The 1,148,167-nt window shown below is 44.3% G+C and overlaps 8 protein-coding genes, 1 long non-coding RNA gene, 1 other non-coding gene and 1 pseudogene across 95 annotated transcripts; 3 read left to right on the forward strand and 8 right to left on the reverse strand.

The window, feature by feature from the left end:
* Positions 1–11,150: 11,150 nt before the first annotated feature.
* Positions 11,151–61,193, reverse strand: HTRA1 (HtrA serine peptidase 1). Of its 2 annotated transcripts, none has more exons than XM_019752953.2 (9): positions 60,611–61,193; positions 35,264–35,363; positions 34,646–34,850; positions 18,232–18,426; positions 17,229–17,261; positions 15,724–15,838; positions 14,411–14,468; positions 12,844–12,939; positions 11,151–11,964 (listed from the first exon to the last, which is right to left on the reverse strand). In XM_019752953.2, the coding sequence occupies exons 1-9, from the start codon at positions 61,080–61,082 to the stop codon at positions 11,958–11,960; spliced, it is 1,281 nt and encodes a 426-aa protein (XP_019608512.2). In that variant the 5' UTR covers positions 61,083–61,193; the 3' UTR covers positions 11,151–11,957. The 2 variants fall into 2 exon arrangements, with proteins under 2 accessions (XP_019608512.2, XP_019608510.2); XM_019752951.2 differs by having other exon boundaries at positions 11,151–11,862; positions 60,611–61,148.
* A 21,097-nt stretch (positions 61,194–82,290) lies between these two features.
* PLEKHA1 (pleckstrin homology domain containing A1) lies at positions 82,291–140,504 on the reverse strand. Of its 15 annotated transcripts, none has more exons than XM_074338916.1 (14): positions 140,364–140,504; positions 126,997–127,157; positions 125,497–125,517; positions 121,570–121,626; positions 118,055–118,100; positions 110,104–110,201; positions 104,138–104,263; positions 99,439–99,582; positions 97,814–97,882; positions 91,310–91,374; positions 90,640–90,703; positions 87,402–87,491; positions 86,074–86,114; positions 82,291–84,701 (listed from the first exon to the last, which is right to left on the reverse strand). In XM_074338916.1, exons 2-14 carry the CDS (start codon positions 127,135–127,137, stop codon positions 84,494–84,496), a joined length of 1,170 nt encoding a protein of 389 aa, XP_074195017.1. In that variant the 5' UTR covers positions 127,138–127,157; positions 140,364–140,504; the 3' UTR covers positions 82,291–84,493. The 15 variants fall into 15 exon arrangements, with proteins under 15 accessions (XP_074195017.1, XP_074195015.1, XP_074195019.1 ...); XM_074338914.1 differs by having other exon boundaries at positions 86,044–86,114; XM_074338918.1 differs by lacking the exon at positions 125,497–125,517.
* Positions 113,349–113,512, reverse strand: LOC141572994 (U1 spliceosomal RNA). The gene has a single exon (XR_012498581.1). It is a non-coding gene; the product is annotated as a U1 spliceosomal RNA (small nuclear RNA).
* A 25,550-nt stretch (positions 140,505–166,054) lies between the features above and the next one.
* On the reverse strand, positions 166,055–205,117 carry BTBD16 (BTB domain containing 16). Its single transcript, XM_019752891.2, has 15 exons — positions 205,106–205,117; positions 203,110–203,261; positions 199,103–199,176; positions 196,873–197,016; positions 193,596–193,685; positions 192,396–192,510; positions 191,532–191,601; positions 189,683–189,813; positions 182,871–182,990; positions 172,580–172,671; positions 171,679–171,761; positions 170,035–170,112; positions 168,828–168,926; positions 167,247–167,435; positions 166,055–166,211 (listed from the first exon to the last, which is right to left on the reverse strand). Exons 1-15 carry the CDS (start codon positions 205,115–205,117, stop codon positions 166,143–166,145), a joined length of 1,518 nt encoding a protein of 505 aa, XP_019608450.2. The 3' UTR covers positions 166,055–166,142.
* A 7,011-nt stretch (positions 205,118–212,128) lies between these two features.
* TACC2 (transforming acidic coiled-coil containing protein 2) lies at positions 212,129–398,493 on the reverse strand. Of its 41 annotated transcripts, none has more exons than XM_074338928.1 (25): positions 398,368–398,493; positions 382,184–382,262; positions 375,951–376,010; positions 366,428–366,537; positions 342,583–347,859; positions 341,916–342,029; positions 310,069–310,194; positions 299,024–299,158; positions 257,272–257,408; positions 249,998–251,309; positions 248,342–248,377; positions 246,155–246,215; positions 244,677–244,971; positions 238,489–238,550; positions 237,414–237,529; positions 236,132–236,303; positions 234,727–234,867; positions 233,765–233,854; positions 227,060–227,203; positions 226,536–226,612; positions 222,971–223,014; positions 217,122–217,282; positions 216,810–216,916; positions 216,319–216,439; positions 212,129–212,673 (listed from the first exon to the last, which is right to left on the reverse strand). In XM_074338928.1, exons 2-25 carry the CDS (start codon positions 382,214–382,216, stop codon positions 212,608–212,610), a joined length of 8,997 nt encoding a protein of 2,998 aa, XP_074195029.1. In that variant the 5' UTR covers positions 382,217–382,262; positions 398,368–398,493; the 3' UTR covers positions 212,129–212,607. The 41 variants fall into 41 exon arrangements, with proteins under 41 accessions (XP_074195029.1, XP_074195041.1, XP_074195040.1 ...); XM_074338940.1 differs by having other exon boundaries at positions 237,414–237,526; positions 244,770–244,971; positions 341,904–342,029; XM_074338939.1 differs by having other exon boundaries at positions 244,770–244,971; positions 341,904–342,029.
* A 2,427-nt stretch (positions 398,494–400,920) lies between these two features.
* LOC109458903 (uncharacterized) lies at positions 400,921–404,197 on the reverse strand. Its single transcript, XR_002139298.2, has 3 exons — positions 403,394–404,197; positions 402,753–402,880; positions 400,921–402,357 (listed from the first exon to the last, which is right to left on the reverse strand). It is a non-coding gene; the product is annotated as an uncharacterized LOC109458903 (long non-coding RNA).
* Positions 404,198–412,193: 7,996 nt separating this feature from the next.
* On the forward strand, positions 412,194–425,127 carry NSMCE4A (NSE4 homolog A, SMC5-SMC6 complex component). Its single transcript, XM_019752929.2, has 11 exons — positions 412,194–412,588; positions 413,294–413,371; positions 415,781–415,911; positions 418,102–418,253; positions 420,224–420,323; positions 421,007–421,097; positions 422,012–422,106; positions 423,102–423,150; positions 423,862–423,953; positions 424,048–424,133; positions 424,960–425,127. The coding sequence occupies exons 1-10, from the start codon at positions 412,297–412,299 to the stop codon at positions 424,120–424,122; spliced, it is 1,155 nt and encodes a 384-aa protein (XP_019608488.1). The 5' UTR covers positions 412,194–412,296; the 3' UTR covers positions 424,123–424,133; positions 424,960–425,127.
* A 3,283-nt stretch (positions 425,128–428,410) lies between these two features.
* Positions 428,411–612,727, reverse strand: LOC109458899 (uncharacterized). The gene is made up of 7 exons (XM_019752890.2): positions 612,682–612,727; positions 612,062–612,234; positions 611,801–611,953; positions 604,968–605,137; positions 438,486–439,019; positions 431,028–431,103; positions 428,411–429,209 (listed from the first exon to the last, which is right to left on the reverse strand). Exons 1-7 carry the CDS (start codon positions 612,725–612,727, stop codon positions 428,412–428,414), a joined length of 1,950 nt encoding a protein of 649 aa, XP_019608449.2. The 3' UTR covers position 428,411.
* ATE1 (arginyltransferase 1) lies at positions 438,204–656,235 on the forward strand. Of its 18 annotated transcripts, XR_012498375.1 has the most exons (17): positions 438,530–438,851; positions 441,290–441,353; positions 443,530–443,592; positions 449,356–449,459; positions 451,211–451,453; positions 453,924–454,147; positions 456,010–456,138; positions 457,048–457,176; positions 480,320–480,352; positions 493,987–494,168; positions 496,671–496,770; positions 530,860–530,980; positions 639,065–639,245; positions 641,483–646,141; positions 647,592–647,657; positions 654,427–654,705; positions 655,762–656,235. XR_012498375.1 is itself a non-coding variant. In XM_074338963.1 (14 exons), exons 1-14 carry the CDS (start codon positions 438,252–438,254, stop codon positions 564,408–564,410), a joined length of 1,692 nt encoding a protein of 563 aa, XP_074195064.1. In that variant the 5' UTR covers positions 438,204–438,251; the 3' UTR covers positions 564,411–564,792. The 18 variants fall into 18 exon arrangements, 10 of the variants coding, with proteins under 10 accessions (XP_074195064.1, XP_019608484.2, XP_074195065.1 ...); XR_012498369.1 differs by adding an exon at positions 655,394–655,482 and having other exon boundaries at positions 641,483–654,705; XR_012498370.1 differs by having other exon boundaries at positions 641,483–653,919.
* On the reverse strand, positions 446,953–448,660 carry LOC141572757 (PDZ and LIM domain protein 1 pseudogene; annotated as a pseudogene).
* A 20,411-nt stretch (positions 656,236–676,646) lies between the features above and the next one.
* Positions 676,647–777,066, forward strand: FGFR2 (fibroblast growth factor receptor 2). Of its 14 annotated transcripts, none has more exons than XM_019752939.2 (18): positions 676,647–677,114; positions 681,007–681,286; positions 702,668–702,934; positions 703,821–703,898; positions 714,071–714,240; positions 726,017–726,140; positions 741,087–741,277; positions 742,426–742,573; positions 746,002–746,204; positions 755,097–755,248; positions 758,108–758,229; positions 760,840–760,950; positions 763,136–763,326; positions 769,558–769,680; positions 770,232–770,302; positions 771,973–772,110; positions 773,577–773,682; positions 776,593–776,827. In XM_019752939.2, exons 2-18 carry the CDS (start codon positions 681,124–681,126, stop codon positions 776,653–776,655), a joined length of 2,421 nt encoding a protein of 806 aa, XP_019608498.1. In that variant the 5' UTR covers positions 676,647–677,114; positions 681,007–681,123; the 3' UTR covers positions 776,656–776,827. The 14 variants fall into 14 exon arrangements, with proteins under 14 accessions (XP_019608498.1, XP_019608493.1, XP_019608496.1 ...); XM_019752934.2 differs by having other exon boundaries at positions 676,648–677,114; positions 776,685–777,066; XM_019752937.2 differs by having other exon boundaries at positions 676,648–677,114; positions 746,002–746,198; positions 776,685–777,066.
* Positions 777,067–1,148,167: the final 371,101 nt, after the last annotated feature.

Consider the following 1,148,167-nt stretch of genomic DNA (forward strand, 5'->3'; position numbering starts at 1 on the left):
TGGGAACCCAGGAAACAGGACTGGGAAGGGGGAGCCCCTCAAGTGAGAGTGGGAGTAGTTGGCTTTCTAGAAGAAAAGGCTTTCCAGCTGAGATATGACAGACAGGTCAAGCTGGTGGATGAGAGCCTAAGTTTTAGAGTCAGGCAAACCTGAAACCTCAGTTTTCTTACATGTAGATTGATATAATATCTATTTCCTAGGCTTACAGGAGGATTAAATAAGATAATGCATGTAAAGTGCATGTGGTGAGCATGTCCTGTGACTAATATGTAGGACATAGAAAGACAGAGGACTCTGAAAACATCAGAGATGACGTCCACCTTAACTGCTCATTACAGACCATTCTCCTCGAGGCTGAAAGGACACAGCAAAAGAAAAACTGTCAGTGACAAATGTAACGTCCTAAGAGTGACCAAGAAAACATCTTATGGTGCCACTCTCCTTCCCACAAGTTGCAAGTTCCACATAGAGTGGTCAAGGTCTCCAGCCAAATTACTGGGTCATATCCGTCCAGAATAAAAAAGAAATTGGGGCTGTGGTCAAGCCAAAGGAAATGCCCTTGGCTCTAATCAGGAAACTGTTTCCATAGCAACCCAGCCCCACTCTGCAGCTGGGCAGTGGCCATGTTGGGCTGGGCCTGAGGTGCTAGCTATTGTCCTCACCCACTGCAGCGGAAGTGCTCCTTCCTCTGCTTTCCTCAGACAAAGTGTTCTTTGAAAACGTTGGTTTGGGTTCGTGAGAAAAGTAAGTCTGAAGGGGACTGTTGGTCACAATCCCGGGAGTGGGCAGCTGACTCTACTACTATGCTTGGCAATTGCCTCCTAAATGTGCAGAGTTGGTGAGTTTGGTGTTTAGCCCCAACTAGGAAGAGCAAGGGAAGCTCACATAGTCCCTTTCTGCACGCCAGAACTCTCACTCAGGGAGGGGATAAGGCCACAGGAACAGGAACGTCACAGAGAGACCCTCAATGTCTTCTGGGTGCGCTATGGAGGTGACACAAGAACACGGGAGGGAAATCGGAAGGCAAAGGTGACATGTCATGAAGGGCTGAGAAACCAGGTAGCAGGGGCCTGTGTATCCTCAATTCCTTCAGCTTTATCGTCACCAGGTCCCTGATATTTAAATACACAAGGCTCCACTCCAGCTTCCTACGCCCACTGACCTGCGCTGGTCTCACCGTGGTCTGGCCACCTCATTCGTTCTCTCCTGTCAGCCAGGCATTGACCTAAAGTTCGGCAGCAAATCTTTACCCGAGTTTGGGGGCAATGAAGGGAGTTTACATAAGAGGAAGAACTTCAATTATAAACACCCCCCTCACTCTTTCCACCTTAAAGAATTTTCCATTGGCTTCCTGTCATGCTCTGTTGCCTCTTCACCCCTCTGCGCTCGGTTTTTCTGGGCCTCTTAACCTCTCTCTCAGGGATGCCCGGGAAAAGTCCAAATTCCTCTCATCATCTGCGATACAGCAGTTCAGCCATCGCCTCCTTCTGCCTTTTCCTTCTAGACCAGGAGATTCACCTGAGTTGGAGCCTCCACCTTTTTCATCGCAAAGGCCTCCAAAAGCCATCCCCAATCAAAAAACTGCAAATAATAATATAAAATGGAGCCACTTTAAAATGGAGCTGAGGCTGCCATGCCAGAGGGACGGCCTTGCATGTCTTGTACCACAAACCTTAAGGGCTGAAGAGGTCCGGGAGAGTGAAGTGTTTGCTTAGCATCCCTGAAAGGCGTGTGTCTCACATCAGAGCCTGAGAAAGCATCTGGTGATGGGATAGTCCTGGGGGCTTGGAGGGGGCTTGGGAACAGAGGAAGGCAGGAATGGCTATAAATAAATGTTCTGACAACTTGCCGCCCCGGAGAAGACTGACTTATCACCTTGGTTCCCAGCATTTCTTCATGGGAGGAAGCGGGCCCAGCATGAGATGTACACAGACCAGCTCTCCCCAGGCAGGGCTCCCCACTGGAGTGCTGTTAGCATGCAGATTCCCAGGCTGTGCTCCAGGTGGGTCTGTGGGGTCAGGATTCCACAATGAAGGGGATCCACAAACCAGGTGTGTCCCCACTAACAAATACACAGTGATTCAAACCAGATCACGGCCCAGTGTCATGGGTGAGACTAAGCCTTGCTAATCTTCAGAAAATGGAAGAAACACTTAGCAAGTAAAGAGAACTATGACAAGAGAAGATAAATACAACAGGAGAGGAAGCAAGCCACCCAAATTAGAGCTCAAAGGGGTGTTCCCAGGCCTAGGTAGTGCTCCCCTGCCCCTTAGGTCGGCAAAGAGTCCCAAATTTCAAAGTGCAGGAAGCCAGAGCCAGGATGCTTCCCAAAGACCAGGCAGGACACTGAAAATAGCTGAGGGTGCTGCAGATACTTTTCTACAGCCACTCATTGTTCATCCATTTCTCAAGCCTGCATTGCCTAAGACTCAGCCTGCATTGTATGAGGCGCTGGAGAGTCTGTGCATAAGGTCCCTGCTCTCCCAGGGCTTACATTTCAGTGGGAGAAACAAGCAATAAACAAGTAAACGAGGTCAGTGTGCTGTGGCCGGAGCCCAGAACAGAACCGGGAGCAGCTGTGGACTCAGAGCCTCCCCTCAGGCCTGGCAGCGCTGCCCACAGCCAGGGCTGGAGGAAGCTTCCACTCCCATCTGCCCACAGACTCCCAGGTGTGCCCTCTCCTGGTTGCTTCTTCCAGGCATCCTTCCTTTCACATCCAGGTCCCCTGACACCTTCCTGGGAGTTTCACGAGGTCAGGTCACCCCCTAGTGGACACACCTATGCTGTCATCAGAGTCACAATGTTTCATGGGAACTTGGAGCCTTCTCTCCTAGCCCAATAATAATAGCGCAAGCATCCTGGAGCTCAGATACAATACACCGACTTCACAGATGAGGAGGAGGTTATACAATGAAGCAGTGGGAGGAGAGGGGCCGAAGCCCAACACCACCAGCCGGCTTGGTGGGGGGAAGAGAGTACATGAGCCAGGCAGGGGCCCCTGGGGTGGTAGGACAATGCGAAGGGGCAAAAGCTGCCATCCTAGAAGCCTAGGAGGGAGGTGACAGTGGCTTCGTGGAGTACAGGCAGCTCTGGTCATCAAAAGCCCCCTTGATCCTGCTTGGGCTCTGAGGGATTTTGTCATGAGGACAGGTCACTGCCACCGGCCCTGGCACACTGCAGAGTGTAGAAATGCAACAAAGGTGGCCCACATGGAGAGCCTCACAGCGCCCAAAGCTTCATCAGTCAAGAACATGTGTTTCCGTTATGGAGAAAGGATGGGTCTGGAAGTCCTGGCAGGGTAGGTTGCAAGAAATGAGGCTTGGAGTCGTGAGGGAACCAGCCACCACACTCCCGGCAATCACAACCGGCCTTGCATTTTCATGTCAGGGTTAAGTCTGCAGGCTTGACCCTGCTGGGAGAGGCTCTTCCTTTAGGAAGCTCTTCTCTAAAGAACACTCTCCTCCCACCTTTGCCCACAAGGCCCGTCTTGGATCTGCAATCCCGGCCAAAGAAGCCAAATGGGGCCGCTGCTGGAGGCCATTCTAGGTGAGCGGAACCAAGTCTTTTTCTGGGTCGGACACGTGCTTCCTTTGGCTCTTGGCTTGATTGTGAGTCTCATATTGTTCAGAAGTTTGTTTTTAAATTTTAATGAATAGCCTTTATTTTTGAGGGCAGTTTTAGGTTCATTACAAAATGGAGCATAGAGTTCTCACCTACCCTTTGTCCCCTCAACACACAGCCTCTCCCATTATCAACACCCACCACCAGAGTGGTACCTTTGTCACAATGGATGAACCTACAGTGACACATCGTTATCACCCAGAGTCCACAGTTTACGTTAGGGGTCACTCTTGATGCACATGCTGTGGATTTGGACAAATGTCCATCATTACATACAGGACAGTGTCACTGCCCTAAAAAGTCCCCGTGCCCCACCTATTCATCTCTGACTCCTGGCAGCCAATGATCGTCTTACTGACTCCATAGTTTTGCCTTTTCCAGAATGTCATATAGTTGGAATCATACAGCAGGTAGCCTTTCCACACATGGCTTGTTTCACCTAACAGCACACATTTTGAGTTCCTCCATGTCTCTGCATGGTTTGATAGCTCATTTCTTTTTATCACTGGATAAGATTTCATTGTCTGGGTGTATCAGTGTGTTTATCCATCACCTACTAAAGGACATCTCGATTGCTTTCCAAGTTTTGACAATTATGAATAAAACTGCTATAAACACCTACGTGCAGGGTTTTGCGTAGACATGAGTTTTCTTTCCAGATGCTTTTAAGTGTTTTTCCTCTTTGTGGATTCTCAGCATTAATTTTTAGAGATGAGAAAACTGTTGCTGACCAGTGTTTCCCCCTTTCCTCACCCAAATCCAGAAAAGGGATGGGCTTGGGTTCTGGACCACTAAGACAGCCAGGAGGAGATCTTGCTAACGCCGTCAGAAGGATGCTCTGGGCAGCTGCAGTGGGAACAGTGGTTCGGGAGGCAGCCAGCCTGGTTTGAACCCTCTGATCTGACTTGAGTCACTGAGAGTCATTGAACAAGGAAAGTCGGCTCTCTGAGTTTCAGTTTCCTGCCTTAAAAAGAGAGGTGGCAGCGTGACTAAGATGCCATCAGAATTCACCGAGATTTTGGGCTCAGACACAAAATCAGTCCTGGATAAAAGGTCATAGGTACAGGTGCATGACCAAGATTAAAAGTAGACACTACCTGACAAGCCCCTAGCTCAGTTGCTGTATCTTAAAAGAACATTCTCTTGAAACCTCCATTCACTTTTATCTACTTTCATTAAATATATAGGCGAGCAGCTCGTATGCTCTCACATAGACGTCACCTTTCTCAATTGCAGTCATTAAATATCAGTGCAATTAATTTATGAGGGAAAGGACAGGATAATAAACCAAAAAATAGCTTTAAAAGTTGAGCGTTCTTCATTGTAAGGATTTCTGATGACGTTTGAGTCCTATGTAAATGATTCATTGACCTTCTCTTCCTAGAACTTTCTGTGATGCATTTTTTATGCTCCGCATCAGGGCAGGGCCTTCGACAATGAAGCACATTTTTTATCCTGGGTGTCGTTTGAGACTTTGTGTTCCAGCTTAATGACTCATCAGAAGAGAGCGAAATGGAAAAGGCACAATGTGAGTGGAGCCTGGGCAATCTGGACGAAGGGGAGACGGGCGTCCCTCAGGCTTTCTCTTACTGCTCACAGAATTTATGACCCTTCACAGGAGCGGGTGAGGGAGGGAGGGGGTAGGTAAAACCCATGAAACAGAACATGAGCTTTCCTGTCTGGCAAAGTCATTCTCACAGACCAGCCACAGAGCCTATATTGGGCCAACTTTTCTTTACCGCTTCAAAGATGGGCCAATGGAAAATTATACCCAGGTGGAAACATGGGTCTTCAGTTACAAATGTCACTGGGCATCAGCTTAAGAGAAAGGGCTCTGAAGCCACACACCTGGGTTCCAATGCATCAGCTCTACCTTCCTCCTGACTGTGTGACTTCAGGCTGGGTACTTAACTGCTCTGTGCCTCAATAGGCTTGTCGTGCGGGGGACCCTGCTCGCTGCGCCATTTGTCGTGCGGGGAGGCCTGCGGGGTCTCTGCTCCCGCTCCCCATACAAGAACGCAGGACATGGTGAGGCCAAAAAGGAACACCCACGGAGCCATAGATGGGGGAGTCATACCACTATATTCTCTCTGGCGGCTCTATACTCTCACTGGAGGCTGGATCCACACTGTCCTCAAACCGCCATCCACACTTGCCAGCCCAGCCGCCATCTTCTTGCTAGCCCCCATTCTTCTCTCTCTCTCTCCTCTCTGCTAGCATAGCCACAGCAGTTATATTAGTGGCCAATGGCTCACTGGTTACAGCTGACGGCCAACTAGCCACAGCTGATGGCCATGCAATCACAGTTGATGGCCACTTACTACCTGAGCCAGCACCTCTCTATGTGAGGCCGAGAGCCTGGAAACTACTTTCTGGGGCTCTGCCCCCACAAGGCTCATCTGTAAAATGGGGGTTCTACAACGGTGGTGAAAGAGGGGGAAGAGGTGGGGTAAAAGACAAAAGCTTACCCGACCCACTGAAATACATTTCACAGGAAATTATTTCTGTTAAACAATCTAAACGACTTTTTTTTAAAAAAAAATGCATTTGTTAATGTTTATTTCATTTGATCTTTTGCTGATTCTTGGCAGGCACCACACTTAGGCCATTGCTTTTAAAAGTGCTAAATAAAACCACTGCCTGGTGGCAGGAAGGCCTGTTCTGTGCGTGCTCCACCCATATTTTGATGGAAGCAGCAGAGGGCCTTGGTCTTTGGGTGGGGAGCTGGCACAGACAGCAGTGAGTCAGCCCAGCTGGGCCCCAGATACAGGACACAGATGGGGTCGACGGCCCAGTTGGCTCCCACAGAACCAGGCCCAGCACCCTACAAAGGCTGGGGCCCTTCTGATGTGTGCTTTCAACACACAGGTGTTATTTGATTCCAAGAAGGGTCTTATGTTTGGCAGTTAGATTCCCTTCTGTGAGCTCTGGCTAAGTGCATCCTGGAGGCTGGGATGGGTGAGCAGGTGGGGGCTCAGAAATGTAACCAACAACACTTGTTTCAAAACAGGGCTGGCTCTCCACGCGAGCAACCTGATGGTCCTCTCCATCCAGGTGGCAAACAGTCACATCTCACAAGCCAATTCTAGTGACAGTTCTTTAGAACTGCATGGGGTTCGTGCAGGAGAGCCGGGGAGTGGCATGTGGCGTGAAGGTGGCCTGGGGAGACGGCTGCAGGAGGCAGGTGGAGTGGGGGAGAACCCCCATACAGGCCGGGCGGTCAGTGGGAAAAGGAGGAGGACCCAGAAGTGAGGGGCAGTACAGTCGAGAGGGAGGCGGGAAAAAGCAGGCGGCCCGCTGCAGCCTGCCTGTCAATTACATCGTCAGAACGGCTGAGTGAGGTCCAGACAGCAGTGCTCTTTTAATACGCCTTTTAATACGTCTTATAACCTGCTCGGCCCATTGCTCCAGGCAGTCTCTGCTAACTGACCAGCATTGGCAGAACACAGTGCAAACCTACGTGCCATCCTGGCACAAAGCTACTCAGATGCTGCCGTACCTCTGACCTCATCTGTCACCACCTTCAAAGGAGAAGGCAGCTTTCACAGTAACCTTGAACCTGGACTGGCCCATTCGCCTGGACATACGCCCCCTTCCGCACAACCTTAGCAAGGCTGGCCCTGACTTCAATGGCATTTGCTGAAATGGGCCTAACATCCTTGCTGGCCAATCAAAATACCACCCCTCAAGGCTCAGGGCTGTCAAAATGAATAGCCAGGCAGAGACAAGCACCATGCAAATCCTAATAAAAACACATGCTCTTCATCACACCCACCAGACATGGGCATTCTGCCAAATTTTCAGAAGCGGAGCCAGAAAAGAATAGGACCCTGTACAGAGATGCCCGGCATGGCATCCACTCAGCTGGGACCAGAAGGCATGGCAAAGAGACCCCTGCACATGGGGCCACTCTCTCGGCCAGTGCATCTAGAGAAGCATCTGGCAGGGCTTGAAGGGGACAGTCAAGTGATACAAACGAGCTGGTGAGTCCCAGCTCTTGTGATTGGCATCATTTGAAGTTTTGCAGAAGCTGGAAGCAGAGGCCTGGACCCAAAGGAGCGGAGATTGGAAGAGGCGTGGGTGACCAGGAGGGCACCCCCAGGAGACAGAGAAGAGGGGCACCACCAGGAAGTGGGGCTGTTAAGGACCTGAAAGGGTCATGAGGAACCACAAACCGAGCAGGGGGCTGAGTCCACAGGGCCCATGACTACCTTCTAGAAGTGGAGATGGACCCAGGCTGGTGTAGAGATGGAGGGACCAGGGGTCTTGGCCCTAAGAAGGTATCAATGGGTCACATGGCCCCATGCAGAGGCCATGGGCTCAGAGCTCCTGGCCTTACATCACAGATCCCCACTTATTGGCTCTGCATCTTAAGCAAAAGGCTTAATTTCTGAACCTCAGTTTCTTCACCTGTCCCAGAGGATAAACACAACATCCACCCACCTGAGAATTGAACTAGCTAATTTGTGCAAAACGCCCAGCATGGTATCTGTCACACAGCAATCACCCAAGAGATGTTAGCTACTGTGACTGTCATTGAAGGCCAGAACAAAGGCAGACTAATAAACACAGCAGCTGTATTTCTCTAGTGGTGCCATCATCGTTAGCCCGCACAAAGCCAGGGCAAGGGGGCCATTATTAGTGTTCCCCATTTTACGCAGGGGAAAACTGAGGCTCAAAGACATTGGCTAACACATATGTTGCTAGTTATTTGAGTGCTTACCATGTGCTATGTATTAGTTCATTGAACCTCCACGACAGCCATAGGAAGCAGGTACTGTGACTATCCCCATTTTACAGATGGGAAACAAGCACAGAGAGGTTAAGTAACTGGTTCCAAGGTCACACAACCTGTAATATGAAGAGAGTAGAGTTGAACTCAAGTCCATCTAGTTCCAAAAGCCATGCTCTTTCAACTCAGCTCTACCTCTCAGGTTTAAGGCTTATTTATGTTGCCAAAACCTCCCACACAGCCCATAGCAAGAAGAAACGCGTCCTGAGAGGTCCCGTGAAAGTTTCAAGGATGAGTATGGTGTGCTGGGCTGAGCAGCCCTCCCAGGACCCAGTGTCCCACTGGTCAGTATAGCCATGTAACCAAATATATAATGTGCTATTAAGTGTGCCAAACTGCCTTTTCTGCAGCCTTGTATGTCACTGCACATGCAGGCAAACTCTGACCTCACCCCAAATCCTTGGACCTTCGGGAGATGCTGCTGAGTGTTTACAGAGGATTCAGGCCAGCCGGTCGCCAGCCTTACTCCTTCCAGAGGAACCATCTGTGATCTTCTAAGTAATGACAAGCTGAAGAGAGATGGGCTCAGGCCGGCGCTGGCTCTGACCTCAACGCCACCCAGAGCATCCTCCCCACCTGTGGCAGCACCTCAGCCCTGGGGACCACCCAGAGGAGCAGGCCCACAGACAAATCAGCTGAGGACAAGTCCTGAAGCCACAGGCCAATCTCTGAGTCATCGCTTTCAATGAACGCAAGGGAATACAAACCTCACGCCAGGAGCGAAAGGACTTAGCAGCTCCTTCCTGACTCAGCGAGGTCATCTGAGCGGAGAGCAGAGGGATGCAGAGCATTGCAGAGGATACAAGCTGCTCAGCTGCCTCCTGTCGATATTGATGAGGGCTTTAATTGGATTGCTCCTCCATTTCACTTGGGCCTTGCGCCTTCCACAGCTTCTGTTGTTCTGAATGGTCTGAGATCCCACCGTGTAGCCAGACCATCAGCTCTGATGTGTCTTTTGGAGCAAAAATTAATGTAAGATATGGTCTTATTTTACTATAAGACTGGGTAATAATATAATATAATATAATATAATATAATATAATATAATATAATATAATATAATATAATATAATATAATATAATATAATATAATATAATATAATATAATATAATATAATATAATATAATATAATATAATATAATATAATACAATATAATAAAAATTGTGGGGACAGAGCCAGGAGAGCAGTTTCCAGGCTCTCAGCCTCACATGGAAAGGTGCTGGCTTGGGCAGTAGATGGCCATCAGCTGTTACCGGTTAACTATTAGCCACTGATATAACTGCCATGGCTAAGCTGGTAGGTGCAGATTGCAGCTAGCAAGTGGGGTTGGTTGGTTGGTTGACACAGAAGCAAACAGCAGACTGCAGGTCATGTAGCTCCTGCTTCCTGTGTCTCCAACCCAGCCGCCAGTGAGAGTGTAGTGGTGTGACTCCCCTATCTATGCCTCTGTGGGTGTTCCTTTTTGCCCTCCCCATATCCTGCATTCTTATGTGGGGCGTGGGAGCAGAGTGCCCGCATGACAATAATATAATATAATAATATAACACCGTGTCTAATATAATAAATATAAAATATAGTATAATACTGGGTATACTACCGGGTCTTATATTAATTTTTGCTCCAAAAGATGCATTAGAGCTAATGGTCCAGCTAGGTCTTATTTTCGGGGAAACACGGTATTAGTCGAGGAAGGATTAAGCTCTCAGTCTAGAGAACTGAAGCTCCATCCAGTACAAGGCCCCCCTTTTGACACTAACACTGTATTTCCCCAAAAATAAGACCGGGTCTTATATTAATTTTTGCTCCAAAAGACGCAGTAGGGTGTATTTTCAGGGGATGTCTTATTTTTTCATGTATAGCAACCTACATTTATTCAAATACAGTCATGTCATCTTCTGGAACATCGTTATAACGTACTAAATGCGTCCATGTGGCTGACAATCTTATCTGGGGCTTATTTTGGGGTAGGTCTTATTTTCCGGGAAATACAGCACTTAGAGAGCCTCTCACCCTCTGCTCTTGGAGTAAACAGCCTCCTGTCTGGTGTGTGCTCCCACGAGGACTCAGGCCGTGCAAACTTCTACCATAAGCTAAAGTTTTGCAACAGGCTTCTCGGGTTCAGCAAACTCCTGGAACTTTCATGGAGACAGAGGTGCCTACAGTCGCCTAAAGCTGTGCCTCTTCTAGAACATTTCAAGGGGAGCCCTACTCTATACCCCCCAAGGCTTAAAGTCTAGTTCTTATTTCAGAGCTCAGGACAGTTGGAAATCAGGTTCAGCTTGTGCTTTCTGGGGACTTAGAACAAGACAGTTTGGGAGTTGCATCCTTGGGAGTTGAACTGTCTCCCTTTCAGAAAGAGACCTGGTTTCTTGACTGAACTCAGCGAGGGAGTGGCAGCACGTCTGCATTCACCCCTCTACACTTAGCCCCACGCCTGATGCAGAGCAGGGGCCCAGAAAATCTTTGTGGATTGACTGCATGATGCATGAGGTCAACAGACCCTTATTTAGTTTGAAGCGCGTCAGATGCAAATGCAACTGTCCTCAAATCCAACTTGACGAAGCCAGGACAGCCAAGTACAGTTGTTCATAACACCGGTAAACCGCACAGGGTGATTTTGAAATCACTGGGAAGATCAACTCTTGTGGTTTAATGAGGAGCCCACTGACACTGTAATCATCTGAGAGACATTGCAACCAGCTGTTTGTGGAAAGGAAAAGAAGCACGCCAGAAAGCAAAGTACGAAGAAGTATTTTAATAGCTCAAACTCAAAGTCATTGGGCTCCCAGTTCTGAAGAGATGCCCCAAAGAGGCCACCCTGGCTGGACTGGAAGCCAGTGTTCAGCCTCCCGTGGTCTCGGCTCCCTCTGGGTGCTGACTCAGAGGAAAGCATACACACGCCCCGTGCCGTTCTGGCTCCCAGGGGACCGTCCTCTTATCTACGCTTTCTATCAACTGCCTTGGTTGGGCTAGGATGATGACTCAGTTAAAAGAGGAGACAAATGTTGACTGTCTAAGCAGGAACAGTCCAAGCTGGCAAGGAAAAGCACACTGCATACATACGGTACAGAAGGGCGAGTCTCTGCCTGAGCATCTACAACGTTACATTGGTTTTGCCTGCAAATAATCAAGGAGGAGTCTGTTGGCCGGGGTGTTTCTGCTGAACAAGGAACATGGCAGCCCAGAGTCCATGGTGTCCCCTGCCACCAGCCGAGTCATCGTGCATCATCCACCAGAGAGTCCTTGAGGCAAACATGAAGTCCAGCTCATGCCTCTGCCTAGGGGTCGATTTCTTCGGGAATCACCGTGATCATAATGTCTTCATTGCCCCTGCGGACAACCATGTTCAGGGTGCTCTCCTTTTTAATGACGTCACTGACGTCATTGGCGGAGACCACCGACTGTCCATTGATGCTGATTATGACATCATTTTCCTTGAGCCCACCACTGCAACACAAAGGGGAACACAATCGTGATGTTTCCATTCCTCCTGGTCTAACTGCCACGAAAGGTGATCGACTTTACCTTGACAGAGGCACAGTTTAGCACCTAAAAGCCCAGAGCAAACAGGGTGTGACGATGGTTAACTCTTGCGAGAGTGGCTTAAACCAACCAACGTCTGCATTACTTCCTTTCGAGATTTTTTTAGGTTAAATGCCAATCATGTCCATTGCAGAAATGCCTGCCAGCACTTGTATGATCTGTGCCAGATTGACCACGAAGGAGGCAAGGATGTACTGGATACTATCTACCATGTACCATGACCAAGGCCGACTTTCTTGTAATGGGTGTCATAACTCAGAACAGTTCCTACAGAGATGGGCAGAGTGGTTCTATCACGTGGCACTTTGGTGTTATTTTTGCTATAACTCTAGCTCTCATGTATGACAGCCTCAAATAGGCTGTCATGGTCTTTAATCGTCTAGCACAGAGGTTAGCTAGCGTTTTCTGTAAAGGGCCAGGTAGAAAATATCTTAGTGTTTGCCAGCCATACTATCTTCTGTCATTACTCGACTCTGCCATTATGGGCCAAAAGCCACCATAAACGATAGGTAATCCACTGGGTATGGCTGTCTTCCAGTAAATCTTCATTTATGGACACTGAAGTTTGAATTTCACATAATTTTCATATCTCACACTATTCTTATTTAAAAATTTTTTCAAACATTGAAAAATGCAAAATCTATTCTTAGCCCATGGGTGGTACAAAAGCAGGCAGCCTGCCAGACCTGGCCCCCAGAAAAGAGTTTGCTGGCCCTGGTCCTGAGCTGAACCAGGCCCGACCAGCAGGACTGACCAAGGACACCCAACCATTGGGTCCAGGACCCTCACAATCACCTGAGTGGACATGGAAAGAACATGGCCCCCTCCCCATGACCCCCAGGAACCACAGGGATATTAGGAAAAGGGAAAATAGTTCAAACTCACGCTTCCGCTGGGGTATCAGGAATCACTTCAATGATATACGCTCCGGAAAGCACGTCCGGGAAGTCTCGGTGGCGGTCCTTCAGCTCTTTGGCTTTGCTGCTTGGGAGAAAAAGCACCTGTGTGAACATCAAGTGCCAACGGGCCTTCCTCTGTGGAGACCCAGCTCCCACCTGGCTTCTCCTTCTGTCTCTGATTCTAATGTAAAACTCCTTCAGGAGTTCTGATTCTGCTTTAAATTGCCTCTCTAGTAGAGTCAAAGACCTACTGGATAACAGTGAGGGAAGTGTTTCATTATTATCATTAATTTTATTAGTTAATTGATAGTAGCTACCACTTAAAGAGTCAGTACAGTATAGCGGCTGTAACCAAATCGTTCCCCAAATCACAAGCCATAAAATAGAGCTGATTTGGAGCCTCAGCTTTGGCACTTTCTAGCTGTGTGACCCTGGGCAGTTGCTTAACCTCTCTGTGCCTTAGTTTTCTCACCTGAAAAATAGGGATGATGACAGTCCTGTACGACATAGGGTTTTTGTGAGGATTAGATGAGATCATCTAGCTAGAGCACCAGTGCCGGGTGCAGAACAAGCAGGTGACAAATAGTGGCTAGTGTCACTGCAGCTAGTGATTATTGCTACCACCCATTAGTCTGAGACTTAACATACATGAAATCACTCGGTCCTCAGCACCCACCAAAATGCCTGTACGGTTACCCTCATCCTGGAGAGGAGAATACTGAGGAGTTCAGAGACCAAATCGTTCCCCAAATCACAAGCCATAAAGTAGACCCGGGCCTGCACCCAGGAACTATACCCATAGTTCCAAGCAAGAACTGGTGCCCATTTTCACCTTGGCAAATCAGTCCATATTCTGGAGAGGTCATGGGTATCTAACCTACAGTCTTGTGTTCATAATTAATTAATAGTTTGTTAATTATAACAATACATATTAATATCTATGTTACTATGTTCTAGTCCTTGCCAGCTTCACCCACAACAGTTTCAACCATGCCCTTAGTCACCAGGACTCCAGCGATTACACCAGATTTTTTTCATCAAGGGTAAAACACCAGTATGTTATGGGCCTGGCAGCCACATGCCACAACTTCCACCGGCTCTGGGAAAACAAGCCCGTCAGTCACACTGGGCCTGACCCGCATTCCTGGAGCCACAGCCCACATACAGCACACGGCCAGGACGCTCTGGGGCTGAGGGAGGCGCTTGGGGCACTCCCGGAATGTGCGTTTCAACAGACCAAGTGGTGAGAGGAAGGCCTGAGGCAGAGGGATCAACAGTCCCTGCTGTTCAGGCCTGCCTTCAAAGAGGAGGGTAGAACCTTCTAGAAGGAAGGACCCACTCAAAACACAAAAATAAAATGAAAGACACAAAAAGAGGTCAAGGATAATGACCCCTTGTCTCTTTCCAAATGTTATTTCATTTTAACCAGAAACTTATGGCAGAGATATCTTAAGGCAGCAGAAGGCTTTTTCTTTCAGGGGTACTAGTGAGCACCTACTGAAATTCAGGTTTATTTGAATTGAAGACACAGACATAAACGTCCTGTTACCCACCTGGATGTGAGTGACATCATTCGGATGCCAATATACTTCTTCTTGGTGATGGTTTTGCCTGGTGTGACAACAAAAGGACAACAAAGAGGTCAGCCCACTTGGTGGCTGTGTCGGAGATACCGGGAGCCATGAGATTCAATCCCCAAGTTTGCAGTGAGAAGTCAGGGCCATGGGGGTGTACCCTGAGGCTGTGGCTCGGACCCTTATCTGCCGTAGGGGTCCTGCCTTGGAAAGTCCTGCCATTTCAGTTAATGGCCAAAAATCTAGGCGCGATCCTTCATCGACTCCCGCGTTGCCTCATTGTAACATCTGATAAGGGTTCTATCCCTCATACAAATCCAGAATGTGCCCCCTCACTCCCCCCCCCCCGTCTGGACGACTGGGAGAGCCTCTTCACTGATCCCCCAACTTTCACCCACCCCTACAGCACAGTTTCCCCCCAGTCCTGACAGTGACCTAAAGACATCAGCCAGATCATAAACTCCCATCTTCTTGATGCAGTTAAAATGCAACCCCAGCCCCTCATCACGGCCTGCTGTGACCCTGGCGACTTCTTTCCACTTCTACACGGGCACTGCGTCCAGCCACACAGCCCACTCACAGGTCCTATGCCCGCTATACTGTGCCCATGGCGGAGCCTGGAACCAGCTGTTCCTGTCAGAGTGCTGTCTCCCCACATCCCTGCTGGCTCCCTCTCCTTCACGTCTCAGCTTGGGAGGCATTTTCTGGCCTCACTGTCTCCACTGGCCGCCCCTTCCCTCACTCCCTAGCCTGCCACCCTGCTTCATTTTCTGGGAAGCAACTTGTTGTCATCGGAAATTACCTTATTTGTTTGTTTACTGTCAGCCTCCAAAGAGGAGAGGAGAACGTAAATGTTACACCTGCAAGGGAACCCCAGTCTGACCCAGAGCAGATGGGTCCAGAAACATTTGTGGAATAAATGATCTCCCTGAATCTCAGTTTTCTCATCAGTAAAATGGGACTAATAATACCCCCCTAATAGGGCAAAGGAATTAAATGACACAAATGAATAATGAAGTAAAATGATGTATAGAAATCACTTAGGACCACACCTGGCACATATTAAACTGTATGAGACATTCACAGTCATAGGTCAAAAATGGTCAAGCATCTATGACATAATACCGGGAGTTAATAACGTGCATTCCTTCCCCTTCTAAATATGCACCCTTCTGAATATGCAAGTTTCGGTGGCTCATCAGGTGTGTCACTTCCTGCCCCCAAGTCCCCAAGAAGCAGCCAAGCCTCAGGCCTGAATCTCCCACCAGCTGGCTGCCTGGGTCTCTCTTTACCTTTGGCCTGTCGGTCATGGGACTCTGTTAGAAATTTTTTAATCTTATCAGATGGGATTGCGAAGGAGATGCCAGCTGTCACTTTCAGGGTGTTAATTCCAATCACTTCACCGTCCTGAAAAGAAAGATGGAAATGGCTTATTGAATCCACGAAGGTTTACCTGAGGACGTGCACCAAGAGAATGGCGAATTTGCGTAAAAGAAGTCTTTGAGGGAGTTGGGGGAAGTGACAGGAGGGGGTTCCGGGGTTGAAGGGGGGAGGCAAGGCTTGGGCAACGTTAAGTCAAGCTCAGCGAGGGAAGAGCCAACACACACGCACACACATTCCGGGCTCGGTCTTCATGGTGCTGTAAAAACAGCTTCAAGCAGATAGTTTCAAGACGCACACGCACGTTTGTTCTTTTCACAGGGAGTGTGTATCTAAAACCTCTGAGTCCTTTAGGTGGCTCTCCACACCCTCCTGCTCCTCCCACTTTGGTGATCTTAAGATTCCTTTGCTGATATCAGGAGAAACAACCACAGCCCTTAGGGCTGACATGCTTCACTGGAGGAAATGCAGTCTGGACTCACACAGCAGCCTTAGGGGTGCTGCATGGGGCCAAGGGGTGCTCATTCTCGCCTCATTTCCTCTGCTTGTCTCGGACGAACTGTAAGTCACGGAGGAAGCCAGTTTACAGGGCGTGCTTCAATTCAAGATAAATTCACAGTTTACTAAACGCTACTCGATAGGAAATGATCCTGGAATAACAAGCTTGCCTCACGCCATTCGACCATTATTCTGAATCCTATTGTTAAACGGTTTGTTCAACTCAGGCTTAAAAGGGAAAACAGCCAAGAGAGTATAAATCATTCTTGGCACCTCCGTAGCACTGAGAATTCAGTCCCTGACTCCAAGGGGCCAACCAAGGGGCACTGCCATCCTGGGCCTTGCTCAAGATGGCCTCAGTTTCACCACCTGTAAATGAGAGTTGAGCTGGAGGTCCCCTGAGCTGCGCCCTCACTCTGACAGTCTGACTCTGAGGCTTCTCTTTCTATGCTTACGTATTTAAACACAGGCTTAAGTGACATCTTGGTGAGTGGGGTAACTCTTCATTCCAGCCAGGTCTTAAGCGAGGGCTTCTGGCCAAGACAAAGACCATGGACAAGCCAAACAGCTCTTCCAGCGGCCTTGAGACTTCATTTGAAGGACTGTGCCTTTGTGTGACAGGACAGAACTGCTGACATCTTCAAAACAAAGACCTGTCCCTTTAGCTACTCCTGCGTTGGCCCTGAATTCCACTGCATACACTTATAACTTTGAAACATGAGCATGTCCACTGGCATAACATTTCCAACCCTCAACTCCAGCATACCTGACTCCTTCCAGAAAAGATAAGGGTAATTTGCAAGGATACAGTACATTCACAGAGTTCATTTCAAAAGAATTAGATAATGTGTTTGGCAAATGCATGTCTGAAAAGAAAGCAATAAAAAAGCACGTACATAGATTTTTAGAAAGGTCTTACCAAGTTGACTAATGGGCCTCCAGAGTTTCCATACTGAAATGAAACAAAAATTAAAAAGGTTATGAGTTGATGTCCCTATATGCTCCAAGCTACTACCTTGCCTGGCAGTTTCCTGAGTGCAGATTCTTTCCTGAGATTTGTTCCTGTCAATCTAATATTTTGCTGGAAAAAAGGGACCTGAACCATTTTCAGAAAGTTTTAGATGTGCCATAAATGGGAATATTCTTTTTTTCCCCTCCAAAGCCCAGAGGCCAACTATAAATTCCCCAAAACATTCAACACAACTTCTCTTGGCAGCAGGCTGGCTGCCCACCTGCCCAGTATCACAAAACGTCAACCTACACAGCCCCCCAGCTGTGTGATCTCTACTTTGCTGCTGGGGCTAGAAATCCACATGGTTTGTTCTCTTTCTATTACTTCAGGCAGATCACAAGAAAGCTTGGGAATAACACCTACTACAGGCAGCAAGTGCACAAAACATGCTGTTTCTTATTTATTAGACAAATGGGGGGGAACATTGCTTTTTAGAAACGTCAACCCTATTGGGAGACAACTGAAGTGGAAAAAAGTGATTGAAAAAAGATTCCATTTATGAGATTGTGTAGTGCAACCCCTGGCCTCATCAGACATCGAATAGTGTTGCAGCAAGGCTCAGACTGCGCCCCAAGACAGAGCACACACCTCCGGGGGCTATGGAGCCAGTGCCAGGGCGAGTGGCCCTCCTGCCACAAAGTTGCCAAAGCAGCCCCGCTGAGGGTCCGCTGCCCCTGAGGGAGGCGGAAGCTCCTGCAGGCTACACACCTTGGCAAATCTGAAGTCCCCCTCACAGCAGGCCCTGGAGATGGCAAACGGGCGGAACACCAGCCTGCAGCCTCATCTGCTGTAGGGCTTCAAAGGGAACTCCCTGCACAGCACCTTGACGTTCTGATGCCACCCCAGCTTCCTAAGCCGGACTTTCTGAAAACCCTCCCCGACCCCAGCGGGTGGCAGCAGCCAGGCTCACGTTGATGATGGCGTCTGTCTGGATGTAGTCCATGTCCGAGTTCCGGAGCCCCAGCTCTTTGCCGCCACGCTGGGTGGTGCTGACAATCCCGGTGGTGACTGTGTTTTGCAGGGAAAACGGGCTTCCAATGGCGACCACGAACTCTCCTGGCCGCAGCTCTGAGGACCGGCCAAGCAGCAGCACGGGCAGCTTTCCCTGGAACCACAAGGTGGGCGTTGCTGTGTTCAGTGAAGTTAGTGGAAGGGATTCGCACACAGATGTCGTGGAATGCCAAGCAGTGGCGGGGCACTTGTAAACACCAGGCCTTTCGGAAACTGAGGTCAGGCCTACATCCCTTCTGGGCTGAGTGAGGCCCACACCCCTTCCCACCCACAATAATCAATACTTTTTTGTAAGCTGTTGTGAGCATTGAAGCCACACGCCATGGAAAATGTGGGAAGGTTACTAGAGGCCACCTCGAGGTCAGCACATCTTGAAGCTATCAGCACAGACTAACGCTGAAACCCTGAGATCCGGAGACAGAGGGAGACAAATTTCAGATTTGGGGCAAGACTGCCGGGGGCGTTCTTAGAGCACGAAACCCCAAACCCCAGGGAAGATCCTGAGCCCACACACCCCTGGAGAAGGGAAAGGATGCAGCAGCCCCACTTAGCACAGGCACATCCTCCCGAGTCCTGGGGGGTCTGGAGCACGGACTCAGTGCCATTCTGGTGAGAGGCAGGGGTGGGGTTGGGGCAGTGGGGCCTCCACGACCCCCACATACCAACACCTCCGAGGAGGGCTCTCTCCTCGCCTGAAAAAGTCCTCCACCAACCGCCTCTACCCCCGGCCCAGGCAGACTGATTAACCCAGCAAGTCTGACCCCAGATGCTCTGTGAAGGCCAGGCAGAGTCGAAGCCCCAAATGACTCTTCAAACCAAAATGGGACGAAATACAACCAGCTTGAGTCACCAGGCCAAGGAGAGCAGCACTTCCCACTGGGAAGGCCTCAGGCCCTCCCCTTCCCTTCCTTCCCAGAACCAAGGAGTTCCTTTTGCCTTTGTTCTCTGAATCAAATAAGCAGCTGCCCCAACAACACGGGCCAGGTCCAGAAAGCAAAGACCTAGCCCAGGCCTCGTGCTAAGTGCAATTCAGGGGTCCTCATGTCTGTCCAACTCAAAAAAGAAAGTGGTAAAGTCAGCACCTCCTCTAGCTGATGAGGTAGGGTGATCACAGGGCCCATTTAGCAGATGAAGAAACTGAGGCTCCGAGTCACTGGGTGGACCTGAGACACAACAGGGATTTCATCCTGGGGCTGTGATCCCAGGCCCAGACTCTCTCATCCAATACACAGCACCTCGCCACAAAGACCCCCTCCCCACCCCAATAACGAAGGTGCTGCTCAGGAAGACGCTGGGCCAGAAAGTTCACAGAGGAGGATCTAAGACCTCAAACTGACTTTGAGAGAGACACATGAGAAGGACTGCCCCTCAGACCACAGATACTGAGAGGCCCAGTAGAGCCCTGTGGTCAAGAGCACAGACCCTGGGCCAGGCGGCCTGATGAGGTCCTGGCCTGAGCTTACAACCAGTCGGGTCCTCAGTGTGCTCATCTGGAGAGTGGGAATCACGTTGTACACTTGTCTCATCAGTTAGTGGTGAGAACTAAGTGACATAAGATCTGAGCCGCTCTTTGAATACACCTGGCTCATGTTAAACATCGTGTGTCTGTTAGTGTTATTTCTATTATTATTAGTATTAGTATTTCCCAATGGGGGAAACCCCACCAACTAAACTCCTACAAGCTAGTTTGCGTCACCCAGTGCTCCACTCAGAAGAAGGCTGGTGGCCCAGGTCTACCCCCGACCGCAACTCATTGTCTTAAGGTTGCCTGAGGTCAGAGTGCATGGTGCTGCTCTGGAGGGGGCAGGCCCCAGGCTCATCAGCATCCAGGCACACCAGCGAGCTCAGCATAGCCTGTTTACCCTGGGCCGGCGCCAGCCAGCCCTGCCAGAAATGACTTCATCCAACAGTCGCAATGCGGCGGGTGGGCAGGCGGGAGTCAGGGCTGGTGACAGGGGAGGCCTGCTGGGGACACTCCCATTCCTTCAGGGCCTGGGAACAGCCTTCAGGGCTGGCTTGAGGGATGGGCAAGCAGACATAGCGGAGGCTCCGGGGGCTGGGTCCAGCTGGCTGCCTAAGACAGCAGTTGCTTTTTACCAACTTCAATGCAGGAGATAAAATTCAAATACAGAAAGGTGGGCCCAGCCCACATCAGTTCAGCCACAGGCTGGGAAGCACCTCAGGAAGTTACGTGGCAGGACTCGCCGTGGAGATCTTAATGAGAATTTGCTCATCCCCTCCCCTTGCCACTCCACCTCCGCTGCCTGGGTAGGGAGCCAGAGCCAGGCTCTCAGGTCTCAGGGGAGTTAGAAGGCAGAGGAGCCTAGACAGTGCTCCCTGGACGGCTTCTTTTCCAAGTCTGAGTTCAAGCCCAGAGGGTGAGATAAGGAGGCAACTGCTTGGTGGGAGGGGGTGCAGAGCTGTGAGGACACAGGTGACAGACCCCCACAAGGGCACACTATCAACGGCCTGCGTGCTGCTCCATCACATTGGCTGGGTAAGGCCAGGCCTCCAGGGGACGCCCAGAGAACCCCTTGGACAAGCATGGCTTCAGCGCAGTAAAGTCGTCCACACTCGGGTGACCACACGGGCTTGGAAAAGTGGACATCAGCAATACAGCCCCGAGTCTCCCGAAAACTGAACACAGAGGAGGAAAAGCAGTCACAAGTGCCATTTAGTCAAAGCTGCACCAGTGGGCAACACCAGCTCTCACTATGTATAAGCTTTTATTCACTCAAACATTTCAGATTATGAACAACTATTTTAAGACAGAAAAACACATACCAGGGTGGGGGGGTAGGTTATAATATGAAACCTGAATTGAAGAAATGAACAATTTTACTTCCCAGATGACAAAGCACTTCCATGACCAACTTGGGAGTTAGGGCATATTCCCTTTCCCCACCCCATCCCCATTTTACAGATGTGGAAACTGAGGCTCAGAGGATTGACTTCTCACAGCTAATGAGCAGCCTGACTGAACAAGAAAACAGGCTTCACAGTTCTCAGACTTGCACTCCTAGGATATATTAACCTAGAATTCTAATTGCAGGCAGAACTCTTGGCAAGGGAGTGACATGGGACAGAGGTGTGGGCCCAGCCACATTTATGCATCCCCATGAAGTCAAAATGCCTTTTGGGGGCGATTTTTTTGGAAGCCGGCTGGCCTGGTGAGCATCAGTTTCCCCAGTCGGTTTCCGATCCAAGAGGGGTTCATTTCCTGCCGCCATCCTTACCTCAGGCCTGTCTGCTAGGCGCGGCTCTATGTCTGCAGGCCAAATTCCTACTCAGTGAGTGAGGATTTTATTCTATAGCTGTCTAGACACAGGCTCCATGGGGGCACTTGGGGAGATGAAATGCAGATAGGGCTGGAAGCACAAAGCCATGCCCGGCCTTGACCTGCAGACGTGAAACGGGCTGCTCATTCCTGGTCTAACCCTGTGCTGCCGTCCGCAGGCTGGTTCCCGTGCTGCCCACATGAAAGTCATTTCAAGACTCCCGTCTGCAGACGCTGTCTGATCTCCTTTGAAGTGGGCCCCAGCCACAGGCCATCTTGGAGATGCCAGCCCTTCTCCTAACAGCCACTTCTCACATCTCGCCATCTCACTGGAGCCTGGTATCATGCCTACGAACTGAAAGGCAGACAGTCCTCCACTGAGCAGAAGAGCAGGGGGAGGGGGAAGAATGGGGCACAGTCCCGTTTAGCAGGTCTGGGTGCGTACCAAAGCAGGGGGGTGGGAGAGCTACCACGGGGCAAAGGTAAAACTCCGAGTCCACATCAGAGCTGAGCTGGAGCCCTTGGGCCCCACCCAGAGAGCCTGTCCATCCCAAAGTAAGCCCGTCATGCTGCCAGTGCTCAAGGTCACGCTCATGCTCACGAGAGGGGGCGCCTGGCAGGCCAATAGAAAAGAGGGATGTCCAGGCCGAAAAGCACAGCTGCCGGCAGTCTGCAAGTGCTCAGTAATGCTAATGACATCCTCACAGGAGAGCCAACCAGCATGACTAAGAAAACACAAATCCCCCTGACACCTGAGGTGTCTATCCACTGCCACCCAAGTGGATGGAGAAACAGCCCGGGGAAGGTGTCAGAAGTCCTGGGTGTGGACCCCACAGCTATGCTAAATGACCAGATACTGGCCATAGGCAGGATACTAATTGTGTGGTCGATGTAATGCTAAGACTTGGAAGAGGCTGGGGCACACTGATTAAAGAAGGCTCTTGCCGTTCATTTAGATCACGGCAAACAAACACCAGCCAGCCGGCCTGGCAGCACTGCTTCATGGAGCACTGCCACCGTGAAAGGGAACTTTCTCGACAGAAAGAGAAGCCTTCACTGAGCACGTGCCACATGCCTGGCACGGTGAACACAAAAGGTCAATGAAACCCACCCGTGCCCTCCAGGCTCACTGTCTGACGGGTAGAGAGTCATGCAAGCCACCAGGACACACGGCAGTAAAACGAGACGAAGTCCAAATCTCCATCACCAGAGCGAGCTCAGCCCAGAACCTTCCAAAAGGGCTAAATAAAGAGCAACACTAAAAACGATTTGGGCATATCGATTAGGCTGTTTTCAGAGCAAGTAACAGAAAACCCAACTCAAAATGGCATAAATATCCACCTGCTCAGGGCAGGGTGGTGCCAGCGCTGATCACCTCAAAGGCCCAAGGACAACATAAGAAGAGGCTCCTTCCTTCTTTCTGTCCCATCAAGTTCAGCCTGTTCTCACAGTCACAAGATGCTCATTGCCACGCCAGTCATTACAGAAAAACAATGCCCAGTGGGAGTAAGGATCTTATCTCCCTGGTGTGTCTCTTCATAAGAGCAGGGAATCCAAAAGGACCCAGCACATTCCTCGTGGGTCATCAGCCAGCATCCGGGTGGAAAGATGCCCTCAATCACCCACAGGCGAGGGACCCTGGGACTCCCTCAGGCCCCTCAGAATTTGCCTGCATCAGGAATGGGATGGGGCAGGGGTAGACCTAAAACAAACCCGGGGCTCTGCCAGCAGAGAGAGGGAGGCTGCGGGGTGGGCAACCATCAGAGTCCACTGAAGGTTTGGGAAAAACAGTTCATTTTAGAGTGGTGATCCTAGTACATAACAGTGTTTGGAAAGGGTTCTAATAAGTGTATGCTCTTTCATGTGGTTTTTCAAGGGGTGGGGACAAGAGGAGAAGTCTGCTTCAAAGGAAAGCAGTGGTCTCGCAATTTCTGTGGGGTCAGCAAGATACAAGCAGTCTGAGCAGAGCCATAGGCAAACTCAGCCCTCGTACGTGCCCTAAGCGCCTCGGGCTCTGTCATTCCCTCGGCCTTGACAACCAGCACCCTGTGGGACAGATGGGACAGGCGTCGTGCCCATTCTGCTCACCAGGGTACTGAGGGTCCCACACCTGGGTGGTGGCATTACCGGGACTAGACTCCTCCATTCCAGCCCACTCTGCCCACTGCCAGGTGCTCTGAGCACATGGCTTGATGGCCAGTGAGAAAGCTGCTCTGTGCCCAGACTGTTCCACAGGGGCAGGTGATGGGAGCAGAAATGACACACAAAGGGCAGTGGGGGAGTTGAAGAAAAATCAGAATAGAGGCAAAGCAACTTCATGCGTCCCCAGCGCCATGCTGGCTTTCTGATGGTGGGAGCCTGAATTATCCTCAGACAAGCCAGGCCGGGACGTGGAGGCGGCCTGCATGGTGCCACCTGCCTCATGGGCTCCACATGTGGCCTCTGGCTGAAGGTGAATCACAACCGCTGGAATCCCCCAGGGGAGAAAAGCTAGGCCTGAGCTGAGCAATGCCCCCCAGGCTGATGGCTTGCTTCCAGCTTATTCTCCAGCATCATCCAACGGGGGTGCAGAATGAGGACTTTAGACAAAATGCACACCACACACACACACACACACACACACACACACACACACACACACTGCTACCTCGCCCTCCATGTATCCTAAGAGCGCACTGTTCAAGGAAGCAGGACATCTGGATTGGGTCTTGTTCCTGTATTAACTCACTCCGTGACCTTGGGCCTCGATTTAACCACTTCTAAAATAAGGAGGTTAAGCCTGGTGATATCCAAGGTCATCCCAACTCTGACAATTATGGTTCTTTCCAGAAGACCTGGCTGATTCTAAAAAACACCTATTAGCAGACAACGGTTAAATTGGTAAAAATCAAAACAGGCACCAGAGGTCTTGGTAAATCTCTTCATGCAATTCCACCACGGGGTCAGACGGTCCCCTGCGAACTCCTCCGGCCGTGGGAAGAGAGGAGATTCCTGGAACTCTCCAGATGCTGGCTCAGCTGGTAATCATCTAGAAAGGACTCAAAACGATGACCCAGCCGCACTGGGTTTTGACTGACAGGCCTGCAGTGCTCATTTCATCGCAACCTTATTCCCTGAAGCTTGGAGTGAAGAGCAATGAAACAAACCAGTGAAATTAAAGGAAAAACTGGCAACTTCATTTTAACCTAATGAGGGAAGTCAACTGTTTCTTTCTCTTCCTTGAAAAGTATCAAGTGCTCCTGTTACAAAAATATTTTTGTTGCTGAATCTGCAGAAGCCACTGTGTCTGCCAGCTGCCGAGCCCCTCGTTTTCAAGGGGCTGGAGCTGCAGACTGGTCGTGTGTGTTGAGGTTTGCTTCAAAGGCTAATATTGCAGCAACTGGCGGTGACTCAACTCAGTGATTCAATGTGCCTTCTGAAAACAGTTATGCTAACCTTTCATTTTCTTTAAAAAATACGCAATGGGGAAAATAGCACGTCCCCCGTACCCAGCAAGAGGCAGTGTCATAGAGCTTGCATGTCTGCTGAGGAAAAGCAAACTAGGCCGCAGAGGATTTGAGGGGGGATGTGAGCATCTAAGACTTGCCTGAGACACAGGGATCCAGCCTGGTAAGGAGGGAAGTGAGCCCAGGAGGGCTGAAAAGGTGAGCAGATCAGCGGATTGTGGACCCAGATGAACCTCGGAGTTGCTGGAACTGAGCTACTGGGGGCAGGGCCATAATTTGTGGAGCTCAGGGCAAAATATGAATGTAGATCTCTTGTTCATAAAGCACATACAAAGCATCATTAAAGGTACTGAAATATAAAGCTTTTCCTTTTCTTCCACATTCTCTTTCTCTCAACCTGCCCTGATGGCTTTTTATTTGCTATTTAATGCGACACTCCCTGGGGCACGAAGATATTCACGGGGTGCGAGCAGACTCCGGGGACCCCAGGACTCAGTGCTCTGCCTACAAGCTACTGGACAGCCCCATGCATCGTGCGCGACCAGGAGGGGGAGGTCGAGCCAGGCATCTCCCCACCCCGAGGGCCTACTGCCCCAACCCACAGAGGGTGGACAACCCCTAGGGCATTGCAACTGCCTCCCTCACCAGGACACACTAGGTACCTGGGTGTGGGGGAGAGGCCTGGCCCTGCCTTGTCGCTGGCAGAACGCCAGTGGCACCTTCCACCCAAGCCCTGCTACCACCCGTTGTCCCCAGATGCCATGGAATGTGCACACCCAAACCCAACTCTCCCCTTGCCCGCACTCCCTGGGCGGAGGAGGGTGGCAGTGATTGTGTGGGGAGGCCTGGGGTCCCAGGGAACAGGGGAGCTGGGAGCCTGAGAACTCGTCCCGGGGAGATGGGAAGGCAGCAGGAGGAGGAACAGTGCGTGAGCTAAGGCTCCAAGCCCCCGGCACATATTCCCTCATCTCACTGGACTTACACAACACAAATTCAAAGACAAAATGAAGACAATGACCTCAGAGCATTAAACCAGCAAGCAGGGGGCCCTTCTGAGCCTCGGGCCTGTGAGGACACAGGTCACACGCCCATAAAGCAGCCTTGCTGGGGGAGAAGGTGATGGGCCAAGAGTGAGATGCTGGGATTCGGATTAGAGATGGTGGATGTCATCAGTAATGACGAGGTCAAGGTGATGACCAAGGAAGGGTGGCTTCATGGAGCAGGTGAGCAGCAGGCGAGACCACAGAGCCGAGGGGCCCAGGCAGGGAGGATGCGCTACATGGACGGAGGTCACCAACACAGACAGCACTCAGAAGAATGGTGCCATCAAGCTGCCAACACCCGTTTCCCCAAATGACATGTCACTGTTGCTGAATAGGGATGGGAGACGTGGAACAGATGGGACAAATGGGAAGGTGGGCAGGGGTGGCAGGGTTCAGGTGGGAGAGATCAGAGAAGTGGGGCAACTGGAGGGAGAAAGGTTTTTGTTCCGCAAAAATGCAGAGAAAGAGCAAATGAAAACTGAAACAACCTTCCCCCTCGCTCTTTATGGACACCACCATAATATTTAGTCTCCTTTAAGCTATAGCAAGACATGTTTGCTTTTCCAATGCTTCCTTACTCTTGTTGTTTAAACCACAAAATGTCAACAGTTGCAAACAGGGGCCCAAAGGCCACAGAGTGTATACATTCTGCGGCATTCAAAGCAGGAAGAACAATGTCTCTGTCAAGTGTAACTCGTCTTCTCCATAGGTCAGCCTCTTCGATTCCCCCACTTTTATCCACTGACCTCATCTCGGCCAATTCTACTGCAACAGTGGCCAAGACACATTTATAAAAATCAATGAATGTGAAATGAAGGAATGAAAGAACAAACAAATCAGGATCTTAAAAGTGGGGTTAGCCCAATAATTGGGGTTAAGCTTGGCATTTCAGTCTGGGTAAGAGACTCTGGACGCAGCCTGGTTTTCAGCCGTCTATAAGGTTACAGGCTCAGGATTCGGGGGAGCAAAGAGAACAGCTTACGATCCACCAGCCACTCAAGGGAAAGGGCTAATGGTGTCACTCTGGTAGGCTCAGCACTCAACACACAGCAGCCGCTCAGTGTCTGCCGAACGGAACTGAAGGCACAGTGTCTCCTCACTCCCCATGATCGCCTAGAGCTTATGCCATATTCAAAGAAGTTGCCCATTTTTTCCTGAAAATAAGACCTAGCTGGACCATCAGCTGTAATGCGGCTTTTGGAGCAAAAATTAATATAAGACCCGGTCTTATTTTACTGTAATGTAAGACCAGATATAATGTAATATAAATACCAGGTATGATATAATATATAATATAATATAATATAATATAATATAATATAATATAATATAATATAATATAATATACTGGGTCTTATATTGATTTTTGTTCCAAAATATGCATTAGAACTGATGGTCTGGCTAGGTCTTATTTCCGGGAAAACATGGTATCATTGTTTTCAAATTGATTTTTTAAAAGTTTAAAGATATATAATCTCCTCTAGATAAAAATAATTTGAGATGGTCAATGACACAGGGCATATTACAATAAGTTAATATATATTCATGACATAACATGGGAACATAGAGAATATTCTAACCACAGGGCCAATGGTTTCTCTGAGCTGCCTGGTACCCACAGCGAAGAGGAAAATACCACGAGTCGCATGCTCTCATTATCCGATTCTGGTGCCTTGATTAACGAAAGTGACTTGTTAGTTAGCACTTCCATTAGAATAGTCAGTCCTTAATTCACCGGCATGTCTTACTTCTCCCTTGCCACAGAAAGTGGTCTTGACGGTTTCAGGAAACAAGTTTGGGAAACGGAACCCACCCCGCCATGAATGAGAGGTGATAGGCTCATTGTGAGCCTTTGTACTTTTGGACTCTCAGGGGATTGACTACATAGGAAATTAGAGCTTTCCAGAGTATGACCAGGAATCCCAAAGACCCAAAGCCAGTAAGAAATATAAAAAAATACATGAAGGCAACAGCTAACCAGGAAGAGGTCTCTAATAAACTCCCTGGGAAATCAGGCTGCACTTGGTCCAAGGTCCACGTCGTCCGGGCTGGGCAGGAAAGGAGAACTAAGCAACTCGAGTCCCCCCACTCCTCCCTTCGCGTGGCTCTGTCTGTCCTTCCCATCTCAGCTTGATGTCACCTCAGATAAGCTTTCCTGCTACGTTATCTACAGAGGTCTCCCCAGGCCCCATTGCCTTCTACCTCTTCCTCCACGCGTTCCTGCTCTGTACTTATCACCACATGTACTCCCATTTACCTGTTTCCCACACTAGATGGTAATCTTACGGCATTTGCCCGTTGCTGATACATCTCCAACGCTTAACACAGTGTTCGGCCAAGATAGATGCTCAATTAACAGTGATAGAATCTGTGAATGAATAAGGGATATGTGAAAGAATGAATAAGCCAGGCCTTGAAAGATCATTGGGATTTAAAATTGGATAATAATTTGCAAAACATCTTGGAATTCACGTAAGCTCCTCTCCACTGATATCACAGAGAAATGGGCAAAATTAAGGGCTATTTAATCCAGCAAAACCAAAGCAGCAGCAGCAGCAAAGCAGTACAGTCTCCCCGACAGAAAGAGCACATGACATCAGTTTCTCTGTCCCTGCCCCTTTGGTCACCGAGGGCTTCACCTCACTTGGGTCTTAAAAGCATTTAGCTCCCAGCACACGTAGCTTCTCTAGGACAAGGTGTTGATCACTCACACTAAGGCTGGCACACTTTTTCTGTGAAAGACCAAAAAGTAATACTTTTGACTTCATGGGCCATCTGGTCTCCATCCTACCTACTCAACTCTGCTGTTTTAGGCAGAAAGCAGCCATAGACGCTACATAAAGGAATGGACACGGCTATGTTTCAATTAAACTTTATTTACAAAAACAGATGGAGGGCCAGATTGGGGCTGCAGACTGCAGTCGGCCAACCCTGTACTCTAACACACTATTACACATGTACTAAACTGTCCGATGGAACCAGTGCATAGCCCATCTCAGTGAAGAGGACAGAAGACATTCCCAATGGGCCACCGACAAATTCAGTCCCAACAACCCGGGACCTGCTTTGCCAGAACCATAAATAATAGTCCGAATCCAGTTCCCTGAAGAGAGTGCCAAAGTGAAAAAAAGCCATTACCATATTAAGAGAAAAACATAGCCAAAGAATTTCCTTCAATCAACTAAGTTCTTGAAACGGGGCCAGAGAACACAGAAGGGCTGGTTTGTACAGCGTGGGGAACTGAAACATTTCACATTCCAAACCGAGCTGCAATCAGGGCTGTAAAGAGCCCGTCCTCAGCAGCCCCAGGACAAAGGCTGGCACAGAGGAATAAAGCGGCCTCCACTTTGCGGTCCGGATTTACATTGCCTAATGAAATATTGATTTCCACTCCTCTAAAAATGGCAGCAATCAATACAGTAATGGAAACCTGGGAACATCAGCAGGGTCTGCAGCATGTTTAGCACGTTTAACGGCAGGCCTGTAAGTTCAGGGAGACAAAGAACGGAGACCACAAAAAGACCAATACAGAGAGAGTGAGGGGAAGGAATCCAAAATGGAAAAACACAGAAACAAAAGAAGAGGGTAACTCTGGCAGAGCAGTCCACACTCCAGGTTCCCAGTTGCTTTGCGAGGGTAAGTGACAGACTCTAGAAGAGGGGAAGCCATTCCGGTGCAGGCCCTGTGTTATCTGATTCACTTTTGGATGAGCTCATTCGGCTTAGTCAGCGCTTCTGACAATCAAGTTGCCTGAGAAGTGGCTGACAGGCTGGCATGAGTCATGCCGAACCCAGCCACTCCCCTCCTAGCCATCATCCCAGGGACACCTGGACCATCCTCACCTGGGAGAACGCAGGGCAGATTCACCACACACAGGGCCGAACTCCAAGAGACAGGCCTGGAGACCAGAGTCTGCTCATCTGCTCCTGGGACTTGCGTGTGAAAGGCCCCAGGCCCTCAACCCAGAGGGGCCCCAGTTCTGAACTTCAGGAAGATTGTGCTGTCAGCATTTCCTGCTCCAGCAGCCAGCTCAGCAGTAAAAGGACCCTCCAAAAACAAAGCCGCTCCCGCCTCCAGGTCTCACTCTTCAGCCACTTCAAACAGGTCTGTAGGTGGCATCTGGCCTGAAGGTGGCCAGGGATAGACGCAGGCCTCAGGAGTGAGGGAAGAAAACCACCTCACTAGCCTCAACAAGGCTGCTTCCAGATATTTCCCTGGCTGTTGGCGTCAGGAAAAGTGCCCACAGGAAACCTTACCACCTTCCCAGCACCTTGAGTTACCAAAGACCACAAGCTACTGTGGCCTGGCAAAGCCAGGAGTCATCAAGTCCCAGACAGTCCTTGGGATCAGATAAGCACTGACCGAGAAGTCGGGAGGAAAATGAGGTGGCAGGAGGTGGGGAAGAGGGGATTCTGCAACCAGCCTGCTACACCATCATCTCCTCATCTGAAAATGGGACAGCAACTCACCACGCAAGCCCCAGGTGCCTTTCCACTCTGCATCCTGGAGCATGGGCCCTGCGTCTTTCTGAGCAGAGGGCTCTGACACACTGGGGACACTGCATACTCAGGATACCTACCACCTGACAAGTGTTTCCCTCACACTCTAGCAACGGAGACAAACTTAAATCAGCAAATAATTAAGTCAAGTGTAAGCTATGATAAGGAGATGAGGAAATGAACAGTGAAATGGGATTGTCTCTGAGGTGACGTGTCCCCAGAGTGACATGGGCGTAAGGAGGCAATAGAGGAGGGGGTGGCTAAGCAGAGTGGGGGAGGGGTAGACAGAGGTGATGAGGTTGGGGAGTCAGAGGGGACACCCCATCAGGCGGGGCCTCCCAGGCCCTAGAGGAGTTAAGATCTCTCTGTGAGAACAGTGGGAAACGTGTCAAGGGTTGTATACAGCGTGGACAGGACATGGCCTGAACGCTGCAATCATCAAGGGGCGTCTGCTTTTCTCCTGTGTTTCCTCATCAACACAGCTGGACAAAACAGCTGAAACACAAGTAACTTTCCCCTCATTCCTTCTTCAAAACATCTCTGGTGTTTCTGTCCCATACTCTGGCCTAAGGCAACCAAATAGCTCTCCTTTTACCTCCCTCCCTCCCTGTGTCCCTTTCTCTTTCCTTTTCTGAACTACTCAGGAAGAAAAACTGCACAGACAAAAGGCTGCTATTGGATAAAAATTTACAGTGTTCTCCGAACACGCCCAGTGTCGTGTTAAACACATTTGGAAACAGTTTGTATCTGAAGCTGAACTAGTTTGCCCTCCAAGCTGCTTCCTATTAAAATGTTTGCATGCGCACTGTGCTTACTTCCCGCAGCTGGCATTCCCTCTCCAGGCGAATGCTGGCCCCAGCCGGCCCCATCCCAGGAAAGGGGAGTTACAAATCTGAGGACAGAAGGGGAAGGCCTGCAGGGGAACACCCTCCTCCTCCAGGTGGTGGGGGCCGCAGGCCAGACAAGAGCCGGCTGCTGGCTCCGTGAGCCTTCTTCCGAAAGTTCTCCCGGCTCAAAACTCAGCAGGGAAAGTGAGCGCACATGTGTGCGTTCAGCAGTGAGAAGCAAAAAAAGCATCCTTTGGTCGCAAGCCCAGAACGTCTCTGGCAGTCTCAAGCCAAGGGAGGTTTACTGGAGAAGTGAGGGGCGCATCAAGAATGGAAGGAAAATTAGGCAGATCAGGCTCAGAAGGGGCCGGAATTCAGGCAGTACCAGGGGGTCTCAGCAGCAGGGGCTATGTCAGCTTCACCCATGCAGTGTTTCTGTAAGTGGCATCCAGCTACGTCTCCAAGGGGAGGATGTGCTTGGCCTAATGGGTCATGGACACCATGACTGATGGTCCCACCAAGACTGTCCAGTGGAGAAGTAGACCCCAAAGCAAACACTGGCTGCTGCTGCCAAAAAGGTGGCTGGATGACAAGTGGGCAATGACAACAGATGTCCATGGTTATTTCCACTCATTAAAAGTGGCGCGAACACACGCTCAGGAAGGTCAATCACTGTGTAAGTAATGGGGAACACTTTGAGTGAAATCATGACACTGGAGGGAAGAAACGGGCCCCGATTCGGGGCCAACAACTTAGCCCCTGGGCCCCGTATGTGGTGGTGGTCACACCAGTGTCACTGGGTCATTAGAAAATGGCCCTGGGAGGCTGGGCCATGCCTCACACGGCAAGTACCGTTTGGAACAACTTTCAACCATCAAGCTCAATTTTTGCTGGTTCTGTTCTGCCTCCTCTGAGTTTTCTTGCTGTTTCTTCTTTTCTGCTGTTCCTGAGACTGACACAGCGCAAGGCTCACACCTCATCCTTGTCTGCACATTTATTAACTCATGTATTAGCCGAGGTGAGCAGCCTCATTCCAAGCCAGCCTCCGCACCCCCTCCTAAATAATCAATCATCAAACTATGGAACGAGAGGGAAAGAGCTGGAAGAGACGTTTGCACTCTCCCCACTTTCAATGACTATCAGAGAAAAAAAAAGCAGGTTAGTCGGTGGAAAGCGGTCTCCTGTGTGGGTGTCTGTAATTCAATATCCTCTCATTTCCGATTCTATTTCGAAAAGCCACATTAGTTCAACTTTAAATTTTCAAGCCCCTTTTTCTTGGGCTAGAAACACAGCTCAAACAGCATAATGCTGGTGGAAGGGGAAACCTTGGGGGGAGGAGGGGATAGCAGGAGCCAGGTCAGAAACATTCTACAAAGCTGGTCTCTTGAGATCTTTCATATCCTGCCTGGACATGCCAGGGATGACACAAGGATACACACCACCTTGGTTCAAAATCTGAAAAGACTACCCCCAGGCCAGAGCAGTTGACGGTTTGCACCCACACGTTCCAAACACGAAATTACTCAGTGGGGGCAGCTCACGCAGCATCCAGCCCAACCTGCAGAGAGCCCCCACTGCTGACTATTTTCCAAGGGCTCGGTGGAGCTGAAAAGTCCCGATGTGGGGCCACAGGATGTGCTATTCTGGCCGGCCTCCTTCCGGTGAGACTACCACATCCTGGACACCTTTCTAGCGGCATGTTCCTAAACAGGGATGCACCAGCCTTCCCGTGGGCTATTTAAAGTCCAGTCATCCCATCACACCAAGAGGCCAGGCTCCATGCCTCCACTGATGCCACAGGCTTGAGCAATAAGGGAGCAGCTCCCTGGCTGGCTTAGGAGGCTATAACTTTACTACAGCACAGCTGTGTGGCTCTGGGCAGGTTACGTACGCTCTCTGAGCCTCTGTTTCTTCCTCTATAAAATGGGGATAATACAGCTATTGTGTAGATTAGGTGAAAGTTACAAGTGAAGGCAGATCCTGTCCCAGCATTAGAGCTTATCGAATAGAAGTTATTGTGATTATACTGTGATCACTAAAAATATTTTGAACGATTCATCATTACTAGTAATTCCACAGAAACTCATAGAAATAATAGGCAACTGTGACCTTGCTAAAGTCCAGTTAACTACACGGGGCCCAGAGCCCTGAGGAACAGCATGGACAAAATCAGCGTGTGCGACCCCACCCTGGTCTGACTTCACAGCCCTCATCCAGGTAAAGTTATGCAGAGAGCTGGAAAAGAAGATTCCGCCTGGTTCTCAGTCGATGATCTTTTCCTGGGCCAGCAACAGGAGTCCAACCTACCCTGCATCTTCTTTCCATGTGAAGTCTGGAAAATGACATGGGCAGGAAGAACCCAAAAATGCAATCTCACTGAGCACATCCCACACAGCAAACCAAACCTCCAGAATCAACGTGCTAACCAGAGGAATTTTTGATGGTCTAATAAGAAGTGGATTTACTTTCAGATGTGAAGACTTTGCTGAACAAATCAACACAGCAAAAACGACTGCAAGGAGAGTATTTAAGTAGAAAGCACAACATTTTCAAACATAGCATTTCCCCAACTGAGCTCACTATCTCTCAGTTTTGAAAAACAAAAAGATTCTATACTTAGATAATTATAATTTGGAGTATACACTTTTTGCATGAGAGTCACGTGCATATTAGCATACTAAAAGTTCTGACAAGTTCTATAAGGAAGAAATCCATTTGCTTTGTTTTAATTCAAAGTTTCCAAAACTTTTTAAAGTATGTTTTTATTAAAAAAACAAAACAAAACAAAACAAACAAACAGAAACCATCTAGTAACCCTGCAAAAACCCAATTTGGGAGACCTGGCTTGTTTTCAAACCTAGAATGCATAAATGAACAAAAATTTGCAGTAACAGTTACCTCAGGGTCAGGAATGGAAGGGAGATTCAATTTTCATTGCTTGTCTACCACTTCCTTATAAACCTATTGCTTTGCTTTATAAAAATGTAAAACACTATTTTTTAAACTCTTTGATTTTACAGCCTGCTTATTACAGAAGCTTCCATGAGCCCATCCTTCCCCACCCCAGACCATACTCAACACCCGCTAAATATTCTCCTTTGGCCCAGATTTGACTGGTGCTCTCACCAGAGGAGCTTGGTGTCTTTTGAACTCTCCAGGTTTTGCCAAGTTTTCGCGAGGGCACCTGAGAACTCGGTTCTGCAGGTGGGGAACACACTTACCTCGTGGTCAATTTTGATCAGTGCGATGTCTGCCTTCTCATCCACATCCTTGATTTTGGCTTCGTAGGTGGCGCCATTCTTCAGCTCAACTTTGACCCGGTGCTTGTTGGTCACCACGTGCGCGTTTGTCACAATCAGTCCATCTTCAGACACGATAAACCCAGATCCACTGGCCACCGGCACCTCTCTCTTAGAAAAAGGAAGCCTAGAACCCAAAGGAGCCCCCAGTTACGCCTGAAACACCTGAAAATCAACTCAACACACTGATGAATTGTTCTACAGAAGCAACCCACATCTAACCATCGTTAGTGTACATGTTGGGCTTCTAACATCAGAAAAGGGAACATTGGGTGGACTTTTACATGCATCAAAAAATTCCACTTAGAAAATGTTCTTCAGAGCCAGAGGTTCTTAAAACATCTAGAGGGTCAAGAATGCAGATTTAAATAGGCAACTGGGAAAACATCCTAAGGGAGAAACGTTGTCTTCCCGTAGGAATATATTCAGTGGCTTTTTGACACTTTAAAGGGTCTCAGAAATAGCTCTGATGTTCTGTGCATGGCAGCATGTGTTGCTGGAGGCCTCCGAGGCCACAGGAGAAAGGAAGGCCCTCTTTACTTGCGAAACAATTCGATGTGAACCACAGCCGGGGCAATCTTCTCCACCACGTCGGCAATGAAGTTGTACTTGTGGCGCAAACTGTTGGGGTCTTCCTGCCCTGAGAACAAAAGCAAAGAGGAGACACTTAAAAATACTGTGCTCTGTGCAGTGGTCGCCTGGAGAAAGGTATGGGTGAGAGGTCCTTTGGAAGCCTGAAGGGGGCTGAGGACAAGGTCCTCTGGCTCTCGAGAAGGTCCCCACTCAGATAAGACAGCAGCCTCTTTGCTTGGCTTCCTTCTTTCAATAGTTTCACCACAAAAATGTTTTGCCAGAGGCGCCAGTAAATACCTGAACCTCCTACCAGCTATTCCCAACTGGTCACCCAAGGGTCCCCTTGCCATGACATCCTCCTCCTCCAGTGTCCCTTCCCCAATTCCTGCAGCACCACGAAAAAGCAGCCCTTTTCAGCACATTGCCACCATCCAGGGGCGGGCTGAGGCTGTTTCTGACGAGATGCCCATCAGCTCTCATAGATATTAAAAGGCCATTATGAAAACGCATTAAGGCAAAGACACAGGTCCTGTCTTCCCCATCGATACCACAAGGTGAACAGAGGCCACCGTCTGTCCCAAGAGCAGTTTCTGCCACACCTTAACCAGTCATTGCAAACCCCAGAACTTCCCAGGCAGAAAGGCACAAGAGGTGCCTTGATACCATTGGGGAAAAAGGAGAGAGAGAAATCAAATGACAGTAATTTTCTGGATAAAAATATACACTAGAATTAGTGAACCCCCTTCCCATATGGTGGGCATTTTCAAAGCTACTTTCAGACAAATCTATCACAGACCAATGTGGGGCTCCCAGCAAGACAAAGTTAGTTTCCATCAACAGATGTAGACACCGATTCAGAAATGAGCTCCTGGAGACTCAGGGTGCCAGGACACCCATTTTGCTGGCATGTGTGGTGACAGAGACATTACCCCAGAAGTACAACCAGGCCCCAAATCCCGGCCACCTGCTGATATCCCCCAACAAGTCTCTCTCTAGAGGGGTTCTCGGCTAGTCTGCAGCCAAGAACCCACAGTGCTTTCCTTTCTCTCTCCTCACCTCCTCCTGGCCCATCAGCCCAGCTCAGCGCTGCACAAAGCATGCTCCAGGGAACAGCGGCTCTGCCAGACCCTCGTGACCACTCGGCCCCATGGAGAAACTGGCAGGATGCTTTCAGAAACCTTTATGGCATTCTGGCAGAGAAATCTTACGCCTGTTGCATCCAAAAATTTTAAATTAGGACTTGTATTGTGTCTTTTTTATTGCATTTTGGTAGTCATTTATTTTTAGCTTATTGTACAAAAGTATTGCCCCATGATGGATAGGAGAGAAACGGAAAAGAAACCGGTTCCTTCACCACAGGTGGTCTAAGAGGCACTGGTCTATCCCCCCCCTTTCGCTCCCCATCACAGCTCACTCAGTAGGATTCACAACACGCCCCTCAAGTTTAAAAGCACACCACTGGCCTGCAAAAGTGCCCCTCTCACACACACACACACACACACACACACATACACACTCACACACACACACTCACACACACATACATACTCACACAAGCACAAACCAACACCGACACTTACACATTCATGCACACATGCTCACACACACACACTCACACACTCTCACACAAACGTACTCACACTCATGTGCATGCACACACATACACTCACACGTACACACATAAGCACACCCACACAATACATGCATACTCATACATACACTCACACACACTCACATACACATACATACACTCATATACACATATTCATAGATACACATATCCACATACATCCTCTAGGAATGTGTATATTCCTCCCTCCATGAGAGAGAGACAGTCATTTCCGGGCTGTAGGCGATCAGTGAGACCTGTGACACTTTCAAGTCCTCTGGGTTTCAAGTTCTCAGAGCTACATATCCACATGGGCAGCACAGCGTCTACAGAGATTGTGTCCTCAGTTCCTGCCATGGCTTTGTGTCCCCATCAGGGACCTCAGAAACCCAACTCAATACCACTGAACCACAGGGACATCTCGGGAACAGCCTGCTTCTGCTAAGCTTTCCTTCTTGGAAGTGAGAGACCATCGATGACAAAGGGGCCTTCTCTGAGCTGGCTACTGGACTCTGAGCTGCTTTATTTCAGGGCTGGAATCTGCTCTCTTTTGCATAACGTGATATTCTAAGGTACAGAAAAAGCCCTGCCACTTCTAGGCAAGATAAACTAATTCAACAAATTCATGCTAGCATTATGTTATTATTTTTGTTTTAAAACCGTTTCCTATGCTACCTTATTTTTGTTTTCCCCTTCTTCCTGTGGAAGAGGAAAATCAGGTATTGTTCCCATATGATACTTAGGGAAACTGAGGCTCACAGACTTCAAAGGACTTCTCCATAGATGCTAAATTCTCTTAATAGAGAGTGTAAATAACAAGAAAATCTGAGAAAATCCATAACTTTTTCACTTAATATTGGCTCCATCCATATCTGCTACCTTCCCAGGTTTCCAGGTATTTACACTTACTTGGTACGTTTCCCTGAGTTCTCCAATGAGAGGTAGAGATAAGGGGACAGAAGCGTTCTTTCTCAACCCAGAACTGGGTGAACACCACCCAGACACAGCTGTAAGCAAACCATCTGGGCTTCCTCAGCCCAGCTCCCTGGGAAAAGGCCAGAGCGGGTTTCACTCTAATAAGTGAACCCACTAGGGAAGCGTGGAGTTTCTGAGACCCTCACAAGAAGGACGATTATTAGAGAGCCTTGCCACTAAGGATCATTAACTCACTTCCTCTTTCTGTCTTCCAAATAAGCATGGGAGAATTTGCCCACAACAAGAGTGAAAACAAACGGGTATTTCCAGCTAAAATGAGAACTAGTCGCTTTCTCACACCAACTAGAGAAAAGTGCCTCCAGGGTCTGTCCAGCTGGGAAAGCCACATGGGAGAACTGAAAGGACACTGGCCTGGATACTAGAAGAGCTGGTTTCCATCCTCTGTCTGCTGGGTGGCCTCCATTTCCACGTCTGTAAAATGGGGCCAACTGCCTCTAGGATGAGCTGTGAAGTCTATTCCATCGCTAACATTCTATGATGTAATCCCTATCTCCCCCTCTTACCCGAACTTGCTACAGCAAGAGAAGAGCTTGTGGCATTTGAGATTGGGCCTAGGACTTTCCAAATTCTGCAGAGAATAAACAGAAAGGAGGAGCAGACCACACTGAAAAGCCCAACTGACCAGCCTTCATCGTGCAGCGTAGATGACAAAGCAACCAGTGACCTGTATTAACATCACTTGGTGGACCAGTGTCATTGGGAAAATGAAACAGAGCAGAACCAATTGAACATCAACTAATTGTTCACAGATGGGCAAACTGTCAAACCAAAAAGGAAGTGTTTGTCTTCTCCAAACGCAATTTAAGAATGAGGAATAAAAGTGTCTCTAAGAGCAGCTTGGCTCAGGACTTTAAAAGGTTGTCCATCAAACTAGAGGGAGCTGCTGCTGCTGCCTCATGGTGTTTAGAAACCCTGGCTGACCCTATTTGCTCTGATCGCTACTGCCGGTCAACCATCTTCCTTCCAGAGGGGTCAATCTATGTGGAGAATTCCCAGAGATGGTCCCAGGCTGGCCCTGCCACAACCCACTCTCTGAGTGATGCAGATAGATGGAGGGGTGGGGCCTCCAGGCCACTCGGGCTGGGGAGAATGGGTAAGAGCACAAGCTCTGTCTCAGAAGAATCAGAGTATGATACTCAGCACAGTACTTACCTGCTGTGTGACCTTACCATGGTTCCCCAGAAATAAGACCTAGCCAGACCATTAGCTCTAAGGCGTCTTTTGGAGCAAAAATTAATATAAGACCCAGTATATAATATGATATGATATATATGATATGATATGACATGACATATGATATGATATGATGTGATACGATACGATATATGATATACATGATATGCTACCGGGTCTTATATTAATTTTTGCCCCAAAAGACGCATTAGAGCTGATGGTCCGGCGAGCTCTTATTTTTGGGGAAACACGGTAGGTATGTCACCTAACTCCTCCATGTCTCATTGCCTTGCCCATAAAATGTGATGATGATAACACCTACCTCAACGTGTTTTGGATGCTGACTTTACGAGCTACTATATATGAAGTACGTGGTCACGTCACGCCATACACTTTTAAATTTTTTATAAAAAGAACAGGTAAAGGTGGTGCTCAGTAGGCGGCTCTGGACTAATATGACCACCACATACCTCACTGGTACAGCAGAGAAGTAAAGGGAGAGGGGAAGGTGTCTAGAGAACCACTCTCCCCACCCTGGCAAATTTCTGTAGGTCGTGGAGGCTCCTCCTAACAGAACCATCGTGGCCACCACTGCAGAGGCAGAGCCCAAGGGGAAGCTATGAGGTAGGCCTGTTTTTCTGGCTTTGACATGTGTCTATATTTCGCAGCTAACAAAAGTATCCCACAGCCACTGCAGAAGGAAGATGGCGCGCTAGGTCAGCAGAATAATCTAGCCTGAACTGAAGCCCAGCTGAACTTTCAAACTCCCATGGAGCCACCAACCTGCACCAGAAGGAGACAAATATAACTCCCTCTATGAAGTAAGGGTCTTGTTGAGTTAGAAGAACAGATGTGGCAGAAGTAATGAGGATGGGAAGTCACAGGAAGTGTCAAGGCCTGCAACTTCTAAATGTTCCATTATTGTGAAGAAAGCTGGAGCTGATTGGTAGGTATTCTGTAATGGCCTGCCATTTACAGAAAGCTGGCAAGTCAGAATTCAGAAAAGTGACAGTAAGGTATTTTCTACCTTCCTGATTAATTTAAAAAAGGGAAAAGACAAAAATGACCAACATTGGGGATCAAAGAGGGAACATCACTACAGATCCTACAGGCATTAAAAGTTTGAAAAGGAAATATTATGAACAAATTTATGCACATAAATTCTAGAGCTTAGATAAAATGGACAGATTTCTTTAAAAGACATAATTTACCAAAGCTCACTCAAGAAGATACAGATATCCTGAATAATCCTATATCTGTTAAATAAATGGTATTTGTAGTTTAAAAACTGCCCACAAAGAAAATTTCAGGCCCATATGTCTTCATTGGTGAATTCTACCAAACATTTAATAAAAAAAAAAAAATACTAACACTTTACAAACTTTTCCCAAAAACAGAAGATGGGAAACAATGCCCCAACTTATTTCAGGAACTCAGCATTACACTAATTTAAAAGCTAGACAAAAGACAGAAGAAAACTATAGATTAATATCCAGCATTAACATAGAACAAATATCCTTAAATTTTTTAGAAAACAGAATTAAGCAATATAATAAAAATAATAATATATCATGACCAGGTAAGGTTTACCCCAGGAAAGGATAAATAATGTTGGTTTAACATTTGAAAACCAAACAATGTAATTTACCATATTAACACAGTAAAGAATAAAGTCCAAGTGATCATCTCAATAAATGCAAAAAGACGATCCGACAAAACTGAACACCCATTTGTGACAAAAAAACACTCATCAAACTAGAAATAGAAGAAAATTTTCTCATCCTAATAATAAGTATCAATTAAAAAAACTAAAAAAACAAAAACAAAAACAAAAACAAAAAAAAACCTAAAACACCATACCTAATGGTGAAAGACTGAATGCTTTCCCTCTAACAGCAGGAATAAGGCAAGGACATTCACTCTTACCACTTCTAGGCAACGTTTTATTGAAGTCCTAGACAGAATAATTAGGCTAGAAAAAGAAATTAAAGGTGTAGAGATTAAAAAGGAGAACATAAAACTGTCTTTATTTGCATATGACATAGGGTCCATACAGAAAAAGCTTAGGAATCTACTATAAATATACTACCTAGGATAAGTGAGTTGATCAATGCCACAGGATAACAGGTCAATACACAGACTCAATTGTATTGCTGTGTATTAGGAATAAACAATTGTAAACTAAAATTTCAAAAATACCAATTATAACAAAAATATTAAATACTTAGGGAAATATTTACCAAAATATGTACAAGACCTGTACACTGAAAGCTACAATGCACTGCTGAAATAAATTAAAGAAGACCTAAATAAATAGAGAGTGATACAATACTCATGGTCAAAAGATTCCCTATTGTTAAGCTATCAATTCTCCCAAAATTGATCTAAAGATTCGAACATACTCCCAATGAAAATCCCAGCAGGAGTTTTTCTAGAAATTGATAGTCTATTTCTAAAATGTACGTGAAAAGCAAAGAACCTACAATATACAAAATAATTCTCAAAAAGAGAAAACTGAAAGACCTATGAGATTTTATTTTAAACAGAAAAAGTCTGAATCACTGGGGTTAGTAGAATGATGAGTCACAACATTTTAAAGATAGACCTTTCCACTTAGCTAATAAATATTTATCATTACTGGTTTGTAACACAACAAATGACCCATTAATATTTCCTATAATTTTATGAGTTTCTAAATTGGCAGGTGTCCATCCAAAGATAATAAATGATTCATCTCTCCTCTCTATAAACTACGAGTCAAGCTCACAACGCCACAAAATTGCTTCCTTGGAACCCATCATCCCTGGAGTATTACAGATAACACTTTTTAATGACTTTCAACAACTTCCTTGTAGGAGGAGAGACAGTGTTGACAGACTTGCATAATTAATATCAAAATTAGAATAACAGACACTTCCATTACTAAGTGTTTACTGAAAAGAGCCAGACACTAAGGAAAGTGCTTGACAGACACTATCACATTGAAGAAAATGTGTTGCAGTGAAAACGAAAATCACAAGGGGACTAAGAATCAAAGATTTAGTACAAAACTGGACATGTGCTTTCACTACATCAAAACGTGTGTGATTTTCATCTTTAAGGCAAAAATATCGGGTGAAAATTAGGTGTGCAGCAGGAAAGAGAGAGAAGCAAGTCTTTCTGGGCCTAATGCCATGGTTCTCAAACTCGGGCCACAAGGCACCCCAGAGTACCCACCCCAGCAAGTTTGCAGGATATTTCAAATTTCCTTGGGAAATACAGTGATACTTAGTATCTGTTGGACACCTTGAGAACTAGCTGTAGGTAGTTCACTCACAGTTTCAACATCAGATCTCACTGTAGTCCTTTTGATGATTGCATGTCCTTATGAATTTGGATTTCTAGGGGTAATTGTGATTAAAAGCAACTACTGTACAAAAATTAATGTTGAAGTGGAAATGAGGGTGGCAGTGTCCAATCTGATTCCAAGATTTGAGAGACTGTATGGCACCTAATAGGTACATACGTCCTATTCATAAGTAATTGTGATTATTAAATAATGAAACTAAAGTATCTTTTAAAAAGTTTTTTTTCAAACGACGACTTTGAACTATGCTGTAAGGACACAAATACTTACTAAGTTGTTGTGGCCTCATCACTTGATAAGCCGAACTGTTAGATATTTCTTCTGGCCTAGGGGGTACCATGAAAAAATTACTGAGACACTAAGGGTGCACCAACCATGAAATTTGGGAACCTCCGCCTGCTGTCTGTGGGGCTCTCTCCAGTGGATAATCCTGAAACCTTGTACGACTGCAATAGTTCAGAGCAGAAGTGCATTTACAGAAGGCGAACAAAGCTTCAGCCGAGAGCAGTCAGTTTGTCCTGCGAGGGGCCAAGGCGAAGCATTCAGTTGTCAGGTGCTTTTGAAAAAGTTGTAGAAGTAAAACATTTTAATGGCAGTTGATTGAGGCCACTGTCTCCTTCCCTCAGTCACATGTCTCGGGTCCTGTCGGAGTGGCTGTGGCTACTTGGGGATGTGGCTAAAGTGGAATGAATACTGGGGAATCGTGTTCTTTGGGTTTAATTACATAAATTTTTGTGCTTTGAAGTCACTTCTCTGTCTAATGAAGTAACTGATCTATCCTGGTACAGAAATAAATGGTTGCCAGGGACACTCCTACTGCCCTGCCCCCTCCCCTCATGCAGGCCAGATGTTGTGTGGATTATGGTGATGGAAGTATGTGGGTAGTGGAGAAATGTGCTCGGGGAAAGACTGCATTAATAACAACAATAACAACAATACATTATTAATTCTATTCTCTCCATAGGAAAAATTACAAAATCGTTGTTACGTGAAAAGGTGATCAAAGAGTCAGAGAAAAAAATACATGGGGGGTAAAGCATATTAGAGATGACAGTGTATCTGGCGGTTAGTAACAACATCATGACATTTTTCTGGGTTTTGTGGAGTTTGTAGTAACATGTTTCCCTGAAAATCAGACCTGGCCAGACAATCATCCCTAACACATCTTTTGGAGCAAAAATTAAAATAAGAACTGGTCTTATTTTACTATAAGACCCGGTATAATATAATACAATATAATATAATATAATATAATATAATATAATATAATATAATATAATATAATATAATATAATATAATATATAATACTGGGTCTTATATTAATTTTTGTTCCAAAAGGCGCGTTAGAGCTGATGGTCCGGCTACGTCTTATTTTCAGGGAAACAGGGTATTTGTCCACTTTTTAAAATTTGTAATTTGTGGTAGTTTCTTTTTTTCAAGCTAAATAAGAAATTATTTTCATGCCTATTGTTGTGGTCATCATTTTGAATTCTTTTTTCTTACAGAGAATCCCCCAAATTGTACAAGTGTCAGATCCCATAACACCTGGACAATTCCTGCCCAGGTAGTAGGCCCAGGCCCCACCCCACCCTGGCCCTCTGGAGCACACAGCTGACTCACAATGTGAGGGGCAAACCTGAGCCATGCCAGCAGGACCCCTGAACACCTACAGGACACGCTGCCTTGGCCGACCAGAACTCTCAATCATTGACCAGTCACCATGGCCAGTGTGGGAGGGCTCTGCTTTAGAAGGACCAGGGGAGTCCCAGGGGACCCTCAGGGCAGCCCCTTCCCTGTACCAGTCTGCAGCTGCCCCAGACCTGGCTCCAGTGGTCCTAGCATCAGATCTGGATGCTCTGCCCCTGTGCCTGGCTCTACCCCTTGTCCCTTCTCCACACAGAGCTGCCCACCCTCTCCCACTTGGGTTGGCCAAGCCACTTTGGTTCACAACCTCAGAGACATGGGGATAGAGGGGAAGGCCATGCTGACTGCAACCTCAGATATTCCTAGTGGGGCCAAGGAGGCTGAGAAAGGTCCCAAGAGTCCTTGTGACTGCCAGAATGACTTCAGAGCCAGACCTGGCCTCAAATCCCAATTCTGCCCTTTACAGCTGTGTTAGTTCAGGGAGTGGCCTTCTCTGTGTGAGCCTGTCTCCCGTTCTGCAATCTGGAGATAACACCACCTCCTTCTAGGTGGTTGGGGGTCCTAAGTGAGAGGATGCACAGAAAGCCCTAAAACTCACGCCCACCTAGAGGCCAGGACGGCGCTGTCATCTCCCAGCTCTCAGCTTGCACTCCACCTCCCAGATGCATTTCAACACCTGCACGCGGCTCCACCCACACTTCAGAAACTTCTACGAGTCCCACTTCTACATTCTAATTCAGGCAGGTCTGGCCTGATGTCATTGTCTCCCAGACCCACAACTGCCACTTGGGGTGCATGAACTTACTGCAGCCTCCCCGGTTTCTACCTGACCCACAACTCCATCACATGGCTCTGGGTCCCCACCTCTCTCCCAGGACTCCTTAATGCACACTCTCCACTCCTGCAAACCTCTCCAAACACACTCCACCCCACCCCACCAGCTTGCACTCACACACCTACTTCTCTTCCTGCCTAGAATATCACCGAGAAGAATAGCACTCATCTATTGAGCATCTGCTTTGCGTTAAGCACAATGCTAGGCAATGAATAAACACTATCTCTATTCCTGCAAGCCTGCACAGTGAATCTTATCCCCAGTCTACAAAACGACAGAAAAATGGAGGAGCAGAGAAGTAAGGCAGAGAGGTTAAAGCATGTTGCTCAGAGCCCAGAGCTGGCGAGCGGCAGAGGCAGGAGGCTCACCCCATCTGTCTGGCTCCAAGCTGGAGCTCTTTGCTCTGCATCTGTGGCCTCCCTTCCAGGTCCCAGCCCTTTCACCCAGCCTCCAGCCCCCTGCAGCCCATGGAGTTGTGGGAACAGCTTCCCACTTCCGGGCCTGAGAACTCAGGGCCAGGATTCAGCATTAAAAACCCGAACTTCGCTTCCAGCAAGAACAATCGTGCAATCCAATTTCTCACCAGAGTTGATAAGTAGGGCGAATTTGGAAAACAACTCAGTGTATTTGAGGGAAAAGAAATAAATCCTCCTTTATTCAGAGGGAACAGCATGTTCCCAAAATTCAAATCAGCTACAAAAGCAGATTGATCAAATCACTGGCATTTTAATGCACTGTCCTACATTCAGGACCTGCTAGATAATTTGCAGAGCCTGGTGCAAAATGAAAATGTGGGGGCCCCTTATTCCAAAATTATTAAGAATTCCAAGATGGTCACAGCACAGCATCAAACCAGGTGCAGGCCCTTCTCCCTTCTGAGCACAGCGCCCTGGGGGACTGCACACAGGTGGCACTCCCGTGACACCAGCCCTGCCTGCATTCCAGACTCATTTGATTCAAAACCCAAAGTGCAGGTGAAGTGTGAAAAGCAGCACACCTTGCTCAGGAGCTGATGGAGATGCTGCAGAAAGTTGGTCACGCCCAGGCGCCCACAGGCAGCCTATACGGGCTGACAGCACCCCGCGGGCAGGGAGGCAGCTGCCACCCGCTTTCTGCAGTCCGTGATCTAAGACGCAGGGCACAGCTCACACCACCTCCAGCCAGCCCCTTGTGCTGAAGATTCCTCAACGTGAAAATGAGGAGCCTCAACCAATTCAGTGGCTTCCTGGTCCCTCCTGGCACTCACGGAGACAGGGAAGAACTCACTCGTGCTTTTCCCCCTAATTTCTTCAACTTTCAATTCCAGCAAAGATATTGGTATTTTAAAGACTATAAATCATAGCACAGCCCAGTTCCAACAGCTGGCAGGATTCAGGGGAAAGGATGAAATGCGAAGAAAGAAACTCAGCCACAAAGAACACTGGATTCGGCCAGTGTCCGCTGGCCAAGGGACGGCGTGTGGCAGGTCAGTCAGGGACAGGTCACCCTCCCACACTTTCCTTCATTTCCCTAACACTTCCAGTCCAGCCCTTCGCTTCCTTCTGTTGTGTGGCCTGGGCACAAGAGACAAAAGCAATAAAGTTCTTTCAAAGGTAAGGGCACAAAACGCATTGTAGAGAGGTTGAAAATGAAGAAACGCTAATGGAAAGCATTTTCCCATTTTCATTTCAAGGGCCAGGAGACCCCCTCCTGACCATGCACAACCCAGGGAAATACCCCTAAGATGCCAGGTTGGAGCCACCACTTCTGTAGTCTCAAAGTCCCCCCAAAAGCCCTGGGAAACATACCCCGGCCGCCAGTAGACACAGCCAGCCAGACTCCTACTGGCTCAGAAGCTGTGTGTAAAGAAACAACCACAGCAGACCCCATTGGGTGTCATGAAAATTTTAAATCGTCTTTGGGAATGGTTCAGTTGCTTAAAGGGGTCTGGACATACTCCTCAATTGTCATCAGTTACCCACCTATAGCCTCCAAACCCCAAGCAGAAATCCCAACCCCATTCTTCAAGTACCAGCCTAGACTCAGGCCCAGAATCCAGTGACACCCCAGCAGTTATTGTCATGGGGGTGTAGTGGGAGGCTGTCTTCTTCTTCATGTTTTGATGGTCCAAGGGTCACATCTGAACATTTCTTTGTCCCTGACATGGCTAGATTAAAAGTAACTACAAAGAGGCTACTTGCTGGGTAAGTAAAGCCAGGTCCCAATGCAGAGGGGACCCCAGGAGGAAATCACCCTCCAGGCACATCAGTTGCATGCACCCGGGGGCCTGCCCTCACCTGCTCTGCTCCATTCACAGTCCAGCGCCTTTATAGAGGGGCAGGGGAGGGAGGGTGGGAGTGAATGCAGCCAGGACTCGGCCCAGAGCTCACTTACTTCCCAACACTGCACGCCCTGAGCCAAAGGTGCCCCACACTTCTGAAGGAGTGGGGGTGCAACAACAGGGGGAGACAAAGCAGAGAGCCTGAGATGGCTACAGGCCAAGGCCAACTGATACAGAGCACCTGCGATGGCCAGTCACTGTGATGGTGGAAGACAAGACCTGGAATGTGGAGCTTCAGGCTGAAACCATGGCTCCCCACCATGCTGCCGGCCACATCAGGCCTTTTTTTTTTTTTTTCTTTAAGATTTTATTGGGGAAGGGGAACAGAACTTTATTGGGGAACAGTGTGTACTTCCAGGACTTTTTCCAAGTCAAATTGTTGTCCTTTCAATCTTAGTTGTGGAGGGTGCTGTTCAGCTCCAGGTCCAGTTGCCATTGTTAGTTGCAGGGGGTGCTGCCCACCATCCCTTGCGGGAGTCAAACAAGCAACCTTGTGGTTGAGAGGACGCGCTTCAACCAACTGAGCCACCCGGGAGGCAGCTCAGCTCAAGGTGCCGTGTTCAATCTTAGTGCAGGGAGCACTGCCCACCATCCCTTGCGGGACTTGAGGGATTGAACTGGCAACCTGGTGGTTGAGAGCCCACTGGCCCATGTGGGAATCGAACCGGCAGCCTTCGGAGTCAGGAGCACGGAGCTCCAACCACCTGAGCCACCGGGCCGGCGCCACATCAGGCCTTTTGATGTCAGAACTGGAATTCGGGCTCCACAACTCTGGCTGAGCGGGATACCTGTCCCAGGTGTGTAGGCACATGGAGACCAAACCAGGAGGCAGGTGGTTAACTAACCTGACACCGTGGAGCTTGGTCCACATTCAGGGAGGGCAAGGGGGATGATTTTTCACTAAGAAAAGCTTTCTTTGTGAGGCTGCATGATGAATTTGAGAATTACTGTGAGAAGCACAGGAGGAGGCGAGACCAGCTGGGGGTGGGGGGCAGCAAGGAGGTAATCAAGCTGCATTTAAGGGAGCCAGGAAGGCAGAGAAGCATGGCTTCATCCTCATGCAGTGAACTTGGACTACTTTCTCCCTGAGCATCAGGAGAGAAATCAATTTAAACAGGTTCCTAATGGGTAATGAGACCTGAAGTGCAAAGGGGACAGGGCTTCCTATTTGCACGAGTGGTTGCCTGGGGAGGAAAAAAAAAGCATAACTCAGCGATTGCAGCAAAACTCAGCGATTGCAGCAAAGATGTCCCACAAGACTCATTTTCTCCATGTTTTCAGTTTGAGTGACTGCATTCTGTCTGTCCCACTCCATTAAATTCCAAGGAAACTTGTCAGCGATGGCTCCAACCCGGAGGCTGGTCCAGCACTGGTCCGGGGCGTGGAGGCAGCAGAAACAGAAGCTAGACTTTGCACATTCCAGGAAACCAGACCCCTATTCTAATCGGTGCTGTGGCGGCAAATTCCAGGCCACTGGGGGCCTGGGCACAGAGAGGCCCATGTGTTACTGTAGAGAAAACGCACAGGAAAGAGAGAGGCGTCCCTCGCCTGTGCCCAAGGCAGCAGACGGAGGTCTAAAATAAACCTGAAGATCCTCTGCAAATCTAAGGAAGAAGTACAAGACAGAAAAGACACAGCTTTGGTGTCAAGCTCCCCACGGCCAAAGGCTCTGCGACCTATTCTTGTTCAAATAAACTGAATTCACAAGCAGCAACTGGCATTATTTTTTTAAGGTTCAAAATTGAATGGAACTACTATACTCTGTGTCTTTCGCAAGGAAATAAAGAAATAAAATTCAGGAGAGTTACGTGTGACCTATTTCTTTCCTCATAAAGAATAAAAGAGGAAGAAGAGGTGGAGCTTGGGAGCCTGGCCTCGGTTTCCAGCCCACACTGGCTCTTCAAGCGCTGGCAGCCCTTCGCTTTCCGGTGCAGTCTCCCAGACGCTCAGAGTGGGAAAAGCCTGCCAGATGCCAGACCTCAGACTGCAGGTCTGTCCCCATCTCCATGTGTCCTGAGCAAGTAACTGTTTGTAGGGGCTGGGCCAAGGCTGCAGCAGATGGTGCTGAAAAAGACTGGGCAGGTGACGTGAAGAAGCAGAGAAACTGACCCAAACAAGTCTAAGACAGTCTCGCCCAATTAGCAACAAGCTTTCGGGGGCGCCTGGCCAGTTGGCTGCAAACCCCTAGATGTGCAGTCACAGGCACAGCCCAGTTCTGCAACTTCACCTCTACTGGTAAAAGGTGCCTTTTCAGAATCGTGTATTTAAAGGTGTCTGTCACTGATAATCCCTTTTCAGTCTCATTGGCCAAAACTAAAAAATAAAAGTCCCTGCTTGCACAGCCGTGGTGAATGCTTGGGTTTGGTCAGCACTGTCGATTTGACAGTCTTTGCTGACCTATTTCATGTATTAGAAAAAAAACGTTTCTAATCAATTCCACCATATGGTTTTTTTCAGAAGTCTCCCGAACGTCCGACATGTGTCTATTGCTATCTTTAGGGAAATGGCTCACTGCTCAGTTCACAAAAACATATTAACTTTCCTTTCGATAAGCATCTGGCTCCGGTCTTGACCTTCCCAGATTTCTCAGCTGGGTTCTCTTCCTGCTCCGACTGCTCCTGGTTGTTATGTCTGGAGTGGCCCAGGCAGTTCAAGCGCCCAAATCCTCCTGCCAAAGTGGGGAGGGGGCCAAAGGTTCAGTTTACTAAGGGGTCTGTCATCAGCCACCCTCCCACAGGCCCATGGTAGAGGAGGGATGGCCTGAGGTTTGGGGGAAAGGAGACTAGAGGGTAGAGAGAAGTACACAAGGTGACAGCGAAGCCAGGAAGGGGACAGTTCTTCCCGAGAGGTCCCCTGCATCCATCTGCTGGTGAGCACTACGTCTGAGATACAAGGAGGAGGATGAAGGACACGTGTACAACTGAGACTGAAGCCAGAAAGAATCTGGTTCAAGTAAGGAGTGAAAAGTGGGCGCTGAGACCAAGACAAGCCACTTCCCCTCTCTGGGCCTCAGTTACCTCATCAGTAAGATGAGGGTAGGCTAGACCATTTCCAACAGTCTTTCCAGCTCCCTGAAATGATGTATGAGCTAACAAATCTGAAAAGTGCATTTCTTGAGCTTTTCCTTTCAGTGCGTAATTCCTATCCGCATAGACTATTCCTATTTTCAAAGCTGGCTTCCTCTGTCATGTCCTCCAGTCTCTTCCGGTACAAGTCAATGCCACCTCAGCAGTTTAGACTTTCAAAGTGACTTTTGTGGTTGGGGTTAGGATTCCCCATCACGGAGAGGAGAAAAAAAATAAAGTCTGGTCTTCCTGTATCACACACAAGAATATTATTCGGTCACAAAATGGAATGAGGCACTGATACCTGCTACAACATAAAGAACCTTAGAAACATTATGCTGAGTGAAAGAAGCCATCACAAAGGACCACGTGTTATTTGATTCCACTTCTGTGAAGTGTCCAGAGTAGGGAAATCTATCAAGACAGAAAGCAGATTAGTGGTTGCCTAGGGCTGGGCAGAGGGGAGATATGGGGCGACTGCTAATGGGTACTGGGTTTCTTTTTGGGGTGATGAAAATGTTCTAGAATTAGATCGTGGTAGTCAGAGAATTAGATAGTTGCACAACTCTTTGAATATATAAAAACTCTGAATTGTACACTTTAAAAGGGTAAATTTTATGGTATATGTGAATTATATCTCAAAAAAAACTGCCATGAAAAAAATTAAGGTCACTTGTTTCTTTTCACTTTTTTAATGTGGCTAGTAGATAACTGGATTTCATGTATGTGGTTCAGGTTATATTTCTGTCTATATATACAAAAAATTTGAATAAATATACGCTTCACTTTTCAAAACAAACAAAAACCGCCTGGCCTCCTCCTGCATCCTGGACAGAGCTGGCATCCGGAGGCAGAAAGCTCTGTGCTGGGCGTCCAGGAACTCAGGTTCTCTGTCACTGCCTGGCTTGTGACCTCGGGACTTCACATCCCCTCACTGGTCCCTGCTCCTCGCCAGCCACACAATCCTTTCCAGGTCAGACAGTCCGTGATCACAACTCCATCCCCAGGTAAAACCAAAATTTAAAAGTGCTCCTTCTACCCTAAACAGTGCTTATCCCCTAAAAGCGATCAACCTGAGAATAAAAGTAACTTAAAGGTAGACCAGGTTATTTACCAACCGAGCAGAATGACTGGTTTGGTGCTATTCCCTTTATCCTGAAGGATTTCTTTCGGAGGAATTTCTCTTTGGTGCCCCAGCTTTCGGTGAGTTAAGAGGGTGATAATTCTATAGCTGATGGCAACGAATATGGGTACAACCCTGCTGGAAAATAATGTGGCAATATATACCAACGGCCATAAAAAAAATCCACGTCCAGCCCTTGCATTCCATCCAGCCACTGCACTTAGTATCCATCTCAAGGGTATAACCCTTGATGCAGAAATAACCGCAGACATGAAAATGTTCCTTTCAATACTGGTTACAATAGCGACCACAGTCCAGGTAGACACAGAGGGGAAGAGTTAAACACACGGCGGTACAATGCTCGAGACAGAAATGACGAAGCTGCTCGAATAATGGTGGAATCGTGGAACTTTTTCTTCTTTATTTTTGATATGATTAGACTATATTTGTAACTATAAAAAGCTGATACAGTACAATATGTCATCAAATGTATGAATGCATTGCCTATGATGTCTAAACAGAACGGTTACAGAAATGAAAAGGGGGCTTTATGCTAAGAGAGGAAAACTTGGTACACTCCTCCAAGAGAAAATCTAACCACAGCTTGAAAGACATTGAAGCATGTCAGCCCTGATTTATCTGGCATGTCCACCATGATATTTATACTGATTTCTTTCCCTTTCAGCAAGATCCCTGTAATTATGGCTCAAGGACATTAATATGTGCTTAGAACTTCTGAGAGGAGAAATCAGTCATTATATGGGTAGCTTTCAGGTCATCTTCCAACCCAAAGAGATCATTTGGGGGTGGGGGGTGTTTTTCTTAGCATCATTTTGTAATGGGAGACTAAGTGAAAGCACCCAGTGTTTCTCAGCTGCATGGGAAAACCATGTGAGTGGATCCTGGTCTCTCCCAAACACCCAGCCTGTTCCAGCAGGAAGGAGTGGCTGAGGTGGGAAGGGCTCTGCCTTGGGCCTTAGGACAGAGTCCACACTGCCCCCCCACCCCCCGCCACTGATGAGCTGGGCAGCTTGTGACAGTCGTGTTACCTTTGGGTGCCTCAATTTCCCCATCTGTAAAGTGAAGGGTTGGCCTGAAGGACCTGCAAGGACCTTCCACACTCCGGTTTCATGCTCTGAGATTCTCTACAAGCCATTTGGTGACGCTGGCCAGCCACTAGTGTCTCTGCAGGGAAGGAGGTAACCTTGTCCACAATTTCCCAGAAAACATGAAAATGGGGACGTTGATGTGGTCAGAGACGAGCTGCGGAACGTGAGAGTACAGACATAGTTTTCAGAGGATGGAGGATGAACACGGTTGGCCAGTGAAGGTATCCCAAGGGAACAGACTGTGGATGAGAACATTACTGAACCCCCACAGAGGAAGGTATCAGTGCACATGGCTCCTTTCTAGATGGTCGCAATTCTTGCCCTTCCTCCTGTACCTTCTGTTCTGCTATTAGACTTGTCCTACTTGGTTTTTCCCAGTGAGGGCTGAACCATACTGGGCTACATTTTTTCAGAGCCAAAAATGCCAAACTGGTGGAGAATGTCAAGCTAAGATCTAAGGAACCTCAACTCAGGCCATGTGACATTCAGAATGTACACCACAGAAGGAGCCTGGGCTCCCTATGATGTAGGCATAAGAGGCTGCCGTGTGCTCTGTATAATCATTGGAGTACTGCTGTTTTGAACCAAAACGTCTGCCCTGGGAGATGATGATAGTGAACTCTGCCTTTGGCCTCCCCGAAACAGAGGGTCAGTGCTTGAGGACAATTCCATCACCTTGGCCAAGAGCTACAATGTCTCAGTGGGACAAGGGAACATGGCCAGTGGAGACACACGTCCTGATACCCAGAAAGCATATTACTTTTCCATCCTTCTGGCTCCACTGTTTGGTGCTGGTTCAACCAGGAGTCCTGGAAGAGTCTGGAATTGCCAATTAGAGATCCCAATTCCTTGTAACTTCAATGCTCTAGCACTCCTTGTTGACAAAGCACCTTCCCACCCGTTATCTCCCCTGACCTTCACAGTGTCCTTCCAAGGTCATTACACCCATGCTGCAGATGAGGAAACTGAGGCTGGAGGGAGTTAGTAACTCATCTAAAAGGTCGAAGGGGTGCTAGGACCCAGGTTCCCGAACACTATGAGTTGTAAAGGAGACAGCAGTTCAGGGCTTCCTAATAGACTTGGGAGACCTAACCATCCCGTCAGGAACTGAAAGACTACCTAAGCAGAAAACCAGTGATGACATACCGGTAGTAGACCTAAGCAGTTCTGTCAATCCTCTAGGCCTAACTCATGTTTATAGCACACTCCATCCAACAACAGCAGAATATTCTGCTGGTCACATGGCACATTCACCGAGAAAGACCGCAGTCTTGACCAGAAAACACATGCTAACAAATTTAAAAGAACAGAAACCATACAAAATATGTTCTCAGACCACAATGGGACTGAGCTAGAAATCAGTCACAGAAGGACAGCTAGAGACCCCCGACATGCCTCTACATAACACCTGAGTCAAAGAAGACTCAAGAATAGTTTGGGAGTGAGACAGACTTGGGTTCAATCCTGGCTCTGCCTTTTCCTACGGGGTAGCCATGGACAATTAATTCCCTTCCTGGAGCGTCATCTATTTCCTCAGCTGGGAAATGACCTCCGTGAGTGGTGATGGGGAGGGAACACGGCAGGCCCGTAACACAGTCAGCACAGTGCCACCTCCCAGAGAGCACCCAGCGGTGGCAGCTCTTTGGGTCATTGTTCTGTCCAGTTCTGTCCTGGAGAAGATTGTCCCCTGCTCCCTTATCCCAGGCTAGCTCACTCTGTGCCAGAGAAAGGCAGATGTGACTGCCGAATGCTAAGCCCTCTCTCCTCTGTATCCAGTTGGCAGTATCTGCCTGGGCAGCCTCCACTGGCAGAACTCTCTGTGTCCGTCCATCCCCACCAAGCAGTGACTGCCACTTGCAATACTGGCACCAAAGAGAGGGCTCTCCTAATCACAGGGTGCCAGATGACTCAACTGCTGGATGACCCACTAAAATCTCTCCTGAGAATATGTGAAAAGGACCTGTAGTGCAAATCTCACAAAATTCTGAGAAAACAACAGCTCATCCCACAAGCAGGCCTGCCGTCTTCTTGAGATTTGATTGCACAACTAATGAAAAAGATGTTTCCCGAGGCTTGAAAATATTGCACAAGGCTCTGACTCATTAAGACAGGGCTTATTCAAATTTGAAAATCATCAGAAACTCCAGCCACAACAATATGTCCCCTGAGACCATCATGATTGTCTCCTGGTGAGGGACCAGCTGCTGTCACATGCTATGTGGAGAACTGTTTTTACGAAATATGCTTATTTGACACTTTGTCCTAGGAATCTAAAATAAGAGGGTATCCATGGATCCCACACTATTTTTCCCCCAAAGATGTGACAAACCTTTCCTTGTGAGGAATTCCCAAAGCATGGATACCAAACCAAGCATCAGTCAAGAAAGCATCAGGGCTTCCATACACTGCTCTCTCCTGAGGGTCACAAACTCCTGGGAGGGTTAATGACATTTGTAAATACCCGGCATGCCAGACCTGTACTTCTTCATTCAAGAGGAGTCACACACTTCTCAGGTGTTATAGGCAACCACTAGGGATTTCAGAGGGTGGCAGGCAAGGTCGTGTTCATGTCCCTCTGCCCAGAGAAACTTTCCTAACATATTTATTGGCAAATTCCAAGTCAGCCTCCAAGGACACACTTCCTGCATCATCCTCTTCCTCTCACCCGCCCACCCACCCACCTTATCCCCAGGAGACAAGATCACGACAGCACTTTCTCCACTGAGCTGACTCCTGGGTAGATGTCTTGATGATGAGGTTTATTATTATTATTAATTCTTATTATTATAACTATATTGATTGAGTTCCAGTAATGCATCCGGCACAGTTCTTAGCATGGCATATAATTAGCTGTTTCTTTCCTCCAACAACCCTACAAGGTATGTATGTACGTACTATTACTTCTATTATTATTTTATTTATGCGAAACTGGGACTTGGAGAGATTAAGCCACACGGTAAAAAAGCCAGGTGTTACGTGACCTGATATGAACTCCTTGAGATCATGGGCCACCAAGCCTTAGTCACCTCTGACTCCCTATTTCTGGACACTTCTGAGTATATAGTAGGTGTTCATAAATGTTCTAAATGAACTTAGAAATGGATCTCATGTCGCTGATTCCAAAAACTGAACTCTGCGCCTTCCGGCAGCAATAGATGTGCCTCTTTACTGCCACTCATTTCTGTCCTTCGGCATGTTGTACTAGCTGGTGTCTGTCGGTGGCTCTAGACACGTGTCACCGAGCAGCACTGGGTCACATCAACTTCTCTGCCACTTCAGGGAGCCTTTGGGAAAAGCAAATGGGATGGCTATATGTCTCAGTTTCTCTGTTTGATATTAACTTTCTTTCGTTCTTTTTTCAAAGGCAGAGAAGGTGGGAAAGGAAACATGAAACGGTTCAAGAGGGATCTCACTCCAAGGACACCTGCAGCCCAGGCCGGGGGCCCCTGGGAAGCTCCTGTCTTGGGGGTGGGCATGTCACCACTGTGGTTATCCAGGGACTCTGAGTAGTGGGTACAAAGCTGAAATACAGTTAACCAGGCCCAAGATGGGCCACATGCATTCAATGCCAACCTCGGCTTTGACCGTCAATCATTTAAGAAAAAGAAGTAACTCTTAAAGAAGCCAGCCTGGTCTTTAACATAGGGATGAGGTGACCACAACTCTTCAGAGACTGGTTTTCTGACAAGAATCACAGACCAGTCCAGCGAGAAGGGACCTCAGAGATCATCTGGTCCAATCCCCTCATTTCTGAGGCCCTGAGAAGTTGGGGGCCGGTCACCTGGTCAGGTAACAGCCTGGGAAGGGCCAGAGACAGTCACCAGCCCACCAGACCCTCCACCCCCGCTGGCCTCCCAAGGAGCCCTGAACCCCTGCCAAGCTTGATTTCTTCTTCAAATGAAGCCTGACCAGAGCTATTTATTCACTTAAAATATAAGCTCATGGAAAGTCTGACTTCTCAGTCCAAGGCACGGAACTGCGTCCAGGATCACACAAGTCCAAATGGACTCAGAATCCAGCCCCGCAGCCCCGAGGCTGCTGGGCGGCTGACCACAGTTAGCTCATGGTCCACACCATGATCGTTTACTGAGGGCAGTTATTTTAAGTTCTAATGCAACCTACTTACAGCGCTCTGAATGGAATGAAGTTACTCAAACACTTGGCTTTCACTGTTAACTTACTAATTCTATAAAACCTTCATATTTTAACTCTTTAGCAAAACCAACAGAGAATCAAAGAAGATAACCAATCAGAGTGAGCAAAGCCTTATAAACTGCTCAAAAGACATCCTAGCCAGGAGTTCCTCACCAGGAATGCATGGCTGGCCTCCCCCTTCAAAGACCTTCCCCTCTCAGGACTTGGGGAGACGAGGACCAGGCACCCCTGGGATTGGAGACCCCGGGGCTCGTCTGGGATGCTCTTTGGGGTCAGGTGGGCTTTCCTTAGTGTACTAGGAGGAGGAGCAGACTAGACTGCTGATGTTTAGCGAGTCTGTTTAAGGCCTCTTTCCTGGCTTCTTGTCCATTTTTTCAGCAGAAATCTTCAGTGCTGCACACCCGGGCTGGTCTTTTGCAATGTCTGGGAATTCGCTCCCCAAGAGCAGTCTGGGCCCTGGGGCTCTGCTTTGGAACCATTTTTATTCCAGTGCCCGTTCTTTTCTTTTCTTCAGCAAGAGCTGCACTGATGGTAACTAGGGACAACCCTGTCCTCTGACTCCCGTGCCTGCGCAGTGAGAGCTGTGAATATCCTAAGTTTTATCTCAAGGCCACAGTCTTCTGGAGCACTGATTCCAGCTATTAGCTGTGGCTTAGGGGGGGTTGGCTTAGAATCTCAGTTTCTCTGTCGACAGCACAGCATGGTGATTAGGGATGGGCTCTGGACCAGATGCACGGGTTCAAGTCCTGCACAAGGTGTTCTGGCTTCTGTCTCCCAGCTGTAACACGGGGAGGATGGCCACACCCCCTCAGGATGGCGAGGAGGGTCAACGGGGCACAGAACAGGCACTACACGTGGTATTATGACACTATTATTAATTGCAATTCCTTTCTCTTCGGTACTCTCTTGACCAGTAGAGCGCTTTGGCTTTAAACTAATCCAAACTGCTAACAGTGGAAGATGACAGACCTCTGTTCTCTAGTATAACCAGATACTTTCCCATCCAAACCCTGACAGCAGCATGGATTTCTAAAACAGATTTGCCTTCATTTCCAGAACCGTGATTAGCGATGCTCCCTAAAATCTCTGCTAAACAGCTTACAGATAAAAGTGCTCTTTTTAAAAGAACAACACATTCCACCATCCAAAGACCCACCATACTCCCAAAACGCTGCTCGCCAGCCCAGGGACTTCTTGTCTGATGCCACTTGCTACCCCCCTTGTCCTGACTCTCTGCTCCAGACAAACCCTCCTAAGAATCTTGGACATCGTGGGCCTGCTCCTGCCTTAGGGGCTCCTTCCCCACATCCTCGCGTGGCTTGCTCCATCTTCAGGCCTCTCGTCCCACGGCACCTCCTCCAAAAGGCCTCCCATGTTCCGCCAGCTAAGACAGCACTCGTGCCAAACCTCTGAGCCAGAGCAGGCAGCCAGGTCACCTCAGTTAACAATGGTGTCAAGTGATCCACTCCTGGGAAGAGCTGGGGCTGAATGAAGTCTTGGCTCCCAGGCTCCTGTCCTCAAGGGCACCTCCCAGAGGTCAAGGGCACAGTATTAGATGAGGGGAGAGGGGAGCAGCAAAAGTAAAGCCTTCCATTAATGGAAGAGTGGATGGCTGTGTCTCTCAAGCATCTCGTTTATTCATTCATTCATTCATTCATTCATTCATTACCCACCCACATATCTATCAGGTGCCTCTTATGGGCCAGGCGGACAGACAAACAGAGCTCATCAAATAATTGCAGGAAAAAAAAGAGGGAAAGATGAAACAGCGTTGTACCCTCTCTGTCTCTCCTTCCTTTCAGGGCCACCACACTCTTCTTCCTGTGGCTGTCCCCTCGCCTGCTCTCCTGGGAGGCTGCTGCAGGCCCGACCGCTAATGGGAGAGGATGTTTCTCTCCACACAATGACTGTTAATGACTGCCAATTCCAAAGTTTGCTAAGGAACTCCACCTCATTGGCAATAAAGTAGGTGCTTGAAAGTTGCCAGTTACTCAGGACCCTGAGCAGGGAGGCTACAAACAGTAACAGCTGGCTTGTGTTTGACAAAAATATGCAATGTGCTTTTTTTAAGGTCATCACGTCACACCCAGACCACAGCAGTAGCCCTGACTCCGTACGCTGGTACGTTCTGCACCCCACCGCTAGGCGAGTCCTATGCCAGGTTTCCTGTGAGCTGCTCTGGGTAGAGAACACCTGAGTACACAGCACAGCCCCGTCCTCTATGGCACTGGGACTGTGCCACCAGCCTGGGTCACTCCTGCTGCACTTTCCAAATGTCCCGAAAAGCACCCATCTATTCGCCACCTCCCAAACAACACTTAGCTCAGACTGTTCCCCGCTCCTCCTGGGGTGCACTTCCCAACCTTCCAGAAACTTCCTTTACCCTGCCTGACCTCTCCTCCACAGCCCAGGGATTGAGCGCAAGGGGATGGCTCTAGGCTGTCTGGGTTCAAAGTCCTGCCGAGTGGCCTTGGGCAAATAATTCAACCTCAGTTCCCCTATCTGTAAAACGGGAATGAGAGCAGAGTCTCTCTCCGTGTGAGGCTGCAAAGGCCACGTGAGGTTCCACGAGTAACACCCCCGGCACAAGGACTGGGGCACAGAGTGGGCACCAACAGCTGTGCGTTTTCATGCCCGTCCCCAGGCTCTGCAGGTCACCTCTCCAGGAAAACTCTCCTCCCCCCTCTAACGAGGCTGTTTCCTGAGGGTGGATACCAGGCTCCCTGCTCCTGTGTTGGAATGCACACTCTCCGAGTTCTACACGCTCTGCATCTTCCTCTCAGTGTGAACCAAACTGTGTCAGGCCCTAGCTGGTCATGCTATTCCTACAAAGAAAATCGAGACCAGCATCTCTGCCGGGGTACCCTCTCCCCCTCTCCATGCACTGCCAGCGGTGAGGAGGCAGAATGTGGCAGCAGCCAAGGACACTGCCAAGCCTGGCTGTCCCATCCCTGCAGAGCTGCCTGGCCACAGCTGAACTCTGCATTGTTTTTCCACACGGTCTCGCTGTCTGAAGACAAGGAGCATCCCTTTGGAAAGTTCCCCGAGAGAGAAGATTTCTCCACCCATGGCCCCATCACCACCACCGTCCCTGCCAGGACCCAGCTTGTTCATACAGAAAAGATGCCTAAGGTGGGAGAAGGGGTACACTTCTTCACCCCTAATCTGACCATCACCCCTGCCTCGTCAGATCGAGTGATCCAAAGCCCCGATCAGCTTACTCAAAAAAAAGCCACTTTCATTTTTGTGGAGTTAACTCAAAACACAGGAAGCCAGGCAGGCAGCGCCGCCACTGCAAGGTCTACGGTAGAAAGAGGTGCCACGCCAGGCACATCATCTGGAGAAAGTGGGGGGTGGGGTGAGCAACACTGCCCCTTTCAAATAAAAAGTTAAATAAAGTTGTCACGGGCAGGATCTGCAATAAAATGAATGCATAGTTCATTTTAAATGGGGAGAGGGATCGGGTGCAAAGAATAAGAAGGGAGGGAAAGGGACAGTAATGAGTCACAAGGACTCATTACTCAGGCTTACTCGGCACAAAGCACCTTTACCAGTCCAGGACTTCTCCCTTCCTTTATGCCCACATTTCTGTCTCCTTTGTCCCCGGGTCCCTGGTGCTGTGTGGGTCCCAGCAGTGAACCCAGCAGCAGGCCACCAGGCGGGACGCCCTGGCAGCGGGACAGAGCGCGCTGGGCACCCGCCAGGCGCGGAACTGACCCCGGGAAGGGCGCAAAGCTTGGTTCAGAGAGAGTCCGCGGAACACTGCCACCCCGGGAACCGGTGCCCTTCTCTACCAGCGAGTGGGTGTCCTGAACACCCCGCAACGCTGCCCTGCCTCCTGGATTTGCCCGTCCGTCCCGCGGGGGGCAGATCAGGGCTGGGATGGCGAGACCCGGGAGCTCCCCAGAGCGCGGGGCGAGGCGAGGCGGGGCAGGTACCTTGGCCGCAGGTGCCACGCTGCAGGACGATGACCGGCGGCTGGCGCAGCCTCTCCGAGCGGCGACTGGCGGCGCGCAGCTGGCACAAGTTGGCGTAAGTGTTGGCGTCGCTGCCGCACACCGGCTCGCTGCTGGCGCACACGCAGAGGCCGGCCTGCGCGCGCCGCCGCACCGTGGCCGAGGCAGGCACCCCGAACGGCACCACGCACTGCAGCCCCTCGCCGCACGGGCCCTCCAGCAGGCCGCACTCAGCGCCCTCGGGCGCGCCGCACACCTCGCAGCAGCCGCACGCATCGCGGACGCGGCCGCCCTCGCAGTGTCCCGGCGGAGGGGCACAGCGCGCCGGGTCGCAGCGCTCGGGACACACGACGGCAGCCGGCGAGCGGCCGGCCCGGGGCGGCTGCGCCGAGACGCGCGCCGCGAGCAGCAGCAGTAGCAGCTGCGGAAGGAACCAGGCGCGCGCGGGCTGCATGGCGGCTCCGACGGCGGCGGGCTGGGCGAGGGCTGGAGAGCAGAGTCGGGGAGAGAGCAGGAGGGACCGGGGAAGCGAGTGCAAGTGCGCGCGGCCGCGCGGCCCAGCCCATTGGCCTCGCGGCGGTGACGAGCCGCCTTGCGGACGGGCACAGCGCCCGGGAGGGGGGCCGGCCGGAGGACGGGGGGGAAGGAGGGAGGGCGGGCGGCGGGACCCGGGACCGCCTGCGGCGGGGGCAGGGCGGGCGCGTCTGGGCACGGCGGGGCTCGTGGGCGCGGGCGGGGCGGTGCGCGGGGCTGTCCTCTCGCCGAGCTCGGTTTCCCGGTCTCCAGGTCCCACTTATCCCCCATTCGTGGGGTCTCTCACCGCGACTCGCGACCTTAAAACTAAAAGGAGACTCTGCAAAGGCAACCTGCGGATGCCCCGCGCGCGCGAGCCCAGGAAAGTTCCCGCAAATTGCCTATCTGGGGACCCGCCCCGGCACCGGGGGGGGGGGGGGTGTCCCAGACCTCGGGCCGCAGTGGCACCGCTGGCGCCGGTCACGCGCTCCAGAGGAGGGCGAGCACCTCTCTGGAATTGACCCGCGTGCCCAGCACACGCGACCGTGACCGTGGGCCCTGTGCAGCTGTTCAAGGAAGCCTGTGTATAGACCCACGGTTAATACAAAAGAAAAGGCGAAGAGCAATAGTAATTAGAATATAATCACTTGCATCTGATTCCTTTAAAAAGTTGTTATGGGTGGGGTGCGACTTGTACCAGGTGCACAGAAGCGCTCCGGGAGGAGATGGGAGAAGCTAGTAAACGGCCTGGGAAGTGGGAGTCTTGAGTGGGAGAGAGGCTTTGTACTGTTTGAATTTTTCACCACGTGCATGATTATCTCAAAACGTTGTTTTTAAATAAAACAGCTCTCCCACTTGAGAGTCTTTGGTGTATCCTTTGGGACAGACGAAAGTCTAGGCGTCACTGGGAAGGGCAGGGGCGACCCTGGAGGTGGGTCCCCCTATTGTGCCAGGCCCTCAGGCGGCCGCCTCTGGCAGATATGGAGCAGATGGGACGAGCTTGGCCCCAAGGAGCCAGGAGGAGGCTGGTTCGCACACGACCTTCCCCTCCTAGAGGCTTCAAAGGGCAGGAGGGCAGGGATTCGGAGGAGGACGAGGAGCGGGAAGCTTAGGGATCTTGCACTATTCATCTGTTTTGGGGTCGTCGTTCCCTTGTGCGTCCAATACCTTCCCAACAAAAATACAGTAGTTTAAAAGTGAAATCCAAATATTTATAGTCGCCCTCAAAGCATCTCCCAAATGTGAGTCATGTTATCTTCCAGGGGCTGGAGGGGCCCCTCCGACCAAGAGCCTGGAAGCTGGAGGTATGAGAAGGACTTTGGGGTCCCCAGCCTGTTTACCTAGACCCCAGAGCAATATTTCCTAAAGCCAGACCCCCCCGGGAAGGAATGCCTTGACAGAGAAGGCACTCAGCCCTGGATGCTGAAGAGGGGGAGTGATGCCTCTGCTAATTAGAGGCTCCCAGGGCTGGCTAGCTGTGATTACCCAAAAAGTGGGTGGGGTGGGGTGAAGGGAATAATTAGCAAAGCCCATCAGCAAATGAAAACTCCCCACTGCAGCCTAGAGGGCAGATAAAGTAAGCGGGGGCAGCAGTGGTGAATAAATTGGTGAAAAGTTCTTATTGTCCATTAGTCTCCTTTTACAGATGAGAATACTGAGGGCCAGAAAGAAAATAAGTAACTCTCCCAGACTCACAGACAAGAATGATGGAGCCAGGACACCTTCTAAGTGGTCTCCACCTGCAAGCCCCCATCCTCCACCCCCTAGCCAACTGGCCAGACTGCAGAGTGAACTAGCTGGTTAAAAAGAACATGTGACCACAGCTTCCCCACTGTGTGCTGGGTGGGTCTCCAAGTTCCTGCCCTGTGAGAATAAGTCCCTGAGGGTCCCACTGAGTCCCCTTCCCCCCTCACCCCATCCTCTCACCTCACACACTTGACTCTGCCAGTGCTGAATAGCTTGCATTTTCTGAAACAAACCATCCTGTTCAAAGTTTCTGTGCCTTTGCTCATGCTCTTCCCTCTTCCTGAAATGCCCTTCCTCTACCCCCAATGTGGGTTAGGGTGACTTAACGAAGCAGGCAGGAACCATGCCATCTGATGGGCTTGGATTCAAAATCTCACTTGTGGCCCTTCTGTGACTTTGGCACATTGTTTAAGAACGTCAGGGACCTTCACCAGGAAAATGGCATTGACTGCATGTCTCCTTGCAGTGACTAACCTAAGGGTGTTTGGGGCAATGGAACCACTCCTGTGGTAGTTCACAACCTAGAAGAGGTGTGTATAAAGGTAAATGCGAGCCACAGAGGCCACATGGCTATTCTGCCAGGGAAGAACGATGGTACCTCCCTGCCATGGGAAGCCATGCTGCTGGTTTCCTCAGGAGTCAAGGGGAGGAATGAAAGACCCAGCAGTACCCAGGAAGCAGAATCCGCAGTGCCCAAGGTCTTAGAAAGACTATGATCGCATCATGATTACCTCCCAGGTGTGAGTGAGCTCACCCACCTGTTCTGACGATGACACGGACCACCAAGAAGACAGGCAACTCGACAGAGGGGCCCCAACAAGTCCCTTAACTCTCAGAGAAATTAAAGTCCCACTGGAAGAGTTACAGGGTCCCTGAACAGTCCATGCAGGAGGGTGCTGTGCACGTACCTGCATGTGTGCACAAGGTCACGTGAGGAAGGACACAGAACAAATCGGTCGGAACCTGGTGTCATGGGCCCGTCACTGATCTTAGTCCTAACATCTCCATATCGAGAAGTAATGCTTTTGATCTGAAAGGATGGTTATTTCTCTCTTTGATCTCATCCACCTCTGATACCATTTATGAAGACCATTTCTTAAAAGAGGCATGTTTTGATACATCATGCAAACTCATTTCTCACTTAACCAGGTTTTGGCACAGATTCCTAGAGAGGATTTTTCCAGAGAAAACGAGGCAGTTCTGAAGCCACACAGGCAAGTTCCCTCCATCCTCTCTGCGTCCCCAATTACAGCATTTAAAATTTAATTTTGAGCAAAGTCAAAATTTTTTGACTCAAAATTAATTTTGATCAAAATTAATTTTGAGCAAATGAACAATGAAACATCATGGCTGCCAAAGCCTCAATTAGGAAATGAGGCTTCTGATGTAGAACAGAGCAACCACATCTGTGCTATTCAGAAGGAGAAAGATCTCCCACAGTGGGGTGTGTGTGTGGGGGGGGGCTCTATCCTCCCAAATGTATGAAGGACCCAGAACAGCTGGGGACTCACATTGCTTTTCCTAATCCACAGGCCTAAACGCCTAAGGAACTAGCAATATTTCTGACTCTTCCTACAAATTTATCCCAATAATCCTCTACCCAATAATTCCAGAGCCTCTCAATCCCAGTAAAATTAAATGTAAACTCCTTAACCTCCAAAGTCCACCCAACTGGGGGAATTTCAAGCTGTCCAGTGGCTGCAGGCAGGAAAGGGGTCCCCGTGGCAGGAGAGGCAGCTAGAGGGGAGGGCCAAGTGTGAAGGGCTCTGGTTGCCCTAAGGATCTGGGGCTTTACACAGGTGCCAATGAGACATTCCAGCAGGCTTTTAAGGAGATGTGTTTTGCCAGAATCACCTCAGAATCACCTTACTGCAGTATGGATGATATATTGGGAAAAAATGAATTCAGTAACATACATTTTTAAATAGAGATGCATTATTAGATTTTAGCTTAAGGAGCACTTTGGAGTCAATTGAAGATGCAGTTAATGGAACCCAATAGGATAAGAAGTAAAAAGATTCCATCAGCTTTGTAACAATTAATTTCAGCACGACCTCTTCAGCACAAACCCCTGCTTCAAAAAGAGTGCAAATGGCAAGGGTGTTTAAAATGTTTTTCAGAACTTCTGAAGCACTTTAAAAATACTAGCATTTCTAAAATCAAATCACAAAACATGCATGTCAATTAATTAGAGAAGGACCCCTAAAAACCAACCCCAGGCCCTGGCTGCTGTTCTGTTTCCTTTCAATCTTTCAAGATCTATGCGTATAGCTCAGATCTTCCATTACTTTAGACGAACTTTTCCCCTAAATCAATTACAGAAAACCAACAGTCCATGTTTGCATTAATTGGCTCCTTCCAACATATTTGCTTTAGAAAATTAAAAGTGCATGAAGTATGACGAAATTTTTCCACTCTCAATGACCAAAGATCAGACAGAAGTTCGAACAGAACCACAGGCTGCCACCAAAGTGTAATGAATGACAGCTTGTCAATTTCTTTTTATTCAAGGGCAGCATGAAAAGCTGAACAAGGTCACATATGGAACATACTGCCTGTTGGGCGAAATTCTTTGACACTAAGTCAAGGAAATAATGAGCCAGGATTTTAAATATGCTTGTAAAAGAAATTTTTCTAAAAAGAGGAGGGTTTCGACCTCTCCGTTATTTCATTGTCTAATTACAAAGGCATTAAAGCATGCACAAAGGACCAAAGTTCTATAAGCATTAAACAGCATTTACTAAGTTTATTTGGCAACACAATCTCTGAGGTGCTTGGATGTCAAAGTTTGAAACCAACTTGATCTAGAAGGTCCAGATTCTTTTTCTACAAACTTGCACTGTTCTTGTCTTACATATATACTGCCAAGTGTTGTTGTTTTTTTAATCCCTAAACTAATGGGAACAGTGTGACATGTAAAGCTATGAGAACATACAAGAATGATACAATTTTCCTAGAGGTCTGGACTAGTAGTCACTGATTGCTGAGGTTTCTGCCTTCATCAGTGTGACCACAAACCCAGCCCACAGCCTGAGGGGCCACCCAGATGGCCTTTCACAGGCTTTGGGTTCCCCTCATCCGGTGCCATTCTCCTAGCCATTGCATCTTCCCATTTCCTTTGTCTGGCAAATAGTCTACACGTTGGAAATATTTGTTGATATTCTTGACTAGCCAGCTGTAGAGAATATCTACCTTGAATTTCTTGAACCAGAGAAATGCTGAATTCATCTTGGTCCTGCCTGGACCTGTCTGTGGCCAGAGCTCCGAGGCCAGTAGGTCTCAAACTTGAGTGTGTCAGAAGCGCCTGGAGGGCTCAAACTCAGATGGCTCAGCTCTGCCCCCTGAGTTTCTTCTTCTCTAGGTCTTAGGCAAGGCCTGAGACTTCGCATTTCTAACAAATTTCAGGTGAGGCTAATGCTGCTGGTCGGCAGACCCCACTTTGGGTAACAAGTCACCTGTGTCCTCCTCCTGTCCTGGCCCTTCTCTGCTCACATTCATATCTCCATGTACACAGTCTGGGTGGTGTGATGGAAGAGAAGCAAGGCTCGGGTAGCCAGCCTGAGAGGGGCTTCTGCAGAGAGCCCCCAGAGTAAGCTTTAGGGCGTGAGTGGAAGTGAGGGGCCAGTGGGTGGGAGGGGCCAGTAGGTGGGAGGGCAGAGCACAGACACTGCTGCTTGCTCCCATTTAGTGAATATGAAGGAACTCGGGCTTCACTAGGTTTTCATCTGGAAAGGGTTGGGGTCAGATTCGTGTTGGGAAGACCACCAGGGTGGGGTGGAAGCTGGTCTGAGGGATGTGCACAAGGAGGGGAGCCCAGAGGCAGGCGCTAAGCTAGCAGGAAAGGGCAAGGCACAGAGCGCTCAGCTGGGCTTTGCGCAGCTGCGACCATGGAGTGCAACACAGAACCAGTTTGCCCCTTTGCCTGGAACCAGCTGCCCCTCTCCCCACTCCAAGATCAAGCACAGGTTCTCCAAGGATCGAGATGAAGGGCACATGTCCCACGAAGCAGAACACTCACTGTCCAAGACACCAGGAGCCCTGCCTCTTCCCTCCTTCTCAGCCACAGTCACTCCTGGATGGAGGATGTGCCATGTGCTAGGATGCAGGAGGCATGTGCAACGACAAAGGCGCTGTCCCCTTGCCAAGCTGGTTGTCATCTGGTTCAGCCTCTGGAGAGGAGTCTTTTCCTCAGTCACACAAAGGTGCCCTAGGGTTGGGGCACCCTGACAACTCTGGTGACCTCAGGAAGGGCATTCTCTCTGCTCGGTCTTCCTCTCCAAGAAAAGGTAACAGATATCCCTGGTGTCCTTCAGCATCGCCTGCAGAGCTTTTTAAAAATGCTGATACCAGGAATTTGGGGGAAATTGACAAAATTCAGTAAATTATAGTTTTAGTTGGTGCTGATTTTTCTGATTTTGATCATTTTACTGTGGTTGCATAAGAGGAAGTTGGTTTGGGGGTTTTATTTTTTTTAAAAGAAAATACACACTGAAGTATTTAGAGGTAAAGGGCCTTCCTGTTTGCAACTTACTCTTAAATGTCCAGAGATTGAGAATGATTAAGTAAGTGTGGTTAACATTTGGGGAATCTGGGTTAAGCGTAAATGAGAGTTCTGTACCAGTTTTGCAACTTTTCTCTAAACCTAAAATGATTAAAAAAAAAAAAAAAAAAAAAACTTTTTTAAAAGGAGAAAAATAAATACCCTCATCAATTGAATCAAAACCTCAGAGGCGCCAATAAGCACATGAAAAGATGCTCACCATCATTAGCCATCAACAAATCAAAACCACCATGAGATACTACTTCACACCCACCAGGATATGGCTAGAATCAAAAAGGTGGTGACAAGACATGGCAAGAATCCTCACACATGGCTGGCGGGGATAGAAAACAGTGCAGCCATTTTGAAAAACAGTCTCTCAAATAATTGAAGTTACCATATGACCCAGCAGTTCCACTCCTAGATATTCACTCGAGAGAAATAAAAGCATATATCCATATGGAAAAGTATACAGCAATGTTCAAAGCAGCATTATTCTTTATAGCCAAAAGGTGGAAGAAACCCAAACGTCCAGTTGATGTGCCATAGTCATTCAGTGGAATATTATTCAGCCGTAAATAGGAGTGAAGCACTGACACCGGCTACAATGTGAGCGAACCTTGAAAACATTATGCTGAGTGAAAGCCAGTCACGAAAGACTACTTATAACATGATTCCATTCACATGAAATGTCCAGAACAGGGAAATCTCCAGAGACAGAAAATAGATTGGCGGCTGCCTAGGGCCATGAGGAGGAGGAGGAGACAGAGAGGCAATTACTAAAGGGTAGAAGGTTCTTTTTGAGGTGACGAAAAGGTCTTAAAATTGTTTGTGGTGATGGTTGCCTCTATCTAAAGACCCTGGACTTGCACACTTTTACATGGTGGATTGTGTGGGGTTTGAATTAATCTCAATCCAGCTGCTCTGAAAACAAACCTCTAGGGGGTGTGAGTGAGCACTCGTGGTGTCTGGTTTTCAGGGACCCCAGGGCCTTGGATGTGCAGCGGGGCTGAGCAGCGGACTGGCCACTGCTGTGGAGTGACGCTCTGTGAAACCTATTTAAACCATCCTGTTACTCCACAGCGAGGGTGATTCCTTAGAGATCCAGAATTCGGTGGCACTGGGAATCCCGTGAGTAACTCACAGCCCTGATGTCACCAGCCAGTCCGGTTCAGATGGGCCACCACACTGCCCTCCCTGGCAGGCTGGGAGTTGTCTGGAACTAGAAGCCTGACTCCCCCATTGCACCAGCAAGCCCCGACCACAAAGCAATCACTGGACTCATGTTGGTTGAGTTAGACAGAAGCCTGCGGCAGAAGCCAAGTACAGCACTGAAGTAGTACCTTTTTATCTTGATTTTCATTTAGTTTCTTGCCTTAAATTGTTCCGTTTTTGCTGTGACCTCCAGCCGTTGGCTCTCGGCACTCATGGGCGGTGATGGTGTGGGCCCAGCACAGCGTGATCCCCAATGAATCATGGCCGAGGTGCTTTTCCACTGGGCCCACGGCCACTGCCCTCCTCCATCCTCCATGAGAGCCCGTCACCCAGCACTGTTGAGATCGCATCTGTCTCCCACTGGGCTCTACTTCTCAGGTGCAGGCTCTGGGTGCTCAAGCCTAGCCCAGTGCCTGGCACCCGGTAATGAAATCTACTTGCTCACCCTTTGAAAAGGCATAAGCATCACTTTTAGAAACCAGGCCTGAAAGCCAAGCTCTTGCATTACCAGCCTTCCTGTCACAAAGACCTACAACTTGATAGGAGGGGAGGGAGGCATGGCCAAGCCCTCAACCTCAGGAAGCCCAAGCCCAGCCACTGTGGTCATTCAAAGGCAACGCAGGAAGTCTTCACTCAGGGCTCAACTTCCCTGCTTTGAGAGGCAAGAGGAAGCACAATAAGGACCCAGGGGGATATTTACACACTAACCAAGAAATGCAGGATGTAAAACTGTGTGCTGTTTGCTCCTGATTGTTTAAGAAAATGATATCAGCCTTGAGCCTGGACAGAACAAAGCCTGCGTGTTAATGTCACATGAGCTTATAAGAGGGTCCCGAGCTCCCCAAACCTCCCCACAACCACCTCACTTCCCATCTCCAAGTCACCTGTGCCTGATGGTGGAGCAGGAACTAGAGTGTCAGCTCCCTGCAGACAGGGCCTCTTTGCCTGCTCGATCCTCGCGCCTGGGACAGAGCCTAGCATATTGCCAGCACTCAGCACGTTTTAAATTAATTCATTGAGGTATGTATGTGTCTATCTCTAGTAAAACGCAGGACTTGCGAGTTAAATTTTTCTCTATATCCTCATCTGAATTTAAGAGAAAGTATTTTATACTATGGCTATTTTGTGAGCTTAAGTGACATGTGACACTTAAGTTTTACAGGCAGCTGCATGACTGACAAGCATATATTTTCCCTCTGCCATGGCCGCCACTTTCCAGATAGAGGCTGCTCAATTCGCTTGGGTGCCAGGGTGAAAAATGAAGAGCAGAGCTGTCGCCACTCATAGTAGACATACAGCATAACTGGTCAACAAGCCGTTCTGGTTATAAACCTCTGAGATTTTGTTATTGTACCATAAGCTGCCATATTCTAAGACAGTCTCTAGTCGGCCTTGGAATGGAGGTAACTTTCGTGTGTCTGCCTCACTTACTCCTTCTACTCCAGAGTCCAGCAAAATCTCTTGTCCACAGGAAGCCCTTGAAAACTATTGACTGAATTCAAGTAAGCCCAGTATTTCTTCTGCTGGGAAAAAAACTAGCTGAGCACGAGCAACGACATTCTCTGGCATTTTTTAATGCCTGTTCTCCCTTTAAGCCTAAGGATAGGAATGAATCATGAGCCAAGATCTGTTATGTCAGCACAAATCCCAGAACAACCGAGGCTCCGGTAAAGCTGGAATGGAGCTGGTTCCAGAATGAGAATGAAATCCAGTTTTCAGCATGTGCTGCGTCCTCTTCTTAGGGGCCGTCCTGTTACCCTAAGCAGGCTGCCTCCTCTGGCGTTGACACCAAACCCCAGACATGAGGACGCTGGAGTACGCGAGGATTAGCCCATTGAGGGCTCAGAGACCCTTGAGTACGGCTATTGTTCTACAAACGGGGAAAACTATCAAAGGTTTTAAATGTGAGAACACACTGTAGGCAGAGAGTAGAAACAGAGATGGAGTAGAACATTCCTCAGAAATCAGAAATCACCAATATTGACAAAAGAAAAAACCTTAAATAAACCAGTATCTATGGAGAAAAAGAAATATGGGTCAAAAAAACAAACAAAAATCACCTCTGGAAAAATTCTGGAGGCCAAATGGTTTCATGCTTGAATTTTTTTGAAACTGTAAATGAACAGATACTTTCATGTTCTTTAAACTGATAAAGAGCATGGAGAAAACATGAAAAACTTTCCCATTCATTTTGCAAAGCAAGCACATACCAATATTAAAACTGACGAAGGACAGCATCTCTTCTCCCCCTGCAAAAAAGGAAAAACAAAAATCTACAAATCAGTATCACTTATGGGTATAGGTATGGAACTACTCAATATAATACAAGCAAATCTAGCATATTAAAGAATAGAATAAGATTGAATAGAATAGAATAGAGCATTAATAAAATTTATCGTATCATCTCAATAAACTCCAAAATCCCCAAAAGTATCTAATATCCATTCCTGAGAAGAATTTGTTTTGGGGGGTAACTAAAAAAATAAGGAACTTCTTTAACATGATAAAGAATATCTCAAGTCAACGGCCAGCATCATACATAATAATAAAACACCAGAGACATTCCTATTAATATCCAGACTAAAGCAAGGATGGCTAGCACCAGAAGTTCAGGCCAATTCAATCAGAAAAGAAATACCAAGAATAGTAACTGCAAAGTAGGGGGTGAAACGGTCATTTATCACAGATCATATTATAGTATTACTGAAAACACAAGAGATTTAACTAAAAAAACGATTGATTTAGTACGGTGGCTAGTTTTAAAAAATTAATTTATACAAGCTACGTATTAGCTTACCTATAGACCAGCAAGAAGTGGGCAGAAAATAACAGAAAAAAGATACCATTCAATAAAACTAAAACTACAAACTACCTGGGAATTTACATAGAAGATGTATGAATAAAGTTCCTTAAGGATTTAAATAAATCCTTGACTAAAGGGAGAAACATACTATAATATTCCTGGATGGAAAAAATATTAACTAGGATTTCCCAGTTCTTTATTCTGTGGATACACCAATTTAACCAGCTCACAGGCCCCTCCTTTATGAATGTAGGACGTTCTCCCCACCTCAGTCTGCTGGGTTATTTCTGCTGCACCCAGGGAAGTTCACATCACCCAAGGGCAGAAATTCTCCGTTCTCCCTCTGCAGCAATCCACGTCTTGGCCCATCTTCCTAGGGACAGTGACTGGTGCCCCCCGTGCCAGTGGGTTTTAGTGGGAGGGAACTGTCTCTAGAAGGTGCTGCAGGGCCCCCTCTCCTGACCCCCTACAATTTGTAAAACTCTTGAAGCAGTGGTGTATGGGTAAATGTCTAACAACCAGTTCTCTAAAATTAAAACAAAAAAATCATAAATTTTACTGACAGGAGGGATATGTAGCACACGATTTACGAATCATAATAAAATAGTCTTTATAGCAAATTCCATAGGGCCAACTGCTTGTCACAGAATGCTCTCTTAATGACAGACCCGAGCTAGCACACTGTGGCTTGCAGGCCAAACCCAGTCCATCTCCTGTTTTTCACAACCTGCAAAGAATGGTGTTTACATTTTTGAATGGCTAAAAACAAGTCAAAAGAATTGTATGTCGTGACACATGAAAATTATACGAAATTCAAAATTCGGTATCCACAAACGAAGTTATTTTGGAACACAGCCCTGCTCGTTCATTATGGATTGTCTGTGGCCACGGCACAACAGTCGTTGTGACAGAGACCTAAGTCCTGCATTTACTACCTGGACCTTTACAGAAAAAGTCGCCAACCCTTCATCTAGACAATCAACAAAAGAATAAACCAAGCCCCAATTTGTAGCATTTGTCAACTTCCATGGTGTAAATACTCCCGCTGTGACCATGTCAAGCTCCCGATGTGACATCACTGAATGTGGAATCGGGAGGAGAGACACAGGACACACCAACCACTATGTAGTAAATAGTATGATTGTTAAGAATGGCTGTGTTTAATAACCAGCTTGCAAAATTCCTGAGAATTCTAGAATTGCCTCCCACGAGCCAGCCCCAGCACCCCACTCACTGGGTGTAACCAACAGTATGGCGGGGATGTTAGCTCCATGGCCCGCGTCCAATCGGGTTGCACAGAAATGGGGATGACGCCGTCTCTGTGCCCACTCTGCCACGGCGGTCCTGAACTACGGCACGTCCTCTCATTCCCATTTCCAAAGCGCAGGATGGATTCACAGCCTTCTCTGTGCTCAGAGTACCCAGCCAGTCTCCCTCATCCCCATGCACACAGCCTCCTCTTGGCAAAGCTCCCACACGCAGACAGCAACTCGGAAGATTCCCAGCTGGGAGTCACCTGCCCAGAGGCACCAAACAGCTGGACTCCAAGTTTCATCGCAGGTTTCATAGGAATAAACACCCTGGTGATATCAAACCTAACGTAATTCCGATTGATAAAAAGGAAGATTTGGGGGGAACTTCATAATAAGGACTCAGAGGTTCAAATGGAAAAGAAAAAACATTCCTACGCTATTAAAATGTGTTATAAACGATTACTAATGTATGATGCTGGTAGAGAAATATTCATGTTAATGTTATAGGAAGTTTAGAAATGGACTCCAGTGTAGCCAACTGCTACCTGAGTGCTATAGACTGAATGTCTGTGTTCCCCCAAAATTTATGTGTTGAAACCTACCCTCCAAGGTGGTGGTATTAGGAGGTGGGGCCTTTGGGGGTGATTAGGTCATAAGGGCTCCATTCTTACCTTTATGAAAGAGACCCAGAAAGCTCCTTCCCCGCCACCACCATGTGAGGACAGAGCAAGAAGACAGCTGTCTGTGAACCAGGAAATGGGCCCTCACCAGACACTCAATCTGCCAGCACCTTGATCTTGGATTTCCTAACCTCCAAAACTGTGAGAAATCAATTTCTGTTCTTTATAAGCCACTCCGTCTATAGTATTCTGTTACAGCAGCCCGAACTAAGACACTGATCTAAGTAATAGTTCAACAACGGGAGGAAATAGATTTTTAAAACCAACAGTATAGAGAAGAGTGGCTGGACTCCTGCATTAGGGGCTGGGAGGGTAGCATATTAGATTTTTATATTATTTGCCAAAATTAATTCCAGGTGTACTTAACTTCTAAAAATAAAAAATTAAAATAAATGTACTGAGAGATATTATAAGTATGTATATATTAGGTCGGTGCAAAAGTAATTGCAGTTTGGGCTGGCCCAGTGGCTCAGGCGGTTGGAGCTCCATGCTCCTAACTCCGAAGGCTGCCGGTTCAATTCCCACATGGGCCAGTGGGCTCTAAACCACAAGGTTGCCGGTTCAACTCCTCAAGTCCCGCAAGGGACGGTGGGCTCCATCCCCTGCAACTAAGATTGAACATGGCACCTTGAGCTGAGCTGCCGTTGAGCTCCTGGATGGCTCAGTTGGTTGGAATGCGTCCTCTCAACCACAACATTGTCGGTTTGACTCCCGCAAGGGATGGTGGGCTGCGCCCCCTGCAACTAACTACGGCAACTGGACCTGGAGCTGAGCTGCGCCCTCCACAACTAAGATTGAAAGGACAACAACTTGACTTGGAAAAAGTCCTGGAAGTACACACTGTTCCCCAACAAAGTCCTGTTCCCCTTCCCCTATAAAATCTTAAAAAAAAAAAAAAAAAGCAATTGCCATTTAACAGGTTAAAAATAATTGTAAAAACCGCAATTACTTTTGCGCCAACATAATATTTGTCTGGAAAATTCTAAGCATGACAGCAAAGGCTAGATCCATAAAGAAAAAGACACCCATCAATAAAAGCACCATACATAAATGACAAATGATAAACAAGGATAATATTTAAATATAGGCAAAAATACATATAGAACAAAGCTTAATATAAAGAATTAGAAATAAATGAAGAAAAATTCAAACAATGGAAAAATCGATACAGAAAGAAATAGGCAATCCACAAAATGGATAAACAGAGATGATTGATTAAAAAAAAAACTTAACTTCCAATAGTTTTCAGAGACATAAATACAAATCACAAGATATTGGTGTTTTTTTCTAACCAGATTGCACCAAAAATTAGAAGTACTATCCAGGATGTGAGGAAATGCGTGCTCTCACGCACTATTGGTGGGAGCCTTAGTACATCCTTCCTACAAGATTGTTTGGCAATATCAAGATGTGAAATACACATACCTTTGAGACCAGCAAACTCATGTGTAGGGAGGCGAGGACGTGGGCTGCAGGATTGTTAGAATAGTGAAAACACAAACAAATAGTCCAATAAAGGAACAAGTAAAGAATTTTTTGTAGCTATGCACAAGATGAAAGTTTTGAACCTTTACAAATAACAGTGTCAATACATATTTACTGATATATAAAAGTATCCATACTATTTTGCTGCATGAAAAAAGGCTATAAAACAGCTCGTGTAACATGGTCCTGAATGTAGAGGTTCCCTGTGCACACGTGCAGCTAAGCACAGAGACAGGCAGAGCAGTTAAGCGGTGGGAGGCCAGACGAGTTTTACTTTCATTGTTTTGTGTGAGGTGTGTGTATGCACGTGTGTGACATTTGGCTTGTTTACAAAGACTAAGGGAATTTTTGTCATACACAAAAATAAAGCTATTTACATACACACGTAGCGAAAGACTTGGAAGCACAAGCCCTGACATGTTAACATGGCTTGTTTCTTAGTGATGAGATTACAAGTGATTTTCATTTCTTTTTCCTCACATGTATGTTCTACAATAATGTGTTCACTTTAAAGTCGTGGCGGGGGGGGGAGCATTAAGCCTATTCTTTTTAAACAATAAAACAAATCCTTGTGTTAAGGAACTCTTAGTTTTGCAAAAGAAAAAGAAAAAAGGAAGCAAAATAAAATAGGATGACCCCCGAGGCTCATGAGGCTCTATGTCCCTGGAGCTAGAACCCAAGGCACCAGCTGGGGAAGTCAGGGAGGGCTTCCCAGAGGAAGTGACATGGTATATGCTGAGCCACAGAAGGTAATAAGTAGTTTCCAAAATGCACAGTTCTTGGTTCTAAGGGTGAATATAGAAAGCAGCCTAGAAGATTTTCCATTTTTTACAAAAACTGCTGTTGAAGGACATTGGGCCGGTGTTATTCAATGTCCCTTGTAGCACAATCTACAAAAGCTTCTGAACATTCAATGCCAAGAAGTTTCTCTTGCTCAAAAAAGGTGACATTCCATCCAACAACAAAGACTGTTCCAGAACTCAGTTTGCCTTTTCCATTACCAGGTGGCTCGGGGTTAAACAGCGTTCACGTGTAGTACACTTTCCTGGATTCCGGATAAATGTCTGTCCAGACTACTAAATAAAGAAAGCCACTTCCTCCAACGTGACTTTCATTTGTCAGAGCAGGTGGATGCACATGGGGTGGTACCTCATCGCAAGCACAGAATCCAGACCATGACTGGGGGCCGCTTTCCTCAGCTGTCCTCAGGATGGTATGTAACTGTGCCATCGGGATGCTGGGAGAGAAATTCATTCATTACAGGCACTAGATCCCTTAGGGCAGCGGGTCGCAAACTTAAATGGGCGTCAGAGTCACCCAAGGGGCTTTTTAAAACCGATTGCTGACCCTCTCCCCAGAAATTCTGATTCAGTGGCAGGGGAGGAACCAGACAAGTTGCATGTCTAGCAAGTTCTCAGGTGGTGTTGATGGAGCCACACTTTGCGTTCACAGTTTCATCTGTCTCACTGCAGGCAGAGCATGGCCATGAGGTGATGATGAGCCACTTGGAATTCACTGTAACATGGAATGTGCACGTGGAAGGGGCTCGTGACCCTCCAGCAGCTGGGAGCCAACGCGGAAGCCCTCCGTGTAGTTCTCTCACAGAGTGGCCAGAACTGCCAGGATGTTTGCGTTTTGCTTCCTGTCTTATTTACTTCTCTTTGGGGCCAATCTAATCAACAAAGAGCTAGTTTCTAACATCTTCCAAATTTTGAAGTTCTTGGCTTTTAAAGGGGACTGCAGTGGAGAAAAGCTATTTCATCAGCCCAGCGTTTAAGAGCAAAAGCTTACTTTGAATTCCAGTTCCAATGAACTGAACTGAATGTTGGCATGGGAGGGGAGAGAGTGTCGTGGGGTCATCAGGGCTTGTGTTGTGGGGAAGATGACAACACTATCCCAACCCTCAAGGAGGAAACTGCCTCTTAGTGGGAACGGAAGGGTGGGTGGAATTCAAAGGTAAAGGTGACCAGGAAAGTGGCATTCGGACAGAAGGAACAGCGAGAACAATGACAGAGAGGTGAGAAAAGCAGGAAACAGAGAATGGTTCATTTGAACTGGAGTGTAGGAGATACAAGCAGCACTGTGGGGGAGTGGAGATGGAAGGGCCTGGAACATAAGCTAAGATGTTTAAACATTGTTCATGAGAGTGCTTCTCAAATGGGGAACCGAAACTTGTTTTCCAGGGACCACAGTTTCTTTATGAGAAATTACACATTGCAATTACACATTACAAGTTGAATTTTCATTTGTTTAAAGACTCATAAAGATTTAGATGGCCTTCCTATACCACTTTATTCTGGTGTCCATGTTTTGTGTTTATAATCACGTTGGTGCCGGTGGAGACCAGACTGTTACCGAACTCGAGGGGTCCGTTTTTGCCGGCACACATCGCAGCCAAATGAGACACGAATAGGAGTTTGCAGCAGAGAAAGCAGAGGTTTACTTAAGGAAATGGCACCAAGCCCAAGACACAGGGGAGCCACTGCTTAGACACCTGGCACCGCGATGACAGGAGGTTACAGATTCTACAGGGCAAAATCACAGGCACCGTGGGTTAGGGAGCTGATTGGCTGAAGGGGAGGTAAGGGTAGTGAATCATTTCAGGTCTTGGGGACAGTTCTGAGGTCTTTTATGGAGTTCCTCTGCCGTCTCATGGGAGCATAGTCAGAGGGTTGTTCTACCCCAGGACGCAGGAACTGAAACCTAACTTAGGTCAAGATGTTATCTTTAGCCTGCAGAGGTCCCTACCGTGTGACCATTAGTCAGGTCCAGGCCACTGTCCTCTGCTGCCTCCGGGTTGCTGATCATCCAGGGGACAGGCTAGGTCTCTGAGCAGTACAGATAGAGAGAAGGATAGGATTTCCAGAGCCAGGGTTCAAAACTAAATTTAATCAAAGTCATAAGGACCCTCAGTGTCAAGATGGTATCACAATGTGTCATAAACAGTCTTCACATTCGCTCACATATTTTGAGTTGAAGACAAAGTGAGTTCTTGTACTATTTTGCCATTCCATGCAAATATATTTGAAAACACAGACTGTATCATTTTCTAGGAATACAATTTATCAAACCTGATTCCAGAAAAGAAAGAAAATCTAAGCACATTCACAGAGGAAATGAGCAACTTGTCAGATGTACCCCCTCAAAAGAGGTCCAAAGGGTTTCTTAGGGAAAGTCCACTAGCTCTTTAGAGTAATAATTCCAATTCTTTTTAAACTGTTCCAGAACAGCTTAAAAGAAAAAGAAAAATCTTCCAAGTTCTTTCTGTGAAGCTCATGTCATACCATAAAATCTATGAAGACTAGAATCCACACACAAGAAACATACAGGCCAATCTTACTTACATTTATACAAAAATCCCAAGTAAAATAATAGCAAACAGAATCAAGTAGCATATGTAAAAAATAATATCCTGACCAAATGGTCTTTATTCCAGAAATGGAATGATTGCTAAATATTAGGAAATGGATTAATAGGTATTCACATGAATTGATCTAAGCAGGGAAAGATTATTTCCGTAGATACTGAAGATATTTGACAAATTCAGCCACCATTTTTCATTAAAGAAAAACACCACTCAATAAAATATGAATTGTTGAATACTTATTTAACCTGATAAAAATATTTCTATCTCAGCCCCAAAGCCAGCAAGCATCATGTTTAATGGGAACCACTAGAGGCCTTTCCACTAAACATGGTAGGAACATGACAAAAACGACATGTCATTTAACACTGTAACTCATGACCACAGAGCTCAAGGTGACCATCAGTGCTGCTCAGGATAGCCCGTATTTCCTCCTCCGTGTCCTCACCACAATCCTAGACAACTATACACCTTCCATGCTCCTCAACAACCCTCTAATACCCACCCTGCCATCTCATTCACAGTTGAAGATTGTTTCCTGATTTGCTGAGGCTAAGGCAATCGGCCTTTCAGAGATTCCTCCCTAAACATGTCCCCACTTCACCACTTTGCTCTCCTAGGAACACCTATGCTCTTAGAGAAAGCCACACCCTCTACATTCCACCTCATCTCACCTTCTCAAGGGCCTGCTGCAACAATTCTCCCCACCCCCTCGTCATCGAATCCTTTGCTATCTGATCATTTCATTACCAAAATGCCACCACTTCTTCTATCTTAAAACAACAAAATCTCGACTCCACTATGCTACTGGCAACCATCCCATTTCTTTGCTCCCACTGCAGCAAAACTCCTTAAAAATAGTTCTATTTGCCCACATCACTCCACCCAAACAGCTCCTGTTACGATTACCAGTGACCTCCACGTGGCCAGACCCAACCGCCATTTCTGTCTGCCTCTTGCTTGACCTATCAGCAGCACGTGACACATCTGATCACCCCTCCGCCTGGGTGTTTTCTTCACTTGGCCTCCAAGACAACACATACTCTTGATGTCCTATTGTGTCCTCAGCAGTCACACCTTCTCATTCTCCATCAGTTCCTCTTGCAGAACTCTTAATTGGGAGTGGCCTCAGTTCATTCCTTGGTCCCCTTCTTTCATCTCCCTAATCCAGTCTCGTGGCTTTAAATAGTTATCTAGTATGGTGAAGACTCCCAAATGTTTAACCCTAATAAAGATTTCTCTCAATCCCCAATCTGTATATCTAATGACCTTCCTCCCATTTCTACTTGGATGTCGGCGTTATCGCAAACCATCACATTCAATACCACCATCACAATCTCTTCCCTCAACCCTGCCCTACCTGCAGCCTTGGCCACCTGTTCATGGCCTCTGTTCTTCTAGTCGTCCAGGACGAAAGACTTGTAGTTATCCTCACTTCCTTTCACTTGCCGTATCTAATTCGTTAGGAAATCTTCCACCTTCAAAATACAGACAGGCAGAAGGAGGGTGAGGATGCGTGACAACATGAACCAAAACAATAAGCATGATGTATGTGAAAGTCACAAAGGGACAGATGTCATGGGAACCAAAAGCCCGATCTGAAATAATAAATAAGGTTCCACAGGAAATAGGCTACCTTCATATTACGAAGGTACTAAAGCTAGGCAGAAACGGGCTTTGGCGTGGTAAGTTCCTAAATCATGGAAAGCTCCCCACATTTCCCACCCACTCATACTCCACCCTCCCAAACACATACACACACTGCTAAAGAAAACAAGTGTGACTGGTTTAAGTCCCATAGTTTGGAAGAATGAGGCAATGAACCTTCAAGAGGACAATTGAAATTTTTATGTACCAATCTGACCCTTCAAATTCCAAATCAACATTTATAAATTGTCACGTCACGTAGTTTTTTTTCAGTTTTTTACTTTTAGTTCTTTTTTTCTCTTCTGGGGCCTTTTAAAGTCCCCTCCAGCATGATGCTTCTTAACCCACTCCATCATTCATTGACCATCTCAGTCTCTGGACTTTTCCATGCTATTGTAGTTTTCCATGCTCGATTTTATCACATATCGCACTTTATATTTCTTTTGGCAAATTTCTTGTGGACGGTTTCATCATCTTCTTAGGTTTCCGGTGTGCTGCACATTCCAGTGCACATTGTACACTGAAGATATCCATTTGACCTAAGACTTCATCAGGGCAAAAGCTTCTTTACATGGAAAAACACCTCAGCCTTCAACTACACCAGTGACTATAATTATTCTCTGCAACTATTTCCAGTGTAAGAATTGGGCATCCTAAAGCTATTTCACAATCCTCATTCTGGTACCTTATTATAGCGTCAAATGTCAGATCTTAAAATTTCTTAGGGACGTTATGATCAGGATACTACTGAATCCCCCAAACTAAAATGTATGAAGAAAGCTAGCACTTGAAATATTATGGTCCTAGAAGATGTTGACAACAGATTGAATGAAAATTCAACTCACTGAATAATCTGGAGACAGTACAATATAAACAGTTTTCAAGCATTCTACTGAGGCAGGAATACCATAATGGTGAAGAACCCAAACCTTGACGTCGCAAAGACTGGATTTTAAACATAATGTGATTTTGGGCAAGTGACTAAGTTTATTTCCAAACCTGTACAATGCGACCTGTAGATGTGGAAGACTATAAATGGCAACAATGCGTGACCCCTGTGATGATGGAGTGGACTATGTCAGTGTCAATATCCTAGTTATATTTTACTATAATTTTTTCAATGTTATTGTGCAATGTTATCGTTAAGTAAAGGGCATACGAGAGCTCTGTATTTTTTCTTACAACTACATGTGAAATCTACAATTATCTCCAAAAGTTTAAAGAAGACATTTGCTAACTTTGGCTTAAATTTTATATTAATTTCAAAACAATCCTAGGCAATTACATGATATTCTCTAATTTTCTGAGTAAAATAAAGTGAAATAGACTCCCAATTGCTGTAAAATTAGCAATGACGTAACCAGAAGGTGGCGCTATTACCATACGACTCCTCCATAGCAAGGCACTATTCACTTTAAATGCCATTAATAATGGAATACTAGGATTTTATCAATTAATATTAAATGCTACCCCAATTCAGCAATACATGTCTTATGTGAGTTTTGGGGGAAAATTCAATTTTCAAAAATCATGTGAAAATGATACAAATAACATACAATAATTTTGGATCTATGTAACATGGAAAGTTGCAAACAGAAAATACAAACCCTTCTAAGTATATTTTTCAAGTCTTATGTGGACTGGTAAACCCTTTCAAAGACTAGGAAGATTCTTACCAAATCTGGTATTAAGCTGTGAAATCATGGCACTTTTTATACAAATATTTCCTGCCTCGCCGACTGTTGATAGAACTTGGATAAAGGTCTGAGCATTACTTAAGGAAAAATGTGCAACTAGAAAAGGAAAGCTGAGGAAGGGATCTCTTTTGGGAAAGGAACAAAGTTCAGAACTTTCTTATTTTGGCTTAAAAAAACCCAAACATTTAAAATACTTTTCAGGGAAAGAAAATTAAGTTGCATCAGTATTACCAAGACAGATGTCTTTCATTCAATTCCACTATTATTAGGCACTGGACATACAAGCAGACATGAACTATTTGTTACTAACAGCAGGTTTGCAAGGAGCCTCTAACCCTCGACAGGGAGTGTTCATAGAGTACAAGCCAACAGCGCAGCTGGGCACCACAACGCCCTCTGCACTCAGCCTTCCTCATGTCAGGTCCCGTCTAACCAATCACCAAACACTGCAAGCAGCCCGGACGACCCAAACTACACTCTGAAGCCAACATATTTAATTGCGTATGTTGAGAAAATGTTTTACTTAAGCAAAATAAGCCCTTTATCCCCCAAAAGATTCATCTTTTCATGTGCAATTTCATATCGAGCTATGTCTTTCAAAGGTTATCAAATAATTAATCTGTCCTTAAATAAACAAACACAAATCAGTTAATCAAACACATTTTGTACTAGTTCTATTTACTTGTTCACGCAAGAACTGAACCAAACCAAATGAGAAGTTGGAATTAATTGTGAGCAGTTTATTCTCAAGTCATTACAGTGTTCAACCAGTTTGACATATAAAGATAACAGACGTAAAAGTAAACATTGGGAAACACACATATATTCCCATTCTGAAAGACATGTTATATGTACAGAAAAAAAAATGCAGCAAATATTAAGGTATTCAAAGTAATTTTTTGACAATTCAGATGTGACATATTTACAAGAAAAGTATAAGTTTTAAAATAATTAAATAATTTTCATAGAATTATAAAAGTATTGAGATAAATATTAGGAGACCCCAACAATCACAAGAACATTATCCTATGCTATTGTATATAAGGGTAGTTCCATAAAAAGTCCCAAAATAGAGCTAGTATTTGGCCACTATGAAATATATCAAATTACCACTTACCAAAATATGCTAAAATAAACATGCGATGTGGAAATTGTACCAAAGAAAACAGCATTAGGCTCCTGAATATCTCAAAGTGTCTACACAAGATCTCTTAAGTGTGTTCATGAAAAAGGAATTTTCAAAAGAGCCATTATAATGGATGAAGAGTGATAACTACTCAAAGCCTTTTCATTCTATAATTTTCAAATGTAGCTGCAAAATAGAAAAAAAAAGAGCTAAGTTTTAAAAATATTAGCTTATGAATAAAAAAGTTGAGTGGTGCATTCTTTATGCATTTGGGTTTTTCAACAGATGCCATGGTTAATTCTAATGTAATAATAGATAGTAACCTCTGGACTCCACCACTGCAGTAGGAAATCTCTCTGGCAAAGAGTCATCTTAGAACGAAAAGGAGAAACATGACATGTGTGAATTCAAAACTAAACAGTACTGTAAAATGGTAAAATATCAAAAATATAGCAGCATGTGAAATTCAAGACTATTTTCTTAAAGCGAATGTTTAAGACTGAACCACAAAAATGGTACTTGCTCAAACTGGTCTATTATTCAACACTTCAAACTCAGGATTTTTTAGAGGTGCTTGTATTTTATAATATCCCTGTGACTAAATGTATACTCAAATTTGTTTTTTAAAACATATATATTGCACAGGTAGGAGAATACCAGCATTCTGGTAATCTCTAACATAAAGTGTTATCTTATTTGACACATTAAACTATGCTACTGAAAATTACTTTTATCCCAATGTTTAAAGCCAATCATATAGGACTTTTGAGCACATTAACAAGATGAAAAACACAGGCACTTGAATGAATATAGGTTGTTAGTGAAAAAAACTAGAGGCCACAATAGCATGACTAAGGGCAGTATGTCTCTATATATAAACTTGAGGTCTTCCACTGATCCAAATATAGAAATAAGAACTTGGTACAAAACTTTGATAAGAAAATCAGATCTCCCAGAAATTTCATACCAAATAATTTTCACTAAATAAAGCAATGACTGCTGCAAGTCTTACTGAAGCTTTATCAAACAAATGTCCAAGATACAGTTGTTTAAAATCAAATTTCCCCTTTTCTCCATCCCGGTACACCCACATCCCTCGCTAACAGTTCAATAATATCCTCCATGCGAAACTTACCAGTCACCTTGAGATCTAGCGCATCCAAAATGGCTGTCACGTCCAAATAGTCCACCCACATTGTAGTATCAATTCTACAGCACCACAGACATCATCAGTTTAGATATCCTAGTCTGGTAATATTTCATTCAATAATATTAACCAGTAAGAATAGGTAAATACCGACCATCTAATACGAAGTCATAGTAGCATTTTAAAAATGACCAAATTAATTAATAAGCATTTTTAATGTTTTAAGTTGTTAAACATTTAAATTGTCAAATTCACTAGGAAAAAATATCACACACACATTTTCATCACCCAAATGAGAACACACAAAACTTCAGACAGTTGCTACTGAGACACTTAGGTTTTTCCTTTCTTACTCTTAAAAAGAGATTACATTTAGTTTGGCCACTCCTTAGATTCTTGGTTTACCAGCTTGTAAAGAGTATACCTAAGAGGCAGTATAGTATATGCATTAAAAACCATTTCACCCTTTATCATCTTTGGCTAGAAGCCTCATGAAAGGAAACTGAGGGGCTGATGAGGCGGGTTGGGCTCCAGGTGCTTCCGTCTTACACATCACTGACTGGAAGGCTTGCGTCATCCAAGTCCACTGGGTCACAATCATTGTCCTGAGGGCCATTTTTACTTTGAGGTTTTAGCAGAGCGTGTTCAGTCACTTTGGAAGCTGGTTCTCTTGCAGAGACAGTCTGGACCTTGAAGTTCCCTGGCTTGACCTTGGTAAGAGATTCGTAAAATCCTCGCTTCTCCACGGGAAAGCTGGAGACCAGAGAGTGGCTGCGAGAGGCTGTGGGATGTGAGACGGCGGCAGCGGCACTGGCGGGGCGGAAGGCGCATTTGGGTTCTGGACAGTGGGGGTGCTCCTGGAAAGACGAGTGGTGGTTAGGCACAGTCAACCATAAACGACAAGGTTAGTAACTCAGTGTGAGACTTTATTCTCTGAAAAACAAACGAAACGAAACACACACACACACACAGAGCAGAAGCAGGAGCCATGCAACACACATGTGCAAGTTCTCTCCCAAAGCAACGCATTTTTAGGAGTGAGTTTAAAGCAGTGACGGCCAACAACCATTTCCACTAAGAAACCAGTTCTGTCACCAAAGCCGAATTTGGCAGCTCTGACACTCTGAAGACTCAGTCAGCCTAAATGGAATACAGTAGTCCAACTGCAAATGAGCTGTGTTTAAAAGAGGGCTACCAGCTTTATCATTTTATTTAAAAGTGTATTTTCTTTTTTTTTATTTAAATTTATCGGGGCGACAATAAAAGTGTATTTTCAATCAATGCTAGGAATTATCCTACATATTTTAGAAAGATAAAAAATGAAAATGTAGAATATAAAAATGAAAGGCCATGTTTCTTTAATAAGAACTCAACATTTTCAAACCTATTATTTTTATTTTATCTGGAAATCTGACAAACTTAGTTGTTGCTTCCCTGAATTTCACTGCAACCAATAGCATAGTCCTTTTTCACTTTTTATTTAATTGCATTTATTTAGTTTTGAATATGTCATACATTCATATGACTTAAAATTTTAAAGGCAACAGGTTATGTATTTAATCACTTATGACTGTGGTAGAATAATTCTCAGTGGTGAATATTAATTTCAATGATTCTAATTATATCAAATCTGAAGATATCCTTACATATGACCATTCCAAATGCATCACCATGTAGTTCCTAGTATACCGTGTTCATTTATGATACCAGTGGCTTTGAAAACAAAGTGGTAACAAATTACCAACTAGATAGATTACCATTAGATGGCTAAATGTCACCTGAGTTTTAAACTGCCATGCAAACCACAGTAATGTAGAGTTTATCCAATGCGTCTGCATGCATGAGTTTTGCACATATTAGAATAAAGGTGCACTTCAAGTGGTGTAGTATTAAAAAATTTCAAAATACGTAAGACAGAAATTGAAACTCTTGTGGCAATTCAGTAAATTAATTTTTAGAAGACAGCTTAATATGATTTCTTCAATTAGTAAAGTTGCATTTTTTTTTCATTTATCTTTTTTTCCTAAATACATCTCCAACCTGATGACTAGTGAAATAGTTTGCGTTAGTGTTGACAAAGTCAGTTACGATAACTGCAAAAGGCAGTTTGGTTAACTCAACTTTCTAGGATGAGTTGTAAGTAGTGAGTAAGTCCGGGCCCTCTAGTAAGAAGGCACGTTTGCGTAAGAGCCCACATACGTGCCGCATTCACCAGTTCTTGAGGTATACCTCTGTATACAAGGATTCGACAGCCTTCTGGCCTGCCGCATCTGGAACACAGTGCAAAGCTAGGATTAGAGCTCACCTATACTGGGGAGGGAGGAAAAGAGAACGTTCTGCTGACAGTTAGAGCTAGAGAGTCCAATATGCCCCCACCACAAAGCAAAACAAAACACCAAGGCCCTTCTCCGAACTTTCCTCTTCCAGACAGACATTGTTTTTGCAGAGAGTCTCATACTTGACTGCTGAAAAGGTCACATGAAACACAGGCAGTTACCAAATTAACACCCATGAAAGTAATTTCTGAGATATTCCAAAAAGGATATAAGGAGAATGACTTAATTAAGAAATGAGACAGACGGATTTCTATTTACTGATTTATAGTTATTAATAGCAGGAAACTATTAAAAGACAATATTACTACCAGGAAAATACTAAAAGTGTAGCTATCTAGCATTTACAATTAGTCTAGGTAATAAAGGTCATCATGCTACATTAGCAGACTACATTCTGTAGGCCATAGTGCTACATTTCAAGGCACTTAAAATTTTTCACTACTTAGTGGAATTTATGTATTGTCACATCAGAGATCAGTGACCAAAGTATTCTAAAAGCAAATCTTATTCTTATGATGTACTTGAACATGATAAATTAAATTTTAAAAATATTTTTTTTACTACTTCTGAGAATGTTTAACTGTATCAGTTTTATCATCATACTACCAAAAAGATAAACTAAGACTGTGGGGGGAAAAGCAACCCTTTAAATTAATGTACTAGAAAATGAGAATGAAACATGAAGTGGAAAATATTGACCAAGAACACTAAATCATATTTAAGGTTTCAGCTGCTCAATGGTCTTATGGAACTATTAAGCCAAAACTAACTAACTAAATAAATAAATAAATAAAAATAAAACACCCTTAACTGAAATTACAGAAAGAAAAGAGGAAACTGAAATGTTGACCAAAGGTGCCTTACACAACTAGGCCATGTACCATACTAAGAATGGTAAAGTTTTACCAAACCTAGACCTACTGACAAGTAAGAACTCCTAAAACAAAGCAAGGAAATGTTCATTCTTTAGTTGCCCTGCTTGTGCATTTAAGACAACACAATGCACAGAAAGTTATGTTATACGTAACACTACAAGGAAGCATTAAATTAGAAATGCATTTTTTTTAATTTTTTTTTTTGCAAGTCCAATTGGTATGAAAGTTACCATGCAAATAAATCTCAATACAGAAAGAAACCAGAAGGATTAGGGGAAGAGGAAGGAAGTAACTTGACGGGATGGGGGAACCCAGGGGAGAATCACCCAGAGAACAGGAAACATACAGAAGATGCTGATCGGCCAGGTCCCCGCTGGGCTACGATGGCACCAGACACTGCTTTAATCCAGCTGTGCATCTCTTCAGGGCTATCAGCCTAAGGGAAAGAAAGGACTCATTCGGTCAAATTTTCCACAAAATCAGCGCTTGCAGCTATCAATCTAATGTATGCATTTTAGTAATTAATAGTGTCAACAACATCATTCTAAGGCAATAGTTTCAAAAAAAAATTTAGAAATCACCTTTTAAAAAGTTTTTCATTAGAATGATTGGGATGACATTGGTTAGTAAAATTATCTAGGTTTCAAGTGTACATTTCTATAACACATCATCTATATATCACATTGCATGTTTACCATCTAGAGTTAGCTCTCCTTCTGTCACCATATATTTGATCCCTTTTTCCCTCTTCTACCACCGCCCCACCCTTACTCTCTGGTAACCACTAAACTGTTGTCTGCATCTCGAAAATCACTTTTTTAAACCAAATTTTGCTGGGTAAGTTATTACACATAGACATAAGTTGGGAAGTTAATATTTTAAGATCAGAAACATCAAAAAGTGTCAATATGAATCCTTCTGGAGAGAAAACAAGAAGAGGAATAAGTCCAAGAAAGATCTCATTTTGCTCTGTCTGTATTTGCTGCCGTATTTGCTACAAGAATATTTATGTAATTGTATAGTTACAAAAACATTTTGACATCATTTTATAGATTCTGAAAATAGTTTTTAGTGATGCCATAATCCTAAAAGGGGTGTAAAGATACTGTCCTTTACTCAAGGTCATTTTAAAGATACAAGATAATATGTTTGAAATGATATTAATAAACACAACACTTTAAAAGTAAAACCTCAAAGTAGGCAAAGGTAAAGAATATACTTTCATTCACTGCAAACAGGAGCACAAGTCTAGAAATTTATTTGGCAAAATCAAGAGGTTTAAAAAGGTTTATGCTTTAATAGAGCTATTATCGATCTAGAAAGTTTCCTATTGAAGAAATTCAGGCAAATTTACACACAAAAATGTCCACCACCACATTAGTTATAGTAAATGTATGAAAACTATGTAAATTAATGTTACAGAGTAGCAGAGAAACAGTTTCACTATGGAGCACTCATACAATAGAATATAGTGTAATTCTAAAAGGTTTTCAGAGACTTTTTAATAATAGGGAAAAATATGACCATAATACAGTAAAGTATGACATAGCACTATTTCATATGATCCCTTGTTATAAAAATATATGCCTTAAGAAGAGCAGTAAAAAAAGAATGGTTGCCTGAATGTGGGATTCTGTGTTTTATAAACCATTCTTTTCTTCGTATTTTTCTATATAGTCTAATTTTTCTGCAATAAGCATATGAGGCCTGACAATTACGTTCACAAACTCATCCTAGAAAAAGTGCTATATACCTCATTGCTGAATATCAATCACTATGGTAACCTTCGAAGTACTCCCCTTGGGAAGCTATGTACTGATGCCAGTGCCTAGTTCACCATTCAAAGCAATTTTGGAACTCTTTCTGGAATGGCCATCAGAGCTGTCATCCTATTACCCTTGATGTCCTGAATGTCATCAAAATGTCTTCCTTTCAATATTTCCTTTATCTTCGGGTAAAGAAAAAAGTCACTGGGGGCCATGTCAGGTGAGTAGGGAAGGGGTTCCAATACAGTTATTCGTTTACTGACTTAAAAACCCTCACAGACAGTGCCAAGTGAGCTGGTGCATTGTCGTGATGCAAGAGCCATGAATTGCTGGCAAAAAGTTCAAGTCGTTTTCGTCTAACTTTTTCACGCAGTGAAAGTTCTTTTCCTAACATATGGTGATGGAAAGAGAACTGACTGGGTAGTGAACACCCAATGTGGTATGTAGATAATGTATTATTACAGAATTGTACACCTGAAATCTATATAACTTTACCAACAATTGTCACCCCAATAAACTTTAAAGAAAAAGAAAAAAAGTTCTTTACAGCACTTCCAAATAGTAAACTTGGCTAACTGTTTGTCCAGTTGGTACAAAAGGTTAGCAACATCGTTTTGACTCTTGATTTGGACTGATGGAACTTTTTTGGTCGTGGAGAACTGACTGACTTCCATTGTGCACTTTGACACGCATGTTTCATCACCAGTGTTAACTCAGCCCAAAACACCGTCTTGCCTCTCCAAAAGGTCTTGGCAAACTTCGACTCCCCTTTGCTTTTGTTCACACCATTTTTGCACACACCTTTCTCAAGATTTTCAGTTAAGATTTTCCTGTTTCTCTATCGACATTTACTTGGTCTGCTATGCTAATCACAGTCACCCAACGATTTTGACACACAATTCAAAGAACTTCAGCAATGTTTTCGTCAGTTCTGCTCGTTACTGGCCACCCAGACTCTCTCTTCAAAAGTGATGCATTCTCTCCCCTCAGAAAAATGTTTAAAACATTTGTACACTGCCGTTTTCTTCAGGGCATTCTCCCCATAAACTAGGACTAACATGTCCCTGATTTCACTTCCACTCTTGCCAAGTTTAACAAAAAATTTAGTATCTGTTCATTGTCTAATTCAAGCTCAGACATCCTCACAATGGCACACTAAAACACACAACAATAATGAACACCACTCAGCAAGACACCGCCACACATCAACATGAACACAGCTGTGAGACACAGATATAGCAAGGTTATGAAACCTTACCGAGCTGTTTCTACAGTGCTGCCGATGTAAGCGCACGGTGGCAAGGTTGCAAACTTAATTGTCAGACCTCGGTATGTAAACTTTATAAAATAAAATGTTCTTTTAAAAACCTTCCACTAAATAATTAATGTGGTAAGTAAAAAGTGTATTGTATATTTAAATACAGAATGCTCATCTACCATTAGTGAAACTATAAGACTTACTATCTACTTGTATTATGCATATTTGAGCCCCCCTTTTATAAAATTACCAAAAACGGTATGATCAAAATTCCAAAACATGTGCAAAAATAATCCAAGTTGAAAATACACACTTGTCATATAAAGTAGCATTTCCTTTCCTTCAAATACTACTTAATTCTATTTGACTAACTCATAGCAAAGAATATCCTTATTTGCTGAACATATGACCTACCAATAATTTTACACACAACATTTTTAAATTAACTTTGTTCATTATAGTTGTCATTTTTTACTTATTCTCAAAAGCAACAAGTTTATTTCATCTCTAAACTAATTAATTTCTTGTTAAGAGGATCTATTATCTCCAAAGTATCTTACCTGCACATAGAAAGTTCGAGATGATGTTACAATTTCAAAGAGGTTGTCTCTCATCATTATGTCACTGTTAACAAAAAAAAATTCCCAACTGTACTTAAATAGTTGTTTGATGGTTTTTCTTTCACTTATTTACCCAATACCAAATATGTATCGATAAGAAAATAAATATCAAAGGTAAAATACTGATTTAACAAAACGAAATTGTCTTTTTCAATTGTTTTACATTAAATTTTACTTATTTTATATAGTTATATATATATTTAGAAAAGGTTCATAAAACTTCAAAATGCAAAGTTTCCAACTGTGAAGAAATCAGTTTCCTCAAAGAAACACTGCCACAGTTCACACATTTTCTTATAAAACTCTATTCTGCACCAACCTCGAAATACTAAAATTACTAATACATCAATTTGTCTAATATTATTGAAGTTGTTCATAAAAGTTTTTCATTTCTATTGTTTCCTAATTTTGAGTTTTCGAAACAAAAAAAATCTCAATACTTTAAGCTGAGGGTTTTAAAAGTTCTACCATATCCCAACTATAAGGAGTCAGAAATACAACTAGAAGTAATACAGAAAAATACCATCTGTAAGCACTTGAATCAAACTGAGCCCCTGTGTGCACTAATAACAGCTATTATAATAATACACAAGTCAGAGCTGGTGCTTACCTCTGCTTACATTCCTGGACCTTATGAACCTCTTTAAGTGGTATTACACGAAGAGGCTCCTTTTCCTGGCCAAAAAAAAAAGCCGACAAACAGATAAGTATTCTTAAAATCCCTTTAAGGGTTAGTTGTCATATTTGGAGATCTATGTGAAAATTGTGCTTCTTTCTTGAAGCACATCTAAGACATAAATCTACCTTCTTGAACTATTCAGCATCAGAATAGCTCCAATCCCATAACCTTATGTTTGAAACAAGGAAACCGGCAAATAACCTGATCACATTCTCTCTGGCCTTAAGGACAGTGTAGCTTATTAAAAGCCATTAACCATCAGACTTCCCCTGATGAACCCTATGTACCCAGTAAGTGGAGTACTCCCTCTTTTGGAATGTTATTTTGATAAAGAAGGCACCAGAGTACTAAATACCCAGATTTCTTTAAGTTAAATTCACTGTTTTAAGAATATCATGCTTATATGAATACATTATCTTAACAAGCACCATTCTCAAACATTTACTAAGTGCCAGGACCCCCCCCCCCTAGATTTTGAATGTGTTCTCATTTAAACTTTCCACAACCCTACAATGCACACACTATTGTTAATCCGAGGAAACAGGATTAGACATGTTAAGTACCACACCTAAAGTTACAAACTTGATGTAAGATGCAACTATAAGACAAAACTAGCTCCTAATAGCATAATATGTATACTATACATTCCATGAAATACTACAGATTGTATCTCACCAAGTATGATACCATGCGATTAAGACATACCATTACTTTATGTAGCACTGAGGAAAAAATTAAACCGTCACTGACTACTTTTTAAATCACAAATCTTTCTTTAAAGTTTTACAAAATAGTTCATTTTAAAATAATTTCAGACTGTAAAAGTCTTACAAAAATAGTACAAAAACTTTCTGTATACCTCGCACCATTTTTCAAGATGTTAATATTTTACATTTGATAAATTATGTTATTGTGTACATGTATGTGAATGTATGTGTATTTTTCCTGAAATGCTTAAAGACAAATTATAGATATGACATACCTTTACTACTAAATACTTGTGTCTACTTCCTAGAATAAGGATGTTCTTATATAACCACAGTACAATTATGAAAACCAAACACTCCACATTGATGCAATACTGCTATCTAATCTACACACCACATTCAGCTTCCATTCATTGTCCCCCCTTTATGGCGACAGAGAAACTATGTATGTTCTCATCCAGGGTTCAATGTGGGATCATACCTTCTATTTAGATGTCACGTCTCTTAGGCTCCGGTTAACTGGGATAGTTCTTCAGTCTTTCTTGACGTTTACAGTTTTAAAAGCCAGGCCAGTTAGTTCATAGAAATGTCCTTCATTTGGGTTTGTCTGATGCTAATCGTGCTTACATTCAGGTTATACAGTTTAGGCAGGAAACCACAGATGTGAGGTTGTGCTCTCGGCACATCATTCTCAGAGGCACATGATAGTGGTTTGTCCCATTACTAGTGTGTTAACTCTCATCTCTTGCTGAAGGTCATGCTTGCCAGTAACTGTAAACTTACTCTTTTGCCCTTTGTCATTATTGTGACAAAGGGAGATGCTTGTGGGGAGATGCTTGGAGTCTATAGAATACCCAGTTTCTTTCTCATTATAATTTTGCCCTTTAGTTTTATGAAAATTGAGAATTCTTGCCTAAAACCATCATTACTACGGTGGCTACCAAATAAATGGTCGTTTTTCTAACCTTATCAATTCATCTATATATTATATTAGCTGGAATTTTACTCTAAGAAAATGCTTTTCCTTCTCCGTTTATTTATTCATGACTCACTGAACTCTGAGTTATAATCCATTCTCATCATTTATTTTGTTGCTCAAATTGTCTGAGCTTTGGGCACTGGTACCCGTGCCCATCATTCTCTGAGCCACTTCCTGGTTTTCTGTCAGAACTGGATGTTCTATATGGGCTCAGCTCGTCCTTTCCCTGCCCCAGCTCTACAATCGGCCACTTCTCCAAGGGGCCCTTTTGTTACAGAATGGCATTTACCGTGCTTTTTGGGGAGAGGATGCACCCATCTCTTCACTCAGCCATGGCTTTCTCATGATAGATGAGGAGTAATATTTCTGCTGTTTTAATTTGTGCTTCTCTAATTACAAGTGATGTTAAGTATCTTTTTATATGTTTAAGGACCGTTTTAATTTCTTTGTAAATGAATTGTCTATTTATGTCTTACGTTTACTTTTCTACCAGATATTCTCTCCTCGACTTTCTCTTTTTAAACTTTGAACCAACCACAAACTTAAACAAAGGTCGAAAACACAGCACAAAGAATTGATCTTCCAGAACCATTTCAGAGTGACTTGCTGACCTCACACCCACCACCCCAAGCATTTTCATGTGTATTCCTACAAAGACATCCTCTTAATGTTATCACAGTACAAAATCAGGAAGTGTCACCCAGATGTCTTTTATTAAAGCAAAAGAATTCAGTTTAGAATGACATTCGTCTTACAAGCATTTGAGATCTTGCTTCCTGGCAACCGTCGTGAGTTTGGCTCAAATAAACTCTTATAAAAATTCAAAAAAAGAATCAAACTTGTCTTTCTTTTCTTTCCTTCAGTCATTCTTTCCTTGACATCCACAGTCTGGCCTCTATGGAAGATTACAGGGCAGCTATTCTGTAGAATGCCCCTCCTGTGGGAGTGCCTGATGCTTCTTCAAGATTAGATTCAAGCTATGCACCTTTGGCAGAAAAATCACAGAAGTGACGCTGCATTCTTCTCAAGCTATCCTGTTAAATGATTTCACTCCTCTCATCACTGATGAAGTACACTTTAGTCATTGATTATCTGATTACAGTGTTACCTGCCAGGCTGCTTCACTGCGATCGCTCCTTCCCCCATTGTCCTGACTGCATATTCTGCAGGTAGGTCCTCTGAAACGCTGTCATCTTCCATTCTTCATCATACATACATATGTGCAATCATTCACTCATTCATTCATTCATGTCTGTATGGGCTCATGATTCCTATTTTACTCAATGGGCAATAATCTGTCACCATCGTTACTTATTTTAATGCTCAAACTGCCCCACATTTGGTGAGTAGGAAAATTTTCCAGTTGGATTTTGGATCCTTCTAACATGTCCCTATCATGAGCACTTCCTTGCCTTCTGACACAAGACAGTCCAGGCTTATTTTATATTTGTTTCTTCTGTCCCAATTCTGAAATCTTGTCATTTTTCCAGGGAGCCTAGGTTTCTTCCAATGCAAAATGGTAGTTTTTTCAGTACCCAGAGCTAGGGAGTATATTATCTACATAGAGATACCTGTAAACACATGAATATATTTATACCTATATTTATTAATATTTCCACATTTATATATTCTGAAAGTTCACAGCAATATTTTCCATTCCAATCTGACATAAAATTATTGTTCGTATTTATTACTTCCTTATTCAACAGTGAGAAATCTGGCTTCTATTACTCGTGATAAATTTCCTTTTTTATCAGTGAGCATATATGTAACCGTTCTCCCATCTCTGCCACCACCCTCTCCCCAGAGCGGACGCCATCCTCTCTACTCCTCGCTGGGCTCACCCACCAAGAGCACGGCCTCATCCTTCTGCTTGGGCTCCGCCTGCCTACCTCGGGCCACCCCAGTTCCTCCTGCTCCTGCCCCACTGCCAGGCCCGCCTACATTGATTCGCCTCACGCAAAAAATTCAGCTCTACATTGTTCGGATTGATGGGAGGGAAAGAGGGAAAGAAGGATGAGGAAAAACCCTCTCCCCTCAATTTTTAAGATTCTTTATATGTTAAGGATATTGTTTTATCTGTGATATATACTACAAATATTTTCTGGTGTTTCAGTTGTGTACTTAAATCTTTTATACTTACTAAAAAAACTTTATCTTTTAGAGATACATTCTAAAATGTTTACAGATGGAATATGTCTAGGACTTGCTTCAAAATACGAAGGGGGGAAGTGGGTGGTGATACAGAAGAAACAACACTAGGGCCAGCCCGGTGGCTCAGGTGGTTGGAGCTCCGTGCTCCTAACTCTGAAGGCTGCCGGTTCAATTCCCACATGGGCCAGTGGGCTCTCAACCACAAGTTTGCCAGTTCAACTCCTCGAGTCCCGCAAGGGATGGTGGGCAGCGCCCCCAGCAACTAGCAATGGCAACTGGACCTGGAGCTGAGCTGCACCCTCCACAACTAAGACTGAAAGGACAACAACTTGACTTGGAAAAAAGTCCTGGAAGTGCACACTGCTCCCCAATAAAGTCCTGTTCCCCTTCCCCAATAAAACCTTAAAAAAACAAAACAAAACTAGCCATGTGTTGATAACTATGAAATCTGGGTGACACAGAAGATGAGATTACTATTCTACGGACTTACTTTATGTTTAAACTTGTCCATGACCAAAAGGTATTATAAAAGAGCCTTTTATACTTTAAACATCGATTCTATCAGAAATCATTTGTGAGCATAAATACAAGCATATAAGCCAAATAAATTGGTTAAGGTTTTTTAAAACTTCACAGATGCCAGCTCTGCTGAATCACTTGTTAATAAGGAGCCATCAACATCAGTATTTTTCACTCCAGACCGTTCTTTGTGCCAAAAAGAGCGTTAAAGATGCGTTTCTTAAGGAGGGTTCCGTGTCCCTGAGATTCTCTTCCCAGCAGCCGGCACCTTTTCTGTGGACCCTGCTGCTGGTGTGGTCCAGATCTCACCCAAAGGCACTGTGCACATGCACCAGTAACAACTACAGCACCGCTGCTACCTGACTGCCCTTCACCTGCAGTAACGTCGAGACACCCTAAGATTTCAGAAAAATTAAAACGTGGGGGACAATGTGTATCTTAGCAACTGACAGAGGTCAATAATTATATTTAAAGTTTTCAGTTTTATCTGTGTTTTCTAACTACTTAACATATCCTAAATACACGTAATATCTTTGTCTCAGCTTTTTACAGCATAACGTCCATATGCGGGTTTTCAAAATTTAGTAATATTTCTATAATAGCTCTTGTCTCATTATAATGACTGCAGGTGAGAGGGGTCCATGTCAATTTCTCTGGCAAAACGGAACCCCCAAAGGCCAGACCCTGCCGGTTTTGATCCCCAGGTCCCACAGCACTGCACCAGGGCCATGGGGAGCTCAAGGAGCACCCGCTGCAAAAGGCCTCTTCCCCAGAGGCATTAACTAAAAAGCAATGAATCACCTGCCAACAAGCAAGCGGGCAGCCTTCTGAGACACCAAGGCTGGTACTTTGTGAACCAAGTAACTAGCACTTAGAGTTGAGGATCTTGGAATTTGAAGTCTGAGACAGGCTCCCATGCTGACACGGCTACTGCTGCTGTGCTGCGCCACTTTCCATCCATTCAAAACCACTCATTATCTACCGAGTACCAGCAGCTGTGTTCATAGTCGAGTACAAAGCAAATCTGCTCTCAGGCAGCTCGTGTAGTGAAGGCAAAGACCAGCAAGCGTGCAATTACCAACAGAGTGGTAATGACACTCGGACAGAAACAAGCACCAGGTCCTACAGCGCGTACAACGAAGGCATCCAATCCAGGCCCAAAGCTTCCCAGAACAGACACCTGAATCATACAATATTCTCTTCCTATTCTCTAGTGCTCTGTTGTCCAATACAGTAGCAACTAACTATGTGTAATCATTTAAATTTAAATTAATGAACATTAAACACAATCCATGTTAATTTTATAATTAAATAAAGTCAGCTTCCTCAGTCACATGAGCCAGACTTCCAGTGCTCAAGAGCACGTGTGGCCAGTAGACCCGGCCAAGGCAGACACAGAACATGCCTATCAGTGTAGAAAGTTCTATTGGACAGTGCTTTTCTGGTACCTTTACTCAAATGAAGTCTATGGTGGCCCCCAAAGATCCCAAAACACAGAAAGAGGTAGGATAGATGTGTCAAGTATAGAATTGCATTCAATTTATCCAACCACCCATTGCAGAACTCAGGTCACATGGCAAGAATATTTTAAATAAGGACGTTACTCAAACAAATGAAAGGGGGAATTTCAATCTCTGATTCTACCTTCAGATAGGACAAAAACATCTTATATGAAGAAACTTAAAAGTCAATCTGATAGGAAACGAAAATGTGAAGAGCTGTAGGGAAGAGAAGGCAGAAATACAGATGGTTGAATATTGACTTTTGGAGACTTAATTCTTTCCACCTCCTCCAGTGCCCCTTTAAGAAAATCTCTAGACTGAAGGGTTCTGACATTTTTAATTCTTTCAAGATGGAATGCTTTTGAATATATGATCTTTTTATTTAACATATATTGAACAAAAATACCATTAACCAAAAGCATCACAACAGAAAAAGAATTATATGTACCTCTCCAAACAAGATTGTAAAAATAGAAAACAGGACAAGAAATCGTATATATATGTATATATAAAATCACCACAGTGTAACACTTCTCAAACACTTTAAAGCAACATTTATGACACAGCAACATACCAGTTCAGATTTGAAGTAGCCTATTGTGTTTTCATCCAATTGAAAATATCTTCTCTTCCAGTTTTTCATCTACCAGAGATGAACACAGACATAAGACCTCTGTTTCTAAGAATGTCAAATGTTAATAACCACTTAATTATTCTGATATGAACCCACAATCAGAAATGTCAAGCACTGGAAAGGCTCACTACCCTCCTTTAGTGAGGAGACAGATACAGGAACCTTCATTTCTTTTACCCCTCAGGCCTTGAACTCCTAATCCAACTTTGGTGACTGGCTTTTAGCTTTTATTACATGATTTTATAACATGGTTTCATATTTTTAATGCTCTAAAAGTTAAAAAGAAGAGAAAAAAGTACTTCCCCATCCTCCCCATCCCCCAAACCCCACAATATAAATGCTCTCAAGAGTTGAAGAGCAAGAACAGGAAATGTTATTAAACCACATCAAGTTTTTCCATCTCTCAAATGTACAAATCCTTTTACAGGTATTTTATACTTAAGTAGTAAAGCAATAAATACTTAATAAAGTGAACATACTTTGTACAAACATTTTTTGTCAATGAAATAGTTTTTGTGGAAGCACTTCAATATCACTAAAAGTTGGTATTTTGGTTTTAACTGTAAAACAAAAAGAAAGGAACATCTCCTTAAAAGCCCTATCACTCAAAGTGAGTTACAGCCTGATGAGAACTCTGACTTTACCTGTAGACATGGTAGAGGAGAAACCTGCAGCCCTTACCTTCATTTCCCTTAACCTAAAGAAGGTCAAACAATTAGGCTGAAAGAACTTTCCCTTGGCTGAGCGAAGCTAATCAGAAGTGATGTGAAGTCAAACAAAACCACCAGTAGTTTTAGTATTTTCTTCATTCAGAATTTTTTTTTCAGACTTTGTTCATTTTGTTATGAAATTCTAAAGATTTAGCTCACATAGAAAGAATGGCTTCTATTTTAGAAAGGAACTTTGGAACCTTAGAAATCCTGGTAGGTTTACCTACTTTTCCTACAGTTCTGCGTCAGGAATCTGGTTGTTTGAGAACATCTAGGCTAACCCATAAGCTCTTAACGAAGGACCAGGTGCTAAATGTTCTCTTATTTACACTTTTCAAAAAAACCCTCTGGATGGTGGGTTCTATATGATTCTCTTTCCATAGAAACTGAGCACCTGAGAAGTTAAGTAAGTAGCCCAAGGTCACAGAGCTTTCAGCTGAGGTCAACCCAACACCAAATGGAGTGTTGGGTTGACTTCCCACAGCAGTCCCAGGCCCCCTCTTCCCTGTCATCTCCCCTGGAGCTGGTGTTCTCTTTCCCCGACCTATTCCCAAGGCAGGGAGTGGGGGGCTGGGGGGGTACGTCAATAGAAAACGTTTCTGAAATAAACTGTTAGGAAAGCTCATTTAAAAGTGATGGTCAGTGGTAATGAGCATTAATTTACCCAGTTGCTCACAGACCAAGAAAATAACAGCATGGAGTGATGAACATAGAATAACCCTTATTCCATCTCCTAACTCAACACATGCTGGTCTCTCACTTTGGGTCTTTCACAAAACAAACAATTTGTATGTTGAGAATTTGCTGATACACACTCAGTTTTCATTGCTGCACATATTTTGTTCAGCTACTCACCACTGCTCCTTGTTTTACACAATATCCAGCTTTGATAACTGCACTATCTGAAGGTGGTTTCGGAGTAAAGTAAGGAAGATGGCTTTGTGACCGCTTCAAATTATTTCTGTCAATACTTTCGCCACATTCATTTACTTCTTCTTTCTAAAATGAAGCAAAATAAACAAATTCTGTTCTTGCTTATTTAGCTTCAAAGCACACTTGTACTTCATGTTGTTATCCTAGTATAAAATCTTAAACTCTATCTTAGATCAGTTAGGAACACAGATTTGGAAGTGCAAAGTTTTCTAATGAATCTGAGATACTTAATCGTAACTTTCACATTATTGATTAAACCACAGATTTCCATTTCTCTTGTTCGGCAAAGTCCTGCCACCTGTGCTTTTTGTTTGCATGTGTATGGGACAGGGAGGGAGCTTTTTATTTTGAAATAATTATATAGATTCACAAGAAGTTATTTTAAAAGTGCACGGAGGGTCTTATATACCCTTTGAACAGGTTCCCCAAACCTGTTGCAAACTGTGTAACCACAGCACACTATCAAAACTGACACCGAAACACCCCACAAACCGTATTCAGATTCCACATGTTACACGTACTCATTTGTCTCCGTGTGTTTGTGTCATTCTGTGCAACTCTGTCACATGCAGATCTGTGTAACCACCACCACCGTACAGAAGGCTACCCATTCCAAGCCCCTATTCCCAATCCCTTGGCAACCACTAATCTGTTGTCCATCTTTACTATTCTGACCTTTAGAGAATATAACTGGAACCATACAGTAGGTAACCTTTTGAAATTGGCTGTTTCCACGAGGCATAATTTACTGGAGATTCATCCAGGTTGTTCTTTGTATCATATGTTCGTTCCTTCCGACTGCTAGGTAGTTTGCATGTGCCAGTTTTTAACCATTCACCCATTATAAAGCATGTGAGTTGTTTCTATTTTGGGCTATTAGGAAAAACGCTGCTATGAACTCTCACATATGGATTTTGTGTAATCATAAGTCTTTATTTCTCTAAAATAAATGCCTAGGAGTGTAAATACTGGGTCATATATTAATTGCAAACTTAGTTTTATAAAAATCTGCCAAACCTTTTTTCAAAGTGGCTGTACTATTTTACATTCCACCAGCAATTTGGGCGTGGCTCAGTTTCTCCTCAGTCTGTGTCCGCATTTGTGTTACCACTGATTTTAAGATGCGTCCTTCTCATAGGTGTGCAGTGGTATCTCTCTGTGGTCTTCGTTTGCATTTCCCTACTGGCTAATGATGGTAAACATCCTTTCTAGGGCTTAATTGCCATTTGTGTATCTTTTACTTTCCGTGAAACTTCTGTTCATGACTTTTGCCTATTTTCTAATTGAATTATTTTACTGTGGAGTTCTTTATATACTCTAGATTTAAGTGCTTTGTTGGATGTGCAGTTTGCAAATACTGTCTCCCAGCACAGAGCTTTTCTCTTCATTCCCTTAACAGGGTCTTACACAGAGCAAACATTTTTAATTTTGATGAGGTCAAATTTATCAATTTTTTCCTTTTATGGATTGTGCTTTTGATATCAAATCTAAAGATGCTTTGCCTGGTACTAGATCTTGAAGGTTTTCTCCTTTGTTCTTTTCTAAAAGTGTTGTAATTTTATTTTTTTACATGTAAGTCCAGTGCTTTTTAAAAAACTGACTATACTCAAGTTTTCATGTCCCCCAAAGCATTAGCTTCCTGCTTATTTATTAATATACAACACGTGATAATCTACACTACACACATCAACCAAAGGTGTCTTTTCAAGAATGCCTACATTTCAAGAGAAAAACTAAGTACTCGAATAATAACTGGGGGAATTTTCAATCTGTCCTACATTTAAACACATCAACAGCACTAATTATGTACTTAACTTTGTAATCCCAGCACTTAATGTTAACCCAACAGGTACTGAATAAATTAATCATGCAAATGAGATTTATTTGACATTTTCTGAATAATATGTCATCTAAATGCTTTTATAATGAGTATATATTACTTCATAATTCAATAAACTATATTGCAAAATGATACAGCAATAATATTCTTTGGGATCGTTTTTAACATAGAAACTGCCGCAGAATCTTAGAATCTACTAAATAATCTATATCAAAAATTAAAACACAACAAAATCTTAATTCTACACAAAATTAAAACAACCAGCTACAAATAACTATAATATCTTAATACAACTATAAATTGTATGTCCTACACAAGACATAATATAGGAGAAAGCAGCTTAGTCTAGCTATATCTTAACAGGAAGTCATATAGGTTAAAATCATTACTTTTAAAAAAGTAAAAACATAAACATACACACAAAATCCTAGATTATTTTTTATTGAACTTTGATGAACAACGTAACCTCCCACTAAAGCATGGATTTTTTTTGCTCACTAATATATCCTTTGCCTAGCATAAAGAAAGCACTCAATAATAATAATAATAATAATAATAGTAATTTTTTTATTTTTTCCCCTCACCTAGAATTATGGTGAGGACTGAATGTGAGGAGCGGCCAGGGTTCCCAGCCTAAGGGGCATGGTAGTCAGGATTAGGATATAGGCCCCATCGATTATTTAATGTAGTAAGAATTCTCTTTCTGCTAATCACTCTCCCGACAAAAGACCTGAAAAGTATGGTGGATAATATGCTTGGATTTTAACGGTTTGTAAAGAGCCCAAGTCTTCTAAGTTCAAAAAGGCACACAGGTAATGAAAATGCCCAACAATGGGAATCACAATTACTTTAAAATTCTTGTTTTTTCCACTGCTAGTAATTTAATTAACGTTACAAACTCATTCACTCAATAGCAATACAAGAAATTTAAGCTCAGACAAAAGTTTTAATTTCATCACAACTTTGTTTATAAATGTGTTTTTCCTAACACCCACTTAAGATTCAACATACCATATCAGTATTTTAGGGACAGGACTGAGTCAAAATGCCAGTCCTTTGCTCGGCTCATGTAGGCCAGGTTGTTGAAAAATAGGTTTAAAAAATCACACTTTATTCACAAACACTTTTGACTTGGCAATTTTATTTCTAGGAATTTATCCTTTAAAAAATGTTATCTCTGTCTCTAAAATTCATGGTACAAAAATATTCATCGTAGCATTTATGATAATAGAAAATATATATGATGGTCTCTGCCCCAGGTTTCTAGCACAGGGCTCCTAAACCCCTTTAATTTCCTCAGTGATAAGAGCACTAGGAGCATCTTTTGTTCTAATATTTGGTGTTTGATCCCAGTTCCTGACAGAGTTCCTAAAGCCCCTGGAACTTCCTGGGGGACAGCAATGTCTTTTGTTTTCATCAGGTGACTGTTGGTGAGAAGGGGCTGATCACCAGAAAGACTAAGCCATAATTGGAAGTGTGGAATTTTCAGCCCATTCCCCATTCTCCAGAGAGGAGAGAGGGGCTGGAAATGGAGCAAACATGGGTTTGAAGAGCTTAGGGGTTGGTGAACTTGTGGAGGTGCTGGGAGAGCGAAGTGCCCAGAAAGGGCCTGGAAGCTCCATGCCCCTCCCCACGTATCTTGCCCTAAGCACCTTTTCCATCTGAACGTTCATCTGTATCCTTTATCATATCCTTTTATAAGAAACCGGTAAACAGTAAGGAAACTATTTTCCTGAGTTCTGTAAGCTGCTTTAGCTAATTAACTGAACCCAAGGAGGGGGTTGTGGGAACCTTCGATTTATAGCCCATGTGTCAGAAGCACAGGTGACAACAACCTGGACTTGTAACTGCCATCTGAAGGGGGGGGAGGGGGTGGTGGTGGGGGGAAGTCTTGTGGGACTGAGCCCTTGACCTCAGAGGTCCACGTAGACAGGTCAGAATTGAGTTAAACAGCAAAATACCCAGCTGGTACCACAGAATTGTTTACTGTGTGTGGGGGGGGGGGTGGGGGTGATCCACACATGTGGTATCAGAAGTGTTGTGAGGGTGGCAGTAGTGTGAGAGTAGAGAAGAAACACACAAGAGGAAGAGTGGGTTTTTCCTACTCACATTGTTTATTTTAAAAAAAGAAAACGAAAGGAAAAAGAACTCTGTCCAACAACAGTGGATTTGTAAATTGTGTCAATTTGTGGTAAAACTACTACAAAATTATTAAAAATGATGAAGAATAATTTTTGATGACTTAAAAAAAGTTTGAGATGTAAGTTTAAAAAAGCTGTTTACAAAGTACAGCTGACCCTTGCACAATGTGAGGGTTAGGACACCCCAAAACTTAGCTGTCCCTCAGTATCTGCAGGGGATTGGTTCCAGGACCCCCTGCAGACACCGAAATCCATGGACACTCAAGTTCTCTACATAAAATGGTGGCAATGACTGCAGACAGCCAGCCCTCTGCACCAGAGGGTTCCTACCCATGGGGGGCAAACAGTGAAGGTGCTTACTGAAAAATCTGCATATAAATAGACTTGTGCAGTTCAAACCGTGTTGTTCAAGGTTCAACTGTATCTCTTTTCTGGGGGCAAAAGTACACAGAAAAAAGGCTCATTTGTTTGTGACTTCCAAATTATTTTTACAATAAACACTTTTGAAATAAGAAACAAACATAGGTCTTTTTGTACTGACTGTTAATTCAGTGAAGATGTACTGTTTTAGTCTGGCTAACAATACAGAATCAATATACAGTAATTACATCATCACACAGTAGAAGAATTAATTCATTACCTGAGTTGGGGTGATGATGGGTACACCACCAACAATGTCAGTTCTGTAAGACACCTGCTTCTTCCCACATTCACCTTGGCGACTCAGGTTATCAGAATGAGGCTGCGAGTCTGACTGCTTTGGTACCTAAAATAATAAGTCAAACGCATGGCTTTGCAACTAGCATTACATATGATACCCTCTTTTATCCCAGAATTTCCAACTAATAGCCTATTTATAAGTAACTAACATTTTAAAAAATTATTGACAGTATATGTGGATGTACCCCTTTAAGTTCCCATACAAATTCTTCTGTAATACTGCATAATACAGCCATTATTTACCGAGTGCTATTTCATACATTTTCTCATTGAATCCTCCTGTCCAACCCTATGCATAGGGCGGTACTTCCATAGTAGTGTTAAGAAAACAGAGGCTCAGGCGTTAGGGAACGTAGGTTCACATCCTGACTGTACTATGTTCCAGCTAAGTTTGTGCAACTCTCTTCCACACTCAACCACTATATGTATGACACCCCTGTTTATCAGAGCACTTAACACTGTCCTGCAGCTCGGCACTGTTAGCTTTCCCTTCCATCCTTTCTTACCCAAGACTCTGCACTGTCCCTGAGGGTGGGGACTGTGGAAAGTCATCAGCACTGGCTTCAGGACAGTCTATTCCTGAGCACATAGTAAGCAGTCAACAAATGCTGAAAGACTGACTTGATGGATGAATCCAAAATCAGCAGGAAAACAGAATATTTAACATAAATTAAAAGTCATAATGTTCAAATTAACTTAAAACTTATTAGGAATTTTAAAAAGGAATTCCAATACTTGTATCAGTGATAAATCACTCACAAGTATAAACAAACAATGACTGTGACAGCAGTAGAATTTCATCTATTAACACCTCACTAAAGTGCAATCAAAATCATTGCAAATGTTTAACATACATTTTAGTTTTTCTTATGTGGCTTACTCAGGGAATAAGGTACTTGCTTAATCACTATTCCTGTCAATAGACTGTTTCATATAGTCTGTATTTGAATTATAAATTTTTAAGGCTTTGAATAAAACATAGTGAAATAGGCTCAGCACCAATTATGATGCTGAACGTGATATTTAATCTCTCTCCAAAGATTAAAGGGCATTTGAGGATCTTGCATTCTTTCAGAAACATTGTGACAAATATTACCGACAAGCACAGGAGTAGTGGTGTAAAAACATTTCATTGAAAATTAAGTAATAAGTAACTTGTCTGTCATACAGGGTCCTGGCAGCTTCAGAGAACACCATTCGCACCGCATTCAAAGACCCAAACCATTTATTAACGATTTCAAAGCAGCGAGGTTTCTTGAGCTTTATGTGTGTGAAGTCTCACCCAGGAACATTATTAAAAACTTCTGGTCCCCAGGCTCCATACCCAGAAATTCTGATTCAGTACATCTGCAGTGCAGTCCACAAAACTGTGCCTGAAGCAGGAATACCAGGTTTTTCGGAGGAAGGTGTTTTATAAACCACACTTTGAGAAACACTGCTCCAAAGACTGTGCTCTTTTATGAGGCTACTCCCACTGGGTTTGTTGGAAAAGCAGGTAGACGACAGTGTTGGCAGACAAGGCTTTACAAAGAAGCCTCTTGCCAACGACTGGGCCAACACGGTCTATGTATGTATGCGAGGACGCTGAGCTGTAGCAGAGCCCAATCCACATAAATGTAATTTACGGGCAGGGATAACTTGTCTTGGGTGACTTCTGGAACTCCCTCTTCTCTCCTTCCCAATCCCACGTCCCTTAAGATGCTTCCCGTCAAGGCTTTCTCCCCAGGCCTCAAACCCAACCCTCCCCCCTCTCATCCGTATTTACAGGACAATGCCAGTCACTGGCAGAAAAAAGAGAGCTGAGAAGTAGGAAAGAAAAGGAAGAGAAATGCATCCTGACGGGGAATGCCTCCTGAATTCTTCTAAGAGTTGTTTTCCTAAGAGTTTGCATGTTTTGGAGTGCTTGTTAAAGGTAGTGTGACAATGGACAAATTTTACTTGAAAAGATTCCCACAAACACATACGTGTGAACGGGCTGCAAAGGATACAACACCCACAAACAATTTACTAAGAAGCCCACGGTGTTTTCTAATGAACAGCATCATGTATTTAAATTATTTGGATACAGAAAACGTGGCCAAGGCATCCCATTAAAGACAGAAAATAGCATTAAGAAAATCTGACAACCGAGAAAATTAACCATTCACTGTATGAGCTGAAACGTGCTGTTAAAAGGTGAGCCATATGAAAAGTCGTTATTCCCTCTCTCAAGAAATTGAGTTTAGTCATGCATGAGAATTTCCTAAGAAAAACCTTGAATATCACCCTAAAATACATAATGAAATTTATATTGGTTTTTCCATTTTCCTTCCAGAAATGAGTTACTACTGAAAATCTTTGCCTGTGCTGTTAAGTCCAACGCAACTCATTTGTCCTTACAATAAAACTGAATGCTAAATACAGCATAATTCCAATGATAGAGTTTAAGAATTAACTCAGAATTGCATTTTATAACAAAAATAGCTAAATTATAATCACCTTATACAAGCAAAATACCCATGAATGTGGTAACTTTCTTTAAAATTCTGAATGAAAATTAGTCTAAATTCAGCCATTAAAAAAACACATTTTTAGTACCCGACCCACGCCCCCCCCCCCCCAAAAAAAAAAGGCCAGACACCATACATGAGAATCAGAAAAGTGACTCATCAGGCAAACAGCAAGTATCAAACACACTACACGGGCTTGGTGTCACTGCCAGTAGCCTTTCTCTCTCTCCCTTGCTTTCTATCCTTTTTATTGTGACTGCTTTTGAGAGATGTGAATGTATTTTTAGCAGGCATTTACATGTGATCCAAATAATAGGAAATTCTGATAGTAATTAAAGAAAAGGTAAAAAAAATGACTAGAGAATAGAGGGATAAACAAAATGAAGATTAATGACAGAGCTTGAGGATTGAAACCTAAGATGTTTACACACAAACTCCTGGGTATTATGATCTTTCTGAGGGTTCTACCCCTGACGTGCCAGTTGAAACACTCGAATATAAAGTGGAAGTAAGGCCTGGCACTCTGGGGCACATATACTAGTCTGTGAGGACCAAAGTCCTGTATTCAGCCTCCTCTACTTGCTCCCAGTTGCAAATTATAAAAAAGTGTGGAATGCTGCCACAATTTTTAAAACATTAATTTTTAGATTAAAATCTAATATTCATTTTAAATTAAAATCTTTGGTGGAAAAAGACACTATTTTAAAAAAGAGTGGGTTTCTTTCTAGGAATATACCATATACATCTTGGACATTTCTTAATAATAATGGGCCAGAGACCACAATATCTATATTGTTATTAATATAAATGAATAGCTGAAAGCACGCTTTAAAATTGGATTTTCCAAACTTTAGTCACTGATAAGTGCAGGATTGGTTCCTCTACTACTACTCTTTTTTTCTTTTCTTTTCTTTTTCAATACGGAGAAAAAAATGTTTTAAAGGCAGCCATTGTCACACATTCATACAGACTTCAGCAAAGCGAGACGCTGGCGTCAGAGGAGAGGCCATTACGATGGCAAGGTACTATAACCAGGAAGCACGGAAATCACCCCCATTCCCTCACAGTCACTAGCTCTAACCACCCACTCCTATTCTGAAACTACATACTTCCAAATCTCATTTGGGATTTCCAACAATCTTAAGTTTGTATGTCACAGTGTCCTCTTCATGACAATAAATTACACAGTTGACCAAATCATCATCTGGAATGATTCCACACAAAGGTAAACTGCACATATACTCAAATGTAAACTCTAATTTTTCAGAGAAATCTACATGTAAATCATCAGCAATTTCCATAGGGAAGTACGACAAACTAGAGCTACCACACCCTAATAACATGGACATGTGTAAAATGCATACGAAATTAAAACTGCTAAGATTTTTTTAAGGGCTAAAATTAAATAAAATGTATCTTATTAAAGCATGGGAAATTCTGCCATTGCTAGACTAAGAGTTAAATGTGTATCTCTATAAAGATGACTTTTAGTTGAGTGCTGTCCACTCTATATTTACTTTAATATACTTGTAGTTATACCACTTTTTTGATATGCTAAGGAATTTTATATCTTATGTATATTTATATTCTCTAAATTTGAATTATAAAAACATGAATACCAATTGATTTATCTTGAAAAAACATAAAAATTCAACATGTAAAACAAAGCTGCAAGACAATAAAAGCTATTTAAAAGTCTGCATACTTTTGGAGCATTACCCAATCCCTGATCAGCTTCTCTTGCATCAAATAAGCTTAACAGTGCCATATGTATAAGATCATTTTTATACCACTAACTCAAATGGTGAAAAGTCTGAGACCAGTCACTACCTTTTCTCTTAAAGCACTAAGAAATCAGTGCTGCTTTTTATTGCAAATTGTAAAAAATGAATTAATTCATAAAATTACTATATATTGTCTTTCTACAGAAATTTTCCAAATAGGGAATATTTATCAGAAGAGTTAAAAGCAACCAGCAAAAACTTTTCAAGACTATCCACTTCTGAATTTGTTCAAAAAATTGCTTTCCTGAAACTGCACAAACCTAAAATAACTTCCACTTCATGCACAGATCAGACGCGGTGCGTGGGTGTTTTCTGTCATGTGGTAACAAGCTGTTCTGGTGCAAGACCAAAAATTCGACTTAGCGCTGAGAACAGCTTCAGTTATGTTAACTCTTTACTGTGTTGTGATGTAAATATGGAATCCATTTTAGATGGAAACTAACAAGTGACTAACATATGCTGACTTTCAGGACATGTGTTTTGAGAATAAGCTATTTGGGGTCAGTAAAATAACTGCACTTTAGTGAAAACACACTTCAATTTACACGAAGCTCACAGAGGAATTCCTCCCTGAGCCTTTCCACATGGGCCTACTATGTCCTTTTCTACCAGTGCAGCAGGAGGACAAAGGTAAGAAGTATAACCAGGGGACAGAACCTGTATTTGCTTGTCATCATCAGTCATAAGCTCTTGCAGAAAAGTGTGCTTTTGCTTTAGGGACAGAGAATAAGGAAAGAGCTCTTTTCTCAGGAAGCAGTGAGGCATGTGCTCCAGAGTCAGGCTCCAGAGTCAGACTGGGTTAGAGTCTCAGCCCCACAACTTACCAGCTATGAAACCTGTGCAAGCGACTCCTCCTAAGCTCACTCTTACAGATAACTTAGGTAAAACCTCAGTGCAAGGCCTGGCACACTGTAAATAATCAATACAGATTAATGTTTATCAGAAAACCAGAAAGAGAGGGCCGGTGGGAAGCAGGAAATTGGAGCATAGAAAAAGAGTGGAAAGGTAGCAAGCTCTGGAACCAAGAGAAAAAAGTGGGCGCTGCTACAAGTTTAGAGTCTAAGACAAACTGCCCAAGGGCCACGTGGGCAGGACCCTCTGGCTGCCACAGCTCTTCAGATCAGTCCCTAACCCTGTTCCTCATTTCTAAGCCCTTCACCCGTCCTGCTCCTGTCTTCAACTCCTACTCTGTGGAACACCAATCCCAGTCATGACTTAGAAGACAGGAACGCCTACTTTTGTTGCTGGTGCAGGAAGCCTCTTATTCTACTGGGGGGGGGGGGGGACACACACGGGGGACATAACCTCAAGGCAGAACTCTACCATGCATTTTCCCCTACAATAATGCAAACATTATTGTAAGCAGTGGTTAAAATCTAAAGTAGTGTACACCCTTGTCAGGCATATAATGGGTTAAAAAGGCATTTATGGGCTGATTTTGAGGGCCTAGATACACCAAGCACAAGAAAATGTATCCACATTATATACACCTGTCTTTTAAATAAACTTTGAGTATGCAGCCTATTGGTAATTCAGTTATTATTCAGTAGGTGTATTTTCAAAATGTAAAGATTACTTCCAGACATTAAAAATTAAAAAAAAAAAATACTTACTGTAATTTTTATAGCTTTGTTCAACACATTTACCCATTCTACTAGGTCCTGCTGATCATTAGCTTGTAGGAAATATTTCCTCATCCCTGCATTCATAACTGTTGAGAGAAAAAATAAACTACAACACACGAAATTTTGCACTTGTTACCTCTAAGTTTATGTTTGCAGCAGCTGAAAAACTATGCCAGGTTCAATACTGTGACTCTCTCAGATTTGACAAAATGTTAGACCACATATAATACTGCTATTATCACTCAATAACATAGGTAAAACTTTATTTTTAATGGCCACGTTTTTCATTAAATGAAAATACCACAATGTATTTAGCCAATCCCCTAATGATAGACATTTAGGCTATTTCCAATTTCTGGAATTATCCCAATGAAATATCATATACCTACATTTCTCCATGCTTGGGCTAGCATTTCAATAGGATAAATTTCTTAACTTAGACTTGTTGAATCAAAGGGAATTCACATTAAAAATTTGTACAGATATTGGCAAATTATTTCCCAAAAGGTTGAATCCCTTTATATTCCTACCACTAGCGCATGCACAGACCTCTTTCATCTAATACTCCTCACCAGCACTGGCTATTCGCACCAGTGCTGCTTCTGTATATGTCTGCAGCTTCCCAAGGCTTTGTGACATTGGGGCTGGGAGTCTGCAAACAATTACTTCCTAGCCTTGGTTGCTAGCTGGGGTCATGTTCTGCTAATGGGGTACTGATGGGATACTGATGGTGGGAGAGGTAAGGAGAGGAAACTCTTTCACATCCCTGCTCTTGCTGACCTCCCTCCAGCTGCAGCAGCCCGGGCACACACAACCAGCTACTTCTGCTCCCTACACCAGCCTTGCAGTCCCATCACACCAGTCACTACTGTGTTTCCCCGAAAATAAGACCGGGTCTTATATTAATTTTTGTTCCAAAAGACGCATTAGGGCTTATGTTCAGGGGATGTTATCCTGAAAAATCATGCAAGGGCTTATTTTCTGGTAAAGTCTTATTTTTGGGAAAACACGGTAAATCCATGGTAGCCCTTCCTCCAAAGGTTCTGGTAATACTACCTCTTCCTTTAGTCTCTCCAGCCCTGGGGGGTGATAGCTGCCTCATTCAGTTTCTAATTTGTGGTTTAGGTTACTTCAGCATTCCCTTTGTGTGTTTTTCAGCCTTCCAATATATCAGTTATCAATTCCCTATAACAAATTTCCTGGTGTTTTTCTGACTGGCCCCTGATTAATACTAGCATTCTTCGACTATCTATTCAGTGAATTATTCTACCTTGTTTAAATTAGAATGTCTTTGATTATTAAGATGAACTAGTTTTATATGTTTTATTGGCCATATGTATTTGTTTTGTGAGTTTTGTGTATTTTCTTTATCCATATTTCTCCTGAGTTGTTCATTTATTTTTTTATTGATTTATAAGAGCTTTTATATTAATCCTTTCTGTTTTATTTCAAGTACTTTTTCTAGTTTGTCATTTGTTTTTTCACTTTGTTCACTGTATCTTTTATCAAACAGAAATATTCTATCAATCTTTTCCTTTCCCTTTAGTGACTCTTGCTTTCGTACTTAGAAAATCTCCCCAGGGACATCATAAAAATGGTGGCGTGAGGTGAGCCTCTTCAAATCTCCCCTGGAATTTACAACAAATGGAACAACTATAACTCCACAAAGGACTCCCTGCACAGCAGACAGGCAAGATGAAGAGGCCCACTACTGAATTCACCTAAAGGTGGGCGAATCGCATGAGCGGGGGGGAAGAGGGAAGGGAGAAGTACGGAGACGGAGCCACGCGGGCACAGGACACAGACCTAGATCAGTGCTCCGAGCTCGCTGCATCCCAGAACTACCGTAGCTGTGGGAGAGGGAAGAACTCGGACTGCTAGGGCTCCGCTTATGGCCCACAGGGCTGAGGGGGCAGCATATAACATGGCTGAACCCAACGTTCACAGCAGAGACCGTGGAGAAAAGACTGAGGGAAGAAGGCTGCAAACGGTGGTTTAAGCCCTCACTGCTGAGCAGAGAACGGAAGCCTTAGGCACTGAGACTAGCCGCCACCTCCCTAACCTCTCAGAGCTCGCCCCGCCCCCACCTGCCTACTGCTAGAAGCAGAACAGTAGCAGTCTCAGATCAAAAGAACAGAATATTTGCTGTTCTGAGACCTGTGGACCGCAGGCACAGATACGCAGCCCAACTAGTTCCGGCAAAGGGGAGGGAGCTGTGGAAGCAGGACTGGCTGTGGTGGTGGTCAGCGCCATTGCTCTGGGCCACCTCTCACAACTCACCCTGCCCCTGACCCCACCTATCTGGGCGGATCCCTGCAGGAGTAAACAGAACTGCTGAAACATACGGGCTCTGAATCTGGTGCAGGAAGAGCTTAGGAACTTCAGAAGCTCTCCACATCCCCCACGGAGGCGGTGCCCTATAACCCAGGCGACTGTTCACAGAGAAGCCCACCTTCCAGGGAATCCCCCATTGTGTGAGAAGCCAGAATACTGCAAAGAAAATATAACACTAGAGTGTGAGAGAATAAAAGGCTGCAGTAGGAGAGAAAATAAAACATTCTACAAACACGTAATGGAAAACAAAAGAAAGACCTCTTCCTATCAACCTGTTGCAGAAGCCACTCCTGCAGATGTCTAGGAAGAGAAATAATAAATCACTTATGGCCATGAACAACCAAGGCAACAAGACAGCTCATAAAGAAAATGAAAAGTATCCAGAAAATGAACTTAAAGACATGGAAATATGTGACAAATGACCGAGAATTCAAGATTACAGTTCTTAAAAAACTCAACGAGATGGAAGAAAATACAGACAAGCAGTTTAATGAACTCAGAAACACAATCAAAGAACAAAATGAACATTTTACCAAAGAGATTGAAATTTTTAAAAAGAATCAAATAGAATTTCTGGAGATTAAGAACTCAATAAAAGAAATGAAGAATGAAACAGCCCTCTGGGTGGTGAACACACAATGTGATTTACAGATGATGTAATACAGAATTGTACACCTGAAATCTATGTAACTTTACTAACAATTATTACCACAATAAACTTTAATTAAAAAAAAAACACAGAAAATCTCCCCAACTCAAAATTATAAAAATAAACCCCTTTATTTTTCCAGAGTTTATGTACTGTGCTTCCCTGAAAATAAGACCTAGGCAGGCAATCAGCTCTCATGTGTCTTTGAGAGCAAAAATTAATATAAGACCCAGTCTTTTTCTTTTTCTTTTAGGGGAGAGCGCGAACGCAGTTCCCCACTACCACAAATTATGCAGTCGAATTTCCCACATTTGGGGAAATTGCAGGGGTCAGCACATCCAGAGTGCAATGGATAAGCCTCGCCCTGGGAAAACCACCTTCGTGATCACGGTATCTCCCCTGCCAGGTAAGTATGACACCCAGTCTTATATTATATTATGCTATATTATATTATATTACATTATATAAGATCCGGTCTTATAGTAAAATAAGACCAGGTCTTATATTAATTTTTGTTCCAAAAGATGTATTAGAGCTGATTGTCCGGCTATGTCTTATTTTTGGGAAAACATGGTATTTTCTATTTAAAATCTTAGTACATTTGGAACTTTTATGCAATTAAATTTATATATGCCCCTTTAGTGACTATCTACTTGTATAAAGCAAAGCCCACCTCTAAATATACAGTTGTCTACAAACTACCCTAGTCAACTCTTGAATTATAGCTTATTAATTATACATCATATGCATTTATTTTTTAAAACATATACATTATTTATTCTAGGAGCCAAGGCATCTGAATAGCTACACTGTTGCAATTTTTGAAATAAAATAATAATTTCCAAAAATCTCCATCAAAATTTTAAAAACTAGCATTCAGTTGAATATGAATGAGGGAAACAGGAAATGGAAGTTCTCAAGGAAAAAGAAGTTATTTCTCAAATGCAGAAGATTTTGAAATTGGAACTGAGACCAAGACACTAAACAAGAGCTTCTTTGAATTGAGATGAAGGTTTTAGAAAGGAAATCAAATCATTTCTTGTGAAATGCTATAAAACAACTAGTCTGGAAACTAAAGAAATTTAAAACACTGTAAATCAGTTCTTTCATATCTTATTAGATACTGGAGAAATTATAAATGCCATAAATAAAAATTAAGATAAATTAGTAACTCACTAGGACAATGTCAATATTTAGCTAATGTTTTTAATTTCTAACAATTAGTAAAGCGTCCTTTCATAATCTCTCCCCAGCTTAGGCTGAAGCTGAGTTCTCCTCATAATGGCTTCTTCCTCTCAAAACTAACTGTTTTGGACATCTGCTTAGAGCACCTGAAGAGTGAAACTCTAAGCACTTAGTAATTAATACACGACACCTGCTACAAAGTAAGTGCCTAGTACAGTTTTCAATGAATAGCATTTATGTAAGGACCTCTTTTAAGGTAAGGAAGAGAATATACCACTAAAAGGACTTTTAGCACACCTCACAATCTGAATAAAATTCATGTACTTTAAGTCTTATTATTTCATGGCAGGAAGAGGCAGGGACGTGATGGGAGTTAAAAAATCAGAGGCTGGAGTCAGTCAGACCTGACTGGCTCATGCACTTATTAGCAGTATCATCTTATAAAAATTATTTAGTCTCTCTGAGCCCCGTTTTCTCTCATCTATGAAGCGGAATGCCACCCATTTGTTCCTTGAAGGATGGAGATGACGTATATAAAGAAACTAGCATAGTGCTTGGGACAAAATAGATCTTCTTTATCATCATCTGGAGATTTCCAAGTAAGAAAGCATCACGGAACATGTAAAGCAAATTACTGAAAAGGAGCATGTTAGCCATGTTGGGGGAGGGAACAAGGAAAGAAAGAAAGAAAGAAAACTTTGATTAAAAAAAAAAGAAACAACTGTACGAAAGCAGGAAGTTGCCATGCTTTTAAAGCAAGGGCTTCGTGTGTAATGAATACATCCAAAGGTCTGTGTCCTTACTACCTTTTCCTCGAGTACTTCTTTATTTCATTTCAAATCTTTACCATCGGAGTGGATAGATCGAATGGATAAAACTTGAAGCAAAGATATTAGCTTGACTGCAAACAATAATCATCTCACAAACTGGGGTCAACTGATCATGGGCCAAATGGTTATGAGGCATTTTATCATTTTATTTGTCAATTTTCTCTCTTCTTTCTCTATCCGCTCCTCAGTCAGACGTTGGACTTTATTAATGAAACCTCTAATTTTCTTATTTATTATCTATCTTTGTCTTTATTCTTTTAGATTTTTTTTGACGTTTTCTGAATTTTGCATTTGTCTCATGCTTCTTTTTCTATTTGATAGATCTCTCCCCTCAAATGTCATATAATCTTGGGCCATCCATTCATATTTAAAAACAAGGTGCTACGATACTGATTGGAAGCTCTCTTGAATGTATGTAGGGTTGTTGACTGGTGGACTCCACTGCACAACGAGCTCTTCCAGCAGAAATGCCCAGATGTCAGTACCCACGGCTCCCTTCTCTAGGGTATTCAGATGCTTATTCCACCTACACCTGGCTGCCCAATGCTCTGGGGATGGACACAGGAAAAGGTTGCATTCAGTGTGCAGATTTTCATTTAATCCTATTTTCAGTTTCATGCCTCATCTCTCCCCTCATCTGGGACTAGTGTCCCCAAGCACAGAGACTCACTGATTCTATTTCTGGAGCTACTACACATAACATTTCCTGATGGGATGGGTGAAGGGTAGCTGCCTAACTGAGCCAGATGGAGGTAGAGACTGAGGTTGTTTCTTATACAGATGTTCAAACAAAGTCCCTTTTTTCAGCCCCTCCTCACCGTTGCTTCCCTTGACAATACCCAGCCCTAGGTCTACCTAGAGCTGGAGTGTGGGAAGGACTGAAATGGCTAGCTTTTCATTGGTCTCTTCTTCTGCTCCACCGAGTTGTGTACCATTCCTCCATCTTCCACTTTCCATCTTTCTACACTGTGGATTACAGGTATCTGCTAGTTTCATCAAAGATAGTTTACTTCTTGTTCTCATAGTTTTGGGGCAATCTGGGAGGACACAGAGGTGGAAAAGTCTTAATGTTGCCATTGTGAATGGAAGTGGTGGTTCCATCTTAGATGCCAGCGTCTCCCGCCAAAGGCAGGCATTTATGAATCTTTTCTCCACCCTGTCTAGTAGCAGAGGACTAATAAACTATTGGCAGACCAATAAATAACTAATTGTAACCTTTGGTTCCAACTAAAATCACCCATATACAACCCCGATGACTGAGTATCTAATCTATTACTATATATTCCTGTTCCTTCAAACCGTAAGTTTGAGATTTTACATTAAAAAGACTTTGTCAAGAGTGTGTTTCTTAGTGGTGATAAAAGCAATACAGAGGGTTCTCTGAATACTCTATCACATCCTGATCATACCCCACTTTCATCACCGCCAACAGATGCTCTCCCTAATGTACTGCCTACAGAACAAACCTGCCCTTCTCACGCAAAAGAGAACAAAGAACTTTAACATCAACTCTACTCTAAGAAGTATCTTGACTTTAACGTAACATAGTCCCTTCTGATGTCCTAACTTCTGTCCCTTCCATCACTAATGTCCACTAATATACTCCAGGAGAGTGGATCAATTCTCCCGGCTTCAACTGTCACCCACGATTTTAAGATTCCAAATTTCTCCATTCTTCTTCATCTTCAAGTTCCATCCAGTCCTCAATTACTGTCATCAGAACATTCCACTTGGCTGTTTCCCACCATGTCAAACTCCTTACCAAACATTTCACCCTACCTAACCCATTCTCCTTCATTCCTCATTTCTTTACTTGAAGCAAACCTACCTGACACCTCTCTCTTCCCTCAACTCCCACACATCCAGTCACCAAGTCCCTGCACTTTTCCTTCTCATGTTTTTCATCCTTCCTTTCTCCACCCTAACTCAGGCCCTAACGTAAGGGTAGTAGTTTGAAAACCACTCAACTAATCTACCTGCATCAAAACTCTCTTAACCATACAAACAGAAGCCTACCTTCCCCTTATGTCTACTTTCTAGATGCTAATTTCTCACCTCTTGTTTTTTAAAAAAAGAAAAATCACCTGTCAACATATTACACCCCAACTTCTGCCTGCCTGTCTCCTTTCCAGTCTCTCTCCAGCCCTCCAGCTTCATTCCGCGCTCAGTGCCCCCCACACACCGCGCTCTCTGCTCTGCATGCCTGTCCATGAGGTCCCACCTTCCCTACCCAATGGTTAAGGACAACCAGGGTGAGCTGGCCCCCAACTCCAGGGCTTCTTCATTCAGTGTGACTCCGACCACCAAGATCCCCGATAAGGATGTGAAGTGCTTCCTTTGTGCTTTTCAAATAGATGGACCACTGCTTTATCTAGTGACTGTAATCGATGCACTTAGTACCTGGTATTGCATCTGTCAGTGAGACAACCAGCCTGTGAGGGTCTGAAGGGCCGCAACTGCGTCTTATTATTCTCGTAGCCCCAGCGCCAAGCGCAGTGAACGTGTATTAGATATTCATCAAATGTCTGATGAACAAGCTAACCAGATACCCTCAATTACCCCCAACTGTAAACTTTCCATTACCCACAACCCGAAAACCAAATCCTTCCCATTAGTTATGTATTTACTATAGAATAAAACAAGGTAGAAGGTACAAAATCACCTGAACTCTCGCTAGAGGTGCTGACTATAAAGACCTAGACAATGACACACGTGGGTCGAGGGAGGAGGCTGTGCCCGGGACGGGACACAGGACAGGCGTCAGGTGAGGGAGCACTTTGATTTCTTCCCTTAGGTGGTGGTTTCAAGGGACTTTACCTTAGCATAATTCACTAGCCATTAGGTTTTAGTTGTGTAGTTTTCAGTGACTATTTTCTTTCACACTATGGTATAATTATATTGGTCTAACTTAAAATATAACATACAAAATATGGCTACTTACCAAAACAGAACTCAGCTTTTGGCCTTAGCTTAGTTGCATCGCTAACCTAACAAGAAAGAGAGAGGTAAGTCACTCACTTCTTCATATGCTACTATAACCAGCCTTAAATACGGTGTAAACTTCTATGTGAATAATTTCCCAATAGTCATACACATTTGGCACACACATCTAAAATTAAATTTGAAAGGAAACTGAAAAAGAAATGCAAATTAAATCTAGAATATGGGTCCTAACTGTAAGATGTTTATAACAACTGGTACTTCCATGTTCTCTTTGAACAAACTTGTTTTTTCTTCAAAGGAAATGTGAAGAAATTGAAAGTAAACAATTAAAGTTTATGTCACACACATAAACACTTTTAGTTTAACATAATGTTCAAAATACCCTCAATGAATACTCTATAGAAACTATGAATTCTTCCCAAATTGTAGATGTATAAATTAGCTGTGAACTATAAGAAAAAATAATGGTGGGCAAGGGGAAGATCATATACTAAAAAGTCCAAAAATTCAGAAGGCATTGATCTGCAATGAGGAAATCAAAATGGCACTGGATCCCCTCTTGTATATTAGAATACCCAGGGATAAGGGGGTCACTTTGCTAAATGAAGCACAGGGTTCCTTTCACAAGGTGAAGAAACGAGTGGCACCGGGAGCTGCTATCCCTTTAAGTAAAGTAGTTCTCATGGAGCCTATTCACTGCCCACTGCCACGCTGCTGCCCAGGGTCAGGACCGACGCTTGTAGCATCTGTTTTGTGTCTTCAAAAGCAACCTTACGTCTGGGGTTTCTGACTGATCCCAACTTATGAATTCACAGCTCTGAGTCACACTGAAATCTGTTCCAGGAATAAATTCTGGGGAAAAAAAGTGGCATGTCTAAAGTAGAGAACAAACTGTACAATTCAAACTTCCGTAAGCTGTGGGACAGAGATGAAAGTTAACAGAACTACAGAGGTTATATTTTAAAGGGGAAAGCAACGGAGAAAGGAAAAGCAGCTGGCCAGTCAGCCTGCTTGCTTAGTTAATAATTTATTTTTCAAAAGAGCTCCTATTTTTAAAAAGACCAGGCAATAAGTAACTGAAAAGATACAAGCTGATGGGCAATTTCCCCCTCAAATGCCTATTCAATCAAATAGTCCTTTCCATATCACTCATTGAGAGCCAAAAACGCTAGCAGCATATTTACACTACAGTACACATATACTGCAGGCAACCAGGCAAACTGAGGATCTAGAACTTACTTTATAATGGAATTTTATGCTTGCTAATAATAGTCTCTATAGAAGTTAAGCTGCAAGATACCCTGAAGCATTTAGTAAATGTTTTAATTTACAGGAGCACTTGAGGTAAACTTAAACAATATCTGTCTTATAAATTTCCGTAATGTGGCCTTAATATAATGTTTCCCTTTAAATATGTAATCTTTATTGTCCAAGGGCTAATTTGTTTTTTGTTTTTGTTTTTATCAATGAGAATGCATCGGTCTTTTGTTATACTGATAAAATATTTATAAAAGTATCTTTTAAACAGAGGCAACACTTGCAAATTGGTCCCCGGTTGAAGACCTTTCCTAACAAATTCTAGTATATGCAACATAGTATGCATATGCGTATTATTTAATCATATTGTGTTGGTACTTTTCACATCTTATGTCTTAAGTCAACAAATGTGTAAAACACAAAAAACTCACAGAGCTATTAGCTCTCCTTAGCATCTCTATCTCAGTTCCCAAAACATGAATAAAAGAAAATAAGGATAAAAACTAAATCTAGGGCCAGCCCGGTGGCTCAGGTGGTTGGAGCTCTGTGCTCCTAACTCCAAAGGCTGGAGGTTCGATTCCCACATGGGCCAGTGGGCTCTCAACCACAAGGGTGCCGGTTCAACTCCTCGAATCCCCAAGGGATGGTGGGCTCGGCCCCCTGCAACTAAGATTGAACACGGCACCTTGAGCTGAGCTGCCTCCCAGATGGCTCAGTTGGTTGGAGTGCGGGCTCTCAACCACAAGGTTGCCAGTTCGATTCCTTGAGTCCCACAAGGGATGGTGGGCAGCACCCCTGCAACTAAGATTGAACATGGCACCTTGAGCTGAGCTGCCACTGAGCTCCCAGATGGCTCAGTTGGTTGGAGAGCGCGTCCTCTCAACCACAAGGTTGGCGGTTGGACTCCAGCAAGGGATGGTGGGCTGCGCCCCCTGCAACTAGCAACGGCAACTGGACCTGGAGCTGAGCTGTGCCCTCCACAACTAAGACTGAAAGGACAACAACTTGAAGCTGAACAGCACCCTCCACAACTAAGATTGAAAGGACAACTTGACTTGGAAAAAAAAAAAAGTCCTGGAAGTACACACTGTACCCCAATAAAGTCCTGTTCCCCTTCCCCAATAAAAAATCTTTAAAAAAAAAAAGAAAAAAAACTAAATCTAAATTTTACCAAATCTAATTTTTTTAAAAGAACAGGTATTGCAAAAATGCCAGAAAAATCAACAAAGAAAACAGAAATTAGTAGAGACAAAGTAAAATGAGGAGGAAAATCATTCTTTCATCATGAAGATGGTTCATATTTTCCTCAAAATAAAACATAAAGAAACAGAAAGTCAAAGGTAATGAAATTGAAAACAAGAAACAGTTTAAATAATACAGACTTAGAGAACTCTCCAGAGTTCCCCAAGATAGCACCTCATTGTTAACTGATTTCTCCCCTTCTGATGTTCAGATACCGAATCATAAAAGTTAATGTTAACTTTTGCAATGAGCCACATCCTGTAAGTTAACTCCAGATTCTTCCAAATTTTATCAAACAGCATCCTAAACACAGTCATCAAGTACTATGTGCAACATGATATGAACCTGAACATTGTCATTAAATGACACAGAAAGGAAATCACTCCTTTTATTCCCATTCCCATTCTAAGGGAGTTTTTTTTTTTAAACAGGTCTTTTATTTTTTCACACTTATCATGCCATGAATTCATAGGGAACGGGTTCCAGCAGCTCAGGCTCCTTTCCACAGCGTGTGCTTCTCTGGGTGGAGGAGGCTGGTGCTTCAGTTGCACTCAGGTACCTTTCTCTTTGGCTCCCTTCTTTTCCTGATCATTTTTCTTCACACATTTCTGGAAGCTATCTCAGCTCCTGGAGTGCTTGATACGCTCAATACGTACATTAATCCTCTTGGCAAGAATCTTGCTCTTAACTTGTTTGTTCACAACAATGCCAACCGCATGCTGAGTAACACTGCAGACTCTTCCAGCTTTGCCATGGGAACATTAGTAGGGGCTTTCCTTTTTGAACGGTGCCCATTCCCTTGATATCTACAATATCACCTTTCTTGTAGACTCGCATGTATGTGGCCAAAGGAACAACTCCATGTTTTCTAAAAGGCCTAGAGAACATACAGCAGATTCCTCTCCTGTTTCCCTTTGTGTTGGTCATTTTGATGAATTACTGGAAGACAGCGGTCCCACCCATTCTAAGGTATTTTAATTCAAGCGTAAATATAATTCAATACAGAAAGACTACCTTTGAAATGTAGGTAAGTTTAATGGCTCCAACACGTGATGATCCAGAAGGCAGGTTCTGGAAACAAATGATTAATACATAATTAACATCCACCACGATTAATTTATTTTATAATATAATGTAAACATATTAAAAAGTTAATAAGTTAGATTTTTTTAATACTACATTTTACAAATCAACTTTTTCAGTTCAAGTATTTACCAGGTCTGAAATCAAGTTGACAGTGTGGATAACAAAATTGAACTCCATTTTGTTCCACCTTAATACAGTCATAACTAAAAGGCCATTTTTATCATTATAGCTAAACTTATTTTCTGTCTCATGAGCTTAAATAGCTGTAAACAAGATCAGATTTTGGTACTGAAAGCAATGAGAAAAAACATTTAGGGACATAAAAGAAATACAATTATAAGAAATGTCAAGACTATACTTCTGTTCTATTAAAAAAATTAATCAAGTATTTGGATTTTCCCTATTTAAATATATTTAGATTTATTACACCATACTTTATCTATATTGATACCATTTTTCAAAAAAATCATTAAATGATACTCTTTAAACCATACTAGGGAATATGTATATTGACACTTGCATACAAAACATTTTTATTCTTTCCTTCACAGGTTTGGAATGTGGTTTGTGTCTTAAAAGAGCTAAGGAGAAAGAACTAAGAAGAGGGAGAATCATTTCTGGCTAAGGCTATCAGGAACGACTGGGTGGAAGAATGAACAGAACAGTCGTAAAGGAAAAATCTGAAACACAAAGAGCGGAAGAGAGACTACTCCAGGCAGAGAAAACAGACAAGCTACAACAGGCAGATGAGGAAGCCCACAAGCTCTGTACTGGAATGGAAAAGAGGCTGTGCTCGACTGTAACACAGGGTCATACAGGGTTATAGGAGAAAATGGTGGTGTGGGAACTTGAACTAAGAACCTAATTATAGAGGAACCTAATTAAAAAAAGCAAAGTAGCAATGAACTAATACTGTTAAGAATTTGAAACCATTAAAGAAGGCTTGTAAGCAGCTCTGTAATCAAAATTGTGCTTTAATTAATGTAACATGTAATATAATAAATTAGATGGATTATGGAGGGGGAAGATGGAAGTAGGGAAAGCAGATAAAAGAATCTGGAAAAAATAATAAAAATATAAAGGAAAAAATGATAGAATATTTCACAAGTAAAATTAAAACAATCTTGATTTTGCAAGTTTCCCCTGCTATAGATTAAGCAAGATTTTAACTGAGTTTACAATAACGTAAATATAAAAAAATATATTTGGGCTTGCTTTCATGAATGACTAGGAAGTATCTTTGTCAGACCTCTATTAGCTTACTGGAAACAGTTAATTATATGGAAGCCTAGGCATTTCAAAAACTTAAGATTCCCAGACATGAGTCTGTTTGTTGACGGGACAGGTCTTTTCAAAACTTTCACTCCTATATGAAGTAAAACTGCATTATGTTCTGCTCTGAACTGTATATGATGTATAAGCTTCCAAATATAAACCATACATAAACATGGATATTAAATTATAATTTTTTAATATGCAATTTTAAATGGTTGTGTTTTTATACAAAATATTTTCCATTTAAAGAGGGGTTTTTTTTGGTTTTTTAATTTTGGATAAGGAAATGAAATGTTATGATGTCTTCAAGACCTCCTAACTACTACGAAAGTGATTTTTTTTCGAACACATCCACCCTTCCATTCAAAATTGTTATTTTTCTTTTAAGTCCTCCATAAGCCCATCATTTTAACTAGATGAATACAGTTCTAAGCCTTTGTGTGAGGAAGAGAAATGAGAAGCTATGTCATGGCTGCATGACATAAAGGGTCATAGATTAAACAGTGGCACAGCACAGGGAACTATAAGTAGCTGGGAAATAAAGGATATTCAAAATATCTACTTCCTATGGACCAGTATGATTGCTGCCAAGTTCAACTAGAAAAAAGTAGGTTTTAAAATGTGTTACTTGACAATGAACAAGAAATAATAAACTAATATGACATTTAAGATAAAAAGGGAAATAAGCAATTTGTTCTTACGAGTTCCTGTACTCTTTTTGCCAAAAGACTCTCAATTTTTTTCAAATACACTTCCTAATACAGTTACTCAATTATTTAATTCTCCACCATTACCCACGCCCTCAACAAAACAAAAAAAGTCCCAAATTGATCCCTAGTAATACACTAGAATGGATTTTTAAACCAATGATTATTGGTAAAGAAAACAAAACAGAGAAAGAATGGCTCCATAAAAAAAGGTGAACCAAACTAATTTTCTTTCATAATCAGGATTATTATGATCAGTATAACATGTTACAGCACCGTAACATAAGCAACTAAACTGCATCATATAAAATTGCCATTTTTTAGTACATGAAAATGGTGGTACATTGGCAATTTCACATGGTTCAATTTAATATCTCCCTCTTAAGTTTTCATGAAAGAGATACAAGTCTTGATCAAAACATTTAAAAGTGACACAAAGCTGGTATTGATGGCTAATATAGTGGTTGGCGGAATCAAGATTGTAAAAGATTCTCACCAGTTGGAATGAAGAGATAAAATTATTAAGAACAACTGAATAAAAAGACAGATTTAAAATTCTGCACTACATACAGAAAAACCAATGCGCTAATCACACCATAGAAATCTGGCTTCAAAAGAGTCTGTGTGGGGGCCGGCACGGTGGCTCAGGCGGTTGGAGCTCCGTGTTCCTAAACACCGAAGGCTGCCGGTTCGATTCCCACATGGGCCAGGCCAGATGACTCAGTTGGTTGCAGGGTGAGCTCTCAACCACAAGGTTGCCGGTTCGACTCCCACAAGAGATGGTGGGCTGCTCCCCCTGCAATTAACGGAGGCAACTGGACCTGGAGCTGAGCTGCACCCTCCACAACTAAGACTGAGAGGAAAACAACTTGACTTGGAAAAGTCCCAAAGTACACACTGTTCCCCAATAAAGTCCTGCTCCCCTTCCCCAATAAAATCTTAAAAAAAAAAAAAAAAAAGTCTGTGTGAAAAAGATACAGCTGAGTGCTTAAGGTACACGCTTCCGGCTACAGCCAAAGTGAACTATTCTCGGGACGTGCCATAGGCATCTTGCTTTGACTTCTTTGCCCATGCTGTTCTTTGAGCACTGGAAGGAATGCCCACTTCTTCACCTCTTGGCCAGAACCATACCCACACTGCTAATAGGTCAGTTTCAAATGGTACCACCTCCATGAAGACGGTAACTCGCTCTGATACTATAATCACACCCTCCCTCTGAATTCCAGGTTTATGTTTCCTTCTGTGTAATAAACATTTTCTATTCTGCAGTTATCAACTTTTACCGTTTCCCCGAAAACGAGACCTAGCCGGACCATCAGCTCTAATGCGTCTTTTAAAGCAAAAATTAATCTGAGACCTGGTCTTATTTTAATATAAGACCGGGTATAATGTAATATAATATAATATTGGATCTTATATTAATTTTTGCTCCAAAAGACACATCTGAGCTGATGGTCCGGCTAGGTCTTATTTTCGGGGAAACATGGTAGCTCTGTTTAAGTGGGAAGTACTGATACAGGCAGGAATTCTGGGAAGGAGAATCCATTATATATGAAGACAGAAAAACAAGGAGTTTTAAATAAAATTCAGGATAAACCATCTGTAAGTCACCTAGATCTTGTGAAGAGACGAACAACGGAGAGAAGAGTAGCAGAACTGTGCAGTGGCCTGCACTGGAGAGAAGAACCAAAAACTGAAATTGAGTACATAGTAATGAGAGGCCATCAAGGGGAACGAGATTACTTTCCACCTTGGGAAACGGCGTTTGGGAGGGGACTGTGCCACAGATAAAGATGAGGTCATAAAAAAGAGGAACCTGATGTATGTTAAAAAAAAAAAAAAGAGTAGAAATAAACTTTTGATTTCTGCTGACCTGTTGCTTCTCCCACTGACTCTGGTCAAGTAAGTGAAGGTGATCGTGTAGGAGCACAGCAAGGTTACCAACACCCAAGAAAGTTGGTGATACCGAGAGATACAGGAATAAAACAAGAATGTCAGTAAACTCTTAAGGATAAGGATAGAGAAAAGACAGTTCCTGGCAAAAAAAGTCTCATACAAGTCAGCACTCAGATAATATACACTGAATTAAAACACAAATTATCCTCCAAAAGTTGAAAGACTGCATGTAGATAAAAGTCTAAACTTACTTTATAGAATCAGAGGGCAAAAGGAGGATTAATGGGTAGAAGATACAAGGAACGAGGCATGGCTCACAGGACAAATAATAATTAAAGGTGTCTCAAATATAATACATACTTTTTAGTAATGTGTTGTTCAAACAACACCTAAGGTGAAGATCAGGGATAAATGGGTTCTTGCATTTAAGGAGGTTGAATTAATACCAAGGTCCCTTAAAACTCGAATTCTATATAATCAAATATAAATGCACTTGCATGTATGTCCCTTTCTCTAACCAAAAATCAGTACAGGGTGGTGAAGAATACTAGCCCTTGGCGGGGGACCTAGTCCCTGCTGTGAAAGAGACTGGAACCTCCCACCAGTCACTCCCCTTGCTCTTGCTCTCACCTTTAGGCTCCTCGGGGCCTGAGGAGCCCCTGAGCTGCATCTCAGTCTCAATAGAGTTTCACAGGTAAAGAAAACCTAAAACTGCTCAACAGATGATCTCTACTGCAAGGTCTCTAAGTCCTTAAAATTAGGGTTCTAGGGGCTCCGGCGAGCTCAGTTGGTTAGAGCTCAGTGCTCTTAGCAACAAGGTCGCCAGTTCGATCCCCACATGGGCCACTGTGAGCTGCGCCCGCCACAACTAGATTGAAACAACTACTTCACTTGGAGCTGATGGGTCCTGGAAAAACACACTTAAATAAATAAAAGTTTAAAAAAAAAACACCTTTAAAGAAAAATTAGGATTCCAATTTTTAATTTGTGGCATTTACACCCAATGATTTACAAGGCAACAATAAAATCAAAGTGGATTTCATCTCACAAATAGCATTACAATGGCTGACACTCAAGTCTGACACTACACGATGGAAGGCCTACGTATATGCGTGAAGAGTGTCAACAGTTTCAGTAGTTTATTTACCAAAAGACAGTAGTCTATATCCTACAGACAGCACCTTAAATCTAAATGATTTTAAAACTTTCTACCAGAGATAGTGTTTCTCTCCCAAGGGAGGAAAAACATATGTGCTGCATAAATTTTTATCAAATAAACTTAGTTTCATCTTCTGAAATGCAAATAAGACAGTAGGAATTGGGGGTGCAGGGCAGGGAGAGTGCAGCCAGTAGAAATAAATCTAAATATATACTGTTTAGAAAGACCAATCTAACATCAGTATAGTATGTCAAATACTTTAATAATTAAAATTCTTGTATGCTTTTAAAGAAAGGTAACCCTTTGGACTTCACAAACCTGTGGATTATCCATGTACCATACAAAACTATCTTCTCTGGTATCCAGGATGAAGTACCTTCGAAGAAATTTCCCACTATTTTCATTTTCTTCAATGTCTAGAAAACCACAAATGCGATTCTGACGATCCACATAAGGCATTTCTGAGCTTGAACATTACACTGCAAAACAAAAACATTAACAGCAAGTATTTCTCAATGGACCTTCAAGCATAAAATGTGCTACGATATGATTTGTTCAACAAGGAGCCTATTTTCCAGCATTAGATGGGGGCCGGTTAATGTGTATACGAGTACACACAAAGCATGGGCAAAAATTGCTTTTGAAATTAAGCTTATTATGAGTGGTTACTAAGCGCAACTGTTCACATTGATGAGGACAAAGGAGAGCTATTCACCTCAGCTAAATAATTTACTTACCTTTTTCCCTAAACAAACCCAAGTGAGCCAAAAAAATAGCTACCCAGACTTTAATTTCCTCACTTGTAAATCGAGATAAATGAACTTTCAGACTGTTTTAGAATATTTTTAAATTCACAAAACAGTAGCTAACCCTTATTGACCACTTACTTACTACATGCTAGGCTCTGTGTGAGTCTTTTCCATGCACTTTCTCAATTAATACTCAAAATGACCCTATGAGTAGGCATCATCTCCCCCATTTCAGATTAAGAAGCTTAACACTGAGAAGGGGAAGTGATTTTCCAAGATTAGAGAAATAGTAGGTAATGAGTCAAAACATGAACCAGATTCTTAGACTCTCAAACTTGTATCTTAATCTCTACAGCATCCTGTCTCTCTAAAACCCTTTGAATTGTTAAAACTATAATGAATCAAAATAAAGTTAGCTAACATCATGAAGAGATAAGCAAGTATTATGTGCCTCCAGATGGAAGACACAAACATTACCAATGAAGTGAACAGACTGTAACAAAAAAAATTTTTATCTGAATCTGATCAAGTCTCTAGATCTATGTCCAACCATCAATTAATAGGAAATAAAGAAAACAGAGGAAGTCAATAAGCAAAACTCAGGGACTCAATAAGTAAAAGCCAAATTGTGGGAAACAACAGGACAAAGAGCCCAGTTCTGTCAGCAAATAAATTACTACAGGGAAAAATAAGAGAGAGAGGTTATAGATTAAAAAGACTTCAGAGGCATATCGTATGCTGATTCTGAAGTACTGAAATTTTTATTGTAGTGATTAAAGTTCAAAACCATGGTGGGTAAAAAGCAGTGTTTAGTCATTTTTCTCTAGAAACTATATATGTGATTCCTTCCTGATGTTATGCAAACGTGCAGACCTTTTCTATTCTGGTACTTCTTTAGGCAGCACCAACATCTTTTGGCAGGTTGAATTTATTTATGGAACTAGTTCTTCAGTTAAAGGCTCAAGAAAAGTTTAACTCACAATGAAAATTCAATTTAGTATGCAACCTGATATATTGCATATCTAAATCACCATTCTGTGTGCAGCCAGAGACATGGTGAAACATATCAAAAAGTTTTAAATAAAACTATCCATTAACTTTGCATGTATGTGTTATTATAAATCTGGCATTCAGAGATAATTTCTTTAAAGAACTTACCCAAAGTTTTTAAAAATTTCTAAAATGTAATCAAAACTTGAAAAATTAATATACTGTACTAACATATGCTACAGGTAAAAACTATCAACTTGCATGGTACTGCCTTGAGGGAGAGATAGATCAAAAAAACAGAATTGAGGAGCCGGCCCGGTGGCTCAGGCAGTTAGAGCTCCGTGCTCCTAACTCCGAAGGCTGGCGGTTCAATTCCCACATGGGCCAGTGGGCTCTCAACCACAAGGTTGCCAGTTCAACAACTCGAGTCCCGCAAGGGATGGTGGGCAGCGCCCCCTGCAACTAAGATTGAAGCACCTTGAGATGAGCTGCCTCCCAGATGGCTCAGTTGGTTGGAGCGCGGGCTCTCAACCACAAGGTTGCTAATTCGATTCCTCGACTCCTGCAAGGGAGGGTGGGCAGTGCCCCATGCTACTAGCAATGGCAACTGGACCTGGAGCTGAGCTGCGCCCTCCACAACTAAGACTGAAAGGACAACAACTTGACTTGGAAAAAAAGTCCTGGAAGTATACACTGTTCCCCAATAAAGTCCTGCTCTCCTTCCCCAGTAAAAATCTTAAAAAAAAAAAAAAAAAAAACAGAATTGAGAACCCAAAGATAAACCCATACACCTATGGCCAACTGATTTTCAATAAGGAGTCATGATGCAATGGGAAAACTGCCTCTTCAACAAATGGTGCTGGGACAACTGTATATCCACATGCTAAGGAACAAAACTGGACCGCTACCTCACACCATATACAAAAATTAACAATCTAAATGTAAGAGCTAAAACTATAAAACTTTATGAAAGTATAGGAGTTAATCTTCATGACCTTGGATTTGGTGATAAGTTCTTAGATATAACAGCAAAAGCACAAACAACAAAAGAAAAAAATATGATAAACTCAATTTCCTAAAAATTAAAAACATTTTTGCACCAAAGGACTTAAGAAAATGAAACAACCAAAAAAAAAAAAAATAAAAAAATAAAAAAAATAAAAAAAAAAAAGAAAATGAAACAACCTACAGAATGGGAGGGAATACTGCAAATTATGTATCTGATAAGGATCTAGTATCCAAATACATAACTAACTCTCACAACAAAATACATAGGACAATAACCTCAAAACCCAGTTTCAAAATGGGAAAAGGACTTGAAAAGACATTTCTCCCAAAGAAGATAATACAAATGATCAACCAGAATACAAAAAACTGCTCAATATTATTTGTCATTAAAGAAATATAATTCAAAACCTGAATGAGATACCACGTCACACCCACTAGGATGGATATAATTAAAAGAGAGGAAAATAACCAGTTTTGGGAACCACGTGGAGAAATTGGTACCCTCCTACATTGCTAGCGGGAATGTAAAATGGTACAAAAACTATGTAAAACAGTTTGGTAATTCTTCAAAAGCAAACAGAATTAGCATGCAACATTTCTACTCCTACGTATTTATCCAAAAGTACTGAAAACAGACACTCAAACACTTATACCTGAATGTTCATGGCAGCACTATTCACAATAGCCAAAAAATTAAAACAGCCCATATGTCCAACAGAATGAACAAAATGTGGTATATATCCATACAATGAAATATTATCCAGACATAGAAAGGAATAAAGTACTGCTACAAGCCAACCAATCAAAATTCCAACAGTATATTTTATAAAAATTGACAAGGCGATTCTAATGTGTATACACACACACATACACACACACACACACACACGTAAATGCAAATAACTTAAAAAGCCAAATCTAGTTCCCAAAGAACAGACTTACACTACTTGATTTCAAGATTTACAATAAAGCTACAGAAATAATGACAGTGGAGGATTGGTAAAAAGACAGATATAATAAATCAGTGGAACAGAACAGCATCCAGAAACAGACCCATACATATACTGTCAATTGATTTTCAACAAAGATGCCAAGACAATTCCATATGGGAAGGATGGTCTCTCAACAAATGGCACTGGAACAATTAGCAATCCATGTGGAAAAAAATTAACTCGAAATGGATCAGAGACCTAATGTAAAAGCTATACTAATAAAGCTTCTACAAAATACATAGGACAAAGTCTTCATGACCTTGGGGAGTAAACAAAGATTTCTTAGATAATACACAAAGAACCTGAACCATATAATGGTTAATATATTGGATTTAATCAAAATTAAGAACAGTTCTTTGAAAACAACCATTAAGAAATCAAAAGACAAGCCACAGAATGAGAAAACACTCAGTATACATACATCTATCAAATAACTGATATCCAAGAACAGGCAAAGAATTATTAAGGAAAGTTTAATAAGATGAACCAAATAGGAAAATAGGCAACAAATATGAACAGACAAGCCAACAAAGAAGACATATAAATACTAAATAAGCACATATAAAGATGGTCATCATTAGTCAGAAAGGTATCACAAATAAAAACCAGGAGGTACCACTATATACGCAGTAGAATGGAAAAAAAAAAAAAAAACAAAACATAAAAAACTGACAATACCAAAAGCTGACAAGAATGTGGAACAAATGAACCCTCTCCCATACACTGCTAGTGGGAATGCAAAACAGTACGGAAACATGGGAAGACAATTTGGCAGATTCTTACGAAGTTAAATATACCCTTACAGTATGAACCAGCAATCCCACTCCTAGGTATTTCTCCAAGTGAACCGAAAGCTTACGTTCACACAAAAACCTGTGGAAAAGTTTATAACAATATTATTCATAACTGGCAACAGCAGGAACAACCCAAATGTCCTTCCACTGGTAAATGAATAAACTGTAGTACATCCAATACGATGGAATACTACCCAGCAATATAAAGGAACAGCTATTGGTACATACCACATGGGTAAATTTCAAATTTATTTTGCTAAATGAAGTAGCCGGACCAAAAAAAGGCTATAGGGACAGAGAACAGGTCAGTGGGTAGAGGAGGGGCTGACTTTAAAGGGTAATTTTTGGAGTAATGTACCTGCTCTGTATCTTCAAGGTGGTGGGATACATGATTATGTATTTATCAAAACTCGTATGCCCGTACACCAAAGACGGCACACTGCATACAAATGGATAAAAAAAGAAAACTGATAAAACTACTGATAAAAACTACTCTGATACAACAGATCAGAGTTGCTGGGGCTTGGAATCGGGAGAAGGGCTGAGTGAAAAGGAACACGAGGGAAGTTTTTTTTGGTGATGTTAACTATTGTGTATCTTGATTGTGGTGGAGTTTACACAATTATATGCATATGTCAAAACGTGTAGAACTGTACACGAAAATGGGTAAAATTTACTATATGTAAATTACACCTCAAAAATCCTGAATTCTAAAAAAAGATGCCATACACATCACCAGAATAGCTAAAATTAAATGGAATGACAATACCAAATGTTATCAAAGATACGGTGCATCCAGAATGTATATATTGCTGATGGGAATGTAAAATGGTACAACGACTATGGAAAAAGTTCTGATAACAAAAGCAAACATACACCTACTCTATGACCTAGCCATTCCATTCCTAGGTATTTACTCAAGAGAAATGAAAACATACATGCATGCAAAGACTAATTCATAAATATTTACAGCAGCTTTATTCATAATAGCCCCAAACTAAAACAACCCAAATGTCAATCACCAGGTAAATAAAATGTGGTGTCTATACAATGTATTAGCACTCTACACTATAAAGGGACTACTGCTACATGCAACAATACAGTCAAAACTCATCAGATTGTAAACTTTAGGCAGATAGTGTATTGTATGTTAACCAATTCCAAAAAGTTAATTGAAAAATCCAGTAGCAATAAACAACTTAGGTATCTACTGATACAGAGATAAAATAAAATGCCATCTGAACAATTTGGAAGGAGGGAATGGATGAAGGCGGCATGGCCTGGGTTGACAGCTGTTGGGGTTAAATGATAAGTACTGTAGTTACATGATTCTGTCTACTCTTGTGGATGTTCACAATTCTTCATAATAGAAAAGTTCAAAAAAATGAATAAACCTATACCACACAGAGATACCATTTCTCACCTATCAAACTGGCAAAAATTCAAAAGCTTAACACACTACAATGGTGAGACTGTAAGAAATTAGGGACTCTTACATTGCTAGTGAGAAAGCAAAATGGTACAACCCTAGAGACATGGATTTGGCACTGTTTACCAAAATCACGTAATTCTTTTATCCCTATGAACTAGCAGTCCTACTTGGTATTCTAATTTTGAAACTATGTATATGAGTATTTTTTGTGCATTTAGGATAATGTAAACATTGATGCTATAATTGTATTTGAAATAAAAGTAATAAAGCAGTTGTTATTAGGAACCATTTCATCTCCCAGACCTGTGAATGTTGCAGTGTCCCAGGGAGTGGTCCACAGACCTCTTTTCTATATATATATGCGCAGTCTTAGTAAGCTCACTCATTCTCATAGGTCTAAACACCAGTGACTTCCAAAACTGCTATCTCTATCCCTGGACACAGAACTCCCGACTCATGTACAGAAGGTGCAAGGGAAAAAAAAAACTATACACATTTTGAGAAAGGAAAAACTGCATTAAAATTGTAACACTCAATATATATCAGTAACAAAAGATGAATACAAGTCACACTTGACATCTGCAATTACAAGAGGTGCTCAAAGTGGTTCCATGAGCGTCCCGACACTTCTAATTATGGCAAACGACTGCTTGAGCAACGTTGACCAAAGTGACACCTTTCTTAAAATGTGTTTACATTTTCCTGGCACCCTCTGTATACAACCGCCTGCTCTACAGACCCACTGCCTCCCTAACAGCCATCTCACACTTAACAAAGCTCCAGGTCGTGCTCCCCATCTCAGTGAATAGCCACTCCCTTCTCCAGCTGCTCCGGAGCCACACTTGACTAAGTCTTCTCTTTCTCTCATTCCACGTCCAATCCTTCAGCAAATCCTGTTGGCTCCATCTTCAAAACACATCCCGAATCCCAGCATTTCTCCCCACTTGCACTGCTGCCACTGTGGTGCAAGCCGCCATCGCCTCTCAGCGGGATCACTGCGATGGTTTCCTTGCTTCTGCCCTGGCCCCCTTCACGCTCATCTCAGCAGTCAGAGATTCCCATTAAAACATATATTCAACTGGTTATTCAATAAATACTTATACATGTTACTACCTGCCAAGCATTATTCTAAATATTTAAATGTCAGTTTATTTAACCCTTATAACAACAATTTTACAGATGAGAAAACAAAGGCACAGAAGATTTTAAAAATAACTTGTCCAAGGTTAGATGGTTGGGAAGTGGCAGAGCCAGGATTCAAGACCGGACGGCTCCAGAGCCCATGTTCTTCAATACGATGTAATAATACTCTTCTGAAAACTTCAACTTCGGCTCTTTATTAGAATAATCTGCAAGTTTTTGAAAATCCTGAGGCCTAGACTAGAACTCCCAGACTAACTAAATCACAAAGTCTGGAGATGGGATCTAGGCATCAGTACATTTTCAAGCCCCCCAGGTAACTCCAGTGTTCAGCCAGAGTTAAGAACCACTGCTCTGATGCAACGCATCTCACGCCAAGTAAAAACCAAAGCCCTCACACAGACATACAGGCCTCACCTACCCACCCCTTCACCCATCACTCACTCATCTGCCCACTGGACTCTTGCTACATCACACAAGCTCCCCACTCACCGCCTTTTAACTCGAATGTCCTTTTCTCAGTGAAGCCTTCCCTTGACACGCTATCCACAACTGCAAATGCTCCAAACTGTCCTGCTACTTCCCACCTCCTGCCCCTGCTTCTCCTTCTTAGCATTTATTGCTAACAAACAATGTCATTGACTTATTTACCTCTTTCTTGTCTGTTTCCCCACACTGGAATGTATGTTCCATGAGAGCAGGGACTTTTTTTCTGTTTTCTATTGTTTCTCCACTGCTGAAAACAGTGGCTGGTACATGGAAGACACTCAATAATTATTTGCTGAATGAAGCATTAAGAAACCCATAATTACTGCACCAATATGAATGTTTAATTTTTCCAAATAAAAAGTTGCTTTTTCCTCATCAGACAAGAAATCATTTAGCAGATTTAATTGACTGGTCTGTTTAGATGATGGAAGGAAAAAGGTTCAAACACTGTATTTCTGTTTGGATTTATATTTTTAGTAAAGCTAGTATGAGGCAAAAATAGATAAAATTATATTAGTAAAACCTCATCAAAATTTATCCTTCAGTATTACTTATGCTCTAAGATGTAATTAGATAACACAATCAGTAATAAGCTAACAAACTCACAGTTAATACTTCATCAGTCAGGAACCAGGAAGTAAGCCAAAAAACAAACACAAAACAAAAATCAGAAAGAAAAAGAAAGAAACATTAAATTCTGCAGTGAGACCTCCTTAGGCCCACAGGACTTCACCATTACTTGTGAACTAGATGTTGGGTGGGACTAACCCTGTTGTCCCAAAATTGCTGACAAACAGAAAGCTGAGGATATACAGACATCAAGGATCAAACATCTGTTGAGTCCAGTACTAACACCCCTTCCCTCCCCCCCACACACACACCCACCCACCCCTTAGGGCTCTGGCACCCTAACCAATGCTTTACCATCATTCCACACTATACAAGCAGTTGACAGAGGAGAGAGAAATAAATTAGAAAGAAGTCTTTCAAGTCTTCAGGGAGAGCACAGGGAAAGAAAGGGGGTTTCACCCAAAAACCGTGGCAGGGGACACCCAAGAGTCATTCACCAAGAGAAGAAGTACCTACAAGAAGGAGACACTGGGGGGCAGACGGGTGGCTCAGTTGGTTAGAGCGCGAGCTCTGGGCAATGGTGCTGTCAGTTCGATTCCCACATGGGCCAGAGAGCTGCGCCCTCAGCAACTAGAATGAAGTCAATGAGCTGCCGCTGCCGCTCAGCTCCCGGGTGGCCAGATGGCTCAGTTGGTTGGAGCGGAGGTTCTCAACCACAAGGTTGCCGGTTCGATTCCAGCAAGGGCTGCGCCCCCTGCAACTAACAACGGTGACTGGACCTGGAGCTGAGCTGCGCCCTCCACAACTAAGACTGAAAGGACAACTTGACTTGGATGGAGCTGATGAGTCCCGGGAAAAACACTACTGTTCCCCAACAAAAAGTACTGGAAGTACACACTGTTCTCCAATAAAGTCCTGTTCCCCTTCCCCAATAAAATCTTTATTAAAAAAAGGAGACATTGGGGAGATGGGGAGACATTGGCATCTCATTCTCCAGTTCAAAGTCTGCTTATTTAGTGGACCAAGTGACTGACCCTATGCCTACTGGAGAAAGGGGGAAAAAGAGAATTGATGAGAAATGGCAGGGCAGACAAAGGGGGAACACTTAAGCAGCCTGCATGCCACCACTTGGCATCAAAAGGAATGTGTTTCCAGTGGGTTAAGTGGACACTGCAGAAGGTGGCTGGACTTGAGCTATCTTGCTGGCATCGAAAACTGTGGCTGCAGAGAGAGAAGATCCCCAACCCACCTCATGCTTACACGCTCAGGACCCAGGGGACGGACTGACAGGAAAGGAACAAGGAGGTGGGAGTGTAGTTTGGAAAAGGTTGACCTACAGCAAATTTCATATTCAGAAACTCTGTGTAAGGGGAGCCGCCATGAGAAATACCACCAAAAATTCCAGTTTGGGTGCCTGTCAGTGGATATCGGTGCCTCACCGCTCTTAATCAAAAGAGGGCTTTAATATTAGGTTGGTGCAAAAGTAATTGTGGTTTTTGCATGTTTTTAACCTTTCAAACCGCAATTACTTTCGCACCAACCTAATAGTACCAGGTAAGAAATACTTGTCCTTTTTCTTCTGACTAGTCCCTGTCCAAGTAGATCCCAGAAGGGCAAAGAGAAAGCGGTATCCTGGGGGGTGTACCACAATCCCTCCTCACTCCAAGTGCTGCAAGCGCAAGAGGCCTGACAATGGGATAAGGGAAGAGAGGAGCTTTCAATTGAATAGGAGACTGAAGGTTTAAACTGAAGTAGATTAGACTGCAGCTTTTAATAGCTGTAAACGTACAAAAGCCATCATTTGCCCAAGATGTCACAGGAGAAAGGAGAAAGAGGAATATCCTACAAATCACAGTTGAAAGCAGTGAATATTGAAGAACCAACAGTTTTGTGTTCGTTCTCACCAAGCTCAGACTGCTCACTAACCTGATGACACACTGAACAGCAGCAGTGTCCTCAGCAATGAGAGGGGACACCTGACATGGAAATTCCCAGGGGGGACTTACTGTACTGGGTAAGATGCTACATTAGAAGTCCTCTGAGACTGCTTCCAATTCTAAGTGCCTGTGATTGTCCTTTCTTCAAGAAGAGGGTAAACTGAATACAGAATCCAGAGTTCAATGGTTAAACTCATAAAAAGCGAGGCTGCGTAAAGGGATAAAAATCACAACTTTTGGAGAATAAAACTACCAGATTGACAAATCTGATAAGCATTCTATGTAGGAAAAAAATACTTAAGACTTAAAAATGTTTAAATATTTAAAACTCTCAGACTTATTTAAATGTTTAAAAATATCCTACACGACTGATTTTCTTTTACAGTCAACAGAAATTTCAGTGCAAAAAGTTTATGATATAAAATCCCCAAAACACACCTTATGATTTTATTGATATGTGGTATATAAAACTGAAAACAACTAAAGAAGAAGACAAACAAATGAAGAAACAAAAACTCACAGACACAGACAATAGTTTAGTGGTTACCAGAGGGTAAGGGGGGAGGGGAATGGTAGATGAGGGTAAAGGGGATCAAATATATGGTGATAGAAGGAGAACTGACTCTGGATGAACACACAATGTGAGATATAGATGATGTAATACAGAATTGTACACCTGAAATCTATGTAATTTTACTAACAACTGTCACCCCAATAAACTTTAAATAAATAAAATAGGGGGGGGAAAATCCCCAAAATACTATCTTCCTGAATCAAAGCAATTCAACTAATCAAAAGGCTTACCAAAATAAACACAAACATGTTTGCTGAAATATCTTTTAGGAATTATAAGCTCACATTCTTTATGACACAGGAGCTACTAAGAAAAAATACCACTTAAGAGTTCAAATGGTTTGTTACTCATTAAGCATAACAGAGTCCTATTGCTATAAGAACTACCAGCAGGAATTTTGATTTTTAAAAAGAAATACCCCATTTTTTATGTTTCTAAAAATAATTACAAATTATAGAGAAGCATCCAAAACTACCAAAAGTTTCTGCCTTAAGAACTCGTTTCTGACACTACATCAGTAAATTTCCAAATGCTGTGTACTTACAAAATGGTCAAAAGAATTAAACCCAAATTTTAACATTTATCTCCTATTGATGCCATTTTATTGTATCATTGCAGATCTGAAGTGAGAGAGAGGTAATTCTCTTGAAATGTAATATCAAGTTTTCGTATTACCAAAAGCAAAATGCTCAAGCATGTGAAAAGGTAGTATTTGGATATTACCACTGCTATAGTACTTGAAATTTCTAACAAAACCAGAGTATAACTATTTTCACATCTGAATAATTACTACATTTTATTCATAAATTATTTATCTTCCCCATTCTTAAATGAGTTATTTACACAACTATTTGATATCAAGCAATATTTCAACAGCAAAGTGGGTTAATTATGCTAATAAATTACTTCATAGATTTCATTCTGGGTTAGGAAATCCATAGAGTCAAAATAACTGTGGGTTTTACAGTACGACTATAAGAACTTTCAGGCTTAAGTTAAAGTCTTTTTTTTTTTAAGTGCATTAAATGTTTTTAGAGAAAAAGTCTCTATGAAATTATAAAATGTTTCCATCTTTCCCAAGTATTTTTCTAGGAGTTTTCGATATATCCTATCCTACACGTTAACAACGCACGAGTATTGCCCAGTGACTTTTTAAACAAAATAATCCAATGCTATTCTTAATGTCTTTAAACATTTCTAAAAAGGTCCTTCCGGCTTATGAACTCATGGCAATTTCCTTAACAATTGTATACTTATCCTGTTTTACTGTCTCTCCTAGTCTATGACAAACTCCAATTTACACACCACCTCTCTTTCCTATTTTTGCTACATTGCTAAAATTGGAAAATGAAAAGATACAAACCTGCTACCTCCCCCCAAAGCAACAATAAAAATAACAAAGTAAAGTGCGATCTGAAGCAGCTTCAACCCATACGTTGTTAACCTCAAAAAGTGATCCACTGCTTTTTGAGCACAAAGGACAAATTCACAGTCAGCTTGCTTGATGCAGGTACACCCTTCAAGAGCAATCTGTGGATGGATACACTGCATGGTTTATAGCACTATAAAATAAATTAACTATTAACCCCAATGCTGCTAAGCTTAAATATACTGTTTAAATACATAAGTATTCTAAAATGCAATTTCTCTCAGGAGCACTAAACAACTCTATTTAGGGAAACAGATTTTGCCACAAGTGTGTTACTGTGAAAATCTGAGTTTGCAAAGTAATAGGCATTTTAGTCAGAATAAATCGTACTATTTCTGAAATAACAGTGCAAGTTCTTCAGATGGTGAAGAAAAACATAGTTTTATAAAACGATTGAAGGTTTCCTCTGAATCACACAAAGCTTAACCAAGTTTGGCTGAGAAGTGTTTCGATGGCGTTAAACTCACAGAAACGTCTGAGCTGAGTGCGCGGAGGGAAATAAAGCGGCCCGGTCAGCAGCGCTCAGATGCAAGACAATGGCTCGGACCTCATACCGCGCTATTGGTTCCAGTCATTAAACACACAGGAAATAAGATCTTCTAGTAAGAAAACTAATTCACGAAGGGCAATGACTTCATTACAGCAAATAAAATCTTATTAAAACAGACAACGATCAACTGTAAACCCAGAAAACAAGTGCGACAGGATCTGAAGGTGAAACGAAATCGCAGGTCGCCTGCGTGTTTCCTCCTTACACCTCCTCGTGGACCCACCCCGCACACAGCGACTGAGCTGCACTATTTACGTGCCCGGGAGCCGGCGGAGCGTGAGTGCCACCCAAGGCAGTCACACTGTAAGTAACGAGCCCGCTCTCACCGCGACAGCACTTTCCCCGCCGAGGGTCTGTCCAGGAGTCAATAAAGAGCGTACGAACCAAACCGCAAACCACTCAGGGCGGCCCCCCGGGGGGGCAGCTGGCCTCGCAGCCCACAGACCTGCGCTCCGGTCGCCTCCCTGGTCCTCCCCGTGTGACCTTGGACAAGTCACTTTCAAGTCCCGCACTAGTCCCTCGCACCACTGGGCGGCCAAGGTAAAACACTAACTTATATGATTCTGGGGCCCAGGGCGGCGCCGCCTTCTGACGCGGCGAGTCCCACAGGGAAAGGGCGTTAAAATACTAGCAAACGATGCCCGCGGCAGCTGAGCCCCCGTGGGCACAGCCCTGCAGTCGCCTCTCCGACAGGCGTCGCCCGCCGGGAATCCCCGAACAGCTGGCCGGCGCGGGGTGTCCGGGAGGAGGCTGCCATGGACTTCTGGGCAGAGCCACCGAGCAGCCCGTCGCCGGCCGCGACAGCCGCCGGCCTCCCCGCCCTCCTCGGCCGGACGCGGGGCTGAGGTCAGAAAAACAATAAAGCAGCCGCGGGAAGAGGACGCCGCTCCCTCCCGCCGCCCCAGGCTCGCGCGCGCAGGTGAGCCGACCCCGCGGCCTCGCCCAGGTGCAGCCGCGCGGGGCGCACACGTGGGGAGAGGAACCGCGGGGTCGCAAGCAGGGACCCGCGCCGCCCGCCGCCCCGCACTCACCAGCGCCCGCGGCCCCTCGGCGGACGCGCGGCCGCCTCCCAGCTCGCCTCAGCCGGCACCGCGCTCCCGAAGCCCGGCCCCGCCCACTCCGCCCGGCGCGGCCGCGCTCCTCACGCCGAACTTCACCACGGCCCTCAGCCCGGAACACCCGCACCGCCTCGGCCGCGAATCCCACAGGCGCCCAGCTGCCGGAGCGGTGCCCAGGACGGCCCGCCCGCGCACTGCGCACGCGTACCCGCGCCGCCTCTGCCCCCAGACGGCGGCCGACATTCCGGAGCGGGCACTCCCAGCGGACGAGACTACAAGTCCCGGCAGGCGCCGCGCGGATCCCGGCGGCGTGGCGGGCAGGGGATAGGGTGTCTTCCTGGTTCCAAGGGAGGCGGGCTGCAGCGCGTCGGGAAAGCTGTGCGAGGAGCTTGGGACCCCTGCGCTGCGGAGCATTCTGGGATTCGTAGTTTTCGAGGACCACAGGGCTGGCTCGGGGATGGAACTGTGATGTCATCGCTGCGAGCTCAGAGGCCTGGAGAGCTTTAAAAACAGGCTTCGTTCGTTTGCAACTAATTTGTTTGCAAGCTGTCCCATAATCGGTCCAGAAAGCATAAGTTGGCAGGCTGCTGTATGCACTGGAGAAAAACGATTTACAGCTCTGCGCGCCAATTCTTCGCTCCAAACCATATCTCCCTCCCTAAAGCTGTAGCTCCACCTCCTACTTAAAAGGACAGGAGGCTAAGAGAAACTTAAAGGATTGGTTGAAATTCTTGCAGGAAGGATGGAGCATAAATATGTAGTCTCATAAATATCTATTCATAAATACTTAACATTTATCTGTTGAGCACCTACTTTGTGCCAAGTCCCGTGATAGGCACTAGGCATACATCTGAGAACAAGACACCCGTCCTGCTTTCATGGAGTCTGCAATCTGTAAGGGGAGCTGGTCCGTAAGCAAGATAACTACAGATTTTAATGCAGTGGAGAAACTGAGCAAGTTAAAGAGATAGATAGTGAGGGAGGAGGGGTTCTTTATAGAGGGTGGTCAGGGAAGGCTCTCTGAGAAAGTGATATTTGAACTGAAACCTGAAAATGAGAATTATTCAGACATGCAAAGATCTGGGAAAGAATTGTATGCCACACCTTTCACAATGCATGGCACACACTCGGCTCTCAATAAACATTTGTTCCATTTCGGTCCTCCTTCCTTTCCTTCCCCTGCACAGCCTTAGATCACATCCTTCCCCCTTCGAAATCTGTATCAACACCTTTCAGAACATCCTTCCTATGTGAAGATGTACAGGAGACAAATCAATGTCCAGCGGTAAGGCAAGCTAGGACGATGTCCAGCTGCTAGGACAGAAAACAGGTAAATGCCAATGAGCCTGGTGACATGGTGGGAACCCTAACTACTTAACCTTTCTTTATCTGTGAACTGGGTTAAAAGTCTGGGCCCTCGACCTGGCCTCCTGACTCCATTCTGTTTATAAGGCAGAAAATCGATTTGGAGTTTGTCTCTGTTAGGATCCTAAAGGAAGCTTAGACATTATCTCATCTGAATCAGAGGTTAAGTGAAAGACAACCTTAGACTTATCTTTGGAGATTTACCTGTGTGACCTTAGGCATCGTGTGACCTCAACTGCTCACCTTACAGAATGTTCTCAGAGTCCCTTAAGTTGATGGAGGTGAAAACACCTTGCAAACTGCTTGGAATGCCCTCATCCTGGCTCTTTCAGACTTCTCATCTTCAACCATTTCCCAGATGATTGCTCTGTCAGCTTTTGAAAGCCCTTAGCTGTGTGGCCTTGCGGACACCTGTTTTCTAGAGGCCTCATGTCTCCACCTATACAATAGTTGAAAGTGCTTGGCTTCATTACAGTTTATGAACTGGCCAGAGCACTATTTCCTCTGATCCACAATGCTGTTTTGTTTGTTTTTTTAATTTCTCTTTTAACTGAATATGTGGTTAACATTTAATAGTAGGGAGCATTCACATAAAAATCCAGATGTCATCTGCCTGATCCCTCTAAACATTTGAGCTTGCCTTTCCTGGCTAGAAGGTCTGGAAGGGATCTCCAGCTCCGGAATCCTGGAAGATTCTAGATGGGATACTTGGGACAAACTTAAATTGAAAACCAAAAAAAAAATTCCCTTGTTTCTCCGACATTCAAATTCAAATTTAGTGTCTTGTATTTGATCTGAAAAGCCTACCCCAGAGATCAGACCACAGAGGCAGAGAGCCTCTGACTCCCTCAGGGCAGAACCCAGAGGGACTCATTCCCTTCATTGTTATTACCATTTGATGTTATTGACTTAGTGGTTTTAAATGATTCCTTTGCTTTTTTTTGCCTAACAAGCCCCAAAGGCTGTTTAATATGACAGCCACTTTACAATGAGGGAAGCCAGAGATGTGACTCCAGTTGCCCAAAGACACACAGCAAGGTAATCCCAAGGTTACTTTGAGGTTGCAGTATAACCAGAACCTGTTAACACATTCCTGTGAGGAAGACTCAGGAGCAGCCAGTAAATGCAGTGACAAAAAATATATATTCTTTCTGCTTTTCCTCCAGCCTTTTTTTTTTTTTTTTGGATGGAGAGGTTTGTTACATAACAGTGCTTTCAGTGTTTTGTTTTGTTTTTAAAGTATGTGGAATATTCCCTTGTTGAAATTACAGTCTGAGAGCAAACCAAGAACGTTCAGGACCCACAGACAGCTCTGAGGAATGCTGGAATATTCCATGGATACTTGTCATCTGAAGAAAAGGGAGAGGAGGAGTCTGAATTTCAGAATCTGCAATTTACCTTTAAAACGTCATTGTCATTCTCATCATCACGCCTTGCGTGTGTAAAGCACTTGGAGTTGCATTCAGAAATATCTTTCGATACCTTTCTATATGTTTACACACGGCCCTGGATGCTCCAGGTGGACAGTAACCGTTTTGACAACTCAAAGTAGAACCATGTAGAGAGGTCATGCGACTGATTCAAAGTCACACAGAAAGTTACTGAGCACTTCGTGCTCCTCTAATATTTGACCTTCCCTCTGCTCACAGACACTTCATATCTTCCTTCCCAGCTTTATTTTTCTTGCCTTAGCAGTGATTACTTTCCCACACATTATATATTTACCTCATCTTGTTTATTTTCTGCACGTCTCACTAAAGTGTCACCTCCACGCAAACAGGGCTTTTTATCTGTTTTGTTCATCACTGTATTCTCAGTGCACAGACATATTTAGTGATGAATGCCACCAGTCCCTTTTACTGACCGAATAGAATCAGAAGTCAACAGAAGGACCAACTCCAGAAGTAAGCCCTGTTCTTGTGACCAGACCGAACTGGGTCCAACTACGCAGCAGTTGCCAGTCAAAAGATAGCTCCAAGATGATTTTATGAAAAGGAACTTTATTGCCAGCCGGCAAGCAAGTAACACATTGGGGCTCACTCCCAGAGCAGTGCATCCCCGAACAAAGGATCGGATTCCTCCTCACTCAGGGAAATCCTGCATAAACATCAAGGTGAGCTCCGTCATCACATGTATAGGTGGAGACATTCCTGCACCTGCGCAGTTAGCAAACATGCCTATACGTACACCACATGCTCAAAAATGATGGAAACCTCCACCCCGGGAGGAGATTTTATTATAATGAGTATATAATGAGAAAAGTTCAGGAAGAGGGCAGCAGAGGGTCCTCCAGGCTGCTTTGGCTAGACCCCTGGTTGTGCAAATCATCTCAGTGGTCTCCCTGAAAAGAATAGGTCTGGCAACTGCCAAGGTGAGGGATGGCATTCATAGAGAAGAAAGTTTCACTAATTAAATCTCAGTCCTCTGTTACACTCTTAGCAAATCACAGGATGTGCTTAGCACACCTGATAACAACTAGGGTGATCTAAGTGGATTTACAGGTTAATCTGAGCCAAGTGATGAATTCTAAATAAAAGTCTATGCTAGGCTCCCTCTAAGGCTGTGTATATATACAACATATATATGTTAGGTCACATTCTCACTAGAAATCAGGACTGGGATAGAGCGGGGATTAAAAATGAACTAAACACTCTCCAAACCCAGCTTTGTTCCTGTTGTGTCCCCTCCGGAAACTGGGTAGCAGAGAGTTAAACACAGCTCTTTATTTTAAAGTGTAAAAATGAAATCTGGGAAGGGAATCGGTGGGGTTGCTTTTGTGGCTGAGTCGGAAGGCTGGCTGGCCCTCCTGGCCCTCCTGGCCCTCCTGGCCCTCCCACATACCTGTCCTCAGCCAAGGATAGAAAGGGTGATGCTCAGTAATTACTGCAGGTGGGGTGGGATTAAGTGACATGCCCAGAACACAGATCAGGTGACTGAATTGTCCTTCTGAAACAAATCCTTGTGTCCCAGGGAGGACAATCGTTCAGGGAGGAACTAGAAGGAACCGACTATCCACATATCATAGTTACTGAGGTACAAGAACACGATTTCCGAACAGGTCAGCAACCAACCCAAATTCCAGTCTCAGAGAAGAAAAAAAAAAGGGGGGGTCAGAGGAGATGATCGCCTCCAAGATTTTCAGAGCTCAAAACTCTGAAATACTCAAATACTCAAATACAAAAATACTCAAAATACTCAAAAAGGTATTTCCTGCTTAGGGTCATTAGGCAACAAGGAAGGGAACCTGACACTGAATATCACGTAATGCCACAGGAACCCTAAAGGTCCCCAGCAAGCCCTGTGATGTCTGGGGTCTGGTGAGGATCCAGACCCAGCAGACACCCCGGTTAGGTCCTACTCTAACTCTCCTGACCACATATGGCAGGTCTGGGATGCCGGTAAGCCCTAAAACTGTGGAGCACAGAATGCCTGCTGCCATCCAAACGGGGGTGGGGGGGTGGGGGGGGCCTCTTGCTCTAACGTGACATGAAAACATGAAAAGGAAGATTTTCTGAAGCCAAGGTGCTTGTCCAGGGTCACAGCTGGGTTGCTAACTGCCACACTAAAGTGGGGAACATTCTAGACGATGTGGGGCTCTTTCCAGACAAAGCTGGGAGAAGATTCCCAGATCCTCTGGGGCTTTACAAGGTCTTCAGACTATGGGAATTCCTTCTCAGACCCCTGCAACTCACCTGTTCAGCTCTAGCCAAGCTCCTCCTTAAGTCAAAGGCCCCTGGTTTCTCTCATCCGTCTTGCCTTTTGTCAGCAGAGTTTATTTAGGTTCAACAACAAGAACCAACGCCTCAAGTGTTTGGGGGAGCTGTGGCTCTCTGACCCCCAAGAAGAGGGGAAGAGAAGCCAAAGTTCCAGCTCCACCACCAGACCCTGTGGACATCTTGGGCCCTACCCCAGGAAAGGAAAGCAAGGAGCCTGGGCTCTGGAGTCCATATGCACTGGCTAGCCATGACCTTGGGCTCGTCATCTTATTTCTCTGAGCCTCCGCATCTCCTCATCTGTAAAATGCAGTTGATAATAATTCCTACTTCACAGCCTCATCATGAGTCTTAGAGGAAATAATGCATGTAAAGCTCTGGGCGAAGTGCCTGGCATATGTTAATAGCTCCATCAATGTCAGCAATGGTATTATTTCGTTTAGCCCAATCCCTGAGCTCACGAGACCAAAGTGGATGACACATTCAGAGTCTCTCACCTGGGCAGTGGGTAGGTTCTAGAATGACTTTGACTGCTGTGAACCCCACACGTAACCTGGGGTGACTGGGATGGAAGGACTCATTGTGGTCTCGGATCTTGGGGAATTTGGTATGGCTATCGAGCAGGGCCATGTGAGTGTGGTGCTGGGAAAGTAGGAAGAGCCTGACTTGGAAGGACCCAGGATACCAGTGTAAGGGGGACGTGATGGCTGATTTTATGTGTCAATTTGACAGGGCTAAGGGATGTCTAGATAGCTGGTAAAACATTATCTGTGTGTGTGTGTGTGTGTGTGTGTGTGTGTGTTCAGAAGCCTGAGTAAAAATCTCCCTCCCCAACGTAGGTGGACATCATCCAATCCTTTTAGGACCTGAATAGAACCAAAAGGCAGGGGGACGGCGAATTCACTCTCTCTCTGCTTGAGCTCAGGCATCCATCTTCTCCTCCCCTCAGACTTTGGGGCTCCTGCTTCTTGGGCCTTCAGAATCAGACTGAATTATACCACCAGCTCTCCTGGTTCTCCAGCTTACAGACAACAGACCGTGGGATTTCTCAGCCTCCATAACCACATGAAACAATTCCTATAATAAATCCTCCCGTGTATATCTATCTATATAAAGATATCCTATTAGTCTGCCTCTTTAGAGAACCCTGACTAATACAGGAGGATTTCAGTTCGCTTTCCCAAGTGCACCCCACCTCCACTGGACCACAAAAATAAATAAATACTGTATAAACAAATTGATTTAGGTAGACTACAGGATTGTAAAGGCTTCTACACCATTTTCAATCATCTCTGGCTCCTTTAGAAACATTTCACTTTTACCTAAAAGCTGGAAGGCCCCCCTCCCACCCACCCTCACAAGCCCCTCCCCCATCCAGCAGGCTAACAGCAGGGGCAGCTCTAAAAATAGTGTGCCTTCACCGACCCCCTGGCATGTAAATACATCTTTGTTCCTGGCTGGCATTTAATAACTGTTCTTTATGGTGAAACAAAAGCTGTAATCAGAGCCCAACAATGGAAGTGGCAGGCAGCACTGAACAATACTCAGAATTCCCATGGTGACCTCCACCCCCCCCCCCCAGCCCCACCACCCAGCCGCAGCTGTGAGAACCAGAAGTCTCAAGCATGAATTCCATTCACAATTATTCGCCTAGCCCCACTGTGATTTATTCGAATCACTGCTTTCCAGCCTCCTCAGCCGGGCTTTCAAGAGGCTGAAAGGGATGCCAAGCCTGGACCCCTGCCAAGAGCAGCTGTGCAGGTGTGTACCGGGGCTGGCCCGAGAAGCCTGCACAGTCACGTGGTCGCAGAGCCAGATCGCCCCGAGGCTGGAGACTTCAGCAGCCTTCTCTACACCAGCACTTCATGCAAGACTTCCTTTAGATAAAAGAGAGCTTTGCACTAATTTCCTTCTCTGGCCCTGCGGCCTGTGCATTCCAGGATAAGCCCATCTGCTGGCTTCTTCTGCAGGTTCAAGTCTCAGAACCTCGGAGAAGGACGCTTCTTAAGGACTATTGCAGTGGGTCTCAAGCCCAGTTGCATGTTAGAATCATAGGGAGTATTTTAAAAAAATTCTTAGGACAAGACCCCATGCCAGACCAACTGAACTAGAAACTCTGGGAATGAGGAATTGACATTGGTATTATTTTTCTTCTTTCTTTTTGTTTTGAAGTATAACATAAATACACGGTTCTGGACTGAATATTTGTGTCTCTCCCAAAATTCTCATCTATTGAATTTCCCACACCCCATGTAACTGTATTTGGAGACGGGGCCTTTATGGAGGTAATTAGGGTTAAATGAGGTCACAAGGGTGGGGCCTGAATCCAATAGGATTAGTGTGCTTATAAGAAGAGACACCAGAGCGCTCACTCTTCTCCTTCCCCTCAAAACAACGTGAAGACTCGGCCAGAAGGCAGCTGTCTGCAAGCCCAGAAACAATCCTCACCAGGAACTGAATTAGCCAACACTTCTATCTTGGACATCCCAGCTTCTGGAAGTGTGAGCAATAAATCTCTATTTAATCTCCCCAGTCTGTGGTATTTTGTTATAGCAGCCCAAGCTAAGACACACAGTAAAGTCTACAACTCTTAAGTATGAGGCCTGAGGAAGTGTGTAACCACCATCCAGCTCAAGACACATTTCTAACACCCCCCAAAGCCTTCCTATTCCAGCCACATTCTGATTTCTATCACCAGGGATTAGTTTTGCCTGTTCTTGAACTTTGTATAAATATCATTATACACTGTGTTATGTACCCTTTAGGGTCTAACTTCTTTTGCTCGACATTGTATCTGTGAGATTTATCTATGTCACTGGGTGCTGTAGTAGTCTGTTCCTTTTTACTGCTGTGTAACGTTTCATTTTATGAGTAACACACAATTTATCTAGTCTCCTGTTGATGGACAGTTTGATTCATGACCCTGTTTATTTATTCATGTTGCTTCCAGCCCAGAATGGTTTTTCCTTCCAGCCCTTTCCCACCCTCTAATCTCTCACAAATGAAACCCGCCTGTACTGAGAGGTAAGCCTGAAGACCCCAGTGAAAATTCATCCTCTCTGAGAATCTTTCTGACCTTTCAGAGAGAAGTGACCCTCTCTCCTGTGACCCCACTTCTCCCCACCTCAAAATTATAGGGGCATCTCTGCCAAGGTTACATTCTCTGCCAAGGGACCATGATTTCCACAAGGGCAGGAACCATATCTTAACTCTCTTTCTTGCCTCAGCCCCAAGCACAGACCCAGGTAATAGAAGGAGCCTAGGAATCGTAGCCTGTTTCTGGGAGGCAGGCCCCCTGCCAGGGAGATGGGTATGCATGGGGCAGATCTGGCTTTGGGAAGGGAGGCTGGCAGAAACTAGGCAGGTTCCAGGCCTAGAAAGGGCCTAGAGGCCGTGAAGGACAGCCTGACAGAAAGGCCAGTGGGACAAACTGGGCATGAGCATGGTGCGCAGCTGTCCGGGGCTCCTGGTGGCAGCCCCAGCTGACTTCATTACAAGTCCCAGGTTTAGCTGTGGATGTACAGTCCCACACACCTGAGACGGGCTCAGGAGCCTGGGAGAATGGAGCCCTGAGGCAGGGCATCAGTGGGTCCAGCTATGAGGGACTGGGGGCTACCAAGCCTTGGCCTGGCCCGGAACTCTGTCTGGAGCACTGCCGCCTGGCCTGACCCCTCCTGATTGCCATCCGCCTTCCAGTGGGGCATTTGGAGCTGCCCAGGAAGCTGGTCAGAGCAGCCAGGGAGACTGACTGCCTTTCCCGCTGCAGGTTCCTTTTCTGATTTCTCTCTTGTCCTTCAGGTAGGTCATTTAAATAACGCCATCAGTAGGGTTCTCAGTCCACTATGGCAATCCAGTAGCAGGACCCAGGAAGCCCAGTCTCTGGATCAACTGCTCTTAATCAATTCATGTGTTTTGTCATAGAGATGATGAGCATTGTTTAGAAAATCTGCTTTTGCAAAGAATTAAATGATCACAGCTCTGTGACCTACCATGTTTCCCTGAAAATAAGACTGGGTCTTATATTAATTTTTGCTCCAAAAGACGCATTAGGGCTTATGTTCAGGGGATGTCATCCTGAAAAACCATGCCAGGGCTTATTTTCCGGTTAGGTCTTATTTTGGGGGAAACACGGTAAGGTTTTTGACCCATGATGCTGTTGAAGGGGATGCTATTGGTGCCAGACAGACCTGAGCTTAAATCTATTGCTTGCTGGCTGTGTAGCTCTGAGCCACTCACTCCAGTGTGGAGATTCAGTTTCCTCGTTGGCCAGATGACCTCTCTGCTGCATAGAGGTTGTGAGGATGGGGCTTAGTGCATAGCAGGTGCTTAATAAGTGACTGTCATGACAGTATTCACCAGGCCATCAGAGGAGGCATGTGCTCCCTTCCCCCCACCCCTAGACCCCTTCCTGGGTTCATCATCTTTACTTCCTAACAACAAAACAGGCTTCTCTCTGGAAGCTCTCCTGGTTATCCTGAAATGCCCTCCCCCACTTCATTCTGGTGCCCACATGCCGCCCGCCAGACTGTTTGTTTTGGATGCAGGAGGCCAGCCAGGGAGTGGCGGGCCTGCCCATGCGGTTCCTTGAAACAAAAATTGCTCCCTGACTCATTGCTGGGAGAAGCCAACACATCCAAGCACCTACACAGACATGTCAGAGGTACAATACTCTGTGGGCAGGACTGCTGGGGGGTAGGGTGGGTGCACAGACAGAGTGATGAGGGGACAGAGGGCCTGTAAGCTAGGCACAAAGTGTCGGCTCTATCCTGGGGCAATAGAGAGGGAGCACTGAAGGGTTTAAATAAGAAAGGGACATGATCAGATCTGTGGGTTAGAAAAGTTCTTCTGGACTCTTCGATGAGTCTTTCTGGAAGGGAAGGCCCCACCTACATTGCAGCAGCATCTCCTTTCTGTGCTCCACACAGGTTTTCTGCTCTAGCCAAATGCCTCAACAGACTGTCTGCACCTCTGCCCCACTGGAGCACTGCCTTTCAAGGCCTGGCTTGTTTCTCCCTCCTCCAGAAACCCTTCCCTGGCCCCCAGCACAGATTCCTTGCTCCCTACCCAGAACCCAAGGTTCTTAGCCACCCACCCAATGGCCAGAGCCACTCAGAACTTACTGCCCTGTGTGACTAATTCTCGGAGCACACGTGCTGTGACAAGAACAAAAACTTTGCAGTCAGAAGACCCGAGTTCAAGGTCAGATTCTGTCCTTAGCATCTTGTGGTCTTCAGCATCTCAGCCCCCCTCTCTGAGTCACACTGTTCATTTGCATAATAGGGGCAATACAATGCATCTCCCAGGATTGTGGCAGGTATCAAGGGAAGGTAAAAGCTCTCTGTAGACAGTGATGTTAAACAAAAACTAGAGAAGTCAGGGCTGCAGAACCCAGAAAACCCGGGGTGGGACCCTGGCTCTGTCTCCTACTGGTTGACTATCTCTAGACAGGCTGGCCAGTCTCTTTGGACTTACTCTCCTTCCTCTTCTGTAGGTGGGGAGCTTACAACCTGCCTCTGAGATTAATGGTAAGAGATTGGCACCGAGCCTGGCACAAAGTGCCTGGTGATGGGTGTTTGTGCCCTGTCCTCCTCACGGCCAAACGACAGTGCTTTGGACATGGGAGTACGTATATGTCTTTTGATTGCCTGGCTAATTTAATTACTGACCCACCAAATGTAGGGATGAATACATGGGGTGGGGTTGGGGGGTAAACGATTGATGGATGGATGAATGACTGTCTCACTGAATGAATGAATGAATCAATGAGTGGACGACCAAACTGAATAAAATCAAGGAGCAAATGAATGCCTGAATGAATGAGCAACGAATGGAGTAAATGAATCACTAAATGAGTGACAAGAGGAATGCGACAGTGAAAGACTGTTTTCCTTTAGCCCAGAGGCCCACCATCTCCCCTGGCCTTTGTGGTGGGAGGAAAGCACTAGTTACCTTGAAGGCCCTCCCTTAGTGGCAGACAGACAGCCCTGCCAGGTAACCAGGGTAACCAGGTTCCTGAAGAGAAGCAGCACTCGGCTCCCTAGAAAGTGCTTCCGGGTCTATTTTGGCTACAAGGGCGAACATTCTGGAGCTACAAGGACTAGAGAGCGTGCCCGCTCTGAGCAATCAGTGGGTGCATTCAGGCAGGTGCTCTCCAAGTCTGGGGTGGGGGTACATCCTTGGCAGCCACCGACCTCCTATTGGGGGGGTGCACATCATTTGCTTCATTAGAGAAGATGCAACTGGCGGGAGCAAGCTACGGAAGTGGGTCCGACTTGATCCAAGGAAGAGGGCACCTGGAGAGAGGTGGGCCATGGCCCCGTCCTGCTGATCGGGAGCTTGTGGGCAGGATATGGCTCCATCATTCATGATACCACCCTTGGGGCAAGGAACAAGGACCCATTCACAGTGCTGGTCTCTTTCTTATCATCGTACTAGGAGGCAGCCAGGCAGCGCTCACCCCTCGGTCAGCCCTTACACAGATAAAGAGGCCCAGTTAGGGAAAAAGCCTTGCCCAGGGTTCAAGAGGGAAACAGCAGAGCGTGAAAAACATGCCCCCACCCCTCTCTCCAGGCTCTCAGTAAAAAGCTGAGACCCACTTTCAGTTGCAACAGTCAGTCATGTCTGCCAACTAGCTGTTTACCTGTTGCCTGCTTCTCCCCTCCAGACCTTTTTGCATCTAGCCTTTTACTATGTCCTTAAGGCAGAGAAGGAACTGTGGACCTGTCATCGTCTCTCGCTGACTAACACACAGACATGTGGGCCAGACCCTGCTTTATTTATACCTTGTCTTATGCGCGTTGTCTCATTTAGAGCTGACAACAGTCCTGTCAGGTATCTCTCCCATTTCACAGGCGAGGAGACTGGAGCTTATGCACCTGGGAGGTGAAAGAGCCTGCATTCAAGGCCTTACATTTCCTTCCACGCCAATCATGTGTCTAATGGACATAAATGAGCACTGAGCTTAATGGACACACACACACACACACACACACACACACACACACACACCAGTTCATTATACTGTCATAATCCTCCATGCACAAATCCCCAATGGGAAAATCAAAACAAATCCTTGCTCATCGAAACCAAGAATAATGCCACTGAATCTGTGTGTGTTTTCCTGATTTACTTGCATGAAACAGGGCCTTCTAGGATGTATTAAGAGTTGGTCATTTCATTACATATCACATTAACTGTAGATTCATACACTAAAGAATAAAGAACACTTTCAAGATCCTCACTTTAAACAAACAAACCAATCTGTACCGCTAATCAGTACCATGCTCTCTAAATATTCCCTGTGGACGGGTACCAGCACCCAAACATTTATTACCCACCCTTAATGGGACATATACAGAAACTGAGGGTCAGCATTTAGGAACGTCTGTAGCCTTTTGATGTTGTTACGACATACAAATGCATGGTCGGGGAGGTTGCATTTCATTAAGTCTGTTTTTCTAGTCACTCCCTTTTTCATTATATTTTATAGAAGTGTCAACCTGAGATGAATTCTGGGAAGAAAAGAAAACTGGTCCCCACCACAGACAAGCATTGCCTCTGCGGCCTTTGAGAGACTCAGATGAAGAACGTGTGGGACTTTGAAGACTTCCAGTATCAACTTCCGGGAGGAGATGAACTTACATAAACCAAGAGCTTCTCTGACTCTCGCTCTCCCCCGCTCCCTCGTGGTACCACAAATTTTGAAATTGTAGAATGACTCAGGACACTCTGTTTGGAGAAAGGTATTCAGAAGAACACTTACAGCAATGCTAAGACCCTTGTGCGAAATTTTCCTAAATACCGGTGACCAGGAGGAACTTTCCAAAGTATTCTTAATACCTGACCAGAGGAGCCAAGCTTGAGAAGGGAGGACAGGGGTGACGCTGGAAAGAAGCAACCTGTAATGATGCTCGGAACAAACAAGGCCAAGGACGAGGAGAGAGACAGAGAAAGACCCCAAACCCCAAAGGAGAAACACCTGCTGCTTCCTCCTCCCTCTCACCACCTCCCCCCCTCCCCCAGCACCCTCGGAGAAGAGTAAATGAAAATGTGGCAGGAGAGCCTGGTTTACTTTTCCAGAGCTTTCCACTGACCCTCGCTCAGGCCATCCTGATGGAAAATCACTCTGTGGCCTTCCTGTGCCTTTTCTACTTGGCTAGTTTCTGAGATTTTCCAGCCCCGTGAGCAGTGGATTTGCATGTACAGTGTTTGTGCAGCAGGAAGAAAACAGGAGCGTGATGAGGCAGAGAGCATCTGGACAGGTGCAGGGAAGCTGCCTCGAGGGGTGACCCTGAGCTGAGACCTGAGCTGAGCAGAGGTCAGCTGTGGGAGGTTCGGGAGGACTGTTCAGGCAGAGGAGCAGAAAGTACAAGCTAGCTGGGCGCAGGGTGGTGGGGAGGGAGGTTTGATGTGTTTAAACAACAGGAAGAAGCTTAATATGGTGGGACATGTGGAGCAAGGGAGAGCGTAATATGAGACCCACAAGGTGGCGAAGGTGGGACCCCAGGATCGTGTCGGCCCGGTGAGCAGTTGAGATTGCATTAATCGTGTCTACTAGGTTGAAACAAGATAAAAACAGGATACCCAGTGAAATTTGAATTTCCGATTAGTATGTCCCCAAACTAAAAACTGAAAAATACTTATTCATGGATTATCTGGAATTCAAATTTCACTGGGCATCCTGTATTGTTATTTGCTCAATGTATTTCCAAGCCCTATTTGGAATGCTTTAGAGGGTAAAGTGATGGAGTGACGATCTGATCTGATTTATACCCTATTGGTATTGTTTGGCCCACCATGGGGCTCATGGGAAGTGATGGGGCAGGAGAAGTGGGGATGGCAGCAGATTAGGAGAGAGGAGAGGCTGCTGGACCCGCCTGGTAGCGAGGAGGTGGCCACGCAGGTGGGCACACACTCACCACAGACGAAGCCCGAGGCACCTCCACTCCGGATCTGCTGCCTGAACACGTGGGCAGAGGAAATGCCACTGCTCCCGCCAGCCCCAGGCTGCAGGAGCCCTTCCTCAGCTGCAGCACCTCTGGTTAACAAAACTCTCTGAGACACCTGGAGCACGAGAAGCCTTGTGACGTGCAGCAGCTCGCCTGGCTACCATGTCTGCTGGCTCTCTGGGTAGACTCAGAATGAGTGTGGCAGGGGAGGAGGAATTCCCAGAGACTCACACATGAGCGCCAATGGATTAGCCACATTACAAAATGTGACGTGTGGACACACCTGTGCAGGGAGTGCAGGGCTGGCCATGACCCAGGTCTGTGGATAGTCTGGAGAAAAACTTTGGTGGAGGCCAGCAGGCCGGCCATGCAGTGACCTGGGTGTCCCAAGGCGTTATCAGGGGGTGGTTCCATCACACATTCGTCTGAATGCCAGTGGCTTCTGTTTACCCAACCACCCTCAATGGCACATGGCATTATTTCTTTGGGGGAGTTTCAGGGAAAACTTTGGGTCTTTGGCTTTAATCTCTTGGTGACACTTGCTGCCTACAAGGCCCCAAGAATGGTGTCTCTCCACTGCCACCTGGGCAGTGACTCAGGTCAAGGTTGAGGTAGGCCAGTGGCCTTGGGATGCAGCCTCCAGGTTCCAGAACATGCCAGGCAGTGTCTACTGAGGTGCAGCGACACCATGTCCCATGCACGTACAGGGCAAATGCTCCCTCGTCCTTCTGTCCTTCCGTGTCCTGCCTTGTCACTGGGCCCCAAAGTAGCACAGGCTGTCACCTGGAAAACAGTTCCTTCAGCTCTGTCTGGAGCCTCTCCCCACTGGACTGGGGCTCCAATCTGGGAGACCAGCCATACAGTTACTCACAGCCCTTCGGGGAGGCACCTTCCCTCCCTGCAAATAAGCTCATGCAAATAGACACCTTGCTGGCTTATCAGACATGCCCATTGTGTTTGGCCCCACCTGGCTCTGGCTACAGTACAGCAAATTCTTCCATTTGTTCAGGATTTTATATTTACATATCATCCTGTATTCGTTTCCTGTGACTGCTATAAGACATTTCCACAAACTGTGAGGCCTGCAATATGCACATTTGTCATCTTACAGTTCTGGAAGCCGGAAGTCTGAAATCTGTCCCACTGGGCTGAAGTCACGGTGTCGGCAGGGCTGGTTCCTTCTGAGGGATCCCGGGGAGAGTCTGTTCCTGCATCCTCTAGCTTCTAGAGAGTGCCGGCATTCTCTGGCTTGTGGTCACATCACCCCAGTCTCTGCTTCCATACTCTCATCACCTTCTGCCTCTCTGATCTGCTGCCTTCTTCTAAGGATCCCATGAATACATCAGGCCCACCTGGATAATCCAAGCTACTCTTCCCATCTCAAAACCCTTAATTGAATTACACCTGCAAAGTCCCTTTTGCCGTGAAGGTGACATTCACAGGTTCTGGGGATTAGGATGTGGACATCTTTGAGGCCATTATTCTGGCTACCACATCCCCATTCATCACCTCGTTTTGTCTTCACAATGACTCTGTGGATGAGAAACCAAAGCTCAGAAAGGTTAGGCCATCTGCCGAAAGTCACACAGCGAGGAAGTTGTAGAGAAGGGGAGGTGGAGCACAGGTCTGTGTGATTCTGACTGAACTGAGCAGATTGTATCACAGCATAAGAGGAGGACGAGTCATCTGCAGTGTGACAAACGTCTGCAGTTCTTCTCTCCGTGATTTCTGCTCATCCACATGCCCAGCAGGCCTTTGTTCCTCTCCTTTCTTTCAAGGGGTAAGAGTTGAGTGTCTGAGCACAAAAGGAACACCTGCAGACTGTCCTAGTTTAAGGAGTGACCCACATTAGAATAAAGAGCTAAGCAGGCCACAGCTGGGCCCCGGTCTTTATGGCAGTTCAAGGATTGCCCACACAGCGTGCACAAATGCAGCTTGGTAAATGATTTTCTCAATTAACCCATGAGTTCATGAACTTCCTGTTACTTAAGGAGTGGCTCCTTATCCCAGGAATCTTCCACCTTGATTCAACAGCCAGGAAAAGGGGAAAGAAATGGGCCTCATCTCTTTGGTTCTGAACCAGCACAGAAAGACTCCAGAACAGCATTATTTTGTTTTAAATAAGGCACTGTAGATTCAATATTTAGCTGGTGTTGAGGGGGACAGCAGGCGTCATTCCCTCCCTGGGTATCTCAAGGGCACATAAAGGAACAGTCGCACCTGCATGGAATGAAACGTGCTCAGGCCATAGTAAGACATTGAGTGACTCATGCAGAGCTTGTTGGGGAAGCCACGCCGTTGGCCGTGCTGTTCAGTGATGCAGAGATTAAAGCCAAGTTAATCACTGTGTTCCAGACTCACTGAGCCCTTTCTGGGGCGCCAGGCCAACACATGACAACTCCCCTGCTGCCAGCTGCAGTCCCATGTGTGACACCTGGCTTCCTACTGGTTTTTCTTGATGTTTCACCCAAATGTCCCCTCTCAGTAAGGGAGTCTAGGAGTAAAGAGTTGAGTGTCCCTTTTACTCAGGTCCCTATGTTTGGGTGAGAAATGGGTCAGGGAAAGACGTCTCTGGGTGGCCAAGAAACCAGGAAAGCCTGTTCAGTGAAATAAAGGTGGGAGCTACCTTTGCTGCAATTCACATCAGCTCTGAGAGTGGTTTAACCTGCCTCTCAAATGGGTCAGCCGCTGGCAGGTGGGAAGTGACCAGGACAGAGAGGAGCAGAAAGGCTCATGACCACTGGTCAGAAGATTAAGTGTTAACACCCACTTTTAGAGAACATGTAACAATATCGAATGGAAGTGGCACATGCCATTGGACCCATTAATTTACTATTAAAATATATTTAAAATATGCGTATTTCAATGGGATCTTCTGCACTTTTAGAACTTGTTTTGTTTCTCCAATTAATGGTATATTCTGGAAATATTGCCACTAGAATGCTTTAACAATAACTTCTCAGTGATTGCATGGTGTACAGTACACCGTATTCTATCGAATTCCTGCTGTGGGACATCTAGAATCACGCTGATGTTATATAGTGTTATAAACAATGTTGCAAGAACACCTTTGTAGCTAAATCGTTGGCTATTTTCTGGGTTTTGTTTTTATTGGTATAAATACCTAAGGTGTATTTGTTTAATTAAAAAGTGGCAGGGTATGTATAAAAGGGTATGTATTTCAGTATCTATTCCTGGGAGATACACCTCCCCAAAACTAAGTGGCGTAAAGCAACAATTAATTATGTCTTATGATTCTAAGGGCTGACGGAAGAAATCCTTTGCGGTGTGATCCCCTCCTGGGGTCACTCCCGTGGCTGTATTCCACTTGAGGGTCCCCTGGGCTGGAAGGCTTCAGGTGGCCTCACTCACGTTTTTGGCAGTTGGTGCTGGCATTCAGCTGACGCCCTCAGTTCTCCTCCACGTGATCTTTCAGTCTCCAGCAGGCTAGTCTGGGCTGCTGCTGGGTTCCCAGAGGGCAAGGGTGGAAGCTGCAAAGTCCCTGGAGTCAATACTTCAGAAGTCACATTCTACTTCTGCCACATTCTATTGGCCAAACCAAGGCCCCGGGCCAGCCCACATTCTGGAGGGTGGAGAAATGGACACCATCTCTTGATGGGTGGAGTGGTAAGGCCAAGGGGTGTGGACACAGGGAGGTGGGAGTCCCTGGGGCCATTATCATAATGACCTACCTCAGTAGTTTCCATCCTAAGCCCTTTGCGAATATGCTGCCAAATTGTCCTCGGAAAGGCAGCACCAATTTACACTGCCCCCGTCAGTGTCCTTTGGGAATACTTATTTTGAAATAAACTGGTGCAGCCATGTCTGGAAGAGTGCACGCAATACGCAATAGCAGAGGGGTTTTCTGTCCCCTGAGTGGCCACAGACATACCCCTGGGCGGTAACCTGGGACCTAGCATTCATGCAGGCAGTCAGGGTCACTCCCTTTGGACAGAGTGGGGGCCAAGCTCTCTGTCTCTCCCAGGCTGTTTGGCACCCTTTCTTCGGCTGTCACTTGCGCCCAAGCCCCCCATCTCTCCCAGGATCAGCACAAAAGCCTCTTAAGTATGCTCTTTCCCGCTGTGCCTGTCCCCCACTCCTTTGGCCATATATCATCCAGAGTGACTTTTTTCAAAGTGCAGATTTCATCAGGTTAGACCCACATTTAAAACTCTTCAATACTCTTGGCTGCGCTCCAGAAAGAGATGGAAATCCCTCAGGTGGCTTACAGGTCCCGGTGACGTCCCACCCACCCAGCGCCCCAGTGACTTCTCCTTGCTCTGCTCACTCTGCCTCTCGGCCTTCTTCCGCATCTTCTAAAGGCGCCAGCTCCCCTGTACCTGTTGTCTGGGCGGAATCTTTTCCCGAACCCCCAACTCCTCTTTTTATTTTTAACAGCTTTATTGAGATATACTTCACACAGCATACATTTCACCCTTTAAAGTGTACAGTTCAATGGTTTCTAGCATATTCAGAGAGTTTTGCATTCCTTTTTAAGGTTGAATAATATTCCGTTACATGACTAGACTGCATTTTGTTTATCCATTCATCAGTTGATGGACATTTGAGTTGTTTCCACCTTTCGGCTACTATGAATAATACTGCTATGAACATTGGTGTACAAGTTTCTGTGTGGACATATGTTTTCATTTCTCTTGGGTATATAGCTAGTGGAATTGCTGGATTAGAAGGTAACTCTATGTTTTATTATCTAAAGAACTGCCAGACTGTTTTCCAAAGCAGCTGCCCCATTTTATGTTCCCACCAGCAGCATATGAGGGTTCTGATTTCTCTCTGCAAACCTGTTGTAATTCCACCCCTCTTTCACCTCTCAGCCTAAGCGTCACTTCCCTGGGGAGCCCCTCACTGACCTCACACCCCATCCTGGGCTCTAGGTCTGCTTCTTTGCTTTATGCTCCCAGAACTGGGCTCCCTCTCCTCAGGATGCTCAGGCATTTGTTGTGCAATGATTCCATCAACACTGTCCCTCCCCACATGCTAGGCTCCGTGAGGCCAGGGCCTGGCTTGTCACCTTTGAAACCCTAACCCAAGCCCAACCCACAGCAGCTGCCCACTAGAAATCTGTGGAATGAATGAGTGAGTCAGGGAATGAAAGCACAAACAATACATGACTCATTCAAAATCACAAAGCACAAAGTCCCAAAGAGGCGATGGGAGCCTTTTGTCCTATATCTACCCTGTCCAATATGGTAGCCACCAGTCATGTGTGGCCACTGAGCCCTTGAAATGTGGCTAATGCGACTGAGAAATGAAGTTGCTAATTTTATTTCATTTTATTTGGATTTAAATAAGCATCAGTGCAGGTAGAAGGAGCAGGGAACAGTGGTACACCCACTACAGAACTGAGTTTGCTTCCCTGACTGTGGATCATTCCTTTCCCCCAACATGGCTTCTCCCTGCCTCCGGGGAGGTGGCCTTCACCCCCACAGTCCTGGTGGATGTATGGGGTGGCCGCAGGCTGGGCCTTAGGCATGGCTGGCCGCTGATGCCCCACTGCTCCAGGTCCTGGGGAGAGACCAAGGCCCGGTACTCTGGAGGGTCTCCAGAATCAGAAGGGACCAGGCTCTTGTTCCATGGTGGATACTGTTTTTATCCTGCTCCTTCTATTTGCACTTATGGCTATTTAAATTTAAATATGTTAAAATGCACTAAAATTAAAATCTCAATTCTTCAGCCGCACCAGCTGCATTTCAAGTGCTCAGTGACCACACAGGCCAGTGGCTACCACATGGGACAAGGTGAATACAGGACATGTCCATCATTGCAGAAAGTTCTATTGGATAGCACTGTCCCTGCGATTTCCCTCACAGAGGTTTCTCCCTTCTCCGTCTCCTCCAGGAGAATCTGCCCTCCCTGCCTCCAGCTCTCAAGGGCTCAGGGCCTGTGAACCAGCCTAAACCACATCCTATACCAGTCCCCAGTGTGCAAATGGGGAGTAGGACTTCCCACGGTCCCTGGGGAGCCCGCCCTTCTCCCCCGAATTTTCCCTTCTCATCCTAGGCTTACAAGGGCAAAACCTTCCCCTCTCCTCTCTGGGTCTATAGACACACCCGTCTCCAGAAGGCAAAACCCTCTAAAGAGGAGACATGATAACAGTACCTCTCACTCTTTCTAATTCGGTCTCATTCTGATGAGCCCACAGGAAAATAAGGTAGTTCATTTTTCCCCCAGGTCCTCCTCCTGGCTCATACATTCAACCTCTCACTTTTGCTCTTCTCCACTCAGAATCAGAGGACTCACTGACGGCAGCTGGAACGTCTACCAAGCGCATCTAGTTCAACCTTTTCATTTTGCAGCGGGGGAAGCAGGCCCAGACACGGAAAAGCACTTGCCCATGATCACACAGCATCTACCTTGACTTTCAACAAGTACTAAATGACTACAAGCAGAGAGGGAGGAACAGGAATACATTGTATTGAGCAGCTACTATGCATTAGAAGCTTTAAAATCACACATCAACTTATTTAACATGTGCCACAGGTTTTATTGCCAATTTCAGTTTAGACTCTGAGGCTCAAGAGGTTAGGTGATTTGCCAAAGACCACACCGCTGGTAAGGAACAGTGCTAGGACTCAAACCCTTGTCTGCCTCGCTTCAGGTCCCTAAAGAGTTGCTGTGCACAGAGAGAATCCTGGACCATTTCGGTTAGAGGGGCAGGTCTGGGAGGTGGGTCAGATGGTGGTTGATGGGAGAAGCACACAGAGGTCATGGAAGTGGCACATAAGATGTTATGCTGACCAGCACTCATGGTCACTGCTTTGGGCATTGTGACTATAGGTTTTTAAATTCTAGTCCAAGACATTTTCACTTGTAAGAAGAGCTTGTAAGATTATCTTAAGATTTCTTTTTTTAAAGATTTTATTGGGGAAGGGGAACAGGACTTTATTGGGGAACAGTGTGTATTTCCAGGCCTTTTTTCCAAGTCAAATTGTTGTCCTTTCAATCTTAGTTGTGGAGGGTGCAGCTCAGCTCCAGGTCCAGTTGCCGTTTTCTAGTTGCAGGGGGCACAGCCCACCATCCCTTGCGGGACTCGAGGAATTGAACTGGCAAACCTTGTGGTTGAGAGCCCACTGGCCCCAGCCTTCGGAGTTAGGAGGACGGAACTCCAACCGCCTGAGCCACCAGGCCGGCCCCTATCTTAAGAATTTTTGTCTCATAACTGACAAATTCGGAGATTTTGTGACATCAACACTGTGGCTGTTCGAGTGACCCAACCTACCTGGGATGTTCAAAAGTTCACTCTCAGCCACTAAGCCAGGAGGACTGGCGCTGCAAAATGAGCTTTCAGATTGCAAATTTCTGACGCTGAAATTGATTCCGGTTTTTGAGGTAGAGCTCGCCCCCTAGTGGAAAGGGCTGGACTCTCTGGATTATAGTGAATGGTTTACCCACAGGAGGGAGCCTCCTTCAGGTTCTGTTTATTTCATATTTTAGGAAATTTAGTTTTTAAAATTAAAATCAGCTAGTGCGGTGAAATAGAGTCACAAGTTTTTGGGTGTGTGGATGAGGTGGGGAACCCCGTTGTGGAATTAATGTTTTCAGATTGGAGTCCTTTCTGGGTATGAACGCAGACCTCCTGCCTCAGATTCTCCAGTGTCTCCCAGACTGCAAATCAGCCTCTGGCCTCTGGGGTCCCAGGATCTGCTTTTGCACCAGCTCCGACGTGATTCTGGTAAACATAGTAAAAGAGCCGGGGGCTACAGATTAGCCTGCTCTCAGCTGTTTGAACGTCACCTGTGTACCATTTTCCACCAATCCTCCACCTGTAAGGAGACTGCCCATCCTCCAAGGCCCGTGTGTGTCACCTCCTCAGTGAGACCACCTCACCCCATCACAATGCCCCCATTGGAATCAACTGAGACTTCACTCGTGACAACCCCCTGTGCAGTGGGGCCCAGTGCCTCCCAGGTGCTCGGTGCACAGTTCTGTGGCATGTATAGTAGGTGTTTAATATGTACTTGAATGAAGCACCCTAAAACATTTCCCCTCTTCTCAGTGGGCCATGGAGGGACATGGAAACACGTGGGCCCTGCGGCCAGGCCTCAGTGGTGCCCTCTGTCCCCCACCCCCACCCCAGCTCTGCCACTTTGAGGAACCTTGGACATGTATGGTCCTTACTCTCTGGGGCTCAGCTTGCATTCTTACCAGACGTGGAAAAGACAGCTACCTCATTGTGGGTTGGAAGAATGCAGTGAGAGGGTGTGTGTCAAGTGCCTAATGGCTCAGAGGTGCTTAGCAAGCATCTTCCAAGCAGAACTCTCACTCCAGCTCTCTGGGCCTCAGTTTCCCCACTGTACAAGGAGGAGGTAGAAATATCAAAAGGTCCCTCTCCCTGACACCCCAAGTCCTCTGCCTCTTGTGCCTTCCTGTTGCTGATTCTGGAGGCAGAGGGTGCAGCCCAATCCTTCAGACCCTTACCCCATCCTTTTGGGGCTGGCCTTCCTCCTACACTCCCAGCTCTTGAGCTTTTGGACCCTGCAAGTTTTACTGTTCCACTGCTGCTTTGTAAGTTCCTCTCACTCTTGCAAACTCCAGGCACATATTCCAAATAGCTAAGCGCAGCCAGTTGTTTCACTTGGGAAGTGGGCAATCATTCATATTTCAGTAGTGCCTGCAGACAGCCTCCTCATTTCTCCTGGACGTGTTCAGACCTGTTTTTCAGAAGGTTTGAATTCTTATCTTCCCTGTCATCCTCTCTGACTGTGGTAAAATGCCACGAGCCGGTGACGTCAAGCCCCCGCTTGTCTGCACAGGGGCTGGTCCATCCAGGGGCTGTCCCTCACAGTGGGGCCGGTGGTGCTGGGTGCTCACAGCCCCAAGAGGGAGGCTGCAGGACCGGTTTTCACCTTTTAAAAGAAGCAACATTCACACAGGGCAAGCGACAAGTGACTTTTGTGATTATGCGCAGTTTGTCAGTTTGGAGGCGAGGCAAATGCATCAACAGAATCCCATGCTCCTCTATTACAGAAAACATCCTGTTTAATTCTTTGAGCAAAGGGGGGAAAAGTTAGATTCTAAGGCAGCGTGCATTGCATAACCCCATTCTGAATGGGAAGCAAACCCTAAGTGACCTTAAAAATGATTCCAAACTTCTGAATAATGGGAATGCCAGTGGATTTTGTTTTCTATAATAATACAAGCCTGTATTATTTTATAGAAGTAACATTTCATTTTTTTAAAAAATGAAACTGTCATGCCTATTTGAAAATAAACTGCAGCTACCTATGCAAACATGGACATAGAACAAATGATGTAGAACATGGACGTTACCACGTCGTAGAACAGAAGAATAACAGGCATACAAGAGTATACGCCGTGTGCTTCTGCTTATTAAATATTCCAACCAAATGGCCAAACTAATTAAGCGTGATGGAAGTTGGGATAGTGTTTGCCTTTGACGGGGTACAAAGTGAGGTGTCTAAGGTGCAGACCCTGTGGTTTCTGGCTTTGATCTGAGTACTGGTTATATGGATATGTTCATCTTATAGGAATTCACTGAGCTCCATTATAGATTTTTTTGCCCTGATTTTGATTTTTAAAAATATTGCATTACGGTCCTATTTATCTGGATTACGGAGTATTTTGACCCGAGGTGAGTGCCTCACTTGCCTCGCCCTGGTCCAGGCCCTTTGGGGATGGAATTACTGAGGCCATGTTTTTGAACAGTCTACCCCACTAGACCACATCTTCCAACTTATCAAAAGCCTCTATATCAGGGACTTCTCTGGAAAGCAGAAACCACTCTAGAGATTTCAAACAGAATGAATAGAATACAGAGAACTAATTACACAGATGAAGGAAGTACCAAGAAGGCCAACAGGGGAGACTAAGGCAACCAGAGGAGTAACAGGAAGTCTTCACCCCCCACCCCAGGCGCGACAGGGACACAGGGATAAGGTGGTGTCTCCAGAATCAGCAGCAGACCCATTTGATGGGCACTGGAACTGTGGCAGGAGGCTGTGGGGCAGGAGTTGGGGTGGCAGAGTGAGCTAGATCCATAAAGGAGACACAGCTCAGCCCCTGCTGGAAATGCCCTCATGGCCAAGCGGGTGAGAACTCCCTGCTTCTCCTGGTCTCCTGCCCTCAAACTACCCATCACCACTTCCCATTGGCTGCACCTGGCCAGGAGCAAGCTGGTGAGGGAGATGGCACACGGCTTGCAGGAGGGGGCAGGGATGCATCTGAGGACAGACCCAGCATCCAGTTCCTTTGCTTTGATTCTCCTTTGCCTTCTCACCAGTCTTTCTCCCTCCCAGGTGACTCGGCGCAGGGCATTGTTCTCTGCTGGGAAGAGCGATGCTGCATCACTTTTCCAATGACATGAATAACACACTGTAGTGGGCACACCCTAAGGTGACCCCTTGTATACGTCCCTCCCCTGGAGTGTGGAGGGAACACGTGATTTATTTCTAGCCCAGAGAATACGGCCAAGGTGATGGGCTGTCCCTTCCACGATTACCTTACATTATACAAGACTCTGTCTTAGCAGATCAGAGTGAGAGAGACTCCTGCTGGCCTTAAGGGTAAACAGCCATGCTTTGAAATGTCTATAGAGAGAGCCATGTGGCAGGGAACTGAAGGGGGCCTCTAGGACCGGGGCAGCTTCTCCCAAAAGCCATTAAGCAGCTGGGCCCTCAGTCATACAGCTGCAACGAAAGGAATCTGTCACCAATCTCATGTGCCGAGATGTGGGTTTTCCCAGTCATGTTTTCAGATAAGAACAGAGTTTAGCTGCCACTGGATTGTAGGCGTGTGAGACCGTGAGCAGAACACCCTTGACCCACAACAATTACCTGTTATATGTGTCCCTTTAAGCCACTAAATGGTGGTCCTTTGTTACACTACAATGGAAAACTAATCCACAAGGTGGAAAGAAAGACTCTCTCACCTTACTTTTTCCAAACCACAGGGTTCCATTTAAAAAGACGGAATGGTAAATAAGGTAAGTCAGTCTGAAACTTAAAATTGCTTCCTTCCCTTCCTACCTCTTGTTCTGGCTGAGCCCAAACTGCCAGGGACAATATCCAGGTGTGCTGTTCTGAGCAGGCAGAGACATATGAAAAGGGAGCCCTGATGCTCCTAGTTAGAGGGTGTTGTTACTGCTGCTCCCATCAAAGAGCCCCCAAGAATGTGACAAGTTAGGGCTGGACCCAGGTGCTTTGGGGGACCGCAAATGGACTCAGAGCTCTGGTGCTTTCCATCTTCAAATTATACAAATGTGGGGGCTCTGGTCGGAACGTGGCCCCCCAGAATGCATTTGCTGTATCCTAACTCCCAAAGATGATGGTATTCAGAGCTGGGACTTTGGGAGGTAATTAGATCATGAGTGTGGAGCCCTCACAGATGGGATTAGTGCCCTTATAAAAGAGGCCTCAAAGAGCTGCCCCACCTGTCCTGCCATGTGAGGACACAGCAAGAAGACGGCTGTCTATAAACCCAGCAGTGGGCCTTCATCAGACACCACACGGGGTCTGCTGGCACCTTGGACTTCCAGCCTCCAGAATTATGTTAGAGATTTCTGTTGTTCATGTGCTACCCAGTAGCTCAGTCCCAAATGGACGAAGACAGTGGGCAAAAGCTGTAAGGAGACCACTGTTAAGTAGGAAAGTCCGCTGAATACTTGAGTAATCCCTTTAATGCTATTTTATTTTCTTTCATGCAGACTGGTGGAAGAAAAAATATTCCATAGATCCTTCTGGAAATTGTCAAGATCCTGGGAAGATGAATGAAAAACTTACATAGATTGGGATTCCCACAGTTTGGATTTTCAAAACCTAAAAGTTGAAATAAAATAAAGCAAAAGGGACTTTCAGGATAGACACAATTGCACTCTGGAATGGGGAAGAGGGAGACCTAACAATTGTATAGGGTGTTTGTTCTCGGTTCTAGCTGCATATTAGAATCAACCAGGGAAGGTCTTTAAAATAAAAACACTTCAATACAATAAAGTACATAAAACTTTAGGGTACAGTCTGATGAATTTTCATAAGTAAGCACTCCTGTGTCACCACCACCCTGGTCATGAAAAAGAGCATTTCCGGTGTCTCAGAATTCCCCTCCTGGTCAATATCCTAGCCTTCCTCACTCCTACCTCCACAAAGGAAATTGCTATTCTGATTTCTAACATCATAGAGAACAACTTGGGAAGTTTTAAAAAAATACTGACACCTCGGCCCACCACGAAATAATCTGGTTTCATCTGGGTGGCGGGCAGACCTGGGGACTTGCCAAAGTGTCAGGTGAATTCTGATGAGCAACGAGAATTACTCTCTCATTGAAGGCCAAGTCCCATTCCTCATAGGGCAGGATGGGAGGCCCTGGACCTCCTAGAATTCCCAACCCACAGTTCCTCCTAGGACTACAGACAGGTTCTCTGGCAACTTCTGGATGGCAGCCATCAGGAGCCAGGCCAGGTACCAAATCTGCCTGGATGCTGGCATGGCCCACAGAGGCAGCTGTGGATTGAGTTGGGCTGTGGATTTCGGTAAAAGTGACAGGTGATGCAGGCAAGGGTGGAGCTGATGGCAGCAAATACACTCCACCAAACCTTCCCTCCTCCAGAAAAACACCCTGGTCACATCTGGATCTGGTGTGACCTACATCAGGCAGTCTGAGTTGGGTTACATTTTTCAGTATCTCTAGCTTTCCATTCTAGGATGTTTCTCTTTAGCATTATTTGGAACTGTGATAATCCTTGAGCAACTGAGTAAGTTTCTCCCATAGGTCACCAGAGATATGAACCCAGTGCTCCCCAAACAAGGGTACAGGAGAGAAAGAGAGAAAACAAAATAAAAAAGAGAAACACTCACCTGGCTTTTGCAGGATGGCTTAATGAATCGAAACTTCTGTGTGACTTCGTTTGTCCGGAACTCCTGCCACTTGCCGTCCACTAGGGTCTGGGCTGAGATCTCGTACTTGACCAAGCGTTCTGGTCTCAGGCTAACGACGCCATGCTCGCACAGCGAGGAGGGACATTCCACGTCTGTGTGCCTTTTTCTCTGCAAGGCGGGTGATTCCCCTTAGGCGGCACTGACACTGTGGTGACCCAGAGTTACTAAAACCTGGTTCCTGACACACTGACCCTCCTATATAATGTGTATGGAGAGCACTTCCCCAGGGGCCCCATTTCCTGAGTGCTGCTGCTGCTGAGTCAGTTGGCAGTTGAGCCTTGACCATAAGCAAACCACTGGCCAATGGACTGGGGTTTGGCCAACCCAGAGAAGCACTATTAAGTCAAGCTTATTAAAGTGGAAGGTCTTCCCTATCACTGCCAGAATGTTAATACCAAACATAATATTCATATGAGTATGTCTACTGATATCGTTACATAATTCATCTCTTCCATCCAGTAAAATCCATGATGTAGGGAAATGCTTGAGTCACTGAAGACCAAGAACTGACCCAAGGAAGAGACGTGACTTGCTCAAGGGCACATAATGATGTAGTGCCAAAGCTAGGACTAAAGGTCTCTTCTCTCACGCATTTATTCATTTATCCATTTAGGATACAAACATACCTTCCCCGTGTTTTAGGTTCTGTGATTGGCGGTAATAGTAAGAAATTAATAAGATAGGATGTCTCAAGGAGCCTGAAGTCTTAAGACTTATAACGCACATCCTAAGTGGGACGTAGGGGTCCCTCACCGCTGTCGACGTCATCATCATCATAGAGTGTTTTACGTGTCAGGCCCTGTTCCAAGCCTTTTGCACAAATCAACACATTAATACTCCTAACAACCCAGGAGGTAGGTCCTATTTCCTTCTCTGTCATAAAGGTCAGAAAACTGAACATAAGGAAGTTCATGGGCTTGACAAGGTCAGATGGTTTGCCGGGAAGTTTGACTTCAGACTCTGCTCTTAAACGCAGCACTCTCCTGCCTCTCCTAAAAGTCCAGCAGGAGCACTGAGGCGGAGCCATTCATGCCCCCCGACCCCCCACTAACCTCTCTCGTGTCCTGTCCACTGCCCTGCTTTGCCACTCTAAATAAGATTGTTCCCTCTCTCCCCTGGAGCACTACCTGTTACCTCCATGGAAGAATGACCATCTGTAAAGCATCACCTATCATATGGGAACTGAAGCTGAATTGAGCCTCAAATATGGAGTCAGGGTCTAGAATTTAACCCTGGCTTTGCCAATCGAGGCTACGTGAACATGAAGAGTAACAGTCATTTTGAGCTCCTCATCTGTTAAATGGGCTAACAATAACCGCACAAGGTGGTTGCAGAAATCAAACGACATCACATCTATGAACATCGTTAGCACCAGGCTTACGACACATTCCATATTAGTTATTAACTAATGATGAATCAATTATTAATTTCATATGAATTGACTCTGAACCTAAAAGGCTGTTTCAGAGACACACCTTTCCTGTGCTCTGTCCTTCTTACCTGCATGTAGAAACTATAAGAGGTAGTATCATTTTTTATTCCTTTTATCTCAAAGAAGAATCCATATACAGCAATCACTTCTGAATGACTTGTATATTCCTAAATTGGGAAAGATAAACAACAAAGTGACCGGGGGGAAATCTTCAGCATTCAAAGGCAAGAGGACAGAGCAAAACAAATTCTAGCTATAACAACAAAAGTGACTAATTTGACAACTGATTTGAAAACAATTTTAGCCTAGGAAGCATAGGAAAAGCCAAACTGTAGTGACTTCACAAGTCCTACAGGTAAGCACTCAGTGACGATACTGCTTACTCTGCATGTGCTTTAGTGGGGAAAAGAATGAATTAGGCATGCGCTTTGATGACCTGTGGTCTACAGACCTTTGAAACAAAGCATTTTGTTCCAATCTGATGGGTCTAACAGACACTCCATACTGATGGTATTGCAAGGTGTCCTGGCCCCTCTCGTCTGCAGTCTGTCCACTGGGCAGGTCTCTGCAAGCAAGGGGCTGGACGCAGCCCACCCAGGCCTGACCCAGAGCAGCGTCTCTGATGATAGATTCAGGGCCCAAAGTCCCTAAGATATGAATTCTTTTTAAATCACTATTGGGGTGGCTTTAAAGAAGTTAAAGGAGGACAGCCATTTCTTGGAGAATTATGCCCATCACAGGGAATCTGAAGGCAGCCGCTTCCCAGACGCTCCCCTGCAAGGTAACCAGATGCCTTGCAGCTGTGCTCCCCACCCACTATGGCTTTGATTCTGGGGCCCATCAAACAGCCGCCCAGAATAGGTTCACCTTCCTAACATTAAATCCTAGCTTGGAGTGGTTCCTCTCACCGAGCAGTTGCATCTCTCGATGTTTGCAGGGACAAGGATGATCCACTCACCCCCGTATGCCCAGGCTTTCCTGGTTTTAGAACGGGAAGCAACCCAGGGAAACGCTTTCATCACTGGAAAACCGGGACAGACACTCATACTTCCGGGGAAACTTTGGACATGCACATCGGGTTTCTGAATGGACTGTCCCAGGGCCCTGTCTTGAGAATCTTATTTCCTAGATGGTGGGAGCACGCAGGAGAGACGGTTATGACTTCCTCTTCTGCCCTGGCCTTCCTCCCAGAGGTAAGTAGTGATCCTACAAAGGCCCTTAGCCAACCACAGGAGGGGGCAGTGCTTCCCCTTGCTGAGGCCCAGCAGTCAGTACCTGGGCAAAGAGCAGCCCGAATCTCATCGCCTGGGTGCTGAGATCTGTCACATGGACCATGTCACCCCCACTCTCCAGCTGAAAGAGAAACACACACACAGCTTACCATCAGCTTGCTCCTCCCCCAGCATCACCTTCACATCCCCACTGTGCTCGAAAGACAGTTCTATCTCTGAACCGTACATCCGGCCATTCAGCCAGTCTGCAGTGCGGATTCAAAACCCATTTGGTGCCTGGTGCTGTGCTCATGGCTTTCAGGGGATGCAGAAATGAGGACAAGAAAACTGCCCGAGGCCTCTCACTGAGGAAGTAGCCTGATCAGTGGGCAGAGAGGGATCACAGCCCTAAGGTCAAGAGTGAAAATGGCCCCACCCACCACGTGGGCTGGGGCAGGGAGGGAGCGGATTTCACCACGATGACCTTGGCAACTGGGGCAAAAGGAAGGAGGTGGGCAGGGTCAGAGGGACATGAAGAGGGCGTTGGGGGACTTCCTGAGGCGTCCAGCCCCGGAGACTGTCCTCTCTCTCCGTCACCCCTTCCCTCCTTTGCCCTGTTGGAGCGAGGTTCTGAGTTATGTTTTAGAGAAGCACGATTCATGGAGTCTTTATCTACTGTGGTTTGCACATAACAATAGGTATTTGTTGAGCTGAATTGAATTTTAACTAGTGACTCATAAATCTTTAGAACTCAAACACTGCCCTACTTCATCTCTAAAAATGCAAGACCGGGAACACATAAGAAGTACAACAGTTTGCACCGACAATTCACAAAGGGGGAAATGCCACATGGAAAAATATTCCTATTTACCAGTAATAAAGGAAATGCACATTAAAAAGTGAGATGCCATTGTTTGCTTCTCAATGAACAGAAGTAATCTGAACTAAAAATGCCCTGCATTGCTAAACATGTCTAAAGTGAGGTGCATTCATTATTACCGGGGGAAGTAATTTGGTCCCAAACTTGTTAATATAAATCAAGAACAAAAATACACATTCCTGTTTGGGCCAGTATTTTTTGCTCTTGAGAATCTCCTATAAGAAAGTAATACCATTACATGCAAATAAATTTACTATAGTCACTTATAATGGTTAATTGGAAACACTGTAAATTTTCTACAATACAGGAATGGCACAGTATATCATTTTGGATACCATTTTGGTGGAAGAGTTTGTAGTCATTAGAAATGGTATAAGGAATCTCATTTCATTAAGTGTATTTTTCCAAAAAAGAGTGAAAGGCAATAAAATGCAATCAGATGTGAGCAGTGGTTGTCTTTGGGTGATGGGTCTGAGGGTATGACTTTTCTTTCAATTTCTCAGCATTTTGAAAATTTTCAATAATGAGCACATGTGACATTGTATCTGTCGGGGACTCGGTTTGGAGGGCGGTGTGGCTGGAGCGCCCCCACCCCATCTAACTCGACAGGTCAACTGGAGAGATGCTCTAAGCACCTGGGTTCCTAGGCTGGGCCTCCTCCCTCCCCCCTTCCCAGGCTTGGCTCCCCCACTTCCCCTGGCCCAGGATCCAGGTATCTCGACCTCAAAGGCCCCAGAGGTTTCCAATGCAAAACACGTCTCCAGAAAAAGCAAAGGCAGAAAAGCAATACATTTTGATAATTGTTTCCTTGCTGAGCTGGCGACTCACTGCGTGGTAATGGTTAGCTGCCACCCGGACCAGCCAGGAGTCGGGGAGGAAGTTCATGTGCCTTAAGTCCTCCAGGTTCTTGCCTTGGAAGAAACACAAAGGGAACATTTTTACAGATTTATTCAGAAGAGAATCTCAAAAGTCTCATTTACAGAGAGAAAAAGGAGGAAGTCAGAAGCTGAGGATTATAGGGCCTTCCCAGAATCCTGGGAATCATGTGTGTGGAACCCAAATAGGAAATTATAGGGCACTTCCCCCAAAGCATCCACAGCCCACTCCACTTCCCCACAATCCTGCCCAAGGAAGGAGAGTTGAGAGCCAATCATCAGTATCTTTTGAGTGTCTAGGAGCAACTTGGACAAAACTGCCCGGGCGCCATCACTCATTCTTGGGTTTTAGAGTGACTCATTTTATCTGGATAACTGGAAATGGTTTTGAAAACGTTCTCAAACGTCCTTTTAGACACAAAGATCTCACTGGGTGGCCTGCTCCCCAGTATTTCCCTCCTCTTTACAAGTCACAGCTGCCTTCCCCTGGGCCCAAAGCATGAGGTTGGGGTAGCTCCAGTCTGGAGCACAGCTCCAGAGTTTTCTCCCAAATCAGTCTAAAGGAATGCTGCTCTGAGAGGCAGGGCACAGGGTAAGATGGCAACAGTGCAGCCTTTGGCAGCTATGTACTCCTTCACAATGAACAAGCCCCTCCCAACCATCCTCATATTTCATGGAAGATCTGCTTATACCCATTGTACAGACAAATAAACTGATACTAGGCAGTGACTTTCCCAATAGCACACAGCTCAGAAGTGACAACATCAGATCTCAGCTGATTCCTTTGGAAACATCCGGTGGGGTGGGTTGCCAACAGCCTTCCCATGGATGCGTTCCCACTGCCTGGGGCTTACCTTTGGTGATGGCGTGGAGACGCAGGCAAAGGAAAAGTGACATCAAGCTATGTCCTGCATTTCGGTCCAGAAAGGAACACTTCTTGGGGAAGCTTAGCAGAGGTACAAAGAGGAATAAAAGGCCTTCAGAAAACTCCTTTCTAGAATGAGCTAGGGCTAGTGAAAGACATCAAAGAGACTAGTGGTTTCACCAGCCAGACTAGTAGATGGTGCCTGATTCTCTCTGGATGGTTGAGGAGTACGGAAGCCGGAAGCGGCTGAGATAACCTTTGTGAAGGCAGACCCCGGAGATTGAGACAAATGGTTTTATTCCCCTTGCTGTCTACTACTGAGCAGTGCACATACAAATACAGATTAAGTATTAGGTGCCCAACAAATACACATTAAACGACTGATGGGAATGTATGTTACTTTATAGAGGATTTCAAGATACATTGTCTCATTTGAGTCTCACAAACTTCCCTGGGATAGACAGGGGGGCAAGTATCATGGGCTCCACTTTACTGACAAAAAAAACAAAGGCTCAGCCAGGACTTGAATGCGGGACTTCTGATGCCTCCTCTATATAAGTGCCAATAAATGGCCACTTATTCAAAGGGCAGCATATATAGAGGAGGCATCAGAAGTCCCGCATTCAAGTCCTGGCTGAGCCTTTGTTTTTTGTGACAATGTATCTTGAAATCCTCTGTAAAGTAACATACATTCCCAATTTGAATAAATGGCCACTTCAAAAATGCTGTCCGGTAGAATGCGGAAGGAAAAAAAGGTCAGATGCGTGGGTAACTGGTTTTAACAGATCGGTTCAGCAACGGTTAGTGTTAATACTGAGCCCCAGTTAATTTTCACACAAGGTTGAAGGTCAGGGCTGGGTTGAGAAGACCAGAGTCCCCTCGAGAAGACACGTACACGCAGACACACATCCACTGCTCTGGCTGTGAGACAGCTTGCTTCATAAAATGGACACTTTTCACATATGGGGAAAGCGGGGGATAATTTTTCCAAGTCCCTTTGGAAATACAAAGTCATCCACTCAAGGCCGATCATGTAGGAGACCAGCCAAGGGCACTTTCAGATTATTTTTCCATGAATCAAGAGTGATGACCAAATCACACCCTGTCCCAGCTGGACTAAACGCACCAGTGGCCCCACGTCCCGCCTCTGCTGGAGATGCCCTCCAACTGCCCCAGGGACCATTTGTTTTTATAAGATCTGGGAATTTCTGGACCTCTCCAACCCCTCTTCATGTCAGTGGTCCCCAGAGATAGGTTTAGGGGTGCTGAGGAGCTGTGCGGGGGGAGAGGGGCACAAAGATAAATGAGCTGATTCAATTCAGTGATTATTTGTTAGGTGCTTGTCTCCGGGAGTGGACAGATCAGGCATAAATAAAGGAAGGCTGATCTTTTCGGGAGTGCAGGGCTATTGATTCTGGAACTGGCCCTCCATTTTGCAGAGCAGGTGGAGCTGGGCTAGCGTCCTGAGAACACGGATTTCTTAGCTGGATAAATAACTCTTTTACCTCCTTTCCCTGACCTGGGGGCAAATCTTCCCCTGCCTGTCTGCCACCATTTAATGGAGCAACACGCTAGGCGGCAGCATGACTGGGCTGTGGAGTCAGGAAGGGGCCGAGCTGGCACAGTCCGGCAGCCCGGTGAGTGCTCTGTGGAATGAGCCCGTAGCCTTAGCAAGGGCGCCCACAGCCTGGCGCTGCCCCTGGGCAGTGAGTGCTTGTTGGAGCTGCCACTTAAACACGGTTTCAGTCCAGAAGGGAAAGGACAATCCAGAGCACAGCACGTCCCCTCTAACCCAGAAGTCGCCAGGGACCAATTCTGCAGGTTTGTGGGGAAGCTGCTGAGAGCAGGAGGGAACCACAGCCACCGAATCTCCTGTGAGAAGGACTCTGACCCAAAGACCATCAGCTAGGACCTCCTCTCCCAAAGGATTCAGGAGGCGCTTTGTTGAGACAGGTGTGGACTTTATGATCCCTTTGGGCCACAGGGAAGGGGCATTGATGGGCACAGACTTGGAGGGTCAGCTCATGCACACAGGTCAGCTCATCCATTGCCCAATCGTGCTTCAGATCCCTGAACTACACACCAGGGTCCAGCCCTCGGACAGCTGGCTGGCAGTCATGGGACCAAGCCTCCCTGAGCTTCAACCTTCCCCGTCAAGGGGGGACAATAGCCACGCGCGCCTCCCCGAGCAGGTGGGAGCAGTAAAGGTGACAGTGCATGCGCGGTACTTGGCACAGCGGCTGGTACCCAGTGCCTCCTCATACTGCCATCGTCCTCACAGCCCAGGAAAAGCAACCCAGACTCAAGCTGGTCACGTGCACGGGATTGCTCTTGGCCGCATTCATTATCAGTGCCACCTTCTGAATTGCCCAAGCCTGGGCCGCCTTAAAGGAAGAAAATGGCAGCCTCCACTGCTGATTCTCTAAAATCTCAGAGCATCTGAGGGGTGTGATCCAACCCCTTGAACCAAGCGGTATAACCCCGGCCGTAGCCCAGCGAGGAAAACCGTTATATAATAGAACCAGCTTCTACCCAGGCCTGCCGACCCCAGCCCAGCGCACTGGCCATCTAACCTGGCTCCTCTCAACGGTCTGGGTGCGCAGACACCTGCGGCATGAACGGTGAGTGCATTCACCCAATGTCACATGAAGTGGAAGCAGGCTGGCTGCTAAGTGGGGGGCCTGCTCTACATGGCTATGTCGATGTCATCCAAGGCTGGCACAGCTGTCCCGGTCCCTGAGCTCTGTCTGTGCAAAGACCTCTTTGGGCTTAGCACTGACTTTTTTTTTTTTTTTTTTTTTTTTTTACATATATATATATTTAATGAGAGAGCGAGAGCAAGAGAGAAACAGCGAGAGAGGGAAAGCGGGAGAGAGGGAGAAAGAGGGATTTATCTTAAAGAATTGGCTCACATGATTGTAGAGGGTAGCAAGTTCAAAATCCAAAATACATGCTGGTAAACTGGTAATTCAAGTAAGTTATTGCTGCAACTCTTGAGTCAACTGAGTCCAAAGGCTGGAAACTTGAAGTAGAGGCAACGACACACCAGAAACAGCACTGACGTTTCTGGGACAGACTTCATTCAGGCCACCGTCCTTGCCTCCTAAAGTTCATCAAGAAACCCCAGGGGCATGACCCCTCTAGGGAAGGCAGTTCACAGGTCCTTGATATTAAGAGACACACCCAGGTTGGCTCTGGGTCCTGTTCTCAAGGCCCTGGGGACAAATCCCTTCTAAAAGAACAGACCGCCTGAAAAGGCAGCGCCTGGGGCAAGTCTCCTCTGACTGGCACAGACTGTAATTTTAGAGCTGTTCTTAGCCACAACCTTTACACTTCCTCCATCCTGTCATCTGTTGGAGTCATTTACCCTTTCTGGCCAATCTCAGGCTCAGAGCCCCGCTGGTACCAGCAGTTCAAATTTTAACCTTAGAATTCAGATGCTCCTTGACTTACAATGCAGTTAAACCCATCGTAAGTTGAAAGCATCGGAAGTTGAAAATGTATTTAATATCCCTAACACATAGAACATCACAGCTTCACCCAGCCCACCTTAAACATCCTCAGAACACCCACATTAACATACAGTGGGGCATAACCATCTCACTGCCACTGCCAAGGGTCACAAGAGGTATCATTGGTCTGGGAAAAGATCCAAATTCAAAGTAAAGTTTCTACTGAATGCATAACACTGTCACCCTATCGTACTGAAAAATCGTAAGTCAAACCATCACAAGTCAGGGCTTGTCCATACACACTTTGGAATTCTGACACCTGCTACAACCTGGATGACCCTTGAGGACGTCATGCTAAGTGAAATAAACCAGTCACAAAAGGACTAGTACTGTGTGATTCCACTTATCTGAAGTACCCAACATAATCAAATTCATAGAGACAAAAAGTAAAACAGTGGCTGTCAGGGGATGGGGGGACGGGGGGCAGGGGAATGGGGAGTTATTGTTTAAGGGGTACAGCGTTTCAATTTAGGAAGACGAAAAGGTTCTGGAAACGGATGGTGGTGATGGCTGCACAACAGTGTGAATGCACCTAACGCCACTGAACTGTACACGTAAAAGTGGTTAGAGGGATACATTTCATGTCATAGATATTTTACCATCACAAAAAAGAATTAGAGTTAAAATCTAGTTAAGGTTAAAAAAATTACTTTATGTGAAAATATCTGAAATAATAAATTAAATTTTAAGGTGAAGTTAAAAAAAAAACAAAAAAAAAACACTTTGGGGCAATAACTCACAATGAGAAAGTAACATGGCTTTTCACAAAACGTAAAAAAAAGTGCAGAAGAACCAGGCACCGGCTGAAACCCCAGAACCAGGAAATGGTCACCACCATTTGGTATCTCCCGCCAAGAGCTGTGCTCAGTCTTCTCTTTGAGTCAGAGCAAACCTATACATCGGTCCTGACAAGCAGGTATTGTTAACCTCCGTGCAGGAAGGCTAGGTCTCACCCAAAGTCTTACAGCCAATAAACGGCAGAGCTGCACTCAGACCTGGGGCTGCCATCTTCTAATACATTTATTTAATGTATTGTTTATCTCTGCTGCCTAGATTGTAAACTCCACGAAGATGGGGGTTTGTGTCTGTTTTTGTTTTTTTCCCTCTTGTAGTCTCAGCACCTCTTACAGTGCCTGGCACTCATTCAGCTTGCAATATGTGGAGTGATTAATTGTATGAATGGGTGGGTCCCTGCCAATGCAACAGCCTCAGTCCTGCCATCCGATCCCTCCACTCGCCCAGTTTATCATCTAGGAATGCCAGCAGTTCCAGCCCTGGTGCATGCACACGTGTGTGCACACGCACATGTGTGCACACAGACCAGGCTATGCTATGCTGATTTTCCCACGCGCCTAGGGTCCTATCTGCTTTTGCCCTGCTTATTGGTTGGGCCAAGTCATCCTATAAGACATTCTTGAGGCCCAGTTCGATGTCATCCTGACGATGAAGATGAAGATGGTCCTAACCTTTGCCCAAAGGCAGAACTGGATCTAGAATCCGGATGACAACTGAGCTGCCCTTCAGAAGGGGCTCCTGCATCCAGACACATGTGCTCCCTCCATGTCCCCACTCATTGTTCTGGGTGGAAAGCCAAACTTTCCACTATGGGTGGAAAGCCAAAAAGCCGTGTGAGGAAAGTGCCATGTTAGTAAGGAATAGGAATCAATATTTAGGGACCTTGCAAAAGGGAGATTCAGTTTCCAGGAAGCCAAGCTAAAGGAAGGTGAGGGCAGTGCTGGTCAGAGCCAGAGAAGAAACGAGTAAGGTCAAGAAACACGAAAGGTAGGTATTGAGAAATCTTGCTATCCCTAAATATATCAACCTCCCTGCATGGGGCTGGTGGAGTGACTCAGAGAGAGAACAATTTAATGGTCCTCACGGCCATGACTCATAGGATATTTCAAAACGAAGGTTCTGGTAAAGAGATCAGGGCTGTCATGCCAGGGTGCCCAGTTTCATTGGCTCTGTGGCCACACCTGCAAGTACCATTCATCAATCACACGAGGCAATGACCTCTGCCCGCCTGGGCACACAGCACCATAGAGTTTCTCCTGAAACACCAGCAGGCTCTGGCGCCAGGGGTGGCTCCCCTTGCCTGGTATTGGGGGAAGGTGGTGGCGGGTTTGCTGGTGCGCGCCCACACAGCCAGCACATTTCTTGTTCTCTCTGCAAAGAGAAGATGAGAGGAGGAAATCATTCAGTGTGCAAGTCCTGGAAGGCTTCCTGGAGGAGTCCTTGGCCAGCTCCAGAAAGGCTGGATCAGATCTGGACAGAGGACAGGAAGGGGGAGACTCCACTGCAGAAGGTCAGGGAAATCTAGAAGCTGGGATTGTGTGGAAAATGGCTTCGCTGGCTGTTTTCCATGACCTCCTTCCAGGGAGGTTATGGGCCCATTGCTGTACCTCACCTTTGCAGTGTCTGAGAGGGACCCAGTTAATGACTAATAAAATCAACTAGGGCCAGAATGACAGGTCTGTTAAGGACTCGCCCTCACCCCTGAGATCTCAAAATTAAAGGACGTGTGGGAGAGGTAGTGATGGAGACAGGACGTCTAGTTAGGGGGCTGGTCGAGTTCTGTTTCTTGGTCTGTGTGCTCTTTAGCCAGGAGTGTGCGCTCTGTGGAAATTCACTTAAGGTTTGTGTACTTCTCTGCATGTGGTTCATAATTTGATTCAAAACGTACTTTTAAAAAAGTGACAATTTTGCCTGCCTGTGGCTCTTCCCCAGTTGATGAGTTTTTACAACTTCCCTGGACTCTGCAGACGGCTAAGTGGAATGAAGTGATGATTTCATCTTCGGACGAAGGCAAAAGCTTTGCTTACATTTTTTCGTTCGTTTGTTTTTCCTACAAGGAAATGTTAACTTTAATTCTGGAAAGCCTATTTGCTTTTCTAAAATAACCATTGCCAGGAAAACAGGCTGTGGGTGCCGAGGTGTGCATGTGTGTGTGTGTGTGTGTGTGTGTGTGTGTGTGCATGTGCATGCGTGTGTGCGTGTACACGTGCGCGCATGTGTGCATAAGTGTGTGTGTGCGCGTGCCTGTGTGTGTGTGCGCATGCACGTGTGCGCGTGTGCGTGTGCATGCACACACATGTATTTCCTTCCTATGTTAATGTACTTGGACAACAATGAAAACAGCTTGAAGATGTCCCTGAACACCTGGCCAGGTAAAGAAACTGCCCCTTCAACTTTCTATCAGTGTCCTTGGCACACAGCACATGTCCAAAACATATTTGTTGAATGAATGATTGAAAAAAAAATCAATGAATAAAAGAAAATGGGAGGGTAGAAAAGGCTTGGCTTTACTCACTGGTACAGTTGGAGGGGTCAAGGATTCAGTCATTCCCTCCTAGCCTGTCTTCCGGACATTGCTAAGACAGCTGAGAAAAGGGGTCGTCTGCTTTATTTGACTCAATGAAGGCTCTAAACCCTTTCTAGAGCTGGGCTAGCCGGGCTACACCCACAGCTGCAGCTCAGCCTCATTCCTTGTGTGTCACAAGGACCAGTTAATATTTCTGCAGCTTGTTCCTCTGCCTCCACATGAGGAAAATACAGTCCCATTTTGGAAGTTCCCATATTGTTACAGCCTCAAAATGTGCACTCGGGCTGCTGCTCCCTCGGAGACAGCTTATAAATTACCCTATCATTTAAATTATTTCATCATAGAGGCAACTTTACAAATTGGGCCAAAGAAGCAATCTCCTCGGTTCTCATTCCCCAGTTCTCCCATGGGGTCAGCTCCTCTGCCCCTCCTTGAAATGCTCCTGGGATGTCTCTGTCAGTGGCCACAGAGTAGCTGACCCCTTGGGCTTCACTGAACAGGGTACAAGCAGAGCACCTGCCCTGGTGACCCAGTTCTGCCCCAGGCTGACCGTGGCTTCCTGTGAGCTCCCTCCTCCACCACTGGAAGCTGAGGTGCCTTCTTGCTGCCCGAGCCTTCAGGCTTCCAGCCCCTCTGGGCCAGCAGATCCAAGGCCCTGCACCACTGCCCATCAGCCCCGGGACTCTCAGGAAGGGATGGCAAACATGGAGCATGGGTGCCACCACTGCCCGCTCCCATATCTGGGTAAATGTCAATAACCTACCAACACAGTGTTTCTCACTGAGCCCAGAGAAAGCTTTAGAACGCTTCTTAGTCGAATGCACCAAATAGGCACTACCAAGCAATAAAAGCCTGTCTGCAATCCGTCTTACTTCAAGTTGCTACAGACGTGGTATGTTCTGAATTTCACATCCGCACAGTAAGACCCATTTCTCTGAGGGCAACCAAGCTACCTGAAAATGTTTGATGGAATCTCATCATTTAATATGTTATTACACGTACCTGGGGGGGAAGGACATATACGTGCACCAACAGGCTTATAAGGAGCTGGTCGGAGAGGCTGAGGAGGGGAAGCAAACCGCGGTGTGGGGGAGGCAGAAGCAGCAGTGCTGGTCCTTAGGCTAAGGAGCCTGGGGACTCAGGGACGTCCTCTGGGAGGTGGCAGCCATTGACAAGGGTGCGCCTTATAGGTACCACGGTTCTCCAGCGAATGAGTGAGGTGGACAGGAGGAGGACCGCCCACGATCCTAAAAAGGAGCCACATGGTCCTCATAGTTGGGAGTGAGCCTGGGCTGCAGGGGCAAGAGTGTCTGAGGCCCAGAGGACCCCATCTTTTTCCTCCGGGGGACACAAAGCTTGCTGGAGGGAGGGAAGACAGAGGGAGCCAGGGCAGACTCGCAGGCCATTAGCATTCACTCCTGCACTGTGGTCATTGAACATGGGGACCTGGTAGAAGATGTTTTCAGAATTGCTTAAGTTGGGACAGTGAGATGATTTGCAAACATGCAAATGGTTTCCAACAAGGAAAACTGAGCAGGATCAGGGGCTTTGGGGAAACCCTGTGCAGAGGGGTGAGGTTTGGAGTCAAATTGGAATTAATGTAGGTTCAAGAAGAATGGAGAAACTATGATGGTGAGACATACCCATGGGTGGGGGGAGCCTTTGAGACCCCAGCCCAGGTCTACTTTCAGTGGAGGGGGCCGCACACTTGAGCTTTCTCATTGCCACTTGTTTCTCTCACATTAAAAACAGAGTTCGAATGAATCACCCACATCCTAGCTCATTTCCTATCACCCGGTTCTAAGACGTTTCCAGTATGTCAGCTAACCTGGAGCCAAATAGCAATTTTTCCTGGTGTGCATGACTCATAGGAAAAAGTGTCTCTTGGGTCATTAAAAGTGTAGGGGGGGAGGGATTAAAACATTTGGGTTCAAAGCAAATTATATAGAAACTAAGTAAAGTACCTATCACTCTGGCACTGAATACCGCTTTCCCCAAATAACAAGACAGAAACAGGGGCTCTTTAGCTAACGCAGTGCACAGATGTTTCAGCAAAATGCAAACAATTCTGAACAATGCAAATGAAACTTGGCTTCAACAGGCCAATATGCCGATGAAGATGTGGAGGATGTGTTTATCTGCTAAGCTCACATGCGCAAAAGAAATGGAGCCCCTTGACTTGCTTGAACACACCGAATCATACTTGGCAGCCCCCATTCTTGCTGATGTGGGGAACAGAAGCATAGACTGGACAATGAAAGAAATGTCACCAGTTACTTCCTGTCCAGGGCACATCTTCCGGGGAACTACCTGGGACTGTCCTTGGCGTCAGGGTCACCACCCTCCGCAACCAGCTTGGATGACATAAGCATATTTCACCCAGTTTTAGTAGAGGCGCAGAAGACACAAAATAAAGCCCCAAAACTATTGCTTTCACCCTCACCCCCACTCTGCTCCCCAGCCCCATGCTGCCACAGCTGACACCACGAATGGGGGTGCTCTTGCTTGAACAGGCAGAAAGCACTCACAGGCAAAGGGGGACACACAGAGGAGAAGAAATGCACTGCAAGGCAATATTAGAAGTAATTAGCTAAAAGCAACGCTGACTCTAGAGTCAGCCTCAGGATCTTTCTGAACACTGTGCCCAGGGAACTGCTACTGAAATAGCTGGAACGGCACCAGAGAGGAATCCATTCTGCTGTTCTAGGAATGGGCCGCAAAGCATCTTGGGATTTGGCGTGTCTGGGTTCAAGTCAGGATCCACCCTTTATCACGCGCATGACCTCTGACAAGATATTTCATCTCTACCTCTGCTCCTTCTGGAAAATGGGAATAATGAAACGAGCCCCTGAGTATTATGCAGATTAAATGAGATTACAAATAGAAAGTACTTGTCAGAATTACTGCATTTAGTCAGCATAATTAAATAGTACCCATTATTATACTGTTGTTATTTTTCACTTACATGTTGAAATATACAACTTTTAGAATTTGTAAGTTTCGAGAGGATAAAAACTAGAATAATTTGATGAAACCTTTGTACATTTAAATGCTTTTTCATTGGTCCAGGAAACTCAGAATTTCATATGCGATTTAGTGAACTATCAATGAGAATGACCTGGTCTGATTTAGATATGTTTTAAATACGAAGTGTGGTAATTTTCCTGAATAAAAGGATTACCTTTATCATCACATCTTTTCTTGGACACAGAACAAGTTCTCAGAAGCACATGAGTCTCTCATAACTCCTGCATAGCATGCACTTCTTCAAGGAATCTAGTGGGTCAAAGGTATCCCACAATCTTAGGCCCCATGAAGGAAATTGCATTCTACACACTCTGACGGATGCTATGAAAAATAATATCAACGATGCTTCTTCCACCCCAGCCCGATATTACAAGCAGAAAAACAGTGTACGTACATTTCATCCATCAACACTAAGTTACCTGTGAAAAAATGCCATCACGGTTTCATACGTCGGAATTGTCTGAATTCTGTGGTTTAGTTGCAAGTAGACCCACAAAAGTAGTGTTTTCACAAGGTGAAACTCGCTGAAAGTAAACAACCTGGTCAAAATAAAAGATTGAGAGAACATTTTAGGACTAGCAAAAGACTATACTGTTGTAAAAAAATAAAAGTAAAAAAGGTCAAAAGTGAGTTTAGGAATGACGCGACACCACTCCTGAGTCTGTAGGTAGCCTCAGGCAAAGAGACACAAAATGACTTGCTCAAGGTCACTTGGCTGGTAACTGGCAGAGCTGGGACTTGAACCCCCGCAGCCTCGTGTTGGAGCCTGTGCTTTCTACCACCCACCGCGCTGCCAGAAAACAACGGCCATCATTTAATGAGCTCTGACTAGGACACAGGCTTCCTGAGATGTTTGCAACCATTCCTTTACTTAATTGCACAAACCATCCTGCAAAGTTGGGAGAGTCCTTACTTTTACAGATGTGGAAACTGAGTCTGAGCCTATGTTTATTTAAAAGTATAATATTTTGTTCATCATGGTTTTTCACGTTTTTATTTTAAAATAATGCACTAAAACATACTTAATCTCTATGACTGACGCTTTTTGGTGCCTCCTTAAATTTTGCACCCGAGGTGAATGCCTCTCTTGTCAATTGTAGTCCTCGCTCAAAACATGAATGACTTAGCCAACGTCACACAATTCTGGGGTCAGACCTGCACATTAGCCAGTTCTGCCCCAAACTGTCTGTGGACCTTCCCACAGCTTGCTTAGCAGCCCTGCAGCTGCCACTCCCTCGTCTATGACATAGTGATGACAGCAGCTCCTCGGAGGACAGTGGTGAAGGTGACCTGAGGGGACTCTTTGCATGAGTCTCCTATTGCAGCTGTAACAAACTGCCATGAACCCAGCAGCTTAAACGTACACAGATTAATTATCTTATAGTTTGAAGGTCAGAAGTACAAAATGGAGCTTCCTGGGCTAAGAGCAAGGTGTGGACAGGGCTGCTTTCCTTGTGGAGGCTCATGCAGAGCGTCATTTCCTCGCCTTTCCCAGCTTCTAGAGGCCACCTGCAGTCTGTGGCCGGAAGCACAGCATCTTCAAATCTCTCTGTGGTTCTGACTCTTCCCCTCCCTCTTCCACATTGAAGGACCCTTGTGATTATGTCGGGCCCACCTGATAATCCAGGATCACCTCCCCGTCTCGAGGTTATCCAATTAGTAACCTCAGTTTCATCTGCAACCTCAATTCCCCTTTGCCATGCAACCAAGCATATTCACAGGTCCCGGGAGTTGGGATGGGGACATCTTTGGGGACCATTATCGAGCTGACCACACACATACAGATTGCTGAGCACAGTGCCTGGCACATGGGAACATGCTCAGCGAATGGCAGGGCTGGGTCCTGGCCCACATGTCACCTGCAGCAGCATGAGGCCTCTCATTAAGACACGAGGGGTGGGGGAGCAGCTGCGGCTCTCCATGTCAGCTCCATAAAGTAGGGACACTTCCCAAAGAGCTTCTCAAACAACCTCTGGAGACTTATTATCTAAGAGGTCACTTCCGTGTTTCTTAAACCCATTGATATTTTCCATCTCTGACCATGGAGATGGCACCCTGGCTTCAAAATATATCACAGCCGCTTCACCCATCACTTAAGTGGTTGTGGTGGGTGGAAACCCAAGCTAAAGCGTGACTCTAAAGGGCAATGAAGATGGCACCCACCCACCACTCATGCTATTTCTGGACACAGCAGAACTGTCTCTTTCCTCTTGTTTTTAGGCCACCTACAGATGCATGGGCTTTGACTCTGGCCAGACAGGACCAAAATTGTCACTGTCTGGGCAATAACAGTAAGGCAGGAGGGCAGACGTCATAGACTAAGTCACTTGCTATGATGTCCCCACAAAAAACTCTGCCAGGACTTCAACCACCGCTGGGCTGGAGAACAACGTGACTTCTGGGGCAGAATCCATGTTTGAAGTCCCCAAGTCTAGAAAGTTCTTTGAGACCTTACCAAAGGGGCTAAGAGCAACAAGGGGTGGGGGGCTGGTGGTAACGGGGAGCGTCATGAATCAGGGTCCTGGTTTTACTTTTATGATGAAGGGTAATTGTTATAATAAAGCCATTTGTCTTTAGGCCAAGTATCAATACTCTAATGTATTAGTTTGTGCATGAAATAAGCACCCTGAATACATTCAAACACATTAAGGCTCTGATGGCCTTAATCAAGATGGAACGCAGAGACCTGAAACTTCCCTCCAACAAGTGAACATCCGGGCTATTCCAAGAGCGTTTACGGTGCTCGCTGGGAGCCCTTGGGATGGAACTGGTGTTTGTCCTTTAAAAGAAAAAAATGCCTTTTAACAAGTCACTATCCTCTTTTTTCCTTTTTTTTTTTTTTTTGAGAAAACTACATAGATAATGAAGGCCCCCTTTTGAATACAGACCCCTGAGAAAGCCGTGAACAAGAAAACATGAATACGGACACTCATTGCAGCACTGACTGTCATAGCAAACAATGAACCTCAACATAATAAAACAAAAGGCCATTAGGAAAGGAACAAAGCAATTGCTGTCTATTCTTTCACTGGAACCCTGTACGACAATTAAATTAAAATGCTAATGAGATGTAAGTATCAACACAGAGAGAACACATCGCGTGATGTTAGTGCATAAAGTAAGTTGTAGAATATTACAATCACTGTGAGAACTTGTATTTGAAGTTTACACCTTTGCAAAACAATATGACACGTTATGTACGGACTCGTGTGTAGTAAGAATATAATCCCATAGATTGGGTTCACGTACGTCTGTAACAGTGGTTTCTCTTTAGGGAGGGAGGCCAGGAAGAAGGAAGGGGAATAGGGTTGGTGGGGACAGGGATGACTTTTGCTTTGTTGGTGATGTTTCATTGCTTAACTTATGACAAAATGTTATCATTTGTTCATTTGGGAGGTGGGTCCAACTGGGTTTTCTATTATCCGCCTACCTTTGTCATTTTTTTCCAATAAAAAATTTGAACATCGATATCTTTGTTGATCTTGACCATCAATCAGGAAAAAAAAGTCCTGGAGCAGAGCATACCAGCGGGCTGGTAATAAGCATGTGTTGTGGGGCCACTCAGACCTGGATGCAAATCCCAACTGTCATGCTGCGTGTGAGAAGCTTGGGCCAGTCCCTTATTTCCTGTCACCTCCATTGCACAGGTCAAAACGCAGGTAACAGACCCCCCCATCCTGGATTGCTGTAGGAATCAGACCCGATGACCCACTCAGAGTGTGCTGTACACCACAAGTGCCTAATAAGTGGTAGGTGTTGTTATTAGCTAGAGAGGCAATAGCTTCAAGTGTTATTACGCCTGAGGGATGGCCAATGGTGTTCCAGATGCTGGTGGACAAGCTGTGGGACAGGCACGTCATGGAAAACAGGGCTGGCTTTTCTTAGGGAATTCCCGAGCCCTCAGGTCTCCTTATGTCACAGACAGGAGAGGTGGACACACAGAGGGATGCACTTCCTTCTGGTTGCAAGGCAGACTTTCGGGCAGGATAGGAACTAGCCTGTCCTCTGTGTTCTCCACCCTCCTAGGTCTGCAAGGAGATCACTTCCAGAAAAACAGAACTTGGAATGAAGCTTTCATAATATTAGAGTTAGAACAGGGTAACCTAGTGGCGACCTCTAAGAAGAAAGTTAACTGAAAACCAAAGGACCCGGGCAAATAAATGAAAACCAGGGGCCAGGGGGAGAGGAAAACTGTGTGTATTTTACATCAGGTTGTTTACAAGTTGGAAAGCAAAACCCAAAAGAAGATGAGATCAAAGGGACTTTAGAAGGGGAAGGGGAATGGCCCAGAAGCCGAAGCATCTGCTGACAGATGGATGTTGTTCAACAAGGCTTAGAGACCCACCTACCACGGCCACAAAGTGGGGGGCCGCAGTCTACGCTAAGTGGGGCAGAAGGACACTCCATCCTTGACCTGGGAGGCGGTGGCATTTCCACACAGCCGCTCTGGGGCCACGTGACTTCCCAGGACACCCCCATTCTGGCTGAGTTTTGGTTGAGTTCTAGTTGCTGGGAAATCTCAGTCTCTGCAATAAGCGAAGAGATGGTCCATCGATGAGGGTGGGAGCCTGGGTTGGAGCCCTGCCCGGCCCTTTATTGTCCCTCTTATCTTATGGACAATAATTTTACCTACTGCATGGGGTTGTGGGGACTCAAAAGGACAGTGTACGTAGCACAACACATACCCAAAAGAGGTCGATAGAAGTTAACTTGTCCAAAGGTCCATTCTGACTTACGTGTGAGCCACGGAGCTCAAGCCTGGGTAAATTTGAAACACTCTTACCGGGCACTGAGTGTGGCCTGAGCCCACTTCTCCTGTGCCTTCTGCTTCCTACCTCCCTCCAGCTTTAAAGCAGGTGGCCCCTGGACATCAACTGGGTGAGGAGAGAACACGTTGGAAGCTGTGAGTCAGGGAGCTGTTGTTCTGGTCACTCCAGGGCACGTGGGCTGACGACGTGCCGGTCAAGCAGGGCCCTTCCCCCCTTGCACCAGGAGAGTCCTGGACGGTCTGTGCAGACAGCTCCTGGGGAGGGGCTGGAGGAGCTGGACCCAGTTTCCACATCAGTCATGTTTCCCCACACTGTGAGTCTAGACGTTTGACACAATGTTCTTGATTTCTTTTCCTGCCCAGCATATGTTTTCTAAAACCTCTGCCATCACCAGCGTTCTGGTTGCGGTCAGATATTTTTTCCCCTTTCTTGGTTAAATGCTACCAGGGTGGGGCAGCTCAGTCTTTCCAAGGGAGGGGCAGTGTGACGCAAAGTCTAAGGGATGCCATGTTTATCTTCTCTTCCCCAGTTGTGTAACCTTTGTTCCCCTGGAGGGTGGGAGAGGGGACTTGAGGGGGAAAGCAGCAGGAGCAGGCAGAATGGCCTGGCAGCCCACCCAGAGCCCTGGGGCTGCTCCTGGGACCTGGGTCCCTGATGTCTTCTTAAATACTACAGTCTCCCTCGACACCGAACGCTGTACCAACTTCATTTCTCCGTACTGTGAGGGCACTGCAAGCTACTTAGTCAATTCGATCCAACAGGGGAATACGTCTTTCCAGATCTAATTTCTGAAGTCAGAATGCTTTCCACCACATAAGCATGAGTAAACACTTATTTTCTAATATACCACTACCATGTTTGGTAAAATTAATTTAGTTTTCACTTTTGAAAGCCACCCAAAGGGAATCTGGGTAACTTGGCAGAGGGCATCAAAAATCTTTCAAAGACTTCCAACGAGACATGGCAGAGAAAGGCAATACGTGACCTTAAATTGGAGGGGGGAAAATACTATAAAGGACAATATTGGGTTCATGATGTTACGGGATTACACCAATGTTAAACTTCCTGAAGTTAATGAACTGCTTTGTGATTATATTTTAAAGTGTTCTTTTTATTAGGAAATAAACACTGAAGCCTTGAGGGGTAAGGGAACATGGTGCACGCTACCTGCCCTCAGAGGGTTCAGGGGGAAAATATATGTGTATGTAGATACACATACAGATGCAAATCATAAAGCAAACAGGGCAGAGATTGAACAAAGCAGGGTAAAGGTATATAGATATTCTTTGTCCTATTCCTGTCATTTTTATTTGTATGAAATTATTTTTGAGTAAAACGTTTCTTAAAACACTGATAGAAACAAATAAATTCCTTTGACTTAGTAACTTCACTTCTAGGAATTTAATTTATCATCAGTATTTATATTGTTAAACATTGGAACTAACCTAAAAAGCAAAGCATCAGAGAGGTTTCCATGAATTATTCAAAGGATGAGAAAGAGCCAGCCGGCCAGGGGCAGGCATTTCAGGTGGGAAGGGGCGAGCAGAGGCCCTGGGGGCGGCAAGGAACTGGCAGGGCAGGGGTCTCAGGAAGACCCCTGCGGCTGCCCCATGGCGTGTGAAATGGAGGAAGAGGTGCCAGACCAGCAGTGCCAAAGGCTGATTAACAGGTGGCCAAAAGCAAGCGCAAGACCCTGAGTTAGAGGTGCCTGCAGTGGTCTAGACAACAGACATGGAGGGTTGGCCTCCAGCTGGCGCCTGTAGAGAGAGGCCTATAGTGACCCGCTCGGTCTGGAAGTAGAACTCACTGCACTTGGGGAGTGAGGGCCAAGTGGTGTCCAGAGGACTCCCAAGCTGCTAACTTGAGCAGCTGGCCAAGGCATCCTGGGAGTGGGGGGCAGTAGTAGGGCCGGGGCACCGAGAGTTGGGTCTTGGCCTTCATTGTCAGAGAGGTCATACAGACAGATGAATGTCTGGGTCCAGAGCTGTTCAGGGGAGGAGTTAGGGCTGGAGATAGACACTGATTTAGGATGACAGCTTTTATTTTCCTGTTTTTTGCTTTTCCCTGTTTCCCAAATTTCCCACAATGAATACACATTAATGTTGGCAGGATGTTTTTTTTAAATTACTTAGGCAACTATTTAATTAATTACCAGGTGGGTAATGAGCTAGCGGCCACCCAGCGGGTCCTTACCCCGATGAATGGGGGTGCTCCCTCCCCATCCCATGCGCAGTACCCCACTTGTGGCCCCCACTCCAGGCCTAGCTGTCCAGGAGAGCAGGCAGTTTGGGGTGGAGGAAATGCTGTACACTGGGCGTGTCCAGCAGGGATGTGGGTGCTGCACCCACTGGAGCACCTCCCTTCCCCACACCAGCCCAGCTCCCCGAGACCCACCCAGGGCCTGCAACCTCGTCCTCTACTCAGCACAAAACAGGCACTCACACCCCAGAAGCAGCTCTGACCTGGGGGACTTCAGCACTTTGTGGAGTAGCTCCATAGGGATTTTCCGGAGGCTGATCTGCGTCCCCATCAGAGGAACCAAGTTCATGTCCAGCCACTTCTCACAGGCGGTGGTGAGCTGCTGGGCCTTGTACTAAGAAGGCAAGAAAAGCCAATTGATAAAGGAATCCCTGAACTCTCAGCGCCCTCTGCTGGACAGCTACAAGACTACAAGCGTGCTCTCAGGAGTTTCATGCTGTCGGGCTCAAAACTTTTCTCCAAAATACATAAACTGCAGCAGATAACATTTTTTGTTATGTTCAAGACATACATTCGGTTGATTTAAATCATTACTCTGTACAACCCTGTGAGATCAGTTCATTATGTCCCTAGTTTCCTCATGGTGAAACTGAGGCTCCAAGATTCCTGCCCTTTCCTGTGGTCACACAAGTAAGTGGCAGAGCCTGGTGCAAACCCGTGGTCTGTCCACAGGGCTTACATGCTAAAATCTATGGACTAAAATCAGTGACTCATCATGGGACGTCCCACGGGGTGCACCCCACGTGGAGTTCTGTGGCTAGTATGGGGCACATCCCCCAAAATGGAAGTTCAGAGAAAGTGGAAACAGTCTCCTGGGGGCCAGGGACCTTGGGAAGGTCTTAGGACACTTTGCAAGTCCTCGGGGCTACAATCCTTACCAAGCGAAATAGGAGCTGAGAAATGCTGACCGGAAAGCAAAGACGCCACTTGCGGAGTGACTTTCTAATGACCAGTGCAGCAACGGTGAGGACAACAAGTTATTGTTGTACAGGTGTCAAGCGGGGTCTCAGCTCCCGCTCCTCACATAAGAACGCAGGACATGGTGATGCCAAAAAGGAACACCCACGGAGCCATAGGTAGGGGAGTCACACCACTATAGTCTCGCTGGCGGCTGGGTTGGAGACACAGGAAGCAGGAGCCACACGATCTGCAACCTGCCGTCTGCTTTTCTACCAGCCAACCAACCTCACTTGCTAGCCGCACTCCGCCCTGCTAACAGCAAACTGCGCTTGCAGGCTCAGCCACCATCTTCTTGCTAGCCCCCATTTTCTGCTAGCGTAGCCACGGCAGTTATATTAGCAGCCAATAGCTCACTGGTAACAGCTGATGGCCAACTAGCCACAGCTGATGGCCACCCAATCACAGTTGATGGCCATTTACTACCCGAGCCAGCCCCTTTCCATGTGAGGCCGAGAGCCTGGAAACTGCACTCCTGGCTGTGTCCCCACAGTTATCTTTGACAAAACAGGAATTTAAAACATCCTTAGATGCTGTTATAATAGCTCCGTGATATGCTGATTGTGCATGAACCAAACACCACAGTCAAATGTGTCTTTTTCACTATGAGTGTCCACCCACGTCAATGGTGGCTTCACAGGAAAAGGCTAGAATCAGGAGGCCTGTGGTTCAGACCCAGCACAACCACAGATGCTGCGTCACCCTGGCCTGGTTGCTCCCCGACTTGGGTCTCAGTTTTCTGAGAGTTTGATTACATCCCATCCCTGGCAAGCTGACTGAGGCCAGGGGGACAAATTGTGCTCGACTCCAACAATACCTTGCAAGGTAGTCTGCTATTTTGGTGAGAAAGGCTGTGCTGTTTCCCTCTACCCCCAGATCAAAGGTTTTCCACTATTGGGGTTGTTAAAATATCCTTTAAAAAACAAAATGGCTTTCCAAAATTGCTCACTTGGCAAAATAAAATGTTGGCACCCTTTAGTTGGTGCCTTCAGGTAGGATTTTTGGAGCTGGGCCTGGGGAGTGAAACCCCAGAGCCTGGATACTCTTGCAGGTCCCCCAGGTGCCACATGCCCTGTCCAGGCAGGCTGTTCTCACCTTGCAGCCGGCCAGGTAGAAGTTACTGATGTTGTTTGGTGTGAGTCCAGCCATCATCACGGTCACACACCTGCAGAGACAGAACTGCTATTCCCGAGGCTGTTTTCAGAGAGGGGGCTGCCCCAGAGGTCCTCATTCAACAGCAGGATGGTGGCAGAGCCCTTTTCCTGGGGAAGGAGCCTCGTCTGAGGGATGTGGACATTTGGCCAGGGGACCCCGCCCTCGCCCCCCGCCCAGGTGGGCCAGTGGGATCTGAAGGCCCAGGAGAAAGGCTGTGTTCCAAAACAGGCAGTTGGATTGATGGGTAATTTTGACCCTGACCTTTGCATTTTTCTATGTCCCGTAAGATCTACAGTGACCATGTGTAACATTTGTAAAAATAAAACATTATTTACAAGAAAAAACAAGGCTCTGTCAGAAACGAGTGGGGACAATGAGCCCTGACAGTGACGGGAAAGCTCGCTTGTCTTCCCATGGCCAGTTCTTGTGCGTGTGCCCTAAATGGAGAGAGGTGTTTTTAGCCAAAGATGGACACAGGTGAAATTGATAAACATGGTTTGAGCGCTACTGGGAAGTCCCTTTGCACACCCAAAAGAAATGCATCCCTGTGCATTTCATTCCTGTGAGTCAAGAATTGTTGATTAAAATGAGCATATTGCTAGAGACGGCTCAGCGGTGAGCTGATAATGTGTTAGTGGGAAATAGTGTCCTGGTTCCTTTGCAGACTCAAAGTCGTGCTCTGTGCAAGGAAACCTCAGATGCCCTAGCCTCTGGAAGAGGAATATTCCATGAAATGGGTCAAGGGACCCCCTTCTGATTTCTCCTGGGACTGGCTCTGGCCGGCACCTCACCACGTCCCCTCACCTTTGAAACAGGCTGCTGAACTGGAGAGTGTGAGCAGAAGCCAGCACTCCTGGCACGTTGTCCAAGTTCACCTCCGCTTGGCTCGAGTAGAGGTTCTTCAGGGCCATTGCAAAGGCTGGGGAGGCAGCATCCAAGAGAGAGCACCTCAGCGTGGGCTCCGCAGCCCACGTCCCTCACTCGCAGCTGCCCTTCGTGCCAGATGCTCCAATGTCCACTAGCTGGGCAGTGAGACGCCATTAGAGAAAATGCACCTGCTCTGACCTGGGTGCAGACACTGCCTGGGCTCCCTGACTCCCAAAGGACTTGAGGATGAAGGTAAAGAAACTGAGCTCCTCCTGGGAGCCCGTCCTCAGGGTCCGTGCCTCGGGGGTTCTCTCCTAATCGGGGGGCCATGGCCTGTGCTGGTACGTGATGACCCGAATACATGCAGGAAGTTGTGTGTGTGTAGGTGCGGGTGTTTCTCTGGAGCTGACATAAAACTTACAGCAGATTTTCCTCCGAGTCTGGGGTCTGCAAGAAGGTTAAGGACTCAAGAACTTCCGGGAGGGGCCAGGATAATTTGGTCGCTTAGGCACTGCACTCCTGTAAGCAGGGAGCAGAGGGCGTCTGCTTCTGCTTCGTCCCAGCTCTGCCTGATCCACGTAGCGCTGAGGTATGGACCAATGCGCTCCGAGGATGGCTGACCCAACCAGGGCTCCAGGGGCTGATTTTCTGACCATGACAGCATGTGACAGCACACATGCTGCATTAACAGCAGTCTGTTTCTAGGTGGCCAGGATGGGATGGGGAGAGGGTGAGCCCAAGGGAAGTCCTGAGGGAGGCTTCTGCTGCTGGAAGCCAGCCTTGGCAGGAAGTGCTTATGGGGGGGAGGGGAAAGGGCGGATCTGAGAGCTTCCCAGGGCTGTGTACCCACTGAAGGCAGTTATGTTTTCCCTGGGTCTGTCTGAGAAACCTGCTACTTCTCTCCTCCTCTGTGTTCCTCGTGCCTCTTTCCCAAGGACCAGCACCTCTTGGTAGCAGCATTTCACCCTCTTCATTTTCCCAAGTTGCCCCACCCTTCTTTCCCCTCCTCTCTTTGCACGAAGCTATTTGTAAGGAGGAAGCCCTGAACATGTGTTATGTCTTCTTGTTTGTTTTTAAAATCTGGGAGGGCTGTTTGTTCAATGGCATTCTCAGGAAATGAAGACAAGTGTCCATTACCAACTTTGGTGACCATGGGGTCAGTGATCTTCAAGGAAACGACCATCTTCTTGATGGGGGTTTTCTCTTGGACCTTTCTCGGTGCTGGCACTAGAAAAGGAAAGGAGATAAGGACGTCCGGACGTGACAGCCACAGTGAATGGCGCCGGGTACAGTGTCAGGCAAACACCCTTTGCCCGTCCTTGGTCTTGGCATGAACCTCACTGTACTTGGTTTGTTTTCGTTTGCTTGTGTTTAGTAGATGCATTTTTGGAGTGATTATTTATTTTGAAATACTTGAAGACTTCCAAGCAGTTGCAAAAATAGTACAGAGAGTTCCCATCTGCCCCTCAGCCAGCTTCCCCGGTGACTTTACACAGCCACGCTGATGGTCAAAACTGGGAAATAGATGCTCGCACTGCATTTTAAGTATTTATTACTAGCCCCCTACCCCTTTGTTCCCCCTTTCTCCCATGAGGGCGAGGGCCTAGGCCTCGATCTCTCTGCACCCTGAGCGCCGGCTCAGACCTCCTCGAGGCAGGAGCACAGCGACCCCCTGCTGAAGAACAAATGTGGGGCTGAGGCACCCACCCCATGGTTCTGTAAATGTGGCCCTCGTGTCCACAGACAGAGGCCCCTTCCCACCAAAGTCTTCCAGGAGGAGGAGAAGGGACAGCCCAATTCACCGCCATTCTCCCCACCCACTCAGTCATTCTAAAACGTGAGTTACAACACACACCATGCTCAGCTCTCCAGGGGAGTCCCACACCCTTGAACCAAAGCTAAAGCCCCTCCAGTGGCCCCAAGACCGGCCCACTAGTCTCTGGCTCACTAGACCCCAAAACTGCCTCCTTGTGGTTTGCTCCCTCCCCCACCAGGGGTCCACCTGACCCCATGTGTAAGGTAGCAACTCCCCCCCCCAACAGGCTTTATTTTTCCTTCTGGACCAGCCACCTGCTATTACATCATCTGTTGGTTTATTGTCTGTTGGGCAGTCACACTGAACGGTTTACTTGCCACTCCATGCCCAGGACGCGACACAGTCTGGTGCTTGGTAAACACTAGCTGGATGAATGGAACAAACAGATTCCATCACTAGCGTCCCAAAGCCTAGTGAGCTCACAGTTCTAGGTCATGAAAAGTGACATGAATCGGGAGCCAAAAAGCATGTCACACGATGGAACTACAAAGATTGAAGAAACAGAGAGAGAGAGAGAGAGAGAGAGAGAGAGAGAGAACAAAGGTCCATTTTCCTCAGGAAGCAAGGCCACCGAGCCTTCCCTCACCACCTTCACGGCACCTGGCTCTGTTCAGGCTGTCAGTCGGCAAACACTTGTTGAGCACCTACTAAGTGCAGGGCCTTGCCCCTGGGTTTCTGCATAACCTCCCCTTCACAGGCTCCATTCTCTCCTTCATTCACCACCACCCCCCTCCACCAGGGGCAGTAAATGAGATGACACACAGTAGGCACTCAGGAGGTGGTGGTTGGTATCATTATGTATCGTGCTATTTATCATGCTTTATCATCATGGTGGGTGACTAAGTTCCTCGCACAATGCCTGGCATCAGTTAAGCACTCAACATTTCTGGAAGGAAGGAAGGACTATTACCAGCAAGGCCAGAGTAAGTGGAAGACAGAAGTTCCACATTCCCTCCATTTTAAGTACAATTTCAAAACCTGGTAGGAACGTGACAATTAGATCACGTGTTTCTGAGATGCCCTGAAAGCAGGGTGTTTCGTGCTTAGTAAACACATGCCGTTTCATTCTTGGATTTCCTCCTAGAGAGTAAACGAGTCCTGCTAAGCCACAGACGATCCGGACAGTTGGTGGAATGCAAATGAGCAGCTGGGGCAGCCTTGTGTGGCCAGCACCACTTGTTTGCCCGCTCGCTGGAGGGGCTGTGTCTCCCCAGAGCCCACCACTGCAAGGCACATGAAAGCTGTGACTGTACTAAAAATCACAGCGACACAAGCCCCAGGGCCTGGTGCAGTTGGTGGTGCTGGCAGGGGTGACTCTGGACAGATGGACAGCCCGGGCTCTAGGGTTTCATATCTGCACCTATCCAGACGTCTCCCGGTCAGGCCCATCCTCTAGCAGGGGCTTGGATCCGAGGGCTGTCTTCGCAGAACCAAATCCTGTCTGTTCAGGGAGGCCATTCGAGACTCATTAGAGACCAAGCTGTGAATGACAGCTCCATTTCCCCTTCCAAAGTCTCTCGCTTTTCAATGTACTCACGTCTGGGTCTCCAATCCTTCCACTGGTTGCCTAGTGAGACCTCTGACCTGGGCACAGAGGGCACGGAAGGAAGAGCTCAGTCCTGCTCTTGAAGACACTGGGACAAAGTCGTAGAAGAGCAAAGAACATGATGAGTAAGCAGGACGGCGGCTTTGGTTCTGTGGGAAAGCCACAGTTCACTCTCAGCTCCCAGCTCAGCTGGGGAGGGCTGAGCCCGAGGCCTTGTGGCCTGGAAGATGCCGGCAGACAGCTGAGCCCTCACTCCAGGCTCAGGGCAGAGCAGTGACTGGGGGCTCCGGCAGCCTGGCTGGCTCTGGAGTAACAGAGCTTTGCTGCCGCGTCCTGGAAACGTCATCCCATCCTGACTGGCACACTGGCTGGCTCAGGAGGCACTGACTTTTTCATGGCACCAGCTTGCAAGATGTCCTGAGGCGACACCAGTCTATATTATCCAGAGAAGAAACTGGCAAGGCTGCCAAAAAGGAATTTATGGAACAGACAAGGGGAGACTGGGGATGATGAGGATTAAAAAAGGAGAAAAAGAAAGACGGGACCTAAATACTTTTTGGAATGAGGTGGTGTTAAGAAAAGCAAAGAGAGAGGAAAACAAAACTAAAATTGATGTATGTGTGTAAACCTCTAATGAGCATGCTTAGGGCCAAACAAGCCACAGACGTCAGAACTATGCCTTCCCTCCGGAGAGCTTGTCAGAAGACTCAATACAACCTATTTTCTCAAAGAAGTAGGTAGAGCCTCCATCTTAGTGGCTGGACAAGATTGTGTTACTATGAGAATAAGAACTGACAGTTACTGAGTTCTCACTACATGCCAGGCATCGTTCTATTATAAAACCTCACACCCACTACACCTCCTCTAGGCTTCAACGCAACATAGAAACAACTATTATCCCTGTTTTACAGCTGAGGAGACTGAGGTGAAACCCTGGGCCTTGCTCTTAACTGCCAGTGTGGCTGTGGTCCCCAGACAACCAAAGGCCGAGCTGGAATCTCTCAAACCAGAGGGTATTTGGAGCTCCATGCTGGGTGCCAGTGAGAAAGTACCTTGCAGAAGCTTCTCCAGTTCCTTTGTGGGGCTTGTGGTGCCCCCTCCCAGCGCCACCAGGTAAAGCTTGGTCAAGGTCCCGGACTGAAGAAGTTGAGGTAGATGGAGCTCCCATTCAGAGCCCAGGCATTCGAGAATCACCACTGAGGAGAGAAAATACCATTGAACAAATGATTCGATAGCACTTCTGCCTGAAGGTGCATTCATTCCTTCTCCGCTCAAGTTCAACCGTAGCTTTTCAGGAACAAAGTGACAAAGATGACAGTGCCAGCCTCAGGGAGCTTACTGGCTCCCAGGGGGATAAGAAACCTCCAAGAGGGCAGCCAACAACGGCTTAGGACGTCAGGGGCTCAGGGCTGCCCTCCAACTTGGGGAACTGGAAAATGCTTCATGGGGCACGGATGCTGGCGGGGACGCTTCTGGGGGCCTCACTTGCCTTCCCCATTACATTGTTTCTCAGTCTGGGCACTGTTTACATTTTGGGACTGATAATTCTCTGTGGTGGGGCCTATCTGTGCACTTTAGGGTATTTAGCAGAATCCCTGGACTCTACCCACTGGGTGCCCATAGCACCCTGCCCCCTGGGTTGTGACAACCAAAACTGTCTCCAGACACTGCCTGGGGGAACAAAATCAGTACCCAGTTCTGTGCTGAAAACTATTGGGCTATTGGTGCCTAATTATTACCCACCTGAAAGGCAACAGCCAAGGGCAATATAGTAAGAGGCCCATCACCAGGGAGCAGGGTTCTCGTGAGCTCACTTTTCTCGAGGGAATGGGGACCATCAGAAAGCCAGCTCATAGGTATGAAATGAGATCACAGTGTGAAGAAGGCACTTTGCAAACTGTAAGGGCTCTATGCAGGGGTCTCACCCATGAACAGTATAGACCAGGGGTGTCCAAACTGCGGCCCACAGGCCAACTGTGGCCCATGATCCATTATTAATTAGCCCACAGCAAATTCCAAAAGTATATTTAGTTTACTTAAATAAACCAGGTGAGGCAATAGATATTTCACCTCAAGTGAGTGGCCCGGATGTTTGTGTATTTTACCACATATGGCCCTTGGTAAAAAACGTTGGAAAAACTTTGGACACCCCTGGTATAGACAATCAAAACGAGAAGAGACTTTGATAGGAGAGTAGATAAAAGATCTAAGGATGCCAGGCCAGGTGAGGCAGGAGAGGTGGTGGGCAAGAGGGTTGTGCAGCCTGGACTCCAGTTAGCACAGAGCTGGGGGAAGCGGGTGGTGCTCAGGGCAGCCCTCAGAACCCTGAATCTCAATGTCAGACAACCTTGAGGGCCACCAGCCCCATGACTTATCTCTCGGCCTTGCCATTGTTTAGACTACATGGCCTTGGGTACTTGTTTCCTCTCCTGTTATCGTTATTCACCAGCTCTATGATATTGTTTGGGGCTGGGGTTCAGAACCTGGGTTTGCATCTCGAATCTTGGATAGCCTCAGGGGATGGCTTTGTTTTGCCAGATTAGGAAGAATGCCCCTCCATTGGGGTGATTTTAAGCAGGCATGGAACTGTGGATAAAGCATGTCCCCTCACTGGATGTTCACTTCTACTTTCAGGGGGGCAGATATCACAACCAATCCAAGACCTCTTCTCCCGGACCAGGAGATGGCCTCAGACTACTTCTCAGATCTTCCAGTCAATCAGAGTTGACAGGTAAGAAGGACTCACTTAGCCCCTCCTAGGCGGCTGGCTCAGGCCTCAGGCAGCCACACTGTGCTGGGGGCTTATCCACAAAAGCTCCTTTAAGGAGCTGACCTGTCCAGGTTCCCCATGAGGCTCAATGATCCTTTCCACAGCTGGACAGATCTTTATTATAGTCTGGTTCTTTACTATAACTCGTAATAAAGTGCAGATGTGACACCCAAGTCATGACTGTTTAGAACTAAAAGGAACAGAGAACAGCTGCCCCAAGCCTGACAGGGCTTCTGTTTCGTCTTGAATCCAAAGCCTATTTATTAACTTGGCACATCTGCCCTTATTGTGACCATTAGCATATGAAAATGTGTTTGCCCAGCCTGGTTTCATTCATCGTGTATTCGACAAATATTTACAGGCACCTATTACATGTTAGACGCTGTGCAGTGGGCAGGAACTGAAACGTACAGATAGTGGCCTGGCTTATGGTCTGTTTCCTTCTGGAGAGACCACAAGCTGCCCTGAGATCAGCAACATTCTGACGGAATCCACTCGTGACAGGAACTCACCTGTGTCCCTGCTTTGGATGGCCACATTCTTCAAATTCTCGGAGACATTTTTCTGACTCTTTGAAAGGCATAACCTCAAAGAAAAATACAAACAAAAATTTCAGGAGTGAAGATTGATCTTTCTCTCCAATTGCAACCTGCATCAGTCCAGTGTAAGCCCCCCTAAGGTGCCCAATTCATCAGTCTTGTCATAAGCCGCCCTTTGGGACAGTTTCCTCAGGTTACCCGTTTGTCTGCCGATCTGATGAACTGTGACATCAATCTGATGGCTGGATCAAAACGTTAGTTCCCACTGCTAGTCTGTGGGTAGGGCTTCGCGAGGAGGTATCTGAGGCCGCACGTGGCTGCCCAAATGACAGCTCTTTTGGAGCGTGTCTACAACAATAATTACCTACTAGAGTAAGGAAGAGAGAGTCCTGGGCATTTCTGGGAAGTTAACTCATGCATACATGCACTCACCAGTCTCAATGGATCCAAAAACTGAACTCGGCACCTACCCCAAACCCAACCCTGCCCCTTCGCCAGGGTTTCATGTTTCAGGAAATGGCTCCACCCGCCTCCAGTGGCCCAGGCCAGCCTACTGAGTGTTGTCACATCTGATCCCTTGCCTAGATCTGGCAAAAGACCTTCTGAATTCCTCTCTCCTCCTTTGCCCTTACTGCTGTGGCCTTTGTCCAAGCCGCCCTGTCTCCCCCAGTCACTCGTGCTCCCTTCTGAAGCACACCCCACATTGCAGCCTGCAGAATCACCTGAAAGTCAAGTTCGGTCTGGCCTTTCTTTTGCGGAGGCCCTTCCATGTCCCCCCAGTCTCCTGGGGGAAACCCCAATGCCTGAGCATGGCTAACAAGCTCCTGCGGCCCCGTCCTCTCCACTCCCCACTCTAGCCCTTCTTAATCGTGTAACCCACTGTCACGTGCTTCCATTTGCCTGAAAGCACAGCTCCCTCTGCCCAGAGTGCTCTCCCCTTCACCGTCTCACTTCCAAATAAGGTGAGTTGTTGCTTTCTCTGGGAGGCTGGGCTAGCGGGCCTCCCCACTGCCTGCCCTGGCATTACCCCCATTAAAACTCCTCTGAGAGTGTCTTGGGGTCGCCTGTTTACTCGTTCATCCTCTGCAACAGGCTCTGCTTTCCACAAAGACAGATTCAGGGCTTAGTTACTGCTGTAACCCTTAACCCTCGCACAGCCATCATTCAAGTGCTCAAAACATGCCCGGGCCATGATGGAACGATCTGCAAAGATAAGATGCTTTTCTACAAACACTAGATTCATCCTGCTGAGCAAGGAAATGAAACAAAGTTTGAGTCACATGTTCACAGCTTGAAGACAGTCATCCCAAGAAAGCCAACCAGCCAGGGGATCCTTGATGACCACATCTGGTCAGTGTCATCTTGGCCGTGCTGTTTTCAATGACCCCAGGAGCCTCTTGGGCCAGGGTGCCTGGAGGAGGGCTCGGGTAGGGGAACCTATGTCCAGAGTAATATCGACCATGTGCTGCCCTTTCCAAGGGGCGAGGGTGGCTACCAGTGACTCAGCCTCAGGAAGGCAGTGAGAGCTGGAGCTGTTTATCCAACAGGAGCACCGGATCTGACCCAAGCTGTCCTTCATACCCCTGGTGACTCAGGCCACATGTCTGGGAAGAGCTGGCCAAGGTCAGGAGTTCAGACCGTGATCTCAAAATGGAGCAATGGATTTTGGAAATGACGGGGCGATGCCCATGAGCTCAACTGCCCTCACAAACATCACTGTCATCGGCTGAGCTGGGAGACACCAGACAACAGCAGTAACCCCATTGCCTTCCCCTGGTGTCAGGGCTGCTTGCCCAGATGCACCATTTATCATGCAGGCTCTGCAGGTGGCAAGGGCTGCATTCATTTTTAAGACCAATGGAAAAGTTAATGGGCTAAGTGGGACCTGTGAGTTGTTCTCTCCATTGTTTGGGACTAAATGGCCTGTGATATAGTGGCATGTAGGGTGCTGGGAATATGCTCTTAGGCTAGGGGCTCATGCCCCCCCCCAGGAATGACTCCTGATGGAGAAACAAGAGGGGAAAAGGGGAAATTCTACATGTTTCTTATGGACATATGAACTCCCCGCAGCAAACCATCCAAAGGAGTGGGGCTTGTTATTGCAAACCTCCACTTTGACTTCCTGCCCCTTGACTTTGAGTTTGAGTGACTTGGCTGGACTAATGGGATGCTAGTGGAAGTGATGTGGCTGAAGGTTTGAAAAGCATGTGTGCAATGAGCTTGCCCTCTTGCCCTCTGCCACCACCAGGACAAGAACATGCCCAGGCTAGCCCACTGTCTCAGGAGGAGGACGACAGGCTCGTGGAGCTTGACCTGAGCTGAGCTGAGCCTGGATCAGCTGCCTGCCCGACACACAAGTGATGAGCCTGCCCAGAACGCCTACTTGCCTCAGCCTGCCTTTGGACCCAGACCTTCCCAGCGTCACCAAGCAGGGAGCAGAATTTGTTGTGTTGCAGCAAGATGCTATCACTGGGGGGAGGTGCTAAGAGGCAGCGTGAAACACGGGGTTGTTGGCTGGCAGAGCACAGGGATGACACACTCCAAAATGAAATAACTAGGATCAATAACTAAAATTGCTGCTCCGGCTATAAAGATAACAGCTCTATTTATTGAACAGCTGCTATTTGCCAGAAACAGTGCTAAGCATTTTTGGTGTACTGTCTGATTGAATCCTCAAGATAACCTCTTCAAGGGAGATGCTATTATCACCTCTTCACAGATGAGGTAATCGAGGCTCAGGAGATTAAGCCGCTGACTAAAGGTCACAGAGCTAGTAAATGGAGGAGAAGGCACTCGAAGCCTGTCTGATAGGCTGCTTTTAATAGTCCTAAAGCCCAGCCCAACTGCCATCAGCCTCAGGGTTCTGTGCCCCACCCCTCAGGCCACCACTCCCCAGCTTAGCTCAGCCATCTCACAGACCAAGCCCTGGAGACCTTCGCTCCCGCTCCCCAGCCACCCTCGTCAGTTTTCTGGATCAGTTTGCCTATATTCCCCGGCCCAGAGCCAGCACCTGCTTTCCCAGCCTGGCCCTGGTGCTAGGGAACACCACAAGCTTTGGCAAAACCCTAAGAGTTCTGTAAGGCTCTAACCAAAAAAAATACAAAACAAATTCAAGGTCATTTAAGGCTATCCATAGCCATTGCCAGGAATAGCAATTCACAGCACTCAATTTTTCTAAAGCTGGGGTCATCAGAAAATTTAGACCCCAAACACGGATGGATTTCAGTTTGTTCAAATGTGTGACACAGTCACCTGTGGGGGTAGGAGGGGCTGGTCAGTGGGTCTAGAAAGGGAAGATTTGGCTACTTGCTGAGCCATCGTGGAGCAAGCAGCTCTTCTGCAGCAGCTGCTGTCCTGGGGCACAGGTCATGCTCAGGTAGATCTGACTGTACTCACAAGGCAGGTGCTGCCAGCCCAGGGCGGGCAGTGGCATCAAGTCAGGTCTAAAGCACCAGGGAAGTGAAGTGTCTCTTCTGCAGTAGGGTCCAGCTCTGTGTCCTCAGGAGAGGCAAGAAAGAACTTGTAACATGGAGAAGCGTTGCTCCAAGCCTCCTGTTCAGAATGTCTTGGGGAGCGGGGAAGGGAGCGGGCAGCTTCCCACCAATGGAAGCCAATCAACTGGGTGTTAATGTGCATTCATGAGAGTGGTTCAGTAGCTAAGTTTTGTTTGTCAACCAATCAGTTGACAAACTTAGAATACCATTAGGGTCCAAAGTTCCCAATGCAAAGTAAAATCTAGAAGAAGGAAAAAAGGTCCGTCTCTCTCTGGATTTTTATCACCACCCAAAGACATTCTCATAGGAAGTGGTCACAGTGGCCGTGTGCATCCCTGAAGGATGGTCCCAAAGGCAGCCTTCCTTACAAATGTGCCCGGTGACAGCCCATCTGCCCAATCAAAGTGGCCTGACCACAGGGCACTGGCCAGAAATGCGATTCACCCCAAAGGGGCGTTCTCTGCCATGAGCCTTTGATCTCCCTACCTGTCTGGTTCCTTCAGTGCATCATCAAAGTCTACGCTCATAGCCTTGCACACCTGGGAGAGGGCCAGCAGGTCCTGGGGGAAGGCATCTTTGGGGAAACGCCACCGATTGGATGAGCCGACTACCCGGCGTTCCAGCCGAGTGCTGTGTTGCTTTGGGAAGCAAAGGAAGAAAATCTTTTTTTGTTAACCTCATATAACTGTCAGGTTTTCCAAATTGTACAGTAGAAAGAAAATCAAGCCAAATTTTAAAATGCTGGTTAATTTTCAAACATGGCCAATATTTCTCATGAGCCATCTTCTCAAGGCAAATATTGTGGGTGCCAAAAAAACGGATACAAGGGGACACTTTGGTCAGTGTTGCTCAAGCAGGAGTTCGCCATCATCAGAAGTGTCTGGACGCTGATAGGAACCACTTTGAGCACCGCTTGTAATTGCAGAAGTCAAACGTGACTTGCATTCATCTTTTGTTATCGGTATACATTGAGTATCACAATTTTAATACAGTTTTCCTTTCTTAAAATGTCTATACATTTTTCTTGGCACCCTCTGTACGAGTCTATTCAGTGGACCAAGGATTTCCAGCTACACAGTAATTTGGAATTTAGGATCTAGGGTAGGAAGTGCCAGTGGCAAAGGTCAGGGAGAAGGTTGATTCTTTACAGGTAGCTCTGAAGAATCCACAAGCAGGGACAGGATTATGCTTCAAGAAACGGTTCCTTAAGTGTTAACTAGCATGTGACTGATTCAGAGAGATGCGAAATTGACCAGAGTCTGGGTAGCGACTGCTTTTTTTTAACTGTGGTAAATGCCCCAAACATAGAATTCACCACTTTATCCATTTTATGGTATAAATTTACTGGCACTTAGTACATTACGATGTTGTACAACCACTATAGTTCAGAACATTCTGAACATCCCATAAAGGAAACCTTGTCACCAGTAAGCCATCATTCCCAAATCCCCTGCCCCCAGCTCCGAGAAACCCTTAATCTGCTTTCTGCCTCTGCGGATTTGCTATTCTGGATATTTTATATACGTGGAATCAAACAGTGTGTGGGCTTTTTTGGTCTGGTGTTTTTGAGGTTCATCCAGGTTGTAGCAGGTGTCAGAATTTCATTCCTTTTTATGGCCAAATAATATTCCACTGTGTGGATAAACCACATTTTGTTTACCCGTTTGTCAGCGGGTAGACACTTGGGCTCTTGTCACCTTTTGGCTGTTGTGGATGGTGCTGCTGTGAGAACTCCTGTTCACGTTTCTGTGTGAACACCTGTTCTCAATTCTTTGGGGTACACACCCAGGAAGGAGACAGCTGGGTCTCTGGGCAGGGACTTTTACTTAGACATTTTTTTCAATGATTTCCTTAAGGGAGCAGAACACACAGCCTGGATGAAGACCTCAGACATGGGAGCCCAAAGAGACTCAGCCAGGAAAAGTGCACCACGAGGGACACACAGGAATGGCTGTAATAGATCCTCAGCCTCGCCAGGCACCAGGAGCACAACAGAGAGGCCAGAGGCTGTGAAATGGAGGCTCTGCATTCAAATCTTGTTGCCACTGCCTAGTTGCATGACCTTGGGTAAGCCATTTAACCTTTTGAGCCTCCTGGTCCTCAGGTGTGAAGTGGGAATGATGACAGTGATAATGAAGATGAGGATGATAATGTTGATAATGATGGTGGTGGTGGTGGTGGTGACGTTAAAACGATACAATAAAATAAAGTTTGGGAACTATGCCTGGGATAGTATAGTGCCTGAAATAGGGTGGGTGGCTGAAAACTGGAATCCGGCTCTAGATAGAGTCCTGCTGAAGTGTGGGAGGTAAACGATGGTGGGCTGACAGCTGGGCTCGGGCACCCTCTTCCCAGCAGTCAGCTGACAAAGCTCGACGTCGTCCGTGGAGCAGGACCCATCCCCTCGGGGAAACTTGGACACCCAGCTGCAGCCAGGTGCTCCTCACCATCGCCTGAGCGCGTGGGAAGCAGATCCACTTACCGGATTCAACATCGTCCTGAGTGACAGGGGTAGTTACCCGGGGTGGGCGGGAGGGGTAGGGAGAAGCACCTAGAAGATAAAACAGGTCAATTTCAAATTTTCAAAATACTATGGAGGAGATTGGCCTAACGAATCTATATTTGGCCACAAAATCACAATGAGTAAAGCCTGGAGGTGGGTTATTTATCAAATCAAAAGAATATCCAGCTTTTAAAAAGCACATTAGTAGACCGGCAATTGTCTCTTACTGTGCTGGGAAAGTGGCTCAGATAAAGCAAAACAGGAGCTAACCCATGGTTCTTCCCCCGGACCCAAGGGATGAGAACCAAAGGAGGCTGATCATGTAATTTGCTATTTGCGATGGTCCCTGGGCTCCCAGACACCTTCTGCCTCCCCACCTGGAACCCCCAAAGCCCTTCCCTGCTAAGTCCAAGTAGTACCGGTCTCTAGGGATAGAAAGTGTTTTCAAGGGGCTGAAAACCACCAGCCATACTTACTGCCCTGAGAGCTACGGGTGCGCTCACATGGGAAGCTTGTCGTATGGAGGTGCGCTCATTGCACAGGCCTCTGAACTACAGGATTGCTGGGGGCTGAAGCCCCAGAGCGCTCATCACATCTGGGGATCACACTTTTCCTTTTATGGGCCAAGGTACTTTGGCAGGGGAGCCTGCCTTTGCTTTCTTCGGGTTCTTGTGGGCACCGTGACAACGTCAGGAAAGATTCCGAGCATTTCCTGTTCCAGGCCTGGTTTCAGCACATAGATCTCACAGAGACCAACCACGGGGGTGCCACACACCTCCTCCTCGGCCTCCCTCCTTAGCGCAGTGGTGTCATTCCTGTTTCCCGTAGTGCCATGTTTCCTTACAGCTCCTAGGGTAACCTGGAGATGGCCTCAGGGAGAATCAACCCCCAACTCCTCAGGCCTCATCTGGAAAAGGAGAAGATTGGACCACAAGTTTCTCAGATACTTACCTCCCAGCTTTGGAATTCTGAGATGCTCTATTTCTAGCCCTAGTGTCCAGAAGTGTTCTGACAAAAATATTTATATAAAAATTGGAGAGTTTGACATGATTGGAAGCTATGCCTGATGGTTTATTTTGTTGGCAGTTGATTTTTAATCTGCCGTCTCCAGGAATTAAGAACCGTCTAAAGATCAGGGACAAGGCTAAGAGCCTTCATTCAGAGGCCAAGGTGGAATGTGGAGGTGTCCTCAGCGACTTGATCTGCAAAGCCCATGCCTTGAACCAGGGGCAGGGGAGGTGGGGCCACCTCTATTACACCTGGGAACCGTGGTCCATCAGAGTCCTGGACCCCCCACCCCAGGGATCACCGAAGTCGCTGGAGTCAGTACAGCTTGAAAGACCCGAGCGCCAGCTTCATCCAGGCCTTCTCATGTTAATTATAAAACAGAACAGGAATGCAGCTGCTCTGCCTACCTGTCATTGAGTTCTAGAAACTGTGAAACACTATATAAATGGAAGGCACCTCTGAATGGACCTCCCTCCTCACACCGTCAGATCTGGGATTCTCCCCTCCTGTCACCCACATTCTGCGCTGCAGAGCACTTGGTTACTGTGGGGTGTTCTCTGACAGCTTACCCACCCTGCCCCCACAGCGTCCAACGGCCCTTAGAGCTGCTCAACTCACGCCTCGTGACATGGATAATTGGACATATCAGTACCTACCCACTGCTCTGCCTTTGTATATGGTTGAGTAGTGCACACACGTGTGTGTGTGTACACACATGATCACACATGCATGTGTGTGTGTGTGTCTGCTTTTGTGTGGGTCAGTCACATCTCAGATGTCTTTGCACAAATGGACATATTCACTCCTTTTTTGCTCCCTCCCCTCCACCCCAACTTTTCCCATTAAAGGGTTTGCAATGCACTGTCCTGTTCATTATGGGCCAGCTGGGATCCCTCAGGTACCACTTCTGAGGCACAGCTGAGAGCAGGCCCTTGGGCGCTCTCTAGTGGCCACTCTGTGGAAGCGTCCCAGAGTGCCACACTCCTCACTGTTTCTAAGCAGGAACCCTGCCCGGCCTTGGCTAGCTCCATCACTCCCCACAGGGTCTGAGCTCAGGAATCCGGGGCCTTCAGCCACCCCCAAAGACCTCTGCACATACATCCCCCACGGAGCTCTTGGGTGCCAAGACAACAAATACAAATAAACAGAAATGGCCCTCGCACCTTTCCTTCAAGAGCCTGTCCTCCTGGTGCCGTGTACCGGGATGTGCAGTAACCCAGCCCCAAGGGCCAAGACAAGTTGGAAGCCCCAAGAGTAAAGGCTTCCAGTAACTCAGACACCAGACCTCCTGGAGCACAGGTCTCAGCTAGAACCACCTGTACCCAAATTGCTCGTGCCACAGTTACAGGGGGACTGGTGAGATTGCATCTTCTTGAAGGTCCAGGATGAGGAGCTCCCTACTTTCCCAGATTGCCCACCCCAACCAGTCACACATACGGGGAGGCTGTGGGGTACACTGTAGTAATTCTCCATCTCGACTCTGGTTCTGGCCCGGACGAGCTGTGTGACCCTGGACACTTCCGTAATCTCACTCGGTGGAACGTGTAGACCCAGAGCCCCTGGGGCCTGGCATGTTGGAGTGTCTAGACCTCAGAGCCTGCAGGCTGGTTCTAAAAGAATCAGGGCCCAGGACACTGTGTGTGTGTGCAGTGAGAGGCCCCCATAGGCACTCAAATCAGGGCCAGGTGGCTCCCCAGGTGTGGGTGCTTCCATGGAGCTGAGTCCTATACGGCTGGGGTGGTCTCAGCAATAGGAAAGGAGCACACACTGGCCACTGGGTCACACACTGGCCACTAACTTGCTGTGTGACCTTGAGAAAGTCCTCTCTCTGACTCTGGGCTTCAGTTTTCTGGTCTGCAAACCAGAACTCAGGCAAAACCACTCCTTAGCTCCGCCCACTGCTGACCCTTTAATTCCAAGACTTCCAGGATGGTGCAACCAGGACTGGGAGGGGTGGTGACAACTGCGCTGGCTCTGGGCTCGCTTCATTCACGCATTTCAACAAGGTTGAGTGTCAAGTGTGTGCTACAGGGTGGGGATGAATGAGACAAGATAAAGGAACACAACAAGCTTTGGCAAAACCTTAAGAGTGTGTCAAGGCTCTAACCAAACAAAACACAAAATAAATTCAAGAATGTTTAAGGCTAGCAATAGCCAATCCCAGGAATAGCAATTTGATATCCTTATATCACCTGGAACACCACTTACCTAACATTTGTCTTGCAGAATGAGCTTTCCTTTTTACTGACAATGTTTTGTGACTTACAATGTTTTTAAAGTAAACTGATTTTATCAGTGAAATAACATATTCAGTAGGCTGGTTTATTTCTAATATTCATTAACTACATAACGATTTTTAAAAGGTCATTTGTGAGCTGCCCTTAAAAATCATCTTTCTTTGCTTTTGGAGGTTCCCCTCTGCCCTTCCAGGACTTATCATGTACAGGGTAATGCATCCAGGAGCTGCAGGAACTCACAGGAGGGGCAACTGACTATATTAAGCCAGTCTTTGTATTCTGATGCTTCGACATCATAGGACCTTGCTGACTCTGGAGAGACGTCCCTCCCAGGGCCAGCCAATCCCTCGAGATAGTAAAGGACTCGCCTATAAGTGAGCCTTCCATATGCAAACCAATCTACAGTCCATATCGCAACCTCCTCAGGGCCACTGTCTGCCTACCCTACTCACCCCACAGCCGGGTACCAGACAACTACAGCGAGCTGCTATGCCCCGGAGCCTGCTCAAATGATCTCAGCCAGCCAATTCTAAGTCTGCTTCGCTGTCGCACCAGCTCCCTCCGCGGTCTGCCCAAGCCTGGTGCTTCCCCATATGGCCCTGCATGGGAACTGTAACAAACTCTCTTTTCAATGGCAATTGTCTCCTGATCTGTTAGCCTCACTGTACTTGAATAATAATAAAACCTACATTTTAAGACACTGACCCAGGCTTGGGGGTTTAGGGAGGGTTCCTTGGAGGGAGTAACATCAAGGATGAGCCCTAAAGGGAGTGGAAATGAGCTGAGAGATAGGAGGATGGGCGGGGTGAGTGTCCCAGGTAGAGGGCGCAGCATGTGCCAGGCTGGAGTGGAGAGGTCAGGGCCTGCTGAAGGAACGACCATGCAGTCTGACTGCACGCTGGGGTGGGAAGGGGGCAAGGGAGGTCAGAAGGGGTGCAGGAGCCAGATTTCCTAGGGTTTATAGGGGCCAAGGAGTCTGGTTGTTGCATAGTCCTACCGTAGCTTTTGATCTCCAAGTTGTGTTTCTCAGGTCCTAATAAACCCACAAGACAGACTTGTGAATTCTCCAGATTCTGCCATTGCTATGCCAGCCCAGGGAACTCAGGAACCTGGCAGGGTACCACCAGCCTGAGGAGGTGCCATGGGACCACTGACTGCAAGGGAAACCCTCCAAGACCAGGAAGAGCAAAGCCACTCATTCGCATCAGCCTCACAAAGCTCGGCCTGGGCGAGCTCCACTGCCCTTCCCATCCACTGAACAGAGAGCAGGTTTTTTCTACTCCATATAAACAACAGGGGAGCCAGCCAGACTCCAGGCGGGCCCACCAATCCAACTGATTAAAGAATGGAGGTCAGGACGGCAGCAGGTGCTAGGACGCATTTCCGCCCCTGTGCCTTCTCTCCCCACCACTTAACTGCTTGGACTTCCTTAAAGAAAACTGCCAACCTGGGGAATGCAAAGGACCTTGCTGTCACTGAAGACCTGGGATGCAATCCCAGCTGAGTGACTTAGTCAAGTCCCCAGGTTTTTAACTTCTTTGAGCCTCCATTTCCTTCTTGTAAAATAGAAATAAAAGCAGTTGCCATTCATCAGATTGTTTCAAGGCTAAAGTGAGCTAGAGAGCTAACCTCGAGGGAGCCCTGGGGGGTGCGCAAAGGTAAAATACCTTCACCTGCCAGCATGCCGTATGTGCACACACCTCAACCCTGCCCCATCAGAACACCCACCCCACCCTGGAAAGCAGAGGCTTTGCTAAGAAACCTCAGTATCCTACCAGGGCCAAAGATTAAACGAGAGGAACATGAGAGGGGCACGGGCGGAGAGAGGGCAGCCCTCACTCCGGCCCTGACACCTCCTTCGCCTGCCCCGTGCAGAGCACTGATGGCCTTTCTCCCAGAGTCAGGAGCCTGGAATAGAGGTGTCCTCGCAGGACGCTGCCGGACAAGGCTTCGGCCCTTCAGATCTTCCACCTAATGGGCTGAGCCCCAAACTTGAAAGGAAAAATCTCCCCAGAGGTGCCCTTCAGTCATCAGGGACCGTCACTCTCTTCCGTCTCCCTCCCTTGCCTACTCTTCCATGAGGTAATCCTAGTATCTCAAGAAAGCCACCTTTAACTTGAGAGCCCCAAGGAAATGCTGAGCCAAGGGGGGGAAAAAAGTTAGAAGCTCAAGATGTCAACTGACTTGTCAAACCCAAGGACCTAAGAGGCGCTGAGAATCTCCAAGGTCATATGTGGGCTGCCAGGGGGAGCTCTGGGTGAGGGGTCAGGTGCTGGCTTTCTGTGCTTTTCTCACTCACTTAGCAAAGCAAAATAACTTAAATAGCCCTAGCAGCCATCACACGGGGGGAAATTTACAAGTGTATGTGGCTTTATACACAGTGAGTGGAGGAGACAAAGCAGGATGAGGGTGGAGGGGTTGGGCCCAGAGAAGCACCAGCTGGGGCTGGATGGACCTGAGGGGTGAGGCAGGAGGACGATGGAGGTCCCTGGCACCGCTTAGAGGTGAGGGGGACAGTGGCACTGGTGGCTGGGCTTCTCTCCCGGAGGCCGAGAACGGGCTGCACAGCACAAGTGTCTCTCTCTCCTCGTCCTGCCTGCTCCAGCCACCTTGTCATTTACGGAAGCAACCCCACCGCCACCCCAACCCCAGCCCACCCCTACTGAGGCTGCTTAGGCCTGCCCTGTGAGGGGTGGAGGGGCCCCACATGAGGGCAGCAGCCCATAGCCACTGAGCAGGAAGAAGGGTATTTGAGCCAGGGGCCATCAGGGTCTTGGGTCTGCTCTCCAACATTATACGGATACCACACATCTCCCCCCAAATCTACATCCACATCCTACCCACCAATACCTACACATGTGACCTTATTTGGAAATAGCATCTTTGCAGATGTAACTGACGATCTTGAGATGGGATCACTCTGGATTTGGGGAGGGCCTCATGAGAGAAAGGAGAGGGGTTTGAGACAGGAAGAGCAGGTCACATGAAGACAGAGGCAGAGACCGGAGTGATGCAGCCACAAGACAAAGAACGCCAAGGACCGCCGCCTGGCACCAGGAGCTGGGGAGGCATGGAACACACGCTGCCTCACAGCCTCCAGAGGGAACAAACCCCACTGACACTTTCCCCTTGGACTTCTGGCCTCCAGAAGTGTGAGAAGATACATTTATGTTGTTTGAGCTGGTAAGTTTGTGGCAATGTGTTATGGCAGTTCTGGGAAACAAAGACACCTTTCCACTTCCTCCCTCCTACCACGTACCCATCCTTCAACCTGGGGTCCCTGAGAAATCAGGGGCAATTAAGGAATTTAATGGCAGGCACATATCCCTAGTTTAATCTCCAAAGTGTCCTAATTACCAGTCTCCCACCGGTAATTGCTCACGCTTTCCTATTCCCTTAGAGGGGAACGTGGCAGGGTGGATGTGGTACACTGAGAGAACAGAAGAGTGCCAGCCTACTAATTCCTTGAGCCAAGAAAGGTACATAGATTTTTGCCCCCTAAAAGTCAAAGAGGCTTTGTAAAAACAAAATGCAAGCTAATTCAATACATTCACTGAATTATTTAAGTGGCAAGTCAATATTTCTCATCAGTTTCTACTTACAAATGCAGCGAAGGCAACGAAGATGATATTTAAATCTATGGACAAAGAAATAAGCCCAGACGGGGGAGAGTCAAAGGCCGAATCTGATGGGATTTAACAAAGGGGAGAAAAAACTCGACGCTTCCCAGAAAATAAATCATAGCCACACTTATTGCCAAGATCCAAAGAAAAAAATTTATTTACAATAGAGAATTTTATTTGAAACATGCATTTTCTTTTTTTAAAACAAATCAGCAAATGCAGGTCAAGTTTACAGTCCTTAAGGCAAGAGTCCCTGTGCAAGCTGGACATGTTCATATAAAATCCAGAAGCCGCTCACCCTGGGAACTCATGTACAAAGGGCAAGGCCAAGGTCAGCGATTTGTCTTTTATTAGAGAATCAGACAATCTCCCTGATACAGGAACTCTGAGGTCAACTTGCTATGAATTATACTAGGAAAAATGCAAACCAATAGCAAGAAATTCTGATAGTCTCCTTAGTACTGCATACAATCAAATCAACGTTATGTAGAAAGGAAATACAGTAGTGCATACGAAAAAGTGAAAACAGAACCTGCCCATGGAATTGGAAGGACAGCAGTTTGCCGACGGTCATATTGCACGCAATGGTCAAGACCACACATTTGGTTCAGAGTTAGCTTTTCCCCATTTTGGCAATCAGTTCATCACAAATCTTGGTGAGTTCTTCTATCTCTTTGTTCTGCAAGTGAAGACAAAAAAAAAGAGGCTGCTGAAACCTCCTGGTTGTTTGAAATCAAGCCAATCAGAATGGCCATTGGATTTTTAGGGGCATGGAGTTCTCCAGGCCTCTTGGTCCCCGAGAAACGAATTGGAGCCAAACAATTTCTATCCATCCTAGCTCTAGCTGTGACATAACCTCTCTGAGCCTTCGTTTCCTTATCTCTAAAATGTGGATGACGACATCTGTCTCTGAGAATTAAATGAGGTCAGAAATGTCAAGTTCCTCAGCACACAATAAAGGCCTAATTAGTATTGGTTCTCTTCCCTTTATTTGCCTTTGAAGGATGTAGACACAAAAGGATGGGCCGGGGTGAGCTGTTGGTGGCGCTTTTGAGAAATGCCACCAGGAGGGGTTCAGCAATTCTACTTGAATGCGGGTCACTGGCATTATTCAGAGGATGCCAAATGGAGCTGTGAGCCAAGGGGTCGTGGGGAGAAGTGGGGGCAGATGCTGACGGCAGCAGGTATCCCACACGCCATGCCCTGCCTGTCCTCTGAGGCCCCATCAAGGGGAACCAGCTTCATGTTCATGTCGCACCGATGACCTGATGATAGATACTGTCCATTCCCTAAGAGCAGGGATGCAACAGGACGACGCCTCCATCTTGGCGTTGGCAGGTGGGGGCTTTGTTCTCGGATGGGCAGGATGTTCATCTGGCTTAACAGCCAACCTGGAATGACCCTCTCTAAGGGGCTAGATCTTTGCAGTGTTCTGGGAACATCCTGCAGCCAGCTTTTCCTCCAGGTCCCCATGGAAGGTGAACCTTAACTACAAGCCTGTACTGAGGCCCCTCCTCGGAAATAAGCAACTTCCTAAGACATGTTCCTGCCTGGTGCCAGGTGTCCTGTGCTTCCGGGTTGGGCTCCTGCTGCCACTAATCGTTGTGGCAGTGCCTGGGAAGAAGCGGGCCTTAGGGTAGGAGAATCTCAGTCTTCGCTGCAGTCCTGCCACCGGCCCCGGCCCCCACTGCCGGGAGAGAGCCTGCCAGGAACATCCTGTCAGCCTGCCTCCGTCTAGAGTTTACAGCTCTGAGGCTCAATTGAGAGGCGCTGAAATGCCCGTGGGAAGCTGGGGCTCTGCATGGAATCAGCACTAAACAGTGGTCCTGAAATCACTGGTATTGACACCACGGCCGCTGCTGGGGCTGCTAACAGTGATGCTTCATCTTCTTGGAGCACCACGTGCCGTGTGCCGGTCACCGTGCTAAACATAGCTCGGCACTGCGGTCTTCCTCAGTTCTTACTTTAGCCCCTTAATGGAAGCCACATCATCCCCACTGTCCAGTGAGGAGAGATAAAGCGTCGTGCTGGTCAGATGTGGCAAGTCTGGCTCCTACACAGCTCTGCTATTTTACTGATTAAACATCACGTCTAGTGACTGATGGCTGAGAGGCACTAGCAGACCCACCAGTTATTGATTCCTGGAGGTTCTTCTCATTTCATCTTGGCACCACCAGCCCACCATCTACCAAAGTGCCCCATCACGGAGCTCAGCTCCTGGGGCAAAAACCTTTACGAAGTCCTGACTGGGTGAAATGCCCAACGCCTTCACATACGAACTGCCCAGGGGGAAATGATGCTTCTGAATCTTTTAAAAACAGAGACTATCCCCTTTATATCACTTAGAGTTCTTTAGGGAAGAACTGGCATGATTAACCCATGCCTCCTGGGGTTTCTTTTATGACAAAGTTACGTTTCCAGATATGTTCGTACCTTTTCTGTCATCCGACACTGTGCAATCCAATTTCTTGTCTTTCAGTTCGCCAAAAAACTTAGCATCACATTCATTTTGCAATTGTAACAGTCTGCACAGTCTAGGTGCCTTGAACATATCTATCCTGGTTCACGTTTTACCTCTATTTACCTAAATTGCACCAATGTGATGCAATTTAAATCCCATTCAATCTTGATGGAAATAGGAGGAAATGATCTCAGTCCTATTGCTACGTTTCTCGGCTAGAAACATCTGACCCACAACTGCCTTCATACCCAAAATGACTAGGGAATGCGGTCTTCAGTTTAAAAAAACTATCCCGCTTTTCAAGAGTCACCGAATACGCTCTTGTGGATTGTCAACATTCGAAGGATAAAAATAAACACCCAGTCAGCACTAAGACTGCAGTGATGCTCAGTAAGCACAGAGTGAACGAGCAAGGGTTGGCATCTGACGGTTCTGACTGCGTCGCTTGTCTCTGCGGTCACTGCTGTGTTCAACCGTCAGAGCCTAGGAATTACAGGCGGTTGAACACATGCAGCACAGTCCAGGAGATTCATCTTCCCTTTTGCCTTGTTCATCCCAAGAGGAAAAGGTAAGGCATGAAAACGGCCTGGCAGCGTGAGTTTCTAGTTGTTTGAATTCTGGACAACCAGGCACGGACTGTGGGAGAGTCACCTGGAGGCGGAGTGGCAACTAGACTTGGACCGCAGGGAAATTCATTCCGGGACTAGAGCCATTTAATTCTCAGGGCTAGAAGGAATCTTCTAGATCTTCTGGTTTAATCCCCCCCACATTACAAACCTAGAAACTGAGGTGAAGGGCAAGGCTTGCCCAGGGCCATCTTAGATGGCGGGGAGGGGGGGCAAGGATCCAAGTCTCCTGAGTCCCAGGGCTCTTTCCTGACATCACAGAGATGAAGGGAGAGGCAGTACCTTCCACTGCAGAAATTCGTTTTCCTTGGCCCCGATACCCCTGGGACCCCCGTCAGCCCCACTGGGCCCTGGCTGGGTGTGAGCACAAGAGGGGTCCAACCTGAGGCCAGCTGGGTGCTTCTGGATCAGCAGAGGCCATTTGGGATACGTGATGGAGTCCTGATGCCACCTGCCTACAAAGGACCCCCCACCACTGCCCATCAAGGCCCCCGTGCATGCTAAGTGCTGCGAGCCCAGGCCACTGGGCTCTCTGATGACCATTCTGGGGAATCCTAAGCCTCAGAAAATCAGTGGGAATCGGGTTGCACGTCTGGGAACACACCCAGGGAGGAGGCCTGCCTGGCCCCCAGTCACCCAGACTCAGACTCATATGGCACTCCTGGGCAAAAGGGGCTTGCCATTCGGACACTGAGGGAGATGGTGTATACAGCAGACCGAGCGCTAGCCTGGAAATCAGGAAACCTGGGGACAAGCTGAGGGACTTCAGGAGGACCCTCCCGCATCCACAGAAAGAAGAAGACACAGCCCATGTTCTACACCAGGCAGCTGTCTCTGCATGTACCCACTGTCTACCCACTGTGGGTCCCTGGTGGGAACCATCCACTCATCGATAAGCATACTGGCTGCAGTCGTTAAAGAACTATACTTGGCACACTGTAGATGCTTAACAAATATTTGACAAATACATGAATGTTGACAAGGAATGAAAAAGGGCAACAAATACCCATGTAGCAGCTATTCCAGGAAAGGCACAAAGGAGGCCCGTCTCAGGGCTGGCGTTAAGCTGGCTCTTCCAGAGGGAGAGCGCAGCTACGTCACGAAGCATCGCCTTGTCCTGGGAGAGCTGCTGCTGAGCGGGCTTTGTCCAGGGAGCTGCGGTGGAAGCCCAGCCTCAGTCTCTCTGAGGGTGTAGCCAGCCCTGCCTGCCTGGAGGCCAGCACCCGGGACCTGTTACCTTCTGCTCCAGCGTTCTCTCCAGCGCATCCACTCGCAGCTGCTCCTTCCGCAGGCTGGCCTGGTAGGCGGCCTGCTCCTGCTGGGCCTTGCCGCGGACCTGGGCAATCTCAGCATTGGCCCTGCGGGAATGCGGTAAGGAGAGGATTCAGAAACTATCACCCTTCTCTGTAGATGCCTCCCACCTTCCTCCCCAACTCTGGGCAGAGGAAACCGTCTGGCTCCAGCTCCCAACAACGAAGGCCCAGCACAGGTGCCCATGAGAAACCCCCATCCCGAACCCCCATTCTCATGAGGCCGGGGTACTTTGAGTGGGCGCCTTGGAAATGACAACATGCATCCTTCACTTATAAAATGCATGCTAATTGAAGAATGCACTCATCACAAATGACACTGAATTGTACTGAAAAAATTATCCGCCCTCTCCAGGCCAATGTCAGGGGGGCCATCGGAGCTCCTGTCCTGCCTTGGAAGCAGCCCCGGCCGCGTTACCTGTCCAGCTTCTCCTCTGCATGCACCTTCAGGGCCTGGTACCTCTGCTCCTCCTTCTTCACTCGGGACAGGTACTCCTGTGCACATTTCTTCAGCACCTCTTCATTCTGACACGACAGAGGACAGGGGTCGAGCCCACAGAAGAAATGCCGCGGAGTGCTGGGAACCCCAAAAACTCTCTGATGAAGGTGTAACCTCAGATGGCTAAGTCTGACTCCCCAGCCTGCGAGGATGGTCTTCCAGAAGCCCCACAATCTTAGCCCGCCTGGTCCACCTTCTCCCACCCCACACGTCCCCAGAGCACAAACACACCTTGCGGAAGCCTTCCAGGACCTCCTTCATCTTCTCGTATCTCCTGAAGAGATCGGCCAGAGATTTCTCCACGGAGTTCAGGTCAGCTAGGGCTTGCTCCTTCTCCAGGACCAGCTGCTGGACCGTTTGGTGGGAGACCGACTTCTCCCTCTGTTCGTCCTCTGACAGGAGAGAGAGGAATAAAACCATGGAGCCCATGGCGCCTGAACCTGGTCTCTGGGGCCAGCAAGACCTCAGCCTAACCAGTAGGCATCCCAGACTCGGGAGACCCTCCCCCTGAGCCCACACGGACTGCCTGTCAAGGAACAAGCCCCACGGCCCTGCATCTCAGACCTGGGTCTGTACAGTATTAAATGGATGGACGTTAGCTACTGTTCTTTGACCTGAGCAATGCAGCCCCATAAAAATCGACAATGGAGAACCCAGTGATTCTATCTGGTTGTTGATGGCAAACAGATAGATCCATAGGTAAAAAAAAAAAGAAACCACCACTACTGAATTTTGTGTTGGGCAAGATTTAAAGGTCCTGTAGTACGAGATGGGAGGGGCTGGCCTTCCTAAGTGTCATCACGATAAAGAGATGTCGTTGGAAAAGAAAAAAGGTTTCTTCATCCTTAAAACATCCATGACCCTAAAGCCCACATAACCATCGCCCCTGAAATTCTGCTTTACACAGACAGAAATGGTAATTTCTTTGATAGAGCAGGTGTCTTAATGCTGAGAAAAACAGCTATTTCTGTTGGAGTTTGTTATGTACAAAAGAATTAACTTCTGGCCCATTTCAGAGTGGCTGATGCTGGCGAACGGGACGGCTCTGTCCCCAACTCCACCTCTCGGGACCATCCCCAGCTAATAGTCTGCCCAAGCATTTAAGGGAAAGGCTGCATTTTACGGGAAAGGCTTTCTCTGACCACACTGCATAACCCAGCTGCCCGCCCGCACGGCGCTGTGTTTTGTGTGCGGATGGAGCCACACTGGTCCAGGTGGGTGAGGAGCCATTTGTTGTGATCTGTCTGGGACTTTGGTGACAGCAGAGAGAAGCTCCTGCTCAGAGTTCCCAGGGGAAGGAGCTCTGGAGACCTTTGTCAGCCCCAGGTCCCCTGGGAGGGGCCTGCCTGAGGAAGGACCGAATCTAGAAATGACAACAGCTGTTTAACACAGCAGCCGTGCGTGCTGAGCTCTTCTGCGTGTCAGGTGCCATGCTGTTCATTTAATGCTCCCAAGCCAGCACGCAGTAGCCAGACTGACCTTTCAGAAGCCCAAACCGGTCACCTCACTCCTGCTCAGCTCCCCCCAGGGGCCTCCCCTGCCCTGGCTCTGCTCCCTTCCCCACTGCTCTGCCTTTGCCCCTGCCATCCTTGGTCCAGTCACAATGGCCTCCACGCCCCAGGGCTCAGTACTGCCATGGCTTCTGCCAAGAATTGGGGCCCCAGAGCTGCCATGCATCCCAGCTCATTCAGGTTTCTGACCCCGTCACCTCCTCAGAGGCGGCTTCCCTGAGCACCTGTGGGAAATGTCTCCTCTGTACTTTATTCCCAGTCCTTTATTCCCTTCCCAGCAGCGGCCACTCCTTAGCCTTGTATCAGACATGTGTATGGATGTACGCACGCACGTGTCTGCTGCTGGCCCGTCTCCCCCAGAACGCACGCTCCACAGGGCAGGGTCCTGAGTCAGTTCTGTCCACGGCTCTGTCCCAGGGCCTACGATAGTGCCTGACTCACAGGACGCTTCAACACACGTCATGCAAAGGATGAATGAGGGGCGCTTCCCAACCCAGGGGCAGGTTGTTTCTAATTTCCATTTCACAGAAGGCAAACGGGGTTTGAGAAGCTGTCACTTGTCCACTGAGGAAGTGGCAGAGCAGGACCCAAACCCAACACCATGCTCATAACCACGGGCTTCTGGGTAACAGACCTAGATGGAAGCAACTCCCTCAAAAGCGGCTCATATCTCTTTGGGTTCTTTCCCCTTAGCAGGATTGACTTCATGCTATATCCTGAAGTTAGGCATATTTGGTGTGTGGTGTGGAGGGAAGAGTGTAGAATTGGGGGCCACATCCTGGTTTTAGCTCCAGATAGCAACTTGCTCAAAAGTCCAAAAAAAAAAAAGGTCCCAAATAAAGGGTCCTTCCTTGTCAGCGTGCAACCAAATCAGCAGGGGTTTGTTCAAACGTGGACGGCTGCACCCCAGGGGGTCCCGATTCAGGTGTGGGGTGGGGCTGAGAATTTGCATCCGTGATGGGTTCCACAGCGATGCTGAAGCAGCTGGTCCAGGGAGCACACTTGGAAAACACAGGCCCGGAAGCTGCCTGCTGTCCCCTGGACCCTGCCTCTCAGAGCTCCCGCCACCAGGGCAGAGGTGAAGAACCCAGAACCAGAGTCAAGTACTCAACTTGAGCCCTGGCTCTGGTGTCTGCCAGCTGTGTGTGCTGCGGCAGGGTTGATAACCTCTGAGTCTCAGCCTCCTCACCTGAAATAGGGAATCACACTATTTCTCTCACAGCCTTTTGGGGAAGATTAAAATGTATATAAAGTCTTCAGCACCCAGTAAGAACCCAGGTCTGTGACCTGCCAACAGCATTACTGGCACCCCCAAACTGGCGTGATGTCACGTCGCAGTGACCCACGAAGGGACAGCTTAACATACAGCGAGCAAAGAACTGCCAGCAATCTGCTCACTACATGCAGACTCCTAAAAGAAAGGGCGTTTCAGCATTTCGCCAGGAACCAGATGCTTTTCATTCTTTGAATTCTAGCTGCTTCCTCAGTTCTCAGCACGCTGTACAATGCACATTCCAGGCTGGTTTGAGGCCATGTATACATTTCACTTGGCTTGTAAAGGAGCCATTTATCAAACAGAGTCCATCTGATTTCCTGGATCTGAGACACGGTCTGCCTCAGGTTTCCTTTCCTCCCCATATAACCCCTGTGAAAATGGAATTTCCCAGCTCCCAGGAGACCGAGGAGGCGAGGAACCTTCACAAATCTTTTTGTAAATTATAAATGCAGTTCGGTTCTTCAAACCAGGAAATCAGCCCCAAACCCAAGATGCTCCAGACTCAACAACAAAACGATCTTCCTGGAGATTTTCTGGCAAAACATTATTAAACCATGTGGGAATGCAGCCAATACACAAAAGCAAAAGTAACAAAAACAGAAAAGCAAACAAACAAAACAAACAAGGGTTGCAATGGGCAGGTGTCAAATTAGGTGAAAAGCATTTACTTACCAGGCTTGCCTGTTTGTTTTGCAAGCAAAGGGCAAGAAGCAACAGAAAATGGAAGCAAAACAGATAATCAGGGCAGTTGTTAGGAAAAGGCGAAAAAAAAATCAATTGCAACAACCTGCAATGCAGAAAGCATAGAAGTTTGTTTCTATTCTGAATTCTAAAATTCAATGTTTGAACTTAAGCCATTCTCTTTAGGAACATGTGACAAGAATGCACAATGATGGTGGGACAGATGTCACGTTGGAGCATTTGTGAAGGTTCAACTGAAGCCACAGAGCCAGGCTGGAGCCAGGAAGGGCTGGTGTAGGTAGATGAAAACTGGTTTTAGCTATTACATTCACTCTCGTCCTGAATTGCCAAGCTCTCTGGGCCTGAGTTTCCCCTTCCATGAGGAATGCTGGTTAGGTGAGCAAAAACAAGAAGAAAAATATGGAATCCAGATGAGACATGTGCGTGTGTTTCTTCCACATATGGAGAGACTCATGGCCTGCCCAAAGGCACATCCCACCCACAACCACAGCGAGTCCCGAGTCCCGGCCACGCCTGAGCCCTCAGCCCTCAGTCTTCATCAAGGACACGAGGACCCTGACATCTATGGTGGCCCTGAGCAATGACATGCAGTCTGATGGACAGAGGACAGCAAGAGATGTACCCCACGCTGATGCAAACAGGTCTGGAAAAGTGGATGATGAAGACGACTGGAAATGAATGAGTGAGGATGGGGAACGAGGAAGGGATACACGGTGGGACGACACCGAGTGACACTGGACGGGTCTCATGGAGCCAACCGTGAGCCCCCCAAATACCCCGAAACGAAAATGCTCAAAAGGGGCAAGGTTACCGTTCTTCAAGAGAGGGACCCTCAGCCAAATACCACCTCCCCTGGGTAGGGTCAAGGGGAGGAGGGGGTACTGGGGAACAGGGGTAGGCGTGCGCAGCCGTAACCCCTGGAGTCACGGTTTCACACACGGCTCAGATCGTCTAGAATTGACACGGCTGTTCTAACTACTCTCACCTGCTAATATGCTGCAAGGAAAGCCTCAGAGTTGAACAATCTTTTTGTCACCTCAGAACAGGCCACTTACACCACGAGAGAGATTCTTATTCCTGGTTTTCAAGAGGGAATGTCTTCTATCAAAATTGCCAGCCAAGCAATAAAAGATGGCTCTGGGCAGTCGTCTCACAGGGGCCAAGGCTCCCAGCCTTTAACCCCCAGTTTCAACACTGGCCTAGCCGTCGTCACCAAGAGCAAAAATAAAAATATATGACTCTGAGACACAGAGGGATGTTTGCAGATGAGCCACTGTAGGTGTGAGTGGCGTTGTCCCCTCCCAAGACTCCAGGAGGCCAGAAGGGTGTGCTCGGCTTGCCAAACATGATACATTGGAAGGCATAAATCCGTCAGCCCGGCCACTTCAGCAGCAGTTTCCAGGCCAAGCGCTCTGTTTTTAGCTCATCTCTATGCCTTCATATACTCTTACACCAATTTAATAACGAGGTCTCGTGTGACAGGAAGCGGACGCCGTGAGGCTGATCCTTAGCAACACCCGAACGGGTTTTCCCCTGAGCTCTGGGAGAATGGCCTTTATTACCCTCAGTCAGAATTACAGTTCCTTGGATGGCGAGCACTTGACTGTCACAGCCTCTTTGCCATTCCCAAGGCGGCTCCCAGATTCATCCCGGGAGAAGCTAGAGGGATGGTACGACACCCATCGAAACGTCTGAGAGAGAGGGGTCATCTGCGGGCAGTGTCGGACTGGGACACAGAAACTGGGGGGTGCAGAGAACTGGGGTCTTTACTACGTATGTCCTTCGGAATAAAAGAGTTTTTAAAAAACTGGCATCACGGACCTAAGCAAATAAATAAATAAATAAATAAACAGATAAACAAAAACAAAAAATCCATCCCCTAGAGTCATCGCAGCAGTTTTGAATAATCATTAGGATAAAAATTTGACCTTGGAACCTCCACAAGATCTTTTCTCATTATTAAAAAAAAAAAAAAAAAGACCCAAGTGTGTATAACTCGTGACTTGAGGCCTTGTTTTATCACAAGCCAAGGCAACCTGCAGTATTGGCTGCCAGGATACTGTTAAGAGGATTCTGAGGCTGTACCCAACTTGAGCGAGAAAGCCGTGTGAGGAGCTAACAGGGTCTGCCACATCACTGGAGGAAGCCGGCGCGGGCGGCTGGACTGTCACACGCTCTGTCCTTGCCCTAGAGACTGTGTAAAGGCAGAGTGGGACATTTTGCCACTTGAGTCTAAACTACTTTAGGGATTTGATCCCTAGTCTCTCCCATGAGCAAACATCCCAGGAACCAACCCAAATCTCTTTCCCCAGGAGGTGGGCAGTCCTTGCTGGGTCAAATGATATGGCCACTAGGGTGAACGCCATGGTTTTCCACAGGCACGAATAACACCGAGGGACATTCTAGCAGGTGTTCCCAGGAAGCCCCCAGGCTCTCTACCCTGGGCAAAGCCATGCTCTGGGATGTCTGGGTCCCTCCCTGAAGGACCTCATGCCCTAAGAGGAGTCTGAGAGGAGCATGCTGGGAGCCTCTATCTCCAGAGCTGTCCCCATAGTTTAGAGACCTCGGGGCAGGCCAGGCCGGACACCCACCTATCATCTGAGCGATGGTCTTCTCATACTCGGCCACTATTTTCCTGCAAAAGAAGTGAAAACATGTTGGAACTATGACAACAGAACAGGTTTTCATTTCACACATGGCCCACGTGCTGTGCCCTCCAACAGCCTGAGCAATGTACGAGAGGACAAGTCTTACTTGTCACAGCTGACTGTCACTTCTAGGGCTACCCCCAACCTCAGCCTTCTCCTTGCACACCCAAATAGGTTCAGTTTCCTAGTCACGACTGAACACACCACTCCCTGTGCAAAACCTTCAATGTCTCCCCAGTGCCCACGAAGAAAAAACAATTAAGTCCAACGCATCCTGACAATCGAAGACTTCTGCAACCTGGGCCTGGTCCCCTTCAGCAATCTTACCTCCTTCCATGCCACCTCATAAACACAATGGTTCAATGAGAACAAAGGATTTCTTGTTTGCTCTGAGCTTTCTCACCTCCATGCCCTTGCCCATGTTGTTCACTTCCCTTGTCTATTTCCACCTCTCATAGTCTATCTGTTTATCAATGTCCAAGTCAAATGTTATCTCCTCCAGGAAGCCTTCCCTGATTTCTCCTTGGGACTCCATAACATTTTATAATATTTGAATCGTCTTCCAAAACATCTCATTCATCTGGCACCACAGTGTATGTGTGGAAGTTCCTCTAGGCCCAGAGTCACTTCTTAGTCACCTGTGTTTGGTGGGGGTGGAGCTCAGGGAGAGGAGAGAGTAGCACTTCTTGGGTAGCCTCACTAAACAGCTGCACAAAAGCACTAAGATCCTCTGCTTGCAAGACTGCCTCACTGTTGCCCCCCCAGTGGAAGGACCCAGAGTGAAGAAGCCCTTCCTCCCAAGTCAACCTTCTGGAAGGAACCTCTTGAAAAAGACTTGGAGGGCGGTTCACCTATGTTATCCAAAAATTATTTTCCACAAGAGAACCAAGAGCAACTAACCACCTGAAGCTCCAGGGCCCTGATTACAGATGACCCCGCCTCTCCTAGCTGCATGACTCGGACAGTTAGTTGGTTATGGACGCGGGCAGATCAGCTTACTCCCCAGTACAGAGAGAACGACCCTAGACTGACTTTCAGGGCTTTGGGGGAAATTAAATAAGTTAAAAGGGATAATAGAATCAAAGCACATTCTGCAAAGTCTAAAGGCCCCGCAGATGCTGGGTGTCTGTCCCTGGCTTCCTGACTATGGCCCCCAGTTCAGCGCCTCACCCCAGGGCAGACTGACAAGAAAGGTGACCAGGACATAAGCCCACTCGGGTTCTTTCTGAATCCAACACAGACGCACTTCTGTGTTTCTGTGATTAAACAACACCTCCTTGTACCACAGAACCATAAAACGGCGATGGATCTTAGCCGTGGCCCCATCTGAAGCCATCATTACTGAGGACAGAGTCTGGACCACAGCAGGTAAGGGGCGTGTCCTCTCAGAAGTCCTGGGAGACCAGGAGCCTAAAGCTGATTCATCTGAGTGGTATTTTCATCTCATCCTCACAATGACACCAAGAAGCCGTGCCCTCCTGGACCCCAGATTTGCTGATGGGTATATTGGGGCACAGGGTCATTCAAGAACCTCTCTAGGGTTCTAGGGGTGCAAAGTGGCAGGGCTAGGATTCAAACCCAGACATTGGACTCTGCAGCCTTTGTTCATAGCCCTTCTGCTCACTGCCTCGAGGCCCTGGGACTTAGCCTCCTTGTACAGATGATGAAAGACAGACACAGAGTCATGTGACAGGATCAGAAGCAGGTACGGAGCAGAACCTAATTTACACCTGGTCTGGCTTCAGAGGGTGACAGGGCAGGCCCTGGGGACATCAAACACCAGCGCAGCTGTGCCAGCTAGTGACACTCGAAATCCTATCATACCCGTTAATACAGCACTCCCTGGTGCCCCCACAGATACAACTTCTCCCCAGGAGGCAGAAGGAATCGGAGAACTTCCAGCCTTCCCAATATGCCCTGCTTCATTCCAGTGCAGGCAAAAAATTAAAGCCACCTTGTTCCTTCCCCCACTCCTTCATCTAAACAAACAAACAAACAAACAAACAGGTAGATTTAAAAATAATGCAACTACCGGGCCTCGGTTTGAATGTGAAATAGCATACTAAGCTTAACCTCCAGAAGGGATCACAAAAAGCATCGGCAGAAAGAAGGAATCAACAGAATTTTCGGGACGCTACTACTTGACACAGGAAACAGGGGCTATGATTACCTCGTTTGCTTGCGATTCAACATGGTAGCCAGAAATGCAATTGATTTTGATAATATGGTAACACCTGCCATTGCAATTAATTGCACTGTACGTGTACTAAATTCTTCAACTATTTAAAAAGAATTCATCCATTCCTCTACGCCCAAACTTTGAGACTTAAAAAAATGAAGCCCATTACAGGCATCATAGCGCCAGCTCTTCTGCCTTGTTAAAATGACTGTGCTCTAATCCATACCGTCTCTAGCAGTTGGAAAACTTGAGCCAACGTAGCTTGTGCTACAGAAAAGCAGGGGTGTGAAAAATGGAACTGTGTTCCCCGCTGCCGCCCTGCTGCCTCAAGCAGTTCTCAGACCTGGGAGCATCCAGAGCCTGGACAAAGCTAACTAAGCCGGGATGGTCAGGGCACAGGTATGGGTAGAAGTTGATTTAAAAATGCCACTTGCATGATAGTTTTAAAAACCACATCCCAAGGGTACGTTCTAGCCCCCAAGATGGTTTCTTAGTTTCTAAGGTGATAAATGGAGAAAGGAAATAAAGGGGAAAGGGGGCATCAGACGTGAGGACAAGGGAGGCAGGCCGCTGGGTACAGCAGAAGGAGTTTGGGTTTTGGAGTCAGAAAGGTGAATTCAAGCTCATGGTCTTCTACCTAGAAGCTCAAGAACCTTGGGCAGGTCACCTAACCTCTCTGAGCCGTCTGCTGTCAAACAGAGCCGAAAATCCCTTCTTGAGGGCCAGGGGCAGAAACCTCTAGGCCAAAAGCACAGCCCTTGGCATGTGGCAGGCGGTAGCTATCATACGTCTATTACAAATGCAGCAAATGAAAATAAATCGTCCAAGCAAAATTCGGGAGACAACCTAAATGTTCATCCACGGAGACTGGTAAAATTAATTGTTATAACCACGTAAGGACTATTAAGCAACAGTTTAACAATAAGGTGGAGATACATACAAATCTGTCCACGCTAAGTTAAAAGAGTAGCAGGATAAGGAATATTTCCATTCTTTACTTTTGCATCTAAAAGGAGCCTATATCGCTATATTCACACATTTGCCATCAGAAATGGAAAATTCTCGAAAGGATTCAGCAGAAATGGTGCACAGCAGTTACTTGAGGGACACGGAACCAGAGGCTGAGTGGAAAGGAGATTTGGTTTTCACTGTACGTATTTGTTGCATTATTTAACTCACGCACATATTTTAATCATAGTGATATACTAAAAACACTTGTGAAAATAGGAACCTTGGTAATATAGAGCCTTCTATAGAAGACACGGTTCATGGGTCAGCTCCAGCTGTTATCCAACCACGGGTACCAGAAGCCCGGGCACCACAACTGACCTCATTTCCATCACTTCCCGCCGGCTTTCTTCGTATTTCTCTTTCCACTCTGAGACCTCTCTTTCCTTGGTTATGATCTAGTATCAGGGAGAAGAAGAGAAAGGTTAGCTCCAAATGAGTGAATTCAGATCTGAGCAATTCACAGACCGAAACAATTGAATAAATGTGGAATTAAAGCTTCCTACACCAAACAATAATCGTATTCAGAGAATTGCCCCAAGCATGAGACAGAAATAAGCCACAGATCAGACTTTCACAATGCCCACTGGGGAGCAATAAAAGGTGTGTGCTTTTTGTTATAAATCAAACAAGGCCAGAAAGGCTCGTTAAACAATCGTGTCTAGGAAGATCAAAACCTATGGTTTGCCACCCACCTCTGCCTACAGTAGTCAGAGGAGGAAGTCTGTGGCCAAAGGTGGACGTGGGAAAACATATTTATTTACACGTGGCAGAAAGCGCAGCTTTTCCCAGGGCAACCAGAGCTGGCCTTCCTCAACCCCCCCTTCCCCCCCCCCCCACAACACCTCTGCTCTGGCGATCTGCAGTGCGGAGTCCAAGTCAGGCTGCTGGAACAGAAGGCCGGCGGGTTTCTCTACCTCGGTAGGCCCGAGGCGGGAGTACAGGGCCGTTTTGGAGATGGAGACATCTGTTGGGTGAGCAGCTTCTCTCTGTAGAATGGTTTTTAATTAAAAAAAAAAAAGTTAACATCAGTCATACAACAAAGAGGATTGCAATTCATCCTCTCATGAATGGGTCAGTTGTATGGTTTTGAAACAGAGAACATCCAAAGTATGAGAAAATGCTACGAGTGATGAATGGGGGATGGCGGATACAATCTATGGAAATCTATCATTTTGCACCTGCCCAGGCAGACAAAGGGGCTGATGGCGTAGGCCTCCCCAACTCCCAGCTCTTGGAGTCGAGCACGTCTGGTGCCTGCTTATCGCTGCCATTTATCAGACGCCGAGGCATTTAGGCACAGCGTGTAAGCAGCAAGGTCATTCTCCAGCAGGCTCCACTTCCCAAATAAAAACCTGATGTAAATGAGGTTGAATCCTAGTCTACATTTGCCTAGCTTTGAGTAACGGCACATCTGATCATTTTTGTAAGACTGTCTGTATTTCAATTTAGGGGGCACTTATTTAGCTCCATTTGAAAGGATATGATTCACAAAGCTGAAGGCCTACTGTAGTTATCCACCAGTGTCACCTAGTTGCCACAACCTAGCTTCTGGATGCCTCAAGGGAAGAGCTATATTAGAGTTCTGTCTCCTTCTGTCTGTTGTGTCAATGGGAAACTGAAAATTGGATCCAAGGCAATCACCACATGTGCTGATAAGAACCTTGATAAGTGGTGTGATTCCCCATCCCCCACAACTGACACTCGTTTGCCTGTAGAGAAGTCACCAGGCTCCTGAGAGGGAAGAGAGGTCTGTGGTGCCCCTCCCTCCCTTTGCCCAAAATGCTCAGCAATTTCCAACACACTTGAAATGCGGTGTTAGGAATATCATCAACCCAGTGCAGCCATGGGTTGTCAGTCTAGTTCTACTGCAAGAGAAATGCCAAACCAATCACTCTCAGTCCTATTCATTAACCTCCTGGTGCTGTCATGGTTGCCAAGAGCAACCTCCACCTTGGTCACCCGCGTCCTATTTTATGAGATACAATGGTGGTCTAACAGGCACGGTGCGACTGCTTCTTCCTTGGGAAACTTATGAGAAGAAACTGAGAAGTGAACAGACCACCACGGTGTGGTAGAGAGAGAGAGAGATCTGGGAAAAGAGTCGTGAGGACTCATCTTGTAAATGGCAGCAGATAAGGCTAAAAAACCACCAGTAACTGGGAAGGGGGTACAACCTGAATGCAGGTGAGCAGACTTTCCCTCTTTAGTCAGAAGAAGAGGCATGCTCTCCCTCCCGCAGTGTCGGGGAACATGAACTTGAAACGGCTTAGAAAACTCAGGTGGAAGTTTAATGGATAGGACTGCAGATTCCCAAGTTAGGGCTCATTAGTTGTACGCATGCATGATGAACTACATGGTTTAGGCTGTCCTAGAAGTGAGCTTCTGTTGCTTGGGTTTCCGGCGCCTGCCCTGCTTGAGTATTTGGGCCAACGCTGACATAGGACCCAAATGACAACTGCTGGTCAGAGACGGGAGCTCACGGCCCTTGGTCACCAGATCCTAGAGTCGTGCTCCGTGTCAAATGGGATGCCGAGAAGGTTTTCAGCCTCAGGTCCTAAAGAAGCCTCTGTCCCCGGACGTTTGAACACAAGTTTACAGCCCTCAGGAGCAAGCAGGTGGACCTCTCAGAAGAGAGATGCCAGCAGCCCACAGAGGCGGGGCTTCTCCAATGTATGGGTTAATCTCCGCAGTCTGAAATGTTTTCACAGTTCTACCGTGTTTCCCCGAAAATAAGACCCAGCCGGACCATCAGCTCTAATGCGTCTTTTGGAGCAAAAATTAATATAAGACCCGGTCTTATTTTACTATAATATAAGACCCGGTCTTATTTTACTATAATATAAGACCCGGTCTTATTTTACTATAAGATTATAAGTAAAATAAGATTATAAGTAAAATAAGACCGGGTTGTACATTAATGTTTGCTCCAAAAGACGCATTAGAGCTGATGGTCCGGCTAGATCTTATTTTCGGGAAAACACGGTAACCTGTCATATGGGAAACATCTCAGAAAATGGAAAATTATACGTAGCCATTAAGACTCAGTATCTGTATTTATGGATGAAGTTCATAAACACAAAATTTGGAAGAGGATTAAAAAGAAAATGGTTCCTATCACTGTTTAAGTAAAATCATGTATTCTTTGGGGGGAAAAATTAGAATAATAGAATTTCAAAATGGAAAGGGCATTAAATACGATCTAACTCTTCCTGGTCCTTCTAAAGATGAAAAAAAAAAAAAAGAGGATCTGAGAGATTTGGCAAAGGTTTCCCAAGCTGAGATTCAATTCTGACCCAAAATAAGCCAGCTCTCTGAAGTGCAAGAGAAAATGAATTAAAACTAACTTTATCATACTGGGCAGAAACTAAATACGACCAGTGCAGGAATTAATGACCTTTAAGCCAATGAAAGTCCTTTGTAAAACAAGGAAGGGGATGAAAAATGAATAAAATAGTGAGCTTTCTAAGTAAACGCCAGAGGTTACTACCATATACAGTGATTCAATATCACTTTTCATCCTGGCCACCTGGTGTTTTCAATAAAAGAACAGATGACTTCAGAATCCCATTTGAATTACTACCGGAGTATCTGCATGTTAATGAACTTCAAGGTACACACCCTGGTTTTGTCTTACAACCAAGAGCTGTTTTTAACTGAAATTAATCCGTTTGTCTCTTGCTGATATTTTAAGATGAAGATTTAGATTAAGCTTTGTTTCTCTCACATAATCCTCCACTTGCAACTTTAGAGGACCCCAAAAGCCAGTAGAATCACAAATTAACATGTGAAATGGCCACCACTCAAGAGAGCCTGGGCCTTTGGAACTGACTTCCAATCCCTCAATCCACACTCTCAAATCTTGGTCTCTGTGACTTGGTCACCGCTGTCCCCTGGGGGTCAGATCTGCAGACCTCATGCCTGGGGTCTTCTGGCCGCGTAGCCAGGGGCTAGAGGTCCTGTCACTAACCAGGGCTCACAGTCCTCCTTGCGGCCAATTCCCTGCTGTCAAGCCTCAGGGAAGCTGCCACTTCTGGGACCAAGGCATCCCCTCTGTCCCCAGGAGCCGGGCTGGGAGCAGCAGTGTGACAGGAATGCACAAGAGTGGGGACCAGGAGTGGAGGTCAGGTGGGAAGACCACGGCAGGCTGAGCCAAGGTCATGGAGCGTGGACCCAGGCTGGGCAGGAGAGCGGCCTCACCCGGGTGCTGCCCCATCCAAATGTGACAACGGGCAGTTAATTCTCAAGCTCAGGATGGCAAACCAGGGGAATACACTCCTTCAGGAGGCATCCCCGGCCTCTCGTTCCCAACACAGGCTGCAGACGATGGCCATTCTTTCTCAAAACTGGCAAATAAACTGAAAGCCACGTGCCAGCCCTTTGCCACGGCTCTTCAGACTGTTCTTTTGGCTTTCAGGCATCGTGTAGATAACACTTCCAGATACAACGTGAGGCAAGGACCCTACGATGTCAGGCTGCTCACAAGACAGGCCGCCCCAGACCTAACTCCTCCCACTGAGGTAAAACCCAGGCCTCTGGAGGAAATCAGACACTGGGGACTAACACATTTTCTCTCGCAATGGGGCCTGTTTCTTGGACTTTCTCTGGTCCTGAAGCTTGACATTTGTTATGTCCCTTGTTCCTAAGTTACAGACACACCCTTCATTCTGTTTATTGGGTCCCCATCATCCAAAGGGGGCCAAAAGCTTTAGGGATCACAACCAGTATCTGTTATATACACAAATTAAATCAATCCCCCGTGCGTCCTGCCCTGCTTGCAAAGCCATACAAATGCGACATTTAGGTTCTATCTCTCCTGGTTTAGTGTCAAATTCAGGGCTGCCACACAGTCTGCGACCCGGGTCAGATTTATCCCCAGGAGGACACAACTGAATTCAGCTTGGCCAGAACTGTGTGGATGGAAAGCATTAAGGAGCTACAGCTAGACCCCTTCTCCCCACAAACCCGAAGGAACTCTCCTCATTTCTCCCGTTTTCTAAGTGAGACAGGAAACCCCACTGCAGCCCCTCAAAGGTTGGCTGGGCTAGCTCTCGGTCTGAAGGGAAATGTAAGTTGAAGCTGCTCAAAGGCGCAGCCAGAAATCACCCACCGTATTTCATGCTGCTTTTTATACACTCAATATGACTTTTTTTCATTCCCAGTGATTTCACTTCTGTGATAGCAACAGTTTAAGCTCATACTGCTAAAAAGCCTGGTCTAGGTGACCTGCAGCTGAAATATACGGGCAGAGAAAAGAGCAAATTGGATACACAGCTGCTGTTTTCTCTTCCTATATGTCAGCAGTTCCCAGTGGGGCCATCGAATGTCTACATGAACAAGAAACCCACAGGAACTTAAGTGGGCTGAGGTACAGGGATCACCTTGGCCGAGTCAGTGATAGGAAAGAGCATCTATCTTCCTTGGGCCAAGGTCACTAGATAATATCTATCTCATGAAAGTGGTACAAGTTATTATGGCAGAGCGAAATGTTCCTTACACTCCAAAACATTCCACACCTATGGAATGTTTCTTTTAGCATGCCCTTCTGAAATCCATGGGGAGGTAGCTGTGGTTCTCTCCGACCCACTCAGTACATTCACGTGACAATGTTTTCTAAATCATAATCAGGACACGTGGTCTGAGAACAGGCTGTAACTGACAGGAAGTCAGCTGTCGGCCAATATTTGCCAACCACCACCTCTGACACGCTCTTAGAGGAAAGAGGCAGGGGCACCAGGCAACCCAGGACACTAGACTTGGTCTGAACAACTTTACCAGAATATGCTCAATTCTGCCTCACATTCCTGGACAAGAATATACTATATTTTTAGTGGCCAAACCTCAAGCAATTCCTTCTGCCTTTAAGCCACTACCCAAGGATATCAAGAAATAAACCTAACGAGGAAAAAATCCTCACTGCTTAATGCTTTCTAAAGATCTCATTTCCATGGAAATTAAACCCAAGTTTATGGGTTGGCAACAAGAACAAGGACATCAGCAATCTCTATTTACATTCGTGTCCTTGCCCTGGGTCCCAAGGGGCCCAGTTGGGACACCCAATGTGACCATCTTTCACTGAGAGGTTCTCTGGGACACGCCCCTCCCCCCAGGGCCCCAGAGCAGGAGCAGCAGACGAACTCCTGATCACATACCAAGGCCAAGAGATGCGAGAAACCACTGGCCCCTCTGCCAAGAGAGCTGTTACTGGAGATGGACAAGCAAGGGGCTCCATTTGGAGATTCAAGCTCTAGTTCCCACCAGGCCAGGGGACGACTGTTAGGCCTCGGGCTGGTTCCCTGACTCTGTTTCCCCATCTGTAACGTGGGACCTGGACCCGCCTACTGAGGAGAGGTGCTGTGAGCATCTGATCAGGTAACAGAAGCAAAGATGAAGGCTAGCTAACCACAGCAGCATTCATTTAGGGCACACTTACTGTGTGCCAAGCATGGTGCTGCTTTCCACACGTCATCTGTAGTCCTCACAGAAACCTGCAAACTTGCCATTGTTAGTCTCATCTCACAGATGGATAAACTGAGGCTCAGAAAGGTGTACCAAGTCATTCCAGGCCGCAGAGCACACTGGGGTCCAGCGCTGGTCCGACACACCAATTTCCCAGGGCTGCCCAACTCGGGGTGGGGAGTGGGGGTGGGAATGAAGGGTCTCCTCAGAAACCCAGCTTACCCGTCAACCCCGAGGGGTGGGCTGAACCTCACAGGGCCACACATGTTTAACATGTCATCGGCAACTCATTCCAATTGTTAGGAAAAAATACCCCAAACTTGGAAGCCAGGCACAAAGATTTCCACATGCCCCGTTACTCCCACACTCTACTCCAGAGCAGGGGTTGGCAAACTGGTGTGTGAGCCAAACGGCATGCTGCCCTGTTCTCTGCAAAGGGTTTTACTGGAGCATTGCTATACCCATTCATCAGTGTGCTGTCTGGCTGCTTTCGAGCTAAGGTGGCAGAACTGACCCACAAAGCCTAAAATATTTATTGTCTGCCATTTACAGAGAAGGATTGCTTTCCTGTCACGCTTTTGACCCTGGCCTAAGGGTCATCTGTGACATCTGAGGCAGATATGGTTTCACTTACTATTTACTATGGATCAGGGTCCGGTCTCAACACAGATATTAAGTTGTAGAAAATAGAAAGGTTGCAAATTGTTTTTGTTCAGTAGAAAAGCAAATTTCAGAAAACGTCAAGAACCTCAAAATCGATGATCTTTTCGTCCTGCTTCACTGGTACTAACCAGTTTGCCGTCTAACTTTGCCATCATATTCCAGCCTTCATCTACGCCACCAGCTATCCATCGGTTTCTCCTAGTTTCTTCCATTCAACCAGCTTCCCCGTCCTGTTAGTTCCCTCGTTATGGAGTTAAATAGACTTTAGACATGTGCTCCATGTGTGTTTATGCAAAAGTACCGCTTTTAGCTTTTTGGAAAATTATACTTGGTTGAGCACCAACATTGCCTGCCTGGCCAATGGTTAGCGAAGCTTGCGGACCACACGACATTCTCGAGAGGCATTGCAGGGTAGCAGCAACCAGTACCTTGGTGTCCTGGCGGCTGCGGGAAGCCAGGGCAATCTGCCTGGCCAGCTTCAGGGCTTCTATCCGCATGATGGCAAATTCTAACTCCTCCTGCCAGATGGGTGGGTGTGAGCGGCCGCAGGGCAAATGCGTCAAGACAGGGCGTAAATGTTTCCACAGCCAAGAAATGAAAGGGCCACGTGAATGTGTCATGACAGGTATTCAGGGAAAACACACGCTCTGGCTTTCTTGCACAATTAACACCTCAGCAGATCATGAAATAAGTGTCTAATTTCTTTTGGTTCCCCACCCAAACCGCCCTTTGCAATGTCTGCCAGGAAGTATTATACATTCGAATATGAAATGATTTTAAAAATGAAATCAAAATGTTTACAGTCCTGTTCCCCTCAATTTCTTCCCTTTTGTTTGTTTAATGTAAAGTTGGCTAGCAATTTCCATGAATGGATTTGTATCTCCCAAACGACTGTTAACAAACCTCTCCAGGTTTGCTCTGAATATTCTAGTCTAGAGGATATCAAATTAAGCTGTCAGATTTAAAGCACAGAGTAAGTAATTGTTTTGGTTCCAGATGTAAGACCCAGTCCAGATGTTATCTCAATGGGCGTCTGAGAGAGCCTCATATACATAAATAGCTTGGCTCGATGGTGATCTAATACTCTTGGTTCCGTGAATAAATCACAGAAACTGCTTTTGGGGCTGTCAAAACTTCTAGAAAATGACTGGGCCCAATTTCCAAATGGAAATACAAATGGTTTGTTCCATTTGCAATCATACAACTTATATCATGTTGGTGTCTTGGGTAAAGAACACCATATCCATCACTCTCTGAGGGGAAGTTATCTCATTTGGAATACTCTCAGCAATTCTTCACTAAATCCTCCCTCGTTGCATTTGGGGTTCTGAGGTTCATGCTCTACTGAGGTTTGGACAAACTCCCCAAAGGTCACACGTGGGCTACAAACCTGAAGTTTCTGAGCAAATACTGGGGGGTTCTTTTCTGCTAAGTCGGGTTCCAGATAGTCAAGCGCACCACAGAGAGAGGCTGGATGAGCCAGCCTGCTGAGGAGGGCGTCAGCAGAAGCAAAGGAGCCCTCAGGAGCTGTCTGAAAGCCGGCAGAGGAGGACACAGAGGAAAAATAGAGGAGAGCAAAGTGACAACAAAGTTTCCAAGCAAGGACCACGCATCTATTTGCTGGACATTTCTGCCTTCAGGCTGAAGAGAGTACCCGTGAGGAGCCAATACTGCCCTTTTCCCGTGGGCTGGTTCCCACATGCCGGCAGTGGGCATCTTGAGAGTGGCAGGCCCAACCCCCTCCCCAAAAGCACAGCCTTAGGTGCCCTCCCCACCCCCCACACTACACCCTCGGGAGGGAAGTTACCATTTGCTGTTTATTTGAAAATCTCAGTGGGTGGGAGACAAGCTAGTGGGTTTTCCAGACAAAACTCACCGAGAAAATAACTCCAAGTGTACATATTAAGAAAGTAAGGCTTTCGTAAAGGTTATTTTCAAAATAATGGAAAGATGATTTCAAACGGAAAAGTGTCTCCTGATAGATCAGAAAGCTTCAAAATCAGAAGCCAACTTTGTAGAAAGCGAACCATGCATGAATTCTTCATAGTATCTATTTGAAAGATCAAGTCATGTCTAGACTCTCTTTTTGCTCACTATTATTTCACCAGTCTCCAGCTGCCAGACACATAGTAGGTGCTCAATAAATATTTGATGCATGAGATAAATGGTTGGTTAAAATGGAACAAAGAGACACTAAATCATCAGCCTCAAGCCCCCTTGGGGATTGCTAGGAGGGACGTAAAAGAAATAAAAATAAAATTCACCTAGAAGGATGGTCCATTTTAAATGTGCAAGGGGTTGGGGGTGGGTGGGTGAGGCCTTCGGCTCAGGTCTACTTGCTCTGAGAGGAGAGGTGTTACTAGGTCCTGGACTATAAACAGGAGCGATTTCCCATCACCAGGGCCCAGGAAAACCAACTATTCCCCAAAAGGAGTGTCCCCTGTTCTGTTATTCTCTGCCCTCACGAATGGAGAAGCAGGGTACTGACTGATGACAGCTCCAAAGCAACTGTCCAGCCCTAAGGGGCTAAAGTGGAAAATAAATAACCCTGAAGTCAAATCAAGCACTTAGGTGAGAATTCCCCAACCACATTGGTGAGCACAGAGAGCCTTTCTCTCATCATTACGGTGGGGGTGGGTCTCCTAGGCTGGCTTCTGTGGTCCGGAGGATGGAGTAGGGCCCCATGCAACATGCCAGGTGAATGTTGCTCTGAAGGCCTGGCACCCTTGGTGATGGGACCCAGCTGGCCAGAGGCATTGGCCCCACTGATCTTGGGCCCCTCCGACCCCACTTACAATTTCAATTGCATCTGAAGCGGTGCCCAAAGCCATGGCCTCCAGCTCTTTCTGGGAGGATTTCTCTGGCACCTGCAAGTGTGGCTCTTGGTTGGGGGCCAGCCCTCGTGTGACGGGATGCTGAATCTTTGACCCCGCATTCACAAGGGCTTCAGTCTCCTCAAAACTTGACCTGAGGAAGTAAAGGGTACCTTTAGTCTTCTCACTGGAATTGGCCAGGATGTCCCGACTCAATCAACATTCCAAGGGACCCTGGGCTTCCAGGACTATGTTCCCAGAGAAAAATGGGGTAGGTCTTGGGTGGCCATGGGGCCTATAGGCTGGGCAGCCTGAGGGAGGGGGTGGTCAGTCCCAGCCCAGGGCCTGCTGACAAGGGATGGTCAGAAGCACAGATGGCGCTGGCTAAGAGGAGTTGAGCAGACTGCCTGTCGCTTGGTTGCATACCCTAGGGGAAGTGATTGGCTACTGTGTCTCAGTCTCCGTCTCTGCAACACGGAGACAATATACCTCTCTGTGAAGATCAAGGAGATGCTGCCAGCCTGTAAAGCACTTCACACATGAGCTTTCACTCGTGCCCAGTGCAAGGGACAGGTAGGAGAGGTCGGGAAGGTCCTCGCCTTAGAGCGATGCCCCACCCTTCCCGATCCAGCAGCAGACAGCTCAGAACCTGACTGACGAAGCTAATACTCGCATCCGTATTAATAATAAACATTTACGGGCCATTCATGGATGCCAGGCCTTGTGACAAGTGCTTTTCTTATAACATCTCAGGATAATCCTCCCAATGACTTTGGAGGATGGGTACCCACCCCTGTCGCACAGCTGGAGGATGCCTGCAAGACTGCCAGCCTCATTTTACCTCATCGCATCCCTGCGGGGTCTGTTTTTTATTGCTCTCCATTTACACACAAGGAAACTGCAGCCCAAGGGGGTAAGTGACTTGTATCATGTCACATAACCAACCAGTAAGGCTGGGGTGGGATGCAGGCTCTGAGTGCCGTGGCACACTTCCTCCCGTGGGACAAATTACAAAACGAACTTGTGCATGCGCTGCGGTGATGGGAAGGGCTCACACAGTCAGCTGTTAAAGGATTTTGCCTTAGTCCTCAGGGCAGCCCGTAACCAGCCCACTGCATTTATGTCTATGTGGACATTTAGAGAAGGAAACGTGAGCTGCCGGCATATATGCAAATGAAATGATGTCAGGACAGCAGTGTCAAGGTGCTCAGGGGCTTGGGGACCTCTGGCCAGACCCGTAACCCTCTCATCGTGGAAGTCGTACCCTGAACATGGCGTCGGGGACTCCGACATCCGGACAGGGGGAGACTTGACCGGGCTCTCCTGAGAAGTGTCAAACATAAGGTACAAGGCCTGTTTCTTCGGGGCGTCATCGTCCTGCTGCAAGGATCAAAGTCACACGTCAACTCGGCTACAGCAGGTCTGAACATGCTACAGAGATGACAACCAGAGCACTTTCAATAGGTACAAATAACTCATCAGGGAAAGGCCTTCACTTTTCTTGAGCCACCCAGAAGACAGGAGAAAACCAGTGCTGGCTAGGAGAGAGGAAGGTAGGATGGAAGGGAAGGTGGGAGGCAGAGAGAAAGTGCGCCTGTGTGCAGTTGGGAATGAGGGGGGAAGGATCCTAAGGGAGTCGTTTGCCGCCTTCTCTGGTGGGCAACCATGCCAGCCACTGAGGATAAATAGCGGGGCAGGCAAGAGCCCAGTCTGGGCGTTGCCCAGTCAAATAGGAGGAGACAAGCACGATGAGCCAGCACAATAAGAGTGACATGTGTGGGCCCCTCAGTGTGGCAGCAAGCCCTCCTGGCACCTCCATGCCTCTGAGGGCATGAGCACAGTTCCCAGGCCATGCTTAGAACCAAAAGCCCTGTGGCAGCAGGTATGAAGCCAGGCAGACAGCTGCCCAGCAAAGGCAGGAGGAGGCTTATTGCATGAAGAGACAATCTTCACTGACATAAAGCAATTCATCTGAAGACAGAAAATAATTCACCTTGAAAACAACCAAACCACTCCCCCACCGTTTAAAAAGAAGTCTCTGACTAGTTCTTTCTCAGTCTAGGGAAGTGATTCTGCAGGAAAACTAACGGCATTCTATTGTTTTCTCCCTGAAAAACGCCATCTGCAGTGGATGGAGTCCAAACCTCAGACCCTCCCTGCCCCCAGGCCCAGTTCACCCCTCACTGAGCACCCAGGATGCTGTGGGCACAGAGGGCCCAGGATGTGAGGTCTGAGTTCCCGTTGCTTTGCTCCTAGGAGGAGGCCTATGCTGTGTTTTCATGACAAAGGGCAGGATGGGAAAGCAAGTCCCCTGACGAGCCGGAGGGAGGAGGACTCACAGGTAAGGAGGAGCCAATTTTCTCCATATATTCAATTTCATAGGAGTTTCTGTAATCCAACTCTGCAAAAGAAACAGAGGGAGAGGTGTTAGTACCACAGAAAAACATAGAAAGATTTGGGCCGGGCAGGGTGGGGCCAGGAACAAGACTAAGCTTTTTGAAAATGTCCACTCATTAGTGATTCCAATTCAGTCGAAAGGGGAAGCTCAACTCAGCTATCTTCAGACAACTGGTAAACCTCTTGCTTGAAAGGGGCTTCTGCCATTTGGGCGTCTGAGAGAGTCCCAAGGAATTAAATGTCATGACCAAGCACAGGTTTGATTGGGGGACAGATCTGAGCATTTTACAGCAAGTTTGCAGTTCAGAAGAGTGTCTACGCTTTGGGTGTTAGTTTTCTCTGTGCGCCTCACGCGCGACCGCCTCACGCGCGACAGGTGCAATCTCCCCACATCCCGGTGACATTTTGGAACTACACCCAGCTGTCCCTCTCTGAGGATTTAGCTCCAGCCACGCCCTGAAGCAAGGGAAGAATAGATATTATTCCTTCAGTGTTGCTTATAAGAGAAGCTTTGCAACCCAAATCCTGCCAGTGCCTACAGGGCTGGTTCAAATCAAATTTTCAGATGCAAAGACTAATCAAGTCCAACTGGGTATAATATAATATAATATAATATAATATAATATAATATAATATAATATAATACTGGGTATTTCAAACTGACTGGGACTTTGGGCTTCAAAGAAAACTCCAGATGCTCACACTGGAGACTATAAACCCACCGCCTGCCTCACGTACCTGGGCACTTCCAGCTCTGCCACTCAACTGAATTACCCGCCCAATTAACGGATTCTGAGCACCTACTATGTGCTTCAAACTGGGCTGGGCAGTGGATGTGGTGGTGAACAAGACCAAAAAAGGCTCTAATCACAGAAACCACGTTCTGCAGCTACCAGATGGCTCTTTTCTCCTTAAAAAGAAACCAAGAAGTGACATGTGACCTGCTCAAAAACCAGCTGGCAAGAGACAGGGGCCGTCCCTAAAGCCTTAAATTTTTTTACATAAAAATAAATATAAATAGCAGTTCTGGTTCGAAGTGCCTCTAGTTCTACACGTTGTCAAAGCTATCACTTTAAAAAATGACATGTTAATATGAGCTTTAAAATGGGACATTCCGTGGAAGATTTTCTCAAAACCGGCCAAGTCTGTGTGGTTGTGGCCAAATAAATTCCAGCAACTTCAACACATGGACAAGTTCTCAGGCATCTCTGAAACGCCCAGGTGCAGCAAACGCATCCACTTAGGACGCTTGGCCCGCTCGAGGGCGTGAAGACGGTTTTGTGGATTAATGGCCAGAAAGACCTCACGCGTCCTGACGGCCGACGCCCCAACTGGTGCATCACTTGGGAAGAACAGAGACCAGAGCCAAACCACATGCTGCTGGACTGCAGCACAGCATCTGTAACTGTAACGTGAACCTGTTCCGGGGTCGGCCCCAGCCCAAGACGCAGGAGCATTCCTTCAAACAGACCTCTGTTCCTCCTCACCTTCAGCTGAGAAGTAGGTGGGGGACAGTAAAGGACAAGGTGGTTCTGAGGGCCTCTTCCTGATTTATCACTTTCCGGATGTAGCAACCCAGCTCTATCATTTTGTTGTCCTATTAACGGCTGTTTAAGTTGAGAAGGTAATAATACATCAGCTGCCTCGTTCTCCAAGGGAGCATTATTATTGCCAAGGTATGGTTTAACCCTAAATTATTTAAGATACTCTCCGCCGCCCCAGCACACCCCACCAATGGCACAGAGCACTCAGGATGCAGCAAACAAGCTCAGGGCCACCACAGAGATTTCCTGGGTCCGTGTCCAGTTCTGGTTACCAGCTCGTCACAACGAAGCATCCCACCCAGAATCTTAGCTCTTTTCCTGGCAGCTGATCTGGGTGAGTTTCAGGTCCCCAAGCTCACTTCTCTGCCTTCTTTCCTACCTGCCAAGAGGGCTTCCCGTCTCACTGCCCAGTGTCCCCCATACTTCACTTCAGTGGCAGCATATGACAGAACAATAGTGTGTGTGTGTGGGGGGGGCGTTCTCTGACTCCCTAGGGCAATGTCTACGTCTGTAATACCGTCTTTCCCCAAAAGTAAGACCTAGCCAGACAATCAGCTTTAATGCATCTTTTGGAGCAAAAATTAATATAAGACCCGGTCTTATTTTACCATAAGACCAGGTCTAATATAATATAATATAACATAATATAATACCCAGTCTTATATTAATTTTTGCTCCAAAGATGCATTAGAGCTGATTGTCCGGCTAGGTCTTATTTTCGGGAAAACACGGCAAGAGAAGAGGCTGCTCACTAAAGCATGTGCTGCTTCAAGCCGAAGAAGCCCAGAGTTATTTTTAATGGGTCCTGTCATGTCCCAGGGCTGCTCTGGGTAATTATTTCATACTGGGGCAACGCACAGCGAGAGGGCTTGAGTGCTGTTTTCATCCAACTCTAACTGCTAGAGCTTTGCTGGGGGGCTAGAAAGAGCGCTGGGCAGAGCCCTTCCGGAAGGAAGTCATGAGTCCAGACCATCAATCTCAGGATCAGGGCGCCAGCTCCCTGACTTCTGACTCCTGTTGGCTTGTCTATACAGTGGAGCTCAGAGTGCCTACGTTTTGCAGGATAAAATGAAATGCTGTAAGATAAAAGCCCCGTGATAAGTTATATAAACGTAACACGTTGGGACCAGGCGTGTTATGGCTCATTGCTAATGTTTCTGGAAATTTCAACGTAAGTGATTAGGGGAGAAGAGGCCTTTGGAAGGGGACAAAGACAAGGCTTTCAACTCTTCTAAAAACACGCTGTCACTCTTCTAAATGTCTGCAGTGTGATGGCAACGGTGCCCACCTCTGTTGGAGGCGGGAAGGAGGGACTGACGTAGCTGTGTGTTAAGGGGGAGAGGGAACTGGGTGACCATCAAAGGACACCCCGATTTATGAACCTGAAACAACTGCTCTCAGGGTCTCTTGGACTAGAACAAGGAGAGGTCTCAGAAGCCGTGTCGCCCAGCGGTTCCTCAGCTTTTCATTCCTACAGACCACCTAGACTAGGTTTTCTCCCACAGCACGTTTCAAAAGATTGTGCCAGAAAAGGGCATTTACTAAGCATGCACTCAAAGAAAAACATTTATAATTGCCCATCTGAGTTTTTAATCAGCAGGAGATGATCAGTGTCACCACAGTAAGTTGATGTAATTACAACCCAAACATGCAATTTTAATTAGCTGGGCACCTTGCTAAACTAGTCCCACTCAGGTTTTTCAAAATATTAAGACAACCTGAAGCTCTTGTGGACCTAGGAAGGGATGCATCGATCAGTTCAACACCCTCCTCTCCCGATGATGAAAGGACACCCGCAGGTCACAGCAGGGCTCATAGAGTCAGGCAGACCTGGGTCTCCACGCATCAGCGTGGTGACACTCAGCAAGTCTTACCAGCTCAAAGTCTGCGCTTCCTCGCTCTTACTTGGGGAACTGCAGACATCCACTCTGCAGAACTGGCAGGGCGACATTAAATCATGTATGCAAAACACTCGGCGGGGCTCAGAAAGAGCTCCACTGATGACAGCTCCTGCCTTATCAGTGTGACTTAGAAAATTCCTCCTGTAGTGCTTGTGTGTTCCAATGGTAACCAGTATTTCCAACCCATCATTTTATGATCCTGTGATTTGCGACTTCCGTGTAAGAGTCTCAATCACAGCTGTGGCCCTGGCCAGATTCTTCCTGGTGATCACATCAGCAGCTCCAGGTGTGTGTCTGCTGACACTGGACTTGACCTCATTCAGTTAACAGGAGGGACGATCTGATAAGAGGGCCCTGCATCCAGTTTCTATATTCAGTTGCTGGAGGGAACCAGAGCAAATGAGAGAGGTGAATGCAAGGTCAGCACCTCCTGAAATGGCAACCGCTCTGTATTCACACAGAAGATGAATTTCCAATTTCCCGCCAGCTACTGTAATTATGGTCAGGACCTCCCAAATCTTCACAATTGTTTTCTAAGCAGGCAGGTTTAATAGGGTTTTGTTCCAAGCTTACAGGTTTACCTATCGAATTTTTGCAGAAAACAATTATCAAATATGTCACTGAGCTAGTTGACTTTCTGTTTCAATTTAATGTTAAAGATGAAGAAATAGATATTACCACTGAATGAGGCACCTAGTGACTTAAAAGGCACTATTAAAATCTCTATATTTTCTATGAAAAAAAAAAGCACATATTTGGTCCTGATGATACAATCAAATACACATATACCCCTAAATCATACACCTTTTGATTCTTATCTTAAATGCCAAGCCCAGGTTGGTTTCTAAAGGGTTCTCTGACATTTAGAAGTTTCTCGTCAAGCTTGAAGAGATGTGAACCAGCAGGAAACCACTGGTACTATCAAAATGGCCTTGTCCACCGCCAGTGCTCAAGCACTCCTGCTGCGGCGGTGTCACCCCGACCACACACAGTTTCCCTCACACAGGCGATGCTTATTGTAAAGATCAAATCGACTGTGTTGACACTAAGCTGTTTACCTTTCTCTCACAAACCTGTCTTTAGCCCCTATTATGTTCAGGAAGCTGTGGACACAAAGACAGACCAGACGGAGTTCTTGTTTTCAGGAAACATACAATCTAGGAGGGGAGCAAGAGACCCGCGTGCATCGCCATGACTGTGTTAAGTGACCTCAGAGCAGCCCAGACTAAGCATTAAGGGCAGGCAGAGCAAAGGAGATGTCCAGGGAAAGACTGGGAGGGGGCAGGATAAGCGTGGGAGACAGGGGAGGGGGACACTCTAGCCTGGGGCCAGCAGCAGAGGCAGTTGAGCGGGAGCGTCCCTGGAGAAAAGTGGTGGGGCTCAGGGCTCAGGTGTGTGTGCAGAGGAAAGCCAGGACTGAAGAGAGGCTGAGGCCAGGCCCTCGGTCTTTGGGGTCAGGTTGCAGTGAAGTGGTCTCCCAAACCCCAAGCCAGACAGTCAACCAGACAGCCAACCAAAAGGTTCCAGTCTGCTGAAAAATACAATGCCAGAAAGTCCCAGGACGACTAATTTAGATCGTCTTTTCATCTTCAAATTGTAGGAAGTAGATAAGCAACCCAAATCCCAGAATACATGAACTGGATCTCACTGGTACCATTCAGAGACCTCATGGGTACAGAGCATACCCACTGAGAGGCCTGATCACGGAAGAGCCCCCAGAGGACGCATCCGAGTTACAATTGAAAACTACCAGCACCTCAGCTACAGCTCCACCCGCCCAGATGGGGGCAGAAGGTCGGTTAACAGATCGTGGTTCCTAGTTAGCAGCAAAGAAGGAGAGATAAGGTTTTCATGTTTGATCGTCCTCATATTGAGTTCTACTCAGTTTTTTTCAGATGTTTAGAAATCAACATCTTGGAAAGGGAAACGGAACCATCAGGATGGTTCAGAGGGCTGGAACAATCGTCCAATACTGGGCTCAAAGGCCTCGCACAGTGGTGGGCGGAGGACCGGGAACACAGGGTACCATCAAATCGGGGAGATGATTAACCCCTCGGAGGAAAGGTTCTAGTTACTCCCCCATCTGCTCTCCTAACAAGAAAGGAAGTGTGGAAGCCAATATACAGAAAAATCAGTTCGTAGAATCATTTTTTCTTAAATCTCGATTTACCTAGTCATGCTCCGCTGACTTAAGATATAGAAATTTTTCAAGCCAAAGAATCTGGCAGAAAGTTAAAAATGAATACATGTAAGAGAAAGATATTAATGAGCTAAGCCATGTGCCTGGGGGCTATTCAGAAGGACGCCGTCCTCTTGTTAGCAAGCCTGGGTGAACCTCTGGCTTGGGGCTTGAGTAGAAGGTGTGGCCACCCGGTAGAGCGTCCTATGGAGCCGATGTACTGTGGTGGCACCAAGAGGCCCCCTGAGTAGCTGGACCTACACTGAGCGTTGGCCTTGAATGATGCTCCTTGGAGCTGTGTGTTTCAAAATTACCAAGGGACATAAGCCATACAGCCAAGAATGAGCAAAACTCGAGTGAGCTCAGGATCGGGAATTAGAGGCCGCCGTGCTGGCTCGTAGCAGGTGTGTTAGGGTCAGGGTGCAGCTGGCGGCAGCCTCAGGCTAGTTTCAAACGCAGCCTTAGCTTGGAGGACCCTGGGAGACTGCAGCCGATGGCCCGGTTACCTGGCTTAGGCGTGTCTTTCTTGGTCTTTTGCTCCCTAGGGGTAGAAGTCTCCGAGGCAGGGTGGGGGTCCGGCTGGCCACCAGGTTGCTTACCCTCCGTGGGTGAACTGAACTTGGTCTCGTTGACAAAGGTGGACAGGTCCGAGGGCTGCGGGTAGTCCTGCTTGTCGGGCTCCAGGTCGACGGTCACGCACGTCCACTTCTGGCCGGTGACCGCCAGCTTCTCCTCATCGGTCGCGTGGACCACGGCAGAGATCACTGGCGGCGTTTCTGGGGTTGCCGCTGGAGTGGGGTCCTGCGAGGAAAAGGGGATCCATCTCTCCTCCCATCTAGTCTCTGCATCCGAAACTGCGCCCACCCACCAGCCTGAGGCCCCACAAACCAGGACAGGTCCCTGTCCAAACCCCTTGCATATCCTCGCACTCTGCTCAAAATGGTCCCAAGGAAACAGATTCTTTCTGCTGTGAATTTCCTTTTCGGATGGCTTGTTTCAGGGGGGTAAGCATGGGTTTAAAAATTTGGGATTTTGTGTCTCGGTTATTCAAGACGCTCCTGTTCATTCTATTGGAGAAACAGGGAAACGTTGGTACCGGCACCTTTATTATGGCAAATACTGTGTTATGCCCAGTGTCTCGGGCCCTACACATCAATACTTTCCATATCATCTGACAATCCTCACGCCAGGTGGATATAGAGAAAGGGGGTTTCATCTCCATCTCCACAGAGGGCATGCAGCTGAAGGTGGGAACCCAGAAATGCCAGAGCAGAGCTGGCCCTGGGACCCAAGACCCCTATCCTGGGGCCAGTGTCTCTCTCTGCAGGGCCCGCCCTAGCCAGGGCTGCGGCTTCACTGGCTCAGGTGGGGAAGAGGGTGGTTGTTTGTTTTATGACCCTAAATGGCCTGGCATTCATGCCGGAGGACACTCTTCCTTGGTCTATAAACAGGGTAGAAGACATGCTTTATATTTGGTAGAGGAACTAGTAGGAGGGAGTCAGGGACTCATATGAAGAGTCCAAGCCCCACTTCTTCAGGGGACGGATCTCCTCCGTCCCCCCACTCTGATCTGCGTTACATAATCCAGTGCTCTTGACACATACTCATTTTTTTCTCCCCACCAAATATTCATTTATCTCAACAGATTTCCTCAACTTGATATTCATATACATTCTTAGCAAATTAACTGCTTAGAATGGACTGGCACAATTGCTAGATTCCTCTAGAAATGTCCCACTGACACTTTCCCTGAACATCGTCCTACTCTTGGGACACACGCTGATCTCCCCCCAAAGTGACAGAATCAAAACAGTGTCTTGCAAACATGGAGGGACCCTCCACGTAGGAGGCGAGAAGAGGGTGCTGGCACATGCCCACGATGAGCACGAAGGAAAGCTCTGTTGGCTAGTGGAGAGTAAAACCCCAACGTCACCCGCACTCCCAGGTGAGCAATGAAATCATAAATATCAAGGGAACAGTATACCTGAGAAGGTGGATCAGAGAGAGGAGACCGTTTTGGCGACTTTTTCACCCTAAATGTGTCACTGGAAACAAAATGGAAAATGTAAACACAACAAACAGAGGTACAGAACACTGCAGGGCGTACAGAGCAGACCGAAGCCATCGCCTCTGCTGAGTATCTGCCCAGACCACCCGCCCGTCTACACCCCTCCAACACCAACCAGAACACATCCACGCCGACAGTTCATTCTGACTCTTTCACAGATATTATTGTTGCCCCCAAGGGAAAGACTCATCAAGCTGGAAATCCTTAAAGAGATGGCATTTGGGAGAGCTGACCCAGAAAAACGAAGCTAAATTTAACCAGCTGTTCTTCTTTTACTTATGTTAAAAAGCAAATTTTGGATGAGCAGATTCATGTACTGATTCATCCAGGAATGCCTGACCAAGGTGGAGGGAGGGGTTCATGATTATCAATGAACAGGATTCAATTTACAGACAGGCAAGCTGACACACCGCGTAACACACGACTCTCGGAGCCATGCAAACACAGGAAGGAACGTTCTGGGTCTTCAGAGAGAATTGGAAGGGTCCTTCCTCTTCCCAGGTACTCTGAGCTTCATGGATTCCTATACCTCTGAGCTCAGGTGAGATGATTTTTTTTAATTTTAATTTTGGTAAAGAATACACACAACACAACATTTACCATCTTAAACATTTTTCAGTGTACAGTTCAGTCGTGTTAAGTACATTCACACTGTCACTCAATCTCCAGAACTCTTTTCAGGGATAAGACGATTTGTTTAAGTCTTTTCGTAACCATGGCTAACAGACGAGATTCATGTCTCTTTTCTCCCTTTCCTTCCCCTTCATGTAAGTAATCGGGGGCGGTGAGGACGTGAGGACCAAGGACACATCAGATCCGACTCCCGAAGGGGTCAGAAGGAAGGGACTTTCAGTACAGATGGTTCCCTTAGTCCACTGGGAGGTCAGGGGTCACTTCCACTGTCAGAATGGAGGCTGCTCCACCTACATATTGGCCCTGCCTCCTGGTCTCCGGCTCTTGTGTGGTACGGTCCTGCCCCCAGCAAAATAAGGGGGAATCCCTTACCTTAGATCTCACCCCCTTGCCTTGCTCTACACATTAACTGGACGGACAGGGCCATTAGGCACTCAAGTCCCTTCCTTGTGTTCTCTCAAATAAAATGCTGCAACAATGGCATTCAGTCATGAAAAAAATACTATAAGTGGTTATTTACAGCATTTATGGCATTTGCCATATGAACAGTACTATCACAGCTTGAAGCACATATTTATTCATGCATATAAATATATGAACAGTATATATTTTAAAGTTGCTAAATGAGTCTAAAATACTAAAGAAATCCCTTGGGCAGAAGAGAGCCTGAGAGACTCAACCCTCTCCTGGGGCTGCTGGATGCCTGGGACCAGCTTCCCTTGTAAGAACGGGGAGGCAGTGACAGTGCTGTCCTTGGGCCCCTGGGAGCTGCCCCAAAGAGCCCCCCTCGCCAGGGAAGCCAAGCAAGGGAGGTACAGAGGTGGTCTACTGTTTCCACCTACATCCAGCAGGGTGACCCACAGATGGCGTGCGGCTGCACAGCCTGGTCCTGGGTGACCAAGGACACAGGCCCCGAGCAGCCTGGTGATGGCTTCACTCTGAGCCAACCCCGCATTCCAGGGGGCTCCTGCAGGTCTCAGGGCAGAACGGCCCCAACACTTGTGCTTTACGTGTTAGAAAGAATAAGTGGCAGCAATCACTGCCTGTGGTCAGACTGGAGGCTTATTTTCACGTGAAGCCACAGTACTTGCAGTACTTTGAAAGCAATCGCCCACTCGTCCAATTTTAAATGAAAGAATGGAATGAGAGTTAAAAAAAAAAAATGTATGGGTTTCAGATGAAGACATCCAATATGCAAGGGGGAAAAAAATGTTCCATTCCTGACAAACAGGCAGATGTTAGATAATCACATTTTCACAGCCAAGCAGTTTCACTTACACTAATCACTATGAAACAGAAAAATAACCTCTGCTACTGGGGAGCCCCATGCCCCATCACTCCCAGGCCCGCCACAGAAATATGTAAGAAGCAGCCATGGAGAGGAAAGAAAAAGGGCTTGGAAGCAAAAACAAAAAGCAGGGGGAAAAAGCACATTTAGCATAAGAGGCAGATTCCATTAAATTTACTTACAACAGAGAACATACAGACATCACATCTTCAACCATCCTAAGACAAGAAGACAAAGAAAAAGAGAGACAGACAGAAGGAACTGACAAAAAAGATAAATCTGCAGACAACTGGTTATTAACGAGTTAGGATCCAACAGCCACTCACTGTAGGTTCTGCTTGGGAGTGTGGGAAATATCCCAGCTTTCTGGAGAGGGGATGGGGAAGAAAACCTTCCTCTCTTGGTTCCGATTATCCCGTAAAGCATTTGTGCCCAAAGAGCTTTGTCACCCAGTGTAGGATTCCAAGCCATCTTTACTAGAGGTGAGGTTTCAAGATGGACCTGTTAGCTCTGATGATAGAACAGAATACAGCCAAGCTATGTGGGGGAGGAGGTGGTGGCCACACGTTGGCTCATTCCAAAGATGAGAGAATACGGCTTTGCAGTCTGAGCATTTCAGACTTCTCTTGTTGGAGCCTTAAAATAAAGTTTCCAACACAGATTCTATAGACTCTCTAGGAAAAGCCTGGTTGGGTAACTGATCTAAGGAAAGTCCACATTTTTGCCCAGGACTGCCTCCTGGCCACCACCAGGCAGCAGCAGGGTGATCTAAGGCCAAAGCCGGCTTAGGGAATCTTTTCTCAGGAAGCCCCGGGTTCTTCGCAAATGTTAGACGCTCAAGAGAGAACCCGGAATGGGAGATAAACAGGCCACCCTGATTGATTCCACTAGTGCCAGACAGACTCAATTAGATCAGGGGTCATCGGCTGTGGTCTGTTCTGCTGAGTTGCCGCCGGAAGACTGGTCTCCACAGCCTTGTTAAATTATCGACGATACTTCACATGAGAACAAGGAGAAAGGCTCCAAGTACCAAGCCACACCACACTTGGACCTAAGTCCTGAGAATGGACCTGCAGCCATACAAGTCAGGCCTGGGTCTCAGAATGAATTCTGGAGGCATGGACACGTAGCATTCAAGGTCATCTACTGGGCAAGGGTTTGTGGACAATAGACCCGATTCCTAATGGCCTCTTGGGGACTGCGGGGCTTGTCACTTTTGGGTCCCAGTGAGCTCTTCTGGATCTATAGGGCCTTTGGAGGCTTGTGTGCCAAAGACAGCTATAGAGAGGGATGGAGACAAATAGGGGTGTTTCTTACAGGCCAGTTGGGGTACAGGGAAGGGAGCAGGCCTCCTGGAGCCTGTGTTTGCCTCCTGGACTAATCTCATTAACAAGCAGAAATGAACACTATAAATTTTAACAGTATCTTATAGCGCCTATCTCCTAGCTTCTAGGCCACCCCAAAAGGCGATTCACTTGCTAAATGGAAAACGGTAAGTCACCGACAGGGAGGCTGACCAGCTCTCTACCAGGCTGTTTCCTTTCTATAGGATCTCCCACACTCCCCTGGAGTTGAATGCCAGGTCTTCAACTAAAAGTAAAGCTTTAGGCCCCTGACTTATTAAGGCAAAAGATCAAGGACTCTGGACCCAAAGGGATATGTGGATGGGGAAATGCCACCACTGTGGGCACAGAAAGGCAGGAAAACGGCTGTCCTGCCACAAACATGGGGCCATTACAGCAAATGTGGGAGGGAAGAGGGCGGCCCAAGTTCATCCAGGCAGAGAGGGGACCACAGACCACGCCACTGCACAGCCCCGCCTACTCCCTTGAACTTACGTCTTCAGTGGCGTCTTCTTCTTCTTGGCGGGCTTGTTTAGCCCGTCCCCGTCCACTCCGTTGGCTTCCATGGCACTGGCTGGGATCTCAAAGGAGGCTGGGGATTTAGAAGGTGAGCTGGGGGTCTTAGAGGACGTCTTAAAGGGGTCAATGGACTCATCACAGGCATCTGGGTCAAAGCTGTAAGATTGTTGGGGCAGTTTGGGAGACTCCTGCATTTTTGAGGTGGAAGAAAAAGGGTTAAAATTGGGGTCATCCCACTTGTCAATATCAAAGGTGTAGGTACCTTTAGCAACAGGGATGTCATTGGGCTCAGCAGGGGATCTGGTAGGTGAGGCAGGGGTGTTGTCCAGTTTTTCAGGTGTTTTTTTCATCTTTGGCCTCCGTAGGGGCATTTTGGCAACCGGCTTTTTGCCTATCTTTTTGGTAGGAGGGGGGTTTTCCTGCTGACTGTCCCAACTACCCTTGTCCTCGGAATAGTCAAACTCCAGCCTCACTGAGAGCCCTTTGGCTGGGGAGTCCTCTTGCCCCCCGCTATCTGATGGGGTCACCTCCACTGACTCTGGGGCCGTGGCAAGAGGCAATGCTTCCCTTCCCACGGGGGGTGAGTTCTGTACTCTGCCACCTCCAGAAGCTGGGGGGACAGCCCCGTCTGCACCCTCTGAGTCCAGAGGGCAGGAAGCCCTGGGCACAGCAGCAGGTTCCAGGGGTGGCTCCTCCGACAAGGCTGTTCCAGAACCTTCCGGCTGGGCTGATTCCACGTTAGTCTCAGATGCTTGCTGCTCCTCACTGGGGACCGGACTCTCCTCCACTGGCTCTTGTTGCGTCTCTTGCACTGGGGGCGTTTCAGACGGCTTCTTAACAGTCTGTTTCTTTTTTAAGGAAGGTGGCCTCGGTTTTTTAGTTCTCTTAAGCGTATTGGAAGCACTGCTGCAACCCGTGCTACATGCGTCTGGGGCCGGGGCTGCGGCCTCAGTGTTGCCTGAGCAAGAAGCACCATCAAAGTCACCAGCCTGCAGGCTGAGAGAGCGGGACAGTGTGGACCTGGAGGCAGGGACAGAGTCCGTGGACTTCCTCCGCGCGTTCACTTTGCATTCCTGATTCTTGGAGTCCGAGGAGCGCGGCTCCGAGGTCTGGACGCTGTTGACCAGCTCGATGTTGTCGAAGTCCAGGTTGTAAGTCCCGCTGCTGGCTATCGGCTTGTCTTCGTCGAAGACGGCGGAGAAGGAGTGGGTGGGAGGACGGAAAGGGCTGCCTTCCACGGAGCTGCTCTGCGGGCCATCGGGGACGGAGGCCGCCTCAGCACCACATCCTGGAAATGGAGACAGATCGGTCAACGAAGGACCCTTGGGACCATTTCTCACCTCAGGCCAGACTCTCAGCCTCAAAGAGAGGCCACTGGTCAAGTCGGCCCACCGCATGAGCACAAATCCGGCTCTCACCCGTCCGTTACGCATTTCAGACCCTGGACCGGCTTCCCCTCAGTTCCCTCATCCACAGAGTGGGAGTGAGAAGGGCCGTTGAAGGAAAGCTCAGACCATTCAGGCAGCGAAAACATTTACCAAGTGCTCAGTTAGGAACAGGCACGGTGCTCAGTGCTGGAGGTTCAACAATGAGCAAAATCCTTGCTCTCCTAGAAGTTACACTCTTCAGGAAGAAGACAGTCAAGAAACAAGAAAAATGTACAGACTATCAGATATGTGCTATGGAGAAAAATAAGGGTAGAGGTGTTGCAATTTGTAAATAAAGTAGTTGGGCAAAGTCCTCCCAGGAGGAGACATTCAAACAAACATGAGAAACAAGGTAAAGGTGTGCACCAGGAGGACATCCTGGGGGAAGCATCCTATACAATGGGAACAGCAAGTGCAAAGGCCTGGGGTAGAAGCATGCCTGGCATGTTACAGAAATATCAGAAGCCAGTGAGGCTAAAGCAAGGGACAGGAGCAGGCGAGGAGGACAGGAATGATGCAAGTAAGGCCACTGTGAGGAACAATAGGGAGCCTTTCTGTGGAGACCCCCAGACAACTGCAACAGGACTGAGCTTGCCCCATCAGCCAGCTGTCCCTACTCCAAGCATCCCCTGTAATCTCTCCCTCCAACCCTGTCTGCCACGCTCCTCTGCTCAGCCTTTCCCCTTATCTATTCTCTCTCCTCTTCTGGCTGCTTCCTCTCGGTTCCTCCACCCCCTCAGCCACCACCGGCCAAAGAGGTTGCTCCTTATTTTCCAACAAGCTGTAGATGCTCCAAATGCTCCATCACCTCACGGCCCCTCTGCCCCATAGGGATCTGGGCAGCCTGGCCTTGGCTCTGCTCGTACCAGGTGGCACGTTTCATGCATTTCTGGCTTCACAGCTGTCCTGGGCAGTCAAGGAGGCCAGACAATGATTGGCCAGAAAATCAAAAACATGTCACTACACAAAAGAGGGCAAACATTGCAAAGTGGTCTGCGGAAGAAGGAATTACAGAGTTGGCACATACAACTTGGGATGTCATTTGCAAAGTGTGTTTCACCAGCAGGAGTTAGGCCCCCAGCACCCACCCCACCGCCCGCTGGTGGTACAGTGCCAGATAACATACAGGATGTTTGGTTAAACGTGAATCTCAGATAAATGGATACACTTTTTTTTTTTGGCATAAATGTGTCGCATGTCCCAAGTCTATGTTGTTTCTCTGAGATTCAAGTTAACTGGGCACCCTGTTTATTTATTTACTACATCTGGCAGCCCTACCCCTAATCCCAACAAACAAGCAAGGCTTGGGAAAGGCTCACTTCAACCCAAACTGACTTCTCACAGATTTTCTCAGAGCACTTCACGCTCACTACTGCAAACCTCCTGGTGGGAGTACTTCTCACTCTCCAGGTGGGAAGTGCTTACCACACTTTGCTCACAAGCAAACCTCTCTCAGAGTACTTGGCAGAGGACCCAGAAGATGAAGTGCTGCCTGAGAGATGACAGCACAAGGAAACTTCAAGCCACTTCAGTTCAGGAGCTGCTCTGATTTACCTTTGTTTTTGCCCCGGACTTGCTGCACTTTCTCTTGCCGTCTCAATAAATGCCTTTGTAATTGAGAGCACCTTCCAGAAGCACATCTATTAGCCAGTCGTAGTTTCAAGTCTTCTCCTCAATTCTGCACCAACGCCACCCCAGGCCACACTTGGAGCCGACATCCTGTAAGATGGAGCACTTGACTGATGCCTCTTAGGTAGCTCTGCTGTCCTTCCGCCAAATGACTTCTCCATTGTCTTGAGACACCGCTGTTTCCTGCGCTTCTCAAAAGCAGGCGTGTCCTCACCCTTCATTCTAAATTCAACTCCCTCCCTATTTCCTCTAGGACCCGGCACCCTTAAGGACCCCATCCTCCCATCAGCAGTTGCCTGGTCTTCCTGCCCTGGTCACACAGTACAGATGGCACAGAGGACAGGGGACCCAGAGGACCAGGTACTTTCAAGTGGGCCTTGAAGGAGAAAGAACAAGCCCGGGCCCATCCCCAGCAGCCTAAGGAAGAAATCCTTCCGAGGGCCTTCTGATGTCAGTGGTTCTGCCCTGAATCATGCAGCAGCCAGCTGAGAGTCAGCTTAACCATCTGCTCACTATTTTCCTGGGAAAAAAGCTCCCGGCCTGCTTAACAAAGCTTTCCTACTTAGAACTGACATTCCCTAATTAAATCACCATGGCCCAGGAAACCTAATCGTGCCGCAGGGTTCATTAACCTCGGCACTGTGGCCCTTTGCGATCAGTTAGTTCTTTGTCACAGGGGCTGCCGGGCTCATGAGCAGCGTCCTTGGCCCCTACCCGCTAGGTGCCAATAGCAACCCCCCTACACCCCAGATCTGACAACCAAAAATGTCTCCAGAAATTGCCAGATGTTCCCTTGGAGGGCAAAACTGTCCCTGGTGGAGAACGGCTGTCTTACTGTGTGGTGACCAGAGCCGATTGCCCCACAGAGCTCATTACAGGGCTGGGAGGGCCTTCGGAGGCTCTTCGAAGGATCCCTGAGTAAGGCAGTTCTTAGAGGGAAAAGGTCACTTACAGGTGCAGGCCCTGATTTTCCAAAGCAAGTGTGGGCCAACTGGGTTCCCAGTATACCCACTGGATTTCTGAATGTCCACACACCCTATGTGCATGCCCACAGATAACGTGGGTGCCTCCTACGTGTCAGCCACCGGGGGTATGTTGTGGACAGAGGTGAGGAAGGACCAGACCCCACGTGAATCCATCCACATGAACACCTCGTCCACCTCACGCACCCCAGCAGTGTCGACCTGGGTAATGCCTGCCCCAGCTCCAGGTTCCAACTTGGTCTGATGATGAAATCAACGCCCTTGGTTCATGATATGCAAAGGGGATCCCCGGTTAGATCATTCTGCTTGGGCCACAGACTGGGGCTTCAACAACAGACATTTACTGTTTCACAGCTCTGGGGCCTGGAAGTCCAAGATCAAGGTGTTGACAGGTCTGGCTTCTCCTGAGGCCTCGCTCTCCTTGGCTTGCAGATGCTGTCTTCTCTCTGTGTCCTCACATGGCCCTTTCTCGGTGCGAGCTCATCCCTGGTGTGTCCTCCTCTTCTTACTGAGACACTGGTCCTCTTACGTTAGGGCTGTACCCTCTGACCTCATTTAATCTTAATCACCTCCTTAAAGGTCCCACCTTCAAATACAGTCACTCTAGAGGTTAGGGCTTCAACAGCTGAATCGGGGGGAATACAGTGTAGCCCATGACACCAGTGCCAGGCCATTAAATCCCAAGCTAGGCAAAAAAGCAAATGTTTGGAAATAAGGGGGAATTCCAAGGAAAGAAAGCTAATAGGAGGCAACTAATGCCACTCAACTGACGTCACCCTACCATCTCCAAATGCCACATCTCTTAGCCTTGCCGGACTGTTTCTAACTGGAGTACTTACTATCAGCTGTGTTGGTACTTCTCTCTCCCCCTTCCCAACTCTCCCCTTTCATGAGCTCCCTCTGGGCAGGGATCCATAGGACCAAAGGTGTCAACACATGAGACCCCTGCACTCGCAGACCACAGACTCTTAACTTAAACCAAGAAATCAAGGGTAAATGGCCCACACAGGGAGCATAGCTTTACATCTTCTATGTATATGAATAATAGTCTATTGCAATTCATAATGTTCATTTGCTTATCTGACGCGGAGATGAAACATGCAAAGAACCTAGCACAGGCCTGGCACGTGGCAGATGCTAAAATGGGAGATATTACTTAATTATGTGGCATGTAATGATGTCTCTCGGTGGCCAGTTTGAGTTCTAATAACAGAGGCACTGTACAGCATCCAAGTGTCTGCTCACAGGATCATGGACGGTTAGAAGGGAAGGAGCTGAGGGCACTCAAGTTCACCCTCTTCATTCTCTGGATAAGGAAACTGGGTTCAGATAAACCGCATCCTGGCCCAGCCCAGACCAGGGCAGATGCAAGGTGAACCCCAGCATCTTGCCCATCCTTCATCTCGCCCATCCTCCCTGCCATGGAGTGCAAACATGCTGGTAGCACCCGAGACAAGGTGATTGATTGTTTTATAAAATGCAGATTTCCAGGAGGAAAAATCATGTCTTTAGTCACTGCCAAAGGTCACGTCTATTGTTTCGTGGGATTCTTTTGGCCCCTTTAGCACTGGCCTGCGTACTTTTGCAGAGGAAGACCAAACAATAGCTTTTCTTCTCTTGCCCTTTCTTTCCCATGGTTCTCAGAAGGAAGCTTTCTCCTCCTCTACCCAGCTCTGCAAGCAAGCACAGCCGCCTTCTCACACCTGGGTGATGTCCCGTGCTGTCTGCAGAATGGACCAGCAGGCTTCTCTAACAAGTGCCGCCAACCAAATGTATCTCTGTACAGCCCGAGCCGGGGGGCGTTAGGCAGACACAGACCCAACCATAAGTGTTCTTACTGTATCATTGGCACACATGTAGCCTCACTGTAGTTTTCCAAGGTGGAGAAGGAGAAAGTCCCTGTTCAAAGACTGCAGCCAGTGTAATCAGAAGTCCCGTGGGGCTGGGACTCAGGGTAATTAACGGCTCCAACCCCTTCTGGGGGGGGGGGCTTCTCACTCCCCCATAATACTCATTCTTTTGGAAACTGCCATCCAAGAAAGAGGTGAGTGCTGTGCGAGTGTTTGTTTTTAAGAAAGGAGATTCTTCTTTGCTTTGTCGAAAAGCCAGTCAGGCAGGAGGAACAAGGGCAGGCCAAAGAAAAGAAGAGACATGGCAAACCACCCCCAGAAGCAGTGAGGACGCACTCACAGCAACGGCCTTCCTCGGCACGGTCCATGACGCTTGGGGACGGACCGACCAGGGCAACACACTGTTGTTTTCCTTCTCAGGTCTTTTCTAAAGTGTCCCACCCATTTATAGGCAGGACTGATTACACCCACAAAAAGACAGTTGCTGCTTAATCACATCTTTGACTTAGGGGTTACCATCTGTTTGTCATTCATGTTCCATTAAACTTAAGGGTGATTTTTTTTTTTTTACACTATTATAGGAAATGAATTTTTATATGCTTGAGTATATGAAAGAAAGTGGGATGCAAAAGACTCCCTGAGAAATGTAAGTGGCCTTTCTGGCTACTTTTCCACCTTGAAATCAAATAAATCCCAATAATTACACCCTCAGAGCCCAGCACCTCGTTTGGCCGTGTGTAATCGGATATTACTAACTGATGAGCTGTCAAAAAGGGAAGATACCAAAACTGCATTTATCAGACACCAGCAAAGACGTCTTCTCTCCCTAAAAAGTCCTACCCCTCTTCCCCCAACACCAGGGAGCATTAGCTTTAGCAATGAAGCCCGGGAATGTCTATCTTTTCCAAAACAATAGCCTGCTTGAACCCAGGGCAGGTTAACAAGAACACCATTCATTTCTTTCTTTAAAAAAAAAAAAAAATCAAGGTCAAATGGGATTTTATTTTATAGACCACCTGGCTCCTGGTCAGGGCAGGAGTACAAATGGAGGCCCAGCCTTCCACCTGTTCCTTCTCCTCCCACCCAAGACCATTCCTCACCTGGGGCAGCTTTAAGCACAGGGGTGTACACACCCTACCTGTAGATCCCAGTCCCTTCTGCAAGGTAAGAACAGAACAATCTGCTGTGTCTGCTCACCCTCACTTTTCACCCACATAAAACACAGCTCAGAGCTGTGAGGTACCAGCAACTGGGGACAATCTAAAGAGCTTCAGCGACAGCCTCGAGGCGGGTGCCCTGCTCTAGCCGTACCCCAGGAAGAGGTGCTGTGTCTCCCCAGGGGGCGCCTGAGCCTTGGTTACCTGGTTCTTCGGGGGGAGGCGGTGCGCTGACCTCAGGCTCTGGAATAACTTCCGGGGGTGGCGGGGGTGGGGCTGGTGGAGCTTTGACAGGGGTCGTGGACTCCGGGGTCTCAAATGCTTCTTCAGAGTCAGAACTCCTGATGGAAAGAGAGGGAGAGAAACACAAGGTTAAGCAGAGGCCTGGGCTAGTGCTGCTGAGCAGTGTGTGGCCTCCTGACTGACTCCCCCCCATGGAATCAGGCTTGCTGCCCAATTAAACCGTTCGAGAACAGACGCGAGGAAAGTCATTTCGCAGCATGAGTCCCAAGAGTGAATCTCAGTATCAGCTTTGTGCCCCAATGATAAATTCTCTGAACTCAGCTCTACTCAAAACGCACGTTTCTGGCCTTAGTGACAAACACAAACAGCGGAATCTTTTGATCAACTTTGGCACGTGTTATTTAGCGTCAACTCAGACAAACTGATACGGAGATGTTCTAAGGAACACTGTTCGATGCCATGGTTCCAACACACCCATAGATCCTCACTCCAAGACTCCACCTCATGCAGCCTCTCCCCACCCCACCCACCCCATCATCCTTTCCCTCTGCCCTTCCTTCCCAGCGCTTCTCATCACTTGTTACTGGAGATTTATTCTCTCTCTAAGCGTGTTAATTATTCTTCTCCTTTACCTAGTTGAAAAGGCCATGAGGGCAGAGGGGAATCACAGCATCCCTGAGCCTAAACCAGGAGGCAGGGAATGAATGAATGAATGCAGGCAAGCCAGTCAGCTGGAGGATGGGCCAGACCAAGACACTGACCCCACTGACCCCAACAGTGTGAAAATGCCCCCCCCCAAAGTCTGCAGAAAAGGCGGCTCTCAAGGAAGATTCTTCACTCAGACAATGGACCAAAATTCCACGCAGAGGACACCCCACCCAATAACAAGGGGAGGCCACTCACTAAACTAAAGCCTTGTCCTGGGCTGAAGGAAAGCCAAAGGAGACAACCCCTCTCCATCACCCTGCTTCCACCAGGGGCTCAATGTTAAGCCAGAAAGAATGAGTTCTCCTCAAATCACGGAGCCACGCATGTGTCCTCCAGCCGGAGGGCAGCTCCTCGCTTGCTCAAGAGGCCCGGTCGTCTGCGGTCCTGGCCCAACCTTGCTCTGAAGATGCCAGAGTGCAAGAAGCATCACCTGGGCTGACTCCCATCTCTCAGAATATTTTAAATAGACCAAAATGCCATTTATTCAGTTGCTACAAGGGAGGTAATTATCAAGAGGGTGGATACTTAGGATTGCTGCTGGCACAAGTGATCCAGTGGGCAAATCTGGGTGAAAACATATAATCAGGGAGTGACACGTCAGGTGAGTATGGAGAACGAAATGCTCAGGCTGCCGAGCTCCCACAAAGGTCAAAGGATCAGTGACCTCTGCCAGGGTCAGCATCTTCTACAGACCATCTGTCAGCCAGCAGAGAGACCAGGAACCAACCAATCCCTCTACAGTCAGCCAGGACTGAAAAAAGGAGCCATGTGTGAGCTCGCCTTCAGAAAAATCTCCATCGATGTTTTTACAACGTGTTTGTCAGTGATTCACTTCATCCATGCCAAAGGTCCCCCACTCCCCCACCCCTCCAAGGACTCTGGCTCCTCCAACCAGTCACACGCCCTCCAGGGACCCAAAGAGATGAACAGAAACATCAGAGCTGCTTTTGATGGGATCCAATGAGCCGAAGCCTGCACACTATCAAATTTCACGAGCAAAGACTTAATTCATGCAAACACGATGGGGGCCGTGCTGACTTTTTACAAACACACATGAATAATACAGGGCTTAGCTTTTGTCTAGAGAGGAGAATATAAGATCCACACTTGGACAACAACACATCTAGGTCCCTGAAGTTTTGCGGAGTCTGTTTCCTAACCGTAGGAAACACACAAGGAAGTTACACAACTGAGCATCAAAGAGCAACAAGAACTGGGATCTGGCTGTGTCGCCCTGGCCCCCCAGCACTGCATGCGTCAGGGGCAACGCTGCCGAAACACACGGAGCCAACTTGCCTCTTTCCAGGGCTTCCTGGAAGGACCAGCAGACTGGGGTGCCCACAGCTGGTCACCGCCATCCACACCCACCGGGCCCATTCCACTGGGGACCACAGCCTCCAGGAGGTAAAAGCCATTTCTGCTAAGGAACAGCCTTAGTCCCCTGAATTCCCCTCCTAATTCTCTGGCATCTAAATCTCTTCAAGATGTCATGAAAAAGTTAGCTGCACCACCAGCCACACATGCTGTGACTGTCTCTGGCGTCCAGCAGATAGATAGATAGAGGGAGAGACTTCGAGCTCTTCCGTGGTTCTGCATCCCTGGGCCCTGGTGACGTATGGCGTTTGAGCACAAAGGGCCCCTGCTCTTTCCCAGCAGCACAAGCCGGCGACAGGGAGGGCTGTATGCTCTTGGGTTCACGCTGAGGAATTCCAAGCAGGTGTCTCCTGCTGCAGCTGCCCGGCCCACACACCTGCTCACAAGGGACCACTGTTCCCCCTGCCCTGCATGGGAGGTAGTGCGTGGAGAGGGAGAGGGCACAGCAAGTCCCTCTGTGGTTCCTTGCCTGTTTACTATGAACTATTCTGCGTCAAAACACCAGGGGCTACCACGGACCACTAGAATGGCATTCACTCCCAGCGTTGCCTGTGTTGTTGTCGTATTTCCACACCCTCTTCCCAGGAGCGGAGAGCAAGTTAATTAGAGGAGGATGGCAGCTTTTTTAATTAGCTCTTTTTTTCCTCTTCAGTTACCCAGGGGGCTCAAAAACATTTCCAAGAGCAGGGATTTCTGCAGTCCACCCACAAAGAGCCTGTACATACAAATAAAGCGGCATTTTACAGTCCCATGCGCGAAAGCAGTTCCCACCGGCTGTTTGATTTTTATTTCTACGACAGAACTGAAATACAAGAAATTATTCTGTTAAGGCTCCACACACTTTCGAAATGAAAGAAAATTAATTTAATTTGCCTCGACGATGCATCAGAAAGAGAAATGTGGCACTACAGTTTGCTAAAATGTCTCTAAATTATAGAAAAATATATTTACCAGGATATGCATATGCTATGTTCTCCGTATAAGTAAATATGCAAATGTATGCAAATACAATGAAATACATGTATTTCTATAGTGTAAAGAAATTGCCCTTAATGGCCAGTCATGAAATATATTGACTTTAATTCCCAGCATGAAAAGCATTCTACGTAACAGCTATCAGATGGTAAACTTTTTTGTTATGTGTCAGGCACTAGATTAAGTGCATTTGTACACTTCTCCATAATCTTCAAAAATATCCTCCTGCCTGCTGGAGGGCAAGTCCATTTTACAGATGACACAACTATGGCCTAGAGAGGCAAATTACCTTGCCCGAGGCCATCTAGTTAGTAAGCAACGGAAGCAGGGCTCAAATCCAGAACTGTCTGCCTCTAAACTCTGTCTCCTTTTACATCAGTGGCTTCCAAACATTTACAGCAACAGAACTGTTTTTCCAAATGACTCTTACGTGAAATTCCTACGCATAAAGTAATATTTCATTTATTTTCAGCTCAGTTTATAATACATCCTTATTATAAAGCCTACCATTGACAACAATTAGGCTAGTCTGATAAACCTGCAAATTTGGCACTAAGCGTTGGGGATGACGCCAGGGGTAGCATTATACCAGGGTGCACATCACCAGGAAAAGTCCTGCTACACACCGATGAGTTATACAAACAGCGCCTGTTTTTAACAACCTGTCCTCTGATCATGGGCGATTCTTCAACAAGGCAGACGGAGCAGGAGAGCTCCCTAACCAAGCAAATCCGAATGAATCCATCAGCACAAGGCAATATGTGGGTGGCATCTAAGACAACACAGGGTGCTGTACAGAAGAGGAGGACACACGGAAACGTGTAATTCCAAGTGCGGACAGACGGTGCTAGCCGCTGAAACCCAAACCCGCCAAGCTCCCCAGGTGTGTGTCAGTGACGTTTTGAATACTTTTTCAAATATTCTCTTGGATTCCTACCGAGGACAATCTGAAAACCACACAATGAGGAACTCAGTCCACTCCATAGGGGACACGCTGTGTCAAAACAGAGCACCTCCTGAACCTGTCCCTAAAGCAAGACAGCTAGCTGGCAAAATCTAGAACCCAAGGGCCTGGTCACCTATATTTTTGGTTTGCTTCAGATATTTTCATGTTTTACTTCTATGAACTACAACAACAAAATAGTGCAAGATTAGCACCCACACATAAACACGTTAATATAAGGTAAGGAGTATCATATCATATACTATCTGTAAAGTATAACGTAGGTAATACAGTTAGTATAATGTAGTTAAGCTAGTATAATATAGACACGCATATATACAAATGTATGTGTGAATGTGTATGCACAAATAAAGCATGGGTATCTTTTAATAGAAATACTGTATAGTTTTCCAGCATATCATTAAATGGTTACATTTGTTCAAATTTTACTGGAGATAATTCAAGGGCTTGGGGTAGGAAATTTCAGAAAACATAGACTCTTCCCACTTTGAAGGTGGAAGAAAATTTAGAGATCATTTCCTATTCCAACACACTTATACATATGTTGTCTTTTAAAACCCGCGAGGAAACTGAGGCCCAGAGAGCTAAACTGACTACCCAAGGTCATGGGTCCATTCGTGGCAGAGCATCCACAGAACCAGGCCTGCCTCCAAATAAGAGCCTCCAAAACAAGCCTGTGCCCTCCTTCCCCCCTGGAAATCTAAAGTTACATATACCTAAATGTTACATGAGTATCAAGAAGTAGCTGTCCTGAAGCATTGCTAAAGGGGAGAGATATTCCCATGTGCATATCTATTTCTAGATCCATTCCTCAGAATTGCAGTTTGCAGCTCCCACCGTGAAAGCGACCCAGGGGACAGAGGTTCTTGTGCACACCGGAACACCCACTGAGAGTGTAAGGACACAGCAGACCCTCTAGAAGTAGGGGGCTTCCCGTGACATGAGCCCCACTCTCGAGCTCCTCGTGGAGGGTGCCGCCTGAGCAAGAAGAACAAGTGGGAATGCAGGCCCTCCCGCCACCTCCCTCCATTTGAGGCTACAACCCAGGGAAAGGAAGGACTGCTGGCCCAACGCCCTGCGTCAGGCCAAGAGACCATCTGCCGTCCCTGAAGACAAAGGAAACTGGGCTCTCGGCAGGTCACACTGTCTCATTCATCTCTTCATCTCACGTGAGTAAGAGTTTGATAGATTTGTGAGTGAGCGGATATTTGTGAAACTGCAGTGCACGAATTTCTAGTCATCAAAATATTCCGCTTTAGACCGCCTTGTCAACAAAGCCTGTCCCTACTCCAAACACACACACACACTGCCTCCTGCCTAAAACATTGACCAATTAATTTTTTCGAGTTGACTGCAAAGGGTCTTTCACCTTAACCTGACCATCCTGCACATAGAAAAGGAATTTGCTCTGCAATATTGCTCCCCAAGGTTTAGGTAAAGGGAGAATGGGATTTCAACACAAAGACCCTTCCTGGGCTGTCAGGTAACTGAGGAGCCCACGATCATGTGCTGTCATCCATGAACACGAAGCTAGCTCTGGCAAGCCAGGCTGCTAGAATTTTCCAGGCTGACACCCAGGGACAATCCCAGCAGATGAGGTCACATTATCACAAGATTCCCAGCACCTCGCATCTGTTGCAATCCTGTTTTCAAATTCAAGGAGCTGTCGCTTGGTGGCTCCACAGAAATGTCAGCAGGGTTCAAAGGGGCAAAGGTCATTGGCATATGGGCCGCCCCTAGGTTAGGCGGCACCCCCAGTGAGAAGTGGCAATGGTGACGGGGAAAGCGCACACACACAGACCTGGTGACAGCCAGAAACAGGAACTGACTCGAGATAACTAAAGTAAAAATGGAATTTATTGAAAGGCTGTGGTGGCTGAGGAACCATATTTGAAGAGACAGGGAGGAACGTCTAATGGGGTCATCTTGGGTCACATGACTATCTCTTATGGGTACACGGGGGAGACAGAATTCCTACAAAAGCCAATCAGAAGGTGGGATGGATGGTCCACAAGCAACAAACATCGACCACAGAATTCCTCCCACTACACGACTCACTGTAACTGTGGCCTCAGACGAGTCACTTGGCCTCCCAGGTCCTCGGGCTGTTGGTCCAATAAGCAGGGATAATACCTGGAAGGATAATGCCTCCCCCACCCTTATAACTGCAGCTCCCATGGTGCCCTTGGCCTCCCAGCATTAGAAACTTGGGGAACTGCGTTGTTAGCAGGCTGGAAGTCTTCTATGTTGGGCATGAAAGACAATCTGGAGGCTACACACAATGCGGACGGCTGCCCTGCCAGGCTGTTTGTGGGTGGAGGTGCGTCCTGGAGGACGTGGGTCACGCTGAGCTCGAATTCCCCCTGCCCTCGAGGGGCACACAGCCCACGGAGTACAGGTAATGTCTCACTCAGTGCAAATAAGAGGGTGCCAAAAAAGTATATACACGTTTTAAGAAAGGAAAAAACTATTAAAATGGTAATACTCAATGTATACCAATAACAAAAGATGAATACAGGTCACGTTTGACTTCTGCAATTACAAGAGGTGCTAAAAGTGGTTACCATGAGCGTCCACACACTTCTGATGACAGTGAACTATGGCTGGAGCAATGCTGACCAAAGTGTCCACTTGCATCTATTGTTTTGGCACCCCCAGTGCATTACTGAAACACACTGAGAAGTCAGAGTTTTTATCGACACACCTCACATGTGGACTTCAACCAGCTTGTTAAGCACTGAGGAGCCTAGAAAGCCTGGTGAACATCTTCTGGGAGCCAAGCAGCTGGGCTCTTCCCCTCAGCATCACTCCCTCCTGCTGGGAACACTGACCTTGAGCGAGGCCTCTGGAGACCTTGAAGCGTTGCCCAACTCAGAAAGAACGTACTTCCTGAGTGGGTTTAGTTTTTGTTCTATTTCACTGATCTGAACATTGGCAAGCCTCGGGGCCCTGCCCAGACTCAACGCTCAACCACACTTGCCACAGTTGCTCTCCTAATCAAAGACAAATTCCCCAGAAAACTTCTTTCTCAGCTCTGCTGAATAAACGGCAATGTGTGGGCCATCGTGAGTCTCAATGAACCTCACGCACGATTTTGCACATGGCCATAGAATGCACAACCCTGGACTTGGGTGGGGGGCCAGAATACTTTAGTAAAAGTCTGACATTTAGAAAGTTTTCAAAGCTCATTTTCTCCCACCGCCTGCAAACAGTGCTTTTGTACAGTAAAGGAGGGCTTAAATCTTGCGTCCTTCCTTTCACTCTCTTGAAGTGATAAAAAGGAAAAGAATGGCTGGTAAACAGTATATGAACGACAGGGAACATGTCCTGTCCCACACGTTGAAAATGTGCTTTTTTCTTCAGGCATTGCCTGTCCCAGCATATTTTCACACCATTCTCTCATATGTAATGCAGTATCGTCAACCCAGGCTTTGACCCACTTATTAAAAATTCTGAACTGAGAAAGTCTGCATTAAAGCACCTTCTTTATGTATAATATATGAATTATACAATTCCGGTCATCTTGCAGAAGGAAACAGCACAGCATGCACCAAATATGAAAAAGAGAGTCAACAGATCTGGTTCCAAAATTCATGCTCTGGCACTGGGTAGGTGGGAAACCTCGGGCAGGTTTCGTAACATCCCGGGCCTCAGTTTTCCCACCTATGCAGTGGGTAGAAGCAGGTAGCATGTGGCAGTATCACTAACAACACGGGTTGCTTTGAGAACTGAGTTTGTCCATGTAAAGTAACTTGCAGAATGCCAGGCATTTAGAAGACAGGTACTCTCTCTAGCCCTTAGTGTTAACATTCTACAACGGGGATTGTTGTATCCTTCACCTTAACATAATCAGAGAGACAGAAAGCATACTCATACTTTCTTTAAAGCGCCCTGCAGTCAGGGGACAGCTGTGCCAATGATTCATGAGTTTACAGAACGAAGAATGTGATTTTCTTGTTCTTCCCACACACACCACCCCCCACCTCCAAACACACACACACACAGCGAAAATGGCTGTGGGCAAGGAATTGTAAAAATTAAGCAATAAACTTCACTCTACTATTTACTGAATTAATTCACAGCCACTCAGAGAGAAAACGGAATCTGCAAAATAGAACAAGTGCTGACACGGTTTGTTCTGGGCTCCAGATACATTTGGCGTTTGTCCCTCTTGCGTTCCCTAGAAGGAAGACTTCTCAGAGACAGACGAGACGTGAAGAAGGGAGAAGCCAGTTACCACAGAGCCGGGGACAGAAGGTTCCAGGCAGAGAGAAGCACACGGTGAAAAGCCTAGAGGTTGGAAGGGGTTTGCCAAGTACAAGGCGTGGATGCCAGGCCCAGGGAGAGTGAAGTGGACCAGGAGAAGGTCAGCAGGAAGCGTTGCGATGCCCATGGAGGGTTGTTCTGGGAAGGACTCACCCGGACGTATGTCGTTAAAAGGTAGTTCTGATCCGCTCCAGGAACCGCAGCAGGGGCAGGAGTGGAGCGAGGTGGGGGGATCATCAGATCAGTGAGGAGATATTAGAGTACAGAAGAAAGACGACAGAACCTCGGACTAGAAGAGTATCAACTGAGAAGGTGAGAAGTGGCCAGGTGTGACACACACGTGGGAGGTTAAGGAGACAGGTGTCTGGGAAAACAGCTGAGATTCCAAGTGTGCTTTCAAAAAGTTCTGGCTAAAAGAAGCCTTTATTTTTACTTGCACTATAACTGATACCAGGAGGAAAATCATTTTTCTTGACTCCAACAGACTCTGAGTCATCTTTTACACCAGATGATTTAATAATAACACAAATATCGGAGCCATAATCAGTGGTTTAAATGCGAGAAGGCTGATAAGTAACCTCAGATTTCAGTTACATATAACAAAGCTCCAATGAACAGATACAATTTCCCACATCAAAAAGGCAAACTCCGTCAAGATGAAGGGATGGATATGTGACAATCCCTTAACCGAACTGAGTTAAAATAGACTCATAGAGCTGATCTTCTTGCCAACAAACTACTCAATTTTATGATAAAAGGAACAGAATAAGGTATAAAATCTGACAAAAGTCACCTGGCTATTTTGATTTGTCATGCCTTCAAGCCCTCTAACTTAGAAACATACTCCAGCCTTCTCTGTTATTTTTGGGTCAAGATGTGAAAGGCCAGCTTTGTGCTTTGTTTCTCAAATTTCTCGTATGAAAGGCTCAAAGTTTTCCATTATCCCAAGGTTCCTGCTATTTAAAAGTCATGCTTCAGGTTTCAGCTGGAATCTTAATGTAAGTCAAATTAAATAATTAGGAGCTTATCTCTTCTTTAGTTGTCACAGGACATGTTGACAGATGATGGAGCATTAGAAATAAGAAAAAGACAGAATCAAGGCTTTTGCCTAAGTTTTAGCCTATGCAACTGAGTAAAGTGGTCCTGGTGAGCACATGTGCTCTAGCATGAATGCAGAATCCGATAAATTTTGCCCAGAATCAAGATGGAAAAACTCTGACACTTGACATTTCCACATCGCACTTCCTTCAAAAGCCAACACCAGAGAGGGTTTATTTGCTTGGCTCCGGTAACAATCTACAGGACCACTGAGAACTGGCCCACTCAACATCAGACTCGCTGATGAAAATCCATCAACCAAATCATCCTTCCTGAGCTTCTAAACCTAAGTCAATAGAAATCTTATAACAAAGGCACCAGGGATGGAAAAATAGCACTCCCATCAATGAATGAAAAAAATACTCTGACGCAGAAAAATAATCAGACACTTCTAAGCACTATTTCAAGACGGAGGCCCCCAACCCTCAATTCCCCCTCAGAGACTATTTTCACCCGAGGACTTGGAAGCAATGCCTCAGAAGGAAAGGGAAGGAGAGAGAAGAGGAAGGTATGTGTCCCACAGAGCAAGGGACGCACTCCGTGGGCACACACCTGACTCAGTCGTTAATGGATGCTTGTCTGCGGAACGTCCTGAGGTGAGCTCGCTCGTGCTATCACTGGGGAGCCATACTCTCCTCCTTAGCTCCTCCCGGGTCCCAGACAAGTGGAAATGCAGACCTGCTTCCTGACAGGGGGACCCACGGTAAACACAGGGCTTGGGGACCTCTTAAAGACTTGAAATGCTGCTCCCAGTTTCCTCAGAGAATTCAGTGCCCTATTCTCCCTAGTTCTGCTGAGCCTAGAAAGGCAAGTGGTACCTGCTGGGTAGGACGTCTGCAGCTCCCCCAGCAGAACCCTGGCGGAACTGGAAGGGCCACACCTGACTTTGGCACCTGGACACCCCCCAACTCCACAATGTCCCCCAGCTCCCTTCCTCTCGAAGCAGAACACACCGTTTGCGACACGCCTGGCCCTTATCTGCTCCCAGTGTCCCTGTCCCCACTGCTTAGAAAACCTTTCACCTCGGAGCCCGTCGCGACCATTTTGGCCACGCACACATACTTTGTGCTCCTGGACCTGCAGCTCCAGAATGAAGCGGCCTTTCTCACTGTTCCGGCTCCCTCCACTGCTCCTTCCAGTGAGAATGCTTTATCTGAAATTCTTCAATTCCGGCCGCCCTCCTGGTTTGCTAACTCGCCGTAACAAATTTCGCACAATCTGGTCAGGCCAGCCTTTGAGTAGCTCTAATCTGCATGCTATCTACAAGGCCATACATTTTTCAGGGGAAATAAAATCTACTTTTGTCTACACATACAATGGGATATTAAGTAAAATGACATTGTGTTTCCCCTTAATTAGGACAAGCTGCGAGCACTGGGCGTATGTCCCCTAGTTCTCTGTGGAACAGCCCGGTCTATCCCCCACAACTCCCCTGGTGAGCAGCCTCTTGTGCACTAAACCATTGTCCACATGGGGCAGAAGAGTTGAAATTCTTTATTAACCAGTGAGGTCCACAGGGATAATTTTCAGGAAAACCAATTTCCAAACAATCCTAAAACAAGAAGCCACGCTCTTAATTCCAATAAGGACCCATAGATTAAAAGAGCGAGGCCGGCCAATCTCTTAGGTTGCAAATCTGGAAACTCAGAAAGAAAGAAAGTCAACTTGTATGATGCAGAGCAAGACAAAAAGAAACAAACAAAGGTGGGCTTTTCTCCTTTTTTTTTTTTCTTGAACACAAACTCAAATCTGATCACAAGACTCCTCTTGCGACTCCATCAAAGGCTCCCCATTATTGCCCAAACTCCTTAGCAGGAGCCCTTCAACATTTGGCCCCTGCCATTTCCCTGTGGTCCCCCCTCACCCTGAGTGCCCACTACTCAAGCCAGACCCCAAGGCTCTGCCAGCCCCCATGAGCTTGCTTTTGCTGCTCCCTCCACCAGGTGTGCCTTCCTACCCAGCAGACACCGCTTGCCTTTCTCGGCTCAGCAGAAGCATCACTTCCTCCAGGCAGCCCTCTGGCCCTGCTATTGCCATTGCTTCACGCCCCCTGCACACAGGTTTTCGCCCCAGTTCCTACAATACCCGCACGTACAGTTTGGGTTCATGGTATCAGCCTCCCTTGTAGACTGCAAGCTCCCTGCATGACAGGGTGTACACACGGCATCACTTTAGCCCCCAAGGTGCACACGACCCAGCCCCTAATTCTTCACGTGCAGCCATCATTCTGCCACTCCGGCCTATTCTATCTTACAAGTTGACTGCTCCAATTTCATCTAATATTTTTTACCAATAAAAGATTACACCTGGGTATGGAGGCGGTATTTCCCAGGGCCCCTGAGATTTGGGCAATTCATACTGTGTCCAGGAAAGCCTGTACCCACAATCACCCCACACCTCTGCTTCCCTTCCACACACCGTGCCAGGCACTTAAGCCCTGAGTTTTAGGAGGGGTGGTCGCATTTGGAGAAGTGGGGAAAAAACAGCATCCAGGAAATTAGAAATATAATATAAAAAGTTTGAGTATAGACTGGCAATGTAATATGTAAGCCTAGGAAAACGAGCAAAGAACAGAAACGATTATTAAAGAAACGCTGTCTGCGCAGGCTGGTTTCTGAGGTTTAGCACCTTCTTTTCCACTTTACAGGCATTAAAGGGTTTTCTTGTTTGAAACTGTGGAGACCAGTGATACTACTGTATCCTTTTGCACAATGTATCAGCATTTCAGGTTCTTCACCATTCTCTAGGAATTATATTAAAAACAAAACAAAAAGACCGAAAAACAGGAACATAGTATTTCATGAACATTTTATGTATTATTTCTTCTCCAGAGCCCCAAACACCAGCATGCATTCTTTCCTGTGTGCAGGATTTCTTCTGTGTGTAGAGGGCAATAGGGTGTTAACCCATTTCACGGATGTCATAACTGAGGCTCCTAAAGCTGATGACTGGTCTTGAACACAGAGTGAGCTGGCAATGCCATATGCCCAGGAACCTAAGACAGGTTTGCACTGAACCAGTGCTGTGAAAACTAGTGTTTTCTAAGGTAGTATTTGCCAACTCTGCACTGTTATTAACCATGGAGATGGGCTTGTTAAAGCTGATCTGGGCACACTCTCCCCTCTTTACCAGGGGAGCGGCAGGGCCAGGTCATCAGGCACCCCCTCAGTCTCAATGCCATCAGCCCCTCTGGTCCATGTAAACATGTAGGTCACAGGCATGGACCTAGTTCACTAGTCAGAAAAACAATGAGGAAACGGAGGAACCCCAGTCAGGAGAAGGAACCCATGCCTGGTCCACTGAGCCCACAAGCATGGCCAGGGCACAGGGACAGACTCACACAGGGAGGGCAGACACGAGAGACAGAAATGCAGTGGGGAGAGGGCTCTGCTAGCTGCAGCCTCCGTTCAGCGCCCTGCCCAGTGCCGTCTCTAGAAGCTGGCAGCTGGCGACCACAGGGCTCTATCCTGCGGTGGCCTTGGAGTCTGGGAGCAGCCCCAGACTGAGCCGTCAGGCTGGGTGGTAAGACTGTGCCTGGGAGACATGTGGTCCACAGAGCTGGCTCAGACACTCTTCCCTCGTTTGTTATTAGAACCATTGGACGTGAGCCCAGCGTGCTGCACTCCGCCTGCCCCTTTCCTTCCCTGTGCCCCAGTCACCTGTCTCAGCTTTGCCCTGGTACCTGAAGATACCCCCTGTAGGTGCCAAACACCTGAAGGTTGTCCCAGGAGCAGGCTTGCCTCCCACGACACCCCAATTAGGGCAGGTGACACAGGCTAAGCTACTGAAAGGCAGTTCATAGACCAGGGTCCAGACACCGGTTCTCCTCTCAGTCCCCTCACCTGCTCAACTTGGCTGTCGGTCCACACAGACAGCACTAGACTGCCCACGAAACTCCCCCAGGAGCTGAAAGCCCACTGGACACAGGCCCAGGAAGCCCAGGTAAGTCACCTGTTGTCGATCAAAGGCAATTCTGAAAGCCATAGACTATGATGCTTTAGGTTTTGCAGGGTTTTTTCCCCCCAGTTTTCTTTTGATGGGGGGGGTCCCCTTTACATAAAGCCCACACTGAAAATTACCCCAGGGAAAAATCCTACCTGTCAGTCACAGGAGATACAGTCCCTCTTTTCTTTAAGTCAGTTTCATTGTTTTTTTCATGGGCAACAGAAGGGGCGTAGCTAGGGCCACAGAAAAGCCCTTCTGAGGAAGAAACACACTCAGGCTGGAAGGCCCTCGGGACCAGCCTGGCCCTGGTCTCCCCCCACCCCCACCCTGCGCACGAACTCACACCAGCTGGTCCCACACGTCCTCTGGGCGCTTCTGTCTTTTCCTGCTCCCCCCAGAGTAGAGTTCCTTGGAGACTGGTGCTGAGTGATCGCCGTCACTCCCCCGCACCCCTGCCCTCCAGGAAAGATTCTTTAGGCTCATTTTGTTCTCTCCTCCAGAAGTCACAAGGTCCTCTTCTGAACGAGGCTGGGCCGGGAAACTGCACGTATGACCTACACGTGTGTAGATGTTTGCCCTGAAGTAAAGCCAGCCTCTCCTGCCTCTTTCCAGGAGGGACAATAAATACTTCCAGACCACTCCAGGCTGTGCCTTTAATGCAGAACAATGAAAAATTAGCAACTCCTACCAGGATCCTGAAGAATAGCCACGAGGAGTCTCTCTCAGAAGCTGGAGCCCCCCTGGATCCAGATTGCTTCTGAAGTTCCACAGGGACCCAGATCTGATCCCCATTAAAGCCTGTGCTTGTACAGCGCCTCCCTGGGCGGGCTGCCCCAAACAAGCTGGCAATTCTCCCTGTGAGATTCTCCCCCAGCGCAGAAAAAGAACAACCCACGTGCTGAACAAATGTCAAGCTTCAACCCAGACAAATGGCATGTCTTCAGCCACTTCTACTCGAGAACAAACAGTGTAAACATCCACCTCCTTGGAAACTGACCCCTAGGACATTTGAGGAGATGGAAGGAGTCGGAAAAGACGAAGACACTTTAGGGCAAAGCTAAGACTCAAGGGAAGGCCTGGACCAAGGACCCATGATTGGTCATTTTTATCCTCAAATGAACATCCACTACATTTCCTCAGGGGAGAGAGAATTTGCACTCTAAACTATTTCACTGCCCTGGGTGGAGGGTGCCTCTGATTGCAGCTTACCAAATGATACAGTCCATCTAAAAATATACCTTTTAGCAAACTGAAAGTTAAAAAGATAAAATGACTACCTGACTGTCTTTGAATAATGACTAGCAGAAAGACTTGAGTGGTATTTGACAAATGATGTGCTTGTGGGGAAAAGCCGTCTGTGATTTTGAAGACCTGGTGTTTCCAGCTCTAAAATTCTCAAACTCGGAAACTCTACAAACTCCTTGGTGTAAGTAAAGCTGGGATTCTGATGGCAAACTGCCTCAGCAGTTGGCCTGAGATGTCAGCCCCACAAGGATATGGAGCTACTAAGATCTGCCTCTTAGCGGGGTAGGAGCAAACTGAACCATGAGCAAAGGACCGCCCTGCCTCTACCCACCCACCATGACCCCCAGCCCAGAGCCAGTAGCTGCTGCTTTTTCCACTTAAGGAGGAGGAAGCAGAGGAAATGAGAGAAGCAGCGGTCCCAGAAGAAACAAGTTCTTCTCAGTAAGGCGGGTTGGCAGGTACAAACCGGTGGGAAGTCCAGCATGCCAAAAGCTCGTTGACTACACAGCCCACGCAAGGCATTGTGCACAAACCCACCTTCCGTCCCAGGAGATGCTTTCCTTTGCAAGCGCTAAGAATGCAGGAACAGAGGTAATCCGTGACTCACAGGCCCACCCAGCCCCGCCTCATACCCAATGAGGAGCAGCTTCCACAGGTGGAAAGAGATGCAGGAGGGGAAGAGAGACCAGCCCAGAGATGGACAGAAGACGCTGCGGAGGGGAGCACAGGGGAGCTGAGCACAGAGGTATGGCAGAAAACAGACATCTAGGAAGAGCAAAACATCCAGAAGGGGAGCGAAAAGAGAGAGGGGAAAGGGAGAGGGCAGGGCCGAGGTGCGGGAGAAGGGGCGAGGGTCCCGCTGACACCTGCGAGACCTGCTAATCAGCTGCAGCCTGCCAGGAATTCTGTCTGGGTTGCTCCCAAGAGCATGTAGGCAGGGTCGCATGTCCTTTAAACAGTGGCACTGGCAGGATCTTGTGACGCCACACGGTGGCAACAGGCAGGCACAGTGCTGAACCGGTGGTTTCTGTGGCAGTGGGTCGGGTCCTCGCATCAAGCCCACAGAACCTAACGCTTGAGGTCCAGCCAAGCTTCTCCCTGCCCCTCCAAGCCCCCAAGTGCAGGCTCTCTCAGCACAGCTCAGTGTGCACGTGCTTGCGACTCTTGGCTGGTAAGACATTTCATTGATTCGTTCACGCATTCATTCATTCAACAAATTATTTACTGAGGACCTACTATGTGCCAGGCACTGTGCTACATGCTGGGACACAAGCATAAACAAGTAGAATGCCCTCATGTTGCCTACACTCTGAGGAGAACAGTTAAAGGAGACCAGACACATAACTCCAAATTGTGCTGAATATTACAAAGAACTCCAAGAGGATGACACAGAGCGGTGGTGTCCAATAAACAGCCACTTGCCATAACAGGGCTATTCTAACTAAATTCAATGAAATTTAAAATTGGGTTTCTTGGATGCACCACCCACATTTCAAGGGCTGAAGAGCCACATGTGGCTAGTGGTTACCATACTGGACGGTACAGATTAGAGAACCTCCCCATCCTCGCAGAAGGTTCTATTGGACAGCACTGGAGAAGGTGCCAGTGTGGGGCAGAGTTCCTCCCAGACTCCTGACAGCAAATGCAAAGGCTCTGAGGCAGGTGAGTGTTGCATGTTGACAGGTGACCAGTGTGGCCAGAGAACAGCAGGCAGGAGGAGAAGGGGGGCCGGACCTCCAGGCCTATAGGCCCCCACAAGGGGTGGATTTTAGACTAACAGCAATGAAAGGACTGTGAGCTGGTCTGTTAGCTAGTAAGGGAGGGGAAGGAAAAGGAGAAGGCAACATTTAACTCTCGGGTTTCTGGCTGGAGCAGCTGGGTGGATGAGGTGCCTGCCGTGTGCTGAGATGGGAACTGTGTGCGGACTGGCTTAGTTTGCACACATGTTATTTTGTGTTCGAAAGGAGGGAGGTCATCAGGGAGGGGACATGGGTCCAAGTCACGCACCAACCCCTGTACGACCAGGGCTCCACAAATTACAAGCCACTGCCTATTTTTGTCAAGTTTTACTAGAACGTTGGTTGACCAGTTGTCTGTGGCTGCTTTCGCCCTCTCAAAGCAGAGCTGACTTGCTGCATCAAAGATCACATGGCCTCCAAAATCCAAAATATTGACTCTCTGGCCCTTTACAGAAAAAGTTTGCTGACCCCTTGATTTAAGCCCTCCAGAGACCTTGGTCTGCTTATCCATAAAATGGGGGTAGAAGTGCCTGCTTTGTGGGATTAATGGATGCAATATTTCTATAACAGAAAACACCAGAGTCTACCCAGACAAGGCTAAGAGGAAGAGCTTTTCACTCTCGGCTTTGACACTCCAGCACTGAGCTGTCTCCACGTTTGGCGATGCAAATAGGCTCATGCCACACACCTGCTCTCCAGAAACCACTGCTAAGGTGAATTTGTAAATATAAACAGAACCAGTGTCATCCGAGCTACTGCTTTCAACGCAGCATCGATGTATATGAGCAGTTGCAACTGAGTCACTTCTTTGTGGCCAACCAGTCTCTCCCAGATTCTTGTCCAACAAAAGCATTAGCCCATGAACAATTGGTTTTCATGGAACAACTGTTTACAATGCCTACGTCTTCATCATTAATCTTAGGGGGAAAGGATGGAATTGTTCAACATCCTTTGCTTATCCCGGTTTGCTGCTCCAGCTCAGGCAATCCATCTGTCAAGAACAGCCAATCATATTTCAGGCTAAAGTGGTTCCTAGGCAACCAAAACTATAGACACAGAAACAGGCTCTCCACCATAGAAAGAAACATGAGGATGGGGGCAGAAGGGTCAATGGGGAAAGACTGGCCCAGAATCCACTGACCTTCACGTAACACTTACCCACAGTCTCTCCATCAGTGCCCCAGCCCTAGCTGCTTGTCCTACTGTTAGCAGGTCCCCACGCCTGTACCATAGCAGAAAGAGATGGCATGACCCCTTGGACAACTGGTAGCTAGCTGAGGGCCTCGGAATGTTCTGCCTTCAGGCCACCTTAGAGAAAACCTGCAGATAAGTCCCACAGAGAAGGAAGTGAAGGGCCAGGGTCCTCTTGTACACAAGCACCTGGCTACAAGGGCCACGCTGGCCATACGTGGGAATGACAGCGAGAAAAAAGCACCTGCTCGGGGCTCAGTGCCGTTGTCCCTCTCAAAAGTGGTGTGTTGAAACTCTAACCCCCAATGTAATTAGGTCATGAGGGTGGAGCCCTCATGATGGATTAGTGCCCTTCTGAAAAGAGTTTCTCTCTCTCTCTGTCTCTCTCTGTCTCTGTCTCTCTGTCTCTCTCTGCCATGTAAGGACATAAGAAAATGGCCATCTGAAAACCAGGAAATGGGCCCTCAACAGACAACCAGACACTGGATCTTCTGACACAGTGATTGTGGACTTCCCAGTCTCCAGAAATACTCGTATGAGAAATAAGTGTTGTTTAAGCCACATGGAAGCTCCAGTATTTTTGTTCAAGCAGCCTGAACAAGCCAGCCCCCAAGAGCTTCCTTTGAGACTCAGGCAATTTCCATTTTACAGATAACTTTGTAGCTTATTCTGTTTTTTGGGGGGTGTTGGGGGGTGGAAACTCTACTAATTTTGTCCAACAATAATATCCAAAGTGAAATCTGCTTCCAGGAACTAAGAAACTGTCTGCAGCCCACAGTAACACTGTCATTTAAGCTACATGACTTAGCCAAGGGTCGCCTCAAGAAACAAGGCTTTGAAAGAGATTCAATGAGGCCTAAAGCAAGATTCCTGCCAGGAACCCCAGCGGCCCTTTCTGGCCTTCTCAATGACTTAAATGTTGGCAATTGTCAGGCACAAAGTGTCCCCGCTTTTGCTGCTGTCTGGTGCTTTCGTCTTCTCAGTCTTTACAGATGTGGCTGCTCACCTATGAGGCAGTTGGGACAAAACTCATCACAGGAGCCTCTCAACAGCTCCCAGACTGAAAGACAGGGTCAGGAGCCACACAAAGATGAAAGGGACCAAACCCCCACTTTGTCGTGGGGGACCACAGATCAGGGGAGCCCCAACCCCCTATTGGAACCACACAACCTAGTGAGGTGGTGCCCAAGATTTCTCCCTGGTGCTGGCTGCTCTCACGGATACAATTCTGATTCCACCTGCTTCTCAGATCCCAGCTCAAACTTATCAGCTTTCCCCCAAACGTGCTCCCAATCCAGTTTTCCTGTCTTGGCAAATGCCACATCTCTCTCTTAGTCATGCAAGCTTAAACCACGGTCTTCAACCTTCCCACTCCTAGCTCATCAATCACGGGGGCCTGTTGCTTCATCCATCTCACTTCCCTCCATCCATCCTGGCCCTTCTATCTTGATTCTCACGGGTCTACAGCGGCATGGGTTTCCCTATTTGTGACTAGTTTTATAGCGCTGGGGACATGTGTGGTGCCACAGTCGAAGCAGCTGAACTTGCCAACAGGACAACCCGTTTTACTCCCAGATGGTAATGCCCCTCCACCCCCATCCCCCGGCTGCCTCTTGGTGACTAGGGTGTGGGAATTCGCAGGAAGCTGAGGGAACCCCTGGAACAAGGGTCTCCAACAACACAAAGGACAAAGTAGCCAACACTGCTTCACTTAGCAGAAGCTGAGCCACAAGGGACTGCCACAGAAGAAAGGCACAAACAGGGTCTAATCAAGCGATTTAGACCACATTGACTGGAGTACTTCCTGTCCCTTTCCTGTGTGTATTTCCCACACGTCTGCTGAGAAGTGTTTTCTGCAGCGGAATTCACCTCTCTGTTTCCCCTCTTCTATTTGCAAACAATGACTCTATCGCTACCAGAACTTCTTTCCCAGACAGGAAAGAAGCAGTTAGAGGAGTCCATGCTTTCTCATGGACCAGGATGGGGAGACTTAACTAACTCAAGGCTTCTCAAACCTTTTTGCCTAGAAATCACATGGGTATCTATATACGTGATGCTTAAAATGATGCTTCTGATTCAGCTGGTCTGGGGTGGGGCCTGAGAGTCTGCATTTCTAACCAGCCCCTAGGGGAAGCTGATGCTGTTTGTGGGCCACCTGGGAGTTGCAAGGGCCCGATCAATACTTGAACCGCCAGCCTCCCTTCCCCAACTCCCAATCCCATGTGCTTTCCTGCTGCTACTCCCCAAAGGGGAGACACAGGACTGGTGATCTCCCTCCTTCCTTATCCTATTGCATCCTGTACAGAACAGAGCTACTGTGTTTCCCCGAAAATAAGACTGGGTCTTACATTAATTTTTGCTCCATTACGGCTTATTTTCAGGGGATGTCTTATTTTTTTAATGTACAACAATCTATATGTATTCAAATACAGTCATGTCATCTTCTTCTGGAACATCGTCATAATGTACTAAATGCATCCGCCTGTCTGAGAACTTAACTGGGGCTTATTTTTGGGGTAGGTCTCATTTTCGGGGGAACACAGTATCATCCGGGGCTACCAAAGCTGCCTGAAGCACCCCAAGCCTGAAATCTGAAGATGTGAAATCCTGTAACAAAAAACAAAACAAAAAATTCCTGCAGTCACTTCCAAATCACCCCCGTCTTCCTCTGTCTTTTGGTTTCACTCTAAGGCCCAGGCCCTCCCTAAGCCGATCTTTCACAGGGACCCACCAGAGAAAAAGACATGCGTTCCCCCCAGATTCCAGTTGTCACGGAGTGTGCCTCGCCTCGCAGCAGGTGTGCACCCTAAGTTGTCCCTCCTGCAGCCCTGGCAGCTTCGTCTTACAGTGGAAGCGCCTTTCCAGCCACAGACCATGTGCTCTGCTGTCTTGTGTATGACGCTTGTGCATGGCAACATATACTATCATGAAAGCCTTGAGCGTGTGCAGAAAAGGGATGCTCTCTTAATACATTTTTTAAAACCTCTAGACGGGAAATGAGCAAATCTGTAGCTGAAAACCAAGCTCCAGTTATTCAGCGAGCAGAGATGGGATGGTAGAGAAGAATTGTTGCTAGGAATGGCACCCGCCCCAAACGGTGCCTCAGTCTCCATTTTTAAAAACAAAAATGTTAGGGGAAGGAGGACGGGGTTTTGTGAAAGAGTAAATACCCTGTCCTAAGGATCTGCATTGAGAGACATTTCAGAAGTAGCAGTTCCAGGGACAGAGGCCTCAGGCTGGCGCGTGAGGACCAACTCAACCGCGCAACATTTGATAAGCAGCTTCCACCACACTATGGCCCTTCAGCCTGAGGTTTTATGTAAACACTATTGTCCCCACAGAGCAGAACCTTAGGGGACTTTATCCAAAAAGGCAGTGTACCTAACAGAACCTCTCCAAACTCAGACCTCATCCTACAGGATACTGGTCATTTATTAACTCAACTGGGAAAGAGGGCAGGGATGTAAGAGGCTGGTGAGCCGAATTGCCAATGGCTGAGGAGCGCATTTTCCCAAACATATGATCCCATTATCTTTTCCAAGTCTCTTAAACTCTTTGAGACAGGTCTTGAGCCCTGCTATCTAGCTAGCTAGTGTCTGATTAACTGATTTCCAGTTTACAGAATTTTTAAAAATAGGTTGAAATTGTCCTTTTTTGCGGAGGCGTGAATTCTCCCTCCATGGTAATTTCTATTTCCATGCATCGCACAGTACAACACGTGGAAGAAAACCTGGGCAAGCATAGGCTCCCAGGGCAAGCAGGGCAAATAAAGCCTCCAACATGATCCGCCTCCATGCATTGTAAGACGATGCTTGCTCAAGCTGGAGGGATGAAGACAGATGATCAGTGCACACCTGCTCCTAAGTGAGGTTCGCTGCTGAAGAGCTGGAGCCTGGAAAACCATTGAGGCTCAGCCTAGGATTACATCACCGCGCTGAGCCAGCTCCTCACTGAAGCCCAGGCGTGGGGATGAGTGGGGACGCCCCACATGGCTCCGCATCCCTACTACAACACACGGCCCAATCCCTACAGTCTTTTAATCTACACAAGGGCTCTCATGAACCGGCCAGTTTACCAGCCCTGTCCCCAAATCCCCAGAAAATGCTCTTCTCTGAAACACATTCTTCTCTTTGAGAAAGGAGAGCTCGTCAGAGTGGATTGTGGAGGCTCATTCTGCATACAAGTCTGACCTGCTGAAATAGGGGCCCGGACGCCAGCTCTACGCAATGAACCCCCTCCTCCAGACATGCCTGGGGAGGTAACGGAGACAACCATACGGAAATGGCAATTCTCCTAAGCACCCATCTAGGAGAAACGGCCCCTTCTGAACACATTAGCTCTGTGGTTTAGAGAAAGGATAGGATTCCTGGATCGATGCACAAATCCTGCCTCAAGCAACAGACCGACGACAAGACTGTTTGGCTGGCTTTTCTAAGAATAGCCAGGGCCTTGCCCTCCACAGTGCTCACCAGACAGCGAGTGCCTGGATGCTTAGGCTAACCCCACTGCCTGTCCACCAGCGATGCTCCACGCCATCTGCTTAGCCACGCCAGTGGCTGCCCCAAAACTGGTCTGTCTCATGGGCACCAAGCTGCCACTCAAGGGTTCTTCCCAAGAGGCTCTTGTTGATGCCCGGCTGCTCCCTTGCAGGAAATACCACTGTGCCGGGGGTGCTGAGTTAAGATGTTGGTGGCGGAAGGAGCCCCCACCATGCACTGGGATGCTGAATAACAGAAACTGAATTCCAGGGGTCACTGTATCCCCCCGGGGAAATGTCCTGGGGCTACCAGATTTTCATTGCAGAGGGGGCACCAAAATGCTAGGAGCAGCCACCAGGTAAAGCCATGCAAGGCTGCCGAGAACCCCCGGCCAGCTCCAGCTCCAGGCTGCATAGGCGTCAGGAGAAGCGACACTAACAAAGCCCAGGCAGCCTGTCCTCCTCCAGGGAAGCTCCGGATGGCCGGGGAGCACTTACATTGCCTCAGAAGCCTCCTGGTTCAGGTCGCAGGCTGGGACTGGCTGCAGGGACTGCGACCCTCCCATCCTCGCTGCGCCCTGGCGAGCAGGCTAGCCGCGAGCAGGGCCAGCGTCCTGGCGTGCTTCCTCCAGCCGGGAGCCCGGGGCGGGCCGGCCAGCGGCCGGGGCTGCTGCACTGCAGAGGGGAGCAGCTGCTGGCATCCGTGGTGGCGGCGGCAGCAGGGAGCTGCGGTTCGGGACGCGATCTGGAGGCCGGAGAGCGAGCGCCGCGGAAGTGTGCGCGCGTGTGGCCGGCGCGCGCCTGTGTGTGTGCGTGATTGTGGCGCGCGCGGCTCTGCTCGGGGCGCGCAAGTCTGAGCGTGAGCGCCGCCGGTGTGGTCCGAAAGCTCTGCTCTTAACCGCCCCCCACTAGCCCAGCTTGTGTGTGTGACACGGTGATGTCATCATCACGGTGCAACCCTACGACAGCATCTTCACAAAGCTCCATCGCGGGCTCCGGAAATGGGGGGAGGACGAAGACCCTCCCTCTGCACCCGCACCCCCTCCCCCAGCCGCGCCCCGACCGCCGGCATTGTGTGGCTTTGAAATGGAAACGTACTGTGGGCTGGGGAGCCTGCGGCCCCAGGAGGGGGGGCGTGGTGGTCTCCCCGGCTGACCACAGAGTAGTGAGGGGTACGCTGGCTCATCCCTCCAGGAGGAAGGAAATGGACTCTCCCGCCCATGTCAGGCGGGTGGCTGGAGGTGCAGGTAAACAGGCTGCGATGGGAAACGTGCAAGATGTTTGCAGGCTCTATCTGCCACCGTCTGCCTCTTTCAGGCTGCTGGCCAGGCCTGGACAGCTGAGGCCTGGGCCAGGGAGGTGGGAGGGCCTGGCCACCCCCTACAGTGAGCCCAGGACAGGCCTCCACCGACAACTTTGCTCACATAATTGGGGGGGAGGGGGGCGGTAAGAGAGGTTGGGGCAAGCTGGGGAGAAAGAGGCACAGGGCCTGCTTTATGGTCTGCAACCCCATCTTAGGCCATGAGATGAGTTCTCCACAGCCAGGCCAAGGAAGGTGAGAAGTCCACCTCAGGTCCCTAATGCTATAACAAAGGTATGTGTGGGGGGTGGGGGGGGGAGGCAGGTCGCAATGACATGCAATCAAAGGGCCCACCTCTGATTCTAAACACAGGCTGAGCTTGCAGGAATGTCCGTGACTCCCCATCACAGGGCCCCCAGCACCCACCCCCATTCCAGGCTGGGGCAACCATGCCCCCAGCTAGCCAGGCCTGCCCACTTGGCTTGTGGCTGACTCAGAAGCCCTCAAGGCTTGGGCTCCTGGGTCTTCTCACAAAGGCTAGAGAAAGACTTCATCCCCTAATGGGTTCAGGAGGTTTGGGGGCACACCTGGGAACCCGACTGTCTTCTCTCCATTCTGTGCAACTGCTTTCTGAGATCCAAACACAGACTCTCATGACTGAATTAAAGTGGACCCTCTGATGGTTAAGTTGAAAACTTCTCCACTTTCCCAGCATGTCTTCACTCCACAGCCTAAATGCATCTAAATTGCGGCCAAAAGAAAATAAAATGAAAACGAAAATGCTCAAAGCATTTAAAAATTTCCTCCGATATAATGAGTGTTTTCTACGACTGTGGCCCAGGATGCGTGGGAGGGTACTTTTGAGGTTATGGCTCATGTCAGGATTGTTCTAGAGCTTCATGGCGCTCTGACTCTCCCCTGCTAGTATTTAAGATCAGTGTCAAACAAATGCCAGAAAATCAAAATTGTTTCCCAGGACGCAGCAACGTGAAATCTCCAGTAAACACGGAGAACGTTTACTTTCGCATTTATGTGAAAATAGCTAATGATCGCATCAGTCTCTTAGGGTAGGTAACTGTCAGAGGGCGGCCTGATGAGATTTACTCTGGAAAGCACCTCCCAGGAAGCTGTCACTCACTGTCAGCTCTGGGCATCACCTTGTTGCAAGGATCCTGCAACTTGTTCACCTTATCATTCCTGGTATCCCAAGGGTTCATTTCTCCATCAGAAAACAGACCTCTCAGGCTCCATATACAGCTGAGACCCCAAAGAGCCTTACCACATGGAGCTGAAAATTTCAGAAGCACTACCGAGACTTAATTTTTTAGGAAAGGGACTCCCTTCCCTGGGTACCAAGGTATGGCCTTCAGCCAAACTTGTCACTAGAAAAATACATGGGATAAAATGAGGAACCACAGTTGGAATTCACCTGCTAACCTTTTTTTTTATGCGAAAGCACAGAACCGCCCCCCCCCAAGAGTCCTTACCCTCAGTAGATAGGGGTTTGCAGCAATAACAAGAGGATCTTGAAATGAGACGGCAGTTCAATCCTGACTTGTCCCTCAAAGCCCCTTTGCTGTGTGGCTTTGAGGCAACCACTTAAGCATACCAAGCCTCTGCTTCCTGAGCTGGCCAAGAGAGAGAAGGCATCTACTTTGCAGGGTACTGGGAAAATAAAATAACATATATGAAAGGCCACGACCAGGACTCTAATTGGTGCTCCAGCAGTGCTAATTTTCTTTCCTTCTTTATAAGAAACGTTTTCCCCTTAGTACCATAGAGGAAATAAAGAGACATTGAAGTGAAGTGCTTTTATTTAGAATCCCTACAAGCAAGAAGTAATGACACAGTGGCACCTCATGGAGTAGGCTGACACCATCTCATTGATATCAAAAACACGAGCAAGCTCCTGGGGAGAAAAACAAATACAGCCTGGCTGCCACTGAAGTGGATGCCACTGAAATCCACGCATTACGGGTTTGTGTGGAGTCCTGATGGAAGACTGTCTCAGACCCTCTGGTGCTTACTTTGCCCATAATTCAAAACAAACTTGGTTACCTAGTATTTCAGCCTACAGCCTATCTGGTAATTTAGCCTACTATAAAACTACATATACAGAGCGTGCCAAAAAAATGCATACACATTTTAAGAAAGGAAAATGTATTAACATGGTAATACTCAATGCATGCTGATACTAAAAGATGAATGCAAGTCACATTCGACTTCTGCAATTACAAGAGGTGCTCAAAGTGGTTCCCATCAGCGTCCAGACAATTCTGATTACGGCGTTCAGCGTCCAGACAATTCTGATTACGGCGAACTACTGCTTGAGCAATGTTGACCAAAGTGTCCACTTGTATACATTTTTTTGCCACCCCTGGTATATATGTGTATACACACACACACACACACACACACACGGGGAGGGAGAGTGATTTGAGAGGAAAAGGGCTGTGCTACGGGCTGAATGTTGGTGTCCCCTCAAAATTGTTATGTTGAAGCCCTAATGTCCAATGAGATACTATTTTAGAAGTGGGGCCTTTGGGAGGTAATTAGGGTTAGATTAGGTCATGAGCAACCTCTCATGATGAGATTAATGCCCTTATAAAAAGAGAAGGAGGAGGTGGCCGGTTAGCTCCCTTGGTTAGAGCTCAGTGCTCTTAACAACAAGGTTGCCGGTTCGATTCCCACATGGGCCACAATGAGCTGCACCCTCCACAACTAGATTGAAACAACTACTACTTGACTTGGATCTGAAGGGTCCTGGAAAAACACACTTAAAATAAATAAAAGAGTTGAAAAAAAAAGAGGAGACACATAATCTATCGCCCTCTCCCTCCCCCTACGGTGTGAGGACACAGTGAGAAGGTGGCCATCTGCAAGCCAGGAAGAAGCCCCTCACCAAGAACCTGGCCACGCTGGCTCCCTGATCTCGGACATCCAGCCTCTAAAACTGCGAGAAACAAAAGTTGTTGTTTAAGCCATCCAGTCCGTGTTATTTTTGTTATAGCAGTGCAAGCTGACCAAGACAGGCTGCTTAAGATACAGTGATGGGAGAAACTAAACAAAACAAAAATAATTAAGATACATCGATGGGACCCAGAAGAACTGCTAACAAAAAGGGGAAAAAAACAGAAAAACTACTAAATAAATCAGACCAAGGAAACTCAAAAGAACAGCAGCCCAGGGCCATGTGACCCAGCATAAGCACCCAGGGGACCCCGAAGGGGCACAGCCTCCCCCCAGGTGATGGTTATCCACAAGAGCCGCTGATAACACAGACCACCCCTCCACCCCACACCTGCTTCTTTACTGCCTCCTCCTCCCTCCTTCCCCCCACCGCACAGCATTCCACAAAGGTTAAATCATGGGTTTGTACAATAAGAAAGCACAGACTCCATCTAAAAGTATTAACATGCAAGCAGTTAGCATTGCAATCACTCATTCCCTCACGTATTGAAACCTGTACTGAGCACCCATTCGGGCCAGGCCATTACCTGGAGTTGAGACTACTTACTCTGTTCCATCACTCCCCTCACGTACTGAGACCTTTCTAGCAGAAGGCACTGCCCTCACGTGGTCAGGCCACTCCTCCCTTCCTTGCCACTTCATTCCCAGTCCAATGTCCAGATCCACCCGGGCTGTCCAGAGAGGGGGCAGAGGCTACTACTGCACAGTATTTCTTTTCTAGGTCAACCGGTGATGCCCGACGCTTCTAACGATGGCCCTAATGAGCCCTGGAACTCCCACAGCTCCTCTGGGGCCTTCTGACCACAGCACACATATCCTAGGACCCTAAAGGCAGGCTAAGTCCACTGCCAACCCTCCTACTAACGTCCCCAAGACACCCATCACAGCTAAAACAACTAGCAATTCAACATATATTAATGCACTTACCATGAGCCTGGCCTATAAATACAGAATAAGCTGAGTCTATTCTCAAGTTACTTACTGAAACACACCAGAAAGATGAGTAAACCTGCCAAGTCCCTGTAACTGAGAGATAAACTATGTGCTACAGATTCTTCAATCCCACTGAGGTCCAAGGGACTGACCATAGTCAGGAAGGCTGAGTAATCTGAAGCACCTCTGACACCTGATGGGTCCTGGAAAAACAAATTCGAGTAGCTCTATCTTCGCTGCGGCCTCGGGAGTCTCCAGTTGCCATAGCAGCGATGCTCTCCAAACAAGACCCAGGGACCCCTGCACTGCTAATTAGCCCGAGCACACAAGCTAAAGGAAAGTAGGTCAGATCACAGAAAAACCCATCTGGAGAATGCTAAGAACGTAAATACAGATGGAGAGCGGACCTGGGCAGGGTCCTGCTTCTTTAACCCGAAGGCCTTTGCCGCCATCCTGTAACCATGGTGCGGAGTGTGGACAAAACCACGTGGACCTTCTCTTTAGGGACCAACCTTTAGGCAGGCTCTAGCCTCAGATGGTGCTGCAACTTGTTTCTCCATCGGAGGCCCCAAAAGTCCAGCCCCACGTCTGTCACACAGCTCTGTACTGAGCACTTCCTGAGTCTCCAAGCACTGCGAGAGCGTGGCCCACTGCCTTTCCAAAGAGTCTAAGAGCTGGGAGCTGTTTGATTTTAGGCCTCGCGTGTGGCCTGAGTTCAGCAACCACATGTTCAATATGAGCTTGAGACCAGCAAAACCAACCCGCAAACAGGGCAGGGCTGCAGGTCAAGAACGGCACATTGCTGGTGGCACTTTCTCTGCCCAGGTTTTGCAGATCTGGGGTCCTCTTTTCTGGGCTTCTGACGACCAAGCTCTCATGTCACTTAACCTTGCTCCAAAAGCTGTCACTGCCTTCAGGAAAAAGTCCCAATTCTATGTCCTGGCCTTGATCCTGTCACTTCATCCTAAGTTGGAGCAGGGCCAGGGGCCTTGTTGTGGGCTCACTGGTGGGAGGCACCTCCTCCCAAGTTCTCCAGCTCTCAAATCCTCTGCTGCGTCCAGCCCCAGCTCCTGGGAGGGGTCCGTCTCCCCCAGCCGCAGACTTCTCCCCACTCTCCCAATGGCCAGCAGCCTTAAGCCTTGGCGCTTTCTCGCCTCATTAGAGTCTCGCTTTGTGTGTCTGTGTCCGGTGTCTCCGCTCTTCAGCTATGACGTGTGCCCTACACACAGCCAGAAACACATGTGCATGAAACCTGAGAACATGAAACAAGGCTCTGGCAATTTTTCAATCTTATGATGAATAGAGAAAAGGCAGAAGACTGTTGGGTTTCTTCCTTTCCAAGGCCACAGGTATTCTGTTAATCTCCTACGCTCCAACACTAAATCTCATGTGCTCACCCCTGGGAGTCTTAGTGGTTTTCTTGGGCTGAAGCACAAGCTCAGGTAAAACCTCTTCTTTTCCAGAAGGTTCTCTTGCTGTCTCTTGGAAAAGAGCTGATGTGCTATGTATATCTGCCTTCACCATATTTACCCATAAGAGCTTTCAAAGTTCCTTTCAAGCAATGACAGCTCCAAAGGCTAGTCTTCGTGAGAAATCCTCTTTCTTTACCACATTAATTCACCTGTTTTGAGATGGAACTAGTAGGAGATACTCTTGAGAAAACTTTTTTAAAAAAATATACCCTACCTAATGTCAAAAAGGAATTAAGCTTGCAACTCAAAAGAGCAAAGAAGAAACTGGGGTAGAAACTGTGGGTAAAAGTCAGAAGGGATGAAGTCAGCCTGGAAGTATTTACCTAAACCCTCAATGGAGTAGGCTGCAAGTCTGGCTCTAAGGTTCCCAAAAGCCAAAGCAAAAAGGAAAATAATCGTGACCAGTTAACGCAATTCATAAAACCCAGATTTTAAAAAGGCCACTCCATGGGTGAGCAGGAATTTTGGTGACTGACGTTCTCCAGGTGTTCTCTCCTATGGTTCGCCACCAGGGGACTGTGTATATGGTGGACGAGGGCTTCAGCGCCTTCAAAAATATCCTTCTACTAACACAACATTCAATTTCACATGACGCCCATCAGCAGCTACTGGCTCCCTCAACAATCAATACAACCAGAAAACAACGAAGTTCCCAGAGGTTATAGTTCTAGTTGCCCCATCCCTCAGAGAGGGTCTCCACCATCCATGCTCCCACAGTCACAAGGTTACACAGGAAGACGGTCCTCAGCAAAGCAACGACTTACAGACTCAGTCCTCCCTCAAGTACAGTGGTACCTCGGTTTCCTCATAGAAAGTAATGCAAAATGGATGAATCCATTCCAGACCTTTAAAATCAACCCCGAAAACAGCAATTTGGCATGAATTTTAAATTTTACTATCTAATGATACCATAGATCCATAAAATTTACGGCGTTCGTAAACCAAAATGTTCGTCAACGGAGACGTTCAAAAACCGAGGTACCACTATATACCTCCGGCTTCGCATGTCCTTGCCAGTAGTCTCCTGTTGATTGTTGGGGCCAATAGACAACGCCCACAACTGCAAAGTGAAACTACAAAGCTACCGAAGATGCATACACCTCTAAGTCAATGAAATTGATCCTGGGGAATTGCTCAAAAGCCACCGGAAGTGTGTGAACGACTGAAGAAGAAAAAGTCAGGAGGATGAAGAAGACGGCTGTAAAGAGAGGACTGAGGATCAAAGAATGAGAGGGGCCCTTCAGGAAATGGTTTAAGCCCCTATGTGTTTATGGAGAAGTGACCATGCTTGGATTGCAATAATCAAATGTGAAGTGAACAATACGCAACCCTGAAAATTAGGCAGAGAAATACGGCCAGGATTCTTTGCTCATTCTGAGCATTAACATATGATTATCATTAATGTCTACATCTTGTTAACTGTAAAAGAAACCCTCTTCCTAAGTTTCATTTCTTTTTTCAAGGTCAAGTTCCAGTTAAACATTTTCCCCACTAGGACCATAATGTCTTGCTTCAGTAAGTGGATTCATTTTAAGTGGGCTTCCTCAGGTTAACAATTTTCTTTATATCATCCAGACCCCTTCCTGCAACAACTTTTATAAACTAGGTTTAAGATCACAGGCAAAAACAAACAGGGTGGCCAAAGGTAGACATTTGGCTAATCAAACTCTAACCTCCAAAGTTCAAGCTTGTAGTTAGAAATGAAGTCAAGTTTCATCCAAACCTGGGAAGAGAGAACCGACAGAGATCTCACCTGGGCCAGGTAATTCCTTCTGTTTGGACTCAAAGACATAAGCAGTTATTCATTATTCTTGGGGATTCATTTCCAAGAAGAACAGAAAATTCCATAAGCACTCTAAAAATGTTCCAGTCCTTGTTAAAAGAGCTTAAATATTGGATTTGGTTTGAACGTTGATGTGTTAATCCACTGAGTTCCTCTAGAGCTTAAGCTTGCTGGTTTTAGAGGTTACTTTGTAAGAGGAATAAGAGGCCTTTTAAGGAAAACATTCAGGTGTAAACAGAGATGGGACCTCCCAGCTGCCAAATCGGCTGCAAAGCTGGTTTCTGAAGCCCAACTGGAGAAACAGGTTGAGAACTGCAGGTTCCGCCCATCTGTAGTGGGAGAGGGTTTCCCTGGGTGGCCTCAAAAAGGCCATTTGGGTGGAAATGCTTTCAAAATGAAAATGCAAATACGCAAACTCAGAGGCTCCAAGCCTCGTGGTCCTTCCTTCATTGTAAGCAGAGAGAGGGGGTCCCCATCCTGCTCATGTAGGCAAGCCTGTTGTCAGCCTGTCTGCAGTGAATTCCTTTCCATGCCTAACTAGCAATGACATAGCCTGACATGGGCTGCCCTACTTGTGAGCGGAGCCATGAAAACCAGGCGCTGAGGCCCAGAACTGCTGACTCAAGGCTCCCAGACAGAACAGAAATCCAGAACAACGGTTGGGCCAGAACTAGCATCCATGAGCATCTACTGATAACATAATTAGCATAATGTCTGAGGGCAGAGTGAGTGAATAAGTGTGTGCGTGTGTGTAGGCATATGTGTGTGTGTGCACGTGTGTACTCCTGAGCCCTAAAAATATTTCCCTCTTTTCATAATCATCCCAGGGGCCCAGTCTGGGTAATTCCCTCTGCACACTGCCTACACATCACTGGATGCAGTGAGTGTATAACTGTGTCTAAGGAAAAGGGATTATTTTTCCTAAGTACTCGGATTTTCAGGAACTGATTTGTCCATGTGAAGACAATCTTTCTGTGACAACAGATTGACCCAATTCCTGCCTCATCCCACTGACCTTTAGGAGATATGTGAGGGACATTACCGGGTTTCCTAACAGCTTTCAAAGGCTGGTGACTTACAAAAATGTTGTGCAGAATAAGTGCATGGTATACCATGTTTCTCCAAAAATAAGATGTAGCTGGACCATCAGCTCTAATGTGTCTTTTGGAGTAAAAATTAATATAAGACCCGGTCTTATTAATATAATATAAGACTGGGTCTTATATAAGACTGAGTATGATATATGATATGATATGATATGATATGATATGATATGATATGATATAATATCAGACCGGATCTTATATTAAGTTTTGCTCCAAAAGACGCATTAGAGCTGATGGTCCAGCTATGTCTTCTCTTGGGGGAAACATAGTATGTACTTTTTTTTTTCATCTCTAATTTAAGCTATTAATCCAGAAAGAGATGGAGGTTTCTAACTTTACACTAGCATTTCCGCAAGCAGTGGTTGCCCAGCTCAGGAACATGCCTCTGACCCCACGTGGTGCAGCTCCTTTTTTCCAGGAAATCCACATCTCTCTCCAGAGGTGCCTGCTCTGACCCCTTCAAACTAGGGTAGGGCTCCCTACCCCACCTAGCATCCATTTTCTCCTTAGAAAGCAGAGGTTTGGGCCGGGTCAGCTCCTGGAGGGCTGAGGCCACGCCTCCCATATGCCCCACAGAATGACTGACACTTAGCCCAGTGCCAGCCACAGGGGAGGGTCTCAGCAGCTATGTGGACAAATGGATGGCAGATGGGTGGACAGACCTGTACTTAGAGACACAGAAGAGAGGGGCAGAAACCAAAATTCTTCCCAAATGAGGCCCGAGCTTAAGGAGAATCAGTGAAGTAGCCGCAGGACCAGTCTTCCCACTGGCATCACATGGAGAGCCCAGCGCCAAACTCTCCAGCCTCCCTGACCCCCACCCCCTCCCCAATCACAGGTCTTGGTTTGTGTGTATGTGACACTGTGGGGAGAGGGGCAGGTTAGGTGCCCAGAAATAAGGTTTGAATTAAACTCTCTTCCTCAGATACCTAAGTCAAAAAGATTACACAAGGGAAATTTTTCACTTGCCTGAATCCTTAAACTGACCCTAAGAAGTTACTTGGCCCCTGTGTTCCTTAGTTTTCTCATCTGTGCAGTGGAAATATTACGAGGACCTCCCTGCCAACATGCATATTGCAACGTTTAAATGGAAAAACATATTAAAAGTTCTTAGTACAGCAGCACCAGACATACAGCAAGCACTCAATACACATCAACGGCAGCTTATACTGTGGCTGTTTTGTGAAAAAGCAAGAAATCACTTTGTCCTGGGAGGATTCGGGGCCCCTGCTTCACTGTCTTACAGAACCTCCGGGGCACCAAGCCCATAGCTCCTGACTCAGGAGGAGCAGTTAGAAGCTGGCAAGCTCCCTGAGATGACCTGCCCCACATGGCTCCCACCACAGTTTTGCTCTAGAAGCTTGTGACCTTGGGCACGGTCTTGACCCCACGGAGCCTCAGCCTTCACATCTATAAAATGGAGCAATACAAGCTGGGGAGGGACAAGGAAAAGAGGGGAAGGGGAGAAGGGGAGGAGAAACCCGTTATCTGAAGCTGAGAAAGGCTGCAGGACCCTGTGGTCTTGCAAAGTCGCCAGGTAATGACGCTCAATAAGATGGGTTTTTAGACAGGCGGGAGCAGGAACACTGAGGTGAGGCACAGGCAGGCAAGTCGTCCCCAAAGAGCTGGCCGCCCTTTGCCTCTCGGGCTGGAGAAAATACCAGGGGCTCCGTGCTGGGTGGGACCACATGGGGCACTGCACACCTTCCCTCCCCCCTGAGTTCAGCCTTGGGCAGCAACGGGAGGAAACGCTGGTGCTGAGCCCAAGGTCCTAGGTGACTTGTCCTAGGAGCCCCTGCCCAGAATCACAGCCCAGCCTGGGAACAGCCATCCCTGCAGAGTCCCCTCAGAAGAGTGTGGCCCACGTCTGCGGGGGTTACCACTGTTTCAAGCCTGCCCAGAGCAGAAGCTCAATGAATGTTCATGAATGAATGAATGAGTGAATGAATGAATGCACGCCAGAAAGACAGACTCAGATCCTCTCCACCCCCACAGCCACTGCCCTAGTTCAGGCCACCGTCACTTCCCACCTGGATCATGGTGACAAACTCCAGTGGCCCCTGACCCTTGGCCTCCCCTCTCCATCTACCCTCCCCTTAGCCACCAGAGACATTCCCCTACTCTGAACGCAGTCCTAACTCACCCCTTCTTAAAAAGAGGAGATGAGCTTTTTTTCTCTTGCGGGTCCCAGTAAACCTCTCGGTCTGGCTGCAGGACCCTCCAGATCTGACAACCACTTGCCATTCTGGCCGCCAACCACTGCTCTGTGCACGACCCCCTGTCCTCCCTGCAGCCCCTCCAGGCCTCTCCCCACCGCTGTCTGAACCTGCTGGGGCCCTCATCTTACTCCCCTCATGCGGGAAAACCCGTGGAAACGCTGACTCCCCTGGGGAGGCACCCCCAATGTGTCCAGGCAGAGTTAGGCGCTCTCTCCTGGGTCTTCTGTTCTCAGCTCTGCTGGAAAGTCTATTGTGAGTTACGCTGTGTCTATTTACAGAACACCAGGTTCTGTCTGTTTCCTTTCCCCGAGCACCCCTGGCACAGCCCACGCTGATCAAATGCCTCCTACTTATCAAGCACTGAGCTACATTTTTTCTTTTTCCCCTTCTTCCCCCTGCGCCCCCCCACTCCAGTTCAAACCATTGTGTCTCAGTCTAGTTGTGTAGGACACAGCATCCTGGCCCGTGCTGGTATTATGAGCCTTGCGCTCCCCCCGGCTGAGGCAGTTGGTCACCAGCTCACAGCTGCTCACGGCAGCCCACGATGGCTGCCGGCCACTCACACGGGATGCTGGCCACTGAGCTACATTCTTTATATGCCTCATCCGCACCTCACAGTCACCTCCCGTTACCTATCAGCCTCATTTTCAAGGTGGGTCAATGAAGGCTCAAGGTAGTCAAAGAACTTATCCAAAGTCACACAGCTCATAAATGGGCCAGGGACATGTCTCTCTGACTTTATGCTCCTTCCCCTGCATCACACATGGGATGTGGTACAGAACGAACCCAGGACATGTCTGCTGAGCAGACGGAGGATGGATGGACTGATGGAAACAAAGCAGAAGACTGCACTACACGATCCTCTCAGAGGGCTCACCACTTCCTGCTGCTGACAGCATCGGGCCTGTCACTTTACCTCATGAGCTCAAATGTAAGAGAAACTGACTTACAACAAAGGAGCAGCGACCTGAGGCAGAGAAGGGACCTGAGCCAGGCGTGTTCCAACCCCACCCTGCCTCCCTGGGGCCCTGTCTCTGTCCCCCCCTCCTTCCTTGGTTTGGGGGTCTACTTCTCCACCTTCTCCGAGGCAATCTGTGACCAGGCCTGCTCCTGGCAACCCCTCTTTCTGCACCTCCAGCTGGGCCTGAGGGCTTGACGGCACACACTTGATTTGGAAGAAAAGCAGCTTCCTGAAATGCAAAATCTAAAATGATAAAGTGGCATCTGGGAATGGAGAACGGGCTCCTGGGTCTCAGTGGCCCTGGAACAAGCTACCCACCGGGCGCTGTGCTGGGCACTGGCAGCCACGCTCTCACTGGTTCCTCAAAGCTGCACTGCACCGTCTGCTCCTACCTGAACCCCACTTCAGGTCGGATTCCCTTCATGGCTGCTCTAGGGGTCCTGGGACTCCAGCCCAGGTGGGGTTACCCGCTGGAGCCCTGAAGCTTCTCCAGCCATGCCCCAGAGTCAGCAGGGCCAGAGCAGCCGGTATTACGCCCCTCTCTTTCTGCCCCTCCCAGGGGAGGGGAAGAACTGCAGGGCTGGATCCTGGGTCCCGCCCTCTCCACGCCTGCTCTGCCCAGAATGAGGAGGCCACCTCCTGGAGGGCTCCTTTGGAGAGTGAGACAACAGCCTGCCTGGCTCCTCAGGCTGAAGCTGACGAGGTGGAGCTTCCGGACACGCTCGCCCAGCAAAAACCGGGACACTTGGCAGTGGCCCAACACTGGTTCCCATTCATGAGACTGACCAAGAGCAGGAGGCCCAGGTCAATGGCCTCTGGTTGTCCAGCCAGGATGGTGACACCGTGCACCATATTCAGGCCCAGTGTGCCCTGTGGGAAGTGGGTCTTACAGGCAGGAGAAATACTGAACAATAACGCAACTGACATCAAGATCCCTCTCCTTCAGGTGGATTAGAGCTGTCTGCTCAGTGCACCAGCTGTCCCCACATCGTGTCAGCAGCAGCAACCCCAATGTCTCTAAAACAGAAAGGCTGTTTCTGTTTTAAACACGAAACTAACCGCTGAGCTGTGACTGGCATGTGAAAGGGCTCCACCATAGGTAGGGCCGGAGAGGTCTCTGCACTCCCTCTTCTGCCCAGGAACATCTCTCAAGTCAGACAGAAGTGCTGATAGAGACATGGGAGCCATTCAGGGCTGCCCACAGTGGCCAGGGGCTGGGGGACCCTCACCAGAAACCCTAGTGAGCCAAAGCCACCTGCCTCTCTCTCACCCCCATGCTGCAGTTCAGGGTGGAGTTTCTCAGGAATGTGTCCCCTGGGCCGCCTACACCAGTGCCATGGAACCAGCTTCCTCCCAGCAGAAGCTCAGCTGCGTCTCTTCCATCTCATTTTTTTCCAGGTCTATCCAGGCTGCCCTGGGCCAAGTTTCAAAGTTCCCAATTCCTAAAGGACAGCTGTCCCCCGTCGGTGGGGGGGGGGGGGTCCAGCTCTGAACAGGGATAATGTTTGCTCAGGTTCACGCCCCACCTGGCCCATGACCAACGCTCTAGCCTCCTGCCACAACCCCCACCCCCACCCCCCACCCCCAATCCGAAACCCCGTGCTCAGCTGTGGCTGTCTTGGCCTGAGTGAGGGCTTTCGACTTGCATTCCTGGAAATTCTTTATTATCAGATTCCCAGTTTGGTTTCAGCCACTTATAGCTCAATTAATCACTGCATGATGCTCTCCAAACAGCTCTGGTAGGTCAGGGAGGAGCGTGGAGGCCGCAGAGGGGCAGTGCTGAACGAAGGGAAGGCCTGTTGGAAGCCTGGCCACCACGGTGGACAGCGTCCCTCCCAGGAGAAGCTCTTTGCTTCGAGCAGGGTAAGGAAGCTCTTTCTGCACCCCATGGCCTCTCTCCAAATCACATCTGTTCTCCCCAAGGCTGTGGCCTAATGATTACCAATGGGACCGGGGAGGGGCTGGGGTGTGAAAACTCCTAGAGAAAAGCCATTTGCACTGGAAACGTGGGATTGTGTCATCATTTCCACTGCGCTCGCAGAAGCAGGAGGAGGCAGCAGGAAGCCAGCCAGCATGTTTGCAAGAACAGAACATCTGTCGATTCTGTAATAAGATGTTGCCCCCCGCTTTGTTTGTCAAGACACAAGGTCTTGCCCTGCTGCTCCCCTCCAAGGCCAGAAGGGAAGACAAAGCCACAGATGTGGGGCAGGGGGAGATACAGTGGCCCCTGCGTGTGGTAAAAACACACAGAAAGTGTGCCAGCTCCAAGAGAAGCCTGGCTGGAAATGGGAATGGATAGGACTTCAGACTCTGCCCAGGCGTGGTGGTAACTTCTGTTTCAGCAAAATGAAATTGTCATCTAGGCATTTTTGACACTTGCTTTGAAAGCCTCCAGGGAACCACCAGAGGGGAAAAGACAAGATTTATTTGGATCCCTGGACCCAGGCCACGGCCCACGGCTAAAAGCAGCCACAGAGGCTGGAGTTTGCAACACCCCAAAGGTGCAGTGGAGGGTGTCTGTAAGTGATGAGACCACAGGTTTCCCTCCTGAGGCTCTGTGTCCCGGCGTGGGGGCCCTGGTCAGTCCTGAAACCACTCCTGTCCTGCCGGGTCGCTAGAGAGCTCCTTTACAAACACAAATCTAATCACCTCTCTATCCTGCTTCCAGGCTTCTGGACCCTTAAAATAAAGCTGAAGCTGAACAATACTGAATGTCATCTATAACTTTATATATATATAAATATATACACACACACACAAGCAGAGTACAGCATTAGGAATAGAGACAGTGGAAATGTAATGGCTCTGTGCGATGTCAGAGGGGTAGTAGATGGGGGTGGGGGGTTATCACTGTGTGATAAAAATGATAAATGTCTAACTATTACATTGTTTTGTACACCTGAAACTAATAAAAAAGAAAGAAAAAGGAAGAATAATATAAAGTAATTACTTGGGTAAATAAAACAGCTTATTTCTTTTCCTCTTAAAAAAAAAGTCTGCATGTAGAATTGTTTCAAATTGGGTTAACATCCCTATGCTGTAATGAAAAATGCCAAGTTTATTTGAAATGCAAACTGCGGTAATAAATCTTGACCAGCAGGTTAAAAAAAAAAAGAAAAAAAAAAAGTGGAAAGAAGCAAAAAATAAATTAATTAATAAATTGAGTGCTCTAAAAAAAGAAAGAAAGCCTTAGGAGTCAACAGCCTGATGGCCAAAGCAGGAGCAATCCGAGCAACAACAAAAATAAAGTAGCGTTGGATTATATCCCAAGCATAAAGAGATACCCATGGGTCCATACTGATATAAATAAATGACTGAAGAAATGAATTAATGGGGGGAGGACACATATGTTGTGCAGAAGAATTCCAAATAATGTATGTAGATGCTTCCCCCTAAATAAGAGGCATACAACTCCCCACTGCTTAGGTGTGGACTGGGCGTAGAGACTCCCTTCCACAGAGGACAGTATGGAAAAGGGCGGGGGAGGGGGGACTCAACAGGGAGAAACCTGACAAATGCTACCTCAGCCAAGCAATCAAGGTTAACACCAGCAGACGTGAACCATGCTGACAGCACATGCCCTTGATGACAACGGCACTTTCCCTCTGTGATCTTCCTCCCCAAGCCCATAATTCCAGTCTAATCAGGAGAAAAACATCAGCCGAATCCCCGTGGAGGCACATTCTACACATACCTGGCCAGTCCTGCTCAAAACTGTCCAGGTCATCAAAACTAAGGACAGTCTGAAAAACTATCACAGCCAGGAGGGGCCTAAGGAGACACGATGACTCAATGTCATGTGGTGTCCTGGATGGGGTCCCGGGACAGAAAAAGGACATTAAAGGGGAAAATAAGGAAATCGGAATAAACTATGAACTTCATTTAATAATAACGTATTGATTCATTAATTGTACCAAAGGCATCACACTATTGTTAAGATGTTAAGAATAGGGAACCCGTATGCTGGGAAAATGGGAACTCTGTACTATCGTCTCAATTTTTTGGTAAATCTAAAACTGTTCTTAAGAGAAAGCTATTAATAATAATAATAATAATAATAATAATAAAATTCTACCGAGGGGAAAAAACGAGGCACCCAATCCTTAACAGGACCTGTGTGCCCCATCCTGGCCCCGCCCACCAAGCCATCCTGCCCTTCTCTCCCGGCTCCAGCCACAACCTGTGCCTCCAGTTTCGCTCCCTTCTCTTTCCTTAGGGTTTCTGCATATGCGGTTCCTTCCCCTGAGAATAGCTGTTCTTTACCCAGCCCACGTGTAGTCAGGTCCATGCAGCCCTCAGCTCTCAGCTTAGAAGTCACTTCCCCTGGGACGCTGTCCCCTTTCACCCAGCACAGTGAGGTTACAGGTTCCATCCACCCACACTCTGCACCCCTCTTCCGTCCCACTCGTGATTGTCACTTCGTGTCTGTCTTCTCCAGTGGGCTGTAAGATCCACAAGGACGGGGCCCTGAGGAACCTCAAGTTCATGCTGCTGACCACTCAGATGTGTAAATAAATGAGATTCAGAAGCAACCCCAACAGAGCTGGCTCCAGGGAACAAACACCAAGGGTGAGACGACCCCAATGCACCTATGTGAGAAGTTTAGAGCTTGCGGCCCAGTGACCGACCTCAGGAAAGGAGGACCTTGAGCAGATAAGGTATCACTCACATCTGCTGGTGCCAGGATACACCGGGGAAGCTCTGTGACCCCCCAGATTGCGTGCCTCAGGGAAAGGTCTGGAGAGAATTTGTTTGTGAGAGACACAGAGACAGAGACAGAGATTTCATCAAAAATCTACTCTAGCCCTTGGATAATCTTGGTTCTTCTTTTTAAAACTGAGATATAACTTACACAGCGAAATTCACCCTTTCTAGGTATATCGTTCCATGTCACCACCACCATCATCCAGACATATCGCCCCACAAAGATCCTTCTTAGCATTTCCTAGTCAATTCCCACTACCGGCAACCAGCCCCTAGCAACCACTGGTATGTTTTCCATTCCTTGTAGCCTTTGCCAGAATATCATATAAATGGAATCGATCATACAGAATGCAACTTGTTGAGTCTGGTCTTTTTCACTCAGCACAATGCATTTAAGATTCGTCTACTTTGTTGCATGAATCAGTAGTTTGTTTCTTTTTACTATTGAGCAGTGTTCTATAGAATGGATACACCACAATTTGTTTATTCATTCACCAGTTGATGGATACCTTGTTTCCTCGAAAATAAGACCTAACCAGAAAGGAAACCCTAGCATGATTTTTCAGGATGACATCCCCTGAAAATAAGCCCTAATGCATCTTTTGGAGCAAAACTTAATATAAGACCCAGTCTTATTTTTGGGGAAACACGGTAGGGCTTATTTTCAGGGGATGTCTCATTAAAAATCATGCTAAGGCTTCTTTTCTGGTTAGGTCTTATTTTTGGGAAACATCGTATTTGGGTGGTATCGATTTTGGGGTGATTATGAATTAAGCTGCTATAAACATACAGGTCTTCAGGTGGATATATATTTTCATTTTTCATGGGTAGATACCTAAAAGTGGGTTTTCTCAGTCTTACAGTAGATATATGTTTCATTTATAAGAAACTACAGGGGAGAGTATTTAAGAGTAATTTTATGTATTTCTTTGATGCATATGTATTAAGCACCTGCTATGTTCAAGGCAAACACCAATAAATACCAATCTGCTCACACTATGTCACCACCAGGAAGCAGGCCTCCCACACATTTCCAGCCTCGGCTCAAGGCCAGGGGTTGACGTAGACAAGGCACTGCCTTGGAACCAAAAGGGGTGGAACGCAAGTCCCCAATCTGCCACTGAGGAACTGAGGGGCTGCAGGTAAAGTACCCCACCTCTGAGACCCAGAACCAACACCTGCAGGTAGATCTCAGGATACAGCGGGTGGGGGGCGCTTATGCCCCACAGAGCACTGTGCAGGTGAAAGGGCTCCCGCCGGCTCCCTCCCCACCTTCTCATTACTGCCTATCCTAGACCCACACCTGACGGGATCACCCTCTCCCCTGATACCCGTATTACTTCTGGACACTCTGGTTTGGCAGTTGTTCATCTACCGCTTTGTCCCCCGACCCCTTAGAGTCTCAGCTTTCCCCTTGGCTTAGTTTCAGCACCTCTGTGCCTCCCCAGCTGGCAGGAGCTCTCTGAGGCCACAGGCTTTCCCTTCTAGACACACCCAAGTGTGTTTAGCTCTCCACAACAAAACACTGCCCAACAAGGCTCTTTAGGGGATTTTCATAGCTAAGCAGAATGGTTTACAATCAGAACAATTGTTTGCACAGAACCAGGAGTCCATCTACTTGCTCTGATGGTTAATTTTATGTGTCAGCTTGGCCATTAATCCCAACACCAGTGTAAGTGTGGCTGTGAGGGTATGTTTTTAGATGCGATTAACATTTCAGTCAGTAGACTCGAGTAAAGCAGATTACCCTGCATAAGGTGGGTGGGCCTCATCCAATCAGTGTCGGCCTTAAGAGCAAAAGACCGAGGTTGCTCGAGGAGAAGGGAATTCTGCCAGCAGAGGACGGCCTTCAGATTCGAGCTGCAACATCAGCTCTTCCCTGGGTCTGCAGCCTGTTAGCCTGCCCCACAAATTATGGACTAGCCGGTCTCCATAATGCATGAGCCAATTCCTTAAAATTCTCTCTCACTATCTATTATTGACCAATTGATGGATCAATATCCATATACACACATCCTATTGGTTCTGTTTCTCTGAAGAACCCTGATAACACACTTGCTCACACAGGGCATCCCACTGTGTCATGGAGCGCTGGCCAGCACGGGGAAACTTCAGACCAGCTACAGCCCAAATGATCACAGCCGTGGCATTGTGGGTCCAGATTTCAATGCCTTGTTGACACTATCCCAAATTCAACTCTCCCCAAGGTCTAGGGGGCAGAGACCTCCAGGCCCCACCTTTCCAGGGCCAGCAGCTGTGGAGAGAGAGCGCTGTGTACAATACCTGCTCAAGCCCTTGGCCAGACCCTGGCAGGAGGGAGTCGAAGCTTCTACTCCGTCACCAGCGGGGGCAGAAGGCAAAGATGCGTGTTCTGAGGCCGGGGGAGAGAGAGCCGCATGGACAGCAGCTGGGGAGGTGCTGGGGACACAAAGGAAGAATTATTCCCAGTGGAACTCGGCTCATTAATGGCACATTCATCGGGCCCCACCCACTCACATGGAATGGGCTATTTAAAGACCCAACACACTGCTTCCCTGGGCTCCCCACCCAGTTCCCCGGGACCTCCGCTTAGACACGGGAGGCGCACCCTGCAATGCAGCAGCCCTCCAGACAAGGCCGTGCACGCTTCCCTCATCAGGCTCCAGCAGAACCTGGGGTTTCTTTGAAGGAGGCAGCTGGGGTGTTCAGGGCATTTGGTTTGGGGGAGGGGCTTCTGTGTGATCATTTCTAGTAATTCTTTTCTAGGCAATGAAACTATGAATTGGGAACTAAAATACAACTTTGTAAACTCTCTGAGATTTGCCCCCAAAATCCAAGGGTGAGAAAAGTCAAGGTAAAAAGGCTGATGGGTCATGAAGAAACCTTTTCCCTGGTGGAGGAGGATTTCTATAGCAAAGTGATATCCGGCGTTCAATGGGTGAGTGCCCCCTGCTGGACATCCAGGGAAATGCCCGGAGGGCTGAGAGGCCGCCTGGAGGACAGCCACCTGCAAACACACCCTCAGAAGCCAAAATGGGACAAGACTTGAAGCTCACAACAGGATGCGATATTCCCCTTTGGCAAAAAGCAAGGTAGCACTAGCGCAAAGCCTGGGTATAGTTTCCAGGGTGGGCTGGCCTCCCAGCCTCTCTGCAGCTGTCCACACTGCTGTCCGCAGGGGAGCTGCAGAGCTGAAGGTGACTCAGCACTGAGAGCCGGAACCCAGGTGGAGGCCCAGGCCTGGGGCTGGGAGTCGCACAGCCCTCGTGGGGAAGGCTCTGGATGGGAACACCTGGAAGAAACCCCAGACTGCAGAAAGGCAGCACGCTTGGGGTTCTGTGTCAAAACATGCTGCTCATTTCCATCTCCTCCAATTCCACCGACAAGGCTGGCTCCCGGGCAGGGAGGGCAGCTGCCAAGGGCACCCGCACACCCAACACACTGCAAAAATGCTCAGTCTTGCCCCCACTCCATCACAGCTCAGCAGGTCTTGCAGGGCCCAGCCTCTGCCTCAACCCCCACTTCCGATGCCCTCACCTCCACTTGCTCTGCTCCAACCAAACAGCCGAGCCGCCCTCGGCACCCACAACACTGCCTCCCAGGCTTGCGACCCAGGCCAGCAATTCCTCAGCCTCCATGTCTCAGCGTGGGCATCATTAATCAACAGCTACAAAAACAGCAGTAGCTCATGCTGCCTGGGTGCCAGGTCCTATGCATTCTGCTCCGGGTGCCGTCCTGGGTGCCTTGTGTCGGGTGCCCAGTCCTGGGTACCCATCAGGGGGTGCCTGGTCCTATGCTAGGCACTCTGCATACTGGGGGTGCCAAAAAAATGTATACACATGACTCTTATTCATCTGTTGTTATCGGTATATATTATTACAATTTTAATACAGACTTTTCCTTTCTTAAAATGTGTATACATTTTTTTGGCACCCTCTGTATATGACCTCAGGTAAACCTTACAACAACCCTTTGAGGCAAATGTCATCATACCCACTTTACAGATAAGGAAACTGAGTCTTGGAGAGGTGAGATCACTACCAGGTCACATAGCTGGTAGGTGGTAGAGCCATGAACCCAGGCACCAAATCCTTTACCCCTTTCATGACCACTTTCTAACGACGTCCCCTGATATACACCTGGAAGCCCCCACACTCCTCCTTGGTGACAGGGGTCACAGAGGACTTGAAGACCACTGGGGCAACTGGACTGTGATTCCATGAAGGCTGCATCTGTCACATTCATCCAGCGTCCCAACCTCTGGCCAGGCACCCACAGTGGGCACTCCATTAACAGGGAAAGAGCCAGGGTGTCCCCACTGGCTGTGACCGAGTTGGGTGATGACAGGAGTCAAGACAGGGCTGGAACCCACGTTTCCTTCTCCCCTGGACCCCATGGAAACAGGGATAAAAGCAAATCAGGAATAACGACCCTGAGTCAGCCCTCAGCGAGGCCAATCCACAGCGAACAATAATTACAGTGAGTGCTTGGACGCAGCCCAGCAGAAGTGCAAAGTGGGTGATGACGCCTCGGTTGCTCAAACTTGTATCTGTAACAACTTGGACAGTGGATGAAACAATACATTTTGTAAAGAAATGACTCAAATGAATAATGCAAACTACTGGGGCTTTTCAGCTCCTTAAGAGAACTGTGTTCACACTTTGGAAGCCTACCTTGAATCCTATTCACAAGGAGTGAATAGGCCACTTCCGAACCCAAACTACTAGTCTAAAATTGAGCTTCCTAAAGAAACTCCACTGGCCACGCTCCTATCTCCACACAGGCCTTGAAGATTTTATTTAATTCAATGCAAACTGGGGGAAGGTGGTCTAGTCTGTGGTTCTGTTACTTTAAGGGTGCTCTATCAAAGCGCAAGGCCAGATTTCTGCCTTTGAAAACACTGAGGGGGTGGGGGGAGGAGGCTGACTGCCTTGGAGCTGGGGCCTCAGAACGAGGCCAGCTGTGTGGGGTGAAGCTCCGTGACACACAGTCACACTCCACTGACGAGAATGCTCCCATGCCACACACAGTCCCCCATCCCTGAGAAGGCCCTGGGGCTCCCCTCAGCTCTGCAGCCTCTTCCAGCCTGGAGACCACGGTGCCTGCTCCCTCCGCCCTCCCTCTGCTGGCCTGGACCACCAGGGCCACACCCTTCCTGCACTGGCCTGCTCCCATCAGCCAAAGGCACCAAACAAATGACTCAACAGCTCTTTTAAGAATGGTGCCTCCCCTCCCTCCTGGCCTCTAGCCGGCTGTTGGCCCATCCCCAGGGAGGTCAGGCCCCAACAGGGCAACGCGCAGTGAGTGACTCAGTGACTCTGGACTGAAGCTCTGACACACAGACCCCCACAGACGCCTCCTGGCCCTAACTGAACTCCCTCTCTTCCCTTCTAACCCTCTTCCTCCCCTGAATTTCCTCAGCTTCGTTAGTGGCACCACCAGCCAGCCAGGCCCTGGCACCAGAATTCAGGATTGTCCTTGACTCTTCCGGTTCTCTCTCACCCCTGTGCCCCATCATTGCGTCTTCCTGCTGAGTCACCTCCCTCCTCCTCCTGGGCCACCTCTGCTGGTCCAGGCCTACAACCTCTCTGAGCAGAAGGACTCCTGCACATCCTGTACTGCCAGGCTGCCTCCCCTTTTGTCCCCACACATCCATTGCCCACAGACACCAGAATAACCCACCTTGCATTCTAATCCGACCCCTTTCTTGCCAAATCCTCTCCCCCACCTTTGGAATGCAGGTGAAACTCCCTAGCCCCCAGGCTTCACAACCATCTCTGTCCCCTCCCAGGTTCGTCCTCTCTCTCCTCTCTTTGTTCTGATCCCACTAAGCCAGTCCCCCAGTGCTCCTGGCAGCTTCTTGCCTCTAAGTCTTTGCTCAAGCAGACCCTGCCCTGAATGCTCACCTACCTCTCTGACTCCCTCCCACCCCGTTCCATAATCATCCTGAGGTGCCACGCAAACAAGGAAGCCCCCAACCACCGGGGGTGACCATGCCCACCCTGCATGGGCTAGGCTGGGCCCCACCGCTGAGGATCCTGTTTTTCTGCTAACATGTCCTTTGCTCCCATTCGAGTCTCCCTCACCATGGTCTCGCCAGCCCCCAGCACAGAGCCTGGCACACGGAAAGGGCTCAGCACATGGCAGCCCCTTCCATTCTACCCCTAGCCTCCCAAACATGCCACCAACAGGACAGCAGGGCAGCTGTTCTATCTTCTTGGAATCTCAGAGCCAACCCTGGGAGGCACGACCAGCAATATGCTCCACAGACGAAATGGATGCAAATGGAAGCAAATGAATGTGAAGTGGAAACGCAGAGCCCTGTGTTCTGAAAGTGTCAAGAATTTCGAGATAGCGACAGCAGAGCACTGAACCCAGCACAAGGCCATTCTGAGCGCAGGGACCTGGGCAACGGCCCAGGTTGCACGCCCATGGAGCCAGCTCTGGTTCTAGACCCCGAAGAGGAGCTTACATAGGGTCCCTGGAAGGCCCCGGAGCTGCCAGAGGGCAATGCTGTCAGAGCAGAGAGGAGAAGCAGGTAAGGACAGTCCAGCTTATGGTTGCCAGCTCCCGTCTCCGCTCAAGTCTCCCATGACCAACAGCGACTGGCCTTACAGACATTATTTTCAGGGAGAGAGTTGGGCCCTTTCCAATCCCCAGCACCACGCCCAGCCCTCAGGGGAACTCCTGAAGCTGCGAAACCCGGCACAGATGTGGGCAGAGCACCGAGATGGGGGTCCGCACATCTGTTCTCCTTTTACGTCTGCAACGCATTTACATCCTCTTTTCCTTCATCTCCTCCCCTGGAAAGTGCGCCGGGGGGAGGGGAGGGTCATTTCCTACTTACAAAAGTCCAGATCCCTTTTCCCATTTAAGGAGCTAATCAGTATTTCCCAAGCCTTATTGGAACAACAAAAAAGATGAATACAAATTCACATAGAATATCCGTACTTTGGGAAAATGAAGGAAATGATTTAATTTAAGCCTGTTATTTATTTTTTTAGGAGAAGAGCTGACGAAGAAGGCACATAAACCACTATACTTTTCACAGACAAATCAGTCTTTCCTGCTGGGCCCAGCTGGACCAGACCTCAGAATCCTTCTTAACACAGATCCTTAGGGAACCACTATTAATGGGTCAGAGGTTACCATCCCTGATCCAGTGTCTTACCAAGGTCCTCGCAAACAACTGGCCCCACTAAGCAGCGTCCACCCACACAGGACCTGAGAAACAGAGAATGTTGCTTCAGGGCTTGTACTCAGCCCGAATGCCCAACAGTCCAGCTGCAGCAAGATACTGTCAGCAACTGTTGTCTTTTGATTCCCTGTTCAGGGCTTTTGAGTCCTTCTTGGCAGATCCCCCACTGAACTGACGGCAAATTTCATTTCAGAGATGGGCTGGAGTTGCCAAGTTAAGCCCTTGTCCAAGTCCAAGGACAAACACCAAAGTGACCCCAGCTGTCATGGAAGGGTGATAACAGCCCCCAAGATACAGGCCGAACATATCAGGTCCTGTAGGGCCAGATGGGCGACAGTGTCTTATCTCTCTTTTCATATCACCATCTGGAAGGTATTAGCACAATAGCCGCCCTCACAGGCCTCTTGCTTTTTTCTTCTTGAATCCCCAAGTGCACACGATCACGTAATAGAGCAAGAGCCAGGGCCAGAGACAGCTCTGATGGAAAGTGAGATACAAGCTACAGAAAGGAAAGTGCTGTGAAACAGTTGGTTTGGAGAGTTAAGCTTGGTTGATCGGAGCATTGGACAGTCAGCCCAACAGAGGCGTGGGCTTTGATAAAACGAGTCCAGCGATGGCAGATACAACCTGCACCTCCGAGATGCAGCCACTGAAACGCAGGGAAACCAAAATCAGGAGGTGTCCAGAGAGGCTTGCAAACTGGCTGGAAACTCCAAGGCAGACACATCGAGCTATTTCTAGTCACCAGCGAGATAAAGCAGCACGTGAACCCCAGCCCACGTGTAAGCCTGAACAGCCCCCAAACACTGCTGACCTTGAGATGTCCAGCTGTGGGCGGGCTCCACACAGTTAAACACGCACGGGCTTGTCAGTTCTTTCCCAGCGTGTCCTTCCCCTCACAGAGCCAGTCTGTGCTCAGAGGAAATGACGTTTAAGGTTGGTTTAAGCAAAACAATCAGGAAGGAAAATATTCACTAAAAGAAAAGTCATAACCACCATCTCAAACCATACAAGAGGCTTTGGCCTGGGTTGCATCATCCACGTCATTCATTCCCACCACTGTCACCAGCCACCAGCAGCTCCTTGTGTCCTCTTCCCAGGAGCACGAGGTTCCTACGCCCTGATGGGTCCTGGTTACTGAGAATACAGGGGTACAGACAACCAAAGGAGACCGATTTCAAATAGACAAGATTTACCTTTTTATTCAGAAAGTCAAAATCTACCTACATAGACAAAGCGGTTCACAAACCATGAAAAACCAAAACAAGAACAAAAGCCTGTGTTGGTGTGAACCACATGAAATCGGCACTATTTGATAACTGCTAATATGGTGATACCTGTATTTCAACCTAATAGCACCTGGGTGGACACTGGAAACTCAAACAAAGGCTCCGAACAACACATATAGGCGCACCCCTATCTACTCAGCCTGCTGGCTACTGGTTACATAAATTTGTTTCATGAACACGTACCTTGTAAATGGTACAAAGGGATTCTGTTGTTCAGAGAAGACTTGTGGGTGATCCCTTTTCTAAATTGAAAACATAATACTTTATCATTCAATTTTTACTCGGTGCTCGCTCAGTTAACCTTTGTGAGGTAGATGAACCCACTCGCTCATTCTCATAGCTGAAAAACAGAAAAATCTTATTATGCAGACAGGTGAAACCAGAATAAACCCTGTGAGTTGGAGCAAGAGGAAACACAGAAGCGGTTCAGGCAGCATACATTCCCTGTGCTTTCAACTGTGAAGAGTTCTGGAACTCCATTTCTGAATCTGGAAACTCTCTAGCGAGGCTACGACACTGAGTAGGAGGTAGCCCTGCTCCTGGTTCTTTGGTCAGGAGGCGGACATCAGAAACTCAGCCACCAGCTGCTGGCACAGGTGTCTGCGACCCTGAGCTCTTGCTAGCCAGACAGGTGAGGAGAAAAGCACCTGGACAAAACCGCCTTACCCAACGGTTCCCCAAGTGCGAATCCCAGCCCAAGAGCAGCAGCGTCACCCAGGAACTTGGCAGAGATGCTTAGTCTGGGGCGCCTTCCCACACCTCCTGAACCAGAAACTCTGGGGGCGGGGCAGCAAGCTGAATTGTAACCCGATTATTTCTGACGTTTCTAAGGTTTGACTCCCACAGACATGAGTCAGGTGAGTAGTTTTCCAGCTGTGTCCACAGGCATCCTCCAGGTCGACAGAGACCCTTCTGTTTGGATTCCCGACTGTGGGTCCCCAGCTGTAACCAGAATGCCCATTTCATTGTTTAATAAACGGTGGTACAGCTGGAAGGTTTCATTTGAAAAACAATTCTGCTGCTTTAAAAAAAAATTGAAAATACTGAACAGATGGGAGTACAAGTGGCCACAGGCAATCTAGTCATCTGTAGGATGTTCTCGAAGGTCTGGGATCAGCTTGTGTGCCATCCAGGGAAGCCAATAGCAAAATGGAAACTCAACCACTTAAAGTGGGTTCAGGGGCTCTGCCTGAGGAGGGAGCAAGCTTTGATGTCTTCCAGGGCTTCAATTAAAAAAGGGGTGTTCAAAATCCCTTTCTTTGTTTGAGAACTGCTTCAGAAATGGGAGTGCCTTCTCTCTTCTTTCCTACTCAGAAAGTTTTTAAAAGGGAAGGATATGTCCAGCACCAGAGACTTAGCAGACAACAGGGAGGGAGGGAGGGAGCGGCCTGCTGTTTTTCTCGCGGACGGTTTCAAGCAAACGCTCCAGCCCCAGTTGTTGTTGTTTTAAAATATTTTTTTAGAAACATATTTTTAAAATATTAATTTCAATTTAATTTTTTAATTTAAAGTACCACCCGTTTCTGTGACGAGGCAAACCTCTAGGGAGAACTGTTACAGCCGCCTGTCTGCCCCGTTTTTTTCCCCTCTCTGCCGCCATCTCACCCTCTGCCTCTCCTGTCCTGTCTCTAACCAGGAAGTGGAGGGGGAGCCTTGGGTGGTGCTGTGGTCCGAATGGTAGTGTCCCCAAAATTCTCAAGTTGGAATTATAACCCCCAAGGTGATGGTATTAGGAGGTGGGGCCTTTGGGAGGTGGGGCCTTTGGGAGGTGGGTGGGGCCTTTGGTTAGGTCATGAGGGTGGTGCCCTTGTGAATGGGATCAGTGCCCTTAGAAGAGCTTGCTGGGGCGCCCCTTCTGCCATCTGAGGACACCCTGGCACCTTGATCCCAAGACTTCAAAACTGTAGAACTGGGAGCAACAAACTTCTGCTGTTTATAAACCACTCAGTCTGTGAGCTAAGACAGGGCCACTCTGAGGTCTGAAAGGCCCCCACTGCACACCCACAGGGCCCTTCTTAGTTACTCCGATGGACTGGCAAGGTTAAGTACAGCTGGTTCCCGTCCTTTGCAGTAGTGCTATGAAGTTACCACAGACACTGAATTAGCAAATACCCGAGCCATTGCTCCCAGGAGAAATACAGGGTTAGATTCCTGCCAGCCTCTGGTCACCACATTTTTGTCAACCTATCAGTACATGACCTTGTTTCATGTGTGTTTCTGTTGAAAGACAGCTTTCTTAGTACAGTAGTCTGTCCTTACCCACAGAGGCCAAGATCCCCGTGGATGCCTGAAATCGCGAATAGTACTGAACCCTCTATGTACTTCGCTTTTTCCCATGCTTACGTATACTGCACCGCTTCTCTTTGGCACGTCCAAATTGTCAGCATCCCTACTCTTGTGCTTTGGGGCCATTGTTAAGTAAAATAAGGGTCACTTGAACACAAGCCTGCCATACCACAATGGTCCATCTGATAACAGAGACGGTTACTAAGTGACTAATGGGCAGGAAGCGTTAACATCATGGAGACGCAGGACAAAGGGATGATTCACATTCCAGGCAATTGAAAACTTATGAATTATTTCTGGAATTTTCCATTGAATATTTTCAGACCACAGTTGGCTGCAGGTAACTGAAACCGTGGAAAGCGAAACTGAGGATAAGGGAGGGCTGCTGTACATATCGTTGATTCATGAACATCAAAGGCACAGCCAACGTCACTTATGCCAAAGGAAACTTATCTAACACAGCATTTTCCTCACAAGGCACATGGCCGACTCCTTGCACTTAGAAACACTAGATAGCACTTCAGCATTATGATTGGGGACCATTTAAAACAGCAAAATCATCAACAAAATGCACAAAACTATGAAACATGGGGCACTAAATATACCTGGAAAGGGCTTGTATACAGCGAGCTGCAACGAGGAGACAGAGCGTCACCTTGCTCCATCTCAGCTGGGAGCGTGCACGTCAGGCGACTCAAATTTTCCGCTGCTCTGAATGATCACAAAGGAGCCATGAGTACTGATATCGGGCTTTCAAATAAATCTTAGCAACATCACAAGTATAAAGTGTGTGCGTGATGAGGGCGGACTGCGTTTGGTGGGGACAGCTGGCGACCAAAGCCAGACCCATCCCTGCTCCTCCTATCAGAATGGCCCCTTCCCACCAATTTCCAGGAAAGACAACTGTTTGTTAACACGGGCAAGGCACCAAAATCACTCGGTCGGCACAGAGATCTACCAGCAAGCTGGCCAACTTCTCAGCCCTGATAAAATCTGTGCTTAGCCACCGGTTCCTTCCGGCACCGTGTGATCACGCTTGGTCATGGTCCCAGGTGACACAACGTCTTTACTCAATGTCTTTCTCGGTCTTGAGAGAGGCCAGTGACGTAGGTGGGACCCCGTGGTGTGGTGGAATGAGGGAACCTGGCTCTGCCCCCAGCCAGTGGGGAGTTCAGAACACAGGCTTGACGGCCAACGGAACCTGCTTCAGGTCCCAGCTCTGCCACTTACTACAGTAGCTACGTAACCCTGCACATGTTCACATGTTCATGTCTCTGGGACTGGATCTGCTCACCCGTAAAATGGCCGTCATAACAGGATCCCCCACCTCCTAGGGTGTTGAGAGGATTTACAGAGAGACACTCAGCATGGTGCATGAAGCACAGGAAGTGTCCTCCGAAGGGACTCTAAGCAGGTAGCACCAGCTTACTGCCGGCTTGGGACTCGTCATTTAAAACGCAGTCTCAGGTCTGCGAGGGGACTTTAGAAGCACCAGTAACACCCCCATCTGGATGTTAGTTCTCCTGAGAGCCATCTAGCCGAGTCATCCTGTGTCCTCTGCTCGGAGAGCTTCCCCTTGCCCCTCTAGGTGTCCCTAGGAAACCCAAGGGGAGACGGATTAAGGACAATGTCTGGGTATCTGTGAAGGGCAGTGACACAGGGGGATGGGTGGTTGCAGGAGTTCAGAGACAGGCTCCCCTTTCAGCCTTGGGAGAAGGGCTCCTGGAGGAGGGGATGCTGTCCTGTGAGCTCCAGGAGGGAAGGGACACATCTGTCCTATTCACCATGTTTTCCTCAGTGCCATGCGGTATCTGGCACAAAGCAGCTGCTCACTGACATACATAAAAATTAAAGTGTGTGTGTGAATAGATAGATGGATGGATGGACAGGTGGATGGATGGATAGGCGTGCGTGTGTGTGCGCGTACACATCTGAGTCCTGAAGCTGACTCGGAACAAGCCTGATGTAAATAAAGGACTGAGTTTCCGAGTTTGCATGGAGAGACAGAGGTAAAACCTAAGTCGGGGCTACGCACCGGGAATAATGATCCGCGTGGGGTTGCTGGGGCGTGAGGTACCGGGTGAGTGAGGGCAGACTGGCGCAAGCGGAAGCAGAAGAAGCCACCCTCCCCTCTAAGGCCTGTTTGCAAGCAAAGGCACGAGGACCTGGTGGTCCCTTTCCCCACTGTGCTGCTGGCTCCTCTTCTCTGACCATGACCCAAGACAAAGAGACCAAGCAGCTAACCAGCTTGTGTCATGGGAGGCCAGAGGGCAGCCACCCAAGTCATTCCTGAAAAGGTATAAACAGTACACTGTCTCTCCTATTCTACTGTAAACAGGGGCTCCTGAAGACCACTAGGGAACAAATGTCTAAAATGGCCTTTGCAGGGGGGTTTCCTGGTATCTCCTCAGATCATTCCTAAGGCCCAAGAAGAGGCCCAGCCCTTAGCAGGAGAGGCATGCAGACCCTGTTAGGGGTGGGGGGGAACCGATGATGATTAGAGGGGAAGCGGGGGCAGGCTCAGGGATTGAGTCCTGGGATCCCGCCACCAGCCTCAGGCCCAGCCCCCACCCTACCTCTGCGCTGTCAGATCCGTGGAGACCTGGCTGATGACATCACCGTGGTGGGAAGAGGCAGCTAAGAGTGGGTTTTCCGGGTCTTCAAGGGCCGCTGGCTCGATGACATCATCTGCTACAGGTGAACTGGGGAGAGGAGAAGAAAAAACCAAAGCTCAGAAATGTTCTTTAAAGTTTTAAGTGTGTTTTAACAGCACGTTTTATCTAGACCTTACACTGGGCCTGTTTCCTTTTCTATAAATGAAGGGTCTGCTGCTGCTCCGAGTGTGGTCCACAGATAGTGCTGGCCCAGGAGGGTTTGTCACCACTCCATGATGAGACTGCACAGAAACCTGAGTAAGAGTTTAGAAAGCTTTAGAGCAATTTGATAGAGTGATTTTATGTCTGTTGAATCTAATTATAAAAGTCAGGGCTGGTGTTTTGTAGGTCTTGATCGGTGGTTCTCAGCCAAGGGCGGTTTTTGCCTCAGGGGACATTTGGCAATGTCTGGAGACAGTTTTGGTTGTTACAACTGAAGGGGAAGATGCAGCTAAACATCCTAGAAGCGCAGGATAGCCCCGCAATGAAGAATTGCCCAGCCCAAAATGTCAGCAGAGCCAAGGTCGAGAAACCCTGGCCTTGACTTTGTTTCATTTTCCAGTAATCCTCCAAATTTAACTGTATTTTCCAAAGTTTTGACCTACAGTAAGTTAGAAATAAAAAAACAACAGTGGTGCTTCACCGACTGAGAAGGTCAGCACTAGATAAACTCCAAGAACAGGCTGCCTTTGAAAGTCTAGAGAGACACAGGTCCCTGGACACTGACTGTCACTGTCACACACATCAGCTCACTCTGCAGGAAACCCCTCTCATAATCAGGTATGTCTTATTCGCTCATCCTGGAGGGCCATGAGTTTTGTTCTTTCTGATGAACTTGCTCTGTAGCAATAAGTAACGGGACAGTTTATAACCATTTCTTGAGCAGATATTCACTGAACACCAGCTCTGTGTTGTGACCAAAAAAGAGGTGGACCCTGGCCTCATGGAGCTTATAGTTGTAGGCAAGACTCAGACATTTTTTAAAATGCACGTTTACTTACCATGTTTCCCTGAAAATAAGACCTAGCTGGACAATCAGCTCTAATGTGTCTTTTGGAGCAAAAATTAATCTAAGAACCTGGTATTATATTATATTATATTATATTATATTATATTATATTATATTATATTATATTATATTATATTATATTATATTACATTATATTATAGACCGGGTCTTACATTAATTTTTGCTCCAAAAGACACATTAGAGCTGATTGTCCAGCCAGGTCTTATTTTCGGGGAAACATGTAGTAACACTGTAGTGACCGCTAAGAAGGAAAGGTACACATGGCTGCGAGAGCATAAAGTAGGAGGAGAGCCTGGCCCAGAGTAGGTCAGGGAAAACTTCCTTGTGGAGTGGTAAGCGGAGGCCAGCTGGCCAGCTCAGTGCAGCAAATGTTTCCTGAAACTTACAGTGTGCCAGGAACCATTAGCTGCATGCTCACAGCTATCACCATATTTGATCCTCACAACTCTGTGAGGTAGGTACTATCATTATCCCAATTCTACAGATGTGGCAAGGAAGACACAGAGAGGCTGAGGAGCTTGTTACAGCTGGTCAGAGGCGTAACCAGGACACAAACCTAAGCCTGTCTCCAGGAGCCATGTTCTTAACTATCACGTGAGGCTGTGTCTCAGAGGTTGAAGAATAAGAAAAAGGGAGAGTGCCCTCTGGTGCAGGGAGCCAAGTATCTGAAAGCCCTGGATCAGGAAAGAGTTTGGCATTCTGGAGAAATGCAAAAAGGTTACTGTGGCTAGACTGCACAAAAAGAAGACTATAAAGGGGAGAGGTGGACAGGAGCCAGATAGACGCCAGGTAGAGGTACTGCGACTTGACTGTTAATTGAAGAATCAGCCCAAGGCTTCTAGCAAATGCTCAGCCACAAAGAGCTGCCCCTGGCATCGAGATGAACGAGAGGCGGGGAAGCCCAGGGTGAATTTTCCAGAACTGTCCTACATACAATCGGACTAGTGAACGAGTGCACGTGTGTGCCCACGTTACTGCTTATTCCCAAGGATCCTCTGTTATTCCTTCCCTTCTTCCTCCATGGTCCCCACCCACCACTCCAAATCCTGCAGAACCTGATCCTATAGCCCAGTGACCACACCCAAGGAGTCAGAGAGGAGGTGAAAGGAACAAAGGGCGGACTGAGCCCGAAGGAGGCAGGATAGCAGGGGCTCTGGACGTCTTTGTTGGATCACGCTTCGGAGAATCCTAAACAGGCAAGATCGACTTTCCAAAGTCATAAAACCTGAGTGGAGAAACATGGCACAGAGCTTTGGCAACACACACTGAAAGCCATAAAAGCCAGCTCTCCCTTTGACACAGCCGTTCTACTTCCAAGAATTTATTCTAAGGAGGTGATTAAAGGTGCTGAGAAAAGATGCTGATCACAGCTGTGATCATAACAGAAAAAAAAAAAATACAAACCCCAAAACCAAAAACCGGAAACCAGCCAAATGTCCAACAGTAGGGGACAGTTAATCAAATTAAGGCCCAGCCACAGAACGGACTCATTTGCAGCTGTTTAAAAAAATAAGGTCGATCTCCATGTGTCTAGAGGTAAATATGCCTATCAGTAACTAAAAAGAGGTTTAAAAACTATTGGCAGCATGGTGCAGATTTTATGTGCCTGTGTGTATCGACATACATGTATGTGTGTTCACATATGTACATGCATGTATAAATACACACAGAAAGACAGCAGCAGGGCAAAGAGCACCAAGCAACATGGAAGCATATACACCAAGGTGTTCATGGTCATCATTTCAGGAGTGAAACTACACGTGTTTTTTCTTGTTCGTTGAATTTATTTCTATTTTCTAGTTCTATGCTGAACACATACTGGTTTTATAAAACACATAAGAAAACATATTTAAGGAAACCCTTAAGTGCCAGGGAACAACTTCAGTTCATAACTCAGTGAGTTTTAAGAGACGGGACAGTCAGAAATGCCATCATCTCCAACCCCTCCCCCCACTTCTATATTCAGGTTTTCCATTGTGGGGACCTAGGTTTGTCAGCCTCATCCCAAGACAGAAACACAGCCACGCTTCATTCATCAGGCACCATCGGAGACAAGGAAGGGCCCAGTCAGTGGAGAATTCTTCGGGTAACAGCTATCCGCCCACATACTCATGGGATGGCATTTGTAACTCTTTGCGATGGAATTCTTTTTCAAAGCCTACTGGGCATGTCCCTGATTTACTGGAACAGAGACTCTTCAAACATAATTAAAATATTCCCAATGACATGCACTCAGCATTTTGAGTGACTCTACCATGTTTCCCAAAAAATAAGACCTAGCCGGACAATCAGCTTTAATGCATCTTTTGGAGCAAAAATTAATATAAGACCCAGTCTTATTTTACTATAAGACCCGGTCATTAATTTTTGCTCCAAAAGACACATTAGAGCAGATGGTCCGGCTAGGTCTTGTTTTCGGGGAAACACGGGATGTAAGCAAGGAAGGATGACGCTAGGGCACTGAGAAAACAATTCATATGAAGTCAAGAGGCTTGGATGCTAGAGCAGCCCCACCTTGGGATCTCAGCCAGGTGATTTCTCTGAGCCTACGCTTTTCCATCTGTGAAGCCGAGGCCCTGGAAGGCATGATCCCCGAGAACTCTTCAACTCGGTCTTGCCCCGCCTTCGCAGGCTGCCAGCCAGCACTTCTGCTCACCAACTCTTCTGCCTCTTTTACTTTATGCCTTCCAGTTCTCTGCTCCTAATGGACTACAGACCAAGGAACGTGGCTGAGGGTTGGAATAGTGCACAAATCAAGAGTTAATGAGCTCTGATAAAGGTTTATAAAACCTCCACGAGACATAATTGTAATAATTTAAAAATAAACGTGTGTGTATATACAGGTACATTAGATTGAACCACATGAAATTGCTAAAAAAAAAATTGTCAAATTCATGTTGTACCATCAGCCCCCGGGGCCTTTCTGTCTTGCTTCCCAGCGTGTCTTACTTCCTAGCGATCTGGTTATGCTCCAGAGGGCCAAGGACAGGGAAAGCTGACGTCTGGGTATGTGGAGGGACTCACAAACAGCTCTTCTCAGACCAACTGTAAGAGGCTATAAATGGCTTCTAGATTCTACTAGTGGTGGTGCTGGGACTAGAGTGACTGAAATATTTTTCAGAGGAGGAAAAAAAAAATCTGTCAGAAATTTTAACCACCAGCTGCTGCCACCAGCTGCTGGAGCCAGCCCACCATAAATTTAGTCAGGCCAGCAAAGGGTTCATTTTCCGCTGGCACGTCAGGGAGGGAAGCTTGTATCAACAAGTGCTTCTCCAAAAGGCCATGAGTCACCCTCGTTCAGAGACTGAGGCAGAGAGGGTTCTGCTTCAAAGAGGAAGACATTCATATTTCCAGTCTAAAAAGCCAGCACCTTCAGTGCTACACACAGAAGCCATGCCACAGGAAGAGCTTCTGGTCGACACCAGAATGAATTACATGGGACCAAAAGTACCAGTAGTCAGTAGTAGCAGTTAGTGGTAGTGGTGGTGGTAATAACAGTGAAGGGCAGGAGGAAACCTTGGGAGGTGACAGGTATGTCTGTGGCCTTGATGGTGGTAGTAGTTTCACAGGTATATCCTTACCCCCAAACTCATCAAATGGTTTACATTAAATATGCACAGCTCTTTATATGTCATCATGTATCAATACAGTGCTTTCCAAAAAAAATGGGGCTCACACATTCCAGGGTTGACTAATCAAAAGCAAGGCAAGCTCAAAGTCTAAAGCCAGGAGAACTGTGAAGGGTGGTAATAGAAGAACAAACTGACATAGAAAAATGGGCTTCTTTCAAGCTGGGGTGATCTGGGAAGGCCCCTGGGGCGACCAGGGTAGGGTCGGGGTGAGCCAAGTGTTTCAATAGACAGATATGTACAAGGGCTTTCCAGAAAAAAAAGAGCTTCTCCCTCCCTCTCTCCCTGGTGGTTCGGTAGGAAAGCCACCAGGCTTCCTTGCCTTCCCTTGGACAGAGCAAGGAAGGAGAAGGGACAGGGGCTGCAAAGGCACGGAGGAGGCCAGTATTTTAGGAAAATCATTCCCTACGGGGAGATTAGCCCCCAAATAACCACATCAACAGTAATGGAGCCAGGTTCTCACATCAGAGGGTTTGCTTATACAAAAGCTGATTCAGCACCAAAGACCTCTCAGGGATGGGTTACAATCAGAGGCATCAGATAAATACAGAACTAGATATACAGAATGTGTGCGCGTCTATGTGTGTGCACATACATGCACACACATCTATTTCCCAGCTCTGTCTGCTGACAGGAGTCATGTCAAAAGTACATAAGAACCACATCAAAGGGACTACCACTGGCCAAATCTGGGACTTATTGGGCATAAAAAATATGGATAATAATGGATTATAACCTATCAAGAAAATTAATAATCCATGAACTCACATAAAGACATGAACAAATGCACAAACAAGGGAGGACAGCGAGCTGCTCCCTAGAGCACAAAGTCAGCTAGTACATGTAGCAGGAGTGATGAAAACAGAAAATCACCGCTAAGAGCCATCGGAGTGGTGGGGAATGCAGGCAGGAGCCACTGAAGGACACTAACTGGATGGATGAAACAGGTTTAAAGAAGTAAAGGACACTGGTGAGGAGCATCTTCCCAGCAAACACTGATGGACTACCCAGTGGAAAGGATGACGTAAGGGTGGAGAAACCTGGCAGGCACTGACCTGGCCAGGTGTTGACCAGGATGACCATCCCCGAGGCTGGGACCACCTCACCCTGTACATGCCTGAGGATCCCGGACATGACGTGCTGGGAAGAGCACAGCATCACTGCTGTGGGGTCCCTGACCGGAAGGGACAGCCAGTCTGGTTATGAGGAAACTCCAGATAGACACAGGCTGAGGGATTTTTCCAGAATGAAAGGTCATGAAGGGCAGAGGGGGACTGAGCCGTTCTTCCAGACGAGAGGAGAATCTGCAGGCATACCGAGCTAGACGCATGCTTTCGGACTGGATCCTGGATCAGATGGAAACAGGGACCAGTGCTGGTCATCGGAACGGGTTCTGAGGAGTGGATGGTGCAGTGACAGATCGTATGGCTTTCCCAAATGGATGGCCGTGTGGGCACGGTGCTGGAAAGTGTCCTTGTTTGGGGGAAATGAACACTGGGGTGTGTTTGTTCTGTTGTGTTTTGTTTAGAGGGGGGCAGCTTCATGTCTGCAGCTTGCTCTCAAATGACTCAGAGAAAGAGTGATGATAATGGATACACACACCCACAAATAAAGAGGGGATGACAAAGCACGTGCAGTAAAAAGTGAACAATTGAGGAATTAGGGCAAAGGGAATATGGGAATCCTTTGTACTGTTCTTGCAACTTTTCTGTAAGTTGGAAATTATGTTAGAAACAAGCAAAAATCTTCTTGAGTAAAGGCATGCAGGCACCTGCAGAGCTCAGTTGGGGTTCTAGAGGACAGAGGATCTGGGGTCACTCATGCAAGAGGTTTCATGATGTCCACTCAATACCAGGTGTGGGAGGCAAGGGACGTGGGGAACAATCAGAGATGCTCTGGGGTTTGAACCCCTAACTGGTTGGAAAGCCCCATTATTAACTGCATGCCTCACACAGAATCCCTTAATACTCCGGTGCCATTATTGACTTAATACTTATCTTTTGATGAAGCCAGTTGTTCAATTTCAACGAACTTACATCATTCTAAGTAATAACATCTGTGAGTCTGTGGTTTTGATGTGCTACTTCTACTTTTTTCTAATACAGAGCGAGTAATCCTTATAACTCTTGAAATGACCGGGCAGCCCCCAAGGTCAGGGCACAGCCCCCGGGGAGCTGCACACCACACTTTAAAAAACATGGGCACAGCTCTCACCAACACAACTGTAATAGAGCCCCACGCTGCTCATATCGGCTCACTCCTTTTTCTTTTTTTTTTAAAGAAAAGCAAAGCCTGCTATAAATCAGCAAAATAAAATCTTCTGAGATCTCACATCTTTGTGAGTTGGGGGCCACTTATGAGCTGGGCATGACCCAGCTGGCAAAGGTTAGAAGCCATGGCAAAGGCATTCACAGATGGAGCACACGTGCGTGTCCTTCTCGGATCTCCCCGGCGGCATTCTGAAATGAAACCTTGGTCGTCCCGCGTGAGGAGTAGAGGCGCCGAGCTCAGCTTCTGTTCCTGCTTGCCAAGGTGTGCTCACCAGGTGTCCAGCTCTGTGGCCCTGGCACCTCCTCAAAAATGCTTTGGTTTTTCAGTCACAATGGAGAACAACTCATCCTGCTTCATCTGGCAAATGATGAGTGGGACACGTGTGGCCTGGCATCCCTCTGGGCTGGGTGGATAATGAGATTCCTAAAGCAGAGAGTTCCACTGCTCCTGAGAGCAGAGAGGAATTCAAGACTCTGCAAGTGGAGGAGTGTGACCAAGATCTCAAGCAAGCTGTCTCTAATGCTGATGGTAGTATTCTAATATAGTCTCAATACTGGAACACGTTTAAACAATTACAACAAAAGTACTACTAATAATAAATGATAATCATGACAGCAGCTACCACTGTTGGGTACTGGTATCTGCCAGGCAGACACAAGCTCTGTGAGGAGCTCTGCACACTCTTGCTCACCCAGCCCTTAGGGAGGGGTGAAGGGCGGCAGAATTTAAATCCAGGTCCAAGAGCACAAGATCCAGGCAATCCCATGGCGGTGGGTGTGCCCTGGGCCTGACTCAAATTATGAACAGGAAGACGGTTCCCACAGGACCCCGGGGAAAGCAGCTTGTCGAAGAGATTTGTGTCAGAGAGAATAGACAGATTTTCCGCTGTCAGATAAGAAAGTCCAGCAATTTAAAGATTTAGCCTTCCAGTAATTAAAAAAACTACATAGCTACTTATATTTGTATAGTATCTTAGAGCTTTGCCAATGGCTGTCTAAATTCTCCACCACCCCTATGTAGATGGCAGACAACTTATTTTACAGAACAGGACACTGAGACTGAAAGAATTAAGAAACTTGGCAAAGAAACAGAGTGACAAGAGCCCAGACCTCTGACACACACCTTGTCCTAGTTATAGGAACCCACGCTGTCTCCCCAGGCCTTTTCTCCAGTAGGTACTGTCCCCAATTCAGCCCTCTGAGGGGCCCACAGGTCGTGGAGGCCCCCAGGGCCAGCAGGGGAATCGTGGCCCCAGCAAAAGGAGAAGAACCCTCTCTCTACCTTGTTCCCTGCTACACTCTCAGCTCAGAGTCAGCAGGCAAATGTTTACTGGGATGAATGAACGGGAAGAGGCAGAGCCACAGGGGCGCAGCCAGTGACACCAAAGTCGTAACTGAGTTCCAACAAGGAGGCCGACATGTGATGTTTTATAGACACTGAAAATTGAACATCTGTCCATTTCCATTAGGAGCTGTGCTTTTCATATTTTAAAGCCAAATTTTTAGACCTCCTGCAAGGAGCAAAGGCGTGTCTCCAAGGTTTCAGAGGGGACCCGATGCAGATAGCCACTGATCCCAGAAGGGATGCTGGGAATAGGTTCAGCCGAGCCAGCAGAAATGAGGCAGGTACTGACTGCCCTTGAGGACAACACCTGGCACATGGCTGACCACAAGATGACGTGGGAGCTGTTGAATGAAGGTTCCAGGGCCCGGTAACTCATAGGTGAGCCAGCTCAGTCAAGGTGTGCAAGGTAACATGGGACCTTTGCCTGTTTTGTGTGAAGCAGGCAGCCATGGGAAGCCCAAGGGTTGGAGAGAGGTGTGTCCTGGCAATAAAAGGAGGCGGGAAAGCGTGCTCCTGATGCTGGCTTGACCGAACTTTGTACCAGCCCTTGTCAGTTTGGAACTTTCCCATGACTGTCATGATGTGAAACCAAGCCTGTGCCTTCAGGAGCTCAAGCTGGAGAATGCTGGCCAGGAGCCGTATACTCTAAATGACACAGATTCAAGGGCAGCTGCTGGACCTCAGAGGACCCACAGGGACACAACCACACAATGAGTGGGAGTAGCACTATACGTAGCCAAACCTATACGTACAGGAGCCAGTGAAGCAACTGCTTTCTCTTACCATTTCCCCCCCAGATTTCTCTGTGAGCAGAACTGCCATTGAGTTTCCTATTCTTTTAGTTTGACTTATTTTCTAGGGAAAGTATAAATGACCAATTAAAAGGGAGGGTGAGAAAACAAGGAAGGATAGACATAAAGGGACATAAAGGATGGACATCCCCTAAAGAAATCCCTTTAATAGTAACGAGGTGAAAAATATTGACACGACTTTCCACTTGCACAGCACTTCACAGTTTGCCAAGTATTTCCCCCCACAGCTTGGTGAGCCAGGCGGGCAGGATTAAGTGTTCCCACCACTAATGAGAAGGAAGTCCTGACTCAGAGACAGTTAGTGACTTGCTCAAGGTCACACAGGTGGCAAGGGTGGGACAGGGATTCTCACACAGGATCGATCTTTGTCTCTGAATTCCCAGGCAGACTGCCTCTCCCCACCCCTGGGAAAATCAGTCTTGGGAATTTTGCTTTCTCTTAATTGGCAGCACTGAACATATTTGCTAAATGAGAGACTGAAACCAAGGACCAGAGGGGCCGGACAGGAAGGGAAGGAGGGGTGCAGTTGATGTTGCCCGTGTGGAATGAAAGCTCCACTGCAATGATGGCTCTGCAGTCCGTGCGCATTTCACTTGCCCTCTATATTTAGAGGCACTTCCCACAAAACGTGTTCCCCCCAGTCTTCTTTTTCATGCCTTTTGTTCTACAGAATTTCACAATCCTTTGGCTGTTCTGTCATCACAGGGAGTTGCTGTGGAAATGATTATTGGAGTTATAAACAAAGGACTGTGACCTCCGTGGAGGAGAGGCACACAAAAGCCAGCCACCAAGACAGACTTCACACGCCTCGGTCACAGGTCACCGCGGGAGAGAACCGGGCACCCAGCCCTTCGGCTTCCTCCTTAGATTTGCGCTCCTCTCCAGGATGAATCAGGGACTCCCTCACCAGCTTCCTAAACCTCGTCCTGATCGTCTGTGCGAAGGGTGCCAGGGTCTGCACAACCCAAACCACAGTTAACCCAAGAACCATTTGCTTTTGGCTGTGCAACTGGGTCCCAGCAGAGCACACACATACACATACGCCGTAAACCAGCCCTCAGTCTCCCCCAGCCTCACCCACACCTGCGGTCTGGGGCCTAGCAAGCCCATAGACACCCATCTCTCATCTTCCCAGTTAGAACTGGTCTCTCCCAGTTCCTCAAACCCCTGCAGAGTCCTCTACAGGGGGTGCTATCGGCATTTTGGATGAGGCAAATCCTTCGTTGTACAGGACTGTCCCATGCTCACAATCCCTGGTTCTGTCCAGCTAGATGCCAGCAGTGCCCTCTCCAGTCATTGGGAAAAGCAAAACACGCTCGTTCATTTCCAGATGTCCCCTCCTGGGACAGTCTCCTCACCATAAAGACTGCCTCATGTGTGTCTGCCCAGTTATCACACATACTCACACTCACACACATGCACACTCACACACATACACACCTCTTTGAAAGCAGAGATTGTGTCTTATTTCACTTCAACCACTGTTTGCCACCCCCCCCTCCACACCCCATGTCACTCCTGTGGAGTGACACTGCAAACCAGACAAGTCCTCCCTTGAGCAGTGTCTGTCTCCATAGAAACGACAAATGTAAATAACCACCATACAAAAAGTAGGATGGAACCACAGGGGACACTTAGTCTCAGGGACTTCGCTGAGAGAACACCAACCCAGGGATCTGGGGCCTGGGTATGAATCCCAGCTTCACATGTAACCCTGGCCAAACCCTGGAATTCTCCGAGTCTCCCTTTTCACATCTCTAAAATGAAACCCTGATCTTTAAGTTTCCTTCCAGCTAAAATACTCTAAGTGCCCAAACCTAGTGAGACAAAAGGGGTGGACATGAAGAGAGGGCCCAGAGGCTGGTTCTGAGCAGGTTTCCCAGAGGCAGCACGTTGCTCCGTGGATTTCCACGGGCAGGAAAGCCTGAATATGAGTTGTACTCCATGGTACCTGGCCTACCTGAGGCTCAGGAAGTAACTTTTGATGAGTGACCAGTGACAATGAAGGAGCCACAGAGGCTCTGGAGAGCTGAGAGGCGGCTGTCATGTCTGCACGAGGATGGTCCCTGGCCTATTTCCTGCTCTGACTCTCCTCCTGGAGTGTGCATGCCCAGGTAGAGCCTGTGAGAAGAAACCTGTTGGGACTCCATCCCCTTCCACGCCCCTGTCCAGCATAAGTAGCACCCTTCTCTGGAGGAGCTCCCAGCCTGACCTCAGAGTGGGAAAGCCAAATGCTCTGGGAGGCAACTCACTCCACAACTCCCAACAAAAACCCTTCTTCCTCGTGCCAGCAACTGTCAAAATGGACCCCTTTGAAACACAGAGAATCTGAAGGGATGGAAACCACTGATCAAACCCAGCCTCAGGACATGGCCCCAGACATTTCCAAAGTCATTTCCAAATACAACGAAGAGCTTTTGAAATGTGGCCTCCATAGGGAATCCCAGAGATTCTCTGCCTGATAAGAGCTCACCTTCCTCTCTAGCACAGAACAGATAGAAAACGGCACTGGGACCCTTGATGTTCCAGGCACTGTGACGGAAGGGGCGGTCCTGCGTACACATGCACACACGCATATGAAGAGGTGCCCACACGCTCGGCACTAACCAAGCCCGGTGGCTGCCCTGTCCTGAGCTCCTCTCTTATTTCCATCTTCCCAGTGCACCCACGACTAGGAGACACATTTTCTCACGACGTGTATCTCTGCTGTATTTTAACCTGCTATCACATTTTCCTGTCCTAGGATTTGACAGAGGTAGAAGTCAACAACAAGAACAATCACACGATGATGACGGTGATGCCATTTTAAGGAACTACGATCATTGAGGAGTACAGCAAATGCTGCAGGGACACCATGCAACAGCTTGCTGCAGAAAGCGCTCCGAGCTGAGCCTGGAATCACAGCACTTTTGAAGTTGCAATTCCAGGACATCCAGAGGCAGAGACCGACTCTGACTAGAGCGGCGGGAGCCAAAGACGCCCAGGGGAAGCTCGGGAGGGTCACGTGCTACGCCAGAGCCCTGAAGTGCGCCCAGCCCTGCTGACGTAACTGTTCGAGAATTTAAAAGTCCCAAACTCGGAGGAAATCCAGCACGGTTTTATGGCTAATCCACGCGCCGCTGTGGCCCACCCGGGGTGTCCCTGCACGACCGGTGGGACCGCACGAACTCAGCGGGGATGGCACGAAGCCGAGCCACGGGGAGACTGTGGGCGGGGACCGCGACCACCGCACGGACCCCATCCGCGGGCGTGGACCTCAACCATGGGTGGGGATCCCAGCCCGCGGGCGCAAACCCCAACCACGGGAGCGGAACCTGACCGGTCTCACCCCATGGAAGGAGCCTCGGGGGCAGACGCTCCGAGCCAGCCCTCGGTTGCACGGCAGACACAGTCCTCTGCCAGCAGGGGACACAAATGTGTGTTTAGCCACTTTCCTCCCCTAACTAGTCCCAGTTGGGGAAAGATGAAATGAGCTTCGTCTCCCATTTCTAGCACGCCTTTGTCTGGCAGCCAAGGTCCTGGGGAGCCGGTCCCCTCCCTGACCCCGGGCGCCCGCCCTCCCGCCTGCGCATGGCCGCAGCGCACTTACCGGCCCGGGGCGATAGGGCTTGGCCAGCACGGAGCCGCCTTCCTTCAAGGACACAACTGCCAAAGATCCCCTGAGTGGCTGAGTTTCCCCAGCCGGACGGCAGTGTGAGCCGTCTCCACCGGGGGCCGATCCTGAGACGCAAACTTTCCCGGGGCAACGGCTCGGAGCGGGAGCGGGAGCGGGGGCGGCGCGGCTCCCTGAAGGGCTCGGGCAAAGTTGCAGCACAAAAGGCCAATGACTGGAGCGCGGCGGCGGCCGGGCCAGGCTCCTCCCCCAGCTCCCGGCGCTCCGAGCCTGCCGCGCGCAGCCAGCTGTTCAAGCTGGGCGCCCGCAGCGCTCTCCTCCCGGCCCAGGAATGCGCTGGGCGGCCCACGGCGCGGCGCACCCAGGCGCACCCAGCGGCCCACGCTGCTCCGTGAGCGCAGGGGACCGACGGCCGCGCGGCCGGCCGCTGCTCCTCAATGCACTGCAGACTTCTTCCAGGAGTCTGAGTCAGGACGGCTTGTTACAGTTCTTAGTTTTTCCACGGCGCTTTCCACTACGCATGGAAAGACGGAGAAGACACTGGCGTGTGAAATAACTGAGAAGGCCAAGTATGGGCCGGGTGCCTCAACTCTGCGGTCCCCGGGGCCGTGGGGGAGGAGGGACGCGAAGAGGCTGGCCCCGTAAGGAAGGTGGGGATGAAATCACACCTTGGTTGTTTCTGCAACCAGATTTCACCTGCCGAGGCCTAATGCTGTTTAACCACAGATCCTAAGAGTGCACTGTGCTCTATATTATCCAGAACGTGTTGACGTGCCTTCTCCGGGCTGTTGGACTCTCCAAAGTAGACAGAGACTAAATGCAAACCACTTCCCGCTGCCGTATTTCCAGCGAGCACGTGTGTTTCTATTTGTGAGTTGTCTGTTTTGTTTTCTTCCTTACATGGCCCCAAATCGCCTCCTTTGCTAACATCGACCTCACATCCAGAAGTGGTGCTTACTTGCCCACACCACTGCAACATATCACCTTTTCTCTGGAAATTTCTGCAGCTAGGCCCCAATCAGAAGAGCCTGTGGCTATATGTGGACGCCAGGCTTCCTATTTTAAGTTGTGTCAAGAAAGCATTGCTATAGTTTATATACTTGGGGACCAAAGTGCAAGAGACTCACAACTGACTCACCGCTTCCCTTCCTCCTCTTAAAGAAACAGATGCCCAAGGCTTGTTGGCCCCAAATGAGAGTTCTCTGTAGAACAAAGAAGTAGACTTTTATTGTCTTCTCCTAAAATATTATTTTTTATAAAAAAAACCCACAAAAACAAAAAACTACCATGCTTATAAGAGTCATATTTCTGATGGCAATTTAAAGGAATTCCTTGTTCACACATTCTTAGTGTACCCATTTCACAAATGTGATAAGTGAGACTCAAATAAGCTAATTTGTTTAAATGTATACCAGCAGCTGGTATTAAAAACGAACAAAAAAACCCACCCCACTCACCACCTTGTAAACTCAAGCACTCATATTAGGCAAAGAGCTCAAATGAACTTGAGGTGCCTGCCATCCCTTTCATACAAAGCGTCACCAGCTCCCCCAGCTGCTGGATGCATAGCCTTCATGACACAGGAAGGCACCGCTAGTCTTTGAAACCCATTGGTGTGGTCAGCAGATTGATGCCCCCCCAGGATGTCCACATCTTAATCCCTGAGGTCTATGAATATGTTAATTTACATGGCAAAGGGGAATTAGGAGTGCAGATGGAATTAAGGTTGCGAAGCATCTGATCTTAAAACAGGGAGATTATCCTACATTATCCAGGTGGCCCACAGTAATCACAAGAGTCCTTGGAAGTAAACGGGAGGAAGAAGAGAGTCAGAGAAAGAAAAGTGACAATGGAAGCAGAACAGCGAGAGATTTGAAGATGCTGTGTTGCTGGCTTTGAAAATGGAGGAAGGGGCTGTGAGCCAACAAACGTGGGCAGCTTCTAACAGCTGGAAAAGCAAGGAAACGGGTTTTTTCTAGGGCTTCCAGAAAGGAATACAGCCCTACTGACACTTTGATTTTAGCCTGGAGAGACCCACATCAGACATTTTACCTGCAGAACTGTAAGAAAATAAATTTGTGTCATCTTAAACCACTAATTGTGTGGTCATTACAACAGCAATAGGAAACTACTGTAATACAGTAAGTATCTGGTTATTGCTGTGATTTAATGTCCTTTGAAGGATTTTACAAAAGTATCTTGGATTCCATGAATGCCTACAGAGTCTAAGACCATTCACGGCAGGAGAAACACTCTGCCTGAGGACGGCTTAGCTCCATCACCTCTCCAAGGTGTCCATCCCCAAGCTCAAACCGTGCAATGACGTTGGGCAGCCAGCATTCAGTCAGAGCCATGGTCCAGTGTTGGACATATGTGTTAGAAGATGAAATCAAGGGCTCCCAACATCACAGGGGATGAGACTGAAATCCCACAATATGATAGACATACACCTACACTGGCAACTCTCAGCCAACCCACACAGCCCTGGCCCTAGCCACAGCCAGAACTGTTGCCCACATAGTAAGTAAATTTGCATTGCCTATCTCCTCCTGCTGTAGGTCAGGGTAACAATACAATGCTGCTACAGAGGAAGGCAGATAGAGGCCCTCTGTCTTGAGATACCTGGAATCTACAGAAAAAGACTGAATCACAGGCAAAAAGGATGATCTTTAGTCATTGTCTCCATGATTGAATCTTTATGCCTTAAGGATTTCTTGGGTCTAAGTGCAAGGCGAAGGGCTCTTCAGAAATGTAGACCTTATGAGTATTTTCGGCAATGTGCTAGTACAATAGCTGTTAAACTATCTTTTCCAGGGCCGTAGGGTTTCTGAAATCATCTTAAAGGCTGCCTGGGAGGCACGTGTATAGCAGAGATATTCCACTCTTATCTGTCATATCTTTGGGTTCCACCTAAGACTTTATCTGGAGAAAAGGTTCATTTGGAAGGGAAGGGGTAAAAAAAGAAAATATGCAAACACTGCTTTATAGAGAAGAATTTGTGCTGTTGGAATCCTAGAATCCAACCTGAGACCTAAAGAAGGAGGGTGACACAGGTACTCAACGTCAAAGGCTGCATAGTGACAGAGCAGGTGTCGGGCAGGAGATTTTCCAGAACTTAAGTAGAGAGAAGAGTATAATGATCCCTATTCACGTTACTCAGTTTTTAATACTATCAAATCATGGCCTATTCTGTTTTATTCACACGCTCACTTCCCTCTGCTACCCAGACTATTTTGAAGCAAATCCCAGATATCATCATTGCATCAGTTAATATTTCTGTTTGAAGCTCCAAAACGCAAGGACTGGGACTGAAATCTCATGCTTTTCATTTTACCCCCCAAGTCAGATGTTTTTCCTACAGAGCTGTAAGAAAATAAATGGGCTAATTCCTCTTGCTGCGTCAGTCTCAAAAGGATTCCACAAATGGATCAGCTGTGTGGAAGGTCCACGTAGAAACTGTAAGTGTTAATAGCGACAACCACACACACCAGACCCAGGGGTGTAAAACTCAGCACACATAAGAGTCACTGGGTTATTGTTAAAATGCTCCTGGAGATTCTGGTTCAGGGGGTCAGGGAAGGGGCTCAGGAATACGCATTTTTGCAAGCATATTGAACAAGGATAACTCTGATGGAGATGTTTTCCAAACCACCGTTAAACAAACTCTGAACCTGAACTCTTGTGGCAGGAGTCATCAGTTGCCTACCAAACTGCTATTCCCACTCCTTATGTACTTATGTTCAAATAATTTGATTATGGTCTTGTGACGCACTCTTGGCCAATGAAACAGAAAGGAAAGTCAGCTGGGCTTCAAGAGACACTGTCCTCACTCTTTCGAGGACAAGATGGTATATCTCCTGTCCTTCAGATGTCTTCCTGCCTCTCAGTATTGTCATTTGAAGGCACAAGGCTCGGAGCTGTTGAGCCCACTTGAAATAATGAAGACATCAACCGACACACTCAGTGTGGGTGGAGGGGGAGATGAAAAGAGCTGATGAATTACTCAACCTTGGACATGCCCTGACTCTGGACTTCCTACCAGGTGAGATGATGGACTTACTCTTGTTAAATTTTCCGGTATTGGGTTGTCTGTTACTTGCAGCGAGAAGCAACCTGAAAAGACTATCAACTGCGACACTGAAAAGCACTGATTTGGTCAATACTAGACTTAAGGCTACAGAAAGGAATGAAAAACCACAAAGCAAATGAAAGATCATTTGCTAAGGGAGCCTCCTGGAATACAAAAGGAAAATCAGTACCTAGGAAATGCCTTCAGCCCTGTCCACCCAGCCGCTTTGCTGTGTGTTTGCAGTGTCTTTTTTCTCTTTTTCTTTTTAAAGAGGGCGCAGCTCACAGTGGCCCACGTGGGGATTCAACCGGCAACCTTGGTGTTATTAGCACCACGCTCTAACCAACTGAGCTAACCGGCCACCCCTGCAGTGTCCTTTAATACTCTGTTGTAGCGACAATATTTTGCTTTGACTGAAAAGTGACAAGCCACATGAAAATAGGAAGCCAGGCTAGAAACCAGTGCCCAAGTTTGCCTGACACATAAATAACCGTGAACTCACCAAAAATTCACTGAGCACCTGCAATCACTACCCAAAGTGCCCACGGGGGTATTAAAATGCATAAGACAGGACCCTGCCTGGAGAGACAGACTATGCCAGAAAGACAAGCAGCAGGAATATGGAAACAAGAACATCAGCAGAGAACGGCTGCAGTCGGTGTTAGGAGCAGAAAGAACCGGAGGGGACGCGTATCTATGAAGTCAAATTTATTTCAGGAGACTAAAAGGAACCTCGATTCTATCCAATTCTACTCATTCTATTTATTTGACCTGCTTCTGCCCAATTGAACCCAAGGCCCCTCCCTGCACTGCCAGTGCCACAGTTTGACACATGAAGAAATCTGGGAAATAAGGCCAGACACTGGAAACATGCAAGGCTGGCTGGTGAGCAGATGGGAGTGTGTAATGCTGAAGGACAGAGGCCAATCTCTCCCTAGACGAAAAATACACAAGCTCCATGCTGGCGGTGGGAGTCTAAACGGAAGATCATCTCTCTGACTTGAAAGAACAAGAAAAACTGACCAGGAGAAGAGAAGTAGAATGTTCCAGGTAGTAGGAGTTAAATCTCTTCTTGAATCTATCTGGTAACATTGTGATAAGAAAGTATCCGACATCTATTTCTTGAGTACTTACAATGCACTAGGTGCTTCTAGGTGTTGGAAGGCCAGAGCTAACCGAAGAGATAAAGCTCTTGCCTCATGGAGAATACCTTGGAGATAAGTGCCGGTGGCCACCAACATTAATAACAAATGAGAGGCAAAGACAATTAGGGCCATGAGCTCTTTGCATCTTTCAGTGCCTGTGTGCTGTCTCTTGAGGCAGAGTGTGGTCACCTTGAGGGCAGGAAGCCAAGCCTTGCCAAGCGCTCATCCCGGCAGCTGCGTGTCCTGGGTCCCCGCTGTGCTGGCTCTCAGCCCAGTGCTGGTGGCCCGCTGTCCTACCCCTCTCCTGCAGAAGAGTCCCCTCCCCTGGGCCAGCCTCCCCCAGCCCCACCTACCACCGGGGAGTTACAGCTCCTTGAGGCCCCTCTCCAGCAAGGCGGTATCTCAGGGCTTCAGCCAACCAACCGCCAGCAACCCAAACAGAAAGGGCATTTTCGCTTAGAAGATTATTCTGCCCACTGCCAGCTTTGAAGGGTTGCAAAATACCACCCACATGACAGCTTGCACTCTGCCGCTCCCCACTTAATAATCGGGTGAAAGAAACAAAAAAGGCGATTGGAAAACTTTTTAAACTGAGCACTCTATTAGCTAATATGCGTGAGCACTGACTACCCAGCTGGCACTCTGCTGAGTGGCTTACATCTCTTCTCTCACCTAATCATCGTCTGAACCTACCTGGTGGGCACTGCTATTGTCCTTACCTAAGAAGGAAACAGACTTGGAGTCGTGACGTCTTGGCCCCAGCATCACAGCAGGCACAGCCTGTGTATCACGTACACACACAGGCTGTGTGTCTGCGAACCAAACTCCTAACCAGTCCACAGTGACCAAGGGCTGGACTTTAAGTTCGTTTTATGTACTCGGACCATACCCGCCGAGGAATATGCCATGAGGAACCCAGGACTAAAGCCTGGCTCTAGCATGTGAGTTCAACCCTCACACTAACCATCTAAGATCCACTTCACTAGTGAAGTCTTGGGAAGTCTTTTTCTTCTGGAAGGAATTACTGCTTTGGGCTTCTGAGCTAAGTCCCCACATTCCAGGAAGGGCTGTCCAGGCTGCAAGATACATTCCTGAACTACAACCCAGCAAAACTTAGTTGTAAGGAAAGAGAGAAATATGTAGGTGGGATTCAGGCCTTCAAAACATTCAGCCATTACCTCCGCCCTTGCTAAGATGAAATGTCAGCCTGAACCCAAAATACATGCGGGAAATGTGTGGGGGCAGCTTTCCACATGACTGTTGGCCTCATCCAGAATTTCTGGACATGGCCTTGGAATTTTCTTTGGGTGCACACAAGCCCACTTCACACACTGGCCTGCATCACTCGGATGAGGGTTCAGCTGGGCCTACATTTGAACTTAGTCCTAATTTTAAGTCTTTGACTGCACAGAAAACAAAGCTCTGCCAGCAGTGCTGACAGAAATAGAATCTTCTCCAAGAGTCAGAGTCCGATGCCTGCATGACATCAGGGCAAATGCTGAAAAATAAAACATTTGCTGAAACAGCCATAGTAGTTTGAGGGTCTGGTAGGTGGTGGGGGTGGAGGGTGACTGCAGGGCTCAGTTTAGTCTATACAGTGATAATGAACAGCACAGATGTCTCATCTCCCCACCGGATGAATAAGCATCTAAAGGCTGAGTCTTTGTTTGATTTGTGTTTGCACCTTGGACCAGGGGTTCTCAAACTTTGCTACGCAATGGAATCACCTGGGGAATTTTTAAAGTTCCCCATGTCTAGGCCACACACATCCCGTATCAATTAAATCAGAAACTCTGGGAGTGGCATGCAGACATCAATATTTTTTAAAGCTCCGTAGATTTCAGTGTGCAGCCAAGGTTGAGAACTGTGCCCTAGAACCTTGCTCCTCAAAGGGCAGCCCGTGAACCTAGCAACTTTGAGAACTCTTGTGCCTGACATGGTCAGTGAACACCTTGTTTAAATGCCGATTCTGACTCGGCAGGTCTGGGGGAGGACTTGAGAGTCTGCCCACGAGGCTCCCAGGTGATACTAAGACGGCTGGCCTAAGGAACCACATTGGGGCTAGCATGGCCCCACAGGAGTGGCTCTCCAGGGGCAGTTTGCCCAGCAGAAGACACCTGGCAGTATCTAGGGACATTTTTGATTGTTGACTTGGGGGATGCTACTGATATTTAGTACTGCTAAACATCCTACTATGCACAGGACAGCCCTCAACAGTTACTTAGCCTGAAATGTCAGTAGTGCTAAGAATGAGAAGTCCTGCCTAGAGCACCTAGTACAGGACCTTTAGGTAGGAGGCCCTGAGTTTGAGTGAGTGAGTGAGTGAGTGAGTGAATGAATGAATGAATGAATGATTTTTAACTGGAATGATTTTGTTGTGTTGTTAAACTAACCTGGCCAACAGATTTTTATTTCTCTTTTAGGGAAGTACCAAATAGACTCACTTTCTATCCACTGGACAAGACAATCATTCTACAAACATCTGTTCAGGCTCTACTGTGTGCAGCCCACTGTACTAAGGAATAGGACCAGGTGCAGACGCTGCCCTCAGAGGGCTCACTCTCAAATAGCGACAGACATGCATTGAGCAGTTGCCCGTACAAGTCCTGAGCTAGCACTTCTCATGCACTATCAAACTGAGCAGATAGGTACAGATTTTATACCCATTTTACAGATGAGGAAACTGAAGCCTCAAGCAATTAAGTAACTTGACTGAGGTCCTAGAGTAAGTGACAGATCTGAACCCAGATCTGTCCAGCTCAAAACACCCAAACTCTTCTGCAAAGGATGATATCCTCTATGACAAAATAATACATTTGCCTCTGTCTTAAAATTGTGGTCAGTTTACAAAAAGGACTCTGGACACTTAGGCAGGGGGTTGGGGGTTTCCCGGGGAATTAGAGGGTTGAGAAGGCTTCACAGGCACATTTGCCTGAGCCCCTATGGCCTCTTGAACAAGAATGTGGCCCCTGAGAGGGCCAGCAAATGGGGGCAGGGTCAAAGCAGAGGGGTCAGCCAGGGACAAGAGCATGTGAGTCTGGCCAGCATCTCTCAACTCAGAGGCTGGAGTTCCAGCCCCTAATGCCTTTAAAGTCTGGGCCTGCCTCTGCACTTACACCTTTCTCCACCTTTTTATACCAAAGGAAAACAGAAGACATGAAATGCCCTTCGTTAGACTTGTAGAGCCAGTGGCTTTTCAGGACTGCTGCAAAGGGGTCCAGAAAGTGCTTCACAATGCTCCTATTTGGGTCAGTTATAGTCTCCAAATGCAAAATACAAGGGGAGTTTCTGAAAAAGAAAAATTTCCTCCCATGTGGGGCCATTTCTACAGAAAAATTACTCTCCACTTAAAATATGAACCAAATAAGAGCTATAAACATCAATTCAACAGGGGGCCTGGTGGTTTCTAACAGCTAAACTTCCCATCTTCATGCAGAAAACAAAACTAAACCTTGCACCAATCATTAAGACTGTTTTATCTCCCAAGGATTCATGGTTCAACTGTTTGTAAAGAAACTTGAAACGGATTGTTGTATCCTCTGAGAGTTTCCTCAGCAAATTGTTCACACAGACACACTCAGCTAGAAGAAGATGAAACTCAGGTTTCAGCAGAACTTTCTCCTGTGTGAACTCTCATCCGAATCTGCCCTCCCCATCAGCATCTTCACACTTCCCAAATCACGGTGAATTAGAGAATCTGCTTGTCCAACGAGCTTTTCATAGTGATTTTCCTGCAATCCTACTGCAAATGCCATGGGTCACAAGCAAAGGAAAACCAGGGTTGGCACGGCCCAGAAGCTGCAGCTTAACTCACTTTGCAAAAAATAAAAAATAAAAAGCTGGAGCAAGCCTGCATGTGCAGCTTTCTCAGACAGGACCCAAGGTCAAGGTTACTACCACCCCAGAAAACAATCTATACCATCAGTTCATACCAGGCTCACCTGGATGCTTGCGGTGCTCAGCAAAGGTGGGACATGCTCACACACCAGTGGGTTCGTTGGAAAGAGCCCTGGTCTTGAGGCCCGAAGCAATGCATTCGATATGACAGATCTGTGGCCCCCTGACAAGCCGTGTGGCCTTAAGGAAGTCACACAGCCTCTCTGGGTCTCAGGTTTCTCATCTAGAAAATGGGAGGCTGCAGGGCCTGAAGGTCCCTCTGGTTCTGATATTGGCATGACTGTGAATGCCTGAGCCAGGCAGGAGGTGGGACCCATCTGAGAGTGAGTACCCCCACTACCAGGCCCCAGGAGCCAGAGGAGCATCTGCCCAGACGTCCTTTGTAGGTGGCCCGGAAAGGCAGTCTGGCCTAAGCTGAGACTTTAAGCCCAGGCTTGGTGCACTTCTCTCCCCAAAATTCTCATTTTCTGCCAATTCTGGCCATGCATATTTAAATACCAGCTGCTTGGTCACTTGCCAGGAAGGGTCTCCGCCTCCAGCTATTATGCTATGGTGTCTGGCTGTCGGGCAGGGCAGACAACTTTCAGCCCTGCCCCTTCTTCTATGGGCTTGCAGTTCAAAATGTCCTGCCAAGATAGTCAGGGCAATTTGTCCCATAAGATGCACTCAGAGCTTGCATTCCGCTGGTGCAGCCCGGCTGGGCTCACCCACACAGACGTTCCCTTTCTCCCACAAATGTTAGGTTTCGGCCTCTTTGCAGCCACTCTTGGCAAGAGGTTAACCCCAAAGATCTAGTTTCCCTAAGGAAGAGAATGCATTCCCCGTATGTGTGCTGGATGACTTGACCTTGCATCAAATACAATATTGCAACACTGAGGCCTCCCCCATGGGGAGTGGGAAAGCTGGTGGCTATGGGATGGGAGGTGGCTCCAGAGCAGGGGTTTCCAAACTGCGGCCCGTGATCCATTTTTAATTGGCCCGCAGCGAATTCCAAAAATATATTTAGTTTACTTAAATAAACCAGGTGAGGCAATACGTACTTCACCTCGAGTGAGTGGCCCGGCTGTTTGTATACTTTACCGCATATGGCCCTTGGTGAAAAATGTTGAAAAAAGTTTGGACACCCCTGCTCTAGAGGGTATTGAAACATCCCAAAGAACCCAGGGCACATACAAATGAACTTGAGTAAATTTCACCAAGTCCATGTGTCAAAGCACAAGTGTTACCAGTAATCTGCCTTAATAACAGCTTTAGCATCATTCAAATAATGATCGTAGTGATAGTAATGATAGTAATAACAAAACTTACTCCTACTATTGAAGTGCTTACTGCATGCCAGGCAGGCATGAGGCTAAGCTTTTACACATGCTATTTTTATGTAAGCTCCATAATAACTCCATGTGGTGGACCCTAGCATTATGCACATTATACAGGCAAGGAAAATGAGGCTTAGGGTCGCTAAGGCATTTGCTCAAAGTTGAAGAGTCTAATGGCAGAGTCGGAAGTTAGACCAGGCTGTCTGCCTCCAATGTCCTGTCTGACCTAGTTTCCTACGACAGGAAGCCTCCGACTCACCTGATAGCGAGGTGGATTGAATTATTCAGCAAGCGTGTATGGAGTGCCCACTGAGGCGCCCCACAGAGTATCGGGTGCTGGGTAACCAAGAGCCGTGTCTGCAAGTCAAACATTCCCAGAGGAGCGAGTTCAGGACTTTTTCTCTTGGCCAGAGGCCGAGCCCCACTCTCTGTGGAGATGACCACCAACTCGTATCTGAGCAAACAATCCTAGACAGAGAATTCCGAATCAGGACGCCCAGCTCCTGATCCTGCACCGGAGGATGTGGAGGCCCAGGAGGGGAAGGAAGTGCGACGCTTGGAGGAGGAGGTGAGCCCCCTGCTCCCTCAGGAGGGTGTGAGCGCTGCGCTGTGGTCAACAACCCGCGTGCGTCACTCACCTGCAGCATGTCAACCCACCTGCCCACCCCCCGATCAAGGTATCGCACGCACCCCTCTTTCCAATGTTGGAGGTGCTCAGAGCACCCTGAACGCCCGTCTCAGCTCATCCCTGATGGGAGAGACCTTGGCTCCCCCCCTGAGCACCCAGCCTGGGAGCACCTTTGCCGGGCGACTGCTGAGGCCTTGTGGGGATGAAGTTGCCTGCAGGACTCCCAGCAACTGAGCGATGATGTTGTCCTGAGCTAAGAGCTGACAGGCCCTGGCTCTGTAATAGTAACAGCTACGGGCTACTGACAGCTGACTGCGCAGAGTACGCTCTATCTTGCCTCCTCTACTCCCCATTTAAACCCCCCTTTGAAGCCCCAGGAGATATTGGTAACCCATTTACCTGAGAAGAAGTCAAGGCTGGAGCAGCTGCGTGACCATCCAACATGGTCCCTGGAGTTGGGGTTGCAATTTGAACTCCAGCCTCCTAACTCACCCCTCTATCCAGCCTGATTTCATCCTCAGCCTCACTTCCGGTCCCTCCTTTTCCAGCCCTCCTTGCTCACCTGGGGCAGCTTCAGGGTTCCTGCTCCCCTCAGCTGCAGGCGCTCTTGACCTGAGGACTCAACGCTGACCAGAGTCCACTGTGCACCGTGGTCCTCTCTCGGCCCACCCTGCACCCTTCCCCTGCAATTCCTCTTCCCAGACACCCTCTGGATGCCTAGCAAGAGGAGAAGGTACTAAAAGTATCAGTAATCAGACCTGTCCCAGCGCCTTCCCTGGAAAACAGAGGAACACTTTCGCAGTCTAGTGTGAAGCAGAAGGCTGCTAAAATATTTAATGCCGGACGACTTAACAGGCGCGGAGAAGAAAGGGGAGACCAAGATGCAGTTAGCTGGGGCCTGCTGACACCGCACACCCCACGGGAAGCCTCTTTCCCACCCTGCCAGTTTCTCAGAACAGGAACAGCACAAAGCAGGGATGGTGATCAGAAAAAACAATCTCTGCAGTGGACCCATCTAGTCTTCCACCCTGGCCGGGAGGGGCACCTTGTAGGTGTAGCCACTGAGGATGTGTTTGCAGGGAGGGTTCTAGATTATGTGCAGCCATTTGGAGCTAATTGACTGCGTTAGCTGGGGCTGGAGATTGGGGGCGCTTTTTACCAGGCCTGCGTGTGAGGTTGCACCGGCTAAGCCAAGACCTCTGGTTGGCCAGTGGTAAACCTCCCGGGCTCAGGTACTGGAGAGATGCCTCCTGCTAACCAGTGTTGCCAGACACTTGTGCCGCGAATATGCCCCAGTCTCCACTCTGGAGACACAGCCACCTGGCTTTCCCACTTGCAGGGCCAAGAGTCATCGAGGAGGATAAGCTTGTGCTCCCTGAGCACCACAGGTACGTGAGCCCTTGCAAACCTTCCCACACAGAACCTCATGGCTGACAGCAACCAGTAGTAATCTCTTATGTATACACGAAAAAACTATGTCTTTGAGCTGGGCTGTGTCATGCAACTAGCCCCAGGTGGCTATTTCAATTTCAATTCTGATTAATGAGAGTTAAATAATACACACAATTCAGTTCCTCAAGGACCCTGAAACCACCTTGTCCTGAAACTGACCCCGGATTTTCAAGTGGCCTCACTTCAGGTGCTGAGTAGCCACGTGGGGCTAGGGACTGCCATACTGGGTAGCAGAGATACAGAATAGTTCTATCATTGTAGAAAGTGCTAGTGGACAGAATTGTCATAGATAGTAACCTCCCCAACATTCCACCTGGCTATGCAGTTAATGATCAGGGATCAAAACATGGATTTGATGTGTGAAAACTTTCTAGAAGGTTCTAGTGCCAGCTCTAAATCTTACTAGCTCTCTGACCTTGAGCAAGCCACGTCACCTGTCTGAGCCTCCACTTCCCTCCTCTGCAAACAGTACCCACTAAGATGAGATGAGAATGAAATTAGATGCTGGATGTGGAAGTACTTTGGCCCAGGAGAACGAATAAGTATGAGTGGGCTTATATTGAGTACCTATTTTGTGTCAGCTTTTCTAAATAAAGTGCTCCTTTAATCCTAAGTACTATGTGTCCCCATTTTACAGGATGAGTAAGCAGGTTCAGAGGGTGATGCCCCCAAGGTCACAGAGCTGGAACTTGAGCTGGAACTTGTGGTCTGTCGACTTCGAGGCCTGTGCTTGTCCCTCAGTAGAACTCAGATTTCTATGGTCTTTTCTCAAAAGCCTAGAAGCAGGTTTGGGGGGCGGGGGAGGGCTGCTGGCATTGCTGGGAAGAACAGCCCCCTCCCCTGTGGCAGGGTCCTCAGTTCAGTTCATGTATCAAGAGGGAAATATGCCATCAGGGGCCGTCAGGGGCCATCAGGGGCTAGAATCTGGTTCTAGCTCCACTGCCAGTTAGTTCCCTTGTCCCTTCCCTATTCTGAGCCTCAACAAGAATGTCCCAAGTTTCCTTCCAGCTCTAACCAGTTAGGGTCGAAAATATCCATTTCTCAAACATTGCTGCTGAAACAAACCTGAAGCCAGGTCTAACGCAGTGGCTTCTGCCACTGGCAATGATGAGAGGTTTCAGGAAGAGAAGTTGGGTCAGTTTGGACATATTCATTTGGAAAATCACCACCTTGCCCAGAAGCTGGCCCTTGGGTCCAGACGCAGTGTGCCAGAGGCCATGGGGCAGAGCGCGCAGAAACGCAGAAGAGCTGGAAGCCAAGGCAGTGTGGTCCCCTTGCAGGCACCTGAGGCAGGGTATCAGCCCTTACCTCCGAGGAGGACGCCACCCTTTGTGTAGGTGCCTCATCCACCAGCTTTCCAAAGTGACCTGGTATTTTTCTAAAGGACAGATTCACCTCTAAGAAAATTATGGAACACAGAAGCTTCAGAATATAAAGGCTACATTTTAAAGTTCCTTTGACTTTTAAATATGATGGTTCACCATGACCGAAGCTGTTGATAATATAAATCCAAGTCATTCGTAGAGTCTTTTGTTTCTAAGTACCGTTGAACCATGTAACCAGCTCCTTGTGAGCCAAGCAGCGTTAGTGGAACCCCCAGCGACAGACAGAAAGCAGCACAGGAGGTCGAACAGCTGGAAAGAGAGTCTCAGCAGGGCCCACGTCACCCTATCCCCGCAGGGTCTGTGACCACTTCATTTGGGGTCTTGGGCATTTTCTCCTTTTGCTTAGTTGCCAGGATGATTTTGAATCAACACAATTAAAAGTATAATAGTAGTTACCATCTTTATTATGCACTGATCATATACCAGGCATTATACTAGATGCTTTGGCAACTTTCCAATTTTATCCTAATTCCAATTCTAACAGAGAGGTAGTCTTTCTCCCATTTTATAGATGTGGAAACTGAGGATTGGAAAGTTAAGCGGCTTATCCAAGGCAGCACAGCCAGCAGGATATGGACGGGTCTGTCTGGATTCTACTGCCTCCCACTTTGAGAAGAAAACTGCTTCAGGTGTAAAGAGTATCAGAGTAGTAGCTCTGTAATAGCCAATACTTCTCAAAAGGAAGTTTAAAATACTAGAAGCCATGTAATATAAAATCAAATCCAGGGGACAGGCAGATCTGTTGTCCTGGCTTTATCTGCCAGGAGAGCTACACTTAAACACTTTTTTGCTTTTATTTAATTTATACAGCTGTAGCCATCCTCAAAACCTATTCTTAAACTCAAAAGGATGGTGTCATAGCTGCTACTTTTAGAAGGAGGAGGAGAGAGAAGGAAGAAGCAGAGACCGAGTGGGAAGAAAGCGTGGGAGGAAGGGCGCTGCGTTCAGGCCCAGCCAGGACTTCCTCGGCAGGGTGCCAGCTGTTCCTCTCTGTTCTCCCTCCCTGAACCCCCTCAACTTTTCAACCCAACTGCCCTTCATGATTTAGCCTTGGTCCACACAAAGACCATGAGCATCTGGGAATCATTTAATTTTCTCAAAATGCACTAATAATTGAAAATGATACCTTTCTAACCATTTTCCCAAACGGAAAAGAAAAACCTCTTTACACACTAAATATTCAGCAAAAACCAGCTTGGCAGTGCCCAGGATGGATCCAGAACTACATGTCTGGCCATCAGTGATGTGCAAGCAATATGCCAAATTCTCAACTTGCCATCCACATGGAAGACAGTCATATGGGGACAAAGTCAAAATCAATTCAAGCACCTCCTGTGGAACAATCTGAAAATAATGTGAAGCTGTTCGTGGGTCCCAGTCTCTTCCAGAGAGAGGGACCACACAATGTACAGAAACCGACAGCCAGCCGTCTACCAACCTCTGCTTCACTGAGTTGGGTGCCCACGTACCCCTTGTGTGTGGTGTGGTGGCTGGAGGTAAACACAGCCATAGGATAACCACGGCACATCTACCAGCAGGGCCAATTTAACTTCAGATGTTGGAAATAGAGCAGTAAACATGTCTGTGCTCCCTGCATCTCCGTGTTTATGAGACCGAGTTATCAAACTATCCTGTCGCCAAGATAAAAAAGAGACGTGCTTACATATTGAATCTGCTCTGTGGTATCAGCTCTATTCAAGTCAGCAGAATCTTCAAAATTCAATAGATTCAACAGATGTCACCAGATCACCAAGAGAGTAGAAAATTTGGTTTTGCTTTGCTTTGCTCTTCTTGTGGCAACTCAAAACATTATTTTTATGTTGAAATATAATACACTATAGTACACAATGAAAGAGACACATAACGTTTTACAATAAAACACAATCTCAAAACTTTTTAACTTGAAGCAGATCGCTATGGGCTACACAGTAGGGTGTAAGAAAGAATTCACTCTCCTCACCCATTAAGATATTCCAGCAAAGAATTCAGTACTAGAAAAGAAAGATGGCCAGGTTGGAACCTCAACCTCAGAGAACGGTCCCTACCTGAAGAGAAATGGTGACCAAACAGTTCACTTCACAGGAAAAGCTTCCCACAGGTCTGTAATAGGAAACCTAACACCTAACACCTCCTGAGCACCAGAACCTGTGGGTATTGCACTTGAATCAATGACATCAAGGTGACTCGATGAGGCTGGTACAGTTATCCCCATTCTACAGATGGGCAAACTGAGGTCACGTACTTAACCAGTAAAGGGCAGAGCTGGGTAGGAATCCAGGGCCCCTGCTCTGAACTTCATCGCTACCCCAGCTCTAGGCCATGTCCGCTGAAGTATGGCCACCCAACTTCTCCCAGCTGCTGCTGAATTTCACCTTTACCTGCAAGCCTGCAGCTCCCAGGACATGCACCCGCTGGCCTTGGCCAGATTTCCTCTGAGACCTGCCCAGGTCCACACACCAGACACAGCTCCCTCACGGTGAACAGGTTCACCAGAGGTACTGAGCCTCCTCTTCAAGGCCAAAAAGAGTTCCCAGTGTTTTTGTTAAACTTGTAGGAATGAGGTTGCTGGGCAGAGCAACATGGGTCTTTGGGGTGCCCCTCTGGATCACTGTCGATAGTCGTTACAACTTGGTGAGGGGCTGGGATGTCCAATACAGCAGCCACTTGCCACATACAGCTGCTGAGTGCTTAGAAGATGGCTGGTCCAAATGGATGTGCTGTGATTATAAAATACACACCAGATCTCAAAGACATTATGAAAACAAGAATGTAGACTATCACTTTAATAATTTTTATATTAATTACATGTTGAAATGATAATATGTGTGATCTACTGGTTAAATAAAATATATATTATCAAAATTGATTTTATATTTTAATTTTCTGTTTAGTTTTTTAACATGGCTATTGGAAAATTCAAGATTACATCTGTGGCTCATGTCATATTTCTATTGGACAGAGATGGTCTGTACCCTTCTGGAGACCTCTGATTGTCTATTAGATATAAGCTGGGATCTGTTGTAACCAATTGGCTCGGATGTTGCCACCTCTTTAATTCCCCTCAAAGAAAGGAGCCAGAGGTCACCCCACGTGGAAGGCTGGAGGGGAGGGTCCAATCAGAACTCTTCCCAGAAATCCTCAACCAATGGGAGGGTGGAAGAACTTCCCCCGCCCCCCCAGTCCAAAGCACAGGGAAGGCCAGCCCTCTCCATCCTCATTTCCTTCAAGGACCAGGGCAAAGCAGGTTGTGGAGCCAAATGATCTAAACAGAAACAGACCTCAAGCCACAATGGAAAGCCATGTACTCAAAACCCACATATGTAATTTAAGAGTTTTGGGTAGTCACAATAAAAACGGGAAAAAGAAATACGTGAAATTAATTTTAATACTATATTCTCACCCGAGACATTCAAAATATTATCATTTTAACCTACAATCAATATAGAAATCATTCATGATGTATCTCATATTCTTTTTTCCATACTAAGTCTTCAACATCTGGTGTAGATTTTACACTTCCAGCACATCTCCCTTCACAGGTGACAAGTGGCTGCCTCATTGGACGCCACAGCTCTATAGACAATCTACAAGTCTGACACCCAAAGGACCCCCGACCAGGGCAAAGTGAACAGAAACACTGGTCACAATGTAAATGTCTACTGCTCCGTAAACTGATAAGTCGCACAACTTGAGCCACTAAGATCTGTTTGCAAAGAGTTCTGATGGCAGGGGGCAAACAACTCCATCAATACTTAAACAGAAAAAAAAGGGGTGAAAATACCCAAAAACAATAAATAACAGTAGTCGTTAGGTGGTGTGGTTGTGAACCTTTCTCTTTTCCTGTATAGCTTATAAATGCTTTAACACTAATTTCGAAATTATCATTTTAAAATTTAAAGTGATTAAAACAAGCCATGAAATATTCATTGAACTACTACTATACGTCTGGCCCTGAGTTCTCCAAAAAGGTGATGAAACACCCAGACACTGAAGAAGGAACTTAATGCATCATTTGTGGGGAGAGGGAGGGTTATTCCCATTAGATATTTTTCCCCACACTTTAATGGGGAATGTCAAAATCCGTACCAGCATGGGCGGCAGGGAATTACACGCTGAGTCAGCAGCAGAGACAAGTGTCTAATGCAGACCCAACCTGCATGTGTCGGCAGAAGGCGTCTGCATTTCACTGGCCTTTAGGGCAGGAAAGGCAGCTGGGTGTCAGTGGAAATGCTCAGACTCGAAAAACAGGTGATCACATTCTTTCGGCATGTGCAAAATATGAGTCAAATCATTTATAAAATGCCTGCAGCTGTTTGGGAGGAGACACTCGCCAGCCACAGGTACTAATTTAAAGTCCAGCCCCGCCCTGCTCACGTATGCATCACGTACATATGTGCGCGCATGCACGCAGTGTGTACCGGAACAGCCAAAGGCCTAAGGATGCTGCAAAGCCAGTTCACAATGTGTCTATCCACAGTATCTCCGTTTCCCCAAAAGTTTGAAACTCCCGAGCAGCAGCTTTTGTACAACCAATAGTGGCATTTCACTTACAAAAGAACAGGCAGGCACCCTGCAAGTGCGAAGGTCTGGGAGTCACAGTCATATGGGTCATTTGTCCCCCTCTAATCTCAAGATCTCTATGGAGTGTGACTGCTGTTAGTGGTCAGACATTCCTGCTTCAGAGATTAAATCAATGTTGAGTCCATTTGTCTCAAAAAGTAATAAACTACCTTAGTGGTTGTCTAGGGCTCTGGGGGGTGGGGAGTTGGGGTGTGATGTCTAAGGGGTACAGGGTTTCCTTGCAGGGACAACAATGTTTTAAAATTGATTGTGGTGATGGTTGTACAACTCTGTGATTATACGAAAAGCCATTGAATTGTACACTTTAAATGGGTGAATTGTATGGTATGTGAATTCCATCTCAATAAAGCTGGTTTTTTGTTTCTTTGTTTTTCAAAAAATAAGTAATAAGTTCAGATAGGAAAGCAACTCATTCAATGCCTTTGACAACAGTGACGCTTTCACTGAAGGGTCAAGGCCCTTCTTTACCTGTATGAACCACTGGGAATGACTATTTCCTTCTTTCTTACATGAGGACTTGTGCATGAGCAGTTCTCAAACCGTCTCTGTTGAACGAAGGTATCACGGTTCTCTAGAGGCTGATACCTTTTCACTGACCTTTCTGCTCCTCCTGCACTTCTGGCCTCATTGGAAATGACCTCGCCAGTGACACCTGGAGCATCCGTCTCAGGAACTGAACGTAAGGTGGCGGGGTCAGGCCCGGGGCTCTTTCTGTGATAATGCAAAGAAAGCAATAGATCGTAAGAAGGGCACTTCTTTTATGTCCTACTGAAAAGCCCATTTTGCAATCAAAGCTCTAAATGACTACTACCGTATGCCAAGATCCCTAGGAAAAAATTAGTTTCAGGCAGTCAATGGCTTTGACATGCTTTTGGATCATTTAGGCCTCTCTGCATAAATAAATCCAGATTCAAAGCAGATGTATCTGGACTCCAGAAAAACGTATGATTAACTATAACCTATGACCAACAGTGCACTGCCAGCCAGTAAACATTTCATGCTTTTCAAACAGTTTAAGTGCGATGAATTAAGGAACACAAGAGAAGGCATAAGACATGTTAAACAAACAGCTCCCACACACCACCCACGACTCACATGTTTCAGAATCTCAGCCCGTGAGGAGATTGTAAGCAGGTAAATGTAAACAATTAGGTATGGAAAACTTAGATTACCAACTGCCCGTCTGTTTGACTTATAGAAATCGGATGAGAATCACTTTTGAAGCTGACCCCACATTCCCACGGGAATTTATGATTTTAAGTACCTTTCAGCGTGAACTGCTTCTGGAACCAGGTTTTGCAGCTTTAGGTCCCAAGTTTTATCAGGTTCTGGAGGTGAGGAGACACACAGCTTCCTGTCCCCAGCAGGACTGGGAAGCTCAGGCCGGGGCTGCTGCTCAGCCTGCAGGTGCCCAGCCGGGCTCTCTCCACACAGGGTGGCTGCAGCCTCCATCCCCGGAGTCCCCTCAGAGCAGCCTGGGTCCCCACAGCTCCCTGGCGGCGTGGAGGCAGGAGCCACACCGGAGAACATGCTCATAGTACCTGTTTCCGGCAGGTCACCAGACACACGTGCCCCATTCTCAGCTGTGCTCAAAGTGACGTCACCCTCTGCTTCCCCAGCAGTTCCTGCCACCACGCTGGGCTCCAGAGGAATGTCTGTCACTTCTCCAGCTGCTGGCTCAGGGGTGTTCTGGTTGCCCTGGGCATTTTGTGTTTCCGAGATTCCAGCAGCACCTCCACGCCTCTTCTCACCTGCAAGTGTGTCAGGGGTCCAGGGCTCACTGACAGCCTCAGCCATAATCGGAACATCCCCATGGGGAGAAGACACTCCCTGAGCAGAGGTGGACAGTGGCACGTCACCTGGAGCCCCTGTGTGAGCAAAGCCCCGGGCTTCATCTTCTCTGGGTTGACTGTTGCTGGTGGTTGTTTCCTGGTGCTGTTTTCCAGAAGGAATTCTATCCTCTTGAACCAAGTCCCCTTCCCTGTGGCTCTGGGGAGCCACCTGCAAATCAGCAGCTTTCTCCACCAGAGTCCCTGGAGAAGCAGCCTGTGAAGAAGGACCCAAAGCTGATTCCTGCCAGCTGCTTCTCTGCTGGGAGTGGGCCTGGCCTCCAAGCCCCAGCCCAGCTTCTCCGGCCCCCTCTGGCTTCTCGCTTTCCTTCGGCATCTGTGGGGCACCAGTCACTTCCTTCCCCACATTGCAACCTGGAAGGTTCTGCTCTGCGGCCAGCCCTACCAGCCCTGGCAGCTTTTCTGGAGCTGGGTCCTGGGGAACCAGATGGGAAACGTCAGCCTCTAAAGCCAACTCATGCCTCTTCTCCTTTGAGTTTACCCAGAGTCCAACAGGAGGGGCAGGTAGAGGGGCTACAGCCACTCCATCCGGAAGCTTCTCTGGGCTTAATGACACGCTCAGGTCCTTGCCTGCCACACTCCTCCCAGCTCCTGCCTTTTCTCCCGATGCGCGCTGAGGCCGATCCGTGGTCAGGGCTCCAAGCACAGACTTTTCAAAGATCTTGGTGATGTGCTCCCTGAAGTTAGGGAGCCCGGCAACCATGCTGGTCTGCTTGGAGCTTGCGTCCACAACACATGATGCGCCCTTCTTCAGATCCTGGGAAGGTTCTACCATCCTCTCCCCGCCTGCTGCCTCCCCTACCATGCCCTCCTTACTGTCAGGGCACGCAGGAAGCTCACAGGGGTGGGTGCCTGCGCCAGAATCACTTGTCGCTTTCTTCTCTTCTGTCATCTCCTTACCATCGGCCAGTAGCGGCATCCTGTCCAGGTAGGGCACAGAGTCCACAGGTCCCTCAAAGGTCCCGGCTTTGGGGCTTCCACTGCTGGCTCGCCCCACAGAGATTTCCCCACTTGCAGCTCCTGGCTCAGAGAGGGAGGCAAGGGGGCCAGCAGACAGCTTCCTGGAGGTGGCGTTTTCCAAGGCAAGCAGGGGCTCCCCTATGGGACAAGGGCTTTCACCAGGACCTCTGGGACCTTGAGAGGAAATCACTTCCACTCCACAATTTTCTGCCCCTTTCTTGGCAGCACCATCGATATGCAGGTAAGGAGTGTCAGGAACAACCTCTTCTGGTGGCCCAGATGGCAGAAGCCTCTTTGGGTCAGGGACAGCCTGGGCTGCAGGCATATCCACTGTGTTCCTTAGAATCCCACCTAGTTCTCCCGCTGGCAGCAAGGTATCCTGGGAGCTGGCTGAGGGCTGGTCAGCTTGGCCAGGCTCACCTGGGGCAGAGGTAGAAGCTTGCTGCCCGGGGGAGGGGCCGTGCTCAGTCTGAAGCAAGCCATCACTCAGAGCAGGTTCTCCTGGCGCCTCTGGAGCTCGCTGCATCCCCAGGTCTCCTTCACCAGCACCCCCACCAGTCTCAGTGGCCCCACTTTCTGCACCTCGCGCCTCGGCTGATGGGAAACTTCCGAGAAGCTTTCGGGCCTCTGCATCCAAGGCATTGGGGCACTCCATTTCCTTCCGTGGGGCCGGCACTGGTCGGTGCCTGCCTTCCTGGGTTTCATCACATGCCTCTCTCTCTGGAGCATCCTGAGTGGGTGTGACGCTGGGGCTGGCAGGCACTGGGGCTGGCAGGCGGTGAGCTGCATCCAGGAGTGGTACTGAGTCAGGCCAACAAGGTGGGGCCCCCACTGTGTTCCCACTTGCCTTCTCTGTCTTATGCAAGCCCTCGAGTGGGGGGCGAGTGTCAGCTGCTTCAGAAACTCCTGCATCCCCGCAACAGGCTTCTTCATGCTGACGACTGCCTTTTGGCCCAGCAACCAGCTCCTGTTGGGACTTGCTCAGCCCCGGCCCAGCACAGCAACTTTCCTTTCTGCTCAAGCCAACTGTGACAGAGGAGTCTTGTAAGGTGTCTGCTGCACAAGGCGAGACCTTGGGGGACTGACTGCCAGGGCAGGCTCCCTCTGGCCCATTCTCTCCTGGTGCTGACAGCTCCGACTGCTCGGTCACAGGACTCTCCAGATCTGCATCCCTGGGAGCTGAACTTGGAACATCAGACAGGCTGCCTTTGAGGAGCTCGCTTAGAAGTTCTGATCCAGAAGCCTGCTCCTCTCTTCCGGGAGTGGGCAAGCTCACATCCTCCGGAGGTTTCACAGGAGGTTTCACGTGGATTTGGGGAGAATCTGCATCTGGGTTCTTAAAACCTGGATCCCCTGGAGAAGTGTCTTTCTCCTTTTCACAGGGTTGGGCCTTCTCCCCGAGCGTATCACAGACAGATGCTCCTGGGTCCGACAGGGATGGTTGCAGATGGCTCTCAGAAGACATTGCGGGCCCCTCGGGTGCAGTTATTTGTATCCAGCTGTTTCCTGGGCAGGATGGGTTTCCCTGCTGATCTTGCTGCTGGCTCAGCATCGTGAGCCCACAGTCCACTGCTAAGCTCTCCCCATCGGGTGGATGTGGCCCCTCAGCTTGGACTTCCTGTCCAGCTGCATCACGCTCCGGCCCAGGGCGTTGGGGGGATGTCAGCAGGCCCTCCCCTTCACAGCTGCCGGGCCCCTGCACAGATGGAAGGCTCCTCGTCTGTACGTCAGATGAGCTTTCCACCTCCTGAGCTTTGGGGACAACCTCTGCAGCAGGAGTTGACAGGAAATCTGATTTCTCAGATTCTAAAGCAGGAAGAGAGTCCATTCTTCCCAGTCCCTTGACGTCCTGAAGGGTGTCAGGACATTTGGGCTGTAATCCCGGCCCCTCCCAGGAAGCTCCTTCAGGAATAACGTGTTCACTGGCTCCATCTGGCCCACAGGGTGGGACAGAATCCTGCTCCTGGGGCCTGTGCACTGAGCCAGACTCATGGACCACATGGGCTTCTCCCAGCATCACACAGGCCACTGGGCTGTGAGCTGCAGCTTCTGATGAAGAGCTGGGCCTGTCTGCATACCCAGCTTCCTCCTTTCTGAGGGGCTGAGCTGAGGACGTGCTCCCCATGTCACTGGTTAGCTTAGAAACCTCCTCTTTCTCCATCTCTGGGTTGGTCTTGCAGCTGAAGGCCTGAGGTGGCTCTCCCCACAGGTTCCCAGGATCTACACCATCAAGTGATTCTAGGGCTTCTTCCTGCTGTGTAGGGTCAGCCCCAGGCAGTGTGCTTTTCTCCTTAGCCACAGCTGGGCTGTCAGGTGCCTTGGGTTCGTCCTCTGGCCCCGGTAACCTTCTGGAACTTTCATCCGATGCACTAGGAGGAGGGGGCGGCACTCCTTGTTGGACTTTGAGGCTTTGCTCCCTGTTCCAGAGTTCTCCTCTCTCCTCCTGGAGTGAACAGGCAGCAACCTCTCCAGGGCTCCCTTCTGGACCCTCTCCTTCACCTCCAAGATCTGATGTATGCTTTTCCTGTCCCACCAACCCTGCATCTGCCAGCTCTTTGGCCAGATCTGTAAGAATGGGCATCTCAGCCCCTGAAACCACCTCCCTGGCCAGCCAGCTGGGCTCTTCTGCAGCAACAGAAGCCTGAGCAGCTGTCTGTGAAGTGAGGCTTGCAGCTGGGCGTGCTTCCTCAGTGCTCACAAGCAGAGCCCCTTCAGACTGGTGGCCCACTGCCACGCAGACAGCTTTACTGGGCTCAGTTTCCCATGTCCCTGTCTGGGAGTGACACTGAGCATCACTGGCATCCGGAGTCTCCGTCCAAGAGCCCCCGGCCCCTGGCGCCAGGGCGGGACACAACGAATCCCAGGGCAGTTGAGCCCCCACTTGCTGCTGGCAGCTTTTCCGGGAAGTAGCAATTGCCTCAGCTTCTGGGGGAGGCCCTGAGCTGCTCCCCGTGGGATGGCAGGCCCCAGGGAGCCCCAAGTCAGCAGCTAAATCCTGAAGCGGTACCTCTCCTTGGCAGTTTCCTCTGTCTGAGGCTCTGGGGGCCGGATCTTGTGGGGTCAGGGTCTTGGGCTTTGGGGGGCACTCCTCCAGGCCAGCTGAACTCTCCTTGCCTGACTGGGGTGCAGGAGGGCTCCTGGGGGCCACTTGTACGGAAGCTGTCACCTGCCCAGACTCTGGCGGGGGGAAGCCACCTGCAGCCTCTTTGTCCTGGGGCTCGAAACCACCAGGCTGGCCATTCTCTCCACACAGCTGTCCTTTCACTGGCTCTCTGGGAGGTGCTGGTGAAGTTCCTGGTATTTGATTGGTGGAACTGGAGGATGTGGAGGTTTGTCCCCCGTCTTTCAGGTCTTCCCCTCTTTCAGAACTGGGTACGATGGAAACCACACTGTGCTGAGTAGAACTGTCCCCCCAAGGGGCAGACACCGCCCCTGGGGCATTTGGAGAAGGTTCCTTCCTGGGGTGCTGAGCGATGGGCTGAGTGAAGGGCCAGTCTTCAGGTGCTGTTGCTGGGCTTGCCAAGCAAGTTTCCGGGGGCCCCTCGGCAAAGGGCATGGAGACCGAGGGGTACTCTTGTTCCCAGGACGCTGGTGGGCTGGGCAGTGGAGAACCTTCTGGGCCCCTGGCTTTATGTGGGAGCTTCTTTGGCTCAGTCACCTCTGGGGACATGATGCGCGGATCCAAGCTGGCGGCACCCTCAGAAGACAAGCAGGAGCCTCCAGGCCCAACGCTGCCAACAATGAGAACACCGAATGTTTTATTGGTTCCCACGGAGGCCAAGGACAGACCCACATCACAGGAACTCCCCCCCCCCCACAGGCCACAAAACGCACCGTCCCCATGCAGCTCATTCCTCCCCATGAAGAGACCCTCTTCCCCCTCGGTCCCATCCCTCCATAACCATTATACATGCCATCACTTTCTCCAAAAATCAACACAGGGAACCTCAAACGTGCAGTTTGGGGCTTTCCGTGCTGGTCAGTACTGAATAGGGAAATACAGAAATAACTCATAATAGTCTAAAATGTGAGAAACTCCTAGATTTTAAATAAGCTCAATATAATGATAGAGGGTTTGAACCAATTCTGTGTAGTTTACAAGGAGGTCCCAAACACTCCTGGGGATCCTTAGATGTTGGGGGGAAAACGGCACAAGTGAGCACAGCCAAGCTTTGAAATAAAGAGCGACTCTTGACGATAGTTAACTTGATTCTTTACCTTTAACAGGTGGTCCTGTGAGAGGCATAATCCAAAAGTCAGTTCTATTTAGCTGTGGAATTTCTGCATGTGACCTATATATAACTCTTAGGAGCTGAATTACTTTATACCCATATTTGTGTTGAATACACTTTAGCTGGACATTGTGGGAAGAAAAACTATGAAGTGTGCCAGGGAACTTGGGAGAACCAGACTCAGAATTATGGACTTGCTATAGCTAAACAATTACCAACTTATTGATAAAATAGCTTTTCACATGCTCTATTTGGACGGTGTTTCTCAATTCTATGTAGTTTTAATTAAGTGCATTTTTAAATTTAAGACAATACATTTCCAATACTACATTTTGAAAAAGTAGAAAGGTAACAGAAGTATGGCTTTCTAAAGGCTCTCGCCATTTTCTTTAAGGTTATCATAGGGAGGAAAATGCATGGAATCTTCTTGTAACTGTGTGTTACATACACATTCATACACACCTAAACCCACAGTGTTTTGGATATGACCAGTGGAAAAAATTCTGCTCTAAAATGCTCAGTACCAAAATCCTAGCTTTCCATGCAAGGCAATGCATATACATTCATATATGAGAGATGCATACAGTGGGAAGGTGAAGTACATTCCTGTTAAAATTTAGAAATGTGTGTTATGGACTGAATTGTGCCCCTCCCCCCAAATCCATACGTTGAAGCCCTAACACCCAACGTTACTGTATTTGGAGATAGAGCCTTTAAGGAGGTAATTAAGGTTAAATGAAGTCATACAGATAGAGTCCTAATTCGATATGTCTGGTGTACTTATAAGAGGAAGAGACACCAAGAGCACCCTCTTCCACGAAAGGACACAGCAAGAAGGTGCCATCTACAAGCCAAGAAGAAAGGTCTCTCCAGAAACTAACCCTGCAGGCACCCTGACCTTGGACTTCCAGCCTCTAGAACTGTGAGAAAATTAATTTGTGTTGTTGTAGCCACCTGTGGCACTGTTAGGGCCGCCTGAGCAGACTAACACAATAGGCGTAAGGATAGTTGTTGTACTATCCTCTCAACATTATTGAGGTTACAAGTTTCCAAAATGAAAAATTGGGAAAATAATAATGGATGAAATTCATTGGACATCAAGGCTTTGCGTGGACTGTCTCTTTTACCTTTGCTGATGGGTGTTAATTGCTGCCATTTTGCAGATGAGAACACTGAGAACAGCGCGGTTAAGCTTGGATCTGATGGACCATGATCTTATTCACTCTATGCTGCCTCCCCGATAAAAACTTCCAAGGAGGGAGGCCGAATGTTTTTGTCCCCAAATTCTTATGTTGAAACCTAATCCCCAAGGTGATGGTATGTGGAGGTGGGGCCTTTGGGAAGTGATTTGTTCTTGAGGGTGGAGCCCTTGTGAATGGGATTAGTGTCCTTATAAAAGGGAACTTAGAGAGCTCCCTTGTCCCTTCCACCATGGGAGACACAGGAGAAGATGGCCATCTACGAACCAGGGCGCTGGCTCTCACCAGACATGGCATCTGCTGGTGCCTTGACGTTGGACCTTCAGCCTCCAGATCCATGAGAAATAAATGTTGTTTAAGCACCCAGTCCGTGGTATTTTTGGGAGCTGAATTACTTTAGAGCAGCCTGAACAGACTGAGACAGAGGCCAAGAGGCTCCCTGACTTCATTCCAGCCTTTCACTAAGCCCCTCACCTATGAAATGCATGTGACATCCTATGATATCCTAGAAGAAGGTGTGTTCACACCATCACTACACCAGCCATCCTTATTTAATGCCTGCTCCTGAACATTTGACAAGAATGGAGTGCCTGAGGCACTGAAAGATTCAAGATGGACCCAAGAGAGAGTCGGCTACTGTTTCAACCAGATTATCATTTTCTGACCCAAAAGCAGAGCTGACAAGAGCAAAGAGAAAACTCAGAGAGTAAGTTATATGAATCCCTGCAAATCCCAAATGGCTATGAGGACAGAAATGCCCACAAGAGCCCTGGCCCAGCACTGGCTGGCACGTGGAAAACCATCTGGGGTGCGGTAAGAAGCCAGGCCTGTCCTTCTGGAAAGCATGAAGCTCAAGAGGGCTCACAAACTGCGAGGCTGTTGGCTCAATGGGTTGTTCCAGAACCAGCAACTCTGCACTACACATCTGGTGATTTTCCTTTAAATAAGCACTTGGCATTTCATTGTGTCCCACCTATTAACCAGAGGTCAAACTGGTTAGTAGTTAATGGTGTGTGATTCTGAAAGGAAGCGCTCCTATTTAGGTCGGCTTGCTCAAGGAGCGCAGAACAACAGAACACACCCCCCTCCAAGCTGGTAATAAGACAAACAAGGCCATTTCCTTGTCCCCACCTCTGGCAGGAGCTGCCAGCTTAAGGGGCGTGTGTGTTCCCTTCAGGCTGACAGAAGTCATTGTCATCTGGGGGCAAGAGGATAAACCACTGGATTTGGGCCCCTTCAAAACCTGTGGGTCTTATCACAGAGCAACCAGGAGCAAACCTCCCACTGAGTGCGAGGCACATGTCTCTCCACAACAAGAACCCAGCCTTCGGTTTATTTCCCATAAACTGAGCACGGCAATCTCTTTGATGACTCAACAGAAGCAATTTTTAAAGCCAGATTAAAGCCACACACCAGGAGCAGATTTGCCTAAGGGCAGGAAAAATTCTAAGAACTCTTCTGTTGAGGGCTCTGCATTAATCGAAGCTTACATAATGTCCTTTTATGCTTCAAGATTGAGTCGAAACGTGTGGGATGGAGGTTCTGCTCAGAATTCAAAGGCCCGCTCCTGTGGGCTGGGCTCTCAATGGAAGGTTTTCAGCCTGAAGGGGGCGCTGCCTTTGTAATGGGGTGGGGAGGGCACTGGGACTGCAGCCTCCCCCCCTCCCCCACCCCCCAACACACAACAAAGGGAGAAGCATGAGGTGCAGACCTGGGAGGTGGGTGATTTGCTGCAGCAAAGTTCTGAGCAGACATGGGGAAACAGAAAAGGCCCTCCCCACTACCCTAGCTGAAGACAATCACATCCGGAGGGGTTCTTAAGTGCATACCGTGTTTCCCCGAAAATGAGACCTAGCCGGACCATCAGCTCTAATGTGTCTTTTGAAGCAAAAATTAATATAAGATCCAGTCTTATATTAAAATAAGAGCCGATATTATATTGTATTACATTATATTACATTACATTACATTACATTATATCATATTAGACCCAGTCTTATATTAAAATAAGACCAGGTCTTACATTAATTTTTGCTCCAAAAGACACACTACAGCTGATGGTCTGCCTAGGTCTTATTTTCAGGGAAACATGGTAGTTCTGAAGACAACACACCAGCCGACCAGGAATGCTTAAAAGGAGGAAGAAGGCCAATTGAGGGAAAAAAAACAAGCATGGCCGTGCACTACCGCTTTAAGATCAGCAAAAGCAGACAGCAAAACTGTCAGGATGGAGAGCTGCCCTGCACTGAGCACTTGCTAAGGAGAGGGCCACGCTAAGCACTTGGCAGTTACGATTGCCCGGTAGAGAGGATGCCCCCCCCACGGCCACTGCACACATGACGAAATGTTCCCAGAGAGGTCCAACACCAGACCTGGACGTGCAGAGCCCCTTTGCAAAGCAGGCTCAAGCCCTGTGCTGCCGGCTCCACCGGGCCACTTCCCACGTTCCCTGTACTGATTTCTGATCCCACCTCTTCTCCCATCCATTCTGTTCTCCAGGCTGCAGCCAGAGCAATGGCTTAGAAATGAAAGCCTGATTCTGTCACCCCCAGGGTGGGGGGACTCTCAGGTGACTTCACTTTGCTCTCTCTGTGGCTCCAGTCAACTTCCTGCCTTGAATATCCCACACAGAGCTCCCCATCCTGCGTCTGCCTGGAGCCTGGATTCCCCCAGCCTGCCTCAACCCTCGTCTTTACTTCTCAGCAAAGTGTCTTCACCCAGCCTCTCGGATCAGACCTCCTTTCACAGGCCCACCCAGTGACGGCACTAGTCACAGCTGCCATTAACATTGGTGACCATTTCCCCCACTGGAGGATGATGGAGACTGTGTCTTGTCTCGTTTCAATATTCTGAGTGGATGGAGTGCTTGTTGGGACCTGCGCTGTGGTTTGCATCATCTATTCCAGAGACTTTGGAAAAGCAATTTATGCTGTAAGTGATCTATGTAGAGGAAAGAATTCTCAAGTTAATAAGGAGATGAAAACTGCCACGCCTTTAAAACCTTAACACGGATTTCACGTAGAAAGGCACCTCCTCTGAAACTCCTTTGTGATCCTAGCAGATTTGGCCCAGTCCACACACACCATCCTAACAATGGCCCCTGCACAGATGCCAGGGAGCCCACTGACCTTGGCAGTTCCGTCAGACTCAGCTTTGTATTTTTAATCCAGTTTTAACTTTTTTGCACTCATTCTGAGCTAGAAAAAAACAGACCACAATGCCTGAGCAACCCAAGCAATAGATGAAGGTCCCAGTCACCAGCCTATTTCATTGAAACATGCCTCTCTGCAGACCCACAGACCTCAATGGGAGGTGAGGGAGAGTCAATGAGTCAGCATTACCAGGGGTCAAGATGGTTCAATGTTAAAGACGTGAAAACCATCCCAGATTCCGTCCCAGCACTAACACAGCTGCAGTGATGAGTTTGGGAAGATTAACTGCTGTCAAAATTGGCATCTGAGCCCATAAAAAGACAAGGAACTATGAATGTTTTTGATACAAGCTGCTCTTGAAAAGAAAACAACTCTTGCCCATGTGTGGGGGCAGAACCCCAGAAAGAAGTTTCCAGGCTCTTGGCCTCACATAGACAGGTGCCTGGCTCAGGTAGTAAATGGCCATCAACTGTGATTGCATGGCCGTCAGCTGTGGCTAGTTGGCCATCAGCTGTAACCAGTGAGCCATTGGCCACTAATATAACTGCTGTGGCTACGCTAGCAGAGAGAGGGAAAAAAAGTGGGGGCTAGCAAGAAGATGGTGGCTGAGCCTGCAAGCAGTGTAATGAGGGTTGAGAATTGTGTGGCTCCTGTTTCCTGTTTCTCCAACCCAGCCACCAGCGAGAATATAGTGGTATGACTCCCCTACTCATGGCTCCGTGGGTGTTCCTTTTTGGCCTCACTGTATCCTGCGTTCTTGTGTGGGGAGCGGGAGCAGAGACCCCAAGGCCACCCCGCACGACAAATGGCGCAGCGAGCAGGGTCTCCCGCATGACACCATGGCATCATCTCTCTTACTCTTTTTTGTCTAGAAGGGTCCCCCCACCTCTCCTAAAATAAATGCCAGGTGTTTTGCTGCATTTACATTGAAAATCAAGAAAAAAAAAAAGAAATTTGATATGCTGGCTTTTCCGTGTTTTCAGAGCGCCTAGGTTGAAAAGTGTCATATAAAAAAATTAAGAATTACAAGAAGGAAGTGGCACCCGACGCAAGCACCCAACTGAACTGTCTTCCTGACTTGAGGAGGAAATGGAGCTGGGCATCTGGGGAGACCCAGGCAGCTAGGGCTCCCAAGGGAGAATACCAGAAAAGTGAAACTCCAGATAAGTGCAAAGCACCGGTCAGCATATGCTTGTATAGAAAACACCCAAGTCTAGGAACAAACCACCTGAAAGGTTTAGAGGGAAGAATTCTTGAAGCTGATACAAGGCTGGGAATAGTTCCCATTCCCATCAGAGTGGAAAACTTCATAATTCCTGGGACATTTGTTAGAGTACTAGGCAAGGTCTGGCCTCAGCAGTGGAGAAAATTAACCCTAGACTAAGCACTGCCCTGATCCCACTTAACAAAGTATAAAGGCAAAACCCAAAAGAATTAAGCTGTGCCAAGTAACGTAACTGCATCCCAGAGCGAAGTTTAAGAATATTTATAGAAATACAAAAATATCCAGAATCCAAAAGCATAAAGTCCAGTGTCTGGCATGCAAAGAGGCAGGAAAATATGACCCACGATGAAAAGAAAACTCAGTAAATCAAAGCTGACCCAGAAATTACACAGATGATAGAATTAGTACACGAGAACTTTTTAAAAACGATTGTAACTGTATTCCATATGTTCAGGAGGAGGAAAGATTGAGCATGTTAAGTAGAGACAAGGAAGACATAAAAAAAGGCCCAAATCAAACATCTAGAGATGAAAACTGCAATGTCTAAAATGAAAAACACCCTGGGTAGAATTAATAACAGATTAGTCATTACAGAGAAAAATATTAGTGACTTAAAAACATAGCTACAGAAATACTTCAAAATGAAACACAAAGAGAAAAAGACTGGAAAAAACAATGAACAGAGCATCAGTGGGCTATGGGACAACTTTATGCAGCTGAATATATGTGTAATTAGGTCCCCAAAGGAGGGGGGATTGAAAAAAACTATTTGAAGAAATAATGACTGAAATTTTTCCAAATATGATATAAACTAGAAACCCATAGATCCAAACACAATAAGAAGAAATTTACACCAAGGCATATCATAAACCAAATTGCTTAAAATCAGTTAAAAAAAAAAAAAGTGAAAAATATTAAATGCAGCCAGAGGAAAAAAAGGCAAAATAACAAAAGTAAGGGAGACATCAGATTTTTTGTTGTGGAGGGAAATGATGCAAGCTAGAATACAGTGGGGCAATATCTCTAAATTAGAAAGAGAGAAGAAAAAATACTTCCAACCTAGAATTCTTTGCCCAGTGAAAACATCTTTCTAAAACACAGGTGAAATAAAAATTTTTTTCAGATATACAAAAAGAATTAATCACCAGCAGACTTATGTTTCAAGAAATGTTGAAGGAAATCCTTCAAGCCAGAAGAAAATAACACCAGATGGCAATCAGGAGTGACACAAAAGAATAAAGAACACCAGAAATGGCGATCATGCAGTGAAATATGATCTTTTGTTCCTTTTTATTGAAATCTCTTTTAAAAGAGAATTGGCTATGTAAAGCAGAAAATAACATAAATTGTGGGATTTATAACACATGTAGAAATAAAACGTGTGACAACAATCATACAAAGGCTACAGGGGAGAGATGGAAGTATACTGTTGTAAGACTTCTATTATACACGAAATGATATAGTATCACTTAACAGTAGTTTGTGATACATTAAAGAGGTACCTTATAGATCTTAAAGCAACCACCTAAAAAACATAAATAGTTGTAGCTAATAAGTCAAAAGGAAGACAAAGTAGAATCATAAAAATGAATTTTTCCAAAAGAAGGCAAAAAAGTAAATAAATAAAAGAGGAAATAAGGAACAAAAAAAGAGATGGACAGAGAAAACAAATAACAAGCTATAGATTTAAACCAATCATATTAATAACCACATTAAACATAGATGTTATAAATACTCCAGCTAAAATGCAGAGATATTCAGAATAGATTTAAAAAGCAAGATCCAACCATATGCTGTCTATAAGAAAGGTGTTTCAAATTTTTCTTAAAAAGCACATATAGATTAAAAGTAAAAGAATGGAGGGGGGAGATAAACCATGAAAATGCTAATCAAAAGAAAACTGTTGTGTATATATTATATCAGACAAGGGAGATGCTGAAGCAAAGAATATTACCTGCCATAAAGAAGATCACCGCATTGATAAAGAATTCAATTCATCATGAGGACATAAACATCCTAAAAGTTTATCTAATAACAGAGTCTCAAAATACATGAAGAAAAAATGGATAAAAGGAGAAATGGATAAATCTACAATTATAACCTGATAGTTCCACATCCCTTTCTCAATAATTGATTGAATACATAGTTAGAAAGTCAGTATGGATACAGAAGACCAGAACAAAGCTACCAACCAACGTAACTTGATTGACATTTCTTAAACACTAGCCAATAGTGACAGTATAGATGGAACATTTACAAAGCAAACCATATTCTACACATGAGAAAGTCTCAATAAATTCAAAAGGATTCAAATTATTCAAAGTCTATTATCTGGTTACCATGGAATTAAATTAGATATCAATAACAGGAAGATATCTGGAAAATCTCCAACTATTTGGAAACTAAATTATAGATTCTTAAATAGCCCACCAGTCAAAGAAGAAATTAAAATGGAAATTAGAAATTTGAACCAAATGAAAATGAAAACACAAATATCAAAATGTGGCAGATACAAGACTTAAGAGTGACTTTCAATAAACTAAAACATCTATCAGAGGAAGGCTCAAATCAATGATCTCAGCTTCTACTATAGACACATGGGTTGCACAACAGTGTGAATATACTTAACATACTGAACTGTACTTAGAACTGGTTGAGAAGTTTGAGTTTTATGCTATGCAGTTTTTTACCATATAAAAATAATTTTAAAAATTAACAAGTAGCAGTGTATACAGGAAACTAGGTACCAAAGTATATATACTGTTTAATCCCATTTGTATGAAGTTCAAGGACTGACGAAAGTAATCAGTGATGATGGAAGTCAGGACAATTGTTATTCTTGGGCAGGGCTATTGACTGGGAAGGGACAGGAGAGAATGTTGGGGGGGGTGGAAATGCTCTAGACCAGGGGTGTCCAAACAGTTTCAACGTTTTTCACCAAGGGCCATATGCTGTAAAATACACAAACAGCTGGGCCACTCACTCGAGGTGAAATATGTATTGCCTCACCTGGTTTATTTAAGTAAACTAAATATATTTTTGGAATTTGTTGCGGGCCAATTAACAATGGATTGCGGGCCTCAGTTGGCCCGCGGGCCGCAGTTTGGACACCCCTGCTCTAGATCTAGACCTGGGTGTGATTACACAGGTGTACAGGAGTATAAACATGCATCCAGCTCTCAGATTTATACTCTCACAGTATGTATTTTATATCAATAAAAAAAATATAATGGAAAAGAAAAAGAAACCATGGAAACAGTGCAAAGATCAGTGGGTGCCAGGGGTTGGTCGGGGAGGCAGGGAGTTATGAGTAGGTAAAGCCCAGATTTTCAAGACAGTGAAACTATTCTATATGATATTGTCACAGTAGATACATGGCATTATGCCTTTGTCAGACCCAAACAGAATGTACAACACAAAGTGTGAACCTTAATGTAAACTATAGATTTTAGTTGATAATAATATATCAATAATGGTTTACTGATTGTTACAAATGTGCAAAATAATAAAAACATAGGAAACTGTATACGGAGGAGGGAGGGGTATGTGGGAATTCCCTGTACTGCTCGATTTTTCTATAAACCTGAAGCGGCTCTAAAAAATAGTCTAGTAATTATTTAAAGATATATTTTATATATAACATATTATGTAGTATAATGTGTGTAATATATACTACTTAAATGTTGTATATTTAAAGATATATAAATATATATGTATATACACACATAGCTATCTCACAGTCACTAAAGAAGGAACTAGAAAAAAGAGAAAAGTCTAAGGGAAACTCACTAATATTTAAGGGTAGTTATCTGTAGATGGTGGGAGAATTGATTTTTTTTCCCCCTCTACTTTCCTCTTTTCTCTATTTTTCAAGTTGTTTCAGTATATAGGTGTTATCTCAGAATGGAAAAATACCCTCTTCCTAAATGTTCTCTTGAAACCAGATGAGCAGAAAGCAGATACACACCTAATTTAGTGCGTGACCTTCTTTTCCAGCGGGTGTCAAAAGTCAGGGAGCTCACTCCTTGCCTGTCTCCCTCCTACTCTCCTCTCAGTGTTTACTTCCTGCTAGAGATAAATAATGAGTCACAAGCAGGCCTGGAGGCGGAGGTTGCACCCAGCTCCGACTTGGCAGGAGTTTGTGACTAGATCTGGGTCTTCACAAAAGTCTGATTGGAAGGAGGAAAATGCTACTGCTTAGGACACACTGGGCTCAGGTCATCAAGCACTGGCTTCAGCCGCATCATAAAACACATCCGATGTTACTGATTTTTCGTTTTTTGGCATCTCAGAACTGACCTTGTTTAGACGGAAATTAAATGTTAAGGAACAGACCAGGGTTTGCTTTCTAATTATGGAGACGACAACACAAATATTTTCAGACAGCTGTGAGAGCTGTGTGATGGCTGTGAGCCAGGGCTTTAGGTGGCATCAAAGTAAGCTGGATTCTAGTTGCACCAAGGCGAGTCTTGTCTGTGTGACCTGGGGCAAGTTCCTTAACCTCTCTGAACCTGGGTTTCCGCACCTCACATCATCTGTACTCATCCACACTGAGCTGCTGGGTGAGGTGATGGTTTTAGCCCCTGGCTCCAGTGCCCAGGATTAGGTAGATTTAGCCCACAAATGATAGTCAGGGGCTAGGTACAAGAAAGAAACATCTTGCCTTTCATTTGAAGTCTACAATTTCATTTTTTTCCCAACTATCTTTCTTCCTTCCGGTAGCTGCTGCTACTCAGACCTCACGTTTTTTTTTGTTCTAAGTAAGTTTGTATTTTTGAAAAAGCCAAGACGTTGAGCCTAATATACAGAGGGTGCCAAAAAAGGTATACACCTTTTAAGAAAGGAAAAAACTATTAAAATTGTCATACTCAATATATACCAATAACAAAAGATGAATACAAGTCACGTGTGAGTTCTGCAATGACAAGAGGTGCTCAAAGTGGTTCCCATCAGCGTCCAGACACTTCTGATTACGGCGAACTACTGCTTGAGCAACATTGACCACAGTGTCCACTTGTGTACATTTTTTTTGGCACCTCCAATATGTGCTACATCTCCTCTTTCCCAAATTTAAAGACGTTCTGGAATTTCCTATTTGAGAGGCTAGTACATCTAGTCCCTCCTAAATTCTGTTTCCTGTAGACCTATAATAGTTAAAGCTGTTCTCTCTGCCTGGAACCTTTTTCTTTCCCCAACACTCCCTGACTCCTAGTCTGTTTTGAGACCTAGTTGCAAGGCTACCTGGTCTGGAGAATGCAAGGCCGGCCACTCTCCTCGCCCTGTGCTCCCAAAAGCCTGCTATAGCATTTAGCATATTCGAGAATTATTTGCTCACATGTCTCTCTCTATGACTAGATTAGCATGTCCTGTTCATCTTCGTGCCTCTGGCCTAAAGCCCAGAGCTTGGCCCATTTTGGGTCCATGTTTGTCGGATGGACTGAGACACCTGCCCCCCTCCGAAGAAAAGGATGAGGTATGGTTGGATGTTTAAGGTATTGGGTGTTAAAATTCTGCACCAACTACTCCAATGTGTGGGTGGTTTTGTTACCACACCAAGCGATTCTCCAGCATCAGCTGGGTATCCTCCAAATCAACTCCATTCGGACACTGTCTACCTGGAAAATAGTGTCAGATCACACAGGTCAGTCTCATAAGACTTCCCCTTCCCCCCAACTTCAGATGTCAATCACAAATTCTACTTGTCACCTATACTTATGAACAACTGCCTGAAAATCAGAGGTTCCCACAAACCCCTCCTTGGGTCCAATAAATTTGCTACAGCAGCTCACAGAACTCAGAGAAACATTTTACTTACTAGATTACCAATTTATTATAAATGGATATAAGTCAGGAACAGCCAGATGGAAGACCGCACAGGGCAAGGTCTGGGGAGAGGGCATGGAGCTTCCACGTCCACTGAGAGGCCACCCTCCTGGCCCCCCCATGTACTCAGCAACCAGTGCTCTCCTTACCCTCTCATTAACATAACAAAAGATACTTTTCTTCCTCTCTTCACTTAGATAATTTCAAGGCTTTTAGGAGCTCTGGGCCAGGAACAGGGCAAAGACCAAATATGTATGAGTATTTCTTATAAATCACAGTACCACAGGCGTATAGCAGGAAATGAGCCGTCCCTACAGCACGAAGGAGAACCTTACTTTTCTCTCAATGATGGCGTCTACCCGGAGTTTTCCCCAGTGAGACAGGGTTTGTGATGTTCAGCGCTGTCTTCCACAAACACCGGGTACCAATACGATTTCCTCCTGGACACTGGTCTATGACCACGGACCTCAGCCAACAAACCAGACCTGATCAGATTTCACATCTCAGTAAAAGGTCCCATTTACCCAAATGCTGAAGCCAAAATTTTAGGAATCTTCCTTGATTCTTCTTCCTTCTAAATCCAATCCACCAGCAAGTCTAAACTCTCCAAAATATTCAAAGCTGCTTGTTTTTCCATTTCACTGTTAGCACCTTACTCCAGGCGTTCTCAGTGGGCCAGTATCATTCCCCAGACGGGTGAAAATTGGCTCTTGGGGAGGTAAAAAAACTCTTAGCTCTTACAAAGGTTTGTGGTTCTCCAAGACCACAATACATGAACACGTACAATATATCTGTGGCATTGAAATTTCTTGGGGAGGGGTGGGCGATTAGAAATAAAATGTCTACAAAGATTCCTGGTAGAGTAGGCAGAGGAAAATAATGAAAATAAGGTCGAGAAAGCCTGCCTTAGACCCTGCCAGGATCCTGCAATGGCCCCTTCTCTGACCTCCTTGCCCCCATCTCGCCCCCGCATTCTCCAAACAGCAACCAGAGAGGTTCTGTTAAAACATACACCACTTTATGTCACCGAAATCTGAATTTCTCTCCATGGCCTTCCAGGCCAGAGTCTGGCAGATCAGGTCTCTGCCCCCCTCCCCACCTAGCATTACCTCATCAGTCTCCTTCTGTTTCTCTAATACCCCCAATTCATTCCCACCTCAGGCCCTTTGCACTGCTTGTCTCTAGACATGGATCGTTTCATGTCTTCTTCTTGTCCTTTGAGACTCCATCCAAATGTCAACCGACCATCTAATCCAGTGGTTCTCAAACTGTAAGGTACATCAGAATCCCTGCAGGCCTGTTAAAACACAGACCGCTGGGGCCCACCCTTAGAGTTTCTGATTCAGTGAGTCTAGGGTAGGTCCCAAGGCTTTGCACTGCTACCCAGTTCCCAGGTGAGGCTGAGCCTGCCCACTGGGGAACTTCACTTCAAGAACCACTGAGCTCATCTAATCTGGCCACTCCCTTCTCTGTTCCTGTCTATCACAACACCCATTTGGTATCTTTCAGGCGCCCTGATATTACCTGAAAGCGTGTGTCTTCCTTTCGTCTATTTGGTCCACGTCTGACTTCCTCACTACAACCTATTTACTCACTAGAGCCGAGATGCCAGGGTCGTCCTGCCAGCAGTGTTCCCTGTGCCGAGCACAGTATCAGGCCCCGAACAGGTGCCCAATAGATTGGTTGAAAGAAAAAATAGAGAAGAGAGGGAGCAGGGGGTTGATATAAGTAATTAACCCCAAGTTCTGAGCCTTCATTTAAAAGTTTGCAGAAGAGCAAACAAAAGCTGGCTATGGTTATTGGCCTGCGGGTAATGCTGGGTGTTTCCCAAATTTTATCATTAGAATCACATGGACTTCTTATTAAAAATAGATTTTTGGGTCTCACCCCAAACCTACTGGATCAGACTCTTGAAGGGAAGGATTGGGAAACAGGGTATTTTAACCAGCGATAAGGTAGACTTGGCAATAGATCTGTATTTCCCAAATGTCCCTGTTCACAAGAATCACCCAGGGTACTTCTTAAAAACACCGATATCAGGCTCCACACCACGCCTGGCGATTCTGATTCAGAAGGATCAGGATGGGGCCTAGGAATCCGTATAGTTAACCAAGAGCCAGGTAAATGTTATGATTTGGGGCACTGGAAAACACTGCCCTGATTTCATTTACTATCCTTCACCCCAACCGAGATCTCTTCCTATGCTCTTAGAGTTTTAAAGTCACACATAGAAGAGCACTGCAATGAATTGACCCATCTGAGAATAAATTCTGTAAATGACTGAAACTCACCAGGGTTCTACCTGGGGATTGTTTCCCAGCTGCCATGCCTCCACTACAAGGCATCCCATATTGACCCTCCAGTGCACCAATCGTGAGCCCCTAAACTCATCTTCTTCTGAACTCTTTCCTTGCATGCTTAAACCTTTGTTTCAATGCAAACCAACCAACCACAAAGCATTCCCCCACTTCCTGTTACCTGCAGGACAAATCTCAATCTCTCACCTGACCTCCAAGTTCTCAATCTGGCCCCACTTCTTCAACCTTGTTTTTAGTGACCATCTACCCCTGTGGTCTGGGCTCACTTTCTGCTCAGCCATAGAGAAGTCCAGTTCAGGAATTCTGGCCCTACCCGGAATGGCCTCTAGTGCTATCCCCTTCAGTTCAGGGTCCCCCACCCAGAGACTCTCCTTGTCCAATCCAGTCCCGGCAGAAGGCTGCTTCTAACCGCCAGCAGCACTGAGCTGTGTGACGTACGCAGCAGTTCTCCAGGACGGTCCAGGGACCAGCAGCCTCTGCATCACCAGGGAGCCTGTTAGAAAAGCTAATTCTCAGGCTCCACCCCAGACCTACCGAATCAGAACCTCTGGAGAAGCCCAGCAACCTGTGTTTTAACCAGCCTGGCAGGTAACTCTGATGCCTGCTCACTTTTGAGAACCGGGGGATGATGGTTAAGGCTCTAGGCTGCTAGTTTCTACTCTTCCTTCTTCAGGGACAAAGGTGTCAGAACTTCGCCTAGAAATCACTTAGCTCACTCCCTGAGAGAAGTCAGTCATCGCTGAAACACTGCCTGAGGCCTTCCTGGGAAGAAAGAGCAAGTGCCATGCTGAAGCACAGGAATGGCTCCTGTCCAACAGCTGTTTACCTACCCAGATGGTCATTTCCTCTGGTGCAACCTGATAGCTCTAATATCTAGGGAAAGGTGGCACGGTAAGATTGGTTGTGGCGGGGATTTAAAAGGAAAGGGCTGCCTGGTTGTGGGTAGCCAAGGAGGGAAAGGAAGTCTCCATGAGATAGTGGGCAGTGGACATGGAACGAGTCCAGACGCAGGTACCCAGGGCTGCTGTGCAAAGGGGACAGTGCTGAGTAGTAAGAGGTGCAATCTGGGGTTAAGCTTCGTCCTAGGACGGCAGGATCTTCATGCCCACGGATGGGCATCAGAAAGGTGCCGCCCAGCCTCTACCGAGGTACAGCCAATGCAGGGCGAAGTTACAATGGCGACACCATGTGGCAACTAGAAAGCAAGGCAGTTGAACTGATCGGACTCCCGGTTCAGATAAAGAATTGACTGCTTTGCGGGGATGTATAAATCCCATTCTTGTGTAGTTCAGAAGGAGGAAGAGCCTCAGAGAAAAACAAGGAACTTTCTGCCAGTGGGGCTTAGGTGAAAGTGCTCCAAGCATCGGTGTCCCCATCGGTAGAGTGGAAATCATCTTAGTGCCGAGGGACAGTCATTGGCAATATTGTCCTAGGACTTTCTCCCTGCGTTCTTCCCTTGCCTTCAGGTCCAACAGGAGCCACCGCAGGCCTCACTCTGTTTTCTCTCTGGAGTTTTTACAAGTAAAAACGGAAACAGTTTGAGCTCAAGGGCTCCTCCCATCTTTTGTAACATCTTATAATAGATCCTTTGAAGAGAAAATGCCAGCTGCCTGCTGAGGCAAAGGGAGAAGGAAAATGCATTTGGGGACAATGAGGAGGGAGCAGGGAAAGGTCTTAGAAAGTGAGCGACATCTGAGAGTCCCTCCTGCTTCCTGACAGAGTCCTCACACTGGTGGAGAGATGAGCACATACAGGAGATGAGCACGGAGCAGCAAAGGGAATGGCCATGGGATTCCCGGCCTCACCACAGAGTCCCAGTGCCAAGTGTGACATGAAAGCAGCACAGTCATAGGACCCAAGGGACAGCGTGGCCTGGAACAGTGGGCATCTCGGTGGTGATGGGGTGGGGAGGAGACAGATGACGGCCTCAATGCACCAGGTCAGGAGAGGGGCTCTGACATGGGCATTCCCACCAGCCTGGCAGAGTAAAGATTCAGAATCAGAAATAAATTGATTAAACAAAAAAGAAAATTTTTATGCATATAGAGCATTTGGTATAGTATCTGGCGCCCATCTGTAAAAATGAACATTAAATGCTATTGATAGCATTATTGTGGCTGCTTGGGTGACGTGCCCCCACTGAAATAGTACACAGGGGACCCCCGAGCACATTCTCTCTTCCTATAAACATCCTTACTCCCTGATTCATCGTAACCCTTGAGAGGCGAAGCCCAGTCAGATCTCCTCTTGGTAGGTCCTGAGTTAGTTAGCCCAGGGCCCTGCACAATAGACATTCCTACATTTATGGAGGGGAATCATGTTAATTGTGAACAGGAAGTTGCTTCTTTCAGCTTGCTCTTAGATGGCACCTCTTTTATGCTCAATTTGCGTGCCCGTGAGAGGTACTTCTTCTTCAGGGGGAAAATAATAATTGACTAAAGCTGAGCAACAAGAAACAAAAGACCTTTGAGATGCTGTTACTCTTCAGTCCAGCTGGGACACAGGCCCCAAATAACTTCCCAGCCTCTTAAGAGATCCCAGAACCTCACAAAGATGGAAAGGGAAAAGCTGGACCTTGGGTCTCAGCTAGGAGTGGTTCATCTTGTATAGAATTCCAGAAAAGATGAATCCATCCATTGGTTTCATGGTCACCAGGAGCCGATGCAGACCAATCATCTGGTCTTGTTAGAGCCAAATATTAAAACCTTTGTCCGGCTACCGTGATAAAAAGTTTGTGAAAGTGGAACAGAGGTCAAAGCTTCTGTTCAAGGCATATTCTGTGATTCTGCTCCATCTGATCACCAGTTCCTGAAAAAAGTCTAATGCTCATACCAGGAAGTCCAAAGTGCACAGCCGGGGCCCAGAACATGCTAGCGGACCTGGAAGTTCCTGCCACCAGGAGTTTCTCTTACTTACCCATGACTGACCCACAGTTAACATCCAAAGCAACAAATGTTGCTTCAACTCCTTAAGGTGAAAAGCTATTGCAAACGTTGGTGACCCAAAGTTTCACTGTCTATTGTCTATGACAGGGAAAGTGGGGAGGGGTCTATCATTCAATTTTTCATTTTTGTTGTCTAGAGTTCCTGGTCATTTGTTACTTTAGGCCTGTAATTATACCCTCCCTGAAGCTGGGCTTTCATAGTCAAGGAGGCTTTTTCCAATCAGATCATGTGCTCAACCCGCTGGCAATTATTAATTGCTTCCAGCGTTCCTGGCCTCTGTCCATTCTAGGGACTGAATGTTCACGTCTGCTGGCCCTCTGCTGTGAATGCCCCCAAAACAATGGGTGCTGAACATGACATGGGAAGAATCTATTGGACTTCTTCCCAATAGCCATGGCTGGACAAACAACACGTGACTGCGAGTCAGTGAGGAGCCACTGGCCAAGGGACCACACCTGCACGGGCCACGTCCCACTGCCTTGTGGACTTCTAGAATTCATCCACCAGTCTCCCCGGCACGGGGCGTCCATCACCTTAGTCATGGTTCTGTAAATCCTCTGTCTCATCATCTGCTGGCTACATGTGGACTATTTTGAGCTGAAGGTAATCGAGACCGTGCAGGCTCAAGAGAAGCTTCTGTTCCACCCCCACTGACCCTAACTACCTAGAAGAATTTAAAGTAAGGGTTTTGCCTATAATAAGAGTTATCACCAGAGATAACTTTTTATGACCTATCTATAGGGCAGGGAAACCTCTAATTACTGAACATCTGCTCTTCTTATCTTCCTGCAATGACCCTCCTGCCCTCTGAAGCCCAGGGCACCTTACCTCGTCCTTAGCTCAGAATGCCTCAGATGCCTCATTCTCCCTTCCTGTCTTTGAACCTCTCATGTATGTGGGGGTCTCTGACTCTCTCATGTGTATGGGGTGCCTGTACATACATACGTATGTAATTAAATTTGGTTTGTTCTCTTATTAACCTGTCTCATGCAGATTTAATTATTAGACCAGTGGAAAGAACCTAGAAGGATACAGTGTCTTCCTACCCTACAACAGACCCCAACTTAGCCACAGAATTAGACACCCCTGATAAGCCCCCTGATAGCTTTGGTCTTTTTCATTTCAAGTTCTGACAATGAAGATAAACAACCTGGAGTGTTGCTGGAATGGAAGCTTATAATTCCTAATTTCATCTTTGGGCAGGAAAACATTCATTTTCCAATCATGCAGATCTAGGCTATCACAGAAAGGTCTGTGAACCACTGTTCCTAACACCTCACTACTGAGAAACACGTCATGCGTTTTAGGGTGAAGTTTTCAGAGCAAATGGAGCAAAGCACATGCTGAGCCGGCAGTGAGCTGGCCATGCCCTGGGCTGTGTCGGTCCTCTGAACTTGGCTCCTACCTGGCCACGTCTCCACTGTCAGTGCTCCCGGCCTTCTCTGGCTTCTTTTTTGTATTCTGACTGTTCCCAGGTGATGGCAGGGATCCCGGACTCGGAGCTGATGAAGTCCTCTGAGCCAGAAAAAAGAGAAATTGGGAAGAAAATCAAATAGGAGTCTCTGAAAACACAAAAACATTTATCAATGAGCCACTGACCACAACATTCAAGGGCCAAGTTGTTCATTTGCCTTATCACCCAGCTGAGCACACACCATGGGCTGGGACTGAGCTCTCCTGGTCACGAGCAAAGCCAACGTGACCCCTGCTTTCGTCTAACAGAGAAGAGACACAGTTACACAAGTGATTGCAGCTGAGTAGGATCAGTGTTTTAGTAAGAAACCAAGACCGGGGACACCTACCATACTTTGGGGGTCATCTGCTCCATGGAGAAAGTGGGGATATTTAATCTAAAGTATCCAATATGTTTGTGACACCACTAGATGAAAACACATTTTCTTCCCCCTGCCCCAACCATGCTTTTGCACACCAGAATTCAGTTGGAAACCTGAAGAAAAGAAATAAAGCTGAGGGAAAAACATAATGAGCCCTTGGAAACTCAGGGCCACCCATTTGAGGTCCTAACTACTCTGAGAGTTGGTGACCTGTTTTTTTAAACTCCCACAATAAAGCTTGTCTGCTGTTCAGTTGATTTTTCAAACCAAGAGGGAAAAAAAAAAATTAAATGACAATCAAAACTTCAAAGCACAGGACAGAAAGAGATATGTTTTAAAAACTAAATGTAAATGATGTTTATTTAAGCATGATATAAAAATCAGAAATGAGAAAAGGGCCTTTATAAACCCTAAGCAGTATTTTCCAAAGCTGTGGTTGTCTTTTATTTTGTCCTCCCAGACAACAGCCCTGGCCCCTGAACCCCCCTCCCCCCTCTGAAACAACACACACCCCTTCCTTTGGGGCTGGATCTGCCTTATTTTAAAAAACGCTTCCACCCATACCCTCTGTCCCTGAGGTTCTCATGGAAATGCCAGTCAGATTCCCTACATCCTCGCCCATCAGAGCGTGCACAGACTCAGGTCAAGCCAGATCCTTCCACAGGATTCCTCAGAGAACCAGACGGTCAGAAATCTGGTGGTGGGTTCTGTAGAATACAAATGCAGGGTTACTGGTAGCCTGTTTCTAGCCATTGTGAAAGAAGGCAGCCTGCAGGAAGAGAGAGGGGAGACAGCAGGTAGAGAAAAGCCCAGGTGAGATGTTTCCCCATCTGGTGCATTTCTCTGAATGGCTGCTTATGCTCACTCAATTGTGCCTGGAGGTAAAATATAAAAGATGCCTCAACTCTCAGTGGCCCATACATTCCAGAGCTAACACGATACTGCAATTCAAAAATCTCTATTCACTTTTGCTAGAACAGAATGTGGGGGTAAATAACAACAGCACAGCAATAACAATAACTTCTGTTTACTGAGCACTTACTAAGTGCCAGGCACTGGGCCAGTAGCTTTCCATGCACTGTGTCATTGAATCTTCACAACAATCTTCTAACGAAGATGCTATTTATGTCCCTGCTTAGCGCTAAGGCTTTGAGAGGTTAAGTATTTGGCCAAGATCACACAGCAGTAAAGTCTGGATGGACCCATTTCTCTCTGACCCCAGAGCCAGGAAAAGGCACCTCTGTCTGACCCCTTCAACAAGAAAGTGTTGAAGGGGGCAGGGAGAGCTGGGGCTGATTCCTCACCTAGGAGGGGGACTGCTGACCCGGGCTAGCTTGGCCGCCCTGCTGGCTAAACCTCTCCCTAGAACAAGAGCCCCTGCCCTGTCCTGCAGGCCTCAGTCTCCCGATCTGTGAATCCAGGATGACAATCATCCCTACAGGACAGTATCAAGACAGTACAAATTTCCAATCACCGTCAGTTCAAACTCCAAAGTGTTCCTGACTCTTCTGAGGAAAGTTCTTTATCTACATAATATCACTACCTTTGAATGCATGATTTAAAATGTTTACTATGATAACTCAAGAATCACAACACAGAGTGACTGACATTTTCATGTCAGGTCCTGAATTTTTAAAACTGTAACTCAAGTCTACTTGTCTGACTATCATGCAAGCCTCAGCTCCAAATATGTTCTGCAGACAGGCTTCCCTTTTGATCACCACGTTAGCTGCAGCGCATGATTCTGCAAATAATTTCACAGATAAATCTCCTGCCCTTTATTCCATGATCAAGGTTACTTTAAAGTAATTCTGAGAAGACATTGACACATCTCACAGCCCAGACAGATGCAAACAACAGATGGAAGAAGGAGACAGATCTTTGCTCTTACTAACGGGGAAAAAAGGGACCACATGCTAATCTTCCTCGGCCAAAGGAAATATGACAAGGGCTGAGCGTTGTCTTGGACGAACTAAAAATGGTAGGCCTTCCTCGCTTTTCAACCACACCTCTCCTTCTCATAGAAAGCTAATCTGCAAGAATACCAGCTCCCTCCAACACAAACATATTGAGAGAGTTAGAATAAAGCAATAGCACTACCTGCGGGGATGGCACATCACACTTGTCAAACTGCTTTGACGTCCATCTGCTTCGTAACAAAGCCCTATGAGCCAGACAGGCAGGTAAAATCATGTTTTCCATTTTCCAGATGAGAAACAGAGGGCGAAGGGGCTCGGCCAGGTCTTCTGCCTTGAAGTCCTGTGTTCTTTCCACAACAATAATAACACACACACGCCTACATAGCACTTTGTCTGCCATACCAATAACAGCAAACTTATTTCTATAAACAATTCCTCTCAGCTCCAAGTGCTGTTCTCTGTGCCAAATGCTGTTCTTTTGTCATATTTATACTCATTCAATTCTTACAACAACCGTACTTTACAGATACGATCACTTAGCAGAGAGAGGTTAAGCCACTTGACCAAGATCACACAGCTTGGAAGTGGTGGAGCCAGGACTTGGACCCAGAGGGTTGGGTCTGGAGCCTGTGCTCTTGAACCTTACCAGACAGTGGAAATAGCTGCCTGTGATCCCTGCGATCTTCCTGCTGTGCTCCAAGTAACTAAAACAACTGGACGTTTGTGAAAAATATGATACAGGAGCCTCGAGCCAATGCCCAGAATAGCACCTGGCACAGAGAGGCACTTTATAAATATTTGTTGAATGTTTGAAAAATAGATGATTCCCTGTCAGTCTGGTAGTCACTTCTGCAAATAGGAGACCCACACTCAACCTTCGAAGCGCTCACTTTGGCCACATTTTCTACAGTGACTTTGTGTCCCCCCTCCCACTTCCCCCATTCTAGCCAATAGAACTAAGCTCTGTTGCTTACAGGATTCCAAGGGGTCTGTTGTGTCCACAGGCATCACTGCAAAACAGCATCCATTTCTAAAGTTTCCCCTTACGCTTCCAAATAGTAGGCTGGAAAAAATAATTGGCGATCCTCCACATGACAAGCAGACTTGTCAAGTTCTTCTTCAAATCTTTCCTTCGCTGCCATTGCTTAAGTAAACAGCCTTTCTTTGGCTCTAGAATCCTCTGAGTCCTGCGTCTACTTTAAAGCAATCTTCAAACAGTCACTGCAACTTTTCCAGTCCTGGAAAATACACTTTTCCAAGTGCTAAAATGTTTCACCACTAAAAAGAAAAAAGTTCCCTGACCTTACCTCTTCAATGTGCGCCATCCCTCTAGACCATGGCTGACTGGTCATGCCAACAAAGACGCCTAATTAACATGGTTAGATCATGGTCAGAGTGTCTTGCCAACTTGCACACTCTCTCTTTGAACAAGCTCCTTGGGAGCAGTGTGACTACAGGTGAATGCTGGGAAACAGACAAAAGGTCATCCCCGTGGCATCAGATTTCAGAGGCAACTGCCAGGCCACCAAATATGGAGGAGGAACACATGTTCAGTGCAGGCGCCCATCTTCCCTGTCATGGGAAGGCAAACACTCGGACCAGTTCTGCTCGATTGTCCCAAACATTTCTTTATCTCCAAGGCAAAAGCAAAAGGTTGAAGCAGCTCACCACCCTGGCAGGCATCCTGTCCTGCCAAGGAGGAAGAGGCCCCAAGCTTGGACTTTTAGGCTTCCCCAGACAGGATGTTTTTCTGATGTGATACAGTAGAAAAGTGAACAAGCTTTGGAGTCAGAGAGAGCTGACTCCAGCCATCCCTTAAAAGATGGAGAAAATAACAGAGCTGAGTTTGTGATGGGATTTTGATTCTGCCTCATGTCTAGGAAGGGCTGAGTTTAGGCTCTAGGTAGCAGGGAAGGTTAAGAAAGACGTTGGCTTTACAGGAAGCTGGGGGAAGAGTAAGTACTATCTTTGCAGCTTTCCGTAAACCTGAAAATATTCCCCAATTTAAAATGTAACTAGAAATTTTTAAAAAAGATATGGCTCGGCCGGATAGCTCAGTTGGTTAGAGCGCAAGCGCTCAACATCAAGGTTGCTGGTTCAATTCCCACATGGGATGGTGGGCTGTGCCCCCTGCAAGTAAAGATTGAAAACGGCGACTGGACTTGAAGCTGAGCTGTGCCCTCCATAGCTAGATTGAAGGACAATGACTTGGAGCAGATGGGCCCTGGAAAAACACTGTTCCCCAATATTCCCCAATTTAAAAAAAACAAAACACGCCATGGTTCCTACCCTCACGTAACTCACAGTTTACTGAATGAATGAGAGACGCACATTCGATAAATGATCCCCATCTTCCCCTCCTCACAAGCATCTGGGTTACAAGTGGCAGCCTGCCATAAAAGGACACAGGAACACACGGGAACCTCACAGAGGCCAGAGTTGACATGGTCTGACGTCCTTAGTTTGCAGGGAAAGGAAAACCTTCGAGACTTCAAAAACTCTGCTCAATATTAATGTTTAATGTTTTTTAGAAGCAATGTATTTTACGGAGGGCTGGACCAGTTCAGAAAACCAAAATTATTTCACCTCTTGGAGCCTGTTTGTCCGCCTATGAACTGGGGACAACAATCCCTGGTCTGCCAGTCTCAGTGGGTGACAGGAGCATGTTGGCAAAAAGAAAGAAAAAACTGTACAAAAGGAGGAGAGTCTTTTTATTCAAACATCTGGGTTTGTCAGGTCTATAGTGTCCTGTGATTCTTACGCAATTATACTTGAAATGCAGATATAAACCCTACTGTTTTGTCCCTCTAGAATTCCTACATCCACTTGTTTTCGTGTTAGAGCAGCATGAGTCTTGACTCAAGAATTAGGGTACAGGAGGCCATGTGCAGTGGTTAAAAGCCGAGCTTTACCACTTGTTCAGCTGTAAGCCTGTGGGTTCTATCTCCCGCCATACTCCCCCCCCACCCCCGCACCAGTACCATACCTAGAAAATAGGGCTCATGATTACAGGGATGCTTTGAAGGTTAAGTAAAATATTATACAAGAAGCACTTAGCAGAAGGCTAAGTAGATACTCATATGCTCGATATTATTATTACAAAGAAATGGATTCAAAATTCAATAACTCAGAACCCCAATGGCTATCTCAGCTTAGAGCTAAAGCAGTTAATCAGAGTCTTCAGAACATACGTCTGTCCAAAACCTGGAGCCATGAAGTCACAAACTTTAATAATCGTTCAGTGAATATTAGCACCAACCCTCCGGGCGGGGCGATCAGACGTGACAATGAAGGAGCTCCCCGCTTCCCGTTGTCACGAACATTGAGTTCCTGCCATTTCACGGTGTCTTCCCTCAATTTCTTTCTCATTAAATGCAGTTAATTCATCCCAGATGCCCACCTACTGCCTGCTGAATATTAGAAGATGCTGTATTTTGCAATACTAGTCTAAGGCTGTCGTCATGGTGGGTTCCTTGGGTTCCTCAGAAACTACCCCCAAGTTAAACGTGGGGCCCCAAGCGTTTAAACAACACACACACACACTTATGGACCATTTCTGGATCAAGCAAAATACTGATCGCACACAGAGTGCCTGAGACACAGCTAGCCTCAGCCTGCAGAAACGTGCTCAGTCACGCTTCTGGGCTATCTAGACCCCAGCGACGGCTCACGTAGCGCACGTTCCCGTCCTCCTGGCCCTCTGTTCCTCGGATGTCAGCAAATTCCACAATCCGAGGCCACAGTGCTGAGGTCACCTTCAGGAATGAACCTCTCAGTGGCAGGCTGCCTCCTGGACACTGAGCCAGGACCAGGGAGACCTCCCGCTATGAGGCCGGGGCTGGGGGAGGCAGGCCCTGTGACCTGCTCTCGGTCCTCCTGATCTCCTTCACATCCCACTCAAACAGCAGCTCCCCGCGACAGCCTTCCCTGGCACCCAGGGCCAGGTCAAGCGTCGTTGCACCTAACGTCTTGCTTCGTAACATTGACCACACTTTCTATAGTTGAAAATCATTTTTTCCCCCCTGGGACTCAAACTACAGAAACATCTAGACAGTGGAATTGCTTTTAAGGAGTTTTTTTAATGATTGCATATAGAACTTAAACTTAGAATTATCACGTGATCCAGCAATTCTACTTCTAGGTATATGCCCCAGAGAATTGAGAGATGTGAACAGATACTTGTACACTAGTGTTCATAGTAGCATTATTCTCAATATCCAAAAGGTGGAAGCACCCCAAAAGTCTATTAATGGATGAATGAACAATCTGTGGTGTATCTATGCAATGAAATACTCTTCAGCCATAAAAAGAAAGTAAGTATTCATACATGCTACAGCATTACATTAAGTGAAAGAAGACAGACACAAAAGGTTCTATATTGTATAATTTACGTGAAATATCCAAAATTAGTAAATCCGTAGAAACAGAAAGCTGATGGGTGATTTCCTGGGGGTTGAGGGAAACAGACTGTCTGCTTAGTGGGTAGAGGTTTCCTTTGGGTAATAATGAAACTATTTTGGAATTAGAGAGAGGTGGTAGACCCACAGGACTGTGAATGTACTAAAAGCCATTGATTTGTGCACTTTCAAATGGTTAATTTTATGTGAATTTCATCTCAATAAAAAAAAATAGCCCCCAGCGGAAAAGTTTCGTAATATTGGATTTGGAATGATATCTTAGATATGACACTAAAAGCACAGGCAACATGAGAAAAAATAGGTAAGTTGGATTTCTTCAAAATTAAAAACTTTTGTGCATCGAAGGACACTATCACAAGAATGAAAAGGTAACCTATAATGAGAGAAAGTATTTGAAAATCGTGTATCTGATAAGGGATTGACATTCGATTATATAAAGAACTCCTACGACTCAACAATAACAAAAAACAAACGACTCAATTAAAAAATGGGCAAAGGACTTGAATAAACATTTCTTCAGGTATACAAATGGCCAATAAGTACATGAAAAGATGCTCAACATCACTACTCATTAGGGAAATGCAAATCAAAACCACAGTAAGATATCACTTATATCCACTAGGATGGCTATTATATATTTTAAATAATTATTAATAATAACGAGTTGGCAAGGATATGAAGACATTAGAACCACTGTGCATTACTGCTAAGGATGTAAAATGGTACAGCCACTGTGGAAAATAGTATGGCAATTCCTCAAAAAATTAAACACAGAATTAATATATGCTCCAGCAATTCAAATTTTATTGAAAAGAATTGAAAGCAGGAACCCAAGCAGATATTTGCACACCCATGTTCATAGCAGCATTATTTACAATATCCAAAAGAAGGCAACCCAAGTGTCCATCAACAAATAAACAAATAAATAAAATGTGAGCTATAGTGATAATGGAATACCATTCAGTGTTAAAGAGGAAGAAGAATCTGGCACATGCTCCAACCCTGAGGACGTCATGCTCAGTGACATAAGCCAGTCACAAAAGGACAAACACGTATGGTTCCACTTAGACAAGGTCCCTACAGTAGTCAAATTCATAGAGACAGAAAGTAAAATGGTAATTGCCAGGGGTTGGGAAGAGGGAAGAATGGGGAATTATTGTTTAATGGGTACTGGGTTTCAGTTTGGGATGATGAAAAATGTTCTGGAGATGGATGGTGGTGATGGTTGCACAACGATATGAATGTACTTACTACTGAACTGTGCACTTAAAAATGGTTAAGATAAGTCAGTTTTATGTTCTGTGTATTTTACCATGAAAAAGAAAAAAGAAAAAAATAGTCCCCAACCCATTGCGTTGGAAATGTTTGCCTGTAGCTCATTGTTTCTCCCTGTGGGAGGGAAGCTGCACTAGAGCAGATTATGGCTGAATTAGTCATTGCTGGATCTCATGTGCTAGAATTGTGCCTGGTAAACAATAACCATTCAAAACAGGTTTAAATAAAAACATTTTATTTCCTTGTTGGTTTGTCTGTTTGTTCACTTGCTTATTTTCTGACTCCCCACCGGGTGTAAATGTCACAAGGCAGGGACGTGGTTTGTTTTGTTCTGCTTTGGGCCCATAGCACCAAAACTAGTACCTGCCACCCATCAAGGGCTCACTGAGTGAATGAAAAACCACTTGCACCTCAGGACGTGCAAGTTTGTCACTGAGACCTTGAGCTCTGTTGCAAAGTGCCCAGCTGGACAAAAGACCCAGTTTGAAAATCACTGGCCTGGCCACGCTCTGTGACCCTCTGGAGGCCAGGTTCTCATGCGCACTCTTCCATTTATCCAAATGACCCAAAGATTAACATTCTGAGCACGTTTGTTGTCTAGAACACAAGAGTGATGAGCCCTATCCTGCCCACCTCCCGGGAGAATGACAAGAATCAGATGAAATTACACATGCAAAAAGGGCTTCACCAGGCTCTACACAAATGGCTATTTCACAACCTCAAACACTACTATTTGATGAGCTGGAGATGCAGAGGCACAAGCAGACCTACCTGGCAGCCACCCTCAGGGGTAAAGTGGCTTTCTTCTTAAAGTGAGGGGCGCCTCCCGTGGTGACTAACACTGTGCCTGGCTGGGTGTAACAGGATTTCAGGGCAGGCAGCTTATGACTGCCTCACCCTGACCAGCCCACAGCACACACTGACCTCAATGTCCTCTCCTGGATGAAATGGATGCAAACTTCCCAGTTTACCCTCCTCCCCGTTGGTTGATGGCAAACACTTCCAGCAGAGCTAAAACTCTGGGAGTCGGCCACTGCATTCCTGCATAGCGACCCTGACAACCAATCCAGAATGCAATCTTTTTTACGCCAAATCAGTTTGCCCACCGGCAAAGATGGGACCACCACCCCATACACAGCCTCACTCCAGGACAAAGGAAATCAAAGTAAAAGGATTTGGAGGGGTGAGTGTTGGCTCCCTGTATCTGCCTTACGTTGAGGACAAAGGCCTCATTCAGCATCTCACAGCATCTCAGCCTAGCCGGTTCTTGGGCACGCACCCCCAAATGTTATTTTTAAAAACCTAAACCAGTATGGCAGATTTTACTGTGTTTTACAACTTATTTAAGGAGGATGGGAGGAGGCAATGAGAGGAGTAAAAAACCTAAAAATACAAATGAACACGCCATGCAAAAAGTCTGCAACCATCTAGATGTTAGGAAGGGACCAAACAGCAGACCATGCGAACACACTCCCCAGTACCTGCGGAGGCCCAGGGTTTGGAGGCCACAGGACGACGTTGTGCAAGCCAGGGTCCTCTTGCTGAAAGCAAAGTGGTCTCGCCATTAGGACAGGCCACAGTGAACAGGATCCCCCACAGGACCAGGGTGACACAGTCTTGGCAGTTTCTATTCCCACGCCAACCTGCTGGGTGTGCTCCCACCCTGCCCACCGCCACCAAGGGAAATCAGACAACAGAGGGACCTGCAGCCTGAGGGTATTTGAAAAAAGCAAGAGCCAGGACAGGGCAGGCCGGTCCCTTATCCATTGCCCTGGTAACATGGCTGGTCCCCAGTGCCTGGTCCTCAGTCTGCGAACAGGAAGTTCCTTCAGACCTCATGTTTCCTCCAAGAGTTAGTTGACCTGTAAGCAGCATGCAGGGGCCTCCCAATGCATCTTCTCAGAGAAGGAGCCTCAGCGAGAGGGCTGGGGGCATGGATTGGATTACAGGGGGCTGTAGAGGCAGACAAAGAGTTTGGAGGGGTTTGCAATGATCCAGGTGTGAGGTGATAGGTTGTGACAGTGGGGGTAGAGAGAAGAAAAAGTTTTAGAAAAAAACAACATAATGAATATGTGCTCAATTTTTGTTTTCAGAGATAGTGGTTCAAGTGATAATGATGGGCCGTTATCAACCTGGGCTCACCTTTCCCATGCAGGGGTGGGTATGTGACTCAGACTGGCTAATCTCTGTGTCCATTATTCCAGGACCCAGTGATTGACCCCAGAGAAGGCACAGGACACAATCATGACCAGTCAGATTCCTTAGAGGGAGCTGGACCATCAGCTGGAAGAAGCATGGAAACCTGGCGCTGCCGCTGCCTGGAGGGCTTAGGGCACCTCCCTGAGCACTAAGACATGATGAAGGAGAGCAGGACAAGCTCCAAAGAGGAGGGACCTCCAGCGTCATCTTTTGAACCTCTGGATTCAGTGACGACTGCAGCTTGACACTTTCTGTGGACTTCTGAATTCTATAAGCCAAACAAGCCTTTTCTGCTTATGGTCATTGGAGACGGGCTTCCATCTCTCCCAACCCCCCCGCCCCCAAAAAAGTCCTAATTAAACAGAAATTCAGAAGGCTAAATAGCCAGGCCATTCATTAATTTGCGAATTATTAAATTATACAGTGTTTGTCAAATGTAGGGAATGGGAGTGGGTAGAGTCAGAGGTGACCTCGAGATTTCTGTCTTGGATGATAGGGTAGATTATGGTACCCAGAAGAGGTCACACAGGAGGAAGAGAGGGGCGGGGAGGGAAGATGAGTTCAGGTTTGAGGAACTTGAGGTGACTGTGGGCCATCCAGGTAGAAGTGCAAGAAGCAGCAGAAAGATGGTTCTGGAGCCCCAGCCCCGTGGGGGAGCCCTGAGTCCAAGTACTTGTGCTTCATTCCCCTGTTTCTCTATGGAAGGCAATCCTTGTTCTGATCCTGGAATCCTACAGGCAACCCCATGATGCCCACTGAGTCATGCCTGGCTGAGGTTGGAGATGTGAAAACTTGCAGTGCCAGGAAAACATCTCCTGTCTGTCCCAGGAGGACAAGGACAGAGGATGCAGGATGGGGTTGGGAGCTGGCAGGAGGTGAGACGTGTGGGGGATAGGTGAGAAGTGAGAGTTTGCAAACCTATGAGTATTTTTACCTTTCTAATCAGCAAAGATCTGAAACACTAAACTATTCACTGCTTGCAAGGATGCAGTGAGATGGGCCCTCGTACCCTGATGACATAAATACAAATTAGCAGCATCCTTTTGAAAAGCATTTTGTATACAGAGGTAGAGAGAGAGAGAGCTAGATAGAGAGAGATAGAGATAGAGACAGCAGAGCCCTTCAGAAATACCCTTCATTTGATGCAGCAATTCCATTTCTATGAGTCTATCCTAAATAAACCACCCTTCAGTTCTGCCAGTGTGATTAATAAAGATAATGGAGATAAAAATGTAAGCTACTTTACACTTTGTCTGTGTCCAGGTAGAAATTCATCTTGGTTGGAGGAGACCACCCACAGCTGCTAGTTCTCCTAAAGCAGGTAAGGCAAATGTTCCTTTACTCTAGGGTTTCTCAACCTCAGCACCTTTGACATTTTGGGATGGATTCTTTGTTGTGGGGCTGATCTGTGCAGCGAGAACATTCAGCAGCATCCCTGATGTCTACCAGTTAGGTACCAGTAACATCTCCACTCCGGACCTATGACACCAAAAATGTCTTCAGACATTGCCAAATGTTCCCAACAGCAAAATCACCTCCAGTGAGAATCAGTGCTCTATCCTGTTTGTAGCCAACAGTGGGGACCCCGAAGGTGTGGGGCCCAAATAGATCTGTAAGACCTTCGGGAAGGTGCTGAACTTGAGCTGCTTGGTTTGTTAATGAGCAGGAATAAAGGCCAGAACCTGAGTTTAGTGCCCTGGACTGTTGTCTGCACGTGCAAGGCAACTGACCCCTGACTATGCCCTTCTCTACAACACAAGATAGAACATTCCTTTAAGTCAAGATTACAAAGAGGCAGGACATGAGCCAACCCCAGCCAAGAGGAACATTCTTTTTGCCCACAGAATATTTAAAAACAATTTAAATTAATTGCCAACATTTTTGTAAGATCTCTTAACACAATCTCTTCTGGAAAATGGAAGATGAGAGAGCATTTCCCAATTCATTTTATGAAACTAGTATCCCCCTGATACCAAAAACAGACAAAAGAAAGAAAACTACCGAGCAATACTTCTCATGAATTTAAACACAAAAATCCTCAACACAATGTTAGCAAATCAAGTCAAACAATGTTTAACAATATGTTTAACAGACACCATGACCAAGTGGGATTTACTCCAGGTAAGCAAGGCTGGTTCAACATTCAGAAATTAATCAGTGTAATCTAACATATCAATAGTCCAAAGAAGAAAGATCCTATGACTACATCAATGATATAGAAAAAGCATTTGAAAAAATCCAGTACCCATTCATGACAAAACTCCTCAGCAAACCAGGAATACAAGGAAACTTCCTTGACTTGATTAAGAGAATTTAAAAAAAGAAAAAGGGCCACCCAGTGGCTCAGGCGGTTGGAGCTCGATGCTCCTAACGCCGAAGGCTGCCGGTTCCATTCCCACATGGGCCAGTGCCAGACGGCTCAGTTGTTGGAGAGTGTTCTCTCAACCACAACGTTGCCAGTTCGACTCCCATAAGGGATGGTGGGCTGTGCCCCCTGCAACTAACGATGGCAACTGGACCTGGAGCTGAGCTGCGCCCTCCACAGCTAAGATTGAAAGGACAACAACTTGACTTGGAAAAGTCCCGGAAGTACACACTGTTCCCCAATAAAGTCCTGTTCCTGTTCCCCAATAAAGTCTTTTAAAAAATAAATAAAGCATTAAAAAAAAAAAGAAAAACAACAACCTGACAGTTAATACCTTATGAGTCTATCCTGTGAGTCCAGGACTCATAGTGAAAGACTGAATGCTTTCTCCCCAAGACTGGGAGCAAGGCAAGGATGTCCACTCTGAACGTCCTTAATTAACACAGTATTGGAATTCCTAGCCACTGCACCTAGGAAGAAGAAACAAAAGCCATACAGAATCGAAAAGAAGAACTACAGCTCTCCCGATTTGCAAATGCCATGAATGTCTACATAGAAAATCCCAAGGACTCTGTAAAAAAAAAGAACAAAACAAAAAATGTTTGGAGCTAACAAGTGAGTTCAGCAAGGTCAGAGGACACAAGATCAACACACAAAAATCAATACACTGACAATGAACATGTGGAACCCCTAATTAAAAACACAATACCATTCACAATCGCTGCAGAGAAAAGAAAAACTGAGGCAAAAACTTAAAACATGCAGGATCTACATGCTGAAAATATGAAATGATGATGAAAGTAATCAAAGGTCCCTAAATAATGGGGAGACACAGTACGTGCTTGTGGACTGGAAGTCTCAACACAGTAAAGGTGCCAATTCTCCCCACATTGATCTATCAGTTTAATATAGTTCCTATCAAAATCCCTGCAAGGAATTTTGTAGAGAGACCAGCTTCTTCTAAAACTTCTACAGATTCTAGAACAGGTTCTAGAACAGCTAAAACAATTTTAGAACAGCAAGAGCACTATCCACACAAGGAAAAACTGATCAACTGTCCCTCATAAAGACTTTTGTCGTGTAGGAGACCCTGTTAAGAGGATGAAAAGACAAGCAAGAGTGGAAGAAAATATTTGCAAACCATAATCCGACAAAGGATTATGACCCAGATTCTATAAAGAAATCTCAAAACTCAACAGGAAAAAAAAAAAAAAATCCAGTTAGCAAATGGGCAAAAACATGTGCAGATATTTCACCAAAGAGAATATACAGATGGCAGTAAGCACATTAAGGATGTTAACATCGTAGCTTACCAGGGAAATGCAAATTAAAACCACAATGAGCTATCACAACACATATCAGAATGGCAATACCAAATAGTGACAGCACCAAACGGTGGCCACAGAGAAACTGGATCACTCACACATTGCTGGTGGGAATGTAAAATAGTACAGTGATTCTAGAAAACAGTTTGGCAGTTCCATGTAACACTTCACATGCAACTACCATATGACCCAGCAATTGCACTCTTGGGCATTTATCTCAGAGAAATGAAAACATATGTTCACAAAAAACCCGTTATACAAATGTTCGTTGCAGCTTTATTTGTAATAGCCCCAAACTGGAAACAACCTAAATGTCCTTCAACCAGTGAAGGGTTCAATGAAGTATAATACATTCATACCATGGACTGCTACTCAGTGATAAAAAGAAATGACCCATCGACACACGCCACAGCCTGGATAGATTGTGAGGAAATTACGCTGAGTGAAAAAAGCCAATTTGTAAAGGTCACACACCACGTGATTCCATTTCTATAACATGCACAGAATGTTAAAATTATACAGATAGGGAACAAATGCAAAGTTGCTGGGGGTTCGGAAGGGGGGATGAGAGAGGGAGGTGGGTGTGGCTCTAAAGGCAACAAGAGGACTCCTTCTCGTGATGGAAATGTTCTGTGTCTTGACCTTATCAATGTCAGTATCTAGGTGGTGATGCTACAGTTTTGCAAGATGTTACCCTTGAGGGAAACCAAGTAAAGGGCAAAAAAAAAAAGAAAGAGAGGAAAAAAAGTAGATATGATTTCTTATAACAGCATGCACATCTACCATTACCTCAAAATAAAAAGTTTAGTTATAAAAACTGAAAGATTTCATAGAAAGAAGGTGGGTGTCTGACTTCCCTTGAAGAACTGGGAAGATCTTGTCCCCATTCCCACTGGCTGCCTCCTCAGACAACAGGGCAGGACCCCTACTGTTTGGCATTGTCCCCACCTCTCCCTACTGTGTCACATCCAGTCATTTCACATAATTACTGTTTCTGGCCTGCCCCTAAAGATGGGGGTTTGCCATCTTTTCTTTTCAGGATTCTTGTTTTCCTGCTTGAGAAAAAAAGATTGGAGGGAAAACAAAGGCAGAGGGCAAATGAACTGCATTATTCTGGCTTTTACACCCAATTTTCTCATTCAAACAACTCAAGACCATTAAACCACAATTTCCACTGTGTGTGTGTGTGACATAAACGGAGAAGTGTCTCCCTGATTTTGTTCCCCAGGACACTGAATTCAAATCTCAAACTTAAAATGGGTTATGCTAAGATTTGAACATATTTTAATATCCCAGCTTTATACACAACTAAGCAGAGTCCATTCCTCAATTGTGAAAACCTTACCTAACATGGAGACAATAGTTCATACTGAAGCTGTTCAACATTGATAGATGTCAAAATCGCATTTTAAAGGCCATAACTTAACTTGGGGGAGAAGTGTGGAAAAGGTTTTATTTTAACCTCCTCTGCTGCATCCATGTTAACTTGATGGGGGACAGGGGGTGGGGGGAAGGGACACAATCCAGGAAAATGTGCCAGACTCTCACTGTATCAATTTTAAAAGCACAGAATAGAAATTAAAAATAAAAAAAACAGTTTTTATGGTTTATAAAATTAGGGCTAGCCTTAATAAGGGCATTCTGAAAATGAAATTAAAAAGGCCTGTATGGATATCTATATGCCTGCATGTATCTAGGCACAATTTGTGTTGTAGCTTCCTCCTGCCTGATGGAAAGGAAAAGAAAGCAGATGCTGAAAAGAAAAATCTAGTCAAGGTCAGTCAAGATTGCTGTGCAGGTTGAGAGAGAAGCTCCCGACACCCACCTGGTTGTCCGAGGTGCTGCTCTCGTTGCCCATGGTGATTCAGGGTGTCCAGCGTCCCTCAGGATTTTCTCAGAGGCAACTGGAAGAAACAGGAGGGCATTCACATCTGTGAGACTGAAGAAGATCTGAGCCTTCTTCTGGCTGCTCGTCTCCCCAAACTCAAAAGCCAGACGATGGGAAATGTTTATCTCTGCAGTCACATCATGGAAAATTGTTTTTGAAGGGTTTTCTTTTGCAATGTGCCACCCAGACTTCTTTCCCAGTTACAGGCTGGTGTTTTTATTCCCCACCCCGGGGTTGGCAGACACTTCTGAAAAAACGAGTTTGTTACCGAGTCTCTGAGTTAATGCCAATGTACACATTTACATACACATATATACACAAACGAAGTGACAAGGGGGCCCATTTGCCGGAGAGCTTGAGGAGTGCTGCTGCCACCGGCGTAGTTTCTGTTTCTAACCACGTGCAGTCTGAAATCCAGAGTGTGGCTGGTTTCCCACTGTCGGTGACAGAGCGGCATGTCCAACAGGAGGAGGCGTGAAACCCACTTCTCTTCAACAACATATGGTTTTTATAGTGTTTTACTCTGAACACTTGTTTCATCAAATCAGTTTCACTTCTGCACATATTTTTATGTAGGCAGAATGGTTTTCTTGCTGAGGAAAGTGGTAGCTGGGGCCAGACAAGGAATAAAGTTGTCATGTAAAGTGGTGTGAGGCAGGGCACAAATAGAAATCATTTCATCGGGCTCATTTAGTGACAAGGTTTATTAATCAACATCATAATGAAGAGGCTTCTGACTCAGCTTACGGATAAACAGGACATCTGCTCACATTCTCCAGCTGACTTCTGTGCAACCCCCAAACATAAGAGGGGCTGGAGCTACTACCTTTACTTTTTCTAGGTGGAGAAACGAACTATAGGCTTTTAGACTTTAGAGAGTCCCAGTCTAATGTGGAGGGGAAGCAGGCTGGAGAGGGCAAAGGACTAGCCCAAGATCCAGTTTGGGGAGGCCGAAGCTGAAATCACACTCTCCCGCCTTTTAATTCAAGATTCCTTCCATGGTGGTATGGCTGTCATAGCATTTCCTCAGAAAACTGCACTGAGAGACTTACTAAAATTAAAATTTGTCCATTGATTTGCTTATCCATCCAACCAACATTAATTGAATAGCTCCCATGTCACTGGAAAACAAGATATATTTTGAGTGAGCCCACTTAAAATGCTCCCAAACTGAGAAAAGCGTGAGTGACGCCCCTGTAGTGATCAATTATTTTAACTCCTAACCATTTAATCAAAAGGATACAATTTCTGAATCCTAACTTGCCATTTGCTGTTTACAAGATGGACTAAAAAAATCATATGCTCACTGACAGAATGTGAAAATCTTCATTATGCTCACCTGGCAAACGATGCCCCATTAGAAAATAATGTTGAGTGTTTTACAGTCATTATACCCTTATTAATTATCATAACTTCCTGGTACCAACCAGGTTAAACCACATGCAACTGGAATTTCATATGGTGCGACGTAATACTCAGTTTTGAAACTCAGTCACCAAATTAAACTCAATCATTTAATTGACAATCAGAACATCTGAACTAGCTTTTTAAATAGGTCAATCAAGTGAACGGCAAAACTACCTCTGGTTGGGTGTAAACTTCAGAACCGCAGAGGGAAGGCCCGGCTGTGTCTGGAACTGCCCTGGTGACCTCCAGAAATGCCACCCTTCGGGCTGTTCTGACACCAGAAGGCAAGGCGAGGACAGCTCTGCCAGCTACTTACGTTCGGGAAGGTCTGTGAGTTTGGAGGCTGCGGCCCACGGCAAGTCTGCTTTTCAGCAATTGGACCTTCTTTCCTCCATTCAGCAGCGGGTGAGGTCTAAGCGGAGGCACTGACCCACCTCGGCCAGCTGGGCAAACAGCCGTCTCCACCCCTGAGACTGACACAAACCAGCTGGGCTTCATACCTGGGCAGTGGCCGTGCACGGCCGCTGTGATTACACGAACGTGCGCGCCATCAGCATTTCCCAGCCCACTGCACGTTCCCAAAGGGGACTTTCTGCGTCGTTACATTAGCGGGCTCCTCTCAGAAGAGGCTCACGCACAGTCAAACTGGCCCTGTGAGCTGACTGGCCGCCCCAAGGGAGCAGGAGGGTCTTGCACGGGGCGCAGGGCACAGCGGAGTGGAGGGACTAACCTTTTCTTTCTAGAAAGGAGGCAAATGCTCGCAGGGCTTCCGTGTGCACCTGGGAAAATTCCACCGTCCATGAGTACATAGCGTGGAAAGACAAAGACAACTTGTGGAGATACGATGACGCCAGCAGTCTGGCACCTGTTTGTGGTGTGGAGCGTGCAGAGTGTACTTACCGAGGCGTGGCCTGAGTTTCAACAAGAGGAGTCATAAAAGTAGCAGCAGCAGGCTCGTCCGCATTGCTCAGAGGCAGCGCTGCCCCGGCTGGAGGAGGCCCTGCGGGTGGGCGGGACCCCCGGGCAGCCGCCCCCGCCTCCCAGGATTCCTCCACTTATTACCAGCCACTTTTTTTTTTTCATGAATGCAGCCAGTTTCTTTTTTCCCTTTTTTTTTCTTTTTTTTTTCTGTAGAGTCAGAGCCTTTGATTCAAATGAAAGCTTCTACAGAAGCCCCTTAACTCTGCCACAAGGCAGGATCCCTCCAGGGAAACAAATTAGCATTTCATCAAAAGGCTTCCCAGCGACCAGGTATTTTACCCAGCTCAGGGGATTATCCGGAGCTCCTTGCAGGGGAAAGCTGGATGTGCCCTGCTTCTGGTTCAAACCGAGCAGAGGTGTGTGTGTTCTGATAGGTGAATGGATGAGCAAATCGGGATCGAACCACACAATGGATTATTCCTTAGCCCTAAACAAGGAGTGAAGCTCTGACACATCCTACAACTCGGATGGACCTCAAAAATGTTACGCTTATGAATCAATGTCACCCCAGTAAATTTAATTTTTAAAATGTTACGCTAAGTGAAGGAAACGAGACACAATAGTCACATATTGTGTGATTCCATTCATCTGAAATGTCCAGAATAGGCAAATCCCGAGAGTCAGAAACCAGACTGATGATTGCCAAGGGCTGATGGGTTCAGGGTGTTATTTAGGCGTGATGAAAATGTTTCGGAGCTGGACAGATGTGGTGGCTGCACAGCACTGTGAATATATTATATAACACTGAATTGCTCACTTTAAAATAGTTAATTTTATGTTATGTGAATGTCATCTCAATTTTTAAATGTGTGTATGTTTCCACCTTGGGGTTTTGCATAAGATATTGCTTGAAAAAAGAATTCCAGTACTAGGGGTGAAAGTTTGAAAACTATTTCTTTTGTGTTTATTAACGCCACGTTTCTGTACACTTGAGGATTTGAGGGATGAGACACAAGAGCATCTGCTTCCCCAAATCACAGGAGAACTTTTCTAGAGAAGAGAATCTTTTCAAGCAAAATATCTTGGATGAGCTACTTGGGAATGAAGAGAGGCACCAGGCAAGTCTGCAACAGGCAGGGAAACATAGTGAAAGCCTTGACAAAAAAGAAGGGGAGAATTAGGGGGTCACTTCTGAGGGAAGGGGAGAGGGAAGGGGAGAGAGGATAGCCAACCAAAATGGCAGAGTTCCTAGGACTTTGAAGGTGGGTAGTGATCAATAACCACCCTCTCCATCAGCTCAGCAGCCTCACAGCCTCATTTATTGCCACCACTGACTGGCCCCTGGACCATGGCAGCTGGATGCTGGGTGTCATTGCCACCACCTGTCCCAGCTGGATGCTGGCTGTCCTGGCCACTACCAGCCATCAAAGAAGCTGTCACGTCCACTGGAAGAGAGATCAAATGAATATTCAGACTTTTCAGCTTCCATCCCAGGAGGTAGTGCTGTTTCTTATAACGACAGATTGTCCATACACAGGGGACAGGTCCAGATGCCGGGCACTACGGAATTCATAGTGCCCACATTCCTTAGCCATGACCTTTCCCGACGCAGTACTTGAATAAGACCCCAGCATCAAACTCCATGACTTACCGCTATCTACAGGTGTCGTGGCCGATCAACTTCCCTCTCTTCATACTGTCTTCCTCCAAGCCAGACATCAAACAACTGACCAGGTTTCCTTCCCCCACAGGTGGCTAAACACACCTGCGCGTGGGCTCACTTGTCTATCCCTTCAGAAGCCATACATAGAGGGTTGTGTTGGGCCTCAGGCCCCAGGCCGGACTGCTGCAGCATGGACACTGACCCCACCACTTGCCCGATGTTCAAACTGGCCAATTATTTAACTTCTCTATGCTGGGTTTTGTCATGTCTTAAATGGGAATCGCGTGGCTGTGGTGGGTTCACTTCTGTAAAGCTCTTGGAAGAGATTAAGCACTAGAGAAATGGTTGAGTATGATAATATTTTTGGCAGTGGGTTTCTTGGGGCAACAAAACTGCACTTCTTCAAAAATAATACATGGTTTAGGCATCTAAGGAATTCAAGGTGGCTTGCCACAAACAAGACTGAGTGTCCCAACGTTTCTTCTACTTACTGCTCTAGGAACAGCCAGCTAACCCTCCGCCTAGTCTCCTGTAGGCTAAAATATGAAATTCATTTTCAAAGACAGTTGTTTGGGAGACTTTTTATTTTCAACTGGTATATCGGTGACACACCATCCCAGCCACACAAGGTCCTGACTATAAACCAGGATCGTCTTTGATTCATTAATTCACGCATTTATCCATTGCATGTCAAGCTTTTGTCATGTACCAGGCACTCAGGTGCTCATGTTCTTTTTTTAACACTTACAGCAAAGCTATGGGATAGGTATTTGCTTTTATTATGAAACAACTGAAGCCCAGAGAGGGCAAGTGGCCTGGCCAAAGGCCAGCGGAGAACCAAGGAGGGATGGTGCCCAGTGGGTCCCACACTGTGCATGGGATAATGAGCCAGTGCTGCCACCGTGGACGATCTTGGTAGAGTTCAGGGGTAACTGACTGCCTTCATTTCTTGTCCACTTAATTCTATAAAGAGTGTGGTTTTCTAGCTATTGGCAACTAACTCTGGTTTGGAAGGTCCCAGACCATGGGATCCCCCTCATTGTTGGGGTAGCAGGTTTGGGACGGGTGGCTGACTGTCATGGCTGAGACAGACCAGCAGGCCTGGGTAGCCAGAAGCATTGCTGAGAGAAGTCACGAGGATAATTGGGTAAATGGGGCCCAGGGCTGAGTCTGGAAGAGTTGGGGACAGGGAAACGTGACAACCAGCTAAACTGTGCAGGAGCTGCACACGGATGGAGGACATGGCTCAGAACCCAGAGTGCGATGAACAGGCCAGGCTGACGCCCCGTTTTACGTGCTGGGGGCGGGCAGGGTGCAGGGAGCTGGGGAATCCGAGGCAAGATCACACAGGCCCTGTTTTATCGACAATAACACGGAGGCTCAGGGAGGTTTTGCAACTAACCTCCCACCGTCCTGTGAGAACCGCCACTGGATTTGTTGATACATCAATCACACCAAGTTTTCTAGTTAGGGTTTTTTATTCTCTATTGAAAAAAAACTTTCTTGTATGTGATAGAAATGTATCTGTTTTCAAGGCTTAATAAATATTGATTTTTCTCCTGTGTTGAGTAAGTTAGATCATTAGTGCTCAAGGGATCTCAGAGATCATCTTCTCCAATGCCCCTTTTACAGATGAGGAAACTGAGGCCTAGAGGGTGGAAGTGATTTACCCATCGTCTCACAGTGAGCAAGGGCTGGAACCAGAACTAGACTCAGACAGGCTTGCTCCAGCATGCAGGCTCCCCCGGAGCAGGCCTCTGCAGGCTCCAGAGCGGCCTCCAGACCAGACCAGCAAGGTCGCATGAGACCCACATGTGCTGTCACGGCATTGCCCTCTGGCCACAGTGGCCTTCAGCCAGCCAGGTCCTGGCTCAGCCAAGGACGTGGGAGTCACCTAGCAGAGGAATCCAGGTAATGATTGCTCGCTGAGGGTGAGCTTGGGCTCCCCTGCCGTGCAGCTCCCTTGGGTCCTTGACAAACCCAGTGACCCAAGCCCGTTGCTGGTTCCACAGATGGCCCCAGGCCTCATCTCAGGCAGGCAGGCAGGGGACCTCCCTCAGCTTCTCCCTCCAGTGGCTGAACTCAGTTCTTCTAACTCTCTATTTTGCACAGCTGAGCACAGAACTATTTATAGCTCGGTTATCATGTTCCTGTTTTAATACAAACAAACAGCCGTAGCCTGGGAAAGGGATTTATTAAAAGACCTTGCCTGCTTTCTGCTCTGATGGGACCTTCGTGAGCACCAAGGACCTGGCTGCCCTGGGGCGTTTGAGTGACAGGACAACTCTTCCTTCATCTCTCCCTTCGCCTCCTGTCTTCTTCCCTCCCCCATTTCTGAGGCCACCTTGAAATATTGATGGGAAATGTCCCATCTTGAAGAATGTCAGGGTGAGGAGGAACTTAGACGTCACCTGCTCACATGCCCCAGAGATCAGGGACAAGACTGACGTGTCCAGCTCCTCTGCAGGTGAGAGCAGGCCAGGTACTGTTATCGTTTCTTAGCTCCAAAGCCACTATTGTCAGCTGCTAGGGGACTCTGCAGACCCCATTCCTGTTCTGCCGACTGCTCCTGGTGAGTTCTGCCAGGACGGCCAGAGACCAGAGGAGGAAGGAGGAAGGAGAGCGCACTCCTTCCTGTTCACTTCCTGTTCACTTCCTGTTTCAGGGAGTATCACCCTGCCTCCCGGCTTCACCTGGGCAGCAGCAGTGGAATTGGTTTGCAGTTTTCCCAGCTCTTACAGAACTAGCTCCATGGACACCGACCCATGGCTGGAGCCCCCTCCACAGAGGTCTGAGGTTCCCTTCTGTGGCGCCCTCCTCCAACCCTCTCCGTTTCAATAATTCCACCTTGTTTTCTTTGCTCCACCAACCATAAGGGTGATAGCTGCTTCCTGTAGTTGCTCCCTGCCATCATACCTGAGTTTCCGTTTGGCCTTTGCACTTACCTAGATATCACTTTATATTAAATTCCCTTTGTTAAAATAACTGAGAGTTTCCTGTGTCTTAACTCGACTCTGACTGATAATGGACTGGCAGAGCTGGGATCCAAAGCCAGATCCTTTCTCCTGGTTCGGGACTCTTTGCGTTGGGACCCAATAAATGTTCAATTAAATGAATGAGCTCAGTGAGTTCACTCCATTCATCAGTTCTAACTTTAATCAGATGTTTAAGATTCACCACCACCAATAACAAGAACAACAAATTATTACCAAATCACAACCTAGATTTCCTGTCTTCCTGTGTCAATCTCTAGCACAGGGCTTCCCAAACTTTTCGCCTCTTGGCGCCCATGTGGTCACATTTTTATAGCCGCTGGCTTGGGAAATGGACAAGGCAGCCTGCAGTCTCATCCACCGCCCAGGCCCCACCTGGTCCAGAGCAGAGGACATCAAAAGCTTGGCACACCTGTAGTTTATCTGCACACCCGTGAGCCCCTGGCCTACTGTGGAGAAGCACTGACCTAAACTAATGCCCTCATTTTATCGATGCTGAACAACACAATGTCAGAAAGCTTAGGTAACTTGCCCAAAGTGCAAGCGTCAGCTGTTAGCTGGAGCATCTCAGCCCTTCTTCATCCTGGACTAGCCTGGACTTATTCGTAAGACTAGTACGAGGATCTGTTTTGGGAAGGAAAGGTCTTTGCTTGGGAAAAGAAGCTGGTATAATCTGTATAGGTGTTGAATATTGGCAGGAGCCAAAGTTCAGTAAAGTGCGATGGTCACAGTGTCCCCTTGTGAAATGAGAGTAATCGAGGTTTGGTTCCTGAGGTGGAAGGTCAGAGAAGGGGACATGAGGGCAGAGAAAGGAATGGGGTGGTGGGATGGACCTGGACATTGGTGAGACAGAATGACGGGTGAAGGGTCAGTGGAACTCCTGAAATGGTGTGACCGAGGACACTAGAATTACAAGAATGTCTAATGTCATTTTGAAGTTTTATTATAGTGCAAAGCCCCCTTTTCTCCCCCCACATCTTCATACTACACTCATGATGCGCTGTGAACACTTTGTTTTTGGCAGGAGTTGGAACTTGGAGAATGGGCTATGCTTTATTCCCATCTGGGCCGGTACAATATGGGCAGACACAGTGTAAAGTAGAAGCCCGAAGACAGAGGAGACCAGACAGATAAGCCCTGGGGAACTCACAGAAATCTTAGGGTGGACATTAGAGATCCACTAGGCATGGACTGCAGCTTGAGTCTAAAGGGAGACCCCAGCTGACATCTGGGGAAGCATATAGTTACCAAGGAACATAAAACCCACAAAAACAAAACTGGGGATCATACACCCTCTGTGTACTCTTTTGGAAACTTGTTTTCTCTTTCATTTAAGAGTAACATATCAAGAACATTTCCCCATGCCTACAACGTTCTGTTTAATCGCTGCAGTGGATACTACATTGTTTCCAAGTTTCAGCTGTTTAAAAACATGTTTCTCATTTTTTTATACTTTGTCTCTGCCTGAGATGGTCAAAGGGGTTGCAGAGCCAGGGGGAGGAGGTGAGCCTAGACCTCGTTCAGGTTAGATCAAGCAGGACAGTATTGAAACAGAGAACTGTGAGTGGGGGGTGCACTTAGGGGCACAGTCAGATGGGCAGGAACAGAAACAGGTCAGGGACTGTATCAGCACAAGAAGTCAGAGTGGCTGGCGAGCAGGGAAAGGGCTGGGGGGACAAGGACACAGTGTGGCTGGGGGCGGTGGAAGGGCTGTAGCCAAAATGGAAATAGAGGAAACATAGAGGCTTCTTGTGCCAGGCAATCTTTGCAGCTCTGCGTTGCCTTTTCATGGGAAAAAACCGGCGTCTCCATTAGCAATCATGTCCTAAGATGTTTGAGACATGTCATAAAGGGTCTATTAGAGTTCCTCAGCTGGAATCTGGCTGTTTGGGGACAGAGTCCAGATACCTTTGGTGGTGGTGAAGCTTTCCAAGTTTTGAAACTCTAAACTAGATCCTGGTGATAATCATGGATTCTCTGGGTCTGCTTGAATACCTCCAGTGATAGGAAACTCACTACTTCCTGATGACTCTCCTCTGGAGAGAGTTACACTGGATCACTGGAAAATCATTTCTATTGCTCCGTCATCTAGACCCCGCCCCTGATTCTGTGAGATATTATCCCAGGGCTCTGGACAGTGATGACACCACCAGACATTGGCTGGGCAATGGTCAGTGGAGAGGCCCAAGAACCAAAAGGGATACTGGAGCTGACTTTAGGGACCATCGTTTTAGAATGGGCCACAGACCTTTACTCAAGTCCCAACCTAAATCTGTCTTGTTCTGGGACGAAACTGAATCCCCCTGTGTTCTCATCATCATGGCTGAGGAGTGGTAGCCGTGAGTGAGCCAGCCCCCAGCTGACCAGACACAGGAGGGACCCCAACTGAGATCGAGAGAACCACGCAGAGGAGCAGCTGAGCCCAGCCCGAATTGCCAACCCACAGAGTCAAAAGCTAAATACATGGTTATTGTCTTAAACCACCAAGTTTTGGGGTGGCTTCTTATATGGCAAAAGCTAATTGACAAAATTCTCCCGAGCGGGTCCATTTAAATTTCCTTCATACCAGCCTGTACCCTCTTCTGGCTGGCCATCTTGAAGATCCGTTTATTGAATCACAAAGGATGCCACACGAGGAAGGATTGATGGATGAATCAGATCTCTCTCAGCAGTGAAATGACAATTTACAAGCATGACTCCTTGACTGGTGGCCACTAGTGTCATCTTGGTCTGTGCCAGACTGAGTGTCATCGTCCCATAGCTCTCTAAGGACTGGGCTCTGAGCGTCCCATGTAATAAACCAGGTACAGCCCCTTAGCCCCAAATGGAAACGTAAAGCTGCATATTGATTGGCAGTAAGGGGTCTCTTTTTTCTTTCCTGCTAAAACAGACACTTGACAACATAGTCAAATATAAGGGTCCCCTTACTTACAATTTCCATATAGGCCTTCTCGACAGACTGGAGATTAGCAAAACCATATTTCTTATGAAAACAAGCTGTTGAAATCCACAAAAATTCAGACATCAGTTTGAATCCAAAAGTCGAACTGTGTTGTCATTTTTGGAAATCAAATACAGTATCAACATAGTTGGGAACTGCGGACTAAAGGGGAGGGTGGGGGGGGAGTGTAATGAGTGAGGATGTTGTTTCCATGAAAACAATACACCAGGGTCTTGAGTGTAGATGAGATATCAGTGCCAATTACATCAGAGACAAAGACATGAATACTGCTGAGCCACATGTCAGAGCTGAACTAAGAAACTGAAGAGCTTGCCTTTTCTATATGACATAGTAAGACGTTGTAAAGGCATTTATTAGGTCTTAGAGAGAGTTTCAGCTAACATCAGGCAATTTTGTATGTGAAATAGAAAATGGTTCAGACAAGTTTATTGTACATTTATCTTGAAAAAATTGAGGAGTTGAGGGGGGAAACTTCATAAAGGAAGGAACCATAGAGGGGGAGCCCAAAATATGCACACGAATTCCCCTCAAATCCCTGGCTGATTCCTGAAATACACCTACTCAGGGTAAGCATCCAGGAACCCAGGAAAATGCAACAGCCAGAAGCTGAAATATCTGAGGAGCAGTTTCCAAGAATGCAGTTTGGAGCACAAGTGCCACCGAGTAAGACAGGCTTGGTAAATACCTCAAGCTTCTCACTGAAACCACAGAAGAACCAAGCCTTAGGACTAGGATTATGCCCTAAAACTAGGGCTAAATCAAAATACCTACCTTAACAAGGTTTAAAACTAAGCTTTCATAGGATCAAGGCAACTTTCCAGTAATTTAGCTGCCTGATAGAAGAAAATACAATGCGATTCAGAGGAAGAGAATAGAATCCAGCATCTACAAGGTATCACTACATATCCAGTTGTTTGCTATTGTATCCTGGATACTACAGGATATCCAGGATACAAAAGCAAACAACTAGAGATGCAAAGAGGCAGGAAAATATGACCCATGAGGGAGAACAATCAATATAAGCAGACAAACAGATGACCCAGAGGTTGGAATTAGCAGACAAGGACTTAAAAATTACTCCTATAACCATGACAAAAAGAAATCACAGGAAAAGACAGATGTAATGATGGAAGACATGGGACTTTTCTGGAGGATATATAATGGAGAACACAGGAGAGAGATGGAAACTCTGAGGAGGGTGGAATGGCAAAGGGCCGTAAGTGATATATCAACTCAAAGCAACTTGTGCTTCTTGTTTGCATCCTGATCGAAATAAACCAACTATCAAAAAATAAATGAGACAATCAGGGATATTTGAAAACTGGCAGGATTCTTAACATGAAGGAATTATTGTGTTTTTTTTAGGTATGACCATAATGTTGTTATACACATACAAGAAAGAGTCCTCATATTTTAGAGATACATACTTCATTATTACTGACTGAATGATGGAATGATTTGCTTTAAAACAATATGGCAGTTGGGGGAGGGGGCAGATGTTAATGGGAAGTGGAGAAATAAATGAAATAAGATTGGCTATATGTAGATGATTGTTTGACACTAGTAATGGGTATATGAAGATTCTTGTAATATTCTCTATACCTTTGTGCATGCTTGAAAAGCCCATAATAAAATATTATGGAAGGAAAGGAGGGAGAGGGGAAGGAGGAAAAGGAATCTTTCCTCCTTCATTTGTGACCAGGGTGCATTACAGTTCCCGAGCCAACCCTGGCTAAGCCAATCTCTGCCTGTCAATGGTGAGTTTTGGAATTAGGTCAGCCCTTCTTAAGCACGCATCCATGTGAGCTGCCAGTAATGCAGGTTACTTTGGATTTGCATTTTCCAAACCGAATTTCCTCGCTGAACTTCAGATGTGGGGTTCAGTGCCTCTAGTGGACCTCTACGTCCAAGCGCTGTTTACCAAGTCCTAGTTCAGCCCTTCTCTCCCATCCGTGTTGGTTCCTAGTACTGGGTCTGACTACTACTACCTGGCCTCCAGAAAGTGGACCTGAGGACTAATCTCACCATGTATGAACACGTCTCCCAGAAGATAACTTCTGAATTCCCTACTACTGGGACCTGCCCATCTGATAAGCTCTGGTACTAATGACTGATTGCCTGTGGGCATTATTCCTTCTCTGTCTAGCTGCTTCTCCAAGGTTGGCATCTACAGTTGGACCATTTCCCCCCATACCTGTTGGCCAACGTAAGTCGACCTGAATCTTTTTCTTTATGCTAAATAAGGAGGAAGCATTTGCAAAAGCATTGACCGTCCTGGGGCAGGAAAACAGGCGGGTTTAGGGGTAGAGGGAAGCACACCCAACAAATGCCAAAAGTGAAACTTCCACCAACCAAGCAAAGCAAACGATATCACTAAGTGCTCTTCAAAGAACTGGAACACACGAGAGGACGATCTTGTGACTGACCAGGAGTCAAGGGTTAGTTGTCTCATCTGTTCGCTATGAAATATGAGACGCAAAGTAACTTTGTCAGAGCCTAACTTGAACCTCATGATCAGTTTCCGCAGACGCAGAGTCACAGGAATGGGTTTTTGCGTGACAAAGCCATGCAAATACAGAGCCATGTTTTTTAAGCATGCAGAGTCACCTATAAAATTATCTTCCCTCAAAATGAAAAACCTGGCCCCACTTAGAAATGATCACCCCAGCTTCACCCATATCTATACCCTTCTCGGTCCTTTCACACTTAACGAGAACAACCAGAAAAAAAAAGACTCTTTCATGGTCAAAGACTTGCAACTCAGGATTTGATAGCACCCCAGGCAGCTACTCTGGAGGGTCAGACCTCAGTAGAGTCTGCGCATAACTTTGGTGCCTCAGAATACTGAGTCACAACTCCTTTTAGCCGTTCCTGAGCTTTACACAGATGTAAGCAGCTTGACTACATACAGTTTGCAAGCTCTCTTTGCTTGAACAACATCAGCCTGTGTTGCTGGGTTTAATCTCCTTACAATTCTTTTGGCACCAGTTCTGGCACAGGACTCTGCCGAGGCTGAATTCCCTGACTGGAGTGTGGAGCAGAATTTCCCCTTTTTAGGTCAAAGCTCGGAGCACTCCCTCATCACAGTGACTCTCTCCACCATGTCAATTAACAACATTTACGAAACAAATGTTGGCAAGGTGGGAACTATCTTGAGTTTCTCCTGCCATACCCAGCATTTCACAAGATTGAAACACGTGCACAAACTTGCCACAGTAGGCTAGGACTATAAAAACACATTGATATGCACCTCTTCTAAACATGGCCCAATGAAGAACCCAGTCGCGACAAGGGTTGTGAATTGTCCAGTAACTCTCAAAGGGTACAGATGAGCCCACAAAGAATGGTCTTCCCATGTTGGTTTCTTGGGCAGTGCCAGGCTGCTCCCTTGCTGGCTCACCAAAAGGTAGGAAATTCTAGTGAAAAATGTCTTTTCCCAGCCTTTGGGGCTGCGATGGGACCTCTTGTGGCGAGATGGACAAATCTCACCCGGGCTTGTGGTCTCGAAATCAGAGCATTGGACCATGGTCAGCATCACAGGGAGTATGGTTTCCTACTGGCGGGTACGCCACAATCTAGTCAGTTGCACTTGCCCTGACTCTCTCCCTTCCCTTTTAACCACTCAGGGCTGTCTCCTCCCCCTTTCCTCCCAGGGCGCCAATGGCTTATTAAATACCCTTGCATGCAGTTAGTAACACCCATTGTTGTAACCCAGCTTTCACTTCCCCACTCCCGGGAAATCACACTTGACACTGGAACAGGTAACTTTGGAGGGCCTGCCTTTGTCCTTTACTCTGAAAACTGCTCATCCTTTATTCTCCCCCCACTTCCCACCCTCCTCTGACTGAGTGGTCCTGGCTCATCACACAATTAGTCCTAGACACTGCTAATTGGACTAGGGTCGATTCGGGCTTAAGCTGGGCCAACCAGATTCTCTCTCTCGATATTCAATAGGGGCCCTGGAAGTCAATCAAGGGAGGCCACAAGTCACAAGGCAATGGCGAGTGGGGGCCAGGATCAGTGCCAGAGAAACTCAGAGCCTGTGCATGCTGACCTGAGGGAGGAGCCCAGCAGAAGAGACGGGTCCACCCTCAGACTAGAATGAAACACAGGGCAGCTGAGAAGTAGGGGTGAAGGGTTTCCCAGAGCTACGTCTTCTCAACTAACTCCCTTCTGAGTGGGTTTCTGTTTCTTACAACAAAGCGCTCCCTGATTGAAAACACCCTCCAAAGTCGCCCCCACTCTGGCCTTTTCTCAGTCCTCGTCCTCCTTCAGCATTTGACACTGTCACACCGACTTTCCTTAACCTCTCTCCACTTAACAAGGTGCCACAAAATCCTCTTCTCATTTTCCTTCTTCAATTGCTCCCTCCACCTTCTTTGTAAAGCTATCTAATAAGACTCGGGATTTGGTCTTCTAGCCTAGTCTTCTCGGAAGATTCTATCGGTCCCCATATCTTCCTCTACTGAGTCTAGGCAGAAGATGCCAGCCCTGACTTCTCCCTCCTAACCCAACTGCATTTTTAACTCTCTGATGGATATCTCTGCTTAGATGATTCACAGTCACCCAACCTCTTGAAATGGAAATTTGCTATCTTTCTCCCTCAAGCCAACCTCTCTCTTGACTTTCTTTCCCATTTCCTTTGAAAGGAGCATGTTCCTTCAGTCACATCCCCGGGGACCCTCACGGTAATTCTGCACCACGTGGTGATTGCTTGCTTAGTATCTGCCTACCCACTGGCACAGGAGCCGCATGACAGCCTGGATTACACTGAGTGTGGTGTACAACCCTACTTTCACTCCCAGGGTCTGGTACACGGGGCTGCTTAAGTGTTTGTTGAATAAATGAAGGAATTTATGGTTAGCTTTTATTTTCCCCTCTGTTTCACTCCTCTTGTTTCTCTAATATGCACTCACCAAGCCCTCCGGATTCTTCCCTCCCAATGTTTCTTTCATTGTCCCCTTCCTCCCCATTCCCTTTGCTCTGGGCCAGAGCCTGATCACTACCCATTAGAGCTATGCAGAAGCAAGCTGGTCTCCCTGACGGCAATTAAAATCTGACAAGTGGAATTCTGGGAAGATGGTGGCAGCAGAGTCTGACATCCTCCCCAAATCCCTTCATATAAACAGACAGGGCAACTAGAAAGACAAGCTAAAAACCTATGCACAATTGCAACAAAGCTTGGTAATAAGGTTTGCTCTGATCACTTGGTGTTGGCGTCTGTGCAGGAGGAAGCAGAGGGAAGGAGAAAGGTAGTCTCAATCTGCCCTGAGAGCAGGAAAACCCCAAATGCCAACACGTATTCACTGGGAAGGACATAGGGCCAATCTGGAAAAGCAGCTAAAACTGGGCGGAGTTTTGCCCCCTGTATACACACATACGCAGGTGTCACACACTAGGCTGTAAAGGCTGTTCGTGAGGTAAAGTTCAGTCCTTGCCCTTCCACGTGTTTCACGGCACAGGCGATAAAACAGGACACGCACAGAAACACACATGCACACTCCACTGTGTTTAACTGAACTGCAGGACTCGCTCAGGAGGCTTAGACTTCTGCCTTACTTCTCTGGGACTTGATGTTTTGTTGTAACTGACACCAAGTCAAACTTAGAAACACGTCGTTTTTGTTGAGGTCACATGGCAGCTCAAGTTGGCCACCACTGCATCAGAAGCAGGTCTGAAAAGGTACTTAGTAGTGTGAGTCTGGAGAAACACTGTACAAACATGTCACAGTCAAAACCATCACGAGTTCAAAAATGACTATTTCCCATCAAGTCTTGGTGTATTCGGGTCTTAGAGGGTCCCTCACATCATCATTCCATAGAATCCCAAACACGTGACAATCTAGTTTGCAATGGGCAGAATCACAACAGAGTTTAGAGAAAGTTCAATAATCATCTAGCCCAACCCTATTTTACAAATGAAGAGACTAAGGTTTTATCAATGAGACCACATCCTACCCAAAGTAACCAGTAACTTATTGGAAACAAACAAACAAAAATACAGTTCATTTAGGAGACAATGAAGGGGGGATCAAGGCACACAGATGTGCCTTTAATTTCCCTTTATAAAGAAAAGAAAGAAAAAATGCATGTATCCCTCCGATCTCAGTAGCCACACCAGTTTAAAGCCACACATTGCTCAAAGGAAAAAAGCCATCAATCTGAGACCGACTTACCCAGTATCCTCTTAGCATGAGGAGCACAGAGGGGGGAAAAGGCCCTCTCTTCCTGATGTGACGACTTCACAGCACTGTCCTCTGCCCGAGGTCTGTCTCCCCCCAGGATCACATGCGAGTGTTCTATAAATGTGCATTGGCTTATGGTTGGGAACGCTAGCCTGGGAGGCAGCCGCGTGTAAGCAATCTGACCCAGGCCAAGAGGCAGCTTTCCAGAAGTCTCTGTAGCCCAGATCGCAGGGGGCAGAGAGGCTTGCAGGTACTCAGATCTGGCCTGCAGCTCTGTTTTTCTCACTACATTTATTTGGAATCTGAAGCCAGTTTCTACTGCCTTGGGCTGCAATTTAATTGACTTGGGGCAGTTCTAAATTTTGAAAAGGACCAGCCACTTTTCAAAACAAAGCAGCTTAAAAATAAAATTAAATTAAAAAGCTATGAAATTAGAAGAACACCTGGCAAACAAGGACAGGTCATTGTCAGCTTCTACCAACCTCATAAAATCAAGTTGTTGTTTTTTATGAAAATGTTGATATGCTCCCTTGAAAAAGGGAGAGTGAGCAATTGCTGTGAGGCCAGTTCTAAACGGCAAAGCTACCCAAAACTCCATCAGTATTTAATGGATTAAATGTGTAACCACACAATGGAAATCTAAGCAACTGTCAGAAAGGATGTGGACTCTTTATGTACCAACACTGAAAACTCTCCGAGATACACCATTAAATGAAAAAAAAGTTGAGATACTCCACAGGGTGTATAATATGCTACCATTTTGTGTAAAAAAAAAAGAAGGATATGAATTTTTTGTGTGTACTACACTATGTATAAAATGTAGGTTCTATGCTCCAAAAAATCATACTATACTATATATATAATATACATATATATATATATACATATAATATAATGTATGTAATAATAATGATATATACAATATATATCCTATATGTAAATTAATGACTCTTTCTTAGGTGAGAAAGAGTCAAATTTACATAAGAAACTAGTGACAGTGGCTGCCTCCAGGGAGGGGTAGAGACTGAGGAACAGAGAAAGAAGAAGATTGTCTCCTCACAAATTTCTTTTTCTGTTCTAGGAATTTCATCCCATTGAATCATAATTTTTCAAAGAAAATTTAAAAGGTAATCTACTTTCATTAGAGATATTTAATTTTCCAAATTACTATTCAGAGCACTGAATTCTATTAACCATAACTCATCTCTTTTTTCTCATATTTAGATTTTTTGGTTGAGTTGGGAAGGAGATTCTTTAAAAAGACAGAGTTTTGCAATAACTGAAATCCTGTAATAGCAATGGACCTACCAGCCAGTCTGGAATGAGAAGTCTAGATTTTCAGTCCTGATTCATCTCCTTTCTAGCTGTGATTTGGATCAATTGTCCAATGCTTTGCACCTTGATTTCATCAGGTGTAAGATAGTTCCACCCACCATCTTCTCCACAGGTCCAGCGTGGCATAAACAAGACATACTCTTTAAAAACAGAAAACACTTATTCAAAAATAGAATTGTTCAAAGTGATAACAGTTTACTATGTTTTTCTGAAGTTCTTGTGTAGTTCAACACTCAAATAATTTATGTCAAATTTTCCCATAGGAACAAGCATATAAGTAAAGGGAATGCTTTCAGAAGGCCTATGTCTACAGCCATTGTGGCTTATTTTTACCTTAGCGCTGTTTTTAATTTTCTCAGTATCATCTCTCATATTATTCAGAGTGCCTTCTTCTTCTTCTTCTTCTTCTTCTTCTTCTTCTTCTTCTTCTTCTTCTTCTTCTTCTTCTTCTTCTTCTTCTTCTTCTTCTTTTCCTTCTTTGATTTTATTGGGGAAGGGGAACAGGACTTTATTGGGGAACAGTGTGCACTTCCAGGCCTTTTTTTCCAAGTCAAGTTGTTGTCCTTTCAGTCTTAGTTGTGGAGGGCGCAGCTCAGCTCCATGTCCAGTTGCTGTTGCTAATTCCAGGGGGCGCTGCCCACCATTCATTCCTTGCAGGAGTCCAACTGGCAACCTTGTGGTTGAGAGCTGACTGGCCCATGTGGGAATCGAACCGGCAGCCTTTGAAGTTAGGAGCGTGGAGCTCTAACCGCCCGAGCCACCGGGCCGGCCCCCAGAGTGCCTTCTTCTGAATTAACAACCTGGCATATCATGGGGGGCTGTTATGGCCTCCTACATGGCTTTCTATCACATCTAACGACGGCTTGCAGTTTAGTAATCCAGAAACTTTTTTTTTTTTAAGCCCTCACATTACTACCAATGCATAATGCTTGGGTGGAATAGTTTTGAGAGATAAAAATCTTTTTATGCTAAAACCACAGGTCAAAATTTCAATGCCTAATAGTGTGGTTCCCATATTTCTAAAAACTGCATGTATCTACTTATCAGCTGAAGTGGCGCCACCATGTGGCAATTTTGTAAGTGCAGTTTTAATCATTCATATGCCGGTCAGCCTTGAAATGATTCTTGACCAAAACACTAATTAACAAAACCAATATATATTTTTTAAATTTGGGAAGATTTGAAATATTTCTAAATTTGTTCATAATGTGAGGTTTTGTTAATACTTTTATTCCATTTACTTATTTGACTAATTCAAATTCACATAAACGCAACTCTGCTGAAAATGACAAGCATATATATGGTAGAGAACACAAAGAAAACAAAATATTTCCCAGACAATGCAAAGGACCAAAGGTTATTTAAAAGTTCTGAGAGGAAAGTAAATTCAAAGAATGTTCAGTAGGACGGTAAAAAGGTAGCTTTGTAAAAATAAAAAGATAACATTTACGGTCCATTATCACCACACGCTCCCGTTAATGAAGCTGACAGACACACAAATTTAACTCCTTTTCTTTCAAGAGATTTCATTAAAATGACAGCGAAGGACAATTTTTTTTTTTTAAGTTTGGTGGGACAATAACAAATCAAACTGGGATGGCACATCAACTGACAAATGATTACTCCATGTTTTTAGATAACAGGCCACAGATGGAGGTCTGCTCATGGAGAAGTCGGGGCAGAGGGGTCTCAGCCTAGAGCTGAGGTGGGAGGGGGCGGAGGGGTTCAGCCTGAACCAGACCTAGTCTGCCCTGCAGACCCAGGAGAGGCTCTGAGACATTGGGAGCAATGGAGGGAGCAGAACTGGGGCTGAAAATTCAAAACAGGTGAGCCCCTTCACCGTGTCCCACCCCTCGCCTGATGCTTACCAACCAGACAAAAGCAAAATCACAAACAAAACCCCAACCTCCCATATATTCTGAAATTAAAAACTCAATAGAAGGTTGAAGGCAAACGATAAAATATCTCAAAAAATAAAACTAAAGAAAGACTTAACATATGACAAATTGGAGAGGCTTAGAGACTCAATCCATGAGGTCCCACATCTGATTAACAGAAGGTGCAGACATGGAACCAAAGTGTGGACGGAAGAAATTGTGAAAGAATACGAATATTTCCCAAAGTTGAAGGTGGCGAATCTCCAGATTGAAAGGGCCCAGCAGGTACCTGGCACAGTAACTTAAAAATGTCCCTCACAGTTCCCGTATGTGGGCTGGGCTCAATTAGGCAGCTTTCACGTTGGGGGAGGCTCTCATGTGGCTGCAGTCAGACAAAAGCTAGAACCGGAGTCATCTGAAGGCTCAGTGGGTGGCTGATGGGTCGGACTCATGTGGCTGGCAGGCGACACAGGCTTTGGCTGGGGCTCATCTGTGGTCTACACATGGCCTCTCCATGTGACTTGGAGCTTCCTTACAGCACGGCAGATGGGTTCCAAGAGTAAACATTTCAACAGACAGGAAGTAGAATATGCCAATCTCTTCAGGCCTGGATCTAGAAACTGGCGCAGCGTCATTTCCAGTGTATTCTACTGGTCAGACAGCCACTGGGCCCAGATTAAAGAGGAGGAGACATAGATCCCCCATGTCAGTGGGAGGAGAGTCAAAGAATTCATGGCCATCTTCAATCCATCACCAATCCTACATGTTTCTAGAAACAAAACAAACATACCAAAAAACAGGTCACTTACAAAGTAATGAGACTCAAAGCCAGGTTCACGTTCCGGCACTCTCTCCCTTGTGTGTGTACCACACTGCAGCTACAGGTGCCTTCCTGAAGTTTCTCGACTGTGCCAGAACTCATATTATCCTCAAATACTTTTTTGTCATTGCCTCTGACGAGAATACAATTTCCCTGTACCTTTGCGTGACTCATTACTTCTCACGATTTGAGTCTCATCTCAAATGTCACTACTTCAGAAAAGGTGTCCCTGCTCATCATATCTAAAATAGCAGTTACCAGTCAGCATTTCTACCCTTCTCTAAATTCTTCGTGGCACTTATCGTCACCAAGTCTTCCTCCTTGTTTTTGTTTTTGTGGATTACCTGTCTCCTCCATGAGAGCAGGGACTCGGTCTTATTCGGTGTATTTCTAGTGCCTAGCCGTCCCCGAAATGTTGATTGAGTGACTGTTGAATCACAATCCATTTCAAGCAGGCAATGGCTTTTAATTCCTGATGGAAAAAAAAATATTTTCAACGTAGAATTCTATATTTAGCCAAATCACCAAACAAATGGAAAGGCAGAGTAAAGACTTTTTTCTGACTCATAAAATTTGCCTCCTTGCTGTCTCTGTTCTAAGAAGGTGCCCCAGTGAAACCCAGGGCATAAATTAAGGAAGGTTTTAAACATGGAATCCAGAAAACAACGAATTTAACAATGGAAAGGAAAGCAGTAAAGGGAAGCCCCATGGTGACAACTGTACAGCAAGACTGGAATTGCAGTTCATTCAAACTGAAGTGGGCAGACAGAGGACCTTGGGATGGAGAGCTCAGTAGAATAGTAGGTTGGATGAAGAGGTTGGAAAAAGTTAGCAAACACGTTTCTTCACATAGCACAATCAAAGCAATCGGAAACTGCAAAGGAAAGCAAACGTGTGAGAAAGAAAATGTCATCAGTCATCACATTGATCATGAGCTCTGCAGTAAACAATATTCACAGAATCCGATAATAAAAACATTGCTCACTGATTTTCAGGTCTGAGAATGGACTTGTAGATGCAGCACAGATGGTTCACTTGCGGTCACAGAACAGCCTTGTCGATGTTATGCTGGACCCACTACGCAGATCCTCCTCCAGGAAATAGGAAACGCGAACTGATTTACTCCCCCAGCTGCCGGAAGTGCTGTCGGCAGATGGGCCTCAGCTGTCTGTGCCTCAGCTGAAAAGAGGTGCATGATGTGAACTTCAGCGCCTCCCTCTGCCCAATCCCGCTTCCTTCCTTTCCGCAGCGGTATCCTGCCCCCACCCCAAGACTCCTCCAGGCCAGTGTGTCTCACAGTCTGCTTCCTGGAGAATGCAGCCTGTGACAGCTGGCACTGGAAGTGGGACAGTCCAAAGAACAGACAGGATGGGATTTTGGAGCTGGATCACCTGCCAGCTGGCTAACAGTGAGTACACCATTACTGGAGGCAGGTGGCACACAAATTGTCCCTGGTACAGGATGGCAGTGCAGTTGTTAAAATTTTTGCTGGTGGTGGTTCTGTGAAGGAAGTGTATTATTAGCTGTTACAATGTCTCAGGTATTAGCGACATGAAAGAGATTGTAACTATAAGGCTGTTACCAAGCTTGATGACCACTTGAATAAAAATGTAGCAAGCAGGTGAGAGTGACTCACCAGCGAGGATAGCTGAGTGTAAAAGCCAGAGGGCCAAGCATGCAGCCGGGATATCCAGAGATTATCAAAGAGAAGGATAGGCAAGTACTAAGTAAATATATTCACTGTTGAGAAGGGATTTATAAATATGGAATGAGAGAAAACTAGAAAAAACCCGGAGGTGCTGCATTGAAATTACAGGTATTGGTGTGAACTCATGTCTTAAATCTATCTGTCTATCATCTATCTTTCTTTCTATCTATCTATCTATCTATCTATCTATCTATCTATCTATCTATCTAGATATAAGAAAAATATGGATGTGTGTGCTTATTATGTGTAAGCATATGTATGCATGCATGTATTTCCTCACTCTGTTTTCTGAGAGGGTCCAGAAGCAACGATACTCTAGCAGCAGTGAGCATTGGGCCACCAGATCTTGGTTTCTAAATACCACCATCCTCTAAAAGAAACCAGCACTCCTTGGAGCAATGACTGATTCCAGGGCTGAGGCAAGAAAAGTAAAGACGAGCCAGTATATCCTGTGCTCCAGAAAAGTAAGGAAGTGTTCAAATAATGCAAGCTGTGCATTAATAGGACAGAGTGGACACTTGGCAGGGGCTTTCCAAATCTGGGACAATTTAAGCATCAAAGTAAATAGTGATAGTAACAAATACAACCCAGGCCATGTGAATGAGTGAATGAATAAATGAATGAGTGGGAAGGAAAAGCTCTTCCTTGTAGCACAATGTCAGTTAATAAACGTATGGAAGAATGATGGAAATAGAAAACACCACTGAGCAATCAGTACAGTGGTGGTGAATTCAGGTGACAATCAATCATTGCCAAGGTTGGTGAGTGACGATCTTAAAAATGGAAGATAGTGGCTTAGTCCCCCCACAAAATATTTCTCATCTACAAAGGGGAAAAGGATTCTTCCTTTTTGGTGGAGAAACCTGGCAGATACCAGCATGACCAGGTGATCAAAATTCACATCACCAGTGGGACACATCCTGTGCCCCTGCTGTGAATGACTGAGAAGAACGTCATTTCATTTTGGTGGAATTCCTGACAAGGATACACAGCCTGAATCTGAACCTGAAGGAAACACTGCACAGAGCCACATTGAGGGAGAACCCACAAAATGTATTCATCATAACTGTCAAGGTCATGAAAGCTAACTAGAAACTGATTGTTCCAGGCTGAGGGCAATGCAAAAGAAAGACAGCTAACTGCAATGTGTGATCCTGGATGGCTGTTGGACCAGAAATGTTGGGACACTGTTGGGACAGAGGGTGAAATCTGAATGGAGTGTGAGGGCGGTGGGGGGGGGGTAGTGTGGTATAGCATTGATTTCTTGCTAGGGATGTTGTGATGTAGGAAAGAGTCCTTGAGTGGGGGGGCAGGGGTGCAACACTTTGAGGAAAGATGGGCGACCTGTCTGCAACTTGATCTCAAATAGTGATGAGTGTCGAGAGGAGGAGGGTGGCACAAATGAAACATTAACAATTGGGGATATGGGAGCTGTTTGTATTCTTCTTGCACCTTCTATATGTTTAAAGTTATTTCAAAATAAATAGTTGTGTATTTTTTTTTAATGGTGACAGTAATGCTGTCAGACCACCTGATCAAACAGCATTAATACTAAACAGGGTGAAGAATCAGAAAACAGGACGGGGAAAACACGTACCCTTAAGGGCTGATGGCTTCACTGGGCAGGGGCAGCTGCTTCCCAGCCACCACCACCCTTCTTTTCCCAGTCCAGACTCAGAATGGGGCCTGCCCCACCGCAGCTCTCAACTCTGCCAAAAGCAAACATTGCAGGTTAGGTAGCGATAACTCCTCTGGGATAAACACGTGATTATCCCAGAGGAGTGATTATCCCACAAGACTTGGGACCCCTTTGCACTCCTGAAAAATGCCAAGGTATCATTCATGATAGCAAAAAGGGGAAGCAATCCAAATGTGCATCAAATGATAGATGGATAAACAAACTATGGTCTATCCACACAATGGAATATTATTCAGCCATAAAAAGGAAAGAAGTACCAACACATGCTATAACATGGAAGAACCTTCAAAACATTATGTGAAATGTAATACGCCAGACACAAAAGACAACATATTGCACGAGTCCATTTATATGAATTGTCTAGAATAGTCAAATCTGTAGGAAAAAAATAAGTTAGTGGTTGCCAGGTGCTGGGGGCAGGGTTTGGGGAACACAGGGAGTGACTGCTAGTAGGTATGGGTTTTTACCTGGGGTGATGGGAATGTTCTAAAATTGATTGTGGTGATGGCTGCACAACTCTGTGAATAAAATAAAACCATTGGCTGGTATACGTTCAAAGCGTGAATTTTATGGGGTGTGAATTATATCTCAATGATAACAATAAAGGAGCGCTCACTCTCACCCTCAAAGGTGAGTCACACTTTGATTTTCTGCATCTCCTAAGTCTACAGTTCAAAGTGTGGTCCATGGTCGGCAGCACGAGAGTTAGAAATGGACAGTTGGAGGCCCCTCCCAGATGTACTGAACCAGAATCTGTAATTTTAACCATCTCCCCAGGTGACTCAAAGGTACGTTGAAGTTCGAGAAGCACTGGTCTGAAGCATGATCGAGGCCACACAGGTTAGCACGACGTGACAAATACATAGCAGGTGTGATCATAGTAACACCTTCTATTTCATTGACGTGAGAGAGACTACCTAGAAAAAAATTGTTTTAATTTGTTGGCTATTTTTATTTCTTTATTTAGAAATTCTATTTAATATTTAAAAACTTGGAAGAAAGCATATTGGGGGAAAGGTTTGGAAGATGGTGCGAAGTATAGGGCTTAAGCGTGTTACAAAATATCCCCAAGCTAACACTGGTTTTTGTTTGTTTGTTTGTTTGCCAGCTGGAAATCATTTTAAGTGCAGAATTTTCACTGGCCAGCTGCTGTTTCTGATATGAGTGCTGTTTACTAACATGGCTGTAGCTCTTTTCCATACAAATAGGGAAATGCCCGTGGGGTGGGGGAAGCTACGGATCCTTTTTAGATCTCAAGATCCTTGAAAATATTTGTACTTTCTGATTACTAATTTGTACTTAGTGTTTGACGGTGCAGATTAAAAATTAATGTATTTTTGATTACATTTCTCTTCCCAAATGATACAATTAACACATTGCTGAAGCAGCACAGATTGAATCATCTCTGGCTTTCTCTTCTCCCCATTCCCACCCCAGGTGAGCAGTATAACAGAATACACTCCTTCCTCTGGGTTTGTATTGCACATCTGAATATAAACTGCGCCCCTGCTCTCTGGCCAAACTGCATCTCAGCTGGTTCTTCCTTTGCTGTCTGTGCCCAGGAGGGGGGAGAGCCTGTCCCTCTTGCATTGATTGCTCTCGGTCTTGGGCATCCTGACCCAGAGGCCTCGACGATAAAGGCAGGCATGTCGCAGTCCTGGGCTGTTTCCTCGCAAAAGCTTTGGGATCAGTGTCTAGACTCCAGGTAGAGGCTTGGGAAAAAAGAGAAGTCTGTAGATCTAGGAAGTTCTATCCCCCGGAAGGTTGCATGGCTTACTCCCTCTCATTATCCAGTTCTTCAATGAGATGTCAGCTTTTCAGAGAGGGCGTCCTTGACCACCCCCAGCTAAAGTTAGCCCCCCACTGCATAATAATTCCTTACCACAATATGCTTTTTAATTTCTTCATATCACCACTTTCTGAAATTACTTACCTATTCCTTGTTTATTGTCTCCTTCCCTGATAAGATTGCTGCCTGGTGTCTGCCTGTGACAGCAGGGATCTTGGGTATCTGCTCACTTTGGTGAGCCTGGCATCTAATGGGCACATGATGCCTTCCTTCCAGCTGAAGAGTCTGTGGAACAGACCTGCTGATATTCAGCCCTATGCTGCCGGCCACCTCTGAGCTGTAGCTTGTCCACGTCATCAGCTGCCCACCTGGAGTTCCTGACATTTTCCCTTTTCACCACTTTAGCTTCCTTTTATGTTCCTGCAGAAAATTCCTTTGTTTTCTGAGCACAGTTGGGTATATACAAGTGGTGGTATATGTAGGAGCTGGTTGTTTTGCAGCAGGGGTCTCCTCAGAGTGTCTAATCTGACACATTTGTGATTATTTTTCATCTTTGAATGAAGCAGGTTCTGAACATGGAACGTCAGGCTTCGGGCTCTGATGCTCCAGCTGCCTGGTCGTCTGCTCTCGTCCCCACCTGTGCCCTGCCTGTACTCACATCCTGTGCTCCGTCCCATCTCAGCTGGATGACCTTGACTCTGCCGTCTAGGTCAAAATTCTTGCCTAGTTCCTGGTCCTTTCTGTCCTAGCCCTTAACACAGTGGCCATTGTATAGAAATCTTTGTTTTCATTTGCTTCACGTCTGAGTCTCTCCCCAAATGAGTGCAGGACTTTGTTGTCTTTAGCATGTCCAGGATCTAGCATGTGGCTCAGCACATAATAGGCACTCGATGATCATGTATTACTAGTAAATGAAGGACCCAGACAAGAGGCAGCTTTTCATCACAGATTCACGTAACCACTGGTACAGCAGCAACTAGCAGACAAGTAGGGTGCTGGAAGTTTTTACTAACTTCCAATTTCTCCTGGGAGCCTGACAGATGAAGAGCCCTGAGATCTCCCAAGAGACATATTGAATATCGAATTACACCAAGGGACGTGTTTATGACGCTAGCTGCAATAAATGCATTGCTGATGCTCTAACGCAGACTTGGCTGGACACGCACGGCCCACAAATCCAGAATTCCTAGCCCCAAATCAGATCTGATCAGAAGGATCCCACCTGTAGTTGGCTGTTTTCCCTAGAGGCGATGTTGCCAGAACTACTATACACTTTGTTTCTCACCTGAGAATTTACATGTTTCCCCATTTGATTTGCAAGAGAGCTGGTAACCAGCTGCAGCCTGGCAGCGGTTCTGTGACACCAGGGGACCCATTCTCTCCAACTCTGCCCTATCTCAAACTCTTCTCCTGTGTCTCTCCTCTCTGCCTGGTGTTCATTAAGTCCTGGTTACCAGATATCCCCCCTTCGGGTTACTCCTCACTTTGCAGTTTCTCAGCGTCATGTCATTTTAATTAGGAGGGTAATCCAGAGGCATCCGCTCCTGGGAAAGGAGCCTACACAGGCAGCTCCTGTCACCACTCTGTTCTCTGCTTCATCATCTGCAACGCTCTTGGTTTCTGATTAATATTCCACGCTAATCAGTCTTTCTCATCATGGGCATAGTTCCTACTTTCTGGATCCATCTGGCTGCACAAGTTGAGATTCTTTTTTTTTTTGGTACTAGAAAATTTAAGCCAAGTTGGCTTATGCAGGAAATAAATGCATTATTTGTTTTTCTACAAACAACAGAACATGTGATGAAAAGTGGTTGAAGCAATGACATTGATTACTGCCCCTGACAAGACGTCCAGAGGAAGGGCAGGGCTTAACAGCTTGGTTATGTCATCAAGGACTTGGGCTCTTGCTGCCTTGGAATGTTAATTTCTTCATTTGTCCTCACGTCGTCACAAGATGGCTGCCACATTTTGAGTAACACATGTGGACATGACAATATTGGATTGAAAAGGAGCATTTTCTCTTGGTGTCTATTTTTATGGTGGAGAAAACATTCCTTAGAAGGCCTTCAATAGACTTCTCCTTCATCCTGTGGTCACCATCAGGCCACATTCCCTGCCACAGACACAAGGGAAGGAGGGAGGAAGGAGACCTTGTGGCTTGGGTTTTTTGGCCTCTATGATGGAAAGTGGACTCTGACAGTAAAGAAGACAGGACAGGGAAACAGAGAAACAAAAAATTCGTTTCCCAGCCTCCCTCACAGTTAGGTTGGGGCTCTGTGACCAGCTCTGGCCAATAGACTAGGAGCAGCAGTGACAAGTGCCACTTCTAGGTTGAGGCCATTAAGCCAATGCACCAATCCTGGACTGCTTACTTCTAGACTTCCAGTTTCACAGGAAATATTGTAACTATTTTGGCTAAGGCACTGTGGTGGGGTTGCTATTATACCTTGCTGAACAGACCCGGGTATACCCTTTACCCACCATGTTGGTTATCCTCCATTTGTCCCAATACCCACCTCAAATCCATTTCAATGTTTCCTGGCCCAGGTCTGCCCAGAGACTGATATACAAACTGCATCACACAGGTTCTCCTTGACCTCCAGTGTCCTGCAAGCCTCAGCTAATAGGAGGTAAAAGAAGGGGAGAAGATGTTGGGAGAGAGAGACCAGGGTATTTTAGCCTGCACTTTCTCTTTTCCTGGCATGGCTGCATCCCCTCTCGGATCACAGCTCTTGTCAGGTGGCCCTTCTCCATGACTTTAGCCCTCATGGGACTCTGGTAACACTGCTTCTTCCCTCTGACTGTTCAGGTCCAGGAGTAGTAATGTCTTCCCATTGTTGCTCATCCTGGGTACCTGTATTAGTTTCCTGTGATTGCTATAACAAATTACCACAAACTTGGTCTCCAATTTATGTATTTTTCCTTTGGTTACTTGTGCTTTTGGTGTCATATCTAAGAAACCATCTCCTCATCAAGGTCACAGAGATGTACACCTATGTTTTCTTCTAAGAGTTTCACATTTAGGTCTGATCCATTTTGAGTTAATTTTTGTATATAGTGTAAGAGAGGGGTCCAACTTCATTCTTTTTCATCTCAATATCCAATTGCCCACCACCAGTTATTGCAAAGACTATTCTTTCCTCATTGAATTGTCTTGAAAATCAATTGATCATAGAGGTATGGGTTTGTCTCTGAACTTTAAATTCTATCCCATTGATCTATATGTCTGTCCTTATGCTAAGGAAGAGGCAGTAGTATCACACAGTCTTAATTACAATAGCTCTGTAGTAAGTTTTGAAATTGAGAAGTGTGGGTCCTGCCAGTTTTGTCCTTTTTCAAGACTGTTTTGGCTATTCTGGGTCCCTTGCATTTCCATGTGAATTTTAGGATCAGTTTCGTGTTTGTCCCCCAGTAAGAACCTGGAAGTCTCTAAGCCATCTTTGTGACCTACTACGCTTGGTAGGCTGTCTGGCCCATTAGTACCTACCAAACCTTGTTGAATTGAAGGACGTTCTCCAGGTCTGTTTGGCTGGAGCTTGAAACAGCTTCCACCCAGAAGAATGCTAAGTATTTGTTTCAATTCGAATGCATTGAGCTGCAAGTACCAACTACAAAGGAATTAATAGTAGCCTAAAGCACAGGCTATTTATGGCTTACTTAACAAGGAGTTGGGAGGTAGGCAGTTCATTCAGCAATTCAGCCATGGCCATCTTTCTCTCTCCACTGTTTTCAGCATTCTGGTTTTTCCTCACACTTGTCACCTCATCAGTACCAGAAGGCTGCATCATGCCATGTACCATGTCTATATGACAACATCTCAAAGAAGGAGTGGGGGTGGGGACAGAGACATTCTTTTCTAGAGGCTTATGTTTCATCCAGCTAGAAAGCACCATCACACTTCACTGACCAGAACTGGATCACACGTCCATCCCTAGCCCAGTCATTCGGGAAGGGGGTTTGAGATTACCACGACTCATTTAGGCCAATCCCTCTTCATCTAAGGAAGCAGGCACCAGAGCATAATTTTCCCGAAATCTAGGTAAGTAGGGGTGGGGCAAGGTATCTGCTGTTGGGCAGCAGCGAATAGTATACATAATGCACAAAGTGGCGTTTTTGTAGCCTTGTGTAGTAACTCAACTTAAAATATTGTTTCCTTGAGAAAAATGTGTTCCCAGCACCAAAGAGAACTTGGGGACCCTTTCTTGAATCCTTTCGAAGGTATTTTAAATGTTTTAGCTTGAGATCCAATTAGGAACATAAACTGTCCTGGTTCAGACAGTTAGAAGGATGGTTAAATGGCTTAACATGCGTTGCGTGCCCAGGACGTTGCCAGCCTGTGGCTGTGTGCTGGGCCGCCAGAGACTCTGGGGAGATAAGGCCCAGTGCGGTGGGCACGGGGGTCCCCACAACCGAGATTGTCACCACTTTACAGTGTAAGTGGGATCTTAGTACATCAGAAGTCAGGGGAGCAGAAGGCGCTGGTCGGGGGCTGGGGCACCCCTGGCGCCGTGGGGAGGCGCTCTAACCCCTGCGCCCGCGCCTGGCCCCGCCGGCCTCCAGCCACAGGCGTCGCTGTGCGCTCCCGCCGGCCCGGAGTCGCGTTCCGTGGAGAACAGGAGCTCGCGCCGATCAGGGGTTTCAGTTTCTGGCGCGAACTTCCGCCGTTCCGAAGTTACACCGGGAATTGGCGCGATGTCCGGAGACAGCAGCGGCCGCCGGCCCGAGGGCCGGGGCCGGGGCCGGGGCCGCGACCCGCACCGGGATCGCACCCGCTCCCGCTCGCGGTCCCCGCTGTCGCCCGTGTCCCGCCGCGGCGCCGCGCCCGAGCGCAGGGAGGCCGCGGAGCGCCCGAGCTTGGAGGAGGAAGAGCCGTCGGATTCCGGGGACGAGATGGTGGACCCGGCGAGCTTGGAGGAGGAACCCGACCACGGCCTGTGCCGCCAGATCCGCCATCAGTACCGGGCGCTCATCAACTCGGTCCAACGTAAGGCGGGGCGCGGGGCGGGTGGGGCAGGTGCCAGACGCAGGCCCTGCGCGGCCCGGCTGCTCAGCGGCGCCCCGGGCTCGGCCGCGCCTCGGGTGGTGCCCTGAGTGCTCCCACATCCGTGGTGTCGATCGGGCTGCACGACCTTTGCAGGGGCACTCAGGTCCCCGCTGGGCAGGACGGCGCACCTGGAGGCCAGGCGCGGTCGGTGACTCGCCCGAGCCCAGACGGCGAGGAAGGAGGAGCAGCGGGACGTGGAGCCTAGGCTCCCCTCTTGCTTTCTGCAGTTCCCGGGAGTGGTCGCCCGCCTGGGAGCGGCACCCGAGAACTGTCAGAAATGCAAATGCAATCTGAAACCGGGAGTGGCCCGCCCATCTCCTGTGTGGCTCTCCAGGGGCTTGTGTGGCTTGCAGAGTTTGCGAACCATTCTGTTAGCGCTCCTTAAAGGCTTCGAGGAGTCAGCCTTTTGGGTGAAGGCTAGGTGGAGCCGGTCTCCTTTTAAAGTTCATGTTGCTTAAAGGGTACAGTCCACCTTTCTCTTCTGTACCTTTTTGGTTAAAAAGATAAAGATGTTTGAAGTAATTGCCCTGGGGCGGGGCTTGGATCTGGAGCTGGTGATCACTTTGTCAATGACTTGTTAGTGAATTATGAGCACATTTCCCAAAGCTTGTATTTTTTAAAATAGCTTGTATTTTTTTAAAATAGAAAACCGGGAGGATATACTGAATGCCAGCGACAAATTAACAGAGGTCCTTGAAGAGGCCAACACTCTGTTTAGTGAAGGTAATTCATTATTTTATATACGAAAGTTTTTTGTTATACGCTTAGGATCATTGTAATTAGGTTTATATAAGAGCCAAATTTTTGACATCAAACAATTGCCACATTTATAATAATAGTGCTTTACGAGTTTTTGGAAACTGCTTCATTGTTGCAATACTAAATATCACTTTTATGGTGCACTTACCATTCCTTAAGCGAATACTAAGGGCTTTCTTTACATGAAATTCTGGCGGTGGGGCCAGGAATCTGTTTTTATGAGCCACTCAGGTTGTTCTGTTGTTTGAGAACTTTACATGTATTATCTTTGATCTTTCTATTGTATTTACTGCTGTGTTCCCAGGATATATATATGCATTTGTTGAATGGATGAGTTAAAGAAAGAACTGAGCTGACCCCTGACTTCCTGTTTCTTTTCCTGTCGTCCTCCTGATCTCCCTTCCCTAAGTGCCTTGCTGTTGTTGGTCCACTTATAACACAGTGGGGGTGGCCATGTCTACAGGTGGACCTGTTGGTCTCCAGTCAGGGGGGTATGTGTATGACAGAGAGAGAGAAATCTCAGAGCACTGAGCTATGGACCATGGGGTAAGGGGGCTTTAAAAAAGAACCATGACTTCATTAAAGCAGCAGCAGTGATGGAACAGCCGTCTGTTCAGTGACAGAGGACAGGTCAGGGTACTCCCTGATGTAGGGCCTGGGTCACAGCCCTAGGACAAGTGGTCAGACCGCTTTCCTTCCAGGCCCCCCTCTGACAGTTCTGTGGGAACAGAAAGGGAGCATTTGGACAAGTGCAACAGTAAAGAAGAGTCAACAGAACTTGCACTGCCAGATACCACAATTCCTCTTGTTCTCTGAGGACCAGAACAGTTATTTCTGGTCATTCGCGAGTATGGTTAGTATTGTCCCCTTTTAACATTTGTCTGTCTATGTGCTCTTAGATTTTTGTCTTTCTTACTCTGACCACACCTCCTTACCATTCCCCATCTTGGTCTACCGATTTGCTCCGTCTCACCCAGACCTTCCAGAACCAGCCTTTCCTTTTCACCTGGTCAAATCCCTCCTCTACCCTCTTCAGCTCTTTCTTTCCCAAGCCTGGACCCCCAGTCAGTCTCCTCAAGGTTGCCCTCAACTCTTTCATTCCCTTCATACTTTACTGTGCATCTCGATAGTTCTTGATCTACATTCCATTTCCCCACTCGTCTATTTCCACTGTGCTGACTGTATTACCTCTTTATGGCAAAATGATCGACTCAGCCGGGCCCGAGGAGTTGGTCAGCAAACAGAGTTCTAGACCCTCGGTGTACGTGGATTTGATGGTCTCAGTTTTATCTCTGCAGAGGCCTTCAGAGCCATCCACGCAGAGCTCTTTCCTTACAGTACGTGCTGTGAGGCAAACGGGCGAGGGCGATCTAGACCAGCCCGGGAACCGGCGTCTGCCTGTTCTTCGTGCTCTCAACTCCTTGCCACGTCTGCACCCTCCTGAAATAAAACTGAGGGGGGGAAAGTGACTTCTACACACAGACACCGGAGTCAGCACGTTCATTCGGGAAATCAGTGCTCTAATGGAATGGCCTCGAGGAACCAGCCAGGCATAGGCATTTCTGTGCTTGAACTTTGCTGTGTTCCTCTCTGCTTGGCTTCCTCTTCAGCTTGCCTTTGCACATGTCCCAGAGCACTGTTTCACGCTCCGTTTCCTAAGGGGTCTGATTACCCCGTCTCTGTTAAGCCTGGCTGTGTCCTCCAGTGGCCCCTTCCCTCACCTCCCCAAGCTTCATCCTCAGGTTCCCTTCTTGTCTCCTTTTATTTAAATCTCCTCTCTGTAGCTTAGCTTAAGTCTCATGTCCTCTGCCAAACCTTTTTGGATCGTCCATCCTCAGAGGTCACTGCCCTGTTGCCTGTAGATTGTGCAGTGGTGCCACCACGAGGAAGTGTGGGTTTCTTTGCCACCCAGCATGTACCCATTATTTCAGCGGAGGCCCCCTGACAACTTATCTGTCACTGGTCAACAAAACACCATGCCAACCAAGCCCAGTGCCTTACATATAGTGGGCGTTCAATTTGACTTAACGTTGGCACAGGTGATAATAGTCACTAGGATGGGTTATTGGAGTCCAAGGGGAAAGTCAGTGATACAGATGAGAGAAGTTTTGTTAAACTGGGGCATTAAGAAATTGTGGTCCAATTCTCAGGAGTAGGACAAGTGGATGCAGCTGGCTTTTAGGAAGACTAGTCAGCTTTGATTCCAGATTCTGGTGAGTTGGGCAGGGGAGCCAAGGTTTTAGAGGGAGATGGGCATGTTTTGAGATTGTTTGGTTCAGTGGGAAATGCTGATTGTCTAGTTGAAAGTTACGGGGAATGCCTATGGATAGCGTGTATTTGGTAACTTGTGTATTTTTCTTCTTTCTTGACTAGTGTCCCGAGCAAGAGAAGCAGTCCTAGATGCCCACTTTCTTGTTTTGGCTTCAGATTTGGGCAAAGAAAAAGCAAAGCAGCTGCGTTCTGATCTGAACTCGTTTGATATGTTAAGATATGTTGAAACTCTAGTAAGTTCAAAGCTACAGAATCTTAATAAAAAATGTTTCATCTGTCACGTACTGTATAATTACCTACGTTGCTTATTATATCCATGTGCATTTTTTACTGTTTTTTTGCTCTCAGATTCCTTCAAAGAGATCTTACCAAATTAAACATGACAGCAGAGCTAGGTGGTGGAATCTTGGTTGGAAGCTTAGAGCAGTTTAGAAATCTCTAGCCTTCTAAGGCTCTGGGTGCTATGTTTATTTACAAATGGCCAGTTTTTCCTAAATCACCTATCAGTTCATAAGTGTTCCAGCTCATTCTCAGTGACCTGGGACCTTTGCCCATGGGTGGACCAAAGCCCACAATGCAGGTGGCAGCAGAGCTCAGCTAGAGAAGAGTTGGGTCTGGTGAAGGGGTGTGTTTTGATTTGTCTTTGAGAATATTTCAGAACCATATAAATATACTTGGGGTTTTGCTTTTTTGGGGGTTTTGTTGTTATTTAATTCACCTTTCTTTGCCTCTTAATAAGTTTGAATGATTGTTACCTGAAATTTTGTAACTTTTCCTTGATGGTTTACCCAAAAAAAGCACAGCACAGTGAGACTGACCTTGTACCTTACTCTGTTGTCTTTTTTTTTGATTCTACTGAGCCAACTTCTGTGCTAACATTTCTGTTAGGACATGGAATTCCTGACTGGATGTTTGTTAAATGGTTATTAAAATGATTTAATACCATGAGATCTGACCAGATATATTAATTATTTGTAAAGGTATGAGGTTTTTGTTGTTTTAAAAACCTTAATTTTTTTCAAATTTAGATTTAACTTACATTTCAAACCTTAAATATTTCTTTTTTTTTTTTTTGCCATTTTTATTTTGAAGTATAATGCATTTTTTAAAAATGCACACTAATATATGGCTCAATAAAGTGACCCTATCACTTGATTAAAGTTATCTTTTTTAAAATTACTTTTGTTGATCAGGATAAGTGCTGTACTTGAAATAACATATCAAAATAAATCCCAGAAGTCTTAAAGAATTCCATATGTAATGCTACATTAATAGCTGGCTAGTATCCATGTGGGGAAGAGCTTTCCAAGTGTAACACCAAATGTAGAGCGATAAAGAAAAGATGAGTAGATCTGACCAGACAAAAACTGGAACTTCCTACAAGTGTGTGGTGGTGGACGGGACAGCAAGAGAGGCGCTGACGTGACCGAAGCTCACTGCCCGGGCGCTTGCAGCTTCTCTTGTCTTCAAAATTGGATTCTCTTTAATAGGGTTACGCTCTTTTTGATGTTGTTTTTTATTTGCGAAATTACCGTTTTAATTTGGTAACTTCTAGGCATTTTATAATTTTATAATGTAATACAAGTAATACTGTCATAAAGGCAAATTTAACGTAAGACATTTTCTGTGAGATAGTTTGAGATAAGAGAATTCTTAGGCTCCCGCCAGCTTTTCCCTGGAAGGCAGTTTCCAGGTGAACAGTTGTCTCACTGGTGCCAGGCCACTGCTGTCCAGATGTGCTGAGATGCACGCCGAATAGAGGTCTTTAGGAGGTTGGCTGAAAATGAAAATCTGAATGCCAGCTCAACTTCCCTGTTCTGTCTTGCAGCTTTTGATTTGGGATGTGCTTTCATATTTTTATAGGAAAGCTAGTACAGCTTTACTAGTATTTTATAAATGACCTACTTGTGATCCAGAAACTCCCAGCGGGCCCAGTTCTTTTGGTTTACCTAAACCCCACAGCCTGCCGTGGGCTAGAGCCTTGGCACTGGGGCATTTGGGGCTGGGTAAGTCTTTGTGGTGGGGGCCTGTCCTGTGCACTGTACGGTATTCAGCAGCATCCTGGCATCCACTAGGTGCCACGAGCACCCTCCCACACAGTTGTGACAACCAGAAATGTCTCCAGATGATGCCAAAAGTCCCCTGGGGGCTGGATCGCCCTAGTTGAGAACCATCATCTCACTTTCTCACCAAACGGTTCTCAGTCCATTGAGAAATACCTTCTGCCAAAAGAAAGTACCTTTGAAAACAGGAATTTATATTTAAAATTATCTTTATAATAAGAAAGATAGCCAACATGTTCAGACACTGAAACAGACTTTGCCTGTGGCCTCTTATTTAAAGTTTAGTAACATAGATTTTGGACGTGGTCAATGATTGCTTGTGGCTTAACTGGGGTTTTTTGTTTCCCTTCATTTTTGTAGCTGACACATATGGGTGTAAATCCGCTAGAAGCTGAAGAACTCATCCGTGATGAAGATAGTTCTGATTTTGAATTCATAGTCTATGACTCCTGGAAAATATCAGGCAAAACAGCAGAAAACACCTTTAATAAAACCCATACATTCCACTTTCTGTAAGATTATTTTAAAACTCCAACAGATCAGCCATTTGTAAACCTGAAATTGTTTTTTATTGTAGGGACAAAAGTTATTTGATACGGTACAGGGGACGATCACCGTGCCATTGTTTGCAGACTTTCTAAACTTTGACTTAAAGCCCATCAAATCTTTCTGTGGGTGGGACCTCATCCTGCTTAATTTTCAGCAGGAAAGGCCGAGGGCCACAGTCTCCTCACCAAGACTCTGCTGGCTCCTTTGCTTTCTGGCGGGAGAATTTGGGTCTGTGGCATGCCTGGCTTTGTTTTATCATTTTTCAGATCCTCGTTATGGAGGAGGATGATACCTCCTATAAAGGTTATCTCAAGGGCCTAGCAATATATGTAAAGTGCCATATATTGTGTAATTCCCTGTGGGATGATCCCTGATCTATATTCAAAGACTACTTGAATCACTGTTATGTAAACTTCCCAGTTCATTTTTTGGAAACAACTCTAATTTTGAAAAGTTTTCTTTATAGTATTCAAATGAAACTGGTGTCTATCTTAATTTCCTAGATCAGTCCTACGGAGAATGTTAAGCACAGCTCTTGCTGGTTCTTTTGTGAGACAGCGTTCACATCTGTTGCTCTTGTTCCCCAGTAGGTACTTTGTCTAGGGTCACCAGCCAGGTTCTTTCTTCCTTCCGTGGTATAGCTCCTGGGCATGTGTCTCTTCTGACTCACTGTTCTCAACCTCCTGAGATTGTTCGTTTCTCAGTTAGAAGACTTTGGAGATGCAGGTGTAGTAGGTCTGTGTTGTAGGGCCAGGCACTTATTTTTAACAAGCGTTGGGGTAACTCATTACATATTATAGCATAAAGATCAAACTTCTTTATTATAGGGTAAATTCCAATTCTTGGTTTTTGACTGTTGAGTTCAGGCTCTGTCATCAATCCTAGGATCTAAGGCTAGCCTTTTGTGATGTGACTTGAACTTTATCTCCTCATCCTGCCCAACTTCCAGCTGTAATGAACTATTAGGTTGGTGCAAAAGTAATTGCGGTTTTTGCATTTTTTTTTTTTTTTTAACCTTTTAAACCGCAATTACTTTTGCATCAGCCTAATACTTAGAACTCTGTGTCCCTGCACTTGCTGTTCTCTTGGCTTTCAATGTCTTTCCCCCCATCTTTCCATCTGATAAGATTTATTTATCCCACAGGCCCCAACTTGGAAGACTCTAGTAACTTCTCCAGACAGAGGTACCAGTGTAGAATCAGATTTCCCAAGAAGATTACTTGCATGTCTGGAGAGATAGCTCTGCTCAGAGGCTGTCATAGCACTTGAGTGATACTCCGGCTCCGTAGGACCACCATAGTATGTTGAGCTCTGTGTGCATGAGTATCTGTCTGTCTACACTGTATACTCTGAGCTCTTCGCGTATAGAGACCACCTGGGTCTAAATTCTCGGGGCCTTAGTCTCTACATGATACATCTCTTATTGTAGCTTAAGTCTGTATTAGGGCTTTCTGAGGAGGTGGAGGGAGTCCAAAAGGGAAAGGAATGCCATGGCCTCTGCTGACCTGTAATCCTAAGAGGTGTGTTCTGTAGTCACAGGCTGTGAGCCTTCTCCCTGGCACACCTGGTCCAAGGGCTTAACCCCAGTGGAGCTGTTTGTTCCCCTCCCCTACATGTTCGTCCTTCCCCTGATCTCTGAAGTTGGCTTTGCAAAATAGACAGACAATAGGCTAGCTAGCAGAACAGAGGCTCACTGTTCAGATGTGAAAGTGTTTGAGGAGGTACCCAAGGTTGAATAAAACTCCTAGGAGTTCTTTCAGAAACTCAGAGGGAGCAGAAAGGATGTCACAAACCCAACAAGAGTCTTGGTCTGATGTCAGCTCGTAAGTCACCGATGCCTGGTCAGAATTTCACTATTACCATGGGAACTGCTCTCAGTTAGTGAAATTAGTTTGTTTAGAAGACAAAGACATGAAAGCATATTTTTCATTAGGTTGGGTTCAATACAAGGAGAATGCCCTGTTCCAAAGCCACGACCTGATCGTCCAAGAAAAGCTCCTGTGATAAAAGAGCGGGGGGAAATGCCTGCCCAGGTTTGTTTTTGCAAACGTTGCTTTTTAAAACACCTAAAGTTAAAACAGCCATTAATGTAATGTACATGCAATTTGACCATCTTTTCTTAGCTTTCAGGTCTAGAGTCACTTAAATAATCACTTTACATGTAAACCTTTAAACTTTTTATTGGATTGACCATTTGTCTTAGTTTTAACTCATTTCTGTAGTTTGAATCAGTTCTAAACCAGTGTTTCTCAACCTCAGCATTATCCCCATTTGGGGCTGTATTATCCCCATTTGGGGCTTCTTTGTTGTGGGAGGCTGTCCTATGTGTTATAGGATGTTTAACAGCATCCTGGGCTTCTTCCCACGAGATGCCAATGGCATCTTTCTTCCCCACTCCTAGTTGTGACAGCCAAATATTGGCTCATGTCACTCCCCGTTGAGAGCCACTGTTCTAAAGTACCCTCTGTATTTTGCTATTTTATGGTCAACCTGAAAATGGCTGATTTGGTAATGTTACTCCCCTGTAAAAAAATTAATATAAGAATGTTACTGAAAGTAGAACATTTTTTCGTTCAATTATAAATTTTAAGATGGATTAAAAACTACTAGCAATCCCCTATAACAAGACATTTAGAGGAATTTGGATGGGTAAGAGCACAGAAAATGTTAACAGGCAAGTACATCAGCCTGTTTGATGATGACTTTATATTTTCAGTTAAAAAGAATGGAAGAATCTCATCAAGAAGCCACAGAAAAAGAAGTAGAAAGAATCTTGGGATTGTTGCAAACATATTTTCAAGAAGATCGTAAGTATGATACCAAATTCTTGGGATTGTTGCGAACATATTTTCGAGAAGATTGTTAAGTATGATATCAAATTCAAAATGGAGCAATTGGTATTTATCAGTTAGACCTGTGTCACTTTCAATGAGCAGGTATTTTTACTTAAAAAGCATTTTCAGTTATATGTATTGAATCATTTTAATTCTTTGGCATATGTAGTTCATGAGGCATCTCCCCTTCAGAAATGCTGTGTGAGAACGTTGCTGGAGTAACTTTTCACTTTTATTTTTAAAAGGTGGGGTATTTTTTTCTGCTGAAAAATAAAACATAACATACAAGTGAGAAAAGTAAGAAGTGCCTATTCCACCTCTTTTCACTCCCCAGAGGTAGCCACCTGTAAAACCTGATGTGTATATTTTTAGATTATCTTAGGTTTATGTCAGTCATATAAATATACACTAAAGTAGTTAGGATGTTTTTGTTGGTTTTTTGCATTTTTAATATACACATTCTCCTGCAACATGATTTTTCCATGTGGACATTTTCCCATATCAGTACAGATAGATCCTCCTTACTCTGCAGGGGTTCTCTTCATATGGCTATATCATAAATACATTGAGCAAATCCTCTATATGTGGATGAGTAAGTTCTTTATAGCATTTTACTCGTGTATAAACTGCAGAAGTGAAAAATCTGTGCATGCAACTTTAAGCACATGTGCTAATATTTCTGCAAGACAGCTTTGTAGAGGAGCGGTGCCATGTCCGTGGGTGTACATATTTTTAATAGACACGCCACATTGCCCTCTAGAAGGGTTGTATTGATTTATACTCCTACAACAGAGGGCCTATTTCTTTGCTCTAACACTAGAGGGTATTGGTCTTATTGATAAGCAAAAATTATTTTCTTAAGGAATTCTTTCCTCTTTTGTCTGTAGCTGATACTCCTATGTCTTTCTTTGATTTTGTGATTGATCCACAATCGTTCCCCCGTACGGTGGAAAACATCTTCCATGTTTCCTTCATTATAAGGGTAAGATTTATTTCTCTAATTGCTCTTACTTGCTTTTAAAAGGATAAATAATAAAAGCCATAGATGGGAGCTGGCAAAGATTTTTGTACTAATCGGTATGCATTGTAGACCCATTGTAGCAAAATATTAATACACCTGTAGGCAAAAGAAACCAGCTAAAACAAGGAACAAGTTCAAAATTTGTGTGCTTGCTTTTACATTTTAGAAATTATTTAGTGAAAGAATTGGCAAAATTTGAATATGGAACTATAGGTTAAATAACTATGGCATAAATGTTAAATTTCCCGAATTTGATAGTTGTCATGATATGTAAGAGTATCTTTGTTCTCAAGAAACACACACTGAAGTATTAGGGGAAGGGGTCAAGTCTATCACTAACTCTCAAAAATTAATAATACATATAGTTAGTGATAAAGTGAATGTGGCAAAACTTACTTGAACAATTAGTGATATTGGGTAAAGGCTATAGAGGAGTTTTTACAGCAGTCTCTAACTCTTAAGTTTGAAATCATTCTGAAATCGAAGGTCAAAAAATGTTGCTTGGAAATTTGCTTTAGACTGTCTTTACGTCTTTAGTCTTATCAGGTTGCTTTCCTGCATAGTGTAACATGACTTTGGTCTTAACCTTAGTCCAAAACCTTGTATTGACCAAAGTATTTCCCCCCAAATGATAACAAAGGCATATTTTATCATTGGTAAATGATAGAATTATGCATAATAAAATGTGGAGTATTCAAACATCTGTTTAAATGAGTTGGAGGCAAGACAGTTCCAGTTTTATTTAAGAGACCCTCAGGATAGAGGCTCTGGGTAAGAAACCTGAGACATAGTCCATTAAAAGAAAGCTGTCCAAGTCTTGTCCATGTAGTCTCATTAATGTTATGTGTTCATTGCCTGAGGTATGGAATTTTCTAATTGAGTAATTTTTGTCATCCAATCGTTGTAAGTTTTGAACCTAAATTTTGGTCTTCTGCTAAAGCATTTTTGTGTTTTAGGATGGTTTTGCAAGAATAAAACTTGACCAAGACCGACTGCCCATAATAGGTAAGTGAAACTATGTTCAGAAAAATTGGTTTTAGAGAAAACATGTTTGTTACTAGCATTTATGAAATGTATTTGACTAATGCAAATGAGTTTTCATTTTCCATAACAAACTTTTATAATGCTGTGTCTTGCTCAACTGAAAATACTGGAAACATGGTCATCATCAATGTCATTGATTTAACATCTGTAAAGATTAACAAGGAATGATATCATTTCCCTCAAATTTGAATTTAGAAGGTTTCTAATTGCAGTTACTTTTGAAGTTTTCTTCTTTCTTTCTTTTTTTCCGATGCCAGTTCCTTCTCTCCCTGAAAGAATCTTTAAATCTTAATTGAATAATCTCACACTCTCCATTACTCTTTTCCTTTCAAGTTCTCCAGTAGAGACTAGTAAGTACTTTTATTGCAGTTGTGTGTGACTCAATTTCATGTTGGACTCACTAGGGCTTAGCTCTGTGGTTGGTACATCGATATGCAGAGGTTTGCAAATGACTGGAATGTGTTACTCTCCTATATGTTTGTTTTTAATGGCAGCAAATGGGATTACTTGCTACTGTAATAATATTACAGCTCAGTGATGCATGAAATCCTAATAAGTATGTAATATTATAAGTAGCTTCTTGATAAAAGTTTCATTCCTATTATTCATCAGTTTCTGTTCAGATTACCTCTTCTGATTCGATAACCCTTGAAAACTTTGTCTTTCACACAGAGCCCATTAATAATGAAGAAAGTGAGAGCATTGACCAAAACACCCAAGTTAGGAATCAAGGCATTATAGCTTTGAGTTATCGCGACTGGGAGGTAAAGCTCTGCACGTTGACCCTGGGGATTTCTGGGTAGTTCTGACCTGGTTTGCTATAAACCCAGTGGCCAAATGCTCTGTGTTCTCTGCCAGGAGATTGTGAAGACCTTTGAGATCTCAGAGCCTGTGATTACCTCAAGCCAGAGCCAGCAGAGGCTAAGTTCTTGACGTGGCAGAAGGTAATGTTTCCTGTGGGACAGCTGCATGTTTTATTAAAGTTGGCATTCCAGACCATCCCATCCTGTGACATTCTAGTGAAATTTGGGTTTTGCTTTCCTCTAGTGCTCCATTCTTAGAAGGTGTGTACTGCTGGGAAAGACAGAGTAGGAGCTAGCAATTGCAAGTTCCCTCCTTTGGGTTAATTACTTTGCTGTTCTTATGATGTACAGTTGATAGAGGCAGTGTTCTTAGTTCTTAGTTTGGCTCCCCTCACCCCCCCAACATAACAAATTGATACATAACGGTAAGTGGAATGTTGAATCCTCCCATCAGTTTTGTTCACTGTCCCATTAGATTTCCTTATTTTATAGGAACAAAGCAGTCAAGGAGGATTACCTTTGTATGCAGTTAGACAGTGGGCATTTCTGAAATCTGAGTTATGTCATGAAATAATTTTTGGTTTTTATGAAAGAGAACATTGTTAGAAGGAAATCTTAGTCATGGTCTGGCATTCTGTCCCGTAGACAGCTGTGGGTGGGAATCAGATGCCTGGATTCTGCTGGCTCTGCCCCTTACTTTTAAATGTTGGGCAAGTCACTTACTGTCACTCAGCTTCATTTTCCTTATCTATAAATCCATCCTAAAATGGAGATTTTGAATTAGATGATTGCTAAGGTTTTTTTCCCCTAGGATAATCGAGGGAGAAGGGAGTATTGACATAAGATACATATGTGGGTTACTATGGGCCTACTCTGAGGAGGGGCTAGCTGTTAGATTTCATGTATGTTTAGTAAATGACTTTTGATTTATGAACTGTTAACCAGCTATTTTCCCCTTTTTTCTTAGGACCCAAGGGGATAGTGAAATCCAAAAAGGACAGCAGCATCTATTGTATATACTGTATGATTAAACATTTTTAAAGACAGATTGTTTTAGTAAAACGTAGCTTTTGATAGTTAATGAGCTTGTCATGGTTGTCTTTGATTAAATGAAATTCACTGCCATATTCACAAATAATTGTAGTTATTCTTTATTTTCTGTTATCGGGAAAGTTTCTTCTTTCTCCATTCCTGTCCCATTGAAAGTTTTAGTTAGGTTTTAATGGCCTCAGTTATTATGGTTCCTTTTACATCTCCTTAGCTGTAAAGTTAGCTAATCGAGTCAACAAATATTAGGTTGTACGATATGAAATTGTTTTTATAAGTGAAACGTGGTCAACGTATGATTCAGCCTGTGATTTAACACAAGAAAGTATTCAATCCTCGGCCAAGCCGGCTGGACTACTTTCCCCAGCAAAGCCCGTCCTGGATCATCTCACCAACAGTCCTCTGTACACACAGGCTGCTGTTACCACTGAGGAAAACTACACAACACGGTGGGGAATGCTATTCCCCTTCTTCTAATCTTTGTTGGGCATTCATGGCTGACCCTGACCTTCTGAGTCCCTAGTTGGTTCCTTTTCCCAGTCTCTAACTTTCTGTATCTGTCCTTTCTCATTCTGTCCCTCTGGTGTCAGAGGTAAGGTGTCTCTTCTGTGGAAGGCTCTGGATTCTAGGTCTTCCTGCATCTGCAGTTCTCTGCTCTGCCAGTCATCCCCTCTCTGTATCTAGTGCTTTCCCTTCAACCATGCTCATCTCTCATCTTAAAAATATTATTGTGACCCTTCTCAAGTTACCGTCCTGTCTCCCCTTTAAATAAGAGCCTCTTGCAATTTCCCCTTTTGTCAGTCATTGAGCCATAGGAATTTTGCACCTCCTTCTGACCATTCTACTGAGGCTGTTTTATGCCAAATTTATTGGTGATTTGTTTCCAAATCGTTGAATCCACTGGATAAGTGCTGGTCATTTGACACTTGAAAATTTACTTGCTGAAAAGGTACATTCTGTGTCTAATGCTTTCCCTGGTTCCCCTTCCACCATCTTACTGCATTTGTATCCTGAACATTATTTGTATCCCAAAACTTTATATGACTAAACTTCTCCAAAAAACAACAGATACATATAACCAACGGCTTCTTGGACAGTAACTGGGCTCTTTGAAACATGTATAAAACAGCTACTAAATCTTTTGTCCCTGTAATCCCTATACTGCTACTTTTCCTACTTTATTTCCCCAGAAAGAAAGCTATGAATTCCTTTCCTTTTCACCCTCCACAATCTCTACCTTAATCAGTCACTAATTCTCGTCCAGTCTCTTGATTCACTCCATCTTGCCTATGTTTCTGCCACAGACGCCCATCTGGTGTCCCCCACGTCCCGTCTGTCCTTCAGATTTGTTCCACTTCTTCAAAACCACAGCTGTCCATTGATGGTCAAAGCCTTGCGTGATCAGACCCGTTGCCTGCATTTAGAGGCTCACTTCCTCCTCTCCAACCTCTAGTCATCTCTTTCATCTCTGTTAACCAGCTTTGTTGAGATACCACTCACATACCATACAATTCACCCATTTAAAGTATATTTCATTGTTTCTTCAGTCCAGTCAGGGTTGTGAATCGCCACAATCTGATTATAGAACATTCTTACCGCCCCGACCCTTACCCTTGGCAGTCACTTCACCTTCCTCACCCCTTAGCCTTAACCGCTGATCTACTTTCTGTCTATACATTTGCCTATTTCTCTCCCCCAAAATTTGCCTATTCTGGGCATTTCACATAAAGGGAATCACACATGTGGTCTTAACATAATTTTTCAAGCACGCATGTTTTGTGTTGCCTTCCTCTTCCCCTTCTTTCATTTACTTTCTACTTGTTTCAAATGCACCTCCCGTAAGAAACTTAAAAAGTGGTTACCTTTTCCAAACCAAGGTGGAAAAGCTGGTACTTTGCATTCCGTACCTTTCTGGAACTAATGAGTTTTCTAACCATGTACTCTTTCACTGTTTTTAAAAATTATCAACAAAAGTTATCTGGACAGGCTGCTTATGGGCCACTTTTTCTATTTCTAACTTCTAAATTGAAAAAAGAAAAAAACCAAATGCATCTTATCTTTTAAAAGTCAAACTCATGGCATATCCCCAAAGCCTTTCTTTTCCTTCAGAACTTTGTGTTTTAGTAGCAGGTGGGTCTTACCTCAGGTATCTGGTTGACGTTCCTCATCTATTTATTTGCGCATCTTTTCTGGTGGAGTTCCCCCAGGGCCAGGGTTGTGCCTTATTTCTGTGCTGATGGAGGCTGGCAGGAGGTAGGCATCAGCGTTGAATATGGGCCATGCTTTCCTCCTAAGGAGTTACTATCAAGGATGCATGCTCTCTCCACGTTCCCCATAAAGTGCTACCCTACTCTCGTCCATATTCTCAATAAGAGCATTTTATACTACTGAATTGGACATGTCCTGTTTCATCTGTTCTCTTCCCCAGATAGATTGTAATCCCCTTGGAGGGCTGTGTCCTAGAGTCTTGGATCTCTGGCAAGGCTAGGGCTTAGGCCTAGGTTCATGATATCCCATTAAAATTCTGATGAATTACGGAATGCAAGTGTGTTTTCAGCATAATAATTGTAACAGGCTTTTACACCCTCTGTCTATATTTACCTCTGCAGAGCGGGGCCCAGGCTGTTTAGTCAGTATCAACTCGGGCTGTGAAATGATAATATTCTTTGTTCATATAAAAATATTTATTCCATTTTTATGAGCAGTGTTAGCATGGAAGAACAGTGAGAAATATTACTATAATGAAGGATAGAGGTGTGTGATAGACTCTCCAGAGTTTTGGAGTGGTAGATTAAAAAATGGCTGCAAATGTTTTTGAGAGGAAGAGTCTCTTCCCTTGAATTTGGGCTGGCCTTGGGGACTTGTTTGAGCAATAGAATGAATACAGCAGAAGTGACGTTCTAGGATTTTTGAGGCTAGGTCATAAAAAGCCGCGTAGTGTCTGACAGGCATCTCAGAGCCCTGAATCACCACGTCATAAGGAAAACTATCACATGGCCCTGTAGAGGGCTGAGAAGGACGGGACCCGCCAAGCCCAGCCCAGCCTTCTAGCCGTTCCTGCCAAGGGCATATAGGGGAAGCAATCTTGGACTCTCCAGACGAGCCCAGCCATCACCTGAATGGCCCCAGGTGGCTCCGGTGGTGCCACATGGGGCAGAAAACTTGCCCAGCTGAGGTCTCCCTGAATTCCTGATACAGAATTGTGAAGTATAATAAAATTGTAGTGGTTTTAAGTCACTAAGTTCTGCGCTTGTGGTCTACTTTTTGGTTTTCCAGCTTGATACACTTAGAAACAAAATTATATAGGGTATAGGATTTTACCACACTGACAACTATGAAAGTATGCTAGCCTAAAAAAGAAAGAACAATCGTCTAGACAATAATTTTATTTTTTTCTAGTTGACTTTTCAGAAACGGTGGAATGCTCAAGTGCTCTCTTCGAAGTGGTTTTTTAAGTTTGCCCTCTTTTGACTTTTCCATCAGGACAGTCACTTCTGTAAGTGCTGTCTGGTGAGGCTGGACAATTGGATAGGCTGTGACCCATTCAAATTCTTTCACTTCCTCTTTCTCCACTTGAGATTTTGGGAGAGGAGCTTGGGTAGAGAGTCTCTGAGCATGTCGTTGATCATTCCTTTGCTCTGAGAGTTCTCTCCCTCGAGTCATTCGATCTCGGTGTCCCTGTATCTGTTCCTTTGCCCACGCCACCTTGTGCTTTTGGGTTGTAGCTTTGGGTGTTTTCTGGATAGTTTTGGTCTTCTCATCCTTCTCTAGTGTGGACATTTTGGTGAAAAGTTCTGCACTTGGAATTCTTTGAGGAAGTAGTCGATTCTGGTGGTCTCTGAGGCCTCTAGCTTGTTCGGTTCTGTATATGTGTTTCTTTATCTGGTTCAGCTCCCCCTCAGGCACTAGATAGTCCCATTTTTTAGCATCTCCTGTTTTTTCACTTTGTGGTCTCTCTTCCTTTGTTGTAATTGCCCATTTCGGAACGACTTTGTATTTCCATGCCTTTTCCAGCATCATTTTTTGATGTTGCTGACAATAGTATTCATCTGCTTTGGCAATCCAGAAGTCAAAAGACATGGTCTTAAGTTTATGAACTGTTTCATTCTCCTGTTGCAACTTTTGGGCTAACAGTTGCCTCACTTTTGAAGAATGGACACCACCTAAACTCTTGTCAGAAGGAAGTACGAAAACTTTTAAAGTTAGATGGCCTTTATTATCATCCATGGCACAGATCTCAAGTGACAGTTAGCCCTGCCTGGCACTCCTCCACCATGTCCCAGTGAGGGACTCTTAACTGGGTTTCATGTCCTTTTCAGATCGCCTACACTCCCCTCCCCAGTGTCCTCTCCTTTCCTCAGGAGCACCCTCCTTCCCACCGTCAGAACAACCACAGTGCATCTATCCCGGACCCTGCCCTTCTGCCTTTACAATGGAAACGTTACCCCTTTATCAAAAGCCAGTTCTTCCACTTGGGATTGTTGAACTTCAAGAACCAAATTCCCTTTCCTGCTTCATTAGAATTTCCCCGTGACTGGATCACTGCATCAGCACAAAATATGCCTCAGTCTATATCATCTCGAAAGAGGAAATCTTCCTTTACTGCCCGCCCATCCCTCTCTAGCGTCCACTGCTTGTTCTGCTCCCATCACAGTGTAACTTGAAGCAGTTACCTGTAACCCTTCTCCACTTTCTCACATTCTCCCCTCAGGCCTCTTCAGCTGGGTTTTCATCCCCCGCCTCTTCTGTGAGACTGCCCGCAGCTAGGTCATGACCGCATGGACAAATTCAGTGCCCCCATCTCTGTCCCTGTCGTACTTGACCTCATTCTACAGAGGTAACCACTCTCTCCTCCTTGAAATACTTTTATTTTCTTCTGGCTTATGGGCTATGGCCAAGGGCATGTGATGGAGACTATCTTGGAGATCCAGACTCTTCCAGCCATTAGCTGGATATCCACAAGTGACTGACTAGTCCTTCACTGTCTTCCTACTTCACAGCCACGCCCTCTACCTGCTTTGCTGGTTCTTTTAAATGGAATAAAATATGGGAAAATAGAGCACAGGTACATGTGGACCTTCTGGGACATGGACAATCTCAATCATTCAGCCAGGTGACCTTCCTTGTCAGGCTCTGCTCTGCAGAGTGGGATTCAGGGCTGAGCAGGACAGTTGAGGCACATGAGGCTGCCCTATGCTCGCCTCTCAACTATGGACCTAGATACCGTCTACCTGACATCTCCACTTGACTCTTCCTCTGAAGTGTTCTCAGTTGCCCCCTTCTCATTCCTGTCACTTCTAACTTCAAAACGCCCCCACCCTCGGGGAGGCAGCCTAACTGACTTCCCCGGATCCACCCTTGTCTCCTTCTGTCTGCAGCCCCATCAGACCGCTCACACAGCAGCCAGCATGCTCTGCATTACACAAATGTGCACAGGAACCTGTGACGGGTCCCATCGCTTTTAGGAGAAAACCCCCAATTCCAGCCTGGCGCACATCACCTGTTCGCTGATTGCCTCTCCAAACAGCCTTCTCAGCTCAACTAATTGTTCCTCAAAAACCACATTCTATTTCCCATCTGAGTATTTTCACGTGCTCTTCCTTCATATACTTCCAAAATACACAATATAGCAGCTCCGACTGTGGTGCTTATGTCATTTTTAGGTTTCAGCTTAAATGTCACTTCCTCAGATCTCCTACATACTCATTCAAATGAAATCCCATCCGTTCATGACACTTAGCACAATTTGTGGTAACAATTGTTTAATATCCCATGTCTTTCACTCGACTAAACCCTATGAGGGCATGGGCTGTGTCTATCGTGTTCAGTGCTGTCAAGCAAACACCGCTGGTGCTCAGGGAACAAAATGCTGAACTAAACACAACAGGCAAAGCACTCACCCTTGAAACTCTCAGGCCCTGTTTACCTTGGTGATAAACTTTTTATGACTCACTGGCTCCAAAGTTCATGGTAAATGTATTTCCTCACCTTAGTCATCTTTTCAAATGGGGACTGGGAACCTACTGCAATCCGAGGGTCTTGAGTATTTTGGGCCCAGGCCAATCTAGAAGATCAAGAAGAGAAATTATACTAGGATTTGCACAAGGGTTGCAGAAAACACTCTCTGGTATGAATTGTATTAGGGACTTGATTTGGAACTGACTTTCCACAGGTAGCAAAAGGCATTTCTCTGTGCCCACAGGCAGGACTCTACGATATGTTTAATTTCTTTTATTTTTCCGTGAAGTGAGGAAGGGATGTTCTCTAATAAAAGTACAAAAAAAGAGCCACATTGTGCTTGAGGTTGAGACTGTCAGAAGTACCTTTATTTTAACACTGGACAGAGGAGGCCGAGTTGCTATTTCAAGTTCCACAGAGCACTGTTTGTGTATAATTGTTGGTAGCACAAAGAAATTACCTTTGATGGGAAAACAAGTTCTCAAAGTTGGTAAGTCCATTTTAAGTTGTTATGCATAATTAATATAATTTATAAGCTATCATTAATTTCCAACAACAGCTATCCAACTATGTTTCATGATTCTTGTCAAAGGTTTACATTTTAGATAAACAAAACAATTTGACAGCAAGAAAGATTTTTTTTTTTAATGCAGAAGAATTTGTCACTTAAGATAAAGCACAGTCACATTTAGGCATCCTCGAGAACTGTTATTTCTTAACCTGCTTGGTAAGCAGACAGGCTCTATGTTTAGCAATCTGATTTATAAATATTGTTTCTCTGACTTAGCAGCAAAAGAGAAGGATTTTATAACAGAACTGGGAAAAACAAAACTATATTTGCCTTTAAGTAAAGCTAATTTCTTAAAAGGATTCATATTTCTGCTTTCAGATTTTTCTTTTCTAAGAGGTTCTTGTATCATTTCCACAGCAATGTGTATAGAGTTTACTGTACACTAGGCATTATGTTAAGAAAGAACTTAAATGGATTCTTAAGTTCTAAACAACCATATGGGATAGATACTCCTTACCCCCAGATGGCAAAGCAGACTGAGGCCAAGAGAGGTTCAGATTTGCCAAAGGTCCCACGGTTAGTTTCAGAAAGAGTTTCTGCCTGTGTGACTCCAGAGCTCATGATTTTCCTTCCTGTGCTACATTCGTTCCCAGATAAATGAACATTCCCCTGCCTTGACTCCAAGTGGGAGGAAAATGATACCTACTGTTCTTCTGCACTCAGATCGAACCATTCTGAGTCTGTCACCAAAGGAGGGTGTGAGGGTGGGGTCTGCACTGCTGGCTGATCCTTCCAGAGACCCCCACTGCTGGGCACTTCCACCCTTCTTGCGGCCTTGTACTGTTTCTCTTTGATGTCTTTTTCAGCCATTGCCCTGTCAATCGCCAGGTTTAGGAAAAACATGTTTGCTCTTCACTCTCTTCCTCTCAGTGTCTGCTCTCCTAAGCTGTTCTCCCCACTCTAATCTCTCATTCTCTTTTCTGCAGAATACTGTTTTCCAGCCATTAAAGTTTCTGGCCGCCTTTCAGACTTTCAGTTATCTACTGTTGATCCTACAGGATGCCTGGGGTTGATTTCTAAGGCAACCAGAAGCCGTCACAAGCGTTTTGATATGTCATCAGTAGCCTAGATTGAGACTACTGTGAGGTGGTAGGTGAAGGGATCTCTGGTTGTCAGGGAACGAACTTCAGTGTGAGCTGGGCTGAGTGGCCACAGACACAGTGAGGGGTTGCGTTGCACAGACAGGCATCCCATCTCAGTGCAGTCGGAGAAAGCACCTTTCAAGGCAACAGAAGCATGTTTTTTCTTTTTTGGGACTATATATTGTCTATCTTCCATGGAAATGGAATCAGTGGAAAACCTTGGAGTTAACGAATGTCTGACGAGTGTGCAGAAGGCCCACTCACATGGTTTCATCTTCACTTAGCTGGCGTGACACTAAGCTAAATACTGTGGCTGCTGTGAAGGTTTGAGCTTTCATACTATTTAATATACTTTTAGTCACATTATTTATGTTCATAACTGGTCATTAAAGACAAAGAAGCAGAACAAACACCAATTAATGAAAACAATTCTGCTTATTCTTCATAATACATGGAAGCTGTATCAGTCTAAACACAGTCTTCATGTAGCCCCTTATGATGTCTTTAGTGCTTAAAAAAATGTGAAAAGGAGAAAATACAGTGATTAATCACAACTTGGCTTATTATTAGGAATAGACTCTATCCCTTTCAAGATGTGTTGTTTGCAGAGACTTCTTGAAACTGTAGCCCCAAACTCACATTCAGAAATAAACGTTATTAAAAACAGGTATTTTATGCTTTAAAAGATCAAAGAATTTCAAACATAAAGTCATGACAGTGGTTTCTATTTCATACCAAAGCACTGAATTAAATTTTAATTTACATTTTAATCTTCAATTGCTTCCTAAACAAGATACCATTTTAATAAAGTCATGGCACTTAGATGTCACTTGTGATGTTAATTCAGCCAAAATTGTTATAATACCTGAGACACGACAGCATCATACTACCACAAGTTCACAAGTTCCTAATACAGGCAGACCTTGTTTTATTGTGCTTCACAGATGTTGCTCTTTTTTTTCACATTGAAAGCGCGACCCTCCAACTAGAAAAAGATTACAACTTGCTTTATTGCGGTGGTGTAGGACCTAATTCGCCATATATCCAAAGTTGGCCTGAATTCACTATGAGCCAGGTACTGTGTGAAGTGCAAAAAGGCAGTATTTTATTTATCTCCTGTGAAAACAAGATAATATAGAAGCCTCTTTTTTTGATAAAAATACGCAATTCTTAATGTGAGCCTCTAAGTAAGGAATCAGCTTAATTAAAATAAAACATATATAAAGAGAATCATCACGTGGACCTAAAAGGATTTTTAAGTACGTTATAAATTGTTTTTTTTCCTGATAAAAGAAACGGGGGGGATAAAGAATATTTATAAGTCAGGGAGATAAATGAACATTTTTGACAGCAAATCAGGTTGAAACAAACTATGAGCAAGTCTGAATTTTGCCCTAACAAGCAAAAGATGGCCTGAGTTGTGTTTATCTGATAGAAAAGGACTCTGCTAACAATATTTTATCATATACCTGAATTTTAATCCTTTGTCAAAAATCATGAAACATGTTTAAATAGTTATGAGAAATCCTAGCCGGGGAAGATGATGATTCCTGAATTGAAATTATGGTTAACCACTTCTCACGTCACTGAACTTGAATTAACTTCACAGTATAATCACAAATTAACTTCTGGTATTGGAAATAGCACCTTGCCTGCCGTCTCCATTTTGCAGTAGTAGTTTGAAAACAAACTCTAAAACAGAAGTGCCTCCGATAGTATTTAAACACAAAACACTGACAGTCCAACTACCCTATGTGGTAATATTCTCCCCATTTTTTGTATGAGGAAATGGCAGCGAAAAGTTATGCGATGTGTTCAATGCCACACATCTGCCAAGTGGGAGACTGAAACTTGAACACGGATATCTAAGAGCAAAGCTCGTGATCTTCAGCACATGCCATCCCACCTAACCTTGGCATACAGATTACAATCCAATTAGAGGTGCAGATGTATGCAAGTACACACGTGTGATAATAGCAGTACAAATGGGATGCTTAAGTATGGAGGAGTCATTAGTGAGGTGGGACTGAACAAGGAGGCCTTGGGGAGCACATTCTGAGCAGAGTTGGTAGAAACGGAGACGCTCATGAGACCAGTCAAGAAGAGGTGACTCAACCGGAGTGGTTGTTAACTAGAGGAAGTTGCACACTCAGAGTACTGCATGGAAGGACTTTTCCTTCTTTAGCCTATTGATGTGGTGGATTACATTAATTGCTTTTGTCGAGTTAAACCAGCTTTGCTTACCTGGAATAAGTCCTACTTGGTGGTGATGCATAATTCTTGTTCTACTTTGTTGGATTCCATTTACTAATATTTTATTGAGTATTTTCACATCTATGTTCATTAGAGATACTGGTCTGTAGTTTTCCTTTCTTGTGATGTCTCTGTCTGGTTTTGGGTATTGGGGAATTGCTGGCCTCAGAATGAGTTAGAAATTTTGCTTCTATTTTCATGAAGAGACTGTAGAGAGTTGGTATTTCTTCCTTAAATGTGTGGTTGAATTCACTAGTGAACCCATCTGCGCCTGGTGGTGTTTTCATAGGTCATTAATTATTGATTCTATTTCTTTAGATATAGCCCTATTCAGATTATCTATTTCTTCTTTTGTGCATTTTGGCAGATTGTCTTTCAAAGAATTGATCAATTTCTTCTAGTTTATCATACGTATGGGCATAGAGTTATTCATCATACTATTTCCTTATTATCCTTTTAACGTCCATGTCATCAGTAGTGATGGTCCTTCATTTCTGATATTGGTAATTTGTCTTCTCGTTTTTTTCTTAATTAGCCTCATTAGAATTTCATCAATTTATTGGGTCTTTTCAAAGAACTAGCTTTTGGTTTTTGTTGATTTTCTCTATTGATTTCCTGTGAATACAGGAAATGAATTTCATTTATTTTTTCATTTTTTTTCAGATTTAATTTGCTCTTTTTCTAGTTTCCTGAGGTAGCTTAGATTGATTTGAGATCGTTTCATATAAATGCATTCAGTGCTATAAATTTCCCTCTAATTACTGTGTTTGCTGCATTCCACATTTTGTAAGTTGTATTTTTATGTTCATTTAGTTCAAAGTATTTCTAAATTTCTCTTGCAACTTCTTTGACCCAAGTGTTATTTAGAAGTGTGTTGCTTAATCTCCAAGCATTTTGGAATTCTCCAGTTACCTTTCTGTTATTGATTTCTAGTTTTATTCCATTGTGGTCTGAGCATACTTTGTATGAGCTCTATTCTTTTAAATTTGTTGAAGTGTTTTTTATGACCCAGAGTGTGATCTATTTTGGTGAATGTTCTTATGACCTTGAGAAGAATGTGTATACTGCTGCTGTTGGATCAAGTGTTCTATGAATGCCAGTTAGATACAATTGATTGATGATATTGTTGAGTTCAATTATGTCCTTACTGATTTAATGCCTGCTGAGTCTGTCAATTAGTGATAGAGGGGTCCTGAAGCCTCTAACTATAATAGTGAATTCATCTATTTCTCCTTGCAGTTCTATCAGTTTTTGCCTCACATATTTTGCTACTCTGTGCTGGGTGCATACACGTTAAGGAATGTTATGTCTTCTTGGAGAATTGACCCCTTTACCGTTGTGTAATGCCCCTTTTATGCCTAATTTCTCTTGCTCTTACGTTTAGTTTGTCTGAAATTAATGTAGCTACTCTACTATCTTTTGACTAGTGTTAACAATGTATTTTTTTTCTGTCCCTTTAATGTTTTTATATTTCAAGTAGGATTTTTAGGTAGATGACATGTAGTTGGGGTCTTATTTTTTCATCCAGTCTGACTTTTTAACTGGTATAGTTAGACCACTGACGTTTAAAGTGATTATTGATATAATTGGAATAATTGAAAACAAAGACAACTGTCTATTGCTGGTAATTTCATAAATAAGAGGACATTTTAATAGTGTTCCCCCTCAAAAAAAGGGGGAAACTAAATGAAACTTTGTGGTAGTTTTCTCATTTGAGCTTGGAAGATGAAAACTGTTTCTGGTCTTCAGCAAAATAAAGATATCTAGGAAACATCGTCTCATGTAAGTCCAGACTTAGTATTTGTTGATCTTTCTCCTCTTTGATTTATTTTATTTTTATCACGCTTTCCCCCTCCTATGTCTTTCACTAGTTGTATGACCTTGGGCAAGTTATTTGTCCTCCTTGGTCTTCATTTTCTATGTTGTGAAGTTGCCTAGGATTTTGGACTTTCTTGTAGTTCAAGGCTGGTATGTCCTGGAGTACCCTGGCTGAGGTTGGTCTAGGGCCTGGGATAAGGTTGCGTCTTCAAAGGACAGAGGTGAAGTAAGATGAGACTGAAAAGCCTCCTGGCCTCTTCCTACTCTCTATATTGAGAGCATGGCATTCTGCTGTTTCATTTAACAGGCATTTACTTTCATTCAAAATGAGAGCTTATCCCAGAAAGGCCTGGGAATAATCAAATCTGTCTTAATAAACACAATGAATGATGTCTGTCTTAAGAACATGGTACTGAGATCTAGTAAGGAGCCTTCAAATGAGGCGTTGGGGCAGCTCGCGGAGCTAGAGAAGCCTAAGGGATCCTGAAAACCTGCTGCATGCTACACGATATTGTTGAGGGATATTCCTTAGGGTTTTTCCCCCCCATTGTGTGAGGCACAAGTGATGCTTCCCAACATAACAGGTCACTGTGCCATAAGGCACAGTCAAGAATGTTGACACTCACCTCAAAAGTTTACCTCTATTTTTCCAAGCTTCTTGATTTCACGTTTTTAAACATTGCAAAAAGATATTTAGCTTTATTGTTGACTGGGAAAAATATAAGGACAGAGTTTTAAATTATCTGTGCACACGAAGTAAAGATTAAGGAATATTACCTTGTTGGAGGTACTCATTTTGTACTTTACTTCAGACTGTTAGTCTCTAGGAAATAGTGGTTGCAAGTTGGAGGCCCATAGGCTGAATTCAGCCTATATAAATGTTTCGTTTGGCCTATACAGTTTAAAAGTAGCATTTAAAAATTGCATTTTTTTTTAAAAAATCTAGATTTCTATCTTCTTTCATTAAAAATCTTAAATTATGCTGTCACTGGGCTTATCGTGGCACAAGGCAGCAACTGGCTTTGACAGGTTCCTTTAAAAGCGTTAAGTGTTCTTCAATTCAAATACCCCAGACACGCACAGAATGGCCGCATGCAGTACTTGAGCCTAAAGGGAGTGCTTGTTGGTTTGGAAGAAGCTTGCGCTGGCTGCATGGTGATCAGCAACGGCCTGTCATGGTAACTTTCAAACTGAGACCTACAGGAAATAACTTTGGGTTATCACAACCTCCATTCCTCAGTTTCCATAGCTGTAAAACGGGGCTGACAACACGCAGCCGCGGGAAGGGCCGCCATGGACTATGCAAAAGCACCTGGGTTCACGACTTCCACTCACGCTAACGTCCGGGGCTGTCCCCGGGCCCAGCACGGACTGGAACAGAAGAGGCGCTCGGGACGCGGCCCGGGGCCCTGGGGTGCACCGCCGGGCCTCGCTCCCCACGCCTCCCCGCCGCGGGCCCCCGCACTCCGCTGAGGTCGGCCCCGGGGCGCCGAGAGGCGTGGCCGGCCCGCGCGGACCCTGCTGGCGGCCATGGCCTCGGTGGTGGAGTACAAGGGACTCAAGGCCGGCTACCATTGCGGATACTGCGACTCAGAAGCAGGCAAGGTGTCCCACGGTGAGTGTTCCCATTGACGGAGCGAGCACGGCCGCCCCGCGTCCACCCGCCGTCCCGTCCGCCGCGCCTCGGGCCATCCCTTTGCTGGGGAGCCCACAGGCTCGGTTCCTCCCCGCCCACGTTCCTGTCCCATTCGTTTCTTCCAATACCGTCTCCTTTCACGCTCCGTCTCCCCGTCTCCCCCTCCCCGAAGATGGCGGTCCTTCCCCGAGGAGGAACGGAAATAGCGGGCGGCTGCCCTGGGCCAAGATGGCGCGGGAAGCGTCAGCGCGGAGGGGCCGCGGCGAGTCCCGGCCGGCGGTGCGGTTGCGGCTTCGCGAGCGCCTCGCGGCTGCGTGCGGCGCGGTGCATTGTGGGGTGGCGGCGGCGGTGTCGGGCTGCGCTGCGTCGCGCTTGGAGGGTCGAGGCCATGGCTTCCTGGGTCGCTGTTTCGTCCAGCGTCGTGGAGTATTTCGAGGGCGAGGACTTTTATCGCTGTGGCTATTGCAAGAACGAGTCGGGAAGTCGCTCCAATGGTGAGCAGACCGGCGGGCGGGGGAGGGCGCCGCGGCCTGGGGGGCTCTGCGGCTGGCGGGCGTCCCCGGGAATCGCGGCTCCCCGGCTCGGGCCGACGGGCTCGAGGGACCCACGGCGGCTGGAACCTCCACCCAGCCCCTGCCTCGTGGAGCGAGTGCGGAGCGCAGCTACCCCGGGAGGGCCGTGGCTGTCAGAATTTAAAATGGACCTCACCTGATGCAGCAGGGAAGCTTCTCGGTGTTTCATCTTCACACAGGTGCTGGGACAGGCGAGACAGTGATTGTCTCGTAATAGTTCAAAGTGGAAACATGTCCGTCACTACCAGGAGACGGGTAAATAGACGGTGGCATGCCGTGCCAGGAAGCACTATAGTGTAGTCAGTCCTGGCTGGGGCCGACCTGTAAGTGCATCCCCCATAGTAAGTGCAAAACGCGGGGTGCAGGACATGAGTGTCGGGTGGTGCTGTTAGTGTAGAAAACGGTGTGTGTGCGCACGTGCCTGGGCATCTAGGAATAAAATGTCTCTGGAAGAATGTACCAGAAACTGGTGACCATAGTTGCTGCTGGCCAGGAGGCTGGTTTGTATTGATGTGTGTGACATTTCACCAGGTGTTTATATGCCGTGTCATTCATTCCTCCCCCCAACTCCATGAGGACGACAAAGTTAGCCTACAGTTTTTTTCCTTCTTCATCATGCTTCAGTTTTCTTTCTGAAGAGTTGTTGTTTGTAAACAAAACATTGTATTTCCTAAATGTCATCCATTGGCAATGTAGAATCCCATGTTCTAAAGAATAATCCAGCACTGTGGAAAATGGGATATCCACGAAGATGTAAATTTAAGTAGTTTCCGTTTAAAAATATTATAAATGCCCTACAGTTGGGGAAGGACACTTTGGGCGATTATAGTGTGTCCGTTTACTCACTAATTAAAAGTGTTTATTAGGTCCTTCATGTGGGTGAGAGGCACTAGGATGTCATGCAGTTGCTGGGAGTGAAGAGCATGAAGAGGAGCTAAGTGGAAAGATGTTTAGAGTGTAGGGTTAAACGCAGAAAATAAACCCGACTTAAACGAGATGACATGATTACAACTCTGGGAGGAAAGCAACCCAGGAGAAGCCCACAAATGGTGACTGGGATCAGGCCTTAGGGTATTGCAGATTCCTCCCTCTCCTTTTCAGAATTTTAGTGTTGTGGCTATGATATGTATGTAATAAATAAGTTACACTAAATATGTCTAAAGGTAATGTTTTAATTCTTGATTATTTTTCCAATAATTTTACTTTTAGTAAGAGAAAATTGATTAATGTAGATGTCCTGTGTGTAAAGTCCTGTGGAAGAGACCACCTAAAGAGATAACTAAATTTTTATCATCTTGATTTTAATTCGAATAATAATCTTACCTATAGGGCACCCCACCTATTGGGTAGGTAGGTTTTATGATTCCTGTTTTGCAGATGATGAAATTGAGCCTCAGAGAGTAATTTGGTCTCAATGAGCACCTATCAGGCTTCTGGACATTTTTATTGTACTCTAGTGCCCATGCTTTCCTCAGCTTTCCTCATGACATCCTGTTCTATCAAGCCTACCTCTGTCTTAACATATCCCCGATGCAGTTTACTGTTTATATGAGAAAAATTTATTTTTCTTTTAACATTAATTCAAATATACCTTTTCATGTTTTCTGATAGTCTTCATTTTTTTATGGTTGCATACTTATTTCATCATACTGATAACATATAGAACCTATAATCACTTTCCTGTTCCTGGGCATTTGGGTTACTTTCAGTTTTTATACATAAGAGGAATATTGCGGGAGTGGCCAGTTAGCTCAGTTGATTAGAGCCAGTGCTCTTAACAAGGTTGCTGGTTCGATCCCTGCATAGGCCACTGTGAGCTGCGCCCTCCACAACTAGATTGAAACAAGTACTTGACTTGCAGCTGATGGGTCCTGGAAAAACACACTTAAATTTAAAAAGTTAAAAAATAAAAGGAATATTGCTGTATACTTTTGTCCTATTTTCAGTGCTCAAGACTATGCTGTAAATGTATAGAAAAATTGAGAATTTATATGCAGAAGAAAACACTTGCTTTCTAATTCATCTGAAAACACCAGCTTATTAAATTATTCTTGATATTATGTTCTAAAAGTGTGATATAATCTGATTGTAGTGAGGACCTACATTTATGGTGTCATAGAGACTATTGACTAATCCTGAATTAAATCCTGATGCGTTTGTTTTTCAATTAAGATAAATATATTTTTCATTTGTGTTATGTATTATGTCAAACTAACAAGTAGGACATATGTGCAAACTTTCATTCTTCCAGTGTGAACTAGATTTTTTTGCTTCTATAGTCACATTAAAAAATAATGCTTTGAATTAAAAAAAGTAAAAAGTTCAACCTACTGTAGTTAACATGTTACTTATTTTCTCAGGCATGTGGGCACATTCCATGACAGTGTGGGACTATCAGGATCTCATAGACCGAGGATGGCGAAGGTAAAGCTCCTTAATACAAAGATCCTTCTCTTATTACTCAGGGACTTCTTATGATTGAAAAAAATATTGTTTGCCTTTGAAATGTTTTCCTGTTGTTGGAAATAGGTTTTAGAAATTTTTTATTCTTTTATGTAGTAATTTTGTACTCTCTCTTTTTAAAGACATTTATTAGGAAAACTTCAGATGTATACAAACATAGAGTACATTGTAATGACCCTCATGTAGCTATCGCAAGCTTCAGCTGTTAACATTTTGCCAGTGCAGTCTCATAGTTCTTGCTCCCTGCAAAGGACTAAATGTTTGTGTCCCACCAAAATTCTTATGTTAAATCCTAACTCTCATTATGATGGTATTTGGAGATGGAGCCTTTGGGAGATGATTAGGTTATAAAGATGGATCCCTTGTGAATGGGATTAGTGCCCTTACAAAAGAGACCACAGAGAGCTCCTTTGCCCCTCCTCTCATGTGAAGATGGAATGAAAATAGGAACCAGGAAGTTTTTTTGTGAGAGCAGCCTGTCCCCACAAAATAATTTAATGCAAATTTCAAGTACCATGTCAATATACCTTTAATAAATATGTTCCTAAGAAGTATTCTTCTTTGCTTTATAACTATAACATGTCCACGATGCCATTATCATACTTTACAAAACTAATAATTCTTCGATGTCACCTGTTTCCTAGTTTTGGTTAGATTTTCTGCTTGTCTCAGAATGTCTTTTGTTAATAGTTGATTCATTTGAATCAGGATTCCATTAAAATCCACACATTGCCTTTGATGACTTAGGATTATTTTGGTAGTTATTTTTATGTAGATGATTTTGGTACTTATTTTATGTAGGTAAAGTTCCGTACATAAATGCAAGCAGTGTTAAGTGCCCTGTGCCAGTAATCCCCAAGAGACATGGGGTTGCTTACCCAAGTGAAACTTCACAGCTTTCCTTAAACTTAATGAGTCCCAAAAGGTAATATAGGTCAGATGTTGAAAGACTTTGTATGACATAAGGAATCTTTTCAAAGGTAGAGGGGAGCCACTGATGTCTTTTATGTCCGATAACTTGATGGAATTTGTATTCTGGAAATGATCACTTACATAGCAGAGCGGTATCTGAGGAGGTGACCCTGGAGGCAGGAGGACCAGTTCCAGAGATGATTGCAGTGTTGGGATGGTGAGGACTGTTGGTATCATCAATAGCAGTGGCTTTAGGAGGGGACAGATTTAGGATACAGTTTAGAAGTAGAATGCTTTCTTACAGGATATAGAGCTGCATTAGTGGGAGGAGTCCAAGGTGACCCCCAGGTTCCTGGCTTGAGAACTGAACTCGTGTGTGTTTGGGCTGCCATAACAAAACACCACAGATTGGGCACCTTAAACAACAAAAATTTGTTTTCTCACAGTCCTGGAGGCTGAAAGTCCACAGTCAGGGTGTCCACAGTTTTGGTTTCTTCTGAGACCTCTCCTTGGCTTGCACATGGCTGTCTTCTGCCTTTGTCCTCACGTGGTACTTTCTCTTTGGGTGTGTATCCCTGCTGTCTCTTTATGTGTCCAATTTCCTTATCTTATAAGCCCACCATCACATTGGATTAAAGCTCATCTTAACAGCTTCATTTTAACCCTGTCACCTCTTTAAAGGCCGTATCTCCAAATAGAGTCACATTCTGAGGGCTAGGGATTAGGGCTTCGGCATATGAATTTGGGGGGACAAAATTCAGCCCAGAATGTCACGGTTCTGCCATTAACTGAGCTCCAGAAAGCATGGAAAGGATCAGGTTGGTTTGGGTGTACTTTGTGCTTGTACACATGGAATCCCCAAATGTGGGTATCATAGCAGCGGACATTGGTCCCACAGCATCCTGGGCAGTTTTCTGTGCGTGTGGTTTTGAGGATTGGTGGCAGGTCAGGCATGGGAGGGATTGCAGATGCTGAAGGGAGGGTGACTGAGGTGCTTAACGTTGGGGTACACAGGTAAAGGTTTAGCAGAGGAAAAGCTGGCCTGTGGTCCTTGGTATACCCACATGGCAAGATTGCTTAGCTTCGGAAGAGTAACTAAAGCTAAACGGGTTTTTACACTATTGATTAGATTTTTACTCTAATTAAGTTTGTGTTTCTATACTAATCTACTTTGGTGCATATGAGAAATGTGTAAGAAATTAACAAAACTATTTTATAATTTTAGAAGCGGGAAATATGTATACAAACCCGTCATGAATCAAACATGTTGTCCTCAATACACAATAAGGTAAGAATTTTGATTAATGGAAAGAAGATCTATACCATGTTTCCCCGAAAATAAGACCTACCCCGAAAATAAGCCCCAGTTAAGATCGTCAGCCAGATGGAAGCATTTAGTATATTATGACGATTTTCCAGAAGAAGATGACACGACTGTATTTGAATAAATGTAGATTATTGTACATGAAAAAAATAAGATATCCCCTGAAAATATGCCCTATGTGTCTTTTGGAGCAAAAATTAATGTAAGATCTGGTTTTATTTTCGGGGAAACATAGTGTAAGACCTGGTCTTATTTTCGGGGAAACACGGTAATATGAAGATTGTGCATAATGTTTTAGTAGAATCTTGCTTTTTTTTAAAATTAATTTTCATTCTAGGTAGACATTCTTTATAGGAAAAAAGCAAATGAGTTATGTTTTTTCTATGTACTGATGATGCTATGTTCACGTGCTGATCAATAGCTTTTAGTAATGTTTAATTGGTTCACACCTAAATATGTGAAAAAATACCCTCTTTATTTGGCAGTCTAGTCAGTGACACCATGAGATATTGCAGAAATATTGCTAAATACTCATATTACTTTTAGACATCAGATTTCCATAAGTTTCAGGTTGGGCTTTCCCTAGTCTGGCATGTTACTTGACACTGTGCTTACATTCAATGCTATCAGCTTCTGGAGGGCGAGGAAGAAGAGGGCTGACGTGTATTCAGAGACCAGTTTTCTTCATTGGAAAACAAAAAGGCTATTTTCCCACAAAGTGTCTGGTTAATTTTTCATAATCTTTTGGGTTCACTCTCTGCCCCCTACATCCCACCTTAACGGAAAGATTTTCCCTTCATTTTTGATCAAAGGCCGTCTTCCTCTTCTCCCTCATTGTCCTCCTCTCCGCTTCCCCTTCTGGTAGAAATCAGGGAAAGTACGTTAACATTGTGACGCATTTGTCTGTCTCCAGTTTCAGCGCATGCGTACGTAGATGTACGTGCTCTAAATAACAAAAGCAAACACAGTTATAGCCATCACTTTTTGGCTCATCCTCACAGCTATCTCCTTTAGCTGTTCTTAATTTGTCTTTAGGTGTCAGACTGTTTTGAGAATTTGATAAATGTTACAGACCCTCTGCAACAAAACAAGGGAAGGGGCATATAGATAAAACTATGTAACATTTTACGTATTAATTTTAGAATGGTCACAGACTCCCAGAGTTCCACTGATTTCTGGTTCAGACGCCTTTCTCTTATCTAACTGGTCATAGGACTGGAACAATAAAGAGAAAAGGTGGATCTCTGCTTTGCTGCACCATTTCATTTATTTTACAAAGAATACAATGACAGAGTAGCTGTGCTGTCCTCTGGCAGCTTTGGTGGTTATGAAGCATTCATTTTCATTCAAAGGCAGAGGTCATTTCCTTTCAGATAGCAATTTATTTTTGGATGATGCCCCGGATTCTGTTCAAATAAGTCTGAAATTGAGTGGCCTGAACCCTGAGCATCTCTAACCAGAAAAGGCCAGTTTCAGTGGGTTAAAGAAAAAGATAATGTATCTATAATTTATTGGGTGCCTATCACATACAAAGCACTGTTTCAGGTAAATTGTTTTTGTGAAAAGGGATTTAATTAACATTGCAAAACAAAGTAATTATAAAATGTGAATTGTTTTTCTTTACACAACTTTATTATATGTATTGATCCATATTATGGGCTCATTTTGCGTAGTTACTCTTGGTGATTTTGACCTGTTTACTGCAGTAGTTATAATAAGACCTAATGTAAAGCCAAGGCGGTTACAGCCTACAATTTAGTTTCTTGTTAGGGAGACATTAGGGGCTGCTCAGTATGTGAGTATAAATGAGGATGAACTTCCTGGCTATGATTTTTTTTCTCTTCAGTTTTTTATTTTTTATCAGAATTATATATGCTAATAATTTAAAGAATGAAATAGCTCCATAAAGCTTATTTTATGAAATAACAATCCCCTGAACCCCCATCCCATTTCCTGTTTACCAGTACGGTCACTTTCAAATCTTTGATTTTTTTTTGGCTTTCCATCTCCCTATCTTTAAGAAACATGCTTATGTAATTGTAATACTTGATTTTTGTTTTGTTTCCCCAGTATCTCTGGGCTTCTCTCTTTGAAAGATAAGGATTTAACTTTGTTTTACCCCTAATTTCCCTGTCACATTCAAGCTCCTTTTTGTCCTCATCCTCAGCTTCCCATCTTAGAAGAGTTGCAATCTTGGATAGATGTAGTCATGTCATTGTGACCGTGTAATACACTGCCCAGCCGAGCCATGGAGTACGCTGATTACTTTTTCTTTATTGCACAAGTTTTTGCTTTCTCTGGAGTTGACCGTTATCTTTTTGTTTGCATAGTCTTCGATGTGCCTATCACGAGTTTATTTTGAAATGCTCCCCCAGTTGTGTAAATTTCCTCTTGGTGTGTTTAGATGCTTCTTTTGTGGCGTCTTCTGACCAGCTGTGATCTGGACAGGTTGTCTTTAAACTTGACACATCACTATCATCTTGGGATCTCTTTTTACTGTCATCTTGGGGATTCTTGTTGGCTCTTGAGATGGATTTCCCGTCTTCCTGTCTCCTCTCCCCACTTTCTTAGATTATTCCATCTTTTTAGTAAAGCACATCTAATAGCTTCCTGAGACAAAGTGCATGAGAGGTAAACTTTCTGAGTCTTTGTATATCTGAAAATGTTTTAATCCACTATTCAACTTACAGTTTGAGTATAGAAGTGTAGCTTGGAAATAATTTTCCTGTAGAATTTTGAAGGGTTTGCTCCACTGTTGTCCTATTACTGTTGAGAAGTCCAGTAGTGTTCTGATTGTATTAATAGATCCATTGTCCGAAAAGGGTTCTCTTTGTAAGTTTTTTTTGTCTTGAATGTTCTTCTGTTTCATAATATGCTTGGTGAGGTGTCTGTTTTCATCCATTACCTATGGACTTGAGGCTCCCTTCTTATCTGGGAGGTCCTCCCATCACATCGTTCAGTTCATGGATATTTTTTGTATTATGTGGTGATCTTCTCCCTCTATTTTTTTTCTTCTCTTCTACGTTATAATGCCTTTATTTAGATACTGGATCTTTGAGACTGGTCCTCTAATTCTTTTTGGTTTTTCATCTTTTTCTTGCTGAATCTTTATTTTTAATTTTTTTTTAGAGTCTATAAATTTGTTGAGTAAAAGCTAAATCAATGTCAGACACATTCAATTTGGTTTGGTTCAAATTTGGCTGATGTCCATTGCAGCAGAGATGAACCGAGGTGAGAAGACACTGTGATGCTGGCATGTCGATACTGAACAGAACAGTCTTCCATTAATTATAAAAGCAGGCCTCACACAGCAGTGTGAGCCAGTCAGCAAAGGCGGGGAAAGCAATGTTTAATGAGCAGGGATAAACCCAAAGTGAGCAAGAACTTCCAAGAGAGGAGAGGGCCAGAGCTTTTAGAGGACAGGTTACAACAGGCTGGTTGGAGAACAGTGTTTGTGCAGATCTGCTGGTTCATTTGGGGAACAAACATGGTGATCATATCGTAGCCTTTGGGAGGCGTGACCTGCCCCCCGGCGTGCTTTTCACAGTCGATTTGATCTTCCGCAAAGAAATGGTCCTTCTGTTTCTGGTTTGTGCCACAGTTGGTACACACATAACACTCAGGGTGGCGGTGATGGTCCCACAGCTTCACAAACACACCAAGAATATCGGTGCCACATTGTCACACATGGGCAACTTCTGCGCATTTCCAGTAGATGCAGCCACTTTGGTGATCGGAGCCTTAACACTTCTGAATCCTGAGGCCTCGCTGGGATCCGCTTTCTCCTCAAACTCCAGGATTTCCTGCAAAACCAGAAATGAAGTGGACTGTTTTGGGGGTTCATTTAACTCCTGTTTCTGTAGCATCTTGTAAACTTCAGATTCCTTGTTGATGACCAGTCCGCTTGAAGGCTGAGAATCCTCTAAGACTGCCTTTGTCCCTGGTCCCCTGGCTGCTGGCTTTGACTCCAAGGTGCTATTGAAGTTGGAGCTGTTTCCAGAGGAGTAGAGGCCGGAGGGGTTGTTGTACTGGTTTGTGGTGACGCTGGGGCAGAGCTGGGACAGGCCAGGCGGTGAAGGGCATGGTGCTCAGGCTGTGAGCGCTTCCTATGTATGTGCAGGGCCTCTTGCTGTTCGGAGGCTAAATTCACTTGTATGGGTGACATTTCCTTTCCTCTGTCACCAGAGGAGGCCAGACTTTATGTTCAGATCTGGCTACCGTGAAAATCATGTTGTCTGTGTTTCCCTTGATTTTGTTCAGAGCTTCCAGTGTGTCATATTGCTGGTATTTTCCCCATCAGTGGCTGTGATTACATCTCCAGTACATAAATTAGCGATAGTAACTTTGCCCCCGAGAGTGACCCGGGAAATGGCGACAAGCTGCTTGAGGTCCTTGCCCCCCACGAGATGAAGCCCCGGGGCACTGGGCCCTGGAGCACTGTTTGTTGGGTGGTTACGGTGAGACTGTGGTGAGCAGTGACCCACGGGAGTGGACGCTACAGGACGCTGCGCTCCTGGGAAGCTGTAGGAGAAAGAGCCTCTTTTTGCTGAATCTTTTAGGAGCTTTCCTCATCTTTATTTTCCAAGTCTTCTATTTCATTTTTCATTTCTTCTATTTTTACTTGTCGGGTTTTTTGGTGCTTGGACTTTCCTTTTTTTTTTAATTTTTTTTGGTAACATTCTACGGTTATAATAATAGCTTAAGAGAAATAAGAGCCGAGGAGATATGTTTGTGTGTGTGTGTGTGTGTGTGTGTGTGTGTGTACGTGTACGTACACACACACATATATATTTTAGGTTTTCTTCTTCCTGCATACTCTATATCCATCCTTTGAGTTACTTTCTCCTGTTTTTTGGCACCTGTCTTTTTTGTAGGCCCACCTCAAGTGTCTGGTGATTCCAACTTCCCAGTGTCCCACTGGAAATTCTGTGTACTTGGGTGGCTCTTGTTTACTGTGGACTTTGTGTAGGGTGATCTGGCCGGGCTGTTTTGTTGGGGAATCCCTAATGTTAGTAATTTTAGGTCTGGTCATATTCTGGAGAGAAGGTGCCTGCGGGTGTTCCGGGCTGGGTTGGGGAAGTGGGTTTGAGGGCTCAGCATTCAGTGTATAGACTTTCCTTAAACTTCCTTTTTCCAGTATAGTTTCATTGCTTTCAGTTGTGCTTGTATTCCTCATGTAAGAGGCTCTGTTTTTTACTCTTTCCTGAAAGTTTGCAGTTTTCTGCTGGATTAAGTAGAGTGTTGTTATCTATGCAGAGTCAGGGAGGGCATTTGACATCTAACTGCTTCTGAAACACGTTTTTGAGGCATCTTCATATTTTTAGACCCACCTTCTTGCATATCTCCTCAGATATCAGGTATCGCCAATCCCTGAGCCCTTCATGGGTAATGTAGAGAAGATTGGGTATCTTTTGGCTTTTCTCACTGTTGCGTTAGGATTCAACTTTCTTTGGTCTCCCAAGTCAGTTACCACTTGTACATCTGCTTTCCAGCTTCCAACAGTTCTCTCATTCTCTTTTTCCTAGTGCTTTATGTCTTTTTCTCTTCTTCTAATCCTTTAACTAGTTTTAGTAAGATTTGGGGTGGGGTTAGAAGCTACGTAAACCCTGTCTTTATCTGGAAATCCCAGGCCTGAGCCTTGCTTCATTGTACCAGATACTATCCATAACTGATTTCATTTCTTAAAAGTGTGAGTTCACTTTTTAAATACTTACTTTGTTTTCTTAGGTGCCGATCATTACAGTTCCAGCCATCAAAATCTCACAAGAAGGTTTTGAAAAAAATGGTGAAATTTCTGGCTAAAGGGGAAATCTCCAAAGGAAATTGTGAGGGTAAGATGAGATGGGGATCTAAAAACTAATCACTGTAAAATGATGTATCTTTCCAAGGTTCTCACTTTCAGTCATTTCTTAAGTTAAGTAGGGGAAAAGGGGTCCGTACTCCAATCAGGTGCTATTACTATGGTGAGGACGATCACTGTTAGGACTGCTGGTACGATTACCACGGGCCCTAAATCGGGGATGTGGGGAATATATGCCAGGGAGAGTCTAGATGGGGGATTATTATCTTAAAGATGTTGTGATGTCCTGGAGTTTATTGAAATTTTAATTTTCACTATGCTTTGACAACTCTTATCTTACTTGATCCTAATAATATCCTTATGAAGTAACTAGAAAGTGGTATTATCTCTGGAGATACAGATCTCACATGCGGTTTACACCAGATTGCACAATCACTTTTACTGCAGAGTAAAGCTCCAAGTTTCCGTGTTTGAGTAAGTCTTACTTCAGTAAATTATGTTGCCCAAAATTCGTTTCTTACTTGTCTGATAAATTTTGGATTGTGAGTGAATTTCCTAAAAGATGATTACTGACGTTTAATTAACATTGGTTATAGACATGTTGCATTTCATTTTCAGTGTTTTCAGTGTTGTTACTTTAAAAGAAAACTTTTCTTGTAGGCAGTGCCTAAATACATGCACATATGAATTGGGACTGCCACCCATTCTTAGAGCTCTTGCTCTGGGCAGCCATAGGAAATGCCTAATCCTCGGAGCCTCCTGCCCTAGTCTTAGCTTGTTAATTCATTCTCCGACTATGTTCTGAATGCCTACAATGTCCCAGTCCCTGTTTTAAACACTGGAGAGACAGTGACCAGAGAGACAGGTAAGTTCTTTGCCCTCATGCACGGGTCCTTAACAGACCAGGATTTAGGACAACTTGGAGCAGACTTGGCAGAGCTGGGACAGCAGGAAGGCTCAAGGTCATAGAGTTCAGGGACCGTTCAGAATTCTGCAGCTCGATTAGTATTGTCAGTAGCAGAGTCTTAGAGGTTAAAAAGATCTTGTTGGTTAGTCAATATAAAATTTTCAGTGTCTGGGAATCATGTTCTGAGTTTCAAAAATTAATAATTCAGTTAAGCTTTGAGGATGCTGTTTATTTGTTAATTGGTAGTTGCTTGTCTTTTTATGTAGGTTTTATATCGATTCTTTATTTGACTTATTATAGTCTTCTGAATTATTTATGCCTGCAACTTAATTCATAGGAGTGATGTGTTTATTCATTAGGGTAAAGGCCAACAGCAGTTAGAAAGTCACCAAAAGGCAGTGACTAAACGAATGGTAGAAGTCTGTTTCCTTTCTCATACGGCAGCCACTGTGGGTGTTCCAGGTTGGCCTTCAGCTCTGCCCCCCGCCCCCGCCCCCAGCCATTCTGGGTTCTCTTCAACATGATTTCCAAGGTCTTCTTGTTTTCCTAATCTAGCCTATGGGGAGGAGAAAGGGTGGAAGGTCAAGGTCACAAATTTCCTTTAAAACAAGTAAGGCAAAATTGGACATACCAGTGTGGTTCTATTTCTTTGGGGGCAGCGTGGTCACAACTTGCAGAGGGACGGGCAGTGCATGCTGTTGCTTTGGTGCCAGAGTCTTAACTGCAGCGCTGTTACTGTGGAAGGTGGGAGAATAGATTTGGTGGACACAAAATAGTTTCTGTGACATTGGATTAAAGGGACATGTTTTTTACTTTATGTATCTTAATTGTGTCAGATGGTCTGGCTGATGGCCTTTGATTTTTCTGATTTGTAGATGAGCCTATGGAGCCCACCATGGAGGACGCCGTTGCCGGGGATGTTGCGTTAATAAATAAATTGGATATACAGTGTGACCTCAAAACGCTCCAAGAGAGCTTAGAGAGTGAAGAGAAGAAGAAAGGAAGAAGTGCAAAGAAAGCAGAATCTAATGAATTAATTCAGTCACAACATACAGAAGAGAAATTGGGCACCGGTGAACCATCACATTCCGTTGAAGTGCATACAGTTCCTAAGCCAGGTAGTGAAAGTTTGTTATTAAAGTCGTATGAAATGATTTTCTTTGTGCTAGAGATACTACCCCAGGGCCCTCTCATCCGCTGAAAAAATGAATTACTCATGAAATCTGTAAAATGGATTGCTGTTTTATACAACTTACCATTACCTGGATTTAGATGGACAAATCACATCTTTCTTTAGTACTGCAGTGTTTAAAAAGCCTGAACTAACGGCCTTATTATCCCCGAATACAGACATTTTAAAAGAGTTCCATTTGTTCTTACTATCTTAGGGCCCTAGAGGTTTGAGAATCAAATTTTTGTCAGTGAAAAGATGTGCCAAACATTTTTATTTTTGGTGTTAAGTGAGACAAATGAAATTTTAAGCTATTATGTCCAAAATAGACATTGTAAAATTCTTCAATTTTTCATTAGATTTTTTTTTGTAATCATAATAAATTTTAGTTTAAAAATTTTCAGATTTTAATACTTTACCTTTAATGAGGTAACAGTTTTTTTCTATATTCACTTATAAAAGAATGGGGTTTAAAAATATATTCAACATTAAATGGGTTTATTATATGTGTGTGTACATGTGCATGTGTCTGTATGTGACCCTTTTAAAATTATTTCATAAAATGTCAATTTGGATGGTTATTATGCTTCAGTTTTTGAATTCGTTTTTATATTTATTTATACAAAATGATCCAAGGAAGAGATTTTTAGTGCAATATTAGTTTTTCTTGTCTAAATTACGTTTCATGTTAAAGCACAAAAAGTTTTCTGTTTGCATTTTTATTGAATAGTTTTTTGTTTTTTTTCACGTAAGGCTTTCATGGCATTTAAATTGGTGTTGGTCTGAGATGTCATCCTAATAAGAACAATCCAGTAAAATATTTTGAATGATTTAGAGAATTTCTTTCAACTTTTAACTGTCTTGAGTGATAGGGTCAGTTCTTTTAACTTTAAAAATTATTGATAGTGTATCAAACTTAGAAAGCCATTTTTGAGAGAGACAAATGTAGACTGAATATTACAATGAGCTTCCATGTACACTCGCCTCCTCTGAAACAACTAACTCACGGTGACCACTCTTGTTTCATGTATACGTTTCTCCCTTCCAGTATTATATTGAAGCAAATTCATTATTCATCTTACATTTCAGAATGTATCTGTAAACGATAACTTTAGAAAAACATATTCACAATACTATTATTACACCTAAATAAAATTCCTTAATGTTATTGAATATTCAGTGTTTAAGTTTTCAATATTTAAACATTTGCATTAGCTCCCACATTTTTATTTGCAATTTGCTTGTTCAAGAAACTGGGTTGTTTGTTCTGGGCTGTTGGTCCTATTCTCTGCATTTGCCCAGTAACATCTGCAGTGCAGTTTAACTGCCTATAAATTGATAGTTGATCTGAAGTCTTTATCAGGTTTCAGGATTAAGTTGCTTTTTTTGCTTTTTGGAGGGGGCTAAATCTTAATCAGATTTGGGTTCAAATTTTTTACCTGAGGATGGATGGGTGAGGTTACTTCTTGAGTGGTGGGATGTTCTTTCAGGAGACACAGAATGTCTGGGTGCCTCTCTTTTTGTTAATGTTAAAAGCCATGGATGCTCAATGCTTAAATTCATTGATCTATTAGATATTCTAATTCTGTTATTCATTCTCCATTCACTGGCTGGAATACTTCTATAAAGAGAACCGTCCCCTCATCTGCTTTTTTCCCCATAAGAACTTGTAGCAAAGGCAGGATAAATTCTTGTATTTTATTTTGCATTCTTCAAAATAACATCTTCTAACGGACCAGTTCATTTTGGGGGGTGGGTAGCATGGTGAACGTGTGGATCTAAACACATTCGCTGTGTTGTAGTTCTTTGCTCCTGTGGGAGCTTCTCTCAGTTGCCTTCTGAGGACTTCTGATGCAGTCGTCATCATCTTGATGGCTCCCTTGCTATCTGGGATGACGTGGTTCTCCTGGATCATCTTGTACAGCCATTTCTCCAAGGAGTCCTGGTTGCTTTTAGTTGGAAATGCTATTTGGAGATCACCAGCTAGACTAGAGGCTATTATTATTGCTACTGGCTTGCCTTGTTTTCTAGGCCTTTTCGGTGAACAGACTTAACGGACCATGAGGTCGTATTGATATTTCCAGTTTAAATTCAGGACTATACTATTTGTACCTTTTTTGTTGTTGTTATTGGTTTCTATTTACAAAGGCAGAGAAGTGGGTGAATATTTTTTTGAGATTTTCAACAATAAGAGCTGCCTGAAAAGTTCTGTGCCTACTTACTTTCTTTGGCATTTCCTGCTTCTGCGGTGGAATTTTAAGATCAACTTAGAGCTCTGCACCAGGAGCCTCTGAAATTTCTACCCCAAATCTAACCTAACAGTGGAACTCTTTGGACTTTGTAGAATCTTTCAGACTTTTGAAAAAAACACGTCTAGAGCCAATGTGATTGGTCTAATGTTTTAAATCTCTTTTTAGGCAAAGGGGCAGATTTGAGTAAGCCTCCATGTCGAAAAGCAAAGGAAATTCGGAAAGAAAGGAAAAGGTTAAAACTCATGCAGCAGAACCCAGCTGGAGAACTTGAGGGTTTCCAGGCTCATCCAGAACCTTTGTTCCCACCAAAGGCTAAATCCAACCAGCCCAAATCACTTGAAGATTTAATTTTTGAATCTTTACCAGAGAATGCATCACACAAGTTAGAGGTATTTTGGAAGATATATATATTTTTGGTTTTAGTTTTTGCTTTTTGTTGAGTACTATGTATGTTTTCATTTGTGGTTATACTAATCTGTTGATGTGTTACTGTTTAAATAATGGGAAATTAAAATGAGTTGGGATGGAGTAGCATTTGTATTTATTTACTAAGTTAGCTGCTACTTGAGAGAAACTTTTTTAAAGATGAAAACAATAGGCAGTTTGACTAAAGTTACGCAAATAGTTCCAAGTTTAGCTAATTATGATGTATGAGGCACTCTGGCTTTTTGTATCCCTTGACTGAAAGTCAGTAAAGTGAAAAAGAAAAACTATTATTTAAGTTTCATTTTTGGCAGTTTTTGTTCAGATAGGAAACGATAATCACTGTTGTATCTGTTCTGACCTGATCTCGGTCAAAGCAGCAGGTAGCATGAGGTAGAGACGCCAGCCGGCAGTTGGGAGCCAACCACACAGCACCAAGCTGCGCTCCTATGAACGTCGCATCAATTCCCCAGACCAACTCAGACGTCACGGGAATACTCTCAGAGTGTGCCTATTGCTTTTCCCAAACTGATTTACATTCCAGGTTAAGCCTAGATTTCTCAGTATTTAGTTGGTATTTATAAATTTTTTCTAAAACATTAGCCATAATTATTTTATTATATTCTCATACCTGATTAGTAACTGGTGAGTCTTTGAATTTATAGCTTGATATCATCTAAGAACATCACTTATCACTAGAGACTTGATGTTAAAAATTCACTTCAACACATCTGAACCTTAGGCTAATATATATTATCAGAAATAAGTTTTAACAACTTTGACTATTAGAATTCCTTGGCTACTCTGATTTTGGTTTTCACTTTCTCCTTCCCAAATTGTAAAGTGAATTAACACGCTACTTACAATATTTTGTGAGGAGTTCTTCTATCTTTGGATCATAAAAGTAATGTATTTAGGGCACCAGGCACACGAACAGTTCTACAGTCAGTAGGCAGCCTTTACTTTTTTAGGGTAATGGTACCCAGGATGGATAGAGGTTTATTGTCCACTGGGTGTCACTCTTTCTTCACAGAAGAATTACTTCTCCAGGCAAACACAAAAAGTTTCCAAGTATGCGTTTTTATTATATTCCATTTCACTTTCTGTTTTATTATTCTGTTTTGCTAACACATTTTAATTGGTTAGTAAACAATTAATGTTAAAATAAATGTTGGCCGTTGTGTGCAGTTACTGTTTTTAAGTCACCCTCATTTCACATATGAGTAAAGTAAGGCACAGAGGCTTAATTTATATACTTGACCAAGATGGTGACATTAAGATTTGAGTAAAGGAAATCTGACTCAAGAGTCTTCATTCTTAATTATGCTATGAAATAGGAACCCTTTGTTGTCTTTTATACTTAAAAAAAAAAAGTTGTTAAGTTTAGCATTAGTAATAACACATGAAAGAGTGTCCAAAGCATATATTCACATTTTTAGCCTTTCTGACTGATTTATTGAAGGTGAGTTGCACACAACTAAGATTAGAGAGTATTTAATTTGTGTTTGTATCTTGAGCGCTAGACGTGTTCTGTCATTTTACAATGAGGCAGGCTTACATAATTTGGTCATAGAATCTAAGTGGTCTTAGAATTTACACAGAATCTCTGCCTTCATAATGAATCTGTAAGTTGGAGAAATAACTTTATTTATTGATTTACTTGTTGATTTTAGCCTTAAAGTATTATATGTTTATGCTTTAACAATTGTATTGACACTTCTGGTTCTTTTTTGGTGGGAATTGCTGTTAATGCGTATTCCGTGGGATAAATAAATGAATTAATTAACTAATAAATGAATTAATAAATGTTTTTTAACTCCTTCTGAAGGTGAGGGTGGTGAGATCATCTCCACCAAGTTCTCAGTTCAAAGCCACAATGCTGGAGTCGTACCAGGTCTATAAACGTTACCAGATGGTTATTCACAAGCACCCACCTGATAAGCCAACTGTAAGCCAGGTCAGCAGGCCAAGTGTAATTTTTCTGTGCAAACGGAACTTTCCCTTCCACTTGATATCACTGTATGAATTCTTGGTTTATTTGTGATACATTTTGTTTATATTTAGTTTGCAGCCTATCTGCAAAGAGATAGGTCTGTGGATGAATGGACATTCTGAAAGTGCAAATTTTACCTAGTGCCGTGTTAAGTACCAGTCATTTATGATTTCAAAGTGGGAAAGTAACACATAAAATGAATCACCTTTATCTGAAGTCACTGTGTTTAGATGCATTTATCTAAAACTAATAAGTAGAGCTCTAAGTAAAAATATTTGTGAGAAAAAAGCCAAAAAATATTTTTTGTGGTAGGCATACTTTGCACAACATATGCTTTATCCTCATGATAAAGTCATGTGTAGAAAGCGTTGATAACAGCCAACTTACTCTGTTGCTGTACTACGCATACACAACTGAGTGGAACTAGAAAAATAAGACAGGATGCTGTAACAGGAGTCCTCATTTGCTTGTATCTTTATAAGCCAAATCACCCAGGAAAAGTCTGGAAGGGCAAAAAGCTTAAAACACTGAATGTGTTTAGTGGCGACAAAAGTAGTGGCCATTACCATTAGCAACAATATTGACTAGGGTATGCAGAAAACCACAATAGGTAGGCAGAGAAAAAACCAAAAGAAAAGAAAAATAAATTATCTTGGCCCTCGTGGGTTACAATTTTCATAAATATTAGTATAAAGTTAGTGCCTCAGACTCTGCCAGTCTGCGCATTCCAGGGTTTATTCATTTCATGAAAAATTCCAGTGCTGAGCTTTGGAAGTGGATTTGCGAAGATCTTACTCTAGCCTCACCTTCAGAAGCATATCATCAGGTAGAAGTGTTTCAATAGCATTTGCTTGTATTTTCCTTGCTCTGAAGGTGAGGTTAGTACCTGTCTCCTTTGAGGACCCAGAGTTCAAGTCGTCCTTCAGCCAGTCATTTTCTTTATATGTCAAGTATCAAATGGCCATACACCAGGATCCGCCTGATGAATGTGGGAAGACTGAGGTACCTTTCGTTAATCGTTTTTTCCTATGTTGATGAGGTTGTCTGTGAAGAAGCATAATACAACTTTCTTAATGCCATTTGTTTTTATGTTAAGTGGAGTGTATATTGCTCTCTACTCTCAGTGTGTATTACTGAATATCTGTGAGAACGAGTCATACTGGTGAGCATTTTAAATCCTCAAAAATAAGGCTATGTTCTTATTCAGGGTTCTGCCCAGGAACCTGAGCGTGGTGTGTTTATGTGTGAAGTCCCTGGGCTCAGTCAGCAGACGGCACTGAGTGCTCCTTCCGGGTCAGCCTTCATGTGACCGCACAAGGAATGGCTCTGTCTTCAAGGGATTGATAATCAAATGGGAAAGACAGACAAATAAACAAACATATCTTAAGAAGCGAGTGAGAAAGAATTCAATGTGTTGAGATGATATAACAAGTATTTATGGAGGGTCTTTGTTTTTTAGGCTGGAGATACGTAGAACAAGAAGAGGTTGCATAGTTATCACAGTGGGACATGATGTGTTGGAAGAAAGATACCCACAGATGCGGAAGAATTAAAGTTTTGATTGTTGGTTTTTCTTTTTTTCAAGAATGTGTTAGCTTAAAAGAGATGATTAATGAGGCAGGAGTTAATGCTGCAGGTGTCCTAAGGGAGGGCTGACTCTGGTCTCCCAGAGCCTTGCTAGTTCAGGTGTGGTGTGCAGGCCAGCAACCTCCGGAATGCAGACTCTCAGGCCCCAGCTCAGACCTCCCGAATCCGAATCTGCATTTTGCACTTGGATTCATGCGCTTGGAGAAGCGCTTCCCCACGCAGCTGTGGCTGACAGCCTTGACAGAGAGAGGATTCTGCCAGGGACAAGAAGCTCCCTTGGATATTCTCAGGGCTCCTGTTCTTTCTGAACATTTCTCCTTCCTGCTCCCCTGGAGTTCTGGCTTTGTGTCTGCTTGCTTATCAGGTGTGGATAGTTGGGCCAAAACACACTGACATGACCCAGTATGTTTACGGGGTGAAGTAAAGATCACTTTTCCAGGACTTTTAGGCATCAGGCGTCTGTGGAGTCCATAGCTGCAGACTTAGTTCATTGCTAAAGGTGTTCACAGTGTAATTAGGAAGACAGACAGGTACGTAAGGCCAGTGCTGTTAGAGTTAGTGGATTATCACAGAAAGCCAGCTTAGTGTGGGACTGGAGGTGACATCTGAGCCAAGTCCGAAAAGAGGAGTGAGTGTTTGCAGGCCAAAAAGGGAAAAGAGCAATCTCAGCAACAGGACTATATGTAAGAAGTACAAGGTGTCACCTGTGGAACATTCTTGCTTAGGAAATTGAACCTGAATCTATAAGCTTCTAGATATAATCAGTTCACAAAATATATGAGGGATAAAAGAATATATTAATCTGACAACTGGGCAATTCTGTAAGTCATGACCTCGTTTCTTTAAATACATAATAAATAAACACTGTTTAAAAACAGGGAAATCTCTAAATTGAAAATTAAAAACTTGAAAATATATATAACTAATACCATAACCACTCTCGGCAAACTTGACAGTAATTATACATCTCATACCCAATCAAGTAGTACATGTTCTGTTTTCTTTAGTTGTCTTAAACATGTCTTTTTACTGTTTGTTTGAATCAGGATCCATGTAAGGTCTGTACACATCACATTTGGTTGACGTGCTCTTAAACATCTTTTAATTTAGAACAGATTTCCCTGTTGTGTTTGGTAGCATTTTTTAAATAAACTAAATCATTTATCTTGGAATTAATTTTGTTTCCCTCTATTGATTCTTTTTGAAAATATAAGTAGTACGTATGTGGTGTCTGTGTGTGGGGGTGTGAGAGAGAGATGTTTCTCTCTGTATATGTTTTTCTTGCGTGTACGTATATGCGTATTCGTCTGTGGCCATCATGTGATCACATGCCTCACCCAAGAGCTCAGGTAGAGGAGGATCCTTATTTCCACTGCATGTTTGAAGAAGAGTGGAGTGGGTTTCACAATATCCACAATCCTGCCTGGTACTGAATGTTACTTTGGTGGCAGGGTTGTGTGGGAGGTTTTTATTCACGAGTGATGAGATTTGAGGCAGAGCCCAGGTGAGGTGTGATGGAACTTTATGAGCAGGGCCTCTGATCTTCTCTAGGTGAGGTGATTAAATTTGGGGCTCATTAATAGGGAATTTGAAGCCTGTGAGCTGCCCGGGCGATATTTCTGTGTAAGAAGGTCACTGCTCCAGATGAGGTCTTTCAGCTGCTGTGTTTCCACACTAGAAATGCTTCCTTTGCTTGGCAAACCATTGCTTACAGATAGAGAGTAAATACACTGTATGTGGGGCGGGCTCCCTAGAGAAACTGGTTTGGATATACTACTTTGCTTCCCAGTCTTGAAGTGTGGCATTTTATATTGAAGGAACCTAAGTCTTGTCATAGAGTACAAAAGTGGTTTCGCCTGGTACGTGTCTACAGTTTTCTACGTGAATAAATAAATGGCCAGTGTTCCTGTACTCAGAAGCATAAAGAAAAGCCAAAAAAGTTCTCCTTTGGCAAATGTAAGTGTTCTCCTGACTGATGTAGGGTTCCATGTGGCAGCACACTGTGCTGTGGTTTTGTTAATATAATGGGCAAAACTAGTTTAATTATGTTCAAGAGTATACATTTTTTGCTCTTGTAAAACATTTAAATAATAGTTAGTTTACTAACTTGGGGACTTGAAACATATCAGTGCATAAAATCCATTTTGACTCTCCTGGTAATCGTAAAATAACTTGAAAACCACGAAAAGTAGGTTATTTTTTGAGAGAGTTGATGAGAAGATAAATAAATATAGATTGCTATGATACCAAAATGGCAAGTCAGTTCTTTTAACCAACATCTTTAGAAAAGTAGCACATAATTAAAGATAGTGAGATTGTGTAGGACTTCATAAATTACTGCAGTATGTTTGTTTCCATTGCTGTTTTCAATCGTGCAGGTAGACACCACATTTTCAGAAAGTAATACAATGTAAATAAAATAAAACGAGTGTTTTGTGACCTACCTTTTGTATAATAGAACATAAAACCAGCATTTAAGAATCTTTGTTTTTGAAAATACCAGTAATTCCATATGACATAAATGGGGGATTTTAGCTGAAATTTTATTGATGTGATATTATAGAACATACCATTATCTAATAATATTTATTAGTGCCACTGGTTCCTTACAATAATTAAAATTGATCTCAGCTCTTTTAAACTGTGAAAAACAGACTGTAGTCATAACCTCAGTATTGCATCACACTTTTGAGGCATTGACTAAATTGTTTTCCAGATTTTATTATAGACTTTCAAACAAAAAGGAAAATGGAAAGAATAGTATGCTGATCACTTGTACACCCATCACCTAGATTTAATAATGGTTAGTATTTTCATCATTTTTGCATGTGAATCATTTTATTTTACATTACACATTATGGCATTTTATTCCTAACTTCTTTAGCATACAGATACCTTTGAGAAGTAAGATGTGCTTCTTCAAAATCCAGTATCATTCTCACACATCAAGGAAATTAATGATTTATAAATGTCATCTGATGTCTGGTCATTATTTATATTTTCTCATTAAAAAAAATAGTTTCCAATTTAGGTGCATGTGTTAAATTTAGTTATATTTTATATATATTTTTTTAATTCTAGAACAGCTTCCATTTTTAATTATTTTTTGTGATACTGACTTCTTTTCCTTAACTTTGTATTTTGAAACTTTTGAAATTTATGAACAGAAAAGTTGAAAGAATACAATGAACACCCATAAAGTGTTCACTAAGGCTCATCAGTTGTTAACTTTGTCAGATCTGGTTTATCTTTTTTTTTTACTGGAACCATTTGTTAGTTGCGTATAACACTTCACTTGTAAATACTAACCATGCTTTTCCTAAGAAAAAGTATACTCCTACATAACCACAATAGTTATCATTCCTAAAAAATTAACAAACTCTGTTAGTTACACCAAAAATATCTTTTAAAGCTTAAAAAACAAATGATCCAGTCAAAGTTTATGCATTGTGTGAACTATTACGTTTATGCTGTTTTTAGATGGCTGTTAACTTTCTTTAATCTTTTTTGATTTTTTTCTTTCTTATGCCTGAAATAATTCAAGAGGCCAGTTGTCTTTACAGACTGTCCTATATTCAGAATTTGAGTGTTTCCTAGTGATTAGATTCAGCTTCAATGTTTTTAGGCGTAGGGGATGTGTACTTTAAAAAAATATTTTTATTAAGTACAGTGTTTCATACAGAAACACACATAGTGTTCAGATAGGTGAATTTTCATGAATTGAGCTCATTCTTGTAACCAGAGCTCTCAGATCAAGAAATTGACTACTCCTAGCCTTTTCCAATCACTACCAGTACTCTCTTGACTTGTGAGACTATAGAAGTTTTGCCTGTTATACTTTATGTAAGTGCAAGCATATATGTGTCTCTTGCTTGTGGTTTCTTTCGCTCAACATTATGTTACTACAGTTCATCATCATTTCACGTTGCATGGATTGTTCAATCTCGTATAGTGTTCTACTTAAGGAATGTACCATAATTTCTCCATTTCTCCTGCTGATGGGAATTTGAGGCTACTGTGAATAGTGCTGCATGCATACATGTTTGTACATGTCTTTTGGTAAACATATGAGCACATTTCTGTTGGGTGTACACCTAGGACAGAATTGCTGTGTCATACAGTGTGCAGATGTCCAGCTTTTGGTCATTGCCACAGTTTTCTCTAGGTTGTGTCAGTTTTTTTTTGTTGTTGTTCTGCTGTATCATGTCAGGCAGCAGGTAATGTCAGCTTGTCCGTTATTTGTGATGCTTTAGTCTGCCCACTTGGTTGGATGGCAGCCACCAGATCTCTTTATTAAGTGACATTTTCACCTTTGTAATTAGATTTTTCAAATTATGAAGGCATGTTATACCCATATTATTTAAAAATAATCTGTGGGGTGATATTTTTGAGATAGTTTGAATAATTTTCCCAACAACCTGTCATCTAATTGTTTTAGCATCATTTGATGTTCCTTGCCTGAATCAATTGTGGGAAGGTGGAAGGAACTGCAAAATGGTGATTGATCTAATCGTACTATTTTCTTCTACATTTGTTACCCTGAATTGCTTATCTTATATAAAAAGGAGCTTTGTCTCCAGTCACCACCCTCCCCCTCATCTTTTTTTTTTTCCCTTTTGGTATCACTATTGATGGGCTCATGGGTTTAAAATTTTTCTTTATAGTCCGTTGCCATCATTTCTTTTTAATACTTCAGTTGTCCCAAGTTTGGCCAGTAGGATTCCCTTCAAGCAAGCGTCTATGTTCTTTTGATATGACCCCATTAGTCTTTATTCTTTTTATCTGGCACAAGATGTTCCAGATTAGTGTCATATTTTTCTTCCAGATTTGGAATCAGTTTTTTCTCTAAGGATTCCTAGTTTCTTGTAGTGGAGAATGGTGTTTTTGTGGCTAAATCAGGATGCTAGTTAGGCTTATTACTAACTAAGTAGTACATGACACTGGCTTTTGAAAGTCCAGGCCAGTTGTCTTACAGAATGTCCCGCATTCCGTGTTTGTTTGCACCTGTCTTCCTTGTCTCCTTTGCTACCCACGTTTCTGTAGACTCATAATTAAGTTTAGTCTTTATCAGATTCAGGTTAAATAATTTGGGGAAATGTTTCATCAGTGATTGTGTGTATATCATATTATGTCAGAAGATACATATTCGTGGGTTGTCTCAGTAATGGTGATGCTGAATTCGACCACCATGTTTAGTTGGTGACCTCCAGAGCTCTTCCTGGTAAGGCTGAAAAGACTTTCCATTTGCAATTAGCAGGTAATCTGTCGACCCTCAGCACAGATGAATATCCCTTTCCTCAACAACCTCTCATCTCATGGATTTCGTATCTACTGATGGTCTTTGGATCAATCATTTCACTGGTGGTTGTGGATCAGTGATTTGTTTAGATTTTTTTTTTTTTTTAAAAACACACATTTATTAATAGCCATTCTTTGTTTGAAAAGAAAGGCCGGGGGAGGTTTTCCAAATCAGCTAAGTATGAACTACAGTTTCTCCTAAGAAGGCAAGGTAAATGCTGAATTCTTTCCCTTTAATTACAAATTTTACAGTAGGGAGTTGGTGGCAAATAGTATCCCCCCCATTTCTTACTATCACTGCAAAACTCAAGGATTTGTTGTTGTTGTTGTTGTTTAGTACTTTATAATCACAGTCGTTATTCTCTGTGATGATCAAATTGTCCTGAATTTGGCCAGGGCAGGATCCTTCAGGACGTTTCCTCTGTCCTTTTAATGGGCTCCTCTTAATCCTGAGAGCCTTCCTGCTTTCTGGAACAGAGAGGTACCCCAGTCTCATCTAGTGCTTTCCTAGCCTGGTATTGGAACCTGTCAGCGTTTTTCTAAGAAGCCTCGGTTCCTTATAATGGCGATTAAATTTAAAGAGCAAGACTGGTTGGCTAGTATGAGTTTATGTTGATATTTTCAATTCAAATTTAATCTTGTGGTGTTGTCTTAACTTTTCTGATTTTATATTTGTTTTTGTGTGTTTCTTGGTCACATTAGCATATTTATGAATTTGCTTTATGTTCTGATACACGTAAAATAGACTCAATGTTGCAGTATCATTACAGTATTAATAACAGTACTAATGACGACTGATGAGTGACGTTTATTATTCTTTTGTGACTCTTTTTTGCCCCTAGAGCATATCCCACTGAGATGTTCCTTCAGAATACTGTGTTCAGAAGTCATGTGGAATAATTTTTTTCTTTTATATGGTTATGCTGCTAAATTGACTTATGTTCACTTATTTCAGTTTGTTTTCAATTTTGGGGTTTGCTTTTAAGTTTAATTTTAGTTTATTAATGGGTAATACATTTATGTGGTTGGAAAGTCAAAACTGTATAAAAAGAAAGACACTCAGAGAGGTCTCCTTTCCATATCTCCTCCACCCTCTTCCCTGCCCTCTGTTTAAAATCGTTTTGATCATTGTCTGGTTTTTCCTTCTGGGGGTTTTGTTTGGTTTTGCAAAAATACGTAAATATGTATGCTTAATCTTACTTTTACTCCTGTCTTAAACCAAGAGAAACATTCTGTGTGCACTCTTTGGTACCCCTTTTCCCTGAAATCATATCCTAGGGATTCCTCTCATGTATCATAGAGCTCTTCCTCATTTTTTGTGTTTTATTCAGTCACATATTGTCCTTTGAGTGGACATACTGTAGTTTATAAAAGCAATCTCCTATTAATGGACATTGGGGCTGTTTGTAACCTTTTGCTGTTACAGATGGTATAATTTTGTCATTTTATGTTTGGTGAAGGCATACGTTTATGGTTGATTTCACATCGTACGTCAAAGCGCAGACGTTCATTTAAATTTGCTGTGTATGCCCAATTCCATCCATAGATGTCATACCCTTGTACTTCAGGATGGTATGTGAGGTCTTCTCCACGGCATTCCCAACAGGCTGTGGTATCAAACTTGGTTTTTTGACAATGCGTGAGAAACGTATGCCTGATTAATTTTTAAATTATTGAAAAGATTTTATGAAGACATGTCTTATTTTGGATAACTTCTATGATCATAGGTGGAAATGTTTAGAAAGAATTTTGTTTTACATTTCTGCTTTGTGTAGTTTTATGAAACAGGTAAGAGACTGATAAACAGTAGCAATCTGAGGGATGATGCAGGTGACAGTACAGTTTGTTACATCCCTCATAACTAGGCATGTTATTAACAATGTAAGTTATGAGGTTTAGAAACTAACAAACAGCGTCTTTAATGAGTCATAACATTTTTCTCAGTGAGGATATGAACCTGCCCTGTTAAATTTAGTGACTGAATCCAGGTAATTGCTTTGGTGAAATATTTAAGCAGCGAGAAATTCAACCTTGTCCAGCTGGTTCATAAAAATGTTCTATTTGCACTACAGAAGTCGGCTTACAGTGTGCCCTCTTCCCCTCTGTAGGATACAGTATGAGGTGATTTTGCATATATGTTATGTATATACTATCATAGTTGTGTTTTTATAGAATGAAAGAAATTTGTTTTATATTTTAGGAATATATATTCCTATCCCGCCTTTTTTTTGAGAGGTTCCTGAAGTATAGTTGGGGAAGATAGAAAGTAAGCTTGGCTTGAGTGACTTGTTTTTAAGTCACTGTGTGGTCTGTTGGGGTGTGTCCAGTGTCAAGCAGGGAGGGTTCTCTGGTGGCATCATTGGTGTGTACACCTCTTTGTTGCCCACGACCCTTGGGGCTGGGGTCAGGGGTTGGGCAGCCCTTGGATTAGGTTGGATTGGGACTCCTCTGACTTTATTCTCCTTCCACGGTGTTGACTAGAACCCTTCTTGGACTGTTTGTCCCCTGGCTCTGTTATCTGCAGTGGACACCTGCCTGCTTTTCATAAGTTTCTGTGAAACATCTGTACGACAAAAGGATGTCCTTTCGTTAGCTGCCACTCCCTGTCTAATTAAACAGTGAGGTTTTCAGGCGCGTGGTCACCTGTTCCATGTTTTTGTTTTGCCTTCTGCTGTGTCACACATTCACAAGTTAGGAACAAGAAAACAATCATGGAAATGAAAGTAGTTTCTCACCTGCCAGAGCTGCACCACTGGTAGAGACTACGGGGCCCATCGTCTTTGCTTCTGTTCAAATGAACACACAGCACTTTGGATCCGTGGGTGAAGCTAGTGGATCCTAGGCCACAGAGTCCCGATTGGGCAGCATCAGGACTTGTTGGATGTTCATAATGTTACTTACCAGTTATTTTTTTAAAGGAATATTTAAAAGGTTTTAAAAAAAAGATGAATAAACTTTGTTTTTTTTAGAGCAGTTTTAGAACTTCTTTTAAAAAGAAGTTCACATATTTGAAAGACAGCCCTAGGATTATAAGTAAATCTGAAGGGTATATTTTTACTTTAAAAACAACTTTAAAATTGACAGTTTCAGGCATTCAGGGTAAAGATGGTTGGTGAACCCCTGTATGTCCGTCACTCAGCTTCAGCACTGGCAACACTTAGCCTCATTTCCCCGTTTTGTTTGTTGGATTATCTAAAAACAAGTCCCTGAAATTATGCCATTTGATCTGAGTACTTTTTTTTTTTTTCTGATTCCGTTAGGTGATTTTGTATACATTTAAAACTTATAACGATGGAGGTTATTTCAGGCCACTCTGCTTTCACGAGAAGCACTGTTTCTGTGAAAATTAGTACAGAGAACTTCCAGTGAGAGACTCAGATATTAAGGAGACATCCACTTCTGATGGACACTTACTTTGGGGGAAATTACCTTCTGTTCCAGTCTATATGATTAGACAGTAAGTGTGGTCACGAAAAGAGGGAAAAGTCACTGCGTTACATTCTGACCTCATGGAGAAATGAATACAAGGTCATACAACACTGGATTCTGTCTCCCTCCAGCCACCAGGCGGTGCCCTAGGTCCGGACCAGGTCTCCTCTGCTCCTGGCTCTGTCCCATGTGGGATGTGTGAGTTCTGTATTCACAGCCTAAGTGGGGATAAATGCTTTTCTGTTGCCATGTATTAGAGATAATTGAATGTGATAATTAGCAAATGGTTCTTTGCTTGTTAAAGATTTGAATATTTTCTAGACCTGAACTTACAGAAGCTTTCAGCTTCATATTTCCCTCTTAATAGTCTTACTTGGTGTATATGAAAATAATAACTTAGTGTAGAAAATGATTCACTGTACCAGACTGACGTTTTCCTCCAGTTATGCAAACAAACCAGGCAGGCATGTATAGGCATGTAGTATTTTATAACTATCTGTCATATATGCGTAACTAACAGAAATTGAATGAAGGCAAGTTCTGAACATTTTGGAATACTTTTTATATATTTTTAAAGCCAGGGGTAACTTAATCGAATCAAGTAGAGGGATTAGGCAATTATTTCTGCAATTCAGTCAAAAAAGCCACTTCTCTGAGCAACTCCTAAATCGGGGCACTTTTGTACTGTAGTCTCTCTTCAGGTGTGTTGTAAGATGCTTGTTACTCATAGTAGCTTAGTTACCAAAGCTTTTGAATCATTTACTTAAACAAATTAGAGCAGAGGCACTTTTGTATCCCCAGCATAATGTTAATTTGCGGGGAGATGCAACGAGGTTGAGTTAAAGCTAGCACTGGGAACATTTTTTCTTTAAAATTTATTTTGGTCAGTAATTTCCAAAAACTTGTCTCAGATCAGAAAAATCATAGCATCATACAGCATTAGAGACAAAAGGACCGTAGTGATTGTGTGGTTTAATTTCTTTTAATAAGAGAATTAAAGTAATTTGTCCAAGACAACGTGGGTGATGAGTGGCAGAGCAATGTTTATAAATGCAGTGCTTTTTACACTGGACCACGTATCACTGTATGAAAAAGTTACAGTGGGCCTAAATAATTCATATGGAATAACTAATACCAGTGACTGAACATAAGGAAATTTTCCAGATAATTGAAACATCTTTATTGCTAAGAATTTACTCAAGTCCTGTAGAATGACAGCCTTTCCCAAACCGTCCCTGCCTTCGCACACCGAGTGCTGAGCAGGACTTGTCTGTTGCGAATGTCCTCTTGTATTTCTGTGTGCCACATGCCCTGTGACTACTGCTTTTTTCTTTAAAGGGACTCTGTTTCAATCTTTTCTCCTTTCTCATTTTTGTTGTATTCTTTTGTCTACTTTTAGCGTTCCTTCCCTTTCTAGTTTGTCGTTTCTTAATGTGTTTATTAAAATAGCTGTTCAGCACATAGTAGCATGTGCGAGGTACTGTTCGGAGGCACTGGGTAGCGTTAGCAAATGAGTAAGTCAGGTGAAGACCCCTTGCAGTGTTGGAGCTGCGCCCCTTTCTGGGTGGGAGGGGAGTGGGCAGAGAGAGGCATTAGACTACAAGCGTGATAAATGAGGAAATTACAGTGTAGGTTAGCAGGGTAAGTGTTGAGGAAAAGTAGGGCCAGGGGTAAGGGAGGAGTGGAAGTGTTAATAATTGTCTTAGAAACTAGAGGGCCAGTTTCTGGTTAGGAAAGTAACCGTCACAAGAGAAGGGCCAAAAGAGCTTGAGGGATTCTTCTGTGAGTGGGGACACAAGCTTTGGGAAGTGCCTTCTTGATTCCTCATTTTAACTTTTACTACTTTCTTTTGGGGTTTTCTCTTTGAATGTCTGAAATTCTAGAGTAACTTGACAATTGACCTCTAGTTAAGGTGTAACTTACTGTAAGTATAACAATAACTATTATAGTTAATATGTATACACTTAAATTATTTTCCGAAAGCTGAGGAATGAGAGTGAAATGGAATGTTAGGTGTCAAATGGAATGTTTGGCATGAAATGGACGTTGATTTTTGATTAACCACCTGCATAAGGACAGATGTGCCCAGTGATTAATTATTTGGTTTGAAGGGCGTGAAGATGACACCAGTACTGCCAAACAGAGCTTGTTATGTTTATAGTTCCCTACATTTTGGGTAAGAGTGTTGATAACACGAAGGCCCAGGGGCATCCAAGGTGACAGGGTGAACTCTGACCAGACATTCCTGCCTCAGATCTCAGCTTCCCCACTTACTGCCTGTGTGTGGCTCTGAGCAAGTTCCTGATTCCTTAGCTTTCTTCACTCAGGTTCCTCATTTGTAAACAAGGGGGGACAACAGTACAATGGGGTTTGTTGTGAGGATTAAGTAAAGGTGAAAGGTGCGTGGCTAACTATTCATTGACTAAACCTGAGGTGCTGGGATGCAGATGCTAAAGCATTAGGAATCATCAGAGATACGAGGTCGAGGGCAAAATAGTGATACTTCTGGCCGTCCAGCCAGCGTTTGCAATGAAGTGATATTTTTCCTTGGTTCTTTTTTTCCATTTTAATTCAAGTATTTGAGTCAAAAGATCACACATGTTTTAAATTTTAATATTAGAATTAGTCCTTTCAAAGGAAAAAAATAATATTCAAAACCTTTCAGTTTGGTTCATCGCAATGTAATTTCAGTCTTTAAATTACATTTATACCACAGAAAGCCTGTAAAAAGTATTCGTTAAAGATTTATATGTGTATTTCTTTTCTTTTTTCTTTTTTTTTTTTTTTAAGATTTTATTGGGGAAGGGGAATAGGACTTTATTGGGGAACAGTGTGTACTTCCAGGCCTTTTTTCCAAGTCAAATTGTTGTCCTTTCAGTCTTAGCTGTGGAGGGTGCCATTCAGCCTCAAGTTGTTGTCCTTTCAGTCTTAGTTGTGGAGGGCGCAGCTCAGCTCCAGGTCCAGTTGTCGTTTTCTAGTTGCAGGGGGCACAGCCCACCATCCCTTGCATGGAGCTCTAACCGCCTGAGCCACCGGGCCGGCCCCTATATGTGTATTTCTTAACTGCTTTACTTAGAACTAGAGACAAAGGAGCTATGGTTATTTCTGGTTTTTCACTCTGATGATAGAGTGTGTTGCTTATTCTTAGAGTAGAGCTCTCCTTTTGAAAAATTTATTAGACTCCTATCATCTATAACATACTTCGTGCTATTACACCAATGTATAAAAGTACTGTGACAGAGTCAGAAGAAATTCGCAATGCCCAGCAGAGTGCCTGGGATGGAGTGGACGCCAGTGAACACTAGTGAATGAATGAGCAGCTGACTGGACTGTTCTGAGGAACAGCTGGAGAGAGCGGTTGGTGCCAAACGGGGGGAAACTGCTCAGAAAGAAAATAGTGTTCTTGAAACTTGTGACGTGAAGCAAAGGGAAAATTCAAATGATGTCAAAAGCTCGATTGTTTGTTTTTTTTATAATAAGTAAAAGCTGCTTTTAATTTCCTGAGAGTGTTGAGAAATTTACCTACGAGTTAAGCACGTTTTAGTGAGTGCAAATCTCCTGTGATAGGAATAATCTTGTTGTGAGCGCCATTTGTCTTCAGTTGTTGTATTTCAGGTCTGCTTTTTCCATTAAATCTCAGGAGCCTCGGGCTTTATGGCCGCCTGGTAATGGCAAGTGAACAGTAGCTATTGATAACCAGTCTAAACAAGGAAAGTTTGTGTTTTTGCTGTGGTAGTTCATTTAATATGCCAAATAATTTTAGGTAACTGCATGTATAATTAAAAAGTATTTGATTTTCTTCTAGTTAGTAGTTAGTTATAACAGTAAAAAGTAATATATTATGTACATGATTATCCAGAGCATAATTCTGCCTTTAAGAATATGTAAAAGTAGGGAATATATTTGTCTAGGTCTATAAATATTTTACGTATATATAAATAAAATATAGGGGAAACTGACTGTATGTACTTTTCTGTGATAGTCATATTCTATAATAGAAATAGTTCAAAATTTTATACTTAGAATGGCTCCCATGTTTCTTTCTCCTTGGCTGTGGAGAAGTGTGATTTTTCTATTGAACCAATTGTATAAACATTTAATTTCTAGCATGTTCCCATTACTGTGGTAGATTTTGGTGGTGCATAGATGAATAAGACATGGTCCTTTGCACATTTTGGGTAACAAAATAAAATTGAAAATACTTTCAAAAATTTCTTTTCATAGGTTTGCGTTAAGGTTAAAAATGTTAAAATACTAATAATATTAAAAGTTATTGGAAATATATGTACCTCTCATGATGTGGAGATATTTGATCTTGTTTGGAACCAGTTGATCTGATTAAGTATGCAAGCAGTGGTTAAGAGTCTATAAGTATTGTTAATATAACCAAGTATTAGTTTTTAATATTATATTGCTGATAATGTTTTCTATTTCTGAGTACTTTCACCAGAGGGCTTTTAAAATAAATTTTGTCTTGATTATGGTTTTCTGCTAATTTTTATTTCTAGGTTTTGTGGCATTTTCTGGTTATCCCTAATTTATGTCATTCAGATTTTTGGAAGAAACCCAATTTTTCAAGATCGATTTGCATTGTTTTACCCAACTTAGTGTCGTTTAAATGATAACCTAGTTTTGTCCTCAGTCTCTTGAGTAGTTGCTCCTAAAAAATAGTACTTACGGGAAGTTTCCCTGCAGGAAATTAAAGGAGTGCCTGGAGGACACGGTATTCCTAAGAAGATCTGACAAGAAGGGCACAGGTTGTTTCTTCAGTGACACCAGCTCCTGCTTACGGTGCCTGCTTCTCTATTTATAGCATGTCACCTTTACCAGGTGGCCCAGTTCTACAGAGTAGCCAGGACCATGAGGAGACATAGGGAAAAAGAAAAGAATATGAACATTTGTTTCTTTGTTCATGAATTGATTAATACAATTCATGAATGGATGCATATAGGCATGTAAGCAGCAAATATTCGTTGAGTCCCTTCTGTGTGCCAGACATTATTTTAGATTCTGGGGATGCAGCATAGTTAGTTAACAAGACATAAAAGTTCTCACCCTCAGGGAGATTGTATGTTGGTGAGGAAGATGAATAATAATAAGTATGCAATATAGTGTCAGAATAATATGTGCTGACGAGAGAAATAAAGAGGTGAGGGATAGAGAGGTGGTGGTGATAATTATATCAGACATCAGGAGAGGGCTCCTTGGCACACACCTGGATGAGGAGTATGTGCCTGTGCGTATCTTCAGGAGATTCTTTTCAGGTTGATGGAAAGTGCATGACCTGTCCACACGTCAGCAGGGACACTGGCCAGGCTGGGGAACAAGGCATGGGGCGGCTCCTTATCTACACCGCTTCTGAAAGTTATTTTTAATTCCCCGCTTTCTCTTTGCCATTTGTTGGTGAATTTGTTGTTATCATTAAAATTATGTATTTCGTTGTAGACTTGTTAATTAGCACTGCTTTCTTGTGGGACACCTGTTCATCAGCATCTTTTAGTGTTGTTTTATCACACGGAGGCTCAGTGTCTCTGGGTTTATTGCCTTGGTGAGTTCTGATTGATGGTGGTATAAGTCCTTGGTATAATGAAAGGAACCACAGATGAGAAGCGGCTTCTGGGTGCTAACCTTACTTTTGCTGCTGACTGATTGTGAAGTATTGTGACTTTTCTGCAGTTTTTAAAACCTTTCAGTTTTGATGCATTCCTGCACACTCAGTTTGCAGTTTATCTAGATGTACAGGAGTTGGACTAGGTAATTGCCAAGATTCCTTTTACCTGTAAAATTCTGTGGTTCAATGATTTTTAAGGAAAAGTCTCCAGGAGGAGCTCAATAGTTTCCTATTTTTTATTTTTTTAAATTAAAATTTAAATATACAGTAAAGTGTACACATTTTAGGTGTATAACTTGTTGAATTTTTAGATATGTTATACGCTTTCTTAAGAGAGACGTCAGCCTGCTAGAAGGCTCCCTCATGCCCCTTCCTAGTCGGTAGTGCCCCACCTATGGAGGCGACTGCTGATCTGACTTCTGTCCGTGTAGATTAGTTTTGCATGTTCTTGAGCATCATACAAATGTAATCATACAGCATATACTCCTGTTTCTTTTTCTTTTCTTTTTTTTTTTTTTAACCCAACCTGCTGTCTGTGACATCCGTCTGCAGGGCAGCAATAGTGGTTTTCTTCTGTTCCTGTGTACTACTCCATTGTATGGGCACAGCCAGTCCATTCCCCTCTGGATGGGCATGTGGGTTGTTTCCAGTTTGGGGTGATTATGAATAAAACTGCCGTGAATGTTCTTGTCTATGTCTTTTTTTTTTTTTTTTTAAAGGACATGTCTTTCTTTTTTTTTACCCAAAGATTTTATTGGGGAACAACTTCCAGGACTTTTTTCCAAGTCAAGTTGTCCTTTCAGTCTTAGTTGTGGAGGGCGCAGCTCAGCTCCAGGTCCAGTTGCCGTTGCTAGTTGCAGGGGGCACAGCCCACCATCCCTTATGGGAGTCGAACTGGCAACCTTGTGGTTGAGAGGATGGGCTCCAACCAACTGAGCCATCTGGGAGCTCAGCAGCAGCTCAGCTCAAGGTGCTGTGTTCAATCTTAGTTGCAGGGGGCGGAGCCCACCATCCCTTGCGGGACTCGTGGAATTGAACTGGCAACCTTGTGGTTGAGAGCCCACTGGCCCATGTGGGAATCCAACCGGCAGCCTTCGGAGTTAGGAGCACGGAGCTCCAACCGCCTGAGCCCCCAGGCCAGCCCTCGTATATGTCTTTTGATAGACATAATACTCGTTTCTCTTGGCTATGTATACCTACCTAGAAATTAATTTGCTCGGTCATAGGGTAAATGTACATACAGCCAGTTTTCCATAGTGGTTGTACCGTGTGAGAGTTCTCATTGCCCTGCAGTCTCACCAACACTTGTTAGTATCTGACGTTTTAATTTCAGTCTTTCTGCTGGGTATATTGTGGTATTATGTTGGGGTTTTAATTTGCCTTTTGCTGATTAAATAAGTAAACATCTTTTTGTAAGTTTATTGGCTATTTGAATATACTAATTTTTGTAGAGTGCCTGTTTAAGAGTGCCCCACCTTTAAAAAATTGTCACGTCTTTCTCATTGACTGAAAATTCTCTATATTCTCTGGATATGAGTACTTTCACATATAGGTGTATTCTAAATATCTTTTTCTATCTGGAAACACCTATACTTGATACGTAGGAAAATATTATTTGTAGAAGAACGCAAGTTTTAAAACTTTTCAGTTTTGATGCATTCCTGAGCACTCAGTTTACAGATTAAGAAAGCAACAGATATAAAGGTTTCTCTTATTATATAAAATTTCGGTCCCAATATTGACTTATAACAAATCCTGAAGTACATTTTTCTCTTAAGCACACTTTTATAATTTTTCCACACTTCTTATATTAATATTTTGTACAAGTCCTTAACTTATTTAATGTTATAAACAAGCAGGTCTTTAGGTCATTAGGGTCCTGTGGCAGAAAGATTCTCCCATTAAAGAAGCAAATAATTCTGGACTCAGCACACGATGTCACCGACACTTGAGTCTTTCTTCAGTGGGTGTTCCTTTTGGTGACTTTTTTTTCTTTGCATTTTGATATGAACTCTGTTTATCGTGATTTTGTTTGCTGTTGGTATTGTTGAAGAGCAACAGAATTCTTTTAGATTCCATTGTCTTTGAGTGTAGCTTTTTAAGCTATAGAATTATTATATATAATTCTGGTGTTTGTCGATTCATATTGCAAACCGACCTTTTAGACAGAAACACCAAAGTTGGAGATAGTCAATAATAAATGAATTTCTAATAAGTTCAGATGTATACTATTTGTGTTAATAGAAATCAAGTTATTATTTTTAAAACATACAATTATTATAATAATGAACACGAGATAAGTATTAGTGAATGACTTAATTATAGCCGAATCCCTATTGCTCTTAGAATTGGGGAGAGAGTTGCAAGTAGTAAAAGAAGATACATTGAAGTAGCTCACTAAGTAGGATATACATTAGCAAACTGTAGCAAACTGTGGTATCAACACTTAGAGCAAAACATTTATATATCTGTGTATTAGTGTTACGGGCTTTTGTGATTCTGGGCAGATACTAGAATCTTTCAGGAGGCATTTTGTTACAGTTACTTCCATGGTGTTGGTTTGAGCATTAGCCCATTCACCAATGCAGAGTGCTAAATCTTGCAGAGATCTCCCTGAGTGATAGTATTGGGTTGGAACCATAACTCTTAAAGGGGGAAGAAAAAGGGCCAGTGATTCTTTGATATTTCGTGTTAGAGTTTTTGGACACTGTAAATGGCCATACTGAGTATTTTCAGTACAGATTGGGGAAATGAGAGCTTGCAGGGCACTGTCTCCTAGAGTGAGTTTGGTGGAATGTTCTGTGGAATGCTAATATTACATGAAATTAAAAACAAAGCAAAAAACAAAACTCCCTGGTCATTTAACTTTGGAAGGCACCAGGTTAAATGAAACTGAAGGGTCTTTTGTTTTTGTTTTTCCAACTTTATCGAGATATAATTGACATGTAACATTACATAACTTTAAGGTGTACAACATATTGATTTGATACACATATACTGCAATATGTTACCACAGTACTCTTAGCCAACACCTCCATCACATCACATAATTTACCATTTCTCTTTTTTCGTGAGAACATTTAAAATCTATTTTCTTAGCAGTTTTCAAGTATGTGATAGAGAATTGTATGTGATCGCAGTGCTGTGCTTTAGATCCTTAGAACTCATTCATCTTCTAGGGTTTTTTGTTTTTAACTGCAGGAATTCTCAGAGCCTTTTATCAGTATACCATGTAATTCTGTAGGATGAGGAAGGGGAGGTGAGACAGCAATAGAATACAGCAGTTCCCAAACTTATTTGAACATGGAATCATTTTTTAGAGAGTGTCTCGGTAACTTGCCACAGGATACCAACTGGTGAAAGTGGTTAGGCTGAAATCATTTTACAGAGAGAAAACTAAGGCCCAAATAATTTAAGGTACTCACTCAAATAACTAGACCAATGAGATTCCAGACGGTCTAACTCTTAGGTCACTGTTCTTGCCATCAGCAAAAAATGGAGATTTAATGGCTCTGAAGACATGGGTTTAAATATATTAGAATGTAAATAAGATTTTTGTTGTCATCTTTTAAAATTTATTGAAGCTTAACGTCTGGCCCAGGCCTAACATCAAGTTCTAACCAAAACAGGCAGTACAAGTTTTTAGTCCTTTCAGCTACATTGTTGACAGATGGAAAAGAGAGTATGCACTTAAGGAATTACCCGAATCTGCTCTTCTTACTCCCCACTAAACTGAGGATAAACAGTCTTAATTCTCAAACCTTAGTTTTGACTCCCTGCTAAATGTAGCTTTAATTTTCATTCTGTTGCTGTCTTTTGAAATGGGTGTTAGCTGTGTTTTTAGGCTGCTTAGGAAGTTTTGATTTTCCTGCAGTGAAATACAAAATAATGAAACTTTTTCTTTTGTGGAATCAAATTAATTTCCAAGAGTCAGGTTTATAAGGGACACAGTCTTAACGTAAAACTTAGTTTTTGCACTGCCTTAAAGCAGTCAATTTAAAATAGTATATAAATATGTATCAGAAGTTGTGGGGGGATGGGAAGGGAGTCTTAAAACATTATCTAACTTAACATAATTTAGACTCTTAACTGAATTAAAGCTTCCCAATTCCTGATAGAAGAAAAAACTTAGTATTTTACATTGAGGTATGATTTAGATTGACAATTACAAAATTTTAAATAGAGATTTTATTAGATTATTGCCTAAAATAGTCAGGTTTGTCCCCTGACAATTTGTAAGATAGTAAGTACCATGTGCTAGGTGAAAGGCCAATGAAATCGGACCAGCATAAGTATTTTGATTATTCAAGGAAATTTTAGATAATCTACATGAGCAGTTAAAGCCTTGGAATCCCACCGTGACGAATAGGTACACCTCACTGATGTTCCTTGGTTTAGGAAAAAATACTGTGGCTTGTCTTGTAAAAATTGCTCGTCATTGTTGCCTGTTCTTTAAAATAAATATTCAACATGGGTCCTTCTTAAATAGGAAACGCATTTCAGGAACATAGTAGCTTAAATTGCTTATGTGTTGAATTTTTCATATTACAAAGATAAATCGTTGATTATAGTTTTACTGGAATATTTTGACAAAATTAGTAGTATGTATTCTTCTCTCCTTTTTATTGCCTCTCCCCACCCTCAAATAACTGGCAGAGTTAGTAAAAGCCTTGGAAAAAAAAGAATGTACTAATTGTAACTGACAGGAGGTTTGACTACAGTTTTACGTGCTTGGAAAACTAGAAAATTTGGTTAAGCATTAAGTGTTTCTCTGGAAGGAATGAGAACGTGTTATGAGACAGGCTACCAATGGTGAATAGAGTAACGGTGGTAGGAGTGGTCAGTGAGCATGATTTAGGAGAAGCAAGGTCAGTACGGAGCTGCAACAGGAGTCCCGATCTGGGGGAATTCTTCTTCTCTTTTTAGAGGCCTAAAAGATTTTAAAATAGTACTGATGCCTTTTATGCCTGGATTCTACATGTAGAATATAATCTTTATGTTAAAAAAAGAAAACTAACTGGGGCTGGCCTGGTAGCTCAGGTGGCTGGAGCACCGTGCTCCTAATGCCGAGGTCGCAGGTTCGATTCCCACATGGGCCAGTGAGCTGCGCCCTCTATAGCTAAGATTGTGAACAACAGCTCTCCCTGGAGCTGGGCTGCCAGGAGCGTGGTTGGCGTGAGCTGCTGTGGGCTGCTGTGTGCTGCCAGGAGCGGCCGGTGGCCAGCGTGAGTGGCCGGCAGCCGGCGAAAGCTGCCGTGAGCCACTGTGAGTGGGCAACCGACAACTGGCGACCGACTGCCTCAGCCGGGGGGAGCGCAAGGCTCATAATCCCAGCACGGGCCAGGGAGCTGTGTCCTACACAACTAGACTGAGACACAACGGCTTGAACCGGAGTGGCTGGGAGGAGGCGGAAGAAGAGGGAAGAAAAAAAAAATCATAAAAAACAAAAATAAAAAACTAAAGAGTAGAGAGAATAACAATTAAAATTGTTATGGATTTTATCAAGTGAATCAGATTAATGTTCTTAATATTGTTATTGACAAGAAACTTACCTATTTAAATTTGAAAAGCCAGATGTCAGACAGGTTGTTCCTATTTTCAACTGTATTAAATCAAGATATTTCTTAGAAGTAGTCTTTAAAATAGGTCATGAAAAATGAAGATAATGGCTGTGTTTGTCCTACAGTTGTTTCTGGAATAATGAAGTATATCCTGGTCTGTAAAATCAAGATATTTTGTAAAGCATTAAATTATTTATTTTCTCGACACTATGCCTAAATAACTAGAATAGGATCCTTTAAAACGTATTAACTAACTAGACCCATAACACAGTATGTTTGAATAGCCATAGTAAGTGTGACTCCATTAGAAAAGTGGAGTTAGGTGGGCTCCCAGCTGCATCCGTAGTCTTTTTCACCATTATTGTAATAATATACCTTGTTTTTTAGAGAAATTTTAGATCCACAGCAGAATTGAGCCATTTTTTATAGTGATCAGACGTCATGGTGGTTAGTATTTGTTAACAGGCGTCTTTCTGCTGTCAATTTCAATGTATGTACAAAATGTATTTTGCAATTACATTTGCTTTTTCATAATCTTTTTCAAAGTACTACCTTTTGTACTGAATGTAATAATAATATGTAGTTTCTTTATGACAGAATTTAAGTGATTAACTGGGGAGAAATAGCAATGGGCTTTTCTAGTTCACTAATCAAGAAGCACCATTTTTGGACCTTTTCATGTGTGTCTTTTTGAATTTATTCTGTTTTTACTATTTTGGGGACTGGGGAGAACTTTTATTTATATATGTCATGTTTTGGCAGCTCCAGACAGGATGAGGATGTGATGTGTAGGTCTGTTTTGGAAAAGCTGTGGCAGGAATGTTCCATATACACATGACAAAGATGTGTGTAAACTATTGGAGTTTCAAGGAGTCATTATTTTCTTGGAGGGTATTTATATGCTTCTCTTTATTGTTATTTAAGGTGACTTCCATCCTAATTGAAGCGTCAATTATTACCAAACCAGAACCATGTTTAAATTCTAAAGTTTAATGTGTATAATATAGTTAACATGCACATACTGGAGAAACACAGAAATCCTACAATAGCAAATTTCTCATTTTAAAATAAGAAATTCCCCATGCCTTGTATTTCTCCACTGTTAGAACTAGTGAGTCTTTCAACACTCACTGTTTTCTCTTAGGAGGAAGGGTAAGGATCTTACGTTGGACTACGATAAAGAGCCCAAGAGTACAGCGTTTGCACTTTAAATTTCAATAGAATTATTTGTTTCATAACAGCGTCATGAAAATTTAAAATTTTGGTATGTCTTGCACTTTCAGAAAGTTCTCTTAACAGTTAATATAATTGAATTGCATTATTGATATCATTTAGGAAAAAAATCGTCTAGAGCCTAAATGATATAGTTAACTACGTGGCTTTTGCATGCACTAGTAATATTTTAGGAATATGTTCGCTTTAGTATTTGGGGGAGGAAGTGTCTATATTTCTTGAACTTTATTATGGAAAACTTTGAACATTCACACAGTAGAGAGAATCGTATAATGAATCCTCATCCATTCATCTCCTGTGCTCACTAGTTTAATGGCCAGTCTTGTTTTATCTGCACACTCACCGCTTTACTTCCCTGCTGATCCCCCAATGATTTTGAAGGAAATCCCAGACATCATGTAATTGCATTGAGAAATATTTCTATGTGTGTCTCTAAAAGAGAATCAAGTTATTTGTATTCCCTGTGAGTACTAGCTCGCTTTGTTGTGGAGAGGAAGTTCAAGAGTGCTTGGAAACAGGCCTGCCATTGCAAGTTTTTGTAGTTAATTTGCATTTAGAAAGATCAAGAGTTTATACTACTTGGGTATTTTATTATCATAGTAAATCTCAAAGGATTTGGAATGTTGATTTTGTAAATAACATCTAAGAAAACATTATGAATGACCGGTATGAATATGTATGAAGTTGTGACAGTCCTCCCTCATTTCAGAGCTGACGTGTAGTTCACTTTGTCATTCGTGTACGGCTCCCTCCACCCCACAATTTATGTTTCTTTATTTAAATGCTGAGAGACAGCATGCATAGTTTCAGATGAAATTCTGTAAGCCTCTGTGTGTACCAAAGAAAGAGAGCAGACAGATGTGCATATGGGGCTGAGAAAAAGGGAAAGGGGGAACAGGGTCAACAGGACCCCCAGGTACCAAATTGTGGAGGAATAACTTCTTTCTTTCCCTCTGGCTCAGCCACCATCCTTTCTTGGTCATGACTTTATTTCTCTCTTTTTTTGGTTCCCCCTTTAGTTTATATCTTTTTCTTTGTTTGGCATTTATTTACTTAACTTTGCCTGTGGCATTTATGGTCAAGTAGATTGCCAATTCCTTCCTTAGAGGATGTTTTATTACACAGGGATTTAAAAATAACACTTTAAAAAATGAAATATTTTAGGACTAATTTGTTGTGCTTTGTTTTTACACCAGATTTTAAAAATATATTCATTTAAAATAATTCAAATAGTTGGATATCTGTTATGGGCTAGATTGAACTTTGGATGAATTATACAACGTATGAAAGCATTAATTTTATGTAGAATTTTAGGTTTACTATAGATGTGTTTACTGAAAAAGCATGCAATAATTTTTCCTTTTTTATTCTCTTTTGCTGCCCGTTTATTGGATGAAACTGATTCTATTCAAATGTGACTTTGCAGTTCACCAGATTCCTTTGCAGCTCACCTTTGAAGGTAAGTTTACTCACTGATCTTAATACTAGAATCACTAATTGAGCATCACTATTGGTATCTTTTGTGAGGCATTTGTTTGATAATTTAGGAGTGATCATTTTGTTGTGACACATGCATTCTTCAATAACAGTATTGAGATGAATACAGCCTTTTTTTGGGTAAGAATTCCTAGAAGTTACAGAGCTATTCACCTTCATAACAGGTCACTGCCTCTTTTTAAATACATTTAAAAAAATTAAGTAGAGTGAATTCAATCCTTTGTCATAAAGTTCTTGTTGTATCTCCTGCTCCCTTAACTGTTGAACATCAGCCTTATTCTCTCTTAATTGCCTTGGTGTGAAAGAGCTGGAGAAGTCCTGTGGGCAGAGGCGGCCATCAGTGAAATTTCATTTGGTTTGGAGCTTTTTCAAATCCATGAATTGGTTAGGGAAGAACAAGGACATAACTTTTAATTGAGCTTTTCTTGTGATTGAACTAGTCTAGGTGCTGCTTTCACTTTCTCATTTAATCCTCATAATGGTTCTGCCATGTAGAAGTGAGAATCCAGTGATAAAATTATGAGATAAAGAAAAACTACTAGATATTGAGAGAATCAGAAATCGTTGTGAGCTGCAGTATAGAAGATGGATGAGACTTTGAGAAAGGAGTAGGAAAGGGGAGGTCACGGAGGGTGTGGCGAGATGGTTGGACTTAGAACCAAACGTGGGTTTAAGGTCATGTCTTCACTTATTAGCCATGTAGGCAAGTCACAACTTCCCTGAGCCTCAGTTTTCTTATCTTTAAAATGCATATAGTTCCTACCTCTCAAATGAAGCGGTGAACGTGGGAGCAGTTTATAAAGTGCTATCCAAATCTTAATAATAGTTTGCGTTCTCCTCTTAGGGTAGACTTCAACCCCACACAGTGAGACTTGGTTCCCTGCCTTTCACTTGTTCTTCCTCTTGCCTCTATTGTTTTTGTCACTCTTTGTTTCCTTCCCCCATTCCCAACTTGTTCAAATCCCTCTTCAGGATGAGCCTAGATCCTCTGTCCTCTGTGAGGCTCTGTCTGATCTTTCCACATAGAGGCAGTTGTTCCCTTTTCTGCTTCTATAACATTGTGTTCATACGATTATTGAAATTATCTTTATGTGGTTTAGTTCACCTGGCACATTGAACATTCCTGGTGGCCATTGTGAATGATTGCTGGGGAAACTGATTAGACTGGAGAGGCTGGTACTACCCAGATTCAGTTACATTTTCTAAATAGCCAAGATCATGAGGGAAACGAAGCTCTATCGTGGAAAAATCCTGGGCTTTGAAATGAGAGATACTGGGGAACCCCACGAACAAGTCATTTCATCTTTCGATTAATCTGAAAATGGAGATAGTAATACTTACAGGGTTATTAAAATGAAATGAAGTAATGTGTGGCAAACACTGAGAACAATCCCTGTCACACAGAATTTTAAATGACATTTAGTGCAAAAACGAAAAACACCAAACCGTAAGAAACTTGAAGACAATGTAAGTTACATAACCTACTTTTTACTTGGTGAAGCACTTTCCAAGCATAGAGAACGGGAAGTAGCAAAGGAAAGGATGGAAACATTAGATTCTGTAAAAATTCTGTAATTCTGTTCACGAAAACGTATTATAGTTAAAAGGCAATTTAGGGAAAGTGTGATAAAAAGGTTATTATGCTTAGTATAATGATCTCTTAGAATCAGTTTTAAAATGCGTTATTTTCTGCATAATATTTGGTTGGGTTTTATCAGCTAGTTGATGTGATGAAATAATGAAATACAAATTGTAATATGTATGTTTTAAAAGTTCAATCTTTTAAGTAATCAAAGAAATGCAGTTTAAAAAAACAGTGATAGACTTTTTTTTTTTACGTATCAAGATGTGTATATATTTTTTAAGTGAATGCTTGGGAAGATGTGATGAGATGAGATGTTACTAAATTTCATCCTTTACAGAATAATCAGTTTGGTGTACATTAAAGACCTTACATAAATTGATACCTTGTGGGTGAGTAATTCTAGTCTAAGAATCACTGCCGGAGAAATAATCAAAGAGGTGCGGCCGGATGGCTCAGTTGGTTAGAGCGCGAGCTCTCAACAACAAGGTTGCTAATTGTATTCCCGCATAAGATGGTGGGCTGCGCCCCCTGCAACTAAGATTGAAAATGGCTACTGGACTTGGAGCTGAGCTGCGCCCTCCACAACTAGATTGAAGGACAGTGACTTGGAGCTGATGGGCCCTGGAGAGGCACACTGTTCCCCAATTGAAAAAAAAAAAGAAATAATTAAAGATGGGGACAAAATTTGCGTAAACATGTTTATTACATCATTATGTATAATGACAAAAAATTTATAAACAACCTAAGTGTCCAACAGTAGGAAAAGGCCAAATAAACCATGGTACAGCCAGCCATATGATAAAAGACCCTACGGCCATTAAAATAGGCGTTACGCATATATGTTCATGAGTATATATTGATGAACAACAGTGGAAAATACTCTTGTTCTATTAAGATAAAAACAGGGTGCAAAATTATACACGTGAATCTAAATTTAAAAAACAATTTAAGCACAGGGACGTTGCACTGGGGCGGGGCGGGAGGAAGGAGCGTGAGGAGGAGGCGGAGACAGCGCGCTGAGGCAGGGGGAGGAAAACAGAAAAAAACCCCAATTTGAACATACAGAAATTAGGAAGGAGGTAGGCAAAGTGCTAATATTAACTACGAAATGTGAACTGTTTTACCCTTTGCTCTTCCATGAAGGGACCTCACTGGGGAGAAGATGTACCCTGGTAGGTGTTTGGTGGTAGCTCCTGTAGTCAGTGTTTGACTGTGATGCACATTGGGGAAGTCTGATGTGGAAACAATCAATTGATGCAGGGTAGGGTCTAGGAAAAGAGACTGGCAAGAGCTTAGATGAAGAGATAATGTTGATAATGTTTCAGGCTGGACTCTCATTTCAGCAAGTTTACAGGAGTGACCAAGAATAAGAGTTGTGAGTAGAAGGCAGTTAGGCCAGATTGCCTTACCCGCAGTAAATTCGGGGGCTGGTGTGTGATATCCACTTCACTGGGGCAAGTAGCAGTTTGGAGATGTTACTCAACAGCCACAGAGATGCTTCTAAGTAGACCTCATGACTAATACCCATATTTTGGCAGGACTCAGCTAAAACCTCTCAAGGCCCAATATTTGTTTCCATATGGTTAACAGTCTGTCTTTCCAGCTAGGTTGTAGCTACTTAGGTCAAGATTTTTGTCTTTTTCATTTTTGGATTTTCTCAGGTAGAGGTAGGGCTTGGAGTGTACCAACCACACACCTGAAGTTGTACGAAAGAAATTTTTGTGTGTGTTATATCTTGCTACTCTGGTTAAATATTGGGAATCTGTATGGGAGCTTTAATCTTTGGTGAAAAGTAGAAGGGAAAATACGATCAAACATTAGTGATGGTTTCTGTCATTTTCTGTTGATTTGCTTTTTCCACTTAAGGATCTGGAGTTGTATTTTACGTTGGCTAAGTTACTGTATTTCTTACTGGACTTATGGGCATGGAGTCCCTTTCCACTTTTCTTGAAGTATTTGGGAAATACTGGAGGACGTTCTTTTGATATTTTTCTAGACTGGAATTTCATAGGGGCCACCAGATAGCATAGTTAGTGACTGTTTCCCCCAAATTTCCAGCAGCAGTGAACTGAGGACCCTATTCCTTTGCCCCTGCACAGAACCTGAGAGTCCAAGCAAAGCCAAGGCTGGAGAATGTTAGGAGTCTGTAATGTTTAATTTTGCCGTTAAGCTTATGTTTTAGCTGGAGAAGGAAAATTACAAATATGATAAATACCCAAACACCTTCCCTAATTTTGAATAAAAGAAAAATAATTCTGGGAGAGACAATAAAATACGTGAGACTTGCAACTAGAAATGAAGGAGACTTGAAATTTTGCTTTGTCCACAAAACCACTGTGAATGAACCTTATCCTTTTGTTGTAAGTCCTCAACAGTTAACTGCCACATGAATCTAACAAAATTGTCAGGTTATAGTAATTACATCAGTAATTTGATCTGCTGTCATTTGAATGGAGCCATGTGTGGAGAGTCAGTTACTTCCCTCTGTGGGGGCTGACCCTTTTACATTCCTGTAAGCCAAAGACTAATAGAGCTCATTAAGCTTTATGGGAAAAGAGCTTTTATCACCTCGTCAAGTCAGGCAACAGATTTCCATTCTATTCCCAATTTCGTGGGGCTCTGTAGCTGCTGATGTGCACTCCCCTGCTAGGTTTACATCGGACCTCTCCCTTACAGACATTTTTATTGACATTTCTAAGTCTGAATTACATTTTGTGTGGCACCACCTACAGATGTCTTCAATTAAATGTAGGTAAATAAAAGGGATTACATATCAGAGGCTAAAAGATTCTTGAAATTCTCTTCTGAGTCCAGCTCGGCCAGCCAGTCCATCCAGTAGGGTGCAGTGTCTTCGTCATTTTGGAGATAGAGATCTACATGGGAGGCATTTGTAAGAAAAGTTAAACCATGTGTGAATGTGGCTCGCTTAGATTTCTCTTCAGCTGTGTCCTCTGTTTCTTCATTTCATATCCATTAAGACCTTCTTCATTACCAGTTACAATTCTCGACAAGTTAGCACCTGTAGTGTCTGGGTGCTGTGCTAAGCTCTTTGCTTGCATTGTTTTAATTCTCAGAGAATGTCTCTGGGGTGGATATTCCCCATTTTCTTATGAAAAATGTTGGGCCTAGAGAGGTAGATTAGTTAAGCTCAGTGTCACAGCTACTGGTGTGTGACAGTGGTAACAAGATAGGGAGGAGAAAATGTCATGATACTGCTGAAAGGTTCTTACGTTACACGAAGTGATATAATGTCAAAGGAAGACAGTATGAAGTTTGAGATGCATTTTGTAAATGCTAGAACAAGGTGCCTCCTTGGCACAACTGACGTTTTGGGTTGGTTAAGTCTTTGTTGTGGGTGCTAACCTGTGCGATGTGTGATACTGACCAACATTTAGGACTTTACCCAATAGATGCCAGTAGCATCCTCCCCCTGAGTTGACACAAAATGTCTCCAGACTCCACCAAATGTCCTTAGGGTGAATTTTTGCTCCCTGTTGAAAACCACTGCCCTTAGAGCAGCCTTGAAGAAAACAAAAACAGATGCAGTTAATACGCCAGTAGTGAAGGTAATAGCACTGATAACATATTTTCAGTCTCTCAAAAGGCAGGAAAAAGAAGGAAAGGTGAACAGAGAACACGTGACACAAATAGAAAACAAATAGCAAGATGGTCCATTTAAATTCACTATATCAATTATAACATTAAATATGAATTATCTAAACCAAAACTCTGCTGTGTGTAAATATTCTACATTTGCACTGTCCAAAACCTGAATGTAGCTAGTGGTCATACATAGCTGCTGAGCTCTTTGGGAACTGAATTTTAAGTGTTTTAAATTTTAGTTAACTTCCGTAGCCACATGTGGCCCAGTGGCTATCCAGCTCTAAACACTCCAGTTGAAAGATATTGTCAGACTAAAAACTTCCTATGGTGTCAGATGTCAGATGAGTACTAGACTTATGGGGGAGGGGGTTCAACCATAAATTATATAAATGCCTAACCACTGCACTGTACACCCAAAACTAATATAATATTGAATGTCACCTACACTATAATTACATATATAATATACATATATTTACAGGATGTAATGTACAGCATAGGGAAAATAGTCAACAGTATTAGAATAGGTATGTAAGGTGTCAGATGGGTAGTAGACTTTGGGGTTATCACTTTGTGGGGGGGTGTAAATGTCTAATCATTATGTTGTTTCGTACACCTGAAACTAATTAAAAAAAATTTAAAAAAGACATTGTCAGACTAGATAAAAGAAAAAATACAAGATCTCCCTTACCTATGACGATATGGGTAGCAAAGGGCCAGAGTAAGATAAACCATGCAAATAAATACTAATCATAAGAAAATTGCAGTGGCTATATTCATATCTGACAAAATATACTTCATGCCAAAGGCTATTACCAGAAAGAAAGAGGGATGTTTTATAATGATAAAATGGCCAGTTCATCATATGAAGACACAGTAATCTGATATGTAATACACTTAGTAACAGAGCCTTAAAATATGTGAAGCAGAACCTGATGGAACTGAAATCGTGCAATCCACAGTTATAGAGACTTTAGGACAGCTTCTCTGTAATTAATAGGACAATTAGAAAATTAGAAGGAACATATGTAAGGTTTGAATAGCACCATCACACGGTTTTACTTAGTTGACATCTACTGAACACTATACCCAACAACACATTCACTTAGACATAGCATGTGCTGTATTACTATACGCATCTTTTTTTTTTTTTTTTTTCCAAGTCAAGTTGTTGTCCTTTCAATTTTAGTTGTGGAGGGCACAGCTCAGCTCCAGGTCCTGTTGCCATTGCTAGTTGCAGGGGGCGCAGCCCACCATCCCTTATGGGACTGGAGGAATTGAACTGGCAACCTTGTGGTTGAGAGCCCGTGCTCCAACCAACTGAGCCATCCGGGAGGCAGCTCAGTTCAAGGTGCTGTGTTCAATCTTATTTGCAGGGGGTGGAACCCACCATCCCTTGCGGGACTCAAGGAATTGAACTGGCAACCTTGTGGTTGAGAGCCCACTGGCCCATGTGGGAATCGAACCGGCAGCCTTTGGAGTTAGGAGCATGGAGCTCTAACCGCCTGAGCCACCAGGCCGCCCACTATACGCATCTTAATAACTGAAAAAGATTGGAATCATTTCTGATCAAAATGGAATTAGACTTGTGACTAAAAGAACTCATAGCTCAAAAATAATAAGACAAACAAACTACTTAAGAATGGGACAAATATTTGATTATGTATTTCACCAGAGAAGATACTCGTACAAGTGGCTAGTAAGTACATGAAAAGATGCTCACCATCATGAGGGAAATGCAAATTAAAACCACGATGAGAGACTGCCCCAAAAACCACTAGAATGGCTGTAATCAAAAGACAACAGCAAGTGTTGGCGAAATGTGGAAAAATTGGAACCCTCATACCTTGCTGGTAGGAATATAAAGTGGTATAGCCACCGTTTTATAGAACTCAAAATATCAAAGATAAAGTTACTATATGACCCAGAAATTCTTCTCCTGGGACTATACCCAAGCAAAATTGAAGTATCTGTCCAATCAAAGACTTGTGTGTGAATGTTCTTAGTAGCATTATTCATAATGGCCAAAAGCTCGAAATAATTCAAATGTCCATCAACTGATGAACGGATAAGCAAATTGTGGTCTATCCATCCAATGGAATACCATTCGGCAACAAAAAAGAACAAACTATGATACGTGGATAAACCTTAAAATATTATGCTTGGTGAAAGAAGCCAGACACAGGAGATCACATATTGTATGTTTCCATTTATATGAGGTATCCAAAAAGAGTAAATTTATCGTCAGAAATAGATTGGTGGTTGCGTGTAATTAGAGGCAGACATAGAGGACTGACTACAAATGGGCTTGTGGGAATTTGGGGGGGGGGTGTGTGATAAAAATTTCCCAAATTGCGTTGTGATGATGGTTTCACAATTCCATAAATTTGCTAAAAATCACAGAATTCTGCACTTAAAATGGGTGAATTTTGTCATTGCAGTATACCTCTATAAAGCTGTTTTTCTTTTCTTTTTTTTCTTTTCTAAGTGTATACATTTTTTCTTTATTCTTTAATTTCCCAAAATGTTGTAGAAAAGATCTGACTCAGCTTGGCCTCTTGGCATATATACTACGTCCCGTCCCCGGTTGTGGAATAAGTGTTTGCACAGTTTTAGTATTCACCGAGATAGTATTGTGTATTGAAATAGATATGTTTAGCTAATATTTAAATACTACCTAGTTAACTCTTAATATCAAACAATGTTAGCCTTTAATTTTTTGATAGCTTGTAAAACATTTTTCCTAGCGTGTTTTGGAGTTGGGAACTCCTTTGCTTCTCACTTGAACCTCTGTGATAGAATGGGTAAATAAATATGTGACCGTGTGTGTGTGTGTGTGTGTGTGTGTGTGGTGTGTATGTATATGTATATGTATGTGCACTGATTGCAAGCTGCAGGGAGCAGGGGTGGGGATCTACCATAGTCACTGGCTTTGTAGCAAGTGGTAGCATTCACTTTACTGTCAGGATAAAAAAAATAAAAAGGACCATGAGAATCTAACCATCTCTTTAGTCTGTCAGCATATGAAATATCATTGGGGTGGCTCAGGTGGCTATCAGGATATATCCAGTGGCCAGAATTTGGAAGAGGGCATGGCTGTTACCCAAACCAGGTCCTGTAGAAATGAAGGGAGGTCTCAGAGGTACAGTGGAGGGATGAGGTGGGCAGAAGGTTGAATTGCTAAACTTGGGGAGGGAGTTCGAACAACTTTACTGATTCAGGAGAACACTGAGAATCAGAGAGCTGGCCTGAATTGGACAGCCGCAGAGATAAGGCTGGGAAGAAGAGGGCTGCCACCAGTACCCGGCATGGGGTAGCTCCGCAAAAAGCCAGAACATCCCGAGGCTTGCTGCCACCTACTAGCTCCCTTAAGGGTCAGCTGCTGATAAAGCCTCGTGTGGTATGTGACGTGGGTGAGGCAGGGTCTCAGGGAGTCACCAGATTGAGAAGATTTGTGTTCACCAGGTTAATGTAGATTCTGGTTTGGTGTCAGTGCTGAGCCAGGAGCTACTCAGGAAAAGTCTTGGAGCACATCAAGGCCAGTCATCACCTGCCTGTAGTTTTCCAAGAAAGAGTACAATTCGGGCAGGGCTGGCTGCTCCTGGAGAAAGTGCCTCCAGCGTTGGGGGAGTTGCGTATGGCGGGGTCCCAGTGAGTCAGCAGGGCTCACCAGGCCAATCAGATTCAGATTTGGCCATAAGTGTAGGGGGCAGGCTCAACACATTAAAGTTGGCGGCCACAGGGGAAATGGTGACTGTCCTCCAGCCCTGGCCTCAAAGCCACACACCTCAGTCTGCTCCTCGTATGCCTCTGATGCCCCTCGAGTCACCATCCCTCTGCTGGAGCCCAAGCTGAGTGCCTGCCAACAAGTGAGTGTGTGCATAGGCCCTTTAAGAGTATGTCTGGGCTTCCTGAAGCCTCCCATCCCACTCGGATGGTTGGAATTCCCACTGTTTGTCACAGCCAGATGTTGTGGGGGCTCCTCTTCCTTGCTGGGGAGCCTAGAATGGGACGGGGTCCTTCGCTCCTCCAGGGGGAAGCTCCATGGTTGAGGTATCCCTCTATTTTCAGCCACCACATGGAGGTTTGGGACCAGGCCATTTCGCGTCTCTGCCCCTCCTGCCATTCTTGATGTGGTTTCTTTGTATCCTTAGTTACAAAACTTCTGTTCAGCCAGACTTCAGATGGTTCTCTTCTCCAGGTTGATTGTTCTATAATTTAGTTCTGATGTTAATGTGTTCACAGAAGGAAGCAGGCATGGTGTGTTTCTACTCCGCCATCTTGGATCTCCAAAACAAGGCAGATTTTTAATCAGATGCTTAAAATGCTTACCTTTGGGGGTCTCTATAAACTATAGTTAAAAAAAATTGGGGACACCAGTTGTCTAATTGTGGATTTTTGTGTGAACAGCTGTGACTGGGGAGAAGTACTTTTGGAGGCCTTGGAAGGGAGAACACAGGTTCTGCTGTCTTAAAGCCCCTGACTCCCCCCTTTCCTGTTCCTTTGAGTCTTTACAGTGTTTGTTTTAAGCATAGCTGAGGTGAGTGGAGGCAGGTGCGTCAGGAGACAGGTGAGCTTTATCAGAGTAAATATACACTTATTTTGGGAGCAGTTTGACTAGAAGCCTGAATTGGCCTGTTAACATTGATGGCGTCGCTACATAGAGCCTCTGGTATTGATTGTACTGCATAGCTCGTTAATCACGGAAGCCAAGCCATCCTTCCCCAACACTTAAGACTTTTTTTTCCTTTGTATAGCTAGTGGTGAGCTTAATATATTTTTCCTGTTATCAGCTAAATCCTTGAAATTGAGGAACGCCTGAAAAATAACTTTGCTTATTAATTCTTTCACATATCCAAAACTGTACAAACTGCAGGCATGAGAAAGATAAATTATTAAATATTGCTAATCAAATCACTGACTTATGTATGAGGAAATTAAACCTAATTGCTATTAGTTTAAATAACTGCTATTAAATGAGCTACTGATGTTATTTCACAGACATACAGACCCCCTTAAAACTAAAAACTAAAACTGACTCAAATTTGCTCACAGTCTGCTTTTTTATTTGTACATTGTCATTTGCTTCTCACAATGACCTTTGAGGGTAGATAGTAGTATGATTCTTGTTTTAAAAATTGCAGGAACTCATACTTTTAAAAGAAGTTAAATTATTGTCTTGGTCAGGTAAAATAGCCAGAAAGTGTACAGTGGAGTTAAGGCTCAAATCCAGGTATTTTGACTCCAGATCCTGGACCCAAGTCACTGTCACCTGCTCCCTTTCTGTCTGCAGCTTCCAGTTTGTGGACTCTTGTAGTTACATTTTAAAAACACGGTGTATGAGTGGCCTTCACGTGTGGCCCTGAAATCCCCGGTGGTCCCCAAGGTCTTTTCAAGGGATCCTTGAGGTCAGAATTATTTTATTGGCCTTTTCCATGCTCATTCTCTTGTAAGAATATATGGGGATGTGTTCCAGAGGCTACATGATGGTAACACATTAAACGCAGAAGCAGGTAACTAGAGTCCAGCTGTCCTCTATTAAGCTATACCGTAAAGAGATTCGCAAAAATGTAAATCAGTGCCATTTGTCTCACTAAATTTTTTTGGGGGGTTCTAGAAATAGTTGTTTTTAAACAAAATGTTAATATGTATTGGGTTTAACATTTTTAATCTCAGTTTTTATATCTGAAACAATAAATATGCATAGACTTAGTCTAATAAGTAAAAGCTCTTTGGGGTCCTCAGTAAGTTCTCTAAGTGCAAAGGGGTTTTGAGACCAAGGAGTTGGAGAGCTGCTGGTTGACGTGATGCCTGCGTCACTGAGGCAGCACCTCTGTTACTTTCCCTTTCCCAAAAGTGTGTGTATTTTCCTGCATAACCTGTAATTATGTGTTTGTGACAGTTGAAAAGTGTTAGCAATTAAACGGCTTTAAGAGGTTGAAGAACAATGCAACAATCTCAAGTACTGAAGTAGGATTCTCAAGGCAGTAAATACGCAGCCAGTCAGTGACTTGCAGGGGCCTCTAGAACCTGGGGACAGAGCCCCCTGGAATTAAATGCAGGGACTGTTGTAAGATGTGGCTCTTTCTGACCTAGTGGGGTGAGGGTGACAAATCTGTTAGCTGACAGTTAAATATATAACTTTGCAATAAAGATAGTTTCCAGTTGCTACTCATGAACACGTTTGTGACCAACAGGTATCCAAATACTGTAACAGCACATTGAAGCAGATGGCATGACAAATTCAGTGAATCCGGGTTTCCAGGGGTTATTGAACGATTGGGGAGCCATACCAAGAGTTCTGCAGATTTCTGATTTAATCGTTTTTTTCTGTTTTCATCTCCTTTACTTTTACTCTCAAACTCCTGTATTCTTTCCATGTTTTAAGTGTTAAATAATTTGAATTAAGGGATTGTGTTTGAGGTTAAGAAATCGTACTATGGCAGTTTTATGGCAGGTGGAAGGATAGAAACGATTCAGCAGGTGTGTGTGTGTTCAGAGACGAACATCAAGCACGTTAGTTAAATCAGTTCAGTTTGTGCTGTTGGAAACATGGCAGGCACTGAAGTTTTCCCCAGATTTTCCAGCCACGGTGAGTGCTCTGGGGGCTCTGGCTGCTCCATCTGCAAGGAGGGCTGAAAGAATCACGGTTTCAGGTTCACTAACCCATTCCCCACCGCTGCCGAGTACCTGATGAAAAACTTGAAAGTATTGATTGACTTACTAACCAAATTAAGAATAGCAGATCATTATCAACCAGATGTACTTTTAGGAAAATAGCTTCTTATCTGCCTTTACTTGGATTGTCTTCCATTTTTTAAATCTTTTTTTATTATTTTTTAATTAGGTCAGTGAGGGCCCCACATGGGGAGAAAAGGAAATCATTCATATTTTATCAGAAAATACATTGGAAAGAAAAGGAATACAACAAACAAGTTTTAAGGAAAAAAAATTTATTTAAACCATGCATTGAAATACTTTGTTTTTTATGTTGCTGTATTTATTTACTCACTTGGATATACTAGGGAAATGCAAAAAGTGAGTTTATTTAAATGTGTTTGACTAGCTAATTTTCTTACAGTAACATAAAAATAGCATTGGCCTGAGGGCTGGGAGGCCAGTTTGTGAGTCGGTTTAATACTCCATAGTTTCATGAGCATTGTATTGTTTAATTGACTCCTGGATTTTAGGTTTCCTCGTCTGTGACATGATGAGGGTCAGAGTAGATAGTTATATGGCTTATTCTTTCCTAAGTAGTTATAAGGCAGCCCCTATCTATATAAAGTGCTGTGCAGATAGGGAAGACATCTGACTTTCCCATGAATTGAGAGATGGGAATGATGCTGATGGTAGGACTCATTGGTCATGAATGGACTCACAGGAGGCAAACCCGTGAAGTAAGTGGAAGCAGGTTATTCAATGGGAGGTCCAGGGAATGAGAGAAATGAAGAAAACTGGAAACTGAGATGGTTAATTACAGTTTTAAACTATTTCAAGCTGGTACAACAAGTAGGATTGATTTCTATTTAGGGTTAACAGAATATATTGGTTATTTATTTATTTACTGAGGATATACTTAGTCCATACTTACTATGTCCTTCATAAACACATTTTTAAATGAATGAATGCATACACACATTAGATTTAATGACCTAGAATAATGCACTGAACTGAAATCATGGAAGAATTTAGATTCATTTCAAAGTCATCTTTGAACTTGGAGGTTTTCTGACATTTGACATGCCCAACCTTACACATCATGAACTGACAGCTTTTCTCTGTGTCCGTGTCACTGTGGTGGGTGCTCTCCTGCATGATTATTTTTAAAGACAGAGAGCTGCATTCCTACGAGCTTTTTAAAAGATGGTTTCTGTAAAATTCCATAATATGTAGAAATTTATTTCTTATTACGTACCATGTTTCCCCGAAAATAAGACCTAACCGGAAAATAAGCCTTAGCATGATTTTTCAGGATGACATCCCCTGAACTAAAGCCCTAATGTGTCTTTTGGAGCAAAAATTAATATAAGACCCAGTCTTATTTTCGGGGAAACACGGTAGTTAAAGCAGTCTAGTTTCTGAGACAGGTGATTATGTTCAACATAGTGGAACAGAAAAACATAGTGTGATATTTATTTGTCCTGTAAAATTGCCTACTGGCAGATTTTAAAACAAGTTGAAAAAAATCTTATTTCTCTTTTCTCATTCTTTTGTTTGGTCAATGTTTTTACAAGTAAAAAGTTTTACAGGGTGTGACTGCAGAAGATGATGGCAACAAAGAAGAAATTTGAAAATGTTAGGACTTGCTAACCTGAGTATAATAAAAGTACAATAGATTAATTATTAAGATTTTTAATATAAAGAACAAAATGACAACTGTTCATGTTTGTGTGTCTACTTTTTCATAGGCAGAGAATCCCCCTAATGGACCAGATTGTGGTTATGGCTCCTTTCACCAGCAGTATTGGCTCGATGGAAAGATCATTGCTGTGGGGGTGGTTGACATCCTTCCTCACTGTGTATCATCTGTATATTTGTACTACGATCCAGATTATTCGTTTCTGTCTTTGGGTGTCTACTCTGCACTACGGTAAGCCTGCTTTGGACAGTTGTAATGGGTCATATAGAACTTGCAGTAGTTCCTCATTTGATTGTATTTCATTATATAACAGTAGACATCCTATTTGATAATTTGTTGCTATTGTAGTAATCTTACTTTGGTACTTAGACATACCACTTTTAGAACTGAGGCCAATGTCTGATGGTAATTCCCCAGCTTTTTAAGGTATCGATCTAGTCTAGTGTATGAAAAGTCATTTTATGTATTGGATGCTTTTGTTATTTAGTTTATGCATTTGTTTAAGCTCACCTGTCAGTACCACTTAATGTTCCTTAAATGTTATTTATATTATTTCTTGTCATCACAGTTGTATATATTTTTTTCATAAAGGGTAAATGAATCTGGTAAAAATAAATTAAAGCGTTGTGAGTCTGTTGGAAGAAATAAGCAGTTATATAAAGTACATAGTATAGAACAGAACTGGGGAGTCCCTGACTCTGCTTGACTCTATGACCTAATCAAAAGATGATTTCTCTTTTATGTCCATAGCTGCAAAAACATGCAACACAGCACAAATATGTGTAGGTGCATTATCCTGATTGTAAAGAGATTGGGGTCTTATTTCATAAAAATACTTGTTTCTATTTTTATTCCTGCTTGTTTGTGTGTCTATGTGTTAGAAGAGGGGAAGGAGGATTGAGAATAATTTTTCTATTTGGGAGCTGAAGTCTCTCTTTTTCTCCCGCTCTGTCATTGTGTCAATTTTTCTGTTTACTTTTCCCAGTCTCTCTGGTGGTCATGTTTTCACATCATGGTAAAATATACTTTGAGATTATTTTATTTGTTTTGTATATGGCTATTTTTGAATTATAGAAGTTGCAGAGTATAAAAAATATTCATGACTCTTGGTGGTATCACTGAAATCGGAACTGATAATTTGAAGCATTCACATTTTTGTAGCTTTAGAAGTGTATTCTATTTATTTCAGAAAAGATTTTCTTTGTACCAAAATCAGTTAGTACTTCGAAATTTTTCCCATTTTCTTATTTTATTTTTGTATTATCACTTTATAGTGTGTAACTATGGATTTGTCTAGACTTCTCAGATAAATATTCAGAATATTTATTCCTATATAATAAATCCCATCCTATGTATGAAATGTCATTTCATGTCTCAATAACTAAGAGACATAGAAATCCTACTGCATTTGAGATAGTAAATAATCCCCAGCAAAATTAGAAGGAGCTCTGCTTATTGTTTGGTATGTCTTTTGAAAATTCTAGAGCTGGAGGGCTTTGAGGGAGTAGTAGAGGAGCCTAAGAGCCTGAAAAAGTGGGTAGTTGCCACCACGCTGCAGCCTTGTCACTCACTGCCTTTCAGTGCTCTTGAGACTGTGAGTTCCTGAGCTTATAGAAGAGGAAAGGCAGCCAAGAGAGCAACAGAGCAAACTGGGGAGAGGAGGTTACAAGTTGCCAGTTCCATTACTGATTGTGATGTAGTTCAGTGAAACCTGTTCAAGTAGTTTTCCCTCCATTTCTTCAGTTTCTTAAACAATTATCTAATAAATATAGATGTTTACATTTTAATCTATAATCAGTATAGATTTTTATATAATCTAGTTTGCAGGTTAAAAAAAGGTTTGAATTAGATAAATTGGAGATGTTGAGCATGGCATTTATTTCCCCTTTTTCTGAAAGATGAATTTTAGAAATGTAATTTGTTTAGCAGATATTTACTTGAGCCCAATCTATGTGTCCTGGCACCATTCATAGAAGTAAATATGACAGACAGGGTTTGCCGCATTGTCAAAACAGACAGTAAATTAGAAAACCTACAACATAATTTTAGGTACTCAGTTGTGCTGTGACAAAAATAAAATCATGGTAGGAATGAGGTGGTCAGGAAAGACCTCTCCGAACGGGTGACGTTTGAGGAGTCAGCTATGTAAAGACCTGAGGGTAGATGTCTAGGTAAAGGGGAAGCAAGTCTGATGCCCAGAGGTGGTTGGAATAGAGAGAAGGAAGGTCTTATGGGCTAGGATATGGGGTAGGATGTGGGTAGTGTTATATAAGGAGGGCAGCAAGGTGGGTGGCGTTGGTGAGCGGGGGCAGATGGAGCAGGGCTTGGAGGTCATGTGTGGTAGGGAGATTGGGTTTTATCTAAGTGATAGCATCCCGGTGTGAGGGTAAAGCCTGTGGTGAGGTGACCTGATCTGATCAATGAATAACAACAAGAAGCCATATTAAATACATCTCTTTAATTTTATGCTATTTGAATTTTGGATCAACTACTATGCCCAAGTAAGTATAAAACCTGAACTTAGATGCATTTGCTCAAAATAATTTAGAGTTTTTTGGAGTCTGTTCAGTAAAAATCATCTTACAGTATTTTTAAAATAGTTTTTCTTTCAACACTTGGAATTTTTTATAGTTTAGTATTAAATTTTATCAAATATTTGTCACCAAATTATATAGTACTTTGAATATTGGAACTAGATTTAACTGTATCTTCATATGTATTCTTCTTTGGCAGAGAAATTGCTTTCACTAGGCAACTTCATGAAAAAGCACCTCAACTCAGCTATTATTATATGGGTTTCTACATTCATTCATGTCCCAAGATGAAATATAAGGTAAAGTTGATTTCACACATATGTCTGCTATAGATGCAAGTTATAAAAATTAGTACTTTCATAATTTCATGTTTAACTTGCTTGTACATCTCTGATGTAAATTATGAATTATTTTTAAATGTGTCTTAAACTTGTTCATTGCCTTGAATTGTGCCTGACACATAGGCACTTAATATTTGTTTAATGTAGGTTCATCTGCAGTAATTAACTGAATATATAGGAATCTCAGCTGTTCTGGGTAAATTTACGGGTTTTTTTCAAATGAATTCTGAGAAAAATCAGTGCAGAAGTCAGGAAATTGGGGAAACATAATTCTCCCACAACAATTAATAATCAACATAGAAATGTTACTGGTTGAAGGAATCCACCAACATAAAGTTGAAAACAAGGAGAAAGTCGACATTGGCAGGAAAAGAAGTGTGGAGTCACAATCTAATCAGTTGGTCTTGTTTGTAGCTGTAGCCATGTTATGAGTGTGTTGTGGCCCTGTCTGCTATGAACAATGTAAATAATGTAAATATAATAAGTATTCTATTATAATGTAAATATAGTAAGTGTTAATCAGTTTATATACAGAGTATATGAGTAGTGTTCCAAAAAATAAGTTTTGGAAGCAAATCAAGTTTATAAGTTGTTAATTTCAACTTGTGCTTTCAACATGTGTAGTGCTAACCTGCTAAGAGATCCAAATATTAGCTTATTGAAAATAGTACCTACTAATGTTTGCTGACATTTTCCAGTGTTTTAATATTCCCTATAAGTGAAAGTACTTGATTTTTCTTATTAACCAATTTTTAAGACATCCATATTAATGAGTAAAGAGTATAAGAATATTGGAAGTATTTTAAGAAAATTTAGGATTTCAGGAATCCCAGTTTCTCATTTCCAAATCCCAAAAATTAATTCTGTTGGGAATTAAGAAACAGGATTAAAACCTATAAAATTAAGTTACAGCCCAGAGTGGAAAGGGAGGGGACTCGATTTAACCATTCAAGCAAAACTTAAAAATTTTCCAATATATTGTATTCAAATTATGTCATCTTGGGAGAGACAGTTCTGAAATTTTGTCATATAGTTAGTGATTTTGTCATAGTTGTGAGATAATGATAAAATATTTGAATATTAAATTAATTTTGTAAAGCCATTATTTTCCAGGCATGGTTGTTTGAACACTTTTGTGTCTTCAAGAACATGTTGATTTTAATTTTTATATTGTTTAAGAAAATTATTTTCATTGCATTATGTCTGAAGATAAGTCATTTTAGTATATATGCTGCCGAAGCGAGCACAAGATAAGTCATTTTAGGTAACTGAGGAGTAAAGATATTTTCATTTCAGTTAAGGATATTTTATTTTGAGCAAATGAGAACCCTCAGTTATGAAAGAATAGCACAAATGCTTATAAAAATGGGAATTTTCAATCAGAAAATGTGCTTTTCAAATTGTAAGATGGATGTTGGTCCAAGCGTAAATACTTCTCACTGCAAGTTGATTATCTAGAACTAGAGACCAACAAAAGGTAACTCATAGAAAATAAATTAACACACTGTTATAATAGCTCTTATTTTTAAGATTCAGTGAGGGTAAATTTAGCATATAACTACAATAATAGTTAAAATGTATCTTCCTTAGAGCATAACTAACTGTTTAAATCATTGATAATGGCATATTTTTGCCACAATGTAAAATATACATGGAAAATTTACAGAAGTGTTTTCTGTCTGGTATTAAAGAAAAAAGGAATGTATTTTAAAATAGCATTTTTAATAACTAAGAAGGAGCAGTGTCTTAAGTACGTGACGCACACTAGGTCCTGGGACTGCTATTGTGAGTGGGCAGCTGTGGGCTCTGCCCTAGTCCTGGGGGTGATGACAGGACAGCAGAGCAGGTCAAGTGCACCCGGGGACCCCTGACTGTACTTGAAACCAGGGTAGTGTTTCATTTGGGTCTTCTTGTGTACCTTTAGACAAGGTAAGTTACAATCTTCACAATAAAATGTATTCATTGTATGATACAGAGCAGATTATGTAACAGCAGGTCTGAGATACACACAGGAGCTGGTGTTACTGGCTCTTAGTGAGTAAGGAGCTGTGGTAAAGGGGTGCTGAGATGACGCGTCTGTGTGTGGGGAGGACCATGGTTGGCTAGATGAGTTCCCAGGTGTCCATTGTCACTTCCTCTGACTCTGTATGTGCGTGCTGTCCCATCCACCAGAGGTGGGTTCTGCTTCCCTTGCCCTGGGTGGGCTTGTCCTTGTGACTTGCACTGACTCACAGGGTGCAGGGAAGTAGCTGTCTGGAGCTTCAGGTCCAGGCCTTAAGAGGGCTGGCAGCTTTCACTTCCTCTGTCTTTGGAGCTGCCCATCACGTAAAAGGTCCAGTTACCCTGCTGGAGAGAGAGGCCACCTGGGAGTCCTGCAGCCGTCTTGGATGTTTCGGCCCCAGCCAAGCTGCTAGCTGAATGCAGCTGCGTGATTGAGCCCAGCGAAGGACCCCTACCTGAACTGTAGCCAACTCAGAATCATGAGGCTTATAAATTATTGTTGTGTCAAGCTACCTAGTTGTGGGGTGGCTTCTTTCTGAGAAATGGATGACCGAAACCCATGGTGATGGGATAGAACTCACTAGACGGAGATTTCCATGTAGATGGAAATCGTTCTGTGTTGAGCTCTGCAGACTCGTGTCCCGAGTTGAGCCGACCTGATCTGGGAAGTTTCCGATGGCTCATGGTGAGAGAATTTTGGCAAAGTCACTTCTTTTCCATATGCAGTCATACTTAGCGATGTGCCGTTTGGCTTAATGAGAATTCATCTTTATAAGGCATTTCATTTTATACCCTGACTTGATCCTACAAGACATTTCTTAACATGACGACAAAGTTTGATTTTGCTCGTCTTGCTAATGGTGAGCACTGCAAGGTGAAAATTGCCGTGTGGTCGTCTGTATAGTTCCATAGAAGGATGTGTTGCAATTAATTCTCCTCTCAAAGTGCTCAGTGGTTTGCTAGTTCATAGCAGTTATGTTCTTGTGCAGCATAGTCCCTAAAATGCATTTTTACTGAATTATTTTGGTTTTCCTATTTATCGTGTGGGTGTTTGTGTGTTAAATAAAGGCTGAATTACGTAAACATTACATAGTCAGGTATGTGGTCATGGTCTTAGATGTAAGGCACAGGATAGTCAAAAAGAATGTAATGAGAGCTGGAAAATCTTCATTCATGAAAGGAAATTACCTTGATATGTTTGCTATTGCTTTCATTAACTGTTACAATAATTGTGGCCACTTTAATTGGACTTGGTACTCACTATCAGTGCGGGGACTCAGGAGCGGCTGAAATGAATGGAAATTATACTTTCAACTTAGAAGTTTCTCCTTGGAGCAGTCATCCTGCTGGAGTGGGAAGGGGTGGTACGGTTTTCTGGCTGCCATCCTCGGGGCTGCTCGTCCTCTTGGTCTGCTCTTCTCACAGTTCCAAAGTGGTTGCTGCCCATTCGGGCATCACGGGCCCTCAGTAATGTCTAGAGTCAGGAAGTAATTGTCCTCTCCTGTGTCTCTTTCCTTAAATTATTTTTAATTGTAGTAAAATACACATAAAATTTACCATCTTCATTTCCAGAACTCTTTTCATCTTGCAAAACTGTAGCTCTGTACCCATTAAACAAAAGGTCCTCATCCCCCCACACAGTGCACACAGGTTCTTATTTTCCCACATTCTCACCAACACTGTATTTGCTGTTTTTTGTTTGTTTGTTTTGATGGTAGCTATTCCAGTGTGTGTGGAGTGGTCTGTACCTCTCTTTTTTTTTAAAATAAATCTTATTGGGGAATATTGGGAAACTGTTTTCTCCAGGGCCCATCAGCTCTAAGTCGTTGTCCTTCAGTCTAGTTGTGGAGGGCGCAGCTCAGCTCCAAGTCTAGTCGCCTTGTTCAATCTTAGTTGCAGGGGGCACCGCCCACCATCCCATGCAGGAATTGAACCAGCAACCTTGTTGTTGAGAGCTCCCCCTCTGACTGACTAAGCCATCTGGCCGCCCCTGTATCTCTTTCTAAGATCAAGGGAAACCTCACCAAGAAGCCTCGTAATCCACACCACTCATTTCATTTGTTGGAGTTGTGCCGCTTGTCTGTGCCTCAGCCAGTCACTGCCCAGGGGAATGGAATTGTCTTAGGGCAACGATGTATGATGTGTGATGGTGGAGTTGCTTCCTGGAGCACGTGGCACTGAAGAGGGTGAACACCTGAACAGGTTTTCCTTTTTTCATTCTGCTTGACAATTAGTATTTCTTTTTTTTTTAACTAAGCTGTTGGTTTATATTTGATACACATATTATATAGCTTAAGTACATATTAATGTAGTTTACTTACATATCATTATTATATATACTTTTTAAAATTGAGCTTTTTGTTTAAATATACTTGGTTTGTTTTCTAAACCATTTTTAAATTAATTTTAATGCTTTCGGTTTAATATTTTCATGTAAAGCTTAGTTAATATTCTCTATTTTGACCCCTATCCATACATTTAAAAAATACTATGTTTCCTTTGAAAGTGACAATTGGAGTATACAGAAGTGCTAGTAGGTAGAATTTTAAAAAGTTCTTCTCCATGCTGTCTCCCAGAGTGCTGCTGTAAGGCCATTCTGTGATCTGATGGAGGTGTTTTGACTGAGCTCTTTATCCAGACTTGTATGCAGGCCAAAGTAAACAGTGATTTCAAGCAGTCGGCTTTGGTGTCATGACGTGGCCAGACATCAGATAGTTGGAACAGCAGAAGGGGTTCAGAAATGTCAGAAAAGAAACAAAAGGCTAATTCATCTGTGATTAATCATTCTTAAATTCAGTGCCTCAGCTTGACTGTGGTCAAACAGCGCCCCTGGAATTCTGCAGGAGTTTGCCTAAAAGAAGGCAATTGGCACTACAGTTATAAAAGCACCTACAAAAAACTGGAGTCTGCAGAGCTGCATCCGCAAAATCATGTGCTCCTGAAATCCCTAAGCTCCCCAGCTTTTCAAAGTTTCCTGACCAGACAAATTAGCCAGTGTTATTTTACTGGTCTTGCAGCCCAGGGAGATGCATTTGGGTACATGTGGTAGTGACTTTGCTACTGCTGGTCTGAAAGAAATACAAATGATCTCATCAGTTACCCACATCATGGAATGAAACACTGCAGTTTTTGATTCAGTGTCTATTTTTCTTGATGTTAAGTGTCCAATGAATTAGATACAGTGAGTAGAAAATATTAACCACAGAATAATTTACTAAGGGATTTTTGATGCCTCCTACTGGCGGTGGGAGGTAAAAATTCACATGCTCATCACAAATTCTTGTTTCTAAATTGTCACATGTTAAATTTTGCCACATCAGAGTCTAAAGCAGTTCCTTAAGGTCTTGTGTGCTAAGCTGCTCATCACGGATGAGACAATTGAAGCTCAGTTTGGTTAATTTGCCCAGAGTTTGCATTAACTCACATTTTAATTTTAGCAACATGAATGAGAGTTTGAAGAATTGAAATGCATATAAATGGCACTATTCAGCAGATTTTTGAGGAGGTGTAGTTAACTTCTGATTTTGGAGAATCCTTAAATACTTGCATATTAATTAAAGGTAAGTGTTTGCCAGGGGTTAAAAGCATATTTAATCATGTGCCTTATTTTTCCCATCCTGCTCGTCTCTTCAGTGAAATAGAGAACTTAGCTTGATATAGTATGTGATTCCTAACCCTTGATAAACATCAGTCATCTTTGGAGCTTTTGAAAAATACTAACATCCGACTCTGCCCTGACCTGCTGAAGAAGAAAGTTTGCTTCTCTCTCACACAGCCCCGTTCTCTGACTGCCAGGCACGTTTCATGTACTCTTGATCTGCCCCCCTCCACGCTTTGTGCTGCCTCTCGTGCCTGAAAGGTCATTCCCTTACCTGCATATGTAAGTCATGGCTTCCTTTCCAGACCGAGCTCTGCACCAGTTCTTCAGGGAAGCCATTCTCTGTGTCTCTCCACTTCATCCCCACCCAGCCCGCTCCCTGCGTGCTCAAGGAGGAGGTAGCCGCTCCGATTCTGTGAACTCTTGTCATTTCTAAGTGCTTTTATCTGCAGCTCTCCTTGCACTCTAGTTTGTAGGTCTATGTGATCAGTCAGTGTGTACGGAGGGCTTACTCTGTATAAAACACCATGCTAGATGCCAAGGCAAGAAGAGCATGATCAGACATGGTCCCTGCTTGTCAGTTCCCTGAGCAAACCGTGTCTTATGTGTCATGGTCCCCCATGCCCAGAAATTTAATTGGCAAATAAAGGTGCTCAGTGAGTTTACTGATGTGCACCTATCTGCATGAAGCAAACTCGGAAGTGAAGGAAAGTAGTGAGAATGGGCCTTCCTCACAGCTCGTTCTAACTGAAACATGGGGCTTAGGAAGAATGAAAAGTCCCATCTCAGAAGTACAGTTGATATTTTGCGTGAATTTTCTCCCCTACAAGTTTTTTTTTTTTTTTTTTTAAGTAAACTTGTTATTGAAGTGTGAGGTATATACAGGAAAGTGCATCGTTCTTACGCGTACAGTGTGATAAGTTTTCACAGTGACCATACCGGCACCACGATCGAGAAATGGAGCCTCTTTCGTGCCCCCCCTTGATTATTATCTCACCCCCAGAGATAACCGTGATAGCCTAATCTTGTCTGTGTGTATACTTGGCATAAATGGAATCACTCAGTGTATCTTATTTTGTGACTGACTTGGTCCCCTCAGCAGGGTGTTTGTGAGATTCAGCCTTGTGGTTGTGTGTTGGTTCATTCTTATTACTTCCATGCCCCTTGTGTGGATGGATCATTTCTAGGTCTGGTCTATTTTTTTACATGTCTTTTGGTGAACATATGTATGCATTTCTGATGGGGATTGACCTAGGTGTGGAATTGCCAGATCGTAGGGTTTGTGAATGTTCAGGTTTAGTTCATACTTCCTGTAATTTTTTAAGTGATTGTACTAATTTATAGTCCCAGCAGCAGCGTAGGACAGTTCTAGTTGCTTCCCATCCCAATAGGTGTGTAGCATTGTTTTCATTTGTATTTTGCTATTGGCTGATAATGTTGGATGCCTTGTCATGTCTATTGGCCATTTGTAGTGTTCAAGTCTTTTGCCTGTTTCTCTATTGGGTTGCCTGCGTCTGTTATTTGTAGTTCTTTATACATTCTGGATATACATTCTTTATCCTTTGTTGCATAACTGTTTTATAGTTGCCTTCTTCCACTGTTGTTTCCCTTCCCTTTTCATTCTCAGTGGTATCTTTTGCTAAGCAGAAATTCCTAATTTTAATGTAGTCCAGTTATCTTTAGTGTTTCTGTGTCTTGTTCAAGAAACTTTTGCCTGCATTATGGCCATGCAAAGATGTGCCTATGCTTTCTTCTGAGAATTTTATAGTTTTACTTCTCACAATTCAATAATCTGAAATTGATTTTTTTTGTGTACGGTTGAGCTAGTAGTCAAGACTGATTTTTTTCCCCCCAGATGGATAATTACTTTTAGTTTCTTAAAGGACACTGCCCTGCACATACCAGTTTAATACACATTTCAATTAAATTATTACTATGTCATTATATTTGTGCTTTGGTGAAATGTTCCAGCTTTCCCTTTTTCAGACTTAGCATCGATTCCACTGAATGAGCAAATTACTCACTTAACTTTAGGTTTTTCCCTACAGAATGATACTGGCCAGTCTGTTGTACAGGGAATGCTCAATTTATAAGTATAGAAGGGGTGCAAATAAGTCACTTGCTCTTACGCATTTCTTCCAAATAACTTAGAAAAATAAAAGCTGTAAAGAATCTCTTGAATTAAAAGAGGATGATGTGTTTTGTCGAAATTCAGTTAAGAGAATGATTAGAATACAAAGGAGAACTCTATGTATTAATAGTACTGATATCATTTATCATTTGCCAGTCACATCCCATTTTGTCATTTACCTTATGTCATTATTTATGGTACATATATTTATTTAATTGTAAATTATGCAGAAGTTTAAAATTTTTATGCTGTGGCCCAATTTACTAATTTTTTTTCCCTTTATGGCTCCTGGCTCCTCTGTGCCATCCTTTTACTCCTTACCACCTTGCAAGATCCGTCTCAGGTTTGCTTCCACTCTGAACCCTCGCCTGACTCCCAGACACAAGTCTGTTCTCATTGCCACCTACACGCTGATGTCTAACAGTTACCACATTGTGTTGTAAATACTTGTCTTCCCATCTGTCTGTCTCTTTAGACTCTGAGCTTCTCAAGAGATGGAGTTTGAGCTCATTTATTACTTGTTTTAATAGAAGTTCCTGATTTATAATAAATAGTCGATACATTTTTGGAAGGATGGGTGGAGATATGAGAATAATGAAAAATTGACTATTGGTTAGAGGGAAAGTACATACCTATGCCAAATAAAGGGGCATCATTTGACATTTCAACAGGATAGATCTTTTTATAATTTTGGCAGTATTAATCAAAGATAAGTTTATTAAAAAAGTGTTTTCTTTCAGAATACTGAGAAAGTTATATTTGTGAATTGTCCAGTGAACAGTGAAGATACTCTTGGATTTGCATTTTTCTTCAAATTGTAAAAGCAGTGCAAATATTTTAGAACATTTGTAATTCTAAAGTGATAGTCCTGTATAATATTATACTTGTATATAGTTTATGTATGAATTAAAGGTTTATTTTTAAATAGGTTGATTTAGAAATTAATTCAGTAAAGTTCATTTTATGTAAAACACTTGAAGTAACAGAATACAGTATAAATATGTTTTCTAGGGAGTGTGATTATAAATTTTCATGACTGCATGAGGTTATTTTACAATCTAAAAACCATTTTAATATTAATTTGTTTCATGCTCTAATGTGTTAGCTGTGGTGGGACAATGAAAGGGCTTCCCTCCCTGGGTTCCTGTTCGCTCTTGCCCTAAAACAGTCGTTCTTTATCGGGGCAGTTTTGCCCCCATCCCCACCCCCACCCCATATCTGGAGACCCTTTTGATTATTGTGCTTGGGGCGTTGGGGAGGGTAATTGTGCTACTGGTATCTAGTAGGTAGAGAACAGGGACATCGCCAAACACTCTACAATACACAGGTCAGCCCCCAGCAACAAAGAATTCTCTGGCTCAAAGTGTCAGTAGTGCTGAGGTTTGAGAAGCCCTGTTTAAAAGGGTACCTACTTGCCAGTGAAGTGTGTAGGGCTTTGCAGTTGCCGAGTTACTGTGGGTAATCTGACTATTGCTGTCAAAAAGGAACTGTCAGAAAGATTAATTTGGCGTCCGTTGTAACAGTATTGAAATAAAGTATCCTATATGACACACCAGAGAGAAGTTGCTTGTGTCTAACTCATGACCCTGTGCAGCCATAAACTCATTGAGGACCCCAGGACTGTCTTAAATTTTCTTTGAGAGACTTACATGTGGCCTTCATGTCAACTTAAAGGTAATTTAGTGTTTCTGTACAATGAGATGTAGCTGGCAAATCTTGAGGCCTCTTGGAGGAGCAGCCACAGCAAATAAGGTTAAAATTTCCAAAGCATGGTTTTTCTTTTTCTATTCTGATATGCATGGTAGGGTCTGTCTATAGTATTTATAAATCATTCTGTGTTCCTTGCTTTGTAGAAATAAAAAGAAACTGAACAGCTTCATAATAGCAAAGTGAATTGAATTACCCTTACCCTAGCAGCTAAATTCAATTCCTTTTTTTTAGTACAAAGAGCCATAGTACTGACATACACAGTTTAGGATGGGAGCTTGCACTCATTTTCAGCTGTACTGGGACAGATGTTTGGTACATCCTGTGCTCATGTGCTTCAGCCTGGCATGGCTGGAACTGAGCTGTTGTAGAGAAGCAGTGTGCATATGTGTATAGCTCTTGTTTTTCTTGCCTGGTGTTCTCCCTTGGTGATGTTAGAATGAAGCCAATTCCAACCCTTCCCTCACCCCTCCAGGATGCTCCATCATGTCTCAGATCTTCTTTCCTTATATCTGTACGTGTTCTTTTGGTTCTTCTAGCTCCAGTCTGTAAAAATAAGGTGAGTAAGATTTTCACACGTGACACTTTCGGAAGCCTTGTTTAGGTTTGTGGCATTGCTAAAGGGAGGCCATCTTGAGTAGCACAGTTACCGTGGATGTACAGCAGTCTGCTGGCAAGTACAGCGCTGAGAAACAGGAAGCCTGGTGTCCGCTGCTGGAGGCCCTTCCCAGTCATCGCTCCCTTTCCTCCTGCGTCCAGCCCCACCATGGAATTGTTCAGGGGTGATTTACATTGTGTGAGAATCATCTTGCTAGAAAATCTGTGGTGTCTCACACAGTTCTGCTACATCCAGACTCCTTTCCTTGGTCTCTCGGGGTTTCCGGTTCTTCCTGATTGCTTTTAGATGCACCTTTGCCCATCAGGGAATGCTCCCTTTCATTCTGTCCCCCAGTTCATGTCTCTTCACTCTTATACGATTTCAATTTAAGACTGCATTAGTCTGTCTTACCCCACTTTTACCATCCTTTTTTGTCGTGCCTCCAGCTATTAGTCATATAAATACACAGACACACATACGTGTATATATATACATGTATTTATATATATACTGTGTATACACATCATACATAATTTAATCTGTGACTCGTGTGGTGATTTGCGACCCCCCCCCCCATTCTCTTCTGTTGTGTTTGTCCTACACAGAGACATCCATTGCACTCAGACGTCTGTCACACCCACACTCCTTTTCTGAGGGAAGTTGCTTATCGACTCCGCCAAAGGCAACGTAGCCTTTAAGTTTAGGTCTCCGTGCTCAGTGCCATGTGACCCTTCCGTTTTAATCACTGGTACTTGGACTCGGTATGGGTACCTGCCCCAAAGGAGCTCAGTCTAGGGTAGATTAGCATCGCAAAAACTCCTCATTGAATAGTGGGTGACCAAACCAGTCAGATCCTCTCTTTTAAGGAACTTTGAGACTGTAGGGAGACTCAGTAGTTAGTGGGGATAGGAATAGAGAGAGCCACCCAGAAAATGGGTAACAAAAGCTCAGAGTTAGATTAGGGCTTCATAAACACAGGTCCATAAAGTTTGTATCGGAGGCAAACTTGTGTACACGGGCACATTTATCTTGAGGAAGAGTCTGTGATTTCTTTTATCTGGTTTTCAAAGGAATCTGAATCAAAAGATACCCAGATGAGCGAGCAGTGAGATGATGGGGAGCAGCAGAGACACTGAACAGCGGATGAAAACACAGGCTGGGGCCTCCTGTTGCTGAGGGGACACAGATAGCCTCCTGTTAGACCTGCTTGCCAGGTCTTGAATTATGATCTGTTATCCAGGAGGCCTTACGCTAGCCCATTTCATCTTCCTGGGTAGCGTGGAATTCTCTGGAGCCTGACTCTACAGTGGCTAACATTTCTGCCCTCATTTTCTTATGTGCCTCCCTAAAAATGTTCTGTTCCCCTTCACCATTAGGTGCCAGCCACTTACTGGATCATCTCAGGGAATTTGTTCCTTCAGCTGAAGGAGCCAAACCAATAAACTTGTCTCCCAGCAGCATGGGTACATTAGACAGGGCCATAGTGTGCTGGGCGGTACCGTTTCCCCAAATAAGACCGTGTCGGACAGTCAGCTCTAATGCATCTTTTGGAGCAAAAATTAATATAAGATTTGGTATAATATAATATATAATATAATATATAATATCTTATAATATGATGGAGGGTTCAGAAGAGTGGTTGATTAACTGTTTGTGTCTGGGCTTGATAGAGTATTTAGGGGGATAAATGCTACGGTTAAAAATACTGACTTAAAAATTGACATGAGCAGATGGTAGAGAATATTATGTTATCTGAAGTTTTAAAATACTGAAACAGATTACTGAAGTTGCAAATTTTCTTCCCCCAAATTTTGAAGAACAAAATAATGACAAACAGATATTCGTTGTCATGAAAAAGATATATGATCTTTGTACCTTAGAGACAGAAGGGCCTGGATCCATCAAAGTTCTTTTGGCCGAAATCTATGACTGAGACCAAGGTGCTGATAATGACTTTATAGTTTTTCGTAGGATACGTAATAGTGCTTTTGTAACTTGGAACTTCCCAAACTTAACTGAATTTGAACAGCAGTTTTTTCAGGGGTTTGCTGCTGCTTATTGCATGCTAGGCTAGGCAAAATTTTGAACTTGTGTTTTAAACCAAATTAGGGTGAAGGACTGAAGAAAGAAAAGGCACTGTCAGAGAAAATCAAGCAGTAGAAAATGTGTATTTTCTTTTTTCACTAATTCCCCAATAAAGTTTCTATTCTTTTCATTAATAATTTCCTTAGGGGACAAAATAATAAATTGAAGCTATGAAAACCAGAAATGTATAACTTATTTAAATTAGCTCTATTTCTTCTGATTTCAATGTTGGAAAAATTTTAAAGTGCTGACAGCCGCCTTGTGCCAGGAATCATAAATAGAAGGAGAGTGAGGAAAATAAAGTGGGTCTTTATTTAGACCCACTTCCTTCCTTGTTTGTTATCATTTATTGATTTACTTTTTAATTTTCTTTCCATCAATTTGGGTGAACTGAGGAAAAATCGCGAAGGACCCCTCTGGTATTATCCTCGAGTCACACAGACTGTAGCTGCACACTTTAATTAAGAATTTGGAGTAAGGCTCCTAGGAGGGACATTTCTGCCCTCTCCGTAGTCAAGGCTCCATAATCCAGGACTGTGTGGCTGCCCTGCTCCTGGCTCACAAGGAAACACCAGGAGAGTGATACAAAAGTTTTTGTATTTTTGGATACAGAATCCTAGAAAGAAGAATCTAGAGAGATGCAAAGTAGTTTTCATGCCTTAACGCAGACTAAATCGAATTCCTTCCCAGAGGCTTTGTTAAATTCTTTGTCAGCTTACTAGGACTGGTGAATCTTAGATGCGAGCCTGGCAAGTATTTGTTCTGGTTTCCCGAGCATGGAGTGAAGGTGCAGTTCTGTTAGTCCTGCTCTGCCTTGGGACACGCCATTTCCAGACCTTTCCCAGAGCCCACAGTTGGTATTCTACGCGAGACACTAAAACCAGAGGGCTCAGTTCCGTATGGTTGTTGGAATTCATAGTCCAGCTGTACACTTTCTTTTTACTTACTTATTTGGAAATACATTCAAGCTTTCAGAAAAGTTGCAAGAATAAAAGTGATACAAAGAATACTTGTACGGTATGCCCTTCACTCATCACCTCTTGGGCACATTTTACCCCCTTTGCTCCTGTTGCTCCTCTCCCACCCCAGGTGAATGTGTATGTTTGTACACTTACACAGGCACACACATGCTTAGTAAGTTTATTGTGTGATTCTTGACTCCACAGTGCTTCGCCTACTATGTGCCAGGTGTACTTTGTACACAAGTGTTTTATAATGATTGGCTCAGGCAGTTCTCACAGCAATCCTAGACATAGATGTCATTGTTTTCTCCACTTTGTAGATGAGGACCCTGGAACCCAGAAGGGTTGCATAACTTGTCCGAGGGAGTACAGCTCGTTATTGCGGGACGTGGGCAGGCTCTGTGCTGCTCCCGGCAGGAACTTCCAGTGCGGAGACTTGCCTGTGGTTTCAGAGGCACTCTGTCCTCATGGGCCACACGAGTCCGTATTTCATCTCTTTTAGGACATGCATTTTCTTTTTTGTTTTCACATTTTAAAATCCTGGATGTATGTCTTACATTGGATGTTGACGTAGTTATCATAATCTACGTGTGTGCAAAGTTGGTTTTTTTTGGTGGCATGCTTGGACCGCTGAAGCCTCATGATGCTGCATCAGTGGGGACTGTGTGTGTGTGTGTGTGTGTGTGTGTGACTGTGTGTGTGTTTTCCATTTTCCTCTTGAAAGAGAAAGTGGTATCTACATTACCAGCTCCTGGGGGTGGAGGGGCTGCTACATTTATTTAATATTGTGGACTTGCTTGAAGACCAAACAGGCTCAATTTTCACACGTAACATATATAAATATTTCTGAAAAGACATCTAAAATCTCCTTAACCGTTTGCATTTGTATTACTTCTGGGGTTGGGAGAATGGTTAAAGCTGATTGAATGGAATAACTTGTGCAGTCGCAGAATTACCTTCCATGAAATGATTACTTCCTTCTCTCTTCCATTTGCCCTTTCTCTACTCCTCTATCTTTGTCTTTTTATATATATATTTAAAAAATAATTCCTCTTGTGGAAAAGGGAATACATAAAAGGAATATTAAGAAGAAAAACTGCGTACAAGTCTCTCCCAGGGCTAATCACTGTTGACATTTACTGTGTTTCCTTAGGCTTTTGTAAATATACATGCATTTCTTTTTCCTCACAGTTGTTTAGATGATATATGCAGTTTTTCTTTTCTACCTTTTCCCACTTGTTTCATGAGTATTTTCCTGTTTTTCTTAAATCTTTTGTATGTCTGATTTTAAGTGACTATAAATGTTGTGACATGATTACCATAATTTATCAAGCTATTACTGTCCATTTAAGTTCTTTCCACTTCTTTTTGTTATAAATAACACGTGACAAACATCTTTTTGTATATTTCTTTTTGAGACCTTCTCGCAGAATTAGTGCTTTGCACATTCACACTAAATGTAAGGAATCGTCTGTATTACGTCTCTGTTCATGTGGGAGAGTTTCTTCCAAGGATAGGAGAAGAATATGATATACCAGAAGCTATTTAAAGTTAGACTGGTAAACATACACAGGACTGTAACAAAGGATACTTCCTGTTTTAGGAAACATAAACTAGTTAATTTTCTATTTACAATTTTTCTGTTTCTCTTAAAATTTTACACTAAAATTTTACTTAACTTGACTGCTTTAGTTCTTTTTTATAAACTGATAAAATGTAAGTTTATCCCCCTTGTTCCTACAGTTTTTTGGATTTATTTAGGTACTGATACATTTTATGCTACCTTTTAGGGGCCAGTAGTCTGATCTCTTGTGGCTATTTTAACTTCAAGTTGAAGTACTAAAAGGTTACTTTTGTTCTTTCAGTACTTCCAACCTTAGTTTCCAGTTCTCAGGAGGATTATAAGGAAAATTAAATAGCTCAGTGATGCCAGCCCGTTTGTAATAAGGGAAATAAAAGTTCCCTTTTTAAATTTATTTCTCTTAAGAGGACAGTTTGGCAGGAAAAATTAGGATCGCCTCAAACAATATGAAAATAGGTAATTGTCTTTTGCCATTTTTGTTTTCTTTTTCCCCTTTTTTGGCTTTATTTCTTCTTAGGCTATCTACAGTGCAGCAGTGGCTCTGTCCTGACTTTATCCCACTTTCTTCTTTCAGCCCCTCAGTAGGGTCACCTGATCTTCCTGCAGAGGCACCTTTTCACTGTTGCCTTAGCCCCCGGAATGTCAGAACCTTGGACCGCTGTGTGGTACGTCAGCAGCGGGCTCTGGCTTCCTTCTCCCTGCCCAGTGCCTTGCATCTCTTCCCTTCTGTGTTCAGTTCATCTGTTGATGCCTTTCTTCCATTCCCTCTGTAAAACTCACCCAGCGATGCCTGCCTGTGACAGGCTGCTTATGGCTGGTAGACTACACGTCAGTATACACGCATGTGTATTTACATCACTTTTTATGCCAATTTTACCTGTTGTAATTTAATTAAATATCAAGTAAACTGATGAATGGTATTTTGAAAAAACAGTTATTTGCATTTAACCTAATTTGAATGCTTCGGATAGATTCAAAGATGATGAGTCATAAAAAAATTGCTGCTGAATTAGTTGTGAATGAGATAACGAAAAGAGTTTGGGGTAAGAAAAAAAATCCATAAAAATTTGGCAAGATTCTGCACTTTCCTAAGTATCTAAGTTCTCACTGCACTTTCAAGAACCAGTTAAGGGAAAGTCACAGTGGCGCAGCCTCAAAGAAGAGACGTGTCCTAAGTCAGAGAACGGCTGAGTGTGCACTTACGTGTTGTAACTCAGAGTTTAAGGTGTGTGTCTGTGTGGCTTGCACACTGTAGCGGGCGTTTCCAGTTTCTTCACGCGTCCTGTGCATTTGGATAAGGTGGCTTTTGCTGTAAGTTATTTACGCTGCTGTGCGTATAATATTCACAGTTGAAGATATTCAAGCAAATTGTAATTACATAGTTCTAACAAGTAAATATTGCCACATTGTTTCCAAGCCTTCAGTCCTGGCGTCCTGGTAGGTGTGAGAGCCGTTGACAATGTCTTTGTGCCTCTACACGTCCATAGTCGCCACGTAAGTGTGAAATCAAAGCCACGTTAATGAGTCTCACTCTTCCAGTCTTCTAGGTCCTGGAATGTTGCAGCTAAACTCCAAGCCATGTGGATCTGTCTGTTACTTGAGTCGGATCCTGCTGTTACTGCCTGCTTGCCTGGGCTGCTTTTAGTTTCTCTGAAACCGTCTCCAAATAACTTGCTCAGGTTGATCTCCAGTTTCCATATCTGACCATTCATAGTCTGGACTCCTCGTCACAAATCAAACCCTGCTTCTGACAAAGACCTTTTAATCAAGGCATGCTACAAATACAGAAAAGTGCACAAAAGTGTAGAATCTATCACAAGATAAATATCATAAGATAAACATACCCATGGGTCATTATTGTCTACTGGAAATTGAAATTTTTCTCCGTGACAGTCATCCTGTAAAGGGCCAAATAGTAAATATTTTAGGTTTACGAGCCGTGTGGTCTGCTGTTTTAGCGAAAGCAGCCATAGATAGTACGCGAACAAGTGGACGTGGCTGCGCTGCAGTAAATGCTGCTTTATGGACATTGACATTGGAATGTCACATAGTTTCTACATATCACAAAATAGTGTTGTTCTTTTGATTTCTTTTCAACCATTAAGAAATGTAAAAGCCATTCTTAGGTTGCGGGCCACACATTGCGAGCAGCATACCACATTGGGCTCATGGCCATAGTTTGTTGACCCCTCCTTTACAGTATGACACTGACCTGCTTTGTTTTACTCACAGGCTAATCCAGCCTGTACGTGTCTGGATTAACATTAGTTTCATCTTCATCTGGCACATTGTAGCCGTTCTCCTGTAATCACAAAACCCAAGTATCAGGACAATTTGCTACGTAAAGTTCAAGGATAAAATTGCCCTGGTGTCTCTAGAATACATAACACCAACTTGGGATACAAACTTTAAAGTGGATTCTTACCTACATAAATTTAAACTTACAGTATATGAGGTAATAAACCATGAGTTATTCCACAGTGCTTTATGGACTGAACATAATGGTGATTGTTTGATTACTGTTAGAAAACATTTATTGTCACCCACATGGTGGTATCTTGGAAAAAGCAAATACTTAAGTCAGCTGGTGTTGACTAGGCCTTCTCTGAATGAGGCACGTTGAGGCCCCACATTGAGTAAGTCGCTCTGCGGGTGCTGGTGGGTTAGATATGGGCCCAGTCTGCAGGAGCTCTGGGACGAGGTAAATGTTTGCAAATCTATCCTGTAAGAGCCAATGTGCCAAGTTGTAGAAACAAGGAGCAAAATACTGTGGGAGCACAGATGCATGGTAGAGAGAATTATGCATTTATCGAATCTGATTTTCCCCCAAGATTTTGAAAATTTCAAACATACAGAAAAGTTAAAAGAATAGTATAGTGACCACCCATATATGTTCACATAGAGTCATCAATTAGCATCTTACCACATTTGTTTTATCTTTGTATGTATGTCTGTACGTGTGTGTGTGTATGTGTGTCTGTTTGTGTGTCTGCCTGCGTCTGCTAAATCATTTGAAAATAAATTTCAGAGATCATGACATTCTACCCCGTGGACTTCAGCCTGGATCTCCTAAGAACAAGGATGTTGTCACACTTTACTGGAATAGCATTATCACTCCCCAGAAATGTAATATTCTCACAATAATACAATCAAATATACACTCAATATTCAACTTTCCCAGTTGTCCTAATAATCCATTTTATTTCTTCCCCTTAATGTGGGATCTTATCACAGGTTGTATATTTCATTTAGTTTTATGATTTTTTAATATGTTTAGACTGTAACTCCTTTTTTTTTTTTTTTTTTTTGGTCTCACAACATTGACATCTTTAAAGAGTTCAATGTCTCATAATTTGAATTTGTCTGATTATTTCTTTATGATTTTATTCAGCTAAAACTTTTTTGTCAGAATAGTACCCAGGTGATGTAGTATCAGTCTTAGGACATCACATCTGGAGTCCCTTACTGTCAGTTTGTCCCATTAGAGGTGATAAGTTTTGCTCCCTTGGTTTAGGAGGAAGCTACCAGATTTCTCCAGTTCGAGTTGCTTTTTCCCTTTGCAATTAGCAAGTACCCTCTGGGGTCGTACCTTGAGACTGTGACTATGCTGTACCCCCAACTTTTTACCCAGTGGTAGAATCTTTTTCACAATTTCTTCTGAACATTAGGATTTTAAAAACATATGCCATAATTCCAGTTGTTTGCAAACATTTAAAATTTAAAAATTTATGCATTCTCTTAATGAAATGCTGTTGAACGTTGGACTATAAATATAGTTTCTTACAGAATTTAAACATTAGCTACCATTTTATCAGGAGAAATCAAAGGTAAGATTGCACTCCCACCTACAAAAGCACTGAGTTCAAATCTTGGTTTCATGCCTTTTCTATACAGACTTTTTAAGTCTCCATGTGTTTATTGGTAAAAAGGATAATCATCACTGCTTCTCACCAGGTGATTGTGAAGCTTCACAAGGCAGCACGTGTAGGGCCACGCTCATAGTAACAACTCAGTAAATACTAGCTTATTGTTATTTTTACTAATAATCAAATATTTATATATAGCCATGATCTCTATCAAAAATTAGTGGCTTCAAGTTACAGAAAGAAAAAGATTAAATATTTGTTTCTTTGATTTCAAAATATGATTAACTTCCTTTTTTTGCTCCCAAAGCATTTGCTTTATTCTAGTTTTTCGATGTTTTTTACATGCCCCTCAGGTAAGGCTAGATATTTTGCTAACAGTGCTTTGGAAAAGCTTACATTTAATTCTGTCCTCTGTGATCCTTTGCATTCATCTTGTAAGTGCTTCCCACTGTTATCACAGGAAGGAGACCCAGATGCCCCTCGCCTACACTGTTCCCTGAGACTAAAGTTAAATAACTGGACGAAAGCTTTATGTAGTGGTAGATTTTCAAATCCGTTACTCAAAAACACACAGTGAAATTTGAGGAGTGTTAAAACTCCTTCAATAAACAGTCTTTGTGAAGATAAAAATGAAGTTAGCAGTCGTGGAGGCTCTTATAAACTACTAGGATTGTTTGTGTCAGAAGCTCTCAGGAGCCAACGCAAACGGACTCCCACTGGCCAAAATGTGGGCAGCTTCAGCATCAAAAAGGATAACTGCACTGCATGGAAGTGCGTTAAATGTCTTCAGACCTGTGAGCGCATAATGATACAGAAGAGCATTGCTGGGGTTTGTGCTGTGAACCCCACTGTGTTACTTAGATGCTGCATCTCCAGAAGCTTACAGATAGCCCGTAGGTCAGTAGCTTCCAAACATACTCAGTGCTCCACACTTTGAGGCTCAAAACCATACAAATGCCGTAATTTCAGGCTCTGCATAATAGTAACTTGTCAGAATTATAGTTTCCACATCTGGAAGTTGTAGATTTCAGCTTCAATTTTATTTATACTATTTTCAGAGAGTTCTGATGTAGCAAACTGACAAGATAATTACGCTATTTTGATTTCTCCAGACTGTTACTGGATAGAGAGGTGATGATTGGCTCCTTAAAATTTTAGGATGATGCATTTTTTTTTAGTAAAGTCAAAAACAGATACCATTGTAGAAGAACTTTATTTTACTGGTTTAGTCATTGATAACTTTCCCTTTATATACATGCATTGTAAATATTAAAACCATGCATGAAAATACTAAAAAATCTTTACCTCAAAGATTTTTTGTGTTTGGTACATATATAATTTTGTAATGGGCTAAAAAATGGATAAAATTAAAACATTTACAGAGACATTAATGATTAATATGATCTGTATAATTCTAAATTCTATTCTAACAACATAGTTAATTGAGTTTGGACCAATATGATATTTTAGGTTGGATGTCTGAGATGAAATGAATAAACACAAGCTTCTCAAGTTGTCACGCAAGATTATTTAGTGTTTGTAACTTAATAAATTCTTCCCAATAATTTATCTGAAATTCTGTGAATGGGCTTGATTTGCCCTCTCTGTGAATAATGATGTTTAAGTTAAAAGTGGTTGTGTTCTTCATAATTACAAAACTGATCATTTGGAAGGAGAGGAAATAATCTGTTACGTATCTTTTGAGCTTGCAGAAGTGTTGGTACTCCTCAAAACTGTTACATTAACCCTCTACCAGCAAGTCCGTCCTTGCAGAGAAACACAGAATACTGAGGACATTCAAGGGGATAGGATGTAAATTCTACCAGGACTCCTGCTGCTGAGCAGTTGAGAGGGGGAAAGGTTATCCTTAAACTTGAAGCAGTTAAGTCATTTGTGATGAATTTTCCATCAGGCAGAAAAAAAGGAATGATTATCAAAGATCACACCCCTGGGATAAATATGAGGTTATAGCTAACTTCTTATTTCTCTCAGGGGTGTAATTAAATAGACTTTTATGCTTAAGGTTTTCAGGCATTGAAAAATGTTTACTGGAAAAATATAATAGCTTTAGTTAGAGACGTGATCAATCAGAGACAGCTTAATGCCTTTATTAAAGCTGTGTATTTGTCACGAACTATTTTCAGTTAAAAATAAAGCCAGTAATATGTTTCTAAAGGGTCCAGATCCTAAATGATTCCAACTTGGCAAACCTTAATCAACAGGGACATAGGATGTAGCTGATACACTCTAGGTGTTCATACTTAGTGTCTGGTTTTACCTTGGGAATGTTGAGATTAAAGCTTTTAATTTTGGCTGTGGTAGTAATTGGCCTTAAGTCCCTTAACTTTTCTGTCTCCTCCTCCCCTTTTTTAAATATTAAAATGAAATTGGATACAACCTAGGGAGGTCTGAGGCTCTTCTAGTTTTAAAATGATCTCATTCTCTATTTTTAAGGAATATAATTTGACACAGTTCAGCTTAATTCAATAAATATTCATTAAGTACTGATTGAGAACTCAGTCTATACAAGGAATTCCGCCTAGGCACAAGGAATGCAAAAAGATGATGTCCTCCCAGCTCTTAGGAGACTCCAAGTTGGGATTGTGGAGAAGGGGAGATGTGGTGCTGAAGTGAGAGAAGCACAGCTTGTAAACAGACAACTGCAATAGAATGGACTGAGTCCTAGAATAGATTTCTGTAGAAACCCAGTTACCCCTGAAGACGCCAACCCGGACCCTCCTGATCTGAAGTAGGGTTCCCTGTCTACTACCTAATGTGCTTTTTCTTCACAGTATTCACCATACTTTGTAACGGTGATTCCGTGTGATTGTTTCCTTAGTGTCTCCCCTTCCAGTAGAGGTCCCTGAGAAGCTGAAGTAGCAGTGGTGTTTGTTGTTCACGGCATGCCCATGACCTTAGTGTAGCGTCAAGCCCGGCAGGTGGTAGGCATTTCGTTACTACCTGTTCCCTTGCAAGAATTGGAGTGCAGGGGATTGATGATTCTGCCTGGAGATGGGAACAGTGATGGTGAGGTGAAGCAGAGTCCGAGGAAATCTGGGGAAAGAAAGAGTAGGCAGCATTTAGTTCGGTTTCAAAAGTGCAGTAGGCATTTAGACCAAATGAACAGTCACGCCAGCCCGGATTAGAGCCTGTGCTTAGATGAGTGCCCTGGGGTGAGTGTGCTGGGGTGACAGTCAGCTGAAAGCAAGTCTCGTGCCACACAGTCAAGATACCTGCTATCTTTAAAGCAGGGAGAGGTCTGTAAAGCCATGTGCACATTGTGGATGCAGAGTAACTACTATGTGAGAACAGTACTATTATTTTACAAACATAGGTTTATTGTGATTAGTAAAATCTAAACTGACTTCAAAGCATTAATGAATTTGTAGTGGCTTTTTATTTTGTGTAATATCTTATCAGCTGTAACTCAAATCACAATGCTATCTTATGAAGGCCTCTGAATTTTTGTTTTATGTAAAAAGGGGTCATCCTACTTTACTATAGGTATTGGAAAGTCGGAAAGGGGTTTTAAATGGAAAACGTACACAGTGAGTTCTTTCTGGTGGCAATGGATTCACGAGTGTGAACTTGGAATCAGCCCCTCTTGTCATAGTCATCCAGGTAAGGATGGCTTCACCTATGGTAGTGGCAGAATCAGTGACAAGTCATAGTCTAAAAAAGCAAACACCTAAATTGAGTCTTCTTACCAGTGTGGCAAAGGCCAAATTTAATATACACATTCGTACACACATGCATGAATATTCATTTGAATATTTAATCTTTAGCAGAAATTAAAGAAGCGTTAGATTGTACTTTTTGTTTTCTTTTATTCTTTGTCTCCTTTCAATCTATTTCTTTTTTTCTTTTCCTTTCTCTTCATCCTTTTCAACTTATGACCCTTCAGTTTGAAATTAAATTTGGCCTGTAAGTTGACTCCCTGAATCTTTTCTCCACAAGCTTTCTTTGTATTTTCTAGAAGAAAAAAGATTAACCCAGGGTTTCCAAAATAAAAGCAAAGATGGTGATTAAAACCGAATCCGAATCTTTATTCTCTATTATTTGCTAATAGTAAAATAAATAGCCTAGTCTTAAGGAAGCTTTAAAGTAAGTCCTGGAGCCTCTGTGAACCCTTGGATTTTAATTAAAGAAACACGGAATACCATCACTTTTGTTTGTCAGTGGAAAAAATATGTATTTTTAAGTTTTCAAAGCTTAGCCTAGCAGCACATGGAGTACATCTGTTGGCTTTCCGAATTTGGGGAACACAAATGGATTCAGATGTTTAGGTCCTTTGTCTTCCTGGTCTCAGCTCACCTCACCAACTGAGCCTGGCACAATCCAAACACACTTTCTGAAAACAGAGCAGCTAGAGTTACTTCTCAAGCACTCTCTTGGGGACCGATAAGTCAATCTCTGTTTATGTAATGAAATCGGGGAGCAAGAGGTCTGCTGTCGTGCTTCGCGCATGGATTCCGTTGGTGTTGCCTTTCAGGGAAAAGACTGGATTTAATAAGCCCGTATTCTTCCTGGCTTTCTCCGAGGTACAGCCCACTCGAATGCACTGTTTGGAACTAGTTTTGTTTAGTGTCCGAGCTTCTCTTGAACCAGTTGGTTTTAGTAAAATCAAATAGGTTTATTGTAGAAAAATGGAATACTGGTATCAGCTTTACCTGATAAAAGACTTAAATGTCTAGTTCATCTGTTTTTTTGTTGTCAGTGCTGCTGGTGCGTTTTCTCTCTCTCTCTCTCTCAGTAATCTTGTTTTTGTAGTATTCTTACATTTTAATTTAACTTGAATTTTCAAAACAAACTGCTGCTTTATCCTTTTCTCAAATACTCACGAAATCCTTCATATTTTAAAAAATATTTATAAAGTGTTCTTGACATTGAAATCTCATAAAGATATTTGCTTCAGGACAAGAGATCAAAGGAAAGTCCGTTTGGTTTTAATTTGAAAACTGTAAAAACAAAATACCCTCAGAATGGCAGGGTGTGAATTGGTACCTTCAATTTTATTGCAATCTGCCAAGCCCATCCCCAGATGTTTCCAATTAAAAGCCAAGAATGCTAACTTGGGTGAATGTCATATGAAAGCATTTCCTAACTTTTCTCTGATTTTCTTTTTCTGAGAAAAATAACTCTCAAATTCTTTAACTTTAATTAAATATCTTCTCATTTGCGTGTTGTTTAAACTTAAAGAAAAATGTAACACTTAAAGAGAATTATTACATGTCAGATTTGCAAACATACGTAGTCCTGAATACATAGGGGTTCACATATGCCTTCTTATAAAGGTGGGGAAAAAAAGAAAAAAGGTTTTTAAAAGATGTTAAAGCCATTTCATGTATTTCTGGATTTACTGTAATCAAAGAGTGGACATTTTAACACTGAGTTTGTTTAAAAAGGGATGGTTAGCAATTTCAGTGCCTTTTTCAGGGTTGTTATTAGGGAATTTTCCATTATAATGTGAATAATAAGCATATCTTTCATTTTTGATCAATTGTACGTTCAATTGTGTAAGAAGTACTTCTGTAGGAATCAAAGAAGATATAATAAGATGAAAGAAACGAGAATGTAATTTAAAACCATGGGTTTCGTAGTATTTCTCCAGATAATGCCAGGTTCATGCATGTGAAAGTGCTTCCCATTCATCGTGCTGCGTTAAGAAGAAAGATACCCACTGGTAATAAATTTGAAATTGTGGAAATTGGCATTTGTTCAGAGAAAAGATGGAATTACTCATTATAACTAACCTAACTAACATTTTGAATGTAAAGCTAAAGATAATTTTCTTTTGAAGCTTCAACAAACTGTAGACACAGGACCACATACTAATCTGTAGAGGTGAAACAGTTGGTTCTCATTTCATTTCTTATTTGGTGACGTTTTTACAGACATGTATTTGGGACGCAGAGGGAGTCAGCTATGTAGGTCTTGGATCTATATTTGCTTTCGGTAAGTGACTCCTTTTTCCCCCCAACATGGTGCTACTCAGCCTTTTAAGACTCACTGCAAAAGGGAGCTCTGGGGAGGAATCTCCAGAGAAAGCTGGTTGCTCACCTTTGTGTGCCACCACCAGCTTGTTTCCAGTTCTTGTTGCTCTTCTTGGTATTGTGGCCCCTGGACTTTCCGTTGCAGCTACTTTGTGCTTCCACAGCCCCTGGGCCCACCAGCCAGCTCTACCACTGGCTGCGGAAGTCGTTGGAGCAAAACTGCCTCCTCCTCCCCCGGCAGATACTGGGCGCCTGCCTCACAAGGCCCATTCCATCTCTTCATCCTTGGTGCTGGTCACCGTCCCTGTGCATATTGAACAGAATTGTGATTTTTAAGATTTTTGGAAGTTATTTTGAAAATACTTTAAAGAATTGTCAGTATTTTAAAATGTGGGTATAGACAAAGAAGGGGAATCGGAGTATGGTCCTGCGTTTCTCACTACCATTCTTCATGATCTTATTGTTCTATCTCTACAATCGACATAACGTCTGTTTTCAGTACTTTTTTAAGTTACAGATTTCACTCAGATGATATGCAGAACTGTTATGAGGACATGTTCTTAACAAACACGAGGAGAACTCACTGTTACTGTCATTGCCAAAATGACACTGCTCAACTCTGACAAGGCCTTTCTCAAGTCCCATTTCCCTCCTTTAAACAACAATTTAATATGAAACGCTATGCTTTTTTAAAAGAAAGTATGTGCCAGTGAAATATTTTCAGCTTTGAGGAGCTAAAACTAAATTGACATGAACCAGCAGTTTTTAATCTTGAGAATTAGAACCCCCTTTTTATTTTTTAAATTAAATTTATTGGGGTGACTGTTTATAAAATTATATATGTTTCACATGTACAATTCTGTGATACACCATCTGTATATTGTGGTGCATGCTCATCACCCAAAGTCAGATCTCCTTCCATCACCATATACCTGACCCCCTTTACCCTCTTCTACCAGCCCCGCTACTCCTTTTCCCTCTGGTAACCACTAAACTGTTGTCTGTGTCTGTGAGTTTTAGACAACACAGTTCGTTTTGTTCTTATTCATTTGTTGCTTTCAGTTTTGTATCTCACATATGAGTGAAATCATATGGTTCTCAACTTTTTCTGACTTACTTCACTTAGCATGATAATCTCAAGATCCATCCATGTTGTTGCAAATGGCAGCATTTCATCTTTTCTTATGACCAAGTAATATTCCGTTGTATATATATCCCATGTCTTCTTTATCTAATTACCTATCAGAGGACACTTAGGTTGTTTCCATGTCTTGGCTACCATGAATAACGCTGCAATGAAAGTAGGGGTACATATGTTTACGGATAAATGTTTTCAGATATTTGGGGTAGATACCAGAAGTGGGTTTGCTGGGCAATTCCATTCTTGATTTTTTTCAGGAACCTCCACACTTCTTCATAAGGGCCTCTTTCTTCACAGCCTCTCCAACATTTGTTATCCCTTGTCTTGTTGATAATAGACATTCTGACAGGTGTGGGATGGTATCACATTGTGGTTTTGCTTTGCATTTCCCTAATAGCTAGTGATGTTGAGCATTTTATATCTGTTGGCCATTTGTATGTCTTCTTGGAAGAAGTGTCTGTTCAGGTCTTCTGCCCATTTTTTAATTGGATGTTTGTTTTTTGTTGTTGTTGAGTTGTATGAGTTCTTCGTATATTTTGGATATTAGCCCCTTATCGGAGGTGGTGTTTGCAAATATCTTCTTCCATTCAGTTGGTTGCCTCTTTGTTTTGTTGATGGTTTCTTTTGTTTGATGTAGTTCCATTCATTTTTGGTTTTACTTCCCTTTCCTTTGAGGTCAAATTCATAAAATCCTCTCTAAGACCAAGATCCATAAGTTTAGTACCTACGGTTTCTTCTATGCAATTTATTGTCTCATGTCTTTTATTTAAAAGGTCTTTTATCCATTTTGAGTTAATTTTGCTATATGGTAACAGCAGTCTAGTGTCATTCTTTTGCATGCAATCCCCATCAAAATCCCAATGGTATTTTTTTTAAAGAAGTAGAACAAAAACTCATCAGATATGTATGGAATCACAGAAGACCTAGAATAGCCAGAGCAATCCTAAGAAAAAGAGAACAAGGCTGGAGGTGTCACACTGCCTGATTTCAAATCATACCACAAAGCGACAATAATCAAAACTGTGTGATGTTGGCAGAAAAATAGACACACAGACCATGGAACAAGATTGAGAACCCAAAAATAAGCCCAAATGTATGCTTATGTGGATAAAAAAATTTTCGACAAAGGAGCCAAAACCATGCAATGGAGAAAAGAAAGCCTCTTCAGTAAATGGTGCTTGGAAAATTGGAGAACCCCCTTTTGAATTCAGTAACTCTTATAGGTCCTGTTGTGATAGTGTCTTTATACTTTTAGCGTTTGATGATAATTCATTGAATTCCTAAAGTTTGGGAACTTTGCTTAATAAAAATATGGTGGCGCTGCATCATAAATACAAATTCAGCAAATATTGATTAGTTCATGTGTGCCATGTTAATGTGCAAGGCAGAACGTACTGAGTAACCAACTCTCTTAGAGGAGGAAGTAAAAAACATGGCTGGAGTGTACTGGACTCACTGTTCATTCATCCAACAGGTATTTACTGAGCAGGTTTTGGGACGTCAGTGAATAAGTCAGACTAACATAACCTTATTGCTACCGTGTTTCACCCAAAATAAGACCTACCCTGAAAATAAGCCCCAGTTAAGATTGTCAGACAGACAGACGCATTTAGTACGTTATGACGATGTTCCAGAAGAAGATGACATGACTGTATTTGAATAAATGTAGATTGTCGTACATGAAAAAATAAGACATCCCCTGAAAATACGCCCTAATGCATTTTTTGGAGCAAAATTTAATATGAAACACAGTCTTATTTTTGGGGAAACACGGTACATTCCATCATGGAGTTTCCTATATATACAACAGTTGAGTAAATTGATAAGAGTATTAGAAGGTGTAAGTCCTATGGGAGAAACATAGTAGGTGGGCTTCATTGAGAAGGTGACACCTGAGCAAAAACTTAAAGTGGACGACAAGCTATGGGAGTACCTATTATATGTGTAAGATCAGAAGAGAATGGTCGGTGAGAAGCCCTGAGGTGGGAGCAGGCCTGACGTGTTCCGGGAACACCAAGCAAGCCAGTGTGGCCAGGGTGGATGATGGTGGAGGGGAAAAGTAGCAGTAGACCGGCCGAAAGTGGTAGACAGGGTGGGCCGTGTCCCTTAGGGCCTCGTTGGCTGTGTCCTGGCTTGGGCTTTCATTCTGCTTCAGATGAGAAGCGTATAAACAAGTGTTTCATTTGACTCTGGATTGCCAGTAGATTAGTGGTTGCCAGGGGCTTGCGGAGAGGGAGTGGGGAGTGACTGCTAATGGGCACAGACTTTCTTTGTAGAATGATGAAAATGTTACGGAATTATGTAGTCGTATTGATTGCACAACCCTGCGAATATGCTAAACACAACTGAACTGTACACTTTAAAAGGGTGAATTTTAGGATACATGAATTACATCTTTTCAAAAATTACCAAACAAATTGACGGCCAAGGTTTGCTATTTCTGCCCCTTCTCCATGTGCTCAATCTAACTTTTGCCTTTGAAAATCCGGATTTCCAACTCGTTACACCTTAACTGAGGGAAAGCCTCTTAGTGCTGTTATTGGTGGCTGCATTTTCATTAGGAGTAACGGATGTTAATCTGTTTTAAAATATCCTTGCTAAAATTTTAGTGACTGTTAAATCAGAAGTTTCCAGATTGTCACCCTTTCATATGCGCTTTAGATACCTGTGTTCACTGTTCTCATTATGAAATGATAGTGAGATGTTTTTAGCCTCTGGCTACCAAAGTGAATGTAATTTTTAGGCCAAATTCTGACTGTTATATTTTGTTAAACCAGGATATTCTCCATATAATTTATTGTGTTTCTTTTATAGGGTAGAAAATTAAATCAATATGATAATACTCTTCAAATTATGGTCTAAAGCATGCAAGTAAAAAGAATGCCTGTTCTTCCATTGACCAAAACCCAAAATTGTATGATCTCTTCCAGAAGAAGCAGTTATTTTTTAATAGAAATAGAGCAGGAAATGTATTTAGCTAGGGTTTTTCTCTCCCCCACTCCCCCCAGTGTTTTAGATTGAGCTGCGGCATTTCCTTGAATTTCATTTTGTGACAGCCTAGTAAAGTTGATTGAAATGTTATGAGCATATTTTAAGTTTTTCTTTTTTTTAAAAGGGGAGTATAATGTAAGTTGGGTGTTACAGATAGTCTAAGTGGTTTTCTTTCAAGAAAGTAAAACTTGAATACTACAGTTGTCCTCTGAGCAAAACATTCATTCTTCTATAGCAATTCAAAATAAAGAGGCACTTAGTTTGTTTTTGTTTCATTTTACAGTTCTAAAACAGTTTGTAAGCAGCCACAGAAGTTCTAACACTCAGTGACGTTGTACATCACAGTATTCTGAACTTATTTATTTCCCTTTGAGGACTTTGAATGGAGTGGTTATCCCTCACCAGAAATTAATTAATAATAAAAAATATACATTTTTTTCTCTGTTCTTGGGCTTTTATAAGATAACTTTTACCTTTTCTAGGCATCTTGAACTACATTGTCGTCTCCTATAGCCTCCCTTTTCAGATACTTGGCCCTGCGTGGTAAGATTTCATTGTGGTGCTGTCCTTGTTGGGTTGGTTTTTTTTTGTTTTTTTTTTTTTTTGAGACAGTGTCGGGGCCGGGGGTGGGGGTCTGAAGGTCATCTTCTAGATCAAATTGAAAGAATGCTCTAAAAAATGGTGAGTTAAGCCCTGTCAGACCACTTACATTTTTAAATTTTTTAGTACTTTAGAAATCGGTGGTAACTCAAATTTCTTATTTACAAAAAGTCATGCATCCTATGAAAGAATTAATCTACTTTTACCTCATTGTTCCAATATGAATGAATGTACTTAGAGGTTGATTAAATATTTTTTCTTCTGAACGTGGGAAAGTATGTCCAAATCCTTAAGTAATTACATTCTTACTACAGACATTTCTCATTTTCTTAACACTAGCCGAAAAGGCAGGGTGGCTTTCAAACCTTGCATTTTTCATTTGTGTGATGGTGACTTTAAGTTGAGCTTTAAGCACTTTGGTCACTTACCTCTCAACTAGCTCAGTTTAGAAAGCATAACATTTCAAAGCGGTTTATTTCATAAAACTCTTTGCATTCTTTGGCTTGAGAGAATACCTGAAGCGCTGGAATAAGCATGTACTTAGGAGAAAAATAACGTTTTAACCTAATATGAAAATCTGATTTCGATGATGAGCAGAAGTTCAAATGTATATGTTGATGGTTTTTCAGTGAGAGAAACTAAATATTTAAAGAGTTTAAAACCAAAATGTCTGACCCATTGTTATGAGCAAGTATTGCCTTAAAGGAACATTGTGAAAATTGAGGAACTTTGGACAGTTGTACGTAGTAACACTTAAGTGTATTCTTACGTGTGCGTCATCCAGGCCTGTCACTCCCAGTAGGTTGTGAATGATCTAGAGGCATGCCGTTCATCTTTCTGTTTCCAGCACCTGTTGCCTGTCACAAAGTGAGGATTCAGTTAATGTTCACTGACTGAATACTTTTGGTAGCATCGCTGTTCAGACACTGGGTTCATGTATATCCTCATGAAATATGTCTGTTTTAACCTTAACGACTCAAAGTTGATGCCTGATCGCTCCCCCCTCCACTGCTTAATTATTTGATCTGTGCATCTTAGCCAGTCAGCACTCAGTTCCTCCTTAAATTAGAAAAGGGTGTCATTTGTGTGTTTGTTGGTGTTTTTAACTTAAAGATGATACATATATTTTCTTTTTACTAGACACTCCTAGGAGTCTCTTACGTTCTGCCATCACAATAGAGAAGATACTTCATTCCATTTTTATTACTGTTTCTTTGTTCATGTTGGTAATATTTTTGTATAATAAATCAGAATCCTAGACTAGTTAAGGGAGAAGAGCCAGAAAATTTGGCAAATAAGGAGCATTGAGGAGGGTTTAGATCTACCAGGCACTAAAATATAATATAAAGCTTTAATAGTTAAAACTATGTGGCACTGGCATACGAGTAGACAGAACATAATAAATAGGAAGTCCAGAAAGAGAGGTAAATATATGTGGAAATTTCGTAAGATATCAGAAAGACATTTTAAATCAGTGGGGGAAGTAACGATTGTTCAAAAAATAATGTTGAGGCCATTTGTTAATCATCTGAAAGAAATTAGGTTGGATCCTTTTCTTCTACCTTATACCAAAATAAATTCCAGATGGAGCATAAATGTAAATATAAAACTATGAAATCATGAAAGTACTAGGAAAAAAAACATGAAAATGTTTTTATAATCTTAAAGAGTGATGGTGGCCTTTTTAATTATATTGGAAAACTTAGACACCATTTTTTAAAGTCATAAATTATACCACTTATCAGATTTCCACATGGCAAAAGAGCATGGCATACAGAGTCAAAAGACAGATAAACTAGGAAAATCCAACATACTTTACAAGCTAAGGGTTAATTTCCTTAATATATAAAGTTTTTTAATTAATAAGGAAAGACCAGAAATCTAACAACACAATGGACCAACTTTATGGAAAAGGAAATACAAATTCCTTTAAACATAGGGGAAGATACATAATGCAAATTAAAACGACAATGAACTGCCATTCATTTCTCAGATTGACAAAAATCAAAAGTTTTGGTAGTATACTGTATTGGTAAGGATGTGGGGAAATCAGCACTTGGATATATAACATTGCTGATGGAAATATAAAATAGCACAACTTCTATGGAAAATAGTTTTGTGCTATAAAACTGAAAACCCCTATGCCCAGCAATTCCAGTTTGGGATTTATCCTAGACATAATCACAAATGATATAATACACAAGAATATTTACATTTTTCCAAATGGTTAACCATTTTAAACCAGCAATTTTCAAGGTCTAGTTCAAATCCTTGCCAAGACGTGTTTCTCAGTCTTTTTCAATACAGCCATTTTAATGGGTATTCAGTGTTATCTTATTATGGTTTTCATTTGCGTTTTGGTGACTAATGTTGAACATCTTACTGTGCTATTACACATTCATGCATCTTTGGAAAAGTGTTTGTCTTTTGCCTTTTTTTCTTTAAATTGGATTGTTTATTCTTACTATTGAGTTGTTAAATTCTTTATATGGTTTGGACACGACTCTGTTGTCTAATACATGTTTTGTTAATATTTTCTTACAGTCTTTGGCTTGATTATTTTCTTAGTAATTTTTTGAAGACAGTATGTAATTTTGAGGTCCAGTTCATCTGTTTTTTCTTTTACGGTTAATGTTTTTTTGTATCCTAAGAAATCCTTGTATACTCCCAAGAAAATTTTACTCCTTTTTTCCCCCCTAGAAGTTTTATATTTCTGGGTTTTATATTTAGTTTTTTTTAAACCCCATCAGATTTTCAGAATAGTCTATAACCAAAAGGGGATGGGGGAAGATTTAGAACCACTGATTTAGGCTGCTGTATAGTTTTTCAGAATTGTTAATAATATGGACAGCTCCACATAATTCTGTCTCTTTCCCCCAATAAAACAGTTTCTGACTTAATGGAGAGATTGATACTGCTTTTGCTAAGATACCAGTGAAACATCTGGCTTCATTATGCTTCTTAAGTAAATTATTAAAATGATCCTGTTATGAATTTTAATAATAGAGGGGTATGTGGACCACTGGGAGCTGCCCTTGAAGATGACCTTTGCTGCTCTAGGGCAGTAAGGCAGCAGCCATTCAGTAACTGTCTGGGAACATCAGAGTCCGAGACCTGAGTTCTGGTCTTCATCCTGTCACGCTTTCTCTCAGCCAGCAAACATTCCCATTTCATCAGAATAAAGTCCACAACATGATATTTGAGGCTCCACAGAATCTGATCCCAACCTACCTTTCCATTTCTGCAGTGCCTTGCTATTTCCTGTTCCCCAGAGTTGTACTGCGCCCAACTCTGCATCCTTATTTATGCGGTAACCTTCATCTAGATTGTTCTCATTCCTTTTCAGTCTGCCCTAGACTTAATCCAGTCAATCTGTTAAGTCCCAATAAAACTCCACCTTCCCCTTGAACTCTCTCCCAACCCTCTCAAGCAGGAATTAATTTGTTTGAGCACATGTTATGTAGTTTCTCTGTTAGCTTTCAGACTTCCGAATGCTTTGAATGCTGGGAGGACATGGTGCTCATTTTAAATCTGAGTGATGCTTCGTGCAGTTCCCAGTACGTGGCAGGCTGGTTATAGAGTGCCTTTCTCACGTAATCCTGTATGAGAGTGCTAAGCCCGTAAGCAGTAGTATTCTGTGCACTGGGTTTCACACTATGTAGTGTTTTTCAAAGTCTTAAGGATACAATGCATTTGCTATTTGTGAAAGCAATTAAGCAATTTTGGTGTTTCAAGAGCATCATTTTAAAAAAAAATAGAGTAGATGAAAATAAAGGATTACATAACATGGGTAAGGATTCTATAGTAAAGGTTTGTTTCTGGTATTATAGTTGCATGTATGTTTACTAGATTATGATATAAAATGTATTTCTTACTGTGTGTTGTAAAAAAAATTGAAAAACGCTGTACTAGATTTTAACATCTATAATGAAGTTTGAATTTTAAAATTTAGAGAAAAGACATTTTGAATTTTAGCTAACTTTGATATTTCTGAAATTTTTTACTAAAGATGTCACAAAATTTGTACCATCCTCTGTTAGTTGTCTACCAAATTATCTTTAGGTGAATGATTTTTTTTTTCTTCTTCAGCATCTATTGTCTAGTCTTTATTTTAGATTTGGGTACATCATTGGCTTATAAATATGTAAATCATTTTTTCTACAATAGAGTGAAGAAACTTTAGAGGGTTATACAGATGTTTCTCTGAAATTTCTCTAAGGTTTAAAACTTTATTTACATTTATTAGTTTAGGTTACTCATGGAAGTATGTTGACAAGACAGTGGTTTTTAATAGATTAGAATGGAATGAATATTACCAACTGAGTCTACAAATTGGAAATATTGTGACTAAGGATAGTGAAATTTTATTTGGAAAATAAGTTTATACATAAATTATAATGCTCTCATATATGAAAAGAAATTTCCCTCTGTTATTAACTAGCATTTAAAAGGCACCTTGATTTTGAAACTGAGTATCCCTAGCAATCAGGTTAGCAAGAATCATATGTTAAATATTTTTTCCAAAAGAAGGTAGAAACTCAAATCTCCCAAGTCAACACAGGCATCCCAAAATGGGGATGCGTTTCTTTTAGAGAGCTTTTGAATCAAATGTGCATTCTAGAAATGGGAAAGCAATTGCTAGTAGTCATTTAGTATGTACAGTAAAGCTGTTTTCTGGTTGACTTCATTTAGATTTGTGATTAAAACCTTTTCTGGAACTCTGGAGCCTTGGAACTAGGAAGTTACTGTGCTCATTACTAATGCCTGTGCCTTTTCCCCATGTCTCTTTTAGGGTCATTACAGACCTTCTGATTTGTTGTGTCCTGAGACATACGTGTGGGTACCCATCGAGCAGTGCCTGTCTTCGCTTGAGAACTCCAAGTACTGCCGTTTCAACCAGGACCCAGAAGCAGGTATGTTTGGAGCGGAACTGGCCGGAAATCGTTGACTTTGTTTCTACAATTCATGTGTTCGTGGCTGTGGCTCTAACAAGGTCAGGTAGCTTTTTATATATTATAGAGTATGCCTGCGTGTATGCATGTGTATGTGTTTGTAAGCTAGAGGGACCATGTGCACACAACACTCACGGTCAGAGTTTTGCAAATAAATGCAGGAACCTCATGTTTTTGTGCTGCTTATTGACCAGGCTTTTCTCATTAGATTAGTTTTTGCATCATGCTTTGAGGGCTGATACTGTTCTCCACTACTTTTACAGCTGTCACAGTGCATAAAAATTGTTTACTAGATTACTTAGCCAATAAGATAGAAGTATTGACCAATTGGACTGAATACAGCTGTGGAATAGTTTTAGGGGTGGAGGCGCTGACAGGCTGTGATGGGTTTTGTGACACTACTTTTTTTTACTTCTTGCATCTCTCTGGTGCTTCTCCTTTTCTGTCCCTTCGGCCACCTCCTGCCCCAAAGAGCGCCAGCCATATTTTTTCTCTGGTTATTCCCCTTTAGACACTCTGTGCACCAGCAGTATGTACAGACGCTAAAAGCATTGCCCTGGAGTCACACTTCCTACATTCAGACCCTGGTTCCATCATCAGCTGGTAAACTCTGTGCGTTTACACGATTTGATGATCTCCCTGGCCTCTGATTCCTGGCCTAGCGTACTGAGCTGTAATGGGGATTCAGATAAGATGCACACGCTGAGAATAACCCCTGTGTGGTGTTGGTGACGAGGCAAATTAGGAAGCTGCATCCCATAGACCATGTTTCTTCGAAAATCAGACCCAGCCGGACAATCAGCTGTAATGCGTCTTTTGGAACAGAAATTAATATAAGATCCGGTCTTATTTTACTATAATATAAGACCGGGTATAATATAATATAATATAAATATAAATAACTGGGTCTTATATTAATTTTCGCTCCAAAGGACGCATTATAGCTGATTGTCCGGCTAGGTCTTACTTTCGGGGAAACACAGAATGCCACAGGCTTTCATTGGCATTTGTCTTTATTTCTCCCTTTCTCTGAACAAATGTGCAGTTCTAGTCACCTCCTTGTTGTTCGAATGCCACTCACAGTTTGCAGAGGGCCTCCACACAGCTGTGCCCATCCTCACTGCCCTCTCACTGTGGCTGTGTTAATCAGGCGAGGGCCACCATCCTCTCAACGCTCTTGTGATGGTCGCATTAGGTTGCTGTGTGTCTTCCCCCAGACTGCGTTCCTGGGTGTTCCGATGTGTGCGTCACTGACCTTAGAGACCTCAGCACTCACCAGAGGAGATGCCCGATGTACACTTCTTTGGAATACATTTTTGTACTAGCCACCTGCGGTCTTAAGTTTGGGGAAAAAAGAGGGAAAGAACTGGAAAGACGAGGGGAGGAGGAGGGAGTAAGTGGAAAAATCAAATAGGAACACAAAGGGGGCAAGGAAAGAAATGCAGTAATTTCTTTTGTTCTATGATGTGCATATTTTTTTCATAAATCAGGCTTTCTCTTATAAAACAAATTGGTTCATTGTATTTTGTTATCTTTAGCTGTTACGAAATCAAAAGTGGGCACTTCTTACACGTGATGATACCTTAGAATCTGATGAAGAGTGGCCATGTGGACCCGGATGATTCAGGCCAGGCACCCCGAGGTTAGCCCCAGGATTTCTAGATAATTCGGTTTCATTGAACAACTGGAGCTTTATAGCACCTTAAATTATTAATCAGAATCTCATCATTTCATTCTAAATAAAGTTATTGGACAAACAGATATGTTGCTTAAAAGCAAACACTGAATCTGACAATTAGTTCTAGAGTCAGGCTCAAGGAAAGCACATATTTATCTAGTCTCTCCTCGCACAAAATATTTTTCCTTTTAGCTTTTCTCCGGGTCAGGTCAGAGCCAGTCCCTTATGGTACAAGCTGCTGAACATCTTACAGCTTCATTTCATGTTCACATATAAAAATTTATCTTTATAAGTTCCTTACAACTGAATAATAATATGATCTTAAGTTGGTTTCTGACTCCCAAACTTATGACACAATTTCATCTTCCCATTTTTCCTTCTTGATCTATTTTAAAAGTTGCTTCTCTTCCTATGTAAGACTTGGAAATTAAAGCAATCACCAGCTCTCCCTGTTTTATAAATTTTTTATAAAGTTGAAAAGACATCTGAATCATTTCCATGCACTGAATGGACATTCAAGTAAAGATTCATTCATGTTAATAGATTTTTTATTCATTTTCCAAAATAAGCACTAGTGAGCATATCATGGCAAAGAAAATTTAAAGTTTCGTATTGACTGGTTTTTGTCAAGTGTGTGCTGTACCCAGTGAGCAATGAATATATAGCATGTTCTTTTCCTATAATTTAAGTTACATATCTTACAGCAGTAGCTTTGGCTCTTACTATTAATTGTTTATAATTCATTTACAAAAATCAAAGGAGTAAATTTCTTTGAAAATAGTGCTTTAAAGTATTAAAAAAAAAAAAATCACCTGAGTAAATTTTAAAGCTCTCACTGGCTTTACTCAGTGATTCATGAATCGGGCAGCATCCCATCTAGCAAATAGAAAGGAGCTCAGAGGAGCTGTACAAAATGAAAAACTTCTGTAGGCGGAAGGGGGTGGAACAAGGAAGTTATACCAATGAAGATCTGATTGTGGCAAAGTCACTTTCTTTAGGGGATGGCAGGGGTCTGTCATGCAGATTGCCTCATAGTGCTGACCAGGTAATTCCAGGTTGTCTGGTTTAAATTCCATTCCTGGGGAGCCTGAAACTATCCTTAAGTTAAATATTAAGTCTTGGTTTGGTGACATGGGGCTTAGCACAAGTGACTCCATTTTGGGCCTTTTGTCTCATTTTTAAAATGAAGATCCTTCTTTGGAACTTTCAAGTGAACACCATACAATTTTATCAGTGCTGAATATCACAGTCCAGACACTATTTGAAATCAGACTTATATCCTGTGGTTTTAGGAAATTAAAATGCAGTTCCATGCTGGAATGTATGGATCATGCTGTGAAACTCGGTCATTTGAGATTTAAATGACAGTCTGAGAAACTGTTCTCTTCTCTGGGGCTAGTTTTACTTTTATGTGACCCAGACTCGGACTCAGAGAGAAAATACAGAGCTTAATATGGGCAATATTGTTAGTCAGCATGGTGCTTTCTTCTTTCAATCTTGTTTCTCCTCTCATCTGTTCAGTAGTTAAATTACAGAAGGTACAGCTGAGCACATGGGTTTCCGTTAAACACAGTTTGGCTACCAGGTGCATCAGTGGCCGCTTGTAAGAAAAATTACATTTCCCCCCATCCTGAATTGCTGTAGGCCTCTGGAAATCCTGTTCTTCCCTGCCTTCGACCCCCACCGAACGCCCCACATTTTGGAGTTTGGGTTCTATGGTTATTTCTCAACTAGGAAGTCTGTGTAACAGTGAAAACCTATTGTATTTACTGCTTAAGGTACTGTGGGGGGGCGGCGCTGACAAACAAGTAATTTGGAAAATCTAAAGAAATTGTTTTGTTCAAAAGTAGTCTTTTGTTTTTCAATTCAGGAACTCTGCCTACTCTAAAGAAAGGATTTCGAAAGTTTCTCAAATGATTTTTAAGTAAAAGTCTGTTAGATTGCTTCTAAATCAATGGTTGGATATGTATAGATTTTAAAAATTCTGCATCACAATTGCATCTTACTGTTTTTGTTTAAAGTATTTAAAAAAAAATTTCCTGGAACACTAGTAGAAAATTTGTCCAAATGCATTAAACCACTACTAAGAAGAAAATTTTAATGACCTGTAGTCTCATTATATAGCAATAATCCTTGTTAATATTTTTATGCCCTCCTTTTTTACGTTGTGCATGTATCTGTGTATTTTTTTCCTCAAAATGAAATAGAAATCATACTTTACGCTTTTGTTATTTTTACTTAATACTTTGTGTTGCTTCTTTTATAAGGAAAATTACTTGACTATTGGCCATTCAGCAAACAAATGCCTCCACTTACGTAATAGGCAGTGTCTAATATTGATGTTTTACAAGTGTCATTGAAAGAGTAAACCAGATGTTTGCTGTTGGTTTTAGAGCCACGATTAACTATGATTTGATTTGACTCTTAATGTTGGACAAATATTGTAAAATCCTTTGGTTCCAGATTTACAAGAAATTAAAACTTTATTGACCATATACTATTTCCCAAGCACTGTTTTACCTCAGTGTTTTCCCTCATGTTACCTCAGTTTATCCTTAGAATGGAATAGAATGTTTCATCATTGGCTCCTCAGATATTGTTTATTACAAAAATGACAGCTAATAATATTTAATCAGATTTAAAATAATTTTAATTCAAATATTGCTCTATAATTATTTTAAGTATTTCAAAGGCGCTAATTAGAATAATTTTTTTCTATTTCTACTTATAATTACAGTAGTATACATTTCACAGATTAATCTAGATTTTACTCTTTTGTATACATACTTTAAAATGTTTGCAAGGAGTTTCCTAATTGGTCTCTAATGTAACTAAGCCATAAATTATTAGTAAGGGTATTGAATTTAAATTATAAAAATGACAACACCTGATTTTGACTTAGTGCTTTATGCATTTACCCAGGTTAGAGAATTTCTAGGACACCTTAAGTCTTCCCAGTAGTTGCTGAAAATCTAGTACGAGAAGCAGTTTCCTTGTTGGATCCTCAAATTCCAGCGGCTCCATCTGTGTTGTTTTATGTTGTTTCATTGGTTTCTTGTCTTCTCTCTGTACTCCATTCTTCTTTCTTGCTGGCGTGGTTTCCTGGCATTTTTCCCATACTTCTGTAGTTTCTGTCACATGTGCCTGCAGAAAAAGCAAGTCAATTTGACCGTGCCTCTTTTTGTGAAATAATTGGGTTCAGCAAACGCTCCGTCCTGCATTTGCTTTCTCAAATGCTTTCTCAAAGCCTGGTTTTACTTCCTGAATAAGGGTGTGCCTCAGCCAAAATGTCATCCCAGTCACTGGGAAACGATGCCTAATGAGAAAGCACATTTACCAAAACTTCCTGGGGCCCTAAAAGTGGACTGCAGTATCAGTACATTTTTTTCAAATCTAGATTTGAGGTTGTCTTGCCCCCTGGAAGTTGCAAAGTGAATGATATTGATTGTTGGGTATTTAATAAACATATTCTTCATTACAAATAAAGATGGTGGTGCTTTGACGTAGCTAGCTGGAGATAGAACCAGTTATAGTCTACCATATGTCATAAAGGACATAAGCATCAAACAAGAAGATCTTTGGAAATTTGGCTCTTAGATTTGGTGATTCTGGAGGACGTGTTTTGATATGAAAATGTAGAAAGTTACAGTGTCCTAATTTTTCAGTTTACTTCCTATCCACTGAAAATATCACTTTATTATTTTATTAACTATCTTCCCACTTACCTTCTTTTCAAAGATATCCTTATCTAGATGTTAGTGTAGTCCTAATATGACTCATGGTTTAAAAATTAGAAACTAGATTTTCCTAGTTTGCGTGGTGTTTTAATGAGGACACTGTGAAGTAAAAAAAACAAGCTCTTCCTGCAATATTTGTGCGTACAACTGAAGTATTATACCGTTTTATTATTTGCTTTTTCTATTAAAAATGTGAAACTAAGACTTACTAAGATAAACTTCAACAGTTATCAATGACTGTTCTCATTTTTAAAGAATGTTTTCAAGCCAGTGTTGCAGAGAAATTTTTTAAATATTGTTTTATAGATTTTTACCAGTCAGTCTTTGCTCAGTAAGCCAGGCATGAGCAGTGAGCCAATGACTGAAAATTGTTAGAGCCCTGGCCAGAGGCGACTGAAATGCCTCTTCAAAGGTTTGAAAAGCAGACTTAAGGTTTCCATTTCTCTATTAAAGAAATATTTCTCTGATCCCTTTTCTCTTTTCTTATGGAATAAGTAAAAACACTTTTTAAACACACAATTCTGTTTACAATCAGCTTTTAATTTAATAATTCCTGTATTAAATAATAAATCTCATTTCAGTATCATTCCAGCAGGCTCAGAAATATGATGCTACAGAATGTGTCTATAAACGCTCCTTCTGCCGCCTCCTAACGTGTGGCATCTTACAGTGCCACTTCGTTTGAATGAAAAAACTGACTTTGTTTTTATATGTGTGTGTATATATATATAGATAAATATATAGAGAGAAGGCTGTTTAAGTGCCGGCTGAACTGTGATATTCCACTGACTATGAGACATCATCCGTTTTAAGCCCCCATATCACTAGGAACGAAAAAATGTTGCCAGTTAGACTCTTCCTCAATCAGCAGGATTGATCTGGATTTCAGAAATGTAAAAATGTGAATCTTAAAATAGAGAAAATGTAGTTCAGTCTGTGCACCATAATACCTGGCAAAACTGGGGGCTGTTTAGGAAACTAGTTTTTATGTGTCAGGGAGCTTTGTGGCCTCTGAATTCCAGGCATCAAATATTTTATAGCTGGAGCTTGTGCTTATGTATCAGTTGGAAGGCCTTGATTTTAGGTACCTTTATATAAAAATGAGATCACTATCATTGATTGATGATAATAATAGCGTTCTTTTAATACTCTGATCTAGGTACTTTAAATTTTTTGAGATGATATATAACTACTTTACAAGGATATTTTATTGTAATGAAAGTAAAACCTTTTACTACTGAGAAAGCATTGAAATGCTGTAAGCAGATGATCTCCATGCTTTCTGGTTTTAAATTTAAAAACATTCGAAAACTTTGATGTTGAAAGGCAGCAATAAAAGTAGAGAATTTAAAAACTTTGCTTAGCCAATAAATTCAGTGATCTCTGCCAGTTGATGGAATGATTAAAGATTAAATAAATAAACAAGGGACAAAAGATGGTGTCCTCGGATGTCATCAAGCCTGTCATCAGCCCTAAACTAATCTGCCATCGATTGAACATTTCCCTACCTTGTGAGTTATCAGTAAATATTCTTGGTTCAACTTGTGGCTCTGTGGTAACAGAACATGAATCATTAGCTTAATTGGGAAACCTCCTTAAAGGATATTTGATGGTATATTTTTGGAACCTGCATCATTTGATATGCAGAGGAATAGCTACTAGCTGTTGGAGTAACTAACCCAACGACAGACATAACAACCTCAAGGATTCTTAAATCATTCACACCCAGCTTCAAGATGAGAATGGAATTTCTCTGCATTTGTCTGCAAGGTACTTTTAAACTGTTTAGATTGTTTTTTGGGGTGTTAATATTCAGTTTCTCTGCAGAAAAATAAGCTATACCATGAAGGTATGGGAAGTTATGTTTATTTTATGAGTGTTCTTTTATGTGATGCTAGCAAAATGCTTTTAATATAAACATGGAAATGGGTAGAATTCCTATTCTTGTAAGAAATGTATTTTCCTAATTGCCATTCGTTTGAAATAGACATCATTTAGGGTAGACTTGACTTGTTCACGTTCTGTGGCATGTTCACTGATAATAAAACAGAATTTGTCTGCAAATAGGAAATACATACTGACAATAGGGAAATAATTAAAGTTACCTGCTTTACTAACCCCTATCAAAATAAGAAAATAAAAATTTGAGCACTTGTAATGAATGTTAAAGAGACTGTCTTAGCTTGGTTTCTTTCCAGAAGCAGATCCCGAAATACGAGCTGTTACTCATTCAGGTAATTTATTTGGGGAATGGTCTCTGGGAACAGGAGTAGTGGGGGATGGGTTAGAGGGAAGAGGGGAAAGACAATATAAGATGTGTTACTGTATGATCCACCACTCTAAGGACTGAAGTTTAGTCCTTTTTGGAAACTTTCTGGTGTATATCTCAGAAATGGCCACCTGAGGGACCAAAGGAAGAAGTACATGTCCACTGGCTTCCATTTTCCACTAGCTGATGATTGTCTCAGTGGCTGTGAATGTCTGTGTCTTTACTTTGAGTGTGAGCTAGTGTAAATGCACCGTTGGCTCTTGTGGGCCCAGGCAACTGCTACATCTGAAAGGCAGGAAGCAAGACAGATGGACCTGCCACTTGGTCCTGACAGAACCGTATACCGTTGTATGGCGTGAGTCGGAGGCAAAGCCAAGGGGATAAGAGGCATCTAATGTAGAAAGAACAGAAGGAGGTGGCATGTCCCTGAGGGCAGTTGGCCATGTCATTTGCATTGGAGCAGATTAAGAATTACGAACATGAGAAAGTGGTGGACTCTTTAAAAAAATTATTATTCAGTTTGTTAAAGTAACATCTGTTAAAATAACATCTGTTTCTTTAAACATTTAAATTAAGATTACAAATCTTATTTTCAATGTAGAAGTCTTGCAATCATTTTTAAGGGCTTTTAAATAATGTTTGATTGCATTTACAAGATGCTAAGTAAATGTCTTTGAACGTTTTTAAACTTCTTTTATAAATGTAATGTACCCAGTTTCCCCTCTTAATTCAATTGTCTGACAAAGTACTCTTATAAATCTAATAATTTATAGATTTAATGAAGCTAATTTTTTACTGAGTGTGAAATCACAAGTCTAAATCAATTATTTAATTATGTATATCCTATTGGAGACAAAAGTTATTATTTACCTAGAAAATTTCCAGAAGTCTGCTAAACAGCTACTGCAACTAAATAAGTGAATTTTAGCAAGGGCACAGGATACAAGGGTAATACGCGTGTACAAAAATAAGTTGTATTTTTATATATGAGCAGCAAACAATTGAAACTAATTTATTTAAATCCACTTACAGTAACTTAAAAGAACATACAGCACTTAGAAATATATTTATCAAGACCAGTAAACTGGATCTTGCAAAGCATGACTCAGGGACCTAAACAATGGAGACAGTTACCATGTTCATGACCTGAAGGAAGTTACGAGAGTGCTCTGTTTTTATTCCGAGGGGTCTGGTTCTGTCAAACATTACAAGGACAGAAAATAGCAAATACGTTCCGATTATTAATACTATCGTATTTATTCTCAGACATGTCCCTTTTTCATTGAGGTTTTCCAGTCTGACAGACACACTGAAGCCTGTTCATAGTGCTTGTCGGTGGCTCCATATCCCAAAGAGGTGGTCACATAGCCCACGACAGGTGTCCCCTTACCTAATTACTGCATCTACTCACTGCAGTTTGCATCCCATAAGCCCAAAAAGTTAGATCTTGACTGGCATTTGCACTACATTTAGGTTTCAAGATACATCACCAGTTCCCATCTAACTATCAAGAGCTTTGAACTTGATGGAATCCTACATTGTGAGATTCTTAAGATCACTTGCATTAAGAGTTGAGTGATACTGTATCCAGTTGAATTTTAGTATCTTTCATATAGCATTCTCTGACTATTCATTTGCAACTTCCCAAATCAGTCTGTTAACTTTATTTATACTTACTACTTAATCATTACTGTTACTTAGTGACAGGTAACTGGAGTATGGACACCCAGTAACATTATGTTAGCATTTAACCCAGAAATGTAAGGACCAAGGTTCTAGCTCAGCCACACATTAGCTTTGTGATTTTAGGCAGGTCCAAAGTGCTCAGCCTCAACTGCATTATCTGTGGAGCTGGAAATTCAAACTACATAAAGTTACGTGCTTTATGACCACTGCACCTTGAAGACTTTTTGTGAGGCTCAGACTGTTTAAAAACTGGGATGCGTCACACATTGAAGATACACGATTCTGAAGCACCCGAATTCATATGCGGCTGATTTAACATTTTCTGTAATTGGGCCAAATTTCGCTGTGCTGGACCCTTCATCCTCCTTCTCTCTTCCTCACTGTGTGATCAGAAGATTAAAGTTGTAGTTTCAGGTGAGGCCAAGGAGTTGAAGACAGTGTTTCCCAAACTCCTAACTGTGGTCCACTGTAAGAAATGCAGTTTACATTGTGACCAGGGCACGTTTCCATGTGTACCTGCTCACAGGCACAACACAGCTGAAACAACGTGCCGAGTAGAACTCATCCTTACGCCTGAGATGCACTCGGGTTCTTTTTAGGAAGTGCTTGTCACGATCCATTACATTGATATCGTAACCACTACCACTTACAATTGGACCACTCGTCTGGGCGAGCTGAGAGACGGGGTGTGGGCAGAGGTGGGGCTGGATTGTCACTCCAGTTCTGCTGCTACTTCTGTTGAGGTAGGTGGAGTAGTGGTGGCAGTGATTGCTGTGGTTAATATTTATTGGTCTAAGATTTGTACTAAATGCTTGTCTCCTGTATCATCTTATTTTATCCATTGCTTTTTCCTCTAACTTAGAATTTATGAGCCGAACGACTGGTGAAAGAAAGGGGCTGGGATGGGGAGGGTGTATGAGAGTATTCCTGTCACTGGAAGGACCTGCACGAATTACTAAATAGACACCTCAGGTGTAGTCAGCGAGAGTCCTGTGCTGAGTGGTAGAGACTTTGTATGTACAGTGGGTGCATCCAGTTCTTGGCCCTGGAAGCTGAGGTCAGAACGCGGAATGTGCAGTCTGTCCCAAGTGGCCCTTTTTGAATGGCCAGTCACTACCTTGGACAGCTTCAGTGGACAGCTCCAGCTCAGCTGTTGTGTCTGTGTGATGAAATTTGGGTGTTTGAAATAAATAATGGGCCCATTCATCAAAAATGTGAGCAAAGTTTTGGCTATAGGCAAGAGTTAGGCTGTAGCCAAGTTATAACTTATACAGCAGGTTCTGGAGTAATACCATTTCATTATAATGTTGATGAGAAAAGAAAATGGATTCTTGGTCAGGACCGCTGCGTACGTAGAGTTCGCACATTCTGTCCACGTCTGCGTGGGTTTTCTCCGGGACTGCAGTTCCTCCCACATCCCACAGATATGCACATTAGGGGAATTGGCGAGTCTAAATTCACGCAGTCTGAGTGGATGTGGGTGTACCCTGCGTCCAGGGAGTTGGTCCCACCTTGTGCCCAGAGCTGTAGGAAGAGGCTCTGGCCACCCACGACCCTGAACTGAAATAGTGGGTTGAAAAAGAATTTTCTTACTTGTTTTTATTAATCCTTCTTAAATGTATGTGTAGCTCACATTTATTTCAGTCTTTCATATTAGAAGTGTTTTGGGTCTTTATTTAGAAGTTTGGTGATGTTTTTGTGACCAGAAATATGCCATAGGAACAACTCATGTTTGTATCAGGCTGTGGTGGAATTGGTTTCATTATATGTCGTTTAACTTAAAGCTGCAGTTTCTAAGAATCTGTCGATGAGGGAAGTGAGGACTTACTGTACAGATTTAAACCCATCTGTATTTAATAGCGTTTGTACTTTCTGGGCTTTCCTCGTCTGTTGCTAACAGACCTCTTCACTGTTTCTTCATTGTGATGATACTGAAACTAAGATACTAATTTTGTTCACGGTTTTCATTTTGTGTTTTATTCTTACGCATACACACGTGGGCTCTGGGTAAGAAATGCCACTTGTAAATTGGTGAGGTGACAGATTGGTTCTTTCCCACTGTCCTCCGCTACATTAGATTTAAACCTAGGACTGGAGCACAGGTTTTTGTTCTTTTTATAAAGGGTTCTACCGTCAATCTTGGTCAATACTTTAATATTTTTATATTTTCCTGGGATCTAATTTTGTAATTTTATTGATCAAATATTCCAAAAGATTATGACTAGATAGTTAACTGAAAACTACCCCAAACTAAACACAGTTCTATTCCATTGTGTCATATAATACCATTGCTTATCGTGTATGTTTTAGCACACTATACAATCATATGCTGTATTTAACTCTGTGCTTTTGTTTTGTGATGTAAATATCTGTCTACTAAGTGTTTCTGAAAGAATATAATGAAAGTGCTCAGTAGAGCTCTGTAATAATATTAGTGCTGTTTGAACTTAAAAATTTTTTTAATTTTATTAAATTCATGGGGTGACATGATTAGTAAAGTTGCATAGGTTTCAAGTGTACAATTCTGTAATACATCATCTGTATATCGTATTGTGTGCTCACCACCCAGTCGGGTCTTTTTCCATCACCATGTACGTGTAGTTGACCCTCTTTACCCGTTTCTACCTCCCCCCACCCATTTCCCTCTGATAACCACTATTATTTGAACTTTTCACCAGCATTTTTCTCACCTGCCTTCTGTGAGAATACAAAGCAGATTGATCAGTCCAAAGCAAATTATTGCTCTTACGGGAACTTTGGTCTTCATTTTAAAGTAATGGCAGGTAATTCCTCAACTCTGACTTAAGCCAAAGAAAAAGTTTTCTCAGGTTAATGAAGTTAGAGGGCAGGGGAGGACGGGGCTTAGATCCTGTGATGCACTCAGTGTGAATGTGTTTGAACTAAGTTACTAAATTTGCACAATCCTTGTCCTTTAATATTTTCAGAAAAGTCACGTAGAGTCTAGTGACTATAAATTGCACTTTATTTTTTAATGCATTTTTAAAAACACTATTGTTAAATCCATTATTGTGAATCCTTTGAGAAAACAAAGGCTCTTTTGCAGTGCAGCTGATCGGCCATCATGTTAGTTGTTATTCTGAAAACTAGGGTTTTTAAACATGTTTTCTTAAAGGACTCAAACTGCATCCAAGAAGGCAAGAAAAAGCCGAAGGAACCATTTAGTTTATTTGCGCTTCCTGAATTTGCCAGTGGTGCTCGAGTTTGCTTTGGGAGCATAGTGCTCGCTTTAAATTAGACTGCAGCCGTTTCTTTCACAGCCACACACTTTTGAAAGTATTTTTGAAAACAGATTCTGATTTTCAAGGAGAGAGGAGTGTGCATAGATTAAGAAAACAGTGCTTTGTAACAGTTTTTTTTTTTTGCTTTTAGTCACAATACTTAATATATTCTGTTTTTCAAAATACATAAAAGGAATAGTTGAGATTTTAAAAAATGTGACAGGAGCATGTTTGGATGAAAAGGCCTGAGTGACACTGCTCTGAAAATGGCCTTGAATCTGTGCCCTTGTTCTGTTTCCCTGAAAAGTTCTGTAACAGGTTCAGGGCTTATGAAGAAGTACTTGGGATATAGGAAGAGTTCTTAAAGATTTATTTTAAACCTTTTAAGAAACTGGAATTTAGAAAGTTTCAGCTTTTTAGGGATTTGTGAATAAATCGTGTGGCTGAGCAACATGAAGACAGAGACTCGGTTTCTGTGTCACAATCTGTCAGCGCTCATGGGGGGACGCGGGCGAGAGTCCCGGAATGGCCTGGCACAAAACAGTTTCTCCTGCGGCCGTGGTTGCTCGGAGGTTCTGTGTATCACTGGCAAATTTGCCTCACCTGACTTGGTTACTTAGTGGCAGGAAGGGGTTTTAATGTTCTTCTAGTTCTAATGTTCATGTTAAAACATTTTCCTTCAGAGTAGACGTTTTCAGTGCAATGTAATGAAAATGAAAACCAAGAGCGTATGTCATTTGGGGAGATTTGAGTCAGTGTGTAACAAATGGATTCCATCAAGCCAGTGTGAATAATGAAAGCACAGCAGAAACTCTGGAAGTACATGGAACATTCCACTGGGCTAGTAGCACACACACACACAAAAAGGGATAGGAGGGTGTAATAAAGATTAAAGCAAAAACACCATAACCTGAGTAGCTATAAGAGGTTAAAAGAAAACATTTCTTCCTCTGAGCAAGAAGAAACATGGCAAAGCTTATTTGATTCAGTACTTTGTTTATCACCTTGGAGAAGGGAGTTTGCTTTGTTGAAGTGGGTTGCAGGTTCCAGTCTAGTAGCCAAAGATAATAGAATCAAAACACTCAGGTGATTCTGTGTATTGAATGGGAGACCAGTAACCACAGGGCTTTTGAGCAGCAAGCAATAAAGCAATTTGTAGCTCATGGCTGTCTTCAAAAGGATCTGTCAGTTCAGCTCAAGCAGTTGACATTGGCTGTGATTCACTGTCGGGTTTGGGCCCAAATTCCTCTCTTCATACAAATCATCGGTTGAGCCTTGCCGGTTACTGAGAGATCTGTAACATGGGTATTCTCCACACAGAGTTTTGTTTCTGGAGTCTGCACCTCTCTAGAGAAGCAGACATAGACTAGTCCAGGATGTGAGGCATGAGACAGAGCCTTCCATTCCAGATAAGCCTAGGGTGCTTTTGATAGGTGGTTTGCTTTTGCGTCATTTCCCTGCATTTCATTGTGGTTTATTAATGGGAGTTTATGAAGATTTCAGGCACCATTCTTGATAAACACAGAGCACAAGTTAAAGCTGTTGTGACCTGATTCATTTCAACATTTATAGAACCTTCAGAAATGAAGGAAAATAATCCAAGAATGATTTAATTTGAGAATTCAGACATTGAGTAATAAACATATGGTACTAATTAACAAGAAAGTTGATAAAAGCTGGGTAGTTGCTCTGAAAATGTCTTCTGATGCCTGTCTCCGAAGAGTCTGAGATTTAAGATCAGCACGATGAACCACAAACGTTTACAGGATGCCTGCCCGACACTGAGCCTTATATGTCGTTTCCCCCACGTCAAGGGAATGTGGTGTCTGGGCTCTGGGAGTACAGAGAAGTATAAGTTTGGTTCCCACCCTCAAGCAGTTTACTATCAGGTTTAGAAGGCCATCCACAAACAAAATAGTAAAGAGCAACCAGACTATTGTTCCTATAAAAGGATTTTTTTGTGCGTTAGGCACCATTTTTTGATGGATATGTTAATTAGCTTGATTGTGATAATAATTTCACAGTGTGTACTTATATCAAAATATACTGTACACCTTAAGTACATACAATTTAATTTTTATTTGTCAAGTATGCCTTAATAAAGGCGGGGGGGTAGGCAACTTATTTGAATGGGAGAAAATATTTGCAGATCATATACATCATAAGGGGTTAATATCCAAAATATATAAAGAGCTCATATAACTCAATAACAAAAAAAATACTACAATCCAGTTTTACAAGGTGTGATCAAAGAATATGGTGAATGTTTAAATTTAAAAAAATTTATTACAGTAAAAGATACATTGCCGTTAATCCCTCCCTCAAAATACTCCCCCTCGCTTCAAACATACTTCTCCCATTGTTCTTACCACTTTCCGAAGCACTTCTGGAAATTCTCTTTGTGTGTCTCTGTATGTATGCATATGTGTATGTATGTATGTGTGTGTGTGTGTGTATGCATGCATGCGCACGCGCATGCGCACACACACACACACACTCACACACACAGAAACACTAGCCATAAAAAAGAATTAAATCTTGCCATTTGCAGCAACATGGATGGACCTTGAGGGCATTTTGCTAAGAGAAATAAGTCAGAGAAAGACAAATACTGTATGATATAACTTATATGTGGAATCTAAAAAACAAAAACAAAAACAAAACTGAGCTCATGAATGTAGAGAACAGATTGGTGGTTGCCTGAGGCAGTGGTGGGGGCTGGGCGAAATGAATGAAGGGAGTCGAAAGGTACAAATTTCCAGTTATAAAATGAGTTGGTCATAGGGCTATAATGTACAGCATGGTAACTATAGTTAATAATACTGTATTATATATTTGAAAGTAACTAGGAGAGTGAGTCTTGAAAGTTCTCATCACGAGAAGAAAAATTTTGTAACTATGTATGGTGATGGATGTGTAAAATTTACCATTTTAACCATTTTTAAGTATCCAGTTCAGTGGTATTAAGTATATTCACACTGTTCTGCAACCGTCACCACTGTCCATCTGCAGAACTTTTTTTCATCATTCCATATTGCTTCCACCTATTGGCTATTGTGAATAATACTGCTATAGACATTGGTGTACAAATATGTGTTTAAGTCCCTGATTTCAGTTGTTTCCTATATAATCCCAGAAGTAGAATTGCTGGATTATATGGTAATCATAATTTTAATTTTATGAAGAACCACTGTACTGTTTTCCATAGTGGTTACAACATTTTACAATACCACCAGAAGTGTGCAAGGGTTCCAGTTTCTCCACATCCTTGCCAACACTATATATATATATATATATATATATATATATATATATATATATTTTTTTTTTTTTTTTTTTTTTTTTTGACAGTAGCCATTTTAAGGGGTGTGAAATGATATCTCATTGTGGTTTTGATTTGCATTTTCTTAATGATTAGTGATGTTGAGCATCTTTTCATGTACTTACTGGCCAGTTGTATATCTTTGGAGAAACAAGTCTCCTCAGGTCTTTTGCCTGTTTCTTAAGCAACTTATTTGATGTTTTTGTTGAGTTTTAGGAATTCTTTCTGTGTTCTGGACATTAATCTCTTATCAGATACGTGATTTGCAATAAAGTTGATTTTATATGTTAATTGTGTATCATGTGATCCTGTCACTTGCTGAACTCACAGCAGGATTTGTTTCATAGAGGCCTTGAGACTTTCTACATGGATTGTCGTGTCATATGCAGATAGAAACAGTTTTATTCTTTTCCAGCATGTATACCTTTTAGTTCCTTTTCTTGCCGTATTGCATTGGCTAACACTTCCAGCACTATTTTGAATAAAAATGGTGAGATCAGACATCCTTGCCTTGTTTCTAACCTAAGGGGGAAAGCATTCATTTTTTATCAAGTTGAGGACATTTTCCTCCATTCCTAGTTTCCTGAGAGTTTTTATCACGCATGGTTGTTGAATTTATCAGGTGTATTTTGTGCATCAATTGATGTGATCATGTGATTTTTCTTGTCTAAATTGTTAATATGCTGGATTATATTGATTGGTTTTCAAATACTGAATCAGTCTTGTACCCCTGGAATAAATGCTAAGTTCTGTTTGCTGATAATTTGTGAAGTATTTTTGCATTCATATTCATAGGGATACTGGTTTGTAGTTTTCCTTTTCGGTACTGTCTTTGTCTGGTTTGGGTTTCTCTTTTATTTTCTGAAAGAGATTGTGTAGAATTGGTGTTAATTCTTTAAATGTTTAGTAGAATCCTCCAATGACATTGTTGGGACCTAGTGATTTTTTGGGGGGGAATTACTTGCAAATTCAATTTCTTAACTAATTATAGGGCTATTTACATAATCTATTTCATATTTGATGAGTCATGGCAGTTTGTATTTTCTGAAGTTGTTGTCACAAAGTTTTCTTTCTTGATAGGCTGCCCTTTCTAGGTCCTTTGATTAGAAAGAGAAGGCTTTTCTTGGTACTTTTTTTTCCTGGTCTGTGTGTATTGCCTTTTCAGGGTTGCCAACTTCTCCGGTATCTGGAGTACGTGAGGCAAAAAGAAAACCCAGGGAGCTCACCACCATGCTCTTCCTCACGTATCAGATTTCCTACTGGGCTGCCTTCTCCTCTGACCTTTCAACATCTTGTTACGTCTGTTACAGATAATGTCCAGGGTTTTCAGGTGTAGGTAGTGGGACAGTAGACAAAAGTAGGTCTTTCGTATCTTCCTGGAAGTGGAAGCCTGCCAGTCTTGTCTTTTCTTAATTAAAAAAAGAAGCCCAAAGAACAATATTTTATTAGTTAAGTGTATGTAAACTGTCACTTTTGTTTTAGCTGTGCATTTCCAACTACACCGTGAAGGATATTAAACGTCATCGGTAGTTAATAAATGGCAAATGAATAATTGAGGAACTCTGAAGTTAATTTACCGTCTGATACAAATCGAACCTGATGAAATCTTATCCAAGTTTTAGAAAAGGCTTATTTGTATCACTGTAACATTATATATTAACTTTCAGAGAGATTACAGCAACCAGTTTTAGGTTTAAAAATCCAGAAAAGATAGCCAAGTTTTAAAGTAACGCTAAGACAATAACAAAGCACAGCTATGATAGATAATATGAGGTACCACTGTGGCAGTCCCTTACTCCTGAGGTTTTGATATTCTTGAATTGATTTTTAAGGGACCATCAGTCTCCCTTTTTTCTCTCTCATCAATGATTAATATATTGGGATATTTTTGGTCTCCATAGATTCGCTTTACCAAATTACAAATAAAATTAAATGGAAATCTGCTAAGTTTTAAAACAAAAATAGTGATTCGAAACATTATTGTACTAAGATATAAAATGACAGCTGAGGTTATTCTGTATGTTCTCATTTGCTCTGTTGCTAAGAGTGTCACTCTCTCTATTCTGAAGCATTAATGGGAACTGAAATGAAAAATGGCCATAAAAATGTGGCAGTATGAGTGTCCTTCTACAACTTTGGGGTGATGGTGTTGTTTTTAGTCATTCTCTGTCCTGAAGCACTATTTTTAAAACAAAGTGGCAAGAAATTGTTACTGTACCCTTAAATTCATGTGCTGGTATTTTTTAAGGTCTCATATATGTCTGACTACATCATGAAGAGTGTTTCTACATCGTTATCTGTAGGCCCCGCTTGCAGAGATTCTGATTGTCCCATATAATATCCTGAGCATCAGAATTTCTTAACACTTTCCCAGTGATAGTAGTGTGCAGCCTGGCGTGAGAACCACTGCACTGGAGTTTAGTTCACTCTGTTTAACATGTGTTTTCTTTGAGAGTCTGGCACAGTTTTTTTTTCTTCAGCTGCCTCCTAGACCATTCGTTAGTCTATTGCAATTTTTCTGTAAATCTGCCATTATTCTAAAATATAGTATAAAAACTCATGTATAAAAACCATGAGTTTTCACTCATGTTAATTTTTAAGAAGAATGAGGAAATTCATTATATAATAATAAAGTTTTCAAGATACCCTAATTTTAATGTACAAAACAAGGCACAGAATATTTTTAGAATGATTTAGTTTATATATACAAAGGGTGCCAAAAAAAATGTATACACATTTTAAGAGAAGAAAAAAACTATTAAAATTGTAATAGTCAATATATACCGATAACAAAAGATGAATACAAATCACGTTTGACTTCTGCAATTACAAGAGGTGCTCAAAGTGGTTACCATCAGCATAATTTTAATACAGTTTTTTCCTTTCTTAAAATGTGTATACATTTTTTTTTGGCACCCTCTATATAATGTGTAAATAAATTATATAATTAAAACATCATTTTATCAAATTAAATGATACCAAATTAAAATATATATGCATAGAAAAAGACCCAAAGGCTTCGTCCCAAACTTGAACAGTGCTTACCTCTGCAGAGCCAGGATGTGTGTGCACATGTGTGTGTGCTGAGATGTATTATCATCCGTTACTCTCATTATTTATTTTGAATGCTCAAATTTTCTCAGATTTGGCCAGTGGGAACCTTTTCAGGGTGGCTCCTGTGTTCTTTTGACACGTCCCATCATTCTTTGAGCATTGACTTAGCTTCCGGCACAGAATATTCCAGGCTCATCTTGTACTTTCCCTGACTCAGCTCTGCAATTAGGCACTTCTCCAAGGAGCGCTAGTTCCTGTTGGTAGAGAATAATGTTTGGAAAACAAGACCTGGGCAGTAATATGCTCACTGCTACTAAGGTTGCATGGCTTCCAAGTCCTCTTAGCAGACAGATCTAGGAAATACATTGTGCACACTCTCACACTCTCTCTCTCCCTCCCTCCCTCCCTTCCCCTTTCTCACACACACTCGCACTCACTCATAACTACTTTTATACCTATATGCCTATGCAATGTATAAACACCATGAGTTTTCACTAGTACCTCCAATTCAAATTTAACACAGCAGAATTTGTTCTAGTCTCCTACCTTTCCATACTTAGCTCTCACTTCTCTGACAGAGAAATCTGATTCCCATGTTTCTCACCATATTTATTTATATTATCAGTTCCCTTGTATGCAATTAATCTTTTGACCACACAGGCCAGAGATGGCCCAGTCCTGCAGGCCCTTAGTAGACCGTCTCTTTGGCACCAGCCTCAGCCCCAGCGCACAATAGCCGGCAGCTGTGCAAACCAACTTTCCCTTTGTCTTTGGGAAATTCTGTACTGGCATGTTTTGCAGATTTGAATTTATATTTCTTTCATTGTTGTCAGTTTTTAAATGTACATTTCTTTAGGGTAAACCTTGATAGTGAAGTAAGAATTAAGAGAGTATTTAAGGGTCAAAACGCTTAGCGTAGTCATTTGAGAGAATATAACTCTTTCATCAGAAGAGGGTTTTTTATTAGCATTTTACTTAGATAACCAGTATTAAAAAGTACTACCAGCAGTTTGCTGAGGCAGAAGGTAAAGGTGTGATTTTTGCATGTGATTGTGGGTTTGGCATCATCTTGCTTTCTTCTGGTGACCTTTTATAGGAATTTGGTACCGAATGACTATAATATGAAAACTAATCTGATGTTCTTTCTGGTTAGAGTTATCAACTCTCTTTATTTGGAGATGACATGATCTTGTATATAGAAATTCCTGAAGAATGTAGTAAAAAACTATCACAACTCTAATAAACAGGTTTAGTAAGGTTGCTGGATAAAAGATCAATACACAAACATCAGTTTTATTTCTATACACTTAGAATGAACAATCTAAAATGGAATTAAGTCAACAGTGTTATTTATAGTAGCATCAAAAAGTCTGGAATTATTAGGAATAGATCTAACAGCAGTATATTCACCACTGAGTCAGTTCTCCTTCCATCACCACATATTTGACCCTCTTTTCCCTCTTCTACCATTTCCCGTCCCCCCTTACCCTCTGGTAACCACTAAACTTTTGTCTGTGTCTATGAGTTTTGTTTCTTTGTTGTCTTGTTCATTTGTTGTTTTCAGTTTTATTATAGCCCACATATGAGTGAAGTCACATTGTTCTTGACTTTTTCTGTCTGACTTATTTCGCTTAACATAATAATCTCACGATCCATCCATGTTGTTGCAAATGGCAGTATTTCATCTTTTATTTTGGCAGAATAGTAAGAATAATCTTTTCAACAAATGGTCCTGAGTCAACTGGATCCAGATCCACATGCAAAAGAATGAAATTGGTTCCCTATTTCACACTATGTACAAAAATGAAATCAAAATGGATTGGGACTAAATGTAAGAGCTAAAATCATAAAACTCTTACCAAAAGAATAAAGAATAAATTTTCATGACCTTGGATTAGGTAGTAGTTTCTTAGATATGGCACCAAAAGCACAAGGAACAAAAATAAATAAATTAGACTTCATTAAAATAAAAAACTTTCATACTTCCAAAGATACTATCAACAAAGTAAAAACACAGTGCAGAGAATGGAAGGATATATTTTCAGATCATATGTTTGATAAGGATTTAGTATCCAGAATGGATAGAACTCTTATTACTCAATGAAAAGACGACCCAGTTTTAAAATGGACAAATAGTTTGAATAGACTTTTCTTCACAGAAGATACATGAGTGGCCAATAAGCACATGAGAAGAAACTCAACATCATGAGCTGTCAGGAAAATGCAGATCAAAACCACAATAAGATGACCACTTCACACTAGGATGGCTACAATGAAAATGACAGATGATAACTAGTGTTGATAAATTGTATGTGAAGAAATTGGAACTTGCATGCACTGCTGGTAGGGATATAAAATGGTGCACCAGTTCAGAAAACAATCTGGCAATTCTTGAGTGGGTTCAGCATCGAGTTATCATAGGACCCAACAGTTTCACTCCTAGGTGTGTATTTACCCAAGAGAAATGAAAACGCAAAAAACAAGTTGCACATGAATGTTTGTAGCATTACTCATAATAGTTTAAAAGTGTAAATAACCCAAATGTCTATCACCTGCTAAATGGATAAATAAAAAGTGATACGTTTATACAATGGTATATTATTTGGCAATAAGAAGGAATGAAGTGCTGCAATGTGGATGAACCTTGAAAACATTGTGCTGAGTGAAAGAAATCATTCACAACAGATCACAGATCCTATGATTCCATAGAGACAGAAAGTAGATTGGTGTTGTTTAGGGCTCAGGAAGCTGCGGGGAAATGACGAGAGACTGAAAATAGGTATGGGGTTTCTTCCCGGGGTGCTGAAAATGTTGTAAAATTGATGGTTATGATGGTTATACAACGGTGTATATGCTAAAAGTCACTGATTCATACACTTTACATGGATAAGCTGTATGGTATGAGAATTACATCTCAATAAAGCTGACATTAAATGATGTACAAATAATCTAAGTTTAGATTTGTTTTATTAGTTTTCATTTTTACCAGAAAACACTGTGTGTGAGTTGACTAGTAGCAACAGTATTCCTTGTAGAATAGGAGAATGTAATTCTCCCTGATTGGTGCCTAAAGTAAATGGGCTTGAAGAAATAGCTGATTGAGCTCAGTTACCTTTGTCATAACTACTATGCATTCCCCTGCCAACCTTTTGCTATCCCATATTTCCTTTCACAATTTCTTCCCACCTTCCCCATTCCCTCCCCCATGGTGATTAAAACATTTGTTAATACCTTCTGTAAAATATGCTAAATTGTGTTTGACTTTGGACCTTCCAGAATTGAGTTCGATTCCAGAGTTTAGTTCTGTCATGCATTTGGTTCAAACTTTCATATTCTTCCCATTTTATTACACTTCTGCCTGAGTACATTTAGCTTTGTTAACATTTCTGGGTCTGCCATTTATACAGCTGCCTTCATGAGAAACTATAAAGTACGTTGTTTGTTTTCATGTTGATGCAGTAATGCTGTAGCAATAAATAATGTTCAGAAAATAGGCTGTTTCATCATTTCCTGGAAAGCCTAGAAGTTACAAAGTCTCCTTAAGAATAATGAATGAGTCCCTGTAAGAGAAGTAAAGCTTTGATCTCTATATTCTTTTCCTTTTGAAAGCACCTGTGTGATGTACTGTTCATCTCTGTGAATAAAAAGTTGGAGAGGGTAAGGGGGATCGAATATATGGTAATGGAAGGAGAACTGACTCTGGGTGATGAACACACAATGGGATTTATAGATGATGTAATACAGAATTGTACACCTGAAAACTATGTAATTTTACTAACAATTGTCACCCCAATAAATTTAATAAAATAAAATTAAAAAAAAAAAAGTTGGGGTGGGAAATCAAGCAGTTGTTGCCCACCAGAATTTTCCTTGAAGATTGTAACATCAGAGAGTTGACAACATATTTGTATCAATAAGTATATCAAAATAAGTGATCAAATGCTTATCTCAGGAAGAGTTTTTGCAGGATTGCTGTTGATTTTTATTTGAGATACATTAGAGGAAGGAAAGATGGAAGAAGCTCTTGTTGGCACACATTTCCAAGACAGCTAATAAGCTGGCAGTTCCCCTTAAGTGAGATGGCAAATGGTCTTTAATCCCAAAAAACTTATTTTTCTATTGTCTTGAAGGTCCCTTCAAGATGAAGCCTGTTGTGCTGTGTGGGTTTAGCTATGTAGACTTTTGTCTGCAAGCACGGAGAACGTTTATTAGCAAGCAATACAGGATGATTACGAAAGGCTTTTGTGAGGATTTGGGATCCATTTTTTTTACTTTACTAAATAAATCATAACTAATTTATTGCCAGTATTTTCAGTATCTGGTAGAATTTTTCTTGTGTAGCTTTTAAATTGTTTTTAAAACTAATTATGTAGCATGTACTAAGAATCAGAATCTGCCTTCATCATGAATGTAACTAGTGATTATAAAACTGTAGACTGTCACGCCCAGAAAACAGAAATGTGTTATTTTGTTTGTGACGATAATCAGTGGTTCCTGAAGTTAATACAATACACTCCCTGACAGAGTGACTGCTTTCATTTTCTGGCCTTAATTTAAGTATGGTAAGAATGTAATCCCAAACTCTGTATGTAAATATTTAAATGCATCTTATGAAAATGTTAAACACTGGTAATTTGGATGGAAGTTTGGTGGGGCAAGAAGGATGGGGTTTATCACTGAGTGAGGGATATATATGATAAATGTCTTAACTATTATATTGTTTTGTACACCTGAAACTAATTTAAAAAAAAAAAGGAGAGTGGTAAGAGAAAGGATTATGTATGCGGGGGTTGACATCACTTTATTTCTATATTGAGTTTTGAAGCAAGCATACTTTTATGATTTACTAAGATAAAATAAAATTAATATGCTTATTATTAAGTATTCAGTAATTCCATAATGACTAATTCCCAGAATTTGTTGTTAGTTCAAGTTATTGAAATACCAAGTTTTTTAAAAATTTAAATCTTTCCTTTGATTTTGTTAATATGTCTTGTGGATCTCTAATCCGTTTTAGTAAAGTACTGGCAATTTTAGGTTGATATCTTTGGGTAGTCAGAATTCTAAATTTACGTTCCTAGTTTGAGTTGCAATGTACGTATTTTTAGGTGGGGAGAGATACACCTTAGTGCTACTTTTTAATCTCTATGATGTTTCAATGCCTTTTTTAAAATAAAGTGTGCTAATGGGAAAGCTTAAGAATGTGGGATAATTAAGAAAACTAATTTGTATTTCAATTAATTAAAAGTTTCAATTAAGTCTCAGCATAATCTGATGAGTTGGTGATACACTCAGTACCACGTTATTTATACTATTAAACAACAGTAATAATCCCATGTACTTCGCAAGGATTTGAACACTAAGACCAAATATATTTGTATCTGCAAATGGCTGGGATACAGTAATATTGAAGAGAATGAGGAGAGGATATTAACATTCGTTATTACCACTTGTGTAATTATGTGGGATGTTGAAAAGGGAATAGCTGGTTGGTGTCTACTTTCAGTATATTACGCATTTGATTACTTTGATCCAGATATAAAGGCCTCAAAAATACAGAGGGCGCTAAAAAACTATACACATTTAAAGAAAGGAAAAACCTGTATTAAAATTGTAATACTTGATATATTCCGATAACAAAAGATGAATACAAGTTATGTTTGATTTCTGCGATTATAAGAGGTGCTCAAAGTGGTTACCATTAGTGTAATTTTAATACAGTTTTTTCCTTCAATTGTGCATACATTTTTTTGGTACCCTTTATATAGTCATGACATACCTTTTTCTTAATCTTTTCGCTATTTCTAGGCTATGTAGTTTATCTGAGAGTTTTTTTCAAATTGTCACAAATCTCCAAAACAATTTTCCAGTTTATCTATTGAAAAAAAAATCCACATGTAAGTGGACACACACAGTTCAAACCCATGTTCCCCAAGGGTCAACTGTACTTCATTTCTATTTATTAAGATTAGAGAAAAGGCTTTAAAATTATATGCAAATCAAATTTGGGGCAACGCTACAATATAGCAAAAAGATTAAGAAAGAGGTATGTCATGAATATATAAAATGTATTAGGTACTAGTCATTTACTACCATAAAGTCTACCCAAATGTATTATAAAAACATAGTTAAAATTTATCAAAAGTTACACTCATACAGACCATACATGGCACAATTCACTGTCGAGACAAATATAAAGATGCGTTATGAAATTATAACTGCATACAAAGAACTGTAGCACATACTGCACTGCTGTAATATCTCGTAGCATCTCCTGATGCTAATGCAATGAGCTCGAGTGACGCCGATCATCTCTACACGAGCAGGGCATCTCGCCGGTAATTGTGTCTCACAGTTAAACGTGAGCTCTCGTTCTCGAGTATTTTTCATCGTGTTTAGTGCAATGCCGTAAACCTTGAGTAACCCCATGGGACCCATGCGAAGTGCCGCTAGTGATGTTGGAAGTGCTTCCAGGAAGCAGAGAAGAGTCATGACATGACAAGAAAACGTTGAAGTGCTTGATAATGTACTGTGGATTGAGGTCTGCAGCTGTGGTTGCCCAGCATTGCAAGATAAATGAAGCCAGTATAAGGACCATTGTTCAAAAAAGAAAGAAAGAAAGATTTGTGAAGCCATAACTGCAGCTACACCAGCAAGTGCAAAAACAACTTAATGCAAAAGAAGGGTGAAGGATCTAAAGCTGGAGAATTTAATGCCAGCAAAGGATGGTTTGATAATTTTAGAAAGAGATTGGGCTTAAAACATGTTAAGATAACAGGTGAAACAGCTTCTGACCAAGAGGCAGAGGACGAGTCCCCAGATGCCATTAAGAAAATCATTGAGAAGAAAGGATATCGCCTTGAACAGTTTTTTAATGCAGAGTAAGTGGCCTCTTCTGGGGTGGGAGTGGGCTGGGGAAGAATTCAAATGGGACATTTATCAGTAAGGTAGAGAAGCACGCACCGGGATTTAAGGCAGGAAAGGATAGGCTCACTCTGCCATTTTGTACAAATGCAGTTGGGTTTATGATCAAGACTGGAAAGCTGCTAACCCCCAAGCATTGAAGAGAAAAGATAAACACCACTTGCCAGATTTTTAGTTGTACAGCAAGAAGGCCTGGACATCAAGAATGCTTTTCCTGGATTGGTTCTGTTGATGCTTTCTCCCTGAAGTCAGGACGTACTTGGCCAGTAAGCGGGTGCCTTTTAGAGTTCTCATATTGGACAGTGCCCATGGCCACCCAGAACCCCATCAATTCACACCAAAGGAGTCCCAGTGGTCTGCCTGCCCCCAAACACAACATCTCTGTCAGCTTTGAGCTCGGGGGCATACTACGGGCCTTTAAGTCTCGTCATACGCGGTTCACCATGGAAAGGATTGTCAAGGCTATGGAAGAGAAGAGAACCCCAGTAGAACACCATGAAAGTCTGGAAGGATTATGCCACTGAAGATGCCCTTGTTGTCATAGAAAAAGTCACGAACGCCATGAAGCCTGAAACAGTAAATTCCTGCTGGAGCAAACTATGTCCAGGTGTGTCTGACTTCACAGGATTTACAGCAGAGCCAGTGAAGGAAATCATGGAAGAGATTGTGGGTATGCAAGAGGGGGTGGAAGGTTTCCAGTTGTGGATCCTGGAGAAATTCAGGAGCTAATAGACACCTCACCAAGCGTTATTACCTGAAGACGACTTGATGGAGACGAGTGCTCCGGACCAGTACCAGGCGGCGAGGAAGAAGACGTGGAAGCAGCGGTGCCAGAAAACGTGTTGACATTAGACCGGGTGGCAGAAGGGTTCCGATTACTCGGGACTGTTTTTGACGTCTTTTATGACATGGTCTCTTCTATGACCTGGGCACTGAAGCGAAAGCAAATGATGGGAGAAGGATTGGTACCATGTACGCGTAGAAACGTTTTTGAGAAATAAGAAGCAAAGAAGTCAGACAGAAATTACAATGTATTTCTGTAAAGGGACACGGAGTGTGCCTGCCTCTCCGGCCTCCCCTCCCACCTCCTCCACCTGTTGGGCCCCTTCCACCCCCGAGACGACAGACCAACCCCCTCCCCAGTGTTCTCAACGTGAGGACCGTGAGGATGAAGGCCTTTATGACGATCCACTTCCACTTAATCCACAGTAAATAATCATCATGCTGGACAGTTAGTAAATACGCCTGTTGTGCGTGTCTGTGACCATCGAGTAACAGTATGGCAAGGACTGTGTGAGACGAATTTGTGTCATCGTCATCGTCAGCGAAGTCGTCGTGTAGATCATCGTGTGCAAGACGATGGCGGTGGATAGCCTCTCCTTGCATAAGGTGAGTCATATTAATATAAAGTTATAACCTTTTCCTACTGTTTTGTAACTTGGCTTTCAAAGAATTACATGACTGTTTAGTATGCATCTGTCTCTGTCTCTGTCTCTATCTCTCGTAATTGGAGAAACTGCATATAAACCTATCATCACAAGTAAGTCGGTTTTTTACAAATGTAACTGTTTCCAATACTGTATTATAAATATGGCTGTAATACTGTATGCCATAAAGATTTTATAACGATTCATTCGTTAGTGTATAGGCTGGGCTACCGTGAAGCAATCATCGAGGACACTAGGCTACCAGAAACCAATTCTGCTGCTGCTGCTGCTTTGTTACCAGTACGTGAATCATTGCACCTGCAGATAAATACAGATTTCTTTTTCACATTATCTTTTTGTGTTTGATGTCTAGTGTGAGTAATATGTATAACCTCTACAGTGTTTTGTATCATATAAGACAGTATCGATGTAAGTACTAACAGGCAGATAATTCCTCGGGTAAACAGACACCACAGACACATGGTATTGGTAACGACAGCACAGCTGCAGAAATGTATTTTCTCTCTCAGGATTTTCTTAGTATTTTTTCTCTAGCTGTATTATAAGAATACGGTATATAATGCATACTCGTCTAATAGACAAAATAGGTGTTAATCAACTGTTCATGTTATTATTTAAGGCTTCCTGCTCAAAAGTAGGCTATTGGTTACATTTTTAGGGAGCCAGCAGTTACACCCGGATTTTCAACTACATGGGGGGTCAGCATCCCTAATTCCCACATTGTTCAAGGTTAACTATGTTTTTACAAATGAAGCTGCAACATTTCCTACTCTAGAGGAGGAGTACACTTCAAAATAAAGTAGTTGGTATAAATTATACACAATGGTGGGGTTTTTTCTTAATCTATTTTTATTTTTATATGTTGCACTAGAAATGAATAAAAATTAAAAGGTGGCATTTCATTCTAGATAAAATAAGATGATGGCATATCAAATCTTATGTTTTTGCTAAGGTGTTCCATTTATTTGAATTTTAAAGGATGTCTGTCCTAAAATACTTAAGGATAGAGGTTTAAACAGTAAACATCTTTCTATGTAGTCAAGTACAGACATGCTTTAAAATTCCAATTTTAAAAGATCCAAGGTTTTAGATTTCAAAGATTTTGTGCAGTTTTGCCGATGTGCTTGTGTCTCTCTTTTGCAGTTCTCACTGATCTTTACTAGTTTGCTATTTGTATTAGACTCTAAACATCCTTGAACTTACCTTGTCCTGCCGGTAGCACTGTAGCCAGGTGGTGGAGATGGTTATCTGTGTTGCAATCAGTGGACATTAAAATGTTTGAAACTAACGGCAGAAACCAGGTTGCTCCCTTTTCCTTTGCTTGTACCTTCCCCTGAGAAAGGATGTAGTAACCTAGTAAGTGTTACATATTTGAAAAGTATGTGGATATTCTGCTTCAGTTGGATAAAATAATTTGTAAGAAACAACACATATTCTGAATTGGTATGTGCAACCAGGAACACCAAAACCACGTCAGGTACATACAGTACAGAGCATTTAATGCAGGGAACTGACGATAACAGGGAGTGGTGTTGCTGAGAGCCAAGCAAGGCAGAGGGGTGCCCCAGAGATTAGCAACAGCAGGAAACCACCCCCAGTCCCGGCTGTAGAGAAAAATGGGCCCAGGGGCGAGGGCTAACAACAGAAGCTGGAAGCTTGACAACTCCAAGAGCAGCTGGGGCTTCTGCCTCCCCCAGCTCCCGCCTTCTGCAGCAGCGCAGAGCAGCAGAGCAGGAGGCCGGGAATGCAGTTGAGGGCAGACAGGCCCAGGAGCGGCACAGGGAAGGGACAGCAGCCTTGAGGAGATCCCTTCTCCTGCCACTTCCTTCTCCTTTACCTTGATCTGTGTCCTGGATAAAGTGAAAATCGAAAACCACACTGGCATTCAGTTCTGCGAGGACCCTTTGGCTGGCTGGCGTCCTTGGTGTTCCCTTTCTCCTCAGCCCTCCATGCCTGCCCGAGCTCGGCTCTAGATGCAAGAAAGTGGGCTCTGACGGTGTGTAACTTGTTTTTACCTAAGAGTGCACGATGGGCTTGGATCCCCGTTACCAAGTTTTAAACAGGCATAGAATGTAGTCAGTTTGGAATATGCGCTAACTCACTTTCTCCTAAGGTGAGTGAGATCAGCTGGCCTGTGAGACGCATCCTTTACGTGGGATCTGTCTTTCTCTTTCAGGTATTAGAGGAATAGTGCTACTTCTGTTTCTTCTCAAACTGATCTTGGATGCTTTATCCTGATTAATTAATGAATATCTGATAGAGAAAACAATATCAGTTGAGGAAGAATAGATGTTTATTTATTACTTCCTTTATAAAAGAATAAGGGATGTAATACAACTTACGTGTTAAAGCATAGAGCCTTGTATGAAGTGGGTATCCAATAAAATGTTTAATTTAGAGTGAATATTGTGGAAAATTCATCACCAACTTTGAGAAAGAAGTTTATAGCTGAAAGACCCTGAAAAATGTAAAACAGTGCTTTTGATTTATAGGGAAGGAAACTAGCGCTTGCACTTTTCATTTCTAGAAGATCCAAATTAAGCAAAGAAACGATGCCTCAATCAACCTTAAAAACAACTGTTTTTTTTAAATTACAAAACCTTATGCTTATTATAGAAAATGCAGAAGTTGAGAGTGTGTGTGTGTGTGTGTGTGTGTGTGTCCCACAATGGGAAAGTCTCTTGTAATACTGCCTCCAGAGGTAGACTTGTTCATTCGTTCAGCAGATACTTATGGAGCACCTCCGGTGTGTTACCTATTGCACTAGACACGGGGGAAATAATAGTGGGTAAAACAGTCGCAAGTTTTTATTTAATTTTTATTCTCATAGCCCGTTCTAGTGGAAAGGGAAACAGGCAATAAATATGTATCTCAGTTGGTGGTGTGATGAGGAAGATAAAGGAAGAACAAGGAGATTCCTTTATCTTTTTAATAGCAGTATAACACTTTATTATACCTTAACATATTTAACCAGTTCTCCGTTGATGGACATGTAGGTTTCCAGTGTTTGAGTGTTACAGAGAGTATTGCTGCAAGCATCCTTGTACACACACATATATAGACATCCGTGTGTACATGTTTTTCTAGGGCAGTGGTTCTTAACCTACTTTAAAAGGCTTAAAAAAATACTGATGCTCAGGTTCTATTCAGGCCAGTTTTAAAATCAGGCTCTCTGGGGATGGGATCCAGGGTTTGGTATTTTTTCAGAGCTCCTTAGATGACTCCAGTATATAGTCAGGGTGGATACCACAGCTGCAGGATGATTCTTAGAAGTGGCCTGCTGAGTCAGTGATAAAAGAGATTGTACATTTTTGTGGATATTGTAATGTTGTCTATATTAGTTAGTAGCAACTGCCAATAATAGAAACCTAGTATCTTGGCTTAAACAAGATAGTTTATTTCTGTTTTATGTAAAGTCGTAGACATGGGCAGTTTTGTTCCACAAAGTCTTCAGGTACCCAGGTTCCTTCTTGCCTTTGTTTTTGTTGAACTGAGGGAAAGCTTTTAACCTCATTTTCCAGGAGAGAGGTTAGAGCTCCTGCCATCACGTCCATGTTCCAGGTAGCAGAATGAAGGAAGGGTTGAAAAATGAAAGTGGCAAAAGGCATTGACCAGCTATCCTTTTAAAAGATTCTTGAAAACTACCACAAAACACTTCTATATATATCATCTTGGCCAGAATTACAAGACCACACCCTGTTGCAAGGAAAGCTGGGAAACAGCCTATCCTGCTAAAAACCAGCAGTTCTCTTATGTGAAAGAGAAAGGAGAACTGATACCGTGTTTCCCCGAAAATAAGACCGGGTCTTATATTAATTTTTGCTCCAAAAGGTGCATTAGGGCTTACGTTCAGGGGATGTCATCCTGAAAAATCATGCTAGGGCATATTTTCCGGTTAGGTCTTATTTTCGAGGAAGCGCGGTAAGAGGCAACTGCTAGCAGTCTCTGCCATGTCCTCCGTGACAGCTGTAAGAATCTGCCCACAGATTCCGTGCTCGTTGCCCAGACTGGGCCTGCGCGAGTCACCAGAACTGTGGAGTCAGCAGAAGACTTCGTTGCACAGATGAGAGCTCCAGACAGTATGTTGGCTCAGGAAACTCAAAAGTAAATTTCAGTCAGACGCAGGGAAGATGCTGGAGCGTGGTAAACTTTATTGTCACGCAAAAATAAGAAAGGTGTCCAAGGCCAGCATTTAAATTGCAAACAGTTCTTTGTCTTTCCCTGGTGTTTTAGCTCTTGGTGGGGTGATTTATTACCTCTCAGAAATGCATTTGTTATTTATTAACATACTCAAGTTTATGTTAATGCTATACATCCTCATTTGAACATACTGCTCAAAGAAGACATCTTTTTTATTTAAATTTATTGTGGCAACACTGGTTGATAACATTGAATAAGTTTCAGGTATACAATTCTATAATATATCATCAGTATTTTGCATTATGTGCTCACCACCCAAAGTCTAGTTTCCATCCATCACCAAATATTTGACCTGCTTTACCCTGTACATCTTGTTCCCACCCCTCTTTCCCTCTGGTAGCCACCATACTGTTGTCTGTGTCTGAGTGTGTTTGTTTTGTTCGTTCATTTGTTGCTTTTGGTTTTATATCCCACATGTGTGTGAAATCATATGGTTTTTGTCCTTTTCTATCTGCCTTGTTTTGCTTAGCATAATACTCTCAAGATCTGTCCATGTCGCAAGTGGCATCGTTTCATTATTTTATATGGCTGAGTAATACTCCATTGTATATATGTACCACATCTTCTTTATCCATTCATCAAGCAAAGGACACTTTGGTTGTTTCCGTGTCTTGGCTATTGTGACTGATGCTGCAGTGAACATAGGGGTACATATATCTTTACGAATGAGTGTTTTCAAATTTTTCGGATAGATACCCAGAAGAGGGATTGCTGGGTCATACTTTTTTGAGGAACCTCCACACTGTTTTCCATAGAGACTATGCCAGTTTACATTCCTACCAGCAGTACACAAGGATTGCCTTTTCTCCACATTCTCTCCAACATTTGTTATTACTTGTCTTATTGATGATAGCCATTTTGACAGATGTGAGGTGGTATCTCATTGTGGTTTTAATTTGCATTTCCCTGATGATTAGTGATGTTGAGCATCTTTTCATATGTCTATTGGCTGTTTGTATGTCTTCTTGGGAGAAGTGTCTGTTCAGGTCCTCTGCCCATTTTTTAATTGGATTGTTGGTTTTGTTGTTGAGTTGTATGAGTTCTTTTTATATATGTTATCTACCTATCTATATATGTATATAGAGATACAGATCTATCTATATGTATACATATATGTATGTATGTATATTTTATATATAGAGAGAGAGAGAATGAGAGAGAGAGAGAGAGAGAGAGAGAGAGAGAGAGAGAGAGAGAGAGAGAGAGAGGTTTGCACATTAGCCCCTTATCAGAGGTGTTGTTTGCAGATATCTTCTCCTATTCGATTGGTTGCCTTTTTATTTTGTTGATGGTTTCTTTTTTTATGCAGAAGCTTTTTTAGTGTGATGTAGTCCCATTCATTTATTTTTGTTTTTACTTCCCTTGCCTTTTGGGCCACGTTCACAAAACCCCTCTGAGACCAAGGCCTGTAAGTTTTAGTGCCTATGTTTTCTTCTATGCATTTTATTGTTTCAGGTCTTATATTTGACATTTTGAGTTCATTTTTGTGTATGGTGAGACAGCAATCTGGTTTCATTCTTTTGCATGTGGCTTCCAGTTTTAAGGAGGGCATTGTAACACATAATTTTCATATTTTAAATAGGTATTTTTAAATGAGGAACTGAAAAGTCGTTCGCTACGTGGCCGTTTTTAATCAGTATTTTTTGTTATTGCAGTGGACGAAGGTCGCAGTAAGGAACCTGATCGACTGCAAGTGTTTTACAAGAAAACCACAATGCCTTACGGTGTTTATAAGAAACAGCAGAAGGACCCGAGCGAGGAGGCCACGGTGCTGCAGTACGCGAGCCTCGTGGGCCAGGCGTGTTCCGAGCGGATGCTGCTGTTCCGGAACTGAGACGCCGGGCCCCTCCCTCCCGCCGGGCCCCGCCCTCCCGCCGGCCCCGCCCTCCCGCCGGGCCCCTCCCTCCCGCCGGGCCCCGCCCTCCCGCCGGGCCCCGCCCTCCCACCGGCCCCGCCCTCCCACCGGGTACCACCTCCGGCCGCCGCTCCAGTGCCCTAACCACCCACAAATCTGTTATTTTTTATTTCGACTGTTATATGGCCTTTCTAAAATAATTTGTGGCGGTCTCATGGTTTATGTAAAGATTTTAAACGTGTTATTACCTAGCCTCATACTCGTGGGGGGTGGGGGTTATCATTTTGGAACTTTGTTTTATGAATAAGATACGGGAAACTTGTTAATATTTTGGAAAGTAAAATTAGTAAGTGAATCTTAAGTAATTTAAATGACAGTTGTGCTTGTTTGTTGCTGGAGAAATCAGGACAGACTGTTTTCCTGAGATCCAGGTAAAACACTGGTTTGTGCTAATAACCTTCAGTGTGGGCAAGAATTGGGAAGTTTGTTAGGTCACATGGAAGATGTCTTCTCCAGAGAACAGAACTATGCCATCACTCAGTGCTCAATACTAAGTTACTGCCGAACGTCGTTACGTAGTGTACTAGAGAACTCAGAACAAGAAAATGCAAACATTAAAAAAGCGTGTCATGTTGACATCAGGTGTCTGTTGACCCAGGACCATCCTGTCCACGTCTGCTGTCTCACCATGATAGTTTTCCTAGAATAGTGATTAAAAGTGCTCCATTTTACTCTCCAAGTATCCCAGTTTAGACCATAAAATGTGTTTGCCCTAATTATATATTACATTATTTGCTCTATTTCTAAAAATCTAAGAAATGAGTTATTTAAGAAAAATGTTGGCTTCTGCCTTCACCTATGGCTCGTCAGAAGTAAAGTATACTAAGTTTCATTCCTTAGAAGCCAGGACACTTGTCTTTGGTTATTGGTTAAAAATTAGTTAATATCTGACCACTTTTATAGCTGTGCTACAAGTCACATTTAATTAAGTAGGAATCATATTGACCTCTTTTCCAGAGTAAGAGACAAAACGCTCCGTTTTGCCCTTTGATTGGCTGTCATGAGACGCTGCACTAGTCATTTGAAGCAGAGGCAACCCCTCTTTCCTTCTCACTTTCTTTCGTTTGTTCCTTGGCCCATTCAGCAGATGCCCTTGTCCTCCACTGTTCAGGTAGCACCACTGTGCTGGGAGGAAGGAAGAGAAGCAGACGCCTTAGTTCATAGTTACAGTGGAGTTGTGTTGGAGACAGTGAAGGACAGAAGACGGCTGTTTTCTTGTGCTTTTTCTCAGCTGATCTCCACCTTCTGTTGCCAGCTGCTTGGCCACTGAATCCTTTTCAGTCCCCATTTTGCTGATTCTTTGCCCATTCTACTTTCTTTGATCTTTTTGAAAACCGTATTCTAAAACTTAGTAGTTCGAATCCCACTGCTGATTTTAAATTTTTCTTGTAAATTCACTGAATTTAAGTAAAACATGAGAAAATAATTTCAGGTAGCTAGAATAAAAGGATCATAAGACAATGGTGTTAGAAGTCAAATGTTTAGAAATTCAGCATCCAAATAAACTATGAGGTGTGATCAAAAAATATGGTGGATGTTTAAATTTTAAAAGATTTATAGTAAAAGACACAGTGTCATTAATCCCCCTCAGAATACCCCCCCTCACTTTGAACACACCCCATCGTTCTTGCCACTTTCTGAAGCAATTCTGGAAGTCCTCTTTCGTGAGTGTCTTTAGTTGCACTCTCATGGCTGCCTCAACGTCCTGAATGATTTTGACTTTGGGGAAGAGCTAAGAAGTCACATGGTGCCAGATCTGGTATATAAGGTGAATGAGGACATACCATAATGTTTTTATTTGACAGAAATTGCCATATACCAGAAGCAATGTGTGACACGGAGTGTTGTCATGATGGAGGATGACACCCTTTGCCCATTTCATGTTAATGCATTGTTCGTGATCCATGATTTACGGCACACTTTAAAACACACCTTCTCTCAACCGTAGCTCACACCCGACTGACTGCACCGAACAAATTGAAACTTGTCACACACTCTTACTGAGGTTTGATGCACCACTTCCTGCCTATATTCAAGATCCCTGCCTTTCCGTTGGCTGGCACTTGGCAGCAGCAGCATTCACCGTATTTTGTGATCCTAACAGAAAGGTCCCGTGTCACATATCGCTTCTAATATATGGAAATTTCTGTCAAATAAAAACATTACGGTGTGTCCTAATTTACTTTATTCACCGGATCTGGCACCATGTGACTTCTCGCTCTTCCCCAAAGTCAAAATGACCATGAAAGGTAAACATTTGTAATCAATACAGGACATCAAGGCAGTCAGAACAGCGCAGCTAAAGACACTCATGAAAGAGGACTTCTAGAACTGCTTCAGAAAGTGGCAAGAACGATGGGATAAGTGTGTTCAAAGCGAGAGAGAGTATTTTAAGGGGGGATTAATGGCAACATGTCTTTTACTGTGATACATTTTTAAAAATTTAACATTCACTGTATTTTGTGATCACACCTCGTATGTATCCATTCAGAGTGTGTAACACCGGCCATTGCCTGTATGCAGCAAACGGGACAGACTCGTGAAGTCATTTTCTCTGATAGCATGGATTTTACATTATTCTGTAACTTTATCCTTCAAAATAATCTCCCGCGAGCATTTGATAGACGCTTATTGGGAACTGCCTTCAGAATCTGTAGAACATTTTTTTCTTAATTGAAGATAGCTTAATTGTTTTATAACTACAAACATGATACTGAGAGCAATTAAAACATTAAGAAAAATATAAATAAGAAAGTAAAAGTAACCTGAAGTCCTGCCATACCAGTGAGAGAGAATTGCCATATATACACACACTTGTAATTTTAATATGGATAGAATTATGCTCCACATGCTGTTTTGTTTTCTCAACAGTAAGTTCTGGACATCGGAAATTAGATAGAAATACCATGATAGGATTTCAGCAGTGTTGTGTGTGATCTCAGTGTGACTAAAGTAAGAGGATCGGGACTGGCACCCTTGACATTTGGATGGCCAGGCCGATGTCCGCTGTCTCACACCTACGTTCATCGTAGTGATTGCCACGTAGGTTGCTGTTCATAAAGATCACAGCCTCTTGAGTATCAAATGAAGAGAGAACTTGAATCTCACCACAGCCGGTTTCTTCCTGCAGAATTTAGCGTAGGGCTCCTTCAGAGCAGAAGGACTGGTCACCACTATCTGGCAGCCGTGATTCTGTCACTGCGGGCGGCAGGGTGGCTCTCTAGGTTGGCTCCATGAAACTCCACAAGACTCGGATGAATATTCTTCTGCTCATTTGCTATATTCATGTTTTTTGTTTTTGTTTTTTGAGACTAGATTGTGTAATGATCCTAATGAGCAAAGTTTCTTCAAAAGACAATTATTGGGCAGCCGGATGGCTCAGTTGGTTAGAGCGTGAGCTCTTGACAACAAGATTGCGAGTTTGATTCCCACATGGGCCAGTGAGCTGCGCCGTCCACAACTAGATTGAAGACAACGAGCTGCCACTGAGCTGATGGAAGGGCGACTGGATGGCTCAGTTGGTTAGAGTGTGAGCTCTCAACAAGGTTGCCAGTTTAATTCCCACGTGGGATGGTGGGCTGCTCCCCCTGCAACTAAAGATTGAAAACTGACTGGACTTGGAGCTGAGCTGCGCCCTCCACAACTGGATTGAAGGACAGCAACTTGACTTGGAGCTCATGGGTCCTGGGAAAAACACCGTTCCCCAATATTCCCCAATTAAAAAAAAATATATGTGTTCTTTTGAGTCTTAGTGAATATTGATAACAGACTAAAAAAGGACAATCAAGGAGAGTGACCTGACTTTGGCAGTCGACAAGCAATCTAATTGAGAAAATTGATTTTACGTTAATGGGTTTCATCTAAAGAAAGACTCATGAGAACTTTTCAGAGTCAGTTTATATCTTTTAAATGCTGAAAGCTTTACATTCATAATATTAGTGCTGCAATCCTTTTCTGATTTCAAATTCACACCTACTTTCCGGTCTTGGGAGCCAAAATGTAATGGAGATTCCCCATTCTACCATCTTTATTTAAATTATTTCAGTTATGTTGAGAATTTCATCATCTTATTTTTTTAAAGTGTAATCCGAGCACTTTTTTATATTCTAAAAGAGGCTATTATTAGAGAAATATATTATTCATTTGATTAAATTTAGATAAAAATTATTACTGTTTATGTTTACTTTCAAACAGTGCGTTTTACAAAACATCAGTTGTGTGTGGTTTCTTAACATAGTGGAATCTATTATGTGAGTCTTTTCGGGTTTCTGAAAAATATATGGTGTGATTTTATAGGCTTTATATTATTTCAGTATGAATGAAGATGAGAAAGAATATGACGACCAGTTACAAAAATGTATCTATTGTTGCTAACTGTAAAGAAAAGGGAAATAAAATTGAAACAATTGGGAAATGTTTAAATTAGAAGTTGTTCAAATGTGTATTCTTTTCCAAAAGAAAGACAGTGACTGTAAGACAAAACAAGTTTGATTGCATGTGATATTTTTTGCTCTCGTATATGCTTTTTGAACAGTCCATTTGATAAAGCTGGAATGAAAAAAATAAAGCTGTTTCTATCTGCCAGTGGCTCCTGCTTAAAAGACATAAGTCAATACTTAAAAGACATATGTTTCATCTTTTAAATTCTTGAATACGTTTTACCTGTAGTAAATATGCAGAAAACAGAAGTAAAACATTTTATGAATCGCAATATGTGATTTTCAGTAATTGGAATTCCAGATCATTTAGTTACTTAAAGCATGGTAGATTTCTTTCTAAGGAATAAAGAGAAGTAAAATCTCTCCTTAAGCAAAAAGTCTGGATTTTCACAAGATAAATTAGGGAATAGACATTCTTTTTCCCAAAGGGATTTGAAATAAGATTTAAGTAACAAACTCAAATATAATTTCTCTTAAAAAGTTCAGTTTACAGAGAAATTTTCATAAATATAAAATAAAGTGTGCTTTGTTTATAATAGTCCACAGTATATTTATGAAATGTATTTACAAGTGTTTGCCTTTTTACGGTAAAGAGGATCCTGGTGTGTTTATGATAAAAAGAATCCTGTTTTCCAGCGATTTAAATATTAGTTATAATTCCCACAGACATTTTTTTTTCCAAAATGGAAATAACTTTGCCTTTTTTCTTATTTGAAATGGATACTGTTCAGCAGAGAACATTTAGACAATATAGAAAAATATGTCGAAGAAAAAGTCACTTATAATCACTAACTACTACTACTACCATTCACGTTTTGGTTTATATCCTTTCTGCCTACCTGTACGTGTGTTTTGTGTTACTTCTGAATAAAAATGGAATCATGCCATGCACATTGTTTCATAATTTTTTATCTATTCAGTATCTTTGAACATCTTAATATATTGTGAAAATGCAAATAGATAAGAAAGAATATCATTTTGATGGCTACCTAGTATTCCACTGTCTATCATCTTCTGAGAGTGAGGTCTTGAGATTTTAGCCCCTTTTTATGGGTAATAGGAGTTGTAATAGTTTTTATCAGTTCTTTGTAAAACTTGGTAATGTTCTTGCTCTTCATTTCCTGGTTCTCTGCATTTTTTTGGACAGTAGGAATTTTCTCCTTACTTGAAGGTTCAGAAAATGTGTAGCTTTTAAAACTTCGCGTTCCTCCTCTCATTGTCACTCAACTAAATTTTCTAGGAGACCTGTACTACCATTTTTACAGTTTGCACACCTCTAAAATTTCCAGTTCAAAAACGTCTTAAAAGCTGAAGGTTATTTAAAACAAATTAAGGTTCTGATTCATTGATTCTTTATAGAAAAGAGGTCTTTAAAATGGGCATATTGAAAAGGGTTGGTAACCACACCACTATTCATTTAAGTTTTTCAGTTTTAAAAATGTGTTGTTAAAAATATTTTGAGATTTAGTGTGAAGTAAAATTGCATTTTTTGTATCCAGTTGGTTATCACAGTTGATATCTTCAATTCAGTACTGCCCAGAAAATATTTCCCATTAACTGTTTCAATTAAAATAAGCATTAACGTTGCTGGATATGATTTGCATGCAAAATTTTTATATTCTTTTGGAACTTCAAAATAGTTGGCAGATTTCTATAGCTTTCTGTAGGTTTCCTTACCACATCTCTTCATCTGCAATATGAAGAAGCAATTCCAAGTAGAAGTGTTAAAAAAAAACCCAGAAACAATACAGCAAATCTTAATGTTACATGGCATTCATGATTTTTAATAATTACCCTTTAATATGGCACTCAAATGTTTCAGCCACCTTGGAGAAGAAGCGTCCTTTTCAGGCATGCATAAAGCAGGCTAGAAATGACCTAGCACAAATATCTTTGTTTCTTTGATCATCTGTTTGATTAAAGCTGGTATGCAAAAAGTGGTTTCTAAATTTTATTTATTTAAACGTTAGCAGACTAGAGCCATATACCAAAAAGGTGTAAACTTTGTGCTGTTAACTTGTATAATTTAGCTATATGATTTGGGGTCCTACTTTACCCTGAACCTTTGTTTTTCATGCTTTCATCCAGTCTGTGTGCAGGGTCTTAAAATCATTTAACACAGGCTTTTTTGAAAAAAACAACAACAAATTAATTAGCGTTAAATGAGAACTCATGAATACTTCATGAAGTCCAATTCATCACACTTTGTTAACTCAGTATTCAGTGAATCTGAAAAACATCTCTTAAGTAATGGAAGGAACTTTTGATCATGAAACAAGAAAAACAGCATTTTAGATTTGTGAATTCAGAGCTTAAGACTCAGCTCAGTTGTACATGTGGATAGTTTTGTGCACTTTTCCAGCATATTTTAAAATAGGGTCGGACTGTAGTTTGGAAGGTAACTGTTACTGATGTTATTTTATTGAACATTAAAACATATGTACGTGTGTGTGTGTGTGTCGCTAGTAACAGTATGAATCTCAGTTTTCAAAGGATCAACTCAATAAAGAGTTTGGATTTATAAGACGAAGTCATTAAAATGGATAAAACAGCCCTGCCCCATAAGTTGACACTAGCCACGTGTCTAATTAAAATTTAAAATTTAAATTCAGTTCCGTAGCCTCACTAGTCACATGTCAAGTGCTCAGTCGCCACATGTGGCCCATGGCTACTGTGTTGATTTTCTAGGGCTGCTGTAACAAGTCACCACAACCCAAGTGGCTTTACACAACAGGAATTTATTCCCACAGTTCTGGAGGCCTCAAGTCCAAAGTTAAGGTGCGGGCCGGGTCATACTCCCTCTGATGGCTGAGAGAGAATCTTTCCTGCCCCGTCCAGCTTCTGGTGGTTGCCAGCATTTCTTGGTGTTTCTTGGCTGGCAGCTGCATCATTCCCGTTTTCTGCCTTTGTCTTGGCCTGGCCAAGGTCTTCCCTCTGTATCTCTTTTTCCATGTCATCATCTCATAAGGACACCAGTCATTAAATTTAGGGCTCACCCTAATACAGGATGACCTCATCTTACCTTGATATGTCTGCAAAGACCCTAATTCTAAATAAGGTCACATTCGCAGACACCTGGGATTAGGACTCTGTCTTTTTGGGGGGACCCAATTCAACCCCCGAGAACAGCCACATTGAACAGTGCAGACACAGAACCCTTCCATCATTACAGCAAGTTCTACTGGACGTGCTGCAGTAATGTGGTTTTCAAAAACTTAAATGTTGTCATCCAATACTTTTTCGGTTTCTGTACGGCAAAACACTATGGAATTATTACAGCCAAACATTTGAGGCAACTTACTTTGGCACTTTCTGGTTGCTTGTAATTTCCATTGTGCGATCTAGTTTAATGTCTGATTTAAGTGCAGCTATGCATATGTGTGAATTTGCAGTACCATTACCATGGGGTTGTCAGTTTCCTAAGATCACTGCCACGTCATGATTTACAATTAAACTATATATAGAGATAATGTTCCTTTACAGAACAATTTGAGTAACTGAAAGATTAATTCAGGAAAATTTGTACAGGATTCTTGGTATTTTATTATTTTCATGTTTATATTGCATCTTGAATTTTCTTTCAGGTTTCTATTTCTATTTTCAAATCTATTTTTTTATTTTCAAATCAAATAGAAAAAGTTATAAATTTATCAGTAAAAGTTTCTGAATCTTTAGCAAAAAAAGGATTTAAGTGCATTTCCCAAAAGAAGTCTACCCAAAAACATGCAGTGACCTGACTTTGCAAAATAAAAGCGGGAAAAATAAATCATTACAACATCTCTCTTACACTGTTTAATATACAGCTGGTGGTTGCCTCCTGTAAGTCAGCCGAGAAGACAGATTAGATTGACTCATAGCTCTACTTTTAAAAGATCTTTTATTTCTTCATTGCATTCTTAAGGGTAATTTTGTTGAGTGGTTTTTTCCTAGTACAGCCTACTTCCAACGAAAACTGTGTGTCAGTGTCCACAACATGGAGACCTTGTGACATCTCACTAGAGGCATGTTACTGAGATAGGGAGACATTCGTTTGGACTCACTTCACCAAAATTGGTTGCAGACACCCGTGAGCAGAGCTGGGGGTGGGGAGATAGCCAGCCGAAGGAGGCTCCAGTGATGGTCTGTAGCCACAGAGCTCTCTGCACTGGGGGCAGGGTGACATTACAGAAATTTAGAATTGCTATCTCTAGTGTCCCTTGTCCACCTATTCTTGAGAGCCACGTTGTGATTTCCTCAATACTATTCCTTATGCTACTCTATTAAGGCCAGAAAAACATCAGTGTGGGGCCAACTGTGTGTAATTAAGAGTTCTGCATCTACAACAGCTGGTGGTTCATGCTGGAGGTCATTAAAGTTTCTGATAATGTCACCAAAGATTCTGTTGGGAAAGTCTGGAAATAAAGGAACCAAGTTTAGAGGAAAAAATGTGGAGCGCAGTTTGAGCTTCCAACAAGCAAGCTATTCATGTCTATTACTCCTTTATTGCCTTTGTTAAGATACGGGAACTGTAATATGTCAGCATTATCGGTGAGTGATGATGAATTGTGGGCGTCACTTATCTGCAGGTTACTTATCTAGCCACTTCACCATCTGGAACATAAATGGAATATCAAAAAGTAAGGTTAAAAAAAAAAAAAGGAAAACAAACTCGCCTCTTAGCAGCTAAAATGGGCTTCAATCCAGGCACGAAAGCTCTTGTCTTACTCATGGGAAAGCCACTTGGTCCATGTGGCATAAGAAGAGATTTTTGGTGCCAAAGTAAGAGGATAAAGCGAACTGGAGATGGCATGTCACTGGAAGGGTGCACATCTGGCCAGCCCTTGCTGCGTGCACACTGACATGCAACGCTGCCCCACGGACAGCTGTGCTGGTGGCCTGGACTCGAGCAGGCACGATGGATGGGCTGGGGCGGGGAGAGCTGACATGAGACCTGGAATGAACTTCTCTCCACTTCCACCAGCCGCCAGACCCTGTTGTTAAGCTTAAGTTGAAAGGGGTGGGGGGGAGGGGGCGGAACCTGGACTCTTAGGACCAGCCAGACTAGGGTCAAGTCCCAGATCACATACTAACTCTGACCTTGGGCGAGGGCCAGAGGTCAGCAGACCTCAGCTTCCTCCTCAGGAGTGTAACTTGGGCAGGTGGGGTCCAGCTGGTAGGAGTCGGTGGAAGTTGCCTACGTGGAAGGCTTAGCACGCTGTTTCTGCTTCACTGTTCTTCAGCCCAAAGCAGATGTCAGCAGATAGAAAGGTAATAACGTGTTAAAATGTGAAAGAACGAAAAAGAGTAGACCTTACTAATCCAGGGCATAGAACCCTAACCATCTCAACGGCCCCTGAGCCCACAACAGTTTCAGGCCAGCTCACATTGATTGGTAATGACAATGCTGAATTGCCAAGAAACCGTTACGGTACATTCAGTATACTCCGATGTAGGAAAATGTATGGTGCCTTTAAATATTTCCGTTCAAAGTTGTTAAAGCAATAAAGAGATTATTTCTGGATAAATCACAGTTACCTGCAAATTTACAATATTGGAACCGGTCTTCAAGAGCATGGAATTAGAATCCATTTTAAATACCTGTTCACAAAGGATACTCTAATCTTAGAAGGGTAAGAACTTCCTAATGGCTGCCTTTCTCTAATAGAATGTGGATAAACAATTATTCATAGGAACCCACAGAGAGAGCCTCACTGCAGTGGCGCCACTATTCAGGATTTCCTGGGTATAATGGGAGAATAAAATGGGTTTTGAGGTCTGGCACAATTATGCGCGTTTTTGTTTGTTTTGTTTGAGACAAAACTAAACAACAGGATATCTGGAAAACCAGCAGCATTTCGTGGTCTGGATGATTGCTTCACACAGCAGGCTGTCATATCCAGTTACAGTTTAAGCGATAATGGTGGGACTGTTTCATCTTGCCCCAAGTGCTTTTGCTTTCCTTCCTCCTCCTCCTGCGTTATTCCACGTGAAGGCAAATTCAGGGGGACGCATTGCTTCTTAAAATTGGCTTTTCACAGAGTTACCAGTTAGCTGAAAAGCATTATCAAATAGGTCAGGAAATCAAAAGCACACTGTTTAGAAGGGAAAGGTAGTGACATTCTGTAGGACAGTTGAAGGCCCCCAGGGGGGAGGGGTGGAGATGGGGGTGAGGTGGAAGATGAGACTTGGAAATAGATTTGTAGCTTTTAACCAGAAAAAGGAAAGTGTTTATGTATTACTACCAGTGTCCTGCCGCCTAACTGAAAGTGAATTCCGTTGTGTGTGGAACTGTGCTCCCAGCCCCTGGGCCAGTCTGGTTTGACACGGGGGGCCAGCGGAGCTGTTTCCTGAGCGTTGTCAGAAACACTGCTCACAGCTCACGTTCAAGGGACCGCTCCCCTAGCCCAGTGGAGGGGGAGTTAGTCTCAGCCTGACTCTCCTGTCAGGCCGGGATGTGGGCAGAGCCACCTGCCCGCCCCCAGCAGGGGACACTGGCAGTGGCCTGACATCCACTGGCCAACCTCAGGCAGCCCTTGAGCTGTGGTGGGGAAAGTCTGAAGTGTTGAAATGTCTGAAACGTCTTCATTATTATTTAGAGTGATGTTTGCTCAGCTGATCTTGAGTGCAAAGTGGAGAAATTGGTCCCCTTTCCTTTTTCTGCCCTTGCAGTTAAATTTTCCCAAAAGCCACCAGGGGGCAGAGAGAAACTTCCTTGCGTTTTTTTTTTTCCCCTCTGACTAAATATACATGAAAAGATAAACCTTTCTTTGGCTCCATCTGGGCCAATGTTTTTCATATAAATTATGCTTGCCAATTTGCATATCTTTGATTTTTTCAGATTTGGGTTGTCTTTGAATTAATTCTTCCTTCTTCAACTAAGACAGTTGTGAGGGGGGAAATCTGCATATACCTAGCATTTTATATTGATTAGTGATTTCGTGACTCAAGCCCCAGGCCTCACACAGCATCCCAATCTTTTCTGCGTTATTCTCCCTGTGTCCAGCCTCACTGGGCTAGTGCAGGCCCTCAGTACCTTACATCTGGATTATTGCAAAAGCCTTTCCTCCAGCCTCCCCTAGCCAGTTTCACCTCCCTGACTCACTGTCCCCTCTCCTGGTCCAACACCAGCTCACCATCTGCCAAATGAGTTCTAAACTGCCCCACCTGCCATGGCCCAGCGTAGTTTTCCAACTTTCCCCCGACAGCTCCCTTCCAGAAACTCCATGTCAGCATTTTCTTTCCTGTTGCCTGATCTGCACTGGGTCTCTTCCCTCACCCTCAGTCCTGCCCAACCCCTTCCAGCTCCACAGGTTCAAATCTGCGAGGTCCAGATCAGGTGTCACCTCCTCATCAGTGCTTTGTCTACAATATCCAAATTCCTTCTTCATTTGGCAGTTCTTCAGGCTGTAGAAAATCAACAACACCACAAGGACCATGGGAATGAGGCATGTTGCTCTCAGTATAGCCAGCTAAAGACTGGACTCCTACAAGAAAGCATCCTGGAGAAAAGGCCTGTGTCGTGTGGCTGCTGAGAGCCGACGTCCAGGCCTCCAGGACACTTAGTGTCACAGCACTCAGGGGAAATGTCTAGGAAGCATTTCTAGAAACGAGTAACAATGTGGCCCATATTGAACTTTGTAAGCTCTTACCACATTAGGAACAATGGAAATACCCAGAAAGAAGAGTTGTAAGTTTGATGTACCTACGAGGTCTGACAATTAAGTTCGCGAACTTGTTGCAATGAAACGATGTTGCTAATCTTTTTGGTATCAGAGGGATTATTCATTATGAATTTGTACCAACTCGACAAACAGTTAACCAAGATTATTATTTGGAAGTGCTGAAAAGGCTGCGTGTAAAAGTTACCATGTTTCCCCGAAAATAAAACCTAACGAAAAGAAGCCCTAGCATGATTTTTCAGGATGACATGCCCTGAACATAAGCCCTAATACGTCTTTTGGAGCAAAAATTAATATAAGACCCGGTCTTATTTTGGGGGAAACACAGTAGACGACCTGAACTTTTCGCCAACAATTCATGGCTCTTGCATCACAACAATGCACCAGCTCACACGGCACTGTCTGTGAGGGAGTTTTTAGCCAGTAAACAAATAACTGTATTGGAACACCCTCCCTACTCACCTGATCTGGCCCCCAGTGACTTCTTTCTTTACCTGAAGATAAAGGAAATATTGAAAGGAAGACATTTTGATGACATTCAGGACATCAAGGGTAATACAGTGACAGCTCTGATGGCCATTCCAGAAAAAGAGTTCCAAAAGAATTGCTTTGAATGGTGGACTAGGCTTTGGTGTTGGTGCATATCTTCCCGAGGGGAGTGCTTCGAAGGTGACCATAGTGATTCAGCAATGAGGTTTGTAGCATTTTTTCTAGGATGAGTTTCCGAAGTTAATTGTCCGAACTCATAGATGAATTTTTCTTTGTAACGTTAGAAAAATAGCAGTTACTAAAGATTATCTCTAAGGAATGGTACGTAACCTTGGTTCTGTTGGCTTATATGTTCACGTGAAACAAACGGACAGGCGTCTGTGGTATGAATGGTTATATGGTGACTGTGTGGGTTCTTATGTTAACAGAAGTGAGGTGTGGATATTTGTGCCTAGACTGGTACGTTTGTCATCACCTGCCACCAAATGAACAGTGAGAGAAAGGAAAAAATAAAGGACTCCAGAAAAACTGGGGTTGACTTGCTCCGCAGGGAAGGGCACGTGTGGGGAGGGATTGTCTGGGGACATCTGGCTGTTAGCGGAACAGCTACTTTGCATGATGAATTCCTGGCTGAATGGGTATGTGGATCCCAGTACTTGGGGGCAGGCCTGTTTTTGGTTTAGTGCTCACAGACCCAAAAAAAAAAAAAATAGAACTATGACTTGAAGATTCTTAAAGGGGATCAATGTAATCCCTATTTGATTTGGACTTTCCCTCTTAAATTCATTTCACACCTTGCAAGACGTTCTTGCTGTGGACACACAGGCATTTTCACACACGCTGAACACACTCTTCACCCGGGGCGTGGGCCACTTGCACCTACATGAGATCCTGAAAGGAGAAAACCTTGCAGATAAACCTCTGTGACTACAGAAAGGAGCGCTCGTCACCGTCCCAATTGCGGATGTAAGACGACTGCCCCTTCGGCCTGGGGTGTGAAAGAGAGGCCAAACATTAACTGGGAAGATTTCACTGCTGTTTCCTTCACTTGGCCTTACATTCTGTTAACCCATTCTCAGCTTATGAGGCCACTGCTTTTCCTTGAAGTTCAGAAAGCACCTAGGAACAGCCCCAACTGCATGAGAGGTACTGTGCGTCTCATTTGAATGTGGCCTGCTTATAGACATGAGGGCACAATGACATTTGCAGAGAACCACCAGGTGGCCCAGTAACAGAACAGGCCCAGGGCAGGTGGCTGACAAGGGGCGAGGGGCAGTTCCAGGTCAAACAGCCCCAATACTCATCCAGCACATCTCAGGGCTGCCGACCAACCTCTCTGCTGGAGGCTTGAGGCTCTCAACTTGCCTGCTCTTGGAAAGCTCAATGCAAAATCCAGGTCACATGGATACACCTCATTCATGTTCATTTCTTGATTGATATCTTCATCCAACAACTGTCAGAGCACCCGCTCTGTGCCAAGTGTTGTGCTTGCCGTGGAGGTGAGCAAGACAGACGGAGTCCCTGTCTTCTTGGAATTACTGTTTAGGGAGAGAGCCGAATGATTTAGAAGTAAACAAATAAGCGAGAGTGCTGGATTGTGCTCAGTAGTACGAAGGGCCGCTTTGGGTGGGATGATGAGGGGAGGCCCTTTTGAAGCGGTGACAGTGAATGGGTGTTGAGTGTGAATGAAACTGTGAACACGTGAACACGTGGTGTTAACAGAGATGCAGAGATGAAGCAGTCGGGTTCTTTGCTCTTTGGGAGTTCACAGTCTCGGAGGTAGGATGCAAGCTGGTCCAAGAAATCCCATGATGCTCTTAGGAAGAAAAGCTTGCCTCTAACAGAAGACAAAGTGGTTTCTTGAGACAGTTGGTCTTTGATCTGCAGTGGAATTTAGGAAAGGAGGGTCAAGGCAGGCGTGGCAGGCAGAATGGTGTAAGGTCCTGTGTGGAGCTAGCAATGCAGGGTGTGTTCAGGGAGCAGCATGCAATGTCATCCGGCCGCAATATAGAGAACTTGCAAGAAAGGCATGGGCACTGCAGCCGGATGGGCCAAACGGGGCATGTCACGGAGGGGGGGTTGGCAGGGCTGGCATGCCCTGGGGTGCAGGCAGTGTTCCCCCTCACGCCAGAAGCTCCAGAACTCAGTGTAGGTGGTGGTGGGAAGCGGCCATGGCTGGATGGCCTGCCGGCCTGTGAAGAGCCTCCTGTCAGGAAGAAGAAGCCACATCCTCACCTTCCAGGATGGAAACAGAGCATTTCCAGCACAAAATCCACAAGCCCAGATTACTTCTTACCATCAGCTAAATTGGTTTGCCATTCACGAGGAGGCCTAGGGTGGGATATTCATGAATCCTAAGTCTCTCCCATAGGGAAAACCCTGCCTGAGGGGGAGGCCGGGCAGAGGGCCCCACAAGAACAAGCCCAGGAGGTGACAACTGGGTGCATTGCGTGGCCAACCGCAGAGACCAACGGACATGGCTGGTGAATCAAAATTACAGTTCCACAAAAATCTGTCAGAAAAGAATTTAAAAGTCACTGAGATCGCACTTCACCAGTTTTCCTAGTAGAGGATTTCCAACATGGCACTTCCCTAAGAACACGGACTTCAAGAGCTTGTCCTCCAAGCCCAGGAAGAAGCTGCTGCGTTGGTTGGTGCGATTTGCTGAGGACCACTCGTTTCTCTGTAAACTGCCATCTGCCTTTCTGGAATGCTGCTTCCTGCATTGTAAGTGTAGAAACCCCAAATTAATGGGATGATGCCAGTGCAGCCAAGAGATGGTCTTCTAACAGATCTTCGTAAGGAGTGTGCCAAAATCAAAAGAAAGACCGGTATACGAAAATCCCCACAGGTGACTGAGGGAGACGGCATAACAACCTCACTTTCTACTGGGTCCAAGTGGTGGATTTAAGGTCCAGGGGTTTTGCACCAATGAGGCCTCTCCTCAGAAGTCAGTTCAGTGCTCATAACCTCAAGCACGGAGGATGGGCCCTGGGACCAAGGCCGGATTTTAACACTTCGTAAGCGGGCATTTCCCCGCCAAATCGCGTCATAACGCAGGGCTTTTTTGACATTTTCTCACCAAAATTAGACTTTCCGTAAAATATTCATATCTTTCGATCTATTTGATATTTTTCTATGAAACTTTCAGTGTTTTAGTTTAAAAAGAGGTGCAAAATATGTATTATTCTCGTCTCCCGCGCTTTGGTATAAAAAGCGATATGACGAGTTTACTCGTTTCCCGCAAAAAATGTGTTAATCCTCATTCTGAGCCATTCACTTGCTTGGTGCCTTTAAGATGTTACCTACCCTCTTTACCCCTCAGTGTTCCAATCCATAAAGAGGGCCCTTTTCCTTAAAGGACGCACACACAGCACGAGTGAGTAGACACAACCAAAGAAAGAACCACGTATTCCGAAGTGGAGTCACACGGACTAAAAGGCAAATGGACGCAGGTCTTATCTGCTGTCCATAACACACACACACACACACACACACTAAAAGTAAGTCTGATGGTGCAAGCACAAGCAAACAAGAAAATGACTGATGGCTTCTGTTCCTGGGACAGTCTCTTAATCCAGCCATACCATGAGGGAAAAACAACCAAAACGTATCCTACAAGAAGACCCAGAGATTTTACAATAATTAATATACCTTAACAATTAAGCTCATCCTAAGTGTACGTAGGGACTTGTTCTTGCCTGATGACAGTAGTGCTGTGTGTATTGACTATATCAGTAAATAACTGTGTGGACTGGAGAGAAGCAGGCTTGTCTTAGGTCCGATTTCCCAGGCACAGAGCCAGACAGGGATCCTTGGGCAGGTGGAGTTCTGAGGGTGTTCTCTGAGGAAAGGGGGAGTGTGGAAGCGGAACAGCAGGGCTCGGGGCTGTGTGAGGCTGTGGGCTCCGCTGATGATGTGGGCTCAGCTCAGGTGGGGGTCAGTAACCTCCCTGGTGAGTTGGTTTCCTCTTAGTCAAGGGCAGCGCTCCAGCAAAGGGGGCAGCTGTGAGCTGTGAGCAGCTTGGGGTCTGAGTGGGCACAACACATCCACTGCAGTGCTGAAAAAGGTTTGCCGATGGGTGTGTGAGCAGAGTCCCAAGTGTCAGCCTTGGGATTCAGAGGGAGGGGTGGCCGCTTTCTCCGGCGGAGATGCAGAAAACCCAGAAGCAGTTGCCATGTCTCTCACCAACTTCACATTCCTGTCCTGCTGGAGGCACCATCCCTCCAGCCCTCTTCTTCCTAGGTCAGGTGCCACAGTGGTCACACCCTCGGACTGTTATTGGTGTGTTGTTGGCTGGAGAGTTGTTCTCTAGAGAAGTAGAAGGACAGTCACTGGACATATCGTGGTGGTCATTTTGCAATATATACATATATCACATCATGTTGTACACCTGGGACTAATATAATGTAACATGTCAATTATATCTCAATTATAGCTCGCCCATGTTAAGGGCTAGAAAGACACACAAGCAGGATGAGTGATCTGGAAAGATTTAAAGAATGGCTTGGAAGAAAGTGTGGGGCATTCTAGGAGGTAAGAAAGAAGGCACAGGTGAGAGCATTGCCTTGAAAGTAAAAAGAAAGTGCGTGCTTATGCACACACACAAGAATGGATAAAGGCAGCAAGCCACCTGGGGCCAATGGGGAGAACAGGGGAGTAGGGGAAGGCCTTGTTCTCATCCTGGCTCTGTCACCAGATAGCTGTGGGACTTGGACAAGTATCCTACCCTCTTCAGACCCAGCCCGAAGAAGAACGTGATACCTACCCGCTGTACTGGGTCCTAGCTTCCCGTTCTTCCCAGAATGCTCTCCTCCGGCTCTGGCTCTGCTGTCTTCTCAGAGGGGCCTCACCCCTGCTGTTTAAATAAGCACGTCACCATTCTCTTTCAGCACAACAAGTAGAACGCTGGTTGCGTTCTCGGCATAGCCCTGCTTTCCATAGACCATTTTTCCTGTTTATTTCACTGCCTGTCTCCCCACTGGACTGTTAGCTCTGTGAGAAATGGGCTGCTCTGGCCAGCCCATCGCTCTGTTGCCAGACCCTGAACAGCACCTGCCCCCAGTAGGCGCTCAGTAAATACTTTCTGAGTGATTGAGTAGGATTCCCAAGAGGAAAAAAGATAACAATGAGAAAGGACTATGGAAATTTTGAAATTCTAAGGAGAGCGGGCATTAAATAATATAGATATCTCCATAAAGCCGTTCTGTATTTTTCTTTGAGGATATATGTGGAATCCATTTTAGGTCATTTTTTCTTCCTTTAGATAAGTGTGGAAACTTGATAATCAAGGGGACTGGCTCATGTCTCAAATGATAAAGAAAAAGCAAATATTTGTTTAAATTGTGGCTTGGATCTTTTCCTCCCCTTGGTAAGAATAAAACTGGAAAATCCCTACTTACCCCTTTCTTATGTGTGAGGGGGCTTTTGTCTACTGCCCGGGCCTTAATCGTCCCTGCGCCTGTTTGGAAGAGGCTGGTGTTGAGGAGTTGGTGAGCCTCTCCCTGCTCTGTCTGCCCACCCAGAAGGGCCATTAGCTCTAACACACTTAGGCAGATGCTGTCCCCACTGTTCACCCCACCTCTTTCCTGTGCTACCGTTATATCCATAATCGACAGGCACAGTCTTTTGGGGGATGGGTAATCTACCGTGTTTCTGCGAAAATAAGGCCTAGCTGGACCATCAGCTCTAATGCGTCTTTCAGAGCAAAAATTAATATAAGATCTGGTCTTATTTTACTATAATATAAGACTGGGTATAATATAATATAATATAATATAATATAATATAATATAATATAATATAATATAATATAATATAATATAATATAATATAATACCGGGTCTTATATTAATGTTTGCTCCAAAAGACGCATTAGAGCTGATGGTCCAACTAGGTCTTATTTTCAGGGAAACACTGTAATAAGTTATGAACATCAGGACTACGGTGACATAGTCTGGAATAAGAGACCTTGTCATGTGGTGCTCTGGCTCCTAAATCTGGTACCAGCGCCCATTTCCTCGGGGAGTTTTGCCCCTCGCCAGCTCCCGTGGACTTTCAGAAGAGACATGTGACTGGAACCACACGCTGTGCTTGGAAAATGTGTGGGCTGACCCACATATCATCTCCAGGGGAGAGGCATCTTTTCTACTTGCTCCTTGAGTGGGTCAAGGATGATTAAAACCAAATGTGTTTGCATCGCGGGCGAGCCCACGTAGATTATTACTATAAAACACACATGCACGCATTTTGCAAACATGCATTATGTCTGCTAGGTCAAGGGCAGTTGCTGTAACTGAAAGGCACACTTGTGGATGCGTCTGTGCAGGGCCTTGAGTAATCTTGGTGCACCCTGTTCTTCCCTGCCTGCCATGGCTGAAAACACTGACTTTATCCCCAGATTACCTTCTGTGGGAGAACAGCTGCTTCCATATTCAGTTGATAAAATGTTGTAGGCATCTAAGGTGGTATATATTTCCAAACTTTGCAAATGTACTTCAGGTTTTCTTACGTTTCACCCTCATGACTGTGGTCATTGCTCTCCTGTTGGAGAGAGTGCAGGGTTTCCTGTGTCCCCGTAGGAAGGGGCTACGACTGACTTGCCAGCTGTAGCAGGAGACCCGCATTGCTTTCTAAGAAGTGCTTTGGCCTGCAGCCCCCCTGTGACGACTGGATTTCATCTTGTAAAATAAAGGACTGAGAGTGGCCGTGTCAGCTGTGGCCAGGGTGTGGAGAGCTTCTCACTAGCCAGCCCAGGACTCAAGCCTGACCCGGTACACGCCTCCACTGGAAACTTTGAGCCGAAGGAGGGGAGAGTTTTTGGCTCTGCTCAAGGTGAAATAGTTGGCAGCACACTCTGTGGGGGACAGCTTAATAAATATGTTTTTATTCTAGCAACGGCCCCCTGATTGATGCTTATGTCTTCCAGTGGTGTCATCCGCACTCGTGGGTCACCTGTCATCCTCTCACCTCTGCCCCCAGTTCCGCTTGTTAATACCTTCGTACTTGAGCCCATTCCTTGCATCTTGGTCCTCCACTGCCGGCTCCTGCTCCTTCACTCCGGGCCCACGGTGGCATCAGTCTCCCCTTCATCCACCTGGCAGCCTCGGAGCTAACATGGCCTCTTCTCTCTCGTGTGCCCAACATGGAGTCACTTGAAAAGCGCTGTCAATTCCACCTCCCATGTAGTTCTAGACATCTTTATCCTTCTGTTCCTTTGACACTGGTTAGGTTTCCCCACCCCTTCGCTCTCAGCTCAACTAGTGTACTAGGCTCCTTCCAGGGCTGGCGGGCTGCAGTCTCTTCTCTCTAAATGTCTTGCTGCATTTCTTCTTAAAATAAGATAATGCCTTTATACCTTTTCATTGATTCTTGATATTTCTTTGACTGAGCCTTTTATTATACAATGAGTCACTAAACTTAAAATTTTAACCATATACCCATTAGGATGGCTACTATCAAAAACCAGAAAAGAGCAAGCCTTGATGAGGATGTAGAGAAATTGGAATACTGTGCACTGTTTGTAGGAATACAAAAGGGTGCAGCCATTATGCAAAACAGTGTGGTGGTTCCTCAAAAAATTAAAAACAGATTTACTGAGCAGGATCTCAAAGATATTCGTCCACCCAAGTTCATGGCAGCGTTATTCACAATAGCCAGGGGGTGAGGGCAGCCCAGGTGCCCATGCACAGACAAATGGATGCATAAAAGTGAATACACACAATGGAATATTATTCAGCCTTAAAAAGGAAGGAAGGAAATCCTGACACCTGCTACAACATGAATGAACTTTGAGGATTATATCAACTGAAATACGCCAGTCACAAAAAGACAAATACTGTTTGTTTCCACCTATATATCTACAGTAGTCAAATTTTGTGTTATGTGTATTTTACCACAATTTAAAAATGTATACATATATTTTAATTTTTAAAATTAAACTTGCATTATGACAGAGCAGCCTAGTTGTTTGTTGTACTGTTTCATGGGGATGCATTTCAGTATTTGGAAGAAGATAACTTTGAAAATTATGTGGAGCTTGCAGAATAACAAAATGTAAATCCTAAGGGCAGAAACTCCACCTCTCTTCTAAGAAAGATGAGTTAGATTCATGTAGTAAATTTATAATATTTATAAGATTCTTCTAGACAAAGCTTTCCAATTGAAACTCTGTTCTGTTATTGGCAAGACCAAGGGTCTCGTGTTCTACTTGGCCCAGCATTTTCAGCAACTGGAGGTAGCTGAGAGCCTAGAATCTCAAGATGGTAAATTGCAGGCGTACATTCTGGGACTGGAGCACAAAAGGATTTGAGAGCGGTTAGTTACACGAATCTGGACCATGCCCCTGCCCATTTATCAGACTTTCCATTCCCATTTCAAAGGGAGAGAAAGAATAATAAGAACTAGTGTCCAAGCCATTTTAATGAATACAAAGTTCCCCAAAAGGCCCACCATTCCAGACCTTATGGCTCCTGCCAAATCCTGTAAAAATAAAGATTAAACCATACAGAATATTTGTTTTGTTCTGATTGCTGTTATTTTGTTTTGGTAATAAAAGTCCCCAGGCATCTGGCCTAAGAGAGTGCTGACGGCTCTAGCTTTTGATGCCACTCCCCCACCCGCCCCTTACAAGGGACCTCCTCTTCCTGGGCTGCCTGATACTCCCCTCTCCTGAAATCACACTGTGCACTGCTCACCACGGGCAGGGCCTCGCCGGGCTGCCACACGCGAGTGCTGGGTTCTAGTGCCAGTGGGGCTAGAGGCCTCATCATTTCTTAAAATGTTGTGTTTTTAAATAATTTCAAGCTTTTGGGAAAATTGCCACAACAGTACAAAGAACCACTGCCTACCTTTTACCCAGGATCTGCAGGTGTTACTATTCCCCTCACCCCCATATAATCACACTACGATGATCAGAATCAGAAAATTAAACTTTGGCACAATAATATTATCTAAATTATATCTAATTACCAATTTCCCCTCTAATGCCTTCTACAGTTCTGTCTTTTCCAGTCTAGGCCCACTCATTGAGTGCATTTAGCCAGCATGGGCTCGTTCATGTTTGATCGCCAATTAAGCAAGTCAGCCCGCCCCCTCTTTCCCACTTTCCAGTAGAAAAAGAAGCTGGTGATTACAAAACATTGGAGAAGAACACAGTTAACCTGTTTCCAGCCTAACTTATACTTTACCCTTTAAAATAAGATGAATGTATATGTGACTTTATGTTATCAATATATTACCCTATAATAATTGAAAATAGCTTAAGATAAATGAGAATGTTCTTTGGATTCTGTGTTACAAACTATTTCAATGGCATCACTTCACAAATAGCAGTCACCAAAAAAGGAACGTTGAGTTTTCAGTGTTACATGGTAGAAAGGAAGGAATTGGACTGTAACCATTGTCATTCTAATGCTCTCCTTCCCCACCCCCTGTCCTAGAGGGGTGCGTGTGTGTGTGTGTGTGTGTGTGTGTGTGTGTGTGTGTGTGTCCTTAGAGTGTCTTTGGTCTAGGTGTATTTCTTTAGGTCAAAGAGGCTTTTGTCTGAATGGGAATGTCAATAGTTCATCACACTGTAGGAATGTCGACCTTCTGAGAGTTGTGCTCACGTTCCAGATGGTATTAATTTACTGGGATTATTGAAAGGTGTCCGTCGGGTCATTCAGGGTGCTCAGTGTCAGATCAGAAAGTGGAGACTAACGCCCTTGAAACTGCTGGTAATGCCATTAAAAGAAAGAAAGAAAGAAATTTTCCCTATGGAAAATTGCAAACATACACATCAACGTGATATAATGGACCCCCACGTACCTATCACGTAGCCTCAACAACAATCATGATTGGTGTTTCTATCCCGCCTTACCCCCCAACTCCCCTCCCCTATCCTGAATTATTTTGAATAAAACTGATGGCATATAATTTCATCAATAAATATTGTGGCATGTATCTTTAAAAGATATATAAGCTCTTAAAATAATTAACCATGGCGGGGGCGGGTGGTAGACGAGGGTAAAGGGGGTCAAATATATGGTGATGGAAGGAGAACTGAATCTGGGCGATGAACAAACGCAAAAGGCAATGTATAGATGCTGTATTATAGAACTGTGCACTTGAACCCTATGTAGTTTTATTGACCATTGTCACCCCAATAATTTTTAATTAAAAAAATAACCATAAAACCATTAGCATTCCTCATCACATCTTCATTTTTGAAATCATCAATAATTCTTTAATATTATTGAATATCTGTTCAGTGTTCCCATTTCCTTAATTATCTTATAGATTGTTTTACAAATTGTTCAAAACAAGAGCCATAGTAGGTCCAAGTATTGCAATCAGTTAACATGTCTCTTAAGTTTTTCTTAATCTGTAAGTCCTGTCTGCACATTTTCTTCTCTTGGAAGTTACTTGTTGAAGGAACCTGGTCATTTGTCCTGTGGGATTTCCCCAAGTCCAGATCTTGGTGATTATGTCCCCATGGTGTCATTTAACATACTCCGTTTTCCCCTTCTTGTAAACTGCTGGTTAGATCTCAAGGCTTAATTAAATCCAGCTTCAAGTTTTTCAATTAGATTCCTTCATAGGAGATGGTGTATTCTTCCAACAAGAGTGAAAAAATGTCTGGTTGTTGCTCTTGTTTGATATTAGCAGCCAGTAGCAATCATTGCCTAGATTCATTATTTACTTCAGGGTTGAAAAGGAGATGTTCTAATTTTATCATTCCATCCTAACTTGTTATCCATAAAGATAACTTACTCTCATCAACTATTTGACCCCAAAGTACAGTTCATACAGAAATGCCAGGCTAAGTGCTTCATCCTTATTTAGCAATTTTCACAATAACCCGTTTGTCTCCTAGCATATTCCAAAGGTAACCAATTAGTTTCTTTTAAAATATCATACGGACTCATGGATTTAAGCAGAGTTGGTGAGTTTTAATCCATTGCAGTTATTACCCTAAATCGAGTGCTCAGTTATCCTGTCTTTGGGCCATGGGAGACTTTTCAAGTTAGCTGCTGCGTCCTTTTGACAGGCTCCCAGGAGTCCTTGAGAGCTCCTTTGCTTTTGGAATGACAAGTTCTTCTAAGCTCATCTTGCAAATCTCTGCCCACTCCTGGAACCAGCCACTTCTCTAAGGAGTCCCAGTTCCTTCTAGTGAGAAATGGTCTTTGGAGTCCATGAAGTGACTCTTAAGGACATTCGTTACTACTGGGCTGGGGATTAGTTTAGGCCTTTTCAAGGGACAGACTTAGGAAATACTTTTGCTGTTTTTTTTAAATAAACTATATCATGACTTCATATTGATATTTCGAATTCAAATTTAGGACTCTTGGGATTTTACTTGGCCAGATCAATCTTCTATTTGCCTATACCTCTTTTCTCCATGTTGGAAAATCCCAGTTCCCAGTGATACCAACTCATTTCCTTTACCCCGCAGCACACAGCATTCTCAGAATAATAATACCAACACTATCACCAACAATACATTTCCTGAAAATGGGTTTTCAGTAGGGATTTTCTTGTGTGACTCAGACTGTCTGACCCTTTCCTTCTACAGATAGGAAAATTGGGTCTCAGAGGGGTGTGCTATGTTTATATGTTTTTAATGAATGTGCAAAGTAGTATAAAGTGCTCATGTGATCACTTTTTGCTGGATTTGGGATGGGGGAAGCTTAAATTGCAAAAAAGTACGTAATGACGAAATTATTTTATTAGGAATTAGGTTAAATTTTATCTTGGCTGACAAGATGTCAGAAATTATGACAACTGATAAGACACTATAATGACTAATCTCTCTTACGCTATCTGACCACACTGTATAACTGTAAGCATTCCAGAATGACCAAGTCACAAAATATAGAAGTTAATGCTGTGCCATGTGACGTTAATCCTTTGGTGATAACAAGACAGGACAATACCTTTGTAGTCAACGAGTGTTCTAGGTTTCTGAGTCAGTGTTCTAGGTTACTGATTCCTGTAAGAAGAAGTGTAAGCCTGATAGAAAAAAATGTACAAAGGATTTGAACATGTAATTCTCAGAAAAAAATAATGCTTACCACTAAGCGCATGAAATGACAAGCAACTTCCCTCACAGTTGAAGAAATACAAGTCAAACCTTATCAGTGAGATACAATTTTGCACTTACTAAGTTTACAAAAAATGTAAACGTGTGCTGAAAATCAGTGTTATGAATGACACAGAGAAATACGCACTAACTAGGTTATTGCTAGGAGTAGAAAATATTGCAACAATGTGGGGTATTTTGATGCTACGTCTCAAAAAAATTCAAAATGCACATATCCTTTGAACTAGCAATTTCCTTGCTAAGAAATCGACCCTGTGCAAAATATACTTGCAAAATTATACAACAATCTCTGTACTAGGATGTTCACTTCAGCATGTTTTTGGTAGTAGAAAATTACAGAAACCTAAGTGGGAATCCATAAAAGACGGGTTAAATAAATTGTGGAGCAGATATATAATGCAATATTATTCAACTATTAAAAAGAATGAGGTAGAACTATATGTGCTAAACTAGAAATTTTACCAAAATATGTTAAGTGAAAAATCCAAAGCAAAGACCAGTCTATAGACTGTGTGCAATTTGTGTAAAAATAATTCTAAGGACTACACATATGCTGCATTTGAAGAAATTATTTTCTGGGGGGAGGGGGCACCATGGAGCTATAATCATGATTCGAGCATAGAGAAACTGGAAACAGGCTTTAATTTTCATTTTGTGTCTTTTTCTTTTGTTTACTGTTCAGATTTTTCACCCTGTGGATGAATTACTTTTATTTCAATTCTTTTTCAAGAAAGGTTAGGTCCTTATATAGCAAGAAGTCAGTAAAGGTAAATGAACATTATCTTTAATGAATATTGAATCAGGTTATTTGATCATGAGTAAGTGTTCTTGTATGGCCGTCCAGACTTTTGAACTAAGTCAGAAGGAAGCAGGAAATCCAGACTGATTTTAATATTTCAATCCTTTTGATAAGATGGAGTCAATATGACCAGGCATGATGGACAACAGGGAAAAGAGAGCTTGGGTGGGATAAGGGAATACAGAATGAGGGTGAAGTGTGATTTCCTAGGAGTTCTGAACTCATCTTTCTGGACTTGAGTGTTCCCATCTGTAAAATGATGGAGGTGGAATAGCTGCGACCAGACTCTAAGCTTTCCTCTTGATTCTGGTTTGAGACTGGTCAAGGGAACGTGGCTAATTTGATGTCCTTTCCACAGGCAGCACAGCCATAGATTGACAATCACAGCACCTCAATGTGGTACCCATGTATGGGAAGTCACTTACAAGTGCATCTTTTCAACACGTAGCTTAATAAACTATCTAATAAGGCAAACACGTCTATGAATCCCATGCAAGTCAAGTACTAGAACTTCACCCGTTACCCTAGAAGCCCTTCCTGTGCCCTATCCCGCTCACAAGCTGCTTCCTCCCCCAAGAGGAACTACTGTTTTGACTCTCATGGTATCCACTTCCTTGCCTTCCTACGCTATAGTGGAGAATACTCGCCCATTACTTCCTTAAATCTACGATTTCCCCCTCCATTCTTTTTTTTTCTTACAATTTATCTGTTGAAGAACGTCACTTGTTTGACAGCCAGTAGTGTTTCCCCCTTCAGGATTTTTGCCCGTCAGACACATGGTGCAATGCAACCTGTCGCTCTGTGCCCTGTGTTCCTATAGCCTGGCAGCTGGATCCAGGGGCTTCGTGAGACTCAGGTTCAGTTCAGTTCCAGGAGACACATGTCTCCTTGTTTCTGCTTCTGTGATCTTAGCAGCCCTTAATGCTTTGTTCCTGGGGACATTAATTCATTAGGGGAGGGTTTGCACAATGCTGATATTCTAATTATAATATTTATTAACTAGAATAATATTATAAGGAAATGCTTCTCTCCATCTAATGTTTGGTTGCCCTTGTGGCACAGGTCACATAGGCAATGAAGGATAGATGTTTGGTCCTTTTTTTTTCTGTAGAGGTTTTCATGATAATAAATTTGCTCCTTATTCTTGAAGGTGACCAATTAGGTGTATATATACGTGTGTGTATGTGTGTATCAGGGGTCCCAAAAAATGTATACAAGTGGACACTTTGGTCAGCATTGCTCAAGCAGTAGTTTGTCATAATCAGAAGTGTCTGGATGCTGATGATAAAAATTTTGAGCACATCCTGTAATTGCAGAAGTCAAACGTGACTTGTATTCATCATCTGTTATTGGTATATATTGAGTATTACAATTTTTTTTTAATTTATTGGGGTGACAATTGTTAGTGAAATTACATAGATTTCAGGTGTACAATTCTGTATTACATCATCTATAAATCCCATTGTGTGTTCACCACCCAGAGTCAGTTCTCCTTCCATCACCATATATTTTATCCCCCTTACCCTCATCTCCCACCCCCACCCCCCTTACCCTCTGGTAACCACTAAACTATTGTCTGTGTCTATGAGTTTTTGTTTCTCATTTGTTTGTCTTGTTCTTTTGTTGTTTTTGGTTTATATACCACATATCAGTGAAATCATATGGTTCTCTGCTTTTTCTGTCTGACTTATTTCACTTAGCATCATACTCTCAAGATCCATCCATGTTGTCACAAATGTTCCTATATCATCTTTTCATCACAAGGTATTCCATTGTGTATATATACCACAACTTCTTTATCCATTCATCTATCGAAGGACATTTTGGTTGTTTCCATGTCTTGGCCACTGTAAACAAAGCTGCAATGAACGTTGAGCACACGTGTCTTTATGGATAAATGTTTTCAGATTTTGGGGTAGATACCCAGGAGAGGGATTGCTGGGTCATATGGTAATTCTATTCGTAATTTTTTGAGGAACCTCCACACTGCCTTCCATAACGGCTGCACCAGTCTGCATTCCCACCAACAGTGTATGAGGGTTCCTTTTCTCCACAGCCTCTCCAACACTTGTTACTATTTGTCTTGTTGATGATAGCCATTCTGACTGGGGTGAGGTGATATCTCATTGTGGTTTTTATTTGCATTTCTCTGATGATTAGTGATGTTGAGCATTTTTTCATATGTCTATTTGCCATTTGTATGTCCTCTTTGGAGAAATGTCTCTTCAGGTCCTCTGCCCATTTTTCAATTGGGTTGTTTGTTTTGTTGTTGTTGAGTTGCATGAGTTCCTTGTATATTTTGGATATTAGCCCCTTATCGGAGGCACTGTTTGCAAAAATCTTCTCCCATTCAGTTGGTTGCCTCTTTATTTTGTCGATGGTTTCTTTTGCTGTGCAGAAGCTTTTAAGTTTCATATAGTCCCATTCGTTTATTTTAGCTTTTACTTCCATTGCCTTTGGAGTCAAATTCATAAAATGCTCTTTGAACCCAAGGTCCATAAGTTTAGTACCTATGTTTTCTTCTATGCAGTTTATTGTGTCAGGTCTTATGCTTAAGTCTTTGATCCATTTTGAATTAATTTTGGTACATGGTGACAGATAGCAGTCCAGTTTCATTCTTTTGCATGTGGCTATCCAATTCTCCCAGCACCATTTATTGAAGAGGCTGTCTTTCCTCCATTGTATGTTTTTAGCTTCTTTGTCAAAAATTATCTGTCCATATTTATGTGGTTTTATTTCTGGGTTCTCAATTCTATTCCATTGGTCTATGTGTCTGTTTTTCTGCCAATACCATGCTGTTTTGATTATTGTAGCCCTGTAGTACAAGCTAAGGTCAGGGAGTGTGATACCTCCAGTATTGTTCTTTTTTCTTAAGATTGTTTTGGCTATTCAGGGTCTTTTGTGGTTCCAAACAAATCTGATGATTTTTTGTTCTATTTCTTTAAAAAATGCCATTGGGATTTTGATGGGGATTGCATTAAATCTGTATATTGCTTTGGGTAATATGGCCATTTTAACAATGTTGCTTCTTCCAATCCATGAGCACAGAATGTCTTTCCATTTCTTTGTGTCTTCTTCAATTTCTTTCAAAAATGTCTCATAGTTTTCAGCATTTAGGTCTTTCACATCCTTGGTTAAGTTTATTCCTAGGTATTTTATTCTTTTTGCTGCAATTGCAAAAGGAATTGTTTTTTGTATTTCTTTTTCTGAGATTTCATTGTCAGTATATAGGAATGCAATGGACTTTTGTTCGTTGATTTTGTAGCCAGCAACTTTACTGTATTCATTGATTGTTTCTAATAGCTTTTTGGTGGAGTCTTTAGGGTTTTCTATATATAGCATCATGTCATCTGCAAAGAGTGATAATTTAACTTCTTCATTCCCAATTTGGATGCCTTTTATTTCTTTCTCTTGCCTGATTTCTCTGGCAAGGACTTCCAACACTATGTTGAAAAGCAGAGGTGATAGGGGACAGCCCTGTCGTGTTCCTGAACGTAGAGCAAAGGGCTTCAGTTTTTCACCATTAATTATGAGATTAGCTGAGGGCTTGTCATATATGGCCTTTATTATGTTAAGGTATTTTCCTTCTATGCCTATTTTATTAAGTGTTTTAATCATAAATGGATGTTGTATCTTGTCAAATGCTTTTTCTGCATCAATTGATATAATCATATGATTTTTGTCCTTTATTTTGTTTATGTGATGTATCACATTGATGGATTTACGGATGTTGAACCATCTTTGTGCCTCAGGGATGAACCCCACTTGGTCGTGATGAATAATCTTTTTAATGCATTGTTGTATTTGATTTGCTAGAATTTTGTTTAGGATTTTTGCATCTGTATTCATCAGAGATATTGGTGTGTAGTTTTCTTTTTTTGTGTCGTCCTTACCAGGTTTTGGTATCAGGGTAAAGTTGGCCTCATAAAATGAGTTGTCTCTTGTTCAATTTCTTGGAAGAGTTTGAGCAGGATTGGTATTAGATCCTCTTTGAAGGTTTGGTAGAATTCACTAGTGAAGCCATCTGGTCCCGGACTTTTGCTTTTGGGAAGGTTTTGAATGACTGATTCAATTTCGTTACTGGTGATCGTTCTGTTTAGATTTTCCAGTTCTTCATGGTTCAGCCTTGGAAGGCTATATGTTTCTAAGAACTTGTCCATTTCTTCTAGGTTATTGAATTTGGTGGCATATAGTCCTTCATAGTATTCTTGGATGATCCTTTGTATTTCTGTGGTGTCCGTGATAACTTCCCCTTTTTCATTTCTGATTTTGTTAATTAGTGTCTTCTCTTTTTATCTTAGTGAGTCTAGCCAAGGGTTTGTCAATTTTGTTAATCTTTTCAAAGAACCAGCTTTTTGTCACATTAATTTTTTCTATTGTCTTTTTGTTCTCTATTTCATTTAGTTCTGCTCTGATTTTTGTTATTTCCTTTCTTCTGCTGACCTTGGGTTTCACTTGTTCTTCTTTTTCTAGTTCTTTAAGGTGTAACATGAGGTTATTTATTTGGGATTTTTCTTGTTTCTTGAGATAGGCCTGTAATGAGATAAATTTCCCTCTTAAAACTGCTTTCGCTGCATCCCAAAAATTTTGGTAGGATGTATTTTCATTGTCATTTGTTTCTATGTATCTTTTGATCACTCCTCTAACTTTTTCTTTGACCCAGTTGTTTTTAAAAGTATATTGTTTAATCTCCATATATTTGTGTTTTTTTCCTGCTTTCTTTTTGCAGTTGATATCCAGTTTCAAAGCCTTGTGATCAGAGAATATGCTTGGTATGATTTCAATCTTCTTAAATTTGCTGAGGCTGATTTTATGTCCCAATATATGGTCTATCCTTGAGAATGTTCCATGTACACTAGAAAAGAATGTATAGTCTGATGTTTTAGGATGAAGTGCTCTATATATGTCAATTATGTCCATTTCATCTAATGTGTCATTTAGGGCTGCTATTTCGTTATTTATTTTCTGTTTGGATGATCTATCCATAGCTGTCAATGATGTATTTAAGTCCCCTAGTATAATTGTGTTTTGGTCAATTTCTCCCTTTAGTTCTGTTAGTAGTTGCTTGGTATATTTCGGTGCTCCCTGATTGGGGGCATAAATATTGATGACTGTTATGTCTTCTTGTTGTATAGTCCCTTTACCATTATGAAATGTCCATCTTTGTCTCTTGTTATCTTTTTCACCCTGAAGTCTGTTTCATCTGATATCATTATGGCTACACCTGATTTTCTCTGGGTACCATTTGCTTGGAGTGTCAATTTCCACCCTTTCACTTTGAGTCTATGCTTGTCCTTGTAGCTGAGATGTGTCTCTTGGAGACAGCATATGGTTGGGTTTAGTTTTTTGATCCAATCTGCTACTCTGTGCCTTTTTATTGGTGAGTTCAGTCCATTTACATTTAGGGTGATTATTGATATGTGAGGATTTCCTGTCATTCTATCTTTATTTTTCTGGTAAGGTTGTGTCTCCATTGTTTCTTTGCCTTTTTGTTGTTGTCTATTATTTCTGTGTGGTGGTATTCTATGATGTTTCCCTCTGTTTCTTCTTTTATTACAGTATATATTTCAGTTTTGGATTTTTTTTAGAGTGGTTACCCTTAAGTGTATTTAAAAGAAAGTTTGATGTTTAGAGTATTCCATTTTCTTCAGCACGCTTACTTTCTCCATTCCCATATTCTGGTTCAGGCCTTTACTCTCCCCCTTTTTATGTTTTGGTTGCCACAAATTGTCCTTGTTGATGGTGGTCAAATAGCCTCCTTTATTATTTCTTGGAGTGCAGGTCGTGTATTAGAAAATTCCCTCAGCTTCTGTATGTCTGGAAAGGTCTTTATTCCTCCTTCCTATCTAAAGGATATCTTTGCTGGATATATTATTCTTGGCTCATAATTTCTCTCTTTCAATAGTTTGAATATTTGGTTCCACTCCCTCCTGGCTTGTAGAGTTTCTGCTGAAAAATCTGATGATAATCTAGTGGGCTTTCCTTTGTAGGTTACCATCTTCTTTTCCTTGTCTTGAAGATTCTTTCTTTGTCATTGATTTTAGACAGCTTCAATACAATGTGCCTTGGAGAAGGCCTGTTGGGATTGAGGTAATTAGGTGTTCTATTTGCTTCTTGGATTCGAGGGTCCAGTTCTGTCCACAAGTTTGGGAAGTTCTCATCAACAATTTGTTTGAATATATTCTCTGTTCCCTTCTCTCTTTCTTCTCCTTCTGGTATGCCCATTATTCTTATATTGCTCTTTCTGATGGAGTCAGAAAGTTCTTGTAGAGTTCTTTCATTTCTTTTAAGTCTCAAGTCTCTTTCTTCTTCCATCTGTGTCATTTCCAGGTTTCTATCTTCGATGTCACTGATTCTTTCCTCCATCTGGTCAACTCTACTACCTAAGCTGGTTATTTCATTCTTAGTTTCTTCTATTGAGTTTTTAATCTCCAGAAATTCTATTTGATTCTTTTTTAAAGTTTCAATCTCTTTTGTAAAATGCTCATGTTGTTCTTTGATTGTGTTTCTGAGTTCATTAAACTGCCTTTCTGTGTTTTCTTGCATCTCGTTGAGTTTTTTCAGAACTGCAATCTTGAATTCTCTGTCATTTAAGTCACATATTTCCATATCTTTAAGTTCCTTTTCTGGAGACTTTTCACTTTCTTTCTGAGCTGTTTTGTTGCCTTGATTATTCATGGCAATTACTGATTTATTATTTCTCTTCCTAGACATCTACAGGAGTGGCTTCTGCAACAGGTTGATAGGAAGAGGTCTTTCTTTTGTTTTCCAGTAGTTGTTGGTAGAATGTTTTATTTTCTGTCCGACTGCAGCCTTTTTTCTCTCTCTCACATGGTAGTGCTGTTTTCTCTGCACTATTCCAGCTTCTCACACAATGGGGGGATTCCCTGGGAGACGGGTTTCTCCTCTGTTAATAGTTCGCCTGGGTCAAAGGGTGCAGTGTCCATGTGGGTATGCGGAGAGCTTTTGAAGTTCCAAAGCTCTTCCTGCACCAGATTCAGAGCCCGTATATTTCAGCAGTTCTGTTTACTCCTGCAGGGATCCGCCCAGATAGGTGGGGCCAGGGGCAGGGTGAGTTGTGACAGGTGGCCCAGTGCAATGGTGGTGACCACCACCACAGCCAGTCCTGTTTCCACAGCTCCCTCCCCTTTGCCAGAACTAGTTGGGCTGTGAATCTGTATCTGTGGTCCACAGTTCTCAGAACAGCAAATATTCTGTTCTTTTGATCTGACACTGCTACTGTTCCGCTTCTAGCACCAGGCAGGTGGGGGCAGGGCGAGCTCTGAGAGGTTGGGGGGGGCGCGGCTAGTCTCAGTGCCTAAGGCTTCCGTTCTCTGCTCGACAGTAAGGGCTTAAACCACCGTTTTCAGGCTTCTTCCCTCAGTCTTTTCTCTGAGGTCTCTGCCATGAGCGTTGGGTTCAGCCGTGTTATATGCTGCCCCCTCAGCCCTATGGGCCATAAGCGGAGCCCTAGCAGTCCGAGTTCTTCCCTCTCCCGCAGCTGCGGTGGTTCCGGGAAGCAGCGAGCTCGGCGCACTGAGCTAGGTCTGCGTCCTGCGCCCACGCGGCTCCATCTCCGCACATGTCCCTTCCCTCCTGCCCCACTTATGCGATTCACCCACCTTTAGGTGAATTCAGTAGTGGGCCTCTTCATCTTGCCTGTCTGCTGTACAGGGAGTCCTTTGTGGAGTTATAGTTGTTCGATTAGTTATAAATTCCAGGGGAGCTTTACAGAGGCTCACCTCACGCCACCATTTTGATGACATCTGCAAGTATTACAATTTTAATACAGTTTTCCTTTCTTAAAATGTTTATACATTTTTTGACCCCCTCTGTATATATAATTCTCTGAAGATGACCAAATTAGAGTGGTGTGTGTGTGTGTGTGTGTGTGTGTGTGTGTGTGTGTAGAGTAGTAGTAGTAGTTGTTGTTGTAAACTAATGGATTTAAACATTTTGAACATAATCAATGAATTTTAGTCCATTGCAATTATTATCCTTATTGAAGCTCCTAGAGTACCATCTTTGGCCAGTGTAAGGTTAGAGAATACTTTTTGATATTCATTCATTCATTTAACTGAGAGTTTTGTGTACCTATTATAGGCAAGACATAGAACTAGACAATGTGAAGAGTATACAAATAAATCAGATATGGTCCCTGTGAAAAAGCTCAGTCTTTAATGAAAAATAACATCCTTACAGATTGCAACAGAAGGTGGTGTCCTAAAAGACATAGACATACAGATGTGTTGTAGTCATTTGGAGGTAAAGCTAGTCTGATAAGTTGCACAATTATCAGGTGTCTAGGCCTCTTCTTTGCTCTGCCATCCTTAGCATGGGGATTCCCTTTTGTGATCTAAGATGGTGGCTCCATCTCCTGTCACAATCCTTATATCCAGCCGGTGAGAAAAGGGGAAAGGGAAGGAGAAGGCAGGCCCCGCCCTGTAAGGTCAGCACCTGGAAGTTGTACATATCCCTTCTGATCACCTACCAACGGCCAGAACATAGTCGTACGGCCACACCCAGCTGCAAGGGAGGCTGGGAAGTGTAACTACTATTTCTTTTTTGTTTTTTATTTTGTTTTAAGGAGGGCACAGCTCACTGGCCCATGTGGGGATCAAATCGGCAACCTTGGTGTTCTCAGCACCACACTCTAACCAACTGAGCTAACTGGCCACCCACTCTATTTCTTTAAGTGGGTGACCATGTACCTTTTCACTCTTCTATGTGCAAACTCTGTGTAGATCATCATTTCTCCAATTTAATATGCATATATATCACCTGGGGATCTTGTTAAAATGAAGATTCTGGTTCAGAGGGCGTAGGTATGAGTCCGTGGGGGTGTTGAGATTTTGCATTTCCACCAAGCTCTCAGGTGAAACGGATGCTGTTGGTTCTTGGAACACACTTAAGTACCACACTTCAAGGGTGCAAATGACCATGTAGGTGGGACTCTGCTTCCAGGGCAGCCTGGTCTTGCAGCAGATATCATCTGCATCTTTCTATCACTGCTGCTCCTCCAGCTATTTGGGTAAATACCTTTGGAGAATATTTCGTATTCATATTAAATACCCAGAAATGGGCCAGTGTACGAAGTGTAATTAAAAGGCTCTTTGCCCACAGTAATTTGTATATTAGCTTTTGTTTAAAATTTGGAGTTTTCCCGTAGGATGAGAAAGTTTGAGTAATAGTATTACTAGCATAATAATATAAAAATGAGTTATTTTCTAAGTAGAAAACAAATCACAGTAGCATGCAGATTTCTTGGCACTATAAATATTTAGAACTGTGGCCCTCACCCAATTTTCTTCAAACACTTTTGAAAGTGTGAATAATTATGCTTTATGCCAGTATATATAACATTTCTATTTCCTAGAGAAATCTAAGCACTTCAGGGCCCTTTAAGTACATTATCTTTTCAATTGTCTTAATAAAATTTAGAAGCGAACATTCCTGGGAAGCATTCCTTGCCACCTGGGGCCTGGGTAAGCCACTCCCTCAGTGCCTCCACCTTCCCAAGAGACCCAGCTCTGTCAGGAAGGCAGGACTTTCAGGTTTTTGTTCACCCCTGTATCCCTTACCCTAGGGCTTTCCCAGTCCCCAGGGCAAGAATTTGAAGTTTGGATTTCTCGGTTTGTTTGTCCCCAGCAACTGACCTTTTCTGCTTGACCTGGCAGTGCCTGGTGCAGGGGCTTTGATCTCCCTCCAGGGAAGCACAAGCAGGGCTTATCAGAATAGCTGGGGTTCATTAGGAAGATTACAAGAGGGAAGGTAACCCCCCTTCGTGAATCATAGAGTATTCTACAAATGTCATGGAGCCTTTCTCTATATGATGATAACAATAATATTAATAGCTGTTATAATTTTTGAGCATTGGCCATGTGCTAGGGAATTCTCATCTCCATGTCACAAATGGAGACACTGAGGACCCAAGAGCGTCACTAGCTTCCCTGAGGTCGTACAGCGGAGCTGCAGAGCGAGGACACCAACCCAGGCCTGGGCCTCCAGAGCTACGCTCTTAAATAGGTTACATTTAAACCTGACTCTGTTGTTGGGTGAGAACATATGTGAGAAGATGTTCGGATTTGAGTCTGGAGTTTTAAATCACAGTGGTATTTAGTTTCTTTTCCTTCTCCAAAATGTGTCTTTATGCATTGCGGTTTCGGCTCATGCTCTCTGGAGAGTAGTCGTTATTACACCTCCTTATACGTGCATCAAAGGGGTGCAGCTGTGTGCAAGCTGTGTGTCTGTCTCAGCACCATATTTGTGAGGGATCTAAGTCTTTATGTTCTTGGTTGACATACCTGGAGGAGAGGAGAAAAGGGACTGGGCATGAATGAAGACAGAGAAGCATGGACAAACGGATGCCTCCCATCCATCAGTCTCAGATCGTGCAATCTGTCAGGACTATTATCTCAGTCCATTCTGCATGTTTTAATCCGGATACTGTTTATTTCCCCCGCCCTCCAGCTTCAAAAATCACTTACCCTACAGTGACTAAAATAGGAATGCTGTGTGCTTTAGAAAGATGTGCAAAAATGGAAAGGGAATTTACCTTACTCCCTCTGGGCATCTCAATGAGCACTTTTAAAGGTGCTTAATGAAGCATGGGCTTCTTTAGAGCCCACTTACATGCAAGCTGCAAACTTTGGGTGTTTTTCCTCCCCCATTGCCTGAACGGAGCTGGAGCTGATCTCTGCGCTCTCTCTCCCTCACCCCCAGCTCCAAACTCTTCTCATCAACCACCCCCCAACTAGGCAGCAAACATCCCGTGACCCCCTCCCCCATCTCATATCAGCCTGAAAATAGTGCTCAGAGGGAGAGAAAGCGGCTTTGGGGAGTGTGACCTGAGCAGTCAGCTTAGGCGAAATGTGCACAATAAACTTCTATCTGCAGTGAATTGTTCTGTAAAGTGGCAATCACTTCCCAGACAGACAGGTCCTGGAGGACCCGCCATTCTGCATCTTTTAATCACTGTTGCTATGGAGAAAGCCACTATTTCATTAGAGAAAGCGCCTTAACGCAATTAACACATAGTTCAGTTGTTCCCCATCCCTTTTGGGTCCCGAGATGGAGGGGGCTTTTGGGTATTGCTTTCCCTGGGGGCCCGCAGGAGATCGTAGGCCAAGCAGAGCAGGGGGGGTTCCCAGGCGGCAACACAGGACTGGGTTGTAGATTAAGCGACATCAGAAGGAGAAACAGGCTTAAAAATTAACCGAAAACTCAGGGCCAGGGTTCATTGTTCAAAGAAAAGCAAAACAAAATGAAACAAAGAAAAAGTCTCTGCCACCTCTCTTTGAGTTTGGAAATATACTGAATATCTCTACACATCCTCTGATGAAACTGATGTTGCTACTATTTCTTATTTGGACACCGCGGTGGCCCAGCCAAGTGTGCGTAGACAGGACCGCTGCCCCTTGCTCTGGGTTCCCCAGGCCAGATCTCTCTGGCTGGCTGCTCTTTTACACTCCCTTTCACAAGCCTATTTGCAAAACAGTGAAGATAATATTTTCAACTTAACTGGGCCATCCTAAGAAACTTTCCCCAGGGTGCTTGCCTGGCTAGAAAAGGGAAATGCTAATAAAAATGTTGAGTGCTCCATGGTTATGAAATGAGGGTTTAGGAAAGACTTCTCTAGTTACTATATTCTGGGCATTTCCCAAAAGTGGAGCGGTAGTTTGTGTCTTTCTCTAGCTGTGTGGAGCAAAAGACTCAAGCAAAAGCTTAACTCTCAACAGTATATTTTCTTTAAAAAAAAAAAAAAAGAGAGAAAGAGAGAGAACAAGAAGGTACACTCATGCATCCTCTCCTGAGAAATCTGGAAAGAAAAGCACAGTAGAAAAGTTGGCTCATGAAACAAAGAAGTGGCGTATATATCTTGTATATAGATGTTTTGCTTCATCCCTAATTAGCTAATGTATTTCTTTCCGCGGAACTCTTGGAGGAATTCTCAAGCCCGTCCCCTGCCGCTCCTGGAGACCAAAGAAAAGCAAATGACACCGAATTTTCCCTTCTTAATTAAAATGTTAAACGGGGTTAAGATGCCAAGTTTCATCAGCAATATTTGTTCCCCTGGTGAACTCTTAAGTCCTGCTGGGGTTCAGTTCAATGGGTGTTATTTGAGTCAAGACATGTTATTAAGTTTCCAAATGTAATCAGCCCAGATATTTTAATGGAAACTTTCTCCTTTCTTTTAATAAGCATTTGGTTTGGTTAAAAAGCGCTTGGGTTAGGTGCCCTGCGTTGCCCTTCCGTAACCAAATCGCCATAGCAACAGGCAGCTGGTCTCTACAAAGCCGGCTGGGCGCTGCGAGGGGGCAGCCTGCAGGAGCCCAGCCCCCAGCGGCAGTGTTTGGCCAGGCATAAATATCCTCAATGGGATTAGAATGTTTAAGGGGCTAAAGGCTATGGGAAAACTTTTGTCTGCCATATTTATCTCTTCTGCTGTTGTGTCTTAGCATTTCCACTCAGGGATCAATGGGGTTAAAAGTAGGAGCAAATGTTTTGATGGGTTCATTTTGAGTTATGAATTCATGGGTCTGCATAATCGCCTGTCAGCACCAACCTGCTTTTGACTGTGCCCGCTGAGGGCCAGAGATGGGTGGAGGGAGAAGGCAGTGGGAACGTCGTGCACCAGCAATGGGCTTCAGCGTGGAGAATTAATTACACGGGATGAGGGGAGATGCTTTGCTCCCTGGGTGGACGCTCTGTATCTTAGAGACTGGTTTCAGGCTCACAGCCCTGATCCTGGGGTGAGGACCCCGCAAAGAGCAGATCTATTTTCTGACCAGTTGGGCTATTATCAGGGAAGAAAGAACTGGGAGGCAGGTGTTTCTGTCTCCTGGGCCTCAATCCCTAGATAAGTAGATAGGATGCAGTGGAGAGTATTTCCCCTGTTATGGGCTGAAATGTGTCCCCCCACCCCCACCCCACCCCAAATCTATATATTGAAGCCCTAACTACCAGCACCTCAGCATGAGACTGTATTTGGAGCTAGAGCCTGTGAAGAAGTGATTAGGTTCAAATGAGGCCGTTAGGGTGGGCCCTAGTCCAATCTGACCTATGTCCTTTTAAGAAGAGGATGGACACACGAGGAGATGCCACAGATGTCCGGCAGAAGGGAAAAGACCACGTGAGGACACGACACAAAGGCGCCATCAATGAGCCAAGTTGAGGGATCGCAGAAGAACACAAACCTGCCACACCTTGATTTAGACTTCCAGCTTACAGGGCTGTCAGAAAATACTTTTCTGTTGTTTAAGCCACCTAGTCTGTGGCATTATGTTATAACAGCCCTAGCAAACTATACATCCCACAAACTATTTTCCAACTCTCCTAGAGATATTGACAACCACGTATCAGAAGAAGTAGGTATAATGATCCTATAAAGACAACCTAGATCACAGGCCAAAATCAAGGTCTCTCTCTCTCTCTCTCTCTTTTTCTCTGTGACATGTTACATGTTATTGGGAGGTTTAATGGAGCAGACGTTGAGTTACATGCATTATTTTGTAAAACTTCTGTGCTATACATGATCAAAATGATACGCATTCTTACTGTGCCTCCTCGGACCCCCAGTCTGAAGGCCCTGGGTCCTTTGCTGCATTCCACTCAGCAAGGGGAATCCCTGCTCCCTCTGCCTTGGAGGATGGGCAGTTGGAAGTGGAAGGGAGTAGGCCTGCCCAGTTTTAAGCAGACCTGATGTAGCTATCACACTTGGACTTGAAAACATATAAATTGAAGGTTGACGATTTACATTTCTATAAAGTGCACTTTGCAAAAGTATATGGGAAGTATCCATCAAATCGCAGACTTCTTTGGTCCGTTTAGAATTGGATTCCATGTAGAAAAATCTGATTTGTAGGAATTTCTTTCAGGATGTTTGCATAGAGCAAGTCCCACCTGTTTAGTAAGATAACACAATAGTGGGAAACAAGATCTCTTTCTTAAGTTGCTTATGGTGGGGAACGGGCAGTTCAGCCAGACTGGAGGAAAGGACATCTTAATGGATGAATATATAGACACACGTGAATATATATACACGTCTGCATATATTCATTTAGAGATTGATAGATATAGCCACACACTTACACATGTAGGTGTGCATATATATAAAATAACACACACACACACGCACACCCACACACGTAATTTCCTGCAGTGGATACCTTCATTCGAGAACCGTTTATCGAGTGCTTGCTCTGTTTGCTGTTTGCAAGGTGCTTAGAATTCAAAGAGAAGACATGATTTCTGCTCTAAAGAAGTTCCCAACCTGTGAGAAGAGTGAGGTATGGAACTAAATAATTATAACGCAGGTGATAGGAACAGGATAGAAGTTCACACACCCACATGGGGCTGTTTGTCAGGCACAGACTCCCAGGACTGCGGTTCATTGTACTCTCACACCCACCACTTGTGAAGTCCAGTCTCAGTGTCACGATCATGTGCCCCCAGCTTCAGGGAGGAAGAAAAGAGAATGCTGTGCCAAGACGTGGTCATATAGATACTTACCCCATACGTTAGAGGTGATAGAAACATGCAAAATCAATGAAAAATATTGTACATTTGTCTCAGGATGGTAATGTAAATTTTTCTTATCTGAAAGTGGTCTCAGAAGAGAATCTAAAAACCAAACAGGAAATGGTTCGATTTTATCTTGGGCCCTGACAACCCAAAGCTTTCTCTGGCCTCCTGCTTTAGAGTTTGGGGTCACACTCTTTGTACAACTCCGTGAGAATGTGTGTATCACTCATCCCTGTGCTTCCTTCTACCTCCCCCGCCCCGCTCCTGCCTTCCCTCAGATTCCTCTTCCCTTCCCTGGAGGATGCGGTAGGAACCTATGTGCCCTTGGTCACCCCACCTGGCACTGCTGTGCGAATCATGGTCTGAAAGCACAAGTGCAGTTACGTCACCCCTCTATCAGAAGCTTTCAGCATCTTCCCATGTAGGTGTATGTAACATTACCTGCTGCCATCGGTATGCTAGACAGTGTGTATGTATGCGGCTTACCAAGCAAACTGCTCGCCCTGAAGCCAGGCGTTCAGGGGGCCCCAGGGCTGGAGCCCACCTGGATCACAGATGCTTCGGTCAAGCTCTGTGGCGTGCTGGGCGTCCAGGGCTGTGTGCCACCCCACACACTTTTCCTCCCACCTCCCACTCACCTGTTGTGCTCTCCTTGCCTGGAACAGTTGACAATCAATGAGAAAGAAAGTCATGAACACATTCATGTAAAAGAACAACACTGGTGTGATAAACAATAAACAAACAAAAGCTCCCATTCAGAAAAATAGTTTGTGGAAAAGATACTCAGATATTCAGAGTGGTGGTTTCTGGGTAATGGGGTCATGCAGGCATTTTTTTCTTCCTTGTGCCTTTCCTGAATTTTTGGTGTTAAATACATTTTGCTTTAAGAAGGGGGTGGGGAACAAAAAAGGATTTCAAAACTAGAACCTACGTATTCTTCAAGACCTAGCTTGAGAGCCTAGAAAATTCTGCTTAGGATGGTAGAAAAGAGTATGAGCTATTCAAACTTAAGTTCAGACCCTGCTTCTACTCCCAGGAGCTAATATTAGCTGTGTGAACCTCAGTATACACACCTGTAAAATGGGATAATGTCTTTCTTATTCAATGTGGGGGATAACATATAGCTATGTATGTTTAGTACATTGCAATGCAGTAGAAGCTTAATACATTTTAATTCCCTGCCTTTTCTTGCCTTCCATCAAGTATTCACTTCTTACCTTCATGTGGCTGTCGTGGCTGCTATGTGCTAAGATTATTTATATGTATAGTACCTCCTAACTAGATGGAGAAATTGAGAAGTGGAAAAGTGTTTAGTCACCTTTGTATCTCCTGCAGCCCCTCTTCCCATCATAAGCACTTAATGGGTATTTTTTGAACAGAAGTAAATAATCAATCTTTGTATTGAAATAAAGAATCACCAAATAATTCTGAGAAGACAAGATACAATGAGAAACAGACTTGACCAGAAAAACAACAAAAAAAAAAAAAAAAAAAAGAAAGAAAAGAAAAAGAGTAGCATTTTAAACTCACTTTCAAGTTATAACTATCAGAAAATTCAGAATTATGACTCCCTGTCCTGCTATAACCTTTTCACATCACACATATGTAACTGAGACCATAAAAGTTAACACGACATTCGGTAGTACACGCTACAAACAGACTGCGTGATGTGGTTGAGTTACTGTGGCAATGGGAATCATAACTTTGAGTTTCTTCACTTTCAGGCATTTGTAATAGCATCAGCTGTTACTGTGCATTAGTGGCCCGGTTTACACTCAGAACCCAAACTATTTATAACTGGAATAAAGGGGAAAGAAGCTACCTTTCCAGGGCCCTGAAACTGCCCTTGATCTCTCAGGGTTATGTCTGTTTTCTGTAAGATACTGGAATAAATGGAATATTTCCCCCTCAACATAGCGTTTTGCTGCATTTATCAAACACAATTTGTTTCCCACTAAAATAAACGTTCTCAGGCAAGGGCGGTACCACCATCCCTTTGGTTGTTGACAGTACCACATAGCTTGTAGTGGGACGCCGTGGGCTTGGATAAACTGGGGCTTCACAGACTGTGAATAATTCTTGGTGCTCATTCAACATGATCCCATGCTTTCAGACTTCACAAATGTCACCTCAAGAAGAAGCCAGCCACTCTGAGGAGATGCAGGACACGAAATCTTGGGCTGGGAGGTCAGCTGGTTTTCCATTGCCACCCCACAAGCAGAGACGTCTTACAATACCCCAGCTCTGTGCCCAGGTGGGGGCCTCCGTTCTTCAAAAGATGTGAAGAGAAGGCGCCTCTGGCTGCCTTGCCCAGTGGCCTCTGTCTGGACTAATGATTCCATTGGTTAGGAAATTAGGCTTTCACTGTCACCTTAATCCTTCATTCTTGCTCCAAGTCTTTTCTTGCGCACGTCTTCTCTCAAGGTGGAGAAGGGACAAGGCTCTATCTGTGCAAGAGTTCTCGAAAGCCTGAAGGTTGTCATGCTGCTTTTCTCCACTCTGTCTTCTCCCATCTAGATGAGTCCTGCATACCTTCAGCCCTTCTTCTTATGCCTTGTTTTCTTGCCCTTTTATCAGCCTCATCATTTTCTCCGAGAGGTTTCAAAGACTCCACTCTCTGAGGGATAAACACAGTCACCAGAGGAGGAAGTGTGAGCTTAGGGATGAACTCTAAAATAATGTTGGGTCCAAGGCAGAACTTGTAATAGTTCCCAGGAAAGTTTTTTTTTTTTAAAGCTCTCTTCCAAATTGGTGTCAACAAAGGAAAGACAGCAGCTTGTGAACACACACACACACACACACACACACACACACACACACACACGGGTCTTTAAAGGTAGTGGAGAGATTGCATAGACACTGGGAGCTATTTATGTGCTGTTTCTTCTGAGGACAGTCAGCTCGTGATGAATGGTCACTGTACTTGGAATGTTTTAAGCTCTGCATTTTATTTTTTATTTACTTTGCTTTGGTGAATGTCTTTTGGAGGTTCCTGTCAGGGTTGCATTTTGGAAAACTGCAAGCACCTCCTTGGCAATACTTTAGAGGAAAAATCTAGGCATATGTCAGGGTGAGGGCAAAGCAGCCAGCCAGTCCCTGTGAATGAGACAGTGAGATCAGTGTGGGTTTGGGGGTGGGGTGGGGGAGGGGTAAAATTATTCGCTAAATAAGATGCCTTTGATGCTTGCATGAACTTTTAGAAGTACTGAAGTATTTTCAGTAGTCCAACATCAGAGGGGCATGAGGATAGTTTTGTGCCTTTTGCAGGTACGTTGATACACGGTGCTGTTTGTAAGATGCCTCGGGAAGGGTGAGACTGGGAGAAAGTTGAGGATTTCAGGACCACCAGTAAAATTACCCAACGTGTCAATCTTCTTTCGTTCTTAGGTGGTAGCATGCACAACGAGTGAGTGTTTTCTGTAGGGTTTATAAAATCTAGATGAAAGATTAAAATGTTTTTAAGAAATTTGACAAACATCGAGATTTCCCATTCAACTCCTCGGGGGTCTTTAAAGTGCAAATACTGAATCCAGGTGTCTGAAACTTCTTGGCTGAGGCAATTCGGTTCTGGTTAGTGACATAGTGTTCATTCTTAATAGGCTGTACTCTAGGCGCTTATTCTGGGGGGACCATGCAAACCTCTGAGCTAAGAAGGCTTAAGCTCTTGTACCCAAGAGTCATAGTAAATGGACTCCGCTTGCCTCTTCATTTAGGTAGCTCCAGTGCTACTTTCTTTTAAAGCCACAAAAATCTCTGAAGGAGTTTCCTGTGCTACACTCAGGATAAGGGATTATATTACTGCTATGTGGGTTTACCATTTATATACTGTTTACAGAGTTTGACATCTGGAAATAAAGGCATGTAATCAGTGAGATTTAAAAAAAAAGTCAGAACGAGAGTTCAGCAGTCACATAGAGGAAAACAGGTAAGGGTCCTTAGAAACAATTTTATCGGGACTATCTGGAAAGATGGGGCAGGATTAGATTTGGCTGTGAGTGACAGAAAAGCCAAAGTCATATGGGCTTACATGAGAGAGTTTCTTTCTTTCTCGTATAAAGGTCCAAGGGTAGAAAGTCTAGGCTGGGGCAGTGGCCTCATGATCATCTTTGCTCCTTCTGTCTTGTTTGTCTGCCAACCTTAGCTTGTGCCTCATGGTCCAAAAGGGCTGCTCAAGCTCCAGCAATCACATTACCAATCAACCCACCAGTCAGCTGGAAAAGGGGGAAAGCTGCACACTACACTCTCTCTAACATCCTATTTGCCAGCAGTTAACTTAAGAGCTGTACCTGGTTGCAAGGGAATAGGGGGAGAGAGTTTCCATTCAGAGTAACCCCATGCCCAGCTAAAAGTCAGAAGTTCCGTTATTAAAAAGAGGCACAAAGGTAGTCTGTATACCCATTCTTAAGGAGAAAGAAATGCTTTCTTGAAATGTAGTTCATCAAAATTTGAAGTTAACAACAATCTTAGTGATTTACCCATTTGTCCTTACTCAGAGGGAATGACTTTGAGGATTGGAAATGTATCCTTAAAAATGGCTGCTCTCTGCGCTTGCCCTCCACTCGTCTTTGGCAGACTTGCCTCAACAGCAACCAAAAGGCACCTATTATCCACATCTCTCCCTGTTGCTCCTCTCTTGCACTGTGGCCTTGGGCGACCCTCCATGCTGTTTGAGGCTCAGTTTCCCCTTGAGTAACAAGTTCACAGTAATGCCAACCTCAAAGGTGGAATTTTGAGCGCACTCGAGGAAACTTGGCAAACGTGACTGTTCTCTGAGCCTTCATGTCTCCCTCAACCTAATGTGTACAGAACGGATGATAATAACAAACATCAGAATATCCGTGCAGGCCCTGTGGGAAGCACCCCCCACCCCACCCCACCCCCACGTAATCCACATGATGGTCTTTGTTCGATAGAAAAAGAACCTGCAGGTGAGAGAGGGTCCCCCAGCTGGGCAGTGGCTGTCAGGACCTCAGCCTCGTTCTGATGATTTCTGGAGCCTGAGATTGGAAGCTCTTTGCTGAGCCAAAAATGAGAAACTTGGGTGAAAAATCTCCTCTCGCTTTCCAAACCTGTAAAAGATGTCAAAACTTGCACAATTTTCTCAGCTTAACTTGGAGGTGATAAAGCACAAAGTCTCAGGGTCCTCTGGAGCATATGGCAGTACCTGTGAATGGCTCAGGATGGTGTGTTTATAAATTTGACATTGGGGACTAAACAAGGATAATTACTGCTTCCCTTTAAAATACTAATTTAAGATTTAAATGCTTTAAAATACTAATTTAGGATTCCCAACCATTTTTAAAGAGAACCTGTGTCTGGTGTAGTCATTTTTTTGCGGCTCCACTGGCTGTTTCCTCACATTAATCAGAGAATGCAGGTTTTCTCCTGACCCGCTGGATGGGCCACTGTACCAGGGCATATGTGAGCAGCCCATCTACCCAGCCTGCTTTCTTGTCCTCTGCCCTTATGTGCAGGCTTTGGGGCAGATTCGTTCTTGACATGGTGCTGGTTCTCCGACTCAGAACATATCAGGACATCTGTCTTCCTTTGATCATCGGTGTGTTGCTATGACCTGAAGCCCCAGAGGGAAGCATTTCTCCCCACTCCCATTCTCTGTCCAGGCACGCAATTCCTATCAGTCTCAGGAAGCTGGCTGCAGAGAGAATGCGGGCCCCAGGGCAGTGGCCAGGGGGGGAGATAAAAGTCACCCAACTTGGCATGAGCACACCTGGGAAGCAGCAGCTCTGTTTGCTTGTGCCCAGCAAGATGGGTGCTTATTCTGCCTCTGTTCGAAGATGCTAAGCCCCAAAGTCCATGGGGCTCCTGTGAAGGGTCATCTCAGCTGGGTTTCTGCCTGGATACAGGAAAACAAGACAAATAAAAGAATTTCTCTTTGCTTTCTGGGTATGGGACCTCACAGCTTTTTCAGATACACTTTGGAAATAAAGTTATCCAGGCTCCAAGGACACTTCAGCACCCCTTCCTTCTGGCCACCATCTATTCTTAGACCCTACTTTTCTGACAATCAGAGAGAAGGGGCTTTCCCTGCACAGTGCCCAGGTCACACTGGGGGCCTGGCAGATGTGTGCGGCATGGAACTGACGGCCCAGTGGTTGGTAGCAGGCCATGCCCACAGAGGAGAGCTGTGTAGCTCTCATCCGGGCTGAATCTCTCTCTCAAACTGTGAGAGTTTGTCTGTGGAACTGTAGACATCTCCCTGTCCACCTAGACGCCAGCTTCTAGGGCAACCAGACCTTAACGGTTGGGCTGGATTTCGGCTGAAAACTTTTGGCTTCAGAAGAAGATGGGCTCCTTGGTCCATTCCCTTCCCAGCCTTTGATGAAAGGACCGTCCCCACTCTACGAGTCCCACGAGAGCATCGTCCTCCAGCCCAAGCTCAGGTCTTGAATGAGCAAGACCAGGAGAGATGGGTGACCATGCTCACTGCTGATGTGACCAGCGGAGGGCCAGCTGAGTGTCCGAGGCTGGAGGAGGGTCCTTATCCGCCTCAGGCCCAGCCGGGCACACCGTTTCCAACTGCCCAGCTTTGCCAGTCACCAGCTAAGTGACCTTGGGCAGGTTATTGACCCCCTCTTGTGTCCTAGTCTGTAAAAGTAACCATACCCGTCTCATAAGATTGCAAAGAGGGTTAAATGAGCTGATACAGATAAAAGGCTGAAGGCAGTGCTTGGTCCACAGGTGCACTCACTGAAATACCCGTTATCATTATTCTGGTGTCCATAGCAAATCGGTCTCTGATTGATTACCTAGAGATATGGGTAGCCTTGAGCATGTTTCCTTAGGAAGGAAGGACATATGCTTAAGTAAATCAGGCAGATTTAGGACTTGAGTCCTTACTAAGGATCAAAGAGGACGCTCTATGAGAGAGGAAGCAGCATAATGGTGGTGCCTGGGGGTCACGGAGCTGGACGAACACTAACTAGGAGGACACGGGCTTCGGGTCCTCACGGCCAAACCTTGCATGACTTCTCTCATTCATTCATTCATTCATCCATCCATTCATTCATTCAACAAACATTTTCTGAGTGCACATTGGGGGCCAGGCCTCATCCGGAGTCTTGGGGATCCTGTGATGAACAAGATGGGTAAGTTCATGGAGCTTACGTCCTAATGGAAGGACTGGGGGGAAGGAGGAGGCAGATCATGGAAAGCAAACAAATACATGAACAAGATCATTTCACGCAGTGGTTGGTTATCCATTGCTCAGTGGCAAACCACCCCAAAACAGAGTGGCTTAAAACCACCATTTGCTTCTCAGGATTCTGCAGTTTGGGCAGAGGTTGGTGGGGACAGCTCACCTTTGTTCCACATGGCACCAGCTGGCTCACTGCCTTGCCTGCAAAGCTGTTGCTGGCTATCGGCTCAGCTGGGGCTGCTGGCCAGGTCCTTAGTCTCCTCCACATGGGCTGTCCTCCCAGCTCGGTCAGGCCCCTAAGGAGTGGTGGCCGCAGCTGGGGAGGGAGCATTCCAAGATGAGTGGCAGGAGGGAAGGGAAACCACTGGAGTCCAGGGAGGACAGTGAGTCACTCTGATAAGGCAACTGCAAAACCTCTCTGTACCTCCAGTTTTTGTTCACAAAACGAGAGGCCTGCTTCCCTTGCCTCTAAGGTCCCTTCCAGCTGATTTTCCCAGGAGAGCGCGGCTCTTTGGTGGCTGCGGTTTCTGGACATGGGCCTTCTCTCCCGCACCTTCTCACCAGAAGGGCAATGAAGAAGCAGAAGGCTTCCCGATGCTTCATGAGAAATGACACAAATGCATTAATGAAGGAGTCCTCAGTTTGTTTTGGGGCTGTTTTGTGGGCCTCATTCTCAAGTGCATACTGCTTGCAATAGATGTGAAGCGCAGATGCCCAAGCAAAGACTCTTTTGAGCAAGAAGGAACATCAGTCATCAACGAATTTTAGAAGGCACAGTTCCTTTAGTCTAGACAAGACCAACATATAAACCGAATTCCGGTGAGGTAGTGTTACCGATGATCAGTGGTCTGGGGAGACCATCAGACTAGACGTTTTCTTGGGAATTTAATTAGAGAAGGATGGTTGCTATGCTCCTTAAGGAAGGAGCTGAGCATTTAAAATTATACCAGGTACTTCGCCCCCCAGTTATCTGTAAGGGGAGCCGTGAGCCTATCAAAATGTGTGCGAGGGAAGCTACACGTGTCATTTTCAACCAGTTCAAACCAGCTCGGCTGCTCCTTGCACGGAGCTGCTGGCTATTAGCTGTCATCCCGCCGGGATGTAAGACAAGCAGGTGGATAAGAAAGACATCTCGTTAGGACCTGCAGGAACAGGCACCAGGGCGCCGACCTGCATCTGCGACGCAGGCTCCGGCTCCGGCACGAAGCACCATCTTAGATGGGCTTTTTCATTCCAATGACATTTTTTTGGAAAGGTTAGAATTTAATCCTTTCCCAGGATAGAGTTATTTCAGTTGCCACTGATCCTTCTGATAAATGAAACAGGGTTTCATTTTTTTTCTTGCTACTGAGATATCTAATTTTATAAAAGCCTTCAACAATGTAATAATGTATTGTAGCAACAGGAGAGCCAACGTGTAATGACTCGTCTACTTTCTATTAATTTGCTAAAGGAGTCCTGCCCCCCTCGCCTCTCTGTGGGTTTCATTAAGACTGTTTGAAGTCGTGATTGCAAGCTCATTATGATGTTTTTGAAAGATAGTGAGTTTCAAAGAGTTGTACTTAGGAGACTTAAAAAGTGTCACCATCTTAATTCCTGTGCTCTGCTACTTTCTCGGAGCTGTGACCTGGATATGCAGTAACTGCTATCGTTTTCCTTACAATCTCACCCCCCCCCCCCAACTTTTATTGTTCTCATTACTCCTACGCCTCTTCTGAAACGATGCGTGTAATAAGAAATTAAAAAAATAAATCAGAGCCAAGCATCTAAGGAATTCAGAACCAATGTAGAAATGGCTGCATCTTGATGCACAAAAAAAATGGGGTAATTACACATAGCCTTACAAAGGGGGAAACTGAGGCAGAAGATGTTTGTGATGAGCAGTGTAGCTTAGATAATCATTTCTTACAGTCAGGACATGGCCATGCCAAGGGTAGGGCCGTTTGGAAATGTCCCCAACTCCGAAGGATGGAGGCAGACGGGAAGAAGGAGAAAGGAGGCCCATTCTGAGCCTCAGAGGCAGGATTTGGGCTTCTGCTAAGAAGGAGGATGGGGAGGCAGGTTGGAGCTGCTTTTGTAAACAAACCAGTAATTCTCACAAGCTCCTACACTTGACCACGATTCACAAAGAAGTTTTACATTTGCATTATAATAATTTCACTCTGTGACTGAAACGTCTAAAGCTTCCATTTCACAGAGACATTAAGTCAGGACCCAAGGAAGCCCATTAAGTTGTCCAAGCTCATAAATAAAGACCCCAAATTAGAATGAAAGTCGTGAGGTTCCTACCGTGTTTCCCCGAAAATCAGACCTCGCCGGACAATCAGCTCTAATGCGTCTTTTGGAGCAAAAATTAATATAAGACCCGGTCTTATTTTACTATAACATAAGACTATGTATACTATAATATATAATATAATATATAATATAATACTGGGTCTTATATTAATTTTTGCCCCAAAAGACGCATTGGAGCTGATTGTCCAGCTAGGTCTTATTTTCGGGGAGACAGGGTAGTCCTTGGCTTAACCCAGCCTTTCTGCCTATCCCGGTTGGTGTTAAGGAGAGAAAGGTGGTTGGCGTGCATTGTATGAACCAGGGGGCCTCTTCTGCCCGCCTAGGGCACTGTGTTTATCACATACGGGTGTTCTGTAGCCAATACTTTTGTTGCTTAAGGCAAGTTTCAAACCCTTTCAAGGTACGTAATCAAAAGACCCAAGACTTTTGATTATGGAAGTAGATACAGCTCCCTTAGCCATTTCTTAAAACGGCTGTGAGGGGAGACAGCAATATCGGGGACACAGTACAAGAAACCAGCTTTTTCTGGAAAAACATTCTTTTGACAAAATGCCAAAGAATCATAGAGATTACGGGGCAATTTCCTTTTAGCTGCTCAGGAGATTTTTTTTTTTTAATTGCAAGTAGGTGTGTGTTGCTGGAAAATAATAGTTGAGGAAGACTCTCCACTGTGCAGGTTTCCTTTAAAATGCCGTGAGCCCTCTCTAACAGACACACTATTAATGCTGCTAGATCCGGTTATCTCAGCCTGATTATCAGCGTTTCTACCCACCCTCCCCGCCGAGTAATTGTTGCACTGGATGAGCTCCTTGCTGGTACTGTGCGGAGGGGCTCCACGCACAGAGCCGCTTTCCTCACCATCTTTTTGCGACCTGCTTTTAGATCCTGCTTTTAGAACTGGCCACCTCCGAATCAGAGCTCTGCGCTCAATGCAGTGGTCTGGGACCGCCCTCCACAAAGTTGGTAGCCATATGCTTTTCCATTTGGAGCCCTGGAAGTTTCCACTTCAGTAGTTCCCTTATTTAAGATGATAGGATCTGGAAAGAATTTTTTGAATGAGAGCGCACAAGAGAAGTAAAAGGTACTTTTGTTGTGTGTGCAGTGTTGTTTTCGCTCCTTAAAACACTCACACTGTCAGACGCACACGGTGGACCGTCCTGGAAACATATGAGCTCGAGTAATAGCCAGGGACTCTGCTGGTCGGGGCCCTTCATACCTGAAAGGGACCGCTGGTTAATAGTCGTAGTCATGGAAGTTAAAATTAAATTTCTGTGTGTTGATGAAAACCCAGCTTTCCCCTCAGGGCTATTTACTTTTAAAAATCTGAAATAGTCAGGGGTCCACAGCATGTGCCGGAACGTACGTGAACCGGGGTGTGTGTGCTGAGCAAAGCCTCCTTTGTGCCTGTCTCTGCCGTGGAATACCCTCCAGGAGAAACCTGGCAGCAGGTTGGCTTCCCCTTCCACACGTGGCAAGCTCAGGCAGTTTTCAGACTCGCCTACAAGAGCAGTTGTTCAGGGTTTCCATACCTGGAGGCGAGGATGATAGTAAACAGTGCTGTTCCTGATACGCTACCATAGGAAGGGGAGGGGTGATTCTGGCAGATTTGGTCCTATGTGCTTTTCCTTCACGGCCGCAGGTCAGGATTGATGCTGGGCCTTGAAAAGAAATTTTTTTAATTAAACAATTTTTTAAAATTAAAAGTAAAAATGAAAAAGCAGAAGAGGAGCAGGCCATTTCTAGTAATGCCAACAAATACAGCTAGGAAACGGCACGTACCCTTATAAATGCAAAGGTTTAAAATCTAGATGTTTCAGAAGAAGAAGAAGACAACAGTAATATTAAGTAGTCGCATTAAGTGGTAGAAGAAGGCATTGTCTTCTCAGCTCCCTTGGTTGGAGTAAAGGAGTACGCAAGACTCCTTAAAATGCCTTTGAAAAATTCAAAGTCCTTTTAGTTATGGGAAGACCCGTGTGAGCAGGTGGGAAGTAAGATGGGTCTGGCACAGACCCCTCCTTGGCAACCCCAGCCAACCTCCCCACATAGCAGCAGGATATCTTTCAAGCTTGACTCTTACTTGGTTTCTACGTTTGACTTTTTACTTTTTACCCAGAAGAAACCTGTACCCATAATGAGAAGACTTGCCCCTGGCTCAGACGCAAGTCATGCTTATTTCTCCCTTTGCAAATATTAGTTAAGAAATTTAACAGATGAAGTATTGGGAACCAGGCAGTGTGAGAAGAAAGTATTGATGATCAAGAGTAAAGGGACCTGCCCCTGTGGGCGAGAAGCACGTTTCAATTTTTCTTGAAGAATGCACCAAATTTTCAGGACCCTCCCCTCGTAATAACTAAATGCTCTCCACCTGTTGATTGTACTAGTCAATTGTTGCAGAGTGTGGAATTCTAGATTCTCACCCGTGGCTTCTCTCACCCTGGACTCGTTCAGAGATGCGCCCACGTAGGGGTCGCATTTGTATTACTGCCCACAGTCTTCAGCCTGCAGCCTGGGCAAACATTTGCACGAAGGAAAAAGACTGTCGTGGGGTTTCTGCCTCCACAGAAGCCAGGCTGTGGCCCATGTTTTATCCAGGACTCTCGAGCTGGGTGGGAAAGGAGGGGCCCTGTTGGCAGCTGAATCTCCCCTTTCTTTGTGCTTCATGTGGGATCCATGAGTAATCGGCGCCTCGTATGTAAGCACAACCTCCGCTTCTTTGGGCAAATTGAACCAAGTCAGAGCTGTAAAGCAGGACCATAAATCAGCTCGGTTACAATGGCAAAGTTCTTGAAAGCCCCTAAAAGCCCCATGTGCATTCCTCATAGTTAATGAGCAACCAGGTAGAGCCCATGTCGCTGGCATGGTGGAGGCCAAGTTAGAACCAGAAGATGGATATGTGAAAATCAGTCATCCAGGAACATCTAAGCCGCCCAAAGAAACACAGCCAACTTCAAAGACCTCTCGTGCCTTCTCCACACAGTGCTGTGCTGGCTGAATCACTCGATAAAAAAGCAGCTGGGGCTTCCATGAAACCAGCTGTTAGAACACATTTTGTGCATACTCTATCAGAGGCGACTTTCTCTTAAAAACCGTCTTTAAATCTTCCCTTTGAGCTGTTGTCCCGATTGCCTGTGACACGATGAGACGTGCTGATGGCCTCCTCTTAAAGTTCGGAGGACCAGAAGTTATCTCGCGCGCTCATTTGCTGTGACTCCCAGGTGTGTCCTAACAACCCGCTTCCTTCTTCAGCCATCAGGGCAGGGCAAGACCCCCACAGGCTTTCATGGTAAATGAAACCAAAATAGATTCTTGCTGATGGATTGAAAACTCTGTAGGAGTTTTTCATTCCCTAGGAGATGAGGTGCGCCAAGCCTCTAAAACAGAAAGAAAGGGAAAATCAAAGGTGGAAATCATTTGATTTTGTGTGTGTGTGTGTGTGTGTGTGTGTGTGTATGTGTGTATGTGTGTAATTCTGGTTTATTGGTCTTCTCTTATCACATTTTGTGGGCTTATTTGTGAACCTGTCACTTTAAATTCTTTCACTCTTCTTTTTAGAAACAGTCCTTGCGCACTAATTAGTATCTGGGCACACTGCTTCCCCAATGACATCAGTGACCTGGGGTGCACATTAAGTAATACCCAAAGCTCCGTACAGATTTTTTGGCTCTTCAGAGAAACAGAACAACTCCCTCAAAATACATATCACATTTGAGACAAAGTATGTACCTAGAGTTGTATTGATTTAATCACAAAGAAAATGTGTTCAGTAGTAGTACTTTTTTTTTTTTGCATGATTCTCATCACGTCTTGCTGTTTACTAAAGTACCACGCTTTTACTCAGTTCCCCACAGTTCTGTGTTGCAGGTGACATGCAAGGTCGTATGGCAAAGTCCTTCAGCGTTTTCAGCTGCGAGTCATGACCTTTCTGTTTGTGCCACCCCCTGGCCAGCACATAGGGACGGTTTGGGCCGGTGCTGCAGCTGCCACCTCTGCTGTGGGCTGTTCCCTCAGCTCTCAGCACAAAGCAGGTGTCTGCTCCCCCTCTTTCTACCGTCATGTAAAATCATTCTCAAAACCCTCTAATCCGGCTTGGCCCACACAGGCATTCAGGAAAGGTGGTTCCCCTAACAGGAATACTTAACCTGGGGTCCCTGGACCCTAGAAAGTGCACAAGTGGGTTTTAGGGTTGTAAACACCTTTTGAGACCAAATGCACGATTTCGTATGTGCAGAGATTTCTCTTGGTGGGGAGAAGGCTAATAGCTCTCAACAGATTCTCAGAGGGGTCTGAGCCCCTCCAAAAGTCCATCACTGTCACTCTAACTACTACTGGTCTCCTACCTCCAATTTCCTTGTCTTTCCAGCTCACCTTTCATATTACGTTAGCAGAATCTATCTACAACCTAATTTTCATGGCTTGTACCACAAGCCAAAGCCTGCCCTGAGTCCCCTTAACCTGCAGGGCAATGTACTCTTGTGCTTGCTCCGTCCTAATTCCGTCTCCCACGGTTCTTCTCTGCCCCTGCTCCTCCGGTCTAGTCTATGTGTTACCTCCCCACATGCTGTGCTTATTTGCACCCTCACATGCCTTCTCTCACCCCTCCCCCACATTCTTATTTTTCAACTCCTCTGAAGTCAAACTTTCCATTAAGTTTTCCTTCTATACTGTCCACAAGCCTGTACCGTCTATGCACGTTTGACGTTTAATCCTAAACTCCCTCTCACAATGTTCTTTCATAGAATTAACCTTTCATGGACATGTTTTGCCATCCAAACTGGATTGTGAATTTCTCAAAGAGGAAGTTTCATTCATTTATTCATTCATTCGTTCACTCATTTGTTCATTTGTTCAGCAGACATTAATTCCGTGTCTTCTACTGATGGGCACTGAGCCTGGCTGCTGGGTTTGGGCCCCCACTACACCTGGGCCAGTTCTGCACACAGAGAGCATACTTAGCGAACACTGGATGAATGAATGAATGGATTTGGGTTAAACCAAGCCATTTCAGGAGTGCTTGAGAACCTCTGAAAAGAATGCACAGCCAGGGTTTCTCTGGGTTTCTGGAACCAAAGCAGAACATTGAGGCATGGTGATTCTTAAAATGTAACCTTCTGGAAAGGCTCAGGAAGCCCCAAGCAACAATTTCTTTCCACATCTAGGGAGACTGCTTCCTGCTGACTCTGCACCATTCATGGCAGGTTTCTGGCTTTGCTGACGCTCGGTGGCTTTTCCTTTCCTGGGGATGGCTGAGTGAGAACAGAATCAAAGTCCACCTTTTCATCAGAGCTTGTAACCTGCAGTGGGGAAAGAAAAAGAAAACACCAATCCTTTCTCCCCACCAGAGCTTTCGGCATTCTCGCCCGTCAGGGCCAGCAGCTAAACTCATGTTTCTGACTGTCTTCCTCCCTAAGAAGCCCACCTCTGGGAATGCGGGGTGGCGGGGAGTGGCGTCTACGCAGGTGGTGGGTCGAATTCGCATACCTCTAGGAACTGGGTGCTGGGTGCACAGGGCATGTAGAGATGGCTGTGAAAGCCCCTGAGCGTTTGTCTTGGCTCCATGGGCAGCTGGTTGATCATCTGCCATGAGACTTGGCCAGGCCGTTTGCTTGGTTTCCTCCGTCTTGCATCTTGGTTTGGGATGGATCCTGCTGCTTTGCTCCCTTCAAAGGAGAGGGAACATAGCCCCTGAGACTCATGGGTGGTGGCCAGGCTCAGCTCTGAAAGCCACATCCCGGAGGCTTGTGGGCTGGCCTCCTCTGCCCAGGCCTCCACTTTGCTGCAAACCAGAGCCCTGGCTTGGCTCAGAAGGCCCCATACTCTGCTGTTATTCCTTCCACCTCCTGCTCTCTCCCGCCAGTACAAACAAGACAGTGAACCAACCGACTTCGATGCTGGACCTCCCTTTGGACACCTTTGTGTGTGCTGGGAGAGGTTGTATGTATGCATTTCAGCGTATCTGTTACACCTTGAGCTCGATTTCTCTTGATTTTTTTTTTTTGCAGAAGTCCCCCGCAGAGGTGCTGTACAGCTACTTTCAAAATAGTATATTTAAAATACACGATGACACTGTTTGGTTGGGACCACCGACTGCATGTTCCATGCTGGAATGGGGGAAAAGTCACCTTTTACTCATTAAAATGGATCCACGTGGATATATGCTCAGCTACCTTTTTAAATGTTATTGTGGTAAAATACATATGCTATAAAATTTCTCATCTGAACCATTTAAAACTGAACAGTTCAGTGGCATGTAGTACATATACAAGGTTGTGCAACCACCACCACTCTCTACTTCCAGGACATTTTTTTCACCCCTGAAAAAAGCCTCGTACCCATCCAGTCACTCCAGTCCTCGCCCCCAACCCCTGGCGAGCACCAATCAGCTTTCTGTCTGTACGCATTTCCCTGTTCTGGATACTTCATGTAAATGGCATCAGACAATACGTGCTTTTATGTCTGGCTCCTTTCACTTAGCATGTTTCTGAGGGTTTTCCACGTTGTGGCCTGTAGCACAATTTAATGGCTGAATCATTATCCTGTGTTTTGGGGTTGAAGTTATTTTCTTTTCCCTTGAACTTCTATTCCTACTCCCACCTTCCCTCTAGTTCAAGACCTTCTGAAGTCCTGACTCATCGGAATTTGATTCCTCCCATCTTGCTCCCCTGCAATCTGTCCAGCAACCCCAAAAGCCTTCTCTACCTACCCCTTGAATAATTTTCATTCCTGGAATGAGAATATTCTTCAAGCACTTACCTGTAGGTACTGTCCTAGGTGCTTCTAATTAATCAACTCATTGAATTTTCACTTTACAAACAAGGACAGTGTGATCACCCCCAGAACCCTGGAGGACCTGCCTTTTCCAGGAAGTGCCCCCCCCCCCCGAGCCCTGGAGGACCTGCCTTTTCCAGAAAGTGCCAGAGTGTCTCTGCTCAGTGACAGACAGAGATCGACCCTGTCAGCCTAACTCATGGAGGGCACATGAGTGGGTGAAAAAGGCTGTCCTAAACTCATTGGGAATAAAAACGTGTCAGATGGTGCTCGTAGGATAATAATCATTTGAAAACAACGACTAGTACCTTCAAAGGAAATAGGTCTCCACCCTGAGCTGGGCTTTCAGTCCCTGGCAGAGCACGCCCTTCTGTCCCCACCTTTGTGCTTTACCCTGAGTATCTGGGTGAGACCCTCCGTGCTGAGTCTTCCGCCTCGGAAGATAGACATCTTCCCTTCTTGCCTCACTCAGTTCACTTTTCTGTCACCCTGCAGTCGCACGTGCCATTCCCTGGAACAGAGGCACAAGTTAATTCATGTGCTTGAGCTCCAGCAGCGTGGCCCACATGACACGTGGCCCATGTGGCTCCTGCCTGGTGGGCTAAGAGAGGCCTTAGCCGAGAAAGCAAAGCTTTGAAGCAAAACTGTAGCTCTCCTTACCACGTGACCCAGCAACTCCACTCCCAGGTACAGGCCCAAAGGACCTGAAAACACCTGTACCCCCCTGTTCACACTGCAGCATTATTCACAGTAGGCAAAAGGTGGAAACCACCCAGTCTCCACAGACAGATGAATGGATAACAAAATGTGGTCTATCTGTGGGATGGAATATTATTCAGTCTTGAAAGGAAGCCCTGATACATGCTACAAAATGGATCTTGGAACTGTTATGTAAGTGAAATAAACCAGACGCAAAAGGACAAATACCGTATGCTTTCACCTGTGTGAGATGTCCAGAGGAGGTACTCCCATAGAGACAGAAAGTAGACTAGAGTTTCCCCGGGGCTGGTGGGAGGATGGAATGGAGAGTTATTGCGTGATGGGTACAGGGTTTCTATTTGCAGTGATGCAAACATTTCGGAAATAAATAGTGACGTGTGCGCGACATTGTGTATTTACCTAATGCCACTGAGCTGTACATTTAAAAATGTTTAAAATAGTAAACTTTATATTACGTATGTTGTACCACAATGAAAAAAACCCACAAGCCTCAGCTTTCCTTTACAACCCCTGGAATAAACTAAAGAGGTGTGGGTGTGCCAGAATCTGTTGTGGAATCCTGAGTCTTAGGTCCCCTTTGAATAGGGTCTATTCGGAGCTCCCCGCATTGAGCACTTAAGGTATTTAACCTCCTGTTTTCCTGCCCCAGCTGCTGTGGTCTGGGGAGAAAAGGGTTTCTGGCTTTTCCAGCTTTCTCCGAAGGGCCCCGGGCAGAGAGCTCAGCCCCTGCCTCAGCAGACTCAGTCTGCACAGGGGGCCCCAGGGCACCTCCCATCCTGGGATCAGAGTTCTGGCTGATTGTCCTGGGAAGGCCACTCAAGGGGTCCTCATTTCATTGTTAGAAATTCCCAAGCACATTCTGCCTGTGTCCTTCCCGGGCCCTGTGGAACTTCTAAGAAGGAAACAAGGAAGTATTGAATAAACATGCAGGCTCACCCCAGCTTTGTGCACGTCCTTGTGGTGACCCCTAGACCTGCCATTGTCAGGTCTCACTAATCCCACCAGAGAGGAGGGCAGGGCCCGGGACTGGGGTGAAAACGCTCCTGGTCAACACGGCCTGAGGGGGCGCTGATGGCTGTTCTCAGATAACCTCTCTTCAGAGCATGTGGGCAATAATCCTCAGTCTACTCCAGTTTATTTGCACATCAAATCGATTTTACACGCCAAAGCATCCCCATATAAATTAAGTACTCTATCAAAGACTTCTGGGCTTCCCCAAAGCCCCATGCATTCCAGGCCGTTTTGGAAAGTTGGTACTAGCTTGGCCCCTCTGAAAAGTCATTTACAGATATTTTATTTAGTTTCATCTTTATTACTAATTTATTAAACACACATGTAGATTTATTATGTAGCAAGCTGTAAGCTCTTGACAAATAGTGCTGTATCGAGTCGTCCTAATTACCCTATGAGGTGGGCCGTTATTACCTCCATTTTACAGATGAGAAAACTGAGGCACAGGCCACCCTAAAGGTGATGGCACAGATTGCAAGGACGTTTCCTAACGGGGCAGGGAGCAGACCAAAAACCCACTGTCGGTGAGGTTCAGCTCCCATTCTTCCTGTTCATGTATCCGTACAAGGCCCAGGATGGTCCACTACAGAACAGGCAGGAACAGGTCTGCTGCCTGGCTCTGTCTAAAATTTCCCCTCATCCCCTTGTCAATCTGCGGTCCTCGGCTTGCGGTGAAACTGGAGGAAAGAGGGTGGAACTGCTCTCCCTTCCACCTGGCGTAGAGGCCTCTCCTCGGGAATAGCTAGATGGCTGAGGGGAGGTGAGATCTTTCTAAACAACCACAGCATTGGTACCATAAACACGACTGTCAAATCATTGCTAAGAGCAGTGCTGACATTCCTGGTAATATAGTATTGGAGAGCCACTTCAGGAGGTGACGAAAATGCCATTGTTTAAATCTGAGTCAGGTCTGTGGATTGTCCCAATGTCAGTTTCCTGGTTTTGATGTTGTACTTCAGTGACGGGAGATGTTATCGTGGGGGCACTGGGTGAAGGCCCTCTTTGCACTATTTTTGCAACTTCCTGTGTATCTATAATTATTTCAAAATGTAAAGTTGTTTTTTAAATGCTATTGTTTAAGAAGCCAGGGAGCTGTAGGTCCTTGCGGTGTGTTTCTCTGGGCCTCTGAGCTCACTCACGGGCAGCTGACTTCCAAGGGAGGAACCGATCATCAGTTTCAGGGCTCTGCTTGTCTCTTTCAGAGGCTGGGCCCCCTTTTGGCTCCAGTCCCCCTTTTCCCTAGATTGAGGGTTCTTTTATCTGCCTGGAGCTGGGACATTTTAAGCCCGTTCCTTGGGCTGTACTTTTCCGTGAACCTCAGGCGACTTCAGTCCTGAGACTCCCACCCCCACCGCCAGCACTAAGCCTGCTGGGCCCCCACCCCCACGTTCTTGTGAATCTGCATGACAGTCCCCTGTTGGGCGCTTTACATGCACTAGTTCATTCAATTCTCTCAACACTAAGGAAGGATGTTGACTGGGGAAGAGTGGGTGTCTATGGGGGAGGGGAGGGGACACCCCGGGTTTAGGGAACTGTGGAAAGGAAGACACACCAGTGGGACCGTGTGGTCCGGTGTGAACAGCGGACCCTCTGGAGACCCACACAGAAACGGTTTGAGGTGCGCTGCGGTCGGACGCTCCTGCAGAGGGCAGAGGTGTGGTGGAGGCATGCTACCAGCAGCCTCAGGGTAAATATGGAAGTGAAATTCTCAGGTAAAACAGCCCCTTGTCCTTCTTCAAGCTCCAAACATGGGGAGCTGTCATTTCCTGCAGGTTCTGAGAAGCCCGTGGAATATCGTCTCCTCTTGATGTGGCCAACCTGCAGGGGGTGTATTTACCATCCTAGTCTTCCAGCCTTTAACTATCCAGGACTCCAGCTCCTCATTTTTTTCTCTCCCCTCAAAGTCCCGGCGGCGTTTGGCATTGGGCCCCTTTAAGGGGCAGGAAAAGACGACTGCTCATTATGACACCTAAACCTGCAGAACAGAAGTCCCACGTGGATTAGCGAGGCTAGGATGCCTTGCGGTTTCTAAGCGATTTGTCAGTCGCTTCTGGATGAGGGCCCCCACCCCAGAGGTCAAGAAGACGAGCCTGGAATCCAGAGCAGGCGGGGTGAGGAGACGTGCGCTCGCATCCCGAGGGGTCCTTCTCTCCGTCTCAGACTTCAGGGTTTGCTGTTGTTTTGGAAAACCAACACGACACCCCAAGTTCCCGCGACTGCATCCCCTGTTGTCCTGAGTGGTCAGGATAACTCTCCAAAAGGAACTCGAGTGCGTGGATCCCTCCCAGCGGGTGGATCCCTGCCAGCGGGTGGATCCTTGCCAGCGGCCCCACCTTCTTCTCCACTGGAGCCTGTTCCCCATCTTTATCTTCTCTCAGTTCTTTGATCAGTTGATGAGGACCCTTCACCCCCATCTCCAGCCGATTCTAGTTTTTGTGATTCCATCCCCACAGATGGCGGGGCAGCATTTCACAGGCTGTGTTTCTGAATTTGGGCCTCCACTCTGAGCTGCCTGATTCTCACATGGTATGGCTGTTGGAGGATAAAGATTCGCTCTCCCCCCCCACTCAGGAAGCTCTTGTCTCGAGCCATAAGGCCCCTGAGAGCAGGGACCACAGGATCCACCTGATGGGAGGGTGCCCATCAGGGCCTGCATCCGGGGCTTCCCTTAGCCGGTCACCACAGGCCTTGTTCTAACAGGCCATCCAAGTCCCACGGACACAGGCCACTGGTGGGCTGGCTACCTCCCCACTGGCACCAGGAGACACTTGGGTGTTTATAGAAGCCCTGTGGCCCCAGGAATCTGAAGGGGAGGAAAAGCAGGGCCTTTATTCAACCAGTTCAGCTTCACTTAAGCAGTGACAAGAGAAAGAAGGAAGACGCCACACTATATTTTTTTTGTTGAGGTGGCTGGCGAGAGGTGACAACACAGATAAATCACAGATAAATGTGTAGTCTTCTTGCTGGGACCCCATCTGATCTCCTTCAGTAGCAGTAGTGCTGAGTTTAGTAATACTAGCTAACAGTTAGCTAGCACTCATGCACCAGCACTGTTCTGAGTGTTTGTCGCGTAGCAGCTCATTTAATCTTCACCAGAACCCTATTTTACAGATGTGGAAACTGAGGCACAGAGAGGAGAAAACCGGGATTGAACCACTAGGCGATTTGAACCTACATTGTTTCGCTCCAAAGGCCTCACTCTTAACCACTCTGCAGCGGTTAATCATTTAATAATAATCAAATATCTGCCAAGCCCTTATTAAGTGCCAAGTACTGTGCTTTGAAATACATCATCCTGTTTAACTCTCACTCTTCTGGGGGAAGGTGTTTCTATACCCATTTCATGGGTGCAGAAACCGAGACTCAGAGAAGTCGGCCAGCAGTGGCGTGGAATTCAGACTCAGTCTTCAGTGCTTCCATCTGCATCTTATTTTGAGGTATCCAGGTGGAAGGGAGGCTGTGAAATGCAGACTTCCTCTGTGGCCAGGTGAACTGGACCCATAACAAACCCAACCAGACTCCTAAAAATGGACCTTTAGGTTGTCTCTAATGTTTTTGTGTCTTGCTACACTGGAAGGTGGAAGTGATAGCTAACAGGATTGAAAGCAGGCCGTTCTTTTTGTTGTTGTTGATTTCCTTTCTTTCATGACCATCTCTTTACATTTAAGTAAGGTCACTTGTGTGTAGTTTTCTGTGCATTTGCTGGTGAATCTTTGCTCTCGGCTTTTTGCTTTCCATGTTAAGGAAACACCCGTAAGACCTCACAGTTCCTAACACTGCAGACTTGCTGCGCAAGGTATGTGTTAACGAGGGCTTGCCAGAGGGTTGGCAGGACCCTTCTGAGTTCTAGGAGGAGTAGGGAGGGACGACCCCTGGCAGGATTGTAAAATTGGCAGCCTGTGTTCCCTGGAAAAAAATGATTTCCATTAGGCTGGGCATCTTTCAAGTGCCCTGACATAATATTAACAAAAATAGCAGCCAGTTTCTTTGAGGATCTACCTTGTGGCAGGCAGTATGCTAAGCATGTTGAACACATTATTTCCTTCGATCCACACAACATCCTGTGAGGTCAGTGCTGTTGGTGGTCCCGTTTTACAGATGAGGAAACCAAGGCACAGAGAGGTCAACTAAGCAGTCTGTGGTCACACAGCAGTGGTCAGGGTTTGAACCCCGGCTGTTACTTTCATGTTGTACAGCCTTCCCCGTGGGTATTTAAGTGCTTTGCAGGCTGGTAAGCGTAAGAATAACCTTGCCCCTGGGATGTGGGTCTCTTGAAGAACTCAGTGAGGAAGAACGTTGTGATTTCTCCATGGCCATGGTCACCGTTGCCAGTGATGTTACTCAAAGGGGCACTTTTACATTGCTCGGTGACTGCAAAACTGTTGAAGTAAGGATGGTGAGAAGCCCGTTTGCTCAGGGCTCAGATTCCTCCACTCCCTAAGACCTGTTTTTGCAGGAGCAGGCTAGGAGCTTGGCTGTCCTATAAAAGTTAAGAAGTCCCTGTAAAGGGGGGTTGTTTTCAACCTTCAATCCCTCTGGCGTCCTGGTGTCCTTCCAAAGCAGCATATGAATTCCTAGCTTCTCCTGGAGCCCACTTGGGAAGGGAAGCTCACAGCTCTCAGGGAGGAGGGAGGGGGCCCCCTGCACCTGCCTCTGCCTTTGGTCACGTCCTGGGAGGCATTCTGACTCCACCCAAGTTGCATGATGACTCAAGGCTTCAGTCAGCCTGCTGCGGGGCACATCCTTGGGCTGAGGGGCTGCTTCTGCCACGGGCTCCTGGAATGCTGGGACAGCCTAAGTGCGCAAGCACAGGCGACATTAGGTGCGTGCCTCCAGCGCAGCTATGTCTGCTTCTGGCATCGCTTCTCCCCCTTTCACATGTGTCTTACCTCACCTGCTCACCTCAGGCTGGCGTGAGCCACAGGGAGGAGATTACCAGGAGCTTTCATCTGCCGCCCTCCTGACACTGCCTGGCTCAGCACGCACCGTGCTCCGGCCCACCCTGAGCTGGGATGAGGCAGTGGCGTCAGGAGTCTGTTCCCCACGGGAGCGGAACCATGCCCCTCTCCTGCCCTGCTGGCTGCGTTCTGCGTCTATCTTAACTTACCACAATGTCTGTAATAAATTACTGCAGATGGCTCAGCCTCAAGAAAGCTGGCAGGAGTGGGCTGTCAGCTGGCAGGCCATCACATCCGGGCTGGTAATGGCCCCTCTGCTCTCAACGTCATCCAAAATGCGTGCATGCGCGTGTGTGTGTGTATGGAGAGAGAGAGAGGGAAGGGTGGAGGGTAATAAACTCAATATTCCCATAGAATATTTCCTCTCTTTCTCCAAAATATGTTCAGGAGGAATTTTATAGTGAATGAGGTCAGAGTATGTTCCCATTCAGCATATACAGTGAGTAACTAAGAGAGTGAACAAGTTGTCAGGTTCAGTCATGAGGCAAGAGGTAGTTTTTCAGCAAACTGTGGAATCAGAGTCCAGGTCGAGCCGGATCTGGAAACCCCCAGCTCGCTGTTTCTATTTCTGGTGCTAGAAGATGGGCAAGGCCTTCCTGATTGGTCCCAGTCTTCTGTTTCCCACCGTGTGCTGGAACCATATCGATCCCTTTACGAGGTCGCCTCCCTGACCCATTCTTTCCCACCTCCATGTCTTTACTCATGATATTCCCTCATCCTGGATATCCTTCCCTTTGTTTCTGGATGTTCCCACATGATCCACGCTTCAGGTCCCAGCCACCGGCCACCTCTCCCTCTAGGACAGCTCCCACGTTGCTCAGGGAATGAGCAGATCTGAATGGGAAATAGGGGACAAATCAGACACCACCTATGCGAAGAGCTGTGGCAGACATGACAAATTGTCCTGTTTTGTTCAGGGAGGCAACAAACCTAACTAATAAATTATAGCCCCCGGCTCCCTTGCAGCTAGAGGAAGCCATGTGTCCCAGTTTTGACCATAAGGTATAAACATAAGCTTGGGTATGCATTTTGGGGAAACTGTTTAAATGGGGACAGAATCATGATGTGACAACTCTAATGATCAAAGTAATGTATTAGAGATGGCCATGATCTTCCATATAAGAAGAACTAAAGGAACATACGTGAGGGCTCTGTGAGGCAGCCCTACCTGCCTGGGATCCGTTTTTGTGGGACAGATCCCTGAGGCCTGAGGCTTTTACAGTGTGGAAGGCCTCTGAGCAAAAGAATACAAATGTTAAGCAAGATGGCTAAAGCTTCGGAGGGGTCTGGAAGTTTAAATACAGCACCTCCAACACCCAGATCCTGTCACGTCCTCTGGAGAGCCTATCCTATCTTCTCTTGGAGGTTGCTGCCATCGCCGACTCCTGCACTTTCCATGCCATGTTGCCGTGCTTTGTTTATATGCCCCTTCCTCACTGGCCTGTGAATCCCTCGAGGTCTTCTCTCTCATTCCTTCAAAAATATTTCTTGAGCAACTCCTGTCTTCCAGACATCGTACCCTGCAGCCATGAGCATAACTGATGTTCCATACATATAGGTTGGACTGATGGAGCAGGAAAAAGGACACGTGAGGGAATCGCAACTGAAGGAACAATTTTGCATCATGTCTCTTGGCAAATATGTGTTGATTTGGGTGGCCGGGGGCTACTTGTGTTGTGTGAGTGCAGTTAACCGCTTAAAACTCTCCACGCTGTTTCTCCATCTATAAAGTGAGAATAAGCATCAGCTGCATCTGTTCAGTCTCTCCTCTGCAGCCTGAGCATTCTTTGCTGCAGCAACCATACATTAAAGGGATAGAGAAAAAGAAAGGGAAGCCAGAGGCCCAGCAAGCTAAAACCAGGAGAGGCAGGCGGTCGTAGCATCCTCAGCAAGGCTTCTATTAGCATCCCCGAGGACTTAATGCCCCGAGCTGGTTTCTGCTCAGGCTCTGGGGACCCAGGAAAGCAGACAGATCACAGTCAGCTTGGCAGAGAGGCTGGCTTCGGAGGGAAAGGCTCAGCTTCCTTCTGAAAGAAAACCAGGTGTTCCCAGGGGAATTCAAGAAAATGATAAATGCCTCTTTGGCAGAAAGCCTGCTGCAGAAGGGTGTGGTTGTTTTAGCAAAAGAATCACAATTAATAGATATTTCTTTGAACCCAGCCCGTGGGTTACAGGAACAAGCTTTCATTAAAGATCCTATTTACCTAGATACTTGGCATTTCCTTATTCGGGCCAGCCCAGAGCCATCAGCTGCTGGATGCTGAGGCAGCCCCAGCAGCCTCTGGTCCATTTGCAGGGGAGGGACAGCAGCATTTAGAAACCCACTGATGCCTTTTCTTGGAAGATGCGTTTCTAAAGGTTTGGACAACCTGAAGCAGAAGGATTCCTTCAGCTGCTCCATGCCTTGACTGCTGTAAAAGTCCTGCATAAGAGACTCTAATGGGCTATTTTATGGCAGCATGAGGTGTTGTTACATGTCAGTTAGCAAGGACACCCAAATTTGGGGGAGAGTGTGGGCAGGCCCAAGTTTGCCACCTGTGGGAGAGCAGCGAAGTCCTGGAAGTAGAAATCGAGGCTCTCCAGCAGGGCCGAGCCCAGCGAGCAGAGACCACAGCTTGGAGGGTGAGGGGGCCATTGTAAGGCCTGCTCCTAGAATCACGGTGGACCCTTTGGTGACTACCACAGATTAGGAAACAGCAGAGTTTCAAGTGCTGCTTCACGGAGGGAAAGGCCTGGCACTTTGGGCAAACTGAGGGTAATGCTCCTGCCTTCTTCCCCTGCTCCTCTGGCGGCCAGCGGGGAGCAGACTACAAGCAGTTTCTCAGACGCTCTGACCATTTGGTTCATTCAACAAATACTTGCCATGGGCCTACCTAGAACTGGGCTAGGGCAGGGCCACCCTCAAGGGGTGACCGTCCAGTAGGAAAGCCAGGCTGCCACAGATGAGCACATGCTGTCTGTGCCTCTTCCATCCCTCCCCTCTCCTTCTCTTAACAAATCTGTCGTCAAATCAGCCACTTCTAAATCACAGTTGGATCACATGACTCAGAGCCTCTGAATCCTGGTTTTCAAGCACCCGTAGCCTCTGACTCTACCTGCCTTTCGAATGGTTGTCTCCCCACAAGCCTCACCTCCTCCTGGAAGTCCAGTTGACTCAGAAACTCTCTGTCCTCCCAGCTGTCCCTCTGCCGGGGGGTCTTCGGCCTCCAGATTTGTCTGTGGCAGCCTCTCTGCCTGGATGGTTCTCAATCTGAGTGCATATTGGAACCCCCTGAGGAACTTTAAAAGAACACTGAGGCCTGGGGGTCCCAGGCCCAGAGATTCTGACATAGTCTGGGTGTGGCCAAGAGGGGGCGTCTTACGAGCTGAGGTGATTCTAATCCACAGCAGTGTTTTGAGAACATCGTTACGTCCTCACTGGTAGCCTGCACCTCCGGCATTTATTAAACAGAATTACTGGAAATTGGAGGTGGACGTGCTGAATAAGGTTATAGACCAGCCCTGACCAGTGGAAATATAATGGGAGACACAAATATGCGCCGCTTATGTGATTTTTCTAGTTGCCACGTTTAAAAAGGTAAAAAGACACAGTAAAATTAATGTTTCTCTATTTAATCCATGTATGCAAATGGCATTGTTTCCATATGTAATCAATACAAAAATTATGAGATATTATACATTCTAGTTTTTTCATACTAGCTCTTCGAAATCTGGTGTGCATTCCGCACGGACGGTACATCTTAATTTGGACGCGCCCCATCTCAAGCGCTCGATCGCCACATGTGGCTCGTGGCTGCTGTGCTGAATAAGGTAGTTACAGGCCGCAGACCAATTGAGTCATGCCGTTCCCGAGCGAGCTGGCCTGGAGAGCATATGCACACTGCGCAGGCAGAAGGAAAGGTGGCTTCTGCAGCTGCGATGAGAGAGATCTAACACGCAGCCCCGAACGCTCCCCAGCCTTCCCTTTCTAGTTAAATCACAGCATCTTCTTATCTCACCTCACTCTCCTCTCCCCCCACTCCCCTTACCCCATCTGGGTCCCACATCCAAAACAAATTTCCTCCCCTCCTCAGCCTCCTGTGGGCCAACTTTCCAGCACCCAGCTGTGGACCTGCTGCCATTTCCTGTCCTGCTTGCTCCTTGGAGAGTGACTGCCAGTCCCCAAGGGAGGGTCGGGGCACCTGGCCCAGAGATCTGGGAGTGATGGGGAGAGATTTTGGAGTGTGCTCCCTCTCACTCGCTCTCCTGTGCTTTCTCTTGCTCTCTCTCTCTGGGTCAGATGTAAATCCACTGACCAGCCCTTCCCCGCAGGTTTGGAGGTCCTCCCCAGTCCTTGAGGTGCCCCATAAACTGAGCAGATCTCCAGGTGAGAGTCACCTGGCTCTTTGCCAGCCTTCCCAGGGGCAACCCCTGGTGGGGACACTTTAATGCCAAAATGTGCAGAGATAGCAAGAATGGAACTATTATTAGGCCTTCCCCACCATCCCAGTTACTAAGCACGTGACTCGGCCCCTTGATGTCACAGTGGGAGCTTCAATCTAGGTCTCTGCCAACACTAATATGGTATTTCTGCAAATGCTTTCCCACTGGCACATGCTATCACTGTGTTCTCGGTGATCATCTTTTATTTCCAAAGGCAATTAATCTTTTTTGTCATTTTTTTTTGCATGTGGTCAGTTCCTAGTCTTTGTTGCTGTTTTGAATCTGTGAATCGTTTGGGAGCATGTGGTAAACTGGCTTTTATGCTCTAAGTTTTTGCTGAAAGCTGAGACAGCAGGGATGGCTAATGAGAAATATATATGTTTTTAAAGTGCTGTGATTCTTAGGCGTGTAGGAAGGTTTCTCATGGAAACTTGGAGAGATTAATTGTAGATGACCCAATTTCATGGTTCTGCAGCGCAATCACAAAGATTTACCGAGTGGCAATAGGGTACGCAATAGAGTCCTGGGGCGGTGTTACAGGAACAGAAAACATAGCCCTTGTTTAGTTGAGGAAGTAAGACATAGGTGCAGGGAGCTAGAATACAGGTGACAACGTCGTGTATGCTAAGCGGAAGTTCAGAAAAGGAATGCTACAGACCCAAATACTACTGTGGTGGCCAGAAGAGGAGGGGTGATCACCTACGGCTTCACAGAGGGGGCGGTGTTTGGCCTGAACCAAAAAGGGTAGGCTCATCATGGATACAGAGGCAGGGAAGTCTTCCAGGGATTCCAGCAGGAGCTTCTACAAGTTCAGAGGGGAGTGTCAGACTTCAGGTTGGAAGCCGCTCCATTTCATGGCAAAGGGATGATTCTAGGAGTAAAAAATATTAGGTTCTCTTTCCAGCTCTGCTGCTGACGTCCTCTGAGGACTTTGGTCAGTCACACAACTACCTCAGGACCCCTCCTAGGACTGACAACACCTGTCACTGCCCTTCCCTTGATCTGCTGTTCAGGAATGATCAGAGATTGACCATTCATCCATCATCCATCCATCCCGACATCCGTCCCCCAGCCAGCCACCACCTATACATCCATCTATTCATAAATACATATTCCCATTCAATCACACACCCATCCATCCATCTGTCCATCCCTCTACCCATCCACCCACCCACCTATCATATACCAATCTATTCATCCAGCCACCTACCCGCCCATCCATCCATCCGTCCAATCATCCATATATCCATAAACTAATCCATTCATCCATCCATTTATGCCCCCACCCATTTATCCCTCCCTCCCACAAATCAGCTGTGCATTTGTTCACTCATTCAGTCCTAGTTTTCTGAGGGCCCACTTTGTTACATACACTGTACTAAATGCTAAGAGCAGAGCCAAAATGCATGGTTTCTGCCATCAAAGCAAATCAAGGAGTGCAGTCATGTACACAAATGTTCATATTCAACACAACTCCGAGGTTCAAGGCTGGGAGAATGTGGCACCCCTAACATGGCTAATCCCCCTCCCCAACGCGTGGCTCAAATCTCCAATCTCACTTTCTCTGTGGGACCCAATCTGTGTTCTTCAGGTCCCCCAAGCAGCAGATGCCAAGATGGGATTCGCCAGTGAGAGATTTGTTACAGCTCCAATGAGAGAAACTGAGGTGGGAGCAGGGAGAGGCTGGGAGAGGCTGCAGACCACAGTGGGACTATGACCCTGGTAGAGGACAGAGGGCAAGCAGGCAAGCTGGGTGGGGGTGTCCTAAACACCAGTGCAGCTCTGAGAAAGCTCAGCAGCCGTGGGGGAGTCCTTGGCCAGAGTTGTCTGTCAGAGGAGAAGTGTCTCCCAGGAAGGGTCTGCCTGAATCCTGGCCACTCTCTGAGCCAATGGAGGAAATTGTCCTGAAGGCAGGTGGGTTTCAGAGCCCTGTCCTGAGACACGCGTTTTCACAGTGTGATGCCTGCCTTCCCTGTTTACTACTATAACCTGTCCTTTTCCAGCCCTCGGCCCCAGTACCCCCATGCCCCTCACCCTGGCTCTATTTTGTCCCCCCATATCACCTATCATCTTTTAACACGCTAAATAAATCACTTATTTGTTGTGCTTAGTTTATTTTCTGTCTCCCCACTCACCCCGCCCCAGCAGGAATGCAAGCTCCATTCGAGCAAGGATGTTTTTCTACTTTGTTCACTGATATATCCCCCAAGCCCATGACAGTGCATGGCACATAGTAGGTGCTCAATAAGTAAATATTGGTTAAGGTGATTGAATTAACAGAGTCTGGCAATCAGGAAGAGGAACTAGTTTGGGAGGAGGGTTCATGAGGCCATAGAAGAGGTCTGTGACTTTCTAGAGGGTGTGGTTTCCCAAGCACCCCACCCCCTCTTTCCTCTGCTGAGCTGGGCTCTGGGGCTTCCCAGGACCAGGACGCTGCACACACGTGGGTGGGCTCGCTCCGGGGTCTTCAGGTTGCCTTCGCCTTACGCAGACAGACCTGAACTAGCAGGTCCTTCACAGGCGAGTTGTAACGCTGCTACAATGGAAAGCAGTCACTTCTGAATTGAATTAGACCAACAGGTGTAGCATTCTGTACCCTAGAACAATTTTTCCCTTGAAAATAAGCTCCCCACTCTCCTCCCCGCCCCACAGCAGGCGAAGATTAGCGCCTGTGCTCCCTGACAGACAGCGTGACTCTGGAAGTGGTACAAAGATGCTGTGTTTTCTGGAAAAGGAACTGGCGCCTCCATCTCTCAGCCTGTACAAGCTGCACAGTGCGTGGGCCCAGCGGATGTGGTTTTTCCCTCTCCTGTCCGGAACCCCAGTGTTCCCTTCCTGCTATCGCTTCCGCCGGGTTGTTGCTGACCGGTGGCCAGGCCCCCCAGGCCGCGTGTTGGTTCCGATGCTCCTCTGGGTCACACCAACAGTGTTGCACCTGGCACCGTGCTCCCTGGCTGCCCAAACAGTTGGAAGAGATGCTTTGAGAGCTGCTTCCACATTTGGCTCTCCCGGCGGAAATTCTGGGCTGCTTCATCCCACCAAGGAGGCTGGCTGCCGGCCGGGCCTCCCAGCGCAGCACCTTCCTGCTCAGGAAGCCCTCCTTCCCCAGCCACCCTTTCCCTTTGCTGCCTCAGACGCTGCTGCAGCGGGCGTGGGTACCCACACACTCCTCATCTAGGCCCCTAATCCTGCCTACAGATAGGAACCACCCGAGAGTCAGTGAGCCCAGCTCCTGGAGGTCCACCCAACTAACTGGCCACCCTGAGCTTGTGAAAATCTGGGGCTAGGGTAACCAATCCTAGAGCTTTGCACAGGATTCTGTTTATAAAAACGGCACTTTTTCCAGCCTACACGAAGACCTTCCAGAAACTGGTCTCTGCCCCTGTGCTCATATCTCCCATCACTCTACCCGACAGCTACCCACAGGTCCTGTATGCATGGCACCCAGCACATGGTGGGCACCCAGTAAATAGCCGTCGGGTGCACACATTCCTTCGAGTGAGGATGGACACTTTCTACCATCCCAAATCCTAATGCTTCTTCAAAACCCAGGGCTACTGTGTAAAGATAGCTTCCGGTAGGGACTGCTCCCTTCCCTTGAACCTGGAAGCAGATGCCTGAAGCCCTGGTCTGCCATGCACCACATGCTTCTTCTCAGTCATTGTTTTCAATTAACGTATATTCAGCCATAATTACCAGAGCAACAAAGTGAAAATTCTCCTAGGTCCTGCCTTCAGAGAAGTTCCCACAACACCATGAGAGTTGTTATTTTGGCTATTTCTATGAGGCTGTTGTTGTTGTTGTTGTTGTTTTGGATGAGATTTATATTTAAATTGGTGGCCTTGGGATAAAACAAATTGCCCTCCATGATGTGGGTGGGCCTCATCCAATCAGTTGAAGGTCTGACTAGCACAAAAGACTGCCCTCCCCAGGCAGGGCAGGCAGGGAGAATTCTGCCAGCAGACTTGAACTTCAGACTTGAACTGCAACATCAGTTTTCCCCTTGGTCTCCTGCCTGATGGCCCACTCTGCAGACTTTAGACTTGCCTCTCTCCATAGCTGTGTGAGCCAATTCCTTAAAATAAATCTCTCTATAGATAGATAGATAGATAGATAGATAGATAGATAGATAGATAGATAGATAGAGATAGATAGATAGATAGATAGATAGATAGATATCTAGATATAGATATAGATAGATATAGATAGAGTTGGTTCTCTGGAGAACCCTGACTAACATGGTGAGGGAGCCAGGTCAGTCCACAGAAATGGTACAGTATGAAATGGTACAGTCTGCTTCATCCATACAGAAGATCGTAGGAAAAGTGAGGAAAGTACCAACTGCCTTCGGAGCACAGTGGGCCCTCTAACCCAGCTGGGTTCAGGGACAGCCTCACACAGAAAGGACCCGGACTGAGTCTAGAAGGACACCTACCACCTTTCCTGGGTATGAGCTGCTTCCAGGAGAAGGGTTTCTTTGCTCCCCCCAAAGGCTCTGCATGGAGCTCTGTAATGCTGGGTGCACGTTGTCATATTTACTGACATTTGACCACTGTACCCAAGTTGTTTTCTCCATGTTGATTCCCACCTTGCTGTAGACAAATGTGGAAGGCAGGCAGCCTGCCTTATGGTCATCATTTGAATTTACTAGGTGACGTTTCTCCTTCCTGTGGCAAGAGGAATGAGAAATGGCTTTGGGAGCCCTCATGAGCTTCTACACTCAGCACCCCCAGAGGGAGGTCAAGGAACCTCAAGAAGACTATTCATCCAAAGATGTCTTTCTTCTCTCCTTCCCACTCGTAGCCCCGAATCAAGGTCCCTCCTCAAGGCTGCTTTGCTTCTCTCTGACCCGAATCAAGCCTGAACAAATGGGCTCAAGTGACATCCCTGGTTCTTATAGCTTAGGTCCCCAGACGTGATCTGATTCCAGCCTTTTCCAACTTTCAAATCAACCTTTCTTTCAGTTCTGTTAGCACCTCCATCCTTCCAAATATCTTAAATGAGCCAGAGCTTTCTGTTGCTTACAATCAACGAATCTCATCAACTTTTCCTTGGGAACTGGGACATGAGCATGGTTAGAATGGGACGAGGGCAGGCAGAGGGGAACTTCACGTGTATGGAATATTCCACCAGGCCAGGCAGTGTGCCGTTTCTTGTCCTTCATAGATTCGAACAAGCATGCTCCCCCAACGTGTGCACGTTTTAACATTAAAAAAATCAGCATGGTTGTTATCCTAGCTGTCGATCACAGAGCCGGCTATGGATGTTACTCCTGCCTGTGCATGAACATCAGTACCTGCAGGGTGAGTGGCTTAGACAAAAGTCCCAGAGATAACGAGGCTCATTCTTTGAAGAAAAGCCACTTAGTACCAGAGTAGGATTTTCAGAAATGCTATGTCTCCAATAGGCACGGAGGGCACTGTTGTGTGGGAAAACATGGACAGTGACAACTCTTGGGTAGAGATCATTGAGAAGAGGGTTTAGGAATATTTCAGTCAATTTAATTATATTTCTTATTTTATCAAGAATGTGGAAGAGTGGTATATGATATTAAAAAAAATCAACTCTGTCCAAATAAGTTTAAAAGAGTTCTCTTAAGAAGTATTAAGTATTCTAAGCCAGGAATTGGCAACATTTTCCTATAAAGGGCCAGAGAGCAAATATTTTAGGCTGTGTGGGCCGGACAACCTGGTCTCTGTCTCAGCTAGCCAACTGTTTGCTGTAGCAGGAAGAAGCCATAGGCCATCTGTAAACATATGAGCTCATATGTATATATAAATAGTCTATAATATTTGTCTATGGATGGAAATTTTGAATTCTCATATTCATGTGTCACAAAATTTTATTTTACTATTTTTTTTAGGAAACCATTTACAAATATAAAAGCCATTCTTAGCTCATGGGCCATACAAAAATAGATGGCAGGTCAATAGTTTGCCAACCCCTGTTGATAAGTGGTAAGAAAACATCGTGTCATGGTCCAGTTGACAGTGTTTTGGGTTTTTTTCTTAGTTCACTAGTGGTTCAATAATGACGCACCTTAGAGTCAATGAAATAAACTGTACAGCAATCCTAGGAAGGAGGTAACATTCCCAGGTGGTAACAAGACATAGAGAGATTTTGTTGCTTGAGGTCAAGCAGTTAGTAGATGGCAGGGTTCAGGTTCAACCCTAGGTCTGAAAAACCTAAAAAAAAATGTCTCGTTAAAGATGGCAAGTTGATGTGCTAACTGACAGTGTGTGCAGGTAAAACCTGGAGTGGATCTCACGGCTCTGACTGCCCTTCATATGAATCTGCTTCATCTACAGGAGATCGTAGGAACTTGGGTCTAGATTGTGGGTAACTGCAGCACGAATGGCCAAGTAGGTCACTCTTCTACCCGGAGCTGTAATTGTCACATATGTTGGAGGGCTAAAGTGTTGATAAGATTTATCAGGCTCACTGTCCTGTCTGCCTCTCAATATTAAGAAACTTTTTTTTTTTTGTAGAGAGAAAAATGCAGATAAAAAGAATGGAATGAAGTGTAACTTATAACATGTGCAGCTGGTCAGCCGCCTCCCTTGTCTGTTCATATACTCGCTGTTTCTGTAACAAGCAGGGTTTTGGCTGCCCACTTAGGTTCCTCGGAGAGCTGGAGGATCAGAGGTATGGAACAAGCGAGCCCTGGAGTCAATGGAGCAGGGGCTGGCACGGCCTGATGGCCGCAGAGCCATAGGAGGAATTAACAAGAGTTCTGCTTCATTTTTCCAGGCGCCGCTCTGTGCACAGGCCTCCTGAACAAGCCCTCAAGTGCGTTCTGCAAATGGGCTTCCAAAATCAATAGGCTGCAAAAACCTCTCTGGCCTGTAAAATCTTCCTTGGTCTCTTTCACATTCATCAATGCCTCTCTCTCACCGGCATTCACACTTCCCTCCGCCCCTGGGTGGGCCCAACACAGGCCTGGGGACTGGTCAGTGCACAGCGGCAGGCAACGGGGCCTGTGAAATGATCCCAGGTGTGAGTGGCAGAAAAGACTGAATAGATGCCTCTGGTGGGGAAGAGTTGTCAAGTCGCTTGTGTCCGTGGCTGCCCTCATTGAGACCCTGCCTTCCCTCGCCCCTTCAGTGTGGCCCTGCAATGTTGAATGTCTTCTAAATACCAGTGAGTCCTTCCTCGACAATATCAACAGCCACCATTTATTGAGCAACTGCTGTGTGCCAGGCATGGTTCTCAGAACTTTAAAACCATTTCTTCTCCTTTTTTCTCTTTTTCAGGTATTAACCCTGTTTCACAAATGAGGAAAATGAAGGTCAGAGAGATAATAAACGTGCCCAAGTCAAAAAGTGGCTGAGTGCCTTGGCTGGGATTTGAGTTTGATTCTGTCTTCTCCGGAAGCTGGTGCCGATTTCACTTTCCAGAAGCAGCAAATCTAAAGAGCCAATCAGAACCCCTGTGGTAAGTGAGAAACATGGCCTCTGTCCTGTCCCCGGGATCATTTCTCGTGTCCAGGTTCTCCCTGAAACCCTTGTCCATCGCTCGACGAGAGGCTGGCAACTCTCTATACCTCCACATGGCACATAGAAGCAGGGGATGGTGGATTTCTCTCATCCCCTGGACTAGAGTTTGAGTAAATTGAAGAGGGGAGCAAACCAGTGATTTCTACAGCTGCCCCACCCCAAAACACCAGGTAGCTCAGATCAGGTGAGCACATCCCTCAGGTTACCACAACTGTGGAGCTGCTGTGACTCCATCCCATCTTTAATTCTTGGAAGGGGCTTGATTTCCGGGGTGAATTGGATGCTTGGTGAACGCTTGGGATGGATGGGAGTTTTGATTACATAATCAGAATGCAGTTTTGAACTTACAGCTTCTCCTCAAGGCGTTCCAATTCTTAGGGTTGTATTTTACCATGAAAACAGTAGTGGGATGTTGAGAGCCAGCCACACATTTCTAATCTGGCAGGCAACTGGAAATATCCATGCTGAGGGAGCAGAGCACACCGCAACGTTTATGGGAAACTGAGACACACTTGTGATGAAATAGTGCTGCACAGAACTAATTGCCAGAATCATGTACTGTGGCTGAGCAGAGGAAACAAAACCAACATTCCAGAGACATGAAGAGCCAGCCATCCCTCTCCTTACCACGAGGAGACCATAAGCGTGGGGGCCATGGGTTTAAAAGGAAACTCCCCATTTTGCCTTGCCAGTGTAACTGGAAAACTAGTTAGAAATTCCAGCCAAGCTGTATGTTGGTTTTGCATCCATCTGTGCTCCTAGTGGACCTCCATCCTGAGTTTTCTGATTTAAATGGCTCTGGAATGTCCTTAGAAGAATTTCTGAAACTCACAGATACTGTGAGTTTCATTATGAATGTCACATTTCATAATAACTCAATGAGTAGTTTTTAACTAACTGTTCAAGCAAAGATTTCAAAATCAGTGGCTCCAGCTATTGGCGGACCCAAAGACACTCGTAGATTAACTGTAGATCAGCACCTGAGATGCGTGAACAGTAACCCCGGGATGCCTTCCTTGTGCACTGGACTGGGGCCTGAAGGACTGACACCACTTGGAGGGAAGATGGAAGAAAAGTGACCAGCAAAGCAGGCAGGACGTGCTGAGCACCATGGGAGAGGACCCAGATAGTGCAGGGTTTCAGCATGGAAGAGGTGGGGCTTTATCTGGGCGCTGATGTGGGAGTTGGAGGACTGGGGGAGGCAGGATGAGAGTGGAGGGGGGAGAGTGGGTGCTTACAAGGGGTACAGTAAGCAGACAGATTTGGCTGGTGCAGAGTATTTGCCTACGGTACGGAGCAGGATGAGGATGGGTATGTAGGTTAGGCCCAGGTTGTGGGGGCGTTACAGCCAGGTGACAAGATTTGAGCTTTTACCTGGGTGCAGTCAGGAGCAGAGCTCCAGGGACCCACTCTGCCCCCACTTGCTCCTCTCCCTGACTTCTCCATCTTGGCACCACCATCCACCCAGTTACTAAGGCCTCAAGCCAGAGCGTTACCTCAATTCCGCTTTTTCAGCCCTCTTCCCCCTGCCCACCTCCTTACAGCCCATCAAAAGTCTTGTCATCTCTGTTTTCCAAATATCTTCCAAATCCAACCACTTTTCATCCCCTCTCCAGCTCCCATGCTGGCCCAAGGCTGCATTGTTTCTTGGCTGAGTGAGAACAATGGCTTCTCTTCACTGGTCCCTGTTTTCATCTCCCCATGGCAGCTGAAGTGATCCTTTCAACTGTAAATTAGATAAGGAGGCATCTCTGCTTTTCTGCTTTCATGGCTCTGGTAGTCCCCATTACATGTGGGATGAGACCCCAGCTCCTTCCCCAGCTTTCAGAGTCCTGCAGGGTGGGCCCAGCCGGCCATTCTCCATCCTTGTCGCCTGCCTGGCCTCTTCCTGTCACAGAGCACATGCCTCCCCAGACCCACGTCAGGGCCTTCTCATTTTCCAGAGCCTCTGCCCCGGCCACTGGTCCCCCAGCTCTTTGCACTGCTCACGTTTTATCATGCAGGTCTCTTCAGATACCCTGCCCTCCTGACCACACCGTGGAAACAGCCCGTCCACCCCCACCCAGGCATTCTGTACCCTCTGCCCTGTTACAGCTTCTGCACGGTAGTTGTCACGATGTGTGGTTATATCATTTGTTCATGTGTGCACGTGTTTATTCTCTGTCTCACCTGCAGGAGCACAGCTCTGTGGGGCACGGATTTCCTTGGTCTTGTTCGTTGTCGGAGACCCAGAACCTCAGTGAGTGCTGCCTGGGGACTCAGTGTCTCCTTACCACCTGGTGACCTTCTCAGAATCCTGTTTGTAAATCACATAATAAAATACATAAGATTACAAAGGAAACCAAGCATATTGAAATATATAGAAGTGGTTGTCAAAATATTACAAATGTACAGTACACATAATAATGTTTATGCTTCTTTTAATACATTAAATAATGAAATTCAATATGGGTGTAATAACCACCGTCACCACTACATTTTAAGGTAATGATGTGGATAAAGGCTATTTCACAATGTCTGCAACAGTTACAATGTGATATGAAACGACCTGAGATTTCTGTTGGTGACAGAAGCGACAGGTACTAGTACTAGTGCTGTGGTTTGGTGCCTGTGTCATCACTGATGGAAATGCTGAATATTAATTGGAGGTTAGTAAGATTAAAGATGGCCTTGCTTTCCATCTAAGTTCACAGACTCCCTGAATTCAGACCTGAGGTGAAGACACGCTGCAGTAGTTGCTCAATAATTATTTGATGTCGAAACAAACGAATGAGAGGACAGAGGTTTAGAACAGATGCAGTGTGACAGCTAGGTGTAGCGCACATCACAAAAGACTTATGCTGCTTTGGAGGGCCAGGCTCTATGCTAGGTGCCGGAGAGAGCAAGATGGGAAAGACACAGCCCTGCCCGCGTGGAGGTTCCAGCCCAGTTGGATGAAACATTCATGCTTAAGCAGGTAAGTTCCACACAGTACTGCAAATCTGGTGGCCTGTGCCCGGGTACTGGGCCCAGTGTTCTAGACCCAGGGAACAGCATGAGCGGAGCTCAGAGTTTCTAAGGGGAGAAGGGAGAGCAAAGTGCAGTGTGGGAAGTAGCGGGAGATTTCTTCTTTCCATAAATGTTTATTGAGTACCTATTAAGTACCAGGCCTTCCTTGTTCCAAGGGCTGGGGTTTCTCTGCTGAACCAGACAAACTCTCTGTTCCCTATGAGCTTGTGTTTCAGCAGAGAGTCAGACGACAAATAAGTATATACTGTAGTGTCCGGCAGTGAGTAGTTCTGAGGAAAACAGAACGGGAGGTAAGGCTGACGTGTGTGTCCCATAGGGCTGTGGTGAGGGGGCTCTGTAGGCCGTACTCAGAGGCCCTGGGGAGGTGACAGGAGTTGCTGGTGAGAGAGATGTTATGACTGAATGGTGTCTCCCCAGAATGCATATGTTAATGCTCTAACCCTCAGTGTGACTGTATTTCAGAGGGGCCTTTAAAAGATAATTAAGCTTAAAGGAGTGCCTAAGGGCAGGGCCAGGAGGATGGGTGTCCCTGGAAGCAGAGGAAAACCCCAGGGATGTGCTCATGCAGAGGACACAGCACAAAGCCGCTGTCTGCAAGCCCAGGAGAGAGGCCTCAGGAGAAACCACACCTGCCACCTTCTGGCCTCCAGGACTCTGAGAGGATAAATGTCTATTGTTTAAGACCTTTACCCCAGCCCCACCCCACGCCTCATCTGTGGTGCTTGCTATGGCAGCCAAAGCTGACTGATACACACGGGCCATGCTGGCTGCTGGTGGAGAGCAGCCTGAGGTGGAACAAGATGGGAGACGGGGAAAGCAAGAGGGATGCAAATGCATGGTTGGGAGGCTGTGGAAGAGTCCTTCCTGTGAACATAGACGGAAGGGCAAGAGACGAGGCAGGGGGCACGGAGACGCGGGAACTGCTGGGGATGTAGAGTTGGCGGGGCTGGGAAACGGGACAGCTGTGGGGTACGGAGGTGGCCCCGCACATGCGATTTCAAAGGCGATGAGAACATGCAAGTGAGAACTTGCAACACGAGGCTTCCTTCTCCACATTTCCAGGCAGACTAGGAAATGGGGGAAGGGAGCTCATTGTCCTGAGACTTCCTCTCTGGCCGGTGGGGCTCCTGGGGGCCCCATTGTTCCCACACAAAGGGGCAGTGATACGTTGGTTGTTTGCCGCTTCTGGTGCCAGTGAGAGAAGCTGCTCCTTGCCCTGCACCCCACCGCGTGGGGTGCCAGGGGACGCGAGGCCTCGGCTCTCCAATGGCAGCTGAGGAGGGGCTGCGGCTTGTACCCGAATCACAAACGCAGCATTGATGGCCTGCGGGCAGGACCAAGCTGGACAGCACTGGGCTGGCACAGGCTGCTCCTGGGTCCATGCGCAGCTCATCTCCTTCTCTGTGCTGCAGTCACATCCTCCTTTCTTTCCATTCCCTCTCTTCTTCCTCCCTCCCTCCCCTCTGTCTTGTTCTCTCTCTTCACCTTCTCCCACTTCCCTTCCACTCTTATTTGGAACTTTCCAGCAGGCACAGCAGGCATCTACTGCTTCCCATCCTCCCTTCTACCCCCTGCTCCCCCAGGACCCTCATGCTAGCGCCTCTCTGGCCAGTACCCCCTCCCTAGCACCTTGGACCCCTTGTCTTCAGACCAGCCCTTGCCTAGTCTTCTTCCCCTTCCGCTACCTTCCCTCTATCAAAACGTACCTGTCCTGAGTCCCAGAGCCCTCACCACCCTGCTGGGTGGATGGGTGGCTTGGTGCTTGGCCCAAGGACGTGTTTACTGAACTCAGTTACCTGGTTGATCTGATCTCACTTGGGCCGATGCATCCACTGCAGTCACTGACTTAATGCCTCCTCCCTCTCGTGTCATGTTGGCATTGTCAGGGCTCTTTCTCACCCTGATCCTGTGGCTTCAGGTTTAGAGAGAGATGTCCTACAGCGTTGGGTCTGCCCCTCCTCCTCCGCAGGCTGAGTGCTTTTGCTCTAATGGGACCCAGCAGGTGCTCTGCCTCCTTGAGGCCATGGCCAGGGATGGACATTATCTGGCTCCAGCCACCTGTTCTCTGCTCTCCCTCTTTGTGCACCTGCTGCTTGTGTACCACCACCGTCCCTCTTTGTCAGCTTGACCAATTGTCTGATACATTAGTTCACACCAAGCCTCTGGCTCTGGCTTCATGGAACCTCTGTGTTTTAAATTAGACAGACGGACAGACCAGTCTGGTCTCCAAAGAGTGGCATTTTGGCGAGATGGGCAGGTGGATCGGGTGGCCTTCCTGCTCAGATGAGATGTCGTGCATCCCCAGACAATCACCCTGTGTCACCCACAGTGGGGCCTGTCTTCTTGAATTAGCATAGGGTGGTCAGTCCTGCGTGTTTGCTAGATGAAGGTGTGAGTGAGAGTACACTGAATGGTGAAGCCATGTGTTTGCACCTGCACCTCTGCTTTTCCTGAGATCAGAAGTTGCATTGCACGAGGGCGGAGATTTTTCTCCATTTTGTTCTACTCGTATTTCTGCAGCACCTCCAAAGTGCTTGGCCCAGACTTGGCGTCCCCAAAATACTTTGTGAATAAGTGAATGTGTCAGAGCCCCATTGCCTGGCAAGGCCATTCATTCCAGGAGGCTGGGGGTTGGACTGAGTGGTTTCTTAGGGTCCCCAGTAGTGCCGGGGATCTACCTCATGTGGGTTTTCTCCTACAATCATTAAGAGGATTGCTTCTAGTTCTTTGTCTAATGGAAAGTTGACAGTTGTACATAGTGTTTGGATGGCTTTCCCAGTCACGGTTCCATTTGTTCCTTACAATTCCCTGTAAAGGAGACGGAAAAACTACATACTACTCCCATTCTATAGAAAGGGAAACTGAGGCTCAGGGACATTAAATGCCTTGCCCAAGGTTACACAGTGAGCTCAGAAGCCAAGCTCGTGGACTTTCTGCCACCTTTCCTGCCTCATGGTAAGTTTTTGGTAAGTATAGCTGTGAATACTACAATAATAATAACAATAATTAATATGATAATTTGGTGCATTGGTAAAAGCAGTACAAAAATGTAGCTGGCTTGTCTTGTCTGCTGGGTGAACTGCCCGATTTCCCTCTGTGGGTTTGAGATGGGAGCCGTGGGCCTATCTTGCATGGAGCTAAGCATCACCACCTGTGAGTACCTGGCCATGAGCCACAGCGCTCCCCACCTCCTTGTCAGCCAGACAAGGGCTGTGCGCCCCAGTGTGTTGTCCATATTTAAGGGGATTCAAACCAGAGCCAGCACTTCCTCAGCAGCCCCCCCCTCACCCCCCCCCACATCCTGTTCCCAGTGGCTTTGAGGAGAGAGCCAGCTTCTCAAATGGTATCCCACCAGGAGCTGATTGCTACCTTGGCAAGTTGGGCTGAAACGCAACAATCTTCATAAATTAGTGTGCCTTGAACTTGAGTGTTCTTGCAAACCACCTGCCGACCTTGTAGATGTGGAGGCCAGTTTGTCAAATCTGGGCAGAGCCTGAGCCTCTGCTCTTCTAACAAGCTCCCAGGTGCAGCGGGTGGCTCCCACCACCAGGGGCAGCGCACAGCTTTCCGCCCGTGCCTGAGCTGTGTGTGCAGCCTTCACAGGAGCGTCTAGGAAATCCCTCACAGGGCTTCTCCACCTCTCCTTTGCTACACAAGCCATGCTCCTGGGTGACATTAGGAGAAGGAGTCTGGCAGCTGGGACCAGCCTGGCTGACAAGAGGCGCTGGGGCCTTGCCATGCTGGTGGCCAGTGACCTGGAGCAAAACGTGTGATCGTGGTGTCCTGAGTCTGCTGGTCTGTGCCTGAGGCTGCCTCTCTTGCCGGGTGAGCACAGCCAGGCTTGGGCAGGCAGCCCACTGGCGTGGGCATCACGTGCACAGTTGGGGCGGGGGTGGAGAGGGTGGGAGTTGGACCTTCTTACCCTGCCTTACGCTCTGCTCTCAGTCATGTCAACTGTTGGTGTGACTTTGGGTGTCACATTACTGCCACCTGGGCTGCACTGTGCTGCAGGGGGCAGAAGCGGGGGCTGATTCCCCCCCTGGGGCCGCCTGGACCAGACCCCACACCATCTGGTCCCCCAGCTGGTGCTTCAGTGTCTCCTGGAGGGCGGTCAGGTTGATGAGACTATGGAGTGCACTAAGGTATCTGGAATGTTCTGAAAGTAGAAGAGAACGCACACCCCAATCCTGAGAGGATGTGGGGAATGAGCACCTTACTTGTCACTGGCCTTCTGCTCCCTGTCATACCCCTCAAGGCCTTCGGCGGCCACCAGGCCTTGGGGCCTTAGTGTTTTCCTCGTAATTTATGGGGCAACAGTTTCCTCCAGGAAGTGGGGTGGAAAGCCAGAAATCATAGATTTTGTTCTTTCCCTGTCCGTCAAGGGCAACGGGAGTGTTCCCAGAGAAGGAGTCAAAAGTGTGTCCCCATTTGGCTTTCGTGAGTTTTAGACTCACCTTGCAGGGTGAGATGGGACACAGCCTCAACTGGAGATTTTAAAGTGTGTGTGGAAGGGCAAGTGGTCAGTGGTAGGAGTGACCAGTTGGAAGCATCTTAAAAAGCTCCTATTCTTCAAACTCAGGGCAGAGGAGTCTGGGGCTGCCCAGGCAGGTCGGGGTGTATGAGAATTTGGGGAGACATCTGAGCAGAGGTGCTGGGGTGGGACACTGGCCCCACAGGTGCCTCTGTGCTTAGTGGGAAATAGAAAAGGAGGCACCAGAGTAAAGGCCGATGGGAATGAAATGAAGGATTTCTTCTGAGAGCAGGAGGTCAGGGCAGGGAAAGGCTGAGGAATGGGAGAAATCACCACTGAGAAGGACCTAGCTGTCACCAAGAATCTTTCCTGGAGTGAGTGCTTTGTAGGCATATTAATTCAGTTACTCCTCCAAGGATCAGTTAAGGGGAATGTTTTCATGCCCATTTTACAGATGCAAAAACTGAGGCTCTTTTAGGGATACAGTCATTTGAAGCCCCAGGAATGTAAGCAGTAAGCCATGTGCATTTTACCAAGGCTTCCAGGCAATTCTGACGCACACTGAGGTTAGAGCCACGCGTCCGGGGTTGTGTGGTGGTGGCTCCTTTTCAGAAAGGACCATTTTGACTGAGACATAACATCTATGAAAGCTCAACAGAGAAAAATAGCACGAGGTGACCTTCTAGCAGCATTCTGCGGATTCTTTAGGTGACTAATTTCTGAGCATGGACGAAGGGCCAGAAAGTTTTACGACTGGATGGAATTGGCATGTTTACACCGTGCTTATTCTCTTCTACTCGACAGTGGATGGTGATTCCAGCAGAATCAGGATAAGGTGACAGTTCTTGTATGTGCTAACATTCCCATAAGGTAAGACCCTTGTCTTTAGACAATCTTATTGATGCAGGCGGTTCACAGATGCCTGGTCTTGGTTTGTTACTGTACAGAACTTGAGCTAGTGCCTAAATACTGAATCAACGGACGTGTAGTGAGTGTTTACAGTGTGCCTGCTATGTTTGAATATGCTTTACATGTATTGCCTCCTGAATCCCCCCAACAAGCCTCTGAGGCAGGTACTTTACTACTCTTATTTATAGATGAGGACATTGAGGCACAGAGAGGTTCAGTAACTTTCCCTCCATCACACAGCCAGGGAGCGTGTTGTGTAGCCAAGATATGAACACAGACAGGTTTGTTTTCTCCTTTAAACTCTTTCCTTTGGAAAATGTCAAACATATACAGAAGTAGCGAGAATAGCACAATGAACCTCCGTTTGTTGACATCCACTTTCAAGAATGATCAGCATTGTGCCATCTCGTTTATCTGCCTTCCCCACATGTGATATAGTTTTCTGGAATATTTTAATCCTGGGTATCATATCATTTCACCTGTAAATACGTTAGTAAGTTTATGTAACAGATAAGGACTTTTCCTCTTTCATATGACCATAATACTATTATCCCACCCCCAAAATGATTCCTTTATATCATCTAATACTTGGTCCACGTTCAGTTTTCCCTGATTGCCCCTAAAATGTCCTTTCGCCGTTGAATCAGAGTGAAGCCACCCAATACGACATTCAGTTGATGTTTTTTAATCTCTTCTGATCTAGAACAGTTTCCCACTTATTTTTTATTTTTCCCATGCTATTTATTTGTAAAATATTCTGGATTTTGCTCTTTAAGTCTTTGTGGTGTCATTTAACATGCTTCTCGGTCCCTTATATTTCCTCTAAACTGGGAGTTAGAACTAGAGGTGGGATTCCATTGAGGTTTAATTTTCTAGAATCTTTTATGGGTGCCATTCCTCCCACTATCATGCAGGCTGTGTAGTGATTCGATTTTATTTTATTTTTATTTGTTTATTTGTTAAGGAGGGCGCAGCTCACAGTGGCCCATGCAGGGATCGAACCGGCAACCTTGGTGTTATTAGCACCATTCACTAACCACCTAAGCCAACAGGCCACCCCTAGTGATTCAGTTTTTATGATGTGAAGATTGTTCTGTGGATTCAAGTGGTGTCAGCCTGGTCAATCAATAGCTCCCCATCAGTCTTTCATCTGTCTTGGCGGCCGTCGATCAGCAATGAGCGCTGTCCAGGTCTGTTACAGCATATGGGATAGCAAAATGATGCTTTTCTAATCCTGTCATTACCATCTGTATTGATTAGTGGAGCTTCCTCTCTGAAGAGTCTTCTCACATCCTATACTTGCTAACACGGGCAGTTTGACTTAAGAGTTTGTGCTCTGCATCTGTGCGGCTCAAATTTTCATGTGCGTGGAAATCACCAGAGGGTCTTATTAAAACACAGATTCTGCCTCGGTCGTTCTGGGGTGGGACCTGAGATTCTGCATTTGTAATAAGTTCCCCAGTGATGGAGATGCTGCTGGTCCGAGTTGTAAGGCTGGTGCATCACCTGTTCGCTTCCCGTTAAATTTTTCTGACTGGTTCTTTCCTCTACAGAATTATTGGCTTACGAAATAGGGACCACCTACTCTAATGCAAAACTGTGGTTTTGCATTTAATTTTACAAAGGCAAGGGCAGTGGTTTTTAAACTTCTCTCTCCCTTCTGAGTCACCTCCCTGCTTTAACCTAAGCTCCAGAGTGCATTATTCAGACTATACAACATTATCATGGCTTAGAATTTTCAGAGAAAAATGGACCCATCACATAACATCATACTGAACGTGCAATTGTGTGTGTGTGTGTGTGTGTGTGTCTCACATTTCATCAAGTCAAATGTTTTTCTAAGGGAACAATGGCCTGGTGATGTACCAGAAGGAGAAACATCATCTTCTGCTGCTAAGTTTGTATAAACAGCTGAGGACTCTGCCTGGCCTGCTCCAGCCCCCTTCTCTTTTTCTCCAAAGCAACACCAAGCTTCTACTGTCTCCCTGAGGTGCTCTGCTCTCACTTAGTCAAGGGGTGGGCCAACCAGACCCTCTCTCTCTTTGGGAATTTAAGTTTTGAATGGAGTGACTTAGGGATGAAGATGGTTGGAACTCATGTATTTCAACAGCAGTGCCGAGAAGGAACTGTCCTCTGCGTCCTCCCTCTCATGCCCTAGAACTGCTTTGGTCCCCTCTTTTCTGGGTTTGAATAGTCTTTCTTTGACTATGTGAGCTACCCCATAATTCTACATGAATTCTTTTCTGCTCAGTTTAGCCAGAGTTACCCCCCACCAAGAAACCCTGACTGGTAGAACCTCCATCATAGTCTCAAAATGGTGGGACTTGCCTGGTCGTGCTGTGTCAGGAAGGAGAGTGGGCAAGCTGACAGGGAAGTGCTTTTGTCATCCGTCCTAGGAATGCCAGCAGCGCTGATCACTCTTCAATAGTGGCGACGCGTCCAATGACCCTGAGCGCAGGAGTGAAGATGATGAGATGGGGCAATGAGAAAACCCCTCGGAAGGAGGTTTCTTCCTCTTGACTTCTAGTGCATTTGGTTTTATGAAAAGTACGCTTTTCCCCACTAGTCAGAGGGGCATGTGCTTTACAGGCTAATCTCACCTTTATGAGGCAGCAGTAGGAAGCTACCAGCATCAAAGATTGGATTCTGTCAGAGGATCCTCACTCCTTACCTCCCACAGCAACTTCATCAGCACCTGGAGTGCAGCCACAGGTGAGAAACACTTCAATGGTTACGATCTCAGTGATGTCCCTAACCGTCAGAAAAGCCGTGCTCTGTGTGTTCCGCTTAAGAAGGTAGGGGGCGATTTCTGGCTAAAGAAGGAAGGCTATAGATACATCCTCCCTAATGCCTAATGAAATAAATTGGTAAATAAACCAATTTTAATAGTGAAAGAACTAAAAGCACAAATAGTAACCAAATGAGGAATTGCCTTTGTGTCTGGAAGAGTCATGACCATGTGAAGCATCAGAAAATTCTGACGTAGTGCAGCTTCTGAGTCCAAACTTTTCTTTCCAAGAAAAGAAAGGGTTGATGAAATTCAGCATTTTTCTAATACTCTGCAATTTAGAGAGAAACAGGATCTCCAGAAGAAAAGGCAAGAGTAGGTAGCCATGTGAAAAAGATCCGTTGAAGTTGGAAGGCCCTAAATGTCACCTTGAAACCTCGGGGGAGAGGAGGAGTTGCCAAGGCTTGCCATTGTGCAGGAAGCCAAAAACCACAGAAGTGTGATACAGCCTTGGCTGGATGGAAGGGACCTTGATTTATGACATTTAGTGGCATCCCAAAAGAGAGAACAAAGCCCAGGCTTCCGTGACAAGGCATGACCAGCCCCTTACCCATCTCTGTGTCCCTAGATTATAGATGAGAAGAGAGTTAAGTAAAACCCACCACTACACTGTTGCCTGGAAGACAGTGAGCCCCAGATAAGGTGAAAAGGGAGGGTCAAGGAAAATTCTCCCACTGTTCAGAGTAGATGTGTACAGAGCTGCACTCAATAGACTTGAATAAGGTAAGACGTGGTATGGAAACCGTGCGAATACATTATGGCAAGCAACAACAGCAAATGAAAGAGAGGGGACGTAGCTGGCAAGAAAATAGATGATGAGCTGGTCCTGGATGAAAACATATTCAAGGAACTACCTATGAACTTTTGGGATAACAGAAGAACTTGACAAGACTATGAATTCAGTAAAACAAGACCTCAAAAGTGAGATGATATGAAATAATAGAATAAGATCTTAAAAGATTTCAGAGCAAAGGAAACACACTACATTTAAAAAATAATGTTGATGACTTAATACATCAGAAGTAAGAAATAAGACACCACTGAAAAAAATCAAATTATTGACAAGGAAGAATTGCTGAAATTATTCATGGTAAATACACAGGAAAAAGGCAAAGATTAATTAGAGGAGATGATCACAATGGAGGATACCATCCAATATAATGATAACTGATGTTTCTGATGAAATAGGGAACCAACAAATGAAATAGGGAAAAAATATACTCAGAGAGATAAGTCATCAAAAATAAAGTACGAACCTTTAGATCAAAAGGGCATCAGGAAAAAAATATGTAAGTACTGACATTCAGCTGTATCCTGGATAAGATATTGAACTTGGAGGATAAACAAAGACTTCTCAGACATTCAGGCAGAAGAAACCTACAGGGGGAAAAGCCAGGTGTCCCAGACTCATTAAGAGAAGACAATGGAGCAATGTCTAGAATGTTCTGAAGGAAAGAAAGCAAAATCCAAAAATATTAAACTGATGGGAGTTGTCATTTAAGTAGAGGAGCAACAGGCAGACACTGGAGCAGGAAAGAATTCAGGATCTCTAGCACCTGTGAGCTCTTCTGGGAAAGAGTCCAGCCAATCAGAAAGATGAATTTGCATATATATATTTTCACGGGATGTAAAGTACAGCATAGGGAATATAGTCAGTGGTATTGTAATAGCTTTGTACGGTGTCAGATGGAGAGTAGATTTGTTGGGGTTATCACATTGTGAGGTGTGTAAATGTCCAATCATTATGTTGTTTTGTACACCTGAGACTAATAAAAAAAGAATGAAGGAAAGATGAATTAAAATGAAGAACTTGGACATATAATGCACTTAACAAAAACTGGGAGGTGGGAGGAAATGAGTTCAAATTTCCAATTTCTTTTAAGAATAAAAATCAAAATTAAAGCATAAAAATTTGAAAAAAGCTCAATGACCAATCACTTCATGACTTTTAATTACCATTTTTAAAAACTTGGTAGAAATCTACAAGAACTAATATTTCTTTTGGAAATTCAAAGAACAACAAACATTTATTTGAAGTTCAGAACTTCCTTCAGCTTTTTTACCTTCCATAAAATTAAAATAAAATTTAAATTCTTTTTATTTTAAAATGACATGATACTATTCAGTTCATTTATTCAACAAATATTTATTTAGAGCTTCTGTGTGCCAGACACTATTCTGGGCATCCAGTGACCCTGAGGAAACTGCAGAGAAAAAAAGAACAAAATGATATATATCTATATTATATATATATAATATATATAATTTTAATATATATTATATATAATATATATATTTCTAACATTGATATTATAACTAACATACATTAATATAATTATATAACATATAACATTTGTATTATATAATCTATATAACAAAAATTCTATAAAATTTTTTCTGCTTATCCTTCTATCTTTAGGGAAATTCAGAATTATGGTCACCAAATATTAACACAGATTTCTGGGTGGTGGATACTGACATGTGTCTTTCAATGTTTCGTGTTGATTAAACTCTTTTTATAAAGCACATGTGTAATCGTTTTCAATGAAAACAGGTATGTGTTTTAAAAACACGAATGATTTAATTAATTGGAAATTGAGGAATTATTCCCTTTCATTTATTAATTTTGCAGCACTTTCATTCTAATGATGCTGAACATTTTTCCATATCTTTGTTAACTAGCAATATATTAATCTTTGCTGAAATGTCTGTTGTATAATTTTCCATTTCATACGTGTTTGTATATGATTTTTCTACCTTCGCTATCTTCAATGTTTCTTCTTTGCTGCAAATATAATTCCTAGTCTTATTTGTGTATATGTTTTTATTATTAAAATAACCTTTATTCTTTATAAAAAAAATACATGAGCATTGCAGAAAATCAGATAATATAAAATAGAGAAAAACCACACAATTCCACCTATTCAGAAACAACTTCCATTAACACCTCGGTGTACATTATATTTCCAGATGCTTTTCTAGATGAATACCACTTGAGACTTCTTTTTAAACAAAATGTCACAATACCACACTGTTTTCCAATATGCTTTTCTTCAGTTAATTTACTGTGATCCTCTTTCCATGTCCTTAGACTTTTCCCTAAAGTTTAATGGTTATGTACTGTTTCATCATTTGGCTCTTTAGTTTTGGTTAATTCACTCTTGGCCATTTAGATGGTTTCCTGTCTTTCACTCTTAGAATCCATAACGCAGTGAATGTGCTTTATAAGTAAATGTTGGTGTACCCTCATACTTCTTTCCATATAAAGGTGCTGGGACAAAATCGAAACGCATTTTAAAACGATGTTTGACCTGTATCGAAAACTGCCATCTAGGAAGACTGACCAAATTTCAGTCCCACCAGAAATATATGGCTGCTGTTGTCCCTACACCTTGCTGAAAAGGCAGCCCATTGGTTTCTTCAACCTTCTCATAGGTGAAAAATAGTGTCTGAAAGTTACTTTAATGTGAAAATCGTTGATTTTTGTTTTCTTGTTGTTGTTGTTTTTTACTTATAGGTAATTTCATTTCTTCTTTAAGGACTGTCTCTTGTATTTTTTGCCATTTTAAAAATATTGGGCATCGATTCTTGTTTTGGGATAGTTGCTTATGTTGTGAAGGTAGTAACCCTTTAATATATATTTTATAAATCTTTTTCCTGGTTTGACATTGAATTTTTATGATGATATTCTTTGTGCAAACTTTTTAAAATTTGTTGTTTGTTTGTTTATTTATCTATCTATTTCTCTCCCCAAATTTGTCAGAATTCTCATTAGAAACGTTAGGGATGTATGTAGTGTAGTATACAAAAGTTTCTATTTAATCATAGTGAAAGTAGAAAAGCTCACGCACTTGACCTCACAAACCTGCCTCTCCAGCACTACTCTCTGGTGAGGTGTCGGATCACTCTGGTTCCACTGAGTTTGTTTTCCTCTCTCCCCAGGACTCTGGTGACCTGCCACAGTCCGGTTCTCTTATCTGTGGCACCTGCTCCTCACCACGCCCTATGGCTGGAGCCATCAGAGAGATGAGACCTGTCCTCAGGGTACCAAAGCTTTAAGCCAGGCTGCCACTAGGCTCCAGCACGAGTCCTAAAACAGAGGCAGCCCTTCCCTGAGTGGGTGCCTGCCGACTTCCCCGCAGACCGCAGGTGTAGGCTTGGACCTCAGGGGATGTGGCTCTGGGTCTGGACTTCACCCGTGGGACACCTGAGTGAGGCAAGGTGATGCTCCAGTTGTGGAAAATTGGGGAGTCAGCTGAAAGCCAGAGGCCAAGAGAATGGGTTGGGGTTCCTGCCACTGACAGTGAGGTTTGGGGAAGCTTGGTCGTGAGGAACAAAGCAACATACAGGTCCAGAAAGCGGGAGTACAGACTTGAATACCTATAGGCTTTAACCTTTCTTGACTTACCGTCTTCACGCTTGAGGCAATTTCCTCCCTTCTCTGAACCCACACTTTCCCTGCCTGCCCTTCAGTGGGCTCCGCTTTGTATTACGGCGATGAATGTGCAAGTGCGGTATTATCTCCCTCCTGGCAGCAGCCCTTCCGAGGGCTAGTCTCCTCTCTGAGTCCCCACGAGTGACAGGTTCAGCGCGTGGCTTGCACAAGCGCCCCTGCAGAACACATGCCTTGCGGGACTGTTTGCCCGTGTTTACATTATAGTTGTCGAATTAGCAGCTGCTGCGTCTCCTCCTCTTCTTGCTGACGATAATGATGATGGTGCATTCGTTCCCCCCAAGTTCGCTGCTCGCGTAGCTCGTCCAGTTTGGGAGTCACAATTAACCAGCATCATTGAAGAAATAAGGGTCTTCCCAGCCATTCACTTTTGTCCCAAAGATGAGGTTTGTTGTAAATAACGATTCTTGATTACAAATTATGAAAAAACTGACCCCAAACTGTATTTATTGATAGGCTTTCCTGAGGATAGAACTCTAGGCAAGAGCGCACAACAGCAGTTCCTTGTCAGTTTCCACTGGACCAGCCAGGACTATCGATCAAAAGTGAGGCAATAATTAAATGAAAATGGAAAACCTGTGTTCGGCTTGAGTGGAGGCCTGGGGGACACTTTCCTCCAAGGATCCACTTCATAATGTCACAGAGGGAAGGTTACCCTGAAACCACAGAGGCCAAGCCAAGCCCCAGGGCACATCAGCCCTCCATTTAGAGCCCTGACATCCCAACTCCTGGGGTGGGTGGTTATGAAAGGAAGTGGTGGGACCATCTGAAATACACAGCAGATGGTAACGCCTCTGACCCTGCCCTGTGGTCTCTGTTTCCAGCTTTGAAGGACAGCTGTTGAAAATGAACCTGAACTATGTATTTCCTGCATATCATCTGTGCTCGCTCTTCTTGCCGGCCCTGACCTTGAAGTGCAGGGTGTCAGGCTGCATTGATGACCCAACTCAAACGACTAGCATGTGTTGTGTTGCTGTGCAGTCACGGGGAAGGCCGACCTCCACCCTTCAAGGGAGCCCCCTCTGGTTATCCTGCCTGCGGTCCTGCCAACAGTAGTGGCCTGAAGGAAAGTGTGCAAGTTCTGGATGACTGGGGAGAAGGAAACCAGAGGAAGGCTGGGCTCGCTGAGAGCCTGCACTGTAAACCCAAGACCCCCTCAGCCACCAGAAAGGAACAGAGGAGTGTTTGTTTTTCTTTAAAATGTGTCTTTTAAGCATCTGGCAAGTCACTGCATATAAAAGTAATGCATGTTCCAATGAAAGGAGGGTTTGAGTGAATAAAGCTGACTATTCACTGTCTGGCCCAGTGTGTTTGACTTGAACGACAGTCAGAAGGACAAGTGCATACTTGACATTTCTTCCAAAGGAGAGTGTCTAATGCGTTGCCAATCCATCTGCAGGATGGGAAGCTGGTAGAGACCTCCTCTGTGCATTCACCAGCAGCAGTGCAACATCTAACGGAGTCACCCAGCATGGAACCGCTTTCAGTGATAAACTGGGGGTCCAAACTTGACTGCTTTGTTTCCAAACCAAACTGGGGTTGTCGATTGCCAGCTTCTGATTTGAGTAAGGCCACTTTGTAGCTGTGTTTCCGTGGGCAGGTCCTAGTTTATGCATTTGTAAAGAACAGAGGGTTGGACTTGCATTTATGAAAACTTTCTTTAGACTAGGGGTTGACAAACTGTGGCTGACAGGTCAAATCTAGCTTTTGCATAGCTGGTGAGGGAAGAAAGGTTTTTACATTTTTAAATCATTGAAAAAGTCAAAAGAAGAATATTATTTTATGACCTGTAAGAATTACATGAAATTTACATTACGCTAAGTGTAACAAGGCAGACTCAAAAGAATATTGTATAATTCCACTTATCTGAAGTCCCTAGAGTAGCCAAATTCATAAAGACAGAAAGTTGAATGGTGGATGCCACGTGCAGAGGGAGGGGACGGGAAGTTAGCATTTAATTTGTATGGAGTTGTGTTTGGGGAGATGGAAAAGTTCTAGATGTGGGTGGTTGGGATGGTTGCACACCAGTGTGGAATATGCTTAATGCCAATGTAAGTTTTATGTCATGTACATGTTACCACAATAATAAAGAGTGGGTGTGCATACAGTGCTTAGCGTTACATGTGGCATGCAGCAAGCACTCAATAAGTACAAGCCATCTCTGCGGTGAAGGGCTATGGTAATGCTTGTGATCTGCGTGGGTGTGTGCACTTTGGGTCCCAAATTTATGACACACATATTAAGTCCTGAAAGCAGAACCTCCCTGCCCTCTTCAGGGCTTTTTTGCTCAGTGACAAACAGGGGACAACGGGTAGGTATTAAGGTTTTCCTCCTCACTGAAGGCAGCCGAGAACTGAAAAAACGTGCTTGAATTCTTCCTACTCGATGATACCCAGGTGGCCACAATATGGCTTCTTCCTCCCTTAGTCCCACCCAGCACTTCCTCGATCAGACGCAAGAAACAACCAGCCCTAACCAGCCCTAACTGGCCCAGCATGGTGAGTTTAGAATGGGAAGTTATTGGCGAGGCCCTTGCTTGATTTCTTCTAGGACTATGAGCAAACTTTTTTCTTTAAAGATGATTGAGTACATGGCCACTGCATAACTAATTGTCTTAAAACCAACTACTCCAATGTAGTGACTTAGTATTTTTAGTAAGCTTTTCCAGTCTCTGCATTACAGCTAAGTTAATAAGGACTGATCAGTTCATTGCCTTAAGAGGCTTAATATGTTTCTCATGGAAATGCAATCAGGACCCCAAACAGTCTTTTCTAACAGTTGGAACAGGCAAGGAAGGCAATAGAGTTATATAAGACTTCAAGGTTAAAAAAAAACACACACAAAAACCAAAAAGCGGTATCTCTGCTTTTCAAAAGCATCGTAAAGAAAGGTTCATAGAGAAAGCCAGTTGAAGGCCAGCCTTTACGTATCATTACCCACGAGCCCTCGCGCATGGAAACTGACCAGGATGAAGACAGCGCTAAGATGACCCTTTCACAATTTGGGCAGGCTTGCTGAAAATCACCATGTATGCGGCAAGACAGCAGCTCACGTTTCAGCCTCAGGGGTTTGCCACAGTCTGTGACCATCCCTTTAAACAGTCAGACTGTAACTTAATTCTGTAAATCAGCATTCCTCAAAAGGAGAGGTTTTCAGCTTCGGAGGGTGAGGGGGCTGTGGGGTGGGAAGGGTGGGAGGGGGTTTGCCCAGCCTTTTCTTGGCTGCCTCGCTTGGAAGTGGTGTGTGCCTTTCGCCCTAGTCAGATCCTTAAAGACTGAATTGAGAGCTGAGAACCTTTAGCCTGTTTAGAAATTTAGTCCATATGTGGGCCCCTGACAAGACTCAGGGTGTGCTGGAAATAAATTAGGGATGATGATCACACTTTGGGGCATGGGGGGGCGTGGAGGGGAACTGGATAATTTTTTAGTGAGTCAAGCCATGTGTAAGGCATAGATCTGAAAGAAATTCTGTAAACACATTTTTACAAGCAGCATACTAAACGGACTCATTTTAGGGGAAACTTGGTTGTAAAAGATGCTGTTCTAGACGATACTTGTATCTTTCGTAACAGTGGTGGGCTGGCTGCCCACAGCTGCCAGGGAGGGCCAGAAGACTTGAGAAAATGGGGAGAAATTGGAGGGCTGAGTGGATCAAGAGCATATGACATGTGCAACTGGGCAGGGTTTGTGCCACATACGCAGTGGTGTGCTGGTAAATGCTTAACAACTAGTTCTCCAAGAAGAAAAAGAAGCCCCGATATATAGCATTTGCTGATTTCCGTGGTGTGAGTACTTTCGCCATGGCCAAATTCAAGCTACCACGTGAACTCCCTGGACATGGCTGTGGCAAGAGGTGCACACTTTTGGCCCCTGTGAGCTAGGTGTGAGCCAGGAGGAGCCAGCTCAATCACATGTATAAGATAAACAGTGGTTCTCCAGAATTTGAGAGAGAGATGGAAATGTGCACGAGGAAAAGAGACCTGCGTGAAGAACCTATTAGGTGTAAACAAGGCTCGTTATTTAGCAGGAGGGTGTCACTCATTGTTGCTCACTGGAGGCAGGACATTTCATGGGGAGGTGTGGGCGGAGATTTCCATGTCTTGACAGGGGGAGAGCTAGATCATTGTTAGTTCCTATTGATTGTCGGCAATGTAACTTACTGAGAACAATTACAGTCAGCGAACTTGTACTTGAGCGGCAGTACGGAACCCTTGTGCCGGGCACGGCATCTTTCTCTGCAGGACTTCCTCTTTAGGAACAGACATAGAAGCAGGTAATTCAATGACGATAGAGACATGTATGGGAGCAAGGTGAAGGGCAGTGAATGCTGACCGGGTGTCTGCATCGTGCACCAATAATCAGGACGAATTGGTGAGCTTGGAAACAAACACATCAACAGAAGACGGGTGAACTGAAAGAAAGCGTTGGTATCACAGCCGACTTCAGCAGGCTCACCACCACTCCAGCTGTTAGAAACCCCTCCGTGACATCTTATACTTCAGTGGCAAAGAGCCTGGGAGACCACCTGCTATCCCGGCACCTGCACTGACTGCTGTGTGGCCCTGGACCTGTTTCTTAACTTCTCTGAGTTTCACCATCATCCTTTGCAGACCCAGGGTGACAGAGAGGCCAGCTCCTTGCAGCACCTCTCAGTAGAACTCATGTTGTTGAGGGCAAGGAGCTTATCACCTGTCGTGTGACCCCGAACCTGGGGTCTGAGCCAATGTGACCTTGAACTTGTGCTCTGCTAATAGGCAACGTGATTTCAGGTCATGCTTAACCTCCCCCGGGCTCACTAGCTTCATGTGTATTAAACAGACACAGATAGGAGCCCTCCCTTGCCTGGGGCTGTCCTGGGTGACACCTGCTCTTCTGGTGTAATTAATTACAGCGCAATAGTTGCTACCAAAGTGCCCCTATATGGTCCCTTTCAATAGTTAACATTTTTCATGTAATTACTACTTGCCAGGTGTGCTTTATAAAGGATTTCATTTAATGATTTTACTTTCATTTAATTGTTTAAGTTTATGTAGACTTGCGCTTAGAGAATGTAGGGTCACGAAACTAGTGACAGAATGAAGATTCAGGCCCGGAAGCCACTCCGTTCCTCTGAGCCACCGTGCTTCACTGTCTCAGAGCTGTTCAGTCACTCAACAAATATTTACAGTGTTCCTGTTATTCTAGTCTAGTCCTGTGGTTCAGAAGAGGTTTCCAGAAACAAGTTACAAAGCTCTGCATGTGAAGTTGGTTATTGCTAATAAGTTAAAGCATCATTAGTGAGGCCCGTGCCCACGGCACACCCAGGAGGCCTTGGTGCACGTGTGGTGTGTACCAGGCACGTCCAGACCTCAAGGAATCTTGCAGTAAATGAGCTCTGCCTTTTTAACTTGATGCTTTGGGTAGGCCAAAATAATGTGAAACATTAGCTTAAGTAAAGCACCAATTAAGTGGGTGTGTTTGGCGCAGGGCATGTTTCTGCTTGATAATCGTTCTTTATCACCTGCAGATGTGGGTCAGATTCCCAGAGATGCCCAACCCTGATGCCAAAGAGACTCAGGTAGCCCTCCTCGGGGCTTAAAGGGATAGCACAGCCTTTGCAAATGCGACTGGATTGCTCCACAATGGAGCAATCCTTGACTTTGAGATCAAGGAGGAGTAAGGGATCCTGTGGGAGGGACAGGGCGAAAGGTGGGGAGCAGGTCTAGTGGTCACCACGGCCGTTTAACGGGAGCTCCTATGTGTCCGGCACTGTTCTAGACACCGATTTATGTGATGGTAATGCCAGGCCTCTCTGACTCCCAACTGCTGTCTTTCTCTTGAACTCCAGATTCGTTTCTGCCGCGCTGAATGGCCAGAACTACACTCCACAGCTGGCTCAACGGCTTCTTTCAAATCCCCAACTAAGGGTCCTCATCTGACTATTTCAGGGGTGGGTAAACTCCAGGCTTCCAGATCTGACTGCTCGTTCTATTAATGATGTCTGTTTCCTCTGATCAGATAGCAGGACGGGCGTTAGGGGCCGTGCACAGCTGGGCCACCAGGGCCAAGAGCTTAGATGCTCATTAGACATACAGCTGGGGCTTCAGTGCCTTTGAATCCACACTAGTGGTCTTCCCACAGCACCCGGGGCACCCGGGGACTGAGTGCAGCAATCAGAGACTCAGGAATGAAAAGAGGCAGGTGTGGGGGGAGCAAAATGGCTGGAGGCAGAGATGTGTCTGCCACTTCAGGTCACACAAACTAGTTCAGGACAAACCCACCTGCCATCGGTCAGCTGTCCATCCACACACACCACACACTCAGCTAGAACAGAGTTTTTTCCAGACAAAGGTACATGTATGTGCTTACGTTTCCCAAAGATCCTGGTACCTGCTCAAGACACCTGAGTTCTCCCACAACCTCTATGTTGGGGATGGGTCACTAAAGGACAAACCACCTGGTCGGGTGGCAGGGAATAGTCCGTGTTCTATGCCATCGGATCAGCTGAGCCGGTCAGACATGCAGCATCTCCGGCCACAGCCCCTAACTACTGATTCGAACTCTGCATTTGTACAATACCCACAGGTGCTCTGTGGCATGAGAGGCTCTGCTGGCTGTGAATGGAGGCCTACACTAGACCGTGTCTGCCCACTGCAGAGGCTGCAGCTCCAAGACCAACAAGGGGGAGCCCTCAGGTACTCTTGACTTCCAACACTTTATTTTGATTTTTACCCTGTTGCAATCGGTAATCGTCTTGTTGATTTATTTGCACGTTTATTGTCTGTCTCCAGAATGTAAATTTTATAGGAAACAAAGTATTGTCTTATGCAGTGTGTGGGGGGGGGGTCCCTAGTAACCTTCCCCAGAGACCCACACAAGGCAGGTATGCAAAAAATATTAGTAGGTTGGCTAGTTGGTTGCATGAATGAATGAACAAATGAATATGGAGAGAGGGGATAAAAAAGGAAAGGCTGATGTGTTGGCCACCCTCTTCTTGAGTTCCTTAAGGCAGCTCTTGTCAGCCTCACTCACCTGTGAAGTATTTTTCACGCAGCTGCCATTACACTGTTTCCCCGAAAATAAGACCAGGTCTTATCTTAAGGTTTGCTCCAAAAGACACATTAGGGCTTATGCTCAGGGGATGTCATGCTGAAAAATCATGCTAGGGCTTATTTTCCGGGTAGGTCTTATTTTCGGGGAAACATGGTAGTAGAAATGTGGGACGGCTCACAGAGTGATTATTAGGGGTGTAGAGTTGGCAGAGGACCCTTCAATCACCTAGTGCTGTAGTTGGCACACTTATTTTATCCGGGAAACACTTGTAAATAAAATCTGATGCAGAAACCCAACTTTGATGACATATGTAACTGGGTGTTCATTGCCCTGTGGTTCTAGCTCAGGGGACATTGTACCCAGCCCGAGGTCCCCTACCAGGTGCTCATGGTGGCAGGGGCTGCCTCCTGGGCCATGCAGGGGACTGGCCTGGGCACTGTCCCAGTCTATGGTATTTTGTTATAGAGCCTGAACTAAGTCACGAGAATGATGGGCTCAGGGGTGAGTCACAAAGGGGAGGCTTATTTTTCTCTCTGGTCAAGTGTCCATTTACTGGTGTGAAATTTAGACAAACCTTTGTGTGGTATTTGGGGCTGGGGCATTTCATCACGTGTGGGACCAGACTGTGTCAATCAAAACTCAGCAACAGAGAGCCTTTAGTGCTCAAATCGTTTGCTCAAAATGTGTGACTTTTTCAGCTTTGGTTTATAGATGCAGAATCAAAATTGTTGTGAATTTTTATTGACACACAGAACAAATAACAGTCTTTGCAGTGAGGAGCTGTTCTATGGCCCTCTTCCCACTTGTAATTACTTATTGAACACCTGCGTTCCCAGCTGACAGACTCATCTCACTCACGTTTGTTTTGCTGCTATCGCTGGCATCCCAAGCGTTCAATAAATGTTGACTGAGGGACTGAATAAACAAATCTGCACATTAGTGGCACAGGCTGGAGTTTCTAGGTTATTTAGTGCATGTTTGTCCACACAACACCTTCCTATTAAATACCCCAGATATGCCGTGATGTGGAGACCCACCATCTTTTCTGTTTCATTTGGATTTTACATTTGCTTTGGGAACACCTTGCGAAAGGAAGTGGCAGACTATGCTGAGGTAGCTGATGGGCTATACCACATGTCACAGTGGAGAGGTGACGTGTGGACACTGGCTGTAGGACCACCGCTGGGCTGCGGTCTGTAGCTTTGCCTCCACAAGCTCTGCAACTGCCTTGTGGATGGGAAAATGGCTTTCTGGAAATCTGGTGTGGTTTTCACATTCCTCCTTTGGGAGGCATTTAAAGCTATTTCCGATACCCACACCCATCCCCCCTGCTTTTCCCAGGGACTGATTGGATTGGGCTTTTCAGTGTGCAGGGTCCTCCAGTCAAGCTCAGAGATGCTGGTACACATGAAATTAGGCAGGGATGGGAGAAATGAATGAAAAAAAAACCCAAAAGCAAGCGTGTGTCTCTTTCCTGCGTGCTCTCTGTCCAGGTAGATTTAAATTTACTACAGGTGAATTAAACTCTAGGCTTAAGCTCCACTTTACTTAGCCCACTGTCACATAGAACCCATGTGTTGGAAAATGTGTTTGGAGTTTGGGATTGAAAAGTGCCGAGAGGAAGTGGGTTTCGTCGTCTGATCTCATCAGTAAACTAAAGTAGGCATTTGCCATCTGTGAGGGCTTCCTTTTTGCACCAGGAATGTCCAGACTTTAAAGGAGAAAAGAAAAAGTGGCTAGGCCAGGACAGTGGGGCTTCAGAGCGAAGCCATGCTGCCCGCACCATCTCTCACCTATTGAAGGAAAGATGGAGATGTTCCCCGTTTCATGACTTTGTGCCTCCAGCCATTGGACTCACTGCCATTCAATGTCAATCCAGGACAGATGAGTGACTGGTCCTTCTGCCCAGCCCAGCCTGCTTGAGTCCTCAGCCCACAGACTGGTGTCCCTAGCACCTTAATAACCAGGCCAAAGGATAGTGTCTTCTCCATCCCCTGACGGTGGTCACTGTGGCGGATTCAAGATGGCTGCAAATTCTCTGCCACTCGTCCCGTTAAAGGCTGAAGTCTTTCCGCTCCTCATGGATTTGGGCTGGCCTGCCTTGCTTTGATGGATAGGATGTGACAGAAGTGATGCTGTGTCACCTCCAAGGCTTGGCCTTAATCTGCAGCTTCTGTTTGCACTTGCTTCTGCCTGGAACCCAGTGCTATGCTGCCAGAAGCTCACACACACCCTGTGGAGTGGCTGTACAGAGGGACCCTGTGGGCCTTCTGTGGACAGCCCACCTGAGCCCCCAGAGGACAGCCGGTAGGTTGCTGGCCATGGGAGTGGATGAGAGAGTGGTCCTTCCAGCCCACTTAAGGCTCCATGTGAGTGCATTCCCCAGTGACACCACCTTAGAGCACAGTAACCCCCAACAGCTGAGTGCCGTCAACCTGCCAGACTGTTGTTCAAAGCCGCTGTATTTTGGGATGGTTTGTTATGCAACAATGGATACCAGAAACCCAAAGATGGGCTTGTTCACAAGATTTTGGATGGCTGGGAATAGATTTTCCCCATTTCTTATAAAGTGCAGTGTTCAGCCAGGATATAAACTTCCACTGTAAACTGTACCTGAATGGTGAATTCTTCCATGTTAGAGTCCAATGGACGCTGGGAGACCTCACCATCCACCTTTACTTCCACAGGCAGTGGCGTCCCTGTCCTCACCGTGGCAGAGAAGACAGAGGCAAGGGAGGGAGGCACATGCCCGTCTAAGGTGCCTCAGAGTCATGACAAAGAGGTAGGCCCAGGGTAAAAGTCTCTGGTAGCTTCTCACCTGGCTTACCTGACCTCACTGGCTTTAGGCCGAGCAGAGGCCAGCCACAGTGGCCACCTCCTGGGTCATTTGCAGAGTCACCTGGCTTGTGCTGTGGGCCTGCCTGTTGGGAGACCAACCGGAAGGATCTGCTGTGTGGAGTCTCCCTCCCCCACATCCTAACAGGGAGCGTTTCCTCTGAGCGGAACTTTTACACACAGGCCCATAGGAGGGGACCCATAAACTCGGTTTATTAACCAGCTGAAAGGGGAGTAGCTTGGGACCCAGGGCCCTGATGCTAGGGAGAGTCAAACATCACCATATTTGTTTATTTTATTTTATTTAAGTTTCTGAGCGAGTGTGTATTTCTGCCTGTTTAGAGATCGGCAGCCCTGGCAAATGAAGTTTATTTATCCACCAGATATACATCATATAAACAGCTGCAAATGCCCACCCCCTCCCCGCCCCCACCCCATGCTGCTGTGGCTCTCGGCTCTGACCTGCAGGACTGCAGCTCTGCAGCTGAAAGGCCGTTGCCGCATCTGCTTGTGTGCTCTGCCCTTGGCTGGGCTTGGGGTGATGCCTGTGGGAGGGGGAGAGCCTGCCTACTGGGACCCAGCAGGGGCTGAGACCAAGTCTCCATTGCAAGTGGGGGCAGCTTCCAGAATCGTGTCTGGTGGCCTTGAATCACTCCCAGGTCTTCATTGAACAGACCGATGTTGATCTTTCCCAGGCCCTGTGCTAGACACTGAGGACACAAAGATGATTAGCCCAGCCCCTGGGAGACCCTCACTCGAAGGTGACAGCCATGAGGGGCAGTGGGGCAGGGTTCAGGGGAAACGGTGCCTTCCTTCTGTGGCATCTGTCAACCCCAAAAGAGACTGCCTGTCTCTTCCACCCCCTGGTAGTGCCAGCTGTCCCTTGTCGTCCCAGCTCTGTTCTCATCTGTGCTGAGGGAAGTGAGCTTAAGAATGTTTCTAGAAATGAGGAGAGGTCAGGATGCTACAGCGTTTGGACTCCATCTCAGAGAATGACTGCCGAGCCTTCGCTCTCCACGAAACTCTGCTTGTGGCTGGGGACTGCTCTGAGTTTGCACGTGTTCTAATTTATTAAATGGGGAGGTACTGAAAAATTGGAGTGAGATTCCTAGACTGCTGATGGAGTCTGTCAAACCTTTCATCCTTTGCATTTTAAGGCAGGCCAACATAATAATAATAAATATGCAAGGGTGGTAATCAGCCAGTACCCAGAGCCTTGTATATAACACAGACCCCAAAAGAATTATGGCCCCTGGAAGGCTAACTTGGCAAGAGTGTTTGGATGTTATTATTTTTCTTTCTAGAAAGAGCAGGTCAAGTTTACAAGATAGATGATCAGACCAGGATAGGAAAGGGTGCAATTTCTTGCCTAAAATTACTCTTCTGAACCTTCCAGCCATCGAGTCAGCACCTCGTTTTATCTTTGTTTCTCCCTGGCAGTGTTCAGTTTTACACGTGCATTTTCTAAGAGGAAGGCTCTTTTGAGAGCCAGCTGAGCAGCGGGATTTCCAGGGCTGCATAGCATCTCCATTCTCCGTCTTCAATGGGCCCAACCTGCCAATGGACATAGCATCTAAGGACAGGGCAGCCTCTAGAACAGGTGGGGCTTGAAGAGTGGCCAAGATGTGAATGTGGACAGCCCCAGAGAAGGGAGAGGGCATCAGAGGAAAGGGGGAGCCTGAGCAAAGGGCTGGAGGTGGAGCTGAGCCAAGATGGGAAAGGGACAGGCAGTGAGGCAGGATGGCAGGAGGCAGGATTTCTCAAGCTCTAACCACACATGCACTACTAGCCCAGTGCATGCCCACAGGGACCCAGGCTGCCTGGGAGAGACTCATGCAATGCCAACTGCTGCTGTTGATTAAGCACCAGCCAGAGGTCAGGCCCCATGCTGCGTGCTTTTCTGGCATGACCTTGTGTTTTGGGTGGAATTATGTCCCTCCAAAATGTATGTTGAAGTCCTAACCCTGCTATCTATGAGTATGACTTTATTTGGAGATATTTGCAGATGGACTCAAGTTACAATGAGGTCTTTAGGGTGGACCCTCATTCAATATAACTGGTGTCCTTATAAGAAAAGAAAAAAATTAGATGCAGATACACAGGGAGAAGGCCATGAATGACCGAGGCAAAGATTGGAGGGATGCAGCTACAAGGGAAGGAACATCAAGCACTGTCAGCCAGCACTAGGAGCCAGGAGAAGAGAGAAAGGACTGTCCTCAGAGGGATGGCCCTGCTGGCACCTTGATTTGGGTCACCAGAACTGTGAGGCAGTACATTCCTGTTGTTTTAAACCACCTAGCTTGTGGCGTTTGATTACAATAGCCCTAGGAAACAAATACACCTTGTTTTACCCCATAACATCATTACCCCATCTGCGGTAGGCCGATAACACCCCCCACCCCACCCCCAAAGACGTCCATTCTCTAATCCCCAGAATCTGTTAAAAGGACTTTGCAGATAGAATTAAAGTTATGGACATGAAAATAGGGAGATTACTTGCGTGGACCCAATCTAATCACATAATCCCTTAAAAGCAGAGCACCTTCTTCAGCTGGAAGCAGGAGGGATGCAGCAGAGGGAGTAGTCCGAGAGATTCAGAGTGTGAGTGGGACTTCACATGTTGTTGCTGGCTCTGAAAATGCTGGAAGGGAGCTGACAGAGGCTCTGGCTGAAGGCCAGCCAGGAAACAGGACCTGAACTCTGCAGCTACAAGGATCCAAGTTCTGCCAACAACCTGTAGGAGCCTGGAAGCAGATTCTTCCCCCAGAGTCTCTAGAAAGGAACACAGCTTTGCTGACACCTTGATTTCAGCTGAGCCCACCCAGACTTCCAAACTACAGAACTGTGACATAATAAATCTGTGTTGTTTCAAGACACTAAGTTTGTGGTATTTTGTTACAGCAGCAGTAGGAAACTAAGACACCATCTATGATACAGAAGTAGCGACTGAGGCACAGAGAGGTTAGGTAACCTTGCCCAAGTTCAGAGAGCTGCTCAGCAGAGAAGCTGGCGTGGAAACCCAGGTCTGACTGAAAGCAATGTCCGTGACTTACCTGTGTGAGCTGAAGGAATTTGTGGCAAAGGCGGATGATAGATAAAGTGACCCCAGATGTGCAGAGTGTCATGTGACATGACATAACAGGCTGGCAGATGGGTCAGAAGGGGTGGGGATCGGCGATCTCCCGGGCTGGTATATGGGTGGTACTGATAGCAGATGGCTGACACTGGTGGGGTCATGAAAAATTGCTGGAAACCCCGCAGGCTGGAGTGGAAAGCCAGCTCTGAGAAGTGGAGCCAGGTAGAAGAGGAGGGGCTGGCCCTAGAAAGCAGCTAGAAAATGGACGGGGTGTGAGGGGTCCCATTTGTAACAGGAGGTTTATCTGCCTCCATTTTGGACCAAAGTCCTGTTTTGTCCATCACCTAACTCCCCACAGGGTGGTAGAGATTGGGTGAGGAAGCACAGTGGCTGAGAAGGCTGTCACCACAGGCTCGTAGGTCACACTAATCCTGGGCAGGAAATACAGGAACCAGGAAGGCCAATGAGACACCATTCCTCAGTGACGTGGTTACTGGGCTCTGAGAAATGGATGGTGGCCAGACGTCTTCTTGGGGGCAGGCTCCGGAGGCCGGGTGCCGAGTACCTGCTTATGGTGACTACAGTGTCTGGTGCCTTATATGGTTGGGGTCTCATGGAGACCGTCCACTGTGGCAAGACTGTACCCAGGGAACTGACCCTGGCCATGCACTTCACATACACACTTGACCAAACATCATGCCATCCCCAGCAGCACAGAGTCAACAGCGTGGTTACCACTTCATTCAAGAGGAAACATGGCCTCATAACAGATTATTATCATTACCACCAAACAGCCAAAAGCTCTGTCAGTACATAAACCAATCACTTCGAAATAGGCCCCGGTCTGCCATACAGTGACTCTGAAAACCAAGCCCAGGGAGAGCATGACGGTCTCCAGTCGGGCCTAGCCCTCCCTCAGATTTAATGGGGGGCTTTTCCGGTGCAGCTCCAGGTAGAAGGAAAGGCAGTTAGTCCCCCGTGACCTCTGGAAAGAAGCTCACCTCTCTTGGACTTGTGCCAACCAGCCTGTTTATGGGAACGGTTTCTACCCAGTGCAGGGTTGCATATAAAATATAGAGCACTCAGTTCAAACTGAATTTCAGATAAACAATAAATAATTTTTTAAATATAAGTATGTCCCATGCAATATTTGTTCATGCAATACTGTGGAATATTCATACTAAGGAATTGCTTCTTGTTTGTCTGAAATTCTAATTTTACTGCGTGTCCTGTATTTTTATTAGCTAACTTTGGCTTACCCAGTGGTGTTCTGAAGCGGTGTGTTGTCTTATTTGGAGGACATATGGCTAACGAATGTCTTGATTCCTGCTTTGATGCATACAGATTTTTACAAAGAAAATGAATGGGTCCATTCCTTGTCTCCAGAGGATGGGACAAAAGGATGCCTCAGTTGGAAAAAACGAAGAATCTGCTGACGGATCGTGATGAATTAACACTGGAATGAATTTCTATGTGATATTGAGAAGGCCTCTAGAAGACAGCGAGCAAATACGCTGCCCTAGACATCTTGAGCTGCTACTATTAGAGGTGAATCAAGATTATTAGAGGTGAATATTGAGCATGGTTACATCCAATATTCACAACCTATCAATTAGGACACCGAGGTTCAGAAAGGCTGAGTAACTTGCTCACAGTAACACAGCGAAGAGCACTAGCAAGACATGGGTTAGGACAGGGCTACAAAAAGGGAGGTCTGAACCCCCTACTCTGGAAATAATACCAGCTAAAACGTACGGATCATTTGCCATGGAGCCCTAGCCATCGGGGCAAGACATTCCGTCCCAGCTGTGCTTTGGGAAGCCCTAGGATTCCTGCTGCAGATATGCCTCGACACTGATTGCTCATCACCTGCACAGCTCGAGGACTTTGGGCTGAGGCCGGGTGCAGGAGGGATCGCCCCTCCTGCGGGGCGGGTCGCCCACCTCATTCATTCCGTGGGGTCTTTCTACGCCCCGGGCACCGCCTGCCCACCCATCCACTCTGTGAGCGCGCGGGACGCCGGTGGCCACACGGGGGCGCTGGCGTCCGCCGCGCGCCTCCCCGCGCAGAGCCCAGAGAACAAAGGGAGCCCTGGGGACCTCCCTCACCTGGAGCCACCTGCTCCCTGGGCCCCGAGTCCGGGCGCCACGCCGGCATCCAGCCCCAGCGAAGGAGTTAATTTTTGCTCAACGATGCTCTTAGAAATCTGTTAAAGAAATTGCTCCCCCCTCCCACCCTTGATGGCCTTTCTTCCCAGCCTGGGGACAAAATATAAGAGCTCTGGGACTCTAAAAAGAGTTACTGGGTTTGTGGTTTTATGATGCGTCCTGCTCTGTATTCTCTGGCTCCTTCCCCGAATTTATCAGGATCCTGGCAGCATCATTTTTCTCCCCTTTGGTTTATTAAAGTGAACTTCTTTTCACGTTTGGATAAAGTAGACACCCCCCCCCCCCCCAGGAAATAGTGTGACAAACCAAATGCAGAAATCAAGAGAAAAGAGGGAAGAATGCACCGTGGAAAATCAGGTCATTGCAAAGAAAAGGAACTTCCACTGTTCAGCTGGGTCAACCTTGCCCTAAAATGGCTTTTATTCTTTAACTTCTAAATATACCTCATCGACTGGGTGCAAAGCGGCATGGAAATGTACCCAGATGCCTTAATTAAGAAACCCCCAAAGAGGCTAAGTTACAGTCACCATCAGTCAACAAGTACCTACTGAAAGCCTGTTAGACACAAAGGCAGCTCAATAAACTGCCCAGGACTGGTGAGGCTGTGTGCCAGGCTCCGGAATCCAGAGATGGGAGGAACATGCTGTGCTTTCCTGGGTGTTATAATTTAGTGGTCCCCAATGAATCCTTCTTCCCCAAAAAGTCAATTTCAGCTGGGCTTTCTTCAAGGGATTGCCACCTTGGTTCAACTCGCCTTTCTTCCTCTGGGCTGTGAGGTCCAGAGGGTTTGAAGGGGCTGCAATCCTCCTAGAGGGGAATTTAGGGTCTACAGACATTCCCATGGAGACTAGAGCTGCTTCAAGCGGGCCCCAGAATCAGGAGGTGATACCAGCACCAAATCACTTTCCTGCAGTAAACAATAATATTGTGTTTGTCCAACAAAGGCCTATCCTGGGTATCTTCAGCGCTTCCCATGCCGAGAAGTAGAGGTCCAGGCCCTACACCTTGCTGGTGGCACCAGACGTTGGAGAGTGTATGGATGGGGGGCGGGAGGCAGGAGTAGTTCCTGGACAGTCCCCTGGCTCTGATCTTGGAGGAAGGAAAGGGAAGGCAGGGGCCCTCCAGTGAAGTCTGGTACGGCATTCTGCAACAGTGACAATTTCCCGTAATACCTGAACTGCCCAATTTGGTGGCCCTAGCCACATGTGGCATTGAGCACTTGAAAGCATGTGGCTGGTGCTACTGAAACGCTGAAGTCTGTTTTATTTAACTGTAATTCATTTAACTTGAAATAATGGCATTGGATAGCAGCTGCCAGGTTGGACAGTGGCAGCAAAGCTCTAGGGCATGATGGTGGGCGTGGGTGGGGACGGAGCAGAAGGTGGCAATGGGGCATCATTGCTAATCTCTTTCTAATTTGCCCCCCATGGCTAAAACCACCTGCATGTCTTCTCTCCAGTCCGCTAGGAGGCATTGTTGTGGTGGTTGAGTGCAGGTTGGGAGAGGTGGGAGGGCAGAGTCACACAGCCAAGCAATGACATGCCATAAATTGCCCTTAAACTGCAGAGGGCCAGGGATTAGAGGACTTTTCCGGTAGACAGGGGTCAACAGCAGGGTTCCTTGACTATGGTTTCAAAATACTTTAAAGTGGACTTGACTTCCTGTAAGGTGGTCGCTCTTGGGTGATGGGTGACAACTCCGTTTCTCTGGAAGCAGGGAAGGTTCAGAGGGGCTGGAGTTATAGACAAATTTATTTTTTAAGCTCGAAGATGGAGACCTCAATTATGCAAAAGAGGGTGAGGCCAAGGTGGGGGGTGGGGATGTTGAATGACTTCCCCAGAATCACATTTTTTGTTCTTAACAATGTTGGGATGAAAGTGTGCCCTATCCTGGTGCTGTTTCTACCGCACAATGTTGCTTGTCAAATACCCTGTGACTTTGGGCATCGTAGACATATCTGGCTGGTTAGGCCACCCAGTGAATTGACGAATTCACATGCTCAGATTGGCCGATGCTGGGTAGGAACTTGCGGCATTGTGTGGGGGTGAGGGTAAAGGGGACAATGTTGAGGCCACAGTAAAATTTCCCCAATTTATTCCCCCTCCCGCTGTCTTTTATAACAATGTTTGCTTTTCTTGAACCAGAATGCAGTCAAGATTCCCGAATTGCCCTTCCATTGCGTTTTGAGTAACAGACCTGGGTACCGAGTTGTAAATAGCAAATGTGTGGCAGATTTTTAAGCCTGAAATTGTCAAGCTTTAGCAAGTCTCCAGAATTTTCCCTTTCCATTTGTTTTTATAATATCACTAAAAATCATTTTATGAACCACAAATGTTGGCCCTTAATTCTTCCCCTATTTTGAAGACTAGGCAAATGTAGCCAATGAAACTGCAGGTGTTCGAAAAAGATGTCTACCAATTTTATGCACCTGAACTTGAAGGCCCTTGGAAACACAAATTCTTCTTGGAGCACGTGGAGAAAGAAGTGGACTAAATCCATGATGATTGGATAACTTCTCTGGAAATCTTAACATTTTGGGAGACAATGAATTCTACTCAAAATATTTCAATTCCACACTAAGTTGAATCACTTAGAAAGAGCCATCGCCTGGCACAGAGAGGTGAAAGTGGTTGACTTGCTCTGGTGGCCATTGGAATGAACCCCCGCCTGATTAGGAGACCAGCCTTGGGTTTCCCTGTCATTAACCAGTGGGGTGGCCTTGAGCCCATCAGTTCCCCTCTCTGTAGCCTACTTTCCTCCCTTGTAAAATACAGGGCTTAGTGTGATGGTTTAACACATACTTTCTTACCTTTGGGTCTGGTCTCCGTATCACTCAAGGAAATCTAATAAACTGTAAGAGCAGAGCAGAGTGGCAATTTTTATTCAGATGCGCCTGTTTTTAAAGAAGCTCTTTCTTTGGGGCTAAGTTGTTCACTAGTATTAGAAGTGCCTTATACTTGGCACCACCCCCTCCCTCCTTTGCTGCCCCTAGGGACTGCTGCCCCTGGGGGGGGGCAGTGGGTACCAATGAGCGTTGCATTGCCTTCCATTTGGTGGCCATTTGCACAACTCAGGCTACCTGCCCAGGCCACGTGCCATCTCAGCTGGGTATTGTGTAGCCACCCAGGCCTTTCAGCTGGGGCAGAAAGGTAGGGGGATGGGAATTCAGAAGTAATGGTCCCAGACTGTTAAAACCAAGTCCATAATAATATTTCGGTGGTCTTAGCGGGTTTTAGGCTCTTCATTGAAATACTTCAATCCTTCCAATAATCCCAGGAGTGGGACTAATAAGAACAGCTAATAATTATCATAGGAAACACATTGCATTTCCCATGTGCCAAGTGGTTTCTCTAGAACCACGAGGAACATCTGAATAAAAAGGTCTTGTCACACTTTCATTTAATCCTCTTAGTGACCTTGTTAAATAGCTACGAGATAGATACTACTGTTTTCCTCATTTTATACCCGAGAAAATGGAAGACTCAGAGAACTTTAGTAACTTGCCCAAAGTCACACAGCCATGGGTAAAGAGAGCCACACCTTGCCTGTTGGAACTAAAGCCTGTTGGTGTCTGCAGGGAAGCCTTGTCTGTGAGATTCAGTTCTGTCTTTAAAATCATTGACGCTGTTCAGTGCTGGGACCCATGATTTTCCTTCAGTTAAACAGCATAAACTGGATGGAGCTGTCAGGGTATCACGCCCCTCCCCTCATCCCAAGAGTAGCATCTCTTACCGATGTCCTTGGATTGTTCTATATTTATTCTTTCAAATATTTCTTTTATGCTATGGACATTATTGAGATAACCTTAAAGAATGAAGCTCAGTGTTGCAGGAAGCTCAGAACCACATGAGGAGGGTTCATTTGGCACTTAATTAGCCTTTATTCATCTAACTTCTCTACGGGATGAAGAAACAGCCACCTGTTGAAAAACAAGTTATTAAAAGAGAAATTCTAAATCTTTAAAGGGGAGGGACTCCTGGCAGCGAGGGTCCCCACCCCCTTCCCCTTTCTCCTCCCATAGCCAAAGGGCTAGCGACACAGTTTGTTTCTGGAAACTTGGGGGCACTGGCTCCTTGTGGCCTCATTTTTCTTTCATCCACTGATGTATCATTACTCACGTGAAAAAAGGAAGAACATCTCAGGGCTTTTGAAAAAAAAAAAAAAAAAGGTAACTACTCAAGACATTTTGTAAAGAGGGGAAAATTGTGACGAAAAGTGTCCCCAGGAGGTGTGGAGGGTTTGTGAATGTGGCTTGTCTGGTGGTTCTTTCAGCTGAAACCTGGTGCTGGTGTTCGGAGTTCAGTTCAAACTGTCACCTTTAGTTCTTGCTGGCTTTTCTGCCCTCAGCCCTGAACCTCAACAGATTGGGGCTGATTTACCTATTCACACGCGGCCATGGAAGTTCATTAATAGGCTTATTAGCAACACCACTCACAGGAGGCTATTGACAAAGGGGTTCCAGCCGCTTGAAGAGGGAAGAGAAAAAAACTGTGAAGAGATTATTTCCTCATTCAGATGCCTCGCTAGTGTGAAAGCTTTCCTAGACCCTCTGAGGTGACTTGAAGTCTAAATATGATGACAGATTTTTTTTTTTTTAAATTCCACACATGCTTTTGCTTTTCTCAAAACTGAAGAGTTTGCTGTTGTGGGCCTGTGGGCTTCGCTCACTTAAAAATGAACGCTCTGAAGGGAGTAAGGGGCTTTTGATGGATTGGTGTCTTTTCATCCCTATAAAGAATAAATTCTGCAAACTGCACCTGGACGTTCATGTTCTTATTTGTCATTTTCAGTGGAAGGCTTCCTTTTTGTTCAGCTTTCATAAAGCTATTGATGACTGGGGATAGGGACGATGGCTTTCTGCACCAGTAATTTATGTGAGAATGTGTTAACAGCATTTTCAATGGCTCATGGATACGGTGGCAGGATGGGAAAGGAATCTGTCCTGAGCCACTAGATTTTTCCATTGGAGGGGAATATAAAGATGTAAGTGCCAGCCTCTCTTCTGAGCAGGGGACATTCACATCTCTTTTTGTGACCCCAGGTCCGAGAACCTGAAAAGGTATTGGTTTGTTCAGAACAACCCTGGTGGGAATGGATGGCTGAGGGTTACCTGGCTGAGGTGTCAGTTAATTAAAAGGTTCTGGGACTGACACAGATTAGAAGACTTGACCAAAAACATACTCCTTCCCCAAGCATATAGACTGATAATTCTGCTTGCGGATCAGACGATCATTTTTGCTGTCAAATTTCAAAAGTATAATTTCATAGCCATTTGCTTGAAGTATTTCAATGGATTTGTTATTGCTGACTTTTGTGTAATTTACACAAAAGTTTTCTATGATGTATTGTGAAGAAAAATGATTTCCTAATGATGCGGCACCTTGAAAAAAATATTTTTGTAAATGTTTTGAAGTGTGTGGTGTCAGTGACCCATGAGCAACTGTATTTATAAATGCAGGGAAAGTCGATTTTCCAGGTCAGTTTTGTTTTCACCGCTCCACCTATCTTCAGGCCTCAAAAGCAGTCTAAAGCACTTCTGGATTTAATGAGCTTTTCTAACGAAAAATAATTAAAGTTTTTATCCATACTGCCTTGAACTTAAGCACCATGGCTTAGGAGCTGGATGAGTGAGGAGGGAGAAAAAGCATATTAAAAAATAAATTATCCCATAGGCATAGCCTAGTGCAAAAGGTAAATGGAAAATATGACATTTAACCAGTTACAGCTTGACGTTCAGCTGAAGAATTTGATTTTACAGTTGAAGAATCTACGATTTAGACAGGGAAATTGATTTGCTCAAGGTCATACAGCTATTTCTAGAGGAGTTGAGTCTTTAGAATCTTTCGAATTTCTTTTTACTAATCCAAATATGTATTAATAAACAACAGATTTTTGTTGCAGTTTAGACTTTTTCTAAGACAGACTCAACGCCAGGCTCTGTCAGTAACGAGCTGTGTGGCTCTGGACAAATTACTTAACCTCTCTCATCTTCAGTTTCCTCATCAGAAACTGGAAATATTATTCTGCAGGAGTGGCTATGCTGATTTAGAAGAATAACCTCTTCAATGTGTTCTACCCACAGTAGGGCCACAGTAGGGCTCGTTTCTTCTCTCATTGCTATTCTTTTGAAGGACAGAAAAGTGCAATGTCCTGCAAACGTCAAGTTGTTTCCTCTCCTCCCAAAGTATCAGTTGCATTCTATCCCTCCCTCCAATACCATTCAGACGCACTTTAAAGTCTCTTGAGGGGTAGGGCAGGCATTCTGTCATTTGTTTTTCTGACTTGAACTAAAACAACGTAGCGCAATCATCTGGCAAACCGTTGGTCAGTCTTACTCCCAAGAGATGGAAGAGGGCGGTGCGCGGGACCCAGCCTGATTCTCAGAGGATGCTAGGATGCTGCTGCAACTCTCGGTCTGGATGGTGGCGGGGCCCCTAGCCTTCCCCGCGGGTGTCTCGGGCGGCTCGCAGGCGTCGGGAGCAGCGCGGAGTCGGGGCGGCCCCGCGCGCGGCGCTGATTGGCAGAGTGGGCGCCGCCGTCCAGGAAACGGCTCGGGTTTCAGCGGGGGCGTGACCCGCCGGGAGGGGGCGGCGGCAGCCGCGGCGCGGGCGGCGGCAGCGGAGAGCTGAGCTGAGCGAGCGAGTGAGCGGGCGGGCGAGCGAGCGAGCGCGGCCGCCACAAAGCTGGGGCGCCGGGGGGTCTGCGTGCGGCGTAGCTGGCCCGGCGCGGCGACTGCTCTCCAGGCTGGCGGGGTCCGGGCGCCCCGAGGCCGCCGCTTTCCTGGGCGCTTGGAGCGTACGCAAGTTGCGAGCAAAGTTTGGTGTAGGAAACGCCGAGCCTGAGTTCTTTCTTCCTCTCGCTCCCCAAATCCGAGGGCAGCTCGCGGGCGTCATGCCCACGCTCCTCCTCAGCCTGGGGTGCGTGTGAAGCCTCCGAGCTTTGGCACCGGTGAGGACCCCAGGGCCACTTTTATTTTTTGGAGTTTCCCGGGAGCTCGTCGCTGGCTCCATCCCGACCCACGCCGGGCGCGGGACAGAACCGATCGCCGAGGAGCGTTGCCATTCAAGGTAATCGCGGTGTCGGGCGCCTGGGGGAGCCTCGCCAGCGGGGAAAGTGGGCGCCTTGGGAGTTTGGGACGCCGGGTGTACGCTCTTCTGAACGGAAGGAGCGGGGCGCTGGCACTGGAGGCTGCGCCCTGTCTTCCCTCTTTGGCTGCATAGGTGATGGGGGAGCAGGGTGCGTGCTGACGGCTGGCGTTTGAGAAGTTCTGCCTCTCCCACCCCCATCCAGATGCTGACATCTGCCTCTTGGCGCTGACGCCCCCCTCCCTGTCAAACTCTGGCCGGCGCTGTCCCGCCGACCGGGCGCGATGCTCCGACCCCAGAGCCGGCGGGCGAGCGGCTGGGCTGCCTTTCTGGTGGCACAGCCCCGCAGGTCTGGGGCTCAGGGGGGCATCTTCGGGGTCCCTCATTCCAGGACCCGGGGAACGCCTGCCCTGTCCCATCCAGGCCCCAGCGGGGGGCCCTTCCCCGGGAGGGAGTCGCTGGGATGGGGCGGGCGACAACTTCGTAGGGTTGGCGATGCTCGGGGGTGGCATCTTTAGGTAGGGGGACTGCTTCGGTTCTACAGTTTCAGTGCCGGGCGCCCCTCGCCCGCAGCCGCCTTCGGCGCTGCACGGAGCTCAGCACACCTGGGGCTAGGGGGCGAACTGGACCGACTTTTTCTTGTTCGCTGCCTGCCGCCGTTCGGAGATGTCGAAAGCGCAGGCGAGTGCTAACTTGCGCGCTCATTCTTTCAGCGACCCGGCTGCGCAGGGGAATCCACCGAGGCTCGGCGAGGCGGTGGCTCCGACCCACGCGGCTACAGGGCGGCGGGGCGCAGGGGTCTGGCCCCCGGGCGAGGACGAGCCTCCGCCGCTCCCCTCGCACCCGGCTCCCTTGCAAACTCTTCTCTGGGCCTTCCTTCTGCTCGGCCAATTCAATAAAACCTGCCCTTAAAGGCAAACCTGCTTTCACACTCTGGGCACCCATTATGTGTTTGGTGTGAAACGCTATCAACATTTAAAACCCTATTGTCCCCTTGGTCCCAAATCCCTGTAAATCTTCCTCTGGCCTCGACTCATTTTCATCTGAAAAGCCTGTTTAGTTTGAATAGAAAAGCAATCAGGCGCCCCTCTCCCTTTCCCTGGAATGTCAATTAAAATGCAGATTTCTTTGAGCTCTTTAGCGCCCCGAGAAGGGGGAGAAAAACAGGATATTCCAGGCAAACAAATGAAAGAAACGCTACAATGAAAACGGGTTGGTGTTGGTGAAGAGTTTACCCCGATATGCTGCAAGTTCTCATCAGTTTGCAAGCAGCCGGGAGGGGATTGTGGTCCCGAGTCAGCTGCATTTTGTGTTTTTTGAGATTTCAGTATGTTGAGGAATTCCCCCAACCCCAGATTTGACCACTTAATAGCTGCGGCCCCTACTCAGCCCTGGGGAAAAGGGGAGCAGCAGGGAGGCTTTGAGTCAGGAGATAGGTCTGTTCCCTGGGCATCCCCCACTTGCCTGGCACTGTTGACTTCCCTGATGTGAAATCTCACAAGAACAAAGCCCCCAAGTGCCTCAGCATGGGTGAGCCAACTCTGGACAGATAACTGGTTAGAGGTGGAAGTTCAAAGCGGGCACTGTGTCGGCTTGCCTTCTTGGAGCGTGGGGGGTTTGGGAATGTTCTGGTAAATTGAGGAGCCCAGCATAGACCTGGCACAGAGACTACTCCCCAGCCAGGCTTTCTCGCTTGTCACTTTGCCTGTCTTTTGGGGGCAGGCTTGTGTGGAGGTGAAAATGGACCAGGGGAGCGGGTGGTCATGGAGGGCCATCCATCACAGGGAGGGTGACGACTCCTCCCATGGCGGCCAGGCTGAGAAGAGAGTTCCCTTTCAAGGGGAAAAATAAACACGCTGGGGCTTTCACTGAGGCTCAGACTGCAGGAAGGATTATGGTATTGAAGGCAGGAAGCCGGGATTGTGGTCGCCAGCAGCCTGCTGGGCCTGTGTTCCCAACACTGAGCCTCGGGACCTAATTATCCTGCCTAGGAGGTCCCTCCATACTTTTGTCCACTCTGGTGAGGAGTTGTGCATACCTGCCACCTTAGGCCTCCAGAGATTTGAGGAGGGGGCTGCTGTGGGGCGTGGACCTGGAGATGGGTATAATTCAAATTGGTGCAATTTGATGGGATGAATGAATGGCTTGAGTCTGAGCTGGGGTTGCGGTCCACCTTCCTCTAGCTTAGAGCAAGGGAGGCTGCTCTGGGCCGGGACAGGTGGGTGAGGTGGCTGGGGAAGCAGCCTGGGTGAAATCTCCTGCTAGGATTTAAGATTATTCATGAAGTTGTGTGAGAGGCAGAAAATTCCCATGCATTCTGGAAATGCTTAGTAAATCAATGAGAATGTTTGTGTACTTTCCTCCCACATGTATGTAGAAATAGATACGGAATTATCTTTAGAGGCTTTTAACTTTAAGAGGAAGGAAAAAAGTTTGGGGACAAAAATCCTTCAAGCGCTCTGAAAACACAGTGTGTACACACACCACGCACATGCATGCGGTCGCTTTTGCCGTGAATCACACCATTTCACATGTGCTGTCTTGGTAGCAGAGATTTTTTTTTTTTCCTCCTCTGGAAATGGTGCAGCATCCTCTTTCTTTTCCCTAACCCATTTTAATGCTTAGCCAAGGCTAAAAGGAGCAGTTTCTCTGATGTAGCTTTCGGGAGGCTCAGGCAGCGTTGAAATCCTGTGTCACAATTTGGAACGCCAAGTCGGCAAGCAAAAAGCACAGGGTTTAAAAGATTTTTATATTATAGGTCTCACTCCCCACCCCCCGATCTTATAAAATGCGGTTCGTTCATATTATTCACAGACTGTGATTGTTTTAATCAAATTCTCTAACGTTTGTGCATTTCGGCTGTACACTTAGTAACAGAGTACTGAACAAATGTAAAGTCCTTTGATTATTTTAAGCTTGGGAAATTCTCTTTGCCTTTGGATCAAATGGGTGAACAGAATGGTAAGTTGAGCGCCCCCTTGTAAAATGTCTACTCTGAAGTTTAAGCCAATAGATTAGCATATTGAAAGTTATTGGCCCAATCACACACCATGACAATTGTCGACATATCATCATCACTAAGAAACGCCTGCATTATTCATCAGAGTTCACATCAACTCCATTTCTGAACCCACTCTGTGTAGCTTGAAGACATTGACTAGGCCTGGGCTGCCATCAGTCACAGTGGAAGGGGATTCAGTCTGCGTTCGAATCTCTTTTGGATCAGCTGCTTTGAATGCATTGCAGTTCCGTTCATTCTTCGTAAGTGGCGGCTTGCTGAAAGACTGCATTTGAAAATGAATCTTGACAAGTGTAAACTGGTGGGAATTTTTGGTAGCTTTCCTGGGATTCTTTTCATTTTGCTGCCCTCCTTTCTTCCTGAGCACTCACTCCACTCAGCTCCTGCCCCATAGAAGTAAGCAGCTGCCTCCAGGGTTCAGCTTGCTCAAGCCCACTTGGCCTAAGAGAAGTTAATGAGGCTGGTTATGCCAATCTGAGAGTTGTTAACTTGCTTTTCTAGTTGCCCTTGAAACTCAGGTCACGTGGCTTTTGCTTTTTGAGGGCGGTAAAGGTCATTTGGAGAAGAGCATACACTTTGCCTAACTGAAGTGGCCATGCGTATCTGTGTCCTGTAGCTACTCTTTTTATCTGTTTCTTAAAAGTATGCTTTTTCAAAGATCAGCCTCACACGTTTTGTGGACCTGTCTGGTGGAAACACCTGGGTCTCTGAGGTGCCAAGGGAAGACTTTTGCAGATAATTAAAAAGAACTGTTTGAGGAATAGTTGAGAAGCTGACAACGGTCTGAGCCCACTTGGGTTTAATGACTTGGCATTGGGGAGGATTTCACTGAGTCGCCGAATCTCTTTCCTCTAGAGGCTGCAGCGGAGGCAGCAGCAAGACCGGCAGTGGCTGTAGCAGCCCCGTGGTTCCTGAGCCCACTGCAGGCTGAAGGCTTTGCTGGCAGTCCATGCTCCTAGAGGAAGTGTGCAGATGGGATTAACGTCCACATGGAGATATGGAAGAGGACGGCGCATTGGCACCGTAAACATGGTCAGCTGGGGCCGCTTCATCTGCCTGGTTGTGGTCACCATGGCAACCTTGTCTCTGGCCCGGCCCTCCAATTTAGTGAAGGATACCACATTAGAGCCGGAAGGTAAGTTATTTAATTTCACTTTCAGGGTACCAAGTTTGTTTTGGGATTTGTCTGGGGAAGTGGCACTTAGGTCAAGGCCTGTTTCAGAATCAGCTGCCCTTGCATTGGATATGAGTCTTCTAAGAACAAGGGAGAGTGGTTTCCCCCCACCCCCTGCAGAGTTAGAGATTATGAGGGAAGGTTCTTTTGCTGTCAGACTGCAGCAGAGGCATAGTTTGGTGGTTTCTTGGTGTGTATTTCTCTGTGCTGGGTGAGGGAGGCTGGCAGGCCACATTTATTCAATGCCCTGGAGAGCTCTGGAAGGGGGAGTGTGTGATGAACGCCATCTCGAGCTTCCTGCAGGAGTACTATCACTGGCAGGAGCGTCTTGCTTACAATGTAAAGAATTGCTATTTCCTGACAAAAGGAGCCACTAAGGGAAATTGCCTGCATCTGAAATGCTGACATTTTATTTTCATTGTCTAAGGAGAAAAGCTTCTGAAGTTCAGCACAGAGATGCTTGACGTGTTAGATTTTTTTCTTTAAAGCCATTATAATTCATAATACTGAAGCATTACATCACAGAGCGGCAAATTCTATTTTAGTAAATTCGAAAGTACATATACATGGGCGTCTCCCACACCTATGAGAACTTCCAGATCTAAAAGGGCATGCGTTTGGTGTTTCAGCTTTGGAAATTCAATTTTAAAGGCCTAAAGGCCAGTGGTGAGCACTAACGGAGGCTGAAGTATTCAGCTGGGCAGATTTGGAACCTCTTTCCCAGGTCCTTGTGTGACGACGGGTAGCCAAGCCTCTGCTTGGTGCAGCATTGAAATCTGTCATCAGCTGGGAATATTGGTGGCTGACTTATTTTTCCAGTGGTAATCCGAGAATAAAACGGCAGATCCCAGCATTCATCGCTGTTTAATGAACCTGTTTGCTGAGAGCCCACCTGGTCCCTGCTTAGCTTCGGGGGCCCGCCACGGTCCTGAGTGGTCTGGGGTCAGCTCAGCTGGAAGAGGACAAGAAAGCCCGTCCAGGACAATAGGGGAAGGAGGGCTGTGTTCCCGTGTGAGATAAGTGTGCTGAGAGAGGGGCTCTCCATGAGACCCCGTGCATGAGTCATAAAAGGATCAGTAGGGCAAAGCTTTCTAAAACGGAGGCACTTACGGTACTACCTGAAGCAGGCAGGTAAACGTGAGAGTGCGGCTGGTGCCCTTTTTTCTAACACAGAGGTCTGGCGGTTTCATAATGAACAGGTGTGATGACATCGCAGGGACTGCCATGTCCCCAGGAAATGAATCTGGTAAGAGTTGGTGTCCGAGGCTCTAGCTGTGATGCTTTTGGGACTGCTTCCTTGTGACATGTGCTGTGACACAGGCACGAATGTCATTTGCAGTGGTGATGCATTTGAAAGGGCTTAAAAGTGAGGGAAAAGGTTCCGGGTGTCTGAAAGTCATGCCTGTACTTCTTTAATTTTGCTAATAATTACGATGGATGTTTCCCTAATTGCTGGTTTTCCCCTGAGTTCGTGGCTCAGCACGCACCACAGCCGCTGAGCTTGGACTGCCAGCGGTGTGAGCCCAGTACTGGCCCAGGTTAGGAAAAAAACTGTCATTTTTCATTTAGACTTTCAGGGCAGCATTATTGGGAGTTTATTTCAACATAAAGTGTAAAATGGTCCTGGAGGACTTCTTTTATCGTATTTAATTATTGAAGAAAGTTTAAAATATGTGTGTACATGCAGGAAGAAAAGGTGAGGGAGAAACAGTGGGCAGGGAGGGAGTCCCCGCCACGGTTCTTTGTGTAAAAATTTGTATCCAATAACAGTGTGAGTTGAAAGCAAGTCCTCCTAACCTGGGATCTGAGGATGCATCAGGGGGTGGGGGGAGGTCCATGAATCCCCTGAAATTGTAAGTAATATTTTGCAGATGTCCTTCTGTGCATTTTTCTGGGTTCATAGTTTTCTATGAGGTTTGTGTCCAGGGCTGTGAGAGGTGTTTTTTTTTTTTTTTTTTTTTAAAAAAAAAAGGTTTTGTGGAAGGTGCTAAACCCTTCGAAGAAGCAGGTGGCTTTGGAAAAGCATACAAACCCCTGGGCCCTCAGGTTCAGGTTCTCTTTCTGTTATCTGATGGTTTGATAAGATGATCTTTAGGGTCTCTTCATTAAATGTGAAATGAATATTAATATCCTCAGAAGCCTTCTGATTACCTCCAAAGGTTGCTAGGAGATTTAAATGTGCCTGGGCATAGAGAGAGCAGTTAGCTCAGGGCCTGCCATCCAGTAGGCAGCCAGGACATGCTATCCTCATTATTCCCAGTGAGCTGGGCACATGTGTCTTCCCATTCCAGTGGGCTGGCCGTATCAGTTGCCACAATGTCATGAAACGTCTAGGCTTTTGGAGGCTGTCGAGAGAAGAAAGTTGCTCTCTGATGGAGAGACCCTTCGTGGTTCTAGGCAGCGCTGTTTGCTTTCTATAGGGTCTGAGCTTGGCTTGTCTCTTAGCCCAATATTGGCAACTGATTGGAGCCCTTAAGATGAGTTCTTCCATTGCAAGCAGTTTTGCTTTGGTGTCAGAGGTTATTAGGAACGAAATGTAATAATAGATGAGAAAAGAGTTTTTAACAACGGGAGCGGACTGACTAAGGCAGCTCCCGTTTAGGCTGTTGCTGTCCTGCTGGATTGGAGGTGGGGGTGTGGTGGGGGTTGGGAGAGACGGAGAGAAAGAGATGGACACTCTTTGGTATGTGTTTGTCAGTGCCTGCCTGTCCTCCTCGGTTACTATAACTAGAGCTTTGGTGAACAATAAGTTCAACCTTGACCTTCTATTGCACAATGCCTTATCTTGGAAGACTTTGTGGTTGGCTAATTTGGAAGCTCAGTTTAGATAATGTCTATGGGGCTGGATCAGAGGGAAATGTGTCCAGAAAACAATGTGACTAAGTTCCGGGAAGGAGTCTGAGCCATGATAGGAGAGAATTCTTTTCCAATTGTCTAGGCTTTGTACAATATCACGTCATATGCCATCATAGCATCTATAATTTCTCTTCTGGACATTTTCTGAAGTGGTAGCAGTAGGGTTGGGTCTACTCAACTGACTTAAGAAGAAAACAGTCTCTAGAAGATTTTAATGGTTAATATTCCAGATTAAAAATGGCTATTCTCAATGGGTCGTTCATTGCTGTAGGGGACCAGCGGAAGGGTGGTCAGTTATTGACACAATGGAGGGCAGTCCTCCATGCTGAGTGTTTCTCCATTGATTAATATTCTAATGAGTTAATGTATGGTCGAGCTTGATTACCCTGGAGAGGAGGCAACTCTTACTTTCAAGTTCTTCCTTCCTTTGTCACCTACTCGGCTTCATTAATTCATTGTTGACATTAAGACATCTTTGTTTACACCCGCCCAGTAGGAGCCAAAATGAAAGGGCTTCTCTAGCCCCAAACCTTTAATTACTTTCCCACCCTCCACAAAGAGTGATTCTGAAAAGCAACAACTTGGGAAGAAAGTAGTTTGCGTGTTTGTTTTTTTTTTTTTAAACCAATTTTTGGGTAACCTTCTGAGAGGTGATGCTGTGCGGGTCCAGAGTTGGTCCCCAGTTCAATAGCAGAGAGGTTAGTGAGGGACCCGCATGGAGTGCTCCTCGGCTCGGATTATCCCAGTACGGTTTTACGTCTTTGTTAGAAGTATTGTAAATGCCATAATATCAGCCATACGCATTTAATTGCAAGTTAAAAGAGAAGAAAAAAGAATATATCCGCATACCAAGAGTGAATGATTTAAAATAATCTTCTGTTTTGTATTATCTGCATCTTTGTTCCTCAGTATGAGTGTTAATATTTAAGAGTTGACTGTAACTTGATAGCTTAGGAACAAGGATTTATTCTTGGTCAATTAAACCAAATGCAGGCTTGTGCAGTTAAATACACAATGAAGTACACATTCTTTATTAGTATATAAAGTATTTCACAATTCATAGACAAAGAGCTGTGTTTAATATTACTTCTAGCGCAAAAATTTGGCAAGCCCAGAGAACTGGTATTTGTATACTGTCTACACTGGCTCCCTCTGACCCCAGTTCGTGTGTGTGTGTGTGTGTGTGTGTGTGTGTGTGTATGCATGCGTGTATGCGTTGCCTGTATATTTGAACCAGTTAAAACACTGAGTACCTACTAGGTGACTAGCCCCACCTCTAGGCTATAACTGAAGACTTGTTCCTTTCAAATCTTTCCGACCCAGTTGAGGGTGAGAACTGATAACCAGAGTTCAATATGGGATGTTTCCAATATTAGACTTAATGAATAATTACATGGTTATGAAATAACTGGGGTAGCGTTTAAACAGGAAGTTTTGTTTAATGTTCACATTCTTAATAAAATATATCTAGTTGCTCTTTAGCTTGCCAGTCTGTTGTTTGGGTGTTTACTTATCCAGGGTAATTGCTAAAGGGCTACCACCCTCTTTCATCAGAGTCTCACTTAATTTTACATTTCCGTTTAAGCTGTCTGATTTTAGTCTTTAAAGGAATGTGGGAAATTGATTTGGGGGTGCCAGCATGTTAGAGTAGGTAGGAAATACATACCTGGTGTGCTACTCCTGCTGTACTGGTTGCTTCTTAGCAAGGTGACTTGTTATGGTAGGCAATTCAGAAATTATGTTTTGAAAGTTTTTCAGGCTGTCCCACAAATGGTTCTGATCCAGTGGGTTTTATGTGGCTGTGCAAAAACACCCATGGTCTATATTATTATATTCTCCTTGAGGGATGACTGAAGCCTCAGGTTTCCCATTCTTTTTATCCTTTTGCTATATCCAGGTGAGATTTAGAGACGGCTCTGCTTTCCCAGCTTTCCAGGCATTGAAAGGCTTCATGCTGCTCACCAGGCCACACCCTTACCCCATGCCCTTTTCCCTGTGTCATCTTCTTTGCGTCGTTTCTTTTAACTGATGCTGATGGTGTGAAAGGCTCTGTGTGACTGAACATTGAGCTTGATGTGTAAGGGCTGCAAGTTGGCCTTACCTGAAGGTTTCTGATCATCATATCCAAGGTGAACAAACCCCTGAGAACTCAGCTTTGACTTGATAGGGGCTCTTGAACTTGAGTTTTTAAAGCTATGTATAATTCATGTTCCATTTGGGGTAAAATGTTTATCCTCATGGGAAGCGTTAAGGCTCTCTGGCAGCCTGAGAGTCTCCACAAACTGGCTACTTCCTCCTGCCTACCCAGGTAGACCAGGATTGACCCAGCCAGGTGCAGCTCTGGCCTTCTTGGATTAGGTGATGTGGGGAGGAAGTAGTGAAGGTATCCTGAGGCTGAGTTCTTTAAAAAGGCCTGGTTAAATGTGCTGCTGGCCACTTCTCTGTGGTGGCCAGCATGTCTTGGAGATGTCTCCTTCTGAAATTAACAAAGGTCACACTTTTTCCAAGTTCCTGTTTTTCTTTTTGCTTGCTGTGATGCATTACTAACCCCTGTTTAGGGCATGATAGAAAAATCCAAAATGGCAGCCACATCAGTGGTGCTTGCAGGCTTTCAGCGGCCTCCATTTATGACTTCAAGCTTTTACCAAAAGGATACTTAATTATTGCGGTGCAGACCACAGTCCTTGTGTCAAGTAACACAGGCGCACTTCAGGTTTTCAGTAATTTTGGTTCTGGGAAACTTGTACCATGACGGAGTTTTAACATATTGGGTGTGAGCTATGGTCATTTATTCCACTTTGGAATACCGTAAATGACTACGCCCCACTCTGGACTTTGGCCACGTCATGTGAATTGAATATTAAAAATTTCAGATTCTTTTTTGACTGTACTGAGTCAGGGAACCAAGCAGTGGCATACTCTGTCCTTTAACCCCTCGTCCGGCTAAAGAATGGTAAATTCCAAGTCATGTCTGAATGGAATGCAGGCATATATCAAATTTCAGGTTATGGCGAACATGTTTTATGAGGAGGTCAAAAAATAGCTTATAAGGAAAATACTGATAGATTAAGGAATGAGGACAAGGGACATATTTATTTGTTTGATTTATATAGCACCTTTCCTTGAAAGAAAGAATTCAATTCTGAGCCTTATAAACTGTATAAATTGTCACGATAATATTTTCTAACACGAGAACTCCTTGTAGATTTCTGTATGTGGCCTCTTTTTACCCATGACTGTTTACTGTTAAGGTTTTCCATACATGACCAGCTGTAATGTTTTAAAAATATCAAGACATAGAAAAGGCCAATTTTATGTGTTGGGGGGTGGAGTGGGGTGGTGCGATGAAATGAAGGTCTTTGCAGTGACAGGTTTGGGGTTTAAACTTTGTGAAGACCCTTCAACTTGAGATTGTTAGTTGAGGGTGAGATTGCCCCAAAGAAGTGTGGCTTTCTTTAAGGCACCTCCTTCCTGTCCATTAAACCTCCTGGATTTCCACCAAAACATGTTGTTTTCTTAGCTGACTCAGGTGGGTGCACAATTGAAGATGTATCTTAAATGTTGTAAATGTTTCGAATTGAAAACCGCTCAATTCTTGAAAAGACCAAGAATCCCTTATAAAATTAACCTAAATTCTGCATCGGACATTTTTAAATATAAATGAATACAGTCATTTTGAATGGCATGTGATGTGCTTTCTGGGGACATAAACTCACAGAAGGAACTTGGCCTTTGGAGCTAGTTAAGTTCGGTTTGTGTCTCTCCACTATCTACTGGTGCTGTGACCTTGGACAAGTTAGATAACCTCTCTGAGCCTCCCTTTACCTGAAATGGGGCTGATAATATCTATCTTGAAGGGGGACTATGAAGATTAAATGCAGATGGGACGTGAAGCCCCTACTGTAATTCCTGGCCTGTGGTAGGTGCTCAGTAAATGATAATTTCCTCTCTACTCCACCCCATTTCCTTTTCAAGGTAAAAACCTGATATAGGAATTCAAACCAACATTTCAAAGATGTTTACCCTACAGTGAAATGATAAATCTGACAAAAGCATTTACATTAATTAAAATAGAAAGAGCTCTAGACCCTGGGTTTGTCCAACCCGTTTTATCATCTTGGGTGTTTGCATGTCTAGACTTAAGAAATGTGATCGATCATCTTGCCACTTGCAGTTCAGATGGTTCAGGGTTGACATTTTTTTTTCCCTGTTGAAAAAAGTCAGTTGCAGCTAATGCAGTCATAGTAGGATATGTACTTCTTGAGGAGCAATGTATTTTGGCAAGGAAAGACTTTTCTGTTTGAGGCTTCCACTGGGTTGTCATTAGGCCCTGTGGAGACGGATGCAGAGAAGGTTATGGAATTGGTTGGGGGTCAGGTGGGTGTAGCATGCTCTGCATTTGTCCTGGCTCGTGAGGGGAGCTCCACAGTATGTCACCATCATCCCTGCCACGTTTGCTTGTAGTGACTTCACCTGGTCAGCCTGCTGGGCATTCCTAGGAACACAGAGAGCTGGGCCTCCAGTCTTCATGGAAGGGAGTTCAAGGAGATTGTTTTGGGACCCACAGTACTCGAGGGGGAGGGGCTGGGCAATCGTTTGCGTGTTATACCCCTGTTGTATAACACTTGAGAGTCTGGGGTCGGAGGTTGGCGGGGGGTGATTTCCCAGTTGACTCCTTTTTCATGTACAGGAAGATCTTTCCTGCAGTACTATGATGGCCTTCTCATTCTTTCCTAAATCTCTCCTTCTTCCTCACGTATTCACACTATTCACCTATGTATAGCTACTTGCAGAAAAAAAATCACAGGCAATAAAAACATTCCAATAATTACCACTTTGTGATTCTTCTAGAATGGCCTCCAGTGGAATGTAGCTTATTGGTAAGAAGCAAACCCTCTCTGCTGCTGCCCAGGAGATAAGAAGGGGAACACTGCTCTGAGCCCCAGTTAGTGACCCAGGCTGAGTCACACGGAAGGAGTTCAGGACGGGAGAGGCTGGCCTGGTATTTGTCCATTTGCTCGTAAGCCGCCTCAGTGGAGCAGGAGCAGGCCCTTCCCAGTTTTTCCTTGTTCCAAATGCTTCTGGCAGTTTGCCCTGGGTCCTACTAAAAGTTAGGCTTTTTGGTTGTCACTTTCATATTGTGTCAAGCTTTTCTTCCCAGCATTTCTGGTTTGTGATTGGGTCAGGGCCCGTCTGCAGTGTACCTGGGGCTCCTGTAACCTGTGGTCATGGAAATGCCAAATGCCAAGCCCCTTCTAATGTCAGACCCCTTCTAATGTCAGACCCCTTCTAATGTCAGGCCCATTCTAATGTCAGACTAGGAAAGAAAAAAAAGAAAAGGGAAAAATTCTGAGAATGAAAGGACAGAAGCAGCAACACCTACACTTTTAGCTTTGGTCAGGAAGGGTGTCCCCAGGGGCGAAGGGGCTGGGGACGGACAAGAGCCCATTTTTAAAGCAAAGACCAGTTTGGTGGTTGGAAAAAAAAAAGTGAACTCTGAGTGGTTCTAGCTAGATGCGGAGGTGAGTGGAGGCTGGTTTAGTTCGCTGAACTTCACACTGGCCACTGGCACAGTGAGTGCAGGACACTCGGGGCACCGGTGTTCAGAAGGGGGGTTCAGTGTGGAGAGAAGGTGTAGAATGCTTGGTTGGAAGGAGAACGGCACTTCTCCCTCTTAACTTTGCAGCCCTGGTGCCGTGATAACTCCCAGATCTTGGCTGAGACGACGAAATCCTTGGTATAGCATGCTTTTCAGATTGCAGGGTGACTGCTGTGACTTCTAAGAGTTTGTTCCCCCAGATAAGTTTTCTGAGACCCTACTATGTGCCAGGTTCTGTGGGGATAGAATGGCAAGCAAAAAACTGTCTCCAGTGCTGTTGAGTGGGGGACACAGGCATTGGTCACACGACTGCAGAAGTGAGGGCCCAGGTGAAGGTCCTCTGAAGGAAAAGCATGGCGTGTCTCAAAAGGGATTTGGGAAACCCCAACGAGGCCTGTGTGCTGGAGTGACACCAGTGGTGCTGGAGGGATGAGAGGGCAGGTGAAGAGACGAAAAGCAGGCCAGGCCAGGCTGCTGGGCCTAGGCGCCATGTTAAGGATTTTTCTGGAAAAAAAAATCCAACTTTGCAGCTTCCTGAGGCTCATCTTCAAGGAGGTGGGCACCCACCTTGATTCTTCAGCAAACGCAGCCCGCACCGGCCCTCCTCTGCCCCAGCCAGATGAGCCGGCTAGGTTGCTCCGTTTGCAGTGTCCAGGGCCTGGTCTCTCTGCTGTCCACTGTCACTTGTTACTGAGAGGTGTCCACCCTTATAGGTCTGGCAAGTGAGGAGGTGGTCGTGGGCAGCCCCCAGCCTACACTTGTGTGGGTCATTTCAGCCTGCTCTTTGACTGTCTCTTTTCTGCAGCAGCCCAGTTTTCTTGTTAGGCCACTGTGGAGCCCGGGAGCTGGGCTGCTGGTGTGTGTAGGGGGGACTGGGGGTGGGTGGGGGTGGCAGGCATACCAGGGCTGGGCAGTGAATACCAGTTCAGCTCCCCTTTTGTTACAGGCCTCTCCTGGGGACACCTTTCTCCCTGGAGAGGGGTCACCATCTTGGTTTTAAAAAGGTCCGGACATGCTCTGTCCACGGAAGCCAAGGTGCTAGGGAGCCTTGCACAGCCCTTCAGATCAGATGCTCCCCAGAATTCTGAAAGGGGCGCGCTGGTGAGGTAGGGACGCTTCAAAGTTTGTTTGTTTCTCAAAGCTTTTACCTCTATGCAAATATGTGGCTTAGGACAGGGGAGAAAGGTTAACCACGGTGGCGCCTATCTTAATTTGGAATTTCCTGAATTAATGTGGTTTCAAGTCCTCTGGCACAGGATTCCCCCAGGGGGAATTTTCTCTTTTCTCTGCAAATCACCGAGAGAAAAGTGATCCCTGTGGCTTTGACCCTCCGTTCTGGGTCCTGCCGGGCAGAGCCAGCTGGAAATGTGCCCCCTCCGCCTGACATCGACTGAGGGCAACCTCTCCAAGAGGTCATTCTAGCTGCTTGCTAAAGACCCCTCGGGCTACGAGTCTGCCTTCATCCTGAGCACGAGTGCAGCACTGGCCAGGCCCGAACTCGTCCTGGCCTGAGCTGCCAGATCAAACCCATTCAAATGAGGAGGGCCATCTGTTTCTCAGTATCCAGCTGCTGTCCCTTCATTTGCAAATGCCTGGGATGCTGCTGGGGGGACCAGTCTGGGGGACACATCTGCAGGCTCTGAATGCGTGTTGGAACTGGGGTCCTGCTGAGAGAAGAAAGGCCAAGCCCTTTAAGTAAACTTGCTGAACAATACACCCGAAAGTTCCCAGTTGAAAAAGCATGAGGCAGCCTTGCCCTCGTGGAATAACTCTTACTCCCCCCTCCCCACTTTCCTTTTTAATTTTTCTTTTGTCCCCGGGGCCACTTTAAAAGTATTCACTTATTCAGAAAGTTCTTACCGAGGAGGAGCCTGTTCCATGGGCTTGGGGAAAATGTCAAACAGGATTTAGACATCGATCTGACCTTTCAGAGACTTACAGGGCAAATGTGTCCACTGACTATGCATCATTTATGGACTGTTTATGTCAGTATCGGGCATGGGGGCGAGCAGGGCCCAGTGGCAGCTTTCAGCAGTCACAGGTAACACTAAGTGTGAAAAGGTGACCATCCCTGAAAACTCGCTTCTGGAATGTAGTCAGACTGCTGGCTTCGGGGCACGCTCACTCGAAAGCAGACCGAGTACTCCACCCGCTGTAACCCAGGTCCTCAAGCTTGTGAGCTATGCGAGGTACCCCCACCCCACCCCCACCCCATGCTATGGGGCTGTGATAAGTGACCTCTGAGCCCTGCTGGGATCCTGTTCTCAGGGGAATTGCGAGGGGTTACTGTACTGCCACACACCACTACCAGGCGTCTCAACTTGGTTGGCTGAATGAATAGCAGATGGTATTTTAACCAACCACAGGCCTCTTCCCTTACCGAAGTGATCAAACAGGGTACATGGTGTTGATGACGACTCACAAGGTCCTTGGATGTTTAGTTCCATTTGGGAACATTCCAGAAATCCCCACTTGGGTAACGGACGTATATTTGATGTGACAGATTTGTTCATTTAAAAGAAAACCCTGTTTTAAAGTCAGAGGAATGCAAATTGAGGTTCCCCTGTGGTTGGAAAAAAACATTGTGCTGATGAGTCAGTATTAATCTACAACCCACAAACAGGGACCCAGGCCTGCCCTGGCCAGTGTGGAGCCACAGGCAGGCAGGGGGACCCCTGCCAGGGGACCCCCACCGAGGGGAGGGCTGCTTTCTCTCAGATGTATCCCCACTTTAGGGTTTATAAAGGCGGCCCCAAGCAGCCTCTGGTTTTGTCTTGTGGTGCCTGACTGGCAGCAGGCTAGCCCATAGGTGTCTTCCTGTTCTATAAACCAGGACGTTGAAGCTCAGCGATGGGAAAGGGCCCCCCAGTTTGACAGGGTTCATCACAAACTCTTGTCCTTGGACACTGGAGCTGACTGGCTCATCGTGTGGCCCTTGGACCAGCACCATCAGCATCACTTGAGAACTTGTGGGGTGTTCAGAATCTTAGACCCCACCCTACGCCTACTGACCCAGAAACTTGGGAAGTGGCGCCCAGGAAGCTGTGTTTTTACAAACTGTCCAGGTAGTCTTTATGCAAAATAAAGTCTGTGAGCTGTGTGCTGATTCTCCCTTCAGAAGCGCTCAGTTGGAATGGGTGGGTAGGTGGGCAGGGGAAGAAGTACCTGTTGGGTATATACCAGTTGGAGAAACAAAGGCCTTGGTGTCTTGGAGATGGGAGCAGTGCAGTCTGTCTGAATGGGAATCAGGAATTTTCCCAGGGAGGTATTTGAGCTGGGCTTTGAAGGCTGAATAGGAGCTTGCCAGGTAGAGTTGTGGGACGGGGGATGTAGGGAGAAGGAACAGCGCCCGTGTGGACAGGCAAGCCTCAGGTGTGAGGGAGACGGATCTGGGGCCGGGAGCAGCCAGGGCCTTGCAGGTGATGTCCCTTGGGTTTTACCCTGTCAAAGCATGAAGTGGTCTGTTTCTTTTTTCTTTTCTTTTTAAAATGGAGGTTAGATTTGCTTTGCATGAGGTCACTCTGGTGCTCCATGGTGGGTAGGACCATGGGTGATGGGTTAGAGAGCTTACAGAGGTCTTTTGGAGAGGTGGTAGAGGCCTGCAGTGGACCTGTGGGCGTGAAATCTTGCCCTTTCTTTTCAGAGCTGTTTCAGGGACAAAATGAATAGGGAGGGGGTGTGGGGACTGATGGGTTGAGAGGCAAGAGGGACTAGAGAGGCTGTGGGGTCCACTGGGAGCTTGGCTTGAGGTTCCCTGGCGACTGCATTGAGCGAGGAGGAGGAGGAGGAGAAAGGTCACTTGCCTATTTTGGATGAGGCCCTCTGTAGACATCCAGGTAATGTGTTCCCTCGGGCACGTAGAAATATGAACCTGCAAGCAGGGACTTGAGTGGCATTAACATGGAGGGGGTGGGGAAGCTGCAGAGATGGAGTTCTGAGATTATCCACAGATGCGGGAGGGGTGGGAAGGGAGGTTTCCAGAAGAACAAGAAGACCCCCATGGAACGTTCCCGTTCTTAAGAATGCTGCACGCATGCCTGCACGCACACGCACACACACAGAAAACACAATGGCCCTGTAGATAATTAAGGACTAAACTGTGTGTTGGGGCTCTAGAAATAGAGTAGAAGGTTCCTCTTTTCTAACGTCCCCATCTTTCCCCGTTGAGAAGACCTGGTCTGGTCACGTGGCTTTTCCTTCTTCCGTGCTGAGCCCCCTGCAGCTGAGGAATAATGATTTCCTTTGGAAGGCTTCCTGGTGGCAGATCCATGTGCTAGGGGCTTTCTGTGCACCATCTCATTTCGTATTGTTCTTGGTTTGCAGGTGAAGAAATGGGAAATGATTAGAAAGGTGAGGGGCTTGTCCCAGGTCACACAGTTTGTAAGTGGCAGAGTTGGGACTTGGGTCTGTTCTAAAGTCTGGTCTGTACTTCTAACACCTCCAGCCTCTCCTTGCTTTTTCTGGAGAGTCACCAGGGAGGGGACAGAAATGAGACTGGAGTCTTAATGCTCAGGGACCACGAAGGGCTCAGGGAATAGCCATGGGAATTGAGGGAGCATCTGATTAGAAAGATGGCTTGTCCCTTTATACAATAAAGAGGCTGCCACAGGGGCAAGTGCTGTCATCAGGACAGAGGGTTAGGTTTTCAGACCGGAGATGACGTGTGTTTATTGTACAGGTGACACCTCTGCAGGGCCACTCTTGTCCTTAAAGATTGTGTCAATAAAGGTCAGGCAAATCCCGCTCATTTCTTCAGCTCCTCATGAGGCCAAACACCTTGGGGCCCCACCATTCCCTTCCTGCTTTCGATGACACAGGGAGTACAGAACCTTCCAGCTGACAGAGATTTCCCAGTGGTCTCCATAGGTCGGCAGGGCCAACGTTTCAATGACGTGGTGTCCCCTAGAACAGTGTGCCCTAGGAAGCCCTGTAGGTGCTGAGAAGTGCCAGCTTCCTCTACCATGTCTGGCGAGCGTGTTTCCGGAAGGCAGGCGGTTTGGAGTCTGGATGGGGGGGGGGGGGCGAGCTCGTAGGCTCCTCATTGCACATCTGACCTGAGGGCTGAGCCCCTTGGACATAACCTGCAGTGCCAGTTTCTGCTCCCCGGGCACTACTAGGTCATCGAGGGCCTGTATGTTTGGGAAATGCTTTGTGCCCACAGGGTTCAGTTTTGAAATTGTCGCTCAAAAAGCTGCCACTGTCTAGTGATTTTATGCAGACAACACGAGCTCACGACCTACATGTATCCTGGTGGTCCAGTGGGAATTTTGCTCTCGTGAATGTGAGTTTGATGCCAAGTATTGTGACCAGGGAGAAAACCTCCCCTTTTGTCTCTGTCTCTCTCTGTCTCTGTCTCCCTGTCTCTCTCTCTCTCTCTCTCTCTCTCTCTCTCCCCCTCTCTCCCTCCCTCCCTCTCCCCCCCTTTCCTTTCCCCTCTTTTGGAGAACACAATAATTAACAGCCTAAAACGTCAGAATCACAAGGAGAGGGGATGCTGACAAAATAGGGCTTGAATATTTGGCGCCTCCCTCTGAAATGCGTACATTCTTAAGCATGGTGCCATTTCTACATTTTTCTTGTCTCTTTCAAACTCGGAGAGCTGTTCACCGTGTTTGTCAAACACAGCCCTAAATTATACGAGGGGTGTGCCTGAATATATAATTTTTAATGGTTACCACGTTGGAGACATTAGCCATTATCCCATCTGGTCACGAGGAATGTGAGCCAGTCTGGAACAGCCAAGCTACTGTGGCAGAGGTAGCTATTAGTGGTGGTTACGGCCCCGTGATACTGACAAGGAGAGTTTTAAGTCCTGACGTGTGTCCACAAGACATTCTGACAGTTGATTGGAAAGAGAAAGCTGCAGCCTTTCACCCTGCTTACTTACCTGCCTTGACTTCTTTTTGTCCCCCATCTTTATGCTGGCAGCATTTCTCGAGGAAGAGAATTTTCATGTTTTCTATTGTGCAGCGCATTTGTCTCTCCCTCCCCCATTTCAGGACAAGTAGTACCTATGCCTTATAAGGCCTCCGTTTGATGTCAGGCTGTTTTTCCTTCTGCAAGTCTGTTCTTGTGAAGGGGAAGCTTTGAGGACGTGTGAGCTGAAACAGCCAGCTCTGCCGCTGCCGTCGTCTTTGTCTGTGTGTCAGCAGGGCCCCCATGCCAGGGCACGCAAGGGCTGTCATTTCTGACTTGATGGTGGGGACCTCAGTAGCTTTATCTCTTTCTGTTGGTAAGTTTTGATGCCAACTAGATTGACACTGTGCCATAGCAAAGTGCCTAGTGCCGTGAAACATTGAAAAGCTGCTGGAGTGCCAGGTGTCTGTCTGTCCAGACTCCCTTGATTCAAGCTTGTAAAAAAGGCGGCAGAGGTGCTGTGTATGTGAGGGTTCTGTGTGCCGTTCCAATGGACAAAAAATTGGGTATTGGCCCGTTAAAACGTCTTACCGGGACTGTGGCGTGTCCACTACAGGCCATCTTAAAGACCCGGAGGGGCGAGTTGAGGTCAGCCGGAACAGACAGGACCAGCTGCCACTTACTTGCCTGTGTTTTGTGTACTGTGTGACATTGCAGTGACATTTGCCGCTTCATTCTGTGTGTTTCTTCTGCCAAGACGTTGGCAGCCCCATGCAGCAGTGATGTTTATTCCTCTTGTACAAGGTGGCAGAATACCTGGACGGCACCTGGAAACCCAGGCCATCTCACTGGTCTTGCCCCAAATGCTCAGTTACAGTTCCCGTGGGAGCCCCGAGCTGTGCCAAGAGCTCCAGGTCTATCCCTGCAGCCCCAGCCCACACCCGCCTCCACAGCACACGCCTCCGCTGTCTGACACATACCTGCCTGTTGTCTGTCTCTCCCTCTCCTCCCCTTCTCTCGTTTCCCTCCTTCTCTCCCAGAGGAATCTCTTTCTGGATTTCTCTCTTTCTCCCCCTTTCTGGAGGAATGTATTGAGGCCTGAACACTCCTGACTTTTCTGAAAGAAAGAAACCTCAGGGGGATGCAATCTAGGGGTGACCCCACGGTATCCTTGAAGCTGGGGTTCCTGTTTCTTAGCTGTGATTAGTCTTGACATTTGAAAAGACACCGTCCTGAGGAAACCCCAGAAAAGGCTCAATTTGTGAAATGTGATCTAGTTAGTTGTCCCATTGGCTTTTTTTTCTTCCTTAACTGTTTAAATCTGTTGTCTGTTCCCCACGAAACGATTGGACAGGGCAAGACGTGGGTTTCCCATCTGTTCTCTGTTTGCATTTGGGCGCCATTTCAAAAACCACACGGGAAAAGTTTATAGGCAAACATTATAAAAAGTGACAGTCTGAAGTGCTGCTATCGCTGGTTTGGCAACATAAAGTGTTACCTGAAATAGCTTACTGTTCCAACTCTCGGTAGTGCTTCAGTTGTCTTAAGATGACATTGGTGAAGAATTCAGCTGGACATGCACAGTGCAGTCACACAAACCACAGCCTTTTCTGGATTTCACAAGCTTTCTCCTCCTAGGGCTTTACTCACACACAGCGAGAATTGGTTTCCCTGGGCTTATTGCCCGACAGGTATATTCATGCAGCTTGTAGCTCGTGACATCAGCATGACGTCACACCGAGACAGGAGGTCATGACCTCTTCTACCCTGATCTGCTAAGGGACTGGAGAGTCAGGTAGCCTCTGCCTCAGGTTCCTTCTTTTCCCAGCCCACTGCCCCTCAGTTCTAAATTCCCGTTGGCTTTGGGGGCATAATGGCCTGAGGAGTTTCTTAGAGGGGAGGGAAGGAGACCCAGCTCAGGGTAGGAATGACACAGACTATGCCATGACTGCTGTTATTCACACCTTTCCTTTTTGGGCTAGCTATAGAAGTGCCCATCTCTTTCTGCTATTTTTAAATATCAGGGTAGTCAATTTATGGAAAAGAAGCCATGCGATCGCATGCTGCTGGCGCTTCTCAAATGTTTGAAACTTCTGGGGATCAGGTTCAGATGGATGCAACTAAACATCTACAGAGCTGAGCTGTTGGCCGCCAGTTGTGTGGTGGCAGCAGGTAGAAACAAGTGTGTCGAGCCCTCCCAGAAGGTAAACTCTTTGCCTTGTTTGTCTAGCAATTTTAGGTACCAGTGACAAAGAATGGCCAACACTAGTGTGTGCTTGTTCCACCTTTCTCTCTTCAAATTTTAATTTGTATCGTGAAAGATGTGTGGAAACATACTTTTTTGTTTGTGGAAGCCTCTGAAGGAGCATTTGGTGTGTAGCAAAGTGGCTTCTGGAGCCTTCCCTCGTTGTGTTTTGGCAAGAAGGGATGAAGGAAATGTTGGACTGTGAGCCCGTGTGGGTTTCTCCCCTCACCTCTGCCTTAGAAAGGTTAAAGGTACGCCGTAGCACCAGAGCCAATAAATCCAGCGAATGTTAATATTGCTCTAGGAGGTATTGTTTAAATCTCCCAGGGAGTACCTTGCCCTGTGTCAGCCATCAGGTTGTGCTGTGCACCTTGGAGTCAAGTGAGGCACTGGCCTGTGTGGGTGGAAGGCGATGGAAGTTAGGGAGGCTGCTAGGGTATCGCAGAGGCAGGGTGCTGACACCGACGAAGTCAGAGGGAGCTGGCGAATTGTCATGGCTTCCCACAGAGCAATGGGAGGTAAATGCCACTGCAGGGAAGTCACCCAAAGGACTCAAGCATGGAAGAGAAACCAAAGCCCCGAGTGGTCTCACTGCAGGGGTGGGGACAGAATTGCTTCCACTGAGCCGGCTGTTTGGGTTCCAGGCTGTGTTCCATTGTTCTTGGCACCTTGGCCTGAGATGTCTTTGATGCAGGGACCTGCAAGCGTGGCCCCTGGGAGCTGCTGGGTGGCATGGGAGGGGATCATTGTGGCATTGTGCCCCGTCTTGTGACCCACTGGCCCTCCCCCTGACTCACTCTCCTCCCTGTTCTTGGCATTGTTTCTCCCCAACCTCTTTCCCCTCTCCTGGATTTCTCTTGCTTTTAACGGCCCCTTCGCCCCTCCCCCTATGATGCACGTGGAGTCCTAACATATGCAGAGATATTGCTGGCTTCTGCTGAGGTTCACCAAGGATGCCGGGGACCCCAGATGAGCCTTTTGTGAAGTGGTCACTTAGGGAAGGGAGGCATAAGCTTTCTGAATTTACCACGGCAGCAGTTCCTGGTTTCAGACTTGGAAGGGGGATGACTCAGTTGTGTGGATGAACATCGTTATCTTACTGGTATATTTTGGAGAGTTATTTTACTCTCCTTGAAGCTTATCATCTAATCAGAAAACTGGGTGACAGTTTTGACTGGGTTTAAATGGAAATGAAAATCATTTTTAGTACATCAAGTCATCTTACTGGTCCGTTGAGATGGGAGCCCGTCAGGAAAATCATTTTGTATCTATGGAGGTACAAATCCAAATATTCTCTGATTAGCCTCGGAAAATAGTGGTGCTTGAGGTCATGGCAAGTGTCTTCAGCCTTGAAGAATGACAGTGATGGTGACTGTCATGGAGCCAACAAATAATAGTTTGGAAGATCAGGTTCATGTGGTTGGTTGGGTCCCTATGAGTAATAATACCCTGTTATTCGGGCATTTTTCTTGCTTGTCAGTAGATGACCTTGAGGATGAGAGATGAAGGCAGAGCAGAGTGGGGTTGGAACTCAAGGCTTCCACTTTTCATGCAGGGCAGCACCCACTTATCTGGCGCATCTCCGATGTGTCTAGCCCCCAGGGAGACGTGGTCCCTGCCCTTGAGGCGCCCCTGTACCATGCTTCTCCTCCTCCAACAGGAGGTGGTGTCCTTTTGGTGACACTGGTCCAGCATTTCAGGCACCTCTGGTTTCAGCAAGACTGTGTGGTTTACCTGTATCAGGTGAAGGAAAGGATTTTCAGTGAAATGGTTTCTTTTGAAAACGGAGAAATCATAACTCCACCCAATTCGGAGAGAGATTTTTCTGCATCGTAATTACAAGTGTCTGTTTTTTTAAACAGTCGTAGAGCATGCCATTGCCTCCATGAAATAGGGACATAGCTTCTCCTGATCTGAAGGCCAGGACAGAAGCAGTTTGGCTGCCTGGGTCCCAGTCTCTCCTTTAAGAGAGGGAAGCGTTACTGCTTTTATCCAGCCACTTCCCTGCTCAGTAATCTCTTGGTGACCAGTTCTGGCTCAGAGGAAAGCAAATTCCGTAACATTCTCGGTGACTTGCTGATCTCACAATGTGGTCTTAGTAAATATTATTTTATGACCCAGGCTAATCAATGTAAATTTATTCTAATGATGTGGATGCTGTTTCTGTAATTAGTTGTTGGAAACAGGGGACCCAAATGACATCTGATCTTTGCTTTGAACAGGTGTAAAAAGGTTTGGACCATGTGGCCTTTGGCGCCCTGTCCTTTCTGGTGTTCCATGAATCTGTGACTCTAGGACGTTGGAAGTGGGAGATGGTCTGAGATTTGGGGTCAAACTGAATTTTTTTCCTCCTTTTCTTCCCCTCTGTCCCATGTTTCTCTCCCTCTCCCTTTTCTGCGTAGGATCCAGAGTTCAAAATATCTCTATTAGTGACTCAGTTCTGCTTCATGAGGACTTATTAGCCTCGGAAGCTGTGGCCTGAGGACTTGCCCACTGAGTTCCCAGCAACAGCCCTTTCCCCGTCACTTCTCTTTAGAGAAGCCTTCCCTGACCATCCTGTACCACTCGGGTTGGCAAACTTTCTGTAAAGGTCAGAACTATAAATATTGTAGGCATTGCAGGCCGTAGGCTCTCTTGCAAGCAACTACGCCGCTCTGCCGATGTTAACACAACAGCCCCAGACAATGACAACAATTTTCATGATGCAAACAGATGAGCATAATTGTGTGCCAATAAAACTTGTTTACAGAAGCAGGCAATGGCGGGGGTTGGCCAACTCCTGCTCTAGAAGGAGCTAGTACCCACCATCTCCCTGTGTGCCACCTCGCTGTGTATTTCCTGGCACTTAAGACCACCTCCATGCTTTGTATGTTTTGTAGATTTTATGTTTATTGTCTGTCACCCCCACTGTAACTAAAGCTCCCCAACTTTTAAGTGCAGGGACTAGTCTTGTTGGCTGTGGCTCCTTGTGCATCGAGAATAAAGTGTGGCCCATAGAAGGTGTTCATTAAATAATTGTTCAATGAGAAACACAAACGTTTGGAACATAACCTGCCTGTGAGTTGGGGCTCTCTGCCCTTGTTTTGGGGCGTGTTCGTTCATGTCAAATTTGACTTCTGTTTTCTTCCTTTGGCTGGGCTTCTCTCTTGATGTTCACGTCCTGTTCAACAGCCCTCTTGGCTTGTATGCCTCTGTGTTGGCTGTGATTGGAGGTGGTCAGGAGGATTTTTAGAACCAGACGCATGCCACCCTCACTGTTCCTTCAGCAATGGGACTGAAACGTGAAGCGCCTTTATTTCAGTCTTATTTGGGAGATTTGTATAGACCACACTCAGAAGGCAAAACAGTTGCCTTGTGATGTTGCCCAGATTTGGAGCTGCGCCAGAGCTTGGAAGCTTTGTGTTTTCTGGGCCTGGGACTCCGGGTACCATTCTTAGTTCTCCCTGTGAGGTATGAAAGCTGACCCACGAACCCTCGTGGGGGCCATCAGTGGCTCTGGCTGTTCTTACAGGCTCATTGTTCCTTCTCACTTCGGCTCACAGAGGTGACATGGGTTGGGCCCTCTCGGGTCCCATCCTGCCCTGCATATTTGGGTACTGCGATCCATGTGTGTGCCACCTATGGCCCCGGGAGAGGGAAGGGACGCCCAAGGAGCCACGAGACCCGAGCTCTCCCTGTAGGATTTTGGTGTCTCCTCAGGAGACAGGACAAGTTCATCAAGGACGTGGTAAAGAGGGCAGATGGAGGAGGAGGGTGCATCCACTTCGCTCTGGGTCCGCTGATAGATGACAGTCCCTTGTCCAGGCAGGCACTGCGGGATTTGGGCCTTGAAGGATGAATTGAGTTTGGGGGCGGGAAGTGGGGAAGGGATGCGTAGTCCTAAGGATTCACAGGCAGGGGCGTGAGGAGGCTGGAATCCAGGATATGTGGTGGGGGCTGGCGGGCAGGGCAGGCTTCTCGTTCACTGTGCAGTGCCCAGCGGTTTCACTTCAGGATCAGTTTGAGCTCCATGGAGACCACCTTTGGGCTGTCTGGGGCATTTTCCTCTTTTTGTTCTTGGTGTTAAGGCCTGCAGGCTTTTATCATGTTAAGAAAAACAGCTTGTCTCAGCTCACCCAGCACGGAATTAAATCTCCAGACCGGCAAAGTTCTGATCTGAGAGCTCGTGAAAACTCAGGTGGCCCTTTTGTAGAAGGACCCATTGGTTTGCCTTGAGTTTGAGGCATTTCAAGAAGCTTGGCTTTGTGACAACAGGCAACGTCCCGCTCAAATAAATAGAAGTGTGTGTGTGTGTGTGTGTGTGTGTGTGTGTGTGTGTGTTTGTGTAGACACACAGCCATGCAGTCATTGAATGACACATTTTGTAAAACACACGTCCTTCCACATAAAAAAACACCCCAATAATGGAATTTCTCAGGAGGGTTCCGTTGCAAGCAGGCTCTGATTGCCAATCGACTTAAAAGTTTTCTTGTACAATATCCATCCATGCTGGGTTTTGGGTTTGTGTTTAAATCCCTATAAGTTTGTGGTAATAACTAAGTGGGGCAGCTTCTGCTGGGTGCTTCCTCTGGTTCATGTTTCAGATACTCGGTTCTGTGTGTGAAGGCCCTTTTCTTGGGGTTGCATTTCCTGGGGTTTCGGGGAGAGGCCAATGCCTGCCGGGGCTATTTGCAAAACAAGAACTGCTGTCCTGCGAATAAAGGGGCCTCCATTGACCTTTGTTGGACGTTCTCTCCTTCTGCTCCTTCCCATCTGTCTCCATCTTCTCTCTCCCACCTCTCTACAGAGCCACCAACCAAATACCAAATCTCCCAACCAGAAGTTTACGTGGCTGCGCCCGGGGAGTCGCTAGAGTTGCGCTGCCAGTTGAGAGATGCCGCCATGATCAGTTGGACTAAGGATGGGGTACACTTGGGGCCCAACAATAGGACAGTGCTTATTGGGGAATACTTGCAGATAAAAGGTGCCACGCCTAGAGATTCCGGCCTCTATGCTTGTACTGCTGCTAGGACTGTAGACAGTGAAACTGTCTACTTCATGGTGAATGTCACAGGTGAGTTGGCCTGCGAGCCCCTCTGCTCTCTCTCTTCTCTGTAGCCGTTTCCTGGGTAAAATTTCATTGGACAAGTGAAATCATAGTGGGATCTGCTGATTGGATGCCAGGCACAGAGCTTCATAGTTTGTTACTGACCTGCTTCTGAAGTTCTCCCACAGGACCTGGTGTATTAGAGAGGCTGGTTGTTAAAAAGGACAGGATTCTCATGTGCAAAGTAACATTTTTCTTTTAAGACAGCATGCTTTTATATAAGTAAAAACATACTCCCCCCAGCCCCTCACACCCCCATACCAGCGTGGCGTCCTTGGCATTTAGAGTATAGGACTGAAATTTGGATGCTGAAGATTTCTCATCCCTTTTATTAAAATTTGAGTTTCTCTCCTGGATTTTTTTCTTCCATGCAGTGAGGGGGGACTGCATAGACCCCTTGGTGGCCGAGTTTACAGTTTTGCTTTCAGAATGTTAGTAAACGGTTGGAAGGCCACACAGGGGCTAAGTTTTTCTGGAGACTAATTCCTTTCTTGAAGGGAACCCCAAACACTAAAAGGTTGTGCTGGAAAGAATCTTTGGCGATTATGCAATCAGTAAATTTGCTGGGGACTTGAAGACTGTTTGAAGCTTAAAATCCAGATTCAGTATATCTAATTTTATAAAATGTTTAAATAACGTGAAAGCAGAAAACATTGGGAATCATAATATAGACCAACTGTCATCATGGAGAGAAAATTTAAGCCATTAAAACCATCTTAACTAAACATGGTCTCAGACTTTTTGCGTGGGTTCCTGGGTTGTTGAATTCCCTATCCGGAAGGACTAAATTGTAGATGATTGTGGCCTTTTGCTTGGCAAAAACACAACCATGGGTATGTTCTTTTGAATACAGATGCCATCTCATCCGGAGATGATGAGGACGACACAGATGGCTCCGAGGATTTTGTCAGTGAGAACAGTAACAACAAGAGTAAGTAGCAGCCGTCTCTGAACCTCCCAACAGAGGATTGCTCGGGGGGAAGTCCCGACTCTCACCTGTCTTCTTGTTGGCTCTTCTCGATGTGGTGGCTGCAGCCCCCACCTTTCTCTGCTCTGTCTACTTTCCTGACTTTCAAATCTGAGAATAAACCAGTGTTCCTGTACACGCTTCTCTACTGTTTGTCCTTTCTTACCGTGTCAGTAGCCACTGTCTTTTGAAAGTAGTTATGACTTATATTTCCTTGGTTTTCTTTTTTCCCATCGGTGTCTCACTGTTCGGAGACACAAAGCTAGTAGATACACATAACATCCTGGTTTTCTTTATAACCGTCGATGGTGCTTGGCTTAACCCAGTGGTTCTGAACTGGGGGCGATTCTTCTCCTTTCCCCTTGCTCCGGGGAACACTGGGCAATGTTTGGTTTTCTCAGCGGGGTGGGTGGGGGGCTAGTGGCATGGAGTGGGTAGAGGCCAGGGGTGTTGTGGTTAAAACATCCTACAATGTAGGGGAATGATCTGATCCAAAGCGTTGACAGTGTTAATGTTGAGAAACCATGGCTTTTAAAACATTATTGCATGCGGAGCAGAAATAAGGAAAGTGTGCCTTACTTTGCCAATAGGAAAGGGGACCAGTGAGTGGAGTGCTATTTGCTTGTTTAAAGGCAGTGAACACTGAGCATTGACACGTAGGAGGCCTTTACTTGGTGAATAAGAACATGGCTGCTCAGAGCTGGGCAGCCTGGGTTCACATCCTGCTTCCCGAGTTGGGTGAACTTGGGCGAGTAATTTAACTTCTGTGTCTCAGTTTCTTCAACTGTAAAATGGGAATGATAACAATACCTGATGGGGTTGTAAAGAGGGCCAGGTGAGTTCATATTTGCGTAGTGCTCGGAAAAATACTTGTGAGTGTTTGTTCAATAAAGAAGATAAAACATAGCATTAGTTGTATTTTCCCATAATGTGGCTGGAATGTTCCCAAAGTGATTTTATGTGAGTCACTGATGTTTGTTGCTTAGATTTGTACTCTACATTTTCTTAAAAAGGATTTTAGTAAGTTTATTAAATTTAAACAAGGGCTAAATAATAAGACAGTTAGATATTAAAATAGGCCCAGGGCTTTTTCAAGGAAGAGGAGAAAATTGATCTTGTCAGGCGTCTGGAATAATGTGTTTAAGTGGGGAATCGATTAGTCCCTGCGTCTCCTAGCAGCTTGGGCGAAAAGCGAAATATTTTGGTTTATGTAAGTTTTCACTTTCTGGCAAGAGAAAGCTTGGGGTGCGGATCACTAGCCTCAGTGTCCTCTGAGAACTTACTAGAAATGCAAATTCCCAGGCCCCACCCCAGTCCCACTGAATTAGAAACGCTGGGGGTGATTCTCACAGCTACGTGTGAGAACCACTGGCCTAGGGATTCCTGTGTACAGATCTGCTTCAAACAGGAGTTTTACTGTTAGAGATCTTGCTCATAAAACCGTGGGTAATAAGGTGGGTGAAAATCTTTTCCACTGTGACTTGTACCAGCCTTCTAATGAGGTTATTATATTTTAATAATAAAACCCTGGTACGTCAGAAGACATCACTCACTTCTAATTAGTTCGTTGGCTCCAGCAGGGGAGGCAGTGAGTGACCCTGGCAGCGATGATGAGCTCCTGCTTTGGGCAGGCTCTTTGATGACTGCTGGCTCAGTCAGTGCCCCCAACAACCCAAAGAGGGAGGGGTGTCGTTCCTAGATTTTTTTTTTTAAGTTTTATTTTCCAGTTAACTCTGTTTTGTCTAGTGGAAATTGATGAATCGGTGCACAAAAGGCAAAGCGGCAATGCAGTTGTAGGTCTGTTGCATGTTAATCACAGTGCCCCTCCCCTGATACCCAGGGAGATGGTGGGGGTAGAGTGAGGATGCTTGCAATGTTAGTTAAAGCTCTAAAGTGGTACCCACATGTGGGTGTCATTGTTATTGATTGGGACGTCATATTCCATCAGCTCGGTTCAATTGGCATGCCTGGGAACTGTGTTTTCCTGGTGGCCTAATAGCATGTTACCATGAACACTTGGGGGATAATGACATGTAACAGCAAGGTAGAGGTTACATAACGAGTAGGCCCAGTGAACTGACTCTCTCTCTCATAATTCAGATTACCTGCTATGGACCTCCAGGTTTTCATCCCGAACACTAGCCCTGACTGCCCAGTTCCCAGGTAGACGGGCCAGGAAGTAGAGTACTCCATTTAACGAATGCCAGTTCTCATTGAATGAGTCGCCATGCCTTCACCTTGCAGCCAGGGTTCTGTGTAATTAGCTCTCGAATGACACCAACTCTGCCCCGAAATGGGTGCTCTGTGGTGATTAAGGGCTGGTGTTAGCTGTACCAGAGAGATACTGCTGTCGGGAGCTGCCTCTGTTTGGTGCCTGTGAAACATTAGACGTGATTTAAAGTGATAGCAGTTCTTAGCTGGCTACTCGGCCTCTGCCATCTGTTCGTGTGATTAGGCTGGTCTGATTCACAGGTGCAGCCTGGGGCAGCTGAAATTAAGCAGCTGTGGCCGGGGTGGACAGAGGAATGCCATGGCCAGTGTAATTGGCAAGCTGGGGAAAGGGATGTTGCCATTAAAACAATTTTTGTGCCACCTCGAGTGTCAAATGCCTGACCTGATTAATAAGGAAAATTGTAGAAGCACCAAATTCTTTGCATTTTCAGCCACCTGGAAAACACCCCGGTGTCCAGATTGATTCCTTGGGTGCCTTCTGATTGTCTGGAAATGCCACTGGGGTGTGTTGGAAAGTTCCTCTTTGGTGAAGTTAAATGATGCTTCAGTGACCCTGTGCTGACAGCATTGCTCGGCTTTTCTGAACCTTTTTTTTTTCTCTTTGAGGGCTGGTATCTGTTAATTCTATAGCTCATGGCTTGAAAAATACTCTACTGCGGGTTGTTCCTTCTGCTGGGATGCTGGATTATTGTTCATATAATTTTGGTGGTTAACTCACTTTTGGAAGGCAAGCTTATCTCCCTGGTAGAGTTCTTAGATTCTGTACAGAAAGCCCAGTGGTCAGATACAGTGGCAACAATATCCGTCAAAAATTAAGACAAGATTGTTGAAGTTTGGCCACGAAAGTCGTATCCGTTGACATCAAGCTCTGATTGGATTTTTGTAGGAACGTTCGGCAACCTTTAGATTGATCTCAACTCTTCCGTCATCACGAGACCCGGCTCAGAAATGGGCTCCTCTGTAGAGGGTTTCCTCGTCTACACGAGCAGATTGAGGGGCTCGATTTTGAGTGTTTGTGTTCTGTTCTCTTGTAGCACGTTCAGTATCACATAATATCTCAGGGTCAGACCCACCCGTCCCAGTAGACTGCTTCTGGAGGGCGAGGGCCAGCCTGGATGGTGAATGACTATTTTGTGGAATTATAACCCTCACATCCATCTTTTACGGATCTCATGGAAAGCAGAGCAGTGTTCAGGTCTGGTCTCTACATTGAGAGAATAGGCCGGTGTTTCCCAAAGAATATCCCTGGGAACCCTAGTCCACAATAATTCTCTGCCAAAAATGAATTGTATTTTGGAATGAATTTGGAAAATACCTCACACTGTGACTCTTTCTTGGAGACTTATGGTGTCCATCGGCATAATACAAGCTCTGAAATATTCAGTAGTAAAACATAGTTAATTTTGTCTCTTCCTAGGGTTTTCCAAACTGATTGAACCTGAGACCCATCTTAAAAGACAACATCTATTAACATCCTGTTGCATATGCTTTGCAAATCCCTTTGAGGGGCTGCTTTGATCGATCTGACTTTCCCCACCCTCTTAAGCTAAGTTCTTCCATCACAGGTCTGAAGGGCATTCTTTGGTCATATTTTCACAGCCGACTCGCTGATGACCTCACACCTAACCAGCACTAGACATTTCCCTGAGCAGAACAATCCTGTGACGTCATTACAGGCCTGGCTGTCAGGAAATAATGCTGTTGCATATTGCCCTTTAGTGAAACAGACTCTCTGGACAGAGAGTTGCCATTTCAAATGCCAGTTTTTGAAAAGCATCCAGGTTGAGGGTTTTGACAGGTTCTGATTTTATACTTTAGCATAGGAAAGCATAACAACAAGTCCTTGCCTTCCCTAGGTGCTGAGTATCTTAAATGGGTTATCTGGTAGCAAATAAGTAGATGCTTATGTCCATTTTTGGGGAGTGATTTTTTTATCTCCACCTTGTGTTTAAGTGATGAATGTTGCCCCAAAGCCCGAGACTTCGTTCTTGGGAAGACCACGATTGACAAAAAGTTCGTTATGGCGGCTTAAGTAGAGGGCATTGATAGTGAGACAGCTGTATCAAGATTCTTGCTGCTGGAGTGGTTTTCTGTCGAGTGAAGAGAGAGACAAGGTAATTTTCTGTTTTGGTTTCATTCCCTTTGAGACCTGCAGCAGATGCCCATACCAGCATCACGGAGAAAGGCAATTTTTTTTTTTTTTTTTGGAAGTAACTGTGGAACAGGAAAGTTCTTGGCCTGAGGTTCCAAACTCTTTTCATTGATTAATCTGCTGATAATAACAGTTTGTAGTCACCTTTGCTCTAATTGGGAGTTTTACGTTGGTAGAGATTATATCTAAGTTGTAAATGTTGGCTTCTTAGTTGTGTGGAACTTTCCAAGAATTGAAAACAAACAAACAAACAACCCCATAGTGCACAGGTTTCCTAAATTTTTTGAAATTCCTTTGTGATGAAAACCTCATCATAAATTGGGTTGAGTGTTTTATCACAGTGGCCAGCAGTGGTGTTCCATCCAGTAGGCTGGATTGAATATCTCTTCGTTCTCAGCCTCCCCTCTGGCCAAATAGCATCAGAAACCGCTGGAGGGTTTTCTTTTGAAGGCAGATCCTGGGAACTCCCACGGGGCAAGTGGTCTCCCAGCGGACTCAGGCATTTCACACATGGGTAACTAGCCTGGTTTGCTTTAATGTATTATTGAATGCTTTGCTGGTCAACAAGTTGTGGTTTTAATGAGACTTCTCATTATAAAGCAAAACCCCATCATAACCATACCCTCACTCACATCTCCATATTTTGTTAGGTTTGTTTTCTCTTAATCTATGAAAAACTGACACAGACGAACTGCAGTCTACAGCAAGGATGGAGAGAGGGTAGAGCTCGCAGAGACAACTCCCCACTCAGGTCTCAAAGCATTCAAATGTCCTGATTAGTGATATTTTTAAAGGCCCTAATTATAGACTTAAGACAGAGGCCTTAGTGGGGCTTTAGGGAGTTTGTGAGACTTAATCTAGGAGCCAAAACAGGCTGTGGGTTTTTATTTTTTATTTTTGCATCAATAAAAATACAGTTGGCAGTCATCAGCGTCCACAGCTCACATAAATCTTGAACTTTTGACTTAATTACCATGGGAGAGTTCAAAGGGCAGCCTAGAGTGGTTGAAAGAGCACTGCTCAGGGAGCTGGAGACTGGGTCTAGCCTCAGCCCAGCCTCTGGCCGGGTGACCTTGATCAAATCACTTAACCTTTCTGGATAACATTGATCACATCAGCCTTTGGGCCAGATGGTCACCGAGGTTGCTTTTGGTACAGTGGTAATATGATTCCATGTTTTCCTTTAAACTGCTGGGCTGGATTCTCTTCCTTTTGATTTCAGAGAGAGATGGAGGAGACCATAATAAACCTTAGATGTCAGTATTAGGGTATGTAAGGGATTTTGTGAGGGCAGGCTCAGCAGCCCATGTTTTTTCATTAACTTTAAATTGCAGGGTCAAAATATATCCTCTAATCCTACCATTTGTTGACAGAAATCAATATCTGCCTAGAATATAGATACCTGGAAAGAAGGTTAGAACTGGGAGGGACCTTATCAGAACATTCAGTTCAACTCCCTCATTTTATAGCTCAAGCTTTTAACAGTTGTCCGTCTGGTCCGTCTGTCTATCCATCCATCCATCCATCCATCCATCCATCCACCCACCCACCCACCCAACAAACGCTTGAGTGCCTACTTCATAGGCTAAAGGCAACTCAAGTTGTCTCCTCCAGGTGCTCCATTCTTGTTGATTGAAAGGAATGTATTTTAGTATGGAAATACTCTGGTGATGGAAACACACATAAATAACAGAGATGGCCCAGAAAAGGAACGATGAATCTTTACTGTGAGGTAGAGGTGGTAGAGAAAGGCTGTGTTGAGGGAACTTTGAGGGAAGTTTCTGTGGGATTATAAATCTCTGTTTAACCAGCCACATTACTTAAGAGGCTTCTGTATTAAAGTAAAATTCTTTTTTAGCATTGTTACTAATACACAATAACTGTTTCAGTATAGAAAATGATAACGAGTAAGGTATACTGTACCTTGATGATGAGATTTTACTTATTTGGCAGGTCTTACTATTCCTTTCACCTGCCCATTACTAGTATTTAATAACTGCAAGAAGCATTGTTCTTTTAATACATATTATAATACAGCCGAAGATCCGAGAATGTCAGAGGACAGGGGGCCATACCTATCATCTAGGTCAACTTGTTTACTCCTGATTTAGTATAATTCGTTTTTTATGCCATTGCAGGTGATGTCACAATTCCTCCTCCATTGATTGACTCTCATCCCACTCCTCATACATCCCTGAGGTTATGCTAGGGAAGGTCTACAGAGTGGGTGCTCGTACATATGTTTTAAGCAACATGGCGTGGCCTTGGCTTGCAGATTCATTTTGAAGTTGTTGAGTCAACATCCATACTGAGCACCTACTATGTGCAAGGGTCATCTTTGCTTTTGCAGATCATTAATTTGTTGACTGAGCTCCTCTCTAGGTGCAAGTTATTAATGCTGTTTACCAGCCTTGGTTTGAAAGAGGCCTCCTTAGGTAGTAGAGTTGGTCAGAAGCCTGGCCGCTGTTTTTCACCCATTGCTCTATAGTGGTTTTTTTGGGGGGGGGAGGGGATAGGGGGAGACCTGGCATTTCCATGTGTCCACACCACAGAAATGAAGACAAGAAGAGTTTGCAGAGGACATGAGGCCATTGATAAAAAACAACAGGGCTATTCCTATAGTGTAATTATTTTTCTAGACCTTCCAGGTTCTTCAAGCTTCCCATTAAACTAGTTTATTTAAGGAAGAGCCATTGTAAAATAATAAAATAATTCCTTCCCTCCAGCATTCTACTCATTAAAAACATTTGTGAGCTTGACATCTTGAAGGAGACCTAGTCACAAAAGCACATCGTGCCTCTGTGCTGTTAGCACTCACCCAGAGTGGGGTTGGGCAGAGGGTTGGGGGTGGCCCATCACTACCACACAGGGAACCTTGAAAACTTGGCTCGAAGGCCCTTTCTGCTGAGTCACGACTTACAGTTAGTTATTCAGGGAAACAGAATGTTGTGAATTCAGGTTTCGAGCTGTAGGTGATCTGTTTCCACCTTGTTGATTAGATTTCCTGGCGCCCCACCCACCTGGATCACTGAGCCATTCGATGAGAAGCATGGTGTCTGAACCCTGTCATGTGGCTGGCTGGCTGTTTTGTGTGAGCAGAACTTATAGTTGCAATTGTGATGATTGAAACTTCACCCCAGGGAAGTGGCTACCTGCCAGAAATTCCAGCAAAATTCTTTCACCCTCACCCTTAAGTCACTTTGGAGGTGCCAAGACAAAGGTGCTGGTTGCGAGTGTGCTGTTGCCATAGGCCAGGTCCATCTGGGGCGACGATCTCTGTGTGGGTTGCACCCTCACTGTTCAGCCCAGTGAGAGGAACAGAGCAATATTCCTGGTGCCTGAAGCTAAATCCTACTTTTCGACATTTTGGGGAACATGAACATCGTACCTAATGGTATAGAAGCATGTACCTGTTCATTTCTTTTGTGTAAAAGAGAGAACACCATCCACAGGATCAGCTCAGCTGTAACCAATGCTATCTGAAAGCACTACTACCTTAATATTTGGCCAATTCGTATGAATAGGCTATTGTGTTTACTTAAATGACAACAAGAGTGCAGACACCTGACAGCATGAGGTGTGCTTTCCTATTAGGTCAGATTCAGATTCGTTCAAGTCTTTGTGTAGCGACAAAGCTCATTATTTATTTTATGCTCTTAATGGTTTCTTTTCAGTGGCTGTGGATGGATTTTTCTAGGTTAGAACCTTTTGACATGAGAGATGATTTAAATTGTTTCAGGGAGTCTTGTGATAAATAGGAATCGAGTTTGCCCTGGTGAACCCCTCAAAAGAATATGTGTGTTTACGGGCATTTGACACCTGAAGCCAAATGGCTACCAAGTTGCCTTCTCATTGCAGATGCAACTGGGTTCAGAGGAAAGAATGCAGCACCGTTCCCTTCTCCCTCAGCTCCCCTGCCTCCCTGCAGCCTTTCTGGGGTACATGACTGACCAGTTTTGCCTTACTTGGCTCTGTCTTGGATCACGTAGACACCGCCTGTACCCCACCACCGTGACGCTTAGATAAGAAGGGTAAAGAGGATACAGTGTGCCCTTGTTAAGAAATCCCAGCTCCACCTTTTACAGGCGGTTTTGAGAGCAGGGGTGAGGCAAATAGGGGTAGGAGTTTTGAATGCACTTATTCCAATTCCTAATTCTACCATGAAAGTCTGGCTGTTAAGTGAAGGGGGGAAATGTTTAACCTCCAGGAGCAAGCTGTGCCATCCACAGAAAAGAGGACGCGACATCTAAGTTGGTTCACATCAGAGACCAAGCCCCTGCCCGGGCCCCCTTTGCCTCTGGCTTGTGGGGTGTGCGTGCTGGTGCCCAGTCAAAATCTTCATCAGAAATAAGCAGTTCTGAATTGGTCTTCTAGAATTTCAGTATTCTAGAATGTTCTAGAATGTTCGAGGTCCTGTTGATGGCTGCTTTTACGGGAATTTTGGGATTTTTGGCTACCTGTTTGCTAAGACAGAAACATACACGTGGAAAGTGAAGTGCTGTACAAGATTTGAGTGGAAGTTCCTGACAGTAATAAGGGAGACAGCGTGCCTTTGACCCAGACTGCCTGTCGTGGACTCGAGCCTTACACATCAGAGTGGTTGAAGGTGTGGGTTCCGACCCCCTGGAGAATGGACCAGAGCGGGGATGACGACAGTGGGCTCTGGAATCAAATGCCTTGGCTGAGGTCCTGGCTGCACCTCTTCCTAGCTTCGGAGTGTTGGGTAGATTTCTGAACAGCTCTGTGCCTCAGTTTCCCCATCTATAAACAGGGATTGTAATAGTGCCTTTCTTGTCAGATTGTTGTCAGGATTAATGTGTTAAACGTGTAAGAGCTTTTAGGGCTGTGTTTATCAAATAAGGAGCATTCAATCAATAGTGGTCCTTGGCCATGACTTGCAGGCATGAAGGATTTACAGCAGCATTCTGGGTTGATGTTGTGGCTCTTATTTAGATAAAATGTCCTTCATCTGGCAAATTTAAATACCGCTTTTTTTGAGTTTATAAAATCACTTGTACCTATGACTTTGAGGGCCATTTAGAGGGCAAAAGTTTATATACCATTTCATTGGTAGCCTTCAGTTAAGTTATGTGCTTAGACATGGTAGTAGAATTATGACATTTACAACCACCATTGCAGAGGAATAAAAACCTTTTTTCCATTTTAAAAATTAAAATACATATAATGATGTGGTTTGTTGGCTGTCATAAAAAGTGCTGAGAAAGTAATGATGCCTCTGTGAATTTTATCCTACCAGGAGGATTAGGTTATACTATTGATTATCTTTTAAAGTAAAGCTCCGATGGATATGTTGTTGTGGCTTTTGAGCACAGCTTGTTTTTACTAGTGTGTGTATGTGATCATTTCATAGATCATTTCATAGGTGTGGTGATACATTTTGGGAGGACTCAGCTGTTCTTGTGTGTGTTGTCACAGTGTGTATAAAGTAACATTTTAAAACATGCTTCAATGTAAACTGAAGTTCTGGCTCTCGGAACCAAGGAGAAAAGTTTCCGCAGATACTTTATTCTCCCCTGTTAATAGGCATAAACGAACAAGCAGTTCATCTCCAGGGACCTTCTGTGGGGCCGGCTGGATTAGACTTCACACAATTTTTTTCCTAATGTAAATATTACTCAGAGATTTTGAAAATGTCAGATCGTTCACATACAAAATAAAATGATCTTACCTAGGAGGAGTTTGAGACGAAGCTGTCCATCTGACACCATGCTAATGTTGTTTTCCAAAACAGGAGCACCGTACTGGACCAACACAGAGAAGATGGAAAAACGTCTGCATGCGGTGCCTGCAGCCAACACTGTCAAGTTTCGCTGTCCAGCTGGGGGAAATCCAACACCAACTATGAGGTGGCTGAAAAACGGAAAGGAATTTAAACAGGAGCATCGCATTGGAGGTTATAAGGTAGAATTATGCTTTCAGAGTCGTCTGTGTCTTATCTTTTCTATTTGTTCCTTTTGTAAGGAGCCACAGGTTAGCAGGACCTAGAAGGAATTAAAAAAATAATCAGTTATTATTATAATAGATCATTTCCATGTTTGCTCTTTCAAAAACGTTACCCTGGACTTACATGTAATTTTAAAGTACAACCCCTCCATTTGCATTATTCTTTATATGAGGCAAGTTTAATAACAGAAGGGTCAAAAGTTGAGAGTCTGTTTTCTATATGCTTTATAGTCTGTAAAACTACAACTGGGGCAGAATTTGAGAAGCGTGAGTACAGTTGCTTTATTTGAGTAGGATTGTATGGCTGGTGGATGGATTTGGAGTAGAGACTGGAGGATGACATGGTCCGCACTAAGAGAAGGCTGCAGAGGTGACAGAAGCAGCCTCCGTGTCCTCCATCTTCTAGGATTCTACAGAACCCATTACTGACTGGTGAAATGTGGTCTTCCCACTCACGGGGGTGGGTGTGAGGGGTGGAAACTGACAACCATCTCCCTGAAGATGCCTGTGAATGCTCGTTCAGGCCTTGGCTCATCTATGCAGCAAACACTGATAGAACCCCCTCTGTGGCTGGCACCATTCTAGGCTCTGAGCGAAGACAGGTCCAGCTCACAGGGGCCCCTCGTCCAGCACGCAAGGCAGACCAAAAAGCTGGCAGTCGGGACACTGATACGGGAGAAATCAGAGGCGTGTGTTGTCCTGTGGACGCACAGGGAGAGGTGATGTTGGCTCTTTGGGAGACTAAGGATAAAGGACCAGGAAAGGATTCTGGGCTGAGTTTCAAGGAAGTTGTCTCAGAGAGAGGGAGAGATGGAATCTCCAAATTATTTACTATGGAAAGGGAGAACTTGAAGAGTTTAGTGTACGAGGAAGATTTCAGGGACATCATTATGAAATCCTCTGGTGCATTGGGGACATGAATGGGCATATTGCTTACCTAGTGCTGTGTAACAAATTACCTCAAGACGCGGTGGCTTTAAACAACACTGTTTATTATCTCTCAGTTTCCATGGTCAGGAATCCAAGGACAGGGCCTTCTGTGTCAAGGCGTCTCACACGAATGTCATTAGGGTTTCAGCTAAGGCTGGATTCTCCTCTGCAGGATCAACTGGGGCCGGGGAGGACGTGCTTCCCGACTCACGCATGTGGTCATTGTCAGGATTCACTTCCTTGTAGGTTGTTGGACTGAGGGCCTCCGTTCCTCACTGGCTCTTGGCTGGAAGCCTCTCTCGGTTCTTTGCCATGTGGGCCTCTCCATGTGGCAGCTTACAGCATGGCAGCTGGCTTCCTGAGGGTGAACAGACAAGAGCCAGGGGGAAGAGTATGAGGAAGACAGAAGTCACAGCCTTCTGGAACCTAATCATGGAAGTTCTTCCCACCACTTTTGCTGTTTTCTGTTTTTAAGCAAGTCACTAAAACTTGCTTAAGTTTTAAGGAGGAGATGACCCAAGGGCATGACTCTCAGGAGACTCAGGGATCACAGGGAGCCTTCTGAGAAATCGGCACAGTGGGTAAAATAGAGGACACTTCTACTCAGACCACAGCTCCTTAAAATCCAGCTGGGAGAGGCTTTCTTGGTGGCGGCCGTGAGGTACCCAGAAGGATTTTCTTGGTGCCCCTTTCACCCGTGTTTAACTCAACCAGCATCATGTTAGGTGACATGCGTGCCCCTGCCCCACCACTGCTGTGGTTAAATGAGCCTTCTCTCCACCCCAAAAGTGCCCTGCAGTCCTTTCCTGAAATATCACACACACTTACTCATCTTCAAAGAATTGTTTTCTTCTGAGAAAATTTTTGATTTTTGTTTTAATGTGGAAAAATGAACATCTAGAAGCCAAAACCCAGGGGATGATAGGGAAAGCCTTTGAGTAAATTTCTAAGGGCAGTGTCGGGTGGTTTACTATGTTTCCCTGAAAATAAGACTGGGTCTCATATGAAAGTTTGCTCTAAAAGATGCTTTAGGGCTTATGTTCAGGGCATGTCATCCTGAAAAATCATGCTAATGCTTATTTTCCGGTTAGGTCTTATTTTCGGGGAAGCATGGTATGTGTGAAACAGCTATGAGGCCCATCTGCTGGAAGGGGGTGGTGCTTTGAAGCTGGGATACTCGAAGTACTTCAGTTGCCTTTCACAACTCCTGTTGGTGGAAGCAGTAGGCAGGAGGGTGGTTTGTCTCCTTGTTCTTAGTGCAGTTCTTAGACCAGGTAAATGAGATTGGAAGTCGGCTTTTTTTTTTTTTTTTTTTTTTTTTAAAGAATGAACAGATAGAGATTTCATTAGGTGATGGTGTTTGTAGAGGAAGAGTTCAACTGCTAAAATGATCGTGGCCCCAGGATTGTTCGAACTACCAGATGCTCTCTGAAAACATAGTTGATGCAGTTCCAGTGACTTATATTTAAATACATCTTAAGTATAAGTATGATGGTCAAAATCCTGGTGGTTAACTAATTTCCTCTCTTAAGACAACCTTGGAAATAAGTACAAAGGGCTGATGAGCCTCCCGAAAGGCTTGGTCTCAAAATAAATAGGACCAACATCATGATTATGGGTAAGGAGCTTTTTTTGCAAATCTGAATTAGTGATTGCGAATATGCTGGAAGACTAGGGGTGCCTAATGAGAAAGTGCAGCTTGATTTTTAACAGGTGCAGTTCAGTTCTAATTACTGATGACACTGTTCTGCTAAATGGAGAGCACCTATGCTCTAAAGGCAACATGAGGAACCGTCAGCAGAATACCTTCAGGCTGTCCTTGAGCAGGCACACATGGCCAAAGTATTCTTGTTGTTTCATGTTTGAGCCATTTCTGGAGTGAAAGAGAAATGGAATTTGAGTGCATGGGAATACAAATCTAAAGTATATTTGGCTTTAGAAATATACGAAGAAAATCGAGCAAAGAGGGGAAGGTGCTGGGCTTTTGGATCATGGTGTGCTGGCTGGCAGTGAAGAGGGAGCATTTCCTGCCTTGCTGGACTTTCTCTGTGGAGAAGAGGCTGTGGTCGTGGGCCTGAGTGTCAGGGGGACGAGGGAGGGAGGTCATCTCATCATATGCCAAGGTAGTCAACCCGGATCCAGGAAGGGGTTTTCACAATGGTTGTGGCATTAGACATTCCATGTGGGGATACTAGAAATTCAGCAATTTCTTTGAGCCCCATAGGCTTCTGGGACTTGAAAGGGAAAGACAGACATCTCCTATCTCCTGGGAAATCGCAGTTACCTAAAGTAGAAGCCACACTAATGAGGTGTTAGACCCAACCCAAGCCCCCAGGCCATGAAGTCATTGGAGGTTGAGGACGATACCCTCCTGAGACATGCAGGGCTTCTGCTGCTCCAAGCTCCTTGGCTGGCACAGGCCTGCCCCAGGCTCACAGGGCCACCCTCAGGGCCTGAGTCTGGCAGAGTCAGGAGTATGCTCACCCATGTTGGGTTTCCCCTCTGATGTTTATTACCTACGTAGACTAGTTTTTTCCTACATAAAGTTTTAAAGAACCATGCTTCTAAACATGTGACCTGAGGGAACTGTTGTCCAATTTGTAGTTTCTGTTCCCCAGAACACCACGCCCCCCAAAAGCAAAGAGACCTAATTGACATGCGGAGGGCCTGATGTCTAAATGACTCTCTCCCCCAACTGCCTCCCTTTGCCATTTTATATAATGAAGAAGCAAGGTGTCAAGTTTTCCAAGGTGTATTTTTCCAGAAAGTAAGACCTGAGAGTTTCCGCAAATAAGCGTGTTATTTCTTTGATTTTTTTTTTCCTTCATAAATCTCATTCTATAAACAGTGGTGGTGCTTTCTGTGGCCTTGCTGTCTGTCTAGCTCTTTCTACCTGTTTATGCATTGGGCACCTTGGCCCTCATTCTTTCCATTTCAGCTTGTTTTGAAGTGGTATGCATGTGTGGCCAATGAAGAGAGACGGGAACACACACACACACACACACACACACACACACACACGCACCCACGCACCAAAATTAGAGAGAATTATGGAATGGGACAGAAAGCTCATTTTCATTAAAATGACCTATACAGCTATTTGGGATTTTGCAGATGAGTCTTATTTATCAAAGAATTCACACTGAGCCTCCTTAAGTGATTAAGAGTCAAATTATTATTTTCTTAGCATGTGGGCAAACGTTGGTTGGATGCTGTTACTTTATTTAGAGTGATGGAGCTTGACCTGAAACATAACTATCTCTCCCTAATTGTACTGGTGCCTGCGCTTGACAGTGGGCAAGGTGTTTAAGCGCTCTCTCTGTACTTCAGGTCACATGTCCTTAAAATGACAAGATTGGATGTATCGTCTCAAACATCTGATCTCGCCCAGCTCTAAAAACTGATTTAAACTGGAGCATCACCATTACACAGCATCAACCATTTCTCACCTTAAACAACAGCACAGATTTTTTTCTTTTTTTTAAGAGGTTACCTTTATTGCTAGATATTTCATAGGGCTCTGAACAGTAATTACAATTTAATGCAGAAAAGCAAGAAGATGACTGAGATAATTAATGGACCACCTCAACTCCCAACTCTTTCTTATGTAATGACTTTTAGGCATAGAGCGGAAAAGTGTCCTTACAAACCATCTTTCATGCCACATATTAACTGCATGAGAACCAGGAAAGGTCACAGGATGAGGCGCTCAGTGGAGCTGGCACACAAACCCACGCCTCCAGGCATCCTGGTTCCCGTGGAGCCCCTCAAAAGTGGGAAGCATTATAGAGTATGGACTGTTAGTGTCTAAGTATATTTCAGATCTAAGAAGAGACAAGTTAAAAAACTGTTTTCTTACAGTCACAACTAAACTGGTTGTTTTGATGGGTAGGCTAATTAGATTTGCAGTTTCCTAGGTTACTTATGTCATTTTAAAGACTTTTGATTGAATGTTATGCTTAACCCCAAAGTATACTTACTTGGAAATAACACTGTTAATGTCCTTATTAATATTGTTCTATTTTGTTGAGCTTTTTCCTCAGCCAAGACATTTCAGCTGTCAACCCAGATCAAAGAGTCTAATGAGGAAGCAGGTGTATGTTGGTATCAGCCAATATGTCTTGACTGCTCAGCTGTGTGTTGACTATGCCAGGTGCCTCCTGGGTACCATGCACTGGGTCCCCTGCACAGTGGGCGCTGTTATTTTGCTCCTTTTATAGGCGAAGCTTGTCAGGTGTTTGCTACAGTGGTGCTGCCACGTGGACTCTGGCGGTTTTGCTCCATATTCATGCTCTTACTAAACTGTTTTCTTCAAGTACGGGTCTGTGTTTTATCAGAATACTGTTCTGATAAAAGAGAAACACAGAGATAGTAATGGCCCCCCAAAAGCATGTAAATATCAGATGCGCCAAGGTAGGCTGTTGAGAGCAAAGTTGGGGGTATTTTTAATTATGGCAGAACATACAGAGGGTGCCAAAAAATGTGTACACATTTTAAGAAAGGAAAAAACTGCATTAAAATTGTAATAATATATGCTGATAACAAAAGATGAAATCAGATGAATAAGTCACGTTTGACTTCTGCTATTACAAGAAGTGCTTAAAAGTGGTTTCCGTTAAGTGTCCAGACACTTCTGATCACGGTGAACATTGGGAGACTTCTGTGGCGAGCGTGTAAACTGTTCCAACACCAGAGCAGAAGAAACAGGACTTGTTGCTGTGCGAGGCCTCCTGGATCTTCCCTTGTGCACATCACACCCAGTACCACGCGTCTCAGACTTACCACAGATGCGTGCAGTTGTGAGGCATATACGTTGGAGGTTCTGTTGCAGACTCAAGCCTCCCGCGTCCTTGTATTTCCACAACGTTCTCGAATTTCAAATACCACTTCAAAATGGTCTTGCGCTCCTTGAACAACAACTGCGCTTCTGCCATTTTCTGTGACTGTCCTGCCTGTCACAGGGTGACGCGAGCATTCATTTAATTAACGCCATCTTTTGAGCGAACATCATACTACCCATTGCTGCCGTAATTCAATTCAACTTCGAAAAGTAATACATAGATAACCTCTCTTGAAATGTGTATACATTCTTTTGGCACCCCTGGTACATAACATAAAGTTTGTCATTAATTTTCAAAAGTTTTTCATCACCTCAAATGGAAACTGTATCCAGTAAGCAATAATCCCCCGTTTCCAACTCCACCCACCCGCCCCAGGCCCTGGACACTGGTCATCTACTTTCTATCTCTATGAATTCTGTCTCTATTCTAGGTATCTCAAGTGGAATCTTAGGGTATTTGTCCTCTAGTATCTGGCTTCTTTCACTTAATACGTTCGAGGTTCATCTAGGTTGTCACGTGAATCAAAACTTCATTCCTTTTTCTGGCTGACTAGTATTCCCCTCTATGGATAGACCACATTTTGTTTATCCATTCATCTGTTGACGGCCACTTGGGTTGTTTCTACTTTTTGCCAATTGTGAATGATACCACTGTGATCCTAAGTGCACACGTGTCTGTCTGAGTCCTTGCTTTCAATTTCTTTGGGTATGTCCCTGGGAGTGGGATTGTTGGGTCACATGGTAATTCTATTGAAAGCTTTTTGAGGAGAGTCTTGAGAATTTTGAAGAGTTAAATTCAGGAGGCAGTGGGTGCCCTGCTGGCACTCTGCCCCCTGGGCACCTTCCTGAGCATCTTCAGGGAAAAGGCTTCTAAGAGGGCAACCTTGCATTTCCAATTCACTTCCCACCTCCTCTGGAGATCCGTCCATTGGAAACTGAGGTGGGGGGTGGGAGGAGAGTTTGGCCACTGCCTAGAGCAGGGGTGTCAAAACTGCGGCCCATGGGCCAACTGCGGCCCATTGTTAATTGGCCTGCAGCAAATTCCAAAAATATATTTAGTTTACTTAAATAAACCAGGTGAGGCAATACGTACTTCACCTCGAGTGAGTGGCCCAGCTGTTTGTGTATTTTACCGCATATGGCCCTTGGTAAAAAACATTGAAAAAAGTTTGGACACCCCTGGCCTAGAGGATCAGAGTTCGCCCAGCCTGTTCTCACACCTGAAAAGCAAACTTCTTGGCGTTTAAGCAGATATAAGCAGCAGTAAGTTCCCCAGCCCCTGACGCATTTAAGCTCAGTTCGGGCAGACATATCCAAAAGAGATGGCTTGCAGGCCCCCAGGAACCTGCAGAAAACTGGGGTCTGGCATGGGATAATAAGATTTTATTATGCATCCTAATGACAGCTGCTCTGAGTTGAATTGTAGTTGATGTGGCACTTTGATGAAGGCCAGGGTTAAAGGGATTGCTGTCTTTCTGGGGAAATTGGGCCCTGATACCGGTGGAAGGAAGTCTTGGCAGTATTTATTAGCACATGGACATAGCATTCATCAACTTGGCAAAGGGTGAAACTTTCCGTCCAGATTCTGGATGTTTATCCCGCTGGTTATCGAACACCTGGGTATTTGGAAATGTCTGGATATTTTTGCAATGTGGAAACTAAACATCCAGGTGACAGCCTAGGTCTCTGACCTTTCACCTTTCACCTAGGTGTTTTGGTGTCATACAAACAAAATCTACATTCCCAGTTGTCACCTGAAGGTAGCTGGGGGTTTAACGTGCACCTTGGAAGATTTAGGTAACAGAAGAATTCCACAAAAACCTGCCTGGGCCACCTTTTGTCTTTGCAAGGAGAGGGTGTGGAATGTTTGTGGAATTACAAACAGTTTTTGTATTACAAGTGAGAGAGTTTAGGCCATTAGCTTCAATCGGCTTTGTTTCAGCTTTGAAATGTTATTTTTAAGTGTTCAGTGAACATAGTTTTGAAGCCTCATGCTCTCATTCTGCTCCTTGGCAGATGCAAAATAATGATGAATTGCACAAAGATTTGGCCATGGGCAGGAATGAAAAGAAAGAATTGTGCATGTGTCTGTTGGTGCAGGATGGATTTCTCTTCTCCCTGGCTTTCGCATTGGGTCTGCCAGAGAGTGACAAGTGCAGTGATTCTGCAGCAGATCAGCTAGTACGGAAGGGAGGCCCAGGGAGCCGTTTCATTGCACTTTTTTGTTGTTTGTGCACGAGGTTTCTGTTGCGCGAGGTTTCTATTTAAATTAGAAAAGTGAACATGAGAAAAAAGTAAACAGCATTTATAATCCCACCACTTAATTATATAAAGTATATTGCTAGCAATTTAGTACATTTTCTGTCTGACTTCAGCTATGTGTGTACAGACATGCTAATATATTCAGGCCTGTATGCATCTATAGAGTTGTGCGTGTGTGTGTTTGTGTGTGTGTATTTTTTACAAAATGGAATTATGAATATACATATTTGTATTCATGCTCCTTTTTTCATTTCTCCATAACTATTAATGATACCTTACCAGGTCTAAACATGAGAATCCCTCATTCTTTTTAATGACTGTATGCTAATTCTGCTGGAATGGACTACACATTTGTTCATATAGGATGAACTATATATATCATTAATGACTCTCTTGGTGGATTCCTGTTTTTTTTTTTTGCTGTTACATACAGTGCTTGAAGCCATGATCTTGTTCATGTGCCTTGAAGGCATCCTGCTATTTTCCGTGTAGGCTAGATTTCTAGAAGTGGAATTAACTGAGTCAAAAAAAAAAAGCCAAAAAACGTGTGTTGCTAATTTTAATAAGCACTACTGAATTATTTTACTCGAAGGTTTTTTTCTAGTTATGTCCCCTTCTTTATTTGAGTTTCTATTTCCCTACACCCTCACCAAGTACTCAATGACATTGATCTTTCTAATTTTTGTTAATCAACTGGTGATTAACGGTGTCTCATTATTATTTTAATTTGCATTTCCCTGATCGTTAATGAGGTTAAGCATCTTTTCGTATGTTTATCGGGTATTTACATCCCCTCTTCTGTGAAAGCAAAGGTGGTTTATGCGCATTTGACCAAACTGGCCGGAAAACAAGCACTAAAAACCTGAGAAATAGAAGAATGTGTTGAAGAGGACATCTTGCGTTTTTGTTGGGAGGGTGGTTTCTTTAGGTTTCCACTGAATTGTGGTATGGAAGCAGAGTGTTCAAAAAAACCCAAATCTTTGTGCCTTTGTTCTCCGCCTTTTCGGAGTTACTGTCTGTAGTCTCTTAGCTTGTCATTAAGCAGCCACTATTAATGGTACGATATCCTGTACAAAAGTGTCAAACAGTCCCATTAATGGTGGCTTCTAAGGGCATCCATTTGGAATATGCCTGAGTTAATAAAATTTAGGATTGGGGATAGGTTATGGAATCAAATACTGGAGCAGCATTATAGGAAAATAAATATTAACAGCACTGCATGGGGCAGTATTGATTGAGTACCAAGGTCTCTGAAAGGGCAGAAATACTTTGTTTGGTAAATGTGGTTCTCATTGTGAAAGCATTGTATAAATGTTAACTTATTAATATTTGTAGTGCATCTCCAGGAAGTAAATATTCAGGAGCATAGGCCCTTGCAGAGGGACCTTATGTGGAATGCCAGAGTCCTAACGAGAGACTGGACCAACCATAGGCCCTAGGGTTAAAAATGGCAGCGATATGCTGAGCTGCATATGCCAAGCGTTAATGTCTTGGGCAGAGGCAGACGCTGCCCTCCCCATCAGTTCAGGTTCAGCCCCATTTGGAATACTCCATGTGCCAAATCTGGATCCAGGCACAAGAAAGACATTGACAGTTTGGATGGGGTCCAGAGACAGGCACTAGCCATGATTAAGGGCTTATGGGCATGACATTTGAGTAGGGGCTCAAAGAACTGAATATTTACAGCAGGGCTAAATGCTGGATTACGGGCCTTGGTGACGTTAGGGCCTATGGCTTCATCCCTAAGTTACCCTCCACATGACTGGTTCCCCAGAGGCCACGAGAGTCCCATCCCTGAGACACTGGGGAGAGGGAGTGTCTCCTGAGGGCCCATTTGCCTCGAGTTAACTTAAGGAGCTCTAGTACCTGTCTCTTCATGCTCTGTCTGAGCACACAGCTCCAGAGCAGCACCCAGGGGCCCGGGTTTAGAGAATTTTAATTGCACTGGAAGATTTAGCACCCACACCTTCTCCTTCAGAACGCCTCTTCTGTGCATTCGGCATAGAACGTGCTTGTTAGCCCTCCTAGTAAGAGAAGGCCTCACCTCTTGTTTTTGGTGCTGCTACAAGGCTGTGGCCCAGCCAAGAGCCGAAAGTGAGTCTTCTGCAGCGTGGTGAATAGACTTTCTCAACCCTAGGCCTGATGCCTTCAGGTTCATTTTACTGCCAGACATTTCACCTGTGAGAGTGAGAATGAATATCGTCATCAGCTCCGTGAGGTCAGACTCTGAAACAACCTCCATGGTTATACAGGGTGGGTGGTGACAGGCAGCCATTGAAGCGCAGTGCCGGTCTGTCCGGAGCTGAGTCTAAATTCATTGCTTGTACTCTGGTTAAGATGAGCCCAGTCTTCTCCTCTGTGATCCTTTGTGAGACTGTCAGTGAGGAGCAGTGATTGTGGTTTTGAACCTGGCATCACTAACTCCACTCTGTAGTAATGGCTTGCACAAGCTGAACGCCTCACATGAAAAGAGTTGTGCTATAGCATGCCCTTATAGTCTCTTACCTCTGCTGCCACTGCTTTTCAGTTGCTTTCTCTGCCCTCCTGTTTTTCTAGTGGAGCCCTCATGAGATGAGATTTTTATTCTCTAGTTCCTTGAATCACTTGTGTGCTTGTGAAGGCTCTGCCCGTATTATCGGTTTTTATGGGATTAAGGCAGAAAACACTTGCAGTGCTCAGAGAATCATTCAGAAGGTCAGTTGAAATTCCTGAAACGATAGTTAAAATGAGTAGTAGGCTCTAGCTTTTTATTTTTTCTTTCCATTTCTCCCAGAGTGCCTTGTCCAAAATACCTTTAAAGAATGATAATTGGATTCAGAGAGAAATATTAAAAGCCTTGACCCCCCCCACCCCCCAGAGATGAAATCTGCCTTTGGTCCTAGTAAGGAAAAATCATGCTTGCTTGAAAATTTGAGTCTATTAAAACATTTTAAAAGCAAGGTGGGAACATGAGAGTCTAGGCTGTTTGCATGTTGACAGAACCATGGGTAGGAATCATAACAACTTATTTTCATGTGTGCTGTTTATCTTTGAAAAGTCTCAAGGAGTTTGTAAACGGATGGATATACAACTTAAGTTTCCTAAGTATTCATTGCTCCCATATTTGGAATTTTGAGTATATCTCTTAGGAACATGTAGCATCTATTCAGCTACCCCCAGAGATGGGAAGGGTGGTCCTGTGTTCTGGAACAATCACAGCACCTACCTTATGGGCTCCTTGGGAGAATTAAGTTAGCTGAGGCCGGAAGGAGTGCCCAGAGCAGTGCCTGGCATACATACAGTAAGTGCTCACTAGTCTTGGCCCTAGATGGATCCTTGGGGCCACGGGGCTGAGAGTTCTCAGTGGACAAGCAACCCAGTAGCTCACTGCTGTTACCATGCCAGGCTAGTGTTCAGGTTTCCTGGCTACTTGGCCGCTCTTGGAGGAACCCTGAAACCTATGACTGTGACAGACCCACTCGACGCATTCCTGGGTATCGGAACCTGTCAATATCAGCTTGCGAGATGCTCACCATGATGATAATTGTTGTTTCTGTTGATCACCATTCTGAGTACTTATTCTGAGGGAAAATTGAAATTCGGCTGATTCTTCTCTTGTCTATCTTCCTTGTCTCCCCAACTTCTTTTTAAATCAAGAAAGCAAAGTACCCGGTATTCTGTGCTAAGATTGTTAAATGACCACCTCTCTTGTGATCTTTTCAGGTACGAAACCAGCATTGGAGCCTTATTATGGAAAGCGTGGTTCCATCTGACAAAGGAAATTATACCTGTGTGGTGGAGAATGAATACGGGTCCATCAATCACACTTACCACCTGGATGTTGTTGGTGAGTTTGCTTCTCTCTGAGTGGCAGCTGTACGTCTGCCTGCTGTAGCTCGGCTCATTTGAAATCAAGAAAGTGAGTCCTGTGTCTCCCCTGGTTTAAGGAGAGTTGGTTCATTTTAATTCTTTATAAATACAAGCTGTCATTCGAGAAGGATTCTCCTGTCACTTGACAATGTTCTGTTTCCTGATAAGCCAGGTTTTATGTGTTTTGTGTGATCCTCTTGGTTCCCGAGTGTCCTCTTGTATAAAATGGACGTGGTATGAAATATGCTGACATACTAGAAGCTGAGATTGCTCTGAAAAATAGCGTGTGCAGGGAAAGGGTACAGATACATTGTTGGAGAACTTTGTTTTTAAAAGCGAGGCAACATTATCTAAAGAAAGGCAACTATAGGATGCGGGCTGAAGAGTAAAGGAAAAGGTGTTATGATGACTGAGCTTAGAGCTGGCTGTAGGGGGGTTGTTACTGTCAAGGGCTCTTCACTTCCATCAGAAGAAAGTCATCAAGACACTACAAGTTCAGTGTCTGTCTAGAAGCTGTTTCTTCTGTGAAAAGAGAAATGTGTATATGGATTTATAAATATCTTTTTATCAAAGTGCTATTTTAATTAAGTATCTTAAGACCCTATAGCTTGTTGTCCTGGAAACACAGATTTCTTCCCTCGCCTATTACGATGGGTTTTGTCCTAAGTCATAAAGAAAGGGTATTTCTCTGTCTTGTTGGGGGATTGATAATACATGGAACTACATGGAGGACATGTCTCATTGTTGCAGGGATGCTGGGCTAAGTTTTTTTTTTTTTTTTTTTTTGGTAGAAGCGATTTTTCCTCTGTGTTGTCATCTGTCCTGACTGTCTGTATTGCCACCTGTCCTTGAGTCCTTGCTGTGGGTTACCTAATCAGTTTGCCCTTCTCCACATGCAGGTTGCTGACTCCTGCTAAGGTCTCACAAAGCTCACTTTGATTCATTTTGCCCTAACGTGACCCTTTGTGATTCTGCAAACTCATGCCCACCCACTGTGTGTCTATAAACAAGGCTTTTCCTCCATCATTTCTGATGCGTGTGTCCCTAGTGTTCACATGTGGACATTCCTTCTCCTTCCATAAAATATAAACTCTTTGAAGAGAGAGATCCCAAAATATTTGAATTGCCCAAAGAACCATTACAAAACTTTCCAAAAGCTTAATTAAACAAATTACATAGATTTGGTTAATTGAAGTTTTAGGTTAACTAAAAATTAGAAAACCATTTTGACTTTCTATCAAGTTAAAGTAAATTAAATCTCTAAGAAACTCTGTCTTAGAAAGCATGGTATAGTCTTTATTTCCAGTTGTACGGAAATATAAATATTCAGTTAAAAAAGTATTTGTAATTTTTTTTTTGTTATTTGAAAGTCTTAATGTAAAATTTGATAGGTTTTTGTATAGTGTACATTCTACGGATAGTCATAGAAGATGGAGATTTAGAGCCCTCTTTTCTCACAGATAGTTATGGAATGCTTCTTAGTGGGAATTACTATGTACAGCTATTTTACAAAAACAAACACAGAGAGAAGTCACCCTCAAATATGAGAAGAAAATGGTTAACATTTATTTTGGCATTGCTGGGCTATAAGTCCATTGACTTAAAAGCACATGACTTGGATTTTTCACTTTGGGCCTCATGGGTCCTGAATTTGACATGAAAGTGTTTCTATTTAAGGAAATCAAGATTTGGGGCTTAAAGTTCTAAATACCTAGTTCTGAAAATAAGTAATTTATTGTGGGAATAAAATAATGGTGCTGTAGCCGTTTTGGAGGATTATGGCTTCTCGTATGTCTTCTAATCATTCATGAAGATTGGTTGGGGCCCTTCCAGCAGTCGGGGAGTCAGTGCTCGGCCACTTCAGCCAGGGGCTCGTCTTGCGCATAGCAGGTTTTAGGTTCAGTCGTTATGTAAAACATTCAAAAGCCCCTCACCCCACCGCCCCTTTGAGCTTTCTGGCAGCTCATCTCTGTGAAACCCTGAAATCTCTCTTAGAGTTCAGGCTTGGATTTGCATTGGGCTGCTGAATAATGGAATTGTGCTGTCTAATGTTAATCCTCTGGCAATCGGTCTTGTTGAAAAGAGCATATGATTCAGTGGTGTAATGTGGAGGGAGGAAGAGTGTATGGAGTAATGCAGAGAAAGGCCTGATTATGTCACAAATTTGGGAGCTCGCCCAGCTAAGCGTGGGCCAATAGTGACACAATGCTGGTTGGGAATATCCATTAAAGCTCAACCCTAACAATTTTCCAAGGCTTGAACCTTCTTTATAAGTACAAGCCAAAAGTCAGTGGCGTATAAGACATTTTCAGGAAAGATGGAGGTGTGAAATACTCTCATCTTTGCTCAAAACCCTAGTAATTGCTTTGAGAAGCACTAATAAAATAAGAATTGAGTCGGCTAAAGAGTTTCATGGAGACTGACAGGCTTGGCAGACTGTCATTCTGCACCTCTCAGCAAGTGGAAACAGAAGGGACTCAGGCTTGAATGGCGAATTTCTGGTGGCCCACGGGTCCAAGCTCCGTATATCGCTGCGTGATCACAGCTTCTCAGCTACGTCTCTGTTTCACGGAAAATCAGAGACTGTACCAGCGAACGCGAAGTCCTGTGCTCATTCTCCGAGGTTCTTTTTGTTGTTGCTATGGTACATAGGTTTGTGGTTCAGATATTAAGGAGCATCAAAATGGGTGAGATCTTTTTATTGAAAGTCTTCCTCGAAGAGACATTCCCATAAGCACGTTCACGTAAAAGCCATGTAATTTAAGTGACGTCCTTGGGTTCTGGAATTAAAGAGCACGCCATTGTTGTGTGTGAGGGAAATACTTTCACTTATGGGAGCCCTTTTCAGGAGCCTTGCTTGAGCCTCATTAAAATTGACACCATTACTTTTCAGCCATTTACTCGCAGGGGAAAATTAGTGTGAAGCCCCACATTTTGGTAATTGCGGCGATAATAAAATGGGCTCCCCTCAGAGAGCTGGCCCCAGGAGGTGGTAAGTCTTTGCTCTGGTTTGTGAGTGAATGAGTCTGAAGCAGTGGGTTCTGACAGGTTTTGCCACCAAGTAGCTGCAACCTAGGAGAAGTCGTTTAACTTGGCTGCACGATCCTTATGTCTGAAAAAAGAAGGAGCATCGCTGGCGTTAGAAAGGGCAGCCTGTTGTGGAGAGAGTAGTAGGTCTGTCAATCCACACACTAGGGCAGCAAGTGAATTGGGACACTTACTTAGCTTTTCTAAGCTTCTTTTTTCTCATTGGTAAAGTTGGAGTGACAATACTTCATTCCTAGGATGGTTGTGTCAGGCCCTACAGGGGCTGCTGTAACAAACGACCACAAGCTGGATGGCTTAAAACAACAGAAATTGATTCTGTCTCAGTTCTGGAAGCCAGAAGTCTGAAGTGAAGTTGTCAGCAGGGTTGGTTCCTTCTGGAGACGTGGAGGGAGAATTTGTTTCAGCCTCCTTCCTAGTTTCTGGTGGCTGTCTTCAGTCTTTGGCTTGTAGACATGTCCCTCCAATCTCTGTCTCTGTCTCCCTGTGGCCCCTCTCTCTGTGTCTGTCTCAAATCTGCCTGCCTTATAAGGATGCCTGTCATTATATTTAGGACGTGGGCTTGTCTTGCGTGGGCCACAGTGCAACACATTGCCTGGTTATGAGTAATCAGTTGGGTTAACAGATGAAAACACCAAATTGGCAGCTAGGTCGCCAGCAAAAAAATGCTGGTGTCTTCCCTTCTAAACCCGGACACTTGAAGGCAAGTTAAAGAAGGCATCTTTAATAACTTTTCTTAGCCTCAATCCGAAGTTTATTGAACAACGTGAATGCCGTATTGGGACCAATGGAAGTGGCCAGTGGCTGACATTTGCGTGTCCTGCTGAGCTGACCACCTTTGGTGAATGCTGTCATCAAGGCTGTCCTAGTACTGTCATAGTTGCTGGACTTGGCAGAAGAGGCTCATAGAGTTCAAGAGCTCCAAATTCATTGAGTTGGCCTCCATCTCTACCTCTCACCCCATCTGCAGTTGAGGAAATTCAGGTGCGAGACTGCGGGGGGAGGTAAGTGGTTTGCTAAGGACTTAGAGGAATTCCAGCTTGGGGACCTCCATCCGGGTTTTCTCAAATCCTAGATTCATGCTCAGGCACCACAGGCTGACGTCATTGTTAGCGTGACTGTGGTGTGGACCAGCGTCGGATGCTGCAGCAAGACTGTAAAAAGGTCCGCTCTTAGCCCCACGCCGTGTTCAGCTCTTTGTTGTAAAAAAACGAAAACGGGAGAAAGATAGGGGAGAGAGAGAAGTATTCAAAAGACCAGTTGCTCGTTCTTACTCATGTACAACCTTTGGTTTTGAATTCTGAAATTTTCTTTTTTGGGGGTGTCCAGTTCTGCATTCCCAGAGGTCATCAGATAACATTTGAGCTTTTCACCTGGCATTGGATGTTTGTGGGGGGTTAGAGTGCAGCATAGGTGGAAATGGTACCTGTGGGTTTGCCAAGCCAGCTGTGTGCCTCCTCCTCTATCAATCTAACTTTCCAGGAATTTGTCCTCCCCTGGGACAAGAGCTGTTAAGTGGCACATAATGTCTTGGGGATGTTTGGGAGCCAGTCCAGGGCCAGGCATCCCTCTGGCTACGTGGAGATCACTCAGGCCTCCTCACCAGCCCCAACTTGCTCGGTGGCAGACCAGCTGTCAACTGGCCCTTGACATAATTCCGCCGTTCACTCGGCTCCAGACATGATGGGACGCAGCCTGAAAGCACGAAGGAATCCATCCCGATGCTACCTCCCCCTCAGGTGTGTGTTCAGGAGGAATGAAGTCTTTTATTCCAGGCACTGACTGATAAGCCTGACTGTGGGCTTGACACCTGGCGCAGAGCTTTTGGCAGCCTGTCCCCAGAGGGAGAAGGAAAAATTGCATCAATTGTTTACTGTTTGGGGCAGCCTCTGTCCTGAGGAAACAAAGGTTCCAGTGTGATCCCCGAGCAGAAGAAAGGGACTGAGGCACGTTAGAGACCCACCAGTCACGCTTTTCCAGTGTGAATTTTCAACTCTTTTTTTGGGTTTGGAACAAAGTCGTGGTTAAGTAAATGAAGTGGTGGCCTCGTTAATTAATTAATCAGTGGGTTTATGCCTGAAGCTGTCAAAATTAGGATCATTCCTGCTCACTTGCTGCTTATAGACGACCCCTCTGTATCCTAGTTTCCGTCAGATTGTGGCTTTTGGACAAAGCTTTTGTTTCTCTATGTCACGAGGAATGACTTTGATAGGTAGCGTTACACTGCACAATACCATGTATCCGGAGATTTTAACACGTTGAACACCTGACTCTCACATTCTAAGTCACAGCGCTTGTGCCTTTCCCTTCCACTCACCAGGCTCAGCTTCACAGAGCCCCTTGGGGTTCTGAACTTGAAGCATCTTGACCTAGAAGCTTCCTGGCCAGGCCTCGTTTGATTTTCCATATTCCTGATCTTGCTGCCAAATAATTCTTTTCCATTTCTTGCCCTGAGTTTAAGACTTGTGTTTATCCTGATACTGGTTCTGCGTGCCAGCCTTGGAGCTGGGAAATCTCGCTGGGGGAGGCAGAAAGCCCCTCCGTTGAGCATGGGCTGAGGTGCCATGCCAGGTAATGGGTCACAGCGAATGCCTGTATAAGTGGGCTTGTTGAGTGAGCCTAAAACCATGGAACTGGAGCTGGGATTGAGTAGGAAGCAAAGTTCTGTTGCTGCTTTTGTGGCTCCATCATCCATTTCCTCCTTTGCTTCCTAACCACTGCCACCACCTCATCATCCCTCATGGGTCTCCACTTCTTTCGGGATAGCACTGCTGGAGGTTTTGGTAGGGGTTACATGGGAGAACGGTTCAAATTCTGTTCCCTTCCTTTGGACATCATGGAACCGCTGAGCCTCAGTTCTCTCATGCGGAAAATGGGGGTGATGACACTTTCCTGTAGCACTTGTGGAAGGATGAAATAAGAGTGCCATGTGGTTGTTAGTTGCTATCATTAGACGGTCCCATGCCTCCTCTTGTATCTCTAGGGAGAGACACATGCATGCAGCCCAGCCCTGGTTAAAGGAGGGGTCAGTCCTCTCCTTCCAGAAATTTCAAAACTTCCTTTGGTGGCTACTGTTTAATGAGCTTTTGGTTGCTACAGAGCGGCTTTTCATACCTGTTTCACAACAGGGTTTCCAGGGGGCAAAAGCTGGCCACTGGGCAGATACATCACCCCAAATGTACAGACCAGCAAATAAGTGCTTTCCTGCAGGACCGATACCTGCCAGATGTTCCTTACTCCTTGTAGGCATTGAGAGTAGGTGGTGTCTGTGGGTTGCCAGCTCCTGGGGTTGGAGCAGGCACATGCCAGCGTGGAGGGGGCATGTTCGAACTTTGCAATATCAGCACTTTGGCCCTGTTCTTTGCAAGCCATCAATTGCCCTCTGCCCCATAGTTGAGGAAGGAAGCGTTATTGATTGATTGCCGTAGATTCTGGCAGGGGGCCTGGCTGAAGTGGCTGGGCAGAGGGCTAATATTTGAACTCTTGTCTGATCTTTGACATTGCGATGGACAAAGGATGTGGAAGTGTTACAGACAAATTAATGTCTTAGAGCATCTTGTCAGAGGAGGTTCTCTTTGCCACACCCGGAGATCATGCAGGTGGGGCCAGGGGCTAGAGAAAGCTGCTGCATTCAGCCTGGGCAAGTAAGCTTGATATGAAAATGTAAATTCACCAATGGCCGTTAGTGCCCAGTAATGATTTACAACTTAGCAAGATTTCTTTCAGTACGTGTTTAATGGAAATAGTAGGAAAACAGTTTAACGAGTTACTTTTATATTTGGAACTTTGTGGTTCTTAACATATTGCAAATTCTAAAGCAAGACATCTTTAATTTCTCTCTAAACTCACTTATTCATACAGCTTAGATGAACGGTCCTCTTTATAAAGCAAAGACCCCATTTGGGATGTTTCATGCCCACTCTCCTTAAGACGTGAGTGTAGAAATATCATCATCTTCTTCCCTTTTTAAATGATTCATCTACCAGAGCATTTTTATGAGTTCCCCTCCCTTAGTCATGGTCTTTGTGTTTGGTTTAATTTCCTAGTCAAGGAGAAGGCAGGGCAGACACGTCCTAATGTTGTAAAAGGGATGGAGACCCAACTTAGAGGGCGGGTAAGTTGGAAAGGTGGTTCCTAGAGTCACTGTCGTCTTTCACCGCAATGAGGTCAAATGCAGGTGGGAGGTGGCGAAGAGATGGCAGAGGGCGGGGCGTTGGTCTATGGGAAAGGTTTTCTGTTTCTCCTGAGAAGAGAGAGATGAGGACATGAGAAAATCGTTGCCTTGGTTTGGAGGGAGAAAATGGAGCAGAGCACTGTAGTAGGCATTTCATTATCTGTGTTTATTGTATTGTAATGATGAATTCTCTCTCTATGGAGCAGCCTGTACTTGGCTGAGAGGGTGACGTGACAGTTCGTTGACTCAGACACAGGCGTTGCCCTCTTGGAGTTCTCATATCACAGCACAAAAGACCCCAAACTGCCGCAGTGAGGAGATGAGCAGTAGGGCTAGAGATGCCTGGATCTTGCTAGAACCACTTTCCCTTTGTTTCTTTCCCCGTGTGGGATTCTCTCAAACAAGGCCTGGAGGGATTCTGGCCATCCCATGTAAGTGTTCAGATCAACACATCAGATCGGGCCCCAGACACAGTCTCCATTATATCAGGATGAAAGTGACCTTTGCGAGCCAGGCGTTGGGTACTTCTGGAAGGGTCTTTTGGAAGTTGTGCTTTATTCGAAAAAGTCCTCATTGATTTGGTTCAGTATATACTTTGCGCTGAGACTGAAAGGCGAAGGATTTAGTCCTTTTCAGTTTTACATTTGGGCCAAAAGAAAAAGAAAACCATTCAGTGATGATGATACCATCACTGCATGTTCAGTAGGGATCGTGCTGGGCTGCAGGCTGGCTTGTGGCACCCCGGGAACGTGGATAGTGAGAAGAGACGCAGATTTCAGACGGGAGCCTTTTGGTCAGGTGGGTGACTATTTTCAAGCTGCTCTTGAGATGATGCTTCTAGCTGGGAATATCTAGGATCACTTTTATTTTCAGTGTCTGAGTTTGTCTCTCGGAAAACAAATGAGGTTTTATTGTTACAACTTCTCATGTGGTTCCAACCAAAGGGAGGCCTTTTTTTTTGTTTGTTTGCTCAGATGGGCTGAAAGCTTTTGCTTCTGCTTGAACCACCCCAGGAGCAAAATAAAGCATCTGAGAGATTAGCGTGATGTATTTTTCTAGACTTCCTCCAGAAGTAAGGACTTTTAACGGTGAAAGTTGATGAAACCTGTCAATATTATTACTATGGACATCTTTCCACATCTCTACATCTCAATCTTCCCCATTATTAGTGAACCATGTCTCCTTCTGTCATGGATATAGTATAATTTATTTAATCATTCCCCTATTGGTGGGCATCTAGGTTGTGTACATCTTTTGTTTTCCACTTACCAGAGGCTATAATGAGAATAAGCTTCATATATACCTATTTGTTGGGCATCTGGGTGAATATTTTTCTGGGGCAAATTTCCAGAGGTAGACGAACTGGGTCCTTTTTTTCATAGATGTCAGCAAACACATTTTTCATGGAAGGAGCTTCATTCTAAGGCTTTGGGGACTCCCCGGCAGTTTGTTTTTTAACTTTTTTGCCAATCGCTTAAGAGAAGATACTCCAGAGGTCAGAAGATAATTCAGAGGTCAGCCTTTGTAATAAAAGGGTGTGTTTAATTCCTGGACTATTTTTTTTAAACCTTTCCAGCATATTCTTCCCATGAAGGAAACCCAGCTATGCAGACACCAGCTGATCATCTCACTTTGTTGAAAGATGTTTTCACCCCTGGGGCAAGTGGCGGGGTGCTGAGGCTCTGATGGAACTCCCCAGCATGACTGCCTTCAGCTGTGTTTACCCCATCTCCTCAGGAGGGAGGCTGAGGAGACTGACGTCTGAGTTTTACATCAGTGCAAACCAAGTACAATATAGGGAGGGACCTTGTGCAGACTGTTTGTGTCCAGAGAGAGAAAAGCTCTCATTTAGTAAACTGGACAAGATAAATACACTCAGCTAATTGGGAAGGTAGGTTTTATAGATCTAGAAATATCTTGTTCACTCTGATCCTGTCACCTTTGCTGTGTCTTTTTTTAAATTATAAAATATCCATAATATAAAATGTACCATTTTAACTATTTTTGAGTGTACAATTCAGTGGCATTAAATACATTCAGAGGGTTACGTATGCAGTCATCACCACTGTCCATCCCCAGAACTTTTCAGCATCCCAAAGCCAGATCCCCTTTTCAGAAAAGGGAAGACATTTTTGAACCTCAATTTGGCATAATTGTGGTCACCGAAGAGTCTTCCGTTCCGGTTTAACGTTTTGAAGGAGCAGAGCTCAGCGTATCCCAAACATTTGGGGTGTAAATAACACACAGCCCTGCTCCTGTAATTTGCCCAAGGAGACCTAAATTGACACCCAGCTGGTAGAAGCCACTCAACCCTCAGCCAAATAATACAGTCTATGACGTTAATTAGGGAAGACACTTTGTCCCCACCTGCTTTGGTCTTCTCACGCCGCCCAGCCGCAGCCAGCACTTCACTCGGCTTCTCCACCTCAGCGAGCAGGCACAAAGGAATTACTGCTGTTTTGCTGCTAGCATTTCACATGGTGTAGCCTCCATAAGTCATGGGGCTGGCGGGGGTGGGGGGGACGGGGGGACTTTGGCCCTGGAGGGAAGACATGTCAGCTTGCCCCAAAGATTCTTGTTCCACAGACTCTGCTGAGAAACATCAATGTTTTGGAGGGAGCTGGATTCCCAGCCCAATTCTGCAAGACTTTCTGGAATCAGATGTCCAAGCAGGAGGAAAGTGAGGCTAAGCCTCAGACGGAGAGAGAGCAGCAAACTAGTCACCTTCTACAAAAATGTCTTTTCCCTTTTTGTTTAGAAAGTGATTCCAGGTGCCCAGCCTCCCAGTCCACTCATGTGTTGTAGAAGGTGGCAAGCCATCCGATGACAAGTGATGGGTACTTTGATTCTGCTTCTCATCCTACATCCTAGCCTTGCCTTTCTCCGCTGGTTGGTTTTAGTTCTGACCTCCCTTTGTGCCAATCTCCAGAGGCTGGAGAAAGTTGAGGGAAAGCAAAACGCAGAGCTGAACTAGATTTTTAGCCTGTCTGGCTTGAATGCATTAGGCAGAGTCTTGACAAGGCAATGAACTCATTCTACTAATTGTAATTAGCGTGAGGTCTTTAGCAGGTTATTGGGCCCCTCCATCTTCAGAAGGCTTTGATTGGCCTCCCCCTAATAACCATGCCGCATGCTAACTGGTTTAGTGCGTTTTTATGCAACAAAAGCAACCACCGCCTACTCTTGAGAAAAAAGCTGGGCTGGGCTTTAGAAAAAAGAATTCTTGGTTGTTCTCACTTGTTCTCCAAATCTGAGTGTTCTTTCCCTGTTCAGCCCCTTGGAGTTGCTAAGAAACTGCCGTTTTAGAGGAAGGGTAATTAAATTTTGATTTTAATTTAAAGACAGGGCAGGCAAGGTTCTCTCCGCTCCTTAAATGAATGGGTGCCTGAGAGCAGGAGACTGGCTGTTACCAGATCAATACTGGGCACTCAGTGTGATTTGAGTCTCTTGGTGTTTTGCTGCCAGAGAGAGAGCGGCTTTGAAATGGTTCTTTGTGGCAAGCGCTGCTTAACTTTTCGGGAGAAACACTTAGAAGACCAATGTGTGCTGGGAAACCAGCAACTCTGGGCTTGATTAATTTATAGGTGTAATTTAAGAACCTGGTTCTCCTTCTGTCCCGGGGATGTGTAGTTACCGAGGCAGTAGACATAGGCCTCACTGCTCGGTGGACGTTTTTTATGGCCTTTGCTGTGTCAGAGCAAAAGTTGTAGATCTCTTATGAGCAAACATATTATTACGTCCAGAGGAGGACTGGCGTGTTATAAAGTTTCAGTGGTCAATTAACAAAGATTTATTCTATGTCACTCAGGTATTTTCTCTCCTCTCTCTCTCTACCTCTTGGAGTGAAGCAGCCTGTTTTCCTTCTGCCGCCCTGGTCTCCCACCTTCAGAGCAGGACTTGAGAGAAAGTCAGTCTCGATATTTAGACTCAGCAGCTGGGCCTTCTGCTGTAGTAAAGCGGATTCATTTGGAGCACTTGACGAAAGGGAGTGAGAGAGAGAGAAGGCGGGGGAGAGAATATTTTTTACAGCACTTCAGTCTGTGTTTACTATGCATTTATTTGGTGGAACCTCATTCCAGCAGTGCAGCCAACTGTCCCATCGGCAGCAGCCGCACCCCTTGGGCTGCTTCCCATTCTGTCTTAATTTGAAATTCACACAGGGACCTTAGAATGGAGATTTCAAAGGTTCCTGTCCCCTTCAGGCCCGTGTACTGTACATCTGCAACCTGCTGAGCTCTGAGTATCTATATTTTACAATTGCAGTAAAGACACAGGTGAGGTGCTCGTCAGCTTTTCTGTTTTCCATGTATTTATTTCACTTCCCTGTAAGAAGAAAAATCTGTTTTACATAGTGTCTGAGAATTAAACATGTTGTAAGAGAACCTTGCCTAAAACTGTAAATCCTTCCTGGGGGAGATGATGTGACTTTTGTTATCACATAGAAGAGCGAGCTGAGCGAGCTCTGGGTTTTGTTCTCATCCAGAGATAATTCATCGACGGAGTCTTTTTATGTTAGTTTGCTGCCAAAAGCGTTGCAAACCCGAGGGGTTTGGTTTGCCCCGGGCCTGGGAGGTTCTGGGAGAGCATGTTAGCGGTTGCAGGGTCTTTGTGCCCACCATCCCCGCCGTGTTCCCACTGGGCCCGGCCCCGGGGCCACCTGCTCTGCTCATGCCCGTAGGACCTGCCACCCAGCTTGCCCCCCCAGCTGCCGGCTGCACCCTGCTTTTACCCCAGGTTTTTGGAAGTTAGAACAGGACTCCATGCGCTGTCATCCCCTGCTACTGATCACTGTCCTTAGGGGTCTGATGGGACACCAAGGAAGAGTGATCGCTGAAGGATCTGAGGAGAGGAGTGCTGTGCTCTGCAGCTGCTGGCATCCCGGGCCTCCTCCAAGATGTTTCAGGCCTCGTTCCCCGACTTGTTTCAGGGCAGAGAATAAGGTTGCAAAGGAAATCAAAGCCTGATGTGGAGAAACGAAACATGAGGCCTACTGACTTTTTAAAAACATTTTAAATAACATTCTCTAAGGTTTCATTTTATACTGAAGGCAGCTGTAATAAGTTTTGGAAGATGGTGTAAGGTTTCGATTACGGAGTGATCCGCTTGCAGTTTCTGTACCAAAAGTGAGAAAGGGCCGAGGGGGAGTGGGGGTGGTTAAGAGGTTATTTTGTATAAGGTGAGAAAATTTGAAAGGATGAATTCAAGACTGTAAGCGGGCAACATTTGGTATGCTGTAATTTGCAAATGCAATAACATTAAACCATTGCAAAGGATTTTTTTTTTTAAATAGTCCGGATAGCAATGGAATAACTTAATAACTGGAGCTCAACAGCACGCTGACCACAAGTAAAACAAGACTGCAGCTCTGTAGTGGGCCCTGCCAGGGTTGCCCCAGTGACTAAACTCCCCGCTGAAGGCTGGCGCGGGCCAGAGATGTCGGGCTGCATGAAAGCGCCCATTGTTCGCAGGGCACCGTGATTTGGTATTACACGCACAATGTTTGCTTGTGAAAAGATTTATTAGAAACAAGTATGTTTAAGAAAGAGGACGTGGTTTGAAATTCAGTTGATCTGGCTTATGACATTTAAGATTTTATAGTACCTTTGTTTCTAAGAATAAATATTTAGGTCCACTGTAAATATTTATCTTTGAACACACAAACACGTGTGCGCAGAACTGGAAAACTGAGCCAGAGAAGGAATTGATACCTAAAATTCACTCCTATGGGAAGGAGTAAACCACCTCAATGTTTGATCGGTACAAAGAGCCACACTTTGTGAGGTTGGCTGACAGTGTCCAGCCCAGAGGACAGCTCCCCTGGCCCTGTTAAGTCTCTTGGGAGGAGCAGCGTGTGTGTGGAATTAATTCTGTTCTCACGTGGATGGGGCGAGCCGGGGTGAAGCCAGCCCTCCATCCCTGCCAGCTGCAGGCAGGTCCCTGTGGCATCCAGCTGGCTGCCAGGCCTGACCAGGAGGCTCACACTGGCTCATCACTGGGTACTGGGGTGTGTCAGCCAGCGCGTGAGGGTATCTGGTGATGTTTGAGGGGATCCCAGCTTTGAGATTTTCTGCCCACAAAAACTAGGAGCCTTGACTTCTGGGCTCTTTGCTCAGCCTATCTGGGTGATATTGGGGCAAATGAATGATTTCTTTGGGGCCCTGAAATCCTTATCTTTCTCATGTGAAAATGTAGGTGTCTGTGAAGTGATTTCTGGAATGAAATGTGCTGAGAGTAACTATGAGAACTTTTTCTTTTTATCTTTTCTTTTTCTTTTTTTTTTTTTTTCTAAGTTTTTAAAGACCAGCAACAGGCTTATGCAGTAAAATCAATTTGCACATGGTCTGGCTCTTGTCCAACAAATTCCACCAAATGACATTTTAATCTGAAAGGCTCAAATATAGAAAGGCTTAGATATCTATCATTCAAATTTGCTGTTCCCAGCCCAGTGCACGGGGATACCAGGTGCAGTGGAGACATCTTTTGTGTGTTGGCCGCTTGTGGTCTCCTCATTTCCCCTGGCAATTTTTAAGCTAGAAGTTAGAGGCAGTGGTACCCCCATGCAGAGAGGGAGGTAGGGAGGATGGCCTGGTGTGTGCAGGTATGTGGGGATGGGGTGATATTTGTGAACGGATGGATGATGGGTACGTGTGGCTCTTGACCGAGGTGCCATGTAGGAAGGTTCCAGTTAGTTTGTAATTCTAGTGCTTTGTGGACAAGATCACACAGCAGACTGGCCTGTTATTTGATTCTTGAGGACGCTGTGGATAGTTGTTCACACACCTTGACACAGCTGCCTCTACAAGAGTTCTGCAGAGACCACCTCTGAACTGGAGAGGAACCTTTCCAGGCATGAGACAAGAGGGGGTGTCCTTTCTTGGGAACTCTTTCCCTAGAGAGAAGAGAGATAAGGCAAGTGAGGGTGGGGAGTAATTGCTAGCCTACCCTGTATGGTGCCTCCTTTAAGACAGGATTTGGGATCTGGTGTCTTCTTATGTTTCATTTTGGTGTCACATCTGAATAAGCCAGGGAATGTTTCCTTGTGCATCTAGCATTTGCCACACAAGTAACACTTAATATTTATCAAGGAAATAAATGGGTGGATAAAAAAATGAATGAATGGAGTAAATTATGTGATAAAGAGAGAAAACCAGTTGTTCATTCAGTTTGTACGTAACTTTGGGCTTTAGCTTTTAGCTTATTTTCTTATTAAAACAAGGGATAAAAGTCTTCTCAGAGCAGCTTAGAAATGTATTGGGAGGTACTGGATATAGGAGCCATTTTTGGTGACTGCAAGTTCGTCTTGTCACCTGCCTGTGAAGTTAAGCTTATGATCAAGGTGAGTTTCCGATATCCCAAATGGAATAAGTGAAGAGGTACCCATTCCCCTGCCACGTGTCTTTGGGATTGTCAAATTCTTTTCCCTTGTTCATTAGGTGGCCATGGACAACCCATAACTTGAGATATAGTAAGTTCTTTTCTCGGTTTTCTAAATAAGTATTCTTTTTACGAGGGTTGCGCTCCAGCAGTCTCCTTTGAAGTCGTTTTTGTTGTGCGTTGGGCGGCCGTGTTATTTCAAAGACGTCAGCCAGCAGACTTGAGAACTTTTTGGCTTGAGTTCACAAACAGCCTTCTGGACAACACCACTTATGGATTCGTCTCTCCCCCTCCCATCCCCACGGCCCCTTTCTTCCCTCTCGCCATCAGAACGATCGCCACACCGGCCCATCCTCCAAGCTGGACTGCCCGCCAACGCCTCCACTGTGGTTGGAGGTGATGTGGAGTTTGTCTGCAAAGTCTACAGTGATGCCCAGCCCCACATCCAGTGGATCAAACACGTGGAAAAGAACGGCAGTAAATACGGTCCTGACGGATTGCCCTACCTCAAGGTTTTGAAGGTGAGGACTTTCTGAATCCACAGGTACCTCCAGTGGGGGATTCCTTAATGGGTGCGGCCACGGGTTTTTGATTTCCTATTGACTTTGAGAGAAGATGATTCTCTGACTCGGCTGTCCAGTACAGAGTGTGTTCGGGAATTAAGAGATCAGTAGGCTTGCTAGTAAAATTTCAGAAGGGAATTTTGGGGTACTGGAGGGACGACTGCAGTTGGAGTCAGAATACTTCCCCATCTATCAGCCCTGAGAGCTTAGGCGAGATATTTACGCTCAGCTGCACATCTATAAAAGTGGGGGTCATGATGTCATCTCCCTTCCAGGGCGGTTGTTTGGAATAAATAGGATGGAGTAGATGGAAAGAGCTTTGTAAACGCTAAGCCATGTACCGAAGTTGACTGTTAACGCTGATGTTGTTTTCTCTTAATATGACATTAGGATCAAATTTTAGTAGCCACTTTTTAGAAACAATTTAGATTTTCCTTTTCAAAGGGGAATCCCTTATTCCTTTGAAAGTTTATTGTCTACATTGCGTTGTATTCGCATGCAATGTAGACAGTAGACTTTAGAAAATGGTTCCGTGCTAGTGAAACGTTGAACAAGGAAACTACCTTTCTCCTTGTATTTCTTATTTGGGTCCTTGCAAGTCCGTGTTTTAACAGCATCAGCCTCTTTATTTTTTAGATCTGTCTTGCTGTTCAGGATGGTGATAGCAAACGGCAGCTAAGTCTGTACAGCTTCCTAGCCCACTGCCCACCATATGTCCCCACACTGAGTTGCTCATAGAGCATGTCCTTAAAAAAGAACAGCCTTCCAATAGAACATAGGTAGCTCAACTAAGAACTCTCAACCAATGAGGTGTTCTCTCCAGCTGGGAACACCAAGGGTCACAAAGCCGGAGAAAGGTGACTGACCTGGGGGAACTTCTAATCCATTCTGCCAAGGATCCATCGCACCCTTTCACCCCTCTCTATTGGGTCACCTCCGTTATCCACCAGTTGACTTACTTTGTTCTTCCTAAATGCATATCCCTTTAATACTGTTGTTTACATGTAATGGAGGTTGTTTTCTTGTGGTGTGTTGGTGGTGGGACCCTAGACAGTGCGAAGTCCTTCTTGGCTGGCCGTTATATTGTTCTCCTGTGTCTGTTCCAGCACTCGGGGATAAATAGTTCCAATGCAGAAGTGCTGGCTCTGTTCAATGTGACTGAGGCGGATGCTGGGGAGTATATATGTAAGGTCTCCAATTATATAGGGCAGGCCAACCAGTCTGCCTGGCTCACTGTTCTGCCAAAACAGCAAGGTAACAATGTTTTTTGGTTTTTTTGTTTTGTTTTTTTTAAAGAAGGCTGGATATAGAAGCTGAAAAGACTTGGTGCTTTGGGAGACTCCAGGCAGCTTATAGGATAATTCTGAGGCCTCGGTATATTCGTAATAATCTTTCTTTGGTGATGCAGCTGGTATGATGCCAGCAGCCATGGAAAAATGCCCACAATGTTCAAAGTGTTTGCTCTAATTTCTTCTAAAGATTACCCTCCACCCCACCCAGTTTTTAAGTCATTCCTTCTGGTTTATCTTGTTTGGGCTGCACATTTCCCATCATTACTGCCCGTAAACACCATTTTAAACACACACCTTCATGCCTGTTGAATTTGTGGCATTGCCGATCAGCAGAACTCATACCTCCTTCTGCCCCAATTTTTTTAAGAGAAATATTGGCATGGTATAATTTGTCTGAGAAAGCATCATTTCCTTGGTTGTGTAACCAATACTTAGGAGATAACTTCCTTGTCCTTGCTATCCCCAATTCGGAGGAAGTCCATTTAATGAATGTGCTGCTGGAAGCTACTGAAGGCAGCAGATTCACATTCTTAGTTTGTCATGACTAACATTCAAATCTTTGTATTAAAAAAGAAAGAAACAAACCAAAAGCCCAGTTCCATTGCTATCAAGATCATGCTTTCTTCCATATTTATTTATTTTTCACATGCAATGTAAGTCAAGATGGTTATGCAGGAGTAAAAGTAACCAGAGCCTGGTAACCAAGATGACCCTCCACCCTGGTTGGTTCCCACAGGGCCAGAAGGATGTGTAAGATGTCCCCTTGGGCTTATCTGCAGTGTTTTGGTTTACAGCACAATAATTGAGACAGAACCATCCTTTTCTCAAGGCGGGAATCTGCAGCCAACAGAACCAGAGCCCAACTTGGACTTTTGGGTGCTATACTTTTGGAAAACCATCCTAAATCCAAAGCAAAAACAAACCAGTGGCCAAGAGAATGGATCTCTGTGGGTTGATTTTTCCATGTGTTTGATTGCATGCATGTCTAGGTGGTGAAGCTGGTGTGGTGACGGGCCTGTGGAGGTGAGCTGCTCAGTGTCGCTCAGTGTCTCTCGGTTGTGGGCTTTGTGGATGGGCTGCAATCGGAATCTTCCGGTGGCCAGCACCGACCGGAGCCCCCGGTGCGACGCCTCCTGGTTCCATGGCCCCCTCCACAATCATTCCTGTGTCGTCTAGCCTTTTCTCTTGCTTCCCTTGTTTTCTAGGCCGCCGGTGTAAATACCACGGACAAAGAGATTGAGGTTCTCTATATTCGGAATGTAACTTTTGAGGATGCGGGGGAATATACGTGCTTGGCGGGTAATTCTATTGGGATATCCTTTCACTCTGCATGGTTGACAGTTCTGCCAGGTATATACTGCTCTTTCTCTCCATGGTTTTTTTCCTTTTCGTGGTTGATTGCTATAAAATTAACACAGCTTCTGTTCTCAGAAATGGAACCTTTTAGCCTTGTATAAAGATTTTTTTAAAAAAATGTTTAAAATCATCCCCCAGGGACAAGACAGTTGTCTTGGAAATTCACTTACAATGAGATCCCCCACGCACATTTATGATCAAGTGAAATTTCACCCTTAAAACCTAAAGGGATCTTATGTTTTTTTGTGAGTCATTGAGTCAATGTATAAATTCACCCATCCCCATTTCTCTTGAAGTTGAATTACTTTGTGAAATTCAAAGTAATTTCTTCTCCTTTCAAATTCCATTTTGCTAAAATCCCATTTGTATTTTTATTCCACTTACTATTTTTAACGAGATATAAATAGATGGATGTATGTTGAGGTGCCTGGGGAGAAGCACCCCTACGTGCAGGGTGCACAGAAGCGGTGTGGTACCTTCCTTGGAAATCGGGGGCTTGCTGCATGTGCCGACAGAAGGGACTCTCAGTTTGCTTTTACTGCAAAGCATGCTCTTGCCATCTTGGGCTTGATGTTATTTCTGCCCTACAGAGAAATCAACATCAGCGAAGCCCTGTTGCCTAAATATTGCTGCTGCCTGAATCTTTAACCGATGTCTCTATCCTCGTCAAACTTGCCTGAAAATCGGTGTCTACTTCAACATAGCTACCTCTTTATCGTTTCCTTTGTGAAACTGCACAGACTGTCATTTGCTAGCTCATGATGCTCCACTCAAGTTATTAATTCCTTATGTTTAGAGTACGGTGCCTACCTGCATGCTTATTTTATAGCTAGTAAAAATAAATTGATTATTTCATTCTGTGCTGTGCTGCTGAGAGTTTTGACTGTCTTGCAAATATTTTTCTGATTTGAAATGTGTAAGCTTTAAATAATACTATTGCATCCATTTTTCCTTTGGTTGTGAATCCGCTCCATGAATATGTGCTTTGAAACAATGAGAGGCCTCTTACATTGAGCTTGCTTTTACTTCCAGTGCTGCATTCTGCAAGTGCCTAACTGGCACTTCTTAACCCATTTGCCTGACAGTACTAGCACATTAACTAAACATGCAGTTTGAGAAAAATACTGTTTGGAAATACACTGCTTGTAGATTCACCACTGAGGACTAAGGAGGGAGCAGACATTATTGGAAGTTGCCATAAAAACGTTCTAACTCAAGTCATTATATGTATATTTTCGTGCCATCCCATTTCTATTTTTTCTTTAAGAGAAAAGTTGTAGTGATGTATCACTATACCCAGATGCACAAAAATTTGAATGGTTATTCATTAAGGAACATTACAGATGTTTTATGGTGCGGGCATAATGATTCTATATTATGAACAACTCAGTCTTTATAGGAAATGCATTTGTGTATTTAGTTGAATAATACATATATATTAAAAAATTGGACACTTTTTCGGGCCAGCCTACTGGATGAATACTTATTTCATTTCACATGGAACTGTGTTCATCTGGGGTAAGTCACCCTGTCACCTTTGTACAAGCTTTCCTAAATAAGACTGAGGCACTGTCCCTTCAGACACAAAAGAGGTCATTGTTCATATGTAACAATTTTTTATTGGGCTTGCATCAGAGACCATCATGGAAGACATTCCTTTTGTTAAGGGTGCGGTTGACTGTCCTGTTTTGCCCAAATGGCTAACAGAAGGTGGTCTCGCAGCCTGCCCTTTGTGCCTTTGGTGGCAGCCGATCCAACACGACCACTGGATTGCAGAGGCCCACTGAGGCTAGAGATAGTGACAGCGTGGGCCCTGGTGGTAAAGCGAGGAGCCCTTCGTTACTTACCTTCATTCGGGAGAGTTACATGGCAGGCCCATGGCCCACACCACTCTGCAGCACTGAGTCACTGCGAAGCCCATCCTTGTGAACGGTTGTTGGCTTTTGCATCCTTTAGTTATGCCAGGACTCACCAATCCAGTGTCCTAATTCTGTGGCTTGCTTATCTGTTCCTCCCCTGTGATCTACACTTCAGCTCCTGTAAGAGAAAAGGAGATCACAGCTTCCCCAGACTACCTGGAGATAGCCATTTACTGCATAGGGGTCTTCTTAATCGCCTGTATGGTGGTGACCGTCATTGTGTGCCGAATGAAGACCACGACCAAGAAGCCGGACTTCAGCAGCCAGCCAGCTGTGCACAAGCTGACCAAGCGCATTCCCTTGCGGAGACAGGTAACAGAAAGTAGATAAAGAGTTTGAAGAAATTTACCCCTCCTGCGTGCCCCAGCCAGCTCTTGGGTCTTTCCTTCTGATCCGATGCCACCTACTTCTGTGAGCGTCTCAGTGTGATCGGTTCCGATGTAGCTCTTAGTGGCCGTCCGATTTGCGTTTGGGGCTTGGAGAGTCAAGTCCTCATGTGTCAGTGGGGTCAGTCGAATCAAGTTTCCAGGGCAAGAAAGTACAAGGGTGTGAGACTCAGAGAGCCAATCAGCAGGACTGAAAGTAACACGGGGAGGCAGGGCCCTTGTGTGTTTGATGAGACCCAGCGCAGCGGTCCCTTTGAAGCGTAGGCCACTTTTGTCCCCTGTGATTTAATGCTTTTTTTTGAGACAGGCTTATGCCATTAGTTGGAAAGGGAGGGACTCTAGTTTTCTTTGACTCATTTTTTTAAATCAAGGTCAGAAACCTATGAGCCGGAGGTGAAGCTGAGCTACTCCTTGATTTAAATCGGCCCATGATGTTTTTGCCAAAGCTGAATTTTGGCTCGACCTCTCTGATTCTTAAAATAGAACTGTATGCATGTATTACGTTATTGTTAATCGTTCACAAGTGTGACTGTGGGTCGGTGCTAGAATGATTTCTGTATTGAATAGGCAACAGATTGTTAACCTGAACCTGGTCTTTGGTGGTTCCTGTTTGCTTATATGGGCCTTCTGATCAGCTTAATTTGGCTTTGGGGAGATGGGGCAAGAGAAAGCCTACACCTCTGCCTCAAATCAAAGCCCTGCAAAACCAAGTGGGACAGGAAGTTTGTTGTCTCTTTCCTCTTTGTTCATGAAGATGGAAGGAGAAGGCAGATGTGAATGCAAAGCGTTTACGAAACTATTTGGAACTTGGTTCAAATAAAAGTTGTTTTTTTTCCCCTTTCTTTTTCTTGAAACAGCAAGTAAAAACAGTGAACACTGGCTCTAATTCAGTGTGTATTTTAGTACAATTTACAGGGTGCTTGTTAAAATTGCAGTCCTTAGTCTCAGCCCCAGAGATGCTGGTTCTGTAGGGGTTGAATGGGACCAGGAAACTGCATTGGAAGCAAGTCCTCAGGTGATTCTGAGATGGACTTGGAGAAACTCTGGGTTAATCCCAGACTTACCCCTCCCAGGACTTAAGGTGGCGGCGATGACAATTTCTGGACAAGGCATTAGGAAGGATTAGGCACCAGCTGGTCAGCAGCAGTTTTGGCACCCAGCTGGCTGTTCTCAACCCAGCTCCAAACTCTGGGCTGAGTGGGTCCTTGCTGACTTCTTTGAAGCCATGTTTCAAGCGGATCTTTTTTCATGGAGGCTGAGGCTATCATTTGGAATGTGTGTTAAGTGCAGGTGAAAGCTCAAATTGTATTAAGAGTGAGCAGGTAAAAGGTATCTGTTGAGTCACTCCCACCACCAAGAATACTACTGTTATTAAAATGACACCACTATCATCCTTGAGGCCAGGGAAGCAATGATGAGGCCACTTGCCTGATTCTGGGAGAGTCCAGTCCTAAGGTGGCTCTGACATGGTCAGTGACCTTCAGGTGGTCTTGCCACCCCTACCCATCCTCCCTTCTTTCCAGTTACTTCTGGGCCCTTCTTACCGCCACCATCTTGAAAACCTGGCCTTAGGGAATTGAAAAAAGGTGTTTTCATCTCTATTTTTATTTTCCTAATAGCGGGAAAATGTTACCTTCTAGAGGAAACCTGTAATTTGGTGTAGCTAGACCACTGTCCCATAATTATTCCATCATCTTTTTTTTTGCAGCTGTTACAGTGCCCGTCTTTTTTACTCAATAAAAGAAGGCAGATGCCCTTAAAATCCCCTTGACTCAACCTTAGTCATGTTTTCGTTTCTCCCTGGCTGACTGGCCTTTCTTGATTGTCCATCTCCACCTAACTTGGTCACTTCCCCACACTCCCTTGTGTAGTTGAAGGGAACGTTAGGATTCTTCCTCCTGTTTTCTCCCCCCCTCCTTCCTTTTTCTCATCATAATCTTTTGAGTGCTTTGTCTCACCCGGGTTCCATGTAAGGCATGGTCTGTCACCTTCGCCAGTGGCTCCAAGGTTATTGGAGAGGGTGGGCTTCATTAGAAATGGAATTGCCTTGTGTTTCACTAGGGTCAAGTAGTATAAGAGAAGAAGAGGAAAGTGGGAAAATACCAGTGCCCTGGAGAAATGAATCTCTGGGAGATGAATTTATATGGAGGAATGTTGACACACCACAGCTCCTCATGCATGTCAAAATGGGATGCGTGATTCTTCACAAAGAACGCTTGGTCTAGAAGCACAGTTCCTTTGGGGGAGAAGGAGATGGCTATCAGGTAACTGCATAAAAGAGGGTTATTGGACTGTAGCTGGAATGAAATCCCCAGAAAGGCCGACAGATATGTTGATGAAAGACAAAATACCACAGGGATGCCAAGCATGCCTTAACCTGGCGACAGGTGAGCCTGTAATCAGATGCCTTGAGGATGGGTTGTCCGTAGGCATTTATGAGGCCACTTTTCATGCTGCATTCACCCAACCTCCTCTGTCGTATAGGTAGCACCCAGTGACTTCATGATGGAGTCTGAGTTTTATCTTCTTGGCCCTGACCCTCGCCCTTACCTGACACACAGCGTTTCACTCAACGTAATCAATTATTGTGTTATTTTTTCTTGATCCTATTGTGAGTTTTTCCTTTTTGACATTTATTCATCTGTACTGGACTTACTGGCACAAGACAGACATTTCAGTGTATTATTTTGTCAAAAATATTTTCCTAAAAAAAAATAAAATATTTTCCTCCCAATACCTAAGAAGAAATTCCTTGTGATCATTTCCCAGTAACCCCTGCGTTTTTTGAGACTCTGGATGGGCTTTGCTATCTGGGGAAACAAACAACTTTTTGGTGGGGGGGTGGGTGGCCCTTGCTCTGGACACTGCCAGTCACTTGCTCATCTGCTCCTACTCGTTGGCCACCCAGTAAAGGGACCCAGCAGGAGGGCATCTTTGTGAGCTTGTTGGATCTCATATAGGTCTCCAGGGCTGTGATTGGGCAGCCTGGCCATTGTGAAGCAGCCTTTGCACATCCACGAGTTGAAGAGGGCGCTTTACTTTCTGTGCTTTGCACCAATCAGCTAGATGCAGGGGAGGGGTGCATAGGGAACTGAGGATATTTGTTTAGGAGGCATGTGGTGTTGCTGGGTTCATTGAATCGGTTTTTCAGTGAGTACATCAGATTCTTTCTCTGGAGCCAGAGGTTTCCATAGGGCAGGATGGCGATTTACTGTCTCCACAGATAAACCCATCTCCTGGATAGGTAGACACGTGTGTGCAGTGCACTCACTCTCACCACCGTTGGCATCTCAGAAAGGGGCTGCTGGGTATTTTTTTCTCAGACTTGAGTTTCACCCTCTTGTTTGCTGATGCAGGTCGATTGAAAACCAGAGAAAAATCAAGGGCAATCAAGGTCATGTTTTAGAACAATACCTTCGAGGCAAATGGCACCTTCCCAAGGACGTGAAGAGCAGGACCACGATGCAGGGGGCGTGGCAGATGCAGGGGGCATGGCAGATGCAGGGGGCGTGGCAGTGCATGTCACTCCGGAGCCAGCTCTTGGGGCTGTGTATTAATGGTTATTAAACACACCAAATTCCATGAAGGGTAGGTCCACTTCTGGAAGCTCATTTACTACCTAGCAGCTAAACGGCATGATCTCAGAACATTTTCTGTATTTTGGTCAATCACATGGTCTAATTGAAAGCTCATTGGTTCCAGGAAACATTTTGGTAATGAGAATGGTCATGGATGGCTTGGCTGGAATCTGCCCTTTTGTGTGGGCGCCTCGCCCTTTCTGCCCCCCATTTGGCTATTCTCTCCTCTCAGCCTCTGAAAGATATGACCGTTTAAGATCTGACCTGGATTTTGGCAGATGTGATCCTCTAACAAGAACCAGCCTGTGTGGGACTGGCGAGCCATTGCTCTGGCAGGTTTACTGTGAATCTTGGGGGGAAGCTTGAGGGAGAAGAGTGAGTGTCTGATAAACTACTTAGTTACCTAAATTTCATTGTAGAGGAGAAACAAATCCAACCCCAGCAACCCTTTGAGCCTTTATCTTGCCACCTGATTTGAGGTGGTGAGAACATTTTGTTTGGCTGGAGGGCAGTGGTGAGCAGGGCTTCTAGCAAATGAATATTAGAACTCCAAAGCCTTATGTTCTGCTTTGGGAATGTGGATTCACAGTCTACTCGAGCCAGGGTTTCTGTGGCTGGCTGTGGTCCGGGGGTGCTTGTTAGTTCTCAGGAATAAACACACACATGTTCGTCGCCACTTCTGCCTGCTCTGTTCTCTCTGAGGTCCCTGCTAGTTAGTTGTTCAAGCTAATCTAGTATAAAGAGATAACATGGTTTCCTGGTGGCCCTTTAAAAAGAAATAAAATAAAAAAACCCCACTTCCTCTGCTTAACCTCCCATATGTACTGTGGAAATACACAAAAAGCACATTTAGTTAAAAGTTTGATTTATGGCACATGTAAAGAGATTCCGGAAAGTGAGGAAGCTGAATTGAGACTGTGAAAATACATACTGAGAAAGTGCCTGCCAGGATTTGGGATCGGGAAGACAGTTTATTAGAGTGTTAACGTTGATTGTTTATAGATAACTTAATTATCATCATCAATGGAATATTTTTAAGTTAGATAAACAGGAAACCCTGGAATTGAAAAAGAATATCTGATAGGGAAGATGATTTTGTGCAAAAAAAGGGGGGGGTGGTTATAATCTGAATTAGTCACAGGATTTGAAGTTGGGCAGTGGGAGTTCCTTGAGGGGCATGGTCTGGAGGAAAGACGCCTCAGTAAAACATGGCATTTGAACCATGGAAGAATCGCCTGCAAGGGCTCTTGCCAAACCCTGGAAACACGTTAGCTCTCAGAGTAAAACGGAGTGAGGAGAAAGCCAGTCATACTTTACAGTCCCAGAGGGGATTTTAAAAGCATAGTAAAAATGCATGGAGGTAAAATTAAGACATACCTCCTTAGAGCGATTGAAATCTATAGTTGCTTAGCATTTGGCGTTTTCTTACCTTTTTTTCCCTGTGTGTTTTTTACAAAAGTATTTTCCGGGTTTGTGTATTGACTCTAAACCTCTACGCTTAACCTGAACTAAATTTCCGTAAGTAATCCTTTTTGTAAACACAGTTTTTAAATTTTAATAATAATGACAGCAACCAACTTTGGAAATCTTTTCCATTTTATGAACTTTCATGTGAGAACCTTGTTGAGAGACTCTGTTTAGGAGAAGATGGATGTGTGTGTGAACTTCTGCTACAGGTTTGTGGGTGAAGATTCCTTTTGGGTCGTAGGTTAGCCACAGAGCAGTTAACTTCTGACTGAAGGTTCAGTTTTTCTGTTCTTAGGTTGCCTCTAAGCCATATTTGTCATTAGGACGTTCTGACGGTCCACCTTTGCTCCTGTCCTGGGACTGTCCCCAGATCCTCTGTCCCCCGAACACTTTATTTACTGGGTTTGCTCTTCCGTTCGCTGCAGCCCATCCTGGCTGTGAGCAGAGGGTCTCATCTTCCAAACCAGGAAGGCATATCCTATTGTGCAGTCAGCCTGTAAAGCCAGCGGGTTTTCGTTCTTCCCCAGGGCACACAGTATGACATATGGCACATTCTGAGGTTTCAGAGAGGGAGCATCAGAAGTTCCGCAGAGGGAGGTGCCATCATAAGCGCCCATGGATCTGGGCAGCAAATGATTCTAGAAGGGTGCTAAGTAAAATGACTGGTGCTCGTAACAAATGTTACGTGAGCTCTTAGCAAGTGCTAGGCTCAGCACTAAACACTATAAAGAGGTGACCTCATTTCATCCTCACTGTAACTCTGTGCAGTGAGAAACGTTTCCCTTTAACAGATAAGGAATCTTGAGTTTAGGAAGGTTAAGTGACTTCCTGAAGCTCTCACAGTCAGCGAATGTTAGAACTGGGTCGGGGACCCCGACAGTCAGACTGCACAACCCCCCTTGGGTGCAGTTGGTCAAGATGCTGCCTTCCGATGCAGGGTCCCACTTCATAAACGATTAGCAGAGGAAGGGCACAGCGAGGGTTGGCTGTGTGGGTAGGGGGCCGTCACTGGGGTACCCGCATGGAAAGTGCCACAATACTCAGCCTGGTAGCACAGAGAAGAGGTGAAAACAATGATCTCATCATTTTTAACTCATTTATGAAGTCGGTATATTTCAAGCATATGCTCTCCATTTTCTTTTCCCCGAGACATGCCTCAGTTGAGATTCTTATCAGTCTGAAAAATATTTTTATTGTTTAAAAATTTTGCTTTTTTTAAAACATGAAAGAGAGAGGTATGTATGGTCATAAAATTCAAATGGTCTAGAAAGTCCTGAAGTGAGACTTATTCTACCCCCTCCCTCAACTCCTAATCTTTCTCCCCCAAACTGCTAAGTCTCTTATATATCCGTCCTGAAAAAATGGTCAGTGTTCTCTCTCCTCACCTTTGGCGGCTGCTGTCACACACCGTATTCCATAAGCCTTGCTGGTGAGTGCGTTGTTCTTTGAGGACAAGGCACAGAAGCCCAGATAGGGCTCTTCACCCAGAACTGTGCCCTCCCGTTTCTTTCCCCATGAATTGCTCCTTGCCATTGACTGCCTCCCACCATGCACCCTGTAGTGGGGTCCTGGGCATCCTGCCAGTCCGGTGATGATGGCCACGCAGAGGGACTGTCCCGGCTTGGGAGTCTGCTGGATCTCAGCCTTTGCGGGGGGGTCTGTCTCATTTCACTGCGAGGCTGACTTTTACTGATTTTCTGGATCTTTTTGCCTGTGACCTTCAAGTGCAAGTTCCCAAAGAATGGGGATTTTTGCCTCTTTATGTGGGAGAATATTCCAGAGACTTTTTGGTCTTTGTAAATACCAGCCTCCTTTTGCATCCACAGCCCATGGCTCTGACACAGGGCATTAGGATTTGGGCAAGTATCTTTAGCCAAACCTGCTTCTGAATCTTTCTGAGCCCTTCACTGCGTCTGCACCTTTTGACATTTATGTGGTCAGTGGAAACTGGAGATTTGATGGTATCCTCTGATGGCCCTGCAGCTGAGGTTGGCGCACTGCAGTGAGATCGGGCCCCACAAGGGGTCTGTAGAGGGTCTTTGAAGCTGTTGTCTGTTTGGCCAGGGCGGGTCCCTCCCTAGTTCATGTCTTCAGTGGGGAGGCAGGGGTGGATTCCGTGGGTGTTCACATTCACCTTTCCTCCTTGCATCTACCATTTGTCTGTGTGACCCAGACACTTGGGTGTGAGGCTTCCGCCTCTTGGAGCCTAATCTACCCACGATGCTTCTCTTAGCTCCAAAATGAATGATTTTTCAGTTTCTCTTGGAAAAAAATTATTTACAACGCTCACAGTGAATAAATGTTGCTCATTTTGTCTACATAAAAAAATTTAGGACTAACTCCCTCTGCCAGAAGCCTTCTCAGAAGGCTCAGAAAAGTACTCGTCTTAAAAGATGATAGAAATTTTGCGTTAAAAATTACCTACTTCTTGATTTTAATACTGAAACGTGCTTCCTATTCTTAAAGTGATTTTCCTCCCAACCATTCTTGGTCCTCTTCTCGGGTTTCCAATGAAGGGCAACCTGGGTTAACGAAGGAGAGAGTCAAGCTTTTTGAATAGAACGTTCCCAGAGAACTACAGGTTCCCTGTGGGAAGGGTCCAGGTTCCACCTTGTGAAAGTTTATCCCGACTCACTTGGTCCATCTGCACTGAATCTTGGCTCCTTGATTTAAAAGGTGTTTGTAAGCACAGCTGGGGAGGACGGTTGACATGGGCAGTCATGCAGGGGACAGAACCAAGGTGGGTAGGCGGGTGGGCTGCTTTGACAGGTCATGGTTAACCCCAACTATCTTGGGCCAAAGTCTTGTTCATGGTTTACAGTAAGGTGGTGTTCAAGCATCCCATGAATGGACCAAATTGTGTAGTAATCCTCTGAGGGAGATCCTCAGAGGAAGCACATGTTTTGCTTCCTAGAAACTAGCACAAGGAAGATGATATATTTGAGAAACGACCATTTTGTGAGATGCAGACTGAAATGGGTGAGGGTAAATGAGAAACCTCACTGAAGCCCCACACACCGCCAGGTAGGAGAGGAGATTTCCCCGTGCGATGGGGAATAAAGACGTATTTTTCTTTCCCTTGACTCTTCATCCCATTCAATCCACCAGGCCCTGAAATGGAAGTTGACAAGAGGTAGTCATTTGATTTTCACTGAATGGCATGGGCATCAACGGTTACCCAGAAGGACTGGAGGGAAGCAAGAATGGCCCCCAGTGCCTGGGTGTCAGGTTACTTTGAATAAAGGCGCTTGGAGCTACTGGAATGCCTTTCACATTCAAATCCTAAAGCTAGTTCCTGGAGATATTCTCCTTCACATTTCAAAAGACAAAAAATATTGAAGAGCTGATAGCTCCCAAATTCTTAGGGAATTTCATAAGCGCAACATTGATTTATGGTCTGGGCTGGTCTGCAGGGCGACTGATTATTGGGGGCTCCGGGACAGGTAATAACTGAGGCACCAGTGAAGCCCGTGGGGTTTGTCTCTGTGCCCTCCAGTGACCATATGGAGGAATTAGGGCAGAGAGAAGACTTCACATTTGGATCAGGCACTGTCTGCAAATGTTGTTTGAAAACCAGGCCTTAGGAACATGTAATTTGGATGAGATTTAGTACTGCATCGATGGGAGGAGATGGAATCCAGTGGTTTTGGTCTTACATTCATGATTTTGGCCACTTTTCTTCCTTTCTAAGAGTTGACCATCTGGCTGGGCTCTGGCCGGCTTCCAGCCTTACCAGGTGGAACCAGGATTACATCTGTGTCTCTGCATTTTGTATCCAGGTTTCTGCTGAGTCCAGCTCCTCCATGAACTCCAACACCCCACTGGTGAGGATAACAACACGCCTCTCCTCAACAGCAGACACCCCCATGCTGGCAGGGGTCTCTGAGTATGAACTGCCGGAAGACCCCAAGTGGGAGTTTCCAAGAGACAAGTGAGTACTTCTATTGAGCACAGCCCCAAATGGAGACTTAGGTATAAATGGGGATATTGGAGTGACATTTTCTTTTTATGAGCCATAACTACAAAGGTTCTGCTGTGATGAAGTCAACCGGAGTGAGTGATACTGTATTACTAAATAACCATCTCCCGGAAAAGAAAAGAATTGATTCTCTTTCTCTAGTCTCTTTTTTAAAAAATAGTTCTTTTAAAACAGAGCTACTAAGCCATGACCGGTCCCCAAACAAGATGGTACCTTGTTAGCATTTTTTTTTAAAACTTTCTAGACAATTCAAACCCAGTCAAATGGAATAAAAGTGGAATGATCCTATTTTTTAGAACAGATCTGGCGTTCCGCCTTCAGGTTACTAGAATTTGACTGTTTTGTAGTTCATTTCTTTGGCGATATTAGGTGTAGGATAGAAACCATCTTAATCTTTACTCAGTGTTACTGTTTTTAATGGTTATTAATGTAACATCACGCTGAAAAGCTTCAGATACGGTACCTGATGTTGAATTTCCTGTGGTCCATCATATTTTCCTTACTGGATGTAGCCATCTGGACTCTTTCGAAGGCATTCTAGGGAGTTGTTTTTTATCTCTTGGTCTGACTTCAAGTCCATGTATTTTGGGCTTTGTTGGGCTGGATTTGAATCCCAGCTAGTGGCTGGGCAACCTTCCCTGAGTTACCTGATGCTCTTAACTTCATCCCTGTGAAATGAAGGTCATGGTACAGACCTCCCAGGACTGAGCACAGTTCTTAGCTCATGTGAGTTTGCTTCCCTTTCGTTTCCCTTCCTGTCTTGGTAACCTGGGAGCTCTGAACCGCAAGCCTCAGCAGTCAGTGGGACAAATCTTGGGCTAGTAGCCTTCTGTTTTCCAGGTGGGGACCAACTCCCAGGCCTGCCTCCTGAATGAAGTACGATGGTCATTGAAGGGCCATCAGCTCTCTTTTCCGGGTACCTCTTGTGGTAATTAGAGTCCAAACAGCTTGAGAGTAGTGGAAGGTGGAAACGGCTGACTGCACATCTGCGTCAAATCAGCTGGAATAAGCTCTTGACTTGCGGAATTCCATACAGCTACCCAATTTTTCTTGACATTTGCAGTATCGCCCTGAGATTATGTCAGAGAGGTGTTTAGTTACTATAGAAGGAGCTCACACACAGATTTTGAAATACTACAGAGATCAGCTTTTCCAGAGGCTGGATGATGAGCTCTGTTTGGAAGGAGCGGGAGCTTGTACAACACTTGGCATTTTGATTCGTACAACTCCACACCAGTTTTGTTTCCCGGCAGCCAATTTAGAGCTATTAATGTGCACCGTAAGCTAGGACCAAATAACTGTACAGGTATCATTCTGTTAAAGTGTTAATGAAAGTAATTTCCAGTTTGTTTGTGTACCATAGTAAGATGACCATTCATTCATTCATTCATTCATTCAGGACTTGTTTACCTGGGGAGGCACCAGAGAAAACACAAAGAATGGTTTCTCTACCTACAGAATGTGGAGAGAGAAAAGGGGTATTTCTTGGAGTTCTCCCAGCTCCTTGGTTTGATTCTACAAGTAGGTGGGTGGGTGGGTTCATGAGCACATTCCTATGTAGACATAGGGCTGAACTGGGGAGCTGTGATCACATGGTAAGAAATGGCGGCGCTCAGGTTGTCCGTGGTTTTTGCCACCTGTGATGCCGCAGTCAACAGTGGGAGTCTGTGTGTGCCGAGCTGTGAGCTCCCACCCCGGGGTACCTAGTGTGGAAAATCTGAGTGCTGAGCATTTCCAAACAGTGTTTAACACAAACGGAGGTGGAGCAGATTTCCAATGAATGAAGGCTATTTAGAAGCAGTTTATTAGATTGGAGGCAGAAGTTATACAAAGAAAGGATTGTTATGCTTGTAGTAGCAGGGCAATAGGACATAAATTAGCCATTTTTCCAACGCAAATGTTTATTTTCTGCCAAGATATTAAATTTTAGTTCAGCATAGAAATGGAATGACCTCAGCATAGCAAACGTTGCCCTCAGTCTTTGCTTAGCTTTTGCAAACCTTGTGTACTCACCATAAATACAGTTTGCTAAGGTCAGCTCAGTACTTTGCTGTGTTAATGCTTAAGAGAAAAAACACACACACATTCATATGTATTCCAAAGACTTCTCCACTCTCTTGGTTTCTGGAATGCTATTAGTATGATGTGTATAGAGCTTCTGAGCTTAGAAATTTAGTTTGTTGTGTTCACTTTGGGTTTTCTTCATTATTAATTTTGGGTAGTCATAAGGTTTTCTAAACTGTATGTCAAAAAAAAATTCCCTCCCCAACTTTTAGATTTTTTTTCTTTTTTTGCCTTTAGTGAAAAATTAGAGAGATGCTTTGAAATGTGTTTAAGATTCACAGTATCATGTAACTTGGCCCCAGAATGTGACCGTAAAATCCACTGGTATTTGAAGAATAGTGATTTTTAAAGCCATCACTTCAGAGACAAAAAATAAAAACAGCTTTAACGGTATTCTTTGAGGCATTCTGAATCACGAATATTCGATTGGCTCAAGATCAAAAGCTCGTCCTTGTTACCACTTAGGAAAGCTGACCACCTCACTAGCAAGGCTCCCTTCCGTAAAGAAAATAAATCCAGAATACAAATGTGAAACTTAATAGCTGTTCCGCCAGTAATTGACATTCTCTAAAACGTCACTAAGAAAATACTCAAGCGCGCGTGTACCCCATGTCTCATTAGTTCCATATGATAAATGCTCCATGCTTTTGCAAGCCGCTGAAAGATTTTTATATTTAGTTCTGGAATTTCCCTCGCTGCAACCCCTTCACCAGATGCTGTGTGCTAATCCCCTATTTACACATTTAGGCTGACGCTGGGCAAACCCCTGGGGGAAGGTTGCTTTGGGCAAGTGGTCATGGCTGAAGCAGTGGGAATCGACAAAGAGAAGCCCAAGGAAGCAGTCACGGTGGCAGTGAAGATGTTGAAAGGTGAGTGGGGAGGGGGGTCGGTGGGGGCAGGGTAGGTGGGGGTGGGGACAGGCGGGGCTGAAGCAAGGGGGGAAAGTCTTATCAAGAATGTTCCTTTTGTGGCATGTGAACTCTATCGTGGCAGCGGGTCAGAGGGCACATAGTTGACCTAGGGGTTGAGGAGTTTTCAGTATAAATCAGCATCTTGGACAGACTATTTATCTTGAGCTGTGTGCACTTATAAAAAAACCCGTTTTGTCAGAAAGGGCTAGCCTCCCGTTCTTCATTCCCTTTATATTTGTTTGTGCTTAGAAGATACCAGCTCACATTTAGTCGGTTAATTCTGATGAGTGTTGGTACGTTGGTCTCTGGGCCCAAACTTTAATTTACAAGTTAAGGGCAATTGGCATTTTTGTAGCGAGCAAGGAGGGTTGGGGAAAGGAGGCCACACCTTTTCTTTCGTGAGAAGAACGAAGCAGAAAAGACACTGGTCTGGGACAGTCACTTAGAAAGCTGAAAGGGAACTAAGGGGATTGGTGCTGGTGCAGCACCTTCTGGGACGTATAAATAGTGACCCTGCGATGTAAGCGTCAAGTGGCATTCATGGGAACCTGAACATTTCTGCATTAACCTTCCAACTCTGCATCATGCCTAGGTCCAGGGAGTGTAAAGAACTTGTAACCATTAACGGCTTCCTTCTGGGACATTCTTTTATGGGAGGAGTTATGGGGAACAGTCACATGATAAATTCAATGGTAGGGGTCTCAGAAAGGACAGCCCAAGCTGAGATTGTCCCACGGGTCCCGGCAGAGAGGTCTGTTCTGGGGATGTTGGGCTGCTGACACGTTGTAGGTGCTCGAGAGTTAGACCTTTTCTTTGTTTTGTGGGTTCTCCTGGGATATTTATCATGTCCCTCTCTGAGGGAAAGTAGCAGGCTGGAAATAGTTTAGAAGCTGTTGAATCTTAAAGCTATTGATCGAATGGCTCCCAAGGAAAACTAGGGTGTTTTGAGCTGCTTCCCACCTGGTGGTGTGATGCAGGGGAGGATACTTGTTGGCTCCACCCACAGAGGCATCCTCCTGCCTGTGTCCTGCGTGGCCTAGGCCTGCCTTGTGTGGCAGGTGTGTGGCAGGTGTGGTGCACTGTGTGCCCTGCACAACCTAGCCTTGGCAACCTCTGGCCACAAAACAGGGGTGAGTATTGGAGGAAAGGCCCAGGCTTCCTGTCTCTTGCAGCAGAACTTCCGTTTTGGGTTATGGAGCTCAGAGTTACCTGGGGATACTGCAAGAGGGGAGGTCTGGGAGTTCTGTTTCTCTTGTTATACCCGGCCGGCCTTCTGTGTTAGGATGGAGAAGGACGTTAGTCCCAGAGCCCTTGTGACGTGCCCTTTTTTATAGCCAGTGGGTGCTCAGAGACCGGACGAGAGAACACCCTGAGCGCTGAGACACAGGTGGGCCCCTCCCTCTACACAGCAAGAGCTCAGTCCGCCACACATGTCAGTGTAGATTTTACACTTCAGTCAATTGTGTTGCTCTTCCTTTTGTGAAGCTCAAAAGCTTTACTCAACATGGCTCCTAGCCGTGCCATTATCTCACTTTTTTAATAAGTCCAGATTTTTACATATTGAATTAGCTTGAAGTGTGTGTGTGTGTGTGGGGGGGGGGGTTGCAAACAGAAAAGTCTTGCCACATTTTAGAAGCTAACTGTGGGCCCGTGGATGCACGACCTAAGCCATTCTTGCCTGAGATGATAGAGGTTTATAAAACTTTACGTTTTTAAGATGGGAATCACAAATCTCTTCGAGAAGCCAACAGAAGGCATTGGACCGTCTTCCACTAAGAACACATGTGTACCCACACCCTTTTTTTTTTTTTAATTTTTATTTATTTTAAGTGTGTTTTTCCCGGACCCATCAGCTCCAAGTCAAGTAGTTGTTTCAGTCTAGTTGTGGAGGGCGCAGCTCACAGTGGCCCATGTGGGGATTGAACCGGCGACCTTGTTGTTAAGAGCATCGCGCTCTAACCCACTGAGGCGACCGGCCACCCACACCCACACACTTTTTTACATAGTTGTGGGGTGTCCCCGAAACCCATCTGTGAATGTTCTCAGGGCTCTGAGGGCTTGAGTTACCAACACGTGGTCTGCAGAAAGTCTGTAGTGATTTGAGGTGCCCCATCCTCCTTCCTCCTCCTCTCCAGATGTCTGCACGGTTGCTTTCGGGCACCAGGAAGTTTGATGTGGTTTTCTGAGGCACCTTGGACCTGCCAGAGGATGGGTTTATTTCACGATTGAGTTAAACACTCCACGTGTATGAGGTTTGCTGGAAAAGAACTGGCCTCAGTGACAGAGGCCCCTATTCTAGGTCTGACTTTTGACCCTATGGGCCCCAAATTAGCTATTTGACGTGGAGTAGGGCAGTTCCCTGTCTCGACTTTTGCCCAATAAAATGAGGGAGATGACTTAGAAAAAGTCTTTTTTTTTTTTTTTTTTTTTGCTGGAAAAGAATTGGCCTCAGTGTCAGAGGCCTAAAAGTCAATTTCATGCTGTTTGAACTAAGTTTTCAGCAATGAACAGCAGCAGCCGATGGGTTAGAAGAAATGAACTGATTTTTAATTTACCTGATGTTCGTAGATGACGCCACGGAGAAGGACCTTTCTGATCTAGTGTCAGAGATGGAGATGATGAAGATGATCGGAAAACACAAAAATATCATAAACCTCCTTGGAGCCTGTACTCAGGATGGTGAGTAGCAGCAAAAATGCTTTCATTCAGATTCTCCACAGGTCAATGTTAGTGCCATGTGGGAAACAGTTGGACTTTAGGGTTTGCTCCTAGGGACACCTCAAGTGCAAGGTTAAGTTCTCTATAAAATCCCCTAGGAAGAAGTGCCTGGCCCTGAACACGAAGGGGACTTTGTGACTGTACCTGGGGGACTGGGGAAAGATGGGTGTTGGGCGACTTTGGATGGGAGCGCTGTAGGGCCCTACTGTTTGTAGGGTGTAACCTGGAGTGTGTCTGGAAAAGGCAGTCTCCTTATGCTTTTGTTTTGTGAGTGCTAAGAGAAGTTTCTCACAATAAGGGCCTATGTTTTGGTTGACAAGTTCTCTTAAAATGGGGATGGAGGAAGCCAGGTCTTGCTCTGGGCAGCAGATGCCCACAGAAGGGCTTCCAAGAATGGCTTAAAAGAGGAGTGAGGTATGAAGGGACAGATCACCTTCCTTAGGGGGGAGAGACCCCTGCTTCTGTCATCTAAGAGTTCCCTGGCACTTTGACAACAATTAATCAGTTGAAAATGCCTCTCGTTGCCTCAGCAATTTCTCTTTTAGGTCTATACCAGGAGTCGAGAATGGTTGTAAATACTTTCGGCTATGTGGCGACTACTTATTTCTGCTGTTGTAGTGTGAAAGCAGCCACAGCCAATACAGACATGAGTGGGCCTGGCTGTGTGCCAAAAAGTTTTAATTACAGAAACAGGCAGTGGGCAGGATTTGGCCTGTGGGCTATAGTTTGCCAGCCCCTCTTCTGTGGTGTCCATGAAGAAATGACTGCACATGTGTATAAGGAGACATGCACAGGAATGTTTGTTACACAGTGTTTATCAGTGATGGCCCCAATCTGGAGGCAACCTACAGGGGAAGGGATAGATGCAGCGGTGTATTTATATGGCAGACTGTACAGGCACACCTTGGACAGGCTGCAGGTTTGCTTCCAGACCACCTCAATAAAGTGAGTCACATTTTTTGGTTTCCCAGTGCATATAAAAGTTATGTTTCCACTCTCCTGTAGTCTGTTGAGTGCAATAGCATTATGTCTAAAAAAAATGCTAACTGTAATTTAAAAATATCTTATTGCTTAAAAAAAAAAAATGCTAACTGTCATCCGAGCCTTCAGCGAGTTGTAACCTTTTTGCCAGTAGAGGGTCTTACCTCGACGTGGATGGTCAAGAATGGTGGTGGCTGATGGTTGGGGTGGCCGTGGCAGTTTCTTTAAAAAGGCGGCAATGAAATGTGTCACATCGATTGACTCTTCCTTTCCCTTGAACACTCACGGGCCATTTCAGGGCTATGAATTGGCCTGTTTTCAATATTGGGGCTCAGAGAATAGGGAGGCCCAAGGAGAGGGAGAGAGATGGGGAACTGCCGGTTGGTGGAGCAGTCAGAGCACACACACCATTTATTAAGTTCTCAGTCCTGTGAGGGCGTGGTGTGTGGTGCCCCCAGTTCCATTTGCAGCATCAAAGATGACTGATCACGGATCACCACAACGCATATAATAATAACAACGAAAAGTTTGAAATATTGAGCAAGAATTACCAACATGGGACACAGAGTGAGTCAGTGCTGTTGGAAAATGGCGCTGACAGACTTGCGCCTCACAGGGTTGCACAAACCTTCCATTTGTGAAAAATGCAATATCCGTGAAAGTGCAGTAAAGTGAAGCTCAATAAAGTGAGGTATGCCTGTGTGTCGCTGTTAAAAGGAATGGTCTAGATTTATTATCAGCCTAACTGGATGTCACAAGGATAACATGTAGGGGAAACATGTTGCAGAATTATATATCTTTATTACTCATTCCTGTGATTAAAATAATACACTGTTTATTGATCCATATGTGTATATAAAAGAGTTCAGATGAGCTGGAAGGAACAAATTGATGCTCTGCATTGCTTTCCAGGAGGGCGTAGGATTGAGTGGAAAGTCACTCCCGTATCTCTGTGTAATTTCTTAAAGACTTTGGAGGCTGTCTTGACCAGGTGTCGACTGTCATTTGGGGAGATGAGAAAGCAGGTGTGTGTGCTTTTCTGTGTGTTTAAATGAAAACACACAGAAAAAGCACTGGGTTGTGATAACTAAAACTCCTTTGCTGAGCTGCCTGAGGGCAGAGCCTGGGTTCACTGCATCAGGGAGTGTGTTCTCTCCCCCGACAGGGCCACTCTACGTCATAGTTGAGTATGCCTCGAAAGGCAACCTCCGCGAGTACCTCCGCGCCCGGAGGCCACCTGGCATGGAGTACTCCTATGACATCAACCGTGTTCCCGAGGAGCAGATGACCTTCAAGGACTTGGTGTCATGCACCTACCAGCTGGCCAGAGGCATGGAGTATCTGGCTTCCCAAAAAGTGAGTCCTTCACGTTCTCCTCAGTGGGCGGGATCCCACTTAAAAATGTCTTTGAAGAAAGCAGGCAATTTGGATGTGCTCGTTTGCTAAATCAAGCCCTTGCTTGTCTTATACAACCAGGGAAACATTTCTTGCATTATTCACATTAGGGTTCAAAGCTAAGTGGCCTCATAAACCTTCAGTGATGCTGTAGAGAGGAGCAGAAAAGGTGTCTCTTCTCTGAGACAGGGCCGGGCGTGACCGTCCCAGGATTCAGGCCTCCAGCTTGAGAACAGCTGGTTTAGAGCACGCTGCCATTAATTCTGATGATTTGGGGGCTTTCTTTGTTTGATAGTTAGTGAGTTTTTGCACATAGACTTTCTTCTCAGTGTTTACAGTTTTGAGTTTGAAATGTGCTAAAAATGATGATCAAGAGAAGGGATATTTTAGTAATTCTGAGTCCTGGATATTGTCTGGGTTTTACTTTGTCTCATTCAGTGGGTTGACCCTCTGTGGTTAGAAGTGGGCCAGGTCCCCTGAGGTGAACCCCCTGCATTCTAAGAATGCCACTTGTCATGGAACTTGAAACATCTGAGTTATTCCAAAAGCAGTTAGACAGGTGCCCAGGTGTCCCTCTGGGGCATTTAGGATGACACTTGGGTGGGTGCGGTCTTGCACAACTCCCTTCTTGGGCAGAGGTGGGGTCAGACCCTACCTGCATTGGCGCTTGATGCAGCTTTAGGAATTCCTCAGCTCCCCAAAGAAGAGAGAGTCTCTGGCAGGAGTGGACCTCCTGTCACCTGGGGGCCGTGTGAGTCACACGAGTGAGTGAAGCAGCCGCTGTCAGATCACACAGCATGTAGGCATTTGGGGTGGGTTTGGGGTGCTGTGTTTCAGTCCCTGCTGACTGTGGCCACATGGGAACATTGCCAGAGCTGTGACACGTTCTGTGTTTTGTGTTGTTTTGGTGTTTTTGTTTTCAAGGAAGTCCAGAGCTGAAGACTTTTTCCCTGTAAAATCTCCCAGTGTATAGATTTTAGAAAACGAAAGCACAGTTTTGCATTCCGCGGTGGTGTGTGTGTGCATGTATGGGGTGGGGTGGGGGGGTTGCCTTTGACATGAGGAAACAATTCGATTGAGAATGTGGAACATGCGACAAGACCTCACTTCAAAGTGTCAGCATCATGAAAGACAAAAACTGCTGGGGACACAGTTCCAGATTAAAGGCAGCTAAGAGATGTGACGTGACATGCAGATGGCTGATCCTAGACTGAGTCCTGTTATGGTGGGAGATGGAGGACAGCTTTTATAAAGGACGTTGATGAACAATTGAAATTTGAATATGGACTGTATATTAGACAATAGGATTGTCGGGGTTAAATTTGGGGCGTGGTGAGAGTGGTATCGTGTTCGGGTAGGAGGTATATGCTCGAGGATTTAGAGGTGAAGTATCAATGAGGTCTACAACTCACTTTTAGATGGTTCACCATAAAATATGCCTGTGTGCACGCGTGTGTGGGGGGAGGTTGGGTGTGGAAAGAAAGCAACCAAACAGGCGAGTGGCAAGCATGGATATCCATTGTTCTGTTTCACCGTGTCTGTAGCTTTGAAATATTCCTAAATAAAACCCCGGAGAGGGCAGCCGGCTGCCTGCTCTGACCCTCTGGTCTTGGTCACCCCGGGCTCTCGCTGTGGGAAAGGGGGACACATTTTTTGGACACAGCGAGCTGCTGCTGCTAATACAGAGCTGGCTGGTAGTAGGGCTGCCTAGTCGTTTTATTCATCCTCAGCGAATATTTCTGAGCATTCCTGGTTCAGATGCCTTGTGTCCCAGGTTGGCTGTTATAGAAAGTGGCCAGAACGGACATAGTCTTTGAACTCGTGGAGCAGGAACTGTGTGTGACAGTAGGAGAGGTGAACAATGAATGTGGAAATAAACATATGTAAAAAGCTGAGACAAGTACTGTGGAGAAAGCAAACAGTGTAGAGGCGGGAACAGTGGGGGCTGGGGAGGTTAGGGAGGGAAGGTGGCTGGCTGGCGAGCACGCCCGCAGAGGGACACGCAGTGCAGAGACTCTAGGGAGGAGAGGAGGGTGTGAGATGTGGCTGGAGAGGGGCAGGCCCAGCTCATCAGGGATCTTGCAGCTGCAGGCAAGGTCTCTGGACTGCACTCTGGGAGCTGCAGGAGCCCCTGAGGGGTGGGGGTCGTGTGATCAGGTTTGTGTGGTGCAGCTCACTCCTGTGTTGCATGCACAGTGGGTTGGAAGTTCCAAGTCCTATGAAAGGTGGTGGTGGTGGTGGTTTGGACGAGGGTTATTGGCTTCAAAGACACTAGAGAAATAGATTGATTTTGGATACATTTTGCTTTCAGGTTAGTGAATGGATTGATTAGATAGGGGAGAGAGAGGAAGAGAGATCCAGGATGAGTCCTGGGTTTCCAGCTTGAGAAATTGGATGGTGTTGCAGCTAGCCAGGATGAAGGAGACTAGGGACTAGTCGGGGGAAGATGGCTGGAATAGATGTCATTGAAATTTCAATGCGTATTTAGAACTTGTCTGAGAATTCAAGAGCAGAAGTCGACCCGGACGCTACAGGCGGAAGCTTGGCTGGACTACACCTTGGAAGCCAGCAAAGGAAGGTGTAGGTTCAAGCCATGGGAATGGACGAGGTCATTGGTGGGGGTGGGTGGGGAGGGGATATGGTTCACAGAGGCCACAGGAGGAGTTTCAGGAAGGTGACTGGTCAGCGGGGGGCCCTTCTGCTCAGAATGAGGAGAGAAGAACGTGCATTGGAGCTGGCTGGTGGAGCCAGTGGCAGACGCCCCCTCGCCCCCCAGTGCAGAGGTCTTTGACATCCTTCCTGTGTTAGAGCTGCTTGGTATGGTGGAGAGAGAACCACGAGTCGGGTGAACTGCGAAAAAGGGCAAATTGAATACATTTTAGAGTGACAGACTGAAAATACCCTTATTAATAGTGTTATGATAATGGAAGTTATCATTATTCCTAATCGCTACCACTTTTTGAGACCTTAACATCTGCCAGCAATGGGGGCAAGCATTTTATTACATACGATATTGCCCATAACCTCAGAACAACTCTGAAGTGGGTGTGATTCTATTCCCATTTTATGGATAAGGTGCTGAGGACTGTTAGGAAGCACCAGCGAAGCTTTGAGCCACGTGTGTGTGAATCACTGTCCTCATTGTAGGTCTGCAGAGTCAAGTGGCTGGTCCCAGGCTTGGCCCTTTGGTTCTCTACCCACCCACCCATTCGCTCCCCAGCCTCCCCTGCTCTCAGGGAATCCCTGCCTCCCTCTGGACCGAGGTAGGGCTTTGTTCACTAACATGGGGGAGGGTGTAGAAGGAACAGAGTCGCATGTTCGTGGGCTTTGCAGGGTTCTAACACCCGTTGCTGACAGCCACACGCAGCTAAGGACCTCGACCAGGTTTGAAGTGGTAGATGAATGTCTTAAGAATGGTCCCCATGAGTGGAGCCTACTTCCAAAAATGGAGGCCTTATTCCTGAAGGTGGAGAATGAAGGATCCAGACAGTCAGATGCCGGGCTCCCCACACCCGTTCCCTCATAGTGGGTGGGACGAGCTTGTTGGAGACCTGTGTCTGGAAGGAAAGGGCACAAAAGCAAAACAAAGAACCTGACGAGTGAGATCTCTGGCTCGTTACTGAGGGAGTATAATTATGAATTCAGCCCAATAAACACTTTCTGGGCCAGGCTGTGTGCTCAGCGCTGGGAAGTTACAGGTGTGTGGGGGGGACGGGGGAGGGGGCGGTGACTGTGGGGCAGACGAGTGAAGAAACAGCGTGATGTATACAGTAATACAATTAGGTAATGGGGTATTTGAGTCTTATACAAATTATGAAAACCTTGCTATTTTTCAGTTCAAACTACCCTATTTTTACCAAATCCTCAAAACAGTTAAACCTCCAAGGTGTTAAACCCCAGTAGGTTTTTTTTTTTCTTTTAAGTAAGTCCCAGCTTCCCCGTCTCACAGGTTGCCATGTGACTTGAATGCGGTCAGCAGAGGTACCCAGCACACTGTCTGGGTCAAAGGGGGGTTAGTTTTCCTTCCCTGAGTGACCCATTGGCTTTCACTTACTAAAGAAATGGAAGACCAAACAGTTGAGGGCCCTAGTTCTGTAAAGTGGTCAGCTCTCTGCGCTGGAAAGCAACTCAGATTTCTGCACGTGATGGGAATTTGGCTTGACTTCATTTCTTTTCTTGGGTTTGGTTCCAAGTCTCTTCTTGCTCAGCCCAGCGTGAGGGCCTTGGTGTTTGCTCGCACCCTGGGATGCAGGAGGTGGGTGCTCGATTGGGCTCTCGCTGAGAAGATGGTGGAGGTCGCCATCACAGTATCACTGAGCTGAGCCCCGATGTGTGGTCGGAGCCCAGTGCACGGGAAGCCAGATTCTACTGACCACACATTTGCCAAACGCACAGAGCTGGTGTCGGCAGCGAGCACACTGCCGGGAGAGTTTGGCCCGGGCCTTGGAAGTTCAATTTGAAGAGGCCTCCAAAACCAGGAACGCAGCTCCCACCCCAGCCAGCTCCCCAGGCGGCTGCTGGGAGCTCTCACGTTTCCTGCTTCCGTCCTGGCGGGGCTCCGGCACGCTTGTGGGCTTTCCTGCTTTCTCTCTTCTGATCTTAGCCTATCCAGGGGGCCACAGAAGCATATAAAAACAAGGAATGGGGGTGGTGTGAGCGGAAAAAAAATTCCCCACTTATTCTTCAGAGACAGTTTGGCTTGCTCCTTTTTTATTTGGCCTTTTCGTGGAGTGTGTAGCTAACATCAGCCCCACTTGAGCCTTGTTGAATGGATTGTTAAGACTCTCCTTCATATGTTCATTAACCATTGCTGGGCACCTGTGAAAAAATGTTTGATACGAATGTTTTTTCACTTCTTTATACCTTTCCCCAAAATAAGGGGGTGATGATTTGGGAGCCTAATTACCACGTATCGTGATGAAATCTTGGTATACCAAAGTGCAACTAAAACGCTTACAACAGCGAGTGTATCATTTGTAGAAAGGAAAAATAGAAGTTATAATGACCGGACCTTTATGAGGCCAAAGAGTTCGTGTCAGGACTATAAATCCGGCTGCCCTGGAGTGAGCATTCCAGCTTGTTTTATCCCCATGTTTGTGGCGGACAGAGGTTGGGCCCCTTGTGGGGGCTAGGAGCTGTGCTAGAACTGGACTGAGACTCTGGAGAGACAGGTATTGGCCATGATACAAGGCAGGAAAGGACATGACTGATCCTTTCAGAAACACCACACACATGCAGGCAGCATAGAAGGTACAAATAAGCCTGAGTTTGGGAGCCTGGGGACCTGTCGGGTAGGCAGCGTGGCCATCTGTGAGTGTGAGGCTGGGCGGTGATGGTGGCCTGGAATAAGCAGTTAGCAGTGAGAATGCAGTGAGGTGGACAAATTGGAGAGGCATTTGGAGGTTGAAATCAACAGAACTTGGGAGGAGTGTATAAAGAATTCTGGCGTATACCCCCGAGACCAAGAAGACAAGAATTAGGGGAGTGGGCCATCAATGTGGAAATGGCCCATAACCTGTTGAAAATGAGAACATGGTCCCAGGAGAGAGGTCAGGATGGAGAGAGGAATTTGCAAATCTTTAGGATATACCTAAGAATCGAAGCCCTGAGGATACACGTATATGGAAATATACAAAATTGATGGTACATTTCTTCTACCTTGGGGACAGGAAGAGAGGAGGTGGCCAAGGAATCTGAGTGGGTGGGGAGAGAGGAAAAGTGTGAGCCTAGAGAGGAATGGGGTGACTCAGTGGGGGGACAGTTTTCAAAAATGAGCAAGAAGCAAACAGTGTCCGGAACTGCAGGAAGGGAAAGATTTGAGGCAGTAAAAAGAGGACATTTGGGTCTGACAAGAAGTTCTTCATAACCTTTCGAAGGGCAGGGATGGGAACAGGTTGGAATGTTTGAGGAGTGACCAGGAGGTGAAGACCATGTGATGTCGGAGTTCAACCCGCTCTTCTGAAAGTTTGGCTGTAAAGGGCAAGAGATCAAGTGTTGAGATAAAAGATTTTAGGATAATCTACTACAGATCTTGTATGCAGGAGGCCGGTGGTCTCAGTCAACTGTAGATAAAAGAATGAGGTTACTTAGTTGGCCCATGTGCTTTTCTGTCTGTTATAAGACAGTATATTTCTTTTTTATCCTTGAAGTATTTTAAATTTTTTTTTTTTTTTTTTTTTTCCCCGGTTTCAGTGTATTCATCGAGATTTAGCAGCCAGAAATGTTTTGGTAACAGAAAACAATGTGATGAAAATAGCAGACTTTGGCCTGGCCAGAGATATCAACAATATAGACTATTACAAAAAGACCACAAATGTAAGTAGATGGCAATGATATAGTGGGAAGGGGGGGAGGTGCCACAGAATGTTCCTGAAGAAATATGTAGAAGCACTGATGAGGGTTCATTTCTCTGCCCTTCATTTCTGTTCTCTTGCTTTACTCTTCACAAACTTCTCAATAAGCAAATTTTGACTCTCTGTAAGGAACATTCAGTATATGTGAAACATTCATACAGAATAATCAGCAGCCTCTAGGATATCACAAGACTCTTTGCCAATAACTTTTCCTTGCAAAGATTAGGGGTTGGGAGTGTTTTTGCCTAGAAGTTGGTCAGTGTGTGTCTGCGTACTAGGGAGATTGATGATAATAACAATCCAAGGGAAAAACACTTTGTTTTTAATGTGCCTGAATCTGTGCCTCTCACACGTTATGGGTTGTCCCACTTGGAGTTTATTTCTGCTCTGACTGGCCACTGAAAATCATTGGAGCGTCAGCTCTTAAAATAGGGCACAGCCCGGTTGAGACTGCTAAGTAAACTGGTTTCAATATATTGGTTTGCTTTTTTTTTTTTCCATCCACACTCACAGGGGCGACTTCCAGTCAAGTGGATGGCTCCAGAAGCCCTTTTTGATAGAGTGTATACCCATCAGAGTGACGTGTAAGTAACTCCCCTTCCTCTGGCTTCTCCATCGGGTTGACTTGCAAAAATAGTGCATGGTTTTTGTCTTTCTTCATTCTTTGGTGCTTGCGGTGTTTTGTACATTCATAGAAGGTGCAGGAGCTGGCCTTCTCTAGAAAGGATGGATTTTATGGTAGGCTGGTCACCAGTGCTCGGTTGTTACTAACCTGCCTGGCTTCAAAGTGCATGGGATGTAGGACAGCTCACCTCCTCCTGTCAGAGCGGAAGTCCCCCTTTGAATTTATTCACGGACGCGCAGCTACCAAGCTGCTATCATTTGCCAAGCTGTTGGTGTGGTCTTCACTCCCTTAGTGAAGGAATCCTGAAACTTTCCTCCATGAAGGTGGTTTGTCGAGTTTCTCCCAACCCAGGTTTGTCCTGAGAGGGGGAGGCTGAGTGGCACATGGTCCTGCTCAGATGATCTCTGCAGGGTCTGCTCGCTGTTTATCTTTTGAAAAAATTCTGACTGTGTCTTAGCATCCTTGATAATTATATAGTGAGCCCCACATAACATTTCTATCTATTAGGATACACTTAAAAGTACTATCAGGGTCAGGCTGAATTGGTATGTTCGAATTATAGATTTGGCTGAAAGATGTTACCGTTGTGGGAAGCTGGGTGAAAGGTACAGAGGGTCTCTCTGTATGGCGTCTTGCACATTTCCATGAATCTCTAATTATTCCAGAATAAAAAGTTTTAAAAAAATCAGCTGAGCTGTGTTTGTGCGAGCTGGAGGGTTTCTGGGGTAGGCACGATTCCACCCTCGCACAGAGGGGCCTCCTCAGCAGTCCTGGAGGGAAGGCATTTCTGCAGCACGCACACTGCCTGTGTTGTCCTCCTGCTTTGGCTCTGCACAAACTGGGGACAGTCTCATTTCTGAAACGTACCCAGATAGAGTCAGTAAGGCTGTGTTTCCAGAGCCATGATGACATAGCTAAATGCAGGGTTCTCGGCTTGATTATCCCAGGAAGTGAGTCTCCTGAATGAGGCTCAGAAAGTCCAACTGTGGGTCTCTACAAGGTCAGATATACATTGTGCCCTGGGCGATGTTTTCAGTGTCTGTTGTATGAAATTCAGCTGGGTACAGGATGCTTCCAATGGCAACACCAGCCCGTGCTAATTCCCCTCCATGACCTTAATAGGTAACAAACCTTTGTGTCCTCAGATGCTCCACTGGCCATGTTGGGCAGCTGTTACCTTGCAAAATGAGCTCACTAGCCTTTTTCTGTCATTTGCCCATCCTGGTAGGTCACAGCCCTTGGGTCAGGCACATAGGCCAATGTAAGAGTTGGTTGGGAACATGAAGAGCCTTGCAGCTTAGGATTCAGTGTCTTCACATTGCTAACACTGCATTTAAGATGAATAACTTTTGAGACTGACAGAAGAAGAAACCCAATCCGAAATCTCCACCAAAAAGAAAAAGAGTGATGGTTTACCATCACTTGTCTGTTGATGGAAAATTCAACTGGAACATCCCCAGAGATGCTCCTTGTGGGCAGGAAGGGGCATGTAGGGTGACCTGCAGGAGGCCGCAGGTCATCTGTCTTTGAACAGAAGGAGTGAGTGGGCGTGTAGTGTCTTAACTGGGCATGTCTAGCTTTCGTGATTCGGGTGGGTTAGTAATGCTGTGTTTTCTCCCTTCTCTGCAGCTGGTCCTTCGGGGTGTTGATGTGGGAGATCTTCACTCTGGGGGGCTCACCCTACCCAGGGATTCCCGTGGAGGAACTTTTTAAGCTGCTTAAGGAAGGACACAGGATGGATAAGCCAGCAAACTGCACGAATGAACTGTAAGCGCCGTTGTCTCCCCCAACACGCAGTGGACCCCCCGCGCCAATAGCACTTCTCCCGACTTATTTCGGTTTTCTAAACACGCTCTAAAAAGAAGAATTGCTGAAGCTTTCTGGGCTCCATCCCAGAACTGAGATAGATAGCTACACTGACAGCCATGCCTGTCCAAAAGAAAGAACATCATTCTGAGGTGTATGGAGTGAGTTTTAAATCACAGAGGGTGTCGGGCTGCCCGCTGAGGGCTCCCGACTTTGCAGAGTAAGACGGGGTGACCTTCCGGGGCCACTGTGCTGTGCCTCGCTGTTGGCTCTCCTCAGTGACAGGAAGATACATCTGGCCCTCCCTCACACACAAGCTAGGAAGCCGTGGAGCTTGCCCCCGCAGGGTGTAGGATCAAAGAATGAACACGACCTTTCCCCACAAGTTGCGCCTGGCCCCAGCACAGCGAGTGGACCGCGTGCTTCTGCAGCTTCTTTTGTGATCACTGAAAACTGCCATTGTAGTCTGACCCCAACCGCCTTTCCCGAGAGCGAAGGAACAAGTGTCTGGTTCCCTCTACTTTCCCCCATATTTTTAGGGCAGAGAATTAAAAATCTGTCCAGGTGCCATCCTTAGAGTACCAGATCTGACTCTAAAACTGTGAGCTGATTTCTAGAAAAGCCTGCCCCACACTGTTGGTGGAATTATGCTGTGTGTGTGACATGTGTCTTGTGCAGGAAAACCAGTGCTTTGAAAAGGGTCTCTCCTCCCTCCCCCAGGATTAACTCAGAAGAGTGATTGTCCCAGAGACTGCAGTCTGTGGTGTATCGTTTCCTGGGATTTTATATCTGTAATCCCGTGAGTGCTTTTCGGTGTACAGTGGACGTCTGATGAATGGCCACATTTTATAGCATATTATATAAAGGCATTTATTGTGCGCCTTGTTGTTCCTATTGCTCTCTCTCTAATAGAGCAGGCCTGTCGAAACCCATAATCAAGATAAGGCCTGGAAGCCTCGGCCCATCCAAGAGTTAAGCAGGAAGTTAATGTGCAGCTCAGCAACAGCCGATGAATTCATAAGAAACTTACCTTGACGTTGTGGTTTTCAAACTTCATTTTTTTTTTTTAAAACTGAGGAAGCTTTGTCCACTAGAATTGTTAAAAGAAAACCCAAAGTATCAGGCATAGATCCTAGAAATCCCTGTGACACCAAAAACAAACGGACACATGTCTTTCTTGATGGCGTAGGTACCTTCGTCCAACATGTTGGGTAAAGGTGTTTCTGTCCATCCAGGTGCCTTGGAGAGGAGCAAAGTAGTGACTATTTTGGGAAAGTGAATCACCACCTTCTGATTTAGTTGCTTGAAAAGTTCCGGTACATTTTCATTATGGAGGGCATACCTCATATTGCCTATTAAAACTGGCTGATAGCCATGTATCTGGGGCTTCACAAAATGAATTCACCAAGCAAATCCATGTTTTCCAGGTATATGATGATGAGGGATTGCTGGCATGCAGTGCCCTCACAGAGACCGACGTTCAAGCAGTTGGTGGAAGACTTGGATCGAATCCTCACTCTCACCACCAACGAGGTAAGGAGCTCCTTCCTGAAGCCCGTGAGCCTTGCTTGGGAACCACCTCGACTTTGTAAATGCAGCCTTGCCTGTTGGAGTCTGTGGCATCGTTTATCGTTTTTCCACAGGGGTCAGGCAGAGTTAGACTGTGTTCCTCCCAAGTCCTGATTTTTCTCAGAACTGCATTTTGAGAGTTCTGACTCACAAAACCAAAGACTGAGGGCTCTATACGTGAGGCTGCCCTGCATTGTGGCTTTTGGGTGGTAGGTCCTGGTGTGTGTGTGTAATGGCGAGTCGAGAAGGAAAAGAAATGTCCAACTGCAGCATTTGGGTTGTGTGGGAAGGAGCTTAGGAATATGGGCTGGTTGATTCTGTGCCCTGGTGATCAGTGTGAGAGCGGCTGATGTTCCGATACCCGTAGACTTGGATGCAGTGAAGTCCTGCCCTTCCAGCTTCCATATAACACATGACCCAGCCCTCCATGACCCTGTCTGGGAATGGCGTGTGGCTGGTCTCCATCGATGTGCTTGTCAGCGGACACACAGTTTCCTATCATGAGTGACTTACATGATTTTAAGGGAAAACTTGCACCTTTTGTTAAAATATTTTCTATGAAGTACATGTAATCGGCACACTCTTCTGTCCCTCACCGCCCGAATTCAGCCATGACAGTGGCTGCTTCAGTGTGCAAATAGTGAACTCTGTGGGTGTGGAAGGAGTCTGATCAGAGCAGGAAAGATGATCAGCTCATGGGGGCCAGAGACATCCCACGATAGAGAGAAACTGTCAGTGAATGAATGTGTGATGTTTCTCAAGGATGCAGAACAGTGTTCATTCAAACAGGAAGGAACCCCAAACAAACCCACAGTTGTCTTAATAACAACAAAAACGTTAAAATTGCCTAAATATTTTAGAAAGAAAATAATACATTTATTTTTAAATCATACACTTAATAGTTTTAGAGTGATTTAAAAAAAAATTAAATGTTATAGGCAGCCTTACGCCAGCAGCATTATCTTACGAGCCTGACTGTGGCTGATAAAGGGAGAGATTGCATTTAAATGAATACAGCTGACCTTCAGAAGTTGAAAGGAAAGGAACAGTTCAAGGGGAAAAAAACACAACTTTCTTCTCCTGCCAAAATTGTTGTTTCTAGTATAAGTTCCTTTCACCCTAGACTTGGAATCCACTGATATTCCTATTTTTTTCCTATCAGATCTGAACATTTATGGCTTCATTTAGAAACTGGGAAAGCACTAAAGTTCCATTCTAATGATCTTATGTCCGTACGCAGTGCTATATATTTATATGTTTACATTTAGAGTGGGACCGTTCATACTGACATTTACATCTAGCATCCTAAAATGAAAAAGCAGAATGCCCTATTGTCTGACGGATATAAAAATCGAAGTTTCTTTTCCTTCTGAAAATCATTACCATATGCTCAAGAAAAATGGTTCCATTTAGGACAAAATTTCATTTTTATCATTGTAAGCAAAAAGTTCGCTTTTGATGTGGTGGGCGTGTTTGTTTCCAGTTGTGTGGTTAATGCTGCTGTTGTTGGAACTGACACATCCCCCATTCTCGGATGGGGAGTCTTTCTCTTGCCAACCCTGGTGATGAATTATAGTGGGTTTTTTTTTTTTTTGTCTTTTAAAATGTGGAGTCGCCAACATTCTGTGGGCTCTTTTCTGATAACACTAAGGCTGGTTGTGCTGTGGTCTGCACTTTTTTGCCGCCCCCCCGGCAAAGGCATGTGTCATAGGACAGTTGAATTCTGAGTGTGTGAGTACAACAGCCAGCCCAGTGTGCTAGCGCAGTTGAGGCAGTTGAGACCCAGAAGCTCTCCAGTTGAGAAATCTTTTCATAGTTTCAGAGCAGGGGTCTGCAAACCTTTTCTGTAAAGAGCCAGACAGTAAATCTTTTCAGCTCGGTGGGCATATGGTCTCTGTTGCAACAACTCATCTCTGCCTTGTATCGAGAATACAGCTACAGAGAGTGTGTAAATGAGTGTCTGTGTTCTGGAGGCAACTTGATAGACCCTAAAATTTAAAGTTTATTTGAATTTTATGTCATTTTATATCATTTTAATGCCATGAGACAGTATTCTTCTTTTGATTCCTCCCCGCCCCCAAGCATTTAAAAATGTTGAAAACCATTCTTAGCTCACAGGCCATACATGCACAGGGAGCGAGTGGGCTCTCGCCCTGTCATAAGTCGGAGTAAGTGTTATCCTGGGGCCATCCGGTGGGCAACACCAGTGGATGCTCTTAAGAAGCAGAAGAGTCCTTTTTGAATTTCAAACCTTCAAACCTTTGAAATTTAACGTCTATCTTCCTAAACTTTTAACAGCCTTTTGTGGATTTAATAGATACATGAGTATATCCAAGGCTTTTGCAAAACTGTTTACATTTCCAACTCAGAGAGCTTCTAAGAGTAATGAATCACATCTGTGAAATTACCCACTGAATGAGGACATATTCCCCCGAAATGATCCTCGAAACTGCAATAGTCCAATGTAATTCATAAAATAAATATTCATGGTCTCCACTATTGAAAGGGGTCCTGGGAATCCACACGTCATGCTTTTGCATTGTGCTGGGGCTTCAATTTGAACCCTGTTCTCTAGTGAGGAGCCAGATGACAAGGAGGTCACGTGACTCCGTAAGTCAGGTTGACAGCTGAGCAACTACAGTCCAGCTAGGTTTTAGCATTCCGTACTTGTCAATTATTTATCCATGATTGGTCATAAAAGAAAAGGAAAGGACAGCCAAAAGGAAACAGCGTTAGGGTCTTGAGGTCTTTGTGGGAGCCAGGGTGGGCTAGGTCTCTGAACCTTCAAGGGGTGCCTCCATCCTGTCCCGACTCCCATAGCAATGTCTCAAGAGCCTGCATGTGAAATAAAACGTCTCTCTTCCCTTCTTTCAGGAATACTTGGACCTCAGTCAGCCTCTCGAACCATATTCACCTTGTTGTCCTGACCCAAGATGAAATAAAACGTCTCTCTTCCCTTCTTTCAGGAATACTTGGACCTCAGTCAGCCTCTCGAACAGTATTCACCTAGTTACCCTGACACAAGGAGTTCTTGTTCTTCAGGAGATGATTCTGTTTTCTCTCCGGACCCCATGCCTTACGAACCATGTCTTCCTCAGTGTCCACATATAAACGGCAATGTTAAAACATGAATGAGCTCGTCCTCCCGTTCCCCAAACAGAGCAGCACCAGGAACCTAGCTACACTGAGCAGGGAGGCCATGCCTCCAGGAGCTTGTTGTCTCCGCTTGTATATATGGATCAGAGGAGTAAATAATTGGAAAAGTAATCAGCACACGTGTAAAGAATTTATACAGTTGGAAACTTGTAACCTTCATCAGGAGAAGAAGAATGTTTCTGGGGCAATGGACTGCCATGGGCCACCATGCGCCCATGACCCACTGTGGGTACTGGCTGTGGAACAGCTGGACTCAAGGCAACATATGTTTTTGCCTTCCTTGTGAATTTTGTAATAATTGGAGAAAATATATGTCAGCACACACTTACAGAGCACAATTGCAGTATATAGGTGCTGGATGTATGTAAATATATTCAAATTATGTATAAATATATATTATATATTTACAAGGAATTATTTTTTGTATTGATTTTAAATGGATGTCCCAATGCACCTAGAAAATTGGTCTTTCTTTTTTAAAAAAATAGCTATTTGCTAAATGCTGTTCTTACACAGAGTTTCTTAATTTTCACCGAGCAGAGGTGGAAAAATACTTTTGCTTTCAGGGAAAATGGTATAACATTAATTTATTAACGAATTGGTAATATACACAACAATTAATCATTTATAGTTTTTTTTTTTTGTAATTTAAATGGCATTTCTATGCAGGCAGTGCATCGGACTAGTTAATCTGTTGCTCAGACTTGACTAGTTATCAGATCCTTTGAAAAGAAATATTTACAGAATATGACTAATTTGGGGAAAGTGAAGATTGGATTTATTTGTGTTTAAACTCTGCTGTCAGATGATTGTTCTTAATCCGCCTCCATGCCCATGTTAAAAGAACCGGTTAATAAGAAGGTGTTTTGTTTTGAGGTGCAGCTATGTCATTGGGCCCGTGTGACCCTGAACTGTGCTTCCCGAGGCAAATGGGACCAGCGTTCTCTTAAAAAGATGCCTTAACCCATTCCTCAAGGATGGGCCTTCCTTGAGATGCTAGCAGAACGTTCCTCTCTCCGGCAGCTGGCCTTGTGCCCTGGAGTTGCACATTAATCAGATTAGCCTGTATTCTCTTCAGTGAATTTTGATAATGGCTTCCAGATTTATTGGCATTAGAGAAGCCTTTTAGGATCTTCATGTCTCATCATAGAGAATTGAAACACTGAGTCGTTCTGCTGATAGTTTGGAGGATACTTCCATCTTTTTAAGGGATTGCTTCCGTCTGATTCTGGCAGGACCTCACCAACAGATCCAGCCCGATACCAACGCCAGACGAAACATCGCCCTGTTGTTCGTCCTATATTCAAGTATTGTGTTTTGCTTTCGAAACACCTACTCACTTGCTGTAGCCATGCAACACGAATGCAGATTACACTGATTTTACGTGTTACGAGATCGGAGAAAGTATTTAATAAAACCTGTTAATTTTTATACTGACAATAAAAATGTTTCTACAGATATTAATGTTAACAAGGCAAAATAAATGTCATGCAGCTTATTTTTTTAATATTCGTGTCTCACCACATGGTTTCCTGTGCTCGGAGGTGTTGATCAGTGCTGTTTGGTGTGATTGCTGGAAAGGCAGAGAGCTGGGGGGCTCATTTGCCAAAGGGTGACTTGCCAGAGGGGTTGGCCGGGACTGAAGTATCTGGGACACGTGTATCCCATGGAAAATCAGAGGTGGTTGGTTCAAACCCGGGCTCTGTTGCTTACTGGATCATGGGGCAGTCACTGGATCTTTCTGGATCCCAGCTGCTCCCAGAGGAGCAGGTGAGGGATGGGAGAGACCTTTGCAAATGGAGAGTCGTTCTAAGGATGGGAAGGGTTGAGAAAGGGACATGTTCAGAAGATTTGGATCTTGGGGACCTTGAAATCTTTTAAGCTGGCTTCCTTGTGATGTAGAGAGAGTAGAATTGCTTCAGATTTTCAAAAAGACAGCTTGACCAAATGTTAAAAGAGTTTTACTCATTTCCATGCCACCAAGAACCTGAAGAGAGAAGTGGTATTTTGCTTGTTAACAGATGCAAATCTTGGACTCTCAAGGTTTCATTGTATCTGCTTGCCAGCCACCACACCAGGAAAGGGAGTCTAAAACAGCCTGACTTCTTCCGAGCTTCAGCCATGCTCTCAGACTGACCTTATGGGATTGTTGGTGGTTAAGAAGTGCCATCTTTGGGGTCATGATTGTGTTTGAGGCTCTTACTAGTGGAGTGAGGGTGTCACCAGCCATCTGGAGAGTGATCTATAATCCTGGTTCCACGTTTCCAATCTCCTATGCTACCTCCCATTTATTTTTAGTAGAGTAGGGTTATAAGCCCACCCCAAAGAATGATTTTAAAAAGATAAGTGAAAGCAACCTTTAGTTGTGTATAGGATGCAAATCCTGAAGCCCCTGGGCGTTTTCCCCAGGGGATCCCCTTGGCCGTGGTGGAGGAAGAACTCTCAGTCCAGCAGGTATGTTTAAAGCAGGGCTTCACGTCCATGTTGGTGCTTCTCTGGGGTGGTCAGTGGTGTGTATGCTTTGCTTTTGAGACTCAAGGGGGAAGTTACAGCTTTTCAGCGGACAATGTAGATTATAATCCTATACTAGCTATTGGGCCATTTTAATTTCAGAATTATTTTGAGAGAGAGACTTGCCATCAAGGGAAAGGAGGCAGTGTGGTCCATGAGAAGGATGGGAAATACTTTTTTGCCCTAACTGAACAGAAGCAGGGCACGATCGGAATCCTGGAGCTTGAGCCACCCCCTTGCAATGGGAATTACTTGAGCCACAATGTGATCAAGACGTGAGATCAGTCCATTTGTGAAGAGCAGAGTTGGTGGCATCTTGGTGAGCAAGGGGTAGTGCCGGCCCTGCTGCCTCCAACTGGGAAAGGTATATGAAAGGGGCTGCTCCAGAAAGCTCCCCTGGTGGTGGCCTCAGGCAGCATGGAAAGGACAGAGAAGCAGGGCATTCAGGAGGGTTCTGTGGATCCCCCTGGGACTGGGTACCCTATCAGCCTCTCTTCCCTCCTTACCTCAGGGAGCTGTCCTCCACCAGGTCCTGGGGGAAGGTCTTTGATCCCACACACAGGCAACCAAAACATGCAGTCACAGTAAAACATCTGGCAGACTTGAACAGCTGTGGATTAACGACCCAGTCACCAGGTCTGGAAAGAAGTTGGTCTGCTAGCTTGTACTGTATAATTGAGGCTCTAGAAAGGTGGGGTACAGAGGTCTCTGCTATTGGCAGGTTTAGGAACTTGAGGTTCCTGAAGTTCACATGGCTGGGAAATGGTCTAAATAAACAAGACTGCCACCTTACACAGTTTAGGAGAAAGACAATGGGTGGGTCATTGGGACAGAATTGGGTTTGTTTATTTCTTACAGCTGGGTGACGTTGGGCTAGTCATGGATTCTATCTGGACCTTCATTTCCCCACCTGGAAAACCAGTTATCACCAGCCTAGTGGTCTTACCGTGAGGACGGCTTGTAGGAGCTTAGCTCAACTCTGGCAGACCGTACTCAATAAACAGTTTTATTCTTCTTAAGAATTTGTTCTTCTACATTTGTGTTTTCTTAGTGTATTCACAAGGCTGTGCAACCACCGCCACCACCTAATTCAGGGACGTTTCATCACTCCCAAAAAGAAGCCCGTACCAATTAGCAGTCACTCCCCATTTCCTCCAGCCCTGGCAACCACAGATCTGCTTTCTGTCTATGGATTTGCCTGTTCCAGCCATTTCACATAGATGGAATGTGCCCGACTTTTTTCACCTAGCATAATTTTTAAGATTTATCTGTGTTGTTGCATGTATCAGTACTTCATTCCCTTTTTATTGCTAAGTCGTATATCTGTGGGCTATATACATGTTTTTTTATCTGTTCATCAGTTGATGGGCATTTGAATTGTTTCTGCTTTTTAGCTATTAGCAATCGTGCTGCTCTGAACATTGGTGTACGAATTTTTGTGTGGTCATAGGTTTTCATTCCTCCTGGCTGTATGTATACCTTGTAGTGGAATCACAGGAGAATATGGTAACTCTGTGTTGAACCTTTTGAGGAACTACTAGACTGTTTCCCAAAGCGGTTGCACTATTTTACATTCCCTCCAACAATGTGGGAGTGTTCCAATTTCTCCATATCTTTGCCAATGCTTGTTTGTCCATATTTTTTCATTATAGTCATCCTAGTGGGTGTGAAATATCTTCCTAGTGGGTGTGAAATATCTTTAATAGCTGAGATACCACCATTCAGTTCATAGATCAAAGATACATAAGACCGTACTGGGTTTTCTAGAACAAGATACTTAATCTCAGTTAAATGGCCTGGCTTTTGCACTTATAACGTGGCTGGGATAGTTACGAGGCCTCCGTGGAGCCTCGTGGAGTGGAGGGGCTATGAAATGGATCCCATCTCTTTCCTTTTGGCTGAGAAAAGAAGGAAGCACTACCCCATGAAGCAAAGGGATTCTGGCTGGAATCCTTGAGTGCGTCTCCTTACCACATGTCCCCAGCTTTATACCAAATAAAGGCCAGTGAGCAGGAGCAACCCACTGGCCCGACTAATGCGCTGTTAGATCTGTATGCACTTCAGTGCCCTCCTTATCCAGTTTGTGTTCTGATGTTATTTATTTTTTGATGTTTTAAAAGATGAATGCAAAGTTTATCTTTTCTCACATTTCAGCCCCAGGAAGCCTTGAAATGAGTTGGCTGGAGGGATTGCAGAAGCCTTCCAGTTTTAAGTGACATTCTGGAAGGAGGCCCTTCTTGTGTCCTCTTTTCCAAAGGGTTTCCGGGGGGATTTGATGGGCTCCTCAAAATTGCCTTCTAAGTTCCTGTCTCAGAGGTCACATGAAGTGCTGTAGAGGACAGTGGGTATGAGATGGTCACTGTCGACCGTTCAGAAACTCCAGCTGGTCTTGCCGTCCTCTCAGATCTTGTGAAATAAAAGGTGGTGGATTTCTTCTCATTTGCGAAGCTCAATCCTAAATTATGTAGCAGCTCAGTGACAGAATTAGGCTTACAGTACGTATGCAGATAAGTGATTTCCTCCTGTAGCTCTGAACACTGTCTCCTTTTGGGTTGTATCCTTTTAGTCTCTTTCTCCTAAATCTTCAGTTGAGATCACTTAGCTGCATCTTGGTTGTGTCCCTTCTGAATCAAAATCCTCAGCATGACGTACTTGGAAAGGGACACAGAACCTTTATGGATTTATAAATTAAGAATAAAGGAGGAAATGTTTTCTTGGTCTGTAAGTGGAGGGACAAATGATTTCATTCTCAAATGATTGTTGGATTAAATGAGATTTTTACCTGGAAAGCCCTGAACACCATGCCTGCTACGTAGCACTTAAATATTAGTTGCTATTTTTCTCTACGTATCAACCATCTCTCTATTGATATAGATATAGACATACACATAGAGGCAGGTATAAAAAAACCTATGTGTGTGTATACATATGTTTATAATTATTATTACTGAAGAAATTTATGAAATTGCTAGTTAGTTGAGAATTTCACTAGGGGCATGTCTGCCCCCCCCCAACAAAAACTTTTAATAATTGTTAAGTCAGTGAAAATAATAATCAAAATATTTAAAAATCATGAGATTGTATTTACAACATTCAACCTGTCACGTTCCCCCTTTTAAAGAAGGGTTTGTTCTGTAAACACAACCAGGCAGTGCCCTGAGTGAGCTTTAAGGGAAAAGTCAACACTTTTAGTTAGAACTGTACCGACCCTCCCGGTGAATGGTTGAAGTACCGTGGTCAGAAAAGCAGACCAGAACAGAGGCCAAAAAAGCTCGGGAGAGTGTTTGCAAGGGAAGGTCCTCTCTGGCTCTGCAATGTGATGTTGTCACAGGCAAATCGAAATGGGTACCGTGACAAAAGGAAATGTCACATGGAAAAATTAGAGGCGGCCTGATGCAGCGTTCTGCAAGGCTTATGATTGTGTATTGTTCAGGGAATCTTTGGGAACTGTGAAATTAGTGTAAGTTACCTGACAGGCTGGAGAGGTTGAACCAAGCAAGCTTTGTGTGTTCGATGGGGAAGATCGTTAGGGGTTCTGGTCGACCACAGGCGTATCTCTTTCCTGCAGAGGTTTAAGTGGGAGAAGACGGCTAGTGAGTTTATGTAGTCTGCGAGCTGCCCTTCCACTTTGTTCTGTGACTTGACATGCTGCCCTTTCTGGAAGAAGGCTCAGTGTATCCTTGCATCCACAAACACAGCAGGAGAGGAAATTGGAAACCTAGATTCCTTCCTGGCATCATCTTTATTCCCCACGAGACTAACCCTTTGGTTGCTTTGTACTGGATTTATATTTAACCAAAATGCTGAAGGCCCGGGTTCATTGCTGGCCATCACCCAGTAGCCGCCAGAGCTGTGAACAAAAAAGGCGAAGTCAAGAACGTTAGACCACAAAAAGGGCAGTGATATCACTGGGGCTGGGGGTGTGGCTAGTGGGGAAACTTGTCCTGCTTTTGCATACATAGATCAGGGATGGCCCAACTATGGCCCCCAGACCAAATCTGGCCTGCTGCCTGCTCTTATACTGCCTGCGAGCTGAGAAAGGTTTCTACATTTTTAAACAGTTGAAAGAAAACCAGAAAGGTTTATCTTGTGACGTGGGAAAACTATGTAAAACTCAAATTTCCATACCGATAAATGAAGTTTATTGGAAAACAGCCACACTCATTCATTTACGTATTGTGTATGTGTAACGTGTTGTGTACAGCTCTCCAGGGGCAGAGTGGAGTAGTTGCGACAGAAACCGCATGGTCCACAAAGGCTGAAAATATTTACTATCTGCTGCCCTTTACAGAAATGTTTGCCGACCCCGGGCTTAGATAATGATGTACCAGTTGGATGCCAGGCCCATGCACATGGCTTGTGGGCAAGGACAGTAGCAGATAACAAGGTCCTGAAATTGGGTGTTGCTTTCAAGAATGGGGTCCACTTGAAAGAGAGGCCTGGAGGTGGGGATGCAAGTCATGAGAAATCATACCCTTTGGCCAAGTGGGATGTTTTAAGGTCCTTTGGAGACAGTTAGTGGCCAATGTGATGTGTCTAGACGGGCCTTCTTGGTGTCGGTTCTGCCCGGGAGCGCCATGTAGCAACATGCCCAGTGTTCTTCCAAACAAGGTTGCCACAGAGATCCGCAAACCAAAGGCTAAATAAACAATGTGGTTCTTCCAGAAGGAGGGAAGGTGAGAGGTTGACCTTCGGATTTGAATGATGCTTGTTTGGCAGGAAGTAAATCTGATCTCTTCCAGCTAAGGAGCACCTTTGTACCGTGACACCGTCTTCCTCGGCAGGGCTGGAACACTGAGTTCAGGGGGCAGGATGGCCATCTTCACAGTCTCTGTTGGCTGGGTTTTATTTTCCATCACTCCGGTGATCTCATATGCGTGAAGGTTTTCATGGCAGAGATGGTAGGCACATATCCTCATCCAAACTCTCCTCTGCACACAAAGGCCATCCCAGGACAGATCGCATTGGCGCTGCCTTAGTTCACCTGGACACATAACGAACTCGCTATGGCTTCTGTTTGCTTCCCAATAGCTGGAATCAAAGTCACCTCTAAAGGTCAGATTGCTGAAAGCTTGAGGTGACAGAGCCACATGCTCCGTAAATCAGCACGCAACTCCCCCACATAAACAGATCCGGAAAAAAATCTACATATGTAATAAGTGTGCACAGGTAATGGAGACTGGTAATAAAAATGCTTGGATCTGGTTTCAGCTTTCCCCTTGTCTTCTAAATGAGGTTTAAAACAAATCAAGCACTAAGCCTTTATTTTTCTGACCTGAGAGCAGGTGAATTTAGTCAAGTGCAGGAGATGTGAGAGGAAGGGGACCCCTGAGAAAGGAAAGTGGGTGTGCGTAGCTGCTTTGGGGAAGCTGAGCCTCTGGCAGATCCCCAGGGTGAAAGCCTAGACTCTTTGCAAAGACTGGGGCGGGTGCAAGGAAGAAGGCAAGGATGTAAATGGTGTCCCTTGAAAGGTACACATTGTTGGCCTGACCTGATTTACATGGCCCCTGTGGACCCGTGGAGAACCTGAGAAGGGGCCCTGGGCAGCGGCCAGGCAGGTATTTGTGGTTGCATGTGCGTGTATGCACAGGCACTGTTCTGGACTAGGCTTCCGCAGCTTTTCAGAACAATAAAAACATTTAGAATTCTTCTGGTGGCCCCATGATGTAGGGCCGCCTGGTTATTTAAGATCTCACACGACCCAAGTGCATAGAAAGAGAGTTCAGATTAGCTCCACATCTGCAGAGGAAAACACCAGCTACTAAGAAAGAAGGAGGGGGTGGGCATGGACAGTTCCAGAATTTCTTCATAGGATGAGTTGAGGGTCTGCACTTTGCATCAAAGAGAATTTGGGAATTCAAGCTGCTTTTGCATCGCAAGCACGCTGCTTTTATGTAAAACATAATTGTTGCTGTTCTTGCCTTCGCGGGGCTGGAGATTGCACAGGGACCATCAGAAGCTCTCCAAGCCACCCCGCCCAGGCCCACCACTACTAAGAGGTCGAATTAGCCTAAACAATTTCCTTTCTAAGCCCTTCCCCCCAGCTGGCCACCAGACCAGAGTTCTGACAACTCCTGACCACCCCTGCTCCCCACCCTCGCAGGTAAGAAGGAACATGTAGTGGCCTTTCCCCTCCCTTAAGAAGCCATGCCTTCTTGAGCGGCCTGTAGCCTTGGCTGTTGGATCGAGAGGCACGTGATGAGCAGAGCCCCATCTGTCCTGCAAAGCTGACACACTATCAGCGTTTGCGCAAAGGGAGGCTCCGGCGGAGTGTTTAACTTAGCTCCTATGAGGCAGGTGCTCTGACACTTGGCAGAGCCAAGGGTCACGGTGCATTCTAGAAATGTGTGGCCACACCCTGTATCCAGGGGGGAGGAAAGGCTATTTGGGTAGAGTTGGCCTTGGGTAAGGAGAAAGGGGGATGGTACTTCAGAAATGGCTATTTAAGCCTGTCCCAGAGCAAATTTATGAAGTTGGGGAAGTCAGGGGATGACCTCTGGGACAATGTCTAGGCTCATTCTACCCCCTTACACTAAACCAGCCAGTCACGAGTTAGGGACTGTGGGCCCAGCTGCACTTGGGGTGGGAGGCTGTAATAGTTACTTCTCATTGTGGAAATAGTCCTACAGGGTGTTATATTAGTTTCCTATTGCTGTTGTAAGAAACTACCACAAACTTGGTAACTTAACACAACAGAAATTCATTGTCGCTGTTCTGAAGGCCAGAGTCCCAAACCAAGGTGTCAGCAGGGAAGTGCTCCTCTGGGGGCTCTAGGGCAGAATCAGCCTCTGCTTCTGTAGCTTCTGGTCACTGCGGGCAATTCTTGGCTTGTGGCTCTGTTACTCTAACCTCTGTCTCTTCACATGGCCTCCTCTTCTCCATGTGGCTTTCCTCCTCTATGTGTCTCTTGTAAGAACACTTGTCATTGGATTTAGACACCCTCCCCGCCCCCATCATCTATCTTGAGATACTTAATTTAATGACATCTATGCACAAAGACACTTTTCCCCCAAAATTACATTCACAGATTCCAGGGGTTAGGACATGATGTATTTTTTTGGGCGGGGTGGCACTAATCGACCTACAATGGAGGGTGTGTCCTCAGCCTTATGACTTTATTTACCTTTAATTACCTCCCTACAGGACCTGTCTCCTAATAGTCACATATAAATGGAGGGTGGGATATTTGAGACTTGATGACCCTCTCAAATAATGTTACAATCAGGTTGGCAGAGAACAAGGCTGGTACTCATGAAATAATTTGCTGGGAGCTTCCATTTTATCCAAGGGCCTTCTGGTGTGCCAGGTACTGACAAGGCAGTGAGACCCATTCCTACCTGATCCTGTTGAGAAGGGAATTCAGCTGTGTGAGTCTTCCTAGCATCTTTTCTCATTTCATCTTCACAGCCCTCTGCTGAGATAGGTGCAGGGTGGTCAGCCAATACATTCCTAATTACAGTGGCCACATGGGAGAGCTGGGCTCCAAACCCCAGCTGGCCAGATTCCAGATCTGAGCGTCTTTTCTCAATCCTGCCCTTCCGGCCCCTGCCCAACAGTCAGTCCCTCTCTGGTGGTGAGCTTTGGGTGAGCTGGTAGCCTGCACTTGGCCTTCCTGGAGGCTAGAACAAGCTGAGGAAGGCAAGCAACCCAGATCAGAGGAAGGCTTGAGGATCATTCTCTGGTGGAAGAGCAGTAGAAATAAAGCCATTAGAGGAGTGAGAAAATATGTCCACGGAGGAGGTACGTTTTAAAGGAAAAGATGGTCCCTGAACTGACTGGGGCAGATCGCAGGGCTCTGGGGAATGGGAATAGGATCTTTAGTGGCTTCCTGAAGGTAGAAGCGATTTTGGGGGGAGGGTGTTGGGTATGGAAACTGAGGGGTGAGGGTGACATGATGCAGCCCAGGTGGTGGGGGGCCACAGAGGTTCTCTTTCTCCCTCTTCTTTTGAGTGTATGCTTGTCTCAGTCAGCTCGGGCTGCTATAACAAAATGCCACAGACGGGGTGGCTTAAACATCAGAAACTTACTTCTCACAGTTCTGGAGGCTCAGAGTCCAAGATCAAGGCTCTGGCTGATCTGGTTTCTGAGGAGAGTTCTGTTCCTGGTTTGCAGACGGCCACCTTCTCACTGTGTCCTCACATGGCCTTTCCTCAGTGACTGTGCTGAAAGAGAGAGAGGGGGAGAGAGAGAGAGATTGCTCTCTTTTCCTATAAGGTTACCAAGCCTACGGGATTAGGTCCTCTACCTCATGACTTTATTTACTTGTAATCACCTCCCGAAAAGCCCCAAATACAGTCACATTAGGGGATAGGGCTTCAACCTGTGACTTTGAGAGGAACACAACGACCTCCATAGCAGCGCTTTGCCCTCCCTCTCTATCCTCTTTGTCCTGGTCTCATGTCCAGCCCTCAGACACTGTCCAACAAGATACAAGGACCGAATTTCTCTACTATTCACAGTCAGGGGCAGTCAGCACTAAACCTTGTCTCTCCAGGCCAATGGGGTGGCTTCCGGCAGCCATCGGCTGCAAAGCCAGGCCTGGCATCTCCTGCCCACCTTCACTGCGGTCCACAGGGAGCGCCTCGGCCTTCAAGTGGGGCTCAGGAAAGTTCACAGCATGGCAGGCAGCCCAGCCCTGTGGAGTCCAAGAGCTGGACTTCAAACCTAGCTCAGCCCTTACCAGCCAGACAGCCCTGGCAAGTCACTCGTCCCTTTGAGCCCTAAGTTTCTCCCCTATAACATACAGGCCCCACCTCCCTAACACAGCTGTTGTCAGGTAACTTGGGCAAAACGCTAGAAGACGTAAAACATGGTACAGATGTAAAGGGTAACTGTGAGTATGTGTGCGAATAAGAAATCGCCAGGTTTGGGCCACGAAGACGATGCCTCTGCTCAGACCTGAGCTCACAGCTGAGCTTTGGGCTCCAGGGACCGAGTGTTGGGGTTTGGTCAGTGCACACGTCACAGGCAGGAATCTTTGTTGCAGATACAGCATTGGAAGGCTCTCCAGCTCATTCTGGCTGCTCAAGTCACGTGGTTCTGGAGAACGAGAAGCCCCGTTCACTCAGGGTACAGGGAAATTTCACTTCTCCAGAGATACAGGCATGCTTGCTGTGTGTGTCTTCTCTAACGTCAGGACACCCCAGGGATGATGGTGACCTGCCAGGCTTGGCCCCTGTAGATGTCAAATAAACATAAAAAGTCCTCTGTCTTTTCTCATATTGGGTTTTAAATTAAGAATACCCATCAAAGAGAAAAAAGAAAAACCCATTTTCTTTCCAGGTGATGAGTCAGGTTTGTTTCTAAACTGGACTATGTGGAAGAAGGGTAGGCAGCTTGGTTGAAGAAAGTCTTTCAGAAACACAGAAGCGTGGCTGAGGATTGGGTAAACTAAGTCAGGCAGAGCCCAACCTGTCTGTTTTTTAAAATTTTATTGGGGAACAGTGTGTTTCTCCAGGGCCCATCAGCTCTAAGTCGTTGTCCTTCAATCTAGTTGTGGAGGGCACAGCTCACTTCCAAGTCCAGTCGCTGTTTTCTATCTTTAGTTGCAGGGGCACAGCCCACCATCCCATGCGGGAATTGAACCGGCAACCTTGCTGTTAAGAGCTAGCGCTCTAAACAACTGAGCCATCCGGCCGCCCCTCCAGAAGCTCAGAGGCAGCTTGTTGTCTTCAGTCTAGTTGTGGAGGGTGCAGCTCACTGGCCCATGTGGGAATCGAACCAACCCTGTTGTTCCGAGTTCACGCTCTAACCAAGTGAGCCATCGGGCCACCTGCCCCAGTCTGTTTTTATGTGGCCATAGGAGACGGGGTTATAGAAGGGGCAGAGTGTGAGACGATGCTGATAATGGCCCATTTTTAAGTGAGACGCTCACTCTTTCTGCAGTTTTTGGGTTTTTATTGCCCAGAAAACAGGCTGCCTTTTCTCCAAGACCAGCCTCAATTTACTATGGCCTTCTACTTGCTGTGTGCCCTTTGGTAAGATGCTTAAAACTTCTGAGTCTCCATTTCCTCATCTTCAAGATGCAGACGAGGACATTGGCAAGGGTGCCATAGGTTTATTGTGAAGATAAGGAGGGGTGACGGAGCCGAAGTCTCAGCACCTGTGCAAAAGCCTACGGGGTACACACGGGTGGGACAGCAGGTCACCATATCCCTGAAGCCTCAGGATGCCTTCAGTTGATCAGTTCTCTTTCCTTCCCGAGGTTAGGGAGATTTGCCATGGCAGGTCACCTGACACCTGTGAGGGTGGCACAGCGGGCTTCACCTACCTGAATTCCCCATTAGCTCAGGGTTGCCTCTGCTTTCCAGAAAATGTCTTTTTCATGTTGTGTGATTTTTATCAGTTAAGGGTATAGACTTCCAGGCTGTAAGAGGGTGAGCTCTTGGAGTTCACTTTGTCCTACTTCCTCTCTTCACAGAAGAGGGAATAGAGGCTCTGAGAAGGGGAGTAGGCAGCTGGCACAATGACACACAGAGAACTTGGCCAAAGAGCTGGGACAGGAACCCAAGTCTCCTGGCTTCCAGTGTCAGGGTCACGCACAGCAGATGAGTGCTTGCTCTTCTCTCCTTTTCTTGGTCTGTTGAAATTCTGCCTCGATAGTGGTGCACAGGCCTCAGCTGGTGCCCATGAGCTGCACTGCGTTTGGCCTATGTTGTGTTTACAATTTTGGGAACTGGTTCTCCACGTTAAAATTCAGAAGATTTCACATAAACATGCAGATTTCAAGCTTCTCTTAAAAATGCAGATGTTGGTAAAACTGGTGCTACACAGCCACCGTTGCTAGAGTGGATTAACATTAGTTTCCTTCAGACTGGACACAGGAGCTCCTCCTGGCTAGCCTCACCTGGCCAACCTCACCTGGCCAGCCTCACCTGACGTGCCCACCTGGGCTCGGTGGGTGCCTGAGCCTGTGACTCCTGAGTAGAACTTGCTTATCCAGGATGCTTAATTCTGCCCAGCTAATCAGACGACAGGTGGTTCCTATTTTCTTTTTCTGCCTCTTTGCTCTCTCAACAAGGTAACCTGGCTTCAGGTAAAAGCAAAGGCAATAAGACATCCCATTCCGTAATGGAGTTGCTTTCCTAAGGTGCATTTGACCACCACAAACTTTCCAGAAGAAACTCTTGCTTTCTCTCCCAGTTGACCTAGTTGCGAAGGAACATCTTATTTTCTTAAAAAGCTGAGAGCTTGCTGTTGTGGTGTGTGGACAGGCCGGTCAGCATTTCCATTAGGAACAGTTTCCTGGGCTTTCAAACCCAGCCATAAAGATGTGTTTTGGCCCCAAATTGGTCCTCCCCCAGTGGAACCTGGGAATCTTTATTTCAAGGACTCTTTCAAAAGATCTTTCACTCTTGAAGTGCAAATATGTGTGGTTTGCGGCTCTCCAGACCGCACTTGGGGTTTTGGATTTTGCTGCATGAAATTTTTCCAACCTTTCATTTTGAAACCATCATCTCCTATATTTATTTCCATGGTTAAAATTGGTATTTTCTCTTTTTATTATGAGGAGAGGGTTGCATAAAAGGAGACTTTGTCTGTCGTTCCCATCTGGGGGACATGCTGACATGGGGCCTTGGCAGAATCCTACAGTGGCTGTCCCTTAAGAGTGTTAATTTATGTTAACCGACAACATAAGTGGACATGGTTCCATCATGAATTAGGAGGAAGTGGTGGCCCTAGCAGTGATTTGCTTGTAACTCTCCTTCTGCTTCTTGCCTGGCCTTTGCAGGTATTTGGGACTTGGCTGGGTTATCTTGATTGTTTACTCATCAGGAACTAGAGCTCCAGGGATATGATTAGGCTCAGGGAAATTCTGAAAATTCTCTCTGCATCACCTATTCCCTTTCTTTTTCCCCCCAACAAGAATTGGTTGACATTTTAAGTATAAAAAGTGGCCTGCAGAAAATGTAAACTTAACCGGCCCACTGTGTAGTCATTTACTCCATTCACGCCCACCTCCTTACGATGGCTTCTCTTCCTGTGTCCCCTGACTGGGTCACTGCCCAGTCTCCCAAGCTGGACACTCCACATGTGGCTGTGATTCCTTCCTCTTTTCTTCATCAATATCTGGTTAGCCACTTCCTGTCCATTGTCCTAACAAAAATGCCCTGACACTGTCCCCTCTTGCCCGTTGCACGGCCATGGCCGTGCCTGTGTCCTCACCACCTCTTGCCTGACTCAGCCTCCTGACTGGCCTGGCTGCACCTGTGTCTCCCCAGCCAGCTCACCCTCCACTCTGCTACAAGTTATAATCCTAAAAAATAAGTCACATCGCATCCCATTCCATTTTCTTGCTTAAAAACATTTGTTGGCTCCTGCTGTCTCAGGATAAAGTCCAAACTCTGCAGCATGACGTACTAAACAACTTGCCAGGCCTGCCGTACACCACGCCGTACCCCCCGCTCATCCCCCCCCAGGAACCTTATGTTGCTGTCACTTCCCACCCATCTTTCCATGGACAATCAGGCTCTTTCCTAAAACCAACATTCTGTTGTCCACCTAGAAGGGCTTCCCCCAGACACCTTTTTGGGCAAACTCCTTCAAGGCCCATGTCGAATGTCAAATGCAAGGCTTTCTTGGTCTCTTCCAGGTGGAGTTAGTGCTGCAGTCACGCTCAGCACCATATTTGTCATAATGTATTGTGGTCTGTCGTCCTCTGGGTCTTATCTTCCCCTAGACTATGAACACTTTGAAGACAAGGTTCTGGATCTTTGTTGACCTCTGAATTGCTGTCACTTAATACAGTGTCTGACCCATTGGAGGTGCTCCGTCAATGTCTTGTGAGTTGAATAATCATAGCTAATATTTATAAAGGGCTTGGCATGTGCCAGATACCGTTTCAAGTGCTTTACACATTTTAATTTTCCCAACCACCTTTCAGGTATAAGCTCTCTTAGGATTCTATTTGCTGATGAGAGTGTTGAGGCACAGAGAGGTTATGTGAGTTACCCAAGGTCACACAGCTGGGTTGAATTCTGGCTGCCTGAGCACAGAGCCTGACATTATTCTGTTTTCCAGTAAATGAGTCCCAAGTCAAGTGCCCTGACCAACCTCTGGATAGATTTGAGGTGAAGGTCATAGCAGGGACTCAAACCCAGGATCCATTCCTGATCCTAAGACTTTCATCTCAGACTGTGGACCAAAGGCTTAATCTCTGTGCTGCTTACCTCCTCAGCTACTGGACCTGGGAGAGCCACAGGAGGCTTGGGTAGGAAGGCTGATGAATAGCTGGCCCACCTTTGGGAGCAAATCATCTAAAACCTGAAATCCTTTTCTGGACAAACTTCTTAGGGAGCGTGGAATCTCAGGAACAAAGGCAGGGACACACTGACTCCTCCATATCATCTTTATCATCACCCTCATGACTTACGAGTCTCTCTGACGTCAGGAGATCGGCTTTGTGCAAGCCTGCAACCCAGGTGTGAATGACTGTTCTCTGTACTTTTATCCAGGGTACAGGTTTATACACGATGACCCGGTGTGACTATACCGTGTAGCTGAAGCTGGCCCAGGAACACCAGTCAGGAGAACCAAGGTAATTACCTCCTTCCTGCAAGGATTTGGATGGGATTTATCTGTCCGGCATGTTTACGTACAGTCCTCTGTGGTGGTGGAGACCTGAACTGGGATCTATTTCAGCTGGCCACAGGAGCCTGGGTCAGGCAAACAGTGCCAGGGCTTGACCCTTTATTTAAATAGAGGGTAAAGGGAAATAGCCAGGTGTGCTGAAAGAGCAGAGACCCAAGAGCAGGCCTCAGCTAGGTTCCAGTTCTGGCTCTGATACCACAGCAAGTGTTTGCTGCTTGTGCCGCTAGCATAATTCCCTCCCTTGAGCCCTTTCCAACTGTCTCCACCGTCAGTTTCCATGATCCACGTGGTTCTGGGGAAGTGGATTCACCACCTGGCCCCAGGGATGGGCCCCAAAGGCCTGGCCACTCAGCACATTCTGGCTCTCGGCTACAGTCACTGGTCAGGAGTGGTCATGAGGCCTCAGTCAGTCCAATCAGAGGACTTTTGCAGGAAATGCAGGGCAGTGAGACTCTCTTTTCCCTGTCAGTATACTTGAGGACTTCTGTAACCCTGCGTGCTTGTTAAAAATGCACATTCTTAGGCCCTACCCAGACCTGCGGAATCAGCCTCTCTGAGCCGAGCCCAGGAACTAGGCCCTCTGCATAATTCTGATGAACGCTCCAGTTTAAGAACCACTTCTCTATTTCGTTCAAGTTACAGATGATTTAAAAAAAAACCCCACAAACAATAAAAAAACAGGCACAGAGAATCAAGGTAATTTGCCCAAAGTCACCCAGCTACTGGGGACCCAGGATGGGACCAGAGTTGGCTTTGCTTCCACCCACACCACTTAAGGGGCATCTCTGTATTTTCATTAAGTTGTAAAACTTTTCTAGCAGCAGCAGAAGTGCTTCTCACCGTTTGAAGGTCCTCCCCTACCTGGCCCTTTTCTCCAGGGATGAAAATAAATTTCGTATGCTCTGAGGTTACGTGGGATGCAGCCTCCCTGTTACTCACGTGTTTACCTGCCATATCACAGACTCAGTGTCAGCTGCACTTAGGAGACCTTGGGGTCGGCCAGGACCTGAAAGGGCAGGTCCACCTTGGTGCAAGAACCAGGGCAGGCTGGGAGAAAAGTGGTGACCGTCATTTCTGGGGTCAAGCTGCTGGTTTCTTGGCTGGCTCCTTCCCATTGATATGGGCTCCCAGTGTTGGTTTGCTACCCTAAGGCTCTGCTCCATGTATATGTGAGGGTAGGTGGGGGTGGGGGGGTGCACAGCTGGTTCCTGGCCAGAGTCATGGCTCCAGTCTGAAAGTCCAGGCATACCTAAGTCTCTCTTGTGGCTCCCCAATGCCATATTAGGCTGCCCCCTCTAAGGGGTGGAATCTCTGACTCATCCTCCCCCTCCCCCACACCCCCTCACTCCTGCCAGTTTTGGCTAAGATTAGATTTCACTCAAATCTGTGGATTCTAAGGTTTATGTGCTATTTCAGTTTGGCAAATGACTCCTTCTTGTTTCAAGTCAGAAAAAGGAGCCCTTTATCCAAAGGGGCTTGGGAAGGCTTTTCTTGGCGACTTAATGTTTTATGCAACTGAAAACATGGTGATCTCAGTGCACGTGAATCAGAAAGAAGTTGATTTGTTTCTTTAGAACTTCCTGGGGTTAACAAATGAGAAGCCAAGGGGAGTTTCTCATGAGAAAGACAATCAAAACAACAACTACCCTCCCTGAGTGTCCTGTGGGTCCCCAGCCCCGTGCTAGCCCACACCCCAGTCCCACCAGGTAGGCAAATGTTCCCATTTTAGAGATGAGGAAACTGAGGTTCAGGGAAGTCAGGTCCCAAGCCTGAGGCCACACAGCTGAGAGGCGGAATCAGGACTAGCTCTGGTCGCACATGTGCTTTGGCCATGCTGGTGAGCCTGGTTCTCGGGAAGAGGCAGGGGTCCTGCTCTGCTGTCCCAGGAAAACTGGAGATGTGTGGTCTCTATCCCTTTGCCCTGGGATTTGGAGCATGAATCAGAGTTTTCTGGATGTGAGCAACAGAGTAGAAGATTGAAAAAAGAGGGGCAGAATGGAGGGAAGAAGGGAGAGTTAGGGCACAGGGATTGCAGCCTGCGCTGCCCTGAGTCTCTTGGAGAAGCTGATGGGCGGTCCCTCCCCGGTGCTGCCACTGGAACCAGGGCACCTGCCAGGGCCTGCTTTGCTGACTGTTGTTGACAACTCAGATGCCAAAGAAACTCTGTGCAGTGGGCTGAGCTCTGGTGCCCACCTGTTAGCTTGGGGAGGGCAGGGCATCTTGAATGACGGTCTCATCACACTGCATCCAAGCTTCCAAAAGGAGATCAGGACACTGTTATTAAAAGGAAGGTGTGGAGAGTGACGTTGGCTTGGGTGCCAGAAAGGCAGAAACGCACACAACACTGGGTGTTGGTGGGAAACTTGGAAGGCTTTGATCCTCTGGCTGTGGGTGAGACTTGTTCCTCCTCTCCTGAATGTCTGTGAGGCCTGGATTCATTTTCAAATATGGTAGATGTGAAGACATGTTTCTGGATGACTGGTGGCTTTGAGAGAAGGGCCAGTGTGATAACAAGGCTGAGAGATGACAGCCTCCCAGGACTCAGGCCCCTCGTCAGAGCACAGCCCCCCACCCTGCTAGGTGGAAGCGTGTGTGTGTGTGTGTGTGTGTGTGTGTGTGTGTGTGTGTGTGTGATGTCATTCACACCAATTATGAGAACTCGCTGCTTGGTCTCCAAACTTTGAAGCGCTGGGGCAGGAAAGGCCAGCAGATGATGACAGGGAGCTGAACAAAACTGTTCTCTCAGCCTGCCAAGAGCCACTCCTGAGATGGAGAGTGAGAAATCTCAGGCTCAGAGCTGAGCCGGTCTTAGAGACGCCCCGAGCCAAACTTCCAACTTTAGGGAAACTGAGGCTGGAGAGGGGAAGGCGGTGCCCCAGGTGGTACCTACCACCAACTGACTCAGGGTCTCCTCCCAGCCACTGCTCAGGACATCCACCCCTCCATTTACTCTACCAGCCACCATGTATTAAGCACCTACTGTATGCATAGTGCTATGGATGCACCAGGACTTATAAATCTAATAGGGAAGAAACAAGAGAACAAGAAATCACAAAAGGCTGCAGGTGAAGGGTTTTACCTCAAGGACTCAAGTGAGTACCTCTCTGGCTTCTGATGGACCCAAGGGCTTATATCTTTGTCCTGGGAAAAATGGTCAAGTTAGCATATTTGAAAGGGACAGAGCTGCAAAAGAGGCAGAGGGAGTTTGGTGCATGTGAGCAAGTGTGTGAAGCACACCCGTGTGACTGAGGTCTCAGCTCATTTCTCCTTCTCTTCCTCCCCGTCAGGTGCTATTCGGAGCTGGCGTTATCAGTAGGTGCCTACTACACGGGAGAGGTGGATGTTTATGGTGGTTTCTGGGGTCACGTGCGTTCTCATGTTTTTGGCTTGGCCAAAGTGTTTAAGAATGAAGAATTTAAAAATCCCTGGCAATGGCGTTCTCACCCGGGCCTTGGCTGCTCTCTGCCCAGCATCTCAGTTACCTTTCTCTACACCTGTCCTAATCCTCATCCTGGCCTTTTAAGTCCCAGCTCACAGGCCTGTCCACCATCCCTGTCCCAGGATCCTTCTCTTTGCAGATTCAGAGTCATGTGCCCAGGGCCGACTCAGGGGTCTGGCTTCCCAGCAGGGCCACTCTGCATACAGCAGGGATAAATGATGACTGGTCTCCTCTCTCCATCGGATCCCTGGTGTTTGCCCTCCCACTTTCCCTTTCCAGGCTGGTTCTCAAACAGTACCTACCCAGAAACACTCTCTACACTTGCAGGGCAAACATCTTAGTTTCAGTCCAGGGTCACAAAAGGATTGAAAGTGTAAATTACGCTTTGTCGAACTAGAATTTGGCAAGCACATGGTGGCAATGGCAGCACAGTAGGTTGGAACTTGAAGTTCAAGCCCAGCTCTCCCATGTAAATGCTGTGTCCCTGGGCCAGCTACTAAGCCTTAGTTTACTGCTCTGTAAAATGGATAGAATTCTGATGCCTGTTTCACCAGAAGGATGTGAGAAGCAAATAAAAAAAGTATATGAAAGTCCTCGGTATCCTCTCTTTTATGATTACATGGCCCCTTGATATGGGCCATTTGAGAAAAGATAGAATAATTCAAATCTTAGTGACTGGGACTAATCTTTATGATAAAAAGGGGGGAAAAGGAAAAGAAAAAGAAATCGAGTAACCTGTCGTCTTTGGCTATGTTCTCTTAAAATGAAGTTAGAATACAACAAGAAAGGCCTGGGAACATTCAGCTGATTAGATAATCCTCCCAATGGGTCCACAATCCTTTTCTAAGAGGGTGGGCACCATTATCACTGAAGCCAAACAAAACAGGTGTTGACCTTTCCAAGTGAATATTCCCCCACCCACAGAAAAAAACTGGGCCGGCGGGGTTGCCCAGCTGATGTTATCTTCAGGGTGTGTGAAGCAAAGAAGTGGGGGCACATCCATCCAGAACAGCAGAAGCAGAAACTGTGTGAGGCAGCCACGTGGCGGCCAGGCCTGGAAACACCGGGAACTCTGCCTTTCTTTAAAGACTCTCCCTCATTCCAGAAGCAGGAGGAGGCATTTAAAAAATTGTTCCCTAACCTGATTCTTATCCAGAGAACACGGCAGCACTTTCCAATATGTGGAAGGAAATGCCACGAGGAAAGAGTTCACTCCAGTTCCCTCTGGCCTGAGGACGGAGAGACCAAGGGCTTCGTGCTATGAAGAAGTGGTTAACGGAGCTGTCCCCAGAGAGAAAGGCAGTACTAATGCAGTGGCTGCAAGGCCCCTGGGGGGGAGAAGGGGGTGCGGCCGAGAGACTTCCCCATTAAACGGGGAGAAGGTCGGGTGGGGAACGGGTCATGTAGACTTAGGTTCTTCAGTTTTTCCAGCTTTGAGATTTGGGGTTAAAATCATCACACACCTTATGTGTGTGTGAAATCCACAAGAATCCACGCCATCTGCACAGGGGCTTGGGTTCCCTGACATGCCATGGTGTCCCCAGTTCTCCCCGTTTGGGGCCCTGTATGAATAATTATTAGCTGAATGATAGGAAATGCAGTCCAGTGGGTAAGTGCGTCTGTGATTGGATTCAAATCACAGCCCTATTTCCTGCTACCTGTGTGACCTTGACAAATTATTTAACCTCTCTGTGTCTTGTAGCCCTCATTTGTGAAGTGGGGCTATAAATCCACCCTACCTCGTAGGTTGTTGTGGGGTACAAATGAGGTGATCCATGCAAACCGCTTAGCAGAATGCCTGGCAAGTAGTAAGAACCCCAAGAAAGTTAGCATGGAGGTCAGGAGGACATGGGGCCTGAAGGATCGCTCCTCCCGCTACCCCCGTGAAGGTTGGCAGGGCTGTGTGATTTGCCCTGGACAGCCAAATATGTGTAGACGTGACATGTGGAACTTTGTCGGTAAGAAGTCTCCACTGGGCTCTCTTCCCTTCCCTCTACTGCAGTGGTCATGGGGACGGATTCCCGGGTTCCCCAGAGACTACATTGTGCAGAGTGCCTCTGCCTCCTCACACTGGACATGTGGTGGGGGAGAGAAGACACTCTCAGGTCTTTCTTGCCTGCCCAAAGTGGGCTGGAGGGCTCTCCTCTGGTCGCACACCTGGGGTATATATGAAAATACGGATGGCTGGGCTGTGCCCCAGACCTGCCCTATTCAGATGCCTGGGTGGGGCCCAGGATTTGGGTGAGCAGACTCGAAAAGCCGTTGAGGAGACGGTGGGTCCCTGTGTTCACGAGGTTGTGATGCACTGATGTCCTGTGCATTATGTTATGGTTGTGTGAGAAGCTCGATTCTGGATGGGGTCACTTTCATGTATCTGCTCATTCAGTGTGGACATGTGTACATGGGTGTGTGCATGTTCGATTATGTGCACGGGCAGGCCAGCTGGTCTGCTCCATGTCCCACAGAGAGGCTCTGTTCACTGCTCCCTCTGAGCCTTCATTCACGCTGTTCTCTCATAAGAACAGGAGAGAAACGCCCTTCCCTTCTGCTCCTGTAAATCCCCCTCCACCCCTGTCACGCAAGTCCCCAACTGCAGCCTGTTGTGGCTTGTAGCACACAGAGGGGGAGGAGACCTCATTAGTTATTTACTGTTGTTTCGTGCACAGCGGAACAACCCCTGCTGTATGTGAGCATGGGACCTAAGTGTCACATTTTCTTTCTTCTCCTCTTGCTGTTGACCGACTGCCTCATCTGTGCCAGGGACCGTGCAGGGTGCTGTTTTATATGTCAGGTCATTAATCTTTGCGACCGCCCCTTGAAGTAAACATTATCGTTACCGTTTTGCAGATAAAGGAGCCCAGGCTCTCGGTGGGTGGGTTGGAGGTAAACAACTCATCCAAATGGCAGAACTGGGTTTTCAGCCCAGGCCTGCCTGACTCCAGATCCTTCTATCAATCAACGATTCTCAAACTCTTTGATCTCAGGACTCCTTCACTTTCTCAAAAAATTATTGAGGATGCAAAAAGCTTTCATTGTGGGTTATAGCTATCAATATTTATCATATTAGAAATTAAAACTGGGAAAAACATGAAAGTATTTCACATAAAATAACAATAATAAACCCATCACGTATGAAACATAGGACTTTTTAAATGAAAAGTAATTATGTTTTCCAAAACAAACAAATAGTGAAAAATGGCATTATTTTACATTTTGCAAAACCCTTTACTGTCTGCCTTAATAGAAGACAGCTGGATTCTTATATCTGCTTATGCATTCAATCTGTCGTGATACCACAAATCAGACAGGCTCTGAAAAACTCCACTGTATACGTCTGAGATAATAAGGGTGCAAAGGCAAATAACTTTTCAGTGTTGTTATGAAAATCATTTTGAACACATGAGACCCTGGAAAAGTCTCAGGGAAGCCCAAGGTGCCTGGGCAATATTTTGAGAACCGCTGCTCTAAGTTGATAACCTCTGTCTTTTCTTTGTGTTCTCGAAGCTCTTTGGTACTTCTTGTCTGTCTTCTTTAGCACAGTCTGGACTTCATGCATGCCTGTCCTTGTTGGGTCATGTGAGGGTTAGAACATGGGCAGCCACTGAGCTTGACTCTGCCACTGGGCTCCTGGTGAGAGGTGGCTACGGCTGTGGTCCAGTGAGAAGCGCATGTTCTCCACGCTGTGCAGGAGACGCGGGAGGTACTGTGTGTCCTTGACCCGGCTTCACGAGAATTTGCGAGCTCAGCTTTACGATGATCCTATAACCTGAATGAATTACCACCATTTATTTTCAAAGGAAAAAAGAAAAATATACATATTTCTCTAGCGAATTGGGAGGCAAAATACATTCCTTTCAGTTTGGGAGAAGGGAGGGACGAATAGGTGGAGCACAGGGGATTTTTAGGGCAGTCAAACTATTCTGTATGAGTCTATCCTGGTGGATACAGGTCACCGTACATTTGCCAAAATCCATAGACTGTACACCACCAAGAGTGAATTCTAATGTGCACGATGACTTTAGTTAATAATAATGTACTAGTGTCAGTGCATCGATTATAACAAATGAACCACACTAACGGAAGATGTTACTAACGGGGAAGTAATAGAGGGAAGGGCGAGAGGTTATACGGAACTCTCTGTACTTTCCCACTCTTTTTCTGTAAACCTAAAACTGCTCTTAAAAGACAAAACAAAACAAAACAAAACAAAACATCCCTGCCAGTCTGGGCCTGAGCCAGGGGCTCTGTGGTTTGGGGGCTGGGATGGTCCTATGGAAACTCCTGACTGTGGCACGAGGCTGGGAAACTGTCCCCACGGGATGTTCTCTTGGGATCTCTCTCCCATTGTCTGTAGCTCCCAAAAGTCTACAGTAGCATCAACTAGGATTTGGAGGGTGTAATTCTGATGGTGAGACTAGTAATTAGAGGATTGTTTTAAAAGACTCCTGGTGTTGTTTAATTACTTCAGAACTATCAGCCCATCATCACAGGGCTAATAGGCCCTCTAAAGCACAATGAAGCAAAAATTCTGAGTGTCTACAGCCGGGCAATCTCCTGGAGTGAGATGTGGGCGGGAGTTCCATCTCTCTGTCCAGGCCACTTGGGACTTCCTTGGGTGGGGAATCCAACAGGAAGGCATTTGTGGTTGTGGGATGGGTCAGAAGACACGGCTGGCGGAGGTGTGTGAACTGTTAGTCGATCACCGGCTCAGGGAGACAAGCTATGACGGCACGCCTCCCTCACTAAGTCTTTGAAACAAGCCACGTCAGGAGAGTAGCCTATTATTACCGTCCTTGGTCCTTCGCGATCTGGGCCCACAGGGCTGGGACTAAGGTGAGGCAAAAGAGACACCTAGGGTGCCAATTTTAAGGGGCGCAGTCAGTGCAGGCTCGGCACCTGAGAGGGGGGCCTTTTGCACCCTCGGTGCCTGGCTCGCCTCACCTAGTCCTGACCTTATTGCACAATATGCTTACCTCTATAGCTGCTTTCATCTTCCCCACACCTGAGTTCCGTGCGCCATCAATAATTCTCAGCGTGATCTTGATTTCTTCACCCTGCGTGCATCTTCTTCCCCAGCTCCTTTGGGTCTGACAGTCTCAGGGAATGCGCTTGACTCTGGAAGGTTCCTTCCACAGCCCAGTGAGCACTCGGGCTCCCAGGTAAAAATGTGCTTAGGAGACAATAAGTAGTTGTTCTGAGATGGAAAGCGGAGACCCTAGTGACAAGGAGTGGGGGAGGCTTTCTCAAGCACATTCATAAGACTTTCTGCTTTCGGGTAGGGGGTGGCGGGGGTGCTGTGTGAGAGGACAGGTAATGCGGTGGCCCTCTCAAAGAATTTGTTTGGTTTTTTTTTTGTTGTTGTTGTTCTCTCTTTGCTCAAACTTAATTGGTAATATTATAACTTTCAATTTAATCATTGACCTAAATGAGTTGTATTTTTATCTCAGCAGGAGTCTGGCTGGGCTGAAAGAAACAGCTGTGGCAGCTGAGTGAGAGGGAAAACTCTTACTAGAATATTTGGGCTGGCAAGTGACACCACTTCTGCTCTGAGATAAGATGGAGACTTTTTCAAGCTATGTTTTAAAATCATAAAAAACAGAGTCTCCTGCTGGAGATAAGATATATAAGTTGGTTTGGAGCTGTAAAAGAGGAGGGTTATACCAGCATGACTGAGATTATTGCTGAAACCAAGATTATGCGTAATTAAGGTTTTGAAAGTTTTCTCCAGGTGCACAATAGACTACTCAGTATCTCGGATTCTTGAGCTGGGGTCAGGTTAACTATTAAAAGAGGACAAAAAGTATTTCTAGCAAAACCTGAAGTTTATTTCAAGCCTACATCGTCCCTGCTGCTTTAGCGGGACTTGCTTTAAGCCTTAGCTCTTTTCCTGGCTCTCGGGAGATCTCATGTTGATTCACTTCCATGCCTAGATTAATGGTGTTTTACTTCACTGTGACGTTAAATTAGCTTGCTCATTTTCTACCCAGTGGATAAATGTCCACTGTGACCAAACAGACTCACAGCCATAGGATAAGTGGGGACTGACAATCGTTGCATTTCTTCTCCAACTAGTAATTCCCTCTGCTGGAACTAAATGACGGGCCTGCACTGGACATTTTTGCTCCCTTTCTTACTCAGAAAAAAAACATTGCAATTTTCATTGCAGAGGCACGCAAGCCATAATTTTCATGTGCCTAAAATCTTCTTTTATAGGCATCGTTTTTTGGTATCTTTGATCTAGAGGAGGCAGTCACATTTTTCTTGAAGATGTAAATCATCTAGAAGAACATAGGAGAGAAGAAATGCCCTTAAATAACTTCTCAAACCAAATTAAAAACATAAATTAATTATTTTGAATTATTCCTTAGTTCTCCATTCTCTAGCTCCTGTTCTCATCTTGTATTTGAATGGGAAGGTTCCGGAGCTGTAAAGGGTCTTAGCATCAACTCTGTTGTCCATCCTGTATCTCAACAAGACAGCTCATTCACAAAAGGAAATTTTTCCTTTGGTTAAATTGGTATGGAATGACTTTCTCAGAATCAGGATTTTAAAAATTTGTAATTTTTTTTTATTTTTTAGATGTTTGCTTTTTGTTTTTTGAAGGTCTGTTGACAAATGGATAAAGAAAACATGTACATACACACTGGAATATTATTCAGTCTTGAAAAACAAGGACGTCTCGCCATTTGTGACAACATGGATGAATCTGAAGGACACTTGCTAAGTGCAATAAGCCAGATTCAATGACAAATACCACATGATCTCATTTATATATGGAATCTAACATAGTCAAACTCCTGGAAGCACAGAGTACAATGGTGGCTGCCAAGGGTTGGGCAGTGGGGGAAATGGGAATATGATAGTCAAAGGGTACAGACGTTCAGTTATGGAAGACGAATAAGTTCTGGAGCTCTAATGTGCCGCGTGATGACCAGTTAACAATCCTTTATTGTTATATGCAATACTTGCATTTGCTAAGAGGGTAAATCTTTAGTGTTCTCACCACACACAAAAGTAATGTGAGATGACTGATATGTTAATTAGCTTAATTGTGGTGATCACTTCACAATATATACGTATATCAAACATCATGTTGTACATCTTAAATACATACAATTTTTATTTATCAATTATACCTCAATAAAGCTAAAAAAAAATCTTTTTTAAAGAAGAAATGTTAGCAATCATTTAATCAAATGTGTGCCATAATGGTTAGGACTCACTTGTGTTGCAGGTGCCAGAAACATGTTCAAGAAATAAACACTATTGTGAAAATAGAGGGGTAAGTCCTAGAACTAAAGATGAGGTCCCCTGGGAGCTGGCAGCTCTAGGGTCTCCAAAGCACGTGCTGGAATGTGGGCTCCATTCACTAAAACTCCCTGCAGTCCCACCTGCAACCTCAGAAGCTTATCCACCCTGAAGAACTAGTGCTGCCCACACCTTGGGAGCTTGTAGCCGAAAATAAAGGAGGATGTTTCCAGTGCATAGAGTTAAAAAAGAAAAAATCCAGAGAAGGGGTCTGTTTTGCTCACCTGGGGTCATGTGCTCAGCTAGCATGGGAATGCTGCTACCAGAAAAATGGGGGCAGGCAGCAAACCAGCAGCCACGGCATTCTCCTCTCACACAGGAGACATCGTATATCCAAAAAGGAAACAAAAATCCCCTAAACCCAAAAAACATGTTCAAATGACTATGACTGCCCCTCAGGGAAGTTGCAGAGCTGCCTGCACACCTTCTGATGCCCCAGGCAATGCATTTGCCCTACCTCACAGGCTAACTTCATCCCCTGCGTGCCCAAATCCTCCCCTCCTCGCCTTCTTTTAGGAAAAATGAGCAAAGAGGAAAAGACAGTGAAGCCAAGGCCAACTGAAGCCCTCAATTAACCAGAAATCTGTTTTTCATTCAATTTCAGGGGAAAGTAGAAGAAAGTCTCGGGGGCTCACTTCACAAGCTCACTCTTGCGGTAAATTCCAGGGGCATAAATATATGGCTTAATCTCCCATTGCTTTCAAATGTCTTTTGTATGCGTTTTTTTTTATTGTGATGAATTATACATAAAATTTACCATTTTAGCCATCTTTAAGTGTCTAATTCAGTGGCATTAAGTATATCCACAATGTTATGTAACCATCACCACAATCCATTTCATCATCCTAAACAGAAACTCTGTACCCATAAAATCATAACTCCCCATGCCCCCACCCCCAACCCCTGGAACCTCTAGTCTACTTTCTGTCTCTATGAATTTGCCTACTCTATATACTTCATAGAAATGGAATTGTATAATAATTGTACTTTTGTGACTGGCTTCTCACTTAGCATAATGTTTTCAAGGTTCATCCATGTTGTAGTGTGTATCAGAATTTCATTCCTTTTTATGGCTGAATTTATATGGATATCATTTATCTGTTGATGGACACTTGGGTTGTTTCCACATTTGGCTATTGTGAGTAATGCAGCTATGAACATTAGCGCACATGAAATGCCTTTTGGCAGTACTAGATAAATTCACTTTCATAAAAAATGATGCTGTGGTATCTCCAGTTACAATAACAAAAAATTAAGTTTCCCATCCAAAATGGAGGCTCTGCGGGATCATGGAGAAAAGATGGGCTCCTGAATCCTACAGACTGATCTTCAATGCTCGGTTTATAATGTCCTAATCTGTGACATTGGGTAAATTATTTAAGCTCTCTCAGCCTTAGTTTCCTCACCCAACAAATGACTGACAAAAAAAAAAAAAAAGCTAAAACAGATGTTTCTGAGCTGCTTTGAGAATTTGGTGCTTCCCAAATTCACTTAATAATCAAAAGACTGCCTGTAGCACTTCTGAAAGACGGATTCCTGAGCCCCACCCCAAAACTACTGACGTACACAACCGAGGCGTGAGGTCTGGAAGCCCACATCTTTACCAAAATCTTTAGGTGACGCTGTGATGAAGCCAGACTTAAAGCTCATCACTGAAATCAAGCATATAAAGCCAACCCCTAACTCAGGACTTGATACAGAGTAGGAGTTTCGTAATGGGGACCTGCCATCTTCCTCCTTCCACTTTACTACGCCTGTGAAGAAAGAACAGACAATGACTTTATTTTAAGGGACACTTGCAACAATGACCATTTCGCGTAACAACAACACATATTCTAGTGCTGGGTTGTTTTCTATTTTAAACAAATCACCAGTCACCTCTAAGTGATTTTGGTAGTTCAGGTTATAAACCAATTCACTTTATTCATTAATATCTTTGGTGATGCATTTGGGTACAATTGCATTATGTGCTGTTCAAATCTGCTAATCAGGGTCCTGAGGTGAAGAGAAGCTGGAGGAAGATACCATGTAGAAGAGAGAACTCCTTGGCGGTCACCATCCAAACCTGAAACTTTAATACAGAGAAGGGACTGGTGAACTTATATTTTTTTTTAAAAAAACCAACAAAGCGGATTGATGTTCTTTTTTTTTGTGCCCTTCGAATTATAAAAGGAGTGGACAGAGGGAATGTAATAGATGGAATTTGTTCCAGGTTCGAAAAAGCACATTTATGTCTTATGAAATCTTATGAGGAAAATGTAATTCAAATTAGCTGGGAGATGAGAGCTGTCAAATCGGTTGAAAGCTGGATTATAAACCAAGACTAATGAGAGCCTGCGATGTGCACAGAGTTGGGGATAGGGTCCAAGAGAATCGCTATAAGTTCTTACAGGGGAGGTAAATTACAGCTGAGCCTATTAATTAAGGGAGCAGATGGTGGTAAATTGGGAGATGTTTCCGATTCCAAGGACAGAAAAACAAAAACAAAAACAAAAAAAGCAGGATCTGTAGTGGGTAGTTAGAATCCCCAGCACGAAATCAATGACAGGAAAATAATAAGAGCCGCAGGTAGTCTTGGAAGTGAGCAGTGTTTGAAATCTTATGGGGGTTAGAAAGAGACTAGAAACATTAGTACAATGGCAAAGAAGCTACCAGAGAAAGTGACCCACGAGGCAACAGCGTGGTTTCAGGGACCCAGCAGGTCTGCCTGGGTATGTGTGTCTAGGCTGAAGATAACACATTTCTGGGTAAGTGTAGTCTTATGATTTTCCTTGTGAGCATTTGCAGACAGGAAATTGCCTGAGAAGGGACTAAATTGGATGTAAACTGAAGAAGTAAATTTGTGTGTGTGTGTGTGTGTGGGGGGGTACGAAACAGGTGAGCTAAGACAGAGTGATTTGATCAGAGCAGGAAGGCAAAGTGAGTAGATAGGAGAGCTTTGGATCAGACTGGTGGGCTATCACTGACTTTCCCACTTGCCTTCAGATAAGTACTTAGCCCATTGGAGCCTCAGTTTCTCCACCTATGAAATGAGGCCAAGATTTTTTTATGTTCTATAGGTATTGTAATGTGGATGATATTTGTGTGGAGATGACCAGGAACATAGTAAGTTTTGAACACATGCAAGCTGCTCCCTCTGCTTCCTGCATCATGAATGTGATCAGTCCACACTTATAGGTGGGGATGGTGAGGGATGTTGGGAAACTGGGTAGCATCCATACAGCTGTCCCCATGTGTCCTCATTTTCTACATGCAGAAGTTGGTTATGCCCTGTTATTACAGTGCGGTCGCATCTAGCTCGGGAGTAGAGTCTAGAGCCATCACATGAAGCAAAAATCACATATGGCCAAAATTATCCTTGGGAATCCCTGTAAAGGCCCATAAAATGCAGTACTTTGCTGTCTCTCAAAAAGTTCTTTTCATCCAGTTTTCCCTCTAGTGTTGGAACTGATCATATATATATATAACTTTTTTCAGTTGAGCACCAGGTGAAGCAGTTGGCTTGTATTTATGAGCCATGCTAAATGAAAAACACTGATCTTTTAACAGTAAATGGCACTTGGCATGGTGAGATACTCACACCAGAGGGGCACCCAGGAACCGAGGGCAGGGCTGGATTCCCCGTCCATGCTGACTCCACTCCTGTGCTGGGCAGGTAGAACTGGACACCTTTGTTTTCTTCCGGGCCACTCTTTGAGCTTGTCTTTGTCTATTCAGGTGGCTATAATAAGATACCATAGACCGGGTGGCTTAAACAACAGACATTTATTTCTCATTGTCCTGGAAGCTAGAAAGACCAAGATTAATGCGCTGGCTGATTTGGTGTCTGATGGGGGCCTGCTTTCTGATTTACAGATGGCCATCTTCTTTCTGTGTCCTCACATGGCAGAGAGAGGAGCTTGAGTTTCTTTCTCTTCTTGTAAGGACACTAATCTCATTATAGGGCCCCCACCCCTAGGACCTCATCTAAATCTAATCACCTCCCCCAAACCCTACCTTTAATACCATCCCATTGGGGTTTAGGTCTTCAACATATACTTTCTGGGGGGACACAAACATGCAGTTCATAACAGAGTTGAATTGGACTGGCTTTTTTCACTTACATAATGTCTTTAAGGTTCACCCATGTTGTGGCATATATCAGTACTTCATTCCTTTTTAATGTCAAATCGTATACCATTGTATGGATAGACCACATTTCGTTTATTCATCTATTGATGAACATCTGGGTTGTTTTCACTTTTTGGCTATTATGAATAACGCTGCTATGAACATTATATACACACATTTATTTGAACACCTGTTTTCCACTCTCTTGGATATGTACGTAGGAGTGGAATTGCTGGGTCATACGGTAATTCTATGTTTTACTTTTTCGGGAACCATCAAACTGTTTCCCAAATATACCGTAGCATTTCACATTCCCATTAGCAATGTTTGAAGTTCCAACATTTCCACATCCTTGCTAAAAACTTGGTATTTTCCATTTTTAAGTTATCATTATTGCAGTCATCCTGGTGGGTGTAAAGTGGATTCTTGGTGTGCTTTTGTTTTGCATTTCTCTAATGACTAATGATGCTGAACATCTTTTCATGTGCTTGTTGGCCATCTGTCTCCTTTTCAGAGAAATGTCGATTCAGATTCTTGCCCATTTTTTAATTGGGTTGTTTGTTGTCTTTGTTGTTGAGTTGTAAGTGTCCTTTATATATTTTGCCTACTGGACCCTTATCAGATATATGAATTGCAAATATTTTCTCCCATTCTGTGGGCTGTTTTTTTACTTTTTTGATAATATCCTTTGATACACAAAAGTTCTTAATGTTGATGAAGTCCAATTTATCTATTTTTTCTTTTGTTGCATGTGCTTTTGTTGTTATACCTAAGGAACCATTACCAAATCCAAGATCATGAAAATTTACCCCTATGTTTTCTTTTAAGAGATTGTTTTAGCTCTTAAATTTAGCTCTTACATGAATTTACATTAATCCATTTTGATATCATTTTTTGTTTATAGTGTGAGGTAAGGACCCAACTTCAATCTTTTGCCTCCCTTTTAATATCTGCATAGCATTCTGTTCCATAGTTTATTTAACCAGTTTTCTACTCAGATATTTGGGTGACTTCCAATCTTTTCCTACTGAAAACAATAATACAATACATATTCTTGTATAGAATCACTTCCTACATATCTGGGCATATTTGTAGGTGAAACTCCCAAAAGTGGAGTTGCAGGATCCAAGACTGATTGCCTAATTGCTCTCCCTGGAGGCTGAGCAAATGTGCATGCCTTCCAGCCCAGGATACGGGTGTTTCCTCATATCCTTATTGATTCTTGTAGCTCTTTGCCAACTAGATGGTAAGTTTTCATTTGGAATGTTTTTATTATGAGCAAGGTTGTACACCTTTTACTATATTTTTAAGAGCCTTTTGTAATTTCTTTGCTATGAACTTTTCATAGACTTTGCGTGTAATTTCTGTTGGGTTATTGGTCTTTTGTTGTTGTTGTTTTATAGGAGATATTTATAAAGCAAAAGAGGCCTGTGTCAATAATTTGCTTCTCATTTACCTCTCAGCTTTATTAATGGTGTTTCTTTTCTCCAGAGAAATTGCTTTATTCTTTCTTTCTAAGATATTTGTCCCCGCTTGGGTAAAGTGGCTACTTATAATAGCCTTGCCCATTCCAACATTATACTATAATTTTATGTTTCTTCTATTTTTATGATTTTCACTATATTATCAATCTTTGGTATAGCTGGAATTTATTGGGTTATATGGTGTGAGGTAGGGATTCATTTTCCCTTCTACCTAAAGTAGTTGTTTTTGAGATCATATATGCGTATCCTGAATTTCCCAAAGGAAGCAAAGCAGTAAACGTTCAGTCCTGACCTGAGGGTGGCCCAAACCCACTTCATTGTTTGGCCCTGGATGGGAAGGACCTCTCTGTGCACTGGAACCAGAGGGTGGCCTATTTTTGGCTTTACCTTCTTGAGGAAGCATAGAATAGTGGTGAAGAGCAAGACTCTAAAGGCAGGCAGACGGGATAAAAATGCTGCTTTCTCAATACCTAGTTGTATGAATTGCACCCTGCTCAAAATTTTAACCTCTATGTTGTGTTGTTTTCCAAAATGGGGATAATAACAGTACCTACCTCATAGAATGATAGACAAAGCCCGACATGGGAACTTCTCAGCACAGTGCCTAGCATCATCGCGGCACTGTTATCATAGTCACCATTATTTGGACACTTTGTGATGGCTCCATCCTTAGGTCTGCCCTTTCTGACATAGAAATCCCCGACCTGGTGTTCCTCCACCCAGACTGGCTCCATCATTTGGCCAGTCTTCTTCCAGGGGAGCAAGTGGTGACCCTCAAGTGTCTGGCCTAGGCCACCCAGGGGGCTTCTGGGCTTTTTTTGTGCTCCCATCCATTTCCTAATCTTTTTCATCAGATAAAATCAAATAAAAGCATAAATCAAGTACAGCCCTGAAGGGAGAAAAGATCCCACAAATGGTTGGCACTGAAGTTTGGTGATTTGTAGGTGGTAAGCGGAGGTTCAGAGTGAGAAAGGAGGTAAATAACCCCAAATTAATGATTTCCTGGTGGACCAGACCCAGGACCCTGACTCCCTTGGAACACGCAAATGCAGCTCCTGGTCCCACTCTCTCATCAGCTTGCAGTGCAAGGAGACCTTAGACTCCCCCCACCCCATCCCCTTTTTAAAGATGTATAATAACGCCACTTCCTTATTTGGAGAAGTGGCATCTTCTCAAAGAGGTGCCCTGCTACAAGGTCCTCACCCACTGGCACCCCTCTGTCTGGGGAGCGCCTGGTAGTGACCTTTATAGTTTCTGAGAGCCCAGACTGTGTTGTTTCCTGTGTGCCAGGACAGTAATGGGGTGCATTAACCCTGGTGGGGTTTTGGTAACCATTGTTTTCTGTTATTTTGTCACCTTTGATGAGGCAGCTACTGCTTTCTCTTCCTAGCCTTAGGGAAGGGAGCCAGCTGCAATTCAGAAAACAAAAGAGGCAAATTCTTGTCTTTTGAGTTTAAAAGGAGAAATAGATTAGGAGATAGGGTCACCTGGATCTCAAGACTGGGGAGAGACCCCAGGGAAGAAAGAGAGATTAGGCTCAGGTGGGGTCGTAGTCCCAGGAAGGTGAAGGGATCTGAGTTCCAGGGGGACTTGTGCCTCCCCTTACCCAGGGGATCTGGTTCTGGAGTAGAAATGGCTGCTAGGGAGGTCACTTTGCAGGAGGTCTCTGAATCTATGGGTGGGTTTAGTTTTTATAGGGCTTGAGGCTTAAATATTTTGGGAGAGTCTTTAGAAAACAGAATTCAAAAGATTGAATTCAAAATTAGGTACAGGCGTGTTTCTTTGGAGGTGATGAAATATTCTGGAATTGGTGGTGATGGTTGCACAACTTTGCAAATATACAAAAACCCACTGAATTGTACACTTTAAAAGGGTGGGTTTGATGGTAAGTGAATTAGATCTCAATTAAAAAAATACACTGTTAAAAAAAATTAGGCACAGGGTTCTTGAAGGAGCCAAATAAGAGCGGGCCAGATGTTCCCTCTGCCCTGGCCTGTCGCCCATACACAGGCCTGAGCTCCTGGAGTCTCCGGGAACTTTGATGCAATCTTGGAGGAAGAGTGGGAATTTGTGGTGGATGCTTCAGCTTTGTGGGATGGCACCAGGAAAATAAAGAAGTAGCATTTCTTGTACTCCTGACTTTATGAACTGAGATTTGAACCTGCCATGTATGTACCAGCTCTGGCTTAGAGCTCATTGACCAGGCCACCCTCAGACACTGCAGGTGATGGAGAAGCTGGGACGGCTTACACGCCATACCTTCTGTCCTGGGGAGGGCTGGCCAGAGCGACCCCCGCTCCTACACCGTGCAGGTTTGGATGGAGAAACCGTCTGCAGTCTGGGCAAACAGATGAGGCTGTTTGGAGGCCAGGATCTGCCGCTGTCATATTTATAATCGAATCCTTGTTTATCTTGAATCAGACTCTGCTCTCTGCATAACTTCTGCTCATCATATTTTGAAGATTCGGGCCCAAAACACATTTCAGGGAATAAGGAGAAAGCTCATGTTTGAAAATGAACCAGCAAAATAAATCACTGTGTTTCTGACATGATGCCCATTGAACACTTTTCAATTCTTAGCTTTGGCAGCAGCATGTTTAAAACGCACACACACACAAAATCTATCACATAATTCTTTCTGAAAGGCTCATTCAGCAGTCCTGCCCCTCTCCGCGCCCAGCCCCCCTCTTCTCTTTTCTTCTCCCTTACCCTCTCTCTCTTTTTCTTTTAAACCAGCCCTTCTGGTGAGAGGGCAAGTGTACATACAGTCTTCCTTTGTGTTTGTAAAACAGAGCCGTATCAGTTGAGCAGTAATGATAACATTTGTAGTTATGCAAGCAGAGATAAGAGTAATCAGATCTCATGCTCTCGGGCAAAAAGCAGTGGCCAAAACCTCACAACGGGTTGGGGTGTTATGCCGAAAGGTGAGGGGGATGTGTATGTGTGTTTTTGTTTTAGTAAAGCTCTGATGACTTTTTTTCTGCTAGAGGATCTCCTGGTTAAAGCCCAGTTAGGGGGACCCTGCCCTACCTGGAGAGCTGAAGTTCCTCTCCTTGGTCAGATTTTCTTGGCTATTTTTTCTTGCATCAAATAATTTAGGGCTTCCTTTGCTCTCCAGCAGGTAATCTGACCTCTCCATATTGGAAGGAACAAGGCTAATGAATTCACTCAAGCAGAGGCCAGTTGAATGATAGCATCAGTTTGCAATGCCATTTGGATTTTTTAAAAGAAAGGTGTTGTTCTGGAGTTGCCCGTATTCTTTCCAAATCTGATTTCCCTCAGGAGGTTTCTGTTGCATTGTTACCCAAACAACATGCAAATATACCTGGGAATTTTGACAGTGGCAAGAACTGGAAGTTGCAATTGTCAAGGTATGCCAAAAACAGAACCCAGGCATGTATGGGTTTGATAGAAGAGACCAAGATCCCGAAAATGTGATCTACATTTAGAGATCATGAAGTTAAAGCCTTATTAAGTCTGAGCTTCTCTGACAGTTCTGTGATTTCGTTTTCGAGTTGCAGTTCAGTTATTTTTTGGGGAAGTAGTATTGCGTTTTCCAGTTGTAGCAAATAATGTCTTCATGTAGCCCAAATGCCCCATCGTGGGATACTTGTCAGGGGACATATCCTGATCCTTATGTGACTTTGGGCTGAAACTTGGATCCATAATAACCATCATTTTCAACAAAATGGAGACCAAACTATTTTCTGTCCTGAAGCATTCCTAGTCATGTTTAAAATGGAAGGCATGAATTTCTCCTTTTCTCCTGGACACCTGAAGACCTGTCCCATTTTGTTGCCCCTTTCTACTCATCTCTATCCCCCGAAAGAAACTGAGAATAGGTGAGACATGTCTACATAGAATGTAGACATGGAGCTGTGACAAGCAGCGTCACGAATCATGAATTGCTTGTGGTGGGAGTCGGAGAAATTGTATAAGGAAATAAACTTTGTTTCACTTTTTAAAGATAGATTTTCTTCCCTGACTGCAGACATAAGTGTTTGAATTAAAAATTATACTTCGAATGCTGTGTAGATGTTGGCATTTTAAAACCAAATACGATTGGCCTATGGATTGCTAAGCAACCTGTGCAACCCAATCAGTGTGGGTTTTAAAATGGAAACTGTCCCAACAGACAAACCCAAGCACCCATCATCGCATCTGGTGCCTTGAGCCCGGGCGGGACAGGCAGACTCTGTTCTAACTGGCTCTAGTTAGAAGTTCAGCTCTCCTGGCTTTCTTTGCCTGAACACGCATTTTAATTTCACTGTGTCAATTCTCATTGTCTGTCAACATGGAATCCCCTTTTTGGTTTTCAGAAATAATTAAGTAAAAAGCCCTTTCACTCACTGCATTTTTGGCATTGATAAAGACATTTCAGGCATTTCAGACAAGGCAGGGGCCCGTTTCAGAGCAGTCTTTGAAGATGCTCTTTAAAGACAGTTCTGACAAACGGAGGCAAACAGACCAATTAACCCCAGAATCGAAGCCCTGGCGGCTTTAAACTCCCTTCAAAAGGAATTAGCCCTACTGTTAATAAAGTGGGTGTTAGACCGTTTCAGGATATCAACTTGCGCAGCCTGAGTCAACTGGAATGGAATTAGTACATTATCTTGCCAAAGAGGAGACTTGTGCTGGTGTGAATTCTTGTTACAGTTGCTGTCTGAAAGTTAGAAAAAAATGTCCAAACAGCCCAGTTGGAGAAAAAATGCCAAGTGGAATAGTACAGGTTTGTGAAACAAATGAACAAACAGACAGACAGACTAACAAAAATCACTAGCTTTAAAAAAAAAAAAGAAAAGCAAGAGAACCAGAAGAGGAAGGTGCCCAGGAGTGTGTCCTCTGCATTGGGATTTGTGGGTAGAGTTGGGGTGATGAACTCCCCAGCGATAAGCCTCACTAATACTTCTCTGCTTGCCAGGGAAGACTGGTGGCTCAGCACTTGATTCTTTATTGATTTTTCCCATCACCAGGGAGACAGACCCAGATCTTCAGGTTCTGCAGGTACAGCTAATGAATTGCCAAGACCCGGGGTATTTCTTTGTGTGGCCTTGATGCTTTCTCATAAGAGAAAAAGGAAATTATTTGCTGGGGGAATTGTTTTCATCTGCTTGGGATTATACAGGTCGATTTTGTATCGTTTTGGTTAAATGTCCATTTTTGGTACTTGTGTCGCACTCCTGACTCTTTCTCAGGAGAGAGAAATAGACCTTGTAATCCACATATTCTGCGAGAAGAGGTAGTATTTTTAGTGTCTGCCCTGCGGGTGTAACTGTTTGACAACAAAGGGTAGAAAGAAAACAGCTGCCCCAGTGCCTGGGTGGCTGAGGAGGGTGGAAGAGGGAGCTGTCTCCTGCAAGGCACGCAGCTCTGAGAACTGGCAAAAATCTCAGACACAAGAGGGGAGACGTGTCTGGGATGATAGAACAAACACCTCTTCAGATGTGCAGTGGGAGCGGTGGCGGCTTGTGCTGATGTGCTGCAATGGAATCAGAACTTCAACCCTGAGGAACCCTTATGGATAACATATGTCTGTCTGTGTCGCGCTCTGCCTACAATCCCCAGTAGTTTCCAGAAAGGAAAATGAAGCTGGGAGGTGACGTAACTTGCTCAGAGTCCTGTGAGCAAGCGTAGAGACCCCGTTCTCTGCCTTAACTAGTCCCGGATTCCTGCTGCACAGGGACCCTGAGGTTCAACCTGCTCAGGGCTCAGGACTTAGTCTGAGGTTGGCAATGGGGAAGCCAGGCTGTTGCCTTTGAGACTGGTGCTTTTGCTCACCGCTGCATGCCTCAGGCTGGCTGTGTGTTAAGGCTGGGATTCCTCCTGGCAGGGGCCCTGCGTTCCGGGTAAGACTTGCCACTGCGGCCCAGGCCAGGCAGGGCAGGCCTTACAGGCCATCTGCCTCCATGCTGTCTCCAGCTCCGGTTCTATCTCTAATTTCTCAGGCTCTGCCTTATCTCTCCCAGATAATGCTCTCCTCTCCCAGCCATGCACATTCTCTCACACCGAGTATAAAGCACTGACTTGGTAGGAAAAGGAAAAAACCCTCTGTGCTATGCACTGACTTTCTGTGTTGCTTTTAAGAGGCTCCTCTGTCATTTCTCTAAGTTAATCTAGGAAAAATATACGTTCCTGGCTTTGATTCACTTGGGAGAGCTGGGACATTCAGTCTCCTTTTGCTCTCCTTGCCCTTTGCCGAGGCGGTGGGTGATGTCCCAGTTCTCTGTGTAGTGGTTCATCAACTTAAGTGTCCAAAGGGTGATTTCCTCCATTTAGCTAAATTCTCAATTTAAGGTCTAGCTTGAACCCCAGCATGACAGAAATTGAATCTCCGTCAGCTCAGGGAAAATTTTCCTGGGGTTCGGTGTGAAAATTCAGGGGTTTGGACACACCGATGTTATGGGTTTGCGGAGGCCAGGCCTTTATTAGCCACCTATTCATGCTGACGTCTGCTGAACTCCCTGTTGTCCCCATTGGTCCTTGCTGCTGGGTTGTCCTTGTTCTCTTTCCTGAGACTCCCCCAGGTATGATGGCTCTCTGTGCCATCCCGGGCACCCCGGAAACACCTGCTGCCCTCACACCCAGGCTAGGGCAAGGGGAGCTTTCTGAGGGCCCGAGGCCATGCCTGCCTAGGCACAGTCATATTTTGGGCTGGAGTTTGGCCACATTATTGGGGGTTCTACCCAAGAGGATATGGGGCATAGGTCCCTGCATTCCAGGGTTCCAAAAATTATTCTTGGCTTTTGTCATCTTCCTGCCACATTCAATTCTTGGCATGGGGGTAGGAGATTTGGGACTCCTTCTTAGGGACCCAATATTCATCTAAGTTACCTTTCCTGCTGACTCTCCCTTTCCCCAACTTGGGAACCTTTATCCAGCACGAAGGGCAGGAGTCATCTTGTTTCCATGGAAACAACCTGTTTATGCCCTGCCTGCTGGTCTTCTTGAGGTTTTGAGGTTCCTTTTCCATTTGCTTCCTTAGTGAAAAAACTGTGTGTGCCCATGCGTGTGTGTGTTTGTGTGTGTATACAGAGGTTGCGAAAAAAAGTACACACATTTTAAGAAAGGGAAAAGCTGTATTAAAATTGTTATACTCAATATATACCGATAACAAAAGATGAATATAAGTCACATTTGACTTCTGCAATTACAAGAGGTGCTCAAAGTGGTTACCATCGGTGTAATTTTAATACAGTTTTTTCCTTTCTTAAAATGTGTACACATTTTTTTGGCACCCCCAGTATATATAATACACACACACACACACACACACACACATATATGTATACCTGTGGCTTTATATATATAAATGGCTTTACTGTGATATAATTTACATATCATAGAATTCCCCCATTTTAGGTCTACATTTGATGAGCATTTGTACAATTTCTATTGTAAAATTTAAAAAATTGTGTATCCCCACAATCCAGATTTAGAATGTTTCCCTCACCCCCAAAAGTTTCCTTATACCCATCTGCTGTCAATCTCTGCTCACCATGGCCCTGGGCAACCACTATGCTTTCTGAGTCTGTAGTTTTGCTTTTTCCAGAAATTTCATATAAGTGGAATCGTAGACTGTGTAGTCTTTGGTGTCTGGCTTCTTTCTCCTCCTTTGCTATGTCTGTCTGTCTGTCTATCTATCTATCTATCTATCTATCTATCTATCTATCTATCTATCTATAATTCCTGGATGATTATGATTCAGGTAGTCTAAAGATGAAGGTTGGGAAGCATGAGTTCCCTTTTAAGAAACTGGGTCATTAAAGGAGGCTACATATGTGGCTGGTAGTGACAAGGGCTGAGGGAAGGACTTGTTTGTTTTAAGATACAAGAGGCTTGAGACGCTTAAATGAGGAGAGAAGAATCATTAGAGAAAGAGAGACTAAGGAGGCAGGGCAGGTGCTGGGTGGTAAGATGGTTGATAACCTGGGGTCTTTACAATGGGGAGGAGGGAAGACGGGAAGGACAGGCAGGTTTGGAGAGTGGGTGGACGTGGAGGACATTCTCCTCTTACTAAGCCTTCTTGTTTCTCTGTCACCACTGAGGAGGGTGGACAGTATGTGGGAAGTTGGAGCAGAACGCAGGTTTGGAATAATTGTGCAGAATGGAGGTTGAACCCATCAAGGAGACAGACTGTGTTTCCCTGAAAATGAGACCTAGCCAGACCATCAGCTCTAATGTGTCTTTTGAAGCAAAAAGTAATATAAAACCCGGTATTATTATATTATATTATATTATATTATATTATATTATATTATATTATATTATCCCGGTCTTATATTAAAATAAGAGCGGGTCTTATATTAATTTTTGCTCCAAAAGATGCATTAGAGCTGATGGTCCGGCTGGGTCTTATTTTGGGGGAAACATGGTCGTTGGATTGCCAGGCAGAATGAAAGGCCCAGGCAGTGTTGGTGAGTGTGACTTTGTGATGGCGCCAATCTGTTTGGATATACTGTTGACTTCAAGAGTGCTAGTAGTTTGGGTGCCTGTGGGAAGAAGAGTGCATTTGACATTTAAGTTCCCCCTGGTGAGAGGTGGGAGAATGAGCAAGGAATTTATCACGTTGATAGGAGAAAGTATGAATAAACATCAAACCCAAGTTGAATATAGAGGGAAATAAAGAGATGGAGAAAGGTGCGTGTGTCGAGGAAGTCAATAGATAATAGGACCTGCTGAGGGCATATGGATGGCAAATTGGGAATCATTTGAAAGAGCAAGCTGAAAGGAAGGGAAACCACAATCTGAGAGAGGTTTGCCTGCGTTTGCGATTTCAGAGGTACAGCATTCCCGCAATGCAGGCCACCCGGTGACTGAATGGGAGGGAAGAATAAGGCGATGGAGATAAACAGTCAAGGAATTGAGAAGGCAGGTGTAGGAGGGCGTTCCCAGCATGATGAAGCTTCTCCCAGGGCCACAGCGGGGTGAGGGTAGAGAGGGAGAATAGTGGAATGACCAGGGGGACTGTTCACGATGTGAACAGGGAGGACTGAAAAGTGAAACAAACCTATTTACCTGAGGGTGGAGGGATGGTGGTCTGGAAACCTGGACAGGGTTAAGGAGGTTTCTGAGAAAGCTGCATTAGGTGTGCAAGATGACCAGGCTTTGTGTTGAATGAGGCTGGAGGGAGCAGTGGTCTCAGCTTCAGGCAGGGTCAGCAGATCAGAACGGGGGAGGTGAGGAACTTGCTGGCATCTCCTTCCCTGTATCCCGATATTTTCACTGTGGCATCTTGACATAGACATCTTTGTTGCAAACATTTTTGCAGCAAACAAACTAATTGGCCATAGGGCAATTTTGCTGTTAAAAGGAGAAAATAACTGGTTGACAGTTTTGTTTTTAAATTTTGGTTTGGTTTCATTTCTTCACTGACAAGAGTTCTCCCAGTTGCTCCCATTTTTATATTATATATAAATCTTCACTTGCCCTCATAAAAGTTGCAGAGTGGAACCCACATTTCCCATAGAATGAAGAGAAATGCTTAGGCACAATCCACAAAATAAAAACAGTTATTTGCACAGAATTGCCATGAATCTACACACATTTTAAATAAAGTCTTTAAAATTTTTTTACTCATTTTTTTCACATTTCGTTATATCCTTCTTAATATCTGTCTTTTATTTGTTGTGATTCTGTCTTTTATACGGCAAAATTGCCTTACAGCTAACTAACAAGTTACTTGGCAAAAATGTTTGTGGTAAAACGCTTGCGGTAAAGATGCTACAATAAAAGTACCTAGGACCCTCCTTCCTACCTGTTCAGGTAAATTGGGGTGACGCGCCAAAGCCAGTCCCAGGTGTAAATTGTCCTCAAAAATTTCTCTAAAAGCAGCAGCTCAGCCATGTATTAAATAGCATGGGGGAAATCACCTGATTGTCCAGCTACAGCAAGGAAAGGCTTGACTGAGCTTGTTGGGGATACTTTTCTGTTTTAATTTGCATTATGTCACCTAAGCTTCCTGTCTGTAGCTCTAAATATCTGCTGTGTTTGCTGCTGCGCGGAGGACTGTTTAGACAGAAGGGAGTGATGTGCCTTCGACCAGGCAAAATGGGTTTTTCACTGTCACTACTGTTTGTCTAGGTTATTGGCTCTGTTGATTTGTTCTGATAAATAATATGAAATCACCATTGGAAATTCTTCTTTGAGAAAAGACCAAAAAAAAATAAATAAATAAATTGCTCTTTGTTTTGTGGAGGATAAATGTTTCAGTTCATCCACCTAAAGGACTTTTTTTATTTCTAAAGGTTGAGTGCTATTTAACTCTTCTGTTTTCCCCTCTCATGTCAAAGAACCTTAATCATTTAAGTACATTTCAGAACCTTCCAGCTTCTAAAACCATGTTGCCCGCAACTTCTGGGTAAGAGAGACACAGCCATTTCGATTGTGTGGGCTGGCCTACCACCTTTCCTCCAATGAGTCCATATCCTGATGTGACTCTGGATGGGAGGTGACAATCTGCTCTTCCTGCGCTGGCTCCATTTCCAGTTTACCTCTCTTCAGGGAGCATCTCACTGTGTTGACGGACTGAGATTAGGAGGCTTAGAAGTAGGGGGGTGTTTTGACTCTCCATTATTTTTCATGCTTTGATCTTGGAACCCAAATCTCCAAGGCAAATCCATTGTTTTGTTTCCCCCCTGGGGTCAAGGTCCATTGAGTCCCTTTGCATTGTCTTATAGGGATGCGCTGATGAAGGTGTTGTCATGCCTGTTGATTGAAAGAATATAGGACACTTCACTGAGCCTTTACTCGGGGTCCAAGGTGGACATTTATAGGATTGTTGGCCTGTTATCCTATTCCCTTATTATCTCGGAGATATCTTGCCCCCCAAATTCACATGGTCACTGTAGGGGCATGTTCTAGAGTGACCTGCACTGCTGGCGACTGTCTGTTGGTGTTGGGTGGCCCCTGACTCAAGCTGGGCCAGTCAGGCCCTTACTTTTGGATTTGAGAATGAAGGAGCATGGCCAACCCTTCCCGATTTGCCCAGGATTTTCTCAGTTTTCTTACTAAAAATTCCGTCCTCTGAGAAACCCTTCAGTCCCCAGCAAAGCGAGGTAGCTGGCCACCCTAGGCCAGAGGGCACATCAAAGCCACTTATTCTGTGTGATTGAAGCACTAAGCTGGTCTGTAGCAAGAAAGAACGTGCTGATGTGGGAACCCTGGCAGAGAAGGGCGATGATACCAGCTTCATCTCTGTACTTCCTGCGCTCTCTGTATGGACCCTCCTCCAACCTACCAGCCCCTGTGTTGCATTTTTTGCTGATTTCTGTTAAGTGGAGCTTTGTCACTTCAACCAAAAGAAGCTGATGACTGGGAAGCTCTGCCCAGAGCTGTGCTAGGCCTTTCCTTCTCATTTAATCTGAGAACAACCCATGACCTAGACAGGAGTGTGAGCTTTTACAAATAAAGAAATGAAATCTCAGAGATTTGAAGAGCCTGAGGGTCAAGGTCACCAAAGTAGAAAGATACAGACGTGGGAGTGACATCTAGGCCCAGGGACTCCATGTGTAGGGTCTTACTCTTACTCTTCAGCTGCCTCTGAAGCAGATGTCTGAATCTGGTAATATTGGCAGGGCACTGGTCAGTCTGATGTCTGTTATAACATTAGCACATCTGGGGAGGGTCAACAGACCAGCTATGCTCCCTTTGTAAAGCCCAGTTCCCCCCTTTTGATGGGGGAAATCTTCAGCGGCAGTTAATGGTTCTCTCACATTCGCTATATACCAGCATTTTACATATGTTAGCTTATTTGATCTTCCCAGCAATCCTGTAGGCTATGGACCATTTTATCGTCACTTTACAGGTGAGGAAACCGAGGTACAAAGAAAAGTGATTTGCTACTAAGTGGCGGAGTTGGGATTCGGAGTCCGGGCGGTGTGGCGCAGAGTCCCTGTGCTTTATCACTGCAGAGCATTGACTGATGTTCCTGAAACCGGGCTGGGAATCAGGGGTGTCTCACTTCCTGCAGAGTCAGCTGCTGTGGAGGATGGGGAGGCTCTTCACCTCTTTGACCTTTCTTTTTATTTTCCATCTGTAAGGATGAAATGAGAGAGTTGCGTAGGTTGCCAATTTAAGTTCCTGGCCCAGGGCAAGTGCTCAGTAAGTGGGAGTTAGTCCCACCCAGGCCTCCTCTCCAGATGCTTCATTCACATTTCAGTTGTAGAGAACAGGGTCAATTCACATGGTTTAAACAAGAAGGGGTTTTTTGTTTTGTTTTGTTTTTCCCAAAGTGGTAGATGGCTTACAGAATTGTTGAGAAGGCAGAGGAAACAAACTCTAGTTTGACCATTTGAGAACAAGTCCCAGATCTAGAGCACACAACTGATGCTGAGGAAACACAGACTCTTCTATGAAAGGAAGCCACAGGCTCCTGCAATCCAGAAGCTACCGCTGTTTCCATTAGATCTGAAACCAGGCCATGTCTGCTCTGCTCCACACCTGTGAAATGGATGCCCATGGGTATCACTCTGCTTACTGATACCTATGATTCCATAGACCCTAGCACTGCTGCAGAGAAGGTAAAGGGCTGCAAGGCCAAGCTTATCTATAGGGAAAGTCAACAGAAGTATTACTTTTGTCTACGTCCTAATTATAGTTGCTTGCATCTGATTGGCTGAGACTAAATCACGAACCGTACCCTGTTTCCCTGAAAATAAGACCTCGCTGGACAATCAGCTCTAATGTGTCTTTTGGAGCAAAAATTAATATAAGACCAGTTATTCTATTCTATTCTATTCTATTCTATTCTATTCTATTCTATTCTATTCTATTCTATTCTATTCTATTCTATTCTACAAGACCCGGTCTTATAGCAAAATAAGACCGAATCTTACATTATTTTTTTGCTCCAAAAGACGCATTAGAGCTGATTGTCTGGCTAGGTCTTATTTTCGGAGAAACACAGTAGTTGCAGGGAAGTCTTGGGAAATGTAGTTTTTAGCCTTCTAGCCTCTGCAACTCAAGTAGGCATCTAAAGAGGATGGAATGAATGGGGGTTGGCTACCAATCCACCACTCTAGGGTGGCCCTATCGCAGGGCTATCTGTAGGATGTTGAATGGGGCTTCTGGGTAGAACTGCAAAACACACCCCTCTGGAAAACCACCTTCTTTGCATTTCATGTGTTAGGGGCAGTGGGCAGTGCGGCGTGGTGTTGAGGCACTCTGGACAGAGCTTCTGGTTACCCATTGCTACTAACAAGGTGTGACGCTGAGCATGCTTCTTCTTTTGTAAACGAGGGGCTGGCCAAGGCTTCTCATCACACCTAGCAACCTCTAAATTTATAAGAAACAGACTCACATGTGGTCACTTCATTCCAGAGCAACATTGGAGAAATAACATATTTCTTTTCAATATCAACGTTGTCAAAACCACAATATCTGGGTCTGCATGGTTTCTGGTAAAACAGAGGTTGTTAAAACTGTCAGTCCAAACGTGGACTTAACTAGATAATAAATCTTGATAGGTATACAGGACTGCTATATTTGGATTCAAACCTGTTAACCTTCACAAGATAAAGTTCAGTTTGATGGCTCAGCTTCCCAAACTGGGCAAAGGTTCAGAAATGAAAGGTTTGTGGATTTCATTGCTAAGAAAACAGAATGTAGAATTAGTAATCTAGAGTGTCAATATTGATGCTGAATTTTACTGTTGGAACCCAGGCCAAACTTGGGCCCTTAGTCTTTGGCTCTGTGGAGGTCAGGTGTGAATTCCTGGAGCCTATTAGCCTGACATTTCAAGGGACTAGAGCCATTTAAAAAAGCTGACTAGGCATATAAAAACCAAAGTGTAAGGACCAATATTTTGATTCTGTTTCAGGACTCAGCCGAGGTGACTTTTCTAAGTCTATAGGCAAGTCCTGGTTGAAGAAACACGAATACACAAAAGTTTGATCAGGGTGTTTATCGGGGGTTACTGATTGTCACCTGGTCGTCAATCCTGTGTGGTCCCCCCTCACCCATACCTAACTGCATCCTGCTCACCTCCCAGAAATTGAGGGTCTGCAAGTTAGTCAGTTCCTCCCCACTCCCATCCCGCCCCGACCCCCCCACCCCACTGTCCATTCTTTTCTTTCTTTCTTAAGCAATCCATGTTGTTTCCTCAGAAGATTTCCCCAGTCCTCCAGCATCTTGGACATTTTAGTTAATTAGCTCTGAAATTGTCCAGCTTTGCTTAGCTTCTAAGTCAGATCAGTCCTTAATTATTGATCCATCACTTGACTGAATCGCCTCTCTTTTCCCTTTACCTCCATCCACACCCACTCACGGAAATGGAAGGGTCTTGGCTGTGCCAGGAATGGGGGGATCTGGACCAGTGTCAGCAGTTTTTCATCCAGGGCAATGAGAATGCTCGGAGGAGCCAGTGGAGAAGGGGACAAAGCAGGATATAGGTCCCCAAACCAAAGGAGACACTGGTAGATGTTGAAGGCAGGAGACTCACCTGTGAAAGAGAACAGCAACTTCAAGGGACAAGTCGGGGTCCTGTCTAGAACAGGATGACTCCTTCACAAGAACCAGGCGAGGGGGGATGCTCTGCTTGGTTTACAGGCCAGGGGTGAATTAATAGCATCTACCGTGATCTGAGCACCATGTGGTTTGTGTGTGTGTGTGTGTGTGTGTGTGTGTGTGTGTGTGTGCAGGGACCTATGAGTGACATGAAGCTTAAGACACAGTCCTTAACGATGGTTTCCTATCCACTTGGAAACATGCAATGAATCTGTGTACCATGTTTCCCCGAAAATAAGACCTAGCTGGACCATCAGCTCGAATGCATCTTTTGGAGCAAACATTAATATGAGACCCGGTCTTGTATTATATAAGACCCATTATTTATTATATTATATTATACCCGGTCTTATGTTAAAATAAGACCAGGTTTTATATTAATTTTTGCTCCAAAAAATGCATTAGAGCTGATGGTCTGGCTCTAATTTTTGGGGAAACACGGTAAGACAACAGGCCAAGTATTGAGTGCTAAGTGATGGTCGACAGAGAACTATACCAGTAAGAGGATGCCCGGTTCTAATCATCTGTCTGCTCCTTAAGCTGGCTGTGTGGCCTCAATTTGCTATTCTGGAATGTAAACGGATGGGACTAAACAATTAAAAAATAACTTCTACTTTTAAAAAATTAGAAAAAAAAGATAACAGCGATAGGACTGTGCACAGAACATGTAAATTTCCGCAAAGTAAACACTGAACTTTGTGGTATCAGTGCAGCACTCAGAGGCCACCTTTGATTCCCCTCCTGATCGCTGCCCCCTTTTCTCTCCAGAGACCACCATGATGGTCTTAGCAGTTGGAAGTCCCTCTTGGCTCTCATACGGAGTGACTGGACAAAGCCGCTATGTACAGGAGAGCTCAAGAGCCCTGGCCAAGGGTGTTAAAAACTGGAACACTGTGTTATCCAAGTTCTTTTAAATAGTTTTGCAACAATGAGTATTTAGGGCCCACATTGTTTTCTGGCCATCAGAAATCTGTTTTTAACAACTGAGGACGATGAACCAAGTTTCTATATCTGCTCTCTCCCCTGTGTACTTGGCACTGTAGTTCTGAGGTTGTACAGTGGGTCAGAAAATTCCTGCTTTCATCTCAAAGCCCAGTACTGAGTACAGACCTATTATTATTATTTTTTTTCTGGTGGCACAAAATGGGCCGGGTAGGTGCACTGTGGTGCTCAGCTGTCCCTTGGGACTGCCAAATGGTGACTTGGCTTGTAAATTATGCCCATAAAAGGTTGTTTCAAGCACAGAAAAAAAGCAAGCATTGTGATTACACACACACACACACACACACACACGTGCACACACCCCACGCACACCCGGCTGTCAGGGCCACTAGCATAATACCCACACAACGCACCCACTCAAAAGATGTTTGTGAAAGGAAATCGATCTGAAACTTCTTTGAATGGAAAAAATGGGGCTGGATACTGTTCAGAGACAAATGAGTTCATGAGGTTTTACTGAAAAGCTGGTTTCCAGCAATGCTTAGTATCATTTTGCTGTGGCTTTCACTGTATTAGAGGTTTCTAACCTCTTTCGGGGGGTGACGCAGTGGGAACTTGTGATGATTCACTAGGGAGCGAGTGTCCTGCTTTGTCTCTTTTCATCTACAAATCAGCTCAGCCTCTGTCGGATCACGTCAGCCCACGTGCCCCCTTCCCTGCCTCAGCACCCGAGCGTATCCACTTGCACGCTCACACACGTACACACACCTACACGTGTGCTCACACACACCCCAGCTGCCTTCCTCATCTCTCCATTCCAGCTACCACCACGTACGCCCACCAATCAGAAGTAAGGGCAAGGCTGGTCTAATCCGCAACCTGCTGGGTGGCAAAAAGTTGAAGAAGATTGTCTTAGGTGATTCCTCCTGACCTCAAAGCATGGAGACAGTGTCTCTGCCTAGCTGGGGTGCACGCTCCTTTTCCTCCTGCGAGGATTTAAATCACTTGCCACAGGGTGTCTTTCCCTGGGGTGGATCTCATGTGTTGCTGGAAGAGATTACTTCTGTTGTATGATTTCAGGAGTGGGATGGTCCCGGGCTCAGAAGCCTGTCCCCTTTTCTCCATCCCATATGCCTTGTCATAGAGACCAACCTCCATCTGCTTAGCTCCATCCCTATGGGCTGTGAAAGGTTTTGGTCATCAGGAGTGTCTTATTAAAAAGCATGCATTCAAGCCTTTATGAGCGAATACATGGCAGAGCTCAGAAAACCAGTGAAGAGCTGTGGAGAGGAGCGGCAAGGGGGCCAAGGACCACTTTGCTTCCTAGCAGCTGGGTGGAATGCTTAACTTCAGTATTGCAGCCCACAAAAGGGGACGTCCTGCTTCCAGATAAGCACCGGTTCCAGATCGATGGGGTCTCCCAAGAGGCTGACATTTCATTGGTAGTGTGACTGAGGCCTACTGGAAGGCATGCTCAAGGTACTGATGACCCCAGTTGAGTGCTTCCCACGGGTGATTTCCTGCCTGTGTACTACTTGGTGCCTCTTTTTCTCTGTGGTGAGAAAGAAGGCACATTTCCAGATTGGTGTAGTGCCAGCTGTAGACGAAGAGTTTTAAGGACACACTAAAGCTTCCTCAGTGTCCTTGATTTGCACAAAGGGGACTGCCTCCCTAGCAGGAGCTGCAGAATCTGGGACTGCATTAGGCCATGTAACCTGAGGGGCTCGACACAAGCCCTTACAAAAACCCGAAGATTTTTAGCAGAAGTAAAGCAAAATGTTCTTAAATGTGCGTCCATGCAAGACTGCAAGTGAAAATACAGAGTGAAACTTGATCAAACCTGGCATTCCTCTCCCAGGCTTCCTCAGGGCGGAGGAGATTGCTATAGACTGGAAAATGTAATTTCAAGGGGGCCTGGAGAGACACAGCAATAAAGACCAGTTTGTTTTATTGCACATTTTGAGGGGAAAGGCTTAGGAAGTGCCTTAATGGATGAAATGAGAGATGGTTCTAGTGGACAGAACTTGATAAAAGGAAGGCGGCCCAAGCTCTCAACAGGAGAGGTCATGCTTCTTTAATTTGTTGGAATTCATGAAGGTTTTACTATAACTACAGCAAAGCAAAAATCATGGGCTATTCGAGTTCCTATTTATTAGTGCTGATGAAGCAGAAATGAAAAAATGCTGCAGCTAGTTGTCAAACAGACAGTGGTGTGCTGGTGAATGTTTAACAACTGGTCTGGAGGGTGGGGTGGAGAGAAGCCCTGAGCTGCAGTGTTTGCCGATGTCTGTGGTGTAAATACTCACTGTGGCTGATTTCAAGCTACCAACATGGCATCACTGAACACAGCATTGAGAAGAGATACGGATAATGGATTCTCAGGGACTGGTGCGAGCCAGCTCCAGGCCAGCCCTTGCTTAAACAACCCAGTTGTTTCTTTGACTTTGATGTGGGGTGAGAGGGTGAGAGGCAGCAGCTGATCAGTTGTCCTTTCTCAGAGGGCAGCTAAGAGCCTGTTTCAGGAAGGCAGGCCACACTGTTGGTGGTGGCACAAGACCAGGGCTGGGGAGGAGAGCCCCATACAGGCCATCTGTCCCGAAACTGGGATGTAAAATTCTAACATTTTAAAATGATCCCTGAGGAATCTGAAATGCTTCAGAGAAATTCCAGACAGTGCAGAGGATTCTGAATAACAGATTCTGAACAAACAGCAAAAGAATATTGAGTCTTTAGGAGAAAGAGCCCATTGCTTGAACAGAATGCGTTTTGATGATGTGTGAGCTGACCCTGGGTAACAGCATCCACAGGGGCCACGGGGGCACCCTCTTGTAGCCAGGGGAGATTGCTTAGAGAGGCATGGCTCTTGCTCTCCTGGAGGTCCTATGTGCACTCCCTGTGTCATGCATTTTAAAAAAGACCATACCTAAATGAAATGTTCTGTGCTATTATCCCTAAAAGTACAAGCATCTTGGTCAGACCAGGCGTGCTATGTTTAGTCCACTTAGGAGGCGCCTTCTCTTTGAGGGGTGGGTTTCAGTTCCTCGGGCTCAGGAGTACTATGGGGCAGCCCCTCTCCCCTCACCAGAAGCCCTGGGATGGGATGCCAAGCATGAGATCTTTCACTGTTCTGTGGAGCAGCCCACATTTTTGGGTGTCTGAGGTGGATTTTGATTGAAGAAATGTTTCTTTACATAATCAATAAATGATCAAAAGTCCAACATACAAATACACCCCTATTTAAAAAAAAAACTATAAAAAGGAAAATCTGTTGTTTAATGATTTATCTGGGCTTGTTTTATTTTCTCGCTCTAATGTATCCCATGCTTAGTGGACACTTATGTCTTTTAAAGCGAAAGACTGGAAAGCTAAGAAGCGCATTATCCAATTTATTCTACATGTATTTATTGTGAAGCATTGGAAAAATAAGACCCAGTTTCCCTCTCCTCAACATACTCATTATCTAATAAGGAATGCAGCATTTTGACGGAGTTGGCACTTCAGCCCAAAAGCAGTGGGGAGCCATGGGCAGTTTTTGATCAGGAGCATGACACATCGGAGTGGTGCTCTTAAAAAGCAGTGTGGGAAAGATGGGCTGGGAAGGGAGACCACGAGAAATGTACCCCCAAAGGTACAGAGGTCACAGCAATCCCAGCAGGTGGAGACAGCGGGAAGGGAAGAGAGGAGATGAATAAACGGCGAGTAGTCGCACGAAGAGAAACACACGTGTTAAGAAGAACTGTTTTGAGGGCAGGATAGTGAGCTGAATTGAATTGTCAAGCTTGAGAGGAGATAGGAAGAAACTGATACATTCTCCGTGTGGTTCTGGTGTGTCTGCACATCTTGCGAGCAGAAGCATTGACAGCTTTTGTTTCTGACTATGTTTTCAAGGATATTTGTTGGGTGAACAGCCTGGGAAGATAGAGATAGTATTTTCCTCTGGAGCAGAAGGCAAGTTTGTTCGCTGTCCAGTAAAATAAAGATATGTCTACCTCAAAGGTCAGTTAGCTTTGCTTGCAGCCCATTATAAAAATGAAGCCCATGTTACTTGCGATGCTGAGAGCAATAACATCCTTGATCTCTGGTCCAGGGGTCTTGTGTCTCTTTTAGCATTCGTGAAACTGTCGCAGGCTGATGAGTTCGTTGCAAGTAGGGCAAAATTTCAAACCATCCATAGTTCTTGACACATAGAAATTGACATTTAGGTCTAGGTAGTCTTGACATACCATTTATTTTAATTTTCTTATATTAGAAATGAGGAAACTGAAGGCCATGGTGAGTTGTTGTAGGACACAGAACTAGTTGGTGGCCAACATAAAATTTGGTCCCGACTGCCCTCAACTCCTGCCCTAGAATGTTCTCCACCATTGCATGTTATACTCGGCTTAGCTGTAAGATGTGTTTCTGTGGGTAATAATGGCAGCTAGATTTATTGAGCACCGTCCTGCTCCAGCCAGGCACTCTTCTAAGAGCTCTACAAACACTTATTATCTCATTTCAACCTCTTCTGTTGTTATCTCTAGTTTAGAGATGGAGAAGCTGAAGCATGGCATACAGAGGTAAGTGCTGGCTACGCACCCAGGCAGTTTGGTTCCAGCATCCGAGGCCTTGACCACTATTCTGTACCATCTCTGGCTGGTGAAAATGGAGAGCTACTTTTTTTGGATGTGGGCATAGGAAAACGTTCAAAGTTTGTATTTTTATTGCATGGCTCATAAACAGAGAGGAAGGCCGTGTTTTGATCATGAGAGTCTTGATGATTCATTGGGATTATTTTTGTTTATAAATACGCATTTCATTTCTGATTTACTTCTGAGTTGAGAAAAACTCACGTCAATAAGATGACAAAGAATATCATCTGTTGAGAGAGAGGAGGGAACAGGAACCCAAGCCAGCAGTGACGCTCTCTCCAGTGAAAAGGAACAGGAATTCACTTCTGGCTTTTGTTCTGAGTAATACTCAACATGTGCTGGGCTCGTCCTCTTTGCCAGTGATGGTGCTAAGCATTTCACATGTATTATCTCATATGAACCCTCAGTGACTCTGTGGGTTAGGACTTTTCATCATGTCTGTTCTACAGATGAGGAAATTGAAGGCCAGAGAGGTAAAGTCACTCAGTAGGTATATGTTATAACCCAGGAGTAATTCCAGGCAGTTTCCCTTCAGCCCCTGTGCTCTCCACACTGCCTTGGCTGTGTGGTCAGGGAAGCCTCCATAGAGGAGGTGGCATCCAAAGGCTAGGCAGACTTCTGGTATGGGAGCGGGGTGGGCATGCTGCATAAAGGAAGGGATGCCAGCCAAGGCACAGAGAGCTCTGATTGATGTGGGGTAGTGAGAGCTAGAGTTGGAAAGACAGAGCTAGATCACGTTGCAGAGAGTCTTGAATGAGAAGCTAAGGGGAGCTTGAGATGGTTTTTGAGGAGGAGGAGGAGCATATAATTCATGCTGCTGTTCAAGACATAATGAAGCAGCAAGATGAGGGCCTCAGCTAGGTTCCAGGATGGCAATGGGAGGATGGAAAGGAAGGCAGGTGGCTTCAATCCTGCCTCTGCCTCCTCCTTTCTTTCTGTCTAGGTGCTGGCAGTTTTGTATTCATTATCTAGTAATTCTACTAGTTTGTGGTCTTTAACGTAGTTTAAAAAACTTCTGTCTAGACGATGAACGGGTGGACTGGATAGTTATAACTATTCTCTAGGTGCAATCAATGGTTCTATTTAAGGTACCCCAGAGGCGATCAGCCAGTATTTGAAACATTATCGCAAAGGGTGCTCTCCCAGGTGGCTACTGCAGGCCTTAGCTATCTTTACCTACCAGCAAACCAGGGGCTTTTGTTAATCACATAACAGCTGAGGGAAACTATTTTCCACTGGTAAATTATGTGTTCGATGTGTGGTGACTGGCCTGCGGCGTTAAACCCACATCTCCCCACTGCATTAGGTGGAAGACTGTACAGGGAGCCCAACTGCCTGTGTTCTTTGGAATGGTGCCCCAGGCTTGAATCTGAACCGGCCCAGTTCAGCTGGCGCTTTGCAGGATTCTTGCTGCCTGTGTCCAAGGCTTGAACATTGTGACATCGACCTTCAGTGACATTGACCTTTCATGCAAATATGGTTGCAGCACCCAGGAGGATAGCTGAGACTTCCTCAAGTTCACAGAACACACGTGTGTCCATTTTTGCTAATAAATCTTTGTATCTGGAGCAGAATTCAGTCTGAAACTAGTATTCCTTGTAACCTAGAAGGGATGTTGTAGGGAAGAGACCATAGCCCCATCTACATCTAATTTTTGGAGGCTACTGATATTTACCCAAAAGAACCTAATAACTGGGAGTGGCCAAATTGACTTGTGTCAGTTTGCCACTCCCACCAAAGAGGTAGATATTCCCAATACCTTCCTAGTGCAGATGAGAAAACTGAGGCACAGAGAAGGGGGTCTAACTTGCCCAAGGCCGCATGGCTAGTAAATGCTCGTTCCAACATTGAAAATGTCACCTTTACTAGTTCTGCTCAAGTGAAATGTATCTGTTGTTCCTTCCTCGTCATGAAAAAATCTGTAGCAAGGAAGAAGTGGAGATTATACATGTGGGGTTTGCTGTTGAAAATACATGATTGTCAAAGGTCTGTATTTTTAGACTTCGTTGCCGGGGGGCAGATGAAGTTGTGTGTCAGCCAGGCCCAGCCCCCCGGCTTTTGCTCGTCTCTTCCAGCTCTAGGGGATCGAAATATAGTTTTTAACGTTGGTCCCTTTCCCTCTGGCTTGTTCTGATCTTATTTTAAGGGCAAAGAATGCTGAGCTTGGCTTGGGTAAAATTGGAATTCACCTGCCTGATGTTTTTTCTTCTTATAAGCTAATGTTAATCTTGGTTTCAAGAAGGTAAAGGTAGAATCATGAGACCCCTGTGATCACTGCCTCCCAAGAGCTAGTCTCCCTTCTTCCTTGGTAAGCATTAGACCATTTATGCTTGGTCGAAGCCAGCCACGGTAAGTAGTTTATGGAGGACCGTGTAACCCAGTCCTGGCCAATAATGTGGGGTTTGTGAGCAATTTCAGGAAAGCTTTTCCTTCCTGATAAAAGGTAGAGAGCGTTGTGAGGAGAAAGCCCTTTGCTCCCACCTGTTTCTTTCCTGCATGGATGGGACATGTGACGATATGGTGTTTGGTGCTCCTGCAGTCATTTTGTGACCATGAGGGGAGACTCACCAACATGTGAGGAAGGCCAGGCAGAAGACGGACAGACAGAGCTGGGATCTTTGGTGGCACTGTTTAGCTACTTAACCAACCCTGGGAAGGCTAACCTGTAGCCCAATTGTGATGGGAAACTAACAGTTTAAGCCACTTTTTGTTGAGTATTCTGTTACTTGTAGCTGAAAGCATTACTAACGGAATAATAGTAAATTAGTAATGAACAAAACAAGGGGAGAGTGACTAATTCTCTGAAAGAATAGTCAACCCTGATGTTCATGAAAGATGTGTTTTGAGTCCTTGATTAATCCCATATTCATAAATCAACAGCAGACCTATAAAATGCAACAAAGTATTATTGACCAATCGAAGGGATTCCTTGTCCTCGTAAGGGATATTTTGGTTGTAAATGACTGAAGAATCACTGAAAGGCATCTATTGGCCCAGAAAGTGAAAGGCAGAACACGTAAGCTTCCGGTGTGACTTGATCCAGAGCTCAATGATTTTTGTAAGATTAGTTAATTAATTAATTAATTTTTATTAGTTTCTGGTGCACAAAACAATGTAATAGTTAGACGTTTATCATTTATATCCCCCACACTGTGTGAATCCCTTTCCCCCGTCACACACACACACACACACACACACACACACACACACACACTAAACTTGTAGTTGACATTCATTTCCATGATGTTTTTAAGTTCAGTCTTTCTTCATCACTCAGATCTGTGCTTCTTAAAGTTGACTTCATGTTCAGACTCCAGTGGCAGCAAAAAGGCTGCCATCAGTTACAGGGCCACAGCCTTCATTGTTCAAGTCCAGCAGTGAAAGGATTTCCTCAAAGGCCCAGCAAGACTCATTATTTCCACTGGCTCTAACTGGCTTGTGTCCCCCAGAGGAATGCAATGCCTAGTCGTGGTGTACGGGTAGAGGCAACTTCACCACAAGTCCATAGACTGACAACGGGGAAAAGGCTGCTTTTCCCCATTCTAGAAGAAATTTGGGACTGTTACTGGAAGGCGAATGCATGTTGAATGGCAAAAGCTGGAGATGTTCATTCTGCCCCCTTCAGATACTTTAAAAAGTCTGTTTTCTGCCTGAGAATGATCTCTTTCCCCAAGATTTTCATTTTTAAACACATACACACATTTTAAAATTCTATCACAATCATTATCAATTAGCTTTCTTCTGTGTCGCTTTTCTTGATGTTTTTATATGTGGTAGCAGAAAACACTCAAGCCACAAACAGATAGGAATGCAGAGAGGTCTGCTAAGACCCTTGCTGGCCTCACTGTATGTGAGATTAAAATTCGCACCTTGGAAAATTAAAATCAGTGCAGGGCAGGCAGTTTCTGGTTTTCTCTCAAGTTGTTTGTGACGGGTAATTTTGTGAAGTGACATGAACTGCAGGGATGAACATTTTACGTGAGTGACAAAGACCTTGGAAGGACAGAGCGGTGGTGGAGTGATCCTGTTTGTGACTCACGTGTCACAATTTAGCAGAGAACTCTTTCCTTGACAGCTGTAACAAGGCCTAGGGTGTGTCTGGGGGAGGCCCCCAAAAACCGTCCCAGCAGTTGCTGAGGCAGTGGTGTTACCCCACACTGCTGTGTCTTTTGGAATGTGGGACTCACACGGGGGTGTGGATGTTATGACATTGCGGTAACACAAATAAGCACTCTTTTACTTTAATAGCTATTAAAGTATGACTTTGTTTATACTAAGTTAAAAACCCCCACATAGCTAGCACATCAGGCTTTGATTTTATGGATGTCTGAAGAGGGGACTGAAGCAAGCAGCAATCTGGCAGACCTTGTTGATCTCTGGTGTGGCATCCAGGTGGATGGTGTGTGTGGCAGAAGCTGGGAAGATAGATTGCAAAAGACAGAAGTTTGGGAAACATGACTCTTCAAAGTCCTCTCACATTAAAAACGTTAAGCTTACCGTTATATTAATTTTTGATTTCTGAGGAACAAATCACCACAAATTTAGCAGCTAAGACAGCACCCATTTGCTATCTCACAGTTTTCCTGTGGATCAGGATACTGGGCCTGGCTTAAATGGGTCCTCTGCTCAGGGTCTCTCAAGGCTGCAGTCAAGGTGTCCCCTGGGCTCTTTCTCTTCCTGAGCTCAGGGTTCTCTTCCAGGCTTGCGGGGTTGTTGGTAGAATTCAGCCTGTTGCAGTTGGAGGACTCAGGTCTCTGTTCTCTTGCTGGCTGTCACCGGGGATCCCAGAGGCCACCCGCAGGCCCTCTGAAACATGGCAGCTCACTTCTTCAAGACCAGCAGAAGGAAGAGTCTCTTCCTCTAGTCTGTGAAGATGGAGTCTTATATAGAGTAACTTAATTAGAGGAGTGACTTCCCCGTCACCTTTGCTGTATAATGTAATCTAATCAAGTGAGTGAAATGCCATTGTATTCACTGGTCCCACCACACTCAAGAGGAGAGGATCACGCTGGGTGTGTACACAAGGGAGCAGGAATCTGGGGGCCATCTTGGAGTTTGGCCTGCCTTCGTGTTTGATTTCTCTCTCCGATGGTTAATTTTATGTTGTCAGCTTGGCTGGGCCCTGGGATGCCCAGATATTTGGTTAAACGTTATTTCTGGAATTGTCTGAGCGTGTTTCTGGATGATATGTATCTACATATAATTTTTGTATATGTTCCCCTGTGCTCCTGTGATTATGGAGGCTGAGAAATCCAGACTCCGGAGCACTGATGGGGTAAGTTCTAGTCAGAGTCTGCGACCGAAGGCAGGAGAAGACGTGCCCCAGCTTGAAGACAGTCATGCAGAGAGAGAGAATTCTTTCTTACTCAGCCTTTTATTCTGTTCAGGCCTTAATGAATTGGATGAGGTCCACCCACATTGGGTTCTGCTGCCCCTGGCCTGAGTAGGGGGTGGGCTATGGCGGAATACAGGTAGCTAGCGAAGGCTCTCTGTTTGTCCCTCGGTGCCTTACCACTACCTTGGTATCTGACCGTATTCTCATTTGTCCAATGGAACTTGAAACTGTTGACCAAAATATTTGGTTTCCCTATTTACAATCACCATCAAACACGGTTTAAGTGCTCAGGATGCCACAGGAATTCCTGTGTCTTAATAGTGGCCCATCGGATGCCAGAACAAGCAGGTCCCTGAGATTTCCTGGTGAAACTCTTGGAGTAGAGGCAGGAGCCCGAATCCTGCAGATGTTGCGTGAATGACACTTCACGCAGCCCATCTGGGCAGAACTGAGAGAGAAAGCGTGGAACGGGGCTGGCTCTGTGCACCTGTGACTTGGGCAGCAGCCCTGTGCTTACAACGGGCCCACACCTCGTTGAATTCTCTGCTCTAGTCCTCTTGACATTCTTGATCATTTTCGAACTTGCACATTATGTAGTCTAGCCTACATGCATTTGCCTTTAGTGGCTTGTAGGATTCAGATAAACAGCATGAGGGAAATGGGGAAACGAGGTGAAGTAGAATGAGTACTTTTACAATCTGAAAGCTGAGCACCAGTCTGTAAAGGCTGAGACCCCTGAGTGTTTCTGTGGGGTGGGGACTAGCCACTGAGGTTTCCTGCCCCGGAGTGCTGATTTTGGGTGCAGCAAAGGGAACTCACAGGAGCCTGCGGTGGAATGGGGAATGCGCATCCCTGAAGAGAAGGGTATGACAGAACAGTGTGGCAAGCACAGCGACTGTGGGAGAGGTGAAGGCGTGATCGCTAAAGGGCACTGGGGATGGGAGGGTGAAGCTGGGGGAGAATTCCTGGAGGAATTGATGCCAGACCCAAGTCTTAAAGGAGTAATGGAAAAGGGTGGGAATGTAGGGGACAGAAGGATGCATGCACTGGGCTAGGGAATATATTCCTGGCAAATGGAACCACGCGAACAAAAGCACAGAGGTAAGGGAACCATGGCATATGAGGAGCTCTAAGGCAGCTTGTAATTGTCATACTCTACGGGATGGCAAGAGATGCATCTGGAAGGACAGATTATGGGGACCTCTGCGGCCCTGTTTTGATGATTGGGGCATTTCCTGGTGTGTGGTAAGGGATTATCCATATTATATGGCGAAGGAGACTGACTCTCAGAGAGGTTAGCTGACCTGTCCAAGTTTGAATTGTGGATTAACAGCAGAACTGGCATGGAACTGGCATGGAACTGGCATGGAAATCCAGGTCTGCTGGACTCCCAGTTGGGTTGTCAGATTTAGCAAAGACAAACAGAGGATGCCCAAATAGATTTGAATTTCAGACAAACAAGAAATACATTTTTTAAAGCATAAGTACATCCTGTGCATTATTTCAGATATACTTAAAATTAGTTGTTGCTTATATGAAATTCACATTTCAGTGGACATCCTGCATTTTCATTTGCTAAATCTCGCAACCCTTCTCCCAAATCCCTGTTCTTTCTCCTGTTCCATGACGGCCCATCACTGTTAAAGCTCCTCCATCCATGGAAGGTTCCATGAAAGAGGTGGGAGATGGCATAAAATGTGCGATGAGGAGAAACAAATGTCCAGAATATGCAGCCTTGCAATTTAGATAGACATTTACAAATAAAAGTATTTCCCAGTTGCCTAGTGAGCTAGGATTTAAAATAACCAGTTCTATGCCCCCACCACCCCATTATCCTGAAGGCTAAATGGGGGATTCTCCAATTTCATGCACAGATGGGGAAGCAGAGAAGCAGGATTTGACAACCAGGCTTATTTTGTCTTTTTTTTCATCCTTTATATTTCAGGAGCTTTAAAATCTTTAAAGACAACCTCGGGGGCAAGTAGGGATGTCACTTACAGTTTTAAGCATTTTCTATTGTGTGAAAGGAAAAGAGGAATTCCAAATATGGAAGACCGTATTTTCCAGTGCTCCAGCCACTTTAAATACTCTTCAAAGAAAGTGCCAACAAGAATGAGAACCAAGAAAAGTTTTTTTTTAACGTCTTCCTTATTATGTTCTTGCTTTCCTAAGATCTTAACGTGCCTGTGTCAGATGCAAGTAGCTTTTTACTATCATCTTGAAACAGAATCATGAGACATTTACTCCAGAAAAATGTAGACTATTTTTTCTTCTCTAAGTAGAAATAGCACATTATGGGTAGCATATGTGGCTCTCCCTTTCATGTGTTCCTTTTGATTACATGCTCTGTCTCTCCAGGTCTTTGTAGTTGAAAAGGTGAAGTTTTCCTTATAAACACCGGAGTCCTGTAGAAAGGTCTTGCGCAGCATTGCCCTGAGATGCACGTTTGCCTGGCCTGCCTGGTTTATAATTGTCAGAGCTGCGCAGTTTGGGCAGGTGTCTCGAGCACTCCCCCATCTCTAGGCTGTATTCCGTCCATCTCTCTTGCTGCATTGCAGGGTTTCTTTTCCCCTTGTTTGGAATTGTTTTCCACTGGCTGTGTCAACTTGGGTGACACTCGTAGCTACTGTCAGCCCTCCTTTCCTCACCTGGAAATCCAGGGTGTTCATATCTACCTCTCAGGGTTGTTGTGAGTGTGAAACTCCAAATACATGTATAGTTTGTATTAGTTTCTTGCAGCCGCCATAACAAATTGCTACCAACATGGTATCTTTGAACAATAGAAATTGATTCTCTTCATTCAGTTCCGGAGGCCAGCAGTCTGAAATCGAGGTGTCATCAAGCCCGTGCTCCCTCTAAAGGCTCTAGGGGAGAATCCTTCCTTGCTTCTTCCAGTTTCTGATGGCTTTGGGCATTCCTTGGCTCGTGGCCACATCACTCCAAACTCGGCTTCTGTCTCATGTGGCCTCCCCTCTGTGTCTCTGGGTGTCCCTTGCTGTCTCTTATAAGGACACCCTCATTCGGCTCACCCGGATCTCATCTCAATCTTTACGTTTTGTTCATCTGCAAAGACCCTGTCTCCAAATCAGCTCCCATTCTGAGGGTCTGGCAGACATGCATTTTGGAAGACACTATTCAACCCACTCTCCAGCTTGTAGCGCAAGTGCTGGGCTTTCAGAGAACAGGAGTTCCCCATTCCACGTGCTCACATTGCCAGGATTTTACGTAACCTTCTGAATCCTTTCTAAAGAATAGGCTATTTACATGAGGCCTCAGAAACTGTCTCGTAGAGTTACTGGCCAAGTGGTTCCTGCCAGCTAGTCTATGCCAGATGCTGGGAGCCAGGGGCTAGGTGAGTGGCAGTCCCAGCCCTTCAGGAGCCTGTGGTCTAGTGGAGAAGAGGGACAGGTAAACAAGTAATTACAGCACTCCATTTATTAGGCTGGTGCATGCCCAGAACTCCAGCCAGAACAATGCTTCCAGAGCTGTTGGCTTTACAAGCGGTTCAAGGAGCCAGTCCCACCCTGGCTCTGGCGGCCTGCTCCTCGGGCCTTGCCCTCCCGCCTCTGTGGCCTGGCTGGGCAGGTTACTCGCAGGTTAATCTCAATCATCACACTTGAGATCCCTGTCTCCTCTCTCGTGTTGGCCTTCATCTTTATTGGAAGTATCTCAGCTTACTGCTATTTCATTTTCTTTCCCTGATGATGGATTTCTACACCCCTTTTCAAAAGACAAAACAAATTGTTTGTTTAACCTCCCCGAGAATAAGTGGGCCAGGGGTGGCGTGGGAAGGGAAGCATTCTTATTATTCTTGTGGGCAGACCTTCCTGGGTATTTCCAAAGAGATTCTTGACTGACTCACCTTATTTCGTTTTCCCCATTGTATTAAATAAAAAAAAGGCACCTCTCTAATTCTTCCTTATCCACCCCCTTTCTTCTCTTTCCTTTCCCCCCACAACGCCATGCTTCCCATTATAAAATGTGGCTAATGTGTCGTTTCATATTGCTTCTTTTTGTGTTTTTTGAGAGACCAGTGCATGGGGCACAGCAGGCACTCAAGATGTTGTTTGCTGGCTGACAAATGATGGTTGTGTTGGTTGAATAGGGTCAGAGCTACATTAGAAGTTTAGGTCTGTTTGACAAGGCTCAGGAGAACGAATCTCTTGGGCAAATTCCCAAAGTAATGGTTCTCAAAAGCAGTAAATACATTGGAATCATGTGGGTGAGAGGCACTTGTTAGAAATTGAGATAGTCAGCCCCCCTGGAGATTCTGATTCCTTAAGTCCAGGTGGGAGGGCCCAGCCATGGTATGTTTGAGAAGCTCCCCAGGTACCTGTCACATAGCCAGGCTTGAAATTCTGAAGCCCAGGGTGTACCCCAGACTCATCGAATCAGAATCTCTGGTGTAAGAGCCAGGCACCAACATGGTAAGTTTCAAAGCTCCCAGGTGATTGCAATGTGTAGCCAAGGCTGAGAGCCACTGCCCATGCTCAGACTTAAGCTGGAGGGCGGGTTGACAACAGGTGTGGGCCCCATCCTCGCACTGCAGACGCAGTGGGGCCTGAGAACGGACTTGTCTAACAAATTGCCAGGTGCTGTTGCTGCTCTGAGTCCACGCTCCGGGAAGTATGGCTGTAAAGCAAAGTCACTCTCCCCAAAGTAATGTGCTATTCTCATTTTCTCCATTTGTTCTTGCACCTTCACCATCCCCTCCCGTCGCTTCAGTCCATCCTCATCAACTCAGGGACCCCGGTATTTTTTTCTGAGCTTGCCGGATGAGGGTTTTTCTGCTGGCTTCCCTGGGGCTGGCTGGTTTCACAATCAAGGCCAGAGCAGATCTGCAGAGAGAGGCAGGCTCTTGTAGAGGCACACCTTGATTTGGCTTTTCTTTCTCTGGCCATCACGCTGGGTATAGGACAATGAGGTCTTATGCAGCCAAATTCCCCTACATCTGTGCCCCTTCCCTGGGTTAGCCTGGGCTATGCCAGGGCCCAGTGAAGACACCTCTTAGCACAGCTCTGAGACCTAGTCCAGACTGGGTGCCACGGAGGGCCTGAGCCTGTGGCAGGTGTAGGGAGCTGATGGGGAATTCGAGGAAAAGTGGTGGGGTGAGGTGGGGTGCTTTGGGTTATGTGGGGACAGAGCCAGGAGTGCAGTTTCCAGACTCTCGGCCTCATGTGGAAAGGTGCTGCTCAGGTAGTAAATTGCCATCAACTGTGATTGGATGGCCATCAGCTGTGGCTAGTTGGCCGTCAGCTGTAACCAGTGAGCCATTGGCCACTAATATAACTGCTGTGGCTACGCTAGCAGCAAAATGGCGGAGGCTAGCAAGAAGATGGCGGCTGGCTGGCGTGGATTGCAGTTAGCATGGCGGAGTGCAGCTAGCAAATGGGGTTGGTTGGTAGAGAGAAGTGGATAGCAGTTTGCTGATAGTGTGGCTCCTGCTTCCTGTGTCTCCAACCCAGCCGCCAGCGAGAATATAGTGGTATGACTCCCCTATCTAAGGCTCCGTGGGTGTTCCCTTTTGGCCTCACCATGTCCTGCGTTCTTATGTGGGGAGTGGGACCAGAGACCCTGCATGACAAATGGCGCAGCGAGCAGGGTATGGTGCCGGTCAAAACTTTCCGAAGGGCGGTGGAGCAGTTTGTGCGTGTGAACACTCAGTCTCAGGAAGACCAGGAGGAGCAGCTGCCGGAGAGCTGAACCCCTGTGGAGGGGTGGGAAGACATGGATGGTTCCCCAGTCAGCATAGGCCGGAGAAAGCGAAGGTCGTTGTGGCCCTGTGGGCTGGGAAATGCTTGCTGAGGCCCTCACCCCCAGGTTGGGAGGACTTGGAGCCCTCGCCCTGTGGAGACGGCACACATTGTGAGGCTAACGCACAGCCCTGGCAAATGACTGTGGACTATGGGGAATTGCCTTCCATCCCTGATTTAATGGACCACTTGACTGTTTTCTTCGGAACGTACCACCATGTAGTGGAACTGGAGGATGTTTGCTTCCTGTATCTTGACCGGCCGCCATCAAGAATATGTAAGTACCTTACTGTGAGTCGTTGTTGTTTCAGCGTGGTGCCCTGGGAGGCCCAGAGAGAGTGGCAGTGCCCTGAGAGCCCTGGCTGAGTCCGGGAAGTCTGGCTGTTCCCAGAGAGAGTGGCAGTGCCCTGAGACGCCCTGGCTGTGCCTCGGGAGACTGGTGGTATCCTAAGAAGCCCAGGAAGTGTGGCTGTGCCCAGAGGGACTGGTGATGTTCTGAGAAACCCTGGCTGTGTCCAGGATATTGCATTCACCTCCAGGCTCCTTGCACAGGGCCCCTTGCGGAAGACAGTTGTCGCAAAGATTGTGAGGCGAGACCCTGTAGGATTGGAATGTGGGGACAGAGCCAGGAGTGCAGTTTCCAGGTTCTCGGCCTCAGATAGAAAGGTGCTGCTCAGGTAGTAAACGGCCATCAACTGTGATTGGATGGCCATCAGCTGTGGCTAGTTGGCTATCAGCTGTAACCAGTGAGCCATTGGCCACTAATATAACTGCTGTGGCTACGCTAGCAGAAAAATGGGGGCTAGCAAGAAAAAGGTGGCTGGCAAGCGTGGAGTGCAGTTAGCACGGTGGACTGCAGCTAGCAAGTGAGGTTGGTTGGCAGAGAGAAGTGGATGGCAGGTTGCAGATAGTGTGGCTCCTGCTTCCTGTGTCTCCAACCCAGCCGCCAGCGAGAATATAGTGGTCTGACTCCCCTACCTGTGGCTCGTGGGTGTTCCTTTTTGGCCTCACCATGTCCTGCGTTCTTATGTGGGGAGCGGGACCAGAGACCCTGTGTGACTCCCTGCATGACAGGCTACATAGGCTACAAACTTGGAACTTCAAGAAGTCAGGAGCCGCGCATTTGTTGGTGTCTGCAGGTGTTTTCTTTCTTTTTTCCTTTCTTTTAAAATAGGCATATAATTCACATGCAATATCCTGCTAGTTTCAGGTGTACATCACAGTGATTCAATATTTATATTCAGTACAAAATAATCCCCATGATAAGTGTAGTTATGATCTGTCACCATATAAAGTTATTACAATATTATTGACTATATTCCTGTACTATATGCTGTACATTACATCCCCATGGCTTATTTATTTTATAACTGGAAATTTCGTACCTTTAATCCCCTTCACCTACTTCACCTGCTCCCGAACTCCTTCCCTTTCTGGAAACCACCAGTTTGCTTTCTGTATCTCTGACTCTGTTTCTATTTTGTTTGTTTTTTTAGATTCCATATGTAAGTGAAATTATATTTGTCTTTCTTTGTCTGCCTTACTTAGCATAACATAAGTCTACACATGTTGTAAATGGCAAGATTTCAGTCTTTTTTTGTGTCTGAGTAATATTTTATGTACACACACACACACACACACACACACACACACACACACGCCACAACTTCGTCCTCCATTCATCTATCAATGGACACTGATATCTTCCATATCTTGGCTGTTGTGAATAATGCTGCAATGAACGTAGGGGTGCATGGATCTCTTTGAATTAGTCATTTCGTTTTCTTCAGAGAAATACTCAGAAGTGAGGTTGCTGGATTGTACGGCAGCTCTGTTTTTTAAAGAACCTCCATACTGTTTTCCATAGTGACTGCACCATTTTACATTCTCACCAACAGTGGATGAGGCTTCCCTTTCCTCCACAGCCTTCACAGCACTTGTTATTTTTTGTCTTTTTTATAATAACCATTCTGACAGGTGTGAGATGATAGCTCATTGTGGTTTTGACTTGCATCTCCTTGGTAGTTAATGATGTTGAGCATCTTTTCATGTGCCTGGTAGCCATCTGTATGTCGTCTTTGGTAAAATATCTATTCTAATCCTCTGCACATTCTTTAATTGGGTTGTTTTTCTGATATCAAGTTGTGTAAGTTCTTTCTATATTTTGGATATGAACCCCTTATCAAATGTATGATTTGCAAATATCTTCTCCCATTCAGTAGGTTGCCTTTTTGTTTTGTTGATGGTTTCCTTGTTGCGCAAAAGCTTTTTAGTTTGATATAATCCCATTTGTTTATTTTGCCTTTGTTGCCCTTGACTGAGGAAACTGGTCCAAAAGAATATTGCTAAGACCCATGTCAAACAGCTTATTGCCCGTGTTTTCTTTTAGTTTTATGGTGTCACGTCGTTAATACATTTTCAATTTATTTTTGTGCATGGTGTCAGACAGGTCCAGTTTCATTGTTTTGCATGTAGCTGTTCAGTTTTCCCAGCACCATTTATTGAAGAGACTGTCTTTTCCCCGTTGTATATTCTGGCCCTCTTGTCATAGACGAATTGACCACATATGCATGGGTTTATTTCTGGGCTCTCTATTCCACTGAGCTAGGTGTCTGTTTTTGTGCTAGTACCATACTCTTTGGACTACTATAGCTTTGAAGGATGGTGTTGTGCAGGTTTTAAGGCAGGTATATGGTGATACGATCTGGAAAGGAGATTTTGACAAGACTATAGCAGGCCTTGCCTGCCACAGGAAGGTGTTGCCTCTCTTGTGCCTCTCTCCCACCCAGAGCAGATAATTTACCATCCAGATCCGTGGCCCAGGAGCTGCTTAAAGGACACAATCCCTTAGTAATCCACGAGGTTTCTAGTATCTACCCCACTGTTAGCCTGTGGGACAAAGGCAGCAAATGTCAAAAGCTGCACTCCCAGTGGAATATAAGGCCTTCTTTGTTCAGTGCCAGGCTTATCTGTGAGCACTTTACGATCTTAAGGCAACACGTCCACTCCTCCTGTTTTTCTTGGGCCAGGTAAGCCTGAGTCCTGGAACACTTGTGACATTATCTGTTTAGGAGATGGGATCTGTTTAGGGGGAGGGGTGCCTGAAGGGGAAGCCAAGAAGGCCGGCTGCTCCCTGAAAGGGGACAGGAGAGGACATTGGGGTGTCTGTGGGCTCCCAGGCCATGGTGCCTTCAAGGATGTTTTGCTCAGGTTTCTTTTCTTTTGGGGATTTCAGTGTTCCTTAAAGCTGCCATGTCCAGTATATGGGACCCCGTGTTGGCCTTGACATAGGATCTGGCTTTATTGTAGAAGAGTCTATTTGTCCTGAGCAAGCAGTGAGGAGAATGTTCCAGAAAAGAGGCCCACTGTCCCCCCATCCCTCTCAAGGGCTGGGCTTGGGGGACCCACTGTCCCCCCATCCCTCTCAAGGGCTGGGCTTGGGGGAAATGGCTTCAAAGAGCATCTTTTTTACTGTAAGAGGAGACAGAGTTCTCTGCTCTTTAAAACCACTTCCCTACTGAAGCCAGTGGGGGAAATAGAACGATCAAACAGCCACTGGGTAGATTCATCTAGTCACTGCCGACATCCGCTATCCGTTGGGTGCTGGCCGTGGGCCCAGCACTGCTTTGGTGATGGTGATGCTGAGAAAGATGAAAAGACAGGGTCTCTATTCTCTAGGACAGCAGTCCTCAAACATTTTGGTCTGAGGACCCTTTAAACTCTGGAAAACCAAGGACCTCCAGGAACTTTTGTATGAGGGTTATAGCTATCAATATTTACCGTATTAGAAATATGGAGAAATGTCTAACATGTTTGTTTGTTTATTTATGTTTCTATTTTATAATTTTTTTAGTTTCAGGTGTACAAAACAATGTGATAGACATTTACACCTCTCACAAAGTGATAACCGCCCCCAATCTAGTACCCCTCTGATATCAAGTATAACTATTACATCAAGTATTAATTATTAATATAGTTATTTCCATTAGCTATATTCCTTATGCTGTACTCCACATCCCCTGATGATGTGTGTGTGTATATATATATAATTATAGTTATATAGATATAGTTATATAGATAAATATCTATATATCTATATATATTTATATAACAATATCTATATCTATATATATATAAATATAGTTGACATTCAATATTATTCTACTTCAGCTTCAAGTGTATAGTTCAGTGGTCAGACATCTACACAATCTATGAAGTGATCTCCCTAATAAGTCCAGTGCCCAGCTGGTACCCTACATAATCTTTACAACATTATTGATTATATTCCCCAAACTGTATTTCATATCCCCATGGCTATATTATGACTACTAATTTGTACTTTCTAATCTCTTAATCTTCTCCCTCATCCCTGACCCACTCCCATGTAGCAACCATCAGTTTTTTTCCCCCTGTATCTCTGTGTGTACTCCTGTTTTGTTTGTTCGTTTATTCTGTGAATCTTTAGATTTCACATATGAGTGAGATCGTATGGTATTTGTATTTCTCAGTCTGACTTATTTCTCTTAGCATAATATTTTCTAAATTCATCCATGTCGTTGCAAATGGTAAGATTTCATTCTTCTTTATGACCGGGTAATACTCCATTGTATAAATGTACCATAGTTTCTTTATCCAATCGTCTATCAATGGGCATTTTGGTTATTTCCATATCTTGGCTATTGTGAATAGCACTGCAATAAACATAGGGGTGCAGATATTTTTTCAAATTAGCCTTTTGGATTTCTCTGGATAGATACCTAAGAGTGGAATTGCTGGGTCATAAGATAGTTCCATTTCCAGTTTTTTGAGATGCCTCCATACTGATTTCCATAGTGGCTGCACCAATCTGCAATCCCACCAACAGTGCACCAGGGTTCCCTTTTTTCCACATCCTTGCCAACACTTGTTTGTTGATTTATTGATGATAGCCATTCTGATGGGGTGGGGTAATATTGTGGTTTTTATTTGTATTTCTTTAATGATTAGTGACGTTGAACATTTTTTCATCTGTCTGTTGGCCACCTGGATGTCCTCTTTAGAGAAATATCTCTTCATGTCCTCTGCCCATTTTTTAATTGGGTTATTTGTTTTTTTGGTGTTGAATTGTGTGAGTTTTTATCAATGTTGTATATTAACCCCTTATCAGATGTATCATTGGAAAATATCTTCTCCCATTCAGTAGGATGCCTTTTTGTTTTATTGATGGTTTTAGTTTGATGTAGTCCCACATGTTTATATTTTCTTTTGCTTCCCTTGCCCAAGAGGATATATCAGTAAAAATAGTACTAAGGGTAATGTCTACAAATTTACTTCCTATATTTTCCTCTAGGAGTTTTTTGGTGGAGCCTTTGGGATCTCTATATATAGTATCATGTCATTTGCATAGTATGACAATTTTACTTCCTCCTTTTCAATTTGAGCTTGTTTTAAGGAGGGCACAGCTCACATGGCCCATGTGGGGATCGAACTGGCAACTTTGGTGTTATTAGCACCACATTCTAATCAACTGAGCTAACCGGCTGCCTCGCCTTTCCAATCTGGATGCCTTTAATTTTTTGTCTGATTGCTGTGGCTGGAACTTCCAGAACTATGTTGAATAAAAGTGGTGAAAATGGGCAGCCTTGCCTTGTTCCTGATCTTAGGAGGAAAGCTTCTAGCTCTTCCCTATTGAGTATGATGCTAGCTGTGGGTTTATCATGTATGGCCTTTATTATAACATGTTTATTTTTTAATTTATTAAAAAGCCCAATATATGTTAACGTAAGGAACATTTTCAGTGAGAAAACTGTATTATCTTTATTCTAAACAGCTTTGAGTTGTAATTAATAGTTGATAAATTATACATAAAGTGTATAATTTGATTAAGTTTGACACATGTATACATCTCGAAAACACCACAGTGTCTCCATCCCCCCCAGGAGTTTCCTTGTGCCCTTTGTATGCTTGTCCTTCGGTCCCTCCCTTGCCGCCACCTCCACCGATGTCATTGATCTTCTTTCTGTCACGATACATTAGTTTGCATTTTGTAGGATTTTGTATAAATGAATCCTACAACCTGTAGTCTTTTTTTGCTAGCTTCTTTCAGCATATTGTTTTGAGATTCACCCATGCTGTTGTGTGTATCGATAATTCATTCTTTTTTTATCAGTAGTAGTCCATTCCATGACTATTCCACAATTTATTCATTTATCTATTGATGACTCTTTAGGCTGTTCCCAATTTGGGGCTCTTACAAATAAAGCTGCTATAAATATTCATGTGCATGTATTTTTGTGGGCATCTAATTCCTTTTGTGTAAACACCTAGGAGTGGAATAGTTGATCCTGTAGCAGGCATGTATTTAAATTTTTAGGAAACTGCCAAACTATTTTCCACAGGAGTTGAACCATTTGAGATTTCCACCTGTCGAGGATGAGAGTTCTAGTTCTCCCTCATTCTTGTCAACACTGGCCAGTCTTTTTAATTTTAGCCATTTTAATAGGTAGTGGTATCTCACTGTGGGTTTAACTTGCAATTCTCTAATAACTAGTAACATTATGCATCTTTCATATGAATTTCATGTGTGTCATTTTTGATGAATTTCTATTTAAATCTTTTGCTCATTTAAAAAAATTGAACTGTTTTATTGTTAGGTTTTGAGAGTTCTTAAAAAATGTATTCTGGATACAAGTTGTTTATTAGATATATGCTTTGCAAAATTTTTCTCTCAATGTCTTGCCCTTTCTATTAACAATGTCTTGAAGAGTTGAAGTTTTATTTTTGATGAAGTCCAATTTATCAGTTTATTATTTTATTATGGATTATTTTTGACTGTCCACTCAGAAATATTTGCCTAACTCAAGGTCACAAAGACTTTCTTCCATATTTTCTTCTAGATGTTTTCTAGTTTTAGGTCTTGCATTTAGGATTATTTTAATTTTTAAAATTAAACTATTTTGTTATAATTGTAAGTTCATGTGCAACTGTAGGAAATAATACAGTGAAATCCCACATACTACTGTGTTTCCCCAAAAATAAGACCTAGTCGGACAGTCATCTCTAATGCGTCTTTTGGAGCAAAAATTAATGTAAGACCTGATACTTTATATTACATTACATTACATTACATTACATTATATTATAGACCAGGTCTTATATTATAGTAAAATAAGACCGGGTCTTATATTAATTTTTGCTCCAAAAGACGCATTATAGCTGATTGTCCGGCTATTTTCGGGGAAACACGGTATTTAACCAATTTTCCTCAATAGTAACATCTCACAAAACTATAGAAAATGTCACTTCAAAGATGTTGGCGTTGATACAGTCAAAATACAGAACATCTCCATCACCACAGGAATCCTTCCTGTTATGCTTGTATAGTCACAACCACCTCCCTCTCTTTGCCCACCCCACCTACTCCTTACAACCACTAATCTCTTCTCCATCTCTAATTTTGTCATTTCAAGGATGTCGTATAAATAGTGTGTAACCTTTCGGGATTGGCTCCCCCCCCCCCCCCCGCACAGCCTAATTCCCTGGAGATTCATCTAAGTAATTGCATGCATCAGTGTTCATTCCTTTTTATTGCTGAGTAGTTTTCCATGCTATGGCTATCTCATGACTTGTTTAGCTGCTCACCTGTTGAAACACAGCTGGGTTGTTCCAGTTTGTGTGGGAAAATGTTGTTATGAATAATACTCCTCTGAACATTTGTGTGCAGGTTTCTGTGTGAAAATACGTTTTTATTTTTCTGAGATAAATGTTGAGTTTTGTAAAAACTGCCAAACTATTTTCCAGACTGGCTCTACCATTTTGCATTTCCATGAACAATGTATGAATGATCCAATTTCTCCACATTCCTGCCAGCACATGGTGGTATTACTACTTTCTGTTTTAGCCATTCTGATAGGTATATAGTGATCTATACTTGGGAGGAATGTGGCTGCTTGGGGGAACTGAAAATTAGTGATCTTTGAAAGAGATTTTGATAATTTAAAAAAACTTATATGTTTACACATGTAGCATCCATTTCTCATGGATCCTTTGTGTACATTCAGATTTTCACTTAGTGTCATTTTCCTTCTGCCTGAGGGACACCTTTTAACCTTAGTCATAGAGTGGAACTGTTGATAATAAATTCTTTCAACTTTTGTATATCTGACAATGTCTCTATTTTGCTTTCATTTCATTTTAAAGAAAATTTTATTTTCGAAAGATTTTAGACTTACAGGAAACATGCTAAGATAATAGAGTCCCCAAACACCTCAAACCCAGTTCCCCCCGTGTTCACATCTTACAAATGTGATACATTTGTCACAAATAATGAACCAATGTTATTAATGTCCATATTTTATTGTATAAAATAATCCTTGAATATTTTTTACCTAACGTCATTTTTCTGTTCCAGAATGCCACATTACACTTAATCATGTCTTCTTAAGCTCCTCTTGGCTATGGCAATCTCTCAGACTTTCCTTGTTCTTGATGACCTTGAATGTTTTGAGATGTACTGGTTAGATATGTTGTAGAATGTCCCACAATATGGTATTTATCTGATATCTGTTTCATGATTAGACTAGAGTTATGGGGGTTTGGGAGGAAGACCATGGAGAAAAAGTGCAATTTTTATTACATCATATCAAGGCTACACATTATCGACATGACTTATCACCATTGATATATGGAGCTTAATTGCCTGGCTAAGGTGGTGTTTGTCAAGTTTCTCCACTATCAAGTTGCCTCACACTCTTCCATACCATATTCTTTGGAAGGAAGTTGCTCTGTGCAGTCCACATTTAATGAGTGGAGAATCATATTTCATCTTGTTGAGCAGGCAGTCTCTACATAAATTATCCCTTACTTATACTTATTTATTCAGTCATTTTGTATCAGTATGGATTCATGGGTATTTATTTTATGTTTTGGGTTCTAATCTAACACCATGTTTTTTATTTTGTAGCTGCCTTCATTTTGAAATACTTCTGCTAGATATAGAATTCTAGGTTGATAGGTATCTTCTTTCAGTACTTTAAAGATGTTACTGTGTGTCCCCGAAAATAAGACCTAGCTGGACTGTGGGGAGCGGGCTGTGAGCTGACAAAGGCCTTGCACCTACAAGGTCATTCCCATGGGAACCCTCACCTCAGCAATCTTTGATCCCCCCCAAATAATAATAATAATAGTTATAATAATAATAATAATGTTAGATTAACTGACTTACAAACTACTATTGTATTTCTTGGTGATCAATTGGAAAATCTCCAGACTATGATTACTTTAAAATGTGATTGAAATATATCTACCTATTGTGTAACCCCTTTCTCTTACAATCAAACTCGTACCCTTTAGTCTAAGGTATGAGCCCATCTCCTGGGACATATACCCAACCTCACTGTGGACATTTTACAACTACAACAAGAAGTTGATCGCATGTCTAACGCCAAACATCAACTCCTCCCTGGAGAGGAGACACTTTCTGCTGCTGCAAAAGGACTTTCTGCTTTAAACTCTGTCAATTGGATAAAGACTTTAGGTGGAGGGTTTGTGGGTACTATTGCTATTCTGTTTATTGTTTTATGTTTATTTTGTTTAGTCCTCACAGGTGGACAGACAGCCCCCTCATCATGAAGTTCTTTTTCATCAAGAAATTCTTCACATTCAACATACACACAAACCCATTCTCAACCCGGCCAATTTAGCTCAACAGTTGCTTACCCAACTCAAGGGGTTTAACCCATTTAACCTTCTCCGACATTCATTCTGGTTTCTATGTGGTATCATTGTTCTAGTATTTACTCTTTTGTATTTTTTCAGTCAGCTACCGAATCATTCAACACTGACTCGTAGACTTCCTTCTTAATCAACACCAGCTACGGCTTGAAACAAAAAGAGAAGGGGGAGATGTACAGAGTAGGTTGTAGGCTGACAGGCGCCTGAGGCCTTGGGCCTGAGGCCTCGCCCCAACATCTCATCCCAGAGAAACTTAGAGGACACAAAAGAGTCTGTGAGACGATCCTGTTAGGGACTTTACCTCACCTTTGTGCTTACACCTTGTGTCTCCCTGTGGGGCCCCAAAAGATGGCTGGTTAGTCAATGATGGGTAAGATTCCTCAAGGGAGGAATGATCTAAGCCAGACACAGCCGCAGAGAGGCCATGTGGAGAACTTGACCCCAAAGAGATGGCTGGTTAGTCAATGACGGGTAAAAATAACCTAAGCCAGACACAGCCACAGAGGGGCCATCGGGAGAACTCGACCCCAAAGAGATGGCTGGTTAGTCAATGACGGGTAAGATTCCTCAAGGAAGGAACAACCTAAGACAGACACAGTCACAAAGGGGTCATCTAATTGGCTATATTCAATGATTTGAGTTTAACATCAGTTCTCCGTTTATTCTTTTCAGTAAGTATCAACATAAGGTATTGTCCCCTGGAGAGGTACATACACAATTACTATTACATTCATACTCTTTTGTCAGAGTAGGGTGATTTGGTTTAATTCTATTTTTCTGGTTTTATATATGAAACTCATAGGCCACTGCTTAAAGCAAAAAGAGAAGGGGGATGTGTGGGGAGCGGGCTGTGAGCTGACAAAGGCCTTGCACCTACAAGGTCATTCCCATGGGAACCCTTGCCTCAGCAATCTTGGATGTAGGGAGTGGGCTGTAAGCTGATAAGGGCCTTGCAGCTGCAAGGTCATCCCTATGGGAAGCCTGCTTGTTCTGCTAATACTTGTTTGTATAGATGACTATTCTAAGACTGTATAAAAACTGTGTGCGAAATAAAGACTGCACCACTGCTCCACCATCCTTGGATGGTGGACCTCCCGATCTCAGCTTTCCTATCTCTGTGTCTTTTCTCAATCTCCTCACTCTTCCCCCTCAGGCAGAGCCCTCCTGGTCATGCGGGCTGCAACACTGGACCATCAGCTCTAATGCATCTTTTGGAGCAAAATTAATATAAGACCCAGTCTTATTTTAATATAATGTAAGACCGTGTCTAATATAATATAATACCCAGTCTTATATTAATTTTTGCTCCAAAAGACACGTTAGAGCTGATGATCTGATTAGGTCTTATTTTCGGGGAAACATGGTACTTCACTGTCATCTTGCTTGCATTGTTTCCAATGATAAATCTGTAATTTTTTTTTTTAATTTCTCTTTATGTAACATGGGTTTTTCTTTGGCTGTTTTTAAGATTTTCTCTTGATCACTGATTTTAAGCAATTTGACTGTGGTGTGCCTTGGTGTAGTTTTTTTCACATTTTTTCCTGCTTGGAGTTTGTTGGGCTTCTTGAATTGTGGGTTTATAACTTCCATTAAGTTTGGAAAGTTTTAACTATTACTTCAAATATTTTTTTCTGTTACCTACTCTGTATCTTCTCCTTTAGGGACTCCAATTATCCATATTTTAGGTGGCTTGAAATCATCCCACAGGATATTGATGTGCTGTTTATTTTGATTCTTTTTTTAACAGTGTGTTTCATTTTGGATAGTTTCTCTTATGTCTTCAACTTCACTAACTTTTTTTTCTGCAATGTTTAATCTGTCATTAATCTCATCCAGTATATTCTTCATTCATAGACGTTGAGTTTGGTACTTTAGATATCTTCCATGTCTCTAGTTAACTGTATTTCATATGTGTGAAAGGTTATAATAACTGATTTAATGTCATTTTCTGCAAATCCTAACATCTGTGTCAGTTCTTGGTCAGTTTCAATTGACTATTCTTCTCATTAGGGTCATGTTTTTCTGCCTCTTTGCATGCCTGGTAATCTTTGATTGGGTGCCAGACATTGTGATTTTACCTTGTTAGGTGCTGAGTATTTTTGTGTTTCTATAAATATTCTGGAGGTTTGTTCTGGGATGGAGTTAAGTGAGTTGGAAAAAGTTCAATTCTTTCGGATCTTGATTTGTTAGGCTGGTCCAGAAGAGTGCTCATTCTAGGGCTAATTATTGCCCACTGAAGTTAGACCTTCCTGAGTACTCAGCTTAATGCCCATGATGATGAATTTTTCTAGTGTGGCAGCTGAGAACTAGCACTCAACCTGTCTCTGTGTGGGTATTGCCTTTAATCTTTTTGGGTGGTTCTTTCCCTGGCCTGGGGTAGTTTTCTTCCACACATGCACTGATTAATACTCTGCTGAATCTTTGAAGAGGACCCTCTGTAGATCTCTGGGGTTTTCTCTCTGTGCAGTTCACTTCTCTTTGTCCTAAAAATTTTATCTGCCTTGGTCTTCCCAGACTTTCAGCTCTGTATCCTCAACTTAGAGTCTATGAAGCTCTGCCTCAGTTTCCCCTCCTTGTGTCACATTCTACAAACTCTCTCAAGGCAATTATAGGTCTTGTCTTGTTTGTTTCCTGTTTCTCAGGGATCACTGTTCTTCATTGCTTAATGCCTACTGTCCTGGTCACTGTTGTTTCATATATTTTGTCTGGGTTTTTGGTTGTTGCAGATGAGATAGTAAATCCAGTCCCTTTTACTTGAGTAACATCTTAATTGGAAAATCTGTAGAGTTGGTTTTTTCTTTTTGTTTTTTAATGTGCATGGTCTGATCCTCAGCATGGTGATTCTGATTCACTAGTAGATCTGGGGTGAGCAGTAAGCACTCAAGTTTCTGAGTTTAAAAAACAAAACTCTTAACAATAGTAGCAACCAACACACATTCTTATGCACTGCCCACCCCACCAACTGAGAACTCTATGATAACATGAGAATAATAGTTATTTATTATATATTCTCCAGGCAATGTGTACCAGGCTAGCTATTGTATATAATTTGTATAATTTCATTTTTGTAACAAATCATTGGTCAAGCAAGGTATTCTTAGCATATCACAGAAGAGGAAACTGAGACTTAGAGAGGACAAGGAAAAAACCAAAACAAAACCCTAGCCTTAGGCAAGTTTTCAAATCCTGCTGAAGAGTTACTACACAGTCCAAATTATCACCCATCTGCAAAGTACTTACTCTGATATTTGAATAAAGCAGGCAGCTGCTTTCAGAATCATTTTTATTCATTAGGATTTACTGGATTTTATGAACTCTGTCCTTGTGCATTTGCTTTACTCATTTGAGATATCTTTTCCTTTTTTTAAAAAAAATTTATTGGGTGACAATTGTTAGTAAAATTACATAGATTTCAGGTGTACAATCTGTATTACATCATCTATAAATCCCATTGTGTGTTCACCACCCAGAGTCAGTTCTCCTTCCATCACCATATATTTGATCCCCCTTACCCTCATCCCCCAACACCCACCCCCCTTTACCCTCTGGTAACCACTAAACTATTGTCTGTGTCTATGAGTTTTTGTTTCTCATTTGTTTGTCTTATTCTTTTGTTGTTTTGGGTTTATATACCACATATAAGTGAAATCATATGGTTGTCTACTTTTTCTGTCTGACTTATTTCACTTAGCATTATACTCTCAAGATCCATCCATGTTGTCACAAATGTTCCTGTACCATCTTTTCTTACTGCCAAATAGTATTCCATTGTGTATATATACCACAACTTCTTTATCCATTCAGCTATCGAAGGACATTTTGGTTGTTTCCATATCTTGGCCACCATAAACAAAGCTGCAATGAACATTGAAGCACACGTGTCTTTATGGATAAATGTTTTCAGATTTTTTTGGGTAGATACTCAGGAGAGGGATTGCTGGGTCATATGGTAATTCTATTCGTAATTTTTTGAGAACCTCCACACTGCCTTCCATAATGGCTGCACCAGTCTGCATTCCCACCAACAGTGTATGAGGGTTCCTTTTTCTCCACAGCCTCTTCAACACTTGTTACTATTTGTCTTGTTGATGATAGCCATTCTGACTGGGGTGAGGTGATATCTCATTGTGATTTTTATTTGCATTTCTCTGATGATTAGTGATGTTGAGCATTTTTTCATATGTCTATTTGCCATTTGTATGTCCTCTTTGGAGAAATGTCTCTTCAGGTCCTCTGCCCATTTTTCAATTGGGTTGTTTGTTTTTTTTGTTGAGTTTCATGGGTTCCTTGTATATTTTGGATATTAGCCCCTTATCGGAGGCACTGTTTGCAAAAATCTTCTCCCATTCAGTTGGTGGCCTCTTTATTTTGTCGATGGTTGCTTTTGCTGTGCAGAAGCTTTAAAGTTTCATATAGTCCCATTCGTTTATTTTAGCTTTTACTTCCCTTGCCTTTGGAGTCAAATTCGTAAAATGCTCTTTGAACCCAAGGTCCATAAGTTTAATACCTATGTTTACTTCTATGCAGTTTATTGTGTCAGATCTTATGCTTAAGTCTTTGATCCATTTTGAATTAATTTTGGTACATGGTGACCGATAGCAGTCCAGTTTCATTCTTTTGCACATGGTTATCCAATTCTCCCAGCACCATTTATTGAAGAGGCTGTCTTTCCTCCATTGTATGTTTTTAGCTTCTTTGTGAAAAATTATCTGTCTGTATTTATGTGGTTTTATTTCTGGGTTCTCAATTCTATTCCATTGGTCTATGCGTCTGTTTTTCTGCCAATACCATGCTGTTTTGATTATTGTAGCCCTGTAGTACAAGCTAAAGTCAGGGAATGTGATACCTCCAGTATTGTTCTTTTTTTCTTAAGATTGCTTTGGCTATTCGGGGTCTTCTGTGGTTCCAAACGAATGTGATGATTTTTTATTCTATTTCTTTAAAAAACGCCATTGGGATTTTGATGGGGATTGCATTAAATCTGTATATTGCTTTGGGTAATACGGCCATTTTAACTATGTTGATCTTCCAATCCATGAGCACAGAATGTCTTTCAATTTCTTTGTGTCTTCTTCAATTTCTTTCAAAAATGTCTTATAGTTTTCAGCGTATAGGTCCTTCACATCCTTGGTTAAGTTTATTCCTAGGTATTTTATTCTTTTTGCTGCAATTAAAGAAGGAATGGTTTTTTGTATTTCTTTTTCTGAGATTTCATTGTTAGTATATAGGAATGCAATGGACTTTTGTATGTTGATTTTGTAGCCAGCAACTTTACTGTATTCATTGATTGTTTCTAATAGCTTTTTGATCTTTTCCTTTCTTGATTGTGATATTCTTGTTGTTCTTTCAGTCTTTGTAAAGAAAAATTTCAAAATCAAAACTTAAGCACAAACTAAGGAACATTTGTAAAGTGTAAGGAATAAAGAATGTCTGTGTACCCACTAGCCAGCTTAAGAAACAGTTGAATGCCTTTTTCTGGACATTTGAGGTGAGACTAAGGTGTTAGGAGTCAGTGCACTGACCTTGAACTGCACCACCCATGTTTCTGATTGCTCTCCTCTCTATTCCAAGCAAGCTCTCCACAATGTTTTATTTAATAAGGTTCAGAGATCAGGGCTCCTTGTGACTGGGGCACGTTGCCTCACACATCCCAGGGAATAGATGCTCTCAAAGGAATTGGTTAGCTGTTTGCAAAGGAAGGAGCACTTTTAGCTATTGTGTAGCAAAAGGCATAGTTAATACCGTGCTTCCCATAAGACCAGGTCTTATATTAATTTTTGCTCCAAAAGACACATTAGGGCTTATTTTCAGGGGATGTCTTATTTTTCCATGGACAACAATCTGTATTTATTCAAATACAGTCATGTCATCTTTTTCTGGAACATCGTCATAACGTACTAATTGTGTCCGTCTGGCTGACGAACTTAACGGGGGCTTATTTTCGGGGTAGGTCTCATTTTCGGGGAAACGTGGTAAAAACGGAAATACCTCTGAGGGAAGAATGGAACATATGTTACAGTTTCTGGGTAGCAGTATCTGCTTTTCTGTGCCCAAATCAGAAACAGTGTAGGAATTACGTGAGGTACTTCCCCGCTGTAGTGTTCCAGGCCAAAACACCACTGCCGTGAGCACCTCGGCTCTCACAGAAGGCAACATGTGGCATCTCTTTTTTATTTTTCTCTCTAACTAAAGTCTGCAGGCATCATAAGTGGACCTACAGATGTGTTACTTTGTGGAGGACGCCTCCTCTCCTAAGCTCATGAATGAATTTTGTTTATTCATATTGAAGATCTGTGGTTCCTACGCGTGACAGCTCTGACATCCTGGAGGTGATGGTGAAGGGTGTCAGAGAAAAAATAATCTTTGAATTCATATGCATACCAAAGCGCGTGCATTCATATACTACTAGTTCTCAGATATATGTAGGATTTTAGAATTAAAAGTACAAAGTAATTCAGTTTCTGAATTAATGGTAACTTTTTGTACAAGAGATCAAATACTATTACCAAGGGGATTTGTGAAGTTCCCGTCCTCTAATCACAGAGTTGGTTCTTCTGGCAACCAGTCCCATCCTGAAACCAGGGGCCCAGGAGAGATCATCTCATTAACATAAACTCAGGTAAGGTTGAAAGGGCCTTATCATGAATAACAAAAGATGCTCTTCTCATCCTTATCACTCAGGGAATTCCAAGGGTTTCAAAAAATCTTGTTCCAGGAACCAGGGATGTAGACCAAAGATATATTTCTTATTCTATCACAATATAGCAGTTCTTACTAATGTCTTTGATTCCAGTCCAGCACCATGGGATTTATTCTAGGCTTCTTTCTTATTTGTAACTTCTTTCTCCAACAATAAGAAACCTGCCTCTCATCTATTATATGCTTATTTGTTCAGTCCTAAAGTATACCACATAAAGTCATTTGAAATTGCTACCCCGTACCCCCCTGAGAAACACATTTACAAACTAGATTATAGCGTTTATATACAGTTGACCCTTAAACAACAACTGCACAGGTCCACTTATAAATGATTTTTTTCAGTAAATACTATACATGTATTTTCTCTTATGATTTTCTTAACATTTTCTTTTCTCTAGCTTACTTTATTATAAGAATACAGTATGTAATATGTGTAACACAAAATATGTGCTAATTGACTGTTATTCCTAAGGCTTACAGTCAGCAGTAGGTTATTAGTAGTTAAGTATTTGGTTAGTAAAACGTTATATGTGGGTTTTTGACTGTGAGGGGCGGGTAGCAGGGTTCAACCCCCCCAAACCCCCGGGTTCAAGGGTTAACTGTACAATTCTTTTGTCTTTAGACTTACATTTTTTACCCAAGTTTTTGAAAGTTACTTAGATCAACTCTATTATTTTCCATCCCCTCAGAGTCCTTATTTTATTTGTATTACTGTTAGGTTTATATGTTGCTGTTTGTATTCAGTTGGGCTCTTTGCATATCTTGGTTTTAATTGTTTATTTTTTTCAAGATGGCAAGGGCATTTGGAACATTACGGTGGTTCACACATTAAATTCTATGTGAAAGAAATAAAAAATATATTTTTGTGTGTCACTTCCTCCTTATCTCTGGTAACCTATCCCCCCATTTTCCCTGCCCCTTTTCCACCCATCCCTGGTTACCAGTCTCTGGTTGTTTTACAATTTTTTTAACATGAAAAAGAAATTCATATTTGTTTATTTATAGGTTTATGCATTGATAACAAAGAGGCTTTTTTCACTTAAGAGTATTGATCTTGATCATTTCCAATTTTGAATTTTGTTACAGCAGCTCTAGCAAACTAATACACAAATCCCTTCTGTTTTTATATGATGGGTACCGTTCGTGCTTTGCTTTTTTCACTTAAGAGTATGTCCTGGAAATCAGTCCATATAGAGCTCATCCTCATTTTTTAAAAAATCGCTTAATAGCATTCAGTGTGTGAATGTACTGTAGCTTGTTCAACTACTCTCCTGGGTATAAAGATTTGTGTTGCTTCCAAAATTTTGAATTACAAATAATACTGTAATAAATTACCTTGCCATATGTATTTTTATATTGTTGGAAGCTTATCTTCAAGGTAGATTTCTAGATATGTGATTGCTGGGTAGAAAGGTAGGTGCATATATGGTTTTGTTAGGTATTGCCAAATTTCCCTTCAGAAGGGTCATACTAACTTGCGTTTTCAGCAGAAACGTATGAGGGTGCCTATTTCCCCATAGCCTCACTGAGAGGATATATTGTCATACTTAAAAGTTTTTGCCAGTCTGACAGGTGAGAAATGATATCTTAAGAATGTTTTCATTTGAATTTTTCTAGTTATGAGTGAGTTTTAACGTTTTTTTCCATTTGTTTGAGGGTCATCGTTAGATCTTTTTTGTGAATTGTCTATTGGTGTCTTTTTTTCCTAACTGGGTTTTATTCCTTTGCCTCACAAATTATAACAGATCTTTATATATATCTATACGTATCTATCTATCTATCTATCTATATATATATATATATATATATATATATACACATGTGTATAAAGAATATTAGCCGTTTGTGCTGTATATTGTGAATATTTTCTCCTCCCAGTTTATCAGTTAACTTTACATAACAAAGAACACCATAAACAATTTTTTTTTACCATATCTATCCAGTTTTTCTTTTATTGTTTTGGGTTGGATCATAGGCAGAAAGCCTTTTCCTATGCCAAGATCAGTCCTGCTTAATCTCAGATTAGATATCCAGGGAGGGCATCAACAGTGTAGATTAGACCATTGAGTAGAAATGGATCACCTCACTCACTGTTTCGTGGGATCCATGCAGGAGTCTAGGCAGCTAGGTGAAGTACACACCACTTCTTTATAACTTGTAACAATCTCATAGTCACCCTCCCTGTGAGCAATTACATCTGATCCCCAGATGTTCATCTACAGCTCTAAGGCATGGCATTAAAGCCCCAAGGGAGCAGAGTCACTTCAGTCAGAAGGCACATTAGGCTTTTGATGTTACGACTTGTTCCTGGAGAGTGAATAAACGAGTTCCCTTCTGTGCAGGTGAGAAACTGAGGGAAGGGAAGGTTAGTTGTCTTCAGACCGGAGTTAGATTTAGGTTTTTTTCTTTTCTTTTCTTTCTTTTTTTTTTTTTTTTTTTAACTTTTAGTCTCTAAGTCTGGGGTTATAAATCTATCTAAGAATATATGTTGAGCTTTCCTTTCTTTAAAAAGAAAAGAAAATTTGATCTCAGCATTTGAAAGCCACTGTTCTTTAAAGCCTTCTCAATCTCCTATCCTGTTTCCTTGAAAATAAGACCTAGCTGGACAATCAGCTCTAATGCATCTTTTGGAGCAAAGATTAATGTAAGACCCGGTCTGATTTTACTGTAATATAAGACCTGCTCTTATATAATATAAGACCGGATCTTACATTAATTTTTGCTCCAAAAGACGCATTAGAGCTGATTGTCTGGCTAGGTCTTATTTTCGGGGAAACAAAAATCATGTTCTGCTTCCTCCCTCATCAAGTGAGGGAGTCCAGGCAGAAGCAGGGTTTCGGTGACTGAATATGTTGTTCAATTAGGTCATTTGTGCAATTCATTCAGTAAATATATGTTTGGACTTACCAGCTTATAGGCAGTTTTGTGATGTTTTGTTTTGTTTAACTGGTGCCTGCACCTCACCCCAGTCCAGTAAGCATCTCTGGGGTTGAAGCCTGGACATTAGTATGGAACAACCACCACCAAAACTTCCCAGGTGATTCTCTTGTGCAGCTGGTGGTGTCATGTTTCTCAGATTTGAATGTGTCTGCAAATAACACAGGATTCTTGTCAACATGCAGACCGTGACTTAGTAGGTCTGGGTGTGGGAAGCGGGGAGCCTACAATTCTAAGAGGCTCCCAGTTAAGGCCTGTGATGCTGACCCATGGACCACACTTTGAGTAGCAAGGCTAGACCATTCTAGAAAGTGGTTTTATGGATGTGTTTGTTGAATAGTTTCAGCTGTTAGGGCTGATGGTTGTGATGAGGCTGGAGGACCATTCCTTAGGGCCATGCTTTTTGTTTTGTTCTGTTTTTCTGTTTTAAATTCCAAAAGCTGAGGGAGGCTTTGCCCAGGAGGCCTGGGGCTATGGCTCAAATCCTTGAAATCCATCTCCATACTAAGGTCTAACTCAGCTGTGTAATCCACACTGGTGCAGCCAGGAAGCTCTTTTCAGGAATGACACCCAGCCTATTCCCTCCTGTTTCTCTCTCTGCAGTCTGCACTATCATGAGCTGTGTAATTGCAGGTGGAAGGGAGCTCTCCAGTCCGCACGAAGCGTGTGCTTTAGGCCTTCTGCGAGACCCTCCATTCCCCTGACCAGAAAGCCCAACAATGGAGGTTTCATCAACATGAAACAAACCCGGACTGCACCACTGGGTTTTCAGGATGATCCCAAATGGCTGCCCCTTCAAACAGCCCGGGAGCTGTTCTGCTAGTTTTGATCCAAGATGCCATTAGTGGTTAATGGGCCTGAAAAGACATCTTTATTTATTACGGTTGCAGATCACTGTTGCCTTGATATTGATCTTTTCCAATTTTCTATTTTGTCCTTTGAAATGCTCAGAACACAGTGGGTCACTCATCGCCTGCAGCATGCACTTTGTTTAAAGCTCATTTCCTTTTGCAATTAATGCAGTGATATTTCATTGTAATTGTTATTTGGTTCCCGTTTCATTGAGACCAGAGTCTTGAAATAAATGAGGACATGCCGTTTTAAAGGCAGGTGGCAGGTAGATAAGAACCTACCTTGAAAATAAGTTTAAAACTTCTAACGAGACCTCAATACCAGGCTTAATCAGTATATTTATCAAGAAGTTGTAATTCTTAATATGATAACACAGAAAAAAAATGCAATGTCGGATTTGGTACTTTTAGAAAATTGATAATTTTGTTGATCAGAATGTATAGTATCCAAAGTATTTTTAGGAAGTCTACATTTATGTTCAGAAAACATGAGTTAAATAATATTATGGCTTATTCAATGAGCAATGTTTATATCTTTGATCCTTTGTTCATCTGGGCGTGCCCAGCGTTGTCATGCACTTTCAAGGTGCTGAGTCCGTAGGGGACATAGAGATGAGTGATGCGTCCTTGTGCTCTACGGGCCCACAGTCTAGGGGAGGGGGCACATAGATAAGAGAGGGGGGTACATCTCAAGTGGGTGAGGTTCTAAAGTTAGTCCACAGACAAAAACTGTGTAGAGTCAAAACACGATAGAGCTAAGTGTCGTTTCAACAAGTCCAACTTCGGTCACGTTTCCTCCAGCACCAGAGTAGATTACAGATCTTCCATTTATGCTCCAGCTAGTGCAGTTGGCTTCTGTTTGGGGCCAGCCGGTTCTGAAAGTCCAGGCCTTTGAACGCTAGAATGATTCCCAGAGAGGGAAGATGCCCCCAGGCCAAGAGGCATTGGAAAGAGTAGATGTGTGTGTCTTCCCTATGTTTCCTCAGAGACATGTCTGCCTAGGGAGGGGACAGGCAAGGGAGTTCCCTGCACTGTCTTTTTGTTGTTTTTCTTGTGAATTCATGTGTGTACTTCTTGTTTGATACACAGAGCTGATGGAAGTTATTTGACCTGTGTTGTGATTCTGCTGTTTGAAGCCAGGCAGGCAGACTTTACCAGGTACTGGAAGGAAGGTTTGCCCAAAGGGCTAGGAGAGTCTGGGGAAAGGAGAGATTGATTCCAAACAAGGAGACTGGGGAAGTCTTTTTGGAACAATGGGGATGGGAGTTGGGCCTTGGAAGAAGGTGTGGCTTTCACAGGTAGAGTGTGGAGAACTTGAGACCCAGGTGGGAACAGCGTAGGAAGAGGCCAGAGGATGCTGAATCTGGACTCTGGGAGGTGGATGTGGGAAAGTGGGTACACGCAGATGGTGACACTGTGTGACTTTGCAAAGTCCTTCCTCCTATCCTGAGCAGTCTGTTCAGTAGGTGGTGTGAGTGTGAGCACACAGGATGACGGGCTTAATGACGGAAGGAGGTGTCAGCTGCAGTGGTAGAGGTGACGTGGGCTGGAGTTATGCGATGACTATGGTGGACGTCTCTGGGTCTGCAGTGGAAGTAGAGTGGAGGCGACTCATGCAGGGCGATTTTACCACATAGAAGGGGCGGCTTGATTCTGGGGGGAGGGGGGGGGAGAGGTGGTCGGGTAGGGGTGATAGGCTTAGAAGGATCTGAAGATAGTGAATGGGGGACAGGGGACTGTAGCAGAATTTCTGGGGAGCAAAAGTGGCCATGAGTGTTTTTTTAAAGAGCATATTAAATATTACGACATAGCTTTATACTTGGAAAACAAAAAATTAGATTGTTTTGATAGAAGCAATAGGAAGTTAAATGCTAGAGTCATGTGAGGGTCGGGGGATGGACAGAAGGAGTGGCTTGTCTCTGGCTGGACAAGGGGCTTCCAAAGAGGGACAGGGTCAAGTCTGCCTGCAAGGGAGTGGCTGGAGAGAAAGCAGTGAACCCAGTGGCTGAAGAGAAGCACTGAAGGTGCGTGGTACCTGCACGGCTAAGGCTGAGCCACGGGTCTGTTTGGTGAGGGCATTCTTAACCTGTTTCTGTGCCATGGACCCCCTGGACAGCCAAGGTTAATGTTCTTAAATGCATAGAACAAAATGCATAGGCTTAAAAGGGAAACTGATTATACCAAATTAAAATTACCAAAAAATTTGAACAATATCCTAATACACATATTTTTAATTAAGATGCTGAATACCAAAAACTAGAAGCAGGTTTACTCATTAGCGAAATTTTGGAATAGATTGATGATGAGTGTACATGACATTTTGAGATCTGCAGCATGTTAATGTGATATGAAATATTGTTGGTATCGAATCTGACTCATACTACCTAGCTGTGTTGCTTACTTTTATATTTACAGGAAGTGACACATTTCAGTGAGAGGTTAGGGAAGATACAGATGTACTGTTTTCCCATCCTCATTCCCAGGCCCCATGCATTCTGTGAACTCAGGTTAAGATCCCCTGGAATCCCACAGCCCAGCGTGGAAGCCCATGCCTTTCTCTAGACTTTGGAGTGTGGGAACAAGGCCGGAGAAGTGACGTGATCAACCATTGCTCACGACATGAATCTGGTAAATCAAGGACAGTAACCATACCCTTTGGTTGATTCTAGATGGTGGGAATGTGGGAGCAGCAGAGGTTTGTGTGGGAACGAGGCAGAATCCTGAAGGAGACAGCACTGGCTGCAAATAGAATTAGTTTGACAACGCAGGGCAACTGTGCAGGCCCTAATGGGGACAAGGAGGACCTCTAGGTAGGTCCTCATGCATCTGGAACATTCTGTAAGGCCATATACATTTAATATAAGAATTCACATAAGATTTGATGTAGAGGATTCATGGAGTTTCCGAGAAAAGCATTTCTGGATTTTTGAGATGTAAATGAACTACCATCCGATAACCATGTTCTCATGTAGGAACCTCACCCGAAGTCTATTTTGGGTGCAAAAACATTGTCTGCAGCTTGAATGTAGTTAAAGATTCCCTCACGTAATAACCTGGCACCTCATTAAGCAGATGAGAAAACGTCCAGAAGACACTAATTTAAAACGTGTTTTGACTGTGAAAATGTCATCTCTGCTGTCATGACAAGTGACAGCGGTCACTGGCGAGCCCATGTCTGTTGACTTTTCCGTGCAGGCTGGCCCCACAAGTCTTTTACTCCACAAGAGGATGACAGTGGTGGTGATGACCCAGGCCCCAGCAGAGCGAGAGCGTGGGGTGACTTGAACTGTTTTCCTAGGAGTGAATTCCAAGTGGGCCACGTAGTCTGACCATGGAAATCAGACTCATCTTGTATTTTCTTTTTTTCTTTTTTGACAACTTGGAGCTCAGTACAAAGCAGTGATGTTGACCCCTGTGGATTTGCTGGCATTCAAAGACCATCTGAAAGAATTACAAATATGACTGAAGATTTTAGAATGTGGTGTGAAGAAAATGTGTCATACTGCTTACAAGTAATTGTATTCGCCCACGCTCCCACTTTTGATCTGGAGAGAAGATGGCATGAGAGCCATGTGCGTAGGTAACGCGTCTGAGCAGACAGCCTCAGAAATCAGACTCTTCCCACCTCAGATGTCTGGCCATTGAAAGCAGAGTCCTAAACTATCCAAAAGTGTAACTCTGTTGTGCAGTAACTCTGTTGTGCAAGCCTTTGTGAACTGCACGCTTTCTATTGTGTTCTCACTCGCCTTTGAGAGTCTAAGGAGCAAAATTATTGGCAATCTTGTTAAGAGCCAGCTGGGACTTAAATTACTGAACTGGCTGCTGCTTTCACTGGTTGTCTGTAGGATTTCCTGATCAAACTATAAGTTCCTGGGCCCCCTAACAGTTGAGTGTGAGTATTAGTTTCCTAGGGCTGCCACAACAGAAATTTATGCGTGCTCAGTTCTGGAAGCCAGAGTCCGGAATCAAGGTGTCGGCAGGGTTGGCTCCTTCTGGAGGCTGAAGGAGACTCTTCCAGGCCTCTCTCTGGTTTCTGGGGAGTCCGGGTGTTGCTTGGCTGGTGGCAACTTGACTCCAATCTCTGTCTCCATCTTCGTGTGGTCTTCACATGGCCTCTCCCCTGTGTCTGTCAAATCTCCTTTTGTCTGTAGGACTCCAGTCATTGGATTTAGGCCCTCCCTAAATCCAGAATGATCTTGTCTGGAGATCCTTAGTTACAGCTGCAAAGACCCTATTTCCAAATAAGGTCACATTCCCAGGTATAGGGTTAGGACTTGGAAGTACGTTCTTTTAAAAAAATGTTTTGGGTTGGGGAGAACTATTCCACCAAACACCTCACAAAGAAGAGGCAGTCAGGTGTGGAGGAAGGAATGTGGATTTGGAATTAGAGCAAAGGCTTCGAATCCCAGCTCTGCCACTGTGAGGCTCTGCAAATTGTTTAACCCTGTGAACTGTAGTTTTTCATGTGTGACATGGAGCAAATGATGGCAAACTCAGAGGTTTTGGTATGATTAGGGGAGACGGGGTAAAGCATGTATCTAGTACAGTGCCTGGGACATAGCAGGGGCCCAATAAATGACAACTATTCACATTGTTTTTAAGGCCAGGCAAAGAGTGGGACTTGATATGGCTACTCTTTGGGTACTTCCAGTGGGTTACATGACATGATAGCTTGGTGTCATCAAGATGAAAAGTTGGGGCTCTTTTCTGTGCCAGCGCTCTCCCTTCTGGTGTATAGGATGATATGACCTCCACCCTGCCCTGGACAGAGCCATAGAGCCCAACCCCTGTGTTGATCGAGACCCAAGTGTGAGATGCTTGTGAGAAAAATAAACCTGTGCTCCAAACACTGGCAGGACAGACAGGTCAGTATGCCCAAACTCAAATCCTGGGTTTTCGCCAACTTTCTACAATATCTTGATAGATAAAATACTAAAGGATCCAGTCAACAGTTTAACCCTTAATTATAGGTCAGAGTAAATGAAAGAATGAGAGATTTTGTCACTAGTCTCCTGATAGAATCATCAAGAGGATTGATTTTGCCACCATTACCAGCTCTGTAACCTTGTACAAATGATGTCACTCTAAGCCTCAGTTTCCCCACCTGTGTTAGAGGGGTAATTAGAGGACCTTCCCCATCTTGCATGTGGCTCACATGCCTGATGGAGGCAAAGTTCTTGGGCGAGGGCTTGGCCCCTAGCAAGGGTTCACCATGGTGGAGGCTGTTATTAATATTGCTGTCAGGAGTATTCTACAAGGTGTCAGAACCACACTTCTACGTCTTTGGAGGCAGCTTTGCTCACTCTGGTTTGAAGAAGTCAAAGGGTATCCAGGTTTTGTGTTTTCTCAGATGCCTTTCCCATGTATTACTTATTTTGTAGGCTAAGTCTTCAGAATGGATAATTAGGCTTTCTAGGTTAGTTTTTAGGTAGAAGTGCCACACGGGGGGTAAATATGATCATTTATGGAACCGGGGGCTGAGGTGACTAGGGAAGTAGAAATTATAATCAGTAGAGATGTTCTCTTTGCCCTTGGATGGTAAAGCAGCAGCGTTTCACTTTCAAAACTTGGCTTCAGTTTGAGCTTTCAAACACTTGAAAACTTTATTCCTTTCAAAAGATATAAGACAAGAAAACAGTTACTTAGATACCAGTATCAAATGTAAACATTAAGTTAGCTTCAGATCCCACTAAAAAGAAAGAATCTCCGCAGATACAGCGGGTCATTCCTCTAGCTGTCCATCCACCTTCTCCTACTTGACAACATCAAGCAGATGTCACTTGTTTTTAGTATTAATGTTGTCACTACTATGTTTCAGTTCTTCCACACCACAGTTCGTCCCCTTGGACTTGCTGCAGGTCATCCTTTTGTCCGTTTTTGTATGTTTTCACCACGTGTGTATCCATAAGCAATAAATATGCATGTGCTTTTAAATTTTATTTGGTGTTAACATACGTAAATCTAGTCAGTTCCTTTTAATTGCTAAATGCAATTCTATTGTATGACTAAAACGTAGTTTATTTACCCACACACCTCCCGAGGGACAGTTTGGTTGTCTCCACTTGCGATCACCGTAGTGAACACCTTTGTACATTCATTGTACGTGGCTGTGCATGGGTGTGAGGCTGTCCGGAGAGGTGGTATTTACGAGAATGTGGAATTATGGAAGGAAGCACATCTTCAGCTTTATTAGGTATTGACAAATTGTCCTCCAAAATAATTTTGCTATAGTTTATACCTTTAGACTGAGAGTGTGGTAGCATTCAAAAACTACCTAAATATTTTTTATGAAATGGACAAATGAGTTGAGGAAATATACATGTAGCAAAATTTGAACAGAAACATTACAAATGTTGCATTTTTGACTTTCAAATAGCATCCTTATTGTCAAATGTAATGTTTGTATGCTCTTATTTTTACACCATAGCTTCAACAACTGCTATGACTTTTGAATATGTTTTCCATTTAGTGCTAAGATGCTAAATAAGCCTTAGTAAATTCTTCCAGTGTTTGACTTCAAAGAGAGAAGTTCTTCATATTAATAAAACAAATCTGGACTATACAAAGAGCTTAACCCTTTCACAGCAGAACTGGAAGAAAGGGGATGGTATGGGGAGCAGAACTTGATGGAAAGCATTTCAAAGATAGCCAGATATTGTTTCTTCTTTTTAAAGATTTTATAATCTAATCGTGGGTGATAGACTATTCAACATAACATGATTCAGCAACAGCTTCATAGCAATGTATTATCAAGTACGAGGAGGACACAGTTTTCTATATTTGATGACAGAGGAAATGAGTAAGAGAGGTACAGCAGAGGAGTTAAGCTTGGAAGGATCTGGTAGGAAATTAATAGCCATAGAAGGAAACTCACATAGCGTAATAGGAAATATCATTTATCATCTTCACCTTCGTTGATGAATAAGTTCTCGTGGTGTCGAAGGATTTTAAATCTGTCCATTCCTGAGGAAAGGAACAGAGCGTTGCTAGTGTCGACTATATTTCACAGTGACTCTTGCCTTCTTTGACTGGGTGGAATCAGTGGGTCTGGCCATGGCCAGAAGTTTTAACTCTCCTTTAACCCTGGGGACAGACTTCTTGCCTGGGAATTCCTGCCAGGGCATCTGAGTCCATCCCCAGAACCAAGCTGTAAACCTGAAAGAGTATCCTGCCATTTACATTTTCAACAGTTTTAGACAACCTGTGTGGAGCTCAAATGTCACTTAGAATTAAGAAGCAAAGCCACACTTGCCAGAGGAACATGGCTAGTGGGGCCAAGCTGGCTGCTGCTCCAGGAAGTTTGGTCTTTGGTGGTGGCTGTGCTTGGGGACTGTTGGGAGTGCAAATGTGGTACCAAGATGTTTATAGGCTTTCTTCCAGAAGGAGAACAAATGTTCTCTTCGACAAGTTAACATTTTAGAGTGATTGGTGATGAGTTTCATATCCTATTTGCTTTCTAGAATTTTCTTTTTGCAACATCATGCCACTTCTCTGATTAAATCTTTCCATTGTTTTTTCCACGACACTTACAGCAGCAGGGTTTCTGAATGTCGGCACTATTGGCATTTTGGACCAAATGATTTGTTGTTGTGGGGGCTTTCCTGTGCGTTGTAGGATGTTTAGCAGCGTTTCTGGTCTCTACCTACTAGATGTCAGTGGCATTAACCTTTCTTCTTTCATCCCACCGTTGTGACAAACAAAAATGTCTCCAAATATTGTCAACTCAGCCTGGAAAGCTCTTTGCTCAAATCTTTGCATGGTTGGCTGACACCTTCTTATCCCTTAGGGTCAAGTGAGAAGTCTTCCCTGATTTTTCTATCTAAAGCCACCTACCTGACCACCCTAGTCCCTCTGTTACGTCTCTCTGTTAATTTTCTTCATTATGCTTATTCCCACTGGAATGATCTGGTATAGTCTCTTGTTTTCTTGTTTATGATCTGTCTCTTCCTAGACTGTAAGCTTCCAAGAATAGAAACCATTCCCTTTTTACTATATCCTAGAGTCTAACACCTAGTTGGCACTCAGTAAATTTTAGTTGAATGGAATTACGAGAGAAGGTTGGCTAAAGAAGTAGACCAGATGACCGTTCCCACACCAGGTTGAGACGTCACTGAAGACAGTGTGGAAAATAGGTTGAATTGGGTGGACCTGCCCAAATGATTTTTGGGAAGTGACATTTTTACATACAAACCCCTGGATCCCAGCAGACCGGGTTTTTTTTTTTTTTTCCTCCTGGCAATCTTGCATCAGATTTTGTGGTCACACCAGCAGCTCCCTTACAGGTTGTTGTCCTCCGGAAGGTCAGAGGTCCCTCACAAGGCCTAACTCACAAACTCCACTGGTGAAAGACTGGCGAGGGAGCAGGTTCCAGTTCCTTCCTCAGCTCACCTCCCTCACTGGTCCTTTTCTGTGGCTAATTCCCTAAATGAGCTTGAAGCTTGGAGCGCAAAAACCAACGGGGTTGTTGTAGTCTGCTTTGAACTCTTAGCAGTTCCGACACAGTCAGCGTTTGGAGGCCGAGCAGGCTGTCATTGTCGGGGAGAATGTGCATGGGTTTCAGGTTGAGGTGCAGGAAGTGGGGCAGGGAGAGGGCTGCGGTAATAAAAGCAGTGAAAATGAAACTTCAGCGCGGGGCGGTGAAAGAGCTCAATTTTATTTTGTTTTCACACATTAGGTTCTGCTTATAGCAGACAAGTACCAGTGAAAATGTTCTGAAAAGAGGCTTTGTGTAGGAGCTGGACGTTGCTCCATCAGATTTGTCATTTCAGGAATGTCGCCAGATGTATTGACTTACTAGCAATTGCTTTGGTGCCATCTGGCCTCATGGAGGCCGTGTTCGGGATGGAAAAAGCTGAACCAAAGAAATGAAATTTGTTCATCATGCCATTACCCTTGCTGCTTATTTAAAGAAGGGAAAAAATGTAACTTCTTGGCAGGGGGGATGCCATTTGAAAATAAAATATAAGGTTTTCAGGAGTAAGAGTTCCAGAACTCCAAAGTCAGCCGTGATGTTTACATAGAGACTTGAAAGCTGGCCCCCCTTGCTGTCATATTGTATATATATGTTTTGTTCAATGTAAAACTTCTCTGAGACCCTACTGTTCTGTACGTAAAAAAGTTAACTCCTTCGGTCCTGGTCATAGGAGGGACCTTCCTTTTAATGCTTCTTGGAATGTCACCAAATAACTAACCCTGGGGCTTTTATCCCACCACAGGGATTTATCCCGGCTTGTAATGAATAACTCAGTTGTCACCTGGTACAAACAATTCTTCTGCATGAAGGCGACTTTCCAGGAAAATCCGATTCGAATTGCTTTCCCCCCTTATCTGTGGTCCTCTCCCCCTCCTAGTTATGGTTTCATTTCAGAGCATTACTTCACTCATCTTGCTCAGTCTGGGGATGACTAGGCTGTATAAATATCTCAGATGCTGGAATTAATATATGTTTTTCTGGGGTAAGTGGGAAAAGCACTTGTGTATTCAGAACCAACTGCATAATCCGCAATGTCCAGTGAAAAACGACAAGGTAGGGCTCTCTGTTCAAAAAGCATTAAGAATTTCAAGATGCCAACAGCAGAGCATTCAAGCAAGTGTGGGGCCCTCTACGTGTCAGTCGCTGCACAGATCACACATGCATGAAGCCTGCCCTGTATGTATTTCCATGACCCACCCTTACCTTTGTATAAAGAAATTTCCAGGACCCATCCCTGCCCCTCATCTTCTCCAACAATCCTATTGGAGTTGGCTCACTTAGCCTTCACAACCCAGCTAAACTGCTGCCTCTTCTTTCTGCACACCTGCTTCCAATCCTCTGTGCTTTTGCACTGCACATTTAATTTGCAGTTGGTAGTCCATTAATACAAGAAACATTTATTAACTACCTACGGTGTGCCAGGGCACTGGGGATACAGAGGAGAATTTTTCATTCATTCACTTCCTCACTCATTCATTTTCTTCTTTCATTTCCCTCCTGCCTACCCGTTATTCTTACCACGCTGACTCAGAAGGTGCTATCTGCCCAAGGGGCAGACAGTGTGAATGCACAGTTGGAACCCAAATTACAAATGAATAGCTGAGAAAATCAAAGCCACCATCAGCATGCTGGTGTGATCTGTGTACTGGCTGTTAACTAAGTAGTAAAATAATCCAGTGAAGGAAACTATGGTGTATTCTCAATGCATTTTGGATTTGCTGGTTTAATTCTTAAAAACAACAAGGATCATCCCCATTTTGTAGGTGAGGAAACTAAGTCTCAGGAAGGAACTCTACGCTTCGTCCTGTAACCACAAAAAGGCAGAGCTAAGATTTGAATCCAGGCCAGATTGTGTCCAAAACTGCTCTGGTATTTGATCTAAATCATATGATCTGAATACGTGACAGTGGATGGAGGCGAGGAGGCTGTTCCAGGTGGCAAGGACAGAGGGACAAAGGCAGCGGGGCAGCCAGGTACGGGAAAGGTTTCTTGCCTCACAGTATCTCACATTTTCTTATATTTATTACCTCGTGTACTTCTTATGCCAGTCCTTGAAGTATATAGGGAAGGTATGGTTTACTGTCTTATTCGCGCAGAGTGAGAGCATATCCCAGTTGACTTGGAAGAATTCCAGTGTCAAATATGCTGCATTGCCTCCCCAAACTCATAATTGCAATGTGTCCCTGTTTTTGGTTCAGGAAATATCATCATCATAGGTACATAGAAAAATTCCATACCTGATGGCATATGAAATAAAGTTCTAGACCAATACCATTTTCATCAATGAAAAGGCAACACGAGGTATAGAAAAGAGCCTGAGCTTGGGAGACAGAGGGGCTGAATTCTGTCCCTAGCTTTGCTGACTCCGAAGGGTGTGCCTTTGGGCAAAATGTTTTGTGTCTGTGCGCAGTGTCCCCTCCCGGGACAGCGGGCTCTCTGATCTCGCCTAGCTCTGACCTTCTAACCTTCTAAGTAGTACATGGATGGACTAAAGAAGGACTTAATCAATTACAAATATGAGGAGATAAGACACTTTATCAAGTCTTGCTGTTCTGGTTTCTGTAGGGGAAAAGGCTGAGTGATTTGTGGTAGGTAGTGAGCGGTTTTCCTTCCTCAATAGTTTATTTATAAAACTGTCCCTCCTGTCTGATCTGAACCACAGATGTCTTCACAGGTGAAGCTGGGCTGGCTTCATCGTGGAAGACAGAGACCAAAAGCCATTATCCTGGTAGAGGGACCAAACTTCTTTATTTACTACGGTGCCAACGGTCAAAACCAGGCTAAGTGGGTGGAAGCTACAGGGAGACCAATTTTAACTCAGGACGAGGTGCCCTCCAGGTAGCAGCCTCTGAAAGTGAAAGTCACCTGAGGTATTCTAGAAGAAGCTGGATGCCCATTTAGTGTAGCCTCTGTGTGTGTGTGCGCGCGTGCGCACTATTTTAAAGAACTCTAGAAGCTTTGGGGTTCTTTTTTAGAGCTTCAAGAAAGCTCCAAGAACAGGAAGATGTCTGCTTACCCCTTCTAGGAGCTGTAACAATTTCCATGTAAAATATTACAAATGCCAATAAGTAATGAGCCCTTGATGAGCCCTCTACTACATAGACACAAACAGTAAAGGCAAATGCTGAAAAACTCAGATGCCCAGAGATTCCAGATGGACTGAAACCCCCATTCTGTCCAGTTGTTCTAGATCTGTGATCCTTTCTCTCTCTCAGCTGCAGCCCATTTTGTGCTCTCAGTTCCTTAGTAGGGACAGTTTGGGAAGGGAGAACAGTGGTTTTACCTCTCCCCAATCTGCTTCTGCCCCACAATCATATTAGCTCCGTGGTTTTTGTCTCTTGGTACTCTGTAGCAGTCCATCCAGAGTTCCCTGACTCCCCAGTACAGTTCCTCAACATGACTCCAGGACATCACACCCTGGATCACAGAAAAACACATGATGGCCTGAGAAACCCGGGCCTTACACGTCAGGTCCAATAAAACTGAAAATCCTCTGTCTGTGCTTATACTCTGGGTAATTCCGTTTCAGGGGTTTCTGCTGGAGAGCGAATCGTTAGGGGAAAAGTTCTCATTTGGTGCCAGTGGTTAGATGACCCTGGTGGCTGGCGTGTGATGTTCAGTCCCATGGACATATGTAATGAGATGGGAAATGATTGCCGTGAAGTCCACAAGAGAGCTGAATTGCCGAGTCGGGGGGACTTAGCGATGAGGGCTCTGGTAATCCAGGCCTCTGAGGGCCCACTGGGAAGCCTTCCAAGTAGTCATTCTTGTTGGAAAATTGTTTTATGATTGTCAAACCTCTTTCCTGATGGCATCATGTAATGAACCTGAGATAAACATGAAATTTTGTCCCGCGTGGACTTCAGTCCCTATTGTATACACGTGGGCAGTGTGGGACCCAGACTGGACAGACCTAAAAGTTGCTTTGTTCGAATAAAACCTCTTCCCTCCCCTGGCGTGGCGCTAAGTAGACAGTCTCTGGATAAATGACTCAGAGTCCTGGCTCCCCCACTTATCTAGCTGCATAAAGGTAACTACATGTCTTTGGTGAGGTATTTGTAACCACCTTAAGCTTCAGTTTGGTCATCTGGAAAATGGTGGTAATCATCCTACCAGCCTCCTGCGGTGACAGGAGGATTAACTCAGACAGTCCACGCGTGGCATTGTCCACGCATGGGTTAAGTGGTCAAAACCACTCATGTTTTTCTTATCGGCCTGATGCCGTTTGTCACCCCCAACCCCCCATCCCCTTTAAAATGAAAATAGTATAGAGGCAGGAGATTTTGTCAGTTGGGAGTTGGTAGTAGTTGGAGTCTTGTGAGTCAAAGTTGGGGTGTCAGTTAGGACCTTGTTCAAGTCCTCAATTCTGCTGAAGGAGAGAATTTGGGGCCATGCCCAGAGAAGGCCTCTGGAGATGGGACATACAACTTCAGACAAGTGTGCCGTATGTAAAACTGGGCTTCCGAGAAGCACCTAAAACTTGAGGACATCACATGACATTTATCTAAATCTCTTGGGTTTGCAAATGGAGCTTTGATTTCACAAGAAGGCTTTCTGGAACTTCCTGCTCCCAGCCCGGGCTGCACCGTGAGAACAGGCTTCCCTGTGTATTTTGGCAGGGTTTGGCCGGAACAGGGAAACAAAGTGATGTGCAGAACTCAAGAATAATATAAAAAGAGTGAAGTGATACTACTCTCTGAATCTTAAAATTTTTTGTTTGGGTTCATTTCAAATTTCGGGCAGACTCATGGGGCCGGTTCTCCTGTACACAGGGAGGGCTGGGCTTCTGATACCTGAGGAGTTAGGCAACCCCGTCCTTCACGTGTTAAGCATACTCTTCCACATGATGGTTATTTGAAATATTCTCGCTCCGTAATCTCCCCCGTCCTCCCCCATCGAGTACCAGTTATAATTTCCTGTGTTTCCCAGTCCTCGTAGGACTTCCGGTGAGTGTTTTCAAGGGGACTTATGTGGAATGAGTTACAGTGTTGGACTTAGGGAGCGACCCACTCCGTGTTTTCTACATTCCCTTCACAGAGCACTCAGGGATCTAACGTGAACTTGGGACAGGCACTGACCTTTAAGATTTGTGGTCCAGCGTTACTAATTTTTGCTAATGAAATCTGCTGGGTGAAACGAACTCTTTATTTCCTTTGGAGTGGAGCAAGGAACTACTTTGTTCTCTGATCCCTACCTGCACTGTTCTAGCACTACTCCTGATTCAGTGGCTTTCTCCTGATATTAAAAAAAAATTCCATCTTCCAACTCTCCTAATCAAGTTCATTTGAAAGAAACGTGTATTGGAAATCTAAATCATGTTTTATCACATGGCCCTTATCTAAGTTTGGCGGGTATGACAGTTATGAGATATTTTCTGGGGTCTGAAGACGTGCTTTCTCTGATGTATGTTCAGTTCAAATATATAATGAAACAATGATAAAGTGGACTCTAAACTAGGTTTTTATTCCTGGTGTATAGGACTTTAAAAAGCTTTTCTGATAAAATTTACATGAGTCATTCTTTCAGATATCGGTTTATCATTTTCAATGAATGTTTTCTAAGCATTAGAACACTGGGTGCTTCTGTTGGTGGCAAGAATGTGCCTTTTTATATTTATTCAACACAGATGTTTTGAGCACCTACTGTGCACTACGAGGACTGTTTACTCTATTTCCTCCAGCTAGAATGTTCTCCCTTAACTATTTAGAATTCTTAAATTCTAAATGAATTTCTTCCTGTCCCTTAAGGCCCAGTTTTCAAACATCACTTTCTCTGAGCAGGTGTCACACATTCCTTTCCTGCTTGTGTGTTTCCTTGAGATGGTTCTTGCCTCAGGTTCTAGCACATACAGGCTTTTTAGTTTGTCTGGTGTTTCCCCAGAATTGGGGACTTCTTTGGGGGGGGGAGGGGAGGAAACTTATCTTTTTCTTCATCTTCGTTGTCTTCCCTTTGGATGTCCTAGGTGCTCAGAAAATGTTTATTGAATGAATGTCGAATGATCTTCCAAATAGGTGTTGAGTAAATGGATTGCAACCTCTTAAGAGGAAGGATGATCTAATGAGTGAGAAGACAAAGGCTCACACTGGACCAGGTGCTTCGGCGGCCTCTGAGGAGTGGCCTTTGTCCAGCCTTTGTGAGTCTGGAGAAGCAGCAGATCAGCCAATGGGCGACCCAACACACTCGCCTGTCTACAATGGTGAAGGGTGATCTGCCTGCGTCATTCTTGGTGTCGTTCAGTTTAGCTGTACGCTGAAAGAATTAGTGGCTGAGTTTATTTTCATATTGGGTGGTCTGCAACACAGATCACCGCAATCCACATAGCCCCTCCAATGAACTCAATGAAAGCCCCAGCAGTGGCGTGAATTATGGACCTAGAAGCAATTCCTGCATTTGCTTAGTATATGCCCTTTCCCGTGAATGAGGCTCAAGTTAATTTCAGTCACATTTCTGTCTGAGTTACCTGGATTCTTAATAAGAAGGATCTGAAGTAATGACATTAAACCATGTCACAAAATGAAAGAACAAAACCAATCGTCAAAATTCCTAGATTTTTTTCTTTAAAATTTTTTTACCTCAAAATTCTTGTTTACATTACATTCAAGAAGGAAGGAATATATGGCTTGGCTTCCTTCAAGGTGCTGTACTAACCACCTCTGAGATCAAAGTCCCTCCACCCCCCTAACACCTCAGACCTATTTTTCTAAGCCTGCCAGAAAATTTCCGCAGACATCCTACTTGAAGACTGCCTGACCTGCAGATGGTCCTGTTGCCAGGGGTGACAGGCTGATTCAAGCCTCACCCAGATCCCCTCTGTGGTCAGTTGTGGTCAGATGGTGGGTCTTTAGAAATGGGATAAGCGCTCGTTTCATTCTCTCCAGTGGCCATATTGGCTTATAGGCTCCAGGGCAGCAGCCACATCCTTCAGTGGTGTCTGTGGGACGTCCAGGGATGATCAAAGGCATCAGGGAAAGTGGTTATTCCCCTCAGAATGTCCCAGGCTGGTCAGTTTAGAGCCCATGCACCAGTCCATGCGTACTGTGCACTTCCGGGCTTGGCAGAGAGTGGTCCAGGGTTTTCGCACGCAGGCAGCTCTCAGCCGGAAGGCGGCCCTGAGCCAGCACCATAACTGAAGGAATTCTGCTTTCGTCTGGTACAGTAGTGTGGAATCCCAGATCATACTGTCCAAATGTACACAGTGTACCTGATTTTAATAATCATGAAGATCTTTGTTATGTGTGTGTACCTAGTGTGTTCGTATAAAGTACACATATGTGGCTTTTATGTAAGATTTAATTTAAAGAAATAATTCTTTGCCTTTAGTGAAGAACACTTCAAAACCACTGTGATATTTAAAAGGGTGTTTTCTTTCTTTATTCATTCATCAAACACCTATAGCACGTCCAAGGTGCCGGGCTCTGCTCTCAGGGTGTCACAAATATAAACTCAATGCATCTTCACAACCATTCTAAGCAGTAGGTACTATTGTTGTCCCCATTTTGTGAATGAGGAAACTGAGGCACAGAGTAGTCAGGGTACTGGTTTGTGGCAGAATTGGCTCTGCAGCCCCAGCTATCTGGCTGAATCTGTATGCCCATCCCCTGCCCCCAGGACAGACACTCTTTGCTGCTCTCTTGGGACAGATGGGTTCATCCCTCTGGTCTGTAATCAGAGGGAGTTCAACCCAAGGTCCCTTTCAGCATTGACGTCTGAGACTCTTAAGTCAGATGATTGGCCATTTGACTTCCTGTGCATTTGACACTGTGGAAGCCATCTAGAAGGTCCCAAGGGCTGGGATTCAGACACCCGCAGCAGCTGTGGGTGTCAGGCCTCAGGCTGGACTCTAGATAGCCCTGGCAAAGGCCAAGTAGCTATTAGATGGTAATGAATGTGGGCCACTGTGGACAATTAGCAACCTGAACCAGATGTGACACAGCTCTTAGAATGCAGAAGGTCTGCATTCTATTGCCCATCAGCTGGGATGGGAGACACAGCAACAGTTATACTTGGTCTTAACTCCAACTTAAAGCTGTTATGCTTCCACTGAACTGACACTCAGTTGAGCAGCCCTTAAAAATGATTTACTAACCGCTCAGTAGTCAGTTGTGGTAATAAGTTGTCTGAGATTTTATTAAAAATTATAACGGATTTTATGAACTTAATGAACTAGAGAATAAGTACAGAAATAATAAATGTCTTAGCCATTTTTCCTGATATTGTTATAGTCAGATGCTTTACTGCAGGTGGGGGGTGGGGAGATTATCCTTTTAAGAGAGCAGAAAGCTTTTAAGTGACTATAGTTTTATAGGCTCCAGTGAAAAGAAATATCTTAAAATGACTTCTATGCAATATTTCAAATTTTTGTGATGTAGCTGCAGCAGCAAGCGACACACACACACACAGCATGGCTTTAACACATGTCAGTGTAGTGCTGCCTTCTGTGTGACTCTCAGCAATTTGCAGTGGTGCTCCAGTGTGATTTAGGGAAGAGGGTTGCAGGGCTAGATAGAAGGGAACTGGAGGAAAAGAGAAAGCTGATGTTTTGTCTTTAGGCTAAAGTCTTTTTCATGGCACTGGGGTGGGGCTAGGCCTGGCTCTGAGGGAATCTCTCAAATGACTTTGGAGATGTTATGCAGCCTTGATCTGGCTCAGGGGGACAGCAGATGGGAAAGTGCCCTGCAGGCTTGGCTTTCACAAATCCGGATGACTGGAGAGCTTGTGGATGGGGGTTGGGTGGACAGAGGTCTGCACGTGGAGAAGGCCTCACAGTATTTGTGATACTATCCCTGTTCATTTGGAAAGGGTTCTAGTGCCACAAAGGAGCTAACCCTTGGAGCTGAATATTTAATGAGGGAATGAGGGAGCAACCCCCCCACCTTCCGTCCCTCCTCTTCCCTCCCCCCTCCACCCCCCCGCCCCAACAATTAGAATAGAATGTGAAAAGTGACACACAGGGGTGTGAGAGCCAGGAGGGCAGAGACCAACTGGGATTTGGTGAGCCAGAAAATTGTTCACAGACGGGAGTGTGGGACATTAGAGCTGGACTGGAGGGTTGAGCAGTGGTTTGAAGGATGCGGGGATAGTTAGGAAAAGGCATTTCACCTCCAAGCCTAAGCACTGAATACTTATTTCTTACGGAGAAGTGGGGAGAAGGGTTACTTGATCCTTCAGGCAAGTTTTAGGTGCGGGAAATAGAGTTAGACTAAAGGAACTCCATGATTCCTCAGTCAGCCTTGTTCCTTGTCCCCTCCCTCCCTTCCTTTCTTCTAAAATAATTTATTGAGGGGCTTCTTTGGACCAAAGCTAGTAGCCCAAATGCTCGTTTCATGAGAGTGGAGCCGTTACTTCTGCTGGACCTGCCTCCTGGTATTCCCAGCCATGGGTAGTCCCCTCTCATCCTCTGCCATTGTTGGTCTGTGTGACCAAGAACATATGGCAGAAATGATAGTATGACACTTCTCTGATTAGATAATAGAAAGACCAAGCTTCTATCTGGGGGGTGTTCTCACTCTCCTAGATCACTTGTTCTGGGGGGAGCTTGTTGCCATGTCATGAGAACACTCAATCAATCTATGGAAAGGTCCACATGGTGAGGAATGGAGTTTTCCAGCTAAAACCTCATGAGGATCTGAAACTTGCCAACAATGACACGAGTGAGCCTGGAGGCAGATTCCACCCACTCCCCCTGAGCCTTCAGATGAGACTGCAGCCCCAGCCAATAGCTTGCCTGAAGCCTCATAGAATCCTTGATCAGACCCCCCAGCCCGGCTGCCTCCAGATTCTTGACCCAGAGAGAAATCTGATCTAATAAATATTTACGGTTTTAATCGGCTAAATTTTGGGATAATTTTTTATACAGCAAAACAGAACTAATATAAATGCTACCTTCTGGCTTCTTCATTCACTTTCCTGTTCCTACTCTCTAAAGTTTATGGGAATATGGCTGATGAAAGTATTGGTCTTACATTTGGGCAAGAGATGCCTTGTACCAGGCCCCATGCTTTAGTGAGCCCTGCTCTGGTCATCTTCTCGTCATGTCTCTTTCTGTGGGCTAGGAAACTGTAGGATCAAGAAAATTGTAGCCTGCACTGCCTCATTTCCACACATGGCAACTATCCAAGTGCCTGGGGTTCTCTGCCCAAATGTACCCAGACCTGCTTCCAGGATCTGTTGGCTTTATTCCTGGGCTTGATCTCCTGAGGGTGAACTGTGCTGCTGGAGGTAAACCAGGTCTGTGGGTATGACTGTTCTTGAGGATATGGGTAGATCTTGGATGTGTGGATGAGGCTGTCCACACGTGTGCTCACAGGGACCCTCATGGTTTGCAATGGTGATGGGGTGAGACCCTCAGGCTGCAGGTGTGGGTCTGGTTCTTCCTCAACGTTCTGGAAAGAAACTCTGAGAATTCTAACCTGGAACCTGGTCTTGCAAGTCACTGTAAAATTATATTTGTTAAGGTGGGAGGACAAAATGGATTTTATTTAACACTTTGTGACTGTGATATATGACTTTTAAATATTTAGACTTGTGGTATATGGGCTTTCATTTTGTTCTTCTGAATCCTATAAATGTTAGTCATGACCACTTGATCTCAAAAGGGATTTGTAGAAAATTGTTCTTTGGAACCAGAGCTAGTCAACCAACAGATACCTCTACCTCTTAAAATCTGGGATGACATGGAAATGAATCAAGTTTACATTTTTATCTTTAGCTGTTCTATCTATCTATCTATCTATCTATCTATCTATCTATCTATCTATCTATCTATCTATCTATCTATCTATAATCTATCATCATCCATTCAATCAGCCATTGATCTAGCCACCCGTCTACCTACCTACATACCTGCTTATCTAGATCTATCTAAAAATACCTTTCTCTCTTAGGACATTTTTTTCCTCTAAGACATTTTTCTGCTCTATACACACTTCTTTCCTTTGTAGCCACCTCATCTATTTCCTCTGGGGCATTCTTCTCAGGGAATCCTTTTGAACATTAGACTGGCTGGCCAAAGCTGTTAGACACACTGGTGAGTTTATGGGATTATTGGCTTTCTGAACTCAGTCTCTCTGCTGTTCCCAATTAGAAGAAAACTTCTGATTTCTCCACCATTTCTCATGCTGGAAAAATGTTTCTTCCCTGACTGGCTCTTTTTCTGTGTCCTATTACATACAGCCTCTCCATTACAGTCTGGGAGTTGACACATTTTAATGGTAGAAGAAGTGATGGAACCTATATTTCTGTTTATATTTTGTTGACTTGGGAAACTCATTGTCTAAATTATTCGTATGTGGGAATTCTAGCCACTGGGGGGAAGATATAAAAAGGGAATCACTTTCTGTTGCAACAATATCTGGGACCTTAAACATAAACCATATTGCATTTGAAAATGGCCCTCTAGTTTTACCATACTCCCAGGAATCTTATCACATTTTTGTGTTCTAATGAAATCCAAAGAGAATGGCTGGCCATTAGTAAAATCAGTGACCATTAAACAATGCTCAGGTTACCTGACCCATATCTTTCCTTCCCTAAAGTATGCAATAGCACCATTTTGGTAAATACGATACAGGAAAGCAATTTTTAAGTTATTTCCTGATACCTAAAAGCATTTAATAATCTACAAATGCAAGATGATTTTGGAGTACCTTTCTCAATCAATGTGCATATGTTTGTGTGTGCATGTGCATGTAGGTATGTATTAATTTTTTCTGTAAACTGATTTTTATTCTGATGTTGTCCCACATGCCTTCTGGCCAGGTTGGAATGGGCTTGTCTATGAGAAATGCTGGTTCCCGCAGCAGTCACAGCATCAAACAGTCAGCATGGATGGAGCGTTCCAAGTTATCAGTGTAACTCTAAAAGACACGTTTATTTAATCCTGACTCGTAGGACTTAGGCCATCAAGACCCTCCTTCTCCTCTGCCAGCAAAGTAATTGCTACCACATTTAACTCCATGAATGTGGTGCCATTTCCCTGCAATTGTGGTTAACTAAGGAGAAATCCTGAGACACACAAACCTTGGTTTCTATGAGACATATACGTATGTCACTGAAATATGAGAGCTTGTCTTTACAATGCTATCCTTTTAGAGAGCCGGTGTTGTCCGAGTCTCCTTGGAATCGTTCTTAAAAGACTTTGGCAGTGTTGCAAACTTTTCTTTTCTTTCTTTCTTTCTTTCTTCTTCTTTTTTTTTCTTTGGAGGGGTGGGAGTACAGATTAAGGAAGGAGAGAGGCAAATGGGTGGGGGTGGGTGAGTTTTTGTGTGTGTGTGTGAGGAATCTGGCATTATTCAGTAGAAGCCATTTAGGCCCATTTTTAGGCAGAAGCCTTAGAGTCTGACCACATTTGAAACACTCACCATGTAAATGTTCCAGTTTGTTGATGGGCTTCCAAGGGGAACATCTCCAAAGTGTGGCGACTGATGACAATCACTGTATTGAGATCAAAGCTTCCGTGCTCTGTCTGTTGACACCTGAGAACATTATCAGAAGGAATATTGAAATGTCAGCAGCAGATGTAAAGGCATTATTTACCGGAAAGCTAGTGAATCAGAGGAGGCTAGAAATACAATCATCCGTAAAAAAACACAACATTTGAAAACCAGCTTCTTACTCTCTAATAGCTTCAGTCTGGCCTTCCCTGTGGCAGCCATCTTGAATTCATAGTTACAATTAGGGCATTGATTTGTCCCTTTACTCATGGCTCAGTCATATGCATTTCCTCTAGTGGATGCCAATGGAGCAGCCATTTCCACATTTGATTCGCTGCTCATTTGAGTTTCCAAAAGAACCATAAAATTCCAGAAGTAAACAGACACCAGGGAGAGCACTTCTGCTCCAACATACACATATGTATGACATCACATCTGTGTGATCATATTTTTTCTTTTGGAAATTTAGAAAGCACATTAATAATAACAGCCCTTCTGCACATCTCAGAGTTTCCTAGTCAATATGCACAAGTCCTGCAAATGCCCAGGTAAGGTGGGTAAAGTTTGTCTTCCTTTTAAATGTGCAAGTTAGGAAATTGAAATAGTCAGAAGCTACCTGCTGGATAAAGTGAGAGAGCAGGTCAGAGTATCTGAATCCAGGTTTGGGAGGCTGTCATTCAATCTTCCAGGCTACAGATATTTACTGAGCACTTTCTACTTGCCAGTCCCTGGGATAAGCAAAACAGGAAGACTGCTACTCTCACTAACTTGACATTTTAGTGCGGGTGACAGATTTCAAATAAACACTCACGCAAACCTGTAATTATAAACTGTGATAACTGCTGTTAAATAAAGGACAGGATGCCCTAAGGGAGCAAAATTAGGGAACCTTATTTAGATTGTCAGGTTGGGTGGCACTTAGGAAGCCCCCTCCCAGGAAGTGACATTTAAATTGAAGCCTAAAGTCGTAGTTGGCCAGGGAAGAGAGGTGAGAACTTTCTAGACTTTAGGAAGGGCATGTGCAGAGGCTGTGATATAGGGAAGAGCTTGACATTGGCTGGATCCAGAGGGAGAGACACAGAGAGAGGGTAGCAAGGGCCAGAGATGGGCCAGGACGGGATAACAGGAGGTCAGTTGGAAGCAATGAGCCTGTCTTGAGGAGACAGCCCATTTCCCCCTCTACAAAGAAAAGGAATGGGACTTCCTTGTGGTTTCTGTGAGCGTTCTGATTCAACTTTGGGAAATAAAATATCCTTAAGGCAGTTTTATAAAAATATCCCTCTCTTTACTGAATCCAGACAGGAATTCTAAGTCTATTGCTGATATAAATCACTTTGCAGAGTGTGTAAGTGGGGGACTTCTGTGTATTATTTCAGTAATCCTGTGTCTGTCGTGGATTGTACAGGAATAGCCCCCAAAAGAACAAGACTCATGCTGAAGTTGATCTTCTGGAAAGATTTGCAACATACTTATTTCAGTATGTTTTGACATAGTTTTCTATGTTGATGAATCTCTGTACATATTCCTTTAGTTATTTTGAAATACATAGGTTTCAGAAAAAACAAAACGTTTCTTCTTGTTCAAATCCTAGAACCAAATGCCATTCTGAAGGTTTTCAGACAGAGGCCTTTACTGAGACCATTATCAAAGAAATTCCAAGTGAGAAACTAGGAATAAAATGTATCTCCACACATATCTCTTCTACCATTTTGATCCACTAGAAGTTTGGCCGGATCACCCCGGAAGACGAAATCACTGACAAATTAAGAGTGAAGTGGCATTCTAACCCTGAGACTCTGAGTTCCCTACTGGGTGATGGGATAAAAGAAAATTTGACTCTGCCAAACTTCCTTCCAAAATGATTTTTAAAAGTATACAAAATTGGCTGCAAAGAACTTTCCATTTGTCCATTCAACAGCATGTAGTTAATGTTTGCTATGTGCCATGTACTGGATCGAGTTTCCTAACGGACTTGCCCTCCTCCAGAAAAGATTGTACCCTGTCTTTACAGAGCTTAGTGTCATGAGGATGTAAAACCCAAGTTCTTCCACCTAAAAGTAATGTTAGGGAAGCATCGCATTGACAGTTACAAAAGAAAAGGCAACAAGAGTTCAAAGGATTTGGAGGTGACTTGGGCAGGGCGATCTGGACATGGGGTGGGGGCGAGACGAGGGGCAGGTCTTGAATGTCAGATAGGCTTTCACAGGGAGACACCGAAGAGGCGAGGGACCATGGTCGGGAGACAGGAGGTGAGGGACCATGGTCGGGAGAGAGGAGGTGAGGGACCATGGTCGGGAGACAGGAGGTGAGGGACCATGGTTGGGAAAACCAGAGGCGAGGGACCATGGTCAGGAAAACCACGGTCTTATTCCATGAGGATCTGAGCCCACATTTTATTTGGAGAATGGCTTCTTGAGAATGAGGGACCACTACTGTAGATATAATGAATAGACTTCCATGTTGGAGAAAGTTGCAGGCCACCAACAGAGCTCTGGATGGGGGAGGGAGGGATTGGTACCTCAGACGCCATGTCTTTGTTGGTTTCACACACATCTACTGATTTCTTTTTCTATCCCTAGAGATCATGCATAAGCAATATAGGATTAAGGAAAAAATATAAAGTTATGAAGAGTAAGAATAGGCCATAATCCTGCGGTTCTGAGGTGACTTCTGTTAGCATAGCATATTTACGAGTATTTATGCGTGCATGTGTATATTTACAAAGTCACCCACATACCTTTCAAAATATGTTCATAGCACTAAAGAAGGGCTTTGTTATGTTTTTTGCTTAATTATGTATCATAAGCATTGTTTTATAGTCTGAAATAGTCCCTGAGAATATTATTTTAATAGCTGCACATTATCCTATCGAAAGGATGTGACGAAATTTCCTTAGTCATATTTTGTTGGGCATTTATATCACTTTGAGTTTTTTGCTAATATGAATACGAGTAACTTATGATAGACACTGTGGAACATAGTATTTGTTTTCATCTCATTATTTCCTGAGGATAAAATCCTAGATGTGTAATTAATGGGCCAACCAGTATAAACATGTTCTAGGTTTCTGGCGCACTATATGAAATTGTTAGGGCCCAGTGTTGACCTGTTTGTTCTCAGGTGGGAGTAAACATTTCCTCATTTGGTGAGCTTGCTTCTGCTGCAGGGACATCATTTTTATGCTTTTCTCCCAATTTTCCAAACCAAGAATGTATTCCAATGCCTAAAAAGGTGGGTACCTTTATACTGGTAACAGATCACAGAAGAGAACCACCTGGCATGATGGATAAACAAAGTGTGTATCCAGACCATGGAATATTATGTAGCCATATAAAGGAGTGGAGTATTGACACATGCTACAATGTGGATGAGCTTGGAAAATGTTTCTGCTTTTTTTCACTTAGCATAACAAAGGGCCGCACGTTGTATGACTCCATTTATACGAAATGGCCAGGAGAGGCTCATCTATAGAGACGTACAGGAAATTAACGGTTTCCAAGGGCTGTGGGGAGTTGCAAGGAGGGAATGGGGAATGACTACTTAACGGGTATCGCGTTTCCTTTAGGGGTGATGAAAATGTTTTGGAATTAGGTGGAGGTGATGGAAGCACCCCATTGTGAATGTACTAAATGCCACCGAATTGTATGCTTCAAAATAGTTAAGATGGTAAATTTCACCTTAATGAGAAAACAAAAACAACAACAACAAAAAACGACCTGGTGTTTATAATTGCTCAAGGAACGAGATAAGGGCACTTATCTGGGATCCCAGGGGTCCTCTTCATCTGGTTCAGCATATGTAGTCCAGGCCGTCTGAGAAGGAAAGTGCATTCCTTTTGGAAACAGAAGGAATTACCTCAATCAAAGCTTTGATTTCACAGGATAACAATTACTTCTCTAGTCGCGCTCCAGGTGAATTTTGATGTAGCACATTTCTCATAGCATTTAATTGTTCTTCAAAGAGACTTTCCAATGGGACAAGGTCTAGTTTTCTAAAAAAAATTTTAAAGTGCCAACACATCAGTATGGTGGTGCGATCCTGCTTAATGTCAAGATTACCCCAGAGCCCATATTATGGACTTATTTGTAGAAGTTCATCTTTATAAAACCTCTCCCTGGTCCTTTAATTACTCATTTTGTGAGGAATGAGTTATTGACTATAAAGCTGGCCAGAGAGCGTCTCTGGGAATTAAAACCTGAATATAAATTAATAATTAGCTCACCTGGCCTCAGTTTTCAGAAGTAAAATATATTCACGTATCTCTCTGATAGTTGCCAAATTGCTAGCTCATTGGAAATCTCCTAATTATGGGGAAATGGCATTAAATCTCTTTCTCTCATATCTCGGAGATTTAAGATTCTTTTATGACAGTTTTGGCTCTGGTTATGTATTAGAATTACTGTTTCTAGATGTTTAAAGTTATTGATAAAATAAAAATAGCATTTTGTCTGAAAAAGCGAAGAAGGGGAGAAAGGTACCTTTAGAAAATTCCATTAGAAGGTAGCGATGGTGGAAATGAAATTTCCATTAGTCTCATTAACAAAGCCCAGGGGACTTTTGAAAGGTGTTTTAATAGGAAAACCTGGCTCAAGAGACTTACAGTTAAACTCCAGAGATGGAAAAAAATTAACTTCCTCACCTGTATAGTTATGAGATTTGTGACAGAGGAAAACCTGTGTCAAAGATGAGCGCTCCCAAACAATGGTGGTAGGATGGTTCTTACTCATTCATTCATTCATTCATTCATTCATTCATTCATTCACACACATTTACTGTGCACTGCTTACCTCCTTGCATAATGTTAAGTTTCACTGATACAAAGACTACATGACATCAAGTTTCTTATTGATTATTCAAGGCACATAGATTAGTAATACTAATACAGAACAGATAGGAATAAGCTGTATTGTTAGTGCAACAGATTCTACACAAAGAGAAAATATGCTTCCTTGCTGGGGAGAATTGAAAAGATTTCATGGAGAAAATGACCATGGAGTTGGCCGTTGAAAGGTAGATGGACTTTCAACAGGGAAAGATGAAAGAGGGCATTTTATGTGGGGCAAGTAGCAAAGCATACAAGTAGCCAAGTGATTGGGCAGAGTGATGACAGTCTGCTTGAGGTATGACAGCTGGAGTGGAGTTCCTGAGAGTGTAGAGTGGAGTATGAGACCACACAGGTAGAGCGACAAGGATGCATGAGAACAGAAAGGCAGCTGGAGCTGGACCATGGAGGGTGTGAGGCAGAGATTGAAAACGGGCATTGCTTTGGCCGGGGTCAGTCAGCCTGGGCATTCTGTGTTGCCTTCTCTTATGGGTCTGCTGAGGACACACTGACTGTGCCCTTGGTCAAGCCACTTTGCTGTGCTTGCTTCTTTCCCTCTGACAAAAGCCCTTACACGGAGGGAGAAATATGACATGTTCTAAGAGCACTTAGATATCTTGGACTTAAAAGGCACTTCTTTTATTTAAAAATAAAACAAAGCACTTCTCATTTTATTTGGGGCTGGGATTCTGTGGTGAGTTGAAAGAAGTAAACTATTCCCTGACAGTGAATTCCCCTCCGGCATCTGATGATTTAAAGCCGAGTGGGGAAGCGGAAGGTTGACATCCGGGAAATTTCACCTCAAACATCTTTTTATGGGGAGGTGTTACCCACATTACTCAAACTGATATTGGATCCTAGAGAGGGTCCTGTGGTTGAAGAAAGAGGGTTTCTTGAGCAAGAGGAGTAGGAAGGAACACTCAGAAGCCATGCTAAAGGCCACAGCAAGCCAGGGCTGGAAGGAGGGTTTGTACTAAACTGGCAGCGGGAAGACCACCAAAGCAGGCAGCCATCAGGACACAGCACTGTCCTTTGTTTCCAGAAAAGCTTTTGTATGAATTGTGAGTCTTTAAAGGCAGCAGTGTACATAGTAATTGCCAATGAGGGGCATATGAAGACCCGATTTAAGGTGTAGTTTGCTTGGGACCAAATGGGATTACTAGTAGATCCTTTCAAAACTTCCTTCAAAAATTCTCATTTGCCATCCATCCCTCCACCCTTCATTTATCCAGTCATCCCTCCATGTGCCCATCTAGGGCCTCCATCTACTCACACGTCTCTCCTTTCATCCATCATCCATCCGTCTGTCTGTCCATCTCTGAGCACTGTATAGTAACACCCCCCTCCATTGTATGCCTATGTATTGTTCTTGCCCACTCTCCCACACTTCCCTTCGACTTAAGTTGCATGGGCGTACTCATCACTTCTGTCTTGTTCAGCACTATAGGCCCCAATACTTAGGAAACTGGCACACAGTAGGTTCTACATATATGTGTATCAAATTCGTTAACTTATTATTATTCTTTAATTCATTCCTCAGGCATTGTGTACCTACTATGTTCTAGGCTTTCTGCTAGATTCTTGGCATGCAAAAATGAATAAAAGACATGTTCTTTGCACTCAAGAAACTAACCAATATTGGGGAACAGGTAAAAGAACACCATAAAACATATATTTGAGAACAGTGTTATAGACAGAAGGGAAGAAGAAACCACGTTTGTTAAATACTCAGCATGTACTTGATAACGGTGCTTGGTGTCGTCCGTGTGGTGTATTTTTCTTGTGTCACCTTTGTGAGGCACGTTCTTCTACTGATGAAGAAACTGAATCTCTGAGAGGGAAAGTAGCTTATCTACTGCTAGTAAAAAGTGCTGTACAGAGAGGGTGTGGTTCATTCCGTTAGGGAAGGGGTGTAGGCCTGGTCAAGGATGACCCTCAAAGGAGGTGACAGCTGCACTGAGGCTTGAAGAGTGAGCAAGTTTGCGCAGGTGGAGAGAGGAGGAGGAGGAGGAGAGCCTTCCTGCCGCTGCCTTCTAGCAGACACGAAAGGGCAGCACCAGTTTCCGATAGAAAAGTCAGTAAAATATGCAGCTCATCAGTAAATACGGCCCACGAGCGAGTGTGCCTGGAAATGAAAACCAAGCTGTCTGTTCTTTCCCTACCTCACATTCGCCTTCCATGTTGTTGTCTCCCACGGAACCCAGAGATGACTGACTTGCTGTTCGCTTCTTTTTAAGGACAATAGGGATCACAGGAAAAGGAAGACCTGTTTGTCTTCCCAGAAATGGATGACAGCCTTAAATTTAGCAGGCTGAGTCACCATTCTCAAGGGCTGATGCCTACCACCCGCAGATTCTGTTTTCCTTAAATTATTATCTTTCAGAATAGAAGGAGATACAAAACCTTGTCAATTCATTCATTTCTAGTTGTTCCATTCTGCCTTGGACCATAGGCTTTGTTTGGTATTTTGCCATAAAATATACATCCAAACTGTCTTTTTCCTCCCCCACCATCTCAAAATTACATGGGTCATTGCCTTGCCCTCCACTCCAATTTGACAGTCCCACTCTGGTGTGAGGAGAAACTAACAGCGTCAGGTTACTTCGCCCTAAACAGTTAATTCATCTCACATGGTTGGGTGGCTCGTTCTGGTGAAGTGCCTGCCAGGCTCAGAACAGGGGCAGCCCCAACTGTCACTGGGGTTGAGGGCCCTGGGTGGCAACAGATGCCCCTCCTTCTTGCCTCTTCCCCTCCAGAGAACACCAAATAGTCAGATAATTGAAAATAAACATTTTGTTTCCTGTATTCATCTTCCATCATTCAAATACCTGATACACTAGACTGTTGTTAATTAAAAATGTGGAACTAATATTAAGAATCTGGAGAGGCTTGAAGAAGTGATAGTAGCTGGATGATTCCCCCAAGTTTAAAGAGGTGAATCAATGTAGAATTCAAAAAAAATGTGTTGTCACAGGCAGACTGACAACCACGCCCCAAAAAAAACACACACAAAAAACAAAAAACAAAACCATCTTCACGGTTGGCTCTCCAGATTCCAGCTCTGTGTATGAACGTAGATCCTCAGATATCTCTGCGCTCCTGGCAGTGGCTCAAATGTTACAATTGTTTTACTGAGGTGTCCATTGGTATTAGGCCCTCCTGCTTTTGATCATTCTGACTCGCTTTCTCCTTCTGAACTGTGTTTCTGTAACCAATTTACGGGCTCCGTATTCAATTTCAGCTGCCCCGTGGTAGCTGATGTGGAGAGCGCAGCCTCATGTTTGAGTTTCTTTCAGTGCTTGCTGTCCCTTAACCATCTAGCCTGCTTTTGTGTCCTCAACTGGCCTCCTGAGTCATTCATAGGCTAATCCCAGGCAGCAAGTCCAGATCAACGGCCCCTGGGTTCCTTCACAGGCTCATGTCCATTTACATCCCAGGAAACCCCTCTAAGTCACTCCAGTGTTGATATCTTGGGGTCTATCCCAAAGAAAGGGAAATGGGTTGGTAATACTCGAACAATACCAGGGTTAGGGAGTCAGCCGCCTTGGACCAGCCTGACAGTAAATGAGCTCTCCCCTTGCCCCTCAGTTTTCTGGGGAATCAGACAAAGCAAACTGACTTTCTTTTAGAATCAGCAGGAATTTTGTAACCTGAAAAGTTTTATACAAACACACACCATGTTTCCCTGAAAATAAGACCTAGCCGGTCAATCAGCTCTAATGTGTCTTTTGGAGCAAAAATTAGTATAAGACCCATTCAAACTCCTTCCACTTGTCTCTTCTAAACCTCTAACGGGCCAGGGGAGACAAAGCAGAATTCTGCCCCCTCCTCCAGCTGTCTTGTTCCACTGTCAGGATTTGCAGCTCTGGGCGACAGAGGAGGTCAAGTATATTAGCGTCTTGTGTCCCCTTCCTTCTTCCCTGCAAGCTGCTGCCTAGGAGAGCATAAAGCAATAATAAAGACACTGCGGACATTTAGCCCACTTGACTGAACAAGTCCAAAGGGATGCAGACACCCAAGGACTTTATTTAAATTCTGCCACCAGGATGGGGGCTTTGGGACAGGCTGGCTCTTTTCTTGACTGATGTTCAGTCCTGGGAAGAGGGCATTGAGCTGCTCGGACCTTTGTCTCAGGGAACCTAAACATCCCTCCCACAGCATTATGTGGAGCGGATGCCTGAGCCTTTCAGAGACTGAGGCGTGCAAGGGGCGGTGGGGGACTGGCCACTTCAGAGGGGGGCCAGGAGGGGGCTGGTGCTGGGAACAATGGGGGCGGGGGTTTTGTAACTCGAAGCCTGTGTCCCTCTCATCTCTCCTCCTCTGACCCCCCCGCCCCCACCCACCAAATTGGACCAAACAATGGAATTGTGGGAATCCCCAAATCTAAGCAGCTTTGAGAGGGCTTTTGCATTTCTGCTTGAAGTCTTGTTTCCAGATGGAAGACAGTTGTTGGAGGGGGGTCTTCATGTAGGGTAATCCACGTTAGGCCGCATGAAATGGGGCGATGGCTTTGTTATCTGACTGGTGGTCACCACCTTGAGTCTCTGATGTTCTCTCACTGACTGGTGAGATGGCTGCCCAGACCCAATCGCCCCAGCAGGCTCTGAAACATGTTGCTTTGATGCCAACTTAAGTCTGCAGATCAAAAATACTTTCAGTCATCACTCTGTTGGAAGATTAAAGGAGTGCTGGGCAGCCCCCAAATCATTCTTCTTAAAGAGCTGACACTCAGGCGTCTCCCGACCGAAGCATTTGGGAGGATGGAGGCGTCCTCTTGTGTTATCAGTGTTTTGATTTTCAGTGAGTTCAGGTTTTCTCTCTTCACGTCCATTTCTGTGTTGAGAAATGGAGAGAACTGGCATTTCCGATTAATTTCATTCATGCATGATACTGGTTAGTGATGGAAGAGCCGCAGAGGTTTCACTTTATTTGGAGAAGTAGACCCCCAGACTTTAAAGGTCTGCGTGCATGAAAGTCCTCAACCACAGTGGAAATTGGGATGAAATGTACAGCCTTGCTTCTGATGTGTTTCCATGGTTTTTTGGTTTGGACTGAACAGAAAACCCAGAGCAAACAGTCTTTCCGAGGACATAAACTTCCACTTTTCAATTTTCTTCAGGTTAGAGAAACGCCAACATTTTCCAGACTCAAAAGAATATTCTGATTCAGATCTGCTCAAAATTTGCTTAAGGACTATGAATTTCTTATCTTGGGGGTTCTGCTTTTCCTGGTGAATATAAAAGTTTATTTTGGAGATCTCCACGGGGATAAACTTGATTGAGGGTTACCTATAGCAAGATGTTGAATCTCGGTTTACGTAGATTTCCTGCTTCTGGGCAGAATAACTCAGCCAGTGCTTTCTCTGCGACTTGAGAAAGACATTTCTTTCTACTGATAGCCTATACCAGGTGAGATTTAAGAGGATAAATCATGTAGGAAAATAAACCAGATGATACATTCTGCCTGTTCTGTTACTAATTTTTTAAAATAACCTGTTAGTCTTGATTTCTTCCTGTTCTAATTCTTTCACTCTCTTATTAAAATTTGATTTATAATTCCAATTGCATTTTCTGAAAGAAGGTAGTTGTGGTTTGGAGGCAAGTTGGAAAACAAACCCAACTGGGTTTTTGGCTGAATGTGACATTTGACAATGTTGAGACATAGTCACTGAAAACAAAACAAACCAAAAACCAAAAACACTAGGAGTGTGCTGAATCCTAGGGGAAAAGAATGTCTGCTCTGGTCTTGCCAGACCCCATCTGGCTTAGCAGGTACCACCCCGGGAACTGCATTTGAAGATGAGCCTGGCCATGTTGGAGTCGGTCGCAGAGAGGGCTTTCAGCCTCCTATGTTTTGCTTGACCTGCAGCATGATTCAAATATTGAATGGTTTTATCAATATTTATATCACAGAGTCCAGGCTCCGCTCTCTTGCCTTACACCCAGTCCTCATCACTCATTGCTGCCACTTGCCTGACTTCCAAATGCATTGGCAATTCTGCCAGACACAGTTCCAGGCACTGGAAATATACTCGTATGCTTGTGGACAAGACAGGGAAAGCCCTTGCCCTCATGAAGCTTTTGTTCTAGGAAGAGAGACTGAAATGAACCAAGCCAACAAATAATTGCCAACATTATTTCTGACAGTGATGTGTGTTCTGTAGAAACTAGTAGTGGGTAATGTGATAGGGAGTGATGGAGAAAGGACATTACATAGGATAGTGAGGAAGGTCACTGTGAAGGTGACATTTTGCGGAGCCCTGTGACACTCCAAGGGAGTGGCATTCCAGGCATAGGCAATAACAAGCGCAAAATCAGGAGGCTGGAATGAGATTGCAGAGAACTTGCAAGGCTGGAGTGGGAAGAGTGAGGGGTGGATAGGAGTTGACAGAGCAGCAGTGTCCTTCACATGCTGCGGTCAGGTTGTGGAAGCCATTGGAGGAGCATGGAGTTGGTGCTGGGTGTGGCTCCCAAGATTGGACTAGGTGCCTGTTGCTATCCCCTCCAAACTGATTCTGAAACTGGCTAGTGCAGCATGAGCTGTTGGGAGACTGGCTGGTACGCTTTCCATAAAATGAGAGGTCAAGCATTGAAATTACAACTAAACTGCAGAGCAATCATCATTGAGAATTGTCTGAAGTCTAGCTGAACAAAAGTCCTCTAACTAAGGATACGCAGAAGAAGCCATGTTTAGACTGGTAGGAGGGGTGGAGATGCAGAACAGGCTGGTTGGTCCCACACCAACGTGTGGCGGTTAAAAATCAGGAGGGATATCTTGGCTGTGGAGATCCCCCTTGAGGAGTGAGGGGTCCCAGACCCATAGCAGGCTTCTCGGTCTAGGGTTCCAGTGTCAGGAAGAGAAGTCCCAATAACTTCTGGCTGTGAAAACCAGCGGAGATCGTGTGGGCCTCTTTGGGCTCATTTCACCCACAAAGACACATCATAATTAAAATACCAGAAATTAAAGACGAAGAGAGAATTTTAAAAGCAGCAAGAGAAAAGTAGTTACCTACAAGAGAGCTCCCGTAAAACTGTCAGCTGACTTCTCAACAGAAACTTTGCAGGCCTGAAGGAACAGGCACAAGACATTCAAAGTGCTGAAAAGCAAGGACCTACAATCAAGATTACTCTACCCAGCAAAGCTATCGTTTAGAACCAAAGGACAGATAAAGAGCTTCTCAGACAAGTACAAGCTGAAGGATTTCATTACCACCAAACCACCATTACAAGAAATGCTAGAGGGACTTCCTGGAGGAGGAGGAGGAGGAGGAGGAGGAGGAGGAGGAGGAGGAGGAGGAGGAGGAGAAAAATATGAATAATAAAATAGTAATAAATATATATCTATCAACAATTACTTTCAATGTGAACGGATTACATCCTCCAATCAAAAGACAGTGTGGATGAATGGATAAGGAAACAAGACCCTTACTAATGCTGTCTATAAGAGACTTCAGATTGAAAGACACACAGAGACTGAAAGTAAAGGATGGAGAAGGGTATTTCATGAAAATGAAAACGAAAATGAAAAAAAAAAATCTGGAGTAGCAATACTTATACCAGACAAAATAGACTTAAAGCAAAGTCTATAACAAGAGACAAAGAAGGACCCAGTAATTCCATTTCTGGATATTTACCTGAAGAAACCCAAAACTCTACTTCAAAGGGACATGTGAATCCATGTGTCCATTGCAGCATTATTTACAATAGCTACAATATCGAAACAACCTGGGTGTCCATCAATGGCTGAATGGATGAAGAAGAGGTGGTACTTATATACAATGGAATATCACTAGGCCATAAAAAGAATGAAATCTTGCCATCTGCAACAATGGATGGACCTAGAGAGTATTGTGCTGAGTGGAGTGAGAGAAAGGCATATGCCATATGATTTCATTTATTTGTGGAATTTAGAGAGCAGGATAAACGAACAACCAAAACAGAAGGAAGCGCATAGATACAGAGAACATTTTGATGATTGCTGGATGGCATTGTGGGGGTGGGTTGGGGCGTGAGTGAAGGGGGGAAGGGCATTAAGAGGTACCAATTGGCAGTTACAAAAGAGTCATGGGGATCTAGACTATAGCATGGGGAATATGGTCAGTACTGTTGGAATAACTATGTGTGGGGCAGATGGGTACTGGATTTACTGGGTTGATCATTTCATAAGGTATATAAATGTCTAATTACTGTGTTGTACACCTGAAACTAATATATTATGTCAACTGCAGTTGAAAAATAAAATAAATTTTTTTTTAAAGAAGTTCAAGTTTTACAGAGTGCCTTGGAGGGATATACAGAGTATTGTGTAAGTCCTCTAGTCTTATTTTGCAAGCAAAAAAATGAGGGTATGGTGAGGTTGAATGAATTGGCCACAGTGACTCACCCAGGCAGTGGGCAGCACCTGAAATAAAGCCCCACTGTGTTGCCTTTATTTCACTCGAGGTACGGTACCATGTCTTCTCCCCTATATCGCCTCATTATTATTCACTTAAGATTGTGTGATCTGAAAGGGAGCATTGTTTCAGAATCAATAAGGGGCCGAGTTCATGTAGTACAGTGAGTGTCTGAACTTCAAGTACGTCCTTATCACCAGCGCACAGTAGAGGATAGGTCCAAATAAAACACATTATCAGGCTTTGTTGACTTTCCAGGCCCAGCAGCTGCATTAATGGAGCTCTTTATATCCATTCCCTTTATGAACCAGGTTTTCTCACTTTCATTTCTCTGGGAACTTCTAAATAAAGCTCTTGCTGAAGAATGACAAGAGTGTTTGAATTGGATAGTTGAACAGAAACCATTTGCTCAGTGGAGTTCATACTTGCAAAAACGGGGGGAAATATGTAAGAAATGTCCACCCCGTTCTAAGAGGGCAGGAAGGGGTTTAATTATTTACTTTGTGGCATTCCATATCATGTTTAAATTTATGATGCCAGACTGACACTTAGCACCGACTTCATAAGGTTTTCTGCGAATCTACATGTCTGCAATTAGAAACGTAAAACAAATTTTTAACATGTTTATGCCCTTAGAATTCGAATAACTGTCTATTGGATTTAGCCTGTGCATGGATATAGTGCTATTGTGATTTTGAAAAGATCTAGATTATCCAAATTATGCCATTATTGAAGACGTTTAGAATTTTTACTTGTTACCTATTTTCTATTATTATTATTACTACCTGGTGGGCACTTTCAGGGTGGATAGTAGTGTCAAGTCATAGCAATCCTTTCAAATTCAAAATAAGCATGCTTAGAAATTCCTTTTTTTTTGGTATTCGATTTTATAGACCCATAGGCTTGATCCTCCCTGTAAGTGTGTTTTGCTTGGTTTAAATGCTGTTTAAATATTTTCTGAGTCAACATCACTTTTTTAGAAACAAAAACCTGGATTTCTAGTTTCTCTTAAAATATCAAAAGATCTAGCCGCCGTGGGTCTGCTCAGGGCCTGTGCTCACCCCAATTGCATAGTCTCCACCCCTCCCTGTTGTTTCCCCACCCCGAGGCTGAGTGTCAGTTTATAATTTTTCATAAATACACTGTTATATTTTGTAGAGAAGTGTTTCTCTGTACTCATGTCTTCATCAAAGTGGAAATATAGAAAATGACCCAGGTGGCTGTATGCTTGATACAACGTGGAGTGGTTGTGTTTTCTGTACTATAATATTAGCCGGCCACAGGTTTGTTGGCAATGCTTGATGGTCCCCTAGATTCATTTGCATTTGTCCCCTTCACACTTGTGTCCTGTCTACTTGAAGTAAGCTTCCCTACATTGCCCTTGAGTTCTCAGCTACAATGTTATCACGTCTACTTCCCCTGATTTTGGCGTTTGATTAGGTGGCCCTGCGCTGGGCTGCCCACACTTTCCCCATCAACACTTGCCGTGCTTTCTTGTAATTGCATGTTTAATCCTCTGCCTGTGGCTCTAAGTTCTATGAGTTCAGGAGCCATATTTTCATTTCCATAAGCATGATTCTAGGACATAGTAGGTGTGCAATAAAATTTTTTTTTAAAGAAATGAATGATGTCTCTGTAATCTGGGTTTTTGAATGAAAATAAGATGTAATGCCATTTCATCTGAGTCCTTGTAACAAGCTTTTACATGAATTCATTATAGTTTCAACATAGAGACTGCTTCTAAAAGAGGATGTTTTTTTCTCCTTTTAACTCTAGAACAGAAATTTGTTTGAGTAATTGTCATGGGAATAATACCAATCATGTAATAAGTATTAATCGAGCACCTACTATGTGCAGGTGCTGCTCCCATTGCTGCAGATACATTGGTCGCTCACGACGCTTTTGCTCTAGTGAGGTGAGGGTGGGTACAGATAACAGGCATGGAAAGACAAGGTGAGCTCAGGAATTGATGAACCCTGCAAAGGAGTTACACAGGTGGGTAGCTGGACTGGAGCATGGCTGAGGGTGCAGGTGGAGATGAGAGGCTCCTGTAGCTGATGTCAAGGAAAGCCTTTTCCTTAACCTGCTGTTTGAACGGAGATTCGAATGATAAGAAAACGTTGCCTTTAGAAAGATCTGGGAGAAGAGTGCTCCAGTTATAGCGAAAGCAAGTGCAAAGTCCCTGGGGTGAGAACAAGCTTTGTGTGTTTGAGGGACAGACAAGGTTGGTGTAGCTGGAACTTGAGTGAGTAGCGTGGTCTGAGGCGAAGGCGGAAAAGCAGGCAGAGGCTACAGTGCGCAGAATCTTAGAGGTCACATGGGAGCATGGGTTTTTATTCCAAGGAGTGCCATGCCTTTCACAGACATGCAGACTCCAGATTTCTCTTGGCGGGCAGAGTGGTGTCCTGGAGAAAGTGTGAACTTGAGAATGAAACAGACCTTGGTTTGAATCTCCTCTTCACCTCCTACCAAGCATGACCTGAAGCAAATCTTTCATTTCTCTGAGCTCAGGTTTTAACTTAAAACAGGATTAATGCTTTCCATGTGATTGATTCATTCTGTTGTTCAACCATCCCACAGACACTTACTGCGTATCTACTGTGTATCAGGCCCTGGAGATACATCCATGAATAGGACACCTGAGGTCTTCTTGCCTTCATGGAGCTGACAGTCTAATGGCAGTGACAGTCAGTTAAGAAGAAACAACATGAATAAGGTAGTTGACAGTGTTTGGAAGAAAACACACAGAGCAACAAGACTGGGAGGGAGCTACCGTGTTTCCCTGAAAATAAGACCTAGCCAGACAATCAGCTCTAATGCATCTTTTGGAGCAAAAATTAATATAAGACCCAATATTATGTTATGTTATGTAATATCATGTTATATTATTATACCTGGTCTTATAGTAAAATAAGACTGGGTCTTATACTAATTTTTGCTCCAAAAGACACATTAGAGCTGATTGTCCAGCTGGGTCTTATTTTCGGGGAAACACGGTACTTGATTTAGTAACTTGTCCTCCTTTCACCTTTGAGGACTTCAAGGGTCAGAGAAGTTAAGTAACTTGCTCAAGGTCACACTCTACAGAAGCAGAACCAGAAATCAAAGCCTGTCTTTCTGTTCCACAACCTTTGTTCTTTTGTTCTTTCAAGACACTACATAGTTGTTTTACTCCCCAGTACCTGGAATATTATGGTTGGATATTTGTTTATTTGGTTTGGATGACTTATATCGGAGAATTGAGAATTCATGCCGAGACCATCCAGGTAACTGCTTAATGCCAGGCTACACTGTACCATGTTGAATTACGTGGCTGCTAAAATGATCTGGGACTGAGGACTCAGCCTGAACTGTGCCCAGCCTGGGGTCTGAGCGGCGCTGTTTCCACAGTTGTCACCTTCATGCTTTCCAGGGCACTTTCATGCCTGCTATTCCATTTGATGTTACACCAACCCTTTGAAAAAATGTCATTCATCCTGCTTTATAGATGGAGACACTGAGGTTCTAAAAAGTAGTTAAGTGACTTTCTGGAGCTTCACAGATGTCAGTGATCTGGGACACAACTTGAACGTGGTCTTCACGGTCTAAATTCTAAACTTATTCTACCTACGTCTTCCTTCCAGTGTCCATCTCACCTCCAGCTGTGCTCCTTGTCCCAGACCTGTACCCCGAGGGGAATACTTTGCAGTGGCACAGCCTCAATAAATATATTTGATTGTAGGGGTTTGCTGACTGTAGGGCAGGCTCTAATCTCAGCAATTGACACCACTGTTTGACTCGAATCAGTGACTAATTATTAGTAGCAGTATTTGGACACTTTAGACATCTTCCAGTAGGTGAGAAAGACTTTTTGTTCAGGGAGCATTTCTCTAGGTAGCAAGTCCTGCTTTCACCTAAACGGGAGGTTGGTCCTGGTCTGAAGGAAGTTATCTTATTCAGAGCTTCCATTGCTCTTGTAAGATTTATTACTAGTAATTTTTTTTGACCTGAAACAAATGAAGGGGATTCTTTAACGTGTGCAGTGGGGATTTGGGGCGTGGGTGGGGGCGGCAGCCCCTCAGGAAAATGTTCATGTCTCCATCCCATCCCCAGGTTTCCAGGTACCAACTCTTTCCAATTTCCTCTTTGCCATCTGGCAGATCTTCCCTGTCTCTTAGGATACTCACTTACTCCCTGTCCAGGAAATGTCAACTTTTGCAAGGCTGAGCCAGACCCTTTTATCTCTTCACTGTCAACTCTCTTCCTGGAGCACCTCATTCTTACCCGGGGCTACCATTACCACCTCTGAGTAGGTGACTCACAACCTTCCTTCTGGACTTTCACCAGTGTATCTGATTATTTGCTTGATATCTTCTCTTAGATCTCTTGAAGGAAGCTCAAACTCAACTTGTCTAGACAGATTTTCACTCCCCAAATCTGTTGTTCATCTAGTGTTTTCTATCTCAGTGAGTATCACCATTATCTATCCCATAGGCAAGCCAGGAAATGGGGAGTTATCTGTTCGTCTCCACCCAATACATAGTTCAGCATCATTTTTGCTCCTACATAGCTATGGTATGTGCACAGTTCTCTCCATACCTCCCACTGCCACCCTAGTCCAAGTTCCTCTAGACAACATCTGCCCTCTGTTCTCCATTCACCGCACTATAGACAGACTGGTCCTTTCACAAGGCAAATGTGATCATGTGATTTCACGGCTGACAACACTCCAGTTGTTTGTTATTTAGAATAAAAGTGGAATTCCTTGACTTGACCTACAGGGCCTGTTGAGTTTGGCCTCTTCTATCCTCGATAACTTTATTTTAATCTATACATGTCCATGTTCTCTTCACCCCAGTCACGCTGGTCTTCTTGCCCTTCACACCCCAGGCTCTTTTCACACTATTCACTCTGTCTAGAACTGTCTTTCACTCCTTCTTTGCTTGGTTAAGTCATATGCACTTGTAGTTACCAATTTCTCATCACTGCCCAGGCACACCTTTCCTGGGTTGAATCCCTTTCTTATAGATTCTGACTGCTACTTTGTAGCCTTTTTTCATACTTTACGATTAACAATTTTTATTCATGTGATTATTAATCTCTCCTCTACTAGCTTGTGACTTTTATGAGTTCAAGGACCCTACCTACTTTTGCCCCCACCACCAATAGAGTAGTTGGCACTGTAGATTTAATAGAGGTCTCCTTACCAGGAGGAGTCATTGGATACTAATTTGTCCCACAAATTTTGAGGGTATAGTAGTGTCAATCCCAGAGAGCTGGGTTGGAGTGGTTGACCTGAATTTCTATCACCACCATCACCACCTCTACTTCCATCACCATCACCACCATCACCACCATCATCACCACTACCTCTATCAATATCATCACCATCACCACCATTTTCATCATTATTACTGTCATAGTAATCTTAGCCCTGGTGTCATAGTAACACTAGTTGGCATTTTCCTATTATGGGACATAATCAGTTGTTCATTGGTTTCTTGGGAACATCTAGAGTACTGATGATGTGGCCTCACATATTGATATTATATTGTTTGTTAATCTCCTTAACTAAAAGAAAAAATAATATAGGGCTTTTGCTTTATGCCTTAGAGAGCTTGGGTCTTCAAATTGGAAAACATACAAATCCTTCTAAAAGTAGAATTGGGATCTCATTTATTCATTTAACAAATATTTATTGAGTGCCTAATGTGTGTAAGACACTATATTAGAGGCTGGGAATACAGTGCCCTCATGGGACTTATAACACAGTGGAAGGAAGTATAAATAAATAAATCAAAAATTATGTTAGGAATGTAAACACTATCATGAAAACAAAGTGATATAGGAGAGCCTGAGGGGGCCATTTTAGATTGCATAATGTATTAGCTTTTTTACGGTGTAACAAGCAGCATTAAAATCTCGGTGGCTTATGACAACAAAAAGGATTTATTTTGAGGTTCCTCATTTATTTATGAGTTTTTCATTCCCCCTGGACCAGTGATTATCTGAGCATATTTTTCTCAGCAGAGTAAGTGGAGCTCAGCAGTGCAAGTGGGTGAGTAGAAATGTGTTATAGTTCTTCGGGCCTCAGCTCAGACCTGGCCCACATTTCAGTGGCCAGAGCAAATCATGTGATTGATATCAATGGAGAGAAGAGATTGCTCTACCTATAGCAAGAGGCACTGAAAAGGCACTTGCTTAGAGTGTGAACATATAATCAAGCCTATTACTGGGATCAGAGTGTTGGGAACCGTAATCTAGTCTACCCCACAGAGCTGGGGTATCCACAGATTGAAGTTTAGACCTAAACAAAGAGAAGGAACCAGTCCTTTGGTGGTCCTGAGGAAAAGTTCCAGGCAGAGGACCCAGCGGAGGGGAGCTTCCACAGCAGGAGGCTTGGATGAAACAGAAAAGAATCAAGTGTGGCTGCAGGAGGTGGCAAGAGGGAGACTTGGAAACTGGGCAGGTGCCTGATCACGGGGACCTTACAGGTCACAGTGAGAGGTTGGGTTTTGCAGTGGGAAGAATGCGCATGACTTGTGTACTGAAGTTTTCAAAAGCAAACTCTGGCTGAGCCTGGTACCTGCTGTCTGGCAGGCGGGCAAGCAGAGCCGATCAGTTTTGAAAACCTACAAGAAGGAAGACTTGAAACCCCAGGGGCTTTTTCTCAAGGGATTCAAAGGCTACCCTAGGAAATTGCAGGACAATGTAGCACACACTCTGCTCCATCACCCCGTTGCCGGGAAGAGACCCTCTGTTTCCCAGACGACACCTCCCCAGGGAGCCACTTGACTTGTCCTGGAGCAAGAGAGCTCAGGGTGGGCGCCTGCTATGTACACCCCTGCAACACAACCTCCTAATTCAGAGCAGAAGCCTCAATAAGGAATCACTTTAGAAGAAAGGCTGTGCTTTAATTTATTGTTTTTTTCCCCCTAAAGTTTAAACATTCTCTGCACTTGAGTGGCTGTTGCGTATGCATCTGACTTATTTAGGCAATTTGCTATTGTGTGTGTGGTCCAATCCAGCCTGTCTCAGTAAAGTGTATGTTAGATGCTTGGAAATTGTCCAATGGGCAGTGTGTGTGTGTGTGTGTGTGTGTGTGTGTGTGTGTGTGTGTGAAAGAGAGAGAGAGAGAGAGACAGAGAGAGAGACAGAGAGAGAGAGTGACAGAGAGACAGAGGGAGAGAGGGAGAGAGGGAGAGAGAGACAGAGAGAGACAGAGAGAGAGGAAATGAAAGGGTGGGGAGAGGCAGAAGGAGGGGAACAGAATGAGAGAAAGAAAGGGAGAGAGGGAGATAAATTTTTGAACTAGCAACTCAACCATGGTATTCACAGATGAATAGTATACATTTAATTTGAAGGATGGATTCTTTTTTTTTTTTTTTAATTTTGGCTATTGTCAGTCATATTGCAAGCATATTGACATGGTTTAAATTAGTATGGTGGAAGCAATATACTGCAGAGGAGTGCGTGACTAAATTATTAAGAGCAATCCACGAGGACCAAGCACGAAACCATCTCAGCAAATAGAGAAACTTTATATGGAGCTTTCCGCCAGCTGTGTCCCTGGTCATTGAGCACATGTAACCATTTGCCCAGGCACTATTTTGGGAAAAACAGTCATTTCATCAAGGGTACAGCTTAGGTTTGAAATTTTGTTTGGATCACTTGCCAAGAAATTGGAGTCCAAAAATTAAATATGAAAAATGTGAAGAGAATTGGAAACTAAGGCAGGCAACTCGGCTCACCAAATTTTAACTCTTACTAACCTGTTTGGAAATAATGTTGCTGAAGAATTCTATCATGTTAATAATAGATCATTTGCTCCTCTGCTAAGATTTCTGCAATGCACTCCTGGATAAGTAGAAATGTCAGAAGCTTTGAAAACAAACGGGCTAAGATGAAATCCTGGCTCCATCACTTATGGACAGTGCTAGCTTAGGCGAGTCACCCCACTTCTTTGTGCCTAAGTTTGCTTGTTTGTAAATGCGGAGTGACTGTGCACATCTACAGGATTTTGAGATCACGTTTGTGAAAGGCCTTTTTAAGATGATAAGTATGTACAAATATGAGTTCCAACTTTTACTGATGGTGGTGACGAGCTGAGGGTCGCCATCACACACCACAGTCACGAAGAGTTAGGAAATATGAATTGAAACGTTTTTGAAAATTCCTGGAGCTATTTAATTGAATAATCCAAGGAAAAAGCTGGGGCAAATGTTTTCGTTCTGACTCTGGGGGAGTGAATGTGGAAAATGGTGAGAAGCAGATTGTGACCAAAGGCAAGGAAAAATAAAATGAGAACAAATCTGCAACAGGTTTAAATCTGGTGCTTTTCTGAACCTCATAAGCCCATAAAGTACTTTGAGCCCCTCATCTTGTTCTCATTTCCACATATTACAGGCCCATCAGCTTGGGATGATAAACAGTTCCCTCAATAGAAAGAGAAGCACCAGCTGATTCAGGGCAGCTACAGGTGAGGGGCACTGGGCGGGGCCATGGGGACAGAAGGCAGGTGTGACGTCTCGAGGATAGACACCCCCCATCTCAAACAGGAGCCCAGCTAGGCTCCTAGTGTGACACAGTTACTCCGAATCTGTTTATTGCAGTGATTTAAAAAAAATGAGTTATAGGAGATGAAAGCAGGGGTTGGGGACCCAGAATCCAATTCTGCTCACTCTCCAAGTCCCAGCTATAGTCCCACCTCACCTGTGTGGTCTTTCCACCCAGTAGGTAACCTTTTCACCCTGGGTCTTACAACTCCTACCATTGGGGAGAATGCGTTGGGCCGTTCTTCACTCAAGTCTCTAGGCCACTGCTTTATTTGGTCCATTTTTAAAACAAAGGGGTTTTAAAAATGGGGCTGCTCCTCATATTGAAGACCCAAAGCAGAAAGGGCTCCTCCACTATCATTGAATTCAAAGCCTGAAAGGGAAACCTGATGTGAAAACCAATAACCAACATTTCTTCAAAGAAGATTTAAAAATGGCCAAAGCATGCAAAAAAATGCTCAGCATCTTTAGTCATTAAGGAAGGATAAATCAAAACCACAACGAGATAGCATTTTATACCCACTAGGATGGCTATGATTAAACAAACAGAAAACAAGTTTTGTTGAGGGTCTGGAGAAACCGGAGCCCTTGTGCCTGCGGTGGGCACGGAAACTGGTACAGCCATTGTGGAAAACAGTGTGGAGATGCCTTGAAAGTTAAACATAGAATTAGCACATGACCTAGCAATTCTCTTCCTAAGTACATAACCTAAAGAATTAAAAATAGGTGTTCAAACAGAAATGTACAATGAATGTTCGTAGCAGCACCATTTACAATAGCTAAAACATGGAGACATCCTAAATGCCAATCAACTAATGGATGGATAAGCAAAATGCGGTATATATCATTCAGCTATATATTGGAATATTATTCAGTTATAAAAAGGAATGACGTACTGATACACACTACAACACAGATGAACTTCAAAAACTTTCCGTTAGGTAAAAAGATGCAAGACACTGAAGTCACCTATTGAATGATCCCATTTGCATGGAATATCAGGACCGTGTAAATCCATAGAGACAGAAAGATGAGTGTTTACCAGGGGTTGGGGAGGGAGGACCGGGGAGTGACTGCTTCATGGGTGCAGGGTTTCCCTTTGGGGTGATGAAAATGTGTAGAATTAGTGGGCTTTGGGAGGTAAAGTGCCATGTTTAGCACATCATATCAAGGCTACGTACTGATACAGAGGGTGCAGTGAGCTTCCCCCAATTTCCCAGCTTGCTTTCATGGACCAAGAGCTCCAAGGAGAGCAAAAGCTGCAAATGCAAAACTGAAGGAGCTGCCCTGACAAAGTACATTGCAAGATGCTGGATAAAAGTAGTGGAGCATGGGGCCTTGGTGATGTGGAGCGCCACGGAGTAGAGAAGACGAGGCACCTTCTCGCCCTTCCTTAGGTATACAGAGAGGTCCCATCAAAGTGAGCATGACGTCACCCTGGCAGCGAAGGAGAAATGATGTGCCTTCTTCCGGTGGCCCAGAGGGCAGTGGGCACCAGCTGGGAGACTGGACTGGGGAACTAGGTGAGCTGTTCCTGTGGTCTCCCAGAAGGAACAGGGGAAGACCACAGTGGAGTGCTGATCTTTGCAGATAAGCAGCTAAAATTTTGGAGCCAGAAGACTCTGGCTATTAATTAAATATAATCTCATTTTATTTACTTGTGAAGCCTGGGGAAATTCCAATTATGTGAGGATTTAAGAAAGAAGTTAATGAGCACATGGTTATGTAAAAGGGAAGAACTGGACTAAACAGGTTGGCTGATGTGAAAATCTGTGAATTGCAGCCTCAGCAAAGGTATTCTTTTATTTAAATAGTTGGTTCTCCTTGAGCAGAATAGCTTTTTTTGCTGTGAAGAATCATTGTTAACAGTAATATTGTTAAAAAATGAATATTGCATAGTTTTAGTTACTGTATTCTGAAAGAACGTGCAGGCGTATGTGTAGAATACACATATGTGTTATGTTTAGAAACTGCCATTGAAGTATATTGGTATCACAGAATACATGTGTGAAATTATATACTGTGAGCATGCCTTGGTTGAGGTATATTTGCCTAATGTGTGCCTTCTACTTAGAACTTTTTATGGATATAAGTGTCCTGCTGTTTAGAAGAGTTTGGTTTGGGACTTGGGTCAAGAGCACCCTTGGCTTTTGTCAGTGAGGTGAGATCCCTTGTCTCTTGGGAACGGTGAAATATTCCCTTCTCACCCACGAGGTTTCCAAGGCTGAAGTGTTGTTTGTGATGATTTGATGTTCATTCATGTGGTAAAGTTTGTTTTTGTTAATTGCCTGTGAGTCAACAACTAACCGCATTTACCAGGAGAAAGCGGCCCACTCTCTAGTGCACACTTTCAAGTTTCTTTAAGTAAAGAATGAAAAGCCTGGAGAAGCATCTTTGAAGGCATCAATCTCCAGAAGAGAGACTGAGGCATGTCCCCAGAACTATCATTGTTCACATTTATAACAACCCAGAACTAAAATTTAAGACATAACGAACCTAGAGGTGATGGGTTAGGAGAGGAAGGTGAGAACAGAGGCAAGTGAAGGCATTCCAAGACACTTTTTTGTTTTGTTCAAAGCAAGATGTAAGTAATGATAAGTTTAAGATATGAATGGGGCCGGGGGGAAAGGTGATTATGGATCTTAATAAATTAGGGGCAACTATCAGAAAACAAAAATAGAATGTACAACTTTCAAATAGCCAATGAATTTGATCTATCCAAGGGAAGGCAGGAAAGGAAACGAAAAAAAAAAAGCAAAAACAAAAGAAAGTACAGTAATTGGGGGAAAAGTAAAATATTATGGCAGAAATAATTCTCATTTAGCAATAATCACAATAAATTTAATCCACTAATCAAAAGACAGAAGTACGCAGATTGAATACAGAACATAAAATCTGGCAATATTTTGTCAATAAGAGAGAGGTGAAAGAAAATAATTTGGTTAGGCTAATAACAAAAAGGTACATACCAAGAGAAAGTTGGACTAGCGATATTAATATCTGATGAAATAGACTTAAAGGCATAAACCGTTAAGGGCAAAGAGGGATGTGCTGTAAGTGCACCGATAGAGTAAGGATACATAGTTGTAATGAATATACATGCACTCAATAACATCATCTTAAAATATATAAAATGTCAACAGAATTATGGGAAAAAATAGATAAGTCAACAAATGTGGACAGAAATTTTAAAACAGCTGTCTCAAACTGATAGGTTAAGCAGACCAAAGGTAAGCAAAGATATAAAACATCCGAATAATACATAAGCGGAGAAACTAATAGATGTATGTGGAATTCTATATCCAACAAACAGTAAAGGTAAATACTGGGGGTGCCAAAAAAATGTATACACATGACTTGTATTCATCTTTTTTTGGGTATATATTGAGTATTACAATTTTAATACAGTTTTTCCTTTTCTTAAAATGTGTATACATTTTTTTGGCATCCTGTGTGTGTGTGTGTGTGTGGTGTTTGGAGACTAAATCATTCACAAAAAGTGACAATTTTCTAGGCCACCAAGGAAACTTCTGTATTCCAAAGGATCCTATTTAATGCAGAATATGTTCTATCATCAAAACATAATAAAATGAGAAATCAGTGTAAAAAGAAAGCTAAAAATAGCTCATATATATGAAACCTAAACAATTCAGGTTATAACAGAAATCTCGTGGTAAATTATGAAATACTGAGAACTAAACAGAAATAAAAAACGATTTATCAACATGTGTAAGATAGCTAAAGTAGTACTTAGAAAAATTAGCTTTAGATACATTTATTTAATAACAAAAAAGACTGAAAACAAATTAACTAAATGTTCAAGTGGAGAGGTCGGAAAAAGAAAAACCCAAAGAAACAAAGAGAGTTTTATAATAAATTTAAGATAAGAAATTTAAGGGATATTAAACATAATAGAGAAGATTGACAAAACCAAAGCCTGGTACTTTGAAAACACCATAAAAAAGAACCCTCTGGCTGGGCCAATCAGGATAAGGAGAGAATAAACAAATAACAAAAATACAGAATGAAAGACAGGGAAATAAGGTAGAGACAGCTGAGAAAAAAATTATGAAAATATTATGAACAAATATACATCAATAAATTTGAAAACTACATGAAATGGATACATTACTAGAAACATATAAAATGCTAAAATTGTGTAAGAAAAAGTAAAAAAGTTGAATAGACCAATTAACAATAATGAAATTAAAATGGTAACCAAGCTTGTTTCTCCCTCAAAAGCCTCAGATCTATGGTTTTTATAGGCAAGTTCTACCAAAGTTTTAAACGTATAGACAACTTTGGGAAAAAGAAAGATTGAAAACATTAGAACTCATTTTATGAGACTAGTGTATTCTTGATTCAAAATTTGGTCAAGTTCAGTACAAAAGACCCATTTGATTTTTGAACTTGGATGTAAAAATACACAATGAAATACAAGCTACAACTATAAAAGGGTAAAAGTAAAAGATGATTATTGAGAGTTTGGCCCAGGAAAGTAAGGATGGTTCAACTTCAGAAACTGTATTGCTACCATGTTTCCCCGAAAATAAGACCTAACTGGAAAATAAGCCCTAGCATGATTTTTCAGGATGACATCCCCTGAACATAAGCCCTAATGATCTTTTGGAGCAAAAATTAATATAAGACCCAGTCTTATTTTTGGGGAAACATGGTACATTAATCCAAAGGAGAAAAATCACTTGATCGTATCAGATATAAAAAAGCATTTTTATGACGTTCAACATCAATTTATGATTAAAAAAATATCTTGCAAGTTATGTCTACAAAGGAACTTTTTCATATAGAGATTTATGCCCCTGACCTACAGCTGACAACAACTTCAGAGAAATTTTGGACTCATCCCCCAAGATTAAGAGCATATGCTGCTTCCGTCTAACATAGTATCAAAAGTTCTAGCCAACTCTGTAAGATAAAACTAAAACAAAACTTAGTCTAATGATTGGGAGGGAGGGTACTAGATTGTCATTTGCCAATGCTGTGATCTAAATAGAAATCTATTAGTATCAACAGAAAAATATTAGAATAAGGGAGTTCAGGAAATTTGCCAGACACAGATAAATCTAGAAAAATTAAGTGCGTCTTTCCATACCACCAGCATCTAATGAGAAAATAAAATAGAAGACAAGATGCCTTCATAATAGTAACAAAAATTCAAATTATTTAGCAATGAACAAAGAACATACATTATATTTATATGGATAACATTAAAAAAATATTAAATAGAGAGCTACTCCATGCTTATGAATTGAGTACTTTAATGTTATAAAGACATCAGTTCTCTCCAAACTAATGTACAATTTCAATGTGATCTGAAACAAAATGCCAGTTAATTTATTAAAAGGGATGTGACACATTTTTCTATCTACAGAAGAATGTAGGTCCATGAATAGCTAAGTTACTTTGGAAAAAAAGAGGAAGAAGGTAGACTTCCATCACCAGCTATTACGTATAGCAGAGAAACAGAGAAATAAAAAATGTGTCATTGGGACAAGAACAGAGAAGTGAAGCAATTGAACAGAAATAACTTACATGGTATGATAAAGGTAAATGAATGAGAGGACAAATTACTTAATAGAAGGTGTTGAGAAAATTGGCTCACTATACAGAGCAAAACAAAGCTGACATCATATACAAAGTGGACCCCGGATGGACGGAAAGCCTAAATGTGAAAAGTAAAACTAGAATGCTAATAGGTGAAAATGTAGGACCTAGGGAAAAGAAAGGGCTTCTTTCAATGTGCCCTCAAAAGAACGGATGATTAGGTGAATAATTGACTGTTCCGATTACACAAAACAGTTATGTTTAAAAAATGTAACATAAAGAAAGTTAACAGACAGATGAGAGATTAAGAAACATCTGCAATGTCTGAGACCAATAGATAGAATACAAAGAACTCTGCCAATAAAAAAGAGAGAAAAGTCTATAGAAAAAAACATGAACAAAAGTTATGAACAGCAATTCACATAAGGGGTAAACCTGAATGGTTAACACATATATGAAGAGATGCTCAAACTCAGTGATAAATACAAATTAAAATAAGAACGTGATAATATTCTATTTCCATTTTAATTGGCAAAAAATTATAATCAATTTAATAGGATAATGCATGGGGTGGATGGGATATCGGGCCATAGGAACCTTTGTGTCTTACTGGTGGGAATGGTACTAGTCAGGCACCCAAGGGGGCAAGTGGGACAGGCCTTACTCAAATGACGTATGTGTTTATGCAGGGATTCAGAATCCCACTTGTGGGTAATCTCAGAAAAAAATGTGCGTCAATCTAGATGAAGACATAGATTCAAATGTTCAGTGCTTACCGTTTGTGTGTTGGGGAAACGGAGTATATCTGTGCATCAGTTAGAGGGGAAATAGTTCAGTAAAATGGGGTAGATGGATATTGTGAAACACTAAGCAGCAACTGGAGGCCATGAAATCGATGTACTCTCAGCAACAGGTATATAGCTTTAAAACATAATGCTGAATAAAAAAAGAAAAAATGTGGGTCATAGCCCAGTGCCATTTTTGTAAATTAAAAACACACACACAAAACAGTTCTATGTTTTACAGAGAGACCTACAAATTTGAGGATTGTAGATATTGTTGCCTGGGGGGTGGGGGCGGGAATGGAAGTGGGAAATTAGAAAAAAAAGAAAGGCAATGAGTAAATAAAATAGAATAGCAGATTTTCCTGGATCGATGACGATAATAGCCCATGAACTGAGGTATAAGATAAATTCAACCATCTGCCTCTGAAATCCAGAAAGCAAGGCAATATAACTATGTTTATATATCTCTGTGTAAATGTATTTGCCGTATTTTCTTGTCTGCCACCAAATGTGGACAACTTAAAAGGGGAGGTCTTTAAACTTCGCAGTCACCATTGAAAGAAAGAACTAAATTGTGGTTACTGCAATTTGGCGGAAACAAGTGGTCTGCATCCTTAGTTTAGAGAGGCTCAGTCGTTACTTGTTCCCCATATATGTGGTTTTACTTGGCCTCCCATTGCAACCCATAGAAAATTCTACAGAGACGTTCTGTTTTAAGAATCAGGGTTTTAGAGCCGGCCCCATCTCTCCTTTGCCTACGCAGACTTTCTAATTGATTGATGCTTTCCTTCCCACCAAACTGCATCAGTTATGTTAGCAACTTTATGTTCTGATATCTGATCCCCTGGCAATCCCACCAGGCAAATGTATGTTGTTACAGACAACCAGGTCCTCAGACAATGTCCAGGTTTCCCAGGTAATAACTTCTCAAGATTTATTTATTTATTTATTTATTTATTTATTTATTTATTTATTTATTTATTTTTCATTCAGCGTCTGTTAGATTTCTTAAATTTTATTTGTAACATGGTACAAATAAATTAATTGAATGTCACGGACTTTTTCTTCTGAGGTGGCCTTTATCCCCTTCTAAAGTAAAAAGTAAACCATTTTGGGCCCCCTGATGGGCCCGTTCATCTAACTCCGGCCTTAAGCTTAGTGTCTCTTGGTGTATTGGTCCTCTTTTCAGAAAACTCTTGGATATATTTTCCCACCTCCGTTGGCCCCCTCCAGAGGGAATTCCCTTTATGGTGATCCCACCTCCTCTGTGAGTCAGGTTTCAGCTTCAGTTATATTTTGTTCTATGAAGACACAGAGCATCTGGAAAATATCCTTGGTTCACTAAATACTCATGAATCTAAGCCTATTAATAGTTCCCCAAACAGTCTTTAGTTCTCTCTGTAATCAATTTTTGTTATATCAACATTTCTAACAGTGATACTAGTGTGGAAGGTTGTAATTCTAGGTATTTAGCAGATTTCCTTATAATAACCCATTTCGTTATTATGGTTGTCCATGGAATTTGTCACAGTGTACAGTTCACTGGGACAACCCAATGTTCTTTCTCTAGGTTTGGTGTTGACTTCGCCCCTGCCATTCAAATAAGATTAGTAGTAGTAGATGCTATTTCTCAACAAATTACCAGTCTCCTGAGTAGTAGAAACGTGTCATTAAGGTAGAATTCTCCATCTATTAGAAGTATTAAATTTTGCTATGACAAGTTCGGGGGTCACAGACGTCAAGGACCTTTAGTAAGCACACCTGTGCTGCATGGACCTTAGGTAGAATAATTGGGAATCTTGACAGCTTCCAGTCCCCTTGATCACAAGCACATCTCTGTATCTAATTATACTTATAAAAACATACCTGTATTTGAAAGGCAACTTTACCTCTAATTAGTTGGATGGCCTTGAGTAAGTTAATTCACCTCCCTAAGCCTCAGTTGCCTCACCTATGAGATGAGGACTCCTTCATTCATGTAGAAAGCACTTATTAAACACCTAACATGTGTGAGGCATCATTTTAGGAGCTGGAAATAGAGCTGCAAACAAGAGGCAATTTACCTCCCTTGTGGAACTTGCATTTGCGTTGAAATTTAAAGTACAAACAAAAAACCGAAAAATAAAATGTGATGTAGTGCAAATATAATACCTTAGAAAGCAGTTATAAAACTAATAGAGATGCTGTAAGGATCAAATGAGGGAATGTATCTATGAGCTCCTGGGTATAGTATGTGTTTGATCAACGTAGTTAGTTGAGTTGAAAGAAGAAATGTAGTTAAAAGCTATCGCTTTTTCTGTCCTCTTTGAGAAACCGGTGGCTGTGGTGGCAAAGATGCAGATAATGATTTTGAAGTGGTGCTGAAATGCCCATGGACATTTTTATGGACACGTGTTTGGGGAGAGGTACTAGTGTCCTTGGCTTCCAAAGTCAGAATGTGTGGGAATGTATGCGGAGGGGGCGAACACCAATCTGTGGAGCTACACCCCACATACTTCACTCTGCCCAGAGAAGGCATTCGGATGATTTCCCAGGAAGCATCAGAACAGTCCTTGGCTCTAGGTCGGGGCTCACTGACGGTTAAGTTGAAGCATGCCTGCATACACGCATGCAGCTGGGTAGGTGTGAGGAAGAAAAGGTCAGCACCTCCCAGACAGACCAGTGCTCTCCCTCTCTAGTTTTCCCCTGTATACTCATTGAGGATCTCGGGCAATTCTTTTTATCATGGTCCAGCCTCTGCTTCCTGGGGCTACATAGGGTCCCTCCAGCTGAGACCCACTGTAGTTCTGAATTGAAGGACATTCTTCTTCATCCCTCTAGGACTCAAGCTTTGGGAAGGGAAGGAGCTACTCTGACGGTTAGGATCCAATGGGGCCTGGCCATTCCCCATGGCCTGGACCGGTCTTTTCAGAGCTCTGACTTTTCCTTGGGATTGTGCAGAAACATGGCTCAGGTTCCCTGCTGTATAAAAACCACTTAATATGTAGTTACTTGATAGACTGAGAATATCTCTGGTGCTATAATTTGTGGTCCTTTTGGAAGAGACTGTGAAATATGATTGAGAGGTACATAGAAGGAGGGAAAAGAGAAATGGTGTGGCTACACAAGTCAGTAGAAATCAAGTTTGAATTTGTGAACCACTCACTGGAGTGAAAGCCAAATCATTGGAAATAAATCAAAATAAGCAAACACATTTTTTTTATTATCCTTATTTCAATATTTGTTACATCTATCACAGCACTGAGACCTATTGACCTTTTCTTGGGGACGTTGGCTCTTGTTTTCCTAAAGCAAGTAATCACTTGAACTCCCTGGCATTGCTCTTGGCCATGGAGCATGCAGGGTAGCTGCGTGGGGGAGACTGAATGCCTTCTCCAGCTGCTGCTCTGTGTCTGAGCCGGCTCCATCTGCGAGCCTTGAAGGCCCAGCAAGGCAACGCAAACACGCCGATTCCCCTGAACTCATCACGAGGCGTTTAGTTGGGTTGCAAAGAATTCCAATTCTTGCTCTTGGAAAACACCACCAGGCCTAATAGTTTAGGTAATGTCACAACCGATAGGAAGCGAGCATCCCTTTTCGAGAGCAGAAACAAGACACTGTCTTTCCTGTAGGAATTCGATATGACATGGATTTGAAGATACTCAGCATGAAGATGCTCATGTTGTCTATTATGACCGGTGCCTGAAGGTAAATTCATTAACCAGATTATATTTCAAGCCCAAAGAGGAATGTCCTCCGTGAACATGATTTAACAGCCCACAGCCACGTGGACTTCTTGAATTAGCTGTGTCAAACATTCAAGTCAAGTTGGGGCATGAGTGACCTCTGACATCTTAAGGAGCGTTTACTCCTTGTAAGTTTATCCTCTAATTTTAAAAAAATAGTGTTTGCTGACATACAGCCTTCATTAGGCTGCCAGAGACTTAAGATACCATAATAGCAGGAAGTTCTGCACAGATAAACTCAATATGGTCATCAGGGAAGAATGGGGCTTCGTCAATTAAATCATTAATGGATGTTTGAAATGCCTTTATAATGGGGCGCCAATGTAGTCCCATATTAACATAAAGGAGAAAACATCTTATCTCGGTCCATAGTTCTTGTTGGGGCCAAAAGACTCTCCCTTGAACTTACTCTGTTTATAAATGGCAAGGAACGAGGTTTATTTGAACTGGTTTTTTGTTTTGAGTTGATGTGGGTTTTTCCTCTCAACTGCAGAATGTAGTCTTTGAGTTCCTGCGTCGCTGAGCCTGGTTTTTCTTTTTTGTAGCAGTGCCAGAGTTTATCACCACTCACTTCTGGACAGTGTTAATGCTGCAGTCACTTCCTGTCTGCAAAACAATTGTAACATTCACCAGAGTTCGGAGTGTTAAGGCCACGAGGGGGATTGTTACCTGAAATGGCTGAAAGACGTTTTTAAGAACTTAGTGTGAGATGCTGACACTGTTTACAGAGCAATATTGTTCTACGTTCAACACACACCCATCCAATAAATGGGAGGACTAGGGGAGCCCTGCAAACAGACCAAAGGGAGAACCCAATTATTAGTGTTTACCAAGGTGTGCATTAGGGGGCGTCTCTCTTGGCCTCGGTGCAGGGAGAGTTAGTCTATAAGTAGTGGAAATAGCCTAAGAAGGGGTTCCATTAATGTGGAACAGTGGTTCTCCTACTTCCGTGAGCACTGGGGGAATTTATAAAAATATGCATTGCAGGCATATTTATTCATTTATATGTATTGATTTATTCCCAGGGTGTCTGAATCAGTTCTGGGTAGGGTGGGTTCTGAGAATCTGCAGTTCTAACAGGTTCCCAGGGAATGCTGGTGCCGCTGGTCCAGGGAGCACGTTTTAAGAACCACTGATGTCAGTGAGGCCAAAAGAAAAGGGAGCTGACATTCCATGCTGGACTCAATGCTTCAATTCTCTTGTCTCATTTCAAGGAGAAAACATCGTACGAAAGATACTTTTGTTGTTTTAAATGGAAAGACAGACATTCTGGCTTCGTGGAATAGATGTATTTCCACAAAGTAATGTACAAATGAACGAGTGAACGTACCAATGAACAAAGTACAAATGAATCCTATTTGTTTGCAGATCTCTTCTAGGAAGTCAGGGACATAGTCTCTTACAGTGGAATTCCCTGGGTCGCTAAGCAGGAACACTTAGGTAAGGAAGAGGCTCAGTGTCATGCTCGTGGCATTTGGGGTATAGGATCCTGGGGGTGACCCTTGTGATTCCACCTCAACCCTCAGCACGTCCCTCATCAACAGAAATTTCTCCTGTTCCTGTAGATTCATTGTATATGACACACTCTTAGAATTTAGCTCCCCTTTTGTCACCTGGGTTTTTCAATGTCTGGATATTAGTAGACATCTAATGTCTGACTTCATTTGTAGAAATTGGCACCTAAACCTTTTTCTGTGCCTCGAGAATGCCTCCAGTTTAAGTTTTCAGGTTATAGAAAATAAACCAATGCCCTGGTTTATCAAAATTGCCTGAATTCAAAATTGCCACATGCACACAGAATGTATTTACACTCAAAGTAAAGCATGTGTGTGTGTGTGTGTGTGTGGGGGGGTGTTGTCATTTTCCAATGTTCTTAAGTGGAAACAAGTAGTAAAATCATGTAATGGTAAAAAGTAACAGAGAATTTTACTGCTTGGGTGTCTTTCTCAATAGAAATTTGGGAGTTACTGGGGACAAGTGGAAACAAGAGTAGTCTATGTTTTCAAAACTGGGGGCAACACTCATCAATTATTTCTTTGGAAAAGTTTTAAAGGAATTTGCAGAATGTAAATAGTTCATTATCTTACTGAGTCAAAACATGTCGGCAAATGTCAGGAATCTTATTCTGAGGTTGTCGTGCAATATTGGGTTGAGCTACAGATAAAATCACATGTGTCGCTAAAGTGGAAAGCAAAAGGAGAGGTGGATTTATTTAGAGGTAACTCTTCCTGCAAAAGGGAAAAACAAAGAAAAAAGACAGGCTTTGCCGTCACTTCAGAGTTACCTCTTTAGCCCTAAAGAGTTATCAGTATTGGGTGTTGGATGCTGTTGGCATTTACAAAGAAGTCAGTGACTGTTCTCTGCCCCCCTCCATTACTATGTCTTTTTGTACCTTCTTTTTATCCCTGCTTCTTCCGCGCTCTGTCCTTTTATAGCACAGGCTGCCATGCTGGCCTCCTGGCTTCCTTTCCTCTTCCCTGCAGGGAACCACATGTGACAATCCTTGCTTGTTGTCCCAATCCACCTGTCCTAAATAGTCTCACCCATAATGCCTTGGGCTCCCCAGCTCCCTTGTAAATGTGCTTAAAGGGTAATTGTAGTTCCTCAGTTACGAGGTCGATATGACGTGACAGTTTAGTGGTCAGTCCAGCTGTATCGGGAGACAAAATTATCCACGCTTCTCTGCACTCTGCTTACCGAACTGTACGGCTGTACCTTTTACTGGCTGATTTAGCCTTCTCTCCCCTGTGGAGTGTACAGCCTGAATCCCTTTGCCTGCTCAGAAATTGGCCCCTGTTGTCTTTAGGAGTTTGTCAGACCACGGCGATAATGAAGAGATCTGGCGTGTTCAGATTTAGCTCTTTGATGGATTGCAAGAAACCATTGTTTTCAATGTGGCAAAATAACTAGTTGTTCCCCTCATAGGAGGAAAAGTATTTCTAAACTCTTTTCTCTGTGATGGTTCCTTCCCTATTTTGCCTCTGAATTTTGCCCGAGGTAAGTTTTCAGTTGTTGAATGAGCCTCGTTGCGTAGCCTTCATCTGACTACGAAGAAGACAAGAGGAAAAGAAAATATGTGTCATGAAGGCATCTGTGGATCTGTGGATCATGAGGGACTCTGTGGCCTCAAACACCACCCGTAGGATTCCAAGAGACGTCATGCTTAGGATCAAGTGTACTTCTCTCTCAAAGAATCTTCCAGAAGGAATATTTTCTTAAGTTAGAGAAGTCCAAACTCTAAGAGCCTCCATTGTGTGCTATCCAAATGGCGTTTCCTTATCTTCTTCCCTCATTGGTCCCAGCTGCTTTTCCTTCTGGAAATGCAGTGTACATTTGAATCAGGAATTGAGAAGCGGCATGAGGAGCCGCTCGTGGATTAAGGTTCACCAACACTAGCTCCCTGGGTAGGGGACACCTTCAGGATTTTGCAGTGTGTTTTCTCCATGGCCTTTTCAGAGCTTTGTGTGCAGTATTCTGGAGTCTACAGATGAATGTCACCCTGAATACTTCCAAATGTTTTTCAAGGCAGCAATCCTTCAATATTTTCTCACTTCCTCAAGGGAAGAAATCAAATTGTCTGATGTAATGTTCATCCCGTCAGTGATAAAACATGCCATGTCCTCAATATCGGCTAAGCAGTAAAGACACAGAAATGAGTCAGATGGCTGCTATCCCCCGAGGAATTTGCTTTCTAATAGTGTGGGGTATACGATGGAAGACTGTGCAGACTACAGTGGGAATACCAAGGAGGAAAGGGGCAAATCTGGTTCCAAGTGGAAAAGCTTGGGTGGAAAATTTCCTAGAGAAGATGACGCAGGGGCTGTGTCATGAACGAGGAGGAGGTGTTGACCTGAGACAAGAAGACAGGGGTTGGCATTTCGGAGTGGAGGGGCAACAGAAGCAAACATGAAGTCCTGAAACCAGCTGGTACATATAGTGTATAGGGGCGGACATGGTGTGTATAGGCGGGGCTTGGATGCCATACTCGAGAACATTTCTTTTTAAGTTTATGCAGCTTAAGTCATGGGCACTTATTTATGCTCTTAATGGCAGATTTTCCTCCCAGTAGAGATTTGCACCCTCCGTTGCAGTAATGAACCCAGAGTCACTTTGAGGCTCATCTGTAAATTACAGAAAACACAATCAAAGTCAGGACACATTTCATCCAACCTCCTCTACACTCCCTGGAAATCCAAAATATAAATTGCACTCTGTCCGAGTCTGTGCTTCTGATGCTGCCTGTGTCTGTGCTGAGAACTGTGTAGAACTGAGAGCAATGGTTGCAGCTATGATGGAAGCTGATGCCTTCTTCACGTCCCTCATCTCTGTTTGCCTTGATGAGCCCAAGCCTGTCTGTCTCTGCACAGTTCGAGCTTGGCCCCAATTCTAGCAGATTTAATAGCTCCTCATTTATTTTTCCAGCCTTCATCAACATGCTTCTAAAATTTGTCTTCATATCCCATTACCAGTTTCTAGAATCTTCCTTGTGGAGGAAAACCAACACACCAACCCGCCACTCTGGCTAAATGTTGGCAGATGCCTTGTATAGTGTTATAAAGCATACATTAAGCAATTCAGCTGAAAGCCTGTTGCAACAAGTCATTTGATTCTAATGAGCTATCTGCACTGAAGGGTTTTTTTTTTTTTTTTTTATCATATTTACATTATGTCTTTCAGAAACTAGTGCCAAAAAAAAAAAAATAAAAATAAAAAAATGAAAAAACTAAAAAGGTGAATTACTTCCCAACATAAAGACAGCAATACAACGGACAAAATTTCTTGCTCAAAATGATTTCCTGGAGCCATGTGGTTTGCACTGTATGCAGAAGAGGAATGAAGAAGGGAACTATGAGCCCTGAAAGACCCAAACTCTCCTCTGTCCCTTAGTAAATACATAAATAAAAAAGAGTACCCTGTTTTGTGGTGGTTGAGGGTCGGCCGGACCGTGGAACCCACAGGAGATGAAACCAGAAACAACTAGTGCTGCCCCGTGTTAGTGTTCTTTCAGCATTGGTTTGAGTTCTCTGTGCGTGAGAAAAATAGTCATTAAAAAGTGAAAATCCAAAGTTTTAAGTTTTGTTTTTGACAAGATGGGTGCCCCCTGGAAGCTGTATTAGCCCATGGTGTATCTAGTTACTAGTCAGTGGCAGCAGAATCGATGGCACAACTCCAGTGACCCCACACTCCCTGGGGTGGGATTCAGCTCAGGGATGAATTTGTTATTTACGTAGAAAGGCGGTGGTTCTGGTGTGGACGTTGGGTAATGAGTCTTGTTATGTTTCCTGTCAAGGTGTGTGTCTTAGCAAGAGTTGCCTCTGTTAGCAGGAGGCCATCGGTCTTTTGCAGGTTTATACTAGGAAAGGCATTCCAGGCAAGCGGCCAGTTGACAAGGGGTCTGTGTTATACAAGGTTTCGGCACTCCGGGAAGCATTGGTGTATGTGGGTATGTATTTCTGTACACACATGTTTACAAGCCTGTCTACCTTAGTTCCCCTGAAAGCAGAACCTGAGACAAAGACTTGCCTGCAGATGATTTATTTAAAGAGTGCTCCTAGATCACAGGAGTGAAAGGTGGAGGCAGTGAATAAGGGAAAGAGAGCAAGTTAGTAAAGGGATACGTTACTGATGAACACTGAGTAGGCAACTTCTCTCCATCCCATGGGACCTTTCGAGCCGCTTAGGGGTACGTCTCAGAAATGTCTGCAGAAGCGGTGCGGAGGGAGACGTTGGCCCACCAGCTCCCTCCTGGCACTGGCCAAGGTGGCGCCAAGGGCTCTAACTCTTTGGTACCTCCTGGCTGTACTCATGTTTTGGGTCCCACACCAGGGCCTCAGAGACGCTCCAGGGCAGAAAGCGAGAAGCATGAGGTGTCGGGCGTGGTTAGGCATCATCGGGCTGCCCCTGGATGAAGCTGGCTTGAGCCTGCACTGAACGGGGCATGGCAATGGTGCCTGGAGTAAAAGCGTAACCAAAAAGATTTGAAGAGGTACACAGGAGGTGTCTGACACTGACCTTCAGTCTAACTGATTTCCAATCACTGTGATTTATGGCTTGGGTAATTTCAACATTATATCCTGCCCTGGTCCAAGACTACAAATTAGTTGAAAGGAAACACCTGCCACCTCTCCAGTCTAGATGAAGCCTCGTTTTCTGGTGAGATTCTGTCCTGCAATGTTTCTAGAGCTCCCTTAGAGGCCTGTTCTTAGTCTTGGTCTAAAATAGAAAGGATCCCTTTTTACCCCAATGCTTCTTAAAAATGGAAGGATAATGCACATATAGTTAAATGCACAGATTTTGAGTGTTTAGTTCTATTAGTTTTGATAAACGCATATACCTGTGTAACCCACACCCATAGCAAGAAATTCACCATCTTCCCAGAAGTATCTTTGGACCCCTTCCCAATCAAGTCCCCCCACAGCCCCCAACTCCAGAAGCAATCATTGATTTGGTTTCTGTCACCATATATCAGTGTTCTCATGATGAAGACTCCATACAGATGGAATCACCTGATGTGTACTATTTTGTATATGGCTTCTTTCACTCAGCATAATGTTCTGGAAATTCATCCATATAATGTTGCCTGTCTCTGAGTTTGTACTTTTTATTGCCGTGTAGTATTCCATTGTATGAGTCTACCACAATTTGCTTATCCATTCTATAATGCTATTTATTGATTGATATTTGAGTGGTTTTCCAGTACAGTGGTACCTTGGTTTTCGAACATAATCCGTTCTGGAAGACCATTCGAATTCTAAAACGTTCGAAAACAGCCGACAGCTAGGCCTCAGGATCTTGCACTCAGTGGAAGCCACGTGACATGTTGGACTTCCATGGTGTGTGCAAAACCCGAAGCATTTATTTCTGGGTTTACGGCGTTCATAAACAGAAATGTTCATCACCGGAGACATTCCAAAACCGAGGTACCACTGTATGTAGCTCTTATGAATAAAGCTGCTATGAACATGTCTTTTTGTGGACATGTGTTTTCATTTCTTTTGGAAAAATACCTAGGAGACTGCTGGGTCATAGGCCAGCTGTATATTTAACTATATAACAAAAGTAGTTGTAACATTGTACACTCCTACCAGCCACGTATTAGAGATGTGGTAGCTCTATATCCTTGCCAATATCTGATTTCAATCTTTTTCATTTTAGTCATTCTGGTGGGTATGTAATAGCATTTCATTGTAGTTTTAATTTACATTTTCCTGATGATTAATACTGTTAAGTATGCTTTCATATGCTTATTGGTCATTTGAATATTTTCTTTGATGAATGTCTGTTCACATCTTTTGCTCCTTTTTTATTGGGTGGTTTGTCTTTTTATTATTGAGTTCTATGAATTCTTTACATATTCCTGAATCAAGTCCTTTATCAGATATATGTGCTGCAGATGTCCCCTCCCAGTTTGTGGCTTGCCTATTCATTTTCTTAACAGCACTGACTGTCGAGCAGAAATGTAAAATTTTGACTCTGTTCAATAATTGTTATTTCCTTTGATGTTTAGTGCTTTCTGTGTCCTCTCTAAATCATCTTTGCCTGTTCCAAGATCGTAAAGATGTATTCGTAAGTTTTCTTATAGGAGCTTTGTAGTTTTACAAGGCATATGGTGGATTGTTCTGGATAGGCTGTACCAATTTATATTTCTTACCAAGAAAAGTTGGTAGTCAATACTTTTTATTACCTCTGAACACTGATGGAGACATCACTTTGCAGACTGACGAATTGTAGAGACCTTTGAAAATCCTGACCAATTCCCCACATTTACATCAAACTGTGCCCCTGAGATGGTATGTGAGTTGGGTCAGGGATGGAGAAACGCTTTCTGTGTGTTCCTCTCATTTACTCTGGGTGATGTTGCTCAGCTAATCCCAGCCTACATATGCCTGTCACCATACATAGGGTCACTGCTGTTGAAACCTGACTTAGGCTAAATGCCTGTGTTGACACTTCTTGTCTTAAATGAATGGGCTTTTTATTTCACTGGTGCTGCTGAATTTGTGGGGGCTGCCAGGTCATTAAAATAATGTTTGTTTGAATTTGGCAGAATGAAAAATTGGACTTATATATACTTTTTTTTTTGTTCCCAAGACTCTTCTCACCACTAACCTCTAACAATACTCTTTTGATTTTTATGAAGAAGTCTTTACAAAAAAGAATGCACTGTAGTAGACGTTCATGGGACGTTCTAGGCTCCATTGGTGTGCAGGGCCTCTGCAAGTGTAGATGTGAAGAGGTCCTGGCTTATACAAGCAAATTAGGAATGAAACTGTCTTTTGTGAAATTGCATATTAATTGTACATATTGTCATTGAATACCAGCGCATCATTAATTTATGCATCAGGCAACATCTGAACATTTGAGTCTTGTGGGAAAGAGCACTGGAAGCAGAAGGTTTGAGTTACATTCTGGGTTCTGTTACTTGCTATCAATATGATTTTCAACATGTTACATATCCACTGTGAGTCTGGTCTTCTCATCGTAAATGGAAACAATAATAACTAGCGAGTTCGAACAGGCAGAGCTCTGCCCAAGTCACCCATATAACTCCAAATCTTTGTGGCTTAGTCATAAAGCCTAGTGTTTTTTCTTGAGCAAAATTTATTTATTTAATTTTTGCATATCTCATGCTAGTGTTCAGTACCTCTCTTCTATCTGGTGACTCAGAGATCTAGGCTGTCTTCATTTAATCTTGCCAGCTCACCAAGCGGCTTCGAAAGCCACCATGGAGGGGAAAAAGGGAGAAAGGAGGAAGCACACTGCTGGTTAACTGCCTTGACTTGAAAGTGTCATTCATCATCTCTGCTCACTGTCCACGTGAGTGAGTCACATGCCCCCCGCAAGGGAGGCTGGGAAATGCAAGGGAGCACATATACTGTTTGGTGAAAACTTCCTGTTTGGTGAAACTTGCCATGTATGTCTACCGAATGTTCTGTGATGCTCAAATGAGATTACAGATTAAAGCACCTTATAAATAATTTACAGTATTTCTAATACGATTATATTATTTTATATTTCATTCAACACATGTGCTGATTTAGTTATGTTTCCTAGCATTTGTACACACATCATTTTTTTTTTTTTTTTCTGTTGCCTCACTATAAAGTAGAAACAGTCGCCATGACTCTTTTTGAAAAGGCTGGTTGGCAAACAGGTTCTTTATTTTTTACCTTTTTGGTCCTAAACACAGGGTTGGATAAATGCCACTTGATTATACTAACAGAGTGAAGATGCTTTGGAATGAAAGGGAGATTTGAATTATAGAAGGGTTTTAGAAGAAATAGAGGGTGTCTGTAGAAATTTGAATTAGCTGCTTACAAGCTCTGCCAGTTCTGCCTTAATGACCATTAAGACGCCTCTATAACAAGCAGCTGTCATTTGCATGTAAAGTGTGGCTGAAGCCTTCCTTGAGTAGCTTAAACATGACTCCTGGCAATCTTGTTTGTATTATTGATTTGTTTAGTGAAACCACTACTCAAAGAGAGTACAAAGGCAGGCTTCAGTGCAGCCCAAGTCAAATTATTATAATTTTGGAATGAGTGGAATCTGAAATAATGAGGTTTTAGTTTACTTTGCCCTGGAGGTTTCTACGTAGTATTGGGAGAGGGAAAAAAAATGTTTTAGTTGAAAAACATACAACTTTCATTGTGTTCAAAGTAGAGTTAGAAACAAGTCAATAAAACAGCCTCGTGGTACAGTGGGACTTGTTTTGTTGTTAATTTCACCGTTCAAGGCATTTAACTCAAAGCATTGGAGTTGTTTTCCCCCTCACTATTTGGCTCATTTAATTTTGAACTTGAGGCTTGTAAACATAACTGCAAAGTCACTGTCTTTGTTGTCAATTTCTTGTTGATTTTTCTAAAGCTCTAAACCACAGACATTGAGTGTGGTGTGTGTGCTCCGAGTCTTGTTCATTCAGGGTGGTTGGTATTCGTGGTCACGCACATGGCCTTAACCTTAGAGAAGCCTCCACAGACCCGTTATAACTCTTGCTCTTGTTTCTTTCTGCATCATCTCTACATAAGACACTGCCCATGGAGCATGTGTTCTCAGGTTTGGAATGAGAGGGGTATTCGATTTCTTCTTGCCCTGGCATTCATTCCCTCTCTTAGGTGACATCCTTCCTACGTTCTGTGCAATATGGTGGGACTTTCAGTTGAGAAGCCCTGCTCTTTCTTGGCTAAGATATGAGCACATGATCAAGCTAAGCCGTTCAGAACGCTTTCTCCTGGGAATCTGCATGTTGACCACAAGGATGGAAGCTGCGAGAATGGATTCTTCTCGACAATTGCCTCCTAAAGAGACTGCCATTTATTTCCTGCCACCTGGACTTCTGAAGGTTCTCTGATTCTTCCCTCTCAGATACTTGGTACTTCATCTTTTTTTCTTTAGTTCTGTGTGCTTCCCATATCTTCCAATAATTTATCTTTTTTTTGCTTAGAGTAACTCTCATTGGTTTCTATTACTTGCAAGCAAGAATCCTATCTCAGTATAGTTTTTGCATTTGCCTTAGAATCATAGAATTTCAGAGGGACAGAACCTTAAAGATAAACTCAGAATGCATTGCAATGAGACCTGAAAGTTTGGCCAAACTCCTTTATTATATTATAGTTTCATCTATTAAAAGTGGTCAAAAGAACCATTATCTGGAGATTAAAAATATTTTTGTCCCCTGTCACAATATTTAAAGTAAAAGGAATTCTCTCCCTTGTAGACCTTACAGAATCAGTCACTCCTTTGGCGTTGCCACTGTGTGTCTCACAGGCACCTCAGTCCCAAATTATCTAAAACAAGACTCAGTTTCCCCCTAACTTGCTCCCCAGGGAGCCAGACAATAGAAAGTTCAGGGTAAGAAATGAGTTCTCATTTTCATTCTGTTGCAGCTTCTCACTTGGCATCCTTACCAGAAAGGTGACTTCTAAAAAAAATAATTTAGAATTGTATTTTTCCCCCAGAAGTGTCTAAAAGCTTTTATCATTGTTCTTCATTACAATTACATTATTAAATTTGGAAAATAGAGAAGAAAAAAAAAAATCACACCTAATCCTAGCACTTAAAGAGAGCTCCTGTTAACATTTTGGGATGGTTCCTTTCCTGTGGATTTTAATGTGGTGCTGCTCATTGTGCATGTGCATTTTTAATCTTGCTTTTCACTTAACACTATATAATAAGCAGTCCCTGCCTGGCAATACAAGCTTATAGCCATCTTCTAAAGGGCTGTGTGTTATTCTGTTAAGTGGCTATTCTATATTTACTCAGCTGTTTCCCTTCTGGACATTTAGACAGGTTGATTAAATATAGAACACTCAGATTTTATACCTATACTTACGGTGGTAGAAGAACAATTCAGACAGCTCCAAGACATGCCTTGGTGGGGAATCTACAAAGTGTTTGCTGTTCATTTGGTTCTTTTGCAACTAAACACAGGACTACTTAGGTGCAATTGCTTCTCGCAGCAGAAATACGTGTAGTCACAAAGCGATGGGAAACTTTTAAAATCCAAGTTTGATGCTTGCCCATGAACATTTGAAAGAACAATAGATTATTTGAATCCTAGCCTCTAGAGTTGGTAAGATTTTAATAATTTGTATTTAATTTCTACTGTTGAGTTTATTGGGTTTCAGCTTTGGATCTCAGTCTTTTTTGGATGTACTTCTGCTCCTTCCCCTGTATTTCAGCAAAAAAGTGATTGTGTTTGGGTTTCCACTCTTGGAGGGCAATCCTTGGTCTGAGCTGTTTTCATTTATTTTATTTTAAAATTACAAAGGCATTTCAAGTTATATTTGGTTTTGCAATCCATTCCTCCCTCTGTTTCACAAAAACCATAAAACCCACATTGTCTAAAAATGCTGCATTGAGCAAAATGGATTCAGTCCTCCTTGGAGAGCAGAAAGGACGGAGCCAGTACGTCTTATAAACATTTCCAGGGAGATTGTCTCTTTCCCAGAATTGGTTTTAGTCAAAGGCTGCTGACCAGTTGTGTGATTTCATGTGGGGTTGCTGACCCCGGACCCTACTTGAACCTCACTCTGGTTGTCACAGAGGCATTTACCCACATTGTATCTACGTCTTCTCTCCTCCCAGCTCTTCAGTCTCCACTCCTGCTGGTCTGGCCCCTGCCAGTATTTTTTAAGGACCCGAGCCATGAAAAACCAAGACGTTGGATTTTTGAATGAACGTTTCCAGTGTTAAACTTGGTGGTTTCCTGTCACAGAAGCACAGACTCACTGAATTCTGATTGTTCTGCAGTGTGGATCTTTCTTTTCTGGTTAGATTAAACATCCTCATTCCCTTCGATTGCAACATTTGATCCTCCATGCTAAGAATCTGCAATTTCTTTGAACAGTTTATTTTCAGCAGATTATAGCTTGCCTTTTATTTCCCAGTCTGAGGAAAATCAAGTGGAAAGTGTGGGTTGGCGGGCGAGGGAGGCATTTTTCCCCTTGTTCGCCTCATCGTTAATTGAGGACCGTGATAGATGGACCTCAGATGGGAGATTTTCTCATGTAGGCCCTTCCTTCCGGAAGGCACGTGTGACGTACTTTTGTGAAACGACAGGTATTCACATCTAGTCACTGTGTCAATGGCAGTTGTGGTCCCAACCCAAGAACTTGGGAGGGAATTTTGAGAGAATCTGAGCCTTGCTCTCTCTGCAGAGACCATTTCACAGTCTTCTCTGCCACCCTCCAGCCCTCTTCCCCTCCCGAGATTTAGGGACAGACGGGACTGAAGGGCAGAGATATGTCGTAGGCGTATTGCTCACAATTTTTTTATTCTTGGGTTGGAAAAATGTCTATTCCTAGTGGGAACTTAGGTGACAAATGTGCATGCTCTTTTATTAGGGGCACATTTGGAGATCTCCCACTCTGTTCTCCCCTGCACTGTGTACTACCTCTGATGCTTTCTGCTTGATTTTGCAGAAGCTGGCCTTCTCTGTTAAACTAGAAACTGGCTGAGGGTTAGGAGACATCTTGGTCAGCAAATGTTTGTTGAGTGAATAATGAAATGAGTCATTGTGAGTGTCTCCCAAGGACTCGACGCTAAGAGAAGGAGCAGTGACTTCCTAGCTGGGTTTGAGAAGGTTCACAGTCCATGGGTCTTCTTTCCCAGCAACCCTCTGTATTCGTTTCCTGGAACTGCCACAGCGAATTACCACCAACTGGGTGGCTTAACAGAACAGAAATGTATTCTCTCCCAGCTCTGGAAGCAGAAAGTCCAAAATCAAGTTGATGATAAGGCCTCTCTCCTTCTGAAGGGCCCAGGGAAGAGTCTTTCCTCGCCTCTTCAAGATTCTCATGACTCAATGTTCCTTGGCTTCTAGCTGCATAACTGGAATCTCTGCGTCTGTCTTCGCGTGGCCTTCTCCTCTTCTGTCTCTATAAGGATACCTGTCATTGGAGTTAGGGCCCCCCTGTGTAATCTAGGATGATCTCATCTTGAGTCCCTTAACTTAATTACATCTGCAAATACCCTTTTCTTAAATAAGGTCACATTCACAGGTACTAGGGATTAGGGCATGGGCATATTTTTGGGGGATCACCACTCAACCTACTACACCCCCAATCTGAGTTGTACAGAAGGGGACTGGGTTTTAGAGCTTGATAGTCTTCACCTGAAAGACTAAGCAAAGGCTAAGTCCTGTCCCATCCACCTTCCCTCCCTGGAAGAGGAAATGCCCAGCTTTGACCTTCCTCCACCTTTTGTTTTCAGTCTGTGCCACTTGTTCTAACATGGAGCCCCTTCCCTGCAGAGCAGGGCCCAATGTCCACATTAATTGTAGGTTTCCCCCATTATCGGAAAGTACAGCACTCCTATGAAACCTTTAGAAAACTGAAATGGTGTCAAGTAAAGAAGCAATTACCTCAGGACACGTCTTGCTAGTGGGATGCACAAAATATATCGAGTTAAAGCCCAGATGCTCACAGACACAGTTCAAAGCTCTGGCTGCTTGATGCTGAGATGCTGAATGTGGTTCCCCGGGAAGGAGCTTGACCGGGTCTCTCTCCCTGCTTGGGGCGCCTGCTGTCTCTATCGCGGCTCACTCCAAAACAAGGGCTGAACACTTTCGTTTTTCACCTTTCCCCATAAAAGCAAAAAATCCTCTTCAGATTTCTTTTGGTTGATGAAAACAAATACTAATGTAGGTCTTTTGTAAAAGCTAAGTTGCATAAAGCAAACCTTTGAAAAGAGGGGGGTACCTGTACATGTCAATATGTAACTGGAAAAAAAATGCCATCTTACTTAACAATTCATTACTTAATAACATGTTAATTATTTATGGAGAGACAGTTGGAAAATGTCTTTTTGACGTCAGTCAGTATTTGAACTGTCCTAAGCATTGATGAAAGGGTCACGTCCTTCTCTTTTTCAAAGATGGTTCTTATTTGTTCAGTGTCATTCAAGGTCCTTTCAGCAGGGAAATTCTAAGTACACCCCAGATGCAAAGCAGGCAGCTTCTTTGGAGAAGCTCTCACCTTTCGTTTGTTTCTCTCATCACTTTACTTAGTGATTTTTGTTTGGCTGAAGTCAAGTCCTGACAGTACGAAATCAACCATTAAATGGGTTTTGAAAGGCGCGGTTCATGAAGCATTCTCTGGAGCCACCTGGGGCCTGCCCTAGACATACACAGACATGAGTCGACCATCTCACTTTCACTTAAGAATCTAGGCGTTAATTCTTGAGACCATAAAGGGAGAGGTTAGAACTGATTGGAATTGGAATTTAAGGATTCTGGCCCCTTCTCTAACTGGTGAGTGACCTCAGCTATGTTCCTTCAATTTCTCTTAGCTTCAAGGTTCCCATCTCACATTGATCTAAAACTATCAACCCTCCTCTGGTTCTGAAAATCCAATGCTTCCTGTGATTCTAAGACTCATTTCTAGCTTTAAAATTCAGTTGCTACAATTGATATCTTTATCTCAATTACTTGTACTTTGGAGGTAGGAAATAGATTATCTACAAAGTTACCCATTATTCCCTGTGCCTTCAGTCCTTCTCCCAAAGCAGATTAATTTTAGGTTGCAGCTTAGAGTTCCAAGTTGCTGTAGATGGGGAAAATCTGGGGCCTCCTCACCCAGAGTTTAGCTAACTCCATCCCTCCACCTGGGTCTTTCATACCTGCGATGGTTTCTCTTAAAGAGGAACTTGTCTAAAACTTTAGTAAAGTATATTAATCATTAATCAGTATATTTCATGCTAATAGCAGCTCAAATCTCAATGAGTTTTTTTTTTGTTTCGTTTTGTTTTTTGTAGTTGACAGTCATTATTGTTCAGCTTCAGCTTCAGGTGTACAGTGCAGTGATCAGGCATCTACATCATCCCTGAGGTGGTCTCCCAAATGGGACAAGTGTCCATCGGATACCCTACAAAATCTTTACAACATTATTGATTACATTCCCCAAATTAACTTTCGTATCACCGTGGCAACCTTGTGGTTACTGACTGCTTTCTAATCCCCTCACCTTGTCCCTTATCCCCAGTGCCCCCCCCACCCCAGTCTAGCAACCCTCAGTTTTTCCTCTGTGTCTTCGAAACCATTTCCGATTAGTTCATTCACTTATTCTCTTCTTTAGATTCCACATATAAGTGAGATCATATGGTATTTGTCTTTCTCTGTCTGACTTATTTCACTTAACATAATGTTCTCTAGGTCCATCCATGTTGTTGCAAATGGTAAGATTTCTTTCTTTATGGCTGCGTAATACTCCATTGTATAAATGTACCACAGTTTCTTAATCCAGTCATCTAGCGATGGGCATTTCGGTTGTTTCCAGGTCTTGGCTATTGTGTATGGTGCTGCAATAAACATAGGAGTGCATACATTTTTTGAATTAGAGTTTTGGATTTCTCCGGATAGATACCTAGGAATGGAATTGCTGGCTCATAAGGTAGTTCCATTTTCAGATTTTTGAGATACCTCCATACTGTTTTCCATAGTGGCTGCACCAATCTGCAATCCCACCAACAGTGCACAAGCACAAGCGTTCCCTTTTCTCCACATCCTCGTCAGCACTTGTTGTTTGTTGATTTATTGATGATAGCCATTCTGATGGGGTGGGGTAATATTGTGGTTTTTATTTGCATTTCTCTGATGGTCAGTGAGGTTGAGCACTTTTTCATATGTTTGTTTGCTATCTGTATGTCCTTTCTGGAAAAATGTCTCTTCATGTCCTCTGCCCATTTTTTAATTGGGTTGTTTGTTTTTTTGGAGTTGAGTTGAGAGTTTTTTTTATGAATTTGTGATATTAACCCCTTATCGGATATGTCATTGGCAAATAGCCTTTCCCATTCAGTAGGATCCCTTTTTGTTTTATTGACGGTTTCCTTTGCTGTGAAAAAACTTTTTAGTTTGATGTAATCCCACATGTTTATTTTTTCTCTTACTTCCCTCACGCGAGGGGATATATCAGTAAAAATCTTACTCCGGGTAATGTCTGTAAAGTTTCTTCCTATATTTTCTTCTAGGAATTTTATGGTTTCAGATCTTACTTTTGAGTCTTCAATCCATTTTGAATTTATTTTTGTATATGGTGTAAGGAGGTGGTCCAGCTTCATTTTTTTGCATGTGTCTGTCCAGGTTTCCCAGCACCGTTTATTGAATAGACTGTTTTTACCTCACCATACATTCTTGCTTCCATTGTCGTAGATTAAATGGCCATATAGGCATGGATTTATTTCTGGGCTCTCTATTCTGTTCCGTTGATCTATGTGTCTGTTTTTATTCCAATACCATGCTGTTTTGATTACTGTAGCCTTGTAGTATAATTTGATGTCAGGTATCATTATACCTCCCACTTTGTTCTTATTTCTCAAGATTGCTGAAGCTATCTGGGGTCTTTTATGGTTCCATATAAATTTTAGGGTTATATGTTCTATTTCTGTGAAAAACGTCGTTGGTAGTTTGATAGGAATTGCATTGAATATGTATATTGCCTTAGGCAGTATGGACATTTTAACTATATTAATTATCTCAATGACTTTTTAACACAATAAAATCTATGGCGTGCTCACACAAAGTGTAAGGTAGGTATGTGTTCCTGGTCCTCCCAGGAGAGCCTGTTTTCCCAGCTGTGACCCAGGCTTCCTCCATCATTTGATTTCACTTCAAAGTCCATGTTCATGGCCTGGAAGAGAGAGAGAGAGAGATAGAGATAGAGATAGAGAGAGAGAGAGAGAGAGAGAGAGAGAGAGAGAGAGAGACTTAAGCGCCCTGTGAAGGACGTTGATGCAGTCTTCCTGTGTATCCAGAGAGGAAACAGGTTTGGTGAGCATGTAGTATTATCTCTGCTACAGTAATTCTACTTCCTGCTTTGTTGGGATGAAGGGACAGGGGACACATGATGACCCTTAGCCCTCATGGTATAGCTGGGTAGATCTCAGAAGAAAATTTGTAATCTCTCTTGCCCTCCTGAAGACATTGATCCAAGCTTGCCTTGTCATCATTCTTTACCGCAGAAACATTTATCCCAGGACTGTGGTTTTATTCCTTAATTTGCATCGTGTGCTCCCAGTACCGTGTGGGAATAAGATGGGAAATAATTTGGGTGACTGACAGTTTCTACCCATTGAGGCTGATACTTCCTGTGGAAGGGCATCCAACCACATCTTGAGCGGTTGGAAGAGCACTAATCATGATACCAACCAACATCTATGAAGTGCCTACTGTATACTTAGCACATAGTAGGCACGCTTCAGGTCTACCTCATTTAATCCTCTCATGTGATCTTCAAGTCTTACTTTTACCAAGTGACTTGGAAATGGACTCATTACTAAAGATGGATTTCTAAGTGATTTAGAGGAAAACAACTAAAATTCATTTTAAGGGGACCTCCTTGAGAATAGCAATCATTGGGATGGATAAGTTCTGACAGGTTTGTGAAAACATCAGTCACATGACCATAGAGTGCCATCTCAAGTGACTTGGTGGGGGCCACGGGGTGGCTTGTCATCGCTTCTGCTGGTAAATGGGGTTGCGCATCTGGTCTTCATTTTCATTGTTGCCTGCTGAGGCAGAAAGCTTGCAGTCAGGATGTTAAGGGGATCCCTCTGCCCATCTAAGTGGACTGAACTATCTGTCAAAAGTGGGGAGTGTCAGTATTCTCTTGGAGCCTCATATTTTGAGGAGCTGTGCTTTGAGGGATCCTGACTGAGGAGTAATGCAATGGCTGGAAAAGGTGCTATTAACGGGCCCAGATACTGTCATAGATAAAATGAACATCTCTAAGCCTGTTCCTTCTCCCGGAGGGGGTGGCTGGATCTGCTCCTTCCCAGCAAGAATGTGGGCTCCCTGTGTGTTATTCAGATTTATCCTATATCAAGGTTTGTGGTTGGAGGGTGTCTGAGTCCTTCCTTCTCCCCTGCCCTCCACAGCTCTAAAGATGGCTCTGAAGATAAATTTCCCAGGAATTCTTGTGGGGGTGGAGTGGATGGAGGTGGAGGCCATCAAGCTGGGAGAATGGACACCTCGTCTTTAGATAGTGGGCACCTCCAGAACAAAGGATGTTTTTATTTGGGATGGGCACTCAAAATCGTTTTAGGACAGATTTTCACAGGAACTTTATGCCACCAAGACAATGGGAGACATTTCCCCACGTCAGAAGAGCTCTGGCTAATAAAGCCAAAGCCCCTGCTGTGCAAAGGTGAGGTCAGGATCTGGGCCAGCGGCTTTATTAATTACGGCCTCTGCTTCAGTACGTCATTAGGATTTCCAATGGGTGTGGCTAAAGCAAACGAGCTTTAAGGTGTAAAATCATAGCTTTTAGTTCCTGAAATAGAGATTAAAAAATTCTTGGTTCCATTCAGCTGTCCAAGGGAAGGCTAGAAAAGGCAACTTGGCAAGTGTTTTGATGCCCTTTTAGGAGAATGCAGCAGTTTCGAGGGATGCGTTTAACTGTATCTCCCAGGCCTTTCTCTCGGCTCCATGAATTCGGCTGTAGTGACTTCATGGCACAGCCTTGGACCTGGAGCTGCAAAGGAGGCGAGGCCCATTCTTTAGCCATTCCTGAGACGCCGAGCTGCTGGGCTGGGGCTGGTGACATCCAGGAGGTGATTAAACAAGACTAAAGAAGCACCAGAGCAGTTGACATTGGCTCTTTCTTAGAGAAGGGAGTTGGTGGGTGATCTTGACTTTTTAGGGACGTACACACTGTGAGGACGACATAGACCTCTCCCTCTGTTCTCTGATCATCAGGGATTGCCTTTGGTGTCGGCCCTCATATTCCTGTGCTGACACCCCCAAGGCCACCACCCCTGCCTCCCGATATAGATCTTGGGCATGATATTTACAGGATAATCAAATAGAGCCACCCAACAACTACATAGTACATTGGTTGGGTTGTTTGATTTGAAAGTCACTAAATAGCCATAAACTGCTGGAGATAAGCTAATGATGGTCATAAAATTTATTATTGAGAGTATCTATTATCTTCCTCAGAGATGCTTTCTCTTTATCCTAGTTGTGCTGATTCCATTTCCATGGTTAAAATTTCATTATGGCCTGTGTTTTGCTCAGGGTCTCATAACTTGCCAAGAACCAAAGCTTGTTAGCTGGGAGCTCCTTTGGGGAATTTAATTTTATTAATACTTTATAGTTAGTGGCCTTTAATTAATGAAAATGGGATTCTAAAAGCATTACAGAGAACTTTGCACTTGGGTGTCAAAATAATTTACAGTGATTAATAAGCTTTAAATGACTATCACAAGAGATCGTTTGAATTCCATTTTGGTCGTACAGCATCGACTGGAATATGGTTATAATTTTAAAAATATGTGTCCCTGGGAGAAATTTCTATCTGATCTTACCAGTAAGAAATACAGCACTTCTTCGGAACAACTGGTATGTTCTTAGAGGCGTGGCTGTTAGAACAATAGGCAAGAGCTGTGTTGGAGGCCTGCCCTGTGTTATTATGGGATCTGTGAATTGGCTTTATTTATCCATTCGTTTTCCCTTCTCCCCACCCCCTCAAACACACACACACACACACACACACACATATCCACACACACACACACGAACACAAATACACACTCCTATTCTGAAAAAAAGGTGGGGTATATACAAATAACGGCTAACATTTACAGAGAGCTTATCGTGTGGGCTATGTGTAGGCCACATCTCCTTTAATTCTTACAGTAACTTGATGGGGTAGGCCTTATTATTCTCCCCATTTTACAGTAAGGAAACCAAGGCTTACAGTGGTTGAAGACAGAGCGGGATTTTAATAGGGGATGGTCAGAATTCAGAACCAGTATATTATACTGTTTTTCATGGATAAGTAGATGAAATCTCAAACCCCTGCTTTTCTTCCAGCAAAGATCACAGTGGGCTGGGATTCAGGACAGGTTTCACCTCCATAAGGATGCAGGGCAGGTCAGGGAACCACAGCAGATGCCCTGTGAGACTATTCACAAGATCGATGGAGGGAGGGGCTACTATGGCACCCAGGCTGGTGGTCCCCTGCCCTACCCAGTACTCCTGGGCTGGCAGCTTTAGGGGGCAGATGTTAACCGCCGGCAAAAGGCTTTGTTTGGAGAAGATAGCAGTCTTGACTCCACCCTTTTTTGTAAACTCGTTCAACATGTTTACTATAACATTTTCATTTCCATATTTTATATAACATATTAGAAATAGGTCTGACGTATCACGTAGAAGAGGCGATTTGAGTCAGTTCTGGCTTATCCTTTCCTGGATCATCCAGTCCCAAATCTTAAGCCAGCCCATTTTTCCCTTGTCCCTGTGCCCTCCCCCTGGGGCATTGGGTTCCTCTCCTACCTTCACTGCAGGTCCTTTTCTCTCTGAGGGACACAAACTTCTTTGCTAGAGACCTGGAGCCACACATAACTAGGACACTGATAACATAAAACAACCGAGGCAACTTCTATTAGCAGCTTCTATGTGCCAGACATAGGAGTCACATTGCACATCCATTATCTTGTGTACTCCTCACAGCACACTCATTCTCCTATGTCATTTCTCCTGCTCAAACAATGTAAAGACGTCTGTGGCTACACACACACACACACACACACACACACACACACACACACACACAGCAGTTACATGTCTTGATCATGAGTCTTTAGATCTGAACGTGCTTCTCTCCAGGATTCTGGATTCTAGAGATCTCGATGGCAGTAACAATGCAGCAAACATACCTGAGTCCCTCCCGTGGGTCAGGCAGTCTGTAGGCAGACTCACTTATATCCCCCCTCACCTGGCCCCCAGCATCCTCACAGCTGGGTGAGGCAGGCAGAGAGGTGTTACGCTATCTTACTCCACGAGGGGATTGGAGATCTTGCCACAGTTGTCATTTGCCATCCTTTTGTGTGATTATTGCATCAATGTCTGCCTCCTCCTGCAACTGTAGGATCCAGAAGGACAGGTGTCTTCCCCTTGGCCCACCAAGGTACCCCCAGGGCTGGCTGTGTCCTAGGTCCTGGCTGGCCCTCAGGATGGCTTGCTGAGTGGGTGAGCCTGAGAGTAAAGGAGGGGTAGACGATTTCATTCCTTGCTTGGCGTCCATGCTGCTCTCTTCTGGGCAGCTGTCACAGGCTGTAGGTCAGCTGATGTCCTCTCCTTCCCAGGTCTTGTGTAGAAGAAAGACAGCTTGGTTACCTGTGGAGAATAATCTAAAGAGACGGGTGTTTCAATGTGCCACATGTTGACCACCAACTTGCACTCACATCGTACCAGCCAGGACATAGGAGCTACTGGGCTTCAGAGCTGAGAAAAGTAAACGTCTCCATAGAAACTGTCTGCTTACTTGGTTGAACCTTAGAGTGAGCCCTCCTGGAGAGCCCTTGTGCTCAGAAACTTTTGTCTCAGGTCCGGGTGGGGCGCCTGCTGTGATAGCCCCCCGTTCATATTCCTGCCCTTCCAGGAGGGCACCCTGTAGCTGCCTTGACTTGCTTTTCCTGTGTGTGTGTAGCTGAGTATATGTGTCTCTGTGTGTGAATTTGTGTCTGTGTGTGTGCACATGCCAGGCTGTGAGAGTGTGCCCGTGTGTGTTTGTATATCTGAGTGTGTCTTGGGTGTGAATATGTGTGTGTGCACAGGTGAATGTGTGTATGTGTATTCGTGATTGTGCATGTGACTGCCTTTGTGGAAGTATATGAGTCAATGTGTGCATGTGTGTGTGTTTATATATATACATGTGGGTGAGTGGGTGTGTGGGCGCTACCTGTGTGTGGGTGTGTACTTGTCAGTGTGTGCATGTGTGTGTGTCTGTATGGATGTGTGTATGGATGAGTGTGTTTGTGATGTGTGTGTACATGTGGCTGTATGTGGGTGTGTACTTGTTAGTGTGTGCACGTATGTGTGTCTCTGTGTGAGTGTGTCTGTGTGTGCTTGAGGGACCCCCCCTTCCACCGCACCCCACCCTGCCCGTGAGGGAAAAGATGGCGGCGTTGTGCGCCCCATCTCTCCACATGTTGATATTATCAGTTCAGCTTCCCAAGTCTGGCAGGAGACGCAGAATTAAACACAGACGCTCTGGTGCCAAAACAAAATCGTGAAAGATTTGAAGCCCCTGTCCCCTAACTTGCAGCCTATCAAACTGGGAACAAGCCCAGCTTTGTTTTATTTCCTGCATTGAATGGCGGTAGAACAGTCTGGAGCCACATTGGTTCTGATAGAAGAGCTGACTCTAAGCCAGGGAATTTAAAATTGTTGAAACCCAAGGCAGAATGGAGACAGCAAGATGTGATGGGAAGGGACAAAAGCCTATATGAGAGGGTAAAAAGACATTCTTACCCTGAGTTAGGAATGAAGACAAAGTGGCAGCCCAATGTTTTTGAGAAATATAGACACACAAAGAGGGAAAAAAGGTGGTGGAAGCAAAGAAAACAGGCAGAAGCCATGTCTCTGATCTTGCTTTGCCCTGGAGCGGGGGCCAGCTCGGTGGGGGTACCTACAGTGAAAAGGGGCAGAAAGAACCAGTCCAGTTGAAAGTGTGCTCACCTGGGGCCAAGTGGCCTGGGTCTCTGACTCCCAAGCCCAGCGCTCCCTGTGCCTCGGGGCCCTAATGGGAGGTGAGAACTGGCTTCTCTCGGGGTCTCTTTATGTGCCCTAGGCTACCTTGTTGTCTCATTACTTCACTTTCTGAAAACAAGCTTTTCTCTTTTATTTGGAGCTCTGACCTTAAATTGGTCTTACCTGAGTTTTCTGGTTTTGTTTTAGTAATAGTGTCCAGCACATAACAACCAGGTTGCGTTTTCACTGATTATGGCTAAAGAGTTTCTTTCTCCCTTCACCCCTCCTTTATCTACTCTCCAGGGAATTGATGACAATAGTCCCCCAAATCTTCAGATGCCAAGGTGGCTGGCCTCTAGGTCGTTTGTGATTCTGAAGTAGAGGGGTTTGTTGGGGAGAGGGGGAGGGGAAAAGTGTGCAAGGCCATGGGAGAAACAGAATCCGGAAGATGGGTTAAGTGGGAGAATCGTTCCACTGCCAGCAGTGAGCATCTGAGCCAGCTGGGCCTTCGAGTCTGGTAGAACTTGTCAAAGGCTCATCATCAACCTCATGAGGTGTAGACGGTTACCCCTGAAGCAGTGTCCCTGAGACCATGTGAGGCCCAGAGCTTGCTGTCTGCTCTTGGGCTGGGCCGCTCTCCTCTGCTCTGCCCCAGCCCTCCCTCCATGCTCACCCTCCTCGAATGGCCACATCTGTGAAGAAGACCAACCCTCCACAGGAAGGGGCCTTCCTCTGTCCTGAGAGTTGCTGGCTGTGTTTTTTCTGGCCGTGACCACTCCAGCCATTGTGGACTCTGTTCCATAGCAGCACCCTAGCAGCCGTTAAAGCCAAATTTCTGATCTTCTCAGGTTCAAATGATAAAAGTCTTCCCTCTGTGATCTTTTGCCAAGAAAACATTGGATTTTGAATCTCCTTTACTGGGGCTTGTAAAATGAGTTGGGATACATTTATATAATAGAGTACTCTGTAGACACTAAAAATAATGGGGCAAATCTATGTAAAGGAAAGATGTCCATGATATTGTTCTGTATTGTTTTACTTTGTTAAATGAAAAAAGCCAGCTGTAGAAGAGCATGGATTGTTTGATTCCATTTTTATTACATAATGAGTATATGTATCTGGAAAGCCATATACCAAACTGTTAACAGTAGTTATCTTGAGGCGGTAGAACTTGGGAACGTGTAATGTTTACTCTGTGTATCTGCTCTCTTGCTCACTGTCTGTCAGTCATAAGCATGAATACTTTTTAAATAAAAAAAATCTCATTAATATGGAGGTAAATATATAGTCAGTCCAAGATGGCAGGAGTTCATGGTAAGGCCCTTTGTTCTCTTGTGGGAAGAACATGAAGGTTAGAGATTGGGAGACTTGGCTTTTCTCTTACGCAGGCGTTTCTGTAAACCTTTTTTATGCCATGGATCTTTGTGATGAATACTTTGGATTCCTTCTTAGAACAATGCATTATATATAAAAAATGAAGTACATAAAATTATAAGCCAAAGGTATTGAAATACAGTTATCAAAATATTTTTTAATTGTGATATATTAATATATATGCTTCTTAATTGATACATTAAAACATAAGATCTAGCTGCAGGTCTAATAACTAGTATAATTTAAAATTTGCAATGAATATAAGTGATAGTTTGAGAAATCTACAACTGAATGTTACATGAAAATATTTGTGATTGCTGTTAGTGACAGAGTCATGTATGCTAACACTACTGTGATTTGTCGTCTTCTTTCATAAAGGAAGAAAATGCTAAATTACAGTGGCAGGTAGTGAAAATAAAGATGTAATTTTTTTTTTCCCATCCAGTATCACACATCCCTGTTTGAATTTCCCTGGCTAAGAACCAATGCTTTTAATTAGCTGTGAGACTTTGGACAGTATTGTTTCCTTTCTCCGAGTCTCAATCTCTGCATCTGTAATGTGAGGGGCTTAGTGATGGCAAATGTGTCATCTTACATGTCAACTGCAATTGATTAATAGTGACTTGGTGATGCATGTTGAAAATGTTACTGGGATCACCGCTGAGATCAGCTGGAGAGGATTCCATGAATGATTGTTGATGTCTGCCATGGGCACTAGATGGGAGAGGGGGAAGTTGTACACATGGCACACGTTTTCATTCCTGGACTAGAAGAGCCTATGGTCTCTTCTAACTCTGATTGGTATTCTAATAAGTCTGAAACTAATCACACTCTTCTGACTCTAATTGAAAGTATCTCCTGTCCCACAACAATAACAACAGTACAAGGATTATTAGTCCTTCCTGAGAGTTGTGTGTGTGTGTGTGTGTGTGTGTGTGTGTGTGTGTGTGAGATTGGTACCACCCTACCCCTATAAACCAAGTCTTTGGATGGACTTTCCATTAAGTGAAATTGTAAGCATTACCTCCAGTTTCAAGGATAGAATGGTTACTGGGAACAGATTGTCTAGAAAGAAAACAAGAATTAGTAAACACAGTCTTACAAATGAGCCATCTGGAGATTTATTTACATAAGAAAAGAGGAAAGCCTTGGTATTTTCATGCTGGGGTTTGTTTCTCTTGCAAGTAGCCACAGGGGTGTATTTGTCATGAACACACATCCAGCTTTTTAGCAGAGATTGCTGAAAGCATGAAAAAACAATGACCACTCGGTTGGTTATTTGGGGAACGGGAAGGAGGAGAAGAGAGTGGGAGAGGCACAGAAAAAAAGTTTTTGAATACATTTTAGCATATGGGATTTCAAAATAGTTATAATGCACTCACACCCTGGTTTTGAAATTACACATTATCCTCAAAGTACCAAATGAGAACAATTTTCCCATAACAAGGTCAAATTTGGAGGCGTTAAACTGTCATGCAAATGCACAGGGACTGAGGAATAACGCTGGGGGACCAAAACCTTGACACAATCTGACCAGCTGTGGGAAGAGTGATCCTTTGACCCTAGAGTCCCAGGGGTATCAGGCCAATTCTGCAGAACCACTTAACTCCCTCGTTTAGCTTGTCCCTTTTCCACTGTTCTCTCAGGAAGTGCACATTAAAATAGTCCTCTCTTCCTAGAAATTCCAGCCACATAACCTCCTCCCACCCACCTACCCACAAGAGTGTTCGTCCATGGAGGGAGGGCATCACAGAATAGGTAAGAGAGGGGTGGGGGGGATTCCATGCGTGACAGAGCTCACCAAACCCCAAACCCCCATGTCACATGCCACCGCAAGGCCCAGGTTGCATTTCCTGCCATGCCTGCAAAGTGACAGGCTGGGTAAAAATAGCCCCACTGTGTCTGGACAAGCACTGTTTGGCCAATAAAATACAAATTAATAAGACAACAGTTGGACTGACTTTACAGAAAGATAGCTTTCTGCTCTTGGACTGGGCTGGGTTGTAAAGTATCTTTCATGTTTGCTCTGGAAATTGTATAGCTCAGGGTAGCAATTTTTTATATGGGCAAGAAGAGGCAAGACTGAAAGTGCTGAGCAGGTCTGCTGCCCCAGGGCTCCTGGAGTCAGAAACAGATGCAAGGAGGACAGGAAGTGAAGCTTGAAGAGTGAATGCAGCTGGAAGGCACCCAGCAATTCAGAGCCATCAGCATGAAAGATAATTACCTGCTGACAGGTCTCTGATGTGTACCTGGATGGGTGTGTATGTGTGTGTGTGCACGTGCACACACATGCAAGCTTTGGTTAACCATATCTTTACAGGCAACTTGAGGGCATATTCCATATTCCATATCTGGGCAAGCGGGGGAAGGGCCCATACATGAAGGCCCAGAACCCCTAAACATTGTATTGTGAACAAGTCTGCCACAAGCCTTGAAAATGTGGAAGATGCAAGAAAAAACCAAAATCTGAAATGTGGGAAGTATTTGGAAGAGGAAGAACCAGAGCAGTGCCCTGGGCCAGTGCCTGGCTTGGCGATGTTTCTGAATTGGTCTGTGAAGCAGTGTATAATCAGTAGACCAACTCACTGAAGGGAATTATAACAGTAGGGATGGCAAACCCTTGGCCAGGCTCTGGGGCTAAAGCCTTTCATGGCTCATCCCACTGTAGACATTCTCTGTGGATCCATTTTCCAGATGAGCATGCTGAGGCTGAGGGAAGGTTAAGTCAGTCACCCAAGGCTATACAACTAGTGAGAGGGAGGGCTGGGATTTAAATGTATACAGCTTGACTCCAAAGTTATGACTTAAGCAAAAGTGACCTTGACCTTATTGAAATGACAAATAGGAGAACTGGGGAATAGAAGCCTCCGGCTCATGAACCTAAGGACCTCCACAACCTGGGACATGTCGTCATTATTTTTGTGCGCTCTTCCTGATGTCATCATTATTTCAGCCGTTATAATTTATCACTACCAATATGTGAAATAGGATGAAAAGGTTGTAGCATTTTGTGTGTGTGTGTGTTTTTAAACTCTTAAAAGGATATTTATGGGGCTCTGAAAGTAACTTCAGACAGTAGTGAAATTGGATGGTCTTTTCGGTCAGTGATTCCAGACATGGTGGCTCCAAACATGTCTGAAAGTTTGCAGGTGCTCCTCAGGCTGTAGTTGTATATTTAGCATCCAGTGTTGCTGAAATGCATAATGTCAGAAGCTGCTCTAAATTAAGAAATGCCTTTAAATGAATTTGAATGTTATCATTATGACATCATGTACACCTATTTGAAAACAATCATATATACATGGAGGAGACAATATGATTATTTAGAACAAAAACCATGCTTCCTAGGCAAGGGTGGTTAGGATGATATGTTTCAATCCTGAAATGAGAGAAGAATGGATATTTTTCAAGTAGCACAAAGTTGTTTGTTTCTTTAGCACCAAACGGACCTCTTGACTTTCCGTATAATCCAACATTTTCCCATCCAGAATGATTTGTTCAAGAATGAAAGTTGAGCTCAAAGAAACGGTGGTCTAATTTGACTATTAAAGATGTTGGCTAAGAGTCTGACTCTCAGGTGAAGTAATGGATACAGCTTGTTCCGTCCAAGTCATTCTAGCAGACATGGCTTCAGAGTCAGGCAAGCGAAGTCAGAAGTTCAAGACCCTGTTTTCTACTTCCAGTGCCTATTATTGAGGCCTCTTCTGGTTCCTTTATGATAGCAGTTGGGGGAAATGTGATCTATGGAGAAACGAAGCCTGTAGCTTTACTGATGAGTAACATAGATGCTTTCCCCCTGCACTCCCACCTTTGGAAGAATTGGCTCTGCTTAATTCACTCTTGCTTTTTCGGTCCTGATGCCAGGAGCAGCAAATTCCACAGGCACTTGGTAGGGTTTTATCTGATTGTCCCTCTCAGGGACTGACAGTGTAATTCATTGCTGCTTGAAGGAAAGGTAATGTAATACCGATATTATGCTACTTTTCCATGGAGGCCCATAAGTAAGAATCATGCTTGTTATCCATTCATCTTTTTCTCTTTCTGAGGTTTGCAAAATTTAACTAGCCAGAACAAATTTGTATACTCTGTCATCATTTTAGAACTCATGGTGCTGGAAGTTTCTAACATTTCTGGTATTTTTACCTTGAGTGCCTAATAGGTTTGTTTTTCCTTAGAAATGAATTAGCTCTTTAATTCACAGATGTAAAGGCAGGCGGTATTATGTCTTCCTATGTGTCTTGCCATAAATATCTGTCCATGGAAGGGAGAGGTGTTGGTGGTTTCCTCTCACTTCTGCTATTATATGAACTTGAATGAAATTACATTATGAGTGGCAAATCTGTCTTCCATTGCAAGGACAATATTATGCATTTTGCTAAGCTTTCGGAGAGAGTGCAAGTGGCAAGGATTCAACAATTATTGTGAGTAGACTCTAGTAGGCTTACAGTTCCAACTTGTTTTGGGGCTCAACTTCTGGAAGACAGCCTACAAAAACAGCAATTTACAGGAAAAAAAAGCGGGTCCTGAGGCATTGGGCTGGGACAGACATTAGTTCCATTTAGGGCTTAAACCAGCCCACAGTTAATTGTAGGTCTCTTGCATTAGCTTGTAGGAGCAGTAAAAGCATGTAATTCGAGCTAATCTGATGGGCAAATGAACTGGGTACTTGGTGCCAAGTGAGACCGTGAAACAAAAGGACACATGTGTTTTCAGGAAAAAAAAAACAAAAAAAAAACCCAACACAACACAGTTTCAACTGTTGCACATGTGAAACTCTGGAGAATTCTTCGTAAGTTTTTGTCATTTTAGAAAAGGACCTTCAGGGTACAGGGAACGAAACTCAGGAGCCCAGTGCCTCTCAGTTACCTGGGCAATGAAGCACGTGGCCTGGAATAATGTGGGGGCAGCTTGCAGAGGAGAAGGTTTATTTCAACGGATGGTCAAGGTCTTCTTCAGACAGCCCCTCTGTCTTGTGGCTCTTTGTATTCATTTTACTTGACTGTACGTTACCATCAACCCAGGCCCTACCCCTGTCCGTTCTGATTTACTTGGTCTGGGATGGGCTCTGGAATCTGTGTGCTAAAAATCCCCCAGAGAAATGCCTTGTGAGGGTTGCAGTTAGAATTAAGAACCCCTGATCTAGGAGCAGATGTGGCTTAAGGAAGGCGAGCTGATGTTTGAGGTTAATGGGCTTCATTTAAGCTACCTGAAGGGAAATGACTCAAAAGCCAACTGTGAGGTTGTAAACGGCTATTTGGCACTTTGCAATGATGCCATCTTGTTGATCCATGTTGTAGGATTTGTGTTCCCAGGGAGCTGGTGCACTGGTGGCTTTTCTAACATCATTCATCCAGAGGCCTATTTCCTCAAAGCATCAATGGAACTTGACCTTAAATCAGATGGCTCTACTGTGCTCCGTGCTAGAGCAAGCCCTCCAAAGGAGAGGCCTCTTCACCTTCTTTCTTAATTCCTGAGCCTCAAGTGGGGCTTTGTTATGTCCTTTTCCTGGCAGGGCTGCCCTCCTGGGGTCCAAAGTTTGAATATTTGTTGGTAAGCTGGTTTTAGGTTAGTGCAACAGTCAGGCAGTTTCATTATTTAAATCAGAAATGATCCATTTCAACAAATCTGTGTTAAACCAGTGGTCAGGTGCTTTGAATATATTTTGCTGATTTAAACCAAAGTTTTATGTAAAAGGTTGTGTTAAAATCAGACCTCTTGTTTTTTACCATTAAAAGAAAAACTTTGTAAAGGGCAAACATTTTTTTAACATAAAAAATGTGTAATTTAGACTGAACTATAGGATGAAAATCTTCAAAAATTGGGGGGGGGGAAATTAAATAGTAACTCAAACGTAAGCTATTATATGTATTAAAAATGAGAATTAAAAAATATACTACTGGTTAATAGGGTTCATCAGAAAAGACGCTAAAAAGAGAAGCTAGTCTTCTTGTCTGTTGCAAACTAAACATTAATGTCACGTTAGAGAAACAGTGGGTATATTGTTTTTAAACTCTAGCTGTTTATATGGGAAGGGGAAATTGAAGTAACTACTGTGACTTCATATTGAGTCAGTAAGTCATTTGTAAATATAAAAGTTGTGATCTCACTGGAGAGCATAGCGAGCAACTGCACTGGTGTGCTCAGGTGTGCAGCTAAGGATCTTAGGTCAGGTGAACCAGGTGGAGGAAGTGAACTGGCAGAATGATTTCTTAATAAACACTGAAATACTAACAAAACATTCATATATAAAAAGACAGGAGTTCTGTGCGTTTGTAACTTTGATAATTGTGCGTGTATTTTAATTTGCATGAGTTTTCCAGCAGGATCCGAACAACTGGCCTAGACAACTAAACTCCAGGACCCAAGATTAGTTAGGTCACTCCTCTCTCCCTAGTTTAACAAATATCCTTGGAATGCCCACTTTGTGCCCTGTGACACCACACGGAACATTTACAAGCGTAGGACTCTGTGTTAGGGTCCTCCAGAGAAACGGAACCTCTCCAGCGAAATAGGACCTGTCTATCTGCGTCTCCGTCTCTGTCTATCTCTATCTTTCTAGCTCTGCTCTACATCTATAATCATCAGCTATATATGTATATGCACTAAATGCACATGTATATATGTGTTACCTAGGTTGGTGCAAAAGTAATTGTGGTTTTTGCAATTATTAATCTTTTAAACTGCAATTACTTTTGCACCAACCTAATTCTATATGCACTATGTACATATGTAATATATATATGTATAGTATCATTTATATATATGTGTGTGTGTGTGTGTGTATATATATATATATATATACACACACACACACACACACACACATATATATATATGGTTCACCTATAGATGGCATAGGTGACCTAAGGTCCTTAGCTGCACACCTGAGCACACCAATGCAGTTGCTTGTTATGCTCTCCAGTGAGATCACAACTTTTATATTTACAAATGACTTACTGGTTCAATAGGAAGTCACAGAGGTTACTTCAATTTCCACTTTCCATTTAAACATTGTGTGTGTGTGTGTGTGTGTGTGTGTGTGTGTGTATGAAAGAGAGACATTGGTTGATTTTAAGGAATTGGCTCCCAGAGTTGTGGAGACTGACAAGCCCAAAATCTGCAGGGCAGGCTGGAAGGCTGGAGATGCAGGGAAGAGCTGAGGCGTCTGAAGGCCGTCTGCTGGCAGAATTCTCTCTTTCTAGAGAAACACCAGTCTTTTTTCTGTTAAGGCCTTACACTGATTGGAGAGGTTTTACCACATTGTGGAGGGTAATCTGCTTTACTCAAAATCTCTTGATTAAAATGTTCAATTTCCCTCTCAAAAATACCTTCACAGAAACTTCTAGAATAGTTTGACCAAATATCTGGATACTGTGGTCAGGACAAGTTGGCATATCAAATTAACCATCACAGACAGACTCTTGTGTCTAGGATGAAAGTGATAACATTTCAGCAAGTTGAGAACATGGAGAAAAAAATGAGTAGGTCCACCATGCTTGCACAATAATCTATACTTTTATGTAGTCCCTTCTAGTCCTTTTTCATATACACACATTTGCTTGCTTAATTATTATAGTGTACATATATTTTTATTCTTTCCCCATCAACATTATATTTTAAGTACATTTCCACGTCCTTTGTAGTTAGTTTTATGGAGACACAACATTTCATCAAAAGGATGTAGCATAATTTAATTAAGCGATCCATGTTGAGGTTGCCTCACATCTTTTGCTGTTATAAATCATGTTGCAGTTGGGTTGCTTTTCTTTAGGATAAATTCATAAAAATAGAACCACTGAACCAAAGGACATTTAAATCAATAAGCTTGGTGCATATTCCTTTTAATTTGATTAGATGGTGTGCATTTTTCCAAGTTTTTGTTGTGTTTGTTTCTCTTCATTTCTTTGGTAATGAGCTTACCTTACCACCTCTGGTTTCCAACAACCTCTACAGCCAAGGCGACACACAGATGGCCAGCACAGCGCCCTCATTCCTTCAGTCATACCTTTCTGACAAAAATATTCTTCAGGGCTAAAAATGTCCTTACCTCGTCTTAGCTTGAGAGAGATTTATAGGTTGGAAAATCTTAGTACAATTTCTGCAGCCGTTTTTCAACTGAAAGTGGAAAAAAAACACATTTCACACTTAAAAAGCAATTTGGGATTTATTTTTGGTTCTTTGATAATTCAAGGAGACTTTGAAATGCTTAACGTCTCATTTCTTCTCACATAATTGGAGAAGAGTCCCAGGTTGAGAAGTTTAAGGAATAGTAGTTCGAATTTGGAGCAAACGTTTTAGAAGACAGAAGTTAATGGTGCGATTTTTCTCTTTAAGAAGAGTTCATTTTTATTTTTTGTTGCCGTATTTTAAGTTTCATATTGGACCTCAGTGTTCACTTTTGTTTGGTGGAGACTGGTAAACATGCTTGCAGGTCTCACTTCAGTACAAGGAAGTAATGTAATTAAGGAAGTGAATTTAAAATTGGTGTTAGGCATGGTGCTAAATTTACATACGAGTGAATTACTTATAGTTTGGGAAAATTGTTTATACTTGAACCCATATTTTTTTTGACATCTCATGTAAATGGAATCATACATTAGGTGGCCTTTTGTGACTGGCTCCTTTCACTTAGCATAACATTTCTGAGGTTCACCGTGTTGTAACATGTATCAGGTCTTTGTTCCTTTTTATAGCTGAATATATTGCACTGTATGGAGATGCCACGTTTTCTTTGTCCATTCCTCAGGTGATGGACGTTTGGACTGCTTCCACTTTTTGTCTATTATGAATAATGCTGCTGTGAATATTCATTTGCAAGTCTTAGGTGAATATGTTTTTATTTCTCTTAGATACATACCTAGGGACGGAATTGCTGAGTCATAGGGTACCTCCATTTTAGCTTTTTAAGACACATGGTTTTGTGGGCTCACACATGGGGAGGTAATGCTTATACATGTTAGTGTCAGCTTGTGTGAAGGGCATGACCCACACTGAGGGTAGGAAAGTAAAGTGGTGGAGTGTCTCAGACTGAGGACGTTTTCCTGTGGATGGCTTTTCACAAGAAACTGTTCATTCGGAACAATCTTCTCTTCGTATTTGAAGCATATTTCTTTGCGTAATAGTGAAGTTGCAGGAGGATATTAGTGGTCTGAAAGATTCGATGAGATCCATTTAGGAGGTTCCTATAATTCTAAATGCCTAATTTGCTTTTTAGGAAAACGTTTTTTTGCATTGGAAAGCAAATACCACATCTCCCAAACTTCCTCAATAAATAACCTGTTTGGGCCTTCTAATAAAAATAATTTCTGTGCCTGCCTTCAGTTAAATGGTCTAATGTTGATTCTTTGAGACCCAGTGAGGGAAACCAACAGTCCACCCAATGCTTAAACTCTCCCTGATTCTTCCAGGTATGTGAAGGTTATAATTAAAACTGGTTTATTTTAAGCAAAATCCCTTTAATAACCTGGGGAGCAGTGTTTGGGGAACATCGCTGAAACTGACATTTAATACATTGAAGAAGGTCTACTATAAGCATGGGAATGTTACTATCAGATGCCTAACTTTTCACTTTTAAAATTTGGAATATGAATTCCTTTGGAATTTGATATTAGCCTTGATTTTAAGCCTAAAATGGTTAATTCACATGAATGTTGGCCATGAGGATCCCTTTTCCTCTTCTTTAGTAGAAAGATGATATTAGCTTATGTAATTATATCCCTAGGTGGCATTAACCACAGAATTGAAGGTTTGGCTTCCTTCTGGCAAACAAACCTTGGTTTTTGACTTGAAGCTTGTACGGCTCGCTTGTATAATCATGCGACATGTGAAGGGTGGAAATTAGAGTGTAGGTTTGCTGGTGTATATTCCATGAACTGAGTTTTCCTGTGCCAACCCGGAAAAATCTTACCATTGCTGAAGTGTTCAGTTTCTTCGTGGCTTCTGTAGTAGTCCCTGTGAGTGAACCCAGGAGGCAGATTTTGGTACATTCCAGCACAGGGTCTAATTATGGGCGCAATAATTGGTGAACATTTAAAGTAAAAGCCTAAATGCTGAACCTGGACCTTCTTGTTTTTAAATTAAAAAGGTCATTAACCCAGTGTCAACAGTTTTAGACAGCTTGGGTTATACCTCTAAGAAATAATCAAAGTCAGCAAGAAAAAACAAACCCAGACCATTCCATTGCTTATAAGTGAAGGAATCCAGTTGTCTTACGTGTTGTAACTGACATGATTTGACATGCTCATTTTGTTTTTTTTGTTATTTTTTTTTCAGTCTTTGGATTTTGAATAATTGCTTCTTGCAGAAAGCCTATATTTTCTGTACTCTGTGGTTGCCAAGCTGTACTTGACTTTTAAAAGAGAGTCAAAGGAACGTATCCTTGTGAGAAATTGCTGCTTTGTGGAGTACAAATGAGAGGTTTCATGATCTTTGAAGCTAGGAAGGCCAAATCTGGCTTAGAAACCCCATCGCTGGGCTGCATTTTATATTCTTCATTGCTCTACTAAACTGAGCTGTCTTTTTGTTGGAAGTGAAAAAAAATGTAGTGGAAAGTTAGGGTTTAGTTAAGTGATTTTTCCCATCTGGCTCAGAAAACAGAAAGCTCTCTTTGACCACTGCTGTCCAGAAGTCAGGCAGAATGGCAGACTGCTCCAGCCCTAGACCACTGGTTCTCAACTGGGGAAGATTTGCCCTCTCCCGTCCCCCTCAGAGGATATTGTGTCATGTCTAGGAACATTTTGGGTTGTCATAACTGGAGGGAGTGGTGCTACTGGTATCTAGTGGGTAGAGGCCAGAGATGCTGTTAAAAATCCTGTACTGCATAGGAGAGGCCCCCATGACAGAAGTATTCAGCCCCAAATCAATACCTAGTACCAGGAGGAGAAGCGTGACCTGGAGGATTGAGACCTAACACCAGGTCTGACGTTTCCTGCTCTGTTCACAGAGGGGCGGAGGGCAGAAGGAAGACCCGTGTCTTTCCTTCGACAGGATGTTCTCTTTATTTGGCACCTCATTTCTTGGGCCTGCTCTCGAAGCAGGGCACTGCAATACCGAGGAACGTTGACGCAAGCTCCCTGCCTGCAGGCGTGCTGTGGAGCCAGTGGGAACACACACATGGCTGGTGTCACATAACTCCCGCTTCTCCCCACACTGCTCCACAAGCCACTGGCAAGAGCCTACAGGCCTGGACTTTTTTTCTTCCTTTATTTGTCAAATGTGTCATGAAATGCTTTTGCCCCAGGTGAACTTTCTTCTTCTTTGCCATTAAAAAAAAGAATGTGTTTTTGGTGAGGAGTTATTCTTTAAGCTTTCACCTTTCTTGGAAGGGAAACACTTTGACAAACAGATTCAAGAGTCGTCCAAAGTCACCATAACCTCTGGTCGGTTTGGAACCTTGCTGACATGTGAGTATTTCTATTTTCCTTAGCCATGTCTGCAGGGAAACGAAACCACTTTCATCAGTTTTCTAGAGTCAAAATGTCTAAGTGTTTTGGGGGCCAACTGTGGTCTGTGAACAAATGTGTAACCCAGGCTGGCCTGCTCCCCGGTCTCTGAGCCCCAACTCTGTCGTACAAGCACCATGGATTGTTGGGGCTGGTCCAGGCAGGAAAAACGTGAATGAAGTCCATTTATACATACTAAGATGTTCATGCTCTAGCTGACTTCCCTACTCCACGTTTTAGTGAAAGGCCTACAGAGAATGGCAGAAGCACTACTTCACCGTCTTGCGCATTGTAGGATGTGGTTTCAGCTTTGGATCCTGGAGCATTAAGGGGGAGGGGCTCACAAGGGCATTTGGGCTCAGCCTCTCCCTTCCCAATGGAGAGACATTGCCTCCAATCCTGGGAGAGCTGCCTGGCTCTCTCCATCCCAATCCTTCCCATTCTGGGCAGAGAGCTGACCGTCTGAGGAGCAATCCATAGAATTTGGGTCAACACCTGCTGTGAGTCCCACACCAGCCTCGAAGAAGCAGAACCCCTCAATGAAGGCTGGGATCTCTATTTTTAACACATTCCTGAGTAGGCTGATGGGCAGCCTGGTTTGGGGGCACTTCTTGTTTGCTCTCCCCTCGAGCCATTACTGATTGTTTTGCATGAACCCCTTAGCACCTATGTGGCCATGGGACAGCACGCTCCTTCGCTTGCCTGCCCAAAGTCCTCCACTTCCTGGCCTGGGCAGCATTTCCAATGTCATTGCCAGCTGTTTCTCTACTTTTACCTTCTATGTCAGCTGCTCCAAATCATACACCTGGGAGGGGAGGTACAAGGAGATTGTCAATAGCTGGCAGGCATTGTTCAGCTAATAAGGACCCTTTGCTGAGCTGGCCTGCAGAGACCTTGTGAATGAGCATGGAGGCTGTCTCTCTGGTCAGACCATGTGATGCCTGAGACCTCTCCACGGCATGGAAATGTGTGTGCGGAGCATAACCCTTTCTCAAGTGGTGTTTAGACATTGGTTTTGACGACCGTCTATGTTGTTTTTGCTCAGGGCCCAATTCCCTAAGTGGAAGAAAGAGTTTGTTTTAAATTCTGTTACCGCAAATCGAGGAATGTTATATTCTCAGGCTCCGAATCTCCAAGGAGCAGAATTCCTCTCCGTTAAATCCTATTTGCACTCCTTGTATTCTGGCCTTGTCTCTGCCTGGTACACTTGCTGCTACTGGTGTTGTCTTCCTGTTCCTGGAATGCATAAGTGACCCTGACTCCTGGATACTTCCCACCGCCCATTCTGCTGTTTCTGTTGTCATTTGTCAGGACATGGACTTAACCCAGCTCCAAGACTGAGAAAAAATGGAAATCTATGAAGAAAGCTGTGACTGGTTTGTCAGAGGGGACCCTTTCTCTCCTGTCTCCTGGTTGTATTTTGCATCTTTAGAGGCAAATTCATATAGGACCCCTCTCTTCATGTGCCCCTTTCCCTGGATACCTGAACATACTGGTTACCTGAAATCTATGCCTTGACTTTACTTACTCACTTGTTTATCCAGTCATTCAACTGATATTCATTGAATGCCGAGCGAGGTCTTCCTGAAGTCACCATAATTTACTTTCTGCCTCGAGGAGTTCCTAAGCAAGTACACGAATTCTTCTATCTTTTTAAACCCATACCTCCTTTACTAAGTTAAAAAAAAAAATCTTGTTCTCTTTTATTATTGGTTGAAATAAAAAAAACACCCCACAAACAAACAACTATTGTGACTAAAAGCAAATCAAAGTAGCAATAATTTTAGATCATGCTTCTGATAATAGCCCTCGGACCTCACCCCAACCTTCCCACAGACCTCCCCCACACCCCCAAATGTGGGAGGCTTCTGAGTGTGACAACCTGGATTTATTTCATCCGTGGCATCCAGCACTAACTAGGAGTTGTCATGGCCAAGCTGACCATGCCTGTCCCTGGTGCATGGCAGGCGCCCGTCAATGGCTGAGTAAGGACCACTTCATTTTATAGCCCGCCTTTCCCTACCCAGCTATGTACTGGATTAACATGAAAACTCAGAATGGCTGATTCATGCCTGTCCACTATCTGTGGATCTTTGTTATTTTCTCTTCGTGTGTCTGTCCCATTTCCCAAGTAGATGGAAAGTCCCTTGAGGGTAGAGGTTATGTTCTCTCTCTCTCTCTCTCTCTCTCTCTCTCTCTCTCTCTCTCTCAGCCTAACACCATCCCCTGCACATCTCAGATTCCCAGTGCTTATGTTGAGATGATTTCAAAAATAAAAATGTAAAAATTGATGCCACAATGTCCCCAAGATCCTGCCCAATAGGATTTTGGCTGCCTTCCTTTAAAAACAAACAACAAAAAGTATATTGTAATTTTTTTCCTTCTAATCTTCCCATTTCTAACCAGGGAAGGATGTAATATGTCTTTGGTGGACAGGTTCAGTCCTGTGATGCACGTGGGTGGTGGCCCTCTTATCATTTTGATTTTTAATCTAGAGCCAAGGATGTCTCATTGCTTTTGGGAACCTGGCTGCTAGAAATCTCCTCTGGCTCCTTCAAAGGGAAAAGACCTTTGGCTGCAGGAGGCTGGGTTGAATCACGTCCTTAGGCAGCGCTCAGTACATCGTTGTGGATAAGCCTACCTGTGACCTGTGACTCATGGCAAGACATTCAACACCTGTGTTTACACGGGCCATCTATGCTCCAGGTGGCTCCCCGGCTATGAGGAGTTGATCCAGTCAGGGCTGTAGTAACCGATGCAAGTTCTCTTTGGCTGCTGTCCCCTGCCAGGTTTTATGGCAATGGAACAACCCCACCTTGTCGATCTGATTTTTCTTCCATCACTCCAGAGCCCTGTGTTGAATACTGTCTTTGCCACATCAGGAAGACCTCGTCCATCACTGAGGCCTGAGGCTGTTTGCCTTAGTGTCTAAGACTGATAACAGCTACCATTCATTCTGAGAACATGCAGCGTGGATTATGTATCAGTTACTATATTATTTAATTTAATTTTAGTAGTTCTTTGAGACAGATATTATTGTACCCATTTTGCCATGTAGGAAACTGAGATTCAAATACTGAGTAATCCCCTGATTCACATCCCTGGTAAGCAGCCAAGCTAGGACTTGAACCCATGTTGTCCTGACTCTGAAATGTTTGCTCTTTTCTGGATACTTGACTACAAAGCAAATTAATACTGTAAACAGTATCACAGAGAGAATGCTTATTCTACTAATGAAAGCAAGTGCTCCAGCGGCATAAAAACAAAATTTATTACTAGCCAATTGATACATTAGTTACAAATCAGATTACATTTTCCATAAAGCATTTCCTAAAAGAGTTCTATGCGGCAGTGGTGTTAGCAAAGTATGAATTATTTTAGTACTTGAGAGTTATAAAACTACTTGTCATTAAAAATAATTACTTATTCAGACTTTCTCCTAATTCAGACTGGCAGTTTCCTGGAAGTAGATGGAGTTAGCATTCACTATCATTTGCTAATTCATTGGGCCACAGAAACAATCAGTTTGGCTTGCCAATATACTTACTTAGCGCTGGGTCTTTTTATCAAGTATGCTGATGGTTTTAGTTTCCCCCATCAGAATTCATCTCGGCCCCTGCAGCTTGATCTCTTCCACTGGTTTGCAGGCTTTGGTCTGCACAGACGTGACTGGCACAGAGTATGTGCTCAATGAATATTTATTGAAGAAATGAAGCAATGTGCTCATTTGTAGCATTAATCCAAATGTTGAACAGGATGGGACTGAAATGCACAGCTCCGTCAGTCTTGGGTCCCCACGACTATTTACACATGAGCTTTGCGATAGTCACCAGTGGCTGTTTGACTAACCCCCACACCCTCATTTAGTCTTCTTGTGTCTTTCTCTTCACTTCCACCCCTGTCCCCGATTAGGGTCTAGGACAAAATCGTCACTTTTTTTGGTAAACTGCCTGTCTTGTCTGTGTCAATCTCTTTTGCTCGCCTCCTCCATTGGTTGTTCCATAAATGCAGGGGTTCTTCCCAGCTCCACCATTAACCCCTCTCTCTACATTTTCTCCCCACTGTGAGGTCTGATTCACTCACATGACCTCTGGGATTACATCTAGAGTAATAGCTCCCAAATCCATCTCTCTTCCAAGTTTTGGAAACATATGTATGTCCAACTTCCTAAATGTGTTCTCCTGGTGAGAAAGCCCTGCAAAAGATACATTTTCCAAATGAAATTCTCAATCACCCCCATCCCAAGCTTGAGCCTCCTTTGGTATTTTCTGGGTTGGCCGGTGGTATCACTACATCTCTAATCTAGAAACTTCATAATGGTCCAGAACGCCTTTCATTCCCTCTTGACTCTCCCTTCACAGGTGTTAGCTACTAAGTCCTGGTCCTCCTGGTGATTCGATTGCAGCAATGTCCCACAAAGCCAGGTGTCCTTCCTCATCCTGGGTTCTGCTTCCATTCTCTCTCAAAATCATCCTGCACAGGCTGCCAGATTGGAGGATCATGTGACAGCGGAGCGGGCCCGTCGCAGTGGCCAGTGTCAGACTTCTCCCAAGTGAAGGAAGCCAGTGATAGACTTTGATCTCCCTCAGATTTGTTAGTGGTGGGAAGCGCTGTTGTATCACATGTTTAGACTGACCCATGAGGAAGTGGCCTGGGACAGGCTTCCAGTTGGGCAGAAACAGCTTGGTATTCCTGGGCTGGCCTCTCCCCTCCCTTCTGTGGTGTGGTCCTCGGGTCCGTGTCGATAGAGGAGGGTGCCCAGGGATATTTGCAACCCGCTGCCCGAACTTGAGCCCTTATCTCTGATTGGGACAAAGGGTCTTCCTGAGGTAACATTGTTTTCTTTTCAGTTAGAAGTACTCTATTGCCACTGTGTGTGCATGTATACGTGTAAGTGGGCATAAATTAGTGTTTGTGAGTGCAAGTGTATGTGAGTGTACATTTGTGAGTGTGAGGGTATGTATTTTCACCAGCAAATTCATAATGAGGAAAATCCAGCCCGCATGGCTTGAAGACAGAGACGAGGTCAGTGGATTTGTTAGCAAATCTCAAAAGAGAATACTTGTGCTTTTAAACAGGAACCGCCGGAAACAGTCTCTCTTCTGCTTAAAAACTTCAGCTCCCTCCCTGTTGTCTACAGGATTGTGTCTGACCCTTGGTTGTGGGGTCAAAGCCTCCAACATCGGACCTCAGCCACGGTCTCCAGCCTGACACCCAGCCACCCACCCCCTGCAGCCACCCCTCATCCTTGGACAGGGACTGGCTCTTAGGACTTGGTGCTGTGTACACGTCACATCCTGTCATTTGAACACCTTGCCCTCCTTTCCCACCAATTTGTTCAACTTTGTTCAAATATCAGTCCTGCTGTGAACTTCCGCTGGTTCCTTGTCAGCTAAAATGTAGGAAGTCCAGTTAAATCTGAACTTCAGATCAACAACAAATAATGTTTCTGTGTGCGTCACAGATAATTTAGTCGTCGTTGATCTGAAGTTCAAAATTAACTGTGTGTCCTGTTTTTTCATTTGCTCTGGCTGGCACACCTACTTCTGACATTCCTTCTGCCTCAATGTTCCTAGAGAACATTGTACACAATCTAACATAGCTTCTCTTACAATGAGGTGATTTATCTTGCCAAATGTCTTCCTTGTGAGAATATATATCCCTGAGGGGAGAAGGATGATTGTGCCCTCACGCTCTCACTAAACCTTTCTCCATCACGTCCCATGTGCCAAGCTCTGTCCTAGGTGTGGGGTACCAAGACCAGTAAGATCAGGGCCGCGCTAGAGCAGGGATTGGCCAACGATGGCCCTTGGCCAGATGCAGCCCACCGCCCATTCTCTACGGACCCTGGACATCGCCACACTTATTTGTTTATGTCTTGTCTATGGCTGCTGTCATGCTACAATGGCAGAGCATGTGGCCTCTTGGCCCAAAAAGCCTAAGATATTTATTATCTGGCCCTTTACAGAAAAAAATCTGCCGACCCTGGGTCTAGAAGATCTTACAGTCTAGAGGCGGGAGACAGACGTAAACAAATAAAAGCAAATTCATCTTTCATCTCTGAAGCCGTGTCTATATTGATGTGTGGTCTGGGGACCACCTATCTGAGACCACCTGGAGCCCCTCACCCAGCTGAGCCTGCAGATTCTGCCCCTTTAACAAGCCTTTCAGGTGACTGACTCTTCGTACGGACATCTGAGCATTGTTGCCCTGTTTCCTGTCACTGTCTGGCGTGGGGTCAGCCCTGATAAATGTCTGAATGGGCAGAAAGGGTCTGTTCCTCAATTGCATGTCAGTTCTGTTACATAGTCCCAATTTCAGCAGTCACAAATCCCCTAAATGGATTTAGCAAAATTGACTATCGATTCAGGCTTTGTCTTTCTCCAGAGAAAACACTTGCACACACCATTCCTCTCAACTGACCCGAGCACTGTCTTCTCATTCTGAGGGGGCTGGCGGTGGCTGCCTCCCCTTTTGAGCAGAGCCACCCTTCAGTGTGGACAAGAGCCACCTTCCACCTCAGGTCCATTGCCCAGAGCTAATCTAGACAGCCTCACTCACAGTCACGAAATCAAAATAAGCTAACTGGTTCCCTCATGTCCCCAAGCTCAGAAAATGCCCTGTCTCTTTGTGGTGCAACGTGATGGGCCGACAGAAAATAAATAAGAGTGAATTGAACCCAGTAGTATTTGGAAGGCAAATGCTTCCTAGTGAAAATAAAGTCTGTGACTATATGTGGAGACAGATGTTCACACTTGCTACTCTTGTTAGAGGACTTGAGAAAATAAATTCAAGATAAGCGAGCCGTGGGCATTCCTGGGGCCTGCGTGTGCCTGGCTTTTCATGGCCTTGCAAACAGTGTTCAGGGAAGAAAACACAGCAATAATTTTCCTGGCAAGTCCACCACTTGCATTTTCTTGTGATGGCCAAATCGTTAGGGCAAATGGAATTTTTAAAAACTTATATAACTAATTACGTTAATGGCCCTTTTTATTTTGCATACAAAGAGCCAGACTAAATGTTCTGCCGGTGTGTTGGCAAGCGGGGACGCATTTGGACTACACCTTACGTGGATGTCGATACACTCAACCAGTTTGCACTTGCTTCTGCCGCTTGGGCCCAGGTGCAGCATGAAGGAGTTTAACCTGTAGCCATCCTAAGATCAGTGAAATGTCTGGGCCTCAACGGACACTTCCAGTTTCCCTGTGGTAAACATCAATGTCACTTTTCCATTCTTTTCATTTGATACATGGAATTATTAGTCAGAGACATCCTTATGTAAGTGATTATTAAGACATATTTTAAATGAAATACCATTGCATGAGTAATTCAGCCTTTGGATAGATAAGTAAATGAAAATTACCTTCTCTCTGACAAGACTTGGAGACAAAAACAAACACCCAAATATCACCATACTTAGAATCTTTGGATCTTTCCAGAAATGCAAACAACCTAGCAAATTCTGTACTGCATGATTTCTTTGATTCATCCATTCCACGTTTGTTAAATTTATTGTATTCCCAGCAGTTTATGCTATGGTACATCCCATATGTGATCTTATTTGATGTAGAAATGCTTCTATGTCTCATTATTATGTTTTCATATTCAAGTGCCCTATCTAATTTTTTTCTTTTAGATATATTCTTAACTTAATGTGGGGTTTTTTTTTGTGTGTGTGCGTCTGTCATTTATAGAAACATACCAGGGAAGGCGACTTGGATTAACAATTGTCATATTTTTTAGACAAGAGTTTTAGAATTGGTTAGTAATTGCATCAACATGGGCCTTATTAGCTGGTTAGAGTCCTATGTAGGTAAATCATTAAAGGAGTCCCAAGGAATTTTATGTGCAAATCTGAGGTTTACCAAGAAAAAAAAAAAAATCCTCACTTATGTAATCATGCTGAGAAGGGATCAGGTGGTGTTATACATCTAGGATACAAAATACATATAAAAAGCAAGTCCCCCGCCATTCAGCTGTTTTTTATTAATAAGCCTCCATCCATCATAAATTGCTGGGGAAGCTGGCCAGATGTTTGAAACCCACCCCACTTGTCACCTAGGTCACTCTTGTAGGAGTTGCAATTTAGTTAATTTCACTACTACAGTAGCTTGATATAATTAAAGACTCAGTAGGTTGTGTTTTAAACGCTATTAAGTCATTACTGGTTTTTAGGGGACCAGGAATGTTCCTTCATTGCCGTGAGGAGGGCAACACGCTGTTAACACAAAGACGCCAGTGATCCCTATTTTAAAAAGTAGGAGTTAAAGTGCCTCCCGATGAAATGTGATTCTCTGACATCAATTATGGAAATCAATAAAGAATGCCGCAACGTGCACAGTGCTTTCTTTGCCCTTTCCTGATAGAAGGAAGGACCATGGCGGAACCAACAAGCCTGAACTTGCTTAATCAAAGCAATAAATTCTCCTTGTCAGAACTGCATTTCAAAAGATGCTCTAAAAATTTTTTTTTTTTTTGGTGCAGAAGACTGTTTCTGAGCCCAATTTACCTAATTCCTGAGAATGATAAAAGCCCAATAAAGGATTTTCCCTGCCAAACAAGTTTAAAATAACATATAGATATTGCTTCACAAATCTTTCAACGGCTCAGCTCTGTTCACAGAATATGAGGCAATTGGAAGAACGCAGGGGCTGGATGAGAATCTAAGCAACCAAGTTGCTAAAAAAAATAAATAAATAAATAAATATATCTATATCTATATATATATATATATATATATATATATATATATATATATATATTAGCACCAGGATCATTTAAATAGATTGAGTGGGTCAGAAAGTGAATCACTCTGAACCTACTTTGCAGAGGCTAGGCCACTTTCCTGGTCCGTTTTCGTTCCAAACGCCCAGATGAACTGCCTGACGTCACCCACTGATGCCCCCAGCCCTGTGATTGGCCCTCAGCTCTCTTTAGCCCTCTTAACCACCTCTCTGGGAACACTGGTGAAGGGTGTGCACGTGTTCCGTGATCCTTTACTTAACTTTGGTTTCACTCTGTAAGTGCTACAGCAGTTAACAATCAGATTCAGAGACGAGTCTCATAAATCAGGACGATGGCCCCAAAACTCCCCACTCCCTCTGTTCCGGTAGCAAGGAGAGAATAGGGCACCCAAAGAAGGTGTTGAGTTCCTCTCAGAGTGTCTTTTGGGGAACCTCAAAGTTGCCACTGACATGTTACAGTGAGATGTTGGTTGATGAGAGGTGATGAGTGAGGTGGTAGTCAGAAAGGATTGGTGGTTCTGGGTGGTTGTCACATGTCAGATGTTGGAGCCACAAGCCACTTGTTTGCCTAGATCTGGAATGTTCCAGACACTTTGAAGGGAGCCCAAGGGAAAAAGAAAGCCCCAAAGAGAGTCACAAAACCACGATGAAGGCTTTAAGAACAAGAGGGCTGTGCGCATTTAAGGTCAAGGATGTGTAGTACGACTTGGCCAAAGGCTGGCTTCTGGTCACTGTCAGCAGGGAGATATTTGAAGGCCCCGGGATGTTTGTTTGTTTGGCCTTGGGTGGGGTTGGGCGCATGAGCATATCATGAATTACATCATTAGGCCTGGGAGCCATCAGTGTAGCAATCTTGGCATGAATCTGAATGAAAACCCAACTGGACCCCAGATTGGCTTCGGCAAAAATGAGGAAATCTTGTGCCCTGGGAGCTTGGCCTCAGGCCAAATCCAGCTCTTGGACGTGGCTGTTTGTGCCTGTCGTGAAGAAGAGCGGCCTGATCTAATTGGAATCCGGATTTATGACTTGATCCAATTAGTGTGGCTGGTTTGTTGAGGTCCTTTGGGGACTAGAAGGATTCTAGTGACCAGGGGCAATGGAAAGTTCCTGTTTGGAGCTGCAAGTAAACCAGATGTGGGGTATGCGACTGTCAGTGTTGATCGTCGTTCACATGAGGATGACTCCTTACACATGCATGGGCTAATCAAAGCCAACTGGCTGTCTGGATTTAAATAGATCTGGTCTTCTTGCCTCATCCTCGATCCCCACCCAAAAGCTTCAACCTGTAAGCAGGTTTAATTGTAGCTCAACTTAAGAATTCATCCATCTTTAACTGAGCACCTACTGTGTGTCAGGCACTATGCCAGGCGCTGAGGATACAGGAGACAGTCTCCTCCTTGACAAGGCCTTCAAGGTCACACGCATGACCTGATCTTGGCCCGCCTCTTCCGCCAGATCTTGCACCACTCCGTTCCTTTTGTGCTGTAGTCACGCTGGCCACAGGGCCTTTACACATGCTGCCTCTGTTTTTGGATTTTTCTTCTTTTTGCTTGTCGTACAGCTGGACTTGTCTCATCTTTCAGGTCTCAAATGCCTTTCCTGACACCCCTTCTAGAGTAGATTTCCTATAGAGTGAACTAACAGACAGCCATAGTAATAAGAACTATAATATCTTAACCCTATTCACCCTAGTTTTTTCTTTATAGCCCTTACCATAAATTGTCATTATTTTGTTTGTTTGTTTGCCTAGTGGAGTATATTGGTCAAGAATGTGAGCTCTGAGGTCTGACTGCCTGGGTTCAGATCTTGACCCTGCCACTCCAGGGCTCTGTGTCTTAACCTCAATGCCTCAGTTTCTTAATCTGTAAAATGGAAATGATAACAGTTTCTTTTTCATGTCAGTTTAATTCAATCTTTTAATTAATGGTCCCACATTTCTCTCTTTTACTTGGGACTATCTACTTAATAAAACAGTCACATAGCAATCAACAGAGACAGACTGCATTAGTTCACAGAAAATATCTCAAAAACTTGTATTTTAAAAATACCTATATGTGGAGCAATTAAATGGAGCACTTTACAATTAAAATATGAATTGTAAAATATGAGATTTTGCTTGCTTGTATCATATATACAAATAGTTCAGAATTAAGGAAAAACATTTACCTTCCAAGCCTGAGTGGGCTCATGTGTGTAAAACAACTGAATACAGATGGTTCGACTTAATCTCTGAAAAACTGGCCATTTCTAGAATTTAATCATTTGTTAGTTCAACATAATGAGAGGAGAACAGGTACTTAACACATACAAAACATAGCAGGTGTTAACAACATGAATGAATTATTGTAAACTGTAATGGGAAGTATGATGAGTAGCTTAAAACAGAAGAAAAAAATATATTTTAAAATAGGAAGCATTGAACAAGAACTGTAAAAAGTTGTTGGCAATAGATAATGTTTCATAAGAGAAGGCATATATTGAGGCTGTTTTTGAAAGGTGAATCTTGTGTTGAAAAAAAGCCTGTTAGTGAAGATTCGAGTATTAATGCAGTTAGCATGTGGTAATATGGTGGCTGTGGTCATGGGAACGACACGACATATTTCTATTACTTTCACTAGCGATCCAGAACTGCTTTGTTCCTTGATGGGAGCATTTTAAATAATCCGCGTTGTGACTATTGAATGTGCATATAGCATCACGGTGCCAGATAATAAGGAGACTCGAGCATTCTCTTTCTGCCGTTGACTCTGATAGCCAAAACGGTTGGCAGTTGGTGTTCTGTTGAATTAAGGGACCCGGTTAACTGAGTTACCATATGTATCCTACACAGATTCTGAATATGCAGGGCCTGTGCCCAGTAACATTCACAGGGTAGCTCTGCTACATGGAATTTCATTCTTAACTCAGAAATGGCATGAGGTGCATGTGATTTCTTACATACGTCATTCTAAGCACTGGTAATCAGTCTGATGGTGCACAACTAACTGGCTGGTAGATATTTCCAGTTGAGGTACTGGACAAACCTGTTGTTCCTAGACTGGATATAGATCTAATCGTGATAGAGTTGTTAACACTTAGAGCTTTTCAGGAGTCAGACACTGATCTAAGTCTTTACCAGTTAATTAATGTAATTGTCCCAGCAACCCTTAGAGATAAGCACCAGTATTAGTCTCATTTTATACATAATGACACGGAGGCCCGTACGGGTGAAGTAACTTGCATGTCGATTGTCATCATAGATTAAAGGTATTGTTATAGTTCATAGAATGATGGCTATCTTCATATTTCTTTGAGTGTGTTTAAGCACACATTTTATGGAAGTGGAACATACATATCACAAAATGGACAAGTCGTACACGTATAGTTTGATCAACTTTTACAAAGTGAAGATGCCCATAAAACTAGCACAGTTTTAACTACTACCCAGATCAATAAAAGAATGTTAACAACCCCACCACCTCTTTCCAGGCAGACCCTCCAACGGTCAGTTACCCTGAGTGCTATCACTATCGATTAGTTTTGCCTCCTTTTGAACTTTCTATAATTGGATTCACATAGTATATGTTCTTTTGCATAGGACTTCATTCTGATGATGAAATTTAATCACCCACTTTATTGTAGCAGTATCTTTTCATTGTAGTAAAGTATTCTATTTGGGGACTCAGTGTCCTATATATGTCAATTAATATGTACATAGTCTTTATATCTATTTATAGTCAAGTCAGTTAATTATTTTTGTTAAGATCGCCTATGCTCTTACTCATTTTTTTTGTCTGGTTTTTCCATCTGTTATTGAGAAAGATGTGATAAATAGTCTCAATTGCAGACTACTAGAGTCTACTACGATTATGGGTTAGAATATTTCTCCCTTTAGGTGTATGTATATATATATATATATATATATATATATATATATATATATATATATATAAATTTTTGCTTTATATATTTGAAGCTCTATTGTTAGATACACGCAGATTTAGAATTATTACATCTTCCTTTTGGATTGATACTTTTATCTTTATGGAATAGCCCTCTTTATCAATGTTCCTTGTGTTTAAATCCATCTTGTCTAATATCAGTATATTTGTTTTCTTTGGCTGGTTTTTGCATAGTATATTTTCCCAACATTTACTATAAAGTTTTCCATGTCCTTGTATTTAAGGTATATCTTTTGTAAGATATTATATGGATATATATCTTTTAGTGAAAATATGTACACCATTTACGTTTAATGTAGTTATTGATGTGTTTGGATTTCTTTCTATCTATCCATCCATCCAACTAGCTATCTATCTTTGTTTCATATTTTGCCCACCTACGTATTTTAAGTGTTTTGTGAACGTTTTAAAATCATACCATGTTTCCCTTTTTGTTAGCTTATTACTTGTACATTTTTTACTCGTCTTTTGGTGGATAATATAGATATTACCACATGCATCCTTGACTTTTAGAATCTTATTTAAATTTGTACTTTCTCTCCTTCAGATAATGCTAGGAACTCTGAACATTTTAAAACTCTATTTATCCCTCTTCCTCATTTTTACTGTTGTCAAGCATTTTACTTTCCAAGAGATATTATTATCTTTATATTCATTTTGGTTTACCCACATGACACAATGACCTTTTGTATTTCTCTTCGTTTCTTCCTGCATAGCTGAGTTTCCATCTGGGATCATTTTTCTTGTCTAAAAACAAAACAAAAACAATGCCATTTAGTATTTCCTTCAATACAGGTCTGTAAGTGATTAAGTCTTAATTTTTGTTATTCTACCATGTTTCCCCGAAAATAAGACCTAGCTGGACAATCAGCTCTAATGCGTCTTTTAGAGCAAAAATTAATATAAGACCCGGTCTTATTTTACTATAATATAAGATCGGGTCGTATATAATAATAATATAATATAATATATAACATAACATAACATAACATAACATAACATAACATAACATAATATATACCAGCATATAATATAATATAATATAATATAATATAATATAATATAATATAATATAATATAATATAAATACCAGGTCTTATATTAGTTTTTGCTCCAAAAGACGCATTAGAGCTGATTGTCCGGCTAGGTTTTATTTTTGGGGAAACATGGTAGAAATGTCTTTATTTTGCCTTCAGTTTTGTTTTCAGTTTTTAAATTTCTTATTATGGTATGTTACATGTAGTAAAGTACACAAATATTAAGTTTATAGCTTAATTCATCTTAATGTATGTACCAACCTGTGCAATCACCACCCAGGTGAAAACACAGAACCCTTACAGCACCCAGCACACTTTTCTCTCTTCAGCTGTGCCTACTCTTCTATTAAAGCCTTCTATTGAGTTCTCAGTTTCCAATACTTTACTTTTTCTGAATTTGTATTTATTTTTACCTTTTTATATGCATTTCAGTTCTATTTTCTTGAACATATTAATTAGGGTTATTTTAAAGTCTGTGTGGTGATTCTAATATTTGGATTAACTATATTCTGTTTTTATTGTGAATTTTTATCTTGGTTCTGTTTCTTGGTATGATCAGGTGATTTAAAGTTGGTCGCCAGGTAGTTCTGTATGAATTTGGCAGAAGCTTTGCTTGATGTTATGTTCCTCCAGGGAGAATACACATTATCCTTGGGCAAGCACTACAGAGGCAGATGATTTCAGATCACAGGGACTAAGCTGACCCATGTCTGGGTTGAAGTTTTTGCAATGCTTGGTCCTCTCCTGGTTTGCTCCTCCTCCTAGGATGTCATCCTCTGGGGTTCCCAAAAGAATGCTTCAGGTGTTTCCTAGAGCCCTTCCTCTTTGGTGGGTCTGGAATTCTTTTTTTTTTTTTTGCCTTTCCATCACTTTGAGACAGCCCCAAATTCTGTTCTTCTCTTAAGTTCCACTTTGTTTGACTTTGTATCTTTATTTTCTGTGCGCCTTAACCAGAAAATGCCTCTAGAAGAAATCACTGAGTGTTCTGAGTGTTGGGCTCAGTTCTCTGCACACTGCTTCTCTCTGGGATCTTGTTCCCCAAACATGGCTGCCTTGGCAATGCTGGACTCCAAGTACTGTCTCTCCAGCTTATGAGATTGCCGAAACTCTGCTGGCTCCTCCACCTCTTAGCAGCCTCTTTCCACTTTGCTTCTCAGCAAATGATCCAAGGAAAAAAGAGGTGTGCAGAAATTTGGGGTCACCTCAGTGAACTTCCTTTCTCTCTGGGATGTGCCTTCTGATGCCTCTAGACAGATGGTTTTGTATTTTATCCGACTTTTCCAGTAAATGCTCCTGTTGAGATCTACTATAAGCTAGTCTATCATAGCAGGAAATCTTTACCACTTCTAAGCTTTAATAAACACACGCTACAGTCTCCAGCCATCCCAACGTAAGAGAAATACAGCAACATGTAATAAAATAGAACACGACATGACTATATTTGTAATTTCCCCCCCACCATCAGTGTGAGGCATAATAGCTTCTGGAATGTCATATTGTACCATCACATGTAGTGCAGGTTTTTGTCTTGTTATTGTTTATGTTAAGATAGAAAAAGAAGATGAAAATGTTACTTAAATATTCATCTGAGTGAAAGACCCCTGGCATCTAGGAATGCTGACGTTAGTCCATTGAAATCCTGGTTGCAGGAAGGGATAGCACTGTGACTGAAGAAGTCATCTCTGCCTTATGCATGAGTCTATATTTAGGCACTGATGTCATTTATAGGCGGAAGTGACCTCCATTGCTTAGCATGAATGTTGCCCTTCTCTCTGCCATGTGAACATCTCGGTGGTCCAGGAAGTCTACAGCTGCCAATCACTAATGCACGCATCAGAAAGAGACATTCCATTTTAAATTGACAGCATTTTAAAAGCTGCCAAATAAAAGCATGAAAGGCAAGACTTAAGTCTGTTTTATTCAGAGGGCATCTCATCTTTAGAAAATGCCTACTTCAGGTTTATTGAAGGAAAACGTGGTCATGTTCTCATGTTCCTTCTTTTGATAAATATTATGTACTTATTATGTGGGTTCAGGTGCTCTGAGGGATACATAAGAATCTAAAACATTATCCATAGCAATTCCAGCAACTTAACCCACTAGGGAGTAGGTAAGACTTAGCTCACAAGCCAAAACAGACTGCTATGAAGGGTGAAAATAGTTGTTGTAGAAGGTAAATGCTATGGGAGGTTTGCCAAAGAGGGATCTGTGAGAGGGATCCAGGAGGGCTTCCTGGGGGAGGCAGGTCTCAGATTGATGGCCGCGCTCAGCAGCATTCTTAACCACTGCTTGCAGTGATGAAATGGTGCCACCTCTGCTTCATAATTTCCACTGCCTCTTTCTTTCTTTTTTGGTGCTGTGCTCTGAACAAGATTTGACAACAAGCGCCGCTTTAGCATTCTGTGGTTTATTCTTGGGCAAATCCATCTCCAGAGCAAATGGGTATTATGGGACGTCGTCCCAGGCTTTCTTCTCCTTTGGACCTTTGCCATCCAGAATGAACACTCACCTGCCCACGGCTGCCTGCACCACACCGTGACTTCTCCTTGGCAGCCCGCGGTTGCCAGAGGATGAATGAGAAGGCAGGGCAATCAAAGAGAGAATGGGGACCGGCACTGCTCGGGCGCCATTTCTCAGCGCTTTGAAGGGATTTCAGTGAATTAGCGGCGTTGAGAGAAAATTCTTTGTAATCATTTCCCTTCTTTTTCTTGTTGGCTCTGTGAATTTTTCCAGAAGGCAATGGCCAGAGCTTTATGGAAACCAAATGACATGTTATTTGAGAAAAATGAAATATAATTGATTCAGGACATCAATTCATCTCCTCTCTGGAGTTTAGTAGAGAGTCCCCCCCCCCCCCCTTGTCCTTGGGTTCCAAAAATGGGGCTTGTTATTTAAGGCTGATGTTAATTTGTCAAGTCATTTAGTTTCAGAAACAGTTCTCTTAATAGGTTAAGGCTCCAGCAGGGAGGCAGCCTGTGTGTAAAGGGGGAGCACCAGGCAGAATATGAGGGAGGCAGAAAGGTAAACGCACGTCGAGGACAGAGGCCAGGTGGGGCACTTCAGTGCAGGGTCTAGCACATGTTTGGGTACAGGAGGAGTTCACGTTGTTCAGTCGAATGGACGATGAGACTTGAGTTGCATTCTTGCATGTGATGGTCATAAGCTCTCCTTCACATTCCTCACCTGCCCAAGACTGAATGTCTCCTGGTCCTATTCCCTACGTGGAAGAGCTGTTCGAATGAGGTCTATAGCACTCAGGAAATTCACAAAGCCATCATCATCGCTACCTTCTGGGTTTCAGCAGACTCTCATGGAGTCTTTGGGGTACATGATGGACAAGTGGGAGCTGAGTGTAGAGTGTCCATATCGACCCAAGGGTTGGTGTTAGAAGGCTGAACCCTATCGAAGGGAGGTCTCCAGGGTGTGCACAGTTCAAAGGTTGGTTCTTGCCTTTGTTTCACCTTTTAAATAATGGTTACGAGGAAGACATTAATGGCATGTGTAGACCAGGGGTGCACTAACCTATTCTGTAAAGGGCCACATAGTAAGTATTTTAGGTTTTTCAGGCTGTCTGGCTTCTGTTGTAACTGCTCAACTCTGCTGTAGTTCAGAAGAACTATAGATAATAAGTCAACCAATGAGTGTGGTTGTGTTCCAATAAGACTTCATTTTTAGATGCTAAAATGTGACTTTCGGATCATTTTCACTTGTCATGAGATATTCTTCTTATTTGGATTCCCCACTCCCCTGCCGCAACCATTTAAAAATGTGAAAGCCATTCTTAGCACGTCGGCTGTACAAAAGAAGGTGGTGGCCTGGGTGTGGCCTGTGGCTGTCGTTTGCTGACCCCTGGTGCAGGCAGTAGGCTGTTTGGAGGGATCCTGCTACAGCTGACGATGGGTTCAAGACCTCAAGAAGCCTGAGCAACTTAAATGATGGACCAAATCCAACAGAAGAAAATGTGATGGGACACATTCATTCACTCATTCATCCAACAAATATTCATTGAGCATCTACTACATACCACTGGCAATAAGCCTTCAGGAGCTTATGTTGTTTTGTGCTGGGCTGCTGAAAGCTAAGCACCTGTTGCCTTAAGAGACAGAGATAAAATTCTACTCATAAGTTCAGAGACCCAAACCCCGAATACAGGGCAAGGGCCACATCTTGTTTGGGGTCTCAGTTGACTCAGTCTGAATCAATGGTGTGTTGCAGCTGAATTAAAAGTAACGTGATCTTAAGCTGTGTTAATAGAAATAGTCTCCCAAGTCAAGGCATGAGCTTAGATTTGTTTCTTTATCCTCTTCTCTGGGCTGTTCAGATCCCACTTTGAATATTGGTGTACAAGTGCTGTACTCCATCATTCCATTCAACAGCTGTTTATTGAGGGCTTACTTTGTGCCAGACGTGAGACCGAGCAATGATTTCTCAGGGATGCTATAGCAGGTAAGGCTGGGCGAGGTGACTGTCCAAGGTGCTCCCTTTGTTCATGATGCTGTGGTCCAGCTAAGACGAAAAAGTGAATTCACAGGAGTCGGGAGAAGCATGTAGGTTATGAGATGGCAGTAGCTACTAAGAGTATCTACTCCATGCATCTGTGATTGAGGTTGATACAAGGGCAGAGCAGTGTTTTCCACCCCCGTCACCCCCACCCCGAGTATCTCAAGGCTGCTATTGCAACGGTCATTGAGCTGGATAGGTCCTGGGTCCACCAATTTTTTTGGCAATTCCTATTTTCTGATGAGAACCTTTTAGAAGTAGAGTAGGCCCTAAATTATCTTCTAATGGAATATTATATATTTAATATTATATAATTATATCATATACTTAATAATATATAATTATATTTACTTAATAATTACTTATCATTTCCATTGTGTAGTGGACAACAGTGCTCATAATTATAACCTCGAAGCATAAATATATCATTAAAGAGTAAGTACGTAGCGTTTAATATCATCTTGGTATTAAAGACACGTTACTATGTTTCAATTGTTTCATAAATGGTACCCTTGATATGAGAAATATAACTCTTTATTAACCAGAATGTTTAATTACCAAATACCCATTTGGTCTCCAATCAATTTAGGTAACAGATTATACCACTCACCTTTTATGTGGCTGTAGAAAGGACTTACTAGTGAGTAAGTAAGTAGCCATTGCTTGCCCTGAAAAATCTGAGATACATTTGCAACTCAAGAAGTTTTTGAAAGAACTGGTGAAGTGTAGGTGACTCTGGAATATCAGCCATTTAAAAAACCTAAGATTCTTCAGCAGTTTTAAGATACACACTCCTCCCCCACCACCTGTTAATATTTTTGAAGTCACGATGCGTCTTCTAATCAATCAGTAGTGTCTCGAACATTTATAATGTCTTCCTTCCTTCCGTTTTCCCTCCCTTTCCTTCTTTCACATAAAAGTCCATCTTTCAATTAATAGCATTTTACATTGATAAAATATAGTATTTGAAAATAAAGTAGTCTAATCTTAATGGCAGTAACTTGGAGGTGACCTTGTGGTGGTGTGTGGCGGGGGTAGGGTTTGAGGGCCATAATCTCTATCACTCTCTTCCCAGAGCAACTTTAAATACAAGCAATAGTATTTATGAACATGGAAAATTGATGTTTTCTTGATCTTATATAAAACACAAATTAAAGCATCTTTATTTTTATTTATTTCTAACAAAAACTCTAAGTAAAAAACAAAACAGTACATGTGTTGTGCAGGTACAAGTTTAAGAAAAGTTTCTGTTGCTGACCCAGTGCTTGTCCTATATTAGGAAACTGATGGTGCCCTTAAAAAAGGGAGACAATTTACATTTCAAGTATGTCTTTGCATGTTTTAGTAATACAACTTCTAAATCCCTTTTTCTTCATTAGCACACTTCCTTGCAATGTATAAAAGAGGATAGATACAAATTATATATGTATACATGTATACATACATACAAATTATATATATATAATAAACTATATATATATAATTTGTATGTATGTATGTATCTATATATCTATATCTATTTATACATATATTTTTTAAGACAAAAGTTATTTTTTGGTCAATTGCTAACTCACGGACTCACTGGATATGAATTTCCAACTACTCTTTTCATCTAAATCAAGACCAGGAGACTCACTGATGTGCTGGAACTTGCTGGTAAAAAGATTATTCTGCACTTGGGCTAGAGGTAAAGGAGACGTCATTCCCTGCTTTAGATCTCTGGGAGTAAGCAGCGCGGATGGTGTGACTGGCGAGCTAAATGCTTTCGACGCGTCTTCCTTCTGTTTTTCATTCTGGGCAGTTCTTTCCGGAGTTCAAAGCCGCTCTTTTCCAGGCTGTAGAAACTCGGTGATATATGACTATCTCTAAGTTTGTCCTACTTTCTGCTTTTAACAGTAATCAAACCCCATTCCTCAATTTAATTTGGCGAAAAGAGCTTGTATTCTAACTTTAAAGGATTTCTTGTGATGTGAGGGAAATGTAACTCTGTGTTTCTTAGCCTTCACAATGGAGGGAATGAAGAAGTTGACAGACTTCCTCTATAGAACAGATTATTTTCTTTCTCTTTTCTTTGCGTTTGAAGTTATTTTGTGCAATTTAATAGTCCTTCACTTTCTTTACTTCATCTTTGGTCAAAAGCTTGGTGTGGGAGTAAATAGACTATAAAAGCTATAAGCACGGAAAGGTCTGCTTAACCACATACTCTACAACTGTCTATCACTTTGCTATATAGCATTTCAATGTTTAGTCTGGGAAAAACAGCAAAATCTGTATTTTTAACACTTTAGTCTGTCATTTCTTCTAGCTCCAAATTTGCTACTTTGTTTTGTTTCTAGCTCTGCACAATTACAAACACAGCAAAAAATATGCAGTTCATTCAAATTGAGACACTGGCATTGTTTTCTGATATTGTAAATTTCACTAAGCATTTCAGGTAATAATTTTTATTTTTAGTTTTTTGCACGAATGTGTTTTGGTTAATATTTATAAGAGGTTTTGGGGACATCTGAGGTTCCCCCCCCAAACCCAAAGAGGGACCACTCTTGCTCACCCTTCCCAAGAGTCTTCATGGTTACTCTAATCTGAGAATATCTCCAAACAGAGGAGTAATTATTAGGTTGGTGCAAAGGTAATTGTGATTTTTGCAATTTTTTTGGGTAAACTTTTAAACTGCAATTACTTTTGCACCAATAAAACTCAGCTTGTGGGCCGTCACTTTCCTCACTGAAGACCCTGCTCATGTACATGAGATCATCTCGGAAAATTTTTTGCCAGAAAAATATTTCATCTCCCCTGGAAACTGAAATGCTCTTTTTGGTAGACAGAGAATCATAAAGATCTCTATCTCCCTCCCTTACCCCTTCCGTCTTCTGCTCTCCCCCTCCTCCTCCCTCCTCTTTCTCTTTTTTAAAAATTTGGCAGCCAGCAGCTCAGCAATAACATCATTTTATCCCAGAAACAACTCCTTCCACCATAATACATAGTTTATGAACTCTTTATTTAATCTTATTCTTAAAATAAACCATTTCTTTTCATAAAAGTAACATTTGTTGTAGAAATGGCAAAAAAACAACAACAACAAAAAAAACCCACCCCCAAACAAGAAACCCTAAAAGTATAATGAGGAAAATAAAATCCAAATTCCCACTTCTCAAATGCTTAAGTTTTGGTGTATTGTTTCCATCTAGTAATTTTTTAATTAAAACATTTTTTACTTAGTAGAGATTAATTGCTAATATATTTTGTATTCTGCACTTTTTACCTAACAAAATATTGTAAGTTTTTCCACATGCTATTAAAATGATGTATAAATGTAATTTTTGATGGCTGCATACTATTCTGCCATATGATGACTGTATTTCCCCAACTACTCCACTACTGTTGGCTATTCAGGAAGACTCTAATTTTTACTTCAGATTTGGAATTCATACGTAATGACCACCCCTGGGAATAAATCATTGTAAGCATTTTATCTCTATATCTTTCCTTAGTACAGGAGTCTGCAAACTTTTTGGTAAACATCCAGGTAGTAAATTTTCAAGGTTTTCAGGCCATATGGCCTCTTACAACTACTCAACTCTTCCCCTTCAGAGGGAAAGCAGCCATAGACAATACGCAAATCAATGGGCATTGCCGGGTTTCAATAAAACTTTATTTACTTAATCAAGATTTGGCCCTTGGGCTATAGTTCACTCAGTCCTGCACTAGTATATACAATGTTATGCTTATAGGTCTCAAACCTTTTGTAAACGTGGCAGGTAATTAATTACAAATCAATTGCATTATTCTCTCTCACTGACTCCTTTCAAGTTCATATTTAGGTCCAAACCAGCTTACTGGCAGGAGTCCACAGCTGGCCTGTGGGGCAGAGGCGAGGTTCCCAGCCTGTGGCTCTCCTGGCAGGTCAGATGGGCCATCTCCCAGACGGTAAAGCCCCAGGGAAACCATCAGCTGGCCCCGAGCAACTATACTGCTACATTATTTACCCACATGTCAACTCTGTTTACCAAGGGACTCCAAAAGGCCTTGCCTGTGTTCGTACCTGCACTTGCCAGACCATTACTGGTTCTAGCCTCCAGCCAGCCAGGTAACGAGCCAAAAAAGCCAAGGGAAAGGAAAAATGTGGTGAAACCAGTCCTACAGTCTTTGCAGAGCTAAATCCTCCATTTCTTCATGGTCAGATCCCACTTCCCCAAAGCCAGTTCCTTTGAAGGTTTGAATTGAAACAGGTTGGATATGAGAGTTACTGAAATATTCTCTCCTGTTTGATCATTTTAAGACCCCTTGTAGCTGCTGTGTAGAGTGTACCTCAAAGGGAGAGGATTCTTACACGTTTCTTGCACATGTGTGGGTGCAAAATTATGGGGGAATTCTCTTGTTCTAGAAATAACCATAAGGAAGCTCAGGAGTACTGGTGTCCATATATTTTCATGGATGCAGGAAGTACAAATGCTTGGCATTAAAACCCCAAGTCAGCTTGCTTGCTTTCAAGGCAGGAAGAAAGCTTTTGTGAGACCACGCTGTCCATGAGGGTAGAGCGGAATGTTTCCTAAAACACTGGGAGGGAGTCCAAGACACCTACTGCCATTCGACCAACCATAATATTGAGTAAAAAGCCAGAGTGGGATTTCATATTGTAACTTGAGATGTGATTTTCTTAGCCTGTATCAGGGTTGTCTCAAGTTCTCTGGCTGTGAACTTCAACTGATTTATAATTTATTGCTCAGGAGGAGGAGCTAATTTGGGGGTTGTTTTGTTGTGAAGCTGATATTTGAGGGAGAAGTAGAATCGTGGCCCACCCACTCTAGGGTTCGCCCACAATAGATTTGCTTCTTTATCCTTAAAGTCAATGGAGGAATTTCAGAGAGGAGAAGACAAATGCCGGTAGAAAAATGTTAACTTAATAAAATGGATGAAGATCAGATTTCCCTCTTTCTGGCTGCCTCCGCCTGGAATCCTTTTGTTGACTTCTTAAAACTTCCTGTGATTTATAGGACCCCTTTCCTGGAGGCTGAATGACTTTTGATTAAGAAGTGAACCACAGCTCCAAAACCACAGGGACAGCTGTTGTTCGAATTATCCAGAACACTTACTGCCATTTTCCACTTTGTTGTGCAAGGACATCATCTTAGCGCCAAAAGTTACCCCAAGTACGAGCAGGCCCTCCTTGGCCTGGACAAACACTGCTCTCCTTTTCTCACCCTTTGACAAGCAGAGGTCTTCCGGAAGCAAATCTTTGGATTTCTTAAATGGATGTGCCATGGGAGACTGGTGTTCTGTGCTGTGTGTTCTGATTCCTTCCCACCCTAAAATTCCATGAGCGTTGTAGACTCTGGGATCCTGTGAATGACCGCATCCTATGAACCACTCAGAACACTGATTCCAAGGGAAGGATTGGGGGGAATCTGTCTTCCTAGAGGCCCTCTCAAGGTCTGGGGTGGTTGGGGTGGTGGGGAAGGGGGAGGGTGTGTGTTGTTTGTAAACAATGCATAACTGCACCAGTTGATCAGATGCTTGCTGTAGTTTTAATTTCAAATAACAGAAGATTGTATGACATTTTCATTGGTCAAAGGGGAACATAGGTGAAGAAAGGAGGAAAAACACTCCCACGGACAGTGATGGGTCAGGGAAAATACACCTGGGAAAATAGAAAGATGTGACTGGGCATCTTAGGTCTCTAACAGCTTAGAATTGCCAGTATTGGAGCCCTTCCTTGGAGACGGACTGAACAATCAGAAGAACGTAATAAATGTACCTGTGGCACCCGGGAGGGGAGACAGATTGAGGCCTCCACACCCAGGAAGGTAAGAAAGGCATCATGTTATCACTGGGCTGAGAAAGCAGAGCACAGCACCTGGGACACAGGCAGGCAGGCTTGGACAAAGAGGGAAGTACTAACCAGCGCAGGGGTTGGCAAACCACAGCTCACGGCCAATCTGGCCCACTGTCTGTTTTGGTAAATACAATTTTATTGGCGCCTGGCCATCCCATTCATTTATATGTCATCTATGGCCTTCTGCTCTGCAACACCAGAGGTGAGTGGTTATGACAGAGGCTATATCACCCACAAAACTGAAAATATATACTAGCAGGCCCTTCCTATAAGAACAAGTTTGTCCAACTCCTGCTCTAGGGTATGGGTCCCTGTTAGAGGAAGGTGTTCCAAATGGTCCGTGAGTGGGAAGACCATGGACAGCCAGAGAGCGCACCAAACACTGTGCCCCGGAGAAGGTGGAACAAAGGAAAGAAGGAAGAGGAGGATGTTGTGCGTGCCCGTTGCTTTTCATTTCTTTGAGTTTTTCACGAGAGCGTCCCTGGTTGAATTTTGTCAAGGTTTAGTAGGCAGGGGGCGGTTGTCAAGGTGAGTGTAGGCACGTTCGTCCCTTGTCTGTTTACTGCTCCCTTCTTCTGGTCAATGGAGACAGAATCCATCCTGGCTCTTGTGCAAAACAAGCCTGTGTTTAACACGACTGCGGGGAGGTATAGAGATGTCTTCTCAGGCGATTCCTGTGCTGAGGTCATTGTTCTATCTTAAAACAAACAGAATGGAAGGCACACCTGAGCAGGAATGTCCTCCATTGCTCGTCTCTGACAGTCATGATCAGGAGCCACCCAGATTCTCACCTGCTCTGTCTCACTGAGCCAACAGCTAGGAAAGTGGGCAGCTCGTCAGCCCAGACAGCACCATTGAGAGAGGCAGGTTCACAGAGAACCTGTGGCCCTAGGAGGACATTGCTCAACCGGTTAGAGAGCTGAACGGAAGGTGTCTGGAGCGTCCCTGGGTAACACGGGCCAGGACCTGTGCAGAGTTCTCCATGAGTGCCTTCCATGATGCCAGCCAGTGTGATCAGCTCTGAAGACGCTCTTTCCTGGGGTGGGCTGGAGGAAGGGACCGTATAACCATCAGAAGCATGTTTTCCAGGCCCGCCTCCTTTTCATTCATTATTTTAGCTCCATCTCCTGAAACATAGCAAGGCACCATGAGAAGGAGGCGATCGTTCTTCTGTGGTTCCCACAGCAGGTGGAATTGCTTGTTACTTTCGTGCTAACTGGGTTGCATTTTCTGTGGTCCTTCCTTCCTGACAAAGGCTTGGTGACCTAAGGGAAGGGGCGGGGATGTAATCCAGGTATGAGTCTCTTGTTTAGTCCTTTTAGATTTTTCTAGTTATAGTTTAGAGTGCTTCTTGGTAAGCTAGGCAAAGGTCAGTTTTAACCCAATGAAGAATTATGTTGCAGAACTTCCGGACCTCAGCCTGTTACTACTATCCTCGTAGCCAGGGAAATGCGATAGGAGTTGGAGAGCATTTAAAACTCAATTTTGCCAGTAGCCAGCCCCGCAAATTCCATCATGTGTGTGTCCTTCCATGGAAACAGAAGTTGTATGTGCACCCAGTAGTGTGCCATTCATTGAAATCACGTTGTGAAGTTTGAGACCATATTGACATCTTTATAGCATCATCCTACCTGTTTTCCTTCTGACAGATTCTTTTTGGGGAGAGGGGTGTCGCGATCCTGAGCCATTTTTTTCTGTTAGGGTTGCAGCTCTGGTCTGTATCATCTATGTTGTCTGGCTCCATTTTAGAAGTATGATTGTGTAATAACTTCTTACCTGGGCTTAGGTCTCAGACGGGTTTCTGGGCCATCTCGGGAACATGTCAACTCTAAGTGAGACTCTGCTTAGACCTGGTATGTCTGACTCGATGCAGATCCTCTAGCAACCTGCCTGTCACTCTCCTTCCTCCAGTTCTTCTGTGGTGATTGTCCCATGTAGAGTCCTGTTGGAGTAGAATCAGGTCCTCTGTTCCAATAGCTTCCAAGCCAAGGCAGGTACCCAGGAGTCCTCCCACGAGGCTGACCACTCGGGAAACTCAGTGTAGCAGGAAGTTCCTCGGCCTAAGAGTAACAACCACTTCCCCCTGAGATACACTTTCTAGCCATTAGAATTTAGAATGAGCTGTGTTTTTGTCGACATTTTGTGGATGCCGACATGACCTTTTCCATGAGACTTGGAGGTACTTGTCTTTTTCACAAAGTATATGGGTGAAGGAGCGAACGGCAGGGGAATATGAAAAGATGCATAGAGTTTCATGGTAACAATAGAGGAAGTTAGTTCTACGTGAGACCCAGAAGAGGACCCATAAAGGGAGCTATGCATCGAGAACCAGATGCTGCTGTAGCTCGGTGAGATTATCATTCCTAGAAATATGTGGGCAATATAGGGAAGCACAGTTGGGCAGAACTGGCGACAGGTGCTCTTTGGTGCTTTTATTATTTTGTGATATGTGTGTAGCACTCTTCAGCCAGGGCAAAATAAACATGTATCCTGGTTATTTAATAACAAGGAAAAGGCCACACACCAAATCAGGGTGAAAAGACAAATAGAACGGGAACAAATACTCTTCTCTGACAGGTGGCAGGTACCAAGAGGGGCAGGGCCTGGGAGGGCATTAAGGGAGGGGTTTAACTGCCATGAAGAACTTTCCAAAATGGAGCTCTGAAGCCAAGGGTGTTGCTGAGTGTTGACCCATCTGACCTACCATCTTGGTGGTTGGGGGAGGGGCAAGTACCCCCACAGGGGAAATTCTCAAAGGAATGTCAGAGCTGACCATCCTGTGGGAAGGTGTTGTTCTGGTCTGTAGGTTTGGGGGCAGGTTCAAATGAGTTGCCAGATGTGATGGGGTCAGAGGGCGCTTTCAGCTTTTGGCGTTATGAGTTATGGAGCAGAGCTCTCAGTTTAAGGGAATTGAGGTGAGTCAGGAGAATACGCTGTGAAACCAGGAGAAAAGGCAGCTGAAGAGAAGCTTGACTTCCGCCTTGAGCCTCTGCCAGGTTTGTGACTTCCTGTTCTGAGCCAGCAAGGGTCACTGGGTAGAGTGTCAGGGACAGGGGCCAAGCAGACCCTGCATCTCCAGAGCCCCCTGGATAACCGTGCATTTGCCCGAATATCAGCAATCACTCTTCTGATAAAGAGCTGCCTTCTTATGGGAACTTCTTGAAAAAATGGTTTGCTTATTTTTTTGTTGTTCTGTGTTTGGATGATTTTGAAGAGACACCCTAGTTACACTGCCACAGGCCAAAAACTCATATAAGGAGGGGATGAATGAGAACCTAAGAAGGTCTTCTGCCTTTTGTACTTATTTGTTAAGGAGTTGATAAAATAATTTCCAATCCACAGATGTATCTCTTATTTTTCTTTGGCTTTTATTCTTCCCTCTCACCCCAATCTCCTTTAGAGCCATTCACACTTGCTGTTTAAATTGGTTTAGAGCTGTCCGGTAGGAATACAAGCTCCTTTAGAAGTTTTCCCTGACAGTTTATCTTTGGAGTAACTGGAAACAAGTTCCATTAGGAAAGGGATAGGTACTTGGAGAGAAAAGACATGGTGGGTGGTTCTGTCGCATTTACATACAGGGATGGAGGCTCCATGACGTCCATGCCCTGTCCCCACACACACTGGGGTGTGGGATACATCTGAGCCAGTTTGGACCACGGAGAGACTCTTGCTGTCCCCACTGCACAGTGATGGGTAGACAAGTAACCCAGAGACTCTCGAAGGACAGAAAGTTCCTCTCCACGAATGCTCACAGACCAAAATAGGGGAGAGCAATTGTGGCTGTAGAAACCCAAACATTTATTGACTTGAGTTTCATAGAAGGTGAAAATGGAAGCAATCCAGGATATCTGTGTGATCTTATCAATAACCAAAGATCCAACCAACCAAAACATCCCATCGCTGGACTGCTTTTCCTCCCATCAGAGGAAGGTGTCTGAGGGATCGGGTAATTAAGTTATTCTAATCAAGTCTGGGCATAAAATCAGAGTCGTGTTAAGCAGTTACTAGCTTAATAGTTAAGATGGACAACAACTAAGAATTAATAAAATAGATACCAAATTGTACTCAAGGATTAGTCTTCCTTCAAAGCTTCCTGCAAAATCAAGTGGTGTTTTTGCTAAATGTACAGTTTAAATCCCAGATCCGACCCCATCCCATCAGTTTCCAAGAGAACATCCTGGCATTAGTGCCATCGGGACAGTTTGAGAATAACTTGTGTGCGTATTCTTGAAGAACTTAATTTCTTCAAGATTGACATGCTCGGTTCTTTGGGGCCAAAGGGATGGGGGCCCTGCAGCTTCCGCTCTTACCGCAGACCTGTGTCTCTTCACCCCCTTCGCTGGATGAGATATACATGTATATCTATAAAGGATATATAAGAGACCTATAGATTCTTCACTTTCAACTTTCCTCCCACGGGCCGCTGGGGAGAGAAGTTAAACTAACATCCGATTTCTAGGTCCTTCCCCCTCCCAGGAACGTAAGATCCTGGGAGTGGAGGAGTGGGGAATAGGAGCCCCATCTGGGCCTTCCCCTCAGCTACCTGTCCCAGACCACCTGGTCTAGATCCTGTGGTGGGCGGGGGGTGTTGCTGTGCGTAAGGAAGAGGTTCTGCCTCAGTCTGCCATCGCTGCTTTTACATATAGGTCACACAGTAACCCTGCAAGGAGGGAGGCTGGTGAGGAAGAAGATGGATAAAGACGGGGGTGCAATGGGTAAGAGGTCTGATGGGGAGGGGGTACTGGAGTGGGGCAGGGCTTTGAGAGTGGATCGTTGTGGGGAGCAAATTGGGATGGGGACAACAGGACGATGATGGGACCAGTAGGGGAGGGTGACCAATGGGAAGGGGGACAATAACGAGGGGGCCGAAGGGGGAGGAGGGCTTATTAGCAGGGTAGGATCTGGTTATTCCCAAGGCCCTAAACATAACAGTACCAAATTCTGTCAAAACCTCCCCTTAACTATGCCACTATCTTCATAAAAGATGACATGAGTGATAAAATATTTCAGTCTCGAAGAAGGCCTCTACCACCCAATTGCCCTCCCATGTAGCTTGTCTCGAGTGCCACCATCGCTGTTACCTGGTGGACTTTGCTCTAATTCTAGGCAAAGAATCCTAAGGAAATGAGCTTTTTAAAGACTGACGTTTTAAAAACAGAAATAGAAAGTAACAGTAGTTACTACACAACAATTGGTGGGAAAATGCTTACATTTCAAGCATGTCATGGGTTAGAAACCCCCCCACCCCCATCTTGTTGAATCACACATATTCTTAAATATTTGTTTCTTTTTGTAAGAGTTTGTGTAGAGAAGCCAAGAAGCCACCATACTATTTGCCATTTCTGCTTTTCAAGTAATTTCTGTCTGGCGTTTAATGTGCAGAAGCTCAAGGACCCTGTAGTAACATGTTTATTAATAACTAAAGTTACCCAATAAGCAGCCAATTACATACTGCTTCCAGGGACTCAGTAACCCTGCAAGGAGTTTCCAGGGACTCACCTAACCAAGTAAAGTGAGGGACAATGGGACTTTGTTTTATTCAGGACTCTCCCAAGACTTTCCCACCCTTTCTGAAAGTCATGTCACCTGTGGCTACACTGTCCACGGCGTGAGTCCCCAAAATAATGCCCTGTATAAGCCTACAGTTACAGCTGTTGCCTTCAGTCCAATTCAGTGTATGCTAATGAATGTATTTGTTGAACTCTGGTTTTAAAGTGTTAAATATAAAGGAAGAATGTCAACAACTACTTCTCTTAAATCTTAATATAGTCATACTATCAGCCTCTGGTTACCCATTACATCTTGAGGGTAGATGTACCCAGCATTTACCTATTGAAGTACAGACCATTTTATTATAAATTACTTAACTTTTGATTACTCTTTATATTACAGTTAGGGAACCACATTGATTTGAGTTCTAGAAATTGTGTGTGTAGCTATATTATATAAGCTATGAAATTCAATATAGGTTAATAAGGAGGACATTATATTTATTTTACAAAGAAGGCGTGGGTCAGAAACCACTGCTTCATGCTCTGACCCTCACCTTCGCCTGGCTTTCCCCAGTCTGTCTGTCTGTCCACTGCAGCAACTTGGGGTCTGACTGCGTTACACCTAAAGTGAGAACTTGTGGAGATCCAGTGCCTTCAATTTGATTTAGAACATAAAAATTTCTTCTATTTTTTTTTCTTAAAGAACTCCTTTCCATAAGTATGCTTTCCTCTACATATCAGGACTATGAAATTGTTACAGAACTGCAGGCTGCCTTTTGACAGTGTCCTCCTGGAACGAAAAGTAATCTCTTCCAGCCCGGTGTTTCCCCATCGACTAGGGACACTGGCCCCCTCTGGTCCCTTTTGTGGCCCCTGGGCTGAGAGACTCGCCTTCAGATTTTAGGCTGAGGAGCATGAGTGGCTCTGCCCGGCCCCTTGCCAGATTTCTGCATTTGCCAGACATTTTCCTGGTGCAACATCGTGGGAACGGGAGAAACCTCAGCACCCCTGACTCTTGGGAGGATAATGGAGCCCTTGATCCCTTGAAGAAGTCTGTAGATTGTCTCTTGCCAGAATTACCTCGTGAAAGGCTACCCTCTAGAATACGCTGCCCCCTCAGGCCCTTCAACGGCTGCGCTTTGACCTTTGACCTCACAGCTCTGTGGCAGAGTGCCACTGCTTGTCCGTTTTCACCCCTCACCCTGCTATGCTGTTGGGAGTCAGGGATTCCCAACGGAGGCAGAAAGACGGGACTGAAGAGGAGGAAGAGCAGAGCAGGTGAAAGCCCGGCCACATCAAGGAACTGTCCTTGCTGGGTGGCTTCATGGCCCACGTCCAGGCCACTTACACCGAGTGGACAGTGAAACCCACTTCCTGTCTTTTACTAGCCTGGCTCTGCTTTTCCATTTCAGAATCCAATATAATGCAGCTTTACCTCTCAGTCCCACTGACGCTCAGTGCCCTTCCCAGAGGTGGCATGTCGAGAATTGACGTTCCCAGTTTGCAAATAGCACGTCTTTGCCCATGTTCAAGGATGACACACTTATTTGCTCCATCACTTACTCAGCAAAGATTTCTGAGAGCCTGCTCTGTGCCAAGTACGTTTCTAGTCTCTGGAGATACTGTGGTGGGTAAAATTATCATCTCCTTCCTTGCATCTTTAAAGAGTAAAGTAATAAATAAATGAAATAATGAAAACTGTGACAAATGACAGGAGGGAAAATATAAAAAGCCATGAAAGAAAAAAAACACACGAGACTTACTTAGAGTGGGCAGTTGGGACAGGCCTCTCTCTGAAGAGGTGACATTTAAAGTGAGACCTAGAGCTTAAGTGTCCAGACAGGCGAGGAATTGAGAACATTGCAAACAGAGGGAACAGAATGTGCAAAAAGCTGGAGGTGGGAAAGTGCTTGATGTGTGTGAACTCAAGGGGAACCAGTGGGCCAGGAGCATGGCTTATCCAAGAGAAAGGGGATATCAGGCGAGGTCAGAAAGGCAGGTGTGGCTCAGATCAGGCAAAGCAGTGGGGTAATTTTTAAAATTTGGCTACACAAATTCTTTGTACTCACCCCTTCAAAGCGTGAACGCTAATACTGCTCCCCTTAAGTGCAGTCTATACTTATGACGAGAATGTAGTGGAAGTGATGGGGTTGATTGTTCAAAGGCAGGCAGAAAAACCCACTGCAGCCTTCTGCTTGTTTGGTCTTGGTCACTTGCTCTCGCAGAAGCCAGCTGCTATGTTGTGAAGACACTCAGGCAACCCTGTGAGGTGGTCCACATGGCTGAGACCTCCTACCAGTAGCCACCGAGTGTGTCATTTTGGAAGCAGTTTGCCCAGCTCTGGTCAAGTTTCGGTCAACATTTGATGGCAAAATTATGAGTGGCTCTGAGCCCCATCTCCCAATGAAGCCACTCCTGAATTCTTCACCCACAGAGATGGTGAGATAAGAAATGGTTGTGATAAGCTGCTAAGTTGTGGGGGTAGTTTGTTATGCAGCAATGGATAACTGATACAGCTTGGTAGATCATGTTAAGGAACTTCCGGTTTTGTAAGTGGACAGAAAAGTTATCAAAGAGCTTTGAGCAGGGTAATTACATGATCAGATTTATTATTTTAAAAGGATCACTCTAGTTGCTGCATGAAAAATGGTTTGGGGATGGCCAAAAGTAGAAGAGATGAGCCCTCTGGGGCTGAATCAGTCAAAATGCACTTGGCTGCAAGTGTCTGAAATTCCCCACCAAAACTGCCGTAAATAATAAGGATGCGTATTTTCTCATCTTTCAAGAAGCCCAGGCACAGGGTAGTTAACTCAGTGTCTAACAGTATCATGAGGACCCTGGCTCTTTTTGTCCCTGTTCTGTCTGTCTTGGAGTATTGGCTTTATCCCCAGACTAACTTCTCTCATGAGGACCAGATGGATATAAGGATTCTAGGTGTCAAATCTAGAAATGACAAAATCCAGTTGAAGCAAAGGTCGTTTCTCCTAAGCGTTTTTCCTTAGGACAGTGGGAGCCTTTCCCAGAAGCTCTCAGCAGGTTTTCTCTTGCATGTCATTGACCAGAATTGCATCACGTGCTTGTGGCTAATTGATCCCCAGCAAGGGGGAAACACCACCATGATTGGCTCAGGATAGACATTATGATGGCCTGGACTGTGGCAGTGAGAGGGAAGAAAACGGATGGATTTAAGAAATACTTCGTAGAAACCAAGAGAGAGAAAAGAATCACACATGGACTTTTGGCATGAGCAGCTGGGGGTATAGGAGTACTATTTTCTAAGATGAGAAGCCTGGGGGAGGCAGCTTTGTGCAGTGGGGGATATAAAGAGTTTGCTGTGTCCATGGGCAGGGCTCATCAGGCCCATTTTGCTGACTACCAGCATACACCTGAAGGATACAGTAGCTTTGTTTCAAAGAGGGACTCACCAATGATAAATGTCTAGCCGCATCGCCTGGGTAGGGGAGCCCAGTTAGTGAGGGAGGCCTTCCTAACTAAACCACAAAGGCTGCAGCCATTTATTTTTACTAGTAAGGCCTGCTTTAATGATCATTGTTACAGACGTTAATTGATACTGTAGCATGGATTTCAATGGGTGTCCTAGGCTCATTTTGTCTGCAGTGGACACTTTCATTAACGCACTTGGCGGCCAGATGCATTACCTTCCATGAATAATAATGACATGAGCATTTGCCTCTAGGTTATACTTTCTATTTTTAAAGCTCTTTGTCACATTTATGAATTGACCCATAAATGGATGAAGTCTATGTAAAAGAAACGACTCATTACATTCTCATATCCTATATTAAATGCAGTTAAGACTAAATTCTAAGTGACACGTAGTTTGATAAACGTATATTGAGTGCCTACTGTGCTCCAGGCACTGTCCTAGGTGCTGAAAGGACAATCATGGTAGTGGGTGCTCAGTCAATATTGTCAACTGTTGAATGAATAGGTTTAGATTTACTTAGCCCAGGACGTGATAAAAGAGGCCTATGTGCCATGAAAAATGGCATTTTTTTCCCTTTGGCACATTTTCCTCTTCCTAGAAATGATGCGCCCCCCCCCCCAAAGAAAATCGCCTTGGCCCTTGATCCCTGGGATTTTAAAAGAAAACTGCCAGAAATGAGATCTGTGTGGCTCTTACTGGGTGTAAGTCCTGCTTCTGTGTAGGGTTAAAACATGGTATGGTGTCTACAAAAGTTGCAAAATCATTAAGTCAATTTGAAATTTGGGGTTCAAGAAGGAGCTCCCAAAGGCTGAACTTAAATTGCAGCGACATTGGGCTTGCCTGACTGGAAGTTCCATGCTTAAGCCTGTAGATCGATTGAATATATTCCACCAATGTTAATTTTTTGAATTTAATTTTTAAAAATTTATTTCTTACTCTCTGAAATGAACTTGTTTGGTTATTTGTTTTTGTTTTTATTATCTATTTCCTACTGAGACACTAGCATGTAGAACAGGGCTTGGCACAGAAAACAAACTTAACAAATATTTATTGTGTGAATGGATGAAATCTCTCTCCTGATTGAAGTTTTTCTGACTGTTTTCCACTCTGCTTTCCCTGGATTGCAGTTGCCCTAAATATTTAGTCTTCTTTTTGTGTGGGGCTTAACTATTTAAAATTGGCAATTTAAATTCATACCAAACTGTAAGATCCTTTACCCAGGGACCAAACCTTGTGCTTCTCCTACAACCTCCCAGGCTCAGATAAAGGGAGTTGATCTGATACTGGCTGGCCAGACGGTCAAGGTGTGAGGCAGGAAGAAACTCTGGGAGGGCCTTTTTTCTGTGCGACTCCCCAGTAACAGCGGAGAGTTGTGGCTCATGAACAGAAATGTAAGTCTAGTTTCCAAAATAAAACTCACACACTGCAGGAGTTTGATTCCCTCCCAGGAAGTGGCACTCAGTTCTGCAGCTATGCGGCTTTGTATGCAACTGAGTAGGGTTCAAAAATTGTCAGTTTGTATATGGCTTGGAACCAAAGTTCTCTGCCAGTTCACACCCTCAGGAAATGTATCATGGAGTTAGACTGGTGTATTTTTTAGGAAAAACCAACAACCAAAAAAGATGTAGCAAACTTTAAGTTAGAACATGTGCTCCCCACCCACTCAGGACCAACAACTCAGGACAAGAAGAGACACTGATGGCAAAGAAATTGCTGGGTGGACACAGTTAGAGGTGGGAGCTAAAGACAGATTCTACCAGCGCAGAATTCTGGTTGCTTTGCTCTTGAAGTTGTGTGAAAAGAATGAGGATAAATGTGATCAAAATTAAGAAGATGCTTTTGTAATTAAATATCTTTGGGACTGTTTGGCTCATTCTTGCTTCATTCAGTAAGACAGAGCTTACACTGTCTCCGGGGAGGTGTTAATTCATCAGTATTTGCCATTGATGCGTGGTCCAGAATGCAGATGGTTTCCAATAGCTGGATTGTCAGTGAAGTGGGAAGGTCAAATGTGGTTTTAGGGTCCCATGGATCTCACTCTCTGGAGAGATATCCTTTGGAACAACAGCCAGGATGAATTATTACAGTTACTCTGGCTGTTTCAGGCAAGTTAACTTAATTTTTGAGGATCTCAGGAAACTGTCAGAATGGTTTTAGAAATGTCTTAAAAGGATTGTAAGCTGATTTTAGACTTTCAGAAAAGTCACAAAAATAGTACAGTGTGTTTCAATATATGCCTCACACAGTTTCTCTTAATAGGAGCATATCATATAACTATAGTATAATTATCAGAAGGAGGAAATTAACATTGGTTCTATACTATTAACTAAGCAAGACCTTATTTGAATCTCACCAAGATTCCCCCTAACACCCAGGATCCCACATTTATTTAATTGTTTTTTCTCCTTCGTCTCCTCTAAGCTGTCAGTTCCTCAGTCTTTTCTTCTCTTTACAACTTTGACACTTTTGAAGATTACTATTATTTTTTAATTTTATTTTATTGGGGAATATTGGAGAGCAGTGTGCTTCTCCAGGGCCCATCAGCTCCAAGTTATTGTCCTTCAATCTAGTTGTGGAGGGTGCAGCTCAGCACCAAGTCCAGTCACCATTTTCAATATTTAGTTGCAGGCGGCACAGGCCACCATCCCATGCGGGAATTGAACCAGCAACCTTGTTGTTGAGAGCTCGCACTCTGACCAACTGAGCCATCTGGTTGCCCCTCCGGAAGCTCAGCGGCAGCTCTTTAGTTGTGGAGGGTGCAGCTCCCTGGTCCATGTGGTAGGTAATCCAACTGGCAACCCTGTGTTCAGAGCTTGTGCTCTAACCAGCTGAGACATCCAGCCACCCCTGATCATCTATTTCTGTGGATTATTCCTCAATTGGGCTTATCTAGTGTTCTCTCGTGGTTGGAATGAGGTTATGCATATTTGCAAGAATCCCACAGAAGTGGTGTTGTATCCTTCTCAGTGCATCATCTCACGGGGTTCTTGATGTTGACATACTTTGTCACTAGTGATGTTTACCTTGACAATTTGGTTAAGATGGTGTCTGCCAGTTTTCTCCACTATCTTTTCCACTGTCATTAATGAGTGTCTTGGGGGAGATACTTCAAGACTAAGCAAATTCTGCTTCTCTTCTAACTTTCACCCTCTAATTTTAGCATCCATAAGTGTCTCTTGTCTGCAGCAATTATTACTATTGGAGTTTGCCTATTATTTACCATGAAGGTTTCTGTTTCCCTTCTACATTTAGTAATTGGAATTTACTAAATTTTATTCTAGGGAAGAACAGTCTTTTCTCTCTCATGAATTAATTCATACTTTAATACACATTCATTCATTGATGTATTAATGTATTAATGAGTGAATTCATTCACTCATTAATGTAAATAGGTCCGTGTAGACTCTGGATATTTATTCTATTCAATGAGTTACAGCCCAATATTGTCATTATTTATTTTTGTGGCTCAGATTGTTCCAGCTTAGGCCATTAGGAGCTCTCCTGGCTGGGCCTTTCTGTTCCATCAGTAAGCCTTTATCATCTTTTGAGCACTCCCTTATTTCCTGGCACTAAAGATGCTCCTGGCTCATCTTGTGCTTTCCCAGCCCCAGCCCTGTGGTCGCTGAGTGACTTTTAAATGGGGGTAATTATGGAGCACCAAGTCATTTTAGCCTTGAATTTCAGATCCAATGTTAGAAACCAATGAACAACTAGGAGACTAGACGAACTATCACGGTACCTAAACTCTATCAAGGTCTTCCAGAAGATAATATTCGTATGTATGCTAACACTTGAACCCAGTTGTGAAAGTTGGAGATCTATTTCACAGCACTGGTGAGTGCGAGAGCTTTGGGCATGGGAAGACCTGGTTTCAGGGCACATCTACCATCTCTGTGTGTCTTCATGTAAGTCACATGGCTACACCACAGAGGAAGCAAGTTTAACTGAACGAACTATTCAAAGACTTACTGTGGGGATCAAATGAGGCGTGCACAAAAATGCTTTATAAACTAAAACGTTGTAAAAATGTGAGGTGTTAGTGTTATTGCTTCTATAAACACTTTTCATCATAACCATGGTGCAGTTAGAATAGACCTAAAAGATCATTCTGTCCAACACCTGTGTTTTACAGGAAGAGAAGCAGAACCCTAGATAAGTTAAGTGATTTGCCCAAGGCTCCAGGGTGGTAGAACTGAGGTTTTCTAACCCCCCTGTCATGTGTTCTCTCCATTACAACATCCACCAAGCCTGGAAGGACCTACTACAATTTTTCTTTCGAATACCGCCTTCTAAAATAGAATTCAGGTAGATGAGGGAAATAGATGTCTGGCTTTACCTTCTGAAATGTTGTGACTTTAAACTTTTCCCTGTATTAATTTTCACTCGTTATACTTGGTTCTCTAATTAGGGCAGAGTTAATTCATGTCTATAAGAAACAACACAAGATAAGGGATATCTGTTCTCAGAAAACTGCTATGTGAACCTGGTTCGGAGAAGTGACGCCAGCTCTGCTTCTGGAGGGGACTCCTACACACTGTGTCTGAGACTAAATGATGCTGAACAGCTGGATATTTAGAAACATGTCAATGATTGCCTACATGTTTGCTCTGTTTTTACTCCAGATGTTTGGAATCACGGAGACAAAGTTTCTGTGTCTAGAATGTCAGAGAAGAAAGGGTTTTATTTTATTTTTTTAAAATCCTATGTAGTCTCATAGTCGCTCAGAACAGGGCTTTTTGTGGTGGTTCTTTCCGGGAATATTTTTTGAGAAGGAACTTGGAACTTCAGAAATATTTGCTTCATAGGGTCCCACTTCTCAAAATGTCCTGCTAAAACCAATAGGAGACACGGGTTGTAATTCAGTGTTCAATACCACTCTTTCCAACGGGAGATTGTTTTCTCATCCTGTGTAGATCGGGGCAGTTGTGACCCGTGGTATCCTTCCCATCTTCAAGGTCTGACAATTACGTTTGCAAATTTGTTGCAATGATGTTGCTAACCTTCTTTGATACCAGAGGGATTATTCATTATGAATTTGTTAACCATGTTTACTATTTGGAAGTGCAAATGGATGCGTGAAAAAGTTGGATGACCTGAACTTTTCACCAACAATTCATGGCTCTTGCATCACGACAATGCTCCAGCTCACACAGCACTGTCTGTGAGGGAGTTTTTAGCCAGTAAACAAATAACTGTGTTGGAACACCCTCTCTACTCACCTGATCTGGCCCCCAGTGACTTCTTTCTTTACCCGAAGATAAAGAAAATATTGAAAGGAAGACATTTTGATGACATTCAGGACATCAAGGGTAATACGATGACAGCTCTGATGGCCATTCCAGAAAAAGAGTTCCAAAATTGCTTTAAAGGGTGGACTAGGCACTGAGGTCGGTGCATAGCTTCCCAAGGAGAGTAGTTGGAAGATGACCATAGTGATATTCAGCAATGAGGTGTGTAGCACTTTTTCTAGGATGAGTTCGCGAACTTAGTTGTCTGACCTTGTACATGACCAAATCTTGCTAATCTCAGATCCTATCTCTGTGTGGTAATTGTGCAGAACTGACCATAGTATTTGTGTTTCTAGATCTAGCTGTACTGGAGCCAGATACCAGAACTTCACAGTCAAGTGAACCCATAAATCGTTTCTTTGTTGAACCTAATTGAGGTGGGTTTCTATCTCTCACAACCAGAAGGGCCCTAACTAATTCCAGGTCCTTGTCTCAGGGACAGTTGATTTTACTTGCCCATTGAAGGTGCTCAGTAAATACAGATTGAATGAGTGAGCACCTCGGGGATAGCACAGCCTGGGATTTTTCAGTCCAAATATGTGAGTCTGTAGTTTCAAACTCTTCTTTAAATGGTCATTTATCAAGGCAGAAGAGAAAACATGAGAGATGTAGTTTATTTTTGAATTACCAGTGAGTGAGCAGTGACATAACTCAAAGGACAAGAAGCAAGACAACCAAGGTGCGTGAATAATTCACAAACTGGATAATTAGCCTGAATGGTTAGCATTACCAGGAATTCCACTGTTCAGGAACCCTTCGTTCAGCCAATAGTTACAATCTGTCTCATTTCATTACATCAGATTTTCAATGAGAAGGGAAGAGGACAAAAGACTCTCATCTGTTAGCGCTCCACCACATGCCAAATGCCAGGCTGGCCGGCAGGCTGCGTCCAGTGCAATCCCACTGGGCCCTGGGCTAGGTTTGATGCTCCACTGTCACCAACTTGAAATTCTTAATAATTTTGGAACAAGGGGTTCCACGGTTTCCCTTTCCACTGGGCCTCGCAAATTCTGTAGCCAGACCTGCTGGGCATTTTGGGTGTGTTCTATCAGGCCTCATACCAGCCCAAGGACGTTTTGTCCTCTACCCCATCTTTCCAGATGGAGGACCTGGATGAAGGACTGGCCCAAGGTCACACTGCAGAGCCAGGATTTGGATGCATGTCTGTCTGGCTGGAGAGACTCTGAACTTTCCTCTGACTCCTTTGCTCACAAACAGGTAATAAGAGGGAATCCTGTATTCAAGGAGACACATCTAATCTTGGGGAGATAACATGGGAAGCATGTAGCCAAGTGAATTAGAGGATTCTCGAAGTACTGTATGTGCAATTGAACTAGAAACTTCTCAAGTTCTTTTTATTAATTCGTTCAGCCACTGTTTTTTGAGGGCCTAATATTTGTCAAGCATTTTACATACATTTATTCATCCAACAACAGATATTCATTGAGGCTTGAAGAATATGGCAATGAATAAAGTAGGCAGGATCCCAGTTTTCATAGAGGCTGTGTGTGTGTGTGTGTGTGTGTGTACGTGTATGGGTGTGTGTGCTGGGGTTGGAGGTGGGGGAAACAGGAAGAGTGATAATAAATAAATCCACAAATAAACTGAATAATTTAGCATGTGGTAATTACAATGAAAGAAATGTACAGGATGTCTGAAGGAGAGAAGTGAGGAGGGAATTGTTCTCCAAGGAGTGGATATATTTGAGCTGAAACCTGAAGAATCCAGCCAAGGGGAAACCAGCTTCAGCAGCTTTCAGGCAGAAGCAGGGAGAGCGAAAAGCCCCTGGTGCAGCAAATACCTCAGCAGGAGGATTGATCTCACCAAAGCCCATTTAGAGGTGAGGACACAGACTTGGGGAGGTAAAGAAATTTGCCAGCAGCACCGTGAGTGGGAGACCCAGGATTCAGTTGTCTCCAGAGCTGGTGAGATGATTAGCTCACTCTGGCTGCCCCGGAGCAACAATCTGTTGAAGGAATTTGCTTTAGATGGTGAAGGCTTCGGCAGGGCCGGACTCATGACTCTGAATAGAGACCTCTCTGAGCACATACATATTTATTGCAAATTTGCATCACGTATTCCAGTCTTCCACCCCCCTGCCCAGCTCCAGCAAAATCTCTGTCTCCGGGACCCGTAAATTCTAATGAAGGTTACAGTTTGACTTAGAGGTGCAAGTGGGATTGGGTAGAACACATATCAAGTGACTGCCTGTCCCACCTCACCTGAGTACCTGGTGAGGTACCTGGTGGCTCTGTCCCTGGAATTTGGGGATTCCAGCCCCCTGAGAGTTAGGGTCTCAGCTCCAACAGAATGACCAAATGTCTGTCTGGAACAATTTGCATTCCGTGAGATGATAATAATATCCAGCTCTGATAAAGGGGGTGGACCCACTCTCACCTCAGATTTGGACCATGTCCTTGGAAAGTTCTGCTGTGGTCCCTAAGTGGATTAGGAACTGAGCTGGGCTGGCGAGAGGTGTGACTCTGTTACCACATTTCACCAAAAGGAAAAACCACTGTCAGCCCTCCATCTTGCTTTAGATCCTGTTGAAGAAAGAAATCTTTGTATTCATTGTCTTGCCTGAAATTACTTTGGATGGATTTTAAAAGCAGTAATGGCTAATAATAATTATTAGGGGTATTTAAATAGAAGACACATTCACTTAAGTGGTGAATATTAACAATCATCATACAAGGTGCTAAGATGATTTAGAGCTTCAATGTGTACTTGGGATGCAGCTAAATGCTGCTACAATGTGCATTTGTCCTTCTTTCAAACCACTAAGTTCAGTGTGTTAGTTAATGATTGGGTCATATCATTTCTTTCTTGCTGTAAGAGTTATTAAATAAAAGCATGAGTAAAACGTGATTTTTAGAGTAAGTGATGAAGACGCACATATCACAAAGTTAGAGTGACTATCTGGACGTAAAAACAGCTATTTTTCATAGTTTCATGAACTCTTTGGTATTTTAAATCACAGTGCTGGTGAATGACAGCAGCCCAAAAGAGCCACTTCTGAGTCTCGATGAGTGAAATTACAAAAGGAGCTCTAAAACGTTCCAGACCGTGTCCGGCAGTAAGCAGTTGATCTTTTCTGGTATTATTCTTGGGTGGGTATTAATTGAAGTGTCCTTTACAAAATGTCGAGTGTGTCAGCAAATCTTTGGTCCAGTTTGGACTTTCTAAAGATAGAAGAGATGTTTTTCTGTAGATAGAGTTCCAGTTCGATTATGTTTTTATTGGGGTTGGATCAGTGGCCTCTCTTGAGAAATGAACATTTCTTGAAGTTACATTGTTGAGAAGATCCTCTTAACATACACAGCTCTCCTGGGGGGTGGGGGGGAAGGAGATGTCAAGAAGTAATTTTACTCATGTACTTTCTTGTACAGCCTCATCCAACCCCTGACAAAAACATTGATGATGATGATGATGGTGACAATCATGATAAAGATTAGGTTTGCTTTGCATGTGGGCGCCTGGTCCAGGCTGAGGAGAGATTATTCAAAACTCATCCCTAAGTGAAAGTATCTGGGCACCTGCTATGGGTGTGACACAGGGGCTAACTTAGGCGTGATTCCTTCAGGCAGATGGCAATCTTACTTCTCCTCCCTCCCAGTCTCATTTGGGCTCCTCTCTATTCTTTACGACTTTTTCCTTGCTGCACCCCGTGTATTTAGATGCTACTCTGCTTTCACTTTGCTCTGTGTTGATAATGTCACCGTGAACTCCTCGCAACGTACCGCTACCCGCTTGACCCAAGTTTCAAGTAATTATACTTCATTTGGCTACACTTACAGACTCACATCAGACGTAACACATGCATGAGCAATCTGTAATAGCTCAGCTTTGTGAGAAATGTCCAGTTGCTGGTTTTCACACGTGAGAAGAGGCTTCCCCACACCGCCAGCCCCACCACAGGTCATTGTGTTGAAATCGTAAACAATCGGTTATCTGAGAACAGTGTCACCGTGTCATCTCTCAGCCGAAGGAGTACACAGAAGAGCTTTGAAACTGGCTCCCTAGTCGAAACGGGCCTGTTCTGCTGAGTTTGCCCAATCAGCCACTTCAGGAAGCAAATCGGCAATAAAAACAAATTGGGTCAAAAATAATTTTCCTGCGTTTTTCTTAAGTTTCTCTCCTTTCCTTGAGAAATGGAAGGGGGCAAACGTTCAATAAAGAAACGAGGAATCTTCTTTTCCTGAGACTTAAAAACCCACCTGCTCTCTAATTGCACAGGCCATAAAAAGCACTGTGCTCAGCAACCTCGTTCACCATTCCAAAATACCTACAGGCTTCGTGCCTTTGCAGAATGCCCCAGTTCATTCTCTTTAGATAATCACAAAGTGAATCTGAGTTATGCCCTGAGTGATTCTTTCCCACAGACTCTGCTGTTACTGGGAGAGCCGTGGTTCGGCCGCATGGCGTCAGATCAAGGTCATCCTGTGTTGTTGGCGTTCACATGTTGACAGTACCCACATGCTTTCTGCTCCAAAGACAACAGTTTTCTCTGATTAAATCATAGTCCTTTTGCTTTTGCAAGTTAATGTTCAGGCGGGGACATGATGTGGAAGAACACCCCCACTCCAGGCAGCGGAGGGGAGTGTGTTTCTGGATCAGCGGCTGATGTCTTCCCTTTGCCGTGCCTGGCAGGCAGCCTTTGGTGGAGGCTGCCTTAACACTGACATGTTTGGTAACTTGAGGAAGAGATGGAGCAATCAGTTATCTGCATCAATATCGCTCAGCACACCGCGTGCCCAGAGTGGCCATCTTGAATTGATTGCTTCAGCGACACAAGTCGAGCAAACTCCGTGCCAATCCTGCCTGCCAGCAGATGGCTCCAAATGAGGTCATTGTTTTGACAGTTTCACAAAAGAACCCCAAACAGCCTGAACAAACCCTTACACATGTTGGATCATCCGAAATAGTTGTGAGATGAAAAATGAATTAGGACCAAAACCCTGGGAAATGGGAAAGACCACCGAGGGTTTCTCTTTGACTCTTCCCATGCGGGAAAATCCCGAGTAAGGCTGTAGAGGATCGGTTGGTCTGGTCCCCTCCCAGCCTCTCCTCTGCCCAGGGTGTTAGAACTGCTTGGGTGGCAGTGATGATATGATTAGGGGACAATTATCTCAAACCTCAGTGATTGCAAGCTCCATTGAGAAGCATCTTGGCAGCCTGGATGCTGATATTCTTGGAACAGTTTGTTGCCAATTCTAAGAGTATATGTGTAGCAAGTCACATGACCCCCAAAGTAACACTGGAAATTCATAGAATTAGAGTGTCCACTGGGACTACTTATCAGTTGGGTTGGGAAACTGGGCAGACATATCTCTTTCTGGGTTTTTTCGAGGATGACCACTGTGTCTTGGCTTCCAGAGTGTGCAGCCCTTGGTGGGATGCTCGATGCCTTAATGCTGATCTGACTTCCCCGAGTCTCTCAAGCTTGTTTCTGAAGACGAGACGTTTCCCTGTTTTAGGTCTGTGTGCTCATCAAAACAGGGATCAAAGTGGTCACATTTTCCTCCTTCTTAATGTGGTGGAAAGAACACTGGGTGAGAAGTATGTTTTCTACCCTTAGGTTCTAGTTCAGGAAACTCATGAAGGCAGACAAAAAGCAGACTTGGAGTGGGTATTTGTTTCCTATAGCTGCCATTACAAAGTTCACAAATGCATGGCCACCACGTTAGAATTTCTTCTCTCACAGTTCAGGAGGCTAGAGGTCCAAAATCAAGGTGTCAGCAGAGCTGGTTCCTGCTTGGGGGCTCAGAACAGAGGGAGACTCTATTCCGTGCCTCTCTTCAGGTGGCTGCCAGAAATCCTTGGTGCTTCTTGGCTTGGGGTAGCATAACTCCAATCTCTGCCTTCCTCTTCACATGGCACTTTCGCTGCACGCCTCTGTATCCAAATTTCTCTCTTACAAGGACACCGGTCACTGAATTAGAATCCACCCTAATCCCATATGACCTCATCTTAACTAATTACATCTGCAAAGACCTTAAGGTCACATTTACAGGTACTAGGGTTAGGGCTTGAACATAGGTTCTTGCAGGACACCGTTCTATCCACTCCAGGGTCTGACTCCCAAGTTCATTCTCAGGGCCAGCCATCTCTTGCCATCCGTGGGCCTTTGGCAGGTCATGGAATTTCTAGGCCTATGTTTCCTCATCCCTGGGATGAGAACACTGAACTAGATGCAACGTTGTGCTCTCCGCTGGTAAGATCCATTCGGGGTCTTATTGTGTAGGTTCTAGGGCACCTTTGTCAGGGTAGGGATAAATGTCAACTCAGGAGGGACTCAAATTTTAAATGTGAATTTTAAGTTCTTTCAATAGTTCACCCCGAAACTAGATAATATTGGTGAAGTGAGGCTTAAATTGAAAACCATCAAAATCCTAGGTCTTTGGACCTATGCATGGAATTTTATTATAGGCACTCACAATACAACATTTTATGAGCTTGCACTCAAATAGTTTCATCCCCTACCCGTTAGAATGAAGGGTTTAAAGAAGAACTCCATGGTTTTAGAAAGACGTGCTGGAGTGAAGCCACCCTCACAGGTATCCTGGGTCACAGGATCTGGCTTTATTGGTGTGTCCAACGAGGAAGTTAGAACGGAAAGTTCAGAACGAAGGCTTATTAAAGCCCAGCCATGCTGTCGCTCCAGGTTCTCTGAAGCGACTCTGCTTTTTCACTCTGTAGATTGTTGTTCATTTCATCATTTTGACTTTTTTCTTATTCCCTTTCACAATCCAGGGATTGTCAAGCCCCATCGAAGATCTCTTACAGTGACTTCCTTTTATGTCATCAGTGTCCACCCCCGCCCCTCACCAACACGTTATTTATTGCGGTGCTTTGTTTATTCCAGGAACTGCTGCCCAGGGTCCACATGAGCCAGGCCCACTTCTGTGAGACGTTAGCCGTGAAAAGATGACAATGACACAGATGATTTCTTCAAGGAGCGCAGAGCCTAAAGGTGAGAGGTCAGAGCGCAATATCTAAGTTCAAGGCTGGAGCCGGCCCTGCTCTCATGGGAGGGCAGAAGCCCAGTACTTAACCCACCGGGGCCCAGGAGAACTTCCTGGAGGAGGAGACAAATGATTCAAAGGTAAGGGAGAGTCATCAGTGGGTTTGTGATGCCAACGAGGCCTTCCAGCCAGAGTGGGGAATAAGCAGACAAGAGGTGGGAGCAGAAAGCAGAGTGTTACGTGTGGCTTGTTGTCAGAGTGTAGTTCCTACATTCAGAATTTGCAGCTAATGAGAGAGATGGCGGTGAAAATTTGTCTTTTTCTTATAGCACTTCCTGCAGATTAAACTTTGTCTTAGAACTGATCGTGAAGGGGAGGCTAGGCTAGCTCCCAATCCTGGTGTGATTAACTCATAACTCTTTGAAGCCTGTGCGTAACACGAAAGGAGTCAGAATACATGGGGTAATTCATCTTCCTCCGTCTGAAGGCACTCAGTGAATAGTGTGGGTTTGCTTCTGGACGTTAGCACGGGGGAGGTTGGGGGGCAGGCCAGACACAGGCCTGTGGAGAGCCACCCTGGTCGGTGCGTTGACTTGAAATAGGGACAACCTGTAGTGGGGGCGGGGGAAACCTTATAACCCTCCGCCAATTAAGACCCTGTTCAAGGCCTTCGTCTACAGTGAGCCTGTGGGGGTCGTCTGTCCTTGACTCCATCTCCCAGGCTGTTAGTCTCATCTGGCCAGAACCTCCCCTCCATTGAAGAACCTTAGCTATTCCATAAGGCTCTGCTTGCTCCGTGCACCCTTTGTGAATCCCCCAAAATCCTCCAGGAGAAGTGAAGGAGCACCCCATGATTGGTATTCTCTTGGCATTTTGTCCATAATAATAATACTAACACCTTACTGTTGATGAGGCTGGTTACACTTGGTGCTTGACGTTACTGGGGTACTCTGTGCATTTTCTCATGTAACCTGCCTGTACTGGCCATGAAACCTCCCAGATCTCCCAGTGAGGGAGCATAATTGCCACTGGCTTTAGCTGCTGTGCCTTGAGTCTGCCGCCATGTTTATGTGGCTGTTCCCAGCCAGTGGCCGTATGGAGAAATGTGGGTCTCCTCTGATGCACGACTTTTACTCCAGGGCGCCCTACCAGCTTACTGAAACTGTCTTAGAGCTGCACAGAGGCTCAGATTCTTCCTCACCCAGCCTACCTCCCTTCCTTCCTGGTCTCCTCCACAGGGCGGATCTGCACTGCAGTCTGAGGCCTCTGCCAGCCTCTTCTCACCCTTCCCGCCCACGGCCCAGTAATCTCTGGCACAGCTAATCCGATCTTGGTGTCTGCTTCTCAAAGTCCCAAACTGACATACCTCCTCGCAACCCGACAAGGAGGGCATGTTCTCCCCATTTCCCTTCTGAGGAAGCTGAGCTGAGGGGTGGCTATGTTGGGTTTTGAAGCCAGGTCCTTCTGGCCCCAACATCTGCTCTTTCCACCTGCCGTGTGGCCTGTCCTTCCCTTGGCACCTGTCCTCATGTGTGGAGAGTTAGTCCCGTTTGAATGTTTTTCTACCAGAACCTATGCTTTGCCATCTTTGGAAGCCCAGTGCCTACATAATAGGCACTAAATGATTGACTCGCTGAATAAATGCTTCCAAACTCCTACTCACTGAGGTCTCTGTGGCCCCAACTCCTCCAGAGAGCCTTGCTTTGTCCCCTCCCACCCCATGGGGACTGCTCTGTCTCAGTCTCCCACTATTGTGCTTGCAATCCTCTCCCTAACAGGGACTTCATTGTTTTCCAACAGCTTATGTGGTCTCTTCTTAGGTCTCCAAATATAGTCGTCCACAGCCCAGTCCTTAAAGGCAGGGATGGTGTCTGTCTGCTTCTTTAGTGTCCCCACACACCTAGCAGTTGGGGACATCTAGTAGACATTTGATAAGGACTTTCTGAATGACTGTAGTTAATTAATTGTTAAACTTTGTTGCCCATTTCCCTCTGTCCCCACCCCCACCCTGTCACCGACTGTCAGTTTCCAGGGTCTTTGAGCTCCTGGGATTTGTTCTATTCTGGTGAATCTTTATGTTCTAGGACATGTCCTCCACTCATGGTTGGAGCAATATCGTCCCAAAGAGGACAAAAAAATTAGTTCTTGGAGGATGAAAAACAATCTTATTTTTTTAATGGATAAGGCACAGATACATATTCAGTACATAAACAGATATGCAGTATATCTGCTATTAAAATTTCTAGGGAAGTAATTAAGAAACATGTTTTAAGTAGCTCCTTGGGTGGGGGAAATAATGAAAATGAAAAGATTGAGAAACCTGGCTAGACGCACGGGACCACAGTGCAGGGCTCGTGCCTGTACCTGTCTTAGTGGGAAAGCTTCAACGTTCTCACCATTAAGTTGCATCATCGTTAGAGTTTTTGTAGATCGTCCTTACCAAGTTGAGAATGTCCCCTCCATTCCTAATTTTCTGAGCGTTTTTATTGTGAATGGTTGCTGGATTTTGCTGAATACTTTTTCTATACTGATATGATCATGCGATTTTTCTTTTTGAGTCTGTTGATGTGATGGATAACGTTAACTGATTTTTAAATGTTTAATCATTTGTTTGTCTTGTTCTTTTGTTGTTTTTGGTTTATATACCACATATCAGTGAAATCATACGGTTCTCTGCTTTTTCTGTCTGACTTATTTCGCTTAGCATTATACTCTCAAGATCCATCCATGTTTGGTTACCAGAGGGTAAGGGGGGTGGGGTGGGAGATGAAGGTAAGGGGGATCAAATTTATGGTGATGAAGGAGAACTGACTCTGGGTGGTGAACACACAATGGGATTTATAGATGATGTAATACAGAATGGTACACCTGAAATTTATGTAATTTTTCTAACAATTTTCACCCCAATAAAAAAAAAAAAAAATGTTTAGTCAGCCTTGCATATTTGGGATAAATCTCACTTGGTTGTGGTATATAATTCTTTTTATACTTTTTTTAAATTCAATGTGCTAGCATTTTGTTGCCTTTGCATCTATGTCCATGAAAGCTCTTACCAGTCTGTAGTTTTCTTCTCTTATAATGTCTTTGTCTGGTTTTGGTATTAGTATAATGCTTACCTTACAGAATAAGTTGGGAAGTATTCTCTCTGCTTCTGTTCTCTGAAAAAGACTGTAGAGAATTGGTATAATTTCTCCCTTAAATGTTTGGTAGAAGATGCTAATGAACCCACCTGGTGCTTTTTGTTTTGAAAGATTATTAATTATTGATTCAATTTATTTAATAGATATAGGCCTGTTAACATCATCTATTTCTTCTTGTGTGAGTTTTGGGAAACTGCATCTTTCAAGGAATTGGTTCATTTCATCTCAGTTATCAAATTTGTGGGCATCGAGTTATTTGTAGCGTTCCTTTATTATACTTTTAATTTCCATGGGCTCTGTAGTGATGTCCCCTCTTCCTTTCCTGATATTAGTAATTTGTGTCCTTTCTCTTTCTTTCTTACTTAGCCTGGCTAGAGACCTTTTGATTTTATTGATCTTTTCAACCACTTACCATTGATTTTTCCTCCAAGTGACAACATTCCTTTTATAACTAGTCAGTCTCAGGTTTATCTCATGGAATTGTTTAAATTGGAGAGTTAATCTGGATATTTAAAATCATTAACCTAACGATTTTATTGAGAGGGAGCATCAGAGTAGAGTTTTGATGAAACATCATCATGAAAAAGAAATATTTTAGAGAGATTACCCTGGTTTCAAATTGATTTTCTTTTGGGAAGTGGCAACGTATAAGGGAAGGTGGCATTCTGTTAGGAAGGGGCTAGGAGTTTCTTTTGAATTTCATTTCAACATTAAATTGCAACATTGAATTATGTTTTAAAAGCAAGTGCAAACTTTTTACTTAGATTATGCTTTTAGGTGGGAGGGTGTGGCTTGTTGGAAGGGCACTGATAAAGATTATGGAAGAGTATAAAGTAACTTCCCTCTAGCTACCCCTTCGCACATCACTGCTCTTATGTTTCTGGAAGTTTTCTAATATGTAAAAATGATTCTACTTACTTCATTAGTAACACTATCATTATCCCATTTTACAGATAAAGAAAACTGAGGCTCAACAGTTTAAATGCAGTGTAAACATCTATTAAGGCTCAAAACCAGGATATTAACCTAGGCCTATCTAGTTACAAAGTCCAAGCACCTCTCACCATCTCCTGAAAACTGTAAGAATTCATGGAGTTTAAAGATGGCAGGTCTGTAATCTAATTGATTTATTTATAAGTTTCTCTCTCTGCACAGTTATTTTTAGACTGAGCATCTTAAGAGGCCCAGAAAATCATAGGCCCGACTCCAGGTGACTGAAGAGTTGAGTGATAGAGGCCCAACAGAAGAGCCCTGCTCCTAGTCCTCCATGTGGGTCTCATATGGCACCACACAGGGAAGGGATTCTGGGAATTATAGTTTCCCACTCCTTGGAAGGGTGTGGAAGGTGATACCATATTGACAAGACCAATCACTCCACGTGGTCCTCAAGTTGGGCTCCTTTTACTGTAATAATTACAGGCAAACCTGACTTATAGACAGCAGGTCTAGGAACATTCCTTTCACATATTACTCTTTTTTCTTTTAGTGCAATGATCTCCCCTAAAAATTCTCCTTACATCTCTTCTTTCTTAATCCTGTCACCAGGAGGCCCTCCTACTTGCCTTGGGTTTTGCTTATCTCTTAGTTGTGGGCTGATTTGCTAAGTGGTGACCCATCTTTTCTTCTGGGAGGATGACTGATGCCTTGTAGAGCACCTAGTGCTCGTCACATAGTAGGCCCTCAGTAAAGGTAAAGCTCCTTTCTTCCTTATAGTAGATATTTGGTGTTTTTGTCCATCAATCTCCTCTCACCCTTCTACTGACTATCGCAGCTTAATCACCTTGGGAACCATCCCTCTCCCTTTCCATATTAATGTGTCCATGGGTTTAGATGGGACTGACCACTATTTTGCTTCCTCTCTACCCACCCCTCTACCTGCTTTGGGGGTGGGCATATGGCTTGGGCTTAGCCAATCAGTGTTTCCCATTCTTCTGGTCCTCATGATTGACTGAGAGATGGGCACATGACTCAAACTGATCCAATGAGAATCAAACCTAGAAATTGTGAGGGAACTGTGGGAAAAAGGAGCCCTTTTTTGGCTGGGGTGATTAAGGTGGTGAAATGTAAAACTAGAGCTACTGGAGGCCTCTTTGTGTCTAAGAGTTGAGAACCTGTCTAAAATGAAGCCATCATAAAGAAAGCAGAGTCCAGGGATGGAGAAAAGTCCTGACAACTTTGTTGGGCCTCTAGATTCAGTTGACTGTACGTTTTGTGGACATTTATGCCCCCAGGCTAACCCCTCATTCTGGGACCAAAAGCAAGACATTTTGAGAAAGCAAAAGAGAGGCTTTCACATCAAGAGTAATGCAGCTGCAGGCTGTATCAGGAAAAATGGCAGGGGCATGGTTCAAAGTTGATTTAGACACAAAATACCAGCTCCATGGATCTCTCATGCTCTTCTCGAATCTCCCCAGAATCTTCCCAGCATCTGTCCCTAAAATCTTTAACCACCTCTTATATCTGCTTTAATAAAACTTACTTTACCTCAAACCTTGGAATTTAAGATAAGTAAAACACATATTCAATAGTTTTGCTCTAATAATTAACAGCACGCAAACATGCCAGGAAATGACTCTGTATTTACTAAGACAGTATTGGGTATTCTCTATGTTTAAAAGGCTTTGATATGCTTAAAAAATATGAGTCCTTACTAATGTTTTGTACATTATTTCAAACAAAATGTATCACAATTATGGGAGGGCTGTAGGCTTGGTGATTTGACCTGCACGTGTAATCATCATGTATTATCGTGTTTTTATTAATGTTTTGATTTCAAATAATTGGCCTACAAGTGAAGTTTTAGAATATAGGCTTTGGGACTTATTTTCTTCTCTAGTTTAGAATTCATCACAGAGGACTTAATCTATGTATGCTATGTACTAAAGAATGCAAGTTCAATGTTTTAAAAAAAAAAAAAAACTACACAGAGGAGCCAAAATGAGCATGCCTTTGAGCTGTGATAATAGAAGTCCAGTGTCTGGCTCAGAGAGGTGACCCTCTGTGCTGGTCAGACCACACAGAACCGCGTGGGGTACAGTCAACTGCATGGTCAAACCACACGAGGAGTTCTGCTATGGAGCCAAATTCTAAGGAGGTTGATGAATGGGGGAGGTCTAGAGGAAAGTAATGGGGTTGTGGCTCATAGGAAACCCTGACAGATAACCGAAGAACCCAGGAATGTTTAGTCTGGAACGCAGAGGGCTTCAGGAGGACACACGGTCACTCAGTGGGCGATGGATTCCTTTATTCTGTGTGGTTCTGAGGGCTGAACAAAGCCAGTGAATGGAATGTAAAGGAAGACAGAGTTTAGGAGTTGGAGGGGTTGGCCTGACAGGGCCACCAGACTTGGCTGGCAGAGCAGCTAAGATCTACAGTTGTGGGATTAAATGCTTTGGTTTGGAGCCTGCTTCATAGGAATTGCTACCTTGAGCAAATTCCTCATTTGTAAATTGGAAATTAAAATGATAGTACCTACCACACGCAGATGGTTACGGGAATTAACTGAGATAAATGCAAAAGTGTTTAAGAGATGGCATATAGTAAGTGCAGGGACCACACCTAACACATTGCCAGGCATAGTAGGTGCAGAGTGCTTAATACGCTGTTTGTTGACTGACTGACTGAAGGGCTCATTCCTAAGGTTTCATCCACCTATGAGTTTGGTGCCTCATCAAAAATAGCAGCATGTTCTTTCTCTTTGATATACATCAACTCTATGGGTTTTAAGAGAAATATATATAAAATATTATTTATATTATATATAATTATAAATATATAATATAATTATATAAAATCATATATTATCGTATTTTTACATGTAGTTTTAAATGATAGAAAATCAAGAGTCAGAGGGGAAAAAAAATCCATGATCTCCTCCACCAGAAATAACCACTAACATTTCCTTCAATTCTTTTTCCATGTTTTTATTTACACAGTTGGATCATACTATCTGCAGATTTTGTATCCTGTGTGGGTTTTTTTCTTCTTTTTTCCTTTTGGCTCAACATGACATGGTAGTTTGTTTGCTTTTGGAGATGCTTTTTAGTACTTATGCATTCATTCACTGTTTCAATCCTGAGCATTCATTGAGCACCTACAGTGTGTTCAGGTCTAGAAGTAGAGAGGAACAGAAGACCTCTTGTCCTCCATTTAAGATGCTAGGTGTTGGGCTCATAACAGCAAATAATTGGATGTTGAACAATTAAAAATCCCCCGTCTTTACCATTCTCATTGAAACGCTTGCCCCAGACATGTATTACCAACAGTTAACATGTATTTCTCTTAGCTGTGGACTAGAAAACCTTCCCCAAATAACGAGTTCCTTCATCTTCAACAATGCTTGCCTCCCGCCTGGAACCACCCAGACCGCTGGGAGCTGCCAGCACACACACTGAGCCACTAGACACGTTCCCAGACGACGCTTAATTAAATCCTTTAATTATTAGCCACTCACCACATTAGCATCATTCCCGAGTGCTTAGCACCAGAATTCAGTTAGGGGGAGAAGCCAGCCTCCTATCTGTCCAAATTACTGCCTAATTAGAGTTCTATCAGATTCAGGAAAGTTGGAATTCTGAAAACATTGTTTTAAAACTCTCCATAATTGAACTTTGTGTTAAGCAAGTCTTTGCGTCTTGAAAGTGCCCTTTAGCCAAATCGATAAGTTAACCTTAGATTTGAGGTTGGGGCCAAATTAGGATCGACTTGATGAAACTCATTGATGAGAACAGCATTATCAAAGGTAACTGGAAAGTGATATTTTTATAGCCTTATTTGAAGACCCAAACCCTGTGCCACTATGGAACATGGTGTATTTTTCTGTGTTTGCTTAGGGTGGTGGTTCAGCCTGAAAAGGCAGTTATGGAGGGAAAAAAGAATGGAAAAACCTGAATTGAATTTCTGCCTGGTCACAGGTTAACTGATGACCTGTCATTCTCTTTGTTTGGGTCTCAGACTCCCAATCTCTAAGTTAGGCCTGCTTCCCTGGGCCAGTGCAAGGATTAAGTGGGGCCATAAAAGGAAAGCCACCTTTCAGGTGTAAAGAGCAAGGGGAACATGAGGAGTGAATTGGCAAGAAGAATGGAGGCCACGAGAGGACAAGAAAGCTCCACACACCTCTTGTGAGAAAAGGAGCAATGCTGACTGAGGTCTTGTTTCATGACCTACCTTTAAAAACACACATTCTATCCTCAGCAGGCCCGGACAGGATTGGGAGGCAGAACTGGTGTTAAAACCTTCATGTTACAAATGAGGAAGCACCCTCAGAGAGCCTGAGAGGACCACCAGTTCCGCCCTGAGCGCATGTCCTCAGGAACATGTCTCAAAGCAGGAAGCACAGTAGAGCCAGTCAGTCCCAGGTGCCCTTTTTCTTCCTGTGAGAAACCAGGAGGCTGGGACCTGGAGCTGGAGCTGCCATAGGGTCAGTCCTTCCGGAAGGACCGTCATTCCTCCCTCCTCAGAGTCCTCAGCTGTCAGTAGGGGCAGCAACAATGGCTGCGTGTCCACACCTGAGGATGTGGCAGGACGGGTGAAATAAAAGCTGTTTCCTGGGTGCAGAGAAAGTAGCTGGCAAAGCTGAGCACCGCTACGGTGCTCAAAAATAGTTTTTAATAATGAATTTCATCACGCATGTACTTCATTGGTGTTCCAATCTCTGAAGCCTTCCTTGACCATTGTATCTAAAACAGCAAACCCTCTCCCCCCACCGCCCCCACTGACATCTGGGCATTCTCCCCGTACCCTCACCTGGCCTAATTTTTCTCCTTAGTACCTGATACCATCTTAGGTACTAAAAAAGTTTTGGCCTATTTGCCTATTGTCTAACCCTTCCCAACACCCCTTTTCCAGAAGCCAAGCTCAACAGCCGGGCTTTGCTCTCTCTGCTGGATGCCCAGGCCTCGCAAAGCACCTGGGGCATGGTAGGTGCTCCGTAAATATTTGTTGAATAAATAAATGAGTGTGAGCAACTCCTAGACTCTTCTGAAGTTTGTAGGTGATGGAGTCTCCCTTAAAGACCCTTTATTTCTAAAAAAAAAACTTAATTAGGAACGATTCTTCTCTGGATAAGGTGATGTGGGCGCATCAGGCTTATAAACCCTACTGTCCAGGCTTGTAAATCCTACTTAGGAAAATGGCTTGTTCATTCCACAGGCATCTCATGAATACTGGTCATGTACCACTTATTGTGCTGGGCAGGTGGGATTTTAACTGAAAAAAGTGACTGGAACGTGTCTCTGCTTCCAGACTAAAGGGTGGGACAGACAAGTAAGCAGATCATTAGGGTAGAATGTGTGATGACTCGGGTTGTGCAAGCTGCTGAGGGAGCCTGGGAAGACAAGCAAATAACTTTACCTGGAGGAGTTGGAAAGGATTTTCGAGAGGGAACAAAGAGGAGAGCTAAAGACATTCCAGGCCAAGGAAAGGACGGACAAAGGGCAGGGTTACTATGCATGGATGGGCAGATTGTGCAATTCTGTGTGTGTGTGCGTGTGTGTGTGTGTGTGTGTGTGTGTTTGTGTGTATTCATACTGTGGTCTACGTACAATGTGGTGGCCCTGACAGAAGGACAAGGCAAGTTCAGAGGATAGAGAGCAATGCAGGAGCTGGAAGATAGAACGCATTTCATGGAAATGAGGGAAATGGCCAGTAGGTGATCGGAGGTGATGATGTCAGATGGTGAAGGGCTTTGTGAGTAACGTCAAGACTTTGAAGTTTCCTCTCCAGACCAATGAAGGCTAATGGGGCAAAAACCAGAGACAAGAAGACTCAAAGCAGAGTGCGTAGGAGTGGAGCCTAGGGGATTTTCTCAAGCTGAAGGAGCTTTTATAGAGAGCAGGCAGCTTTAAACACAGACGGGGCCACCTTACGGGCAGGTGAGAGACTTGCATGAGAAGATCAAGGGCAGGACCCCATGGGCTTCCAGGTTGGGAATCAGGATTGAGAGTTGGAGGCAGTACTAGGATTAGGATAGAGTGGTGTCGTTGACACAGAGTGAAGAAAGTCTCAGAAGTCACTTTATGGTCTACAGTGACAAATATTGCAGAAAAGATGAACTAGATTGAGGTCAGAGAATGGATGCTGGGACTGCCTATTTGAAAGTTTATGGTGGCCCTTTGGGGAGTCAGACTGGCAGGAGCTGAGCAATGGAAGAGAGCTGACGAGGTGGAAATAGAAGCATGGAGACACTTAAGGAAACAGGATCTTCCTGGTCCACCCGGGAAGCTCTCCTTACCAGCAGGAGGCTGAAGCGCCCAAGCTTTACTTCTCATCTCTCCTTGAGCTTTGGTATTATTACGTGTGTGACTATATTAGCCATAATTCATTTATATATACATCATTCACAAAATGCATCATTGTTTCCTTTATTCCCGGTTATTGCAGGACACCGTAAAATGAGATAGTCAAGAGGGTCCTCTGATGATTGTCACCTTCTGGAGTGAGAGGCTGGACAATCAGTTACTATCTCACTGGATGCAAATCTTTTGGCTAGTGATGAGGGCCATGACAACTTCTCAACGGGGTTATGGAACTGGGAGTGACAGCTGTGCCATGGGACAGAGAGTGACAGGTGTGGGTCTAGGTGGGCTGCTCTGGAAGGCCTCAGGGAAGAGATGACATTTAAGATGAGACCTGAATAATGAGCAGGAATCTGCCACGCAGAAGTCCAGGGCAGAGATATTTCAGGCAGAGGAAACTGGCAAAGCCCGAAAGGCAGTAACAAGGAACAGAGGAAAGGCCAGTGGCCAGAGCTGAGCAAGCCAGGAAGGACATGACGTGCCAGGAGATGAAGAGTCAGGGTAATGACCTTGTAGGCACAACCAAGGGAGTTGGATTCCTTGTCAGCGTAAAGAGAAACAATTGGAGGACCTAAAGTAGAAATGGCAATTCTACCTTGGGGTTAGTCCCTTTCTTTGCTAGTTTTACAAAATATCTAGCAGATTTTATGACTATCAGTACCGTTGTCCATATTTTCTTCATGCCAGCTAAGGGTGAGGCTTTTCCTTCTTCTCTTTAGAACCACCAGCTGGGCATTCATTGGGCACTGGGCTCTGGGTGTGATACTAAGGATGGGTGCTTACATGATCTGCTTGTAGAGACTGGATCCGGTTTCTCTCATGAGTGATTCTGAGACAAAGGAAAGCTGTAGAGTACAGCCCTGGAGCTGAGGACTTACAAATGGAGACTGAACTCAGAGACCAGTGATAGTTCAAGTTTCTGACGGTCTTCTCCCCACCAGTCTGGCCCCTGGAGGGGCAGTCATGGAGTTCACAGCCTGAATTCTGGAGCCCCTTGGCTTATGGGTCACAGGAGCACATTCCTTGCCAGGACCTGGGCAGCCTCTGTTTGGGGTCTTCAATTGTCCTGGGAATAGAACTCAAGTTTGGAAGTTGGAGGCAGAGCTCTCAGAGCCCTGGGAACTGGTCAGCAGGTTTGAGGATGGATGCCCCTGCCATCTCTTCTATTGTTTGTTCTCTTCTCTGTTTCCCCTCCCCCAGCCCCCTGTCTTTTCTCTCTTGGCTTTCTCCTCTTTTCCCCACAATTTCTTTGCCTTTTCTTCTTCATCAGTGTGGTATGAAAAGCACTTCTTTGGTCTCTGCCATCTCCTGAATTCTCAGGCCCTCTCATTTCCTTGGACCTTAGGCTCCTGGTTATTCTTTTCCCACTGTGCCTCCCATGGCTCTGGAATCTTCTATACCCAAATGATGGCCATCAACCCCCTTGGCCCACAGGCTCTTGACTGCTTCCTCTCCAGGAACGGTTTCGTTTTCATCACTTCGGTTCAAGAACCCTTTGCCAAGGTTGCACCGTGACTTCATCCCCCTGAAACTCTCAGCTCAGGAGAAGCACCGCGTTTCATAAATAGGGGAGGTCTGAGCAGTTACCTGGTTGGCAGGTATAGCTGAGGGATTTATCTTAAGATAGTATTTACAAAGCAAATGCAAACATAATTTTTTTCATCAAAACCATAGTCTATACTTTACAGAAAGTATTAATTTTTATTCATATTGATTGTTGATTTGGGGATGGCTGAAGGTCCTCTCCCCATCCCTTGAGAGCTTGCTGGCTTAAATTCATTCATCCTCCCTTCTGACCACACCACTAACCATCTAGGTCTTATACTCCTGTTTTTACCATTCTTCTCCTTTTATTTAACCAAAACCTCTGGTCCCTTCAGCCTCCATCTGTCCACTCTCCCGTTTTCCTTCTGTCTTCCTTCCTTCCTTAAATGTTGGTATTCCATCCTTGATATTCTTCTCTTCTTATTTCACGTCCTTTTCCTGCCTTATCTTCCTTTCCCTTCCTCTATCTTGTTCATATATGAGTGACTCGCAATCTCTAGGGCATCTCTCTTTCCTGAGTTTCAGTTCCCTTTAAATAATTGTTTCTTGACATCGTCCTTTGGATGTCCCAGGGCCACTTCAAACCTAATAGGATACCAACCCCTCACTTCAGCATAACTTATTTCCCTTTACAAATCTTAACCTTCTCATCAATTCTTTTCTCAAAGAATCAATGACCACTTATCCAGAAGCCCAAGCCAGAAACCTGGGGGTGTTCCTGATACCTCACTTCTCTGATCTCCACGTTGGTAACCATTTGGTTATCAATATCTATGTTAATTCTACCTCTCTCTACCTTGTCTCAGGTCCTCATTCCTGGCCTGGGTTATTGCGATGGCCTCCGAGGTGGTTTTCTTGCCCCCGTGCAATCCTTCCTCCACGAGCTTCTAGAGCTGCCTTCTGATACACTCATCCTGTCTGGCTCCTTTATGGTTAAACCTCTCTGCTGGTTCTATGGCTTTCATTAGCACAGCCCTCAGGCTTTCCAGGCCCCTGCTTCCCTCTCCAGCCTCACGGCTGGCCTCTCCATCTTGCATTCTATGCTCACACCAGCCATTTGCACATTTCAGCTTCTCCAAGATGTACCACACTCTAGGCTTAGCGCTAGGCCTTTGGGCTTTGGCTCTCTAGACTGGGAAGGTGTTTTCAGCAAGACTTCTCCTGAGTATCCCTTGCCACCTTCCAGTGAGGAAGCATCTGTAAGAATCCTGACAATGTGACCACAACACCCCCACCTGGCCTGACTCCAGGTATCTCTTTCCTGACTAGGTTGCAAACACATCAAGACCACAGAGATTTCCCAGTCATTTTTGCAGGGCATATTTTTGGCAATCTATTCAATAAAGATTGACTGAACAAATGTGTCATTTTTCTTGTTTGACAGCCAGATTTGGAGATAAACTTGGGCAGATGATGCCTCATCTCTAGACATCAGGCCTTATGGAAATTGATTGAATTCAATAATCTCTTCCCTCCCAGCACTGACTGTATAAGAATTGATTCAATAGGATTCTGTATCCAAGATAAAGAAATACTTGGCTTACATGGTTCTTTTTTTGCTTTTCAAGGTTTATAATCTTAAATTGAAGTTTAAATTTATAGGTATTTAAAGTAAACACCATAGTAGCTGGTAGAAAATGCAAAAACCTTAAGAGGCAGTGGCTTGTTTTTTAATGAAACCATTATCATGTGACTCCATTCTTCTGAGTCTTTCACTCGTAAATCATCATTTGTGAAGAGATCTTGAAAATGGATATCGTTTTCACTTGAAAGAAAATGGGGAGGAGGGGTATGAGCAAATGAAAAAGAATGACTGTTCCAAATCAGACAGTCAGCCTTGACTAGTTTTGAAGGTCACCTTGGATTATTGCCCACCCATGGCCACAAGTTAGCGAAGACAGGGCAAGGGCGTGGCGGGTTGGGGCAGGACCCCCTCATGGCTGCCTGACACTGCTTCTTGGAGGGTTAACACCACATTGTGCTTAATTCTTGCTCCCACACACAAGTGCACTGGCCTGGCCACTCGGTCTCACATCCTCCCTTCTCCGCCTCATTGTTCCTATTTCACGCGTGAGGAAGGACTGATGAGTAACTGGGGCGCTCCTGGTGATGATGGCGGGTGCCGAAGCACCCAGTGAGCAGCCTGATAGCCAGGCGTTATTCGTTATGTGCAGTGGACACAGCACCTTAAAATGATGAACTTGAGGAGACATTACACACCATCCCGAAAAGTTCCAATGCTGAAAATCGCCATCGTTCCCTTCACAGCTGTCCTTCCAGACACATTTCGTGTTCTTGAGCCAGGTGTGGTCTCACAGTTTATTGTACCTTCCTTACGGAATTTGTCTTCTCTGCCTGACACTTTACGTACCTCTTTGGGGCTGCTGATGTGAGCTTTTCAGCACTGTGGGTCCTGAGGGCTGTGGTTGGGTTCCAGAAGCAGGGATGCTAAATCAGGTGGTTGGACACCCTGGACTTCAAAGGGAATCTTTCTAGGGGACATTCTCAAGTTCATGAGGTGCTCATTCTCTAGAAAGCCCTAGCCTGTGATACTGTTTGCGATTAGGATTCTCTTCTCACTGACACAATTTATTTTCTCTTTGTAACAAGTGAACAACTTGAAAAAATTTGAAAAATCTTTACTTTTACATAGTAATGTTCTGTATTATAAAGATTATCAGAAAGGATTGTTTATTGAGTACTTACCAGGTTCATCTGTGGGGTTTTCTATAATTGAATCACAGTGGATTATTCCCTCTTTCCCCGTGGACTCCAGGAAGAGCTGTGTCAGGGCTTCTGTGTGGATGGGCACCCATGCAACTGAGGCAGGTGCATACAGAGCCTCAGTATCTGAGGATACTTGGTTCTAGTAAGAGTGTCATTTGAAACTAAGACCAAAATTACTATAGTGCATTGTGCAACTCCCGCCCTGCCCCCAGCCAAAAAAGATATTTAAAACTATGAAAGTAGGTCTACTTTATGTTAGAGTAAGCAGAATAGAGGTTATTCTGCAGAAATGTGCTGATTTCTTGGTATGAACAAAGAATGTATCGAGTTGGGGCATTTGAGGCATAATTTTTTCTGACAAAATTGTCTTGTACCAGCACCTTTCCCTGTGACTTTCACAGCATTAGATCACGTAAAGGTCATTTGGGCCAAAATATAAGAGGCCATTTCTGTTTCCTCCTGGGACCCTCTTTAACCTTGGCTATTTATATCTCCTGCTTCCAACATGGCCATTGTGGCATCATTGTAGAGTTTTTTTTCTTCACTTGTTAACTAGACCTATTCTACCATTTCCTTACCTATCAGTGACAATGCCTCTGATCTGAGCTCTTCTAATTTAATCATAATTTTAGCATTATATGTAAATGACAATGTGATGATATGTTTTTCTAATTTTATAAATAGTCCATTTTGTCAGTTGATTCATGAGTATTTTTGTGTTCTGATAACCTTTCTTTACTCATGAAATCTCATGACAGAGAGAAACTAAACACCAAATGTCTCCCCCACCACGCCCCCCCAAAAGAAGAATGGACCACCAGCTTGGGCTACTTGTTAAGTGAGTGGTCCAGACATTTGTGCTCTGGGTTTGGAGGAAGAGGTGTAACTCTACTTTGCTGTCACTCTAGAATCGTCATGTCATTGTGCCTTTCCTTAACATTGGTCTCGTGATTCCCTGCGAGGTCAGAGATTATGGACCCATTTTACAGATAAGCCTCAGAGGATCAAAGTAACTCACCCAAAGGCATATGCTGGTCAGTGCCAGGGCTGGGATTCCAACTAGGGCTCTTAATTTTAAAAGCATTGAGGGAGGCTTGAAGGATGGAGGCAGCTGGGATGAGCAGAGTAATGGAAAGGATTCTAGGGGTGGGGGGCTAAGATGGACATAAACTGGGGATACGTGAATGATGAAAAATTAAAACAAAAGAGTAGATACGGAATATGTAAAAGAAATTTTGAACTTTGTATGTCAAATGACTGAGCTTTTAGTGTTTCACAAAAGAATCTGGGCAAGCTGCTGAGACTGTTCTTTTTATCTTTTACTTCCCCAACTGTGGCGAGTTCCATTGTCCCCAGCCCTTATCTCCTGTAACATAGGCTGGGCAAACTCTTGAAGTTAAACGGAAAATAGTCTTTTTATCCTGCAGCAACCAGCTTGCCAGATAGTATCTAGATAAGGCACCCAGGACCTTTCACAGTGCTTCACACACAGCAAATGGTTTTTGGCAATAAAAACTGCTAATGTAGAAAGAACTTAGGGGAAAAAAATCTTTTGAATTGTTATTTTTCTCTGAGGTCTTAGAGGAAGAAAGTAAGTTTACTTAAAGGGGAACACTTTACCATAGACTCTAGTAGCTAGTAATTTGGGTCTGTAAAATGGTATTCCAATGACAACCTGCCCCAAATGTCTTGAAAATCACTTTTGACCCAAGGAACTGGCTCCAGGAAGCCACTGTTGATATATTTAAATGAATCCAGCTGTATTACTCTGATATATTGATCCAGGGGATGTGGTAGGGAGTCTGGGGGACAATGCTTGAAGTTGATCCAACGCATTTTGAATAAAAGTTTATTTTATTGCCACTTTTATTAAAAGCCCTGAGACTGAGCTGCTGTGGTGGGAACAGTTGGATGCCTGGGGCAATGAGTCCAGCTCCTCGGGTGCCTCCATCGATGGGTTGAGCCCAGGCCCTCCCAGGGGCCAGCTACTTCTGTGCTCTTCCCTTTCAGCAACCTGGATTGGAAAAAAGTGGGCATAGCTCATGCTTATAATCATTTCCATGAATATCCTCTAAATGCTTCTGGGTTCTGGAAACCTCGGCAAAATCGCATAGTTACCTCCTTTCTACTTGCCCTGAGAAGGTCGACTGGACCTCGTTTCTTCCCCGGCTAGCCTTGCATTCTGCTGGCCACCATCTCTCCACTGGCCCCTGTGCTGCTAGGGCTGAGCCCCAGGCTGCTCCCAGCGTCCCAGGAAGGGATCATGTGGCAGGCTTGTGTGTGCTGTCCAGGCTTCCTGCAGGGTGCCGTGGCCAGTGCCCAGCCCAGCCAGTCAAGCTGAGCCCTTTGTTTACAGCTGGGGCTTCTCTTGATGGCCAGGGCTGTTCTTGTCTGTGGACAGTGTCAGCCATCAGAAATGATAGGAAACATAAGGGCAAAACGTTGTCTTTCTCAATATGCCAAAAAAAAACCCCACACAAAAACAAAAAAAACAAAAACACAACAAAAAACAAAAACCCACCACTAACACCAAAAAAGCAGAACCCCAAACAAACAACCCAACCCACCTTGGACAGACCACGGAGATGTGATGAATCTGAGGGTTCTGATGCTCATGAGCCAAGAACAAGTTGAGAAAAAGCAGAGCCATGAGGGAGGCCAATCATTGACACGGACAAAAATGGTCTTGTGCAGCCTGGAGGTAGCCAAGCGGGAAACTGCTGCCGATGAGTTGCCCAGAGCAGGAGCAACACCCAGACCAGTCTGTCCAAATTCTATGTTCTGGATTAATCCTTAGCAAAGGAATGAGGCCCTCATGCCACAGGGGCCCGGAAGAAGCTTTTAGTCTTGGTCCTTCAGAGATCTCGGAAGCAAGTGAATTTCTGTTTTCTGATGCCTGGACTCTGGTCTACAGGGCTCTGTGATAAAACACTCATTGTCACCCAGGGGGATGGGTGGTCCCAGGGAAAATGGAGGGAGCTACTCTTCAAAACGGCTATCACAGTTTCCAAAGGCCACCATCAAAACAAAATGGAACACGAAATGTTACACTCAAGCCTGGAGTTGCCCATGCAGATAAATCAGAAAACAACCCAGGTAAAACTCAGATGCCCTGATTCTGTGATTGAGTTCAGTTAGACCCGTCATTATTGCTGTAGCCTTGTCTTAACACAGAGATGTAGTGAAAATAAGCTCTATACTCCCCTCTCCCCCCAACCTTCCATTACTGAATCTGGTGGCTGGAAAGGAATTTTAAGAGGCTATGTTGTCCATAGTTCTTTAGGCTAGACAGAAATCATGACTTTTTGGATAAAGATTTATTGAATCCCTGCCGTGTGCCATGAGCTGTGCTAGATGTGGAAATGGTTGCTCTTTTCTAAGGACTGTCTAGTCTGTTGAAGAAGATGGCGCCATAAGCAATGCTCATGTCATGTGATAAATGCTGTCATAACTCTATGGCCAGTCCACACAGATACCTGTGTTCTTTCCTTTTCCAATTCTCTAGCCCAGGAGACTGCCACTCGCTTCCTGGGGAATGCATGCAAATATAGCAGCAGGCCCGGTGGGCTTCATGTTTAGTGAACTCATTTCTAGGTCTCCTGTCTGTGGTCGGTTGGTTTATGGCTTGAAGTTATCTCCTCATCAGGCCAACATATATCCCAGTTCTTTCGATATTTTACTCGTCACAGTGGACCAGATGAAAAGATACAGATGGACTTTTTGAATCCACCCAGCTCACAGTTCACCTTGGGGGATGGGGCAAAGCTAACTTGGTCGTCAGCTGTGGGATGCTCATAGTGAAGGCCCAAGGAGCTCTGCCTTCTACCCGGCACAGTTGCCTTAATAGCTCAGTGGTTTGCTTTCGCCTTTCTCTCAATACCTGGAACAAAGGACTGGGATCCCTCAAACCTGAAAAGGAAACTTGGTTGCTGAGGGGAAAAACAAATTCCCTCGTTCTACTGATCTGCATGGAATTCCATGGTCAGATTTGCCGCAGTTCATTTTTCTCCCCTTTCTGCCATTTTGAAAGCAGCCCAAGGTGAAACCTTACTGAGATACCAACCGACATCTCCACCCTTGGCTAACAGGAGGGCATTTACCAGGCACAGTTCCCTCTAGGAGATCGATCTGAGGCAAAAACCACGCAGTGTGCTTCTCCAAAGCCCAGCCCTTCTGATTCCTGGCTTCCTCTCTACAGCACTTGTTGACATTTCCTTTCCATAGTTGTGCAGGATTGGACCTGGAGCGATTTAGCACCCTTTCTCTTCTCAGCGTGCTGAAGGTATTCCTGGCATTGCAGCGTTGGGAGGGGGGAATCACATCTAACATCCTACATAAAGCCTTCCAAACGTACAGGCCGAAGCATTTCCTAGGGAGCATTGGCTCATCCCGTTAGCTCCCAGAAGATGCATCTGAAGGCACTCCCTTGTGAGCCAGGAAGGATTCTGGAGAGTCCGGGTCACTAGCGAGGTCTTCAGATCCATCGCTTCTACAGTACCTCTTGATCTTCAGTGAGCAGTATCTCTTGATTGTCCCAGGCGTGTTTTCCCCAAGCAACAATTTTGTCAGGGCTTTATTTGATTGTTTCCTTAACACAAAGCCTAAATGTTATTTCTGAAGATATTGCAAGATTATTGTTATTTCCCTGTGGAAATCTGAGAAGTCTGCCTTAATTGACACCAGCAAAACATTTGGCACCACGGATTTGCAGCTTCAGCTAGGAGCAAATGAACAGCTTGTCTCTGCTGGAAGAACTTTATTTTTTGGTGAATGGTCCGATTCATACACAGTGTCAGAAGCTATAATTATCCAGGGGGATGGTTCCATCTTAGCTTTTAATTGATTCTTTTTTCCCTGACTAGAGATGATTGTCTGTGAAACTTTTTAAATAACAGCAATAACTCTGTGAGTCTTTCTAATATTGTTTCTCTGAGGGGAAGTTAAAAGTTCTGAGAAAGTATTTAAATGCTACAGCACTCTATGAGATAGAACATTTCAGAGCATTAATTATTACCAAGGCTAATAAGGTATCATTGGGTCAACTATAAGGCAAGAACAGAGGCTATCCTATTTACCAGGGAAACAAGTCTTTGGTAAAATAAATTGATTTGGGACAATGATTTGAAGAATGAATGTTGCCACCGCCCCTAACCAGATTTAACCGGAGCAATTCCACTTTGGTATGTATTAAATTTCGGAGCTCCATATAAGGTTTAACTTTAAAAGCGGTTCTGCTTAACAATGTTTAGTAAAGCAGTCCTCTATGGAGTATTGCTTTCCACCTTCCAAAATTTTTGTGTCATCTGGATTCTCTTCTCAAACACATATACCCATTTTAAAAATATGCAATTGAATGCACTCCCTCCCGTTCTTACACACCTTAACTACCCAGTCATCTTGGTCAGTTGTGGTTTGGGAACATGGCTTAGGTCAAACTGGGAGGATGAAGCACGTGGCCCTGTCACTTGGCGTGAGGGAAGATAGGCTGTGTACAGACTGTACTTTGCTAACAGGACTGCTAAGCTTCAAAGAAAGGAAGAGGAAGAATTTCCCCTTAAAAAGAGGTCACCATCACTTAACAGTTATATTCGCTAGTAAAGGAGCAAGATATGAGTCTAAAGAACCATCTTCCCGAAGGGTTTTTACTTCCTCAAAATTGTAACCTTTGTCAAGGTCTCACTTATTCCAGCGTTGCAGCCATTCCTTCTTGAGAATTTCTTCACCTATGCCACAAAAGTCATCCTTATTGGGAGTCCAGCACAGCTCTCTGATGAAACATTAGATTTTGGGGGGACCCACCAGGAATCATGAAAAGTCAGATTGCGTGAATGAGGTGGTCCGCAGCCTGGGTAATGCAATTATGTAAAAAAATATATGGAGGCCAATTTTCCCCTAAGATTCATTAGCTAGTTCTGAAGAATTTATATTGAAAAGATCAATTCATTTTTTTCAACCACTGTTTATTGAACCTCTTCCCCAGGCAAGTAATTTCTCCTCTGGTACCACCTCTCACTCTTTGCCAATTAAGAATATTTTGCGTCTTAGCCAGTATTACCCATTGCTTTAGAACAACTGTTTTATTCATTTAGAACAACTGTCACTCAAACAAAAATCGACTATTGCTTGAAGGGTCTCAAATCCTTCTTTAAACTGCCATATTTAAAATTCAGGCTCCAGAAATTCTGCTTGCATTCCATAATATTTGGGAGGTTGACCACAGTCTGCAGTTTTTCTGTGCTATTTTTAGCGTGCAAGCTGTGCCAACACATTATTTACATTGGTCAAATTAGCTGGCTACTCGCCAGGCGGCCCCTTTCCTTTCTGATATGCCGACAGCACTTTCATTCTGTTGTTCCTAGGAGGGCCTAGGCTTCTTGGGGCATGAGTTCTGTATATTTGCAAAAGAACAATAGCTATCTCCAACATCTGTTTACATAATCCATTCCTTTTTCTCAGAAAGATCTACAAATGCAAGCTGAATTTCTTTTATCCTTTTTTTTTTTTTTTTTTTTACGGCAGTAACCATTTTGCCAGACTCCTGGGGCGCCAAGTAGATTCTGCTAACCAAAACACAGACCAAATTCTAGGACACCAGTATGAGTGTCAACTGTAACACCCTTCCCTTTGTTTCCATAGAACTGTGCTCATATTGATGGTTTGCTTTAATTTTCTTGCTTTTAAAATATGCTGGCAAGACATGGGACTGTTTGAAATGTAGGGAGGGAGACAAGATTTCCAAACTCGTGGAATGAAATGAGATGGAGATTGTGAAAGCACAATGCACGGAGCAGTAAAATGGCTCTGCAACATTTCCTAGCTGACCAAGTGTTTTAAATATCAAACTGGGAACGTTACCCAAAGTTTCAACACATTTCAGTGTATTATACACTGCATGTCATTATTAGTCATTTCAGAACAGCTTGAAAAATTGCACAAAGTTCAGTGGATGACCCACTCACGTTAGAGTAATAATATAGCTTAAAAAATTCCTCCGTGCCTCCCTCTTTCATGTGAGAACCGTATTGCACTTTATAAATTTGGCTTTGTTAATCTTCACAGTTTCATTGCTTGGTTGACACGTTTGCCAGTGTTTCAGATGTCTTCCCCCCTCCCCGAGGTAAGTGTGTAATATCAAGGCCTGCATTCAGAAAATGGATGCAGTCCTTGACTTTTGCCCATTCTAATGTGATCATTAAGTAACCCTGGAGGAAAATGGAACACTTTGAACAGCGATGCGAAGCAGATGTAGCTTCAGAAGTAACATTTAAAAATGTGCATTGGATATGACGTCTATTCACATTTCAGAAATCGCCAGCACAGTGGATTGTTTAAAATATATGAAGTGAGATTTAGCAGCTGGGGAACACTTGTTTATCTACTTCATAGTGTTAAATCCCAATAAATGTTTTGAACAACGATCTGGTATGTAACATTACCGAATAACTCTTTCTATTAAATAAAACTCGTTAGATCCCACGGCACAGCTGAGTTTTGGAATATCAAAGGATTATGGGCCACATGTTAATGCAGGATAACATATAATCACATAATTATTATAGCTGTATTTCAGAAGTTGTTAACTTTAGTATGTAACTCTATTTTATATATTATGGTGTCCTATAGTCTGGAAGCAGGGCCAGTCAGAGAACCTTGGGTTATGGATTAGAATTTCTTCCTTTGGTCAAATACATCAATTGAGGAAAAACAGTCAGAAAACCTAGTTGGTGTTTTGTAATAAAAAATATCTCTTTGGTTGACCGGTTGTTCATTTTCCATCTTGTTAGATTGGCTTACTGTAAGTCAGGCCTAGCATGGTGTCTTGGATTTTCGTTCTATCAGAGACCGTAAAAGGGCTCAGATACCGCTGATCTGACTCATTTCAATTCATATATGGGCCCTCACGTGGTAGTAAAAATTTATCTTGCCGATTTTATTCTCCCTGGCTCTTACATGAAGATTATGAAAGTCTCCTACCCCGGGGATTATTATATAATGTGGGCACTATATCCTAAAAATTATTTTTAAAAAGACCCACGAAAGCAAAGAAACATAGAAACTAAAGTCAACAGCAGGTATGAAACTCAAGTCACAGAATCTGGTGTGAGAGATACAGCTTCTTCATTTTTCTCATTGTGGGCTCATCTTTTTAGCCTGGGTTTTGTCTAAGGAGTCGGGAGGGGTCTGATGCAGTGTAGGTGGGCATATCCAGGTGTGGATGCCATCTCTGAACATTGGTACTTGCTGATTCCTTCCTAACGTGGGCTGGCTCCTGGTCACTAGTAGGTGTCATCTTCTTTTTTACCTAGATTCCCATCGACGTGGCCATCACAGGTCCTGCGGCTCCCCTGTTGCTTTTCTACCACAGAGAAATCATATTGTGGCTTCAAACGCATTTGGGGAATAGAAAATTCATCGGGCCACGTCTCCATCTACCTAGAAATTTCATGCTGCCATTTCTTTCCTCCTGGGGCCATTCCCAGGAAACAGGTCATAGGTGTTCCCTGTTCTTCGATCCCACAAACATAACTGGGAATTGAGTCCTTTTAAGGACTGGATTGCGGGGATGGAGTAGGTGGGGAATCACGGTCTTCATCCTGAGTCTTTCTGATTTTTACCCGCTTACCTGACTCTTCTGGCCTCCAGGAAGTCCTTTACTATTCTTGGGGGTATTATGTTCTTACTCGTGAAGTATCTTCTTTAATCTTTTAGGATTAATCATCTTCCTTCCTCAAATTAGCTAAGCTTTTGAAGGGAAAGGCAAATTGAGGGTGAGAGAGGGAAATTCTGAAGAAAAATATTGTTAAGTATTTCAAAACATTTTGCTGTTATGTAAGTATGGCTCACTTAAAGCCAGGCACTGTATTTACAAATGATATTTTATCCCATTTTTACTACCTTATAAAGTAGGCATCTGAGTTTAAATATATATCTATATTTAAATAATATATATATATATATATATATATATATATATATATATATATATATATATAGACATCTAAGCTCAGAGAGGTTACGTTGTCCAAAAACCAGTAAATAGGAACAATGAGATGTGAACCAGACTTTTCTGATTCCAGAGCCCCAAATCTACCCCTAAAATAATGGACTCCCTAGAGATTCTGATGTGACTGGTCAGCAGGCAGCCTGGGCATCCAATTTTTTGTTATTGTTTCCCAAGAGACGCTGTTCAACCAGGGTTGGGACCCATGGCTGTAAACTAAACAGATACAGGCACTATTTCAGTGCAGTCACACCTTGCTTGATGCCCTCTACTGGAGATGGGTCATTGGTCTTTGGTTTTAATTCCTTCTTGTCTCTGAGAGGTGAATGGGCTCTGAAAAGGAGTTACAGCGAGAGGAAGCAGGTATGTCATTGGGACTTTGAGCCATAGAATATGTTTTTTATTTCATACTCTTTTTTTGTGCCCAAATGATTCCCAAATGTTCATAGGTTAAGATAAACCTCTGGTCATCTTGGAATTCAATGGGAAAGAAAACCTTTAGAGAGATGAAATGTTTAGATTTCGATTGAAGTTCTCCAAACAGAGAGAGAGAGAGGCTGAGGAACAGTACTCAGTGATGTCGCTTGGAAAATTTGTTTCAGAAAAGAAAAAAACTTTCTTTGGAACATTTGCTGAGGGGGTGGGTGAGTAGGAGGGCTATTTTTACCACTCCCAATGAAACATACATGATCTTCTTCCAAAAGGACTAATTTCACAGGAGGCTGGAGAAGTCAGTGAAGGCCTTAAATAGGTTGAACTTCTTTAGTTTTCACTTAAAGGCCATAGTCAGTTGTAGCCCTTGCTAAAAGTTAAGCCGAGAAATGTCTCTGAGGAGAAATTCAAGCTTTGCTTCCAGCTTGGACTGGTCATGAATGGTGATTATCTGACTGTAATTCAAATCATATGTGCTGCCCATGTTTTGTTTTTCCTCCCCCCATTTGCGATTATTTTTCCCCTTTTAAAATGAGCAAAATGGTCCTTGGCTTCAGGCAGACCTAGTCACATAAAGACATGAAATAAGATGGTATTGGTATTCCAAGACTTCAGACTGCAAACCAGATTTATAAATCTCCAGCGAAGATGAGGTCTGTTATGAACGCCTCCGTGATAAGCTTGGTAATCTTTAATTCCGCTTTCCCCTGGTGACTTACCAATGAATGCATTCAAAACATGAAACTAAAATTGTCAGAAAAATACAAATATGGACCAAAAAGAGTCAAGTACTTTATTTGTATTCTAGCAGCTGGGACTCCCTTTACATACAGATGGGTCTGATGAAGCTTCGGTCTCTAAAGAGCTGAACGAACAACCTTCATGTCTCTAGCAATATTTCTCCATATCTCAATGTTGCATCTCACTGTGCACAATGTTTAGATATTTGGTTTTCCCTGTGTGTGGTATCTTTTTAGCTAGAACTTTAGGCCAGGGGAGGCAGTGTGGCCTGGTAGGGAGAGCTTGTCATGAGAATGACCACACAGGGGTGGAGGTCTGCTCTGTCACTTCTGGTGGTGATCTCAGGAAACATGCATATCATATGACTCTCAGTTTCCTTAACTGTAAAATGGGCAACAATAATTCAAACCTCACAGGGTCGTCGTGAGGTTAAAATAAGGCTATAGGTGCAAGTGTGGAGCATCATAGAAACACCAGCTATTGCTGTTATCAGGGGCCACTCAGAGGGTGCTGAGGACTGCAAGGGAAATAAAAATGTGCCATGCAAAGGGGAGAGTGAGATAAATACCCCCAGTCCCTTCCCTGCTCTGCACAGGTGCTCAGCCGCCAGGAGACCCATCAATTACTCAGCTGTTCCCCACTTTCCTTTTCATTGGCTTGAGAGTTTTCTTTGGTTTTTAAAATCATTTTCACTGATACATACCAGATTTCTTTAAAGGGTCCTCAGTGCTCTAAACGTTTTAAGACCCTGTTCTAAAAATAGATGTTTTATCCTGTGTTGCCGAAGGCAATCGTTTCTCCCCTCTGGCTTGCTCATGAAATATCAATTGGACTTTCTAGAACTTGCCTCCAACATTATTTTCTAACCTCCAACATCTTGTTCAGCCTAAGATCCTGAAGAGCCCTTTGCCCTGCCCTGTCTCTGTTCTTCTGTTCTGTGTATGCACGTGAGATGTGTTTATGCGCTGGCACCCTTACTTACTGTCCTCATATGTTTATATGGTGGAAGTAACACAGTAGGAGTTACAGCGGATCTGTCGTCTAGGATCTTACGCCACTGCATTTTGTAATAAAATATTGTAATGTACAGGGTTATTTTTAAAAGTCACCTATGTGGCAAAGTATTCTTCCGACAGTCTGTCCCTCATCAGCATGGGACAGCTGTCATTGAAGCAATGAAAACATCATCTGGTTACTGCCTTTCATATATTGGGGTGCACACATGCCCCTGCAGCGCTGTGAGAGGAAAAGAAGAGAAAACAAAACAACACAATGACAAAAACAAACTAAAGCATCATCAGGCACAATTCAGGAGTGTTAGAGCTGCCTGACTTTCAAAGGTTTTAAACTCAAGACTTTCTCTGTGTTAAGCTTCAAGGCTCTCCTCTCCTTTGAAATCATGATAGAACCATGAAACGAGAATCAACAACAATCGGGTGGAAGAAACGCCTTCATTATTTCTGGGACCTTCCGTTATTGTTTGAACAAAGTTAAGGAGATGCAGCAGAGTCTCAGGTGGTGCATCTTCTTTCACAATCTTGAGGATGGGAAGAGGCGGCATGGCTTAAAGCAAAAGATTTTACCGAAAAGTGCTTCCTCCAGACGCATTTTACCTATTTCGGGTCAGTAGGGCACCCCATAAGTCATCAGGTTTTTTTCTTAGTGTGTGAAGACTGTGCCTGACTGTCTCCTAAATTCTTTAACTTACCCCTGGAGGAACGCCCATGTGTAATTTCTAGGATTTTCTAAAATGAATCCCAATGCCCTTTGGATAAGCAGAGATCTGGGCACTCAGCAGAATAAATTTAGCCCTTAATTCCTCTACTGTAGAGTCAGCAGTGGCCACATACAACCTTGGGGCTGTTGGTGACGGTTTTTGAAAAATCTAATTTAGCACAATGGAGTCATTCCAAAGAAAGGGCAAACATGCCTGGGTCGTGTTTGTTTTTACAAAGTGAGCCCTGATTTTGTTAAAGAATGACAACTGAGGCATCCGCGACTACAAGGCACATTTTTGTGTCTTGTTCCAACCAAAATTTTCCACCAGATTTTAATGTAATTTGCACCTCCCCCAACCCCCTCTGCCCAATGAGAAAAATATGCTTCCAGGATGAGAAGTCAAGTTTCAGCAAGGAATAATAATCTCTTTGCAACTCAATTACGCGTAATTGAGAAGTGGTTTTTGCATGGTAAATATTCAGCACACCACAGCGTAGGGGATGCCAGGCCTGGGAGAGTGAGTGTGGTCTTCTGGCTTCTGCAGCTACATCTTCTTCTGAAGGAGCCTCAACTGGCCAATTCGCTGGGAGCATCAACTGAACTTCTTGTGTGGCTCCTGGTGCAGGTACCAGGGCACCAGCCATCTGTGGAGAAGAAAGAACTTTTGCTCCTTTGGAATAAATTGGATGGAATAGTGTGATACATCATTGCCCTTTCCAACTGGGCTTTTCCACACACATGCTCAGGTCAACACACCTTCTCAACTGAAAATACTGTCAGTTGTGACCATGGAAGAAACATGGAGAGGGTCTTCTATTCCTTTTTCCATTGCTTGAAATGACACCAGATAACGCTTAAAGTGGGAGAGAGTGGGGCCCTGTTTTCTGTTTTGTGTTTAAGGGCACGTTTGGCAGTGTTCTAAAAGTTATTACACTAATTACAGTTAATGCTGGGCCCCATCCTAAGCATTTACATGCCTCATACCATTGACTTCTTTTCATGTGTAATCCAGGTGGAGTCCCAGACAGGCTCAAGCTTATGCAGCTAGTAAACTGAGTCAGGATGCAAATCCTGGATTCAAATGCAGGCCTCCATTAACAGCATTTTGCTGAGTCTGAATGTTCCTTGGTGAAGCGAGTTCTAAGCATCGGTGGAACTTTGACATGTCTGCCATTCTCAGAATCATTCTGTTTCATCAGGAGGATTGTTGAGGGTAAAACCTGGGAGCCCATCTAGTGGTAGAGTGCACACTGGGACAGAGTGAACTTCTCAGCCTGCTCATGTCCATTTGGACTTTTCTGTGAGCCCAGATTTTCACAGCTTCCTTTGACTCAGGTTGACTGCTCAAATCCAGCATGTGAGATCAGCCCCGTAGAACCAGGGTAGGACCTACGTAACCAAGGTTGTGTTGGTTGACATGGCCCTTTCCGGGAGGAAAGTAACAACCTGGAAAATATGCTCCTTTGTGCCATATTTTCTTCTCCCCATTTCCAACATCTGAATCACTTATTAAAGAAAGGAGCTGTTCTTGCCCTTGTTTTCCTAGGACAGTATGTTCTACAAAGTACAAAACAGTGCAAAAGCCAAGATCCTGAGTCCCAAGCCAAGTCACCCCAGGACACCCCAGATAGAAGCCTGAGGTTCTCTGTTTCGCCCAAGTGCCAAATGTCACAATTGTCTTATATATGCAGAGAGTACATGTGAAAGAAATTCCTTAATTGAACTAACTGAAATGCAGTGGCTTTGATTAATGAGTAATATGAAATTTGTTGAGTAATTATGTAAACACACGGTTAATGCATATATGTAATATAAATTCAAACCATTCCAAAGGGCACCCAGTGGAAAGGCTCCTTCCCACACTGTCTGAAAAGCGATTCAGTTCCCTTCATTGGAGGCACACCAATGTGCCCAATTCTTCCTTCCCCCACTCTTTCTCTCTTTCCCTTCCTCTCTCTCTCTCTCTCTCTCTCTCTCTCTCTCTCTCTCTCTCACCCTTTCTTTTATTTCCTAAGTGTTATTAACTCAGTCTTCTTGTTTTGCTAAAGTGATTGGGATAAAATCATCATAGATTCCGCTATCTAGGGGTAACATTTGCTATTGGGGTGCCGAGCAGAGTACCTCAAGGCATTTCACTTCTACTAACATGTACTAAGTACCTACTCTCTTCCAGACTGTGTGACAAGCAGCCAACTCATGTTGCAAATCAAGTAAAAAAGCTGTCAATTCGTTTTCAGGAAACTGACTGATAGTCAAAAATTCCAACTGGAAGGCAGACAAATGAATTAGGAAAAGCCAATAAATAATAATAGCCAAGGAAACCCTAAAAAAGAAGAGCAATGAAGTAGATACACCCCATCAAAATGTAGTAGAAAACCTCTATAATCAAACCAGGGTGGTGTTGATACATGGATAGGCAGAGTAATGGTGCAGAGTAGAAAACCCAGAAGGAGATCTCCTTGCATATAGAAGTAGTATATGAAAAGACGGCATCTCAGAGTGGTGGCGGAATGGACTTTCCTGCAAGTGGTGTTAGGCTAAGTAGCTAGACATCGGAAAAAAAAAAACAAAATTGGGCCCATTGCTCACACTACTTGCCAGGTTAAATTCTAGGCAGGTAAGAGATTTAAATGTAAAAACTGAAACTATGAAAATATTAGAAGAAAATATTGGCAAATTATTTCCTAACCTTGGAGAGATGAAACTCTCTGAACTATGACTCAAACCTGGAAACAGTAAAGGAAACAAAAAAAAAAGATCGATTTAGCTGTATTGAAATTAAAAAAAAAAAAAAAATTGTATAGGGGAAGACAAATCAAAGAACTACCATGAGTAAGATAAAAAGACAAATGACAAGCTAGTAGGGCAAATATTTGTAAGTTGTATCAAAGAGAAATGGTTAGTAGCCCTAATGTGTAATAAAGCATCTAAAAATAAAGGAGAAAAATTCTAACGATTTTGAAGAAAAACGGGCTAGAAATATAGGTAGAAAATTGACAGAAAAAATATAAATTTCTCTTAACAGTAAGAAAAGATTCTCAACTTCATTTATAATAAGATAAATGCAAAATAAAAACTACACCAGATACCATTTCTCATCTCTTAGAGCCAAAATCTAAAAGGTTGCCAACATGCTCTGTTGGCAAAGCTGAAGGGAGACAGGCACCGTCATATGGCACTGGTAGGAACGTGAAATGGTACAATCCCTGTGGAGGAGACTTTGGCATTATCTAGCAAAATTACACATGCGTTTACCCTGTGGCCCAGCAATTCCACTTCTGGGAATCTCCAGAACACCTTGGCACAAATACGAGAAAAACATATGCACAAGACTGCTCGTTGCAGCACTATATATGAGAGCTAATGACTAGAAACAATCTAAATGTCCCTCAGTAGGGAACTGGCTGAAAACACTGTCGAGCATACTTGAAATGGAGCACTGCACAGCTCTAAACAGGAAGGAGGATACTCCCCATATACTCTTATGGCTGTGGAGTGACTTCCCCGGTCTGTCAGGTGAACAAAGAAAGATAGGAAAAAAGAATAGTACACTGTCATGTATCAAGTTATCATTTATGCTATTTGCTTGTACTAAAACAATGAAAGAATAAACCATACATTTTGAAAGATGACTACTTTGGAAGAGGGAAGAACTACTGTGTAGAGAATAGAGACGAAAGCTGGCCTCGTTAAGTATATTTTGTTTTGTAACGTTGACTTTGGAAGCATGCAAATGTTTTACATAATTAGAAAACTGAATTATAAAAGAAAAAAACTGAAAGCAATCTGTAAAGGTTGAAAAGAAAATGAAACAAATAAACCTAACTCTGTATTGAGCTGGCGGCATAAGCAAAGAGAGAGGGAAATCCTCCAAGTCTCTTTGAAATACGGTAACCTGGCTGTATGTGCTGTATGTCCCTGGTGAGCATACACTTGAAGGACAAAAAGAACTGCAAAAAGAAATCTTGAACTGTTTTCAGTAATCCCATTGTTGGCACTAGTGCTGGTATTATCATTCAGAGACTAAAGTGTGCTGTGTGATAAAGCAAATGCATAATTATGTTGGTGTCACTGAGAAATGGGATTTTGGGCATGAAAATAGGTACAGTTATAAGATCAAGGAATTTAAGTAAAATCTTATAGTCCTGATTTTGAATTAGGAGTATGGACTCAGATAGATAGATAGATAGATAGATAGATAGATAGATAGATAGATAGATTTTTCAAGAGGTGACCAAAACCAGTAGCAATGAGCACACGTAGCACCCAGATTGTGGTTCTGCTAAAAAGCTCTACTTCCCAAGGCTTTTTGGCAAGGTGGCTGATTTCAGGTTTAAGAGGAAATAAGCAAGGTGAGCCTGGGGCAGCTTGTCGTAACTGAAAGCAAGGAAGCTATCAAAGACCAGAAGGGACTTGTGGAAAGAACTCAGGAGCCAACTTGCAAACCTCCCACAGGGCAAATATTTTAACATCAACAAAGATCATAACTCAAATGGATTGAAACACATCAAATATGTTTGAATCCATGAGTTCAAAATGGTGCTGGGAAAAAAATCACTGGTCACCCTTGGAGAATACTAGGAAATAACTCATTATTTTAAAAAATTGGCAAATGAAAAATACAGCCTTTATCCCGTTGTTTCTACATGAACTGTACTTCAGGCAGCAAAGGAGGTGATAAGAGGAAGTTTCCCTTCGGAGAAGTTTTACAGCTAACGAAGAGGAATGATGGAGTAATGACGTCAGTGAGAAGAAAGGCTCATCTTTTGATGAGACACAGGCTTTTGCAAACGCTAAGGAATGCACGGATCTAGTCAACAAGCTTCAATGGCTGCAAACATCACAAAAAGAGAAACAACCCAACAGAGGGAAGAACACTACCCTATCTGTGAAACAATCTTGCCAAAAAATCAAACTTGAATCTGATCAAGACCTGACTCCCAATTACAGGAAGTACAGGGGCCAGAGGAACATGTTAACTCCAGGGGGTGCCGTCAGCAAAGTGCCCCAGTAGTTTCAACAAAGCATTTCAAGGATATATAAAAAAAAAAAAAAAAAAATGGGGAGGAACCTATCCATTAAAGAAGACTTCAGAGCCTAACAACCAGATACATTGTATAGACCTAATTTGAATACTTCTTCAAACAAATAATTTTAAAATGTTTAAGATAATCGAGGAAATCTGACAACTGGGACATTGACGAGATAACTTGGTGACAATTATGAATTATTATTGTTAATCCTTTTTAGATATGATAATATTATTGAAGTATTTTAAAATGTCCTTGTCTTTTAGATATACATGTTGGGATATTTAAGGATGAAGTGCTTCAAAACAAATTGTGGTTTGAGGAGGGAAATGTATGGTGTATAGATAAAATATAAATTGATAATTTTTGAAGCTACTGATCATACCTCCAGGTTCAATAAACTACTCTACTTTTGTAGACGTTTAAAATTTCCATAATAAAAACTGAATAAAAAGTAAAGGGTAAGGAAAGTATAAAGTTGACCCTTCCTTCATTTCAGAATAGCTTTATTTGGGTATAGCTCATAGTCCACATAAAAAATGAATTTAGGTTTTATAATTTTCCTGATGGACAGCTAAATTTAACTTTAAAAAAACCAATCAGGGATCTTTCAGTTCACTTCAAGTTTATTATCATCACAGTGATTTTTTTATAAAGCCAAATAAAACACAAGTTATCTGGGAATTGATTCTGAAATGGGGACTCCAGCACATTTTTAAAATTTCCTTTTCACAAAAGACTTGGAAATGTCAGTGCTAAAAAGAGACAGCTGACCATAAAAAGAGCTATCGCAGATCATTAGAACCCTTCCCTTCTTCCTCTTTCTCTTTCCCCATCTGTTTCATTTTTGGAGGGAAAACACTATTTTTTGAATTTACAAATTGCCATTGATAAGATTGTAATAATTGTCAGTATCAGAATTTTGAGGGATGCATAGAATAATAATGGATTTACCTGTTTCTGGGGTTGAGTTTTAACTTAAAATTAAGATTTACACATAGATTCCATTACCCTATAAATAGAAGTACATTATTCATGGTAAACTGCCTAGAACTTTGACTTTTGTAAGCTGGCTGTTTTGAAGTTTGAACAGCCAAATCTTGCCTGGCTTTGAAGAGCAACCTCCAAATGGTGGTAGGGTAGAGGAGGTGTCACAGGGGAAGAGGAAAGAAACTGATTGCTGCTGGAGTTGCTCCAATTGTGGCCCCCACCTGTGACATCTGCTGCTGTCCTTGTTGGGATGGATTCTCAGGTGGACCAATGGCTACTAGCATTTGGGTGAGAGCATTGATTAATTTCATCATTAATAATTTCTATCAGGAAGGAGTTAAGATGAGTAAAGAATGAAAAGTGAGCATTCAAATTCGTCTGTACAGTCCGTCTTCTACATGACACCTCAGAACTTTGTGGTGAATTTTTATTGATGATTTAATGACCTGTTTTATATTTTAAAGAAAACAGTTTCAAAAACAAAGTAAGACACCTGGGCTGATACCAGCGAAGGAAGGTTATTTGATGGTGGAGCATCTGTCCATTCATCAAATACAGATGTACTGAGTATCAGACAGCCATTTATGAAACATGGCCCTACATGTTGTAAGAATATATAGAAAGTCAGATCACAACATGGTCAGCATTTAGTAGGAGTCAAACAGATCTGCACTTTTAACTTTGCATTATAATTAAGTATGGTTCAGAGAAAGGGGTATGAGATTTCAGATCAGTTGATTTTCATAATTTCTTGCTTCAGTGGAGACTGATCAAGGAAGGATTCCTTGAAAAGGGTATATTTGCAATGGGCTGTGAAGGTTGTAGGATTCAGACAATTGAAGTCAGAGTGTATATGTCTCATGCATGGTCCTGTGCTTGCATGAGATTGTCTGGGTGGGATAGGGGAGAAGAGAAGAGTCTGGGAAGAGCACGTTTGATGAGAGAAACAGCATAAACAAGAAACCAAAATGTGGGGAAGTGGGACCAGTGCTTGGAGAATAGTGAAAAGTTCACTTACACCTGGCTTTATCCAGCCTTTGGGTGTTTGGATCACTGTCCTGACTATATGCGTGGCTGTGCCTGCAACATTTCTTCAAAAGAACACATCAGTTATACCTGTTGTAATGGAAAAGTTCTTTCAAAATGTTTATGAGGATAATTTCTTTCAATTCTACTTATATAGTGATACCAAAATTACTGTGAAACATCAAGAAATATTATTTATTTTTCTGACTCTTGGTTGTTGGCTTCATTTTTAGAGGTGATAGATTGTTTTAAGAAAATTCATTGTAGGAGCTTAAAACTCTGATGAATTTGCATAGAACTAATTTAATTACGAAATATTTATTTACTTTGCAAAAGGGATGCCTGAAGGGGAATCCTGTCAATAGCCAGATGCCCTCATGTGTTTACAATGTAGTGTTTTTTTTTGCTATAATTTGGTTTACATGAAATTTCCAGGCACATTGTAACAGCAAAAAGAACAATACCTTTTTGTCTCCCTTAGTTAGTTTTTATTTTATGCATTTACGAGGGAAGGTCTCGGTCTCCAAGTCTGGTGTCCAAGAGAGCACATACGTGCCAGTCCCCTGGAAAAGGAAATATTAGAACTTATATTTGCATTTATTATTACAAGAAAAAAATTAATTTTACTGATATTTAATATATGGATTGATGGTAGTATCTGTATGTAGATTCTTTTAAAGTAAATACACACAACCAGGGTTGTATGTTCACATAACTGGCTTGGATTCTGATTAATTACACCTGGGGTGTTACATATTTGGAACAATAGCCTTGGTTGTGGGCTAGCTTAAGCGTCTTGTTTTTAGGTTAAGAGTAATAGTAGGGTGTCAGATGGGCAGTTGTCTTATTAGGGAGGCCACTTCATGGACTGTAGATGCCTGATCACTGCACTGTATACCTGAAGCTGAGGCTGAATAATTTTGAATGTCAACTATAAATATATATATGGTCACAGGATGTGGAGCATAGAGAATGGTCAATGGAATTGTAACAGCTACACACGATGTTAGAGGGGTAGTCAATTGTGAGGGGTGAAACATCTAACTATTACATTGTTCCGTTTACCTGAAACAAATAAAAAAAAGAATTAAAGCAAAAATAATAATAATAAGTAAACAAAAAGAGTAATGAGAGCCATTGACGAGTGTTAAGCAGGGGAGTGGCAGGGCCAGAGGTACATTTAGAAAGATCACTTGAGCTTCCACATGCCAAATGAATTGGAGAGTGGCAAGAACGGGAGTGGGGCGACCGGTTAGAAAACCAGTCCGGTACTCCAGGGACTCTACAGTCGTGAGATGGAAGCTGGGACCAGGGCAGTGATGTAGGCGGTGTAGACGGATCTGTGCTATCAACTTGAGATCACATTTGGTGCACTTTTTTTTTTTTTTTCTTAAATTTTCTGCGTTACGTGTGCCATGCATGTGGCTTTCTGGAACCTATTTGTTTATTCAGGACTATGAGGGCATGAGGGTTGTGGTTCATAAAGACTTGCCCTAAATAGGTGGTTTATTTTCTGAGAATTTGAATAGATAAAAAGCCATTTCATACTTAAATTGTACTTGTTTGCTGCAAACAGAACCTTGAGGAGCCTTTGAGTCATGACTCCCACTCAGAATTTGTTGACTTGCTCACTATTGCTCTTTCTCGCTTGAATGTAAGGACAGGGACTGTCGGTCTCCAGCCCCAGAACCAACTTGAACATGTAGGAGCAGCTCAATAAATCTTTTAACTGTGTGCAACCTGGACTTGCCCGTGAACGTCAATTGTCCTGGTACAGAAGCCTCCCTGGCCCGTGTTGTGGGAGCGGTCCCCTGGCTGATGGCGGAGTTTAGCGGTCGTGCTCCAGGCTCTGTGCAGTTTGGTGGAGCTCTCATTTGCAAAACAACCATCACTTTTACAAACATTTTCCTGACTGTGCAGAAGAGAAGGGGAAATGTGAAGTCAGTGTATGGTACCCAAATGACCACTGGCCTGACCATAAGCAAGAGGTGTCATGGCTCCTGCACAGGTCCAGGGAGGGTGGCAGCAGGGAGCCCACTGACAAACGAGGAAAGCGGAGGTTATGTTTTTGATCATGCATCCATAATGCATTTCACTTCTATTTGGATTTTATTCTCATGTAGTATTTTCTTAAGGAACAATTTGAAGAGCAAGCACATAGTCTTCTTTCCTCCCTCCCTCCTCTGTCCCCCCAACCTTCCCTTCTTTTGATACAGTTTCATTAATTTAGGTGGATTCCAGCTTAATAATTAAAAACAATAATGGTTAACAATTATTGAGCTCTTACAATGAGCTAGGTATTGTATTACACACTTTGAAAAGGCTCAGCTCACTGAAAGCTAACAGTAACCCTCTGTGTAATGCTGTAATTAGCCCCATTTTATAGATGAGGAGACTGAGGATTGTTAGAGAGGCCAAAGTACCTGAGCTCACTTTCACACAGCTCATAAACTGTGGGCCTGAGACCTGTACCCCAGGGGGCTAACTCCAAAGCCCACAGACCTGACTTAGATGTTCTTCTACCTCCTCCTGTAATCTTGTTTCACTTTTGCTTTCCTAGAGAAGTCATTTCACTGTGGCCCCAGAATAAAATTTCCAGTAAAGTAGACTGACTCTTAAATGCACTGAGGCTTCACCTGGACTCTGAGATCTTGGAGAGAAGAGCTGTGCTTGCTCACCTTTGCATCCTTAGGCCTCCCTTGTGATAGATACCCAACAGCCACTAAATGAAAACTGCATAACCTCGTTTCTGTTTTCTCTCAATCCTCAGACCATAGAGAGTAGTGGTAGAAAGGATTTGAAATGTACTTTGACTATCAGGAAATGTGAAAGCTCAGAAGTGCATGGCAGTGTGCCTGCTGTATCTTTGGGTGCACCTTAGCAAAAGTTATCAGGGGAGTGGCTCAAGGTGGATTCACCAACAAGGTAGAATTCCACCGTGTGGTGAATAGCGTGAAAACCAAATTCCAATGAAACAACAAAGATGTTATTTGTTTTCACGGCAAGTGGAATTCCCTGGCTTTTTTCTGCTTGTTCTCCTGTCACTATCCCACCACCATCCTCCAAAGTAGAACACAAAGGCTGGCGGATGTGCATCACGGAGCACAGAAACATGGCTGACACTTAGCTCGCTGATGTGTTTCGGCCGACCATTGTTGCTGGCTCCATCAAGAAGATGGAAGGCATGGTGGGGCTCTCCGTTGACCTCCTGCCTCAAGACTGGTGGCCTTGCTTGCTTTGTAGTCTGGAGGGCTTTTTAACTGGGATCCCACAGTCATTGGGGGAGGGGTGTATCTGTTCATTAATTTTTTAAATTTCTTAACTATTCAGCAGCAGCTATTTTTATAGAGTTGTTGAATGGGTTAAGGACTTACTTGTCACTTCAGGGTCCTCCTAGGCCTCCCTGAAACATGGCATCAGCATAATCTTCCAGGATCTGACCTTTGGGACATCTAAAAGAGCATTGAGCAAGACGGATCCAGTTACGGCCCCAGATATCTCAAGGGATAGAAATCTTAACTTGATGACAAGGGGTGACAAACAATTGGACCCAAGGCACAATTTACATTGCATTATCAGGGGAAGGGTTACATCTTTTTTTTTTTTTTTTTTAAATAACTCAGTTTTTCTGGAACTGCTGTGGCATAGATTGGAGAACAGTATTCTGGAGTAAGAATTAAAGAGCAAATCTTGCCTCTGAAAATGACTTGTATTTTATGCCTTGTGCCTACAAGCTCCTCAATACATGAAGAAACACCTTGGCTAGGTCTTTCACTTTTCTGGATCTCATTTTCTGTATTATAAAAGAGTGAATGTGTATCTCATGATTCTGAAAGTCTTTCTCAGTGTTAACGGTCTATGGCTATGATTTTTTTTTTTTGGTAGAAAGACACACTGAAGAGAGAGAGATTGAATTAATTTTAATTTTAATAATTGTAATTAATGAAATCAGCATATCTTAGATGAGCTCAGGCAACTAAGGCACCCTTTTCATCAGTAACTTTATACATGGATAGTTGACAGTGCCTAGGGAGTTCAGAAACATCAAAATTACCAACAAAAATTCAGGGGTCGCAGAGGTCAGAGGTTGGTTGTAGTAATTTAGTCCAACGTGGGCAGTAGAATTTCATAGTTGAGAACGTGGATCAGACTGTCTGCGTCTGAGTCCTGGTTTGGCATTTATTAGTGAGTCAGCTCTTGGGCCAGTGTGTCCTGTTAAACATCAGTTTATGTGACACTGTGATAACAACATACCTTTCCTCATACCATTGCTGGAAGGGTTGACTGGAAATGTTGCCAAGGGTGTTTTGGGGGGACAGATACAGGATGTGTTCACTGTGTACCCAACGTTGTCTGGAAGACTTAGCCAGCTGGTTCAAGCCACGGTGTTCTCTAGATTTCTCTCGCTACTCAAGAATGGGGAAGAATGACTCAAAACAGCTTTCGTGAAGAAGATGCATTAAGGACACCTGTATTCCTTTGTTTTGACTCAGGAGTCACCCAGTTTGAATGCGGTTTTCCTTCTTTTGGGGAGGGAATGAACTGACCTGCCATTGTGAACATTCCAGTCTGCCACCAGTGTACTGTTCCTCGTTACAAATCCACACATTGGCATCTGGTTATATGCCAGTCTTTTGTGGCTTTAGTTACTAAGAGTTCATTTTCTCGGTTTTTCCCAGCTGCAGGAACTAACCAAACCTGCTAAAACAGAGTTCCTGAAGCAGCAAATGGAAGACCACATCCTGGACTGAGGTCCAGCCCTCAGTGAGTCGGATGGCCTGCAGGACACCTGCCTCTGCTGGCAAACCCTGAGACCACACGCCCTTAGACCTCTACTTGCCTTTCCGAAAGAGGAGATTCCCCCCCACACACCCGCCAGGAGCTCTTAGGTCATAAAAACCCCAGTAGACACAGCTTAGGGTCGGGTCTTGTCACCACTGGCTATGAACTTAAAAAATGTCCAGTAAAGGAAGCAGGAGCTCTTACCTTGGACCATGATGATAATATCCTTGTGTTGGTTGGTACTAAGACAAGATAATTGCACGTTACTAGAATTATGTAATGAATACAGAAAACATATGAATATTAAATGAGGTTGCAAACTTAGAAAGACAGGATTGCACATTCCAGAGCAATGGTTTGGAAGCAACTGCTCCAAGTCCTCTCTTACATCCGTCCTCTCACTTAATCCTCACAAATATCCTGGCTTGGAGGTTTGAAATGAAGATATTCTCATTTTATAATGAGGGATCTGACGATCAGAGGTTCACAAACATCGCTAAACTCTTGGTTATTACAGGGCAGAACTGGGGTCAAACCCAGCTCTTTGATGTCAAGCCTGGATCTTTCTGTCTTTGCACGACACCCATGGTGTTCTCATTGGTACAAATATGCATTGGAATATACTGTGGGAAGAGTTGGTGATTTGTACGAAAATGTCAGAGGCAGAATTCAGAACATTATTTTTACTTCTGTAAAATAGAAAAAGATGTAGTTGGATATTCAAGAAAAGGCACGAGATAAATTATGGGGTGTCCTCAGCCAGGTTGAGGTTATTGTACCAAATTTCCCAAAGGCATTAAGGTTAGCGTGATGGTGAATTGCAAACCATTCCTCTTGCTTTGCTTGGTTCCTCATGTGAAATTCATTTAAAAGGCTCTTTAAAGAAAGAAGGGTAACACATGCTTACATGTTGATTTTGATTGCTTTTGTTGGTTTGTGTGAAACAGTAGCAAACTGCCACTAGAACTTCCCTTAAAAACCCCTCTGAACTAGCTGGTACCAACCCTGTTCATTAACAAGTTTCTAATTTCACCCACAAGACGCCAAAAATCACACTCCTACAACAGCATAGTTTTGTGTTTTAGAAAGAAGGAAGGAAGGAAGGAAGGAAGGAAGGAAGGAAGGAAGGAAGGAAGGAAGGAAGGAAGGAAGGAAGGAAGGAGGAAAGAAAGACCAATGCTATGTTGTGATGGAGAAATGGTTCTGGGTTTATGAAAACAATTTCAGTTCCTACCTCTCACACCCCCCACCAGCAGTGAAAATATGAATCCATGTCAAATAATGTGCTATCTCCATCAAGACAGACACCACACCTGCAACCAGTTACCTGTGAGAAGGCACAGGCGCCAGTTCAAGGCTGGGTCATACAAGCCCCGTGTTTGTCATTCCAATCTCACAGAGCGTGTAATGGCAGCCGGGAGAGAGGCGCCTCACACACTGGGAGACACCTGATAAGGAGCACAGCACTTTCTACTGTCACTACCAGCACTCACTACAAACGCAAGCTGTGGACCCAACAATTGTGTGCGTGCAATTATGGAAGAATTGGCTCCTCAAATCCTCATGTCGACTTCTGGAGCCCTTACTTGCCAGGATGGAGTTAAAAAAAAAAAAAGTGTCCAGTGTCCAGTACAGTATGTTGCAGCCTTTTTCCTCCCTAACTTTTTTAGGGAGTCAAACGTTCCAGAGGTACTGGTGAGCAATGCATTTGGTCAGCACTCTGGAAACCGAAGAGGCAATTTTGTGTGAACTATTATTTTCTTCCCTTAGAAAAATTCCTGGAGGAATGTTCTGCTGGCCTCTCTGATGCTACGCTGAGGCATTTTCCCTCACGCTGTGTGTAGAATCCACATATGACTTGTGTGCTGGTGGGGTCCTTGTATGTCCCTTTGTCTTGCCCCTAGTTCAAGTCAAAACTGTGCTTACAGGGCAGACAGATCATCATTTAATGCATATTTAAGACCTGCAGAGAAGGTTTCTCGCTCTGTGAGCACAGAGTTTAGCAATCTTCACGAGCGGTGATTTCTTTTTTGTCCTTCACCTACACTCATTTATTGAACCAATCAATATTTACTGAGCAATCACTATATACAACAACAAAAAGAAAATAGTGACAACAATAATCTCAGTAGTACAATAGTGTCCTGATCTTTAATGTTTTTGCTATTTCAGACAGATTGCTAAATGCTGGACATACATAATTTCATTTAATCCACGTAGCACTACCCTAATTTCCACCCCATAGATCAGGGAAGTAATATTAATAGTTGAGCACAGCATTAGATGATATGGGTGATACACAGCTGACCAGACACAGAGGTTACCTTCAAGGAGATTCTATCACTCCACAGATCTTTCTTGAGCACCTTGTATGAGCCACTGGAGACACGGGGACCCTGCGGAGACAATGAGGTCCCTGACCTCCAAGATTTTCCTTCTAATAGAATATGTAATGTGCCCAAGTAACTCCAGTATGAAATGGCTCGAAACCAAGTCATCAAACAGCATCTGTCAAAAACTACGTGTGTAATTCAGATTCCTGATTGTTTCGCAATGGGGACTCGGCAGTTTCCACGGCCCTTCCCTCCTGTCTCCACCTGTTGTCTTTCTGTCCAGTCTGGTATCTGTACAGACCTGTATTGCCATGAAGTTATCTGTAAGAGGCAGGTTCCCTTGAAATAGTCTCTGCCCTGTTCTAGAGAATTCTTTTCCTGTTTGCTTATTTTAATAGCTTTGTTGAGATTTAATTCACATTCCCAATAAAGTATACAATTCAATGGTTTTTAGTATAGTCACAAATACATGCCAATATCTATCACTAGAATCAATTTCAAATTTTTTTATCACATCAAAAAGATATCTGGTCTTCCTTAGGAGTCAGTCCTCATTTGCCCTGATGTCTCTAGCCCCTAAAAGTTACTAATCTACTTTTTGACTCTGTAGATATGCCTATTCAAGAGATTTCATATAAATGCAGATACACAATATGTTTGCTTTGGGAATGACTTTCACTTTCACAGGGTTCACCCATGTTGTAGCATGTATCAGTACTTTCCTTTTTATGGCTGAGTAATATTCTGTTACATGGATAGAACACATTCTGTTTATCCATTCATCAACTGATGGGCATTTGAATTTTTTCTCCTTTTTGGCTATTATGAATAATGAGGCTATAAACATTCATTTACAAGTTTTTATACGGACATATGTTTTCACTTCTCTTGGGTATATGTCTGGAAGTGGAATTGCTGAGTCATCTTTCCATGGGCTTATTGGCTATTTGTAAAACTTCTTTGAAAAAAATGTCTATCAGATCTGTGTCTAATTTTTTAATTGTGTTTTTGTCTTTTATTATTGAATTGTAAGAGTTTCTTTATGTATTCTAGCTACATATACATGACTTGCAAATAGTTTCTCCCTCTCCCATTCTGTGAGTGGTCGTCTCACTTTCTTGATAGTGTCCTTTGAAGAACAAAAGTTTTTAATTTTGAGGAAGTCCAATTTATCTATTTCTTCCTTTTTACTTGTGCTTTTGGTGTCCTATCTAAGAATCCATTGCCAAATCCAAGGTTGTGGTTTATCCCTATGTTTTCTTTTAAGAGTTTTACTGTTTTAGCTCTATGTAAGACTTTTCTCCATTTTGAGCTAATTTTTGTCTGTGGTGTGAGTTAAGTGTAGCTATCCAGTGGTCCCAGCACCATTTGTTGAAAAGACTCTTCTTTCCCTCTTGAGTAGTCTTGGCACGCTTCTTGAAGTCAGTGCATCATAGACACATAGGTTTACGTATGGACTCTCAGTTCTATTCTTTATGTTTATCACGATGCCAGTACCACCTGTCTTGATTGCTGATGCTTTGTAGTAAGTTTTGAAACCAGGGAGTGAGAGTCCTCCAACTAGTTCTTCTTTATTGAGATTGTTTTCACTATTCTGGGTCCTTTGCAATTCCATATGAATTTTAGTATCCGCTTGTTAATACCTACAAAAAAAAACCCCAGCTGGGATTCTAACAGCAATTGCATGAAATCTATAGATTACTTTGGGAAGTGTTGCCATTTTGACAATATTAAGTCTCCTGATCCACAAACATAGGGTGTTTTTCTATTTGTTTAGATCTTCTATAACTTCTTTCAACAATGCTTTGTAATATTTAGAGTATAAGTTTTACACTTCTTATGGTAAGCATATTTCCAACTTTTATTCTTTTAGATGCTATTTTAAATGGTATTCTCTTAATTTCACTTTCAGATTGTTCATTACCAGTGTATAGGAATACTTTAATTTTTGTATGTTGATCTTATATCCTGTAAACTTTCTGAACTTGTTTATGAATTCTAATAGTTTTTTGGTGGATTCCTTAGGATTTTCTACATACAAGATTATGTCATCTGTGAATATAGTTTTACTCTCCCTTTCCAAATTAGATGTCTTTTCTTTCTTTCTTTCTTTCTTTCTTTCTTTCTTTCTTTCTTTCTTTCTTTCTTTCTTTCTTTCCTCTTTCTTGCTTTTTAATTGTTTAATATCTATGGCTAGAATCTCCAACACGATGTTAAATGCAAGTGACTAGAACAAACATCCTTGTTTTGTTCCTGACTTTAGGGGGAAAGCATTCAGTTTTTAACTATTAAGTATGATATTAGCTGTGAGTTTTTCATAGATGCCCTTATCCAGTCAATAAAGTTCCCTCTTATTCTTAATTTGTTGAGTATTTTTATGATGAAAAGTTGTTAGGTTTTGTCAAATGCTTTTTTTTGTATATATTGAGCTAATGATGTGGTTTTTGTTTTTAGTTTATTGATATGATATATTAGATTGATTGATTTCGGGGTATTAATCCAACCTTGCATTCCTGTGATAAATCCCATTTGGTCATGGTGTGTAATTCTTTTTATATGTTGCTGAATTTGGTTTTCTAGTATTTTGTTGAGGATTTTTGCATCCATATTCATAAGCGATATTGGTCTGTAGTTTTTGTTTTGTTTTTCTTGTGATGTTTTGGCATCAGGATAACACTAGCCTTATTGGAGTGTTCTTGGCCTTCCTCCTTTGTTTTTCTTTCCATTGGCTTCTATAAGTCTCTAGAGAACCTTAAATCCCTGTTCGTAAACATCTGTGGGTGGTGTTTGATGTAAACGTTGCATTCCTCAACATGGAGCTGCGCTCTGTAGTCACCTCTGTAGCACTTTGTAGAATGATACCATGGAGGATGGACTCCTTTGATTTTTTTCCTTCAAATGAATATCTGATTCCAAAACTAACCTGTACATGAGAATTACCTGGGACACTTCTAAAAAATCCAAAAATCATTCTGGACCTTCAGAATCTCTGAAAGTGGAGCTCAGAAATGTGTATTTTTTTTTTTTTTTAAAAATCTACCCAGATATCCTGATGATTGGCTGTTTTCACTCACTGTTATGAACATGTCTAAGGACTGGGTAGGACTTCTCTGCTGGGCTCTGAACACAAGGCATAATCAGTCAATGCTGTCATCTACCTAGGTCTGTGTTTTGCAGACTTAAAATTTTGATTCATAGTGTGAGATACATTTTACATCCTGACCCAGTACATATTATATACATTTGTGTGTATGTGTCTGTAAACTGACACAAAAATTTCATGAATAATACCTACTCTTACTCCAGAAAATATACTTGAATTTTTTCTTTTCTATTTTATTTTTGTTTGTTCATAAAAAGTAATTGACCAAAACCCACTAATTAATTTCATCGCATAATAATCGGTGTTGACCCACAATTTGAAAAGTAGTATTCTAGATGGCATCTTTGAAGCCTTGGCATTTCTCCTAATCACCTCAGCTCTGGAAGCCTCAGTTTTCCCTTCTGTAAAATAAGAAGGTTATTAGATCAGATAATCTCTAAACTCCTGGATTCTGTACATTTGTTAGCTAGTAAGCATCTCTTTAGTTATTCTTTGCTGCTCTCAGTCCTCTTATCCTGGCTAAATGTGTTGTTTTCCAATCCATCATTAGTTTAATCTCTGTACCCTCTCCAAGTATGCTGTGTCCTTTTTACATTAGGAAGGCCAGAACTGACTCCAGCAGATGTGTCCTACACCAAGTATAACTCAATAAAATAAATCATCTCCTTTTTCATACTTTTGTCTGTTGTTTGATGTGTTTGAAGCATTAAAGAAAACTCAAGAAAAGTCTCTACAAGCAATACATTGAATCTCCTCTTCATTCAATCATTCAGCAAGTATTTATTGAGTGCCTGCTCTATGTGTAATGATCTGTGTGTGTTGGGTAAATAGAAAAGTCTTAAGGAATTCCTCTTTTCGGAACTTATTTTCCTCATTCACACATAGAGATTGAAGAAAGAATGAGGGTGGGTAGAGGTTACCACATCATGTTCCAGTTGTGTAATAAAGTACCAGTCTTTTTGCTGAGGTGGAGTATAGGGTGGGGTTAATGATGTAATTTATTTTGTCTATCAGTTGGGAGGGGCAGTCTCAAATTTTAGTTTTCCTACCAGTAAGGACAGTCTCAGAAACACTCACAGCTCGGGTGTCAGGATTCTTTGGGCTGAAAGTGACAGTAAAACCAACTCAGACTGGCTGAAGCCATACAGGGAATTTTTTTTATTATTATTTCTATCCCCCAAAAGCTCAGGGCACCAGCTAAATTCTCCCAAGGTCTGCTGCTCTTCTCCATGGCAACCGTACATCTGCCCTTACCCTTAGGACTTGCTCAAAGAAGTGGCAGGCATGGATACTGTTTCCTTGAAGGACAAAAGCTTAAAAGTGGTTTGAAGTTTTTCAAGACATGTCATCGTCTCAGAAAAAAGAGAGAGGTCTACACCTGCAATGAACTACAAATCATCTAGGGCAGCAGTTGACAAGCTGTAGCCTGAGGGCCAAATCTACCCTGCTGCTGCCTTTGTGTGGCTCTTGAGTGAAAAATAGTGTTTACATTTTTGAATGGTTAGGGAAAATGTTAAAAAGAATAATATTCTCCTCTCCTTCCATCACCATTCATTTGACCTCCTTTACTGATTCTGAGTGGGGAACACACAATATGATATATATTAGAGAACTGTACACCTGAAACCTATGTAAGTTTACTAATGTTTGTCACCCCAATAAACCTTAATAAAAAAAGAAAAAGAAAAAGAATAATATTCTGTGACACATGAAAATTCTTTGAAAGTCCAATTTCAGTGTCCATCAATAAAGTTTTATCAGCACACACGCATGTTCATTCATTTATGTATTGTCTGTGACTGCTTTCATGGTCCAGTGACAGAGCTCAGTAGTTGTGACTGAGACCGTATGGCTCGCAAAGCCTAAAATATTTACTATCTGACCCTTTACAGAGAAAGTTGCGCACTGCTGCTCTTGGGGCTCCCCTTCTGCCGAAATTTAAGTAATTAATATCTATCTACTTCCACCTCATTTTCAGGTAGAGGTGATGTCAGTAAATGCACTGCTGAAACGTCACTGAGCACTGCCACGGGATTCTGTATGTTCATCCTGGGTTAGGTCACCGTCTTGGACCTGCATTCCTGGGACACTGATAAACCTGGACCCAGGCCAAGGCATTTGACCAAGCAGAGGTGTTCGTGGTCACTCTTCTCATAAAACGCATTGGACTTTAAAAATATCAATTACAGGTCTTTCTTTCCCAAATTTCTTTTAGGCCCCTGACACTGGGTATCTATTTTTGGCCAAGGAATTCGCAGAGGAATCAGTAGTAGCAAGTGAAAGGCAGAGCTCTGGGGAGTGGCTCATCATTTTGGGATGTCTGGTTCTTTCGTGCATGACAGTGGTGTTCACGACATCCACACAGTGGCGTCATGTTTTCTGGTAGAAATCTTGCTCTGACTTGTAAGCTGGGCTGTGCTCTGATTAGTGTTCCTGAAACACTGCCCCATGAAAGGGTTTGTGCCCCATTGCCCCAAAGGCAGCACGGTACAGAGAGAGGGTCAGAGAGACATTGGTTCAAACCCCCAGCTTGCTCACTTACTGGCTGCTTGTTCACAAGTTCTGTCATCTCTCTGAGCCTCGTTTGCTTCATCTATAAAACAAGGGTGATAGTACTTCAAGAGTGTCCTGTCAGTCTCACGAGCTATCAAGCACTCACCTGTATTAGCTGTTGCTGTTAACATTCAATATAGGGGCGTCCCCTATTTCTATGGACTGTTTAAACATATGTGCGTGCACACACACACACACACACACACACTCACACTCACACACACTCACTCACACTCTCTGGTTATGCTGGGAATTGAACCAAAAGCATTTTTCTTTGAACTATTTCCTTCTTGGTTGAATGAATCATTATCTTTATGATACAGTAATGTAAAATGCCAGTGAAAGGAGTCAGTGTTTGTTTCAATGGACCATTAACTTTTCAGGTATGATTTTCCTTGTCCAGCTACTGCAGTTTGCATTACTTTTAAATTAAGGAAATATTTAGTAGGTAATAGCCAAGCTAACAAAAAATGCTCTGGTAGGTAGTACCATGGTAGTCACAGGAACTTCAGGGAGACTTGAAAGGGATAATTTTGTAGTTACACACTGTGGGTCACTGTTTGTGCACGGGCTTGTTATACTCGGCTGTGATGAAGGCCCGGCCCCTTCCCCGTGGGGATCTGGTCAGCAGCAGAAGCTCAGGAAGACATTATCAAGTATGATATCTGAAGTACAGGTTTCTGGACGCTGCTTTTAAATACGCCATCTCTGAGTTCTTTTTTCTTTTTGGATTTCCTCTATAGAGTTTTGATCATACCATCCAGATATCAGTAGAAGCAGTTCTTTTTATCTTGCTGAAATGTGTCCCCAGGCATGTCACTGATGGGTGAGTTTAGTTTTAACCCTCACATCTGAATCATTGTCCATACTGCTTCAAGAAGGAGCTTGCTAAAAGGCAAATCTGATCATGTCTCTTCCCTGTTTAAAATTCCCCCTTCCATGGCAGTTTTGTTTTGCAATTTAATTGTTGTTTTAATTAAAGTTATATATTAACACAGGATTTTTTTTTTTAAGGCAAATACTAGTACTGGTTTATAAGGAAAACAACTGCCCTCTACCCTATCCCTCCCTAACCCCAAGAGGAGATATTTTCCACTCTTTCATATTTTCTTCTCACATTTCCCAATAACACATTTATACTCTGTGGTTGGCAGAATAATGGCCCCCAAAGATGTCCATATCTGAATTCCTGGAACTTGTGAATATGTTAGGTTATGTGGCACAGGAGAATTAAAATTTCTAATTAGTTGACCTTAAAATACAGAGATGACCCACGATTATCTGGATGGGTCCAGTGTAATCACTGGGGACTTTAGAAGTAGAAGGAGGCAAAAGTTAGAAGTGAGACTTGACCCAGCAATGCTGGCTTTGAAAGTGGAGGAGGGAAGCCATGGGCAAAGGAACGTGGGCAACCTCTAGGATTGTGAAAAACAAGGAAATGAATTTTCCCCTAGAGGCTCTTGAAAGGAGCAGCCCTGCTGACACCTTGATTTTAGCCAGTAAGACCCATGTCAGATTTCCAACCTATAGAACTGTAAGATAATAATTTTATGTTCTTTTAAGCTACTAGGTTTTTGGTTATTTGTTACAGCAAGGATAGAAAACACTTCCATTTCTTGATTTCTTTATTAGTTCTAGAGACTGTCTTTTGACTTACTGTTGCCAACAGTGAAGACTTAACGGCCTTATACACACCCTCCTCCCACACTACCCCCACTTATCTTCTCACAGCCTCCCCAACAGTTACATCATTATTTATCAGTTAGAGTATTCAATACATAATACTGACATTGTCATAATGTTGTATTTTGAGCTGAGCCATGTAGTATACTATGATTACATTTCTTTCATAGCTTTTTGCTTTCGCTAGCACTAATATTTATTTTATTTTTTTGCTTAGTTTTTTAGTACTTACCGTTAATGTTTCCCCTAACATTTCACTCGAAATGTAAATCTTCTCTCAACATATTCAAACTGATCAACTGATCTCTCAGTTTTATCCTTTTTTTGTGGAGACAGCCTTCACTGCTTTTGTTGCTCTCTATTCTCTCACTCCAACCAGGTCTGTCTGCCTCCGGGTTTGCAGCTTGGTGTGTCATCCTGTGTCTATCTCCTTAACCATCACCTAGGGTATTCCTTTTCTCCCATGTTGGGTCCCTGTTTCTTGGATCCCGTTTCTTCTTCCTGCTTTGTAACTCCTATTTTTTTTGTGTGTGTGGAACAAGCTCCAAAGCTTTCTGAGGACAAGATGCACAAGAAGTACAGTTTAGAGAACTCATGTCTAAAAATGTCTGTTCTACCCTCCAACTTCACTGACAGTGTGGTTGGAAATGGAATTCTAGTTTGGAAATCACCTTTCCTCAGCATCTTGAAAGCTTTGCTCTGCTGTCTAGAAGTTTGAGAAGTCTGATGCTGGAGTTTTAAAAAATGATTCTTCTCCTCACTTGTCTCTGTCCTCTCTTCTGGAACACCTATTTTCTAGGATATTAGACCTCCTGGAATTGTACTCTAATTTCCTTTTTTCTTTATTTCCTACCTCTCTGGTCTTTTCTTCTTCCTCAACTTTGTGTTCCAAAATTTATTATTGAATTTCTGCTCTCTGCTTTTTAGCTATAAGATTTTTTTAAATTGCTCTTTTTTTATGACTACCCCTGTATTATAACCTCTGATTCTTGTTTAATGGGTAAAATAATTTCTTTTGACTATCCGAGGATAACAATTATAGTGTTCTTTTCTTTCTTCCTTTTTTTTTCTTTTTTTCTAGCATTGCTTTTATTTTCCACACATTTATTTTAAAATTTTATTTGCTTTGCTCTCTGGCTAACAGGATTTCTTTAAGTTAATGGTACTCTTTCATTGTTTATGTTTAAGAGTGGGCCATGTGTGTGTCCATGTGTGTATGCACTGTTTGTTTGTACATTCACTGTAAGTTGCATGTATTAGTTAGAGCTACTATGTCTCCCAATCTTAGTAGAGTGGCCCGTGGGGCCCAATGGCTCTGTCTGCCTAGTCACCTGAGCCAGGTGCTGCAAGTATGTTCCTTGTGTGGGTTGTGTGTGCCCTCCTATTGTAGTTGAGCCTTGATAGCTGTTGGCACATCAACAGGAGGGATTAACCCTCAGGCTGACTGGTTGTGTGGACTGACCTTAACTAGAGTGGAGAAGCTGTTGTACAGGGGCTGACCCTATGGAGCAGGATTCACTATCACAGGGCTCTGGTGCCTGCCGAGTCCACCCCTTTGGTGTATCGTTTTATGGAGGTGATTGGGTGGAGCTCTGATGTGGTCTGAAGCTGGCCACCAGGTGTGTTGGTTCTGGGACCTCTTGGGAGGGGCTCTGTTACAGGCCAAGTTCAGTCACTGCTTGTGCCCTGCCTGGGGCCACTCAGTATGAGCTACAAAGTGATCTGTAGATGGTGTCTCTTATGCTGGGCTTAGGGATGCCTGCAAGAGGCTAAGCTGTGAACTGAGTCCAGCTGCCATTAGTGCCAGACTCGGGGCTGCTTAGCAAGAGGTATTGGACACGCTGAGGACTGATGCTTCTTGTTTGGGGTTTCTGGACCTTTGAGGGATTTTAGGAAACTCCACAGCATGAGCCAAGACAGATTATATATATGGAAAAGCCACTGAAAGAGCCTTGGGTAGGCCCACATATTTGGTGGGGTGGGGTCTCAGGAAGTCACCAGTGCAGAGCAAATGGTGTTAGCCAGGTTGATAGAAACTCAAATATGGTGCCTGCTTGTACGTGCAGACTGGGTGCAGGGAGGGCTCATCAAAGGAACAATGCCTTCTGTCAGCACTTCTCTTTGGGAGGAAGCTGCCCCTCCTGCCCTTGACTGAAGCCAGACAATTCAGTTCCTCTTGGTATGTCCCTGCTGCCTTTTGAGCTGCTATCCCAGTACTAGAGTTCAGAGTGGGTGAGTTTTTCAGCAAGTAAGCCTGTATGTGGGCCCGTGAGGAGGAGCACCTGGTACTCCAGCATCCCCCCTCCCTCCATCTCACTCAGCTACAATCTCCACTGGTTTTCACAGTCAAAGATTATAAGGACTTCTTTGCCCGACGTTGGAACCCTGGGCTGGGGAGCCTGGTGTGGGGTTGGACCCCTTGCTTTTCAGGGGAGGCCTCCACAGTTGAGATATCCCTTCCGATTCTTAATTACCACATGTGGGTCTGGGACCAGCCCGTTCTGCATCTCTGCCTCCACTACAAGTCTGGACATGCCTTTTGTGTATATCCTTAGTTATAGGACTTCTGTTCAGCTAGACTTCAGGTGATTCTCAATAATGGGTTGTTGGTAGTTTAGTTTTAATTTTGATGTGGTCCTGAGAGAAGGCAAGCACAACATTTATCTATTTCACCATCTTGACTAGAACTCTCTTTTTTTTTTTTTTTTTGTAGCCAATAATGTTACTGCTTCAAAAAGATACACCTCACATACAGTTTCCCCTCATTTCTGTGCATCCCTCTCTAGGCATCAGATGCTTTTGCCTCTGATAGTAGGTACCTGTGCTTTTCTTAAGAGAACTCACCCTGGGATACTGGAACACTCTGCTGATATGTGCAGAGCTGCAATGCCTGGGAGTTTCTTTGACCCTCCCCCAGCCCAGGATGGTGCTCAACCAATGCCTCTCAGGGTGGAAATGTGAACACCCAGCAGCGTTGGCTCAGGATGGGGCAACCCTGAAGCTTTACTTAGCTTTAGGGTTTGTGGAGCTTTGCCTGAAATTTCCCACTTTCTTGGCTTCCTCCCTTTTTCCTTGCCCTGTGCTTCCTTACTTGTCACGCCTGAAACCTTACTATGTCACTTATATCCCAGGGACTTTTTCAGGAACTCAATCTAAGGCATCCCATTTTCAAAATGGTACCTGCGCCTGAAGTCAGTCTCCAAGTCACCTTATTCCAAATGTCCGAAAGCCTGTCAAGTAGGAAAAAACAAGTTACATTGAGAATGTGTAGCTCCAAAAGACAGAGCTTAGATCTGGATGGAATTTATCAGGATGCAGAGTTCAGCTTATTAGAGGACTTCCTTAGTAAGTAGCAAGTTCACCATCCCTGGAGGTATACAAGAAGAGGCTAATGCTTGCTTGATGAAGTGTTTAAATATATGGATGTATACAGTCCATGGGGACACTAATCTCAGATTCTGTGGCATTTGTATTTCGACATAGGACATCTGTAATGAAACAATATAATGTAGCAGTGCCATTGGAGGAAGCAAATTTTCAATTTTGAAGTTTTGTTCCAGTACCAGGTGGTGCTCTTTCGAGTTTGTGGGTATAATTAGAGCTTGTAAGATTGTCGAGAGGTGCTCATGTGTTAATTTCCCAACAGCAATTATGACTTGATTAAAAGAGTACCTAAACAATTGCAGTGAAAATGCACTGACAGTAAATGCTTTGTGTGTTCTTGGCATTTCTCTCCCTCAATTTCATTACCAAGAGTGTAAGTCAGAATTAAATATTCACACACTTCCAGAATCATATGCTTATACCTCATTGTTTCTGGGATCTGTTTGTCATCTTCCTGGTGTCAGTATATACACATGAAACAAAGTTTGCTGATTCAGCCCCACTATCCCATTTGTAGCTCTCTAACTCCAACTGCTCACTGTCTTCCACCATGAAGACACTCAGGCTGGGCTCAAGGCAGAGTGCTGGTGATATTATTTCATATACTTGTAAAGACTAATGGTGTGTCTCCAACAATGAATTCTGCTGAGATTTGAAACTCAAGATCAGGTGTAGGGATACTATTGTCTTGGTCAACCCAAGTTGTCCCTAATGGTTGTTGAGACATTTAGGCAGGACAAGTAATTTTGTGCTTGGTACATAGGTCCTTGAAAACCTGGATCAAAGACAACCAAATAGCCAATTTCTTTTAACCTTTAATTGACAAGAAGTTTCTCTCTCAGAAAATAAATATTACTCTCTCTACCTTTTTTCTTAAATTTTTATTTTATTTTATTTTTTTTGCGTTACAAAACAGCATGGCAAAACCACTAAACAAAAAGAAAAAAAGGAAGCAAGCAGACAATGAGCAAAGAAGCTAAAGGTCCATCCATCTTGGCTGGCTCTAGAGGCACCAACACCAAAAGTATTTGCTTTGGTCTCTGCACTAGATTCTGACTCTGGAGGACCAGATTGCACTGTGCTCATTATTTTCCCCTGTGAAATGGGGAATGTAGTATGTCATTGTTAAGGTTCCTTCGTTCCACTCATGCACTCAGTCCATCAACAAATAATTGTTGAGTCTCTGCTACTGTCAGACACTTTTCTAGGAGCCAGAAATATAAGATGGTTAGTCCTCTGCTCAATAGCTCCCCTTGGGTCTACCATTAAGCCTGCCTTTTGACCTCTGCAAGCCCCACTCTTTATACAGCCCTCCCGTCTAGCTGTGCAGCAGCACCTTTCCCCATTTGTTTTCCTTTTCATACCTGGCTTGGATCTCATGGTCAGTGACTTCTATGCAATATCGTCAGTCCTCCCCATGCCAAGACCAGTCTCTAGCCTTGGATGAATCAAATCCTCTGCTTTCCATGTTCTTCTTCCCAAGCTATGCTCTCTCTTACATTGATAGAGAAATTTCCAGATCTGACTATTGTAATTTTGGATTCAGCTGGGCCTTGCTACTCATCTGCTGTCTCTGTCCCCATCTGTGATGGACACATCCTTAGGTGACTCCCATGATCCTACTCTTCTACTCCTGGTGCTCATGTCTTTGTATAATGCCTTCCTGGTCAATGTGGGCAGGACCTGTGACTTGTTTCTAACAACAGGATATGGCAAACATAATGGGATGTCACTCCTGTCAGTGTGTCCCATTATGTAAGGATCCATCTTAGTATAGCAGGGTCAGGGACTCTCCTTGTGGGCTTGATGGAATAAATGTCTTGTTGAAGAAGTTCATGGGGCAAGGAACTGTGGTTGGCCTCTAGGCCCTGATGGTAGCCCCCCAGATGACACCCAGAAAAAGGGGTCCTTAATAATATAGCTGAGTTCTGGCCAAAGAAATGTGTACAAAGTGTCATGAACCATTTTCAGGGATGGACCTTGGAAATATCCCATGCAGCTTCCAGTCCTCTTTTCACCTTTTGCAGTGACATTGGAAGCTGCAAATCCAAGAAAGAGCAGCCTTGATCCCTGAGTCACCTTATGGAGGAGAAATGACCAGCCTCACTGAATTTTGCATAATAGAGATACAATTTTTGTTTATCATGTTAGTTGGCTGAGGTTTCTGTTGCAGCATCTAGCATTGCTTATTTTAATTAAGAAACTGCTACTGGAATTAGAGTGAAGTCATAATCCATATTTGCTTAGCAGTCTAATAGTAGGTACTGAAGAAATGGATATGGTTTCCTCTCTTTGATGAGGTAACATTTGAGCATAGAGCTGTACGTTGTGATGATGTGAGCCATTCGCATTTCAGAGGGAAGAGTGTTCTCTACAGAGGGGATAGGAAGTAACAGTATGTTCCAAGTGACAGAGAAATATCACAGAGGTCAGTGTGACTAGGCAGACTAAGCAATAGGGAGATGATGGTGAGGAATGAAGGCACGTGGGACCTGATCATGTGCAACCTTTCTGGCCGTGCTAATAACTTTCGATTCATGGAGAGCTATATCTCAAATGGCTTGAGACAAAATCTAAGTGACTGCTCTGGGGAAGTATGTTCCATGACTTAAAAACTGGCTCTAATGATGACAAAGACTCTGATGCATAGATGTATATGAAGAGCTTGAATAAAATTATTTAATAAAAATAAACTGTTATTTTCTATGAGATTTTAAATGCATATATGTAACCGAATTTACAAATTAAATATTGAAAGCATGTGTTTGAATATATCATCTACTTCGCTACATATATTTAATTTGTATATAAAATATTTATTATAAGAGCTGTCTGTTTATAACTGCATTATACAATGTATTATAGCATATTATATGTTATATTTATTTACTATCTCATTAAGAAAATGGAAAATTGTCTTATAGTAGTGTCATGTTCAGGAACATATGCTTCATATGTACTTATATGTGTGTGTGTGTGTGTGTGTGTTATATACTTACGCAAAGTTGAAAATGTACAATCTTGGCTGTTAAGCAACTAATTAGTATACAACCCAGAAGCCATAGAAATTTTGATCTGAAGAAACTAAAGAGATGGACTCCAACTCCCTTATTTTACAGGCCAGGAAATGGAAGGCTGTCTAGGGGAGTTAGGCGGCCTGTTGAAGTCACATAGTGGGTTGGTTTGTGGCAGAGAGTAGACTTGGGCCCAGAAGCTCTCTCTTGTGATGCCCCCTTCTTCAGGAATATCCAGTGTTGTGTGCAAACACTGTATTAACACTTTTAGCCAGTTTAGCTCCACTCCAGGACTGTACTGATTTGCTTGTTCCTTTTTGAGGTGTATTTGCTACCAGCTGCTGCTACTGTCATTGTTTGTCCATAATAATAAAAGAGTAGCTACTGTTAATTGAGCACCTACTATGTGCAGGAGCTGGAGTCTGCCTCCAGAGCCTGTGCTATGATTATTCACTGTGTTCACTGCCCTACCCTTCCTGGCGTAGATACTCAACAAATGGTGGTTTGTATTTTGGTGGGGGGAGGGGGGGGAGGTGGAAAATGGAAAATTATCTGAGGGCATAAGACAAGTGTGTGAGTGTAATTTAAAGCCGGCCTTTTATTCTTGGAGGTTAAGCCTCCTGGAAGGAGTTTGAGACATCGTTCCTATCAGCACCCACATGAGCTGTGCTGTCCTCTGGCCTCATCTTGCCCAGGAGCGAGCTGGCTGTTCTCAACAATGCTGTGTTGTCTCTATCGCTATCAACTGACCGACCCAGGAACCCCACAGCCTCCCCGACTCCAGCCTTATCTCCGAACAGGACACCCTCCTCTGCACATCACTGAGCCCCAGTCCTCAATCGGGCTCTGTTCATCTGTGACCTTAGGCAGGAGCCGAGGAGGGACAGGCCAGCTCCCCCCTTTCCACCTGAGTGACGAAGGTATGAAGCCCCGCTTTGGAACACTGAGATGCCCAAGCCTCGCTCTGCTCCCTGGGCACCCGCACCCCTGCATGAAAGGCCTTTCTTGTTCTGTGGAGTGCGGCCAACTGTGAGATCGCCTCCAAGGTGCTTTTCATGTGGCCGCATCCAGGCGCTCCCGTCTGCATTTTAATAGCCAAGTTAAAGGTAACTCGATAGGCAGACCTACCCAAAGCCTGCGAGTAGGACCTATATTCATTTATCCCTACTTTAAAAAAAAGAAATAGTTGTCATTGCTCATGTTCCCTTGCTTTCTGAAGTAGTTCAATGTGCAATTTAACAAGCAGCTAAATTTATTTCATAGTTAGTAAAAAAAACGAACGTCCCTGAAATATAATTTGCTTATGCCATATTTTTCCAGATTCATCTCATTGTAGCCACGTATGGCTTCACTGTCAAATAAGCCATGGGATGCAGATCACAGGATCCCTGGTTCTGAGCTCATTGTGCGGTTGCCGCCCTCAGCCATGCTCTGTTGACTCCTAGAAACTGCCAGGAGACAGTCAGGGCTCAGTGAAGAGTGAATTAGTGCCGTAAGGAGATGGAAGCATATTGTAGACTATGTTGAACTGTTATTTTGCCGTGGATGTTGGTGTTGCCAATGAAAAATTGCTCTCTCAGAAAACCCTCGCTGGGTGACCCTGGCAGAGTCGCCCTCCTCTCTGAGATGTGATCCTTGAGTCTGCCACGGGAAAGGTCTCTGCTCACACTAAAACTGTAGGTCAGCTTTTGGAAAAAGGCATGTGCCCTTTGGGGTCCGGGTTGATTCCCAGGGTGACCAACCATCCAGGTTACCGGGCACTGAGAAATTTCCTGGGACACCCACACCTGGAAAGTCCTGGGCAAATCTGGACAGTTGGTCACTTTATCATGAACAAATTTATCCCACCTTTCTCAATACTTTTATTGGTAAAATCCACTGGATTTGTTTAACATTGGTGTTTTTGGTAGTAGAACCCTGTGCTTTGGTAGTGATGACACTCTTTTTTCCAGACCTCTTCCATAGTAATTGTGGCAGCTGCTGTAATGAGATGCTGGAACTGTGCTTCTCCACCAAGGGAGTTTGGTTCTCACAGGCACTAGTGAGTGAGTCAGGCATGACTGTCTGGGGTCTAGGATGCCAAGGGTCCTATGAGAAGAGAGATTTCATTCAAAATGCTAGTAGAATCCCTGCCGAGGATTACAGGATTTGGCCGGATTCCTTCCGCCATCCCAGTCTTACTCCTTGATTGGTTGGTGGTCCAGTCCATTGGCAGACTGCAGCCGTTCCTGGGGGTGGTGGGGAAGCTGCTACCAAGAGAAGTGGTGCCTCTACATTTACTCATTCACTGATGTATTTTAGGAAATATTTATTGAGCACTTACTATGTGTTCTGGGGGAAAGGTGGGAAGTAAGACATGGTTCCGTTTTCATGATGCTTATAGTCTAACAAGGAATGCAGTATGGCCTGCTCGGAGGAAGGAACTCCAGGGTGAAGGGGGTCCCAAAGCAGGGCAGCTCTCCTCATCCAGAGACAGTAAGAAAGGAGTGGAGGAAATGATTGTGCCCGTGGCGTCTCCCCTGGGATGGCTAACAGGCATCTCATAGGGAATAGGTTCAAGATAATGCACTTGATTGCCCCAAATTCTGCTTGTTCCACAATCTTCCTCATTGAAGAGGATGGCACTACCACCCCTCCCATTGCTCAGGCCAAAATGTGTGGAGTCATCCTTTATCTCCCATCCCACACCCAATCCATCAGCATATTTGGTTAGCTAAACCTTCATGATAGAATTCAACCACTTCTCCCCACCTTCCTGGTGGAGTGGCCCTTTGAGAGGGCATGTCACTTTAAGAACAACATCAACAACAATACGAGTGGTAAGTACTTGTGCACTTAGTATGTGCTGGCTAGACAGAGCATTGCTTTGTAAGTACTAACTACTTTAATACTCACAGTGACCCTGCAGGGTGGGTACTGCACGCGGTTCTGCTATAACATGACGTACGCATTGTTAAACACCAGTGTGCTGGGCAAAATCACAATAAAAGAAACTACAAGGTTTGGGGGGAATGCAGTTAGGAGCACAACACTCAAAAAGTTTATCGGTGCGACATTTTTAAAGACAGGAACTTAATAAAAATGGCAGCATGGTTTTACACATATTAAGTGATTCAGAAATACGTAAATACTACACTAAATGTGGCCCTTGACCTTGTACAAGATGACGTTTGCTTGTAGAAGTGGGCATTGGAAGAATCAAACAGGGTCAGTTTGTGAGTTATTATGACGTAGAAGGGTGACTGAAATGGATAGACAGAACACCACATGGGGAGGTGTGGCACCTGGCACAGGTGGCGAACTAGGTAGGTGGCACATGTCTGAGAGTATATGTGCATTTGTGTTTCCCTACAGCACTTAATTCAACCAGGTGGTGCAGTGCTCTACGTTCATTTTGTGTGTTTTGCAATTGAAATTACATATGGCCAAACATGGAATTGCTGAAACATGCTTAAATTGTCCCCTAGTAAAATTTAAATCACATCAGAACAAATCTGTGTTTTTAAAACAAGGGTATTACAAGGGCTGAAGGCCCATGTAACAGGTCAGGAAACTGAGGCATAGAGACATTAAGTACCCAAGGTCAGGTAGCTAATAAGTGGCAGAACTGGGTTTTAAAGTTGAGTTGGATTTCAGAATCTTCATGCTCAGTCTCTGAAAGTACAGAAAGATTCTGCATCAGGATCAGGTATTTTAGTGACCTTGATTCTGACTAGACGGGCTTGCAATTGATTTCCTTCCAGAATGATCTCTCTGAGCTTATCCCAAGTAGGAAAATGTCACTTGTATTGATAAAAATAGTATATAACGTGCGTGCACATATGACGTATGTGTGATATTCACCATGGACCAGTCCCTTTCAATTCCCAAAGCAGGATTAAAATAGCAGAGGTAGGTACCTCAATTCTTAACTATTTTGTAAGTAAGGAGAAAAAAGCATAGAGTAGCTTAGCTTGCCCAAGATCACACAGCAGAGCAAGGATATGAGTTTGGATGATATAATTTCTCAGGCTACGCATTCACTGAATTGTTACACTGCTTAGAATGGCCCCCTTGCAGCACATGGAGCAGAATTTTAGAGCGTGGGGACTTCAGAATGACATGGGTCGTTTAATTGTTGAAGGGAGGGGCAGTGACTTGCCCAAGCCCACACAGCTACCCAAGGGAATGTCCCCGCTGCCGAGCCCAGCGCTGAGCATTGCGAGCCTTCCCGCTGCACCTGTAACCTGTGATGCGCAGTGTCCCTTAAATGAGCAACCAGCTAAGGTGGGCCAAGACGATCCTTTTATCTTCAAAGGCTTCGAAATCTGGGGCACTTTTCCAACAAGGAGAATGCATCTTAACACCCACAACATGTGGTAGCAATAACCTGTACTTTCTGAACACAGTGGAAATTTGACAGATCTCTGGGTAATTACCACATCATTTGGTAGATGAGCATTACTAACCAGTCTCTGAGGAGTAACTCAATGCCGATTCCTTGCATAGCCCTGAAACCATCCCCAGCCAAGCCAGGGGACAGATCTCGCAGGGCACCTGTTCCTGCCATTATTGGGCCTCACACAAAGCAGCCCGAGCAGAGACTATGATCTGTAGGAGGGAAGAAAGAGTGTTTAACTTGGAGGGTCACTGTGCTGGATGACTTGACCTTGACCCTACAGATGGTCATTGTCTCCGTGGAGGAGGAGGGCGCCTTTATCAGCAGCGGTCCGCCTGGCTGCATCCAGCTCATCTCCCACCTTGGTGGACGGTGAAGCACTGGGAACAAGCTGTGGGCTCCTGGGTCTGGCAGAGTGTGGCTGGGAGGGCAGATGCTGGGGAGCCAGCTGGGGGCTGGCTTCCAAGGAAAGATGGTTCGCATATCCTTGACCTTCTTTGAGTCCTGGTCCCCTTATGTGAAAATAGAAAACAAAAACTATCTCACAGGTTATCGTGAGAAGTCATTTAGGCTCCCTAAAAAGCCAGATAGTAATATTTTAGGCTTTGCAATCTGTATGATCTGTAGGGACCACTCCATTCTATTATTGTGGCCCAAAGCAGCCAATGATAATATGTAAACAAATGTGCATGGGTGAGTTTTGATAAAATTTCATTTACAAAAACAGGATTTGATCCATCGGCCATACCTCTGAGCTAGAGCATCTAGGTCGAAACTGGGCACATGGTCGGCACTAAGCTTATTATTATTATTACTATTACAACGACTACTCTGATTGTTCTACCATTATGACCAAATGATCATGGGTAACCACGATGCATTGGTGATATAAAAATAAAGCAGGATAAATACATAATGACAACAAGAATAATAAAGAAATAATATAGTAAAAATAACACTTCTGTGGCTTACCTACCACATGCCCGTCACTCTTCTGAGAACTTACTATGCGTTAACTCATTTACGCCTCAGACAGATGTTATTATCCCCATTATGCAGATGAGAAAACTGAGACAAAACAATCTCAGTAACTTGCTCAAAGCATGTAGCTAGGATTCAAACCTAAATGATACGGCTTCAGAGCCCAGACAACTGCTAATATTACTCAGAAAATACTACATTATGATAATTTATTAGGTGATTCTATCATTCCTTTCTTTGACTCTCCTTCGAGTGTGATCCCTTCTTGAGGATTTGGGAACGCTGGTGTGGCTTGGCCTGGTGAAGAGCTGGACCTCTGACCTGGTCCTGTGCTCAGCTGGGGTGGATTTTTCTCCAAGGCTGTATTGGTGCCCAATGCTTTGGGCACAGCTACTTGCACCCCAGCACCTGGGCAGCTCTCACTTACTGGTGCTGATTAAATGACTTCAGTGCTAAGGGTAGCCATTACCTAGTTGACTACTTTCCCTCTGCCCATTAACAGTGAAATTATTAGAGACTGGAAAAGGTCTTCTGGGAGAGAAATAACTCTTATTCGGGCAGGATGATTATTTCATTTTTACTATATATTACATCCTTTAAAATAAACAACTTGTAGACGTCATTTCATTTTGGAAACCTCCTTACCCATCTCCACATCCAAAATCTGGCAGATTTGGGTGATGGTAAAATTTCCACTTCAAGTGAAATTTTAGTTTCTCAGGGATTTATTGCCATCTTTCCACTGCTGGGTGTATTTCTCCTCTGACCTTAGAGTACTTCGTTTCATTGGAACTTAACTCCAGAGCCTAGAATGTGTGTGTGGATCTGGGAGGCCCGGGGATTGGCTTTGCTCCCTCCCCGGAGGCCTCACAATGGCAAATCAAATCAGAAAAGCAGAACAATCAGTTCCTTGCTGAAGACATGTAACATCAGCCCGGGAGAGGAGGGAACAGCCTTGCCCTCTCGCTGGGCAGCCAGCTGAGCAGGATGCTGTAATGGGTCTTTTCCATGTTTGACAAGTGATTCATACATGCGCGTATATATGAGTGTGGTTCTCGAGTGAGCCAGGCCAGGGGCTGACGGGAGAGAACAAACCTTGCTTTATTTCCATTTCATTCCCATCTTTATAGAACCCATCTCTGGGTTCTATACATTCTTTTGCTGAGCACGTTGGGAGAGATTCTTTTTCCCTGCTTGGTGGGTATTATCTTTGAGGCCACACAGTCTGCAGTTCCAGAAACCAACCCTGAGCAATGTTCCTCCACCAGGTTTATTTGGAAATGTCAGCATCCTCAGTGGCACTCACCCATCCAAGGTGGGAAAAGCAGCTAGCCGAAGCCAGATGGCATCTCTGTGTGCGCACACTCCCAGATGCAGCTAGGTGGGGTGGGGGAAAGATGGAGGCACGGTTTATGGGAGCGGATCGATGCAGAGAGGGGAGGAGGTAGTGCTCTGGATAAAAATAGCATGTGCCTGAACTCCTGCCCCCACTCCTTAATGATTTCCCCGCTGACTTGTGTTTGGCTCTCAGAGAAACAGCGGGCGCCGAGAACTGTTACTCAACTGGAGAGAAATGGAGGGAGCCCGCCTGCCAGGTGGGTTTTCCAAGCCTGCGCAGCTCTAAACTTCTCCACATGTGAACAAGTGTTTACAGTTTTAAAGATGTGTTGAGTAATTGCACATGCGAGATATCTCCCCTTTAATGCGCCCAGCATGTTCCCAGGCTTTCCAGAGAACACCCTGGTTGACAATGAAATTGTTTGCCTTCTCTGCATCCAGGCTTAAGGAGGCACTGGTTTGTGTTGAGATATAATTGGTAGCACTTGCGCCTTTGTAGTTCTTTTTTAGCTACTGAAAATTACTGCCTTAATCCACTCTTTACTTACCCGGATGGTGGTAGAAGCTCCACAGACCCCCTTCACATCCGAGAACAGAGCGGCAGTTCTTAAAACTTATTTTGAGGCTCACATAACATTTCAAAATGCTGGTTGAAATGCAGAAACAACAGCAGTATCCATTCACTTTCAAGTTCACTCAATTTTCAAGAATTTTGACTCCCCTCAGAATAATATAATTCTTTTGCTACTGAATAGTCATTGAAAACCCTACTGTTTTTACAGATGGGTTTTCTCTTACTCACCCCCACCCAAAATTATTCCTTACTCTTTATTTTCATGGGAAAATAGCTGGTGTCACCTCAGGGGGACTGGCGGGGCCTTCCGGCTTTCCTTGTTATTTTTTTATAGCGTTCTTTGTCTTCTCTCTGGCTTCCAGCAAAGCCCAGCCAAAATGGTTTGGCAGGTCACTTTGCATTAGTAAAACTCCGTGTCAGCCACAACCAAGGCCCAGAGTGAAGGACTAACGTCAGCTTGCGAGTTGGAGAAATGTACCAAGCCCCACAAATGTCTTCCCATCAGCCCTCTGATGGGATTCCATGAGCAAGCAAGACCGATGGGATGGACGACACACTTCATCCATGTCACCTGCTGTGTTCCTCTGGCTGCCCCAGAACCTCCCCATCTCAGATGACAGATGAGGGAATTTCATGACCTGGCTGGCGCCTATCAGTTAACTTCAGGGCTGCATTTTCCAACTGGAAAATCTTTTTACTACTGTTTTGCAGTTTTCCCAACTGAGTGCTTTGGCACTGGAGGAAGAGTCTGAGAAGCAGGGCCCAGGGGGACGATATCCTCCCTCCTAGTCAGGCAGCTCTGTCCCTGCTCCAGACACCCTGCTTACGCTGCTTTCATTCCTCCTTGCAGCCCTTTCATGACGTCAGCCAGGCAGATAGATCCTCACCTGAGGGGTGAGTGTGTTTGGAGACCAGACCTTCCACATTCTAAAGCCTTTTCAACCTCTGAGCCTGAGCCTCTGCCTTGTTGGAATTAGATATTCCTTACATTTAAATGAGAAGTAAAATCTCGTTCACACTCCTGCTTCCTTCCCAATCTTTTTCCATGGGCTCTCACTGTCTCCCCTCCACCTGCGCCAGGGCAGGGCAGCCTACTGATGGCTTCTCCACTTAAGAGGATGGTCTGGTGGAGAGACAAGTGGATACTCCTGTCTTTTCTTTCCCCTGCACCCCACCTCCATAGCTGTAGCAGCAGAATTGAGGCATATATCATTGTAAGATAATTATTTGTTTCTTCGCTGTTTTGTGAGATTCTCAAGGGTTGTGTCTGTGGTTGCTCATTTTTTTTGGATCAATTCTCAACAGAAGACCTGTACAGATTATGTGCTCAATAAATATTGTTTGAATAAATCCTATATTCTCTCTGGACTTGCACCTCTTTCCGAGATTGGTATAAATCCCAGAACTGGCATGAAAGATAAAGTCCCTGCAGCATGGAGCAGAGGCAAGGGGACTGAACTGGAAATGGGAAGAGGAAGTACAGACATGGCCTCGGGAGGGCCTGGGGACACCCAGCATAGCAGTCAGCACCAGGGAGCTCCATTGTGGAGGCGGCCAGTGACCTGTGGGCAGTCCTGGGACAGCCAGACAGGACAGGAGTGTGCAGGCATCCGTCCATTTACCAGCAGGCATTGAATGTCCAGGGAAGGGGACCAGGCACCAGGTGAGGTCCTGCGAATCCAACAGGGAACAAAAGACAAGCCACCACTGTCCTCCTGGTACGTACTGCTTACTGAGGGAGACAGACGAGAATCTGTAAAAGTCATAACTCTGAGATGTGCTGGGAAGGAATAAGATGTCTGGGAAGGAATAGCACCCCTCCCCGGAAGGGATCAAGAATGGGCCTGAATCCAGGGGTCATGTGGACAGGAGCAGACAGGCCAGGTGAGGCAGGCCAGGACTTGGGCTCAGAGAATCCGAGGGGGCACTTGGGGTCACGGCTGGGGACAAGGCAAGGTTGGAGTTGTAGCAAGGGAAGCTGGGTATTGAATTCAGAAATTCAGGTTGGAGCTGCTTAAATACTGCCAAAAGTCAGGATTGGTCCTGAAGAAGGAGACAGGGCTGAACTTAAAATTCAGGGCCAATTTTTTCTTTTTTCTTTTTTGTTCCTTTTTCTTTTCTTTTCTTTTCTTTTCTTTTCTTTTCTTTTCTTTTCTTTCCTTTTCTTCCTCTTTCTCCTTTCCTTCCTTCCTTCCTTCCTTCCTTCCTTCCTTCCTTCCTTCCTTCCTTCCTTCCTTCCTTCCTTCCTTCCTTCCTTCCTTCCTTCCTTCCTTTCTTTCTTTCTTTCTTTCTTATCCAATCTTTATAGGGCTCCTGACACTTGACTGGACTGTTACAGGCCACAACAAAATCACTACAGTTCCTGTTCTTACAGAGCTTGCAACCTAATGGAGAAAACAATCAACTAGTAATTAGACAAATTTATCTAATTATGCACTATTGGAAGTACTATTAGGGAAAGAAACAGGACTTGTGGTAGAGTAACCAGGGAGTCTAACTTATAGTGGCTTTTGAAGGATGTCTCTCTGAAGATGTGACATTTGGTCCAAAGGAGTTGGCTGGTGCATAGTGGGTGAAAGAACATTGAGTAAAGCAAACAACACATGCAAAGGGCCTGTGGTCGGCAGAATAATGCTCCCTCCCAGATATTCACACCCTAATTCTCAGAACCTGTGACTGTCTCACCTGACATGACAAAAGGGACTTTACAGATGAAGGTTACAGATCTTGAGATGGGAAGAGAGCCTGGTGGGCCAATCCAATCACAGGAGTCCTTAAAACTAGACAACCTTTCCCAGCTGCAGTCAGAGAAAGACATGGCGATGTAAGGAGGATCAGAAAGATGCAGTGTTTGAAAATGGAGGAAGGGTCCACAAGTCAAGCAATGCAGGTGGCCTCTAGAAGTTTGAGAGGTATGAAAACAGATTCTCCCCCAGAGCCTCCAGACCTGCCAACATGTGAGTTTTAGCCCAGTGACACCCACATGGGATTTCTGACCTCCAGCACTATTTATTTTAAGATAATAAATTGTGTTGGTTGAAGCTACTAGGTTTGTGGTAATTTGTCAGAGCAGCAATAAGAAACTCATACAGGCCAGAGGCAGAAAAGAGTTTGGTACGTTCCAGAGACCAAAAGGGGGCTTGTGTGGCCAGAACCTTGGACACACAAAGCATTGAAGTGATTTAACCAGGGGAGGGATGGACAGAATGACATGATTTACATTGTGCAATTTTCCTTGGATGGAAGGTGGAGGAAGGGTTAGAGGACAGGTGTGGTGGGGGGCTGTTAGGGCCTGTGTTAGGAGTCCTCTCAAAAGATGGTGGGAGCTCATATTAGGGTGATGTCAGAGAAGAAAGTAGTGGGTGGATTTGAGAGCAGTCTGGAGGTGAAACAAGTCAGACGTGATGGTTATTTGGATTCAGGGAGCAAGGCAAAAGAGGAATCAGGGATGGCCAGGAATCTGGCTGGAGCAGAGGCTAGGAGCAAACGTCAAGGGGAGCTGCAAAGGAGGCAATTAGGACCTCACCATACCCTGCCACTGCCCAGAGGGTCCCACCTACCACCAGCAAAGCTGATCATTGAGAAGCATCTGTCTCTCAGAAGAAGATGGAAAATCCACTGAGAAGGTCTGTTACAAAGCTGATTGGTTGGGACCCTTTTCAAAAATATGAGTGATAGCAAAACCAGTTCCAAGTGTCTTAGGGCCAAAGAGAATTTGTTTATTTTTAAGCTGAAAATCAAGGAAGTACATCTGGCTTAATTGTAGCTGATTCAGACCTTCATCGCCTGTCCTCTCTTCCTTTGAGAGGCTCCATTCTCTACCCCTGTGTGCCAGCAGCCCCACACCCAGCAGATGAGAGTAAGTGCCCAGAAAAACTATTGCGATGAGATTCTGGTTGGGATCCGAGTAGAGCAATCCCCACCCCCCACTATCACCACCACTGAAGAAGCCGTGGGACAGGGAAAGGGAAGAGCTGAATGACACCTTGGGTCATGAGTTCCCTCCTTGGGCTATGGTCTGAGGGAGGGAGGCAGGAGGGTAGGTCTGAATAGAAGTCAGAGACGCTGATGGAAATAGGGCAGATAGACACAGAGCTGCTACCCACTCCCATCCAAACCTCCACCATCCCTACATGCCTTACTAATTCATAGCAAAAGTGTATGTAGCCCCCAAGCATAGGGCTTACCAACGGAGAGCTGCGTGTGACACAAAGAGTGCTGAGTCATTGCAATTGTCTCTTTCCTAGGGGGTTGCAGTTTATAGTCACAATGGGCAGCAGAATAGAAACACTGGGTTGAGAAAGCCAGAAAAGTCACATGTTGAAATGGCAAATGGCAGTAGGACACTGAATACTTAGAACCTGTAGATAAGCACAGGGTCTGAGGCCACTGAGTGTTGGGGCAGCAGAACATTCTCTCGGCATCACTAGGCTTGTCCGTCCTGAGTGCTGGGCACGTCTCTGAGGAGGGGTCCTTGGCCCTAGGGTGCCTGCCCGTGCTGCTGAAGGCCAGTGGCCCAGTGGCAGAGGGTCCATCCACCTCCAGGCACCTTGTCCTTGAGCTTCAGCGACAGTTTCCAAGCCCTGCTTTTTGGGAAGGGCGTGGAGAGCTTTGGTCAGCCTCAGAGGGCTGCACGGTTGAGCAGACATTATTTGAGGGCCTATGGTTATAGGATCCACCTTGGCCCTACTTCCTGTGGCGGGCTGAGTAACTGGGCAATCAAGAAAGGCATCGGCTAGGTTCTGAAGGTTTTCTATAGGGCAGCAAAGTGTGTGTCACATCTCAGAAAACGTTCTAACAAAAATAATTAATAATGTTGAAACCTGGGAGAATGGGCAGGGGACATTTTATTCAGCGTAGCCTGTGGATAGTTCAGACCCAGAGCAGATGCTTTCAGGGCTGTAGCCCCTCAGCTCTCCCCATTCCCTTAGGTGCTACTAGTTTGCTACTGGAAGCCTGCGGGTATTCTGGGCTGGGAGTGTGCTTGCCCCGTTCTAGGGCAGGCTGGAATCCTGGGCAGGTAACCCTCCAGGAGCAGCTCTCAGCCAATGGTTGGTGGGTGTTGGGAGCTCCCACAGTGCCCTCTAATTTCAAGAGGACAATGTCTCTCAGAGGTCCCCAGTGGGCAGTGGCGAAGAGACTGGTGGGGAGAGGGAACAGAGAAAACACCTCAATTATCCAACCAAATGCTCTCTCCACCCCCACCCCTGCCAGTTAGGAGAGGCATTTCTGGGTGTGTCCCTCTCTGATAATACAGGTAGCTTTGGCCTTCCTTACAGGGACTGCACTTGAGGCTGTTGGGGCACCAAGGACCAGCACCCCGCTGATCCTGACTATTGGGAAGCTAGGTGCCGTGGCAGCCCTGTGTCCGCCCCAACCTACCACCCCACCCCTCACCCCAAGCTGTTACTGCTGGAGCTGTGCCTCCCGCTTCTCCAGGCTGGTTATAGCGGCAGTCCAGCCACTGCAGCCTGGCTCAGGCGGGCCTTTTCCAATCTGGCCTCAGAGCCTCAAGTCACGCTCCAAGACCCTTGGGCACTGGGCTGAATAGATGGAACAAGTGCCCTGAATTCCCTTCCCAGCTTCACCTTCCACCATGCATCTCACTTTTCTGCTGCCTTTATTTTCACACCAGAAGAGTGCTGTCTAGGGTTTACTGTCAGGAGAATTCTTAAAAATAGTGTTTCTATGGTGAAACAATGTCCCTTGTTTGGAAATACACAGAGCTTATAAAATATGTTCCTGTGTTTTCCTGGATCAGGGCATATTGTAGAGTCTAGGGATTTATTTTCAATGAAGAAATTGTTTTTGCGAATTGTGGTTAAACAAAAGGGTTGTTTTTGGAGGGCTGAGTAAAGGAGACATTGTTTATTACATTAGTTATTTGGGACACAGACTGCAAAGGGATGGTTTTATAAGGCATGAGGGGGATGGTGGTTATTGAATATAATCTTCCATTTCTTTGGGCCAGGCAAACTAGAAGTAAAACACTGTAACCTCTGTCATCCATCCCCCTCTTCCCAACCTTATTTCACCTTTCCTACTGCAGCCCCCACCGAGGAACTCTCAGCTGTGGTCCCGTCCTGGTCCCCCTTGCCCAGGGCTTGTCGCACTGACCCCTCCAAAGCCCAATAAGGAGATTTGCTGTGTGACCTTCCTTATCTTGCTCCAAGGCTTAGCTTCCAAGGAGCTCTCAGCACTTTGGAGACAGACTATCTCCTTCTCCTGCACAAAGTCCCCAGGCAGTGGGGGAACGGACTGTGTCAGAGTTCGCAAGATGAAAATAAGAGCTGAATCTGAAAGCTTTCCATTGTCACAGTCATATCTTACGAGCTTTCCCACGTGGCGAAACGGGGGCACAGAGAGGACGAGCCCATTACCAAGACCCTGTTCTTTGGAGGATCCAGGTAATGGCACATCGGCTACTGGGAAGCTGTGTCCTTGCTTATTTGAGGAAGTCGTCCTCTGTTAGGCTCTGAGCTTTCTGGATGGCAAAGTATACTTTTGGGGAGCAGAACTAACTCCAATTACTGGGCATGTGGGCGGGGGGAGTGTGGGATGAGGCTTGTTAGCCTAAAATATCTATTCTTTAAATGCCATTTTTAATAATTTAAGAAACCTTGAAGACTTTTTTTAGTGTGAGTTCCTGAATGAACGATACTTTGCTAATCTGCTAAATTTGTAGGAATTGATTGTCTGCCATCAGGAGGAAGATTACAGACGTGTACGTAGGGGAAACAAGGGAACTAGCAGACAGGGACAGTGTGTGAGTTCCACTCACTTAGCAATGTTTCCCAGGGCAGGGGACGTTTCATTCCATGTAGCCGTGGGTAGTTCAGACCCATAGCAAAATGCTGTCAGAGCCCTGGTCATAGCCCCTCAGCTCTCTCTCCCTACCCTCTTCACGTGAATAGTTTTCTACTGTAAGCAACTGAGGCTCCCTACCTGCTGTAGACTGAATGAATGTTTGTGTCCCCCCAGAATTCATGCGTTGCAATTCTACCCCCCAAGGTGATGGTATTTGGAGGTGGGGCCTTTGGGAGGCGAGTAGTTCATGAGGGTGGAGCCCTCATCAGTGGGATTAGTGCCCTTATGAAAGAGACCCCTGAGAGCTCCCTTGCCCCTTCTGCCATGTGAGGGCCCCTGAGAGGATAGTCATCTATGCACCAGGAAGTGGGCCCAAACCTGCAGGCGACTTTATCTGAGACTTTCAGCCTCCAGAACTGTGAGGAATACATGGATGGTCTTTGTTATTTGTGTTGTAGCAGCCCAAACGGACTAAGATGCCACCTGAGGGTATTTTTCAGCTAGATGTGCACTTATCCCATTCTAGGGCAGGTTTGATTGAATTCTGGGCAGGCAGCCCTCCAGGAACACCTCAGCCAATGACCGGTAGGTGTTGGTGGATAAATACCCCAGATTCCCATGACCCTCTAGGAAGATGACATCATCTCTCAGAGGCCCCAGCAGGCAGTGGTGTGCCATTAAACAGGCTCTTTGGGAGAGAACTGGTGTAGGTAAAGCCTTAATCTGTGGCATTTGTCCATTTCTCTGGTGTAAATACTCTCATTGTGGTGGAACTCAAGTTACCAACAGGTGTCGTGAACTCAGAGTGGGGGAGTGATACACACCGTTGGCTGTTGTCAGTCCTGCCCTCAGGTCGGAGGCCCAGGTGCCCCTGCGGTAACCTGCTCACTCACATGTCTTGTACTGGCGTCCTTCCCTCCGTCTCCATCCCCCACAGCCTTCCCAGTACTTCCTTGGATCACCTCCCAAATAAACAACTTGCACCCAAATACTTGTTTCAGGATCTGCTTCTGGTGGAATCCAAACTAGAACTGGAGATGCTACTCATGCTTTGTTGGTCTTGGAACAAAGTGGGCAGAATTGTCCACTGAATAGAGACATGTGTGTGCTCTGGGTCTGGTTCCAGCCTAGCTTTAGGCCTCACCCCCCCCCCGCCCCGCCCACCTCCAGAACCCAACACCTGTCTGATTTCCTCTCCACCCACCATCACCATGGTTTTGCTCCCTGAGCCTTCTTCACCTGACATCACCTCCACTTGTGCCTCTCAGTCCTCCATTTCTTGAGGCCTAATGGTCGCCAGCCTCCTCTCCAAGGCAGTTCCTGGTCTCTCTGGGCAGAATGAGCCACTTCCCCCCTGTTTCGTTGGGTCTCTTGGACCTTGATTATGACATTTATTAAGACTTGACTCGTATTAGCTTCACGTGGTGCGTGTTCCTACCTTGCTGTCCTGGGGCCTGGAGGGGGAAGGACCACGATCTGAACAGTCTCCAGCCCGGGTGCTGGCTGGGCGGTCGTCAACAAATGTTTGCTGAAATAACTGACCTGGTCCTGGCTGGCGTTGTTGATTCTCCAGCTTCTGCTTTGACTGTCCCCAAGTCATAGCCAGGAGCATTCCTCATCCACAAGCAGGTGGGCAGTCATGGATGTGGACCCAGGGAGTGCAGTGTCAAGGGAGTGACTGTTCCTTCCTAAGCAGGAAAAACACCAAGGCCCAAGGGAAACTTTTCCAGGTACCCTCAAGGTGTGTTCGGCATAGCAGGGAGAGGTGAGATAGAATCTCAATTCTCCAAATTTCCCTCTGATGAGAGAATAGGGTCACCTGGCAGTCGCAACAGTCTAGTGAACGTTCTTTGATGGGCCAGGTCACTGTTTGTGGGTTCATCCATTAATTCTTCAAGTGTCAAGTGCCTGGTAGTGTTTGGGGATTAGGACGCTTTGTGTGAACAGTCTCGGCCCTTTACTTGGCTCTGTCTCTGTCACAGGCTGGAAGACATTGAGCAAGTCGTTTATCTTCTAAACCTCTGTCACCACTTCTGTGAAATGGGGATAATCTGGTACCTCTTAGGGTGTGGGGGACATTTGAATGAGGTGATGTTTGTGAAATGCTTAGTGATTATTATCTGGCACAGATAAGCCTCCAAAATCCATCAGCTATTATTGAAACAAAAATGTGGGGCAAGTTCTGTGCTAAGCTCAAGGAGAGATCATCTGACTAAGATGCAGCATCTGTCCTCAGGAGGGTCACCGTCTAGGGAGAGAGAGAGATAACAGACCCGTAATCCCAGTTCAGAGAGCCAAGTGGTCTGAGAGTGAGGTTTGCGGAGGCGTTCAGGGAGCCCAGGGGAGGAGACACACAGCAGCAGCCCCCCAGCCAGAGGCTGTCCTTGAATTCCTCTTCTGATAAAAATGTTTAGTTTGGCGAAAACTCTCCCTTTCTGTTCCTATTCTGACATAATGGAGGAGGCTGGCTGTGATAGAGCTTATATTGATGGAGAAGGCGGGACAGTGGGGAGATGCCGGCAGCTTTCATGCCATTTTCCCCCATCCCCCAGCCTCCCCCCATATGACAGGAAGATGTGGTGAAGGGGTCACAGAGTGGCTCTGCACTGTGCATTAAATCCCCTCGACCTCAAAGAATGACGGGCTGGATCTTCCTAAAGAACACTTCTTGTTCGGGTGAACTCTTGGACTTCCTCCCAACTACTTAAACTCCTTGGTCTGTTTAATCCAGGAAATAAATTGTAAAAGGGGAACTTTCTTACTCAACTTCTGGTATCTCTCGGCTCCACAAAAAGCTAGAAATGATGTTCTCCGTGGCCCTTGTAGTTCTAAGGAAATAGTGGTTTGTAGTCAGGGGAGATTTTGCACGCCAGGGGAGATTTTGCACGCCAGGGGACATTTGACAATGTCTGGAGACATTTTTGGTTGTCACGTTGGTGGGTGTGCCACTGGCATTTCATATGCTAGAGGCAGGAAAGCTGCTAAACATCCTGCAATCCACAAGACAGCCTGCACCACAAAGAATTCTCTGGCTCAAAATGCTAACAGGACAGAGATTGAGAAACCGTTCTAGGAGAATGAAAATTAAGGTGTGTGTGTGTGTGTGTGTGTGTGTGTGTAAAGGCACAAGACACATGATTAAATGGATAGGGTGTCAAGAGGGGCACTCTAGTATTTTCACGTATGTGGAAAGGTAGTGGAGTAGGACACCAGTTTAGACCTCGCTAGATTTGTCATCAGATTTACTGATCAAGTAACCAGTATAACTTCTTATTGAGTTTCTAGAGAGAGGTGACTGGGAAACACCGATCATGAGTGAGGCCTCAAGTTGACTAGATGACGTTCATGGTTCCACAGCTGATGCTCACGGGTGAGTTACACTGTGACATCTGGCCCTCCAGTGGCAGCTGGAAAAAACCCAGTCTTCAAAATGCCAAATAAGACAGTTCAGGCATTATGGTGGGGGTGCAGTGGAAAGAGCCTGGTAATTATAAATACGTCTCCCCTGCTCCGCCGGCAATGGGCAAGCAGAGCTCAGAATACACAGGATATTCTCCATCAAGGAAGCAAAGACGATGCTCATTGGTTTGGAGGTCCATTAGTGACCGTCTGGGACGGGCACTGGTCCTGGACGGCAGGCAGGCCTTTCACCAGAGGAGCTGGGAAGCAGCTGCAGTAAAATGTGTGCTGTGCGTGATTTGGGCCCCGGGCAGTCTGGGCCACCACTTCCTGTGCAGCACTTGAAAAGACAGTGGCCTGGAGGCCTTTGCCCCTTTTGCAGTTAACTGGAAATTGCTGTCCTTTTGAAGTGGCTGAGCATTCTAGGACATTGGATGTTGTGCAGGCTTCTCGACAAGACAGGTCTTGCTGGAGTCACTATTTATTTTGACCTCCCCTGCTTGCTGCAGGCTCCCCCATGTCCAGCTGCAAAGACTTCCTTCCAGTCCCAGGCTGTAGGGCTTTTGCAGTGTGGGTTGTGCAGGCAAATGTATTCAGAGCCGCTAGCCCTCGATGTAGGTGGTCACTACACCTCTGGTGTATCAGAGAGGCCCTAAAGCTTGTTCAAGGCACCGGCCAGGAAAAGACCCCAGGAAAAGACCCCATGGAACCATATACTTGGAAACAGCCTAGGAAAAATGTGTAGGCCCTATAGGGTCACCTCCGTCTATCCAGTCTGGTCACTTACGGCAGTGGTGTTGCCATGTTTTCCAATCATTGAACTAATTATTTTAACAATTTCTGGGTGTCTACCATGTTCTTGACAATCTACTAGATCCTGGAGACCCTTGAGAGGGGTGGTGTTGAGAAAAGGAGTGAAGGTACGCAGCCTCTCCTGGTAGGACCTCTATAGAGTTCCCACTCTTTGTGAGATGAAGGGTCTGGCTTGGCAGGGGTGGGGCAGTGACCTTGCAGGCAGTGAGGTGAGGAGCCCAAGAGGAGCTGGGCACTGTGATCTTTTCATGGATCCCCAACAAACTGTGATTCAGTAGAATATGGATGTAGAATCAGCAGTCCATTTGAAGGCATCTAGAACTGGTTGGGAACGTCAGTAAAGGTGTTTTTTGTTTGTTTGTTTTGTTTTGGTGGAGTAAGTCTGTCCCGCGTCTAATGCAAGCTGTCAGGTTGGCTTCTACCCAAAGGCCAATTCTAGGCCATCAGAGCACTGTGGAAAGAAGGGCTTTAAGGAAGAATCTGCCCCAGGCAGGAAAGTGCGCTGACTGATCAGTGCTGTCTGCCAAGGTCCCAAGAGAGTGGAGTGAGCAAGTGGGTGGCACACCTGTGCCATCCTGGGGAAAACCATGACTTTTCAAAGCAGCCTATTGGGTGCATGAGTTTATTCTTCTGCCTGCTGTGTGAACATTGGTGGGGTTCACATCCTGTCGTAATGGATCTTGTGTACCCCCCGTGGTCCCTCCCAAGAAGGCTCTGACAAAGCTCATGTCACAGAAGACTTGAGTTAAGGGAAAGGGCTGCAGTTGTCCCCACAGATACAGTACTTCTTCTCTGCTAAACACAGAGCTGTGTCTGGATGATGCGACCATTTCTTTCCATCACGGAAAGTCGTACTTTGCATCGTCCTTGTAGATCTCCATGGATACTTTGCAGAGTTTTACAGAGTTACTGAGACCACACAGCTCTTTAAAGAGTTCCCCTCCAAACCCTGGTTTAGAGTTTATTATTTTGCTTTCTCTCATCCTATTTTGTCATGTTTTAAACATGTGGAATTGTGGCTAGAATTGTCTTATTTGACATATCTAGAAGATCCAAAAAACAGCTTCAAGTGCTTTGGAACTGTGCTTAGGGAAATCTTATCTTGAGGAGGATTTTAAGATGGATTTGTGGAACATTGCTACAAAACCTGCTCCTAACCCTGGAACAAAATTTCATATCACTCATGAGTAAGGTCTGGATCATATGTTATCCTCTTTACTTTAAAAAGTAATGCTTCTTGTTTGTTTTTCTAAATATGAAAGCAACTTTTCCACAACATTGTAGCATTTCCTATGTCATTAAATATTCATTAGAATCAAAATTTATAAACACTGCAACATAGTCTCTGATGTAGATTCAACATAATTCATTTAACCATTGTCCGCTTTCTGAGCATTTCCCTTTTTAAAAAAGTATGAATGATGCCCTGGCAAATATCTAAATATTTGACTGCAAACTTGAATGTGTCCTTAGTACAATTACTACAAGGGGAATTACTGAGTAAGGACTGGGGCATCATCAAAGTTCTTTGCTTTTCTCTCACTCCTTCCCTCGCATCCCTCCCTCCCTCCCTCCCTCCCTCCCTCCCTCCCTCCCTCCCTCCCTTCCTTCTTTCTTCTTTTTTTCACAATTAAGACTTAAATCCAATCTATAGCTATTCTGGTGTTTGATAATAATTCAGGTCAACTGACAATTATTCCAGTTATTTCCAGTAAACAATTCCTTGGCCATTAAGTTATGCTGCTTATTGCTTACTTTAGCATGACACACACACACACACACACACACACACACACACACACACACTCTAGAGTCTATTTTAGGGCTATCTGCTCTTCGATTTGCCATTAGCCCTTGTTTCAGTAAAATATTGTTTTAAATTCTGATAGGACAAGATACGCATCGCTTTTTAATTGTAAAATATTCTTAGCTATTCTTATTTCTTCTAGGAGATCCTTAAAAGTATCTTTTAAATTACATTCAGCATATAAGTTATTGGGAAAGAACTAACATCTTTACAGTGCTTTGGTTTGATACCTTTCTCTGCTTACTCAGATCTTCATTTGTGTCTCTCACAAGTTTTATCATTTTCATCTTAACATCATTCCTAAGTATTGCTGTTACGCGCTGGCTCTCCTATTATCTTTTTAGTTAATTAATTCTAACATTATAGAAAAGCTATACTTTTTTGTATATTTATTTTATATCTGACCACTTTACCATTCATTTTTATTAATTGTTTTTCTTGATTTTTCTAGATATATAATTATATTGTCTATGTAAGGAGTAATTTTTTATCTTATTTTCTACTAATTTACTGCTTATTTCTTTTTCTTGTGTTATGTATAGCCAATACCTTTAGCTATAACCTTTAGCCAAACCTTTCAAAACCATGTTGACTAATAGGGACTATAGTGGACAACTGTATCTTTCTGTTAATATTCATAGGAATGGTCCCAGTGTTTTACTACTAAAAGAAAGAGTTGTTGTTGGTTTAAGACAGGCAATCCTTACTTTAACAATTGCCTTTTATACTTATTTTAAGAATCTTTTCTCCCGAAATCAAGAATAATATTTTATTGATTGATAATTTAGCATCTTTTGAAGGTGATGACATAGTATTATTTACTTGATCCATTGAAATGACTAACTGTATTAATATATGTAGTAATACTAAGCCATGATTGCAATTTTGACATGAACTTAACATAATAATACTTTAGTTGCATTTATCGATGTTTACTTAGGATTTGTTTTTTGTGTGTATTCGTGGTGGGGTTGAATGTTAATTTACTATTTGTGTGTGTGTGTGTGTGTGTGTGTGTGTGTGTACTGTTCACTGCCCTGTTTTAAGTTGGGCGCAGCTCACAGTGGCCCATGTGGGGATCGAACCGGCAACCTTGGTGTTACTAGCACCAGGCTCTAACCAGCTGAGCTCACCGGCCACCCCTGTCCTTTGCTTTTTAATTTCAGGAGTCAAAGATTTTTTTTTAATCCTAATCATCTATTGCTCATGAAATGTAGAATAGGATTTAGACTTTTTACTTTTTAGGACTGACTCTCCAACTTACTTCCTAACTCTCTGCATGGTGTCGTCCACTCCAGCCACACTAGCCTTTTTTGATGTCCCATAACCGCCCAAGCTCATCCCTCCCCAGGACATTTGCACGTGGTGTTTGATCTTTGCATCACTTATTCCTCATTTTATTTAGGCCTCTGCTTAATTGTCACTTCCTCAGAGAGTTCTTCCTGGACAACCCTATTTAAAATAACTTCACAATCTCATTCTAAATCTTTCGATCCCTTATCCTGCTACGTTTTTCTTCATAATAGTTACCTTTATCTGACATTGAATTGTGTATCCATATGTTTATTTGTTATTTCCTATCATGATGATGTGAACTTTGGTGTGGGGAGGGGGGAGGCAGAGACAGTATGTCAATATCTAAGTCACCAGGGCCTACCTAGCTGCCTGGCATGTAGTAGGTGATCAATAAAAATGTTGAGTAGGTGAATTAGTGGACTTTTAGTAAAAATATTTATTTGCTATTTATTGGATTCCTTGTTGTACTCTTTGACTAAATATGAGGCCCAGTGTCCTTACCTTGATAAGGTACAATGTCTCTGATTCCTGCCCTGGTCCTGTTTCCCACCTTGTCTCTATTGCTCTGGAAAGTAAGTTTGTTGCTGCCCTGACTCTGTGCTCAAGGGTACCATTACTTTCAGGTGCTGTGCTGCCACTGCAGGTGGGTCCCACTCCTCCCTTCGGGAAACGTAACTGTCCCCTGCACTTTCACTGGGCACCAGCATCTCCCTGGAACCACTGCCCATCGTGGGCTCCACTGCCACCGCCACTGGATGCTACCACTCACCAGCCACCATGGTTACTCGACACCATGATCATTTCCGAGTCCTTCGTAACTTCCAGGAAGCAGGGACTTGGTCTCTCCTATTATCTTGTGATTGCCAGAGAATCTCTCTCACGTCCCATTTTTTTGTAGCCAATATGTAACTGTGCAGAGCAAGGCTTTTGCATCCCATGGACCTAGATTTGAGCACTGGTGGCTAAGTACTAGCTAGAGAAACTTGAGCAAGTCATAACCTTTGTGGAGCCCCAGATTCCTCATATATAAAATGGAATAAAACTCTAAATATCACCATTCTTATTTTTAAAAGATGATGAAGAGGTCAGTCCATGCTGTCAAATTGTCCCATTACGTACGTATTGCCCTGCCCCCGCCTCATACTTCACACTCCAGCCACGTAAATACATTTTACTCTTCTGTGCTAGTCCCCTCACCTGTGCCTTTGCTCTTTCTCTCCCTTTACCCAGAGGCTCTCTCTCTGTCCTCCTGCCCTGGCCACACTGCCCTACACATCCTCTAAGAGCCAGCACAGGAGCCACGCCCTCAGAAAGTTCTCCATGACTCGTCTGCCCTCTTCTAGCACCCACAGCCCCCTGAGGCTGTGACAAGCACCTGGTTAATAGTCACTCACAGTGCACAGGCCATGTCTCTAGTCCACGCACTGACTGCTTTTTGTTAGGTTGTCTGTCTTCGCAGCTGGCTGGCGAGCATCACAAGGGCAGAGGCTATGTCTTATTCTCTTATATTCCTGGTACCAGCACCCTGCCCAGCCTGTAGAAAGCTCAGTAGCTGTTTGCTGCTCTTTAGTGAATTGCGTGGATTGGATTGAACAATATTTCTCTCTTGGAGATCGGGTCCTCTTTGCATGACGCACTAAGGGATTGAGGTGGGAGAAAAGGTATAATGACCTGACCAGGCCAACCAGCAGTATCTGCCCCAGTGATTGAGAGGAAGACAGACCCAATGGCTAAACTGCTTTTGCCTTTCTGACAGGGGCAGTTTGGTCTGGGGGCTTCTGAGCAGTTCCATTTTCAAATGGAAATGGCTCACCCTTGCCGTGCGGCCATTTTTAAAGAGCTGGCCCCGTCGCTTTCTTTCTGACGAGGACGGCCAAATTCAACATGCAGCAGGGATGGAAGCAAAGACACACATGTCACATCCAGGCAGCTAAGTGTTCCCAGCTCAAAACAAGGCCCAACTGAAAGGATCAAAGTCTGCACATGGGCAGGCAGTGACAAATTTATGAAGTCCCGTCATCCACATGAAAACATTGTGTATTTTAATCTGCCCAGTGGAAATAAATCAATCTCAAGTTTCTGTAGAAGGAACTGCAAGTCAGCTTCACTTCTCCATAAAGATGTAAGGGATCTGTTTAAAGTGAGTTTTACATCTTTCAGAGAATAAAGGTTTTCTTTGCGATGGAGGCATCTAAATGCACCTTTGTATTCCCCGTTTCACAAATTGTCCTGAACATCTAGCTTTCAATGAGTATACAAGCTTTGTTATTACACTTCGATTTACAAACAAAATTGTTGGCACAGGAAAGCCTGTGGTAGGTAGGACAGACCACCCGTAAGTATGCGTATGAAAGCCCAGTTGGAAAATCTCCTTATGTCAGCCAAAAGTGTGACTGCATTTCTAAAAACTTGGCTGTTCTCTTGGTGGTCGAAACAGTGAACCTTTTTGTTCATTGAATGCTGAAAAAACAAGTATGCCAAAGAGTGCCTTTTCCTAACGGGTTTCAAAACTCCATGCTATTTTTGACTCTTTTTCTCTCAGGGCTTGAGAACATTCAACAAACGTGAATCAGAGATGTTTTATTGTTTCGCGTATAGTTGGAGGTTTCAGGTCATGGCCAACAAGTGTTGGCCCATTTGCCCCCAGTGTGTCTTACAATGAAGCCTCCTTCTGCCCATGTCCTCTGGGCACAGGCAGGAATGGGTGCTGGATGTATTCACTTCACAGGGATTTGGGAGAGAGGCTTGGGCGTTAAATAGGAGGAAAAGGGAGTGTGCCCTTTCCTCCTGGAGAGTCCATTGTGCAAGATGGCTGACTGAGGCTTCAAGTACCATCTGTGTTCGTGGAAGAGAGAAACTGAGTCTCCAAACTGGGAGAGGACTAGTAACTGGAATTTCATGAGATTGTTACTTCTAACCAACTGGGCTAATACATTTTCCAAATGTATGTGAGGTGTATATATCTCACATACGTTTGTAAAATTTATTAGCCCATATATATATAATCTTGTGTTTCCCCGAAAATAAGACCTAGCTGGAACATCAGCTCTAATGCGTCTTTTGGAACAAAAATTAACATAAGACCCGGTCCTATTTTACTATAAGATTGGGTCTTTAATATAATATAATACCAGATCTTATATTAATTTTTACTCCAAAAGACACATTAGAGCTGATGGTTCAGCTAGGTCTTATTTTCGAAGACACACAGTATATATATGCCAAAAGAATGTATACAAGTAGGCACTTTGGTCAATGTTGCTCAAGCAGTAGTTCGCCATAATCAGAAGTGTCTGGACGCTGATGGTAACCACTTTGAGCATCTCTTGCAATTGCAGAAGTCAAATGTATTCATCTTTTGTTATCAGTGTATACTGAGACTTGTATTCATCTTTTGTTATTGGTATATACTGAGTATTACAATTTTAATACAGTTTTCCTTTCTTAAAATGTGTATACTTTTTTTGGCACCCTCTGCGTATGTATGAAATGTAGTTGGTGTATTAATTATATATATAATATGTAATGCTATATATGGTGAGATACATACACACACACACACACACACAATACTTTAACAGGGTTGACATAATTGCTCTGCTGTATTTTTAAGTTTTTGAAATGGGCTCTGATAGACTGAAGACCATTTTGAACTAGGGAGAAGGTGAGAAGGGAACACTAATGGCCCCCTGTCTTAGTCTTTCGGGCTGCTATAACAGAAATACCATAGACTGACTGGGTGGCTTATAAAAACCAAACATTTATTTCTCATAGTTCTGGAAGCTGAGAAGTCCAAGATAAAGGTCCTGGCAGATTCAGTGTTATTTTTTGTTTGTTTGTTTTTTATGAAAAAACAATTATATGTACAAAGTAAAAAATTCAAAGAGTACAAAAAGTTCTGCAGTAAAAAAATAATTCTCCCTTTCATCCTGAGTTCCCAATTCCTCTCCCCATGGCAACCACTATTAACAGTTATTTTTTAAGTGAATCCTTTGAGACTAGTTCTATGCACGCACATATATTCAAACCATATAGCCAAACCAAATGGCAATACACTATATTAGCCTCCATTTTTTTCTCTTAGTGATTTATTTTGGAGATTCTTCTCTAACAGCTCACTTTCATCTACCTTCTTCGTTTTAATGACTGTGTCGTGTTCAGCATTGGGTGTAGCACAATTTAAAGCTCCAGCCCTCACCAAAGGGCACATACTTCATTGCTAGCTTTTTGTTACAATAAACAGCACTGTTATTTATCTGCCACGTGCAAATATATCTCTAGGCTAATCTCCTGGATGTGGTTTACCAGTGTCTGTGGGACTGTGCATTGCAATTCATTATGATCGTCATTGTTGTTATTATATTTTTATCGATATTTAAAGAAGTTGAGCCCATTTACTCACCCACCAGCGGGCCAAGAGCACCTGCTTTGTTATCCCTTCATCAACCCAGTGTGTTTCAAACTTCGATCTTTGCCAGTCTGATAAATGAGAAATGCCACATTAAAGGTTAAGAGTTTTAAAGGCAGAGTCTTTATTGCTTTCCCATAGATATTGTAACACTGTGGAGCTTAAACACCCCTTAGAGATCATTTGGTCCAATTTTCTCATTGTATAATTTTACAGATGAGGAAGAAAGCTCAGCGTGTGGACTGCCCTCTGCTGTGCCATGCTGTACTCCCCAGCACCCCCACCAGTGCACAGCCAGCAGGAGAGCTAATACAGGGCTGATGGAGACTTTCATTCTTGTGGAGTCGCTGCTCCTGGCAAGCAGTGTTTGGACGAATTACCTGACTTCATTAACGAGCTGAAGTTGATGTATAATACTTAACGCCATCCCACATTACTCTTGGAAATACAGATCATATAGGCAGAGTTCGCCTTCTCACATCACTTCAGTGACTTGATATTAAAAATTCCCCTAATGGAGGTTGCAAAACTTCCTTTTTGACCACATGAGAGAATTTCTAATAGGGTTCTCTCCTGGGAGAGGTCATGCACCCCTTCATTGTTTCAAAGTGTATGATTGTAAGGTATGAAGGATTGACAACAGAGCCTTCGTATGGGGATGGGAATTAGTTTGGGGGGTGAGGGAAAGGAAAGATGGGAGGTGGGGTCAGAAGGGAAGGCTAATGGCTCCCTGTCTTAATGTGTTCTGGCTGCTGTAACAAACAACATAGTCAGGATGGCTTATAAACAACAAGCACTTGCTTCTCACAGTTCTGGAGGCTGGGAAGTCCAAGCTCAAAGTGCTTGCTGGCAGATTCAGTGTCAACGAGAGCCTGCTTCCTGGTTCATAAACGACCATCTTCTATGTCCTCACATGGCAGAAGGGACAAGGGAGCTCTCTGAGGTCTCTTTTATAAAAGCACTGATCCCATTCACGGGGGTGCCACGCTCACGACCTATCATCTCCCCAAGGCCCCACCTCCCAATACCGCCACAATGGGCATTAAGTTTCAACATGTGAATTTGGAGAGTGGCAGGGACACAAACATTCAGTCTGTATCACTCTCTGAGCAGCAGACAGAGTCAGGTGGACAAGGGTTCTAGTTTGGGTCCTTTTCTCACTAGTGTTGCCACTTTGGGCAAACTTCCTAATTACTTCAAACCTCAGTTTTTCTCACCTGCGAAGGGACGATAATTATAGTACCCAGCTTTTATAGTATTCATGCCGATTAGTAAGATAACACATGAAAAGCAGTTGGCATCGTGCCCAACTGATCATGAAGCCCGAGGCTGTGAAGGTGTCTGCATCAGTGTTGGTATTTACCACTCGCATGAGTTCTTTTCTGCTAGGCTTCCTCCCAGCAGCCTCTGCTCTTCACTTTGTCAACCTGCACTTGTTTTATTCTCAGACCACTCTTCTGGACAAGGCATCATCTAAAATAGGAACGTCTCCAGAGAAAGTGACTCCCTCATGGGAGAAATAAGCCGCACTCCACTGGAATGCAGGTGAAGGGTGCTCCCCAGAAAGGCCAAGCCCTGTCTGCGGTGCACTGAGCCAGCTCTAGGAGACTTAGATGGTGCAGCTGTGTTTGTAGCCCCATTTCATGCAAAGGCTTCTGGGAAAGGGATGTTGGGTTCATCTCAACTTCTGCAGGGCCGACTACCAGAATCCTGCCAGTCTGGATCCGGTACCGTGTTGTTCTGAACCCGCCAACATTCTTTACTCTTGTTGCATCTCAGAAGTTGGTTCCCCTTGGAGAGAAAGCCCAGGTAGCAAGACAAAATGGCCATCTAGAAGGCTGATTGGGATAAACACAACTTTTCCAGACTGTAGAGACACCAGTTAGGTAGAACTCACCAGCATTTGAAATCTAAAATTCCTGTCTTTCAGACCATTTTCTGTCTCTTTTTATAGTAATGGTACAGTCTGCAGTGTAGATCCTGAGTTTTTGAAGCAGGTGGTTGGTTGTAGTTCTTGGCTTTGCGTGCACAAAGTGTGTGTGTGTGTGTGTGTGTGTGTGTGTGTGTGTGTCCTTATTAGCCATTCTCTTTATACAAGTAGGAGAACTTGTTTCTAGGAGATTTGCCGGTTTTGAGGGTCTGCAGAGGACATAGTCTTTGTGACCAGGTTGCAGGTTGGGATTTCTATAATCTGTTTATTTTTTGGCTTCCTCACAAAAATGTCAGCTCTTTTTGATAGACCTGAAACTGATGCTACATCCGCTCCTTCCCTAGAAAAGATTCAATGTAAAGATTAGTTATAGGAACAATAGCCCCCTTTTCACCTCATTTTTGTTACACATTCTTCTAATTTTGCTAGCACTGCCTCCCCCCAAACAATCAGGGCTCTGTCAGGAAGCTTTCAACCATGTTTCATGCATCTTTAAGAAACGACTCTCTCTCCCTAACTCTCTCTCTCTCTCTCTCTCTCTCTCTCTCTCTCTCTCTCTCTCTCTCAGCATAATGTAGGCACTTCGTAGTCAGTTTCAGCCATACGAAATCTGTAGAAAAACAGAACTAACCCTTGTTCTATTAAGAAAATGAAATGTAAAGGGCATCAGGGCTCTAGAGCTGGCAGTCCCCTCTGTCACTGCAGTGTGGTGTTGCCCTTCTGGGTCCTGTTTTCTCATCTGCATCCCAAGACATTGGATTAGATGATGTAGACCGGGGATGGAGCCCCTCCTTCTATGATATATCCGAATTCCAACTTCATGGTGTAGTTCACTTACTCTTTTTGTCTCCTTTATTGGTTTACTTGGGTGTTCCTGTTTTTGTTTTGTGTTTTTCATTTTTTGAAAACTTATAAAACAAAGTAAAAAAAAAAACACTAACAGCCATTTTATTTATATCACCTCAAATTAATAGGTTGACTTATGTATCTGATATCTCTTTCTCTCTTTTTGCCCTCTTTCTTAAAATCCTGCTGTTGATATAGCAAATGTGATACATGTTCAAATTAAACAAAAAATCATAGATTCTAGACAGAATAGCACAAAGATGAAAGTTCAAATAATTCACAAAGAAATCCCAACTTCCAGAAACAAAAATTCTTTACATAAAGTGAACATCAATTTCTGTCATATATACATATACAAGTATTGATAGGCGTTAGGTAGATGAATAGATAAAGTTTATAAGATGGATTTTTAATCTATACATATTCTTTTAATGACAAGTAGTTACATTAAACTTTGAGTTTAGTAAAAGAAAATCTGAACTGAAGTAGAAGATTTTGTTGGACCACAGTTTTTTGTACATTATGAAAGATTATTTTCTAAACGAATTTTCTAAGGCTAAAAAATTCACTTTTTTAGTTTATTAACAAAGGAAATTTTGGCTCCTAGCTAGAAAGTCTGAGGAGGGAGTGTTAATTCTAGATGCAGCTGGATCCAGGAGAAACAATGAGATTATTGGGTCTCTATCACCCCCTTCACTCCTATCTCTTGCTCTGTTTTCTTCTGGTTTGATTCAAATTCACACCCGCTTTCACCATGTGGTGGCAAACATCACTATACTTCCCTTATACTAAAATTGAGATACTGGAATTGTCATGAGATTGGAGTCATTGCATCTTCTTGTTTAACTGCTTGTTTCAATTTTTGACAGTACTCAGTGACTTCCTGTTCTAAAAGATAGGTGCAGTAGTGTTATACAGTTTCCCTTATCTCTTCCTAAAATATACCAATTTTTGATCATTACTATGTTTACATCATCCAGATTTATAACAGTCACATTTATCGTAATTCCCATAGGTGTTTAGTATTGGTTTGACGTAAAAATGAACACAGTGTTGGTACTGTCAGTCATTTTAATCCGGTTCTCCATTCCTGCTGTCTCTCTTGTGATTTATCACTCACTAATTGGTTGGATTTTGTTGTGAAGCAGCTTTTTCCAAAAGTGTTCCTTATTACTGTGTGCCCAATGGTTATTTATGTTTCAGACTATCTCTATGTTGCTTTTATACTTGAACCATATCTTATGTAGGTAAATTTTTCTTGGGATGCTTTCTTTTCGTCCAGTATTTGTCATTGTGCTAATGTCTTCTGACATTGTATTTTGCTAAGAATTCTGCGGCCAACCAGATCCCCTCCCCCTGCACAATAGGTACTTTTTTTTAACCGTTTTGCTTGAAGAATTATTTCTTTATTCTTTCAGCTTAATAACTTAAATAGGATATTTAATGTTAGGATCTTAATGTTAAGCATTCTTCATGACATTTTCTGGGAATATTATATGTTCTGTTAGTCAGTAGATTTGGGTCTTTCTCCATTTTGGGACATCTTCGTACACTATATATCTAAAAGAACCTTTATCTTCAGTTTTATTCTCTATTATGGGTTACCAATTAACTTTATGTTGGATTATATTTCTCTGACTTCTATATTTATTAGCTTTTTTCATTGTTTTAAAACCTTTGTGAATTTTTTTAAAGCTCTGTATTTAGGTAAATTATTTCACATCTCTACAACAGTAATATGAATTTATATTTAGTTTATGTTGACCATTTCTGGGAACCTTCATTCCATCTTATAGTTCCAAGTTTTTGTCTACTGTCATTTCTCTTTAGCCTAAAGGACTTCCTTTAGCATTTCTTGTAGATCATGTCTGCTAGAAACAAATGTTCTCAGCTTTTATCTGAAATGTCTTTATGTTGCCTTAATTTTTGAAGAATGGTCCCACTGGATATAGAATTCTAGATTGAAGGGTTTCCCCATCCTCCTCTTAGCAACTGAAATGTGATGTTTTATTGTCATCTGGTCTGCATTGTTTCTGCTAAGGGGTCAATAGTCCTTCAAATCATTGTTCCTCTGAGTATAATGCCTCTCCCTCCTCATTGCTTTCAAGCTTTTCTCCTTATTTTTGTTTAGCAGTTTAATATGATGACCTACGGTTTTATTTTTTTTTCTTTATATTTACCCTCCTTTGGATTTGCTGAGTTTCTTGGATTTATAAGTTAATGTTTTCCAGCAAATTTGGGGGAATTTAGGCCTTTCCTTCCTCAAATATGTTTTTCTGCCCTACTCACCCTTTTTTTCCTTTTGAGACTACAAATGAGTGTAAGATTACTTGATATTGCCTCACAGGTCCCTCAGCGCTGATTAATGTTTTTCCAATTTTTTGTATGATATTCAGATTGGATGATTTCTATTGACCTATCTTCAATTTACAGACCCTTCCTTTGTGTATAACTAAAAAGTTCAGGGACGTGTTATTTCACATGCTGCTTGATCCAGGAGCTCAAATACTGTCCCAGTGACCCTGTTTTCCTCTCTCCATCTCTTATCTGTATTCTTCCGATAAAGTGCGAGCTTCATTGTCAGCAGATTCTCACCTCATGGTGGAAAGATGGCCACCCAAACTTCACTTCGCTTTGGGTTCAAGTTCAGAAGGACTATGACTGGATAAGTATCTCTCAGCAAGAGCCATTGACTCTCACTGGCTCTGTCTGCGTCACCCTTCTCTAGACCAGTCGCTGTGCTAGGAGGTTGTGATCTTCTCATTGTCAGGCCTGGGTCAGTGGTTTCCTACAGGTGCAGAGCTGGCTGCACTGAAGCACATGGATCGATGTGCAGAGAGAAGTAGTTTCCCACAGGAAAACTGAAATAGTATCTATAGATGACAGGTCACTGAGTCTGGAAGGCCTTAGAATAACAAATGTTCCCGACGACAGAGTAGTATGTTCATTGGTTTATTCCAGCTATACCAGAAATCAAAGGTCCTGAATGCCATTAACTTTTCTGCTCATCAGTTGACATTCCACATATGTTCAGGACCTATAGGAGCCACCCTGGAAGGAACCATGTGAGTTTCCCAAGCAGACTATGTGAGACACTCACAGAAGGCAGAGAGGCTTCTGTGGTCCATCTACCATTTATTTCCTATACAAATGAATCATTCCAGGTTTATTTGAAGTATAATAAAATAAGTGTTGAGTTTTATAAAATTAAATCAAAAGTATTTCTTATGGGCATCCAGTTAAAAATATTTGATATTCTAAGCAAAAGATACAGTGCTAGGTAGGGCCCCTGGAAGATACAGAGGCCACTGGTGGGCTCAGACCATTCCTTCTTATTTATCCCTGGTTTTTTAAAAGAAATGAGAGTCTACTCTGGTGCAGTCTATTTTTTGCAAAGCTTTAAATCTTTAGAGAAATATTCAGGAGGAAAGGCTCTGAGAACCCTGTCTGGAATTCGGTTTTAGTAAACCAGACAGAACTGGAAAGACTAGATTGAGCTCATTTGCTATGTCCTAAGAAAAAGAGTTATTCTGTAGGACACAGCAAAGGCAGTTTGGTGTATTCTTTTTTGGGGGCGCTTCACGTTATTTATGGTCTCTGTTTCTTGTCACTTCTCAGGTTATCTGGGTACTTTTAAGGCAAACATGCAGACTGGTTAGTTTCTCTTAAGCAACGTAAGTATTGTTTCATCCTTAGCCTGAACGGTGATGTCTTGGAAGATAAAGAGGTTATCATGTTAGTCTCACATCTAAGCTTCTGAGGTTAAAAATAAAGTAAAATAAAATTCCACATCTGAAGAGTTTCACAGATCTTTTACCCCAGGTTGATGTATGGAGGCCAGTGTTTAATCTGGTACTTTCAGGATTAAGTACAGGTTTGAGACCTTCAAAGATTTTTTTTCTTCTTCTTCTTAAGTGTCTTACCCATGTTTCTGGAATATTTCTCTAATATTCTTAACTGCCACACTCTCTTCGGTCCAAGAGGCCTGAAGTAAACCAGTGACTAATTATTATTTTTACAGGCGTTTTCAGCAGTCTCAGGATTGGGGAGGTCCCTTAAAGTAGAGGGAGGTACAGATCTGGGTACCCTACTGACGATTGTGAAAGTCTCACAAATATTATTTGTACTCAGTTTTATTTAAAAGATAAATATCTCACATTTGTCAGAGATAAAGAAATTGGAACGTGAAAATGTAAAAACAGCCTGTTGCAAGCTGCCCAATATCTAATGACTCACAAGCCTTTGGGGGTGACTAAGGAGTGCCTGCGTTGGCAGGGGTTCCAAGGTGTCTGCTGAAGCTCCTGACGGTTTCTGCCTGAAGACTGTACTATTTTGGGGAGCACTTTATCGCATGACACACTCGCTTCTTGGAAAACTAGTGATGCCACATGATGAAGAAACGGGCATTGTAGGATAGCTGTGAGGTTTTATACCGGGAACTCCAGACGAGGCTGCCTCACCAAAGGCCCTTCCGGCTTCTGGACCTGCTCCCCTCTGATTCAGTCTATGAATCACAGCTCAGGTGATTTTAAGAAGCACAACCCTGAGCTTGTTGCTATCCTGATGAAAACCCAGGTGTCACCTTGTCACTGCACGGTTACAGCCCTTCAGTGGCGCCTTCTACTCCCTTCAGGATGAAGCCCAAATTTCTGTGCATGTTTTGCAAGGCCCTGGGGGTCTGGCATTGCTCGTTCTCCTCCACCTTACCTCGGTCATGCCCCCTCCCACTCGGGGCTAAAGATGGAGAAGGTACCTTGTTCTCTCCCCTCTTCTCTGCTCTGCTAACCCTTGGGTCTGGCACCTTTGCGCCCTCTCCTTTTCACCCTCCCACTATCTTTAAGCTCAGATATTAGCTCAGCCAGGGGGGCTCCCTAACACTCCCCTCCCTAAAACTGGGGCCAGAGCACATCCCCTGGCTCCCTCTCTGGACTGAAAGCTCCAGGATAGAACCACATTCAGTTCTGTGTCCCTGGGGCCTGGCATGTGCCCGGCATAAGGTAAATACCTAGTAAATATTTGTTGAATGAATCTCAGCATAGTTCACAGTCCTTTCACAGGGAGGGCTGGGGGACAGAAAAAAAATGGTTGAGAGCTGTTTGTTTTGTTTCCTTTAAAAAGAATTTTTCTGAAAGTGGTGTCATTTAAGAATTTCTGTGTTCTTTTTTTAACGTCCTTGTGTGTCTACCATTTTACCAAGGGTGCCTCTTGAGCCATAGCTATCACAACTGAACATCAGATAATGCAAAGCCCCTGGGAATAGTTTACTCAGATTTGAGCTGATGGAAGCAAATGAATGGACTTCCTCGTTCCATCGGAACTATATTTGTTTATAAATAGTGATGAAGTATTTCCTCCTAGTTTTTTTTTTTCCTTAGAACATCTTGTATGAGGGAGGCGGGAAAACTTGGAAAACTGTCCGTTGAAACATTTATTAACTGAAAAATGGTGTTAAAGGAAAATACAAGCCTGGTGGAAATGCAGTTTAGTTATCACACATATGGGATGCATTTTACTGAAGTTGAACAGTTTCTGAAGAAAAAAAATCCCATAAATATACAAACTGCTTTACTGTATTTTGTTATTCGACTCAATTCAGAAGTGCAACAGGGAATTTAATATAAGAAGCACTGGCTTTTGAAGTCCACACCTACAATTTTATTACCGTTGGCATGTTTATTAAAACATGTAGCATAGATGATTGGTTTATTTCTATGCTGTTTTGTTGAGCTGATGTTTAAGTCTTAATTTCTGTTCGAGGCTGAGTTTTGTCTTTGGGCCTCTTACTTGAAAGATTTTTTGACAGTATAAGAATAGATCCATTTTGACTTTTATTTCTGTAAGTAGCAGAATGGCTCTCAGAACTTCTTTTTCTGATAAACACAGTGTTAAAATGAGAGCTGGTGAGAAGCTTTTTGAGGGACTCCAACTCTGAACTGTCTTCAACTTGTGTTCCCCTCATTGTCTCAGATCCCCAAAGCAGGACCACCTGGTCAGGGGCGTGAACTCACAGGATCCTTTGATATGGTAATGGCGATATAACATGCTACTTACCCCAAACATAAAAATGAATCTTGGAGGATCTTAGTCTGGGTGTAGAATCCCAGGCTTGTGCGAAATTTGCATGTGTCTCGTACTCTCTGCTCTTTCTTTTCGATGCTGGAGCAAAATGCAGTTATAGAGAAGATAAGACCCTGGCCCGTTGAATGGAAAACATGTAATAAAATGAGTATCTTACCACTACACCCAGATCTCTTTTCACCAACTCTGGGCCACCTCTGACATGACCAGGGATCCTTGGGGGAAGTGCCCTGGACTTGCATCAAGTGAAAAACGTATTCCAGCAAAGTTAGATTAGGAGAATTCCTCTTATTGAAAGAAACTCTTTGTGGAAAGGAGGGGGAAAGCAGGGGGGGACTTGGAGCTCAGCCGAAGGCTTAATGCCCAACAACTCCCCTGCCCTTCTCTTGTAAAACAATCCTTCCAGGCTCCAGGATATGGAGACCACTGTGATCCCAACTCTTCTCCTTGTTGACTCGCAGGAGTGTCCCAGTTCATCATAACTGTTGGTCTGACCTCTCCGGTCTCAAGCTGTTGTAAGCCTGGGAAATTATTAGGCAATAGCTGCTGCGAAGTATCTTCGGGCTTGAGGGAGGAAATGACCAAAACACATGCCCTCAGTGAGTTTCCCCAGGGAGGTGCACTTCCCTCAGGTGATAGGTTCAGGAACAGAGGCCCCGGTGACAGATGTCTCCTGTGTTCAGCATCTCCCGTGAACTAAGGGATGCACTGTGTTAGAGACCAATGTCCATTGACAATTCACCTTTCAGTGTCTCCAACTCTTTAACTCCCCCTAGTAATGTAGCTGATCACTGCTTCTTCTGTTGAGCATTAAGTGAAATAGTTGACCTGCCTCTAGGGGCCATGTTAGAAATATACATACTAAATATGAGAGATGTTCACTCTGTGAAACCCACAATAAGAAGGTAGAGAGAGATGGGAAGGGAGAAGCAACAGAGAGCAGAACACGTAGACTCTTTTCTTCCAGTTCACATTTACTCAAGTATTTGCTCATTGAGGGAGAATTGCCTGTGTTATTTAAATTCTTTTTCCTTTTCCTCCCCTGATCCACTCAGCTTCACCCCTCCACAGTTGCCAGTAATTGAATCTGTGTATGATGTTGCTCCATTGTAAACCCACCAGGAGACTTCCTGATGGTGGGCAGCCCGTCTGTTTCAATCGTTCCTATATTGTTGGTGCCTATAATAGCTGCGATTTTTTGTAAACGTGTTAAATGCAATAACATATTTAGGAAGTGATCACAAGAGAAAACAAAATAGTAACAGTAGGTGTTCCGAAGCGTATTCAATGGGTGCGATCACTTTAGAAGCTGAGAGATTGAGGCCATCAGCTGAGATTGATCGATGGCAGTTTCCTGGAGGGTTTGGGATGCGAACTGGTCTCTGACAATAAGATTGAATTAAATAGGAAGATGGAGCCTGAAAGATACCAAGACTGTGTAAGTAGAGGCAGGAAATAATGAGAGGTGCTAGAATTCTGGGTTGACCAGTGAACAAGAAGGTTAGTAGAGCAAAAGTATAAAAAGTACATAATGAACCCAAAAGTTGGACTGAATTAAAGTAAAATGTTACATTTCTAAAATTTTTGGAAAAAGTGTTCCCTGTTTTGGACTTTTTTTCTTTTCCTCCACCCACCCTCTCTGACTTCTCAATGATCTACGATGCTTCTCTTGCTGGGATCAGGACTCAAGTGGTATAACTCCTGAAATTGGGTTCTCGGTTACTGAGATGAACTGAATCCACACTCCCTGTAAAATGTGGCACAAATGAGTAAAAAAAATGCTTCGTATTAATGGGGTAAAAACAAGTGAATGTGATATAATTTAATGTGATTTCTATACATTTTTTTCAAATACCTATTTACAGGGAAAATTGATGTGTTTAAAAAAAAGGAAATATTCTGAATGAGAGTTGCCAATCTGGACCAAGGGAACAATTCATATCATGATGATGACTTAGTTATCGGAAAAATGTTAACCGGTGGAGAATGCAGTCAAGTTCAGAACATTTCTTGGGGCTCTAATGATAGAGCAAATACAATAATCAGTCACACATTTCCTGCATTACTATGCAAATCACGCTACCACTAAATTAATAGTTGTCACTTGTTGTGTTTCCTGGTTTCTCTTATCCCTTTCATTTTGGTATCAGAGATTAAGAAAAAAAGGCATGCTTCTATTATCAGTCAACTTTGACTGCATGTATTTGCACTTTTTGGCCAAGCTCTAGTTCACTGACACGTACTTAATGGAAAGAAATGATAGTACTATTAAAAAATAATTATGGGCTTAAAGTAGCAGGCACATTCTTAACCACCATGGTTATAATGGAAATGGGTTATGATTAGAAGCTTAAGTGTAACTGTGAATTAGCTTCCTTCTGCTGTTTGGGGGGCGGGGAAGGATATGCATTGATTCTGAATGGTATTTTTTCTTTTTAAAATTCTGTTTGGCCGGAGACATCATTTAAAGATAATTTTACTATGGCATGCTTTAATAGGGGCTTATCAGTGATTCCCAAGGTAATTGGGAAGGTGAGCTACATATCAGAACCAGCAGGGGTACTTTTTCAATGAAAAGTCCCCTGAAGATTCATATAGCCTAAGAGAGACCAGTCTCCCCACTCCTTGCCACCATAAACAACTTCTATTAGTGGGTTACATAATATTTTTTAGCTATCTTGGGGACATACAAGAGTTGAGAGCTACCAGCTTGAATGAATTTTATAGCTAAAAGAGTAGGCCACTGTTACTTCACTCTCATGTCTTAAAGGATAAGATTAGCTGCTGGTTCCTGAATGTTCGTTATGGCCTTTTCAAGGTGCTTACATGTGTGGTGTCCGGTCTAAATACTATTCTCACTGTGTAGATAGGGAAGTGGAGACTTAGCAAAGTATATTGCCCAAGACCACCTGCTAAGTAGCATCCTACCTTTTCTGCCTCCAAAGCTAAATCAACTAAGTCACTGTCAATCAAACAACTAGAGCACGGCTCTGGAATAGGCACCTGTTTTTGCCTGTCACCATCGCTTTCTATCTTAGGGTACAGCACCCAGACTGTCCTTTGGAGATCATTCCTCTCTCTCTCTGTTCATGGGGTTCTAGTGGAGCCGTTCCCACTGCTGACTCCAGGATGGGCACTCTCCCCAGCTCAACCAGTCCATCAGAACATTCTATAACTCCAGCCACAGTGACCGGTCCAGGATGGGCACATGCCCCTTATACACAGTATATGGAATTGGCTCAGGAATGATGGAAGCTAAGAAGTCCCCAGATCGGCAGTCAGCAAGCTGGAGATTCAGGAGAGCTGATGGTGTCATTTGAAAGCTGGGAGGCTGGTAACTCAGGAGTCAGTGTTTTGGTCTGAGTCCAAAGGCTGGAAAAGACTGATGTCCCAGCTCAAGGCAGGCAGGAGGAGTTCCCTCCTATTCTTGGGAGGGTCAACCTTTTCATTCTATTCAGGCCCTCAATGGATTGGAAGAGGCCCACCCACATTGGGGAGGGCAATCTGCTTTATCCAGTCCGTCAATTCAAATGATAATCTCACCCAGAAACACTCTCCCAGACACCCACACTCAGAATGTTTGACCATTGTCTGGGCATCCTGAGGCTCAGTCAGGTTGACACATAAAATTACCCACCATGGCCTTGGAGGGCAGAGCTGAGTGAAGCTGTAAGTCTGATGACTTGATCCTTGGTGCCCCTAGATCTGGTCATTCCTCCTTTTCTTCCTCGGGTCTTTTCAGTTACATGAACCAATAAATCCTCAGCTCCTGCCTCCTCCCCTTCTGAGGGAGGAGGGATGTGTTCTTACTCATGTGAGATCCTTGCCATCCATGATCTCCAAGTCTTCACATAACCCAGATGAAGTTGGTAAAAGTGGGAGAGCCGAGCAAATGTTCAATGCATATGAAAATGCATTGAAAACATATGTGAAGGTGCGATTGCTGGTCCCCATGTGTGTCCTGCTGCGATTAGGCTCAGTGGCCTGGCCCAGTAGGCAAGCGCGTTGTCTGGGCGTCCCACACGACGGCACCAATACGTATTACAAAACTGAAATGCTTTCAATGTATTTGCAATCTTTTAGTAATTTTAAATTTCCACATTGGTCAATTTAAAAAAAAAAAAAAGATTTGTTTATTTTGACTTTTAAAATTTTCAAATAAAAGCACTTGGCAATGCAAAATAGTGCTGTGGTCTTATCCACATCCTTTAAAAGTTAACCTGGTTTTTCTGCTGAGATATTTGGAAAAAACTCTCAACTGCAAAAATTAGGTCTTGAATGCCCCTTTATTTCCCAGGTCTTCTTTCAGGCTGTCGTTCGTTCTTGACTCTCTCCACAATCCCTTACACGTGCACTCTTTTGTGATATAGAAATGGGACTAAAAAGGCCTGAATTCTAATTACTTCCTAAAGTACTTTGTGATCCTTTAGATGTGTCCCTGAGGGCTGGGCCTGGATTCAGTCAGAAAGGCTTATTGCTAAAAATAAGAGGACTCCCCCAAGTAATAAATGCAAAAACCCATCTCGTGGTACAATACACCTTGTTTCTGGCCAAAACCCTCTCTTTGTGCTACGAAAAGCCAAGACTTCACTATTGCTTGTTCATTTCAAACTGTGCCCTGCTTAAGCCGGCGTGTACCTGCTGCAGCTACTGGCTGTTTGGTGCCTCATCAGAACATAGAATGGAAGCGAATCTTACTTTATAGGAGGATGTAACAGTGGAGAGGTCTTCCGGGTTCTGGGGGCTCAGAAAGTGTTGTCAAATTTTTGCTGTGCATCCTATCCGGTGTTGAGGGAAAACTGGAAACAAATTAGGCATATAAACCATGCCCTCCAAGCGCCCCACTAATCGAGAAGACAGACACACGCCTAAGGAATTTCATCCTGGCTAAGTGTACGGGAAACCTCTGTGGAAGTGAAGGGGACATTGCATGAGAGTGGGCTCGTCAGGGATGTGTAGCCAGTGTTTGCACTGAGCCAAAACAGACACTGCTCTGATGCTTAGGAGCCCTCCTTCCCCCAAAAAACATTCTGCCGTTCTACCTGAACACATTCAGGTCCACACAGAAAGAGAGCACGCCCCCTTTTTTGAAAAATCAGGTTTGGCTGCTGGAAATGCAAAGCCATTTTTGGTGCCTTCCAATGAAGCAAAAGGAAAATTACAAGGCTGTGAACGGCAGCGACTACAGAGAAGTTGAGACAGGAGCCCCTGTCAGATGCATATGTTCCCTGGCTGGGTATCATCCAGCTCAGCTTTTGCTGCACAAACAAGTGCTACCAGAGAGCAGTGTAGATGGGGCGTGCCAGCCAACAGACGGCAGGGGGGCCTCTTGCAGCCACTAAGAGCATGAAGCTCTCGTCTTCCTTTCAGAATTTTTGCCCTCAAAGAAAAGAAGTCAATGCTTTGCTTCCTCATGACTGCAGCAATGAAATAAGTGACTAGCGGCCTCCTCTCCCTGGAGGGTGGCATTGTCTTGCCTCTGTTGTCCAGCAGGGCTTGGCCTGTGATCTGGGAGCCGAGAGCTAGCCTGGACCTTCGGCTTGCGGAGGGTCTGCCAAATATGCAGGCTGCATTCAGGCCAAATGCAGCCCTTTGTCTTAACTGAAGCTGCACAGAGCAGCCTCTGAGACGAGAGAAGACCTGTGTGCATTAAGCCCCGTGTGGAGAAAAGGCTGGAACAATGCCTCATTTGGAGCCATGGCCTGGGGTGTGGCCGCCAGAGTCTGGTCTGGAGGTCAGGACAGTTGGTGTGATTCCTTCAGTCAGGAGACTTGTGATTAATGCACCAACACGAACGCGACTGGATGGTCGGCTTCTGAAACTGGGTCAGGGCAGGGCAGTTCCAAGTGTAGACAGGCATTGTTAAAATACTGGGACACGTCAAAGCTCAGGCTGGTTACCAGCTGCACACTCTTCTCCCTCAACTACTAAGAGAAAGGGACTACTAAGGGAACAGGTTGCCAGCTGTATGCTAGATGCCCTCAGGACGTGATATGATGCCCGCTTATAGCAATGGAGAAAATGACATTATTTCCGTTTTCTCGGTGAAGCAGATACTCAGGTTAAGAAAGTTGCCTGAAGCAGTTGCAATAATAAGCCTGGTAGAAGAACCTGGGGGTCCAAACCCAACCTTGCCCAATGAGCACTGTTTCCATATGTTCCCTTCTAGAATGATCCTCGGTGAGGTCAGAGACCAGGTTTGGGGTTTGTTGTTCCTTTTGTGCCTTGCCCAGTATCAGTTCTCCTTAAATATCCATTGAGGACCAAAGAGTTGTGCTTATAGGCATGACCTTGTGCCAAGCGTGGTACAGACAGAGCGCTGGGACCCTCCCAAGCAGGTGCGAGAATCCAGTAGGTGAGACACCCACAGACACTGACTTTCTGTTATAGAAGGTGCCATTTTGGGAGCCACAGTGGAAGACAGGTAGGGCAGCGGCATCGCCCAAGCCCAGGGGTCACTGTTCACAATAGAAGTGTGTGGAATGAAAGTGGAAGAAGGGTCCCCACCACCAGCAGATCTCTATCTCCCCACTGTTAAAGCCAGAGCAGTGCTGCTTTGATTGTTTTCTCCATTTCAGCTCTTTGTTAGATATCATTTGAAGAGCAGAAGCTGTGGTCTAAAAGTATCATTAGCCTCCTTGTTCTTTGGATATAGGCGCTGAGGTCCAGGGGTTTGCAGGGACCTGCCCAAGATCACCCAGAGATTAGTGACAAGTCGAAAACTAGCCCCCACATCATGGGGAAAAGTCCAGGGCCTCCTGCATTTCGTCCTTCCCTTCTGAGCACTGAATTGCAAGGTCTTCTCTTGGCAAGTTGTGGCTCAAGAAAGACTGTAGGAAACTTCGTGACAATTAATCTGTCTTATGAGAAAACTCAAGCTTCCTTTGACGACAGTAATTGCTAACCAATCAGTTGGGGGCTCTCTCATGCCAGGCCAGTTCTAGGTGACTTTCAAGCCTTAGCTCATTTAATCCTGGCAGAAACCCTATGGAAGAAGCACTGTTATTATCATCATTTTGCAAAAAAGGACCACTGATGCTCAGTGACTTGTCCACAGTTGATCCAACCAAGACCTGGCCCATGAGAGACCCTGGATCTCACCAGAAGCTGTTTCTCCTTAAACACAAATCTGAACACTGTCATAACTCAGCCATCTTTTCTGTACAGTTTGCATTTCTTCCAGTTATACTATAGTTTTTAATTGAGTGAGGCCTGCTTGAAAGAGGGTAAACCAACAGATCCTGTTTATTATTTAGGCAACAGTTTCAGTGATGACTTTCATATGAACCTTATCAGTGTCAAACCAGAGTTTACTAACACTTTGCTAATTTATAAACAGGCTCCCACACACTCACTTTTGTGCTTATACAAAGAAACACATGTAAACATTTCAAAACATTTCTGGTGGGCAATTAATTTTTTTCCTTTGGGAAAATATCCGATTGATGATAATAATGAAGCAATGCATATTTTGGAGATAATTGTATTAAAATGGGTAGCGTTGGTCTCTCTCTGGAATTTTAGACACTTAGAAACTGTCATTAAATTTCTGTGTACTTGGAGATCCAGTGTGTAGCGTGTTACAAGGATGGTGCGCAGGAATTTGAGATGGAAGAGAGGGAACCATGAGGTTTTTTGGTTTATTTGGAAATTCTGTGCCTTCTGGAGAACTGAAGACATTTGGAGGGAAGGGGGGAAGGGATATTCTTTTTTCCTTTCTAAAATACAGTGCTGAACTTCTAAGAACCCTCCTACAGAACACAGGAGACCCCAGTTTTCTTCCTTATCGTTTCTGTTTTTTTCTTTCCTCTCACTGTCTTCTCTCTGTGGGAAAGGCAGACTGGGAGGGTGGCCAGTGTTGGCAGGGGGAAAAGGAGGGGCACATTTATCATGGTTTAGGACCCCAGTGCTTCCAGCAGAAATGTTCTCATCTGAGCATCTTCCCTGGGTCTGCTATCCATCTTTGAAATCTTCAAAGATGTCTCTTCCAGGAGGAACCCCTGTGTCATAACGGCTTGATTCTCTCTGGCTGCATTAAGACCGCATCGTTCCTCCAGCTGAACACCAGATAAGGTTTCTCAGCTAAGTACTTCAAGAAGGACACCAACAAATTGAAATCTATGAGCTGCAGACTTGAATGGTGCATATCCATCATCAGGTTTGAAAACCTTTCATCCCGGATTCAGATAGGGAGGGGTACTGCCAAGGTCCTTCAGACATTCACTACCTCTCCCTGTTTCCTGGAATATAGTAGGATTGCACTTCCCCACTCCCTTTGAAGTTAAGCATGACCATGTGCCTTGATTTGGCCAATGAAATATGAGAGGCAGGGCAAGGAGCCAGAGTGTGTGCTGCCACATTCTCTGTCGGGACAACCAGCAATGTTTCAGAAGGTGAAGATTCCATCAGTGGGGATGGCCCTGCTGAGTTATGATGGGCATGTCCTATGTGATCTAAGTACTCAAAGGGTGGGGTAGGGGGTGGTTTAGGCCCAGATAGCCATCTGGGGAATTCCTCGACTGGGTGAGAGTTGCCTTCTGTGTTTCCTGTTCTGAATTCCCAGTTACGACGAAACTTTCAATTGGAAGTTAACTTTGGTGTCTGGCTCTGTGGTGCTTTCTGACTCATATTCCGAGATCCCAGTGCAGATTTGATTTCTGCCTCTTAGCTGTGCAACCTTTATTAGCCAAATCAATTAATCTTCCTGAACACACCCCACCTCCCACCCCTGTTTAGAAAATCTGAAAGGGGGGTGCAACAAATCCCACCTATTTCGCAATGCTTTTGAGGAGTCTTAAAGGCAAAGCCAGAGGGTATTTGTGAAAGTGCAGCCCAGTCCCCTCGAGGTAGGTACAGTGGCATGACTGTGTCATCACTCCCACTACAAAGGGGACCTTCATGCCTGCCCCTTTGGTTGCTGGAATGGGTGGTCCAAGGGTTGGGGAAGAAGGTGCATGCATCCTGGTTGGGTCGGGGGCTAGGGTGCCTCGCTGGATGGAATAATTGCTTTCTGAAATCAGGGATCGAAGGCTTCCTGCCTACTGTGAATCATGCTACCTGCAGTTAAGCTCTTTTCCAAACAAAAGTTACACATCTTGGCTCATCCATTTGCAAAACACCCAAAATGCCTACCTCATTTGGTTAATGCTTTATAACATCACACCTAAAGAAATACTGTATGACGGATCACACCAAAGGCCCTAACAGGACACTGTCCTTTTTCCATCTGGGAGCACTCAAGGTCCCCATGTGTTCAGTCTCTGACGATTCCAGTCCCAAGAATCAATCATTTTGGCCGTTTCAGAGTCAGTGGGACACAAGGCAGCATTTACCAACTTCTGAATGTCTTTCCCAGCGGAAAAATTCCCTTTGTTGCGTACAGCCCCGCTAAGTTTTATTAAACCAATTTTCTGCCGTGGAATGGGTCCTGAGCTTCAACTAACCTTTTAACTCCATGAAAATGTTTGGACGTTTTGAGACCCACCAAAAGACCTTTTAAATTTTTACACATCTTCTTCTTTTCAATGTAACATTGTTTCTATTTGCATGGACTTGACATCACCCAGTGATTCAGAATAGCTCAGTTCTTCAATTCCTTCCTTGTTCCCTCTCTTCTCCTCTTCCTCGCTTCCTGTCCTGTAGCGTTTTGACCAGCTCTCTGCTGATCCTGGCTTTTGGGGGGAAGGTGTCTGCTGGGCATCTTCCAACACAGCCCCGGGGAAGATGATGGGGGGAACTCCCGTAGACCCTTCCTTGGAACAAGCTCCCCTAGGACAGGTTGCATCCCCATCTGGGAGTGTGGTTATGGAGCTTGGCAGGGACGGCAGGCTGAAACGGATTCATTCACAAGGCAGGCCGCAGTGCACAGAGAGAAGCAGGGTCCCCCTGCCCCAGCCAAACAGTTCCAGCTTATCGCTGAGAAGATTAGAAGGCCTCTGGCCCATCGCTGGCGTTCTGTCTATGCCAAGAGGCCTGGCAGATCAAAGTCCACATTACTTCACATAGCTAGTGGCTTATCTCCTGCCTGTCCTAAGACCACTGACCTCTCAATTAAGGTTTTAACAGCCATTTCTCTTTGGGGAGGAAGTGCTCATAGGATGGAGGACAGTTTACACTACGAGCCCTCTGGTCCTGACCCCAGTGGCTGTGCGGCCTGCCGTGACTGCTCACCATACAATTAGGCGACAGTCTTCAGTTCCCTTATAAAGAGAAAAATTGTTATTTTTACCGAAAATATCTCCAAGTGTCCTAAAGCATTCTATTTTTCATATCTAATGAGGTGACAGTGGAATTTGTTAGATGACTATGACTTTATCAAGCTTTAATGCTAACACTCCTCTGAAATCCAGAGCTCTGTGGTACGTCCAAGCAGACACTGATAATCCAACGCACTGTCTGAGGGATGCATTTCGGTGCATTCCTTTGCTGCCTCGCTGAGATGAGCCCCTCACCCCCCCATAGTTTCAGCCTCATGGGAGTGTCTTTCGAAACAAGGCCTGTTAGTTTGGGCAGGTTTTGAGTTGATTAAATTGAAATTGAGTCCCAAAGAAAAATATTTTGTACCCTGGCACTTAAAAATTCCCTGAGAGAGGTGGGCTTTTCAGATGGATGTTGTAAACTGATGAATTATAAATATATGAATTTTATATGTAAAATATATGAATTCTATATATAAAATACATGAATTTTTATATAAAATAAATTTATGTATTGCATAAAATTTGCACATTTATATATTTTATAATATATATATTTTATATGTATATTTTATATATATAAAATATATAAAGTATGTGCATTTATTTTTGCTAGCAGATAAATTCCTTTAATTGGATGTTTATGCCAGTTACCCTGGAAGATATAATCGTATATAATATGTCTGTCCTTTTGAGAAGCTTACATTGTAATTAGGGAGATAACAGCACCACAGGGTGATTAATTGTCAGACTAGTGCAACAGACGAGAGCTCAGGCTCTGGGGCAGACAGACCTGGGTCAGAACCTCAGCTTTGCTCTGCTTATTATTATTGCCCGCACACCCTCAGGAAGATTATTTAACTTCCTGAGCCTGGGTTTCTTTGTCTTTAAAGTTGGAAAAACCATCCTCAGTGCTTCTCAGGGTTGTTGTAAGGATCAAATGACAGAGCATCAACACATGTAACCCAGTGTGTGACATATGGTAAGTGCTCCATAAACGGTAACTGCTGGTTGTTTCGTTATTATTGTATGAATTACGAAAAGTTTGTTGTAGAAGTGGGGTAGAATTTACTGGAAGACAGGCAGGCAGGCAGAAAACCCTTCCTGGAGCAGAAGCAGATGGGAGTGTAAGCTGAGCGTTGAAGGGACAGCGGGGAAGCCCTTAGGAGACACCGGTCAGCTGATTTTACGCCTTCCTCCGAGTCATTCATACCTTATCTGCCTTCAAGACTTGCGGAGAATTACTGAGGAAGCCACAAAGTTAGTTTTCTGTATCTATTACAGATGAGGGTCAGTTGTCATTTCCATCATAAAATCCATGCTTCATGGATCTACAGCTTGGAATTTAAAATGACATGGGGCTTAAACTCTACTTAACACTTTTGATTTAAAACCTTCTCAGAGAACCAGAGTTCTTAAGTCCACATGGCAGATAATACCGTTGCAGCCTCTTTGGTATAAGTTACCTTTGAAAGTGAATTCTGGCTCTGGCTCTACATAGCCTTTTCAATGACAAATAGCTTTAAACAAAGAGTCATAAAAATTCAACACTTTTAAAAAGCAAATAATCAGCTACGTTTGTGTTCTCTGTGGAGGAATGATTGGGATCTTGGGAGGTTTCATTTTCACGCATTTTAATGATGACTTTCCAAAATGGTTATTCAGGAAAGGACAGTTTAGAGAGAGGAAGGAGAAACATTTTTTAGAAGCTACTTGCTTAGCCCCTAGACGTATATATTTAATTCATCTATATTTTGATATGGAGTTTTATTTAAAGATAGAAATGCATTCTATACAATATCAGCAAATGTTTCGTCTGTTGGCTTATGCATCAAAGACATACTACAGCTAAATAAGCATCTGTTAGCAGACTGACCTGAAAGCATTTTATTTAAAAATAACAAGATTACTCTCCTACAGAAAGTATATGATGGCCAGGATCAGCAAGGAATTTTAATTATTTTGTTAGAAAAAAAAAAAAATGATTGCTCTGATTTCATCTTTGGAGAGAAATGGGGGCATGAAAATGCTCAGAGACAATTCCAAGAGAAGGTTGAGTTTGAAACACCTGCCGGAGATGGTCGTGCCCTGGTTGAACATTTAAAAGCCCCATCGTGTTGAGTGTCATGCTGCAAACCCTTCTGCGCAGCCTCCAGGTGAAGGTGATGGGAATGGGGTGAAGATAACGGCACTGCATCTTCATGAACCTGCAGTTTTTATGGTGAGCAGGAGGGCAGGTCATGGAAAGACAGGACTTCCCCCTTCTGGACAGACATGGGTATCTCCTATTGACTCTTAGACTTCCTTTCCCAGGGTCCAAGTGAGTACCTCTTCTGACCTTGTGCTACTTGCGCGTTTAGACGAAGATTCCAAGAAAACTATCAAAAGGTGCGGGCAAGTCTGGTAAGAAAGTTTAGTTTCTTGAGTGAATTGGCTTCCTTGGACTCATGCTGGTAACAAGAGGCCTACACTTTTCACAGACCCTCGCGAATTTCTCTCTACTGGATAAAGGTGTGACAGAGCAGTAAGGTGTCCTGTTCATTTCTGAGACGGATTGAAAAACAATGACAGTGACATTAGGCAGCTCCCTCAGACTCCAGAGGTGGAGTCTATTTCCCCACCCCTTGACCCTGGCCCAGCTTTGTGGCTTGCTGTGACCAGTAGAACATGGCAGAAGTTGTGTATGGTCTGGACCCCAGGCCTCAAATGACCTTGTAGCTTCTGCCTTTGTCCTCTTAGAATGTTCGAGTCGTTGCATAAAGAAACTTAGGCGAGATTACTGAATGCTGACAGACCAGGTGGAGAGAAAGGCCAAGCTGACAGCCAGCACCAAGGCCCCCAACATGTGAGGTTACCTTACTTCCTCCACCCCCTGCTGGACCACTGGCTGACTGTGGCTGCCTGCCAGGACAAGTGAGCCCAGGCAAGACCAGCAGAACTTCCCAGCCAGCCCACAGAGTCCTGAGAAATAGTAGATCATTGTTTTAAGTCAGGGTTCATGGCCAAATCTGACCAGGAACATGTTTTTGTAAATAAAGTTTTATTGGAACACTACCACACTCATTCATTACATATCGTCTATGGCGGCTCATGTGCTATAAATAGCAGAGTTGAGTAGAGACCATATGGCCTACAGAGACGGACCATATGGCCCACAAAGCCTATTTACTGTCTTTCTCTTTATAAAACATAAGCTTGCCTACCCATGTTTTAAGCCATTCAGTTTTGGGTGTGTTTTGCTATGCAGCAGCAAATTAGCTATACATGTTGGTGTATTAGTCACTGTTCTCTAGAGAAACAGAAACAACAGGAACTAGTTCATGTGATTATGGAGGCTGAGAAGTCCCAAGATTTGCAATCAGCAAGCTGGAGACCCAGGAGAGCAATGGTGTAGTTCCAATCTGAGTCTGAAGGCCTGAGAACCAGGAGAGTGGATGGTGTAAATTCCAGTCGAAAAATTGGCTGTCCCCAAACCCAACATAAGCCTATGTTTGAGCTCATGAAAAGACTGACATTCAGCTCAACTATCAGGCCGTGCCAGCCTTTTTCTTCTATTCAGGCCCTCACGGGATTGGCTGATGCCCACCCACAATGGGGAGGGCCATCTGCTTTACTCAGTCTATCAATTCAAATGCTAATTTCATCCAGACACACCCTCATAGACACCCCCAGAATAACGTTTGACCAGCTATCTGGGCACCCTGTGACCTAGTCAAGTTGACACATAAAATTAACTATCACAGTTGGTATCTAAAAGTGAGACGTTACAGTGACAAAAACCTAAATTAATGACATTGGCTGTGGACCAAGAGGTGGACAGAAGGTAGAGAGGACACCATTAGTGAGGGCTGGAAAGCAGGTGAAGAAATTGCTATAGGAAGCTAGAGAAAAGGCAACCCAGGTTATGTAATGGTAGAACCATAGTTCAAAATAGTTTAAGCTACCATCCAAGGTAACTTGAAGATAGAAAATTATCTACTGAATTCATAGATCTGGCCAAGGAAAGCTCTAGACAGAATATTGAAAGCGTCAGTTGGCTTCTCCTAGCTGCATGTGACAGTGTACATAAAGAGAGAAATAAGCTCAAGAAGAATTGTTTGGTTTATAAGCAAAATTTAGAGGAAATACAGGAGAGCCAGGACAGGCTTGATTAGAAGACAAGATTGTCTCTCTTCCTTCCAAATTAGGAGTACGAGTTTCCATCCCAGAACCTACTCGGGGCAACCTTGAGAGTCGTATTTAACTCAGAAAATACTGGTGAGCCACACAAACTGAGAAAGACTAGTAGTCAGCTGTAACAACATCGTCACTGCAATGAAGGCAGAGGGGCGTTTGGGGTCATTGTTTCAAAGCGTGGCTGACTGTAATACTTGCTACTAGAAAATGAAAATAGAGCTTGACGTTTGAACAAAAGTCTCCACGAGTGAATAGACCTTTCTTCTCATTGAAAAAAAAAAATTCTATAAGCTGTGATGAATTTCCTTGTCACTACATTTTAACAGAATGAGGGCACATTGGAACTATAGGAATATTCAGCCAGCCCCTGGGGGGTTCGTGTGCTTACTGGCCTCCAGCCCACGGCTGGAATTTATGTGAGTCATTTTGGTTTGTGTCTCTGTTTCTGTTTGTAAAAAGGGAGCTTCTTTCCGCCTTCAGGGTTTGGCCGGTTTCAATCCATGGCTGTTCTTAGCAGACAAGAGCTAACTGATGGCATTACTCACTCTTCCTTACTAGGGTTCAAAGTGCAGCTCTGGCACTTACTGTGGGACCTTGGGCAAGTTATATAACCTGTCTGAGTTTCAGCACCTTATTTATTAGAGAAAACGAATCCCTAACTCCTTGTAGGATCGATATGAATATTAGAGACAATCATGGGTACAACACGCAAATGATGCCTGGCCATGTAATAGTACTTCTCTTACAGAGTTTCTATGCAGACATAGTAAGTGAATATCTGTAAAGTGCTCAGAACATTGCCTCGCATGTGGTAAGAGTTTGTTAAATAAAATAAATACAAATCGTCTAGACTCTGTGTAATCAACAGATAACAGACCTCAGGGAGTTTGCCTTCAGTTGTGTACATGAAGCGTGGGATCAAAAACCTGATCATTTATGATCAAGACCAGCAGTCAACATGCAACTGCACCCTGGCTCCCATGCAACACGCACACATTGGATGCCTGCTGTGTGCATCGCGCTCGGCACCCAGAGAGCACAGCAGAGAATATGTGTGTCTATGCAGCAGAGAAGGAGAGCTTCATAATCACTACCTGGGAGTTCGAGGATGGTCGTCTGTGGACCTCGACGTTGCCTGCTCAGCATCTGTTTTAGTCCATTTGGGCTGCTGTAACAGAATACCAAATACTGGGTGGCTAACATACGTCAGACATTTGTTTCTCACAGTTGTTGAGGCTGCAGTGTCCTAGATCAGGGTACGGCAATTCAGTGTCTGGTGAGAGCCTGCTCCCTGGTTCATAGAGAGCCGTCTTCTTGCTGTGTCCTCACAGGGCGGAAGGGGTGGGTGGGTGGTGCTCTGTGGTCTCCTTTACACAGGCACTACTCCCATCTCGAGGGCTTCATCCTCATGACCTACTCATCTTCCCAACGCCTTTCCTCCTCATACCATCATGATAGAGGTTAGAATTTCAACACATGAATTTTAATGGGACACAAACCGTCCCTAACAGCATCAATCCTCCTTTCTTCTATTTCCGCTGGGGAACTACCCAAGGGACGCTGTGTTGGTGGGACTGCCCGTCAGGGTATCTTCCCCTCTCTGATCAAGAGGTGGCCTCTGGCCCATGTGAACCAATCAGAAACTCTCCCTGGAATCAGACTCTCCAGCCAAGTGATTCCGAGACCCCACAGTACACTCTGATTCTGACCATTCTCTGAAACGGTATCAAATCCCTGAGGGCTGGGCCTGGAAATTGTACATTTATGAAGAGCCCTGATGATTCTTAAGCTATGAGTTGGAAGACTGGTTTCTGGGAACCTCTGACACCGTCACACCGATGGAACAGAATAGAGTAGAATAGAGGAGTGGAGGGAAATGGAAAAGAAAATAATGGAGTAGAGATAATAAGCGCGAGTAGTGGTCCGGGAAACTTTGTAAATTGGTCACTTATACGTGTGTATGTTGATCTGAATGTAAAATGCAAATGTGCTTGTTAATAAGAATCCCCTAGGAAGCTTGTTACAGATCCCTTGGCCATTTACCGGCCATTCATATTGAGTCTGTTTGGAATTTCCTGCCTTCCTCCTCCTTCCTCCTTTTCTCCATTTAAATAATAGGTACCCATGGTAATTCTTATCATCATGAAGTGTGTGTGTGTGTGTGTGTGTGTGTGTGTGTGTGTGTGTGGCAGGGTGGAGGAGGCACTGCCCTAAATGCACGTAAAATGCACCTAACTCTGTGTTTGAGGGAAGGGAAGGGAAACTGACAGAGAAGGCTAAATGCTTTAGTAAAATTGGTAGTCAGAGTGGGAAGGCTGCAAAATCATGACAGTAAAAACCAGGCAAGGAAGGAGTGAGGAGCGGTGAGCTTTTTAACTATGACTGTGACCTGAAGTGGCAGATCATTTTTGCCCCTTCTTCAGACCAAGTGCTTATTCCTTCTTTCAACTCACATCTCCTGAGACTGCCATGGTCCTTACAGACCAGCTCATTTCATTCCTATGAGCCCTTTCAGTACAGATATGGAAACTATGACTCTGACCTCTACAGCTGGGGAGAGGCAGAGGTGGGTGGGATCCGAACCCACGTCCCTCTGACTCAGTGCCAGCTCTGTGCCTCTCGCAGGCCTCTTGGACGCTGGTACTTTCCTACACGCTTCCACTGCTCTGCCTCCTCCTCTTGCAGGCCATGTCCTTTTGACTTTTTCCAGCGTCTATCATTCTCCATGGTGACAGAAAATACCCTCAGATAATCGCGAGACAAGGAGGCCCAGCTCTGGTCTAGGTTACCTCTGAGGAGATTAGTGCTCGCCTTGGTGTGCGAGCTGCTGGGAGAAACTCGATTCCTCATTCTGGTCCACTCTCCCCACCCCATGCCTCTTATCAAAACACACTGGGGAGGAGACACAGGTCTTCATGGAGACTCCGTGGCAGCCCTTTGGGACACAGTTCATCCTCATCACGAGGTAAATCAAAACCCTGGCTGGGCCCAGCCCAGACACCTCTGCCTGACCTTCCTCTTCTGCGGGAGAAATCTTTGTCCCCAACCTGCTGGGCCTGAGTGGAAAGCAGGGGTCGGGAGCTTCTTATTCCTCACTCTGCATCCTGCCCAGAGGGTCCAGCTGATCCTTCTGGGACCCTCCCCTTTAGGAGGTGAAGGACTGCGGGAGCCTCTGGGGCCCACTGTGTGTGCCCTGATTTAGGGTTTGTCCTCTGGGACCTGACAGAGAGGTTGTTTGTTTCACTGTGGAAACAGCCACAGACCAAGAGCCACCAGGTGGGGGTGGCTCAGAGCTACATTCACCGGCTGTAGCAATGACCTTTGTCCAGCTTTCCATCTGTCTGTCTGTTTGAAGCCTTTACTTGGGAATGTGTCTTGGCTGAGTAGCAGAAAAATGAAGACTATGTTTGGGGAAAATGTTAAACTAAATTTTTTAAATTAAAAAACTCCTACCATGTGCGAGATGACCTGTGGGAACTCTTCACATACTTGAACTTAAGGCCGCTCACACACAATCCCATTGGGTGGAGCTGAAGCCCGCTTTGCAGGTGCGAGCATGAAAGGTTAGTTTTAAGGATTTTCATGGGATGGCAGCCTGGATTTCCTGGATGGTACATCTCTGCTGCACCAGAGTTGCCCCAGGCTCTATTAAGTGAGAAGGCAGGGCCACATACCATTCATTCATTCATTCATTCATTCATTCATTCATTCATTCATTCAGTGGACATTTGTTGAGTCCCTACAAAATGCTAGGCACTGTTCTAAGCTGGGGACACATTGGTGAAGAAGACAGATAAGGTCCCTGCTCTTGTCAACCTCCTCCCTCTTCAAGAGAGATTGTAAACAAATAAGCAATATGGTATAAGGTTAGAAAAAGTACTGTCAAAAATACACAATTGGGCGATATCATGGAGTAAATTTAAGGGTCGTTCCTGAGAAGGGACCGGGCCTTCTTCAGAACAGTATTATTAAAACACAGACTGGATCCTAGACTTTAAGGAACAAATGTGCTCTGCCAGTGCCAGAGTCCTTGGGTGCTGGGTGTCCCATGCATCTGGGAGTTCATAGCCACGCCGAGCTGTTTGCTGCCCATCCTACGTGTTTTTGTTCAGTGTGATAGATGTGCGTCTCAGTCTTCAAAAGATCAGGTAATGAGATTAAGAGGCCAGCGGACAAAATACATGGTTTAATGCCAATTTGGGCTCCGTGTGGGAAGGAACATAAGGCATCATCTAAGAAAACCATGCTTTTCCTAAAATAGTCCCCATGTGTGTACGCACGCACAGGTATGTAATGTTTCTTCCAAGCAGCAGAAATTGCTCTGTGGCCAGAACTCGTGGATGATCTTTGGATGTGAGCCCCCCTTCCCCGTCCTGTCTTGCCTATTGTCACTGGGACTGAAAGAGTCGCTCCGGAGCTGAGTACCACAGACCTCAGGATCTTGCTGTGTGGGGGACCCAGTGTGACTCCGGGGCCCAGCTGCTAAGCCAGATTCTCTCCCTTTGCCACCAGGCCTCATTTCTGTCATTACGCAGGAGCAGAGAAGACGCTCAGGTACATGCCAGACTCGACTCCCATCTTTCACTGTCTTTGGCCTCATTTATCATTTCCTGTTATCTCTGTGGTCCTGGCAAATACCAAAGAAGAATGCAGGCAGCATGGTTCTCATTTTCACGCAGCAATTCCCATTGTTAGCGCCTACGGCTGATTGTGCAGAGAGGGCTTTCATGCGAGAGCGGGCCTGAGAAACCACGTCGCTCAGCAGTTTTATTTGATGGATTTATGCGTTTAATTATTTAATTACTTATTGGGTGTTGGGCCATTACACCCTTTGTTGAAACAAAATTTCATGCAGAGTTCTAAAATGTAAAGCAGATCCAAACGGGTTTGGGGCCCAAAGTCCCTCTTTCTGTCCCCCATCCCATTCCTGGGGCAGCCTTAGGGAGACCCTCCATATACCCAGAGGTCTTCCCAGAAGCCCAGTTTGGAACACGCCCATTTCTTTCAAACCCCCTCCTGTTACAGAAGAAAGGAGAGGCCCCTTCTTTGCAAGGCGAGGTAGAAAGCAGGTGATTCATTCAATCAGTCAGTGCCAAAATGACAAAAAGCAGAGTGGAATCAGGAAATGGCTACTGTGGGAGGGCCCTGCAGGATCCGGGGCGTGGCCTGGGACGTGGGATCATCTGGGTTAGAGACAAGCAGCCGTCCCAGGGCCAAGGAGCTCCATGTGCAGTGCACACGAGACCAGGAACTCGGGGAGTGAGAGCAGTGATGACAGCTCGGTAAAACATTTATCCCCAGGTGCTCTTATGCATGTTATGCGTTTTGATATTTTTATTTAACTGGAAGCGGTCAATCTGGTGCACGTGAGGCAAGGAGGATAGGTCTGCTGTCGGCCCACAGCCTCGGTTCCCTTCCCACTGCGAGGGCTCCTGGCCTCGGAGAGCTGGAGGCAGGGCGCCAGCGTCCGTCCCTCTCACGCGCATCCCGAGATGCTCCGGGCTTTGTCGTCCTAGCTTAACAGCCACTGGGAAAGGGTTTGGTCCCAAGTGTCACTGCAAGAGAGACAGACTGGGGGACAGTGCACAGGGCTGGGAGGCTGTGTGACATAGAGACGACATGCGGGGGCAAACTGTGTGCCCTGGGGAAGTTTCCTAACCTCTCTGGGCCTTAGTTTTTTCATTTGTGAAATGACATTGAAAACACTAGGGTCTACTGTGCAGAGCCAATGTGAGGAATGCATGAGACAAGCCTATCAAGTACATGGACTAGTGGCCAGTGTATCCTTCGAAAGTCCCCAGTAAATGCTGGTTGTTACTGTCACTGCCTCAGACCTGGTGAGGCCTCTTTCCTCCACGTCTCACCAAAGGAGGCCAAACTCCGTCAGCATTGCACTGTATGGAGGGCTGTCTTCTGAAAGTCTTAAGGGAGAATTGACAGGAGACAGTTTTACAATGAGCAAATGTCAGACGCTCTCTGCTGAGCATGTTATCTGCATTTTGTCGTTTTAAATCTTACCATGGCCTTGAGTGGAGGACTGTTTAAGCTCTGCTTCTGAGATGAGGGAACCAAGTCTCGGCTCCACTCAGGGACTTTCAGGCCCTTGCCCAAAGCCACACGGTAAACAGGGGAGCCAGGAGGAAAACCTGGGTGTTTGATTCCTCTCTGGTTTGGTTTACTTGCTTTGTTTTGTTGCAGTTTTGTAGATTCAGAAGATGCAGGCACCAGCGAGAGAACAATGGATGTTGCTTTAGGACCAGAGGTCAAAACTTAGTGTTGGGCCGACGTGGCAGGCAGGCAGTTCAGGTGGGCAGAGGGCTTCAGGTGTCGCAGGAACCACTGTAGTGGGCGTGGGCGGGAGTCCTGGTGGCCAGAGGAGGACAGGAACAGTGACCATGAGCAGGGCCGCAGCTCTTCTTTCTTCAGCACAATTTAGCAAATTTGTCCCTCCTGCAGATTCTGGGAGAGAGACCCAGCTTCATGGTGAACCAGCCGTGTGACCTCTCTGCAATTTAGTTCTACCCCCCTTCAAAGTAGGAGTAATATTTCCTGGCGTAGAGTATTATGCCACACACTGATTAAACCCTGTAGGTATGCCATATGTTTTTGTCATGCATATGCAGTCTACCTTATGTGTGCCTTACAGTAATATCAGAAATGCAGCTACAATGACAAGGAAAACACCAGACAACCTCAATTTTCTCCTTCCAGTTTGGGCTGGACAGACGTTTTGCAATATCATCATAGAAACTCTCGAGATAGAAAACTCTCATTTTTTGAGTAGAAATCATATGATGGTGCTGATTGCTGATTCACAACCATCCTTTGGACAAAGAGGAAGAAAACTCAAGAGTATTAGGGACAGTACAGAGGGCACTTGCTTGGCTTGTCAGGGGGCAGAATGTGGATTTGAACCCGGGTCTGTCTGAGGAGCCCCGGACACTTCCCCTACAGCATGTGATGGCCCTGGGGCTCTGGACATTGGCGAAAAGAAATAGCAAAGTGGATTTGATGGCTTGGTGCTTGTCCATTGCTTCACCCTTGTATCCCGCCTTAGCACTGTGGTTGGTACACATAGCCTCTCAGGATCCTTGCTACATTGTGCTGTAGAGAGAAATGTCCAGCATCGCTCCTCTCTGTCTTCTGCCCTCACCCCCGGAGTGGTTCCTGGGTCTTCCTGAGGAAGCAGTTATCAGGTTCCTTCTGCCCACCTGAATTACACACCTATCTAGAGCTGCCAAGATGACAGTTCCCTGGGAATCCTCCTGCTCACTGCAACCAGGTCTTTGTCAAGTGGAGAAAAGCATCTCTCCCCAGCTCAACCCCTGCAGATGGGCTCATTTTCCAGCTCTCCCTGCCAATGGGCTGACTCTATGGTTGATTAGGGTAATGAGGCTTATGCAGGCTTCCTCTGTCCCTCCCCATCTCCTTGGCTAGGAAAGTGAGCCCACTGTCTATCAATACTGTCTGGCACCAGAAAAAAGCCCCTCTGCCTTCCTGCACCCAGCATCTGGTTGCCTGGAAACCAGGACAGAAGCCTAGAGCATCTTGGGTTTCTTTTTAATTTCCCTGCCAGGTCCTGAAAGCAAGCAGTGTTTGTTTTAAGCAGAACCTTTGCACTGTGGAGGCTTGCCTTAACCTTGCCCAGAATGATTTCATCAACCTGCGTAAATGTGATGCAGAGAGACAGGGACAGCCACACCGGGTTCAATGTCATTTGGTTATCAGCGTACAGAGTCATAATTAACAGTGAAAGCAGAAGATGGATTGTTTCAGAGGGAGCCAGGACTAGGATCAACTTTGTGTGTGCGTGTGTGTGTGTGCGCGTGTGCACGCGTGTGCCCATGCACATGTGTTGAAATTGGCAGCATTGTGAATTGCAGCTTGCTGTAGCCACGTGCTAAAGGGAAGAGAGATTTTTTTTTTCCCCAAAAGAACAAAGCCCGTCTTGAAAATGAATGTCTTCTAAAAGCCACACAATTCAGGGTAAAGGCTCCAAGACTGCTTGGCTCAGCCCCGCCCCCCGGCTGTGTCTCAACAGGAATGTGAATCTTCTTCAGATAGGCCTGTCATTGGAGAGGTTGAGGATTTTAAAAGTCACAAATGAGAAAAGACCTCCCCACCCCCACTCCCAGTCCTGTGGTTTAACACTGAGGGGGCCGGCCAGAGTTTAACACTAAACCTTGCCCTTGTTGCCTCAAATGTGTTCTGGCTCATGCCACCTGGATGATATATGTTCCCAAGGCTGAGAGGCCTTCATTTGGGGTGGGGGGACTGGATGTTCTCTCTTGTCAAGGCTGCCCGTGTTCCCAAAATATGAAATCTTCTGAGGAACCATCAATCCAGGCCCCACTGAAGAAGACACTTCTTAGGGATTATGAGCCACTCATCTTGCCCTTCACATGCCTTACCACCATAAATATTCTCCCATTTTACAGATGAGAATGAAGAGGACCAGAGTGGCTAAGCATCTTGCCTGAGGTTACACAGCTAGTGGGCAGTGGAGCCCAAGCTTGAACTACATAGCTTACTCAGAAGTCATTATAAGATACACTTTGTCTGACTTCCTGAATCTAAAAATCTTTCAGATACTGGCTCTTCAAGCTGACAGTCTCTTGGAAAATCCTTATCACTTAGTGAATAAATTGAAATAGAGCTAATAATAGATAGGTATGTAGCATGTCTGAAAGGGTCTGCGCATATTTGCTATGTATGTCTTCTTGGTAGAGTTTTTAAAGAATTGTTTTGATGTACTTTTCACCAAGAGGTGGAAGTGTGGAATATTTTTTATTATATAACTAAGCCCACGTTTCTTCATTCCATGACTTGCCCTCATCTGTGTTTGGGGAGTCCTGTTTGTTTAGTGGTGCTTTCCTCAACAGTGGCTTTTCTTCTGCCTTGAAGAATATTTTAGAGACAAAACAATGTGAAGACAGAGACTCATGTGTTTTCCTCTCATAAATGGAGGCAGAGAGGTTAAGCAGCCAGTTTCCAATATTCAGCCTTTGGAGCCTGATGCCCTGGGTTCAACTCCTGGCTCCACCCATCTCTTGTTTGTACGATTTAGAGCACACTGATAACATATCCAAGCCTCAGTTTATAATCTGTGAAATGGGGATGATAATGGTATGTGATCATTGTAAAGAACGGAAAAATTAATGTGTAAAGTGATGAGCTCGGTGCCTAACAGCTAAGGATTCAATAAACCGTAGTCACTATTATTATTTTATTACCAACTTGGAGATGATACGGTTGACTAAGATGATGGGAGAAATCACACTAGAAATGAGAAATTCCCAAACCTAAGAGAGGTGCTCAGAAGGGGCTTTCCTGGTACAAAGAAGGTTTTTGTCTCTGATCTTCATTCATGACTTTATTATTATTTATAGGAGTCTCATGACTCCTATATTCTTTAAATTAAAAACAAAATTTTAAATAGTACTGGCCTATAAGCAAATAGCTATATAGCCTCCTCCTTAGATACTATACACTCTACATATAAGGTGGTTCCTAGTCCCTGCTCGAAGGTACGACACTCTAGGTTTCAGTGAGAGAATTTGAAATGATGACCTTAAAGGGAAAAAATATAGAAATTCAACCTCTGACCCATCTGCTCTTTCCTACTCATCCAAAGGCAACAAGAAAAGAGGTGACGTATTAAGAGCAGAGATGCTGTCACTGCTGAGGGATGAATTCTAATTCTGTGTACAAGGCAAAGCTTTGCCATCCTTAACCATTTTTCATCTCTGTAGCTTTTATCATCTCCTGTGCAAACATTCACTGGGCCCCAGCATGTATAAGGCAGAGCGTTAGGCACCAAGGTATACAACAGATGTAAGAAACAGACCCTCCTTCCCGAGGGTGAGTTTCTGGGCCCAACTGCCTTCGTGGACATCCCTGAGGCTTTGGCTTAGCCTCCTCAGCTGCACCAGGACTCCACAATCCCTCAGCCTCACACAGTGGGGACTGGAATGGAATGTATACCTCTGTGCTTTTGGCCCAGACAGGATGCTAAGGCAATGAAAAGCTTCAGTTTATCTGCTCCTTGCCTCTCTCCCCCAGTCCCCTGGTGAGCCCCCACTTCGCCTATTACACATAGCTCCTGGTCCATCACAGGGCTCAGTGGAAAGAGCACTGTTTTCCATTGAAAGATGACTCTCCTTGCCTCTGTCCTTTCAAATTCTCTCACCTCAACCTCCCCCAAATGAAGCCGGCTCAGCAATTTACTAAGAGGATAACTTAATATGTTTCCCTTCACAGGAAACTCATTTGCATTTTAATGCAAGTTTCCTGGAGCCTCGAAGGCCATTAGAGACACCTAAAGGATTGAGTCTAATGGGGTGAACCTTAGGCGCCAAGGCCTAACATCTGGGTTCATAATTTTAAACATATGGTCCATTTCAAATCATGCCATCCACCAGCCGGCTGCTCTGTTCCTGCCAGCCTTCACCGCAGCCACACACTTACCACCTTCGCTGCATCAACTTACCATTCTTCAAACTAAAAGCAGTTGTCCTCACTGGTGAGCGGGGAGGAGCTTTGGATTAGCTGACGGTGGCAACAGCTGTGGTTTACAGCCATGAGCGCTCCATCAGCTCACTGCCCCTGAGCCGCACAGCAAGCCTGGGATCAGTGATGTCACTGCTCCCACCTGACAGATGAGAACAGGGAGCGTTCAGAAAAGTGAAGTGCCTCATCCTAAGTTACAGAACTAGAAGCCGAAACTCAAACTCAGGTTCATGTGCTTCCACCCATCACACTGTACCCCTGATCTGAGCAGAAAAGACCCTGAAAGCGATTTCCAGCTGCCAGCAGTTGTATACTAATGAACACCAACCGCATCCACTAAGCATTTATTCTGAACCCACAGTGGGCTTTTCATGTATGTCCATCTGATTGTTCTGAGAGCCTAATGGGGAAGGTACTAACCTCACGCTCATGGCATGATCTGGAAATGGGGCACTTTAATAACTTGCCAAAGCCAAGGGCATGGAGGCGTGCTGTGTTCTTAGCTGCCACCTTTTATTGCATTGCAGTTGACTCACTATGTGACTTTTGGCAAGTCCCTTAACCTCTGGGAGGGGAGGGGGCTTTTCTCATCTGACAAATGAAGTCATTGGCCTGGAAAATGGTGAAGGTGCCTCCCAGGGCTTCCACACGGACTCCCCTGTGATGAGATTAGAAAGTGGAGCCAGCCTGGCCGGCCTCCCATCTGTACTCCCAGGATTTATTTACGCTCCGTGTCTCTGGTGACAACTGCTTGACCATATGGGCTGCCCTGGCATACGACGGGCTCAGTGACAGCCTTGGGAGCCAAGGTTCTGGTGCCCCCAAAGAAGGGAATTTGGTCTTCCACATTGTAGCCTGTAGGAAGGGTGCCATCCCTGGTTGCACCCTGAGTGGGCACCCACAGGCAGCTCCTCTCCCACAAGACAGCTCCACAAGGCAGAATCCTCGCTGGTTACCTCTGCTGCTTTTATTGCTTCCTTATCTCTCAACTCAGAGAATGTGAAGGCTGCAGCCTTGGTTACAATCTGTTAACTCCAGCTCACAGGGGCCCAGACCTGGTTGAATCCAGCCAGTGACACTTCCTTGCCTTTCCTAACCACCATCCTATAACACAGACCCAAAGCTCGTGAATTACAGATGCCCTTTTTTTCTTTGTCCCCTGTTTTACCGAAAGCACTGTTCTGTTGCAGTGGGATGGACTGTTAGAAAAGATTTTGGAAGTTCTAATGCATTGTGCTCACAATCACTGCTTTGTTCTTTTTGCTGTTGTTATTATTGTTGGTTTCAGGAGGAAATACCCTTGAACACCCTGAAGCTGAAGGCTCGCTCGCAGCTTTAATCTGCAAGCCCCTTTGGTGGTACTTAACAGATTGCTGGTAGACCAGGTGTTAGCTATCCCAGGTCCCCAGCTGGGGGAAGTGGCCCTGTTTTCACGGTACTGTACACAGATGAGCTGGCTTTTGAGCCTGTGACAAGTATTGAGGGCACAGTGTGACATCTTTACAGAATGATAAAGCTTGCTTGTTTTCCTATGCTACATTAAAGGGCTATTTCTTCATTTCCAAATCCTCCTGCAATACCTGGAAAAACTACTGGAAATTTGTTTCAGAGACTTGGGATTGTACCAATACCTCTGTTTTTAACAGGGCAAAAACACCAGGAAGGTTGTTTTTCTTTCTCTGTGCAGAAGAGTAGTTCCATCTTGTAATAAGGCTGTTGAAAAGAAAGACAGGAGGACAAGACAGGGAGAAAAGGGAAAAGAAAGAAAACCCACTCAACGGCATCTACTCTAAAGACGGGCCCAAACTGGACGTTGTGTGGGTTGTTTTCCTTTGGGGTGGAGGCGGCTCTTGGCCCCCCAAGTTTGTGGCTCACCCCAGAATCACTGAGCAGCTATGCCAGGGGACCTTGTGGACTGTAGAAAGGATAAGGGGCGAAGTGTGTGAAGAGCACGTGCGATTGCAATTGTGGTTGTTATTCCTAGTGATGCTGAGCTCACAGCACCCTGACCGCTGGAGCCTCCTTCACACAATCCAGAAACTCGGCCCCCACACCCATGTCACCTTGGGTTGTGGACATAAGCTGGAGGACGATAACCATGTTAGTGTTGTTTGCTAGTTTCATTTTGGATTTGTGCTCATACAAGACCAGCACGGTTTTGTGTCTGTAAGGCTTTTTCCAATGATGGGTCATGGAAATGCTGTGACATGGTCAACTCTAAGGTTCCATATACGGCAAGGCCCAGGAAGGTAGAGAGGAAAAAGAGGAGGCAGAGTCAGCCTGGGCAGCAGAGCCCGTGAAGGAATAGGCCCACACCTGGGCCCTATGGGCAAATCAGCTCAGCACCCTTGCCAAGAAGGCGCGAGGGTCTGTAGCAGGGCCAGAGAGGGATTGGAAGTGACTACGAGGTTGAGGTGTGGCGTGAGCACCAGCAGGGAGACACATTGGGTCTTTGCATCTGGAATGAGGAAGACACAGGGAAAGTGGATCTCAGCCCACAAGTTCGTGAAGTGGCAAAGGATGGCATGTTCAAACGCCAGAAATCTCTACCAGGAAGAAGAAGCAGTCCCTGAAACTGGAAAGAGATAAACTGTGAGACAGTTAACTCACGTGCTGCCTTTGTGCCAAGCGCGTGTCGGGGTTGGACATATCCCAGAGAAATGATAAGGTTCTCAATGGTGGGAGGGCCTGGGCTATGACAGGGCCCGGTGGGCAAGGTCCCACATAAGCGAGCGAGCCCGTCAGCAGCATTCCTTCCTCTTCCAGCATTTACGGAGTGTTCCTCTCAGCCGGGCACTGTCGTTGGTGCTGGGAACAAAAGAACGAAGGATACAGTCCCTACCTCAAGGAGTTCACAGACAATCAAAAAACGTTATGGTCGTTACTACAGTGGTGTTTTGTGCAAGAAACAGTGGGAGTATAAGAGAACAAGGGTCTGAATGGATCCAGACATCAGAGAGAAAGAGCGATGGGGGAAGTTTGCCAGGTGGACAAGTGAAATGGGCTTATTAAATAATAGTAGTACCTACCATTTATTCTGTGCTTACTAAATGTGAGGCACTGTGTAGCGAGATAGTACAATATAGTCTAGTACAGTATAGTATGCAGTATGCTAGAATACAGTATAGCAGGTACAGCATGGAGTAACATAGTACAGTACAGCACAGCATAGTACAGTACAGTATAATGGAGTATAGAATAGTACAGCACATGTAGTGTAGTACAGTATAGGACAGCATACTGCAGGATAGTATAATATTGTACAGTACAGCACGGTATAGTATAGTATAGTATAGTATAGCACAGCATAGGATAGTATAGCAAAGTATAGGATAGAATACTGCAGTGCAATACAGTGTACTATAGTATAATATAGTATAATATGACGTAGGAGCCAAGATTTGACCCAGGACTGATCTGTCCCCAAAGTTGACCCCTTGACTTCTGTATCGTATGCCTTTCCTGTGTATAACATTTATCCCCAAGGAGGATGACAGGAGTTGGGCATGAAAGGAGAATTAACAATGACTTGGTATCTGAGCATTCTTCCCGTGTCTGAGGTTGACATGCTAAACAACCTTTGCCTCTAGTCAAGTGTCCTCCCTGCTGTGAGTGAGACGACCAGGCAGGAGTATCTGGGCCCGAGCTGGCCAGGCAGACCTCACCAAGCGTTAGGACCTCCACAGGCAGCCAGGCTTCTGCAATGCCCTCCTCACACGTCATCAGCTTTGTTGAAAGCAGCCATCAGGTTTCTGGGAGCTTCAACTCCATTGTCCTTGCAGGGAGGGTCGGCATTCCGCTTCGTCGTCCTTAACCCCAAGTAGTGGGTGGTGGGTGTGGAGTCTGAGGTGCAGAGGGGTCTGCTGCCAGCCTTGTTTCCCTCCAACGTTAAAACTTGGACATGGGAATAGTCTTGCTACGTGGGATTTAGAAATTGGAAAAGACAGGCTGTTATAAAATGAAAAATGGTGAGCAGAAGCAATTTTCCTTGTGGGCTCTGGCCCCAGAGGTGTCAGTCTTTGCTTTGGATGCACGTCCTTCTCTGTTCTGTTCTTAATTTATTCCTGCTCATCTGCCCAAGTGTAGTTAAAGTTTGTGGAAACGAGGAGAATGGAGAGTAGGGAGCCATGGGGCTGAGACGCTGATGGTGAGAGGTAGACAGAGAGGGGAACGCGCAGGCTGGGGCTCCTGAACCACCTGTGCTGGATGTAATGGTGCTATGTGGAGCATTCCATTCTTAGAGGCACACGTGGCTATGTCACCCAGGTGGGGCCTTTCCTGGCCACCCTATGGAAACAGCAACCTTTCATATGTCCTATTCCTAGTTGCTACTTTTTTCAGACCTAGACTATCTGGAACATTATATATTTTACGCATTTTTCTTGTTTATTACCTGGGAGATAAACTTTGTTTCGTTCACAGCTATGTCTTCAGTGCCTAGAATAAGCTTTGGCACCGAGTAGGTGTTCAATGAATGCTTAGGATGGAGCCCAGCATGTAATAGGTACTTAGTGTGGCAGTGACCAGAAAGCCCCATTCTTGGCCGTCATACATTAGAAATGCAAGAACCCAGCTCAGGTGACCCAAGATCAGAGAGGGGAAGACAGTCTGAGATTCTGAAAACACAAGCTGACTATACAGCCCTGGACAATTGAGAACTAACAGTGTGTATCCTGTCGCCTAAGGCAGATGGACGTGACTTAAGCATGGCTCAGGGAGAGTTGTTCTAAATGCCTGCAGGGCCCCCCTGTGCTGTCGGTTTGCTTGGAATGTCTCCCAGGCCTGGCAGTGCCCCGTCCCACGCCTCTATCCCTAAAGCCCCAGCAAAATCTACAGACCTGGGGACGGTGACAACAGGTGAAATGTTACCACTGCCCCTGCTGACAGACCACACTGGCCAAGTTTCGTCCAAGAGTTGTGTTCCTTTAAACTTCACCCCCTCACTAGCCAGTACCTGTCATCCCGAGTTGGACATTTTTGTTTTCAAGTCGAGCACAGAAAGTACTTTCTGACTGTAGTGGAAAACTTCACGGGAGGAAGTTACCCAACTTTGTCATCACTTTTTTAATGAGCAAGTGTCCCCTAGCCAGACCTTTATTAGCTAATAAACTTAACTGAAACTCGATGCTGCATCCTCAATTCATTGAACAGCTACCTAATGATCATTCAGGAAAATTATACAATTTATTTCTATAATATTAAGAATTATTTGCAATCATTCACAACCAAAAATGTCAAGCTTCATGATTCAGTTAGTCTTATAAAGAAAGGGAACCACATTCTCTTCAAAGAAAATTTTGGCCTGAAGTTGTCCAGTCAATATGTCTATGCCAACGACTTACTAGGTAATTGCTGAGACTTTCTAAATCGTCATTTTGTTTCCTTTCCTTCTCTTGTAAAACAATTGTTTTTAACCCTAAGTGAACCTTGTAAAAGTGCTCTCCAATCCCACCGGCTTGGCTTAGTTACTTTCCTTTTTACTCTTCTTTTTTCTTTTCAGACAGTTTTAGCTTCTCCCTTTCTCTCTCCCATGCCCTTTTCTTCCCTTTTCCTCTGTCTCTCTGTTATGTTTGCTATTACTATATATTGTTTTCATTATAAATTGACGAAAGTTCATTGTAAGAAATTTGAAAACAACGGGAAACACCCAGTCACTTGGGAAAAAAACTATATATGTGCATTTTAATGTGTAGACTTCTTATTCCCTTACTCCTTTTCTTTGTCTTTTTTTTTTTTTTTTTAATGAGAATGAGACCGATTTTATAACCTCTTTTTTCCCCCACTTAATGTATAGTGGACATTTTCCCATATCACTGAGTGTTTTTCCGCAAGATGCTTTGAGAGGATGCCTAGTGTTCCCTCATAGGGAGGGGCTGTAATTTATTAAACCAACCCTGTGTTGTCGCGCCTTAAGGTAATCCTCCCCACCCTCTTCATTGCTATAAATAATGCTCCAAGGGAGGTCCTCAAAATAAGTAGTAAATCTTTGTGCAAACTTTGGCTTTTTCTTAGAATAAATTTCTAGAGGTGGGGTTGCAGGTCATAAAGGATGAACATTTTTCACTGTTTGTAGAGCTGTCAGTTCTGAGATCAGGTGCGTCCCCCACCCCCATGGCAAGCAGAAGCCCACTGAGTAAGTGAGCTTTCAATAGCCCCTCTCCCTTTCCAGCACGTCTGCTACTGACCTGGGCCCTGAAGATCCCCTTCCCGTCTTTGGGGAAGCTGTGCCAGGGAGCAGCTGTATATCTGTAAGGCCACGTTCCCACTCACTCTGACCCAGGGCTAGCAGTCTTCAAAATCTGCTGGAAAAATCCTAGCAATGCCAGGTCCTGTCTAGAGTTGCTATGGTGACAGACAATGACCACAACCCTTTATCTACCTCCCGCCCAACATTTTCAGATCTCTTCAGAAGACACTGGGGAAAATACCTGCTTTATCGGCAAGGCAGATTAATCCTCTTCTACCCAATTGGGGGTGCCCTCTGGGCAAAGCTAATGCCCAGCGAGATCTCACGTGGATCTTATAAAAATACCACTGCTAAGATTTCTTTTTTACTGCTTTTTTTTCCTTGCTTTCCCCTGCTTTCAGTATATCCCAAATAATACTAGATTTCCAAAAGTCAATCTACACATATGCCTAGGCTACTGACGAAGGGGCATTAAAAACAAGAGAATACAGACCAAATGAAACAGAGTCTTTGAGACAATCAGGGAAATTTGATTATGGCCTACGTATTGGAGGACACACACACACACACACACACACACACACACATCAATGCAGGTATAATGGCCTTGTGGTTATATAAGGATATGACCATGATTTTTGAGAGGCATACTGAAGTATGTGCAGATGAAATGACATGATATCTTGGATTTGCTTTCAAATCATTTAAAAAAAAAAAATACAAGAGAGAGAAAACCAATGAGGCAATGTGGCCAAATTTTATAATCCTGAATGTCAACGATAGGTTAAAAAATTGTACTATTCTCTCTACTTTCAGTATGTTTAAAACTTTTCATATTAAAAAATGTTAATAAGAACAACGTAATGTGCTTTATACTCATTATTTCCAACAAAGCATTGAAATGGTCATGACAGAAAAACATCAGCTCTCTTACATTTATTCTGTGACTTAACTTTTTTTTAAAATTACACACAGGTTTGCACCACCATCATTTCAGTGTTGGGGGCCGCTCAATGGCTCAATCGAGCCCTGGTCCCAAAGTCCCAGTCCCACAGCTGCAGGGGAGACCTCCCCTTCCCAGATACCAATCAGTGGAACAAAGGCTGAGGTGATCCCTGACCCTTCCTCCAACGGGGCCACGGCATGTCAACCCCCTGGAGGTTCTCAGCCGTGGTGTCCCTACACCTTCTGTAATTTAACACTTGAAAGTGTATTATTCACACCGAAAATATTTTTACTGTAGTTTGCACACAAGGATCTGCAAAAGTCAGCCCTCTTCCTTCAGGCCTCTTTTGTTCTTGGTTGCTAGGCATTCTATTGCTTATGAGCACAATATTTACTTTTATTTATTTTCTTTGCCCTTGTATTTGAAGAGTCTGGGCAACCCGCAGGACGCAAGGGCTGAGGATTTTCTGGGGGATAAAATGCTCTATGCAGCAGTTTGTCCATGTTTGCCTCTTGGTAACAGGTTCTTCCATCACAAGGTCAAGGCCCCAGATTGGTGCTTGGGTCTCTGCTGGAAGAGGCGAGTGTGCGATTCCCACATGAAACCTGGGTTTGAGGGGCTTCAGAAAGCTGTGCGGAAAGAAGTGCTGGCTATTTCACCATCTCTCCTCAATTATTCCCACCGACGGGTTTCTATGCAAAATAAGTGTTTTAAAATAAATAGTCATACTATGAAAGACTCAAATAATAATACAGAAGTCAAATGAGTAAAATGCAGAAGTCCTGCTCATTGTACATTCCCAGTCCCTTCCCAGGAATAACCACCATGTACATGTGGCATGAGCCCTGCACAGCTCCTCAGAAGTAATTCTAAGGAGCTGCAGGGGGTGGGGGCTGCAGGTACAAGACAGCCCAGTCCTGGTTCCTACCCTTTAAGAAGCTTATGAGGTTTGGGGTCAGGAAGGCTTCTAAGTGTCTAAGGAGAGCGCTACATGCTGGGTTAGATTCACAGTTATACCTCCATTTTGAGAAAAAAGGGAAACCTCTGTTTCCTCCACTCACAACACTTCTGACACCAGATGTGTGGGGATTTTTCCCACATCAACCAGACACCAATGGGTGTCTGTCCTACAATTCAGTTCTGATACTACCCAGACTTAGTGCTGACCTCATAGGGGAAGGGCTCAGTCCCACAAGACGGCCCCCACTTCAGAAACCAATCACAAGTTCCAGGTTGCCACCTGTGCTTCTGACTGGCTATAAATCAGGGGCTCCCACGGCCCCTTCCTCGGGTTCGATAATTTGCTAGAATGGCTCACAGAATTCTGGGAAATACTTGCTCATGTTTACCAGTTTCTTACAAAGGATACAGACGAACAGCTGGATTAAGAGATACATAGGGCAGAATCTGGAAGTTCCCAAACATGGGAGCTTCTATCCCCATGGAGTTGGGGTGTACTACCCTCCTAGCACATGGATATGTTTCCCAGTGTGGAAACTCCACACTCCATAGTTCAGGGATTTTTATGAAGGCTTCATCACATAGCCACGTTCAATTGTTAATGTGATCTCCAGCACCTTTCCTGTCCCTGCGCAGTGGAGAGCAGGGCTAAAAGTTCCAAGCTTCCAAATATGGCTTGGTCTTTCTACTCATCAGCCCCCATCCTGAAGTAACCTAGAAGCCCACCAAGAACTGCCTCATGAGAACAAAATATGCTCCTATCACCTAGGAATTTCCAAGGGAAATTCCATGTGTCAGAACATGGGATCAAAAACCAATTTTAAAACTAAGATGCTGGTAGCCTCTCTGTTGTTCAGGAAATTACCAGGGTTTCAGGAGCTCTGTGTCAGGAACTGGGTGACAAAGACCAAATATATACTTCGTATTATGTCACAAGAAGGAAACTATTGGTGAGAGCAGATGTCATAGGAAGCTCCAGGGACCATCTGAGCATGATGTAGGTCACGGGGAAGGAAGAGTTCCTGGTGCTGGGAGGAGGAAGGGACCAGGGTCGGGCAGGCATGGGGCTTCTACAGGTCTGCAGGCATAGCGATGACATCCTTTAGGAATCTTTTGTCTGCAAATGATAGCAAAGCTAACCCAAACTGGTTTAGGCAAAAAGAGATTGTATGTGCTCATGTAATTAAAAAGTTCCGGGAGTAAACTGAGTGTAGGCATGGCTTGATCCAGGGGCTCATAAAACGTCGAACAATAGCCTTATCCCTCAGTTCTGCTCTCCTTCTTGTAGACTTTATGCTCAGACTACAGTTGGTGGCTGGCAGCTCCAAGGCCCAAAGTCTTTTAGGTTAGAGGCTGAGGAGAAAAGAGCACGTCTCATTCTGTTAGCTTCTGAATAAGTACCAAGATAAACTTGGGTTATGAGCCAGTCCCTGAAACAATCACTGTCACCAGAGACTGAAATGATGCTAATTGACCAGCTTGAGTCACATGCTCAGAGGAAAGGAGAGTAGTTGTTATGCAAAGGAGATTTGGGGTTCTGTTGCCAGAGGAGGGGTGCATTGGCACCCAGAGGCAACCTGCAGAACATGGCCTCCCCAGAGATTCTAAACATAATAAGAGCCTGGCTGGTCCTACTTGTAGGAGCCTGTTCAGGAGCAAAAGTCTACAATAAAGAGATTAAGTTGAGCAAAGACTCGTCACTTGACTCTGGGGAGCCTATTGTGCTCCAAGAGTTCTGGGAGGGTAACCTTACGAGGGCCACACCTTCTTCAGTCAGGAGCTCCCAGAACCTTCTGAAGAGAAGCTGGTTGCCTGACACAGAAACCCAAGCCTGGGGGCTTGAGATGACTGGGCTTCCGGTAACAATTAGTCATGCAGACAGTCAGGGAAAACTCAGGAAGGTGTGTGCTCAGTTTCTGGCCTGATGTCTAGGTGGGCTGAGGCGTGAATTGGGGGCCCCTGCCATTGGCCACAGCCGAGGCACCTATGCTCGGAGTACAAAGGACGCTAAGGAAGAGGACGGTTTGTCCCAGAGGCCTGAGACTCAGCAAAGAGGCAGTCCCTTCAGGTGCCACTCTGCAGCACACCCTCAGGAGTGGCCTGAGGACAAAGTCCTACTTTTGTACAGTCCAGTAGGATCCCAGCCACCATCTTGGGGACTCCGTTACTCCTGCAGGGACATGGAAGGGGATCATCACCAAAGCTTCACACAACCCCCCGGAAAAACACCGTGAAGAACTTTCATTTCATTCCTTTTGTTTTGTTTTGTTTTTCCCCGAGGTCCAGGTATTATCTTCCACTAGAATTGAAAAATGTGGGGATAAGAAGATCACAGAGGGATACCTGTAGATATTGAGAGAAGGAAGACGAACTTGAGTTTGGAAGAAAACCAGGTGTAGGCTTGAGACGAGCTTCCTTAGAAAGGTGATTTTGTTGCTTTTAACTGACAACTGGAAGTAAACACAAAGTGGCAGTTCAGGGCTCAGCTGGGGCGTGGGGCAGGCAGAGGAATCAGCCTTTGGAGAAGTAACTCTTTTCATTTCATTTAAGCTATTTTGGACAGAAATATTTCAGTGTGTTTTATGTAGGACTGTGCCTCCTGAAACATGGATGTGACGGGATGACCTATTTTTTTGTCCTGGGGTTGTCTTTGTGAACATCAGCTGTTCTTGAGTGTACAGGATGTTTGACACAATCAGAGATCCACACAACTCTAGCCTTTTTAAAGAAAATCACCGAGGAGCACTGAAAAACTTGGGGTAAGAGGTTCTAGCAGCCACCTGCATTGCTTGGCTCCTGGCTCCTTCCTCCATCTTCAAAGCCGGCAGCACAGTATCTCCGGATCTCCCTCCTGCTCTCCCACTGCTTCTGCCATCACACGACTCTTCCTCTTCTGTAGTTGAATCTCTCTCTGAGATGTGTAAGTGTCCCTTAGAAGTGTGTTATAAGGACCCTTGTGGTTACATTTAGAGTCCACCCAGATGATCCAGGACAATCTTCCCGTCATGAGATGCTGAACTCAATCACATCTGCAAAGCCCATTTTGCCATGAAAAGTAACAACCACAGGTTGCGAAGATTCGGGCCTGGCTATCTTTGGAGGCTATTATTCAGTCTGTCACAGTGATAATGACATCCCATTGTAAGTCCTCAACCCTACTGGAGGCACCTGGGTGGGCGGGTCCTGCTCTGACCTTTAGTTGTAAGGTTCATCAACCAGCCAGCATGGTTTTGGACAGAAATTTCTCATAGGAGCGTTGCATGCATTATTGTTTGTTGCAATAATGTGAAGTTTGTCTTTGTGAGGCAGATGTGCATGCAGACCTTTCTGTTTGAAACCAGTGGTGGGCAGCCAAAACTCATTCCTATTTGTTTCCCATGAGAAAGGCCAAGATATCAGTTGTAAGGTGGATATGTCAAGGCTCTAGTCCTAGAAACGGCCTGATGCCTCCCCAAGGAAGGTTCCAGGCTGCTGTCCCTTGATCTCTGATGTCTGCTCTGTGCTGATTTTCTCTTGCCTCCTTCGCTTTCTGCTGTTGACACCTCGCAATGAAACTGCTATGCCTGCTTCTGTGAGGACCCCCTGCAGTGGGGATGGGGATGCAGATCACACAGCTTTGGGTAAAGTAGCAACAGGTAAATCTTGGCCGAAGGGCCAGAGAAAGGGCCTCTTCTATTCCCTTCTGCATCTGTGCATCGGCTTTGATATTTCTCTTTTAACTCCTGAGCTGTTTTGTGAGCTTAATTCTAAATATTCTAAAATATTCAAGATGCAAGAGATGGTTAGACTGCTGGGTTCTGAATAGCAGAAGCATTCCAGAAACAGTCACCTTCAAAGTTAACTAGATTCCCTGAGGTCTGCTGTAGTTTTCAGCCTGTTTTGACTATTGAGGTCATGAGTCTAACTGTTTTATTCTTTCCTCTTCGTGATCAAGATCATTCTGAGCGAGTAAAATAGATGCAAGGAAGAACCGGAATAGTTCTATAGAATTTGATCCCAACTTTCCTTGAGATCTTTGCTTGGAAAAAAACTAAAGCAGACTGTTTGTTGTTTGGATATTTGCTGTCGCCCAAGATGACACCTCCCAGAGGTCCATGTGACATTTTTATATGTGTCTCTTATTGAGCTCCGTCTCCCATTGTTTGCAAACTTCCCTCTATAGGCATCACTATGTGCAATGGCACTGACTTCTGCACCCACCACCCAAATTGTCATGCCCGTCGGACTTTTTGAGATCACATCGTCAGACCCCACATTGGGCCCTTCCATACTTTCTTCATAGTAATAATGGTCACAAAGGCTACCATATACAGAGCACACGGTGCTATGCTAAGGGTTGACCACTTACTGTCCCTTTACACTGTGCAGACAACTCTATGAGGAAGCTAGTAGCGTCGCCATTTTTCAGATTAAGAAATTGAGACGCAGAGAAGTTAACTTGCCAAGAATCCCAGTTATTGGATTGCTTAAAACAGTCAATCGACTTTTAAGTAAATTAAACATTGGTGAAAACAGTCTTTCATATGTACTCGCTTATTTATCCTTTCAGGTGATCTTCGTTTCTTTCTGCAGCTCTGCCTTTCTGACCTTGTCAGTATTTGAGCTAAGAAGGGGTTAAGCTGTCATTCCAGAGGCCAGTGGTTCCTTCTGGGTTAAACTCTGTCGAGGCTTCTGAACCAAAGCACCCGGGGCTTGTTTTCCAACTCCTCAAAGAAATGTGGGGCTGGTGGAGCCCGTGTGGGGAGAATTATTGGCTGAGTGATTTGTTTGTGGTGCTTCCAGACTCCATCCATCCCACCAGCCCACGTGGGCCTGTCGGGCTCAACTGAGTTTTCCTTGTCCCTGTAAAGTCTCCCCAACTTTGACGGGACTCTCCTCCATCTTCTTATACTAGGGCCCGGGTCCCAACGCCGGTAAGGACACAACTCACTCATGAAGGGCTCACTTCTCTCTGGATTTCAGCTTATCAAGAGTTTCTGGCATCCCACTGCTCTTAGGTCGCCTGATAGAAAAGCACGCTTTTTACTTAACCCAGGTTTCTTTTGTTGTGACCCCAAGAACAAAGGTCTTTCGCATTCTCCTGCATTCTAACAGGAAGCAGGAGTCCCCGTTTGTTTGCTTTGCTTCTGTTCTCTCTTCCCCTTCATCACTGGGTTGTTGTGAGGTGCTATGGTGGAACATACAATACGCGTATAAAGAGACTCGGAGGACCTCAGAACCCTGGTTTGCCCCCCTGTATAGAGCATATAAAATGTATTATATATGTTGGATTGAGGTTTGCAAAACAAGTTGTTTACTAGTAGGGACAGGACTATGGCCGCACGTGTGTGAGACTGATAAGAGTGAAGTGAAAGTAAACATGTTTATGTGTAGAGCATATACATGAAAGCAAACATGTTTATGGTTATGTATGAAACTGAGCATAACAAAATTGAGTGGGAAACATGCTCACCAAAACAACTCCTGGCAAACCACTTCTGGCTATCACCTAAGAAGTAAACAAGTCCAAAGAAAAGAGGATAAAAGCAGAACTCCAGAGCAATGCCATGAGTGGTCCGACTGGGCACTCTGGCTAGGACCCTATGCGAGGTTCTGAGCGAGACTCTGGAATGATCCTCCCGGACATTCGTCTGGGCGATGATACGACAGAGACCTCTGTGAGATGCAAGCCGCGATACTGGGACTCTCCAAAGCTCTTCCTTGCAAGGCCAGCTCGCCTCAGACCCGATGTGGGCCCAGTCGTCTCTCCTGGACCAGGGACCTTCACCATCCTGATTGACTCTGGGACTTGTTTCATTATTAAATTCTATTCTGTCTTGTATAACTTGTGGTGCTTACCAGAGCATTGGCCTCTGGAGGGACATTGGTTCCCAGATAAAACTGTGTTGCTCACGCTATCTCAACCTGTGTGTCAGGACTTTGTTCTCCACTCATGTCACAAGTACCACACAGGGACGTAGGGCCCTGCTGAGGGGTTAATGTCCCCTTGACTTTCAGGAAGAGACTGAAACATGGCGACTGCCCTTCCGGGAACTCGCAACACCCCGCCAGTGCCCGGGACACTCTATGGCTCCTCTCCTACATGTCCCTCCATCTGGGAATATGACCAGAGCATTTGCAGCACTGCAGGGGAGGACACCTGCATCTCACCTGGAGGTGCTACGGCCAAACTACTGTGGCATCTTGGGCTTCTCATCACCTCCTGGGGCTTTCATTCTTCTCATTTGCAAAGTGAGTAGTTTCTGCTTTATTATCTTAGTGGAAAATTGAATGGTAGCACTTTAAGATTCTAGCTCAGCTTTGGCATGAAAAAAAAAGGAGAGGGAGTTTTGTGATATCTGAGTTCCGGTAACGTGAGAGTTTCCAGTCATGCTACCTCGATCATTAACTTGTGATGATAATGTATACACAAGGCACTAATTCTTTATTTAAAAAAAATAAGATGGTGGCTAATTTGATTTGAATGCTCCGGTCTGAGAGTATGCTTCATGATTTTTAATCCAATTAGCGTTGAAGATACTTCTGATTCTAAGAGTATCTGGTTTCTGCTTATGGTATAAGTTCTATGCCCCAGTGACTCATGTTTCAAGAAGGGAGAAGTTGCGGCCTACAGTCAATAAAAAGGGTCTATTTATATAGTTGGTTGTTTTTTGTTATTAAACCCAAGTGGCAGGGAACCGAGGCCTTGCTTTCAGCTCAGGTTTCTGTAAGCAGCAGAAAACCTACAGACAATTTTAACTTGTTTTCCATACAAATTAGAATGATTTCTCCATAGCATCTCAAAACATCCTACTTGAAGGTAAACAAAAGCTTCTATCATGACCACCACGCTGGGGAACATTCTGGAAGCCTTGGCCCAGAGACCAGGGCTAGTGGGTCAGCTCTTGATTTGAGCTCAGTTGTGTAGGTGCATAATCTTCAGTGTCTGATCACCTCATCCTCGTAGCCTTTCTCTTCACATTAGACCACAAAGTCCGTCTGAACCACTCTCCAAATAAGTAGCCTTTTCACTGAGACAATAATGCCCCAAATCAAATTTTCAATTCTGTTTTGTTAGTATCACATCAATTTAATGCTCTGAAACTTCTAGAGAGAATATGTGTTTGTAGTAACATTGTGGTACAATTTTCACACACATATTTTTAACCAATAAAACTCCTCATCACTCTCAAGGTAATTTCATAATAAGAAACGTTCGTCTGTCCTTGGCTATTGTTGATAAAGTTCGCATGAAGCCACCTTAGACATGACACAGATTGTGCCTGTTGCCCCTGTGGTACGTCAGCCTCTGATCCAATTTTTATGTGACAGGAAAGTGAAAAGAAGACAGAGAAGTGAAAATGATAGGAAGACACTTTGTTGATCCCATCTGTTTGAGAACGTGCATTTTGAGCTGTGACCCTGCTCGTTATGATTGGGGAATAACATTTGTGCAGAAGTGCAAGTTTTGTATAGCGTTGGTCAGAAGGGAATGTCGCTAAATAGTTTTGGTGTTATTTCACAAGATGGAATTTAATATCTCTGCTGCTGAGGCTCTCAGGTGACCAGAAAAGAACGGGAAGATGAATCTGACATATTTTCAGTGGGGAAAAAAATTCCTGGGACGTTATTACCCACAATGCCCTCTACGATGGATCTGGCTTTGTATGTTCAATTAATTATGAAAACATAGATGAGATCAACTAAAATACTACAGAAATTAAAAACAAATACTGTCCCATCAGTAAAGTGTTGTGGAGAGTATGAAAAACATACCTCTGTCAAGAATGTGGAAAACAGGGAGTGGCCTTGAAATAACATTTCTTTCTCTGAAGGCTCTAGGAAAATCAAAAACATATTGAGCTTTGGATCAGGGCTCATGGCAAAGGGGGCAGTGACAAGATTATTTCTTCTTGGCACTTCTAAGAGCACGATTAGTTAATTGAATCTGTGGTTTTTAGATTTAGTTGGTGCTTCTGGCATGGCTGCTGGATGGACAAGGTTCTTGGGTCCATTTTCCTGTTGGGTCCTATGCCCAGCTTTCCCGTATGGGAGGGAAATAGTCTGTAGTCCGTCAGCGCCCCGGCCTGTTTAGACAGCCTGATGCAATGAGACATGCATTTGTTTGAGCAGCACTCAAATACTTAGATGTCACTGGGTATCGGGAGAAAAGGCACTTTTTTCTTAGATGCAGTCCTGTACGATCATCTCAAATCAAAATGGAAGGTGGGGAGGAGAGAAGAGGGGGTGGTTGGGAAAGGAGGAATAAAACTCCAACCTCCAAAAGATTCCCCAACCTTAAGAAATGGGAAAAAATACTGAAATATTTAAATATGTGAGGCAGAGGGATAGTGTGGGAACTCTGATTTCCCTCTGCCACCTAACTGTAAAGCTTGACAATTTTATTAAGCGCTTACAATTGCCACAAGATCCCCAAATATAAAGGGTGTCATCGAATGATATCGCAAAGGAATTCCTATATGAATTTTGTTTCCATCCTGTTACCCCAGGCCCATCAGCACCACCAGTTACGATTAAGCTCCCTACTAAGTGCATAAAAGGTGGGATATTCTAGTTCCTAGTTTATAATCAGGGTATTTGTGACCCAAATAACTTCCTTCCCTATGTAAGATTACTGTGCCCCAACAGTATTTCTCTAAAAGAACCCACAGCAAACAGACCTTGCCAGTTCTCAGGAGCACATGAAGTCCTCAGACTTTACGGGGCTGAGCTACTACTCTGTTTCTCTCCCAAATCTCTCAAGTCTAAAGTTAGAAGTTTGTGATCTGGCGGGGAGGCGGGGTAGTGGGATGATTGGGAGAACATGCATCCCAATATACACGTTTCAGTTGGACAACTGTCGTCCCTCTAAATGGCTGAATGACCACATAAAAGTCAGGTAACCTAGACTAAGTCTAATTTCCTCATTAATTCAAGGTATTGAGCTGGGACAGATAATATTTAAAACAAAAAATCTCAACCTCCCCTCTTCTAAGTTGAGGAGTTGATAAAAATTCATTTTTTTCTTAGAAGGTTAAGGCTCATGTTTGTTAAATCTCCTAATGTTCTAGCCCATCTGTGTTTATAAATTGTATACTTTAATTGCTTTTTAGAGGGCTAAATCAAAACTCATGATTCCAGAAAAAAATATTTACAATGGCTTAAAAATATGAATAGCCAATGAGCATCCTGGTTGTATCCAAATTCTTGGGTAACTTTGAGAGATGAGAAAATTATATTCTGGTTGCTAGTTTATATATTTCACCATTAGTACGTTCTTTCCTTAGGTGTGAGTGACAATCTTGCCCAAATAGTCCAACTTTCTAAATGTCCAAAACAAACCAAAGTAACCAAATACAAAAAGAAACAAATAATAAGAAAGCAAAACAAGTTAAAAAAATGATCTAAATTGTTGCCTCTTACATCACCCTAAATCAAGATTATGCCTTCAGATGTTTCCTTTTAGAATTCAGACATTTCAAGTGTTTTGTATGTGATCACTGCAGACACTGGACGCTGGGGAGAGAGGAGAATGGGAAAAATGGTTTCTCTCCAACTTACCTCTTCGTAAGGGGGCGTGGGGTGGTTTCCAGCAGGGCACTTGGTAGAGTTTCAGCAAGAAAAAGTCTTTTCTTAATTCTTTCCCCTTTTCTTTCTTCCCCACATTCTCTGCTTCACAACAGAAAATGCAGTGTGCAACATGATTTCTTTTTGAGGCGACCATGTAGAAAATTTAGAGAAAATTGCAAAACCTTGAATCCAGTTTCAGTGTGCCATTCATGTGACTTGGGACAAAGATTCCTGAGACTCAGTTTCCCCATCTGTGAAAGGAAAGGTGGAACTACCTGAATGGTCTCCAAGGTCTCATCCAGGTCTAATAGTCTATGGTTCTGACTCATCATCTTTAAATGTTCAGCACGTTTCTCAGAGATGTATCCTGTTTGAAGAAGCAGAACTTTCTAGAAGAGTGAAAAACAGATACTAACTTCATAGTATCTAAGATTATAAGTTTGAAACAGTTTTTGATATATCTCTTCCTCTCAATAATTAAAAATCTTTAGATATAATTTTTATTTAAAGTTAATTATTGAACTAGTTTAGAGTTAAGAAACATATTGGCACTAGATACTTGCTCCTTCCAAGATGACTGAGGTTTTAAATATTTAACTTGTAAATATTGTGATTCAGACAAACATCACTTTATGAACAAGGAAGTTCAGGAGATTAAAATCCAGGAACACCATTCTGCAGTTGGGTCACGTTATAGATTACACAATGTCATGACCACATACTCATAGTTTGGGGCAAGAGATTCCAGTTAAGAATACACAACTTTGAGTTGGGGTGGCCCGCTTCCTCAGATTGCCCTCCACCATTTTTTCCTTCCTTTGCTCTTTTAAAATTCTATGACTCTCTTCGAAGAGCTACCCCAAATATCAACAAGGTCTTTGTTTCTGCATTCATCTGGGTTTAGAGCTTTAGTATCGGTACTCCAGTTACCTGAGTATGACAAAAATCTCAGATCATGTGCAACTGGAAGTCATTCTGTGCCAGTTATGAATTAATTGCTTCTCCACTCTAAATTCACCCTTCATTACCTGCGCTGGGAAAACGGTTTCCTTTGTCAGCTGGTGCAATACCAAGCTTTGTCAACAGAGGGGGCTGGAGGGACATTGCAGTAGGAAGGAGATTTTCTGTTTGTCTCTTGCACTCCACGTGACTTCTCCAACACCTGGTCTCTGTGGCTCCTGTGGCTTCCAGGGTACTCAGCTCCTGCAGTGTACATAGCCAGCAGCACCCAGTAGCCAGCAGCTTCTAGTAAAGTATCCCCTGGAACAATTTTGTAAAGGAATACCTGCAGTGAGACAGTACACTGTGAAGTACTTTGCCTGGCAACCTAAAAGGCAGCAACTTCCCTGCCCTCCAGTGAGCCACCGCAGTGCCCTCTCCAACAAAATAGATCTCAGCCCCGAGGGTGGGCTGGGTGGGGTGGGGACTCTTCCTTGGGCTCTGTACACCACCCCTAGGGACAGTGACTTCCTTACATCAGCGATTCCTATATTCCTTAGAGTTCTGTTTACCCATCAGCAGCCAGTCCCCCATTATTCCAGTCCTATCTTGTAGTTAATAACTCTTTATGTTAAACTTTTCTTGTTCAAATTTCTGTGGGGTTTCTTTATCCTGATTGCACCCTGAATGATGCATATCCCAAGGTAAAAATTTACACATTATGGAGAAATAGATATTGGTTTTCACCTGGAACAAGTATAGTTACATTCATTGTTCATTTATCAACGCGGGGTGGTTAGTGTTGGTGTAAGCTCTCTCTCATCTTGTATGGTGTATTAGTTTGCTAGGGCTGCCATAACCAAGAATGGCACAGACTGGGGACTTAAATAACAGAAATTGATTTTTTTCACAGATCTGGAGGCCGGAAGTCCAAGACCAAGGTGTCAGCAGGTTGAGTTTCTCCTGAGGTCTCTTTCCTTGGTTTGCAAATGGCTGCCTTCTCTCTGTGTCCTCACGTGGCCTTTCCTCTGCGTGAACATATTCCTGTGTCTCTAAATTTCCTCTTCCTCTTCTAAGAACAGCTCTTAGATTAGATGAGGGCCCACCCTTCTAGCCTCATTTTAACTTAAGCACTTCTTGAAAGGCTCTGTCTTCAAATACAGTCACATTCCGAGGTGCTGGAGAGGACCTTCCTTCCACATGTAAACATCTTTTTTTTTTTTTTTTTTGGATGGGGACCCAATTAAGCCTGTAACGTTTTCTAATATTCGCATTAGATATCACACAGAAGGAACTCATGGTAGTTGTGGTGAGATCATCAGCCATGGTCTGGGAAGACCTGATTTTGCACCAGGATCTGCTACTTACCAGCTGGGCAGATTGTTTATCTTCTTGATTCTCAGTTTTCTCCTCAGTTAAATGGGTTTAAAGGGACATAATGGGGATTCAATGAAATCATGCAAATAAAAGTGCTTCAGGACCCACAAAGGACTTTATAAAGAGTGAGGTATTCCTTGATAGGTATATGGACTCAAACATTTTTTAAAACTCTCCCATTACATTTCATACTTTATACTTATTAAAAAGCAGTTGCCAACCTATTAAATTGGTGTTAAGTATAAACGATTTTTGTAGCCAAAATATCTGTGCCTTATTAGACACAAGAAAAATGTCTCTAGCCCCACAGCTTTCTCTGCAGGTGACAGGTAATCTTAATTAAACCAAGATTTTGAATTAATTATTATATCGTCGCTTTTGTTTTCTCATTATCTGCAGAAGTAATATGTTTAAAGCCTTAGGAGCTTATTTGACTTACCCCTAGTTTTTGGAAAAGATAGAAATTACATGGTCTTTAGAATGACAGCCAGCATATGTTTTGGCAGTTACAATATTCACTAATAGAGGGATAGGAAAGAAACTATAACGTGGTTCTCATTTTACCTGATATCACGGCATTTCTTCCACAGCACAGGAACTCAAGGCTTGCAGTCATCTTGCATAATGGGAAACTGAGGTACCAAGCATCTTTATCTTGTCCAGGTCCTGAAGAGAAAGGAAACTCATTTATTGAGGAGCTTTATGGACAAGGCATATTGCACAAATTTCATTTAATTCTCACAACATTCCTAGAAGGTAAATATTCTTATCAATGCCATCTTACAGGTAAGGAAACTGAGGCTCCTAGAGGGTAAGTAACTTGTCCAGAGTCATGTGGCTAATAAATAGTAGGTCAGAGATCAGAACCTAGACCGGCCTGACTCCGCCAATGCGCCACTGTGTGTCTTATTCTCTCCTTTGTTAGGCGAAATTTATTCACAATGACCTCAATGTAATGGTTCTGTTAGCAATATAATTGTCCTTCAATGGAAAGTAATTAGGAGTTGAATCTCACAGAGCTTCAGTTAATAAAATTCTCCAGTGATTGGTTACTTAAGAGCTGTCCAGCTACATCATGGATAATAAGAGTTAAGTGCTAGATCCAAACAAAATTTTTGGCAAATATTCCAACCATATGCTGTAATCGCACCAACTGGCCATTTGCCCCTTGTGCATATATAATCATTATCTGCAACGATATTTATTCTGTTGCCTTTTCAGTTTTCCCTTTGCCATCTGTGTACCGGTTGACTTAATCTGTAGAGCAAGTCATGTTCACATATTTATCTAGTAAAAGAAAGTGCACTCACGATAACTACTTGTTTTCCTTTTTAATTTTTATATCAGATTTAGCAGCTGAGGGATAGCATACTTTGAAAAAAACATTAGACTCTTTTGAGTTTGTGCTAGATCTTTAAGAGGCTCGAAGTTTAGCCCTCCATAAGGTTCTCTTTGAAATCTTGTTGGAACAGACTTGACGACTTATTTCATTTCAAAAGGAAAACAGAAAAAAAAAAAAAAATCGAATCAAACTTCACAGAAATTGAAAAGACAAGCCATGAGGTTCAGAGGAGGAATTCATGAGACCATTGCTGTATAGCAGGAGGGAGGAAATGGCATGGATTAAGTAGGACCATTTAGGGAGAACAGCCTCCTCTGAGGTGTCTCTCTCAGAGTTCTTCCCTTACAGGGCTTTGCAATTTAATTATTTCAGTATTATACTTCACCCTCTGCTGGATATGTTCCTTGAGGTCAGCTATTGTTTTACTAACTTTATCTCCTATTCTTCATCATGGTTCAACTATCTGTGGCCATTACCTTCTCTAACTGGACTATTACCGTGGCTTCTAGAAGAGCCCCCTGCCTCCAGTCTTCTCAGCATCATTTCCTACCCACAAGGCAATGTAATCTAGTCCTGAAACGCTCCCATCTGTTGCTGGCTTGTTCCCCAGATGCCATTCAAACTCCTTTGCTGACTCTGAAGGCCTTGCAAAACTTGGCCCAAATGGAATACTTCATCAGCCATGTTTCCTACCATCTCTACTCTTTCCCTGACCCCACCCCCTGCACCCATGTGAAAGAAATAAACATGATAATGGGCTAGCAAGGACCACATGGCAGGATGGCCGGGACTTCTTTAGATTCAGTGGTCAGAGAAGGCCTCTTTGAGGGGGTGACACTTGTGTTGGGACATTTTGGAGTTGACCATATAAAGAAGTGAAAAACTGGCATATGGAGGCTCAAATACAAAGGGCATGTGGGAAGAGAGGATTGACCTTCTAAAAGGACATGCAGGAGACCAGTATGCCTGGAGTATGGTGAGGATGGGAGAGATGCAGGAAACAGAACTGCAGCTTGGGCAGGAGGCAGATCCTGGTGATACTTTCCCACCTTGTAAAAAGAACTACAGTGAGCCTCTGAAAGTGTCTACATTGTCTACATTTGAAAAGATCATCCTGGCTGCTGGGTAGAGTGAAACGGAGGGGGCTCCAGTGCCAAAAAACTCTTCCAAAGTCACTTCTCTGAACGCAATCTGTATAGATGCGTTTAGATGAGGGTGTATAGATGAGGGTTTATTTATGTCTCAATAAGTTGTAAGAAAGGACCACGAGATCTTTCTTTGGGTCTGCATGTTGGAGTCTCCATGGACTAGACAAGTGTCAAGACACCTCACTGGAATTACTATGCAGTTTTGGTTATATCCTGCTTAATAAAATCATAAATTTGTTACTAACACTTGCATTTCCAAAATGCAAAACATGTATAAGAACCTACCCTATGTACTTGGCATTGAGGATACAGAGATAAATACAAGTGATTCCTCAGAGTGTAGTGGGCTAGCCTCGTTCCTGGTGGCCCACGTTTAAAGTTCTGTTGGTGCATCTCTTTGAGACTCTTAACGAACTATATATTTTAACACTTGATGATATTATGACATTGCATTCTTTACATCAGCTTTGTGACCATGAAAGTCACATTTTTTTTAATATTTTCGAATTTAATCCGTGTAGTTGGTTTTATCTTTCTCATCCTTGGCCTCAAGGACTTGTTCTCTTTGGTGCTGATGACATTTCTAAGGATATTTATAAATGTGCATATTGGCTGCAAACAGCTCAGGGATCACTTCAGAGAAGTCTTTCCCATGTAATAATCATAAAAAAAATGGTGCTGATTAAAAAACCCCAGGAGTGAGGTTGACTCTGGGGTCTCCACAGTAGTTTGATACGTTTCTTTTCAGTTTTGGCAGAAACTATAGTTAGGAAGTCATCAACGTTAGTCTATTTCTTTAAAATGGGAGTGTGCTTGGCTTTGGGGGCTGACCAGAGATTTGCAAGAACGTTGGAAATTCTGAAGTATGTACCCCACAGTTATAAAATTATATCTTAGACAAGTAGCTCATTTTTGAGGAGAACACTTAGCCTTCTCTTCCCAACCACATTTGTTGCATTTGGACCCAGCAGGGAAAATTAAAATCTTGTGTTTGTCAGCAGTGAGGCCAGCGTGCCTGTGCCCCAAGTTTAAATATCCAGGAATCATCCAGTGGTTTGCTTTTATTGTTCATAAAGTCGGCAGAGACAAACCACCTGAGTAGTTCCAGATGTTGAATCAACAAGGCCATACTTCACAGACCTACATGTAAAAAGTAAATTTATAGGCCCAAGAAAGGGCTGGGAGGATTGTGCCGTTTCGGGATAGAAAGCCACTTTCATTCTTAAAACAGATTAAATATAGGACGTCCAGCCCAGCGGATGGCACGTCTAGGTGACTTTTACCTTTATGAGGCAACTTTGAAGCTTTGTGCGGTAATCCACTCCCCTGTGCTCTCTCTCTGTAAAGTACAAACACCAGCGATTGGCTGGCCAACTCCGGAGCACTGCACTGTTTTAAGACAGCAAGGCTCTCTTAAATTTTAACAGAATAACTTGAGGGCAACATGGAAGAGAAAAATTTCTGCACGTTGACTCAAGTGTTGGAGACACAAATGTGGCTTATGGTTATTCAAGTCTACTCCATGTCACTGGTATTTTGGCCATGACACCTCACATTGTTCTAGGCACCTTGCTTTGTGAGTTGGCTACACAAGGTGACGTTACATGGTGGTAAATAACATGACTTGCATGGGCCTGGGGCCAGCAGGTTGGAATTTGTTGCCATAAATCTTGAAACTGTTGACGGTGTCTTATGTTCGAGTTTATCTGGCACAGCCCAAAAAGTGAAAGTTCTGCTAGCCAGAATGCCTACATGGCTATAATACATAACCTTACTGAGTGGTAAAGAATTTTTATGGCTACTGGCAAGGATCCAAAGATTCAACTATCTCTCCACAAGATATTTTAGCGGAGTGACCCAAGCTATTCAAGTAAGATTCTGGCTCATAAATCTGGGGTTGGAACAATAACCTTATTCTGTATTCTAAATATTACATGACAGTGGCCAGGAGATGGAAGCGTCCATATTATTTATGCACAGTACTTCTCCATTGTCAATTGATGCATCATCATGATGGTCATACCATCCCATGTATTTTGTGCAGTAGCTAAAATCGAACATTTATGGAGAGGTGATTATGTGTCAAGCACATTATCTTGTTGAAGCCTCCCAGGTATTATGAAGGAGGTGCCTTTGACAGATGAGAACGTGAAGCACAGAGCGGCTGAGCTGTTAAGAAAATTGCCCAAAGTCACAAAGTGATGGAGCTCATCAGACCATCCCCAGGGTCGTGACCCGACCACACTGTACTCCACATTTAAGGCGTCTTTTGACAATGATAGAAAACTTCTTTTTTTTCTATCTTGAGCATTTTGAAATAGTAAAGACGTATAAGAATGTATCAAGATTAATGGGAGGAATACCCACGCAGCTTCCCTCCAAGCTTAAGAAGTAGTGTCGTCCGCACAGTCAGACCCAACTGCCTCCCCTGCCCTCTCCCACCCCCAGGGGCAACTCCTACCCTGAATTGGACACTTGCCATTCCCATGCATTTGCTTTATACGTTCACTACAGCCATGGGTGTCCTTAAGCTATGTACATGGTATGGTTTGGCATGTTAGCGTGATGGGTATATCATGCCTTACGTGTTCTTTTGCCACTTTTTTCACTCAATATTCTGTTTGTGGGATTCGTCTACGCTGATGCGAGTGGCTGTAGCTCTATTTGCTTTCACTGTATGAGACGATGCTGTGTGTTTATTTATCCTCCTATAAAGGGCATCCTCACGTCAGCATGTCAGTGACCTTCGCCACCTCCTTCTGTGTTTAGCAGGATTGGTACCAATAGCATCATTTTACTGATGAAGAAATGAAAGCTGAGTTCAGTGCCCTCCCCAAGGCCTGTCTTCATTTGAGCTGCTAGACCAGAATACTATACATTGGGTGGCTAGTAAACAACAGACGTTTACTTCTCAGAGTCCTGGAGGCTGGAAGTCTGAGATCAGGGAACCAGCAGGGTTCGGTTCTGGTGAAGGCCCGCTTCCAGGCTGCAGGCAGTGGACTCACATGGCAAAGAAAGAGAGCTCTCTGGGGTCACTTTTATAACAGCACTAATCCCATTCATGAGAGCTCCACCCTCATGACCTAAGCACTTCCCAAAGGCCCCTCCCCCTAATACTATGACATTGGGGTTTAGGATTTCCACATATGAATTTGGGGGCAGGGGTGGGGAGTGTGAACACTGATGACTGCAGATGCACAGCCAGAAAGTGGCAGAGCCAACATTTGAACTTGCTTCTGCTGACTTATAGTCTGGGGCTTTCTCTCCCACTGGACGTTGGCCTTCTTGGGTAACGCTCTAAAAGTCTGTGCTAAAGCCCCTATGTGCTAGGGCCTTTTCTGGACGTCTTTTGGTCTTCTGTTTTTCATTTTGTGATTAGAACAACTTCACAAACTTCACCTTGGCCTGTGTCCCCCCACCCAGCCTCCTCTCTGGAGCTCTTGAAGGGAACTGAGCGTAAAGGCAGAATCTAGCATCTTATGCTTATCACTTGCCACATCTGAGGGTCACGGTAGCTGTGAAGTAATAGAAATAAAGACAGCGCCTCCCTGAAGTAGGCCTGGGGCAGAGTGCTCCACTTTTATTTTTATTTGTAAAAGACTCTTTAAAAAGTGAGTGTGTGTGTGTGTGTGTGTGTGTGTGTGTGTGTGTGCATGTACCTTGGCAGGAGAGCCCTGGCGAAGGTGTCCAGGCAGCTGCAGTGCTTTTACCTTGCCAGGGGCATGAAGGTTGAGAAAATAGTTACCTTTTGTCATGATGCTAAATACTTGCATTTTGGGGGATTTGTAAACTGACAAGTTGAAAAATAATAAGAAGGGGCTGAAGGCAAGTACATATTACTTGGGCCTTAGTTTTGAAGGGGGTGGTTAAGAAAACCAGAAGCCAATTATTTGTACCCGTAACTTCCTTCCCTGGCATCCTTGCCAGTGGGGATCATTTAGAAACAGAAAGGTTATTATTGTTTTGCTTCCCACAGAAGGCACTTCTAGAGGAATAAAGTTGCTTATTTGGTGGGGAGGACGGAGATACATTTTTACATGTTTTATTATTTAAAACTTGAGTAAGCCAGTAAAATCAAAATAAGATTGCCGTTTAATAGTGTGGTACCACTGTCAGTTTTCTCCTTTGGATACTGTACCGTAGTTATGCAAGATGTCATTGGGGAAAGCTGGGGGAAGCGCACTCTCTACTCTTAGATATGTCTATGTGAGTTTAAAATTATTTCAAAATAAAAAGTTAAAAAGAAAAACCTGAGCAGCCCCTGTGGCTCTCTGCATTTTGAGCCAGGCAGACTTTGTCAGTGGGCATTTTATAGCAATGTGCTTAGGATAAGTGGGGAACAGGCATTTTGAGACAATGCCTAGCAGCCAATACATTTGCTGGGAGGTGAAGTTAGTGCTGACAGAAGCATCTAAAGAAGTTTACGATCACCCAGCCTGTTAGAACACACTGGTGATACAGTCCAATCCCACTGACAGTGTTCTCCACTTCAAGGTTCTCAACGGTGGCACCACTGGCATTTTGGAAGGGACAATCCTTTGCTGAAAGGGGCTGTCCTGTTCATGTAGGATGTTTAGTGGCATTGTGATTTCTACCCACTGCACACACACACACGCATGCACACACACACACACACACACACACACACACACACACACACTTGCAGTCGTGACAACCAAAAATATCTCTAGTCATTGTTAAGTGTCCCCAGAGGGAACAAAATGGCCCCTGGTTGAGAATCTCCGCTATACTTAGAAAACAAATCGCTTGTCTCTGCTTTTAAAAGAAAATGAAATGCACTGATTTTATAGATTACCAAGACAGCACCTTTCATGCACCCCCCATGGGCCTTAGAGCACAAAGTCGATTCTGGATTTTTAAAAAATACACAGTTTCACCCATTTTTAATGTCTTGCACATATGCAGTGGTATTGAAATAGAGATATTTTCTACTCTCGTAAGCCTGTCTGAGGCAGCTATTTCAGAATTAATATCGCACAGCCCCCAAAGAGCCGAGTGCGGACAATGGTGGCAGTATTGAGTATCGTATAGTCATAATTTCACGTGTGAAGGTAATTCGTTACGTTCAAACATTCACAGGCTTTAGTTTATTTAAGCCTCTGGGGCTAACACAGCACATTTCTAAATATTATGGGTTTTGTAAAGGTGCATGACGGACAAGCTCCCTGGAAAAGTGATAAAAATCAGCACTGAGCTTAAGCACGGCTTTCTTTGGAGTATATATTTATGTGGTGATGTCAGCACGGTATCCTGCAACCGGCTGAAGGTCATGTTCTGTGTTCCTCTGCACAGGATTTAGAAGCTCTCAAATGGTCTTGCTGGAGAAAAATGGCCGAATCAGAGTATGGCTGCCTCTTCCAGGTTTATATTGTCTTCCCGCAAAGGAACTGAACAAAGAAATCCATCTTTAAGTGAATTCAAAAGTGCAGCGGCTCTGTCTTCGGCCACATGAGTTATTTGAGTTATTGGGGCTGGCTCCAGTGTCAAGCCGTGTATGTTGCCTTAATGTATTTATTTAACCCAGGACTGCCACAGAGAAGGCAAACCCACCTCAGCACGCGAAGGTCCACGACAAAGGGAACATTCAGACCAGATCCAGGGTAACAAACACATCAGGAACTCTGGGAAGGGAAGGATGTTGCAAGCCCAGCACAATGTCAGCTTTATTCCCCATGTGGAGGCAGGCTGGAGCCAGCCAAACTGTAAACTGTTGTTCTCTGAGCAGACGCAGCCGGATGGCAGACCTGCAGGGAGAGGGGGCTCCAGGCAGGCGACGCAGAGCCCTGATAGCAGCATGGACTCTGCCAGTCCAGGCCATCAGCGGCCTCGTGTTTCCTTTTAGGGGCCCCGTATTGGCTGGGTGCAGCTTGGTAGATGCTTCACAGAAAGAATGTAGAAGCCAATTACCCACACTCCTGCCTGCCAGCTCATGCTGCAATCTGGCCCAGCCCATCCTGGACACAGGCAAACCTTGCCCACATCTGGGAGGGGACTGACGGGGTGGGGGAGGGGGTTACCTGATGTCCATGAAGACTTCCTTCATGTAAAAAGTCCTCTAATTATGATGACTCTACAGATGGCACACCACTGGGCCGGTCACAGGTTAGGCTAATCCAAGCAAACAGTATTCAGTTTGTTTTTTCTTGGTTGGTAGATTTGACGGTTCGGAGGCAGGGCAATGGCTTTGGGTGATGTTAGAGGCTCTGTCACCATATGAGGTAACTTTGTTGTTCCACCAAATCCAAATGAGATACCACCCACAAAAGTCACTCTGTTGGCCAGGAAGGTTTCTACTGCAAATGATAAAAACACAGAGCAAACTAAGCTCAACAAAAAGTAACTACCATGCATTTACGCACCAGGCACTGTTCTATGTCTTTTCATTCATTAACATATTCAAGGCAAGGTAAGACTTGTCATTCTCATTTTAGAGAGAGAGAAACTGAGGCACAAAGAAATGAAGTACCCTGCCTCCGAGTCACATGGTTCTTCAGTGATAGAGCTGGGATTTGAACCCAGGAGGACTGGATCCAGTATCTATGCCCTTGAGTACCACTTGATACATCAAGTGGGAAAGTGGATCGGCTCGGGGGACTGGTTGAGTATTGGAGTGACCGGCAGACACAAAGTAAGAGCTGAATGGACTTCCCACCACATGGCTCTTTCTGTTTGGATCCACTCTTGTCTCTGCTCCTCTTGGAATGCTGCTCCCATTTCCTGCTGCAGCAAGCAGTGGGGAACATGGCTGCTTGAAATCTCAGCTGAACAGTCCAGTAAAAACACGAGCTTCTGCCTCTCAGGATTTATGTATCAATACCTTGCTGGGCTCGGTGAAGACCATTTGGGTTTGCCCATCACCTGGCCAAGCTGAGGTCACCTGCCTCCTGTGGTAGATTGCAGCACCCTTCCCTGTATCCACCCCCTTTTCCAGGTGCTTTTGCAGTTCTTCCCATCAGGCATCTACTTCTCCATGCCTTGGTTCTGAGTTTGGCCATGTGATTGCTTCAGCCAATGGGATATTAATAGATGTGATGCAGGCTGCTTCCACCCCTCATACTCTGCTGTGCCATGAGAACATGCCAGGCCAGCATGCTGCAGGCCAAGAGACCTGTAGAGTAGAGCCGAGATGCCCCAGGGTCTCCTGCCACAGCCAGGTAACCCCCAAACTTGGGAAAGAGCCCAGCCAAAACCAGAAGTACTGCTCAGCTGAGCCCAGACTAAATCATCAACCTGCAGACCCATGAGCTAAAGCAATGCTCTTACGCCTTTGCATTTCTGGTGTGGTTCATTGTGAGAGCATTCACAGTGGGGAAGATGAGGTGTGCTATTGACGCCACCAGGACCATGGAAAATCAGGGAGTTGGTGCCCAGAAGAAAGGGGGTGTTCTTACCAAAATAGTAGCTCTGTAGTCCCAAACATTTACTGTTCCTTTTGTTTTAGGGGTCTTATCGAGGAGATTATCTGTTATGCTATCTAGAATCACTTCTGCGATAAACCATGCAAATTTCTCTTAGATTTAAAATCCAAAAACCTTTGATTTTCTTAAGTATTATTCTTTTCCTTATGAATAATGTACCTTTATTAACTGATTACATTTTCCTTTTTGCCTTGACCTCCAGGAAGCTCAGGGCCAAAATTGTAGACCAAAATTAGTAAATTTTTGGACCTGAATAATGTACATTTTGTTATACTAAATTTCCCTTTTTTCATCTTACCATTTTTCCTCTACTTTCCTTTCTCTTGATTTACACAACTCCCTTTCCTCTCTTTCTCATTGTTTTGTATGATTTTTGTTAACCTGCCACAAATTCATTTTGGGATGAGCAGTGGTATAAAACTGTAACTTATAAAACTAAATATCATTTTAGTTCCAGGATGAACACAACATTTTTGGTTTTAGTATCTTTGACACCATGAGAATTATGGTTTAACATAAAACTGGGTTATTGAAAAGTAAATAAGATCTCAAGAGAAATGAACATTAAAATTACAGTGAGATTAGCATACATCAAAAAGTTTGATGACCCATCATGACAGTAAGCGTGCAAGTGGGCACAACTCCTGTGGAGAGCAATTTGATAATGTCTATCTTACAAAGGCATCTATCAAAGTTACATAGATTTTAGGTGTACACTTCTGTAATACATCATCTATACGTCACATTGTGTGTTCACTGCCCAGAGTCAGTTCTCCTTCCATCACCATATATTTGATCCCTTTTACCCTCATCTACCATCCCTCTCCCCCCTTACCCCAATAGATTTTAATTAAAAAAAAATGCATCTATCCTTTGGCCCAGCACTTCTAGGAATTTATTTCATTTAATTTATTAAAATTAATAAATTTAAATTTAAATAGTGAAATTAATTTATTGAAATTTCACTTTTAGGAATTTATCTTACAGCTGCATGGTAGATGTACAAAATGCTATATGTGCAAGGATATCCCCTGTGACTTTGTTAGTAATAAAACAAATGTTTGGAAATAGACTGAATGTGCCTTGATGGCGGCAGTGGGGGTTGGGGTGCTGGTTAAAATATGGTACAATCCATATAACAGAACAATAAGTAGCTACTTAAAAATGAGGATATCTTCATGAGAACATGAAAAGTTCTTTAGGATTTAGCGTTAAATAAACGAAGCCAAGTGTGGAACAGTGTATAATATACCACCTTCTGTTGGATGGAGCAGGTGAATGCAGGTATACAGATAAGCCCACCTGTATATGCTCTTAGCAAGTGTACTCAAGAAAATTGAGAATAGCTGCTCTTTCTGGGGATGAGAGCTAGGTGGCTGGGGCGAGGGGCCAGGGACTTACTTTTAATTTTATACCCTTTCGTGATTTTAAGATTTTGTACCATATCTATATGAAACCTAGTTTTAAAAACTAATAAGGAAAAAAATTCAATGAGTTCTTACTGGCTTGTTGCATAAGGAATGACCATGATTGCTTCTTAACTGGAGGGAAGGAAATGAATGTAACCCCTCTAGCAAGTCTCCATATGAAGGCAAGTGTGCCGTTGATTAAATTATAGTTCAATGATCTGAAAGGCTTAATACCCATGGACCCCAACATATGGCTGTGGCCCATGGAACAGATTTATATATAGTACCCATTATTACACCAGAAACCATATCAATCCAATTCAACCAACATTTACTAAGGGCCTCTCATGAGCCAGGACTTTTGTCAGGTGCTAGAAACAGAAATACTCATAAGACTCTGTCTTTGTCCTTAAGTGGGTCACATAGGCTACTAATATACTGTGATAAATTCTAGGATCCTTAAAGGCAGAAGCTGTTGGAGTTATCATTGCATATCTAGCATCTAGCATATAGTAGACGCTTCTAGAATGTCTATGGAATGAATGAATGAATGAATGAATGAATGAACGAATGAAGTGCTGTACTGGGTATGGACAAAGGAAACAACTCTAGGGAGGGAGGCAACTAAGCAATGATAAACTGGGCCGTGAAGAATTACCCAAATCCACAGCCTCCTTACCTAGCACTAAGACTATCACAAAAGGTGTCCATGCAAAGGGTTACTGTTATTGACATGGACTATTTTGAATGAGTCAGCAGATGAACAATTTCATAGTTTTCTGAAAGAGCATGAACTGTAATGCCAGAAAGACAAAAACCATCATTTGTCACCTAAATGACCGTGGACAACTCAACCTTTCTGAGCCTTAGTTTTCTCATTTCTAAATTTCAAGTAATCTTATCTAACTTACAGGTTAACTGTGAGTGTTAGGAATCATTGATTTATTTATTCATTCACTGAAAAAAATAAAGAGAAATTACTGGGTACCTGCATGGCACAGGGCTCAGCCCTGAATAATCCATGTACAAAGGTGAGCCCAGCGGTAAAACCCAGGAGGTACAAATGCGTGAAACCTCTTGGGGGTAGTCAATCCTACCCTCCCATCCGGAGGAATTAGGAACGAGTAGCTGGATGCTTTTATTCATGTCAAATAAATGGAAACAAAGGTGAAAAGAAGGATAAACCCATTTCTGGCTCGATAAGTTCAGTTACTCAGAGAGGATTCTGACTCTTGTCAATACAGTCCACAGGGCTTTTGGCAGGAATTTCACGTTCCCGCTGTAAGATGTGTGAATTTTTTCAAAGGTAGTGGAGACCACCAAAGGAAAAAGAATCAAGAAAAGTAGAACCATCATTAGATGACCTTCCTCAGCAGCCCCCACAGAGCTTTCAGACCTGAAACCCCCCGTCCCTTCACCTGGCTGAGGAGATAAGGGCTGGGAGGCTGGCAGTGCCGACCTTTTGTGAGGGGTGGGAGTGGTGAGCAGCTAGAATAAGAAGGGAGGTGAGGGCATTGTCGGAGGAGGACAGGTGAAGAGCAGGAGTCCTGGAGGGGAGAGAGAGCGAGAGAGCAGAGGTATCTAAGGGGCACTGCCTGCCGGCCATGGGGAGCCTTTCCTTATAGATGGAGACGAAGCTGCTAGACCAGATTCAATGTCAGATTTACTCCAACCCCCCACACCTAAGCAATAGTGTAGGTGAATTACTGTAGACATTGAATAACGACTTGTTTGGAACGTCTGTATGCATGCATGCATGTGTGTGCATGTGCGTGCACGTGCTTTGGGAAATGTGAACTAGACAGTGATAACCGCCATTGAAGGGAAGAGCGTCCATGCCCACAGAGATTCTCTGATGGGCTCCGTGGTTGCAAGGAGACTCATGCACAGATACCTCTCAGTGCTGAGATGCTCCCATGAACCAAAGATGAGGGGCAATGATGACAGCAGCCAGCATCATGACCTGCCCTGCGCCTTGCTCCCCAATCGTGTCTCCTCCTTCTGTCCCCTTATATACAGTGGTGCAGCCGACAGTGTACTTCCCTTCTCGCTCCTGCACCTTTGTACAGGCTGCTGCTCCTGTCTTAAACACTTCGGCTAACTCCTTTGTGTTCTTCAAAGTTCAGATTGGGGTTGCCTCCTCCAGGAAGCCCTCTTTGGTCATCATTTCCTTCACCTCCCCATGCCTACCACCGCCAGGCTGGTCTCCCAGCGTCCTAAGCATTATAGGTCTTACCATGGGGACTTCAGGTTCTTTATTCCTCTGCCTCCTCTCTTGGACCGTGGGCTTGAATACAGGCGATTGGTCATGGATTTTCATGTCCCCCAGAACCTGTGGCAGTGTTTGCATAGACTAGGGGCTCAAAAAGTTATTGTTTGAATGAATGACCCAGTCACTGAATTAATTTGGAGAATAATCACTGTGGGGAAATTGTCATTTTTAATCAGGTTCTTTTTCAAGGAGTTTAAAGTATTCCATTGAGGTGATAGACCACAGTCTGTACTTCACCTCTTTCAGGATGTAAATGAGGGAGCAGAAGACTCTGCCCCAGGCTGCTGAGGGCACAGGGGTGTGAGAATGGCCCAATGTATAAAGAAGGGACGGAGCCAAAAATTGTCCACAGAGTAATTGGTGGCTTTATGAGTTTTTCCCTGGAGGCAACATTTTCAAATGCCAATTCCAAATCCTGGGTACAGCCTCTTTAGAATGGTTCTTGAAAAGCAGTTTTTCAGCGAGAGAGAAGTTAACAAAGCTAGAAATACAGGACTTTATTGACAGGAAGTGGTTTCTTTTCTTTCTTTTTCTCTATAGTTAAAGGAGGGAAAACCCAACCCCATTCCTCTTTAAGATTTCCAAACAGATGTGGCTCTCATGGCATGTCCACAGCCGCTGTCCCAGAGCCAGCCTCTGTGTGGCTTAGAAGGAGCAGCCTGTCTAACAGGAACGCACGGCCATCTTCTCCAGTGGCAGAAACCCAACCAGTTTCCTGCATGAGGTCATCACTTCACAATGGGTTTTAAAGCTATTTGTTTTTTAAACAGCGGGTTCCAACCTTGTCTTGCATCAAAATATAAAATTGCAAAGCAATTAGTAGCATTTCACGTAGGATAAGTGCAAACACTGAGGTCAGGCCACAGGCTGTCTTGCTCTGCTCAGAAGCACCGCTGAACCTGAACCGAGAGAGAGACCCAAACAAAGGTGGGGCAGAGATGCTCTGATGGAGAAAGGGAGGTATTTTGTTCTTAAATGGTTTTGCCCCATGGAAGGTTCTGGAAAGCTCCTGTGGCATGGTTATACACTGAGAAGACTATTCTCTCAGACAAGCAGTCACCCCAAGGATTAGGCTTGTAATGTCATGGAGGCTGCTAGATTAAGAAAGCAGTCATAGAAATGGAATCAAGCTAAATTTTGCCTAAGTGAATTTGAAGGAAATACATTTTTGTCAACTATTGATAAGGAGGGAGGAAGCACAGTATTTACCACCAGCAGGTTTAGTTTCAAAACTCCAGTTTTATCAATAGAGCTGTATGACTTTGGGCAAGTTACTTAACAAGACAGAGCCTGAGTTTCCTCCTGTTTACAATGATAATTATGAAAACTACTGTGGAGAGTTGCTGTAAGGATTCAAAATAATGTATGGAATTCACTCAGCACAGTAACTTGCACAGCAAAGATTTGGTATAAACAGTGACATTACTAATAGAAATGTAGTATTTTGCTTTGAAAAACTGACTCTTTTCAAGTAACGGGGCAACCCACCACAAGTCCAGGAAATAGAGAAAGAGGCAGCAGGCAAGGTAAGAATGATGACAGGGCCAAAGTAATGAAATCCCATTTTATTAAGGCAATGAAATGACAAGGTGCGTGTGGCTTGCTCTAGTACCTTCTTTATGGGTTCTTGCCAGAATCATATAGTTTCTCATGTGTTGACAAAGGTGGGGCTAAAGGTCTCTCCATATTCATAGTCCAAGAAAACTGGATCATTTCATTGTCAGATGGAAGTGTAGCCTGCTCTGAAGGGAAGTTTATTGATCAATACTCTCTGGGGCCCCAACTTTCCAAGGGAATTCCATTCCATTCCTTTCCTCCCAGTGCACGGGGCATGGTTCACACAATCAGTCTATCTTTTGGCACCTGATAGATGCCTGAGAAGCAGGTGTATCTGCTTAATATCCAACCTGCTTTTATTGCCAATCTCAGTGACACAGTGGGTTCAATTGGCCATGATTTTAGAGGACTCAAAGTTTGTCATTGGTCCAAGAATACAGTTTCATAACAGCCATAAAATGAGGACTCTGTTTAGTTCAAGGATATTGAACTGGGGTGAGGAGCTCCAGCTGTGAAACTCAGAATGATAAACTTTTCAGCAAATTGGCAAGAATATTGTTATACCAGTCTTTTGTCTTCTTGGAGAGGTCATAAAAGACATCCAAGACGCTGTGTTTGAGTTACAATAAAATGAAGATCCCCTATCCCCCCCATCACTGCCTCGGGGTACCTTCTCTATGATTCCCCATAACACTCAGACAGCTAATAGTCTTGGACAGTTTAGAAAGGGCATTTAATGAAATCCTTTTTATGTGAAATGCTGAAAGCACAAACAGAGCTATTAACAATAAGCTCGCAGTTCAGTGTGCTGAGAACCAGTTGTTCACCACCTGGCTCAATCTCCGTTTGGGAAAAATCAATACAGCCATCTCTACTGTGAGCATAAAAGCAAAGACCCCCCAAAACTATTCCAAGATGGGCAAGGATGCACTCAAAACAGCTGGCAGAATTGTATAGCTACCTTCTTTCAGAGACAAAGAATATCTTTTGTTTATTGCCAGCCAACATTTCCTTTTAGAGAATCCCCTCTTCACTGGCTGTCAGTCCCTATGGTTCTGGGGAAGTGGACTCCATGCTTGATTCAGGAGGTCGAGTGATTCATGGGTAAGCCAATCAGCACATTTTATTTTCCCTGACCACTCAAATTGGTTGAGAGATGGGCATGTGACCCCAACAGAGCCAATGCGATGAGATAGATTTTCTTTGGGAATTCTGGAAAACTCTCACTGGCCGTGAACTGAGAGGAATGTGAGAACCGTGTAAGGTCTGAAGCTATTGCGGAGAGAAGCCCCAGGCCCAGAAAGAGCCCAGTAATGACCTGAGTGGCAGAAGAAACCGGGTCTCAGGTCATCATTTGAATTCTGCCTCAAGCCAGCCCTCCTACAAACTTTTCAGTTCTGTGAGTCAACAACTTCTCTTTTCTGCTTCAACCGCTTTGGGTAGGGAATTTTTCCACTTACAGCCCTTTATTACCCCAATTATCTCTATTCTTGCTTTTTCGTCACTTCCTTTTTGTTATTATTGTTTTTATTTTTTCCTCTTTTAAAAGCAATACGTACTTCTTTTAGACAATTTTATAAACGTGAAAAAGTCAGTAACTTTCCTGAGTCCACACAGCTCTCAGGTGGCCGAGCCATGATGCTGACCCAGGCTGGCTTATGCCAGAGGCTGCGGTTCAACCTACAAGCTACTTTTAGCCTCTCACAGACTTTCTAGGCACTTTGACGTAGCGCCTTTAGTCTTTTCCTCCTTTTGGAGTATTTTTTTTCTCATGAGCATACATAATTATTCTTTTGCAAAGTTGGAACGATATTACAAATACAGTTGGTATACTTTTTTTAAAAAAACTTAGTTATATATCATGGACATTTCCCCAAGTCATTAAGTAGTTTACAGGAACAGTATTTCTAATGGCTGCATAATATTTCATTTGAATTAAATATATCATAAATTATTTAAGCATTCTGGTATTGTTGGACCTTCAGGTGATCTACCTAAAACAGCACATAGATAGAACAAGGAGATTTTTAGGGCAGTGAAACTATGCTGTCTGATACTGTAATGGCAGGTACATGTCATACGCTTGTCAAAACCCATAGAATGTACCACACAAAGACTGACCCCTAATGTAAATTATGGACTTTAATTAATAATAGTGTCTTAATATTATGTCATGAGTTGTAACACATACACAACACCACTGCAAAATGGTACTAAAAAGGGAAACTGGAGGGGAGGGGTACACGGGAATACATGGTACTTTCTGATCAACTTTTCAGTAAACGCATAACTTCTCCAGAAAATATTCTATTCATTAGAAATAAGTTATTAATTAATTGACAGTATAAATGAACAGACAAACAAAAGGCAATGTAAATATGAATTTTCCACCAGTTCTGATATTTTCTGACAATGAATTCTTAGGGGTAGAATTACTGAAACAAAGGTTAAGACATTTTAGACACGTTGCCATAATTTCTTTTCAGGAAAAAAATTTCTTTTCTTTTATATACTCATCGTCCAATGGAGGAGAGCATCTAGTTCATTACATTCTTGTCAACAGTGAGAGTTACTGAGTTTTTGAATCTTTGTAAATTTAGTAGGAAAAACATATTGCCTAATCCGAATTTGTCCGCCTTTGATTATTAACTACAAAAATTAAAACAGTGTGATATGGGTTCATGGTACAGAATAAAGACTTCAGCAACAGAATTAAGTTATTGAAAAAGGTGGCATCACAAACCAGCGGGACAAAAGAACAATTTCTCAGGACAAAGCGAGACTTGGTGAGATCCCACCTCGTACCTTCTCCAGTAGTCCTCAAATGTGTGCATCCTAGGGCCACAGAGAGCTTCTTAAAACACAGATTGTTGGTCCAACCCCACTTTCTGATCCAGTAGGTCTAGGGTAGGGCTCAAGAGTTGGCATTTCTATCAAGGTCTCAGGTAATACTGATGCTGCTGGTCCGGGATCCACACTTTGAGAAACAATTTCTTATACAATAAACTCTAGGAAAATGAGAGAGGGGAATGAGAAACAAATTAATTCTACCTCTCTCTCTCTGTCCTTGACAGATCAAGAATATAAAATGTATGGATATGGATGGTCTCAATAGTATAATTAATATTATATATGTATAGAAATATATATGTGATATATGCATATCATATATGTTACATTATCATATTAGAGAATATATGTTATTTTCAAGTATTTATGAAATAATTATAGATCTTAATTGTATACTAGGCATAAAGTCCACATTACGCCATACAGGCAACTTCAACATATTTTTAATAGCAGGAAGAGATTAGATCACATTTTCTGACTAAAGTGCAATAAAGCTAGAAATAAATAAGCAGAAACAAACAATAACTTCCCAATAAGAAAAGAGTGAAATAAATTGCAAAACTCAAAAATTTAGGGAAAAAAACTGACTTAAAGCGGAAGGAAATAAACATGAGAGGCATGAAACGGAATTTAAACTAGAAAACCTAAAAGCAGTAGAACGCATTAATTCAAGAGATACAAAAAACTAAAAAAGACAAGTCATAATCTACCTTAAAGAAGAAAAAAGGTAGGAAAATACCAACATCAAAAAATTAGACAAAAGAAAGGGCAGATAACCACAGATGCAGGGGAAAGTTTTTGAAGTATTAAAGAATACCTTGTAAAACTGTGGAAATAAATTTTAAAACTTGGATGATATGGACAATCATTCTAGAAACAATAAATTTCCTTTATCATGAAGAAATAGAAAACCTAAAATAAGCTTTGAGACAATTGTGGAAGAGCTTCTCATGAAAAGGGCCCAGCCCAGGCAGCCTACATGGCTCAAACCATCCAAGAATAGATAACACAGAAATTATTTAAATTGTTCCAGAACTCAGAAAAAGGCATACTTCTCAATGGTTTTATTGTTTTTATAAAGCCAGAGAAACACTATAACAAACCTATCAAAAAGAGTAGACCTACACCTGAAGCTGAAGCTGAATAATATTGAATGTCAACTATAACTATATATAGTTGTGTATAATTACAAACAGTCATGGGATGTGAAGTACAGCATAGGGAATAGAGTTAATGGAATTGTAACAGCTGTGTACGATGTCAGAGGGGTAGTAGATGGGGGAGGGGGGTTATCACTTTGTGAGGGGTACAAATGTCTAGTACATTGTTTTGTACACCTGAAACTAATTTTTTTTTAATGACCAAAAAGAAAACTGGAGACCTTGTTTTACTTATAAATCCTAAACAAAGTATCAGCAAGTAGAATCCATCGATATCAGTGGGTCATTATCATCACTGACACATAACTGTCTAAGCCAGCACAATAAGCCAAAACAAAAGGTTATAAGTATTGGCAAATGCAAGCAAAATTGTCATTATGTGAAGATAAAATGATCATATGCCAGAGAAAACTCAAGAGAATAAACTGAGAAAACTATTTGAAACAATGGTAATATGACTCCAGTTCCAAAACAAATATACAAAAAAGTAATTACTTTCATGCTAACAATAACCAGTTATAAAGTATAATAAATAAAATTCCACTCATAAAAACAATTTATATAT

The sequence above is a fragment of the Rhinolophus sinicus genome, linkage group LG07, assembly GCF_036562045.2.
Source record: "Rhinolophus sinicus isolate RSC01 linkage group LG07, ASM3656204v1, whole genome shotgun sequence".
In the NCBI taxonomy this organism is placed as follows: Eukaryota; Metazoa; Chordata; class Mammalia; order Chiroptera; family Rhinolophidae; genus Rhinolophus; species Rhinolophus sinicus.

Excerpts from the sequence above, each read along its gene's own strand:
- PLEKHA1 (XM_074338909.1), bottom strand. The coding sequence starts at position 127,137 with ATGCCTTATGTGGATCGTCAGAATCGCATTTGTGGTTTTCTAGACATT. Across the intron at positions 125,518-126,996 it reads GGTACATGGATAATCCACAG|AGTCAGTGGGAGAAGCAACA; the intron begins GTTTGTGAAGTC and ends TTACTTGACCAG. Across the intron at positions 87,492-90,639 it reads CTCGAACTTTCTATGTGCAG|GCTGATAGCCCTGAAGAGAT; the intron begins GTAAGATACTTT and ends TCTTTCCCTTAG.
- LOC109458899 (XM_019752890.2), bottom strand. The coding sequence starts at position 612,727 with ATGACAGCTAATAGCCAGCAGCTCCGTGCAAGGAGCAGCCGAGCTG. Across the intron at positions 612,235-612,681 it reads TGCAAGGAGCAGCCGAGCTG|CATCGGGAAGCCTTCTGCTT; the intron begins GTTTGAACTGGT and ends TTTCTCATGAAG. Across the intron at positions 439,020-604,967 it reads CAGGGCGAGCAGTTTGCTTG|CTGCGCTCCGCACTCGCTCC; the intron begins GTAAGCCGCATA and ends CTCCCGGGGTAG.
- TACC2 (XM_019752901.2), bottom strand. The coding sequence starts at position 382,216 with ATGGGCAACGAGAGCAGCACCTCGGACAACCAG. Across the intron at positions 342,030-342,582 it reads GAAGCAGTTCACGCTGAAAG|AAAGAGCCCCGGGCCTGACC; the intron begins GTACTTAAAATC and ends GCATTATCACAG. Across the intron at positions 299,159-310,068 it reads ACGGATCTGACAGCGCAGAG|CACCTCCCCAGCTGCTGTCC; the intron begins GTAGGGTGGGGG and ends TTGTGTCCCCAG.
- ATE1 (XM_074338959.1), top strand. The coding sequence starts at position 438,530 with ATGGCGGTCCTTCCCCGAGGAGGAACGGAAATAGCGGGCGGCTGCCCT. Across the intron at positions 443,593-449,355 it reads TGTCCTCAATACACAATAAG|GTGCCGATCATTACAGTTCC; the intron begins GTAAGAATTTTG and ends TTGTTTTCTTAG. Across the intron at positions 538,669-564,231 it reads ACGAGCTGTTACTCATTCAG|TGGACGAAGGTCGCAGTAAG; the intron begins GTAATTTATTTG and ends TTGTTATTGCAG.
- BTBD16 (XM_019752891.2), bottom strand. Across the intron at positions 197,017-199,102 it reads CATCCAAAGCAGGGACACAG|TGGTGATTCTCGAATGCCTG; the intron begins GTGAGTTCCTGT and ends TTCTCTCCTCAG. Across the intron at positions 182,991-189,682 it reads AAAGTGCTGAAGTCCCCCAG|GTTGTTTACTTTCAGCGAGT; the intron begins GTCAGAGCTGCT and ends TATTTTGACCAG.
- NSMCE4A (XM_019752929.2), top strand. The coding sequence starts at position 412,297 with ATGTCCGGAGACAGCAGCGGCCGCCGGCCCGAGGGCCGGGGCCGGGGC. Across the intron at positions 415,912-418,101 it reads TAAGATATGTTGAAACTCTA|CTGACACATATGGGTGTAAA; the intron begins GTAAGTTCAAAG and ends TCATTTTTGTAG. Across the intron at positions 423,151-423,861 it reads AGACCGACTGCCCATAATAG|AGCCCATTAATAATGAAGAA; the intron begins GTAAGTGAAACT and ends TCTTTCACACAG.
- HTRA1 (XM_019752951.2), bottom strand. The coding sequence starts at position 61,082 with ATGCAGCCCGCGCGCGCCTGGTTCCTTCCGCAGCTGCTACTGCTGCTG. Across the intron at positions 18,427-34,645 it reads TGATCAAAATTGACCACGAG|GGAAAGCTGCCCGTGCTGCT; the intron begins GTAAGTGTGTTC and ends TTGTGGTTCCAG. Across the intron at positions 15,839-17,228 it reads GAGGCCCATTAGTCAACTTG|GACGGTGAAGTGATTGGAAT; the intron begins GTAAGACCTTTC and ends CTTTCTTTTCAG.
- FGFR2 (XM_019752934.2), top strand. The coding sequence starts at position 681,124 with ATGGGATTAACGTCCACATGGAGATATGGAAGAGGACGGCGCATTGGC. Across the intron at positions 755,249-758,107 it reads TGGGAGTTTCCAAGAGACAA|GCTGACGCTGGGCAAACCCC; the intron begins GTGAGTACTTCT and ends TTACACATTTAG. Across the intron at positions 770,303-771,972 it reads TATACCCATCAGAGTGACGT|CTGGTCCTTCGGGGTGTTGA; the intron begins GTAAGTAACTCC and ends CCTTCTCTGCAG.